This window comes from Furipterus horrens, unplaced genomic scaffold (assembly GCF_987537825.1).
Source record: "Furipterus horrens unplaced genomic scaffold, mFurHor1.1.pri manual_scaffold_1, whole genome shotgun sequence".
Lineage (NCBI taxonomy): Eukaryota > Metazoa > Chordata > Mammalia > Chiroptera > Furipteridae > Furipterus > Furipterus horrens.
In genome coordinates, this window is record NW_028327171.1 from 155,059,005 (window position 1) to 155,954,625 (window position 895,621).

An 895,621-nucleotide genomic window follows, 5' to 3' on the forward strand; every position below is an offset into this window, starting at 1 on the left:
ATTCTTAAGAAGTCTGTGGAAATATAGGTGTGTAATGTGAAGTGCTTGAACTCATATAGTAAATGCTCTTCAAGTTTCAAAGATACTTTATCCTAAAAGTAACACTACAGAGAAATTGAGAAACAGGGGGAAAATCATCTATAATCTAGAACTCAAACACAAGTACTGCTAAAACAGACCTAATCAGAGGAGAGAGGCGAGGCACAGGCCCTTCCAAGCACATCCAGGGTGATAGATTAAAGCTAGTGAGTACTGCTGCCTAGCTGCTCCAGGACCGATGCTGTTGTAAAAGTACAGAGACTGCCCTTTCCATGTAACACTTCATCACAAGCGTTTTTAGGCACAGTGTTCCTAAGAGAAGGAATTGTATTTCTTCAGGTTTATATATATATATATATATTTTTAGTGTACTTGAAAAAATCAAAATCTAGCTGTATTAATCAGCATCTTCAACTTTGGTTGAATACTTTAAAAGCTTAAAAAATCAGCCTTTCCTTGTTGAAAATTACATCCCTCATGGAAGCAGGTCACTGATACACAACCACACTCTGCCTGAGACGTCTAGATAGAATTGGCCTCTCTGGCATGCTTGAGTGCGTACTTCACTTCAGAATGTGAATCTTTCTCAGAATTAGTATATCCAGAGCAGTACTAAAAATACATATACATAATGCTTTAGTGAACTTCTCAGAATTTCAAACACTTTTCAGGGATTAAAGGTGAGAATTATATTACAGCAAAGAGAGCTTTTTGAAGAAATTGGGCATCATCCTGGGTAATAGGAGACATTCTGAAGTGATCACTTGAAGGTTTTTGAGGAAAAGAAATGGCGTATTACTGCCTCTCCATTTGAAGGCACGTTATGTCTGACCCACTTGGCATCCCAAGTATCTCCTTCTCCACAATCACATTTTAATCATTTTTGTTTCTGGTCCTGTGGGGTTTGGTTTCAGATCCTTGGTTAGGTTAGTTCAGTTGGTCATCTCATTATACTAATGAGGCCAAGGAAGTATGGGCCATTTGGCCTTGTGGAGAGAAGTTTTTTGTAACAAGAAACATTTTCCTCCACTTTCTATTCCCATATTCCAAAGTGGCTTCCCAAGGCTGTGTGTTTGTGTGCAGCTAAGCATGTTATACTAGGAGGCTTGGGAAACTAATGGAAAAAGCATGGATTGGGGAATCAGATGAAACTAAAATAAAATCTATATATTAGACAGAATTCTTGGACACATTACTTGACCTGCCTAAATCTCAGGTTTCTTGTCTCAAAATGGAAGTTAAACAGTATCAAACGTGTTATGAGACTTAGATAGCATGATGTGACACCCAGCTGGTATATAACAGGCACTCAGTAATGCTTTTTACATCAGTGCGATTTGCCAACTCTTTCTGGTGCTCCCCTTCCCAGCACTTCATGGCCTACTTTTGGTTGGGTGGGGCCATGGGACTGGTTCTAGCTGATGAATTGTGAGCAAACACAGCACATATTTGAAACGGTCAGTACAAGGCCCTTTCCTTTGGACAGGGTGACTGGCAGCATTCAGGGTGGTGGCCAATCTCGCAGCTTGGGTCCAATGGCTGTAATGAGGGGAGGGTCCCTGCTGACCCATGAAGGGTGAACAGAATGAATAGGAAACAAATTCTTATATTTTTCAACCACTGAGATTTTATTTATTACTACTGCAGCCTAACCCAACCTATCCTGTTGCTTTCTTCTCCTTGAACAATAAAGTATAAAAACCAAGAGAAGAGAAACACTACTTCCTTAGTGGACTGTGGAGGCATCAGATAGGTCTTCTGATATCTGGTCCCATAGTGAAGTTATATTTCCAGATTGAAGCTTTTCTGGTGTTGGAGATGGATCCACATTTCAATCTAAGCAGAGGAGCTTGCAGAAACAGATGTGAGAGAAAGCTATTTGTGGTGCCATATACTAACCCTTGGGAAAATCTTGAGAAATCATATAGGGCTTTTAAGTATTTCTGATTTACTCTTGTGTGAATCAATGGCATTCTATTCTCCCTAGCTCCGCAGCCCCATTCTTACTTAAAATATTCTTGAGTTCCAGAACCAGAGACATGTAAACAAGGAGCAGGCTAACAGTAACCAGGCGGGAGTGGGGAGGGAGAGAAGGAGTGTAAGAAAGGGAAGGGTCTAGTCAAAGAACATGTATAAATGACCCATGAACATGGACAACAGGGAAAATAAAATAAAATAAAAAATTCTTGAGTTCCAAAGAAATGAATCTATTATATTCATAAATAAAAATAAAGAAAGCATCTCTTGGAAATGAACATTTCTGTCCACCAAATAAAATTTTATTTTGAAAAAAAATCAAACTTAGTCAAAATATTTAAATTCCCTATTCCCTTTCCTCTCAAAAATTTAATGGATTTATCAATAAAATCATCTCCTTAGAGAGCTAGTTGAATATAACCTAGCTGCAGCAACAAAAAAACTTAAAATAAAATATCAAATTCTAGTTTTAAGAATGTCATTACAGTTAGTGTCTCTTGAATAATGACAATGTTTACCAGTCCTAGTTGATAATGGAGACTTTTATGCATTATTTTCCATAACTAAATTTCAGAACAGTAATTGTGAACCTCTCTTAATGCTCAGTGCAATGACATCTGACTTATGATACTTTGTAGAAAAATAAAAGGGTAACTTTTATTAATGTATTACTATTGGCAGGCATTGTATTACTATTAGATCAGGATTGTATTCAGCTGCATATAACAGGACCCTGACCACAGCAGCTTAGCCAAATAGAGTTAATTTTTCTCATGCAACTGGAGTCCGATGGTAGGTAGTCCACTTCTGGCACAGCTGCTTGAAAAAGTCATCTAGGACCTAGGTTCTTTCTAGCTTCCGGATCCTGTAGCTTTTGCAAGATGGCTGTTTTTCTCCCAGGTATCCTCATTCTATGCAGAATGAAAAAGGAAGAGAAAAGGGCAAAATACACATCCTGGCTGGCTCTGTACCTTTTTTTTTTTTTTTTAAATCAGAATCTGTCACTTTCCTGGAAGCCTCTCCTTACAGAGCAAAATTATATGATCATCATAGCTGTAAGGGAGTCTGTAGAGGGGGTATTTTAGCTGGGCACATTACCACCCCAAACAAAATTGTGTTTCTGTTAATAACAAAGACAGAATGGATCTTCCGTAGACAACTAACAATATTCTCAAATAAACTCTAAGAAAATTATCCCAAATCTTTGCAACAAAGCTCTTAAGTAGTTACTGTTATTTCCCTATCTTATACATTAGGAAACCAAGGCATTATATTGTATACGTTTTATACGTTAGGAAACCTAAGATTACACAGATGGTATGTGGTAAAACTGGAATACGAAGCTAGGCACCCTTTAGAAGATGGTTCTCAAGTAATTACAAAAGGCAAAAATGAGAAGCTGATGAGTGGGGAGCTTGGTTCTCCCGTAAGTCCTCTAACTGCTTACTCAGTCACACAGAGAACCAACCCAGGGCGCGGCAAGACCTCTTGGCAATCTGCCAGCAGGTCCCCTGGGGGGCAGTTACGCTGTCTTGCTGTCTTACTTTCCCTGCTGTGACCACAGACTCTCAGACTCGTAAGAGTCTTGAGGCAAATATGTCAAGCACCTGTATGAGTCTGCTAATGAGGCAGATTCATGAGTCTAAAAAACTTGACACATTATGTTTGGGGGAAGCAACATGGGTAGGGGAGGGATGAATCAAAGGTGTGGCCTTTCTGCTCTTTGGGTTCAGGGAGTTTTGTTTCAGGCCAAGTATATGGCACTTTTCAGGCTTGGGAAAGAACAAATTGTTTTGAAACAAGAAGTATTTACAAAAATTCAAATAGTCATTAAAATGCTGTGGGTGCTTTTTTTTTTTTTTTTTTTTTTTTGTATTTACTCTGTTATCTTTATTCATTGCTGTAGTTAGCCTTAACAGCTCCTGGTCTAGAGTAAAATACATCAAGTATAGCAACAAGAAAGAAGGCTGAGCTCAGGGCAAGAGACCTCAGGCTCTGGGAGCCAGCCAGTGTTCTCAGGTTGTAAAATAAAATCTCTAGACCAGTCGGACACTGGCCTCGGGCCATAGCAGTGATTAATGCCAGAGTTGTAAAAAGTGCTGTGGTGGGGATGGTTAGGGACCTGTAGTGTTGTGTGTCTGTGTGTGTGTTGGTTTTTCTTTAAGCAGCTTAACATGAAACACATAATGTTTAGTTGGTTTAGAATCTAAAAATAAACTTAAAGACTCATTTACTTTTTTTTTCTTTTTTAGTTTAAATAAGATCTTAAATTTATTATACATTTAAAGAATCATGCCACTGTAATAATTAAGAGCCACTTATTCTGGTGCAGGGCATAGTACTCACCAGTGAATCATTAGCTGATGATGTCACAGTGGCCTAAGACCCACAATACAGACCGGATGGTAGACACTTAGCAGAACATTGCTGTGTCTCTGTGGTAATTCATGAACTGTGACAGTTCTTTGTCATCACTAGGTTTTGGCAGGTAATGGTAGCTTTAAAGCCATTGAATCTTTTTCTTTTTCTTTTTTTTTTTTTTTTAATTTTATTGTTTTTCTATTACAGTTGTCCCACTTTTTCCCTTCATTTACTTTTCTTTTTAAATTAAGAACTTAAGCAAATTTATACAAGAAGCTTAAAGAGTCTTAAGTTCTAATCTAGTTACATCACTCCAAGTCTCCCTGATCTTTGTTCATATACTTTCACACATTTTTACACAATTGTAATTATTGTAGTAAACATTCTGGGCTCTACTTTTTTCACCTAAATTTTTTTCATATGAGAATTTTCATACTTATTTGAAATATATATTTCTTTTTTTAAGCTTTTAAGTATTTTCTTATATCAGTCTGCCATGGTTTGCTTAATCATATCCCTATTGTTGAGTATATGGACACTTTTCATGGTTTTGCTGTTATATATGATACCACTTCCAACATCTTTATATAAATTCTTCATTTCTTTTTTTGTCTTTAGGTTATCATTTCTTTCCATCATGTTCCCCAAAGTGGCCTTATTTAGTCAATGGGCATGAATAATTACTTATCTCCGTGTTCAAACTTACAGTGTCATCAACAACGCAGAAATACACCTGCTTTCCTATATCACTGACTGTGCTGGTTATTTACCTGTCATGTCTTAGCTCCACACCAATCCTTATATGATCTGCTTTGACATGCTGGCTGGGGCCAGGAGCCTGCATGCCCCATTATTCCCTACGCTTCATTCCTAGCTGCTTCCTGTTAGGTTCTGACAGTAGAAGGTGTCAGCAGAGAATCCAAAGGCATTCAAAGGAAAGACAGGAGAAGTCAGTCTGCTTTCTTTCTGTTTCCGGGCAGAATCTCTAGGAATGACTTCATTTCCTGATGCCCCCCCTCCCCCCATATTCACAGCATCCTGTTCTGCACTCCCAGTGACCCAGTAAGCAGTGCAGTCCTGTCCTGTTGTAGCGTCCCTCCTCCTTCATTTTCCCTCAGCTGCTCTCTGTCTTTCAGGCCTACTAAACTCAGAGTTACCTATCTTTCCCTTTTTGACCTTTCAGCTCTCCCAACAACATAGTTTCTGGTATTAAATGCTCTCTCTTTGAAATACCTAGCTTGGTTTCTATTTTCCGAACTAGACTCTGACTTATAAGTTGGGTCTTATAATTCTAATGTATATTTTATTAGGGTCATGTGTGTATGTATAATGCCTCCTCAAGATCCAATGTTTGCATTTAAAAAAATTACTAGTGGAAATGGGTTTTCTTAAACTGTAAACATTTCATCCATTTCTCATCAACTTAATTACATGTCTATAAGGGTAATGATAAAAATCTCTAGATGACTATATTTATGTATATTAGTTCATACAGTACATCAAATTACTTGTATTAAACATGAAAAAATAAAAATAAAACTGTAAACATTTCATTAACCAATATAATTGATTTGTAAATTTAGATCTAGACTTAAGATCTTTATTCAATTTTGTTAGGTTAGTTTTCTGTTTTAACGAATATTGTAGTGGGTTGAGTGGGTTGAGTGGTGGCCCCCCAGAAGATATGTCCATGTCCAAATATTGTACTTGGAACTTGGGAATGTGACCTTATTTAGAAAAAGGGTCTCTGTAGATGTAAGTAAATTAGATTATCTGGGTAGGGGCCCTAAATCCAACAACAAGTGTCCTTATAAGGGAAAGGCAGAGACAAATTTGAGACAGAGAGAAGAGGGGAAGATGCAGACTTGGGAGAAGACCACGTTAAGATGGAGGCAGAATCAGGAATTCTGCAGCCACAAGCCAAGCAGCACTTGGAGCCCTCAGAAGCTGGAAGAGGTGAGGCACAGAGCACCGCCCTGCTGACGCCTTGACTTTGGACTTCGGGCCTCCAGAGCTGTGAGAAAATAAATGTTTGTTTTTGTAAGCCACCGAGTTTGTGGCAATTTGTGGTAGCAGTCATGGGAAACTAATGCAAGTGTTATATAACTTCAATATTTATTGTTAAATGCTAATTTTTCTTTATTTCATTTGTAGTATTCTAAGTATTTATACATTAAAAGGGAAAAGAATCACATAAATATTGCCATTAAATAATTGGGTTTCAGATACTTATTTACTTGTATTCATCTATCTCTTATTTAGTATTTGTTCCCACCTTTTTTTTTGGTAAGATTTATTACAAGTTGTTCTTGTTCTGTTCTTTTCCATTTTGCTGATGACTCTAACAAGTCTTATAGTTAGGCCTCTGTGTCATTTATGGTCAACGGGGAAAATCCTATTAGTTTCTTATTGAGCCAAGACTCTCGCAATTAATTTATCTTTGCCTATCTGTTTTCTTTTCCTTCCAGTCCTTCTTATTTCATTTTCAACCTATTATCCTGTCTCCTTCCCTTTATTTTGCTTCTTATTATATCTGTGATTTCCAGCCTGTTTTTTTTTTTTCTAATTGTGGTAAAAATCACCAAAGATCCTGCTGATTCTTTTTCCTTCGTATTGTTCCAATTTGGAGGACTTTTTGTCTCTAACTCTTATTTGCCAATTGTGGTGAACATTTATTGGTTTGTTTCTCCGTAATTTGATATTCATTCGGAAATGTACCCTTTCCTGGTGTAGCCACATATATCAGAGCAAACTAACCACCCTCGCTTCTAATCCTGGAGATAGGACATGACTGATTTAGGCCAATCAGCACATTCGAATCCCTGTTTACTGTCACTGATTTAGAAGTGGACATTGGGCCTCAGATGATCCAGTCAAGATGAATTTCAGGACTTGCTTAGAATATTGGGACAAGAATGTGTATTCTCTTCTACAGGATGTGAACAAGAAAGCACAGAGCCCATTTGCAGTGGCAGCCACATTTCATTGTCAAAGGAGTTCGGCATTAAGATGAAGGAGGAAACTCACATCATACATAGCTGAGTACAGGGTGAAAATAAAATGGATCTTCGGTGATACTGTTGAGTTGTTGGGTCATCCAATTGTGAAGCTTATTCTACCTGTGGCCTCACCACTTAAGTGAACCAGTAACTCTTTGTTTCTGGCGAGCCTTTTAATCAAAGTTTTCTTTGATTCTTTTTAGTTAATATGTAAAGTAATAATAAGTCATTTTTATTAAGATATGTAAATTTGAGTTTTTGATAAGTAATTATAATACTTGTTACCATTTATTATCTATTCTCTGTCATTATATTGAAAAGTAGTTACAATCATTGCCATTGAAAATATAACTCATGTCAACTGCAGAGGGAGAGAGAATGGCACAGAACGACACATAGAAGCAACATATTACCACATATGACTTTAAATTTAATGAAAGGCACTCTCTCATTTTTAAAATGTCCTTTAGCCACCCATTGCAGGTCCCTTCTGGGGTAGGCGCAGTCCTTCATACATGTTGCTTTGTATCTTTTGCTATCTTACAGTTTCCTCTTACCTCCTCTCCTCAGAAGCAGACACAAGTTCCTCTTCTTGTCACACTCAGAGCAGTCTGGCCCTTGTCTGCCATGCCTTGCCTCCTACCTCATACCCAGGACCAAAGGTCTTGCCTCCTGACCCAATGAATGTTTTCCTAGTAAAGACCTTCTAAAGGGAAATTCTGATGCCAGTTATTAAGATAACAGTTTCACCTTACGTTGCAAAGAGGTTAAATCACTTTGCATAGGGCTCATGACCAGGAAGGGGAAAATGGGACTATGAATGCAGTTCTCCCTGCCTCTAAAACCCAGGGTCTTTTTATCACAACATGGAAACTCTCAACAAGGCCATTAAAGGTTGCTACGTGACTTCTGAGTCTAGGTTAGAGAAGGCCATGCAGCTTCTGCGGTTGCTCTTGGGAACTTGCTTTCGGAGCCCTCAGCTGCCATGTAAGAGCTTTTGGCTGTGCTGGGGCCACCATGTGGAGAAACCACATAGGGACAGAGATGCCTAACCTAAGGAGCCCCAGTTTTTCTGACTGTCCCCAGTCCAGGTGCCAGACTCCACCAGAGCTACAATTCTAACTACATCTGCATGAGAGACTGTGTGCGAGAATTGTCAAGCTGAGTCCTAGAACATTTTTATATAAAGACACTGAATTTGGGGTGTTTTCATACACGGCAATAGATAACTGGGGAAAACTGCACAATTTGTATTCATTCAATCATACAACATGTTCCTTGTCCTTATGGAGCTCACATTCTAGCAGAAAAGGCTGTCAGATTCACTCTGACCAGCTTTTAAGCCACTCAGCCATTTGGTTATCAGCATTATTTATCACACTATTCTCAAGAACCTCTGGATGTTATGTTTTAACATTTGGAGACAAGTCGTTGCTTTCAATACATTTGTCAATCTAGGTGATGATACACAGGATCCCCCCCCCCCCCCCTTTTTTTAATGGAAACTTTATTATTATTTTGGTGTTCAGGTTCCTATTTTTGCTACCTGATTTTTTAATATTAAACTTTTTGTTTTGTGATCATTGTTAATAACACATGCAGTTGTAAGAAATGATACAGAGCTCTCTTATACTCTGTACCTAGTTTACTACCAATGGTAATGTAATAGCTTGCAAAACTTTAGTACACAACCACAAAGAATTCAACAATGACACCTCAAGAAACAGAACATTTCCATCACAACAAGGATCCCTTCTGTTGTCCTTTTATAGCCACCTTCCCACACACACACTGACTCCTGGCAACCACTAATCTGTCCTCCATTTCCATAATTTTGTCATTTGTCATATAGAATATGTAACCTTTCAGAATTGGCTTTTTTCATTCAGCATAATTCTCTGGAGATGCTACCAAGTTGTGTGCAAGAATATTTCATTACGTTCTTTTTCTTTTTTTTCTGACTAGTATTCCATGACAAGGATGACCACAGGTTTGTTTGACCATCCGTCTACTGAAGGACGTCTGGGTTGTTTCCACTTTTTGGCTGTTACCAATACCGCTGCTATAAATATTTGTGTATAGGTTTCTGTGTGAACACAAGTCTTCATTCCCGTGGGATAAATGTCCAGGAGTGCAATTGCTGGGTCATATGGTAGTTGCATACATATTTTTTAAACTACCCAACCATTTTCCAGAGTGGCTGTATCATTTTATATTTCCACCAGCAATTGTATGAGTGATCCAATTACTTCGAATGCCATCTGGTTTTAAATAAGTTAAATGTAGCTTCCCAGATAACTATTAGGACTTTTTTTTTTTTTTTTTTTTTTTTAATTGCATATGCCAATTCTTTGTCAAGATTTAGACATCTAATATTCTGGGTCCTAGGGGTAGGATAAGAGGCATGGAGAATTAGGGTCTAAGAGGACACCATCTAATTTTAACCCCCAGTGATTGCTGTTTTATTTTCGGTTCCTGCTGTCTTGTTTTAACCTGCTTCTATTGTCCATAATCTCTTTCCCTTCAGGTGGTCTTTTCAAAGGCACTGAAACCCTTAAAGAGTGAGAGGCAACAGATTAGCTGTAAAAGCAAAAGGAGGCTTAGGAAGAACTTTGAATTCACTAAAAGGTAACAGGGCTTTAGCTACAGCACACTAGGTTGTCAGATCAATCTTTGCTAAGTAGCTGCTTTTTAGAGCAAATGCTCTAGGTAAGGGATGGTCTCTGATGAAGCCCAGCAGTTTAATTTTTCCTGATAATTACATAGTGCCCTAGTTTCCTTTAGGCAGACATGACTCCTGTTAAAGCCACGGAAACATTTAGACATGATGACAGATATAGAGAGTAAAAGTTTATATTTAAACATTTCTGCCCCAAATCTAAAAAGTTCAGATCTTTAATAGACTTATATAGAACTTCTAATTACTGTATTGCATTAAAATCCCAAGACTACTTTAAAAAATAGTTTTCTAGATGCAGGAATCCTGCTTTACATACATTTTGGCTTGAAAGTTACTTCTGTCTATTCTGCATTGCTCTTTAGTGGAGAAACCTCTCTTCCACGTAGGAAACTGATTATCGTCATCTTCAATAGTATCAGCATTCCTCATCTGTTTCTGGATTAGGTTGTCTGATCGTTAAAGGTGAAACAGCAAACTGATTTTTAAACAAAATGAAAGTTTTTATTTTGGCTAAGCCCATCATATTTATGCCCCTCACCCTCTTAAACCAAAACATTTGGTAGGTGTTATTCTCTGACCTATATCTCTTTAAATAAATATGCAGCGGCAAAAGAGGTTTGTTTAGTGCTTGGTCTTACAGAAAAAAAAAAAAAATATATATATATATATATATATGGGTTCTAGCTCATTAATGTTATCAGTTCTATTTCACAGAATTGAAAGGATGGTTAGTAATTAAAAATGTAAGTAAAATTGTAGTGGCAATGGCAACGAATCTCAGCAAGAATGTTTTAAAAAAATATTAAATCAGTATATTGTATAATTAGGAATTTTTGTATGTCTATTTGCATAAAACAAGATACACTTGTATTGTTTAGGTACCACATTTTTTTCTCTTTAACACTAACACAGGAGAAAAATATAACTCCGTAAATGGCTCCTGACTGCTACTGTTTGAGACAAGAACTGCCAATTTACCTCCAGATGAGCCTCTGAGAGCTTAATTGGAGTTATTATCTACTACTAAATCATCTTTAAGGCTCTCTTCCTTTCACATTTGGCAAACATGGCATTCTGGACTGCTCCAGCGAAGCCTTTAGGTTTTTATTCCAACCAAAGTGGTCCCAGGTAACAGGAAGGGGGAAACATAGCTTATTATCTAGTAAATAAAAGTTAGCTTCTGCAGAGTATTTCCTAATTTATTAAGTGCTTTTCACCTTACTATATTAATCTTCCTGACAAAACTGTGAGGCAGAGATTCTGTGCTATCCTCCCATTTCACAGATGAGGGACCCGAGGCTCAGAAAGTCTAAATGAATTGCCAGGAATTGCAAACAACAGCTGCCAAAGTTGGAACTGGAATCAGATATTATGACTCCTATGTCAATGCCTTTTTATATAAGTTACTGAGAAAAAGGAAAGCACTACTCCCAGGGTGGAGATATTAAAATGCATTTGTTATACTGAAAGTTAAACGGCACATTTCTTTTTGAGCCATCTTGGCCAGACTCAACAACATTTATTGGAAGGATTACTACCTGATTGTATTACCTCACTCTTCCTGAACATGGGCAATAGAAATTTTAAATCTATATTTAAAATGCTAGTCAGATGTCATACCATCTTAAAACAGATTCTCCTACATTCTTATAAGGAAACATGAATCCCTGAATCTATCTCCCTACTTTGTTCTGTCAGTGGATTCCTTATCGGTTTAAATAATTCACTGCCTAGCTTTATTGGATGAGTTTCTACAATATTGGCAGACCATATGCTAGACCTGCAGAAGGGTTTATATGTCCCCTTTGATGGCTCTTTTAATCTACCTGCCTAAGTAACTGTGCACAACCATGGCTTTCAATATCCGTGAACAAATGCCTGCCATTAGCCCCCTTCTGACCATGGCGTTAGTATGCATGTGTAACCATGGCTTGTTACACATGCAGGAACTGTGTAGGGGTATGTAATTTCCCTGCTTTTTCCAACTGATTTCTAACTAGAACCCGTTTCATTATTCCCCATGTCTTTTAAAAAATGTTTCTTCCCCAAAATGTTAAAAGGGAAAGGAGGATTGAATGGACCAAAGCAGAATAAATTCTGTAAACATTAAAAGATGTTCTAAATTAGGTGAAAAGTATTTGTGCGCTGAATTGTTTTGAGTTGTTCTCCTAGCTTGCCTTAACTTTTTTTAGTTGTCTCAGCTTTTGTATTTAATTGCTACACTGTTTTAAGCACTTCACTTCTCACTATGTATTCTATACTACACACACCACAATAACCATTGGTTATGATCCTAACTTAGGCTTGATTTAAAATAGAACTACTTAAGAAGCTGAGCAAGGGCAAAAGCATGCTAACACTCACGAGCCACATTCTTTTCTCACGCCTTCCTCAGCCTATTGCCTTGGGTGGTAAATTATGAGGTAAAATAACCAGTTTATTATTTGTTGTCTTCTTTCACTCTGTTGAGAGAAGGCACATTGCTGGCAAATTGACAGAAAATTTAAAAAATGGAATTCAGTATATTGTATGTATGTTTGGTGAATGTGTTCAATATGTAATATTAGGTGCTCTCTATTTCTTTTTATTTTTAAAAAGGATTTTATTTATTTTTAGAGAGAGGGGAAGGGAGGGGGAAAGAGAAGGGGAGAGGAACATTGATGTGCCAGAGAAACATCAGTTGGTTGCCCCTCACACGCCCTCAGCCGGGGGACCTGGCCCACAACCCCAGGCATATGCCCTGACGGGGAATCGAACCAGCAATCTTATGCTTTGTGGTATGACACCAATCCCACTGAGCCACACCAGGTCTTTTTAAATATTTTTTTTCAGCTGGACTCAACAGAAATGTAATGAGTGGCCTTTTGATACTGAATGGGATGAGCGGAAATACCCTATTAAAAGTAAGAGGTGATTCTTGCTCTCCCCTCCCCCTAAAAATACAAATAAACTAATAATGAACTAAAAGCATCATATTTTTTTAAGGGAAAAGTAAGTTTTTTTGAAAGCATTAAAATTTGTTTTTTGAACTTGTGCTCAGCTGCTACTTCACATACAGTGTGGGACAAAAGTAGGTTTACAGTTGTGAGTATGCAAAACAGAGTTTATTCTAGTGTTTCTATTTTTTAATTATTGTATTATTTTCCATATAAACAACTGTAAACCTACTTTTGCCCCACCCCATATTTAGATGCTCAGACAATGGTCAAATATTTTCTTACAGACTTGATTTTAATATATCCCCTTTTTTTTCTTACCCATGAATTTTTATTACTTTGTGTTTTTGGCTCTGTCTTCTATAAAATGTACCATTTTCACTCACAGCTTCAGACAGCTTTGATGTTCTTAGTGTGACATACTGTATGTAATATTAGCTGCTTAGAGCTGGAGATCAGATTGTGCATAATAACATATGTAGTTTGTATTATATAAACACCACAGGAAGAAGGGGAGACAGGGCCCTTCTGTGTACGAATTTCAGATTGCTAGCTGTATGCCTGTTTTGAATGTTAAACACTCCTATCTAGGCAGTGATGAAGTTACTTCTTTAGTGACTGTGGCTTCTGAAACTGTAAAGACAATTTTTTTTCAGCTAATCTAAAGATGATGCCATTAATTAACAGAATTACTTTATGTGTTTTTCTACTTGCTACTTAGGGAGCTCTGCGGATGGAGGGAGATGAATTTCATTGTCTTCAAAGCCCAATTTAATGAAGCAATTTCATCAAAAAACTTGGACAATATAGCTTAGAAGAGCCAAAGACAGAACATTATACAAATGATAAGTTTCATCCATTATATATTTCACCCATTATAAAGAAGTCTGATGCAGTGAATTGTACTAGTTTATTTCTCTAGGATTGTTTCTTGTATATCTTCATATTTCAGATTAAAATCTGTGGAGGTTTTTTTCCTAGTTGTTGTTGTTTGTGTATTCTTTTATCATTAAGGTTGCTGTCTGCCTTTTCATCTGTTGTTGAAAGATTGATAACTTTTATGCATATTTCAAGAGAAATTAAATAAAACCTATTATCATGTACTTCAGCAATGAGATATTTCAGAGTGAAGAAGTAAGTCAATAGCTTTTCTGGTTTAATAAGCTTATATTTTAGTTTAAATATTCATATTCTGTTTTGCTACAGGAAGACTTCAAGGCTGGCTGATAATGCTTACTGCTCAAATAACAGCCCAGAAATAATCAGGCGTTTGAAACTATAGGTGAAAAATCCAGTAAATTTCAGTCATCTTTTACTTATGTAGAACAATTATGTGGCGTTTTGCTCTTTCCCTTTTCATAAGAACTCTAAATATGGACTACTCCCCTCCCCAGATATTTCTATATTGGGAAGCTCTGCTTGAGGTTGAAGTTTTTATGGGGGATCTTGTTTAAAACAGTTGTCTTCAAAGTCAGGTTTGCCACAGCAAGGTTAGAGGTTGCCAATAAATCCATTTACAGCAACTTCTGTATTCCCTGCTCCAGACACACCATTGGGGTGACCCGTGTGTAATTCCCGCAGGCTACACAAGGCAGACGCAGTCCTGGTTGCTCCTTCGTTGACCAAGGCGGGTCTAAAGGGTTTAGGGTATGGAGTGGGTTGAGCCCCCCTGCCTGAAATGGCTGCCTGGGATTCATGGGTGAAACCCGTGAACCAGGGACTCCTGAATCCATAGGCCCTATCCCAGCTCTCGCTCTCCTGGAGAGTAACGAAACATTTTGGGGCCTTGGGAATTTCATTTACTGATACCAAGCCAAACGATAATAGCATCTTTGTGTTTCTCCCCACTCCATACCTCCTCCTCCTGCCCACAGAAGCACTTCGTTGGCCCTCCGTGGAGGTAGCGCAGACAGCGCAGGGCCAGCCTGGCACAGTCGGAGGAGGCTGCAGACACCCGGCCCCGGGGACGCCCAGGCAATCTCCGCTGCCTTAACATCACTAATAGCTTTCGGCAAAGAAAAAGTCACTGCAGGGGAGATGGCCCCCCCGCTCCCCCTTCCAGCTTCTTTAGCTCATTCTTGCCCCAGAAAGTGTGTGTGTGTGTGTGTGTGTGTGTGTGAGTGTGTGTGTGTGTCTGAGAGAGAGAGAGAGAGAGAGAGAGAGAGAGAGAGAGAGAGAGAGAGAGAGAGAGAAAGGGCGAGCAAATTCAAGACAGCCACACAAAGTCACCCTAAAGCATTCACCAAAACTTAGCTTGGTTAATTGCTCCCATATGTCCTCCTCTGTTGTTTTCAAAAGGCGGTTAAGAAGGGGAGGCCTTGTCACTTCACTGATTTTAAAGCGATTGGAAAAAAGAAAACACTCTCCCGTCTTGATCCAGTCGCTGAGTGGCCCAAGCTCAGCTCCCAGGGACTGGCTACCTTGGGGAAAGCTAGGGACCAGGCAGGGAGGGGTAGGGACGGGAAGGGCTGCGCCCGGCCCAAAGTCCGCGCGCTGAGTCCCGGCAGCGGATCCCGGGAGCCGCCGCAGCCTCGGGCAGGGAGGGGCGCGGGAGGCGCGGCCCTGGCGGGCGCGCGAGAGGAAGGTGCCTTCGGGAACACGCGCAAGGGCGGGGATTCGGCCTGCCAATGAGGCCCCAGTGTGGGCCGTGCAAGGCGGGGGTTGCTGGCCGGATCGTTACCTTCGCTGTGGCAGCTGCGGGAGCAGCGGCAGGCTCGCAAGCCAGAGGGGAGGCAGCGGAGGAGCACCGAGCTGACCGCGCCCCGAGGCCCGGCCCTGGGGGTGGGGAGTCGCGCCGAAGAGCTGGAAACTTTCCCGGCAGGTAACTCTTGCTGCCCTGACACCGCCACGGGCCTCCCAGCGCCCCGGGCAGGGCCAGCTTTAGCTGTGCAGAGGGGAGGAGAGGGTCCCGGGGAGGAAGAAAGGGTGATGAGGAGAGTGGAAAGGCATGTGGGAAAGTTTCTGGAGCCTGCTGCCCCTTCTCTGGGCACTCACGGGAGCTTTCCGGGGATAGGCACGGACATGTTGTGCACCCCGGGCCTTAGTGCTGGCGGCTCTGGAGAGTCGGCGCCTTTCCTTCACCATCTCCTCCGTGTCGGACCGAACTGGGGTTCGGGGGCACCGGGAACGCGCGGCGGCACGCTTGGATTTCGAGACCGCCCCTGCCCGGCCTCCTTGACCCCTTTCTCACCTCCTCTGTAGCCCTCGGGCTTGGCAAAGGCCTGGGCTGCGCCTGGTACCTGGGGCGGAGGAGCGGCGGAGAGGCGCGCTTGGCACTGCGGGGTCCAGGGTGCCCCGGAGTGTAGGAGAGCGCGGGTCGCGAAGTTGCCGGGTGAGTTTAACCTGGTGGTGGTGGTGGTGGTGGGGTGTCGTAATGCCACCGTCTGGGCTGAAAGCCTATTGCTTCGCTTCCAAGAACAGTGCGATTAGCATATCCACGTTCTTTTTGGGTGGCGGGAGGGGGGGGGGGAATGAGCTAGGTAGGATTAAACGTTGAGGGGGAGCTGAGAAAGATGAAAATTGTATTAAGATTGTTAATACCCCTCTTCTTGGAGAGTGGAGAGCGATCACTTTGGGGATACTTGTGTCAGGGCGCACCGTTTTCCTGAAGGATTTTGGGGTGCAGGCACATAATGCTGGGGGTGTGCGGGGCTCCCCGCTTTGGCGCGGCAGCTTTTTGGAACGGCTAGCAAGGAAGGAAGCCTGAGGCACTGTGTGTTGTGTTTGCGCACAGAAGCGTCCCTGGACCTGCGTTCTCAAAACTTACTTAATTGTATGAGGCTCCGGGAGGAAATGCGGCGGTGGCCAGGTAGAAATGCGGCGCCGCAGCCAGCGAATTGGAGGACGCGCGGGTCAGATGCAGTCTTTGCCTCCAGCCCACTCGTGCCCCAGATCCCCGTGCCTGGAGTGTTGGGAATCATCTTAGCAGCGCTGTTCCCTGTTAGAGAGGCAACTCGCGGAGGTTAGGAGGGCACCTTCATCTTGAACTTGACCCAAGTTGCGGCGCCAGTGGGGCGGGTTACAAGGTAAATGGGAAGCCGAATCTTGCCGTGGGATGGGGCCTGGAACTCTGGCACAGGACGGAAGTGCCTGGTTCAGAATCTTTGAAGAAAGAAGGGGCTTAGGACTGGGGATGTCCCTAACTGGAAATACCATACCACCAGACTGCAGAAGTTTCTCAAGTGTTTAGAGGGAGGTGGGGGTAGGGTTGGGAGAGAACTGGAAACCTGGTTAGTTAATACAGAGAGTTGGTATTTCTCTGTAGAGGAAATGAAGGGACCCTGCGTCTCTGCTTTCACCAGATCGGTCTCTCTCTCTCTCCACCCCACCCCCTGCCCCCTTCCTGGGTCATCTTTATCCCTGCCAGGCTGGCACTCCTGCGATGGGAGGGGGAGGAAAAGAAAGCGGTTGTGAAGCTTCTCTGGCCAGTTTGGAGGTATTTCACATCTGCTGCTAGGAAGATTCCTGGATTTTAACAGCTGGGAATGAAAGAATTTATGAGCCACTGAAACATGCTCATTATAGTAGTAGTCTGAATGTTTTACTCATCTAAGCTACTTAAGGATCTCACAAGGGGCCTTCTCTAGAGTATGGCAGTTTCTGCAGAAGTTGTGTCAGTCAGAATGCATGCAAAATAGATCCTAGCGGTATTAAGATGAAAAGTATGCGGGAGAAAAGGAAATGCGGTATCTGACATCCTTCAGGACTTCCTCCTAGGGTTGCTCCTGTTACCTGCCAAGTGAACTCAATCCAGGCTTCCGGACTGTTGTGGTTTGACAATAAGGGATGGGAAATACTGTCATCGATTTTAGTGGAGTCAGGAAAGTCCAGAAATAAGTTTAAAGTCACCTCTCATGGCCCTGTCTTTCAGTTGGGTTGCCACAAACTTAACTTTTGCAGAGACTTGGAAACTATGGTTTTCCTGCTTTCTGGTTTAACCACCAGAATGTCCAGATTATCATAATTTATGTCCACCATGGAAGTAAACCATAACTGATTCATAGTCAGCCTTTTTCTGCTTCCCATAACTGCTTGCAGAAAAAAGAACATACTGTCTCTTCAACCACACACAGTTTCTTTGGTGCCACAGTGGGTTGTTGATACTAGGTGATCAAGGGCACAATTTTAAAGACAATGGAATTGTTTTCATTAAATTGCCCATTTTTAGGCACTACCCCCTTCCTTCTAAGTTGCTGATTAATTCTTGATCTCCCAGGGAACATTAAAACCAGTATCCCTGGGTGGATAGAACTGTAATCGATATTATAATGATGCCTGCCAACATAACTGGAGGTTACTGTTATGTTGATGTTTTCATTGGACATTTCTAACCCAATTGTTAAGGTTTTGCCTGCGTTGGACTGAAAGTAGGCTGTGAGTTGCATAGCCAGAGAACTGGTTTTATTTTTATATTTCTGATGAAAAGTTTAGTTTAACTTTTAAGTTACAGGAATAAAGTTTACAAAAGCAAAATGAAGCAGAGGAATTATACAGGTAAATAAACATCCCTCGACTGATGATAGAGTTATGTCCTGATAAAGCCATCATAAGCTTAAAATATCACAAGTCCAGCCTCGACCAATGTGGCTTAGTTGGTTGGGTGTTGTTCTGTTCTGCAAAGCGAAGGGTTGCCAGTTCGATTGATTCCCAGTCAGGGTGCATACCTAGCTTGCAGGTTTGGTCTCTGGTCAGGGTGTGTGTGGGAGGCTGAGGATCGATGTTCCTCTCTTACATTGATGTTTCTCTCCCTCTCTTTCTCCCTCCCTTCCCCTCTCTTTAAAAATAAATGAAATTGTTAAAAAAATAAAAATAAAAATCACAAGCCGAAAATGTATTTAATACTCCTAATCCATTGAACATGAATAGCATAAGCTTAGCCTGGTCTACCTTAAATGTGCTCAGAACACTTACATTAGCCTACAGTTGGGTAAAGTCATCTAACATAAAGCTTATTTTATAATGAAGTGCTAAATATCTGATGTGATTTATTATGCGAATCACTTTCACACCATGGTAAAGTCAAAAAAGATATAAGGCGAGTATCACAAGGCGGGGACTATGTGTGTGTACATACATACATACTATATCAGGGGAGGGATTTCTATCCTAGGATAGTTTTTTTTGAGCTATCTAATTGAGTATTTCAGTGGTGGAAAAACTAGACCCTCCCTCACTCCCTACCAGTTTACAAAAGTGTTTTCTGTGCAAGACTCTAAAAATATTCTGGACCTTGGTTTTCTGACCATTAGCATCCCTAAAATACAATGACCTTTCAGTCCTAAAGTCCTGTGACTCTTCAAGACTTTGAGAAATGCAGACTTTCTGCAGTCAGTGCTGTAATATTAACACAGTACTTTGGGATTTATAAAGGTCTTTACCTATAGATTGTCTTCCTGAGCTGTCAGTTAAGTAACCTGAGTTGTGGCAGTTTCAGTCAGTTTGCTAAATATTATCTGTACATGGTGGAGTTGAACTTGAACCTAAGTCTTCTGATTCTCTCTATTCTTCCCCCATACTTCTCTTTATTCGTGGTGTCATCTATGAATTGGGTAAAACCTGACAAACAGACTAATGCTCATGTGTGGTAGTTTCTCATTTATGGCTTGTTCTGGTTTCAGAACCCCAGGGTTAACCTCTATATGCTTTGATGTCAGAGATTAAAAACAGTTCACTAATAATGGTAATAAAAGTTTCTCCCTTAAGTGAGTTCAGAAATTCACATACCTCAAACTAATCATTTGTTTATTCCCAACTTCTTTTTTTAAGTAGGCTTCAGAGTATAGTGTGATTTATAATTTGGACTAGTACTTCAGATGGCATTCTTAAGAAAATCACTTCTCAAATCTGTACATCTTTCTAAAAGTAAGAAATGAACATGTCATTTGCCTTTCATCTTGGTATCTCTCAGCTTAATTTACAAAGCCTGGATGAATGTCTTGTTTTTGGTGTCATCCTTCCTGGGCTCTTTTGACTGATGTCTGGATAAATCTGATCTTGCAGCACTTTCTGTTCTAAATAAATTCTTCCCTTATGGTACTATTGACTTAATGGTAAAGAAGTAGTAGGTTGCAGATGACTGATTTTCACTGTGACTCTAAATGTTTGTCCTGTGTCCTGCCTGCCTACTTAAGAGCTCTGAGCGCAACTTGACACTCATCTGGAAGCTGGTATGGATTTTCTTTAAAAGGTTCTAAAGTGAAATTATGTGCTGAACTATAGACTCTTTTATATCTGAGCAGACTGTCCATCTTCAGCTTTTAAACTTATTCTAAGAAGAATGTGTTTTCAAGATACTAAGCAAAGGTGTTTGAACCGCAAAAAGAGGATGTATCAGTCAGTACCAGCTGACTGACTGAAAGGCTTCCATTTATTTCCATGTGTGCAAGGAAAGAGAGTATTATGAAGCAGTATTTGCCAGTGAAGTTGGGTCACTTTGTAATTCCTATACCAGAAGGGGACAAGAGCAGCAAAGCTGAAGAATGGCTTCTGGATGTTATTATCAGGAGTATGGATTTTGAATGACGGGAGGACTTTTGATAAAGAAGGTTATCAGGAAACATTCCCTTGTGGAGAGTGAAAGAGGCTCTGGTTTGGTTTGTCTGTGTCACTGCTGAGGGTTGCCCTTCTAGGGAGCTCCTGCAGGTGTGTGTGATCAAGGAGAATATTCTGGACTGAAGAGTCCCATAGGCAAGGATGTCAGGGACAAGAAAAGTCTTGCAGAAGGATGGCATAGTTCCTGGATTTTAGCACAGATTTTGCCACTACCATGGGGGAATTTTAGTAAAAGTCTTCCAGCCACAGTTGTATATAGATGTGAACACAGAATGTTCACCTACATAGCCCAGAGCCACAGTGACTCACCACCTTCCCTGCCCCACCCCAGCATACCCAGGGTTACTTGCCTATCATGAACGGTGGATTATTACCTCTGTGAGTTGGGTTGGGGGATGGGGCAGTCTCTTAAAAGCACTTGGCTAGGACTTTTTCATGCATATATAGTCATGCAAAAACAGAATCCTATGTTTTGTGTGCTTCTGAGGAACTATGAAAAAGATTCAACATAAAAGGGTGCATATAATGATTTGCATAGAGTACAGTAGATCCTTGTGTAAATGTGCTTTCTTCCTTGTCATATCAGTACATTCTTCCTGGGCGCTGTTTAGTAAACCTATTATATATATTACCATAATTTATTTAACCAGTCCTTTCTGATGTTTGATGTTCTGAAGTATCTCTTAGGCCATCAGAGCCCTGTGGCTCACAGGTGATTTAGTCATCATTAAGTCACAGGGCCCCGCACAGTGCCCAGCACATAAAGGTACCTGGCTGCTGGTAGCTTCATAACCTCACATCATCAAGAAACTGGCTGTTTGCTCTTCGTTTTAATTTGGAAAAACCCTGGAGAGAACCTGATCGGCCTAATGTCAGCCAAAGGAGAGTTTGGGTTGGCAGTCCCCTTTAGACCCATATGATGGGACTGTGGGGAGACAAAGTGTCCTACAAAGAAGGCGGTTATTGTTAATGGAAGGGAGAGGGAGCTGGTTAAACAAAAAGAGCAAACTGTGTAATGCATGATACGTTTCTAAAAGTGGTATTGCTGGGCATAACTATATCCTAATATGCTAAAGACTGTGAACATTTTTAATGCTCCTGTGATGTACACCCCATGGTTTAGAGAGTAGTAGACCTTTTGACACTCCCTGGGGGTTTGAATTGCTGCCTATACAGCAGTTTGTGTATTGAATTACTGCAGAAAACTTGGGAGTTTGTCATTATTCCCATGTAACCTATTATATGTCCCTCTCTCTGCTGTGTTTTATTTTAAATTACTTGGATTAGTAACATCAATTATTAATGTTTAATGAGTGCTTGCTGACTCTGAACTAGATGTTTGAATTTAAAAACAAATGTCTGTGAGAATGAAATAGTATATATATTTTTCCTCCGTTGTCCCATATACATAGAGAGCTATGGCAGGGAGAGTTTGTTGCCCATAACACAGCATTCCCCATCTTGGTCCGCTATCCTTCTTGTGGCTTAAACTATTTCTGATCTCACAAATAAATGGAGTAGGGCTCAGCTGGATGGTTCTTCTGCCTGTGCCTAGGCTCTCTCATGCTCTGGTGGTTACAAGATTTATTGCAGGGGCCATTGCTGTGGTAATTTACCACATTCCTTGACAGCATAATCCTGCTTTTGACTAGTTTTCCATTGGCTATGTACTTCAGGATAGGTTAGGTGTGTCCTTGCCCCAGATAGTACATGTTGATTAAGCCAAGGCAACTTTAGTGGTACCCTACTTGTTGACAGTGACTGGTTAATGAGTAGGGATATGACACCTATTAGGTCCCACCATATTGGAACCTAAGGTTGTGAGCAAAATTGAAAAAGTTGACAGTCTGAAGCTTTCAGAGTACAAAAATTTTTATTGTTTGAGACAGCAGTCTCCAAAGTGGAGTGTGCTAGATGATTTCATATGGAAGAAAATGTTAAAACTTTATCTAGACAAAATTAAGGCTTATTAATATTTAATAGGTGGTTGGCACTGGTTGGCGTATATGAAAATCTCCTGTCACTTAAGATTTCTTGAGGTCTCTGAGAAGAGTGGGCATTGTACAACCTGGTGAAGTTGATAATGGTATTTTCATTCTCATTCTTGGCCTTTGATGAACTCTATCCATATAAATGGATTTATAGATTATAGTACCTAGTATTAACTAAAGTGACTTTCACAAAATGGACAAGTGGCTTAAAAAGATTCTTGCAATAAAAGTGTAAGAATGATGTAAGTATACAGGAACAAGAATTTGTCTTATTAAGAGATTAGGAAATGACTTAAGTTGGCACAAAATTATATGTGGATTTGTATTAATAAATAAAGTTAAAGACTACTGTTTGAATCATTCTCATCGTTTAAAAAGTTTTCAGTGGATGTTTATGTACATACTATGTTAGTACATACATGTAATTTATAACTTCAGTGTTTTAATTATGTATAAGTTACAGGGGTAGGCAAAAGTAGGTTTATAGTTATAATACAAATAAATAATAAAACAAGAAAAAACTGTGTTTTCTGTACTCTCAATTGTTAATGTACTTTTTTCCAACCCCTGTATATACAACTTAAAACATATTGGGGGTACCTGTTTAATTTTTTTTTACTGTTAGGGCTGCATGATGAAAAAAGTTTTGAGGCCACAATTTTTTTCTTTATAATCACTTACTTTTGTTTCTTGCACAGCTGATGCAAGAAGTAAGAGCTGTGGCGGTTGCCCTGATATTCGTGGTTTTCACGATTCTCTGTGATCTGGGTCACAACTTTATTTTCCAGATCCCGTTGTCCTCTGTATGTCTCTGCAGATGCCCCTGAGCTCCTGCCCATTCTATAGCTGTCACATACTGTGTCAATTTTGTCTTTAAGGAGGCTGTTCTCCTAACCCCTATGACTAAAATTTTCATCATCCTTCACAGCCTCACTCAAATGAACGTTGCTTTCTCACTAACATTTTTCTCATTTCCCCCTTCTGCATTTAAATGGTTCCTTCTATTTAATCCCCCTAGCCCATTGCTTGTACATTCTTTATGATATCTTTCTTGTGTTGCCTTTTATTATTAAGTTGTTCCCCTGTTTGCTTTGCCTGTGGGTTGCAGGCTTCTTGATGGTAGGGGCCTGTCTTGCCTTAGTCATATTCTTTTAATTGCTTGTTTTCTCTTCTCAGAGAAATGGAGGCAGACAGAGAAGCCACTGTTGTTAAACACAGCTCAGGCCAGTTACTGTGCGGAGGTTCTCTCCCCGCCAGTGCTCGACAACCTTAAGTTGAGAGCTTCATGTACATGTAAGGGATCTGAGGGCAAGCAGTGCACATGCCAAGACAGGAGGATTCAGGATCCAGCTGGGGTCGTGTTTATCCCAATGCTGTTTGGTCTGCCCTCACACGTGTTGCCTGTAGTTATACATTGTCCTTCTTCTGTGTGGGGACACTAACATGGATGAAAATGGGAAGCGTCCTGGGATGGTGGTGCAGAAACATCACTGGACAATCCTAGGCAGATGCAGTGAATTCAAAGCAGTCTTCTCTCCTTGTGGAGTGACAGGAAAGTCCTGGGGGATGAGATGTATGAAGATCGAAGTGCCTGTGAACAGTTAGCTGTTTGCAGGGATACCACCAAGCAAAAACAGGGGAGATAGGCCCTGGGGTGGGGGCTGGCTTGAGTGTCCCTGTCGGGAGACAGGAGTGTCCCTGTTGGACTCTACACTGCTCAGCTGAATCAGATTATTTATGCCGATATTCTCTCCATGGTAAGGATAATTGAGGGCTGACAAGTTGTCGGCTTTCAAGTTGAGCCACGTTAAATATATGTTATCATGATGGAAAACAGACATCTCTGCAGGGTTTTGAGGGTCAAATGACAGAATGTATATGAAAGGGTTTTGAACGTCGTAAATTGCCTTCCAGATGCAAGAGAGACATCAAATTTGATTGTTTCCTTGTAGCAGTGACTTCTAGCTCAGATTTCTTTGTTAGCCATTTTTGTTTTCTTTTAAGAGTGCTTCCAAAGTTTTAAAGTATTGAGGCTTTTAAATGGAATAGGATGCAATTTTTCTAAAAAACAAACAAAAAAAACACCATAAAACAGATATTAGTTGAAATCTTGCTATAAAACTTTTAGTCATGGAATAAGTAGATTTGTGGTAAAGTGAATCTGTCTTGGGATCTAGCTGTTCACCTACCCAAAGGATGTGTTTGTAAGAATGGGACCACTTCTCGTGCATAAAGGTGGAAATCTGGGGGACTTGGAGGTAAATTACTGGCAACCCTTAAGTACCACCTGAAAGACAGTTTAAGGGTTTTGATTTTAGATTTTGTTTTGTGTTTTGTGTTTTGTTACTGTGTAGCGAGCAACTTATTTTGAACAGTAGTTGGAGAGGGTTGGGAAAACCTTGAAAAATCTCAAGGTAGTTTTGAAAGTGAAAACTAGGTGTGGTTTGACAACATGGATGTATTTGAAATCTGTTTTGTTACAGATTTCTAAGGAAATGGATTTGAATAAGTAAAATTTAACTGCATTTATAGTGGTAATTTCATATTATAGAAAGAGTCTGACAAAATTAAAACTTGTTAACTTACAGAGTAAACATCTACTTATTCATAGATGCAGAAGACAGAAAAAGTGAGTGGCACCTAAGTTGCAAATAGATGTAACTGTGAATTTTTTATTATATGGAGTTCTTTTTTAGGTATATTTTATTGATTCTGTTATTAGAGTTGTCCCAATTTTTCCCCTTTGCCCCCCTCTGCCTAGTACCCCACTTCCCTCCAGAAATCACCCCTCATAGTTCATTTCCATGAGTCGTGCATGGAAGTTCTTTGGCTTGACCATTTCCTATACTATTCTTAACACCTCCATATTTTGTACCTAACAATTGTGCTACTTAATCCCTGCACCTTTTCCCCCATTTGCCCCCTTCTCCTTCCCAGCTGATAATCCTCCAGATGATCTCCATATCTATGATTCTGTTCTGTTCTGGTTGTTTGCTTAATTAATTAAATTTTATTTTTATTTTTTTAAGATTCAGTTGTTGATAGTTTTGAGTTTATTGTCATTTTAATGTTAATAGTTTTGGGTTTTTTTTTTCTTAAATTTTTTCTTAACATTTCATATAATAAGGACTTGGTGATGATGAACTCCTTTAGCTTTACCTTATCTGGGAAGCACTTCATCTGCCCTTCCATTCTAAATGATAGCTTTGCTGGACAGAGTAATCTCAGTTGTCGGTCCTTGCTTTTCATCTCTTTGAATACTTCTTGCCCCAGTCCCTTCTAGCCTGCAAAGTTTCTTTTGAGAAATCAGGTGACTGTCTTATGGGAACTCCTTTGTAGGTAAGTATTTACTTTTCTCTTGCTGCTTTTAAGATTTTCTTTTTATCTACAACCTTTGGCATTTTAATTATGATGTATATTGGTGTGGTCTTCTTTGGGTCCAACTTGCTTGGGACTCTGTGCTTCCTGGACTTATATGTCTATTTCCTTTGCCAAATTAGGAAAATTTTCTTTCATTATTTTTTCAAATAAGTTTTCAATTTCTTGCTCTTCCTCGTCTCCTTCTGGCATCCCTATGATTTGGATGTTGGCCCGTTTGGAGATGTCCCAGAGTCTTCTTTTACTATCCTAGTTTTTTTGAATTCTTGTTTCTTCTTTCTGTTCTGGTTGAATGTTCATTTCTTCCTTATGTTCCAAATCACTGATTTGAATCCCAGCTTCTTTCCCTTCACTGTTGTTTCCCTGTGGATTATTCTTTATTTAACTTAGTGTAGCCTTCATTTCTTCCTTTATGTTGTTGCTATTCTCATTGAGTTCTCTGAGGATCTTGATCACCAGTGTTTTGTTCTCTGCATCTGATAGGTTGGCTACCTCTGTTTCTTTTATTTAGTTCTTTTTCTGGGGGGTTGTTTTGTTCTTTCATTTGGGCCTTGTTTCCTTGTCTCCTCAATTTGGCAGCCTCCCTGTGCTTGTTTCTATGTACTAGGTAGAGCTGCTTTGACTCCCTGTAAAAGGTACCTGTAAATTGTGTGGGGTGGAGCCTTAGGTAATCACCAAGGTGGGGCAATCCGCTTTACCACTCTGTGGCCCTGTGTTGGGGGAGGGCTTGGAGAGATGACTGTGCCACTATCTGGCTTTTAAGGGTTTGTCTGGCACTTGCCCCATTTCTAGTCACTTCACCCACTCCCCGTATGCGACTGGCACCCTTCCAGCTGTTATTCTGATGTTGAATCCCAGAGTGGGCAGGTTTGCGTAATTTTAAGATTGTGCGGGTCCTTTAAGCAAAGTTTACTGAAAATCCAGCAGTTTCTTCCACAGGCCCAACCCCGACTGGATTTTACAACTAGAAGTTATGGGGCTTTATCTTTCCAATGCTGGAACCCTGGGCTGTGTGGTCCGGCCTTGGGCTGGGGTCACTCATTCCCAAGATATCCCTCCCAATTTTTATTCACATGTGAACGTGGGACCGCCTGTGCCCATTCTGCTGTTGCCTCTCTGCGCCACACTGTGTCTTCTTGCCCCTCCTATCTGTCTAGATGAATGTGGCTTCTTTTAAATCCTTGGTTGTTGGACTTCCTTCCATACAGTTCAATTTTCTGACAGTTTTGGGTGTTATTTGTTCTGAGATTTAGTTGTAATTTTCTTATTCTTTTTGTGGTTGTGTGAGGAGGTGAAGCATGTCTACTTATGCCTCCATCTTGACTGGAAGTCTATTTGGAGTTCTTGAAGCATGTGTGATTTAGAGAGCCTTACCCCAAAGTTTCCTATGGAACCCACTTTGGGAATTAGTGCAGTAATAGGAAACTGGTTCTCAAGAAATTAATAGGTGTTATGTAGGGAAAAAAGGTTCTGTGTTCAAATAAGTGTGACTATCTGGGCTAATCAAAAGTAAAACAGGTATTTTTTTGTTTTAACTGTGGGAATTTTGAACACTCTTATTTCTAATGTTCATTCTAAATCTCCTTGAAGGGGGATAGAGTATTTAGTGTTTTCAAAATGCATTGAGCTGCAGAAACGTTTTTAAAAAGCATCTTTTGGCCAGAGAACAGTGTTTGGGTTGTTTAATTTGTTGAAATATTTTAAAGGAAATCCCAGACATCATATCATTTCACTTGGCAAACTTTCATATGCACTTGTAACTAAGGATTTTGAAAAAAATTACTACCCATTATCACTTTTAATAAAATTCACAATAATTACTTAATGTCATCTCATTGTCTCCCAGATGTCATTTGTCACCATTTTTGTTTTTTAGAACCAGGATTCTGTCAAGGTTCACATATTGCACTGTGCGTTGCTGTTTTTGTCCCTTTAGTCTTTTTAAATGTAGAAGAAACTGTCTCACTACCCCCTCTCTCTCCCTCCTGACTTGTAGGGGAGACTAGTAGGCTGCCCCATATTCTGAAATTGTTTCCTTACGGTGTTGTTTACCATGTCTCTTTGTCTCTTGTATGTCCTATAAACTAGAGGTTAGATCTAAAGGCATATTTAGATTTAGGTTAAATACTTTTGACAAGAATAGGTCCTAGACTATACTTTTTTCTTCTGTGACTTGGGAATAGGCATTAATTTAGCAATGCGTAAGTACTCTTTTTTAAAAATACATATATATAAAGAAATAAGGGCTAAGAGTATGTTGGAAATTAATTTCATTAGTATATCAAAGAGGTGCAAGTTAAATTTATTCCAGTTGTGGTTGGAACATGGTGGTATTCTGAATAGTTGGCCTGGTTAAATGGATATAAGTTTTCAGTATATTTTAAGGCTATAAACCATGTGCCTCTTGGGTAAAATGCCTTGGGTGTTAAACATTTTTGGTGGTTAAATTAGATTCAGAATGACAGGGTATCTGAATTGTAATGGTAAAACACCATTCCATAAAGATTTACTTCTAAGCACATTAATTTAGGAATATGCATTAATTCTGCTTCTATTTGATAAACTTTAACATAATTTTTTTTGATAAATGCTTATGCTAATTTGAAATAGAGCCATAAATCTAAGTACACCCTCAGGGTGATAATTTTTCTTTAAAATGTTTTTATTTTTCAATTATAGCTGACATATGTATAATATTATATTAGTTTCAGATGTACAATGTAGTAATCAAACATTTATATAACTTAGAAAAGTGACCCAGGGCGATAATTTCATATGTACAGTGTCTTGGAAACTCAGGCATGTAAATAAAAGCTCTTATCATAGCTGACTTTGCTAACTTAATTTGTTGCTTAAGTTTTTTCCCCTTGTTACCCTTCCAAGTGCTTGTTGTATATCTGGGAAAAATTAAACTTAAAGGAATTTTTTGAGTCTTAATGAAGAATAGTACAGTATATATAAAGTAGCTTTTGTGTGATGAATGGTAGCTATCACAGGCAGTTCCCAGCACATTCTTATATTTAATACCTTAGCAGACAAGAATACTGTTTTATACATTAAAATCTGCCTCTTTTAAGTAATAAGGGGCCTTGGACAGAGCAGGTACTTTGTAACTAGAGCAGTACACTAAAGGTACACACACACGCGCGCGCGCGCACTCTTTTTTTTCTCTTCCCCTTTTAAAAATACAAATATATAGGGTATAGTGTGAAAAAGCATGATCTTTGAAGCCAGATGAACTGTGGTTTTCTGTGTAGCTTTGAGCAGTTTACTTGACCTCCGTTTCTTTGTCTGTAAAGTGGGATGATAATTCCTGTTTCCTAGGGTTCATGCTAAGACTAAAGGTGAAAACCTTAGCACTAGGTTTGGCTCATAGGTGCTAAACAGGTCCTCTTTCTTTCCTTTCCTCTTCTTAACCGTATTTTAAAATTTAACTTCCTGGATCACTAGTTGATTGGAAGTCTTTGTTTATTCTGAGTGTTTTGGAAACTGCTAATTTTAAGATACTTGTTACAGAAGTCCAGATAAGACCTTGATTACAAGATAATCTGTATAGTTAGTTGGCTGCTTATATTAAAATAATTAGATGTTTATATGAAATGTTTTGAACAAACAAGTGGGACAGTTTTAGATGGTAATTAATAGAGAAAAAGGAGCCAAAGAAAAAGAGGGTATTTTATTATTGGCATGAGGATATTGCTAACAAACTGGTTTTAATTAAAATGAATATTTTCAAGATCCACTTATTTAATAAGACTGTGAGAACTTGATACGCACCACTGACATCAGTTGAGTTTTGTTTGACTGTGGTTTAGATTAGAACATTAAGATTTGTTATTTAGATGGAGTGTGTCTGTAGCGCCACACTCAAGTCATATGTGTGTGTTTATGAACAGGGCTATCGCTAACCAGGAGAGCAGGCTTCCCTGCAGGAGAGAGGGGCCAGTGCTTCCCTGAAGGGGCTTGCAGCCTCACAGTGGGCAGGAGAGAGAATTCTCCTTACTGTCTCTGTGCCCTAATAAAGATGCACGTAAAGGAAGAATTAACGTATCCTAAGCTTTGAACAGGAGAAGTCATGAAACAGTTTGGTGGCTGCTTAAGTAAACCTTTATGAGTCTTGTCTTCCTGGCATTTATGGGTAAACCAAGGAGTGTTTCCCTCTACCAGTGCCGGGGCATTTGACTGTTAATGGCTCGTACTATACAAGAAAGGTCTCAGGGAGACCAGGGCCCACACTGCTATCTGCCAGTGCAGTACCTGTTCTCTGACAGTGAACTCGATGCCCTAAGGACACGCGAGTCCAGCTGCTTGTGAGCTTTTAACACCTTTTCTGTACCATTAAGCAACAGTTTTCTTTATCTTTTCCTTTTGGAAATGTTTTGTTTAAGCAATTGGGACTCCTTAAACTGTCCAGCTCCACATACCACAAGTCAAACCATGAGAAATCAAAGAGCGTGATTTCCCTCTCCCGTCATGGAAAAAGTGAGGAGACACCATTTCTAGAAGGGTAGTGATTGCCTTCTAAGCTGATGGAATTTTTAGAGACATTTCACCTTCACAGGGTGAAATTTTTTTTTGCTGCCTTCATTAAAAGCAGCCTTCACTAGCTCAACAAATATAATATCCTTATGAGTTTCAGAAGTAAAAAGTTACCATGAAGGTGTTAACTATCTAACAAATTAGAAACTGTTTTCATTTGTCAAAGGGTGGTGGAAGTCTTGCCTTCATTTTTCCAACAAATATTTCCTGAGGGCTGTCACTGTGCCCTTCTGAGTGTGTGGCCCAGCCCTGGGTCTCAGCCTGAGGAGGCAAGTGCATGCACAGTACATATGTTAGAGACACATGTGCAGCAGGAGAGGAAAGAGGGGGGAGGAAGAGGAGGAAGAAGAGGAGAAACAGGGATCGTGGGAGGAGGTGAAGGATGTGTAACACTTTGCCAGGTGGAGAAAGGGTGAGGGGGCTTTCTATGAAGGAGGCTGGGCAGCATGAAAATACAAGTCATGTTTGGGGTGTTGTTACTAGAACAGATGGTGCTTGGCATTTAGGTACAGTGGCAGGGAGGAGAGAAGCAGATCACAAAAGGCCCTGCCTGCAAGGCTAAGAAGTATGGGCTTGATCCTGTAAAGTAAGCAATGGCTATCAAAGGTTTTAAAGCAGAGAGATGATGTAATCAGAGCTGGGTGCTGGAGAAAAGCCCTGGCAGCGGTGGTGTGGAGGAGAGACTGGCGCGGGGACAGATGGGCGGCAGGGCGCTCTGTAATGAGGCTTTTGAAGTAGGTCAGGTGAGAGATGATGTTGGAGCTGGAGTCAGTGGAAGGAAGAGAACTAATGTCAGTTAAATACGTATTATATGTATTTAGGGGGCATTAGCTTATGTCACCTAAGCAACAAACTTCATGGAGTGCTGCTGTTCTTGTCATTCTCATTTCACAGAGAAGGAAATGGGCTCAAAGTCACCTGGCTCAGCCAAGATTGGAACTCAGGTTGGCCGCCCTGTCCTGTGCTTTTAGGACACCGTGCTTTCACCACAGAGGGAGTGAGGACGCAAAGAAGGCTGCTCATGGGGGTGGTATTGGAGGGGAATGAAAGCTTCTTCCAGACCGGAAAAGGAATGCAGCAGGTCCTTGAGTAACAGCGTTTTGTTCAAGGTCATTTCATTATAACGTTGATGGGATACTGTAGGAACTGAACTCTTGTTTATATCAGTTGGCCCGAGGTCAAACTGATTTCCTTATGCATAGTTGCACTTCAAGTTGCCAAACCCATGGGTGATGTTGCGTGAGGACTCCCTGCACTTGGCAGCTGACTGAAGATAGAGAGCAAGGCTATTTCCAGGTGGGGCAGTAAGGTATGGATAGTGAATGACACAGGTACCTGAGAACTCTCTCAGGAGGGGAGAGGCAGGGTTTGGGGCCCCTCTGGGATACCCAGTTGGGAATGCTCAGTAGGTAGTTGGAAATTTGTTTCTTGTCTTGGAGTGGCCTCCTGGTTAGCCTGTAGAAACTCCTTTAAACCCTCAGGGTAGGCTTGGGCTAGAACTTCTGTAGGAGGGGATGGGTAAGTAGCCCCTAGTCCTAAATGATACTGCACCTAAGATCACCTGGGGCACTTAATTCTGAATGCACATTTGCAGGCCCTACCCATAGTTGGTTCACTGGGTCCCGAGAGGGGTTTAGCAATCTGCCTTTATATCAAGACCCTGGGTTGAGTGAGGCAGGTGGTGACAGGATCATACTTTTGAGAATGTTTGGCTCTGAATGGCTTCTTTCAGGGAGCTTTCGATAGCTCCTTAAACAATATGATGCTGATCTCTGATAAAAAGCCACATCTAGGGAAATTGCTTGTTTTTAGGAACTTAAGTACATTAATATTTAATTCTGCCAAGGATGCTTTTTGGTTATTTGGATTAATACTCAAAAGTAGCAAGCCCTAACAGTTGGGTTTGGTTTTGCCTTTTAAGTGTACCTTTGGCAAGAGATTTCAGTGAAATTAGATTCTGAGTGTTCTTATTATGAGAAAGGTTGAGGGAGGGAACCTGAGGTGTGGGGAGTGAGGAGTAATGTAATACCTTGGGGTTCTTGGTTTGCCTAGGAATGGCCTGGGTTGTCACAGATTAAAGGTCACTGAATGGGGATCTAATGTACAGCATGGTGAGCTATACTTAGCGAAACCATGTTATATATTAAGAAAGCAGGTCTTAAATGTTATCACCACACACACACACACACACACACACACTAATAATAGAATGGGGTGGTGGTGTTAACTAATCTAATTGTGGTACTCATTTTGTGATATGTGTACCAAATCATCACATATACCTTAAACTTACATATATGTCAATAATATCTCAATACAGTAGAAAAGTACTCAATTCTTTGAAATCTAGGTTTTAAACACCATCAACCAATAGGTTATTAGAGCATTTACTTGTGATTTGTCATGACCGCAGTCCCAGGCCCTCCGTCCCTTCCTCTCTGTCAGTTGTGTCTTTTTGAAAAAATTGAGCTATAGTTGACATGTAACATTCTGTTAGTTTCAGGTGTACAACATACTGCTTCGATGTTTTTATATCTTGCCAAATGATCACCACAGCAAGTCTAGTTAACATCTGCCGCCACACAGTTATAATAAATGCTTTGTCCTTGTGATGAGAACTTTAAAGGTTTACTCTCTTAGCAACCCTCAAGTACACAGTACAGTATTGTTAACAACAGTCACCATGGTATACATTCTCTCCTCAGGACTTATTTATTTTATAACTGGAAGTTTGTACCTTTTGGCCCCCTTCACGCATTTTGCCCCCCTGCCCCAGAGTTGTGCCTTTTTGGGTGATTGTAGGCTTTGAAGCCAGACAAACTGGGTTCAGGCTCCAACCTCGTTTCTTAGTCTCAGTAGGGTAACCGCGTCTCCCCGAGCTTGTTTTCTGTGACTTCTGAAGGCAGGTGCTTTTGAACGTTGTTTTGGGAAGTTAGTGACATGAAGTCACCACACACAGCTCTGAACCCAGCCATGCTCCCTTATCTTGGGAAGGAGGGTGAACCTGGAAGGTGCCCACTTTGGCCGCCTTGGTGCCTCCTTGCTCAGGCTGGCAGTGCAGTTCGGGCCGACTGTGCAGTGCATTTCTTCTTAGCCATGCCCACCTCTTTCTACCGCCCACCCGAATTAGGAGGCATTCTTATTTGGTTGTGGCTGATAACAGGAAAGAAAGGGGGTGTGTTTTTTTGTTTGTTTGTTTGTTTCTTGTTTTCAGCCTTTATGTCTTTTTTTGTTGGTATGTGGTTACCTTTGGGATAATTTTTGCTTCTTTGTCTCCCGTAGGGAACAAGGTTTGGGTTCATTAACTGCTTGCTGCTGAGTAGTTCCTTTTTTCTCATCTATGGGAGAGGGGAGCAGCTTCCTCTTGATTTCCCATCTTTGCTAAATGCCATTTCTACTTCCTATGTCAGCCACAGGCCTTCCTAGCCCCCCTCCCTGCTGGAGGGGCCGGGAGGAGGTCGGCTGGCTCTCTGCTTAGTTTGTTCAGTCACTGAAGAAAAGCCAGCTGAGCCCTCAACTTGGTGCCAGGCTCTGCTAGTTCCTTTTCTTAAATTATCTAATTCCATTCTCTTAAAGGCCTTACGAGAAAGCAGGCATTCTTGCTACATCAGTTTTCAGGTGAGGGTCCCTATCCGGCCCCAGGTCCCACAGCCGGTTAGCAGGACCCTGGCACCTGTCCCCTGTGTGCTGCCCTTTTGTCCTTCCCGCCCCTGGCCCACTGACAGGCATTCCTGGGTGGCTGCGTATGTGCAGAGCTGGTCACATTTGAAATCTTTGAAGGGTGCTGGGTGATATGGGGACTAGGTGCTGCAAAGTTGGGGGGTGGGGAGAGAAACTTGGGATGTAACCAAAGGTACAGGGAAAGCAAACTGGTGGCATTAAGCAGGAATATTGCAGCAGCTTAAGGCTGCTTTTTCTTTTTGTTTTTAATGGCCCCTAAAAGAGTCTGCCTAGGTATGCCAAGTGCATATTTGTGGGTGCTATAGAGAAGCTTTGCTTGTTCATAACCTCCTCTTTGTTTTTCTGCCATTTTAGTTTTACATTCTAGATTGCTTGTGACTGAGTATTTTGGCGCACTACAGTGCCCTTAGATTATCCAAAATTATTATGAGATGTGCTGTCCTTCAAGACTGTTATGTGACCTCTTCACTTAACTTTCAGCATCAAAACATGTAAGTGAACAGTATAACACACAGATCAATGATTCTGGTGTAGAGTAGACCTGGGTTCAGATTTCAGCCGTCCCTATGCCCTGGGACAAGTTTCTTAACTTCAGGGTCCCAGTTTCTTCATCTGTAAAATGGGGATCATGGCACTCAGTGAGAAATAGCGTTTATACAGTGCATTTAGTGTAGGGAGGGCTTGGCACCTTATAGGTGTTCAGAAGTTTCCTTGTTCATTTCAGTGTGATTCAGCGGGTGTTAAATATAGTCAGTGTGCCAGAACTTGTACCAAACTTTGGCCATCACAAAGATTAGTATGATGTTTCTGTCCTGGAGGAACTTGAAATCTGGTGATCAGGGCTGACACACAAATTCACCATGCAGCAGTTAACTGCCAAGACCTAGGCTGTGACAGGAGCTGACATAAGAACACTTCCTCTGCCCTGAGGGTTGGGAGAGCCTCTCCTTCCAGAAGGATGTTATACCTAAAACCTCTCTGGAAGGACTAGTAAGAATTAGCCAAGCAGAGCAAGGTGGGATGGGTCACAGCTGAAGCAACAGTGTGAGCAATGGTTGGAGTATTAGGGAGAAGTGTACTCAGCCTGGGTTTGGCTGGAAGCTGGGCATCCTGGGAGATGAGCCCAGAGAGCCTGGTGTCTGTGAAGGTGCTGGTGCCTTGCTAGGTTGGAAAACCAAAAAGTAAGGAAAAATAATTATATAAATAGTGTTTAATAGCATTGTCAGACATTTTTATAGTGCGTAGTCTGATTAAATAACTGCTGCATCCACACAACAGAATGATCTGCAGCTGTTGAAAAGATGGTTTATATGTGATCTCAGGGAAAACCTTCCAAAAATATTATTAAATGAAAAATATATCAATGCATAGAGTATCTTTGGAAGAAGTGTATGTAAGAAACTACTTATGGCAATTGCCTTTGGGAGGGATGTGGTGGTCAGGGATAGATCACAGTCCTAAGCTTTCCTGCAGACCGTTTTGTACTGTTTGGCCATTTCCCCTGTGCATGCATTTCTATTAAGAAAAGAAAATACTATAAAGAAATGACTAACGTTGTGCATTATCAGGTGAGCCGGAAACCAAGCAGCAGAGAGTAAAAATAACTTGTGCTATTGGACTGTAATGCTATTATGCAGAATGCTAGATTATTTTATGCTCTGACAATAATACCATTCATGGGGGGTTTTAGAGTTTCCCACTTTCACATACATTATTTCAGTCACAGTTAATCACTTCCGTCTGTGCTCTCATAGCAATTAAAATATTTTAGGAATTATAAATGTTAAAATGATGTGCTTTACAGTTTGGAAAAGGAGAGACTAGAATATGATTTTTTTTTGCTACAACATCCATGATCTTATTTCTTCCATTCTTTGCATATACACTTGTAAAAAAAAAATGACTGTAATCAAAATACGCATTTACTTATAGGCTTTTGTGCTTACGGTGATTTCATGAGTTTCCCCCAGTGTTGTATGGTGGCTGTCCTTGTCTTTCTGGGTGGCTGCTCTCCTGTGGAAGACCAGGGTTCCTTTCCCTGTGGCTCCTGTGAAGCTCGGCCCAGCAGTGTCCTTCACAGCTGCTTGGTTTTCTGATGTTTCTCTCTTCCTAGACCCTTGGGGCGGGTGGCGCCTGTCACCGCAGTGCAGGGCACAGGGAAAGGGCTCAGCATGTATTTTTGAAGGAGCGGATGTTCCTTTTGGGCTTTACAACAGCATTCTATGGTAGAGTTGGTAGATGTGGGCCATTTTCAGCCAAGGAAAGAGGTTTAGGTTCCCAAAGTCACACAGCAGCTACCTGTAAGGGGCTGAACTCAACTATGAACTCAGTTCTCCTAACTCCAGCCCAGCATGTTTTCCATTGTTCTTGAAATCAGAATGTTCAGTAGGTTTTGCCTGGGGAAGATATAACTGGGTTTAATTTAGAGTGAGTGAACAGGATTTTGACCTTCTCATGAAATTTAATTGCTCTACTGTGTTGAATCTGGTCATAAGTGAACTGCGTTTAAACCCCAGCAGTGTCTTTTGACAAGTTGTATGATCTTGGGCAAATTACTTAAGATCTCTAGGTATTAGTTTCCCATCAGTTAAACAGGTCTAAAATGTATGTGGGCACCTTCCTGCCTCCACAGGGCTATTGTAATACACATAAGGTCTTAAGATGGCACCCAGCACACAATGGGGGTTCACTGAATGTAACTTTTTTCTTGATGGTTCAGCGAAAAAAAAATAATACCAGAATTGGTAAGGATGGTGGGTAGATGACTACTGTCATACAGTGTTGGGAGAATAAATGGGGACAGCTGTTATGAAGGGCAGCCCATCAATGTGCTAACCTAAAACATGCCAACTTTGACCCAGAAATTCCAGTTCTAGAAATTTATGCTAAGGAAGGAAATAATTAGACAAACACTTAAAGCTACATACATAGATTTTCATTGTGTTATTACTTAAAAACAATAACAAAAAAAGTGGGAAAACCAGATGTTTAAAAAGAGCTTGAGGAAAACTTTGTCACCCATACAACTGAATAATAAGGAACTTTGTACAAGGTAAGAGGGAGCTTAGTGGAGTGATGTGGGAAGGTGTCTTCTACCTACAGTTGTTGAAAAAATAACAGTAGGTTATGAAATAGTATGCATGGTATAAACACACCTATGCCTCTTCTTCCCTTTAAAGTATATATTGCATAATTGTTTGACACGTTTAAGGGTCTACCATGTGTAGATTCTAGGCCAGGCCCCTTTAAATGTGCGTGTGTACATAGAAAAAAAGTGTGATACAATATTTTTCTACTAAAAAATTACTTTTTTACTATTTTTTAATTTATATATTACTTTTATAATTCATATTTAAAAAAACACGAAATGTCTTTCTCTACTCTTAAAAAACAAAAATATATTGATTTGGTGCTGGCAATGATGTGGAGAAAATGGAACCCTAGTGCATTTTTGATGGAATCTGGACTGGTGCAGCCACTGTGGAAAACAGTATGGGATTTCCTCAAAAAACTAAAATTGGAACTGCCTTTTGCTTCAGTGATTCCACTGCTGGTAATATACCCTAAGAATCCTGAAACACCAATTCAAACCTCTGCACTCCTATGTTCATAGTAGCATTGTTTACAATAGCCAAGACCTGGAAAGAGCCTAAGTGCCCATCAATAAATGAGTGGATCAAAAACTGTGGTACATTTACACAATGGAATACTATGCAGCAGAAAGAAAGAAGGAACTCCTGCCTTTTGCGACAGCATGGATGGAACTTGAGAGTATTATGCTAAGTGAAATAAGCCAGTCAGTGAAAGACAAATACCATAAATACCATATGATATTACCTATAAGAGAAACCTAATGAACAAAACAAACAAATGAGCAAAATAGAATCAGAGGCATGAAAATAAGGAACATACTGACAGTGACCAGAGGGGAGGGAGGAGGGGGATAAGTGGAGGAAAGGAGGGGAAGGGTCTAGTCAAGAAACTAGTATAAATGACCCATGGACATGGACAACAGGGTGGGGATTGACTTTGGGAGGGGGTTGGGGCTGGGGGAGAGCAACTGGGAAAAAATTGGGACAACTGTAAAAGAACAACAGTAAAAAGAGGGAAGAATAAATAAAAAATATAAGAAGATGTGTGAACATCACCAAATATAGTTATTTCCTTTCCACCTCCAAATTTCAACCCTTAATCTGTCTTCTTAAATTTTTAATAAGTTAATTACTAAAGTTCTCTCTCTTTTTTTTTTTTTTCTCAAAGTAGAAAACAATGTCTTTTATCCTGAATTGCTTTCACTCCATAGCAAAGAGCGTTTGAGTGCCTCCTGTGTGAATGAGTGTGCCAGGGTTTGGCACGGAGACTCCGAACATCTACAGTGTGGACTGGACAGTATCACTTGAAATCACTTAAAGAGTGCTTAAGAGATTAAATCATTTTAATATGAAAAACTCTTCAGGTGGTTTGGAAAAGTAACTGGTGTAGTTTACATACTTAGTTTTAACTTCCCAGAGGGATTTCTGTCTCAGGACAAGGGAGATTAAACTATCAACGGGCCCTAACCTTTTTTATTTCATGGTTTATAGATCGCAGAATAGAACTGTTGTTTTGCAGTTAGCAGCAGAAGCAGAACCTTGTTGTTTTGTGGGGGGAGAGTGAGAAAAAGGGGGAAGAAGGCTATAGAGAGGGAGAGGGTGATCCATTTTAGAACACAAACTGGATTAGTCCTCATTGAGAATGAAAAGAAGTCAGTCTGAAGTTCATGTCTCAATTTGAGATCTTAATAGAGCAAAAAAGTTGTTTTTAATATTTTAGATTTGCAATCATTAAAAACTTACAAATTATAATTAAGTTGATTTATTTGTGGGTTTTGTAATATTTTGCTAAATCAGAAGTGGTTAACTGTTGTATTGGAGCTTGAGAATATGCTTTTAGATTTTTAAATTTAATTCTTGGCATCACATATCAATTATATCAAGAGAGGGCTATTCTGAGAAAAACTGATTAGATTTTTTAAAAAGTGACACTAAATGTATCTTTAAGTCTGCTTTTTAAGTTTGTTGACACAGTCACCGCTGTAAGTGGAAAGATGACAGTTAGGCTTGGAGCTGGACAGAGCTGAATGTGAATTTAAGTTTTGCTAAGTTTGAATCAAGTGACCATTTATGGGGCTAATCCTCCCTTGCCTTGCTGGTTGTGAAAACTAAGAGATAATGTATGTCAAACACCTGCTGCCTTGTATAGTTAGATGTTCAGCAAATGCTAGTTCCTGTTCCCTGGGTGTGTTGTCCCTGTGTGTGCGTAAAGGCTGTCCTGTAGCTCTGCATTTACATCTGTGTGGGATCTGTTCTGGAGGTGGCCGGCTGGTGGGTGCACTGCTCTGCATCCAAAGTCGTGATAAGCTGAGAGCTGGTCATTATTGCCATCGAACTTTTCAGTAGAATGTGGATGATTACCAATTGTTCATTTGTGGTACTCTATATTAAAAAACACTTTTTTTTAGTAGAGATGTAGTGTAAACTTCCATGTGATATGTTAATCTTTGAAAACCCAGAGTTAGGCTCCAGTTATTATCAGTCATTTGAGTGTATCACATGTGCGAGAGGCTAACCAGATCCTGTTAGGGAATCCTCCCCTCACACACCTCCAAGTGGTTTGCCAGAGGCAGGGTTAGCGGAGGGCCCTGTCCCTGTGGCTGTCATTGCTTAAGATCATCCTTGGGTTTGTAAGAAGAGGGAAATGATAAGACTTCCAGATGAATGTGTGGGCTTATTAATACCTTCCTGCCCCCAATTTAAATCTTTCCTTCTCTTTAAGACTCCATCTGTGCCTCCTTTTCTCAGGATGCTTCCCAGACAGCTCTCCATTCCACTCTGTATACATGTTAGCACAGGAGCCACTGTCTTCGCCTTTTATGTGTTTGTTTCAGATTATAGCTGACCCAGGGGCATCCACCAGCCATGTTTTTTGCTCACATTTTACCTCTTCTACCTAAATGTGATGCACGGCTTGGTACATAGCAGCCGGTTTTGTTCTTCCTCTTTGTCTGGTCCGACACCTTCTGTCTTAGAAGGGTCCTCCGTAAAGTTACCCACACAACAAACAGTCTTCTCTCCTTTAGTTTTAATTAAAAATAAGACAAAAAGGAACTTAAAAAATTTTGTTTGGTGTGTTTTCTTCCTTCAATGCTTTCTTTTCCTTGACATACACTTATATATATTAAATGATATGCTATACTTTCTATTGTTTGCTGTCTTTTACTTACACACATCTGTGGTGCATATTAACTCATATTGTATGTATTTTGCAAATGATTTCTAATGATTGCGCGTACTGCAGATTTCAGCCTATAGGTGTAACATAATTTTTTAACTACATACTTATTATTGAATTTTAAATAACACTGCAATGAACATTCACTTTCTACAATTACATTGAAAGACCTCCAGTGATTAAGCTGTGTTAAAGTCAACTTAACATAGTAATTAAAAAAAAATTTGTAGAATCTGTTTATTTTATTAGTATCCGAGTAATTACTGTGGTCTGGAAATGTTGTAGGTGTTGAGGGGTACACTCAGAAATAAGTGTTAAAGTACTAAGGGTAAAGTAAAACATGTATACCATTAAAATGAAGCATCAGGTATTTAATAGAGTACGTACTTAGATAAAATAGGCACTAGAGAATTTAAGCAAACAACCTAAGCATCTGTCAGCAGATGAATGAATAAAGAAAATATGGCATATATAAACAATGCAATAATATTTAGCCTTAAAAAAGAAGGAAATCCTGTTATTTGTGACAACATGGATGAACCTAGAGGGCATTATGCTAAGTGAAATAAGCCAGACACAGACAAACACTACATGGTATCATTTATATGTGGAATCATTTTTTTAAAAAAAGTCCAACTCAGAAACAGTAGAAAAGTGGGTGCAGGGACTGGGGGTGAGGGAAATAGAGAGTTTGGTGGAAGGGTACGAACTTGCAGTTATAAGTTGAATAAGGCCTGGGGATCTAACGTATAACATGGTGGTGCTAGTTCATTACACTGTATTGTATAATATTGTATAATTTAAATTTGCTAAGAGAGTAAAACTTAAATGTTCTCATCAAAACAGTAAGTAAATGAAATGGATTTGTTTATTAACTTGGGAGGAATCTTTTTGCAATGTATATTATCAAAACATCACAATATGCACTATAAATATCTTATAATTTTGTCAATTATACTTCAAACAAATTAGAAAGTAACTTTATGTAAGAAACTGTATACAAATTAAAAATAAGAAGCCAGAGAGGGATGTGTGTAGGGGTGTGTTTCCCAGGGTGAACGCAGACTGTGCCTGATTTACAAGTATGACAGAGCCTCTGCAGCAAAGCGGGTGAGGGCAGAAGGTGTGAACCTAAGGAACGTAGGTAAATGGTATTTTGACCAGACACTGTAAGGCTAAAGACAGAAGGAACTGTACATTTACACTCTACCCTAGTTGTAGGGTTGTTTCTCATGGATATGCAGGTTAACAATTCTAAAACTATATACATGTATTTAGGAATCAAACAAATAAGTAAATGAATGGCTTTCCCACTATTGGAGAGGGAAGTCCCAGATAAGCAAGGGCAAAAGGCCACAGAGAGCCACACAATAATAGATTAGTGTTGGAGACATTAGTATGAATTTATGTTTAGCTTAATATAGATACAGAAGTCATTATAGATGTGTGGAGCATACACGGGGTTAGTCTACTTATATGCATTTCCTGGATCTGTCCACTGAGAGGGCTTGGAAGCAGTGACACCCAGAAGTAACAACATACCCACATCTTGGTTTCTAAACACCATTCTTCAATAAAAGTAAGCAGGGCTCCTGGGAGAAATGGATAATTATAGGTCTGGAGCATCTTATGTTGCCAGAATATAAGGAAAGTGCTCAAAGAACAAAGGATGTGGGCATGTCAAAGACATAGATGCCAACCCCAGAGAGCTCCTAAAAGCCAAAGCTGGGATGATTTAAGCAACAATAAACAGTGTAGTATTGCATTATAACCTGAAGTGTGAAATAAGTATGCATAAATGTATATGGGGAGAAGAACTGTCTTCCTTATGGGAGAATTTTAAATAATTTATGTAGCTATTTACCCCTTTAGGAGCTGGGGCTTAATTTCCCCACCTTGAGTATGGGCTGAATTTAGTGACTTGCTTATAAAGGATAGATTATGGAAAGGGGTAAAGGTAAATTTATGGTGAGAAACTGGACAAACACTGCCTTAACCAAGTAATCACAGTTGACATCACCAGCAGTAAGTCTTGTTGTAAGCACGTACCCTTTCTTAATGGGGGAGAAGGGCACTTTGTATCTGTGGTTTCCCCACCAAAACCCATAATCTCAGTCTAATCGTGAGAAAAACATTCAAATTCCAGTTGAGGGACATAAGACACAATATCTGACCAGTATTTCTCAAAATTATGAAGGTCATGGAAAACAGACCCGAGAAGACTAAGGAGATACGGTGATCCTGAAAGTGGATCCTGGAACGGATAAAGGACATTCATTAATGGAAAAATTGGTGAAAGCCAAACGAAGTATTGAATTCAGTTATTTTTTTAAAAGACACTAAAAAACATTTCCCCCCAGCATTTAACTATGACAGCATTCTAATGTCAAGTTGAAAGCAAGTACAGTGAACACCCACATGCCCCAAACTGAGAATCTGCCGTTCAGATTTTGTGATCTCTGCTTTATTACGCACCTACCTAGCTATCCATCTTACTCTAAAAAGTGTTTCAAAGTAAGCCACAGACCTCAATACACATAATCCCCTTCGCCCTAAAAAAATACAAAAACCAGAAACCTATTTGAAATGTAACTTCTGCCACAGCTGCTGTCCAGCGCCTGCCAGGCACTCAGAGTTGGCACTGTGTCTGTTGTGCCCTGTTGAGCATACAGGAATGAAAGTTGCGGAGGATGCAAGTAATATAGGCAGTTTCACAGGTGATCAGGGATGTGCGTGACTAGGGGGCCATGTCTGCCTGAAGTGGTTCTCTGCTTGGCGCCATGGGGCCATGGGGCATTGGGCCATTGTGGGGCCTGTGAGCATCCAGGAAATAGCAGCTGTTTGCTTTCCATGTGTTTCCAATAGGTGTATTGGCATTAACCAATGAGGACTGCTTTCAGGGCAGCTGGAGGGGATGGCGGGCCTGGACTGGGACAGTGGGGAGTGCTCAAGCTGTAGAGATAACGCCTGAGCATTTCTTTGGGGAGAGAGCCCAAGCTGTTCTTCCCTCCCCTCTGGTCCCCTGGGAAAATAAATAGAGCAGGAAGAGAGGCTTCAGCTCTGGACAGGGGGTAGGAGGACTGATCAGCTCATCAATCAGGAGAGTGTGTAATTATACGAAAGGGACAGAAATCACTCCCTGAAGGCCACAGACTTGGGGAGTTGCCCAGAATAGGACCTTACAGCTGCTAACAGTAGTCCTATTCAGCTTGGGTGCATAATGATTTTAAAACTAACCAGGAACCAAACCCGGAGGCTGAGGACAAACACAAATATCTTGTTGAGAGCAAACATCTAGATTTTGTCAGATAGGAAGTTGCTGAGGAAGGTCAGAGTGATGTAATGGTGTACGCCAAGCTTTCATCCTTAAACAGATGGGCCTCCAGGTACCATCTGTAGCTCCCCAGGGCCCTTCCAAATTACTTCCTATAAAATAAATCCTCATAAGTTAGTTTTGAGAAATTAGTATGGAAGCTGTACCTGAAGTAAAACTAAACAAAGGAAGGAAATTTCCACTGGAGTTACCCGCTTCCTCCTCCTCCCTTGCCTTATAAATAGATTTGAGACTTGTTATTACGGTCAGTTTTCTTACTGAGTGCTTGAGTATTGGTGCCTCCCCAAGTAGCCATCCAAAGTACACTTCCCTTTCTCATTTTCAGCTTGGACAACAACACTCATTCCCACCTAAGCCAGGGTCAGCTGGATATCTTTCATAAACTGCTATTTTAGACTTTCTATTTTGGTTGAGGAAGTAGTGTTTTGTTTCTGGTTTTTTCTTTCATCAAAGGAGTATTTGTTCTGGGGAAAGGGGGAGGGATGCTTCTCAGTCTAGATCAGAGGAAGAAAATGTATGGCATCATGTGTAGCTGGCTGATTATGAATCTTAATTGGTTCATGTTTTTAATAAAGCATTTTAATAAAACAGGGCTGCTGTACTCATCCTTTGATTTATTCAATAGTTATTATCCCTCCCCTCATGTGCCTGAGGATTTGTAATGGACCATGTAGTCCCTGAGAGGCACAATCGGAGGAAATGGCAAAGTGAAGTTTGCAGAAGTTAAAAGAATCTGAGGAGGAGTAGTGAGGGGAGACTTCCTGGAGGTGGTGATTCTTGAGCTTTGTCTCAAAGGAGTGGCTAGGTGAGCAGATGTAGGTTGGGCAGAGAGGACAGCTGAGGCGTGGAAGGTAAACGTGTGTGTGTGTGTGTGTGTGTGTGTGTGAACAAGATGGGTAAGTGTAGTGGCAGTGTGGAATGCAGGAAGGGCCGATGGGAAGGTTGATTTGGAATAGCAGGGAAGAGGACAGGCCGAGGCTGTGCACATGGATGTGTGGTGGGTGAGGATCAGGGGCAGGAAGTTACAGTGTTAGAATATCAAGCTTGCGGGATTGGTTTTCTGGGTTAAATGGGGAAAAGGGCACTTGCTAGAGCAGGGTTGAGGAGAATGATGATGAAAGATTGAAATGGTTGTTGAGAATGGAAGGGGTCTTTTTTAGGATACTGAGAGCCTTTTGGGTCAGAGACATTTGAATGTAGTAGCATCTCTCCATGAGTGGTGTGACTTCTCTTTGGGAACTTTGGGTCTGGGGTTCAGGTGTCAGGAAGCTGAGTTTGTGGTATTAATTCCCAATGGTGAGACCAAAGGAGAGGGTTGCCGAAAATGGAGGGCGCTGGTGTGGGGGTCCACACTGCTAGGGAATGAAGAAGGGGACACACTCAGGGAGTGAGGGGGTGTGAGCACGATGAGGATAGGAGGTTATGGGCAGCAAGCAAGATCATTGCCTGGTGCCCTCTGACTCAAAGGCACGGCACTGGGAATGGCCGACTGCAGTCAGGAGCCAAGGATTACAGGCTCCAGAGCAGTGAAGTGATAGGAAGTGGAGTCACTAGGTGCTGTGTTCTAGCTAGCTAGGCCCTGTGAGTGGGTGCAGTTATTATCCCCATTTGTAGGTGAGGAAACTGAACCTCCAGAGAGCTAAAGTAATGCTCAAGGTTACAGAGTTAACAAGTAATGGGATTCCAATCCGGGCTGTTCCCGCCCTTCCGCCCGCCCCCTCCCTCACCCCTGTGCTCTTGTTTCTTTAGGAGCTGACCTCTGGCTGAAGAGAAAATTGTGAATGAAACCTCTCCTCCCCTTTTTTCCCCGCTGAACAGAAGTTACCAAAAATAGGTAGGTGATGGTGAGAATTGTGAGAGTCTCAAAGGAGGATGCATTTTTATATGAGGTTGGAAGAGAAATGGGCTCAGCCAGCACCTCCCATGGAGAGAAGCCCTGTCAAAGGGGGGGTGAGAGGGGATGGCGAATTAGTGTTTAATGGCTGCAGCTTCAGTTCAGGAAGCTGAGATAAAGTACTAGGGATGGATGGTGGTAATGTTAGCACAACTGTGCGAATGTACTTACTGCCACTGAAGTGTACACTGGCTAAAGTGAAAAATTTAACATTGTATATATTTTTACCACAGTAAAAAATGAAAGGTACGGAGGGAAAATGATAATTGCTACCATTTATGAAATTTTTTTTCTTGTACAGAATGGGCATTTATTAAATATATGATTGTGTGCTGGGGGTTTTGCTAAATGCTTGATGTGTATTTTTCATTTAATGGTCACTTTCAGAGATAAACTCTGTTGGGCAGATGAGGCATCTCAGATGTGAAGAGATTAGTCAACTTGCCTCAGGTCATACATCCAGAAAATGGTGGAGAACTGGTGCTACCAGATCCCCTGACTCCAGAGCCTCTACTAGTAACCCCTAGGGAATGTTAACAATGGAAAGAAGGTTCCAGAGCCCGTGGTGGACAGGGAGAGGGGGGAGGGGGTTGTTGTTGGTAAAGGGAAGACTGCAAGAGGGAAAACGCTGGATGATGGGAGGAGAGTGGGGGTGGGGGGGAGGTCGGAGGTAAGGATGGCCCTCTCATGTCTGGATTGGGCATGAGCTGTGATGGAACAGGTGGAAAGTCCAGGTGACACGGACTGAGTCTCAGAAGGAGATTGGGGGCTCCAGAGAAGCCTAAGCCTTCAGTATTGGGGGCGGGGCAAGTGTCTTCTGTCTTCAGACAGCCTTGTTGGTAGGAGATGCTTCATGGATTGGAACCCGCAGTGGGAAGAGGGGCCAGAGGTACGGACAGTGCAGAGATGGGGCTCAGCCTGTACCCCCTTTCTCATCTTCCTTCCTTCTGCCCATTAAGTCTGAAATCAGCAACGTGATACTGAATGTAGGTGCATGGACGGGGGAGGAGGCGGTGGCCATGGTGAGCAGAATTGACTGCCTAAGGCTGACAGCAAATACCAAGGCTGAGGTCAGAGGATGGCCAACTCCCTGGCTCTGCAGCCCATCAGCAGACTGCAAACATTTCGCGGCTGATTTTCTTTCTTTCTAGCAGAATGGTTGGTATGAAGTACATACATCAGGAGAAGTTTTTGAGGTTGTAACTGAAAACTCCTAAGGTGTATCCTGTCTTCAGTGGTGGCCAGTGGCATTTGTGACCCCTGGCGGGAAAGGCAGGCCTGCTCAGATATTTGAATTCACTGAGGTGCTTCTGGGGTGATCTAAGTGGTTTATGAGGGAAGTGCTCTCTTGAGAGTTCCTGTTATCATTTTACTTCACGTATTTACTTTGGATCAGCAGAATTCTTTCATTCTGCTGGTGCTTTTAGATTTTTTACTGAAAAGACAGGATGCTTGAGCAGTGCTTTTTGTGTGACAGTGGTAGCCCTGGAGAGCATGGCCTGTGGTTGTGATTAGATAATAATTTTGCATAAATAAAGAGATGTTCTCATGGCAGGTCCTGGGAAGGGCAGCCTGGAAGCCAGCATTGTTAGGAATGGAGTTATTCTGCAGTTAATTTTTGCAGCTGTCAGATGCATAGCAGCACCTCACCAGAGCCTCCAGGTGTAAATAGACCTTCATCAGCCTCATCAAAAAGTCAGTCCTGGGAGGATCAGTGCAGTGGGATTGGAAGTCCTTTGCAGAACCCTGTTCCTGGCTGTGATATCTTTTGCCTCCAACTGCTGACAGGATCTATAGAGCTTTACAACAGTTCTTTTCAAGGAAAGGTAGAGAGTCAATATGTTTGCCGGCACCACATTCTGATGAATCATTTAACTGTCTTCTCTGCCGTTTTTCTCTGGCTAGGTAACATTTGGGGGCTAGGTAGAATAAGGCAAATGAGATTTCCCTTAAAATGAAAATAGGACTAAGATGATAATAACTAAGGTAGTCCTTAGTTTGGGGAAATAATAATGGCTCACATCATAATGAGTGGTTATCTTCTGGACCAAGTGCCTTCCTGGTATTATCTAACAGGTTCCTTCAGAATAGGATCTTGTCTTTTGTTCACTCGAGAACAGGATCTTGTCTTTTGTTCTCTGTTATATCCCCCAGCCAAGAACAAGGCCTGCTACAGAGTAGGTACCCAATAAATGAACTGAATGCAGATAAGGATTCTGAGCTCAGAGAGGAGAATTTGCCTATCCAAGACTACACCATTAATAACTGGGGTTCCTACCTCTAGTCAAGATGGAGGCCTAGGTAGACACACTTCGCCTCCTTGTGCAACCATAGAATTACAACCAGATCTCAACACTAATAACTTCCAGAACTGTCAGAAAAATCGAACTGTATGAAAGTCCGACAACCAAGAATTTAGAGAAAACACATTCATCCAGAAGGGTAGGAGAGGCGAAGTTGCAGAGACAGCTGGAGAGGCTGTGTGGCACAGAAAGGCAGTGGTGGCGGAATGATTGGGAGGGATACCTTGGATGCGAAGGATACCTTGGGAGTGAGCGATCCCAGCCCCAGGCCAGTCCACCACAGCTCAGGGTTCCAGCACCAGGAAGATAGACCTCGTTAACTCTGGCTATAAAAACCAGTGGGGGTTAGGGCAGCAGAAGAAACTGCTGTATAAGGGCCAGCATGGTCTTAGAACGTACACAAAGCCACTCACTCCAGGATTCACCACTGGGGCAGCAACTGGAAGGATGCCAGTTGCACACGGGAAGGGAGTGAAGTGACTGGAAACAGGGTGAGTGCTGGGTGAACCACCAGAGGCCAGGCAATGCCATTGTCCCCATTCTGAGCCCTCCCCACACAGTCAAAAAGCAGTGAAACAGGTTGCCCAGTCTGGGCAATTACTGAAGGTTCCACCCCACAAAATTTACAGCTGCCTTGTTTTCACAGGCCATGGTACTAAAACAGGGAGTAAAAGCAGCTCTACCTGACACACACAAACAAACACAGGGAGGCTGCCAAATTAAGGAGACAAAGAAATATGGCCCAAATAAAAGAACAGAACAAAACTCCAGAAAAGAACTAAGCAAAATGAGACAACCTATCAGATGCAGATTCAAAACACTAGTTATCAGGATGCTCAGAGAACTCCTTGACTATGGCAAAATAAATAAATAAATAAAGGAGGAAATGAAGGTTACACTAAGTGAAATGAAGGATAATCCATAGGAAACCAATAGAGAAGGGAAGAAAGCTGGGATTCAAATGAACAATTTGGAACATAAGGAAGAAAGAAACATTCAACCAGAACAAAAAGAAGAAACAAGAATTCGAAAAAACGATGATAGACTTAGGAACCTCTAGGACATCTCCAAATGAGCCAACATCCAAACCATAGGTGTGCCAGAAGGAGAAGAGGAAGAGCAAGAAATTGAAAACTTATTTGAAAAAATAATGAGAGAAAACTTCACTAATTTGGTGAAGGAAATAGACACACAAGTCCAGGAAGCACAGAGTCCCAAATAAGATGGACCCAAAGAAGACCACACCAATATACATCATAATTAAAATGTCACAGGTAAAGATAAAGAGAGAATCTTAAAAGCAGCAAGAGAAAAACAGAGTTACCTACAAAGGAGTTCCCATAAGACTGGCGGTTGATTTCTCAAAAGAAACTTTGCAGGCAAGAAGGGAGTGGCAAGAAGTATTCAAAGTGATGAAAACCAAGGACCTGCAAGCAAGATTACTCTATCCAGCAAAACTATTATTTAGAATGGAAGGGAAGATAAAGTACTTCCCAGACAAGGTAAAGCTAAAGGAGTTCATCATCACCAAACCCTTCTTATATGAAATGTTAAAGGGACTTATTTAGAAAAAAAAGACCAAAACTATGAATATTAAAATGACAAAAACTCACAACTATCAACAACTGAACCTAAAAAATAAAAACAAAATCCAATTAAGCAAACCAGACTAAGAACAGAAACATAGGTATTGGGATCATTTGGAGGGTTATCAGCTGGGAGAGGGAAGGGGGAGAAATGGGGAAATGGTGCGGGGATTAAGAAGCATAACTGGTAGGAACAAAATGCACAGGGTTTAAGATAAGAATAGTATAGGAAATGGAAAAGCCAAAGAACTATATTCACAACCCATGGACATGACCTAAGAGGGGAGATTCCTGAAGGGAAGGGGGTTACCAGGTAGAGGGGGAAAACTGGGACAACTGTAATAACACAATCAATAAAATATACTTAAAAAAAATAACTGGGATTCCTTGACAGTAGGTAGATGAAAAAAGTTGATGGGACAGAAAATAATGCCTTCAGAGCCTTTTCTTGAAAATACTATTTAAAGTTGTCTTGAGCCTTGCAAAGTCACTTTCTCCATCTATTAAAAATGTTAATTTCTATCATTAATTTTATTAAAATACATATTGTATGATGCAATTTATAGTGTTATGAGGACTAAATGAGAAAAACTTAGAATAGTGCCTGTATTTTGTAAGTGCTACATGTGTTTGAAATTTTTCCTTGAGAGTTATTTATTTTTAAAGGGATGTTTCTTTACTTGGTGTTAATTTTCAAGTAATGTGAAAAATTTTTTTAAATTATGGAAACTCTCCTTAAGAATAGACCTAAATGAGAAAATATAATTCAGAGATTTAATAGGAAAGCTATGTGTGAGGGCTGATTTTAGTAATAAGAATATTATGTTACCATTTAAATACAACATGAATATGAAATATTTTATTTGCCAAACAACTAGAATTAAACATTTTAGTAAGAGTTGTCCATAGTGCACCAAAAAGGCGTTTTATAAGAAAGCATTATTGTTTATCCCAGTAGTCTAAACATTTTTCACATAGCAATCAGTAAAGTACTTTTTTGCTTATACCTCAACATTTGTACATTTATGAATTATAGTCACAAGTTATTTATTAATAAACTATTTGCATTATAAAATACACAAAAATAGAAATAAAAGAAAGATAAGTAAACATGATTAGACATTCTAATATTTTCTTTCTAATCCAGGAGGTCATCTTGTACTCTTCTCTTTTTATATGGTTTTGAAAAACTAAAAGTAATCTAGAACAGAAAGCACATGGAATTTTTTGAAGTAGGGTTTGCTAGTGTTTTAGAGTGATGTGTGGATGAGAAATTGACAGAGAGGTAAACTGTCAGGCAGAGTGAGTGTAGATGTTTTGGGGCCTGAACTAGAAGGCTCTCCCTGGCCGTCTGCCTGAAACTCTTGGTGAGGTGGTCACAAACCACTCTCCTGCCAATTAAAGTGTCCCTGTTAGAATGGTCAAAACATTTCCTCATAACTGATTATGCTGGACATGCTGGAGAAAAAAATACAACATATACAAAGTATACAACATTGCTTTTAAATTTGAAGGGTATTTCAACTATTTGAAAGGAATAGACCTGAATGAACTAGTAAGGAAGTCAAGTTAATCATTTGAAATTGAGACCATGGAAATAAGGTGAAATCACTGCACTTGGCCTTGGCAGGAGCTGAGAGTGGATGGAGGGGTTAGTGAGAAGGCAGCTCAGCACAGCCGCCCGAGGAGGTTAGGGTATTGGCTGCTGAAGTTCCTGGAAACACAGGAGCAGAGAGCCTGGAGTTGGACACTACTGTCGTTACTGTGGAATATTTGGTGGTAAATTAGTCTTACTTTCTGAACAAATTAACATTTTCTAAGATTGTCAAATACTATACCTGTTTCTGGGTTTAAAAGATCACATGAAAGAAGACTTATCAAGTTAACAAAGTACTGTTTGCATCGCTGTGAAAAGTTCTGTAGTATAATAGCGCTCCAAGGTGGACGTCATCAGCCTGACCATGGGGGTGTCCACCTCAGACCAGCGGGTGGTAATGAATATGAGTGTATTTGGGGTGATGGTTGGTGTGATCATCTACAGTTTTTTTGTTGATCTCTGGGACTGGGCTTAACTACTGTGATAAGTTAGGAATTTCAGACAGATTTAGAATTTAAATTACTGTTTCTGGAGGGACTAAAAGCAGACTGGAGAAATAAATGATAGATTTGGGCAAAGCTTCATTTGAGATGGTGCAAAACTACGTACTTAGTACTGAACGGAGAGTGGGACTGGACAACATTTCAGTAGTGATGGCATTTTATTGATTGTCCATAAATAAAATATTTAAGTGCTGTTGGAGTATATTCAGCAGAGCATTTCACAAGAGAGGGAAAAATCTCTTCTGAAAATAGGTGGGCTGGATATTAAAGAACCAGTGGAAACAGTAAATATGGATCTTTATGGGGACCTTCTATACCCTTAGGAACTTCCTTAAAAGATGGGATGTTTTCTTAAATGATAGTTATAATATATCATGCAGAGAACACCAACCGTAAATATTCCTGCCCTTAATTTTACATAAAAGAGGCTTGGTCACTGGCATAAATAACTAGTTGATGAGTTTACGGCTTAGATTGGCAGGACAATCTGAGAAACTGTGATAGTTGGCAAATACTTAGACATGACAGGGACAGAATGAGAAACTGATAACCTAAGGATTTGGGGTTACTGGGAGTCCTTGAGAAAAGTGACCTTACACAGAGTGACTCAGGGAAAAGCTATGCTGACTCCAGAAACATTACTCTTTAGGGGAATGCAACCATGCCCTTCCTAACCCTGTGACTGGGAAGTCTTGGGAGTGTTGGTCCCAGCCTGGTCTGTGGCAGGTGTGCCCGTGAACCCTGCCAGTCCTCCTCACCATTGTTGGTGCACGTGGCTCTAGTGCACAGATTATAATCTGTGAGTTGTATTTCAAGGATGTGGGAAGGAAACAACATTCAGAACTGTGTGTTTGTAGAAATGAATGAAAACTTTTAAAAGTTTTCTCCTGCCCTGCCCAGTTGGTTGGAGGGTCATCCCTCATACCAAAAGGTCACCTGGATTCCTGGGTGACATACCTAGGTTGCGAGTTTGATCCCCCGTTGGGATGCCTATGGGAGGCAACTGATAATGTTTCTCTCTCACACCAGTGTTTATTTTCCCTCCTCTCTCTCTCCCTCTCTCTCAAAATAAGATAAAATAAAATTTTCTTCTGCATGACCTTTGACAGATGGCACTGGCTCATCCTGGGTCTCAATTTCCTCATCTAAAAGTAAAGGTTTATGGGAATAACCTCCTAGAGACCCTTCTGGTTCTAAATCAGAGTGTTTATTGGCAAAAATGAAGGTGGGAGGTGACATTTATTTAACACTACCTATGTGTATGGCCCAGTTACATTATGTGCAATAATTAATCCACATTATTTCATTCATTATATATCATACATATGAAGTAGGGATATCACTATTTCCATTCTACAAATGAGGGAATAACATGGACGAGTTCACACCACTGTCACTAGGTGAATGGCTGAGCTGTAATACGAGGAGAAATGGTCATAGTAATAATAGCAGTGATTCATCTATCTTTTGAATGAAATGAAAAAATCAATGTTTTGGATATTAGAATTGTTCTACTTCCTCAGCGGTTACTTAGAAGTAAAATGAACTTAAAAATAGCAAGATATTAAATTCTACCCCTCAAAGAGGAAAAACTAATTTTTTGGATTATTGGGATTTGAGGGAGGCCAGGAAGTGACACCCCAGGTTTCCCTGCCAGTCTGAGTTCTGAACTGGTTCTGATAGAGACAGGAGAAAGAAGATGTCAGGAATTCCAACTACACCTTCTTTAGTGACAGGACTAATATTGGAGACTATGACTTAAATATGTGCCAGCAGTGGGCTTCTTAATAGTGAATTCTGTGGTAGTCAGGCTTGCTGGGCTGCTCCCAGGCAGTGCTGGGCCATCAAACCTGCCCCACGTGGAGGCCTGTGCCCTTGGAGCCAGAGTGTTTAAGAAGACTGAAATGGCCCTAACGGTGTGGCTCCGCTGGTTGGGTGTCATCCTGCAAAGTGAAAAGTCACTAGTTGAGTTCCTGGTCAAGGCACATACCTGGGTTGCAGGTTCCGCCCCATGTCAGGGCGCATGCAAGAGGCAACTTTGATCGCTGTTTCTCTCCTTCTCTTTTTTCTGTCCCTTCCCCACTCTCTAAAAAAATAATACAAAAAACAAACAAAAAAACAGACTGAAATGTGTGCATCCAGAGGCTAACTTGGCACCCAAAAAGTGGAGAGTGGCTGGGCCCCTGTCCCCAGTTTCAGTTCCCAAGCCACAAGGATTATTAGATAAGTCACGAGGGCTTCTAGGAAGGGGTGAGTGAGAGATCCAGAGAGAGGCCCAGATAGGAGACGAGGGAGGGCTGCTATCCACATAAAAGGAAACGGGAACCCAGCAGACCTGCCACCACCACCACACTTTGCTCCCCAGCAATAATAAATGCTGGTTTTTTAATTAAAATTTTTGATTGATTGGAGAAAGAGAGAGAGAGAAACATCGATTTGTTGTTATACTTATTTATGAATTCACTGGTTGATTCTCATGTGTGCCCTGATGGGGCCTGAACCCACAACCTTGGTGTATCTGGGCATGCTCCAACCAACTGAGCTACTAGGCCAGGGCGATTAATGCTGTTATGTTTCCTAAGGCTAACAAAATTCTGGACACATTGATTTTCTTCTATTTGAGATATTGTTTTTTTAAGAGTCAGGTTCGATTTCAAAACAAAACAAAAAAGCCACTAACCATATTGTTGTTGCTGAGGCCGATGTAGCCGTTGTTTCCATTTTAGTGGAAGTCAAAGTGGAATGTTCTGGCATGTATTATTCACTCCATGTTCTAAGGAAGTCACTGTAATTGATTGTGCTACTAGCATGACTTTCAGAAACTGAATTCAAACACATGCTTTGGAACTTTAAAGTACCTTGGTATGTCTAGATTTTCTTTTTTAGAGATGGTGAATAGATGGAAATTTTCAGGTAAATAAAAACTGCCCCTTTCCATGTGGCTGTTGAAGTCTCTGCCCTGCAGGAGACCCAGTTTTAAAGTTGTTCTCTCCCCTCACATGCTGTTTTTTCCTAAGGGTAATGGAAGCTATTCAGACTGAAAATTACTATGGGCAACTGGCTTGTCATTTTCTAAAGTAACATTTTTATTCAACAAGTAAAACAAATTTGCCCAACTAAATTATTCAGAGAAATTGCAAAACTTGTCATTTAGAGTGGATGTTGGGATATTCAGGTCATTTCGAAGGCTGGGTTTAAAAATAAAATGACCTAAATATATAGCTCTACTTTTTTTTTTAAGGGAGATTTAAGCTTTTAATTTTTGTTTGACATTGCTCCTAATTCTGTTTCTGTTGGGAATGTAAGTAAATATTCTTTCAGGGTTCTAACAACAATTTCTTCTTCTCTTTGGTCATTTCTCATAGTCTGTGTGGCACTGTTTCCAGCCAGATTGGTTAGGTTCTCTGTCTTTTCTCATATACAAGAGGTAGCTAGCGACAGAGAAACTGGAGAAGGTGGTAAGCAAATGACTCCTCCAAGCGAAAGTTGAAGATGCATCATTACTTGTTCTGATCATTCCTTTTGTACTTTAAAGGAAGAAGCACTTGAAATGTGAACGTGTCCCAGTCTGCTTTGGGGCAGTAACTGGAGCATAAAATGTTGAAAATCAATTATGTATTTAGGGAGATGAAATGGGCTGCCATATTGAAGGCATATTGTATTCTGCTTGGTGGACAGAGGAGGGCAGTTACGTCATATTGCTGTGGTAAAAGTGTGTCCCAAGGGGGTGAGATAAAGAGGATGACACATCCTGATACACCCGAACTTCACAGGACATGGGAGTATTTTTGATGTACTTGCTATTTGTCCTGGGAAAATCCTATCTTAAAATTTGGCTCTGCTATTTTGCTTGTTGGCTGATAGATAAAGAATTTGATTATAAAAAATAAACATTCTTGGCCCTGATTTATCGCATTGTGGTCAGTTCGTAATGCATTATGTGTTCTTTGTACTAGTTAGGTGGTAAGATCTTTGCAGGAGAGGCCAGAGAGGGTTTTAGATTTCTTCAGTAACCCACTGTGCCTGACACAGTGCTGACAGGCTACACACCCTTCGTAGATTGGGGTGTTGTCTTGTGTTCGCTTGTTAGGAGAGGCTCCTGAGGGCTGACTTGTGTGCAGTATGAGGCCACATGACTGGTGAATAGCTGTCTTAATCTGCAAGGAGGCCATAAGAAAGTACCACAGACTGGGTGGCTAATCAACAGACATGTCCTGTCTCACAGTTCTGGAGGCTGGAAGTGCAAGATCAAGCTGTTGGCAGGGCTGGTTTTTCCTGAGGCCTGTGAGGGAAGAATGTATTCTAGGCCTCCCTCCTGGGCTTCTATGTGGTTATCTTTTCCCTGTGTCTCTTCCCAGCATCTCCCCTCTCTGTCTGTCTCTGGGTTCAAATTTCCCCTTTTTATAAGGACACCAGCCATAGTGTGTTAGGGCACACCCTAATGACCTCATTTTAACTTGACTACCTGTGTTTCAAGACCCTATCTCCCAATAAAATCACATTCTGAGGTACCGGGGGTTAGGATTTTAACATGAATTTTGAGGGGGACACAATTCAGCCCATAACAGTAGCAGATCTGGGATCACACTCTCTTCTTGTCTCCTAATTCACTAACTTTCCCAGCTCTGCTTAGTATTTGTTATTTGATTTATATGCAGCTTGGATGGGGAAGGCCAAACTTTCTACTCACAGAAATAACAGCTCTTCTCCAGTTCCCTGCCGTGCTGGTTTGTAGACCGAAGCCATTTCTCAGATGGTGATAGTTTTGCTTGAGGCTGTTTTCTAGTGAGTTTTAAAAACATTTATCTTCTCCTCCTTTGATCCCGGGAGTATAAAAATACTTGTCATTTGATACACACATTGGTTTTAAAGAGACTTTAACTGTGCATTTTGCCTATGATCTTTTCTCTTTTAGCATTTTTGGAGGACTTTTTCTGTCCTAGCACGGGAAAATGATCACCAGTGTTTGAGGGTTTAAATGTAGGACATACAGCCACCTGGTAGCTGGTCTCTTAATTATCCGACAACAGTGTAAGTCAAGGTGCCAGGTAGTTGTTCCACTCTAAGTGTGGGTTGGTACTCAGCATGCAATATGTAAAAGATAAACCATATCAATCTTTTATCATTTTGAACTTTTAGTAATATTTTAAAAGATCTTTCTTGCCAAATATTTGTTCCACAAAAGTTATCAGTTCACATAAGAGATTTCTAAGTGTAGTGCGGTTTCTTCTTAGAGAAGGCTTGGTGCAGTTTGGCTGACTTGAGATTGCAGACTCATAGGGGAGGGCCCTATAAATGTTAGGAAAGAAGTATCTGCAGTGGCTCTGAGTTGGAACACTGCAAATACATACTGGATATACCTTCGGTGGGGGGCGGGGGTTGTCTCTCAGGTTAAATACAGTTTTCAAAATAATTTTAAATTTGCTATATTTTACATATTTTTTAAATGAAGGAAACATATCAGAGATAGTAGCAGTATATAGAAATTTAAAAGTAAGAGCCTGATTGAAATGATTTGGGACATTCCCTTGTGTGTTGATGTACAGCCTGGCAGGACTTGGTGTGTGTGTGCACTTTGAATTGAATGCTGTTCTAGAACAGACGTGGAGATCAAAATCTCGTCATTATTGCCCAGCAGCCCACAGTTCAAATACAGCCAGTTGCATCGTGCTTGGCAGGAACCCTCCCATTTTTTATATTTGTTGAGAGGAAAGAGAGAATGAGATATCTGTGTGGAGTAGCATTTTATAATGAAGGAAGAACTGCCTGACTGCTGTAGGCAGGTTATCTGTCCCACTGGCCTCGTACGTGTTTGCTACAGATGCATTCCCATGAGGCCTCCAGATTGAGAAGAAAAGTCCACTGTTGTGCTGCACAGCTGTTAAAATAGTTAATATTGTTCCTCCTAAACTATTACAGGAAGTGCAGAACATATTTGGCTTTTGAGAAAATGAACTTATGTGCATTTGGGGTCTTTGTGATCATTAACAACTTTATTTTAGCAAATAGCAGCAGACCAAATTATGTGGGCTCTAGAACTTCATTTTAAAAAAGTTGTGCTAATTGAGCGCCGGCCTGCGAGCCAAGTGTCGCTGGTTCGATTCCCAGTCAGGGCACATGACTAGGTTTCACGTCAGGTCCCCAGTTGGGGGCGCGAATGAGAAGCAACGACGCAGTGATGTTTCTCTCCCTCTCTTTCTCCTTTCCCCTCTCTCTAAAAATAAACAAATAAATTTTAAAAAATTAAAAAATGTTGTGCTAAGATATACAAAACAAATATAGATGTCATATTATAAAGATGTACCTGAAACATATATAATGTTATTAACCAATGCCACCCCAATACATTTAATTTAAAAAGGGAAACGATAGGCATGGCATGCATGCAAACATTAAAAAAATACAATATACATAGCAAAACTTACATTTTAATCATTTTTAAGCATCTGGTTGAATGGCATTAAGTACATTTAAATTATTGCACAGTCATCCCACCATCCATCCATCTCCACAACTTTTTCATCATCCCCAAAGAGACTGTACCATTCAACACTGACTTCCCCGTCTCCTCTTCCCCCTGCCGTCTAACCTCCATTCTACATCCTGTCTCTGACTTTGCTCTTCTAGGCACCTCATATAAGTGAGGTCATATAATATTTGTCCTTTGTGTCTAGTGGGTTTGGTAATTAAGTTGTATCTGAACAGCTTTCACCATATGCCATTTTCTTTTTGATCATAAAATATTTTAGTACATAGCATTAGAGTATTAAAGTTCTAGGACAGAAGTTCCAAACGCATATGCCTTTGGGGACCAGAAAGTAGTGACATCTAGTATTTATAGAGCAGTTGCTATGTATCAAGCACAGCTCTAAGCACTTTTCAGGTAACAGCACATTTCTCCGCACACCAGCCCTATGAGGTAAATGCTGTTAGTACCCCACTTTTGCAGTTGGGAAACTGAGAGGTGAATTACTTGCTTAAAGTAATAACATAGCTAGTATGTGGCAGAGCAAAGATTCTGTTTAGCTCAGTAGTCTCTGCTCCAGAGTCTGAGCCACGAAGCAGCTCCTTGATAATGTGCAGGAAGAGTAGGCAAAGGAAACCAGATCCGAGCCAGCCAGCGAGGGGGTGAGATGGTGGCAAAGGGCAGCCCATCCTCATCCCGGCGGTTGGGGTTAAAGAAGGGAGCACTGGGCAGGAAGGTGCTGCTCAGCTACTGTAGGCTGTTGCTGACTGGGAATGCGGGCTCAATGCTGCTGGCACTTTAATTTTCCAAGGGAAGTTAGAGCTCCTTATTTATGTATGACCTCTCTGTTTCTGAGTTCTGGCAACCTAACTCAATTACAAACTGAAACCAGGACTGTGAGCCACTTAGCTTGAGACCTTTGTCCTGGAGGTTTCAGGATAACCTTTTACTGATCAGGCCCCCCCACAGTTTGCGCCCTGACAACGCTCATCACTGGCCATTGTTTGGAGCCAGAGGCAGGGTCTTTACTTCCCCAGCTGCTACGTTCCTATAGCAATTTTCAGGAAATGGGTACTGAGCATGCTGAGCACAGTGCGCCTTACAGCACTCCTGCTTTCTTCCCAGTGCCGCCAAGAGTTCACTGAGAGTCTAAATTAAAACAAAACAAAGCCAGTCGATTTTGAGAGGCTTATATCCTTTCATGTAGAGCTTCATAATTAATTGTTTCATTTTGGGCTCCTTTGATTTAACAATAGTTATTAAAATAGGACTTAAAATGTTTTTCTGTTCCTTTTTGAAAATTCCACTGAAGAAATGCAAATATATGCTGTGTATAATGCACACAGACCTGAACCTCCTTATTTGAATAACAGCTGCCAGCATTTATGACATGCTTATTGCATGCTAGCCACTGTGTTAAGGATTCGTTATTTCTTTTAATTCAGAGTCAGTTAAGAATATGTGGACTTAGATTGAATTTTAGAATTGGAAGGGCTTGAACACATCTAATCCAGTAGGCTGCCTTTGCATATGAAACTGGTTAGGACTAGAATTTAAGAGACTGGTCCAAGGTCATACACACATCTGTTGTGTGGGGTAGCCAGTGTCTCCTTTCTTCTGGCTTCCTGTCTAAGAGTCTTTTTCTAGACACCATAGTGCTTTTGCTTTTATCTTTCCATCAGCTGTGGGAAAACAGGGCTCGTTAAGTTAACATGTAATAATGTGTTATCACTCATATAAACAGCGTCTTAGCTATGTATGGGTCATTACCAGGATACTTGAAATGGTTTGCTGGTACAGATGTGGTTTTGAACCATCTGTTGTGCTTTGTGAGAGGACTGGAGTCTGGAGTTACAAGAGGCTGAGAAAAGAGACTCAAGTTCTTACTCATTAGCACAGGACCCCAAACTAAACAATCGTCATCTTACAGATAATACTGCAAATGAGAAGTTAGGAGAATGTTTAACTTAAAACAGGTAATTTACATATTGAGTGGTACTATGGGTCTGTCCAGAAAGTATCCAGCCACACAATGCAACCGTGTAATATGAAAAATAGAGACATTTATTGAAGAAGATACAAGATACAAGAAACATTGTACATAGGACAATGATGCCTCAGTCCTCTAAAGTAGGCACATTGGGACTCACACAGTTCTAATTATCATCAGCTTCCCCGTTGTGTTTTCCTGAATCTGATTGATAGTCTGAAATCTCTTCCCTTTCAAAGGTGATTTTAGTTTTGGGAAAGCTGGAAGTCGTGGGGCACAAAATCCGGGCTGGTGGGGGGCGGGCTGAGTCACCTGGGTGATTTGCTATTTTGCTAAAAGACTCTTCATGTGACATGATGCATGAGTGAGCGGGGCACATTGTTGTGATGAAGCTGCCAATCACCAGTTGCCCATAGCTGCGGCCATTTTTGTCATATTGCATCTCTCAACCGATGAAGAACATTGAGGCAGTACTCCTTATTAATTATTTTGCCTGGAGTGGGTACTTCTGATGGACAAAACCTTCCCAATCAAAAAACATAGTTAACATGGTTTTGATCTTGCTGCAACTTTGCCGCACCTTCTTTGGGCATGGGGAATCAGGCACTTCCTTTGGGAAGACTGGGTCTTCATTTCCAAATCATAGCTGTAGACCCACCATTCATCTGGTTATGACCTTCTTGAGGAAATCTGGTTCATTGGCAGTGGTTTGAATCAAGTCGTCAGCAACTGCAGCACGATGTTCCTTCTGCTCTGGTAGCAGAAGCTGGGGAATGAATTTTGCCACGACATGTTTTATGCCAAGATCTTGCATCAAAATCTCAGACACAGTAGTATTTGGAACCCCCAGATCAGCTTCTAGTTCTGGCGCTGTCAGTGGCCCAACTTTGTTCATTGCAGCCCGTACACGGTCAATATTCTCAGGTGTTCTGCTTGTTGGATCATTTTTAACAGATTCTCAACCATCTTTGAAGCATTTGTGTTGCACTCATTGCATCCTCCCCGAAAGCCTTCTGAATCATTTGAATAGTTTCTGGAGGAATATTCAAGCTTAATGCAAAATTTGATGCAGATTTGTTGCTCTACAATCTCAGTCATTTTGAATGTGACAGCCACACAGTACACATGCTCACTCAGTGGCATCTATGGCTCTCACTGACTAGTGCAGTTAAGTCATCATTGTTCACACATGCACATTCCTGTCCACTCTCCTTGGCTGCCAGGTTACATGGATGTTCCACAAGCTATTCTTGTTATATTAACAATGGCTGGACTTTTTCCGTACGGACCTCATGTGTTACCACATTCACATAATGTTTAGCCCTTGCCCACACTTTGGTGGATGTCAGTGGTTCACATCCATGTCTGAAGCTCGAGGGCAGGGTTTGTACCCTTTTCTCATTCAACCGAAAATTATTAAAGCTTTTCTTTTTAAAAGTTATTTTCCCCATGACAAAAGTAATCTATGCTTCTGGTACAAAATTAAAAAAAAAAATACACGGAAAGGTAATTTTACCATTCAGAAATTTGCTGCAGATGTTTAAAAGAAAATAGTAAATTTAATTTCATTTAAATTGAACAGAATACAACTGAAATTAAAACTGAAGGAATTGCTGAAATTAAGATATGTTTCTTTTTAAAAATTTAATGTTTTCCACACACACTCAAAAAAGATTGTCCTAAAGTTAGAAAAAGTACTGTATATGAAAAATACCGACAAGCCAGCACAGGAATCCAGATTATTGTGACTTCAGAGTTACTGTCTCTTCACTTTACCGTACTGTCCACATGCAAGAGAAGGATAAGAAAAATGCAGAGTGGGATATAATTAAAGGGTAGAGTGTGTGGTATAGGCTGTAAGGAAAAGTTTAGGGGCCTAGAAAGGGGACTTGTAAAGTCCCATTTCAAAAATTAAAAACTGAAAAACAGCTGAAAATTTTTCCTAGGGAAATTAATAAGAAAGATCAATATCTTTTCATTATTTTGAAATTGTACAAGAAAAGAATTCTACTTAAAAATAGGTTTGAAAACCCTAGATATACATTATTTTACTTATTTACAACAGCCTTTGATCATTGAAAACTTGAAGGCTAATGGAGGGGAAGTGATGTGACTCCCTTGAGGTGACACTGCTTGTCAGGGGAGGGGCCAGAATGCCACTTTCTCTCAGCTGGTGCTCTTAGTGGACTGTGACTCAGGAAGGAAATGGAGATGCTGCATAGGCACAATTATGCATCATCTGGCAATCTTGTTACCCTGAGCACACTTGCAGTTTTGGAATTAAGCAGAAATGCCCTCTGTCCAGGATAGTTATGTGTCTCATATGCACCTTTCTCCTTAATGTGTGTCCAGAATCTCTTCTTTTATCTGGAGGCCATTTGAACTGTGAACATTGATGTGTGTTTAGAAGTTCTTTCCATAAGTAATGGCAATCCAGAAATTAGAACTGTAGGCACCCTAGCCCTTAATTATATGCTCATCTATATTGGTTATATTTCTCTTGCATGTAGGCAGCATGAAGTAGTAGATGGGATGGGAGCTTTGAAACTAGCATGATCCTGAGCCTGTTTTCTCTCTCTCTCTTTAAAAAAAAATTGTGGTAAAAGAAACATATGACATGAGATCTACCCTCTTAGCAAATTAAAAAAAAATTTTTAAAATTTATTTTTAGAGAGAGGGGAAAGGAGAAAGAGAGGGAGAGAAACATCACTGTGTGGTTGCCTCTCACTCGCGCCCCCAACTGGGGACCTGACGTGCAACCTAGTCATGTGCCCTGACTGGGAATCGAACAGTGACACTTGGTTCACAGGCCAATGCTCAATCCACTGAGCCACAGCAGCCAGGGCTTTCTTAGCAAAGTTTTAAGAGAACAGTATTGTTAACTATAAGCACAATGTTGTAGAGCAGATCTCTAGAGCTTTTGCATTTTGCATCGCTTTATAGCCATTGAACATTTCCCCATTTCTCCCCCCCCTTCTCCTGTGGCAACCACCATTCTGCTTTGTGCTTCTATGAACCTGACTATGTTAGATACCTTATTTGAGTGGGAATCATCTAGTATTTGACTTTCTGTGATTGGCTGGTTTCACTTAGCATAATGTCCTCAAGATTCATCCATGTTGTGATAGGATTTCCTTTTTTTTAAAAGGCTGAATAATACTCCATTGTAGTTACACGTTGGGTTGGCCAAAAAGTCTATTTTTTTTTCCATAAAATAATAGACAACATTTTTCGTTTTCACCAATAACTTTATTGATTTGGATATTTTGAGTATGTTGGCTATCTCCTGCTATTGGCTTCTAGTGGGAAGAAGCTAGGGTGCTGCTAAAAAATCTTCCAATGCATGAGACAGCCCCACAACAAATAATTATTTGGCCAAAATGTCAATAGTATCAAGAAAATTTACAAGCCACTTTTGATATGTTTGATCAGTCATAGCACCTTCTCCATACACTGCACAAATCTCTTTTTGTGTTTCAGTTGCATTTTTACCTTTCTTGAAATAGTAAAACATAATATGCTACAAATGTTGCATATTTTCTTCCATCTTCAATATGAACATGGCTGTACAAAAATTCACCAATTTGGTAAGTTTTTAAAAGATGCATGCTGATATGATAGCTGTAACAATACAATCTAACAAAATTGTTTCAGATAAAGTTAAAGATAACTAAGCACTACTAGAGCCATTGTATGGAAAAAGACTAAATGAACTTTTGGCCAACCCAATACTAATATTCTTTATCCAGTCATTTGTCAGTGGACATTTAGGTTGCTTCTACATCTTAGCTACTATGAATAGTTGCTGTAGTGAACCCGGAGTGCTAATATCTCTTCAGGCTCTTCAATTCTTTTGGGTAAATACCCAGAAGTGGGATTGCTGAATCATATGCCTAATTTTTTTAGGTTTGTAATATGGAATGTGTGTCCCATGTAATGGATGGTATACAGAGTGGGTCTTCTGTCTGGGGTCACTGGATGGCCCCTCTTGTTTGTGTATAGTTGCTGTGCTTTATCATAGGTAGTTAGTGCTTTCTGCTTTACTAATGCCTTACTGTTGTTGACCATGTGTTCAATAACTTCCAGAGTTATTTTAAAGAGAAGTCATTATTTTTTTTAAAAAAGGAAGAAAGAAAAAGAAAAACAAACTTGTATTCATTGGTCACTCAGCGCAGCTGTGTCATTGAGGAAGTGTTGACACTGCTTTGGGTTTTAAATGACTGGTGTGATTCCTTCCCAGAACTGAAAGAAATTGCAAGGTTGGAATTTTCAGCAAAGATATAAAGCTAAGAGGGAAAAGTTTTCTACAGAATAGTGGTAGATGGTAGAAAATGCTAGAATTCAGTGGAAAATGATAGGTATTGCAAAAAGCAGCTTTGACCAGAAAATGAAGGTTGCTGTTTTTCATGTTATTTTGAAGTGGCTGACAGTTTAGCCAGCTAGTTTTTAATGTTGTCTGATTTTTGTAACGGGTATTGATAAAAATGTACATAATAAATTTAGCTTTGTTAATAGAGTTTTAGAAAATGACTTGATTTCCTAGGAGCGAAGAATTTACCTGGTTACTTTCATATTTGTAATTTCAGTAGTCATAAGTGTTAGCTTTCAAGTGGTTTATAAGAAGCCCTCTAATTCCCCTCCAGCCAGGAAAGACACAGTTGTAGTTACTTCTCTTGATATTTCTCAGAACTAGTGAATGAGAGTGTCCTGTCTTCAGCATACCCTGGCAACATAGGGGAGAAGATATATCCTAATTTTCTCTTGTTTTGTTGCTGGGGTTTTAACTTCCGATAGTGTAGGATCCAGATCTTGTGAGTTATTTATGTACTGGCCAGGAGACCCTCAGCTTCTTGTGATCTGAGTCATTTCCTATTGAGGCCCAATTGGGGCCTGGAACTCCCTGCGCAGGCATGGGGGACAGGTGGTAGGGGTAGCAGAGATGGTGTGTGCAGCTGGGAGGAAGTCTAGTGTGCCAGGAGGAAAGAGTAGGGTGTTCAGTGCTAGTGAACTGGCAGATGGGGTCTGTGTTGGCCCAAGGTATCAGAGTGGCCTGACATGGGCTCCCATGTGCCCTGACCTGCTCTGGCCATGCGGGTTCAGGGTAGACCTCCAGTCCCCTGGAGGACTGCCAAGACAAGGCAGCACCTCAGCCCTTAGGGACTTATCGAGAGGGACTCAGGCATGGTTATAATAACTGAGTTAGAGGGTGAGTTAGGCCTGTGGAATGTAGGCGAAAGAAGTCAAATTATTAGACACAAGGTCAGGGCCTGTTGAGCAGCAAGAGCAATTTGGCCTGAGCTGTTTAAATCTCTATTCTGGAAATTCCTGCTGGAGGGGAAGGTAGGGGCGAGGGTCAAGAGGCTTCAGCTGTGGGGAAGGAAGGGCTGTGGAAGCTGAAAACAGCAGCCAGGCTGTCCTGGACAGACTAGACAACTAGAAAGATTTTCGCTACCTCAGTGGGTCATTGTATCCTGTTTGTAAATGAATGGATCTTAGAGTGTAAGTGGCATGTTCAACAATGAGCATAAACAGAGACCTAGAATTACTTTTTAAGAACCTGGAAATAGACTTAGTTTTTAACTCAGTTTAGATAAAAATTCAGCAATTCCACTTCTGGGAATTTATCCAAAGAAACCCGAAACTCTAATTTGAGAGAAATATAAGCCCCCCCCACCCCCATGTTTATTGCAGCATTATTACAATAGCCAAGGTTTGGAATCAGCCCAAGTGTCCATCAGTAGATGAGTGGATAAAACAACTATGGTACATTTATGCGATGGAATACTTACTCAGCCGTAAAAAAAAGAAAATTTTACCCTTTGCAACAGCATGGATGGGCCTGGAGAGCATTATGCTAAGTGAAATAAGCCAGTCAGAAGAAGACAAATACCATATAACTTTACTGATATGTGGACTCTAATGAACAAACTGAACTAACAAGCAAAATAGAGACAGACCCATAGACAGAGAGCAGGCTGACACCTGGGGGTAGTTAGGGGTGGAGGGATAGAGCAAAAAAGAAAAAGGACTCATGGACATGGTCAACAGTGTGTTGACTGTGGGGTGGGGGAGAAGGGTTGGGTGGAGGTGGAAGAGGGTATAAGGGGGATAAATGGTAATGGAAAAAAATACAATAAAAATGAATTTAAAAAATTTCCAAGTATAAATCATATCCTTATATTGTAGAACTACGAGTTAAATTCATTGAAGTACAGTCTTTTCTAAACCCAAAGCAAATCAATACTTTGAATGCTATTACTTATCCAAACATAAATATGAAGTCATCCAGTATCACTTCTGAATAGATGAATAATTGAAGCTATTTGAGGTTAGGTTGCTTTAGATCAAGGAAAAACTCACCCTGACCTTTGAGGTCTAGATAGGCACACACCATAGTGCATAATTTATTCTTTGGCTCTATGACCCATACAGATTAGATTCCAAGATAAACCAAAGCTTGCCCCATTGATCACAGAATCTAACATTTAAACTTAAGTTTTTAACTCCATAAGAAAGCAGGAAAACCAATACCTTTAAAGATGATAGAAATGCTTGGGCTATTTTTTTTTTTTTAATATTTAAAAATTTTATTTAGAAAGAGGGGAAGGTAGGGAGAAGAGGGGTGGGGAGAGAAACATTGATGTATGAGAGAGAAACATTGATCGCTTGCTTCTTACATGGCCCCCAGCCAGGGACCAGTCCTGCAACCCAGGCATCTGCCTTGATCAGGAATCAAACTGGTAACCTTTGCCTTGTGGGACGATGCCCAACCAATGGAGCCGCGCAGACCAGAGCTGCTTGGGCTATTTTAAAACATACTCACATAAATATCCCCCTCCTTAAGATCATCTGGCCTTAGGGCTTCTGGACAGATTGAACTGGCCAAGGCCAACAAGCATCAGCTGTGAGATGTGGTGATGGCGACATAGTGTCCATACGAAGCCGCAGCCCCTCTGCTCAAGGAAATTTCTACTCTGGTGAGGAGCTTTACTCACACACACCACAAGACGAGGTAGATGAGAAGGGAGGAGTGTGTGGTGAGGTTGGGAGTAGCCAGACGGAAGGTTCCCAATCAGAATGGCAGTGCTGAGCAGGGTGTGCCTGCCTTTGAAAGTCTGTCCCTGTGTTCAGGGCCACTTGAGACCACACAGAAACAGTGCATTGCAGTTGGATAGAGTGCCCCCCCCCCCCCAATTCTTAGACTGTGTGGGTCTTAGGTACTGAGGTTGGCCTTGTGGGCATATTTTCCCCTGGATATAGTGGCTGGAGACCCACTGAAAATAAAATAACATTTTCTTCGGCCTGGGGTAACCTCAGAGCCACTAATTGTACCATTTCAAAATGCTTTGTTTTGGTGTCCTTGGACACTTTGGGAGATTGAAAGGCTATTTAAACTCTATGGTTTGGGATTTATAAATTGTCCCCTGTCAGTCATAGCTTCTCAGGGCTGTCATTGTACCTTGATCTAGCAGTTACTCTCCACCCTCTTAATTTATGGTGACCTAGGAAATCAAATATTTCCCTCCTGCTAGAATTGTATCTGAAAGGGGAGTAAAATAGCTCTGGGGGAGAGCCTGGGAAAGAGGTGTTGGATAGAGCTTGGATGAGGTTGGGAAGTTCTCTTCTGAATTGTGCAGGAATTTAGTTGCAGATTTTGGCAGCTGGAGACTAAATCTTGGTTCCTAGCTGTTTGCTGGATAGTTGAGGTTGCTAGCTTATGACTTCTCTCTTCCGCCTTTTCTCCACTGTTACACAAAAGAGGGACTCAAAGTTTTCTCAGGGAAAATGAGAAGGTGAATGAAAGAAAAGTTGGGACTGAGGCAGGGGCTTGGTTTGTCCGTCAGCCACTGTTCTTAAAACCTATGATATACTGAGCCCTGTGGAAGATATGGAGGGAAAATGGGGACCTTGCCTTCAAGAAGCTTAATGTTCAGTTTGGAGAGAGGACTAACAGACCTAAAACCCTCAGTTGAAAGTGATAGAGAAGTTTTGCATCGAGTGGGAGGGAGTTCAGCGAAGGCTAATGAGTCAGGAATGTGGAGCCAGCAGTGCTGGAATCCAAGTGGTGTTTGAGCAAGCGGCTGTGCAGTCCAATATACATCAGAGAAACCAGATCCATCAGGAGACCAAGGGGGAGGGTAAGTTGATGAAACCCCAGTTAGGAAGTGGCAGTGGTTATGGAGAGATTTAGCAGGACACCCATAAGCCCATTTCAAAGGCAGCATTGATGAGGGTTTGTGACTGGTTCACAGAATGTTGTGTCTGTGTGGTTGCTTAAAATGCAGACTCTTGGACTCTACTTCAGATATTACGATTCCCTTCTTATTTAGTTTGCGGTGGTGTCCAGGAATGGCGCAGGTCATTCTGGTACAGATGACAAAGGATGAATAAGGCAAAGTGGGTTAATTCCCTCATGAGAGACAGAAAATAGGAGGCATCCAAGCTGGACAGCCTGATTTTTGTCACTGTCTTCCAGAACCAGTAGAGAGCAGGTGACTCTAAGAATTGAGGAACATGGAATCGAGAGCAGAATTACCATATTTTTCGCTCCATAAGATGCACTTTTTTTTCCCTAAAAAAGTGGGGGGAAATGTCTGTGCGTCTTATGGAGCAAATATTACGTCACAGACTATGATGTATATTACCTGACCTGTCAGTGGTGGTGACAGCTGTTAGAAGAGGAAGTGGTGGGGCCCATGCGAAACCCCTGGGGACTCTTAAATGTCCCACTTTACTGCTGAATCTCAGGGCGTCTGGTCAGTTGCCATCTGCCTCTGCCCATCACCTGGGACCTGGGAGAGTGCAGAGAGCCTCCTGACACTCCCAGCTACAACCCTTGACCTCTTGAATCAGCCGAGACTAATAATGCATATGAGGCCCAGTGCCAAGTGCCAATTGCCAATTGTCTTTGACACTGGGTGGGGTCTCTGTCAGTAGAACCGCCTCCAATCACCAATCACTATGTCTTAAGCTCTGCCAATCACGAAAGGCAGATGAGTGGAGCTGAAGTAACTTGTTCTCGGCTGGCTACTGGCTCTGTTAGATGCTACAGCTGTCTTGTCTACCTCCATACTGTTTCCAGTGCACACCAGGTTTCTGTGTGAGGAGGCCAGCAGTAACTGGGTGAGCAGCCATAAATGCTGAAGTTTGTAGTATATAAAGGGAGTTATGGTGGGGTCACTATTCTAGTAGTAACACAGGCACTGAGGGGATTAAAGGGTATCACTAGCCGTAACAGGCACTGGGAGTAGTCTGCCAGAACCTGTAACTAGGATAGTGATACTCTCAGTGACTGTTACAACTAGTGATGCCTCTTAACTCCCTCAATACCTGTTATTAAAGTCCCCCATAAATTCTAACACTAGCGATGATGAGTTCTTGGGATTCCCAGAAAACTGTAAGAGTGCTTGAACCTTAAAGTCTCTGTTCATTTGTTAATGACAGTGATGATGGTTCTTAATACCGCTGTTGACTGCTGTTCACTTTACACGGTTGAAGTATTATTCTGTTATATTTTATTAAATATTTTAGTACACCATTTGGTTCAGAATTTTTTTTTCTGGTTTTCCTCCTCTAAACCTAGGTGCGTCTTATAGTCAGGTGCATCTTATAGTGCGAAAAATACAGTAGCTCCTCAGCTGGAGACTGTTCCTGCAGTCCTCGCCCCTAACCCAGGTACACAGGTTCTTTTTCTGACACGGTCACTGCCACATCTGAGAACATCACGATGCTAATTGAAATCAATTTAGATTCAGCCCTCATATGAGCCAGCTGGTTTTATACCTGGGAAAGTTCCGTTCTTTGGGCAATGTAACTCCAGGTAGAAATCCTATAATGAGTGTGTGCTTTGTTAGATTGGGCAGGCAAGAAAATAAGGATTGTCAGTAAAAAATCCTGTTTGTGCTGTTGATAGAAGAACCAAGAGAAATCATAGTGGTAAATAGTTTAGTAGTTTCTCCACATGTGAAAGCCATCATGTTATATCACTTCTCACATAGTAAACACTTGATGAAGGAATGTTCTTTACCGATGAGCTTTAATACTTCTTGCCAACTCAATGATAGAGGCCAGCCAGGGCTTACTTAGGTAATGAACAACTCAGCCTGTTTCCACTCCTGTCTCCTCCCTCCGGGAGGGTGGAGTGCACCTGCAGGCCACACTTTGCACCGAGCCCAGTGATCATCACCTGCAAGTTGTTACTCGCTTCAGTTTTGGAATTCTTTTCTCAGTCCATTTGTATGTCTTCTCTCATCCTCTTTTCCATTTTTTTGAGGAAGAAATATTTCCTTCCCTCTTCCCAAGATAAAAGAAAACACCTTGGGAGTAGGTCAGGGGTAGTGGTTCACAGCCTGGCTATGCATTAGAATAAGCGGGTCAGCTTTAAAAAGTACTAACATTTGAGACCCATCCCCAGAGATTCTGTTTTAATTCTTCTGGACATCAGAATTTTCAAAGTTCCCCAGGAGATTCTGATGGGTGGTTAGGATCGAAGACATACCTCAGGTAGTTGATAGGTGTAACAGTACAGGATACTAGCAGGGCATTTGTCTCAAGGAAAATGAAAGCCTCAAGATTTGAAATGGAAATTGGTATTTTCAAATAATGCCTTTTGCCATTCACGTGGGAGCTGGATCCCCAAGTTCTCCTTCTTGCTTTCTTTATTTGTATAAGCACCAGCATTCACAATGAAACAAAACTAAGATTAGAGGTATTTATTTTATTTGCTCTAGGATTTTTGTGGTATTGTTTTCCACTCTGTCCGCACAACGGAGGGTGACTGCAGCCTGCTCATGAACATAGCAGGTTGTGCCTGAGTGGCCTTCTCCACGCTGTCTAACCTCTCTGGGCCGCTCTGGAGCAGTATTCGTGCTGCAGAGCCCTGCACGCCTGGAGGATTTGGACTGTCACATGGGACCAATGGTCACATGCCTTGGACCATGAATACATACAGTCATCTTTGTTTTATGGTCTGTGGAGGCTCAATGCTAGATTTTTAGGCTATTTGAGAGAAAACTTTTTTTTGGTGAATATTTACTTTAGTTGGATAAACAACTCCGAAGTTTCTCTGTTCATTTTTGAAAGAGGGTGATGACCAGTAGGTTAACCCTAATAATTCTTCTCAAAAACATGTTAAGGCTTTTTTTCTTTTTTTTTTTTTTTTGAGCCAATTGGAAATTAGATCTGAAAATAAAAAGCAATTGAGCTCATCATTCAGTCAGTCTCTAAACTCTTGTGTTTAGGTTCCATAGAAATTCCTTCAGTAAATGTGTTTTGTCATCTTTTGTATTTTACATGAGAATATTTCATGGTGTAACACTTCTTTTTCAAAACTTTATTGGGCCCAAATTTTGGATTGTACATTGAAAAGGCCTTTGAACGGAGGGATGTCAAAACAAAAAATAAAAATAAAAGGTTCCGTGTTTCTGTTAATTTGAAATAGATTCCGAAGGACAAAAAATGAAAACAAAAGGCATTGTTTCTCTTCTGAGTCCAGTCAGTGAGTGATCTAACTGTAGTTATAACTGTACAAACACCATTCAGAATTCCTCTGGTCTTGCTGACCTTCCTTTCTCCTTTCTGTAATTGCTGAATATGGCCCTTAAAACCCACGTAGGACCAAATACAGAATCTAAACTCTGTGATCTCATCACCACAAAAACAAGCTGTGGGGACCCTCCTTCTTGCAGGAAGCCGCCTCCCTTTGGGACATCTGTAACTCTGTAATTTATAGTGGTGCCTTTGTAGTCTTATCCCCCTGCCCTTTACAGTGTAGTGTAACAAATGGGTTGCTCTAGGTGGAGAAGAGGCCAGAGAGACAATATGTGTGAGCATAACCTGTGACATTTAATTTGAAGGGCACATGCGTCTGTGGGTCCTCTGGGCAGAGGATCTGTCTGACAGCGGGCATGTTGCGGGCTGTGATGGATACTCTTTTATACTTGTCTGTCCCTTGTGGTGGGGACAAATGAGCAGCCTGCCTTTTCTGCTGAGGTGTGCTTTATGAAGGGAGCTTGTCTGAAGTGCTGGCAGCAGCTGTCAGATGGTTTCCCTCCCTGGCTGCCAGAGCCCTCTACAAAGTGGCAGGTGATCCTTTTTATGAGCGAATAATAGGAGGACGCCGCAGATATTTGAGCTACTATTCACCAGGTGGTGCTGTCCTGCAGTGAATGCTTAAATGCTAGCCAGTGAGGTCAGCAAGCTGGTGAGGCAAGGACCTGGGGTGCTCAGAAGCCTTGGCAGCAATTGTGGGCTCTCCCTGAACATGCGACAAGGCCTTTTGGAGGAACATTAAACATTTGACACGGGGTGACCACCTGGCCCGTGGAGACTTCTCTGTGTTCTGCTTAAGGGAGAACTCCGCTGCCTCTGAACTGGGGGAAGATGGAGCCTGTCCCCTGCGTCACCTGGTTTCCTCCCAGAGAAGAGTGCCCATGCCCCGCTCTCATCTCTGAAATCCTGGTGGGTAAGCGGGGCATGCTGTCCAGAGCACCCCATTCTGCAGACTTAAAAGGAAGGCGAGGCCTCCACCCAGTCTTTGCATACACAAGCCTAGGAGTAGTCAGGTGCCCTGCCAGGGTGGTTTGGTCGGCCCAAACGTGACTACCTACAATTTTGTCCTTCTCGGCAAAGTAGCCTTGGCAGCGTTGCTGAGGAGAGAATTGACTTGGGGAAGAGCTGCGTTGTCTGTGTGTTTGAGCACGGAGAGCTCCCTTGACAAAGAACATTTTCCAGGGTTGGTATAATAGTGGAAAGGATATTTCCCAGGGAAAGACTCTGAGCCAGTCATGGGAAACCTCTCATTGGACTCCTTTAGCCAGCACACAGCATTGAGGATCTGCCTCAGCTTGTGACCAGAGCCAGGAGGACGGTGCGGGGGACGGCAGGTGAGATGCGCGCTTGAGAAACTGGTCAAGGCAGAAGGAACAGGGGTCCCAGTAAGGTGTTCCGGGTGCAGAGGGGGAACTGGTGAGATGCCGCGGGGTGGTGTGGGCCATGCAGGTGACACTTGTGAGTGGAGGATGACTTACTTCCCAGAGTGTGAGAGAGGTGTTTCAGGATGGGTGACAGGGAGAGCAAAACAGTGACATTGGGTAGTGTGTTTGGAAATGGTGAGTTGTGTGGAGAGCTGGGGTCCGTGAGGAGTGCGGCGGGAAATGGGGGAAGGAGGTGCCTGGAGAACTTTAGAACCGTGGTTTATGGAGGTTCTTGGCTTCTTATCTTAAACTTTTGAAACATTTCATTGTGTGCTGGGCTTTAAACCCATTAGCATCGCTTAAAGAGAAAACCTGAGAGGATATAAATGGGACACTTCAGTACTTTGCTCAAGACAGGGGCTTTGCAGTAAATGTCTCTGGTCACCCTGAACAGAGGGTATCTGAAAGAGGTTCTCTCAGGTTTGTGACCGCTCACCCCGCTTCTCCCTTGGTGAAGAGTATGTATGTGCTGATGTCTTTCCCCTCCATTGTGGCTTCGTTGGGATTTTTAGGAGGTGGTAACTGGTTTTATAAACTCGGTGTTGCGTGTCTTGCAGCATGAGCGTGCTGACAGGTTTTCTTTTTTCCAGGTTTCCTTCCAGCTTTCTGTGGTCGGCTCGTCTGGAGGAATCTGGCCGGTGCCCCCCGAGTGAGAAAGCTCCTCTCTGTTGCAAGCAAGTGGAGCCTGGGGTGAGGCGAGGTGAGTGGGAATCCTGAGGTGAGGGAGGAACTGGACTCTGACCACGTTTTCCAAGATATGCTATTTTCTGAAAATGTTGAGGGCTTTGAAGGTAAACTGGGCTTTTATTCATACAAATTTAAGGACAATTAAAAAGAAAATCTGTCTAAGTTATGTTAAAGCATTCTTAATAACATGGATGCTTCAGTACATTTTTTCAGAACTTTTCTAATTTTACTTAACTCTGCCCACTTCAGGGTTTTTGGTCTTTTTATAGTGTCTAGCACAGTACTTTCACTCTGAAAACACTTACTGTATGTTGAGTGAATGGCTTAGTATCTTGGCTTATTGTTTGCTTACATAAAGGGACAGCCGATACAGGTTTTCAGATTTTTGATAATGTCAGACTGGCTGTCTATGTTTATCAGTGTTATTCTCCTGTTCCCTGGTCCCATGAAGAACTTTTTGAAGTTTCATTATAAATCCCTCTCTAGCTACCAGAAGACAAACAAGGGAACATTTACAACCCGCCTTTCCTCATCCTCTTCCTGGGCTGGCTCTTTAGGGTCACATGGGTTACAACTGGCTGAGGTTCTGTCTCCCACCTGTTTTGCAGGCTGTGTAGTAACTTATTTTGAGTTAGGTTGTCCCCCCTACCCCTAGGTTTCAAGGAGGGTTTTCTATTATGTGGCTTTAGGAACGTTGCTAAACATCTCCTGTACTATGGTTTTTCTGTACTGTAGTTCTATGTGTAAATTGTGAAACAGAAGTACCTACTTCAAGGGGTTTAGTCAGGTAGCAGGGTCCTGATGGGTAATTTTTGTTTTAGTTATCTTTTATTTGCATCCCCTATCTCCAACATGTAGCATGTAGTAGGACTCAAAGATTTCCTCCTTCCTTTAAGAAGAGAGAATTGGCTGAGAACAACCTGCAGCCCCATCTTGAGTGAGCACAACTTGGAGGACTGGCCTTGTGCATGCACAGCTGCCCACAGTGAGGCGGTGGAGCAGGAACCCACAGGAGGTCCTGGACGGAATGCCTGACTGGGGGCACTGAACACTGTGCACTGGATCCTTTCTCTGTGCATGTTGAAAATGGGGGTCAAGGTTAAAGACGCAACCAAACCTCTTGAGTTCTTGAATGGCCCATGTGATATGCAGGTGCACTCTGCCATCTGTCTGGTGTGACTTGCTAGCAGGATTCCCTATTCTGCACTCACCCCTCCTGCCATGCCTTGCTCGTCCATGAAGAACAGAGTAGCCACATTGCTCCCCCCAAACTTCGGGGGATCCTTCCAAAGGCAAAACTTCTCAACAGGAGCCTGGCAGTGGGGTGCACAACAGAATCTGCCACAAAGCTTTAAAAATGAGGACACTGAGACTCCCCCAGGTGTGCTGAGTTAGAACTTTGGGGTGGGGAGGGAGTCCTTGGGGAATGTTTGTTTCTTTGTAAAGCTCCTCAAAAGGTGATGGTGTGTAACTACTTGAAAAATATTTGTATATGAAGGAGACTTAAAAACAAAAACCTCTTTCTTAGTCTGTGCAGATGTTTGGGGGGAATTAGTTTTGAACTCTTGTAACTAGTTTAACCAGTTTATACTGCCAACCTAAACATTGCCTTGTGCCATAATTTGCATTGTAGAACCATTTTATAACTTTAATTTAAAATAGCTTGTGACAACACTTTCTATGGTTGTAAGTAACCAAGGACATTAAAGGACAACTTACTATATTTAACAAGAGTTTAGGCTTATTTAGAAATCCAGGTGGGAATCTGCTTACGTGGAATTTTACCAAAGTATGCATAGATTTGCATATTAAAACCAAAGCCTCTGACCTGTGGTAACACATTTCTGAAAGTAACACTGTAATAGCTATTTAATTGTACTGCCCTTAGAGATTTTTTTGGACAGGAAATTTATTTAGTGAATTATACATTTTTTTCCCCTCCTCCAGTTTAGCTAATTTTTTTCTCCTTCCTTGGGACCAACTTTGAGAAGTAGATAGGAAAGATCATTTTGAGTGTTTTTTTGTGGTTTTTAACTGTGTCTCTTTTGCAAATTCCCTTTCTATGAAAGAAAACCTTGCAACCCGTTGTTATGTGGGGTTTCAATAATATGATGGGTTTCATGGAAAACAGGAAGTTTCTATTTTGAAATTGAAGAATTTTACCATTTAGGAGGGACCTTACAGAAGACCTATCATCTGGTTTCCATTGCCTCAACTTCATGAAACTGCTCTTGTTAAGGTCACAAATGGCCTCTTATAGGATTTTTTGTTTTTAAGATTTTATTTATTTTTAGAGAGAGAGAAAGGTAGGGAGAAAGGGAGAGAAACGTTGATGTGTGAGAGAAACACCGATCTGCCGTCTCTTGCACGCCCCCATCTGGGAACCTGGCCGGCAACCCAGGCATGTGTCCCGACCAGGAATAGATCCGGTGACCGTTTTCTTTTCAGTTTGCAGAACGATGCCCAACCCACTGAGCCACACTGGTTAGGGCCTGATAGGATTTTTGACATGACTTTTCTATAGCATTCCTCATTTGTAACTTTCTTCTCTGGGTTCCTTTGCATCATTTTAGACTGTTTTCCTTTTCCTTCTTTCATTTCCTCCTAGGTCCTGCTGTGTCTGCCCTTTAAATATCCCTGTTTCCAGGCCTTACTTTCTTGGTGCTTTTATTTAGTTTGCTCAGCATCTTTGGGGGACCTCAGTACTTCCATGCCCTCAGCTACCACCCATGTGTTAATGGCTCTCAACTCTCTCTGATTTCACCCTCAACTCAATCTTTTAGGCATTTCTATTTGGATGACTCATATGTATTTTTAATTTGCAATATCCAAACTGAACTAATTTCCCTCCTAATTATTGCCTGCTTCCTGTCCCCCACCCCCACCCCCAAAAATCCCCTCATTGCCATGTTTCTGTCTGCTTTCCCTCTTTGGTCACTGGTATTATTCAAGCTAGAACTGTGATTCATCCTTCATCCTCCCCCAGTCAGCCCCGTATTTTAATTAGCGATTCAGTCCTATCATTTTAATGTTCTAACTAAGAAAGGAAAAGGCTATTCCACTGACATTTTATTATTATGGGCTTTAAAAGTTACACTTGGGCCTATATCACCAGCTCTGTAACATGAGACAATTTTGACTATGTATTACACATTTCATGCTAGGCATAGTCCTAGGTACTTGTCATGTGTTTATTTCTAATTTTCACAACTATTCTGTGGTGTATCACCTCTTTTATAAATGAGGAATCTTAAGGTTCATAGAGATGATGTTATAGGCCCAGGATCAAAGGGCAGGTTAAGCACAGCAGAGTTAGGATTTGGGGATTTTAAACCTATGGGTTGGTCTGCTTGACTCCAAAAAAGTCTTGCTCCGTTCCCATAATGCCCCAGCGCTGTTTTAGACTTCTGGTGAGTAGGTTTACTTTGTTGAGGGCAGGAACTGGGTCTTAATTCATACTTGTTGAGGCATGCTATATAGTCTTTCTTGCATAGCAGGTGCTAAGGACAAGATCCTTAATGGCAAACTTATGCTCCGTATCTTCATCCAGGTTTCAATTCCAGGCTCTAGTAGCTGAACATTAGCGGGGTCGCCTGAAATTAGGACGATGGGATCACACTGTATATCCTCAGAGGGTTTTTTAAGATAATCAGAAAGGATGGCATAAGGGAAATGCTTTAAAATTCAAGCAGATTTTTGGAAGTCGATAATTGGCCAGCTCAGATGAGCCTCTTCTGTCTTTTTTTTTTTTTTTTTAATAAAGGATAGCAAGTGAAAGTATAAACTCTTCTGGATGTTTGATCATGCTGATCGAATCATACACGTGCTCGCAGTAATAAAGGCAGAAAAGGCTCTACCAGGTAAAGAGTTTGTTAATAAGGAATACATAGATCTAATTTTTATCAGATCTGAGCATAACTATTTGAGAACAGATATGGATAATCTACAAAAACCAGATAGTTCATGTTTAGGTATAGTCAGGTAAATTAAAGCAGAGTCTACTGAAGTTTTCTTTATTCTGTTAAATTTGTCTTGGGGGTGGTTGATGGATTTGGACATATTTTGTGCTGTACCGAAAGGACCCCTCAATGGTGGCACAGAATATTCTGTACTTTGTTTCCTGATAGGACTGTCCTTTTGCCCCATCCTGGGGAGAAAACACTGTTTGTTTTCCTTCATCGTTCTCCCCTTCCCATCATATTATGGTAACAAAGTTTGTCTGAGGAGAGGGTTCCCTTTAGTGAATATATAAAACCAGTTTGTCATTGTGGAATTTAGAAATCATGTAATCTTCCAAAGTCTCAATTATTTTTCCTTTTTACAAAATTGCCCTATAAATTTGGCGTAATGCTGTGTATTTTACAGGGTGGTTTTAACTGCAAAATGATAGCTATAATGTACCTGAAGATAGTAGGTCTTCGGTGAGTAGGAGCTTTTACTGACCAACTGTAGTTACCACAGGCCTACATTTTCAGATTTAAAAAGGCTCAAGCTGGTGTATGAAGAAATGTTTCAGGAGGAATTCCTGTGACATGGAGAGGGAGGGTGTAAAGCAGCAGTTTTCAGGGTTGTGGACCTAGAGGAGTGGCCTTATCATCAGCTAGGACTTGTGAGAAATACAGAGTCTCAGCTTCATTTCACACCTAAAAGTCAGAGCCTCTGGGGGTGGGATCCAGCAGTTTGGCTTAAGGAGCCCTGCAGGTGATTCCGATGCACTTTAACTGGGCTGAAGTTAGAGAAATCAGGCTTCTGGAGTGAGTAGTCCAGTGGGAAAGCAGAGGCCTCCCCAGAATGGTGGGGGAGGGGTAAGTGGAGAGGAGATGTATTTGGTGGGACTTAGTGACTTAGTGATTGATGTTCATTAGACAGGGACAGAGGGCATGAGGGTATAGAGGCCTGGACTCTGGTGGACTAACGAGGGTTGATGTCAGCAAGAACCTGGGACACAGGCTGGTGAGTGGGTGTGGGAGGTTGAGGGAAGAGCAAGAAGAGCTGTTTTGGACATGTTGAATTTGTGTGGCCAGGGTGGAGGCCAGCAAGCTGGGATATGTGCACTGTCATGCAGCACAGGTGAAACAGCGGGGAGACAGGTCTGTGAGCCGTCCTCAGAGAGGCGGCTGTTGAAAAACGTGGTTTTCAGATTGTTTTTTTCCAGGGAAAATGGTGCAGAGAAAAGCAAGTCAAGATTGATTGCTTTGGAATGGTATTATTTGAGGTTATGGCATCCAGTTTCCCTTTCAGAAGGATAAGTATAAATGTTTAGAATTCATGGCAATAAAGTTTTAAATAAAACCAAATTATCACAGTAATGTTGGCATTTTGTCACAATGCTCTCTTTCGGCCCTATGTTTGTGATCCAGGCTTAGTGTGCCCAAGGCAGAGTTGCAGTGTGTTTTTCTCCAAGAAAGGGAGTGCAGTTAGTTGGTGGTCAGAGGGAAGGTGGTCTGGGGTGGGGATGCTGGGTAAGTCTCAGTTTCTTTCTGTCAGTAAAGCCAGTTACAGCTCCTGCCGTCGTCTTGTTGTGAGCACTGAACAAGATACTTCATGATGAGAAACTTAACGGTGCCCGCCAGAGTGCGTTTGTTTCAGCCTCTCCTGGTGTTTTCATGGTGGTTTGTGGGGCTTGTGGAGTAAATGGAGGTCTTCTGTTTGTAACAGATTTACAGCATTATTAAGAGGAGGTAATTATCAGAAGTCATAATATAACTTTGAGATGCAGATGAAATGTCTTTGTAGTTTCCAGTGAATTATCAGTATGTACATTGATATATAGGCTTCATTCCGGCGGCGGCGGCAGCCGTCCGTCTCGAGAGACGATGGTGTAGCTTCTTAAGAGTCTATCTGCACCGCCGAGAATGGCTGTGCAGTCCGACTCGGGAGTGACACGGTATCTGTCTCCTCCCGTGTTGAATCGACATCTTGCGATGACGCTGGAGTGTCCTCTCCAGTGGAGCTGAAGTTACAGAGCCTGGGCAGGGTGATATGGAGGGTCTGCTGTTGCCCATGCAGCAGACCCCCACTCTCTTCGCAGCTGAAGGGTCCAAGGGAAAGACGGAGTCAATACAGCTTGGCTTCAGGTGCGCCGCAGGAGTTGCCGGTGTTGACTACAACGTCAAACCGCCTTAGGGACTCCGGCTCCGGATTTTCTGTCGGGGTTTACTCCCTTAGCCTTTCCCCTGAAGAGGTATGCCGCAAGGCAGCGGAGGTTTTTTGGAGTCAGAGTTATAGGCTTCATTAGGTCTGTGACAAGGCAGAAGGCAATTGGCTTGGGAAGTTTGAGTGCATAAAAACAAGGACCAGATATTAAAAAAATTATTCTACATCCTGCTTTGTTGCAGACTCTTGTATTTTGTTGTACTAGGAAGAGGTTACACAGAGACCATGAAAACTTAGTACATCTGTGCAACATCTTCATTATATCTAGAACAATTTCACATCCACTGTCTGTGATTCAAAGGCATTCAAGAAACATGTGTTCCTGTTTTCCACTGGGTTTTAATCTGGCTGCTTTTCCTTAATGGGGGCATTTGGACCACACACTTATATGTAGGAAGTAACTTTGTAACCGTGTATATGTATAAGGAACCTTCTCAGTTTGGAGGCTGCTGCTTCTGAAACTCACCACCCCACACCCCACTCCCCACCCCCAACTTGGAAGAAAAGTGACCTGCGCGCCTGTGGACATGCATGTGTGGTTTCTGTGCCACTTCACAATACCAATTTTGTTCCTTAGGTCTGAGCTAGGTTTCAGTCTGTCTTTAGGTGTTAAGAGAAGTGGTGACAGAATCCATGATCAAAGGTTTCACTGCAGAGTTACTAAGGACTTTAATTGAACCTTTCACTGGGTTTTATAGAACAAAAAAACCTGATGTTCATAAAGGGCATGTCACATAACTTCACGTGTAAAGCTTGAATGTCATGACTTGATTAAAATTCTGTGGAACGCCTAAAAATAACATTTGTAATCCTGAAGCATAGGATTTAGTCTGTAATTCAAAATTTAGTTGAAGTGTTTTTTTGCTGTTGGGCCGGGTGTGAATGCCTTCAGTTGAGTCACAGAACTACCATCCGAGCTCTTCCACGACTACACAAGGCTTGCGTCTTTCTGGGAAATTTGGCTGCTGCCACAGCTGAAACAGCGAGCCAGACTTAGGTAATTTTATGAGTCTAGGAAAAGTCTTACACTCTTGCAGCTGTTGTTACAGGTCCTAACCATGAAAACAAAAACTGTCTCAGTTACCCAGGATCCATGAGAAACTGGCAGTGGCCCAATGCAAGTTCATGTATTTTGGACTCTGAATTATATTTATAAATCAGGGCATCCCCTGACTTAGGGCACACAGCTGGGAAATGGCCTGACTGTATGAGAGTCAGGGGAACCAAGCCCGGGGTACCACCCTCGCTAGGAAGTCTGATCCAATTAATTGCTGGATCTTAAATGCTTTTTTAAAAGGTAAGGAAAGCATCCAGTAAAGCAACAAAACCAATATAAAATATGCCAGTCCAAAATATTTAACCTGGCTTTTCTGTTTTTGTATATTGTCTTGCTGAAAATTTCCACAGGCCTTTTTTCTTCAGAGCCAGGCTCTGTATTGTGGGTGAGTTTGTGGCTGTGATGGACTTCTTGTTAAACAGAACTTCTACAGAGTACTCTGAAGACCAGTCATAGTACTTGGCATTGGGTTGCTAGGAGTGGGGCATATGTGGATACTCAATCCTGCTGATGTTTGCCTGTCAGTAAATTACTGTTTAATGTTCAGAAGTTCAACGGTTCTGTGAATGGGATAAAACTGAGCTATTGTTTCTCTAGAGGCACCTGAGCTAATAGCAGAGCTCTTGGCAGGTCTGAGTAATTGTCCCATTGAGTCTGACTCTCATTGTCCAGGTCAGGGTCCCTCACCCTTGGGGTCATTGGATGGACTTCATGGGTTCTGTGAGCTTGCATGGGTGGAAAAAATTTTTACATCTTCATTTTCACTAACCTCTAACCAAAATGCAGCTTTTCTTTCAGTCATGAAAGTGGGCATCAAACGATGTACTATCAGTGGCACGTGTGGCTTTGGCACATAGAAATTACAGGTTTTTGTATTACATTGTTGGAGATAGTTTAAAATATCACTTATTCCTGTCACTGCTTAGAAAACTATAATAGCTGTTAGATCTGCATCTATATCTTGTATTTTATACATTAAGAAGCACACATTACTATTATCACAGATTTGCTTTTTAAATAGTATTTTGATATCTGTGTTTCAATATAATTGATTTTTTGGTAATCATATTTTCATTGTCAAAATCATTTCTAGGCATTCTGATTAAGGGTCTAGATTACTGAAGCAGTGCGTGGCACTTAAAAGGTCGCCAGCTCTTGCCTTGGGTGGCACCCTTGTGTATCTTTTTCATCTTGCTTTGAGATTGGTCTTGTTAAAATTAAAAAAAAAAAATGAATCTTAACATATTTAACTTTAGTTTCCTGGCATGACTTGTCTTTGACTTTTATCATCTGGAGCTTTGGTATTCTCCATTTTGGGGCTATTAGAGTGAATTAAGAAATAAAGTCATCATCCATTCCCCTGCGACCTTTCTCGCAGACCCGGTAAGCCTGCTTCCTGCAGCTGGATGTGTATGGCTGAGAACTGTTTCCCTTAAAATTTCAGGTAAAAGCACAGTGATGTGTCTGCCGTTTGTTTTAGCTATGGGAAGAGATGATGCTGTGTGGCTTGTATAGATCTGATTCAGCTCTTACTGCATGCAACCCTTATTTATATATAGAACTTGGTGTTTGAAGTTAAAGCTTGATTACATCTATTGGACTGTGTGAAACTGCCCAGAGAGAGAAAATTTAGGCACCAGGCCATTCTCTGCTGCATTCCATTACCTTTTAACAAGCTTCATGCAATTCGTTTAGTAAGAAATGAGTGGTTTTTGAGCTCCTCTTGAATAACATAGTTCCTACCTTCTGGGCAAGTGTTAGGAACAGGGTACACATTGCTCATGTGAGACAGAGGTCTCTGCCCCAGATTATGCCCCCCCCCCCCCCCCCCCCCCGCCCCGTGAGCTCATGAAGAGCCTGCGCATTTTAGAGTGTGTTTTGTTGCATGGTGCCTCCAGGTCACACATTGACCACAATGTAGTTTAAAAGAATGCTAGTAAGTTGGGTGCCAGGAGAACTTAAGGAACTGGTGTGTCTCGATAGCGGTGCATTCTCTTTGTAAGGATAGATCTGAGGCATGGGATGCTGCTCCAGGGGTGGAGGGGTACATCCAAAGATGATTTTTCTTTTTCCCCACATGTAAGTTTTGTCGGCGTGTGACCGCTTCACCAGGAGCACAGGATAGACACTGCATGGTCAGGCTCCGGGTTTGACTGCCTGGGTGGGCCCCCCGGCTCTGGTGTAACCCTGGGCATGTCCCTGGGCTCTCTGTGCCTTTGTTGACTGGAGATATTTATAGTACCTTCTGCGTAGAGTGGATGTGAGGATTAAATGACTAAATGATTAGACTAGGGCCTGAAATATAGTTAGTGGTAAGTTAAGTGATACTGGCCACACATTAGAACCACCTGGGGGAGTTATTAAAAATACCTGAGTATTGAGAACTCCCATCCTAGTGAAATTAGGGCCTGCGGAGGTTATAACCTTGTTCAGAGCATCATAGCAAGTCACTGACAGAAGTGGAGGAGGGGTTTTGATGTCTTATGTTCTAGGGCTTTAAGAATGATCCATCTGTCAGCTACATAAGCAAGAGATCTTTCTGTAATGAATAGCTGCCTTTCACCGGGCATCTTTGAAGTTGTCTGACCTTTTTCACTGAGGCCAGATGCAGTGCAATTTAAAAAAATTTAATTTCTTTAGATTTATAATACCAGACTTCATTCCACTGGCATTGATTGATTGAGTGCCTTTTAACACTTTTTGAAAAATGGACTTTCTGACATGTCGTCAAGGTCTCTTCTCCTTGCAGCTTCAAAAGCCTATCTACCCATGCCTACAGGCTCCTTAGAGGGGCTACTGTGATTACAGTGGCCTCATGAACAAGAAATAAAGTTTTCTCCTTAAAATTATAACACCGACACGAGGAAGAGATCTGGAATTGTCCAGTCAAGCAGGAAAGGGAGCAGTATTTCCATTGGAGGTGTCCATGGAAGGCAAAACCATTCCCCCTGTCATTTTGTTTGCCTAAAGCCTCCTACCTCTGTTTGGGGAGCTGTAATTGTTACACATCCAGAAAGTGGTCAGTGTGAGTTAAAGATCATAGCTCTATTGTATGATCCAAGTGGAACATTTAGCAGGAAGGAGGAGGCAAAAGGCAAGAGAATATAATCAAGCGCGGTTGTTACGGAGCTCAAAGCCATAATGAAGGTTGGGACTGGGGTCTCTGGTGGTTGTAAACCTTACAACAGGGAGCACCCTGTGACCTAGTCACGCCCTCCACAGAGCTGTGTGGGAAAGGACAGGACCACATTCAAAGATTAGGGTTCATCATCAAACCCTAGGTGGTCTCCATGAACTTTAGACCATATGACCTCAGGAGCCCAGAGTTGATGTTGGCTTTCTCTCAGCTTTCCTTGACTGGGTTTGTAACAACTACACTATCACCCCCACACAAAAGTAACCCTGTCTTTGAGGCTTGAATTTTGTGCTCTCCTGGACATCTCCCTGTCCCACGTCCCCCAAGTTCATTGAGAATTTTGGAGGTGGCTGCTCAGTGCCTGAGCTTTCAAGTCAGCTCTGCGTTCAAGTTCCAGCTCTACCTTTATACTTTTTGTGACCTTGAGAAAGTTGTTAATCTCAAAGCTTTATTTTTAATCTATAAAAAGAAAAGAGTGGGGGACTTCCGGTCAAGATGGAGGCTTAGACGGACGCGCTAGGTCTCCCTCTACAACTAGAGAGGAATACAACTACTTCAAAACAAAGGATAACTAGAAATTCCAGAAAATAAAACTACACGGAAGCCCAACATATGAAGTTATAAACCAGCGGCGCCCTTTGGGCAGGTAAAAGCAAAAGGGGCCGGAGCTGTTTGCGGTCGCACCTGGGACAGCGGCAGGGAGAACAACCCCAGCTGCAGTCGAACCCCCGGCAGCTCGCGACCCCAATGCTGGGGAAAGCAGCCACCACATCGCCTTGAACAGTGAGGCCCAGGGGGGCGGGAGGACGGATCCCGGTCTCCTAGCGGAATAACTGTGTGAATCCATCTTGGACCCCCGCCCCCAAAGAAAGCGCCACAGGGCTGCGAAAATAGGTCGCGGACAGGCACCGGTCGCTGGATTGTGACGACAAAGCACCACGGCACAGCAAGAAAGGCTGCCGAACGGCAGCCGGTCGCTGGGTCATTACGAGTACACAGGCACTGCCCCCTACAGCCGGCCCAAGAAAACAAAACGCATCTGTCAAAATGAGGCAGACAACTATAGAAATCCCGGTGGCACAGCTCACCAGGCAACAGATGGAGAACCTGACAGATGAACAGATAAGAAACCTGTCAGATGCTCAGTTCTGGGCCATTGTTATCAGGTGGCTTACAGAATTCACAAAAGATCTGGAAAAAGATGAGAAAGAAGCGAAAAACACTCATAACGAAAGGAACAAAACCACATACGAGACAGATGGTGAGGAAAAATCCAGAGTTCATTTCAACAAACTGGAATATGGAGAAGGAACAAGCAGTCAACCAATTCAGCGAGAGGAAATGGGAAGCAACGATGAGAGGATCAGAAACCTCTGGGACAGCTATAAAAGGCCCAACATAAGAATCATTGGTTTGCCAGAGAGCGAGGAAGATGAACTAGAACTTGAAAAATTGAGTGAAAATATAATAAAGGAGAACTTCCCAGACTTGGGGAAGGAAATAGACTTACAGGTCCAGGAAGCACAGAGAGTTCCAAAAAAACTGGACCCAGGGAGAACCACTCCAAGACACATTATAATCAAAATGTCAAAAATTAAAGATAAAGAGAGAATCTTAAAAGCAGCAAGAGAGAAGAAAAGAATCATGTACAAAGGGGTCCCAATTAGACTATCAGCTGACTTCTCAAGGGAGACCCTGCAGGCAAGAAGGGACTGGCAAGAAATATTCAAAGTAATGAAAATCCAAAACCTACAACCACGAATACTCTATCCAGCGAAATTGTCATTCAGAATAGAAGGACAGAGAAAGTGTTTCCAGGACAAAATAAAACTGAAAGAGTTCATTAGATCCAAACCACTGTTATATGAGATGTTAAAGGGACTGGTTTAGAAAAAGGAGGATCAAGACAATGAAATCTAAAATGAAAACTGCATCACAAGAAACAACAGAAGCTAGGGAATTGAAACAAAGGCAAACTAAACAGGCAACGAGAGTGGAAAAAGAACTATAGGTACGGGGAACATATTGGGGGGAGGTCAACAGGGAGGGGGAATGGGGAGAGGGAGGGAGATGATATAGGAATTGGGGATCAAGGTAGGAGGGAATGGAATAGACAGAGAGAGATTGAGAAGAACTGTATGCACAACTAATGGACATGATCTAAAAGGGGGGGACAACTGGAGGGAGGGGGGCCACTGGGTGGAGGGGAGCAGAGGGAAGGGAAATTGGCACAAATGTAATATTATAATCAATAAAACACATTAAAAAAAAAAGTAAACTATCATAGATGATGTTTTTGAGGATAAAATGAGATTATATATGTATGTAAAACTCTTCATTGTAACTGACATTTAGTCAACACTAGTTATTAGCATAGTGGTTGATATCCCAAATTCTGCCACCTGCATTACCTTCCCCAACCAAGAATCAAGTTCCTTGACTTCTTTGCTTCCAACAACCCTCACTTGAGGACATTCTACTGCACCAAACATTGTGCACACTGTCATTGTCTGGAATTATTCCCCATCTAAAATTCTCAAGTTGATTTAAAAGGACCAGACTTTTTCATTCACTTAGTCTGGCTTTGTTTGCTCTTTGATCTCTATGAGATACCATCCCTGTTCTCTCTGGCCGTCCTACTTCTTAAAGGCCTCATTCTCTTCCTGTCCAGCTTTGAGTCCTTATGCTATCATCATGTAGAAGCCACATAATTTTGACCATAAACTTCAAAATTAGTACTTGGTACCAAAAGAATCATTAAACTGTTAAGTCCAATCCATTGTAGGAGAGACTTACCGTTGGTTTTGACTTCCCTTCCCTACTCATTCATTTTATGATTTTTTTTAGTGTTTGTTTTGTACCTTATAAGGTGCATTACTAGGTGCCATGGGGATTTGTAGAATTCCAGCATTTTTCACTGTGACTTTAATTGATAACCATGTATCAGTACAGAGTGGGGTATGGAATTAAAGACACCTTTTGACTACCGTGGACCGTGAAGGCTTTATGGAGAAGATAGTATTAAAAGTCGGACTGCCAAGCCCTGACCTGTGTGGTTCAGTGGGCTGGGCATCCTCCTGCAAACTGAAAGGTTGCTAACTCAATTTCCAGTCAGGGAACACTCCTGGATTGTGGGTTCACCCTATTTGGGGTGCGTGCGAGGGGCAACCAATTGATGATTCTCTCTTACATTGATGTTTTTCTACCTCTTTTTCCCTCCCTTCGCCTTTCTAAAAATAGATAAATCTTTTTTTTTAAAGTTGGACTGCCAAATCCCTTCACAATATATAAAAATGGCTTTTGCAGCCAAAAGAAAGCACTCTCTTCATATATTCCTCCAAAATAGAAATTTCCTTTTTGCCAAGTAGTATTCAAAATGAGAACTCTAAACAAGCTTGTGTATAATCATTTTAAAGCAACTTGAAGTACTACTTTAAGGGAGTCAGATTTTTTTTAAAAACACTTTTCCTGAAAGAGTTTGTATATCTTCCTACAGAATATTCTAAATGTATGTTGAAAGTGATTTTAATCTAATAGGAAGTTTCCAGTTAGTTTTGTACATCAGAACTTAAACATTTGAGTTCAAACTTCCTGTCCAGAACACTTAACATTTATATCACTTGGGACTATAAATATACTGTGCTTTTAATAACCCATACTCAAATCTGAAGTCGTTTTGCCCAAGACAAACTTAACTATAAAGAAAAGAACAGTAGAATTGGAGGTACAATTTGTAGAATGGGTTTGAATAAAGAAGACCAAATGGTTGGGCCTATGTGTCTTAGGGAATAAGACATTTCCCAGCTACACAGGTTAAGCAAAACCAAAGGCCGATTCTTTCCCTATTATCACAATTGCTTTCTAGTTGTTTGATCAGTAAGTAGTCCACTTTCCTCACTCACACATTTTCTGGACAAAGCCTCTGAGTCCTAGAGAAATTCAGAGACTAAAGGTTCCCAGCCACAATGCTTAAGACCAGGGCTATAGGACTAGGTCTCTTGATTCCTAGGGTTTTTCTACTATAGAAAAAAAAAAAGTGAGAGAAACCTCTTGGAATTTCAAATATTCACCAAGGGTTGGTTTTTCCCAGCCTCATGGGATCTCTGAAAGAATGTGGAGATATGGCTCTTGCTTTCAGGAAGCTTCTATAATGCAGTTTCCCGTGAATTTCCAGATAACAGCCAATGCCACCCCTCTGGCAACATTCCTTTTTTTCCTTTGGTGGTCTGTATTCTACTTTGTTTTCTCTTATTTGCTCTGTTCTGTATTATTTATCTTGTAGGCAGCTTTAAACCCCCACTGCCACCAACTATCTCCTTTCGTCTGATAAACACTAAAGGTTGCTAATGCAAAGAAAAGTTCTTAAGGCAGTCAGTGATGCAGAAGACTTGATAATTATTTAGATGAGTCTCATACTTTACTATGTTGAGAAAAAAATTTGAGCCTCTAAAATTGAAGATTTTTAAAATCTTCACCTGAGCATATATTTATTAATTTTGTGGAGCAAGGGCAGGGGGGTAGAGAAACATCAATGTGTGAGAGAGATATCATTGAGGGATTGAACCTGCAACTTCGGCATGTGCCATGACCGGGAATTGAACCTGCAGCCTTTCGGTGTGTGGGGTGACGCTCCAACCAGCTGAGCAACCCAGCCAGGGCAGTTGAGGATGTTTTTGATGTCTCTGAGCCCTTCTCTGAAATAAAAAAATATTTCTTAAAAATTATGTACATCGTAGTTTCCAGTGTTGTCACTTGTAAAAATTTCTGCTCTGGCTTTATTGATTTATTTTGACAAAACAGAAGAGGCACCTTGAGAGACAGCTTTGCTTTGAGGTCAGATGGATGGTTTGATGGGAGAAGTTCCTTCAGCTGGAATGTGCACAAAGTGTGTGTTTATTCAGGATAACTAGACCAGAAGATTTTATTAGTACCTTGAGATTTTAAGGTTAATTCAAGTGTGGACTTTAAGGGATATTACAAAATGCAGCCTTTTCTTCCCTTGTATCCCATTGCCTACTGTCACATGGACTTAACTGAGTTTTCTTTCATTCCTAGTGAATGAGAATATATAGGAGTGTTCTCTGTAACTTATAAACTGTTATAAATGTTTGTCAATTGCTTGATTTGGAAAAATCATATGTATTCATTGTAGCCTATTTAAAGCTGTCAGAAACAAAAAACAAAAAAAAAACCTGAGAACAGAGTGGGTACAAAGCCTGTGTTCTGGCTTCTGTTTGTATCTGTTAAAGAATAAACATAGTCCCTGCCCTCAGCTCACAGATTCCACTTGAAATGGTATAAACAGGCAGTGTGGCACTCCAGAAGAGGAAAACTTTTAATGCTTGTGTTAGTCTATGATTTCAGACAAGGCTTCCATCGTTGTGGTAAGTGCGAGGGTCATTGGCAGTAGCATAGATTTTGTCCTGTATTGAATTCATCTCACTTCCACCTACGGTGATTTTTGTTCTATTTTATATACCATGGTGATCACTGTGGAAAATTCTGAGACATAACATGGGCAGGTTGTGCTTGTCCCCAAAGGCTTTATGTGTTAAAGGAGAAATCCAGGAAGTGAAAGTAAACTTGATAGTTGATTTAACTTCTGAGGATTTTAATAGGAAGACTCTATGGCATTTAGAAAATATTTTGTATGATATAAGGAAACTCAGGTGACTTCATATCATTGATCTTCAAAGGGTAATGTCATAATACATTTTATTTTATTTTAAATGAATATTATAGGAAATTCTCTCCCTTTAGTTGATTTAAGTTGTTATAACCTAGAGGCTGATTGTTCCTCTCTTTCTCAAAAGTATATACTTTAAAGAGATGACAGGTGAAGTTCTCTATTTTTTCAAAGATGAAGTATTCAGATCCAACTATATATTTGTACTACTTGCTGTCATAGAGGCTAAGGTTTTATAGGGAGTAATTGAGGGATTCTGTTTGGTCAGTATTTATTTGAGTTGAACCTGTACATTTTGGTCTATAATATATTTAAAGTGAAAAAGGACACCATTTCTTATGTTTTATCCTATAATGCTTGTCTATAAGTACTTCTTGCCACATGTATTTTCCTTAAGTAGCCACTTAATAGCTTCTGGCCATTCTTCTTCACTGTGCTGGGCTTGTTATTTAATCAGTTGGGTCTGAACTGTGTCAGGAAAGCTGGTTTGCATCCTTTCTATTTGACTCACTTCTGTGACAGGACAGTGCCCACCCTTTCTAGGGGAAAAAAATGACAGTAGTTGAAGAGGGGAGGTGTGTGTATGTGATATGCCGAAGGTGTCATTCAGGGAGAGCCTGCTGGCTGACTTCACAAGACTGCATCATGGTGGTATTTACATTCAAGTATTTACCACTGTCTTCTTTTTATATTCAAACTGGGGTCAGAAACTCAGTAGTTTCCAATAGATGGTACTTGGCAAAATGGCTCCCTTTAACAGAGCTCATGAAAGCTTTTGTTTAAAGCCAGAACATCCATTTATTAATTTATTCCTGGGCTGTCTGTCAATAAGCCAGACAGTTGTGTTGGGTTGACTAGCCCAGCATACTCCCTATTGTTGGTAGGCTGAGAAAGGAGCCAAATTATGAGGCGCTTCTCAGTGAGAACAGAATCAGGACAAGGCAAAGTAGTTACGTGATGCCAATGTTTAATAGCACTGGGCTCTGAAAGCCTGATGGGACCATTTCTAGAACTGGATGTGAGGTGTGTGTTTATAATATATTGGGTTGGCTGAAAAGTCCCTTACGGTTTTTCCATAAAATAAAAGACATTTTTCAGTTTCACCACTAACTTTATTGATCTGTATATTTTGAGTATGTTGGCTATCTCCTGCTATTGGCTTCTAGTGGATAGAGGCCAGAGGTGCTGCTAAACATCTTCCAATGCATAAGACAGCCCTACAGCAAAGAATATTTGGCCAAAATGTCAATAGTACCAAGAAACTTCGCAAACCACTCTTGACACATTTGTATCAGTTACGGAATCTTCTCCATGCACTGCACAAATCTTTTTTCTGCGTTTGAGTTGTGTTTTTACCTTTCTTGAAATAATAAAGCATAATATGCCGAAAATGTTGTGTATCTTCATCTTCAGTATTAAAATAGCTGCACAAAAATTAATCAGTTTTGATGTTTTTTTTTAAAATGCACCCTGATATGGCAGCTGTTACAATATAATCTTAACAAAATTGTTTCAAATGAAGTTAAAGAAAACTAAGCGCTACTAAAGCCATCATACGGAAAAAGCGTAGCGGATTTTTGGGCCAGGCCATACATAGATGTATGGTGTGTCAGATAATCTCTGGACCATATGCTGCCAATGTTGGCCCCACCAACGTATTATTACAGTTGTTCTTTCTGACCCCATTCTCCCTTCAGAGAGTCACTATCTTTAGGTATGTTGATGAAATCAAGTTCCAGTTAATGTCTTTGGAGCACGGAGGATTGGGACTCCGGGTGACCGTGTAGCTCCAGTCTGATCTGTGTTAATTTCAGAATTTCAGTCACTGGAAACAGTCTTTATTTTTTCTCTTTCAGAGTGTGTGTGTGTGTGTGTGTTTGTGTGTGCGCGCACATGGGCTTCCTTACTTTTGCACCCAGATGTAATCAGTTAGTTTCTCCAGGTCACGATTTGAATACCTTTTGAATATAAATTTAAGCTCTTTTTCTTGACTCGCTGTTTATAGAGGAAAGCAGAAACTGAAAAAAAACATCACAGCAAATATCTGATAGCCTCTTTCACTTTCCTCAGGACCCCTGATGTGGAAGATGTGACTAAACTAAAAAGCAGCTGAGCTCCCCCAAAATAGGCATACTGAGTGTCTGGGACGAGATGGCCAAGTCAGTATCTCCAAGTGCTTGCCCTGTGGGATGTATATTTGAAGTGGCACGATGGAAGGGCTATGGTCGGTGCCAACTGGGGTGATTAATCAGGATTAATCCAGAGGAGTTCAACTCTCCAATATTTTTCTTTTTTTTATTTTAAAAATATATAATCTTTGCTAAATGATAAACCCTGAAGGTTGATTGATTTATTTGGAGAAGAAAGTGTCTAGGCTTACTAGGCATTTACCTATTTATTATTTAATTTTGCCTACAGTTCTTCATATCACCGCGTTCTGCATCGTTTCTTGTAAGCATGGTTGGCAGGAGAAGTTTGTGTTTCCACAGTTCCCCTGCGAAAGCACAGTGTGGTGCTCTTCCAGGTTCATTGCCTGCCCTTTAGGTGACACCCAAATCTTTTTTACCAGGGTTCATTCAGGTAGCACTTTAAAAAAGAATTAGGCTTTAAGCCATGTCTTTTTTATGTGTAAAGACCTGTTGGGAAGATGATTTAATCCCAATACCCTTCAGTATAGCTTTCTCCAAATTCTGCTTAAGGTATTATTTACCTAGTATATCTGAGGTTTATTTGTTTGTTGTTCAGTGTTTTGATTGCTGTTGCCCAAAGCTTTCATTGCTCTGAGGTTAGGGAGGGGTCCACCGGAAGGAAGGAGGAGGACCCTCCTGGGAGTCTGCAGTTTGGATTCTGGCCCCGCTCTTAATTAACTGCCTGACCCCAGTCAAGTCAGCCTCAACCTCAGTCAAGTCAGCCTCACAGGGTCTCTGTGTCTTCATCAGGAAAACAAAGGGCTTGGAAAACTAAATACAGGCCCATCCCAAATGCCTAGATCGTCACCCTGTGTACTTACTTACATTGTGGGATTCTGTGAATGGTAGCACACTGGGACTCTTCATGCCTTTCAGTCATCCTCGCAAAACCTGTGCTTGATCTGGGGTTGAAAGGTCATGTGGGGTGTTCCATAGAGGCTGTTTTAAGCACTCAGGCAAACTAGGCAGGTTTGGGAGCCCTGCTGTGTGGGAGTTTCTCCCTCCCTTCCCCGCTCGCTCTCTCCTCTCCTCTTTCTTCATTCTTTTTCTTTTTCCTTTCAGGAGCGTCCTGCTTGCCTTCTACCTTCCTTTCCTTAGTGCATTAGGGATGGTGTGATGGGTAACACAACCCACTCAGGTTTGTTAACTGTTTGGAGTTGTCCAGCTATCTCATCTCAGTTAGTGGAGGGAGGAGAGAGCTGAGGAAGACGGCCAAAATGATGGAATAATGGTCCTTTTGTCTGTCTGTTGCCGTTGGGATGGTTTCAGGTTTCATCTTAGGCTTGGGCCATTGTGTTGTTTTTACATGCTGAGTACAACCCTGTTTAAAAATACAGCTGGTTTATTGAAAGGATTCTGCCCTAATGCCACTGGCCTGCTCTGCTTTCCTCCCCATCCCCCAGAAGAGTCATAACTCTTTGTAGTAAAAATCCATTTGAGTGTGGACTGTTTGATCACGTCCCCTGACATCAGTTTTAAAATGTGTTCCCACTGTACTTATTTTGCAAATGCTTATAAAGTATGTTGCTTTCTGATAGTCTTCCAAAATGTTATCCTTGTGGTTATATAATCAGCAGCACCTGTAAAACATGTTGCCTTTGACCATGCAGCTTCCTTCTTAATCATTATCTTTTTGATTCTCTGTTTCAATGTTTTCTTTTGGTTGGGAGGACCTGCATTCCTATGCCAGACACCTTACAGTAATGTTCCCAGATTTACCCTCATAACCTTAATTAGATGTGGAATGCAAAGAATGCACTGTTGTGGTTTTTTTTAAAACCTCATAGTTAGACAGTAAACTTCTGATCACTTCATTATAAGTTACAAAACACTCCTGTGTCTTTAGCATTTAATTACCCATCTTTATTAATAAAAAAAATTAATATAAAGCTCAAGCTACCTTTATATTATCCTAAATGATTTGTTTGAACACAAGTTACCACTTGTGTCTATATGCAGGTTATATTCTAACTAGCAGCTCTTCTTTCCCCTCCTTTTGTTTTTAGAAGCAAAGGAGCATTGAAGATGTTAAAGGCTGTGCTGAAGAAGAGCCGAGAGGGAGGAAAGGGAAGCAAGAAGGAAACAGGTACGTACGTGTACAGGAAGGAGCTGGGTGGGGCAGGCACGGTGGGCATGGGGCATCAGCCCTGCTCCCTGCTGGGCAGATATCCCTGTTTCAGAACGGGTCAGAGAAGCGATATGTGGGAGAACAACAACATACTGGAGGCTACGGGAAACCAAATACATATCTAGATTTTTTTTGACACGTGACTTTGAAAATTCACTTTGGGTTATGAACCAAATCCCTCCCTAGAAGACTTGTAAGGTTCATAATTTTAACAGGTTACTCAGACCCAGAGTTCGAGTTCAAGGCATTGTGGGATAGCATGTGTGTCCAGGAATTTGGTTTCTAGGAAGTTTTTTCCCTTTTCCCACACACGATTGCATTTTATATGTTTGACCAACTGCTGGCTGACTGGGCCTTGTCTTTTGAGTATCAAATTATCCCCTTAACAGGTGTAGCCCCACTCGATGCCAGACTGCTGGTTTTCATTATGATGAAAGCTACTTAATGTGGCTTGGATTTCATTTCTGTTTGTGGAGTACTGGTACATACGTGGTCAGTGTGACGCTCTGTTCCAGTCCCTGTGATGATGAACTCTCCTAAGGTTACTTCGATGACCACACAGTGTTACACCCTATTTCTCTTGCTAGAAAAACTGCATATTGTCTACCTGTATTGAACAATAAAATCCTGTTAACATGGGTTAATTTCCCTGAAATGTGCCGTTTCACTCTAAGTTCATGTTAATCCAGAGTTGGAAAATGGCTGGTTTTCTGAATTATTGTATATTGAATAACATCTCACTTCTAATATCTCTTAAAACATAAACACATACGCTTATTACCAAAACATCACTGAATTGTAGTTAACGCCTTAATTCAAAAGATTTTGTAATACCCTGTGATAATATTGTTATTATTTGTTGTTTCTGTACTTATAAAGTGGACTTAAAAACTTCTTGATTATGAAACCTAGACAAATTTTCTATTAGTAATCCCTGAAACTAAATCTGCAAAATGGCAAACTTGCCTTAAAAGTAGAGTCTTTGTTGTAAACTTGCTGTTAAGATTCCATTAGAGGCTTCTCATTAATGCCTGAGTAAGCAGATACAAAGAAGGAGCCAGTTTTTAATGATAGAAACAGGAGACCATAGTTAGTTCTTAACCTTGGAAAATCAACCCCTAGCTTTGAATAATTAATTAGAATTGTTACTATGGAGAATTTTCAGTTCACATAATTTCTATATAGAGGGACATTTACCCTTTGTTGGGTCACGGCCAAAGCATCCTTCTCTTTATTTTTCTGAAAGCAGTTTAAAAAAAAATTTTTTTTTTCCAGTTTTGGCTCATCTGACACTTATCCTAGGAGCTTTGTTGTTTGCTTCTTTCGATGCCTTTGTAACTTTCAGGATGGCGTTAGATCCTAAATTATCTGGCTAGAGCTGCCAGCCAGTGGCCAGGGTCTACAGGCCAAAACTCCATAGTTAGAATACAAATAGTCTTTTACAGCAGACCTAGCATCTTTTATGACCAGTCCATACTCATGTGCAATAGCAGTATATGAAGGATTTTCAGCAACCTGTCTTTAAGGTGGGCCAGAGGGTGAACATAGTTTACATTTGAAATTGTTTCAGTTGTAGAGCATGTGATTTGGGGTTTAATTCCCCCTTTGGTCTTTAAGAGCAACTACTGGTTTTTTTCTTTTCTTTTCTTTTTTGTGTGAATCATTTCTTTATAATAAGTCCCACACTATGGCTTTTCACTAATGCAAACCAACTTGAAAAATCAATGGGAACATTTCTCATAAAACATCTGTATGGTATGTGCCTTTTCCCTCTTAAGTAGAACCCGGTTATATTAGTTGGGGAACAAAGCAGATGGAATTTTAAATCTTGAAGTTATATCACAAGATGATTGGAAAAAATACTTGGAATTTGACCATTCATATGCTCAGCTCTGTGCCAACTCTCATTATATAAGTAAATCATAGCTAAGTTTCTCTGTAAATTGAAGCTGGCTGATCTACTGAGACTGCTCTGAAACTTGGGGAATAATATCTCCTGCAATATGGAAAAATTTTGCTCTACTGTTTCTAATTAAAAACAATCTTTGTTGCAAACACAAGGGAAAATTCATTGTTATGTACTTAACTCTCATAGAAATTAGGAAATGTTTATGTCTAATAAAATATTCAGTCCTGTTTTTCCTATCCTTTGTAGATTGTTTTTTATGGACAATCTTGAACTACAGTTATTTTGAACCTATTTTAAGAATTTGGAAAATAATCACTGAGTTAAATTTAGTATTCTTCAAATGAAAACAGTATTTTTCAGAAGTATTGAAAAGTTGTTATATCCTCAGCTCCTATCCCTTAAAAGAAGATATCACAGGTATATACTTTAAACTATTGTAAAAGGTTAGCAGGTAGTGAAATTCAAATTATACATATATAAAGATTTTTGAAATATTTTGTACAGTGAAATATTAAATTATTGAAAGTCATTGTGTGAACTCTAAATAGCATAAGTCTTTTTTATGATTATGCTTTTTTTACCTATAGCTGAGCAAAAAGTGTTTTCTGGAGGCTATAAAATCACATCAAAGAATACAATATTAAAAACTTTAAAATGTGTGTTGGGATAGTAAATTTACCTTGTCTTCATTCCATCAGGGCAAATGAGCACTGTCTTTCTCTTGACCTTGAGTTAGGGTGGGGATAGACCTAAGGGTACAAAAATCAATATTAAACCATAATGTGGGAAGCAAGGGCATCTGTTTTTTTCTTCACCATGCTGTTATGTTAGTACCTTGATTTAAAACAAGGAAATGTGGTGTTATCTTTGTTTTGAAGCTCTCCAGAGAGGTCTACAAACTTCTACCACATGTCTCTTTATTTTATGTGACCTTTGCTATCAGAAAACTTTCATGTTACTATTATTAAACTTATTTAATTTAAAAATGAAATAATTACTGCACTCTAAGATTGGGAGTATCCTGATGTCAAATCTGGACCTAACAAAATTTAGAATGAATGTAAGAGGAAATTAATGTCTTTTCTGTATAGCAGCACTGTTTAGAAAATGAATAGGAAAAAAAGTCTCATTTCATAATAGAAAAAAAAAAATTTAAATACCAACCTAAGAAGAAATGTGCAAGTGCAATATTGAAGAAAATACTAAAACATTACTGAACAAAGGAAGACATGAACAAAGGGAGAGAAATACCATATTCCTGAATAGGCAAATTTGGTTTTTTAAACCACTAGATCCGACAAAATTATTTGTACATTTCATTTAATTCCTAACGATATCCTATTTTTGGAAGACTTTATTTTCTTAGAGCAGTTGTAGGTTCACAGCAAAATTGAGAAGGAAGGTACAGAGATTTGTCTGTATACTCCCTGACGCCACTCATGCATAGCCTCTCCCATCATCAACATCCCCCATCAGAGTAGGACATTTGTTACAACTGATGAATGTACATTGACACATCATTATCACCCCAGTCCATAGTTTACATTAGGATTCACTCTTGGTATGAAACATTATTTTGGTTTGGACAAATTATAATGAAATATACCCATTGTTACAATATCATATGGAGTATTTTCATTGCTCCCAAAATCCTGTCATTTTTCTTTTCTTTTCCTTTTTAAATTTGTCTGTTTATTTATTTATTTATTTTTAGAGAGAGGGGAAAGGAGAAAGGGAGAGAAACATCACTGTTGGTTGCCTCTCACTTGCGCCCCCAAATGGGGACCTGACGTGCAACCTAGTCATGTGCCCTGCCTGGGAATCGAACCAGCGACACTTGGTTTGCAGGCCGACGCTCAATCCACTGAGCCACAGCAGCCAGGGCTTCTGTCATTTTTCTTAATACAGCATAACCAGTTGATTTAAAATTTTATCTGAAAGAGAAAATGTTTAAGAATAGCCAAGGAAAACTTGAATGTATATAGCAAGTGCATCTAAATGGTTGAGCCTGATTTCCATGCCTGGGTTCTAGCTGCAAGAGAGGCTGGACAAGTGTGTATTTGGACTTCTTAGCTTCTGTAGGGCAAGGTGGACTTTACCTCCCACCAAGATGTGCATTGCAGATGACTCTTCAGTTACAGACATTAGGAAATCCCCTCTACTTCAAAAATGAACCAAGCACAGGGATCTAATACAGCTCAATATATAGCTACTGCTTCCATGTAGTGAGTAAACGGCTTAGCTAGTGTTTTGGGCCTTTTTTTCCCCAGCTGCTCTCCAAGAAATGAATGTAATTTTATCTAACATCTATGCAATAATTGAAGTTCACAGTTGGTAGTATTTTTGTTTTTAATTCTGGAGATAATGAAATCATTTTGGAAATATTAGACAGGCAAGACCTCTTGTCCTCCAAGAGGGTTGTTCTACTCCCCTCTGTACAGTCCTTCTCCTGCTCTCTTCCAGGCTTGAATCCATAGTCCTTTGCCCTATACAGCTCTCTTAGTTACTCAGTATATTGGTGTGGAAGTAGCTTCAAGTTGAGGCAGAAGAGCAAAGGTCATTGACATTTTAATTGTGCTCCTGCCTCAATTAAAGTATAGACTGGTTAAAGGAAAGGTTGCTTAATATACCAAAGTAGTTATTAGTCTTTTTCTTTCAGTTTAATTATCTGTGTTTTTGTTTTTGTTTTTTCCAGCAGGGGACCTTAGTTTTAAGCAGTTTATTAAAAAAAAAAAAAAATTGCCCTTCACCTTTTCATTGTTAAAACCCAGTTGGTTGGCTAAATACACTTGTAATGGTGTTAATTAAGGCATTGGATAGTTTCTAAGCTTCAATGTGTACTGAATTAATCTGTTAGCTTTGCATCTAATCCTTCACTTTGAATTTGTAGTAAAAGGAAGCTGTTTGTCTCTAAAGTTTGAAAGCCATTGATGTGATTGTTAAATGTGGTATTTTAAGCCATTCCAGGCTGCAGTCTGGTTTTCAGTGGTACCTTCTAAAAAGCCTCAGTACAAACGATGCTTTGTTTTTATCTGGAAAATATGAAGCTGCTTTTGATTATTCTGTGCTGCATTGCCCATTTTCTGTGGTTGTGGGCTATTATTTAGGAATTTAGTGCAGTGACTGTCTTGCTGAGCTCTGGATATTTAGTATCTTGTTGTTAACTGACCCCGCCCCCCAAATGTTTCCCAAGCAACAGAAAACAGAAGTAAATCAATGTAAAGCTGTTGTATTTCTCTTTACCAGGACATTTAAACAAACTCTGTAAAGTATTAGGATATGATTTAAAGACAGACTGGAACGTGGCTGGGTTTTAGTAGAAGCAGGAATGCTGTTTCCTTTGGTTGGGTTAGTCCCTTTATCAGTTTTTCTCTGTGTTGTCCCTCATACATGTCACAAAGTCTAGAAAAAGCACAGCTTTTAGAATGAGAAGGTACAGATTCAGACCCCAGTTTGATAACCTCCCAATTTATTTGAATTTAGACAAATTATTTAATTTAGCCAAACTACTTTACAGAGATGCTGTTGGGTTAAATAAGAGAACATCTTTGTGACATTGTCTCACTTAACATCTGGTTTCTGCTAGACATTCAGAACCACTTGCTTTCTTGAGAAACTGTGTGGTTCTTAAAGAACAAACAAAACCCTTCTAAAACTTACTGCTCCTTCTCTGTTGAAGAGAAAGCAGGGGTGATCTCAGGCCAAAGAGTATGTTCTAGAAGCTTCTTTCCATGACTTCCTACCTCCAAATACTGTTCTGTCCTCCTTTTTGGATACTAAAAGCTCTTCTGCTATCTGTACCCTTTCACTCATAACAAAAGTGGGAAATCTCTGAATTATTTGTTTCATGGAGGTTTATACTTTGAAAAAACACGTATTTTACCTTTAAACCTATATCAAGTATGTACTTGTATTTTATCCTTTTCCTTTATGAAGTTAAACTGAAAGGCTTTTTGCCTTGCTGATTTCAGGAGTCAGCAAGCAGCTTTAAGAATAGATTGGTAAATTTCTGAGATGCTTCATCTCAACACATTTTTAGTCAATGAAGTTCTTTATATATGGAAACCCCTGTCCCCACCCTCTTTGTAGCTTTCCCACAGTTTTTAGGGAAATCTAAAGGATGAAAGGGAGAAGGGAGGGAACAGATACTTATTGAGCATTTCTCATGTGTCAGGCACCTACACATAATGGACCAACTGGTCTATCCTGAACTGCCTGTTCCCTGTGAGGGACATAATTAGAGAAATCTCTGGACTGAGAAGAAGGTGAAATCAAGACTGGATCTTCCACCTTTTATGGCTAATAAGACCTTCCAGCAAAGCAAGTCACAGCCTATCCGAATCATCATCAAGGATGTGGCAAAACTCTCCGCCCTTACTTGGATACCGTTTTGTTTGCGTATGTGTAAATGCAATAGGAAAACTTAACAGGGAAATGTAAATTAACAATTCAGAGTTCATTTTTTGGTCAAACCTAATTTCATTTCACAAATAATTTTTTCATTAAAGCCACTTTTCTGTAAACAAAACAAAATATAACAAAGCCTCCCCCCCCCCAGTGATCCTATTTTGTATAGACCTAGTTTTCAAAAAGCTTTGTAATGTATACCTTCTTAATTCCCATAAAAATTCCATATTTGAATTTTCATGTAACCTATTTTTATTTCCTAAAAGGGGCATTCCAAAGTTTTATTTCTATTCTACAGAAATGTAAAAAACTTGGTTTCATAGAATTTATGGTTTTTCCAGACCATGGAAGTGGCTATGTAGCAGAGGCTTAGAGCCTGGGTTAAGGATGGAAGAGAGCCTGCTGAACTCTGCTGACGTCCTGAGGATTGTACTTTTATTTCAGTTCTCAAAATTTAAAAGTTTGTATTTTTGTAAGGTTTGTTTGTCCATACCCCTAAGCAAATTTTCTAGGTAACTTTATTTTTAAGATTTTGTTTATTTATTTTCAGAGAGAGGAGAAGTGAGGGAGAGAGGAAGAGAAACGTCAGTATGCGAGAGAAACATCAATTGGTTGCCTCTCCCATGCCCCCAACTGGGGACCTGGCCTGCAACCCAGGCATGTGCTCTGACAGGGAATTGAACTGGCGATCTTTCAATTCGCAGACCGGTGCTCAGTCCGCTGAGCCGCACCAGCCAGGGCTCTACGTTAACTTTAGAGTTATGTAAAAAACTTTTTTCCAAGTACCAGAGACTAAAAGTATCTTGTTTTTTTATGATACGTTTTCTTGTTTTAGTTCATGCTCCCATAACACAGTACCATTGACTGACTGGCTTAAACAAGAGACATTTATTTTCTTACAGTTGTGGAGGCTGGAAGTTTACAGTCAGGGCATTAGCATGGTTGGGTTCTGGTGAAGGTTCTTTCTGGCTTGAAGAAAGCTTCTTCTCCCTGTCTCCTCACAGAGAGAGAGGGTGGGGAGAGAGAGAGAGGGAGAGAAAGAGCTCTCTGGTGCTTCTTTTAAGGATACTGATCCCACTCTCGTGATCTCATTTAAACCTAGTTCCCTCCGAAAGGCCCCATCTCCTAATACCATCACATTAGGGGGTAAATCTTCAACATAAGAATTTAGGGGGTGGGGGACACAGTTCTGCCCATAGCACTTGTCGCTATAATTCTGATTATAAATGTAAAACCTAATTTCATTGATTTATAAAACACCATTATTTAATGTATTACTAAGGAAGAAAGAACTGTTAAACTGACATAATTTTTATTACTTACTATACTAGTGAAGATTTTCTATTTTAGAGAGTTATTTTTACATATCTCAATTGTTTTCATAAAATAGAAGGAATGTAAATGAAACAAGTTAGTTGAGATATTTCAAATTTATATTTAGAACTTGATTCTTCTAAATCATTTTTTTAAACCTAGTTGTCAATGCTCGTTCTCCCCCACACCACAGACAGCATCATCTCTGCTGGTAAGAGCATTGATGCTGCAGTGTTTTTTTTGAGTTTTTCACTGTTTTCTCCTAGACTCTATCCCAGGCTATAGACATCCATTCTGCAAGTTTGGTGCCATTTAAAAATTTTTTTTCATGAGGAGGCTTTAATGGAAGGCTTTCAGATAAAATCCAGTGTTCTTATTCTTTCCACAATGGACCTTAAGTGGTTTGTTGACTGAAACCTAAAAGGGGTTATAATTGTCTAGTTACACCACCAGATGTAATAGCCCCATCTGTGAGTGCCCCATTGCAACCACTGCCTGGCTGATAGCAATTTTAATATGCCATCAACTATTATTCCATATGTTTGGTTTTGGAAAAGTTAAAGTGAGGATAAATATGGGTCTTTGAATCAATGTCCAATGTAGTATGTACTCAGAGGAGAAAATTTGGAAAATACTGATAGGAGTTGAGAAAAAAAACCCAAGATACTATTTTATCTTTGCTTTATCCTTTTTAATGTCATTACTTTTTGAAAAATACCTAATACTTCATTGTACCTGTATACCATGACTTCATTTGGGTACATTTTAATTGTCTCATTCATTAAAAATTACTCTTGAAAATACATCTTTGTACAAATCTCTGATTATTTTAGTAGAATGTTTCTAGGCAAGGGATTAATAGTGAAAGGATAAGAACTTCTCAGAAGCTCGTGGTACATCTTGCCAGTTTGTTTTGCAGGCTTGTTTGGGTCGCCTCCTGTGTAAGCAGTGTGTACGTGTGCCTGCTTGCATCATTCTTGTTAGTAGCAGGTATTTGTGGATTATATTCAGCTAATTTTATAGGTTAAAACATGTGTTTGCTTTTAATTCACATTTCTTTGAGATGGATCGACCGCTTATTTTTAAATATTTATATTTTCTCATCATTGATTGTCTTTCCATGTCCTTGTACGTTTTTTTTTTCTGTTGGGAACATATGAGGCTCTTCAGCCTGGTTCTTCTGTTTCCTAGTGCTGCCCCCAGTGTGTAATAGTGGGTTTCCTTAAAAAGTCACACATCGGGGACTTATAGTTGAAGTTGAGAGTAGTGAAACTGCCCGTGTTAGATGGGTAGAAGTGAGGCCTGCATTGTTAAAATATTGAGTCTGTGCTGAGGGTTGAGGTCTGCTCATCTGTCTGCTTATATTTAAGACGTTTACTTTATAGAGGAAACAGAATAGGAGCATAGAACCAACTCAAACGAGTCATCTGGTTTTTCTAGCCCTGGAGAGCATATTGCCTCTGCACAGTTTGGGGTCTCGGTGCTGCTGCCGCCGGGTGGTGCTGGGAGTTCCCGGCATAGGGCAGGGTGGCTTCCGTTGCTAAGCAGCTCCTTAATTACTGTAGATTTAAGTGTACAATTTTTTACCCATGGCTTATATTCTTCTATTATTATGAGTAGGGATTCTTTCAAACTAAGACAAATAAAAGGTTTTAGATCTAGAAGGATCTTAGAAATTGAGTTCAGTGTCTTCATTTTTTGAGGCGTATTCGGAAAAGCGGCATTGAGCGACTGCCTAAGGTCATAGAGCTGAAGTAAAGATGGGATCAAAGTGTAGTTTTCAATTCTAGACTAGTTCAGTTTCTACTATGTTTCTGACTGGCTTCCTTATTTTTATCTCTAGCAAATGTAAAGGGAAACATGTCCTTAAAATAAAAGACAGTGGATTTCCTTTATATTTATTATTTTTCTTTTCAGGGATATTTATTTTGATTTTCTTTTTTCCACAAGAAGTGCTTTCTTTTTCCTTCACTAAAGAATTATTTCTGAAATTGTTACAAGACTTTAATCTAGACTCAGTCACTTTGAGTAATATCTCTTCCTTTTTCTGTATCTTAAAGCCCATTTTTGTTTGGTGTCCTTGAGACTATTATAAATTGACCTTTTTTTTTGTTTTTGTTTTTTGGTAAAGCCACTCAAACACCATATGTGTTAATATGATAGTTGAATTAAAAAGAACCATATAGTGGTATTAAAAGTAAAGACACCGTTTCCATTTCTTCTCTGCTTCCCTTTTCACTCCCCAAATGCAAATAATGTTAATGGTTTTGTATTAGATCTCTCAGCGTGGAACAAAAGTGGGTTGACAGTTGTATCCACTTTCAAATACTATAATTAATAAATAATAATACAAGAATAGCCCCGGCTGGTGTGGCTCAGTTGGCTGGGCATTGTCCCGCAAACTGAAAGGTCACTGGTTTAATTTCCGGTCATGGCACATGCCTGGGTTTTAGGTTTGGTTCCCAGCCGGGTGCATACAGAAGTCAGCCAATTGATGTTTCTCTTTCTCTCTCTCTTCCCCTCTCTCTCAAATCTAAAACAAAAATAAGATTTAAAAAGATAGATAAATGAAAATATAAGAATAAACTGGTATACTCACAACTGTACACCTACTTATACAACACAGTTTGTTCTTGTATTATTTATTTATTACTTGAAAGTGGATGCAGCTGTAAACCTATTTAGCCCCACCTTGTATAAGTGCACATGCACACATATACATATATGTATAGGTCCTTAAGAAAACCCACACAGACCTTGTAATGTGTTTTATTTTGTAAATTGCTGTATTGATTGAATGCATTTTTAGACATTTTTTCATGTTAGCACATACTAATATATAGGTTTTTAGAAAGTTGCTCAGTATTATATTGGACAAATATTTTATAATTTATTAATTCCCTGTTGATTGTATTTTTTTTGCGTCATTACAATCAATACTAGAGTGAGTCTCCTTGTGTATAAATACCTTTGCTTTCATGAGAATAATTGTTAGAAAAACAGTTGGTTAACAAGTTTGTTTATTTATAATTTTCCTAAATTTTATAAAATTGCCTTCCCAAAAAGGTGGCATTAAATTTATAGTTCCACCTTCTGTATATGAAAATGCTTGTTTATTCTTGTTTGCCGTGGTGATAATCAGACTATTTCATCTTTTGCCAGTATGATAGGGAAAAATTGTATCTGATTATTTTAATTATGCAATTCTTTAGAATGAATTCCAACACCATTCGTATACTATGTTTATTGGTCATTTAAAACTATGCTGCCTGGATTTGTAGCCTGGCCCCAACAGCTTACCAGCTGTGTCAACTTGAACAAATTACTTAACTTTCTGTGCCTCCTGGATCAGTTATGAGGCTCAAATGAGTTAATATTTATCAAGTGCTTAAATCCATGCTTGGCAGCTAGTGTGTGATATATAAGTATTTGTCAAAAATAAAGACTTGGATTTCTTTCTCCGCCCTGCTTGTTCATTTAATCTGTTTTTCTGTTGGGTTTGGTAGCTGTTTTAATTTTTTGGTGAGGTTAACTAACCATTGATAGTTTACTAGCTAGAGTTCCAAGCAAGTCAAGCATGTCATGTTTAGGCCCTGGCTGCTGTGGCTCAGTGGATTGAGCATCGGCCTGTGCGCCAAGTGTTGCTGGTTCGATTCCCAGTCAAGGAACATGCCTGGGTTGCATGCCAGGTCCCCAGTTGGGGGCATGTGAGAGGCAAACCACACATTGATGTTTCCCTCTCTTTCTCCCTCTGTTCCCCTCACTTGGAAAATAAATAAACAAAATCTAAAAAATAATAATAAAAGCTAACAATAGAAAATATATATATTAAAAAAAAAGCGTGTCATGTTTAATTTTGAGTTATAAAACCTAAAAAGATTCATTGAAGTCTTACTTCATTTTGATAGGATTAAGCAAAGGATTTTGTTTTAATTCTGTAAGTTCAATGCTGAAAACTGACCAGGAGGTTACAAATCATTATTTCAAGGAGACCAGCTTTCTGTCCCTGCTTTGTGTGAGAGTTTTGATGCTGCTAATCTGATTAAACCTCTTAGAGCTCTACATCCTCAGCTCTATGATTCTGAAGATTAGAAATTCTGGAGTTTTTCTCCTTCCATCCATGAAATTGTTACTGTGGTTATTGGACTCCCCAAATAGTACCTAAAATCCCTTCTGGCTTATGGAATCAGCATCTTAAACATGAATAAGCACTCTGCTGGTTTGGCTTCAGAAAACTTAGCAAGAAGAGTTCCAGTTTGAACATACCTACTAATTCTCTTTGAACAAGTTATCTTATTTTTTTGAACCTCAGTTTTCTTGCCTATAAAAGGAAGGTAATAATCTCTGTTGTGTCAATTAGTAATCATACAGGGTCAAATGAAATGAAGGTTTTTCTTTTTTTCTTAAACTTCAGGCATGATTATGATGATGTGGGGAATTTGTTTTGTTTTGCTTTTACCACATGGTTTTGGGAAATGCCCATTAATCGAGGAAGTAAAATATACCAGTATTTAAAATTATAACAGGAATTTTTGGTAGTCAAAATTGGATTCACCAGGAAGAAGAAAAGCTGCTCTTTGAATGTTCACTGTGTATCAGATATTGTATTAAGTATTTATAAACAGTTACTTCACATAATCAATAACTTAGTAGAGGTTAAAGAACTGACTTAAGACTACAGTTGCTGAGTGGCAGAGCCAAGATTTGAATCCAATTTGCCTCTCTGTCTCCAAAACCTATGTTCAGGGCAGCATAACAGCCAGGTTGCTTAGGTTCAATTCCTAGGTCAAGTTATTTAACCTCACTGTTTCCATTTTTGCATCCTAAATTGGGGATACTACTAACAGTGTCTACTTCCTAGGATTGTTGCTTGTTCTGAGGATTCAGTGAGCTAAACTACTTAGAACAGTGCCTGGATTATACTAAACATTTTATAAATGTTTACTGTTGTTAAAATTTATGGTACTTTCTATACCATTTTGCTTTTTTACCCCTTGACCCTCCTTTTCAGGCTTTAGTCAATGGTGGCATCTTACATATGTTTGTTTCTTGTTTCCTTGTCTGTGGGGCAGGCATGACCCTGGCCATTCCCCCTGGAGCAGATGGAGGAGAGGCTGGGGTGATACCCTGGTCACAGCCCAGTGCTGTGGGACAGTTGCCGTAAACAGTCTGGCAGGGCCTGTGCTCATGGGGAGAGGGGAGGGAGCAGGACTGTGAGGCCTGGCTGCAAGGATCCCTAATCAGAGCTCTGGAGAGGTGTGGGTGCACTCCAAGGCGCTGTGCCCACACTTGGTGTTCACCTCAGCTTCACAAGAACTGGCTCTAGTGAAGTTGGTCTATGGACTCCCAAACCTGGCTGGTTCCCTGGAGCCACTTGTGACTCAAATTCCCATCAGACCTTCTAAATCACTCACCAGCAGTGGGGCCCAAGCTTCTGTATTTAAAAAAAATGGTTTTTGAATGGGTGGCCAGGTTTGGGAGCCACCAGTGTGCCGGTGTGCTGCTTGCTCTTGTGTGTGTGCAGGGCTAGCTCCCACCAGCCGCGACCAAGGGATGTGCATGTGACTTTGAAGACTCCAGGAGAAAGAGCTCCCCCATGATCTAGTAAACCCTGTTCTTGGCAGCTTTGTAAAGATGAATTTGAATATAGATGCACAAGCAGATGAGCGAGAGGATTCCGTTACAGAAATAACAAGGGACAGGATTTGATCAAAGTCGGTTGTCAGTCTCTTATTTGGTTCTTGTGTTTATGCCGGTTCCTCATCAACGTTTGCTTATTCTCACACTTTCAAGTTAGAACCACAGAAAAACTAATAGCTGCTGAATATAATTTTGATGTTTACTTTACACGCAACCGTATAGAAAATGTTAGAGGCAGTTTTCCCAGAGTGAAACTGAGAGAATAAATGAAGTAACTTGCATTTCGCTTTATATTTGAGAAATCATGATTAGAGTGGAATTGTTAATACAGTTAGCTGTGGTGAGACAATATTGACAGTGTTGCTAAGATATTTTACCAGACATGTCATTGAGGCTGCTGTTTAAAAAACTGAGCAATGACCTTTTTTTTTTTTTTTGCAGGGATGATGGAGGAAGAATGTAGCAACTAGAATTGAGAGAGGCAGAAAATGTAAAGTCACCTCATTCTCTCCCCACTCCCTGCCTCCACAATACAGGCCTGAAAACGATCTTGTTAAATAGGCATATGTACACAATTGATTTAGTCTGATTCCTTCTAGAATGTGCAAGGAATTGGTTGTATTGCATTTTTAATGTGTGTTTGTGGGGAAGAAACTTTAAATGCTGCCTAGAAACTTTGAGGCATTTTTCTCCCCAGTGTTTATAGATCCCATTTTCCTTGTAAGGAGCTGAAATAAGATAAGTGGTAGCAGCTCCCTTTTATTCTCTCCTCCTCTCGTAATGAGGCCTGTTGGCAGCCAGCTTGCTGCTGGGACTGCTAGAGTTTGGATCAGAGTCGTTAGTGAGGGGGTGGTGTACTGGTTGTGGTATTGTTCTAAAAGCCTTTTCCCTCCACGTGTTTTTCCACCCCCAAAATGTCAGCGTGTCCAATAAGACAGAATGTTCTTGATGATGATCATTCTGAGAAAATATGACTTGCTGAATTATCTGTGGATGATAGTCAGAATTTCTTACGCACCAAGCCGGACTCCGTGCCTGGTACGCAGCTTGGTTAGGGGATCCACACGGTGTATCCATGTGATTCAATGATGAAGAACTCTGACTGTGGGCTCAGATTGCCTGGGTTCATATCCGGATTTTTCATTTGCAGGCTGTGGGAGTCTATACAACTTAGCTTCTCTAAGCCATAGTTACCTCTTCTGTAATAAGGGGGCAATGACAGCATTTACTTCAAATGGAATAGGGTATATAAATATACTAATGTATATAAAGTGCATAGCAAAGTGTCTGGTACACAAAGGGAGGTCTTAATAACTGCTGGCCTAGTAGTCATCCTCATTATTAGGGCAGATACATTCGATGAGCATTACGTAGATAGTTAAAGCAGAGCTTAGTGTAAGCCCTGTGTGTTACTTGGGCACTTGATTAATGTGACGTTCAGGGTGAGTGTCTCCCGCAGTCGTGACAGGGCTAGGTGTATCACTGAAAAGGAGGAGGGCTTTTGGCGTTGGCTAGCCAGAGTGTGCAGCTGGATCACCAGGCTGCCTCAGGACCTGGGAGAGAGATGACTACAGACAGTTGGGCCAGAGAGACAAGGGCATTTCTGAGCCACGTGGATTGATTAAAACCAATAGGTATTGTTAGAGGTGCCTGGGTGTGAAAAAGGGAGCCCTCCTTTCGGGGGAAAGGGACTCAGAGAACAGGAAGTTGATAGGGGTGTATGTGTTGGGGGCGGGGTGCTTACTGGGAAACCCCATAGAAGTAAAAGGAGATAGATACAAATTTTTGTTTCAAATAATTGTTTAATGGAAAAATAGTGTTTTATAAAACATTCTCATTATAAAAATGTCAGAACATAGGGCAACCTTAAAATGTAAAATAAAGGAGGAAAAAACCATTGATACTTCCACCCTCTTAGGAATCACCACCACCTACGTTTCATCGAAATTACTTTTCGCTTTTTGTGGTGCATATTATTTTCCCATTGTTATCATGAGGCGTACACAAAACTGTGTATACTGACTTAAAGCATTATTCCACATGTTTTAAAGAAGATGTTGACCATATGGTAAACTCAATTTTTTCTTTTGTTCTTTTTTCCTTTGTGCAGTTTCACTTCCTTGGCCATGAGAATGGTCATTGTGGTGCATTACTCTGCTTGTTTGGAGGGCAGAGCGGGGTGAACAGAGCTTTCTCTGCTCAGTGTCACAATCAAATAGAAAATGTTAGCCGTTGTGAACAAGTTTTGGCACAGGGTGCTATTCTTTTAAGAGGTCACCAGATAGAAAGTAAGACATTCTTTCTGCACTAGGGGGTGAAGGATATTGTTCAAAAAACACATTTCCTCATGCGAAGGGAGTGGAAGCCAAAGGGGGACAGCCGAGTGAAGCATGTGAAGGTGTTTGGGTTATAGTTTTTTGCTTTTTGTAAAATCATAGTGTCCCCACTGTTGAGTAATTAAATTTGATTCTTAAGGAACAGTTTTCCCAAGAAGGATTCAATAGAGCGTGAGTTTTCTAAGCTGAAAATGTTTTTGGTTGATATGGCAGTTAATAGAAAACTTGGTTCAGTTTTATATGGTTTGATCATGCTGTTTGCTCCCTCAGGTTTCATAGGGTTTTTGTTTGTTTGTTTGTTTGTTTTTGACTTCTGGCCTTTGGTGTTGGAGGAGGTAAGTGTCCTGGGTTGAACTGTGTCCTCCAAAAAGATAACTTTGAGGTACCAGCCTTCAGTACCTGTGAAAGTGACCTCATTTGGAAGTGGGGCTTTGTAGATGTAGAGGAGCTCATACTGGATTAGGGTGGCCCTAATCCATTATGACTGGTGTCTTTAGAAGAGAAGAGACACACAGAGAAGAATTCCCTGTGGTTATGGAGGCAGAGACAGGAGTAATGTGTCTGTAAGCCAAGGATCACCAGAAACTAAGACAAAGCCGTGAGCCAGATTCTCCCATAGAGCCTGCAGAGAGAGCTTGAACTCTGCCCAGCAACTTGATTTTGGACTTACAGCCTTCAGAAATGTGAGAATGCATTTCTGTTGTTTAAGACACCCAGGTTGTGGTACTTGGTTACAGCAGCCCAGGAAACTAATACAAGAAATCTGACGGCAGTTAATTGGGTTTCAGGTTCTGGTTCCTATGGAAGTCTCTGTGGTTTTGTATCCCATCAGTTTTTTTAAAAAGTATATATGTAGTTACCTGAATGCTTACGATATTTTTTTTCTTAAACTATCAACTTAAAAGTTTTGCCAGGATGAGTCCATGTATGGGTCTCCCTTCCAGGAAACAGCCTAGCACATGGGAGGTCCTTTTAAATCTGCAAAACGCAATTAAAAAAAGATTGTTTTTCTTTTCTTTGAGTTTTTGACATTAACTTATATCTTTATTTCTTCTCAGAAACACTGTTTGTTTTCCATATTTATAGTCTTTTTTCACATCATGAAAATGTGGGACCCTTTCTCTGCATCTTGGAGAGACCTACTCAAGCTTGTCTGTCACTGAGTGGACTTTCTATAGTGGTTATTGTGCTCTTTATACCTGAAATGTGGATTATAATTTAGCTATTGCCTTTCTTCTCTTCCTTTAATCTTAGTCTAACCTCTAGATAAAGGAATCAATAAGGAAACACCATGTGAAAGGTATGGAGATCATGTTATCCTATGTTCTGCTGAGGGTGCCAGGCATTTCACTGAAATTTTTTCTCAATCTTTTTTTGAGTTTTCAAGAAGATACTCCTATTTCTTTCAATAGTACACTGGGTTTTCTCAGTCTCCCACCATTTATTGTTTCGGTTTTCTTTTTTCTTTTCTTTTCTTTTTTTTTTTTTTTTCATCAAAAGAGAAAAGGTCTTATAGATCAGTCTGTGTGGAATAGAATTAACTTCCTTTCACCCACTTCCAAGTTAGGCCAAAGCAGGTGGCCCATTTAGGCTTCAGATCTTCACATCTACATATGGCTCCATCCCAGGGAATGTCAATTGAAAATATTTATAGGGAATGTGTGCACATAGAAAAGATGTAAACCACATAAGAGCGCATACCTTCATTCACACTCCCAGTTAGTCAGCTCTGGTTCTCAGAGCATCCACTGCTGCTGATTCCTTCTGGAGACCTTCCATGCATGTGCAAGTGTGAATGTTTGCATATATTTATGCATGAACACAGTGTGGGTGCACATGTATATTACAGATATGCAGTTTGAGTAATGGAAACTCAAGTTCCTTTTCTTCTCTCCCACCACTTTTACTTCTAATAGGAACACAAATCCTCTTGACTTGTGATTCTCAGTCCCAGCTGCACATGAGAATGGCCTGGCAAAATTTAATGACCAGACCAGTTAGGACAGCCTCCTGGGAAGGGCGCAGGCTTCCTCTTGTGAGGGCACTGGGGTCGCATCCTGCACAGCAGAGTGGGGTGGTTCTTATAGGACTCGGGTATCGAGCACGCCTGACGAGGAAATGTGGAATAATGAATCCCATGCAGATTTAAGATGCTCCCTGCCAGCTTGCTTTTGCTCACAGCTGCCTCACTATTTCCTTCATCCGGGCCAGGCAGAGTGGGAGGACCTCTTGTTCTGTGTGTCGGGAATGGTGTTCAGTGCATTCACCTGGGGCAGAGGTGGCAGGCCCCAAGGATGGCAGGAGTTAATGAGCTTCCAGTACAAAGTGAAATGAGAAGAAACTATTTAGGGTGCTTGGTGACTACACATTGATCTTGGATCCACTTTGCTTGGATGGTAAGGGTATAAGGTGTGACTGAAAGGAAATTAATGATCGCTGGGCCTGGGCTCCTCCCAAATGGAGTGTTCTGGGAGTGCTGTGGAGCTAATTAACCAGCCAGCAATGGAAAGTGAAAATAGATGAGGGAACGGGTTTCTTCCCACAGTGGCCCAGAACTGCGTGTAGACCTACATATACTATTTTTGGTTTTCCCTATTAAATATACAAAATGATGTAATGTCAAAAGGCCTATGTCAATAGCCGTTTCTCAGGGGAGCCTTAATGAGATCATGGACTCTGGGTTCAAATTCAGCTCTGCCATTGGCCAGTTTCCTCTGGTGAGATACTTGATGCTTTCTGTGCCTCAGTTTCCTTACTGAAGGTCGGACATGATATTAGTACCTACTTCCTGGGGTGGATGTGAGGATATGAGATCATGGATGTGAAGAGCCTGAAACTTGGTTCCAACACATAGTACATCTAAAAAAAAAAAAAACTTTTATTTTAAAGTGTACCCCTCTGGGGCTTAGGATTGGGAGTTTTTCTGAGGTCATATATTCTTAAAACTTGGCAACTCTGCATGTGGAAATGCCTTCAAGGGAAAACTTGGACAGTTAGGAAAAACCAGTGTTTACTCATCATCTGTTTTAGGATAAAGTACATTTGGTTCTATAACCATTGAGTATTAAGAATAAACTGTGAAGATAGCACTTACTGATTTCTGTTTAGAATCCACTTGGTAGAGTTTTGAAGACAAAAGGCTAAACGTGTCCTATTGACCAGGTTTTTCTGTATTCTGGGGCTTCGCTTCTTTGTTGCCTCTTAGCGGTATTGTTTGAGAATTAGTCACGACTGTGTGAATAATGTTTTGGAAAATTGCTTTCTCGGGTGTATTAATCTTTCTTTTTGAAAATGCACATTAACAGTCAGTCTGGCTGGATACTTGGGGAGATCCTATAAGATGTAAAACAGTTTAAAGTGCTCTCAGTTTCAGAGAGTGCCTTCTGAAGTCTCCAAAAAATGATATTGGATCTTGTGGGAGGAGATCTTTCCCAATTTTCTAGGTTTATGTATATATATGAGTTATATGGTTATAAAACCTTATGTTGGAAAATATGTTCAAGAAACATTAGTGCACTCCAGACAGGGACCGCATAAAAGATGCCTAACACATTTAATGCCCTAGTTAAGTGTCTCACCCAAGCCTCATTTTCTGGAACTGGATAAACAGAACATCTTTTCTTTTTCTATTCTGAGCCTTCATTCTCCCCTCCTCCACCTAGCCACTTCCACAAAACAATAAATGGAAATCTTATTTCCTGCATCTGCAGACCTATTTACCTGATTGTCTGAGCTCTCCCTTGCCTTTCTCAGGTCTACTCTTTCTTGAAATGTGCTTTACTTTCATCTTCCTGGCTCCATTGCCCTCCTTTTTTTTAAAGACTTCTCTAATCCTGCACTCTGTGTACTTTAATCTGTAATGTTGGACTTTGCCATTCTGCATAGCCGCCTTTAAACATGCATTCTCTTCCAGATTCACATTTTCTTTCATTAGGCATTTAAATCCCTTCCACAGTCTGTAATAGTGGAAAAAAAAAAAAAAAAGAAAAAAAGAGCTATTATCAAAGCCATTTCTGCCAATTTAAAACACCTAATAGGATGGCTTTATCCCCTTTGATAATTCCGTTATCTTTGCAAACTGTGACTTGAATTTACAGTTCTTTTGTGTGTATATCTGTATAGGTATTTACTTATATTTATTAGAAACAGGAAGACCCTCACACTCTGTGCCCTTTCTAGCCTTTTATCTTGGGAACTTGGAGAATTGATGATTTTAAAATGAGAAAAGGTGTGTGTGTGTGGTGTGTGTGTGTGTGTGTAGGTGTGTGTGTGTGACAGAGACCATATGTGACCTGTATAGCAAAAATGTGCTGATCCCTTATAGATTTAATCATTTAAAAGCATATCTGTTTGAGGGACCTCTTTTTTTTCTTCAAAGTAAAGTGCTTAATCATGTAGAATAGTGAATATGTTAGAGCCTGAGCTGGCCAGCTGGGGAGACTTTGCGGGGGAAGCTCTAAGCCTCTCCTCATGGTTAGCCCCCATGCTCTAGCTTCCTGTCTGCGAAACAGTGCAACTGGACTAGATGTCTCTGAGATTAAAAGCATATTGGGCTGGATGTGTGTGGCCATGGTGTGTAAGTGTTCCATGGGAAACGCCTGCCGTGAAATAGGAGGCGGCCTGGTACATCATTCGTGGTTGCTGTCATGGTTCACCTACCCTGGAGAGGACCCGTGGTGCTACCTGGCCTGGGCTTCTCTGCTGCCGCAGCAGGAAGTGTGCTTCCCATCACCTTACTGAGGTGGGAATAATACAGATCACGGTTAGGAGAAGAGCATCTATTCAGAGCTCAAAGAAATGTGCCAGCTGTGCTGGTCGTGGCAATGAAATGTTTTTAATTCCTCTTAAACCTTTTTAAGCATCTGCTGAGGAATGTTAAATCAACCAGAGAATTTCTGGTGTTATGTTGCCCAGACTAATATTGTATAGCTCTGTGGATGCCCCTGAGAGATTTTCGGTTTCTGCCACTGGCGTCGTCTGCATCTTTGTGATGCTCTTGGACTGACTTTGACCTGAACCCCTTTGCCCTGTGCAGTTAAAGCACAGCTTCTGTCTTTAGCTTCTCAGCCACTGGATCTCCCCACGTGCTTTGTGCCACCTGTTCATACATAAAACACTTACTTTGTAATAAAAAGAAGCTGGAAAGTTAGGGATCTTTTATTGCATCTTCAAAACAAACCAACAGAACAACATGTTTGGCATTGATATTATAGTGCGATGTCAAAGTTAACTTAAAATAGAAACCCTCCTCCCCAAACCCCATCTCTAAGTCCCATTTTATTGCTGACCACATAGAATCAAAGTGCCGGAACACAGCTGGTCAGGAGGTTGAAGGGCCTCGTGGTTATGGCATGCTTTGGAAATTCACGCCCACCCAACTTGCAGTTAATGAAAATATTTGTTTTGCTTAATATAAACAAAGTTTATGGGTAGATTTTGTAATTAGGAACCTAATTCTCTTTTACCCTTGAACCCCCAATTTCTCTTGTATCGCATTACAGAATTCTAAGAACTTAAGAAAATAAACCCTTTCTCAGTAATGGGCTTACTTTTTATTTCTGGTATTTTCACAATACATGCATTTCTCCCTAATTTTGTGTCCCCATCCAAATTAAGGGCGTTGAAATCTGGGTTGTCGTTTTTTTTGTTTGTTTGTCTTTTTTTTTGTATAGGTCAGAAATCCTCGTGAGTAGGAAACACAGTGCCTTGTCACAGTGTCTGCACTGACCTGGCTGGCTGTCCTGCTGCCATCCAACCCCCATGTCGTGATTTAGGCAGCCCCAGGCAAGGTTGCTCTCTTCAAACCACATGGAAAACCACTGTCACCTCATCAAGGACCCACCTCACATCCTGTGTGTGTAACCCCCTGGGGCGTGGGCTGTGGCCTTAGTGCTTTCCAAAGTCTTGTCTGTCTCCTAGTGTTTCTTGCTAAACATTCAGGAATGGGGTGACCAGGTGCCATTCTTGCAGGCACTGCATCTGTTTGTATTCCTGAGGTGACACCAGTGTGGTAGGGACCGGTCAAGAGAGCCAGATAACTGGCCCAGAGAAAGCAACTGCCTCTTCTACTTTCACAAGTCTCTTTGGTGTAGTGGGCATTCGGCCCCCATGGACGTAGGCTCATGGTGTGCCCCCAGCGCTGCCTTAAGATCCATTTTATTGCCAGACAGTTGGGGGGTGGGGTACATCTGGGAAGCCTCATGCCATTCCTCAAGACCTCAGGAGGTGGTTTTTAAAATATTTCTGACTTGACAGTGGTGGCGTAGGACTAGCTTCCGGGTCCTGGGAATTGGAGGTAGTGGCGTCTCACAGTGCAGCCTCGGGAAGCTGGGCGGAGGGTTGTAGGAGGACCAGAGTGGGGACATTGCTATTCACATGGACTTAGGAGGTAAGGAGCTCTCATAACTCCCGCCTGCTTCCTTCTGTCAGGGACAGACTAGTATTTGTTTTGGGCGTTTGCATGAATGTTCTTATTTTTGAAAATTCCTGGTGATACTTGTTTTTTTCTTCAAGTATCAGTCATTTCGGCACTTAGGGATAAATCTTGAGTTTCCAAGTTTATTAAAACCCTTTCAAGCATAGCCGGCCCAGGTGAGGCTGAAGTTACCTTACTGATGTTGCCAACTCACCCATTCTGGTACCGTGGCTTTTCTGTCCACAGCTCTGGTGGTTTTGAGTTGCCTTTGAAAGTCTGGCATGAGCTTGTTTGCCTCCTCTAAACACCACCCCGTCCAGGTCTAGTGGGGTGACTCTCTACTTCACCATCCCTCATCATAACACTAAAAGCGAGCACAAGGATGCAACTGGAGCTGGATGGCTTTGTCCCATCCCCTTTGGACCTTGTTCACAAAGATCTGCAGAAAGCGAGTTCCTGCCTGGCTAGACAGCCTTCCATTCAAACGCAGGCCTTGAGTTTTTGGAGCCTAGAAGTCATGGTAAGGATTACTTGGACAGTGTTTGTCAGACTAGTTTGCTTGTGGAAAACTGTCTAAAGCTTTCCAGTTCTGCTGTACACTATTTAAAGCTTGAAGATGTTTTAAATCATCAGATAATGATTTACCTCCTCTTCTTGCATTTCCTCAGCTGCCTCTTAGTGTGGGGCGGGAAGGGGGTGGTGGGTCTGAGAGGAACAGCTGGAGGGGGGCCTGTGATCTGAGTATTTGAGAATTAAATTGGCTGTGTTTGTTGTTGTTGTTTTGTTTATTGTTTTTGGTTTTCCAGTGAGGCTCGTCCTAGCCTCCCTTCCATGTATGCTTTCTTCACTGTAATTGCATCCTTTATATTTTTTTCTTTGAATTTGTTTACTCTAGAATGTTTGATTTCGTAATTGTAAGCGTGTTTGTTTTAAGTTCATTTAGGGTCTGAATGCCAAGAAGAACCTGCTTAATACGTGAACCGTGGTTCCAGTCTCATGACTAAGAGCTTGGGCTTGTTGAGTTATAGGATGGTCTACCTTGTGCATGGGAAGTGTGAAGTGCAGCAGATGAGAGGAGGTGTAAGGGGCTGGGCTGGGAAGGAAGGTTTAAGTAGGCTAGACCCTCTCTTGGTGATTTCTATTGGAGACAAGTGGCGGGAGGCTGGAGAGTTGTGGAATGAATCTTGGTGTTTGAATCTATTCTACTGATGACCTGTGTAAGGTCAGTAACCTCCTCTTTAGGCTGAAATCAAAGCTTCTTGTGGGCCATTCGTACTTGATCTTGGTCTAATCTCTGATCAGTGGCTTTCTGGACCCATTGTTATGAATGAAACCAGACGGTTGGTATGGTGTCAAAAGGTTATGAGGCAGTTTATTGATGCTTGAGTGGTGCAACTTGAATTTTCCCTCACAGGGTCAAAAGTCATAAGAGTGGTAGAGAAAAAAAGTTATTAAAAAATCCATCACACACATATGATATATGGGAATTTACAATCTAAGAATGTAGTTCTTAGGAATTCAATTTGCTTCTACTTACAATGGATGGTCTAACCTAAGGTTTGCTTTCTCCACTCCAGGAAGTGAATTTGGTCCAGACACTTCTCCAGTCCTGCGCCCTGGCCCTGGTGGCGACTTTTCTGTGAGCAGTCTTCCTGTAGCAGACGACACCTACAGGCTGAGCTTGGCCAAAGGTGTCTCCATGTCTCTGCCTGCATCACCTCTGCTGCCTCGACAGTCTCACCCAGTGCAATCAAGAGCAAACAAAAAATCCCCAGGTAAACAAGCAACAAAGCAACACCCAAACCAGTTGTCTTGGTTGTAGATGTAGGAATACATATATTGAAATTAAGCAAAACTAGGGCCTATAAGAAATCTGGGAGCAGGTTTTATCTTTGTTATACTAACTTTGAAAGAAGGAAGTTTTTTAAAAATTATGATTTGAATAGATTCATTTACTTAGTTCAACCTGGATATGAAGTATATTGATGACTCCGGCTAGACTTACAAAGATTCAAGATCTTGTTATCAATATCAGTATTAATGTTCACCATCAATTTTGTTGTTCTCTTGCTCATGAATTAGGGAACACTTTGATCTAAACACATTGTGGTGCATTTAAAGGTTTTGCATTTTGGCAAGTGTGATCTGATAAGTTATTGCTACCAGCTGTTATATACTGATGTATTTTCCTTGATTACATCATCCAGCATTTGAACAGCTATAAAATTTAATTGTGAAAATTCAGACTTGTGAAGTGTTGAAGGAAAGGGACTGACGGATTGTTTAAAATATTTTTCACTTTCTTCATACTTACCAAGTTTTTATACTTAACATTACCAATAAAAACCCAACATTACTTAGCTTGGAGAGGTTATGAATCAGATGTGAGGACAGCCTTTCCAAAATGCTCATACCTGGAGTCACAGAAGTTCTTTGATCTTCTTTTAGGTTTGTTGAGCATTTGTTTACTGAGGGTGGGACAATTTGGGGCCTTATTGATTATATGACCAGTGCAGATTTTTCTCATTTACATGTAAAAGTGTTTGGAATCAGTCTAAAATGTGTCTTGGGAGGGTAAAATTGATATCTGTTTTTCTGGTTTCCTAAATATTTGTATTTCTTATTGTCATAGCCATTACTTCTGAATCACATAGTGGATATTTGCAGTGTGTGGGGAGGTAAAATTAAAGAGGACAACTCTTAAGGCTTTCTTTGAATGTTAGAAATGGTACTCTGAATTGGTGACTGTCCAAAGTATTTTATTGTTCTAGAACTTTCTTATTTTGCACAACATTGTTTACAATTTAGTCATTAGCTGGAACTTGGAAACCTTTTTGGTATGAAGTGATTTCCTGTGCCAAGGAATTTGACCTGTTTATCAGTATTTGGGGAAATTCCTGGAACGTCCTTTCTTCCTTCTCTGCCCTCCCCCTCCCGTTGTATCTCTTGTCAGCTTTCTTGTTTGAAGTCCTAGTTTCCACACCGCCTTTCTTTCTGGCTACCCCATTGGAATTACTCCCTTTCTATAAATTGTGCACAGCATTTTACTTTTTCTTTTATCAGCCACATCATTTGTCCTTTTTTCTTGAATTAGTGTGCTTGTGTGCTTCCCATGTCTGAGGATAGGCACTGTGTCTTCTCTAAGTGTACCTCATATGTATAAATAGTAGAGAGAATTCCGAACCGATCTGGACTCTTATGGGACCTCAGTGGAGGGCAATGCCAAGTGCAGAGATTTGAGTGTTAGGACAGTTTTCTCTACTACAGTCTGTTCTACTGCAGGTGACTTGTGCTTGACTTAGGACAAGCACACACTGGAGAGACTAGGGAATACTGCATTTCAGGTATAATTTCATTATTAATAACGACTTCAATGTTTGTTTTAGTTGGACGTTAATAATCTTTTTAAAAGACTGATTTTAGAGAGTGGAAGGGAGAGAGAGAGAAAGAGTAACATTGAGTTGTTGTTCCACCTACTTATGCATTCACTGGTTGATTCTTATATGTTCCCTGACCAGGGAATGGAGCCTGCAACCTTGGCATATCGGGACGATGCTCTAACCCACTGAGCTACCTGGCCAGGGAGGGCCCTGTTGAGCATTTTGAGAGGGCAAATGTATGTGTTTTTTTCCAGCTTTATTGAGACACAGTCGACACATGTGTACACAATTTTATATATGCATGCATTGGAAAATGATGACAGGTTAGTTAAAACATCCATCATCTAACATAGTTACAATTTATTTATTTGTTTACTTAGTGGCATTTCCGTGGCATGCTAGGTAGCACTGAGTGGCATGACAAGCCCGGGAAGTGCAGCAGTCCAGGTGGGTCTCAGAGGCTGCAGGCTCTGACAGGCCTTCTTCCTGTGTCCTGACCAAATTGTATATCTTCGGTTTTGAGAATATATCCTAGAGTTTTGTTTTCCTGATAGGAACAAAATTGACTTTTGCTAAATTCTTTGCAAGTCGTTATGAATAGAAGGAAGTAGTTCTGTAACATTCGATCTTTTAATGGATTGAAGAAAATATTCTCCATAGTAGATGTTTTTGGCCCAAATGGTAATTAAATACACTAAGCAGATCCTTCTCTAGCGGGGCAGTGCTTGTGTTGTGTCCAAATTTGTGCAGCAGATTAGCATCTCAGTGGTACTTTGGCTTTATTATCTTCATAATTTTACAGTTAAGGGCAGAGACATGTGCTTAAAAATGGCAGTGACTCAGAATACATCAGACAAATAAATAGCATTTTCCCCCCAGTGCCTAACACACAAAGGTTTCTGTTTAAGCCATATTGTTGGAAAACTATCTAGAGCCCTAATGTTCTACATGCCTGCCTGCAAAACAGCTGACATGCAGTCGTGAACATACTCTGGATTTAAAAATAGGCATCTATTTAAAAAGGTAGCACTGATGCTGCTAACGGTATGGTAGATGCAGTGTGCTGTGCACACAGTGCCCATGGGAATGGAATCGTCCCCTCTGCTCCCTGCACCCCAGTGGGATCTTGTCAATTTTCAGACCCAGCTCTAAAATTACCTTGATGATTTTTGTTCTCATTTTTCAGACAAGACCCCTTTCTCTCTCTTTTAAGAAGGTGCTTTAAAAAAAGAACAAATCCAAACCTGTTTTACTTGTTTTGATAGAAACTCTTTACTAATTGATGCTAATAAACTGTCAAGGACCAACACTATTATTCTAGGAAAGGTCAAATACTATAAAACCTTGTAACAGGCACTCATACAGCCTGTGTTAATGAAAGTTTGTGTACTGATGCAGTTGCTGATTAGCTCTCAGGTCATGGGAACTCTGGGCCAGAAACAATTTCATTCACCTCGCGACACTGTAACCCTGCATTTTATGTGATTGAGCTTTTTACATTCTACTTATATTACTAATTATTATTTTTACTCACTCTCCTACTACCTTGCTCCATTTGTTTATATGTACTTTTTACTGGTAGTCAAAAGATGCAGTTTTCTGAGTATTTCGGATTTTTTTTTTCTAAATGGAAAATCCATATTCTGGTAATGAAAACAAGGACCAGTATCCATTAAAGTAATTCTGTGGCTAGTGCAAGTCTTTTTGGATTAAGAATTCATTAATATTTGTAATGTATCCTTTTGTCTTCCAGAGAAGAGCAAAGCCCATTTCCTGTGGTTTATTTATTAGTAATGTCATTAGTTACTTTATATTTGGATTACATTTCCCAGGTCACTTTAGGCCCATTATGAAACAATCAAAAGGTACTGCACTCATGAGAAGCAACCTTTTAAAATACTGAGATGGCTAGGACAGCAGATGGTAACAAGTAGGTGATACTGCTCTTCATGTCCTGGTTTGCGTGGGGTGACTGGGTCCTGCTGGCTGTTTGCACCTTTGCTGCTTCCAGTTTCAGGTCTGTGTCCTTTGACAGAGCTGATGCAGCAGTTTTGAAACCCCCTCTGGCTGGCTGTTTCTTTAAGGAAAAAACCTCAAAGCTGACAGGCTGTCAAGTGGAAGTCATCCTGCCCTTTGATCCTTAATGTCGGCCAGGGCTGCCCTCTCTCACCCCTCAAGACTGTTTGTTGTAGAAAATTGGAAGTCCCTGCATCGAGACAGACCTACTCTTAGCATTTTGATTTTTCTAGTTTTTTTAAAAAATCTACTCCACCTAAACCTGAGACCACATGTGCTCTGCCTTTTTCCACTTAAAATTATATCTTGAGTGATTTCCAGTTTGCCTGAAGAATTTGATATTCAATGTCCATTTTTTCAATGTTCCATAATTGATTTTTAACTAATTTCCAGTTTTGGAGATTTATTTTTTTAGGTTTTTTATTTTTTCATTGATTTTAGGGAAAGAGTGAGAGAAAAAAAAACACTGATTTGTTGTTTCACTTATTTATTATGTATTCATTGATTTGATTCTTATATGTGCCCTGATTGGAGAGTGAACTTGCAACCTTGTGGTATAAGGATGATGCTCCAACCAACTGAGCTATACTGGTCCAGGGCATAAATAATAATAATAATAATAATAATAATAATAATAATTATATGTATTTTTTGTAGCATGAGCTAAGATGTTTTGTTTTGGGTTTGTTTTGCTATTAAATGCCTATTTTTAATTTTTAATTATAGTGAAATACACCTAAAGTTTACCATCAGTTCAGTGGTGTTAAGTACATTCACATTGTTGTGCAACCAGTCGCCAGAACTTTGATGTGAATATTTTTGTCCAGTAATTTTTAATGCACAGCTGGTATCTCAAGAGTGTCAGTTTCCCAGAAGTGGAATTATTGCACTAAGATGACTGCAGTTTTAAGGATTCTACATACATACTGTCCAGTCATTTTCCAGAAAAGCTGTATTGATTGCTTCTTTTTGAAGTTAACTTTTTCAGAGAATAGTTTTAAATAAATGGTGCTGGTATGTGCTTTGTCAGGCCGAGAGTGGACAACTAAGAATTAGGAAGAGGAGGCTGAGAGAAGTTATTCTGTGACCTTCCTCTTTTGAGCTTCTCTTCTGTCTATACTTCTCAGACAATTTCCATTTTCCTTCTTCCCACAATACTGTCAGGGGAAATATCAGAGCTGAGTCAGATCAAGTTCATGGTCAGAACAACTCTCAGCTTCCAGTTTTAGCTACAACCCCACAGTCCCTATTTTCTTGTGAGGATCATCATGGAGGATCATAGACAAGTTAGGGTTGGCAAGGCCTCTAGAGTAGGGGTCCCCAATGCCTGGACCATGGACCGGTACCTGTCTATGGCCTGTTAGGAACCAGGCCATGAGAGAAGCTCGCCTGAGCTCTGTCTCCCCTCTCCCCGCGTCCCCCCATGCTGTGGGAAAATTGTCTTCCATGAAACCGGTCCCTGGTGCCAAAAAGTTCGGGAACCGCTGCTCTATCCAGTCATGCCTCGTTGCAGGTGAGGAACCAAAGATTGCTCATCTTTACAGAACTTGCCCTTATGTACAAGCTTGGCCTCAGCCCAGGCCCCTCCCTCTGACTCCAGCACATTCTCCTATGTCAGTCTGCATTGTTCTGTCTGTTGACACATGAGCTGTTAATGACATGGCTTTGTATTCTTCTTGTGTGTACATGGGAGGTCATGGGCTTAAGGTTGTGCACACGTACATCTGTGAGGCTCGTTCTTGGGGAATTGGGGAATAGAACAGGAAATGCACAGCCCCACCGAGCTAGTTCTGGGCTCTGCTTTCACCTCTGTGGGCAGGGCCACCACCAGGGATCTGACCTTCAGCAAGGACAGTTACTCCTGCTGTGGTGAACAGGACAACGTTCTTTGTTTTCTCCTGGAGACATGATATATGGTAGCCTCCTCCTTCTATGTGCATTCACACATAGAACCCTGTGCGTGCATTTACTCCACTGGAAACAAGGACCTTTGAGTGCCATTCATTCCCCTGCCCCTGAGCCCTGGTTCACCCATATACAATTTGGCTATTCCTTGATACTACCTCAGAATTTTAAAGAATACTGATGCCTGGGTTAGACCTTTGGGGATTCGGATTTAATGTATATGCAGTATGGCCTGGGCACTGAGATTTTTTTTAAAGCTTCCCAGGTGATTCTAACATGTAGCCAAACTTAAGAGCCACTGATACATAATGAGATGATCTCATTGTTCCTTTTCAGTGAAGGTAAATACATAGGTATTTATTTTTATTTTCTAAATTTTAGAAATTGTATTTGGGGAGAAAAATATATTACAAAAATGTACAGAATGAAGGTACAGTACCCCAGGAAACAACTACTTTTGACACTTGGTTGAACGTCTTTCCTGCCTTGTTTCTGTAGCACAGAAACACAGTGATGTATTTGCTAGTTCTCCCAAGCACTGGACAAGTAGGAGGTCCCCAGTTTTCCACTAAGTAAAGAACAGCAGAAGAACATTCTTGAATATTAATATTTAAAGGCATCTCTGACATTTTCATTGAATGGTCTGTAAAAGTGGGATTACTAGGTGAAAACTTATTAATGTTGAGAATGAATTTTTATATACTTAGTGGTCATTTGTACTTTTTTCTATGGGGAATTTTTTATAATAGTCCTCTGTTCTGCTGGAGCAATATGTGTTTCTTACTGAATGATCACAGCTTTCTTGTTTGTTTTAAGGCCATCAGTCATGTAGGTTATTAAAAATTTTTTCCTAGTTCATCATTTTCCACTTAATTAGGTTTATTGTGTTTTATGACTCACAGAAGTTTTCTGTTTTCTCAATTTTAATTCAAATATTTTTTCATTGTGATTTATCCCATTGCATTTTTTAGAAACAGCTTTATTGAGGTATTTTACATACCATATAATCCATTCATTTAAAGTTTACAGTTCAATTTTTTTTTTTTTTTAAGCATTTTTACAGGGTCGTGCAACCATTGTCACAATCTAATTTTAGAACATTCTTATCTCCCTCAAAAAAACTTATTAGCGCTCACTCTGCATTCCTTTCTACCCCTCCCCTTAATTAACACCCCCCCCTCCCCCCAGCCTTTAGCGACCACTAATTTGCTTTCTATCTCCACAGTTGGCCTATTCTGGCCATTTCATATAAACAGAATCATATAGTATGTAGTCTTTTGTGACTGGCTTCTTGCATGTAACAATGTCTTCTAGATTCATCCATGTTGTAGCATGTGTCACTATGTATTTCATTCCATTTTATTACCACGTAATTTATTCTGTGTTCATGCCACACTTTTAAACTCCGTTTTTCAGCTTATAGACATATGGGTTGTTTCCACTTTTGTCTATTATGAATAATGCTGCTATGAACATTTGGGTGTATATCGTTTTTGTGTGGATGTATCTATTCATTCTTTCTTGGGTAGTACCTAGCAGTGGGATTGCCAGGTCATATGGTAACTGTTTAACCTATTGAAGTACTTCCAAATTGTTTTACAGAGTAATGGCATCATTTTGTATTCCCACCAGCAGAGTATGAAGTTTTCAATATCTCCACACCCTTGCATTTATTATGGTCTGTCTTTTTTATTATAGCCATTCTAGTGCACGTGAACTGGTATCTCATTGTAGCTTTATTATTAAGATGTAAGAATTCCGGTTATATTCTAGATACAAATTAGGCAGCATGCAAATGTTTTCTTCCATTCTGTGGGTTTTCTTTTTCATATTCTTGATACTATTGTTTCAAGCACAAACTTTATTTTGATGTAGTCCAATTTATTTATTATTTTGTTGCTGCCCTTTGATGTATCTTAGAAGCCATTGCCTAATCCAGGGTCACAAAGACTTAAATCTTGGTTTTCTCCTAAGAGTTTTATAGTTCTAACTCTTACATTTAAGTCTGTAATCCCTTCTGTAGGTTAACTTTTTGTGTGTATGGTGTGAGGTTGGAGCCAACTTCATTCTTTCATGTGTGGACATCCAGTTGTCCCAGCAGCATTTATTGAAAAGATAATTCTTTTCCCACTGAATGGTCTTTGATTGACCAAGTCATTGCTGTGCCCTAAACCAGCCCTGTTGTTGCACGTATTCCTTTGCTTCTTCCCTTCCGTATGCCCTAGGTCAGAACTTGCCCTGTCAGAGTTGGCCTCAGGCCTGGCTCGTATCTCTGCTTCATCCAGCCTTCCTTGATGTCTGTCCTTGACCCTCTGTGAGAAATAACTTCTTACTCCAAACATCTGTAGCTCTGCATCCCCTCTCTGCCCTGGCATTCTGTGAGCTCCTTGTCTTTGTTTGAGCCTTGTCTTTGTTTGGGTCTTGTTTTTGTTTCCCCCTTGGAAGCCTGGAACACAGGCTCCAATCACTTCCTTCAGTTACCCCTGGGAGGCCCATAGATATGTACCTGTTGAAATGAGTAGGATTTTAGTTGTTGGCATTCATCAGCTCCATGTGATTGACTGAAAATACTAATGGACACAGCAATTTAAATGTGACGCCACCTTATAAAGCTAGGAGCACACCTTCCCCTCATCTGGAGAGAGCTGATGCTCTAATGAAGGGCCTACCCCTCTCTCAGGGCATTGCTCTTGCAGGAAGAGCGCAAAGCGGAGTATGTTTGAAACCCGGTTTGCCAGCAGCCCCCTCAGCCCTGTGTTTCTACGCTGCTGTCACTCTGCTTGTTCAGGCTACGGGCGCTCTTTGGCTGCACGCTCCCCGCCACCGCCACCGTGGTTAATGATGACTGGAGGTTGTATCCAGTCACACCTTAGAGCAGTGTCAGCGGCCCCTGTGGTGGTGTCAGGTGGCGCAGGAACAAACCCAGTCCCATGCTGAGGAATGAGTGTTTTTATCTCAAGAAAATCGATGGGGACAGGGGCAGTGGAGGTGGGAATCTTCGCTCGGAGCCTTTCTGATTTCCAGAGAAGCAGAAGCCCACGGTGGCTGTTTCTATCAGTATCTGACATTAATGAACATTAGTGTTGAGCAGAAATAGACGGAAGAGTGACGTTCCAGCTTGAATCCTCCAGTTTGTTGTGAAGTGAGAGCGTGCCTGTCAGCAGGCGTGGCTGGCGGGTTCCAGGCAGAGGGGCAGGGGTGCATGCGCAACACCCGGAGTGGGGAGCTGAGGGGAGCACAGAATGCTGACCTCCAGAAGAGAGGCCAGTGAGAACCAGAGTGCTTACAAAGGGAAAATGGGACCATTGGGAAAATCTTCATTATTAGGGTCCAGAACATTGACACCGGTAAGCTGTGCCTCTGGGGGCTTATGTACAGTGTTCCGCATGGAACCCTTTCTCTGCACAGGGGTTCTGAGAAATATGATGGAGGAAACTCTTCGAAGGAGGTGTGGCTTTCCTGTCACTTCCAGTACCAACAAAGTCCTCGTTTATTGGTCAAAGGTCCTAACTGACAGATAATGAGTTCACTTTTTAGAAAAAAAGTAGATTTTATGTTTCAGAAAAATTTTAGGTTCACAGCAAAATGGAGTGAAAGGTACAGAGATTTCCCATATACCCTCAGCCCGCACACATGCATAGCCTCCCCCATTATCAACATCCCCCACCAGAGTGGTACCTTCATTAGGTCAGTGCACCTACATCGACATATTATCACCTAAACTGTCCATAGTTCACCTTAGGGTTCATATTTATGTTGAGCATTCTGTTGTGAGTTTGGACAAAGGTATAATGGCATGTGCCCTTCAGTATGGTATCACCCAGTGAATATTTTCACAGCTCTGAAAATCCTCTATATTTCCCTGGTTATCCCTCTCTCTCCACCCCAACCCCAAGCCCTGGCAATCAGTGATATTTTTACTGTTTTCACAGTTTTGCCTTATCCAGAATATTGCATAATTGGAGTCATACAATATATATCCTTTTCACATTGGTTTCTTTCACTTAGTGACAGGCATTAAAAGTTCCTCCATGTCTTTTCAGGGCTTGTTAGCTCATTTCTTTTTAGCACTGGATAATATTTCAATTGTCTGAATGTACGATAGTATTTATTTGTTGACCTATTGAAGGGCCATCTTAATTGCTTCCAAGTTCTGGCAGTTTTGAATAAAGCTGCTATAAATACCTGGTGCAGGTCTGTGTGGACATACATTTTTAGTGCCCTTGGGTAAATACCAAGGAGCACAATTGCTGGCATGTGTGTAAGAGTAAGTTTAGTTTTGTAAGAAGCTGCCAAACTCTCTTGTGAAGGGGCTGTGCGGTTTTGCATTTCCAGCAGTAGTGAGTGAGAATTCATGTCGCTCCACATCCTCACCAGTGCCTGGTGCTTTCGGTGTTGGATTTAGGCCATTCTAATAGGTGTTCCCTCTTCTGGGAGGTGGGGCTTGTAATAGTGCTTCTCTTACAGGACAAGTGAGATTTAAATGAAGTGTAGAATATAAAGCACAGGGCCTGATCCTGTGGTGGTTGCTCTTCCGGGGTAACCTTCTGCCTTGGAGCCCATCTTTGGCTTCCTTCATCTGCCTCAGTGGCCAAGAGGGGATTCCCATGGTCTCCATCTCCTCAGCTGTTTATCCTCAGCCAGATACCCTCCAGTGGGGTCTCGCCCTCCGATCTGGTTATTTTCTGGCAAGCATATGTCTTCTGGATGTGCAGCAGGCTTTGTTCCCTGTGACTAGGACAGAGAACAGCATTAACTCTGAGTCTGGGTTTGACTGACGTCTGGGTTTGAATTCCAGCTCTGTATCAAGTACTCATGCTACTCATCTTCTTTTGGTTTGCACGTGATTTGAGATTAAAATTTTGTAGCTATAAAATTGCCCCGTGAGAGATGGCAGCTCTTAGAAACTTGTGATGCAAGTGCAAAAAGTTAAGAAAGCAGTAGTTCTTAGCAGAAAAAATAAATGTAGGTGAAGTAAAGAGGTAGGATACTCGGTGGTACCTTGCCTCAATCTGTGAGGCTCCCATCAGCTGTCTGTGGACGCGAGAGACAGTGATTCATGAAGTTGATGGAGAGGAAGTGTTCCAAAATAGGTCCAAATGTGCTCACCAGGCGCTGAGAGCAAAACTCCAGTGGACGTTGAGCGGTTACTTATTGCCTGAAACCATGCGTGAGAGCACAGTTTCAGAGTTGTCCCTTCCTCAGGTCAGTGATAAAGTCAGAGGAAAGGCAGACACCTTTGGGTCATGTTACCCTTGAACACCCCGTACATTGCCCATAAATGCCATATGCAGACACACTGTCTCCGGGTGGCACAGCTGTTTTTCCTCTGCCATTAACCCAAGATTGCTTGTGCTTAGGTCTGCATTGCACCAGAAATACCTAACTTAGACACCAGCATCCCATTATGTGAGGGGCAAGTGGGGGCTGAGACTGGCGAGGGAGCAACAGGCATCCTCCAGAATTGCTCCCACCTCGTGGAGCACATGTAGTTGAAATCAATTTGAGTGTCCAGGTTATGACTCCACTGTAACCCTGGACAGATGTGTCATTTGAGAATGCAGAACTATAGACACTCTGTCTTGGGCATTTTGATGTTTCACAAGGACTCTGGATGGTGAGGGTCTTCAGTAATCAAAAGGAAATATGTGCCTGTTGAACATACCGTAGAGCCTAGTGTTAATATTTGATTTGGAAATATTTGATATGGAAATTAGAGATACTGGACTGAGGCCTATAGGCCCTTGTATCAATCAGAAAATGATTGGGGACTCCAAGCTCTTTAGCAGAGATTCAATAGAGATAGCTTTTATTGAAAATAGTTCAGTTTTACAAAATAATTTGCACTTTTTTAGTTATATAGTTCCTATTAGAGCCAGATGTGTGTACTCTAATAGTTGGATGAATGTATATCGTCGTCGGCAGCCGTCCGTCTCGAGAGACGATGGTGTAGCTTCTTAAGAGTCTATCTGCACCGCCGAGAATGGCTGTGCAGTCTGACTCGGGAGTGACATGGTATCTGTCTCCTCCCGTGTTGAATCGACATCTTGCGATGACGCTGAAGCTACAGAGCCTGGGCAGGGTGATATGGAGGGTCTGCTGTTGCCCATGCAACAGACCCCCCCCCTCTTCGCAGCTGAAGGGTCCAAGGGAAAGACGGAGTCGATACAGCTTGGGTTCAGGTGCGCCGCAGGAGTTGCCGGTGTTGACTACAACGTCAAACCGCCTTAGGGACTCCGGCTCCGGATTTTCTGTCGGGGTTTACTCCCTTAGCCTTTCCCCTGAAGAGGTATGCCGCAAGGCAGCGGAGGTTTTTTGGAGTCAGAGTTTTCCTTCTCTGATGTACCCTGACTGGAAGATCGAACCAGCGACACTTAGCTCGCAGGCCGACGCTCAATCCACTGAGCTAAACCAGCCAGGGCTAATGAATGTATATATGCACTCATATATGTGCGTTAAAATTTGGATATATATTGAAAAGATTTCCAGAGCTTTTTTTAAAGTTTTTTTTTTAGAAATTGTGAGGTTTAAGCAGACCTTCTCTGTATTAGGTAATCTTGAACTCTCTTCCCTCTCTGCCTTTTACACGGAGAAATTCTACCTGTGGCCCCAAAAGATACACAGACTTGGGTTCAAATCCTCAGTCCTTATTCTTAGTAGCTCTGTGTCCTTGGAAGTGACTTGACCTCTCTGATTCTTGCTTTCCTCATCTGAACATGAGAATAAGTGATCTACCATTTAGGTCTTGGAGAGGATGGAGGGACTGTTCGTAAAGGACCTGGCTCCTTAAAACACACCCGAGAGAAGCTGCTGCATCCCTTGACTCGTGAGGTCAGGCACTTTGCCCCTCTTCCCCTTTGTTGGCTTCTCTCATACTTCATCCTTTTTTATTGAATTTATTGGGGTGACATTTGTTAATAAAATTACAGCAGTTTCAAGTGTATACTTCTATAATACATCATCTGTATATTGTATTGTGTGTTCACCACTCCAAGTCACGTCTCCTTCCATCACCATTTATCCCATTACTTTCTTCTACCTACCCCAACCCCCCCGCTTCCCTCTGGTAATCACCATACTGTTGTCTGTGTCTATGAGTTTGTTTGTTTTGAAACTGGAAAAGCCGATGTCGTGCTGCCTGTCATCTCCCAGACCCAGTAAGCAGAGGCAGGGATTGAATCTTTTTGGGAGCTTTATTCAGATGGTTGGCGATCTGAGAAAGCAGCAGGTTTGTATCCTAACACACTGTCTTAAATTCCATTATAAATGGACCCTTTTGATAAGGGGAAGAAAGATGTAGGTAAGGGGTTTGGAATTCAGGGGACAAAGTTAATTGGATAAAAGCTGCAGCATTCTTTCATCTGTGTCCTGGGCAGTGAGTGGTCCTTGTGTCCTGGGCATGGTCCTCTCTCCCCCTGGAGCACAATGGCTCAGATACCACCTTGATTGCTTGCAGTCCTCCTGGGGCACAAAAGTGGAACTGCTTATGGTCTCCTGAAGTCAAGGTGGGCCATACTCCAGTTCCTGAAACAATACTAAGCTTAATAAGCTTATTAGCTGTTACCTGAAACTGAAATTTTGCAACATCTGAGTCCCCCATCAGGTTTTTTTTTTTTTTTTTTTGCTTAATCCTTTCACCTTTTTCATGCAGTCCCCAACCCCCGCCCCTCTGACAACTGTCAGTCTTTTCTTTGTATTGGGGAGTCTGTTTGTTTCTATTTTGTTTGTTAGTTCAGTTTGTTCATTAGAATCCACAGATGAGTGAAATCACATGGTACTTGTCTTTCTGTGACTGGCTTGTTTCACTCAGCATAATGCTCTCCAGGTCCATCCATCCTGTTGCAGAGGGTAAGGTTTCCTTGATCCTCTTTTGACTTCAGTGCCTTGAAAGTCTAATTGTTGGTACTTGTATTTGGATTAGGAAACTGTTCAAGCTGAATTGTTAATAATGAGATTAGTGTTCCTAAATTCTGGGCATGGTTTTGTGGACTAGCTGACCCATTCACAGCTTCTGTGGAAGCGCCCTGTTTGCAATTTCCTTGGTTTTCATTTCCTGTACTGTGTGTTGCTCTGGCCAAATGTCTTGTTTATTTATTCTTGGTCCTATTGTAGGTCTTACCGAAAGTGATAAAGTTCAACCAGTGAGAAACACAAGTCACTGAGTTTTGGAGAAATGTGAGAAGCAATTCTCCAGGAAGCAAAAGATACCAAAGATTTTGGGGGTGAGAGCAGGGGAACCCTTGAGGAACTGTGTGTTGTCTTGAGGTAATGGTTGGTTCTGTCTGGCTGAGAAAGATGCCTCTGAATGGTCCCCTGAGCCCTCTCATGTCAAGAAGAAATGATGCCAGTTAGCCAGGTCAGCAGTTTCTGAGGAATTGCTATTGACTTAACATTAGCTTTTACTGTATATTTTTCCTAAGTTTGTGGTGTTTTAATAAACAATCAAAGAATTATAGGTCCTTTTAAGGCAGGAAAAAGTCTTACTGTAGCTTGATATCCATGAAGCACCTTGACTTACTCTTAGTGTGTTACACGTAAATTTCTTCATGATACACAGGAATAAAATAAAGACTGTTGAGCCTAACATGTTTTCCCTGAAGTGAGAAAGAAACATCATATTTTTATTTGCATTTTGACTCCCTTTCATTATTTTTGTGGCTTACTTTCCCTGTTTCTTCTTTCCAAAGTTGAAATTCTTAGTTTGTGTGCCCTTTGGCCTTTACAAATGGACTAGTGCTCTCCTGAGCACTCCCCCACCCTGCCCCCCAGCTCTCCTGGACTTGTTGGCAGCTAAGTTGGCAAGAGATTTTTCCAGGACCCCTTTCATCATAAAAGGATACTGTGTAGGTGGATGTGAGCTTTTTTTGGATGGTAATCTTTATTTTTCTGAATGAACTCTGAGGCACTCCGAGTTACCTCAGTCCTTTTTCACTGAGGATCCAGAAACAATTGCTTTTTGCAGGTTTTTTGAGCATCAGCTGTGTGTTAGACACTGCGTTAGAGATGAGGTAGAGATAATGGTGGATAAATACTTGACCCTAAGCTATGGGGACCTCTTGGTTAGTGAGACAGATGATGATAGTTGATAGTTAAGATATTGTGGTGTCTACATGGTTGTAGTATCACAGACAAGAGCAAGACTGTCTTTGGGGGAGTTGATACGGTTCCAGTAGAATGTGATATTGGAGGGGATTCTTAAAGTTTGAGTTACATGGCAAATGGGTGCTTCCAGGCATGGGGTTGGGTTGGGCAGGAAGACTGTCCCAGAGGGAAAGAACAGCCCACACGAAGTGTGGAGGGTGTGCAGGCATGTGAGCAAGTGGCCCGCAGCAGCGGGAGCTCACAAGGTTGGTGGGGCAGGTAGCATGAGAGACAAGGATGGAAATACAGTGTGAGCAAGGAAGGGTTTTATTTTTTTGACAGAGGTGTTGTTTGACCATTTTTTAGGCAGAGGGATGAAATAAATAGATGTAAATTTTAACATAGTAATTATTTCAGACAGGCCATCTTGGAGTTGAGGAGACTGGTAGGGATTCTTGTGTAATGATTCACATGAAGTAAAGTTGCTTAAACCTCTGCAGTGACAAAGGAGAGAATAGAGAGAGGTGGAGAGAGTTTTGAGAAAGTTTTAGGAAAAAAAAACCTAAAAGGTTATGGTGACCTGCTTGTATATGAAAATGAGGGAAGGAAGAGAAGTGCCAGGGCTCACTAGTTTTTTTCATCTAATGGCACACATAGGAAATAGTGGTCCAGCACATGGGGTAAGTGGACTGTCCCTTGGGGCAGTGCACTGGGCCGCCCAGCGGACCAGACAGCTGAGGGATCCACCTCTCCTCACACCTTAACTCCTTCTCTGCGCCCAGCTGGGAAGCTAGCTCGGTTTTCCGGATGGATCCAGATTCCAAAAATTGTTGTGCTAGTGGCTTTACGTTTTTTCCCTATCAGGTGCCTCCAAGGTGGTCATTGTTCTGGCATTTTAGGTAAGGACACTGAGGCTCTGAGTGATATAAAGCAGCCCTGGTTCTTGGATTCCCAGGTCGTGATGGTTCTGTCACAGGTGTAGGTGCTGGTGTAATTGACAGCACACAGAAACAGATTGGTCAGGTAGAGGCAGCAAGTTTGACTTTGAATATCTGAATGTCTTGAATCTTGAACATTCCACAAATCACTGGCCTCAAGAAAGGAAGAATTAAGACATGGCATCTGTGGCAGATGCTATGAAGGTCAAGTATGATAAAGAATGGAAAGTGTTTGTTAGCTTTTGAAAATAATGGTAATCGATGATCTTAGAGTAGAGTCAACAAACTTGCCTACCATAGGCCAAGTAGTAGAGTTTAGGTTTTGTAAGTCTGGAGGTCTGTGTTGTAACTACTCAGCTCTGCCATAGATTATACAGATCAGCTGTAGGTAATACATAAATGGGTGGTCATGACTGTGTTCTGCTTACATTTTACCTAGAAAAATGTGCAGTGGGACAAATTTGACCCCTAGTCTATAGTTTGGCAACTATAGACTTTTGCCTTAGAGAAAAGGAAAGAGGGAGTGGAAACGTAGTATTTATTCAGTGCTTACCACATAGTAGACACTTAAGAAAGTTTTTTAACCCTGAGGTATAAGTACCGGCCCCACTTAAGTTGGAGAAACCCAAGAGTTTAGATGACTTGCCTGAAGGTTAGTTACACAGCTAGTTAATGACTGGCTGAGATTTGAACTTCAGTCTGTCTAATTCCAAAGCACCTGTCATTTCCACTTCATTTCATTGCCACCCAGAATGGCAGCCTTACGTCAAATCCCAAAGGTACAGGTGGCACAAAAGCCAGCAAGCTCTGCGTTCCTGCCATTGTTCTTCCCATGACCCTCTGTGAAGCTGTGTTTTCTGCTCAGCTTAGGTTGCCATAACAAAGTACTGCAGACCAAGTGGCTTAAACAACAGTTTATTTTCTACAGTTATGAGGCTAGAAGTGCATGATTGAGATGTCAGCAGATTTAGTTTCTCCCAAGGCCTGTATCCTTGGCTTGCAGAAGATCATCTTCTTGCTGTGTCCTCTCATGGTCTTTCATCCCAGTTTCTGTCTGTCTGTATGTCCAAAGTTTCTCATTTAAGGACAATACTCAGATTGAGTTAGGACCCACCCCGATGGCCTCATTTAACTTACTTACCTCTTTAAAGGCTTCATCCCCAAATACAGTCACTTTCTGAGATACTGGGAGTTTGGTCTTCAACATATGAATTTGGGGGAATGCAGTTCAGCCAGTAAGAACCACAACCTCCTTCCTCTGTAATGAATGCAGGGGACTGTCAGGAACAAAGCCTAAATTCCTCAGTACAGAAGATAAAGGGAGTCTTCTATGTGTGAAGGCATCTCTTAATTATCATTTGAGCCTAGAGTGAACTTCTTTTAAAATAAACTTTTTATTTTAGAATAGTTTTATAAGAAACCTCCAGAGATAGTTCAGAGTTCCCATAAACTGCATACCCAGTGTCCCCTGGCACATTCTCACAACTAATTAATGAATACCGATACATTATTAACTAAAGTCTATACTTCCCTCATATTTCTTTAGTTTGTACCTGATAGCCAGGACCTTACCCAGGATGCCGCATTACATTTACTTATCATGTCTCCCTAGGCTCCTCCTGGCTGAGATGGTTTCTCAGAATTCCCTTGGTTCTGATGACCTTAGCAGTTTTGAGTCATACTGTTCAGGTTGTTTGTAGGATGCCACTCTGCTGGGATTGTCTGATGTTTTTCTCATGATTAGACTGGAGTTATGTGTTTTGAAAGAGGAAGACCACAGGCTCAAAGTGCCATTCTCATCACATTGTGTTGATGGTACATACTAGCAATATGACTTACCCCACAGTTTATAACTCTGGTCACGTGACCAAGGTAGCAGTCACCAGGTATCTCTATGGTAAAGTTACTCTTTTTTTTTCCTCATGTCCCTCTCCATGCTGCGCTCTTTGGAAGGCAGTCACCATGTGTAGCCTACCATGAAGGGTGGGGAGTTATGTTCCCTTCCTTGAGAGTGGAATATTTACATAAACTATCTAGAATTTTTCTGCATGGAAGAGTCATCTCTTCTTTCCCCATTTACTTATTTATATATCTATAGATTTATGGGTAGGTGAAATGTCAGTGTTGCATTGTGAGGCAGTGGACCCCAAGGTACTCAGGTGCTTCTGCCCCACATGTTACCTTGTTTGCTCTAAGTGAGGCGCATCAGCCTTCACAGGGGCCAAATATGTTGGGATTCTGTTAGGTCCAGCCTAAAATGAGGGCAGAGAGTTGCTGCCCCAGCAGTTTAATTCTGCCATGTAGACTGTTAGCCATATGTGTTTTATCTGAAACATCAAATAAAAAGCATTTCTGGACTTCATGCTCCTAACTCTAAACAGGTGCAAAGTAAGCATTGTTGTCTCGGTGGTAAACACTTGGATTTTATCTGAGATTAGCATTGAAGCAGCGCCACCGTGTGGTCAATGGTGAAGGATCAATGTGTTCTAGGAATAATCTCTGGTATTCCATGCCTTGCCTGACCTGCGTGCAGTCTAGTAAAAAAGTACTTGAAGAAAAGAACATTGCAAGTTCTTAAAGAAAAGAGAAGCTACCTTCTGACTTTGCATTTATACATGCCTGGGTTCACATAAAAAGAAAATACTTTACAGTTAAAGTTCCCAGTATTATTCAAAATTCTTTAATAGCTGAAGTGTAAAGAGTACAACTGAGGTATTTTTCTTTGACTATAGGCAGGTTGGGGACTTAATTTATTTTTAGAGAGAGGAAGAAAGAGAGGGAGAGAATCATCATGTGTGAGGGAAACATCAATTGGTTGCCTATCAAAAGCTCCCCCCATGGGGGGGACCAAACCTGCAAACCAGGCATGTGCCCTGCCTGGGAATCAAACCCGGGGCCTTTCAGTTTCCAGGGCGTTGCCCAACTGAGCCACATTGGTCAGAGGGGGCACTTATTTTAGTAGTTTCGTTCTTCTTTGCCCAAATGTTTGTAGATGTCTTTGCATTCAGGCCTAAGATGTTTAAGCTTCTGTGGAAAGTAGCTGGGAGCCCGCCAGTGCCCAGCACGATACCTGGGAATGTGGGGCGGGCTGGGATCTGCAGCTGTGTGCCTTCCAGAATGTTGGCCCCCCGCCCCCAACACACACACACACACACACACAACCTCCCCCCCCCCCCGGAGGAGGAGTCCTCAGGACGCGAGAGGTGGGTGGGTTGTTGACCTGGGTGCCTGTTGTCAGCAGATGTGACAGCCTGGTAGAGTTGTTTAAAAAAAAAAAATGAAGCAGCAGCCATTCTCATTGTAACCAGTCCGTGTTCATCAGCAGTTCTAAACTTAATGTTTATTTTGATCAGCTCTTGAGGGTGAGGGATGAAATTGTTGTTCCATGGGCAGGTAAGAAAAATTCTAAAAGAAGCTGCACTGGACCTCAGTTATGCGGGAACCTCCTGGGGTATCCTGAACCCAGCACACTGGCAGGAAGTTGAGCGGCATTTGGGAGGGTCGCGCAGGTCGGGTCGCTGCAGGGGGTGGTTGAGTGGCGCGGAGATACCTCTGCCTGTGGCTCTTCATCTGGCTCTTTGTCAGTGACGCCATGGGTTACCTATGCCATCTGTGAGTACAACTGTCATGTTCGTACTTGAGAGAGATAATGGCTAAGCCCCCAAATACCACATTGCTGCTGCTCTCAGGGGTTCCTGCTGTTTTCAAGAGGTTATTTTAGATAATGGAGATCACGTGCTTTCGAGTGTGACTCCCTCACCCGAGAAGGCAGAGAAGGGCGTTTGCCTCGAGCGCGCAGGCATAACCTCTGCAGTCCTCGCTGTCGGTCTCGGATGAGCCTGTCGTGGGACACTCTGGGATTGTGAGAGGCCACTTGGTGTGACCTGACACCCCAACCCTGTGACGCTGCTCAGAGAGATCGTGCGCGGGCTGCTCCGGACCTCGGGGAGTCTCAGAGCAGAGCGCCTCCTCTGTGCAGGCACCGGGGGCACCACGCAGCCCCGCGCGGTGGATGCTGAGACGTGCACAGCCATGACAGTGAGTCAGCAGGACATGGAATGTTCTAGAATTCAGCTGAGGGACTAGAAGCTCTGTGTGTGTGTTGGGGGCAGGCTGTAGACAGTGGTAGACTTGAGATTTGTTTTTTTCCTTGCTTTTCTCTCTCTCTCTTAGGATGAGAGAATCTTGAGCTCCTGTGACTACTTTGAAAGTGAGAGACTGACTTTATACAGTGGAGACACTGTTGTTAAAATGAGCATTTTGATGTCTGAGAGCAGCAGCATTTGTGTACAAATGATAAGCTTTCAAATTTCTGCTCAGCATATTATAGTTAAAAATTTAAAACCTGGCTTTCCATAAGCCTTTTAAATTCAATTTACAAATCTTATGTATATAATTTAATTAAAATCATACACTTGAAATGAATTTCACTTGAAGCTAAAAATTACATATTTCAAATAGGAATGAAAGCTAATCAGTCATATACTCTATATTGCATTTTAAAAATGTTAAAAATTTTGTACTGGATGTATTCCCTGATTATGCCCAGAGATGGCAAGTTTATTTCTAAATATAACACCGTTAAGTTAGTATTTGGGGTTTGACTTATTTCCTCAACTCTTCATCCAATTTCCCGTCCTCTCAGGTTGCAGGTCCACCAGTACTATAGATCAGCTCAGGCAAGGTGAGGTTTGGGCCAGTAACTCGTGACCCCAGTGCGTTATTGTATGGGGATTGTTTGGCTTCAAGTACAAAACAGTCAAATACTATATAATAGCTAAAACGAGATAAAAACAGATTCCTCTCTTTTGTTAACAGTCCGGAGGTAGGTGTCCTTCACGGTGTCATGAGGGAACCAACCGGGCTTCTGTCTCGCTGCTGCTCACCATCTGTACTAGTGTCCTGGGGCCACCATAACAAATCAGCACAAACCTGGTGGCTGAAAACAACAGAAGTGTGTCTCCTCACCTTTTCGGAGCCAGAGGTCAGAAATCAAGGTGCCAGCAGAGCTCCACTCCCGCAGGAGGGCCTGAGAAGAAGCTGCTCTTTGCTGCCTCTCACTTCTGGGGCTTCCAAGTGGTCCTTGGTGCTTCGTGGCTGCATCACGCATTCTCTGTCCATCATCCCATGGCCCTCCCTTCTGCGTGTGGTGATCTGCTCTCGTCTGCCTTTCTTTCCTAAGGTTACTGGTGGTATTTCAGGCCCCCCCCCCACCCCTGGGTAAACTGGGATGAGCTTTTATCTCAGAATCCTTACTTTCACATCCACATAGACCTTTTTTAATAAACAAAGTAACAGTGACAGTTTCCAGGAATTTGGTCATGGACATATCTTTGGGAGCCATTATTAGCCTACCACATCCTCCTCCCACAAGGTCACCTTGCTGTCCAGTGTGATTGTGAGAGCACCAGCTAGCATGTCAACGTTTCCTGCCAGAGGAGGAAAGAGAGGGAAGCTAGCTAGCTAGGTCAGCTTCCCGCAAACAGCCTTCCTTGAAATCTCCCCTAACGCTCACTTTCCTTTCAGTGGCTGCCTTTACCTAGCTGCCAAAGAGGCTAGAAGAGGCAGTCTTTTATACACTTAATGTGATGTGCTGCTAAAGTGTAATTTCTCAAAAAGGCAAAAATATGACATGCAAATAGAAGAAGGTCCTATGTCAACTGTTTTATTTAGCTCATTAATTAAGGAGAAATGAGCAAGATGTGAAGTCCAATTTAAATGAGAATTTGGATTACAGAGATCTATATTCTCTGCCAGGCAAAATTCATTTGCATTGCTATCAGTTTTTTTGCAATTTGCAGAGCTATAAAATAGTCCAGGTGATGGAAAGTCAGTCAAGACTACACACCCAGCACCCCACTGAAGTGACATCCTATCATCTCTTTTTGGTCTCTTTCTAAGCGTTGGGTACTTTAAAAAACAGAGACCAGTTAAAAATTAGGACTCCCTTACCAAGGTGGTAGATGCAGGGGCTGGCTTCTTAGTGGGTCAGAGATATCTGCCCAGGATGGAGGCTTCATACAGCTGGAGTGATGCTCCCCTGCACAGATAGACACTCTTAAGTCACGCCCCCTTTTTTAATAAAAATTTTTTACTAGTTTTTTTTTCTTCACCAAATGTGTTTAATTATTAACTCTCATTAGACAACAGCTTCCATAAAAACCAAATGACACAGGCTAATTCCTGCAGGAATACTTCTTTTACATGATTGGAGCAGCTTCTGCCTTGTCATAGAAGAACACCTCTTTTAAGCCACTAGTTGTTACTGTGTGTGTGTATGTGTGTGTGTGTGTGTGTGTGTGTTTAATTGTTCTACTATTACATTTTTCCCACATTGCCACCGCCTGCCCTTCCCACCTCGCCCCTCTCCCACAGTCAGTCCCCACCCTGTTGCCCATGTCCATGGGTCATTTATACTAGTTCCTTGACTAGACCCTCCCTCTCCACCCCCTCTTTTCCCCCTCCCACCACCGGTCACTGTCAGTCACTAGTTTTTTGCTTTATATATAATTATTTTTCATTTACAGATCTATGAGCTTTGACAGATGCATAGATTTGTGTAACTGCCACCACAATTAAGTACAGAACTGTTCCCTCATCCTGCTCCTTTGTAGTTAACCCCTGTCCCCTGGAAATCACTGATCTGTTCTCCAAGCCTATAGTTTGCCTTTTCCAGAATGTCATAGAAATGGAATCACACAGTGTCTAGCTTCTTTCACTGGGAGTAATATATCTGAAATTCATTCATGTTGTAGTGGGTATCAATACCTCTTTATTGTATTGCATGGATATACCATAGTTTATCCATTCACCAGTTGAAGAACATTTGAGTAGCTTCTAGTTTTTGGTGATTATGAATGAAATTGCTGTAAATATATGCATACAGGTTTTTTGGTAAACATAACTATTCCTTTTGGGTCCATACTTAGTTGTGAAACTGCTTGGTCATATGAAGTTTAATTTTATTTGAAAATGCAAGCTGTTTTCGAAAGTGGTTGTACTATTTTGCATTTCCACGAGCAATGTAGGAGAATTCCTGTTGTTCTGCATTCTTACCAGTAGCTTTTAATCATCAAAGAAAATTTTCCCTAAATTTTAGTCATTCTGCTAGGTGTATAGTGGTAGCTCATTATCTAAACCAGGCCCTCTTAATGGTCTCAGTGCAACCTAATCAGGTTGTAACCAACATCTATGCTAATCTTTTGATCTAGTCTGATTGAATGGATAAATCTTCCCATTCAGAGCAACATTTTTGTATATATTTTTCTGTAGGCACTGTTGGATTCTGAATCTCTCTTGCCTTTTCTTGCCCTTGATCTTGATGTCCTGAGCACAGGTGGAAGGGTTAGCTTTCATGGATGTGACAGGATGAGTGTCGTTACAATGAGCATGAGGTTGGAGCTGAGGAACATTTCAGGTGCTTCCTTCTGATGGCTGTTATCTCTGTGGTGAAGGAGCTGAGGGCTTCTGTGTGGGGTGAATGTAGGGTATGTATGTGTGTGTGTGGCAGAGGTTGGTGTGAAGATGATGGAGAAGCCTTGACTGGCCACTGTGGAGATGCAGACACATGACAGCTCTTCTGCCTTCTCAAAGGTGGTTAGGGAGGGCTCATGGAGCACCTGCCAGCAGGTGGGAACCTCTGGGACCCATGCTTTTTCCTCCCAACCCATCCCTTCCCTCAGATCTCCTGCCCTTGACAGGAAGAAGGAATGAGGTTAGAACAAGATTCCATAGTAGCCACTGTATTGCATAAATATTTGAAAATATTCCCATTCAGGAAATTCCTTAGAAGTTATTAGTTTAAGTTTAATTCATTTAAAAAGCAGAAGGAAACCTTTTCTTGTCAAAATTAATAAATATTTGTGTGGCTGCTCAGTACATACGCATTGTAAGGACCCTGACATGAGGCAAGGTTCTCTGCCTCAAGCTGCTGATCTGTGTAGGAATGGAAAGCGTGAAACCCTCTCTACACACCTCTGCGCCCTACCTCCGGAGTGATGTCACCCTCACCTCAGACTCGGGCCCAGCTTAGGTCCTGCCTGTTCCCGCCACTGCTGCCGTCCTTGCCAAGTCCCTTAACACTGGGCCTTGTGTGGCTGTTGCCATTTGATCTTCGTCATTGATGGCAGGCTGCTTCAGAGAGTGGGCCGGGTCTCGTACAGCTGCACCAGCCAGGCTAACCTCCGTGTGCTCCGAATCACTCAGTGTCTGCACTCAGGCTGAGAATTTGCATTTCTAACGAGATCTCAGGTGATGTTACTGCTGGTTGAGAGACCATACCTGGAGCACAACTGGTCTGAACCCACAGGGAAAGAAGGTTCTTGAGGATCCCACATCCCTCTTTTTGGAGTCAATTAGCTTGATCATGAAGCATAGGGCTCATTTCCCACTAGTGTGAGAAGAGGAGAACCCCCTTGCTGGTTCCTTAGAGAAGCTCTGAAATTTCCATTTCAGGGACTTGACTCTTACTGCCAAGAGATCTTAAAACCAGGGTTTGTCGGTATTTATTTATTTGACACGTTTGTTTAATGATTCTTACCAGCATAACAAAACCAACTTCAGGTATTCAATTCTTTATGGTAAATTATAATTACTACCAGAGTTAGAGGAGGTGAGGGCTAGAGATTTCTTCCCTAAAACTCACTCAGGTATGAAGGAAAACAAGGCTTGGACTGAATTCTGCCCATATATAGATTTACTACCAGGTTGGCACAACCCAGCCATATAACTAGTTTTTTTTTATGTCAGGTTCCAGCCCTGTCCCTTTAAGAGGCTGGTGCCTGGTAGCACTTTGCATTCAGTGTTTACCTGTAGCAAGTATGACAATATTTCTTAGGCAGTGTATTTGTTTTTATTATTGCCCTAAGAAATTACTACAAATGTGTCAGCTGAAAAGAAACATCCCCAGATTCTGAGGTTAGAACCCCAGGCATAGTGCAGCATAGCTGGGTCTCTGCTCTGGGTTTCACAAGCTGAGCTGAAGATGTTGGCAGGGCTGTTTCTTTTATGCAGGCTCCTTCAGGTTGGCATAATTCATCACTGTGAGGCTGTAGGACTGAGGTCCCCATTTCCTTGCTGGCTGTGAGCTGGCAATTGTTCCCAACTTCTGCACATCGGCTGTGTTCCTTTCCTGGTGACCTCCTTCCTCCATCTTCCAAGCTCACAATCTTCCAAGTCCAGAGGGGCTCAGTCCTTCTCATGCTTGAGTCTCCCCGACTCTCTGCCCCCCTTTGGCCTCATCTCATGCTTTGGGTAATAACTCAGATTACACTGGCTTGCTACCTTCCTCTCTTTACACACGAACCTTGTAAAACTGTTTCTGGAAGTTTCTGGAAGCCCCTCAGGAGGCATGTCACATGTACTCATGAGATGAAGACTGACTCCTTAGTCTCCTTCTTCCTGCCTTTAAGGGTTTGTGTAACTACCTTGGGCCCACCCTATAATCCACCCTGTAGTTTAAGGTCAGTGGATGAGTAACCTTACTAACCCATCTGCCAAGTCCCTTACCAGCAATACCCAGATTTCATGGTTCAATAACCAGGAGACGGGCATCTCGGAGGGACATCGTTCGAGTTCTGCCTCCCACTAACGGAGTTCTAGTCATCTTGCCGTTTGCATCCAGGCCCTGACAATTCCCTGGAATCAGTAGCTGGACCTGGGGCCATTCTCTTATTGCATCCAGGGTGCCTTTTTGAGGGCCTGCTGGATGTTTGTACTGGGTCATACGAGGGCCAGAATACTTCTCTGATATTTCTGGTCAGTCCTCTTACCGTGAGGGTCATATGTTTTACCACAGAAAATAAATTTCTAACAGCCATTACACTAATTAACAAAGTCAGAAATTTAACCAGTATGAAAATCTACTTCTAACCTCAAGTGTACTAATTAGCATGACCTTGGTGTTGACTAGTGACAAGCATGGCCAGCTGACAGACTTGCAGGGGCCTCTGAGTGCGGCCTTTTGGTTAAAAGCTACTTAACTACTTCTGGAGTATTCCAGATAAGACCACAAATCACCTTTAGGTGATAGATTAAGCCAGCTGACACACATTTATATCACACTGTTCATGCTGAACATTTTGAAATAAAATTCAGATGAGGTAATAGACATTTCACCCTCACCTGAGACCCTCAGGCTCTCACCCTGTGCCTGGCATGCAGTGGACTTGCAACAAATATTTGAGTAAATAAATGAAGTGAGTTAATGAGTTTCTGTGCTTCAATATATACAAAACAATTATATATAGTATAGTAACAGTGTGACAGATCAAACTACAATGGAAGAAAGTAGAAACGTTACTAGGGTTACTTTGTTGAACTAGGAGTTGTTTTTACTCATAGTGCTGTAAATGTGCACACTACAAACAGCCTTGAAAATCTTTGTCAACATTTATTTTAATGATGCTTTATTGGAAGGATCATGGCTACATTTTGATATACTGTTTTCCCACTAGATTTAAGCACTGATAGGTAATGGATGTTTATAGCCACCCATCAGCAGATGACCCATTTTTTTCCTCTCACCACCTGTTTTTCTCCCTTTACTAGAATTGCAATCTGAATTTCCCCAGACCTCGCCTGTCTTTGGGTATAGATGAGGTCTCATTAGTAGTAATAACTCACTTTCTACCCTTTTCTCCTTACACAAGGCCCCAAGCCCTTGTGAAAGTGTTTCTGGAAGGCTCTGGGGTGTAGGTCACATGCCCTTATGACTAGGAAGGCTCTTGCTGCAGCGGTGGCTGGTGCACGTCTGTCCGGGAGCCTTGCCCTATGTCAGCACCCAGAGCCCGGCGTGTGGGTCCGGGGAGCTTCCTGCTGCCTTTATTGTTCCCTGGAGTAGAGCCCTTTCAGACTGCATTGTAGGTTTTTATTTACAGCCTCTCCCCTGTTTTTTCTTAGGAGAAATCCAAGTGATGGACAACACACTGGGCTTGACATTGCCCTCCCGTTGAGCTGAGGCATTTTGCCTAGGTCTGCGCAACGTCTGGCTCCTTTCTCAGCGAGACCTCCCTAGAGGCTCCCACTGCTCCTATGCAGAGTGTGGGCATCCTGCCTGCCCAGTCACCCACCTGCTTCTGCTGAGCCAGGGACACAGCCGCAGGGCGTTGTCAGCCAGCTCTATGTTCTGGGCACTCCTGTTAGGCCAAGCTTCCCCCCTTCCCAGTCCCAAATTCTGTCTCCTCCTTTCTCTCCCAATACTTTCTTTATGGGGTATAGGAGGAAGAGAGCCCCAGCTTTAGAAGCCTAGGTATCATGCCCTTTAAAAATCTAAGGCTGTGATCTGATGGTTTGGTGTAATTCACTGTTTGGAAATCGCTATTTAATGACATTTGCATTAGGGATAAAGGCCCCTCTCCCCCCACCGACTCCCCCTAAATCCTCTTACTCATCCCCATTTTATTTTTCTCTTCTTGTGAACAGTTCCCAATGTGAAGTGAAAACCCAGACCAGATAAAATTGACAGGAACCTTTATTGTGAAAGTTTAAGATGCTAAAAAATCTCTCTAAAATGATTGATACCAAAGTACCTATCACTTTTCATGGTCCTCATGTATCATGAAAAATGTAAGATCTGTTTTAAATGCAATAAATAGCCTCAGGTGTTCTGCGTTCCACATATTGCTTATATATATAATTATTTTCAACGGAAGCACTCAGGAATGACAAGTGACCCCTGCCCTTCTCTCTTTCACTTCCTGGAGATGAAGCCCCGTTTGGTTTATTTCTGCCAGCCCTTTTAAAAAACCATTCCTTATATGGCAGTTTCTAAGCAGCAAAATAGTCAGCTGTGTGATTAAAATGTCAAAAAGAGTAGGAAAAGGGGCCGCTGGGAAAAGTATGTTTGGAGATTTACATAAAGGCTGGATACTGAATGGAAAGCATGCTGTGCCTCCCAGGCCTTGGAATGACGTGATTGAGGACGGACTACCCTCCCCGTGCCCCCACCCCCTGTCCCCCCGCCAGGCAGACACAGGCCCTTCTGTGCCAGGAAAGGGGCTACAGGAGCTCTTGGCTTGCAAGCTGCCTAGATGGATACCTGTTTAACCTCTTTTAGGCACATTTTGTGTTTCTCTTCATCTCAGGAGCCTTTTCACTTTGAGAGCCCCCTTCCGCAGTATCCCATAGTAGAGAATGAGGGGTTGGGGGAAGGTAGAGGTGGGGGGAGAGCGAGAGAATTGGGGTGAAGAAAGTAATCCAGAGGTGCAATGAGGTGGGTTTAATTTACGATAAAAAATGATCCCCATTTACCTCCAGCCTTGTAAACTGGGCAAGTTGGTGCTTTAGCCACAGCCCTAGACCCTGCTTAGACCCTGGTGGGGAGAAGGAGGGTCTCCCTTAGAGGCCCCGCGCTCTGCCAACCACTCAGGAGTGACTGGGAGGTGAGGCAGTTGGGACAGGGCAACACCTAGGCTTCTAGATGAGCTGATTTTCAAGCTAATACCTGACAGTCTTGTCTTGTGTTTAAGAGCCTCTTGCCTTAAAACAGAGCTAGTAGCCCTGGCTGGTGTGGACTGAGCACCAACCTGCAGACTGAAAGGTTGCTGGCTTGAGTCCCAGTCAGGGCACATGCCCGCGTTTTGGGCCAGGTCCTCAGTTGGGGGTGTGCGAGAGGCAACCGATTGATGTTTCTCTCACATATTGATGTTTCTCTCCCTCCCTTCCCCTCTCTCCAAAAGTAAATAAATAAAATCTTTTTGAAAACCTTAGCTGGTAGCAGGAATACCATGCTTTCTGGGTAATTATTATTTCCGTGTCGATATGGTTTAATAGATAACAGTTTAAGTGTCAAGTTAGTGCTTCATGATGGCAATGGCTTCTCACCAGTGTGGCCTCCAGTCGTCCTCATTACGCAGTCAGTCTGCTCAGCTGGCCACCTCAGGGATCCCAAATGCCCCTTGTCATAGTAGCATCTCATGTGAATGCAGTAGCTCCTCTCATTCTGGAGCACACTCCTGTTTTGACTCCTCAGAGTTTCTTTTTTTAACCTCTTCTGGTGGCCAGCTGTCAGGGTGGGCTCTTTCCCCACTGTCTGGTGACCCTAGTTGGAATGTAAGTATGCGGTGCTAAAACGCTGATGGAGAGAGGTGGATGCGTATTGAGCACAGGCTTTGGGTAGCATGATTGGTCAGAGACCCACCATTTATTTGGGGGCATGTCTCCAACTGTGATGATTTATAGGTCTTTTTTTCTCTTGTTGAGTTTCCCCAGAGAGGACTCCTCTAGTTTCTTCCTGCCGTGGAGGGTCAGCTTGCTGTCAGTGTTCTTACAGCTGAGAAGAAGGATGCATCCATCTGGGACCCACCAACCTGTAGAATTTTTTCTTAATCCCAGCTATTTAGTGCAGCCCAAGGGTTTAGCTCCAGCGTCTCCACAGTCTTGGCATTCAGCCTTTCCAGAGAAAAACTCAGTCTCCAGGGTGAGGGAGAGAACACTCCTGGTTCTAGTACGGGGATCTTAAATGAATTTTCAACCTGTGGTCCTGTGTTTGACCCCACCCATGCCTCTGGCTGCCTCCAGAGGTGTCTCCTGTCTCAGACCGTGTCCTCCTGTCCCCTCCCCAGCACTTAGCTTTTCTAGCTGGCTCTGTCCACTGCTCCTTGGCAATCTGGTTCCTACTTTCAGAAGATTGGTTTCTTGCCTGTGGTTGTCTCTTTTCCCCATTGGTTTCTCTCAAATCTTTTTACTTCAACTTTAATGGTGTTTTGAAAAGAAGTAAAGGCAAAAACGACCATTCATCTGCTATATTTAATGGAAAGCAAACACAAATTCTCTAATGAGCGATTGAGAAGGAGGTAATTTATCTTGTTTTATAGTGTTTGAGGTCCAGCTTTTTGTGAAAAGCAATTTAAATAAAAGGACTATGTTGAAGAGCAGTTGTTTATATTTATCTCACAATATTTCAACTCCTAGTATAAGTTTGGGGGTCGGTGGATGAGAGACATGTAAGTATGAGTAAGACATTTACTGATTATATAGCCAAGGGCCATGGATGTTTGGATGGCAAAAGGCTTCCCTCCCCTGGCCTTTTCTACAAATGAATGTTTAATCTGGATTTCCTAGTTTTATAAGTGCTAAGTGGTAGTTTAATACCTGGGCTTCAAACCTGCACAGACCACAGAACTGTATTTCTGCCATGTGTGGACCATAAACAAATTGCTTAACTGGTTGGAACCTCAGTTTCCTAAACTTTTCCTAAAAGTGGGGGAAATAGTGTTTTTCTCACAAATTTATTAAGATTCTGTGAATTAAGCTTTGTAAGTACTGAACCTTGTGTGATCACCAAGTACACATTTTATTTACTTTAGCATGTTTTAGGTCTCCTTTTGTGTTTAGGATCACTGTTCACTGTGGTGAGCCTAGTGGCTCTGCTCTTAATACCCTCAGTCCTCAGTGTTGAGTAATTCTTTTCTTTTTTTTTTTTAAGTGTTGAGTAACTCTTACAGTTAGTGGTTGGCCTCTGAACCGAACGCAGTTCAGACAGTTAAATGGGTGGGCATGGGTGCTTTCTGACAGCCTCAGGGTTTGCTATTCCAGCCATTCATAATGACTGTTGTACATGCATGTGATGTAACCTACATTTTAAGAGAATGTTTACTACTAGAGAGTATTTTTGAAGGATGTATGGAGTAGGTAGATTGGAGGCAGGCAGTAGATGTTTTTCAATATACTGTTACTATAACCTGAAGAATTGAAGTGAGCAGAAACTTGCAGGTAACTCTTGTGCAGTGGCGTGGTTGCTGATTGGGACCACTTGAATAATCAAGCAATAATTATAAAGTGCATTATATCCCTTAAGTCCTTTAAACAGAAAAGAGCAGATGACCAGAGAGAAATATGTTTGTCAACTCTTTTACCATAGGGAGTAGGTTCCAAACCAAACGTAAAGAAAGATTCTCATATTTGCCTTGGTTCCATCTCTGCTGCCCTGTTCAGGCCCTTCCTAGTTTCTGGTTCCTCTACAGCAGATATCGTAGTTTCCCTTCTGTCTTTTCCTCCATGCATCTCTCTGTATGGATACGTGTATGTCTTAGTTAAAATCTGAATCGTACTTTGTATTCTGTTCTATAGCCTACATCTTCCACTTATATTGTGAGTATATCTTCCCTCGTCCCCCCCATAACCATTCCATTTTACCCTTTAAAAAACTTCCTTAAAGAATTCCAGGTAATGCAAGTGAAGAAATGAGGGAAGTACAAACTCACCATTGGAACTCCTCAGGGGTAAATTAGTGGGCAGGTTTGCAAAGTCTCAAAGTATCTCCCCCCAAATACTTACTAATTACTGTGGTGCTTTTAACAAATGTCCAGAATTTCCTTGACACTCTTTCCTCCAGGAAGTAGGCCTTAATTCTTCTTCTCTTCTTTGAGTGTGATCTAAACTTAGTGACTCACTTCTTAGGAACAGAGGATGGAAAAGGAAAACAAGAAATCTTATAGTGGAGAAATGTGATAGATGCCCCCAAACGAAGTGATCATAGTAACACCATTGAAAGCCACGTTGAAATCATGAGATATTACAGTAAGATGTGATGAGGGGGCATGTCATCCCTGTGGCATCCTTCCAAAAATCTGTAACCCCAGTCTAATCGTAAGAAAACATCAGGCAAATCTGAATTGAGGCAAATACTACATATTATCAACCAGCAGACTTCAAAATTGTCAAGATCATAAAAACAAAAGGAAAGACTGAGGAAATGCCAGGAAGAGGAGACCGGGGGACAGGGTGACTAAGTGCAGCAGAATGCAGTGGAACCTCAAATGGGATCCTGGGACAGAAAAAGGTTTAAAAACCACACTGTCTAAAGTTTGAAATAATAGCCCTGCTTGTCAAGTACCATAGGGTACTTTGATAATGCAGTGTATTTTAAGACATAGTACATTATAGCTGGCTGGGAATTGGATTGTTTTTATTGTAGTGTAGATGCTTTTGCAGTAAACCTTTAGATGGCAGCATCTCTCACCACAGACCTCATTCTGAACAGAATTTCTCAGTTGTGTAAGATGTTTCACGCAGAAGGACGCTCAGGATTAGCCGGACTCACCCCTGCCGTGTGTGGTGATGGAACCGATGCCCCCAGAGGGTCAGGCCTGTGGCTCAGTGCTGAGCTGGTGGGAGAGCTGTGAACCCCTGTCTGGCCCTCTTCCCACCACCCTTCTTCCCACGGGTGTGAAATGTTTCTGGCTCTGTGGGCTTATGAAAAGCGCACTTTTGTTATCAGGCAACCAAGGAAATGAGAGTCCAGTGGGTGATTTTGAACCAAGATGTAATACAATATTTGAAAGGAACAGACAGACTAGGCAAGCTTTTGTTGTTGTTTGTTTGTAAGCAGATTTATTTAGGTATAATTCTCATAGCGTATAATTCACTCATTTAAAATGTACACTATAGCAATTTTCAGCACATTCACAAGGTTGTGCAACTATCACCATGACCTAACTAGAGAATATTTTATCACCCACCAAAAAAAGTCCCATACCCCTAAGCCATCACCCCACAAATCTACATATCTCTGAGCCCCTGGCAACCTTTCATACTTTGTTTCTATAAATTTCTCTGTTCTGGACATTGCAGACTAATGTAATTACATAATATGTGGTCTTTGGGGACTGTCTTCTTTCTGCATAGTGTTTTCAGGTTCCATCTGTGTTATAGCACGCATGAATCAGTACCTCACTCCATTTTATTGCCTAATAATATTCCACGGTGTGGATGTATCACGTTTTGTCATCAGTTGATAGACATTTAGCTGCTGTGAGTAATGCTTCTACGAGCATTCATGCACCAATTTTTGCGTGAACATATATTCACATAGAAGTGGAATTGCAGGGCCATTTGTTAACTCTGTTTAACCTTTTTGAGGAACTGCCCAACTGTTTCCAAAGAGGCTCTACCTGGGCATTGCACCAGCAATGTGTGAGGGTTCCACTCTGTCTCACTTAAGAATTCCAGATTTTCTGATAAGTCAGGGTTGAGGGAGAAGGGAGATAACATAGCTCTGAAGCTCTCCGGTATCTTGGAATCACAGGCCAGACTGGCTGCTGTGCCTTTTTGGAGGCAGCTGTGTCGGTTGCCGAGAAAGGAGTTGTCTTCTCTGCCCCACACAATGGCCATGCATCACCCATCCAATAAAATGCCTGTGTTCTGTGGCTGCTCAGAGCTTGTTGCTGTTGCAGGCTGTCTGTTTGTAATCCTTGCCTCCTGACTTTGCAGAGACCAAGCAACCCAATCGTCTTTGTCCCCGTTAGAGAAAAATTTCAAATTAAGAACCCTTTGCCACAGCCGTCCAGGTTTGAACACGTCAGAAATCACTTACTTGACATACACCAAAGACAGCTGTAGAGATTTCACAGCAGAAGAGCAGCTTGGTTTTTGTCAAAGTTTACATTTGTGAAGCTGAGCTTACCCATTTCTTCCTTGGCAGCCCAGGCTGGACGTCCCGTGTCTGTTCTGAAATGACTGTGTGTGTATGCGTTCAAGGGAGGGAAAAGGGCCGGCTCTTCCTTTAGGCATATTTGGGTCCTGCTGAGGACACACACTGCACAAGCCGAAGCTTTGTTTGAATCTGGAAAAAATCAGCCACACTCAGATCTTTCCCACTGCAGGTCCCGTCAGGAAGCCCAAGTATGTGGAAAGCCCCAGAGTGCCTGGAGACGCAGTTCTAATCCCGTTCAGAGAAGTGTCCAAGCCCGCAGAGCCGAGTGAGAATGGTAAGAATATGCTTTCAGTGATTCCCCCCCTAAAGATTTTACGTAATGACACTTCATTTCTGAGTGAAACTTGAGTGCCTTTCGCAGGAATGCTTTGCTAAACTGAATGTGTTTGGAAGGTTTTTCCCCTTGGGCAGTTAAAGAGCTCTGTTCAACTCATGTAAATTCCTGGAATTATATACATAGTGTAAGAATAGCTGAGTGGGTGCACAGGCATTATTGAAGAGCTGACTCTTAACTTCCTCTCAATGTTGACCTCCCGGGCATGGGGGGATATGAAAAAGCAGCCACTAGACTGCTTCCAGGACTTTGTTTTGTTTTGTTTTTTAGGTACTCCATCATTGTAAAATATTCAACAACAGGCTTTGGCTGAAAAGCTGAAACTTGAGCTGGACGAGCTTCTAATAACTAGCTTAAAACTATTTGGTAGCTTTTGAAAGCTTATTTTTTAACCTCTAAAAAAAATTTTTAGGGAAATATTGAAGTGGGGGAAAAAAAATCCAAACTGATTGAAACCCTTTCAAGAACACATTTTATATTTTGCCCCCCCCCATATCTGGAAATGTGTAACAGACATTACAAATTTACAGCATTTTGTGGATGTATTAATAGTTCTTTATATTTTAAAATCAAGTCAGGAATTTACATATTGTTTCTTTCTTAGGGGGGATCACCCAACTCACAACTCTGGTCTTTAATTTGTGTGTTTTGAATTTATATCCTATTTTTCTAAAGAAACATGTGGTTAGGAACCCTGGCGTACATAGGAAAACCTGTTTTACCCTCCATGTGGACACAAGCTTATGTGATAATGCTGGTAGAGAACTTAGGAAAACTCATCCATGTCCGCACTGTAAAATACTTGGCAACTGCTCTGCTGAGTTGTGGAGGGTGGGAGTACAGCTCCTTTATGTCCTAATCACCAGGTGTGCGTTCTGTGCTTCTGCTGATGCGTGGTGTGGAGTAGGTGTGAAGTAGGATGTGGTCGGAAAGTGGAGTGGGGTGGTGACGGTGAAAATAAAGCTAAAATGAGCTGAGGGCGGAGGGGCTGGGAAGAGCAGTTTGGCACACGAGATGGGGCCAGGAGCTGGGCATTTGGGGCAGGGAAGAGGTGTTGTGTGCATCTTGGCACGAGAAATTCCACCCTCTTCCCTTCTGCCCAGGTTCCCTGTCATTAGGTTTAGGTAAGAGGTTCACAGTGGGATTTGTGCGGAGGACGGGCAGGCAGAGTGTGTGGTGGTGAAGAGAGGAGAGTCCACAGTGGTGTCCGGTTAGGACAGCCATCCTACATACACGAAAACTCTCTTCGTTGTGAATGCACGTGTGCAGGGTGTTGTGTGTTGATCTGTTCTCTCATTTGTGTTCCGGATGTTGAATGGAAAATAAAAACCTGTTCCTCTAAAGTGAATATCAGTAATTGAACTTATGGGCTGTCTGCCCATTTCAGAATAAGCTTGCCACCTCTTGTCCTCATTCCCACCCCCAAAGTCTTTGTAATTACTGGGCGGTTATGTCCCTGGCATTTTGGCTGGCCTCAACTCCATTATATAGTCTCTTCCTTTCTGGTGGAGAGCATTGTTGAGGTCCTGTCTAGAGTTTATTACTTCCCCTAGAGTGAGAATGGGGCAGAAATTTTGGATTTTTGTTGGGCAAAGAAAAGAGGTTATAAATAGTTCCCATTGTCAACTTCCCTCCTTTTGCTCAAGGCGGAATTGGCTGTCTCGTCTTAGGGTGAGGAGGCATTCTTATGCTTGGCTGCCAGCTGAGATAAATTCAAGTGTAGTGATTGATACTGCTGGAGTCTCCTGTGGTTAGCATGTGCACTCATTCCTGAGACCCGAGTGCTTGGATTTGACATCACCTGTTTCCATGCGATCTGAAATTGTGACATACCTGGGCTCTGAACAAGGACAAGAAGTTTCTAGAAGTTTTGCCTAGAATTAAGAAACAGGGTTCCCTTTTTTGGTGTCTGGAAAAGGGGTGTAGTTCATGTTCATGGGCCCATGGTTATGTGTGGGTAGCCATGATGTTGGTGGAAGCCCAAGCAAGTATCTGTCGGATGATGAGGAAGGAGTTGGATGCCTAACAATTCAACTTGACAAATACTAAAGGACGGTGTGTTTAGTAATTGCCATGGGATCCTTTAAATTTCAATGGAGTTAAGTTTGCTATATTCAAGTGTAAGTTTTATGTCCAGATCACTAAACCTAAAGGAGAGGCTGGAGTGAATTAAAGCTAATTGAGTTTGAGTTTTTACCCACGCATGTACGGATCCACAATGGACAAAACCTAACTTCTAGCGTTTCATGTCATCACTGAAGTTTTAATTTAAAACTTGAGCTTATGCTTTCCATATTTTCTTTGAGCATTTAAAAAAATTTCTAAGACATTTTTCTGGGTGCTGTCCCTAATAGCATTTCAGTTTTCACTAGACTAACAAACTATGAAAACAGCTAGTGAAGTGCTTTTGAAATTCATATAGACTCATAAAATAACAAGTTATTACTGTTTATAATACTATTCCCAGACTAACCTACGTTGCTTTATGGTCATGTAGCTCCACAAATTCATGATTCTTAGCTCTTTGTTTAAAATTTAAATAAAAGTAAAACAAAACTAATGAGCACTTTGTAGCTCTTTGTTAAGTTATAATTAACTATACTTAGGTGTAATTTGCATATTTTAGCCATCTGGGAAGTGGGTTATATGGGCAGATGAACATTTTATTTCAGTATATGTGCTGCTGAAGCAAGCACGAACATTTTTAATGTAAGCAAAGAGCCTGTTACCATTTGCATCCACCTGGATACATCTTTAGGGAGAGACATCCTACTTTATTCAATGTTTTAAAACATTTTTGAAAAATAGCATTTTTTTATGCTGGCAAAAAACAGTGACTTAATGAGGTCCTCAAACAAAACACAATCCCCCTTTTCCTGTCAAATGGTCCTAATAGGCTGTGTCATGTAGAATAAGTTCTTCACAAACAAGCTTTCTATTGCTAAACCAACATATTGTTTAAGGGGAAAGTGTCATTTTTATTTGCCCTTAAGGCAAATAAAAAAAAGATAAATTAGAGAAGGTTATTAAGTTATAATAGGTTTCACAGCTGTGTTTCTTTAAATTAGGAGCAACCATAATCCACTTAGGTTTGCTGCAATCTATCATTAGCTACTTGAGCAAGCTTCACTGGGGAGGGGTGAGAAAGTTTTAGTGCTATGAGTCATTGCTCGGTGAAGATCAATCTCAAAATATGATTAAACATTTTTTCTGGCAATCTGGTTAGCAAGTAAAACTGACACATAATGAAACAGCAGAATAATTAAATGTAAAACTCTTATTGGGAGGAGTGCGCCTTTTTTAGATATGTGTTTTAAGTAAATATTGATGATGCCTTATGTTTTTGGTTACTTTTAGACATTCAGGAAAGTGTAGAGAATGAAAAAGGTATAAAGAATAATGGCATCTGTCAACCCACTACTCAGGTGAACAAATAAAACATAACTGTATTTTCTTCTGACCATGTTTCTATTCCTTTCCCAAGAGGTAACCTAGCTCCTGCTATTTAATTTTCAGCTTCTTAGAATGGTGATGCACTATAGGATGGAAGGAGGCAGGCAAAGAGACTAGGATCAGAGGATGGCTAGAAAATGATTTCAGTAGTAAAGTGAGAGAATAAGATCTCAAATTCGAACTGGATCAGGAAAGAAGAGGTAATGAATAGGACGATTCTTGAGGAAGTGCAAGGACCTGAAGCCATTAGAGACCAAGAGGATTTCCTCAAAGCTTTGAGGGTACATTTAGAGGGCAGCGGAGGAGAGGAAACCATCCATTTGGGTTTGAGTTCAATTTCAGGCATGTTGAATTTGAGGTGCTGGTGAAACATTTGGGCAAAAGTGTCCAACAAACATTTGGAAAGTCAAACTGGAGCTCAAGAAAGAGCTCAGGATGTGAACTGGGCAGCCAAGTGTTTAGAGGAGACTAGGTATGTTAGAGTAAGGACAACATTGAGAAAAGAAGACTGAGGAACTTTGGTGTTTTATTCATGAGCTATGAATAAGGTAGCAGCAGCACCAGCGAAAGGGAAGGAGAAGAACCCATGAGACCACGCAGTATCCTGGAACCATAGGTTTTCCCTCTGTGTGTCTTTTATGATGTTTGCAACTTGCCTGTTGTTAGACAGTATTTGCAAGGTCAAAATCTATTGGAATAACAAAAGAAGAGATGGGCTGTGTAAGGAAGATTACTGTGCCTAATAGGGATGTTTGAGGAGAGTTGTGAAGGTGAATGAGTTTGAGTTGTAGGTAGGTGATAAGGAAATGGAATCTGGGGGTGGTGGTGGTGGCAGTTGAGAAGGTCAGGGAAGATGAGAGAGATCAGTTAGTAGAGTGAGGAGTGTGTGAGAGTATGGCTTATTCATTTATTTTGAAGAAAAGGGAGAATTTAATATAATTGGACACTTCAAGCAGAGGTTCTCAGTGTTTGTAGGCTGTTGACTTGTAGGTGGCCCTGAGACCCTTGCAGGGGTCCATGAGATCAAAACTCTTTCATAATAACACTAAGAAGGTATTCTCATTTCTCTTGCTTTGAGATTTGCACCGATGGTGTAAAAGCAATCATTGGTTAATCTTCTGATGCCTCAGTACATGCCAAGGTAGGGGCATCTGCTATTTTAGGGCCACACATGGTATTTTCCACTGCCGCTCACTTACATCAAAAATAAGTCGCTGAAACTGTCCTTGATAAAAGACTAAAAATAATGAATATTACTAAATCTTGATCTTTGAGTACTCATCTTTTTAATATTCAGTGTTGATGAAACGGGAAATCTGCAAAAAAGCACTTCTGCATGCTGAAAGATGATGGTTGTCTTCAGGAAAAGAACTTGTGTGATTGTTTGCATTGCAAGCTGAACAGCCATTTTTTAATATGGAACATCAGTTTTACCTAAAAGAATGATCAACAAACCACTGTTATTCGGAACTGAATATTTGACACACATTTTCTTGAAAAGGCACAAAATGAACATGTTGCTTCAATTAAAAAAAAAAAAAAAAAAGTGACAGGATTAGATGCCAATGGTAAAATTTGACCTTTAAAGTGAAAATTAGATTTTTGGGAATTTGCATCTGTCACATTAAGCTTGATGGCTTCCTAGGACTTTTTAATTGAAATCTGTGGTAATATTAATGAATGTGATTTTTTGGTGTTATATAATAAAATGTACCAACATTTGTAAGATTTTTTGAAATGGCTCAAAGCATTGGAAAAATAAATCCATTTGAAGCATTAAAAAGACTATTGGATTTTGCTGTAACGGAATACAAGCGGTTCATTGATATGGACTCAGAGTCAACATTGGAACTAACCTTTAAGAAACAGCTACTTGTCAAGTTTTGATGAGGTATCAAAGAATATCTATAATTAACTAAAAAGGTCCCTCCCTTTCTCAACTACATATCTGTCTGAGGCCACAATTCTTTACATATTTCAACTAAAAGAACATGTCATAGTAGATTGAATGTAGAAGCAGACATTAAAATCCAGCTGTCTTCTATTAAATCAGACATTAAAAAAAGATTTGCACAAATGTAAAATGCCCTTATTAACTAACTTTTAAAATTGAAAATAAAGCTTTTTATTTAAAATGTTATTTAACATGTAATATGTTTTATTAGCTTAAAATGCTTTAACATCGATTTTTAAAATCTTATTTTTAATTTCTAACATGATAAACATCAACAGATACAATCCATATATATTATATATAAAGGTTTTTGGACTCCTCAAGTTTTAAGAATGAGCCCTGAGACTAAAAAGTTTGAGTACCACTGGCTTAGAGGAATGAAAAGAAGAGGGAGAAAATAAAAATAGATGATGAAATTGATCCCAAGTCTCATAGTTCTGCAGACTTGCTTCAAACATAAGTGGCAGTGTGACTGAAGAGAAAAAGTCTAATTCAGGAGAAAGGGTAAGATTTGGTGATAATTCAATACAGGGTGAATGAGTTGAAAAGCTTAAAAATAACTTGTATGTTTACAATGTTTTTATATTACAGACTAGAGCAAATTATTGACAGAACCAGTGCAGGTTCATGGGTGGATGCTCCTCTATAAATACTGTTTTGGGAGATCCAAGGAGGAGGGAACGGTGATGGCTTTGGAGAAAGAGCAGCTAGAAAGAAACGGGCAAATGCTGGTAAATAGAAGGCAAGGAAGACAAGAGGTGCTGGGCAAGAAGCAGGTCATGGACAGGTGGAGCTAGAGGAAGGGATTCAACCACAATCAGGACTGTGTGTCATTTATTAGACCTGATTCGGAAATGCTGTCTTGGAAACTGGTGTTAAAGGTCCTGTTGCTAGTAAGTGGCTGGTATCGGGTAAGGTACCCATGACTGACGCGTGTTTTAGTATTAACTACACCAATGAAAATAAATTCTCCCTCTGCATGTCCCAGTGGGTTTTGGTTTTGGAAGGGTCACTATGGAGTAAGAATTAGTTTAAAGAAATTCCTCTCTTGACTGTTCAAACCTCAGTATTTGGTGATCATCCATGGAAGCAGGAATGCATTTCTATTTCACAGTCAGATGCATCCGTGTGAGTTCCCAGGCATCTCATCTCTTCCAAAATGATACTTCACCTGGGTGTCCGTCTGCCAGATGGAGAAGTTCACTGAAAGAAGGCTCTGTGCGTTAGGGAAGGAAAGCTGCAGAAGGCTTGATGTGGATTAAGGAATTCAGACAGCAGGGGACTGCTGAGGCGGGAAGGTCACTAGGATGACATTATAGAAGAGAGAGTGATATGAGAAGATAGTTGGGAAGCATTTGGAAGGAAAAAAAGTTGCTGTGGCTTAATGAGTGTGAAAACTGAGATAATGTCTGTTTACTCATTTCAAACCTCAGTAGGATTTTGGAATCTAGGTAGAAGCAAAGTCTGGTTGGACAGTTTAGAGAACAAGTTAATCATGAATTTGGATGTCTTTTGTCAATTCAGACATTAAATCTGGAATTGCCACTGCTCCCCACTTGTCTGAAGGGAGGGCTGGTGACTAGTCTTTGGGGAGATACCTACAAATATCTCCTTGACAGCCAGGGCTGCCTGTGTGCAGGCGTGGTGTGGAGGCAGCAGGGACACTGCGGGGGGGCACCACTGCTCCTGCAGGGCTGCACAGGGTGCAGGGGTCTGGGACCCAGCCCCAAGTGAGCCCTAGGCTTGTCTTCAGGGTGAATTCTGTGGCGGCCAAGCCTGCGCAGCTGCTCTCCCTGCCGCCACAGCAGCTGCCAACTGGGAGTAGCTTCTGGCTCTTTCCCCAGTGTTTCAGGTTGAACTAGAAGCTAGACATTCTGGGGCACGGTTACAATTGGGTAGCAGTAGAGAGATTGTTTTGAAAGGAAAGGGGGGTGTGGAACAGAGAAACTGCTCAGTGCTGCCCCTTCACCTACTTCTTCCCCTTCTCATCTGCATCCTGTTCTTCCCTCTGGCCCAGCTGCCGCCTGAGATAAAGCAGCTTGCCCTGCCTGGGGCTTGGTGCAAGGGAGGGTGGGACTGAGCCTATTCTGAAGTGGTTCAACCCTGGGGTGTGCCTGGGTTGTACTGAGCTACTGGCTTCCTCACCCAGATGCCTGTGCACCTTGAGAATCAAACTGGCTGAGGTCTCTGGTGGGAAGGAGCCTTCTGTAGGGTGGCTCTCCTGTGTGGCTGGCTGGCTGCCCCTGGGCTGGCTCCCTCAACCCTGTTGGCTTGGGGCCACTGCCCCTTCCCGTTTGTGTTGAACTCAAACCATCCAGGGTGCTCTCAACCCAGGCAAAGCAAGCCTAGTTCTCCAGAGCAACTAAAAACATCCAGGTTGGTAAACAGCTCTTCCCACTCCAAACACTGGAGGCCTTTGAGAATAGGCAAGGGGTGGGGTGCTGCTTCTTCCTTGAAGATACAGCCACCTAGTTTTCCTTCTAGCTGCCACCCTGGGAGCATGACTTAGCAAAGCTGATGTGCGAGTGAGGATAATACAGAAGGCCGCCTCAGCTCTGCTTATTTTGATTTTTGTGGTTCCTCGCAAAAGGCCGTTAGCATTGAACTTGGGTGCTGCTATTATTGCTATCTTGTTCCTTTTTCCTTATTGTGTTTTTCGAAGATCTGTTCTCTATTATCTGCAGATTTCCACAGCTAGGGAAAATTGGTTCATGAATGTATGACTCTAGATATTTAGACAATTTAACAAAAATGTACAAAACATTAAGGTGAGAGACTGTATTACAGGTTGCATATTGTTCTTAAGTTCTAATTTCTGTAAGCACAGTTTGCTTTATACATTATTTCACTTCCTGATGGATGCTGATCTTAAAATGTAAGAGAGGTGTTAGAATAATACGAATATCATTTTTTCAGCCATAATTAAGTACATGCCCTTAGGCTTTTGGGTACAAGGTTTACCTATAGCTCAACGTTTAAATAAAATCCAACAACAAAAGTTTCTTCGTTGAAAAAGCAGGAAGACCAGCCTTAGGGAGAGTAGAAAGAAAGGAAGTCTTCTGAGCACACCCTGTGACCTTCAGGTAAAAGGTCCTAGCATTGCTGTGGAGCACCTTCAAAACATAGCCCGATTTCTCTACATTTGTGTGGACAGCAGAGTATGTTACTGGATCCTATCTCTTAGGAACCATTTCACTGGGATTTAATATCTTTGTTTCAATGTGGACTTCTGGTGATTGACCCTTGAGTTGGAATCTCGGATGCTTTTCACTGCTGTTGGGTGTGCAGAGCAAGTGTCTGCAGAAGTAGTCCTGCCCCTGCCTTGTTTTCTGAGAACTTGAATTTTTTTACCCCAACAGCTAAATAGCCAGCCTTCCTCTGCCAGCACGCCTCTCGGAATTTACTTTATTTCAACCTCCTGTGGGCATTGGCCACACTGTGCTCTTCAAGGGGAAGAGGAAGGGTAGGCCTTTTTCTACTTTTGGTATCTGACGTACCCATTTTTCACATGACATAGAACTAAGAGTCGCTTTCAGATCATGACATTGGGTTCTTCTGATTCACGTCAAATAGTTCACCTTCTGCCCTTGGAGTTTCTGCGTTACTGTTTTCCTAACCTGTCACAGCCTCTAAATTAGAATATATTGCTAGAGGACAGGCAACATTGTCAAACTTTGTGCATTTTATAGAAATATGCAAAAGCACCAGACAAGCAGCTGTGGTGCCAACTCCTCCAGATGTGATACTGAAACTCCGCAGAGGGGCATCCTCATTGTTTTCTTTCTTTGTTACAGAAGCAAAGGCCGATAATGAACCGAGCTGTTCGCCGGCAGCTCAAGAACTGTTGACAAGGCTGGGATTTTTACTGGGAGAAGGGATCCCAAGTGCCACACACATAACCATTGAAGAAAAAAATGAAACCATGGTAATATCCGGGAAGCCACTGCATTTCACACCTGCTCAGAGGAAGAAAGAAGGGGTGACCATCTTCTCCCCTTCCTCGAGTGGGGAAGCCATTGTTCAGTCAAATGAGTTTGAGCAGTTGTGTACTGAAACTTATTGCACGCGCTTGTGGGTTTTTGCAGTGGGGAGGTGGGAGATGCAGGATGGTGCAGGATGTAAGAAAATGTCCACATTAACCTTCCAGTCACCACCCTGAGAAGAGTGGCTAAATGAATTAAAGTGGCTGAGAGAATGCCTTAGTAATGATACTACTTTTACCTTTATAGCACCATTCTTCTCGTCTGGCTGCTTTTTTTAGCACTTGAGATTTTGGAGGGTCAGTGGGGTGAGGAAAAGATTTATAGTAGGAGATGAGGGAGAGACAGAATGAGATGAGACCAAACGGTTCATCTGCCAGAGAGCACTCCCTGTCCTGGGGCACCGCAGTCTGCCCCTTCCGAGAGGAGGTGTGTCCCTTCAAATAGCAATGAGGGGCCAGAGCTTCTGCCCCCTGCCGGGGTCTCTGCATGGGTGTCACGCCTCGACTGACATCGCAGTGCCCACCGGTATCCTTCCCCTGCTCCCGGAGGCCATAAATCTCCTGGAATTGAATCAGGTCGCAGGGCTTGTGAAACATTACAAAAACAGAGCTCCCAGGTTTTCTGTACAGAGGTCAGAGAACCCATTTGTCTGCCGCAGACTTGAAATGAGAGGAAGTCTGCCTGCTTGCTATTTCTGTTTCACAAATGTGCATTTCCACTACGTTATTTCTAAGGCTGCCCTTGCCATTACAACAGAAAAATCACAAGGGAGGGGAACAGATCCAGGATGTTTCTCTTTCAATATTTGGAAGACCCATATAGATATGAAGCTCCCGAGATTTTAAAAACTGTCTTCCACGTTCCTGTTTTTCGTTTTATTGCCTCAGCATCAGAAACAAAAGAATGTGTAGAAGCGTCCTATGTGAGCCCTGCTAACTCCTCCTTCCATTCGTCTTACAGTGCACAGCTCTGAGCCAAGGCATCAGTCCTTGCTCCACACTAACAAGCAGCACCGCATCTCCTAGCACCGATAGCCCCTGCTCCACCTTGAATAGCTGTGTCAGCAAGACTGCAGCCAACAAAAGTCCCTGTGAGACCATTAGCAGCCCTAGTTCCACCCTGGAAAGCAAGGACAGTGGAATTATAGGTAAGAAGCACACTGCTCGGTAATGTACTGGCTCAATGCACGTCAGCCAGGGCATTCGTTCACCAGGCTCTGCTTCAGCGGGGTCAGCGTGGTCTGTGAAGGTCGGTCTGCTGTGGCCCGCCTGTTCTTTGAAGACGGCACTGGCTCCATGCATAGCCGAGGGAAGAAAGCATCGGCTTTTACATTCCTTGGTGTTTCTTTTGTATATAACACTGGGCTCATTTGGTTAAAAAGTGTCCTGGTCAGATCTGTCCTAGGAAGTTATAAAAATCTGCCTTCCTCACTAACAAACTGCATTTGTTGGGGATTGGGTCCCACCAGGACACAGCAGGGCAGAGATGTCCAGGCCTATTGCCAAGTCTCCCCAGCGCAGTCTCAAGGTCACTTATGTCCCCACATATTTCCAGGTGCTTGTTCTTTAGTTTCTTACAACGGGATCTGACCGGCTCTGAGGTCAGGCTCTTCTAAGAATGCTCCCCCCTGCCCCCCACTCCTACACAGTTTGTGTGGTTGTCCTGAGGTGAGGGTCAGCGTTTCTGTACTGACTCAGACTGCTCAGCTCAGTGACTTGAGCAACATTCGAGTTCTTTGCACATCCCTTTCCTCTCTGTAAAATTAAGCATTCGGATTAGTTTAGTAGTTTCTAGTCCCAGGTGCACTTCAGAATCATCCAGGGAACTTAAGAGCCCTTGTTTTTACATCCAATCCCAGACAGACTGCGTTTACGTTTCTGCAGGCAGGCCGGGGCCACCTGTGTGTCTCAGGTCTCCAGTCTGGTGCCTTTCCGGTAAGAGGCGTGTGGGACCACTGGACGGATGGTCCAGGTCCTCCTGTGCGCTAGTGTCGTGCTGCTGTTAACATCCGTGCTCTGCAGTTTAGCCCCTGCCCTTTTGCTGAGGTATGCTCATGTCTTTGACAGATATTTTACATTTTATTATGGACTGAACCCCACTTACTTCCATATTAATATGTCACCAAATGGAATGACATTTGATTTCCTTGTTTCTTGAGTGACCTGCAATCTCTTTCAAGTGCAATTTGAAAAGCCAGGTTGCTGGTTCACCCAGTTTGTAGTTTGGAGATTGCCACAGAAGATCTGTGAGAGTTCTGGGCCTGGATGGTGGTGTCCTGGCGTCACCCTCGCTGTGGCTTTGTGTGTTGGGGGGGCCCTCAGCATAATAAGACAGCCTTATTATGGTATTTGGTGGGTTAATTGCTTTATTGAGATACAATTCACATAGCATAATATTCACCCATTTAAGCCATCGAATGGTTTTTTGGTATATTCAGTTATGCTACCATCACCACAATCTGCTTTCAGAACGTTTTTATCACCCCAGAGACCCTGTGCCTGTCGGCAGTCACACGTCATTCCCCACCTACCTCCAGCCCTCCTCAGTCTACTTTCTGTCTCTATAGATGAGCTGGTTCTGGACATTTCTTAGAAATGGCGGGTTGAGGTTTTTGTAGCAAACTTAAATTCTTCTCAGTGGGCTTCAAGGGAGCTGATTTTGCTAATTCCACATTCTCACCTCACTCTGCTTCCCCACCTGCTGTGTTGTCTTGTCCAGCTAAGTTTTCCCAGTGTTACTTCCGTTCTCATGCTCTGTCTGTTCACCATTGCTAGATCTCTGCTGTTCATTCTGTGACAGCCAGATGATTTCCTTTACACCATTCTTAGCTCTGCTGAAATTCTGTCTCCTATGTAGACTTTCTTTTCATTCAAGAAGTTGGCCAGTGCAACATTTTTTTTTGGGGGGGGGCAGCCTTTTCCTTTTCATTGTGTGCACAGGCATTGGCATTGCATGTCTCTTACTACAACCAAGCCAGTTTCTTGTTTTGACAGTTAGAAACTTTTCAATAACAAAAAAATGACATTCATTCATTCATTCTGTCTTTTTTTTTTTTCTCTCTCATTGAGATACAGTGCTGCAATTTAAAGTGTTTTAAAGAGATGAAAGAAAAGTTGCTGGTTTGGTTTTCTGGGTTGTCCATGAAATACTGAGCTGCAGGAATATTGAGGCTCTTAATTAGTGCTTGATTTAATATAATTCCACTCAATCCCAGACTGATCAGTTCCCTTGTTACATGCTCCATGACACCACAATATTTTCCTTCAATTTACTTCTTTCCTGTTTTACTGTTTACTTTTGTCTCCTATGAAGAGGGGACTCATCTATATTATCCCAGCTCTTCACTGGGCTCCTAGCATGCTGTTGGGAATGAAAACTTAAAGAGAATTTTGCTACTCTCAAGTTCCTTTGAAGGAAGGAACACTTAGTTGGTTTATAAAGAAGCTATACAGGATTCCCAGTCCCAGTTAGCCTTGTCAAATCTTTTAATGTTATCTGTGTTTTAAACTTTTTTGTCCTTAAAGTTAAATGATACATTTTATGTCATCAAAGCTGCCCTTCATTTTTTGGCTCAAGTCAATAGCAGATGAGAGTGGGAGGAATGAGAAGTGGTAAGTCCCTCTTGCACGGAAGCCCCCAGACTGGAGGTGGTGCTTCCTGAGGCTTCAGCTCATCTCCTGCAGGGAGCAAGGGCTGTAGGTGGCCGAGAGGAAAACTCTGTGCTGGTGACAACGTTCCTCTGTTCTCTCTCCTGGCGTGACCTGCAGAATTACAGTCTTTTGCCAAGGGACACATTGGAGGTGTGGTAGGGAGGAGAAGGGGAAAAAAGCAAGTATTTCCTCTCCAGACAGACTGTAGCCGCAGCTCTTTGAAGAAGCAGGAGAGGTGGGGCTGGAGGCGGGAAAGAGCTTCCTCCTGAATCAGGGCAGGGTGTGCAGGTTCCATTGCCTCTTCAGAGACCAGGCATCTGTGACTCAGTTGTAGTTCTGCAATGGCGTGGGGGGCGGTGGTGTGTGTGCTTTTTCTCCCTGAAGAACAGTGTTTGTTGTCTCAAGGTGTGGCCTGGGAATGGCAGCCTTGAATATGGAACAGAATAAAATATTCAGAAACACAGCGATCCTAGTGGGCAGGGATGAAAGTGAGATACCTTGGCCTTCTGTTTGGGAAGGCCTGGCAGCTGTTCATAAAACAGGGTGGTTCAGATCCATGTTCCATCTTACTTAGGGCCTGGAGAAGGGAGGGAGAGGCTTTCCAGTTAATTTTCCATTTAAAGTTGTTTAAGATTCTTCAACCCACAGAGCCCAGGTTGGAGTGGCACAGGTTTTGGGGCGGGCTGTGTGAAGTGCCCACAGCTGCCACGCCCTTACATGCTTTGGGGAGCTATAGGTCCCCGTACTGTAGGGCTCTGACCAGGGTTCCATGTACAGTATGAACACAATTAATGTGGGACAGTTAGGGGACATTTCAAACAATGCTAAACCACCCTTAGATCTTCCCAGGCCTCCCCTTCTACTTAAGCTGATTTCTGTCATGCTGATTATGTCTGATCGAAGTCTTTTTGCCCTGCAATGCCAGGGGGTAGAGTGTTCCCGTGTGCCCAGACAGCCTGTGCAGGGCTGCCATGGGGTTCCCTGCCTGTGTTCTGTTCCCATTTGGTTTTGACATATTGCAGGGGAAGAGAATTTTCTTTTTTGGAACTGCTTATTAGGAGAAAAGGCAGGCTAATAACCATTAGAAGAATTTATTGTACCTCTTCCAGTCTTCTTCTGTGGAGGCCAGAGCTTAGCAGAACCGCCCCCCTCTCCAACCCCAGTTCACCCTGATTGTGTTATACAGGGGGGAGTCCCATTGATCCTGTTTCAGGAGGTCCAAGTTCTGCCAACATAAATGTCTTTAGGAGCGTAATAATTCTCTCATGTAGAAACACTGTCTAAGCTGGATGGGATTAACTGAATTCCCTATGAATATCTTCTTTTTAAGAAAAAAAAAAAAAAGGTAAAATTCCTTACTCATTACGTATTGAAATCATTGGTATGACCTAGAAGTTAGTGTCTGATTTTTCTAATTTGCTGTGTGAAAACCTTTTAAATGTGAGACCCAGCTGGACCCAATCATCATAAACTAGTTTTTCAGTTATTTGCTTTGAAAAGGGGGGGAAAAAAACCTTACAAAGAAGTGGCTTTTAAAGGTGTTCTCTTCATGCCTGAGGAAACATTTTTTTCTTAATGATGCTCCCTTGATATAACTTACTCCCAGCTGTTACAAATGGAAATTATAAATCGTATTAATCCCAGCTTCGAAAAAATGTTTTCATTAGAATCTGTGTGAGCCCTGGCTGCTGTGGCTCAGTGATTGAGCATCGGCCTGCGAACCCAGTGTCGCTGTTTCGATTCCCAGTCAGGGCACATGACTAGGTTGCACGCCAGGTCCCCAGTTGGGGGCACGAGTGAGAGGCAACCACACAGTGATGTTTCTCTCCCTCTCTTTCTCCTTTCCCCTCTCTCTGAAAAAATAAAATAAAATAAATTATTTAAAAAATAAAAAAGAAAGAATCTGTGTGAAAACCAATCTGATTTTTTTAAAAGCATCACTGAAAATAAGGGGTTTGAAGGGTTTTTTGATTTAAACATATTGTTTAGTATTTGGTTATATCCATATCGTATGTGTGTGTATTTATTTCAAGGAAATGGGCTTTTCTCTATTAAGGAAGAAGGAAAATGTATATTTAATGAGGAGAAACAAACAATACCCAGCTTTCCTATCCATTAATACACGTGGCCAGGACAGGGACTGAGAGATAGCAATTAGAAAACTCTGGCTTTGAAGAGAGGTCATTAAAAGTCAGTCATCCCTTCCATTTTCTTCTTCTACTGTCAGCTTATACCTGCTGACACTCATAATCTCCAGATGGCTTTTGCTGTGTGTCGGATGTGTGTCCTTTTGAGAGTGGGTGTTAGCGCAGCTCCCCGAAGTGAAGGGAAGGGATTCCATGAGCCGGCGGCCCTGTCTCCCCCACTGGGCGTGTCCCCTGCACAGAGCAGGTGTGTTCGCCTGCCAGACTCCCCAACACCTGAGCCACTGCCTCCACCAGGCCAGGCAGCTTTCAGGCTGATTAAGTGTTCAGAATCCGAAAAGGGTAGAGCGAGAACTTGGGTTCTTCCTGCTGCCTGTTCCCTTTTTGTGAGGGGAGGGGGCTTCCGTTTATTTGCTTTTGTCCTTCTCACATGGAAGATGGGAGGCAGGTATAAATTTAGGCAGGGGAATACCTTCCCAGAAATGTTTCTCCTGAGAAAGTGCCTTAAAATGAAATAGTGGAGACTTGAATTATTATCCTGCTGATACTTACTACAGTTGGATAATATTTGTCTTTTTGCTCAGGATAGTTAAAAAATAAAGTTATTGTGGGCTTTTATCTTCCTGTCTCTCTCATGTGCCCTCCAAAGCTTGTAAAATGAGAGAGATTCCAGAGATAGCTTTAAACCTTTTATTTCTGGACTTCGTGTCCCAGGGGAGATGAGCACATGCAGAGAGAGGCCTGCAAAGAGGAATTAATTGTACTGTGTTTTCATTTTTAAATGGTAAATCCTGCTCTTTTGATTTTATGCTAATGCTGCTTTGTTGCCGCCTGTATTGCCCGCTTGCTGCTAAATTGAAATGCTTTGGAGCTGATTTGGTAATAACTATTTACTATTTCAAATCAGTGTTAATATTCATTTTACTACATTGCCTGCAATTTAAGAAATCATCCTTAATTATAGACACTTTCATTTTTTAAAAATTTCTCAGGTGAAGGAGGAAAATTTGCCTTTACATATATAATTCTGTAATGCATTTCCTGTGAGAAAGAAATCCTTGGTTGATGATTTGTGTCAGCAAAGTGCCTGCTGTACTTTTATTTGGATTGGTTGTTCTGTCAGAGTAGCAAGAATTTATTGGCACCTACTGTGTACCAAGAGCAAGTTTGTCCAGTCCCAGAATAAGAGACAATAAAGATAAGGCACAGTATCTATTTCAAAACCTGTCCACCTGCAAGACCAAAGAATGGCCTGTTGTCCCCTGGAGCAGCGGTCCCCAACCTTTTTGGCACCAGGGACCAGACCGGTTTTTCCTTGCACAGAGGTGGGGGCGGGGTTCATGAGGCAGAGCTCAGGTGGGGGGGTCAGGAGGCAGAGCTCAGGCAAGCTTCCCTCCTGGCCTGGTTCCTAAGAGTCCTGGGACCAGACTTGGACTGGTCTGCAGCCTGAAGGTTGGGGACCCCTGCTCTGGAGGGTCTGGGCAAATTGTGAATTGCTGGAAAGGGTTTAAAACACAGTGCAGTGGTTGACATCTCTGATGGAAGATGTATATATGTTATAAGTGCATAATAATACCAACCACTCATAGTGCCTTGTGCTCTTCTATGAAAGATTCCAGAACTTTGGGGAGTGTTTTGGACTATGTAAGAAGCTCCCCTGTCTACGCCTTGAGTGTACAGGTTATGTGAAGCTTTAAACACTGTGCCGTGTGCTGTCACTAGAAAAAGTTATGTTTAAATTCTTTGGAGACCAGTACCTTCTGTGTCAGACTGAATTTGGGCCGCGTGGCTGAGCAAGGCAGGTCTGGCCTCCCTCCCCCACTGCCCAGCTCCAGCTGATCCTTTAGGTGTTTCCACAGTCAAAAGCCTGAAGAATGCTGCTCTGAATGTGTGGCTCAGGTCCCTGGCCTTGCTGCATGTCATAGCAGAGCACACCTTGCGCAATGCAGCGAGCACTGAGCTAGAGATTTAGTACAGAGATCTGTCTGTCACAAGCCAAACACAGGGCAAGGCCAGAAAGGGAGTGGGGCTCTGCAGCGCCTTACACAGGGCTGGCCAGAGGAGCCACACTGCTGTTCATGACTAGTTGCAGAAGAAGCCAGAAAGTTCCCTGGAGCCAAAGGTAACTCGGGCCGCCCTTCCTGTGGCCTTGCAGGGAAGGGGAGTTAGCTCAAGTGCCTTCGCTCGAGCCCTTCCCTTGCTCTGCGGAGGGAGTGAAAGAGCAGTCCTTGCAGGTGAGCCTCCGACTCATTCCCTGTGTGGTTTCTCAGTCTGTGGGTGGGGCACAGGGCGAAGCACAGTCTGGCGTTTGTGGTCAGAAGGTTTCACGCAGGCTGATTTCACCGGTGCCATTTCCCTTTGTCGCTCGGGAGACCCTAAAAGCGTTGTGGACGCCCGGCCACCTGCGGTGTGGAGCGGAGCAAAACTTTGCGGGGGTTGAGAGGACTGGGGTGTTCACAGGTCACTTCCTTGACGTGTCTCTTAGATCTCTGCCCCCTTGTTGGTTCTTTGCTTTCCCTTTCGAAAGTTGTTAGTGACCTTTATTTGGTCAGGTCAAAGCAGGTGGTCTCTGCAGCAGCTGCATTTTTCTTTTTTATTCACTCCTTCCCTTCTCTCACTTTTATATGCAACCACTGTGTTTCTTTCTTGTTTGATCTTTAATTCACTGGTCCAGTGTTTTAACTTTTAAACTCTTCCTGTCAACCTTTAAGCTGAATATAGAAGTTTAAAAAACATTTTTTTAGTACTACTTGATTTCTCTTCAGTTGAGTGGGGAGGAGAACATTCTTGAGTACTGATGACACATGAGGCCCTTCACATAGGCCCTTGTATCTGATTTTCTCCACAGTCCAAGGAAGTACAAAGGGTTTTCTTCTTAGAGCCCTGGCTTTGAAAATAGAGAACGCAAGACAGTGACAGTGTGCTTGGAGAAAATTTCAACTTCCTTTTTTTTTTTTCATTGTGTGTGGTGTACATTATAATCAGTGAGAATAGTACATGTACATAATTTATATATCCATGTGTTTGGGGTGTAGTCTCAAAATTTTCTGCTAATGCAGTGGCATGATCAGAGCAGTATGGAGCACCACTCTGGAGCTCAGCAAGGCTGTGGATGTCAGGGGGCTTTCCTGCCTGGGGGGCTCTTATGTGAGTATTAAGTGAGTTGAGATGTGATAAGGGTTTCAGGCAGAGTCCATACATAGTAAACACTCTCACAATATTCAGTTAGCCACTTGTCAGTTCCTAAGGATACTCATTTATTTATACTTAATCTCTCCCCAGTGAGTTTGAAATGCTCACAAATAGACATTTAGTAAAATAAGATTTTTCTTTTTCAGTGAATGTATGAGTTGGGGAAAGGAAATAAGAGTGAGGAAAGATGAAGTCAGGAGTCAGGCTCTTAAGATTTTATTCATTGTGCTTATACATGGGAAGAATGTTTTACTCTTAAGTTTCCTAATGGCCTGTATACAGAGAGAGAGACAGTCAAAGACATAAGATGATGTTTGTAAGACAAGGACGAAAAAAGTGACTGTTCTTAGCACTGGGCCCAGAGAGACATCCTCAGGACCTGCCTACACCCTGGGTCCTCAAGAGAGGAAACCAAGGTTTGAACCCAAGCCCTTTGCATTTTTTTACCTCTGTTCTTTTCCACAACTCAGAAAGAATTCGGCTATCTATGTGGTTTACATTTGATATCAGTGACCCTAAGTTCCTAAACAATTCTGGACTAATGGTGTAGTCATTTTAATTGTCTTCTTCGTGTTCTTTCACGCCTATAACTTTATTTATATGCCATCAAAGTACTTGTTGGGCCCTTGATTGAAATGGACTATTTTCCCTGATTCTATATTAAGTGTACATTCAACATAAGAAGAACCTTTAAAAGGCAAAGAGGAGGTGAAGGAAAATTGGGAAGGAGAAGGAATATAGTTTTATTGCACAGGTTTATACAGCAAAACATCTGATGACTGAGTAAGTCTCTGCTTCCCCCACCTCCCAGCCGACAGCTACCTCCTGGCTGCTCCGAGTCCGTGACTGCCTCCTGTTAACTAGCCCAGGGGCTGCTGTATTTAACAAGGCAGACTTCATGAACTGCAAAATATTTCTTAGCCACAAATAATTACAGTGCAACTTTTACATGTTGAGCACTGTGCATGGCAAAGGGAATTTCAAAACACCACATGTACAGCCCAAAGAACTGGTATTGGGCATACATACCATTAACTGTGTGTGTGTGTATGTATCAGTTTCTCTTGAGTCTGTTTCTGTGCCTGTAAGGTGGGGTTGAGGGTTCTCACCCCTTCTCATGGTTGTGGTGATCATGTATGTGTCCTAATATAGTTTGAAAAATTTTTGGAAATAGTAGTCTTATGATGTTACTACAGAGGAAGATAACACACTGTTTGTAGTTAAAAGGAATTTCAGACTATGCAGAGTCAGAAGTAGCACATGCGAATCAGTAAGCAGTACCAAACATAAGTTAATATCACACTGTGAGCGCCACATAACCTCCTAGCTTGATAACATGTGAGGCCTGATAAAGCACTCATTTACAGAATCTTGCATGTTGGAAGAGTGTTTGAGACCCAGTATGAGTGATGATAGCAGGTCTTAATTGACAAAAGCTGGCATCTGTACTGGTTGAAGGAATAAAATGTTAGAATTTTTGAGTTGTTAGGAGACTTTTAAGATTGTCCAGTCTCCAGAAAATGTCAAGTGGCACTTATTTTTTAGAGCTTAAGAAAAAAGTCTTCATAGTTAAAATGGTGTGTGTGTGTGTGTGTGTGTGTGTGTGTGTGTGTGTTTTAACTTGAAGGTGACTGGATTAATGTAATTAGGAGTTTGGGTTTCTGCTAGCCTGGAAGAAACACAGATATTTTTGAATAGCTATCATTTTCTGTACGAACCTGCTTTCCCTTCCCTGGAGACGGTGGAGCTGCTCTGCCTGGTGTGCTTCTGAGGTCATGCAGGGAAACTGGACAGGCTGGGCCTTTATCTGCCCCATTGGATCTGCCTCAGGGCTTAATCGTGCCCCAGCCGAGATGAAAGTACACTGCCTGGGCTTCAAGCCATGTAGGTGGGTCTGGTGTTGGATCCCAGGGAGGAATCTTGTGAAGAAGGGCGGTCTTCGCGGACTGTCTTTGTGGGCGTCCGAGCCTCTGGCTTCCCATCCCTCGGGGCTGGGTGAGTGTGGACAGTGACGTGGCTTTTAGGTGGGCTTCATGAGGGCAGGGGGAGAGCCTCCTCACAAACACACCGTAATTTGCTGCTTTTGAGGTGGCGGCCCCACCTGGGCTTCCCACCTCGGCTGCGGTCGCTGCCGCGGGGCGTCCTCCGGCTTTCCCTGGGCTCCGCGCCGGGCCCTGCGTGTGCGTCATCGGGGCCAGCGCACGGGGCCGGACCTGCAGCCCGTTCTCCGCCCGGGGGCCCTGACCGGCCGTCCACCCCCCACGCCCCCCACCGCCAGCTGCTTCCCGGAACCCGCAGGCCGGCTTCTGGTGCTGCGCCCTGTCCGAGGAGTTGGGAAGGCCCTCGTTCGTGTCCTCACCGCCTGAGGTCTGAGTTAGGTTTCACGTCCTTAGACATTTGATTCTGAAATGCGTGACACTTAGGGGAGCAAAAGAGGAGAACCACAACTTCGACTTTATTTTCCACCCTAAGGATATGTGCCCCAATATAAAACAGACACAACTGTAAAACCAAACAAGTCACCGCCACCCTAGTCCGTAACTTAGATATTGGGGTGGCCTGGGAACCTAACTATAACATGTCTGTGGGAAAAGCATCCTGAGTCCCAAACACTGGACGTATAAATGAAGGTCTGTAAAATATACACAACTTCTTAACAGGGTTATAATGAATAATGAATTACCATTAATAAGCAACAATCTCATTAATAAATTAGAGTATGCCTGTGAAGCACTAAGCACAGTCCCTGACGTATAGTAACCTTCAGTAAATGTTAGCTGCTGTTATTGCTACCAGCAGCAGCGTTTTTAGGATAGAGTCACACTTGTTATATTTATGCTCATGTGAATGGTCCATTAAAAAACACACGCACATGGTGAAGGCTGTGATTGATTCCAAACACATGGAGAGATGAGTATTAATACTCCTGATAGAGTACTTAGAAATGCTGGGAATAATGACAGATGCCCTAAAGGTATTGATGGGCCTATCGCAAATCAAGTCACGCTTTGGTTAGGGACATAACACCAACCATCCTGAACCAGTAGCAATGAGATTAAATGTAGCGTCTTTGACCACAATTGAAATAGAAGTTCGTTTATTTGCTCATTCTTTGAACAAACATTTATTGAGCCCTTAGCTATGTGCTGGGCACTGTGCTGTTCAGAAAAGAGATCCTGGTGGTAGATCCTCTAAAAGGGAGGCCTCAGCGCATAGAAGGGGTTCCTACACAGAAGGATAAGCACTGGATAACACGTCAGACTGGGACAGCAGGCGCAAAGGCAGTTTTAGAATTGGGGCAGAATGTCCTGCAGCCACAGCGAGGAAATTGTTTTGTCTTTGCTTCTAAACCTTAAAGAGCTTTGTATAAATTAAACAAAACCCCTTGGACCTTTTGATTCTAGATAACAGACTCTGTTTGGAGCTGATTTACCAGCCTGCTGATAAAAAAGTATGTGCCCTCCTGTTATGTTGATTGAAACAGCTTAACCCAGGCACTGGGCTCTGAATGCACTCTGACCCCACCTAAGTCCAGCAGTGAAGGGCCAAGGCTGCTGGGATCCAAACAGGAGACACAGCGTGATCAGAGGTCATGGCTCCTGTGCTCAAGGACACAAGCCAGTGCCTTGGTGACCAGGGCTTGCGAGGAGATCACGTATGGCTCAGATATTGGAAGTGGCGGTTTATAGAAGCTGCATAGAGTGAATACCGGGTGGGGCAAAAGTAGGTTTACAATTGCTCATATGGGAAGTAGTACAACAATTAATAAATAATAATACAAGAATAAACTGATTCACGTACTTACAACTGTGAACCTACTTTTGCCCTACCCTGTATTGCTGCTTTTCTTCATGATAGTCCTCCTCTCTAGAGCTTCTTCTGTGCTGCTTTTCTTTCTTAGAGGTTAAATTTTAATTCTGCAATCATGTGTCCCTTCCCAGGCTTGTGTTTTCCTTGTGCTGTTTACAGAGAGGCTTTCCATTCTGTGCCACTAAGGGAGTAAAGTCAAGTCAGCCTCTCTGGATTGTCTTGAGCAGATGTTCCAAAGTTTAATTCTAAAGACAAAATTCTCTGCTTGGCTCTATAATCATATTTTCATTTTCACAGATTTTTCTTCTGCATCTTTTCTGCATTAACCATGGTGCCTCCCTACCCCCTCCTCCCATACACAAATGTTGTTAATTTGGAAAAATTATTTAAAGGTTCAAAAGAATTTAATGGAATATAAATTCTTTTGTGAGCAATTTCATCTGTGTTAAAAAGAGAGGCAACATCATCTCCAAATTACACAGATATACCATTAACTCTTAGATACTTTTAGACAGCTTTTTCATTATCTTCTTATTAGAGTTCTTCTCCTCCCCTGTAGAATAATTTAGCAGTTTATTTCCCCTGATAAGCAACATTCTTCTAATTTACCAAAATACATCGTATGAAACATACTTTGATAAAAATCTGCGTGGACTGGAAAATTTTCCCTTGATCATGAAAAGGGCAGTGTGTGTGTGTGTGTGTTAACTCTCAACCGCCCCAGCTATGCCTGGCCCCTTTCAAACTATTTTGGTCTCTCCTTTCAGCCACAATTACAAGTTCATCGGAAAATGATGACCGGAGTGGCTCCAGTTTGGAATGGAATAAGGACGGAAGCCTAAGGTTAGGGGTGCAGAAGGGAGTGCTTCATGACCGCAGGGCAGATAACTGCTCCCCAGTGGCAGAAGAGGAGCCCCCCGGGTCAGCGGAGAGTGCGCCGCCCAAAGCTGAAGCCTCAGTTGGAGATGGTCCGGTCCCTTACTCTCAGAGCTCCAGCTCGCTAATAATGCCACGGCCCAACTCAGTTGCAGGTAAGGCTGTGCGTCCCCTTGGAATGGTTATCTTACTGGGTCTGGGGTTCCCCAAGTTCACTCTTTTCATTTGGGAAGCTAATTCTTAACACGTGCCAGCTTTGTGATCATGGGTCAGGCACTTACCTTTTCTAGACCTTAGTTTACCCATGTGTAAACATAAGGCTGCACTGAATTTTTTGTTTTTTAAGATTTTCTTTCTTTCTTCCTTTCTTTCTTTTTCTTTCTCTCTTTCTCTCTCTTTCTTTGTTTCCTTCTTTTCTTTCTTTCTTTCTTTCTTTTAGAGAGAAAGGAGGAGAGGGAGAAAGCAAGGGAGAGAAACATCAATGTGTGGTTGCCTCTTGCATGCCCCCAACTGGGGACCTGGCCTGCAACCGAGGCATGTGTCCTGACAGAATTGAACCTGCGATTCTTGTTTTGCAGGCTGGTGCTCAGTCCACAGAGCCACACCAGCCAGGGATGAATGGTTTCTTAAGTGATCCTTCTGCTCTGGAATTCTTTAAATCTGAAAGTTAGACTGTATGGCCCTTTGTCTATGAGAGAAGAAAGTACCACAAATTCTGTCCTTATTTTTATCACTTTAAGCCTGAATAAATTCATGACTTGGCATTACAACTTGGTAAACAGGAATCATGCTTTTGAGTGAGTTTGTTAATATCAGCTCAAAGAATGTCTAATTCAACTTCCAAATTTAGTTTTTATCATTGAGGCCCATCATACAGATGGGGGTCCAGTTTCTATATAATTCTGTTAGAAGGAATCTCACAGCTGAAAGCATAAGCAGTGGAAGTGAGAGCTCTCAGTCAAGGAACTGGAAACAGACACAATGGGCTGGCTGGATACAGAAGTGGTGCCTGTTGCCACATGACTGGTCAGTGGGTGGTGTCAAGCCAGGAGAATAGTTGGAGGTGTAAGTGGTGAAGGAGCTCTGCCTCTGAGCTGTCAGTCCTGTTTTTAGGTCCCAAGTTTCTAAACTCAGTTTCCTTGGGTTGAATGTAGAAGAGGAACTTACATAGAAGAGGAACTTGTTTGGTTATTTAAAAAAATATTTATTTATTGGTGTTAGCGAGAAACATTGATTGGTTGTTCCACTTATTTATGTATTCGTTGGTTGCTTCTTTAATGTGTACTGACTGGAGATTGAACCCGCAACCTCGGCATATTGGGATGATGCTCTAACCAACTGAGCTACCCAGTCAGGGTTTGTTTTGGTCATTCTTTGTTACCAATGCAGTGCTTAAAATTTCTCCTCTCCTAATGCATGGACCCAGGTTCTCTCTTCCCACATCAGAGGATTTTTCTGTGATTTATACTGCTCCTTCAGAATGTGGCTGGTCACTCTGGTTGTTGTTGGGTATGGAACTCCGAAGCAGCTGATAGCTGATAAGTAAATTGCTTTAATGGAAAAGTTCTGAGATGCAACTCTAATTTGCTTCAAAGGAAATAAAATGGCCTTGCTCCAGAGGAGGGTTTGGCATGTCTGCCAGAGAGATGTACTGTAGAGCTTTATGCATGTTGAGTGACAGTTCTTCCAGAAGCTTGTGTCCTCCCACTACCATTCCACCACCTATGGCTTAATATGTGGCATCCAAGGCATTTTAGGCCAGATTTACCAGGTTGTCAGGAATGCTTCATTTGTATTATGCTAAAACTTGGTAGCTCAATTTCATGAAGCTATTTTAAAATTAGGAAACACATTAATAAATTAATTCAACAGTGTTAAAACACCCCTTTGGGGTGATGTTTTCTGCCTGATGTACTTGCCTGTGGTCTCCTACCCTGTGAAGTGACAGTGGGTGTGAGCTTAGTGTTCCCAGGTGTCTGCAGTGATTATAGAGCAGGGCTGTCTGGTTTCTGCCCTGTCCATTCATTAGCTTCTCCATGTGCACTTGAGCAAGACCTCCTGTGGGACTGGGAGGGTTTTACCTCTGGGCGTGAGCAGTGACTTCCTGGCCTAATGGATTTGCTCATTTCTTCCCTGTTGTACATCTTATAAACTAAAAGCATATTTTGAAAGGAAGTAGGTAAGTCCCTTACATCAGAGTGTCTGTTGACAAGCTAGGAGTCTGGTAGATTTTTCATGGCCTGCCCTCCTACCCCTAAAGCTGAACCTCAGTTAAGAGGGAATGGCAAGATTTTTTTCAAGTATTGCTGAAAAGAATAAAAAATTCAGGTTGTCTATAGCATATGCAGCACCGTTTGTCTACTAATTAGAAGGCAGGATGCTATAAACAGGGCAGTGGGCAACACTCGGTGTTAGCAGGATTACGGTAATATGTAAGGAGCCGTGTACTGCAGTCTCTCAGAAGTATTTGCATGTCAGATTCATGTAAGCACACATAAGTGTCCATTTACTAGGAAACATCAAATGATTTGATTTGGTGTGTGCAGAGTAAGGACTGGTGGGTGAAGGCCTGTGTTCACACTGACGCTGGCCTCAAGGGACCCGCCGCACCCCTGGGGCAGGGGAGGGTGTGGGAATGAGTTCTTGGGGTTGCCAGCTATTTTTGTCATCGAGCCTGTTACAAAGAACTGTGGTTGTCTGTTCACTGTTAACCATCTAGTCCAGTGAAATTTTTATGTCCAAGATGATAAAAATAGGTTGGCTAGGTTTGGAGATTAACTGCGCAGAGGTCGTCTTTGTAAAGGATGGGTTAGAGTGCAGTTGGTTTAGGACGGTGCTGCACGTCCCACCAGGATGAATGGCAGGGACACCTATTCCCTTCCGTAAAAAACACCGAGAGCCCTTTAAAATGCTGTCTCACGTCATTTAGAAGTTGGGTAATGAAGTTCTATTTTTGACTACTTTATTTTTCCTTTTGAAATACTTCCTAAGTGGATCACAGAACACTGTTTAGTTTTCCAGGAAACCAACAAACATAATTCCTAGCAGCTGTCTTAAAACTCTGTAACTGGCAATCACCTGGACCTAATGGCATTCACTTTTGCTAGGTTAGTCCATTGTATTTCCACAGATGTGTCTCTTTGCTCAGCTTAGAGGAGTTTCCTTGTGCCTCTCCTTCCATTCCACCCCACCCCGCACTGCCTCTCTCCACCTGCCCCCGTCCCTCCAAAAAACACTTTCTGGAACATATTCCAGTGTACTTCTCACCCAGATGTTGGACACAATGTGTGTGCGCTAAGTGTGCCATTAATTTAATTGTAGAGATATTCTCAATAGGTTTATTGCCCATGGAATTATTGCTTTACCTCTGGTTTTTCTCAGCTCTGAATACTGTTTAGGATTTTGAAAGGTTTTGGTGTTAAAGACCAGAAGCGGGTCTGATTCTGGTACTGATGACGTCTGAGAACCTACTGTAGGCATGTATGAGAAGGCAGAGTGGGGTCCGCGCACCAGCTCTGCGAGGTGGGGCCGCTGGGTGCAGAGGGAGGCAACTGGAGCGGCCCTGCTGCTACTCTCCAGTGCCTCTCTCCGTGGCTTTGACAGCCCCTCAGAAGGCAGAGGCAGCTGGTGGCCTGCAGCCCTGCTGAGCGGCGGTCCGTGATGGCCCAGCTTAATCATACCTAACTGTGGAGTCGCTCGGCCACTTGCTGCACACTTTGGAGCTGACGGTGTGGTGACTGGAAATCTGAAAACAGGCATTCGAAACGTCATCTCTTGCATCTGTGTCAAACAAGGGCTTGTTTGTCTCTCTCTTCTTTGGAATAATTTAGCCCTTTCCAGTCCCAGATTCTTAGTCCTTTTGACTGTCTCGAAATTATAAACAATGTCATGTTTTAAGAGGTCAGAAGAAGAAGAGAAATGGGAAACCCTTTTGAGGCTCCAGGCATCTTTGTGGTCTCCTGCGCTGAAGCAGCGGGATTCGTGGCTGTTCACATTCATGAACTGGCTTATGGGTTACACTGTTTGTTGTCCTTTCTACCTCAGCCCCGGGCATGTGGGGTTATTCCTGATGAGCCAGGCCTAGGAGAGGGGCAGCTGCAGAGGCCTGGGTCCCAGTCAGGAGCCCGAAATTATGCTCCAAGGTGTATTGTTATAGGAAGCCAGGGTGATGGGTGTGGTCCTGGTGTCCCCCGCAGCCTGGTTGTGAAGGACCTGTCGAGAAGCTGGCGGCCGCTGTTCAACTCCCATAGCTTAGGCGCATGTGGAAGTCCTGCATAAGGAATTAGTGGAATCTTTCCAACAGGAAGATCGTGTGAAGCACTGATGTGAATGTGCACACGGTGTGCAAAGAGGGTGTGGGTGTGCACTGAGAGAATACAGAAGCATAAGTGTGTGCTGCTGTAAAGTTAGGGTGTCGGGTGTTTCTGCACGGACTGGGAGGGTGAGCAGGGTGCACAGTCAATTGCCCTTTGGAGAATGCAGCAGGAGGGGGACACGCTGTCACAGAGCCAGGCCACAGAGCCACCCAGGTGCTTGTCAGCTGAAGAAGAGGATGGTGCTGATGGTGAGGGCGGAAAGGACTGAGGCCTTGGAAGGGAAAGTAGGAAGCGCCCGGATCAGGCAGATGGTGCCGGTCAGCGGCTGGATGCTGAGTCAGACCCAGGGGGTTTTTGGCAGACAGATGGCCCAACTTGACTTCTGTCCCTTGAAACTTGGTCCCACTCACAATTTCTCCAGTCCTTAGAAGTCTTAGTTAGCCCTTGGAATGTCACTCCCTCTTCCTCCTCATTTGCCCTGAGATCACATCTGTGTTTTATTATCCTGGAAGATCATTGTATGTCTAAGAGCGACAGTAGTTTATATTGGGCCACTTAACCCACAGACCAAATTAGATTAATTTTATTCAGAGTTCTTATTGTGACCTAGGATGTGTTTATAATTAAGAGATTTTTGTTTTGTTTTGTTTTTTTAAGGCAAAAACACACTGTATATTTGCTTCTAAGATTTGCTGAGAATTAGTAAAATTATTTTGCATTAGTTATTTTTATAATCCAACTATGTATGTTTGAATAGACCCTATATCCTTTTTAAAAATGTACCTATGTGCTATAAATCTTACTGATTTAATCAGAGGTAAATGTGAGTACTTATTTTCAGAATTTTTAAAAGTATATACATATGGAATATCATATAATATGTTATATTTACACACAAACATTTGAAGCTTAGGGCTATGTTTATTTCCAGTGAAGTCCACAAAGCTACTTTTTTTTAAAAAAAAAAGATTTCATTTACTTTTAGGGAGAGGGGAGGGGAGAGAAAAAGAGAGGGAGAGAAACATCAGGGTGCAAGAGATACATCGATTGGTTGCCTCTCACATGACCCCAACTAGGGACCTGGCCCACAACCCAAACATGTGCCCTGACTGGGAATCAAACCAGGGACCTTTCGGTTTGCAGGCTGGCATTCAACCCACTGAACCACACCAGCCAGGGCTCCACATAGCTACTTTATATTCAGCAGGTGAATTTTAGGCTTATGAGCACTGTGGAACTGCACGTGCAGAATCTGCTCACTTAATGAGCAAGCCCGGGATTCTGGCACCAGCGGCAGGGTCTCTGGGCTGCAGAGACCACTAGCACCATCCTGCGTGTTTACAGTGAGTTCTGGAGCTTTTTGGAGTAACACTTGATTATCACATTTCTTTGTAAAAATTTATGGTGAACTTTGTTTCTAGGAATCATGGAGATTGTTAGCAACCATATCAATATGCTTTCGTTTAAGAATGAGCAGCACTTAATCTTTTATCGCTTTTTGGTTCATAGTAGTACTGGAAAAATAAACCTGGGTGGGTGAACAAAACCAGCATTACCTTGAAGTAAATTTTGTTGAATGCCTGAACGGAATTGCTTAGTAATTTATAATTATAGTAACTTGGGTATGATACTAAGCTCAACTTTGAAGAGATTAAACTTGAGTTTCATTTTACAGCGACAAGCTCAACCAAATTGGAAGATTTGAGTTATTTAGATGGACAGAGAAATGCTCCTCTTCGAACGTCAATTAGATTACCATGGCACAATACGGCTGGAGGTAGGGCACAGGAAGTCAAAGGTATTTATCCTTGTGTCTGCTGTCCTAGCGGATATGGTGAGCTCCTTCACTAAAAGCTGAAAGTCTGTGATAACCAGCATTTAATCCAACTGCTTTTAAAACATGACGTGAATGAAGGGTGTGTGTGTTAAAAGTTTATCTGGAAGGCGTGCTGGGGGTCATCCTTAACAATTTTGGACTTCTTAAAACATGCAGGTTATTAACTTCTTTCTAGAATTGAAAGATAATTCTGCAACATGTTATTTTGAAGTGAGGAGTAGTTTAACACTCCCTCATTGTATTTTTTGTCATCAACAAAGAATCAACTTTGTTTCACTTCCTTGGGCTGTATTGCCACCTCCTACATCTGCCCCTAATGCACAGTTGTGTGGTCAACAGACTCACCCGCAGGGCAAAGTGCTCTGACCCCCAAAGGAGAGCTGGGGCCCTACCTCTAGGAAAAGCACATTTTCATCTTACTCACACGGCAGTGGAGAAAATGTGTCTTAAATACTGTTTAAGGTAAACGGGTGAGACACAGTTTGGCCTTTGGAATCACTTTCTCTAATTCTCTGTGTGTCTGCCTTGAGTCATAAGAGTAATTTTGAGGCATGAAAGGACTAGAAAGTCATGTTAATGGAATACTTTGTAGTACCAACAGTGTATAGTAAATGAAGTATTACAGAAGTGTTAACAGGTTCAGATTAGAAATACACATCCCTTTTGGGGTAAAACTACAGGCTGTACCAAGTGTAACATACATGTAATGATAAATTGAGGGGTTTGTGTGTGTGCATGTGTGTGTGTATAAAATATGACATTCTTCAAAAAGTGATCTTTCTTTTCCTAAGCACGATTTGCTCCCTACAAGCCACAAGACATCTTGTTGAAGCCCCTGTTGTTTGAAGTACCGAGCATCACAACAGACTCAGTGTTTGTGGGACGGGATTGGCTCTTTCACCAGATAGAAGAAAACTTGAGAAACACAGAACTGACAGAAAACAGAGGCGCGGTGGTCATTGGAAATGTGGGCTTTGGGAAGACAGCCATCATCTCTAAGCTGGTGGCCCTGAGCTGCCACGGGAGCCGCATGAGGCAGATTGCTTCCAACAGCCCCAGTTCATCACCTAAAAGTATGTCCATGTTTAACTGCTTGTCTAGCTCATCATATTAACGTAAGATAGATGGAGGAAGTGCCTGTTTGGAGAGACATAAATTCCCAATTTTCCTCAAGTTGTTCCAGCTGCTGTATCAGGTTTTTGACCATTCGTTGGAGAACTGTTTGGGGGCCCATCTCTCATAGGGCCTGTGTAGATATGACTGGGGTGGGGGCAGCCTTCCCTTGTGTCTCCCTCTCTATATGAGCAGAGGTGGGCCAGGGAGGCCTGATCAAGTACCCAGGGGAATCTTTAGTCCTAAAACCAAAGCGGGTAGGCTCCTGGCAGAACAGGCCAGAAGGAATGTGCACAGAATTCTTTTGTACCCTGTGCTCTGTAGCCTTTGTCTTCTATAATGGATTTACCGAAAACATAAAAACTAACTTAGAAATGGGATGGTGTAGCCAAATATTTGACTAATTATGGCTTCTTTTATGTGCAGTAAACCCATTAAAAGAAAGTGTCTCTAACATAGTGAACCAGGAACATGTGAGCCATACAAGATATTTTTCTTTTAAACCAAAGATAATCTAATAAAGTAAATGAGAAGCAGCAGTTCTCCAGGGAGGACAGCTGCCTGGGTAGGAGGCAGGGCTGAGGAGGGCTGGCGTTCCCATGTGCACCTGTGCGTTTGGTGCCACGTTCACTCATCACCTGTGCTCTCTTGTCTCTAATCAAGAACTACATTCACTATCCCACAATACATATCCCTATTGTGATGTTGCAAACAATGGAATTGGTCTCTCTTCTCTGCAGCTTCCGATTCCTCCCCGGATCCTCCATTCACTCCATTGCTCTCACCGAGTACTTCTACAGGTGGTAGCAATGTGGCTAAAACGCCAGCTGGGTCAAGATCTGATGCTCCTGAAAGCCAAAGACCAAGAGAAGATTCAGTGAAATACCTCGCTTCCAAGGTAATGTGCTCCTGGTCTACGAGAACTTCCAGAGAGTTTGGCACCTGAAAAATGAATTATAAAAGAGCTCTTACAACAGAGATAGCAGTTGCTTGATGCAAAAGTATAAGTTTTGATAAAATTGCATTAGAGTACTGCAAACGAAAAGTATGAATGGAAATAACTATCTTAAGACATTGGCAGTGGACTTGTATTCATCTTAAATAATAGATTGAAAATTCCTCCATCAGTAGGAGGTATTATTGTATTTGGCACAAATCCACCTGTACTGTTGGCATGAGAGCAGGAAGGGGAGTGGGAGCCTTTAACGTGCCCCCCGGGCCACCTGCCCACACTGGGCCTGGGCCCTTGGCTCCCTGAGTCTTTCTTGGGATGTTGTAAAAGAGACTTGGCTGACTTTCCCTCCATAAATTTATGCTTGTCAAGGCCCTTCTGAAATTTTCATCTGCTCAGCTTCCGTCACAGGTTTACAAGCCGTCCTCCTGTGCTAAATCTTTCATATCTCATTCTGGGTGAGCCGCTTGGGTCTCCCCAGCAGCAGTGCTGCGAGGTGGTAGAGCTGGAGAACCAGGGGGCAGGGTGGGCAGTGATGAGGGGCATCTGGTGAGGAAGCCCCCGGGGTGGGAGGTGGGTACAGGGGGACTAAAACGAGAGCTTCTCTGCCCGAGATCCCTGTTCCTCACTTCTGCTTCCCCGGCATGGGCAGCCCCCGTGCCCTGACCAGTCCTCTGTGCGTGAACAGATGACCTGAGCAGACGACAGAGCACCGGCCACTCTGATTTTTCACACCATTTGTGACCCACAATAAGAAATCGATCTTACACTAGAGACCTGGTGCTCACACACACAACTGAAGCTAAAACATCACAAGACTATACTTACTCTTACATCCTATAATATTCATTTTATTTATTTATTTTTTTTTTAAAAAGGTGTTAGGCTCCAAATTGTTTTCATGACGCACTGTTGGGTACTGGATAGACTGTGGTCCAGGCTCTTTCATTGGTGGTTTGTAACAGCTCATGGGTCCTTGTGGGATCCTGCTAATCTCTGCCTAAGGGCCAGTGGAAGAGCAGTTGTCTTTCCTCTGGGTGTTGCTGATAAATTTAGTCTAGAACAGAAGCCATGTGAAGGTTCCAAATTGGCCACATCTCCTCCTGCCACTTGCTTTTTAAGAGTCCAGAGACCTGTTATCTGACCACAGATCTCTTGTTGCTGATCGGTGTCGCCCTGGCACGGCATTTGCCCTCAGCTGTGAGCCGTAGCTCGTGGTTCTTCTCTGTGTACAGGGGTTGTAGAACTGAGGGGGACGGCTCAGACTCGGGTGCTGCTGAACCACCTAAAGCACTTTCCACGAGTGCTTGGACCTTTTTCTCCTTCCTTACCTCATGTTCCTCAGTTCATCCTCATTGAGCAAAATATCAGGTTTTTCATTTATCTGCAGTGTCCCATTCATTCCCAAGACAGTTCGCATCTGTCACTCTCCTTGGAGATGCTAACGAATAACCTCCTGCCACCTCACATCTGTTCCAATGGAGGGGACCCTTGTCATCCTTTCAACGCTTAGGCAGGAACCTCCCTCTGCCTATCCTCTCACAGGGTAGGCAGAAATGTGCTCATGTCCAACTTTGATTTTTCCGATTGTCATTGTAGAACTTCTGCACGGTGTCCATGTGGTGGGGGTGTGGGCAGGGGGTTGAGGGCTCCAGCCAGGCTGCCTGCCCTCCTGCCATGGCGAGGAAGCAACTGTGAATTTCTAGCACAGCCTTTGTAGCCACTGACTGGTGCTGATCTTAGTGCTAATCAAGACGGATTTGTGGCTACAGTGAAAAGGCCGCTTAGATCTTGGCAAATCACATGAATGAATGAAGGAATTGCTGACTCAGTGAAGCTAAATTATGTCTCTACCTTGGGGAATAGAAGCAACATGTTTTATTACCTTGTGGACGCTCGAATTTTGTCCACATGTGAGAGCGTGGAAGGAGCTGCGTGAGGAGGGTGAGGTGACACTCTGGTCTGCTCCCCTCAGGTCGTGGCCTACCACTACTGCCAGGCTGACAACACCTACACGTGCCTGGTGCCCGAGTTCGTGCACAGCATCGCAGCTCTGCTCTGCCGGTCCCATCAGCTGGCTGCCTACAGGGACCTGCTGATACAGGAGCCCCAGCTGCAGAGCATGCTGAGCCTCCGATCCTGCGTGCAGGACCCCGTTGCGGCCTTTAAGCGGGGCGTGCTGGAACCACTCATGAACCTGAGAAACGGTACCTCCTGACAGCCTGCTGGAACCCCCTCGTTAGCAACTCAGGGTCCTCAGGGCTATCCTTAGAAGGAGGGGCATCAGCTGGGCCCTGGGGTGGCAGTGAGTTGGGCACAGGGAGAAGACGTGGGTGAATCTGCGTCTCTCCTCTCCTTCCCCGGAACCATCTTTCCAAGGTCCCACCCCAATGGTGTAGCTATAAATGAAGCATCTCTAATAAGAATTCCCCGGTGCAACATTTTCAAGGTAGCTAATTTGCAACTGTAGGTTATTTAGATGATTTACGCTCTAGAAACTTGCCTGCATATTTTGTACTCCTACATAGCAGGGGGATAAGTTGATTGTTTAGGAGAATTGCCAGTGTGTTTTTTTCAGGGCCTCTGCTCAGTTAAGTTGAAACTAAGGCCGTTTCTGGAAGTCTGACTTCATTGCCCTTGGATATTCTACAAGATAGGGGACATCAGTGTTATTATGGGCCTTAGGTTTTTCATCCCTCCTCCTCCTTACCTTTTGAGCTAGTTTATCTGCCTTCATAGCACTTCTTGCAAAAGGTGCTAGAGAGAGGGAATGGAAACAGATATCATCATTTCTCCTCAGTTCCCTTGGCAGAAAGTTGGTGCTAATAAATAGGAAACTAGGTGTAGATTTATAGGAAAGAGCCCTGTTCTAGGAACCTCTAAAGCATAACTCTCACCCCTGGCTAGCTACGTGCCTTGGGCTGGATGCTGCCCCAGAAATCCACTGAAGGTGTTCTGTTGGTGGGGGCGGGGGGCCTAGGGCCTTTTCCAGATTTCCTCTCTGTATGTTATCTTTGTTGTACCCACCCCAGAGACAGTAGTTATGGGCCACTAACTGTATCATATACATGGGTGAAATTCTGCTAAATGTGTAATGCAATATGGTTCTGAAAACTGTTTCGTGAGAAGTGGTTTTCTCTTTGGCTCTGTGCTCCAGTTTCCATAATGCATTTAATAGAAAATATGCTTCTGTGTAAACCATTTCTTTCGCCATATGTAAACCTTTTTAGTTTTTCCTAACACTTTAAGTTGTGCATTAAAATACACTGGGTGGTGCCACCTTATAGAAATGTATAATTTCTTAATTAAAAATATATTTTATCCTTTAGAGCAGAAAATTCCTGAAGAAGAATACATTATTTTGATAGATGGCTTGAATGAAGCTGAGTTTCATAAACCTGATTATGGAGATACACTTTCTTCATTTATTACCAAGATTATCTCTAAATTTCCTGCCTGGTTGAAGTTGATTGTGACTGTAAGAGCAAATTTTCAGGTAAAAAAAGAACTTTCAAATCTTTTTCCAAGTCCTTACAGTCAAATTTTACAGTGATTAATGCTAATAATTTAAACAGTTGTAAACTATTTAGCTGATGAATTTAAAACTATATTAAGACTTTGAAATATTAGTACACAGAACCACAAATGGGTGAAAGGCTGCCCTTTTAAAAAACTTATTTAGTTATTTTTAGAGAGGGGAAGGGAGGGAGAAAGAAAGGGAGAAAAACATCAATGTGCGAGAGATACATCAATCAGTTGCCTCACGTATGCCCGCAACTGGAGACCTGGCCTGAAACCCAGGCATGTGCCCTGACTGGGAATCGAACCTGCGACCCTTGGGTTTGCAGGCTGGCACTCAGTCCACTGAGCCATATCAGCCAGGGCAGAATTCTGACCTTTTTACCTATCAAGGCACATTTATCGAGATGTCAGGTAAATTTTCTATTAGCATTGACCTGTCCTTGTACTTCTAAAATGGAAGTTTACCATTATTCATTCTGGGGGTCCGTCCTTCCTTTCTTTCTTCCTTTTTTTTTTTTTTTTTTTTTTTGTATGAAGGAAAAAGGGAGGGATAAACAAGAGGATTTTAAGACCTATTCTGAAAGAAGGTCTGTTTTTTTCAGAAAACTTAAAACGTAAGATAAAATTTGCACTGAGATGAGGAGTGATGTTTTAAATTTTTCTTCCTCGTGTTTCCTTCATTTGAACCCTAAAATTGTATCTCCATCATTGACTCCTTCCTTCTACCTTGTTTATTTTTAGTAAAGACTTTGAATTTTTTTTCCGTTTTATGATACTTATTTAAAAATAGTATTTGGGCCCTGACCAATGTGGCTCAGTTGGTTGGGTATCGTCCCACAAAGTGAAAGGTCACTTGTTTGATTCCCAGTCAGGGCACGTGCCTGGGCCGTGGGTTTGGTCCCCAGGTGGGGTGTGTGCAAGAGGCAACCAATCAGTGTTTCTCTCCCTCACATCAGTGTTTCTCTCCCCTTCTCTCCCTCCGTCTCGTTGCTCTAAAAATAAAATCTTAAAAAAGTAAAAAAGAAGAATCAAAATAGCATTTGGGTTCTTTTTTCTTATTAAAAGTGGCATTATAGACTGCAGTCAAACTTGATTTATTTTTAAATGGAAATTTGATTTGTACCCCTTTCATTCATTTCCCATGGAGTAAGCAGGATCTAGCAATCAACCGAGCACAGGGGCAGGAGTCCTGTGTTTTCTGTACCAGCTGTGTAAGTTTTCAGAGGTTTAGTTAGCATCCACATAAAATGGGAGTAATTGTACCAGCCTGCCTCCTCTAGTTATTACATGCAATGGAGAGATGTCCTTAAATACTTCAGAAGTGATAGTGAAAAGTTAAGAGTCAGGATGGTGCTTATCTCCAGGGTGGGAAGAGCCAGTCAGGGACATGGGACTGTCAGGGAGCTGACGTTCTCGATCAGGCTGCTGGTTACCAGGGATATTTGACTTCGTGAAAATCAGTGACACCGTGCACTTATATCTGTACACTTCTGCATGTATTACTTCAATGTAAAAGTTTACGACAAACCAGCAACTTAACATGACAGCGGGCTATGCTGGCGTGGGGCGCCTGGTGATGACAGCAGGCTGTCACTGGGCACAGCCTGGGGGCTGCTTCAGGTTTCCTGGCTCAGTTACCCAGTCCTGGTATCTGTACTGAGAGGGATGCCTCTTATCTCCGTGTCTGGCTGTGTTCTTAGATGGACAGTGGTGGTTTGTGTTTGTCCTTGTTATATAACCGGTTGCACAATGTAAGGATTATGGGTATCAGGTCACCTCCGGGCCTCACCGCCCCTTGGCGGGCCTGGTCAGGTGGCATTGTTGCTGGCGCTCTTACGTCTTGCTTGGCTCTGAGTCTTCAGATCAGGGCTTTGGAAAAGCCTTTACTGATTCCATCTTGCATCAGGATTTCTTTCACATAAGCTTTTTATCTTCAACTTATCCTATTACATGTTTTAATACAAAATAATGAGTCCCTGTAATCCACGAAAATCCTCCTTGAAAGAAAACGAGTGAATCTGGTTGGAAATGCAGCTGACATAAGGGGAAGAAAAAAAATCTTTTTGGTGTGTTTTGTTCTGTTTTTTTTTGTTCCTTGTTTTTTGTTCTTACAGGAAATTGTAAGTGCTCTGCCATTTGTCAAGCTTTCCTTAGATGACTTTCCCGACAACAAGGACATTCACAGCGACTTGCATGCCTACGTCCAGCACAGGGTCCACAGCAGCCAGGACATCCTCAGCAATATCTCTCTGAACGGCAAGGCTGACGCTGCCCTCATTGGCAAAGTGAGCAGCCACCTGGTGCTGCGGAGCCTCGGCTCCTACCTGTACCTCAAACTCACCTTGGACCTCTTCCAGAGGGGACATTTGGTCATCAAAAGCGCCAGTTATAAGGTGGTGCCTGTGTCTCTGTCTGAGCTCTATCTGCTGCAGTGCAACATGAAGTTCATGACCCAGTCTGCCTTTGAAAGGGCACTTCCGATCTTAAACGTGGCCCTCGCGTCCCTCCACCCCATGACAGACGAGCAGATCTTCCAGGCCATTAACGCTGGCCACATCCAGGGGGAGCAGGGGTGGGAAGACTTCCAGCAGAGGATGGAAGCCCTGTCCTGCTTCCTCATTAAGAGGCGAGACAAGACCCGCATGTTCTGCCACCCGTCCTTCCGGGAATGGCTGGTTTGGAGAGCAGATGGTGAAAACACGGCCTTCTTGTGTGAGCCCAGGTATGACAGGCTGTGTTCTGTCAGCTCTTTGCAGGGGTCTGTTGTGCACGTGGGGAAGGAATTTTAAACACAATTCACTTTTATTTTAATGGAAAGGCAACACAGAATGAAAAATTCAGGAGGAGCAACGGAATAGTCTTTCTGCTACTAACCAAATATTCCTCTCTTTAATTGCTAGAATTTTAGGGCTCCTCAGTACATTTGGGTGAAAGAGAAGCTAGGCAATGCCTTGGTGCTATTTCTGTGTCATCCTGTCCTGTCATAGGAATTTCTGTGGTAGGAAGGTGTGATATCAGCTCCAGGAAACAATGGGCTTCTCTAGAAGCTGTTTCCAGCTCCTGGTGGTCACCTGGGGGTCTGTGGAGTGTCTTGGACCCCCAGCACTCCTCATCTGCCACTTCATGAGCATGTAGCTTGTCCCAGGGATCAGACATGGCTGCTGGCCCAGAGGGGAGCACAGCGATCACATCTGGCCACCTCGTTTCGTATTTGTGGTTTAGCTCAGTGTAGCAGACTGGGATTTGGGGCCAGGAGGACTGAGGTTCAGGTCTGAGATGCTCCATCTATGAGATGGAGATGGGGCAGCTGTATCAGCAAAGGTTCCACTGAGGACTTGCAGCAGGGTGGGGCGGGGATGCAGTTCTCCCTACTGCCCAGGGGAGGAGGCGGTGGTAAACCAGCCTGTTATGTGGTCTGATGCTAGTCAGCGTGAGTCAGGGACTGCAAATGCGCAGGCGCTTTCAGATTAGGGTATGTTCATGCCACCACTGCTACCTGGCCCTGGCCTTGGCCTGCATCTTTGCTGTCTTGAATGACTTCTGCTCTCTCTGAGTCAGAATTGCTCCTGACTCCTGCAACAGGTCTGGCAAGCTACTGAATTGTCCCTTTCAGGCTGGATGGGGCATTTGACCAGAAGCCAGGGTCCAAAATAAATAAGGACTTGTGGTCGGCACACCACCACTCCTCATGAAGGTTGCCAGTGTTGACCTAATAGGTCTAGCTCCTGTTTTATGTTGTGATAGTGTTGTTTTCTTAGGTGACACTGAGCTAAGAATTTTATCTTTTCAAGCTTGTTTGGGCAATAAACTTTTAACCCCCAGGTTATTGAGCCAGATCATAATAACTAGGTAAATTGTATGTCATGACATATTTAGTCAGGGCGGGTTATTTTCTAGGAAAAGTCGGACCATTTTCTGGGTAGATAGGCTGTCATTGAGTTTGTAGAGACATAAAAACAAGTTGAAAGACTTCAACAATGGGTGTAGCTTTGTTACAGGGGTTTGAGCCTGTAGTTGGGCCATAGTCATAGTTAAGCTTCGCTCCCTTTTGGGTGGTAGGTGGCACTGAGGTTATGCAGCCTAGGGCAGAGCTGAGAGTAGGGTGACTGATGGGTGTTCCCTGTGGCTGTGGACTCCTGAGTGCTTATGTGTTCACATAAGCAAGGAAGGGCAGAGCCAGGACTAGGCTGAGGCACCCGGGGTACTAAGGACTTGTTATTGGGTTATCCAAAAAATCTGTTACATTTTTTCCATAAAACAAAAGACACATTTTTTATTTCCACCAATAACTTCATTGATTTGGATATTGAGTACTTCAGCTATCTCCCGCTATTAGCTTCCAGTGGGTCGATGTGAGAGGTAATGCTAAACATCTTCCAATGTGTAAGACAGCCCCACAGCAAAGAACTTTTTTTGCCAAGATGTCAATAGCACCAAGAAACTTCGCAAATCACTTTGACATGTTCGATCAGTCACAGCACCTTCTCCATATACTGCACAAATATTGTTTTGCAGTTCAGTGTTGTTTTTACCTTTCTTGAAATAATAAAGCATAATATGCCACAAATGTATATTTTCTTCATCTTCAATATTAAAATGGCTGCACAAAAAATGCCCCAGTTTTGATAAGTTTTTTAAAAATGCACACTGATACGACAGCTGTGACAGTACAGTCTAACAAAATTGTTAGACAGCCAACCACTGGTGAGTCATTGTATGGGAAAAACCTAATGGACTTTTTGGCCAACCCAGTACTTCTCAGCATTATGCAAGTCATTGTTTACCCAAGACCCCTATAGTTCTTGAACTTCATTCAGCTGACAGACAATATATAGAACAATCAATGTTGGGAGGAAGCTACCAGATTTAGTTCAACAAAAGTTTTTGCAGACCCGCTGCATGCAGGGTCCTGTGGTGGATGCAGAGATTTCTGGGACGAGGGCCCAGTTCTTGAGGGCTTCCCACAGAGGAGGGCAGGTGGGGCTGCTGGGCAGGAGCCGCGCTGCATGTGGGCCTTCAGCAAAGAGAAGCAGCAGCTTCTGCTGGGGGAGACCATTCCTGGAAAATGTTTCACATACATGGTAACATTTGAGTTGGGCCTGGAAGATTTCTCTTCCCACCCCAATTAGTGGTAATTTTCTCCAGTTATAGTGAAGAAAAAGAAATAAGAATCCAACACGCAGCAATAATGACACCTCACTTTTTATTTCTGCCCTTTCCATGCATTTAAAACATTTTCCAGGCTATTTTTTCTGTATTAAAATTCTCTTTCTGCTTTTTCTGCTTAATACCTCATGGACATTTTAGAAAGCCATTTGGATAGCTTAGTAACATGCCATTTTGCATGGCTGAGGCAAATGGTAGTGTCCTTCACTGCTCCCTTTCTGTGGGGCTCTTACATTGCTTCTGGTTAGTTATAAAGGTAAAAACCTATCGGGAATGTCTTGGTGCTTTACAGGAAAGCTGTAGAGTTTGTGGGAGATCTGCATTAAACTCTGTTCCCATGAGTACCTGTGCAATTTTTGTGCACAAATTACTTTGATTCTCCAAACCTTAGTTTCCTTGTCTGTAAAAAGAAAAAGAGCATCACCTCATTCTGTTACAGTGGCTCTTACAGAGAGCAGTGCTTATGAGGGTCTGCGTCTCCCCTTCCTTCCCTCTCTACCTCCCTTCCTTCTTCCTATTTTTCATTATTCCTTAGTTTTGAATCTGGGAGCAGAATCACCAAGTTAAATTAAGTTACTCAGAGCCTTCATTCACATCCCGTAGACTTAAACACAACTCATATTTGCAGAATTTGCCCCATCTGTTATTTTTTGTTGCAATATATTATAGACTTTGTGATATTTTATCTGAAATAATTGATAATCAATATCAAGAGATTTTCATACATAACCACAATGCCATTATAACACCTGAAATAGTAATACTATCCATCAGTATCATCACACATTTGGCTGTGCTCATATTTCCCAATTTCTTATATTTTTTCAGTACGTGTGAATCAGGTTCCAGATAAGGTCCATAAGATGTATTTTATCTTTGAATTTATAGATTCTCTCTTTCTTTTTCTTTTTTCTTCGCATTTTATTTGTTTGAAAAGAGCAACTGGGTAGTTTGCCCTGTTAGTTTTCCCATAATGTGAATTTTGCTGATTGTGGTCTCATGGTAGTTTTTAATCTGTTTATCACCTTTATTGTCTATAAATTGGTAGTTAAATCTAGACACTTGATCAGATTTTATTTTTAAAAATTCTGTTTTTGCAAAGGTACTTAATAGGTGGTAGAGAGTACTTCTGTCAGGAGGCACTAACGTCTTAATGTCTCTCAGAGCCGCTGCCGATCATTTCCGGAACCTTGGATTCATTAGGGCTGCACAAGGACTCTCTTCATCTACAGCAGCCTCCCCTCCACTTTTTTTCCACATCATTGACTTGAGGGATGAATGAGTAGGATTTCAATAGATGGAACAAGGCTATTGCAGAGAGGAGGAGCTGTACAAAGCTTGCATCAGAATAAGCTGGCCATGTTCTGGCAACAACAAATCGAGTTAGACTGGAGCTTTTGTCATGGAACAGAGGAGCGGAAAGAACTACATAAAGGACGTGTCTAGGGAGTGTGGCCTTTTATCAGTCACCTCTGAGGAACCTGTGAAGGTTCTGGAGTGCAGATCATCTACATGGACAGGGCTGGTGGGGACGAAGCATGGGGACCCCTGTGGCAGCCAGAGCGGGGGCTTGTTGAACCTGGCTTTAGGACGCAGTAAGGGAGCCAGGCCTGGCTGACGGGGTAGGTGGGCATGGCTTGGCCTCGTGGGCCAAGTCACGGAGAAAGTGCCACATCCAGGTGTTAAGCCTCAGACAGGATCAGAAAGGCAGAAGGTGAGATGGATTTTAAAAGAGCAGGAGCCAGCTTTTGTTTTCAGCAGTTTCAGCTTGTGGGGTCGGCGGCTCCCCCAGCTGGACGGTTCTGATGGCAGGTGGGATCTGCAGGTGGGAGGAGAAGTTAGGGTTGAAGGTGCGCGTCACTGGTGGCGAGGCGGTGGTGGGCCTCAGCAGGGAAGTGTACTTAGAGGAAGGCAGCCCTGGACTGCTGGGGTGTGGAGGAGGATTCAGGGAAGGAGGCTGGGGCTGCTGAGAAGTGGGGGAAGATGAGGATGAAGAGGAAGCCATTGTCTTTTCAGTTCAGGAGGAGGGTCCTGGATCTTTCGGGACTCCTTCCACTGGGTTGTGAGGAGTGAAAGGGAGAGAGCCAATATTCTGGATTGGGAAGTGGAAGGGTGGAAAGATTTGGGGTGGTTTAGTGTGGGGAAGGATTTGTTTTTATTTTTAACGTATGGGACATTGGGACGTTGTTGGAAACATCAAGTGTGGGAAAACAATCCATAAAGCGGGAGAAATTGGAAATGCAAGGGCATGGGGGCTAAGTGAGGGGGCAGCTTGCAGCCTTTGTGTTCTCACGGAGTCTGGTCAGCACTGTTCTAGCTGAATTTCATCTCGTTTGCATGCATCTCCTCCAGTCACTGAAAGCTCCCCGAGGAAGCACCTTCCAGTGTTCCACTGAATCCCCAGTATCAAGTGTGGTGCAGGGGGATGTTGATGATCAGGTCAATGAATGAGAGAATCATATTTTGCTGACTAACAGCAGGGCTCGCACACTGGGTAGACTGCGGTTCAAACCTCTGCTCAGGCATTCACCAGCCATTTGATCTTGGGCAAATCCCTCAACTGTTCAGGCCTCTTGTTTCACCATGTAAACAAATCAGGAATCATAAAACACAGGACTGTGACAGGTTAAAGAAAAAGTTTAGTTAAGTTTCCGCATCTGGCACAAAGTAAACCTTAATGTGTATAAGCTTTGCAAAAGGAACAGACTCGTGAGTGAAGGTAGATTTAGAAGGGGGAATGTGACCCTGAAACCAGGAGGAAAGGAAGAAAGTAGATTGATATAAGGGAGTGCAGGTATCCAGCAATTGTGTGCTGAATTGTCATGTGCTTAGCTGAGAGCCCTGGAAACCTTTGGCCTGGCCATCGACACATGCATGGTTGTCACCAGTAAGGGCCAGCATGCTTTTGTTACGGACACAGTTGGCCCGGCCGCAGCACTAGCAGTCGGGGAAACAGGACGGCTGAGTCATGGTTGGGAGAGTGGCTGTGGCTGGAGTGATTGGGACCAGGTGGAACCCTGGGACTAGCCTATGGATAGGGACCAGGGAGGGTGTGAAGGCAGCAGAGAGCAGTTTCCATGGGAACAAAGGAGCAGCAGAGGTGGGAGCATGGGAAGCTCTCATCTGAGAGGGGAGCCCCAAGCTTGAGGTTCTGGAGGAAAGTACATGTGTGGAGCACTGGGTGATGTATTCATGGGAAAGCTCCAGGCCCTTACAAGACATTGGACTGGGCACTTAGGCGCAATGTGGCCAAGAGTCATGCCTTCCCCTAGAGTATAAAAAGCAATCGCTCAGTGCCTGCCTTTGTTTCCTCATCTCTGGAGTGGTTTTTAGCATGTTTGAGAAACAGGATGCATCTGGATGAACACTGTTGAAATCCTGAATACTTTTAATCATTGAGATTAGCAGTTATCAGAAAACACATTTAGGAGAATGTATTTTTTTTCTTCATAACATTTATCTTTTCATCCACAAATACCTGCTTCCCACCCCCCAAATTCAGCACTTCACAGTTTTCAGGTTGATAGAAATGAAAATAACGCACACTGTGCAGAAGTCACTGTTGCTGGAGTAATTAACCATTAGCATCTTTTCCAAAGAAATTTGCTCAAAGGCGTGGAGTCCACGGGAGACATAATGCATTCCAGACATGAAAGGGAGAGTGGGTAGCACGGCTGCTCCGTGGAGTGGTTAGTGGGGGATTCATTGCTGGTGTCGGTTGAATGCCCACCTTGTGCCCGGACACAGCAAGCCCCCTCATACATGTTGGCTTTCTTCCCCCCACAACCACCTGTGCTCCCTCCAAGTCTAGAATTCTAGGTGTTTCTGATCACAACCTGTTGCAATGCAGGGCCTGGTTTTTCTTTCCCTCCCTTTGTAAGTCTGTGCCCTTGGGCCCATGTTTACCGCAGTGGGATTATCCTCAGGGGAGGCCTGAGTGCCAGGTCTTGTACTGGCTCTGCTCCATCTGTCCATTTGTGCATCCATCCATCCGTCGGTCCATCCATCCAAGAAACAGACATTGGAGCACTTACTAAGTGTTGGGCATTTGTGACTTAGACAAGACCCTTAGTTTCATAGAGTTTACATTTTTGTGACAGACATAAATAAGGTGACGACAGAGGGATGGATGAGGGACAGAGAGTGGACAGTTCCAAAGATAAAGACCTGCCAGGTCCTAGGGCTTCCCTCCGGGTCACTCCACGGAGATGGGGGATCTAGAGGAAGCCCGTAAATAACTTGAAGAATAAACAGCCTCGTCTGTCTTTTGTAAAGAGGCAGCTCTCCACCATTTTGTGTGGTGAGGCTGAAGTGCGGGATTTCAGGGTTTGTGTGGCAGTGTGCTCACCACAGGGCCGGAGGGGCGGGGCCGCTTGTTTCAAGTCTCTGTGTTTCTGGCCCCAGGAATGGGCACGCTCTCCTGGCATTCATGTTCTCGAGACAAGAGGGCAAGCTGAACCGCCAGCAGACCATGGAGCTCGGGCACCACATCCTGAAGGCACATATTTTCAAGGTGAGACACACGCCACTGTGAGGACGGGTCTCGCTGTCGTCCTCATAGTCTTTTTGAGTTTTTGGTTTTGGAGGTTTTTCCGACAGTTTATCAGCCCTCTCAGAGCCCTCCATGAACTGCCCTCCAAACACAGCCCCTCCCTCTCCCTAAAAGTAACAACTGTTCTGGCTTATAATCACTCAAGTTTCCTTTACTCCCCTTTAAGTCCCTTTAAAGTTTCTTTCCATCTCAAGTTTCTATTTCATTCAATCCCTTTTGTTTCCTTGTGACTTAGTTATCAAAGACTGGGAGTTACTTGATCCATAGTCTGTGTGTTTTTGTAGTCAGACAATTTATTTTACTGAATTTAGAATCAAGTTCAACTTGACCTCTAGTTTTGTACCACCTGGATTTTCTTATTTCTCATGATCTAGTTTAACATATTCCTCTTTCCTCTAGATTTCTAGACTTCGGTAGTTGTATCTAGAGGCTTAATCAGAATCAGATTTGAATTTTCTTTTCCCCTTAGGGTGTCATGATAACTATTCAGCCAGAGTTTAAACTCTATATAATTCTCTATGGGGGTTCTTGCTTCTCTTGCGGTGCTGCCATCAGGCATTCCAGGTCTCTGCCTGGATTCATTCATTCATTGTGGGTTACACAACAGTGATGTTTTTATCAGTTATTCTTCCATTGATTGACTGGAGAACTATAAAGAGAAGGAACTTTCTCCTCATCTGCCACCTCTTTCTCCAGGCCTACAGTTCAGGTGGGAAAGGCAGGTTACTTCCTTGACCCTTAGTTTCAGGAGGGAAGGCTCAAGGTCCAGGCCGCCTTTGTCACAGCTGCACCGAGTGTCAGCTTGTGTCTGCACGCTCTGAGGCGTACCCGCTTTTAGACCAATGCCGCAGGTGGGGAAGGAGACGCTGAGACTGATTTGTCTCTGACTAATTCCAGGGTCTCAGTAAGAAGACGGGAGTCTCTTCAAGCCACCTTCAAGCCCTCTGGATCGGGTACAGCACTGAGGGACTGTCTGCTGCCCTCGCCTCCCTCCGGAATCTCTATACTCCCAATGTCAAGGTGAGCAAGCGACTCTTCTGCACAGAGAAGCAGAGCCCCCAGCCCCATGCCAGCTGTTGCCTCCCCAACAGCCCTCCCTCCCCTGCCCTGGGTGGTGGCCAGAGGAGATGGAGGAGCTTCTGATGATGCTCTTTCCTGATGTAAATCATACAGACTTGAAAGCTCTATCACCATTTCTCTTCTAGAAGTTTAGCTTTCCCTTGGCAGGAAGACGCGGGTGGTCGGGGGCCGCTATGTGTGAGCTTGCGGTGGCTGTTTCAGAGCAGATGTGATAAGGAAGCAATTCACAAAGGAAACCAAAGGTCAGAGGGAGATTTCCAGGGAAAATTGATTTTTTAAGTATCCCGAGTTTCTAATCTGGGCTGTCTCTCTATGGTTCATAGGAAATCACACACTGATGAATGACACAAAGCAATATGTGCATAGAGGACAATTGTCACTAAAGGTTTCGTGTGTGTGTTTCTGACTGTGGAAAGCGTATCGGGGTCGGCCACGGCTGAGCAGCCTCAGTCTTGGTCAGTTTCTGTCATGTAGAAAAAAATCAAAGTAGATTTTTTTCTTTCCTCCTTTAATGCAGCCTAAGAATCGAAAGCACACAGAGCCCAAGTACCTGGTTAAATCCACAGAGAAGGGCTAATTCCCAGCAAGTATGGGAATCGCTGCTTTACGTTAGGGCAGTCGGCAATCACCTTTTCCAGTGCAGAGCAAAATGAGATCATAAATGTTCTCACATTTTGATTCCTCACCCACTTGACACATCTGCTAGACTCCAGGGCTTCCTCTGCAAGCCCTGGCACGCCTGGCGGCCTGCAGAGGCTCAGAGGCACATTCCCAGGAGGTCAGGTCTCCCTGTCAGTCACCTCCATGAGAACAGTCTTGCAGCAGAGGACAAAGGAAACCCTGTGAGTTTCTGGGCATGTCTTCCACTTCTCACTTTGGGTTCATCAAACTCACCTGGGAAGGGGGCACATGCCCCAGAGATGGTGCTAGGGGGACTCTCCCGGTGGACACCCCCAAGAGACGTCTACACGTCCTCTCCCCTTCTGTCTGCACACCCTACACTCAGCACGCACACCCTCGGTGTGCGCCTGGGGATCTGGGCTGGCAGAGCATTTCCCATGCTCTGTAGGTATTTGCTCTGCTCCTCTTCTCCCTTCCCTGCCTTCCTGTGTAATTTTTCTTTCTCTCTTTTTAAAAAAATTGAAATGTAACTTCATATTACAACCTAATGATTCAATATTTGTATCTATTGCAAAATGATCATCACAGTAAGTTTAGTTAACATCCATCACTGCATAGATTTTTTTTTTCTTGTGATGACAACTTTTAAGATAACTCTTGGTAACTTTCAAATATGTGAAACAGTGTTGTTAACTACAGTCACTGTGCTGTACATTAGAGCCCCACTTCCTGACACACATGGGTGTCAGAGGGACCTCCTTGTAGTGCTGTGACTCAGGGGCTCCGCTGCCCAGTACAGGCCTTAATGTTAGTTAGAGAGACCACTGCCTCCCAGGGCCATGCAGACAGGATATTTGCAGAGATAAAGGTGCCGCCTCATACAGGGGGACTCAGGCCCCTGTTGGGCTCCCATTCTTGGTCAGCGGGGCACGTTGGATCTCATCCTGCCATGCCCTTTGGCTGGGAGCGAGGGAGCAGAGCCCCCTGGGGGACCGCTCTCAGGAGCCTGTGCTCTGCCGGGCTCCTTTGCGTGAGTGCACCTCTCTCCAGACCTGTAGGTTTGAGCGCTTGTGTCTCAACTGAGCTGGGCAGATGGACAGGGGAGCTGTTTTCGTGGTTAAGGGGAATTAGCTGCAAGCTGTTGCTTCTGATCCAGGGAAGCACTTCCTTTCTAGATGGAGTTACTCGGAAAGAAAGGTGGAGAGCACAGCTGCATTTAGACTTCATGTGATAAAATATTTGTATTAAGAATTTTTGTTCTACTTAATTTTATAGAAATGGGGTTGAGTTTAGTATAATAACATTATTTCATCTTTCAGCTAAAAGTATACTTTTTGGCTTGTCCATAATTAAGAAAATTCTATAATGATGGCAAAGAAGAAAGAAATAATAAAAACGGCAATATCTGTTTTTACTGTTTAAATGAATTGCGGGCACAGAAGTTAATCTTCCAGTATGGAGAGGATTAAATGGGAATCATCATACTCTGTTATGAGTTTTTAAGTCAGTAAATCAAAAAGTACAGCATAGCACTGTAATGAACTTGATCCTCCTGGGATTATGAACTTTGCTCTTTACATACTTGCACTTTTAAGAGTTGTTCATTTTTACTTTATTTTAGAGAACGCCAGCATCACCTACATCTACCCTGTCCCCCAAATTCTACAACTTGGTTATAGGATTTTGAGGCTTTCTGTTATCTTTCTGTTTCCTTTTATCTTTCAAGAAAAAAAAATAAAAAAGGGTTTCACAGAATCTTGAGCAAATTACAGTAATTTAAAATTATGCATGCAATTAAGGAACTTTTTTTAGAGAGTATTAAATGTTGTCATACAGGAATGGATGTCATTTTGAGCAATAATTGCAGTTTGTCACATTGGTAAATTAAAGCGACTTTGCTCCAGAAAGATGTCTTGGTAGATGAATTTTAATTTTAATGGCATGCCAGTGACTTCTAACAATGGACTCTCCCGTTGCCCTGCGAGCAGCGTGCGGCCTAGGCCCTGGCCAGCCCCCTGGGGCCCTGTCCTCCAGGCTCCCGTCCCGCTGGCTGTTTTGCTCACCCTGTCCCATCGGACTGGCTGCCAGCCACGGGCTTCCCAAGGCTGTGGGCACTGGAGGATTCAGGTTGTGATTCTCCTCTCAGCTGAAGGCAGGGAGGAGAAGAGACAGGGCTAGGCGTGAACGCCCCGCTTGGTGGAGAAGATCCAGTCACATTCTGCGTGGTAGTTAGGCAGTGCCTAGTTTAAAGTGGTTGTATGGATGCGAACCTCCCGTATACTGTTGAGGAAACTGAGGCTCACACTTGCTGACTGTGCGGCCGGTGCCTCTCGTGTTCCTCATGATCACCTTGCTTTGCCAACCCCCAACCCCATTTTCTATCTCCTTCCATTCATTAAACCCAGAAGTTTATAGATAATATTGCAAATATTCCAAATATTATCCAAGGAGACTGTGCTGATGTTGGTTGGAAATTTCCCATGTAGTTGGGGAAAATGTAGAGGATGAACCATTTAAACCCCATCCTTGAACACAGAGTAATCTTAGGTAGGGCTGCTGCTTATGCCGCTGGACTGCGCTGTGGCAGTAATTAGCTGTATGCCCCGGGATAATGTGTGCTTCATGCCCCTGAGCCTCAGTTTTCTCACCTGTGAAACTGAGGTAACAAAAGAGCCTGTCTCATAGTGGATGGGAAACCTCACTGGGCTGTTACAGCTCTTGGAAAAATACTGGGCGTGTATCACATGGGCAAGTGAGTTATTTTTATTAGTGCTTTGTCTCTGTTCTAGAAACCGAGGCCCTGCTGTGGGCACTGAAAACATGTGGATGTGTCTCTTGGTGGTGATGAAGGGGGACTGAGCAGGTGACTCATGTCTGTTCTCGAATAAGCATGAGGTGTCCCGCTGTTCTGTGCTGGTGAACAGCCCAGGGAGACCAGGCCCTGGTGGCCAGGTGCCAGGAGGGACCTGCCGCTTCCATCTTCTCACAGTCAGGGATCTGGGCTCCTGCCCCTTCTGAAGAGCTTGTGAACGTTGATTGTAATGATAACGGTGAAAACCTTTTTAGCACTTCTAGGATGCTGAGGACTGTGCTAAGTGCTTAATGTTTCTGTGTGTGTGTGTGTGTGTGTGTGTGTGTGTCACATTCATTTTTAATCCTCACAACAACCCAGTGAGGTGCAACTGTTTTCATCTCCATTTTTCAGCTGAGGCTGAGAGCTATAGGTAGCTTGCCCCAAATCACAGAGCTGGAAGCACACCTGGCTAAGAGCAAGCCCCTGCTCCACAGCATTTATTGTCTCTTACACACGGCCCTGACTGCCAACTAGAACCACTGGGGACCCGGGTGCCCCTGTCAGGGCAGAATCTCCAAGGATGGGGCGCAGGAATTGGGTACTTCCAAGCTCCCAGGTGGTTTCAGTGTGCAGCAGGGTGAAGAACCATGGGTTAGGGAAAGATCCACAAACCTCTTGGGGGTTAAGTGGTAAAAATACCTGTAGCATTGCACCATGATGGAAATGTTTTTCCCAGGAAGCAGATGAGGTATGAATTGATGACAAACATCTTTAGGAAAGCTTTGCCCTTAAGTGCATGCCATCCAGGTAACGTCTTGTGAGGTATCAGTAAGACAATACTGAAAGTACACCTTCCAGCATTGTTAGCAAAGAGTACCTGTTGGGTAGAATGGGGTGGTCTACTGGCTGTTTTCTGAGGAGGCACAGAAGCACAGAAAGTTTGAGTGATATTCTGAGAATCACCAGCAAGTTAGTTACGGGGCTGATTGAGAACTCAGACAATTTCATCCGTCCTCTTTTTCTCTTAGGCTCATGGATCTCAAGAGGGGCTGGGATTGGTGGGAGAGGGAAGGGGAACTGGCTGGTCACTCAAGGAATTTACGAACTATCCCTGCCTGTCCTGTGGTGACCAGAGTCTGGCATGCCTCTCAGTGATGCAGTGTTATGGGAGTTCTGAAAAAGCTGCCAGGGTTCTCCTGTAATCCTCTTGGTAAGCATCGATTTCCTCAGCCATTCAAAAATCCCTAAGTATTTCACCAGCATCATCCTATTCTTTCCATTACTAATGGTAATTGTTCAAGGCGAAATCATTTTCTAAAAAACCCTTGCTTTTTTTTAGCACTTACAATTTTAAATTCTTTCGAATCATATTTGAGTCTGGCGTTGCTTTTAAGAGGAAACACATGCAGGATTGCAGAGCTGGCCCGGCAGGGTTAGGTCATGTGTACAATGTCACTGTTGGCACAAGGACACCTCTGATTTCTCTTCCGTGTGTTCTATGCCTTCCCTTCCCCCAGTGCCGGCTGGCGGTGGGAGGCTCAGGGCTGAGTTGGTGCTGACCTGGGTGGGGCTAAACAAGGATCCCCTCTGCTGGGTGTAAGCGGCGGGGCGGGTGCTGGCTCATGGGGTCTCCTCAGCTGTCCACGTGACCTGTCCTTCCTGAAATGTGACTGATGTCCTAGGGGTGGGGAGGCTCTGACGCCTGGGCCATCCTCTCATGGGGGGACTTTGTTTGCCACTCTGCTCTGTGAACTCTGGCCTCTTACAGCCAGCACCTGGCACAGTGGGCTAAGCTGGAAAATAGGGTGTGAAGAGAGCAGGGGCAGTGCCTAGGGTGGATGCATGTGCATGAGGGCATGGTTCTGTGTGTGCACAGGTGTGTGCACATCCCAAAGGGGTGGGGCTGAGGCCTGTAGGAAGCGCTCCTTTGTCACCTGCATCTACAGGAAAGGCGTTCCTGGCAGAGGGAACTGGGAAGGTGAAGGCCAGGAGGATGGGGCCTGCTTGCCATTGTTGCAGGACAAACATTGGGCCCAGTGTGGCTGAAGTGGGAGAAGTGAAGGGACAGGTCTTGGAGAGGAGGGTGGAGAGGGTGCTGGATCACATGGGGTTCAGGCTTCAGCAGCAACTAGGACACTTCCAAGTTTACACTCGGGTTCTAGCCAGTCTTTACTTTGTCACACTATTCCACATCGTGGTTTCACCAACTAGTAATGTTAATTTCTATCAATTTGTAAAACCTCTGTCAGCTACTCTTATGGAAGCTCATCTTTGAAATAACTTGAAATTTATATGACGTATCATCTTTCTGTATCGTTTAATGATCCCCTGTGACTCTAGTCAAATGAACGACACAGTCTCTGGTTTTCACAGCTGATGGGCATCCTGGAGGCCGGGCAGGGCCTGTGGGGCGGGGGGAGGGCTGCGGATGCTGGCTGGGACCCTAGAGGGGAACTGTTGGAAGAAATGCAGGAGGCATTTTAATAGATCTTAAAGGACTGTCATTTTTTTCAGTGATTGGAGAAATGCATAAGATATTAGTAGAATTATAATTTGCATAAGGTATTCAGTGATTTTATTTTAAAATCTATAAATAAACTTCCCCTCATATCTGGATCCAAGTAGTTTAGTGGGTGGTGGAGGCAGTAATTAGAAAAAGATTATTTTTTTAGGAGTCTTGAGCTGCCAACAGTCCCAGGGCATGAGCATTTTCACGTGTTCCACTTTTTCCTTTAGGTCCACTTCCTTGTGAAGAAGAGAGAATGTTCGCATTTACCTTTGCCCGTGTTATCTCAGTGTTAATTATTTAACCCTGTGATGACTACTTCATTGCTAGAAACATGAATTTTGTTTTTATTTAGATTAAGCAGTGATTTTTCAAGTGTTGGACCCCAGGCCAACAACATCAGCATAAACTGGGAACTTGTTAAAAAGGCACATTCTCAGGCCCAGCCCTGGATTGAAGTGATTCAGAAGTCCAGGAGATGCAGCCTGAGGATGTGCTTTTAAAACGTTCTTAAATGTTTTTACTTTTATTTTTGGTAAACACATACACACACACTTTACTATTGTAACTTTTTTTTTTTTTAATTTAAGTAGAGTTGGTATATATTAGTTAATTGGTGTCAGGTGTACAATATAGTGGTTGACATTTTTTACATGTTACAGTGTGTCACCTCCTAACCCTAGTAAACTTGTGACCATACAAACCCATCACAGTATCATTGACTGCTTCCCTTCCCCTTTTCCACCCACCTCCTCACCCCTCCCTCCTGGTAATCATTCCTTTAGTCTCTGTTTTATCCTAACTGTTTTTAAATGTAGACTTCAGTAGTGTTAATTATATTTATATTACGGTGCAATAGATCTTTAGAAGTTTTCACCGTGCAAAGCTAAATCTTTAAACTCATTAAAAACTCTCATTTCCCTCTGCCCCAGCCCTTGGCGACCACCATTCTACTTTCTGTCCCTGTGAATCAGACTGCTGTAGGTACTTCATAAAAGGAATCATATAGTTAGTATTTATCTTTCTGTGTCAGGCTTATTTCACTTAGAATAATGTCCATAAGGTTCATCCATGTTGGAACGTGTGCCAGGATTTCCTTCCTTTTAAAGACTGAGTAATATTCCATTGTATGCACATGCACATACCACACTTGTTTATCCATTCAACCACCAAAGGACATTCAATCTGCTTCCAGCTCTTTGCTATTGTGAATAATGCTGCAGTGAATGTGGCAGAACAGATATCGCTCTGATAGCCTGATTTCAGTGCCTTTGGATATATACCCAGATGTGGGATTGCTGGATCTTAGGGAACCTCTGCTCTCTTTCCATAGCTGCTGCACCATTTTACATCCCCGCTGCCAAGAACGTGCACTTGGAACACATTCCTGGGTAACACTGGTAGACACTCAAGTTTGAGAACCTCTGGATTAAAATGAGAATACTGCTCTTCTCCACAAAAGTTGTTGTAAATGTTGCTCTGGCTGGTGGCTCAGTTGGTTGGAGAGTCATCCTATCCACCAAAAGGTTGTGGGTTCAATTCCCAGTCAGGGCACATACCTAGGTTGTGAGTTTGATCCCTGGTTGGGGTGCGTGTGGGAGGCAACTGATGGATGTTTCTCCCTCCCTCCCTCCCTCCCTCTCTCCCTCTCTCCCTCTCTCCCTCTCCCTCTCTCTCTCTCTCTCTCTCTCCTCCCTCCCCACTCTTTTTCTCTCTCTCAAATCAATAAACATCTTGATGAGGATTTTTTAAAAAGTTGTAAATGTTGTGAAAATTATGTAAGAAATTAATCTTGTTGGGGAACATTATCCAACAGGTGAGCCGACTCCTGATTTTGGGAGGAGCCAACGTGAACTACAGGACAGAAGTGTTAAATAACGCGCCGATCTTGTGTGTCCAGTCTCACCTGGGCCATGAGGAAGTGGTGACTCTGCTCCTGGAATTCGGCGCCTGCCTGGACGGAATGTCGGAGAACGGCATGACCGCCCTCTGCTACGCGGCAGCTGCTGGCCATATGAAGCTGGTGTGTCTCCTGATCAAGAAGGGGGCAGAGGTAAGCAGCAGCCTTCCCTGGTGGGTGGGGAAATGTCATCATACCCCATTAGAATTGTTGACTGGGCTAGTCTTCCCTTGTCTCTACTTTGTTGAATTGCAATGACTAGAAATTGCCCCATAAATGGAAAGGATGGAGCTCAGGCACTGCCGTGTGATACTGCCTGAGTGGGTGCTCGAGTGCACAGCCTGGGAGAGTGAGCGGCCGTGTGTTTTGCTCCTAAGCCCTTACTCTGCTTCATATTGTCCCAGGGGACGCAGGCTTCCAGGCACGTTCCTCGCCACCAGTGGCATGAGTAGGACCATCTGTTCAAAAGCCTGCACGTGTGGACCTAGAACTTATCACAGAATTTAACACAGCACTGTTGTGTTGAAAAGATTTAAATGTTTGATTTTCCTTTTTCCATGTCTTATTTCATTTTATTCCTTTTTTTAACAATAAAATGAGTTCTGTGGGTCTTAGCCCAGAATCCTCATTTCTCCAACTGCCCCCTGGGACATCGAGCAAGCTGTTGAGGCTGCATGCCTCTGGCTTCTCATCTGTAACATGAGCGAAACAACAGGGCTGTTGTGTGAGTTTTAAGTAAATTCAAATGTTAACATTATTATTAAATATGTTTACCATAGGACTATCAGTGATGATAGATTAAATGAGAACAGTGCTAAGTGCACAGTAAACTCTATGTAGGTTTATTATAAGCATTTCATTGGGGCAGGGGAGGGAGACGTGCTTTTGAAATAACAATAGAAATGGATAGCTGGTATTTGTCTCTGTTAATTAGGATATTTAAGGTTAAAGAAAAGACATTAGGCTTATAGGAACAATGGGAGCCTTTTTGGTTTTTCTCTCAAACACACAACATTTGGGATGGATGAACTTTAGCTCATGGAAGAAGAGAGATGTCGCTGTTAAGCCTTCCCAGTGGGCGCGTTAGTACACATCCTCAAGCCTCCATTTCCACATCTAAAATGTGACTTAGCTTTATTTGGAGGCTAGCAGGCCCCTCCCATCCCAGCTGAAAGATCTGTGGGAGGAGGACAAGGGTCAGAGCATCCCCAGAATTTGCAAGCAAGGAGAGCTGGACTCCATGCTCCTCTCCCAGCCTAGTATTCCTGAGTTTAGACCAGGAGTGACATGCTGTCTGCTCCCTTTGCACCTTCGGGAGGTACTCAGACTCAGACACTCTGGCTAGAAGGCCTTCCTGGCTTTGTAGCCACACTCGACATATTGACTTGTCCCTGGCTGCCCTCCTGCACACGGCCACCTTCCCCAATCAGGCGCCATGCAGAGTCTCTCCCTTCCTCATTCAGAACTGGTTTTCCAGATCCCTCCTTTTTGCTACTTTCCTGGTGTAGTGACTAAAGAACTGCTCTGCTCCCCAGATCGAAGCTTGTCACAGCAGATTTAGAATATTCCACTCAAGGGACTAGAGTTGGTAAACACAGGGCTTTGGCTGAGGTTTTGGTCTGTGTCCTCACACCTGCTTCCCAAAGAACTCAGAGTTCCAGGTTGTTTGCTAAAGAGACACAGGGAGTCAGGAGGGTGTCCTGTGACAACCATTTCTACAAAGGGCACCTAAAACCTGGAGCAGTGCATTCATCATGGAGATTTGGTGTAGTCCAGGAAGACACTTTGGGACGTGAACCCCATGCACATATGCAGTGGGATGGGGATTGCACACAGCATTTCTGCTGCACCGGTGCCCTCCGAGAAAGGTGATGCTAACGTGTGACCGTCCCTGCTCCTGCCTTCCAGTTGGACCATTTGGATAAGAAAGGCCAGTGTGCGCTGGTCCACAGTGCACTGCGGGGCCACAGTGACATTCTCCAGTACCTGCTGAGCTGTGAGTGGTCGGCAGGTCCTCCCCAGCCCGGCGCACTGAAGAAGAGCCAAGCCCTGCAGCAGGCACTGACGGCGGCTGCCAGCATGGGCCACGGCTCGGTGAGTGAGGCTGCGAGATTCCTTCTTGGGAATCTGGAAGCTGTAGTCCAGTGGGGTGGGTACTTCTGCCCGTCACCTTCTTCTGAGTACGAGCCTGTGGTGCATGGAAGAGATGAAAGAAAATGAGGGTTTCAGGAATCAGCAGTTGGTTTGACTATGTTTAACCGTGGTCCAGGGCATTGGCATCACACCCTTCCTGTGAGGGACAATAAATCAATTGCTTGCAGACTCATGTCAAAAGCCTATCAGTGAGTGGCAAGTGACAATTAAGCTGCATCTGGTGGCAGGTGATAAAGCCATCTCCCCTGCCCCCTGATCAGTGGAAAAATTGTTTTCCATGAAACCGGTCCCTGGTGCCAGAAAGGTTGAGGAGCTTTGCCATAGACCATTTATTTCTGGTAGATGTTGGCAGGCCTCTGTGTGAAGGTTTAATTGTCATCTCCCGACCAGTGTGTCTGTGACTTTAATAATATCTTACCTGCTCCCTTCCATGTATTTCTCACTCTGTATTATACTCAAGCAACCAGAGTTGCCAGTATTTGGTAAGAGTTTTCCCCACAATGATAGAAAGTAAATTTGGGTGCAAAGCTGGCTGGCTGACTTCTGGCATTTAAAGCATGCACACCCATGTGGACACACACACATTAAAAACACACATATATAATACTCAAACACAATATATTGCGACAAGTTGAATGCAGAAACGTAAGAGAATGCAGCTCTCTTAAGAGGGACATGAGAGATTTACAAAAATAGGGAACAATACCAGTCAACTTATATGTAAAAAGTTTTGAAAGAAATCCTTCATTAAGAAAACCATATTTCATAAAGATGTGTTAAATGATGTGTTATAATAGGTTTATGATAAACTCAACTTGTACAGCTGGCTGGGAGGATTGCTGTGTCAAAGCAGCCTCAGCCCAGCCAGTAACTGTTTCGTGGAAAAGGACAGGATTCATTTACCAAAAAGCTGGAAGGGCGTATTATTAGCTTCCTAGTGCTGTTGTAACAAGTGACCACAGATTTCAGTGCCTAAAACAGCGCACACCTATTTTCTTACAGACTTGGAGGTCCTAGGGCTAACTAACATTAAGGTGCCAGGAAGCCAGTGTTGTCTCTGGAGGTAGAGAGGAAGGGTTTTTAGCTCTTATCTGGTTTCTAGAGGCCCCTGTATTCCTTAGCTTGTGGCCCCTTCCTTTGTCTTCAGTGCATCACTTTAGGCGTCTGTCTCCTATCTCCTTCCTCTGACATGTTTTTCCTGTCCCTCCTGTAAGGACAGTGGTGGTGACATCAGGTATAGATGAGATACCCACGTGGGTAGTTCAGGTTAATTGTCCCATTTCAAGATTCATAATCACATCTGCACATTCCTTTTTGCCTTAGAAGGTGACATTCCCAGGTTTTGGGGACGAAGACGTGGATGTATTTGGGGGTGTCGTTCAGCCTACCACAAAGGGTGCAGACCGGGAGACAGAGAACGGCTTTGCCTTCCTCTCCTGCTGCTGCAGTGGTACAGGGTGTGCCCTGGCTCTGGTTCGGGGCTCAGGCACTTCCAATGCCCACAGCCCACGCCTTCTGCCTCCTCCCCTGTGTACAAAAGAAGAGCAGCACTGTCAGGACAAAAACCATTTGGACAAGATCATTTATTTCATTTTATTTTATTGAAAAGATAGATATCGCCTTGTTTTCTTTCCTTGTGAAGATGGAGTCACCATCTTCTGGTGATTTATGCAGAAACTGGCCTCCATGTGGTCTCCTGGGTCCTCTGTTGATGGGGCTGGCATATCTGGGTCATGCTGAAATTCATTAAAATTCTGAGTACCTGTAATCCTGAACAACGTTGCTGAAATTTTTTATTCTTCTCAAAGTGAAAGTGTGAAAAGCATATGAATTATGCTTGGGAAGATTTTCATTATATTTTCTCTCCTTGTGCAGCATGAGATAATCATGGCGAAAAAACAACACACTCTCTGCTTTGATACAAGGGGTATAATAAGCACACATGGCTATGAGAACTCATTAACTCCCCTTGCCACTCCTGACAGGTGGTCCAGTGCTTGCTGGGACTGGAAAAGGAGCATGAAGTCGACGTCAATGGTACCGACACGCTGTGGGGAGAAACAGGTAATTATGGCTCCATGGCTCACAGTCTGCACCAGCCTGGTGTTTGAGCCCCCATTTCAGCCTCATTTTCTTACGAATGACGTGAGATACATATCATCCTGTTATTTTATCATGAGGCACCTGAAGCTTAGCACTTTTAAAACTTCAAAATGAGTGGTAAAACTTTTCTAGAAGCATATCACATTTGAATCATTTTGAATTAGGCCAGCAGTTCCTGTTAATCTGATGAATGTCAGCTAGAAATAATGTATCTGATGAATGTCAGCCAAATTTACCGAAATAAGGTGTTCTCTTAACCTAACCCAGCTGCTGGGCGCAGGGCAGGGACTTCCCACCCCGCTTCTGATGAATCAAAGGTGCTCAGCGAGAAAGGCCGTGGCTGGCCTTGTTGAGTGGGATCAGGACTTGGGCGTGGGGCCTACTTACAATACTGGAGGCAAGCTACCAAGTCCCTTTCCATTGCTGTGGGGATGTGTGTTTACCTGTGAGAGGGAAGCCACAGTGAGTATGTCTTCATGAAGATCTGAGCTGCTTGCCTGTCAGGTTGATGTGGAGAATGCTGCTTTGAAGTTTTCTGTTGGACTGAGTTGGCATTGGAATGTAAGACTTCAATGGGTGAGTCGTTGTTGAAAAGATGTAGCCAGGAGTGTTTCATGTGTGTTCCCAGGCTGTGTGCCATGTGGGGACATAGTGTACGTGACTTCCATTTCTCCTGTGCAGATTGTTTCCATGTGCTTCTGAATTACTTCCTAACGAGCCAAATGGTAGTGTGTAGAGCGTATCAGCTAATGTATACTTAAGAGAAGCCTCAGAGAGTTTGGAGGTGGGTGGGGTGCAGGCCTGCACTTCACGGCCTCTGGCCCTCCCTCAGGGCTGCCACCCAGGGCTGTCAGTGCTAGGGGCCTACTTCAGGAGGAGGTGGCCCGGCCCCTGGCTCCAGGGAGGGTGCAGGACTCCAAACAGGGCCGATTGTGCTTAGGGCTAAATGTGGGTGGATTTCAATATTGCCCTTAATTCCTTACGGAGTCTCCTCTGCGCCCTGCCCTGCCCCCCAACACACACACACACACACACACACACACACATACATTTGAATGGTTGTCGTCGTCGTCGGCAGCCGTCCGTCTCGAGAGACGATGGTGTAGCTTCTTAAGAGTCTTATCTGCACCGCCGAGAATGGCTGTGCAGTCCGACTCGGGAGTGACACGGTATCTGTCTCCTCCCATGTTGAATCGACATCTTGCGATGACGCTGAAGCTACAGAGCCTGGGCAGGGTGATATGGAGGGTCTGCTGTTTGAATGGTAGGCTGCTCAATAATTTGGGGAAAGAAACATTTCCATCCACGTCCACCTTGGGCAGCAGAGTAGGACAGCGTGTGACTTTGTGCTTAGCCAGAGGCTCCAAATCCCTGCCTTTTCATTGCCTAGTGTAGCAACTTAGGACATGTTACTTTGCCGCCTTGTCAGATGAGGTAAACAGTGTCTGCTTTCCAGGATCGTGGTGAAGTGAGGAATCTTGTCCAAATGTACCTAATGAAAAGAACCCCTGGTGGCTAGACATCCTAATGCAGTAGGTCTGCGGGCCCAGGACTCTGTTTCATGACAGGCATCCCAAGCCGCGCCAGGTGACGCGGGGCTTCAGGACAGAGAGCCGCTGTGAGTGTCCCACCTGTGGGGCCACATACTGAGAGGTGCCGTGGTGGTAGTGAGGGCTGGTGCTAGCAGTAGTTAATGCCACACACTGAGCTCAAATGGGAATCTCCAACCTTTAATACTGAAGATGATTTTCCTTTCTGGAAGAAAAACCCAGAGAAGGGCTGCCTTGAGGGCTCTGTGGGAGCGAGCGGTGGTTGTGTCTCTGGATGACCCACCCTGAGTTTCAGGATTTGGGTGTCGCCCCACCTATGCGAATCTGCTAGGCTGATAGCTGAAGAGACGTGGAAGAGAAACCATTGACTTCCCGTTGGTCTTAATGAAAAGATGAAGCATACTCAGTCCCACCCTTGCGAAGCATAACCTTCAGGCCACTTTACAACCTAGAAGTAGTTCACGCCCTTCCTCAGCAGGCTTCAGGGTGAAGTTTATCAGCCAAGAGTTTGAGGGACATTTAAAAAAAAATTTGTTTACATCAACAGTGTTTAGTACTGTGTTTTAGGTGTACAGGGCCCCGTGGGCTCTCTGGACTGCATGTCAGTGAGGTCAGTCTTGCCTTCTCTGCATGTCCTGTCTGCTGCCTTTCTCTTGGGTTCCTTCAGAAATGACCACCATTGTCTGCTACCCCAGATCCTCCTAATTTTCTGGTCTGTGGTTGTCAAAGAAGGTCGTGCTTTGAAATCTTGCAGAGGAAGTGTTCAGTGAGAGAGCATCTGCAAATTGGGGCATTGCCCAGGTCGTGAGGGCTGTGTTTGGGGTTCGGCCATGAGGATCCACGTCACCCAACTCCGAATGCCCCCTGGCACAGACGGCCCGGGTACTGAGGGCGGGAAGGCGCGTTAGCTCAGTGTCCTCTTCCCGCTGAGCGGCCCCTGGCGGCTCCGGGCCGGACTGTGCTGCTCTGTGCTCTGCCTCTGATTGCTGGGGACCCTGGGAGGCCAAAGCAGTTGTCTCGCTTCCTGGTTTCGTGTGGGCCTCTTTCCTGGGTGTGGGCAGTGGTGCTTTGTGTCTCAGACACTAGAATGGAGCTCCGCTGTCTCCCGCAACAGCCTGAGGGCAGGATCCCGATTCTGATTCTTTGTGGAGCGTGGGAAGATGACAGAACAGCTGGAAGCTCTGGATGAATAATGCGGTTCATTATTTGTCTTTGAGCCCTTTTATAAGTTTATACAAGTCTGTCAGCATAGCTTCAGCTATGAGCAGCTTGGCTTTAAAATAGCAGCAGGCGGGGTTACAAGGCAGGGTCTCCTGGGTTTGTTTTTTCCTCACCTGCGGGGCTTTGAAGGTCTGTTGTTTTCTGTGCAGCTCTGCCGCCCAGTTTGGAGCACAGCTCCCTCCCTGCCTGTCCTTCTGGGACAGCCTCGCCCAGAAGTGAGGACACTAAATCCATGCACAGAGCCTTTCTCCACTTTTCTGCCCGAGGAGACCTCTGCAGTCTCAGTGTGTGTACGTACTGTACATTGCAAAGTGTTTGTATGCCTAGTGCCAAATGGCAGTAGCAGGTCATCTGTGAGAGGTGATGACAGTGGACAGGCAGGGAGGAGGGGGCAAGGGAGCGGCAGACCTGCAGGAGGTCCCTGGTCACTCAGGTCAGTCCAGGTGGGGTTGGTGGGAGTAGAGACAATCAAGCACCTTTAGTACCGTGCGCGCCCCCCTGCTGATGACCCAGAGTCGTTGGACGTCATCACAAAGGGGATGGCTCCTGTCTCAGGTTTAAAGGGATAAGAAAGTATATAAGATTTTACAAGCATTTATCTAACATAATAACAGTGTTTAGTTTAGAGTTTATGGCAGCAAATCTACAGCTTTTAGAAATCTTAGACTATTTCCATCTCTTCTAAAGAGAGAAGGCCCTTTTCACCAGCACTGGGGCCATTTGCTTTTTATGTCTATTTGATGTTGAGAGTCCAGCCCTTCAAAACCAGGTCTGCATTCTGGTGGCTCCTCTGTGCCTCTCCACGTGCTCACTCGGGCGGAGGAGCAGGGGGCCCACTGGACAGAGCTCGGGGCTGCTGAGGACCAGCCTCGTTGGTGTGTCTCTTCCCCTGCAGCTCGGCCCTGCTGCCTGCCCAGGCCCTCTGTTCGTGACACTCACAGACTTGGGCAGACTCTCGGTCTCATGGCTGCTGGGCAGCCTGGGACTTGACAAGAGCCCATCAGATGCTTGTGTCATCTGTTTCAGGCCTTCCATGGCCCTGACAAGTAAGTGCCGGCTCCCGGAAGTCCCGCCCTCACAGAGTCACTGTTCCCAGGCCGCTGTTTGATGTGCATTAGCCCAGCCTGAAATGGTCAGAGGTGCTAGATGCTCGCCTGTTGGCCTCGTGCTGTTGTGACTTGTCAGACTGTGTTTCCAGACTCCAGGCAGCTCTCATGACTGGGCGCCTGCTGCCTCTGTTTCTGGTCAGAACTTCTCTCTCTTTGCAGGAGTAGAGAGGCCCTTCTATTTAAGTGCTTGCTGGTTTATGTGCAAATAATGTCTGTCTTGTAAGCAAAGCCTTCCCCACCTCTGCTCCTTTAGGTCATTTCGCATTTCCCTTCATAGCACTTGCCACTTATAAATTTGCTTATTGCTGTTGCTTATTTGATAAAAGGCCATTTTGCCCAAATTGTGGGCTTCAGGAAGGCAGAGAAGTCTCTTGTGCTCACCTGTGTGTGTGGCGACTGTGTCTAGTCTGGTGTTGCCCAGTAGGACTTCCTGTGATGTCGAGGATGCTGTCTCTCTGTGCTCTCCACCCTGGTAGCCACTTGCCCAGTCTGGTGCGTGTCACGTAGGTGTTGGCTGAGTAGACAAGTGGACTTATAGAAAACAAAGCCATGCGATTTTGGGGGTAGGTGCCTTTCGCTTTGCATGATATTTTGGTAGAAGTTTTGTTGTGGGGGGGAGGCGCGGGGGAAGGAGCCATTCTTCTGGTGTCGTGTGTTTGTCCGAGTGTGCAGGTCCTGTCCTGCTGGATTCCAGGCCAGCTTAGAAATGCATGCCTTGTCCCCAGCGCCACACACGTGCCACGAGTGTGGTTGGGTGCTGGACTGCCTCTTTGGGAACACAGTTTTTAGCAACCAGCTGGGGTGTGGGCGCCATTGACAAGGCAGAATGGGTTTTGATAGCCACCCCCCCAATCTTTGTGCCCAGAACATCTTGCTCACTGCCTCGTCTGGCCAGCCTGCAGGCCCTGGGATGTGCTGTGTCCCCACACTTGTTGCTCGGGAATCCTCCTTACTGCTTTATCGCTGGTCTGCCAATGGGCCTGGAGTCCCGGGCTTCACACATGGGCAGGCCCGTCAGCCAACTGCGCCCCCCACTGCCCTTCCCCAGTTCTCGAAAGGGGTGCTCCAACAGGGCGTGTGAGGCGTGTGGCTGACATACTTCCTGGGACGTGTTCCTTTGTGTTGTCTGTGCTATTTTAGTTGGTAAAAGATTTCAGTTGGCAAATACTTTCCAAAGAAGTTTAGTCATTATAAGTACTGTTGTTGTTTTATTGCTAAAGCTGTTAAAAACACTTTTTTTTTTTTGCCTCTCCTTCTATGAAGGGTTGAATTTTGACCACTGTAAATGGACTAGGTTATGTAGCTACATAGCCCTCTGTTTCCAAAGCATGTTGAAGCAGTTCAGTTAAGCACGTATGCTAATTGCAGTTCACTATTCTTTAACTCTGGCCAGAGTTCTGGACATGACCCGGCTACCCCTGGAACTTGAGTCTGAGGCCTAGCAGCTGGGGTGGGGGCCCTTCCAGGCCAGTCTTGGGGGGAGGGTCCTCACGCCTGTCTCCTCCCTGGACCATGAAATATAGTTGCATTTCCTCCTTGATGTTTTCCAAGTTTCACTCTCTTCTTTACGGCTCTGTTTTAATTTCCTGCTCTGAGGGTCTGCCCATCCCCCCATAGGGGTGGTGTCCTTCAGTTCTGAGCTGCAGGTGGGCCCGGCCCTGGGTGCCTGAGCCCATCACACCCAAGGCTGCCCCAGAGCACAGTGGGCCCACCCAGGGAGCAGGAGGCCTGATGGTTGGGTTAGAAATGATCCTTTGGTCGTTTGAATCGTACTGTATTTTGGGGGGAGGAAGGCAGGGCTGTTACTTGGTAAGAACTTAAAGTAAACTTAAAATTGACTGGATTGAGTTTGGTATTCACATATGTATGCATATCCAGGGTGGAATTTCAGGGGAAAGACAGGAAGGAAAAGCATTTGTTCATTGCTTGTTGGGGCACGTGGAGAATTTGTGTTAAGGAATTTGCTAAATGCATCTTGTAGAGAAAAGCTAAGGGACTCGAGACTCGATGTCTTTAGACGTCCTGTGCATCTCTCTGCCACTGTTGTTGGAAAACACCTGTCAAGGCATTCCTTTCTCTGCCAGGGTTTGTTTTAAGAAAAGTAAGATGAGTGGAAACCCAGGGTTCTGCCAGTCCAAACAGAGATTGAAGTTCTTGATTGTTTTTGGTGTAAAAGCACAAAAGAGGGTTAACCTAGGACCCCAGAGGCTGTGAGGGATGGGTAACACATGATGGGGTGGGGGGAACCCAGGCTCCTGGATGGTTGGGAGAAGGGGAACCCAGGACTTCAGAAGGGGAGGGAAAGGTTAGGGTAACACAGAACCCTGGAGAGTGTGAGGGGGGGTTGCACGGGACCCTGAGAGGCGGGGAGCCCAGTAAGTGGAAGAACAGAGTGGGGTAATGTGTGACACAGGGGGAGGGGTAACCCAGGCTCTGGAAAAAGTGTGATGGGTGTGGGGGTCACCCTAACAGGAGAGGGGATTGATTTGGGGGTGAGTACTGAGGGCGCTGGGTTGGTCTGCACCCTGTCCCCTTCCTGCTGCTCTAGTAGAACCCCGGGGTTTGGCCCTGCCAGGGACATGTTCTGGAGACCTCGCCTGCTGCTGAGAGGACAGCAGGAATCGGCCAGCCCAGGCATCCCTGCCCCACCGGGCACGGAAGGGGGAGGGGCGGGGCGTGTTGGGGACCAGCGAGTGCGCCTCAGGGGTACCGCCTGGCAGCCGGGCCCCTTCCGAGCACCCTGTCCACACCTCATCGTGTCGCTGTTGCCGGACATCGTTCTGGGGAGTGGGTCCTCTATAATCATTTAAAAACAACAAATGTCTGCTTTCGGCATAAAAACTTTTGTACATGTCTACATTTTGGTAGCTGAGAGCCTCTTTACCCATGAACAGTGTTGGTCTTGCAGTCATTCCTGGGGCTACAGATGGTTCATTGCCGCCCCCCCACCCCCAGGAGAACTGTAATTGATTCTTTTTGTTTTCCACTTTTATTTATTGTTGTTCTATTACAGTTGTCCCATTTTACCCCATTGCTCTCCCTTGCTCTCCCTTGCTCCACCCACCTCCCATCTCCCACAGTCCATCCGCACCCTGTTGTCCACGGGTCATTTATACTTGTTCCTTGACTAGACCCTTTTAAAATTCTCATTGAAATGCTACTTGGATTCCTCCTTTCTTTTTCTCTTTTGAGATGGGATCTGTGTGTCAGCTGGTTATGTGAAGACACCCCTTTTTACACTGACACCCCAGATGGTGACCTGCATGTCACTGTGCCCCTGAGCACCAACGCTCAGCCCTGTAAGGAGACGGGGGAGAGCGGCAGGCTGCACGCGCTTTAAATAACTCGGTGCGTCAGGGGATCTATCAAGAATGTGAGCACTGTCAGCACACTTCAGAAGTGACAGCTGCACAGAGCTGCAATCCGCTGATAGATTTTTAGAACAAAGTCTGGATGAAATGTGATTCATGTCATCCACATTTTAGGAAATTGTTTTCAAATTGAATTTACGGTATTTATAGCACACATTATTCCTCAAAGGGTTGGAAGCGCCTTATTTGAAATGATATGTGTAAGACTAAGGGGAAAATAGTCTGGACCAGGACACAAGGGACAGCACACATGTGCTGCCATCATGGCTGAATGTTCACTAGGTTGAGCCACTGTTTTGGCATCCGAGGGCCATGTGTCCAGAGTTAGAAGGGAGCAGGGTTATTGTAGATTATTCTTATAGTCTGTAGGAGAAAGCTTAATAGTTACTCAGGAGAAGGAAAGTGTTTTCCTGCACTCTTACCCAAAAACCACATTCACAGTCCATTTGATTAGTTGGACATTTTTAAAGGAGACTTCGGAGGCGACAGCGTAGGAGCGAAGAGCCCAAACCCCAGCCAGACTCCCTGACTTCCAGTCATGTCCCTGCCTCCCGTGAGATGTGTGACCTCAGGCAAGTTGTTTAACATCTCTGAGCATCAGTTTCATCATCTATGACCCTGGATGAGTGGTACTCCTAGAAGTTAGCTCTGCATTAAATGCATTTTCCAATGAATTCCATGAAGCGTCATGCAGGAGGCACTTTTCAGTGTTGTAGTGTGTTGTTAAAATATGTTAGGGTCTTCCTGTTTTGATAGCATGGCTCCTGAATGACACTGATTGGCTTCATGATTCGGGGCAGATGATATGACTCATGACTCATTCCTTTGCCTCGATAAAATGGACATAATCATCTAATTCAAAAGATTCTTGTTGGTTGAGGTGAAATGAGAATTCACCCATAGCATTCTGCCCAGAGCTTGGCAGTTGTACGTGTTCAACAGATGTAATATGCTGCCAAGGCTGTGATAAGTTGATTGTTGATGTTAGTTATTATTGTTAATATTTTATTAATTTATACAATACATTCGCTCTTGATATGGTATTGAAATGTTTAAGTGATAGAATCATAGTTACTTTGCAATTACTTTACAGATAGGAAGACTAGAAAATAATCATGATCACACGTGAAGTCCTATTTAATTTAATTGCACATTTATTTCTTTAAAGAATTCCTTGGCAACTTGAGGCTCATGTTTAATCTTTAATTTATGCCCAGAGACTGATAGTGTGTTTTCACACGAGAACTTGTGAGGTGCCAGGACTATCCGTGTTCCTCAGGTTTGATCCCTGCCCTGTTTTCTAGGGTGATGTTGGGAGGGAGGGGAGCAACATTTTTTTTTACTGGCTGCTTGGTTGCTGCCTGTTCTTTGGTAACACAGATTCCCTCTTCTTGACCCCAGGACCTTCGCCTGCCCCTGCAGGCTGTCCTGGGACATTTATGCCAAATGGAGAGCAATACAGAAGGGTTGGGACAATAGGAAGGTGTTCTGAACGGGGGCTTGTGGGATTCGCATGCGCGTGCACAGTGCTGGCTTCTTGCCCCTTGAGGCCAGGGTGGCGTGTGGCCAGCAGGGCTCCAGCGAGGGCAGTGGGAGGCTCCTCAGGGCTTCGTCCCCCAAAGCCGTGAAAAGTTTTCAGTGAGAGCTGTCTTCATTGTGTTTCATTGTATGCTGCACTGGGTGAGCATTAGCTCAAACAACTGCCCACTCTTTGTGGAGATGAGGAACTTATAGCTATTGGGAAGTTTGCTCTTGTATCAGGCAGAAGCCTTCTTCCCTCAGTGGTGGAAGGAAGTGCCTAACAAAGTGAGGCTTAAAAAAAACAACCATGAAATCCCTAATTACATTTTTATTTTTTTAAAGATTTAATTTATTTTTAGAGAATGGGGAAGGGAGGGAGAAAAAGAGGGAAAGAAACATTGCTATGTGAGGGAAACATCCATCGGTTGCCTTTCACACCCCCCCAACTGGGGACCTGACCCCCCACCCAGGCATGTGCCCTGACTAGGAATCGAACTGCTGACCTTTTGGTTTGTGAGACAACATCCAACCCATTGAGCCACACCAATCAGGGCCCTGTTTATATTTTATTTCTTAAATAAAACAGCTGAGAATTTTCTAGCATTTCATGGACACTTTTTACTTTCGTTCTTGTCCTTCACAGTTGAGTGGGGTTTGCCCAGAGAGCTTCACCTGAGGCTCAGACATCTCTGCCTTCGTCACATCTCATTTTTTCGGTCTCGGCTGCAACTAGACATTTATGAGAGTCCTGATGTTTACTCCTAATATTGGCACTTTAATTTTTTAAAATTTTCCACTCATTTTTATAAGTGATGGGAAAAGCCAATATATTAGCAAATAAGTTGCACAAATAAAAACCAGTGTGTGCTCAGAGCTGGGCTGCTGTGCCCACGTGCGTCTCCACGTCTCTGCCTGCAGGAGGCCCTGCTGCAGTGCGCACAGATTTTGCTGGTTTGCTCAGCTTGGCCTTGGCAGTGGTTTGGGTCCTCTGCGTGTAATGTATGAAAAGGCTGCCGTCTGGAATCTGGGAATGGCCTCTGTTGGCTATTGACCTGTCCCCCTTCTCTCTTAAGTCTCCCAATTGGGAACAGAGGAGTATGGGGTAGAGGGTTAACAGGTCATCCCTGTGTATTTGAGTGACAGATCCGTGATAAAGTATTATAAACAGCCTTGTTTGTGGAATGCCTGTGTTCCTGGCAAGTTGACAGGTGTCTTTTTATAAGTCAAATCTTGGCCCAGGCAACTTGAATATGTAAAAGGTTCCTGCAGACAATCCATTTGACAAAGAACCATATCTCACTGATATTTTCCATAACTTCATATTGTTGCTTGTCAAGTAGGTTTTCTTGAAGCGAGTATCTGCCATGACAAATGCATTCATGCTCTGAAGACAGAGGACAGTATTGCTGAGGTAAAATTAGAAGAGTCAGAAACAGGTATATTCTTTCATGGAAATTTAATTACTATAGTGACATCTTGTTAAGAATTTTGCACGTAAAAGAAATTGTGACCAGTTTGAGTCCTAAAAAGTGCCATGTGTTCATTTCAATTCATCTCTGAATTGTGTTGGCCAGCAGATAAAGCCTTGCCCCGCTGCCTGGGCATACTGCCCTCCTGTTTGCTGACCAGGCTGAGTGCAGTGACCCTCATTAGAGTCTGGTGGTCAGCTCAGACAGAGGTCAGCCTTTTAAGCAGAATAGTTGGAATTCCAGAGCAGAATTCTGCCTTGATTTTGTTTGTTTAAGCATGTAGCTGACTAGTCTTCAGTCTCACTTATTTCCGAATATGGTATCCTTCAATCCTTGTGGCTGCTGACACTTGAGATGCAGCCTAGCTGCAGGGGTCTGGGGGTGCAGCCAAAAATATGCAGTCAGGGTAGAATAAGGAAAACACGGGTCCTGTTGTTCACTGGATCATTTGCAAATGAGAGCGTCATGAAGTGTGTGTGCAGAATGTGATGGTCCAGGCCTGAGAAAACTCGGAGACTCTTCCAGCCTGAGCTTCTTTACCTCAGAAGGAAGCTCATCACTAAATGCATAGTAGGTCAGGCCACAAAGGAGGAGGCCAAGGGCACCCAGCCCCGAAGCCAGGCCTGGGTGGTGCTCTCATCTGACTGTCAGCTGCTCTGTCCTCTGGCTTCTCTGGCGCCTCCTTCAAGCATTGAGCCCTATTTTTAGTGCAGGGCCATCACTTCGGATGCGTTGCTGTTGCAGGAATTCGGCAGCAGCTGCAGTAGATGCTCTGATTTAAAGGACCCATTTATAATGCCCATGAAGTTTGTTGACCCAATAAAGGAGAATGGAATGTTACGATGCAGCAGCTGCTTCAGGCCTCATCAAATGGAAGCCCTGAGTTTATTCCTTCCCTTGGTGTCCTGCATATAGATGTGCTGGCATGTCCCCGTCTGCAGCGTGTGTGTTTGCTGCTTGTCACACTCAGCTACTACAGCTGGACGAGAGGGCAGAGGCGGCCTTCCCCCACTGGCGGGAGGTTGCACGGGAACAGCAGGTCCAGGTGGTGTGGCTCACTGCCGAGACCTTCCATCTCACAAGCCACTCAGAGGGGTCATGTTCAGGTCCATCCCAATAATGTCTATAAAAGTGCCCCAGTGACTTAGAAATCATTAACATGAACATGGTGGCAGGGAGGAACTGTGATGGGCCCACCCAGGGCAATGGGACCAGGACCCTCTGGTGTTGACTCTTCTAGTGCAGAAAGGATCACTTTGGCCACTGGTTTTCAAACATTTTTGATATGAGAACCTCCCACCTCCACTCCAGCACACCAATGTATGAAGCTGCTGTAAATTCTAGTCTGTTACTGGCATTTGTTATCACGTCTGTACAAGTATAGATGTGAACCAGTGAAGGCGAGCCTGTCCGTGCAGAGAGGAGTGCACCGCAGACAAGATCGCAGTGGCTCACACTTCCTGTCTGCATTTTGTCCGGGTTGCACCGTCTGGAGAAAATCCGACATTACAGGTGGCAGCCATTGTTGGAAGGGACTCTTCTTGTGGTCCTAAGAAATTCTTAGACAGATGAAAGCATTATTAAGATTGCTGAGGACAAGCTACTCTGGTCACAAATTTCCCACCTCACGGGGACTGAGGACCAGGGCTGACTTGCCCTCCTGGGAGGAGAGGGTTTGCTTTCCCCTATCCTCCTTGGCCTGGCCTCTACATCCTAGGCTCCCACGTGTAGGGCTGCAGACTCACTCCCCCAGCGCGGAGGTCCCCGGTGATCTGTTGGGCAGATGTGGTGCCTCTTCGTGATGTGTGAAGAGGTGCAGTCACCGGCCCAGTGCACTCTGAGCTTCAGGAAGGCCTGCTGAGGCTTTTTTGTTCCTTGGAGGAACTGCTCAATCTCAGATCAGGCCCAGGTGTCAGGTTTGCATCCTTTTATGTATGTGTGGCTCCTGGAGGTTCAGCCACAGCCAGGCTGATGGGAAGATGGAGTAGGTAAGTCTCTGCTCTGAGAGGCATTGCGTGTGGAAAGCTGCACCCTGAGTACTTGGCTGCCCTGGTCTTAGGTACCTGGAGAGCAGGACACAGACCCAGAGACTTGTACTGAGCTAGGGCCCACATCTGGGCCTCTTCCAACATGACTTCAGCACTGCCCAGTTTCTGCACTATGTATGAACAGAGTCACCCTGTATCTGTACCTTTGTGTTTTGTTTCTTGGAATTGGTGTTTAGTTTGTGAAACAGACGCATTGTGTTGCATTTAGCTGCATAGCATTTATTGTCATTGTTATGTGACGCCCCCTTGTTTGACCATACCACAATTTATTGATACATTTCACTGTTGATGGCCATCTGGCTGCTTCCAGTTTGGGGCTGCTGTGAGCACTGTTTCACGCGCCTCTCGGTGCATGGCAAGGGCCCACCCCACCCGGCATGTGTCCACGAGGCACAGTTGTGAATGTTCACCTTTACTCAGCAGTGCCAGCCGGTTGGTCCCCCAGCCCTCACTCCCACCAGTGGCATGTGGGCATTCCCGTCGTTCCACAGCTGTTTCTCCATTTCTTGGGTCAGTAGTAAGATTGGGCACTCTTCACGATAAGTTCATTGACATTCAGACTTCACCTTTGAGAAAGTGTCCCGTTCCTTTGTTTTTCCTGTTTTCATACCGAGATGTTGCCCTGATTTGTAGGAATGCTTGATCTATTCTGAAAGCTGGAGTTGGTAAACATGAGGTGGTATCTAAAAACAAAGGTGTCCCGAGTGGGCAGCAGCAATAGACACAGTAGTACCACACTCGGCCCTCTCCTTCCTCCCCTGCATCACAGATGCTCCTGCCCGAGCTGTCTCTGTCCTTCACCTTCAGCCCCTTCGTGTCCCCTTTTCCACTGAAAGCTTGTGGTCTGGCCTGGAATTATCCCCAGAATCCACTGTCCTTCCCTCTAGCCGGTGATACACATGACACAGCAGCAGTCCCTTTTCTAACTAAACCCCTCTTTTCAACACCCCTCCCCGTTAAGAATCACGACTTGGGGTGGGGAGGGAGGTCACTGATGTGAGGGTATTGGGTGAACCTGTGCTCTGGACTCTCTTCCCATTCACGCCATGTTTACCGTTGGCTGACTCCCCCCACGCCACAACTGCCAGCTGGCAGCTCACTGCCCCCAGGGCCACACTGGGCTCTTGGCCTGGCCACTTGGGGCCCTCTGTAATCCGATTTCCCTTTCTTGACATCCTTAATCTCAAATCTTGGCTTGCTACAGAGATTCTAAGCTCCATAAAGACATGAATGATAAGATACGCTCTTTACTGCCTCAATAATTACTAGTCCTTGTTGAATGAAATTTATGACTTTAGGGTAAAGGGCCAGACTGGACAGTAATGCTAACCAGTGTTTGTTTTGCACTATATTCTGGTTATTTCTTGCTGTAAAAAATAAACCATAAGGCAGAAACTTAGTGACTCTAGAACTTGCAGTTCGGGCTGGGCCTGATAGAGGTGGAGGCGTATCCCTGTGCCCGCAGCCCCAGCGGGAACAGGCAGACACAGCCGGGGATGCATTTCCAGGATGGTGCATGCACACGGCTGGCAGTTTTTTGCTGGATGTCTGCGAAGAGCTCACTGGGGACTGTCAGCCACACACGGGCCACACAGGCCTCGGCTCTCCTCCCTGTGCGTCTCACCACAGGGCATCTGGGCTTCCTCTCAGCATGGCATGGGGTCCAAGAAAGAGTGTTCTGGGGACGCGGAAGTTGCCTATCTCTTAGGACCTGGGCCCAGACGCTGGCATGGTGTCATTTCTGTTGTTCTCTCGGTCATAGAGCTCACCCGGATTTGGGGGGTAGGGGCCTTTCCTCTCAAAGGCAGGCGTGTTGAAGACTTTATGGTCCCCGGTCACCACCACACTCTAATAAACTGTCCTCCTATGACTTTGCTTCAGCCCTGACTGCTGCAGCGGGCCGAGGGAAGCTGGAGGTGTGCGAGCTGCTGCTGGAGCGCGGGGCCGCCGCGTCCCGGGCCAACAGGAGAGGGGTCCCACCGCTGTTCTGCGCGGCACGCCAAGGGCACTGGCAGGTACGCACTGGGCCCCTGAGTGCTTCAAAAACAGGGCATGGGGGTCGAGCTTGCTCTTGTCCACTTCCCTGGGCTCACATGCGGCTCCCCTGGGCCCTGTTCTCAGTGCTCTTGCTTCTGCTTGTGCCGTGTGGGCTGGGAAGCCCTCATGGCTTCCTGTTCCCTGGGAGGGAAATGGCATGGGTGGCTGCCATTATGATAGCAGAAGACTTGCTGTGGCTTATCTGTTGTTGTTGTGATTGTGTGACCCATTTGTCCAGTGCACTTGAAAGAAGAGTGGTTCTGCTGTGCTCTCTGGAAAAGGACACATTTTCCATTGGCCCAGCACTGTGCTTCATTTCTTTTACTGTGAAGGGCATGTCTTCAGTTCAAGGGAACGTGGCATCCTTGAAAGCAGCGGTTCAGTCATTTGTTTCTTCATTTTGTAAACAGTGGCTGTGAACCTACCCTATGCCTGGCACCAGGTTACACAGAAGCAACAAACAAATAAATGTATCTTACTGTGTTCATTATAGGTGTTAGGGCTAGAGACTGACATGTTGCCTGCCCTGTAACCTGCCACCTGGATCAGGCCTCACAAAACAGGCTATGGCCAGCGGTCACTGTGTTCTCGGGAGCTGTGGCCTGCAGTCACGCAGGACCCGAGCCACCATCTGTGCTGAAAGAAAGAGGGTCTGCATCACCAGCCACGCACCCGATCACACGGTTCCCCATTAACAGAGGCCACCAAGGCATAGCCGGCATCCTGCTGAGAGCTAATTACACCCCCTTGCCCCTTCCCCTGTCCCTTATCATTTCCCAGAAACAAGGACTGTAAATCTCCTGACAGCCATCCCTAATCAGGGGACATCGTTCTTTCGCAAACACCTATACTCTAGACTCTGGAGCCAACCAGCAGGGTGACCCATTCCCCTGAGGGTTTGCTCCAAGCCTGTAAAGATCCCTCTGTCCTTTCCCTTGGTGCTGTCGTCTGCTCGGACCCAGCTGCCTGCTTGAACATCCCTAATAATGGCCTTGAGCTGGTCTACCTGACTCCTACCTTCTTCTGGGCACAGACCTAACAGTAGGTGCATCATGGTATCGCATCTGTCCTGATCCCTGCCAGCTCTGTGGGTAGGAGCTATGAGTGCTCCCCACCAAGATTTCAGCTGTTCCCCTCTTACTCCCCAGCGCTTGGTGTGTACCACACAGTCCGTGTTCTCTGCAGAGTCTACATGCTGCCCTAGCTAATCCTTTCTCCTGGTCTGTTTCCTGAGGCATGGGGAAATCTGGAAAGTGCTTGTTAGTGTATCAGGAACAAGAAAGCAATGGGAATAATGCCCCCTTCTCCTTTGGTGATATAATCAATATCATGCCAGAGAGAGTCTGGACTACCCCCTGTGTACAGCCGTCCCCACTGGGGTGGCAGTTGTGTGAGACGCCTCTCGGTTTCTTGTTTTTGCTCCCCAACCTCATTACGTGTACTGCATAGAGGCATGGTCCTGAGCTGAGAATCTCCTTTGGGAAGCTCTCCTGAAAATTGTCCACTGTGAACACCAAGCTAGCCACCACTCTCTGAGTCTTAGAAAAGTAGGACTGTCCTTGCGCCCCACTTCCCCTGCCCTATGCCCTGTACCACAGACAGGAGCATCGCTCCGGGGCCAGTGTGAGGGTCTGTGACCATTGCCTGCCCCCTGTCAGTTCTGCTCGGTTATCCCATAAGCCCTGCTGGCTGGCTGGTCATTACTTGATTGTGATTGGCTCCCAAATTCCTGGGTCTGCCTGGTTCAGGAATGTTTCAAAAAGTATATATATGGAAGGAGATTTTGTTCAAAAGAAAACTGCAGAGAAGTTTTATAGGCCACACGGTGACACACTGAAGAGAGAGTCCTTTCACTGCTTTTAAAGGTGGGAAATCCTGCATGGTTATAGAGAACATGATATGAAATGCAGCAGGATGTGATGCAGAGTGTTTATTGCAGATCGTGAGATTGCTGCTGGAACGCGGCTGCGATGTGAACCTGAGTGACAGGCAGGGCCGGACGCCCCTCATGGTGGCCGCCTGTGAAGGGCACTTGAGCACCGTGGAATTTCTCCTTTCAAAAGGTAGTGAGTGGCTGTCAGCTGGGTTTATCTGGGAGGGACAAAGAGCTTTAGCAGACTCATTCAGTACCTTCTGATTCAAATTTTAAGTCTTTTTGTTATGGAAATTTTCTGACTGACATACAAGTGGAGAGAATAGATAATGAAGCACATACCCATTGCTCAGCTTCCAATCCCGAAGCACCTGCTGGCCCTGCTCAGCCAGGTGTTGGCCTGTGGGAAACACCCAGCTGCATCTGGGCTTTGTCTTGCAAAGTTAATGTTCTGTGATTGGGCTTTTCTTTCAGGTGCCACTCTTTCTTCTCTGGACAAAGAGGGTTTGTCAGCATTGAGCTGGGCTTGTCTGAAAGGTCACAGGGCAGTGGTCCAGTTTCTGGTTGAGGAGGGAGCTGAGATAGACCAGATGGACAAGAACGGCCGCACTCCCCTGGACTTGGCGGCCTTCTATGGCGACGCAGAGACGGTAGGTACCGCAGGTGGTCATACTCCTCTGCCTGCCCCACGTGCAGGGCCAGCGCCACACAGAAACCCAGGACCTGAGCCACTTCCGAAGTGTGTGGGAGACGGTCTGAATGTGGTTTGGTAAGGGGAGTGGGGTAGGCTATTTTTATTTTTCTTTAATTCTGTGACATGCAGTCTATTCCAGAATTGTAGTAAAGATGTTAATAGACTCTTAAAAGCTTAAAAATATATGATTACAAACTGTATGTACAGTAGACACATACACAGATGTGTATATGTACAGACACACATGCATGTGTACTTAATTTTCTTATAGTAGTCCATGTAAATAGAATTCCTTTATAGATCATTTAAAAACTGTGTGTGTGTGTGTGTGTGTGTGTGTATGAGAAATTGCTCATCAAATAATTAGCTGGTTTGTCTTTAAAGCAATATGCAATGTCTAGAATGCTTTGGGCACTGTCTTTATCTCTCTGACCACTGCATACATGTAACTGAGGTGTGAGGGGAAAACCTTACTAAACTAAGAACTGCAAAATGTGTCTCAGGGTAGAGCCTACGCCTCCCCCAGGACTCACATCTGTGGTACCCAGCAGGCCCCAGAGGAGTACTCAGCCCCTTTGGAGTTATCACTCTAATGTTAGGACAACCTGGAGAGACAGGTGTTACATTGCTAGAAGTTGTGGACCTTGGAGCAGAAGCCGTCATCATCCTGCACATCTGGGCCTTGATGCTTTATAAGGCAGTGATAATAGAGTTTAATTGTCTCCATTTCCTGAACATTACAAACTGTACTTAATATCGATGTCCAAAAACAGCTCTTTAACTGAACCCCACATATCTACACTTCTGTTTTTCAGCATATACTCCCTTACCAAATCCTGTAGCTTATCAACATTAGGAAAAAGTGAAGGAACTTAGCATTCTAGTACCTTTTTAAAAATCGTGATAAATAACACAACATAGAATGTGCCATTTGAGCCATTACTACGTGAAGAGTTCAACACACTGTTGAGCAACCGATAGCCAGACTTTCTCATCTTGTAAAACTGAAACTCTACCCATTAAATGACTCTTCCTCATTCCTCCCTTCCCGCAGCCCGTGGAAACCATCGTTCTTCTTCCTGTCTCTGAATTTGTTTGCTCTCGGTACTTCCTTAAGTGGACTCATACAGTATTTGTCCTCTGCATCGGGCTTATTTCACTTAGCATAATGTCTTCAAGGTTCATCCATGTGGTAGCCTGTGATGGGGTTTGCTCCTTGTGAAGGCTGAGTAAATAGTCCATTGTATATATTCACTACATTATCTTTACCCATTCATCCATTTGTGGACACTTAGGTTTCCTTCACCTCTTAGCTGTTGTGAATAGTGCTGTTATGAACATGGGTTTACAAGTAAATTCTTTGTGATCTACCCATATTCTTTTGGATATAGGCCTAGAAGTAGAATTGCTGGATTACATGCTAATTCTGTTTTGATTTTTTTTTAAAGATTTTATTTATTTATTTTAGGCAGAGGGGAGGGAGAAAGAAAGGGAGAGAAACATCAGTGTGTGTCTGCATCTCACATACCTCCAACTGGGGACCTGGCCCGCAATCCAGACATGTGCCCTGACTGGGAATCGAACCAGCGACACTTTGGTTTGCAGGCCAGTGCTCAGTCCACTGAGCCACACCAGCCAGGGCTGTTTTAATTTTTTGAAGAACCTCTGTACTGTGTCCACAGTGGCTGCATCAGTCTGCATTCCACTAACAGTACAGGGTTCCTGTTTTTCCACACCCTCACCAGCACTTATTTTCTGTTCTATTAATTTTTTTAATAATAGCCATGCTATACTGTAAATTGATAATCTTATTGTGGTTTTGATTTGCAGTTCCCTAATGATTAGTGATGTTGAGCATCTTTTCATATGCTTATTTGCCACTGGTATATCATCTTTGACAAAAATGTGTATCAGATCCTTTGTCCATTTTTAAGTTGGGTTATTTGTGATTTTATTATGTTGTAGGTGTTTTTAATATATTCTGGATGTTTATCCTGTAGTGCATTTTGGACAGCAGGGAGACAGGTAGGCTCTGTCAGATCCACGTGAAAATCTAACGTGGCTGCAGTCTTCTTCAGTAAGTAGAGCAATTTGAGTGGCCCAGGTGGTTCCGCCTATTGTTCTCTGTGGCAACTATTTTATCAGATCAAATCAGTTGTTGTACCAGGGTCTCCAGCTCGCCATCTCTACAGCCCCAATATTCAGGTGTCGTTCCTAAGCCTTGAAGTGAGTTCTAATTGGGCCCATCTGATCCCCAGCTGCTAGCCTGCCAGCTTGCTGGGCCCTGGCTCTGTGGGTCTGTGTGGTTCTGCAGTGCCTGTCCCTGGAGCTTCCCACCTGCCAGAGATGGTGCACAGCGCACCTCCTAAGTAGCTGGAAGTGAAAGGGTGACTGTGTCTCATCTCTATGTCTGTGGCGGGAAGGTGGGGTGAGGCAGAGACGGATGAGGACGCGTGGATTCACCCATCTGTGGCATATGCATGTGTGTGCACAACGCATCCCTCCCTGGGAGCCTTGTTGCTGAGATCAAATGCCCTTTAACAGAGCAGGTTTTAGGTATGGATTGCAGCTTCTCTTCTCTGTCTTCTGTCAACTTCATTTCCATTCTAGGATCCTAACGGCCAGAGGCACTGAAGATCAAGACAAGCTCCCACACCAGAGCTCTGTGGGTGGGTCAGGACACATCCTGCCAGGAGCCGCTCCTCACGTCTCTCTTCCCGCTGCAGGTGCTGTACCTGGTTGAGAAGGGAGCGGTGATTGAGCACGTGGACCACAGCGGAATGCGTCCCCTGGACAGAGCCATTGGTTGTCGAAACACATCTGTAGTGATTACGCTGCTGAGAAAAGGAGCCAAATTAGGTCAGTAAACACCTCATTTCTGTAGTGAAAGGGAGATTAGCTTCAGATTTTAGAGCATGTTAAGGACCATAAATATTTACTTGCTCCCAGGTTAAGAAGTCAGCTGTTTAGAGATTGTTTTTTCCCTTCTCTAACCTTCATTTAACCTCAGTCACAAAAAATGTTTAAACAGCCTTAGCTCTAAACAAACTATGCTCATTGCCAGTGTGTGTAGGGAGCAGCGGTCAGCGTCTAGGATTGCGGGGTGTTCGGGATGCCCAGGAGCCGCACCAGGGGCAGATCCCATGGATTCTGGAGGGGTGGGGCCCCGGGGCGAGTAGGAGAGCTCACTGCTGGGTCTGAGGGTCTGAGAGCCACTGGTCTGGAGTAGGCGCAGCCAGGTGGGTGGGTGATGGCACCCCCGGCACAGGGCGAGTTTATGTGATTTACTGGAGACAAGGTAGGGGGCTAAAGATGTTGTAAAGGGTGGGGGTCTCTGAGTAAGGGAAGCCAGCTGTGGAGCTGGTTGGAACGTGACACACGACTCAGAATATGTGGGGAAGTGACAACCAGAACAGCGCTGTTTGGTTTGATGGGGCAGAATGTGGGCCAGCAGCAATTCTGGGCAGGGTCCGTGATGAAGACAGTGATATTAGCTGATACTGTTAAGCAGTTGACAGTATCGGGAGCTTTTCTGAGCAGTGTCCTGTTCTAACTGATTTAATACTCTCCTATGCTGTAAGTTGGTGGTGCCTGCTGTCAGGTTACTGAGGAGGAAACCAAGGCACAGAGGAGGTACATACCTCCCAGTAGGGCAGAGTCGTGGCTTGGACTCGAGCAGTCTGATGGCCGAGTCTGTGCTCTTGAGCGTCACGCGCTGCCCGTGCTCAGAAGAGGGCTGGAGGGAAGGTGGCAGCCGTGCTGTGGCGGGGAGACGCTGGGCGCAGACGTGAGCAGGGAGGGCCGAGCGCCAGGCGCGACTGCCTGGGCCTTCAGAGTGGGTGGGATGGCAGGCCGTGCTGTGGAGCGCAAGGGTGGGGTCACCTTCACTGCTGGCGGTTGCGGGCGCAGCAGGGAACTAAGGGGCTGATTCTGAAACCTCAGGTCATTGAGTTTACCCTTCAGAAGGAGGGACGGGCCGTGGCTGCTCTGATGCATTAGTTTCCCAGTACTTTTTTTACCAGAACAACAAAGCCTTGCGCCAGGAACAGTTACCCTCCGAAGTGCTTAGTTCAGCCTGTCATGGATTAGAAGGGAAACCTGCTCCCCGGGGTGCTGCTCCTTTTCCTCGGTCCCTTGCTGCCCTGGCAGCTGGTGTGACCTCAGCCGTGGCGGGGCCACGGAAGTGCTGAACGGCCGCTGAAGTCCTTCTGAATGCATGTTTATTTTGCAGGAAATGCTGCTTGGGCGATGGCTACTTCCAAACCTGATATTTTGATTATACTTTTACAGAAATTGATGGAAGAAGGAAACATGATGTACAAAGTGAGTGGTTTTGCCCTTTTCTGTGATGTTGTAATGGCCTGCGAGCAGCCTTTTTACTTCGGTGTATAATGGATGCAGCTGCTCTGTGCACAGAATCCGTGTAGCGTAGCTTTAATAGAAGCTCCCCGAGATGCTGACCTGGCCTCGTGCCCAGGCTTCCATATCCTAGCGGCAGAATCTTCAAGGTAGAAAGCACTTCTCATGTTTGAGAACCATTATTTCTGAGTGAGTCCCTGCGGCTCTAGCTATGACTTTGGGCAGAGCTGCTTCTCATTTAACTCGCAGGAGGTTCGTCAGTGCAGGGAGTCATGAGACGCATGGGAAAGAAACATTCCAGAGACACTTTCAGGAGAAAATCATAAAGTCTCCAAGTCCTGATTATCGTATTTTAGTATCTATAAGCTCCTAGAATTTGAAACTGTTTCTACAGATGTTTTTACTTAAGACACATAAGTACTATATAACAGTTACTCAGGAGACTGAATTTTCCCCATTTTCCCTTAGAAATGGAAATATTAGATTCGCACATGAATAAATATGACTTAAGTAAATTTTCTAAAATAAGACATTGGTTTAGAGCAAAAGCAAACTTTTACTAGAAAGGGCCAGGTAGTAAATATCTTGGGCTTTGCTCTCTGGCCGCTGTCCCTCCCCCGTTCTGGTGCTATGGCACCAAGGCAGCTGCTGGTAGCATATCGACAGGTCAGCACGGCTGCGTCCCACTCCAGCTGTTCTCACACAGATCGGTGCTGGCCACGCTGGGCCCGCAGGCTGTATTTTGCCAGCACCCCACCACCACCACCACCAGTTTAAAGTTGTGTAAGCCATTTACATAGATCGCTCTTCTTTCCTTGTCTCTGATTAGACAATTAAAAGATTTAAAAACAAAAACTTAGATCATGACCGTTTTAATCCTTTTTGCCACCAGGCTGCTGCACTTGCTATGTTTTAGTTTTCTCCTTTTCTTTTTAAAATAGTAACAAATAAGTAGGCATATAGCATGACCCAGCAGGGTTCCTGGCATGGAATCAGTTTGAAATTGAGTTCAGAGTGTGTATTGTTGTGGCTTTGAAGTAGTTTTAATGCGTGTTTTGGTAGGCAATTAGGTTAGAAATACCAAGCCATTTTCAACAGCATTCATCCCTGCTGCGTGGTGGCACTGAGTGTGCATGTGACATGGATTTGTTTAGCCTTGAAAGGGACGTGTGGTGCTGATCTGATTTTAAAGCCCATGCTTGCGTTCCTCTTAAAAGAAAACATTCTACTGCAAACTCTAGGTTTCTCCCCAGGACTCTACTTGCCTTAAGAACTACATTATGTTTTCCTCTGATTTCTATTACACTGAGCGTGAAAATATCACTATGACATATAAATGGGATATAAAACGAGAGCATTCATGAAAAGGTTTTCAAAGCTACATTTAAAAAGATAATCTGGTATGTGAAGGGTGACAGTTGTCTGTTTGGTGGTTTGCAGCTGCGCCCCAGCAGCCCCGACTTCTCGCCTGTCTGTGAGCTCACGCTTGGCCGGCCAGGCCTTGTGCGTCACGCTGCGCCAGGTTCAGGCTCTGGCTGCAGCACCTCCTCTTCAGGATCCGTTCTACATACTCTTGTGGTTTTGGCAGTGCGGGGAGAAAACCTTTCCGAGATCTTTAGGTTATAGGAGCTTATTCACCTTGGCGCTCCTGGTAAAGGATAATGTCTGTGGTGTTTGGATCCTAGAAAGGAAAGATGAAAGAGGCAGCCCAGAGGTACCAGTATGCCTTACGGAAGTTTCCTCGAGAAGGACTGGGAGAGGACATGAGACCATTCAATGAACTACGAGTTTCCCTCTATCTCAATTTGTCTCGCTGCCGAAGAAAAACAAATGTAAGATGAGCCCCCTTATTCTAATCCTTTAGCAGTAGAATGTTTTTACAGTGGTGAGGGCCAGCCCCACTGTAGCCCATGCCGTGGGACCTCCTGTCAGGTTTGTGTGCACACTTCTGTGAACGTAGCACTTCTCTTGGATGACCATCATTGGAACGTGATCACTTAACACCTGTCCAGATGCTGAGAACGGGCACTTGGGTCTAGTTTCCTCTGCTCCAGTGCAGACTGCTCTGCCACTCCTCCCCAATGGCATGTTGCCAGCATTGTCCCAAGTGACCCATCGCCAGATTGAAAAGGAAAGGATGTGGTCAAGTTCAACTCAAATATGCTACAGTCTGCATAGGGCTTATGATGTTTGCTTAGGAGTTATGCCAATAACTGTTTAATTTGTAATAAATAGTAGGTAACTCAGTTAATTTGTAACTAATAACTCATAAATTTGTTTCAGTTCTCTCTTCTACTTATTTTTTAACTTCATCCTCTCAACACCAAGTCTGTTGACCTACCCACTCCTGTGCCCACATAGGCTGCCCCCCTTCCTGTTAAGAGTGGACAAAGCGTCTGTGCCCTCCTCAAGGCTGACCCTCCGGTGGGTTCCACTGCTCCAGCCTTCTGGGGCACTACTTCTGCCACTGTCCTCTCTCCCATGTCACCTACTGTTGCTTGTCTACTGGATTCTTCTCTTAAGAATGTTAATAAGCTTTAATTATCACCTCACTTTGAAACTGAATAGAAAAAGAGACTTACCCTGCCCTTCCTGTCTCCCCAGTTATGTCCTAAGTCTGTGCTCACCTTTAGAGCCAGACTCCTGTTAAAAAGTTGTCTGTCATTGTTTCAGTGCTTCTTTTGACTCATGTGTTTAACTGTTGACACCAGGACTTCGGCATGGCAGAAGAATTTGCATCCAAGGCTCTCGAACTGAAACCAAAGTCCTACGAAGCCTTTTATGCCAGGGCAAGAGCAAAGAGAAATAGCAGGTACGCTCTGGGTGGGCCTGGAGGCGTGACTAGAGAAGCCTTGTGCTTCTCTGGTATCAGAGCTGGTTGACTTTGGGGCTTCTGACTCACAAGCAGTACTCAGAGGCCTTTCATCTCCTTCAGTAATAAACTGGTAGGTTCCAGGAGGCACAGTAGTGGATGTTACTAGCAATGGCTAAACTTTGATTTTCTCCTGACATCTGAATGACTATTCCTCCCCTCCACCCCAGGTGACACTTACTGCTACGTAAAGTTCCTAGATTAGTCCATATTATCAGTGGAACTGCCAACTAGAGACACTAAGTTGAAGTGTTGTGGAAGCGGGGAGGAAGCATAGAGGTGGGCATGGGGAGAGGGGAGGGGAGGGTATTTTTAAGAGGATTCTGACACCCACTGATCTATGCCTGTTCTCCATCCTGGCCCAGGGGTCTTGAGTGAGACAGTAGGGCCCTGGCGTCCTCAGATCTGGGCTAGAATTGAGCAGTCCCACTTAGTGAGTATCTCTACACTAGTTAAATGGGTCTTGTCCACCAGCGTTAAATGTTCATAACTCATTCAGCTGCCTTCTTTTCCCTTTCACCAGAGCTGGTTTATAAATGGGTACATTCAGAGCATGTGTTGACATGGCTTGTAATTTCATTTTCTCTTTTCATATCAAGGCAGTTTTCGGCAGCTCTGGCTGACTTGCGAGAAGCTGTGAAACTCTGTCCCACCAATCAGGAAATCAGGAGGCTTCTGGCCCGCGTGGAAGAGGAGTGCAGGCAGCTCCAGAGGAGCCAGCAGCAGAAACAGCAGGGCCTGCCCCCAGCCCCACCCACCGACTCAGATAACGAAGAGGAAGCCCCAACCCCTGGACTAAAGGACCACTTTGTACTTGAAGAGGCTGAAGAAGAAGAAACTTCTCCACAGGAAGAATCCATTTCCCTGACTCCCAGGTCCCAGCCCTCCTCATCTGTCCCCTCCCCCTATATCCGGAACCTTCAAGAAGGGTTGCAGTCCAAAATAAGGCCGGTATCGCCACAAAATAGGCCTGCAGTCACCAAGCCCCTGCGGGAGCCTGTAGCACAACCAGGGTTGGTGATGCAGCCCACCAAGCAGGCGCAGATAGTGAAGACCAGCCAGCACCTGGGTTCTGGACAGGCTGGCATGAGAAACGGTGGCACAAAGATCCAGGTCTCTTCTCCGAATCCTCCACAGAGTCCCATGCCAGGTAGAATGTCTGCAGCTCCGGCTGGCAGCAGAAACCAGTCTTCCGAGGGAGCAGGCGCTTTCACCAGCGGGGGTTCGGGCCGGTTTGGAGACCGGCTGGGGGCCAGCCACAGTGTCCAGCTGCAGCAGCACGGTGAGAGTGGCGCTGCGTGTCCTGTACCGAGCAAGATAAAAACCTCAGAGAGGCTTCTGGCTCATGCCTCCGTGGCCATGGCCATGGACGTAGCCCCACTGAACCAAGGTGGGCCAGTAAGCTGCAGCGATACGCGACACCCAGCCTCCCTCAGCAGCTCGGGCTCGTCCAGTTCTCCATCTAGCAGCATAAAGATCTCAGGTTCAACCAGTAGTTTGACTTCAAGCAGTAGTTTTTCTGATGGCTTCAAGGGCCAAGGACCAGATGCTCGAGTTAAAGACAAAGCTATTAACCAGGCTCAGAGTGGCACAGCTGAGCACAGACCACGCAACACTCCATTCATGGGCATCATGGATAAGACTGCAAGGTTCCAACAGCAGAGCAATCCTCCAGGCCGCACCTGGCACTGCCAGGTGCCAGAGGGGCTGCTCACAAGCATGCCTCCTGCAGCTGGCCTGCAGGCCTCGAACTCTGAGAAGCCCTCTCTCAAACAAGCAGCGGGATATAATAGCCAAGGCAAAACCTGTTCTGCTGCTACCCTAAGTGGAAGCGTCCACAACGGGGCACAGGCAAAAGAGCTAGAAGAAAGGAAGTGCCAAATTCCGGCCCACTGTCAAGATAACAGGATAGCCAAGACTGTTTCTCATCTGTATCAGGAAAGTATCTCCAAACAGCAGCCTCACATCAGTAATGAAGCCCACCACAGTCATCTTCCTTCAGGAAAACCAAAGCGGTCATTCATAGAGTCAAATGTGTAAGCCTAGAGAGAGACCTGTTGATGGACTTTGAAACAGTGTGTTGGCTCTTAGTGGTAATTAAACAGTTTTTAATGCGAAAAATTACTTTTTAACCATATTTTTTCTTTCTTTTTCCTTGGAGGTAGATCAGATACCATTGGTTTATTTAAAATGTGGGATAAAATTTCTTCAATAAATACCAGAAGTCACCATAAATAAGAATGCTAACCAGAACTGAAAACTACAATTAGTTAATGCCCATTAAGTTAAAAATTTAAGACAGCCAAGGAGACATTAACTAATGCTTTTCTCTTATGAAATTGTTTGGTTTTTATCACTTTTCTCCTAGCCTTTGCTATGTGGTAAAATCATAATATTTCTTAGAGAATATAGATGTCTAGTTATAGGATTAACTCATGACTAAATAGCCAGATGATGTATTCTGGAAAAGATGGAATTTTCAAGTTATAGTTCCATTGAGTCAAATCCCAACTTATATATACAGATAAAATTAAGACCCAATTGATTTCTAGCTGAATATGACTATAAATGTTACATTGCTGATTTTTTAAACAAAATACAAGGACATCCAAGTATTGTTCTCATCATAGCAATTCTCTGAGGAGGATTAAGCACTTACTTCCGTGTTATGGTTCTCATCAAACATATTTTTATAGCACTTCCTATGCGAGGTGTTTCAATATTTGGAAGCAGTGTAAGCCATTTGGAATCATGACTGGTGGTCAAGTTGGATTTGGGCCATAATACTAAGAATATAGTGTCCTTGGTGATACATAAATTAGCTCTCAGCTGGTTCACAAATTCCTTTTAATAGCGATAGCACTCCTGGAACAAGCCTTCCACAGTCCTTTAAGGACAGTATTTAATTTGGATATTTAAGGTCTGGTTCATTGGTTGCTTTTGTTTTATTATACAATCACTGCTTTATAGTCACATGCTGTACATATTAAATAGCCAAGTTGTATTCAGACTTGTAAATATAACTTTCAAGTAGTTAATCTTAAAAAAAAAAGTCATATATTTGCATGTTCTTTGTAAACGTCATCCATACTGGTTATTGCACTGAACAATATATTATTATGGCATGTTAACAGTGTACCAGTAACGGCACTTTACTTCATTTATATGAACACCTTTGAGGTGCTACTTAAGTCCAAACTGATGTATTATTCATTTGTAAAGATAAGGTACAGGAATGAGCCTTGGATTAAAGGTATTTTTATATGAAAATGGTGTGCTATTGAAGGATGTTAAAATGCTAGTTTGAGAGAAGAGGGAGTGTATTTGTTTTCTATGTTGGGATGTGAAATTTATTTTCAAGAATTGGGGAGAAGGAAGTTCTATATTTACAGAATGTTTTTAAAATGAACAGTTGTAAAGTTCCTGTGAGCATCAATAGGATTTTGTACGAATAGAATCTTCTGGTGTCATTCTTCAACATTTGTTCCTGGTGTATTTTGTACAGCTTTGTCATTTTTTTATAGGCTTTTCTTGAGTTCTGCTATAACTACTATGGCTTATTTATTGTTTTCTTTAATATCTGTGAGTCTTACTCTTTTGTTATGTAGTGTTTTTGTTTTTTTTTTGCACAACTACTGTACTTTTCCACATGGAATAAAGACTATTAATAGAATTTGTTTTGCATTAAGTGAAACCATGGGTAAGTGGAGAAGATCCCGATGACAACTACTTGCCTTGCTTAAAACTGCCTTCCTAAAGAAAATAGTGAAAAGCCTATTTTTATAGTAATATTACTAAATGCATATTTAATTTCATTTAGTAATAATTTTAAAACAAGGGTGACAGCTTCTAGAAATCCCAAAATGAATATTCAAGGGTCAAAATTAGTCTTTTTGCCTGAAATAGGGAAGAAAGCACAAAGAAGAGCATTCTGTAATTTTATGTGTTCCAGAAATCTTGGTGTATGTTTTCACTGGCAACAAGGTATCTTTAGTACTATAACTTTCAAACATTTTGGCAACACAATGATCACTATTAATATGAAAGTTCTCAGCACATCTGTATTTTTCAGTTAAAAATGTATATTTGTCTTCATACCCACATATTTCAGTTTCAAAGTAGTATGAATGAGAAGGAACATTAAACTGTGTTGTACTGTAATAAAATCCTGACTTGGAATTTTAAGCCTAACTATTCCCTAATATTATTGCAGGTTATTATCTGGTTACTGCTGTTACTAGCAAGGCTTAGTATTTTAAGTCCTTCTCTAAAGGTATACATTTGAACTAAAGGTTAAAAATAAACTTGGTGGGAAGGAAAAAGTGTTACTGGCCAATAAATAATTCTTGTTGGGCGACTTTTCCTGTGAAGCTGTTAGTATGACTTCTAGTAGAAATTGTTACATGTTACATTTTTTTATATAATCTCAGTAAAGATATTTGATTTAATCATACCGGAAAGAAGTCAAGTCTCCTTGGGAAGCTACTGGTCAACCCTGAGGATTTGGCAGCGGCCAGGTAAGTGCTGCTCCAGCACAGTCCTGAGGGAACGCGGGGAGCGCAGCAGGGGTTCATGTGTGTCCTTTCTGTGAGTGGTTCTGGATTTGGAGTGTTTAGTTCTCATTTGCTTGTGTGTTTGTGGGGAGGGTGCCTTTGGCTTAGATGTAAGTACTTCACTTTGGTAAATTATTGGCATCTTAGTTTTCAGCCAGTTTGTTCAGCCAGAAACTATACTGGTGAAATGGAGAAAATAAAATCACCTCTAACATTTAAAATATAACCAACCTTTTATTTTTCTATAAGTAACTTTGATGATTTTTAGTAATTTTTATGTAAAAACCAGACAGCCTCCTTTGGAAAGTCTTATTTCATTAAAACAAAAGATATTTGGTCCAGTGGTGGGTTGTAACAATTTTTAAAAAATTGTTAGAATTATGTTAGCATACTTTCTTTAAAGAATACAATAAAAAAGAACACCTTTTAGAATATGTTCCCAACCATTTTGTCCTCTACAGAATGTCAGAAGCATCTGCAATATGAAAAAAATATTCTTCTACAATCATAGATTGTGAATACTAGCTATAAAACTCAGCAATACATTATGAGGATGATGGAAATTATATAAAGCAGCAGTTATTAAGAAAAGGCATTTGGAGATTTCTGTGGTAGCTAGGCTTTCCATCATTCTGTGAATATACAGCTTATTAGCTATAAGTTTATAAATTTTGGAAAAGGCTGAATATATAAGGTAATTACATTGCTTTCCCCTTTTATTTCAAGTTTATTTCAAAGTTTTCAAATTTTTGAAAAATTACATCAAGGGTTTTGGGGGCAAACACACAGATTCTAGGTCCCTGCTTGCCATTGCAGTTCAGTTCTAACAAGCTTCCCCACTAATGGCTTCCATTCTGGTAACTAGGTATGTAAAGGCAGTACCATCACAACTTCCTAAATTTGGAAGTTCTCATCTAAGTGAGCACTAATAAGGGCATTGTATTAAATATTAGTCTATTATATAAAAATGTTGTCACGACTTCCAGTCAAGATAGAGGTGTAAGCAGACATGCTTTGCCTCCTTGTGCAACCACATAAAGAATTACAACTAAATCTCAAAACAAATAACACCCAGAACTGTCAGAAAATCAAGCTATATGGAAGTTCAACATCCAAGGATTTAAAGAAGCCACATTCATCCAGACAGGTAGGAGGGGCGGAAAGGTGAGGAGATGCAATGTGGTGCGGAGAGGTGGAGGCTGTGCTGGAATGGGCACAGATGGTCCCACATTCACATGTGGCAGATAAAAATCAGGAGGGATACCTAGGGAGTGAGCAATTGCAGCCCCAAGCCAGACCACACAGCCTAGGGTTCCAGCTGGGAAGATAAATCCCCATAACTACTGGCTATAAAAACCGGATTTTCACAAAACTGCTTAAAGAGCCTGCAAGGTCTTAGCACATACACAAACCTACCCACTCTGGGATTCAGCAGTAGATCAAACCTGAAAGGATGCCAATTACAGGGAGTGGGTGAAGTGACTGGAAATGGGGTGAGTGCCAGGCAAACCCCCCAGAAGCTATCTAACTTGTACTATCATCTTGGACAATGGAGAAAAATAATCATTACCACTTGAAAATTTAGAATCCAACAAAACTGCTCACTGAACATATGAAAGTTATTTTCTCTAATCATAAATCTATAATTATTTTGCTACAGATTCTCATTAGGATTCCAAAGAGGTATCAAATGAATGGCTATTAATTAGGATTTAAGTATCTGTTATAGTCTAGATTATTCTGATGTTTGCTTGTAATAGGATATGATCTATATCTTTGCTTGTAATAGAAGATGATCTATATCTAATAAGAATGATATTGATCATTGCGATTTAAAATCAAACTTTGTTTCTCTAAAAATTTTTCACTAGTATAAAAAGGCTTTTATAATAAAGATAGAAAAGAGGTTAGATGTGTTATTTAGTCCATATATTTTAAAGGATAAAAATAGATACTAGTATAGGTAACTAAATTTAAGATTACCTTTCTCCTTCTGTTTTGCTTTTAATGTCTGATTAGTATTTACCTTTAGATCATTCAAATGAGATACCTGGTAAAATGTAAATATATAAAATACACAGTTTTATTTTTGATGTGTCTCGAGCCATCGATCGATGGCCATTTTCAGAGTCCTGTTTGGTGTGAGTATCACTGAAGGAAGAACAAGATTTGTCATAGGACTTGTACGTTTCCTTTTGCTTATCCAATTTTCCATTGCTTCCTTTTCATATGAATAGCCATCTAAAAAAAAAAAAAAAAAAACCCACAAATTATTTGCAATGTAGAAACAGGAAGTTAGGATTACTAAAATGAGTTGGGTATAAAAACTCCATTGCCACGATCTTTATTGTGACTTAAGTGGTGGTGTCTTAGACCGCCCAAATATTTCTGCCACGGTACCCTAAGACATTAAGATGCATTAAGATTGCACAAATTACCTTAAACTGTGTCAATATTTTACTGATTCTTTTTGAACACTACAACTGAAAAAGAACCCTGTCAAAAATTCAGATGTATTGGAAAGGAAGGAAAAGAGAGTAGAGAGCGGTACTCAAGGTACATTAGAACAGACATCGAGAAATGATAGAACTTGTCCCGCTAAGGACTTGACAGTAAAGGTATCTGTGATGCAAAAAGAAATAAGACCCACTGGCTAAAATCTTTAATGCCATGTTCTTGCAAAATTATTCACCTTTGCACATGTAAGACTGGAGTTTTTGCTTCATTATACCTTTTTATACTGGTACTTCTTTCTTTTAAACTGAAAATGTTAGTTCCTTATTGTGGTTACACATTAACCTATTTGCTTTCATCTACAGTGCCTACCACTGTTTCAGACTAACAATACCAACATACCACTAACAGAAGAGATCCACAGGAGTTGTCTAAGTGCAAAGTGGTGTTTGAAAATCACTTGAAAAAAAACTTCTGTTCAATAATGTTACCAACTTGACATACAGTTTGTTCCATTTGCTTCCCTTTTTATCCTCCCAATGTTTACAGATTGGTTTGGTTTTCATGATTTATTTTAACTCTGTACATTTAAGTGGTTTCTAAGTAAGAACTATAAAACAAGGTACATTCAGAGAAGTCTAGTGTATCTTTGTCCAACCTATGTAAATGCATTGAATTTGGTTTGCTAACATTTTGAGAATTTTTCTATGTTCATCAGGAATATTGGCCTATGATTTTCTTTTCATGTAGTGCCCTTGTCTGCTTTTTTATCTGGGTAATGCTGGCAATATAAAATGAGTTTGGATAAGTTTCCTCTTTTTTCTGTTTTATGAAAGAGTTTGAGAAGGATTAGTATTAATTCTTCTTTAAATGTTTATTTCTTATATCTGTGGAATATTAACACTTCACCTATTTTTCACTTTTTTTCTTTTGGATTTTGAGTCCAGGTTAGAAAGTTTCCCTGTTTCCAGGTTATCAAGGAATTTACTACATTTTCTTCAGGACATAGTACAGTTTCATCTTTATGTTGATATCTCTGATCACTTGGAATTAATTTAGATATACAGTATAGAAGATGAAGCCAGTTTTATCCTTTTTCATATGGCTGTTCAGTAATCAGAATACCATTTGTTTAAATTATTTTAAAATTATTTTCCCACTGATTTAAAATGCCATTTTTATCATTCATTAAATTTCCAAATGCACTTGAGTCAATTTCTGAATTTTTAAAAATTATTTTTAAAAATTATTTTCCACTGGTCTGTCTACTCATTTGCCAGTTGCACACTGTGTTATTTATAGAAGCTTTATAACATGTTCTCACATCTGGTAGGGCTGCTGACACTGGTAGGGCTGCTGACACTCCTCTTTGTTGCTGTTTTTAACTTCCTAGGTTATTTGTTGTGTGTTCTTTCCAACAGAGCCTAATAATCATCTTCTGAATCTCTAGGGAGAAACCTAATAGCCTTCCTAGCTATCATCATCTTATGCTTTACATTTGTTCCAAGTATACTTTACAGGGATTTTTAAAATAGTTTTATGTCTGGTAAATTTTGCGTATTTATATCTAGGGTTTTGCTTTTGTTATTGTAAATTAAGTCCTCCATTATACCTTTTAACTGCTTTGTGTTTACATGTTTGAAGGCTGTTTTTTTCTCTTTGACTTAACTTGCTAAGTGCTGATTAGCCTTATGAAGCTATTGTCTCTCAGCTCCAGACTTATACATGATGCTGAGGTACATACTGGGGCCAGGATACTGCAAACCACATTTCAGTTTTGCCAGCTAGTTCCTTGTTAGGTCCTGGAATAGGATTCTCTAAAGGGAGACATAACCAGGGTGAAGGCCCCTCTGTGTTGTGCTGGCATAGCCCTCCAACTGGCAAGAGTAGTTGGTTACACTCTTCAGACTTCTGCTTGTTTCTTTGTTTGTACTGTCCAAATGTGTCTTATCCTGTCCCCTTTAGAGAAATAAGCATCAGCTGGGTAGCTCCCCCTCTAGAGGCCTGGTTCTGAGAGATCCATGTGAGACTCTGATAACCTCAACTTCTTCCCTTTGTTCTCTGAGTCCTAGAGCTGGTAGATGTTTTCTGCAGATGTTCTGCTACTACCTTTTGTTTTTGTTTAAGATGTAATTCACATACGATAAAATCCACCATTCTATGTATGCAATTCAGTGGTTCTTAGTATAATTCAACCATCACCACTGTCTAATTTCAGGACATTTTCATCACTCCATAAAGAAGCCCTGCACCCATTAGAAGTCACTCCTTCCCACCCTTGGCAACCACTAACCTATTGTGTCTTTGTGGATTTGCCTAGTCTGAATATTTCCTATAAACAGAATCATACAATATGTTGTCTTTGGTGTCTGGCTTCTTTCACTGAGCATGATAATGTTTCTAAGGTTCATCCATGTAACACCTATAAGTATTTGTTCCTTTTTGTGGTTGATTAGTATTCCATTGAATGGATATACCACATTTTATTTGTTGATCCAATGATGGGACATTGGGTTATTTCTACTTTTTGGCTATTAACCAATAATGCTCTTATGAATATTCATGTACAGTCTTTTAGAGCAACATACATTTTCTATTCTCTTGGATATATAGCTAGGAGTACAATTGCTGGATCAAATGGTAATTGCAATTGCAGCTGTACCATTTTACCTCCTCACCAGCAATATTTTTACACTTCCTTATCATCACAAGTTATTTTCCATCTTTTTTATTCTAGTCATCCTAATGGATATAACATATTTCACTGTGGTTTGATTTTCATTTCCCTAATGCTATTGAGCATCTTTTCTAGTGCTTATTGGCCATTTGTCTATCTTCTGTGGAGAAAGTCTATTCAAATCTTCTGCCTATTTTTAATTGGGTTATTTGTCTTACTGTTGAATTGTAAGACCAGATTAAGTAGGAAAATATACAGGAGATCCTCAAATAATGTCATTCTGTTTAACATCCTTTAGTTATAATGTTGATGAGATGGTGTAGGAACTTAATTCTTTGTTGATATCAATTAGCCTATGGTAAAATGGGTTTTGTTATGTCATTTTGCTTGAAGTTACAGAATCTATCAACATTAAGTGAGGGCTTAGTAGACTCAATTTTTATTTATAAAAAGCTGAGAATAATGAGCCTCAGTTTTATAGAGTACCATCACACTGGCCTATTACTGATAAATGATGTATGTATTAATCTCACTGTGAAATATTGAGTTCCGTGACAGCTAATTCATTTGCTACTAGGCTAGATAAATCTGATAATAGCATGTTTTTTAACCTTCCTGGTGAAAAGAGCCAGGTTTATTATTAATCTGTTATATTCCATGATGATGACATTAAGACTGTTATTTCTGATAGTAGTGTTTAGTGCTTAAATATGGTTGTGAATGTCCCCTGTGTATTCAAAAAGGTGCATTTTCTATTTCGAACGTTGAGTTTTAGATATTACTTTGATTGGTTTTGGACTGAGAGGCTCAAGTCTATTACTATGCTTTCTCCTCACATCATCTGTGCTTTCTGTGTTTGGGACTGCAGAGCTAGTAATGGTTATCTTCATTGAGAATCACGGTCTTCAGTATTAGAGTACCCTCCTGTGTCTTTTTAAATTTAGGGGATGTTTTCATTCTATTTTTGTAGACAAGTATGTGACCCCTTTAGTTCAACTGTCTTGTTTTTGCCTATTTTATTTCTAACCTGTCTGAATCATTTTGAGTTTGGGTTGAGCTTTGTTAGCTAATCTCAACTCTTGTCTCTTTAGAATTAAGCCAAATTATTTATTAAAATTACTAGTATGTTTGGTAATGGTGCTATCACTCTTTTTTATATTTTTATAAATCACATATATAAATTCTTTCACTATAGTAGGAGCTGGTTTCATCAGTTTTGATGCTTATGAGGTTTGTATTTTTGATCTACTGGTTACCTTTACACTAATATCTTTTACTTAGCTAATTCAATTCCTTAATTTCTCATTCTCTCCATTTTTAATAGGTAATATAATATCTACGTTGTGAGAGCATATCATCATCATATAGTATTTTATTACCTTTAATGGAATTCTCTTTAGTGAATGATTTTTCCTTGCCTGCTTGTGAGTTGTCAGGTAGCAGTGAGTAAAACGTGAGCTCATTTGCTCTGTGAAGATTCAGGTTATGTACTGTGCGGAAGTCGGTTACACTTGTCATGGTTTACCCTAAAGTTTAGTATCAGCTTTCTACACAATTATAAAACCGTGATTCTTTGAAATAATTAACAGTTTTCTACTGGAAACAAATATATTCCCTAAAACAGAGAAGGCAGAAATTCGGAGTGGATCTACACTGGGATGAACTTTGGTAGAACTGTTTCAAATTTTCAAAATAATTAGCAAAGCAGCTAGAGGGATTGTCAGACACAAAGCAAAGACCACTTTCCCACCCCCACTTACACACAGAGCCTTTCATATATAAATGAAAAAGGAGTGAAAACATGATCTTAACTAAAAACAATTGATATTCCTGGTTTCTTTTAAAAATCCCTTAAGTTTGCTGCAACTAGAGTAAGCTTATTTGAAATAAAACGTGTCACCAGGGAGAAAAACTGGCACTTTGGAAAAGAAAATATATAGTGTATATTATATTTACTATTAACTAGGTTTGCTTGTTTTCAGTACCTAATTAAGTTTTCATCTGAACAGTACCATCTGACTTGCTATAAACCAAGATCTGTACCAGGTAGTTCTAGGACAATATTTACTCTCCATTTACAAAATTTTATTTCAAATGCCAGGTTAATATAATCAGGTAAATAGGTTCTGGCAGAACATTATATTTATAAGATATTTTCATTCCTTAGATTTCAATTTCTGATAGATTATGTAAGCCCCCAAATTTCTTACTACTATTGTACTTAGAAATGGTGACTAGAAGAAGCATCTTTTTACATGGATTTGAAGATTCTAGGTTCAAAAGGCTTAACTCTAGTGAAAGGTTCAAGTTAAAAAAAAAATTAGTTCATTGGCTTGGACTCTGAATTTATATTATCACTATTCAAGAAGAAAAGCTTGTCAGCCCACTGCTGCACTGTGGTCCTGGGAAACGGACAAAGCAAGCCCAACACCTCTCTGGAGCTGTACACCCTCTTTCCAGACTAGAATTCCACAGGTAATACTTGACTGAAGACAAGCACACAGAGGAACACACCCAGACAGCAAAGACCAGGATCAGGGACCCACAAACCTTTGAAAATAGATACAGCCTGTCAGTGTATCTAAAATAAAATTCTGTGAAAAAGGAATATTTAATACTCATAGCTACTGTGTCTCATTAGACTTCCCTATATTAACTCATTTAGTCTGCACAACCACCTTATGAAGGAGTTCATTCACAGCCTGAATAATTTCCCAAGGTCACACAGGTAGGGAAAGACAAAGCTGAGTGTAAACCCAGGCAGTCTGGGTCCAGAGTCTACATGCTAAGTCAGATTTCAGTCACTGAAATTTTGAAAAAAAACCTGAATGAGAATGTTAAGTAGTATTAAGACAATCAGAATAAATGGCTTGTAGGTAGGTCTGAGAAAGTCTATGGAGATGAGGTATATAAAATGAGAATGGCTGAAAGCTTTCCACAGATAAAAAGGCAAGAAATTCCATTGAAGAAGCACTGTGTGCCTTAAACAAGAGAATAAGTATCAAAGAGAAACTGTCTGAAACAAATTAGAATTAAACTGACATTATACTACAAACACAAGCCAGAGAGTGTATTCTCTACACTTGAGATAACATTGAAAACTTGAGAGAGGAAAAAGAAAGCAGGCAGATACGGTTTATTAGGCTTTTATAATTTTGAAATTAGGTTTTTATAATTTTGAAAGGATGAATTATAAGTGTGAACACTGATTTTTCTAAAAATATATATAAATGATTTAACATTGAAATGATCAGAATAAGTATGAAAGGAATAAAAAAAATATTTGAAATGCTTGACTAGTAGTTGTCATTTCTATTCCTCACTCCACCACCAAATTAATAAAAATGTCGAGATTTTCTTTTGTAGTAGTATAACAAAATGATTCTCAAATTTATCTGGAGGTCTAAATGGGCAAAAATTGGACAAATCAATTTTTAAAAATAATGAAATGAGTATAAAAATTAAAATTGAAACATGGCTATGTATAGCATTAAGAATTTATTGAACACAGTTAATTTATAGCTCATTCATACCATGAAATACTGTCCTGTAGTTGAGAATGAAGTAGTTTTGAATATATACTGACGAGGAGTATTATCTTGATACATTAAGTAAATAACAGCAATTTTTCAAAAGTATGTGTCATAGCCTATATGTTATAGAACAAGTTATAAATGGATAGACAAATATCTGGAAGGATAAACCAGAGTACAGAAGCATCTCCCCATTTCCAAAATATGTATTTCTGTTTTGTTTTTGTTTACCAAGCACATGCCGTTTTCATAATTTAAAAGGACAGATGAATACAAATATTGTGTAAGTGTATTGAATTATAAGCAGAAACAGGTCTTGGAAATTTTTCTGAGGCAGTTAATAAAGTATATGCCTTCCAAAACACCAGGGGGAAAATGCCAGGAGAGGACACATGATTAATTCAGAAAAATTTAGGATAGGAAGAAATGGGAACTAGAAGAGAGCAAAATAGATTGAAAACATATGCTGGAAGGAATTTACTGTGTCACAATATAAAGAAATCAGTTCAATTCTATTAAAAATGAGGACTGAGTGTTTTTTAATTAATTCAACTGTGTGTTTTCCACAGGGAACACTTCTAAGAGACTCTTCTGGGATTTTGCTAAATGAAAATAGTCCCAAACAGTTATTTACTGAATGATTCCATTCACATAAAACTTTGAAATGACTACATTTTAGAAATGGAGGATAGATTACTGGTAGAGGTGGGTAGGTAATGGATGTAGATATAAAAAGGCATCAGAAAGGGTCTTCTGGGGTTGGAACTGTTCTGTCTTGAGTGGTGGTTGATGCTCAAACCCCCCAAAGTGACAAAATTGTGTAGGACTTAATACACACATGTAAAACTGAGAAAAATCTAAAGATTTGTGGATTACATCCATGTTGTGTGGGATGGGGTAGGGAAGACTGTGCAAAATGTACACAATACCTCTCTTAGATCTTAGAACTGCATGGCAGTCTATAACTGCTTCAATAAAAACAATAAGACATAAAAATAAATGGGTGGCACCGCAAAGGCTGAAAGACACACTAAATATAAGTAAGGCTTTGGAGCGACTAGAATTCTTATACTGATGGTGAAAGTATAAACAGATTCCTAGGATTAGACCCAGTAGAAATATAGTTTGTTCACCAAAAAAACAGGAATAAAGATTCAGGGCAGCAATAACCATCAGAGTAGAATACATAAATAAATTGCAGTATATTCATACATGAGAATGAACAAATTACTGCTTGGTGCAACCACATAGACAAATCACACAAACATGGTGATTAATAAAAGAAGTTAGACCAAAATAATATATTTTGATTCAATTTAGATAAAGTTTAATAAAAATACTTCTAATTATAATGTTATAAGTCAGGATATTGCTTACCCTTGGTTCAATATGTGAAAGTTCAAGATGGGTACCTATGTTTCTTTTAGAAAGAAATACACCATGCAGGTATAAACAGAAGAAGAGCCAAGATTAAAATAAATGAGACAAAATTCATGGCAAAATACATTAAATGATGTATTAAGGTGATAAAAATGCAAACCTTCAAGAAGAGAGAATATTGAAAAATCTAAATTGATGGACTAACCTATTAAAAGCTGGATTTGAGAACTTGTGATAAAGATGGCACTGTAGGCAGACATGACTTGCCTCTGCACCAACACATCAAAATTACAACTAAAATATAGAACAACCATTGCTTAAAATCAACAGAAATCGAGTTGAATGGAAGTCTGAAAACGACGGAATTAAACCCCATCCATCCAGATTGGTAGGAGGAGCACAGACACGGAACAGGTGGTCCCACACCCACGTGTGGTGGATAAAAACTCAGGAGGGTTATCACAGAAGCAAGGAGTCCCAGCCCCACACCAGGCACCCCAGCACAGAGCTCCTGTGCCAGGAAGATAAGTCCCCACAACTTCTGGCTGCAAAAACCAATGGGGATTGATTCAGTGGAAGAAACTGCTGGAGCCCCAAGAAGTTCCTCTTAATGAGCCCACACATGGACTCACCTACTCAGACTCACTCCCTCAGAGAATCGGGGTGGCAGCTTGAAAGGCCCCAGTGGCATACAAGGAGTAACTGAAGTATCTGGCATCAAAGTGAGCAAAGACCATTGTCCCTTTTCTAAAGCCTCCCCCCACAGAGCTACAGACCCAACCAGGCAAGTTGGTGCCATACCTGAGACTCCATAAAACTGGCTAACACTGTTTGACCCACAGTGAGGTCTCCAGAGGCTCCACTGCACTCAATTTATTGGCCCACCCAAGCTGTTTTCCCGTATGAATGGCTGATCTTGGCTCATGCTTCACAACTTCCTAACTCCTCTCAAATAAGCAACAGCTGGCCTTAGTGAGCCCCTGGCCTGGTGCCAGTAGCTGGCAGCCTAGATTCACAGCTTGGCTTCTCCTGGGAATTTCCAAGCCCCACACAAATAGCCATCTCAGGTTGTTTTATCGCTCAGGCAGCATCACCCTGCTCAAAACACAGGTGCGGGCTGATATGGGCCTGCACCACCTGGGAAATGCCAGGGCCAGCACACCCAGCAGACAGCTACAGACCACACTGGAGTACCACCACCCTGCCCCTGCACAGCTGATCTTCCAATGAGGGCGGAGGTTGGTGGTCAGTGGTCACAGCCAGTCCTTGCAGCTGACTGGCCTGGGTAAATTTCTCCCATTGATTTGCAAACAAGGCTCAACCACAAGAGGAGAGTGTAGTCAGCCAACATGAAGGATGCACCTCAAGTACTCAGTTTGGGTGATAGGGGAGGCTCTGCCACTGGACCCTACAGTAGGACACCTACTACATTAGGCCACACTATGAGACATGAAGTCAAAACAGCTCTACCTAATACATAGAAACAAACACAGGGATGCTGCAAAAATGAGGAGACAAGGAAACATGGCCCAAATGAAAGAACTGATAAAAAAAATCCAGAAAAAGAACTGAATGGAATGGACATAAGCAATCTATCAGATGCAGAGTTCAAAACACTGGCTATAAGGATGCTCAAGGAACTTAGTGAGGATCTCAGCAGCATAAAAATGATTCAGAAATAAAGAAAACACTAAATTGAAATAAATAACTCTTTACAGGGAAACAAAAGTAGAGGGGATGAAGCTGATAATCAAATCAATGATATGGAGCATAAGGAAGCAAAAACAACCAATTAGAACAACGAAGAAAAACGAATCCAAAAACAAATGAGGGTAGGATAAGAAGCCTCTGGACAACTTCAAGAGGTCCAACATTAGTATTAGGGGTGCCAGAAGGGGAAGAGAGCAAGAAATGGGAAATTATTTGAAAAAATAATAAAAGAAAACTTACTTAATTTGGTGAAGAAAATAGACATGCAAGTTCAGAAAGCACAGAGAGTCCCAACCAAGATGGATGCAGAGGGGCCCACACCAAGACACATCATGAGTAAAATGCCAAAGGGTAAAGATATAGAGAGAATCTTAAAAGCGGCAAGAGAAAAGAACTTAAGTTACCTACAGGAAAGTTCCCATAAGACTGTCAGTTGATTTCTCAAAAGGAATTTTGCACGCTATAAGGTATTGGCAAGAAGTATTCAATATGATGAAAAGCAAGGACCGACAGCCAAGATTGCTCTACCAAGCAGAGCTATCATTTAGAATCAAAGGGCATCGCTTCTCGGCCTTTTGGCTAAGATCAAGTGTAGAATCAAAGGGCAGATAAAGAGCTTCCCAGACAAGAAAAAACTAAAGGAGCTCATCATCACCAAACCATTACTATATTATATGTTAAAGGGACTTATTTAAGAAAAAGAAGAACAAAACTATAGACAATAAAATGGCAAAAAATACAGATCTATCAACAACTGAATCTAAAAAACAAACTAAGCAAACAAGAAGAACACACAGAATCATGGATACAAAAGCGTTTTGATGGTTGCCATATGGAAGGAGGTTGGAGGAATGGGTGAGGAGATTAATAAGTACAAATAGGTAGTTACAGAATTGCTGTGGGGATGTAAAGTACAGTACAGGAAATGGACTAACCAAAGAGCTTATTTGCATGACTCATGGACATGAGTAATGGTGGGGGGATTGCCTGAGGGTGTGGGGTTGCTGGGTGGAGGAGTGTCAAGAGGGGAAAAATCAGGACAACTGTAACAGCATAATCAATAAAATGTAATTTAAAAAATAAAAACGATTTGAATTCATAACTATCTGTGATTAAAAACTCTCATACTAAGAAACCCCACATCATGATGACTTCACCAATAAGTTCTATCAAAGTTTAAGGAAAAGATAATAGCAGTACAGTACAAACTCAAACAAAATATGGAGGAGAGGGAACACTTACCAATTCATTTTACAAGGCTAGAATTACCTCACACTATATCAGACAGACATTACAAGAAAACTGCAGCTAATATCCCTTAGGAACACAGATACAAAAATATTTAATAATTTAATCACATCAAATTCAGCATACATAAAGAGGATAATACAAACCCTAAAGGTTCCACGAGGGGTGGGGATGGGGGGACTGTTCTAACAAATAAATTCAGCAAAGTTGCAGGATACAAAATCAACATACAAAATCACTTGTGGTTCTACACAGTAACAATAAAAAATTTACAGACGGACTTAAAGAAATTCCAATTATATATAGGTAAATAAACTTAAAGAAGTTAAAGGCACAAATAAAATTAAAGACATCCCATGTTCAGGGACAGCAAGACTTAGTTAAAATTCCCATGCTACCCAAAGCAATTACAGAGTCAATGCAATCCCAATAAAAATCTCAGTGACTATTTTGCAGAAATAGAAAAATCCATCCTAAAATTCATATGGACTCGCAAGGGAACCTGAATAGCCAAAACAATCTTGAAAGAGGAAAACAAAGTTGGAAGATTCACATTTCTCAATTTCAAAAGTTACTACAAATTGACACATCTAAATGGTGTGGTACTGGCATAAAGACACGTGTAGGCCAACAGAATAGAGAGTACAGAAATAAACCTTCATATATATAGTCTAATTGTTACAGAAACAGGGGAGTCCAAAAATCCCCAGAGTTTGCGGCTGGGGGATGGGGAGAAGGAAGCAGCTTTCAGAATGCCTCCACATGCCTGAGGCTGATGGCTGGTGTCTTTCATTAGGCAAAATTGCTTGGATGCTTCCAAGGCCTCAGGTGGATGGGAGGAGTCTTGAACCAGGGGACGGTATGGAAAGCACACAGAGCCTACGTGGGGTTCTGTGAATGGTCAGAACTGTTGGCAACACCCACTGCGTCAGAGGACGCAGTCAGGGATATATAGGCAGCTGCAGACACGTTAGGGCAAGGGCGCGCTCTGGGGCTGTCTCCCTCGCTGGCGGGTGTTCGAAGGGGTGCTCTGGAGAAGGAGAGGAGATCCACGCGGTTTACAGAAAGAAGACAGTTTGCAAGGAGGCTGAGAATCCCGGCGGTTTTGTATTGAGAGCTGAAGGGCACCAAAAGGACCTCCCCAATCAGATTGAATGATTGGCAGCCGCTGGTAAAGCTGAACTGTGTTTGGGAAGTAGGGAAACGGTGTTTCTGACATTCCTAAAACTGGCTAGGTTTGGTAGGGGGGAGGCAAGGATATGTGTTAACTGTTAAATAAACAATTTTCTTTTCACTCAACTGAAGTATTAAGAGTTGTAATTCTGGCGGCGGGCAATTGGACCCCTAGCTAAAGAGCCCGTGTGTTTGTTTTCAATTGGAGCAGCCCAGGGGTTCTCTAACATAATGTTTTCCACAAGGGTGCCAAGATAACTCAAGGGGGAAGGAACACTTAAACAAATGTGGAAAACTAGATATCCACATACAAATGAAGTTGGACCCTTACCTTACACCATATACAAAAATGAACTCAAAATTGATCGAAGACTAAAATTTAATAACAAAAACAATAAAACTCTTAGAAGGAAACACAGGAAGAATGCTTCAAGACATTGGATTTGCCATGATTTTTTGAATATGATACCAAAGTACAGGCAATAAAAAAAAAAAAAATAGATGAATGATTTCAAAATAAAAGTTTTGTTTTATAACAAAAGTTATGACAGAGTGAAAGGGCAAACCATGGAAAGGGATATATTTGCAAATCATGCATCAATTAAGGGACTGATATCCAAAACATGTAAAGAACTATAACACAACAACAGCAGCAACAGCAGCAAGTACAAAGCAGAATGAAAAATGGGCAAAGGATTTCAGAAGACATTTCTCCAAAGAAGATATACAAAATGGCTAATAAGCACATGATAATATGCTCAACATCCTATTCATTAGGGAAATGCAAATCAAAATCATAATGAGATACTACTTCATACTCATTAAGGTGGCTATCATAAAAAAAAAAAAATGTAGAAAAACTGGAACCCTTCATGCACTGCCAGTGGTACTATAAAATGGTGCAGCCACCGTGGAAAATGGCATGGTGATTCCTCAAAAAAGCAAATATAGAATTAATGTATGACCTAACAATTTCACTTCCGGGTACATACCAAAAGAATTGAAAGCATGGACTTAAGCAGATATTTGTACATCTATGTTCACAATGTCATTGTTCACAACAGCCAAAAGGTGGAAACAATCCAAATGTCCATGGTTGTATGATTAGGTAAACTAAATATAGACACATAATGGAATATTGTTCAGTCTTAAAGGGGAAAGGAATTCTGATACATGCTGCAATGTGGATGAACGTTGAAGGCTTTATGCTAAGTAAAATAAGCCAAACACAAAAGGAAAAATACTGCACGATTCCACCCATATGAGGTATCTATAAGTCAAATTCAGAGAGACAGGAAGTAGACTAGTGATTATAAAAAGATGGGGGGAGGGGGAAATGACAGTTATTATTTAATTAACATAGAGTTTGAGTTTTGCAAGACGAAGTAAATTCTAGAGATGGTGGTAATGGTTGCACAACACTGAATGTACTGAATACCACTAAGCTGCACACTCAAATTGTTCAAGTGTAAATTTTGTTCTCTTTTAACAATTTAGAAATCAATGAATGTAATTGTGGCAAGCAGAATAATCACCCCACAAATATGTTCATTTCACATTTTAATCCTGGAACCTGTTTATATGTTGCATGGCAAAAGGGAATTAAGGTCACAAAGGAATTAAGGTTGCTAAGCAGCTGATTTTAAGATAGGAAATTATCCTAGAGTATCCAGGGCAGCCCAGTCTAATCTCATGATCTCCTAAAAGCAGAAGAGGAAGGTAGGAAAGTGGGTCAAAGAGATGGAATGTGATACAAAGAGATACAACCCACTGTTTCTGGGTTTGACAGTGGAGAAAGGCTCCCACAAGCCAAGGAACATAACAGCCTCTGGAAACCAATGTATAAGTTTCCTACTACTTCTATATCAGGTTACCTCAACTCAGTGACTTAAAACAACATGATTCATTATCTTACAGTTCTGCATATCAGAACTATGACATCAGTCTCACTGGACTAAAACTGAGGTGTTGGCAGGGTGGCGTTCCTTGAAGGCTTAGGGGAGAATCTGTTTCCTTGCCTCTCTCAGCTTCCAGAGGCCGCCTGAATTCCTGGGCTCACAGTCCTGCATCACTCCAATCTTTGCTCTTGTCACATCTCCTGTGACTTTGACTCTCCCACCTCCCTCTTAAGGATCCTTGTGATTCAATGATACCTAGGAGAATCTCCCCGTCTGCAGACCCTTAACTTAATCACATCTGCAAAGCTCCTTTTGCCACATAAGATGACATTCACAGCTCTGAGGATTAGGGCATGGATATCTTTGGGGAGCTATCATTTTGTCAGCCAGGGTTTTGTCAGCCCTCAGCTTACAGCAAGCAAAAAAAAACAGGGGCCTCACTTATACAATCACAGGGAATTGAATTCTACCAACAACTTAAGTGGGCAAGAAATGGATTCTGCCTAAGAGCCTGCCAACACCTTGCTTTAGGCCTGTTACATCATCTTGAACTTCTGACCTACAGAAATTTGGTTCTAAACCACTAATTTTGTGGGGATTTGTTAGGGTGGCAAGAGAAAACTAAAACAATTTTCTATCATAGTACAGGATAAGGAGAAAACCATATTATTTCAATGGATAAGCATTTTTGAAATTCTCAGCAACATGGGATTGAAGGGAACTTCTTTACCTTGATAAAGGGCAGCTACCATACATGAAGACTAAATGTTTTCCCCTTAAGAGCAGGTTAAAGTAAGAATGTCTACTTTCATGACTTGTTTTCAACATTGTACCGAAATCCTTGTCCAGTGTATTAGAAGAACAGTAAGAGGAAAAGGAGGTAAAAGACTCATCATCACCAACAAAAATAAACAACCCAATTTTAAAAATGGACATAATATAAGGGAACTAAATAGTAATGGAAAAAAATACAATAAAGAATAAGCCAGAGGGGGGGGAAAAAAAAAACTATAATGAGGTATCACCTCACACCCATAAGGAAACAGAAAATAACAAGTGCTGGTGAGTATGTGGGGAAATTGGAACCCTTGTGCAACGCTGACGGGAATATATAAAGGTACAGCCAGTACAGGAAACAGTAAAGAGGTTTCTCAAACAGTTAAAAATAGAATTATTATGTGATCCAGAAATTCTATTCCTGGGTATACATCCAAAAGAATTGAAAATAAGAGTCTCAAAGAGATAGCTGCACACCCATACTCATAGCAGCACTATTTACAACAGCCAAGAGATGGAAGCAACCCAAGTGGGTTGAAATGGATGAACAAATGGTGGCATATACATACAATGAGATATAATCCAACAATAGAAAATAAGGAAATTCTGCTATATGCAACTATCTAGATGAATCTTGGGGACCTTATGAGTGAAATAGGCCAGTCACAAAAAGACGTATACTGCATGATTTCACTTATATCAAATATCTAAAGTTGTCAGAACCATGGAAACAGAAAGTAGACTGTGGTACCAGGGGTTAGGGACAGAAGGAAATGGGGAGTTAAGGGGTAAAGAATTTCAATTTTGTAATATTAAAAAGTGCTAGAGATCTGTTGTATCGCAATGTGCAATTAAATAACACTGTAGTACACCTAAAAATGGTTCAAATGGTAAATTTTATGCATTTTTTAAATCACACACACACAAACATCCTGGCACACTTTTATGTAGAAATAGAGAAAGTTATTCTAAAAGCTAAATATGCTAAGGACTGGAATTAGATAAACAGTTTTGAAAAAGAACTGAGATGATTTATATTGCCTAATAGCAAGACATACTTTCGTCGGCAGCCGTCCGTCTCGAGAGACGATGGTGTAGCTTCTTAAGAGTCTATCTGCACCGCCGAGAATGGCTGTGCAGTCCAACTCGGGAGTGACACGGTATGTGTCTCCTCCCGTGTTGAATCGACATCTTGTGATGATGCTGGAGTGTCCTCTCCAGTGAAGCTGAAGCTATAGAGCCTGGGCAGGGTGATATGGAGGGTCTGCTGTTGCCCATGCAGCAGACCCCCCCCTCTCTTCGCAGCTGAAGGGTCCAAGGGAAAGACGGAGTCAATACAGCTTGGCTTCAGGTGCGCCGCAGGAGTTGCCGGTGTTGACTACAACGTCAAACCGCCTTAGGGACTCCGGCTCCGGATTTTCTGTCGGGGTTTACTCCCTTAGCCTTTCCCCTGAAGAGGTATGCTGCAAGGCAGCGGAGGTTTTTTTTTTTGGAGTCAGAGTTTTCCTTCCAATAAAGCTACAATAATTAAGGCACTGAGGTGACTGGCACAGGGACAGACATAAGGATCAATAAAATATAGAAAGTCTAGAATAACCAGTAATATAGTCAATTGGTTTTCAAGAAAAATGTCAAGATAATCCAATTTTTAAAAAAAATTCTCAAATGCTGCTGGAACAATTGGATATCCATTTATGAAAATAAGAAAAATTAATTTCAAACTGAACACAAACATAAAACTTTAAATTAGAAAATATCTAGAAGAAAACAGGATAAAATCTTTTGTAACACTGAGATAGATTTCTTCACTAGGACACAAACTATGAAATTTAAGGGAAAAATAACAAATTGGGCTGCTACAAAATTAAAAATGTTTGCTCTTCTAAAGACATCATTAAGAATATCATGATGCACTTCTGGTCCAGATGGTGGAGCAGGTAAATGCTGAGCTGTCCTCCTCTCATGAACACATCAAGATTACAACTAAATGACCGAGCAACCACCACTGACAACAACCTGTTTAGAAGTCCTATAATTAAGGGTTTAAAGAAGAAGCCACAAGCAGACTGGTAGGAGGGGTGGAGATGCAGAACAGCCTGGCCCCACACCCATGGTGTGTCAATTAAGAATCAGAAGGAATAGCCCATCTGCAGAGATCCCTGCCCAGCCCCCACCCCTGGCCAGGAGCAAGGGTCCCAGCCACACAGTGGGCTCCACAGCCCAGGCATCAGTGCCAGGAAAAGGAGTCTCTATGAAAACCAGCAGGGATTGCATCCCAGACAGAAGACTGCTACAGTCCCAGACATTCCACTTGAGGGGCCCCCTCACAACCTCACTCTGGGCTTCAGTGCAGGGCAGCAGCAAAAAGGGCACGAGGAGCATACAGAAAGTCACTGAATCGACTAGCTCTGGAGTGAGGCCGGAGGGGCAAGGGTCAGGACAGCTCTCTCCAGGGACAGAAGTGCTGGCAGTTGCCATTGTTCCTCTGTTGAGTGCTCCCCTCACCCAGCTGGCAGGCACAGGAGCGTGCCAACTCTGTGCTCTTCATTAACCTAACACTGGTTGACCTACCCTGGTGATTCCCTGAAACTGCCCAATCCACCTCATATGCCCTGACTAAACTCCAGAAGCTTTTCCACACATGCAGCCTACATTGGTTCTCATTGCTGACTTTCCTAAAATTTCTCAAAGATCCACAACCCCCAAATAAGCAGTGTGTGGGGGACAGACAGGCATGGGGAGATGTGGGAAGCAGACAGGCTTGGTTTAAGAGACTCTGGCCACTGCGCTGAGCGGCCCCCAGCTGGGCCCTTAGCCGGCAGGTTGTCTCCCAGGCCTGCTCTGAATCCCACCCTCCATTTTAAAGATAGAATAGAAATCCGAAGTGGCTTGTAAGGAAAAGGGAACCTGCTCTGTTTTTCTCTGTAAAGCCTCAAATCCTTGTCAGTAAAATGTGAAGAACAGAATGATTAAGTAAGAGGAAGTGCTTTTGACCTTGTGTAAAATAACCTGGATGTTTCAATCCTGTATTGATCTGCATTTCCCTTTCACTCCCTACCATTTGGGGAAGTGCTGCATATTTTCCTTAATTACTTCCTCAAGTGGAAAGTGGATAAAAACTGGCTAATAAAGAAACGGGGGCGATTTCCCACTAGAGAAAACCCCCTCCCTTCCTTCCTCAGATGGAGAGTGTCTGAGTAGTTTCTTCATCCACTCCGAGGGACCCAGAGTCTCTCTCAGAAGTGCTGAGCTTTGGTGTGCCCCCTACCTTTTGCTAAGTAGCCCCAAGCCTGTCAAGGCAGTGACCAGTTTCAACTTGCACTGTAACTTCCATCAGGTGGTCCCAGGTGTGGCATAAGCTGCAGCCAGTGTTGGCTTGGAGCGTAGATTCAACTAAGCAGCCAAACACCTAGCAAAAGCGGTGGCTGCCCTTAGCTCACATTGTGGTGCCCACCTAAGGTATTAGCGGCAGCCTGCCTGGGTTTGCAGCATAGACTTTTCCAAGCCATGCCAAGACCAGCATAAGAGGCAATCAACTGCAGATCACTATGTAGCTCCCACCAGGTACCCCAAGCGGGGCACAGATAGTGACTGATCTTGGCCTGCACCAGAAACCCTCCCAAGGGGCTCAAGAACCAATACACCTGGTGGCCAGCTTCAGACCACACCAGAGCACCACCTAACTTGCACCACAAAGGCCACACCCAAAGAGCAGACTCAGTTGGCATCACAGCCTGCTCCATGGAGTAAGACCTCACACAACAGTTCATTCTCTCTAGTCACGGACAGCCCTCACAGCCAGTCAGCCTGAGGGTCTGTCTCACCAACTGACATGCCAACAGCAATCAAGGATCAACTACAACAGGAGGGCACACACAACCCAAACAAGGGACACCCCTGGAGCATCCGGATCAAGTGAACAGGAGACTGAGTCACTGGACCCCACAGGGCACCTATTACACAAGGCCACTCTCCTGAGACTTGGAGATGTGTCAGATCTACCTGATACATAGGAGCAAACACAGGGAAGCAGCCCAAATGAGGAGACAAAGAAACATGGCCCAAATGAAAGAACAGGGCAAAAACCCCAGAAAAAGAACTAAATAAACAAAATGGAGACAAACAACCTACTAGCTGGTTCTCTACAAATTAAACAAAATTTATAAATCTTTAGCCAGATGCATCAAAAAAAAGGGGAAGTGCCCAAATAAAATCAGAAACGAAAGACAAGTGACAACTGACACCACAGAAATATCAAAAATTACAAGGAAATACTATGAAGGGGACCTCAAAGAAATGGAATTTATTTATTGAAAAATTGTGTATTCTTACATGTTTAAACTTTAATCACCTTCAAAGTACTCTACATTTGATGCAATACACCTATCAAGATGTTTTTTCCACTGCTCAAAACAGTTTTTGAACTCATCGATTTTGATGCCTTTTAGTGCTCCTGCCATTTTTTGTTTCACCTCTTCCACATCAGCAAAATGTTCCCCTTGAGGACTTTGTCCATCCTGGGAAACAAGAAAAAAGTCTCTTTGGGCGATAGTGTGAATAGGGAGGGTGGGGCTCAGAGGTTATGCCATTTTTGGTCAAAATTTGCTGAATGCTCAGCAGTGTGGGCAGCTGCACTCATAAATCACCCATCACGAAGTGGGCAAATACGTTAAAAGAGTCTTCAAAAAAAAATCTCACTGAAGCTGAACACAGCCTCTCACAATAACACCAGCTGGTACACTGATACAGATGGGTTCCTAGAACACTCACCTAGCAGGGGAAGCCTGTACTACATGGGGCTTGCCCTCCAGATGATAATTCTGGGTTTTTTTGCCCCCCCCATATGAAAAGTTATATGCCAACAAATCGGACAACATGGAAAAAATGGATAACTTCCTACAAACATACAATCTTCCAAGGCTGAATCAGGAAGAAAAAGAGAATCTGAACAGCCTGATAACTACTAACAAAGTTGAATCAGTATTCTAAGAATTCCTGGGGGTTGGGGGAGCCCTTAGCCAGATGGCTTCATGGGTGAATTTTATCAAACATTCAAAGACATATTAATACTCATACTTCTCAAGTTAGTCAAAAAAATAAAAGAAGAAGAAGAAGAAGAAGAAAAGAACAGGAGGAGGGAATGCTCTCAAACTCATTTTATGAGGTCAGCATTATCCTTAAACCAAAACCAGATGTACCATATGATTTCACTCATATCTGGAATCTAAACAAAATAAATGAAAAACAAAACAGAAACGAACTCACAGATACAGAGAACAAATTAATTGTTGCCAGATTTGGGGGCGGGGGGAACTGTGACAGGATTAAGAAGCACAAATTGTCAGTTATAGTATTAGGGTAATGTAAAGTATAACATAGGGAATATATTCAATAATATTGAAGTAACTATGTATGGTGCCAGGTGGGTACTAGACTTAATGGGGTGATCATAAGGTATATAAATATCTAATCATTATGTTGTACACTTGAAACTAATATAATATTGTATCTTAAGTGTAACTGAAAAACATTTTTAATTTAAAAAATGATGAGGCAAGCTACATAACAGAAGAAAATACAGGCATACTTTACATTATTGTGCTTTGCTTTATTGCATTTCACTGATGTTGCTTTTTTTTTTTTTTTCTTTCTGATGTTACATTTTTTACAAGTTCAGCAAGAGCCTCTACCAGCAAAAAGATCACAGTTCACTTTATTGTTGTGGTCTGGAAGTGAACCTGCGACATTCTGAGGTACACCTCTTTATGCAATACAGATATCTGACAAAAATTTGTACCTGGAATTTTAAAAAATATTTATGAACAAATAAGATAAACAACCCAATACAAAATGGGGAAAAGATCTGAAGGGACATTCTACAAAAGAAGACATGAATGGACAGTAAACTCATACAAAGATGCTCCACCTCATTAATAATCAGAAAAACACAAGTTACAAGTGCAATAAGATACCACTTCACACCCACTAGAATGGCAAAAATTAAAAGACTAACAATGCCAAATGTTAAAAAAGAAAGGATGTGGAAAATCAGAATTTTCAGTTGAGAACTTAAATGGTACAAACACTTTGAGAAACAGTTTGGCCATCTCTTTAAATTTAAACATTCACTTACTATACAACAAAGTAATTCCACTCCTAAATATTTAACCAAGAGAAATGAAACATGTCCAGAGAAAGATACGTAAATGAATCTTATAGTAGCTTCATTCAGAACAAGCCAAAAAGTGGAAAAGACCTGAAAAGTTGTTAACAGGTTTTGAATAAACATATTATGGTATATCCATGCAATAGAACACTACTCGGCAATTCAAAGGAATGAATTGCTGATACATATAATGAGATAAATCAATCCAAAACATTCTGCTGAGCAAAAGAAGCCAAACACATGAATGATTTCACTTATATCATATATGTCATATTTATAGGACCAAAGAGCAGATTGATTATGTAAGGCCAGGGGTAGAGGAGGATTGACTGCAAAGGGCATGAGGGAACTTTCTAGGTTGACAGAAACATTTACATCTTGATTGTGATGGTGGATGCACAGTACATACTTTTAAAAACTCATACTGTACACTTAAAATGGAGGAATTTTATTGTGTGAACAACATCTCAAAAAATGTTATCCCTCTAAAGTTAAATTATAGAGCTGTCCTGTTCAATATAGAGACCTCATGTGGCTATTTGAATTTAAATCAGTCACAATGTAAAAACTTCACATCCTCAGTCACATTAGCCACATTTCAAGTGCTCAGGGCCACAGTGACTAATCGCTATTGGACTGGTGAGCACAGTAGAGAACATTTCCCTCCCACAAAAAGTTCTATTTAATAGTAATGTTATAGAGAATTTGAATTAGACAATTAACATTTTTATATCATCTATCTCGATACAGTATACCAATAATATTGCAAAAAATAATTTTGTAACCGAAAAGAAGAGACACTTTCTTCAGACATCCACTGAAATTTTACAAAAATTAACCATGAACAAACATACAAGGAAGATCTCTAACTCCTAAAAGAAACATCCTTTTTCTTTAATCCTATGCATAAAAACTAGACACCCCTCTCCGGAAAAACACCCTCAAAACTAACTAAACAACTTGCAAACTTTAAAAGAGTTTCCTAAGAATCTCTGGGGGAAAAAGAAGTAAATTGAAAGTGAGTATTACTTAGTAATTGAAGACATGGAAATACTTATGTAGTGGGTGTTTATTGCTTGGTCAGTATCCGTTTTCTGTAAGCTGTCCCTTCCACCACTATCCTCCTTATGATGTTACCTCATTTATATATGATCCTACTCTCCACTTGGGGAAATCACAGTCCTGCATCTCATCCCTGTAAGTACTACCACTGGGGTAGGCTCCTGGCTCAGATTAAGCAAACAAGTTCTTTATCTGGGATTATTTGGGGTTGGCACTGGAAAGAAAATCAGATTGGTCACTCTCTGGTGGGTGAAATTATAAAATGTAAAATATGGGACCTATTAGTGGTCATGTTTTCCTATCATGTGGAAAAAGGTTTATTGAATATCATAGAAGGTGAATATGCAGAAGCTTCTGAATAGATAAGAAACAAAACCCTAACTGTACAAATCTCTGGTGACAGTTTTTCTATGACTCGCTTACATTAACTTTTAATAAGTTAATTGCATTTCTGCTTACCCTGATTTGAATAGAGTTTATTTCAATTGCAGACAAGGGTCCTGATATAACAAAGCCAAAAATATATAGCTATTACTATACTATACTCATAGAAAATTTCATAGCTTGAAATAGAAATAGCTAACTGACATTTATTGAGTGCTTATTAGGTACACGTGTTCTTTAAATGCCTAAAATGCACTAACTTATTTGATCCTTATAAGAACCCAATGAGGTAAGTACTAGTATCCCATTTTGTACACACACACACAAATGAGACAGAAAGAGGTTATACAGTCTCCTACAGGTAATTCATTTACTAAGTAATGAAACAGATTCAGATCCAGGCATCTGGTTCTTTGGTGCATGTTCTCAACTACTAGGCATACTGCCTCCCATAAGTATATTTATTATATAATAATTCAAAATAAAGGAACTGAACTTAAATGCTCATGAAAAAGAAAGTAACATAAAAAAATTATATATGGTAAAAACATTTATAAGTGATCAAACTAGCTCTGGCCAGGTAGCTCAGTTGCTTAGACCATCATCCCACTGTACCAGGTGGCAGGTTCGATCTCCCTTCAGAGCCCACACAAGAAGCAACCAATGAACGAATAAATTAGTGGAACAACAAATGAATGTTTCTCCCTCTCTCCCCCTTCCTCTCTCTCTAAAAGAAAAAGAAAAGTCCTTAAATTCAATGTATACAAAAAATACAAACAAATTGCTTTTCATTTATTAAATTAAGAGTAAAAGATTGCTAATACCCAGTGTAAGCATGGCTGTGGGAAATGGGGATGCCATATACTGATGAGAGGACTATTTGTCAGCATCCTTTAAGTAATTTTACCTTTAGGTAATTTATCCTACAGAAACATTCACATAAAATTGTAAGGATAAATTTATACGTTTACTGCCTCAGTTTATGATAACAAAACATTAGAGGAAATGAAATAAATTACAGGTCATAGATACACTTGAATATTAGGCAGCCTTTAAAGAGAATGAAGTATATTTCTATGTAGTTTGAAATTTTTTATTAAACTTGTGTTACTGTTACAATCAGAAATAAAATAAAAAGAATAAAGTATATAACATGATGCCTTCTTCTTTCTCTGGGAACTAAACCAAGTAAAATTAAGATAGCATTTAGAGATGACTACATACTTAGGAACAGACAAAGGGCCATGGACATTTCAACAAAGGTAATAAAAAATAAAAAAATAAAAAAAAGAGGCATGACACAAAACAGTATGAAGTGTATAAGCCCAGTTTTGTAAAAAAATACCTTGACTCACTTGGTATTAAACATGTCGTCGTCGGCAGCCGTCCGTCTCGAGAGATGATGGTGTAGCTTCTTAAGAGTCTATCTGCACCGCCGAGAATGGCTGTGCAGTCCGACTCGGGAGTGACATGGTATCTGTCTCCTCCCGTGTTGAATCGACATCTTGCGATGACGCTGAAGCTACAGAGCCTGGGCAGGGTAATATGGAGGGTCTGCTGTTGCCCATGCAGCAGACCCCCCCTCTCTTCGCAGCTGAAGGGCCCAAGGGAAAGACGGAGTCAATACAGCTTGGCTTCAGGTGCGCCGCAGGAGTTGCCGGTGTTGACTACAACGTCAAACCGCCTTAGGGACTCCGGCTCCGGATTTTCTGTCGGGGTTTACTCCCTTAGCCTTTCCCCTGAAGAGGTATGCCGCAAGGCAGCGGAGGTTTTTTGGAGTCAGAGTTTTCCTTCTCTGATGTACCCTGACTGGAAGATCGAACCAGCGACACTTAGCTCGCAGGCCGACGCTCAATCCACTGAGCTAAACCAGCCAGGGCAATATTAAACATGTGATATTTAAGAATACAGAGTAAAATATATAGAATTATATGTGAAACTGGTGTTAACACTCACCTTAAGACTAGATAAATGACTCACTTTATACACCTCTGTGTAGTTTGAAAAAAATTTATACAATGAGGATGTATTATTTTACAATTAAAAAAGAATAGCTACAAAAAATACAAACATATTCTCGGTTCAATCATATATCAGCACACATAAAATTCTAAATATAAAGCTAAGCATTTTTAAAAGAAAATGTTTACAGTTGTATAAATGAAAAATGCTTCTGCCTACAGAAGTTCAGAGCAAGCAGACAATCAAATATACTCAAATAATACTAATAAAGACTCTATATGATCAGTCCCACTAATAATGTGGACACGATATATAAGGTCGATATTTAAGTCCATCAGACGAAGATGAATACATATTTTATACCTAAGCATATTTAGTGATAAACTGCCATGTAAAAAATTTATTGGAGTTACAGTAGAAGCATGGCAGCATGAGAAGACCTCGTCTCTCCTCTTAAAGTTACAAGTTGGATAACTAATTCAACAAAGGATTGTCTGATCAACACAAAAACATATCTGAGAGATCCAGGCATTGAGACATCTGAAGGTGGGTATATCTGAGTGAACAGGGGAGGGAGGACAGGAGGAAGACAGAGGAAGGACAGAGATGGGAGCCATAGACAAAGTCCAGGGCTGGCAGCAGCCCCCACTGACATAGTAGCAGTGGAGGGTTAGATTGCAGCACTCACTTGGCAACCCAGAGAGGACCAGAGGTGCAGAGGCAACTTTCTGGCCTGAGTAGCTGATACACATTGCAGCTAACCTTTCATATCACTACTCGTGAGGTTTAGATCCCATGATCTTTCATATTGCTAGTCATGCAGTTTAGACCCCTTCAGATGATGAATAAGGGGCTAAAGAATCATCTCATATGACTCCCATACAAGCCCTTAGGCATTAAGTCCTCAAAACAATGAAGTCCTAATCAGCATAAAATAATCTTAGGGAAAAAGCCTCAGGTCTGTTGACCACAGACTCGCAGTTTTGGTCAAACTAGAGAGAACATCTAGGCCTCAGTTGTGTTTCAGGTCCAGGCCCAGAAAAGCAGCAGAACCAAAGTGATGCCATGGCTGACATAGGATGCAATGACTAATGACCCCTTATTGTAGTGCTGATTGATCAATAGAGACCATGACCCTGAAAGGACACACCTAGAAAGCTGATGAATATTCTATTGAGATTCTCACCTGACATCTTCCCTAAAATCCTCATCTTTGGAAAACAGATAAAAACCCTTAAGATGAAGGATGCAGTGCATCCTCACTCTCTCTTGAATCTGACTGCACTCCCCGCCCCCCCTTGTTTCCTCAGGCTCTCTCTCTTCTCTCTTCTCTCTCTTTTCTCTCCCTCCCTCCCTCTCTCTCTCTCTCTCTCTCTCTCTCTCTCTCTCTCTCTCTCTCTCTCTCTCTCATGCCCACATCTTTCCCCACCCCCTCCTTTCCTCAGGTACACTCTCCCTAGAGCACACCTTTTCCCTTCTTCTTCCCTTGGATGCATTATTTTTGCTTTCTTTCTCCTAAGCTCCAAGGTCCTTCTTTTGCCTCTGTAACTTGTTTCCTGAGCCCATGCAGCCCAGCTGGCTCACTTCTTCTACTTCTGTGACTTTCTAAATAATTTTATTGCAGTAGAGCTCTTGGCTCTGAATTCTTTCTTGGCCAAACTCAACGACAGAGATCTAACTCCGCAGTTAACAGTTCTATATACAGAAAACCCTAAAGACTCCATCAAAAGACTATTAGAAAGGATAAACAAATATAGTAAAGTTGCAGAATATAAACTCAATGTACAAAAATCTCTTGCATTTCTATATACTAACAATGAAATAATGGAAAAAGAAAGAAAATCCCATTTTCAACTGCAACAAAAAGGATAAAATATAGAAATAAACAACAAATGAAGTGATGGACTTATACGGTGAAAATTATAGAACAAAGAAATGTAAGGACATTCTATGTTCATGGATTCGGAAAATGAACATAGTTAAAATGGTTATACTGCCTAAAGCAATATACAGCCCTAATGCAATTCCCATCAAAATCCCACTGGCATTTTTTAAAGAAATAGAACAACAACAAAAAAATCAATTTGTATGGAACCCCCAAAAGACCCTCAAATAGCCAAAGCAATCCTGAGGATAAAAAGTAAAGCTGGAGCATCACATTCCCTGATTTCAAATTATACTACAAAGCTAAAATAATCAAAACAGTATGATATTGGCAGAAAAACAGACACACAGATGCAGATGAATGAAACAGAATTGAGAGGCCAGAAATAAACTCACACATATATGCACAACTAATTTTCAACAAAGGAGCCAAAATACACAATATATAGAAAGGAAAGCCTCTTCAATAAATGGTGATGGGAAAATTGTAAAGCCACATACAAAAGAAGGAAACTACAATGTTATCTGACACCATACACAAAAATTAACTCAATGGATTAAAGACTTAAATATAAGATCTGAAAAAATAAAGTACATAGAAGAAAACAGGCACTAAACTTATGGTTCTTGGTCTCAGAGGGGATTTTGTGAAGTTGGCCCTAAATGCAAGGGAAGTAAAAGCAAAAATAAATGAATGGGACTACATCAAAATAAAAGCTTCTGCACAGGTAAAGAAACCAACAAAAGGGCAAACAAAAAATGGGAAAATATATTTGTAAGTAATATCTCCAAAATATACAAAAAACTTATACAACTTAACAACAACAACAAAAACCCCAAACAATTCAATTTAAAAAAGGGCAGAGGACCAAAACAGGTACTCTTCCCAAGAAGACATATAGATGGCCAACAGATAGACGAAAACATGCTCACCCTCACTAGCTATAAGGTAAATGCAAACGAAAACCACAATGATATACATCTAACACTTGTTAGAATGGCTACTTATCAGTAAGGCAAAAAATAACAAGTGTTGGAGAGGATGTGGCAAAAAGAGAACCCTTCTGCACTGCTGTTAAATAGGTGCAGCCTCTATGGAAAATAGTACGGAAGCTCCTCAAAAAATTAAGACTAGAATCACCATATGACCCAGGAATTCCTCTTCTGGGTATATAACTCCCTAATCTGAAAGCACTTATTCTTAAATGATACATATACTCCTATGTTCATTGGAGCATTATTCATGATAACCAAGTTATAGAATAATTTAAGTGTCTTTGTCATATGACTAGATAAAGAAGACATGGTATATATATATATGGAATACCACTCAGCCATAAAAAAATAATGAATGGACTTTGAGAGTATCATGCTAAGTGAAATAAGTGAAAGATGTCAGATGGAAAAGGACAAGAACCATAAGATTTCACTCATATGTGGGCTATAAAACAGAAAGCAATGAACAAACAAACAAAATAAAAACTTATACACAAAGACAACAGTATGGTGGTTACCAGAGGAAAAGAGAACTAAATATACAGTGACAGAAGGAGACTAGATCTGAGTGGTGAACACACAATGCAACATACAGATGTTGTATTACAGAACCTGAAAACATGTTATTAACAAATTAACCAGTTTCCCTAAAATGATGAGGTAGTTAAAGATACTAGGAAAAAAGAAAAGAAAAACTTAGTGCCTTCCTTGCTGTATAAGGAATACAATTCCAAACAACCATTAAACTCACCAAAATAGAGTTATAAAATTCAATGGTCACAAAACTGGAAAAACGAGTACATTTAAATATATAGCTAGTAGTACTGTAAGCTTTTTTTTTTTCTAGAAAACAATTTAATAACAAACTTAACAAAAACTACCAAGACTGTTCTCTTCCGTGTTCATGAAGTATTCTTTAATTGGCTAAGGCTTCTTTGGGACACACATGCCATTAAAATAACCCTAAGTAATGGTAACAACAGAAAGGAAGGAGTACCAAGATATGCAATAGTGTTTACCATACAAAGGCCTGCAATAGTAGAAGATTCAAACAAAACGTAGCATAGAGCCACAAGGGAATCGTTACTAAAACTGAAAATTATGTAGACTAAGTCAATAGTCAGAAATATGTATATAATAATGTTTTACACCAAATTTAAAAGCTATAATATGGAATTACTGATTATAACTCTGTAAATTATGTATGTCTGTTTATTGACAAAGATTAGAAATTAATGTGGAATGATGCAACTTTATAATCTTTAAATTCTTATTTGGTAAGGTTGTTTAAATTCATGATAGACAAACATAAAAGATTTCAACAGTCCTAAAAAAAAAATATTTTAACTTTATATTCTAGCAATACACAGTTCACAAGTTTAAGTAAAGCTTGTAGAACTTACTCCTTTTGTCTCACATCTTATCCAAGCCCACTCCAACCAATTTTATTAAGAAATATACGATGTTTAATAATAGCTCACCTCCGATCTAATGAGTTTTTTGAAAGACAACGAGTTACAAGAAATGAAAGAAGAATTTTAAAATTTTTTTCACATTAAACAAACTTCTGTGAACTGTCTCCATTATTTATTCATTTAGTGCACACTATGCCCTGAAACTGAGACTAGCATCACACGTACCTGAGGCGATGACAGGATCTTGCATAAGCTCCCTAGTGATTGGACATATAAATTCATCAGGAATTTCAGAAGAAAGGGCTTTCCCCTTTGTCCTGAGCTCTTCAATTTTCCTCAGAACTCTACTACGCAGCCCTAAAGATTCTAAAAAGAAATTACATTGTTAGGACTAGAGAACTACTGGTAACCTTTATGCAAGTCTTTAGCAAACAGGAGGATTTCATCTACTACAAGCAAAAATCTTCAGACATACTATTTACCACATTGAACGATTTTCTTTATAAATCTTTCATGAATTTTTGTAGTATAGAGTACTGTGTGGTTAATATAAATCAGCAACTAATAAATTCTTTATTCTAAACAACCTTAGATTCTGAAAGTTCCTCAAGAATTTTGGATTGCTGAACACTAATATATGACACTAATAAAGTTCATCTGTTTGTCTAAGACTGTACACACAAGTTTCATTCATTAGTATTTTCACTTTTATCAAGTTTTAAAAATTCTTAATTTTTAATTTCAGAAAGTTTAGCGTTATTAGCTATTTACATGTTTCAAACAAGCTGACAGTCCTACTTATGATGAAGGTGTTTGGGGTGTCATGGCTAGAAGAAGAGAATTACATTTCAAAAAGCCCAAGAGTTCCCACAGAAAAGCTGCATCAGTGTTCTTTCTGTTGGCAAACATCCTTGGAAGCTAGAGATAGTATCTCCCTTCCAGTCAGACGAGTTGTTAAACAATTTATTTTTCATTTTTATTTTGCAGCTCTCTATTTACTGAAGATTTTTTCCAACAAACCAGAGAATAAGAAAATGTGTTAAAATAACCGGACATTACTGTTGTTTGTTATGTTTTATTTGATACGTAAAAACATTTATGATATATAAATATCATAGGGGAAGAAGTTCATTAATTTGCTGAACCTTAAAATTACAACAGCAACTCTAGTGAATTTCACAAGCCTTCTGGGTTCCTCTAATCAGATCAGAGGTCTCAACCTTGGCTGTTTATTAATATCATATGGGAGCTTTATTTTCTTAGTTTTTATTTAGTTTTCTTGTGTCTATGAGTTTTTTTTTTTTTTAATTTATTGTTTTTCTCTTACAGTTGGCCCACTTTTTCCCCCTCTGCTCCCCTTTCTCCCACAGTCAATCCCCACTCTGTTGTCCATGTCCATGGGTCGTTTATACTTGAGCTTTGTTTTGTTTTGTTTGGCTTAAACCCTTCACATTTTTTACCCAGCCCTACAACCTCTCTGATAGCTGTCAGTCTGTTCTCTTTGACTCTGTTTCTATTTTCTTTGTTAGTTTATTTTGTTCATTATGTTAAACAGTTTTTAAAAGCACCACAACATGTTTATAATTAGACAGTAGTCATCTCATTTAAAGTGATACAACATCTAGTAAGAGAAGGATTTGGAAGCATTTAATATTTTGAAAAATATATTCCCACTCTGTCAAAAATAGTTTGCCAATATTTAGAATCATCATAATATTTATAATAGAGAATACAGAAAGTCTGTTTCAAAATATCCCAGATAAGAAAAGGTTAAATTGTGTGTTCTTGTCCAATTTTAATGTCATTTTTAAAAAGGGAAGCAGCTACCAAGTCAAATCCATAGAACTTACCCAGAAAAAAAATCTCCTTTTGTGACTGGGGGTTGGGAGTGAGTATTATTAAACTTAACTGCTCAGAAAGAAAGGACCCCCACAATCTGAGAGCAAGTAAATGCTCCATATGGAGAATGGGCAAAATCTGGCCATACAGGCATACAGGTTCAGTTTCAGAGCACCACAATAAAGCAAAGCATAGTCTTTTTGTCAGTGGAGGGTCTTGCCTTCAATTCGTAAAAAAACGCAACATCTGTGATGTGCAATAAAGCAAAGTGTAACAAAACAAAGCACAATAAACCTATAACCCTGAAAAGGCATCTAGTTCTTAATATGATGACAAGTTAAACAGGCCACCAGCTCCTGTATGCTCATCCCTAACTCTTATCCACCCCTGGAAATGCTACATACTTAAGAATTGATGTAGTCTAGACAAAAATAACCATCAAAAATCGAAAACAGAACTGAAAACTCGAAAGGTAACAGAAGCAACTGGGTTCCGATGTGGAGGATGGGAGATAACAGCAGAGATTTAATTCATGAATGGGAAGAGAGACTTTCTGTTTGTACCCCTCTCTCTCCTCAGCTTTGTCCTATAAGATCATTCATTGGTGAAGCAGGAATGCCAGTATCAGCAAGAGGTACTACAGCCCAGCAGGCTGGTCATCGACTCAACCACCTCTTCAGCACCCAAGAGAACAGAACAAAAGCAAGTTTCTCAGAAAAAAAATTTTTTTCTTAAACTACTTTGGATTCTTTAAAATTAATTGAAAAAAACACAAACTTCTGAGTGATCAAGAGAAAACAAGTAAACCTAAAAACTATAATCAGAAAGAAAAGAGAAACATGGCTATAAGTATAGTAGGGATTTTTAAAAGGACTTAGAGGAGAAGGTGGTGGGGAACAGTACAGCTTTTTAATTTCTCTGAATCCTCACATAAAAACAGAAAACTAGACAGGAAAATCAAAATCCACAGATATTTCCAACAAAATAAGGTAGCAAGGTATCCTCATGAACCCCACACTAGCATAAGTAGGTGACCACACATCCTACAGACCTGAAGTTGACATGTCTGTGAAAGGAAGCAACAGGATGCCTTATGGGCCTGAGGAAAGAAGACCTAACAAGTACTCCCTGGAAGGCGGGCGGGGTGGGGGGTGGGATAGGGGTGGTTTGGGTAATTTAAGAACAGCAGCTGAACTGGAATGGTTATGCCCACTCCAATAGCAAATCAGCCCATAGTAACTAGATTTGAAGAGACTCCTTCACTTTAATCATGAACAAAGAAAAAAGTGGTAATTGTTCTATTAGTCAACACATGCAGTTAGGCAACAAGTAAAAATCTATATATGACAGTACTGTATTACTAGGAATTGAAATGTGAAACTTTCAAAATCTGATGATGTTAAGACAGCGGATGTATAAAGTTTGAAAAATCATTTAATATAATTGGATATAATTTTCAAATTAGAAAATGACAACATCTCTTATGTGCTTTTATAGTTTCTTATACACACAAGAGCAGAAAAGTAAAGGGAAACCCTTCAAAAAAACAACCTCATTTCCAATTAGGAACGTATCTGAATATTAAGTGTAAGGACTGGCAAGATATACCATAGTTTCTTGGCATTTGTCATTCCAAGTTTCTATATTATATCATCTAGAGCAATTCCAAACTCGAAGATATGTAGCATTTGACAATATTCCTGAGGCCCAGACATAAACTGAGGCCAATGTGCAGAAGCAAGTCATGTAGGCGACTAGCATCATAGAGGACTTTCTTGCACTTCACTTTTCATACTTCATGCCTTTTGAATGAGATATTAAATGCTATAGCAGAGTTCACAAATTTGTGGACTCAAATGTCTTAAGACATATCTCTCTCAATGTCAAGGATCTCTTGCACCTGTAATTTCTCTCTGGACATTCCTTATACAAAGGTGGCACTAGATATAGAGTTATTTCCTACCTAAAACTGTATGTCAGTTGTACCCTTGGTTTCATTAACACAATCCTATAAAAATGACTATTATCCTAGGTTAAAATACTGGATTCCAACAGATACTCAAGTTTACAGAAAGTTACGTTATTGTGTATTTATAAAAGGTTCACTGAAAAAAATATCTGATGGACTGCTTGATTCCTTAAAAACAATTTTAAGTGTCAAACATATTCGATACATTACTTTGTTCTCTAACACTTGAATATACTTTACTGCACAGTTAATCAACTTCCTTATGATGAATGTTAAGCAAATTCTTATTTGTTCATATTGACATAGAAACTGCTTTAACAGTTGGAGCACAAAAACAAATGCAAGTAAGACAGTATGCATTGAAAGAATAAAATTTGTATAATCATATACTCATCAGTTTGCCTCTTAACACATTATTCTTCTAGGCCCAATTTCAATTCTCTATTACTCCAATTTATTGTTTTGAGAAAGAGTCTGCTTCTCTTAAAATTCAAGATGAAGAAATTCACTGTAGCTTAAAATAGGACTTGTAGAAAATTAAAGTTAGCCTCTTGATCCTTTAAAATTTTGCAAAAACATTAAAATACTTTAGAATGATGTGAAAAATAAATGTCCCAGTCTATTTATTTACTAATTTATTCTATGTTTAATTTGTTGAATTTGCTAACTTTCCAAATTTTGAAACACACACACACAAGCAGATTCCTTATTTACTAGAGAATGTGCAACCATTTTGGTCTCCAGTCCTAATAGTGATTTTCCTAATTCAGCTGTTAGAGCACCATGTATTTCAATAACTTCTAAACCTGAGACTCATCCTTCAAAAACTATTTCATGTCATTGAGTCCTGTAAGAATTTCGTATTCTTTATCTGGCTATCAGAATAGAATTCTATTACTATTAATTATTTTTACTATGCCTGTCCTGTGTCTTCAAACAACGTTCATTGATATCCAAAATTACTTTTTAATGTTTTGATTATGCTGTTACAGTTGTCCCAATTTCTTTTCCCTCTGCTTCCTTCCACCCAGTGACACCCCTCCCTCCAGTTGTCCCCCTGCCTTAGTCCATGCCCGTTGGTTGTGCATATAGTTCTTCTCAACATTTTCCTATCTACTCCACTCCCTATGCTTCTTAATTCCTGTATCATCTCCCTCCCTTTCTCCCTTCCCCCTTCCCAGTTGACCTCCCCGCAATATGTTCCCCATACCTATTATTCTTTTTCCACTCTCGTTGCCTACTTAGTTTGCCTTTGTTTCGATTCCCTAGCTTCTGTTGTTGGCTTTTGTGATACAGTTTTCATTTTAATATTCATAGTTTTAATTCTCCTTCTCTTAAGTAAGTCCCTTTAACATCTCATATCACTAGTGGTTTGGATCCAATGAACTCCTTCAGTTTTACTTTATCCTGGAATCACTTTCTCTGCCCTTTTATTCTGAATGACAGCTTCGCTGGACAGAGTAATCGTGGCTGTAGGTTTTTGATTTTCATTACTTTGAATATTTCTTGCCAGTCCCTTCTTGCCTGCAGAGTCTCCTTTGAGAAATCAGCTGACAGTCTAATTGGGATCCTTTTGTACATAATCCTCTTCTCTCTTGCTGCTTTGAAGATTCTTTCTCCTTAATTTTTGACATTTTGATTATAATGTGTCTTGGTGTGGTTCTCCCTGGGTCCAGTTTATTTGGAGCTCTCTGTGCTTCCTGGACCTGTAAGTCTATTTCCTTCCCCAAGTTAGGGAAGTTCTGCTTCATTATTTTTTTCACATAAAATTTCAATTTCTAGTTCTTCTTTACCTTTTGGCAAACCTATAATTCGGATGTTGGCTTGCTTATAGCTGTCCCAGAGGTTTCTGAGCCTCTCCTTATTTTCCTCACTTTTTGTTTCCTCTTTCTGCACTGGTTGACTGTTTGTTCCTTCCCTGTGTTCCGATTTGTTGATTTGATCCCTGGTTTTCTTTCCCTCGCAACTTATTTCTTATGTGGTTTTGTTCATTGCAGCAGGACTAGCCTTCATCCCTTCCCCGTCTTGATTAAGTTCCGCTTTTAGTTCTGTAAGCTCTCTTATAACTATAGCTCTGAACTAAGCCTCAGAAAGATTATCTATCTGCTGGTTTGATAAATCATGTATTTGTTGTCTGGTCAGCTGCGTGATTGGGATCTCTATCATTATCCCTGCCATCCTGACAGGTTTGTTTACCTTTCCTCCTTAGGCGGGGCTGTTACACCTCCTACGCTATTAGGGGCAGAGCCCTGTGCACTTGTCACTACCGGCCGACCCTTCTCACCATGCTGTGGCTTTTTGTGTGGGGGCGGGGGCCCAAGATGGATTCCTGGCGTTCACTCTCTGCTGAGAGACGGGGAGTCTCCTCCTCTATCCCCACACCTTCTGGGCCTCACAGTCTGAGGCAATGGGGGTCTGCCTTCCCTGGCATTGGAATCACGAGCTGACAGGTTTGGTCTGCAGCCAGGGGTGCTCCCCAGGTGCTTCTCACCTCCCCTTAAATACGGGTGTCTATGCTTACCGCAGTCCCACCACTTGTCACTGCAGCTGCCGCCGCCAGCACAACTTGACCTCTCTGCCCTAGCCTCGCCCCTCCTACCTGTTCGGACGAGCACCACTTCTTTATAACTTCATATGTTGGACTTCCATTTATTTTCTGGAACTTCTGGTTATTGCTGGTTTTGCGGTAGTTTTATTCCTTCTTAGTTGTGGAGGGAGACGGAGAGTGTCAGTCTAGGCCTCCATCTTGGCTCGAAGTCTCAGAAATTATTTTACATTGTCAAGTGTTCCTGCTTAGAAGGTATTGTTAAGACTTTTTTTGTGATTTTAACGAGAAATAAACTACTGAAGATGTTAAATTCACCAGAATTTTAAAAAACTACATTGTATTACCTACTTTCAGGAAAAAAAGTAAATTGTAAAGTAAGTTATTTAAGATAACTCACAGTATGGCCTGGGTACTAAACCACCTAACCCTAAGTATTTTCATAAAATCAGTATTCTGTTAACTTCTTAAATGGTCATAAGCCTCCAAGAGATTTAAATAGGCTCACATACCATCTTTAATATGTAAGGAAAGTATAATACTATACTTTAAAATAGTTTTCTATAACAGACATTGTTATTTGACTCTTGATTAACAATAAATCTCACTATGAATATCCTATTCTTAAGCTTTATGGTTAATTAAGATTTTACTATAGAATACTGATAATATTGTATATTGATATTGAGTCTATAGTGTCTGGTTATTATGTTTATTAGAGCATGACACTAAGACTTCAAACTGTTTTTGATAAAGATCTAGTATCCAGAATACATAAACAACTCTTACAACCCAACAATAAAAAGACAAATAAACCAATTTAAAAAGGGCCAAGATTCAGAGACATATCTCCAGGGAAGATATACAAATGGCCAATAAGCACTTGAAAATATGCTCCATGTCATTAGGTTAATGCAAGTCAGAACCATAATGAAATACCACTTCACATCTGCTAGGATGGCAATAATCAGGAAGATAGGTAATAGTAGGAGTTAACAAAAATGAAGAAATTAGGAACCTCACATATTGCTGGTGAGATTGAAAAAAATAGTATAGCTGCTTTGAAAGACAGTCTGGCAGTTCCTCAAAATGTTAAATGTTAAATGTATATATAACTCTACATTTATATATACCCAAGCTATATAAAAATATATATTCACATAACTCATACATATATGTTCACAGCAGCATCACTGACAATAGCCAAAAATGTGAAAAGCCACCTAAATGTCCATCAAGTGATGAATGGATAAACAAAATGTGGTATAGCCATAGCCATACAATGAAGTACTATTCATCCATAAAAAGGAATGAAGTACTTATACACACAAAAATATGGATAAACACTGAAAGCATTATGTTAAATAAATAAGAGAAGCCAGACACAAGAGGTCACATATTTTACCGTTCCATTTACAAGAAATGTCAAAAAGAGGTAAATCTAGAGAGACAAAAAATAGATTAGTCATTGCCAGTGGTTAGGAAAAGAAGATACGGGGTTTCTTTCAGGAGGTCAAAATGTTGTGAAATTAGATAGTGGTGTACATACTAAAAACCACTGAATTTTACATGTAAAAGTGACCTGAACACTGAAAATTACAGGAAGTTGTTGAAAAATTTTTTTAAAGACTTGAGTGAACAGAAAAAAATCCTGTGCTTATGGATTGGGAATTTTAATATTGATAGGATGACAATAATCCTCAAATTGATCTACAAATTCAATATAATCCCTGTGAATATCAAGTGAATTTTTTTTTTTTGCAGAAATTAAAATTTTGCATAAAATTCATATGGAAATGCAAGGTACCCAGAGTAGCAAAACAAATCTTGAAAAACAAAGATGGAGAACACAAACTTTTCAGTTTCAAAACTTACTACAAACCCACAGTAATTAAAAGTGTGGTACTAGTATAATAGACAAAAAAAATCAATGAAATAGAATTCAGAGTACAGAAATAAACCCTGACATTTATGGTCAATTGATTTTTAACAAGGTACCAAGATAATTCAAAGGGGGAAATAACAACTTTTCAACAAATGGTACCAGGACAACTAAATATCCACATCTAAAAGAATGAAGCTGGACCCCTACTTTACACCATTTACAAAAATTAAGTAAAATATTGATCACACAGCTAAATCTAAGAGCTAAAACTACAAAAGTCACAGAAGGAAACATCAGCGTAAATCTTTGAGATAGGATTAAGCAATGGCTCCTCAGATATTACACCTACAGCACATGCAACAAGAGAACAAAAACAGATAAACTGGACTGCATCAAAATTTAAAACTTTTATGTAGTAAAGGGAGAAAATACTTACAAATCATGTATCTGATAAGAGTCTAGTATCCAAATTTATATATAAACAACTCAACAAAAATAAGATAACCTGGTTTTTTATATGGGCAAAGGCTTTAAATCAACATTTCTCCAAAGATACACCAATGGTCAACAAGCACAATAATAATCAGGAAAATGCATATCAAAACTACAATGAGAAACCATTAGGATGGCTATAATTTAAAAAGCAAAAAAGTGTCGATGATACAGAAAAACTGGAATCCACATACATTGCTAGTAAGAAAGTAAATAAAATTGCACAGCTGCTTTGGCAAATAGTCTGGCAGTTCCTCAAATGTCGTCGTCGGCAGCCGTCCGTCTCGAGAGACGATGGTGTAGCTTCTTAAGAGTCTATCTGCACCGCCGAGAATGGCTGTGCAGTCCGACTCGGGAGTGACATGGTATCTGTCTCCTCCCGTGTTGAATCGACATCTTGTGATGACGCTGAAGCTACAGAGCCTGGGCAGGGTAATATGGAGGGTCTGCTGTTGCCCATGCAGCAGACCCCCCCTCTCTTCGCAGCTGAAGGGTCCAAGGGAAAGACGGAGTCAATACAGCTTGGCTTCAGGTGCGCCGCAGGAGTTGCCGGTGTTGACTACAACGTCAAACCGCCTTAGGGACTCCGGCTCCGGATTTTCTGTCGGGGTTTACTCCCTTAGCCTTTCCCCTGAAGAGGTATGCCGCAAGGCAGCGGAGGTTTTTTGGAGTCAGAGTTTTCCTTCTCTGATGTACCCTGACTGGAAGATCGAACCAGCGACACTTAGCTCGCAGGCCGACGCTCAATCCACTGAGCTAAACCAGCCAGGGCAGGCCTCAAATGTAACCATAGAGTTACCATTAGACCTACCAATTCCATTCCTAATTATGCATGCAAGAAAATTGCAAACAGGTGCCCACTCAGAAACCTGTGCATGAATGTTCCTAGCACCATTATTCATAATAGCTAAAAAACTGAAACAGTCTAAATTCAACCACTGTTGAATGTCTGAGCAAAAAGTGATAAATTTATATAACAGTATACTATTCAGTTATGAAAAGAAATGACCTACTAACATATACTACAACAAGGATAAACCTTGAAAATCTGCTAAAAGAGGCCAGACACAAAAGGCTGTGTATTATATGATTCTATTTGTAGAAAATGTCAAGAATAGGTAAATCCTTAGAGACAGAAAGCAGATGAGTGATTGCCAGGGACTAGAAAGAAAGGGAATAAGGAGTGACTAATAATAGGTCTGGAGTTTCTTTTTGAAGTAATGAAAATGTTTGAAATTAGATAGTGGTGGTAGTTGTACAACTCTGTAAAGATACTAAAAACCATTTATAAAAAGGTGAGTTTTTATCATATTATATCTCAAATTTTAAAATACATGTTTTTATATTTTTATTTTATTGTTTATGCTATTACAGTTGTCCCAAATTTTCCCCCTTATCTCCCTCCACACCCCCTCCCACTCCCTCAGGTAATCCCCACACCATTGTCCATATTCATGGGTCATGCATATATGTTCTTTGGCTACTCTATTCCCTATACTATACTTTACACCCCCATGACTATTCTGTAACTACCAATTTGTACTTCTTAATCCTCTCACATTTTTACCCATCCCCTCCAACTCCCCTGCCATATGGCACCCATATTTTTTAAAACTGAATTTATTGGGGTGCCATTGGCTAATAAAATTATATAGGCTTCAGGGGTATAATTCTACAATAGAACATCTGTACATTGTATTGTATGTTCAGCAACCCAAGTCAAGTCTCCTTCCATCACCATTTATCCCCCATTTACCCTCTCCTACCTCCCCACCCCCTTTTCCATCTGGTAATCCCATACTGTTCTCTGTCTATGAAATAGGGTTCTTTTTGCTTAATCCCTTCACCTTTTCCTCCCAGGACCCCTCCCCCCAAATTACAGTTGAATGGTGGCTTTAGTTACCTAAACATTTATCTTCCATAACCCAGCAATTTTCAACCAGTGTGCTGTGGCAAACTAGTCTGCTGCAAAAAATTTAAAAACATGAAATACCTGACTGCTTAGTCAGGAGCACTGACCTCTTTCCCTTAGGCTGTCAAATAAAAAAATGACAACTGCCATCCAGTGTGACTGAATCAAAATTATACCTATTTTTTGTCAGATCAAAAAAAAAAATACAGTTTTTGGTGTGCCACAGAACTTTAGTAATTAGTTTATATTGCCATGAGATGAAAAAAGTTGAAAATCGCTGCCATAATCTAATAAAAATGTATTGTCCTATACAAAGACATAATCTTTCACCAATCTTACCAATTTTCAAATCATCAGCCAGACTTTCTTTTGTAAGATTCAACAGTTCTTTCCCATCAATGTTATTCACTTTGAAAACACCAACAAGGTCATTTAAATCTTGTGTACAAAGCCACGTTGAGACATCATCTTCAGACCAATCTTCAGTAAAAGGCTTCAGTTGCTCCTCTGTGCTCCTTGCTTAAAAACAAACAAATGAAACCCCCCCACAAACAAAAAGGCAAGTGAAATAAAAACAAAATAAAAATGGTTTCCTTTATAAACATTCTCATTTTGTCCTAAAATCTGTTTTACTACTTTAACATCCCTTTTAAAAAAATCAGAAAATCATGGGTGGACAGGACAGGCGAGAGCAATGAGGGAAAAATGGGATAACTGTAATAGAACAATAATAAAAATTTTTTTTTTCAGAAAATCAAATAGCACGTATAATTAAAGTAGTATTTAATACATTACTAGAGAGAATTATGCTTAGTGAAATAAGCCAGGCAAAGAAAGAAAAATACCATATGATATCACCTAATACAGGAAACTAAAGAACAACACAAAGGAACTAAATAGAACAAAGAGCAGAATAGCAGTCAATAGGGGGGAGGGGAGAGGGAGAGAAGGGGGATAAGTAAGGGAAGGGTTTAATTAAAGAGCCTGTATAAAAGACTCATGGACATGGACAACGGGGAGGGATATGATTGCGGGAGAGGGGGTGGGTTGGGTGGGGGAGAGAAATTAGGGGAAAAGGGGACAACTGTAATTGAAAAACCAAAATAACAACAACAACAAAAAAAATAACAGCGAAAAAAAAAAAGTAGTATTTAATACATTAAATACTACTCTTTTGTAACTTTTTTTACTGAAAATTTTTCTTTACTATATAAAATTCTTATCAGCAGAGGAATTCTTTTTGGCTTTATCAGCTGCGTATCAGAACTGCTATTTGGTTAATTCTGACAGTGATTTTTTTAAAAACCTCAAATTATGCATCAATGTTGTTTGATGAGACCAAAAATAAAACAAACAAACAAACAAAACTATAATTTCCATTTTGTTCACAGGCTACATTTACCTGAAAAAATGAGTATGGAGTATAAATAATTAGCTTACAAAGCTATGGGAAGTGAGATATACATGAATGTGCACCCAAAGTATTTATCAACAGTCCTAACATAGTCAACTACTTTAACACTGTCTCCTCTAAAATTCTTCTTAAATTATATTAAATACAGGTTGTATACTTTATATTGAGAAAAGCAAGGGGGTTGAACTGGGTTAAATATGTTTTCCTTACTAACCTTGGCAGAGTGTTTTTGGGTCAAATTGCCAGATGTTCACTGTTTTGTCCATTGAACCAGTAGCAAGTAAAAGAATATTGGGTGCAAAGGCACAAGTTGTGACATACCTAGTTAAGAAAAACAACACTTATATATCCTCAGACTAATTTTTTAATTATATTAGTACAAAGTGGGGTTAAGTTCAGACCTGGTATGCTGAGTCAATGTGTGAAGTATAGTCTCAGTATTCTGGAGAAAAAACAAAACAAAACAAAAAGCTTTATATTTACTCAGGCGCAAGTTACTAATAAAAATTTGTTTGACATAATTTATATACTATATGTATTTTAATATTATTAGTCACTATTATAGGTTGAAACTTCAACCAATGAATAAAGAATAATATCTATACCTGATAATATTATCAGGTACTTATTTCACTTTTTCTTAATTACCAGCACTGTTGTCTATGACCACTTTCCTAGAAATTTTTATGGAAGTTATTTTTGTACTCTTGATTTTTGCTGATTTGTTTGAACTTACTAATAGTAACTTAAACATCTATTACATGAAATAATTTGTATTTTTGCTATGGCATTTGACTTGTACTCATTGCAGGGCCAATGAGTAGAAATTAATCACTTAGATTTTGAGTACACGTAGCTGGCCATCCAGCATATAGGTGCATATAACAGACTCATATACATATTTTATGGAAAAATTTAATGTTATAATTGTTTTTGTAAATGTAAAATCTCATGACAATTTCATCAAAATTTTTAAGGAACTATATTACCTCATTTGAGCATTCTTTCCCATTTCCTGCCAGAACTCTTAGTGATTTGATCCACTACATTTTGACCAACTACAGCCTGAACTAGATCATTATAAGTCTTTCCTCAACATGGACTCCTCTTGGAGAATATTTTCATTAACTATATCTTCACTATACATAAAATGTTCACTTTTCTTCATACTCATGCAACCTGATCTTTATTCACATGATTCTACCCAAAATTCCCATTTTTTCAAAATCATTATAACCTACTCTTCCTTATAATGGTCTCTAAATCTAGCTAGGGCTCTAACAGTGGTAGGCCACTTTCACATATCCTGGGGTAAGGATTCATCCTTTGTTGTTACAAAAACCTGGTGTAAAACTTTAAGAAAAATTGATATAAAGTGATATTTTGGATATTGGTGCTCTTTAAATCTGTATTTTCTTTGATGAGATTAAAAATCTGTCCATCTTAAAATAATTATTAAAATATTTAAGGACTTCTCCCAGAACCAATACCTTAATTGTATAACTATTTCAGCATTTCTGAAAATGTTTATATTATATTCTTGGGCACCCTAAACAAAAAAAAGGTATACAATTTTTCATCTTGCCTAACTTAAGCTTGAAGTTCAGTAGCCTAATAAATATACTTTACACAGATCACACACACAAGATTATAAAATACTTACAATATCATACACTATTACAGACTTATCCACTGATCTTTAAAAGAAAAAAAAAAGGAGTGAAAAGTTCTATAGAAAACAAAGTATAGCATTCATTTAACTAGTATTTTAAATTCATTAAATAACTTTTTAAGGAAAGGCTGAAATATTATTATACAAACATTTAGAATGCACCTTTCATATTAATGAACTTTTATTCAAAAAACTACATGTCATATATGAAATTTATCAGAAAATTACACACTTTATTAAACATTAGCATGTGCTATTTATACTATAAAGTCATAAAGAGAATAAGCATTTGTGGTGTATAAATAAGATGCAATCGCATTAAGTTAGTAACTCAAAGGGAAAAACCACTACAAGAAAAAGCTATTACTTGCTACTTGGTTTTTGTTTCAGATAGCAGTGTTCTTTATCATTGATATGGCTGTGCCTTAATTACTAGTCAATGTATATGTCTTGATTGTGACTCACTTTTGAAAATTATAATTTACATATAAATTATAATTCACATATGAAATAAAATACAAGGGAGTGGGAATCATATAAATGCATTCTGGATGTCAGAAAAACATAGTTATAGCATTAAATGCTCAATTCCAGCCAAAACACATTAAGAAATCATACTTGTAGCTAACATTACTTGAATATGTACATGCCAGACATAATTTATAGACACATTTATTTAGTCTTAAATCCCACAAGGTAGAAAGTATTATTGCTGGAATATCTAAAATTCTTAGAGAAAACTCCATTATTTCTGAGCATCCTAAAAAAGAAAACTAGAAGAAAATTCTAATTTCCGAGACTACCACTTATACAATTAAAATCAATTAATTCTAATTATATATTGCTTGAGAAGCTGGATCATCATTAGTAATCTTATGATTGGAAAGACAGAAATTTGGGCAACAAACAAGAGTTCTTATGGGAATAGCAAGCAATAAGACTGAACAAATACTATACTCATGGACAGGAAGAATTAACGTTATCCATACTACCCAAAGCAATCTACAGATTCAATGCAATCCTTTAGAAATACCAATATCATTTTTCACAGAACTAGAACAAATAATCCTAAAATGTATATGAAACCACAAAAGACCCCAAATGCCAAAGCAATCATGAAAAACAAGAACAAAGTTGGAAGTATCAGGCTACCTGGTATCAACTATACTACAAGATTATAGTAATCAACATGGTACTGCCCTGGCTGGTTTAGCTCAGTGGATTGAGCGTCGGCCTGCGAGCTAAGTGTCGCTGGTTCGATCTTCCAGTCAGGGTACATCAGAGAAGGAAAACTCTGACTCCAAAAAACCTCCGCTGCCTTGCGGCATACCTCTTCAGGGGAAAGGCTAAGGGAGTAAACCCCGACAGAAAATCCGGAGCCGGAGTCCCTAAGGCGGTTTGACGTTGTAGTCAACACCGGCAACTCCTGCGGCGCACCTGAACCCAAGCTGTATCGACTCCGTCTTTCCCTTGGACCCTTCAGCTGCGAAGAGAGGGGGGGTCTGCTGCATGGGCAACAGCAGACCCTCCATATTACCCTGCCCAGGCTCTGTAGCTTCAGCGTCATCGCAAGATGTCGATTCAACACGGGAGGAGACAGATACCATGTCACTCCCGAGTCGGACTGCACAGCCATTCTTGGCGGTGCAGATAGACTCTGAAGAAGCTACACCATCGTCTCTCGAGACGGACGGCTGCCGACGACTGGCATAAAAACAGACACAGAGATCAATGAAACAGAATAGAGAGCCCAGATATAAACTCACCTACATGGCCAATTAATCTATGAGAAAGAAGACAAGACTATACAACAGGGTAAAGACAGTCTCTTTAATAAGTAGTACTGGGAAATCAGACAGAACATAAAAAAGAATAAAACTGGATCACTTTCTTACATGAACTACAAGAATAAACTCAAAATTTTAAAGACTGGAATTAAGACCTGACACCATAAAACTCCTAGAAGAAAATATAGGTAGGTAATTCTTTGATATCACTTTTAGCTATATATTTTTTGGATATGTTTCCTCAGGCAAGGAAAACAAAAGGAAAAAACAAATGAAACTACATCAAACTAAAAAGTTTTTGCACAGCAAAGGAAACCATCAACAAAACAAAAAGACAGCCTACTGGATGGGAAAAGATATTCATAAATGACACACCCATTAAGGGGTTAATACTAAAATACATTAGAAATTCATATAACTTAATATCAAAAAAAAATCTGATTTAAAAAATGGGCAAAGGATCTGAGGAGACACTTTTCCAAAGAGAACATACCGATGGCCAATAGACATATGAAAAGATGCTCAGCATCACTAATCATCAGAGAAATGCAAATTAAAACCACAATGAAATATCATCTCACACCTGTCAGGATGGCCATCATCAATAAATCAATTAACAAGTGCTGGAGAGAGGGGAACCCCTTTGCACTGTTGGTGGGAATGAGGACTGGTAGAGCCACTGTAGAAAGCTGTATGGAGATACCTCAAAATATTAAAAATGGATCTGTCTTTTGACTCAGTGATCCCACTCTGGGAATATATCTGAAGGAACCCAAAGTACTAATTCAAAAAAACATAAGCACCCCTATGTTCATTGCAGCATTATTTACAATTGCCAAGATATAGAAGTAGCCCAGGTGTCCATAAGTAGATGAGTAGATGAAACAACTATGGGACATTTACACAGTGGAATACTACTCAGTCATAAAGGAAGAAAATTTTACCATTTGTGACAGTATGAATGGACCTAGAGAACATTATACTAAGTGAAATAAGCCAATCAGAGAAAGACAAATACCATATGATTTCACTTATATGTGGGATTTCATGAACAAGCTGAACAAGCTAAGTAGAGACAGACTCATAGATAGAGAGCAGGATGACAGTTAATGTCTGGGGGTAGGTTAGCATGTGGAGGGATTGAGCAGGAAGGAAAAAGGACTCATGGACATGGACAGACAGCAGCAGTGTAGTGATTGCAAGGGAAGGGGTGTATAAGGGGAATAAATAGTAATGGGAAAAAAAAATTTTTAAATAAAATTCATTTCTATGTTAGCCTAAATCCTACGTTTTTTGATTTTACACTTCCTAGAACATCATCTCCCAAGAATATATTAAAATTGATTTATAATACACACATAGCCTAACCATTTCAGCCTTAAAAAAGCAAAAAAGCAGATGGCATGGATATTCAAATTTCACTAAAGCTTTCACAAGACATCTAATTTCAAGCAATGCAATGTGTAATAACTTTCTATAATTCAAATTGTAACATGTACTTTTCAGCTACTAATGAACTAACTTCTCCAATAGGATTGTGTTAACAGTGTTGTAAAGAGATACAAAATAAAAGATGATTTCAGTTTTGGAAAGGTGATCTTAAGCCTTCTTATGCTAGTCATTACTGAGCAAGAGAGGGTTGTTTGTTATAGCCACTCCTAATTAATGACTATTCATGACAATCCTAATTCATGACAATATATCATCCACATTTATAAAATGGATAAAAAGTAAACAAGCATTGGGAAGAGAAGGGGACATTTACTTCCTATCCCTTCTGGAATAAAAATTTTGACCTCCTTCTCCTTCTTAGCAGGAAAGAAAAAAACCCAGATAACTGAAAAATTGGGGGGAAGACACTGGGTCACGTTGCTCAGGCCCTTCTACATTTTCTCTTTTCTCTGACACGCTCCTGCATGGGAACTCTGCAGTGGTCCATGATGCCCAAGAGCAGGTAGTGAGGAAGTCAGGTACAGATCTACAGTCTTGTTAACAGTTATCCAGTCTCTCTGTCCTGCATTTCTCTCTCACTAGTTTTCAACTCAAGAAGAGGGTGTTACTTACTGAACTCTTAAAACTACTACAATGATGGACATTTTAAAACTGGTTTCCAATGAATCCTAAGAACTGAAAATTTATAGGAAAATGCAGCATTATTTGAATTATAAAGAACTAATACATATAATGTTCATTTTGTCTAGCTGGATCAAGAGAAGTAGAGTGGAACAAAAGACAGATTCTAAGGGGCTAGAGGAAAGTTATGAGAGGAGAGATGTGGAGAAAGATAGAAGGGGAAGTTCTTCCATATTTTGCTCCATGAGGTGCAATGCCATTCTCACTCTTAAAGCTAATGGAAAGTATGGTGCAGATACAAGAATCTATGTATTTTCTGGTAATCCAAGATATTGAAGAGATTCTTCAAAAAGGTAAAACAATGTCATTCAGACACTAATGGCTTTTATCTCTATTTCCATTATCTTGGTAGTGTTAGTTCAGCAAGGCATAGAAGATATCTAAGGTATAGGATTGAAAAGAAAGAGAAAAAAGCAATCATTATTAACATGTAATATAATTTTGTACATAAAAAAATCCAAAGTTAGAATATTTATAGAGAAACCCATAGTCTTTCCATATATATTTCTCTATATTAGCCACATCTTTTATAATAGCAACAAAAAATTAAGTACCTAGAAATAAATGTAATAAGAGATGAGGAAAACATCTATATAGAAGACAATTATTAAAAGAAATAAAAACAAATGGAAAAATATTCCATCCTCATCTATTAGAAGACTCAATATTATAAAAATATCAACTCTCCCCAGATTTGTCAGATTCAATGTAATCCCAATCAAAATCCAAACAGGGAGAATTAGAGGTGATTTGACAAGCTAATTCTAAAATTTACATGGCAGTGTCAAAAACCAAGAATAACCAAAATGTAAAGCCTTAGAAAGATAGACTGGCATTAGAGCAAGGATAGATAAAGAGAAAAATAGAATAGCAGGCTGAGAAGCAGACCCACACATATGTGGTCAATGATTTCTGACAAGTTAGCATGACAAGTGGGTTTTTCAATACATAGTGCTGGTCAACTGGACATCCATATGGAAAGAAATGAAACTGGATTCCTATCACACATCATATACAAAAATCAAATTTGAGGAAGGAACAATGAAGAAAGTTTTAGAAGGCAATACAGGAAAATATCTTCATGACCTCAGAACATAAAGAAAATAATTACTGGAATTATAAATTGTAAAAAAGCAAATCCACAGGATAGGAAAAGATATCTGCAACACAGATAACCAATAAATGGCTCATATATAGAAATACAGAAAGAATGTGTGTGTGTGTGTGTGTGTGTGTGTGTGTGTGTAACAACAAATAAGAAAAAGATAATCCAGAAGAAAATGGGCAAGAAACGTGAACAGGCAAAATTCTGAAACATTCTAACCTCAGTATTTTGAAGAAATACAAGTTAAAACCATAGTAAAAGAACACTTCACACCCATCAGAATAGTTAAAATTAAAAAGACCCACAATACCAACTATAGGCTAGGGAGTGAAATAACACTGCTATAGGTATATTCAACCACTTGGAAAACAATTTGGTATTACCTGCTAAAGTTGAAAATCCAACTATTCTATGATCCATCAGTTCCATTACTATGTATTTATCCTACAGAAACAATGATCATGAGCATCAGGAGATACAGATATGCTCATAGAATTATTATCTTAATACTCCCAAACTGGAAATAATTCATATGCACATCAACATTAATATGAGTAAATTACATAACATCCATGCAATGGAACATTACACAGCAATGAAGATCAATAAGCCACAGCTATATGCATAAATATGAATGTCACAAACATAATATTGAGTTAAAGAAGCCAGACATAAAATAATTCACACTGTATGATTTGTTTTAAATCAGTTTAAAAGAAAAAAACAATATTGCTTATGTCCTGAGGTGCTGTCACCAGAAAAGGGCACTTGGAAGGGGAGGACTTCTGGAGCAGAACCAGCAATGTTCTGCTTCTTGACCTGAGTAGTGGTTACAGGTTTGTATCACAGTAATTTATCAAGCTATTCTCTTATATGTTAGGTACTTTTCTGTATGCCTGTTCTATTTCATATCAAAATGGTTTAAAGAAATTAAACTAAATAACTTACCCTGAGACTAGCAGCTGTCCATTATGAGAAAAAGCACAAGCCAGAACAGGAGCACAGTGCCCACTCAGTGTACTTTTATATTTTAATTCAAAACCTGCAAGTAATAAGGTGAGAAAAATTAACAAGCTGACCTTGCTTAGAATTCCTTCTGAAGTCAAAGCTATTACATTTATTTATTCAATTAATCTTTGAGTGCCTAAAGGACACAAATGAAAAAGTCCTCACGCAACTCAGATATTGGAACGCAGTGTGTGATTAAGTGGTTTCAAAAGCTCAGTAATGGGTGAAGAAAACGGTGTGTACAGCAAGCACTAGACAGGAGGTTGCTATAATTACCAAATTTTTAAAAATATATAAAATTTAAACTATGTTACAAACTTGGTATTTAATTTTTAAAATGCGTTATACATTTAATAATGTACATATACCAATTGCCCAAATACCCTAAAAAAGAATCAAGTACCTGTAGTTTTAAAAATCTGATATTAATATTTTCTCATTTCATCAATAAAAAATAATCAATGGTAATTTATACAGCTTATAATTCCAATATACTTATAACACTCCTACCAAGTATGGTAGCACAGAAATCCTTCTTATGCTTCCTATAAGCACTTGAGAAGGAATATCACAACTATTTCAAAGGTAAACCAAGGGAATTCAATATATTTTAGTGACAACCAATAAAAATAATTATTAAGAAGAAACTGGCCTGGGAGGAGAAGGAACTAAGTGAAATCTATTATTTTCTCAGACCTAATAAAAACATTTTTGAAGTGTTCATAGCTCTTAAGATGGCAAGCATTTAACTAAACAAAAAATCATTAGAGCAAGTGTCAAATAGAAAAATACGTATTTGTTTTTATTATTAAATATGTGTTTTAGATCTTTCCAAAATAGAAAAAAATACATTTTTATCTGGGAGAACGGATGTGGGCACTAAAAGCACCCTGTGGGACATACAGATCAATAAATAGGTATAATCAATCAAACAGCAAAAATGTTAAGCTGCCAACCAAATGAAGACCAAAAATCTTGCAGTGACCATAAGCAAAGATTATATTCTCAAATGTAAGATCCATATCTCTATCTTCGCCCTCCAATTAAAGTTAGGTACAAATTATGATAAATGCTTTATCAAAATGTTTTAACTGTATGTTTATAAACTGTTATGTATGTTTTTTAAAGAATAAGTATAAAGACACATTTTTCCAGACAATGTATGAAAAGCTTTAGTTTTGAAGAATTTTATTAAAAATATATTGTGCTCATAACATATATATATGTGTATGTGTGTGTGTGTGTGTGTGTATATATATATACACACACACATATATATGACTATTGTGCTGGTTTCTTTATTTTTTTAAACATTGTTTTATTTGAGGGCTAACTTTTCTTTTCTTTTTTTAATTTATTTATTAGAGAGGGGAAGGGAGGGAGAAAGAGAGGGACAGAAACATCAATATGTGGTTGTCTCTTGTGCGCTCCCCAACCGGGGACCCAGCCCACAACTCAGGCATGTGTCCCGACTAGGAACCGAACCGGCGACCCCTTGGTTCACAGGCGAGCACTTCAGTCCACTGAGCCACATCAGCCAAGGCTTGTCATGGTTTCTTACAAGAATTGTACCATGATAGGAGCAGAGGAAGTTAGAATAGACTAGAGAACTGAAGGAACTCTTATCCTCATCAGCAAGTAAATGAAGTAATTGAATACATTAGAAGAATTACTAAGTGTAACATAATACACAGTAAATTAACAAAATATTTCCACATAAAGAAATGCATCTATTTCCTGACAATAGACCCTTCTCTGTACACTTGGATAATGACAAAGATTCACTCCTTGACCAAACTCTGCCAGGCTCTTCTGAGCCCTCTTCTGGACTAGCCCTTGATCTTGGCCTATAAAGACTGTAACATAGTTTCTAAGACTTTAGGTTGCATTCCTAGAATGACCCTCACCCCCTTAAAGTGCCTACCTGAGAAAACTAAATTTTACTATTTGTTCCAGCCAACACCTAAAGACAGGACTCGTGACTCCCAGGCTCTGTGGGAAGGTAGGCACTTAAATTCCATAAGCTCCAATTAGCAAACCCAGATGGGTTTCAATAGACCAACCCCTTCCTCTTCCTGCTTTCTGTAATTTTTCACTTCCTTGATTCTACAGAGCCCCTACTTACCCAACCCCTTATTCCCTCATTCTACCTTTAAAACACGAGTCAGCTCTGGATAACCTGAAGTTGAGTTCAGCTCATGCATGACTCTTTCCCCACTGCAGTAGTATATCACTGGTAAAAATCTGTCCTTACTACTTTAACTAGTGTCCTGCTTTGTTTATCTTTGACGATTATGAACAGCAAATGTAGTCTGAGATATAACAAACTTATTCAATAATAAAACAAGAATATTTTTAGGCATCTGAAGCAAGATGGCTAATTGACCATATATTTTAGAGTTCCTATTACAATGATACCATCGGAATTAATAAAGATATAAATTCAAAACAATGAAGAGAATAGAAAGGGGCATCAGCAAACCAGAAATTGAAACCAGTTTTGGGAAGGCAGAAAGTAAATTAATTGAAGAGGTAGTTTAGAGGAGTCACAGCCCAGAATGCCAAGAGAAAGCTAATCTGCCCCAAGAAACCCCAAAAGATGTGGGAATATCAACAGCTGGGGAAAAGGAAAGTCTGAAAGACACAAATATAGACCTGGAAATTGAAAAAGTTACTGAAAGTCTGTTTTATAAAACACTGTCTTCCTCCAATCCCTCTCTGGCCCCACCATAGTTATGTTGCTCAAAAGCCAGATGCTTCCCCCAGGCAAAACATTTCTAAGGAAAATAGCTGCCAGGGGAGTCCATGGCAGTTCCAGAGGACAGAACACCTACATTCTCTAAGCCCCAGCTCCTTCCCTTATTCTAAAGGGAAGTCAGTAACAACAAACTGCCATGTACACAGAGCTTCTAAACACCTTATCATTGTCTAATTCTTTTTTTTTTTTTTCTTAAATAGAGCAAGAAAGGAAGAGGAGGGAGAGAAAAAGACAGACAGGCAGACAAACATCAATTTGTTGTTCTACTTATTTATTCACTCATTGGTTGATTCTTTTATATTCCCTGACCCAGGATCAACCTGCAATTTTGGCATAGTGGGCCCAGGCTCTAGCCTCTGAGCAGCCTGGCCAGGGTCCATTGCCTAATTCTTAAACACAAATGGAATACTGAGGATCACAAGACATTTGATTTAGATAACCACATAAAGAAGAAAGATCAGAGTAAACAAACAAACAAACAAAGACCCAAGAGCAAAGATGATCAGGAAACAAAAGAAATTAAAAACAAAACAAAAAGCCTGTAATTGGTATGCTGAGAGTTCTGAGCGGATCTTGCACTTATAAAATAAAAGGAAGACAGTATGAACAAGAAACAGAGAAGATGAGCTTTTAGAAATTGAAAATGTGATTGACGGGTTAAAAAAATTCAAAAGAAGGTTAAAAGATAAAGCTGAGGAATTTTTCCACAAAACAGAAAAAAGATGAAGAGATAAATATGCAGGGGGAAAAACAGACATAAGAGAATTATGTCAGAAGGTCCAACACAATTAATAGGAGCTATACAAAGTGAGGAAGTAGAGAAGAAATTATTAAAGAAATAACATAAAGGAATGCTGTATTCCAAAACTGAACGACTTCAATTTCTTAACTAAAGGGTCACCTGAAGAAATGGTACAAGACATGAGAAAAAGGTCCAAATGCTGTCAAAAAACAGTAACTACAGTGAATAAATTTAAAATATGGTAGTATAAATATTTGTAGATTCTGTGAAAACCACCAAAAGAGTTGAAAAAGATAAAGTGCATAGTTACCTCTCTGTGATAATGGTGGTGTGATCAATTGCAGTGAGCAAAAAATTTTAAACTGTGTGTATATATTACTCTTATAAAAAGTTCTTAAAACAGCTCTGGCTGGTGTGGCTCAGTGGATTGAGTGCTAGCCTGTGAACCAAAGGGTTGCTGGTTCAATGCCCAGTCAGGGCACATGCCTGCATTGCAGGTCAGGTCCTCAGCTGGGGTTGCACAAGAGGCAACCATACATTGATGTTTCTCTCCCCCTCTTCCTCCCTTCCTTCCCCTCTCTCTAAAGGTAAATAAATAAAATCTTTACTAAAAAAATCTTAAAACAATTTAATAATCAATTTTAGGTATTCAGAGTACCGTTGTTAAAAAAGATTAATTAAAATGGAAATTTATCTGGATCACAAATGACTTTAGAGAACTACTAGTTGAATACATACCTAAGATGTGGCTAAGGGGAACAACCCAAACTTTGATCTGGCAATCCTGACCACATGTTGCCAATCGAAAAAATTGAAGACTTTGTTCTCCATCTAAAAATGTAAATTTGAATAAAAAAGAAAGAAAAGTAAATTGGTTGAAAATAAATACATAAGAATTGATAAATCATTTAAACCAAAAAAACCCCTCTATTTCTTATGCTGTTAATTCCATTTATTTAAACCATATTTACAAGCAATATTAATTACCTTGTACCATATAACAAAATGTTAGCTGAAAAATTTCTTTAAACTACTTATTTCAACGGATAACTTTGGCCCCTAAATTTGTTACAAAATAACTTTTTATTTAGCTTCCACTAAGAATATAACAGAAGACTGCAAGGGTCCATACTGAGTCACTAAGTCTAGGGCATCCTCCAGCCCAATTTTAGAGTCTATGAGGTTAGCATTGATAGAAAAAATTAGGAAAAAATGGCAGTTATGATATGGATTTTAAATGTTTAATTACTCCCAACTTAACTTTTAAAGGATATATCCATTTCTTAAAAGCTTAGTCTATAATTCATATGGAATAATAATGAGATTTTTTTCACATCTGATTCAAATCATGGCAAAAGCTAGAATTATATAAATCCAAAATAATATCAGTTCAGGGCATTTGATTTAGTGGAAAATAGTATATAAATTAGGAAATGTAATCAATTAGATTTGGTGTCCAAAAAAACAGAACCCCACTAGTTTTTATGCTTACTTGGATAATTTCAGGTATTGTGAGATACACACACATATAAGTTCCTAAACACTTGTGGATAATTTAAGTATGGATATCAACTCAGTTTCACATGAGTTTACCTCATACCACAGATGCAGTTTCATCAGAGAAAGTTTTGGCACATGTGTGCAGTAAGACACAAGTAAGAAGCCTAATATGCATCTTAAGATTACACTCTGGTTTAGCAAATATTCAGTATAAGGTATTTAAATAAAATATTTTATATACCTGAGTACCTAAATTTTTTTCTATGAACTCTATCTTGTTGAAAGCATGTATATTTCATGCTTTCATGAAATTAACTCCCTTCTCACTGGAAGTTTTTCTAACTCCATGGGACCTCCATATTTTAATAGCACTTCGGTTTTTAATAGCACAGGTTCAGCCAAAAGGCACACTGACTTTCTAAGGCAAAACATTTTACTCAATAAATGACTAAGAGTAAAATATTTAAGTACTAGACTCAATTAGGAAATTTTTTTTGATTGTTTGACTAAGTAGGTCCTTTGAAGTTAATTCTGAAGTTTAAGTAGTGAGAATTCAGCTAGGACAATGGAAAATTATGGTGCTTAGAATGTGCCTATGCTCAATATCTAAATATAATATTTAAAAATATGCTTCTCTTCAGGAAGATGTTTAAATTATAATAATAACCTAATCCAAGTTTTCTTTATCATTTAAAAACTAGAGAGGGGGAAGGAGAGAGGGAGAGAAAAAGAGATAGAGGGAGGGAGAGAGAGGTATTTGACTTGGGGTGGTGGGCACACAATGTAATACATATATCACATATGACAGAGATACACAGTTGAAACCTATATAATCGTATTAACCAATGTCACCCCCAATAAATTTAATTGAAAAAGAAAAGAAAAACAAGCTAACATTCAACCTCCATTTGCAGGCATACCTCACTGTATTGCATTTCACAGATGTTGCTTGCATTTTTTTACTAATTGAGGGTAAGGCCCTCCATCAGCAAAAACACTGAGACTCACATTATTGCGATACTTAATTTATTGTGGTTGTCTGCAACTAAACCTGCAGTATCTCCAAGGTATGCTGGTATACAAATTAGATTTTTTCAAATGTTCTTCCTTCTGGTCTAGTGCTATTTTCACTATAACTTCCTTTTCTAGGTTGCTTGCTTTATTTATAAGTAGGAATACCTAGGCAAAGCCTCTCTAAAAAGAAAGATGTATCTGGATTAAAGTTTAAAAGCTTTTAAATTTTCTAAATAAAATAAAAAATTGGGGTCTGTTTTGTAAGCTACAGAAATTTTGTTGTTATGTAAGACTTGCTTAAAAAAATACTGGAGAGAATGGATCATTTATCCTTGGGCACAAATGAGATTCTTTTTCCTTATTTGAGCAAAATATCACATAGACAAATGAGTCAATAAGTCATAAGTATTTATTGATATTAATAATACCAATTAAATAACAAATTAAAATTACATACTTTGTCTTTTAAGAAAATATAGTAGTTTCTACAAATTCCTATAATAATTTTTTTAAAGCACATATCAATCTGTTTCAGAGAATTTTAAAAAGCTTAATATCTATTTTCACAGAAGTTGAACTAAAGAAACTAAAGAGACACAGATTAGAATTATACTGATACATATACTTCGAAATATACTCTCTAGGCAGGTTAAAGATGGGGGTATTACACTTATTTTAGAATCTCACCTGGGATTCTCTGCCTGGTTTAAGAACCTCTCCAGGCCCCACCTGCTGCCAATTCCTCTAAAGACAAGGTTGCCCTTAGTTTTACCCTAATATTAACATAATAATTGTATTTTAATTGAAAATCTATGTCAGATAATTTAGAATCAACAAGGAAACCTAAATATTCCTGCATTTATATAATTTATCAAAGATTCATCGAGTGTATATAAGATGTGGAGGAGTTGCCACAGAAGTGAAAGAAATGGTTCTTGTCTGTTACAAGATGATCTTAGAATGATATATTAACAGAATAAATCATCACCCTGACCAGTGTGGTTCAGATGACTGGGCATCATCCTGTAAAGCGAAAGGTCACAGGCTCGATTCCCAGTCAGCCCCAGTTGTGGGTTTGGTCAGCGTGTGTGGGATTGGCAACCAATCAGTGTTTCTCTCTCACATCAATGTTCATCTCCCTCCCTTCCCTCTCTCTAAAAATAAATAAATAAAATCTTCAAAAAAGAATAAATTATCATCACTAAACTAGGTAAGGAGCTTCATACAAGAAAGGGTTCATGAAAAGGACATCTACTGATTTGCTACATGATGTTAAACCGTTAATAAAACAGAATGTTTCAGCAAATCACTAAAAGAAATCTTATTCATCATTCTACATTTCAGGACTATGTACCAGAACCTATCCTCATGGAGCTTTCTGTCTAGGAAAAACACTATTAAACATAACCTACATAAATAAGTACATAATTAAAAATTATCATACTTCTCTAAGTCTGTAAAGAAAAATAAAATATGCAAATACAACACAAGGCTATCAAAATGCTTTAGATTGAGTCCAGGAGGTAACAGCAGGGGAAGCCCATCTAAAGTGACTTTTTTTCAGCTGAAATCAAAAGATGATTAAGAGTGAACTAGGCAAAAGGTTGACGTGTGAAACCCTTGGAAAAAATATTAGAAACATTCAAGGAGTGAAAGAAGGCTATTGTGGCAAGATAATGCATGAGGTCACGTGTAATCTGGAATGAGGCAGGGAAGCATAACATGTAAGGTATTTATCGGGTTTATGTTTTGGATTTGATATTTTATCTTACTTTAACATTATTTTAACAAGCCACGATGGGTCTGAAATAGGGGAGTGCCCAAACCGTCCTGCTACTCTCTGGACCTAAGTTGTCCAATAAGGTAGTGACTAGCCACATGTGGCTACAGAACACTTGAAATGTGGCTAGTCAAAATTCAGAAGTGACATAATGTTCACACCAGATTTCAAAGACCTAATACCAAAATATTTACATAACTAAAGAACCTGATTTTTCACACATAATATTTCTTTGTTATTTCAGTGTGATTAGAAAACATAAAGGAAAAGGATGATCTTTAAAAGGAACAAATTAAAAGGGCTTCTTGTTTGATGAAATTAAAATGAATAAAAGAACCAAAAGTCATACACAAGCTGCAAACAGAATTCACTAATGCTTAAAGGAATAAAATAACTAACCAGAAACTGGCTGTGAAGAGAAATCACAACAGGTAATTCCAAGATCATGTACTTTTTCACTATGCAGACACCTCATTTTATCATCCCACACTGTTAAATCTCCACATGAGGAGCCAGTGACAAAGAGGTTTCCGTTGGGAGAAAATGCACAGGCCACCAAGGAGCCATCCTTTACACTGCCACATCTAGAATAAAAGCAAAAAAAGGAGGTTTTCATTTCAGAGCATCTTTTACATTATAGTACAATTTCTAACAGTACTTTGATAAATGGCTATCTTAGAACTAGAAAGAAAGGGCTAAAGATATCTATAGAAATAAAATATCATTTTATGCTATAAACTCAAAACTGCTTTCTAAAATTAAGAGGACTTACACATTATCTTAACATGTTCAAGCCTAAATTATAGCGATCCAAGCCAAAGTTCATATATCTTCATATTATTTTCCTACATAACAAGTCAGTTGAACATATTAAAATCTCCAAAACTTAACAAGAGCAATGACAACCAAAAATATCAACTATAGTCACACATTTTAATAAAAAGATAAAACTATTTGTATTGAATAACATGTTATTGGTGAAAATGAAAAATGTGTGTTTTATTTTACAAAAAAAATTAAATGGACTTTTTGGCCAACCCAATAATAAAGCATAATATGCTGAAAATGTTGTATATTTTCTTCCATCTTCAGTATTAAAATGGCTACACAAAAATTCACCAACTTTATTTTTTTAAAAAATGCATGCTGATATGACAGCTGTCACAATACAACCTAACAAAATTGCTTCTAATGAAGTTGAAGACAACTAAGTGCTACTAGAGCCATCTTACGGAAAAAAACAAAATTAATTTTTTGGCCAACTCAATACATCAGGGATCTAATCCTATAAAGGCAGAATTTATTAACCGATAATTCAAAAAGATTTCTGGGCTGGCAGCTGTATTTCATTCATAGAATATAACTTAAAGACATTTCATTCTGTGCTTTCTCTTTAAACAATTTATTAAAATCACTTGAAACACTTCACCTTCTTCAACCCAAAGACCTAAACCTTAATAAGCAACAGTTGCTTACTAGCCAGCATTTGTGCTTTGAATGGTGTTGAGGGGAAGGGAGAGGGGTAAGTACATTAGACTATTTTAATTGTTAACATTTAAATGTTTAGGTTTTTAACATACTTAGTGTCACTGAACTGTACACTTAAAAGTGGTAAATTTTGTTATAAACATTTCACCACAATACAAAAACATAAAAGTACTACATAGTTTTAAGCCCTGGCTGCTGTGGCTCAGTGGATTGAGTGTCGGCCTGCGAGCCCCGTGTCACTGGTTTGATTCCCAGTCAGGACACATGACTAGGTTGCACGTCAGGTCCCCAGCTGGGGGTGCAAGTGAGAGGCAACCACACAGAGATGTTTCTCTCCCTCTCTTTCCCCTTTCCCCTCTCTCTAAAAATAAAATAAGTGAACAAACAAACAAATAGATTATAAAAAAAAAAGTACTACATAGTTTTAATGTTGATATGTTTTAACAGAAAATTACTCAGGTAAATTAATTGATACATTTTGACCAAAATGAGTTTTTCGGGTGTTCGTTATGTTTTGTTTTTTAAGAAATGATAATACAATACCACTCTAATCACAAGTTCTTTCTTCTGAGCCTGGTCATTCACTCAAGAATCCTCATCTGGAAATAGTTGTGTCTTTATTATTGAAAACACTTGCCAATGAACAAAAATAAAACCTAAAATTACTAATTTTATAGGTCTGCTGCATGGGCAACAGCAGACCCTCCATATCACCCTGCCCAGGCTCTGTAGCTTCAGCGTCATCGCAAGATGTCGATTCAACACGGGAGGAGACAGATACCGTGTCACTCCCGAGTCGGACTGCACAGCCATTCTTGGCGGTGCAGATAGACTCTTAAGCTACACCATCGTCTCTTGAGACGGACGGCTGCCGCCGCCGCCGACGACAACTAATTTTATTAAAAAACACTGTTTTCTTTGCCTAACTCTCCCAGTAAAAGCACAGAAAAGTCTAACAAGAATAACCCTTATTTTACAAAACAAATGTTGAAAATTTAAAACTCTCGAGAACTCCCAGTCAAGATGGTGGTGTAGGCAGACACGGCTTGCCTCTTCACACAAGCACATCAAAATTACAACAAAAACATAGAACAACCATCACTCAGAACTTCAGAAGTCAAGTTGAATGGAAGTCTGACAACTATGGAATTAAAGAAACCACAACCATCCAGACTGGTAGGAGGGGTGCAGACGCCGAATGGGCTGGTACCTCACCCACATGTGGTGGTTAAAAATTCGGGAAGGGTGTTACAGGAGTGAGGAGTCCCAGCCCCATACTGGGCCCCCCAGCCCGGGGTTCAAGAGTTAGGAAGATAAATTCCCAAAACTTCTGGCAGCAAAAACTAGCAGGGATTGAGTTGGTGAAGGAAACTGCTAGAGCCCCAAGCAGTTCTTCCTGAAGAGCCCACACATGGACTCAGCTACTCAGACTCACTCCCTCTGAGCTCCAGCACCTGGATAGCAGTTGAAGGGCACCAGTGGTTTACAGGAAGAAACTGAGGTGTCTGGCATCAAGGCCAGCAGAAGCCATTGTCCCTTTTCTGAATCCTCACCCCACAGAGCTGGCAGGCTGGTGCCGTACCTGAGACTCCATCAACCTGGCTGACACTGTTTGACCCACCTTGAAGATCCCCAGAGACTCTGCCCTACCCAACTTATGGGCCCATCCAAGCTGCTTTTCCATATAAATGGCTGGTCTTGGCTTATGCTTCACAACTTCCTAAATTCTCTCAAACAAGCAGCAGCTGGCCTCAGTGAGCCCCAGGTCCTGCACTAGCAGCACCCAGCCTAGATTCACAGCTTAGCTTCACCTGGGAATCTCCAAGCTCAACAAAAATAGCAGCCATCTCAGATTGCTTTATAGCTCAGACAGGGTGCCCCAGGAAAAACACAAGTGGGGTTGACCTTGTTCTGAACCACCCAGAAAATCCCAGGACCAGTGCATCCAGTGGGCAGATACAGACCATGTTGGAGCACCACCACACTGCCCCTGCACAGCTGATCCTCCATGGAGAGTGGAGGTTGGTGGTCAGTGGTCACAGCCAATCCTTACAGCTGACTGGCCTGGGTAAGTGCCTCCCATTAATCTGCCAACAGCAACCAAGGCTCAACTACAATAGGATGGTGCACTCAGCCCATAGAAACGACACAACTCAAGTACCCAGACTGAGCAATAGGGGAGGTTGTGCCACTGTACTCTATAGGACACCTACTACATTATGACACTCTACCAAGACAGGGAATCAAAGCAGCTAGCTCTAATTAATACATACAAACAGAGGGAGGCTGCCAAAATGAAGAGACAAAGAAACATGACCCAAATAAAAGAACAGATCAAAACTCCAGAAAAAGAGCTAAACGGAATGGAGATAAGCAATCTGTCAGATGAAGAGTTCAAAACACTGGTTATAAGGATGCTCAAGGAACTTAGTAAGGACCTCAGTGATAAAAAATATCCAGTGAGAAATGAAGGATACACTTATTGAAATAAAGAACAATTTACAGGGAAACAATAGTTGGGTGGATGAAGCCAAGAATCACATTAATGATATGTAACATAAGGAAGCAAAACAAACAAAAACAATCAGAACAAGAAGAAAAAAGAATCCAATAAAATGATGATAGTATAAGTATAAGCAGCCTCTGGGACAACTTCAAGCATTCCAACATTTGCATTATATGGGTGCCAGAAGGAGAAGAGAAAGAGCAAGAAATTAGAAATCTATTTGAAAAAATAATGAAAGAAGCTTCCTCAATTTGGTGAAGGAAATACACATGCAAGTCCAGGAAGCAGAGAGTCCCAAACAAGATGGATGCAGAGAGGCCTACTCCAAGACACATCATAAGTAAAATGCCAAAGGGCAAAGATATAGAGAGAATCTTAAAAGCAGCAAGAGAAAAGAACTTACCTACAGGGGAGTCCCATAAGACTGTCATCTGATTTCTCAAAATTAACTTTGCAGGCTAGAATGAATTGGCAAGAAATATTCAAAATCATGAAAAGCAGGACCTATAGCCAAGATTGCTCTACCCAGCAAAGCTATCATTTAGAATTGAAGGGCAGATCAAGAGCTTCACAGAGAAGAAAAAAACTAAAGGAGTTCATCATCACCAAACCATTATTATATGAAATGTTAAAGAGACTTATTTAAGAAAAAGAAGACAATAAAATGGCAAAAATCATTAATCTATCAACAACTGAATCTAAAAAACAAACTAAGCAAACAAGAAGAACAGAGACAAAATCATGGATACAGAGAACATTTTGATGGTTGTCAGGTGTGAGGTGGGTGTGGGAGAATGGGTGAAGAGGTGAGGGGGTTAAGAAGTACAAATAGGTAGTTACAGAATAGCTGTGGGAATGTAAAGTACAGTATAGGGAATGGACTAACCAAAGAGCTTATTTGCATGACCCATGGACATGAACAATGGTAGGGGGATTGCTTGAAGGAGTGGGGGGTGTCGGGTGGAGGAGGGGCAAAGGAGGAGAAATCAGGACAACTGCAATAGAATAATCAATATAAATTAAAAAAATTTAATACTCTCAGAGTCAAGCCAATCTGCTACAAGAATCACACTAAACATCTGTTCTTATGACCTTCAGAGACAGTTCAAAATAGTTTTCCTTGTGATGTCTAAAAAGTATCTGTTTCTTAAAGTCATCAAAATATTCTTCCTATTTTCTTTTTCCTTTTTTGGTAAGCCTATTAAGAGGAATGAAGACAGGGTTTAAATAGTCATACCTCTGTAACTTGTATGACTGTGCATTCCACAAAACAACAGTTCCATCAGCTGACCCTGATATCAAACAAGTGGAGTCTGGGGAGAATCGGCAAACCCTCACAGGGCTCCCACGAGGCTGCTCCATCACTGCCAATGTCTGTCCATTTTGAGTATTCCATAGGACAGTGGTACCATCTGTTGAACATGAAGCCAAAATATGTCCTGAAGGGGAGAAACAGCAGCAGTGAACAGCATAGGTGTGAAATTTCAATGGAGAGTGTGGCAATTCAGTAAAGTCACTTAGGGAGTACAGGCGAATTGTTTTGTCCAAGGAGCAAGTAGCCAAAAGGGAAGAGGAGAAGGCACAGCAGTTGACATCATCACCATGATCAGCTAATGTGTGAATCAGTTTCACCATGTTCTTCAGTTGTAGTAAAATATCCTGCAATTTTTAAATGGATTAAAGTTACTCCATCCTAGAAAGCAAATAAATGCAACTCAAATCCATATATATACAAGGGCCAGAATCAATTTAAGAATTTTTTCAATGAAATCTCCTACATTCATATTTTTAAAGGACAATCTATTATACCAGGGATAAAGGTAATTTGGAGAGTAAAAACACATTTATAAGACCATAACCTCTGATGATGATCCCAGTGACACTACCATACCAATTAAGTTCCATAACTCCTAAAAAATAACCCTGTCAAACAACTTCAAACTGATTTCACATTGAACATCTAAAACCTCCGGTATTCATTTTACCATTGAAGACTTGCCCTTGACTCATTACTTCTCCTCACTGCCTCATTCCAGATGTCCTCATCTCAACTAGAAAAGATTTTCATTATTTTAACAAACTGTGTCAGCTGCTCCTTTCACAGGATGGAACCAAGGCTATTGCTCTGTCTTTAAGATGCAGAACTGTAGGGTTCAGTGATAAAAACTAACAAAAGGTTTCACTCAAAATTTAAGTGGCAGTGTCTAAACTATGATGTCATGATTTGTCATCTTGTGTAATCAAGAATAAAATGATATAAAAGATTTGAGGTGAAGAATCAAATGAATAAACCCAGGAAACCAAGGGAAGGAAGTTGACAAATTCATAATAAAATCCAAACTCCTCACCAGGGCTTACCAAACCCTAAATGCACCGGCGCTTTCCTGCCACATTCCCGCTCCCTCACTTCTTTCCAGCCTCCCTGGTCAAAAAGACTCCGGGTCTTCGATCTTCATAAAGCGGTGTTCTTATGTTGAAATTCTTTTCCCTTGTCTTTTGGGATTCTATTTCTCATTTAAATCTCAATCTCAGTGCCCCTTTTCAGAGAGCGTCTCCCAATCTCAAGCAGCCACTCTCTAGCCTAGCACATCAGTCCTCAGTGTACGGATTACCACCATTTGATGTAGTTATTATGTGTCTCTCCCCATTAGAATGTAAGCTCTAAAGGCATCTGGCTCTTTTCTGTATCCATAGCAGTAAAACAGTATCAGGCACATTCTCTGCTCAAATAAATATTTGTTGAAAATTTACTCTTTCCAAATCCAAATGAGTTCTAGCCTTGAAATATTATGTGAACATAATGCAAAACGATAAAATTTTAAATAAAGCTACCAGTACTTAAAAAAAAAAAATCTGACAGTGGAAAAATGGTGCAGGATGAGGTAATTAATAATCAGCCCTGAAGGGATAGGTATAACCCTGGGTTGTAAAATACATAATTTCTTGTTCTAATCTTATTTACAAAATCTCTACACAAAGATGGAGCATGCCTTTCCTATTTTCATCGTACTCCAAAAATTCAGCCTCTTTTCAAATAAACTCCAATAAAGCTTAAAACGCGCGCGCGCGTCAACTCCTGGTAGATTACCGTCTGTATTACTGCACTGAAAACGAGCAAGCTCAAGATCAGGTGGTACGTACTGTGTGGCGAACTCCTAAATCCCAATTATGCAAGCGCACACACATAATTTTCCAAACTTTGGCTTCCACACCCTTGTTGCACTCAGCTCCCTTTGCAGGTCGAGGCCATACAGTCGAAGGACAGAGCCCTAATCAGCCTAACCGTTTATTTTGGAAAGGACTCTCGAGCCTCGGGGTGTGGGTGTCCGCTAAGGCCTCAGCTGACGCGCCAGAGGCTCAATTCCCAGGCAAACCGAGTCAACTTCCCTGTGTCAATACACGCATCCCCATCTAATCCAAAGCAATCGCGAGAAGTGCCAAGAATCCCCCAAATATAGTCCAGGACTTACTCCTCCCGCATGCAGGGACCAAGCTTTTGCCCAACTCTGAGAGCCAGCCGGCCCTCAGCGGACTGAGCGACCCAGGCGGAAGCACAGCCTTGCTGCCCGGCGCTTGCTCCGCAGCCGGCGTGGAGCCGGGTTTTTCCGGGAGCGGGGACCGTCGCTCGCGCCGGGCCCCTCTGGGGCTGTCACGCAACGCTGGTAGGCCCCGCCCGGCTCCCGGGCCAAGGCCCCACAACAGTGCCTCCGTCCCGTCAAGGTCCGGGTCCGTTCTTGCCGCGCGCTTAGATTTAGACGCCGAGAACCGGAGGGTTCTGACACACTGAGCGTGGAGGTTCTGCAAGCTGACCCCAGTAACGATCCCCTACCTGCCCCTGCCACTGTTAAAATGGCCCAGGGGCACAGACCCTTTCACCTGCAAGACCAACGCCGTGAGGAGCCTGCCTTCAGGGACTTCTCTAAAGTCTCAGGCCAAGTGACCATCAGGTGAAACAAGGGTGTGGCCGGGGCAGGTGAGGCGGGCGGGGCTTGCGCCCGCGCAAACCTAGAGCGCAGGAACAGGCCCCGCCCCTGGACGGACCGCGTCTCCGCGCATGCGTGCTCTTCTGCTCTCTAATAGGAGGTCCCTAAACTCTGGCTCTAGGAATCTTGAGTCCGGTCTGGGGAAGTTATTTTCCCAGTTGAGGAAGCTGAGGGCCCAAGGTGTAGCGAGTGCCTGAAATACGGTTTTAAAGGAGACACTATTAAATATCCCGTTATCCCGGACTGGTGTGACTCAGTGGAGCGTCGCCCAGCTAACCTAAAGGTCTCTGGTTCGAGGGATTCGGTCAGGACACTTGCCGAGATTGCCGGCAAGGTCCCCGCTTGGGGACGTGGGAGAGGCTACGGATCAATGTCACAGATCGGTGTTTTGCTTCCTCTCTTTTCTCTCTCCCTCCCTTCTCTCTAAAAAACAAAACAAAACAAACAAAAACCCTGGTTATTCCAGCTCAAAGATTATTAGTCTCCTTCCTCTCCGTAGTCCACTCTGCTCGGTCTGTTATCTCAGTCATTTCCCTGATCGGTCTTTTCTGTTTAGGCTAGCTCTGCCCTTAGCAGTCCAAGACGGTGTCTTCTGCCATGACCTTTATGCTAAGGTTTCCCAAATCTGTTGCCAGGGAAGGTTGCTCCCCATCCCCACCCCCACCCTGAGCCCCAGTCTTGCAGTTCGCACCGCCCACTAGACCGGTCCAGGTGGATATCCTGGTATCACCTGAACCCGATGTGCATTTCTTCTAGCCTTTCAGATTGTTTCCCAGGCTAACATGTGGACCGTGGTTTCGATGTGTAGTTGACTACGAGGTGGTCTCGTTAATCCTTTCTGAGACTAAAAAGTTGTCCAGAAAAAAAGCTGTAACGCTTGTTAATTATGTGCACGACACAGTAGAGGGCTATGTTCAGATGAAAATTCAAGATACAGATAGCTTTTATTTTTAATACTGCAACTTCAGTTTTTCTTTTTCTTTTAACGAGGACACATAAAATTATCAACCTGAGGAAACCCAAAGTCATATATTTAAAGTGATCATATAAAATGATCAAAAGATGAAACAAATAGCTGGAAATGATTTGTAATAAAAAAAGACAAAAGAGAAATTTATGATTTTGAGATGCTCCTGTGGTTTTTAAATTAACAAGTGCATCACGATTGAGACTTTGAACACCAAAAATACATACCAAAGTACTCCCCAAACAGAATTTTTCTTTAAAACAGTGTTTTGATTATAAAAAGAGCTCTTTGTAGGAAATACAGAACACAAAGAAAAAGGGCTAATAACTGCCTCACTCAAAGATAACCCATTCAGAGATAACATTTCCTTACAAAGTCCTGCAAGTTGTCTTTTAAAACTTAACTTGTATCTTGAGCCTTTTCCATATCTAAACTTTCTCCGGTATTTTAATTTTTTTCCTAATGGTCCACATTTCCAGAAACATTGAACATTTTTCCTCTTGTTGGATGGTTGATTCAATGTTTGTAATATTATACATGATAATGGATTAAATAGCTTTGTATGTAAATCTTTATGCACTCTCAAATATTTACTAAGAAAATTGTTAAATAGAAATGGAGTTACTAGACATAAGAGTTTAAAGATTCTTAATAAACACTGCCATATTGCTTTTCAGAGAGGTTGGTTTACACTTTCAGCAACATATGGTTGTGTGCCTGTCCCTCCATATTCTTGACAGACTTGAGCAATATTTTTTATCTTCACTAATTTGATGACAAAAATTGGCTGTAACATTCTTTATGTAAAACTAAAAGAAACCCTTGCCTACATCGAAACTCCTGCTAGTAGTTTAGCATGGAGTCCTCAAGGCCAATATGGTCAACTTTGCCTATCCTGCAAGGAAAAGCAGTTTCAAAAAGGGAAGCTTTATTATAGCTGCTTTCTAGTCTATGAGTTTGCAATCTGGGATATGTTAATTAAAATATCTTGTCAATATACTAGAGAAACATTTAAAGAACTTATAAAAATCTTTGATCACATGGTTTAACTAGTTATCTCACAGAACAGTGTTAAAAGTTGGAACTTTGAAATGGAATAGTACAGATTTGAATATTTTATGCATTCTTTAATTATTATGTAATTGTGGTAGTTAACTCTATTTTATCATGAATTTCTGGTTCCATTTCTTGTAATAATGCCACTTGAGGAATATAGAAAACAATTTAAAATGATATTTAAAGAAAAATTAACTGCTCAGTTAAATAGTAAGCAATACGTGCTCTCAAAATACAATTGCAATGGGAACAGAGTTAAGTGTGGAACAGTGAGTGAGTCACTTATGACTAAAATGCATGGTTGAGAGTAACCTGGAGTTTAAAGAGGCCCTGGAGTAATCAGAAAAGGTGGGTGTAAGAGTGGGTCTTACATAAGCTTGAAAAGTGGGCCAGCTGAGGGATGATCAGCTTGGGAAATACCCCGTTTTCACAGCAAATACTCAGGGATGTGTTTTGTTTTGTTTTGTTTTTTGCAGGCAAACCCAAGGCCAGGGTTTCCAGAATAGTTGGGCAGCATAGGTAAGTAGTAGTAACTCAATTGCATGTTCAGTTTCCAAAATTGTATCAAGTTCAACACATGATATATACATTTGTGTGTATATATTATACTTCAAAAAGTTTTTAAAAATAAAGCAAAAAAGAAAAAGAACTCTTGGACATGGACAATTGTGTGGTGTTTGCGGGGTGGGAGGAGGGAGGTGGGTGGAGAAGGAAGAGAGTGTGGGGGATAAATGGTAATGGAAAAAATACAATAAAAAATAAACATACACTATGCTGTACATCTGAAACTAATACAAACTAATATTAAGTGCAAACTATAATTGAAAAAATTAAAACAAAAACTAAACATACATAGCAATCTTGAAAGATCATACGCTCAAAAACTCACATACTTCATGATTGCATTTATGTAACATTTTCAAAATAACAAAATTATAGAGATGAAAAACAGACCAATGGTTGCCAGGGGAGAGAGATGGTTGGGGGGAGATTAGGTATATGATTATTAAGGGAGATCTTTGTGATGATGTATTAGTTCTGTATCTTGATTGTGGTGAAAGTTATATGAATCCATGCATGCAATCAAATAGAATTATAAAAAGGCATTGTATCAATGTCAATGTGCTGTTTTGATAGTGTACTATATATAATTAAGATGTAACAGTTGGGGGAAACAGTGAATAGCACACAGGACTTCTCTGTAGTATCTTTATAACGATGTGAAACTAATTTTTTCAAAATAAAATGAAAAAATATAATCCATGAGAATGGTGCAGGGGTCCCCTCAGGATGACGTAATCATTCAGTCTCCATATATGGTATCACCCACAGAGCCACTGTAGAGAACTTGGAGGATCTGAGACACTAACTCTGGGAGCGTGCTGTTACCTTCTGCATTATGGAATATTCTCCGAATCACCTGTGTCCTTTGCCATTAAATAAACTTCACACCCTCACAGTTCTTTGATGGTCCATATACATGGTGGGGGAAAAGTAGGTGTACAATTGTGAGCATGTGAAAGAGTTTATTCTTGTATTATTTATTATGTATTACTTTCCATACAAACAACTTTCTGCCTACTTTTGCCCCGCCATATATATAAAGGAAAGACCCAGAGGCTGCCAAACTGAGGATGAGGAAGGCGCATGCTGGGCATCACACAGTGAGAACTGCCTGATGGGAGAGAATGTACCTGTGGCTGGAAATACGAAGACTAAAGGAAATGTGATGACACGCCTGACACTTGGTACTTTGTGGTACGTTCCAGTTATGCCCTTTTCTTATCACATTTTTCTTGTTTACAGATTTTTAAGTTCCAACTTCCCATAACCTAATTTTTTCTTATTTCCAACTGTCTCAAATTTATTTTCCAGTGTCTTCTTCTTAATGCTCTTCTAGAGAATTCAAGATGTTAAAAGTGCTTTTTTGAAAACAAATCCCCCATTTTTGGTTTCATATTAATGGTTTTGAATTACCTAAGAAAATAGGACATTGTCAAATCAAATTCATTGAGTAGTCGAACTTACAGAACTAGCAAATCATGTTTCCTATTCATTGTAGTCTTGAACATAATATTTTAATGATACCAGTCTATGCCATACCATAACGTCTTATCAAATAATGACCAAACAGAATTATGTCTGCATTTTAACCTGACAGTTTGGTATCAATAGTTTTCCAGCTTTTCACTAATGATTTTCAAACTGAATTTCCCCTAAAGGACATCAAGACATTCCTTTAGTTTTACTTTATTTTGTAACTCAAAGAGGAATAAGCACTTGTGTTTAAAATAATAGGATAAAATATCATACCTAATGTGGAAAATTGTGTTTTTCAAAAATGACAACAATATTTATCCTTTACATGCCATGGATTTATCCTAATAGTTTTCCCAAGTAGTTTAAGTTATTAGACTACACCGAAAAAGAAAAGCTCTATTGGTAATAAGTGTAATCTAAATGAAATCATTTTTATTATTTGAAGGCAGGGTATCTGAAATGATACTATGGAAGATTTACATGATGAAACAGATGTCATGATGTCACAGAAAACTTTGATCAATTGGAAGACAATTTAATTTAGCCAATTTAGCAACTAGTACACTCAGACATAAAGTATTTTAAAAAGAAGCTTAATAGTAAATACTTAAAATATTCAATATATGATCAGTGAATTTATGTATATGTGATTTTTACAAATACCCATATTTTTCATATACTAAAGAGGTATTTTTAGGGAAATATTAATAGCAATTTGTACCAGGAACAAAAATGAGTAGGTGAACTATTACAAGTCTTGATATTGTTCAACTCTAAAAGTTGATATTATAAATAGCTAGAACTATACAGAATCCCTTATTAAGTTGTCTTATAGTGGGAATGTTATCAATTGATGTGCTCCAGCTACACTTATAGCTTGAAGAAGCTAATAAATAGCACCTGTTTTTCCTACCTGAATTCCATGCCAACATAGACGAAGGAGAAAAAGAGATGGAAATCAAGACACTTCCTTTAATATTGAAAACGTCAAGGCTGGAGAGGTAGGTGACAGATTCTGAACAATGGGCTTCCTAATTCTGAACCTCAGAATTTAAATAGATTTGCACACCTCATCACAGGAAGTGCAGGAAAACTTATCAGGCAGATTTTGCTGCCAGGCTTACTGCTGAGCCCAAGTGGACCAGAGTTCATGCTCCTGTAGCTGAGACAGAGCAGAGGGGGCACTGAGCTATTCAGGCTCAGTCTGTTATCCTTACCCCACCTATCAGAGTAGAGGCATAAGGAAAGAGTGGACTGATATCCTTTCACGTGGAAACACAAACTCAGGAGTAAAGAGCTACTCCAACCCCAAACACTCAGCAGCTTTTTCTTCTCTTCATTTAACCCATTGAGCCAGCCAGAGTGTGGCCATCCCTTGAAGGTACCAGGGGGCAGGCAGGGAAGTCTGGATTTTCTGGACTGTTTTGCCTCTAACCTTCATAAAGTCACTCCCCTAATGCCAGCTATTGTTATATTGTGAATCATTTTTAATCAATAGAGGTCAATTTGATTTTGCTCCAGAAAGCTCTTTAATGGATCAGAACCATGTATTAATTAAGTAGATTCTAAGGCCATTCTATACTCAAACCCTAACATTTACTCCCTAATGTAGTTCTGATTCTAAATTATGTGCAGCCATATTGTCCCAATTTGCTTATGAGAGATTCTGTTAGGAAGCAGCTAGGAATGAGCGGCCAGAGGGGAAATAAAGGCAGGGCCCTCGCCATTGCAATCTAACAAAGAATTTAATACAGGAGGCTCGAAGTAAAAGGAAGACATGTCTCACCAATTAACTCAGCAGTCCTGAGTTGGGTTTGATAAGATTGCCAGGTGTCCCAAGCATCACAAGCAAAATAGCACAGGAGGAGGGGAGTCCCTGATACTGTGCTGAGAGAAGGAGCTTCTGTAACAATGTTACTGACATTGCCGGGAATAGCACAGGAACAAGGTAGGGGAGTCCTTGAGATTCTATGCTGGGAAATGGAACCTCTGTAATAATTTCACTAACAAAGACAAAGAGCCTTTACTAACTGCGAAAGAAAGTCTTTGTAGCTGCACATTATTCCCAAGATTTAGAAGGGGGAGAAGATGGGGGACCTAGATACCAGCTGAGCTATATAACCCCAGAACCCCAATAGCCAGCATACTTAAAGAGTAGCTAAGTACCCACTGGAGCCTTAGCTCAAATGTATAGAATAAACTCACTAACAATCTTCTTTCCTCTATACATTGGGCATTTAGACTAGCTGGGTGCCTGCTGCAGCTTCGTGCTCATAAGTGTTTCATAAATAAACTTGCGTTCTCATTTCCATACATGTTTGTCTCTTCATTTGAATTACTATTCTCTTGAAAGTGAGACAAGAACTGAGGCAGGCAGGGGAGAGAGCCTCTTGACTTGGGTCTCTCCCTTCTGTAACAGTTCTATGAGATGAATGACTAAATTAAGATACTGTACCAACAAAATGACCAAAATATAATGAATACAGACTGCTTCTCATTATAAAATTCACAGGGTGAAATTAAAGACCAAAGGTTATTTGAAAATTGAAAGTCCAAAGTTATAAAAATTGAAGGGAATTTAAGTACATAAAATTCCCTTGTCCAAAGAAAACTACCCAGACATTTACTTTTCTGACTTGTCTCATGGAGATTCCATTGTGACAAATATGAAATCAATTATTTCTAGGACAAAAACTTTCACTGTTTAAACAATCTTTTTCACTTTTTTCTATTTAGAATAATTATACCCAAGAGATTGTTTTCTATCAGACCAATATGTACCAGGCCAGAATTCTCTTTTGTTCTGCCTGGAACATCTTTAATATGACTCATTTTCCCTGTGACTTCATAATTTCTCAGGCACATTCCCTTAGGAATCAGGCAACATCTGTGTCCACACCTACAATAATTGTATCACCTTGAAACTCAACAGTGAGCCAATGAGTCTTTTGTTTTTAAACAGCTTGACGTATAACTTATATGCCATATAATTCACTCCTTTTAGAGTATACAATTCTATAGTTTTTAGTATATTTACAGATGTGCAATTATCACCACAACCTAACTTTAGAACATTTTTGTTTTTGCTGAACTTTCTTGAAGACACCATTTGCAACACAAACTTTTAATTTAGATGTTCAATTTATCTATTTTTTTTTTTTGTCACTTGTGCTTTTGGTATATGAGAAATCACAAATATTCCTATGCAATTATTTTTGCAAGATATTTTTATTTTGACTCATTAAATTTTTTTTTCAATTACAGTTTACATTCAATATTACTTTGTATTGCTTTCAGGTGTACAGCATAATGACAAGACAATTGTGTACTTTATAAAGTGCTCCTATACATCCTTATAGTTTTTGCTTCTACATTTAGGTCTGTGATCCATTGAGTTAATTTGTGTATGTGGTGTAAAGGAGAGGTCTAACTTTATTCTTTTGCATGTGGGTATCCAGTTATTCCAGCACCATTTGTAGAAAAGACTGTTTCCTCCCTTTGAATAGCCTTGGCATCCTTGTCAAAATCAATTGGACATAAAAATGAAGGTTTATTTCTGGACTCTCAATTTTGTTTCACTGATTATACAACTCTCCTTATACTAGCACCACACTGTCTTGATTAATGTCACTATTAGTGCATTTTGAAACTGGAAAATGTTAAGTCCTTTGATTCTTTTCTTTTTCAAGACTGTTTTGGCTATTTTCTGTCTTTTGAATTTCTATATAAATTTTAAGAATAGTTTGTCAATTTCTGCCAAAAAGCCATCTGAGATTTTGATAAGCATTATGAATGTGAAGACCAATTTAAGGATTACTGGCATGTTAACAACATTAAGGCTCCCAATCCATAAACATGGTATGTCTTTTTCCATGTTTGTTTTCTTTAATTTCCAGTGTTTTAGTCTATAGGGCACACATTCACACTTTTGTTAAATTATTCCCAAGTATTTTATTCTTTTGATGCTATTATAAATGGAATTTTTTAAAAATTCCACAATTTTAATTGCTAGTATACAGAACAATTGATTTTTGTATATTGATTATATTGATCTTGAGGCATGCAACCTTGCTGAACTTACTTTTTGTTTTTATGGATTCCTTAAAGTTTTCTATATATAAGATCATGTCCCCTGCAAATAGAAATATTTTTACATCTTTCTTTCCATCTAGATGCCTTTTCTTTTTCTTATCTATTTGCCCTGGGTAGACTGTCCAGTATAATGTTGAGTAGAAGTGTGAGAGTGGACATCCCTGATATCGTAATATGAGGGGAAAGCATTGAATCTTTCACCATTAAACTTGGTGGGAGCTGTGTTTTGTCAATGTCCTTTATCTGGTTGAAATTCTTTCTATCCTACTTGTTTTATCATTAAAAGGTGTTGGATTTTGTCAAATGCTTTTCTGGAATCTTTTATATAATCATGTTGTATTTGTTATTCCATTGATAATAGCATATTATATTGGTGTTTGAATGTTACAGAGAGCTTGCATTCCTGGGATTAATCTCACGTGGTCATGGTATATAATTCTTATTCTATATTTCTGGACTCAGTTTGCTAGTATCTTTATGAGGATTTTTGCATCTATACACATTGGTCTCTAGTTTCCTTTTCTTGTGATATACCTGATTTAGGTATTAGGGTAATACTGGCCTCATAAAATAACTTAGGAGTGTTCATGTGAAGAATTGGCATTAGTTCTTAAATGTTTGGTAGAATTCAGTGGTGAAGCCATTTGGGGCTGGGTTTATATTTGCGGGAATTTTTAAAATTAATTCAATCTCTGCTTTTTATAGGTCTATTTGTATTTGGATTTTTTCTTGAGTCAGTGGCAGTAGTTTGTGTTTTCTAGGAATTTGTCCATTATCACCCAAGTGTTTAACTTACTGGCATTCACTTATTCACAGTATTCACTTATAATCCTTTTTATTTCTGTAAGGTCTATTGCAGTGTCTCCTCATTCTTGACTTTAGTAATTTGAGCCCTCTTTTTCTCAGCCAGTTTAGGAAGAGCTTTGTCAATTTTGTTGATCTTTCAAAGAACCAATTTTTGGTTTAATTGAAATTTTCTCTTCTTTTTGTATTGTTCCATTAATTTCTGCTGTAATCATTATTTCTTTCCTTCTACTTGCTTTAAATTTAGTTTGCTCTTCTTTTTCTATTGGAAGTTTGCAGTCTTTCTATTTTTTTTCCACAGAGGTATTTATAACTATAAATATCCCTCTAAGCACTGCTTTGGCTGAAGCCCTGTACAGTAGTCCCTTTCTGTATCGTGGTTCACTTATTGAGGCCTCACTATATTGCGGGATTTAAAAAAATATTATATTTAATTATTTATTGCGGATTTTTCGTTATATCGCGGGATTTTGCAGTACTGTATACGTATGTTGTTAAAGTTATGTAGGTTTAAGAGTGTAGAATATGTTTAAGAACATAAGTAGTGTTTATAAAAGTGTGGAAAAGGTTAATAAGGGACTGGGAACAGTTTATAAGTGTGTGGGAAGGGTTTATAAAGCCTTAAAAATATATATAAATACTAAAATAAATGTAAGGTTTCTACTTCGCAGATTTTCACCCATCGCGGGGGGTCCAGAACATAATACCCGCAAGAAGTGAGGGAATACTGTAGTTCTTTGCATTAATAAAATCTACCACTCCTATCATGCTTCTTTGGGTGGATTACAATTTGAGTCTCCGAATAACCTAAGGCATCTTCCACACAAATTCACAGCATCCCAAAATTTCACTGGGTCAAAAGTTCCTGCAGTCCCTCCATTTTTCTTGGTGTGTCTGTGTTTTTCAACATTAATTTCTCTAAACCAATATTTCCCCTTTGAACTTAGGGTGATATTAGCAGTCTTTTCTGACCAGGATAGATTACTTCAGTTTAGTCGACTCGCTTTCTCAAGATCCTCTTAATTTTTTATCATACTTTCCTCTATTGTATATTCTAGTTCTTTTCTAGGATTCCTTCTTAAGTGATGGGATATAGAAGAAGTGGGATGTTAAGCCTTACTGGGCCTACTTTTTTCTCCTCCTTCTAATCCAATTGTTTGATAGCCAGTCTGTGAGCACAAGCATAGGCTGGGATATGGTATAGTTACAATGAACCCCAATATCTCAGTGATTTAAAGCAACAAGGGTTTATTTCTTGCTTCTGCTCTATGTCCATTGTGAATTGGTAGGGAATTCTATTAACCATGGTTAATCAGGAAACAGGCTAACAGAACACGAGTTATTTTGAACATTACCGGTTACTCTGCCAGAGGTAAAAGAGAGAAATCAAATGCTTGGCCAGCAAGAGACACATACTTGCATTCAGAACTTTCTGGCCAAACTAGATGTCAAATGCCATACTCAGCACAAGGGGTATAGGAAAGGCAATTGCACCATGTGCCCAGGAAGGTAGAAACCCAGAAGTCTCTGATTTTATGGTATTAATGACTTTGCCACATGGTAATGTTGTTCCCTTTGAAAAGAAATTAGATCAAAGTTTGAGTTCCTCTTGAAAGGGGCTGAGGTCAAAGTTAAAGACCAGAGGGAAGCGATCTGGAGAGTTAAAAAGAAATTCCACTTTGCATTAGATGACCCACTTTTTTTAACATACTGAATCTACCTGAGACCTGTTAGGCCCTTTATTATTGACATGAGCCTCTTCAACATGCCCCAGAAAAGAGCTATACTCTCTCAAAACATCACCAAGCTTCACGATATCATTACAAAGTAATATGACTGCACATTGATGAAATTACACTCCAGATATACATACAATAAGAACTGTCGTTTTGAAAGCAATTATTTTGGACAATTCTATTATTGTGGTTACATAAAATATATTTAGAACCCCAATTTTGGAATTGCTTTCAGAGTGTGGCCCTTTCTTTTGAATATTCTCCTTGATAGGAAAGCTTTATTGGCAAACTTTTACTGAGTACCTTTAATATGTCAGATATTATATTAGATGTTTAATAAAAATGTGTAAGATACAGTTTCCTGAGGAACTATGTTAAGTGAGAATGAGAGATACACAGCCCATAAGAGCAATACCTTAGTTACGTGGATATGAATTCTAGCAGCTCATAGAAATTTTGAAAGAAGAAGAAAGCCAATTGCATCCATACACAATGGACAAGAATCTCTATGCATACAACATGAACATGTCAATAAACATATGACTAATGAGGAACTTTGAAAATATCCAGAATTCTAATCAGATGACTAGATAAAACTTTAAGTAGGCAGAGCTATGAAATGTGATAATCAAGAAATGCGAGCTATCTCAATTCTCAGGAACAAAAAAATGGGGATAGGCATCATGAAACAGAACAAGAGAGGGTGAGGGGCAAAATGTCCTGATTATGTGCATTGTCCAGCAGTTGTCATGTGCAGAAATTCCACTGAGGTGTTGTGGAGAAGGGCTGGTTTCCCTGCCCCCACCAACACCTGGATAAAACACTCTTCAGTACATCTTCCTCATTGTGTTGACTCTATGCTCACCTGGCATCTTTTAGGTGTGATTCAATCTCTCTGGAAATCTTAGTCACTGGAAAGCAGACAGGGTTAAATACAGTATCTACATAAAACAATAACTACAAAAAAAGGCAAATCAAAGTTGAAGTTGGTAATATGACTAAAGAAACTGCTTGATGTTTTTCAAAACATGGTATTCAAATTCAAAATCTGTAATAAATTATCAGTGAAAAATAATCTAGATAAATATTGAACATAAGCTGCGAGGAGTGTAAAGGGGCCATCTGGAGAATGTGGTTCCCCTTCCGTGCAGATCCTAGAGACTCTCACCGCAGTCTGTTAGTTATCTGTCACCATGCAACAAGCTGCTCAAACCTGAGTGGCTTAAAACAATAACAAATGCTTATTACCTCATAGTTTCTGTGGGTCAAAAATTCAGGGGTGGCTTAGCTGGGTGGTTCTGGCTGGGGGTCTCTTGTGAAGTTGCAGTCAAGAGAGTGGGGTTTAGTTATCTCAGTGTTTGACTTGGACTGGAGGATCCACTTCTAAGTTGTGACTGTCACAATGCTTGTGAGTTGGTGGGAGGTACTGGCTGGCCCTGAGGGCTGCTACAATGTCCTCACAATACAAGCATGGTTTTACCCAGGGATAACTTACTTTTAAAACAAAATCATCAATCTTGAAAAATTGTTCTTTTGCATGTGTTTAAGAATTTTATTACTTTTCATGAGCCCCTCATACACCAAATATTATCAAATAAACCACTTATATATCATCTAATATAAATTAACATAAGCATGTATCATCCCTAAAGCCCCAAGGAGCAATTGGCAGTTCTATAAACACAAAAACCACAGACTTTATTCACAGCACCACCTTGTTCCCAGCTCCACATGGTATTTTTGATTAAGCACCAGCCCCTTAAGGCATCACTGTGATATTTGGTTAACAGAAACTGACATATTTACACAATAACAGCTGATTTTCATATAAGTCTTCACAAACAGTCTAGGATTTTGGAAAATACTCTGACTTTAAAGCATTTTAAAGTTAGGAATATTTTCTTCAAGACTTTTCTGTTCTTCCTTTGCTATTAAAAGCCATTTTCTAAGAACATTATCTAAGGGCCACTTCTTCTCTAGGCAATAAGCTCCATGAAGGCCGGGGCCTGAGCCTGTTGTGCTCACCAGTGACTCCTCGGAGCCCAGCAAGGTATCACATCACATTTCACGGATGCTGCACTTTGTATCTCATGACTTACTAGACTAACTTAAATGATCAAAATTTCTTATTGACCACGGGGTTATATGTCTACCAATGGAGACATTTCTCTGATCAAAACACCTTAAAAATGTATTTTAATATTTTCATATTGAAAATGTAAAAAAACCCAAAAACCCAACAATAAATCGTGGTCAAGAGAGGTTCAGAGACTCATGGAAGTCATATCACTTGACTTTAAACTGCCCTACCTTCCATCTAGCTCAATGGTCTTTGAATCACACTCTGCTGCTCCTCCCTTATGATTCTGTAAAAATCAAATTAAAATCTTTTAAAAAAACTATATTTTCAGGTTAAGAAAAACTAAAAACTAGTTTGTAAAAGTCTTTTATTGTATCCGTGCCACACATAGTAGTGAAAAATAACACTCCTAAAAAAAAGAATGCTACCTTTTGCACAACATTTTATTTTAAATAAAACTTCAAGTACTCTTACATAGGTACAAAAAAAAATCTGATCTATTTGCCTCCAACAGGCCACCACAACACACAGTAGATAAAACACAGTGGTTACAAATGTCTTTTAAATTTATTTCTGAGGCAAGGCAAATGGGAAGGAAATGCTTCTATGAAAAAATACTGTGTGTGTAGGAAATTGTCACAATTTTATTCCACATGGATACAAATGATTATACTTTAATTTAGGCCCTGGTGGCTTAAAGTTATATAACAAAATAGAAAAATGGAAAAACTAATATCCCCTACACCCTGTTTCAAAGGCAGGCACTACCAAGATCAAGGAGACGCCACAGTGTTGGTAGAGGATAATTACTGTACAAGCTGTACAGCTATAATTACCTTCAGACTAAAATAAAATGCTACAGTCCTCCTAAGGCATAAACAATAATGTCTGCAAACAATATATACACATAATACATATTTAAAACAAGACTTAATATAAACAATAATGAACAGTATATACATGTCAATTTTTCTTCACTGTCTTGAAATACAATTTAACTACACAAGTGATGCAGCAACATATATATATATATATAAATGTACTTGTAACTCTACAGTAAAGTTTATTTTTGGTGCTTTTATAGCACATTTGTGTAAACAGTTTAACTTGGCTTTGTTTTATATTTTAAAACATTCCTTGTTGTATTTTCAAGATTTAAAGCAATTTTCTAGTTCTTCCTTTTCACAGAAAACGAAGATTCTGGATGTGGTTTAATCATAAATAATCCATAAAATTAAATACATTCACTAAAAAATAAACTACAAAGTAAAAAAAATGAAAAATAGATATTTATTGAAAGGGAAAGGAGAACCATTTCCCATGTTAGAGCTCTGGTGTTGAATATTCAGTGCGATTTGATATACTTTAATTGCTATTGCACTATAACACCCTTTCCTTTGAAAATTCTTTGGGTGTGCTTCCCTGTTCTACCTAAATTAGTTGATAAATCACAAAAATCAATAACCAAGGGCCTTGGTTGTTGTAGGAGTGAAGCCTTTAAAAATGGTATCATTCTTCTGATACTTTTTTTTTGTGATACTTATTTTAAAGAAAAAAGTCATTATGTATGTGCCTTGCACATTTATATAAATACAGTTCACATTGCTGGTCTCATTTGTCCTTGTTTGAAAAGAAAAAAAAAAGAGAGAGATTATTATAACTTCAGCTCACTTTGAAAGTATCTGTCCACTTTTTTTCAAAATACTTCCTCATACTGTGGCCAGCTCTGCCTATATCAGAATCATCTTCATTAAATGTTTCACAGTTGTCAAAAACAAGCCTGACATCTAGAGCAAAGGATTCAGGGTTCGGATACCTGAAAGAAAACACATGGTTTAGAGGATACTTTTGTAGGGTGCCTTTGTTTTGTAACCAAATGAAGAGGTAATAAAAAGTAAAACTGAAAGGAAAAAGAAAAAGATTAGGATAACTGCGTTCAAAGTGATTTAAGACATTATACCCTCTTATACGTGGAACATTTAAAATACGTAATTGCATGTGGTCTGAATCATATACGTAGTATTAAAGATAGATGAAATGGAAAAACAGATTTCTCTGAAGATCAAGATATATTACAACTAACATTTCCCCCACATCCAATTTCCTGTTTGACCTGTATCACAGTTCTCTGTTATAGGACTCATCCCACTTGATGAATTTAACTCGTCTGATCAGCTGTATCACTTGTAGTATCCTACTGTCCACATTCAAAGCTATTTAGCTGCTCTAGAAATAATAGAAATGCTTCCTATGCAAACTACAGACATTATACTTGCTCTGTGGCTTCTACGTACATCCCAGGACGTGCTGCTCTGTTGTAAATCTTCCTCAGTTCCCATTTCTCTCCTCTCTTCAAATATACTTTTGCTTTGAGTATGAAGATCCAAAATGAGCAAGAAGAATGTGCTACCCCTTTACCTGAGATAACATTATGAGCAACTGACTTTCAACAAGAAGCACTGTGGCTTCAGTGCTTTTTCAGTGGGCTAGCCCACTTCCCCTCTCTCTGTAAGAACATGAAGAAGAGAGCACAAAAGTTGAATCTGCCTAACCTTGTTGGTAAGAAAGGGGTGGTTTGGTTCATCTCAAGACAAATCAATACATTTTGAAAGGAAGCTTTGGAAATTCAAATTTAAATTAATTCTAACTTATGATAAGCTGGATAACTAAAATAATTTTCCCATTAGAAATATCTGCGAAACACACTAAAGTTCTGAGGCCTGATAAAAGTGGAATTATTTCTTTGATGAAATGCCTTGTACAGTTTCCACTCCCTCCTTCTTTTCTTAATATGTGCAAAAATATTAATGTAATGGGCTCACAGAGTTAATTCAGGCCTTATCTAACCTTTTGCATTCCTTTTCTTCTGGGATTTTTTATTTTTTTTTTATTGAGATGAAATTCATATAACCTAAAATTAACCACTTTAAGGCAGACAATTCGGTGGCATTTAGTACATTCACAACACTGTCCTATCACCACCTCTATCTAATTTCAAAATATTGTCGTTACTCCAAAAGGAAACCCTTTATCCATTAAGCAGTTACTCTCTGTTCCTTCTGATTCCCATCCTTTGGCAGGCACCCACCTGTTCTGGATATTTCACATAAATGGAATCATATAACATGTGTAGGAATAATTTTTATAAAACATTATGAAGTTACTTTGAGAACTACTTATGTCTTTAGGCTGTTCCTTACTATAAGAAAAGGTTAATGATTTATAATACTGGGGAGTCTGGAATCCAAGAGAGAATTCTAGATGAGATTCTAGGTGAAATAAGTCCAATCCCACACTGTGTCCTTTTATAGAAGGATGGGCAGCTAATGAAACCCAGAAAGATTCATTGAAGTAGGCACTTCACCAAACCCTCTATTGTATTAATTTCTAGTTTAAAATTTTGAAATACTATTTATGGGTTTTGGTTCCAACACATTAGTTTGGGTTTAACTGAGGAGACAGTGCACTGAACGTGGCCTCCCACACAGCTGGCATCACAGACAGGATTCTAAGGAACTGTTTCTCTCTCTGCCTGCCTCCACGTGACCTCCTCCATTCACCAGGATTCAGTCTCAGAAGGGAACTTTGATTATGTAGCTCTTTTGGTAATTTTGTCTTAATGTGTAAGGCTTTTTGTTTTGGGGATTTGGGGGGATTGAGGCTCATCCTCTCTAGGAAAGAGAATTGTGGAAGTTAAAGCCATGAGTTAACTTAAACATGATCAAATCTCCCTGAGTAAGTCTTGTCCTTTACAATGTTGATTGTAAATCCCCTTGTGCTACCCTTTCTTTTTTTTTTTTTTTTTTTTTTTTAATGCCTTTTGGTACTTCTGCCATTTTTTGTTTCATTTCTTCCACATTGGTGAAACTTTTCCCTTGAGGATTTTTTTCATTTGTGAAAACTAAAAAGAAGTCACTCAGGTAACATTGGGTGAATAGTGAGGGTGCTGCATAGGAGTCATGACATTTTTGGTCAAAAACTGCTGAACACTCTGAGCAGTGAGGGCAGGTATGCTCGTAAATTGTCCATCATGAAATGTGCAAATGTGTTGAAAGGGTCTTCAAAACAAATTCACTGAAGCAGAACTCAGCCTCTCACAACAATGACAGCTGGTGCATTGATACAGATGGGTTCCTAGAATACTCACCTAGTGGGGAAGTCTGTACTACAAAGGCCCTACCCTCCAGATGATAATTCTGGTTTCTTTTTGGGGTCCCTTCTCATACACACACCCACAATTATTAGGGAGAAGAGTGGAAAGGAGGGGAGAGTAATTACTTTAGGTTGAGTGGGTTTTTCTTAGGCAGTGGCACTTGAGTTGAGTTCTAGTGAATGAGAAGGATCCAGCCATGTAAAATGTAGGGCAAATGGTGGTCTAATGAAGTCAGTAGAGCTTGGGCAAAGGCCTTAGCTGTAAGGAGAAGGGAGGTATTTTTTTTAAAGTTTATTTTATTCTTATTTGAGAGAGAGGGGCAGGATGGGAGAGAGAGAGAGAGAGAGAGAGAGAGAGAGAGAGAGAGAGAGAGAGAGAGAAACTTCAAGAAAAAGTTGTGCTACCCTTTCTAAACATCCAATTATTTCGACAGACAGAAAAAGCAAAAGAACTAGTCCATATTCAGACAACAGCTTTCCCTGTTTGGTTCACATTAGAAGCAACAATTGTAATGATTATAAATGGTTTCTGAGTTTGGGCATGTCCTTTCTGTAATTTTTTTTTAAATAAAAAAGAAATAACCCTTTGAAAGACTAATGTTACAGTTTTTAAAGAAATAAACCAGTCATTTGGTTAATCTAGTAAATCATTTGCTATGAGAGAGACGCTGATTATTATGAGTTAAGTTCTACTCAACTCTTCTAAAGTGAGTGTAAATTATGGAGCACGGCAATTTTCACCAAAAGAATGCCCAGGAAAAGAACTAAATAATATACTGTATAATAATGAGAATAAGAATAGTGATAATGTAATTAAACTATATTTTGTAGTTATTCTCTCATGTAAAATTCCTTCTTCATATTTTCTGTGACTTTGCTTGAAGTGATAGGCACAAGTGACATTAAGCTAAACCGGGATGTAGGAATAAAGGGAGCAGGGGAGAATGGGAAAGAAAATACAGCTCTACAGCCGCTGGCCATTCACATGTGGGATGCCTTAGTGTGGGCTTGTTCTGTTTAGTGAACAGCCTTATCCTTGTGGCTCCAAGATGGGCCAGTGCAGAGAACCAATTAAATCCCATTAGCAGTTGCTACTCTCTGGCAGGAGTCTGGTATAAGTCTAACAAAGATACAGTCCAGCTGTGGTCAGAAGTCACTCTTCAGATAGGATCACAAAGAGAATATGGTAAACAGTAGCAAATAATAGTTTTCTTTCACATTTAATACATACATTTTTAATATTCTCCAACTAATAATAAAGCTTTACATTAAAAAACAATTTATTGTTGAGACTGAGAGAGAGGGGGTGGGGTGCAGTGAGAGATGCACTTATTTATGTATTCATTGGTTGATTGATTCTTGTATGTGCCCTGACTGAATATCAAGCTTGCAACCTTGGCACATTGGGATAACGTTCCCACCAACTGAGCTACCCTCCAGGGCATTATAAAGCTTTTAGTATTTAAAAGTTCCAATGATCTTCTATCTCTGCATTGAAATAATCTGAAAATATTAAAGAATCAATTTTTAATAAATCCATATGAGAGGATGTCAACACTCCACTGATGCATAACACAAGCTCCAGCTTACCTGCTACTTACTTACTCTGAGAGGCTTCCTTGATACTTTACCTCCCCGGCTTAGTTTGGTGCCCTTCCAATGTGGAAAGCAGCTCATCACACTGCTTTTTAATCGTTTAAGTAATTTTGATTGACTTGTCATCCATGCCATACCACCACCCTAACCAAACACACACACACACACACTCCCCCCACCCCCAAAGTCATGGCTTCTGTCTTGGCTGTAAATTAATGTAATTTTGGCTCTGGAAATTATCTAGCACTTATCCAGCAATAAATATTGAACCAAAATGATTTACTTACTGTCCACTACTTAATTTCTCTCTAACTGTAGAAAAATCCATAGGCTTCTTAATAACTTTCTTATAACCGGGAACAAGTTTCAAGTTTACAGGAAGTAGAAAAGGCCATGCATCCTCATGAGTTTCCATTTCAGTAAGGATCGTACTAAAGAAAATAATGTTTGAAATTAATATTGATGCTTTAGAATTACCTATTTTATTAAAAATTCAGCTTTATAATCTTTCAAGAATGTAAATTATTTTAAAAGGTATAATAAAAGAATACATTTAATTATACTATAAACTTTACATTTTCCTATTTGCACAAATTTTCAGAAAGTCACCTTTTATATGGTAGAAGGTTTCTAAACAAATAAAATGAGATATCATGAATACATAGTACATAAAAATTGAAGTAATACCTGCAAAGAGCTAAGTCCTTAGAGTCATCTCTTTTCGGTTTCTTAACAGAAGCAAAACTCTCTTGTTTTGATAAGTTAATGGAAGTATTTTCCTCCATTTTTCTTTTTTTCAGGTCTTTGCTTCCTTTTTTTAGTGAACTACTTGTGGATGCAGAGTCTTCATCTTCAGTATCCCCTATTAAAGTTCCTTTCTTTCCTTTCTTTGAATCATTCGTTTTTTTCCCTTTGACATGAAGTTTTTTGAATTTTAGAGTTTGACCACTTGCCTTTAATTAAAATAAAAAAGGAAATGAGGTTTAACAAAAGATGTTGAAAGTTAATAATTTTATTATTTTCAAAAGAGATCTATGAATTTGTTCTCTCATAATATAAGGCTAAAACCTATTAACCATGAAAAATCTATCTAAGGAAATCTTAAAACTTGAAGATGCTGATCTCATGGTAATACATCTTTACTACAAAACTTATCAGGAGTATTCCTTTAGATCACTAACTGAATGAGATTAAGTACATTAAAGGACTATCTTTTAGAGAACAATGTAATTAAGAACAAAGAGGAATAGAAATAAAAATATAGAGCTTGTTAATAATAAAGTTAAGGAGGTAATTGAAAAGCTAGGCCAAGACATAAAAAATAGTTCACGAAGTATCACTAGAGAAAAAGTCCCTTGCAAGATCAAATATATTGGAAACTGATTTTTTTTTTCTGGATAAAGAAAAAAATTGCTATAAGAAGAGAATTCTACAAACCTGTGGTCCCTAGGTGTGGAAAAAAAAAAAAAGTGGTGAAGGCTGAGGAAGAAAATAAAGAAACAAAAAACGTCTGTTTTGAGGAAAACAATAAAGAAATAGTATAAAAGGTTATATTTGGAATCAAAGCATATAAATTCCAGTATACTCTGTCAGTAACTAGCTATGGAACTTTGTACAAAAGTTTGTATGAGGCCCTATTTTTCTCAGCTGTAAAATAAGCAACATAATTGGTAAGGTCATTCAAGCTCTCAAATTACATGAAAAAAAAATCTCAATGTGACCTTATGCAGTTGATATAACAATGAACTTCCCCTCCCTCAATTTAGAAGTAGGAGAATAAGACTGAACTTTTAGTTAAATATTATAATAACTATAATAGGTTATAGAAAGTGATATGCAAAGTCACTGGTAATATATGGTTTTTGTTTTGATTTTCCAGAACAGTGTTTGCCTTTAAAAAAAATTTATTTTCTCTCTTACACAAACTGTTAAGAAATCTTAGACTACAGAGTCAATACTTAATCTAGCCATAATTTAAAGTTGGCTGTATTCTTGAAATAAATTTGGCTGTAAACATTTCTTTGGAATATTTCATATCAATTTCTTTGAGGATCTCATGATCTCTTCTAGTAATATTTTTGGTTAAGTCGTTCTTCATCAAGCAATTAAAAATATTTGGTTCTAGAACACTTTGTAAAGTACAAGACTGTCTTACCAATGTGCTGCACATCTGAAACTAATACAAAATAGTGTTGAATGCAAACCATAATTGAAAAATAAAATTAAAAAGGTCTGATTCTCTATTGCCGGGCTAAAAGTATACTTGAAATATTTTAACTGACTAAAATAATAAGGCAAACCATAAATCTAACACCTGCCTCATACCATATCAAAGAATCACTACCCCTAGTCACCAACTAAAATAATTAAAATATTTCTTTTCCAATTAGTTTATTCATTTTTATGCACCAGGATTTTATTATTTTGAGTTTTCGTACAACACTGAGCTTTTAGCACTCTGAAATTATAAAAAAGAGAATGCTTAATATAAGAAAAGTACATTTAATGAAGATTAAATTAAGCTAGATTGATTAGTAATTGTGTTGCTTAAAAACAACAAAATTTCATGAATTATAGGCCAACACTTCTAGTTCCTATTTGAACTAAAATATTACTTGGGGTCATTTTCTAACAATTAATACAGTAAGAAAACATGACATTTAAACCAAAGAATCAAAAAACTTGTATTTCTTTAATAAATGATGTTTATCACCTTATCGCAACAGAGCCTTGCACGTACACATACTTTTAAAAGTACGTTTTTATATTATTACTCTATTACCTGATTACTTTGTTCTGGACAGAGCTGCCCCCTTGCCATCTTTTCTATCTTGTTAAGAGCCCAAATTCAAAAAGGAACTTCAGTATGCCTTAAACAGAATCTATCAAATTACACATACAAAAGCACATTTCTATTATGTTTGTATATTTATATATCAGACATGAAGTGGTGGCTGACAGGCTGTAAGCAGCCCACAGCCCATGTGTTGTTGCTTGGTTCATATAATGCTGTAGAAATTCTGAATTTGTTGCCAACATTTAACATTGAGAGGACACGCATAAAGGTCCCTAATCCTGAAGTACTGGTAGGTCCTGGAACACTGGCCCACATGTCTCTATGACAACAGTTGGCTAGAGTTGAGTGATGACTGCCATTTAATGGGGGCATGACTTTCCTGTTTGTCAGTCCCAACTCTTTTGTGTTATTTGCCTGGCTTCAATGCAGTTTGAGACATGTATGGTGTGTCTATGAGTGTATATAAATATGTATATGTACAAGCACATCTATCTGATTCTGTGTTTCTGTGATTACATATAAGTACAATAAAGTGTCTGCATATATGTTGGCATGCACACACACATACACATGGAGTAAATATAATCACAGTGATCTATGCAGAAATAGCCACTTGAGAGTATAGTATAAATATCTGTAGATAACAATACATTACTGGAAAGACTTTAAAACCTTAATTAAAAAAATCCTTGTATCAAAATCAAATGTTTATAATATTGTTATACTGCTGTAAAAAACATAACATCTAATTCACTACATTTAATAAACAAAAAAGCAGCGGCTTAGAGAGCTGCATTTACATAGAAGGGTTTGGATGAGAACATAGAACTGATGTCTCCTAGTCTACTCCTTCAATGATAGCCCAAATTCAAATTTAAGCACATTTATTGAAAACAAAACCTCCTATAGCCTATCAGGTATCTTCAACACTTAAAAATGCCTATTTAGATGATATCTCCAGTACTTAATACACTGACTGGCTAATAATTCATAAAGTATTAGAGAAACTATAACTTAACAGTTATGAAACTAAAAGATAGTTTATGTATAACCAGTGTAGATAATTATTGAATTGAATTCATCTACATATAACAAAAATGATCAAGTAACAAAAAATAAAGAAGCCATTATTAGTGAAAAAAATGCCATATGGGACCTTCTGCTGTTTTGTAAAATATAGTTTATATAAACATGTCACAGTTTTAAACATTTCACACCCATGGCCATATCTGATCCTCACAAATTCCTGTAAAGCAGATACTGTCCCATTTTATAGATGATAACCCTGAAGCTAAGAAAGCGCTCTAATGTTGACAGATCAGGGAGGTGAGAAAGTCAGCAAAAGAGACTGAAAAGGAGCAAAGGAAAAATGAGTATGGTTTCTCCGGAAGCCAAGGGAAAAGAGATTCAAGAAGGAAGGAGTGCTCCCCTCTATCAACTGTAACTGATAGCTTTGATGAGGCCTAAGCACTGATCCCTGGATTGAGCAATGCGGATATCATTTGTGGCCACGGTAAGAATAATTCTGGAGAAGCTGTGGTGGTGAAAATCGAACTGAAGTTCAAGATTGAATTGAAAGAGAGAAACTGAAGAGAACCAGGACAGAAAACTTTTTAGGAGTTTTACTGTAAAGGGAAGAATAGAGAAATGGGGGAAGTGGAGCTAGGAAGTAGTGTTTAGTTTTCTTAAGGTAGGAGAAGTAGCAGCATGTTAGTAAGCTGTTGACAAGAACCCAGAGGAGAAAGAGAAATTGATGCAGGAGAAGAGAGAACTGCTGGAGCCGTACTCCTAAGGAAGTGAGAGGGGCCGGGATCTGAGGCACACATTGGGGAATTGGTTTATTTAGGGCACTAGCAGCTCATGGCAACATCAGAGAAGCCCAGATACAGGAAGGGCCACAGGTGTGGTGTTGGGTCCTTGTGGTATTTTTTTCTAATGGCTTGTTTTTAAGTGAAATTGGAGTAAGGTCATCAAACCAGAATAAGAATGGAGACAGAATTAAAGGTAAATCATCACGCACCATTTAAAGCCCTCTTAATGCCTTCAGTTTAAAGGGCTGGGTTTTTTTGTTTCCAGCCACATTCACATTTAAAGATACGGGTGCTAGAGAAGTCAGAGTGTTGGATTAGTCAGAATGCTGCTTTTACTAAGTGAGAGAGAGACAGAGGAGCCACGGATGGTTGCAATGATTGGGATACTGACACATAAGCTAGAGTAGGAGGACACAGGACATGAAGTGAAAGAAATAGTGAAAAGGTCTTAAGATAAATGAAGTGAAGGTTCTGATGAAATCAAAGAATTGTTGGAGTGTTAGAGCAGACAGGAAAGAAAACAGTGGACAGATGGATATTTGAAACTGAGTTTATGAAGGCAGTAATTACTGGTAATGATTAGGTCAAGAGATTAAACAAGAGAGTGACCGAGGTAGGGAGCACCTAGCAGAGTCTGGCCCTCCATACATGCTGACCCTTTCATATTTGTTACTCTTTATAACTCTAAAACCCATTTTCCCCCCTATTTTGTCATATTGCTTCTCTTTAATCAATTGGTATGAGAGTTCAAAAACTGGAGTGACTTAAAATGCATATGACCTAGCAATTCTACTCCTAGGCATACACCCAAGAGACGTTAAAACATATTCATAACAAAAACTTGTGTATGAATGTTCATAACAGCTTTATTCATGTCAGCCAAAATATGGGAACAACCCAAATGTCTATCAACTGATGAATGGATAAACAAAATGTTGTATATCCATACAATAAAATATCATTTGACTATTTAGAAAGGAAACACAGATACATAGTAGAACATGGACGAACCTTGAAAATACTGCGCTAACTGAAAGATGTCAGACACAAAGGCACATATTATTTGATTCAATTTATAATGTAATAACAGGAACAGGCAAATCCATAAAGATAGATAATAGATAAGTGGTTGCCAAAAGCTGATGGGAGGAGGGAAATGGGGAGTGATTGCTAATGGGTACAAGGATGGTTGGGTGGGGGTGTGGGGGTGTCTTAAAAATGTCCTGGAATTAAACAGAGGTGATGGTCATACAACTTTGTGAATATAGTTAAAAAACACTGAATTGTACACTTTAGAAAGATGAATTTTATGGTATATGAATTATATCTTAAAATATTCTCATTAAACTCTTCAATTAACATAAATAAACTCATAGATACAGACAACAAAGCGGTGGTTACCAGAGAGGAAGGGGAATGGAGGGAGGGAGAAATGGGTCAAAGGAGTCTAATATATGGTGACAGATGAAAACTAGACTTTTGGCAGTGAACATGCTATAGTGCATACAAATATCGAATTATAATGTTGTATACCTGAAACTTACAAAATGTTAATAACCCATGTTAACTCAATTTTAGAAGTTTAGTTTTAGAATAGTCTTACCTTAGCAATGCAAGCTGGACAAAACCAGTCCCCATCTGGTATAGTTGTAATCTTGGGTCTATGGCAGTAGGTATGACAGCCTTTGTCACAGCCATCACAAAGGAGAAGCAGTTCTTCATTATCACCCTTTCGACAGATTTGGCAGTACTATAATACATGAAAAGTCACTTAAAGTTAATATTCTGCAATGAATAATACTTATCAGGATATTGGACAAGCCATAATTCCTAGTTTATATTAGTAATGAACATTCCGCTTGCTAACAAATATACAGTAGCCATACACATCTATGTATCTCTCGTTACACAGATATGGACCACATGACGGGGTGAGCAGTTCAACTGGGGTAAATGCACATTTCAGTTACACTGCAAAGAACAAAGCTAGAGGTCAAGTGCCTGCACACACTTCAGAAGCATGTACACGTTAACATATGAAATAATTAACATGACATTAGAGCACATAAAGCAATGAATAGCTTTAATACATGGTGTTTTAATTTTTTAATAATATTTCATCTTTTGCTTATCTTAGTATCCTCATGACATCCTGAGAAAGAAATGAGTAAGAGTTAATTTTTACGATTAAAATTAGGATTAGCATTAGTATCAGAATTATATATAACATTTAATAATAAAAATATGCTCCCATATTTTGACCAAATTATCCATCTGTTTTTTGAAGTTGATTTAAAAAAATGTGTTCAAACTAGGACACTTTGGAAATCAACCCAAATCAAACATGTATCATAAGTGTAGAAAATGGATCCTACAAAGTGGAATCTAAGGTAAAAATTGATACAATAATTAAATTAAAGAATTTAATAGGTCATGATTTATTTTCTAGAATTAAAAATAAAATTGCTTCTTCTCTGCTAAAATGTTTCTAATACCATTAAGAACTTCAAAATCTATAAAAAGAAGATTTTCCTCACACATACATATTCTGTAAAACAAGTTTCACAAAGGAAAAGAAGAAAAGTTAGACAAGTAAAAACTTTCAAGTGGGTTTAAAATATGGTATGTACTAACATTATATTTTGACATTTAGTTCATAGTCCCAGTCATGGTAGAAAATGTTCTACAATCAACATATTTAAAATGAAAATATTTAAACTGTAAATCACGTACACTAATTAATAGTTATGTATTTATATACTCTTAAAAACAAAATAGCTTAACTGTTCTAATTTCATTTTTTATTCTCAATATGATTAATCAATTTGGGAAAGACTAAAATGGTGTTATACAATATAAGTCAATATATACACCAATGATAGCTTAAGAATCTTATCAAGATGGCAGACATACACTATTCAATAATAACAAATTTCTATCAAGTATAAGTAATAAATATATTACTAAAATTGATCACTTCTGAGCCTTTTGGCTAAGATCAAGTATAATACTAAAATTGATATGTGTAGTAAGAGCAACAGCAGCAGAGTTTAATGTTCCAATAGTATTTATTTTATGAGCTTATCAAAACCACATCGTTAAATACCTAAAGAGGGTGTTCTTTTTCCAAATTTGAGCTATAGTTTTAAAACTTTTCTGTAAAAAATTCACTGAGGAATAACATTTGGAAGTTTATATTTAAATCCCTGTAACAATAAAATTTAAAAATCAGAGTAATGAACATTAAGTAAAGTCTATTTTCTATAATAGATAACTAAAAATACTATAAAGTCTACCTTACATCTCACATTTTTGATTTGAAAAGTTTTTTTCTGACACTCATTAAGAAAGGGTGATAGATATCGAGCTCCTAACACTTTTGAAAAAATCACAGTAATAGCTCACAATATATTAGAAAAAGTTTATTAATATTTTCTATTAACTCTTGTACAAAAGATAGTAAATGTTATCTATTGTTTAGCATTAATAAATATAGAGCATAGTGTGGGCAGAATTATTTGGAGACAAATTGTAACAGCTTCTTCTGTCCTGGTAAGCTTTGTCTCTGGCAAAGAAGGTATTTCTAAAGATACTGAATACTTTAACATTTTGTTATGACTTATTATAAGGATTATTATAGGTACTGTTACATTTCTAATTAAAGGCTACAAAGTGCTCATTAATCTTTGAATGAGACTCTGCCTTCATTTTAAGGTAGTTTCATAGCAAATAATGTATTGTTAAGCATTAAAAAAATGAAATAAAGATTATTAGAGATGGAGTTATATAATGATAAATGTATTTAATAACATGGTAAAGGTTTATGAATTTGCAAAAAACAAAATAAAGTTTTAGATAGCAGATAGTAAGTATACCAATATAAAGGCAGATTTTGGTGCAAGTTTTGAGTTTCTCTGTGTAGGTTATAACAAAACTAACCACATCACGATGACTGTTTTTGTATAGGTTAGAAAAAAAACTGAATTTCATTTTAATGTAGGGATTCAACACTTTTGATTCATCATAGCCTAGATTTCACCAAATATACTTGAGCAAGAGACTTGAAAACTCGTTTTAATGCTAATTTTTAGAAGAAAAATTTTTACATAGTAAAAATCCTACTAGATGAACTATAAACAATGCCTTCCATTTTATGGTAAATTATAATCTGGGTTTGGAAACACCTAAATTTGAGAATATTGTGAAATCTGCAGATTCATCATTCCATGGACATTTTAGGAAGAAGTGGAAAACCACAGAAGAAACCAAATGTATTTGTATAGAATGAATATTTGAGGAGTCTAAGCATAGAAGTAAAACTAAAGAAAGCTAAATTATTTAAATATCATTTTTTTTTCTTTGAGGAATGATTATTTTAAGTAAATCCTTAGTTCTTCATGAAAACAAATCTTATATATTTGGGTTTTAAAGCAAACCTGTAATTCAAAAGCAAATGTTAAAGTAATAATAAAGGTCTACATATAATAGATATTTCGATAAATGACAATACGCAAGAGGGACATGTACATGATTTAAAATAGATATTTCTCTGGAAAATATATGATATATAGCTTTTATTTTGAACACATAGCATTTGGTGTTTGGTACAAAGTATAAGCCACTACATGATAATAACTAATTGAGCTTGAACAAATACCATGAAAAACCAGTTTTAGTTGGAGTAAATAATAAAAAAGATTTGTTCTTCATGTCATCTACATCAGAGGCCAACTACATTATATCAGTGTATGAAGGAAGAGCTCTCTGCTGATTTTGTATTTACTTATTTAACTATTTCTTAGGATTAAAAAAGATGAAAATTGATAGAAATATAAAGATATTTTAGAAATATATAGAATATATATAGCTGGTAACATTACCAACTGGAATGCTTGCAAGAGTGAAAGGGCCCTCAAATATTTAGATTAACAACTATTATGATGACAGAATGTAGAAGACAATTTCAGCCAGAGTTATAAACAATATTCAATGAAGAGAGAAGCAACATGAAAATAAATAGATAAAAGATAACACATTTGGTAGGTTCCTTCAGAAAGCTTAAAATAAGGAAAAAAATATCAAACTATACAGTATATGAATAAGCAAACTCTCAAGTACAGCATACATTATTTTGACAATAACTAATGTATAATTAAGAAAGATCTGAAGGTTGGAAAAAACAGGACAAAGTAAATTAGTTATAGTATTTCTTAAATGAAAACACTTACAACTTTCATAATTGATTTTTCCCATGCTATTGATTTCTGTAACTGCTGAATGCACAGAGCTACCTGTGCAGCACTGCGAGCTTCTGACAATGCCCTTCTCCATACCCTGAGCCCTGGAGCAATATCCTCTTCAATTCTGCATTGAAATATAGAAAAATTAAGTAGGTCATGTCTACATTTATGGTCACTGAATGTGAAACAATCATCACACTGAAAGCCAAGCAATGACAAAACATGGAACAGCCAATAAGTATAAGGTTTAAGCAACTAAATTTGATGTAGTGCACAGACTGTGGCTACGTGCCTCAAAGCTTAGTCACAACCAGGTAAATGTAAGATCACTTTGCAGGATTATCAACGCACATAACAAAAATAATGTTTTTACAAAGCACCATGCAAATAGCAATGATCCATATGGATCAAATAACATGATCCATATGGATCACAGACATACAAGAAGATACATAGATAACAGGCAATAGAAAATAGGCTCCAATTAGCAAAGAAGCACAATAATTTTTCAAGTTAATCTCAATAACCTACCCGTCACCATCACCACTAATGGATGGTGCAGGAGCAGGGACAGTAACTGTGCCCACATTATCCACTTTGATCTGAATGGTGGTACTTAAGGGGCTCTTCAGATACCTTCTTTCAATGTTCCGCTCCAAATCAGCCAGCCTGGTTACAGCTATATCTAGGGGGTTGTCACTCTTCCGTTCCAGTGCATGTGCACTGCTTTCTTCTTCGCCAGTAAATTCTCCATCATGCTCCTTGCACAACTTAGAGAATGACTTATGTTCAAAATATACCAAGTCCTCCCTTTCTGATGCAGGCTCTGGACACATCCAACCCTATATATCAAGAGAATAATGTTATTATGGTTTTCTCTCAAAGTGCCTGGTGGGTGAATTACCTTTATTAAAGTACAGCAGCAGACAGCAGCAGATCTCAAGGATCTTTACTAAAGGTTTTACCTTGTGTTTCCTAATGGTGGGTAGGTAGAAACAAGAACAGAAAATTAAAATAAGCAGTTGTAAGGAAAAAAAAAACTTTAGACATATAAAAGGATTAATGAAAATCAGCAGATGCTTGTTAATTTCATGGGACCATGTAAATGGAAACCTCTCGGTAGTCTCTGAACTTTGCTCTTCCTTTCCATGTTTATTTTTTCCCACCACTCTTTCACACAGGTCCTTGTACTCACCATGTTTCCTTCGGCTGCAGGAGCTTTGCATAAGCTGTTACGTTTGTCTGTATAGCTTTTCCCTGTTCCTCTTCACGTAGTTAACTTCACTCATCCTGCAGTTCTCATGTTAATATTTACATCCTCAAGGAATCTTCTCCTGACCTCCGTTAGGGGGTGTATCTCCCAATCCAGGCTTCTCATAGGACCATATAATACTCGCTAGTCTTGTGATAATCACAACTTTATACTATTGTGATTATTTAACATCTTTCTACCTCTAAATTCCATGAGAGCAGGGACCATATCTGCTTTTACTTATTTGCAACTCAGCAAAGGCAAATAGTACACACACACACACACATGGGGGGAGGAACCCCAAAAAATCAGAATTATCTTCTGGAGGGTGGGCCCAATGTAGTACAGGCTTTTTTCACTAGATGAGTGTTCTAGAAACCCACCTTTATCAGTGTACCAACTGGCTTTGTGGGAGATGCTATGTTCAGCTTCAGTGAATTTTCTTTGAAGACTCAACATTTTTGCCTATTTCATGATGGGTGATTTTCAAGCGTTCTTGCCCACACCACGTTGAGTGTTCAGCAGTTTTTGACCAAAAAAATTACATGACCCACCCCCAACCCCCTATTCACCTGATCTCTCCCTGAGCAACATTTTTAGGTGTCCCTGGATTAAAAAAAAAAAAAAAAGTCTTCAAAGGGAAATGTTTTGCTGATGTGGAAGAGGTGAAACAAAAACAGCAGGAGAATTAAAAGGCATCAATATCGACAGGTTCAAAAACTGTTTCAAGCAGTGAAAAAAATCTCAATAGGTTTAGTGCATCCAACGGGGAGTACTTTGATGCTGACTGAAGTTTAAACATGTAAAAATAAATACACAATTTTTTATAAATAAATTCCATTTTGGGGGCCCCCTTTGTGTGTATGTATATATAAATAAATGATATTATTATATAACTCAGCTTGCTTATATTGATCCTCTAGCTCAAAATCCTTAAGATTCTATACTGTTTAACATTTTAATTATGATGTGTCTTGATGTGGTCTTCTTTGGGCCCATCTTGTTTGGGACTTTGTGCTTCCTAGACTTGTACGTCTATTTTCTTCACCAAATTAAGGAAGTTTTCTTTCATAATTTTTTCAAATAAGTTTTCAATTTCTTGTTCTTTCTCTTCTCCTTCTGGTACTCCTATGATTCGGATTTTAGTATGTTTGAAATTGTCCCAGAGGCTCCTTAGACTATCCTTGTTTTTTTGGATTTTTTTTCTTGCTGTTTTTTGATTTTGAGCATTTTTTTCCTTATTTTCCAAATCACTGATTTGATTGTTGGCTTCATCCACTCCCCTGTTGGTTCCTTGTAAATTTTTGTTTATTGCATTTAGTGTAATCTTCAGTTCTGCCTGGATCTTTTTAATGTTGTTGAAGTACCCAATGAGTTCCCTGAGCATCCTAATAACCAGTGTTTTGAACTCTGCATCTGATACATCGCCTATTTCTATTTTGATTCTTTTTCTGGAGTTTTATTCTGTTTTTTCATTTGGGCCATATTTCTTTGTCTCCTCATTTTGGCAGCCTCCCTGTGATTGTTTCTGTGTATTAGGCAGAGCTGCTTTGACTCCCCATCTCAGTAGTGTGGCCTATTGCAGAAAAGCACACCCATAAGTTAGATGGGGTGGAACCTTAGGAATTGCCAGGAGGGATAACCTGTGTGAACCAGGTTGATGGAGTCTCAGATACAGTGTCACCACTCTGTGGATCTGTGTGGAGGAGGGCTCAGAAAAGGGACCATGCCGCTGCCTGGCCTCTAGAGGGACAATGTCTGCTGCCTGGTCTCTGGAGGTTTGTCTAGGAGGAAGATATCCCCCAGCTCTTGTCCTGATGCCACCAGGTACTTCAGTTTCTCCCTGTATGCCACTGGTACCCGTCCAGCTGCAGCCCTGCTGCTGAAGCCCAGAGGGAGTGAGTCTATGTAAGTCCTAAGTCTGCTGTGGGCACTGTAAGAGGAGGTACCTGAGAATCCTGCAGTTATGGGGACTTATCTTTCTGTCAATGAAACCCTGGGTTGGGTGGTCTAGTGTGGGGCTGGGATCCCTCACTCCTCAAGTACCCCTCCTGATTTTTAGCCACCACACGTGGTTGTGGGACTGCCTGTTCTGCGTCTCTGCCCCTCCTACCCATCTGGGTGAATGTGACTTCTTTAATTCCTTAGTTGTCAGACATCCATACAGCTCAATATTCTGATGATTCTGGGTGATAGTATTTTGTAGTTTAGTTATAATTTTTGCTGTGGTTGTGCATGGAGGTGAGCTGTGTTTACCTGCACCTCTATCTTGACCAGAAGTCTCATGTCCTGAGCTTCCTGATCCTTGTGCTCTGAACATGCTGTTCACTCTCTCTAGTATGGCATTCCCTGTTCTCCAACTTTCAAAATCTTATTCATCTTCTCAAGTTTCATTTCGGCTTCCACATGAAAGCTCCCTGATCTCTCTCATATTTCCACCAGAAGTGATGTATTCTTATTCTAAATTCAGGTATGATTCTACTTCTCCACAGAGATGTATACATGTCTTATCTCTTTAGCTTTCTAAGGGTAGAAACAATATTTTTCTGAATTTTTCATTGTCTGATGTGAAATAGGTAAATGCATATTTAAGGAAAATAAGAATAAACATCATCCTTTTTATTAAAAATTTTAAGAGATAATTATTTTATCCTTATAGGATCAATTCCACTTCTTTAACTCATTAGAACATTTAGAAAGTAAGGATGGAATTATGAATAGTACACATAAGTATATTAGGTACATGTCATGACAAATGAACCTCATTCCCATATTTTGAAAGAAATACTAAACAGCTAAATCAAGTAGAGGAATCCTGAAAGCACAGTATATCTTGATTTCTACAAGACAACTGATAAGACAAAAAAAAAAAAAAAAAAAAAAAAAAAAGAAGACTAGATTACAGTTAGAAAAGTCTAGGTGGTTAAAAATTGTTTTTGAAGAATGGTGATTAATGAAGCTTGTACCTCAGAAAAGGTCAATGACAGTATCCAATGGCCCTATATTTGGTCAATACACTTATGAATAATTTGGTTGATTGCTATTAAATCTGCAGAAGACTTATAGTTAGAAAGGAAGTTTAATATTCTGTAATGGGACTAAGATTAAAATAGCTTTATGTGCTGAAAAAGGTACCCAAATGAGATTAATAAAAATAGAACAATTATAAATATAAATTTTAGCTTTGAAGTTTCAGCAACTAATCAGAGAAATACCACATGACAGAACTCACTTAAAAGCACTCTAAAAGAGGCCCATGGGTTTTTTTCTAAGTGCAAACTCATGAAGCAATAGTATGATGTGGATGCTAAAATTGTAGAAAATTCAAATAGCATTGACAGAAATGTAGTGCTGAATTAAGGAAAGTAAAAGTCCCATGAATATCTTCAGACTTTTCTATGTTATGGTTATAACATTTTAAGAAAGGTATTGACACTAAAGTTCATTCAGAAGAGAATTAGGGACCTGGAAACCATTTCACCGGACTAATGGTTTAAAGAATTAATTAGCCAATAAAAGAGAAAACTTAAAAAGAGACACAGGGTCTGTCCTTTGAGGACCTGGAAGACTAATTGGGCTTTCTTCAGCAATAGAACTAGGACTAGAGACTTGCAGATCTGCCTGCAATATAAAAAAATTCCAAATTATTAGCAAAATAATTTCTATTTTTTTTTTTTTACTAAAAATAAAAATGAATGTTCCACCTGCTTAATGTGTCCTCACAATGGCTAGTCCCCAGGCTAAACATATAACTATTTTCTTTCCTTTATTTATTTTTTTAGAGAATTTTTATAAGTTTGTTTATTTGAGCAAAACTGACAATATATGCTGGGAAGCAAAATCTCAATGGATTGAGAAAATGCTCCAGAGAATGGCAGTTTTGTAGCTTACTTTATACAATAGATTCAGAGAAGGAAATGCAAGGAGAGTTACAGGAAGTTCATTGGTGGTAGTTTAAGGGGTGGAAGAAAGCACAGGGAGGAAATCTCTAGGATTGGATAAAAGGCAAAATGGAAAACTTACACTTCTTTTACACTGGTGGGTATGGATAAGAAAATATCATTAAATTTTTTTTTTTTTAATTTATTGATTTGAGAGAGAGAGGAAGACAGGGAGGGATGGAAGGGGAAAGGGAGGGAGGAAGGGAGGGAGAGGCTGAGGGGGAGACAGAAAGAGAGAGCGAGAGAGAGAGAGAGCAAGAGAGAGAGAGAGAGAGAGAGAGAGAGAGAGAGTTATTGTTTTACTTATTTATGCATTCATTGTATGTGCTCTAACCAGGGATTTAACCCACAACCTTGGCATATAGGGATGACATTCTAACCAACTGAGCTAACCAAACAGGGTCTTCAGTAAATCTTTATAAGTGTTAAAATAATGTTTTGTGGTTATTTTCATCACTTGTGTTTTCAGACTCTTCAAGACTAATATAATTCATTTCTTAGAATAATACAGAATAATTCAGCAATGCCTTATTAACAGGATGTTAAACACACCGCACTTAAACAAATTCCACTCATCTTAGTTACTGAGAATACAAAACATCTAAGCACCCAGTAATCTGATAAGGTCAATGCACCAAAAATTGAGCATGTCTCCAGAAAAATGGTTCATGCCCCAGAAGCTTGATGATATACTTTCCCAACCAACAGCAGATTAGAACTGGAAAATTGGATGGAGGCATGTTGCAGCAAAATAGGTTTGGTAGAACCAATAAAATTCAACTAGCACATATTAACAACTAACCACGAGAGAAGACAGAGACAGACTATAGAAAGCAGATGAAGTAGTTTAAAAAGCATTTAATGTAGGGACAAAACCTCTTTGCATTTCCTGAGGGAATCATTTTCTATTAATTGGTCTTCATACTAATAATCCTGTATCACCACAATAATTTAAATCCAACTCATTATTCTCAATTTAAGAAGGCAGTGTAATGCATAACATTTTAACATTCAGCAAACATGTTAAAAAATTATGGCACTAAATTGAATTATTTTCCTTTCTCCAGAAAATTAACTTGTGTGGAAGAGTTCATTTGTTGAAGATGCCAGACAAATGAGGCATTTCTATATTGTATTATAGTACCAGGAAGAGGATACATATAGTTTGCTAGTGAAACAGTTTCAGCAAACAATAGATTTTTGCTTCCCAAAGTTAGTAATTATGTTTATGGCAAGAAAAGAGTATTTAATGCTCTGGAAAATGACTGCTTTTTCTTTTTTTTTGAGATGAGCAAAAGTTTCCAAATACCGGCATTAAAGTAATTATGAAGCAAAATTTTAATCATAGGATAGAATAGTATTATGACATATGTTTCTCATTCTGAATAAATATATCAAATATATCAAATATTTGATATATTTATTTGAAAATATATCAAATCAAATTACATGGTAACTACATTTTCTAAACCTTTTTAGGAGTCTGTCACACCCTTATTCATCATGCATTCATTATTCTCAGAGACATTATCCATTGAGAAGACTTTTACACTTCTCTTTACAAAACTAAAAATTCTTTCACAAAGTCAAAGTTGCCTTTTGCCTGTCCATTGGAAGCCATTCGATCATTGTTTTGTGGCCTGGTAATGTTCATTAGATAAATTAATTAATTAAAACTTTACACATATATGTAGGGTATGTATGTGTATCATAATATAATATACATTTGAATATATCTATATGTTCCCATTTTAAACTACATAGTGTGAAAGTGTGACATATAACGTGGCTTATATACAAGGGGATTCCTAGTCTTATATAAAACACTATAGTAGGAGTTTGATAAAACATTAAGTTTATCATGGGAAAAACTGATATTCTGCTTGTAGTAAAGAATTGCATACCGGAAATGAAATTTCTGAATACCACAAGGAGGCAGCAAGACTTAGTAAAAAGAACATGGGCTTTGGAGTCAGACATACTTAGTTTGAGTCCACATTTAGCCACTTACTACAAGACCATTGGCAGGTTACTTACTCTGAGCCTTGTTCCTTACCTGGAAGATGGGGAAAATTAATTCAAGATTGTTTTGAGAATTAAATGAGATAAAGTGAAAACACTTAGCACAGTAACTGGCACTTATCAGGCATTTAATAAATATTAGTTACCTTCAATTATCCTAAAGACAGATTTTATTCCAAGTCAATTTTACCTTCACTTGCAAACTTGCTGATGCAACTCTCCTTTCTAAATCTTCTACCTGCTGAAGAATACTCAAATCCATTTCCATTGCTTGTTCTTCTACTGACCAGTTTTCCACAATATCTCGAGTTACCTGGTTTTCTTCGTTTTCATTTAATTCAATAATAGCAACTACATTTGAAAAAAAATTAATTTTAAAATCCACTTTATCCCTTAATGATTTCTTCCAGAAGATGAATAAAATTCCAGAGATAACATGTACATGTAACTTAACATACAAATGTTATTTGTGCATATGCATGCAGCTTAGTTTTAAAAGTAGGAATATTCTTTTTAAGAAACAAAACAATATGTCTGCAAGTTGTAAAAAATGTAGGGAAGTAATACCAATTTAATAAATATAAATAAGTTACTATTGGCTAAGCAAAATAGAAAAAATGAGCAAAATAAAATAAATTAAGAGTCAAGACATACAAAAATATGTCTTAAAAGAATTAAATCTCATTAAGCAAAATAGAAAAAATCTCTTTTAGGTACATACCATCCTTATTCTTGATGCAGGCTTGAGTAATATAATCCAAGTGTTTCTGAATTTGTTTTTGTAATGCCTTTTCCCTTATTCCTCTGAGATGTAGCACTTTCAGCAAAGCCTTTAGGTCCTCTGGGTCAATAATTCTCCACCAACCAAACTGCATTTCTAATTTAAGATAAATATGCAGATCTTTTACAAATATTTAAAATATTAATTAATGACACAATGGAAATAAAAAGATTTATAACTATATATAAAACCATTAAAGAAAGATTTAGTTATAATATAGACATCTGCAACAATGAAATAGAGTCAATGTACCTACCTTCTGGAATAGGTTTTGGACTAGGAAAATCTACTGGTTTTGCTACTTCAACAACTGCAGGCTGAGCTGAAGAGACTTTTTCATTTTGTGGTACTGGAGATTCGCTTTTACTTGAAGCAACATTGGGAGTCAAGAATGAATTACCATTTCCTTCAGATAATCCCAGCCCCGATCCCAGACTAGGTAAAGGTGATGTAAATGGAATATTGGAAGTAAGCACGCCAGTGGGCCACCCACAAAACTGGAGTCCCATCATAGACACTCCACTTTTCATCTGCAAAAAACAAAACAATTTAAAAGTAGAATAATCTAAGAAGTTCAAAAGAAATGTTTAGAATCTGAATTTCTTTTAATCCTGAAAAAAATATCCTTCCACTTTCACTAAATAGAATAACAATGTTAAATTCCATGTTTTTATTTGCTCCACAAAGTAATTTCCTTTTAGATATACTGTATTAATACGTTAAAAGTAATGTGAAAAGTCTTAGACCAGAAACCAGTAGTTCTAATGAAGCCTGGTGATACCAATTCTGACTCTCTTCAGTATCCAAACTGCAGCAGGGATAGTAATCCTACAAATGTCAACTGATTCCTCTTGCGTAAAAATCTTCATGGATTGAAAGATCAAATAAAGCAACATGAAAGTGAGCTACACTGAGCAGTACTAACCTGAAGAGGTGATAAAGCAAATGGATTTAGGCCAACAGGACTCTGGGCAGAAGATGACCCAAGAGGAGGAGCCGGGGCAGGCGAAGGTGACTTAGATGGTGGCTGAGACTGAGGAGTCACTAAAGAAGCAGCTGACATACTGGCATGTGTAAGTGAAGTGTCGTCACAAGGTGTTCTTGGCAAAAGGCTAAACCACTGTCTGTTCTTTTCAGTCAGTGTTTTTAACAACTGGTCATTGGGGAGAGGACTGTAGAACTTCCCTGGGACACTGGAACCAGGACTGAACAAATGGTTAGAGTCTGTCTTTTCTGTGCTGCTCTGTGTTGCTGTTGATGGAATGCTGCTCATTGAATGTTTCCCACTGTTTTGGTAAGACAGTGTGCAACCATTTCCACTGCTATTTGGTTTTGAGGTCATTACATCTGACTCAGGAGGCATCTTAGCTACTTCTAAAAGCTTGCTTAATTTTGAAAAAGAGCCAGGTTTCTGAAGAAAGAGATTTGTGTTGTCTTTTTCTTTAGGATCTTCTTTTTGTTCATAATGATCTGGATTGGAACAATTTAAAGTGTTCTCAGAAATCTCCAGCATTTCTTCCTTAATCTGCATACTTTCTGCCTTTTTTAGTTTTTCTCTTTCCTTTGCAATTTCTTCTAGTCCTAGGAAAATGAAAAGTATTATGAAGATCAATGATTCCAGACCAAACAATACTGTAATTACATTTTAGTACTATTTATCAAGTTACATGCATAAATATTTTAACAACCTTTTCTAGGTACTTAATACTCTCCATTTTTTCCTTTTTTATAGACTAAATTTTTTGATCATTGGAAAATTAATGTAATTTTATAATTAATGATTAAAAAAATTAAAATTAAAAATATTAAAGCCTCAATACATAGCAAAAATTACTACCAACATTTTTGTATAAATTCTTCCAGCATATCTCTATGCATATAGGTACACACTTAAACCTACAAATTAAAAAAAGGCAATCCTATTATATACATAACATTCTTATCTACATGCTGTCTGAATAATCTGTAAAGATCCTGATGTGTCAATAAATATATAATTACACCATAAATGTTAATGGCTACAAATATATTTGACAGAATATAACATAATTTAAATAATCAATTTTCTATGGATGCCTGTTAGTAGGTCCCAGTTATTCATTAATATAAATAATGCTTTAAAATAAATAATCTTATATCTGTATCTTTGGACTAGAATTCTAGTATTTCCTGATTTACTTCCTTAGAATAAATTTATAGAAAAACTTACTGAGTCCTAAGATATGTACTTCTCAGAATTTTTGAAATATCACTGTCAATCTGCCCTCTGAAAAGTCTAGATCAACACACATTCATACCAGAAATACATACTCAAAAGCATCTGTTTGCCTATACCTTCAATGAAATGTGAACACTACAGATATTTTCTGTCTATCAATATCTGGGAGGTGAAAATCTAAATTATTTTTCTTCTGATCACTAGTAAGGCTTAATATCTTTTTAGAGTTTTACTGCTATTTCTCCTTTGTCAACTTCTGGTTCATATTTTTGACCAATGTTTTAAAAATAATTTATATGAACTCGCTTACAAATACAGATCCACTACTTTATTCAATTTGAAAAGTAGTGAGAGGTATAAATTAAACCTGTCTGCCCTACTCCCTCAGTCCCTATTTCTACTCTTTAGAGGTAGCCACAGTTCATCAATCATGTCTATATATCCTTCCAGAAATCTTATATGCATATATGTGACTATAATTTTACACTAGTACATTAATGGGTACTACTCTTTACTTTCTGCATCTTAGAATAAAATCCAAACTCCTGAGCAAGGCCTGCAACCCTGTATGACATGGTTCCTGGAAACCTCTCCAACCTCTGACCACTTTTGTCCTTGCTAACCATGCTGTTCTCTTCTTTCTTGGGGCCTTTGCACTTGCTGTTTCCTCCTGCCTAGGATACCGTTTTGTTGACTGGCTCCTTATCCTTAATGTTTCAAATGGTCATTTCCTCAGAGGTTTTCTCTCATTACCTTATCTAAAGTAGGGTCCCCATCCCATTCACCTTACAATTTCATTCTATATATTTCCTTCCCAGAATTTACCATTACCCTGTTTATTTTCTATATGCCCTGGCTGGTTTAGCTCAGTGGATTGAGCGTCGGCCTGCGAGCTAAGTGTCGCTGGTTCGATCTTCCAGTCAGGGTACATCAGAGAAGGAAAACTCTGACTCCAAAAAACCTCCGCTGCCTTGCGGCATACCTCTTCTGGGGAAAGGCTAAGGGAGTAAACCCCGACAGAAAATCCGGAGCCGGAGTCCCTAAGGCGGTTTGACGTTGTAGTCAACACCGGCAACTCCTGCGGCGCACCTGAAGCCAAGCTGTATTGACTCCGTCTTTCCCTTGGACCCTTCAGCTGCGAAGAGAGGGGGGGTCTGCTGCATGGGCAACAGCAGACCCTCCATATCACCCTGCCCAGGCTCTGTAGCTTCAGCTCCACTGGAGAGGACACTCCAGCGTCATCGCAAGATGTCAATTCAACACGGGAGGAGACAGATGCCATGTCACTCCCGAGTCGGACTGCACAGCCATTCTCGGCGGTGCAGATAGACACTTAAGAAGCTACACCATCGTCTCTCGAGACGGATGGCTGCCGACGACGACGACGTTTATTTTCTATTCCATATGCACATACTAGAATTTAAATCAAAAGACATTACTTAAAGGCAGAGCAATTTCTGTCTATATTGATTATTGTATCCAAAATGCTTAACATGGTGGTGCTATAAAATAAGAGGCTAAGTAAATATTTGTTGAATTATGAAATAAAAGGATGAATTTAATATTTTTATTATATACCTTAAATGGCTTTCCATGACAAAACATATAACTGCACTTCCCTTTTCTCAATTGGATGCATAATATTCTATTCTATGGACATAGCATAATTTATTTAACTAGTCCTTTATTAATGTTTGAAACAGCTCTCACATGATTCTCTTGAAAACAGTTTTTACTGCAATTAAAATCCTGTACCTCAGACTTATGCTTCTGGCTAATACGGAGTAACAGAGACTAGATTTACCCTCTTGCATGAAACAACCAAAAAATAAAAAATAAATAAAACATATGAAACAACAGCTTGCAAGAAACTAGGCATCGGGTAACAAAGACAGAAAACCAGTGCAGTGAGTCCTATACTTGCCCCAGCTTATAGCCCTGGGATAGTTTCCAAGCTTAGGGAGGAGGAGTCCAGGAGAAGCCTGCAGACTCCCTGAGACAAGGAGATGAAACTGAGTCCATGAGAGACAAAAGTGGCTGGAGTGCTCAGGGGAGAGTACTAGGGAGGAGAGAACTCCTGAGATATCAGAGGGACCACTCAGGTATTCAGCTGAACAGTGACTGGTGTGTATGTCCGAGGAATCTACCTGAGATCGGGGAGGGGTGCGGATGGGGGAACTGAAAGGATTAGAGGTGACAGTGCCAGGTGCTCATACAGGCTGGGAATAGTGCTGGTTTCTCCAACGTCAAGATTCACAGGCATTAGGGAGAGAAGTCAGAAGGATCTGCTTCAGTAGTTAGGGGATAATTAGCCCAGACCGAACAGTGGCCTAGTCCTGCCTAACAAAATAAAAAACTGAGACCTCAAAGCATCAAATGTTTCCCCAAGTAACGTAAGTAACTGTTTCTGTTAAACAAAGCTCAAAAATATTTATAAAATTCAGAAACATACAGCACCCAACAATGTCTGGGATCCAATGAAAATTCGAAGGCATGAGAAGACTGAGGAAAAACTGACACATAAGAAAAATGAATGAAAATTGATTCCCAACTGAGAAAACAGTAGAATTGGCAAAGACATTAAATTTGAAAAAACAATGGCTGAAATTTTTCCAAATTTTAAACTATAAATCATAGATCCAAAAAACTCGACAAACCACAAGCAAAAGAAACATAACTACACCAAAACATATAATCAAGATGCTCAAAATCAGTGAGCTAGAAAAAAAAAGCCACACCTCATTTATATGCACTTCTGTACATTTGCCCTGAAAAGACTACCCTACTTCATTACCTCCAATTAGACACATGTGAAAAGAATCACAAATAGTCTCCCTATACACCTGTGCTCATAAATTTACTTAACTTTATACAAGTTACTAGCTAGTAAGGAAGCATTATTACTTAGGTTGGATTTATTCTGAAAAGTAGTACTCAAAAAGCACTGTCATATATTAAGAAATAAGCCAATCATCAACCAACCAATTTTCACTGGTCTTAGACCAGTAGATGACTCCCATTTGTATCTAATAAAGCAGACTGAGGTGGTAATATATTTTAATAGCCTATTTGTGGTTGTCTTTAACTTTTACATTCAAATTGCTTAACTATAAATAGCTAAACCTCTAATTAAAATGTGAAATATTTTTTAAAATTCAAAGAAATATATAGGATGTTTAGTATAAAAAGATTCTTTAACAGATACATGCAAAAAATATGAAACTAGACCACCTTCTTACACCACTCAAAATGGATTAAAGACTTAAAATGTAAGACTCAAAACCATAAAACTCCTAGAAGAAAACCCAGGCCATAAAATCTCTTAGAAATATATATTTTTTTCTGATATATAAGCTCAGGCAAGAGAAAGAAAAGAAAGAAACAAACAAACAAAAAAACAGGACTACATCTTTTGCACAGCAAAGGAAACCATCAACAAAATTAAAAGACAGTAAAATGGGAGAACATACTTACCAATTATACATTTGATAAAGGGTCAATATCCAAAATTTATAGAGAACTCATATAATTCAATGCCAAAAAATAAAACAAAACACACAATCCAGTTAAAAATGGGCGGAGAACCCAAACAGACACTTCTCCAAACAGGACATATAGAGGGCCCATAGACATATAAAAACATGCTCAATGTCACTAATCATCAGAGAAATACACCTTAAAACTACAACCACAATGAGATATCGCCTCATTGCTGTAAGAATGGCTACCATCAATAAGTCAACAAACAACAAGTGTTGGCAAAGACATGGAGAAAAGGAAATCCTCCTGCACTGTTGATGGGAATGCAGATCGGTGCTGTCACCATGCGAAACAGCATGGAGGTTCTTCCAAAACTTAAAAGTGGAATTGCCTTATGACCCAGAAATTCCAAAACACTAATTCGAAAGAAAAACGCACCCCTATGTTCACTGCAGCATTATTTACTATATAGCCAAGCCATGGAAGCAACCCAAGTGCAGATCAATAATAGATGAGTGGATAAAAAAGCTGTGGCATATACAATATTACTTGGCCATAAAAAGAATGATATCTTACCATTTGGGACAGCATGCATAGTCCTAGAGGGTATTATGCTAAGTGAAATGTTAGAGAAAGACAAATACCATGTGATTTTACTTATATGTGAAATCTAAAGAACAATATAAACAACATAAATAAACGAACAAAACAGAAACAGACTCATAGATATAGGGTACAGACTCTTGGTTGCCAGAAGAGAGGGGTTTGGAAGCCTGGGTGAAAAAGGTGAACGGATTGAGAGGTACAGATTGATGGTTACAAAATAGTCATGGGGATGTAAAATGTAGCATAGAAAATATAGTCAATAATATTTTAATAACTATGTATAGTGCCAGGAGGTTACTGGACATATGAGGACTACTTTGTAAAGCGTATAAATGTCTAACCACTATGCTGTACACCTAAAACTAATACAAAATAATATTGACTGTAAACTGAAATCGAAAAAAAGTAAAAAAAGAAATAAATTCTTTAATATTAAAGTTTTCTATCTCTCATTTTACACAATCTCCTTTTCTTTCCAGCCCTTACTTCTTTGATATGTGTTAATGAGAATTTTAAAAACATTTTTATGTATTGACTTTTTTGGGGGGCGGGGGAGGAGAGAGAGAGAGAGAGAGAGAGAGAGAGAGAGACACCAATTTTGTTGTTCCACTTATTCATGCATTCACTGGTTGGTTCTTGTATGTGCCTTGACCAGGGATCGAACCATCAACCTTGGCATATCGGGATGAAGCTCCCACCAACTTAGTTACTTGGCCAGGGCCTCAGTGAGTATTAATAAACGTCTTTAAAGCAGACTACAGAAGAAGAAGACAAGCAAGAGATGAAACAGGGAGTGCTGTTCAACTGATTCATTTCCCTGGTAGTAGCTACAGGTGCATAATAACAAAGAAAATACCACCATTTCCCAATTCAAACAAATCCTAAAAGGAACAAGTTTGGTATTGGAAAGAAACTATGTCTTCCTGAGTCTTGTCAGAATCAATTTGAACCCTCTTAGTTCACCTAACAGTTGTCACTGGACCCCAGGGGTTCATCACTCTCAGTTACGATAAAATGTTTCCTTACGGCTCCTCAGCTGGGTTGAAGCAGGCTAAAACTTTCTAACCGATTTTACTAAACTCTAAGTGAAACAAATAAAGAATGCAAGGGATGTAAAAACACTGGCATTTAGAATACAGGTGTTTCTTTAAGTGCTTCCTCCCAGGACGCAAAGGCCTAACCTTGGAAGTACTTCCATAGCTCTAAAGTGTCTTTATGGCAGTGGTGCTACCACAACCCAGTTCCTAAAAGACATCTTGCTGTTGCTGTGGAGAGGACTGAAGTAACGCAGATTTGTATCAGCTATCTATCTAGAATTGTTCCTTCCCAGTGTGATCCAGGAATTTTTAGAAAGATGACCGATACTGTAAAACCTTCAGCCTTTCGGTAAGATTCCCCCATAACCATAACAGGAATTAGGTTTTATTCTTATAGAACTAATGCTATAACCATGTCCTAATATCAAATAGAGCAGTATCTTTCACATCGCAGTGTAACAGAACCCCTGGGCTGCTCCGACTGAAACAGAACCCACAGGCTGTTTAGTTAGGGGCCCGATTGCCCGCCGCCAGAATCATAACTCTGAATACCAGAGTTTGGTGAAAAGGAAAAGAATTGTTTATTTACAGAAAACCCTGCCTCCCCCTCCCAGACCTGGCCAGTCTTAGGAAAGTCAGAAACACCGTTTCTCTACTTCCTAGGCACAGTTCAGCTTTACCAGTAGCTGCCAATCACTCAGTTCTGATTGGGGAGGGCCTTTCTGTGCTTGGTGCCCTCCAGCTCTCAAAGCAGGACCGCCTGGATTCTCAGCCTCCTTGTAAACTGCCTTCTTCCTGCAAACCGCATGGATCTCTTCTCCTTCTCCAAGCAGTCTGGCAAGAGCCTCTTCTTAAAGCCGCCTGGAGACCCCTTCTCCAAGCCACATGGAGGGAGCCCACCAGAGCCAGAGAGTGAGGGCGTGAGGGCCAGAGAGAGCCTGAGAGAGAGAGCCTCCTAGAGCCAGAGCCAGCCCAAAATGTCCGCAGCTGCTTCTCTCTTCCTCCCTGCCTCCTCTCTCCCCCTGCGTCTTCTCCTGCAGTGGGTGTTGCAAACAGTTCCGACCATTCACAGAACCCTAGGTAGGCTCTGTCTGCTTCTTCCCTACCAGCCCACAGTCCAAGATCCCTCCCATCTTCCTGAGTCTTGGAAGTAAAGCGGATCTTTGCAACAATGTTTCCAGCCACTAGCTCCAGGCATGCAAGGGCATCCTGAAAGCTGCTTCCTGCTGCCTATCTCCCAGCCGCAAACTCTGGGGTTTGTTTTTGGACTCCACTGTTTCTGTAACAACAGTATATATATATATATATATAATTTGCCTCATTTTCCTTCTAATATTGAGTAAGTTATCTATAATCTAACATATTCCAATTGATTAAAAAAAGATAGTGAATTTAAGGGGAAAAAATCCTTGGTTTTAGCTGAGTGGCCATGGGGGTTTTCTTCCTTCCCACTTTCCCGAGGGCCAGCGGAAGACCAGCAGGGCCTGAAGAAGCTAATGTCAACACTGTTCTCAGAGTCCCCAGAATACAGAATGACTTGATTTGCATACCCGCAAGCACTGTTTCTATACCTAAAGATCTCTTACATGCTTTCTGCCCTTTCTCACACTAACCCATAAATACAGTGCAAGTGGAACCACTGTGGGGGCTGAGAGATCCTGTGTACTGTTCACCTCTCTGCTTATAAATTGCCCTCACTAGTAGACCTTGCTGCTACTAGCACTATTGGTGGTTTTTGTGACCATGCATCTTATGCAACAGTTGGTGTCCAACAAAGTCCTGATGTCATGGACTTCTGGAAGGGGAGCACCCAGGGGTGGAAGAATTTCTCCTCAAAATCAGTGGTGATTCACTTAAGAGTTAGGATGATCTCAATAGCTATGCCCAAGGATGGCAGACACCTTAAAGTGGTACACTACAGAGCATGATTCAAGATTTTCATGTATCCTGAGGGGGAAGGTGAACTACAATGGATGACAGCAGCCCCTCTAGAAGGGAAAGTGGAGCAAACTTCTACTATCCTTCTGTCACATGAGGCATATATGAGGAAACTGGCCCCTGTGGAGGTGAAGCCAGGTACTGTGAGCATGCTCTGTGGGAGCCTGAGTGGGCACAGCAGCAGGAAATCCAGCAGAATCCAAACTAAGCTAGGCTCTCAACAGGTCCGTGACCAGAAGCACTTGGAAGGATCCTTAGAGGCTGGGCTTGCTTGTTTGTACAAGGAAAGGGTAACAGTGGTACTAATAAAGTGCAGCAGGGGAAACACATGCCCCTGTTACAGAATGAGCAGTCTGGGTTGACTAATAATGCTGGTAAGGCAACGCTACCCTGCTTCCAAACTGATGCTTGGTAACACTGGTAAAATGTATCCCCAGTGCAGTGAGTTTCCTGAGACTCTTGAACATGAACGGAACTACATCCACACAGGATGTAGCTTTTCTGAGACTCCGGCTGTTTTGTATGATTATAAGAAAACTGAGGGCTTGAGAGCAGAAGGCCTGACAACATGCTCTTTCCTGCTGCACCGAATATTGGATGACTGAATCAGAACAAGTCCACCTAAGTGGACAATGGCTTTGACTTTGCTCCTTATCTGGGAGGCGCTGTTAGAAATGAAGTAGTTCTTTTGGTCAGACAAGTCCCATATCACAAGAGGAACCTAAGAGAGAGCCTAATGAGTGCCACAGGTTTTTGCACAGAATAAAAAGAGAAAGGAATAAAGGAGGGAGAAGATAGGCTAGATTTCTGGCAGAGGCTACCTCACAGCAATAAATAGAAGGATTGGTAAGAGAGCCGTTGATGGGTTGTGTAATCTTAAGAGCGTGGGAGTGTGGTCCTATTCAAAAAGTTGAAAGACCCATTTAGACTGTGGAAAAGAGGCCTGTGAGATGAGACACAGAATAGCGAATGGTTCAAAGGCTTGAAGAGCTGTTAGGAGAGAGGGAGTCACCAGAAAATTAGGTGGAGAAGGTCTCTGGGGAGGAATCTCCTTCAGAGAGATTAGAGCTATTAAGTCTCACTCACACAAATCATCTGTAAGATCTCACAGCCTCTAGATCTCAGAAAACAACTAAGAGAATAGAACCGAGGGAAGTACCACACATCATTGTGACTATTTTGAAATGAGATCTAGGGTAGGAATACTCACAGATATCAGCTCCATCATATGAGTTTAATTCGCCTCCTGAAGCCAGGCTCTGTGATCCCTGATCTGGGATCTTTCAAACTCAAGGACAGGGGCTGAGCTCAGTCCTGGTCCCACTCCAAGAGATGGTGCTAACCATGCCCCTCAGGACATTATGCAAGAAAGAAGGGCCTCAAACATTTATGAGCTTCCTAGAAATGAGGGACCAAGAATCTACTGTTCCAGAATGCAAAAGAGTGTTGGCAAATAAAATTCTTTATGTGGTTGAGAGTTGGTGCTACCTATGGCCAAAAAAAAACAGAATTGCAGTCACTGCAAAGGCTTCAGACCTTTTGTGTGAACTCCATTTAGTTATTCCTTCAACAAATTGCATAACTGGCATCGAAAAATACTGGGGTATTTAAGTTCTGCACAAGCATATCTGCATATCAGCTGGACACATTTACTGTGACCTCTACTTGCAGCTTCTATCACTGTTGGCCAGGAATGTTGCCAAAACCCAGCTGTACTTTTAAGCCTGCCAAGGTTGTGCAACAGTGTCGCATACCTGGAGGAGGAAGAGACTGCACTTCTTAAACAAGAAAAAATTCAGATAAGGGTACAGAACACCATTTCACTTCATTGAAGTTCCTTGGCATCGTGGAGTTAAAGAGGAAGAAATGAAGATACATGGTATGCCTAGACCCCTCAATATTCCTCTCCTTCTTTGGTACCTGTCATGATTACAACAGGTGCCTGGGAGGTTCCTGGTGTTCCTATTACAGATGAATGCATGGATACAAATGCCCATATTCTCCTGCTTTCCAGATGATACTTACAAGCTACACTGATAGGAGGAGCAATTTTAATTCTCTCTTTACTCCAGACAGTTCTAAATTTTTGTTATATATTTGCTCTATAAGCAGGCCTTGAATGCCAGGTTACATACAGATTTACCACATCATTTTACAGGTGATAGGTAGTCATTCCAGGTTTTAGAGTAGAGATATAATAGAAAGGGGACTGTACATAAAGAAGTCAAGAAGAGCTGAAATAATGCAGGTATATATTGATAAAGAACTGATTTCAGTAGTGTTGCCAAGAGACTGACTACAGACATTCTGAAGGAAAAGCTGATGTTCTAGGTATGTCCTAGAGAACTTCAAGTTTACATGCCTAGTTGGCTGACAATGATGTGGCCCTTAATTGAAGAATATTTCATTAGTGTCAGGTACAGCCCAGGTTTGGTTTTATTTTTTAGCTTTTCAGGTGATTCTTATAATTAGCTAAGGTAAAGCCACTTGCCTGTACATTGCTTTATTTGCCCTTAAGCATTACCAAGGCTCTTCACCTTCAATGATTCACAATTTTGTCACTTTAGAATAGATTTCTACACCAAAACTTTAATTTCATTCCAAACAAACTTCTTCTCTCGATTCCTCTGATTAAAGTACAGAATAGGAAATACAGCCAATAATATTATAATAACTATGTATGGTGTCAGATGGGTACTGGATTTATCAGGGTGATCATTTCATAAGTTATATAAACATCTAATCACTATGTTGTATGCCTGAAACTAATAATAATATTGCATGCTAACTGTAATTGAAAAATAAAAATTAAAAAGAAAAAAAGTATCACAGTTTTTCCACTGAGGATTAATTCATCAAATTTGCTCTGATTCCATTTTTATTACATCATATTCAATAATTTCTTACAGCAGTTCTACCTTCAGGATAGCTGTCTCCCTGTTTGTGCCTGCGTTCAGGGCCCCAACACCTTTTACTTAGGCTACTAGAATGGTTGCATGAATGATTTTTCCATCCCTTTTTATTCCAGTCCAGTGTCTACGTTGCTCCCAGGTTATTTTCATGTAGCTCCCTTGTCTTAATTAGTCTCTGCTCTCAAGAGCTCAGAGTCTAGTGGTAGTATGCCAAAATTTTAATGAAATACTAAGTAGAATATATGACACTTTTGTGTTTTGAGCCTTTCAGGCACTTTGTGCTTATAAACTTTGATGGGTCTGACCTTACTCTCTGATTTGCAAAATCCTAACATTTCCTAGAGTTGCCTCTAGAGCCACCCCTGGATTGGAAAGCAAGTATACTGGATAAAAGTATATCTGGAAAGTCTAGGAGTTCCCCAAATACAACACTCAGAACAATGCTATTTTTGTTAGATGGTTGGGTTCTGCATAAGAGTTTTCATTTTAACAAGTTATTTAAACTAACAAAAAACAAACAAACAAACAAACAAAAAACAGTGCAGTTTACCTATTCCTCCTCCACCAACTATACCAATCCGTTCTTTGTATCCATAACTGTTTTTTTTTGTTTGGAGGTAGGGAGAAGGTTTAGTTTGTTTTTTGAGAAAGATTCCACATGTAAGACAGATCATTTGGTATTTGTCTATCTCTAACTTACTCCATTTAACATAATGCCCTCGAGGTCCATACATGTTGTTACAAATGGCAAGATTTCGTTCTTTCTTATGGCTGAGTAGTATTCCATTGTGTGTGTGTATATGTAACAGTTACTTTATTCATTCATTCATCCATCGGTGAACACTTAAGTTGTTTTCATGTCTTGGCTATTGTAAATAATGCTACAATAAATATGAAGATGCAAGTATCTTTTCAAATTAGTGTTTTGGATTTCTTGGGATAAATGCCCAGAAGTGAAATTGGTGGGTCATGTGGTAGTTCCATTTTTAATTTTTTGAGGAAGAACCTCCATACTGTTTTCCACAGTGGTTGCACCAATTTACATTCCCACCAATAGTAAACAAGGGTTCCCCTTTCTCTATATCTTTACCAACATTGGTATTCCTTGTCTTTTTGATAAAAGCCATTCTGACAAGTATGAGATGATATTTCATTGTGGATCTGATTTGCATTTTCCTGATGATTAATGATATTGAGCATCTTTTCATGTACTTGTTGGCCATCTGTATGTCTTCTCTGGAAAAATATCTATTCAGGTCTGCCCATTGTGTAATTAAGTTATGTTTTTGCTATTGATTTATGAGTTCTTTATATATTTTGGATATTAACCCCTTATCAGATACGATTTGCAAATATTTTCTCTCATTTACTTGGGTGCCTTTTTATTTTGTTGATGGTTTCCTTTGCTGTGAAGAGCTTTTTGGTATGATATAGTCTCACTTATTTATTTATTTGTTTTTTAATTGATTGGTTATTTTTATTGTTTATTTATTATGTTTTCCATGCTTAAAAATATTTTAACTAAACAATTAAAAGAAGTATCACACCATTCTACTAAATCAACATGATGACCCATTTATATCAATTTTTAAAAAGAAATAAAACATAACTGAAACTTGCATGTATCCTCCCTGATTCCATCAGTTAACTCCTGCCTAGGAAGGCAGACCATGACTTTCACACATTCTAATACATGATTTCATACTCTTATTTCATACTCTTATTTCATATAAATTGAATTTATAGGAAACATATTATTGTGTAAAACAGTAATAACACTGTTTACTTTGTCAGTCCTTACATGCTACCCACTATTTTAAGTACTTTACATACATTATTTTATTAACTACTCCCTACTCCCCATATAAGATTTTTAGTTTTAAAAAGGGCAGTTCCATTGCTAAAAATAAAGGCTTAAAAACAACTGCTTTGTATACTTTCTGTCTGATTAACCAATCCCCTCTCCCCTCCAATGGACAAACTTCCACATGGCATGGATTGTGTTTTATGTATCTGTGAGCCTCTATGGTGCCTACTAATACCTGGCACAGAGTGGGTATTAAAAAAATGTGTTAAAGAAGTTTTTGCCCCCTTGTACCACTATGGGGCAACAGCTACATCATGAAACCTATAAACACTTATATAACACTTTTGGCCATATCAGAATTTAAATATTTGGAAATGCCCAGTCATAGAATTCTGAAAAATTCAATTTAAAATTTTTTATTGAGCACATAAATGCTCTCTATATTGTGCTAGTTAATGCAACAGAAGAGAAGCCAGCAAATGAATAGTTAAAAGGTAGAATATCAAGAAATGTGTAGTAACAGAAAATTCAATAAAGGAAGAAGTTTAATGGAAAAGGAGGTGATCACAAATTTCAAACATGAATAAGATCTCAAGATGAATGTGGATTATTACAGGAGTGTTAGATTTTAGCAGGTTACCTCCAGAGATGCTGTCAGGATGGATGCTTTTGCAAAGGTTAAAGAATAACCCAAATGTTAGATAATTTGACAATGGGAAGGAAGAGACATGGAGCAGAATCTATAAAGGATAATACTGGTGAAAATCTTTGTCCACTAAATAAGAAAAAGAACAATTTGTGTTTGATGTCAGAAAAAGCAGCAGAAGAAACAATATGGACAGAGAAGGAATATTTGTGAATAAAAGGGGCATTATGAGTTCAAAAGAAATATGAGTCAAAGTGTTACAACATTTATCCACAAAGCAAATTGGATTCTGGAAGCACAAAATATATTGAAGGAGTAACAGGGTTCCAAAAATATGAGTTCTTGTATTATTTTATAATAGATTTAACATTTCCTACCTTCACCGCTCTCCATGCCTTCTACAAAAACTCCCCCGCACTGGGGAAGAATCCAGTACCGGCGTCTGTAACGATCCTGGCCAAACATCATCGAGCGTAAAGAGTGAGAAGCATCGAAGAGCTTCCTTCTGTACTGACTCTGTTGCTGTTAAAAAATGATGCATAGTTAAGCTACGGGTATTAAGTGCTTTAAAAATTAATATATAAGTAACTTTACACTTGTTATGCCTTTAGAGCAGATCCATTTCACTACTGGGGAAAGATAGCAGAAGAACTAAATATTACATGTCTGATTTCAATTTCAGTAACATTTACAAAGACTGACATTATTTTGAGGGTAATTGGAATATTTTTGATGCCACAAATTAAAAAGGTAAGTTTTATCAGGTATCTTACAGGAGCATGTCTTGTACTTGATAATAAACAATGTGATCAAATATTGAGATAAATTTGTGATGAAGTTAACATTGATATGATATACAGGTATCTCATGTTAATCTCATAATACTTTTAGAAACTCATTTTTTTAACAAGAAGTTCATCTAAACTTCATTAATGCTACTGAAATTCAAGTTTTAATGAGAAGTACATAAATATAGTTTATACAATATATTAATGTAAAATAAAACATAAGATGCTAAAACTATTACCATAAAATTTGAGTGAATTTTAAAGAAATAAAACCATACATTTGTAGATTTTTTAATTGAAACGAACAGCTGAAGACTACAGGCCCCGATTAAGTTTAGTGCCACGCCTTAAGAAGCAGGCTTTTAACCTTGGCCTTCAAGGTTTAACTGAGGATGTTTGTAGAGCTCCTCATTTTAATTACTTATAAAAAGCTTGTTACCAACCAGAAAACTAATCTCATACAGGCCGATTTTTAAAACACTGCAAAAAAGATAAAAAACTATAATCTGAAAGTGCTTACCTTACTCAGTTTTTCAATCTGTTTTTCTAGCTCTTCAACACTTGCTGCTTGGTCACCTTCATCCTATATGTAGCAAAATACAGTGTCATTTACCCATTTTTAAGATTTATTTATTCAATCAATCAGCAAATATTTAATTAGCCTCCTATATGCAAAGCACTAAAACAGGCCCTATGGAAAGGAATAGGTTTCAGTTCTTGCTTTCTATAAACTAATAGCCTCACAGGGAGACATAAAATGTTACACTAAACAGTGAAAACCACCCAACATTAGGAAGCTGTAAGGACATCAGAGAGGTAAGAATCATAGAGTTCAGAGGAGGGTAAGACAACTTCTCCAGGGAAATCCATACCAAAAAGAGAGGCTATGTGGAAAAAGTTGTATTTTAATTAGCTACTGAAGAATGTGTAGGAACTGATTAATCAGAGAAAAGAGGGTAGGGCATACCAGAAAATGTATGACATACCTTGATACAAAAGGTAAGAAGAGATAAGGTGGGAGATAAGGCAAAGATGAGTTTAGGAGTAAATTGTCTAGTGCTGTGAATGCTGGGCACTGAACAATGGTATAATCCTTTGAGGGAGATTAAACATCAGAACTAGCTTTACAAAGATAAATATGGCAATAATTGTAAGATGGCCTGGAGCAGAGAAAGGACTAGAACTGGCAAATCTAGTTAGGAGACTGCAATGATTAAACAGGGAAAAAGGATGTGGGCCTTAATAGGTAAAAAGAAATAAAGAAAAGCAAATAGATATGAGATATTACATAATTAAAACTGTAAATCCCTGGGAACTCACAGATATGAAGCAGAGAGGGGTGAGGAAGATGAAGGAAGGAGTAAATTATGATGTTAAGGGTTTAAATTTGGGAGACTACAAAAATATTGGTACCATAAAGTGAAAAAGTCATTTTTAGGGCAAAGAAAGTTAAGTTATATTTTGAACATTATATATAGTACTAATTTAATAAATGGAAAGTTTACATATGATCATATGAAATTTTCCATTCTAGACAATGACTCTAGGAAAACTACCCTAACTTATATGTTTTAGAGGAAAAGCATGAAGGAATAGAAGGTATATGTGCTTCTTTGTGTTTCAGCTGCACTATTTATATAGGCAAATTACTCTTCTAAGACTTTCCTTAACTGTAAATTGGTGATAACACTATCTGTAACATGAGATTTTGGTGAGAACGAAATAAGAACAGATCTGACAGCAACTAGCAGAGTTGCTGACACATAACGTAAATTTTCTTTCTCAAAATTGTGCTTTAATGAGAAGATGCAAGTACATCTTAGGTTTAAAAAACAAAGAACTTCTGATGTTCATTTTCTATAAGCCTTTTTCAAAAGCCACAATGACACCAACTATATTCACGAACAGTTATTTCTAAATCAGTATGATTACCTCCTCCATAAAAGTGAAAGGAAAACCTCAAAAGTATTACCATTATATATCATTTATCCACTCCTTATCCAAATTTAGGGGACCAAGTTACAAAGGCACTTAGGCATATTATTTGTGCTAATAGTAATATGATTTCTATTGGGGATTAAAAGAAACCTGAAAAGACAATAACCTCAATGACCCTTGAATCTTGAATCTCAAATAGATATTTTTATATCTATATGACTCTCAAGTGAAAACTGTTAAATAATTTTCTTATGTAAAATACAATTCAATCTACAAATATCTGAAATAAGACATCAAAATTGCTATGAATCAGTCAAATTAACTAAGTGCCATTTCTAAGACTCTTCCTATGATGCAAAAGAAGCAAAATGTCCATTGAAGTTTTATTTAATGAAGTTTTGGCTACTAGCTCTTATAATTTTAAGAGATAAGAAGGAATCTGAGAGATCATAGAGAAAAGCAACAACAACAAAACTAAGAACACAGAATCAATTCTAGCCATGGTTCTCCATAGTTTCCCAGAAAGAGAAGGCCATTATATGCTCCTATAACTTGGAATTTACATGGCTACTTGTGAGGTTAAAGCTCACATAGATTTCAACACATGTCTAAGTATAAGGGAGAGCCCATGAGTTGAAGGAATAAAGAGTGAGAAGAAGAGAGAATCCTCTTGAGACAAATGGCTCTGACTTGGTTGAAAGGGACCATGACTCTCAATAAAAAGGATACCTGCAGTTAGACACTCTACGTATACTTCAATCAAGAGACCAAACCAATTTTTGAAGGAATAATGTGCCTATCTTATCAATCAAGTTCATTAAATAGTTAAAATCTTATTAGAATATTGATAAGTGGCTACCAGTTCTTCATTACAAAGATTAACTCTCAATTAGTTAAATGGAAATGCTAATTTGGCTTCTTAGATACCAAAATACTTATTATTTTTAAACGTTTTAAAAGCTTTCTCACATTAATAATGATATATATTTTCTAGGATTTGCATCGATGAAATCCTACAATCTGATTAACTTTATAATTCAACACTCATAAAAAAACAAAATACATTAAATGACACATCTGATCTAAGAAACACTAATAAGTATAAAATCACTAATGAAAATTTCGTCTTTATCTCCCTTAAAACATACATGGTTTGTTAATTCATCATATAAAAAATAAAAAAAAAAAAAAGCTAGAAGAAACAAACATTTCTGTAAATAAATTCTAATTTAATGGGATAACTACCCAGTGAAATACACTGAGATCTCAATATACAGTTGTCAATTTATAAGTCAACACTTTAAAACAATCTGTAATATTAAGTACTGAAAAGTGATGCACATTCTGTGGAAAGCGGCATAATACTGATCACAGAAGTTTAATTCCTGCTATGGAAACAGCCCCCCTTGCCAAATAAAGCAGATTGATTATAAATGGTATCTTTTGTGTAATTACAATTCTAATACCCAAATTATAGACCCTTCACATTATTTGCCACAGAATAAAAGTATATGATCAAGTGGTTTTAAAAGTAAAACATTATGTCTGGCCAATGTGACTCGGTTGGTTGGAGCTTCGCTCCATAGACCGAAAAGTTGCAGCATCAATCCCTGGTTGGGGTGCATCTGAGAAGGCAACCAATCAATGTTTCTCTCTCTCTCTTTCTCCTCTCCCCCCCCCACCTCTCTAAAAAGCAATGGAAAATGTCCTCAAGTGAGGATTTTTAAAAAGTAGATTATGAAATAATTTCTGCAAGGAACCTCAACATAGTCTCAAGTGATTTTTATCATTCTGGTTTAAAATATAACACTGGGGAGGGATTTATAAAAAATTTTATATTTATGCTATTTTTACTTATGAGAATTGAGTAGTATGCAGTTTACAAGTACCTCTAACATTATAATCCAGATTCAGTCAAAAATTTGGTTCTGTAATTTATCATTGGTCTTGATTAGATATTTTCACATATTCCATGAATAAAGTTATCTATCCCTCCAGGTCTTCTTTCTTTATTTCTCTAGCAGTACTGAGTCGATACAAGAAAGCATAACAGTTGTTTCTAGGTTTTCTTAGCTGAATACCCCAGGCATGGAGGGCAGAAGGAGTGATTGGCTGTATGCTGTTTTTTTTTGAGTACCACTCTTTAGCTTTATCAATATTTCTAGAATTCTTTAAAGAAATTGTTTTTATTGGTTCGAGAGAGAAGGAAAGGGAGGAAGAAAGAGGGAGAGAAACATAAGCGAGGGAGAAACGTCCATTGGTTGTCTCTTGCATGCACCGTGACTGGGGACCAAACGTAACCCAGGAATGTGCCCTGACCAGCGATCAAACCCGCAACCTTTTGTCTTGTGGGATGGTGACCAACCAACTGTGCTACACTGCCTAGGGCAATATTTCTAGAATTCTTTTTTGGTAAAAGGTGAACTTCAACTTTAATCTCTCTTTTACACATATTTACTTCCATGGCTTATGGTAGCTTCCCTTAAACACATACAGATACACACACACCTACCTCTATAACCTTGCCTCCTTACCTTCACCCTACTCCACAAAGCTAGCCCCACCCCCAATTCCCGCCTTCATTATGATTGAACACCTTCCAGTATCTTTAGGGACTCACTCCGTTAATTATTCTTGTCATCTTTTTAATTTTCAAATCCCCCTCATTTTACTGCCTCTTCCAAAAATCATCTCAAGTCTTTCCATATCTGAAGAATCCTTGGTCTCTGTCCCCTTCTAGAGATGACCCTCTCCTCTGAGGCACAGTGCTTGAAACAGTCATCCTCACTGTCTCACTGTCTCCTGTTCTCAGTGACAGCCTGGCAGACCCCTCTAATGAAACCGTGCTGATCTCTCTGTTTCCCAACCCACTGAAAACTTTCAGTCCCCATCACACTAGACTCTGAAGCCTTAATGTTCGTTTAGTTTGTCCTCGTTTTTGAAATGTTCAATTTTTTCTTGATTTTTGTTATTACTACATATGTAGAAGAGTTAAAATTGCAGACCTGACTACTACCCTTTGAAAGGTTGGCACTTGGCTGGTGTCTGGAACTTCGACCCCAGACCCTAATTGATAACATTGGCTCACTAGACCTAAACTGTGCTAACAGTGTGGTTTTATACACCTACTTTTCTTCCAGGAGTCTGGAACTTCGGCACATGCTGCACAGAGGCTGCCTTTGTGGCCAGTGGCCAGTAAAAAATCTGGGCACTGAGTCTCTACTGAGCTTCACTAGTACACAGCACTTGACATGTGTCACAACTCATTGCTGGGACAATTGCTGTACAATTTCACTGGGAAAAGACTCGTGGAAGCTTAAGTCTGGGTTCCTCTGAACTTTGACTCATAGGCCTTTTCTCTCTGCTGGTTTGCTTTGTTTCCTATTGCTACAATAATTCATAGACACAGCATGACTAGACGCTGAGTTTCTGTGCATCCTCCTAGTGAATCACTAACTATAGGTCCCAACAGAAATCTCCCACTTCTCTGTCCTATTTTCAACAATAAACCTTTGGGGCTCTTCTTAAATACTGATGTTGCTAGGGTCCCAACCTCAGTTCGCTACTTTATTCACTAAAGCAATTTCCTTGTGCAAACTTATTCACCTCATGATTTTAAACTATTGTCTGTGTGCTAATAAATTCCACATCTATATTTTCAAGACTGAACTATTTTTCAGTCTTTAGATTCTTAACTCCACTGAATGCTGACCTTCTGCATAGGCATCCCAAAGTCAACAGGTCTAAAACAAACCTACCATCACTTCCTGTCTTCAATGACCACGTTCCTCCTCTTGTCCCCTATCATCTATTTCCTCTGCTCCTCCTGACTTCTCTGAGTTAAGGGCAACAAGCAGTCTCCCAAGCAGATAGGTAAGAATCTATCCTACCTTTCCTTCAACCTACACAGCCCATCTCAAACACTACTCATTCTTCATCCTAAATATTTATTGAATCCTTCCCTCCTTCTTCATCCTGGCTACCACTGCTCTAGTTTCAGACCTCTTAAAACTCACTGAAACTATTGTAATATCTCCTAGCTAATCTTCCCACCTCTGATCTTGCCCTACTCAAATCTATTTTTATCTTCCACAGAGCTACATAGTGAGTCACTTAAAAATCAAGTCTGACATGTTATTCTCTTACTCAAAACCCTTCCATAGCTTCCTATCACCAAAAAGGTATAAAACCCTAGTTCATGGTTAGTGCGTGAGGCTCTCTGGTAACACTGAAACACCTGTAAGTCCCTTAAAGCAGCAATCCCCAACCTTTTTGGCACCAGGGACCGGTTTCATGGAAGACCATTTTTCCATGGACTGAGGTGGGGGGGCGTGGTTTCAAGATGATTCAAGCGCATTACATTCAAGCTCACCTCATGCTGTGTGGCCCTGTTCCTAACAAGGACCGGTCCATGGCCAGAGGTTGGAGAACCGTGCCTTAAAGCACAGAAAGGCTTCTGTGCCCTTCCTCATGCCATTCTCTCTGCCTGGAAAACTTTTACTCTGTATTCCTCCCCAGGTTAACATTCAGCCCAGCTCGTAGCCCCCGCTAATGGGTCCAGAAAGACCTTTCGAGAATTTATTCCGCAGAAGGGTTAAATGCTGTTTGTTCCTTTCTATCTGCCTAGCGCATTGTAAATACCTCTATGGAAGCAGTTAACACTTAACACATTACACTTTCTTATTGCAAATTTTCCTCAGTGAGACTGTAAATTGAGAGGGGACTTTTAGTGCCTTATACATCTTTGATCAAAAGTGCCTAACGCTAGGCACATAATAAACTGGTGTTTGAGAAATATACCAGTTTCACAAAACCTGACAGCACTTTCAAAGCATGAAGTATTGTACAAATATAAGACAGTATGTCACTAGAATGAAAGAGAATACCTAAAGTTAAAAATCAGCATAATTCTTTGGGGAACTCTCAAGTCACTGTATAAAAAGAAAAGCTTTTATTCAATGTAAGTGCCTGCTGCCTCTAGGCATTCTATTCAATATTTACTTACTCATCACAAAATACTTTATGTGTGAATATTATAATATTCAGTTTTCAGATGCAAAAACTGAAAGAATTAAGTGTCAAAATGGAATTAAAACCTAAATCCATTTGACCCCAAATGCTGTTGTTTTTCCTTCTTATTAAATTTATTTGAGTGACACTGGTTAACCAAATTATACAGGTTTCAGGTGCACGATTCTATAACACAGCATCTATAAACTGTATTGTGTGTTCAACACCCAAGTCAACTCTCTTTCCATCACCATTTATCCCCCCTATCCCCTCCTCTGCCCCTCTCCTCCTGGCAATCACAATACTGTTGTCCATGTCCAAGAGTTTTTTCTTTTTCTCTTTTTTGCTCAATCCTTTCAGCGCCCTTACCCAGCGCCACCCCCTCCCTACAGCTGTCAGCCTGCTCTCTATCGGTAAGTCTGTCACTATTTTGCTTGTTAGTTCAGTTTGTTCATTAGATGCCACATATTAGTGAAATCATAAGGTATTTGTCCTTCTCTGGCTGGCTTATTTCACTTATCATAACGTTCTTCAGGTCCATCCATGCTGTTGCAGAGGGTAAGATTTCCTTCTTTTTTTTTTATTTTTTTTATGGCTGAGTAGTATTCCATTGTGTAAATGTACCACAGCTTTTTTATCCACTCATCTACTGATGGGCACTTGGGCTGCTTCCAAGTCACGGCTATAGTAAATAGGGCTGCAATGAACATAGGGGTGCACATAGTCTTTCAAATTAGCATCTCTGTGCTATTCTTCAATGTTATGCAGTCTTAGTTAAATATTAAAATCAGCCTAAATTTTCTTACCTCATCGTCACAGATATCAGTCTTTTTTCCTTTTTTGTCTTCTTTGTCTTCCTCATCCTCATCATCTTCATCAGCCTGGTCATCACTATCATCGTCATCGTCATCATCATAATCACTGTCTCCTCCCTTCCTTCTTCGCTTTCGTCCTGGAGTGGCTGTCCCTAATGGATGCTGTTCTTCTCCGAGATCAATGCCACCTGCAGTGTCTCTTTTGCCTGTTTTCTTAGCATGAATGATTCTGAGCCTTAAATATATAAAAATGATGATATAAAAGGCTTCTTCTTATGCTTTTTAAAGAGTATAATGTGAGTTTTAAACAGAAGTACCTAATGGTATTATATTTCTATCACAGTAAACAATAAATCAATGATAATAAAAAATAGAATTAAAAAAATTTAAGAAATGTGTTTCCAGAAATTACATAACATATTAGCTTTCAAGAATAATTCTAGGTACCTCTTTGGAATTAGAACACTTTAAAAAAATAGTAAGAAAGCTGAAAAGACTAACTCCAGCAATGGCCATGTGACAATTCCTGATCCCCACACTATCAGACTGAATAAATTTCAATGCAAATTATCACAAGAAAACTACCCTATTAACACAGAAGCTGAATAACTTCAGCATATTTCCTGGCAGGAAGCTAATTAAGTTTTAATGCTGAATATATTTGGATATGTTAAGCAATTAAGAAAAAGGGTGGTAGTTCTAAACACATTTCTACTTATGATAAAAGTAAGCTGATAGCAACAACAATCTTAGAAAATGTAATTCCCTGGCTTCTTTGAAAGAAAGAAGACAAACGGACTTCCTTCTAAATTTGAAGTGTATGAGCTCAATGTATCTTATTATATCTTTTGTCCACTGCAAATTCTGGCCCTGGGTTTCATTAATTCTGTATCTTATCTTAATTTTAAGCTTTACCTTTTCTAATTCTTAGGCAAAATAAAGTTTAAATTCTATCGTTCCAATTCATATGTTTCGCTGGGGAACTTGTACAAATGTAAAGTATATTAATTTTAATAAAATAGGACTTACTTGCGAAGTTTACCTTCTACCACCCATTTATCTCTCCTCAAGTTTGACATATAATCAATGTTCTTGTCAATTTCACTGCCAATGCAAAAAATTATTAGAAAACATAAATTAATCCATCATGTAACGTATTAATTTGGTAAGCAAATTGATGTAGTTTTTCGGTAAGTAAAAATGATGATGATCATGAATAACCAAAACAAGTGAAAAATTATATTAATACAGTATCATAGCTAAAAGATGTACAAAAAACTTAAAATGTCCACCAAAAATAGAAATGCATGGCTCTGAAATACTTAAATCTAAGTAAGAAATCCTTTTCCTAAAAGGTAAAGAATTAAAAATAACATAATTAAAAACTGTAACATAATAGCAAGAAAAAAATGAACATGGATTTGTTCACTAAATCTTAAAATTCTAGACTGGAGGACTTACTTTGACTTTTAAATGAGATTAAGTTTTTTCTTAAGTAAAAATTAATACATCCATAAACTAATAATATTAAGGTTGCATTAGAGCACAATAAAATAACAAGTAGCTGGATAATTCTGTGAATGGATACTAAGGAAAATTAGTAGTCATCTATCATTATAAGATGTCAAGAAAATAAAAATTCTGGATTCTTCCAAGAGTGCTGGATTCTGGGACTACAACAAGAAAAAATATTTTTACATTTCATTATAGACATACAAAATTATTAATAAACAAAACAGGTTACAAATATTATATAAAGTATACTAATTTTCTTTTCAATAGACTTCAAAGACATACATTAAAATTTATTATTAGTCATCTTTGAGTGGGAAGAATAAGTATAAATTTTAATTTTTTTCTTTGTGCTGGTCTATAACTTTGACATTTTCTATAAGCAAGTTCTATTACTTTGTGATAAGACAAATTCAAAACAGAGAAGAGTCGTTGGAAAAGTCTGGCCTCATGCTTACCTCACCACACTCTTGCTGCATGCCAGCTCATTGATCAGGAAGGCCAGGATGGAGGCTTTCTGTGCTGGAGTGTGAGCCTGAAAAGCTTTGGTCTTCAGGCTTTCAGTAAGCTCAGTTTGTCCACAGTGGGCTTCCATAAAAATCTGCAAAATCTCGGAAACATTGTCTCGATTCACACCAACATTCAGCAAATGTTCTCCAAGAGCTGTTTTGGCCTACAAAATTTTGGCATTTTTATCAGTATTGGTCATACCCATTCATAACATAAAAAACAATGTAACTTTAAAATGCTGGCATATAATTTAAATATTACTGACAAAGCTTTATTCACATTTTCGATCAAGTGGAAATAAAAATAGGCAAGAGATGACAGACAATTCAAGTACTTGCAATCTTTCTATTTCTCCTTCAAAGTCCTTGTTCAAAGTCAGATGGGGAGAAGGGTATATAAACTCCTTGGAAGAAGTCATCTACCACACCCTCTTTGACTACAGAAACTATCCCAAGCTTTTCCAGGCTTTAGGTAGACATTGGGGGAGGGAAATAGGAGATTCAAAGCACTATTATTGTGTTGTCTGGCTCTATGGTATCATGGATTTTATTGCCTGGTATACTGAGTGATAGGGAGATGAAGGAAAATGTAACGGGTGCATTATTCTCTACAATATTACCTATAACAAAGCTGACTGAAACAGGTATCTTAGTTGGACTTCAGATAACTGAATTTATTGAGAGTGTACACTGAGCAATACAGAGTCTTAACGTGCTGGTCTTCAGGTGCCTTGATTCGCCTCAGTTACTCACAGTGACTCAAAGACAACACAGTATAATTTCAGAAAGCATACATAAGTTCTAACTGCTTTATGATTTCTGAATTCTCTGTTTTTCTGAATATCACTTGGTATTTTCTTAAACCAACTTATTTTCAGCTGAAAGTTAGAAGAAAAAAGAATAATTTGGGAATAATCTACATTCTTTAGATTTTATGAAGCAGGTTTTCCTAGGTGTGTACCAATTATAACTTAAAGCAAATATACATTTAACATTATGTGGAAAAATTGGATTAGTCTATACAATCTTCTGCTAATATGTTACAGCCAGCTATCAATCCACTGATAATACAAATTTAAAACATACTTTTATATTCTATTTTTTTTTTTTTACCTTGTATCCTGTAATTAGACCTGGATCACATACAGCAGCTGAGAGGAGCCTCACAAGCAAGTCTTGTACTTCACCCATGCTGTCCCCTACATTTAGCAATCCCTCTTGAAGAACACTCAGGTTTGGAACATCAATATTCACATCAAAGCCCAAAACTTTACCAAAGTTTCGTAAGAACTGCACCACCATGAGACAGTCTGAAAATGTACTTCCAGAGAGAACAAGCCCTGGAATACGAGGTAACTCTGGCAAAGGCTGAAAATAAAATAAAATAAAATTTAAAAGCTGTGACTTAATATCTTCTGAAATAGAATAAGCTGCTATCTTTCTTTCCCTTGCATTCTACGGTGGATATTCCTCTAGACGGTAAGTTCCCTAGGTACATTTCTGCAAACCCAGGGTATTAAGCATAGGATGTTGACCTCAACCATCAATAAATTTTGATTAAACACAATATAAACTTAGATCTCTGCAAAAGAGAACACTAATTTGAATGAATTTACAACATATTGCTAAAACATGGGTTATATAACTGGATCAAAATTTAGATAACATTAAGAAGTAAACATTTCCATAGATACAGACAACAGTGTGGTGACTACCAGAGGGAAATGGGGTGAGGAGAAATAGAAGAGGTTATAAGGGGGATAAATGGTGATGGAATGAGATTTGACTTAGGGTGGTGAACAGACAATACAATATACAGATGATGTATTATATAATTGTACACCTGATACATAATTTTATTAACCAATGTCACCCCAATAAATCCAATTAAAAAAGAAATAAACATTTCAAAAGTACCATGGACATATTCAGTAGGGTATGTACTGATTTCTTCTAATGATGGAGACTAATTTATAAGTCACACTTTTTGGGTAGCTCAAATGAACCGTGTGCACGTGTAGGCTGTATGGTTGAAAGACTGGTATCATCTTTAGCTAATGAATGCTGATAAATTACTAGGTACACATGACCAGAACCCATGACACTATCAAGAACTACTTTATACTGTAACTAAGTCTTTAGGTTTCCTGTACGTAGTAAAATATTAATATTGTATTGAGTTCCAGTACTAAAACTAGAAAGCTGCCTCTTCTGTTACTTCTCAAATATGGCCACATATTAACATTTCAATGACTAATTTGTAGTACCAGTTGTCATGGATGCTTAAACAATAAATAGATAATCTAAATTAAAAACATGTTTGTCTATGAATGGGATTTAATAACAGTACTTTAAATTTCGATTGAAAAAAGTGATTTGTGTTTCTATTTATCTAAATTGGTCCTTATTCAAAAATGTTCCTCTGCCCTGCACTTACATAAATAACCAAGTAAATATTTTTTCTACTAATATTGTGTGAAAGCAGAACTGGATGATACTACACAAATACATTTGAAAACCATTTAGTTCTAAGTTTTCTTTTATTCTAAACTAAATCAGATACACACATATCAAATTGGTTCTAAAAATTTATACCCAAAGCTAACAAACCTAAGTTTAAAATGAATTTATATGTTTGATACAGCGCATATGGATTTAAATAAAAATGAAAAATGCAAGAAAATAAAGCTTACTTAGGATCAAACAAATCACTCACTCTGAGCTTATTAAATGTATTAACTAACCTACATACCCACTCTATGCTTAGGAAATTTTATACATCCAATTGACTAAAATTAGTATGTATACTTTCATTTTACTTTAAAAGAATTAAATTGAATATTAATTTAATTAAATACCCACTAGGGTATTAAAAGTTTGCTTTAAGCATTTTAGAAAAGTTTACATAAACCAGGAGACAATTATTATTTGTATATCAGATAAATATAGCATATAAGTAAATATAGATGCTTGATCAAATAATGTTACTGAGACAGTATTATAGAGATGATATGCATTATTTATATAATTGTCTAAAAATACCATCTTCTTTATAGTCAAACATAATTGATTTCTACTCTTAAGTGTGTAAAATCATGCCAGTAACCAAGATTATTTTGCTCTAAATTTCTTTTATGTATTTTAACAACATTACATGTCTGTGAAACAGGATGAAACAGAAAACACACGAGGTACTTCAGTTTGATGTATGTATTTCTTGGCCTTTAAACTGATAAACAGCATGGACTCTGGAGTTTAACAAACTGAGGTGTGAATCCAAGTTGATTTAATAGCTGTGTAATCTTGGGCAAATTCCTTAACCTCTTTGTATCTCACTTTTCTCATCTGTAAATGGGCATAAATACCAGCTTCACAGGACTGTAGTGAGAATTCATATAAAGTACTTAGCTTAGTGACCAGCATGTAGTAAACATACTCAATAGAAGTAAGCTACCATTACTAAAGCATGACAGAGATTATAGCTCATAAATTATAATTTAAGTTATCTATGGCGTGTGAGAAGGAGTTAGGTATTTCTGTACCTAAATGCCTGGGAATGACCAAATGAAACAATAGAAATCTTATCAACTTTTATAATCCATCTTTGTAGATTTCTGCAGTATTTCTACTTAAAATGAAAAAGGTTTGCAGTACTCCACTTATATATTAAGAACTGCCATTATTTTCAAAAAAGCTATGGAGAGGTTCATTGTTGCTCATCCAGGAGAGGCAGATTGATTTAAACTTGGAATCCACTGCTCTAGTTAAAAACGAAAGGCTTTCATAATGATGGCCCTGGCCATAGGAATCAGGTGAGAACACAGTGAAAATTAAATTTATTAATAAAATGGTTTAGGAAAGCTCTGGAGAGGAGGTTCGGGGGGTGGAGGGATTCAGCAAAAGAGAAAAAAAAAAACAAAAAACTCATGGACATGGCAACAGTCTGGTGATTCCAAGGGGAGGGGAGTGGGTGGTGGCAACAGTCTGGTGATTCCAAGGGGAGGGGAGTGGGTGGAGGGAAAAGAGGGTGTAGGAGGGATAAGTGGTGATGAAAAAAATACAATAAAAATAGTTTACATAATAAATTACCTTTTGATCTGCTAAGCACATATCTTCATTAGGTTTCTTTAGTTCCTTGGCCATTTCTAATTCTAATCTTCGTTGCTCTAGTTTACGCTCTTTATTTAATCTCTTCTCATCACGTTTTTCTTGCTTCAACCGTTCTTTTTCCTTAAAAAGAAAACCACATTCACATATTCTCTTTAATCATTGTATGTGTTTGAAAACTCCAGTTAAAATTTAAAAAGTGATCAAATTGTTAATATTTCAATCAATAGAATCCTCTTTGGAGATTTAGAAATAGACTTGTAATTACAAAGAAACAATGACATTGGTTTTCACTGTATTTACCTTCTGAATTTCAAAAGAATCTTATGATTATATAAATATAGAATATAATTATTAGATTCAACATAGATTATTCCATTATGAAAAATGTATTCAATCATTTCCCAGGTTATAATACGAGAATAAAATACCTATTAATAAAAATGTACATGGACAACTAAAAAATTTTAACATCAAATTAACTAATATTAACACAATTTTTTGTGTAGCTCCAGGAAGCAGGAAAGTGGAAGCAACATGATTAAATATGCAAAAGCAGTTCCTTCAAAGTGGTTAACTAGCCTTAAGATAGCACCTGTAATGAAAAAAAAAAGTTATTTACCACTATAAACAACACATTAAGAGAATGCAAAATGGATTCTGAAGGCAATTCCAAAAGCTTTCAATAAATATATTGGGTAATGACAACAATATGGAAATAATAGTCTTTTCAGCCTGTTGTAGGATGACATTCAGTGAGAAAAAGTCAAGATAGTTAATATAATATTAGTGTCATTACTTTATTGTCATACCTCAAATACAATTCTTATTTATTTAAAGGAGAAATAACAATCTAACCGACCTCACACAACTGACATATTAATGATGGGCTTACCTTCATAAGGCTGATAACATCTCTTCTTAATTAAAAATCTTTCTTTATTTTGATCAAAATAAACTCCTCATTCATGAATTCAGTACTCTCTACTTTTCCAAATTATCACCCACTTTTATATTCTGTGGATTTATATTTCCTATGCCTGATTAACATCTCTTGGTCCCTTATCTCCTTATATTGGTGCACTCCAATCACAAAGGTCATTATTTCTATCTTGCATATTTAAATCTTAATTAAACACTACCACCTCACCTGTGTTTACCAATTTCTTTTTAATTCCCCTAGTTAGGAGGAGGGGGAGGAGGCAAAAGGAAAGGGGGAGGAGAACAGAGAGGCAGAGAAGCGGAAGCAATCAAGCCTAGATGGGTGTAAACACAAGGTTAAAACCGAACAACCACCCCTTCTTTTCACCTTCACCTCCCGCCCCCACAGGTCCTGTCAAGTTTACAGCACTACTTTTGTATATATCATCCCCTCTGCCTGGAATGCGTAGCTCCTGTTCCTTTCTGCAAAAATAAAGTCTGTTTTGTTGTTGTTGTTCTTCCCACAACTACTTCAGGAATTTTAGTATTCCTCCTTTTTGAGTTTCCACATAACATGGTAAGATTCATTGTACTGTGTAACAATTATTTGTTTGAAGTTGACCATTCCACTTTAGTGTGAGATTCTAGTTGCCAAAGGAACAACTTTACTCAGCCGTTTTTCACGGACCCATTCAATTTCCAGCAGTACAATTTACTAGGCACCTCAAGAAAGTTTTTAATGATTTGATTTTTAACCTGACTCTCAAGCTTGTCTCGGTTCAAAGTTTCTCTGAAATTGGTCTAATTATTGTTCATATTTCCTCCTATAATAGTTATCATATATCTCTCATGGCCATATTCTGTGTGCCTCATCACAAAAATTATTTAAGCATTTATTAATTTGCTGAATAATTCTCCAAATGTTACATCAATAAAAATAGGTTAACATTTGTACTAGTCATTAAACACATTCAATAGCCATTTTTTCCTACCTTTTATATTTTATTCTGTGCACAAACATAATAAAGTCTTCTATTTTCAGTTATAAACAAAATTTGCATCCAAAAGTAGAGGTCTATACATTTAATAATAATATGCAAGTGATATTTAGGAATTTAAAAATATATGATATATTACATAATTGCATTATATATATTCATTTTAATTGCAAAATTTATGATTCTACATGCTTATAGACCTCGATATCAAAATAAAATAGATTTATTATCACCTGACAATATTTCTAGAAACTAAAGTTAAAGTGGCAGTGCTACATGAGGCCAAATTTGAAGATGCTGATATCTGTGGATATTTTCTTGTCTAGATTTAGTGTGCTGCTTTAAAGAGCCACATATTTACCCAGTATTAACCTAAGCCTTTTCGTTTTTCAGATTTTAAGTCATTTTTATTTTTCAATTACAGCTGACATACATTGTTCTATTAGTTTCAGGTATACACCCCAGTAATTAGACATTGCATAACTTGCTAAGTGATTATCCCAATAAATCCTGCACCCATCTGACACCTACATAGTTATTAGACTATTACTGACCATATTATCTATGCTGTACTTTTCATCCCCATAATTGTTCTGGAACAACCAACATGTACTTCTTAATCCCTTCACCCTTTTCATCCATTCCCCCAACCCCCTCCCATCTGACAACTGTCAAAATGTTCTTTGTATCTGAGTCTGTTTCTGTTCTGCTTGTTTGTTTAGATTCAATTGTTGATAGTTATGTATTTAATGCATTTTATTGTTCAAATTATTGATTTTTTTCTTTTTTCTTAAAGAAGACCCTTTAACTTTTCATATATTACTGGTTTGGTGGTGATGAATTCCTTTAGCTTTTTCTTGTTTGTGAAGCCTGTCCTTCGATTCTAAATGATAGCTTTGCTGGGTAGAGTACTCTTGGTTACAGGTCCTTGCATTTCATCATTTTGAATACTTCTTGACAATCCCTTCGGGCATGTGTTTATTGATTTTGAGAAAGAGAAAGAGAGAGACACAAAGACAGAGACAGAGACAGAGACAGACTGACATCAATGTGAAAGTGAAAAATCAATGGGTTGTTTCCTGTTATGTGCCCGCCCAAGGATCAAACCTGCAACCTAGGTATGGGCCCTGGTCAGGAATAAATCCACAACCTTTTGGTGTATGGGATGACACTCCAACCAACCCAGCCACTATATATACTGTCTATATTTTAATAAAAATTAATTTTTTCCTATTATAATTTACAGATATAAAGTAATATTTAAAAAGGATAAAACCTACCAGTTATCACATTATCTTAAAATACACCAAAGTAATACACTAGAGTCTGTATTTACTTTAAATATTGTGTAGGATAGTTACTGTTATACAAATGTCTCCTAAATTAAAATAAAAATTAATAATTCTTCAGTAAAATAACTAAAGATATTAATATTATATATCTAACTGATAACAATTCTTTAAAATATTTACTTATATGACATTTAATAGTTCATATAAAATATTTTTACATTTGTTTTCAAACACAGCTATTCAAGTTAAATACACAAATATGTCATATAAGTACACTTACTATGTTTTCAACTGAATAATGGGCTTGCTTAAATAAAACTGTCTATATATGCAATTCATATTTATCTTCTTATTTTCTCACTAAGTAATGATCAGTATAAATATAAGATCATAAAATATTCTCATGACTTGAATCATTGGGGAGGGGAGTGTTATATATTTTTTCTGCTTTCAAATTGTTTATTAGATGACTTCTAAAACCTTCTATTTTATGGTTTTGTTTCCTAAAGTGCTGACACACTCCTTCTGTGATAGATGCATGTTTAACAACCTTTTGTAGTTTATTGATCTTTGGAGAGACAAACAAAAGACTGTTACAACTGCTATGGTTGTTTATTCAGTTAACATGAGTAAAGTGATTATAAATGTGTGACTGGTACAGTTTTAAGGTTTTATAAAAGAAACAGGAAATTCTGAGCTACTTTGTCACATTGCTTAAACCAAACTAAGTTTCTAGTGATTAGTAATATTAATAATAAGAGCAGGTATGTTTCATATTACTTGATTATACTTGGAAATAAGCCTATTTTATTTATGAGGCTATGTAAGGACTATTTGTTCTCACATTGAAAATATGAAAATATTTATAAATTATTATGATATACTAACATTTAAAATTAATGTATAGAGTAACAAGATAATTTACATGTCTAAATAGTCTCACTAATTATAGACTTATATAAAGAAAAACTACAAAAATTAATTACTAAATTAGGGAGCAAATACAATTTGGAATTATTTTTAGTAAAAATTATAATGAGTTAATACTAAAAAAGTCAGATCAGTGTAATATACCCAAAGAAACATAAAAGTGGTGTTTGTGTTACCTTCTTTGATGGATAGAGTTTCTTAGAATAATTTCAGATATTATAGATCTTTAATTAACAAGGTGAAAGTGATTCATTTCTTTAACATCATAATTCTTTTATCATTACTCATAATGTGCATTTTATTTATCTTATTTTTGTTTTTTTCACAATCTAATAATTAACTGTCTAAATGTATTAAGGGTTAGAATGAAGGGTTACACTAGGCCAATTCAGAATTTTGAGTTGGCTTTGCCTGAGTATCATATGGCCTTAACTTTACAGTATAGTTTGTTCTTTTAATAGCTAGTAACAGAAAAAAATTATAGCTAGGGCTATTAGGAAGTAATAGCAGGCAGAAAATGAAACCAACATATACTCATTATGAATAGTACAATAGTTACATCTTGTGCATATTAAGAAATAATAAGGAAAGGAACAAGTACATATAGGAATGCTTTGCTAATATTCACTGAGGTGCAAGATTACATAAATGATTTGGTCAAAGTTGAGATTGTCAGTAAAAACATATGTATAACCCTGAGCGGTGTGGCTCAGAGTTAGAGCATCGTCCTGCAAACTGCAAGGTCACCAGTTCATGGTCAAGACACACGCCTGGGTTGCAGGTCAGGTCCCTGTTTGGAGGTGTGCGAGAAGGAACTGGTCGATATTTCTCTTGCACATTGATATTTCTCTTTGTCTTTCATCCTACATCCCCCTTTCTAAAAATATTTCTAAAAAGTATGTGTACTTACTACTTAACTATTTATGCTGTAAAGTTTTCTCTCCCTGATATAATGAAAAACATTTTAATATTATTTTTTTGTTACACATAATATTTAACTTAATGCCGTGCACACTAGTGGTTTAATAATTATTTAAATACTTAGTTGATGACAGATGTATAGGTACCATTCACTTAACAGTGGAGCACAATTTAAAGTGAGAAAAACTGGTAAATTATCTAGTCCTGTTCACAGGTCTATAGCTAGCAGAGTATAACAACTTTTTAATAATTCAGTTTTACTTATGAGATTCTCTCAAACATTCTGATAAAAGATTATTTATGACATATGCTGTTATATTGTTTTTTAAAATAACAGTTAAGTGAATGTTAACCTAAAAAAACACCTAGGATGAAATAAAGATTTTATTATTTTTTTAAAAATTTAAACTTTATTGTATTTTTTCCAATTACCATCTAGTCCCTTTATACACCCCTCTCCCCAACAATCAACAATGAGTGCTTTTTCCTCAATTCCTCCACCCCTTCACCCTCCCACCACTAGCTGTCACCCTACTCTCTATCTACGGGTCTGTCTCCATTTTCCTTGTTAGTTCAGTTTGTTCATTAAATTCCACACATGAGTGAAATCATGTGGTATTTGTCTTTCTCTGACTGGCTTATTTCACTTAGCAGAATGTTCTCCAAGTCTATCTATACTGTTGCAAAGGGTTAAACTTTCTTCTTTTTTTTATGGCTGAGTAAAATATATCCACTCATCTACTGATGGACACTTGGGTTGCTTCCATATTTTGGGAATTGTAAATAATGCTGTAATGAACATAGGGGTGCTTAAGTTCTTTCAAATTAAGTGTTTTGAGTTCCTTCAGATGTATTTCCCAGAAGTGGGATCGCTGAGACAAAACGCAGATCCACTTTTAATTTTGAGGTATCTCCATACCGCTTTCCACAGTGGCCGTACCAATCTGCATTCCCACCAACAGTGCAAAAGGGTTCCCCTTTCTCCACATCCTCACTAGCACTTGTGTGTTGACTTCTTGATAATAGCCATTCTGACAGGTGTCAGATGATATCTCATTGTGGTTTTAATTTACATTTCTCTGATGATTAGTGATGTTGAGCATCTTTTCATATGTCTATTGACCATCTGTATGTCCTCTTTGGAAAAGTGTCTATTCAGGGCCTTTGCTCATTTTTTAATTAAGTTGTTTGTTTAGTTTATCAATTTTGGATATTAAACCCCTTATCAGATGTATTGGCAAATATGTTCTTCTATTCTGTGGTTTGTCTATTTTGTTGATTTCCTTTGCTGTGCAAAACCTTCTTAAGTTTGCTGTAGTCCCATTTGCACACTTTTCCTTTTGTTTCCTTTACCTGGGAGATCCGTGGTCGGCAGCCGTCCGTCTCGAGAGACGATGGTGTAGCTTCTTAAGAGTCTATCTGCACCGCCGAGAATGGCTGTGCAGTCCGACTCGGGAGTGACACGGTATCTGTCTCCTCCCCTGTTGAATCGACATCTTGCGATGACGCTGGAGTGTCCTCTCCAGTGAAGCTGAAGCTACAGAGCCTGGGCAGGGTGATATGGAGGGTCTGCTGTTGCCCATGCAGCAGACCCCCCCTCTCTTCGCAGCTGAAGGGTCCAAGGGAAAGACGGAGTCGATACAGCTTGGCTTCAGGTGCGCCGCAGGAGTTGCCGGTGTTGACTACAACGTCAAACCGCCTTAGGGACTCCGGCTCCGGATTTTCTGTCGGGGTTTACTCCCTTAGCCTTTCCCCTGAAGAGGTATGCCGCAAGGCAGCGGAGGTTTTTTGGAATCAGAGTTTTCCTTCTCTGATGTGCCCTGACTGGAAGCATGGGGACGCCAAGGCCAGATGCTACTTGTTTGGGAGATTTTAGGAAAGTCTGAAGCCTGAACCTAGACAGCCCAGTTGTATGGAAAAACCACTGAAATAGCTTGGATGAGCCTAGAAGTTGGTGAGGCAGGGTCTCAGGGAATCACCAGCATGGGGTGCACAGTGATAGCCAAGTTGATGGAGATTCAGATATGTGGTCTGCCTGCTGGGTCAATGGGGGGAGGGGTGTCTCAGAAAAGGAACAATGGACTCTGCCAGCACTTCTATCTTAGAGGAAGCTGCCCCTCCAGCTCTTGCCCTGATGCCAGACAGTTCAGTTCCTCTTATAAGTTCTTGGAGCTTTTTGAGCTGCTACCCCAGCACTGGAGCTCAGAAGGAGCGTGTCCACCTCTTAAAGAATGACCTGGGGCTCCAGGAACCCACCATCTCACTCAGTCACAATTTTTGCTGATTTTGACATTCAGAAGTTATGGGGGATTCTCTTCCCAACACTGGAACCCTGGGGGCACGGGGGCCTGGTACTCCTTGCTTCTCAGGGAGGACCTCCAAAGCTAAGATATCATTCCCAATTTTTATCCATCACACATGTATGTGGGACTGGCCCATGCAATGTCTCTGCCCCTCCTACCAATCTCAATGTGACTTCTTCCTTATACCCTTAATTGTAGAAATTGTATTCAGCTATTTTTCAGGCAGATGGCTGTTCTGTAGTTTAGTTGTAATTCTGATATGGTTGTGGGAAGATATGAATACCACATTTACCTATGCCACCATTTTGACCAGAAGCCCCTTATCAAATCTAACTTACTAAATGCTTATATAACTTCATAATCTGACAATCCTAAGAAGTAGCTATCATCATCTCAATTTTAAAAAAGAAACAGCCTGCCCTGGCTGGGTGGCTCAGTTGGTCAGAGCATAGTCTTGTGTACTAAAGGCTGGAGGTTTGATCCCCAGTCAGGACACATATGGGAGGCAACCGATCAATGTATCTTTCTGTCTCTCTCTCTCTCTCTCTCTCTCTTGCAAATCAATAAAAACATCCTTGGATGAGGATTAAAAAAAAATATACAAAAAAACAATAAAATAAATAAGAAATAGCCTGCAGAGGTAAAGCAAGTTGGTTCAGATCCAGGATGGAAATCTGAATCTTTCAAACTGTAAAACTCTAGTTACAATAGCCACCTGTTTTAATGCAGAATGTATTTCTTTGTAACACATTTTTTAACTTTTAATTGATTTCTATTATATTCCAAATAAGCTAATTTTGACTTATTTCAATAATTTTCTGTTAAAATTATATTTTAAGTAAAGCACTTAGTTCTAATTTTACATGTAAGCTGCTAACAATAATTTGGAGAGCAGAAGTCCATAGCTGGACCTATCAGTGTTTTAATTACAACTTGTCTAGGTATATTGTCATATTAATTTTGTGAAACTCTGATTAGAGTAATAAATAGCTACTTTTATCTGAATGAATGCCATTCTCTACATTTAAAAAAGATAATAAAAATCTCAGTCCAGAAAATTAAGACTTACACTGGATTCCTCCTTGTATTCTTTTATGTTCTCACACTTAGTTGTTATCTCTAACCTTTGGTTTGTTTATGAAAACCAGTAAATCATGACAACCTGTACTCTGAAAATTTCACATTCAGAACAGTCAATGCTTTAGAAAAAATATTAATTTATGACATGGTAATATTTTTCTAGAAACATATACTTACTTCTGCTTTCTTACGAGCTTCCATAGCTTTCATTAGCATCATATGTTGTCGCCTTCTCTCTCGTTCCTAGGTCAGATAAAACCAGGAAAATAACTCAGCTATTATTTACTTCCATAGTTTGATTTTCAAATAAAAAACAAAACAGAACAGAAAAAACTCTGTATAGCATGTTTAGCATTTATAGACAAGTCACAGTAAATACTAAATATATGACAAGAATGGCCAGTCTGTGCATGTTTTAGTTCAGGTTTAGAAAGCAAATACAAGAACAATCAAAAGCAAAAAGATAAAGCAATGAACATGGAGACAGTGTAAACAGAAGCATACAAGATTTACTCATGGTCAGTTGTGATGCTCCTTCAAAAGCTGGCAGAACAAAAAGCATAATGGTTGGCTGGAACAGGTCAGTTACCTTACATCTGCTATTAGAAAAACCACAAATATGTACTATAGCCAATTAAAGTAAAGGTTGTATTGTTTGCAAATTTTAGATCAGGCAGAAACTGATTTATAATCAGTTTAACTTCATGACTTTAGAATCATTTTTATTTCAAGTACACTCATTTTGTAAATTCAATATGTCACCAACAAATTAAAGTTTTAAAAAAGTTCTTATATCAATTTAAACTAGTCGTGGTTAATACACCAACACCAACGAAATGGGAAATTCCTGTTTACTGATGTCCGCCACTTGATGCACTATGTAAAGCCACAAAAGCTGCACCGTGGGCTAGTAAGTGGGATCTAAAGGGCAAAGTATAAAGAAAAAAGGTAAGCACCAGCTTACTTTGATAATCTCATTTTCTTAAAGATAAAAGAAATCAGTTATAAGATTTAATCAATTTTTGTCTAAATATATGTGGTCCCCCTAAAGGGATATTTCTAAGATTAACTCTAAAATTTGTCTATTAAACCAGAATATATTTCATATTCTCTCATCAACCTAACTCAAAATTCCCATTGTATTCAATGGCAGTTTTGTGTCTAGAATGATGGGAGCATATGGGTCATAATTGTCTCAAATTGTATAGTGATCTAACTTTCACTGTGACATCAGTAATGTAAATTTTTAGACAGTAGCCTTTTTAAGGCTTGCACAATTCAATTAGAAGTCTTGGAAATGTACCATACTTCTTTGAAGACAGACAAGCAGATGTATGCAATGCACTGCGCTGTAAAGCCATGCAGCAGTATGTAATATGACAGCAGCCAGTGCTACACTTTATGCATTGCTATGACAACCATATATCACAACCAAATCACAATGCGGTGTTAGATGTACAAAAATAAACATACCCATACCATATCTAGTCTATGCCTCTCCAACTCCTGGTAGAAAGAGTTGGCACAACATTATGAAACAGAAATCACAGAGTCACGAAACCAATTTTTAACCCCCCAAAAGACACCAATACCAAAAGCAAGGCAATAAACTACAAGATGAAGGAAAAACTTAAGCAGGAATTATATTGGAAATATTTAAGAAATTATGTTGAAGATTTTGTCCAAAATTGATTTAAGAAAAATTATACAATGTACATTGCATCAATTATATAACTGTATGTATACAGACCTGATGCTTCAGAAGAACAGCTTGCTGTCTTCTCATTTCTTTTTCCTTAAAGATAAGAAACTTAATATATGATTGAGGGAAGATTTAGAACATGCTACAAGTATTAACAATTCCTTTTCTGAGATTCTGTAGCCTTCCATTTGGTTGAAACATAAAATTGCAAATATTCAATCATTTTTTAAATTATAAAATGGCAATTTCATGTGGTTCTACCTAATACATAAAAACTTTATGACAGTAGCAAGGATCTTCATTCACTAGATATTTAAACTTAAAAGCACACTTCAATGACACATTCATTGAACTGACTAGCTGATTAAAACTTTCTAAATCTGAATATAAATTATCATTATCAGAATATAATTATCATTTCTATAGACTGTATGTAAATGAGAGTGACAAGAGACAAGAGACAATGGGATCAGTCTGAGATTTTCATGCCCACCTATGATTCAGGGCACCATCCCAAGGGGATGGGGCTTAATACAAACAATTCTATGAATGCGACCAATTTAAATACTTTTATAAAGAGGATAAGATTTGGATAAACTTAATATTATGGACAGCCATGAAAGGGGATAGAAATCTAAAGAAAAAAGTTGGAGAGTCTATGTAGAAAAGGTAACAAACAGTTCCCTGGCTTTGTAAGATATATTGTAGTGGCTGTTAACAGAACCACAGGATCACTCAGCTATTATGTTTCAGTAATCAATTATCCAATAAATAAATAAATAAATAAATAAATAAAATTTTAAAAAATGTAAGATAAGGAATGGAATGTGTACAGAAGCCAGTCTCTTAACACTTCATGCCAGAAAATCAAAACACCCCCAAACAACGTTTAAAGTTACAATAATTAATAGTGGCTAATTTTATTATTGTAATATCAGTTGATAAAGTTAAGTTATTGTTTCTGTAGCCTTTATACTTTTTAATAGTTAAAAAGGACATTAACAAAGAGAAAGTTATAACTAAGGAGAGAACAGATTTTGGACACAATTTGAAACATAAACATAAATGACACAAAATAGCTTTAGAAAGATCATTCTTATCTAGCAAAAGTATGTACAGGTATTATGCAATAGTTCGCATATCTGATTTGAGTCTGCTATTTAAGGTGCTCAAAGCATCACATAAAATAAAAATATATAAACATAGACTATACGTACAATAAAAACACACATTATACACATATATCTGTGCTAAACATTTTTTAGTCATTTTGAGCACAGCTATTGTTTTATTATTTTTTATTTTTGGTATAACTGATACTGTGTAACAGTATATAGTTTTTATTTTTGAAAAACAAAAACTCTGATTTTCATCTAAACTAACCTTTATTCGTTTCTCAGCCTCCAATAATTTTGCATTTGCTGCTTCTTCCTTCTTTTTCTTTTTCGCCTGTGCATGCGAAACAGGTCTCAAAGTCATGCAACAGCATCACAACGTCAAAATAATCTCAGACTTGAAAATGTAGCTACATGCCTCACAAGGCACAAAACAATATGTAACACATATGTACACAACAACAGATTTATCACAGTTAACATATTTAACGTACTAATTTCATTTCTCATATATATATATGTACATTAAGATATACAAAAATTCTTAAATACTTAAGAAAGTGTCAGCTTTTCTTAGCTTTTTAAAAATCTCTGTTAGGAGTCTGAAATAAATGAATGTTTGTTACATTGCTTTAAAGTTTAATCATAAAAAACAAAAGATTCTGTCACTTTTCTTATTTTTAAAAGTAAAACATGATCACAGTAAAAATTTAGAAAACAGGACAGATTTTAACCAATAAATTAAGATTATTTAAAGAATAAATCAATCATTTAAGAGTTTGCACATATTCACTTTATTTAAAATTTCTTTTTTAATACTAAATCTGAGATAAAGGAAAGTCATTATTCAGTGACATTTAAATAACATAGTAAATCTGATTTTCACTAGCTGTATATTGTGGTTAAATTCTAGGTGTTTTATTTTTTATTTATTTTTTAATAGAATGGAAAGATAATCTTTCATGAAGCACATTTTGAATATCAAGATCATGCTATCAAATTTGAGCTTCATAATCTTAAATCATTATCTAGTAGCTTCATAACTATCTAGTAGTTGTTCTCAATATACTTTAGGATAGGAATACTTGCTATTGGAGGAGTTTAAAGTAATTTGAAATGGGAAAAAGAAATATGTATATACCTCTAGAAGGAAAAATACCTGTAACATGGAAAACTACCTGGAGACCTCAGGGAATAAATTGTTCTATATAGCAATAGTTTCCTGAATAGGTTAAAGGTTATAAATAACTTTATATATTAAAGATTTTGGATGGAAATGATTTTGAGACATATGCTTGCTTAGTTAGACACAGTACATTAAAAATTTGGATTTTTCTTGCTTACTTGGGGCTATTATTCTAAACAGCAGTCATTATGTGCATAGTTTGAGAGAGTAATAATGCCTTTGAACAATTAAATTGTTGAAAATTGCTTGCTATTCAACTAAAAGATTACAGACTGTTGCTAGGCTTTTAAATTCCTAGATATGCTGGTTGGAGATTTTCTGTATTTTCCCTTGCTGCTATCTTTTGGCTAAGACTTTGCTGATGCCAATTATGTCCTCTAGCCCTATCATCTTGTGGGAAAGAGGGATATATTAAGAGCCTTAAAAACAAGCTGGTTAAACATTTAAAATTTACTTCTGTAGTGTTTCATTTCTGAATTAAAAGAAAACCTCTGGCTATAAGTCCTGATGACTTTTCTAAAAGTAAAGCACATGAGTTTTAGCACATGATCTTTATGACAACCATACTGGCTTTCCAGAGGGTTTCCCTTTCTCTTTTGTCCTATTTCCTTGATTTTCATTGCTAGGATAAAATGAGCTTGCTAAGTAAGATTCAGATTAGGTCTTACTATACGTATTATGTTTAAGGAGAATTTCTGATGGACATATTAACTTATATGAGTAAGAGAACTTGTATGTAAAATTTTTATTTTTGCAGACTTGAAACTATCACTATAATACTTTATATAAAAATTTAGGAATTCTACCTCTAGAATTTGCTGGGCTCGAAGTTCTTTTTCCATCCTGATTTGTTGTATTCTCTTAATTTTTTCCTGTTGGAAAAATTATGATAATTAAAGATAATAAAATAAACTAAATATCTAGATAAAAAGTATTTAAGTGGAAACAAATAATTTAAGATATAAGTACAGAATAACCAAAGGTTACTATGGTGGGTATAGTATTTAATTATTTAGTTTAACATTATATATATTATGTTCATGTCAAATTAATGTGATTCTGTAAAATCTCTCAAAACAACTTATAAAATACAAGTGCTAAATAAGTACACAAAAACCAGGTAAATCAAGCTGATTTAATTCATTTAACCAGTAGATCTTTATAAATACTTGCAATTACAAATAATACTTTGAAATAAATATAGCACAGAATGGTAGAAAAAGAATATGTCAGGAATCAGAAAACCCAAGCTAGTTCTGTTATTCTCATTTATTGCATGATCTTGAATAATTTCTCTTATATGAAATAAGAGTTGCATGCTCTTTCTCAGTGTGTCACAATTTAAAATGCTTTAAAGAAGGATATAGTGCCACATAATTGTAATAATTATTAGTAATTTCCATAGCATAATTTCTTATTTCAGACGGTGAATGATACCATGATGACATAGTTTTTAACTAGTACAATAAGCCAAATTCAGACATAATCTGAATGTAAAATTAAGAATGGATTAAAATTTTATATTCTATGGAAAGATTCACATGAAATATTTGGTAGTCAGATTGTATAAATTTAAATGTATTAGTTATTGGTTTAGAATTTAGTGATCATGAAATTTTCAGAACTTTTACGTTTTGAATAGAAAAAATGATCTCATATGCTATAAACATATTGTTAACAATTTCATGTTCAGAAACCCCTTTGAAGATCCCAAAATGGCACTGATGAGAATCTAGTTTTCAAAAAAATACCCAAATTTTCCTACTTGCAAATTGCATTTGTCTTAAGATTTCCAGAGCCAATACATTTTATATTGCTGTTTAATACCAGTTCCAATTTCAGATTCTAGTTTACTTCTTGAAGCTATACTTTAATATGCTTTTAAACACTTCTTTTTTTGCACATTGATGCTATTGATTCCCTATAGGGGTCTACCACAGGACAACAGGACTTCTGGAATTACTGTTCAATAGTAGAAAACTGATCACATTCTATGATTTTGCTGTTGGTGACTGTATCTTGGTTTTGAATATTAATTATAGCTTGCTAATAATAAAAACTCAAGTATATCTTTTGTTTCACTTCCAAGTAGTAGAGAAGGCTGTACTTGATTGGTATTTGAGTTATTTATTTAGATTAGAACTTGAGATCTGAGTAAAGCAAATGCTTGATTTAATTTTCCTGTTTCTGTCAATCATTGGGTCATAAAGGTGTTATATTCTCATGACAGGAAGTCATTCGTTGCTCTCTTATGTACAAAGGTAAGTAGAGATTCTTGAGCTAAGTACAATCAGTCTAGAGCTTTATCTTAACTGTCCAAGTTATTTTTATATATGTGCATATATTTGGTATTGTTGTTACTCACATTAGCAGAGGAAATATTATTTTCAAAAATTATAATAACTGAGTACCAAACCACTGAACTGGGCACTTACATAAAATATCTTATTGATCATGAAAAACAACATAGGAGTTGAAATTGTCCTCTTTTTACCTAGGAAAAAAACTGAAGTTCCTATAGAGTAAATATTTTGCCTAAACTCAGAAAGTACAGAGCTATGGTCAGATTCCAATGCCTTTGTCCTTCTGCTTCATAATATTGTAGTACTTCTGCAAGTTTCCAAAAAAAATAAACTGCCTTGAGGACTGTCTGGTAATACTTTTGGCATACTAAATGAAAAAAATAACCAAGAGGTTGAGATGCACATGCCTTATTTTATTCTAGATCTAACACTGACTTTAAAATAGGCAATATGTAACTGAGTATGTAAGTAAACCTATGCTATGCTTTGATTCACTTTGTTGGTATCAAAGACCAGGTCAGATTCTGAAACTGGCCTCAGATAAATATTTTGATAAAAATCTGAGGTTAGCTCAGTTGTATTAATGTTTATGGAACATTGGGAGCTCAATGATTTCTTGGTGAGCAGGAAAAACTATGTTTATGTAGGGTGTAGCCACTTAAAGACGTCAGGATTATGTACAAAGCTGAATTTAAAGTACTGATGGGATTTGAGGGGTCTTTAGCCATCAGGAAAGTAGCATAAACCATAAAAAAAGAATAAGAGAAACACTAATATTTAACTTTAAAATGAGATATAAACTTATTTGTACAAATATATTTAATATGCAGTAAATATTTATATTTTAATAAAAGCACTCATTAGACTACATATTTTTTAGTCAAAACTTCCAATATCTTTAGCAAGAACAATCAACAAACTAAGGAAGGTGGGTCATGTTTATAACTACTTTAAATTACAGTAGAAGAAGAATGAACCATATAGTTTGAGTTTGGTGTTTTATATTTGTCTTTAAAGAAATGAGAATTTGCTTTGTGGCAGGCACTATGGTAGCCATTTTACAATAAATATCTCATTTGATCCTCAGATAATGCAGTGATTTATTTATTTTCGATGGAGGAAATAGAAACTTAGAGGTTAAATAATTCATCTAAGGTCACACAATTTTTCAGTAGCAAAGCCCATGTTCAGCTCTAGGCTGCCTACGTTCTCTAAATTTGGAATCCTAATTCTTAATCATCTTAATCAACTTTTTCTAATCAAACTTCTTTAGTCAATATTTGAAGGAACCTTAGAGATAACCACATTAAATCCAACCCTAGCCATTTATTTGGCAGCTATTTATATAACATAATTGACTTCATTTTATACTTAGAAAAAACTACTTGCTGTTTAAAATTTTTTAAATAATAGTATCTTCTCCCAATTTCTTTTCTGCTTTAATTGTTATGTGACTGTGAGAGATGGGAGGGCAGTTCACATACTCCTATCTTGCGTATCTTGTGATGTGATGCTTTTCCTATAGGACTGAAAAATTACTTCATCTACAAATACTTAATTTTGAAAAATAATATTATAGATAAACAACAGAATGCCACATATGCTGAAATAATGCTTTCTTCATTTTTGTTGCAGTAGTAATTTATAATTTAATTTTTTAATCAGAGCATTCAGAAGTAACAGGGGCAAATTTTATTCTATATAACTTAAATTTAAGTTTTTACTAGTATTTTACACATTTTAGAACAAGCTTTTGTTTTTGAAATTTGAACATTTAAGCACTGTTCTTAATTATTGACACATGAATTTGAAAAGTTTGATAGTTGTTCGAGACGTCAACTTACATTCAAACTCTATCAGGATATTAAACTTACATAAATTTAAGACAACTTTATTTAAAATAAGGTGAATTTTACTAATGGAAAATGAAAACTTTCTAAATAAGATACACAATATTAATATGAAAATTATTTCAGAAATAAAAATGAAAATAACATAAGTATTACATATACAGATAGATTCTAAAATCTATGCTTTAAAAGTCAGTTCCAATGTGTAAACTTACCTGTTGTTTCATAATCTTTATCTGTTCTTTTTGCTTTCGCTTCTCCTCAGCAGCCATTATTGCTATGATGAAAAACCAAAGCACAGATATCATCAGAAGAGGACCAAAGAAGAGAAGCTTTTTATAATTTCCCTAGTACTTACTCTCCAAGTCTATGTCATCATTTAAATCACCCACCTTGTTGTTTCTTAGCTTCTTTGGCAACCCGAGCCTGTTCCTGCTTTTGGAGTTTTCTCAAAAGCTTTATTTGTGCTGCTTGCCTTGCTATTTCTGAAAAATACAAAATTTCAAAAAACACAATTAACAACTTTATATAACTGCCAATTTAAAAACAACCTAAAAACTCTGTGAAACTGACAGGATCATGAAGGACATAATTTTCAAGAAAAATGCCTTAGGTTAGACAACAAGAGAATGGTGTGGAAGAAAATATCATGTTCATTTCTCCTAGAAATTACCTATTTCATCAAATATTATCCCATATGCAGAAACTACCCAAAAATGATACTTCTCTTAATTCTCATCTTAATTCTCATCACAGGCAATAACCTAAGCACATTTTTTTCACATTTCATATAATCATCACTTAGTATAAAAGCAGCTGCTAATGTGTAAAAAATATGAGTTAGCTGTTCAGTCTTAAAAACAACATGGCCCTGGCCAGTGTGGCTCAGTTGGTTGGAGCATCGCCTTGCACACCGAAAGGTCATGGGTACGATTCCTGGTCAGGGCATGTGCCTAGGGTGCAGTTTCAAAACTCAGTTGGGGCACAGACAAGTGGCACCTGATCAATGTTTCTCTCTCATATCGATGTTTCTCTCTCAAAAAAAATGTATAAGAAAGAAAAAGAACCCAAAATAATACAAATATAAAGTCACCCCAAACAATATTCAATCAGCTACAGAAATGGTAAAGTTTCTAAATCAAGTGAAATTTTTATTTATGAAGAAGAGGGACTAAATGGCCTACATAAAAAGAGCACAAAGTAAAGGACACCTTAGTTCTCATGGTTTTTAAGGACAAATGTATGACTGGAATAGACTTATTTAATTAATGATCCCAGTTTCCTCATTGCTCCCCCATCCATGTCATTGCAATGTGACTTTGTATCTTCTTTCATCAGACATGGAATATATTTTCTTGTCCCTTGATCCTGAGTTCAGCCATGTGATCCTCTTTGGTAAAGAGGATGTTAGCAATTGTTATGCAAGAGAAGTTTGAGAAGTAAATTTGTACTCTTTCTACTTGCCTTTTACTATGAGAACACATTTGAGTAGGTGGCTGGGGCTTGAGACACATGGAGCCAGTTGACTCCCCACAAGTGAACAAGAGTAGCCAAGATCAGCAGTGCTACCTAACTTACCTCCCGCTGATTCCCTCTCCAAAAGCAATTAAAGTTTAGTGTTGCACACCAATAAGGCTTTGTGGTTGGCTGTTTCCCACCATTATTGTGGTAATAGATAACATACTAGAAACATGTAATGTCATGCTTTCTCTGCTAGCAAAGTTGGTTGAAATACCTCTAACTATAAAAGTGGTGTATCGTGAAACCACTCATAATATCATTTCAGAAAATACATTAGACATTGTTTTAAATTATGCAGCAGATGAAGTTTTAAGAATATTCATTAATAATGAATATGGTTGGGTTAACACCTATATTACCTGGGGTCTACTAATAACTTCCACCATTTATTGAATGTTGTATAAAATGTACATAATCTTGCTTAATCTTTATAACAACCTTATAAGATAGAAAACATTATGTCTAGCTTACAAAAGAAATAACAAAGGATCAAGGAAGTTAAATAGCAGAGCCAAGATATAAAGCCAGGTTTTTCTGACACTATAGTTTATAAGCTACTACTTCTAAAAACCTTTAAGAAAATTTGAGACTTCCAGTCAAGATGGAGGTGTAGGTAAACACACTTCACCTCCTCGCGCAACCACAAGAAGAATTACACCTAACCTCAAAACAAAAAGCCAGAAAATCAAACTGTATGGAAGTCCAACAAATAAGGATGTAAAGAAGTCACATTTATCAAGACAGACAGGAGGGGCAGAGACCTGGAGTAGGGTTGAAGAGGATACCATGTGGCTCAGAGAGGCAGTAGCAGTGAAACGAGTGGTCCCACATTCACATGTGGTGGATAAAAATCGGGAGGGATAGCTTAGGAGTGAGCGATCCCAGCTTCAGGCAGACTGCATAGCTCAGGGTTCCAGCGCCAGGAAGATAAAGCCTTATAACTTCTGCCTGTAAAAACCAGTGAGGGTTGAGACTGTGGATGAAACTGCCAGTTTCTTAGGAGAGTCCATTTAAAGGGCCCCAAAGGACTTAGAATGCATACAAACCCACCCATTCTGGGGATCACCACCACAGCAACAGCTAGAAGCGCACCAGTCACATAGGAGAAGTGGGTGAAGTGACTGGAAATGGGGCAAGTACCAGGCAACCTCCAGAAGCAAGGCAGCAGCATTGTTCCCTCTCCAACTCCTTTGACCCCATACAGAGCCACGATGCAGTGAAGAGAGTTGCCCTGCCTTGGCAAAATACCTAAGGCTCCACTCCATACACCTTAACAGGTGTGCTAAGATAGGGAGTCAAAGCAACTCTACCTAATACACAGAAACAAACACAGGGAGGCTGCCTAATTAAGGACACAAAGAAATATGGCCCAGATGAAAGAACAGAACAAAACCCCAGAAAAGGAACTAAACAAAACAGAGATAGCCAACCTATGAGATGCAGAGTTCAAAACACTGGTGATCAGGATGCTCAGAGAACTCACTGAATATGGCAAGAACATAAGAAAAGAAATGAAGGTTACACTAAATGAAATAAAGAAAAATCTATAGAAAACCAACAGTGAAGGGAAGGGATTCAAATCAACAATTTGAAACAAAAGGAAAAAAGAGTCAACCAGTACAGAATGAAAAAACAAGAATTCAAAAAAAAAAATTAGGAGAGTATAAGATGACTCTGGGACATCTCCAAAAGTGCCAACATCCAAATCATAGGGATGCCAGAATGAGAAGAGGAAGAGCAAGAAATTGAAAACTTAATTGACAAAATAATGAAAGGAAACTTCCCTAATTTGACAAAGAAAATAGACATGCAAGTCCAGGAAGCACAGAGTCCCAAAGAAGTTGGACACAAAGAGGACCACACCAAGACACATTAAGCCAAAGGTTAAAGATAAAAAGAGAATCTTAAAAGGAGCAAGAGAAAATCAGAAAATTACCTACAAAGAAGTTCTCATAAGACTATAAGCTGATAAAGAAACTTTGCAGGCAAGAAGGGACTGGCAAAAAGTATTCAAAGTTATGAAAAGCAAGGACCTACAACCAAGATACCCTATCCAGCAAAGCTATTAGAATGGAAGGGCAGATAAAGTGCTTCCCAGACAAGGTAAAGCTAAAGGAGTTCATCATCACCAAGCCCTTATTATACAAAATGTTAAAGGGACTTATTTAAGAGAAAGAAGATGATCAAAACTATGAACATTAAAATGACAACAAACTCACAACTATCAACAACTAAATCTAAAAAAACAAAAACAAACTAAGCAAACAATTAAAACAGGAATAGAATGATAGATATGGAGATCATTTGGAGGGTTATCAGCTGTGGGAGAAGGAAGGTGGAAAATGAGGGAAAGGTGCAAGGACTAAGAAGCATAATTGGTAGGAAGAAAATAGGGGGGGTGTTAATGATAGTATAGGAAAGAGAGAAGCCAAAGAATATATGCACAACCCAAGGACATGAACTAAGGTGGGGGGAATTGCTGGAGGAAGGGGGTCACCAGATGGCGGGGGTCAAAGGAGGAAAAACTGGGACAACTATTTCAGCATAATCAATAAAATATACTTAAAAAAAGGAAATTTGAACAGCTTAAGAATTCAGGTAAGGACTTAACTCTATCCTTGTAAAAGCTGAGGTGAAGTTGGTTACTATGACTGATTATTTATCACCACGACTTAAAAGAAAGGGGAGGGGAATGTACAAAGGTCTAATTTTATCTAGTAAACTGGAAGTGTTCATGAAAGATGAAAAGGAAACTGATGCTAAAGAGTATCTCCAATTTAATAATGATCATTATGAGGGAACTAAATACATCATCAAAAATTTCTGAGTTATATAAAAAGCATCTCCTGTTCACTAAATACTTAGGGAAATAAAAATTTATAAAATGACCCATAGAGTCAGCAACCTCTAATAATAATACACACACATAAAGGACACTGTTCTCATCTATGATAGTACCAGGTAAATAGTTATCACTTAAGAACTGAACGCTCTCACTGAATTCGACCCTAAAGACCTGAATATGTTTTAAAATGTAAGATGTGCTAAGTGGTTAAAAAAAAAAGTGATTAAAAAAAAAAAAAAGTGACATATTGATATGACTTTTTGTTCCAAACTAAACTGATGCTCTCTAATAGAAGTCTGGCTTATATATTTAAAAAAAAAAAACCTATAATATATATAGGTTCACATTTGTGTATGAATGTATCATTTGATTTTAAGCCCCACACAAATACACAGTAATTTTTATTTTTAAACCATTAGGACTGAAAAACATTAAAAGTAAACGCAATCTTTTCACTTTAGCAAGGAAGATACAATGATACAATTTTAATTAATTAAAAACTATGTACCTTAAATTTTGTATTATTAACAACAGTAGATGTAAAGTGAAAAAATGTTTAAAAATTAGGGACACAATGGAAGAAGGAAATGAATAAGAAACCTACAAAATTCACTCAGGCTCTAGGAATAAACTGTTCCAATATCTTCTCATTTATATGGTTTATTGTTGCTGAAAATATTATTTGTTATAACTATCTTTTGAGATATTAATTTAAAAATATCCCGTATGGTGTACAAAATTGTCTGCTTAGGTTTCAAAGATAAAAGTTTATTTTCACATAGAATTAGAGATATTTTGAGTTTGAGTATAACACATTTCTGATTCTAAGATGCATTTTTAGACATGTCTAAAATCTGCCTGTGTCTGATTTTCATATTCAAACCGTGTCAGACTCTTATCTGTAGTCTATGAGAAATTAGTGTTCTCATGTACAATGCTTGAATATACAAAGTCTGCATTTATTTTACTGTTCTGAAACTCAGGTTAAGTCGTTTTTCAGTCTATTTGAATCCTAGCAAAATAACACTACAAAACAGAAACTTGTGGAATCCCCTCAGCTTAACTTCCCCCAAACTGTTAACGTGTAAATAAAAGGTGATAAAGTGATTCATTCCTATACTGTTTTCTTCCCAAGGGGAAGAAAACATGCATATTTTACCCCATATATTTGTAAAGGTTAGTAATAATTATTTATTTACTGTTTTATATAAATGTTGAGAAAGAACACACACAGACACACATATACACAATAAGGTCAACGGTAATAAAATTTGCAAAGTGCAACATAATACAATAAGGGAGAACTATGTAACACAACACAAACCAATTTAAAATCTCGGGGAGAAAAATCACTGGGTAAAAGATTATGAATAATTAACTTGTATTAAAATAAACTAAATAAAATTTAGTTTATTTTGCAAATATAAAGTTGCCATTTTGAATACTAAGTATTAATATTTGTATCATATATTCACATATGAAAAACATGTATGAAGTATCCATGTTTTGGGTATCAGCTAATACCAAGCTTTCTTATTTTATGCAAACAATACACATTTTATTGACAATACTAACTATAAAAACTCATTATGTATGGCTATATCTGTTAATTATTATATTAACTTTAAAAAACCCTTCACTAGTTATCTGTTAAAAGGAGATAAAAAGTCTTAATAGAAACCACATAAAATAACATAAGTATTTAAGATACTAAGGCAGAGAAAAACTTATAGGACATTAAGTTATATGCCAGGCAGTTAATTTGCATGCCATTGGTAGAAGCATAAAGTGGTGCAACCATTTCAGAAACAGTATTTGCCTGTTATTTACCAAAACTGAAAGCAATGTGGCATCTCTTACTACTTACTTTTCAGCCATTAAAAGGGTAAGTGGATATATAAGCCGTGGTAGAGAAAGATGTTTAAGAAAAATTATGTGGGGAACAAGAAAGCTGATAGTATATATACTATGAGTCCATTTATTTTAGAATTCAAAAAGTATTTTTATATAACATGTTACAATATGTATGCATATTTACATCTATATTACATATATGAATGTGTGGTGTGTGTTAAGCACACGGACACAGGAGAGTATATACACATTTCTGGACAGATTAACAAAAAACTGTTAATGATTTTACTCATAAGTGTCTTTTATTTTAAAGTAAGTGAGAACAAGTGTTCTTTTTTTTTAAAAACACTTTGTTCTATGAACTTTTATTGTGGATAACAACAAAGCAGCTATAAAGAAGTCAATATTATGATGGTGTTTACAATGAATAAAGATAAATCAGGCTTTTTCTCCAGGAAAAATAAAAAAAAGAATCAGGAGAAGCAGTAAAATCCTATTAGTAATTTTTGTCAATTTTTATAATTAAATCTTTATTTTCCATCGATATATATGCTTATACATATTTTTTTGTGAATATAAGACACCAACACATATATTGATACAGATTCAGACAACCTAAGAAACTTCATATTTCTAAGTTAATACTCAAACTCACAGCAGAACTGTTTTATTTTGGTCAGCATTCTCTGTATCACACATAACAGGAAAATTTCATGTTGAAAATTTGTGTATAATTTTAAATCATAAATACATTTGAGGTTATTATGAGTGCTCTGTGTTTGATAAGTGATCATTTTTGTTGATCCTGAAATGAACACATTTTGATTTAAATCTATTAGTTGGGCATTTTGAAAATACATATAATGTATCCAAACTACAGAGGAACCCAAACTAAAAGACTGGGGTTACTTACCAGTAAATGGAGTTCTCTGACTGAAAATTTACTCCACAGATCCACATATTTTGGAGTTATTCCCTTGTATCACCTCAAGGAATCGGGAGCTGTTAAAATGAGAATTTCCAGAAGGTTGGCACAACCTTAAGGTGTGTGCCAAGTGCTGGTTGATTCCCTTTCTGTGTGAGCCTTAGAAGCTTATCACCCACCTCTGTAATTCTAAACACACACAGTAGGATGTGTTTATGAGTGTGGCTCTTGAAAGGAGCTTACCTAATCAAAGAACTCCAGTTACTAGTGGGACTCCTTATTTTCTCGTTTTTATTTTAACACAAATATCTACATTTTAGAAACTGAGAGCAGTGTCCATCATTCACAAGTCAAAAACATAAGAAACATGCTTTTCAGTATGATTATAGCCATGTCAAAAACATTGTTTTTTACCTTCAGCTTGCAGTTTTCTCAGCAATTTGGCATCTGTGTTTTCTAGAAATTCAGCATTGCCAACGTTCGGAGGTCGACCCTTCCGACGTCTCGCCCTGGACTCCTCTCGTGCTCGCTGTCTGTCTGGATTTGGTGGTCGTCCTCTACGGCCTTCCATTGCTCTGATGCGAGGGATGACATCCTCTTCTTTCAAAAGACACCACTGCATTCCCTTTTAATCAACATTTTAGAGAAATAATGTTACAAAACATGCACACTGATCAATATGTCAGATATTTTGAAGTTTATAAAGGAGGTACTAACCTTAGGAATTGTATTTTTTTAATTAAATTTACATTCATATTTGTTTATGGCTTTGGCTATCTTTGGTAGTTTTACTTTGATGATTTCAACTTTAAATACCTAAAGAGAATTATATCTCTGTATATTTATATATAGATATACAGTATTCCCTCACTTACCACGGGTATTATGTTCTAGACACCCCCACAATAGATGAAAATCCATGAAGTAGGAACCTTACATTTATTTTAGTATTTATATACATTTTAAGGCTTTATAACCCCTTCCCACGCATTTATAAACTGTTCCCCGTCCCTTATTAACCTTTCCCACTCCCTTATTAACCTTTTCCACACTTTTATAAACACTACTTATGTTCTTAAACATATACCACACTCTTAAACCTACGTAACTTTAACAACATACATATACAGTACTGCAAAATCCCGCAATACAGCGAACAATCCGCGATAAATAATTAAATATATTTTTTAAAAACCTGCAATACAGTGAGGCCACAATAAGTGAACTGCGATATAGAGAGGGCCTACTGTATACCTTAATCACCATTTCTGAACTATATTGACCATAATGTTGGCAGATAATTGAAAATACTAGTGGAGTGATGACATCTTATGGCTTTTTCTCATGCGTTATCAGTACAGGCAAACATCAGGCTATTTAAACAATAGATGATAGTTTCTCTATAGAGAAATATTATAGTTAATAAATCAAGAAGACATGTAAGAGTTAAAATATCAGCATTTTGCAATATCTGATGAACGAATGAATCTAAGCATTAAACTTGAGTGGCTGCCAATCACCAAAACCAGAGATAACAAGATAGACATTAGCTTCCTGATAGAAGTTCACGCCCACACCCCTGTAAATTAGTCTTGCCTTACCAAGATTTAATTACTGTAACTTCACAGGATAAAAGGGTGAGAAGTATATGCAAAACCCAGTCTATAGGAAATACTACAAATTACAAGTTTCTTCAACAGATAAATTTCAAGAAGTAAACAGACTGTAAGGAGCCTTGCAATATGTATTTAAAAAAACCTCAAAATAAGTGTGGACTTTATCTAGATACTGATTCAAACAGTCAAAGTGGTCAGAAAATTATAATTATGGGACAACTGAAAATTTAAACAAGGACAGATATTTGAGGATATTAAAAATTATTATTTTAAAGTTTGACAATGGCATATATATATATATATATATATATATATATAGTACTCTGGTAGAAGATAAGAGTACCTATCTCTTAGAGAAATAAATTGAAATATTTACAGATGAAACAAGACAAAATTTTTTCAACAAATTACAGAGGAGGAGAAGCAGATGAGGTATATGTAAAACAATATTGGTCATATGATAATTTCTAAAGCTGATGATGCATACAGGGTATATATTGTTCTGTCTACTTTTGTGTCTATTTGAGATTTCTAATTATAAATTTCCTGACAGAAACACATACAACAGAATAATGCTAGTGTATTATAAGAATAATCTTGCTCAGTGCACAGATACAATCTCAATCTGATTTTCATTATCCTCCATATGTCAATCAAAACACATGTTGTATTACTTTACTTATAGTAATATGTCCAAAGTAATATGTTCATATATAGAAAAGGTACCCTTTAAAATAATCCTCCTAGTTTTTTTTTTTTTAAGAGATAATTCATTCAGTATGAAGATTAAGGAAATTTTATAAGTGCACTTTTTTTTTCTTAAGAATATCGAAAACTAGGAATTTAAGTTGAATCACTGTGGGTAATTCTGCAACCAAAATCAATAAAAAGTTCTTGAGTTCTATTTTATGCTATGATTCCTAATCTGGGTCAAGGAGTCTATGAATATCTTATTTAATATATACTAAAAATACAAACAATATTCCTGCTACCATAACATAGGATAGCTACATCCCACATTCCAAGCAGTGTGCTTTATTTCAAGCATTCTGAAACAGCTCTACCTAACTTAGTGATTTTTGTTGTTCCTATGGTACAACAAAAGGAAAGTCAGACCTAATGAGGTTAAATAATTTCCTGAGGAGTAGAGGCAATAAGGAACAGAACTATGATTCAAACTCAGGACTGTCTCACTCTACACCTGTGCTCTTTAACTACATGTATCTCTGGTGTCACAAACATATTCTTATACTTGATAAGTGACTGATTACAATATTCAGCTATAAAAGCACAGCCAGATTATGTAAAGACAGAGTTGTGTCGGAAAAAAACATTAAAACATATAAACATATAAACATTAAAACATAAATGGTAATGGAAAAAATATAATAAAATATATATTTTGATTAAAAAAACATATAGACCATCTCTACATGGTAAAAATAAATAACTACACTAATTCTTTTCAGTAATTCCCATGTTAAAAATAATTTTAAAAATGAGAAAAATAATTTTTTTGCTGTGATTTCAAATGAAGTAAATAGGAACAATAGCTTAACTAACTATTTGTAGGCTATAAACCACTAAGAAGGAAGCCATCAAAACAATTTTATGTTTGCCAGTATGGGAAGATTTTGATTAGTTTAGGTTTTCGTTTTTCTATTATGCTCTTAGGCACCAAGGCAGCACGCATCACATAAATTGAAAACTATAAAAGTGACATTTGTGGCACTTGGAATAGGAGAGAGAGACTAATAAAAAGAGTCTGTCAAGGAATCTGCATTCAGTTTTTAAAGTATCTTATTAATAATAAAATAAACTTTTAGCCAAAATGTAAAGGGTTTGATAAATTTATCCTTTTTGTATCCAGTTACAATTTTTAGTTATGTTTTTATTTATCAAGGAAAACACATCTTTGTTTAAAAAGACATAGAATATTTGGGGCACAAAATTTGCCAAAGAAATACAGTGACATTATCATTTACATTTTGCCCTTGGTATTTATAAAGTAAATATTTTTTAAGAGAATTGCATATATTAGGCTACATGTAATGTCTTCTGACTCATGGATTTTAGAAAATAAGAAATTAATTGTTAAAAAATCAGAAGCTTATATCAATATTACAGTTTTAATTCACTGAGTAGCCAAAATAATGGTAGGTATAAAAAAAAAAGGTATTGTTCTCAGTAAGCTTTCTCTGAAAAAAGCAAATACAATTTATACCACTTGATTCATTTGCTATAAGCATTTCTATCAAAAATTGTGCATAAAAAGTTAATTTTTTAAATTTCTAAGAATAAGATAGCAAATGGAACCTGAAAATAATCTTTCTTGACTGGATTTAAAAGATACAGATAAAAAGAAAATCAATGATCAACACTATGCAGATGATGACAGATTAAGTGTATTATACCATTGTAATTCTGCTTTCAGGAGTTACTAATTTAAATCTCTAGCAATAACACATTCACTTATATAAATACTATAAAGAGAGAAGGAAGAAAGGGTTTATGTTTTATTTCAGAAGATTAAAAGTAATTAAGGTTAAGATGACAAGATGGAGAAATACTTAAGAAAATTGGCAAATAAATTTATTGCTCTCAGCCTCTTGTGCTTTAAAAACTAAATAAAGCTTTAAAGAAAATGTTTATTTTAAATGAATTACTTTTTAAATGCTTTGTCTTCAGAAATTAAAAAAAAAGAAATATTATGAAATTTAATTTAAATAAAACTTTATTTCAACATTTCTATTATTCTTCATAACTGATACTTGGACGTATGGCTGAACAACTCAAGAAAAATTGATCCGTTTTAACCTTATCTTATGGACATCAAATTATCTAATTAATTGGGTTTCCTACATTTCAAGAAAAGCTAAAGTGAACTTGTGATTTATCAAGCAACAAGTTTAGGTCTAAATGGGATGTGTTCTCAAGTCTCCAATCTGCTTCAATTTTATATCCTCGTTTGTCTTTATTTTTCTTTTGTGGTTCCTATTTTATTTGATTTTATATACTTGTACATAAATTTATTTGGGGGAGAAAGCAGTATGTAAGTAAATGAAGTAAACCAGTCCACCAAAAGTCAATTCACTGAATGATCTATTTGCCAAGTTACTGAAGATTTTTATCTTTTAAGTTTTAGTATCACCAAGACTTTGCTGCAGCAATTTTCCTTGGATTTGTAGTTCTGGGCCACCATCAGTTTCTCATGATAACACAGCGCTTCTCATATGCTCAATATTATATAAGTGGATGCATGAACTTTACTCGTAATTTTCTGAACTGGGACCTGTGTGTACCCCAGTAAATTAGCTTAGGTGAATGTTTTAAATCTGGGCTAAGATATTTGGTCTGACAATTTTAGATCTGTTAGTCAGTCATTCAGTGAACTGATCGTTTACCAAATAGTTTGGGGCTAGATAACTTTCAGCAAATTTAACCATGGCTCAGGTAAACAGTTAATGTTTTATTACTTTTCTCTTTGAAAGCATACTTTCAGCATCCTTTACTTCCTAATAAATAATTAAAAAAAAACTTTTAGAACATTATACCTAAAAGAGACTTGTTATATATATATATATATGTATATATATATATACTTCATATCACAGAGAAGGGAATTAAGGCCTAAAAAAGTAGGTTTCAGTTTTTCAAAGTTACACAGAATACCATATGATCCTGCTAAGAATCTAAGAAAACTCTCAGGGCACAAGCAAAGCAAGGGCACCAAATATTTTTGATAGAACTGGACATGTTATATTTTAAGAAAAACATTCAAGTTAATATCATGAGAAAAATAAAAATTTTGTTGGATTTCCTTACATTTCTTTCACAGTTTCATATTATTTCTATTTTTAGTTTTACTTTATGGTGCCAGAAGAAGCAAGTAGTTTTATATACCAAAAACTTTATAGCATTAGGGATTCTTAATTTACTCTAATCATATAATTTATTAATATCATATCCTGAATAACACTTTAAAGATGTGAAACAGGAGGAACAGCCATTTATACTGAGAAATGGTTGTCAACTATTAAAAACAGTGGAGAAAGATATGGTTTGATACAATCATTTCCACACTGTTGACTATGCTTTCCAGTTACACACAGTAGGTTACCTTCTAAGAGTCATGACTTTGAAAAATGCCTCCTTAGCTCCACACTTGCATTCATATATTTGGCCTCCTAGTACAGGCCTGTGTCTATCAATCAAAAACTCTACCTGGTAGATTAGTGACATGAATTTCTAGACGTTTAGATTTCTGGTAGTGATCTCTCATATTCTCAGAGTCCCGATGTGCCCACAGCTATGTTGCATTAGGTATGACAGTTAACAGCAGAGCTGAATTAGAACCCTGGTTGTTGACGCTGAATCTTTTGTTCTTTACTTATTTACCTGCATTACAATCTTGCCAAAGATCAGGTGTTGCCTGCTTTAATGTGAAGTCTTCTTTTATTCCTCATTAACAAAACCCTGACTTTAGCTGGATAGCACTATGCTCAGTGTTTTGTCTTCCCCAAACAATGAGCTCCTCTAAGCCAGTGATCATAATTTGTTTCTTTTGTACTCTTCAGTTTCTATATAAAGACTAATTTTTCCTCAAAGCCAGGTTTTGAAGTTCATTCCTGTAGTGAAATATGTTCACAATTTTCTTTATGGAAAATGTCTTCAGGGAAAATTTATTTGGAGAAAATAATGCCTGGCACATTAAGTATTTGCCACAAATATTTATTGACTAAGTGACTAAGAAAAGGGGCTCTTTCAATAAGACTTCCAGACATTTTTCTATTGTCATGGTCTTATGACATTAAATAGAAATACCTTAAGAAAATACTTCTTGAATAGAGAAAGCAACATTTTCTTAGTCACTTTTAAATTCTCCCTCCTTTGTATCTTTCCTTTTCTTTGCTTTTTTAGCCTGAATACAGTAGATGTTCATTAATCTATGTTTATGGACTTGCTGGTTGAAAAAAATAAACATAACTGTTATATTTATGCTTAAATTATTTTCTTATCTACAATTCACAGAAAATACTTCTCCTAGTAGATTATCAAATATTTCAAGATTATTTTTGTCATTAACAATTTATTTTGAAGCCTTTATATATGCCTAATAAAAATGTGAACACCTTTTACCTTTTTCCTTAAGTATCATACTCACATAATAAAAAATAACCCTATTTTATACTTACCAAAATATGTCTAGTTCAACCTTACTTTCTATTACTCTGACACTCAAAAACAAAAACAAAATCAAATAAAAACAAGGATAAAAATTAGGTTCAACATGTTGATTATAAGGTGATGAAAAAGGCTGTAAGATATCTATCTTACACCCTTTTCACTGGCTAAATAGTTAACAGAATGTTGTTAGCAGGTATCCAGACAGTATAGCATGACCTCATAAAGAGTGTATTGTTCTTTCTGTTCCATGGAGTCTATCATCCCTAAAATCATAGTTTCTTTAGAAGCTGGTAGAAGTGTTTGCTGTCTAAGAAGATAATGAAACATTGCTGATTCTATGTGTCACATTTATAGACTGAAATAAATAACATTGGTAATGTCTAGATTAAAGCCACACACCCCATTTCTTGGGTCAACCTTATCTATTTACTTGAAATAAGGGCTTCTCTTTTTAAATTATTTTTAAAGATAATCATCAGATTACTGTTTTGTAGTTAATAATAAATTTACTTAAATTTTAATAAATATGAGCTCTCATACCTCTACCTAAATATTACTATACTATACACTGCTAGTCAATATGTTCAACAAATTTCTGCTGTTAATAAGTATATGTGTATTTTCCCAACTTCAGAAGTAAAAAAATGATTAACTTATACAGAATAACCATGGTTATATACTGCAGATATTATCTTCAAGCAGAGATTATTAGCACCTAAATTTCATTTGTAAAATACAGAGTTTTGAAATACCACTGTTGCAATTTTTGAAATGCCTTAAACAAAATTAGAACTTAAAGGACTAATATTAGTGGAATTTTTTTGGTATGTTATAAAGAAAAAAGAAAAAAGAAGAGAATGATGGAGAAAATATATTTTCCAATGCAAACATTTTGTTAGAAAGAGTGATTAAGAATACTAATGAAGCCTTGGCTGGGTGGCTCATTTGGTAGGAGCGTTATCCCATACATCAAAATGTTGTGGATTCGATTCCTGATCAGGGCACATACCTAGTTTGTGGGTTTGACCCCCGGTTGAGGCACATACGGGAAGGCAACCAATTGATATCTCCCCTCTACCCTTTCTTCTCTATCTAAAATCAATCAATGTTTCCTCAGGTGAGGATTAAAAACAAATAAATAATATTTAGTCATTGTATACAATCTATGAATTTGGAAAACTGAAAGATTAGCTGCTATTGGATTTTAAGAAATAGAAGTATTTATTTTTTAATATAAAATTTTATATTATATATGTAATACAAGCATATTATAGGAAATATAAAACATGTAAGAACATAGAAGGAAAAAGGATCCACTGTACCACCAACCATTACTTCTGAGGAATTTCCTTCCAGTCTTTCAATATACATAGTTTTGTTTTTCAATATATATGGGGTGGTACAAAACTATGTTTACATTTGTTCATATGAAAGATAATACAATAATTAATAAAAACGATAATATAAGAATAATGTACATACAACTGCAAAACTTAAACAATTTGTATAAAGGCAAATATCACTGCATGGTAACTTGTCTTTGTTCACAATTATATTTTACATTTTCTACAAAATGTAGGCCAATCAAAATTATCACACGTCATACTTACTCTAACAAGATATGTATTTGTTCATTTTCATAGAGTATTATATAATTATATATATTTCTAATTAACTATAATTATACATATTAATCACACCATATATAGTAGCATGAATGGCTTTACAACCATATCACCTCTAATTAAGTTACAGTACTCCCTCACTTATCACGGGTATTACGTTCTAGACCCCCCCGCGAAGTAGGAACCTTACATTTATTCTACATTCTTAAACCTACATAACTTTAACAACATATGTATACAGTACCACAAAATCCTGTGATATAGCGAAAAATTCGTAATAATATAATATTTTTTAAAATTCTGTGATACAGTGAGAACACGATAAGTGAACCGCGATATAGAGAGGGACTACTGTATTTTTTTTTGGATTACTTACCTTTACTGATGTTCTCTAAAAGTATCTTAAAATGAATCCAACTAATTTTTTTTAAACTGAGAGAAGTGCTTTCAAAATTGCTAGTATTTTTCCTCAGGAGCCTGATTAAATGTTGGCAGCCTAACATATGCTGGATTTAGTAATTCATCATATTTCCTTGATTGGAATTGATGTCTTAGCAAGACAATATGCATTTGGAAAACACTGATTATGTTTAATAAAAAGTGAATAGACGTCAAGGAACAGTCTGCTCTGCCTAATGAGGCTTTAGAAATTAAGTCTAATTATCACTGATACAAAACTAAAAATCCTTTATATATTGAACAGCAATTAGCTTTGCTCTCAGAACAAAAATCTATTGATCTGAAAAACATGAAACTATCTTTGGCATAAGTAAGGATTTGATAACATGAACCAAAAGATTAAAAATGTGAAAAAATTTTAAGTAAAATTATTATTGCCTTCTAATATGCTTTGTGATTAAAAAACTGATCCAGTATATATAGAGTGTGTAAAATACCACAGTGGTTCTAAAATTCTGAGAATCTCTTTGGTGACAGAGCTAGTCTGAGCTAAACTACTTTTTATAATTTAAAATTTTTTTAAAAATATATAGAATATATTTTCATAAAGAGGTTAAATCTCAGATAAATACATTTTGGCATTTTAGAATTACCAGCAAAGAGACAGGTAGATTTGGACATCACTTGTTCCTTAAAAAGTACTGCACAATGGAAACCAGGCTGTACGATGAATGCAAAAGAACATTGTTAGAAGCCTCGAGTTTTAGTTATGTCCTGCCTCTCTGAGCCTGTGTGAGCTTGGAAAATTCCCTTAATCTTTGAGCTCAAAATAAACCACTTGCAGAATGAATAATGTCTTTTCTATTTCTATAACTATAAAACTAGAGGGTAAGATAGAATGGAAAAGCCTGACTATTCACAATAGAAAATATTAATTTCCAGAAAAAAATTGCTGTGTGCTATTAATGGGCCAAAGGAAGAAATGTTCAATCAGGAAAAAAAAAAAAAAAAAAAAAATCGACTTCAGTTGGCTGAGTATTTTAACCTTTTGAAACATTTTCATGCATATGATCTCATTTTAACCTCACCATAATCCTATGAAACAGAAGTAAAATGATTATTGGCTCTACTTTGCAGATAAAGAAATTGAAGGAAAGGAGAACATTATCTATTGTTGTTTGAAATCACAAAACCATTTCATGGATTAACAAGAATCTAGGTCTTATCACTCTTTAGCTAGGACTTCTTTCAATGGAGCTGATGAAGTTAAAAGGGAATAATAAGCATATGCAGCTGTATACAAGTAAAAAACAAAGGCAAAACATTAAAGGAAAAATATAGGAAATGAAGTCTCTGCAGTAGGTTTTTGTTCTGATTAATCAGGTTGTACATTTAACCCTCAAGCTGAAAAGGAGCTGTGGGGATATTTTCAGAACTGTGTAAAATTAATCAAAAAATTCAATTTCTGCAAAAAGCAGAAATTTTACTTACCTAATATTAAGCAAATCCATACTACCTGCTCAAAATTACCACATTGTGAGAACTGATCATGTAGCATGGCATAATCAAGTAATGAAATCATTCCCAAAAACTAAGGCATATTTGACCTATTTCGGTCTGACTTATGACAACATGTTTTTCCTATTTAAATTATTTTTCTAAAAAAACTGTTTACCTTTTCAGGGAACTAATGTTTTCCTATATTTCACATGAACATGCAGATACTTTTATACTGTATAAACTTTAAAGTTATTGACAGAATTAACAAACAGGAAAAAGTTCACTTAAAATTTTGAAAAAGACATCTGTTATGTCAAAGCTCCTTGCTACAGAAATAGTAAATTGAGAACTTGTTGAGGGTTTGCCACAAAGGTATACGAATTGCTATACCAATTAACTAACAGTGTAGTGAAATTTAATTCATTAAGGTATGGTACTATTTTTTGGTTTAAAGACTATACTTTTTAAAAAGTGGATACCTGCGGTCCATCTCTGGCTTCATAGAAGTCACCCACTCTTATTTTTGCACTGAAGCTGAAATTGTCCCTTGAGATATCCATTATTCCATTTCTGCTGAGATACTGAAAAAATCACATATTTTTCCACTTCAGGTTTTAATAATGACAACCCAGCTTAGTTGTACAGCTATCTTCAGGACACTACTATTTTGCATATTCTATCAAGGGGCTATTTATTTATAGGAGTTCAATTTAGGTTAAGTATATTAGTCCCATACAGAGAATATTTTGTATCAAGGAACTTATCTGAGAAAGGAGTGTGTTTTTTTAAGCATGCATAATAGGCACCAAACATATGTACCTTTATTACTTCAGGGTACTGCCTAAGTTTCTTCCCACATGGAGCATAATATGCTACTTCTCCTTGAAGGCGCCCTCCAAAGTTTCTTATTCTTGTCTCTCTCTGCCAGCTATGCATAACAGAAATGAGAATTATAACATACTTATTTTTAAAAAGTCTAAAAACTACAACAAAAACAAAAAACATGCTCTTTAGAAAACATGATAAACACAAAGAAAATAAATATTAAAACCCTGATTATACAACTCAGATGTATTTCTATTAAAATTATTTCAATTTTTAGCTAAGTAATTCAATTAAAAATTAATAAAAGACTCAAGTTACAAATATTAAAATCCATTAAATTTTTTAGAAAGCATATCTGATATTGAAATGAGACATTCAGTAACATGTGTCAATGTTTACTGATTTTTTACAGCTGTAAAGCTTTAAGTGAGAAGAGGAAATGGCTAAAACCATTTTAGCCGAACTCTGGTCAAGTCCTTCAGTCTTGCCCATAATGGCTTTGCCTGTCCTTTAACTCTACCTTCACAATAATTTATGGCACTCTTAACTGTGTTCCTGCCCTTCACCAGATGATTTGCTCTTGCTTCTCTTTCAGTCATATTTCCACTTGGATGCATGATTCCATCCCAACTCTGCCATAGCTAAACACAGCTGTTAGCTTTAATTTTAGTTTTCTGATACATTATCTTATTTGTCCTTTGTTCTGTCTTTTCTGCTCTAATAAATACTATGCAGTATATTTACTTTATTAATAGTAGAGAATGAGAAATCAAACATGCATAAAAATATGTGTGGGAAAAACAAAAACAGAAACCTAATTTGCCATACCCATATTCCAAAGGAATACGCAGTTCACGTTCATCCGTTACTCTTCTTCTTTTAGAAGTGCCTTCAAGAAAATTCAGTCAGTTAACATAAAAGACTAATTTACACAGATGACAATTTACTTATAGTTTTGAAACTTCTCTTTAAAGAAAATATCTTAATGACTTGGATTATTAGTGTTGTTCTGCAACTTGTACATTATTTTTAGATTGTTCAACAAAACACATTATATACAGTAGAGGGTTTCTTTTTTTTTTTCCTTTGGTCTGCATGACAAAAACTAGTCTTTCTCTCTAAAGAGAATACAAGGCACGGTAAAAATATAGCTTTTCTCTCACTTTATTATTTGAAATTGTCTAAAGTAGGAGGGGGAAAATAGAAGTTTAGACAACTATATACATTTGTTTTCTTTGAAAAGGAGTTTTAAGATGCTGAAAAATTTCAACAGCTGGCTCATGCATTTAAAAATAATATAATGTCTGCATTATATTTAAATCCAGTCTAAAACACTACTAGCTCTTTTAATTAAAGTACAAAGGAACCTGATTAAAATTACATGTAAAATTTTTCAGATGGCAACCAAGTTTCACTAACACAAATATATACATCAACACAGTATTTCACTATACACCTCTGTATTATCTTAGCTATTGAAATGAGAATAGAGAATAGTTCGGGGATATTAATGTAAAAACTTTCAGTGAAAACCTCTAGAAGTTTATAAAAGGTCAAATAGAAAAATAAAGATGGGGTATGTTAATGAAATATTAATGCTACTCACAAATATAAATGATATTGACTATGTGTTGGGAAGATATGCAATTGTGTCTTAAATAACCAAGTGAGCTAACTTTTATGAAGTACAAAAAACGTCCATTTTCAATCAAATATTAAATTGTAGAAGCATAAATTAAACACAGAAGCAGGAAAGAATTCAAAATCAAGAGCTGTCATTAAGCAAGCTCTAAAATTGCAAGCACAGAGAATAAAAATGGTAATGGGTCATAACCTTTGAGAAAATACACGCTGATGTCTCTTAGCCAACGTAAATCTAGCTGCAACTTGATTCCAATGAGATCATCCTCAGAACACTGTATAAATAAGAATTCTTGCTATGGTTTGCCTCCTACTTTACAATAATAAAAACAAAGTGTAGGTACCAGAGTGTGGACTTGAAGTAAGTGTGGAAGAAGGTGTGCCAAGAAAAGCAGGTGACTGGGATTCAGAACATAAGGCAGCAGAAGCAGAGCCTGGGGCTTTTGCTATGTGGAGGTTACGAGGTGTTGAGTGAGCTGTGAGACTGATGGAAGAAGGGCTTTTGACAGAGGAAGTTGTTTTATTCAGTTTCATTGAAGTTTTCTCTCCTTCAGTATCACTATCTGATTCATCTTGGTCTTTATCATCATCATCATCTTCTTCTGATCCTTCTGTATCTGATTCTGAATTACTATCTGATTCTGGGAAGTAAAAGAAGCATTTGTATATTATAACTAGATAATCAACAACAATTTGCAGTTTGTACCTAAATGGAATAGCTCAGGAACCAGCATCTGTGAATGAGAACTCAAATGAGCAATCTTCCTGAAGAGTAAATACAAAAATTACTATCTTGCAAGCTATTTGAGTATAATGTACGCAGTCTATAAATCCTCAAGATTCTTCATTAAAAATATCCTTTTTACTCAAAACTTCACTAATAAAACAGTTCTCATATGACACTACTCACATGATAAGTTCTGTTTAGTGGCTTTAAATCACTTTTAATTTAATGGAAAAACTAAAATACAGAGGGAATAGAATTGATTATTTAAATTAATAGATCCCAATAGCTTAAGAACTATATTAGGTTCCGTATGAGGAAGAGAAGATTGGGACTACCATCATACTTTCATCTGGACTTTGAGATAAAAGAAAACAATTTTCTGGAGATTATTGGCTTTTCTGCTGCAGTTATTCTATGGGGGTGTAAGACTCCATCAGGCTTCTCAGGTCACAAAAGACTAGAACTACTGAAATAATTGTGTGGGATAATTTAATCATTTAGTAATTAAAGTTTGTTCTAGTAATGTAGTCCTATAAATGCATCCATTCCTACAGATATGTAAAATCTACTCCTGGATTTAACTTGATAAACATAGGACTGATATTTGTACTGTATCTTAATTGTTTTCAGAACAATACCTTTTGTGGAGTTGTGTTTTCTGTGGTATTATCAGTATACATTAAAGTTAATTATAAAAGCTGTCTTTAAAAGTTGTTAATATTTACATTCTATCACGTAAAATTGTGTTTATGGGACCAACAGGAAAAATATTACAGGAAAAGCTCTTCTTACCCTGAGCAAGTAGATTCTTTTTACCTTACAGATATTTTAATTTGTAAAACTAACTATATATTTTCATATTCATATTGGCAGTTAAAAATTTAAAAAATGGATGTGTGGCTGACTAGTAACAAATCTAAAAACTCTGATGATATATATTTCATCTTTGTATTTAAATTTTAAGCTTATATATTCAATCTTTTGTGGAACAAGAAGGAAAGTTAAGGGGAGGAAAAATAAAAAGAAGATAACAACACCACCACCACCAAATAGAACAACAAAACCAAAAAGTGAATCAAAATAAAATCAAGAAGTAGCATACATGTTATTAAATAAATTCTGTGTTGCTAATTGATATTCACAGGGATTGAGGTTTTTGGTATTTTCTGAATGACTGTGACACATTTTAACAAGTAGTAGAAGAGATGAAAAAAGGACAAGTGAGTGGCCCTGAACTAAATGAAAATTAAGCAACTTCATGAAATTCATGTATCATTTATAATCACTTTAAAGTATTATTTGTTTAATGTTAAATGAACAACAAAGCTGAGAATTTTACTTAGGATTTCCAATTCCAGTTACTCCTATATTTTACCAGAAACACACATAGCTGTGTGAAATAGTGAATGATGTTAATTTTAAGGCTATGACTTAAGAACTCTTTAAAATGTTTCTTTCATGTAGCATTTACTGAAATACTTTAAATTTTAAAATAGAAAATAACCTGATTGGCTGTCATCAGATTCATCATCTTCATCATCTTCATCTTCTTCCTCATCATCTTCTTCTTCATCCTCATTTGAATCTTCAGAATCTTTACTACTGGGAATATCTGAATCTGTTCCTCTAAACTGTTCCACTAAAGATTTTGCAGGATGAGAGTGATGCTGTGTTTTTACTGGGTTTACATTATTGCTAACTGCTTTTTCCTTCCCTTGACTAAGTATGGGAGAGGCAGAGGGCATTACAGTTGTCTGACTGCCAGGGGTCCTTCTCCCACCTATACTCAAATTTACAGGTGAGGAAAAAGGGGTACTGCTTGCAATAGCAATGCTTTCATTAATCTTACTCTGCATTTTAGTTTTGGTAGTAAGTGCCAGAGGAGCTTCTTGAATGACACTTTGAATAACTCCATTTGGTTGGTGATTAGTTAAAAGTGCATTTGTCAAGAATGGATTAGGGTGGTTGTTTTCTAATGCTTGTTTTGGATGTGCTGGTGAACTAGAGGTTCCTTTTGGATTTGACAAAGCTGCAATAACCTTCTTCAGGCTCTTAGATGACTCCTGTTTCTTTAACTGTGCTGGAAATGTCTGTTTATATTGTTCCTGTTGAAATATAAGTTAAAATTGCCTTCAGTAGCTGACAATGCTTATATACAAAGTTAAATCATGATTAAAACTACTATAAAAGTAATGGCCGTGATGATTAGCTGGCTGCTAAACCTTGGCTAGACATAATATATTTAAGTTCAATTAGTCTTTCCCCCTTAAGATATGTTTCCTGACTATCCCCCTCTTTACTATTGCTCCCTTTTTCTCAATAATCCAAGCTTGAAACTCTAAAATCATCATTTACTTTGCTTCAAGTCAGCCATATTACTATATATTTTTTGATTCTTTCATTAAAATATTGCTCAAATTTAAGCCATACCATCGTATCTTCACAACCACCTCTCAATATATGCTATACACCAAGGCCAATTAAATCTTAATATAAGTCTAATACTATACAATAGCTCCCAAGTCATAAGCTTTAGTGCCTCCTCCATCACTGCCAACTTTATAAAGCCTAAATACTTGTTTTGATACGGTGATTACTTTTTAAGCAGGCACTGACATACCTCCCCAGTCTAACCAGACTACCTGACACACTCTGTGCATGTCACACATTCACTACCTTCACATTTTGTTATAACTATTTTCTCTGCATGAAATGTCCTCCATTTATAAATATTAAGTTGATGAACTGCTGTTCATTTTTCAAAATCTAACCCAAGAAACTTTCCATGTTTGTCCTAGCCAGAAGCACTCATGACCTCTATCCTTCTAGCATCTTCACCTCCTTATATTCTACCCTGTACAAGCTATAGTATACATGATATAATGCTGGTAGAAATGCTGGCTCTGCATTCTGTGGGATCTCCTTTTAGAGAGCCTTCAGCATATCAGCATTGGAAAGAGTATAATAAGAGTTTAGAAAAATTATCCTTGAGAAAAGTTAGTAATTTGTAAACCATTGAACCTTAAAATTTATGTCTGTAAAGAAAGAAAAAAATATTTCATTAACAAAATCTTCTTGAAAATATAAAATCAAACAGATTTTATTTATTGAAATAAATTAAAATAAGCAAAAATAAACTGAAGTAGACTGATTAAAACATTTTAAGTTATGGAAACATATAAAATTTTGTAATGAAAATTGTTGCCTTGAGCCCCAGCTGGGTGCCTCAACTGGTTAGTCGTCCTGTACACTACAAGGTTGTGGATATGATTTCCAGTCAGGGCACATACCTAGATTGTGGTTCAATCCTTGGTTGGGAGCATATGGGAGGCAACAGATTGATGTTTGTTTCTCAGATGGATGTCTCTTTCTCTCTCTTTTCTGTCCCCGCCCCCCCTACCCCTCTCTTAAGATCTTTGGGTTAGGATTAAAAAAAAGAGAGAAAGAAATAAAGGAAATTGTTGCCTTGAAATTAAAATCAGCAGTGCTGTTAGCACTGGACCCAGGTTTTGATCAAGGCAGCAAAGATCTGTGGCAGGCATTTCACAAGAATAAATGTAGATGAAATGCCATACAAAATACTTATTAAATATTTTAAAGCATCAGTACTAATTAGCAGCATGCAATTCCTATATAAACTTCTTTAGCTTATTAACATTTTCACTGTATTAATTTAGAAAATTAGAATATTAAGATAATTAATTGTAAACAAAGACTGTCACATAATATTTGCACCTAAGGCAACATCCTAAAAAAGGAAAGTGCTTAATCAATATTTAATCAGTGAATAAAATATGAAAAATCACACCAATAATTGTAGTTATTTTTTAAAAATAATTTTATAGCAAAATTCTTACTATAAATAACTTTAATATTTTTTAATATGACAATTCGTATGACAAATATTGCATGCTATAGTATATTGTATATGTGTGTGTGTGTATATTACTTAAACTTCATATTTACTTGGTGTAGTTTCATTTCCTAGAACACAATTGTCATGTAATAATTTTGTACTTTTTTATAGGTAGTAATTTCTCCTCTAAATACACAGGATCAAAAAAAGTCATGAAAACAAAACTTTCCCTTAGGTTTATATTTTAATTTTCTGAAATTGATCCTTCCTCTATAGTTCTGAAGAATCTCTTCCTATATATGACAACTGAAGGTTTCAAAAATAACCAAATATATCTGCATTTTATATCCAAGACAAATATCAGTTACTCTTCTATAGCAAACATGCTGTCATTTTTGATATGAAGAGTGGAACATAAACAGGACTATAGGAAGAGAGAGGTTTGAATCTCTCTATTCTGTCTCCAAGCTCTTGCTCCCCAGCCCCTACCTGAGACTCTGAAGACAACACACACAAAAAATTCTTCAGGCAAAAATGATAAAGAAAATTCACTCCTGGTCTATATACCCAATTAATGTATTGGGTTAGGGCAAAAAGTTCATTTAGTTTTTTCCATATGATGGCTTTAGTAGTGCTTAGTTGTCTTTAACTTCGTTCAAAACAATTTTGTCAAATTGTATTGTCACAGTTGTCGTATCAGCATGCATTTAAAAAAACAACACCAAAATTGGTAAATTTTTGTGCAGCCATTTTAATATTGAAGATGGAAGAAGATGCACAACATTTCCACAGTATCAGGCTTTATTATTTCAAGAAAGGTAAAAATGAAACTCAAATGGAAAAACAGTTTTGTGCAGTGTATGGAGAAGGTGCTGTGACTGATGAAATATGTCAATGGTGGTCTGCAAAGTTTCTTAGTACTATTGACTTTCAGGTCAAATAATTCTTTGCTGTGGGGCTGTCTTATGCATTGGAAGACATTTACCAGCACCACTGGCCTCTACCCACTAGAAGCTGATAGTGGGAGATAGCCGATATACTCAAAATATCCACATCAATAAAGTTAGTGGTGAAAATAAAAAATGTGTCTTTTATTTTATGAAAAAAACCATATGGATTTTTTGGCCAACCCAATATATTGATTTGAATTAAATACCCACATGTAGGAGTATGGAAGGACCCAATGATTAAATAATACTCAAGAAAAGCATAGACTAGTGAGGTAGGCAGATACATAGCGAACAGCATGAAACTATTCAGTCTTTCATAAGAAATAAAGCAAAATTACCTATATTAGACAATCATGCAAAGAAAAAGAGCTGTTATAAAAGAAGTATTTAGAAAATACCTTTTAAGTCAATACTAGGTACCAACAGCAAGAAGATAAAGTGTTTAGAGTTGAATCTAATGTGAAAGCCCACTCACATAAGTATTTCCCATGAACTACTATTATTTAAGAAACACCAAATTATTTCATCTTAATCATGTGCTTTGAAATCAGAAAACCCTTGGTTTAAAACACTTCTGCTCTTAAATTGTTTGTGATATTGGCAAGTGCTTACCTCTCTCAGCCATAATTTCTTTATCTCACACAATGCTGTAAGGATTACATAAGGCCATATATGTAGAAAGCCTAGCATAGCTACATTTATTAAGCCAGTATTTAACAAGTGACTTTCTAATAAAGTCATATAAAATTCTTTAAATAAGAAACTCTTTGAAAAAAATTAAAAAGCCTTTTATCATGCAAATAGTTCTTCATGTTACTCAAAAAACTCATTTATCTCAAAGCAGAATATACATTAATGAGCATTAAAATGGCCCCACAACTCCTGGACAAATTGGAGCCAGGTAAATGTGGTACTTGCCTCCTTCCACAAGCATGTCAAAATTACAGCTAAACTACTGAACAGATATCATTCACAACCACTTAAAATCTGGCTAAATGAAAGTCCTACAATGAGGGAATTAAAGAAGCCACATAAACACTGGTAGGAGGGGCAGAAACATGAAACAGGATGATCCCACACCCACATGTGGCAGATAAAAACTAGAAGGGACAGCTCCACTGCAGAGGCACCACCTCATCCCGAGGAGCAAGGGGTCCCAGCCACATACTAGGCCTCTTATCCCAGGGTTCCAGTGCCAGGATGACAGGTGCCTATAACTTCTGGCTGTAAAAAGCAGTGGGCACTGAGGCTGAGGGAGACAGAGGCTTCTGGAGTTTCAGGCAGTTCCTCTTAAAGGACCCATACACAGACCTACTTGGATTCACTCCCTCTGAACTCCAGCACTGGGGCAGCAGCTTGAAAGGAACCAGGGACATACAGGGAGGAACTGAATTGCCTGGCATCAGGGCAAGAGATGGAGGGATGGCTTTCTCCCAGACAGAAGTGCTGGCAGAGGCCACTGTTCCTTTTCCGAGTCCTTCCTCACATAGAGTGGGCAGACAGGCACCATAACTTAGTCTCCATCAACCTGGCCCACACTGCTCGTCCCATCCTGCTGATTCCAAGGCCCTGCTACTCCCAATTTTTGGGCCCACCCAAATTGTTTCCAGTAGTGTTTCTATACAAATGGCCTATCTTGGCTCATGCTTCATATTTTCCTAAAATCTCTCAAACAAGCGGCATCTGGCCTCATATATCTCACTAAGTATTCCCAGTATAGGCGCTAGCAGCAGTTGGCCTTAGTTAATAGCTTGGACTCATCTGGGCACCTCTAAGTCCAGCACAAGTAACAGCCATCAGCAGATAGCTTTGTAGCTCATGCTGGGTGGCCCTGGGCAGAGAACAGGTGGCCGCTGATCTTGGTCAGCACCTCGCAGGAGGCCCAAGAGCCAGTGCACACAGTGGAGAGCTTAAGACCATGTTGAGGCTCACCACCCAACTAACACCATAGGTGACGCACACAAGGGGTGGACTCAGAGCTTCACTGAAGTAAATCCTGCTCAAGGGGTTGGGCCCTTGCACAGCACATCCTCTACCTTAGTTGGATGTTGGTGGTCACAGTCAGTCCTTACCGCTAATCAACCTGGAGGTAAATCCCTCCCACTGACGTGCCAACAGCAATCAAGGTTCAACTACAATGGGAGGGTGTACAGTCCACATGAGAGGTGCACCTCAAGTACTCAGCTTGGATGATAGGGGAGGCTGTGCCATTGTACCCTACAGAACACCTACTAATTAGGCCATGCTACCAAGCCTGGGAGACGTAGTGGCTCTACCTAATACACAGAAACAAACACAGGGCGGATGTTAGAATGAGGAGCCAAACATGTCCCAAATGTAAGAACAGAACAAAACTCCAGAAAAAGAACTAAACAAAATGGAGACAAGCAATCTCTAGATGCAGAGTTCAAAATACTGGTTATTAGGATGCTCAAGGAACTTAGCGAGAACCTCAACAGCATAAAAAAGGACTAGTCAAAAATGATGGATACCCTAACTGAAATGAGGAATTATTTACAGGGAATCAACAGCAGAATAGAGGAAGTCAAGAATCATTCAGGAATTTGGAATATAAGGAAGCAAAAACAAAAAACAAACAAACAAAAACACCTACTCAGAACAGCAAAAATAAAAAAATACGAAAAAATGAAGATAGTGTAAGGAGCCTGAAGCAACTTCAGTGTACCAACATTCACATCATGGAGATGGCCAGAAGAAGAGAAAGCAAAAAACTGAAAACCTATTTGACAAAAGGACAGAAAACTTCCCTAATTTGGTGAAGGAACTAGACCTACAAGTCCAGGAAATGCAAGATGAATTCAAAGAGGCCCACACCAACACACATCATATTTAAAATGCAAAAGGATAAAGAGAAAGAGTGAATCTTAAAAGCAGCAAGAGAAAAACAATTACAAGGGAGCTCCCACAAGACTGTCAGCTCATTGCTTCTTGGACTTTTGGGTAAAATCAAGTGTAGGATCTGTTCTTATCAGTTTAATATCTGATACATCCTCTATCTGAGGTCAATATAGTGAATGGATTTTTGGAACTAGAAAATGGAATTGGAGCTTACTCGGTCCATTCCACACATTAACCTGTTATTGCTGTACTTCCAGGATTGCTACACACACAAAAAAAGACTGTCAGCTGATTTCTCAACAGAAACTTTGCAGGCCAGAAGGCACTGGCAAGAAATATTCAGAATGATGAAAAGCAAGGACCTACAACCAAGATTACTCTACCCAGCAAAGTTATCATTTAGAATCGAAGGCCATATGAAGATCTTCCCAGTAAGGCAAACTAAGGAAGTTATCACCATTAAACCAGTATTACATGAAATGTTAAGGGGTCTTATTCAAGAAGAAAAAAATATTTAAAAGATAACAAATATGAATAAAAAGACAATAAATACATATCTATCAATAATTGAATCTAAAAAATAAAATTAGATGAACAAACAGAACAGACACAGACTCATAGAGAACATTTTGACAATTACCAGATGGTAGGGGGGTTGTAGGCAAGGGGGAAAAGGTGAAGAAATTAAGAAGTACAAGTTGGTTGTTACAGAGTAGTCATGGGGATGTAAAGTACAGCACAGGGAATGCAGTCAATAATATTCTAATAACTACGTCATAGGGTGCGAGATTTATCAGGATGATCACTTAGTAAGGTATATAATGTCCAATCACTGGAGTGTACACCTAAAATTAATAAAATATTGTATTTTAACTGTATTTTGAAAAATAAAAATAATTTGAAAATGGACAAATTAAATTAAATAGCTCCCAAAATGTAATTTGCTTAATTTACTCATGGAAAGTCAATAATATGATGCCAGTAATAATTCTTTCTTTAGACTGAATAGTGCATTACAAATTATCACATGTATGATATTATGATACCATTGGTCATTCCATTTAGATCAGTGGTTCTCAAATCTGGGTGCACATTTGAATAACCTGGGAACCATTTTAGACATGCAATACCTTAATCTCAACACAAGAGATCCTGATTTAATTATTCTGGGTTGAAATCTTACTAAAGTTTCTCAGGTGATTTTAATATATACTTAAGCTTAAGAGCTACTCATTTAGATTCTTAAAAAGGCTGATTTGTTCAAGTCATTTTTCTTAGACCCCGTTCTTAAAATCTTCAGAGTAAAATAAGAGTCAAATGAACTAGAACATTATGACTTTTTAAAGAAAGGCAGAATATCACAGTAGTTAAGAAAAAGAACTCTAGTACCATACTCCTGGGTTTGAATTCCTAGTTCCATGACTAACTAGCAGTGTGATCTTGGGAGAGTTAAAGTCTATCTATCTCAATTTGATCATCTATTAATGGTCATAATAACATTTATAGCACTAACAGACGTTAGTATCCAATGAGTAAATGCGAGTTCAACATTTAAAACAATGGCTAGCAAACAGTAAGTGCTCTATGAGTGTTAGCTAATCTTTAGGATGCATAATAATAATTTTTGTAACCAAAGACAAGGTACTGTGTTCAAACATAATATTTTTCCTCTAGGATGGTTCTAAGATAAAAAGCACTGATCATTTAATTACTAGAATTCTACTGAATATGTAGATATAGATTATATAGTAAAATAAAATTAGTAGTAAGAAAATTAAGGTGAAAAAATTTTTCTGATGAGTGGTCCTGGCGTTTGTGTAAATAAAAATTACTCAAAATATTTTGTATTTCATAATACACTCAGTATGGCAAAGAAAAATAAGTCTTTATAAAGGATTTTTACACTTGAAATTGCTAAATTAGAGAATTATTTACTCAAGAATTTAATTATTTAAAAATCTATTGATATTAGGAAAAAGGACATTGAATTTTAAACAAAATTATGAAGTATGTCTTATTCAAACATACTTCTCCTCTTACTGATAAATCATTAAATCAGAGGAAGAATGACATGATTGTATTACCAAAATATATATTACACAGATCTATGTGTAAATATAAAATCAGAGTAATTTAGTTGGCTGATATGCATTTTAATTCTAGTGACTTTAAAAAGGATAAAAATAAGAAAATTTAATGTAAACCTGCATATTACAAGACTATATGAAAGCTCTTTTTCAAATAATAAAATTCTTCAATAAATAATTTTTAACTCACCCGTTTAGATCTCAATTCACTAGTCAAACAACTAGATTCTTCAGAGGTATTTTTATTCCCTGCTTTAAGTACATCAGGAGAAGGAACTATGAGTTTCATGTAAGTTTCCTTTTTGGCTTGATTTACCAAAGATAAAGGTTTCACATTGGATACCAATCCCGTAGACTGTATTACACTTGTGTGTTTGTTCACAGATTCCTCCTTTGCCTGAGAGCTTTGGAAAATAAAGGGAAGCTGCTGTGACAAAACCTGAGGCTGCTTCTGCTGGGATTGGAATGATGAGTGAGTCTGGGATTCAGACACAAGAGGTAATGGCTGGTGTATTCTTTTTTCCTGGGCCTTTTCAGTTGCTTTCTGTCCATCTGCTTTTGGGTCTGAAATACCATGTAATAGCACCTGCAAATAAAAGTTAATAGGGAACAGTTTAACATCTGTTAAAACAAAGAACACCAAGTAGGAAAAAGGGAACTTTAACATCTGTTAAAACAAAGAACACCAAGTAGGAAAAAGGGAACTTTAAAGTTTTCCTAGTGACTTAGGATGGATATATATATAGAAGAAATACACTAAATGTGTTTTTAAAACGTTTCTCCATCTTATATTCCTTTTTTTTTTTGCAAAACTAAGAAGTAAGAGCAATAATTAAATTTAAACTTTATAGACTGAGAGTTGAGATAAACAAGTTAATCCAAAAATATGAATAATGTATGGATATTGCCAAGGAAACTATTTATACCTGGTTGTTACTTTTATGCTGTGCTTCACTCTCTGAACCAGAATCATCATCTTCACTTTCTTCAATACTTTGATCTTCCTCCTCTTCTTCATCTTCCTCTAGATCATCTGAATCACTACTACTAACGCCTTCACTTGAAGTGTCTGATGATGTGCCTGAATCACTATCACTGTTGCTAGAACTTACTATAGCTTCCTTCCTGGGTTTCTGGATAAAGACAAAATTTTTAGGAAGACTTTATTTTTGGAAAAAATTATTCACTAAAAGGTAAATGATATTTTCAATCTCAAAATGTCATTTTAGGAAATAAGGGAAAGTCATATATTATAAAGGTAATTTATTCAACAAAATGATCAAATTAACTTCTGTAACAGGAATTCTCCAATGAAATATACAAGTTATGACATGTATAAAGTACTGGAAACCTCAATATAGCATATTACAAAATACAAAAGTAATTTGCAAAATAATGATTCCAATTATAAGGGTTACATACATTGAAGTTCTATATTTAGCTATTGTTTTCTTTCTTTATGCAGAGAGTCAGTCAGTAACCATATATTTATAATACATATAACATACCAAATACACCTTTCTTGGTGCTGGACTACAATATGGGTAAAGACAGAGGTTTTGCCTTCAAAAGACTTACACTCTAGTGGGGTTAGTGGTGGTGGTGGTAGAGTAGACAGATGATTAATATAAGAGTAAATAATTCCGAACAGTAATAAGTGCTATAGAGAACATAGGTAGCAAAGAACTTATGGGCTGCTTTAATTAAAGTTGAAAATTTAATTTTTTATATTTCACATCAGAAAATAAAAATATGATAAGGAAAGATACAAAATATAGAAAATGTAATAAAGTATAAAAGTAATGAATCACGAAAGCTATGGTCTTAACAGGTAAGGCCTTTCATGAGCACTTGGCTTGGGGAATGAAAGACAATAATACACCTCTTCAACAAGAAGCCAGGTTTAAGCCATAGTTATGATTGGAAGTCTACACTCTTTCTTTTGTACCTTCTGAAACTTGATTCAAATGAAATAAAATGCATATATAAATGAGGAGTCACTCCTGTTGTTTTATTCTGTTTTCAATGGTACTGTATTGTTTCAAACTAGCAACTTTAATGCTTCCTCCGAAGACACATCTTCAATAAGCTAACAGTGACCATCATTCCCTGAGCTATCTTTTCCCACAATGAAACTAAGAGTGATAAGGAATGAAAGTAGACATTAAAGGAAAACAACAGTAATATGGTAATATTAAACCTGTCATTTGTTAGAGAAACATCTCATTCCTTGCAACCAAAATTTGTTGTGGGTTTTTAAGCACCTATAGCAAGACTATGAAAATCATAAGGAATCTAAACTGAATTTATCATTTTTGGTTTCAGGAAGGGTTAGCTATGAAAGGAAAGAAATGAGGGAGCTATAGTGATTTAACAGGGAGAAATAACCACCCATTCCAATGCCCAAGTTATCTGTGCAGTTTTTTATTTAAAGACAGCATGAGAAATGGGGCCTACATTCCTCAAGAATGCTGCTTAGAAGTGCCCCTGGCTGGGGAGGGGGGTGGTGTGAGAGGCAGCCGATCGATGTTTCTCTCTCACATAGATATTTCGCTCCCTCTTTTTACCTAACTTCCCCTCTCTCTAAAAATAAATAAATAAAATCTTTAAAAACTAAAGTATCTATCTGTTAAGAATGGAACAGAAATATAATATCTAGAGGAAGTGTTTCTATGAAATATGCTAGACAAAAGGAAAAAACCTTTCTTCTGTTAATCTTGGAAAATACATGGACCTTGTGTTTTCTTAAAGAAGGATCAGGAAAAGTTGATAAAATAATTCCTTAGGATTAAAAATTAGAGCCTGGGAAGCATGTTGTTCAGATTTTAAATTTGGATAAATGCTATTTGTAGTTAGTGATTACGCCTATTTTGCTCTTCTTGCAATAGTGTGTCAACAGCTTCCCAGCCGTCTGGATATTACAGCTCAGATGGTAGAGAAACTGATCTGTGCAGGATCACAAACTTTTGATGTTCTTTACCCAAAGAACCAGGTCCAAAAGTGGTTTTCATAAAATGTAGATGAGAATACACCGCTCTATTTATTATCTTTGTTCCTAGAATGTTTGCAGTTGATGCTAATGGTTTAACTGAGAATAAACCAAGAAGAAATTTAAAAATGGGACCAAATTCACTGATAAAAAGGGTGCACTTACTGAAAATTCTGGACATAATGTGCTAGCTCATTTATTTGTTTATTAAAAAATGTGCATTTATTCTTACATGTTTAAACTTCAATCACCTTCAAAGTACTCTCCATTAGATGCAATGCACCTATCAAGATGCTTTTTCCACTGCTCAAAACAGTTTTTGAACTCATCGATTTTGATGCCTTTCAGTGCTTCTGCCATTTTGGGGTTTTTGTTTTTGTTTTTTTTTGCTGTTTTTTGTTTCACCTCTTCCACACCTGCAAAATGTTGCCCTTTGAGGACTTTCTTCATCCAGGGAAACAAAAAAAAGTTGCTCAGGCAGGATCAGATGAACAGGGAGGGTGGGACATGGGGGTCTGGTCATTTTTGGTCAAAAACTGTTGAACACTCAGAGCGGTGTGGGCAGGTGTGCTCCTAAGTCAACCATCATGAAATGGACAAATGCATTGAAAGTCTTCAAAAAAAAAAAAAAAAAAATTCACTGAAGCTGAATGCAGGCTCTCACAACAACGCTATCTAGGACACTGATACAAATGGGTTCCTAGAACACCCACCTAGCCGGGGAAGTCTGTACTACAAGGGTCCTGTGGTCCAGAAGATAATTCTGGGTTTGTTTCTTTATTTATTTATTTTTGGTCCTCCTCTTGTTAATTAGGCACAGTAAGAGATGAACTACAATAATAATAAAGTAGACCAATTATAATACGTGACTGTAGCCTCTCCCTCCCCAGTACTTTTTATATTTTCTAGTCCAACCCTATTCCTGAATCTGTGTAACCACCTCTTAATTTAAAGAAATGGCTTGTTGTCAGCTGTTGCAGGGGATCCCTCGCTGGAGTCTTAGTATAAGCTCAATATTTGGTACCACACATTGCTGTCAACTGGAACACATTTTTGTTCATGTCTTCTACCCACAAATGTAATGTCTTTTCTGTCTTTAAGTACTTAATCACACATTGTGGCTCTAACTTTTGCAGTTTAAGGTGCAACAGCAAACTAGCACAAGTTTCTTTTTCCTTCTTCACAATTTCAGGAATAAAAGATACATTTTAGTGTTGATCTTAGCAACAGCAGAATGATTTTTTCTCACTTATGTCAAGAACTTTCAACCTTTCACTTAAAGGAACCATTTTACAGCTTCTCTTTGGCATATCCAAATTGCCAGCATCACTACTCTTGTGCTTTGGGTCCGTTGTAAAGTAAAACAAGAGTTACATGGACATAAATACTGATACCATGACAGTCAATTTGATAACTGAGATGAGAATCCAGTGACTAACAGGCATGTACTCTGGGCAGAGGGATAATTCACATTCCTAGTAGGATGAAGCAGGATGGTGCGAAATTTCATCATGCTACTAAGAACAGCACACAATGAAAAACTTATGAGTTGTTTATTTCTGGGATTTTCCATTTAAAATTTTCAGACAGTAGGTGACTGACCACAAGTAAATGAAACCACAGAAAGCAAAACCATGGGCGGACAAGGGGGACTACTCAATAAGCTGTCTGCTGAGATGCCAGTGACACTCACTAGATGATGTGCACTACTGAGTTTCCTACACACAGCTGGCAGCCACAGCATCAGAGCAAGAAGAAAACACTGGAACCATGACCAGAAACCCCTTCCTTTTCCAGTGTTTCTCTGAGACCCACTAATGACAAGCTCTAACATGTGCCAACTGGCAAAAAATAAAAAGGGTAAATTTAGAACTGACAGGCATTACTGATTACCTATACAGTTGAAATAAAACTGGCTACAGGATGATAACTACTGAACCTGAATAATGGGTACACAAGATTATTATGTTATTCTGTCTACTCTGTATATCTGAAAATTCCCATAAGAAAAGGTTTTTTGTTTTTGTTTACCTAAAGCATGGGATCTGAAGTCCACCTGCCTGATATCAAACCTTGACCACTAACTGACCCACTGTTTTAAGGCTGTTTCCCCATTTGTAATAATAGTACTTACCTCATTAAGGGTATAGGAAGGATTGAAATAGATATTATATGCTGCAAAAATTAACATGTGTGTTCTGTTTTTATAGGGCATAAGACTATGATCTCATTACCTGAGTGACTGTCTGTATATATAGGCCTCACTTAATCCTGTCTGCATTGCTGCCTCCTGAGACTCAGTGGTTTGACTGAACTAAGTAGCTGGGTTGGTGGAGCATGGTGTAGTCTGTGGGCTTCACTTTAAAACTGGTTTCTCTTTTCTATCCTAATGGCATGGGCAGAAAGGGCCCAGAGGTCTGAGAGGGGGGGAAACCTAAAATATTTCCCTCAGCCCAAACTAAGTATAGTGGGCAAAAGGGTTTTGGACAGGTGAGATGTGCCTTGCACAGCTTCCTCCAAAGAAGCCTTTTTTTCCCCTAATGTGGGACATTGAAAAATTAATCCGTCATCTAGTGGTTATGGATCGAATGATGTCTTTTAACCCTGTTGCCAAATTTGTTGCCCCCAGAATAAGACAAGGATGCCAGCCTATTAACCCAAGCACGCCATGGTCCGGGGACAGCCAACTGACCTGGAGTCTGCACGATCCTTCCCCATGTGGGAAGGCCACCCTCCCCTCAACACCGCCACTCTTATTAGGGATTTCTGGACCCAAGGGTAGGTAGGACGACGACCATGCCCAGCCTGAAGCAGCTAGAGGAGCTCGAGACCTTTGCCCATTGTCCTTTATAAGATTATAAAGGGTCTTAAGTCTGAGAGGGGGGGAATTGTTATTTTTTATTGTTATAAAAAATAAATTAATTTTTTTAAAAAAGAAGAATATAGGAAAGGGTAAAGCCAAAGAACTTATATGCATGACCCATGGACATGAACTAAGAGGGGTGGGGTTGCTGGGGGAAGGGGGGTACTGGGCAGAGGGGAGCAAACAGAAAAATAATTGGAACTATTATAATAACATAATAAAATATACTTAAAAATTAAAATAAAAAAAACAATGAAATAGATATTATGCGCAAAGCAATTAGTGCAGAACTGGTATGTTCTCAATAAATCTTAGCTATTATTATTATTTGTATTATTTACTGGTGCTAACAATTTTAATTTTTAAGATACATAACATTAGTACTACACCATAAAAATAAACATCTGCAAAGATATAAATTGGTAATTCATAAAAAATTATTTGGTAGATTCAGGTGGTTTGACTTTGAGAATGCTATATATACATCTGTTATAAATTTATCCTTCGAAAAACAATTTACCTTATCCTTGATTTTGTCAGCTCTAGCATCCAAAGGCTGGTTTTTGTTTTGATCCTGATTACATTTACGGTTTCCTCCACCTGAGCTTATACTTTTAGTCTGTCCCACGGAACTGGAAGCAGTAGTGGATAGTACAGATGTGTTGATACCAGATACAGATGATGTACTGTTTCCATTTATTGACCCATTAACACCTTGAAAATAAAAATAAAGATGTTTACACAAAAGAATTTATTCAACCATATAAAAGAATGAAGTAATGATATATATTACAATGCAGATGATTCTTAAAACTATAATGCTAAGTGAAAGAAGACAGCCACAAAGGTCCCAAGAGGTATGATTCACACTCTATGAGACAATCACTATACATAAATCCTTTTGGGATGATGATATATTTTGAAACTACACGAAGGTGATGGCTGTACAACAACGTGAATACGTTAAGTACCACTGAATTATTCACTTTAAAATGGTCAATTTTACGTTCATGTGATTTTTCACTTCAATTTTTACAAATGTTTAAAAGATAATTAAATGCAAAATTCATCCTTTTAGAGTAAACTCCCCTAAATACTAACTCAAGTGAAAATTAAAATAATAAACCATCTAAAATGCTATTATAATTTGCAAATGATAGTCTAACAACAGTCAACTACAGAAATGTTAATGATCATTTAAAAGAAAAAAGGAATACTAGGATATTAGTCTTAATAAACCTAATGCTTAATTAAAGTACAATATTATACTGAATTACATAAAAAAGCTAATGCAATACAGAGAAAAAGCAGCAGTTTGGAGTTAGAAGACCTGGATTTAAATCCTAACCATCCTACATCAATCTGTTAAGTACCACTTTCTTGAATAACTTATTTGACTTTGGTTGCAAAAAAACACTAGATGGTATTTAGCACTAGCTGCAAAATGAGAATACGTCCAGTCTCAAAGAGTTACTATAAGAATTAAACAAGACAATGTGAAAGTATCTAGCACAATGCTATGTAAGTGTTATTAAACTTGAACTCTACTGAAAATAAGTACTGAAATGCAGGATTTTTAATACTTCATTTAAGTTAACATGGATACCTTTCTCAGGACCATTTCGGTTACTTTTTCCTGAACTCCTTGAATGGAATGAGGAAGAATCATGATTCTGGGCTGGAGGAGCAAACAGTGGTGGAATTCCCAGTAGTGGTGGAAAGAAGGTTGCCCCTGTACGAGTATGAACATCTGTTGTTCGCCACCATTCTGCACCTCAAAACCAAACAAACAAGCAAAAATATTTGAATTAAGTTTCTAGTTAATGTAATAGTGCTTTTTATATTTTATTCCTGAAAAAAAAGTTTTAGTTTCAACTTGGAACAGAATTGCTGAATTATACATAGTTCTGATCATCTTTCTAATTGTAAGATTGCTAATTAGAAGTTATACATTCATCATTTCTCTCATTAAGGCAGTATTCAAGGAACTTCACTTCTGTAGCCTTCTTGGGGTGAAATTTATAAAGAACAAAGTTAGTCTATGGTTTTAAAAATAAAATGGAAAACTGGAATATTAAACAATTATTTGACTCTATGATGACTTATACCATAATTTTCTAAAATAGTAAAGAAAAATATTTAAGACTATACCAATCTATTTTAATGCCTTAGAACTTAAGATTATCATCTATAACCAATGATAAAAATTTCCTCTAACTGCATACATTATAGATCTGGCTCTGATAAATCAAGTTGTTTAAACAAAGACTGCTGTAATCCAGTATACCTCAATTGCATGTGTGGAAGAAAATGTTCTATAGTAAAAACATAAAGGCAACAAAATCAGTAAGACATTTTTGTACTAGGAATGAAAGTGCTCAAAGTAGATTTCAAACAAGTCAAGTCACATTAAAACATAAAAGATTTATAGTTTCTCCCCTATAGTTAGTGAAAAAGCTTAAACTTTGGTCATGCTTCCTCTCTCCTAAATTATGAATAACAATGACTGTTTTATCACCATAAAATGACTAAGTGTAGAAAATCATCAAATGTAATTTAGATGTTCAAACTGTGGCTCTCAGTTAAAACTTTTAAAAAAGAAGAGAAGCCAACTTTTACAGAGTACATTTTTTGAGGAAGGGTTAACATTAAGAAAAGATTTGAAAATAATCCAAAAGTAAGTCTGATATTGCCCCTTCTAAAATATCAGAAACAATTTTTCCCAACTGATTAACCTGCTACATTACCAAATTAGTTATAACCACTGAGGCTAATCTTCTAAGATATATGCACTATTTTTCATTGATTCTAACAATCATAAGGAAATTGGGGAAAAAAACCCCAGTAATATAGCATGGGAAAATTTCAATATTGTCAGTATAATAGATTATATGGTCTTTAAAGCTTTTCTGGGACTATCATGCTACATTAAAAACAGGATATAAAGTAATGGGCATCTTCATTATTTAATGGCAAGCCCAGCTTTTTAAAAAAGGTAAAAGTTCATGGTGGCTGCCATTCTAAAAGGTCTAAAACAGTATTAGCAGAAAACTGCAAAAGCTATTCTGTGCTGCAAGAAGGTGTTGCTAATGAAATGACACCAGTGTATATTCAGCAGTGCCTGAATGATGGGAACTCAACCAAGAATAACTACACGAAAGCATTAATCATTTATCCACTGTTTAGATGAAAGAAGTGTAATTTGATAGGAAGAAAACCTGTGTATTTTGGGCTTGTATCAGTACCGTTGGAATCTATTGTTATTTATAGGTTTGAAAACTAGGTTCCACATAGTTGACATAATGGGACTGAGGTTTTCTAAAGGTATTTGTTATTTAATATAGAGTCTATAATTAAAACATTACAGTTGAAAGTACAGACTTTGTAATCTACCAACAAATTGACAAGGTAATCAAAATGCAGTAAGATTCAAATATTTTAGACATAAACTCACAAAAAAACACAAAAATGTACTTAAAAATATCAATGGTAAATATGCACATGATAGAGATTAGACAATAAAGTTGAAAAAAAATGTGTGTTATAAAGAAGATGACACCACAAGCAATAAAAACAAGTACATAAGATCAACCAAATAAAAAGATAAAAATGGTAGGGCTTCCAACTACAAACTTTAAAAGTGTCTAATATGTATTTAATAGGAAATAATAGTTTTTGTTAAATAAGAGCTTATTTACATTCTAAATTGAAGAAAATAAAAGTTTAGTCACTCACAAACTAGCTTGTTTATAAAGTGATATATATAAAATAAGGATTACATAAATAAAAACATGGTGAATTTCTAAATGTATTCAAAGGTGGTAACAGCATAGCAGCAACATTAATCATATTCAATGGAAAGATTCTAATATTTCAGGGGCTATACTAAATCTCAATTTGAATCTAGAAGGTAGACTAGAATTTTAAACATTTCACACTTGATGGAGCCAGATACTTCAAAAAATTCATGCTAACATAATCTAAAAATATAATAACCAAAAATTGTGTATATTTTTAAAGAAATTATCATAAAATACTATTCAAAATTGAACAATTTTATTATACTAAGGTCCATTAAATAATGCATCTGTTGATTTAATCATCTAAAATGTAGAATAATTTACATGTCCATAAAATTTAAAAATAAAGGTCTTATTTATAAATACTAGCAATTTCTTCCGTGTGTGTTTTCATTCATTAGATGATTTCAAAAGTTTGGAATTTTGATTACCCTTGTGAATAAAGCCAACTACAGAAAATTCAAATTTGGTACTATACCAAACCTACAACTTAAATAAGTCCTCTATAATTAGGCATAGTCTCTGTTCATTTGGCAAAACAGTATGCTTCCATAGTCATACTTTTATCACTAAAAACTATATCTTGTAACTGTTTGTTTATCTATCTCCTAAAAACTGGTAACAGCATAACATATACTATGTAAGTGTATTTCTCAGAGCTTGGCCTAGTGCACAGAAGCTATAGTAAATGCTCAAAGAATTGTGTACAATAAATGAGTGAATGAAAAGTTTATGTACAACAGGTTAAGGGAATTATTTTTTTCTATACAGTAGAAGTATCAACATTATTGAAATTCAGATGAGTAATTTTTTATACTTATTAACCACCATTCCAGTGCAGAAGGTATTGGATTTTAATAATATAGTAATTATATTGTGGTTTAGAAATGCATCAAAGCAATACTATAACGAACCATAATGAAGATACCAGTAACTATCTATATTAATATCACCTATTTTGATTTTTATTCAGCAATCCTGTATTTCAGCAAATATCTATGGAATGCTCATCTTGCTGAACAACCATTCTAGAAACTGACTGAATTAAAATTCTATTCGTATTTTTAAAGCAAATGTTAAGACTTAGTTTAAGACTTTATTTTAACTTTCTACTCACAGTACCCCTTCCCACCATCCATCCCTTCTCCTCTAGACAACTAAATTAAAGGAATACTATGATTCCAAAAACAGTACTTGAAATATAGTTAACCATCTTTCATATATATGTGTGTGTGTGTATATGTGTATATACACACATATATGTATATATATATATGAAGAGCACTTGACAATTTATTACACATTAAAGTGGGCAAGAGAAAAATAATGACAGCTACCAGTTATGTACTAATTATGTGTGCCATTCGGCGCTAAACATGGCTTATCTCCTTTAATCTTTGCAAGAACCCTAAGTGCAGGTACTATTATTATTATTCTCATTTCTCAGATGAGAAAACTATGGCTGACAGGTCAGATTACTTGTTCAAGGTCACACAGCTAACATGTGGCAAAGCCAGATTTAAATTTGTGTTTATATCTACAGTTATGTTCTAATTTTTAACATCCCTTACTAAAGTAAAATTAATCACTGGAAACACTTAAAAGTTTAGTTTTTCAAAATAATATAACAAGACAAATTACAGCATGTTTATCTAAGTTAAGCTTTAATTGGTGCTTTACCCAACTACTGAATTCTCATAATCTTTAGAATTTGGGATAATTCTGGTCTTCTTGCCATGTATGTGGTACAAATCTATAGTTGTTTTGACTAAATATTTTTATAAAAATAGAAAATTTAAGAGCCAAGCTTATCTTTCTGACAAAATACAGAGAAGTGAGAAGTCAAGATGAAAGTACAGACATATTAATTTTAAGAGCTGGATCTTAGTTTTCCAGTGCAAGTTATTTTTTTAAATCAAAGCTGAAAAAAATTCATCAAATGCTACACTTACAAGATGTACACCTTCTTACATGTTATACTTCAATAAAAAGCAGAGGAAAACTTGGCCTAGTTATTCACTTTTGGTGCAGATGCATATTTCTCTAGCTAAACACTTGAATACCTAACCTAGCACACAAAGTATGGGTTTCTATGAACATGATAAATAGGACTGAGCAAATATACCAGGCATTAGACTATTCTTTTTGTTCAATTTAATAAACAAATTACTGCTTGAACATTTTCAAGCATTCCTCCTTTCCTTGAACACTGTTTGTAACAGATGTTTACCTGGAAAAGATGCTAGTTGGGGATGTGCGGCTAAGGCTGTGGGTGTACCAAGTGTCCCCAAACCACCAAATTCTGAATGCCCTGAGCTGGCTGAATGTAGACCAAAGACTGGGTGGCTGACCATTGGGAAGGCACTCGACACTGTGGACAGGTTAAACGGTTGATCCCCAGCTGCTTTGAATAAGTGTCCTGGGAGGGAAAAGAACACACTTAAAGTTGTACTGTAAAAACAGATGAGATTTATCTGATTTCAGCATTCATAAAATAGATAAAATTTATAATTTCTTATGTATTAAATTTTTATTTTACATTTCTCTTTTTCATTTCTACTCTTCAAACCCTATAGAATAAGATGTTTCTAGAAACACTAAAGTATTCAAATAAACATAATTAAAATGAATGGTATAACTTTATTTACTTTGAATTTGAGAAATGATGTTTTAAGTAAATAATTTTCACTAATTATAATAGTTTGACCTGCAGAAGTGAGGCAAACTTTCTGTGATGTTAATACATGTACATTAGTATATTATCAGTGTTTTCACTCATAAGGAAAATAAAAACATCTTATTAACATAAGGTTCAAAACCAATGAAGTTAAGTCCAGAATCTGTCACCAAGTCATTACTCAAATTATCATACAACTAGGCAAAGAGTTTCTTGTTTCCATGTATCAGAATTGAAGCTATGTTCTCCAATATCTTTTAGGTGACAAGGGTTGATACCAAAAAGAAATTATATTCTAGCCTAATAACACAATGTATAATAGAACATAAACACTTAATGAATAAACTTACTAGGTTATTTCTAAATGCACCCAAGAGCATTTATCAATATAAAAATCATTTTTATTAACTTCGTGGTAGAAATATCATGTTCAATTCTAACAATCTCCATATCATATTCAATTCAATGTGTGAATTTACAATCTCCACTTTCACCCTAAGGAGAATCTATAGTGTCATAATCCCAGGTTGGAGTGTTAAACAATCATACACATGACCTGTTTTTCATACATTGTAGCAATTTGGCAGAAAATCTGTTAATACTTTAAAATTTTTCTTTTACTTCCAGGAAATAATTAAGGTTCCACGGCTTGATACTATGAAAACAATATCAAACTCCATACTCCAGGCTATTTTAAGAATTTACCATAGAAAAGGTATTGAAGGTACTGTGCTCTGTGTTAAAATAAGAATAAGGCTTTCTTACTATCACCTGTTTATATCAGATCTGGCTCTGCGTTTCAATTTAATTAGCTTTAACGTAAGATGTTTGAAGTAATTTAAAAATATAAGTTAAAAATAAGTATACTTTTTATCATTTAGTTATTAAAGATGTCTCTATTTTCTTTTTTATTCCCTGAAAGCCAACACAAAGTCATCAAAAGGTCAGAGTATCTCTGTGAGATACTATATTCTTTACTGAAATAACACTATTTTTTATTAAAGTAGTATGATTTAAATAAATTGCATCAAATCACAAATATGTCTCATATCAATCTATAAGATAAAAGTTATGACTGAGGGTCAAGATTCCACTATAACAAAGCAATAACCAGATCTCAGGGAAGATTCTCCAGGTCTTTATGATGAAGGCCTGGAAAGGAACTGTCAGAAGGGAGAACAAGGAAAGGATACGAATCTGGGTATCTTTCCTAAATTAGCCAGTCTTTGTTTCTGTTCACCAAAGCCTAAACAGAAAATTTGTAAATTTGGTACTTTTGTGTTACTGGAGTTCTAGACTGCATTAGCATTGAAGCTGAGTTAAAACAAAACAGGGCATGCTACTAGGAAAAAGTGTTACTCAAATATCACTATCTTTAAGACTAGTGATAGGCCTCAAGAAAGAAAGAGAGAGAGAAAGAAAGAGAGAGAGAGAGAGAGAGAGTTTTAGGAAATTCTCAAAAACCCAGCTAGTTTCTCTTAAAGAAAAAAAAAAAAAGGGCCTATATCTTTAAGAACCAGTATTTAGTTTCACATGTTATTGCATATAAAATCCCTGGTTCTCACCAAGCAATGCAGTTCCTGAATCAGATGCCCTTTATCAAATGTTTTATTTAAAAACATGCTATGATCAGTTACATTTTCTTCTATATCAGTTTTCTTGATAAGCAAGTTGAACTGAACACTCTAGTATGGGGATTTTAGAATCACTTGTCATTTATATTTTACCAAATAATAATTCTTAAATTATATTTGCTACATAGATAGCAGTCATTTAATACAAAAATTGAGGGATAAACTCAAAGCTACATAAAATATATAAATTCCTAAGAGACTGAAATTATAAAGGGTCAGAAACTCATAGAAATACCTCTAAACAGCTAATGAACTGGAAGTAAGCAGCATTCTTAGATGCTTAGTTAAAACTTTAATTTTATTGTGAAGAAGTCAATCAGCTAAACCTTGGAGACTCATGGACAGAAAACATGAGTAACACCTAAATAAAGTTGTCACTCTTGCAGTAATAATTAAGAACTAATCACACACAATTTGGTAACAAAAATATATATATGTTTTTTTAACTCTAAGAAGAGTGACATCTAGAAAGAACTGAGTATAAAATTTGCACAAAATATATGTGCATGCACCATGAATTCAAAAGGAAAAAAAAAGTACGGTTCTGTACACAATTACATCTATGGCTGATAACATTACTCTATTTTGTTATTTCTTTTTATAAATTTCATGGAGAACATAATTAAGGTATAGAAAGCACCCAAGTGACAATGGAATCTATAGGGCCTATTCCTTGTTGGTGAGAAAAGATTCACTTTTGTATTTAGTACAGACAAGGGCCACATAATAATCATAGTGATACCATCCATGCATTATCAAAAATACATATTAGAGACTTTCTCTGCTATATATGAATAATGTTGATCATAGAAGGGAATAATTTTATAATACAACTCATAATTTTTACTATTTTTGCCTTTATAGCAAGAATGCAGACAATGACACAAAAAATATTTCTTATTAAAAGTTTCTGAAACACTACACATAATTTTAGTATTGTTTTTCTACTACCTTTTAAAAGACACAGATATTAATTTCATATCAAAATCTTCCAGAATTATTGATATTTATTCAACAGATTCAGTAATTCAGACATTTCATGAACATATCTATTAAGTATCAGGTACTATGTTTAGTAATTGGCATACAGGGATAAATAAGATATAATTCTTGACCTCAAGGAACTCATGGTTTGACCATAATTTAAGTCGTATGAATAGCTTTTACACTATAATATACAAAACAATTGAGTTAATATTTCATTACTATAAACCAGTACCGTCATATACAAGACTAAATAATAGATCCCAAATATCTAAGAGTGTCTCATACATAATAGATATATATAATAAATATCTGACGAGTGAGTCAATTCACTACTCATTAAGAGCAGTAGAGTCACATTCCTGGGACTGATGCCAAAGGCCTTCAATACATACTGGAAGTTGTCTTGAATTTTCATGTACATTTGCAAATATGTTTCCTAGTTTCCTGTTGCCTTACCTCTCCAACCCTTCTGTACTGACTTAAAAAAAAATTACCACTTGGTGCTTTGTTCCTCCTTGATTGCATTTAGGTCACATGTTGAATTTGATCACACAAAATTCTACCACCTCCAATATCTTAAATTCTTAGATTTCACTCTTAACCACAATTTCCACATTTCCATTTCCTTCTTTCTCAGCATGACCTATCTCTCCCAATTTTCTACCACTTTCCTGACCCTATCTCTCCTTTCCTCTCAAACCCATCACCCCATCTCTCCTGTGTTAACCTTGAAGAAAACCTCTTATACCTATATATCAACTCCCACCCTCCCTACCACTTCTCAGAATCTTTAATATTTCTGCCAAGTCCTAAGCCTCCCTTCCATTTTGTCTGTGAAGTTACTAAAGTTTTCCTAATTAGATCCCACTAAGCTTTACTTTTCTCATTCTTAACGTCTCTATATAAATCTGGCATTGCTGATTGCCTCTTCTTATTAAAGCCCATGCTTACCCTTAAGCTTTAGGTCATGGAACTATATGATCCTCTTCTGAACCCTATGTATCTTTCAATAATACTACTGTCTGCTTTACTGGATTTGTTTTCTTTCCTACATGTAAGCATTTCCAAAAATTTTGTCCAGCAATCTCTTTTTTTCTCTTTATGCTTTCTTCCTCAGGTATTTTACGTTTTTCCACTGTTTTAACGAACACTTCTATGATAGAGTGAATTCTAAATTATGAGTTTTGCTCCTTGAGAGAAAACAATGGACCTCATTCATCTTTGTATTCCCAATACCTGGCATAATATGAAACATAGTAAGTACTTAACAAATGTTTCCCACTGTTGGATTTTTGGTCACATAAAATCTTCTGCTTCAGATTCCCCCCATGCCTATATAACGTGCTCTTTGAATTTTTTGTCTTTTATAATCCAATGTATCCTTTCCTAATCATCTAAAAGCATATATTGCACAAGAAGTATTCCTGAATCCCCCAGACAGATATATTCTGGGTCTCCTTTGTACACTCCTGATTATTCACAATCTCTCTTTTATCATACCATTACTAGGATACAAGGCTATGATGAGAAGAGCCATTTCTTAACCATTTTTACTCTCTAAAAATACACTATATAAAGCAAACTGCTATTAGTTACAGAGACATTTCCTAATACTGCTATGGACAACGCTAAAATGGTAGTCTTCAATTCTTTGTTTCCCTCTTCTTTTAAAAGCCTAGAATAACCAGGAGTCATTCTTTAAAATGATTAAAAATATATCTCACTTTTTTTCTCAGCTCCAATTATAAAAGGCATTCATAATGCTACTTAAAGTCCTCTGGGTAATCACGAGCTGATTTAATGACATCCGTGTGTGGCTTTAATCTTCTTATACAATAGGGGGTGCTGCTTAGATAATACCCTTGGTTCCATTGCAAGGAAAATATCCTTTAGTCTTCTCTGACTGTCTTGAAATTTCAAGCTACTGTTCACAAAGTGATTTTTGATCATAAATTGGTGATGATTCAGTACTACCATAACTACATTTAAAGTAAGGCATATTCTGTATTAATAAAAGAGCAAAATGATATCTCACATGAAACAAAACATGACACAAGTCAAAGTGGCTATATTAATCTTAAAACTACAAAATAATTTATTTGGATATTAGAATATGTCACTTTTGGAGAAGTAACTTTTTTCTATGTTAATATACCTAGTGTCAGAAGATGCTATCAAATAAAAGTTGTTATAATTAAAACTCTTATTTGCTTACAGGAGAAATTGTAGTCAAGACTGAGGCTTAGGTAAACATGTTCACCTCTTTGTGCAAACACAAAAAGAATCACAACTAACTTCAAACCAAAAATTACCAAGAACTTACAGAAAATCGACCTGTATGGAAGTCCGACAACCAAGGATTTAAACATGTCACATTCATTCAGATGGGTAAGAGGGGCAAAGATGTGGACTCAGTGTGGAGAGGACAATGGAACAGGCAGTACTACATTCATTATGGTAGATAAAAATTGGGAGGGTTACCTTCGGAGTGACTGATCCCAGTCCCACCCCAGACTGCGCAGCCCAGGATTCCAGTGTCAGAAATATAAAGCCTCACAACTTCTGGTTGTAAAAACCAGTGAGGCTTGGAGCGGTGGAAGAAACTGCGTTTTTCATCAAAGTCCATTTAAAAGGCCCACATGGGCTTAGAACATAAATGAACCCACCCACTCTGGAAATCACCACCAGGATAACAGCTAGAAGGACTTTAGCAGGTCATACAGGAAGTGGGTACAGTGACTGGAAAGGAAGTGAGTGCCGAGTAAGTCTCCAGAAGCCAAGCGGTGGCACTGTTCCCTCTCAGACCCCTCCTCCATACACAGCACCACAATGTGGTGAAATTGATCACCTGTACTGATGAACACCTAAGGCTCTGCCCCTTACAATGTAACAGGTGCCACAGTTCTACCTAAGACACAGAGGCAAACAAACATAGGAGCCTGTCAAGGTGAGGAGATAGAGAAGTATGGCCCAAAGAGGGAACGGATCAAGGTTCTAGTGGGAGAACTAAGCGATGAGGAGATAGCCAACCTAACAGATGAAGAGTTCAAAACAATGGTGATAAAGATGCTCACAGGCTTGACAGGTATATTTAAATAAGGCAAACGCATAAGGGAAGAAAAGACGGCTATGCTAAATGAAGCAAAGGAAAATCCACACAAAACCAAAATGAAGGGAAGGAAACTGGGGTTCAAATCAATGATTTGGAACATATGGAAGAAAAAAATAGTCAACCAGTACAGAATGAGGAAACAAGAATTTTAAAAAAAGAGGAGAGGCTTAGGAACCTCTGGGACAACTTTAAATGTACCAACATCTGAATCATAGGGGTGCCAGAAGGAGAAGAGGAAGAGCAAGAAATTGAAAGCTTATGTGAAAAAATAATGAAGGAAAACTTCACAAATTTGGCAAGGAAATAGACATACAAGTCCAGAAAGCATGGAGAGTCTCAAACAAGCTAGACCCAAAGAGGACCACACCAAGACATATCATAATTAAAATACCAAAGGTTCAGAATAAAGAGAGAAACTTAAAAGCAGCAAGAGAAAAGCAGAGAGTTACGTACAAAGGGGTGCCTATACGACTATCAGCTGATTTCTCAAAAGAAACTTTGCAGGCAAGAAGGGAGTGGCAAGAAGTATTCAATGTGACGAAAAGCAAGGACCTACAACCAAGATTACTCTGTCCAGCAAAGCTATAATTTAGATAAAGTGCTTCCCAGACAAGGTAAAACTAAAGGAGCTCACCATCACCAAACCATTATTATATGAAATGTTAAAGGGACTTACTTAAGAAAAGGAAGATCAGAACTATGAACACTAAAAGACCAACAAACTCACAACTATCAACAACTGAATCTAAAAAAAAAAACCAACAAAGCAAACCAGAATAGGAACAGAATCATAGGTATGGGGATCATTTAGAGGGTTATCAGCAGGGAGGGGGGAAGGAGAGAAATGGGGAAATGGTGCAGAAATTAGAAGCATAATTGGTTGGTACAAAATAGACAGGGGGAAGTTAAGAATAATATAGAAAAGGGTGAATGAAGCCAAAGAACTTATATGCATGAGCCATGGACATGAACTAACAGGTGTGGAATCGCCGGCAGGAAGTGGGATACTGGGCTTCAAAGGGAACAAATGGAAAAAAATTGGGACAACTGTAACAACATAATCAATAAAATATACTTAAAAAAAAGAAATACAAAGGATTGTAAGAAAATAGTATGAACAACTATATGCCAACAAACTGGACAACCTATATGAAATGGATAAATTCCTAGAAACATATAGCCTTCCAAAAATAAATCAGGAAGAATCAAAGAATCTGAATAGACAGATTACACCTAGTGAAACTGAAGCAGTAATCAAAAAACCTCCCAACAAACAAAACCCCTGGAGAGAGTGGCTTCACAGGTGAATTTTACCAAACATTCCAAGGAGAATTAATACCTCTCATCAAACTATTTCATAAAATTTAAGGAGTGAAGGCTCTTAAACTCATTTTACAAGGCCAGCATTATCATAATTCCAAAACCAGATAAAGTCACTAAAGAAAGAAAATTATAGGCCAATATCCCTGATGAACATAGATGCTAAGATCTTCAACAAAATATTAGCAAACTGAATACAGCATTGCATCATAAAGGGAATACACCATGATCAAGTGGGATTTATTCCAGGATGGCAATCTTGGTACAATGTTCACAAATCAATAAATGTGATTCACCACATAAACAAAATGAAGAATAAAAAACCACATGATCCTATCAACAGATGCAGAAAAAGTAGTTAATAAAATATAGCCAAAGTTTCAAAAAAATGAGATTAAAGGGAACATACCTAAACATGATAAAGGCCATATATGACAAACCCACTGCCAGAATCATACTCAACGGCAAAAATACAAGAAGTACCCTTAAGCTCGGGAACAACACAGGGATATCCGCTTACTCAACATAGTACTGGAAGTTCTAGCCACAACAATCAGACAAGAAGAAGAAATAAAAGACATTCAAGTTGGAAAGGAAGAAGTAAAACTTTTTATTTATAGATGATATGATATTGTATATAGAATACCTCAAAGAGTCCACCAAGAAACTACTAGAAGTGATCAATGAATTCAGCAAAGTAGCAGGATACAAGTTTAATATCCATTTTTTTACAGGCCAATAATGAACTAACAGAAAGGGAAATTAAGAAAACAATACTGTCCACAATTGCTTCGAAAAGAAGAAAATACCTACGAATAAACCTAAGCAAGAACGTAGAAGACCTGTACTCAGAAAGTTATAAAACACTGAAGAAAGAAACCGAAGAAGAAACAAATAGGTGGAAGCACATACCATGTTCATGGATAGAAAGAATTAACATCATTAAAATGCCCATACTACACAAAGCAATCTATAGATTCAATGCCATTCCTATAAAGATTCCAATGACATATTTCACAGACCAAATATTTCAAACATTTATATGGAACCACAAAAGACCCCACATAACAACAGCAATCCTGAGAAAGAACAAAGTCAAAGGAATCACAATACCTAATATCAAACTATAGTATAAGGTCATAGTAATCAAAATAGCATGGTACAGGCATAAAAACAAACACATAGATCAATGGAACAGAGTAGAGAGCCCAGAAATAAACCCACACCTTTAGTCCACTAATATTTGACAGAGAAAGCAAGCTTATACAATGGGCTAAAGATATTTCTTCAAAAAATGATGTTGGGAAAATTGGACAGATACATGCAGAAAAATGAAACTAAACCACCTTCTTATATCACACACAAGAATAAATTCAAAATGGACCAAAGACTTAAATGTTAGGCCTGTGACCAGAAAAATCCTAGAAGAAAACATGGGGAGCATATCTCTGACATTGCTCATAGCAATATTTTATCAGATATATCTCCCCAGGGACAGGAAACAAAAGAAAAAATAAATAAATGGGACTATATCAAATTAAAAAGCTTTTGCACAGCACAGGAAAACACCAACAAAATAAAAAGACAACCCACAGTATGGGAGAACATATTTGCTGATACATCTGACTAGGGGTTAATATGCAAAATTGATAAAGAGCTTAAAACACTCAACACCAAAAAAAAAAAAAAAAAAAAAAATCCAGTTAAAATATGGGCAAAGGATCTGAAAAGATGCTCAACAACACTAATCATCAGAGAAATGCAAATTAAAACCACAATGAGATATCATCTCACACCTGTCAGAATGGCCATCACCAATAAATCAACAAACAACAAGTGCTGGCGAGGATGTGGAGAAAGGGGAATCCTTTTGTACTGCTGGTGGGAATGCAGACTGGTGCAGCCACTGTGGAAAACAGTTTGGAGCTCCCTCAAAAAAGGAAAAATGAAACTGCCTTTTGGAAATATATCTGAAAAGGAATACAGGACACTAATTCGAAAGAACATAAGCACCCCTATGTTCATTGCAGCATTATTTACAATCACCAAGATATGGAAACAGCCCAAATGCAGATAAAACAACTGTGGGACATTAACACAATGGAATATTACTTGGCTGTAAAAAAGAATAAAGTTTTACTTTTTGCGACAGTATGGATGAACCTGGAGAACATTATGCTAACTGAAATAAGTCAGTCAGAGAATACCATCTAATGAACTGAACTAAGAAGGAAAACAGAGACAGACTCATGGATAGAGAGCAGTATGACAGCTAACAGGTAGCGGAGGTTAGGGGGTGGGTGGATTGAGCAAAAAAGGAAAAAGGACACATGGATAACAGTGTGGTGACTACAGGAGGGGGAAGTGTATAAGATTTTTAAATGGAAATGGAAAAAAAAACCCTAAAAATAATGAAGGAAGACATCATTACAAATCCTATAGAAAGTCAAAGGATAAGGTACTATCTGTAACAACTTTATGCCCATAAATTCAATAACTCAGATAAAATGGATAAATTCCTTGAAAGATGTCAGTTACCAAAGCTAACTCAAGAAGAAAACGGTAACCTGAATAGTTTTATATTTATATTCAAGAAGATTAACTGATAGTTCATACTATCTTCCAACAATAACTATTAAAAATACACCTTCCAAGCCCAGATGAGGACTGGTGGAGTCTACCAAACAATTAGGGGATAATGCCAATTCAATATGAACGTTTTCAAAAACAAGTTTTCAAGAAGGAGAGAGTGGTCAACTGTGTCGATTCTGCCAAGAGGTTGAGTGAAATGAGGACAAAAGTGACTCTGGTGTGGGTTGAAATATACATGAAAGACAAGAAAAATGAGAAAGCGTAAGCAGCTATGTCTTTTGAGAAGTTTGGCTATAAAGCAAGGCAGCAAATAGTGCAATATCCAAAAGAGCATTTTAGGTGAGAAGAGGTTTTTGGTAGGTATTCTTTTTTTAAGATGGAAGATACTAAAAACATGCTTTTATATTAATGGATGTGATCAGGTAAATGGAGAATTAATGATACTATGAAGAAGGAATGAAGTCCTTGAAAAGTCTTCTATAATCTTTAAAAAGGAAACAACAGATATTTGCTATTGTCTTATAATTAAGAGCCATATTATTTTGAGTTAAGCATTATTCTATTTGGTTTAATTTATATTGCTACATAGCACAGTTATCAAAGAATATTTATAGTAAGTATACATCAGCTCGTAGATGCACTAATGAAATACTATGTTTCTGAAGAAAAGAACTGTTGATTTGGGAATGAAGCTTATACATATGTATCGGAAGTTTATTACAATACACAGGTGGGCAAGTATGATGAGGGGTTATCACCAGATGAGTTCAAGTGGGTAGATAGTTGGCTCACTTAACATTTGTTCCAACTTCCTTTCAGTGTACCTTCCTGTGATGCATAAGCTGGGCAGTTAAAAACTACATTTACCCGTCTTTCTTGCAGCTAGGATTGTGGCTATAATTTAGATACTGTTAGCAAGATGTATTTGGAAAGAATTAAAACCTTAGTTAAGCTAGCAGACTGGCAGCACGTGAAGTATCCGTTTCGCTGGTGCACATCTAGCAAGCAGACCAGAAAGAACAGCCCAGGTCAGCTGTGTCAGTGGCTCAGGATCACCAGTACAGCTGCAGTGGCATGATTCGTGGAGCCATCAGCTGGAACAGTGGTATCCTAATTGAACCTGAGGTAGTTTGCTTAAGCAGGCCAATTCAACAGTAATGCTCTGAAATCACTCATGGGGGCCAGGGGTCAGCTCCTCAATAATTTTATAAGGACCCAACTCCCTGTATTAAAGTACTTTCTGCTTAAAAGAACTTACTAGTTTATATTATTTCTAGTTGAACTGTCTGATATACCAACCAACAACTCCAACTGGTGATAGTACCCAAACCAAAGGATTATTTATTCTATCACAACCTGCCTGATACCTCATAACCATGTACTTTTCAAAGTAATACTAAATGAGTGCTAAGTGAAAGCTTAAAAATAACATGCATAACCTTGGAGGTGAAGTGGGATTTCTTAAGCAAAAAGCATAACCATAAATTAAAAAAATTACAGATCTGACTATATTAAAATTAGAATTTCTTTTCATCAAAAGACAATGTAAAATAAATTTAAAAATGCACCATAGACTGAGAAAAAGGTATCTTCCTCAATCATACAGAAAAAAAGATCAGCATTCAAAATTAAAAAAAAAAACTTATTAATTCATTAAGAAAAAGACATAGAACTCAACAGATATATGCACCAAAGCCTTAAATAATACGTTCAATAAAGAGGAAAACCAAAAAGCTAAAACCTTATAAAAAGGCAGCTTAATGAAACACTACTCATATTTATCATTGACAAAAATAAAAGTGTGGCAATGACAAGTGTTTGCATGGATGATAAGCATCAAAAATTCTAACATACAGCTGGTGAAAAATAAACTGGTACTATTGGTAAAGTTGAAGACATTTCAGAAAAGTATGCTTATTTGCATTAGAATCCATGTAAAAAGATGGTCATAACATTGTAATTGGCAAAAGTTGGAAACAACTCATATCCATTAACAGTAGTGTGGATATAAAAATGAATGCATATTCCATTCAAATGCAACATGCAAAAAGATTACAAGCCTTTTACCCTTAAAAAATTTTTTTTCTCCACATTTCTTATTACATCACTCCTCACCCAGATGTCCAAGTCATGTCAGAGCTTCAGTCTTCCTCTCCACATCACCTTACAGCCCATAAGAATCTATTGCCTAATTTTTTTCTGGAAACTTGTTTCTTTCTCCACCTCCAATAATTTCTTAATTTGGGTCCTCATCATTTCTTACCCAGATAAATACGAGCACCTCCCTAAAGGTCTTTATTCTAGTCCCATCCCCATTGTAAACCACTCAGCTACATGGTGCTAGAGCTGTCAATTTCAAATCAGTGTGATCATATAAAATCCCTCCACTTGAATGATGTATGAATAAAAATAATGCTTATAGTTTACTAGGCAGCTACTATATGCTAGGCATTATCTCATTTATCCCTATAATGCTGCAAAATGGGTGTAGTTATATCTGTTTTATATAATAGATGAGGGAACAGTACCTCGACAAGGGGTAATTTACCTAAATTCACAAAACTAGTAAGTACACAAGCCAAGAGCCAATTTCAGGGCTTTACAGTTGAAAAGTCCTTGCTCTTAACACATTATTCTGCCTAAATTCCTAAGCATGGTATTTGAAGTTATAAATGATATAACTTGAGCCTACTCCTCAGGTTGACCTGTCATCTGTCCCTGTTTCACTTAGCCCGTAGCAGATATTACCTATCCATTCTCTCCTTTGTCCTGACTAATAATTTCCATTTTACTCAGGCCAGCAATATGTTAATCTAAAAACTATTTTTCCTGGCCTCCCTTGAAGCTGAGATTACCATTCACACAGTTCTGACAAAAAGTTTATAAGTGGGAAACTCTATATGGAGTTTCTGGGAAAGCTCTTCAAAAGGGGTCCAAGTAAGCAGGCATACCACTTTGGCTGCCACATCCCCATCCCTCCTTCTTCCTTCCTGGAAAACAGTGCTATAAGTGGATCAGCCCTCTTACAGCCAAGAGAGACCCATGTGAGCATCAAAGTTCCTTACTTCAATGAAAGAATTAAAAATTAGAAGCTCAGGTATGTAATGGCAGAACCCACCCAGCACTGCATATCAATGGGCTGGTGTGCTGATTTTCCATGTCTTCCTATTCATAGTTAACCATTATCATAACTGACACACAACCTTAGTTGTGGCCTTACTGATCAACTTGTGATTTTCCCAATATACCATGATTTGGCACACTTGTGTAGAGGCAGGTGGCCAGCAATTGTAAGCTACATATGTAAATCGGTCTAATTTTAAAAAGAAAAGCATGCATACTCCAGCTTTATGTATAAGTTTTAAATAGTTTAGCTGTTTTATACAGTCTGCATTTTTATTTTTATAAGCTTTGGCTTGAATGGGGTCTACCTAAAAAAGGGACTGATAAACCACTGGTATATGACACAGCTTAAATGTAACTGAAATTTCCCAAATTCTATCTTGGCATGATGTCAAATGACCACAACTCTCAAGTAAATCCACTCTGTAAAGTTTAATTATGCAACTATGCTTTAAACACTACTCTCTCAGCTTTCACTTAGAGCCAATATGTGCAATAGTCTGAATATCTGTGAAACTGGCAAGTAGGATATTGTGCATCATTAGTCTTTCCCACAAAGGTTCTGGTAACATAATCCACATTACGCAGGGCCGGGATGAAAGTTTGCATTTTCCTGAGGAACTGATATTCTTTCTAGCACTAGTATAGAGCCATATCTGTATACCATTATACTTCCCTCTTATTCTTAGCAGTTAATTAATTATGTTTATTGTTGAATATTGGTGGCTTTCTTGAGCTAACAACATTTTAGAGCCTATCTTTTGGTTAATTGCTTTGTTTACTATGTCAATACATTTAATGAAAGCTGTCTCAAATTATATTTTAGAAGCAGGCAAGTTATTTTTAAATCACACCTTAAGGAGAAAAGGAATATTGTATTTCTTATATTCTGATAAGACCAATAAAACACATATGTGCAGAGAGCTTTAGATTAATCTTTACCGCAGTGTTATTTTCTAACGAAGTTACTGTAATAAAAAGGAAAGGAGTTTGGTGAGAGGCAATCCAGCAAGCTCCCTACATGTTATTGCTGAGTATGCTAAGAATGTAAGGCCTTGACTACTTTTTAACCAAGTCATTTCTCAGGATTTGGTTTGCAGGGGTCAACCTTGAAGGATGAGGTAACATCTGCTTCCAGACAAAGGGTTTGCTTTCATTTACAATAAAAGCAGTGGATTCCCCAAGCTCAGTATTTCTAAGCTATGACACTGTATGTACAAGATTCAAGTTGCCTGGAACTTGAGAGGCATGGGAAACCAGTGCCAACATGATGCTCATTTTATTTTCTGTGCTACAAGTAATAAAATCTCTGACCCAGGAGATAACACACTAACTTGTAGGTAGGTATAATCGCAAATCCTCACAAGGTATTGATGCAAAAGAAATTAGTTAATCATTCAATGTTTAAAAGCACATTTGAAATACATTTCTTGTAACTCAGTGGAATTCCTATAGACATAGCATTAATAAAGAAGACAGAGAATGGTCAATTAAAATAACTTTAAAACAACAGAATATCCTTCAAGGGGCCATTAAAGAACTTTTAAAGTTTTGACATTTTAAAAATGAAAATATTTTTGTTAACTCTATACATTAAAAAAAAAAACTGAGGAGATTCAAACTGTTTTAAGGTAAAGAGCCAGTTCTATTATGACTCTATGATTTTATTTTAAATACATTTTTCTTTATTTTTAAAAGTCTTTTAAGAATGAATTTATTTATTTATTTATTTATAAAGAGAGGGGAAGGAAGAGAGAAAGTGGGGGAGAGAAACATCAATGTGCAGTTGCCTCTCATGCACCCCCAACCGGGGACCTGGCCTACAACCCAGGCATGTGCCCTGACTGGGAATCGAACCAATGACCCCTTGGTTTGCAGGCAGCGCTCAATCCACTGAGCCACACCAGCAAGGGCTTTTAATTTAAAGTAGACAGAATTATCAGACAATGAACAGGCTAGAAATATCATATCAAACAAGACAGGAAAATGTGATAAACTGAGTTATGCAGGACAACTGAACATTCTCTTAAGTAAATTGTGTGCTGAAAATTAATACTAGGCTTTACTTTAAACATAAACCACAACACTGTGAAATTTAAAAACTAAAAAGCATTTTCCTAGTGAGTGAAAAAACTTGTGAGGTAGGTATTCAAAGTATAATTTATTAATAAGTGACATATTTCTCAATAAACATAGAAATAAACTATAGTTTCATTCAATGTAAGTAGCAGCATAAAAACTCTACAACCTTTTATACTGGCAAATAAATGCCAAAAACATATTCTTTTCTAGACAAGGAAATTTCTGATGTTACTCAGCAAACTAGCATACCCCAACCCCTTTTGCAATTCCCAACTGTCACTAACAACAACAAAAAAAATAGTGCCCTAATGTGACTAATCAGAATCATAAGCTATTCCAGTGTCACTGATTCAGAAAAATAAGTGAGAAACAGGTTTACAGAAAAATGTCCAGAAAGCTTAGGGTTCTGTATTCAAATATAATATTGAAACCTTCAACATAAAACACAACATTTCTATAGAAACATTATATATAAAAGACTAATTCAGAAGGATAGTTATAAAAAGCAGGAAAGAACAACTACAAAATAAAACCGTTAAATCATTTAGACAAAGTCACTGAAGGAAAAATGCCAATTATGGCATCACCTTTTTGAACACAGCATATCATCAAAGGCATTCTTCATTTCTATAGTTACCATTTTCTACATAAGAGAAGTGTGCAACAGGTTGTTAAATGTTAACTTTAACCAAGATTATACAGAGTGCAGGAGAACAGAGATTTCATTTATTTACTTTTAAATGTTATGCTATTTTATTTATTTTGTAATCACTAAGAAAATTTTAGAAAATTAGTCTGATAAAACAATGACAAAATGGCCTCCCTCTTGTTATTGTTCCATTGATTTAAAAAATCAAAATAATTAAACAAATACATATTAGGCAATTTGCTAGGGTATTTTGTTAGCAAACATTCCATATTTATGCATTTCACCTAATCAAAATTACAAATCTAATCTTGAAAAAGTGAAATACCATTTACTTGTACTGCTTATAAATATATAGTATAATCTGCAAGACTATTTAAAAACATTTATGATTTTAAAAAACTTCCTATTGATAAAGAAATGAGTGACTCAAGTTCAGGTGTTTAAAAAAACGATGTATCCTACCAAACCTGTGTTTAGGCAAGAAGTGATTTTGAGTGGTAATTAAAAAGACCTCCTATGTAATTAATGAAAATTAAGGGTACTTTCATTTCTGAAATAAAGCTCTCTTTTTAGTAATGTAAACTTTGTTCACATTTAAGAGAAACTTATCATGCTTTAAACTTTTAAAATATTTTCCAACAAGTAAATGATCTGCCTTAGTATACACCTGTGAAATGAGATAGGTGGAGTTTGGTAAAGGTCATTTCAATACTGAAAGCAGATTTAGGGCAAAGGGGTCACAGCATTGGTATGTGCTCTTATCACTAAGAACTCCTTTGTATTTCTTCAGTCCCTCATGGGCCTAATTTTTTAAAAAGACTTTACATGTATTAATTGAAATGATGACATTAATATGAAACCCACAAAGAAAGCTTCTTATAAATATGAAACTCATGGAATATAACCAGTGCTGCCCAAGTGTCCTGATAGAAGTTTTAAAAAAGCAGAGACTAGATGTTTAATGTAGCCATTGTTCTACAGGTCAATAGAGAACAATTTATTCAGAGTTGAATAAAACACTATGAACACAAATTAGTAAAAGAATGGCATTCTAAAATTGAGTTAATAAGGATATTCACCACATGGGTTGATTGTAGAGCTAAGCGAAGCAGCTCCAGTGGAAAGGCCGCCTTTTGAAACGGATGAAGCCACAGAAGGTATAGAAGAAGAAGTTGGTATAGTTGAGGAGGCTGTTGAGGATGGTAACCGTTCTCCAGACTCCATATCTGTAAGAGGGAGAAAAATGTTAATTCTCAGTATTAGATAATGGAATTATTCAAAAGAGTTAAACATATTTAAACTAACCCATATTTCAAAAAATCGCCCGCTCCCTCCATAATATGTCAGCACTAAACGCCTACATACAATGTGTTAAGTTGTTTAGGCATAATTTTCAAAGATATGAAATAAGTTTAGAACATATGTTCTTAAGAAAGATAAAATATGAAATAAATAAAAACAATATAATTTAAAATACCAATTTATGAAATAAGTTTAATGTTCAGTATACCAAATCCCCCTCTATTAGAATTGTAGAATTATCTTATATCAAAACAATTAATAGTGATGTGAATATAGTAATTTCACACGTGTTGCCACACCTTAGGAAAATTAACATATCAACTTCTTATTCTTCCTACATCACTTCACCACCTATTCACTTACAACCTAATACCGATATTGTCTTAACAAGAAAATACCACTATATTTGAATGGATTGTAACCCTGTCTTATAAATCCAGATAGAAATACGCTTGCTGATCTTAAGAATCCAAGAATCTGATCTGGTAATCCCCAATACAGTGAGCCCCTCCCTCAAAAGACAAATTACATTTTATAGTTTTTACTATAGTATGGTTTGAACTATGGCTTCAAAATGACCTTTTTAAGCATTTATAATGATTTATAATGACCACTTCTAAGCATTTTTATTAATTTGCTTAGCTATTTGGGTACAATTTTATATTGGTCTTATTGTAATATTTTATGTTGATATAAAAAAAATCTAGAATAGAAATGGGTGAAGGGGGTCAAAGGTACAAATTTCCAGCTATAAAATAAATTATGTCACGGGGATATATGTACACCATGGTGACTACTGTTAGTAATAATACCATGTTGTATATTTCAAAGTTGCTAAGAGAGAAGATTTTAAAAGCTGTCATTACAAGGAAAAAAAAAATGTAACTATGTGTGGTGATATATGTTAACTAGGCTTATTGTGGTGATCATTTCGCAATATATACAAATATCGAATCATGGTATTATACACTTGTTACATGTCAATTATATCTCAATAGAATATTGTATCTGGATTAGGTTATGGTGATTTTAATACTCTCTGCATACACTGATCCCACAATTAAGCAAGGCAATTGAGAAATTCACAAATTATAGGAAGAAACAAACAAAAAAATACTGCTCACATATAAACTTATAATCAACCACAAGTAAACTTTTACCAGTTAAATAATCCAAACAAAGAAGATTTCTGTAGGGAATTCTACAGCCAATTCACATAATTACTGTATATTTTCTAAGAAAAAATAGTTTTATTTCATAATAAAATATTGACCAATTAAAATACTGCAGGGTTGATGTTTAAATGCTAATTGAATCCATAGGTATTTGAATGATTTTTCTTCTGAGATAAATATGTATGGTAAAGGTAATTTCAGGCTGATACACAGCATTATTTGTAAGACCATTTCAATGAGCTTCCCAATCATATACAATTAAAAATCTTCATATTCTGGCATTGCTGTCAATCATCTCCATAGGGATAGAACTGCTATTACGAGTGTGGGCATATTCTTGCAGAACTTTTCTTACTCTTTATCAGCATTCATCATGGGAAGGCATAGTCAGTACTGATGGCTACATACAACTAATGGTTAAAGGGCAAGTTTTGGGTAATGAAACTGTATCTAATGAGCTCTTAGACATGTGGCTGTCTGATTGCAAGGTCTATAGGTGATATTTTTCTTTACAAATTATTTCACCAACATATCATTTCACTAAATAAAAAAGAAAAAGTGAATTCTTTACCTAAATAGATTTTACTTTTAAAAAAATTTATAGCTCGTAACCTCCTGTCTACAAAAATTCTAAAATGTGCTATTTATTGCTGCTTTAAAATATTTTAAGAAGATTTTTACTTATTTTATTTTTAGAGAGAGGGGAAGGGAGGGATAAAGAGAGGGAGAGAAACATCAATGTGAGGTAATTCTCTGCTTTTCTTTTGCTTCTTTTAAGATTCTCTCTTTATCTTTCACTTTTGGTATTTTGATTATGATGTGTCTCGGTGTGGATCTCCCTGGATTTAGTTTGTTTGAAACTCTCTGTGCTTCCTGGACATGTATGTCCACTTCCTTCCCCACATTATGGATGTTTTCCTTCATTACTTTTTCATGTAATTTTTCAATTTCTTGTTCTTCCCCTTCTCCTTCTGGCACCACTATAATTTGGATGTTGGCACCTTTAAAGCTATCGCAGAGGTTTCTAAGCCTCTCCTCATGTTTTTCAATTCTCATTTCTTCCTTCTGTACTGGTTGACTGTTTCTTTCTTTCTTATGTTCTAATTTGTTGATTTGAACCCTGGTTTCCTTTCCTTCACCACTTGTTTCCTGTGGATTTTCCTTCATTTCACTTAGTATAGCCTTCATTTCTTCCATGTCAGGCTTAATCTTCTCTGTCAAGCCTGTGATCACCTTTATCACCAGTACTTTGAACTGCGCATCTGTTAGGTTGGCTACCTCTTCCTCTGTTAGATTTGCTATCTCCCTGTTGCTTAGTCCTCCCATTGGAACCTTGTTCCGCCCCCTACTTTTGGGCCGTACTTCTCTGTCTCCTCATCTTGACAGCTTTCTGTGTTTCCTTCTGATCTTATGTAGAGCTGCCGCTCCTGTTATGCTTTAAAGGGGCAGAGCCTTAGGGATTCGTCAGTACAGAGTGACCTGTTTCACTGTGTTGTGGTGCTGTATGTGGGGGAGGGGTAAGAGAGGGAACAATGCCACTTTCCCCATTCTCGTCCTCTTTCCAGGAACTTCTCCCGCTTCCCATTCTAAACATGCTGCCTTCATTGAGAGACCAGTAGTTTTTTCCTCCGCCCCAACCCCCACTGGTTTTCACAGAAGCAACGTGGCTCTATTTTCCCTGGCGCTGGAACCACAAGCTGCATGATCTGGTCTGGGGCTGGGATCGGGCTGGTCTGGGGCTGGGATAAGGCTGGTTTGGGGCCGGGATAGCTTCCCAGGTTTAAAATGTATGGCTGAAGCTCCAGTGGCTGTGACGCTGTTGCTTTAGCCAGTCCTGCTCCCCCTGCCAGGCTCCACCCCTGCAGCTGCTTTGGCAGCCCTGAACCTCATTCTCTCTGTCCCGGCTCTGCCCCTCCTACTTCCTGGCTGAATATCTCTTTTTTAGTTCTTTGCTGAACTTCCCTGTAGTTTCTATTTTCGGGATTTTCTGGGTTTTTTTAGTTTGGAAATCGTTGTAAATTCCTTCTTAGTTGTGAGGAAAATGCAGCACGTCTTACCTTCACCTCCATCTTGGCCGAAAGTCCTTCTCTTCTATTCTTAGTTTTTTTTTTTTTTCATGTAAGTGGGAAGGGACTTAACTTTTTAAAAATGCTTATACAGCCATTTTCCTTAGAAGTCCTATTATATACATTATTCATATATTATTTTATTTCAACTATTTTGATCTTAGATATATATTTTGAGTCAGTATGATCTCTTAGGTGGCTGAGTATTCTTCTTGTACATAAAGTTCTCTTCTTTTATACTGGAACTAAGTTTAATTTTTTTTTTCATGTTTTAGCAGGCATTTTGAAGTTCTAGTAACCCAAAATTTGGTCAGTTACTCTGTTCATCTTATACATATCCTTCTTTTCATCTAAAAAGAAAAATTAACATGTCAACTTTAGCCTTTGTTACTCTAGAATGAAGATTGTCTGTACTTGGATTAACAAGAATTGGGTTCTCAAATTTTTCTTTTTAAGCTAAATATTATGGAATTCACATTTTATTTACTATTGTGCCCTGCTAAATAACACACAAGCATAGGACTCGAAGGAATTCTTAGTTAATGTGAAGTACAAAGGTAAGAAGGCAATGCATTTATAATTGTGAAAAGCTATAAAACAATAATTAGTTTACCACATTGTAGGAACTAGTCAGAGAAGAAGGTTTAATATACAAATCTACCAAGGGATGCTAAAAGCAGTAGCTAAAAGTATGAGGAGAAACAAAATAGTTGATAAATTCAAAGTAACATTGCCAAAAATCTTTACTAATTAAAAAAGGCAAAAGAGAACTTCACAATGGAGAAATTATATAACCTGTAATACAACATACACTTTGAAGGGCATATCATCTCTTGTGGTATTCTTCTAGATCACATATAACCTCAGTCAAATTATGAGGAAACCCAGACAAATCCAAATTGAGAAACTATATACACAATAATTGACTAGTATTCATCAAGTGTCGAGATAATTAAGAAAAAGGAAAGACTGAGGAACTGCCAGGGGTTGAAGACTAAGGAGATACAACAACTAAATATGATATGGAATCCTAGGTTGGATTTGAGAACAGAAAAAGGGCATTAATGGAAAAACTAAGGAAATTCCTATAAAGTCTATAGTTTAGTTAATAATACTGTATTAATGTTAATTTTGATTTAATATTCCCATAATTGTACTACGGTTATATAAATTATTAAAATTAGGAGAAGCTGGGTAAAAAATAAATGTGTATGTTCTGTATTTGTTTTCTAACTATCTTTTATGAATCTAAAATAATTTGAAAATAAAACAAAAACACAAAATCTGCTCACAGTAATCACACACACAAAAAATACATATGCACTGGGGTTGAAGAGTATAAACTTAAACGTGAAAGAAATGAAGACAGATTACATTTGACAAGAGATATTCTCTGGGTTCAAAAGCTATGTCTAGAGCTTATTAGCTAAGAACTTGTATAAACTATGTAACTTCAGTGAACTTTTGATTTCTTCATAATATGAAGATGTAGTTGGAAGGATTTAATGAGAAAATGCAGGTAAAGTGCTCAGTACCTACCATTCAATATTGTCAGCTATTGTTTTTATTAAGTGAACGTTTGTATGCATAATGAGCTGTGTGCATGTGTGGCAGTAAAAGAAATTTAATGCATTTTTAGATTATTCACTTCAAGTAAATATTTCCAAGTCATATCTATTAATAGTTATGTATACGTTTGGCATGTTATTATATTTTTTACCCAGATAAATTTTGAATAAAGAATTAAAAATAGACTTCCGGCCAAGATGGAGGCCTAAATAGACACGCTGCATCTCCCTCCTCAACTGAGAAGGAATACAACTACCTCAAAACTAGAGACAACCAGAAGTTCCAGAAAATCGAGCTGCATGGAAGTCCAACAAACAAAAATATAAAGAAGAAATATTCATCCAGACAGGCAGGAGGGGCGGAGCCAGGGTGGAGAGGATGTGGTTGTGGTGGCGGTGGCAGCAGTAGCTACAGTGGCAGGCCAGCAGAAAGTGCAGTCACACGTTTTAAAAAGTTGGGAGGGATACCTGGGGAGGACTCCCACCACCAGACCAGACTGCACAGCTTACGGTCACAGCGCTGAGGGGAAATCAAGCCTCATTGCTTCTGACTGTGCAAACAGTGAGGGTTGGAGCAGAGGAAGAAACTGCCTGTCTGTCAGCAGAGTCCACTTGTTTAAAGGGCCTCCACTGTCCTAGAATGTCCGCAGACCCACCCACTCTGGGAACAATGGCCAGGGCAACAGCTAGAGGGGCACCAATCCTATATGGAAGTGGAAGAAGTGCCTGGAAAAGGGGCGAGGGCTGAGAAAGAGGCATTGTTCCCTCTCAGACCCCTTTCCCACATACAGCACCACAATGTGGTGAAACAGTTTGCCCTCTACTGATGAATACCTAAGGCTCCGCCCCTTACAATGTAACAAGTGCGAAGCTCCACCAAAGACACAGAGGTAAACAAATACAGGAGGCTGTCAAGATGAGGAGACAGAGAAGTATGGCCTAAAAGGGGGAACAGATCAAGGTTCCAGTGGGAGAACTAAGCAACAAGGAGATAGTCAACCTAATGGACAAGGAGATAGCCAACCTAACAGATGTAAAGTTCAAAACACTTGTGATAAAGGTGCTCACAGGCTTGACAAATATGCTTAAGTACAGCAAACGCAGAAGGGAAGAAGTGAAGGCTATGCTAAATGAAATGAAGGAAAATCCACACAAAACCAATGGTGAAGGGAAGAAAACGGGGGCTCAAATCAATGACTTGGAAAATAAGGAAGAAAAAAAGTCAACCAGTACAGAAGGAGGAAACAAGAACTAAAAAAAATGAGGAGAGGCTTAGGAACCTCTGGGACAACTTTAAATGTGCCAACATCTGAATCATAGGGGTGCCAGAAGGAGAAGAGGAAGAGCTAGAAATTGAAAGCTTATGTGAAAAAATAATGAAGGAAAACTCCCCAAATTTAGTGAAGAAAATAGACATACAAGTCCAGGAAGCACACAGTCCCAAATAAGTTAGACCCAAAGAGGACCACACCAAGACACATCATAATTAAAATGCCAAAGGTTCAGGATAAAAAGAGAATCTTAAAAGCAGCAAGAGAAAAGCAGAGAGTTATCTACAAAGGGGAGCCTATACGACTATCAGCTGATTTCTCAAAAGAAACTTTGCAGGCAAGAAGGGACTGGCAAGAAGTATTCAAAGGGATGAAAAGCAAGGGCCTACAACCAAGATTACTCTCTCCAGCAAAGGGCAGATAAAGTGCTTACCAGACAAGGTAAAGCTAAAGGTGTTCATCATCACCAAGCCATTATTATATGAAACACTAAAGGGAATTATATAAGAAAAAGAAGAAGATCAAAACTATGAACAATTAAAATGCCAATAAATTCACAACTATCAACAACTGAATAAAATAAACAAAAACAAAAACAAAAACTAAGCATTAAACCAGAACAGAAACAGAATCCTGGAGGTTATCATTTGGGAGGTGGAGTGGGGAGAATGGGGGAAAAGGTGCCGGGATTAAGAAATACAAATTGGTAGGTACAAAGGAGACAGGGGGATGTTAAGAACAGTATAGGAAATGGAATAGTCAATGAACTTATATGCATGATCCATGGACATTTGCTAGAGGGACAGATTGCTGGAGGGAATGGGGGTATCAGGCAGAGGGGGACAAATGGGGGAAAACTAGAGAAAGCTGTAATAGCATAATCAATAAAATACATTTAAAAAATAAAATGAACTAGATGCCTAAGAGATCAATACATTAATTTTCAGTTGAAAAACAATTACTCTTTGATCAAATGAGTTATTATTCATTATTGAAACATACTACATAAAAATTGGTAAAGCGTATTTATTCAGATTATTTAAGAAAAACATGCTTATTAAAATAAAAACAATTTAAGTATCCAAGAACCATTTTTTTCCAGAGATTTGTTATGGCCAGAGCATCTGGATCTGATACTTGAACTCCTCTAACAACCAATCATTCTGAGGCAGTAGGTTAAGAACACCACTTTCATCTAAGTTCTGAGTTACCACTAACCAACTGACTCTTTTGGCCCCAAATAGTCCATATACCATGAGATCAAAATTAACAAAATATAATAACATGACTTTCCCACTCACAGCACACTCAATTAGTAGGTACATCTTTTAGTTTAGGCCATTTCTGAGAGTATATATTCCAATGTGTAACTTCAGAATAATTTATTTACAAAGTCAACCAGATAGGATACAGACTACTACAACTTAAAATTAACATATAGCACTACACTAAGAAAATAAATCTATTCATGTGAACAACAGGAAAAAAAAAACATGCAGAAGGTGACGAAGGGGTTATAAATGATTTTTATAGACCTTTCCATGTTCTAAAGCAAGTAGCTCTTAACCAGGGGTGACTTTCCAGTAGAAAACATCAGGCAATGTCTGGGACATTTCTGACTGCTACAACTGACAGTGTGCTATTGGCTAAGTATCTTTTTTTTTCTCTTTATCCTAACAAAGGACATGCTTAAGTGATTTCACAGGAGGAAAGAGTGAAGGAGAAAATGAAGGAGAGAAACATCAATTGGTTGCCTTCTCCTATGTGCCGTGACTGAAGACCAAACCACAACCTAGACATATGTACTAGCTAGGAATCAAACCCCTGACATTTCCATATGGGACAACACTCCAACCAACTGAGCCATACCAGCCAGAGCCAAACATTATTTTTCAAATGTCCAACTCAGTCTTTATTGTCTATTTCACATTGGGGCCACCAACTGCTAACAAGTGGAAGGACAGGGGGCACCTTTATGCATATCAAGGAGCCAGTAACACCTCTGAAAAGAGTGAATCCAGTTACAGTATAACAGTTGAGAGGGGTGGAGGAAGGGGTACCGTATGTAGAGAAATTTAAGGGGATGTTGGATGTGGTTCTTCAGCAACAGGGCATGGTGCTCCTGTCAAAGGAAACGAGCAGAACCTCTCAGTTTCAGCCAGAGGGTAGATCTCCATGGTTTCCACCAGGGACAGCACCTCCACTGCTGTCTTCATCACCACGAGGCCAACAGCAGCCTATGACTCTGCCAGCTGCCTCCAGAGCTGCCTGATGTTGGTGCTGTTGGGTCTTGTGGTGTCTCCACAGGTTGAAGGAAAGTAGCTCTTGCCAAAGTCTGCCCCAGAGTGTGGCAAGAGCAGGGCTGTTTGCCCATGTGAATGTAGCAATGTTCTGCCAGGCACATGGAAATTAAAATGCACAGGACCTCCATCCCAGCCCCCTAATAGAGTTAACTACCTGGCCCAAAATGTTAGTCGAGCTGAGGTTGAGAAATTCTGATCTAAAGTATCAAAAACTGCATTAGGTGGAATTCAGTTAATCAACACACTATTAAGCAGTAATTCTATATAATTATTATAATAAAATGATGCAAGTTGATTTAGTACCACTGCAATAAATAAGAACATTCTATTCAATCTATCTTTTATGCCAGCATTCCTCTAGAGTCTATTGTTTTACACTTTTCCCTAATTGTTTAAACCTGATAATGTATGACATACAATTAATGGATACAATAATGCTCACTCATGCTGTGTAACATCAATTTACTGCATTTTACTAAGATGATATTTACCTATAACAATTCTGAGAACAGACAAAAAAACAGAATTACCACAAACAACTGCTTCCCTGAAGAACAGAATTTGAACAGATAACCTGTTCAAATTCATGCATATCAAATGTTCTTTTTTTGTGTAATTATATAGTTTACAAACACTGACATCTGCTAGATGTAAACCTGAACAGGTGCAAATAAAGAAGGATAAGGCATGTAGGCTAAAAAATATAAACATGGTCAGCTGCCCTGTGTTTCAGTTGCATGATTCCTTTGCTATTGAAAATAGAGCTATAAAATAGATTGAAGATACAGAAAGTAAACATAAAAACAGATTTAACTATTTCTCCTGGAAAAAGTTTTCTTACAGGGTGTCTTATTTTTGCTAACAATACCAAAAGTTCTTTGTCAGAGTCCAAAGCACACAAATAGAGTTGGTGAACTCTTACTTTTCCTTACAATAGAACTGCAGATGAAAAACATTAATTAGGAAGACTATCAGGAGATAGTCACTATGCTGCTTCTTCTGGTTTAGTAGGACCACCAACAATAGCGATTTAGACATCCATTATTTTCTAAAAGTTCTGACAAGGGCGTTTATAGAACTATCTCTTTAGATAATTTTCAGGAAACTGAACACTTGGACAAATAATACTTCAAGCTATTAAGAAGCAAAACAGAAACAAAAACCAAGCAACAACCAAAACTTATTCTGTTAATGAATTTTGAGAAATAGGAGATGATGAAGCAGATACCATATTAAACAAATAAACAAAAATCTCCTCCAAATTAACATGTTTGAAAGGAAATGATACTATTTATAAATTTTTTTACATACCTACATTTTCAGAAAGTTATTTCAAGTCATTAATATAGTACATTGTGATTTAAAATAAGCTCTGAGTTGCAGCCTGTGATCTGCAGCAAGTCTCAGACACCACTAAATGCCAGTTTACTTCTCTGAAAATTGACAGGATTGAATTAAACTAGCCTTCAATAACTGAATTTTATCAAGTTAATGGTTTAAAAAAAAAAAAACCTTTACATTACATTAAAAATATTTAACAATTTAATTCTAATATTTTCCTTTTTCTCCTTTTCATTGGCCTTAGTTCCACCTCTAAAGATTTGTTAAATCTTTTAAAGATTTACCCTTGTCTTATTTATACCTCAAGAGATTTTATGATGAGAAAATTATCCAAGAGTAAAGCACTGATTTTCATACTGCTCAGTAAGTATCTCTTAAGGGAGAATTCTTTTTCATCCAGAGGATTAAGTATTCTCTTACAAATACATATCTGTGAGAAAAAGGTTATCCTAAGGATGTAAGAAAAGATATAAAAGAATATTAAAGGGAGATTGTAGCAAGATTTAACATGTATGAAAAAATTGAAGCATAGGTAGAATCTGTACATATAAATACTGATTAGAATTAGAAATTTCTAATCAAGATCAGGACAGAATTAAATGACATAGAGACTAAACAAACAATTCAAAAGATCAATAAATCCAGGAGCTGGTTCTTTGAAAAGAAAAACAAAATTGACAAACCTTTAACCAAACTAATGAAGAAAAAGAGATAAGACCCAAATAAATAAAAGCAGAAATGAAAGAGAAGTTACAACAGATACCACAAAAATACAAATGATTGTAAGAAATTACTACGAACAGCTATATGCCAAGAAACTAGACATCTGAGTGAAATGGACAAATTTCTAGAAACATACAATCTGCCAAAACTAACTCCAAAAGAAGCAGAAAGCCTGATTAGACCAATAACAGCTAATGAAATTATTGAAGCAGTAATCAAAACACTCTGGCACACAAAAGCCCTGGACCAGATGGCTTCACAGGTGAATTTTACCAAACATTTAAGAAAGAATTAACTCCTATCCTTCTCAAGCTATTACTAAAAACTCAAGAAGAGAGAAGACTCCCAAACTCTTTTTACAAGGCCAGTATCATCCTAATGCCCAAACCAGGAAAAGCTGATGAACATACATGCCAAAATCCTCAACAAAATACTGGCAACCTGGATTCATAAATAAATTTAAAAGATCATACACCATGAGCAAGTGGGATTCATCCCAGGGATGTGAGGATGGTACAATATTTGCAAATCAATAAATGTAATACACCATATAAACAAAATGAAGGACAAAAATCACATGATCATATCAACAGATTCTAAAAAAGCATTTGATAAAATCCAGCAACCATTTATGATAAAAACAGTCAGCAAAGTGGGAATAAAGGGAGCATACCTCAACATAATAAAGGCTATATACAAGAAATCTACAGCCAACATTATACTCAACGGACAAAAACTAAAAGCTTTCCCCTTATGATCAGGAACAAGCGTGTCCGCTTTCACCACTCTTAATTCAACATAGTACTAGAAGTTCTAATCATGGTGATCAGACAAGTAAAAGAAATAAAAGGCATCCAAATTGGAAAGAAGGAAGTAGAACTATTATTGTTTGCAGATGACATGATAGTGCACATAGAAAACCACCAAAAACCTACCTGACCTAATAAATGAACTTGACAAAATATCGGGAAACAAAATCAATATTCAGAAATTGATGGCATTTTTATACACCAACAATGAAACATCAGAAACAGAAACTAGGAGAAAATCCCATTTACTATAGCAACAAGAAAAATAAAGTACCTAGAAATAAATTTAACTAAGGAGGTAAAAGACCTGTACTCAGAAAACTACAGAACACTGAAGAAAGAAATTTAAAAAGATGCAAATAAATCAAAGCATATACCATGTTCATGGATTGTAAGAATTAACATCATTAAAATGTACTGCCTATTAAAATACCAATGGCATATTTCACAGATCAAGAACAAAATATTTCAAAAGTTTATATGGAACCAAGTAAGACCCTAGCCTCAGGAATCTTGAGAAAAACAAAGTAGGAGGGATCACAATACCCAACATTAAACTATTATATTACAATGCCGCTGTAATCAAAATAGTCTGGTATTGGCATAAGAACAGACACATAGATCAGTGGAAGAGAAGAGAGAACCCAGAAATAAATCCAAGTCTCTATGGTCAATTAATATTTGACAAAGGGGGCACGACTATACAATGGAGTAAAGATGGCTTCTTCAATAAATGGTGTTGGGAGAACTGGTATGGTGCATGCAAAAGAAAACTGAAACTAGACCACCAACTTACACCATACACCAGAATAAACTCAAAATGGATAAACAACAAATAAAAGTTGTGAAACCATAGAAGTCCTAGAGGAAACATAGGGAGGAAAATTTCAGATATCCCACATAGCAATATTTTTGCCAATATACCTCTTAGGGCAAAGGACATAAAAGGAAAAAATAAACAAATGGGACTACATCAAACTAAAAAGCTTCTGCACAGCTAAAGAAACTATCATCAAAATGAAAAGAAAACCAACTATATGGGAGAATGCATGAGCTAATGTTATACTGGACAAGGGTTTGATCTCCAAAATATATGAAGAATTCACACAGCTCAACACTAGGAAGACAAACAATCCAATTAAAAAATGCACAAAGGATCTGAACAGACACTTCTCTGAGGAGGACATACAGATGGCCTATAGACATATGAAAGGATGCTCAACATAGGCCATCAGGGAGATGCAAATTAAAACCACAATGAGATATCACCTCACACCTGTCAGAATGGCCATCATTAATAAATCAACAAACAACAAGTGCTGGAGAGGATTCAGAGAAAAGGGAACCCTAGTGTACTCTTGGTGGGAATGCAGACTGGTGCAGCCACTATGAAAAACAGTATGAAATTTCCTTTTAAAAAAAAACCAGAAAACTGAAAATGGAACTGCCTTTTGACCCAGTGATTCCACTGCTGGGAATATACCCTAAGAATCCTAAATCTCCAATTCAAAAGAACTTATGCACCTTTATGTTCACAGATGCGCTATTTACAATAGCCAATTGCTGGAAACAGCCTAAGTACCCATCAATAAATGAGTGGATCAAAAAACTGTGATACACTTATGCAACGGAATACTATGCAGTGGAAAGAAAGAAGGAACTCCTACCTTCTGTGACAGTATGGATAGAACTGGAGAATATCATGCTAAGTGAAATAAGCCAGTCCGTGAAAGACAAATACCGTATGATCTCACGCATAAGAAGAATCCAATGAACAAAATTAACTAACGAACAAAATAGAATCACAGGCATGGAAACATGGAACAGAGTGAAAGTCACCAGAAGGGAGAAAGGAGGGGGATAATGGTGGAAAGAAAGGGAAGGGACTAGACAAATAACATGTATTAATGACCCACTGACATGGACGATAGTGTGGAAATTGACTGAGGGAGCAGGGTGAGGGGATGGGCATAGGAGGGTAAAGGGGAGAAAATTCAGACAACGGTAATAGAACAATAAAATAATGACTTAAAAACAGAAAAAAACAAAACAGCCCTGGCTGATGTGGCTCAGTGGACTGAGCGCCATCCTGCGAACCAAAGGGCTGCAGGTTTGATTCCCTGCACATGCCTGGGCACATGCCTGGGCTGTGGGCCAGGTCCACAGTTGGGGGGCGCGTGAGAGGCTACCACACACTGATGTTTATCTCCCTCTCTTTTTCCTTCTCTTCCCCTCTCTCTAAAAAGAAATAAATAAAATCTTAAAAAATAAATTAAATAAATAGATAAATAAAATAAAAACAAAAAATAAAATAAAATAAATTGCTTTCTCAAAAAGAAAACTTAGAAATGTCTTTTTTTTTAAATTGATTTCACAGAGAAGGAGGAAGGAGGAGAAAGAGAGAGATTTCTTCTTCTTCTTAATTTAGGCATTCATTGGTTGATTCTTGTATGTGCCCTGACAGGGATCAAACCTGCATCCTTGGCATATCAGGATGACACTCTAACAAATTGAGCTACCCTGCCAGGGACAGTAATTTCTAGTAAGGATACAAAGGTTAGAAGGATAAAAAGAGAGAGAATGTCTGGTTCATTAATCCTTTCATGTACAAATGCAAGGAGTCCCAAAGAACAAGCAAAAAGACCTAAGGCTTTGCTTAAATAAGAAACACGATGGAATTTCTAAGATATTTCTGGATAGTAAGTAAGGCTGATGCATAACAGAATGAGAAAATAGAGCAGGGTAACAGAGATATCATGTTCCTCTATGTAAGATATCCATATATACTCAGAAGCTAAGAAAAGATAATGAAGAACTACATATCTGATGAACTAGAATAAGAACTCCTTTTCAATGGGTAAAAAGCAGAGCTTCCTAACAGGGAAAACAAGACATTCTTAAACAAAATTAGGGTAAGAGTTTGTGAATGCCATGCAAAAAATATTTTTTTGTTCTGGTAAACAGTTACCGGTTACCCTACATTAGGTTTGTCTTTCTAATATTATCACTCCCCTGTTCAAAAGTATTCATTTACCCAAGAAATATATTCATACTTATGGGTAAAGATAAATGTAAATGATATTAAATATGTTAATTGCAAAAGACTTTAAAAAACAAAATATTTCTTGAGTAAGGAATTGTTAAATTGTGGTGCCTTTCTTTAACAGAATACTATGCAGCCATTATAAAAGAATGAGGTAGATCTGTACTAGCTAATCTGCTAAAAGAGTAAAGTGGGGAGAAATAAAAATAGCGAGATCTTATGTATGATAAAGGAAAGAAGGGATATAATCTTATGCCTGTATACTCAGAATATTTCTGAAAAAGTATATAAGAAACTGGCAACTGTTTACTTCTACATAAAGTACTAGGGAATTGAAATCTAGGATGGGAAAACTCTTTCACTCCATATCTTCTACCACGTAAATGATTTACCACGTACTAGTATTACTAACAGTTAAATTTTTTAAAAGAGAAAGCCTTCTAATGGCTTATTATTGTCAGAAATTACCTTTCAAAATGTTCTGCAGAGAGCACAGGTTCAGAGTGAGGAGGTGGAAAGATCCTGAACCTCCACACACATTGAGTCTTTGGCTACACATGGAACAATTTCCTCTCAATAAAACCTAAGGGCTGGCTGAGTGATGACAACACATCAGGTAACAAAAAGAAAACACGACGACACAGTAGGAGAGGCTGGGACACAAATGCACCATAAACACCAACCATGCTATAAGTGATACCAATTACACAAAGTTTAACTATTTAGGGAAGCATCACATGTTCAACCTTTCAGAAAGCATTTACTAAATCATGAAACATATTAGGTGTTTGGGATATAATGATACAATTAGGTTAAGTAGTCTACTTCAGGGTTTACAGTCTAGTAGGTTGGAGCAATGATGGAAACATGATCAAAGCTGAGTTAAACAGATGCTTGCTTGCAAGAAGTTGAGCTAAATGACACAGTGGTATAAGGTATTGGAGGATGGCATAGATTCAGGAAATGGGGTGGCCTTTTGGGGGGGCATATATATAGATGAGCAAACAGAGAAGTAGGAAAATAAGTTGAATATGCAGTAGGATAAAATTATAATTATTCTTTATTTTGTTAATGATTAGGAATATCTACATTAAAAGTTACACATTTTCTCATACTCAGAAAAATATAAAATAGTTTATTATGAAAAAGTAAAATCCTTTTGAAAATAAATTGCCACCTTAGAATCCTAAGTACTTAGAATTATAATTGTTTTATAATACTCAAAACATTATATATTTTAGTTATTCTCAATGGTTACATTTATGACTGATCTACACTTGCAAATTTTAGTATCTATAGACATCGCATGGCAGTATATCATATTGTAGTAAGTAGGAGAACCAGGTGAGGGTCCAAAACTATATATAAATTTTAATAAAAAAAGAAATACTTAAAAAAATTAATACTGAAATTAGACATTGAGAAATTGAGAATTCTGATAATTTCAAGGGAAAAATTATGATAAATGAAGTATTTGCTCTCTCTCTGCCTCCTGTATTGAAATAGATGATCTATTACTAATTCAGTAACAACTAGTATTGATCATCTACTACAAAATTATATAATGGCTTAGTTATTAGAATTAAAGATAAGTCATAGTCTTTGCCTTACAAAATTTCATCTAATAATTTTCATTCAAAAATTTTCTCAACTTTTTTCATTTTATACTCTTCTCATCAAAACTTAACCCAAATTTAAACTATTACAAAATTTTATTTTTCTAGCAAATAGAAGTGTATGTGCTCACTTTACTATATTTAGAAAATATTTTTAAAATACAGAAGAAAAATTATTTTAAATCCATCTCATCACATACCATATATAAAGTCTAAGTTTTGAAACTGTGTTGGGCATTAGAACATGTCGTGTTATTATTTTCTCTTATTCTATGAAAATTAAAGACTTTTGTGCCTGACTCTTCTCACCTTTAAGAACAGATGAGAGAAGTATGGGAAAAAGAGCTTGTTGGTAAGAGCAGTAGGGAGGGACTGACGTAAGTAAGCAAAAGAGGGAGACTAAGATTTTGGGGAGACAAAGCATCACTGATAGACTAGACTACCAGAAAGAAAAAAGATACTTGCTCTGAAGTAATTTTTAAATGGTGACAGCTTTCATGAAGGTAAAATTCCATCCTTTATTCCCATCCTGGAGATAGGAAGGTCTATGCCCCACTGTGCTTTATTCAGGCTTCCTCTACATAAACCATCTAATTTGCCAGATAGGACTTCTTGCTATCGAGGTAATCCTTGACCCTCAACAGTGGCCACAGGATCCTACTCCTGTGGTCAAAGCTGTCTGACCAGCCATGATCCAAGGAAACAATGGCTGGCCAGAAATCTAGGACATGTATTCTCTGGATCTAAAAGATGCTATGATCTGCCCAGCGTGGCTCAGTTGGTTGGGAAGTCGTTCTGTAGACCAAAAGGTCATGGGTTCTTTTCCTCGTCAGGTGTGTAACAGAAACCAACCCAATCAAGGTTTCTCTCTCTCTCTCTCTCTCTCTCTCTCTCTCTCTCTCTCTCTCTCTCTCTCTTTCAGTTCAGTTTTTGGATAACCAAAATATTAAAGTAAAACTTTTTTCCCAAGATGTTAATATAATTTTATAACTTCCAATATACAAAAAATTTTGTTCAGACTATAACATCATTTTTAGTAATTTAGAAAACAAGATTTCTCCTTTATGACACTGACAATCTCCAAAACTTCACAAACAGTTATAATAATGCCCTCTACCGCTCTTTCCACTATAAAATTTAGTCAAATTATCTAACTTATCCTTTCAAATATGCCTCTTCCACTTTTTTCCTAATTTATTATTTTCTGAACTGCATATAATTTGTCCATGTCTCACTGTACTGACAGATCCAAATATTAATATAATATTCCTAGCCTTTATTTGGAAGATTCAAGGCCCTCCATAACACTGCTCAGAGAGATTTTAACCACCTACATTCACACTACAAGTTGCTAAGTACACATCCCAAACATGTCTTAACATGACCTGTGCAAAATACATGAAAACAATTAACAGTTCAATACAGTGATAAAATGAATATAACTGTGAGCCAGTTATTTCAGTATTTCTACAAAGTAAAACAAAGTACCAACTCAATAATGAAATCATTCTAAAAATGAGCAAAGATGAAAAAGAAAATTAATATCCTTTATAAATTGCTTACTGATTACTAAAATAATACATGTAGTCTAATGATAGAACCATATATGATGAAGTGTGTTCAGAAACTATCCAGCCATGTGATATGAAAATTAGGGGCATTTATTGAAGAAGATACAAGAAACATTGTACATAGGACAATGATGCCTCAGTCCCCTTCAAAGTAGGCAGGCACCTTGCAACCTCACTCAGTTCTTCCAGTCTCTTCCACCGTTCAAAACACTGCAAAATTCTTTGTTGGAATCACCATCAGCTGCCCCATCGTATTTTTCTGAATCTCATCGACAGTCTGAAATCTCTTCCCTTTCAAAGATGATTTTAGTTTTGGGAAAAGCCAGAAGCCGCAGGTTGCCAAATCTGGGTTGTAGAGGGGCTAAGTCACCTGGTGATTTGATGTTTTGCAAAAAAACTCTGCATGAGCAGTTTGAATCAAATTATTAGCAATTGCAGCAAGATGTTCCTTCTGCTCTGGGAGAATAAGCTATGGAACAAATTTTGCCACGACAAGTTTCATGCCAAGATCCTGCATTAAAATCTCAGACACAGTAGTTTTTGGAATCCCCAGATCAGCTTCTAGTTCTGGCACATTCAGTGATCGGTCTTTGTTGATTGCAGCCTGTACACGTTCAACGTTCTCAGGTGTTCTGCTTGTTGCAGGCCTTTCAGAACATGGATCACTTTCAACACATTCCCAACATGTTCGAAGCATTTGCACCACACTTCTATTTGTGTTGCACTCAGCGCATGGTCCCAAAAGCCTTCTGAGTCATCCTAATGGTTTCTGCGGATGAATGTTCAAGCTTAATGCAAAATTTGATGCATATTTGTCACTCTGCTTGCTCAGTCATTTTGAATGTGATGGCTACACAGTACACATACTCCCTCAATGGTGTCTACTCCCTCCCACTGACTAGTACAGTGAGTTGTCACTGTTCACACATGCTCATTCTAGTCCATTCTCCTTGACTGCCAGGTTACATCGATGTCATGCAAACCATTCTTGTTATATTAACAATAGCTGGGCTTTTTCCACACAGACTTATACACCTGTTGGAAGTATAAAACTGTCTGCACTTTAAATGCTCATCTAAATATCCCACCTCAAATATCCCAAAGTTAAGAATATTTGTGTTCTTTGGGGCACAAGTAAACATGGCTCACTTCCTCGCATAACCACATCAAAATTACAACTAAATTATAGAACAATTATAACTCAGAACCATCAGAAATCGAGTTGAATGGAAGTTTGACAACTAGGGAATTAAAATAACCATAACCATCCAGACTACTATGAGGAGTGGAGATGCAAAATGGCTGCTCCCACATCCACGTGTGCTGGGTAAAAATTCAGGAGTGATATCTCAGGAGCAAGGGATCCCAGCCCCACACCATGCCTCCCAGTCCAGGGTTCCAGTGGCAGGAAGATAAGTCCCCATAACGTCTGGCTGCAAAACCAGTGGGGACAGTAAGCTTACTTCTCAAAAGAATCTTTGCGGGCTAGAAGGGACTGGCAAGAGATATTCAAAGTCATGAAAAGCAGAGACATACAGCCAAGATTACTCTACTCAGCAAAGATACCATTTAGAATTGAAGGCCAGATAAAGAGCTTCCCAGACAAGAAAAAACTAAAGGAGTTCATCATCACCAAACTATTATGATATAAAATGTTAAAGGGACTTAAGGTAAAGAAGATCATAACTATGAGCAATAAAATGGCAATAAATATTTATCTATCAACAATTGAACCTAAAAAAACAAACTCAGCAAACGAGAAGAGCAGAGACAGAATCATGGAAACAGAGAAGGTTTTGATGGTTGTCAGATGGAAGGGGGTTGTTGGGAAATGGGTGAAGAGGTGAGGGGATTAAGAAGTACAAATAGGCAGTTACAGAATAGCCATGGGGATGTAGAGTACAGTATAGGAAATGGAGTAGCCAAAGAACTTATATACATGACCGATGGACGTGATCAATGGTGTGGGGACTGCCTGAGGGAGTGCTTGGTGCTAGGTGGAGGGAGGCAAAGGGGATAAAACTGGAACAACTGTAATAGCATAATCAATAAAATATAGTTTTTTAAAAAAAGGTAAAATTTTCCATTAAAAGAAGAATATTTGGGTTCCTCAAAAGGCTAGACATAGCATTACCATATGACCCAGTAAATCCTTTCTTAGGTATGGAGAAATGAAAACATGTTCTCACAAAAACTTGTACATGAATGTGAAAATAACCCAAAAGACTCTTAGCTGATAAACAGAAATAAAATTTGGTATATCCATACAATGAAATATTATTAGGCAATAAAAAAGAACGAAGTATTGATTCATGCTCCAACATTGGAGAGCCTTGAAAACATTATGCTAAGTGAAAGAAGCCTTTCACAAATGACCACATACAGTATGATTTCATTTATATTAAAGTCCAGAAAAGGCAAATCTATAGAGACAGAAGTAGATTAGTGATTTTGGCTGTAGGAAGGTATAAGAAAAATGGGGAGTGACTGCTAATGGGTACTGATGATTCAAGCAGGATTAGAAAAATATTTAATTGATTGTGATGATGGTTGCACAACTCTGTGAATACACTAAAGACTGAACTGTATACTCTAAATGGGTGAATTGTATGGTATGTGAGTTATGTGTTTATAAAACTTATATGTAAAAAAAGAAAAAAAAAGAATATCTGGATCTCGTGTTGATAAAATGCTATTTAATTAAATCTTTACTGAAATTTTAAAGTGAGTATTCTCAATTCCAGCCTCTATATCCAAAACTAAATACAGAATGTCCCTTGCATGGTCTTTCTAACTCTTTCGAGTACTTATCCATTTAGTTAATTTTGAATCAATCTCTCTCTCTACACACACACACACACACACACACACACACTAAAGTTATAGTAATTCAGCTTGGGAACTAACAGGTTTACCAAACATTGTAAATCCCTAAGTACTTACCAGACTTGTTCCACAACTTCATTCCAATTATAATAAAGCGATTTAATACAGATAAGCCTGAGATTCTAAATCACACCAACTATTCACACTCTTCTGCTGGTTCTGCTTTCTAAATGTCTTTTCTCTATTCCTGTCTCATCTTAGTACAAACCTACATTAGTTCTTACTGGAAATACTGCAACAGGCTTCTAAGAAGTCTCTCTGCTTCTCTTTTTCACCAGTCCCCCTCCACACAGCCACAGTAATCCTATTTTTAAAAACAGTAATCCTTTTAATATAAAAATCTGATTCTGCCACACCCTTACTTAAAATCTTTCAGAATCTTTACACCACATTTATGGTAAAATCCCAGTTCCTCTGGCATAGAAACTCATCTAATTAATGAAGCCTCTGATTTCTTCCTTGGTCTCACTCACTTCTCATACACTAATGGCCAAACTTCTTGCCATTCCTCAAATATGCCATGATCTTTCCTGCATTCACACCGAGAATTTGTACATGATGTTCACTCTCCTTCAAATGTTGTTCTCTTATTCCCTGCCAAATTCCTGTACATATTCTAGGTTTCATCTTATGCATTACCTTTTCTCGGGAACCATTCTGACTCACTGTGGAAGTCTTAAGTACTCCATTCTTATTGTTCTTGCATATTCCCTAATTAAAGAATGCATAACATTGTACTATATTGCAAGTGTCTGTATTCATATCTGGCTTTCTACTACACCGTGAGATCCTTAAAAAGCAGGGACTATTGCTTATCATTTTTAGAGGTTTATAACCTAGAATATAAGATCTTAATAAAAAGAAAAGTCATAACAATCATTAAGATTTATATGTAACTTGATAATTTGCGAAAAAAAGTCCTCACATATATTCTCATTTTACTCTAAGAACAAATCTGAAAGTAGAAAGATCTGGTATTATTATTTCAACTTCACAGATGAGGAATTATGAGTTAACATCTATTATCATCAATTGTTGGTCATTTTTTAAAAATGAGGAAAAAAAAAGATGTACAAAGCTCCTTATCTCTTATACATTTTAATACGAAAAAATTAAGTTTTCTAAATATACTTATCAATAACACAGGGGAACAATTTTTAACATAATTCCTGTTGAGCTCGATTTTTCAGCTGTTTTAGACTTAAATAGGCATGCTCATTTCAAAACCGCAGTTACTTTTCTTCTATCATGTCAAGTTTTTTCTGTACAGCTTATCTTAATGCGACCACTCTAGGCTGGATTGAGCCTGGATCAAGGGAAGCACTAATGCTCTCCTATTGGCTGAGAGCAAACCTCCCCCGATTGGGGAGGAGTGGAGGATGACCTTGGAGACCAACGACAGGTTCATACTTGTCTAGGCTATTCAGTTACACACGAGACAGCGTGGTGAGAGGTTGTGTGCTGCTCTATATAGTGAATCATATTCCAAAGTGTAGTCCGAGTTCTTGTCTGTATACAGGAGTTAACAGAACTTATTTTTTTATTTACATATGTACTTATTTCCTTTCCTTCAGATCATGTCTGCCTCTGATATTTCTCATCGTAAGTGCCTAAACAACCGGATTTGTTTTGTTATATCTGTGTCAGATTCACCATTCCCAGTCAAAGGACAAACATCAGGGCATCTGTCAGGCAAGCCTATTTTGCATATTTTAAAGTAAAACTTGGTGATCAAGATAAGTCCTGGGCCCCTCACAAGGTGTGCAAGCAGTGTGTCGAGAGTTTACGAATGCGGACGGAGGGAACATGTATTAAATTGCCATTTGGTATATCTATGGTTTGGCGAGAGCCCAGAGATCATTCAAATGATTATTACTTTTGTATAGTAAAAATGTCATGATATAAAAAGAAAAATAAATGTAAAATAGAGTATCCTAGTCTACCATCAGCTATACACCCAGTGCCTCATTCAGCTGAAATCCCTGTGCCAGTTTTCACTGAACTATCCTCTTTTGAAAAACAGGAGTACCGTGAAGAACGAAGTGACAGCAATGATGAAGATTTTGAAATTGAAGATGACTCAGTTCGTAAGGGATTTGATTTGATCAGCATGAGTTGAATGATTTGGCACGAGATTTGGGACTATCCAAAAAGGCTTCAGAACTCCTAGTATCAAGGCTGCATGAGAAAAACTTGCTTGAAAACTGAGAGAAGGTTCCTACTTTTGATCAAGAGAGTGCATTTCTGCAGTACTTTCGAAGTGATGGTGTCTTTGCGTCTTACCATAACATACATGGTTTAATGGAAGAATTGGGAATTCCAATCTAGAACACAACTGAATGGTGACTATTCATCAATAGCTCAAAGCAGAGCTTGAAGTGTGTCCTCCTCCACAAAGGCAATTTATTTGGTGCAGTCCCAATGGGCTGTTTAGTTTGTTTTAGTGAAGAATATGAAGATATAAAAAAAGTCATTGATCTGTTGCAATATCACAAGCACAATTGGATCATCTTTGTTGACCTTCAAATTGTCTGCTTTCTTCTTGGTCAGTAACGTGGATACTCCAAGTATCCCCGTTTTCTGTGTATGTGGGACAGCAGAGCTCATGAGAAGCATTGGGTGGAGTCGAATTGACCTTCAAGGTCTGACCTCAAACTTGGTGATCCAAACATTCTACATGAGCCACTTGTTGACAGAAAGAACATTATATTCCCACCTCTGCACATAAAACTGGGTCTCATGAAGCAATCTGTTATAGCTTTGCCAACTGAAGGAGACTGTTTCAAGTATCTCACTTTGGCATTTCCTAGCCTGTCCTTTGAAAAGATCAAATACCTTAATATGTATGTTTGGTAGCAGAACTTTACTACTTGTACACAAATTGACTTACAGTAACAATTTATAGCCTTTGAATGAATAAAATAACTCTAAATAAACACTATATTCAGATAATTTTTAAAAAGTTTCCTTTGTATATACATTTTGTATAGTTTTGGGGACAAAGGGAGGGTATCCTGTACCTTAAAAAGTTCACGTGATAGAGAAAAACTGGGGTCATTTTTGGATTCAGATGCCAACAGTTAGTCAAAAACGAGTGCAGATCTAACTCAACGAAAATTGTGTTCCCCAGTGTAATTAAACAAACTGCGTGTCAATTTTCAATTTCTGAATTGGAAAAATGTTGGGCAATGAGATCTATACATTTCCTTTAATGTATCACTTCAAATTCAAAAACAAATACATTAAGGATCTGTAAATGGGACATATATTGTTCATCAAAATTCTAATTTTGAACCCATGTTCCTGTTTCTATTTGATTCTACTCTGGTTCTGCCACTACTATCAGCTTTTTATTCTTCCTCATTTTTTTGATTTGATGGTTCCATTTATTTTTTGTGTAAAACTTTAGTTTCCCATAATAATGTATTGATTTTAATCCTATCCAAGGATATATTTTTATTGGTTTTGGAGAGAGGAAGGGAAATAGAGAGAAACACTGATGTGAGAGAGAAGCATCAATCAGTTGTCTTCCATGTGCACCCCGACCAGGGATCAAACCCGCGAACTTCTGAGATACGGGACAATGCTCCAACACACTGAGCCATTCAGCCAGAAGTCCCATAAGAACTATTTTAATACACTTACTAATGCCAGTGTTTCTGGTTGATTTTTTGGACATCTGCATCCCCCACCCCCCGCCATATGTTAATGCAAAGTAGTCTTTATCCTGTATCCCAAGTCTTTTAACAGTTAACCCAAACCCACTACCATAATAGTAGAAAAAGTTATTCCATCCTTATCCTGAAGCATGCTACTCTGTTGTGAGTACAAATATCAAGTTACTCAACTGATCCTTGTTGGCCCTGGCTGGTCTGGCTCAGTGGATCGAGCGCTGGCCTACAAACCAAAGGGTCACTGGTTCACTTCCCAGTCAGGGCACATGCCTGGGTTGTGGACCAGGTCCCCAGTTGGGAGCATGAAAGTGGCAACCACACACTGATGTTTCTCTTTCTCTCTCCCTTCCCTTCTCTCTAAAAATAAACACATAGAATATTTTTTAAATGATCCTTTTTGGTCTTCTATAATTTTGTACTTAGAAGCAATAAATTTTATCATTCCTTGTTTTCTTATCCATGGACATGAACAATGGTGTGGGGATTGGCTGAGGGAGTGGGGGGTGGTGAGTGCAGGGTGGGCCAAGGAGGAAAAGTTGGGACAACTGTAATAGCATAATCAATAGAATAAATTAAAAAAAAAAAAGTTTCCATAAACTGGTCAAGTAAACTGAAAAGAAAAAAAAGCAAAGCACCACTCTTGATTAGCACATTTAACCTTTTATGCAATAAGCCTGACTTATAAAGCACACACTTCTAATTTTAATAAACAGTTAAAACCTAAAAATTTAACTTAACATTCAGGTCATCTATTTGTGCCATAAACTCTTTTCCATATTTATACCAAAGTTCTCAAACTCAGTACAGGTAAAGAGTTCATCTACAAGTTTATTTGTGTTAGCTAATTTTATTATAATTAAAACACAGCAGTACCCTGGGGTCAGTTGAGTAACACTTCGTTTATGAGTCTCATCTTGAAAACACCTCTCTCAAGACACATATCTAAATGAGATGCCATTTACATTAGCTTAAACAGCAAGATAATTTTTATATGAATATGAATTGCCATGTACAAATATATAAAAGCACAAGACCAGAACATTCCTCTAAAAATGTTTCACATGAATTTATTTGGTTCTGCTATACAACCTGTAATATAAATTATGTTTTAAACAAAGGTGCAGAGAGCAATTAGGTTTCAAAATCTGCCTTAGTAAATACAACCCAATTTACAATCAACTTACTTTACATCTTGATACACAGGGACAACATTACAAATATGACATAAAATATCATCAAATAAAATTAATCAGGTACAAATGGAGTAAAATCTGGCCAATAAAAGTCTTAATTTAGACTTTAGTAAGACAAGGAAGACATGTATGCCTATTTCAGAGTAGAAGAGAATTCCAGCATAGTGCCTTCACCTACCAGGTTTTTAAATATTTACTGTTAAATGAATTATCTACTACATAAAAGAGTTTTATCCTACTGGACTTCATGCTAATAAACACAGTAATAGATATTTTTATTCTGTATTATAGAGTTTTTAGACCAAAAGACATTAAACTGAAAAATTAGTGGATATTTCAAATATGAGCATCAGTGTATGAGCTAAAGAAAAACTAGGATTTACCAGGCAGAAGAGAGTGAGGGGAAGATGAAGAGAGTAAAGGGGGTCAAATATACGGTGATGGAAGGAGACTAGACAATGGGTGGTGAGCACACAATGCAATATACAGATAATGTACTATAAAATTGTACACCTGAGACATATAATATTATTAATCAGTGTTACTCCAAGAAATGTAATTTAAAAAAGAAACAAGTAGGTTTTACCCTAGACTTCCTTTAATGCAATAATTCTCAATCCTGGCTATATATTAGAAACACTTGGGGGATCTTACAAATACAGGGTGGGGCAAAGGTAGGTTTACAGTGCTGAGAATGCAAAAACACAAGAATTTATTTTTGTATTATTATTTATTAATTATTGTATTATGTATTATTATTAATATTAAACCTACTTTTGCCCACCCCTGTATTTATATCCATGCCAAAGCCCATGACAAACCAATTATATCAGAATCTCTGGGAGTGGGGGCTATGCATTAATGTTCTGGAAAGCTCTCTGGGACATTTTAATGAACAAGCAGGGTTGAAAACCATTGCCATAGTGCTTTAAAAAGCTTCAGTTCAACATTGCTATATTATATCAATTTTGAGGGTCAAAGAAAACTAATAATCAACTAATGTTCCTGCATTGTTGCCTCAGTATATAATATTAATAATGGTGTAAGACTGATTAAAATGAAAAAGGAAGAAAAAAAGACGAAAAAGACCTACTAAAATGAGGTGATGGGAGAGATTAAGATAAATACAACAAGAGTGAAATACAGACCGCCTGGATAAGAAAATCCCATGAGAAGAAGGGAAAAAAACAAAATCAACCCAACATCTTAAGGTTCAAAAGCCAGGTGGGAAAATAAAAAGAGAATAATTCATACACATAACAGCAGATTTGTGCAAAGGGAGCTTCTATAAACTAGAAAAATAATTGTCTTTACTATTAATGACGACTCTGAATAAGTAGACATGTGTAAACTAATTACCTACTTTAAACCATCTACCCAGTGTCCAGGTGAGCACTCGGTGGCTGGTAACGATGGTAGGTGTGAGAACTCCCAGTCATCCTCTGCCACAACAAAGGAGAGAAATATGAACCAAGGATCTCTCCTTTACAAGAGTTTTCTGCCTTTTCCCAAAGAACTCTCATAAAGGCTGGCTGATAAGTTAGCTATGCATAGATCATTTCGTCGTCGTCGGCAGCCGTCCGTCTCGAGAGAAGATGGTGTAGCTTCTTAAGAGTCTATCTGCACCACCGAGAATGGCTGTGCAGTCCGACTCGGGAGTGACACGGTATCTGTCTCCTCCCGTGTTGAATCGACATCTTGCGATGAAGCTACAGAGCCTGGGCAGGGTGATATGGAGGGTCTGCTGTTGCCCATGCAGCAGACCGCATAGATCATTTAAACCAATGTTTACATATACATTGGGCATATTGAAAAGAAGTAGGGAAAACAAGATCTCCACTTGCCCAAAAAAGTGTCCATAAAGATATGAGACTACATGTGACTAGGTAAGGCTCTTCAGACACCCATGAAACCCTTACCATGGTCTATCACCTCTGAAGCTCCATCTCACCCACAAACAGAGGGATCCAGGATGATGGGAGAAAAACTGGATGTAGCAATGAAACCTACTGTCCCAGCTACTCCGGAGATTTGAGTTGTAATATGCCATATTATATGAGGATAATTCAATATCCACAAAGTTAAGTCTCAATATCTGCCCTGGCTGGTTTGGCTCAGTGGATTGAGCGTCGGCCTGCGAGCTAAGTGTCGCTGGTTCGATCTTCCAGTCAGGGCACATCAGAGAAGGAAAACTCTGACTCCAAAAAACCTCTGCTGCCTTGCGGCATACCTCTTCAGGGGAAAGGCTAAGGGAGTAAACCCCGACAGAAAATCCGGAGCCGGAGTCCCTAAGGCGGTTTGACGTTGTAGTCAACACCGGCAACTCCTGCGGCGCACCTGAAGCCAAGCTGTATTGACTCCGTCTTTCCCTTGGACCCTTCAGCTGCGAAGAGAGGGGGGGTCTGCTGCATGGGCAACAGCAGACCCTCCATATCACCCTGCCCAGGCTCTGTAGCTTCAGCTTCACTGGAGAGGACACTCCAGCGTCATCGCAAGATGTCGATTCAACACGGGAGGAGACAGATACCGTGCCACTCCCAAGTCGGACTGCACAGCCATTCTCGGCGGTGCAGATAGACTCTTAAGAAGCTACACCATCGTCTCTCGAGACGGACGGCTGCCGACGACGACGAAGTCTCAATATCATGTCTAAAGAATGATTAATGAAATAAACAGATTAGAACAAACCTAGCCTTCCTAGGTAGCAAAGATTTTAGAAAAGCTTCCAGAGGCTGCTTATTGGATGGTAGTTGGTTTTTTGGTTTTGGTCGTCGGCAGCCGTCCGTCTCAAGAGACGATGGTGTAGCTTCTTAAGAGTCTATCTGCACCGCCGAGAATGGCTGTGCAGTCTGACTCGGGAGTGACATGGTATCTGTCTCCTCCCGTGTTGAATCGACATCTTGTGATGACGCTGAAGCTACAGAGCCTGGGCAGGGTAATATGGAGGGTCTGCTGTTGCCCATGCAGCAGACCCCCCCTCTCTTCGCAGCTGAAGGGTCCAAGGGAAAGACGGAGTCAATACAGCTTGGCTTCAGGTGCGCCGCAGGAGTTGCCGGTGTTGACTACAACGTCAAACCGCCTTAGGGACTCCGGCTCCGGATTTTCTGTCGGGGTTTACTCCCTTAGCCTTTCCCCTGAAGAGGTATGCCGCAAGGCAGCGGAGGTTTTTTGGAATCAGAGTTTTCCTTCTCTGTTTGGTTTTGGTATTGGTATGTAAAAAGTGCAGAAGCACCAGATTCTAGACTACAAGCTATCGAGAAATGGCAATAATTTGCAACATGAATTGACCTTGGGAATATTATGCCAAGTAAAATAAGCCAGTCAGAAAAAGCTAAGAACCACATGATTTCACTCATATGTGGGATAAAAAACTGAAACTCAGTTGGAGGTTTGCAGAAGCTTAAGGGGGCCAAATATATGATGATGAAAGATGATTTGACACTGGGTAGTGGGAACACAATGCAATACACAGATCATGTATCATAGAAATATACACTTGAAACCTATATGACCCTATTAAACAATGTCACCCCAATAATTTTAATTTAAAAAAAAAGAAATGGCAATAAACAAATTAACCAAATGACAAAATTATATCTAAAAAGAATATTGATTAATTCCAAGTATTAGGTGAAAACTAAGACTTGGAAAGATATTCTTCCTAGAAAAAAAGGAGTGGTATCTCTAAAATAATTTCATTTGAATTTCACATATACTAGTTCCAGAAAGTTCTAAGGCATTAAGTCTACTTGAACATGTGTCTGGTTATATATCGGGGTAGATTTGATTTTGGAAAATTAGATGTGTTTTTAAATCAGTGCACTAAGATACTAGGAATCAAATTAGATCTAGGATTCATTTGAAGCTTCCTACTATGTGACAACTAATCTCCTAAATTGAATGATAAAAGAATTAAGAAAAGAAAACTGAGAAGAGAAAGAGTAGATAGGAGTTAGTTATACTAAAGGTAGTAATACTTTAAAAGAAGAAATTTAAGTTAGAAAAAGTGAGGTTTGAAAGGGATCATATTGCTTCTAACTGCAAGTAGAGAAATTTTGAAATAGAAATATTTACTATAAACTATTAAGCAGCCTAATAAATACTCCAATCATCAGGGTTCAGCAGGTATCTTGAAATGGACATTGATGTTGGTATTATTTTTACCCTCTTTAAATTTTCTTTTTCTAAAAAAATTAATTTAATTGTCACAGGAACACAGTGTGAAATCTAGCATATTTAATTTCTAAGCATACCATGCATTATTGTTGCCTATTGGTACAATGCTGCATAGCAGCTCTCTAGAGCTTATTGATCTTGCTTAATGCCCCATTTCTCCCTCCCCACTTTCCTGGCAAGCACCATTCCACTCTTTGATTATGTAAGTGTGATTATTTTAGATACCTCGAATAAGTAGAATTATTCAATATTTGTCTCTGTGACTTGCCTATTTTACTTGGCACAATGTCTTCAGGTTTCACCCATGTTGTTGTACATTGTAGAACTTCCTTCTTTTTTAAGGCTGAATACTATTCCACTGCATTCATGTAACTACATTTCTTTTATTTGTCTTTTATCTGTTGGCGGACATTTAAGTTGTTTCCACATCTTGGCCATTGTAAATAGTGCTATAATGAACATATGTCTTCAAGATCTCCTGATTTGAGTTCTTTTGGATAGCTACCCAGAAGTGCGATTGCTAGGTTATGTGGTTATTCTATTTTTAATTCTTGAGGAACCTCTATACTATTTTATATAGTGGCTGCCCCATTGTACATTCCCATGGTTTGCAAGGGTTTCAATTTCTCCATATCCTAACCAACACTTGTTGTCTTTTGTTTTTTGATAATAGCCATCCTGAGAGGTGTGAGGGGATATTGCATTGTGGATTTGATTTGCATTTCTCTGATGATTAGCAACATTGAGCATTTTTTCAAATGCCCATTAAGCTGTTTGTATGTCTTCTTTGGAATAATGTCTTAAAATCCTTGTCCCACTTTTTAAATCAGGCTACTAGTTTGTTTGTTTTTTTTTAACTACTGTACTCAGTTTTTTTCAACATTGCTTCTTGAAGAGAGAAAATGTCTCTAACTGTGTTTTCTTGGCCCCCTCTCTGAAGGTCAGTTGACTACATACATGTGGATTTATTTCTGGGCTCCCAATTCTGTCCCGTTGGTCTGTAAGCCTGTCTTTCTGCCACTACTATACTGTTTTTATTACTATGCTTGAAAATATATTTTGAAATCAGAAAGTGTGCTGTGTCCAGCCTTGTTCTTTCTAAAGACTGATTTGACTATTCATGATCTTTTGTGGTTCCATACAAATTTTAGAATTGTTTTCTCCATCTCTTTAAAAAAAAAAAAAGAAATAAAATAAAGCTATTGATAGGGATTGCACTGATTCTGCAGATCACGTTGAGTTCTAAGCATCTTAACAAACTGTCCTCTAATCCCCCTTTACATTTTTTTTCACTTAGGTTTTGATCCCTTTGGATTTTTACTTTCTTTTCTTTTAAGATTTAATTAATTAATTAATTTTTTACTTTTATTTGTTTATATGTTGTATTGTTATTTCATTCAAAATGTTTTCTAATTTACCTTGTTGTTGCTTCTTTGACGTCTGGTTATTTAGCTAAGTGTTTGTTTGTTTTTTCATTAAAAACATTTTTTTTTCTATTACAGTTGTCCCGTTTTTTTCCCCCATGAAAGACGGGAAGGGAGGAAGAGAGGGAGAGAAACATCCATGTTCAAGAGATACATCTATTGGTTGCCACTTGCATGCCCCCAACTGGGGACCTAGCCTGCAACCCAGGCATATGCCCTGACTGGGAATTGAACGAGCAACCTTTGGTTTGCAGGCCAGCACTTAATCCACTGAGCTACACCAGGCAGGGCATAAATTTTTACTTTCTTAGTAGCTCAGCAATGCCACATAAAAAATTAAAATATTTTATTTAATTTTTCAGTAGAATAGTCAAAGTATTTGTCTTCCATAATTTTGTGTTCAACTGATTATTGTTTGGGGTTTTCTATACTTTTTTAATTTTTTTTATTTTTTGCTTTTAACCAAGAGGAAACTTGTTTCCCAAAACTTTTCTCCAAGTCTAACCTTTATTGATAACTTAGAAACCCCATCTCATTCTTAGTTCTTATTTAGCTATGGAAAGGCTCACTGTGCGGGCTCAAGTCAATATTAAGACACCTTGCCTCAGATTTGAACTATATCCTGTGTCAATTTCTCAATTTTGCTGGCTATTTCAAACTCCCTATATATCAAATATTCTCGTGTATACCCCTGATAAGAAATTTAAGGGAAGTTTCTGATTAGTCTTCCTTCTTATTTCCAGAAATTACTTTTCTGATATCCTGGACAATATTCTTATTCAGATGAACTATTATATTTGTTATTACTATTTCCATACTGAATCAACAAGTGTAATTCATTATTGTTTGTGTGCTTGTGATATTATATGTTCCTCCTACAAAAATTTGTAATTAGTTCAAAACATTTTCCTATTCCAGTGTTGCTACCCATTTCCTGGAACATATGATCTTAGCAAGCAAATGAAATAAGGTTGCCTTTTGACTTAGTGGCTCTGCACTGATCTACGAAAATATAGTAAACATTCTTCCCCTTACTCACACTGAATTCCAGAATTTACACTTATAAGAGTCATCTTAAAAATGTCAATTAAAATGCCTCTAGTCTTCTCTCAGACTTATAAAATATAAATGTTAATGTATAGGAAATACAATAAATTAATATAAAAGGATGAAAAAAATATATTGAGAATATTTTCCAGTTAGATATAATTAAGTAATTTTACTCTATAGTGCAAAAGGGAAACTAAAACAATAAATAGCTTAAAATTGGACAGAAATAAAGTAAGTTACACTTATTACTTGCGGAAATATCCATACATATAGTTTCACAACATATTTCTATAGGTTGAGAAACAGAAATTTCACAACCACTACAAAATATTACAGAAAAACTGGGATTGTATACAACCAAACAGCTTAAGTATTTTATTAAAATGCACTTTAAAAGGTGGCTTCTTAGATGTATATACATTCTCACACATAATATATGACTTTCTGTTTCCTTTCTAGAAAAGTATATGGAATATGCTGAAGCCAGCATTCATTTAATTTAATCTTTTCCATACTCTATAGTATAATAGAATAGAAATTAATGCTTGATGTCATCACTGTGGAAAAGTTTGACAATTTTTCAAAAAGTTAAACATAAAATTACCACATCACCTAGCAATTCCACTCCAAGGTACATACATATCCAAAAGAAATGCAATCAGAAACTTAAAAAAACATCTGTACATCTAACTGTCCATCAACAGATAAATTAATAAATAAATGTAATATATATAAAATATAATATATTTAATTTATTTAGGTTTCTGAGCCCTAAAAAGCAATGAAGTTCTAATACACGCTATAACGTGGATGAACCTTGAAAACAAACATTATACTAAGTGAAATAAACTTTACACAAATGGAAAACTATTTTATGATTTCACTTATAGGATATATTTAGATTAAGCAAATTCATGGAGACAAAAAGATGTATCTAGAGTCAAGTTTACCGGAGGCTGAGAAGCAGATGAAATGGAGAAAGTTGGTGCTTAATAGTTTTGTTTGGGCTAATGAAAAATTTTGATGATGGTTGCACATCACTGAGAATGTAATTAATGCAAAAAATAAAAGAAAAAAGAAAAGAAAAAGAAAATGTAATTAATGCTAATGAATCGTACACTTAAAAATGATTAAAATGGCAACTTTTACAATATATATTTTACCACAACTTAAAAGCCTTAACAATGTAATATACCAAAATATCACTGGATTGTATATTTTAAATGGGTGAATTGTGTGGTATGTTAATTTCATGTTAATAAAGATTTTATAAAAATTAATTAATATCTGAAGTCCTTCTTCAATGCTTGAATTTCAGGCTCCTTTTCCTTAAAGAAGCCTTCCCGGATCATTCTAGTGACCCTTCTTTTATTGTCAACTCATGGCATTTGACTTGTTTAGATCACTCATTTAGCAGTTAATTATATCCTTTTGACATCTCTGGTGTTTTTAAATCACTTTTACACAATTAATATTTGATTGTGCTTTGTTTACAAAACTAGATTAGTTGCTCAAATTATCAAATCAAGACCCATATTTAATATTTGTATTTTGTTTACCAAACAACATTAAGCAAATGTCAAATCAGGTTCTAGTCCTCTACTATCATCAGATCATTAAAAATAATTCAATTTTACACTTGTACAAATATATTAAGTAAAAAGTTTCTATACAAATGTTAAGAAAAAGCATTCTGAAAAAAAATAATGAAAACACTAATTCCCCAGGCACTCCAATTAACCAGGATGTAATAGATTTAGTTCAGTATAATTATTAAAAATAAGCAATAATAAAATACTTCTACCAGAACATTTTGATTGGCCATTTTTCTCTTCTCCCAATTGAATCAAAGACAAGACACTGACAAAATAAAAAATAAAACAAAATAGAAGTATACTAACACTTAATATACAGTAGTCCCCCCTTATCCATGGGGATACACTCCAAGAACCTGTGGATGCCTGAAACCATGAATAGTACTGTTTTTTTTCTATCCAAACACATGTATAATAAAGTTTATAAATGAGGCACAGTAAGATTAACAATAACTAGTGATAAAAGAGGATGACTGTAACAATAAACCATAATAAAATTATGTGAATGTGGTTTTTCTCACAGCAAAGTAACACAATTTCTTCTTTTTTCCTCACAATTTCACAGACAGAAGATTTATTCTTACTATAGATTTTACCAACCTCAGCATATACTTTCTTTCCTCATTAAGTTGAGAATTTCACGTTTTCACTTAAACAAAGCACTTTACGACTTCTCTTTGGCATATCTGAATTGCAAGCATCTCCACCCTTGTGCTCTGGGACCATTATTGAGTAAAATAAGGGTTCTTTGAGCACTGTGAGATGCGCACAAGCACTAGACCTTGACAGTGCATCTGATCACTGAGATGGTTACAAAGTGATTAACAGGGGGGTAGCATATACAGCATGGATAGGCTGAAAAAAGGGATGATTCATGTTGTGGGTACAATGGCAAGACATTAGAATACACAATTCAGAATGGCGCACAATTTTTAAATTTTTGTTTCTAGAATTTTCTATGTCATATTTTCAGACCACACTTACCCATGTGTAACTGAAACCGTGAAAAGTGAAACTGAGGATAAAGGGGAATTACTGTACAGATATTTTTTATGCTTAAGAAATATTGTTCAGGATATATACTTCCAAGTTCTTAACAGGACTAAAGTATGAAATTACACAGATAATTTAGTTAAAATTAAAAAGGGTATTTTGGGTTTGGGGGAATGGGTGAAAGAGGTAAAGGGATTATGAAATACAAATGGGAAGTTACAGAAAAGTCATGCGGATGTAAGTACAGCACAGGGAGTACAGTCACTAATACGCATTAACTCTGCATGGGACCAGACTGGTACTGGAGATATCAGGGGACACTTCATAAAGTACGTGACTGTCTAATCACTACATGCTGTACAACTAAAACCAATACAAAATAATACTGAAAGTAAACTGTCATTAAAAAAAAATTAAGCTTATTTAATGATTACAGTGATCTTAAAATAAGAGAAATGAATAAACAGCACATTTGAAGTAAAGTCATATTTAAAAGACAGAAATATAAAAGCTAGGTAAATTTTCTACCTATGTCATTAGTATATACTTAAAATGACTGTTTAGGCTAATAGACTATTTTAATCCACAAGTTGGTTGTTTTCTAAAGTAGTAATTTTTAAGTTGTACAACATGTTTCTGCTAAAATATTTCTTTCCTGCAGAAAATATGAATGACTTGCTCTTAATAGTGACTTTAAAACATATCATAAATGTAAACAGTATTAACTCACATAAAATTTAAGAAATAACTCATATTTTGACCTAAAGGCAAAAGTGTTAAGTTTTTAAAAGATGGCATCATTACCTCAAGAGTAAATTGTTTCAATGTACAACTATATTTCTATTCCCTGCTGAAGTAGAACAACCTATATGGAACAATCTATGTCACTTTTCCAGCAAATATCCCCACTGGCACCTCAGAGGATATTGCTTTTCCAGCCAGAAACACAACTATTTATCAAATTCACTTCCCCAGAAAACAGCTAACAAAGGAAGCAAACAAAAAATGCTTTCCATCAGACAAAATAAGTACATGAGTTAAAATGCATTCTTCATTAATTATAACATCCTTATGCCCTTAATATGAGGTTTTTAAAATTTACATGATTCCAAAAAAGCTTGGGTTATGATTCCCAATGTCAGAGCATAATAGAAAGAGGAATAAAGATGATGACAGCAGCTGTAATTTTTTAAACACACGTTAACCACTATAATGGGAATGGGGGCTAGGATTGGAGGGTGTGTCTATAATCGGTGATTTACTAAAACAACACAGTAATTCAAGGAACCAAGAAAAAGCTTGACTTCTGATCAAGAGTCTATAAACCTTATGTCCCAACAGTATCACTAGGTTACAATATAGGCTAATGTTCAAAAAGACATCTTCTTGAAACTTAAACAAAAGTGTAAAATTTTACAAAGTAAAAAATGTCATACATTTTTAAAATAAGGAGCATGGGCAACAGAATCTAAAGAGCTGGATATAAATCCAAATCCATCACCAAATATATCAATGACCTTAGCCAATGTTGATCTTCCTCAGACTCAGTTTCTCCAAATATAAAATGGGATATTTACATTACAGCACTATGTTGACAGATGAAGCTATACAAAACCACCCAGTACAACTCATGAATATAATATCCATCGAAATACTCTGAAAACTTAACTACCCTCCAAACATTCTTTGAGATAAACAATTTCATTATTTTTAAATGTTATTACTTTTTAGATGTTACTCTGTAGTTCATAATCCGTAAAGTAAAAAAATTCCAAAGTCCCTTTAAGTGCATAAAGAATGTTCTTAAATCTCATAAGCCATCTCTTTGACTGGTTAAGTCCAACTCATTCTTCAGCCTCAATTTAGATGATATCTCTTCTGGAAAGCCACCTCAGAATCTCTACTTGCTATCTAAAAGACACCTAAAATTTTACCTCATCCCCCAATTTTTATCCCAAACCCTGCTTCATCTGAAAACCTTCCCTATCTCACAGCTGGCTGCAACATCGTCCTTCCAGTTGCTCAGCCAAAAACCACAGAGTCCTCTTGTCTTCTCTTTTTCTCATATCCCACATCCAATCCATGAGAGAAAGTTTTTGTTTGTACCTTAACAACATCCAGAATTTCACTGCTACCACTTATCCAAGCCACTACCCTCAATTACTTAGCTTACTCTAAGAGCCTTCTTACCCAGTGGCCAAAGCCTCATTATGATCTACAGTTGACCCTTGAACAACACCGGTTTGACCTGCAAGGCCCACTTACATTTTTTCAATAAATATATACAATATTATAAATGTATTTTCTTTTCCTTATGATTTTCTTAATATTTTCTTTCCTCTGGCTTACTTTATTGTAAGAATACAGTGTATAATACATATAAGATACAAAGTATGTGTTAAGCAACTGTTTATGTGATCGGTAAGGCTTCTGGTAAACAGGTTATTAGTAGTTAAGTTTTGGGTTAGTCAAAGTTGCACATGGATTTTTGACCATGCAAGGGGTCAGTGCCCCTAGTACCTACATTGTTCAAGGGTTAACTATATTCTCAAGATAGCAACTGAGTGATATTCTAAAAATATAAGCCAGATTTACTGAAAGCCCTGCAATGGCTCCTCTAAATCCCTCCCACCCACTAACTCAGTCAATACTTCCCCTACTCTCATTTCTCTCAAACTCTGCTCCAATCACAGTGGCCTCTGTTCATTACTCTGAACATACCAGGTATGCTACCTGCCTCAAGCCCTCTGCTTAGAAGGCTCTTCCCAAAGATAGGCACATAGCTAATTAGTTCTTGGCTCAAATATAACCTTTCTGTAAGTCCTTCCCCAGACTCCAACCCATCCCCACCACAGCCTTCTTATGCTGTTCTGCCTTTTCTTTCCTTCATAACACTTGTCACCTTTTAACATGCTACATATAAAATACTTTACTTATTTATTGGCCTTATTGTTTATCTCCACTCCAGTATGATGCACAAGAGCAGAGGCCTTTGACAGTTTCTTTACTGATATAGCCCATGTACCTAGAACAGCACTCAAAAAATGCAAATTAAATACATAAACAAAAGAATACATTAGATAATTCTTTGTGTCTCTTTTAGCGTCCTGTGCTTACCCCTATCATATCAGTTAACACATTCTTCTGGAATAGCCTGTTAATAATCTGCCTCTTCCACCGAAGTGTAAGTTTCTTGAAACAAGGAATTTTACCTTACTTTCCACCAACTAGTACTTCCTTACAGTGCCTGACACTTAGTAAGCACGCCATTATATTTGATAAATTGATTAAAGAAACAAAATTATGGAAGTCAAAGGTGTAACCACCTTTATTATTTCCAAAATATAAGCACAATGCTTAAAGCATGACACTGAAGACTGAGTTCTGGATCACAGATTCTGTTAGAACTGGTCTGGCTCTGGCACTGACTGCCTAAAGGAGATTGATAAAATTTAAATTATCTACAACTATTTACTTTTCAGTAAAAACGAGGGTAATGATGTTACCTGCACCTCACGTGATTACCAGGAATATAAAGATAGTAAAGGGGAGCCCTGGCAGGCTTGCCTCAGTTGGTTGAGTGTCATCCACAAAGTGAAAGGTTGCTGGTTCAATTCTTGGTCAGGCACATGTCTGGGTTATGGGTAACCCATCGATATTTTCCTCACTTTTTTTCTCCCTCCCTTACTCTCTCTCTAAAAAATAAATAAATAAATATTTTTAAAAGATAGTACAGATTTCAGAACATGCCACTTCAAACCATGCCACTCTGGCATATTGACTATTTTCAGTTAAAGGCACTCAAAAACAGCAAATACAAAAAAAAAAAAAAAAAACACTCTGAACTTCCTTCTCTTTCTTAAAAGTAGGAAATGAAATTCTTATATGAAAGCTGTGCTCCCTATACCAGAAGGAAAGTAACAATCTTATCACCAAGGACAAAAAGTTAAAACCAAGAGAATCCTACACAAAAAGACCTTGTTAAAATAATTCCTATCTTCCCTTAGCCTTTCTACATAGTTTAGTCACTTCCATAATTGCCTCTCTTTGTTCAACTTAATATAAAACAAGTAGGTTTTGCCATTTCTTTGGGTCTTCATTCCTTATACAGACTCCCGGTATCACACAAAACTTGTATTAAATAAATTCGTATGCTTTTCTCCTGTCGTTCTGCCTTATGTCAATTTAACTCTCAGGACCAGCCAAAAAGAACACTAAAAGGATAAAGGTAAAAGTTTGTCCCTCCTACAATAGAATCACCCAAGTGGTTTGCACATATTAAGCATTAAATAAATGATATCTATTATTTGTTATTACAAGTTAGACACGGAAACTACTACTGTAAGTTCTACTTCAGTAACTTGACTAAGCTGGAATATTCACTAATAAATCTTTAAAATCCCCTTGGAGATTTTATTAAAAATAAAATTTTTTTATTAAAAATCACTGAGTTACCCAAAATAACCTTGATGATAAGCATTTGGAAAAAAAGGTATTAACTCTCAACTAAAGATTCTATTTACATTATCCCACAATATTTTAAAATATTTCTAAATATTTGATTCTATAACTACCTTCAGTAAATGCCTTCATTGTTAGTAATTTCACAACGCTTTCTTTAATATAACCAGGATACCTAATACTAGAGTTTAAAAATCAAACACTTTACTATTTAGGTGAACTATAGTTATAGGCCTATAATAGATATACACACTCTTCCTTCTACTCTGAATAATCTCCTTTCCAGGAATAAGACTTTTGAGAATAAGTTAAATAATTTAAGTATTTTGGTGACTCTTCAGTAAATCACCTTCAAGCTTTCTACTTCTCAGTTTAGTCATGTATCCAACAATATGAATAATCCTTTGGTAATGATATATTAAGAATTGAGCATAACTAAGAGTTCAGTTTAAAGTAAAAGGCCAGTTATGTCATACTTACTTTAAACCTTATTTTTGATTATTTTATAATAAATAATTGTTCTGTTATTTTCCTATCTACTGTGACTTCTGTTTTTCTAGTCCATCTTCAGAGTCAGTTCTCCATTTTGTGAAATACTTGTGAAAACTCATTTTCTTTACGGCTTGTACTATCGTAAAGAAACAAACGAACATACATATTTTACTTAACATTCATACGGGCAGCAGACAAGAAAACTTAGATAAGCAGTTTAAATGATTGTCCCACGACCACAGATGGGAGTGACTGCCAGCTTTAGGACTAAAACTAAGAAGCTCATTATTCCCTGAGTGCTTAATGTTGTTTACACATCACAAGGATCTCTGAACTAATTTAAGAACAATAATTTAATAAATAAAACAATTATCAACAATTTTGACAATATATGTAAATCCACTTATGAAATTTGTTAAGAAGTACAGTTAACTTTATCCAAATATTCCCTGAATAAATAAATCTGATTTATCACCTAATTTATTTTTAAGATTTTGCTTACAGGGCCAGGAAAGTAAAAGAATAATATAACTAATCATTCATTGTCTTTTTAAAAAGCTAATTGCTTTAACTAAAATCTACAATAAGTATATGAGATGGCTGGGTTTGATACCAAACACTTTTTTTTTCTTTCATTTAAAAATATCCTCCAAACTTAAAACAGTAGTTTCTACTCTAATTGTAAACTTCAACTTCAGGATATATTTATAAGAGATATACCTGAGAAAAGATAATAATAAAAAGTAAAGGAAACACCAAATACTATTATTGCATTTACAGGAGAAAAAGACATACAGTATAACATTAAGAGCTTACTGTAGAGAGTGGATTTAATCAGGAAGTAGCCATTATCCTTTCGATTCAGAGCAGTGACAGCACTCCAAAACAACAAGCCGTGAAATTTTTCAGTTAAAAGGCATGAAAGAATACCTACTATTGTGTCCTAGCTTTGCTGACCCCAAAGGTCACCATATGTCTATTATCAAAAGCTATCATGAAAACATAATCCAAGTAAGCATTTACAATGCTGTATTTGCTGAAACACCTAAAATCTACCTAACACAACCTCTCTCTCTGTTACTCACAAAACATGGCTGTCTTATTCAGAGATTAGCAATTATTGTAATGAGATACTGTCGGAGAGGGTCAAATAGTACTTCCTGCAGTTTACACATCTTGATTTCCTGGCAAACAAACTGAAAGGCAGGTGGAGCACTTCGATCACCAGTAAACGTGAATGCTCACGTGACAAAACTAAACCAGGTAAGGTAGACGTCTTAACAAACCGTTCTTTTCTTAATTTTAGTAACGTCAAAATAAACAATAAAGAGTTCGTTCTTTCTTCCTCTTTTTAATAAGGAAGATTATTCCTGATAGGCATAGGCACCCAGTTTATAATAAGGAATACATGAAAAACAAATCTGTTTAAGCAGGTTTTAGAAATTACTTCTGACAACTAAATTGTGAAAACGAGGCAATATTAATATGGTTAAAGAAAACTAAGAATACTTAAAAACCAAAAACCTGGTAAATATAAGGAGAAGTCTTTAAAGTGCTTCAGGAAAGTGGATAAAAGAAGTTTCTAAATTAAAAACCAAAATTAAATTTTTAGTCGAAGCATAAGCCTATTCTTATTAAAACAAGCTGCTGCAAAATATAACCACTTTATAATTTAAATGGCAGTCTTTAAAAAGAAATTCAATCAGATGAATCAAAAAGGTTACATAATTTTAAAGCTATTCCTGTCACCATTTTAAATTCATATTTCAAAAAGAAAATATTTACCTGTGAGCATTTAAAAAATATATTGTTAGCTTGAAAATTAAGTTTCCTTATCCTTAGTTCTGTTCCCCAAACTGCTGTTATTTCACTCTTTAAACGTTCTTGTACAGTTGAATGAGGGCTGATTTAAATTAATTACGGGGGTATAAAACAAACACACTCTGTCAAAAGGATAAACTAATTCACTACTAGTTCAAAAATATTTAGGAAACATGTTTTATTCTATTAATATTGCATTATCTTTAAAAATCTATATATACTAAGGCCATTCATCTATGCCCTAACTATTATGAATGTACCCTGCTTTGATTTTATTGCGAAGTGCTCTTAACAACCCTTTTACAACAATATAACCATATCAAGGCATTAAATTATACTACTTCAATGAGGTTTACATTTACTTTTTCAAAATAAAATTCTAATATACTTAAATAGAAAACAAAACAAAGTGATGATAAAATCAATAACAAAAACAACACCCAAGTAGGTAACTGCCAAGACTACAGAATCCTGTTAGAACAGGTCTCATGACAAATTTAATATGTCATTTGAAAGGAGTATATTTATTCAATACTGAACATTAATGGAAGTCACTAATCACCACCTGTATGATGATGACACATGAAATAAAAAATTTTCAGAAAACTGACTAAGGAGTTACTTCCAGCTGGATTTCTTGGTTAGATTTAAAAATTCAAATATCTAGCATTACCTGGAATGCAAAACATAGCCTTTTATTTCCTTTATAGAAAATTTAAGATATAATTGCTACTAAATAGATACTTTTGACTATGTAAATCAAATACCAAAGCCCCACAAAATTTTAAACTAGAAAATTATTTCAAATATCCATGACTATCATAGTTTCCCATAATGGGTCAAATTTAGAGAATAAAATTAAAATATAGAGGTAAAAAAAATAAATTTTAAATTTTGTTTCACTCAAGGTAGCTTGTCAGCAAGTCTTGGTATTAAGAGTATACAATGTAAAGGGCAGAGGGGAAAACCGGAATACATATGGTTAAAAAATCCCACGGAGCTGACATATAAGAAAGGATATATCTCAACCCCACTTGTTGTCTCAGTCAGGCATTCTTTCGTAGGGCACACTTGACATAACAAACTATATGTGGTAGCTGTGTAAAGGCAAAAGATTTCAGAAAGAATTCCCCTACACCCTAGCAAGTCTAAGAACTCACAGAGGAGATTAAGAAATTCATGCAAAATGAAGAGGCAGGGAGGGAAGGCACACAAAGATGAAGAAAGTCTCCTACTTTTATTTGCTCCCAATCTGTGGGCAATAAATAAGCTCCATATGGTTGTTTATATCCCATCTTATTCCAAAATAATTTTAGGATGACATATAGAAATATGACTAGTACAACAGAATACTTTCAAAATATAAATTAATATAAAATAAGGGAAACTAAAAGAAAGCAAGAAAGATGAAACACAAGATAAATTTGGAATACAGAAATATTATAAGACCTTGCACAATTGTAAGATGTAGGTGGTTCAGCTCTGAGCTTCCTAGCAATCAAAGTAAAGTGGGAAACTCACTTTTGATATGATGTATTTTGTAAAATACGTCATGTACCAAAGCTCTTCCTAGTACTCAAAATCAAGAGCAATTTCTTGTATACTTTTCAATAATGCAACATTAGACAATACAATAATTTTCTCAATAGCATTTTTACAAAAATTAAATAACAAATGTCACATGAAAGTTTATTTTAACATTCCCTCAGCACAAGGCAGGGTCATAACATAATGTAAGGTTACCATAAAATAAATCATTTTGCTAGGAAGCCTTATGCAATTTATCTAATCGGGGTCTTCAAATAAAAATAACAATCTCTAAGAGGATCTTATCAAATTTACAGTCCGCTTTCATATTCCAAATTCATATTTCATTTTCTAAATTCATGTTCTTCTGCTGGATGAGTCAGTAAAATGGGTATATAAGTGATAACAGGTTCTAGATCAGATGAAGGAGAGAAGACACTGGTGGGTCAGTCCAAACACTAAAACAGTACTTTTTAACCTTAAACAGTTCCTCTCTTATTCGTTGGTGACCTATGATCCTGCTCAATTCACCACCCTGGGAGCCCAATCTATGATGATTTTTATTCCTCCTCAGTTTGGTATTTCTTACTTAGTAGATAAATCTGACTTAGAGTTTCTAGATTCCTCTTTTCCCAGTCTGCACCAATTTAGATTCATTTCAGAACATAAATATTTGAATGCTTTTACAGCATTTACCTCTTATGTTATTGATGGGAGGGGAGGAAGACACCAATATTAATAAAAAGGGAATTTCCCATCTCCCAGTTTATTATACAAGAAAAATCAAAGTCTACAATGGTAGTATCTCAATATACCATGTACTTGGACTGAATACTACTAAAATTTAACAATGCAACAATTTGATTTTCATGTGAGGTAAATAGGCAGTGGCAAATCATATCTTCTATTACAGCTGGGTTGTCTCTTCTTTGTCTCCCAAAGGTGCCAAGTTCATATTCTCCCACTTCCCAAATTACGTTTATGTTGTTTCTCATTGCTTCCCCACCTCATTATCAGTTTAGATCTCATCACTTTCTGGATGTTCTTCCACTTTCAGAGCTCACACATTGCGCCCATAAAACCTTCTTCTCTACAAGACTTAGCTCTATAGGACAATCTAATCATTTTAGGGATCTCCCCTATCTCATTTTAAAGTTTCTTGTTTTCTGTTAACCACTGTGAAGAATAAAATGCAAAGACCCTTAAGTACAAAGTAACTCAATATGATGCATCAGTAAACTGCTGCACTTATTTATAACAGCTCATATTTTTCCAAAATAACCAAAATATTTACTAGGATTGCATCAAGTAAGCAAGGCGGCCAATTTTCACCATATTGGTAGTTCATTTCTCAGTGGCTTATCACCAACCCATAATAAATAAAACCTTGGGTTTTTCTATTTTCAAGCTTGTCACAAGAACCTTACTTGTGAGGATAACTTTTGGGAACACTACCAAAAACTGAATGGATTTTGTATATTATTCAGACCTCAAAATGACTAAAATTAAAAGACAATTGTTTGATCCATATTTGAACTCATATACATAGCCCAAAGAATCATGTAGTCTATTCTCTTAGTAAACAAACTCTTCCAAAGCGTAGCCACTGAAACTTGTTATTTCTGAATTTCCTATTTTATGAAAATTCAACTCTATTTATAGTAATCTTAACATACAATTTTTGCTATTGCAAAAGGTAATAGTATTTACATTTAACATAATACACTTGCTCGACATTTTCCTTGTAATAAGAAAAACCACTTCTAACATTTAAAAAACGTTAGAAAGCATATACTTAAGTTCATATTAACATTACCTTAAATTAACCAAGATTATATTTTGTTTATTTTAAAAGTTATAGGATAATCTAAATGACTAAATTTTAACCACCTTATCATTGTTTACTTCAGAGAACAAAAATAGGAAACATGTAATATAAATTGAAAAGCTTTTGGACAAATTTAACAACAAAAGAAAAATATATAACTCAATTTTCTTTTATCCTAAAAGACAAACTGAGGAAAGCAAACCAACAGAGCTACAAATATATATTTTTTCATTGCTTTCAGCATGACAGATACACATAGAGTCTGTGAGAATACAATATTCATTTTGCTGCAGAAGAACAGACATTGCATAACAATGAGATTTGCTAATGAAATCAACCATCAGCCTGGAATACATATGTATTAAACCAAGACCTCAGTGTCATTTTCTTTTTGCATCGTTTGTTCTTTCTTTCATTTTTTCTTGACCTTGTCAGTATTTTTGTCCTTTATATTCTGGGACTTCGGTAAAACAAAATCAAGACTATAATAATATAGTGTACTGCTTTTTATTCATCCTATTTATTTTTAATGTAAATTCCAACTGTTCTTTTTCTATAAGCACTATTAATGTACCTAAAGCGGGAAAAAAAAAAAAAATCAATGGATGCTACCAGAAGAAACAAAGGAAGTTTATTTCTAAACAAAATTTTTGGATCAGGTCCGAGAAAACTTTTATCAACATTTGATATACTTTTCATATGAAAACTTTTATAGTAATGTTAGTGCTTACTTAATGTGTCATAAGAAAATTGTATGTTTTAATTATAATTTCTCTAGCAATGTCTGCTACTGACAAGTAAAATAATGTAGGTGGATATAACTATCAACATGAAAATCATTCTAATATTTTTAGATAAAAATCAAAATTCCCCTTCCAAATGCTCTGCTGTCCTGGTCTATAAAGTTAATTACCAGTTTCCATTTATCAAAAATAAGGACTTATGAGAATTTTCTTAAAGATTTATTATTTAAATATATGATTTAGTTATTACAATTTCTTATAAAAGCCTAAGACTATGAAAGTATTTGATATTACATATCTTAAAGAAAAGTATTAATGTTCCTCAGAAATGATTTAAGTTTTTGAGTATAAGCCATTTAACTAAATGTCTCTTTGTCCTGTCAGTTGTTTGTTTACACAAAATAGGCTTTCAATTCATGAATGCTACAGAGAAAACTAACAGCCTAACCTGCTGTGGTATATAATTACTACTAATTCATGATAAAAATAACAGTTTTTTAAAAAAATGGAGTACTTATACCAACTAAAACAGCATTAGCCAAACAAAATTGTTTCCTATTTTTATAATACTTTAATGTCTAACCTAAAACAATATCCTGCAAAATGATGACAAAAAGTCAATCGGTAGTACAGTTCTGTTGGAAAAGTAAACCCAGTAGACATTTCTCAGTAAGCTTAAACTCTGATAGTTGCCACAGTCTTATAGTTCTCAAGGCTAACTTTTTAAAATCTTGAAGGATGATTTTAAGTAAAGAACCACATAATCACAAACCAATCATTAATCCACACACAGTATTTCCTTAAAAAAACAACCCAGAAATTTCTATTAAAATGGCAAAATATAAACTAGGCTGTAGAGAGACAGTCTAAAAAATGCCTATGGCAATACCGAAAACGTACTGTCTCTAGGCTAAAAAATGTAATACTAAAATGTAGTGTTAGGCTTTAGAATGCCATCTAGGCTCACTGCTACTCAGTGTGGTCTACAACCAGCAACATTTAAATTACTTGTCATATATGAAGAATCTTGAGCTCCAACCCAGATCAATTGAATCAGAATCTTATGCACATTAAATTTTAAGAAGCCATGATTTAGGAAATTCTTCAGCCTACCTAACAATTTTCATACCAATTCCAGTAACTTCTGATGTTCTAGCTCCTCAAATATCAATATTAAAATATAGAATATTCAGAGCATAAACAATGTTTTTCACACTCAAAACCAATTACCTACCATTTGCTTAATTATTTTAAGTTTCATATTTATAAGGACTACTGATTATAAATTTGTGGTATTACAAGGGATAAAAGAGCATCATATGAGATTAGCAAATACATAAATAAATGGATAAAACTGAAGTATTTATACTTTCTTAACAATTATTTCAAATTATATTAGCAGAAGGGCCCTTATTTAAATAAAATCATTTGAAAAAGCCCAGTATAGTAAAAAAAATAAGTGAAGGGCTCTTCTTTGGGGAAGGGAGACACCCAACAGTAGCCAAATCATCTAAAAAAAAAAAAAAACCAATTCATATGACTCCTCTGAGTATAGATTGAAAAACTCTGACTCAAGGTAGCTATTTAAAAGTCTAAAAATAAACTGAACAACTATTATACTAATAACAAATACACTTTGCTATTCATCAGAGCAAGTCCTAAAGATCACTATAGAGAAACCCACTGTTTAAATTTATCCTATAGTGTTTTAAAGACTGGATAAAATTACATAATTAAACATCTATTTCTAATTCAAACTGATCTTTCCCCAAACAGGTCTAACTGGTGGAGTTGGATTTTATTAATGTTACATTTAATTAAATTATTTTAATTAATAGTATGGCTACCATACACAAGACATTATATAAGTGCAACCAGGGCAATACAGATGAATTGGGAAAGCACATTACTTATCACCTTGGAAAGATAAGACAAATACATGGAACGTAAGTGCCATAAAAGCAATATACAGTTGACTCCTGAACAGCAAGGTTTTGAACTGTGTGGGTCTACTTCTACACAAATTTTTTTCAATAAAGAGTACAGGAAATGTATTTTCTTTTCCTTATGATTTTCTTAAATAACATTTTCTTTCCCCTAGCTTCTTTATTGTAACAATACACATAAATAGAAAATGTGTTCATCTCCTATTTAGATTATCGGTAAGGCTTCCAGTTAACAGGAGACAATTAGTAGTTAAGTTTTGGGGGAATCAAAATTTATATGTGAATTTTTGACTGAGAAGGTGTCAGTGCCCCTAACCCCTGCACTGTTCAAGGATCAACTGTAAATATTATAATATGGAATCAAAATTAAGGATATCAGAAAAGGCTTCACAGAAAAGTGACATTTTAGCTCGGCCTTGAAAAGCGTGTAGGATTTTGAAAGGCAAAGATGGCTAAGTGTAGGAAGCAAAAAAACAAAAAACAAAAAAACAGGCATCCCAAGTGGGGGGAAAACATCAGAGAATGAAAAGCATTGGGTGTATTCAGAAAATAGTTTGAGGTAGCTTGCAAGCTCCCCAGGAATTAGGAGTTGTTCTTTTTATAGCACTAGCTATAGAACTATAAAACCTATAAAACTCAAGTGTTAATATACCTGTATAGCAGAATAAGATCAGTGAATAACTACTGTTTGAATGAATTAATCAATAAATAAATGAATGTAATTTAGCCTGGCTAGTATATAGGACATATGTAGAAAACAATAGGAGATATGATTAAAATAAAGTTCAGTACCTATTGGAAAAAACCTTGAATAACATTTTAAGTGGTTCAATTTAACATGGCAAGCAATGGTAAACTACTTACATTAGAAATACTGATCTAGCAGTTTTAAATAAAATGGATTGGAGCAGAAAGAAACTTCCAATAAGGATATTGCAATATTCAGTCTATTGTAGTAGTTTAAGCAGGAGGCAAGGGTTCTCAACTAAAGTGGTAGACTCAGAGATATGGAGATAAGTACAAATATTAAAGATAAGATAATTCAAAAAAAAATTTTTTTTTCCTTCTTGGCTAGTCAAAGTAGAGCAAGAAATAAAAAAAATTTATTGTGATCTAAAATCTGTTGGGATTCATAGCATGTTCTGTATAGAGGGAGTGGTCAGGAAAAAATTAAGAAAATCCCGAAGGTTGGCAAAAATGTAGAGCAAGAAATCTCCTATGCACTGGTGGTGTAAAGTGCCATAACCATCATAAAAAGAAATCAAGCACTATAGTAAAATTAAAGCTGTATGTAGTCTATATCATAGCAATTCCACTTTTAGATATGTAACCCAGTAAAGTTCTCATACATATGCATAAGGTGTCATATACAAACATAAATTGCAGCACTATTTGCATACTGAAATATGAGAAAATGAATAAATTAAAAGATTGTGGTATGTTTATGTAATGAAATATATATAACTGTATACAGCAGTTAAGATGAATAAACTAGAGCTACACACTGTTAACATGAATATCTTTAATATACAAACATGATTACTTGAGGGAAGTAAAGATCTTGTTTGCTTATTTACCTCTAGTTATCATTTTATTTAAGATAGGACAATCCTAAATAAACCAAGAAAGATGTTTATGTTTTATGAAATGATCGATGAAATCAGTCTCTGCAGTATACAGAAAAGAATAAAAATCAAAAGGCATGTAACTTATAGTGAGGAGGTAAAACAGTTTTTTGTTGCTTTTATCGAGACTTACTTATTTTATAACTGGAAATTTGTACTTTTTGACCACCTTTACCCATTTTGCCCATGCCCTACCACCCACTTCTGAAAACCACCAATCTGTTCTTTGATCTGTAAGTTCCATTTTGTTTTGTTTTAAGATTCTGTGTATGAGTGATATATTAAGGTATTTGTCTTTTTGTCTGACTTATTTCACTTAGCAACGTCCTCAAGGTCCATCCATGTTGTTGCAAATGGCAGGATTTCCTTTTTTATGGCTAATATTCCATACTGTGTGTGAATACATATACATACACACATATACACACTCATTTTCTTTACCCATTCATCCATCAATGTACACAGGTTGTTTCATGTCTTGGAGAAAGAAAGAACATTTTTTTAACTTTTTAATTTTAAATAACTATATATTTACAGAACGTTGAAAAAAAGTGCAGTGAGGTCCCATCCAGTTTCCACCAATGATTATACCTTACATAACTATAGAGCAATATAAAAACCAGGAAACAAACTACAAAGTGTATGTATAGTTCTAAGTCATTTCATCACCTGTGTTCATGTAACCAACACTGCAATAAAGATACAGAACTAGTCCATCACCACCCCTTTAGTCACACCAAATCCTCTCCTCCACCATCCCTAACCCCTGATAATCACTAATTTGTTCTCAATTTCTCTAATTTTATCTTTATATAAATGGAATCATGGAGTGTCATTTTCAGATTACTTTTCTTTCACTCAGCTTAATGCTCTTGAGATCTATCCGACTGTTAATATGGATCAATAGTTGATATCTTTTTATTGCTAAGTAGTATTGCATGGTATGGATACATCAAACTGTGTTTGGCCATTCACCTACTGTAAGACATTTTGATTGTTTCCAATTTTGACTATTACAAATAAAGCTGCTATGCACAAATACATACAGTCACTTCGCTGGGATAAAGGCCCAGGGGTGTGTCATGTAATAAGTATATATTTGTTTAAGAAACTGCTAAACTCTTTTCCAAAGTGGCTGTACCATTTTGCATTCCCACCAGCAATATGTAAGAATTCAATTTTTCCACATCCTTGCCAGCATTTCATATTGTCACTATTTTATAATTTAGCTGTTCAGAAATCTCTTTTTGGCATTTCCCTGATGGCTAGTGATGTTGAACTTTTTTTTTTTTTTTTTTTTTAATGCTCATTTGACATCTAAATATCCTCTTTGGTGAAATGTTTTTTCATGTCTTTTGCCCACTTTCAATTTAGACTGTTGGCATTTTTGCTCTTGAGTTTTGACAGTTTTTATATATCCTTGATATGAGTCCTTCGTCAGATACATGGTTTTCATTGTCTTAATAGGGTTTTTTGCAAAGCAAAAGGTTTTAATTTTTATAAAGTTCACTTTACTGATTTTTTGGTTTAGGGATTGTGCTACCTGTTGAATGCATAAGAACTCTTCACCAAGGTAGGTCCCATAGATTTGTCCCTTATGTTTTCTTCTAAAAATTTCACAATTTAAAGTTTTACATTTAAATATATAATCTAAACAGATTTTAGACTGGAAAAGGAGGAAACTGAGAAATCTGTTTATAAGTCTTTAACTACTTACTAGAGTTAATTTCATCATTTACTGAGTAGCCATTGAAAGTATAAAGTACTTAAGATAGGTGCAAACTATAGGATGTACAAAGTAGAGGAAACACAAATACATTATTTTTATTTAATTGTTTTAAGTGCTTTGACAGAATTAAAAATCAGTGTATTTGACTAGCCATGAAGAGCTTCAGTGTTCTTGGAGAAAATTATATCTGTTCTAAACCTTTAGGAATGGAGAAATTAAGCTACTCACAGGTGGATGGCTGTGTCAGGAAGTGATAATAGTATTAAACAAAGGCAAAAGGACTATACACTCATTGTCTGCTCTAAAGAATTTTAAATGGTTTCAACATTGGAACGATTTAGGCAAAATTTTAGATGTAGGCAGGAGATAGCCTGTAGAAGATTTCATTTGCCCTGAAAATGAGATTAAACTTTACTTTGTAGTGATGGGAAGTTGGTAAAGCATTTTAAGGAGGAGAATTGCCTAGTTAGGTTTATGGTATCAATTAAATTGTCACAAAGAGGATGATGAATTTAGACACATCAAGACTAGAGGCAGAACTCCAATAAAGAGGCTACATAGTGACAACACAGGTGAGTCATGATTCAAACCTACATAAAGACTTAGGCATTATGAATCAAGAACAAAAAATGGATTTGAGAAATATTTAGGAAAAAAATTGTTGTCTTCAGTGAAAAAGCAGGCAGGGAGAGGTATTGGCTTAAGGAGAGTACAGAAGTTATGAAACAGCCATTCTGGAAAATCCTTTTACAGTATCAACTTACAGTTAACCTGTAGGACTGTGCGACACAGCATTTACCAAAGGTTCTTACTGAAGAAGGATCAAATATGTAGGAGATTCACAAAACACTTTAGCACATTAAAAGATGTACCAGGACAGTTGTTAAACCAAACCAAATCTGTTTAACTTTAACATTAACCCTGTGTTTTCCAAACTTATATGACAGTGGACCCTCTTTTTTTCATACACAGCTCACTCTATACAATATTGGTATTGTATAGAGAACCTACAGAAATTACTTTGGAGACTGCTAGTTTAGCAACAGTATGGGCTTTGGTTAAGCATAGAGCATAATTTTTTACAATCTACTCTTAAAAATAAAAAGACAGCCCTGGCTGGTGTGGCTCAGTGGATTGAACACTAGTCTATGAACTGGAAGGCTGCAGGTTCAATTCCCAGTCAGGGCATATCCTGGGTGGCAGGACAAGTCCCCAGCTGGGGTTGTGAGAGGCAAACTGCTTGATCTCACACGTTTCTCTCCCTCTCTTTCTCCTTCCAGAAACTTCTCCTGTCTCTAAAACTAAATAAATAAAATCTTAAAAAACAAAAATAAAAAATAAAAAGACAAATCTCAAATGTAGGTTTATGTGAAATCTTTGTGACTGCGTTTATTACTCTGCTTCATCACTCATGCCACTCCAGGCATGCAGGTTTCCTTATTGTTCTTGGACTATACTGAGCACAATCTCCCTCAGTATCTTGGCATTTACACTTTTCTTTGGAATACTCCTCATCCAGATATATACATGACTCACTCCCTCACTTTCTTAAGATCTTTGTTAAACTGTCATGTTATTGAAAAGGCCTTCACTGACCATTATATAACAAATAATAACTCCACAACCCTGACATTCATAATCCTTAATTTGTTTTATCTTTCTTCATAGTGTTTACTGCCATCCAACATACTGAATATTAATTCACTAACTATTTTTTTTCATTCACAGTCTGTAAGTCCCATGAGTCCAGAGTCTGTTTTCTTAACTGCCTTATCCTCAGTGCTTGCATGGACAAGGCACTCAATAATTAGTTGCTGAATAATTTAGTAATCATCATTTAACCTTTTATCTGAGTCCATTTACTTCATATTAAAGTAGATAATAGGTGAAATAGCTGCATATCAACATATCCATAGACAGATATAGCATTCTCCTTTATGATATTGTGGTTAATATTTTTCATGCCCACATTCTATCTAAAAAGTCAGACCAGTTTTATCCTTAAAAAACAAAACAAAACAAAAAAATGAACGCTTACATCAGGATTTTGGAAGCTTTTAGCTTCTAAACTTTCCATTTTTTTCTCCTAATCTAAAACAATTGTAAAATTGTTTTATAATTTTATCTTAAGAAGATACACTGACATTGTTTTCTGTAATTGTTGTTAAATATCTCTTTAAATGAACTTCTTTAGACACTGACTTTTGAAAGGCTACATAACCTGAAGCACTAAATGCAATAACCTTGACTTTCTAAAGCAAAGGGTTGTTTTCTTCCATGATATATAGTGCTTCCTTTCTATAACTTTGGCAATTGTCAAACGCTTTAGTAGGTTTTAGGTGTGTAATCCTTTCCCTTTTAACTTTAGCCATGACTTATTACTCTTCATTATAAGTCAGCTGTCCAAGTGAACATACTCCACATAATAATACAGAAGAATATAATAAATTCCTCTAAAAATTGAAAAAAGTTCTCACTGACATATGCAACAATTTTTCAAAAACACTTCAGTATAAAACCTACAAAACCTTTATTTTAATATAACATGCAGTATTTCTAAAAGAAAGCTTTTTAAAATATTCAAATATGTCAACACAAGATACACATATTTGAACTGGTCTTGATTTAAACAATATAGTTGAAATATATTCTTAAGAACTCAGAACATAGCTCATGCATATATATCTTTGCAACCAGGTATAAACACTCCATTTAACAAAGTTTTTTTTCTATACAGCAGTGTAGTGATGACAAATTAAATGAAAAACTTGAATTATTTTTTAAAAAATGTGTGTAGTTGAATAGTAAGTAAAAGTCTCTAAAATTATCTACTATCATTATGCAGCTGTCAGGAATAAGTAGGTATACTCTGTGGTATTCTAAGTTTTATTCAAAGAGAGTAGCTTCTTTTACCTTCATTATTAAAGATGTTTTATATGTATAACAAGTAATAATCTAAGAGTCACCTAATGTTTTTCATGAACTATTTTAGTGACCTTGGTGAAATCACCGTCTCTGAGACTTGGTCTCTTAACTTGTAAAATGAGTGGGTTTGTCTAGAAATTTTGTCATACTTTCTACCTGAGTATAAGAAAATATTTAAAAAATTAAACTCTACTGTTTTTACTCTTGCAAACTAACCAAGGAATATTTCTGATATCAGAAAGTCCATGTTCCCTTAAAAGCTTAATTCTTTAAAAACTAGACAATAAAACATATTTGTTTCTCTATAATAAAACACCTCAATTTGTCCTGAAATATCAGTACTGCTTATCTACTTTAGGGGAATAAAAGCTCAATTTATTAGAGCATAAGAGAGAGTCCTGAATACTAGAAGGTCACAGGCTGTGTGCTGAGCTGCTAGAAAAACATCTATGATGCTCCAAAGCTGCCATTTTTCTTCCTTGACAAAGACTCCATCTGCCACTGAGCCATTTACAGCCTCCAAGTCAGAATACCAATGATTTCCAACCATTCTGTAAGCCTGCTTTCACCTTGACATCACCTCTGTAATACATCTGAAGCAGATGATACATATATCCCCAACTATACGCATGAAGCCTGTGCTTTATTCACCTGATAGGTATTTAAGCTGTCCTCTAATGTACCATTTTTATTCATGCTGAGTTGCAAAAGAATTTTTAAGTGTATATATTTGCTATAATTCTTGTTGCTTTACCTACATGCTTTAAATCAGATATATTTGTAAAACTTTAAAACCTGAAAAGATTGTACTCAGTTGTTTTCAATAACGATTTAGTAACTAAGACAAAAGAACTATATCACACTTCCATTTAATACAATCTGCTACAAAATTATTGCATCTAAAACACTTTATTTCCTTAAAAATTGAAAACATGAAAGCAATGAAGAAATGTTGATAGAAGTTCTAATTTTGTACTTGAATCAATGTTCTTAACACTGTCAACAAGTGAGACTCATTCACCAGCAATAAAACACAAAGAAGTTTTCAATTCTATTTTGATTATTTCCTACTATTTTGTTTAGTAAAGTCTTAGAAATACATGAAAACTACCAAGAACTATTAAAACCTCCTCTTCATTCATTTAAAAATAAAATCAGTATAATCTTCGGCTGTTAATATTTATAAAAATGGAAATAATATCTTATTTAAAATATTACTTTAATCTGAAAGTAATCTACAAAATAATAAATTAAGGCCTATTATGTGCTAAACACTGAGGAAAGTATAAAAAAGTTTAAAATAAGATTCTTGGACTCATGTAGAGGAAATATATGCATGCATGAAAAAGATCTAAGGAGGGACTTCCGGCCAAGATGGAGGCTTAGACGGACACGCTAGGTCTCCCTCTACAACTAGAGAGGAATACAACTACTTCAAAACAAAGGATAACTAGAAATTCCAGAAAATAAAACTACACGGAAGCCCAACATATGAAGTTATAAACCAGCGGTGCCATTTGGGCAGGTAAGAGTTAAAGAGGGCAGCGCTGTTTGCGGTCGCACCTGGGACAGCGGCAGGGCGGTGAAAAATCATGGCGGCAGTCAAGCCCCTGGCAGTGCGCGACCCCAGCGCTGGGGAAAGCAGTCACCGCATCGCCTTGAACAGTGAGGCCCAGGGGGGCGGGAGGACGGATCCCGGTCTCCTAGCTGAATAACTGTGTGAATCCATCTTGGACCCCCGCCCCCAAAGAAAGCACCACAGGGCTGCGAAATAGGTCGCGGACAGGCGCCGGTCGCTGATTTGTGACGCGTACACAGGCATTGCCCCCGACAGCCGGCCCAAGAAAACAAAACGCATCTGTCAAAATGAGGCAGACAACTATAGAAATCCTGGTGGCACAGCTCACCAGGCAACAGATAGAGAACCTGACAGATGAACAGATAAGAAACCTGTCAGAGGCTCAGTTCTGGGCCATTGTTATCAGGTGGCTTACAGAATTCACAAAAGAGCAGGAAAAAGATAAGAAAGAAGCGAAAAACATTCATAACGAAACGAACAAAACCACATACGAGACAGATGGTGAGGAAAAAAAATCCAGAATTCATTTCAACAAACTGGAATATGGAGAAGGAACAAGCAGTCAACCAATGCAGAGAGAGGAAATGGGAAGCAACAATGAGAGGATCAGAAACCTCTGGGACAGCTATAAAAGGCCCAACATAAGAATCATTGGTTTGCCAGAGAGTGAGGAAGATGAACTAGAACTTGAAAAATTGAGTGAAAATATAATAAAGGAGAACTTCCCAGACTTGGGGAAGGGAATAGACTTGCAGGTCCAGGAAGCAAGGAGAGTTCCCAAGAGACTGGACCCAGGGAGAACCACTCCAAGACACATTATAATCAAAATGTCAAAAATTAAAGATAAAGAGAGAATCTTAAAAGCAGCAAGAGAGAAGAAAAGGATTATGTACAAAGGGGTCCCAATTAGACTATCAGCTGACTTCTCAAGGGAGACCCTACAGGCAAGAAGGGACTGGCAAGAAATATTCAAAGTAATGAAAATCCAAAACCTACAACCACGAATACTCTATCCAGCGAAATTGTCATTCAGAATAGAAGGACAGAGAAAGTGTTTCCAGGACAAAATAAAACTGAAAGAGTTCATTAGATCCAAACCACTGTTATATGAGATGTTAAAGGGACTGGTTTAAAAAACAGAAGCTAGGGAGATGAAACAAAGGCAAACTAAACAGGCAACGAGAGTGGAAAAGGAACTGTGGGTATGGGAAGCATATTGGGGGGAGGTCAACAGGGAGGGGGAGTGGGGAGAGGAAGGGAGATGATATAGGAATTGGGGATCATGGTAGGAGGGAATGGAATAGACGGAGAGAGGTTGGGAGGAACTGTATGCACAACTAATGGACATAATCTAAAAGGGGGGGACAACTGGAGGGAGGGGGGCCACCGGGTGGAGGGGAGCAGAGGGAAGGGAAATTGGCACAAATGTAATATTTTAATCAATAAAACACATTAAATCTGAAAAAAAAAAAAAAGAAAAAAAGAAAAAGATCTAAAAAAACAAGGCACTATTTAGTGAGAGGAAGTATGTTACATGTAAAGGAATTCTGCATTACACATTAGGAGACGTAAGTCTACCGTATTTTTTGCTCCATTAGATGCACAGATATTTCCCCCCACTTTTGGGGGGGAAAGGTGCATCTTATGGAGCGAATATTGCATAACAGACATGATTGTGTATTACCTGACCTGTCAGCGGTGGCGATAGATATTAGAAGAGGAAGCAGTGGGCCCACGTGAAACCCCTGGGGACGCTTAAATACTGCTGAATCTCAGGGCATCTGGTCAGTATGAAGATAGTGAAGAAAGTGATATCAGTGATTGTGAGCAGCTGAGCTTCATAAATTCTGACACTAGTGACGAGGAGTTCTTGGGGTTCCCAGAAAACCGGAAGGGTACTTGAACCTTAAAATCTCTCCTCATTTGTTAATGACAGTGATGATGGTTCTTAATACTGCTGTTGACTGCTGTTCACTTTACATGGTTGAAATATTATTCTGTTATATTTTATTAAATATTTTAGTACACCATTTGGTTCTGAATATTTTTTTTCTTGTTTCCTCCTCTAAACCTAGGTGCGTCTTATGGTCAGGTGTGTCTTATAGTGTGAAAAATACAGTATTCCTCTGCTCTGAACCTTCCAAGCACTTATGCTAGTCATTTATCTCTAGTAAAATTGTAAAGTGAAACCTAGTTTCTTCCTGCTCTAGCACTTAATGATAATAAGATTCATAAGTCTAGATGTGAAATGGTTACAGGCACTAATTGACCCTAGATTTTCAAGTGGCACTTCCTTTAGGTATCTGAGTACAGTACTGAGAAGAAAATGAGATTTAATAGTTTTTGAAAGATGTACACATTTGAATATATATGCAAAAGTAGGAAAAGGTGTGGAAAAAGAAATCATGACTTCAAATATGTTAATATGGCAATGTTACCCACAATGAGCAAGAAAAGGAGATGAGAAACTTAAGACATAGAAACTATTAAGTAAACTAGTATAGTGATCTAACAATGATTTAAATAGGGTGCTGGTAGGAATGAAAGGAAACAAAGGATGTAAAAGACACTGAAGCTAGGTCACAGGCCCTTTTAAATTTTTATTATCTAGAGCCAGTGGAAGAAGAGTAATCCAAAATGATACCATGGTTCACAGGTTCATATTTTTATGTAGAAAATAATTATACTATTAACAGAAATAGGCCTTAAATATGATCTTCTTTCTAAAACAACATTAATAATAGAATACATTAAAAAGAAATAAAGTCACCTAATTTTCAGAAACAGAACACTGGATTACGAAGTAGACACTGATGCTGCAGTCTGCCATAAACTGGCTGTGCAACATACTGTCAGTTACTCTAATGTTTGGTTTTCTAAAATGAGCACTAGACTTAATATGATTTTACATTCCTTTTGTGTTATATATAACACAGCATCTTAATTTGTGAGCAAACTTGAAGTCGTAGATAGATGCAGGTAATATTCTGAATAGACTTATTCCTGACTGGTTGAAGAGTTAACATATCTTTGTATATGTGAAAAATTGAGAAACAAAATACTTCATCCTAAATAAGAATGATTATTTTCACTTTACAGGTACAAACTAAAACACAACTAACAAAAAAGCTAAAAGCAAAAGCAGCAATTTCAGAAAGAAGCCTGACACTGTTTGACTCAACTCTGCCCCACCCAATTTACAGGCCCACCCCAGCTGCTTTTCCATATGAATGGCTGGTCTTGGCTCCTGCTTCACAACTTCCTATATCCTATCAAATAAGCAAATCTGGCTTCAGTGAACTCAAGAACCCAGTATACGATTTAGATTCACAACTTGGCTTTGCTTGGGAATCTATAAGCCGAGCACAAGAACCAGCCATTTCGGATTGCTTTACAGCTCAGGCAGGGTAGCCTTGAGCAAAACACAGGTGAGAGCTGACCTTGGCCTCCCCCACCCAGGAAACCCCAGGGCCAACACACCCAGTGAAAAGCTACAGACCACGTTGGAGCACCACCACCCTGTCCCTACACAGCTGATCCTCCACAGAGTGTGGAAGTTGGTGGTCAGTGGTCATAGCCAGTTCTTGCAGCTGACTGGCCTGGGTAAATCCTTCCCATTGATCTGCCAACAGCAACCAAGGCTCAACTACAAGAGAAGGACATACTCATCCCACACAAAGGGTGCACCTCAAGTACCCAGCTTGGGTGATAGGGGACGCTGTGCCACTGGACCCTACAGGACATCTACTGAATTAGGCCACACTACCAATACACAGAGTCAAAGCAGCTCTACCTAATACCAGAAAGAAACACAGGGAGGCTACCAAAATGATGAGGCAAAGATATATGGCCCAAATGAAAAGAATAGAACAAAACCCCAGAAAAAGAACTAAATGAAACAGAGATAGCCAACCTATCAGATGCAGAGTTCAAAACACTGGTGATCAGGATGCTCAGAGAAATGATTGAGTATGGCCACAAAATAAAGGGGAAAAATGAAAGTTATACAAAGTAAAATAAAGAATAATGTACAGGAAACCAATAGTGATGGGAAGGAAGCTGTGATGGAAATCAACAATTTGGAATAAAAGAAATAAATATTCACTCAGAACAGAAAGAAGAAACAAGAATTGAAAAAAACAAGGAGAGGGTTAGGAACCTCTGGGATAACTTTAAACATACCAACATTCAAATCATAGGGGTGCCAGAAGGAGAAGAGAAAGAGTAAGAAATTGAAAACTTATGTGAAAAAATAATGAAAAGAAACTTCCCTAATTTGGCGAAGGAAATAGACATGAAAGTTCAGGAAGCACAGAGTCCCAAACAAGGTGGATCCAAAGAGGATCACACCAAGTCATATCATAATTAAAATGCCAAAGTTAAAGACAGAGAATCTTAAAAGCAGCAAGAGAAAAGAAGAGTTAGAGAGTTACCTACAAATGAGTTCCTATAAAACTGTCAGGTGATTTCTCAAAAGAAACTTTGTAGGCAAGAAGGGACTGGCAAGAAGTATTCAAAGTGATGGGAACCAAGGACCTACAACCAAGATTACGCTACCCAGCAAAGCTACCATTTAGAATGGAAGGGCAAATAAAATGCTTCCCAGACAAGTTGAAGGAGCTCATCAACACCAAGCCAATGTTACATGAGAGGTTAAAGGGACTTACTTAAGAAAAAGAAGATCAAAACTATGAGCATTAAAATGACAACAAACTCACAACTATCAGCTACTGAATCTAAAAAATTAAAACAAAACAAAACAAAACTAAGCAAACAACCAGAACAGGGATAGAATCATAGATATGGAGATTATTTGAAAGGTTATCAGTTGGGAGCAGGAAAGGTGAGAAAGGGGGAAATGGTTCAGGGATCAAAAGCATAATTGGTAGAAGCAAAACAGACAGAGGGATGTTAAAAATAGTACAGGAAATGGAGAAGCCAAAGAACTTACATATACAACCCATGGACATGAACTATGGAGGAAGACTGCTGGAGGGGAGGCAGGATACTGGGCAGAGGGGGGCAGAGGGAAAAAATCTGGGACAACTGTAACAGCATAATCAATAAAATATACTTAAAAAAATAAAAAATAAAAATATGAAAGAGGAGATGAATCCAAACGTGTAACTGAAAAACACAATAAATATGAACTTTAGTTATAAAGTTAAAGATGAAAATATTTGTAGAGTGTTTCCTTTAACCAGTGAGGCTATAATCAAATTAAAATTTTGTGTATATTTCACAGTAATTTTTGCACATGATTACTCATGATTTAAAAAAAGAAAAACTCATTTTTATTCCAATGTCATGATTCAAAATACATGGAGAATTTATAAAGTGTGTTTCTAGAAGGATGTGTCAAAGAAATAAAACGAAATTGTCTAAACATTAAATTAGAATTTAAGTCATATTCTGTAATAACTTGTTTTCCAAAAATTATTTTGAAATTAAGTAATAACTTTAATTTTTTCCAGGAAATTTGTTACATATAAAATGGAAAGTTAACTTCTAGTAAATTGTCTTATTTCTTCCATTAAGTATACTTATAATAAATAATTAAAACAGCATATTAGGGTTTATTAGTCTTAATTTCTTAGTACTTAGTATTAAAATTATGCTCAAAGATAAAATTAAATTGTCAGGTACTGCACATATTACAGTGTGGTAAATTTTTATTCTTTGAAAAACATATTTTTATGCACTCACCGACTTTGATTTCTAAGATGACTTATTAAAATATACCTTTATTTTATTTGAAGAGTGAGATAACTAATAATAAACTTTATTTTGCCTAATTTCAATATTCGGTATGTAAAAATGATCACTTTATGTTACTTCAAATAAAACCAAGAAAATGGATTAGAAGTAATTAGTATTACCTATGAAATGCAAGTACAAATTCAGATAAGAATGAACCCTGCTCGCTTTAAAATATGAATATTTTCTGTTTTTGTTTTTGTAGATTGTTTTCTGCATGATTTGTCTCTTCAGTCATTGTCCATGGGGCACTAAGGAGCTGTAGAGATAACTGGGCTATTCTCTTCTCATAATTACCATTTAAAATAAAATCGATTCTTTTTTCATTTCTCTAAGTGAAATCCAAATTAAGAAATGATCTGGAGTTACTGGAATTGTCCAGTGGATTCTTTAGCCAATGCTGACCATTTCTGTGTGGCAAAAGTATAAATGAGTTATTGCTGTTATAGTTATTTGATAATTGTTTTGGTCCTCAAGTCCTCATATACTAATCCTTCTTTAAAGGGGCTTTAGAAAGGACAATTAATAAACTATAACTGATTCACAGTATGTATACAATTGTATATACACAGATTTGCTGAACACATGAGCAAGCAACTACACATACACATTAAAAACCTACTCAACCCAAAAGATAGTGTTGGAAACAAGACTGAGGACTTAAATTCCAACACTATGAACAGACATGTGAACAAAACAGTTCTCTTTCAGCTTATAACTGAATACAATAAGTTGAAATAACCTAATTTTCATGAATTGCTTCAAAGTACTTGTATTATTGAGATAATAACATGTTTAAATATTGATTTTAAGTAATAAATAACATTTCTCAGTAAGCATACAGAATAGGCTGAGAACCTTAAATACACATTATGTGTGATAGTGAGTGACAACTGGATGAGATTGCTCATGATACATAATGCCTATGTCATACAATGGAACCAGACATAGTTACCATGATGGTTTTGTTGCTTTTTTACATTTTAATCTGTGAGAGAATAAAAGCATGAATTGAATTGATAGGGAAATGAAAGCAAATGAATCTATAAGATAATAATTCAGCAAATTTAGCTCAAGAAGATCTTCACTAAATCCTTCAGTTGTATTCATCTGACCAAAGTTTTTATAGCACATCAAGAACTCTCTATTATTTTGAAAACCAAAATAAAGAAGAGAAATTGTAATGACAATTCTTTCTTTATATGAAAAACAAAATTGGATTCAATTATCTATTTTCTGAATTAAAACAAAAATTATAAAACTAAACCAGTGTATTTGTTAAGTTGGTAGTACAAGATCAACACACACAAAATCAGCTGTTTCTCTACATTAAGAGTAAACAATACAAAAAATAAATTGACAATTCCATTTATAATAATACTGAAAATGAAAAACACAGTTGGAGGACTTATACATCCCAATTTCAAAACACAGCAATCAAAAAAATGTGGCACTGGTGTGTGGGCCAACTGACTAAATTGATCGTATAGAAGTTAACCCCATACATCTGTGGCCAACTGAATTTCACAAGTGTGCCAAGACCATTCAATGGGGGGCAAGGGGTCTCTTCAAAAATTATGCTGGAAAACAATATCTAGATGCAAAAGAGTGAATGAAATTGGATTCTACCTCACACACTATAAAAATTAATTCAAAATATATCAATGACATAAATATTTTAAAAATCATAAAGCTCTTAGAAATATAGTGATATATATTCATGATCTTGTATTTAGCAATTGATTCTTAGATATGAAACTAAAAGCACAAGCAACAAAGGAAAAAACAGATAAATTAGATTTCAAATAATTACAATTTTGGGAGCACTGAAGACCTTTATTAAGAAAGTAACCTACAGCCATGACCAATGTGGCTCAATTGGTTGAGAATCATCCCACAAAGCGAAAAATCACTGCTTTGATTCCTGGTAAGGGCATGTGCCTAGGCTGTGGGTTTGGTCCCTGTCAGGCACATATGAAAGGCAACTAATCAATGTTGCTCTCTCACATCAATGCTTTGCTCCCTCTCTTCCTCTCTCTCTCTTAAATAAAAAAAAAAAAAATTATCTATAGAATGGGATAAAAATATTTGCAAATCATACGTCTTATAAGGTCTAGGTTCCAGAATATATTTAAAAAACTCTTACAATTCAACAATACAAACACAACCCACATTTTAAAAATGGGCAAAGAATCTGAACAAACATTGCTCCAAAGAAGATATACAAATAGCCAATAACCATCCAAATGAGGTACCACTTCACACCCACTAGTACAGCTATAATATTAAAAAAATAAATACTGGAAAAGATATGGAGAAACTGGAAACCTTGTACATTGCCGATAGGCATGCAAAATGGTTCAGCTATTAAGGAAAAACGATTGCATGTTGTCTCTAACAGTCAAACATAAAATTGACACCTAGGGACTTCAGGCCAAGACGCAGGCCTAGACAGACACACTGCATCTCCTTCCACAACTAAGAAGGAATATAACTACCTCAAAACTAGAGACAACTAGAAGTTCCAGAAAACCGAGCTGCATGGAAGTCCAACAAACAAAGATATAAGAGATACTCACCCAGAGAGGTGCGACAGCTCTACCTAAGACACAGAGGCAAACAAACACATTAGCCTGTCAAGATGAGGAGGCAGAGAAGTAAGGCCCAAAAGAGGGAATGGATCAAGGTTCCAGTGGGAGGACTAAGTGATGAGACAGCCAACCTAAAAGACGAGGAGATTGCCAACCTAACATATGAAAAGTTTAAAAGTTTAAAGATGCTTACAGGCTTCACAGATATGCTTAAGTACAGCAAATGCGTAAGGGAAGAAGCGAAGGCTATACTAAAGGAAACAAAGGAAAATCTACACAAAACCAATGGTGAAGGGAAGGAAGCCGGGGTTCAAATCAACAATTTGGAACATAAGAAAGAAAAAAACAGTCAACCAACACAGAATGAGGAAACGAGAACTGAGAAAAATGAAGAGAGGTTTAGGAACCTCTGGGACAACTTTCAACGTGCCAACATCCTAATCATAGGGGTGCCAAAATGAGAAGAGGAAGAGCTAAAAATTGAAAGCTTATGTGAAAAAATAATGAAGGAAAACTTCCCAAGTTTGGCAAAGGAAATAGACATACAAGTCCAGGAAGCACAGAGAGTCTCAAACAAGCTAGACCCAAAGAGGACCACACCAAGACACACCATAATTAAAATGCCAAAGGTTCAACATAAAGAGAGAATCTTAAAAGCAGCAAGAGAAAAGCAGAGAGTTACGTACAAAGGGGTGCCTATACGACAATCAGCTGATTTCTCAAAAGAAACTTTGCAGGCAAGAAGGGACTGGCAAGAAGTATTCAAGGCGATGAAAAGCAAGGACCTACAACCAAGATTACTCTATCCAACAAAGATATCATTCAGAATGGAAGGGCAGATAAAGTGCTTCCCAGAGGAGGTAAAGCTAAAGGTGTTCATCATCACCAAGCTATTATCATATGAAATGCTAAGGGGACTTACTTAAGAAAAAGAAGATCAAACTATGAACATTAAAATGACAAGAAACTCACAACTATCAACAATTGAATCTAAAAAATAAAAACAAAATCCAACTAAGCAAACCAGAATAGGAACAGAATCCTAGGTATGAGAATCATTTGGAGGGTTATCAGCTAGAAGGGGGAAGAGGAAGAAATGGGGAAAAGGTGCAGGGACTAAGAAGCATACTTGGTTGGTACAAAATAGACAGGGGGAAGTTAATAATAATATACGAAAGGGTGAAGTCGAAGAACTTATATGCATGACCTATGGACACAAACTAAGTGGGGTGGGATTGCTAGAGGGAAGGGGGTACTGGGTAGAGGGGAGCAAAGGGGAAACAATTGGGAATACTGTAACAATATAATCAATAAAATATACCTAAATAAATTTAAAAAGAAAAAAAAAATTAACACCTAAATCCAGCAATTCCACTCCTAGATATCCCAAAACATCTGAAAACAGGTACTTAAGTACATTTATATGCATGTTCATACAGCACAATTCACAATGGTCAAAAAGTGGAAATAAACCAAATGTCCATCAAAAAATAAATGGATAAACAAATTGTGCTATATATGTAAAATAGAATATTATTCAGATATAAATAAGTATGAAATACTGACACATGCTACGACGTAGGGAAACCTCTAAATCAAATGAATGAAGCCAGTCACAAAGATCATACATGCATTATTCCACCATTATTAAATCTTCAAGATAGGTAAATCTTAAGAGACAGAATGAAGATTGCTAGTTTCATATGGGAGGTTGGGAAAGAGAAATGGAGAGTAACTGTTTCCTTTTGGGGTGGTGAAAATGTTTTGGAACTAGATATAGTGATTCCACAGTATAGTGAATGTGCTACATTGCTCACTTTTAAATGGTTAATGTTATGTCACGAGTTTCACCTCAATAAAAATAAAAGTTATTTTAAAAAATATAACTTGATCAAGTTCTTTTCTAATGGGAAAAGGGAAAAATTACTCTGGGATAAGAACATTAAAAATGCAAAAGTTTTGTTTTTGTATGAGGAATATTTTTTAAATTAGTTGCTAAAGATCCCAATTTTTTCTTCTCTCCCTGATTCCCCCCCTTCCCTCTTCTTCTCTCCCCTTTAGCCTACCATCTCCCCAAGCCCCTCCCCAATTTCTATTTAATATTATCTCTATTATTCAGGTGTTGTACCTCTCTGGTTTGTTCCTATAATCATCTCTCTCCTATTTTCTATTTCTTTTTACCTGTTTTCCATGAGATGTCCTCAATGGTATCTTAAAATCCAATGTCGAGGTATCAGTCATTTCTAGCACAGAATTTCCTCAAATGTCTGATGACCCTTACACATTCATTTATATCACATAGTGGAACTTGTAAAACCTAATTTAAAATTTTGTGAACCTGTGTGGGACTTGTCAAGTATAAATTTCATTGTAGGGTGATCTGGCTAAACCATTTCAGTGGAGAACTTTGATGACATTTTTATCTTCAGTTCATTTCTGTAGAAGCCAAGTGAGCAAAGATTACTGGAGGCTCACAATATTCAGTACATAGTAAGCTTTCACTCAATCCATTTTTTCCTAAGATACCCCTGCCAACAAAGGTGTTTCATTTAGCCAAGTCCAGAAATCCTCAGTTTTATACACTCCAGAGGATAAATAAACCTCCAGTTTTGTACTAGACGAAAGAGGCACCCAATCGTGTTAAGTAAAGAAGACCTAAAGAATACAAGCGTTAAACAGACTTTTTATGTTTATTGAATGTTCAATAAACATTTTCTATTTCCATACAGTCTATTTATTTAGAGCTTTAGCTGTACCTATAATTCTCCCCCTCCACTGCTGCTGCCCCTTTCAGAGAAACCTGGATCTGATACTTTCTGAACCTTTGATAGTTTCAAAGTTTCACTAAAAGTCTGTGTTTCTTTTTGGCTTTCCTTGTTGTCAGCTGATTATTCAGTTCTGTTAATATGCAAAATCAGTTACTATTCATCTGTCTGCTCTCCAACTTCCGGCTTATTTCTTTGCTTATGCTTTTTTTAAAAAAATGTGTTTTCTATCAAATTAGTGGTGCCTTAGCAGTTAGATGAAGTAAGTATATATGTTCAAGCTAGCACCTTACCCAGAAACCTATTGTCTTAGTCCTTAGACTCATACAGTTTTTTTCTATGTTAAAAACCATCTTCTACAGGAAGATACTGGACTTGGGTAAATACTCTTGTATAATTAACTTTAAGGTCATTTTTTATTATATAAAGCCTTTTAAAAAAATCTTTGCTATCCTTACTTGAGATTCTGCTGCTATTACTGCTACTTTTCTTTTTTATACTCACTCTATACAATACTGCATTGTCTTTTGATTCAATAATTAAATTAACTGCTACGGAGGAAATAACCCCTTCTCCTTCAATACCTTCAATATTCTCAGCATACTTAAATCACATTGTTCTGGTTTCCTTTCTCTTCATGTCATATCCTAGGCACAAGGGCACTCTGCATTTGTTTCTAAGTTTGTTCTTTCTCTCCAGGCATCTGCCTACATTTCATAGAATCTATTTTCTAGGAACCTTTCCTCTGATTTTTGTCCAACAAGACATGCAAAGCACATAATGTTCATTATGGTCATGTTGCCTATTGAAGTTGTATTGACATTAATTTTATATTATTTTGGTATGTATTATTAGTGAGAGCCACCTGCATATAAGGTAGAAACATTATATATCTACCTGAAATTTGGAGTGGTAGAAAGATCTAAGCTCCCAATTTAGGGCCATCAGAAGAAGCTATCACCAGCTAATATATCAATTTCCTTTTTATAATGACAGCTCCCCTTCAAAAAACTGCCAAAATTTGCATTAAGCCTTCCTTCAAAACTTAAAAAATTTTATATTCTTCCCCACTCATGCACACTTACAAAAGTGGAGAATAAAGGGTGAGAAAAAACAGAAGAGGGAAAGGGCAGCAGTAACAAAGAGCACCATTATGCTTTCTCATCCTCCACTTAGAAGAGAAATTCGACTTTCTCATGTATACTAAGGCAGATACCATGTATATATTTTGTTATATAGCTGAAAATCATATTCTTTATGAAGATATTTTGCAACATAAGCATCCCTGTTCAAATAGTGATACCTAGTCTCTATGTTTAAAAAGCAAGAGAGAAAATAATGGTAGAATATGCTATTTTTGATGAGGCCTTTCTGTCCCTAAGGAACAAAGCCCTATATTCACAAAATACTGTACAAACGCCTGTGTTGTGGCATCCACAACATCTATGATGACTGTTCTGTGTGTCTGTTTCACCACTAGACTGTGAGCTCCTAAAGAAAAGGAACAGTATATTCTCCATCTTTATAAATTTCCTAAATAATTCAAAAGGCATTATGTAATGTTTCTTAAATCAAGAAATAATGCATATCCATTTCCCTTTAAGATGATGGACCCTTCATAATTCTGATAGCAAGGGCATAAAGTTTCAGAACAAGAAAGTAGAATGCCTCCAAAAATATAAATTCACACAAAGCATAAATAACTTATTTAAAATGTTTTAATGCCACCAATTTCTAGACATGGCTTCCTCTTTAACATCTTCCGATAGAAGAAAAGTTGAATGTGGAACATTTTCAAATTAAACATGGAACAGAGAGAATTGAAATCAACTAACAATCAAAACTTCCAGTGACTCCTTTTGACATTAGAAAGAAATTCTAACCACTTTCGATGACATCTGCCTACCTCTATTCCCCCAACTCACACTGTTCCAGACTCAATGGCACAGATCTTCAGATCCTCACATGGCTGGTTCCTTCCAGTAATTCATTTCTCAACATAGGGTTGCCTCCTCAAAGAGGCCTTCTCCAACTTTTATCTGTAGATTGCTGTCAATTCTACCCTGTCCCTTCCATATACGCGACCACATTTTTCCCCTCCTTTGAAACTCTTATCAATATTTGAAAATATTTTATTGACTTCTTTACTTCTGCTCTCCTAGTAGAAAACATAATTAAGAAACTGTCTTATTGACCATAGTATCCCCAATAGCTAGACAGTGGAAGCATATAAGTCAGTGCTCCGTATACATTTGCTGAATGGATGAATGGATAAATAAGTGACTGACAGAATGTGCAACACATAATATATTCACTGATTAAATGAATGCTCGCACTTCCTATCTAGGGAATATTTTGTCAGGCAGAATCATTCAGAACAAGTAACTTCCCATTTGACAGCATATATGTCTCTTCCCTCACTGAGCATCAATATTATAAAGAGGTATATAAAAATAAAGATAATTAAATAAAAGAGAGATTGGCATTACATGAACTGTTTGAAGAATGAATTCAGGAAATCACTTCAGGGTACACACTGGCTGATACTAGAATTCCCTCCTCACATAACCTTGCTTCTGTCATTCAGTCAGCTAGCAAATATGTATTGAGCATTATGCACCTTTATTTCTAAGTATACATACTAAGGTCATTTGGACGGAAATTAATTTCATATTCTCTGAGTACATTACAGTAGAAACATCTCTGTCTTTAGAGAAGCATGAATTTGAATCCAAGTTACTAATTATATCAACTTGGAGCAGTTACTTAATATCGATAATTCTAAGATAAAGTCATACTTGGAAACAATCTGGCACATAATTAGGTTTCACTGTTAATTTTTCCTTAGAGGACAGAAATTGAGAGGTGGAAGAAATCATAAAAACATATCAGATATGTTTGTTCCAATGGTTACTGTTGAACACTGAATTCATATGTTCACTGGAAATCAACAGGTCACAAGTAGAGTTAACAAAATTAATATAACCATGACTGGGTTTTAAAAGGGTAAAATCATAGCCCTGACTGCTGTGGCTCAGTTGGTTGGGCATCAGCCCATGAAGTGAAAGGTCACCAGTTTGATTAATGATCAGGGAACATGCCTGGGTTGCAGGCCAGGTCCCCCATTGGGGGCCATGCAAGAGACAACTGATTGATGTTTCTCTTACACATCAATATTTCTATTTCTCCCTTTCTCCCTTCTTTCCCCTTTCTCTCAAGATAAGTAAATAAAATCTTCTTTACAAAAATGGATAAAATCACACCTTTCAAACATAGTAGGCATCTCATTATAATCTGTTGAAATAATAAAGTAATGAACAATTTCAGGTCACAAAAATTTCAAGCTTATAATTCCTCAAACAGTTCTTAGTTTATGAGTAGTCAAGATGTTAAATCAAGACATTCCTGGATCATAATAGTCATTCTACCTTTTAATCATTGCACCTCCACATTCAGTTTTAGCCTGTTATGAAAACTTTCATTCTTCCACTGTCACCCTATATATCCTGATTATTAAAAAAAAAAAAAAAAAGACAATAAAATTTCTCTCTGGTCTCTAAAAAATGTTAGACTTGACAAATAAATAGGTTTTCCAAACAATGTTAAGACATAAATACAAAGATTATCTATATATAAATTTACATTTCTAATAATTACTGCTTCTATAGTTAATAAACAACTAAAACAGGATTAAAGCGGATTTATTGAGTAAATAACTTACTCATAATTAGTCTGATTTTTTAAAGAATTTTTCAAAAATGCTATAAACTATCATTACTGTAACTGAGAATTTACTAGTTAGAATTTTATAATACAGAGGATCAAAGTCTTAAAGTTTTTCTTCAAAACATTTCCTTATACACAGTAGAAATTAACACTTCAAAATTAAAGAGGAAAGTATCAGTTGCTTTTTCAACAACTCTCCATACTTGGAAGGCTGTTTATAAATTATTTAAATATTAATAAAAGTTTTAAATATTTTTAAATTATTGATTTTAAGGACGAGAGAGAGACAGAGAGACAGAGAGAGACAGAGAAATGTCAATTTGTTATTCCATTTATCCACGCATTCATTGGTTGATTCTTGTATGTGCCCTGACTAGGGATCAAACCCACAACATTGGTGTATCAGGATAATGTTCCAAACAACTAAGCTGCCCAGCTTAGACAATAAAAATTTCAAGTAAGAAGCCAAAGAATTCTTTCAAGGCTGTTTTCAGTATAGCCTTAAAAAGTGATTACAGTTATCAAGTAATCTTATTTTTATACTTTTTTCTAATGTGTAATCACCATAAATGTTTAGTAAAAATGAAAACTAAGAAAAGATGATGTTCAGATTATGATTCATGCTAAAATATGTTAATATAATTTCAGTTATAAATTAAAGTAATTTTCATTTTAAATGTATTTAAAGGAATATTTTTAAAATAATTAGTAATTAGAAGCGTGAGATGTGATTTACTGAAAATATAAACATTCAACTGGCTATTGCAAAAGTAATCATAATTTAAAAATATAAATAGTTTCTAACTCAATTCTCATTTTCAGAGAAAACAAAACATCCTTTAAAGCTTAATTATCATTTTGGTCTTACTGTGATCAACGTGGTCAATCTTGTGACATCACTGTTGAGAAATCTGCAAAAGGAAAACAGAAATAGAATTCAGCTGAATCATACTTAAGTAATTTCATAAACTAAAATGTGTTTAGAATTTTCCTTTCTTTATGCCATAAGTCACACTTAAACTAATATAAAGTAATCAAGCAAAGTACAATTAGCACAATACAAATAAACATTAAATACTTGATGTTTATTTATGTCATTATTTATTATAGCATGGTAAATTATATTTTGTTTATAATCAGCAACACCCACGTTAACATAACAGTAAGTAAATGACAGGACATTTGAGTTTTGTTTTCCAATATTTACAAGAAAAGAATTACAGCGTCTTAAATGTATTACAAACAAAAGACAGGTATTATTTATACCTTTACCTCTATTATTAAATTAGCAGCTCAGCTTATTATGAGAAGGTGATCTAATTATTACCAATTAATAAGAAAAACTGCCTCCTGGTAATCCTTATGAATAATGGCAAAACTACTAAAAATTGAAAATACAATTGGGAAGAAACTATATACTATAAACTCAAGGAAAGGTAGGGTTAAAGTATTTCCTGGACCTACAACCAAGATAACTCTACCTAGCAAAGCTATCATTTAGCATTGAAGGACAGAGTAAAGAGCTTCCCAGACTAGAAAAAGCTAAAGGTAAAGGCATACATCACCACCAAACCAGTATTATATGAAAAATTAAGGGTCTCCTTGAAAAAGAAGAAAAATATGAACAATAAAATGGCAACAAATACATATCTTTCAACTGAATCTAAAAAGCAAAATAAACGAGCAGAACAAAAAAAGAATCATAGATACAGAGAACATTTTGATGGTTGCCAGATGAGAGGGGGATCAGGGGAATGGGTAAAAAAGGTGAAAGGATTAAGAAGTACAAATTGGTAGTTACAGAATAGTCATGGGGATGTAAGTACAGTTAGGAAATAGAATAGTAAAAGAACACATATGCATTACCCTTGGACATGGACAATGGTGTGGAGATTTACTGAGGGAGTGGCGGGGTTGGGGGGGGCTGGGTGGTGGGCAGCAAAAGGGGAAAATTGGGATAACTGTAATAGCATAATTAATAAAATATAATTTAAGAGAAAGTATTTCCCAAGCTATATACGATGCAGAGTTCTTATCTGTCTAAAATCTAAGCTTTTAGAAATTTCTTAATTAACAAGGCATGATTTAAGGTAAGCCTTAAACTGTTCAGTGTTAAAAAGTAACACAATATTACAATGTTTTAGAATTCACAACGGGCTGTCATGTGTTATTTCATCAGATCCTCATACAATCCTTCAAGTAAGCACGTAAGAGGAATTCCTTTTTACTCAGGGAATGGTGATAGAGAGGATGGATACATGCATGACCTGTTCAAGCACACAGAACTGAGTTTTCCTTGGTTTCTTTTTTTAGATCGTATACCTTCCATCCAATCCATCCTGCCAATGAGCTTTCCTCACTCTGTCCTGAACTCAGAAACTTTTTACTGCTTGTTACCTTGCTAATTCAAGATACTCCTCTCCTATATTACCATTCTAGTCTCCTTTCTATTCTTTATTTTCCACTCACCGAAGAACATGCTTAGAGAGGGGAAGAGAGGGAGAGAGGGAGAGAAACATGGATCAGTTAACTGCCTTTTACACGCACCCTAACTGGGAACAGAACCCATAACCCAGGTATATGCCCTGACTGGGAATCGAACCAGTGGCCTTTCAGTTCATGCGCGGATGCTCCAACCAACTAAGCCATACCAGCCAGGGATCCCCTTCTTCTATTCCTAACTCTGTGACAAATACTGTATATCAGGTCATATCACTCTCTAACCCAAAACTGTTCAATAGCTTACTCACTGCTGAGGATAAAATCTACAATACTTACCATAGCCTATTGTGCCCTCTCTCATCTGGTCTCCTGAATACATCTCATGGCACTCTTTCTACTATGTTGCAGTCACAATGGCCTTTTTGATATTCCCCAAATATACCAAGCATTTTCCTCTTCAGAGCCTGATGCCTGCTATTCTCTCAGCCTGGAGCAACTGTTCCCCATATCTTTATAGAGAACAGTCTCACTCCATTCAAATCTCAAAACAAATGCCACCTCCTCTAAGAAGCCTTCCTATACCACTAGAGAATATTTTTATCTGCAAGGTCCATGAGAGAAGATAGTTGGGGCACTAGAATAGTACGTGGAAACCAATAACTACCCAGTAAAGAGCTGCTGAATGAATAAGTGAAAAATAAGTGATTTCTTACTGCATCTAACACTATGCCCACAGGGAAGTATAAGGAAAAATTCTTACAGCTATTATTAAGGAAAATATGCCATGGCAACTTATACAATTTAAAAAGTCAGTGCAGGAAAAGTTTAGGAAGCTTTAAAAAATAAAGCAAGGCCGGAGTGGTGTGAAACTGGGCAAATTACAGATGTAAGATAATGAGGATCTGGAGATTGAGATGGGGAAATGCAAAGGGAATGGGAAACCCAAGACACACCTTAAATGGAGGAAAATGGAGAACTTTTTGTTAAATTAAGTATAGGAAGAAGGATAGGAGAGAATGAAAGGTTACTGCAAAGGTTCTCACTCACCAGGCACACTATTAATGAACCTTCAGCGATGGAGTGGAGTGACTTCTACTCTGGAGAGTAAGTGAGCTCAGTGTAACCATAGGCTACTCAAAAAGATGTTTCCCAACAACAGGTGGAAATTGCCATGTAGAATAGTCCAAGATTTGTTTATCAGTCATATAAAAAAGTACAATTCAGGCTAAGAGTATAGATGAGTTCACCAAGGGAATAAATATAGAGGATAAATATAGAGGGAAAAAAATACCCAGCAGAAATTGGAGGTTATTTATAAATAAGGCTCATGGGAAGCAAAAGAAGTGTGCATGGTGTTTTTTAAGCCAAATAAATAGAGAAATTGAAAATATACAGACTGAAGGTAAAAGAAGAACATTTTGTTTGGAGGACAATGTGTTAGCCTTACATGACACACAGAGGGGTCAGAGAAGATAAAACTGGAAACGTATTCTCACTACCCATGCCCCCACTGTATCAAATCAGATGAGAAGGCATAGATAAAACACATTACTCTCTACATCCAAAGACGCACCTTCAAGGAACTACTTCCTAGCATTATGCTCTTAACACAAAAAACAGTCTGTAGTGGTAAAGTGTTAATACAAAATGTTTTGTGAAAGAAGCAATTATATTTTCTCTAAAATTCTGTAATTTAAATAGGTATTGTTTTTAAAATTGTTACATTCAAACATTTGTTAACAATAAAACAACTTCTGCAACTGAATAAACAGATAAAAGTAAATGTTCCATTTCATATTTTATTTTGGGGGAAAAACACAAGATAATGAAAACAATCAACAGTTAAAAAATATACTTTATTGAAAGCCCTTAAGTTTATAGCATAAAAATTGGTAAAAGCATTACTTCAATATGGTAGCAATTTTTGCAGATGATTTACTGGGTACTTGAAAATGCAGGAGAAAAAAGTACATGAAATTAAAATGACACTAGAAGTTAAAAGCAGACAAATCTTAAAGCTTCCCATAAAAATCTTAAGTGGCTTTGACATGGAAAGGTAATTCTTAAAAATCATCTAGAAATTAGGAAATATATTCCAATTACACAAATAAAATGTGATACTACATTTTATGAAAACATAGTTCAACTAATATGTTGGTTATGTGCTATTTCTCTACAAGGTACTATTTTATTAAATATGCAAAGAGAAAATTTTAACTCTGTAGTCACAGAAAATACCTACAATGTTAAACTGTGGGGGAAAGCCTCTTAAGTCACAATACACAATTATGAGTATTTTTCCAGTAATTAGCATGTAACTCTCTTTATGTTTCTTCCTCCTCTGCCAGAAAATAGAAAAAACCTCTCCTTATGTAATCAATTTTAGCATACAGATCTTAATCTTCACTTGACAACATTACATAAGTTTCAGTATATATCGTCGGCAGCCGTCCGTCTCGAGAGACGATAGTGTAGCTTCTTAAGAGTCTATCTGCACCGCCGAGAATGGCTGTGCAGTCCAACTCGGGAGTGACACGGTATCTGTCTCCTCCCGTGTTGAATATATAGAAAGTAAGGATATTTATCCCTATCTGGCTTATGGAAAAGATTTAAAAAAATAAATTTACTTGCTCTTTCTCACATCACTCAATCTGAGCACAGAAAGATATGCTGATTAACTCTATACCATTCATTTAAAATAAGTCACTAAAATACATAATTATTCATTTCTATATCAGTTTAATGTTTTCTCTGTGTTCTATGCTCTTTTCAAGGTGTGGTTATAAAATAAAGTATTTCTTAAATTTACATACGAAAAATAATCTCATAAATCATATGCTACTTATAGGTGTTTCAGTGTTGCAAACTTGGGTTGTACAAGGAAAAGTCAGTGTCTATCATTTTCTTTTTAAAGTACCAAAACTACACAGAATTTGGCATATACTTTTTAGGCTTTATAAAAACCTAAATATGCTTCTACCATCATCTAGTTGTTTCCAATCCTGACCACGATTTTAAAATTATTATTACTTAGGGAAATTCAGTAGGAAAAAAAGCAAAAAAGCACAGGCTTTGATAAGCAATACTTTTTGGGGAGGCACTGAGCACACTTGTAAATAATAGGAAATTATATTCTGGGGAAACTGCTGAAAATGTAATCTACCACTAATGAAATATTCTATCCAGTGCTGTACAGTGAAACTTTCTGCAATGATAGAAATAAATGTTCAGTATCTGTGCTGTCTAATACCTAGCCCATAGCCAAATGTGGCAACTGAGCACTTGTAATACTCAGTGTGACTAAAGAGGTGACTTTTAAATATTAATTAATTTTACTTATTTTAACATATTTAAATAGTCATATGTAGCAACTGGCACCATATTAGCACAACTAGGCATTCCTGAAACCATAAAAGGATTGAATTATAAATGATCCTACTAAATATCTGAAATACTATCTTCTTTACCTATTAGAAATGGAACAAAAACCCTCAATTGTGTTGGGTAGGATGTGTTTATTTCAGGAAAACTGCTGCAAATTTGGAGGGGAATTATACTACCTTCACAAAACTGTCACATTTATGTTTGGTGAAAAAAAACTGTTTATATTATAGAATTCTTAATGTATCATAGTACTTATAAGGGAAAATACCAGTAGTCCTTGGTTTTGGAGAACTGAGTTTTAAACGTCTTTAGGTTGCATCAATTTTGCCTGATATTTTAAAATTTCAATTTGTTTTACTTTGTTCAGCTGGGTAGAAATGATTTACTTCAATTAACTCATGTACTCTTTAAGACTAAAATCTCCACAGAACATAGGAAAAATATTTTATTTTATTAACAGTTTTAACCATCCTGATCCTTAGTAACCTCTTTGCAATCAATTTTCTGATTATGTTGTAAGGAAGAAAGCTTTAATAGGAAGTTTTAACTAAATACATAACATAGTATATATGAAAGAAGACATTATATAAGATTAATAGTTTTGTTAAGTAGTTTTGTCACATTAGAAAGACACCAGTCAGTCCTCGCTGGTGTGGCTCTAAGGACTGAACGCTGGCCTATGAACTAAATGGTCGCCAGTTCGATTCCCAGTCAGGACACATGCTTGGGTTGCGGGCCAGGCCCCCAGTTGAGGGTGCACCAGAGGCAACCACACATTAATGTTTTTCTCTCTCTCTTTCTCCCTCCTTTCCCCTCCCTCTAAAAATAAATAAATAAATAATAAAATCTTTAAAAAAAGAAAAAAAAAAAAGACACCGATCAATTTAGATACTTAATCTACATGCAACAAAGCCTTACAGTGACAGACACTGACTATGTTGATATCCAGGTTAAAAGTTGTTTTCTGATTTCATGGAGGAAGGTATCCAAGGTAGGAAAAGAAAGGAAAATAGGAGGCTTGAGTAGATATGGGTTCCAATTCCAAGCATTATTTTTGGTGCATCATACTCAGTTTCAACTGTAAATCTAAGTAGGGTATGTGGTAAAATACAGATGTGCTTCTTCCCTTAATGTTCACAGAGGCTGTGAAGGCAATAGTTGCAATGATTTCTGCCACATTAATACATGCTAAAATACACTGAAAATTTAAAAACAGGCTAGACAGAGCCTCTTACCTTTAAAAATTGATAACTGACTGACTTCTGAAATAATGTGCTTATACTTACAGAGCTGGAACCAAGAGTTTTAAAGATTCACCAACTCAGAGCCATCATTTTTTCTTCTGATTTTTTTTTTTTTTTTTTTTGACCAACAAAAGCAAGGTCAATGCCAAGGTTCTATACACTGGCACTATTTGGCTTTGGAGACATCACTAGGCTTTCTAGGAGGTTAAGTGGACCCGTAATTCAATACTACCTGCTGTTGATTAATGCAATACCTGCTGTTAGAATTAATAATCAGGAGCCCATTATCTACACCAGTACTCAGTAAGTACCAATACTCAGTAAGTTAGAAAGTGATGACTCTACTTACAAGCCTATGAACAGAAGTCTAGAAATAAAGTAAATGACAATTTCTCATTTTAAATCACCTGATTTGTCATATCACAAACTAAAACAAAGTGAGGCCCCTAAGAGTGCTTGTCTTAAGTACTAAACAAAACTAAACGCAAAAAAAAAAAACCAAAAAGCATAAACAAAAAGCATGTACAATCTTTTAAAACCTTTAAGAGATGATTTATCAGAATCCAAACTTTTTTGTCACCCTCTCCACAATAATACTCTCTCCAATGAAACAACTCACTGGCCGCAGTACTACTACTTGAAGTAAAACCTTATATAAACAGATGGCATTTAAAAAGCACTGCTTGTATTGTCAATGACTTCACATTTCATATAAAATAAATTTAATTTCCATAATCTACAAAAATGTATCAATAATTTCACTATCCTCACTGCTGTCATCCCCTAACATGCATCATATTCTTTATTTGCACCACTTGTCCTTATTGCTCTGTGAGACTGAAACTTCTCTAGAAGAGAATTCCCATAGATAAATTCACAAAAATTTTAGACAACTAACATAAGCCATCTAACATGAAGTTTAGCTAGAGTTCAGACTGTAATTTCCTATTCTGTTGATAATAAAAAACATTCAAACAAAGCACAACTGGCTATTAGACTTGGTACATTTTTTAAAAGATTTTATTTATTTATTTTCAGACAGAAGGGAAAGGAGGGAGAAAGAAAAGAAGAGAAACATCAATGTGAGAAAGAGACAGAGATCAGTGGTCTCTGGCACGTACCCTGACCATGACGCAACCTAGGCATGTGCCCTGACCTGGAATTGAACCAGCAACCTTTCACTTTGTAGGACAACACCCAAACAACTGAGCCACACTGGTCAGGGCTGACTTGGTAAATTTTTTAAATAATTTGTCTCTATGAGCTGTGTCTTTTCCCAAAATTTATTACCCTATTCTTTCAAAAGGAATTAGTACTTCTCAATATCCTTGCTCACTGAGTTCATTGGTTTCTGCTTTGGAACCATAAATAGGCATCCAGTAGAGGAAGAAGGTGGTAGCACAATCAACACGTGTTGAAACATTCTTGAGGTTAATATATACACAATATCCAAAAATGAACTAAGCTTTTGGATGAAGTAATAAAATAAAGATTTGCATTTGAGAAAAATCATATGTATTAGCTGTACTTTTCTTTCTCCAACTAGAAGTTCTTTAAGAAATTCAACTCAAATTGCAGGAACACAGAGAAGTAAAGCTTTTAGGAATTACTATTAACTAAGTTAAAACATATCCGAATATAAATTTTGACAAAATTTTAACTTTTATCAAAATTAGAGTCCATCTTAGTCCTGTCAACAAATGCCACATCCATCAATAATTTGCCACTTATGACAGTGCCTTTAGAAAAGACCATCTCATTTGAACAAGCCAGCAATCAAGACAAACGTAAGCTCATAATTTCATAAAGGTTTCATGTACCATAGCTACAAGACAAATGAAATTATTCCAATCCAAATTTTCAAAGATCCAATTCAGACTATGGCTATGAAGACCGGTGAGGCAATTAAGTAATTTAACAATATTTAGTTAGATCCAATAACTAAAGTTGCCATCACTAATAATAAATACTAGGTTTCAGATAACATATTTTACTTTTTTCTATTAAAAGAACTTTGCTATGAATATTTAAGAATATTAAATATTATTACTGCTCTTTTTTTTTTTTCTTAGAATGACTTTATCATAAAGAAGAAATCCAGTTTAATACTTTCAACAAGGGACTATATAACCCTGGTCCTCCTTCAGAATTTTGGCACATATTCATTATGTACCTTAGTACTTTAGTTTGCCATACCATAATTATGTACTTCACAGGGATGCTGTGATGCTCAGTTAATTATGCATATAAAAATTTTTGAGGCACACAGATGACAGGCGGAAGGCATAGATATAATTAACTGCTATGTACCTGATGAAAAAAAAAATGCCACTTGAAAACATTTACAGCAGCATGGATGAATCTTAAAGACACTATGCTAAGTGAAATAAGTATGTGCTATAGACAATGTTTGTATCCTGTGCCCTGTGATTCTTATGTTGAAATCTAATCCCCAATGGGATGATATCTGAAGTCAGGGCCTTTGGGGATGATTAGGTCATAAAGGCAGAGCCCTCCTGAATGGGATTTGTGCGTTTATAAAACACATCCCAGAGAACTTCTTGCCCTTCCACCATGTGATGTTATAGCAAAAAGAGGGCCATCTATGAACCAAAAAACAGGCTCTACTCACACACCAAATTTGTCAACACCTTGATCTTGGACTTCCAAGCCTCCATAACTGTAAGAAATAAAGGTCTGTTGCTTATAAGCCACAAAGTCTGTGATATTTAGTTATAGCGGCCTGAACAAACTAAAATAGCCAGTCACAAGAGGACAAATACAATATGATTCTTATAATGTGATATGAGGTACTTATATGAGGTACCTCAAATAGTAAAATTCATAAGACAGAAAGTAGAACAGAAATTGAGACCTGGCCAGTGTGGCCTAGCTGGTTGGAGCATAGACCATAAATCTAAGGGTCAGGGGTTCAATTCCCAGTCAGGGAACATGCCTAAGTTGCAGGTTCAGTCCCTAGACTGGGCCTTTATGGGAGGTAACCAGTCAATGTTTCTCTCACATCAATACTTCTCTCTCTCTAGCCCCCCACCTCTCTCTCTAGAATCAATCTATATATGTTTTTTAAAAGAATAGTGATTACCAGAAGCTGGGGAAGGAGAGGATGGAGAGTTATTGTTTAAGTACAAAGTACTTAATCTCACTTAACTGTATACTTTTAAATGTTTAAAATATTAAATTTAATGTAATGCATATTTTAACATGATAATAAAAACTTAACAAGGGTGAAAATCAGAATATAAATCACAAACCAACATTAAAATTTTCTCATTCACTAATTTGTTCATAAAACATTAATCAAATCAAGCAATACATTTGTTCAGTCATTCAGTAACTCTGAAGTGTCTACGATGTGGCAGGCACCATGCTAGATCTGGAAATACAGCAGAAATAGTAGTGACCTACAACACAATAAAGGAGTACAAAAATTTTATCCTTTCTCATAGTGTTAAGTACTACAAAGAGAAGGGTAAGGAGATGGAATGATGGCAACCAAGGCCTCTCAGAGAACATAACTGTCCTGGGACCAAGAATGAAGTAAGAAGAAATACTTGAAGCACACAGAATAATAGTTAATTGCCAATGCCCTGAGATGGAAAGGCTTAGTTCAAAAAAAAAAAGACAGAAAGGCACAGGGCTGTTGCACAATAAATTAAAAGAAAGTAGTATAAGAGCTAGATGGGCACAGATGATGGAGGGCCTGGAAAATAACAGTAATATTTTAGCTGTTATTTCAACTGTGTTTAAAGCCATATGTGATGCTTTCAGTAAGGAAGTGATGTGATCTGATTGAAAAGGACACTCTAGTCACAGTATACAGAATAATCTCTGGAATGCGGAAGAAGGAAAATAATCAAAATACAGATACCAGTTTAGAAACACCTATAGTAATTCAGGTGGAAATGAGAGATGGCTATCACATGTTGGTGATAAAAAGTGGTTGGATATTTGGTTGCTGATAAACTTAAAAATAGAAAAAAGCATCATAGTCAAGGATACTTCCAAGATTTTGAACCAATCAGCCTGGTGAATAATGCTGTTAAAGAGTGAGATGGAGACACTGGGGTAGGAACAGATTTGGTTGTGGTGCTATTGATTATATTAAAATATCAAGAATTTGGTTTTGGCAAAGGTAGTGTCCAAGTGACATGATCAATTATGACAATTGCTACTGGAAAAGCACTTAACCTTAGGGCTGAGAAATGACCATTGGATTTATCAAAATAAATTTCACTGGTGCCCAAGAGAAGACTCCTGTTAGTGGAGTGAAGACAAAAGCATGAATAGGATAAGTAAGCCAAACAAAATGTGATGAGGATATAGAATCCGTATATATAAATAATTCTTTGAAGGAGTTTTGCTATGAAGATTTGTAGCAAAATGATTCTGCAGCTGGAGAGGAATGTGAGGTATTGCAAGGTTTTTATATTAAAATGGGGGAATTGTAGTAAGTTTACATACTGATGAGACAATTGAGAGAAAGAAAAAAATTATGGGGAAAATACAGAAGGAAAATCAATGATTACTAAACATCTAATAAATGCATAAATCTGCCCTTGCTGCCAGAAATGCAAAAAAATAAATATAAGACATGTAACTAATTTAAGGATTATATGTAAACTATATTGAAAATCATAGGGAAAAATGTCACATATAGATAATTAAATTAAAAATCCTTTAGTAAAAGTATTATTTCATAATATAGGCTGCCATGTTAAAATATTGTGCAAAGCAATGTTGACATATTTTATGATGTGATGGCAGTGTCCCTCTAAGCTACACACACGCAGCTGCACAGTGTAAAAATAATGCCATGACAGCTTTTATTTCATTATGCACAGTGGGGCTCAAATAGGATCGAAATTAGACAAAGAGTAAAGTCAGCGATTTTCCACTGAAGTTTCCCATTTCCGTCCTCTGTATTGACCCATTTTCACTTTTGGATTTCCAGAACCTCACTCTTCCATAACTCATCACTCCACTCAAAAGAGAAAGCAATTCACATATCAATCACTTATACAAATGTTCGTCATTTCCAGAGTTCCTTTCTTTCTGCTTATTACATTCCACCATGTTCCCTTCCTTTCTTAAAAAAGTTAAATTTAGATAGGTTTAAAAAAATTGGAAGTCATAAAGACAATTGGTTAATTACATATTAGTGCAAATTAATTTATATGTTAGTCAATTTACATTTTAAGCTTTTTTTTCCTTCAGCTTATGAGATCCTTTAGCCCCTGTATATCTTTATACCCTGTCCTAGTCTAAAATAAGATATGAGGTAATATACTAAGGTACATAATATTTTTTAAAAAAGAAACTGAGAGTGAGAAAAATAATATCAGACCAAGAGTGAGATCAGTTTCAAAAATGCATGCCACAAGGCCTTGTTACCTTTTGTTACTGAGGTACCAAATATATAGCTTTGAGTTTCCTGCACAGCAAAGAAGAAGAAATGACTATCATATATAGATTTTGTTTGTTTCTATTATTCACTATATTCATAAAGTGAAAATAAATCATTTTCTTAAAGGAAGTGCTGCTCTTTTTGTTACTGAGACCGAGGAAAGTTCCCCTAATGAACTTTCAAAAATATCCCAGCAATAAACAAAATAATGAGTTCTGAAGGACTACAAAGGGGGAGCCTAAAAAAAAATCCGAATTATCTTCTGGAGGATGGGTCCCCTGTAGTACCGGCTTCCTTGCTGGGTGAGTGTTCTAGGAACCCATCTGTATCAGTGTACCAGCTGGCACTGTTGTGAGATGCTGTGTTCGGTTTTAGTGAATTTTTTTTAAGGCTCTTTCAACACATTTGCCCATTTCATGACGGGTGATTTACAAACGCCATCTGCCCACACCGCAGTGAGTGTTCAGCAATCTTTGACCAAATCAGCACGACACCCATGCCCCATCCTCCTTATTCACCCAATTTCACCCCAAGTGACTTTTTTTTTGTTTCCCAGGGGATTAAAAAAAGTCCTCAAAGGGAAACATTTTGCTGATGTGGAAGAGGTGAAACAAAAAACCAAACAACAACAAAAAATGGCAGAAGCACTAAAAGGCATCAAAACTGATGAGTTCAAAAGATGTTCTGAACAGTGGAAAACATGCCTTGAAAGGTGTATTGCATCCAATGCAGGGTACTTTGAAGGTGACTGCAGTTTAAACATGTAAGAACAAATACACAATTTTATAAGTAAATTCTGTTTTGGGGAGTCCTCCCTCGTATTTATTTCACATCCCTCAGACACTGGTCAATGGCATAGCACTTCAGCATTTCAGTCACTAAAACAGTATCGTTGGAGTAAATCACACCTAATTTTAATTCAAGGATAAGATATGAAATATCCACAGCAGTATTCTACGTGTCGCAGGTATTCCTCCTCCAAATATTATAATTTTAGAAGTCATAAAAATGTTTAAATTGAGTTGAAACTTTCATAAAATCCACCATTTTAAGTATACTATTCAGTCATTTTAGTATATTCACAGTATTGTGCAACCATCACCACTATTTTGGCTATTTCCAGAACATTTTCACATTGACAAGAAACACCATATCAACTAAGCAATCATTACTCATTCTCCTCCCACTCTCCCTTCCAACCACTGGCAACCACTAATCTGCTTTCTATCTCTATGGATTTGCCTATTCTGGATATTTCATACAAGTAGAATCGTGTATGAACTTTTGTGTGTGCCATCTTTAACTTAGCATAAAGTTTTCAAAACTCATCCATACTGTAGCATGTATAAGTACTTCACTCTTTTTTATGACTGAATAATATTCAATTGTATGCACATTTTATTTATCCATTCATCAGTTAAGACACTTTACTTGTTTACACCTTCTGGCTATGATGAATAATACTATGAACATTTATGTACAAGTTTATGTGTGGACATAAATTTTCATTTCTCTTATATATATATGTGGGAATAGAAGTTTTGGATCATATGGTAGCTCTATGTTTAATTGCCAAATTTTTCCAAAGTTACTTCATATTATACCCCCAGGAAACTTCCAATTTTTCACATTCTCGCTAACACTTGTTGTTTTCCATTGTTTTGATTTTATATAATCATCCTAGTAGATATAAAGTATTATCTTATTGTAGTTTTGATTTTCATTTCCTAGTGACTATATGATGTTGAGTAGGTTATAATTCTTATGCCATTTTTATATCTTCTTTGGAGAAATATTCAAATCCTTGTCCATTTTAACTGGGTTATTTATTGTTTTGCTCTAAAGTTTTGTTCACAGTGAATCTATAAAAACTGTCATCTGTTAACAGTTTTCAGATTAAGAGTGACAAAATATAACAGATTATAATTTGTGCAAATGAAGATGGCAGACCAAAACTACTTTGAGGCTATCTGTTGTATAACACTAATAGCAAATATTAATCCTTGCGCTGCCTGTGAATTCTCTTCCTTCTCACCCTCAGATGTGTTGCCTACTAAAAGAACAGTTGATCTCTATAAAGAGGTATATTGTTTTAACACTCAGCAAAAATTGGTAAAAAGAGGTGGATATTAAAAAGCTTGCAGCATTGCAAAAGAAACCAACAAAATAAATGGTTTACACTTAAAAATGTAAAAATATATATCATCTGCATGGTCACTGAGTTCCTGATACAGATTGAACAGCTTAAAAAAAAAAAATTAAAACCTCTCCTATTTAGAACTTTTAAAGGCAATGCTAGTTTGATTCTTTCAACAGTGGCCAATGATAGGCCAGTGCCTGATTACTTGGATCTGAATAGGCAACATTTTTCTTTAAAGTTCAAGGAATAGAGTTTCAAATCATAGGGATGCCAGAAGGAGAAGAGCAAGATCAAGCTAGCTAATCAGATTCAATCCGCACCTGAAATTCATGGTAAAAATGATGTGAAAAGAATATTTCTGAGTTTCTTCATTATGATTCTTAAGGGCTGGAATTTGAAACAAATATAACACTGAATTTGCTGGGAGAAGAGAATAAGATCATGAAAGATTGCTAAGCTTAATAACTTGAATATCCAAGGTTTTATTAGATGTAATTTTAATTTATTACTGTCAGAATAAATGAATTTATTATGCCATTTACTATTTTTTTCTTATATGAGGGTTTCCATGCCCTATCCCCTAACATTACTAGATGTGATCTCTGTTCTACCCAGCGATATACAGGCAGCATTTACCAAAAACAATATATGCTGTCTTTTCCTTAACAAATTATGTCTTGACTTATGATTTCAACATATATTTGTGATATTATCAATGATACATAAGCATTACATATTAATGGCAACAGCCTTGTTCTCAAAAGAAAAATGACTAAAATGAAAAAGATTCTTGTTCTCAAACTGCTAGTGAAATAAACAAGCATTAAAATTGATATATTTCAAAGAAAACAGCTGCCTTTAGTTTAGAAAAATATTGCAATACTGCAAAATGTGTAGACTGTGTTCTTCCTTTTCCTATCATTATACCTAAACTAAATAAGCAAACAAGTTTCAATAAAAATGCAGATACAGATTTAATGCTGTACTTCTATAATTATTCATGTCAGTAAGTTTTCTAATATTAACCAGAAATACTATAAAAAGATGTGAATATTCTTGCTATATTAAAAACTTGGTAGATTTCAGACTTCTAGTCAAGATGGAGGCATACGTAAATATTTTGCCTCCTCGCACAACTACAGAAAAAATTACAGCTAAATCACAAAACAAATATCATCCAGAGCCGCCAGAAAACTGAGCTCTGTGTAAGTTCGACAACCAAAAATTTAAAGAAGCCACATTCATCCAGACGGGTTGGAGGGGCGGAGATGTGAAGATAGGCAGAGAGGCCTGGAGAGGCGGCGGAACAGGTGGTCCCTCATTCACATGTGGTGGATAAAAATTGGGAGAGACACCTCAGGAGCAAGGGATCCCAGCCCCAGACCAGACCACACAGCTCAGGGTTCCAGTGCCAGGAAGATAAATCCCCATAACATCTGGCTGTAAAAACCTATGGGGGTTGAGGAGGTGTTAGCAACTGCTGGATTTTCAGGAGACTCCTCTTGAAGGAACCCCATAGACTTAGAACTTACAAAGACCCATCCCCTCTGGGAGCGCCAGTGCAACAGCTGGAAGGGAAACAAGTGGCATACAGGGAGAAAGTGAGGTGACTAGAAATAGGGTGAGTGCAGGGAGATAGCTTCCTCCTGGGAAAATCTCCAGAAGCCAGACAATGGCTTTGTCCCCTACTGAGCCCTCCACACAGAGAGCCACAAAGCAGTGAAATGGATTGTACCACTCTGGTGATTACCCAAGGCTCCTCCCTACACAATTTACAGGTGCCTTTTCTACAATAGGCAATCCTTCTAACACAGCAAGTCAAAGCAACTCTACCTAATACACAGAAACAAATAAGAGTAAGGCTGCCAAATTGAGGAGACAAAGAAATATGACCCAAATGAAAGAACAGAACAAAACTCCAGAAAAAGAATTAAGCAAAAAGGAGATATACAACCTACTAGGTGAAGAGTTCAAAACACTGGTTATCAGGATGCTCAAAAAACATACTGAGTACGTCAAAACATGAAAAAGACCCAGGTAGAAATGAAAGTGACATTAAGTGACATAAATAAAAAACTATAGTGTCGGCCTGCGAAGCAAGAGTCGCTGGTTTGATTCCCAGTCAAGGCATATGACTAGGTTACATGCCAGGACCCCAGTTGGGGGCGCATGAGAGGCAAACGCACATTGATGTTTCTCTCCCTTTCTCCTTTCCCCCTCTCTCTAAAAACAGATAAATAAAAAATAAAAATAAAATAAAATAAAATAAAGTAAACTTGTTAAAAAATAAATTTAAAAAAAGAAAAAACTATAGGGAAACAACAGTGGAGGGGATGAGGCAGAGATTCAAATCAACAATTTGAAACATAAGGAAGAAAAAAACACTCACTCAAAACACCAAGAAGAAAAAATAATTCAAGAAAAAATGATACTCTGAGGAGTCTCTGGAACATCTCCAAATGTACCAACATCCAAGGCACAGGGATGCCAGAAGGAGAAGAGGAAGATCAAGAAATTGAAAGGTTATTTGAAAAAAAAAATTGAAAGAAAACTTCCCTAATTTAGTGAAGAAAATAGACATACATGCCCAGGAAGCACAGAACCCAAAGAGGACCACCCCAAGACATATCATAATTAAAATGCCAAAGGTTAAAGATAGAGAATATTAAAAGCAGCAAGAGAAAAGCATAGAGTTACCTACAAAGGAGTTCCCCTAAGACTATCAGCTGATTTCTCAAAAGAAACTTTGCAGGCAAGAAGGGACTGGAAAGACGTATTCAAACTAAGGAAGAGCAAGGACCTGCAGCCAAGGTTACTCTATCCAGCAAAGCTATCATTTAGAATGGAAAGGCAGATAAAGTGCTTCCCAGACAAAGCTAAAGGAATTCATCATCACCAAGCCATTATTACATGAAATGTTAAAGGGACTTTTTTAAGAAAAGATCAAAACTATGAACATTAAAGTGGCAACAAATTCACAACTATCAACAATTGAATCTAAAAAGAAACTAAGCAAACAACCAGAACAGCAACAGAATCATAGAGATGGAGATCATTTGGAGTGTTATCAGCTGGGAGGGGGAATGGGGAGAATGGGGGAAAAGGTGCAGGAATTAAGACGCATAAATTGTTAGGTGCAAAATAGACAGAGGGATGTTAAGAATAGGACAGGAAATGGAGAAGTCAAAGAACTTATATGCAGGACCCATGGAAATAAACTACAAGGGTGACTGCTGGAGGGAATGGGGATACGGTGGAGGAGGCAAAAAGGGAAATACGTATTGGAACAAATGTAACAGCATAATCCATCAAATATATATTTTTAAAGTTGGTAGATTTAAGATTTTTAAAAACAAAATGTATAATAAAAGATGAATTTCTCATAAAATTTTTGATTCAAAGTTTTTAAATGATTTTACATTTTTAATTGCTTTGTCATATTAGAAAATGTATATAAATAAAAATTTCATCATTTTCGGCGCTAATTTTTTTGTTGTAGTCCACTTTAATCCAAAGCTAAGTCAATGCATCAAGATACAGAAAATGGGTGTTCCCAGCTGCCATCACTCTCTAATACCAGCCAGCATGCAGAGCTCCAGCCGAAGGAAAGGGGGGGTAACTAAAGAGGTCTCTATACCATGGCTCATACAAAACCAACTGCCCACAAATCCACCGGTGGTAAAGCACCAAGGAAGCAACTGGCTACCAAAGCTGCTCACAAGAGTGCGCCCTCTCCTGGAGGGGTGAAGAAACCTCATCGTTACAAGCCTAGTATTGTGACACTTTTGTGAAATTAGAAATTATCAGAAGTCCACTGAACTTCTGATTTGCAAACTTCCCTTCCAGTGTCTGGTGTGAGAAATTGCTCAGGACTTCAAAACAGATCTGCTCTTCCAGAGTGCAGCTATTGGTGCTTTGCAGGAGGCAAGTGAAACCTACCTGGTTGGCATTTTTGAAGACACCAACCTGTGTGCTATCCATGCCAAATGTGTAATAATTATGCCAAAACACATCCAGCTAGCACGCCACATACATGGAGAACGTGCTTAAGAATCCACCATGATGGGAAACATTTCATTCTTTAAAAATAATTATCTTCTTCCTGTTATTGGTAGTTCTGAACATTAGATATTTTTTTCCCATGGGGTCAAAAGGTACCTAAGTATAGGGGACAGACATCAGGTATTGACAGTTTTTACATTTTCATTTGTGTGTGAATTTTTTAAATATAAATGCAGGCATATAAAGCATTAATGCAAGTCAAGATGTTTCAGTGAACAAGTTTCAGCAGTTCAACTTTATAACAATATAAATAAACCTGTTAAATTTTTCTGGACAATTGTCAGCATTTCGATTTTTTTAAAAACAAGAAAATTTCTTATTGATGGCAACTAAATTGTGTTTGTAGCATTTTTATCATATAGTAGATTCCATCCATTCGATATACTTTTCTAGCTGAGTTGTCCTACATGCAAGTACATGTTTTTAATGTTGTCTGTCTTCTGTGATGTTCCTGTAAGTTTGCTATTAAAATACATTAAACTGTTTTTTAAAAGATACAGAAAATGTTTTAAGTTATTGTAAAACAATGGACCTTATGTAGTATCTGATACACTATAGGTTTTCAATACACATCTGTTAAACCAAGTTTTATATCTTCCCTGTGCCTCATTTTCCCCTCAGGTGCAATACCAGTATGTAGAAAACAATGATTGTCATCTTTCGTTTAAAATTTTAAACTTAAGATGTTCTTACTTAAAAGAAAGACAATTTCATTTCAATATTTTTAATGGTATTTCACTGTGAAGAAAAGGATCAGAGATAAAAAAAAGTAGAGTAATACAGATGCTCCTCAAGTTATGATGGGCTTATGTCCCAATAAACTCATTGTAAATTAAATATATTCTAAGTGGAAAATGCATTTAATACATCCAACCTAGCAAACATCATAGCTTAGCCTACTTAGCATACCTTACCTGTGTTCAGAACACTCACTTTAGCCTACAGTTGGGCAAAATTGTCTAATGTAATAAATACATGTTTTTTTTCCTGTTGTAGTCTACTTTAATACAAAGAAGCTAGGTCAATACATTAAGGTACAGAGAATGTTTCATTGTAAAATAATAAACCTATGTAATTTCTGGGACATAGTAAGTTTTCAATATACATCTGTTAGACTAAGTTGTATATCTTATTTGTTTATCCCCATGATCCAGTGGCTGACTGGGAAGCTACGTCTCCCTGCAACTGACAAGCACAAAGAAAGTATTATTCCCCATATAGTTAGATGGAGAAAAAAAGAATCAAAATTCAAAATTTGAAGTACAGTTTATACTGAATGTGTATAGCTCTCAAGCAATTGTAAAAAGTAGGATGAAAGAAGGTAAGGAAGTGTAAGGGATAAAGAAGCCAGTGACTCTCAAACCAGCAGGAGATAATTAACAAATGAATCATGGAAAAGGGGGGAGGAAATGACATTCCACAGCTCCTCACACATATCTCTGGAATCAAAAGGAGGAAGATTGTCATCACCAAACACAGAGAAATGGGAAGATGTAACTAGATAACTTTGCAAATATATTGGAGATAGACCTATAACTAGATTACCCTTAATCACACCCTGAGTTAAATAGTTAATTGCATTAGATTGTGAACCCGGATTAACCAGTAATGGAGAAACAGGGGAGAAGCAGAGGGGAGGGGAGCTAATTGCTTTAGGGAGGGGGAGCTAATCACATCACTATAAAACCAGTTTTATTTGTCTACTTCGCATGCACATATGCCCCTGGCTGGTGGTGTGCCCCTCTCTGCAGACTCGTGAATAAATGCCTCGCTTTGCTGCTCAAGTCCTGTGTCCTGGTGTTTTATTGTGAGTGTTTCTCACAGGAGGAAGGGAGGGAAGAAAACTTAAGTAGAACCATTGTAAGTCAAGAACCTCTATACTCCATATAAAATTCTCCACTATATGGCACCTGCACCCTGAAGTGAGAGTGACCCCACCTTAAACGACCTTTTCCTGTTATTCGTAGCTCCAGGGCATTTCTTGCACTTTCTTCCTTTTCTCTGGCAAAAAGTAACTTTCTAATCTCTGTCATCTGCCCTCCAACCCCAATTCCAACTCTCGGAGCTCCTTGCAGCCTGGATAAGTGAGGTAATCTTAATATCCCTTAAGATGCTGTGAATATGTCTTTTACTAAATAACTTATATTATTAAAATACTTTTTTTTTTTTCATTTGTTCCCTTTCACTAGACTCCAAGTTCCCTAAAAGCAATGGTTATGTCTAAGGTAAAACATATGCTTGTAGTATAAAAAATAAATATTTGGTCTCTTCCCCAGGTTTCTGGCACAGAGTTCCCAAAAAGCTCTAAATTTTACTGTCTTTGTAAAGTGAAACAACTCAAAGTGAACAGGTGGGTAGACAGCTTCAGAACAGAGGCTGGTCACCAGAAAAACCAACTAGTCAATTAGAGGATTAGAACTTTCAGTATCACCCTACTCCCCTACCTCCAGAGAGAAAAGAAGCGATTGAGGTTGAGTTCAATCACCAATGGCCAATAACTTAATCAATCATGCCTACGTAATGAAACCACCATAAAAACTCCTAACAGTTGGGTTCCAAGAGCCTCTGAGTTAGTGGACAGATAGACCCACATGACCTGAGGGTAGTGTACACTCTTTGGAGACAAAGGCTCCTATGTTCAGGATAGTTCTAGACCTTACCCTATGTATTTCTCATCAGGCTATTCATCTTTTATAATAAATTATAATAGTAAGTATAACACCTTCTTGAGTTTTATTGAGTTCTGAGGGGGAAAGAGAGTCATGGAAACACCTGGTTAATAGTTGGCCAGGCAGAAAAGTGTGGGTAGTCAGGGACATTTGCAAATGGCATCAAAATTAGGGACAAATCTTGTGAGACAGAGCTCTTATCCTGTGGATAGGACTAACTCTGAATAGTTAAGTGTCAGAATTGAATTAAATTGTTGGAGACACAGCTGGTGTTGCATAACTGAAAAATTTGTTGTTTTTGAAAGAAAAAAAATAAATACATTTATTTTGGAAAAATAAATGAGTGAAAAGTGAATTTTTAAAAAGTAAACATTTTACTTATTACAATGTAGAGCCATTCTTATATTATTTTTATCATTTGTTTTTCCTTTCTTGCTATACTTTTACATTCAAATTTTCTATACAGACAATGCTTCTTTTTGTCTCTTAAAATTACATGAACTTAAGCACTCTGAAACTTAAGTGTTAGTTTTAAGTTTATCAAAAGTTTAAACAAAGTGTATTGTCAAAATCAAAATCAAAAACAAAGATATGATTCTCCTTTATTAAAGATGAAATTTAGCACAGAATTGCCAATCTCTTATGTTACTTATAAGCAACTTGAGAATAAGATTAAATTAGAATTTAATTTTCCAGTGATTAACAGAGTACTTCACAATGGGTACTCACTAACTAGCTGGAAAAGAAAACATATATTGTGAGGAAAAGCATGTCACATAAAGGACTGGAAATTGGAAGAGGAAAAAGAAATTACCAGAAAACTGAAAAAGAAAGGAGTACAAAAGGGAAAGGGGATACTAAATTTAGCCAAAGAATATTTTAAGTGATACTTAAGAAAGTAATTTTAGATAAAAATCATGAAAAGACAACAAGACCACACAGAGGTAACAGATGCAGAGAACTTGTTGCAAAATATCTGGTAATAAGGGACCCAGAACTACCAAATAAATCTTGAAAAAGAACCTGGTTGGGGGCTTCACAATTCCTGTTTTCAAAACTTACTACAAATCTATAGCAATCAAAGCAGTGTAGTATTGGCTTAAGGCTAGATATTTAGATCAATGAAAAGGATTTGAGAATCAAAAATAAACCTTTAGTTTTATGGTCAGTTGGTATCTGACAAGACTGATAAAACAATTCAATGGGGAAAAAATATATTTTCATCAAAAAGCAATGAGACAACTGGATAGCAACAAGCCAAAGAATGAAGTTGACCCCCTACCTCACACTGTAAACAAAATTAACTCAAATTGGATTAATGATCCAAATATAAAAGCTAAAATTATAAAACTTATAGAAGAAAATGTAAATCTTATAGACCTTGAATTACACAATGATTTCTTTTTGTATTTAATCTTTAGTGTATTTTTTCTATTATCACTTAGTCTCATGGTACTCCTCCTTCCCCCATCACTCACCACACTATTGTCTATATCCATGAATCCTTTATCCATTTTCTCAATCCCTCAACTCCCTAACTCCCCTACACTAGCTGTCATCCCTTTTCCATCTATGAGTCTGTCTCTTTTGCTTGTTACAGTTCAGTTTGTAGATTAGATTCCACATATGAGTGAAATCATATGGTACTTTTCTTTCTCTGACTGGCTTATTTCACTTAACAGAATGTTCTCCAGGGACACCTATATTGTGGCAAAGGTAAAACTTTCTTTTTTACAACTGAGTAGTATTCTATTGTGTAAATGATTCATAGTTGTTTTATCTAATCATCTACTGATGGACATTTGGGCTGTTTCCATATCTTGGCAATTGCAAATAACGCTGCAATGAGCATAGGGGTGCTTATGTTTTTTCAAATTAGTGTTTTGGATACCTTCAGATGTATCTCCAGAACTGGGATAGCTAGGTTGAAAGGCAGATCCATTTTTAATTTTTTGAGGTATCTCCATACTGCTTTCCACAGTGGCTGTACCAATCTGCATTCCCACCAACAGTACAAAAGGGTTCCCCTTTCTCCATATCCTGGCCAGCATTTGTTTTTTGTTGATTTATTGTTGATAGCCATTCTGACAGATGTGAGATAATATCTCATTGTGTTTTTTTTACTTGCATTTCTCATTGAGCATCTTTCATAGACCTATTGGCTATCTGTATGTCCTCATTGGAAAAGTGTCTAAACAGGTCTTTTGCCCATTTTTTAACTGGGCTGTCTGTTTGTTTATTTGTTTGCTTTGTGTGTGTGTTGAGTTTTGTAAGTTCTTTGTCAATTTTGGACATTCACCCCTTATCAGATGTATCAGCAAAAATATCCTCTCATTCTATGGGCTGTCTTTTTAATTGTTGATGTTTTCCTGTGCTGTACAAAAACCTTTTAGTTTTATGTAGTCCCATCTGATTATTTTTTCTTTTGTTTCCCTTCCCTGGGGAGATATATCTGAAAAAATATTGCTATGAGTAATGTCCAAGATATTGCGGTCCATGTTTTCTCCTATGATTTTTATGGTTTCAGGCCTAACATTTATGTCTTTGATCCATTCTGAATTTATTCTTGAGTGTGATGTAAGAAGGTGGTCTAGTTTCACCTTCTGCATGGATCTGTTCAATTTTCCAAACACCATTTATTAAACACACTATCTTTAGCCCATTGTATGTGCTTGTTTCCTCTGTCAAATATTAATTGATCATAAAGGTATAAGTTTATTTCGGGGCTGTCTATTCAGTTCCATTGATCTATGTGTCTGTTTTTATGCCAGTACCATGCTGTTTTGATTACTATGGAATTATAGTATAGTTTGATATTACATACTAGGTTTCCTCCAACTTTGGCCTTCTTTCTCAAGATTGCTATTGCTGTTGCTGTGTGGAATCTTTTGTGGTTCCATATAAATTTTTGAAATAGTCTAGTTCTGTGAAATTTTTGAAATAGTCTAGTTCTGTGAAATATGTCATTGGAATCTTGATAGAAACTGTGTTGACTCTCTAGATTGCTTTGGGTAGTATAAACTTTTTAATGATGTTCATTCTTCTTTCCATGAACACTGTATGTGCTTCCTCTTATTTGTATCTTCTTTAATTTCTTTCTTCTTTCCATGAACACTGTATGTGCTTCCTCTTATTTGTATCTTCTTTAATTTCTTTCTTCTTTCCATGAACACTGTATGTGCTTCCTCTTATTTGTATCTTCTTTAATTTCTTTAGTGTCTTATCATTTTCCAAGTAAAAGTCATTTACATCCTTGGTTAGGTTTATTCTCAGGTATTTTATTTTTTTGAAGCAATTGAGTATGGATTGTTTTTTAAATTTCTCTTTCTGTTAGTTTGTTATTGGCATATAAAAATGAAACTGATTTCTGGATATTACTTTGTATCCTGCTACTTTGTGGAATTTATTAGTTCTAGTAGTTTCTTGGTGGAATCTTTCGAGCCCTCTACACAGTATCATGTCATCTACAAATTAAGACAGTTTTGCTTCTCCCTTTCCAACTTGGATCCCTTTTATTTCTTTTTCTTGTCTGCTGCTGTGGCAAGTACTTCCAGTATGATGTTGAATAAGAGAGGTGAAAACGGACATCCTTGTTTTGTTCCTTATCTTAAGGGAACACTTGTAGTTTTTGCCCATTGAGTAGATGCTGGCAGTGGGTTTGTCATATACGGTCTTGATTACATTTAGGTATGTTCCCTCTATCCCCACTTTGCTGAGATTTTTAATCATAAATTGGTGCTGACTTTTATAAAAAGCTTTTTCTGTACCTGTTGATAGGATCATGTGGTTTTTATCCTTTATTCTGTTTATGTGGTGAATCACATTCACTGATTTACAAAATGCTAACCAACCATGCATTCCCAAAATAAATTCCACTTGATCATGGTGTGTGACAGTGTTGATGCATTCCTGCATTCAGTTTGCTAATATTTTGTTGAGAATTTTAGCATCTATGTTCATCAGGAACATTGGTCTATGATTTTCTTTCTTTGTAGTGTCTTTATCCTGTTTGGGGATTAGGATAAAGCTGGCCTTGTAAAATCGAGTTTGGAAGTCTTCCTTCCTCTTGAGTTTTTTAGAATAGTTTGAGAAGGAGAGGTGTTAGTTCTTCCTGGAATATTGGTAAAATTCACATTTGAAGTCATCTGGTCCAGGGATTTTGTTTGCTGGTAGTTTTTTTTTTTTATTACTGCTTCATTTTATTAGGTGTAATCTGTCTATTCAGATTCTCTGATTCTTTGTGATTTTTGGAAGATTGTATGTTTCTAGGAATTTATCTATTTCATCCTAGTTGTCTAGTTTGTTGGCATATTATTGTTCATAATATTTTCTTACAATCCTTCGTATTTCTTTGGTGTCAGTTGTTATTTTTCCTCTTTCATCTCTAATTTTATTTATTTGGGTCCTTTCTCTTTTTTTCTTTATAAGTCTGGTAAAAGGTTTGTCAATCTTGTTTATCTTTTCAAAGAATGAGCTCTTGGATTCATTGATCTTTTGTATCTTTTTTTAGACTCTATTTCATTTATTTCTTCTCTAACCTTTATGCTTTCCTTCCTTCTACTCACTTTGGGCTTTGTGTTTTGTTCTTTTTCAAGTTCTTCAAATGTAAAGTTAGATCGCCTATTTTAACTTTTTCTTGTTTCTTGAGAATTTCCCTCTTATGAGTGCTTTCCCTGTGTTCCACAGATTTTAGGTTGCAAATTCTCACTTTTGTTTCAAGGTATCTTTTGATTACTTCCTTGATTTCTTTGTTGACCCATTCATTGTTTAATATGTTACTTAGCTTCCACGTCTTTGTGTGTTTTTCAGTGTTCTTCTTGTGACTGACTTCTACTATCATGGCCTTGTGGTCAGAGAAGATGCTTGATATGATTTCAATCTTCTTAAATTTACTGAGATTTGTTTTGTGTCCTAACATATGATATAACCTAGAAAATGTTTCATGTGCAATAGAAAAGTATGTACATTCTGCTGCGTTGGGGTGAAATGCTATGAAGATATCAATTAAATCCATTTGATCTAGTGTATTATTTAAGGCCTCTCTCTTCTTGTTGATTTTCTGCCTGGAAGATATATCCATTGAAGTCAAAGGGGTATTAAAATCCCCAACTAAGTCTGTATATCTGTCAATCTTTTTTTATGTCCATCAATATTATCTCTACATATTTTAGGTGCTCCTATTTTGGGTGCACAAATGTTTACTCTGGTTATATCCTCTTGTTGGATTGCTTCCTTTTATCATTATATAACGTTTTTATTTGTCTCTTACTATAGCCTTGGTTTTAAAATCTATTTTGTTGGATATAAGTAGTGCTAGCCCAGATTTTTTTTCTTTTCCATCTCTCAGGAGCGTTCACTTAAAGGGTCCCCATGATTTTGGAACCCATGCAAACCCACCCACTCTGGAACCAGCATCAGGGAAATAGGGAGAGGGGTGCTAGTTGCATACAGGAAGTGGGTGAAGTGACTGGAAATGGAGTTCCAAGCAAGCGGCATTGTTCCCTCTCTGACCTTTCCCCCACAGCCATTGTTCCCTCTCTGACCTTTCCACCACATACAGTGCCACAAAGCAGTGAAACAGGTTGCCCCACCCTAGTGAATACCTAAGGCTTCACCCCTTACAACATAACAGGTGAGTCAAGACAGGGAGTCAAAGCAGCTCTACCTAATACACAGAAACAAACACAGGGAGGCTGCCTAATTGAGAAGTGATGAAAATATTCTAAAATTACATAATGATGATGATTACACATTACTCTGAATAAATTTAAAACCAATGAATCGTACATTTATTTAAAAGGGTGAATTTTATATCTCAATAACCTGTATAGTTAAGAAGCATGTAATAGATATTAAGAGGCTCCAACATATAACTAACAGGAGGGCCATGCATAAGAAAGAAATGGAAGATGGGATAAAGCAATATTTGAAGAATTAACCAGTGTTTGTTAGAATTGAGGAAGAAATTAAGTCTCTCAGATTAAAAGTATATTTTGTGCCTCAAGGAGGACAAAAACATATCCACATCTGGCTACATCAAGATAAAATTGAGGAACATTAGGATAAAAATAAAGTCATAAAAGATGTCAAAGACAGATTAACTTATAAGGAAAAATGACAGATAATTCCTCAGCAACAATAGAAACAAAAATACAATGAAGTAACAGCTTCAAAGGCAGAATACTTATATAAAATATGATCATTGGTTCCTTCAGAATTAGTTCATGTTTTCTTATTTTGGGAGATGGTAATTTTAATTTTAATACTAATACTATTTATTGATTACTCATTTACTTAAACTGTTAAAATCCTAAAACAATTTGGTACTTTATGTTTTTCCCAGGAAATTTCCCATTTTATATTATTTCAATTTTAAAGAGATATAGTTGTTCACTTTATTTTGTTACTTTTTAGGTGCATACTATTTAAAGATTCTTATGTCTTGATAATTCTTGATGAAAGCACTGCTATGCTGCCTCCCACATGAGCCCCAACTGGGGATCAAACTGGCAACATAAGGTGGGTACATTGACTGGGAATCAAACCTGCCATCTTTTGGCGTAGGAGATGACGCTCCAAGCAGCTGAACAATCTGACCAGAGCTGTACCTTATTCTCAAGAAACACACACTGAAGCACTTAGGGGTCATTAGTCTTAAATGACTCAGAACAACAAAAACAAAAAAAGCAGGTGAACTTAGAAGAATAAAAGCTAGTTTAGATATTCTACACTATTCTTATTCTTGCAACTTCTCTACAGTTTGAAATTATATATAAATAGTTAAAAACTGTGCTTGATTGGGTAGAAGGTACCTATGGAATCCTAATTCACAACACTAAGTATAATAAATTATTAGCATATAGCTCTTTAAAAGCAATTTAAATAAAAATATGAAAAGTACATGTAATTTCAAAACACTATCAACTTAACACACCTTAACCGTGAATGTCAGATTTGTGGCTTTCATGAAACTTGGAAAAATATGATGGGGTCAGTTATATCAGGACATTCTGTATTTTGGTCAGCAATTTTGATTAAGATTCAGTACTTGTGGAAAGTAGCCCTAGCAATGTCTGTTTATAATTTTATAAATGCTGAAATGTTTTTTGGGTTTTTTTTCTGTTTGTTTATTTTTTGGTATCTTTGAATTCAATTCTCACTAACATTTCATGGGTCAAAACAATTGGCTTTCTGTTGACTCGGCCAGTGTGGTGACATAAATATAATTCAATAACAGAAATAAATGGTGTGTTCTTAATCCAACTGACAAAACAATATTTGGATCACACTGTTGTTTTATAAACTAGTGAGTTTTTCTCATAGCTAAATGTCTCTGTGTCTGTCTGTGTCTCTGTATACAAAGTCTGTCCAGAAGGTATCCAGCCATGTAATAAGAAAAACAGTGACATTTATTGAAGATACAAGGTACAAGAAACTTTGTATATAGGACAATGACGCCTCAGTCCCCTTCAAAGTAGGCACCTTGGAACCTCACATAGTTCTCCCATTTGCCATCAACTGCCCCATCACATTTTCCTGAACCTCATCAAAGGACTGAAATCTCTACCCTTTCAAAGGTGATTTTAGTTTTGGGAAAAGCCAGAGTTGCAGGGCACCAAATCTGGGCTGTACGGGTACTGAGTCATCTATTTCACCAAAACACTCTGCACAAGACATGATGCATGAATGGGCTCACTGTCATCACAAAGCTCCCAATCACCAGTTGCCCATAGTTGAAGCCTTCTAAAACATTCAAGTAGCTTCCACAGAGGAATGTTCAAGTTTAACACAAAAATCTGATGCAGATTTGTTGCTCTACTTGTTCATTCATTTTGAAATGTGAGGGCCCCACAGTACACATGCTCACTCAACACCATCTACCACCACTATTGACTAGTACAGTGAAGATGTCATTTTTCACACAGGCACATTCCAGTCCACTTTCCTTCGCTACCAGGTTACATTGACATCACGCAAACTGTTCTGGTTATATTAACAACGGCTGGACTTTTTTGGAGAGACCTCATATATGTATGTTGTAAATGTGAGATAATTTTCTACCTTTGAATGGTATTGTTAAAATTAACTTAAGAAGTTAAAACTAATTGATTTGAAGGCAAGCACTTGTAAGGATTGGATATTCTAAAGTTCTTTGATATACAGAAACTAACACAAATGCTTTTCAAGTTCCCACGGTCTAAGATTAATCCACAGTAAATAAAGGCTACTTTAAGTTGGTTGTTTTAAGTAGACATACATGTCTTTTGAGTTATTGATATTACATGACATTTATATTTTATCCAGGATTTACAAAATAAGTCCAAGTTAATAACTGAATTTGATGTCTATAAAATATGTTTCTAGAAGTTATAATATATTCATAAATTTGATGACTACTTTTCATTAAACATTGAGGTTTTTAGGGATAAAATGTCAATATATGTAATCAAAACTACTAGGAATAACTTTAAGTGAACCTCAAAAAGATTTCTTTTCTTTCCTTATCAAAAAGAAAATGTAAACTAATCAGGCTTCAAATGTTAGATTGCATGGCAAAAACATTATAAAATAAGTGATGAAGAACGAAGGTATATTGTATGGCTAAACAATGGTTGTAAATTCAACGCATAATCGGGTCTATGGGAAACCCAAGACAGTTCTCTGGCAAATTTCATTCTTTAGTTTTTACATTCCTTATGCATCATAGTGCATTTAAGATGGACTTGGAGTACACAATCTGATGCCACCAGGGGCAGATCCAGGAAGTACAGATCAATCTAAAAAGAAGCAACAAACAAGAAGAGTCACAAAAATGGGGAGACAGAGAAACAACCCCTCATCGAAAGAAAAAGAAGAACCCCTAGAAAGAGTGCTAAATGAAATAGAGGGAACCAAACTATCAGATATGGAATTCAAAAGATGGATTATATGGAAGCTCAATGAGATCAGCGAGCTCAAAAAAAGCTACAAAGGACTCCAGGGAAACTACAAGGAACTTACTGAGAATTACGCTAGCATGAAAAAGGACAAAGAAGCTACCAATAAAAGCCAAGAGAAACAAAGAATACAATTTCTGAATTGAAGAACACAGCAGAAGAAATGAAAAGCAGGCTAAAGGAAGCAGAAGATCGGATCAGCGAGCTGGAGGACAACATAGAAAAAAATTCCCAGACAGTGCAACAAAATGAAAAAGACTGAAAAAAAATGAAGAGGCTTTAAGAGAGCTGAAGGACAACATAAAACATAATAATATCCATATCACAGTAATTCCAGAAGGAGAAAAAGAGGAGCAAGGAATAGAAAACTTGTTTGAAAAACTAATGACAGAAAATTTCCCTAACTTGATGAGCGAAAGAGTCATGCAAGTCCAGGAAGCACAGAGGGTCCCAATGAAGATGAACCCCAACAGGCCCACTTCAAGACACATCATAATTAAAATGGCAACATTCAAAGACAAAGAGAGAATCCTAAAAGCAGCAAGAGAGAAACAACTAATAACATACAAGGGAGCTCCAATAAGGCTATCATCAGATTTCTCAGCAGAAACACTACAAGCCAGAGGGGAATGGCAAAAAATATTCCAAGCAATGAAAAACAAAGGCCTACAACCAAGAATACTCTATCCAGCTAGGCTCTCATTCAAAACAGAAGGTGAAATAAGGAGCTTCCAAGACAAAAGAAGGTTGAAAGAATCGTCGTCGGCAGCCGTCCGTCTCGAGAGACGATGGTGTAGCTTCTTAAGAGTCTATCTGCACCGCCGAGAATGGCTGTGCAGTCCGACTTGGGAGTGACACGGTATCTGTCTCCTCCCGTGTTGAATCGACATCTTGCGATGACGCTGGAGTGTCCTCTCCAGTGAAGCTGAAGCTACAGAGCCTGGGCAGGGTGATATGGAGGGTCTGCTGTTGCCCATGCAGCAGACCCCCCCTCTTCGCAGCTGAAGGGTCCAAGGGAAAGACGGAGTCAATACAGCTTGGTTTCAGGTGCGCCGCAGGAGTTGCCGGTGTTGACTACAACGTCAAACCGCCTTAGGGACTCCGGCTCCGGATTTTCTGTCGGGGTTTACTCCCTTAGCCTTTCCCCTGAAGAGGTATGCCGCAAGGCAGCGGAGGTTTTTTGGAGTCAGAGTTTTCCTTCTCTGATGTGCCCTGACTAGAAGATCGAACCAGCGACACTTAGCTCGCAGGCCGACGCTCAATCCACTGAGCCAAACCAGCTTCCAAGACAAAAGAAGGTTGAAAGAATACATCTCCTCCAAACCAGCATTGTAAGAGATGCTAAAGGGTCTGCTTTAAGAAGATGAAGAAACAGAGAGAGACAGAGAGAAACACAAGTACAAAGGGGGAAAATGACAATGAATAAGTACCTATCGATAATAACCTTAAATATAAATTTATGCTTAGCGAAATAAGCCAGGCAACGAAAGAAAAATACGTTATGCTATTACTTATTACAGAAGACTAATGAATAACACAAACAAACGAGCAAAATTGAACCAGAGGGCATAAGCCTATGATCTCATTACCAGAGTGATTGTCTGTATGTATAGGCCTCACTTAATCCTGTCTGCACCGCTGCCTCCTGAGACACATCGGTTTGGCTGAACTAAGTGGCTAGAATACAACAAGGATGCCAGCCTGTTAAACCAAGCATGCCGTGGTCCGGGGACAGCCAACTGACCTGGAGTCTGTAAGATCCTTCCCCACGTGGGAAGGCCACCCTCCCCTCCACACCCCTACTCTTATTAGGGATTTCTGGACCCAAGGGTAGGTAGGACAACCATGCCCAACTTGAAGCAGCTAGAGGAGCACAAGACCTTCGCCCATTGTCATTTATAAGATTATAAAGGGTCTTAAGTCTGAGAGGGGGTGATTGTTATTCTTTGTTATAAAAAATTAATTTATTATTATTATTAAAAAAATAATAATATAGGTAAGGGTGAAGCCAGGGAACTTGTATGCACGACCTATGGGCATGGACTGGGTGGGGTAGGATTGCTGGGGGAGGGCAGCTGCTGGGAAGAGGGGAGCAAGGGGAAAAAATTGGAACTATTGTAACAATATAATCAATAAAATATACTTAAAAAAAAAGATGGACTTGAATTATATGAGGGAACTTATGAGCTGTCATTATTGAATAAAGACATCTTACACTATTGCCAAAGTGACTCTAAAAAAATGCCAAGTAGGTATCCACTTCCTTTCACAGTGAACTCCCAGGAAATGAAGACTTTAAAGATCATGGACTGCCACCTGGAGATTCTATTTATTGGAAAGGGCATCAAATAAAAGACACTACTCAATCTCTCTGACACTCACCTCCACCTACAAGGGACACCAAAGACTCCTCAAGGACTAGAAGTTGGGAACATGTGAGTTAGACATCTATCCCAAGACATTAGCAAGTCCTGTATACCAATGGATTGATGTTGAACTCAAAAACCAACTGTTTGTCTTTACCTGTCTACTAATGATATTTGTCATAATAATTAACTTGTTCTTTAGGTTTTTCTATATAGTCCAACTGTTAATAATTACTATCAGTTGCAGAAGATAACTTGTTATACTCTTTTAATACTTATATGTTATACTAGATGCACAATACAGAAAAAAATGAGACATACGGCAAAACTCAGATACTTTACAAGATAATATAATCCAGAGTGTTTTTTCCCACAGAGGGCCTGAAAACCTGACTACTTTCCTTTTATCTGCTCTCAATACTGAGACTTCCCAGGAATGAGTCTTCCCAGTGCTGTGAGACAACACTATCTGACTAAATGGTTGGTCACCAATGAATGCATCCTTCAGATCAATGTATGACCAAAAGGGGGAATTGTGGATATAAAAGGGAATCTATAATAAATCTGACAAGTCCAGTGAACTTCACAGGGTGATCTAATCATAAATTTTTCATTTTTATTTATTGATTTTTAGAGAGAGAGAAAGAGGAAGGGAGAAAGAGATCAATTTGTTGTTCCACTTAATTTATGCATTCATTGGCTGCTTCTTGTCTGTGCCCTGAATGGAAATAGAACTCACAACCTTGGCACATAAGGCAATGTTCTAAACAACAAAGCTACCAGGCCTGGGCCCTGATTCTAAATTCTTAACTGCAGGAGATGGGTAGTCAAGCCCCAGGTATTTAACTTCTTTAGCAAAAGTTTTATCTTTGCCTTAAGCAAGCCCTGTCCATTGCTGTTATGCATCTAGGTTAACACCTTTAAAAGGCCAGAGTAATCCTCTTATTCAGATCTCTGAGGCCACCCTCAAGGGAGCACATCTTGTTAACTATCCTGTACCTTGCTTTCTCCCACCTTCAAGTGATCTTCCCTCTTTGATTCCAAATGTGTAAAGGAAGCTGCAAAAGTGTAATTCTCCAGGGCATTTGAGATCTTGCTTTTCCAGCATGTCATCAGTTTGGCTCAAATAACCTCTTAAGAAAATCCTCTACATGTCTGGATGTTTCTTTTGTTGACAGAATGAATCAAAATTTGGAGATTTAATGTCATCCCAATCAAAACCCAATTATACCTGAAAAATAACAACAGAAAAATTCTGAAATAAATAGGCAAAAATGAGAAGTCTGCCCAAAGAAATATCAAAAGTTACACACCTAGCAATTAAAAATGAGGTACTGTCTTGGCCAGTTTGGCTTGGTTGGAGCATTGTCCTGTGGACCAAAGGGTTGTGGGTTTGATTCCCAGTCGAGGCACATGCCCTGAATAGGAGTTCTCTCACCAGTTAGGGTGTTTGCAGGAGGGCCACAGATCAATGTTTTTCTCTCCTGTCCTTGGGTGAGGATTAAAAAACAATAATAAATAAATAAATAAATAAAAAGGAGGTACTGAGGAAGAAATAAGAAGATGAAAGAAACAATTCGAGAGTACAGAAATAATCCTTTGTATTTATTTGGTATGTATTTCAAAATACACTTCAAATTACTGGGAAAAAAAGTATTCAGTAAGTAGTGTTGGGACAATAATCAAGGAATATGGTAGAAAAATTAAATTGCATTCATAATTCACAATTCTACATTTCCAAATCAAACTAAAAGGAAACCAGAAATATTTTTATCACCTTCACACAGAGAATGACCTCCTTCTAGGCATGGTACCTGTGTCAAGAGACTACTCCTTATCACATCAATATCCATTCTCTTTTTTTACCTTAGTGATAGAATTCCACTCCGCAACCTCACAGAAAAACCCAAATTTTAGCTGGGTACTTCAGAATTAGCTGTTAGTTTCATTCCCCAATGCTTTCTTATAGCCTTGTGAAAAAAATTTAGATAACTTGGTATGAACAAAGTGATCTGTGCAACTTCCAGATTATATTCTTCAAATAGGCCTACCTTCTATTTCTTTCTCCCTTCCTAACGCTGGGAGAAAGCAACAGCTAGTATAGCCACCTTGGACTCACAGATGGAATTCAGATGGTAGAATGACAAAGCTATGCCTGGACCACTCCCCTCTGGACTATTATATAGAAGAGAAAGAAAGCTTTATCTTTTTTAAAAAAAATTAATTAATTTGTTTGTTTGCTTATTTATTTTATTTTTAGAGAGAGGGGAAAGGAGAAAGAAAGGGAGAGAAACATCGCTGTGTGGTTGCCTCTCACTTGCGCTCCTAACTGGGGACCTGACGTGCAACCTAGTAATGTGCCCTGACTGGGAATTGAACCAGCGACACTTGCTTCACAGGCTGATGCTCAATCCACTGAGCCACACCAGCCAGGGCCAGAAAGCTTTATCTTAAAGCCGCTGTAGTTTTGGTCTCTATCATAGCACCTTAGCCTATATTACAATATCAAATCTGTAAATCACAGAGAAAAAGAAAGATAGATCTTAGCACTTATAAAAATCTTCCACATGGGGTATGTATACAGTTATATTTAGACTGTACAAAGTTAATTTTGCAAAGTTAAAATATAAATAACAAACCGTGGAAAATATTTTTCTCTGTGGTATGTGGTAACTATGTGGTAAAAATTTCATTCTCATGAATAAATTAAAAAGGACATGCACCTCAAAGAAGACAAAATAAGCAAGCAGGCATTTCCATAGAAAACATAAATACCAAAGAAAACTGACATGATTTATCCCTAATATTCTAATAAATCTAAATCTAAATAAAATATATTTTATTAATTATATTTGTAAGAATTAGAAGTACGGAAAAGTGGGAACTCTTCACTCAATTAATGAAAATATGTATAAATTGGTACAACTTTCCTACAGGAAAATTTGCTAAAATAGATAAAATTTAATGTACATATTCTTTGATCTAATAATACCACTTAATACCAAGGAAATAATCAGACAGTCACGTATGCACATGTGCACATCAAGAAAGATGAGAACTGAGAAATGATTAAAGTTACAGAGGTCACCAGGGTCACTGGTAAGAACAGGTTCAGTGGAGCTGATATGAAGCCAGATCAAGAAAGAACAGTAGGAGAACACTATAGGTAGCAAATAGGTATTTCTGCAAAATGAAAAGCAGAGAATGAGGGCAATAATAAGGGGAATGAAAAGGTCAAGAGAGGATTCTTTTTTTCCCCTAGTATATTGACGGTAATAATCTGAGAACTGGAAAAATGATGATACAGGAGGGAGATATTTGAGTAATATAAAGGGACTATAGAAGCTGAAGGAATTATTCTCCATCTAATAAAGCCCAGGTTGAGGTGTGGGGGAGTAGGAAGGTGAGTGTACTAGGGCTGACCTCCCAGAACTACCTCAGGGCAGATCTCTTTGAGATACCACTCAAAAATGATTTGACTTGGTGTGGGTAATACTAGACATGTGGAACAAAGTTTTGCAAAAGCAAATCTTAATGGTTACTATTTTTCTCTCTTTCCAGTAGGCCCTCATATTTTCGTTCCCGTTATTTGACTTACATGCCCTAAGAAGTCTTATTTGTTCTTGAACCTATTAAGGCTAGTAATATTGATACTATATTTATGTATTTAATTATAGCGTAAAACAATGAAATGGGTGTAAATATTTCCCTGAAAATTAAATGTTACAGAAGATCTTGATAAAAGTGGGGGGGGGGGGTTCTTTGTTTTTTTTTAAGTTACTGTTGAATTAGATGTAGGTAAGGCAAGTATAAAATACTGGCAGAAAACATCATAAAAATGTACAGGTACTCTGCACCCTAAAACTTTGTAAATGTCTAAGTTCTTGCTACGCTTTAAAGAACTGGCTATAAAACTATTTTGGAGGTGTATATTCAAGAAAGACATGGAGATTTCTAATTAAGGAATCCATCGTCAAAAAAAAAAAAAGGAATGGTTGGCACCCCAAAACACAAATTTTAAAAAGTAATTGCAAAAGCCCTAACCAGTAGCTCAGTTGGGGAAGCACTGTCCTGATATGCCAAGGTTGTGGGTTCAATTCCCAGTCAGGGCACTTACAAGAGGCCACCAACGAATGCATAAATAAGTGGAACAACAAATCAGTGTTTCTCTCTCTCTCTATTGTTTCCTCTCTCTCTCTTAAAATCAATGAATAAGATTTTTTAAAAAATTACAAATGAATATAAAAGTTTTCAGTTATTAAATCTGTATATATATGTAATTTATTTTATGAGTTCCCATTTTGACCTTTTGATTAAATTAATAGCTATAAACTCCAAATTCGTTGGCTGAGAAACTTTTGTTCCTGACGTTCTGTAAATAATGGTTACAAGCCACTTTTTAAAATGTAAGTATCCATGTTAGAAATATTTTAAATAAAATGATTAATATATTTTCCCTTCTCTTTAAATAAGAGTCTTTTTTCTGGTACTCAGAATCATCTAACTAGGTAATCAAGTAGACATTTCCAATGTGTTAGTTTTACAGTTATAATGCAATGATGCCCTCACAAATGACCAGAGCTTTGTCCCTATGCTAAATGGTGCCAGCCTGACTGCTTTCAAGTTTTCCAGCTTTCTATCTTAACTGCAAGGTTTTTCAGCTGTGGCCTGTTTGCTGTCTCAATGCTTACTTAGAAATAATCTTTTCAACATCAGTGACATAAATGACTATTTTCTTTACATGCCTACTTATTCCATGTTTTCATCAAAAGTCATGTGTCACTGCTTACTCAGAAACTTTAAGTATCAGTAAGGCAGATTTAATACTTAGAATTTAATATATTAATAAGTCATTTTGTGTGGTAAAGATGCAGATTATTTTGACACCAATATAATTATTTATTTCACAATTCTAGCCTTAACACTAAAATATCACAATATATTTGAATATTCATTGCAATTTAATTGACTTTATTGAAGAGCTAATGTTTGTAGTAATTATATCATGATCAGAAGTTTACATGTGACACACACACAAAAAAATGAGAGGCTCCCAAGACTAAAAGATATTTAACCCCTGAAAATAATCTGCTTTCATTCTGAGACCCAAATAGTTTTGTTGAGTTTGTTTTTGTGTGGAAGGTACAAGGGTAATATACTAATCTGCTGAGTAATCAAATCACCTAGTTCTACATAAAAGTCAGAATTTTTCTGCAAATTACTACAGAGCTTTTTATCTAGCTACATTAAAAGTCTTAACTAGGCTCTGGAGGCGTAGCTCAGTTGGTTAGAGCATGTCTTGATTGGGTTCAATCCCGGGTCAGAGCACATACAAGGCCAATGAACACACAAATAAGTGCAAGAACAAATTGATGTTTCTCTCTCAAATCCTCTCACTCTAAAATAAATTTATTAAAAATTAAACTGTGATAATATAAACTCTAAAACTAAATAATATTAATTAATGTATAAAAGCTTGAACTTAAATTTTCAATTAACATTTTTATCCTACAAGGTCTTAAATGTGTGAAATTCACTAAGAAATAATAACATCTCTTCTCCATCAACTACATCTTCCAAAATGCTAATAGAGATATCTGTTCTAAGATCTAAATCTGACTAACTCTAATTATGTCTCTTACCCTTTATAAAAACTTAATGAAAAGACCCCACAACTTCAATGATGTCCCATCACCTGCAAGTCTCTTCAATGCTTGTCTAAACTTCATCTTCCAACATTTGCTAGCACTTCCTGCAATACCTCAGTACTTTAGGCCTGCCTGTCCTTTCCCACTTCACTCACCTGGATGTACTTCAATTCACTTGTCAAAAATTTGCTAAGATATCAACTTGTTTAACCACTAATAATTATTGACTATAACTATATTACCAAATTTAAGGTTTCATGTTATGTTATATTTATGTAATTTTTAAATAAAAAAGATGCAGTCCTTGCTCTCAAAGAGTTTTACAATATGGTGACTTTCTCCCTAAAACCTTACCCCTCAGAGAGCTACCTCTTCACATTAAATCTAATTCTTCTGATGTACTTATAATACATTATTGTAATTATTTACATGACTGTTTTCTCCTCCCAGTCTGTGAACTGGGGGACAAGTAACTGTTATTTATCTCTATTGTGTCAGCACCTAGCCAAATGAATTACCAACAGTAGTTGCTCAATGCTGCAATAAGTTGTATTCAGTACAGTATGAGCAAAAAAAAAAAAAAAAAAAAGTCAATGAAAGAAGAGTGTCTTTCAGAGCCACACCTTGTTATTTTATAAATATATTTTTTTAAGATTTAATTTTAATCTATTGCATTACTTTGGCCAAATTTTTGCATCCTGTCTATCTTCAATCTGGAATATACCTCTAATTCTATGCATCTAAATTTTATTCCTTTTTATAAGAAAGTTACTAGGAGGAAAAATTGTGGAAGAATTTAGCAAAGGCATACAAAGATTACTGAAGCCTTATCTATGAAATATTACCAAGTTACCTGTGTCTTTCACTTAAAAAAAAAATTTATTGGTACATTTCAGTGGTATTATGTATGGTCATAATATTATACAACCATCACACCATCCATTTCCAGGCCTTTCAATGTCTTTACACAAAAATTCCCATAAAGTAAATTAAACTTGTAATATATAATATTTTAAGTGTTCATTAGAAAACAAGCAAAAAGCTTAGGAAAATACAGTTAGGAACTCTTAAAAACTCAAGTTTGTGTAATTAAGGCAAATCTTTGGTAAGTTAGACAAATTTAATAAATTTAGTTTTTAAAAAGTTATGGCTTTAACCAAACAAGCTAACATTAATCTCATACATTGCCTACAATTTTGAAAAATACAAATTCCTATGTTCAATTATATTGAATCATTATTCTAGCAAATTTTTATTTCAACAGTAACCATGTTTTGTATTTTGTAGCACACAGCTTGAAGATAATTTTTAAGATCTTTAGGTAATTTACACCTTGGACTGATATTAAAGTGAGTAAAATAATGATTACATAGATAATTTTTAAGTAAAATAGTGAAATATTGATTACTAAGCATAGTTTTAAGTTATATACCCTTGTTTCTTATTTTAATATTAACAAGCTGTAATTCTGGTTCATGTTAATAATGGAAGTGTTTATTTTTGCCACTCTAAGGTTCAAAAAGGATACGTGTAGCTGTAAAAATTTGTGTTACATGTGCTCATGAGCTCTTCTACTCTGCTAAAATGCTGGTGTAGGGCAGACAGTTCTCAATTACTCACCCCAAACATTTCTCTCTGAAACAGAAATTAGTTTGGCTAAAAGTTACAATCAATAGTAGTAGTTGAGACTACACTAGGAGCAATAGTGACAGAGAATTACAACTGGGTATATGCATTTTTTAAAAAGCATTTTGTCCTAAAGTAGGATTCTAGGGCTTTTTGGCCCCTTGACCCGTTTGCACTCTTAGAACTTATTAAAAACTCCAATGAGCTGTTTTTTCTTATGTGGATTATAGCTACTGACATTTACTTACACTGAAAATTAAAACTTACATATTATTTTAAACACTAATGCATTTGAAGACAACAATGATGAATGCTTTGCACATTAACATAAATAACATCTTACTATTGTTATAAAAACACTTTTGACCTCATAAATCCCCTTAGAGAAAACACTGACTTCAAGTAAAGTATCCATTTGCTCCAGAAGATGAAAGACCAATAATAAAGGAAAGACCTAACTTGGAAAGTGAATTTTATATGCCTTGATTTATAATAGCCAATTCTAAAAAGAAGTTATGAAACATTTTAAATTTATCAATTTTATTCAGTATTGATGGGCCTGCTTCCTTGAGGTACTGATTAATACTTTAATCTTCAATATAAAAGGCTATACTATACCTTCTGTGTGTGTACCTAAATAGCAGAAATAGCAGAAATGTTGTGTTTTACCAGGCTAATTTTCTGTGCTTTATGATGACTTTATTAGATCCTTAATTATTTAAAGAAAAAAGGGATAAAAGTTTCTCTCACTTATGAACCAGCTGTTCATGAAAAACCACAAGCCCCAATGTATTTACTCTGTGCTAATACCCATGATATTAACACCCATAACACTGAACCTAGATTTCATAACTGACCTAAATGCCCAGGAATTCTCCTTAATCAGTCTGGCCCTGGCTGGGTTGCTCAGTTGGTTATAGAGTATTGTCCTGATATTCCAAGATTGTGGGCTTGATCCCCAGTTAGTGCACATATAAGAACCAACCAATGAATGCACAGATCAATGTTTCTCTCTCTCTTCCCACTTTCCTCTGTCTCTAAAATAAATAAATAAATAAATAAATAAATAAATTTCAATAGTAATTTTAAAAAATTAGTCTGGAATTTTCTGGTCAGCACCAATGAGGTAATCTGTCACAAGGGCCCTTTCCATCCTCTCCAAAGGAAGCTGAGGCTATCTGCAGGATAAGAACCCCCCACCTTGCCCTAAGGGTAGATAACCTTCCCTGAAACAATCCTTTTTCTTTTGCTGATATCTTTCTTATCCTGCCCAGTTTCTGCCTGTAAAAGCATTCTATTTGCATAGCTTTTCAGAGTACCTCTCACTTGCTGCCGAGTTAATGAATTATTCAATAAAGCCAATTAGACCTCAAACTGACTGAATTTTTGTTAACACAGCAGAACTATTATCTTCTATGTTTATTTTTATGGTTACTTTGACTAAACAGGTAACCAAGAAATGTCTTTCAGGCACCCATGATTCTACTTTATTTTTTTATTTGATTTTTAAAGTTTTATTCAATTTATTGGTGTGACCTTGGTTAAAAAAATTACATAGGTTTCAGGTGTACAATTCTATAACACATCATCTGTATATTATTTTGTGTGTTCACCATCCCAAGTCACATCTCGTGCCATCATAATTTATCCTCTTCCCCATGATTCTAGGTTAATCAAGACCCAAATCTAACAACTCTCAATTTTGCATTCTCCTAACATATCTTCAAAGTAGAAAATAGAAAACTTTTCACAATATTTACACTAAAAATACCTGCAGTTCCCCAGTGTGACTCCAGAAAACCAGAAAGATTTGTTACTTTTACTAGATTACAACTGCTGGAAAGAATTAGGTTTGCTTGATATGTTACTATTGTAAAAGTGCACCAGAAAAGTTGTCAAAGCAAGACATGTATCCTTCCTAGGTTAAGTCTGCATAGGTAAAATGATATTAATAAATATTTCAAAAATTTTGTTTTGTGAGAATTCCCTACAGATGTGTCAATGTCCTCACTGTCCATTATATTTTTACCATCAGGGGAAATGCTAATCAAAATTTTCATGAGACAGATATTGTACTCCAATAGAGAATTTTACACTTCTCCAACCTAATGCTATGAATTCAAGTAAAAAATTAGCCACAGCCATTAAGTCTCTATTTTTCACAGATAGCTTTTATTTATCCTGATGTTTTCTTGAAATCTCTGCCACAAGGTACAGGCCAGAGTTTGTGTCTTTAACAAGAGTTTCAGAGTCTGGGGAAAGGATTGTACTGGGTACTTCAAACTATCAATACTCCAACGACTAGACTATATCTCAAAAACTTTAGAACCATCTTTGAGTCAAGATTTCCAGGGCCCTTTAAAAAAGAAATTTTTTTTTAAATTTATTGATTGGAGAGAGAGAGAAAGGGCAGAGGGAGAGAGAAAGGTTGATTTGTTGTACTATTTATTTATGCATTCACTGGTTGCATCTTTATATGCCCTGAGATTAACTGAGATTGACTCTGGAACCTTGATGTACCCGGATGAAGATAGAACCAACTGAGTGAACCAACCAGGGCCCAGATACCTTTTTAGTCTAGAAGCAAACACCTTCATTAACAGTAATCAGCTAACCCAATCTCCAGAAAAACAACAATAAAAATTACATAGTACTGAATAAAATGACAATGAAAAGTTTATTTGATTAGAATACTGTTGCTATTGTTTTATTTTCTTTCTTCTTAACAATTTAGTAAACTCTGATTCTGTAAACCAAAATGAAACATTTAAAAATACTACCTTTTACTACTAACTCTCAGAATTCAAAAACTCTTTAAACTCTCCTTTTCATAGTAACAGAAATATTGGCATAGATTCAATAATAAATCGACCTCCTTCCTTCAGGATTTAATTGGACAAATCTACTGAGCAACAAAAGTTTTACCTGGAGTGTAACATTTGAGAACAATGCTCATTTTAGAAGGTATGACAAGGTACTTGTAAGGAACTAAGGCTAACTTTACTTAGAGATCCAATACCTACAAAGCCCTACCAGGAAAACTGGTCTGGTCCCTGGTGTATGGGGGCTCAGCCTTACAGGTGATAAGGAAGATCAATCACATCCTGACAGGCCAGGAACCTTAACAAATTTGAGGCATATTTAAGGATACTATTGTAGGTAAAATCTGGTAGTGTCCTGGGGTTACTTTTCCAGTCGGAGAAAAACAAATAACAGTGACTGAGATTCCTTATGAAAACTTGGAGTCAAGAATTAGTTCTGTAGCCTCAGTAGATATACAATAGTATATAGATTACAATTATGCAAAAACAAACTCAAGGAGCCCTGTAATGTTAACACTCTTGCTACACCTAAGAAAATAGTCAGCCATATACCTCATAACAAGACCAGCCTTTTGTAGGGATCAAGAAAAATCTTTGCCCTGGCTGGTGTGGCTCAGTGGATTGAGTGCCAACCTGCAATTGTAAATGTCACTTGTTTGATTCCCAGTCAGGGCACATGCCTGGGTTGCAGGAGAGGTCCCCAGTTGAAGGCATATGAGAGGCAACCCATTGATGTTTCTCTCACTCTTTTCCTCCTTCTCCTTCTCCCTCCCTTCTCTAAAAATAAATAAAATCTTTTTTAAAAAAGAAAAATATTGAAGATTACTATGATCATAAATCTATAAATATCTTACCAAAACCATTTCTTCTAAATAATTCAAACACAAATTCCCCAGTAAATTTAAGAAATATAATTATCTATAACAATTAAATATATGCAAATTAAAATGAAATTATTTCCATTAAGAATATAATATTTTTTAAAATTCTCAGTTCAGTGGCAGGAGTATATTTTGAGGAAAAAGAAAGCCTTAACATATGAATAAAATAGCATTCATATGCATTATCACTCTCAAAAATCCACCAAAAAGGAGCAAAACTAGTGAGTAAAATGCCACCATCAAAGAAGCCAGGGAAATTAACAGTATTATAACAAAACTGATTCTATAAACATATACCCCAAGAGTACTAAAGGGTACAGATTTTAGGAGATAAATGAGAACATTCTGTAATATCCCAAACCATAACTCGCAGAATTAAAGTTGGGGACAGGGAACAACCATGAGAGAAGTGGGAATCACAGACCTTGGGACCCACGTTCACATAGCAAGAAAACATCAAGGGCTACCTTTGGCCTCATTATTTTAATTTCCCTAAACCTATCATTAGTGTTGAAAAGAAGCCAGCATTGCAGGTGATGATCAAATTTGACTATGCAGGCATAAGTAAGCACTGACTCACCATACAAAATTCATAATCCACAGTAGTAGAGTGGCCATTTTCCCCCTCCCCACCATCTGCCATATGCCAAGCTCTCCCTGAAGCAGGGAAACTTCTAAAATCAAAGGTTGACCCTCAAACATAGAACCACAGGTATACCCATAACACAGATCTCAAGAGATTCAGAAAAAAAGTTCTAGGAGAAAATATATTCGAACTCTGTTTCCTGTTGCCCAGCCTACCATGCTGTTTACCTCAAATATTAAAAGCATCAACATCTAAGTATTTTATGTTACAAGAGGTTTAATGACAAAAAATTGACAGTGTTTTAAAAAGTTGATCATCAGTTACCTACTTCAACAGTCCTTATAATAGAGATTTTAGAATATACAAATGAAAATGTGATGAAGATCACAAATGTTGATGAGAAGCTGGGCCTTAATACGGGCATTAAAAAATAGTTCTATTAGCAAAAAGGAATAAAAAAAAAATCTCATGTCAATATATATATATATGAGAAGTGACTATAAAAACTATGGTGAGGAAGAAATTTCTTAATCTTAAAAACAGAAAGAAAATAGTTTTAAAAATCTAAAGAGAGGACAAGTTAATTTTCACATTTCTGCAAATAAAAACAATATTAAAATGCAAAATAATTATAATAAATGTAATAAAAGCAATTATTAATACTTAGAAAAATGTATAAATAGCATATATAAATTAAGATTTCACTGCAATAACAGACAACTGTCAAAAGATTGAAAAATACGATATGTTAAGATATTGAAAAAATGCTCACTTTAATTAGTCACAGAAATGCAGATTAAATTAGGTATAATACTCTGCAATGGAATCGGCAACAATTAAAAAGTGATGAATATGCACAATGCCATGAAGGTATGGTAAAATATATGTTTTAAGTGAGATATAAATTCATGCAATTCTTTCAAAAGCCAAGTTCATAATACATATTTTAAGAGCCTTAAAGTATCCTAAGCCCTTCCACCCAGTAATTGTATTTCTGGGAATCTATCCTATGAAATAAGGTCAAACAACAACATATAAAAACACTGTGCATAAAAATGTTCACTGAAACATTATTTATAAAAGTAAAAGAAAGGAATCAATCAATCTATCTATATGCACAATCATGCACTCCACTATTATCACTCTATTGGGACAGGGAGAAGAATCAAAATAACCCTGTGAGAAGGTAAAGGGGTCAGGAAGATTTCAAAAAAGTATCTCTTGACAAGGGTACTAGAAAATAAGATTTTACCAAGCACAAAGAGAGGGAGTAAGAATTGCATACAGGGTACATCGGGAGCAAAATCAGGGAGTCATGAAATTCTATACTCAAGTATGGTATGTCTGTAATATGTTTAGAACATGCTGCCTCCTGTCTCCTAGTGTTTTCAGAAACTGATGTTTGGCAGTGGTATAAGTATATACAGAACAATAAACACAAATAAAAATATTAGGCTAACTGGGTGATTATTCATCTATATATAATCTGATATACCAGGAAGTGAATAGAAGGGTTTTAAAAAACAGATGAGAGTTTGTCTTAGGCTAATCTCATCGTGAGATTGTACGATGTATTAGAAAGAATATCTAACTACAAGTGGTAGGCCACAGCCGACCTCTCTAGTTCTCACTTGCATCATCTGAAAAGGAGGAAATAATTGTTCAACTACATCAAAATACTGTTATAGCCATATGAAATAATTTGAACATAGGTAATACAATCTCCTATCTCCTCAAACTAGCTCAACCTCATTCCTTTAAATTATGTACCTCATACTTACCCTTCAGCACAGGCCCATTCACATTGCTATTAGTTTAGTCATTACCACCTGACAACAATTTCTGCAATAAGCACTGGTCTTTCCATTGAACAGATTTCTTCCAACTCTAGCTTTCTAAAACAACTTTTTAAATGATGTCACATCTCTGCTTGAAAACCTATCTAACCCAAATTCCCCTTTCTAAGAAAACTTTGTCTTCCATTATTTTCAAAAAATTTTAGGTAGGTTTCTCTCCATCCTCTTTGCTCAGGTTGCTGTCATCTACAATGTCCTTTAAATCCCAAATGACATTTCACCAATTCCTGAACCCCTTTAATTCCAAACCTTTTTCCCTTTACATTTGAGGATATCAACAGTGATACTTAAGCATCTGAACTATCCTGAACCATGCTACTTCCATATACAATAGAAACTCATATTATTGGAAGATGGGGGCAGATGGGTATTATCTAGTCAGTAGGTTGTACTAAAATATATTGATAGTAAATAAAATATAGTAAATATTATCTTTGACATGGATCACAGTGGAGACAAACACAACCAGTTTGACCACCAGCATTAAAGCAGCTATCATTAATCAAGCTCCAGATACACATACCTGGCCTGCATTTAGGAGCTACAATACACAAAAAATATTTATATTAAGACCTAAGAGCCAGAGTGCAAGACGCTCATGCTGAGAGAGCTACCAAGGAACAGAACACACCTGACTAATGTAGCCCACCTAGACCAGAAGTTCACTGAGTAAATGACAGCTATTAAAATTGTTTTTCCTTCCCCACTCCCCAGTTATTTTCCTAGCATAAATCACTGCATTTCCAATGAGTTAAATTCACAGAAGATGAGACTTGACTCTATGTACACTCTTTCTAAGTAAATTATGAACTCCTTCAGAATATTTCAGGGCCATGCATTTTATTCTGGACACCCTGAATTGTTTCTAGTTATTAAGATAGATGCTGACCTGATTCTTGTTCTCAATTGAATGATTAATTTATTTAACTAAGACTACTGCCTAATATAAGACTATTAGCACATCAAAAGTACTAAACATGAGAAACTAAAAAGTGCTTTTTATTTGTTTCTATGGGTGACTAAAGAATTATTTTTAGCTCACTTGTGAAGTACTAAGATTATAAATACAGCAACAAATATGCCAGGTACATGTAATTAATTTAGTTGGTAGCTCTGGACTTCAGATGCAACATATCAAATGCTACCTACTAAGAATAAAATATTTACGAGTCACAAAAAATGACCTATTTTAAAGGGTACCTCACATTAAGATGAAAAGGGTCAAATTCAAGGTACTGTATGTCATAGCACTTCATTAAAAAACAAAAACTGGGAAATTCTGGTCACATTCTATTTAGTGGTGTTTCCCCCTCCCTCCCCAGCATGCCTTGCTTCCACCCTCCCACTTCGCACATAGTTCAAAAGCATTTACACATTCTTTAAACGAATTCTTTTCTTTTATGAGTTTTGGCAAGTACACCTTTGAACAGACTTTCTGGAGAAGGAAGAGGAAAGAGAGCTTTTACCTAACCTGCCAAAGTTATTGCATGTTCTCTTCCTGAAGCAATTGTTTGCTGTTTACACAGCCCTTCCCTAACCCTTTAACTTCCCACTTCAAATCCCCAAGGTGTGATTACAGAGAATAGTTGTTCCTTCAACAAGCTTGCAGAAAATATCAATGACAATGCAAAAGAATTCAATGCTAAGATACTTAGACCACAATGGAGAAAATCTTAACTCTCAATTATATAACAGTGCTCCACTCCTCTTAACCTCATTTAACATAACAACCTTCCTTAAAATTGTTTATCTCTTTTTGTTGTTGTTTTTTGTTTTTGTTTGTTTGGTTGGTTGTTTCTACCCACCTCCTAACAACACTTCCATTAGCTCTGCAGTAGCCCCTCTTTTAAAATAGAGATTTGACCCACAACCTCCGTCAGTTATTGTTGCCTCACAGACCCTACTTCTTTCAGTGTGCTACACTAACAGTCCATAAAAGGAGAAACACATCATCCTTACAGGCTGCTCTCTAATTTTTTCAGATCCTCATGATGGGCTTTTCTGCTTCTTATGTCACCAAAATGGTTTATGCTATCAATAATCTTTTTTACAAGGAAGTGTAAAAGTATATTTCAACAACAATGTCATCATGAAAACCAGAAAAGATACAACTACAGCTTCCCTCTAAACTCAGACTCTAGATAGCCTGTTTCCACTCATCATCATTATACAAGATATCAAGAAATCATCACGTAAAATAATTAAGGTAAAAGTTTTAAGGTTTTCTTCTGAACATCTCTTGCAAGTAAATGTTCATCACAATATAGCAAATAAGGAAAATAAAACAAATTTCATTACCTTAGTGCATCAATAAATAAAGTTAGAAAAAGTCTAACCACTAAAAATTGAGAACTTGTACGTCTGTATTTGAATTTTTTTGAATCCTACCTTTTCTTTTTTCAACTTTTTATTGTATGTTTTCCATTACCACTTAGTTCCCTTATATCTCCTTCCCCTCACCACCCCTGTGAATCTTTCCTTTTCATACTCTCTATTTTCTGTCGGATTTCTATGACTAGTGAAATTCAGGACTAATGTAATTTTTAAAGTAAGGGCTATGAATTTTGTTGCTTTTTGTCCTTAGGAACATTACTATTATTGTCTGTCTTCTTCAGTCATCCAAAGGAACTAAAAAAAAAAGAAAAAAAAGGAAATGAGGTTTTTGAGTCAGTCATCATCAAATCCCCTTGGAAAGCTAGTTCCTTACCACCAAATCAAAAAGGGAAACAAGTGATATTCTCCCTGCTCAATGTTGTTAACAGGTATAACCATGCATTACATTCCAAGAAAAAAACACTTATAAAAGCACAGGAAAAGAAAGAAGATGGGAGTGGTTCTACTTGACCCTACATGAAACACAATATTTGAGTAACTCTGACCAGAAAGGGCCTTCACAAACAAAAAGTCTATTTCATTGAAATGGATGATTTGAAACTGATTAACTCACATTCTCCAGAAAAAGCCAACCAGTCAATTTTGAAAGCTATGAAGGAAAAAAGAAGGACCTCATAACATTTTCTTTTCCTTCTAGGAGAAGTGTAAAATGGGGTGACCTCAAAAAGGTTGCTGAACCACACACCATTCCCAATGCCCATTAGACCTAGCTTTAATTTATTTGTCGTAAAGGGGACTCACGGTGTCCTTTGTTGAATACTTTCTTCCTGGTCTCTGAATATTCAATTTGCTTATTCTTCATGGTCTAATTCAGTGCCGCTTACATCAAAGAGCCTTTTCTAAGAACTCCAATCACAAGATGTCTCTGCCCTGTTCTGAGCTTTAACAAACTTTAATCCACAGCTCTCCAAGTATATGTTTCCAGACAGCATTCAGTATTACCTTGATGAAGGTAGCTGCCCCCCGCCCCCCTTTCCCCCTTTAACTTGTACTAGAACAACGAGTATCAAATACCTGTGCTTCTCCTGTGGTTGTCAATAGTGAGTGAATTCATTTTTCAAGTAATGGCTAAACTGCCTACTGTTCTGTTGGGTTGCTAGTATTTTTAAAACTGAGTCCATTACATCATATATATATTTTAATCTAAATATAATAATCTAAAACAAAATCCCAAACCTTCATTTTGGTGAAAATCTAAGGTCTTCTTGCCATCTGATCTATCAAGAAATGAAGGAAGAAGGGGAACTAGATTTATTTGAATTTTACTTTTTTTTTTATTTCCTCAGCTTATTCTGTGATGAGAAGCCAAAGAGCAGGGGAACAGCTGAAGGGACAATAGTTTAAGGTAGAGAAAAAAACGGCATAGAATAATTCACAAAATGACTAATTTAACCTCGACAATGGCAAGTTAACTGTATATATAAAATTATTATCCTACACAACTCAAAACTAATAACACATCGTGCTTTAATAACCTTTGGATTTATTATTTAGAAAAAAAAGTACAGCCTACTATCAGCTAGATTAAATTTGGCCATATATTCTGTTGTATTACCACCATATCCAGCTATTTGTGAAGCCAAGAAAGAGTAAAACGTACTCTTAGGACTTGTACTCAACCTTGAAGTGCTGAAAGCTACTTCATCATCTAGTGTGGGGACAAACACATACATGTACATGTGAACCTAATATTATGTTGTGTGGAAAGCTCAGCATAATCACCATCATTTTAAAACACTCAGGTACCCACTTATTTTAATACACACAAATCAAGGCAGGGCTACAGCTTCCTGTGATTGCCACAAGGATATGTGAAATCACATTTAACTTTTCCCCTCCCACTCTTCTCACTGAAAACCTGGGATAGAGAGGTTTTTCCCTCTCCTTTTCATCCTATGCAGCACAACATGCAGGAAACTTTCATACCTGGACTAGTTTACACATTATCATTTAAACACTGTAAGGGCACAGCTGTGCTTCATATTCCAGAAATGACCCGAAGAGCAGAAGAGACTTCTCATTAGATTTCTTCTAAAAACTTACAAGTATCTTTCTAGTTTTAGGTTTGGCATTATTCTAACCCAATTGTAATGTCTATTTTACCTTTATAGCACTCATAAGCTAGTAGTAGTCACTTTTCTGCATATTAGAAGAAACTGTTTTACAGGCTAATTAATCACAATCTATTGCTTGTGTTGTTTCCTAAAACTGTAACTAGTAAAATAAAATTAACAATATTTTCAAATCAAAGCTAATTCAGCTATCTATGGACAAAATCATAAAACATGTTTTCCAAAAATTACAATAGCTATATAATCAAGATTTGGTTTTGACAAAGATGAAATACATGATAGGTAATATGGTATTGACCTTTTACACTTAGTTACTTAAAAGCTTCTTCATTTTATTCAGCATTTAAATATTTAAAATCGAAGCTGTTCTATGTTGCAAACACAGCTAAAATAAAGAGCTTCTGTGGCAGCAGTGACCAGATTTTAAATGCAGGTAGATCAATAAAAATTTTTTAAAAAAATCCACCAAGCACAGGCTCTATGTGTGAGTGGAATGGTTTATAATAGCTTGCAAATGACTATGTGCTTGCTTTAACCAGCTGTTCTTAAATTATGAATATGCAACCAATTCATGTTAAAGCCAAATCCCAGCACTATTTCCACAGAGAAATCCCAGTAGTTTTGCTTGTTCTACATGTTAGCTCTGTGAAAGATACAAATAGCAGTAAGCTTCGGAACAAATAGGACCAAACTATTGGCATTTCATGCACTGGGTCCATTATCACAGCAGGGGATGTCAATCATTGGTACATTCCTATAACAGCTCAGGCAATATGACAATGATCTCGCCGGGGGGAAAAATATCAAAATCTCTGCAGCACACTCCAAGTCCTAACAACCTAATGCTTTCTTACTTCAGCCAATCAGATTGTCAGACCTGACCTACTAGAAGACTTGCATCAAGCTTGAAACATTTAAAAACATCAATCATAAAAACAAAGACAGGACATTGAATTATACAGTATTAACCTCCAGGGTTTGCATACAAAGACCTTAGATTTATTTATGTCCCAGTGAGTTAAGAGCTTCACTACACCGTTCTTTACACCAAACTGACTGCCAATTTGATGAACCTCTCTGCCCTCAGCAGGAGTGCACCGTCTTTGATTAATGAGTGCATGCTTGTGGAAAAGTGTTAAGAGGAAAAAACAAGAGGAAAAATACACAATTATGTCTACATATAGCTTAAGTACCAATGCAATAACTATCTTCAAACCAAATGCTTTTTCCTTGTATACACATGCATATGTGTAAAGACACAAAATTAGTAAAGGTTCTTATCTATATATTACCTTCATTATTAATATCATTGCTAACACAATTTTTATTTTGAATAAAAGGCATTCAAAAACCAAAGTACAAGTCAAATTTCATATATTATAAAAATAACTTTTAAAAGCGTTAATATTAAGAAACAAATTGAAAACACCATCTTGTAAATTTTTAAACATGTGATAAAAACTTATAAAAGCTTATTCATGATAAAAACTCAATGTTTAACTTACAAATGTCAGGACTATTAAGTATTTTATATCTGAAACTGTATTGAATTGCTATAAATCACATATCATTCAAAATTGATTTTAAAATCATGTAAATTCATTTTATTTTCCTTCAGCAAAGATGCTGTCAATATTTTATAATTTCATATTACTGTAAATTAAATATATTTATTGCCCAAAACATCAAAGTTATATGACTTAAATACTTATGAATTAAAGTTTAAACTTTTTATGACTCTTGTGATCAGTACTGCCCTCCTTTAAGAAACCCAAAAAGGAAAAACTCCTACTTAAATTATGATACTTATTTGCACTACACTAAAGGCTATACCATCTCTAAAAGTAAGCTAAGCATTAAGGTTTCTTTTCTAAAAGTTTACATTTAATGTATAGCTCAATTTACCACAATTTAGTTTATAATTTGTCTTGACACAAATATAAGTAATTTTTTTTTAATTTTATCATAGGCTAAGGTAATGATTTTCTTTTTAAGGAACTTTATGGCTATTATATAAAAGGGTGGAGAAAGCAAATTACCTCAATATAAATCATAGCTTTAGTTTCAGTAATGTATGATCTACAAACTTATGATTTTAGGAAATCAGTCCTGGAATCATTCAACAGTGTATTACAAGTTTAAAATTTGTTTATATTGTATAGTAAGTCCTTTTAATGGGATTTAACTCAGCAAATTATATATTCTAATCATCAATTTCACATTTTAAGTATTTTAAAGGCAAACTATTTTTTTGAAATTATAAAAATTTCATGCTCTTTAGAAAACTGCTCAAATGCATAGTGTATTTAAAGATTTAAAAATTAAAAATCAATAAATATCGAGACTAGAAAAACCTCTTAACAGAGTGATAAGCTACATTATATCATTACACTTATCATCCTAAAGTTTTTATACAAAAATGAAAAAAACTTTTTTCTGCTGGGATTATTGTTGTTCTTCCTCTTTCCTCCTTCCTATCTCTTCTCCCACCAAGAAAAAATAAGGCAGCAAATAATTAGAAAAAGTAGAACACACTTAGGCACCAATGGAATGATCTGACACCATATTAGTACCACAGTTTAACAGCTGACATTATCAACAGAAGTTATTAGTGCAATAAAAATATTTCAATTTTTAAAATAATTAAATGATGACTTTAATATCTTCACTACCTTAAAAAGAAAATTAAACACAAAGCTGCCCCTTTCCTCAATAACTATTTTTTGATTATCTTCGGCAACAAAAGTTTAAAGAAATATTTAATCAAATGAAGCAATATTTTTAAAACTTCATGGTATGAAATATTTAACTTTATAATTAAAAAAACCCTCTTAAAATACCTAACTAGGTAATTTAATTAATATCTCATGATCATGATACCAAGTTAAACTTTCTTGATGATATAATTTTATCTGGGAGTCAAAATCACCACATTACTTAGTTTGTGATAAATCATATCTTATTTTGGTAGTTCTAGCTTTGACTAGGTCCATAAACTCAGAAACTAACTTAAAATCTTTTTGAGAAATCTTTAAACCTCAAAGTAATCAAGTCTAATACATACTTTCACTAATTCAAGGAGGTAAGACAGAAAACATGAACTTTCATGCAACTGTGATATGCTACATCTTGTATAGTAACACAAAAGTAGCAACAAAGACATTAACAATTGCAGTTCAAGCTGGGAGTGACTGTTCTGTTTCAATTCAATGACACCACTAATGGCTTCTTAGCAGCTCCATGAAATCAACCAGCTGTCAAGCTGATGCATCAGAAGGAACAGTTATGCACTCCCATAAGAAAAAGCAACACATCAGGATGTTTGGCAAAACATCTGCTCCTTTACACTGTAGTTCTATAATAAACAGGCAAACAAAGAAATAAGAGAAAGGGCAACAGAATTAAAATTCCAGGGTTCCCATTACAATCTTACATGCATTTTAAATAAATGGCTTATAAAAATAAAAACAAATTTCTGCCAAGTTAAGTTACTCTATATCCCTTGAAAATGCTAAATATAATTATTCAGATTCTTCTAGAAAGGCAAAAACTACATAAAAAAATATTTAATTAAAAAAAATGGAGAGTAAACTGCATTTACCAAGTAAAATCATTATCACGTTATGCACAAAACTAAAAAATACTAAAATATATCCTTCATTATATGAATGCAACAGTACTGAGTTCTCACAAATAACTTCCTATTTTTAAGGCATACAATTTGACTTCCTAAAACAAACAAAAAACTTATTTGTCATCATAGGCTTAAAATAATTTTACATTCAACCACTCATTTCAAACATTTGTAAAATCTAACTTTTTTCTACTGAAGCTTGTAAGTGCCCCAGTGTTGTCCAAATTATGGATTATGCAGCACAGTGACAATGTGTACAGTGTTTACAATAAGTGTGAGACATCGAATGTACTTAACTACCATTTTCTTAAACTGCTTACCCTCTGTTGCTTGCCATTCATAATATGCCAAATCTTCTAGTCCTTTGTTGCATGTATAATTTAGAACCATCTGTTCTATGTGCTTCTAACTATTTAAACATTTTTTACCTACCTACAATTCACATAAATGGCAGACATTCAATTCAGTCAAGCTTTCTATACAGCATTTTACATAAAGCAAATTCCTAGATAAAAACCATAGCAGATAACACCAAAGACTTCTAGAGATAAGAACATACCACATACAAGTTTTTATGCCTTAGACAAACCTTTTTCAACGTATTCAAAATTCTTTCTATTAGTGCTTTATTTTTTTTAAGTTAATTGTAGTCGATGTTTTTTCCCCAACCCAGAAGACAAAGAGAATGCAAATTAAATACAGTTTCGTGTCCTTGTTAGAAGAGAAGTAAATATGCTGACTGTAAATGACACAGAAGACAGAATTCCACTTTCCCATTCAATTTACAGTGCCTCTTATTTATATACCAGTCAGTGTATCATTAAGTTTGGTCATGTGACCAACTAAACTTTAGTGAGGTGAAAAACTGTTTTAGACAAGAAAATTTAAACATTAGTTTTTATTGTTTATCTTTGCATAATGGCTGACAGAGCTTACTGCTTGAGGTTATAAAACATACTTTAAAATCAATTCTGCCTTTTAAATACTAACCACATTTTTGACAATCATTTGACTTTGTTACTAAATTTTAAAAGTATCCAGTATTTCCTAGTATTTTCAATAGTTTTTATATATTTTCATAATGCAAGCGTATAAAATAGAATATTTAATACAAAAGGGATCTAAGTAATCTAAAACAAGTATACCTAAATATCAATAAAGCTGCCTTAAAAAAATCCACAGCAGGCTTAAGTAAATAAAATAGGGAAAACGTTGATTAAAAATAACACTTGAGACCCTCCAAGAATAAACAGCACATAGACAAAAGGTAAATGAATACCAAGTGACACTATAAAAGTTTATACCATTTTTTTTGCATATAATTTTCCACCTGTTACCAAAGCATAAGATATGTAGACGTTGCGGGTTCATTTTGAGAGGACACAAAAATAGCGAGTTATTGTTAACCAGTAAGTTACACGATCCTTTATAACACGGAAAAGGGAAAAATGTACTCCTGGGATAATTCTTGATAAAGTTTACATGACGTCACTGAACCCCCTGAACATTTCCTAAACTTTGAGTCTTATCCAGGCACACTTTTTTGCCTTTCTAAGGCTCCTTTCCCTTCCTCAAAAATAAAATAAAAGAGAGTCTTGGGAATAAAAATCGCCCAAGATGGCGAAACGCTTGTTGTTTAGAGGGCAGAGGGAAAAAAATGGAGGATATTGTAATATACACAAAGGGATAAATTTCAGCAACTCGGCCAACGACTGCAGCTGCTTCTCCCTTTATAAGGAAGCAACACAAAAAAGATAATACACAGAGCGAGAAAAGAGAAAATCTCCCAAACAGCAGGGCCAGCTCTGACTCTCCAAACATTTCCTTCCTTTCCCAAGTCCCAATTCTGCGGTTCGTGGAACTACTTTAAGGGGAGGGGAGCCACGGCAGGGAAAGGGGGGAGGGGGAGAGGCAGAGGATTAAAAGAGCGAGGAAGAGTTGAGAGCTGGCGGTTGCTCCCGGACAAGAACTGCTCTGAGACAGGCATTACTGTAGGAAGAGCTTTGCTTCTCTAATCCTGTGTGCACCGACATATAGATCTTCCCAGTCCCACCTGCCCCCTCGCACCCCCATTTTCTGTAAACTCTGTAGAGCTCCAAGCTATGCAGGGAAAGAGCAAAAGAGGCCCGAATTGAGGGGAGGCAGGCGCAGCTAATCAGTTCTGGAGGAAAGAGGGGGCGGAGGCAAAAAAAAGGGCAGCAGTAGGCGGTGGGGGTGGGGGTGAAGGTGGGGGTTGGGGTGGGGGGGTAATCTTGAAACTACTCAGGCGAGAAGGGGGAGCAGCGGATATTCCCGGGTAGGAACAGCGATCTCAGCCGTTCCAGAGATTGTTTTTTTTACGAAGCAAAACTGTTGGCGGCGTCCTAAGCGCTGGAAGCCAAAGGAAGAAAGAGACGCGAAGCCGGGTGGCCGAGCAGGGAGGCCGGCACAAAGGAGGCGGACTCGCGGCGGAAGCGTCTGCCGGCGCCAGGGAGGCACGGCCCCGCGGCCCTGCTGGACCGAAGTCCCGCACCGGCAAGCTAGGAATAAAGTTTACATTCTCCTGAGACCGCACCCCCACCTCCCACCCAGTACTGCGCATCACCGCGTCCTGCTCCCCCCAAATTCCACTTGGGACCCCGAGCACCACCCCAGCCTTGCAGCCAGCACAACAAAGAGACACACCGACCGGGGAGAGTAAACAGCCGCGGCAGGGCGAGCAGGTCGGTCAGGCGAGCGCCTCAAGATAGCAACTCCGGAGTCTTCCCAGCTCGCAGGAGCGTAGTTTCTCCTTTTCTGTTTCAACCAGCTTTACAACATTTGGAATTTTCATTTTCGCCCGCACCCCTCACACCCGAGGATTTTTAACTCACCTTTACTTTCGAACTGAGAGTTGCAGTGGACGGGATTTTTGCCTTCCGCAGATGGTTGAAGGTTAAGATTTTTTGTTTTTGAAAAGCCCAACACCTCCTTATTCCTATTATTATTTTTGCAAGAAAACTACAGAGTTGGAGTGGAGGTGAGATTTGTGATCGGGAAAGCCCTCGACTCCCTCCTTCTCCGTCTTCCGCCTCTCTCTCTCTGATTAGTTCCTATCCAGCAGCGGATTGAAGCAGGAGATGATTCTTCTCAAGGTTTGTTCAGCAGCTTCACTTCTAGGCGAAGGCTTCATGAACCAAGTGACGTCAACCAACAAGGCTTCTCTCTCTCTCCTCTCTCTAACAATGAAAGTTGCTGTTAACAAGGGAAAAAAGAGAGAGAATTGTTTATACCATTTCACTTCCAATAATAAATGACCTATCAGCTCCTAAAGGAGCCAAGGGAGGGGAGGGGGTTGCTTCTTCCTTCCAAGAATACTGTAGCTTTGAGTTTGCACCGCTCCTGGTCCCAGGAAAAAGTTAAGAAACTTAAATGTTTTGTTTTGCTTTTAAAAGTAGAGAGGACAGAAAATAAGATTGAAAACGGAATTTTTCAAACACGTAAACTGGTGAGTAGGGAGCATAGACTAACCATTTCCACCTAAACTTTTTTGTCCGTAAACACAGAATTCGGTTGAAGTCCACAAGTCAACTAGATTAATATGCCAAGAATTCGTGGATGTTTATAAATCAAAATAAAAAGCAGGACGCAAGATGGTCCTGGGATTAAACGCTACTGCCCTAACACGGGCAAGTTAAACTGGCTGTAATGTTTATGCACGGAGTTAAAATTTAAAACACGTTAAAATAGTAAACCGTTTTAAAGTTATAAATTAAAACTGTAAAAGGTCATCTCAATAGTCGTTTTTTCCCCTAATTTCTGAGAGGTAAAAGGTGGTGGGGGAATAGTTAATTGTAGGAATTGAACACTTGTAAAAATATCAAGTTAAGACTGGCAGCTCATTGCTCCATCTTTAAACTACACACGAGGTATGCTGTTTGTCTACCCCCAGAATCTCTTCCAACTTTGTTTTTAACCCTACTATTTTTCGTAATTCCAACATCCTGAAAACAGTAAAGTTAAACTAAAGGTAAAAGTACACCACATTCCCTCTTCCCGCACACACCGCATAGCTTCCTAAAAATGATTTCTTAAAGTCTTGACCTTGGTAACGCTTTATTACCCAAGAATATACATAATTTTTTAAATTTTTTCACTGAGGTAGTGTTCACCCGTACAACATATTAAAGTCTCAAAGTTCATATAATTAAAAATTGCATAATTTAATTTTCAGGATGAAGAGCAAGGAAAAGGCAAGCTTTAGAAAAATAATTTGACCATATATATATTTGTGCATATATGTATGGATAAGTGTATCTTAAAAGACGCTATTGTTTTATGTTTCCTCTTCAGCCACTGGCTGTGAGTTTAATTGTGCTGGAGGATCTTCATTAGTATTAACACATGGGGAGATTTCACAAAGCTGCTTCATTAGAGGGAAAAAAAGAAAGCTTGGCAGACTAGGTCTTTTTGCATGCACTGAGAATGTCAGCCTTACCTCGGTCATTTGTAACATAATAAGTGCAAGTACAATGATTGCAATGCAGGAGCACTGGGGGAAGGGCAGAAATACTGCCTGTCTAATAGGGATATCTGAAAAGAAGGCTGCTCATTACATAGTAAAATATATGCTAAAAATTAGTGAAGATGATGTCTCAGGAGACTGATGCTAAATAAATTAATGTGCTGATATGTTTTTAATTATTATTTTTGTAGTAGTTCATTTCAGCCTCAGGATCACATTGAACAGCAAAGCTGTGCTAGCACTTATTGATTTTTTTTTCCTGCCACATTCCCGGAATACAGATTTTAATCATTTCACTACACCACACTCAGTAATTTCATTAAAAACTGGAACCTTCCATCCCAGAAAAGCATTTAATTTCAATGACATACAATTTCTCCCTTAGCAGAAAACTGTACAGTAAAAGCTGGCCTAAGGTTCAAATGCATAATTTAATCCTGAGTTTTCCATGCTCTGCATTCTTTTGAAGCTATAATTTGAGTAACTACCTAATAACTGTAATAAGGACAATAATTTCCTTTAATATATTATTAACTTATATTTAATTAACTCGGAGGCCAAGCTCTGTACATGTATGTCTGGGTCAACAGTTTTACAATTTCAAAATTTACTAATAATGTTCCAGAAGAAAAATGTAGATGGAAATATAAGTGCGAATGCTAGCATTTAGATATTCCTTCCAGAGTAACATGCAAAAAAGTCCATTCATTTTTATATAATAGCGGACATTACTCAAATAGTATTTTAAAACAATTGGAAGAAAACAAGGCCATTCACTAATATTTCTATATATAAATAAAGTATTATAATAATATTTCAACAATCCATTTCTGACAATTGCCTAATCACTAGGATAACTACCGAAACATTCAATTTTGAAAGGATAAAAAAGGGGCTAGAGTCAAGTTGTCCCAATTTTCACAAAGAATTCCTTTAAAACATTTTTCTTGAAATAAAGTTAAATGGCACACTTGAATAACTTAAATAACTAAGGACATATCTTATTTAATTGAATTTATTGGGGTGACACTGGTTAATAAAACCATACAGGTTTCAAGTATACAGCTCTATAATACATCATCTGTATACTGCATGGTGGACTCACCACCCAAAGTCTAGTCTCTTTTGTCACCATTTATCCCCCATTTGACCTCTTACTCTAAGGATATATCTTTTACTTAAATACTTTGAAAAAATATACTACAAAGCATGATTCAATTTTTGGTTCAAATAATATTTTGAAATAATATTGGAATTAAAGTGGCACATTGGTTTTCCAAACAATAGGTTTCATGAGGATATTTAATTTACATTGCTTGGTTTTTAAAGATGAAATCTGTGGGGAAAATATTTGACATGATAAAATTCACTTACTAATTTAAAGTTTAGATATAAGCCTAACCAACAGAAAAAAAAATAGTACACATATAATGAAAGTGATTAACTTACATAAAAACATATTTAAAAATTCCTACCATTACCCTGGGTAATTTTTAGACCACAGTTCAAAAAAATTTTTTAATGAATATGTATATCTAATTTCATGTTGAAGCCACATACAAAACAAAGTTGTCTTTTCCTTGGTTAAATGATGAAGTAACTTAAAACAAGTGTCCTCAAAATGTTGATATAAAAAATAAAAGTGATAATGAAGAACTTGATTTTAGTGTCTTTAAAATATTTTAAAATATATTTCTATCATCATCAAGGGCTATTTATATAGTTTGGAAAGTATTTTTTGCAACATTCTCAACATTCTCAATGATTTTTGCAACCATTCTCATTGATTTAATGGAAACCAATTAATTAACAAAATACTTGGTAAATAAAAAAGTAACATAGATCGACATCCGAAATTCATAAGGTTGCCCTGGCAAGGTAGCTCGGTTGGTTAGAACATCATCCTGATACCACCAAGGTTCTGGATTCAATCCTGGGTTAGGGCACGTATAAGAATCAATTGATGGATGCATAAATAAGTGGAACAAGAAGTCAATGTTGCTCTCTCTTCCTCTCTCCAAATCAATCAATCAATCAATCAATCAATAAAATGTAATTTAAATTCGTAAGATGAATTCCTGTATTTCAATAAAATAAAAGCTTCAATTTTTATACTTATATTATTTGGTGTTCAGTAATTCAAATATGTTCAAATATATTAATTTTCTAATTTAATCTAAACTTTTAATCTATACTTTTTAAAGTAACTCTTAAAAACAGTGGTACAGTAAGGCCCTGACCTGGTACCTCATTCGGTTAGAGCATCATCCTGATACTCCGCTTCCGATTCAACCTCCGGTCAGGGCACATACAAGAAGCAACCAATGAATGAACAATGAATCAATATTTCCCTCTCTTTCTCTTTCTCTCTCTCTCACCCTCTCTCTCTGTCTGTCTCACCCCCGCCCCATTCCTTTCTCTAAAAAATATATTACTAATTAAAATAATGATACACTAGAAATTTAAAACTGGATTACTCTAATATTTAATACTCTCTTACTAAAAAGTTGTGCTTAATTACTTCTTTAATATGATTCCCTCCCTTTTTACATGTTATCACATTTGATTGTCTGAGAGATTACAACACTGTCATGGAGTTGGGGGGGTGGGGATAGTTACTATAGTTATTAAAAAGATCTTGGCTCCCATAGCACTTAGTCTTCTGCTTAAGATAATCATCTAAATTACTAGTTCATCATGTGCAGAGTTGTAAAATAATTAAATCATCAATTAGATCTTTTTCAATGGTACTGGTAATTATTTCTATATACAATATATACCTATCCTTTAGACTAATTATATCACCATTATAGATTCAATTGTTGCACTTCCTTCCTTAAAGCAGCATCTGTTTTTAGGACTAAGACAGAACTTCATAAATAGCTAGATATAGAGGTAAAGATGGATATCTCATTTACTACTATAGGTACTTCACATGAATCTTTGAAGAGTAATGAATTGCCATGCACAGAGAGAAAAATCTAGCAATGCTGACTACAAAAAAGCCCAAAGAACGAGAGATCTAAATAGTAAAGCAAGCTGGCCACTGTTGTGTCTTATTTCTGTTTCATTGGTACAGACTAGTGAAGCTTTGTTTTCAGCCAATGAACAAACATTTGAGTGCTTGCTATATGCTATGCACTATGCTAAAGGTGGCAAAACATGAAAAACTCACATTCTGGTTGATGTTGAAAGTGTGAAATTCCTGGGAGATTAGAGATTCACATAGATCATATTATAAAGACACAAATAATAAAGTTTTGCTAGAATAAAGAGGACAGGGCAACTAATTCTGACTGGGAGTTTAAAAAAAAGATTTATCAAAGAGATGCCATTTGAACAGCATCTCAAATACCGAGAGCTTACCTGGCAAAAGAAGGGAGTGGATTCCAAGTGAAAGAAAACAGATAAGTTTAAATACAAAGTGCTACTAGGTCTGGTATCCATCCACTTGTGAGAAATTGAGAATTAACAGTAATATTCAATGTGAGGTATGGAATAATAGGGATGATGGAGGGGAAAAAGGCTGGAGGCTGGGACATGAGAGTGAAAGGCTTGATGTACCATTGATGGTAAGTGGTTGAATTTATCCTGAGAGCAAACTAAGGTCAGCAAAGGAATGACATGATCAACCTTGTTTTTAGAGAACAATAACCGTGAAGACAGTGCGGATGATAGACTATAGTCTAGTATTCAGAGACTGATGAAGCCCTGGCTGGTGTGGTTCAGTGGGTTGAGCACCAATTGTGGGTTTGATTCCCGGTCAGCGCACATGACTGTGTTGCAGGCCAGGTCCCCAGTTAGGGGCATGCGAGAGGCAATCAATGTTTCTCTCCCTCTCTTTCTCCCTCCCTTCCCCTTTATCTAAAAAATAAACAAAACTCTGTGTGTGTGTGTGTGTGTGTGTGTGTGTGTGTGTGTGTGTGTGTGAGAGAGAGAGAGAGAGAGAGAGAGAGAGAGAGAGAGAGAGAGAGAGCTGCTTCTTAATGGTCAGTGAAAAAGATGGTAAAATACAGTGGCATTGGAGATTTAAAGCCAGATATTTTTTAAGTAAAATATGGATTTGGGACTTGGTGACCAACTGAAAACAGAGAGAGTACAGGGAGAGGGCAAACTGAAGGAAGACCAGAGAGATTTCTGGCTTAGGGAATTGGGTTACTACTAGTCATTAGATATTGTCCAGAATACATTAGGGAAAACAAATCATAAGATAGTCTGGAATTAGAACTTGAATTTACGCTTTATAGGTCATTTTAATGGGATTATCAGAATCAATTGAAGAGCTTTTTCAAAATGTACTGTTCTAAGCCCAAGCTAATTATAAAATTCAACTGAAATTTAAAAACAAGAAAAGGCCAGAAAATGCTGAAAAAGAAGAGCATTGGGAGTGGTGGGTCATACCAGATATTAAAATGTGTTATAAAGCCTTTACAGTTGAAGAGTTGGTATTGGCATGTGAAAAGAGACCAATAGAACATAAGAGAAAATGGAGATGACCCAAGTGCATATGGAAATTTAACACAGATAAATGCTATATTTCAAAGAAGTGAGGAAATGACTGACTTTTTAATAAGTAGTAAAATAACTGGATAGTCACGAGGAAAAAGATAAATTTGAATCTATTCCAAAAATAAATTTCAAAAAGACTAGATATTTAGATATAAAAATTTGAATCACACAAGTACTAGGAGAAATTATGGGTCAATTCCTCTAAAATTGGAAAGCTGGGAAAATTTTTCTAACAATGGTCAAAAGTAGATGCAATAAGTGAAATATTGGTAAATCTCAGTAAATGAAAATAAAAAGCTTTTATATAGCAAAAATAATATAAAACGTAACATAAGCAAAGTATAAAGTCAAATGAGAAACTGAAAAAAATATAACTTAAATAAGAGACAATTTAATGTCCCTATATATAAAGAGTGTCTAAAAATGAATAAAAGACCAACACCCTGAAAGAAAAATAGCAAGAGAGATGAACAGATATTTTATAGAAAAAGAAATGCAAATTCCTTTTAAATAGAAACATTCTCAGTCTTGCTCATAAGAGAAATGCAAATTAAGGAACACTGAGATACTATTTCTCACCCAACAAACTGGCAAAAATCCAAAAGTTTCACAACACAGTCTGTCATTGAGGTGCCTGTGGGGAAAAGTGATACTTTCAAATATTGCTTGTTGAGAGTGAAAAATGGAAAACCCAGCAAGAGAGAATTTGACAGTATCTAACAAAGTTAATAAATATGCATTTATTTTTCAACTAATAAATCACATTTGCAGGAATCTGACCAACACTAAAAATATTTAAAATTGTTATATAAGAAGTTATTCACTGAAGCATTATTTGTTATAGCAAGAGTCTGGAAATAACCCAAGCGTCCTTTAGAGGGAAATCGTTGAATTAATTATGGTACACATAAACAGTGGAGTACTATGTAATTTTAAAAAAGGAATGAAGACTGTAAGTAGTATAAAGTATTTCACAGTCAAGCCCAGCATATATTGTTAAATAAAACAAATGCAAGGTGGAGGGGAATATCAATAGTATGCTATCATTCATCTACATAATGGCCTAATTTTTTAAATGAAAGGAAAAATCAAAACCTAAAAAAAAGTTACCTATAAGGAGGAAGGGAACAGGGTAGCAAAGATAGAATAGTAGGAAGACTTCTCATAAAGCTTGTCTTCTAGATTTGATTTTAGAACCATATAAAATCATTTACATAATTATAAAACAAATTTAATTTAAAAAGCAATGCCCTTAAAATGAAAGGTATATAAAATAAATAAACTTAATTATATATTGAGTTGGTGGCATGACCATACAGAGAATATTCGAAGTGTACTTTAACACAATAACTTTTTTAAAGAATACACAAACAGTAATTTAACAGCATAGTCCTCATAGGATATACACTAAGTAAAAGAAATTTAAGTAGCAACAACAAACAAGGAATTTAAATCATCATCAATAACCAATTTTTTTGGAATTAATTAGTGTTGTTGTAATATGGTTGCATGCATAGTCTGAGAAAAGCAAGTAAGTTGTGTTTTTGGAAGTTAATTTTTGGTATGGGACAAAAAGAAACAGATATAAAATGAATGAGTTACATAAGAAACTCTGTGATCCTAATTTAAACTGGGTATAACAGAATGAATTCATTATATATTTTACATTTAAAAAATACAAATTCCTTAATTTAGCCCACTGTACATGCTTTAAAAGTGAGGAGAACTACTGCAGTAGCAAGAAGTAGACACCTGTGTACCCAGATTATGGTCTCTAAACACCATTTACCCCTGAAAATAATTCCCTGAAGCAAAGGCTGAGTCCAGGCTTTGGATAGGAAATGTCCAAAATAAGCCTCAAATACTTATGATACCATTAAGTATGAAAACTACTAAAGATGATTGGGGTCATGTTAAAAAGTCTTGAAAGCCAATCTGAAGAGGCCAACTTGAAGGGGCTCCCACTGGTCAAAGATGAGTAACTACAATAAATTGAAATATAATAAATATATATTAATATATGAGTCATAATAAGAATTAAAAAACTTTACCAATAACCTTTGAAGGTACTAGGAAAAAAACTTATTATTTTGAAAATTGGTAGACAAAGGAAACAAACTAAAAATTTATTCAACATTTCCTATTAAATGTATCTTAGGGAACTTAATTTGAAATTGTGTTTGTATATGTGTATATTTGTGTGTGTGTGTATTACATGTAGTATACACGTATATATACACATATATACACACATGTATATCTTAAGATTCCAACTTAAGATTTCTTTCAAGTTTAAAAATGTTACTGGTCTGTACTAACAGTTATTGTGATCAAGCATACAATTTACCTGAGAGTTTAAAGGCAGACAAAACAAAGAAGGAATACGATACCATTCTCCTTATCTAGTAAATAAAAAACTTAACCAATTCATTAAGACAAACTTAAAATGTTAGAGTAACATATCAAATTTTTAGAAGTAATTTTATAGCAAATGTATACATATCATTTCTATGTTCTTTGCATAATAGTCCTCCATGAAAACCAGGGGAAACGATTAATAAAATTAGGTTGATTGAATTGACTCAACAAACTGTTGCTCACCAGAGTCAATCCTATAAGGATGTACTGTATAGATTATAAACAGCACCACTCCATGGGCAGCAATGTGCTGAATCCAGGTCATACCAATTCCTGACAGTCAAAGTTAAGTTTTCAGGAATTTATAAGCTGGTTGTTAAACATAGTCATTACCATAAGTAAATATTTTCAAATTTAAATTTAAATTATATTAATAATAACTACTTAAAACTCATCATATATTTTTTTTACTTTTTTAATCCTTGCCCAAATATACACTTATTGATTTTAGAGAAAGGAAGAGGGGGGTTGGGGAGGAGAGAGAGAGAGACATCTATGTGAAAGAGTACATTGATCGACTGGTTGCCTCCCATATACTCCTCAACTGGGGACAGAACCCACAACCTACATATATGCCCTGACCAGGAATCGAACCCATGACCTTTCAGTGCACTGGATGATGCTCCAACCAACCGAGCCATACCAGGCAGGGCCATCATACATTTTATTATGTTTTACTATCACTTGAATCCTTGAGGTTATTTATGTACATTGTAGTATGGCAAAAAACAAAAACAAAAAGCAAAACAAAACAAAAAACTATAGCATTGGCCAGAAGGCTCAGTTGGTTGTTCTCATGCACCAAAAGGTTGCAGATTCCGTCCCTGGGCAGGGCACATATCCTGAGGGGCATATACAGGAGACAGCTGATGGATATTTCCCTTTCACATCAATTTCTCTCTCTCTCTCTCTCTCTAAAATCAATAAACTTATCTTCAGATGAGGATTAAAACAAACAAATAAACTATACAGTAGTGTACTACTGCCCAGTTCTTCCCAACACTGTGATAAATGGGAATGTTTACACATTGGAAATCAACAAAAACTTTACATCAGGGCATAACAATGTTTTCTTGATAGCCTATACTTAAGAAAGTGATGGAAAAAATGTTAATGCAAATTGAAATAGCACAAAAAATGGGGGGAAAAATCTTCCAATCTTTAAAAAGTTTTATTTAGTGATTTTAGAGACAAGAGACAGAAACATTGATTTGTTGTTCCCCTCATTTATGCATTCATTGGTTGACACTTATATGTGCCCTGATTGAAGATTGAACTTGCAACCTTGGTATATCAGGACAACACTCTAACCTACTGAGCTACATGACCAGGGTGAAAATCTTCCAATTTTTGAAAACTATTAACAAGTTGGCAAGAAGTCACTCACATCAATAATGAAAAAGTAAACATTTCATTTTCATCTTACTCATTTACTTAAACAAAAATATCAATGAATGTTTATGTCAGAACTACATTCTTCCACAACTGCAATTATAGGTTGGCTACAGATAGGGCTACAGATGTAAGAGTTTGGTAAAAATCAACTAGAAAATTCTGTGAGAATCAATTGGCAATAGAAATTTTACAATAAAGTTTTAAAATTATATTAAAATTTGTAAATTGTGTATCTACATATATAAATGATAAACATATAGACTTCCGGTCAAGATGGGGGTATAGGGAGACACATTTTGCCTCCTTGGACAATCATAAGAAGGATCACAACTAACCTCAAAACAAAAAACAGGTCTCAATTCCAGCCAAGATAGAGGCTTAGACTGACATGCTCAGTCTCCCTCTACAACTAAGAAGGAATACAACTACCTCAAAACAAAAGATAACTGGAAATTCCAGAAAATAAAACTACATGGAAGCCCCATGTATGAAGTTATAAACCAGCGGTACTCGTCTGGACGGGTAGGAGGGGCAAGATCAGAATCGGGAAGGAAGGGTTGGGCTGAGCTGTCTGAGGTAGCAGTGGGCATAGGGAAGGGACTGCGAGAAATGCCAGGGGAGCAATCCCGGCTGCAGTTGAAACCTGGCAGCTCGCAATTCCAAAGCTGGGGAAGGCAGACCTCCCATTGCCTTGAATGGTGAGGCTGTGGGGAAGGAGCTTCCCGGTCTCTCAGCGGAGAGTAATGGCAAGAATCCATCTTGGACCCCTGCCCCCACACAAAAAGCCGCAGAGAGGCGAAAAAGGTCACCAATTGCCACCAGTCTCCGATCGCTGCCAGTCGCTGGGCAGTCATGAGTGCACGGGGTTCTGCCCCCATAGCCTGCCCGGGGAAAAAAGCTAAATACAAATCTGTTAGAATGAAGCAGACAACGATTGAAAATCCGGTGACACAGCTCACCAGGAAGCAAATGAGAGACCTGACAGAGGAACAAATAAAAAACCTTTTGGAGGCTCAGTTCAGAGGTACAGTGATAAGGTGGCTTACAGAATTAACAAAAGATTCGGAACAAGACAGGGAAGGAACGAAAGCTACTCATACTGAAACAAAAAAGCATATGAGACAAGTGGTGAGGAAATAAAATCCAAAGATCAAATCAACAAACCAGAACATAGAAAAGGAACAAACAGTCAAACAGTGCAGAAAGAGGAAACAAAAAGTAAGGAAAGTGAGGAGAAGATTAGAAACCTCTGGGACAGCTATAAGTGATCGAACATTCAGATAATATGATTGCCAGAGGGCAAAGAAGAAGAACTAGAGACTGAAAAATTATGTGAAAAATTAATGAAGCAGAACTTCCCAAATTTGGGGAAGGAAATAGACTTACAGGTCCAGGAAGCACAGAGAGTTCCAGAAAAACTGGACCCAGGGAGAACCACACCAAGACACATTATAATCAAATTGTCAAAAATTAAAGATAAAGAGAATCTTAAAAGCAGCAAGAGAGAAGAAAAGAATCATGTACAAAGGGGTCCCAATTAGACTATCAGCAAATTTCCCAAAAGAGACCCTGCACTCTAGAAGGGACTGGCAAGAAATATTTAAAGTAATGAAAATCCAAAACCTATAACCACAAATTTTCTATCCAGTGAAACTGTCATTCAGAATAGAAGGGCAGAGAAAGTGCTTCAAGGACAAAGTAAAACTGAAGGAGTTCATTAGATCCAAACCACTATTATATGAGATGTTAAAGGGACTGGTTTAGAAGAAGGAGGATCAAAACTATGAACATTAAAATGAAAACTGCAGCACAAAAACCAACAACAGAAGCTAGGGAATTGAAACGAAGGCAAACTAAGTAGGCAACGAGAGTGGAAAAAGAACTATAGGTATGGGGAACATATTGGGGGGAGGTCAGCAGGGAGGGGGAAGGGAGAAGGGAGGGAGATGGTACAGGAATTAAGAAGCATAGTAGGAAGGAGTGGAATAGATAGGAAGATGTTGAGAAGAACTATATGCACAACCAAGGGACATGAACTAAATGTGTGGGACAACTGGAGGAAGGGGGGCCACTGAGTGGAGGGGAGCAGAGGGAAAAGAAATTGGGACAACTGTAACAGCATAATCAATAAAACATTTTTTTTTTTAAAGGAAAAAACAAAACAAAACACCCGGAACTGCCAAAAATCAAATGGTATGGAAGTCTGACATCCAAGAATTTAAAGAAGCTATATTCTTTGAGATAGGTAGGAAGGTCAGAGATGGGGAGCTGAGGTGGAAAGGACACGATGTGGTGGTGGTGGTAAGGCAGCAGAGTGAGGAGTCCCAAATTCATGTGTGCTGGATAAATAACTGGGGGATACCTTGTGAGCAAGGTATCCAAGTCCCAAGCCAGACCATGCAGCCCAGAGTTCCAGTACTGGGAAAAATAAAGCCTCATAACTGCTGGCTGTAAAAAGCAGTGGGGGTTGGGGCAGCGGAATAAACTGCTGTTTTCTCAGAAGAGTCCGTTTCCAAGGACCCATGGGCCTGGAATATAAGTAAACACACACTCTCAAACCACCACAAGGACAGCAGCTGGAGGGGCGTCAGTCACATTTTGGAAATGAGTGAAGTGACTGGAAACAGGGTAAGTGCCAGGAAGCCTCCCAAAGTCAAGCAGCAGTGGCACTGCCCCCTCTCTAATCCCTACCCCCCCCCACACACGGAGCCACAAAGTAGTGAAGCAGTTGCCCTGCCCTGGCGAATACCCAAGGCTGTATACCATACAACATTAACAGGTGCACTAAGACAGCGAGTCAAAGCACCTCTACCTAATACACAGAAACAAGCACAGGGAGGCTGCGAAATTGAGAAGACAAAGAAATATGGCCCAAATGGAGGAACAGAACCCCAGTAAGAGCTAAGCAAAGCGGCGATAGCCAACCTATCAGATGAAGAGTTCAAAACACTGGTGATCAGAATGTTCTCATTGAATATGGCAAAGGCATAAGGGCAGAAATGAAGACTACACTAAGTGAAATAAATAAAAAAAAATCCACAGGAAACAAACAGTGAAAAGAAGAGGGCCAGGATTCAAATCAACTATCTGGAACGTAAGGAAGATATAAAAATTCAACTAGAACAAAATGAAGGAAAAAGAATTTTAAAACACACACACACACACACACACACAAAACAACTGAGTAGAGAATAAGAAGACTCTGGAACATCTCCAAAAGCGCCAATATCCAAATCATAGGGATGCCAAAAGGAGAAGAGGAAGAGCAAGAAATTTAAAACTTGTTTGAAAAAATAATGAAAGAAAACTTCCCTAATTTGGGAGGAAATAGATATACAAGTCTAGGAAGCACAGTCCCAAACAAGTTGGATTGAAAGAGGACCACACTAAGACACATCATAATTAAAATGCCAAAGTTAAACATAGAGAATCTTAAATGCAGCAAGAGAAAAGCAGAGAGTTACCTACAAAGGAGTTCCCATAAGACTGTCAGCTGATTTCTCAAATGAAACTTTGCAGGCAATGAAAACAAAGGATCTACAGCTAAGATTACTCTATCCAGCAAAGCTCTCACTTAGAATGGAAGAGCAGATGAAGTGCTTCCCAGACAAGGTAAAGCTAAAGGAGTTCATCATCACTAAGTCCTTGTTATATGAAATGTTAAATGGACTTATTTAAGAAAAAGAATAAGATCAAAACTATCAACAGTAAAATGACAATAAACTCACAACTATTAACTGAATCTAAAAAAATGAAAACTAAGCAAGCAAGTACAACAGGAACAGAATCACAGAAATGGAGATAATTTCTAGGGTTATCAGCTGGGAGGGGGAAAAGGGAGGAAGGGGAAAAAGGTACAGGGATTAAGAAACATAATTGGCAGGTACAAAATAGACAGGAGGATGTTAAGAATAGTATAGGAAATGGAGAAAACAAATAACTTATAGGCACAACCCATGGACATAAACTAAGGGGGGGGGGACTGCTGGAGGGAATGGGGATACCAGGTGGAGGGGGGTAAAGGGGAAAAAAACTGGGACAACTATAATATCATAATCAATAAAATATACAAAAGCATAATTTTTATTTCCAGCAAGATATTTACCAGCACATCTTTGTTGGGGAGGACCACAATCACTAGCCCTGGAAGCCTGCACAGTTCAATTTAGAAATGTTAACACCCCAAAATATTTGATAAAATGTGATAAATACTCTCATAGAGGTATTCAGGTAAAATGAGTGCACATTAGAAGAAGTGATTATTTTTTCTGGGTGGAGATGGGGGAAGGAGAATGTAAACACTAATGCGAACAGGTCCATGTCGTTGTGATTAGTTCTGCTTTGCATTATAGTTTGTCCTGATATATTATTTTCATCATTAAACTCTGTTTATAACTTAGCCCTGAAAGACAGTATCAAGCTATTTAAGGTACTGTCGTCGGCAGCCGTCCGTCTCGAGAGACGATGGTGTAGCTTCTTAAGAGTCCATCTGCACCGCCGAGAATGGCTGTGCAGTCCGACTCAGGAGTGACATGGTATCTGTCTCCTCCCGTATTGAATCGACATCTTGCGATGACGCTGAAGCTACAGAGCCTGGGCAGGGTAATAGGTACCAACACATGCCATTTGGGAAAGCCCTCAGAAATTACAGAAATGGTCTTTTCTAGGGTGATGAAGAAATATTTTTAGCTCATATCTGATTTCAAAAATTCATATGACTACTTTCCTCTTGACAGCCACCATCTTTCAAGTTGTAAAACAAGAGTTTTTTTGTTTTGTCTTTTTAAAGATTTTATTTCTTTATATACAGAGAAGGAGGGAGAAAAAAAGGGAGAGAAATATCAATGTTTGATTGGTTGCCTCTTGCTTGTCTCCAACTGGGCCCAGGCATGTTCCCTGACTGGGAATTGAACCAGTGACCCTTCTGTTCACAGGCCGGTGCTCAATCTACTAAACCACACCAGCCAAGGCTGAATACAAGAGTTTTAAATTGAACTGCTCATTTATTTTTACAGCATCCCCAAAATTCAATCAGAACCACAATTTTCACTACTTTCTCTAAAAACTGAATCAAGAACAGAGTCCATATTGTTTATAGACAGTTGTGCTATGAAATAATGCAATTTAAAAAATAATATCAAGTGTCAACTCCTTAACCAGTATAGTGATGTTGTTCCTTGTACCCTGCCAATACTGGTTCCAGCACCCCTTTTCCAATAAAATCACTATCAAAATTTTTTAAATTTATTTTCCTTTAGCATGGATTTTTAGTGATTACAAAAAAACAAGCAAACAAGAAGTTACCAAGTGATCCTCCCTCATAAATAAACTGTACATAGGTAAAAAGATTATTAGTACTCTTCACATAAGTTTCATCCAACTAAAAACCAAGTATCTATTAGCATGTACATGTTAGAGCAACTGGGTTTTCCTATTGTATATTATTGATATCATAGTGTTCAAAGTATTATGTTAAAGGACTTTTGGCTAGCAGTTAATTCTGACTTCTCACCAGACATAATTATTTATTATTTTGTTGCTGGTTTAATAAACTTGGCAACTGTGTGGTTTTGCATCTGCTTTTGCTCTGAGGAGTGCAACATAATTAAATAGTTCCTGAGCTTTACTATTTTCTCCATCTAACGCCAAAATACTGGAAAGCATTATTTTGTGCTTATTTTGGGAAGCTTTTACTATTTTACCAGAAGAGTTTACCAAAAATAGTCATTAGGTTTTGTATAAGAGAGAGTTAATGACTTCAAAATATCCTTAGCCAAAATAAATTTAAACTATTTTTCATATCCCCACCACCCTCATCTATCTATAACCTTCTTTTCTCTCTCCCATTCTTCATTGAAGAGAGGCAATTCAAAAGAGAGAAATTAGCCTCTGAGACGCCAAACAAATGACAAAAATCACCTGTAAACAGGGTAATATAGGTAGAATCTTTAAAAATGGCAAAAAATAAATTTATAAACTGTGAGCTACTTAGTATAGCTAAACTATACCAAGAGGGGGAGACAATTCAGTTGGAGACAATTCAGCTGTAGCTTCTATTTGCAGCATTTGTAATAGAAAAACTGGGTTCAGTTCTTCTAATTTTTCTGTGAGGTTCATCCTAACTACTCATGAAAGGGAACATATCTTATTTCCATAGGGAGATAGCTCTTGGGAGTTAGATCGTCCCATCAGTTCAGGAGTTCTGAAGTCTCTACTTTCTGCCAGGAAATCATTCCTAATCCTTCACTTTTCACCTTTTCTTCATTTCTTCCCAGCAGCTTTTGATACTGTTGCATACCCAGAAAAAAAGAACATTGTAAGGAGACCGTAGACATCTATTCCTCTAGTATTTTAGTTGTATTAATGATGAATCTCAAATTCATCATCAATCTTGAAACTAATTAACTTTTGGGGAGTAGATGTGGGGTTGGATGCTATACTATGCTTCAGCAAATCCTGTTTGTTCCTTTGTCTATCATCTTTTGAAATACATGACATGAGATCCTACCCTATTTCTTATTTCTGTTTACTGCTGATAAATATTTTGTTTTGTTTTGCTTTTCTTCTGGTTGTGCTGTTCTTACTATTTTAAAAAGTTGCTATAGCTCATACCATTGGGTATCAGAGGAGGAAAATTCTGTAGCTTCTTTCTATGATCTGTACATGGGAATCTCTTTTCTTAATTGAAAACATGCTTAATTGAAAGCATATTAATGTTTTTAGCTGATAATGTTACATAATAACAAAGCTTACAATCTAGAGAAATTTGTCTCTTGAGCATAAAATCCTTTAATATAGCCATTAATTACTATATCATACTATGTCTTTTCTTTCATTTAGTTTTAAAATTGTTCCAGAAATACTTACTGAATTGTTCAAAATACTACTGAACACCTATTATATGCTAGGTACTAGTCTAAGTGCTAGGATATAGCAGTAAAAAGACAAACAAACAAACAAAAAAACCTCTGCCCTCATAGGGCTTACTTTATTGTGGGAAAAAACAGGTAATAAACACACAAGGAAATACATAGTGTATATCAGGGTCAGCAAACTTCTTCTATAAAGAGCTAAACGGTAAATATTTTAGGCTTTGTGGCCATAATTATTTACTCAAGTCTGCCAATGTAGTGAGAGATGGTTAAGGGATTAACCAAAGAACATTTTTGTACACCCATGGACATGGACAGCAATATGGGGACTGGCTTGGGGAGAGAAGATGGGACTGGGGAGAGGTGTGGAAAAGGAGAAAAAGTGGAAGCAACTGTACAGCATAAACAATAAAAACAAAAAATAAAAAAGACAGAAAACCCAGCCATAGACAACATGTAAAAAAGTGGGCATAGCTGTGTTAAGAAAAATTTATGTACAAAAACAGGTAGTCGGTAAGATTTAGCCCACCAGTTATGTATGATTGTGACAAGTATTCAGAAAACACTAGTGGAAAAGATGTACAAGAAGTTATAGGAACAGTAAAAAAGGACCTCACTAATAAGATATTTGAGCAAAGACCTAAACAAAGTGATGTAATAAGCTATGTAGACATATGAAAGGGCTTCCCAAGCAAGAGGAAACACGATCTGCAAAGGCCCTGTGGCAGGAATATGCTTAGTTTCCTCAGGGAACAGTAAATGGGTTGATGTGGTCAAGAACAAGAGCATCAAGAGACAGGCTTAGAGAGTACCATAGATGGTACCATATTTTGTAGGGCTTTTAAAGCCATTATATAAAGACTCTGAACTTTTATTCCAAGTAGGGAACCATTGAGTGGTTTTGAGCAAAGAAATGACATGGTCTGACTTACCTTTAAAAAAGATCTCTCTGGCTACAGTAATAAGAACAGACTATAGTGAAACAAGAATGAAAGTTAGAAGACCATATATAGGAGGCTGCTAAAAATTCAAACACGGAATGATGATATTAACTTAGAATTGATGGTAGTGATTGAAGTAGTAGGAAGTGGTCAGAATCTGAGTATGTTCTGAAAGGTAGGGCTAAAAGATGATGATGGGTTGGATATGTACTTATAAAAGAAAGGAAAGTAAGTAATGGCTCCATAGTTTTTGTCCTTGGGTACTAGAAAACTAAAGTTAGCATTTTACAACAGAGACCACAAAAGAGCTGCTTTGGGTGAGGGAGTTGGGGGTTCAGTGTAAATCTATAAATTGGTTTGGTACCTGTTAAGTTGAAGATGCTAACTAAACATTCAGGTGGTTAAGTACAAAGATGGCTACATAAGGTTAGGGTGCTTGGAAAAGGTTCAGGCTGAAGAAACAAATTTGATAGTTACTTCCTTATAGTATTTAGAGACTTTCTAGTGTTCTTTTTTTTTTTTTAAGTCTTTCTAGTGTTTAAATATGAAATGGTTGCTCACGTTGTAAAACATGTAAATGTCGAATCACTATGTTGTACATCTAAAAGTAATGTATACCAACTACACTTTAGAAAATAAAAATAAATTAAATTAATATGAATTATTTTGATCAGCAAAGAGTGACTTAGAAGTTGGAGATATGAGGAAAATTCAGGAAAGAAAATTAAGGACTGACTGTGAAAAGAATGGGGGAAAAAAAGGTAATGTCTAAAAATCAAGTGAAAAAAAAGAAAAAAAATTCAAGAAGGACATAGTGATGATGAATTGTTTCAAGTGTCATTGGGAAGCCGAGTAAAATGAACATTACATGGCATAAAAACAGACACATAGATCAATGGAACACAATAGAGAGCCCAGAAATAAACCCATACCTTTATAGACAATTAATATTCAACAGAGGAAGCAAGCACATACAATGGGCTAAAGATAAGTTTATTCAATGAATGGTGTTAGGAAAATTGGACAGATACATGCAGAAAAATGAAACTAGACCACCTTCTTACACCACACACAAGAATAAATTTAAAATTGATCAAGGAGTTAAATGTTGGCCTGAAACCATAAAAATCCTAGAAGAAAACATAGGCGGCAAAATCTTGGACATTGATCATGGCCATATTTTATTAGCTATATCTCCCGAGGCAAGGGAAACAAAAGAAAAAATGAACAAATGGGACTACATCAAACTAAAATGTTTTTGCACAGCAAAGGAAATCATCAACTAAATAAAAGGACAACCCACAGAATGAAAGAACATATTCCCTGATACATCTGATAAGGGGTTAATATCCAAAATTTATAAAGAACTTACAAAACTCAACACCAAAAAAACAAACAACCCAATTAAAAAATGGGCAAAGAACTTGAATAGACACTTCTCCAAAGAGGACACACAGACAGTCAATAGACACGTGAAAGATGCTCAACATCACTAATCATCAGAAAAATGCAAATTAAAACCACAATGAGATATCATCTCACATCTGTCAGAATGGCTATGATCAATTAATCAACAAACAAGTGCTGGCGAGGAAGTGGAGAAAGGGGAACTCTTTTGCACTATTAGTAGGAATGCAGATTGGTGCAGTCACTGAGGGAAGCAGTATGGAGATACATCAAAAATTAAAAATGAAACTGCGTTATGACCCAGCAATTCCACTTCTGGGGATATATCCAAAGGAACTCAAAACACTAATTCGAAAGAACATAAGCACCCCTATGTTCATTGAAGCATTATTTACAATTGTCAAGATATAGAAGTAACCCAAGTGTCCATCAGCAGATCGGTAGATAGAACAACTAGGGGAATACAATGAAATACTACTTGCTGTAAAAAGACATAAAATTTTACCCTTTGTGACAGTATGGATGGACCTGGAGAACATTCTAAGAGAAATAAGCCAGTCAGAGAAAGAAAAATACCATATGACTTCATTCATATGTGGAATCTAATGAACAAACTTAACTAAAAAGAAAAACAGGGACAGACTCATAGATAGAGAGCAGATGACAGCTGTGGGGAGGGGAGGTTAAGGGGGAGGGGTTGAGCAAAATGAAAAAAGGACTCATGAACATGGACAACAGTGTGGTGATTGCTGGGGGAAGGGTGGTATAAGTGTGCTACATAGGAGAAAAACTACAATAAAAATAAAATAAACATTAGAATACTTAAAAACAATAAATAAAAACAAAACATTACAAATTGACAACTAGATTTGCAACATAGACATCATAGCTGCTTTATTGAAGTGGTTGGAGTTAAAAACAATCATCTTTCAGTTAATGATATGTCTTCTTAAAGCTTTTTTTCTATAGAGATATGGGAAATATCTGAGACCTTGAAAATCTGAGAACATTTTTTATATTCCTTTCATATATGAAAGACAAATTAGTTGAGCACAAAATTCCTAAATCAATCCTTTCTCTTTAAAATTCTGTTTCTTCCGCCCTGGTCAGTGTGTCTCAGTTGGTTGGAGCATCATCCTATAAACTGAAAGGTCGTGGGTTTGATTCCAGATCAGAGCACATGGCTTGGTTGTGGGTTCAGTCAGTCCCCAGTGGGGGACATATCGGTATCCCCCGTCTAACAAGGTACTTCTATAACACAGTTTCGCTCTAACACTATATGACTGTAGAAGATAACCAAGAATTGCTGGTAGAAGAAGAAACTGATGAAGCAATTTTGGTGGAAATGACATCTGGAATGTGCCAAGATTAACTTAGGGGATGATAGCGCTGATGAAAACAAAGAATTTAAAGAGTTTACTCTAAAAAGCATAAAGACACTCCAACCAACTGAGCCACTCAGCTAGGGCTATCAGTGCATGTTTAACTTCCTTAAAATCTTTCCTTATACCACTCAAGTCCTTTTTTATCTAATCCTGAGGTTTATCTATTCTACTTGGAGTTTTCTGCTCAACCTTTATCAAGATTATACTTACTCTCTAACCTTATGGCAGATATTGAAAATGTTTATAGGTTTTTCTCCTACTGAATTTTTAGTGTTAAACTCTTTCAACTTTGGAAATAATGTTCATTTTCTCTTGTTCTATAACATGTTTTCCATAGATTGCTTACTATTTTCTATTTTCCTTCACCTTAATGGGTGATAGCTGTACCAATTTGGTGTTTGCCATAAGCTACTGTATGAACTTCCTTTGTGCACAATTAAGTGATTTACAACTTCCCAGATTATAGCTCAAGTGCAGATTGATAAATATATTATACTTATATGTTTATATATGAGTGTGTGAGTGTGTATAGCTTGTTATTCAATTCCCAGTATCAAACAGGTCTTCATCAAGTGTTGAAATCTTCCAGGTATCAGCTGTCTTCACCAAAAATCAATTTATTAGGAGTTAATAATCTATTTACTAAATGATTGAGTTGCTAAATACATCAAACTTATTAACAAGTATCAACAGTTAAATGCTTTAACACATAGAAGAATGTGATAAAAATTCAGAAAAAAAAATCTGAGTGTTTCATATGGAAAAAGTTTTAAGATATTTTTTAAAACATTTTTTATTTGGGATTTTTGGGCTCATTCTGATTTTTTTCACAGCTTTCCATTTAACTGAATGAAACTTTTCAATAATTTATATTTAAATTCCATCTTCTTTCTCTTGGCTTTGAATATAATTAAATTCAAAATCAGAATTTTAAATTACAACTAGTTTAATTTTTGGCAGTTTAAATTGAGATATACAAACAATCTCTCTTTGCACAGTAATGTGGTATTGTAAAAATGACTGCACAGCCCTCAACAGGTAGCTAGTTGGCTGGAGTAACCTTCTGATACAGCAAGATTGTGGGTTCCATCCCATGTTAGGACACATACAGAAATCAACCAATGAATGCACGAATAGGTGGAACAACAAATTGATGTCTCTCTCTCTCTCTCAAATCAATAAATTAAAAAAAAATTTTTTAACGATTGCGCAACTCAAAACATACAAACCTTTCCTAATAATTAATGGAAAAATTATTATTGTTTCATAACTTTTCCAAATATTTGTCAAAACATTGTAAATGTGTACTGTTTGCTATACATATAGGAACAAATATTAAAACCAATATTTATTACAGAGTAATTTTAAAAAATTAGAAACACTAAGATTAAAGTGTTTTCTTATTTCCTTGTTAAATAAACTATGGAGTGATTTGAAAAGTACCTGCCTTCTCCTCTTCCTATGAATTAAGGTAAGAAGTGAGTAGCTTTTCTACACCTTGATGAATTTCACATACTTTTTTTTTATCCTTACCTGAGGACATTTTTTTCATTGCTTTTTTGAAAGAGAGTAAGGAAGAGAGAAACATCGATGTGAGAGAGAAACATTGATTGGGTTCCTTCTACACACACCTGGAGAGGGATCAAACCCACAACTTAGGCATATGCCCTAACCAGGAATCCAACCTGCAACCCTTTGGTGTATGAGACGATGCTCCAACCAACCAAGCACACCGGCCAAGGCAAATTTCACCTGCTTTTTAATTCTGGATTATCTTTCAACATATTACTTAGTTTTTTACTGGATGACTTCCTATGGCATATCGTAGTCCCTTTCATCATAACCACTTCCCTCATTTATGTTGATAACTGCAACTTCACTAAATTCCTGACTTAAGACCTAGAGTATTTTGAATGACAGCAGTGTCAACACATCCATGGTCAGATATCTCATCTATAATTCCAACTAAAATTGGATAGAAAACAGACTTGCTTCCTGGGCCAGTAGTAAGAGAAGCAGCCCTAATTATCTCTGAATTTCCTTTGGGGTCATTCTTCATTTTTCTTTAAAAATAGCATATGTTTGAAGCTTACTATATCTACAGTCCTGACCTGCAGAATCCAAGAAATTCTACAGCCATCCTTCATTCCATCCTGCTTTCTTTGTCCCATTTAATTCAAACTGACAGGGTTTCTGCTGATATATTCACATTTCTAATTCCTGGCTTCTGCTGAAATGGATGATTAAATCCACTAGTTGCACCCATGATCTCTTTATCAAATGGTTGTTCAGCCACAACCTTAGTGTTCCTTTCATAAGAAGGTTTTAATTTTTCACAATATGGATAGGCTGAAAAAATTTCAAATCTCCAAATTTGGGTTACTTTTTGGTTAACAAATCTATCTTCCATTCATCACCCTCCTTTCACATTTTACAAAAAATAAGGACTCAAGACACACCTTTAATACTTTGTTTAGAAATCCTCTCTGCTAAATATACAATTTCGTCACTCACAAGTTCTACCTTCCACAAAAGCCAGAACACAATTCAACCAAGTTCATGAAAACTGTATAACAAAAATGACCTTTCCTCCAATTTCCAATAACCTGTTCCTTATTTCCGTAAGAGAAATCATCAGAATGACCTTTAATGCCCGTTTTTCTACCAAAATGATTTTTAATGTATTCTTTAAGAAGATGGAAGCTTTCTCTTCAGCTCTCCTCTTTATTTTCGAGCCCTCACCAGAATGGCCTTTAATGTCTGTATATCTAACATGCACTTCAAAACTCTTCTAGTCTCTACAGAGTACTCAGTTCTAAAGCCACTTCCACATATGTAGGTATTTGATACAGCAGGCACTCCACCTCTCCAGAGATCTCCAGAGAAATAGAACCAGCACGATATATATAGAAAGTGATTTATAATAAGAAATTGACTCATGCAATTATGGAGGCTAAGAAGTCCCATGATCTTCAGTTGGCAAGTTGGAGACCCAGGAGAGCTGATACTGTAGTTCCAGACTAAGTTCAAAGGCCTAACAACCAGGAGAGTCCATGGTGTAAGTTTCAGTCCAAAAGCTGCTGGATCAAGACACAAGAAATGCTGCAGGCAGGAAAAGACATGTCCTAACTCATTGTTCAGGCAGTAGTTTCCTTTAAAAAAGGGTCAGTCTTTTCGTTCTGTTCAGGCCTTCAGTTTGATCAGGGCCGCACACATTAGGGAGGCAATCTGCTTTACTTAGTGTATTGATTTAAATGTTAATCCCATCCTGAAACACCCTTACAGATATACTGAGAATAATGTTTCACCAAATATCTGGGCTTTTCATGGTCCTGTCAAGATGACATATAAAATTAACCATAGAAGTCAGCCAATTTACCTCTTCCTTCGATGATTCATTTTGATAAAATGTCATGTGCGAGGCAAAGAGGCAACACAACTACATGCTTTGCTCTCTGCAAATGAACTGAATATCAGATGCATAGTGAAAAATCATCAACAGACTTTGAGAAAAGTAGTATAACTGATCACTGATGATGATGTGCATCTGTGTAATAAACATATCCATTACCCTCAAAAGATTCTTCCCTTCCACTCTTCTATTACCCGACTCTGTGATCCCAGGCAACCAATGATTTGCTTTCAATCACAATGGATTAGTTTGCATTTCTAGAATTTCATGGAATTGTTATGGTAGATAGTTACATAATTATTAATAAGGAAGGAAGCAAAGGGAATTGGATATTGTTGAGCCTAATGGGCTGAGGAGCATAAGCCTGTTTGCGTCACCAGGTAGTTACAGCTTCACATACTCCAGGCATCACAGCACTGTCCCTCCAAGGGGATTAACAACCCTTTCTCCCCCTCTGGTACTGAATTGTTGGCAGGAGCAGGGGCAGGTAAGCACATGTGCAATAAGTCAAAATGGTGCATGGGGAGGTGCTTGACCATAAAAGCCTGTCAGTCTAACCTGGGAAAGAAATCAATTGGCTAGGGGATGGAGCCATCAGAAACCTGCAGAAGCTTGGGAGTTGATTGTTTATTTTTAAAAAGGCCCTGGTCCATCCCAAGACAAAGAAAATAAAATACCAGGAAACAAAGAGTTCTCTCTCAGTGACCTGTGCTGGCTCATATGCTCACACACATTCTCTTTCCATAATCATGTGACCCTAGCAGCCACATGGCTAACTGGTACATGGATTTCAAACACAGGGTGCAGGTGGGAGCCTCGATACCACAGCACAACAATGGATTGCAGCTGGGAACATAAGTTAAGTCAGCAAGATGGTGAGAAAGACGAGACTGGATTAAGCTTTAATATGGCACAGAAACTCGACACTGGCCTTTGTTTTGGCCTTGATGAGGACTAAACTAGACTTTTTCCATGGTGGGACAGATGGAGATGGGCACACGGGCAGCCTTCTACCCAAATAAATCTTGCCACACCACAATCTCCTGTGCGTGGATCCATGAAATGCTATTCTCCAGATCCCATGAAAAAGCCCCACTATCACTGGCAACAGAATCATGCAGTATGTATTTTTTTTTTTTGGTCTGGCTTCTTCCATTTAGTGTAATTATTTTGAGATTCATCAATTTCACTACAGGTATCAATTGTTCATTCCCTTTTACTGTTAAATTGTATTCTGTTGTACATATACCAGATTTTATTTACCTATTTATCAGTTGATTGATATTTGGATTGTAATAGCTACTTTTTAGCTATTAAAAATAATGCTTTTATGAAATGCTCGTGTACAAAGTTTTATATGGAGGTATGTTATCATGTTTTTTAACTTCTTTTGATTATATAACAAGGGAAATAGCTAGAGAATGCAGTAGGTATATTTTTCATTTTTAAAGAAACTGCTAAATTTTTTTCCAAAATGACTATACCACTTGATATTTCCACCAGCAGTGAATGAAAGATCCAGATTTTCTACAGTCTAGCCAAAACTTGAGGTCTATCTTTTCAATATTAGTAATTTAAAAAGGTGTATAGTGGTGTCCCTTAATTTGCATTTCCCTATAATTATCATGATGGTTTAAAAAAATTTTATTGAGTATTTTTTCATAAGCTATTTACTATCTTTACATATTCTTTGGTGAAGCATTTCTTCAAACTGCCTATGTTTTTTAATTGGGTTGTAAGTTTTCTTATTATTGAGTTTTAGTTCTTTAGACATTCTAGAAACAAATCCATTTATCAGATATGATTTGCAAATATTTTATCCCAGGCTGTGGTTGGTCATTTCCTTGCCTTAAGAGTATATTTTAAAGAGTAGGGTTTATTTGTAATCTTGATGAAAATAGATTTGTCAATTTTTAGTTTTATAGACCCAGCTTTTGGAAATCTTTGTGGAAAATTTTCTACTTTTCTTATGTTTTCTTCTATAAATTTTATAGTTGAGGTTTTACAGTTACATATAGGATTTGATTTGGTTTTTACATGTAATGCAAAGTGTGGATTAAAATTTGTTCTGGCATATGAATTTTTAATTTTTCCAGCTTTACTGAAAAAGACTATCCATTTTCCATTAAATTAACTTTGCACTTTTATTTTTTTAAAAATCCACTTGTCTTTTGGCTTTTGTTTTTTCCTCTAAGGATTTTACAGATGTAGGTCTATGTTCTTCTTGCTTACATTGTTTCTCATGATATATCTGCTGAAATTCTTACATTTTTTGCTCTGTAGGTCATGTATCTCTTTTCCTCTTTATCACCGGTTTTGAACAACTTCATAATGACCTATTCTGATGTAGTTTTTCTTATCACTTGGTTTTGGTTTTCCATTGAATTTGGGGGTTTATATCTTTCATCAAATTTAGGAAAATTTCAGCCATTGTATCTTTAAATTTTTTTCCTGCCATTTCCCTCTTTAGAAAAGTTCAACTACAAATATATTAGTCTACCTGCCTAAAGTTGTCCCACCGCTCAATATTGTGCTATTCATTTTTTAAATTCATTTTCCTCCTTGTGATTCATTTGAGACTTTCTAAATTTGTCCTTGCATTCATTAATCTTTTCTTCTGCAACATATAATCTACTATTAATCCCATCTTGTGTGTTTTTATTATGAGATATTATAGTTATCAGCACTAGAAATTCATTTTTGGTCTTTTCTATATCTTCCATTTTCTAAGAAAGATTTGTCATTTTCATGTTCAATTTTTCCTCTAGATTTGTTTTATAAATGGGATACACTTATAACTTTTTATATCCTTATCTAATTCTACTATCTCTGTTAATCATGAATCAGTTGCAATTAACTAATTTATTCCTTCATTATTTTCTTGTTTTGTTGCATGCTTAGTAATTTTCTATTGGGTATTATAAATGATAAATTTTACTTTGTTTGGTGCTGGACATTTTTGTATTGCCATAAATATTCTTGAGGGTTTTTTTTTTTTTTTTTTTTTTTTTTTTTTTTTACCCCCTTGGGATGCAATTAAGTTACTTGGAAATAGTCTGATCCTTTCAGGTCTTGCTTTCAAGAGTTGTCAGGCAGGAACCCATCAGCATTTAAGTTTAAGGCTAAGTATTCCACACGGCTAAGACATGATTAAGTACTGTACCCAATGCTCTATAAATTGTGAGGGCTTCTCCCTACACCCCCATGTGGGAACAGGCACTATTCATATCCCTGTGAGAACACCGTACACTCTTCTTCTCTTTTTGATGGTTCTTTTGCCAGCCCAAGGAAGTTTCTGCACATGAATATACTGATAAATACTCTGCTGAAAACTTTAGGGGAATCCTCTGCAGATCTGTTGCAGTAGCTCTTTCCACTTCAGTAATTCACCCTATGAATTCTGGTCACCTTTACATCACAGATTCTCGTAATGTTTTCTTAACTCAAGGAGTCTCTAAGCTCTAAATGCATTGTCCTGTCCTGTGAAAGAGCCTGGGAAGTGTCTCAATGAAGTAAGCTGAGGCAAGAGTAGGGCTCATCTTGTTTGATTCTTGTCTTCTCAGGAAACAATGTTCTTTGAAATGTAATGTCCAATGTCTGGAAAAACATTTGTTTCATATATTCTTTTATTCCATTTATTTCAAATAGGAAAATAAATCTTATCCAGTTACTCCATATTGTTCAGAAACAATACATTTTTAAAACATTCCTGTTAAAAATAATAGTAATTATAACCCTGACTACATAATGCTATCAAGGTACTTCCTTTCCTCATCTTTGTGGAGAACCATATACCCAAGAATGCAATGCCGTTATTCTACCAGTTACCTATGTTATGAATATAGAAAAAAATGGGAAAGGGCTGGTGCAGAATTATGGCCATTTCAGAAAACAGTAATGGAAGGATTGTATAGCCTTCTGATTAAAACAAACCTCGTTTCATTCAGAGGAACTAATATCGGAGAGAAAAACGTTCTATATTTTTTTCCAATGACTAGAACTGTTTTTGTTTTTTTTTAATCCTCACCCAAGGATATGCTTATTGATTTTAGAGAGAGGAAGGGACAGAGAAACATCAATGTGAGAAACATCAATCGGCTGCCTCTGGCTTGCGCCCTGACCAGAAAATGAACCCACAACCCTTTGTGTATGGGTCGATGCTTCAACCAACCGGCCACCTGCCCAGGGCTAGAACTGTTTTTAATTTATGAAGAGAGGAATGTGAGTTGTTTTCCCATTCCAGCTCTCCCTTTAGAGTTAGTGAATACACATTGTACAGTATTGTAATCACTCTATTGACAATCTTAATTTATGGCACTAGTGTAGGTTTTCAGGTATTGCTGTTTTCACAATTACACTTGTGGTATCAGCTATGACAGGGTTGTTAGAAACATGTCATTTTTTAGATGTTTCTAATTATAATATAATTCACTTGCCATAAAACTCTCCCTTTAAAGTGTGCAATTCAGTAATTTTGAGTGGATTCTCATATTTGTGCAATCATCACTACTGTCTAATTGCAAATTTTCATCATATTAAAAAGATACATGTTAGTAGTCACTCTTCTCCCAGTTACTAGAAACCATAAATCAACTTCCTCTCTGTAAGTTTGTTTATCCTGGACATTATATATATAGGGAACAATACATTGTGTGGTATATTGCAATTGAATTATTTCACATAGAATAATGTTTCTAAGTTTCATATTCTAGCATGCATCAGTACTTCATTCTGCTTTATTTCTGTATGAATATATATAATTTGCTTCCAAGTTTTGGTAATTGTGAATAAAGCTGCTATAAAAAGTTGAGTGCAGATTTTTGTGTGGAGAAAATTTTAACTAATTTGGATAAATATCAAGGAGTGTAACTGCTGAATCATATGATAAAAGTATGTTAAGTCTTGTAATAAATACGAAACTGTCTTTCAAAGTGGCTGTACCATTTTGTATTCCCAACAGCAATACATGAGAGTTCCACTTGTTCCACGTACTTGTCAGTAATTGGTATTGTCAGTGTTTTGGATTTTGGGCATTCTAATACATGTGTAATAAGTGGTATCTCATTATTTTAATTTGCAATTCTGTAATGACATTTGATGTTGACCATCTTTTCATATGCTGATTTGCCATTTATATATCTTCTTTAGTGAGGTGTCTATTCACAGGTTTAGCTCATTTTAAATCGGGTTGTTTATTTCCTTATTGTTGAGTTCTAAAGAGTTATTTGTATACTTTGAATAGCATTACTTTATCAGATGAGTTTTATAAGTATCTCCACCCAGTCTGTGGCTTGTCTTTTCACCTCTTTACAGTGTCTTTTTTCAGAGCAGATTTTAATTTTAATGATGCCTAAGTTATCTTTTCTTTCATGTATGTTTTTCTTGTTATATCTCAAAATTCACTCCAAACATGAGGACAATTGGACTTTCTCTCTGTTATCTTTTCTTTTCTTTTTTAATTTGAGCACGTATGTCCTATCAGATTTGCCTGTAGAATTTTAAAAAATTAATTAATTAATTAGTTTGTTTACTTATTATTTATTTTTAGAGAGGGGGAAAAGGAGAAAGAGAGGGAGAGAAACATCACTGTGCCGTTGCCTCTCACTTGCGCCCCCAGCTGGGGACCTGATGTGCAACCTAGTCAAGTGCCCTGACTGGGGATCAAACCAGCGACACTTGGTTCACAGGCCAACACTCAATCACTGAGTCACAGAAGCCAGGGCTTCTCTCTGTTATCTTGTTGGAATTTTATAGTTTCAAATTCAACATGTAGGTTATGATCCATTTTTAGTTAATTTTTGTGAATGTTGTAAAATCTGTGTCTAGATCCAGTTTTGTGCATGTAGATATCCAGTTGTTCCAGCACTATTTGTTAAAAAGACTATCATTTCTCTACTGACTTGCTTTTACTCCTTATTCCATGATAAGTTAACTACATATGTGTGGGACTATTTCTGGGTTCTCTGGTCTGTTTTATATTCTTTCATCAATACCACACAGTCTTGCTTACTGTAGCTTTAGAGTGTCAATCCTCTGACTTCTTTTCTTCTCCTATGTTGGCTATTAGGTATCTTCTGCCTTGCCATACAAATTTCAAAGTCAGTTTGTTAATATACACAAAATAACTGGCTGATATTTGTGATTGGGAGTTTATTATAGAATAAGTAAAGAAGAACTGACATCTTGAAAATATTGAGTCTTAACATCCATATACATGTATCTCTCAATTTACTTAGCTCATTTTTTAAAATGAGTTTTATACTTTTCCTCATGAAGATCTTATACATATGACGAGGTCTGTCCAGAAGGTATTCAGTCATATAATAGGTAATATGAAAAAGAGACATTTATTGAAGAAGATATAAGAAACATTGTACATAGGACAATGACTCCTCAGTCCCCTTCACAGTAGGCACTTTGGGACTTCACGCAGTTTTCACAGTGTCTCTTCCACTGTTAAAAACACTCGGCAAAATCCTTTGTTGAAATTACTATTAGCAATCATATTTTCCTGGATCTCATCAAAGGTCTGAAATCTCTTCCCTGTCAAAGGTGATTTTAGTTTTGGAAAAAGCCAGAAGTTGCAGGGCACCAAATCTGGGCTATAATAAGGCTGAGTCACCTGATTTGATGTTTCACCAAAAAACTCTGCAAAAGATGTGATGCACAAATAGGCACATTGCCATGATGAAGCTGCCAATCACCACTTGCCCAAAGCTGTGGCCTTCTGAATCATCCAAGTAGTTTCCATGGAGGAATGTTCAAGCTTAATGTAAAATCTGATGCAGATTCATTGCTCTACTTGCTCAGTCATTTTGAATGCGACGACCATACAGTACACATGCTCATTCAACAGAGTCTACTGCACCCACTGACTAGTACAGTTAAGTTGTAATTGTTCATGCATATGCATTCCAGTTCACTTTTGTTGGCTGCCAGGTTACACTGATGTCCACAAACTGTTTTCTTTATATTAACAATGACTGGACTTTTTCTAGATAGACTAGTAATTGTATGATTCAATTTATATGGAATACCTACAATGTGTAAATCCAGAGACAGAAAACAAATTGGTGGTTACGAGTTGGTAAGGGGAAGGAGAGACTAGGGAATAACTGCTTAGTATGGGGTTTTATTTTGTGGTGAAGAAAATGTTTTTCAATTAGATAATGTGTTGGTTGTACAACATTCTAAATGTACTAAATGCCACTGAATTATTCCCTTTAGATAATTTATTTTAGGCCACGGCCCGGTAGCTTAGTTGGTTGGAGTGTTGTCCCAATATGCCAAGGTTGTGCGTTTCATGCCCCATTAGGACACATATACAAATCAACCAGTGAATGCATAAATAAAGTGGAACAACAATAATCAGTATTTCTCTCTCAGTCTGTCTCAAATCAGTAAATTAAAAACAATTAATTTTATGTTCTGTAAACTTCTACAGTAACTAACAAACACACACACACCAATTAGAATGGATAAAATTTAAAAGCCTGACCATACTAAGTTTTGACATGATTGTGGAGGAACTGGAATAGTCATTTACTGCTGGTGTGAATGTAAAATTATAAAATTACTTTGTAAAAACAGTTTGACAGTTTCTTTAAAGTTAAACATATACCTACTACATGATTCAGCCAATACACACTTAGGAATTTGCCCACAAGAAAAGAGCATACTGTCAACATCAATCTTCTAGTATAATGTTTGTTGTTCTACAATGTGGGGCAAAAGTCTGTTTATACTCGTGAGTATGTGAAACATAGAGTTTATTCTTGTAGTATTACGTATTAATTATTGTATTACTTTCCATGTGAACAACCGTAAACTTACTTTTGGCCTACCCTATACATGTAATAGCCCCAAATTGGAAACATCTGAAACCTCCGTTAACAGGTTAGTGGATAAAGAAATAGTGATATATCCATAAAATGGAATACTCCTCTGCAATATAGAAGGAAGGAAGCCAGACCCCCCAAAAAAAGTGTACATACCATATGATTTCATTTACATAAAATTCTAAAGAACACAAACAAATTGATATGACAGTAAATAAATGGTTGTTTGGACTCAGGGATGGGGATAAATGGAGAGAAAGAATTACCATGGGGATGAGGGAACTTTGTGGGATAATGGATATATTCATTACAGTGATTGTGCTGATGGTTTCACAGGTGTATTTATATAGCAAGACTATCATAAAATGCACTTTAGATATAAAGCTTGTTACTTGTTAATTATACCTCAATAATGCTATTTCAAAGTAAATATTGGGGAAAAATAATCTGGAATAACCAACTGAACACTAGCTGGACAAAAGCCTTATAACCACAGATAGAAAAGGCTGCTTCATCACAACATGACTGGTAGGAAGTATGGAGTCGTGAGAGGGCAGGCTGGGCTCCCACAGGTGGCAGCTGAAAGGATGGAGAAACATCTCAGCAGCTGGGCTTTCCCCCTGAGAAGGGCAGGGTCTAAACCTCCAGCTGGGCCTCCCAGTCTACAGCAACAGAGCAGAAAGCAAAATAGCATCCAGCTGTGAAAAGTGAAAAACCACAGGGTTTTTTCCTGGCCTGAGAGAAATGGCTGGAGAAAAAGAGCTCTTAAAGGGTCTACGTACAAAAATATATTGACATTTACTTACCCTGGGCTCCAGCAGAGGGAGGGCAGAGTGAACTACAGATGCTTAAGGAGAATTAGGGGCGGTGGCTTTGAAGAGAGAACTGAGGGAGCAGCCGACCGGGTCCCAATGCTGACTCTTTCCCCATAGTGCACACAGACAACTCCCATCCAAGTGGCATCAGCCTGAGGGGAAGAAATAACCCGCCCACAGAAATTAATCTGCCCCACATTCTGTGCTTAAGCCTGGAGGCTGATCACAGATTGAATAGATTAACAACTAAAGGAGACAGACAAAGGCAGTAAATCCCTGGTAGTCTCCAACAGGCTGCCTAGGCCCAGACTGGGACATGACCTGACGCCACCAGCGGCAGATCCAGGAAGTAAAGACAGTGCACCTCTACAACAGTGTGCAAGACATGCTGCGAGGAGTGAATCTCAGTCAGCTAGCTGGAGGGAAGGACCCACCAAAGAGTAACACAACAACCACCAAAACCCAAGTACGACCAGACAGCCCAAATAAACAGCATAAAAGGTATCCCAGGAGCATCAAGTTCAGGAAATCAAGGAGACTACAACACTGAATCATACAGGTCTACTACAACAGAAGGTCACAACACAAAGATAGGAAGTCAAAGCAGAGAAATCTCTAAGAAGCAGAAACATACAAGAAGAGTCACAAAAACGGGGAGAAAAAGAAACAACCCCCATCAAAAGGAAGGGAGGACTCCCCAGAAAGAGTGCTAAATGAAACAGAGGTAAGCAAACTATCAGACATGGAATTCAAAATAAGGATTATAGAGAAGCTCAATGAGCTCAGCAAGCTCAAAGAAAACTACTACAAAGAACTCCAAGGGGACTATAAAGAACTCCAGGGAAGCTACAAGGAACTTACTGAGCACTACACCAGCATTAAAAGGGACATAGAAACTATCAATAAGAGCCAGGAGGAAATGAAGAATACAATTTCTGAATTGAAGAACACAGTAGAAGGAATGAAAAGCAGGCTAGATGAAGCAGAAGACTGGATCAGTGAGCTAGAGGACAGTGTAGGAAAAAATTCCCAGACAGTGCAACAGAATGAAAAAAGACTGAGAAAAATGAAGAGGTTTTGAAAGAGCTGCAGGACAACATGAAACGTAATAATATCTGTATCATAGGGATACAAGAAGGAGAAGAAGAGAAGCAAGGGATAGAAAACCTCTTTGAAAAACTAATGACAGAAAACTTCCTAACTTGATGAGAGAAAAAGTTACTCAAATCCAGAAAGAACAGAGGGTCCCAATGAAGATGAACCCAAACAGGCCCATTCCAAGACACATCATAATTAAAATTGCAACTCTCAAAGACAAAGAGAGAATCCTAAAAGCAGCAAGTAAGAAAAAGCTAATAGCATACAAGGGATCTCCAATAAGGCTATCATCAGATTTCTCAAAAATAACATTACAAGCCAGAAGGGAATGGGAAAATATATTTCAAGCGATGAAAAATGAAGGCCTACAACCAAGACTACTCTACCCAACAAGGCTCTCATTCAAAATGGAAGGTGAAATGAGGAGTTTCCCAGACAAAAGGAGGCTAAAAGAATAAATTTCCACCAAACGAGCATTGCAAGAGATGTGAAGGGTTTGCTTTAAGAAGATGAAGAAACAGAAAGAGACAGAGAGGAACACAGGTACAAAGGGCGAAAATGACAATGAATAAGCACCTATCAATAATAACCTTAAATGTAAATGGATTAAATGCATCAATCAAAAGACATAGAGTAGCTGAATGGATTAGAAAGCATGACCCCCATCTATGCTGTCTACAAGAAACCCACCTCAGAACAAAAGATCTACAGAGACTGAAAGTGAAGGGATGGACAAAAATATTTCAAGCAAATGGGCATGATAAAAAAGCTGGAGTAGCAATACTTATATCAGACAAAACAGACTTCACAATAAGGGCCATAAAAAGAGACAAAGAAGGACATTTCATAATACTTAAAGAAACAATCCATCAAGAAGATATAACCCTTGTAAACATATATGCACCCAACATAGGAGCACCAAAATATATAAGGAAAATCTTGGAGGACTTCAAGAAGGATACTGAGAGCAACACACTCATACTAGGGAACTTTAACACCCCACTGTCAAAAGTGGACAGATCTTCCAAGCAAAGAAACACCAAGGATATTGAGACATTGAACAACACTCTAGATCAAATGGTCTTAATTGATATACACAAAACCTTTCACCCCAGAGAAGCAAAAATATACACTCTTTTCAAATGCACAGGGACTATTTTCAAAGAGGGACCACAAAACAAGCCTCAATAAATTCAAGAAAATTTAAATTATATCAAGCATATTTCCAGATCACAATGGCTTGAAACTAAAAACCAACCTCAAGGAAAAAACTCAAAAACATTCACATTCATGGAGACTGAATAACATGCTATTAAATAATGAATGCGTTAACAATGACATTAAGGAAGAAATCAAAAAGTTTCTGGAAAAAAATGAAAATGAACACACAACAGCCCAAATCCTATGGGACAAAGGGAAGGCAGTCCCCTAAGGGAAGTTCATAGCAATACAGGCCTACCTAAAAAAGACAGAAGAATATCAAATAAATGACTCAACCCTACATCTACAAGAGCTAGAGGAACAACAACAAACAAAGCCCAGAGCAAGTATAAGGAAGGAAATAATCAAGATCAGAGAAGGATTAAATGATATAGACTAAAAGAACAATTCAAAGGATCAATAAAAGATAAACAAAACTGATAAGAATCATCAACCAGAATCATCAAAAAAAAAAAAAAAAAAGAGAGAGATGACCCAAATAAATAAAATCAGAAACCAAAGAGGAGAAATCACAACCACTAGCACAGAAATACAAAGGACTGTAAGAAATTACTACAAATGACTGTATTACAAGAAATTTGACAAGCTGCGTAAAATGGACAAATGTATGGAAACTCATAATCTTCCAAAACTGAATCAAGAAGCAGCAGAAAACCTGAATAAACTGATAACAACTAGTGAAACTGAAGCAGTAATCAAAAAACTCACGGTACACAAAAGCCCTGAAACAGATGGCTTCACAGGTGAATTTTAGGAAATATTTAGAAGAGAATTAACTCCTATCCTTTTCAAACTATTCCAAAAAAATCCAAGAGGAGAGAAGACTCACAAACTCTTTCTACGAGGCCAGTATTATCCAAAACCAGATCAAGACACAACAAAGAGATCAAGACAGTCTGGTTCTGGCATAGGAACAGACATGTAGATCAATGGAACAGAATAGAGAACCCAGAAATAAACCCAGGTCTATATGGTCAACTAATATTCAACAGAGGGGGAAGGAGCATAAAATGGAGTGAGAAGAGCCTCTTCAACAAATGGTGCTGAGAGAATTGGACAGGGACGTGCAAAAAAATGAAAGTAGACCACCAACTTACGCCACACACCAGAATAAACTCAAGATGGATCAAAGACTTAAATGTAAGCTGTGACACCATGAAAGTCTTAGAGGGAAACATAGGCAGGAAAATTTCAGATATCCCACATAGCAATATTTTCACTGATACATCTCCTAAGGGAAGGGAAATAAAGGAAAAAATAAACAAATGGGACTACATCAAACTAAAGAGTTTCTGTTCAGCAAAAGAAAACATCAGCAAGATGAAAAGGGAACCACCCATATGGGAAAACATATTTGCCAATGATACCTCAGACAAGAGATTGATCTCCAAAATATAACTTACACATCTCAACACCAAGAAGACAGACAGCCCAATTAAAAAATGGGCAAAGGACCTGAACATACACTTCTCCAAGGTAGATACACAGAGGGTCCACAGACACATGAAAAAATGCTCAACATCACTAGCCATCAGAGAGATGCAAATGAAAACCACAATGAGATACCACTTTACTCCAGTCACAATGGCCATCATCAAGAAATTAGCAAACAACAAGTGCTGGCGAGGATGTGGAGAAACGGGAACCCTAGTGCACTGTTGGTAGGAATGCAGACTGGTGTAGCCACTGTGGAAAACAGTATGGAATTACCTCAAGAAACTAAAAATGGAACTGCCTTTTGATCCTGTGATGCCACTACTAGAATTATCCCTGAAGAATCCTGAAACACCAATTCAGAAGAACCAATGCACCCCTATGTTCATAGCAGCGCTATTTACAATAGCCAAATGCTGGAAAAAGCCTAAGTGCCCATCAGGGGATGAGTGGATCAAAAAACTGTTGTACATTTACATGATGGGATTCTATGCAGCAGAAAGAACGAAGGAACTCCTGCCTTTTGCAACAACATGAATGGAACTGGAGAGTATTATTCTTAGTGAAATAAGCCAGGCAGCAAAAGAAAAATACCATATGACCTCACCTAATACAGGAACCCAATGAACAAAACAAATGAGCAAAATAGAACCAGAGGCATGGAAATAAGGAACAGACTGAGGGGAGAGGAGAGGGGGAGAAGGTGGTAAAGAAGGGGAAGGGTCTCGTCCAGGAACTAATTTAAAGGACCCATGGACAGGGACAACAGTGTGGTAATTGATTGTGGGAGAAGGCGGAGGTGGGCAGAGCAAGGCGCAGCAATAGGGGAAAGATGGAAAAACTGTTATAGTACAACAATTTTAAAAAAAGGGAAAAAAAAAGAAAGAAAAGCGATATTATGGTTAACACAGACAAATGTTCTAGTAATAATATGTTTATACTGGATACTTTTAAATAAAATGGTTTATTGGAAAAAATAAAAATAAATAAATACTGGTGACAATATGGAGAAATTGGAACTATTTACACTCCTGGTAGAGATGAAAAGTAGTGCAACCACTTTGGAAAATATTTGGTACTTTCTCAAAAAGTTAAACAGACATCTATCAATTCTAAACAAAGTATATGTTCATAAAAAATGAAAACATACCCACAGAAAAAATTTCACAAGTTTTCATAGCACCATTATTTATAATAGCCTAAAGTTAGAAATAAACCAAATTCGAACTTCTAGCCAAGATGGAGGCCTAGACTGACACGCTCTGTCTCCGTCCACAACTAAGAAGAAATACAACTACCTCAAAACTAGAAACAACAAGAAGTTCAAGAAAATCAAAGTGTATGGAAGTCCAGCAAACAAAGATATAAAGAACAAATACTCATCCAGACAGGTAGGAGGGGCGGAGCCAGGGCAGAGAGGACATGTGTGGTGGTGGCAGTGGCGGCAACAGCGGCAGGCTAGTGGAAAGCAAGGTTACACATTTTAAAAAGTCAGGAGGGACACCTGAGGAGCATTCCCAGCTCCTCACCAGACCACGCAGCTCAGTTCCTAGCACCAGGGAAAGTCAAGCCTCATTGCTTTTGACTGTGCAAACTGGTAGGGGTTGGGGCGGAGGCAGAAACTGCTGGTCTCTTAGCAGAGTCCGCTTGTTTAAAGGAACCCCACAGACCTAGAACATCCACAGATTCACCCACTCTGGGAACGATGGCCAGGGCAGCAGCTAGAGGGGCGCCAGTCCCATACGAAAGTGGGAGAAGTGCCTGGAAAGGGAGAAGACCGCTGGGCAAGCAGCATTATTCCTTCTCAGACCCCTCCCCCACATAGAGCGCCACAACGTGGTGAAATAGGTTGCCCTGTATTAATGAATACCTAAGGCTCTGCCTCTTACAATGTAACAGGAGCAATAGCTCTACCTAAGACACAGAGGCAAACACACACAGGAGACTTCTGGCCAAGATGAAAGCCTAGACTGACATGCTCTGTCTCACTCTACTACTAAGAAAGAACACAACTACCGCAAAACCAGAAATAACCAGAAGTTCCAAACATAATTGGAGTCCAACGTATGAAGTTATAAAGAAGTGGTGCTCATCCGGACAGATAGGAGAGGCAAAGCCGGGGTGGAGAGGTCAAGCTGTGCTGGTGGTGGCAGCTGCAGCGACGGTAGCAGGACAGCGGTAAGCACGGACACCCGTATTTAGGAGGAGGCAAGAAGCGCCTTGGGAGCAACCCCGGCTGCAGACCAGACCCATCAGCTTGTGATTCCAATGCCGGGGAAGGCAGACCCCCATTGTCTTGGACTGTGAGGCCCAGAGGGGGAGGGGACAGAGGATGAGGCTCCCAGTCTCTCAGCAGAGAGTGAATGGTAGGAATCTATTTTGGACCCCCGCCCCCACAGAAATGCCACAGCGTGGTGAGAAGGGTCACTCAGTTGTAATGAGTGCACAGGGCTCTGCCCCCTATAGCGTAGGAGGTGTGACAGCCCCGCGCAGGAAGCAAAGGTGAACACAAAACTATCAGGATGGCACAGATCATGATAGAGATCCCGGTGACACAGCTGACCAGACAGCAAGTATCTAATCTAACGAAGCAGCAGATAGGAAATCTTTCTGAAGCACAGTTCAGAGCTTTGGTTATAAGAATGTTTACAGACCTAACAGCAGACCTTAAACAAGGTGGGGAAGGAATGAAGGCTAGTCCTTCTGAAATGAACAAAACACATACAAAACTAGTGGTGAGGAAAAGAAAGCCAGGGATCAAATCAACAAATCGGATCATAAGGAAGGAACAAACAGTTAACCTGTGCAGAAAGAGGAAATGAGAAGTGAGGAAAATGAGAAGAGGCTCAGAAACCTATGGGACAGCTATAAGCACACCAACATCTGAATCATAGGGTTGCCAGAAGGTGAAGAAGAACTAGAAACTGAAAAATTATGTGAAAAAGTAATGAAACAGAACTTCCCAAACTTGGGGAAGGAAATAGACTTACAGGTCCAGGAAGCACAGAGAGTTCCAGAAAAACTGGACCCAGGGAGAACCACACCAAGACACATTATAATCAAAATGTCAAAAATTAAGGATAAAGAGAGAATCCTAAAAGCAGCAAGAGAGAAAAAGAGAATTACATACAAAGGGGTCCCAGTAAGACTATCAACTGATTTCTCAAAAGAAACTCTGCATGCAAGAAGAGACTGGCAAGAAATATTCTAAGTGATGAAAAGCAAAAACCTACAATCATGATTACTCTAACCAGCGAAGCTGTCATTCAGAATAGAAGGGCAGAGAAAGTGCTTCCAGGACAAAGTAAAACTGAAGGAGTTCATCAGATCCAAACCACTGTTATATGCAATGTTAAAGGGACTTGTTTAGGAGAAAAAGGATCAAAAGTATGAACATTAAAATGAAAACTGTATCACAACAACCAATAACAGAAGGTAGAGAACCGAAACAAAGGCAGACTAAGTAGGCAACGAGAGTGGGAAAAGAATTATAGGTATGGGGAACATATTGGGAGGAGGTCAGTGGGGAAGGGGAAAAGGGGGAAGGGGAGGAGATGGTGCAGGAATTAAGAGGCATAGTAGGAGGGAGTGGAGTAGATAGGAAGATGTTGAGAAGAACTATATGCACAACCAATGGGCATGGACTAAGTGGGGTGACAAATGGAGGGAAGATGGTCACTGGGTGGAAGGGAACAAAGGGAAAAGAAATTGGGACAATTGTAACAGCATAATCAATAAAGCATATTAAAAAAATAATAAACCAAATTCTATCACACAACAAATGGATAAAGAAAATGTGGTATATTCACACAATGGCATAACATTCAGCCCCACAAAAAAAAAATCAAATATTGATACATGCTTTAATATATTTCACTGTGGAAAACATTATCGCAAATAAAATAAGTCCTAACACAGAATAACAAATACTGTTTGAGTGCACTTATATGTGGTATCTAGAATAGGCAAATTCATACAGACAGAACATAAACATAGGTTATGGGGAAGGCTGGAGTTTTTTTTTAAATGGGTACAGAGTTTCTGTTTGGGATGATGAAGAAGTTCTGGAAATAGAAAGTGCTTTCAGTTACAAAGAACTGTGGATATGCTTAATGCCAATGAATTAAATACTTCAAAAAGGTTCAAATGTAAATTGTACACTTTTAAAAACTTACAATTTTATATATCAATTTTACCTCAATAAAGCTGAATTTTTTAAGTGAAACAATTTGTAAGAAATCTATGTCAGGGTACTGGAAATCAATCACAAGCAGACAACACTTTGAGCAACTTTTCATCCTGAAAAACTAATACAATTTCAGATAAATGGGAGTGTTTCTATACCCCATTCCCTGACTTGGTGGACAAGAACGGTGGTTTTACCAGCTTTTTACTGGTCATGAAAACTACCACACTTGATATCAGAGTAGTACCCATGTCAGAAAACCCATGTCTGCCTACTAAAATTGATGGGGGGAAATCTCCATTTGCTACCCAGAAGATGCAGTTCCAGCTGGGACAGCCGATATTGGATGGGTGATCCTGGAAATCAGATAAGTATATAGGGTCAAAAGTAAGCTCCTCACATATCTTGGCTAGACTACACATATACAAGGCCATGCCCAGAGCACCTGGTGGAAGGAGAAAAGGCAAGTGAAACTACAGAGGTAGCTGAATATTTGAAAATGTTCTGCATCCCAAACAGATTAATTGGTAAATGGAAAAAGCCTTATAAAGTCAAAGTATGTGTGTACAACCTCAGGCCAAATGATTGACTGACTGTGAAGTATGCTGAAACACAGGAAAATTCCAGGAAACCATATTATAAAATAATAATAATAGGAATATCAAACTGAACAGCAGCATTCAAGGAAGAAATTATAACAATTATCTACCACCTCTTTCAGAAAATAGAAGCAGAAGTAATACTTTCTAACTACTTCTGTGAAGTCCGACATTAACCTAATACCAAAACCAGACAAACAGGTTATAAAATGGAAAAGTGAAGGATAATATATTTCAGAAACATGATAGATGCAAAAATTCTCAAGAAATATTGGCAAATTGAATCCAATGATGTATAAAAAAGAATTATATACCACAACCAAGCAAGATTTATTCTAGTTAAATAAGGCTGTATAAATATTTGAAAAGCAACTAATGTAATCCATTACATCAACAAGTTAAAGAAATATACAGTAGTCCCTCTCTATATCACGGTTCACTTACCACAGCTTCACTGTATCACAGGATTTTTAAAAATATTATATTTTATTATTTATCACAGATTTTTTGCTATATCACGGGATTTTGCGGTACTGTATATGTATGTTGTTAAAGTCACGTAGGTTTAAGAGTGTAGAGTAAATGTAAGGTTCCTAGAACATAATACCTGTGATAAGTGAGGGAATACTGTATATCAAACCCTGGCTGGTTTGGCTCAGTGGATTGAGCGTCGGCCTGCGAGCTAAGTGTCGCTGGTTCGATCTTCCAGTCAGGGCACATCAGAGAAGGAAAACTCTGATTCCAAAAAACCTCCGCTGCCTTGCGGCATACCTCTTCAGGGGAAAGGCTAAGGGAGTAAACCCCAACAGAAAATCCGGAGCCGGAGTCCCTAAGGCGGTTTGACGTTGTAGTCAACACCGGCAACTCCTGCGGCGCACCTGAAGCCAAGCTGTATTGACTCCGTCTTTCCCTTGGATCCTTCAGCTGCGAAGAGAGGGGGGGTCTGCTGCATGAGCAACAGCAGACCCTCCATATCACCCTGCCCAGGCTCCGTAGCTTCAGCTTCACTGGAGAGGACACTCCAGCGTCATCGCAAGATGTCGATTCAACACGGGAGGAGACAGATACCGTGTCACTCCCGAGTCGGACTGCACAACCATTCTCGGTGGTGCAGATAGACTCTTAAGAAGCTACACCATCGTCTCTCGAGACGGACGGCTGCCGCCGCCGCCGCCGCCGCCGACGACAACAACGACTGTATATCAATAGATGCAGAAAAGGAATTTGAATTTGAAACATTCCAGCATACATTCATGATAAAAACTCACCAAACTGAGAATAGAAGGAAACTTCCGCAACTTGACTAAGAGCGCGTATTTAAAAATCTACAGCTAACATCATACTTAATGGTGAGAAACTATGTACTTTTCTACTATGATCAGGAAGAAGGCAAATATGTTCACTTTCACCACTGCCATTCATCATCATAATGGGTATTTTAATGCAATAAGACAAGAAAAGGAAATAAAATTATACAGATTGGGAAGTAAGAAATAAAACTGTTTCGTTCTCAGATTCAAAGAATCTGGCTTTTCCCAAAACTAAAATCACCCTTGAAAGGGAAGAGATTTCAGAGCATTGATGAAATTGAGGAAAATATGACAGGGTAGCTGATGGCAATTGGGAGAACTGTGTGAGGTCCCAAAGTACATACTTTGAACGGGACTGATGTATCATTGTCCTATGTGCAATGCTTCTTGTATCTTGTATCTTCTTCAACGCATGTGTATTTTTCATATCACATGGCAGGATACCTTCTGGACAGAACTCGTGTGATTTTCTTGTGTTTGGCTTCTTTCACTTAGCACAATGTCATTGAGGCTTATCTGCATTATAGCATGATTCACTACTCCATTCCTTATTATTGGCTGAATAATATTATATGGTGTAGATATTTTTTAATAGTACTTTTGATTATATTATTAGAGTTGTTTCAATTTTCCCCTTTTGCCCACTCCACCCGGTAACCCACTTCCCTCCAGCAATCCCTCCCCTTAGTTCATGTCCATTAGTTGTGCATATAAGTTATTTGGCTTCTCCATTTCCTATACTATCCTTAACATCCCTCTATTTTGTATCTACCAATTATGCTCTTTAATCCCTGTACCTTTACCTTCATTCTTCCTCTTCCTTCTCCCAGTGGATAACCCTCTAAATGATCTCTATATATATGATTCTGTTCCTGTTCTGGTCTTTTGTTTTTCTGTTTTTGTTTTTGTTTTGTTTTTATTCAGTTGATGATAGTTGTGAATTTACTGTCTTTTTAATGTTCTTGGGTTTAATCTTTTTCTTTTTCTTAAATAAATACCTTTAACATTTCATGTAATAATGGCTTGGTCATGATGAACGCCTTCAGCTTTACCTTGTCTGAGAAGCACTTTATCTGTCCTTCCATTCTAAATGATAGTTTTGCTGGATAGAGTAATCTAGGTTGGAGGTCTCTGTTTTTATCACTTTGAATACTTCTTGCCTCCAAAGTTTTTTTTTTAATAGAAAAACCTAACATCACTTTACTTATTTATTAAAATATGTTTTATTGATCATACTGTTACAGTTGTCCCAATTTCCCTTCCCTCTGCTCCCATCCACCCAGTGGCCCCCTCTCTCCAGTTGTCCCCTCCTTTTAGTCCATGTCCATTGGTTGTGCATATAGTTTTTCTCAACCTCTTCCTGTGTATTCCATTCCCTCCATGTTTCTTAACTCCTGTACTATCTCCCTCCCTCTTCCCCTTCCCCTCCCTGCTGACCTCTCCCCAGTATGTTCCCCATACCTATAGTTCTTTTTCCACTCTCGTTGCCTATTCAGTTTGCCTTCGTTTTGATTCCCTAGTTTCTGTTGTTGGTTCTTGTGATGCAGTTTTCATTTTAATGTTCATAGTTTTGATCCTCCTTCTTCTAAACCAGTCCCTTTAACATCTCATATAATAGTGGTTTGGATCTAATGAACTCTTTCAGTTTTATTTTGTCCTGGAAGCACTTTCTCTGCCCTTCTATTCTGAATGACAATTTCACTGGATATTGTATTCGTGGCTGTAGGTTTTGGATTTTCATTACATTAAATATTTCTTGCCAGTCCCTTCTTGCCTGCAGGATCTCCCTTGAGAATTCAGCTGATAGTCTAATCAGGACCCCTTTGTACATGATTCTTTTCTTCTCTCTTGCTGCTTTTAAGATTCTCTCTTTATCTTTAATTTTTGACAATTTGATTATAATGTGTCTTGAGTGTTTCTCCCTTGGTCCAGTTTTTCTGGAACTCTTTGTACTTCCTGGATCTGTAAGTCTATTTCCGTCCCCAAGTTCGGGAAGTTCTGCTTCATTACTTTTTCACATAATTTTTCAATCTCTAGTTCTTCTTCTTCGCCCTCTGGCAATCCTATAATCTGCATGTTCGATCACTTATAGCTGTCCCAGAGGTTTCTGATTCTCTCCTCATTTTCCTTGCTTTCTGTTTCTTCTTTCCGCACTGGTTGACTGTTTGTTCCTTCCCTATGTTCCGGTTTGTTGATTTGATCTCCGGATTTTATTTCCTCACCACTTGTCTCATATGTGTTTTCGTTCTTCTCAGTATGAGTGGCTTTCAATCCTTTCTCGTCTTGTTCCAAATCTTTTGTTAATTCTGTAAGACATCTAATGACTATAGCTCTGAATTGAGCCTCTGAAAGGTTTCTTATTTGTCTGTCATTCTTTATCTGCTGCCTGGTGAGCTGCGTCACCGGGATTTCTATAGTTGTCTGCCTCATTTTGACAGATTTGTATTTTGCTTTGCTTCTTGGGCAGGCTATAGGGGGCAGAGCCCGTGTTCTCGTCACAACCCAGCGACCGATCTGCTATCTTTTTCGCCGCGCTGTGGCACTTTGTTGTCACTACCTGGCGACCGGTGGCGATCTGCAACTTTTTTCACGGCACTGTGGTGCTTTGTGTGGGGGCGGGGGTCCAAGATGGATTCCTGCCATTATTCTCCGCTGGGAGACTGGGATCCATCCTCCTGCCCTCTGGGCCTCACTGTCTGAGACAATGCGGGGGCTGCCTTTCCCAGCGCTGGGGTCGTGAGCTGCCGGGGCTTGACTGCAGCCGGTATTGCTCTCCCTGCCGCTGTCCCTGGTGCTACTGCAAACAGCACTGCTCGATTTCCGCTCTTCCTATCTGTCTGACGAGCACTGCTGCTTTATCACTTCGTACATTGAGCTTCTGTGCAGTTTTATTTTCTGGAATTTCTAGTTATCTTTTATTTTGAGTTAGTTGTATTCCTTTCTAGTTGTAGAGGGAGACTAAGCGTGTCAGTCTAAGTCTCCATCTTAGTCAGAAGTCTAACATCCACCTACAAAGTTTCTTTTGAGAAATCAGCTGATAGTCTTATGGGAACTCCTGTGTAGGTAACTCCACTTTTCTCTTGCTCCTTTTAAGATTCTCTCTTTATCTTTAACCTTTGGCATTTTAATTATGATGTGTCTTGATGTGGTCCTCTTTGGGTCCAACTTTCGGGACTCTGTGCTTCCTGGATTTGTATGTCTATTTCCTTCACCAAATCAGGGAAATCTTTGGTTATTTTTTCAAATAAGTTTTCAATTTCTTGCTCTTCCTTTCTCCTTCTGGCATCTCTATGATTTGGTTGTTGGCACATTAGGAGATGTCACAGAGTCTTCTTATACTATCCTCTTTTTTTTTTTTCTAAATTCTTTCTTTCTTTTTTCTGTTCTGGTTGACTGTTTAGCTCTTACTTGTTTCAAATCATTCATATGAATTCCAGCTTCCCTCCCTTCACTCTTGGATCCCTGTGATTTTTTCTTTATTTCACATAGTGAAATGTTGTTGCCATACTCAATGAGTTCTTTGAGAATCTTGATCACCAATGTTTTGAACTCTTCATCTGATAGGTTGACCATCCCCCTATGTTTAGTTCCCTTTCTGGGGTTTTGTTCTGTTCTTTCACTTGGGCCTTCTTTGTCTCCTCAATTTGGCAGCCTCCCTGTATTTGTTTCTGTGTATTAGGTAGAGCTCCTTTGACTCCCTGTAAAAGGCATCTGTAAATTGTGTGGGGTGGAACCTTACGCAATTGCCATGGTGGGGCTTCCTCCTTCACCACTTTGTGGCTGTGTGTGAGTTGAGGTCTTTGCAAGAGGACTGTACCACTGCCTGGCTTGTGGAGGTTTCCCTAACACTTTCCATTTCCAGTCACTTCACCCACTCCCCGTATGCAACTGGCACCCTTCCAGCAGTTGATCTGGTGTTAAATCCCAGAGTAGGTGGGTTTGCATATGTTTCAATACCATGAGGCTCTCTAAGCAAAGTTTCCTGAAAATCCAGCAGTTTCTCCCACCGACCAAACACCCACAGATTTTTACAGCTAGAAGTTATGGGGATTTATCTTCCTTGAACTGGAACCCTGGGCTGTGGGTTCTAGCCTGGGGCTGGGATTGCTTGCTCCCATTGACTTATCCATCCTTTTATCCATCACAAGTGTATTTGGGACTAACCGTGCCCATTCTGCCAATGCCACTTTCTCTCCATGCTACACCACATCTCCTCGCCTCTCTACCTCATCTCCATATCTCTGCCCCTACCACACCTTTGGGTATTGTGGCTTCTTTAAATACTTCACTGTTGGACTTCCATACAGTTTGATTTTCTGAGAATTCTGGGTGTTAATTGTTTTGAGATTTAGCTGTAATGCTTTTTGTGGTTACATGAGGAGGTCAAGTGTTTCTTTTTTTTTTTTTTTTTTAGTTATGTTCCTTAATTCCATCCAGCAACAGCAGAACATCACAATGTCAGCTGTGCACCAAAAGAACCAGGAATTCTTTTGCACTACAGCGTAACCTAAGGAGCTGAAGTGTTTCTTGACCCATAGTGTTAATGGATATGTTTTAATCCAGTCATCTGTTGATGAACATTTTTATTGTTTCACATTTTTGACTATTGTGAACGGTGCTGTTCTTGTTTATCCATTCATTTGTTAATTAACATTTTGGTTTTTTCCTCCACCTTGGCTATCATGAATAATGATGCTATAAACATTCATGTAAAAAAATGTATTTGACTTCTGTTTTCACTTCTCTAGGGTATACCTGAAAAAAATGCAATTGCTGCGTCATAAGAAAATTCTGTTTAACTTTTTCAGAAATTGCTAAAATGTTTGCACAGCTGCTGAACCATTCTCTGTTGTCAACAGAAAACTTACATATGAGAGGTTCCTAGCTCTCCACATACTCACCAATGCTTGTTTCTTTAAAAAAAAAATTTTTTATGGTCAACTTGGTGGCTATGAACTGGTATCTTGCTGTGGTATTGATTTGCATTTCCTTGATGACTAAATGATGTTAAGCATCTTTTTGCCTTTTTATTAGCAATTTGTATACCTTCTTCAGATATATATCAATTCAGATCCTTTGTCCATTTTTCATTTGGCTTTTTTGTCTTATTATTGAGTTATAAGAGGTCTTTCCATATTCAACATACAAATCCCTTATGATGTATTTAATTAGAAAATATTTTCTCCCATTTTGTAGGCTGTCTTTTCACCTTCTTGATAATGTCTTTGGAAGTACAGAAGTTTTTAATGTTGATGAAGTCCAATTATCTACTTTTTTAGTTGCTAACTTCTAAGAAAAGTGTTTCAGCATTTCCAAAAGTGACTATACCATTTTACATGTCCACTAGCAGTATGAGAGTTCCAGTTTTGCAAATCCTAAGCAACATTCAGTATTGACATCTTTTTAACCTTAATAAGATTAATGAGTGTGAAGGGGTCTCAGTTTGATTTATTTGCATTTCCCTGTTGTCCAATGATGTTGAGCATATTTTGATGTGCTTATTTAACTACCCATACATCTTTTTTTTGTGAATAGATCACTTTTCTTATTAATGAGTCATAAGAGTACTTTTTATATTCTGGATTGCCTTTTCATTTTTTAAAAGATTTTATTCATTTCTTTTTAGAGAGGGAGAGGAGAGAAACATCAATGTGTGGCTGCCTCTCGCACACCTGCAACTGGGAACCTGGCCCACAACCCAGGCATGTGCCCCAACTTGGAATTGAACCAGAGACCCTTTGGTTTGCAGATCGGCGCTCAATCCACTGAGCTACACCACCCAGGGCTCCTTTTCATTTTTTAATGGTGTGTTCAAAGAGCAAAATATTTACCTTTTGATTTTCAAAAACCAATTTATTATATTTCCTCTTATGGTTCATACTTTTTGAGTATTACTTAAGAATCATTTTCCCACTTCAACTTAACAAACACTTTTTCCCATGTTTTCCCCCCTAAATTTATAGTGTTAGGTTTACATTTAAGTCTATGCTTCATTTTGAGTTAATTTTTCCTCATGGTATAAAGTATGATCTAATAATTTTCTCCCATATAAATAGCCATTTGTATCAACATCATTTATTGAAAAGATACTCCATTCCCTCACGGAATTACTTCGATATCTTTGATGAAAACTAGCTAATTATGTGTGTTCAGGTTTAATACTGAATTCAGTTCCTTTGTTACTTAGTCCTATTATTTCACAAATAACAAGTTGTCTTGATTGCAGTTGTCTTGCTTGAAATCATAAGGGTAACTATTCCTACTCTGTTTATCATATAAAAATTGCTTTGCCTATTCTTGATTTTTTCTGCATTTCCATGTAAATTTTAGAATCAGCTTGTCATGTTCTACCAAAAGAGTTGACGTTTTAAGATTGTGTTGAATATATTGATCAATTTATTTAGAAGTGACACCTGAATAATCTTGAATGTTCCAATCCATGAACATGATATAACTCTCTAGTGATTCAGTTGATCTTTAAATTCTCTCATTCATATTTTGTACTTTTAAGGGTAGATGTTGTGGATGCTTTCTGTTATACTTACTCCTAAGTGTTGTCTTTTTGACTCAAGTGTAAATAGAATTTTTAAAAACCTTCCAATTGTTTTCTACTAAAATACAACTGATTTCTGTATTTTAACTCTGAATCCTGTAACATTGTTAAAAGTTTTCTTTGTTCTGGCTGTTTTTCAGACTTCTTAGATTTTTCTAGTAGAGAATCTTATAACTTGAGAGCATGGAGATCTTCATTTTTTCCTTTATAAAATGTATACACATTATTGCTATTATTATTATTTTGCCTTAATGCAATGCTTAGTACATTGGTACAATGTGAAATATAAGTGGTTAAAATGGGCATTCTATCCATATTTCAGAACTGTGGGGCAAAATATTCAGTATTTCACTACTAGGTATGATGCTAATTTAGTTTTCAGTAGAAATACCTTATCACATTAAGAAATTCTCTATTGTTCATAGTTTGCTGAGTTTTATCATATGTGTGTGTTGAATTTTGTCAATTGCTTTTTCTCACATTTGAAATGTTTTTTTTTATTTTATTAATATATTAAATTAGCATTGATAGGGTATTAAATGAGAGAGTATTCATCTAGCCTTGAATTCCTGGACTAAATCTTTGTTCATGATATACTATCCTTTCTATATATAATTTAATTTCATATGCTATACTTATTTTTGTATTTAAATTCATGAGGAATACTGGTATGTAAATGTCCATTCTGTAATTTCTCTGCAAGGTTTGGCATTACTATACTTACCTAATTGAACATGTGGTATTCAGATTTTCAAGATTTGGACTTCTGTTTAAGATGGAGGTGTAGATAGATATGATTGGCCTCCTTGTGCAATCATAGAAAAAGTTACAACCAAATCCCAAAAGCTAATAACAACCAGAACCATCATAAAATAGAGCTATATAGAAGTCTGACAACCAAGGATTTAAAGAAGCCACAGTCATCCAAACAGGTAGGTGGGGTGGAGTCATGGAGATGAGATGGAGAGGCAATGTGGTGCACGGAAGCTGCAGCAGCAAAACAGTCCTACATTCACATGTGGTGGATAAAAATCGGGAGGGATACCTGGGGAGCAAGTATATTTTATTGATTATGCTGTGATAGTTGTCCCAATGTTCTCCCTTTGCCCTGCTCTGCCCAATACCCCCCTTCCCTCCAGCAATACCCCCTTACTTAATTCATGTCCATGAGTCATGCCTATAAGTTCTTTGGCTTCTCCTTTTCCTATACTAGTCTTAACAAACCCCTGTCTACTTTTTTTCCCTAAAAATTATGCTTCTTAATCCCTGCACCATTTCCCCCATTCTTCCTTTTCCTCCTCCCAGCTGATAACCCTCCAAATGATCTCCATACCTATGACTCTTTTCCTCTTTTGGTTGTCTGCTTAGTTTGTTTATGTTTTCTTAGATTAGTTTTTGGTAGTTGTGAGTATGTTGTCATTTTAATGTTCATGGTTTTGATCTTTTTTCTTGAGTAAGTCCCTTTAACATTTCATGTAATAATGGTTTGGTGATGACGAATTCCATTAGTTTTACCTTGTCTGGGAAGCACTTTATCTGCCCTTTCATTCTAAATGATAGCTTTGCTCGATAGAGTATCTTGGTTGTAGGTCCTTGCTTTTCATTACTTTGAATACTTCTTGCCAGCTCCTTCTTGCCTGCAAAGTTTCTTTTAAAAAAATCACCTGATAATCTTATGGGAGCTCTTTTGTAGGTAACTCTCTGCTTTTCTCTTGCTGCTTTTAAGAGTCCCTCTTATCTTTAACCTTTGGCATTTTAATTATGATGTGTCTGGGAGTGGTCCTCTTTGGGTCCAACTTGTTTGGGACTCTTTGCTTCCTGGACTTGTATGTCTATTTCCTTCAACGAATTAAGGAAGTTTTGTTTCATTATTTTTTCAAATAGTTTTCAATTTCTTGCCCTTCCTCTTCTCTGACACTCCTGTGATTTGGATGTTGTAAAGTTGTTACATAGTTTCCTAAGCCCCTCCTTGTTTTTTTGAATTCTTGTTCCTTCTTTCTGTCCTGGTCAAATGTTTATTTCTTCCTTATGTTCCATATCATTGATTTGAATCCTGGCTTCTTTTCCTTCACCGTTGGTTCTCTGTAGATTTTTATTTCACTTAGTGTAATTTATTTCACTTTCATTTCCTACTTTATGTTGTTGCTGTACTCACTGAGTTCTCTGTGCATCCTTATCACCAGCGTTTTGTACTTTGCCTCTGATAGGTTGGCTATCTCCTTTTTGCTTAGCTCTTTTTCTGGTGTTCTGTTATATTCTTTCATCTGGGCCATATTTCCTTGGTTCCTCAATTTGGAAGCCTCCCTATGTTTGTTTCTTTGTATTAGGTAGAGCTGCTTTGACTCTCTGTCCTAGTATACCTGTTAAGTAGTGTGGGGAGAAATCTTAGGTATTCATCAGGCCTAGGCAACCTGCTTCATCACTTTGTGGCTGTGTGGGGGGAAGGGCTCAGAGAGGGGCCAATGCCACTAACTGGCCTCTGGAGGTTTGCCAAGCACTTGCCCCATTTCCAGTCATTTCTCTTACTTCCTGTATGCAACTAGTGCCCTTCCAGCTGCTGCCCTGGTGGTAAAACCCAGAGTAGGTGGTTTTGCCTGCATTCTAAGGACATGCCAGCCCTTTAAGTGGTGAAAGTCCTGCAGTTTCTTCCACCATCCCAACCTCCCCTGGTTTTTACAACCAGAGGTAATGGGGATTTATCTTCCTGGTACTGGAAGCCTATGCTGTGTGTTCTGGCCTGGAGCTGGGACCGCTTGTTCCCAATGCATCCCCCCTGATTTTTACCCACCACACGCGAATGCAGGACCATCTGTATCACTGCCGCCACTGCCTCTCCACACCACAAATGTGTCCACCCATCTCTGCCACTCCACCCCTCCTGCCCATCTGTATGAATGTGGTTTGTTTAAATCTTGGTTTTCAGAGTTCCACACAGCTCAATTTTCTGACGGTTCTGGGTGTTATTTGTTTTGAGATCTGGTTGTAATTCTTTCTATGGCTGTGAAAGGAGGCAAAGCATATCTCCCTATGCCTGCACGTGGACCGGACATGCCTCACTTCTGTTATCTTTATTCATTTCTAGCTCTACTCTGGATTTTCTTTTCTTTTTCTGCCTTCTTAGTGTGGGACTTAGATCACTGACTTCAGAACATTCTTATTTTCTAATTTAAGGAATCTGTGTTGCCTCTTTAAGTACTGCTCATCTGCTTTCCCCAAATTTTGGTATGTTGTATTTTCACCATTACTCACTTCCAAGTATTTTCTAATTTCCCTAATGATTTCTTTTTTGCCCTATAACTTGTTTGGGAGTATATTGTTAAATTAAAAATATTTGGTATTTTCCTATCTTGTAGTTACTAAATTTTATTTTAATTTTAGGAGTTAAGAAAACATATTCTGTATAATTTCATTCTTTTTAAATTTGTGGATTTGTTTTATATTCCATCATATGATCTAGATTTGGTTATATACAATATACACATAAAATATGTGTTTGGCAGTTTGGAGGATATAGTATTCTACAAGTATTCATTACATCAAGACAATTCATAGTGTTGCTCAAATCTATACCTTTATTAATTTTTTTCTAGGTATTCTATTAATTACTGAGAAGTTGTTAAAATTTCCTATCATTGTGGAAGCATCAATTTCTTTGAATTCTCTCAATTTTTGCTTTCTGTATGTTAACGTTGCTGTTAAATACCTAGACATTTCTAGTTATGTCTTCCTAAAATGTCCTTTTATCATTATGACATATTTTTCTTTATACCTGATAACACTATCTTGAATGTTTTTTATTTTTTTGACATTAATATAGTTATTGTTTTTCATACTTGCTGTCTGGTATAGTTTTGTCCACTAATTTACTTCCAATATATCTGTATGTTTTTATATCTAAAGGGTACCTCTTGTAAGCAGTATATAGTTTGGTCTTCCTTTTTTATTCACTCAGACAATCTCTTACTTTTAATTGTAGTGTTTAGATCTTTAACGTTTAATACTATTATCACTAGATTTCATTCAACCACTTATTATTTTTCTTTTTGTTTGTGCTGCTGTTGTATTGCTGATGTTTCTTCTTTCATGTATTCTAAAAATATAATTTAAATAAGTTAATATTCCATTTTAATCCTTCTATTGGTTTTTGAGCTATGCCTCTTTGTATTTCATTTTTAGTGTTTTCCATAAGGAACATAATATATATCTTCAGTCTTTCAGAATTCAACCACATACCTTTTCATGTAAAATATAAACACCTCACAAGCATATATGTCCCATTAATCATCTCTCCAACACACACCATACTTCTTTATAGTTTTATATGTTTCCTAGTAGTTCTATATATTTATTTTGTTACTCATATATTTATTATATCTGCATATATAGAAATCCCCAAAGGACAATGCTATAATTTTACTTTAAACATCCATATGTCCTTTTAAAGAACTTGAGGATAAAAAATCTCTTTAAAATTTTTATCCAGGTATTTACCATTTCTATGTTCTTCAGTTACCCCTGAAGATCCAAGTTTTCTGTTAATATTACTCTTTTTTCCTTTAAGTGATTTCTAGCACCATTTCTTGTAATACAGGTCTACTGGAAACAAATTTCTCTTAGTATCACATTTATAAAATTGTCTTAATTTTGCCATCATTTCTGAAGAATATTTTCAATGGACACAGAATTTTGGCACTTGAATCATTGTTCTTTTGTCCTGTCTGCCTTCATGATTTTCTCTTTATTTTAGGACTTCATATTACATATAAAGTGTCTAGGCATCATTTTCCTCAAATAGCCCTCCTGGTTCTAAACTGCACTTCAACATGCCTCATCCCTTGATTTTCTGTTATATCCAATATGCCAGTCCTCTAATTCTGGCCCTCTCTTACTATCTCCTTTCTTCACTCATAAGCTATCAATGTTGGAATGGTTAGAACTACTGATTTACAAGTTAATGTTTTATAATTCAACTTAGACATCAGAGTTCCATGGCAATACATTAATTCTCCCAGAGGACCATTCCAAGCAAAAATATGCTTGAAGGAGAGATACACATTAAGAAAGAAAAAGAAAATAGTGATTATACAAGACATCAAAAACTAGCCTCCTTCTAGAAAGAGCTATGTCAAATTCTTTTTGAAGTTAATAGTCTAATATCTTTTAAATAAGTTCAAAGGTAAAAGTTTCAATTTTTAAAAGCAGAGAACAGATCAGATAAGATAGTTATAATTTAAGGGGTCATTTCACCAATTAGACAAAAGACAATTGTCCAGTCTTTCTGAAGTTATCAGAGTCCTACTGAATTAGTGAACATGGACTCTTTTCCTCAGGGATACTCAAGATATTGGTTGAACTAGTAGAAACAAAGTGTTCACATATTCTTAGTAAATAATCTGATATGTTTATGTCATTGAGATCAAAGACCAGAAATGCTTATACTAATGATCTTTTAGCATGTATTTTTCCCTGCTAATGGCCACTTCCCATGGATATATAGTTTATAATCATAAGTGTAAATTCTTTTATAAAACAATTAATCCTAATATATATAATATTGTTAACTACTCTTATAATGGTTCTCATGGTAGCTGCCAAGGATATAGCCATTCTGTCAGACTTCAAAGTGAACTGAAATTCTTCAACTCATGTTCATCCCAGGAACCCTTTACGTGTTCTTTTTTTCTTTTTATATATATTATTATCATGGTATAGTCAATATTAATATTTCATTTTCCATATAAGTAAACATTCTACACTTTTGTATATGATATAAAAATAGTTCTCTAGTGGCAAGAAAATATTAATTTTGCTTAAAAATATAAGACTGCTCATAATTAATTGAAAAATCAGGATTTATGGTACACACTTCAAAAATAAAGATGAAATGGTATAATAGCTGTGAACATACTTAAGGATTATAATTTAGATAATTTATACTATCCTACTAGTTAAATACACAAATTGTAACCTAAACACTAGTTCCAAGGGATCGCATTCTATATAAACAATCTTCAGTAACTGTCAATATTATCTACTTTTCCTTTCTTATAATTCTCTCAATTGGGAAAGATAAACACATGAAAATAGAATTGTATGTTTTCATTAAAATATAAAAGATAGAAATTAGACAATACTTCACCCTGTACAGCATCCTAGGTCCTAGAATCCTCATGGAAATATACATATGCCAGTGATACTAACCAAATAAGAGTGAAGGTTTTTCATGGATAAGCAGTACCTACTTAATTCTTATGGAGAAAGAGAGGTGTTATAGCTTTACGGTTCCTCCCATTGCTTAAGATTCCGATGAGATTTTGCCAGCTAACCTGGTATAAGTATACAATATACACATAGCATATTTCTGGGAGTTTATTGGAAGGCAAGTGTTACAGGTCAAATGCCAAGCTTTGTCTAAACCAGGCCCCAAACTTCCTTAAAGTTTCCCTTAATATACTTGCAACCCCATTTGTATTTGGGAAGTTCTTACATTAAAGAGAGTCTAAGGACCATAATCACCAATCCATTTCTCTATAGTCCATTTCTTGATACTTAGTGAGTTATCATTTAGCCAGTAACATGAGGCATACTTCCGTATTTTTGTAAGTGGGGATCATGGATTCTGATACATATATAGGTATGAATTTACTGAGTACAATTTGTTCCCTTTGAGCATCATCATGGACTTGAGGCTTTTTATAGATTCAAGTGGTTCCAGTTATTATAATCATGGTCTTCTTTTTCATGTTTTAAGTATCAAAATTTAGCCAATAGAAGGTCTTTAATGCTGTAATCTTTGTCAGTACTTCCAGACATCTTGGAAAGTATTCTTGCTTTCTCACAATAATACATTCCAGAACACTATTATTTTTCCTGACTGCAAACATAAAAGCAGTATTCTACAAAAAATTCTGCCTCATTGCAGTGGACAATAATATTTGCAGGAAGCCAACAAACAAAATATTTAAACTCAGATGGCTTTAGTTTCCTCTTTAAAATGAGTATTTTAGAACACACTGAGCACACAGGACTCCTTGAAAAAATGGTTCATTTTAAGGATGGGGAAAAAATGTACAAGATAAGTATAAAATATGTTTTTTAAAAATATTTTTTAAATTTATTTTTAGAGAGAGGGTAAGTGAGGGAGAAAGAGTGAGAAACATTGATCGGTTGCCTCTCGTAGGTGCCCCGACTGGAGATGGAACCTGCAACCCAGGCATGTGCCCTGACAACAAATCAAAGTGGCGACCTTCACTTTGCAGAAGGATGCTGATCCAACTGAGACACAAGGGCAGGGTAAACATAAAATATTTTGTAAAGGAAAGAAATGAATTGCTCAAAAAGTGAGATGCCAATAAACAAATTTTACAAAAGAAGTGTAACACCTGCATACTTGAAACAGCAAATCATTGCTGAAAGAAATTTAAAGATCTAAGTAAATGGAAAGATAGCCATGTTCATGGCTTCAAATATTTAACTTTAATAAAATGGCAATATCCCCCAAGTTGATAAAGATATTCAGCACAATCCCCATTCAAATCTGAGATGTGTTCCTGCTCTCCTGTGCCACATAAATTGACAAGCTGATTCTAGTTTCCACATGGAAGCATCAAGGGACCTGGGAAACCAAAACCATCTTGTAAAAATGGCACACTATTGTAGGACTCACATTTCCCAAATTTGAAACTTATTACAAAGCAACGGTAATCAAGACAGTGTGGTAATAACCTAAAAAAAAAAAAAAAAAAAAACAGAGAGGTCAATGAAAACAATTGAGAGACCAAAAATAAACACTACCACCTACAGTAGATTGATTTTTGACAAGAGTACTGAGAGAATTCCGTGGGAAAAAAAGAAATGGTACTGAAAACAGTATCCACATGCAAAAGAATAGTTGGACCTCTACCTTACACCAAACACAGAAAATTAACTCGAAATGGATCATAGACCTAAAAATAATTGTTGAAAATATAAAACTCCTAAAAAAAAAACATAGGAGTAAATCCTCATGATCATGGATTAGGCAATGGCTTCTTAGATACAACACCAAAAAAGCACAAACAATTAAAGAAAAAAATAGGTAAAATGGACTTCATTAAAATGAAAAACTTTTGGGCTTCAAAGCACATAAACAAGAAAGTAAAAAGACAACTTACAGAATGGAGTAAAATATTTGCAAATCACATATCTAACAAGGTACTTTTGTCCAATATTTTTAACTGTTAAAAAAACTAAAAATAGGCAAAGGATCTAAATACACATTTCTTCAAAGATATACAAATGACTGAAAAGGATATGAAAAGATGTTCAATATTAGTTATTGGGGAAATCCAAATCAAAGCCAGTAAGATACCACTTCACACCCACTAGGATAGCTAAAATAAAGATGACAGACAATAACAAGTGTTGGTGAAGACGTAGAGAAATTGGCCCTGGTCAGCTACCTCAGTTGGTTAGAGCATCATCCCGGTATGCCAAGGTTGCGGGTTCAATCCCGAGTCAGGACACATACAAGAATCAATCAATGAATGCATAAATAAGTGGAACAACAATTGATCTCTCTCTCTCTCTCTCTCTCTCTCTCTCTCTCTCTCTCTCACTCATCAATAAAAGAAATTATTTCAAAAAAAATAAAAAAAGATTTAGAGAAATTGGAACTCTCATACATTATTGGTGGGAAAGTAAAATAGCATAGCTGCTTTGAAAACTACTTTGCCAGTTTAACAAAATGCTAAATATATAGTTACCATGTCCCTCAGAAATTCCACTCCTGGGTATACACTCAGAAGATTTGAAAACATATGACCACACAAAATCTTGTACATGAATGTTCATAGAAACACAAATCACAATAGCCAAGACATAGAAACAACCTGTCCATCAACTGATCAACTGATAAACAAAATGCAGTATTACCCATAAATTGGGATATTGCTTGGTAATAAAAAACAATGACATACCAATACAAAAAAAAAAAAAACCAGGGAGTATTTGTATTGAGGTTTAAATTTCAATATATAAATTAATTTAAGAAAAATTAGAAAAAATTTAGATGATAAGATTTTTATTTTTAAAAATATGCCTTTCTATTGGTCCATGTCTTCTCTGGAATCTTTCTGGGGGTATTATATTTTATCTCATGTGGTTTTAGGCACTTTGTATTAAGTTTATGCCTGTCTTTTTTGCTACATTATTTTTCTCTTGCTATTGAAATTTTATCTTCTTTTCTATTACATCTCTGCTTATTTCTGTGATTATGTGTTGTTAATTTTTTTATTGCCATTCAGTCCCCTTATACCCCCACTCCCAGCAATCGCCACACTGTTGTCCGCGTCCATGAGTCCTTTTTCCTTTTTGCTCAGTCCCTCATATGTGATGCTAATTTTATATTTAGCTCATAACCTGGTATTTAAATCTTCTTTTTTTTTTTTTTTACTAGTTTATCCATTTAGTTTACCTTGGGGGGGGGGCGTTTGGATATAGAATTACACCATCTGCAGATAGAAATAGTTTACCTCTTTTCCTTTCCAATATTTATGCCCATAAGTTCTTAAGTGCTCTCTAAAATTTGCATGGCAATATTAGGCATCCTTTTCTTTTCCTCAACTTACTAGCAATGCTATTGTTTTCCTATTGACAAATGGATTTAACACAGGGAATTAGATGAATACAAAATTACAGGAAAGGCTGGAGGAACATCTTCTAAAAAGACTCTTTAAAAATGACTCCCAGAACAAAATCACTGAATATTTTAAACCTGATGGATAGCAGCAACAGCCAAGAGAAACAGAAAGGTAGCCCTCATTCACTCCTGCCTTCCAAATTTTGCAGAAATGCATTTTATTAGAGAGACTTAATGTGTATCCAGAACCTTAGCAGCAAGAGATTCAAGAAGTGCAATTCTTAGCTTCGAAGTCTCTTCAGTACAAGAAGGCACAATAGAATGTAATTTAATAAATGTTGAATGAGCCAAACAACCCCAAAATCCTTTTGATTCCTCAATTGGAGGCAGAAAATTTTTGTATGCATTAGTAAACTATTCTCCATTGCTACACAAGATAGAATATGAGTGTGATAGCAACAGAAATAAAATATTATAAAGGAAAAGCTTTTCCACTTACAGAATTATGAAACATAAGAAAGTCCATCTCAAAAGAAAATAAAATCAGATCAAGTAAATGTATTTTCTAGGATCATTAAGGTACAGTTTTATCTAAAATGCTGTACAGAAAAATGATTCTCCGAATTTCCTGAAGTTTAATTATTATCCATTCTCTTTATATTATTTACTCAGAGAATATAACAAAATCTTAGTTTTTTCTAAATGAAGGCTCCAATTATCTTTATCTACCAGTGCTGTTCAATACGTCCAGTTAGAATATGAATCAAACTGTTTTTTTTTTAACATATTATCTTACTTTATTCAAATACCAGTCTGAGCACACACAGTCCAAGAACATTCAAATAATAAAACAAAAAGAAACAGATATTAAATATTGCTCTTCAAACATTATAGCCAATGATGCCACACTTGCCTATGATATTGCTGACATAAAACCACATCCATATGTCAGTGACCACCAAAACATTCAGCAAAGCTGTTTGAAGCTACCAGTTTAAGCATTATCAAGTTTTTTTTGTTGTTGTTTTTTTTTTTTTTTCCAAGCTCTGAATAGCTGTAGGTATCTCAGCCGGCATGGGAGGAACAAGTTCAACCTTGGCATAGTGCCAAAATGTGGCCAATTGCGGTTTTGATTAAGTCACAGCAGTGTTGAACTATTAATTTTAGTTCAGAAAGTTCTACAAGGATTCTGCTCACTTGTTGGCCTATTTACTATGTATCTTTCCATTTAGCAACACCAGAATCTAAAACCTTTTATTAAATTTTGAATCATGTCTAAAGTTCCCCTTCAGAAAATTCTAGATGTGAACAGTTAATAGTTGACACCAGTCTTTAAAATTATTTATTTACTCTTGTTCAGAAAAACCCAATGGCTATGTTTGGTTTACAGTGCAAGCCCCTTCTTTAAAAATCATATTATTACCTGAGAGGCAGTTTCTAAGCCCAGTAAAAATAGTTTTATGTCATTTATTTGCTGCTTCTGTTGACACTTTAAAATTAATGTGACTCAAGTATGGCCTGAAACTGTTAAACAAATCAAACCTTTAAAACAAGTTTTAAAATCAGTTTTCCTTCTAATTCATATACCTCTTTAATTTATGTTATACTATTTTATTACATTTTTAATCATTGTGTGAATAAAATGGGGGCCTTATGTATGTACGTTCTTTGAATTTTGTTCCAAGAAAAAGCACATCACCATACCAAAAAAAAAAAAAAAAAAAAAGGTTATAAGCTTTGTTCTTCCTGCAAATACTTAGAAAACCATAAGAATGAATAATAACTTTAGTGAACTTATTGATACTAGCAACTTATTCTTTGTTATGCTTCATAGCTATTTGTGTCAGTATGTATGTACAAGGTCCTGTTCAACTGTTATATTTTATTTCTTCTAAATGACAACAGCAGACCTTAAATGTTTTTCATCCAAGTGGAAAAATTAAAAATATACAGTCATTAGAATCGAGTCCCTTAAGGCAAATCCATAGAGACAGAAAGTAGATTAGAGGTTATCAGTGGCTGGGGGAGTGGGGAGTTACTGCTTAATGGTTACAGAATTTCTGTTTGTGGTGATGAAAAAGATTTGGAAACAGCGGATGGTTGCACAACAGTATGAAACTTTGGTGAAAATGATAAAATTTATGTTATCGATATGTTACCACATTTTTAAAAATGCTTAGAATGGTAAATTTTATGTTACATATAATTTAAACACAGTCTTACAAAAGTGGTCATTCATTTACAAGAAAGACACCTCAGTTGAAAATTGTTAATTTAGTTAACTAAGATATAAATATTAAACATATTATAGCTTCTTATCTCCAATTCTGAGCTAGATTTTACCTAAGAATTTCAGATAATTCATTCCAATTATACTAGATAAATCATTTAAACTATAATAAATATAATAAAGCCTTTTAATTTCAGCTGTTGTAATACTGAGGATGAAGCACTGAACAGCTAAAAACCCAAGACAGACTCCTGTAAGAAAATGGGTGTCAGTCCTTATTGGATAGAAGTTCTGTACTGTGCTGAAAGTGAATCTTCAATAGTGATATAATGTATAACTATTATATAAGCTCATATAATTATCAATAACCATGTGTAGTTGCCTGAAAAGTAATAAAACATAAAATGAGGTAAGAAAGTTCTCAAGAAATAAGACAATTTTAACTCCTGAATATATATATATAGCTCCCCTCATTTTAGAGATAAGAAAGAAAAATAAAACTTCTCCTTCCCCAATTTTAAGTACTCTTTAAAAGACGGCAACACAGCAAGATGGCATTTTGTAATGGCATTTTGTAATAAAGCAATTCCTTAAATATATTCTTAATGCTTTGTGTAGCTATGTTTTTTGCTAATTATATGTAGAAGTCTAAAAATTACTAATAAACCATGAAATTAACATAAAATATATTTTTAAAAGAGGCAAATGATCATTCGCTTTTTTTCGTATTAACAAAAAGAGGATAGAAAAACCCAAAAGAAATCCAGTCGCTTAATTGTTAAATTTTATTTCTCCTTTGTTGCTAAATTTTACTTCTGATTTCATAGCTATCTTTAAACATTTAGTAGGACAAAATAAACACATAAAACAATAAATATCACATATTATGACAATAGAGTCAGTCATTCAAAGAAATTGTGGTTTCATAATAAATGCTATTTGAGCACAGATGACCTCATTCTTAATTCAGAAGCTTAATTTTTACCACATGTAAATTACCATAACATTTAGAACAATAAAAACAAGTACTTCTGTGTATTTATTATTATTATTACTTTTGGTTCTCCTCCTTTTGGGGAATTACGCTTAAGGCTGTATCAAGTTATTTCCAAGTAAAGACAAACAACAAATGTTGTATTGTTTACATCACCACCTAGTGGTCTAAAATTTTTGTTCTGCATAATATTAAAAAATAAATACTTACAATATAAAAATGCAAAACTGTTATCTGGCAAAAATTAAAACTAAAACTTTACAGCTAAGAGAGCTATTACTAGATTTTCTAGCATTATGAATAGATTATCTAGTCTCATGCTATTCCAGCTAGAGAATATAATTTATATCAGGAACTATGTGAAGCCAACAGGGGAAAAAAAAAAACCCACAGAGCATTTTCCTAGAGCATCTATTTTACTTAATGCTACGCATTAAGGCAAACACATTTCTGAAGTAGAATGCTTACTACGAGTATTTCAGTTTGAAAAGTACAGGATTCAAACTTCTCATTCTATAGAAAAAGAACCTGATGACCTGAGCAATTAAATAACGTGCATGAGTTCACTCAAGCAGATAGTGATAGAAAGGTATCAATAATGCAGAAGTTTTATACCCTTTCCATTATAAAATACAAACCAAGTTAATAAAACACAAAATAGTACCCCAACTGCCAACTTGCTATGCACTAGAATTTTTTTTGCATACATAATTTTTTAGATTTTTTATTTTAATCCTCAGAATTTTCCTTTCACTTCATATAGAACATTTACAAACTGAAGCTAATGCAAAATTCTATTCTTCATTGTTTTTAATATTTGTTTAAAGTTATGATATTAAATTGACTTTCTTGGAAGTAGTTACATCAATTTTAACACATGTCCAGATTCATGTAACTACCACAATTAGAATACAGAACACTTCTTCACTAACCCCACCCGCCAAATCCCCTGTACATTACCATTGTAGTAATACATTCCCACAATCTCTAGACCCTGACAACCACTGATCCTTTTCTATCAATATAGGTTTGTCTTTTCAAATGTAGTTTACAAAGGGAATCATAAAAAATGGAACCTCTTGAGATCGGCTTCTTTTCAGCACGTTCCCTTTGCGATTCATTCAAGTTGTTTCATGCATCAATAGTTCATTCCTTTTTATCGCTGAATAGCATTCTACAGTATATATTATATGGGATGGTGTATAATGTAAAGAGAATACCATAGTTTGTTTATGTACTCAGCCATTGAAGAACTTTTTGGTTGTTTCCAGTTTGGGGTGATTATGAATAACAAGTCCGTAAGCAGTTTTGATTAGGCTCTTTCAAATTTTTATTTTTATTTTTTATTAAAAAATTTTTGATTGCTTTTAGAGAGAGAGGGAGAGAGAGAGAGAGAGAGAGAGAGAAACACCGATTTGTTGATCCACTTACTTATGCATTCATTGGTTGATTCTTGTATATAACCTGACCAGTGATGGAACCTGCAACCTTGGTGTTTTGGGACTACATCCAACCAACTGAGCTACCCGGCCAAGGCTCTTTCTAATTTTTAAATGAAGATGATTTACTATTAGAAGGCCTTCTTTAGTCAGATATTTATACAGAATGTGACACAAAAATGCAACTTTCATAAAGGTTAAGATTTAAGTACTCTCAGTGCCTAAATTATTATACATCATCAGTATTTGGGAATTAGCATTAAGAAGACAATTATTTCTACTGATAAATGGGCAAAGTGAAATAGAAAGATTGAATTACTAAAGTTCACTTAAACATGGGCATTTATCATAAATACTTAAAAACTTTGGAAGAAAATGGCAAATAATTGGGTCACTATTCCCTCTTCCTCTGCTCATGGCATATACCAATAATCAATCAAGCACACTTTGCTATACAGCCTTAATGTGGTCTCAGAATGCTCAAGGCACAGCTATAGACTGCCACTACCACATAATCAGAGTTGGGACTCCAGTAACAACAAATTTTCCATCTCTGGCTTAGGGTTAATTATTCTCAACAAACTACAATATCTATAAAATTATTTTAGCTTTAGGGAAAAAATTACGTGTAGCATTCTTTTTCTTAAACTAAGCATAGCTGACATACAATATTATATTAGTTACAGGTGTACAACATAGTGATTCAACATTTATATACCTTAGGAAGCAATCACCATAGTAAGTCTAGTAAGCATCTGTCACCATGAAAATTAATACAATATGACTGACTATATTCCCTGTGCTGTACATTACATCTCTATGACTTCTTATTTTATAACTGGAAATTTGTATTCCCCTTCACCTTTTTCACCACCCTCCCACCCCTCCCCTCTGGCAACCATCAGTTTGTTATCTGTATCTATGAGTCTGTTCCTATTTTATTCTCTTTGTTCATTTTTTAAGACTCCATATATCGAAGTTTGTCTTTCTCTGACTTATTTCACATACCATAACACCCTCTAGACCCATCCATGTTGTCGCAAATGGCAAGATTTCATTTTTTATGACTTAGTAATATTCCATTTTTTGTGTATATGTGTGTGTGTCTCACATCTTTCTCCATTCATCTATCGATGGACACCCAGGTTGCTTCCATATCTTGGTTATTGTAAATAATGCTGCAATAAACATAAGAGTGCACATATCTTTTTGAATTCATGTTTTTTTTTCTTCAGATAAATGCCCAGAAGTAAAATTGCTGGGTTATATGGTGGTTCTATTTTTAATTTTTGAAGAACCTCCATACTGTTTTCCATAGTGGCTGCACCAATTTGTAACCCCACCCACAATGTGCAGTCATTCCCTTTTCTCCACATTTTCACCAACTCTTACTGTTTATGGTCTGTAGCATACGTAATCATAGGCCTAGTACCTTAAAAATCTGTGATTTTTCACAAGACAGAGCAAGAGAAAGACTGAAAGGTAGTTCCGGGCAGCCATTAGTACCAGAAAAAACCCAAAGCATATGAGCAAAAGGAGCCTAACCTTAGAAAAAGGAGGAGGAAGAAGAAGAAGGTGTAGAATGAGGAGGTTACAGTCATTTAAGAAACTGTTAAAATCATATTTGTCACCCATTATGTTAAGCTAATTCTTCCAATTTAGTGCCTGGCACAGATTTGATAATAAGTGTGTTTTATGTCTTCATACTACCTATTTGTTAGACATCAGTGTTAGATTCTGATATTATAAGTACACACTTGGACTCCCTTCCTATGTGTGAAACACATTAAAAAATAGATTAAATTTTAGGAGAGGTTGTTGGAAAATTGGTGGCATAGAAGTACCCAGCTTTCCCATCCTTCCAGAAAGAAGAAGGATTTGGACACCTATCCATGCCCCAAATCAATTCTGCAAGACCTCTGAAGTCCACTTAGGAAGTTTTAGCAATGCAGTGGAATGAAACAAACAGATTAATCACACAAAAAGAGAATGGAAACAATTCAATTTTGCCTGCATCATCTCATCCACCAAGCACCAAGAAGGAACTTCTCAGATAGAAAGAGTTACTCTCACCAGGAAAGGAAGAATAGAGTGAGTGACTAGCTTCTCTAGCATCTTGGGACACTGCACGAAGGTACTGCTTCAGTTTCACCCTGCCAAGACCAGCAAACCTGATACTATAGAGACAGCTAAGTGTAAGGAAGAAAAGCAGAGGCTATTACTAATAGATATGCAGCAGGAGTGATGCAGGTTGACAGAGAACTGCTCTGCACACAAACTTGGCAGATTTTACCACTGACAAAGCCAACAGCCTGCACAGCCTCCAAGGATCTCCCCAGCAGATTTTACCAGATTCTGCTCCCCAGGAATTAGCCAGCAATAGCCCACTGCACGTGTACAAGTGTATGACATTAGATTCCTGAGTCTCTCCCTGTCCCTGACAGAGCCTGGTAGATACAACCACAGCCAGCTTCAGCATCTGCAGCTACATGAGTGCAAGACACTAGCCTAAACCCACCTGGCTGAACCACTGCTGTGTTCAGAACTAACCCCTCCAGTTATGCACCCGCATGCCACTGGTCTGACACCCATCAACAGCCTCCACTATAGTCCCCACCTGGGGGGAGTACTGTATCTATAGATGAGCACACACATAGCAGGGCCCTGCAGCAGCTTGTGAGCACGGTTCAGACCCTGCCTATCACTAGCTGGCACCATGGTGCTCACCTGTAGTTAGCCACTCCAGCTATGGACCTATATATCTCCAGCCCAACCCCCATGACCAGCCTCCACTGCAATGTACACAACCAGCATAAGAGTGGGAAGCCATAGGAAAGCACATTGACAGTGCCTCTGCAGTTGCCAGTAAACCTGTAATTGGCCTTAGCCCTTGCTACCTGCCCTGACTGCATCTCTATGTGTATGTTTACATCTGGCCCTGCCACTACAAAAGCACCTGCAGCTGACCCCACAGCCAAGTGTGTGTACACCACTGGCTCCAGCCTCCACCACTACTTGCTCTGATTCCTAACTGCCAGACCTGGAAAAGCCACTGAGAATACCAACAGCCCTTTCTGCCACTGCAGACCTCCTATACTGCTCACCAGGAAAACACAGTTGTCAATGCTATGGACTCCAGTGGCCTGAGCCAAAGAGATGTCATGCCCTCGCTGGACTTGTACTGCTACATCCCACACTTGGCACCCTGCACCACTAGTACCAAGGTTACAACATGATCCAGCATGCCCCCACCCACAGGTGAAAGACTTCCCTTAACAGAAGTCAGTCTGTAATATCTGGAAGAGGTGACTGCTTCCCCAAATATGCAGATACCTACGAAACACTATAGGGATCATAGAGTCAGGGGAAAATGTCTCTACCAAAGGAATACAGTAAACCTGCAGTACCTAGCCCCCCAAAAATGGAGATCTAGAAATTACCCAACAAAGAATTCTAATTAATTGTTACAAAGATGCTCAGAGAGCTACAAATACAGATAAACAATTTCACCCTTACAGGAAAACAACAGAAGAACAAAATGAAAAGTTCAGTATATAAATAGAAAATATAAAAAGTACCAAACAAACATTTGGGGCTGAAGAATACAATGACTGCACGGAAGAATTCAGTAGAGAGTTTCAACAGTAGACTTGAACTATCAGAACATACATCTAGAAGACACATCAATTGAAATGTTCCAATCATAGGAGCAAAAATAAAACAATGAAAAGGAATAAAGAAAGCCTATGGTAATTACGGGACATGATCAAATAACATAATGTATGCATCACTGGAGTCCTAAAAGGGGAAGACAGAGAATATCTGGTAGAAAGCTTAAAGAAATAATGAATACAAACTTCCCAAATCTGGGGAGATATTTGGACATCCAACTTCACAATGCTAAATTTCAATATAAAACAATCTTCTTCAAGATACTTAATAATTAAACTGTCCAAAACCAAAGACAAAAAGAGAATTTTAAAAGCAATAAGAGAAAAAAATGCTCTCGTAGAAGGGAACCCACATAACGCTATCAATAGATTCCTCAGAACAGACCTTGCAAGCCAGAAGAGATGACATACTCAAAGTACTAGGAGAAAGAAACTGCCACCCTGAAACTTTACCCAGTAAACTTGCCCTTCAGAATTGAAAGTGAAATGAAGACTTTCCCTAGTAAACAAAAGCTGAGGGAATTCATCACCACTAATCATGCCTAACAAGAAATGCTGAAAGGAGTTCTTCAACCTGAAAAAAAAAAAAAGAGGGTGCTATTTAGTAACATGAGAACATAGGAATATATACAATACCACACTGGTAAAGGTAAGCATATAGCCAGTTTCAGAATACCCTAATACTGCATACGGTGATGTATTAACTACTTAACTCTAATATAAAGATTAAAGTATTAAAAACAGTTGCAGCTCTGACAATTTGTTAAAGGATATACAACACAACAAAGATATAAATCATGATATCAAAAACATGAGTTAAATAAACTATTATACATAAGATATTTTATGTGAGCTACACGATAACCACATAGTAAAAACCTACAATTGAAACACAAAAAACTAAAAATGGAACTGCCTTTTGAACCAGCGATTCCACTGCTAGGATTATACCCAAAAAATCCTGAAACTCCAGTTGAAAAGAACTTATGCACCCCTATGTTCATAGCAGCGCTGTTTACAATAGCCAAGTGCTGGAAACAGCCTAAGAGCCCATCTGTAGATGAGTGGACCAAAAAACTGTGGTACATTTACACAATGGAATACTATGTAGCAGAAAGAAAGAAGGAACTTCTGCCATTTGTGACAACATGGATGGAACTAGAGAGAATTATGCTTAGCGAAATAAGCCAGGCAATGAAAGAAAAAATACCATATGATATCACCTAATACAGGAGACTAAGGAAGAACACAAACAAATGAACTAAATTGAACAAGGAGCAGAATAATAGCTATCAGGGGGGAGGGGGGACAGAGAGAAGGGGGATAAGTAAGGGAAGGATTTAGGCAAAGAACATGTATAAAACTCATGGACATGGATAACTGGGGGGGGGGAGTTATGACTGTGGGAGAAGGGGTGGGTTGGGTGGGGGGGAGAAATGGGAAAATGGGACAACTGTAATTGAAAAACAATAATAAAAAAAGAAACACAAAAAGATAAAGAGAAGATAATCAAAGCATAACACTACAGAAAAGCATAAATTCACAAAGATAGGCAGCAAGAAAAAGAACGAATAATTGAACTCTATTAGTCAGAAAACAGTAAGTCCTCACCTATCAATAATTACTCTAAATGTAAAAACTGAATTCACCAATCAAAAGGGATAGAGGGGCTGGATTAACAAAATATAAGATCCAACTCTATGCTGCCATTAAGAAACACAGTTCAGTTTTAAGGACACAAAGAGACTCCAAGATAAGGGATAGCAAAAATATTCCATGCAAATGCAAACCAAAAGAGAGCAGGGATAGTTATATCAGACAAAATAGATCTTTAACCCAAAAACTTTAATAAGAGACAAAGATGGTCATTACATAATGATGAGGAAGTACATTCATTAAGAAGCTATAACAATCATAAATATACTCATATATGCCCTCAACATCATAACACCTAAATATATTAAGCAAATACTAACAGGTCTGTACAGGAAAATAAACAGTACAATAATAGCAGGGAACTTCAGTCGCCCATTTTCAACAATAAACAGATCATCCAAACAGAAAATAAAAAATAAAACATTGGACTTGACCCATACTTTAGACCAAATGAAACTAACAGACATATACAGAAAATTCCTTCCAATAGCAACAGAATACACATTATTCTAAAGCACAAAGGGAACACTTTCCAGGATACATCATATGACAGGTCACAAAACGAGTCTTAGCAAATTTTATATTGAAATCATACCAAGTATCTTTTCTAACCACAATGGTATGAAACTACAAATCAGTAACAGTAGGAAAGCTGAAAAATTCACAAATATGGGAAGATGAAATAATATGTTCCTGAATAATCACTGGGTCAAAGAACAAATCAAAAATATCTTGAAACAAGCAATAATGGAACCATATCAAAACCTATGGGTCCTTCCTAGCCGGGTACTTCAGTTGGTTAAAGCGTCAACCCAATATGCCAAGTTGCAAGTTCAATCCCCCAGTTGGGTCACATACAAGAAGCAACAAAAGAATATATGAATAAGCAGGACAACAAATCAATGTTTCGTTCTCTCTTTCTCTCTTTTTACCTCTCTCTCTAACATCAATGAGTAAAAATTTAAAAAATCTTTAAAAAAAAACCTACAGGATGCTGCTTAAGCAGGTCAAAGTGGGAAGTTCATGGAGACAAACATTCACATTAAGAAATAAAGAAGATCTATCCTGGCTGCTGTGGCTCAGTGGATTGAGTGTCGGCCTGCAAACCAAGTGTCGCTGGTTCGATTCCCAGTCAGGGCACATGACTAGGTTGCACGCCAGGTCCCCAGTTGGGGGAGCGTGAGGCAACCGCACATTGACGTTTCTCTCCATCTCTTTCTCCTTTCCCCTCTCTCTAAAAACAGATAAATAAAATAAAGTAACCTTTTTAAAAAAAAAATAAAGATCTAAAACAATAACAACAACAAAACCTTAAACCGTTAACCTCAAGGAAATAGAAAAACAAACTAAGCCCAAAGTGGGCAGAAGGAAGAAAATATAGAGCAGATACAAAGTAGAGACAAAAAAAAAATAATAGAAATAGTCATTAAAACAAAGCTAGATTAACTTAGTGTGTGGAGAGAAGGGAACTACTGTGCACTGTTGGTGGGAATGAAAATTGGTACAGCTACTATGGCAATCAGTATGGAGGGTCCTCAAAAATTAAAGATAGAACTACCATATGATCCTGCAATCCCATTTCTAAGTACTTATCCAAAGGAAATAAAAACAGGATCTCAAAGGCATATTTGCACTCTCAAGTTCATTGTTGCACTATTCCTAATAGCCAAGATAGGGCAACCTGAACTTTCATTATCCTATATGTCCTTATATTTCCAATGTGAGATTTTTTTTCATATCTGAGATGAACCTTCAAGAGCATATTTGAACTCCAGACTGGTGTTCTGGGGCAAAGAGCTATTAAGCCAAATTGATTTTATGCAGGTGATGGATACACTACTTTAGTGGAAACTTTTCTAGCTACTCCAATACAGAGTTCTTTCTTATAGGGCTGTTGATATTGACACCAAATGGGAGTGGCTCATAAGTCTCTTAATGTCTTAAGTGCTTAATTTAGAAAAAAGAAACAATATATTTTTAAAAAGTATTCTTTGTAGCAGCTATAAACTATCCCATTCCCACTCTCTCCCCCTCCCTGTTTTAACAGAGTCCCAGTAATAACACATAGGCATGTCAGGTTCCATCTGTGTAATATTCGTCTATATTAGTACTAGTGACATAGAGTGGGTGAAAGAGAGAGCCCTTGGAAAGAGAACCGCCTTAGCCATGATTTCAGACAGAAACCATTAGGTTGACCTATGTCTTTCAAGTACAGTTTTCAGTTGGGATGAGAACATGGAATTTCATTGAAAATAATTTTTTATATATAAGGCTTTGTACATAATGTGCATCAAGTGAATATTTTCAGAAACATTTCACCAAGGTATCTTTTTTTTCTAAAATAGATATTGCATAAATGTTTGTGTATGTATAAACACACATGCCTTTGGTATAATGTTAGTTAGGTTTAATTATAAAAATGTTGTCAAATCTGTTTTATTTATCTGCATGTAACAATGATTGGCTTTTTGGGATTGAAATTTTTGCACCTTGATGCATTAAAATAAGGAAAATGCTTTGTTTCTTGGCTCTAAAGCTGTCTTTATTTTTGCACATTTATCTAATACTGAAGTCTCCAGAACCACTTTGGGGAAGGATAGAGAATATTGATTTCATGTTTTAAATTACTGTCAGAACACAAAATTACAATAAATTTTGTAAAGGACATTGTATTGTATTGCAAAAATCTGAATATTTCTATTTATTGATTTTTTCTTTATACATTTTAATTTTAATGTATTGAACCACTGGAAATTTTTAAAAGATCGATTTGATAGGATAAACTCCTTGGCATTGAATCCATTATCTTTACTTTGTCCAGTGCCTATCATTAAGTAAACAATAAAATTTGTTGTCAGTTGCTTTGAAACACCCCCCCCGCCGACACACACACACACACACACATACACAAAGTTATAGTTCTACATGTCAGAAGCTTGAAATGAATTGTATAGGGCTAAAATCAAGGTATTGATAGGTCTGTTTCCTTCTAGGGTCTTCAAAGAGGAATGTGTTTCTTGCTTCTTCCAATTTCTAAAGATTACCAATATTTTCTGATTCCTGATCACACTACTCCAATCTCTCCTTTGTTGTCCCATTGCCATCCTCTCCCCTCTTAACCCTCTTACCTGTCTCTTATAAAAACTCTTGTGATTACATTTAGAGTTTACCCACATAATACAGGAAAACTGCCCCATCTCAAGATCTTTAAATTAATCATATCTACAAGTCCCTTTACCCATATAAGGTAACATTTTTAGGTTTTAGAAATTAGGATGTGGCTATCTTGGGAGGGGAGAATTATTCAGCCTACCTTTCTATTATATAGCTTACCACTGCTATAAACATTGATGTGCAGTTTTTTTGTGTGAACATAGTTTTCACGTCTACTGAGTAAACAACTAGGAATGGGATAGCTATGTTGCATGGACATGCATATTTAAGTTTCTCAAAATCTGCCAAATTGTGTTCCAATGTGCCTGTACCCCTTAGGTCCTTTCTGAAGACACAGTTACCCACTGCATAAACAAAGAAAAAGTGTTCATAAAGAAAAAGTGGAAGAGATAGTTTTGGGTTAGACAATACTGTTTACCAAAATGATGGGATAAATTATCAATAAAGACAGAGAAATAAAAATAGAAAAACATATTTAATAGTCCAGATAGTTTTAAGTAATTTTTTTAAATTTCATTTATTTATTTTTAGAGAAGAAAAGGGAGGGAGAAAGAGAGGGAGAGAAACATTGATGTATAAGAGAAACATCCATCCACCGCCTCTTACGTGCCCTCAACTGGGAACGTGGCCTGCAGTGTAGGCACGTGCCCTAATTGGAAATCAAACTGGCAACCTTTTGTTTCACAGGAGGACACTCAATCCACTGAGCCACACCAGCCGGGGCAAGAGTCCAGACAGTTTTAAAGGCTCCAACATGTATCTAATAATTCCAGAAATTACTTAGCAAATAGTGGAAGAATAATACTGAATAGATCAGAGAAGGAAAACTCTGACTCCAAAAAACCTCCGCTGCCTTGCAGCATACCCCTTCAGGGGAAAGGCTAAGGGAGTAAACCCCGACAGAAAATCCGGAGCCAGAGTCCCTAAGGCGGTTTGATGCTGTAGTCAACACCGGCAACTCCTGCGGCGCACCTGAAGCCAAGCTGTATTGACTCCGTCTTTCCCTTGGACCCTTCAGCTGCGAAGAGAGGGGGGGTCTGCTGCATGGGCAACAGCAGACCCTCCATATCACCCTGCCCAGGCTCTGTAGCTTCAGCTTCACTGGAGAGGACACTCCAGCGTCATCGCAAGATGTCGATTCAACATGGGAGGAGACAGATACCGTGTCACTCCCGAGTCGGACTGCACAACCATTCTCGGCGGTGCAGATAGACTCTTAAGAAGCTACACCATCGTCTCTCGAGACAGACGGCTGCCAACGAATACTGAATAGATAATAGCTGAAAATTTTTCATAATTAAGAAGATACTTAAATCCACAGATTGATGATGCATAAGTAGAATAAACAGTCACACCCAGACACATCATAAAGAAAATGTGGGATATTATAGATAAAGATAAAAATATTAAATCTATCAGAAAGAATAAACAGATTACTTAAAAGAATAAAAATTAAGACTGAGAGCAGGCATTTCACCAACAATTGTAGAGGCTAGACAATATTACAACTTTATATGTGAAATACTGGGATAAAAATTATTTCAGAATTTAGATTTTATGGGGGCATAAAGAATGTTAGAAAATTAATATGATCCATTTTACATAGCACCCTCAATAGCACATTTAGCCAGCTCTGAGGAATGAGGCTTACGTAGTGAGGCCAGAAGAAGGCAGCTGATGTGAGGCTCCAGAAGCTTCTGCAGAAAACTGATGAGGTACGGGCATCATGGCAGAGAAGCCCTTACAGAATTGTACTTTGGAAACTGTAAATTAGATCACCACTTCACATGATTTTAGATTGTTCCTCTGTACTGGTTATAAAAATGTATAAAAAAGTTAAACAGTTTCCAGACGTTTTCTCCCAAAACCTCTCTCCCACTCCCCAAGGACCATTTTTAAGTGTCTTTGGTTTGCAACTGGGGAACATTTTTCAAATTTGACCCCCATTCAAAATAAAAAGTGTATTTTACAACTCAGAAATCACTCATTCATACACATAAACATCTGAAATAAGTGTTTTAGTAATAGTAATTAACTATTACATGCCAAATATCAACATTTTTCTGTTCTCTTTAACTTGAAAAAAAACACTCATTGTGACTGACTCAATTGCTTTCATAACACACCAAATGGTATCAACCTGCAAACTGACAATGATCCAGAAATTTTCTATGTATGTATAAACATGTATAGAAATCCTTTTTATATAAAAATGAAGTTAGACTATACAAATTATATCTTTGTTACATTAACTGTCTTTATTTCATATTCTTGTTTACATTATTTATAATACTATTAGCGTCACTAAGAGTTAAAACAGCTATATTCTTATTTGTCCACATTCCTGAATATTCTATTCTAGAAAAAATAATTTTTTTCTAAAATGGCTTTCTACGCTACAGAATAGAATCATTTGGTGTAGTAGTAATGTTCTTATATGTCACAGATCAAGAGGTATTTTTAAAACCTTCCCTTAGAAATACAACATTTTTATATACAGAACATCTTGTCAAACAGGCCAAGCTGTCCACACAATACTAATTCACTAAAGTGGAATTTGAGGGTGGAGATATCATTGCTTGAAAGAGTTATGAGTAATGTCAAGATCTCTTTCCTTTATATCCAGGCTACGCCCTTTTATGTATGCTTGTTGAACTAGACTGCTTATTTATCAGTTTTGTTATGTGAAGTTTTATGAATTTAATCACAGACCTCTATGTTTTTCATTACAGGAAAACAGGACAAAGTGTTTCCATTCTATTTAAAACACGCAAATAAAATATACAAAAATGTTCTATTGAAGTTATAGTATAATTTTATTAATAATTTTCAGATTCCAAGTAAAATATAATTTTATTTTTAAAATCTAAAAATTTAAAAATGTAATATTTGGTAACTAACAATAGTTTAACTAAGGTAGAGCTCTTTTTTAAAGTATATTTTATTGATTATGCTATTACAGTTGTCCCAATTTTTTCCCCTTTGCTGCCCTCTGCCCAGTACCACCCCCCGTCCCTCCTGTAATCTCCCCTCCATAGTTCATGTCCATGGGTTGTGTATATAAGTTCTTTGGTTTCTCCATTTCCTATACTATTCTTAACATCCCCTTATCTATTTTGTACCTACCAATTATGCTTTTAATCCCTGAATCTTTTCCCCCATTCTCCTCTTTCCCCCTCTCTGCTGATAATCCTTCATATGATCTCCATATCTATGATTCTGTTCCTGTTCTAGTTGTTTGCTTAGTTTGTTTTTGTTTTTTAGATTCAGTTGTTGATGAAGGTGAGTTTGTTCTCATTTTACTGTTCATAGTTTTGATCTTCTTTTTCTTAAATAAGTCCCTTTAACATTTCATATAATAAGGGCTTGGTGATGACGAATTTCTTTAGCTTTACCTTGTCTGGGAAGCACTTTATCTGTGCTTCCATTCTAAATGATAGCTTTGCTGGATAGAGAAATCTTTGTTGTAGGTCTTTGTTTGTCATCACTTTGAATACTTCTTGCCAGCTCCTTCTTGCTTGCAAAGTTTCTTTTGAGAAATCAGCTGATAGTCTTATGGGAACCCTTTTGTAGGTAACGCTCTGCTTTTCTCTTGCTTTTAAAATACTCTGTCTTTAATTTTTAGCATTTTAATTATAATGTGTCTTGGTGTGGTCCTCTTTGGGTTCAATTGTTTGGGACTCTCTGTACTTCCTAGACTTGTATGTCTATTTCCTTTGCCCAAATTAGGGAAGTTTTCTTTCATTATTTTTCAAATAAGTTTTCAATTTTCTTGCTCTTCCTCTTCTCCTTCTGGCATCCCTATGACTCAGATGTTGGCACTTTTGCAGATGTCCCAGAGTCTTCTTATCCTCCCCTCAGTTTTTAAAATTCTTGTTTCTTCATTTTGTACTGGTTGACTGTTTATTTCTTCCTTATGTTCCAATTGCTTGACTTGAACCCCAGCTTCCTTCCCTTCACTAATGGTTACCTGTGGAGTTTTCTTTATTTCAATTAGTGTAGCCTTCATTTCTTTCCTTATGTTTTTGCTGTACTCAATGAGTTCTCTGATTATCCTTATCACTAGTGTTTTGAACTCTGCATCTGAAAGGTTGGCTGTCTCCTTTTTGCCTAGTTCCTTTTCTGGAGTTTTGATCTGCTCCTTCACCTGGGCTATACTTCCCCATTTCAATTTGGCAGCCTCACAGCATTTGTTTCAGTGTATTAGGTAGAGCTTTCATACCTGTTACATTGTAAGGGGTAGGGAGGTCAGAGGGGGAACAATGCTGCTTGCTCAGCACTGGCCCCTTTTTCGGCCACTTCAGCCACTTCCCATATGCAACTGGCACCTCTTAGCTATTGCCCTGGTGATGGTTCCCTGAGTGGGTAGGTTTGTGTACGTTCTAGGATTGGGGGCGCTTTCTAAACAGACTCTCATGAGAGATAGGCAGTTTTTCCTGTTGCACCAACCCCCCACTGGTTTTCACAGCAAGAGGCTATGAGGTTTTATTTTTCCGGCACTGGAACTGTGAGCTGCGTGGTCTAGCCTGAGGCTGGGATTGATCCCCAGGTGTCCCTCCTGGCTTTTATCCACCATATGTGACTGTGGGACCACTTGTTCTGCCGGTCGCAGCCACTGCCTTGCCACCATCACCTGGCCTCTGCCACACCGCATCCTCTCCTCTCTGGCTCCCCATCTCTGCCCTTCCTACCCTTCTGAATGAATATTTCTTCTTTAAATCATTGGTTATTGTACTTCCATACAGTTCATTTTCCTGGCAGTTCTGGTTGTTTTTGGTTTTGAGGTTAGCTGTGATCCTTCCTACGGTTGTGCAAGGAGGTGAAACATGTCTACCTAAACCTCCACCTTGGCCAGAAATCCAAATGTAGAACACTTAAGAAAAACAAATAGGATATGTAGTTTACAACTTTTAACTCATTTTTTAAACTTTTTATTTTGAAATGATTTCAGACTTACTGAAAAGTTACACAATAGTATAAACTACTCAGTGCCAATGCCAAGATCCTGGTTTTGAAATACCATTTTCCAATAAAAGGGATAATCAATTGTAGAGCTATGGCAGGGAAAATATAAGAGAAAGCAAAAAGCAAGGAAGTGCTCAGAAACCAAAATGATGGCCACATGTCGAAAGGCCATAGGAGTCCTGACTGGTGTTGCTCAGTGGGTTGGGCATTGTCCTACAAACTGAAGGATCACCAGTTCAATTCCCAGTTAGGGCATGTCTGGGTTTCAGGCCTCGTCCCTGGTTGGGGGTGTACGAGAGACAGTCAATTGATGTTTCTATCACACATTAATGTTTCTCTCCCTCATTTCTCCTCTCTCTAAAAATAAATTAATAAAATCTTTCTTTTTTTTTTTTTTTAAGGCTACAGGAGTCTACCAGAACTTCCAGTGGTCAAAGCTGGAATTATTTGAGTAACAAAATAAAAAAAATTATTAGATTATAACCCAAGGAGTAAAATATATATACAATGAGTCTTTGCAAATGAGAGTATGTTAAGACATGGGTTATGTAATTTCATTTGTTGTTCTTTATTGTTTTTTGGAGAATATGTGGGAAGATTCAGATTCATGCATTTGCCATGACTTCAGTTACCCAATCTTTTCTTTTTAAAATATTTTGTGTGTTTCTTTTTGCTGCATGAAGTTCTATCAGGTTCTTAATGGCCTTCGGTATGTCTACTCTAGTATTGCAATGGTGAATACTGCTTGATGATAATATTACAACTGGCTAATTGTAACTAACTCAATGGCCACTACAATGTAAGGTCAATTCTTATAAGGATACTGAACTTCCACCATGACATTCAAACAATTTATAAACCATCTGGTATCTAATCAGTGATGATAATAATAGAAGAAAAAAAACTGTTAACTAAAATACAAAGTAATGCAAAACTTTTATATGCAAAAGGAGCTACTTTGTTTTGTTTAAGGTTCTCTCTCCTCTAGGAAAATTATTTTTCTTTAAACAAATTTAATAAATTAGTACTTTATTATATTGCTTATATGAGACAATATTTGATTCACAGCCTACATTACATTTGTCTTTCCTTGAGCTTTGCTTACCAGAACAGATCCCATTTGAAACTTAATAAGCATATTAAAAATAAAATTCAAATGAAATTACCTCTTTAAATACAAATATTTTATTAAAATACGTTTATACTTAACAGAAAATGACTTGCAATACTTGTTTTAGTTAAGATAATTCTGTAAATTCCTGTGACTTAGTATTTTTTATTTTTATCACATTTTACATTCACTATTATTTTTGCATTAGTTTCAGTTGTACAGCACATTGGTCAATCATAGCACTTCATAAAGTGTTTCCCCTGATATTTCCTGTACCCATCTGACACCATACATAGTTATTACACTGTTATTGACTATATTCCCTGTGCTATACTTTACATCCCTGTGCTAATTTGTAACTACCAATTTGTACTTCTTAATCCCTTCACCCTTTTTACTCATTCCTTCGATCCCCCTCCCCTCTGGCAACCATCAGTCTGTTCTCTGTATCTATGAGTCTGTTTGTGACCCAGTATTTTATTCTTAGAGTTCCATTAGCATTCCTTAGGTATTACTGGACCAATTTTTTTTTTTTTAATTGGAGTGTGATGTGATTACTGGAAATTTGGAACTACTCAGTTTCTATCAGTTAAAAAGAATGTAATCTTAAGTAAACAACTTTGCCTCTCTCAGCTTTTGTTTTTCATATGAAATAAATTTGGTAATACCTATTATGAAAGGTTTTGAAAGGTTTAATTAATTTGTAAAACACTTTTTATAAAAGTTTATTGATTGATTTTTAGAGCAAAATAAAGGAAGAGTGAGAGAAATATCTCTTTGTTTTTCCATTTATTTATGCATTCATTGGTTTATTCTTGTATGTGCCCTGATCAGAGATCAAATCTGCAATCTTGGCATATTGGGGCGATGCTCTAACCAATTGAGCTACCCAGCTATGGCCTTAAACACTTTGAAATTAAGAATGAAAAATCTCAATGCAAATTACCAATGATTATAATTTTGCCTAATACATATTACTATGCTAACAACCAATGCCAGAGCACTCATTGTGGTATCTTATGAAGCTAAGAGCAATCTACTGTTCTCCTTAGTATAACATATTTTATTAAAGGATACTGCTGTATCACATATATAAGAATGTTTACCCTTTTTTATCAAATCCTATGTATTGTAGTGCAGTCTACTTTTTTCTTAACATGAAAGTATTTTAATATGATAAAAATTAAATCATATTAAAATTTTCATGTCATGAAAAGATTTAGTCCTTCCTATCATATTTCTATATAAGGTGAGTTGACTTTCAATACTATTCTGAATCACTGCTCTCTTTTTTAATACTTCCTCGGAGTTAAAATCTGTCTCTTTATTTTAGAATTATATCTAAAAGCACTAATAATAATTTTTAAATTTCTAATGGCTATAAACATTTCTTACATAATTAAACAGTATATCAAACTAAAGATTTCTCAGCAACAAGACAATGTTACTCTATCTGTTAATAAGTACTATTTAACTGCTTAAGCAACTTACAAAAACAGAACCCCTTGGCAGGTCAGGATTCACTAGCATTTCAATACTGATGATTGCAAAGGCTTCACCTCCCCATTTTTTAAGCTTTTCAAAGCACTAGCAATTTCGATCTACAGTGTCTTATTTCATGTTAAATTAAAAATTGGATCTGAAGCAAAACAAAAACAAAAACAAAAAACCCTTCATGTTCATTTACTTAACATTTACTGAGTGACTACAGTTTGCAAGGACTGTCCTCTGGTTATCCTAGACACTAGATATAGTATGTGGTGGCAAAGCAAGGTATAAAGAATGGATTTAGACATACCTAGTATCTTCACAGGAGATGATGAAATACAACTGAGGAACAGTCTCAGGTATCCTTTGTAAAACTGTACATGTCCTTTCATTGGAGATTTTTTCATTATATAGACTATATCTATATGTAAATTGGCCCAAGAACATCAACACTATTATTTAAAAGCCATGTTAGACCCAACCCTGAATTTTCAAGTTCTATTCCTCATGAAATTTGCAATAAATTTCAATGGATACATGTCCTTTAATATTTTGCCTCTGTACTTTGATTAATCAGTCACACAAATGCTGCTTCTGACTACTTTCTATTTGAATCCTACCCTTACTTCTGCATCCAGTTGTAAGCTACATCCACAAAGCCTACCACGGATCTGATTCATATTGTATTACAATGTAATCTCTCAACTCAGAATTCTTAGAACCTTATGTACTGATCTTAGTTTTCATTTCAACCACAAGAATCAACAATCTTGGGACCTCTGTTCACATGGTGTTACAATGCAAACTTCTTATGTAGAAATTCAAGTTAAACATGTAAGGATCCTTAAAACTGTTAAAAAATTAGAGGTGTCAGTTAATGAAAATGTGACTACCTTAAATTTTTCCTTCACTAAAATTTATGAACTGTCAATACTATCTCATTACTAGTATAAATTACTTGATCAAGTTATTGTAATAAAATTTTCAAAGTGTGGTAACCAACAAAATGGGAGAAACTAGTTGCAAAAAACACTTCCAATAAGGGGTTGATATTCAAAATATATAAAGAACTTATACAACTCAAGAACAAAAAACAAACAAACAATCCAATTAAAAAATGAGTAGAGGACTTGAACAAACACTTCTCTCAGGGAGACATACAAATGGCCAACAGATATAGAAAAGATGCTCAACTTCATTATCTATTAGGGAAATAGAAATCAAAACTTCATGAGATACCACCTCACACCTGTTAGAATGGCTATTATCAAGAAGACAACCACAGTAATAAGTGTCAGAGAGGTTGTAGAAAAAAGGAACTCTCATTTACTGCTGGTGGGAATGTAAACTGTACATCCACTATGGAAAACAGTATGGAGGTTCCTCAAAACCTTAAGAATAGAGCTACCGTATGACTCAGCAATGCATCTCCTGTGTATCTACTGGAAAAACTTGAAAATATTTATTCATAAAGATGTATGTACCTGTATGTTCATTGCAGCATTATTCATGGTAGCCAAGACATGAAAACCAAAGTGTCTTTCAATAGATATTTGGATAAATAAGATGAGGTACATATATACAGTGGAATACTACTCAGCCATAAGAAAAGACGAAATACTGTATTTACAGCAACATGGATGGATCTTAAGAATATCATGCTAAGTGAAATAAGTCAGATTGAAAAATTCAAGAACCATATGATTTCATTCATATGTGAGATATAAAATTGAAAACAAATGAACCAACAAGACAAACAAAAACTCATAAGACACCACAACAGTATGGTGATTCACAGAGGGAAACAGGGTAGGAGGGAAGTAGTAAAAGGTAAATGGGGTCAAATATATGCTGCTAGAAGATTTGACTTTGGGTGGTGAACACACAATGCAATATACAGATGATGTATTCTAGAATTGAATGCACACTTAAAACATAATTTTATTAACTGATGTCACCCCAACAAACTTTAAAAAAATGAAAAAAAAAATTCAAAGTGTTTAAGATAGAAACTACTATTTTAAAGATTTTTAAAAAAAATATTTTATTTACTTAACGGGAGGTGAGGGAAGGGAAAAAGAGAGGTTGAGAAACACCTCCAGCACACCCCCAACAGGGGACCAGGCCTGCAACCAAGGCATGTGTGCTGAGTGGGAAACGAACTGGCGACTTTTCGCTTTACAGAATGATACCCAACTAAGTGAGCCATGCAGCCCAGGGCAGGAACTGCTATAGTAAGACACTTTTAAAACATCAGTAAAAACAATACTAAATGTGTGTGATAAATTATGAAATCACATAACATGAAAAATATGAGTATAAGTTTCCAAATTCAATATCTGCCTCAAAATAATAAAATTATTTTAATTGTATTATACTTATTTGTAAATTTATTGTAAGTAAATCAAAGAACATAAGTAATCCTAGATAGCCAGCTGTTCACTTTTTGGATAAATATTCTTTTAAAAGATTTTTTTTTTTAAAGATTTTATTTATTTTTACAGATTTTATTTATTTTTACAGAGAGGGGAAGGGAGGGAGGGAAAGAGAAATCAATGTGTGGTTGCCTCTCATGTGCTCCCAACTGGAGACCTGTCCGGCAACAGGCATGTGCCCTGACTGGGAATCAAAACAGTGACCCTTCGGTTTGCAGGCCGGCACTCAATCCACTGAGCCACACCAGCCAGTGCTGGATAAATATGCTTTTAAAAAGCTTTGAGAATTTTGCAGTAATACTATATTTCTATCTCATATCTTTAATGTCTATGAGAATGTGAATGAAGTACAGAAAGTTTATGTGAATATTGTGAAGTTGGTTTTTTACATTTGAATATAAAATGTAAAAGTGCTGTACAGCTCTCTTAAGAAAAAGCAATAGTACATTTGAGAAAATTAATATACATGTATTTTTAAGATATTTAAAGCATAAACTGTATCTTCAGTATAACCATTTAAAAGGCTTTTTCCACACAGATGTCTATGAAAGTTTTAAATGCCATTCACTTCCTTTTAAATTATAGGCAGATATCATAATTCAATGAGTTGCTATTCAAATATTTAGGATATAAATATTTGAATCATAGAACATGATATTTTACTTGTTAGTAAACCCAACAATTTATTTTATTTGCTATTAAACCTGACAATTTTTTTATTTTTTATTTTTTGCAGATGGTAATTTCTACTCCAAATATTAATTATTTAAATAATCAAGTCTGGAACATCACAGATACTACTTGCTTCCCTAATATCACACTTGCAATTTATAAAATAATTATAAAAGAGTAAATTCTACTATCTGTAAATTCCATTTAAGAAAATATTTCTTTACTGTACTATTATTATTCTTTATTACTGCTTGATATTTTATTTAGTTAGATCAGGTTGCTATAACAAAAATACAATAGACTGAGTGGCTTAAACAACAGATATTTCTCACTGTTCTGGAGGCTGGGAATCCAAATCAAGGTGCCCAGAGATTTGGTGTCTGGTGAGGCTCCACTTCCTGGTCTGTGGACAGCTGCCTTTTCAACATGTGCTCACATTGCTCTCTCCCTCTTTTTCTTCTCATAAGGGCACTAATCTCATTATGAGGGTCCCATCATCACGACATAATCTAAAGCTAATTATCTCCCAAAGGTTTCATCTCCTAATAGCATCACATTAAGGATTAGGCTTCAACATACATTCAGTCCGTAATACTAATGGATAAGGTCAAAAATTCCTCAATCTGATAAAATAGTCTAATTTTTCTTAGAAAAAAAGATGTTCAAGTAGAATTTATATAACCTATATATAGGCTAGGTGTTATACAGATTTCATGAATAAATTATACATGTGATATACTGATCATGAATAATGTTAGAGCAACTTTGGCAAAAAACATTTGATTTAAAAAATACAAGTAAAACTTCATTTTGATGAGTTACATCGAGCAATGCTTGGTTGGTCTAACTTTGAGCAAACTGCATCCAATGTCCTAAAAATCCTCAGTGGTATGCCTATTCATCTCTGCTACCCCTTGGCAATTATTAATCTTTTTATTGTCTCCATAGTTTTGCCTTTCCCAGAATGTCATATACTTGGAATTACAGTATGTAGCCTTTTCAGATTGGCTTCTTTCACTTAGCAATATGCATTTAAGTGTCCTCCATGTCATTTCATGGCTTGACAGCTCATTTCTTTTTAGTTTTACATAATATTCCATTGCCTGGATTTATCGAAGTTTATTCATTCACCTACAAAAGGACATCTTAGTTGCTTCCAAGATTTGGCAATTACAAATAAAGCTGCTAAAAATTTCATGTGCTGGGTTTTCTATAAACATGAGTTTCCAGCTCTTTTGGATAAATACAAATTAGTGCAATTGTTGGATCATATGATAAGAGTAGGTTCATTTTTTAAGAAACTGTTTTCCTTTTTAAAGAGACTGTCTTCTAACGTGGCTGTCCCATTTTGTATTCCCACTGTTCCTGTGACTCTACATCCTCACCAACATTTGATGTCAGTGTTCCAGATTTTGGCCATTCTCATAGGAGTACAGTGGTATCTCACTGTTGCTTTATTTGCATTTCCCTCATGATATTTGATGTGAAACATCTTTTCATATGCTTATTTGCTATCTGTATATCTTCTTTGGTGAAGTGTTTATTAAGGTCTTTGGCCCATTTTAAAATTAAGTTATTTTCTTATTGTGAAGTTTAAGTGTTCTTTGTATGTTTTAGATAAGTTCTTTATTAGATGTATCTCATTTTTTGTATGTTTTATTGATTATGCTGTTACAGTTGTCCCAATTTCTTTTCCCTTTGCTCCCCTCCATCCAGTAACCTCCCTCCCTCCAACAGTCCCTCACCCTTAGTCCATGTCCATGGGTTGTGTATAAAGCTCTTCTCAACATCTCCCTCTCTATTCCCCATTCTCCTACCTTGCTTCTTAATTCCTGCACCATTTCCCTCCCTTTCCCCCTTACCCCTCCCAGCTTCCCTCCTCCCACATGCACCCTATACCTATGATTCTGTTCCCACTCTAGTTGTCTGCTTAGTTTACCTTTGTTCCATTCCCTAGCTTCTGTTGTTGATAGCTGTGATACTGTTTTCATTTTAATATTCATAGTTTTGATATCCTTTTTCTTAAATAAGTCCCTTTAACATTTCATATAATAATGGCTTGGTGATGATGAACTCCTTCAGCTTTACCTTTTCTGGGAAGCACTTTATCTGCCCTTCCTTTCTGAATGATATCTTTGCTGGATAGAGTAATCGTGGTTGTAGGGCCTTGCCTTTCATCATTTTGAATATTTCCTGCCAGTCCCTTCTTGTCTGCAAAGTTTCTTTGGAGAAATCAGTTGAGTCTTGTAGGTACTCCTTTGTAAGTAATTCTCCTCTTCTCTTTTTCTGCTTTTAAGATTCTCTCTTTATCCTTAACCTTTGGCATTTTGATTATGATGTGTCTTGGTGTGGTTCTTCCTGAGTCTAGTTTTTTTAGGACTCTCTGTGGTTCTTGGACCCATATGTCCATTTCCTTCCCCAAATTAGGAAAGTTCCCCGTCATTATTTTTTCACATAATTTTTCAATTTCCTGCTTTCCCTCTTCACCTTCTGGCAACCCTATGATTCGGATGTTGGCACGTTTATAGCTGTCCCGAAGGTTTCTGAGCCTCTCCTCATTTTTTAAAATTCTCATTTCCTCCTTCTGTACTGGTTGACTGTTTGTTTCTTCATTATGTTCCAATTTGTTGATTTGAACCCTGGTTTCCTTTTCTTCACCACTTGTTTCATATGGATTTTCCTTCGTTTCAGCCAGGATAGCCTTCATTCTTTCCCTGTCCTGTTTAATCTTTGTCGTTAAGAGTTGTGAGTATCCTAATCACCAATGCCTTAAACTGTGCTTCTGTTGTCTGTCTCCTCATGTGTTAGGCATGCTATCTGCTCATTGCCTAGTTGTGCCACTGGGACCTTGGTCGGTCCCTGCTTCTGGGTTGTACTTCTCTGTCTCCTCATCTTTCTGTGTTTTTCTCTGTAATTTGGGCAAGGCCTGTTGCACTTCTTACATTATAGGGGGCGGAGCCTTAGGTATTCATCAGTACAGGGTGACCTGTTTCACCACGTTGTGGTGCTGTATATGCAGGAGGGGTCCGAGAAGGAACAATGCCGCTTGCTAAGCACTTGCCCATTTTTCAGGCACTTCTCTCACTTCTGTATGGGACTGGTGCCTCTTTAGCTGTTGCCCTGCCTGTCGTTCCCAGAGTGGGTGGGTCTGCGGATGTTCTAGGTCCCTGGGGGCCCTTTAAACAAGAGGATTCTGCTGAGAGACTGGCAGTTTCTTCCTCCGCCACAACCCCCACTGGTTTGCACAGTCAGAGGCCATGAGGCTTGATTTTCCCTGGTGCTGGGACCATGATCTGCGGGGTCTGGTGAGGAGCTGGAAACGCTCCCCAGGTGTCCCTCCTGACTTTTTAAAACATGTAACAATGCTTTCCGCTGACCTGCTGCTGCCACTGCCACCACACCGCATCCTCTCCACCTGGCTCCGCCCCTCCTACCTGTTTGGATGAGTATTTTTTCTTTATATCTTTGTTTGTTGGACTTCCATGCAGCTTGATTTTCTGGAACTTCTGGAAGTCTTTAGTTTTGAGACAGTTGTATTCCTTCTTAGTTTTGTAGGGAGACCCAGAGTGTCTTTCTAGGCGTCCATCTTGGCCAGAAGTCCTATTAGATGTATCTTTTGCAAACATTTAATCCCAGTCTGTAGCTTGATTTCTCATTTTCTTGACATTGTTTTTCACAGAGCAGAAGTTTTAAATTTTAATGAAGTACAGCTTATCAATTATTTCTTTCATGGATCATATTGTCTTTGGTGTTTTATCTAATAAGACATTATTATACCCAAGGTCATCTGGGTTTTCTCCTGTGCTATCTTCTTTTATTTTACAGTCTTCATTTAACATTTAGTTCTATAATCCACTTTGAGTTAATTTTGATGAAGTGTGTAAGATCTTTGCCTATATTCACTTTTGTGAATGTTGATGTCCAGTTGGTGTAGCATCATCTATTGAAGGGACTGTTTTTATTACACTGTCTTTGCTCCTTTGTCAAAGAACAGTTAACTATATTTATGGGTTTTATTTCTGAGCTCTCTCTTCTGTTCCATTGATCTATTTATTATTTTGCCAATACCACAGTCATGATTGCTGTAGCTTTATAGTAAGTCCTGAAGTTGGGCAGCATCAACGCTCCAACTTTGTTCTTCTCCTTCAATATAGTATTAACTATTCTGAGTTTTTTGCTCTCCATATAAACTTTAGAATCAGTCTGTTGATATCCATGAAATAACTTGCTGGAATTTTGATTGGCATAGCATTAAATCTATAGATCAAGTCAGAAAAACTGACATCTTGGCAATATTGATTATTCCTATCATGAGTATGGACACTCTTCATTATTTAGTTCTTCTTTGATTCATTTTATCAGTTTTGTAGTTTTGCTCACATAGATCTTGTACATATTTTGTTAAAGTTATACCCAATTATTTCACTTTGAAGGGTGGTAATGTAAATCATACTGAGTTTTTAATTTCATATTCCACTTGTTCATTATTGGTGTATATGAAAGCAATTGACCTTTGACATTAACTTTTGTTTAAAAACCTTTGTGTATTAACCCTATAACCATACTACGATTACTTATTAGTTCCAGAATACTTTTTCATTGTTACTTTCATATTTTCTACATAGACAATCATGCCATCTACAAATACATTTTTATGTCTTCCTTGCCAATATACGTTTTTCCTTCTTCACATTTTAACTTTATTTACACATAATTCACATACAAAATTGTAAGATATTTAAAGTGTACACCACAGTGACGTGATTTACATATACATTGTAAAACACACTGTGTATCTTTTTACTGCCTCATAGCATTAGCAAGAAGCTCCATGGCAGCAGACACTGTATGATTTCTATTCTTTTAAGTTTGTTAATGTGTTTTTTTATGTCCCAGAATGTGGACACAATATACTGGGTAAAAGGAACTGCTATAAATAGGCCTTTAGTAATATAGTGGTGAGGTGGGGGTGGGTGGGGTTGGGTTATAGTCTTATGATGAGGCCTCAGCTTTTCAGTGAGTCAATGTCTCTGGACTATGATCTTCACAAGAGTTTCTCAGTTTTGTTTTGTTTTTTTTCTACTTTAGGTAGAACAAAATAGCTAGAATTGACCGGAGCTGGGTATTCCCTTCTTCTACATGGCTAGAGTTGGGTACATATTGCTCTTTCCCAGGCTCTGATAAAATCTCAGCAAGTTAGGCTCTCGTTAATTAGTTTAACCTGTGGGCAGGTTTTGTTAAGAACAGAGTATTCTGATATACTTCAAAATTGTTCCATTTCCCTTCCTGCTGCCAAAAGTCCAATGGGATTTTTCTTTGATATTTACTGTGGGAAAATGGTGCAACTCCTAGAGGTGAATCTCACAATATTGTATGGTTCCCCTATGACTGGGTCTCCCTGGAGTTTTTAATTCTGAGTGTCTACACTGAGTCTCCAGCAATTCATCAATTATAGTTCAGGTTTTCTTACCCAGGAACTGTTTCCTGTGGTAGATTCAGCTTCTGAGCCTCGGCTCCTGTAAGCAGAAACTCCCTGAATTTGCCTGTCTCCAATCTTGGGGCTATTGATTTGCCTGTGTCCTCCCCTTTTATGGCTCCAAGAGTCATCGTTCATTTTTCAGTCAGTTTAGCTTTTCACTTGTTGTTAGGATGGAGTGAGGACTTCTAAGCTCCTTACATGTGGAACAAGAAACTGGATTTTTAACAAGAATATATGGTGCCATTCTGAAGAACTGAAAACCTGTATCATTTGTTTTTTCATAAGTAAAGGTAATTGACTCATTCATCTGTTTGATGAGAAGCTAAATTCAAAATATTTTTTTAAACTTCAGGGAAAAAGGGAAAGTTTCTCTTACTACAATGTAATTTTTAATAGTTGCGTCTGTACTTTAAAAATTCACTTTACACCCTGGCTGGTGTGGCTCAGTGAAGTGAGTGCCTGGCTTGTGAACCGAAAGATCCACTGGTCTGATTCCCAGTCAGGGCACATTGCTGGGTTGCGCGCCATGTCACCAGTTGAGGGTGTATGGGAGGCAATCAATAGATATATCTCTCACATACTCATGTTTCTGTCCCTCTCCTTCTCCCTCCTTTCCCCTCTCTCTAAAAATAAATAATTTTTTTAAAGTGCGCTTATCATTCTATTTTTCTCAAAAGTATTTTTCTTTTTCATCTACCTTATATTAATTTTTGTTTATTTCTTTTCCACTATACATATTTTTACTGCATAAATTAGAAATATTGCAAAGATAGTCTGTACCAATTTTGCTGTAAACTAAGCAAAAAAATTCCACATGTGGCTCTGCCAGCAAGAAATCAGAAGTCTTCTAAATAGGGTGGAAAAAAAATCATTCAATGTCTAAGAGTTGCTTTTCTCTCATTTTGACTGATTTAGAAGCATAGTGTTGTAGTACATATCTCCTTCCATACATTTTTCTTTCAACATTGAGAATAAATGCTGATAGTGTCTATGTGACTTTCTTCCAAGCACAGATAAGACTAAACAATAACAGTTTTTATTTCTGGACATTATCAAGAAGAATAAGTAAAATTTAACTTTAAACTCTACCCAGACTTTTTAGATACAAATTTTCATCACCCAATTAACTTTCTTTATTGATTTTTTTTAATGAGAGAAAGAGAAACACCGATTGGCTGTTCCACACATTTCTGCACTCCCTGCTTGCTTCTGTATGTGCACTGACTGGAGATCAAACCTGCAACCCTGGCATGTTGGGATGATGCTCTAACCAACATAGCTACCCAGCCAAGGCCCCAATTAAATTTTAATGCTTTAATTTGATTAATGTCATATTTATTCAGTTTAAAAAATATAAGGCTTATTAAAATCCTAACATACAAGTTTACAAAGATAATTGCATTTACGAAATACTCTAGCTAATCTGTATTACTATGACTGATAGCACAATTGATGTAGCAGGAAAACATTTATCAGCCCAAGGTACTAAAGTAACACAAAACAGTCATATCAATATATTTATAAAACTGCCCTGATGGGTGTGGCTCAGCAAGTTGGGCGTTGTCCCACAAAGCGAAGGGTTGCAGGTTCAATTCCAGATCAAAGCACATGACTAGGCTGAGAGTTCGGACCCCGGATAGGGTGCATATGAGAGGCAATTGATTGATGTTTTTCTCCCTTTCTTCCTCCCTTCCCCTTCTCTCTAAAAATAAGTAAATAAAATCTATAAATGGATAAAAATTTTAAATATATTTATAAAACTGTTAAAAGACATAAGAGGGAAACAAATATTCATTAAAACTAGATATCATATGTTCATTCATATCCTAGGACCCTAATATCTAAACATGTTCAAAACTTTTAAGTTCATAAGATTAAAAAATACCTTAATAAGTGGACTTGAAAACAATAAAATAATCACTTTTCTGAGAAAAGCCTTCCCACAAATTTAAGCAAAATTAACTGTATACAAACAATAAAAAAATGTACTAAATACTCCCTACATCTGAATTAAAATAAAAAATTTCAAAGTGCAGAGTTCTTAGCTTGGAAGAGATAAATATTCAAACCACAGCAAAATCAACAACCAGCAACATGTTTATGTGCTGTGCTAACGGTAATAATTACAAACATTAAACATACACGAAATATTTAAAGCATGTCACCATTCTCACACCATTTATTATGACATAACAGCGAAAAATGTAGGATTCCTTCTGTACTGTCCATTGTAGAAATGGTCAACTTACTATCAAGAGAGACTAAGGATCCGTGGTAAAAAACTTACATTGGATCTTAGAATAGCGAGAGAACAAAGTTATTTAAGAAACTAAGTAGTATGTATATGGTTATGTGTAAAATTTTTTTTTTAATTATTATGATATTCAAAGTATTGATGAGGTGTTTTTAAATAACTGAATTATGCTTAATGGCTGTAGCAAACTTCTGAGAAAGGAAAACAAGAATAGTGGAAAAAAGAAATTAAGCTGAGTCCTAGCAGGCTGGTAGTATAAAATGCAGTGTATAATGCAAAGTTAATAAAGTATATTGATGATCCTGGAAGATAATTACCATTACTATAGTTGAATAGGTAGGTGACAGAAATGTAGAATAGTATTAATAACACATGAATAAGATTCAAAAGGAAGCTAAATAATATTTAGTTTTCTGCATAGTTTATAGTTTTGAATAGTTTAGTTTTCAAAATAAAAAATCCATTATAAATTTGAAAATTCAGTGCATGACAAAGGTTGCTTTTCTAATCATAAATAACAAATTATTTTTTATTTATTTAATTTTATATTTTTTTAAATAATTTGTTTGTTTATTTTATTTTTAGAGGGGAAAGGAGAAAGAGAGGGAGAGAAACATCACTGTGTGGTTGCCTCTCACTTGCGCCCCCAACTGGGGACCTGACTTGCAACCTAGTCATGTGTCCTGACAGGGAATCAACCAGTGACACTTGGCTCGCAGGCTGACGCTCAATCCACTGAGCCACAGCAGCCAGGGCCAAATTATTTTTTAAATGTTACTGTCACAACTGACTATGGACTGAGAAGAAAACAAACTGGATTCTATTATTATATTCCAAATACAAAAATTAATTTGAGTTTAATTAAAAATAACCTAAAAAATCTAGGTTACTACATGATATAATCTAGAGATTGGTAAGGCTTTTTGAGCTAAGCCAGAAACCCAAAACTTATAAAAGAAATCACAGACACATTTAACTATATGAATGTATCTATAGCAAAATATATTAAATGGAAAGTAAACAAACAGATGATAGAGTGGAAAAACTGTGAATACAGGAATGGTAATATCTATTACAAATTGAAAAGAAAGGATAATTGGCCCTGGCCAGGTATCTTAGTTAGAGCATGGTCTGGATACGCTAAAGTTGCAGGTTCAACCTCCAGTCAGAGCACATACAAGAAGCAACCAATAAATGCATAAATAAGTACAACAACAAATCAGTGTCTTTCTTCCTCTTTCTCTCTAAAATCAATTTTAAAAAAGAAAAAAGAAGAGATAATCAACCAATATACACATAAATAGGTTAAAAAGGTACTTCTGATTGAAAAAAACAGGATGACTAATGCATGTTGAAATTTCATGCTGTTTTATTAAATGGTAAAAAGAATCTATATATGAGTATTTCTGCATGTGTGTATATGATGTAACTATTCTTTTAAGAATATATGACCATGAAGAAAGGCAAGCAAAAGGATACTCACTAACTTTGCAAGAATGTTGTGTAGTAGTAAATAAAGATGGCAGAGCCAAATTAAAAAAGGAAAAGAAAAGGGAACAAAAGAAAAAAAGGGGTGTGGGGGGGAAATAAAGCCAAAAAAAAAAAAAATTGAAAGCACCATACTAAAATAGCTAGTATGTATGATATAATCAACATATACATTGCTATAAAACCATAAGCATATGAGGACATGAACATTTTAAAAAGATTTTATTTTTATTTATTTTTAGAGAGTAAGGAAGGGAGAAAGAAAGGGAGAGAAACATCCATGTGTGAGAGAAACATGGATTGGCTGCCCCTCACACGCCCCCAACAGGGGAACTGCCACAACCCAGGCGTGTGCCCTGACCAGGAATCAAACCGGTGACCTTTTGGTTTGCGTGACAACACCCAATCCACTGAGCCACACCAATCAGAGCTGAATATGAAAAATATTTAAGATAAAAATGGGGTTGCACTCAAACTTGCCAAAGAAAATACCCAAAGAATTGATCAGTATTTGGATGCTCTTCTGCTTCCATTCTCATAAACGGTAGTCTGAAGTGACCATGGAGGCCAAGCACAGTCTTCGATTATTATCATTCTGAATCTGTGTGTGTGAGTTTAGTCTGACTGCATTAAAGGGTCAGTTCAATCTGGTTTTATGGTTTACTCCAGTGGTTGGCAAACTTTCTGTAATAAACCAAATAATAAATATTTTAGGCTTTTTGGGTCTATTGTGCTATCATGACCATTCAACACTGTTGTTCTAGGTTGAAACCACTCATAGACTTCAATGGTTTATTTTGCTTTAACTCAGTGAGGCTAGAGTATCAAGTTATTTAATCAGACACTAATTTAGGCACTGCAATGGAGATATTTTGGTGAACCATATTTACAATGTGACGACTTTAAGAAGATTACCCTTGATAATATGATGCACCTCATCCAATCAGCCTTGAGAACAACAACAAAAAAAGATTTTCTGGATAAGAAATTCTGCCTCATGACTGTAACATCATCACCTCCCTTCTGAGTTTTCAGCCTTCAGGCCTGACCTACAAATTTCAAATATGACAGTCCCCATGTGAGCCACTTCTCTAGATAGCCAGATAAGATCATTAGATAGTTACATAGATAGATAGACAGACAGATAGATAGATAGATATTGTATACTTTTGGTTTAGTTTCTCTGTAGAACCTGACCAATACATAGATAACACATAAACTAATGTGACTGGTTGTGTTCTGATAAAGCTATTTACAATAACAGGTGGTGGGCCAGATTTGACCTACATGCCACAATTTTCAAACCCCTAAGAGCAACAGTAATAAAATACAGGTGCTTTTATTAAACACTGTATTTCAGGCAGTGCAAAAGGTTCTTCACACACATATGGATCCAGGGTGCTCCATAAATTGGGAATTATTCTTGACCGGGACAGATATTCTGGAGCAGCTATATAAGCAGGAATAATCTTCCTAGAACAAGTGATATATAGACCATAAGTTTAAGTGTAATAAGTTTTCAGAGAGGACTTCATGATGGTATTCTCTTTATTTGTATTGTTTTATCTATTGGCTTTGGGGACTGGAAGTTTTGCTGCTAATCAGCCAGAAGCCAAGCAACAGAATGTCTTAAATATTCAATTATTAAATGTGGCACCTTTCAATTAAACTTGATAATGGGAAATTAAAATTCACAAAATCATTAAATCAGGGGTTTAGTGATTCTTTACATCAAAGGAATTACCCCTGGCTGGTTTGGCTCAGTGGATTGAGCGTCGGCCTGCGAGCTAAGTGTCGCTGGTTCGATCTTCCAGTCAGGGCACATCAGAGAAGGAAAACTCTGACTCCAAAAAACCTCCGCTGCCTTGCGGCATACCTCTTCAGGGGAAAGGCTAAGGGAGTAAACCCCGACAGAAAATCCGGAGCCGGAGTCCCTAAGGCGGTTTGACGTTGTAGTCAACACCGGCAACTCCTGCGGCGCACCTGAAGCCAAGCTGTATTGACTCCGTCTTTCCCTTGGACCCTTCAGCTGCGAAGAGAGGGGGGGTCTGCTGCATGGGCAACAGCAGACCCTCCATATCACCCTGCCCAGGCTCTGTAGCTTCAGCTTCACTGGAGAGGACACTCCAGGGACATCGCAAGATGTCGATTCAACACGGGAGGAGACAGATACCGTGTCACTCCCGAGTCGGACTGCACAGCCATTCTCGGCGGTGCAGATAGACTCTTAAGAAGCTACACCATCGTCTCTCGAGACGGACGGCTGCTGACGACATCAAAGGAATTCTTTATATCAAAGATTTAAAGCAAAGGACGACCTTTAATAATATGTCTTAGAAGGAAGAGTCTTCTATAGACTATTGTTGAATAACAATAAATACTACATATTTAAAGTTACCTAAAACTAAATAGTAGATTCTCAAGTTGATTGATGCCATAAGGTTTCCTTTTTCCAGGGATGAATGAGATTCCTATTTGAGAAGAAATTTGCATCCTTGTTTTCTATTCAGCGACCTCTTTATAAGCACTCTCTCATCCCAGGTATCTCCTCCTGTTCCCCTAAAGTTTAACAGCATACATTCAAAAGAGATTTGATTTATAGAAAGCAAATATAACCATACCTTTTCAAGATCACACCATTTTGCAAAGTAAAGAATGTTTATAACTTTGCCCTTCCCATGAGAGGATTCTTAAAAGGTTAGGATGAGGGATGATAAAAAGTGGGGGAAACAGGGACTTTGAAATGTAATATATGAAAGAGAACTGTAAGCTATCAGCTGAAGAAATCAATAATTATATATAAAAGTAAAAGGCTATTATGACCATGACCAAATGATAAATTCATAAAGTAGAAAGGGAAAAAACATAGCAGTAAGACCCTAATTTAGAGAAGAAGCCAAGTTAAAAAATGTAAACTAATGTGAGTAGTGTGGGTAAGTGGTAAACAAAGATTTACATACTGAAAGCTATGTCATAAGGAGAAAAAGTTCAGCAAAGGAAGGCCAAGTGTGGAAACTCTATATAAAAAAGGTAATCCTGGAATCTGAGTTGGTCAGAACAATTCTAATTTCAAATACTTTGCCTGTCAAGGCATTTTGCTCTGATTTTTAGTTCAGAAAATATAATCACTATCGTACCTATTTGTATGCAGAATTCCCATAAAAATATCTTTAACATAGAAAAATCTCAATCATTTGTTGATACTGATAATTCCCTGGAAATTCAAATCTGAGAAAGTGCGTTAAAAAAATAACAACTAATTATTCTTAAATAATAAAACACACCAGTGGTCTTTATCTATTTATTAGTATTGATAAGAAATTAGAGTCTGGAAGGTGTGTTCAGCTTAGAAAATTGGTACCACACTCACCTCTGTAGATGACATCAGTGTTGGATGGGGATGAAGCCATAATCTGCCAAAATCTGAAACATCCTTGCCAGGTTTGGGGGTTCTGCAGAGAAGTTACTCACACCAGTTTTGACTGTCATAGCTTAGGAAAATGGTGCAATCATTCCTCTTCACATAGGATAAACCTGAGAAGTTTAAGAAATCTATGTAATATCAAACCCCAGAAAGACAGTATTAGTGGTGGTTTTGGTATTAATGTAAAAGCTAATAATTGTCAAATGTTTACTGTTTCAGGAGCTGATGCATTATGTTATTTAATCCTTTCGAGTACCGTATGGGGTAGAGGTATTGTTATTAATCCTAATTTTACAGGAAACCTAGGCTTGGCAATGTTAAGGAATTGCTCAAGATAACAAAGGTAGTAAGACGCAGGGCTGGGATATGAACCCACACAGTCCAGTGTTTAGGGTGTGTATATCCATAACCACAATGCTACAGGTACACTCAGGTAGGCTGGGGGTGGGGGGGGGAATCAACTTTCTAAAAAGGACAAACTGATTTCCTCAAAAGTAATCTGTGCTCCCTTTATCTTGTACCACATGCTTAATCTTCAACTCGCAACCTAAACTTTAAATCTTTAACCTTTGTAATATTTTAGAATTTACAATAGTGAAGCATGGCTAGTCTCGTAGTATCCAAGACAGGAAAATGGGGATGACAGTAATAGCACCTTCCTTTCAGATGAAATGATGGAGAAATACATATAAACATCATACTTCATTAATTGGAATTTTTTGAAACCAACGAATTGCTTAAAACAACCTAATAACATAGGTCATTTTAAAAACCAGGTGCTGTCAGTATGTCTGTAAGTTTCAATATATTCATCGGCAAAGAACCTTTGTTTGATAAATTATTCAAAACCCATATATCCCCTAAATCCATATTACCAATTTCATATAAATTGTGGTTTTTCCTCTAACCTACTTCCTTTGTATTAGTATCCATTTACATCTTAGTTTATCACTTTGTGTTTTGAAAGTTTTGTCTAATTTCATTCAACGATTAAAAAGAAAAATTTCACCAGACCATTTGCCTTACAATTTTGCTTCCCCTTTCTAAATGGATGAAATTTTTACCGCAAAATCTGTTGCTACATTATCAAATATTAGTATCACTATCTAGATAGACATGACTGTAAATGTACACCACCACCAAAACTAAATTACGGAAAACAAACCATAGGTTCGGATCGGCTCCCACCTCGAAAAGGGGAGGGGTCGCAGACACTACACAGGGAGGGCAGGGAGTAGAAGGAGGGGAGGTCGGAAAGGGCAGTGTATGATTCAAGTCACTGCTAAACATTCCCAGCGCCACTCACCAAGGGGGGGGGGGACATGGTATTTCAAGGAGGGCCCTGCCGGTTTGCGGGAGGTGGTAAAAACCTGTAGCAGGGACTTGGGAACCGGGGAGCAGTGGGGCTGGATCAGAGCCCCTCGCCACCTAAGCTAGGGCTGCCAACCAGGGCCGGGCCTCCGGCGCCTGGCTCAACTCCCGCACATTCGCGGGCCCGGCCGCCAGCCCACCGGACGACCAGCCGCAGCTGCTTACCCGTGGCGTCTTGCTGCCTCCTCTGGGGCAGCCCTTCAACGGTTGCTGCAGTCAGAGCACCACCCCGTGGTGGGGTACATCGAATCCGCCGGTATGTCTCTGATCCCCACAGCGCCGCCACTCTCGCGAGATGCCGGCGGAGTCCGGGAACTGGGAGGAGGAGAAGGGAGGGGCATTTAACGGTGGCAGCTAGTTCTGTGCCGGATCTAGGAGAGGGGCGGGCGCCATTGTCCTTCGCCGTCAACGGCTGTGCCTCAGACTCTTAGAGTTCCGAGGGGAAGGCGGCGGTGTGGTCGTTGTGAGCCAGACGCGCCCTATTCAGTGCCAGCTCCGCAACGGAGGTAATAAGCTGCGAAGCTCCGGCTGCTTCTTGGGGTGGTGGTTATAGTCAAGGCCGCGGGTGGGGGAGGGGAGAGAATGAAGTGCAGGCTTTGGGACGAGGAGGTCGCTTCCTCCTAAGCAAGATGGGGTGGAGGATCTTGTTTCGTGACTGCGCATAAGTAGGGATTCCGGTCGCAGGCCTTCTCTGCCCGTGGCCTTTTTTCAGGAGTTTATGCTGGGTGGAGGGAAACAGATTGTAGTTTTTAGACGCCTGGTGGGTAAGAGCTAGGGGCTTTCGCCATACTTTGGCCTTGGGCGGCGGCCTTTTCGCCTGGGGTGAGGAGGGTCCTGCAGAGCGCGGAGGGCTGGGACGGTCACGAGGGAAGTACCAAATTTATGTGGTGTTGATGGCGGGGAGCATTGGGGCTCTGCCAATACAGCCTCGTTTTGAAGGGGCTCTCCCAGCCTCCAGAGGCGTTATTTATAGTTGCTGAATGGTCGTGCCAGTTCTTGAATATCGTGATACTTGGGGAGCTCCTTTTGTCTTGTGGTAAGTTCTGTGTACGTATTTCAAATTGAAATAGGTGATATGTATAAAAAAGGGACCTGTTGGCGTAAGAAGTAAAAATACGGAAGCCACCGGTAGTAGAACACTCCTTCATTTTGATGAAACTGCGTAGTGAAGACTTGAGAACGTGTACACCCCCCCAAAAGCTACAATTAATATTTTTTCCCTATATACAGATGCAGATAAAATATATGGAAAATCTCTCTTGATAATAAAATAATCACTACTAGTGCCCTTTGGCACTTTTAAAAGTAAATGTGCCAAGTGAAATTGAATTTGGCAAGATTTTTTTTTTCGATTTTTGTAGGACTTTTTAGACACTTACATTCGTCTGTTATTTTAAATCTTACTCCCATCCGTCCGTTTCTGAACAGAACTAAGAGGTAAAGTTAAAAATGAATTATTGACTTAAAAAAATCAACTATACTGTTGTTAAGGCAAACACATAGTGTAGGGTTTTTGGTTTTTCTTTTTTTTTCATGAAATGGGATCAGTATTTTATTTACAGCTCTACAGCATTTTTTGAAACAGCAGTGGTGTATAAGGCTTTGGAGTTGGAAGATCTGGGTTTGAGTCTTGATTTTTGCCATAAATTATTTATATTTCCTTAGAAATGCAGCAGTTAATGCCTAGATCCTAGGTAAGGAATACATTAGATGGGGCAGTGTGTAGCAGTCAGTCAACATACTGCAGAGTAAATTTTAAATGGTTACAAACAATTGGTACTGAAAGTCCTGTTGTTTATATTAATGAATCCTTGTCTGAATAACCTTAAAATTTTATTCTGTCTGTAATGTCCCCCACAGATTGCTGACAGCTTCACATCATATATACTTATGTAAGTTCTCTGCTACAAATATGTAAAGTTCCTACTTAAGTATAAGCGATTTCTCTTTCTGCCACATTAGCAAGAGCACTTATTTTCCTAGATAAACTCAAAGATGCCCCTATATAGAATGCACACGTTTTACTTGAAGTCCTCATCTAATCAACTTGGATGTAAAAAGTCATCCATGGCACTCATGCAGCCAATTTTTAATTAACCCTGTATCCACTTCACAAAATTCGTCGTCTGGTATGTGTCAAGAGTTAACCACATTTTACTATTATCTTTTAGGAAAATAATTGTAATAGTGGAAAATTATCAAATAATGTGACACTTTTTAAATAATTTGTTATTTATAGTATCCTGGCTTCTAGATTAGGGCTTCACATTTCAAAAATGAGCTTGACACAGCATATGCCCTCCACAACTCACAATTTAGTCCTCAGACTAAAGTATAAACAACTGCTGTTATCTTAGTGTACATAGTAGTACGTTGGGAGCACAGGGGTGTGTTTAATCTTCGGCAAAATTTTATAGGAAGTATTGCTTTAACTGAGATGTGAAGGATGACTTATGAGGTTGATAAGGAAACTGTAAAATCATGGTATCATGGTTTGTTTTAGGAATGGACAGTTTGTTCCCCATAGCTGAAACACGTTGAATGGAAAGTTAGAGCTGATATAAAGGACCTGCTGCATTTTACAAAGTTAGTGCTCTATGCTGTTGGTTTTGGAGAGCTATTACATCCCTAAACCAAATAAAAATGATTTTTAGATTATCTTTGCTGATACATAACTTCTGTTATTACAGACAATTAAGTGCCGGTGCTAATAATAAACAGTGGGAAATGCACAGGTCTCCATCAAACCTCATTTTTTATTTTTAAAAGATTTTTATTAAAAAAATTTTTATTTTACTCCTCGCCTGAGGATATATTCACCATTTTTTTTGAGAGAGAAGAAGAGAGAAACATTGAAACATCAAAACATCATCGATCGGCCATTCCTGCATGCGCCTACAACCTAGGAACGTCCCTGAGAAGAAATCAAACCCACAATCTTCTGGTGCCAGGGACAGCTCTCCTTCCAACTGAGCCACCAGGCTAGGGCTAAACCTCATTTTTAACTAACAAGTTAAACTTAAGAACTAAGGAACTAAGTAACAGAACAGCTGATCACATTAAGATGATTACAATTTAAAATGAGCAAGATTTTTCCTTCTGAGATCTACTTGAATTCACTAAAGCAGAAATAAATTACAGTGGAATAGTTTTATCTTCTCACAAATCATTATTTAAAAAATTTTATCTTTAATACAGTTTCTAATAAGATGAACCCAAAAGTGGAGGGATAAAATTATAATTTGAGAGTTGGCTGGGGTTTTAATTTTCATTGACCTTATTTTTTGACTTTTCTATTCTGGTCTGAACTCTCAGTTAAAGCTGGTTTTTCTTGCTCTCTCTGACTCTACCAGTTAGACTAGATAAGTTGAATACCTGGTTTTAAAATCACTACTGACCTACATTTTATATACCCACTGTTGTCAACAGCTTTAAAAGAGGGCACATTTTTAATCTTCAAAGCTAGTTCTTGTCTTTCCATTATGATTATTGTACTTGAGTGTAATGTATTTCTCACTTTTCCAGGAGAAAAAAGCCAAAAATGGTTTGAAACTTGAGACTTAAGGATTATTTTTTTAAGATTTTATTTATTTTTTAGAGGGAGGGGAAGGGAGGGAGAAAGAGAGGGAGAGAAACATCAGTGTGCGAGAGATACGTGTATTGGTTGCCTCTTGCATGTCCCCAACTGGGGACCTGGCCTGCAACTCAGGCATGTGCCCTGACTGGGACTCGAACTGGTGGCCATTAAGTTTGTAGGTCAGTGCTCAATCCACTGAGCCACACCAGCCAGGGCAGATTTTAAATACATCTAAAAGGAGAACAGATTATCTCAGAAAGTACTGTAGTGTAAACTTAACATCATGGTCATATTTCCTGATGGAGATATTAAACTTTTACCTGATTATTATATTTTTCAAGATGGGTATAACTTTGTGTCTTAAATATTTGTCAGCTAAAAATCTTTTAAAAACCCCCAAAATTCTGTGCTTTTCTCATGTGGCCACCCATAGCATCCATTATCTCCATGTTCACTAGGATCAATAAAGTAACTAGGATTTCTTACTGAGAAAAAAATTTTTCCCCAGAAGCAGATTTTTTTTAAAACAAAAGAATGTGCCAAGTAGAAGTAAATAATGGAATTGTAACTATGTTTGTACTTATGGAAGGCTATTGGTAATCAAAATACTTTGGGTCTGGTTTTTTGTTTTTATAACTGGCCTTTGTGACATGGTTTTATTGTATAGTAATGTTGTGCTTTAGGTAATTCAGCAACTGCAACTCACCTGGATATTTAAGATTCTAAGTTACACCCTGAAATGGAATCATATTTTTCTTACAAACTGATGTGATAAAAGGGAAGTGAAAAGTTAGGGTAAGTTTTGAAGCTTCATAGCAAACCTCAAAATCTGGTGGATTAAAACTACTGTTTACTATTACAATTGTCTGTGATGGAGGGTTTCTCGGCTGGTAGGTTCAAGATGGGCATTACTGACATGACCAACAATTGGTGTTGCTTAATATTTAGGTTTTGCTCCATGTGGTCTTTTATGATTTGGCTGTCTCAAGACAGCAATCCAGGAGAGGGCAAAGTGGAAGCTGTAAGACCTCTAGCTTGGCAAATCGTAAGTCACTTAACACTGCACATTTTTTTTTCCCTTAATCCTCACCTAAGGATATGTTTTTATTGATTTTTACTGGGAGAGGAGGAAGAAGGTGGGGAGAAGGAGAGAAGGAGGGAGAGAAAGAGAAGCATTGATTGGCTGCCTCCCACACATGCGCCAGCCAGGGATTGAACCTGCAACTAGGTACTCCTACATGCCCTGACCTGGAATCAAACCCACAACATTTTGGTGGTTGGGATGACACTCCAGTCAATTGAGCCACCTGCCCAGGGCCACACTACACATTCTTTTATAGTCAAAGTAAGTCTCACAAGACTAGCCCCCAATCAAGGTGTGAGGAATTAAGATTTTACCTCTTCCTGGGCAGACCAGCAGCATCACAATACAAAGGAGTGTACATACTCAGATGGGAGGGATTTGTAGCAACCATAGTTTGCTTACAACATTTTAAGAACAGGCATCCTTAGTGCCCCAGATTCTACTAATTAGATATAATCAGCGGGGAGGGGAGACCGGGGGGTGGGGCGGGGGCACTAAGGCCGACTGGATAGAAGGTATAGTACAAGCAGAAGGCACAGAGGTATATGTGTATGAAAAAGTAAATAGATTAGTGTAAATGATTGAAAATATATTGTCACCCCAGACTGCTCTCCTGTTTTCAAAACTATTTCCGACATGCTTCTAGACATCTTCTGGGCCCTTCACACTACTCATTCTTTAAAAAACAACTCATCTTGGTGTGTTTCTTTGTCCTCCACTACCAATTTTATATATATATATATATATATATATATATATATATATATAAAATTCTTCAAATAAGTCTTCCCTTCCCACCACTCTTTTCTACTTTAGATGTATTGAATCTGCCTTATATCCATTTACTTTGGGCCCTCACTAATTTGTCTTGGAGCCCTATATCTGTTCCTAATAACTTTTCCTTAATACTGATTTACTCTGGGTTTTTTGTGGTTTGTTTGATTTTAACTGATGCTGTTTCAAAATCTTTTAAGCCTCTAGCCAAATCAGTAGTTTTTCTGCATGGTTCCACAAAGATAGTATAATTAATTATTGAATTGCAGTATTGCAAGAAATGCAAGAAGCTGTGTATATGAATCTATATTATTGAGGATTGGTGAAACTTAAGTAAAGTTTTGCTAGACTACTGATAGTTTTATCTTTGCCAGCTGTAATCATGAGAAACATAATTTCTGAGATCCTTAAGGAAAAAACTATACAAATTACTGATGGTGAAAAGCTTCACAGCCATTGCCTTATTAAAGCACAAACTCCTGAACAGAGGTTACAAGATTGCCTTAACAGACTGGATATAATCTACTTTTATGTATTCCCTCAGAGTCCTTTCTGTTCCTCCCTCTTTCATGTCTTCAATTTCACTCCTCACACGTATATCCTTCACCTTTATGCCTTCTTCCTCTTTTTCTGTATTCATTCCTCAGAGATCAGCTCAGATGTTACCTCCTCTGAAGTCTTTTTCATTTGGAACTTTTGGCTCCTCATTCAATACCCCCATAACATTTTCAGATTTTTCTTAAGTGTGATTTTCAACAGTCAGGTATGAGTATCTAACCTAGCTATAAATATAATCGCTAGTTATTCTAGTTGGTATTTATTGGGCTTTTGACTCTGATCCTTCGTCAGTTTTGGAAATTTTCAGCCAATATCTTAATTTTTTTCTCTGCCCTCATTATTTCCTTCTATAATTCCAATTAAATGTACAAAAGACTTTCTGACTCTTCCCTCAGTGTGTCTTAAACCCTCTCCTGTATTTACTATCCTGTGGTTTTCCATGCTTCATTCTGGATAATTGGTTTGTAGCCTATTTCACAGTTCTCTAGCTTTCCAGTTTTGCCTTGTTTCCTGTTAAATTTGTCAGTTTCCCACTTTGTTAACATAGGGGCTATCTCTTCTGGTTTCATTGATTCTTATTTCTTGGCATTTTTGTCTGGTTGTAATTTTTTATTGAATACCAAACATTGTAAATAAAAGATCAGTAAACACTAAATAAAAGAATAGTAGAAGCTATTTATTATTTTTGCCTGAATATGGACATACTGTACTTTTGTCAGACTGCTAGTGTGTTTGGGGGTTGCGTTGGTTTAGTCTGTATTTCAACAGGGTTTGAACTTTATTATTGCTTTATTTACCTTTAAAGTACTCCAATAGTGGACTGCCACTGTGTGTTACTTAATGTGAGGCCCAGAATGCAGGAGTACGTATTTCTTTCAGTATTCTTTCACTAGCCTCAACTTCCTGCAGGCCCTGCACATCTGCACCTCAGAGGGGTCAGGCTGTATTGGTTTAAGTCTCAGCAGGAGGCTGTTGTTGCTTATTTGGAGCAAAGTTCATGGTGAATGGTGGTGATCTAAGTTCTATGCATCCTCCTCCTCTGGTCTTATGCAGGCTCAGTGTACCTTATTTTCAGAGGTGTGGCTGTCCCTAGATTTCTGACCTTCTCCCTGCTTCCTAGAGCTTGGAGTGCAGGCAGATATCACTGCCTTTGTCCCTTCCATCTGATCTCTGCCTTGTATTGGTGGAGGATCTTCGGCAGTGGGTTTCATAACCCTTCTGGGCCCAAAGACAGCTGTGTATATTAGTGCAGAGTCCTTGCAGAAAGTGGCTTTCCTAGCAACAGCTGATCCTACCTAGTACTCATTCAGGGTCTGGAGTATGGATTAGCTTTTTCAGGTTCTCTTAAATAAATATAGCCAGGCTCCACATGGTCGTAATACAGAAAGTGAGACTTCAGATCTGCTCTTTGTTCTCATTCTCTCTTATGAGCACACAGTGGAGACCTGTGGAAAAAATGTCATATGTTGGGGCTCCCAGAGTTTCTAAACTGTCACACTATCAAATATTTGGCCTTCAGGAATTCAAGAATTCAATAAAATTTGGCTGTTTCTTAGCTGTTACGGTGGCCACCTTTGTCCAATTCACCTGGTTGCCTTGCAACTGCAGTTCTATTGTACTCAGGAAAAGTGGTTTAATAGATTGCCTTACTCTTGTTATGTTAGAGTAGGAGTGATGTTCTCTGTGGCTAAGCAGAGATGAAACGGCCCCCAATTTTGATTTGTTTTATTTTGCTTGAAAATATTCAAGTAGAGAAAAGTTGGGAGAACAGTAAAATTAATATTTGTATAACCTCACCTACATTCAGTAGCTAATAATTTGCCATATTTGCTTTATATAGGTTATATGTGCTCTTACATATAGTACTTCCTAAAATATGTTATTTTGAATTATTTAATACTAAGTTGCAAACATCATGACACTTTACTAAAATTCAGTTTACATTCAGACTTTCTGTATTATGAATCAGGATCCAGCCAAGGTTCGAACATGCATTGCATTGGATTTTGTTTCTTTAGTCTCAAACTAGAACAGTACAGTGCTCCCATATTTTTTCCTTAGTGATACTGACGTTTTGAAGGGTCCAGGCCAATTATCTTACAGAATGTCTTCTATTTGGGATATCTTATCCTTGTGGTATAATTTACATTTAATTATATTTAGTGTATTTTTCAGTTCTAAAAATTTAGTCCTTTTTTTTCACGTGCACTTTTTGCAGTGTTCTCTTCCTTGCACATATTTTTAAGCTTTCTCTTTATTTAAACATTGTAAACATATAGTTGTTTTATTACAATCTACCTGAAATACTTGATTTGACATTTTTTTTCTTGTATATTGCATCTCAAGGACTTTGTTTTGGTGCTATATTTCATTGTATGCTTAGTTACACCCTGTTCATTATACTTGAAAGATTGTAGAAATAATCTAAAGCCTAGCATGAAGTCACATTCCTCCAGAAAGATTTGTGTTTGCTTCTGTCTGGTTCTTGGTGGCTTACTAGATTGGGACCACCTTAAACCAAATTCAGTGTTTGAATTTATATTTATCATTCAGGAAATAACAATGTTAGTTGTAAATCTGCACAAGAACTGGTTTGCCTCTGATTTAACTTTTAACCTGTTTTGGGGAGACTTGGAGTTCAGCTGACTATGGTGAAGTGGCCTATTATATTCCTGACCTTGTGCATGTCCTGGGCTTTGATTTCTTTCCATGAGTTTGACAAAACAAAAATTTTAAATTTCTGGAATTTACAAATAACCCTCAGGGCAGAAGTGGCTTTTGTACTTCCATAACTTTTGGATTCCCATTTTCCCTTCATTGCTGTAAGAGAATGTTCTTTATATTTTATCTGACTTTTTTTTATTATTATATTTTGGGGGAAGGATTGCTTTTAGTAATCTGCCATTATCAAGAACCGAAGATTCTTTTCCATGGCATTTCTTTATATATATCTACCATGATATTCTATTGTAGTTATTTAATTCCATTCACTCCCCTTATCCCTGAAATGTGAGTTTAGAAGATAGGTTTTATTACTACATTCCTAGAAATTGGCATCCTGTCTGATATATTCAAGGTACTTAGTAACTAACTATTAAAAATTGAGCTGAGCTAGGGTTTTTTTCAGATGGTAGTTGGAAATTAGGTGGGGAAGGTACGTTAGAGTTTAGGATACTGGGCCAAAGAATTCAGACTTGCTTTTTAAAGTAGTAGAAAATAATTGAAAGTATGATTGGGAAATGGTGCTGTTTCTAATAGGATAAAATACAAAAGAAGAAAATGTATGGATTATTGATGAGTTCCTTTTAGGCAAAGCCTAGCATGGTTTTATTAGAGATGAACTTTGTTGGTTTACCCAGAGTAGGCCCGATATCCAAGTAAAGCCTGGTTGAAAAGTATTGTAAAAATAAATTCAAATTTGTCTGTATTCTAGTGCAGGTTTTGAGATAGTTTTTTAGTTGCCTTTAACATGTGATTATGAGATCTTGGTAACTTGCAGATAATATCAGGCAGAGAACCAGTTAACAAAATTTTGCATGTCAGTTAACGATACAGAATTCCATTAGGCTTTTTACCTAGACTTAAGAGAAAGTTTAAGCTAATATATTTCCACAGAACAGATTTGAGTTGTGCTGCTTCAAGTAGGGAAAACTTACTTTTTTTTTTTTTTTTTGTCTAAAGGTCCTTTATAGTGTTCAGTAGGGCACCAAAAACATGAACTTGCTTTAAAGACCCCCTCAAAGAGATTCCTAGGAAGTCCAGCAGAATGAAATTATTTTTGAAACAAGTAGTCAATTTTTTTAGTAGCTAACAAGCCATAGGTTTATGAGATGGACAGAAGGCACAGATTTTGGAGTTGGGCCCCAGCCAGGTTGTTCAGTTGGTTGGAATGCCATCTCATGCACCAAAAAGTTGCAGGTTGGGTTCCTGGGTGGGATATATAAGGGAGGTAACAGATAAATGTTTCTCTTCCCCTCCCCCACCCCTCTCTCAAGTCAATAGACATATCCTTGAGAGGATTTTTTTTTTTAATTGTGGAGTTTGTATAAATACATGTTTTCTACTGCTGTTGCTTATGCCAGTCTCTATTAAAATTCCTCAGTGTGAGGGCACACATTTAAGTAAAAGTATGATGAATTAGGTAAATAGTAGTTAAATATCAGCTTTATCCAAAAGATTTTATTTCTGAAGTTGAAAAGTTCAATAAAGTAACAACCTCCAGTATTGATCATAAGATTTTTGTGGCTTTGTAGCAGATCTTTCTGCATTTGAAGCAAGTTCTGGCAAATGGAAAATGTGATCTCTTGCTGCTGTCAGGGCCTCAGCTTAGTCATAGATTTGCTGATAAGGAACTTGAACACATATTTCCAGTTCAACCTATGATGCCTAGGTAAGTCTGAAAGAGTGCAGAATCTGTTACGGAAGTTTTTGGAGCAGTGATGAATGCTGTATGCAAATTGACCGGCAAGGTATGGTAGACAGGCACATATCTTGCAAAGCCTACATGAGTCACTGCCCTGGTGTGGTTAAGTTTTTATCTTATCACCAAACAGAGAGATTGGCTGTCCCAACTGTCGAGTCAGATCTAAGGTAATTTAGAAAACAAACTCTGTAAAGTGACAGAAGGAAACTGATTTACCATTATATTGACCATTGAGGAAAGGTGGTACATATGAACTTTCTTTGTTTTATACTTATTGAGTCTTGGTTAAAAGCAGTAAGGTTCAAATGCCCTTTTCCTGCAGGTGTGTTATCTTTGCTTACACCTTTTCCATTATAGCATTTATAGCTTAAGTTATGTGGTTATTTGTGTAGCTTGTTTTGTTAAATAAATGAAATAACTTTAAAAAAAAATGCATTATAGTACCTTGCAAATGGTCTAGTAGAAGTTTTCCAAGGACTGTGAATTTTAATTTTTTTGCTATTTTTCAGTGCTTTTGACCTACAACTTATGCAACCATATTATATAAGTTCTCTTATAACACCTACATTGTCAAAATTCAATCAGTTTATGTAAAGGAGTTACCAAAAATAGTTTCATACAGGATAAATTATATCCCTCAGAGGACTCTGCCTCTTCGTCTCATCTCAAGAGATTTGTTTTGAGCAGATTTCCTACTAGGTTAGTTTCATTCTGCAAGTATGCAAGTAAGAATTGGATGCAAATATAGTCAAAGTAAACTGCAAGAAATATGATTAAGAGGCCTGTATCTCTTAAAAAACATTTTGTCTCCCTAGTTGTTTAAAATCCTCAGGTCACAATATAGTCCCTTATTTATATTTTCATAGCCTTCTTGATAAAATAACAAAAATGCTACTTGTTAAATCATTTATGGGCTTTTGCATGTCAGTGTTTAACCGTTAATATTCTTTCTACTCATGTATGCTTTCTTCAAAAGTCCATTTCATAATGAACCTCTTTTTAGTAAAAGAAAATTTTTTAAATGTGTGGACATATGTATATAGCTTATAAAAAGCTGAAGTGATCATATGCTTCATCACCCAAAGTAGGCCACCTTTAAGAGAAAACGCAAGCACTATTAATAATTGTCCTGAAATAATGAGCACAAATTAGGACTTTTCTTGCCATAAACTGGGGCTTCTAGGCATACCAGGAAATACTGTCATTCCATTTAAAAGGAAAACAGTAGTTCTTTGTCCCACCCTTTACCTCATTTCCCAGTCCCACTTTCCAAAGGCAGCAACCCTCAACTTTTAGCTGTTCCAGGATATACCTTTATATTTCTAAATGATATATTTTATACTATTCATGATTTTTCAATAGTTTGTATTTTTCTTACCATTGTTTTTATTTCCCCTACCTACCTCTATCCCACAATACATATGTAGCAAAATCTGTAAACAGTTTTATTAAAACTGTAACTTTTAAGAGTTCACCAAAACATAATACCTCCATTCTTGAACAATAGCTCAAGAAAGTTAGAAAATTAACTTATTAAATTGCCCTTTGTTCAGCATTTTCCTAATTGTATCATCTTGGCCACATGCCAAAATAGTTTCTATTTGATACTATTTTTTCCCTTAGAACTTTGCTTCCATTATCTGTGATCCTGCTCCAGTCTCATAAGTTGCTCCCTGTGCTTTCTTCATACCTTTGTAACAGTTTCCTGGATATTGTGACTGGTTCTCTCATTCCGTGTACTCCCCTTCTCCTATGACATGCTCTTCATTTAGCTTCCTGTGGTTTTTGTTTGTTTTTTTTATTATTTTTTAAAGATCTTGCATGTCTGAAAAAGTGTCCTATTCTCCATCTCACATTTAGTTGTCAGATTGGAATTCAATGCTAAACATTTTTTTCAATATTAGCTATTGTGTCATTGTCTTAAAGTTTTTAAAGGTGTATTTAAGACATCATTCTAATTATTTTTGTATGTGACCTGCTTTTTCTCTTGTAACTTTCCTTTATTTCTGATGTTCTCAAATTTCAACATAACTTGTGCATTGTTCTCCTGAGTATCTTGAATACTTTGGATGTGAAGATTTGTGTCCTTTAATCCTAGAAAGGTTATTTTATTTCTTTTTTTAAAGTATACTTTATTGATTACGCTATTATAGTTGTCCCAGTTTTTCCCCCTAAGCTCCCGCTCTGTCCGGTACCCCCGCTTCCCTCCAGCATCCCCCCTTAGTTCATGTCCATGGGTCATGAATATAAATTCTTTGACTTCTCCATTTCCTCTACTATTCTTAACATCCCCCTGTCTATTTTGTACCTAATAATTATGCTTCTTGGTCCCTGTACCTTTCCCCCCATTCTCATTTCCCTCCCAGCGGATAACCCTCCAGATGATCTCCATATCTATGATTCTGTTCCTCTTCTAGTTGTTTGCTTATTTTTTTTTAATGTTTTTTATTGATTATATTGTTTGCTTATTTTTATTTTTTGTTTTCTTTGATTCAGTTGTTGATAGTTGTTGTCATTTTACTGTTCATAGTTTTGATCTTTTTCATTTTCTTAAGTCCCTTCCCTTTAACATGTCATACAAAAAGGGTTTGGTGATGACGAGCTCCTTTAGCTTTACCTTGTCTGGGAAGCACTTTATCTGCCCTTCCATTCTAAACCATAGTTTTGCTGGATAGGGTAACCTTGGTTGTAGTCCTTGCTTTTCATCACTTTGAATACTTCTTGCCAGTAAACTTCCATTTGAGAAATCAGCTGATAGTCTTATAGGAACTCCTTTGTAAGTAACTCTCTTCTTTTCTCTTGCTGCTTTTAAGATTCTCTCTTTATCTTTAACCTTTGGCGTTTTAATTATGATATGTCTTGGTGTGGTCCTCTTTGGGTCTAACTTGTTTGGGATACTCTGTGCCTCCTGGACTTGTATATCAGTTTCCTTTCCCAAATTAAGGAAGTTTTTCTTCATTGTTTTTTCAAATAAGTTTTCAATTTCTTGCCCTTCCTCTTCTCCTTCTGGCATGATTTGGATGTTGGCACTTTTGGAGATGTCCCAGAGTTGTCTTAATCTCTTCAATATATATTTTTTTTAATTCTTGTTTTTTTATTTTGTTCTGGTTGAATGTTTATTTCTTCCTTATGTTCCAAATCGTTCTTTTGAATCCCAGCTTCCTTCCCTTCATTGTTGGTTTCCTGTGGGTTTTTTTGTTTTTTTTTTTAATTTCAATTAGTGTAGTCTTCATTTCTTCCCTTACACTTTTGCCATATTCAGTAAGATCTCTGAGCATCTTTTATCACCAGGGTTTTGAATTCTGCATCTCATGGGTTGGCTATCTTTGCTTAGCTCTTTTTCCAGGGGTCTGTTCTGTTCCTTCATTTTGGACATACTGTGTTTCTTTGTCTTCTCATTTTGGCAGCCTGTCTGTGTTTGATGCTGTGTAGTAGGTAGAGCTGCTTTGACTTCCTGTCTTAGCACACCTGTTAAGTTGTTTTGGTTGAACCCTTGGGTATTGGCCAGGGTGGGACTACCTGCTTCACTGCTTTGTGACTCCTTCTGGGGGCAGGGGCGTCGGAGAGGGGACGGTCCGGCTGCTGCCTGACTCCTGGAAGCTTGACTGGCACTCAACCTGTTTCCAGCCATTTTACCCACTTCTTTTTTTTTTTTTATGCTTTATTGATTATGCTGTTACAGTTGTCCCAATTTCTTTTCTCTTTGTTCCCCTCCACCCAGTGACATCCCACCCTCCAGCTGTCCCCCCTTAGTCCATGCCTATTGGTTGTGCATAGAGTTCTTCTCAACATCTTCCTATCTACTCCACTCCCTCCTACTATGCTTCTTAATTTCTGTACCATCTCCCTCCCTTTCCCCCCTTCTCCCTCCCCACTGACCTCCCCCCAAAATGTTCCCCATACCTATAATTCTTTTCCCACTTTCATTGCCTACTTAGTCTGCCTTTGTTTCGGTTCCCTAGCTTCTGTTGTTGGTGGTTGTGATAGTTTTCATTTTAATGTTCATAGTTTTGATCCTCTTTCTCCTAAACAAGTCCATTTAACATTTTATATAACAGTGATTTGGATCTGATGAACTCCTTCAGTTTTACTTTGTCCTGGAAGCACTCTCTGCCCTTCTATTCTGAATGACGGCTTCGCTGGATAGAGTAATAGTGGTTGTAGGTTTTTGCTTTGCATTACTTTGAATATTTCTTGTCAGTCCCTTCTTGCCTGCAGAGTTTCTTTTGAGAAATCAGCTGACAGTCTTATTGGGACCCCTTTGTACGTAATTCTCTTCTTCTCTCTTGCTGCTTTTAACATTCTCTTTATCCTTAATTTTTGACATTTTTGATTATAATGTGTCTTGGTGTGGTTCTCCCTTGGTCCAGTTTTTTTGGAACTCTCTGTGCTTCTTGGACCTGTAATCCTATTTCCTTCCCCAAGTTAGGGAAGTTTTGCTTCATTATTTTTTCTAGTTCTTCTTCACCTTCTGGCAATAAGTTTCTGAGCCTCTTCTTATTTTCCTCACTTCTCGTTTCCTCTTTCTGCACTGGTTGACTGTTTGTTCCTTCCCTATGTTCTGATTTTTTGATTTGATCCCCGGTTTTCTTTTTCTCACCACTAGTTTCGTGAGTGTTTTCATTCATTTCAGCATGACTAGCCTTTATTCCTTCCCCGTCTTGTTTAAGATCTGCTGTTAGGTCTGTAAGCACTTTTATAACCAAGGCTCTGAACTGTGCCTCAGAAAGATTTCCTATCTGCTGCTTCTGTAGATTAGAAATTTGCTCTTTGGTCAGCTGCGTCACTGGGATCTTTATCATGATCTGTGCTATCCTGAACAGTTTTGTGTTTACCTTTGCTTCCTGGGCAGGGCTGTCACACCTCTGCAATAGGGGGCGGAGCCCCGTGCACTCATCACAACCGGGCGACCCGGGGGTGGGTGTCCAAGATGGAGCCTCCTCCTCTGTCCCCACCCACTGCTGGCGTCACAGTCCAAGACAATGGAGGTTTGCAGCCAGGGGTGCTCCCCGGGCACTTCTCGCCTCCCCTTAAATATGGGTGTCTGAACTTACCACTGTCTTGCCGCCGTCGCTGCTGCGGCTGCTGCTGCTGCTGCTGCAGACAGCACGGCTTGACCTCTCCTCCCTGGCTTCTCCCCTCCTACCTGTCTGACGACCACCACTTCTTTATAACTTCATATGTTGGACTTCCATTTATTTTCTGGAACTTCTGGTTATTGCTGGTTTTGCGGTAGTTTTATTCCTTCTTAGTTGTGGAGGGAGATGGAGAGTGTCAGTCCAGGCCTCCATCTTGGCTGGAAGTCTCCTGTGTCTGTTTGCTTCCGTGTCCCAGGCAGAGTTGTCGCTTCTGATATGTTTTAAGGGGCGGGGCTTTAGGTATTCATCAGTAACGGGCAACCTGTTTCACCACGTTGAGGTGCTATATGCAGGGGTGGGGGTCTGAGAAGGAACAATGCCGCTTGCCCAGCTTTCGCACCTTTCCCAGGCATTTCTCCCACTTCTACACCAGACTGGCGCCCCTCTAGCTGCTGCCCTGGCTGTTGTGCCCAGAGTGGGTGGGTCTGCAGATGTTCTAGGTCCATGGAGGCCTTTAAACAAACCAACTGCTGAGAGACCGGCAGTTTCTGCCTCTGCCCCAACCCCCATTGGTTTGAACAGTCAAAAGCAATGAGGCTTGATTTTCCCCTGAGCTGGGACAGTGAGCTGCTTTGGTGAGGAGCTGGGAACGCTCCCCAGGTGTCCCTCCTAACTTCTTAAAACATGTAACTGCACTTTCTGCCAGCCTGCTGCTGCTGCCGCCGCTGCTGCCACCACGACAATGTGTCCTCTCGTCCCAGGCTCCACCCCTCCTACCTGTCTAGATGAGTATTTCTTCTTTATATCCTTGTTTGCTGGACTTCCATGAACTTTGATTTTCTAGAATTTATGGTTATTTATAGTTTGAGGTAGTTGTATTCCTTCTTAGTTGTGGAAGGAGACGCAGCATGTCTACACCTTCATCTTGGCCGGAAGTCTCCATTTTACCCACTTCTTGTATGTCACTGGTGCTCCTCCAGCTGCTGTCCTGATGGTGGGTCCCAAAGTGGATGGCTTTGCGTATGTTTTCAGCCTGTGTGGTCCCCATCTTGATGAATATAGCTTTTTTAAATCCTTGATTGTCGGACTTCCATACAGTTCGACTTTCTGGCAGTTTTGGGTGGTTTCTTTTGTTCGTTTTGAGGTTAGTTGTGATATCCTTCTATGGTTGTGCAAGGAGGTGAACCGTGTCTACTTACACCTCCATCTTGACTGGCAGGTTATTTTATTTCTTTGGTAATTTTTTCTTTACAGTATTTTCTTTCTTCTCTCTTCCTACAACCATCTTATAGTCAAATGATAACTCCTATGAACAACTGTCCTATTTTTAAGGTACAGTTCCTACTTCAGGGAGGTTTACTCAGTTTGCTTTAAGTCTTAATGTTGGTTATTTCAATGTATCACATTTTTTTAAGTGTCACATTTTGAATATCCACATGCTTGTTACTATACTTCGATTGCTTTCTCAAGCTTCATGTTATTTTATGAATGACTGTCTTAACCCTTTGAAGATAATAATTACCTACTTTCCTCAGATTTTCTCTAATATTTTTCTGTTATTGATTACCTTGGTGTCTTTCATATTGAAGGCATTCCTTGGATGTTTAGTGATCCTTGATGTTTGTCTGTTAGAGGGAAGCTCTAAAAAAGCTGATTAGAAACTTTTGGTTACTAGTGGACTTTGTCATGGGGTAGGATGATCAATGTGGCCAGCTAGTTTTGTAGTTAGGAACATTCCAAATGTTGATATCCAGATATCTAATCTCGTGTTTTATTTGGTGATCCAAGAAGAAAATCACCTAGTCTTTGGACAGCATTGTAGAAACAAAACCAAGAAAGGGTCTTTGGGTCTCAACATTGAGGATATATGTTTCTTTTTATTCCTTATACTTAACTCCCACTATTTAGGGAAGATGATTGTCTGTGAGATCCTTATTTCCAGAGAATAAATACGCTATTTTTTGAAGAATGGAGCTAGGGGGAAAAGCTGGGGTTTTACTGCTCCAACTAGCTTTTCAGCCATTTTTATGGTACTTTGTACCTCCAGGTCTTGATTGTTTCTAGTTCCACCTTTCTAAATGCGTAGGGTATAGTTTCATTTTTCTTTGCTGATTTATTCTACTTCTCCTACTTCAGATTTTCCATATATACATTGATATTTCTTGCCTTCTATGGTCCCCTTCCTGTTCTTTTCTTGGTTAAAGCTTTGGATTAATTTACTGTCATTTTATAGGAGTTTTGGAAAGGGGAGTCAAAATAGATGTATGAGGATTACTTGTCATGCTTAACTAGAAGTTCAAAGTTGACTATAATAGTGCTTTTTATATAATTTAATTATATCTCATAGTATAACTTACTGTGGTTTCTCATTAGCTAGATGGTCTCAGCGGGATGTTTTTAATTGATATTGAACTTCTGTTCTATCTTTTTTATGTTGTATGTGTCTGACTGCAATACAGACCATATGTTGTGTTAATGTTTTTTGCCCTCTTCATCCTCTTTTCTGTTGTTTCTGATACCATGTTTGAATGTTTTAATAAAGCAGGTAAGTGAAGTGCGTCTGTTTATACTTTATACTTTCCTTAATTTCAGTCGACTTCCAGAACAATAAGGAAATAATTCTTGACCTTGAAAGTTGGTAACTGGGAGAAGTTGAGATTATTGTGTTTTTTTTTAATTTGATACTTCCTTTTGTCCTAATTTTCTTTCTACTCTCAAGACTAGTGGCCTCTCAGTTATTGAGGTGTCATTGTAAATCCTTTTCCCAGGAAATTTAAATGTTTTTTTGTTTGTTTGTTTGTTTGTTTGTTTGTTTTTTAAATTTATAAAAGGAATCTTGATTACAGTACTATTGTAATAGCCTAAAAGTGGAAAGAGTCCAGTGTCCATCCACAGTAGAATGGGCCAAAAAATTGCGTGTATTGATAAAATGGAATATTTTATAAACCAGTTGAAGTAAATTTACAGCTGCCTGAAACAACATGAATAAATTTCACAAATACAATGTTGAGCAAATGAAACCAGGCATAAAAGTACATATTGTATGATTTCATTTATCTATAGTAGCTATGGTTCTCTTGGCATAGGTTTAGAGGTGTGTTTAATGAAGAAAACCTAGAAATTATTTTTACTTTGAGAAGGGGAGATAGGAAAACAAATTATAGCTTAAGGCAGTATGACATCTTCAAAAAAGTATGTATAAAATGGACACACACAAAGAAGATGCTTGTTTTAAGACCATGACCAGGAATTGAATGGAGAATGTGTAGACTTTCCAGGCACATACAAAGGCCTGTGAAAGCATTTTGTATTAAGGGGTGTGCAAATAGTATACTATAGCTAATGTTCATGGTATGAGTGTTGAACACCAATAATAGATAAGAATAGCAAGATAATCAAGGGCAAATTCATGTAGGATTTTAAATGGAATCAAAATTGAGTAAGGAAAAGAGCCCAGGCTTTGGAAACAACAAGCCTCAGTTCCTCGTCTCACTTTTGTTAGGCGTGCTTCACTTTTATGGACAGTAGAGGATAGGCTTTAGACCTCTGCCGTATAGAAGAGGGGTGATGATAGTCTTATAATTCACTATGCCAGATTTGCATGGGTAATTCTTGATTTGAGCTGATGATTAAAGAGGATTAAGGATAAAAGGTTTTCATGTTTTCCTAAAGGCCAATAATCAAAATTTGTATTTCACAGGAAACCTTAAAAATGGAGTCTAAACCTTCAAGGATTCCAAGAAGAATTTCTGTTCAACCCCCCAGCTCTTTGAGTGCTAGGATGATGTCTGGAAGCAGAGGAAGTGGTTTAAATGATACGTATCACTCAAGAGACTCTTCATTTAGACTGGATTCTGAATATCAGGTAATACCTTAATTTGGAATATACAGACAGTCTGTTTTTCAGAATCCTTGGGGCCACGTGTGTCTTTTGGATTTTAGGTAAGTAGTAGAGCATATTTATAATACGTTCGGCTGAATTTGAGGCATCAAAACATATTTTTATGTCTACAGCAAAATACATTCTTTTTCATATGAAGTAGCAAAAACTTATGTTTTCAAACTTCTTGAACCTCAGAGTTATGAATGAGGGATTGTGATCTTATGTAAAATGATCATATTGGGTTGGCCAAGAAGTTCATTTAGTTTTCTTTCTGTATGATAACTCTCGTAGTGCTTAGCTGTCTTTAACTTCATTTGAATCAATTTTGTTAGATTGTACTGTCACAGCTGTCATATCAGTGTGCATTTTTCAAAATCTAAATTGGTTAATTTTTCTGCAGCCGTTTTAATATTGAAGATGGAAGAAGATAACATTAGCTAATTTTCCTTAAGACTGACAGTACTTTGGTTTTGAAAAGGTTTATTAGTGTTTTAACACAAAGTTGTAGTATAAAACTATAAATCTCAGAAGGCATGATTTGTAGGGTTAGTGCAATTTATTTTGTCTTTCAAATTTAAATTTACTGCATTATTGGCTGAACAGCTAATTAAATCCCATGTGTTTGGCTAAAGCTAGAAGTTTAGATAAGTCATAAGAGAATCATTCTAATCCTGACCTTGTAGCTCAGTTTTGGTTAGAGCGTTGTCCTGAAATGCCAGGTTGCAGGCTGATTCTTGGTCAGGGCATATATAAGAATCAACCAATGAATGCATAACTAAATGGAACAGCAAATCGATGCCTCTCTGTCTCTCTGTCTCTCTCTCTCTGTCTCTCTCTCTCTCTCTCTCTCTCATCAATAAATAAAACATTTTATAAAACAAAAATTCTTTAGTGAAAATTTCTATCTTAAATATTTACATGACATGTAACGAAGTATATGACAAAGTCATTTAAAATATTTCTGCACAGTAATAAGCATTTTTAAAAATATTCAGAGAGACTGAAGTGAAAAACAATTTCTCAGAAATGTCAATATCTACCTATATGCTCATAAGCTTTATATGAACTGTTTACTTGGTTTCCTGGTCTCATTTTCATGTTAATTGGTTTCATATGTTTTTTTAAAAGCTTGTTGCTAGATAAGAGTATACTTGCCAGAGATACAGAATCATATCTTTTGTATTCTATAGATGTGGGTTAAATGATGTGACTTACTAAGAGCACATAATTGGTTTTTTCCTATGTTTATAGAATTTTGCTTAGCTTTTTTGAGGAACATAGTATTCTAAAACCAGTCTCTACAACCTGGATTGGAGTAGTATTCCACTAATAGCTATGTGAATCTGGGCAAGTTATTTGATACCTTATTTTCCATAGTATTTAGTAAATCAGGTTGTTAGAGTTAAATGAATTAATAAATTGAATGAGACTAGTGCCTACCACATGATAATCACTATGTAAATGTTAGCTCCTACATTTTTAAATTATAATTTCAATTGGTATGGATTAAATAATACAGGAATATATATATAGTGCTTTACATTTTATAAACATTTTCCATTTTTAATTTTACTTAAATATGACACATGCTTATGTCATTTCATAAAATAGGGATCTGAAGTCAAGAAAGATAAGGAATCCACATGATTAGTATATAATGTACCTGAGTTTAAGAATCTTAAGGCTTCTGGATAGTTATTGTTTCTTTGGGGAACTGGAGGTTCTAGGTACCGAACAATTGACTTTCTAAATACATTTTGGTTTTCATCCATTTGTAAACTGCACTGCCTATATTGGTAATCTTGCTGATATTTCTGTTAACTCCATCTTTAATTTTTTTTACAATTTGAATGGTTGAAAACTATGATTATCTTATCTTTTTGATAAGAGTACGTAGAATTTAGGTATTTTAAGTAGAACATTTAATTTCTGTTATACTGTTGAAAGTAAAAAAATTGATAGTTTGTTACTTCTGTATATTTCTATAACTTAATTTAAGCAACTAATCTCATTGCATTTTTTTCTTTTTGCTTTGTTGATTGTGATTACCTTTAATATGAAATAAAATAGGCTTTTTATGAGTTTATTGGTGCTTTTTTTATCTACTGCAAGGGTAACTCCTATGGAAATAAATATGTATGTACATACATGTATACACAATTAGACAAGTAAATGAAAATGGTTTTAAAATGGAATCATGAAAAACACAGATTGAATACTGAGAATGGGTTAAGGTTATAACATCAGTAGGCATTCATAAGCCCTGAAGTGTTTGCAAGTTAAACTTGGACTCTTGTTTTGGGTACTAGGAAGATCACAGGGAAACAACCAGCTTTATAAGGTGTTTTGTTCATAAGAAAAACAAATAACCAGTTTCTCAAAGGAAGCAATGTTTGGCAGTCTGGTCTGAAAGGGGACAGTGAATAATGTAGTGGACTGTTTCTTCATGTAATATTCGTACTATAAGTATAGACCTAGTGTAGTGAAACTGTTTCTTGCTAAACTTCAGTGAAAGCATAGGACATGGTACAAAAGAACAGCTTAACGAAAACAGTTGTGTAAAGCAACAGCAGAGTGATCTAAACATTAACTTTTTAGTACTAAGTATTAACTTTCTGGTAGTCTGTTGTAATCCAGGTGTCCCACCTAGGGGAGTTGGTGAGGTAAATGGACTCCAAGTCCTTTCATCTCGTATAAATAAAATTTTTTTACTTAGATTTCTCATAAAGTTGACATGGATGAATCCATAAATTCTTAAAGATCATCTAGTGTCTTTTATGAAAATTGAGACAACTAGAAATTTGTTCTCTTTAAAAAAATATTTATAAGTATATTTTATTATGTTGTTACAGCAGTCCAATGTTTTTTCTCCTTGCTCCCCTCTGCCCAGTATCCCCCTTCCCTCCAGCAATCCCAGCTCGCTTAGTTGATGTCCGTGGGTCATGCATATAAGTTCTTTGGCTTCACCCTTTCCTATATTATTATTAACTTCCCTGTCTTATTTTGTACCAACCAAGTATGCTTCCTAATCCCTGCACCATTTCCCCATTTCTCCCCCTTCCCCCTCCCAGCTGATTACCCTCAAAATCATTCCCATACCTATGATTCTGTTTCTATTCTGGTTTGCTTAGTTGGATTTTAATTTTATTTTTTTTAGATTCATTTGTTGATAGTTGTGAGTTTGTTGTCATTTTAGTGTTCATAGTTTGGCTCTTCTTTTTCTTAAGTAAGCCCCTTTGACATTTCATATAATAATGGCTTGGTGATGATGAACTTCTTTAGCTTTACCTTGTCTGGGAAGCACTGTAGCTGCCCTTCCATTCTAAATGATAGCTTTGCTGGTATATCCTTGCTTCTCATCACCTTGAATTCTTCTTGCCAACCTCTTCTTCTCTGCGAAGTTTCTTTTGAGAAATCAGCTGATAGTCTAATAGGTACCCCTTTGTAGGTAACTCTCTGCTTTTCTCTTGCTGCTTTTAAGTTTCTCTCTTTATCTTAACCTTTGGCGTTTTAATTATGATGTGTCTTGGTGTGGTCCTTTTTGGGTCTAGCTTCTTGGGGACTCTCTGTGCTTCCTGGACTTGTATTTCTATTTCCTTCACCAAATTTGGAAAGATTTCCTTCATTATTTTCTGACATAAGCTTTCGATTTCTTGCTCTTCCTCTTCTCCTTCTGGCTCCCCTATGGTTCGGATGTTGGCAGGTTTAAAGTAGTCCCAGAGGTTCCTAAGCCTCTCCTCATTTTTTTCAATTCTTGTTTCCTCATTCTGTATTAATTGACTTTTTTTTCCCTTATGTTCCAAGTCATTGATTTGAGCCCCAGTTTTCTTCCCTTCACCATTGGTTTTGTGTGGATTTGTCTTCATTTCATTTAGCATAGCATTCACTTCTTCCCTTTTGCATTTGCCGTACTCAAGCATATCTGTCAAGCCTGTGAGCATCTTTATCAACAGTGTTTTGAACTCTGTTAAGTTGACTATCTCCTTGTCTTTGAGGTTGGCTACCTCCTTGTCGCTTAGTTTTCCCACTGAAACCTTGATCCATTCCCCCTTCTGGGCCATACTTCTCTATCTCCTCATCTTGACAGGCTCCTGTGTTTGTTTGCTTCTATGTCTTAGGTAGAGCTGTCGCTCCTGTTACGTTGTAAGGGGCGGAGCCTTAGGGATTCGTCAGTGCAGGGCGGCCTGTTTCACCACATTTGTGGCACTGTATGTGGGGGAGGGGTCTTCCACTTGTTTAGTACTTGCTCCTTTCCCAAGCACTTCTCCCACCTCTGTATAGGACTGATACCTATCTAACTGTTGCCCTGGCTATAGTTCCCAGAGTGGGTGGGTCTGGGGATGTTCTACGACCATGGGGGCCCTTCAAACAAGCGGACTCTGCTGAGACACAGGCAGTTTCCTCCTCTGCCCCAGCCCTCACTGATTTTCACAGTTGGGAGCAATGAGGCTTGATTTTCCCCAGTGCTGGGACTGTGAGCTTCGAGGGCTGGTGAGGTGCTGGGAGCACTCCCCAGGTGTCCCTAATGACTTTTTAAAACATGTGACTGCACTTTCTGCTGGCCTGCTGCTGCTGCCGCCACCACACCGAGTCCTCTCTGCCCCCTCCTACCTGTCTGGATGAGTATTTCTTCTTTATATCTTTGTTGTTAGACTTCCGTGCAGCTCAGTTTTCTGGAACTTCTGGTTGTCTCTAGTTTTGAGGTAGTTGTATTCCTTTTTAGTTGTGGTGGGAGATAAAAGAAGTCTATGTAGGCCTCCATCTTGGCCAGAAGTCTAGAAATTTATTCTTAATATAGAAACTAGAGTATGACTTCCATATTAGTGTGGCAATGGATATTCTCCAGCACATGAACATTTAAAACAGAAGAAATCAGCCCTGGCTGGTGTGGCTCAGTTGGTTGGACTGTTGTTTCATAAACCAAAAGCTTGCGGATTTGATTCCTGGTTAGGGGACATGACGACGTTGGTGGTTCAGTCCCCAGTTAGGGTGCGTATGAGAGACAAATGATCGATGTTTCCCTCCCTCTCTCTCTCTCTCCCTCTCTCTCTCATCCCCTGTTTCTAAAATCAATGAGCATGTGCTCAGGTGAGGAAAAAAATATATAATTAATAAAAATAAATTACTTAAAACAGAAGCAATCAGAGACCTGGGTTGTTACATATGACTAAGATAATTTTAATCTGGAGAATTTATTTATTATTATTTTCTGAATCCTCACCTGAGGACATGCTTATTGATTTTAGAGAGAGGGGAAGGGAGGGAGAAAGGCAGAGAAACATCAACGTGAGGTAGAAGCATTGATTGGTTGTGTCTTACATGCATGCAAACTGGGAACTGAACCTTCAACCTAGGCATGTGTCCTGACCAGGAATTGAACTCATGACCCTTTGGTTCACTAGGTAATGCCCAACCAACAGAACCACACCGGCCAGGGCTGATCTGGAAAATTTAAAGCAAGACTTTCCAGCCATCACAGTTAAGGCATTAATTCATAGAAATGAGGAGCCAAGGATGAGCATTTTATTCTGGATTTGGTTCCATTACTCTACGTTATGTAGTTTCCCAGGATTAAGCACTGTCTAGTAGATAACATTGATTTGTATTTGGAGCACTTAAGGTTCTTTTTTGTAAGCATATCTTTAACAAGATATATCAAATATCACATGATTTATCCCGTTTAAAGTGTACAGTTCAGTGGTTTTTGTATATTTGCAGACTTATGCAAACCATTACCACGATCAATTTTAGAATCTTTTTATCACCTCAGAGAAAAAAAAAGATTTCTTTAGCTATCATCACAGCAATAAGCAACCACTAATCTATTCTTCTTGTCTGTTTGAGTTTCATATACATGAGTGGAAACATGCAATGTGTTCTTTTGTGACTAGCTTCTTTGAATTAGCATGTTTTTAAGGTTCATCTATATTGTAGCATATATCATCAGCACTTCATACCTTTATAGATGAATAATATTTGTATGGATATACCACCTTTTATTCATTCATCCACAGAGGCACATGCAGCTTGTTTCCACCTTTTGTCTATTAGGAATAATGTTGCTATAAACATGTGCAGGTTTCTGTGTGGACTTAGGTTTTTTGTTATCTTGGGTATATGTCTAAAGTGGAATTTCTGAGTAATATGATAACTCTGTTCAGTTATTTGAGGACCTGCCAGACTGTTTCCTAAAGTAGCTGAACCATTTTATATTTTCACCAGCAGTTACGTATAAGGGCATCCTCGACTATGCTTATTCTACATTTTATTCTAGCTCTCCTTTTATGGGTGTGAAGTAGTATCTTACTGCACTTTTCATTTGTATTTCCTTGATGTCTCATGAAATTGAGCATCTTTTTATGTGCTAACTGGCTACTTTTATATCTTTGGAGAAATGTCTATTCTATTATCCTTTTCTTATTTTTAAATTGGGTTGTCATTTTCTTATTGCATTATAAGAGTTTCAGTTTCAAGTTCTTTATCATTGCTAGTAAATAGCAAAAGCGATTAACTTTTATATACTAACTTTATATTCTGCAACCTTACTATAACTTATTAGTTCCAGGAGATATTTTCTTGTCAGTTCTGTCATATTTTCTACATAGATTGCCATGTATTCTGTGAATAAAGACAAAGTTTTATGTTTTGCTTCCCAATCCATATACTTTTTATTTCCTTTTCTTGCCTTATTTCATTAGCTGCAACTTCCAGTACATTTTTGATAAGTAGTAATGAGAGAACAAAGTAAGTCCAAAGTTAGTAGAACCTAAATAAAAGAAACAGACTTAAAAAGCAAATATAAAAGATAAGTAAAATTAATGGTTTTTTGAAAATATTGACAAAATAGATGAACACTTTAGCTGGACTCACCAAGGAATAAAGAGGACTCAAAGTAAATGAAAGAGGAGACATTACAAATAAAGCTACAAATATACAAAGGATCACAAGGGACTGCTATGAGCAATTTATGTGCTCAGAGGTTGAGCAACCTATAAAAATTGATAAATTCCTAAAAACACACTTACCAAGACTGAATCATTAAAAAAAGAAGAAAATCTGAATAGAATAATAACAAGGAGATTGACTTAGTAATAAAAACCTCCCAACTGTTAGAGCAAACAAAAGTCTAGTACCATATAACTTGTGAATTTTTCCAAACATTTAAAGAAGATTACCGCCGGCCAAGATGGAGGCTTAGACAGACACGCTTGGTCTCCCTCTACAACTAGAGAGGAATACAACTACTTCAAAACAAAAGATAACTAGAAATTTCAGAAAATAAAACTACACGGAAGCCCAACATATGAAGTTATAAACCAGCAGCGCCTTTTGGGCAGGTAAGAGCGAAAGGGGGCGGAGCTGTTTGCGGTAGCACCAGGGACAGCGGCAGGGGGAGCAATCCCAGCTGCAGGGAGAACAATCCTGGCTGCATTTGAACCCAGGCAGCTTGCAACCCCAACGCTGGGGAAAACAGCCGCCATATCACCTTGAACAGTGAGGCCCAGAGGGCGGGAGGACGGATCCCGGTCTCCTAGCAGAATAACTGTGTGAATCCATCTTGTACCCCCGCCCCCACACAAAGCGCCACAGCGCTGCGAAATAGGTTGCCGATAGGCGCCGGTCGCTGGGTTGTGACCACAAAGATCCGGCGAGAAAGGTTGTGGATCGGCGCTGGTTGCTGGGTTGTGACCACAAAGGGCCACAGCGCCGCGAAAAAGGTTGTGGATTGCCGCCGGTCGCTGGGTCCTGACGAGTACACAGGCATTGCCCCCTATAGCCGGCCCAAGAAAACAAAACGCATCTGTCAAAATGAGGCAGACAACTATAGAAATCCCGGTGGCGCAGCTCACCAGGCAACAGATGAAGAATCTGACAGATGAACAAATAAGAAACCTGTCAGAGGCTCAGTTCAGGGCCATTGTTATCAGGTGGCTTACAGAATTAACAAAAGATCTGGAAAAAGATGAGAAAGAATAAAAAAACACTCATAATGAAAGGAACAAAACCACATACGAGACAGATGGTGAGGAAATAAAATCCAGAGTTCAAATCAACAAACCAGAACACAGAGAAGGAACAAACAGTCAACCAGTGCAGAGAGAAAAAACGGGAAGCAAGGAAAATGATGAGAGGATCAGAAACCTCTGGGACAGCTATAAAAGGCCCAACATAAGAATCATTGGTTTGCCAGAGGGCGAAGAAGATGAACTAGAAATTGAAAAATTAAGTGAAAATATAATAAAGCAGAATTTCCCAAACTTGGGGAAGGAAATAGACTTACAGGTCCAGGAAGCACAGAGAGTTCCAAAAAAACTGGACCCACGGAGAACCACTCCAAGACACATTATAATCAAAATGTCAAAAGTTAAAGATAGAATCTTAAAAGCAGCAAGAGAGAAGAAAAGAATCATGTACAAAGGGATCCCAATTAGACTATCAGCTGACTTCTCAAGGGAGACCCTGCAGGTAAGAAGAGACTGGCAAGAAATATTCAAAGTAATGAAAAGCAAAAACCTACAACCACGAATACTCTATCCAGCGAAAATGTCATTCAGAATAGAAGGGCAGAGAAAGTGTTTCCAGGACAAAACAAAACTGAAAGAGTTCATTAGATCCAAACCACTGTTATATGAGATGTTAAAGGGACTGGTTTAGAAAAAGGAGGATCAAAACTATGAAATCTAAAATGAAAACTGCATCACAAGAAACAACAACAGAAGCTAGAGAATTGAAACAAAGGCAAACTAAACAGGCAACGAGAGTGGAAAAAGAACTATAGGTATGGGGAACATATTGGGGGGAGGTCAGCAGGGAGGGGGAAGGGGGAGAGGGAGGGAGATGATATAGGAATTAAGGATCATGGTAGGAGGGAATGGAATAGACAGAGAGAGGTTGAGAAGAACTATATGCACAACTAATGGACATGGTCTAAAAGGGGGGGACGACGGGAGGGAGGGGGGCCACCGGGTGGAGGGGAGAAGAGGGAAGGGAAATTGGGACAAATGTAACATTATAATCAATAAAACACATTAAAAAAATAATAAAAAAAATAAAGAAGATTACCATTTTTTTCCAAACTCTTCTAAATAAAAGAAGAGGAGGTAACACTTCCAAACTCATTTTATGAAGCCAGCGTTACTAAAATCAGACAAGGTTCAATATTTGTTTATGATTTAAAAACAAAAAACAGTAAAATGGGTATAGAGGGAACATACCTCAACATAATAAAGGCCATATATGACAATTCCACACTAACATACCTTTGAAAAGCCTAAAGCTTTTCCTCTAAGATCAGGAATAATGAGACAAGAATGCCCCCTCCTGCCACTTTTATTTAACATAGTATTGTTAACTCTAGCCAGAGCAGTTGGCAAAAGAGAAATAAAATGTATCCAAATCGTAAAGGAAAGAGCTCTATTTGGCCCTGTCTGGTGTGGCTCAGTGGAATGAGTGCCAGCCTGTGAACCAAAGGGTTGCCGGTTCAATTCCCAATCAGGGCAGGTGCCTAGGTTGTTGTAGTCCAGGCCCCCAGTTGGGGGTGTGGAAGAGGCAACCACACATTGATGTTTTTCTCCCTCTCTTTGTCCCACCCCTCCCTAAAAAAATAATAAAAAAGAAAGGTAACCATTTTTTTTTGAAAAACTATATTTGCAGATGACTATCATATAGAGAAAACCCTGACTCCACCAAAAAACTGTTAAAGTCAATATACAAAGATCAGTTTCATTTCAATGTACTAATGAATTCACTATCAGAAAAAGAAATTAAGAAAAATCAATTTACAACTGCATGAAAAGGAATGAATTGCCTAGGAATTAATTTAACCAAGGAGGTGAAAATTGTAAAACATTGATGAAAGAAGTTGAAGACACAAGTAAATGCAAAAGCTATTTGATGCTCATGGATTGGAAGGATTGATGTTGTTATAGTGGCCATACTATTCAAAGTAATTCATAGATTTAATGCAATCCCTGTCAAAATACCAATGATGTTTTCTATATAAATGGAAGAAACAATCATAAAATTTGTGTAGAACCACAGAAGACCTCAAAGCCAAAGTTATTTTGAGAAAGAACAAAGCTGGAGGCATCATGCTCCCTTGATTTCAAGTTAAATTGCAAAGCTATAGTAATTCAAACAGTGTGATAGTGGCATAAAAGCAGACACATAGAACAATGGAAATGAATAGAATTCATCACAAAGGAGAAAGGACAGACATTTTAATGACTTTTTGTAAAATAAGAGAAAGAAATATATGATTTTACTTGTATGTGAAATTTTTAAAAAAGAAATAGAAATTTGTAGATACAGAGAACAGATTGGTGTTTGCCAGAGGTCGGTGTGGGGAGGCAGGGGTATAAGTGGGGCAAAATGGATAAAGGCGATCAAAAGGTACAAACATTTAGTTAATGAGTCGGGTATGTAATTTGTGTATGGCATGGAGACTGTAGTTAATACTGTATTGTATATTTGAAAGTTTCTAATAGAGTAGATCTCAAACGTTTTATACACATGAAAAATTTTGTAGCTGTGGTTGTGGATATTGACTAGAAATTATTGCAGTGATGATTTTACAATATGTACCTATATGTCAAATCATTGGTGTTTATCTGAAACTGACAATGTTACAATCCAATTATATCTTGAATTTTAAAAAGGAAGAAAATGTAAAAGCGTGGTGAGAGGGGACATCCTTGCCTTGTACCTGATCTTAGAAGGAAAGCTTCAAGTATCTAACTGTTCAGTGTATTGTACATTTTTTGTAGATATTATCAAGTGAGAAAATTATTCTTTTTCTAATTTGCTGAGTTTTTAACCATTAAAAGGGGTGTTGGATCTTATCAAATGCCTTTACTCCATCTAATGATAGAACTAAAGTTTTATTTCTTTAGCTTATTGATGTGATAATATTAAATTGATTTTTGCATGTGGAACCAGACTTACATATCTTGGTTAAATTCCATTTGGTCCTGGTATATCATTCTTTTTATACATTTTTGGATTCCATTTGTTAATACTTTGTTGAGGGTTTTTGCGTGTATGTTCATAAGCGGTACTGGCTTGTAGTTTGTTCTTATATATTTTTCTGGTTCTGTTATTAGGGTAATGCTGGCCTCAGAATGAGTTAGGAAGTACTGTATTTTTCGCTCCATAAGACGCACCTACGTTTGGAGGAGGAAAACAAGGGAAAAAAAATATTCTGAACCAAATGGTGTACTAAAATATTTAATAAAATATAACAGAATAATATTTCAACCATGTAAAATGAACAGCAGTCAACAGCAGTATTAAGAACCATCATCACTGTCATTAACAAATGAGGAGAGACTTTTAAGATTCAAGTACTCTTTCAGTTTTCTGGGAACCCCAAGAACTCCTCATCGCTAGTATCAATTTATGAAGCTCAGTTGCTCACAATCACTGATATCACTTTCTTTGCTATCTTCATACTGACCAGACGCCCTGAGATTCAACAGTAAAATGGGACATTTAAGTTTCCCCAGGGGTTTCACGTGGGCTGACCTCTTTCTCTTTTAATAGCTGTCGCCACCACTGACAGGTCAGGTAATACACATCACGGTCTGTGATGCAATATTTGCTCCATAAGACGCACAGACATTGCCTCTCCCCCACCCCCCCACTTTTGGAGTGAAAAAGTGTTTTATGGAGTGAAAAATATGGTATTTTTCCAGCTTCTATCCACTGAAAGAATTTCTAGAGAATTGATAAAATTTCTTCCTTAAATGTTTGGTAGTGCCTGGGCTGAGTGGCTCAGTTCATTGGAGCATTGTTCCATATACCAAAAGGTTGCTGGTGCAATTCCTGGTCAGGGTACATACCTAGATTGAGGGTTTGATGCCCAGTCGGGGTGTGTATGAAAGGCAACCAATTGATGTTTCTCACATTGATGTTTCTTTCTCCCTCCCTCTTCCTTTCTTCCTAAAATCGGTGAACATATCCTCAGGTGAGGATTAAAAAAAAGAAAACGTTCAGTAGAATTCAGCAGTGAACCCATGTAAGCCTGGTGTTTTCTGTTGTGGAAGCTTACTATAATAATTGATTCAATTCATGAGTTGTAAGAATTTATAATTTTATGTATCCTGATACAAGTTCCTTATTAGGTAAATTATTTTCTCATTAAGGATATTTTTCAAAATTTATTTTTACTGATTTTAGAGAGCGAGAGAAACATCGATTTGTTGTTTCACTTATTTGTGCTGTTTATTGGTTGGATCTTGTATGTGCCCTGACCGGGGATCAAACCTACAACCTTGGCCTATTGGGATGATGCTCTAACCAAGTGAGCTACCCAACCAGGGCAAAGGTCTTTTTTACTGCACTGTTTGAAGAGCATTTGTCTTGGGAATATTTTTTAAAGTCAATTTAGAAATAGTTTTCTGAATGCAAATACTGATTTATATAATGCTAATAGTAAATGGTTAATGGTTTAATTGACTCTTCTTCCAGGAAACCTCTAGTTGGAAGGGTAACTTAAGAGGAAGTATTGTGATGATATAAATTAATAAATGAAATGAGAAGTGGGTGCCTGCTGGTTATAGAAAGTTTGGAAAATTCCCTTCTGTCCATTGTGCATACATTTATAGTCATTAAGTTTTAAAACTGTTGCATATATGCAACCTAGTCATGTGCCCTGACTGGGAATCGAACCAGCGACACTTAGTTTGCCGGCCGACGCTCAATTCACTGAGCCACACCAGCCAGGGTGCGCTATTTGTCTTTGATTGACTTATTTCACTTAGCATAATACCCTCTAGATGCATCTATGCTGTCACGAATGGCAAGATTTTATTCATTTTTATGGCCAAGTAATAGTCCAATGTATACCACATTTTTTTCCATTCATCTGTTGATGGACACCTAGGTTGTTTCCATATCTTGGCTATTGTAAGTAATGCTGCAGTGAACATAAGGGTGCATGCATCTTTTTGGATCTCTGTCTTTGTTTTCTTTGGATAAGTACCCGAAAGTGGAATTGATGGGTTGTGTCATAGTTATATTTTTAAATTTTGGTGAACTTCCATACTGTTTTCCATAGTGGCTGTACCAATTTACAACCCCACCAAGTAAGTACACAGGAGTTGTGTTTTCTCATCCTCGCCAACACTTGTTTTTTGTTGACATTTTTAGTAGTAGCCATTCTGACAGGTGTAAGCTGGTATCTCATTGTGGTTTTCATTTGAATTTCCCTGATGATTAGTGATCTTGAGCAATTTTTCATATGTCTGTAGCTCTCTGTACCTATTCTTTGGAGAAATGTTTATTCATGCCCTTTGCCCATTCAAAAACTAAGCATTCATTGTCTGCACAGGTGGTATATTTTGGAGACTTATTCATTCCCTGAATTTATTGAGCCACCAGTAATTCTAGACAGTGGAATAGATAGTATATTATTAAATGAATCCCATACTTTAATTGATAAAAGAATTCAGAAGAAAGAAAGAATTCAGAAGTGAGAAAAACTAATTGCTTTGCTTCAGACTGAGGATATTTGAACAATGGACAAATTTGATTGGTAGAAATCTGGGTAAGTTTTGATTTTTAATTTTAGCAAGCAGAAAATTTTTTATTTTTCCTTTCCATGTACTGATATTAACATGGACTTTAGTGTCTGTTGTAATAACATGTATAGGCTCCATAGGCTACCTTTAGAGTTGTGAGTCATGAAAATTGTTTACTGTATAGTGAGTGTGTCTTTATCTCACTAGTAGCCAATGCTGGAAACAGGAGTGATTTCAGACTTTTTGTTAATGTCTCACATTGTCTCTAAATTTGGATTTTTATCTTTTATAATTGTTCTCTGTTCCCATTTCTTTCGTGATAAGAACTTATTTCTTTTTATTTCAGTGACGTCATTAGTTGATTTTTGTACTTTCTGTCCATTCTACCCTTTTCGTCTTCTTCAGTGTTCTAAGGATTTTTCTAAGAAGTTGATCTGATGGCCTCACGTAGTCTCCAAAATCATATTTGCAGAAGGGCTATTCGGTAGCAATTTGTTAAGTCTATGTAAAATGAGAAAAATAAGGACGAGTTATGAATTCATACAAATAAAACGTATTCACATTAAAAGTCTGTTGTATTCCATTATATCCTTTATGTCTGGGGGGCACATAAAATGCCCTTTTTAGAAAATTGGGGATAAGATTAGATGGTATTTCCTATTTTAGATTTCCATGTCAAAAAAGGCTATTCTTTCTAAATTTTAAATTAAATTATTTTTTATTATGTTCTCTGATAATCTAATGGGGTTAAGTCACTGGAATGCAGGATAATTTTCTTAATTCCTGATAATGGCAAATAAGATGGTTCTATTTTGAAATAACTAATGAATTTCATCTCTTGTGCTAACCCAGTTCATTGATCGGCAATTCTGGAGTACTTGGTGCAGAAGGCTGTGAGACCACATTTGTGCTAAGCTGAAGAGTGCCACATTCAGTTAGCAAAATAGTCTCTGGACAAGGGGTAGATAAAATCCTGGTCTAGCCTATTCCTACTTTTTCAGCTTTGCATCTTCTGCTTTTCCATGTATATGCAGTTTATTCTGTAGAATTCCCTCAATGTATGCAGTGTGCTTCTCATAATTGAAGCATAATAGAAGATCAAATAAGTAATAATGCTTTTAAAAAAGTCACACGATAGAGGAATTTACACATTTTTTTGTGTGTGTTATCTATACTCTCTTTTCTCCTTTGCCTACAGGTGAACTATCACCCTCTATTCTCTTCTGCTTTCCTTGGGCATAGTTAGGGTCTTGCTTTCCTGTAAAATTTTCAAAATACTTATTATAGCCTTAATTATATTATAATTGTTGTTTATTGTCTTATATGAATATTAGATTAACATAGACTGAATTTACTACTCATGTTATATTTCATTTTTGTCAAGAAATACAACTTAAAAGAACATTGAAAAAAGAAAAAAAGACATTTTCTTTAATATTCTTTAATAAAACGAACTGTTTTCTACATGCATGTTAAAATTATTATAATATGTTTAATGAAGGAAAATTTCTTGTAAAATAAAAGGACAAGTTCTGTAATTGTGGTTGAAATATTCTGTTCTTATTTAAACCTATATATTTAAGGAGATAAACTAATCCCTTTCATACATTATATTAGGCATACTGCCTAACCAATGAAATAATTAAGAAGCGACATAGTTTGTATGTTGTGAGTGACTTGTGTTTTGGGTTTTATTTTGTGTATATGTGTTTTTATGTTAATAGATAAAACATTGAGCTAAGAGTTTTAAAGTATGTGCTTGTTTTAGCTGTTTCTTGCTTCACTGATGAAGAAGGAATTCCAGATATTAAGACACTTTAAAAAGCGTAACGTTTATGGTGTTGTATGACTGTACTCCTAAGAATGAGCATTAGATCCAGGATAAGTTTTTTTTTACTTGAAAAATCCCATTTTTATAAAAGAGTGTTCAGTTTATATATTAGTGCCTTTCTTGGCATTCTGTCCACCATGCAACAGGTTACTCAAAAGGTTGAAGTATTAAACCAGGGGGGAAATGAATAAAATTTTTGCTCCTAAGTATTTTTTCACCAGATGATTATATATAGTTACATAGAATAATTAATCTAAATCAGATTTATTATCCAACAAAGTACAATTATAGTATAAAAAAAAGGAACAAGTGGGCACAAGGAAACAAAGATTATAAAAAACCCACGTGGTAGAAAAATTTGGTCCTTGGGAATATATTTGAATATTGTAAGTTAAATCTCATATTGAATGCAAGCATTTTGTTGTTCCTTTAAAAAAATTTTTTTAAACTTACAGTCTACATCTACATCATCATCTGCATCTCCATTTCAATCTACATGGTATAGTGAATCTGAGATAACTCAGGGAGCACGCTCAAGATCACAAAACCAGCAACGGGATCATGATTCAAAAAGACCTAAACTTTCCTGTACAAACTGTGCATCTACCTCAGCTGGGAGAAATGTTGGACATGGTTTAAATGCAGTATCAGGTAAAAATTAAATTTATGCAAGTTACTTTACATGCATTCAGGCTAAAGCCCTTCTTCCAAGACATTCCATATTAAGCAGATAGAGCTAACTTAAAGACAGTGGGGTCAGAAGTGTATGGAGTTTCCAACATCTTCTGTTAAGTTAGTGCTAGAACTGAAATCAACTTTTGAATTTTTGTTCTGAATTTGGTACATATGTTTTACACAAACAGGGTATTAACAGATTTAATTAGAATAGCTGCAAATGTACGGTGATCATATTGGTAAAAGTGACGTGTATTCTGGTTGTTATAGGAGGTAAATTTTTTAAAAATTGTTACTAGGAAAACCAATTTTTATGAAGTAGGCAAAAAACATTTTCAAGGCATATCTTTTATAAATGAGAAACATTACAGTATATATTTATTTTCAGAAAATAGAGATTTTTTTGAAATAGTTGTTAGTATTTTACTAGAAGATCTATACCAGAAATTAGAAAGCCATGATTCTAGCCCTCTTATTAGATGTGCAGCATTGAGCAAGTCACTTAACCATTCTGGAATTTAGATGGCTTATTCATAAAGTTTTATGATCGGTATTTTGTACTCACAGACACATTTGTAGCACAAATTGAAAAGATTTTTTTGTTGAGAGGGCAGGAGGCTCTCTTCTCCTTATGCTCGTCTTCAAACGAAACAGACCAATGCCTGAAATAGTTTTAAGGTGAGACAGAACCTGAGATGACACAATTGGAGATAAAATTCTTGAAATGCATATGTATTACTAGTTGAATTAGTGTAAGTGACTTCTTTCTATGTTAGTTATTTTTTCTTTTGTTGATTCCAGATGGAGGGGAGGGAGAGAGAGGAACATCAATTGGTTGCTTCTTGCACACGCCCCAACTGGGAACTGAAACCGCAACCTAGGCATTATGTGCCCTGACTGGGAATTGAGTCTGCGGCCTTTTGCTTTGCAGGACGACGCCCAACCAACTGAGCCATACCGGCCAGGGCATTCTTTGTATTTTAGAAAGTAGGACTGCCGTTGGAGAGCCACTGCCCCATCTGGAGGGGATTAAGAGTAGTGTGATAGATAAGAGCAGACTGACCTTAACTTTGTAGACAAACACCACTGTGCAGAGTTTTGTTTTCCTCTGCTCTGTGAAGGTATACCATTAAATACCCTGAGCCATTTTCCTTAATGAACAGAAATAATATTAAGGCTATTGAGACTTGGAGAGGAAGAACCAAAGTTTCAAGGTAAAAAGTAAAGGAGAGAAAGTTTTGAGACTTAATTTTTAATTTATTTTTAAATGAAATCATATCTAAAAAATTTAGATTATAATTGCAATGATGTATTAATTCTTCGAATACAAATGAACCGAGTGTGGTGGCAGTGATATTTCTCATAAATAGTATTATATAACCTACAATAGCTTCTATTACAAGATGGCTTTGAATTTTTATTTGATATTGGCTGTTTTCCAACATAACTTGCATTGACTTTTCATGAAATTCTGCATCGTTGACAAGTTTTGCATTTTTTGTTCTGTAATCATTTTATTGGGTTGGCCAAAAAGTTGATTTAGTTTTTTCTGTGCGGTGGCTCTAATAGTGCTTAATTGTCTTTAACTTCATTCAAAACAGCTTTGATAGATTGTATTGTGACAGCTGTCATGTCAGCGTGCACTTAAAAAATACTTACCATACTGAATTGTTGTGCAGCTGTTTTAATATTGAAGATGAAAGAAGATAATGCAACATTTTTGGCATATTATGCTTTATTATTTCAAGAAAGGTAAAAATGCAAAAAACACAGAAAAAGATTTGTACAGTGTATGGAGAAGGTGCTGTGCCTGGTCGAACATGTCAAAAGTGGTTTGCAAAGTTTCTTGGTACTATTGACATTTTAGCCAAATAATTCTGTGCTGTGGGGCTGTCTTATGCATTGGAAGACATTTATCAGCACCCCTGGCTTCTACCCACGAGAAGCCAATAGCAGGGGATAGCTAGCATAGTCAAAATATCCAGATCAATAAAGTTATTCGTGAGAATGAAAACTGTCTCATTTTACAGAAAAAACAGACTTTTTGGCCAGCCTAGTTTATCATGTTTACATTGTATATAGTCAGCTAGAGAACAACTGAGACATTAGCATCATGGGTGGGGATAGTTTAGTGTTAGAGAAGAATGTTTTAGTAAGAAATAATTTTGTAAGTGTTGAGTTCATTTAGTGAATAATCTAAATTTTGCTTCTGATTTCAACTTTGTAACTATGGGAATTTCTGTAATAAAGCACAACCTCCCTGTGTAATAACAAAGATTTGTTGTCATCTTTGAAAGCTTTCTCTGAATTAAAATTTCTTTGATTATTTTAAGATTCTTCTTGGAGGCATAGTCAAGTTCCTGGATCTTCATCAGTGGTACTTGGATCATTTGGAAATGAGTTAATGAGAGAGAGGAGAGATTTAGAGAGGAGAGCAGATTCCTCCATTAGTAATCTTATGGATTATAGTCACCGAAGTGGTGATTTCACAACTTCATCATGTATGTATAAACTTACCTAATATATATTATTATTGTTATAGATAATTTACCTAGTAATGTCATATTTTTCTCTATATCACTAAAATTACAGTACAAAAGAGTAAGTGAAGTGCATCTTACGAATATTTCAAATAGCTTAATGTTTCCTAGTACTTTGTTTTGCTTTTAAAAATACAAACAATTTAAAGTACACGTGCATGAATCCAGATTGCTGATAAATTTTTTACTTGCTCTCTTTTAAGAATGTACGTCAGCCCTGTTTAGTGTGGCTCAGTGGATTGAATTCTGGCCTGCGACTGAAAGTTTGCCAGTTTGATTCCCAGTCAGGGCACATCCCTGGGTTGCAGGCCAGGTCCCCAGTTGGGGCATGCGAGAGGTAACCAGTTGTTTCTCTTGCACATCCCTCCCTTCCCCTCTCTCTAAAAATAAATAAAAATAAGATCTTTAAAAAAAGAATGTGTGTCATAAAGTATACTAAATAGTTCTTGCATATCTATATTCCAGTATAATTTGTTTTATATAGTGTAATAACTAGTTAATTCTAAACTAAAGCTTGAGATCACCATTTTAAGACAATTTAGAATTACCTTCATTTAACATGTATGCCTTGGTTTCCATTTAGATGAAATACCTATAGTTTGTCAGTGCACATATGCTTAAGCTTTTCAACCATAAATGCCATGAAACAATAGCTAAGTTAAGATAAACAGTGTTAACTGAAGTAGACAAGTACAGTAGGCAGAAGTGGAGTTGGATTTACATAGAAGATAACATTTATTTTTTAAAGGTTTGTTTTTTTGTTTTTTTATTTTTAAGAGAGAGGGAGAGAAACACTTATCAGTTGCCTTTTTGCCCCAACCTGGGATCGAAATGGCAACCCTTTGCTTTGCAGGATGACACCCAACCAACTGAGCCACACGGGTCAGGGCTTAAAGGTTTAGCTTATTTAAATAATTGTATTGGGGCAAACCTTTATTTTAATTTTTTGTTGTTGTTGTTCTTTTTAAACCTTACCTGAGGATATGTTTTTATTGATTAACAAGAGAAACATCAGTCGGTTGCCTCCTGTACACACCCTGACTGGGGTTTGCACCCACAACCTAGGTATGTGCCCTGACTGGGAATTGAACTGGCAACCTTTTGGTATGCAGAATCACGCTCCAACCAACTAGCCACCCAGCCAGGGCAAGCCTTTGCTTTATTTAACACAAATGAAAACATCTTTTTATTTGCTTGGTTCTGAGTGGATGACTTTTAGTAAACACTGTCAATAGCTTCTAGGTTTGGGGGTATAAAAGTACAGGATAGAGTAGATTTAGCCTCTAAAAGTTTATTCTTTCATGAGGCTCCCTCTGTTAGCACAATAGTAACCTAACTCTTAATCCAGGTGTATGGATAAGTATTCTTTATAAAGGAATCCTATAGTATTTCTCATCCCTTTGAAGTTTAGAACTACCAATGGTATACTTCTAAAATTTCAGATGTCAGGACTCTATTCTGACTCAATGCTTTCATACTATTAAGAAGTAAAAGTAGGTTTGATGAGTAACCAGGGATAAGAATCACTGTTGTTACCTTGAAGGGAAAAAAAATGGAGAAATTTTTAGCTCTTAGGAAGGTTTGCCATAAAATTACAAAGATGATAATATTAAGTGAAGTAATTTTTATACTATTACTAAGAAAATATTTCATACACTGTCTCCCTACGATTAATAATTTGGCTCATTTAAAATTCCTTATTCTTTTAGGGAATGAGGTATTTTGCCATATCAATTTCTGGTCAACAAATTCAGCTGTTTACTTCATGAAGTTGGTAGATTGATTTTTGCCTCTCAAAAGCTCTCATTTCTTTTTAGTTTGTAATGTAGACTTTATACAGAAGTTCTGAATTTTACCAAGGGTGTAGAAAGAGAAGTACATTTATGCTTTTTTTCTAAAATAATAGTTAAGCTACATAGTTATAATTAGCGGTATTCACTTTGAAACCAGTGTTTCATTTTGGCAATAATTAGTCATTAATTGATGCAAATTTTTATAATAGTAAAATTATTTCATGTAATTGGTTACTTTTCCTTTCTTTCAAAAATAGATGTTCAAGACAGAGTTCCTTCTTCATATTCACAGGGAGCAAGACCAAAAGAGAACTCAGTGAGCACTTTACAATTGAATACATCATCCACAAACCACCAAATGCCTTCTCAACATCAGAGCATACCGTGTTCTAGTAGAAATTCTTTAAGATCAAATTTTTCTCCAAGAGAATTGGGATCTCCCCAAAGCAATACACAGCCTGGATTTTCTTATATCTCAAATAGAGATGAAACCTCAACCATAAACAATTCAGATAGAGTTGGTTCATCTCAGAGATCATTTCAAGAATCTTCTGACAATGAAGGGAGACGTACGACCAGGAGATTGCTGTCACGTATAGCTTCTAGTATGTCCTCTACTTTTTTTTCACGGAGGTCTAGTCAGGAATCCTTAAATACAAGATCATTGAGTTCTGAAAATTCTTACATTTCCCCAAGAATCTCAGCAGCTTCACAGTCTCGTAGTAATGCAGCATCAACTTCTGACGTTCCTGATAATAGGGCATCTGAAGCTTCTCAGGGATTTCGATTTCTTAGACGAAGATGGGGTTTGTCTTCTCTTAGCCAAAATCATAGCTCTGAGCCAGATTCAGAAAATTTTAACCAAGAACCTGAAGGTAGAAATACAGGACCATGGTTGTCTTCCTCACTTAGAAATAGATGCACACCTTTGTTCTCTAGAAGGAGACGAGAGGGACGAGATGAATCTTCAAGGATACCCACCTCTGATATACCGTCTAGATCTCATCATGGATTTAGAAGAGAATCAAGTGAAGTGGTTCACCTTGAAGCACAGAGTGATCCCCTTGGGGCTGCTGCCAGCAGATCTCAAGCACCTGCAGCATCAAGCAGTGCTGCTACAGGTGGCGCCACATCAGAGTCGGCCCACAGTGGAAGAAGCCCAGGAATAACAGGAATCCTTCCTGGTTCCTTATTTCGATTTGCAGTACCCCCAGCACTCGGAAATAATTTGACCGACAATGTCATGATCACTGTAGATATTATTCCTTCAGGTTGGAGTTCATCTGATGGAAAGAATGATAAAACTAAAAGTGCATCTTCAAGAGACCCAGAAAGACTGCAGAAAATAAAAGAGAGGTAAATTTGACTACCTGTCTTAAGCCCATAAAGGTAGAGCAGATTAGAGAAAAAATTTTCTAAAATCACTTCTTATAACATCTACAATTTTTTCACTTGAAATTTAGAGTAAGATGTTACTTCTTACTCAGAGGTAAAATGGGTGAGAATTAATAATAAAGATAGGCACTTGGGGTATGGAGTGGATCAAGAATAATATAAAGATTATTTTTAAACAGCATACAAGACAATCTTAATTTCTTTCTCTATTCCTTGGTAGACAAGTGCTAAATTGGATTTTTAAGGAGGCCCACATAGTCAGGGATTAGTAAGAAGATTACTAAGAAGATTTATTTGTAATTCTCACCTCAAATCTTTTGGAAGTAAAATTGTTTGTACATATTTTTAATTTTGTTTTTGAAGTCCCAAGTATATACTGAATATTCTTTATATATTGAGACTTTGCTAGAAAGACCATTTAAATTTCAGATTTAAAGAATCTTTATGCAGCTTGGCTGGATGTCTCAGTTGGTTGGAGCTTCATCCCATACAACAAAAGGTTGCAGGTTTGATTCCTGGTCAGAGCACATACCTAGGTTGTGGGTTTGAGCCACAGTCGGAGGGTTTATGGGAGGCAACTGATTGATGTTTCTTTTTCTCTTAACTACCCCCCCCACCCCACCCCACCCCAAGAAAACCAATAAACATATCCTTGGTTGAGAACTTTTTAATAAAAAAGAATCTTTAAACAAATGATATCTTCTGTACAGTTGAAGTTTGCTTTAAAATCTTTGGTAAGAGTGAAAAGATGAAAGATCAGAGATTTTATTCCTAACTGGATTATTAATTGTCTTCTTAGTATACTTGATTTTTCCATCTAGTAAATTAATTTTAATAAAATGGGATAGGGTAATACATGTAAAATATACTTGTAGGAAAAAAGACTAAAGCTAAGGTTGTAGGGTATTTATTTTTTCTTTTTTATAAAGGCCTACTGTAATGGAAATTTGGGGGAACATGGCTATTACTATCATTTTAGATTTTTTTGTACTTTTAAGAAATTTATTCAAATTCTGGGAATAAAGGGAGTTTCATATGCTTTCTGAGATGTTGGGTATTGGTCTATTATATTCCCATTTTTCCTTACATAGGAGAAATTGTACCATGTGACTTCTTTTCCTGCTTTTATAATTCATGTTTTTTTTCTTTCTTGGGAAGATTTACTCTCTGCCCTGGTAGTAGTAGCTTTGACATTATTGAAGCAGCTCCCTCTGATTGCAAAGTATCTGCTGAGAAATGTAGTTATAATTATTATAGCTGTTATGGCTGTTATAACTCTTAATAGTTACAAGTATTTCTTGTGTTTAAATTAGGTTAGTTTGAGTGCATTGATGTAAGTAGCAGGCAAAGCATTAAATTTAGTGATATCCAAAGAAACAAATGAAGCCAGCACCATTCTATCTGGTTAGATAGTTTTAAAAAAAGCATTTGTTGGTTATTTTGCCAGTTTGTGTGTGTATTTCTTTATTATATTTTTTGCTTGTGAGGCTTTTAAGACACTCTTATCTACATTTAGTAATTCCCCCTTATTTGTGGTTTCATTTTTTCATGGTTTTAATTACCTTTAGTCAACTGTGGTTTGGAAATATTAAGCGTGAAATTCCAGTAGTAAACAATTCATAAATTTTATATCATGCACTTTTCTGAGTATTGTAATGAAATCTCACCACCTAGTTATGCCCTACTTATGATGGAATTCATTTCTTTGTCCAGCATAATTACCCTGTACAGACTGTATAATAAGATATTTTGAAAGAGAAACCGCGTTGACATTATTTTTAGTACAGTATATTGTTATCATTCTATTTTATTAGTTGATGTTAATCTCTCACTGTACCTAATTTATAAATTAAACTTTATCAGCCTGACCATGTAGCTCAGTTGGTTAGAGCATTGTACCAATATGCTAAGGTTGTAGGTTCAATCCCCTGTTAAGGCACATAAAAGAATCAACTAATGAGAGGAACAACAAATTGATGTTTGTCTCTCTTTCTTTCTTTCTTACCCCGTCCTTTGCCTCCCTTCTCCCTTCTCTAAAAATCAGTAAATAAAAATAAATTTTAATTAGACTTTATCATAGATAGGAAAAACATAGTATATATAAGGTTCGGTACTATTTGTGGTTTCAGGAATCTACTGGGGGTCTTTGAATACATCCCCTGGAGATGGTGGGGGGCTACTGTAATAAAAGTAAAGAAAAAATTGAATCTCCCAAGTAAAAAATAAATAGAACTATCAACTGTAGAAAGTTAAATCTAAAGGTAAAACATGAAGATTTACATTTGAGGTCATACCTCTCTGGTTAAGCCAGGCCTTGAAAGTTGCCCAACAGCTGTATACCTATTCCTCTTTCCACAAATCTGTTGCTAAATTTATTAGTAACCCATACAATCCAGATTTTATTTCAAAAACAGGTTAGTATTCAGTATCATCAATTTACTAAATACCTCTTTTATGTCAGCAGTAGACTAAGCCAGTGGAGATCTTAACAAAAACTTATTTATTACTATATAGCTATTGTACATTTTAAATGATTGTACATGTTGGCCTATTAAGGAGAATACATACGTTAATAGAAATTGCTCCACACTTAAAGTCCTACCCTTGTTTAAATCAGGTTGATTTAGTAACATTGCTGGGGTTGGGGGAAATGGAGAATTTTTAAATCGGTTCTTTTATTTTCTTTACTGTGATTTAATACAAAAAGCATACCAGTTTGAACATATGTTGTTCCAACAATATGTAGATGAGAAGTTACTAGTCTATATTTATTTAAGTCTCAAGTTGTTTTAAAAGTTTTGGGGGAGGTGCGGGGGGTATTGAAGTAGTCTATGGTACTGCAGAAATTAAAATCTCTTGGGGATACTTGTAAAGTGATTGTGAAAAATATGGAACTTAAACTGTAATACCAGAAACAAAATAACTTCAGTGATTTAAAGAAAGCAATAGGATAGCTTATTTCATTTACCTTTAAAGTATTTATTATAATTTTTATTCTCATTGTAATAGTTTTCCATGGTGGTTGCTGTTTATTGTTTTTCTGAACCAAATAAAAGTGTGGGCAGAAATAACAAAAAAGGTATTGTTTGGGATTATGTATGACTGGAAATGATCAACCAGTTAGCTCTGTTTAGGAAATATGCCTTCTCTTTCAGCCTTCTTTTAGAGGACTCTGAAGAAGAAGAAGGTGACTTATGTAGAATTTGTCAGATGGCAGCTGCATCATCATCTAATTTGCTAATAGAGCCATGCAAGTGCACAGGAAGTTTGCAGTATGTCCACCAAGAGTGTATGAAAAAGTGGTTACAGGCGAAAATTAACTCTGGTAAGGTTTACCCTTTTGTGTATTCTGTTTTTACAGTTTTTTCCAAGAGGGGCAAGTATGTATCCATTTTAATTAACAAGTCATTAGAATTTATTATCGGAAATGTTTTGATCATTTTTCAAAGCAAAAACATTAAGAGCATTTGTCTTGCATTGCATCAAAAAATTAATTTATAATAGTGTTTCTTATATTTCATTTACTCACTAAACAATTCACTTCTTTATAAATATAACACAGTTATAATTTGTCATTGTTGGGTAACCCCTGTATCATGTAAGATTTCTTTGGATCAAAGAAATACTATTTATAGGCTCTGTGTTCTTGAGAAAGATTTATTGTTTCTCATGCTGCTATCCAATAAGTTACATAACAATAGTAAGTTTACTGTAGAGATTTATTTGTTCATTGAGTGCATGTGAGGGGTAGAGTGATAAGACAGAGAGGTACTTGTTCCTGTGGTCGTAATATTTATTGGGTGTGAAAGGAATGAGGAGAGGACATTTAAACTGAACAAAGAAGAGCTAGCTAATCCAGAAGAGTGCAAGAGCATTCTAACAGAGGAAACTACTGGTGCAGAGACTTTAAGGTGGCCATGACTTAGAACTGAATGAGGCTTGGTGTGTCTGGATTATAATTAGTGGGCAAGAAAAGTGGGTGATACAGTTGAAATAAGAGAAATTAACAGAGGCTAGCTCATTCAAGATCTTTGAAGCAAATGTGTGAAGTTAGATTTTTATCTAAGTATAAGAGGAAGCCACTGAAGGGCAGGGGAATAAAATGATCTTATTTCTATTTTGGCTGCTTTGTGGAGAGTAATTTTCAGGAGGATGAGTAGAAACAGGGAAGCCAAGTAGAAATTGGTCTTAAAGAGGTGGTGATTGTGGTGGTAGAAATAGGTAGATTCTGGTATGTTGTGGAGGTAGAATCTATAAGACTTGCTGGTAGATTGGTGTGATGGAGTGAAGGAGAAAGAACAATTAGTGAAGCCCATATTTTTGCCATGAGCAATTAAGTAAATGGTATGGTCATTTACTGAAATAAAGAAGACTGGGGTTGGAATAAATTTGGTACAGGAAGTTGAGAGTTCTGTTCTGGAAATATTATATATGAACTGCTTATTAACCCTACGGAAATGTCAACTGGGCAGTTAGCTAGATAAGCCTGATGTTTAGGGGGATATTAGCACTGGAAATAACAGTTTTAGGAAAGATAAGCTACTGTGTAGTATTTTAAGTATTGGGATTAAAGAAGGTCACTTGGAACAAGATCAGATATCAAAGAAATGAGCCTAGGACAAAGCCTTGGGACACCCGAGCATTAAGTGGGGGGAGAGAAGGAGAATTGAGAAGAAATCTCAGTCTTGTAAGAAAAAAACCAAGAAAATGGAGTGTCATGCAAGCCAAAGAAAGAAAATATTTTAAGGGGTGTGTAATCAACCCTGTCAAACACACTACAAAGAGATAAGAACAAAGAAATGACAGTTGGATTTGGTAGCATGAATATCCTGTAGCTTGTCTCTGGAGTGGTGGGGTCGTAAGCATGATTAGATTGTACTGAAGAGAAAGAAAGGGAAAGATGGAATCCAGAGCACAGGTGGAGTAGTTAGCCTTTAATAGGAAAAAAGGTACTTCATCTCAAGAAAACCAGTGTAAATATGGATGTTGATCAGTTGCTTTGGTGAGAAGATGCTTGAATTCCTATGTAAAAGCTTCTGTTCTCTTAGTTATGGAGATAAGGTCTTTATTTGATTAGGGGACAGGTTAAGAGATTTTGATATGTGGGGGAAATACCATTCTAAGATGTTTTCAGGAATTATCAGGTTAATAAAAATCAGTGGCCATGAATATGATTCACAAGCGAGATACATGAACTTTTTTTTTAGAAGCAGTTTTTAAATGCTTGGATGCAGACACAGATTTTAGTTCAAATGAGGTTGGGATCTTAACCAGGCAAAGAGGAGGAATGGGGATTAAGAGTACTTGTAAGGACGTAATTGTGTTCATGGTAATTAAAATCATGAGGCAACAAGTACATAAGGAAGTGGATAGTGAGAAAGTGGTAGGGTCAGAGTCTTTGAGTCTCATTGACATCGAAGAAAATTGCCAGAGTTGTTGAGCTAGAATTTTTAGAAATAGTAGGTACACAAGAGGATACTTAAAATACAGATTTAGGGGTAGTGCAGTAAACTGTGATGACAGGGTCAAGGGTATGACCATAGAGTAGGTGGCTGTGGTGAGGAAGGGTAATATTGGAAGCAAAGATGTTCAGGAAGTCAAAAATCAAAAGTGAATGGTCTATGTTGATGTTGAAATAGCAAGGAATACGTTGTTAAAGAAGATAGAGAGCGAGCTAGCTGTTAAAGTAGTAATTAATGAATGAGGAGGGACTTGTAGTTTCAAAACAGCAAGAGGTGTGGAGGGCATCTTTCCCCAGTTCTTGGTCTTGAGGTACAGGGGGTTGTGAGAGGGAGGAAAGGCTGCAGAAGAGCATATCAGTCTGTGGGGCACTGTGGTTCAGGCATGGAGTTGAATAGATTATTCAAAAAGGAGATTGATTACGAAAAGAATTTAATTATATGAGACCATTAAGTACCAGAGGACATAGTGAAATGACTAGTAGGGTGAGAAAGGTGGAAAATTAGATCAGTTTAATAAATGTACATAATTGTGTGAGCTTGAAGGTCTGATAATGATGCCTTGGAGACATAAGCAAATGGGTTTTGAAGTATCATAGCTTTAATTTTAATAATCTGTTGGAGGATTCAGGTGACTGGTTCAAGCTGAAGATTATGAGACTACTGGAAAACTTTTTTCCTCCAGCCTCTCCTTGGAGTAGGGGGCATATTTTTTCTTTTAAGCTGGCCTGATCCTGAGGTTGTGGGATGGGACATCTCACCTGTAGCCTCCTCTTGTCTTTATGGTGTTATGACAGCCTCATAAGCTTTATTAGTCACTGTCCTAGAGCGTTACTAAGGTGAATTGAGTGCCCAGCTTGGTTCTTGACACTTTAGTAAGGGCCCAGATATGATAGCTAGTATCAAAATGAAAAACAACTTGACTCACCTTCTAATATATTTACAATTGGATTGTTTATTGTTGTGTATGTAGGAAAACATAATGAATACAGTGTATTGTTTAAGAACATTGGCTTTTTATAGTTAGACAAGCCTAGATTGGAATAATGACTCCAAACACTTAATGTAGGATCTTGAATACGTTTCTTAATTTTGGTTCTCAACCCTGGCTACTGATCAAAATTACCCATTGAAGTTTTTAAAAATATGGATACCTCAGATTCATTCCTGAATATTCTTAAGTAGATCTGGGTAGGGCTTCAGCTCCATCATGACTAAAATTGAGTGATGCTTACCTTATAGAGTTATTGTGAAGGTGAAATGAGATGATTTTTATAAATAGTTCCTCACAGTACTGGGCACATGGTAAGTACTCACGTATTTTACAAGGTTACAATAAATACTTTTTAAGAAACGATCAAATGACTGTAAAGATCTCAACAACTGAACCATTCTAATAAATTTTCACAAGCCTTTCTCATATTTACCATAAAGACCCCATCTGGTAGAAAAGAAGATTAATTCTCATACATAAATACGTATGAAGCAGTTGCCATATATAGACTGTTAAAGTCTACAGGAAGTACAAAGATGAATAAAGGAAGTCTAGTGCAAGTTTAGGCAAATGTAGTCAGGGCCAGTATACTGGAATGAGGTGGGATATAATGGTTAAAGAATAGATTAAAGAATGTAGAGATAAGTGGGTTCCTTCTAGCTGGGTATGACCTTTTGAACAACTTCTGTAAGTTACTTGTTCCATGGGAGAGAAAAATGAAGCCCTAAGATATAAAAAAATTTGTATTGAATGATCTCCAAGGTCCATAATTGGTGATCATTGTAGTTTTTCTGCTTCTGAATCAGAGAATAGTGTATTAAGAAATGTCTGATAAGAGAAAGCCTTCTAAATGTCTTTCATATTCTCCATCAGGTCAGATTATGGACTTAATCTTATTTTAGTTCAATGGTACAATTATAGTGACTATCTTAGGTAATTTGACTAAAGCACATTTTGAGATAATATAGACAACATATTACTTCAGAATAGCGTTCAGTTTCCTTTTAGATATTTTCCAGAGAATACATGTAAGTTACTGCTGCTGTTTGGGACTTTATGCCAAGTTTTATTATTTAAAGGATTGTTATTAAATTCTAAGAGTTTTATGAGCTCTTTGAAGACAGGAGTTACTACTTATTTTCTTTCTGAATCTCTGAAACCTGTAATATTGATTGCCATGTAATAAGCACTCAGCAGATGTTGAATCAAATCTAAACCTCCACCCTGTTACTCACTTGACTTCCTTTAATTTTTAGAACATTTTTTCAATTTAAAGCCTGATAAAATACAGTGGGGAAAAATGGCTTTATGTTTAATTAGACAAGACTATCACCTACTTAATTGAAACCAGAAGCTTGGGATGCATATGGGACAAAAGGAGCCTTTTTGAAAAAAATCATATAATGTAAAATTTGCTCTTTTAACCATTATTAAATGTACAATTCAGTGACATTGTGTACATCCAGAATGTTGTGCAACCATCACCATTACCTGTTTCTAAAACTTCTTTATCACACAAAACAGAAACTGTCCATTGAGCAATAACTCCCTCTTCCTCATCACAATCTGTTAACTTCTGGTTTACTTTCTGAATTTACTTGTTCTATACATTCCATAAGTGGAATGAGGAGGTATTTGTCCTTTTTGTATCTACCTTATTTTGCCCAGCATAATGTTTTCAAGATTCATCTATCTTGTGTCATGTATCAGGACTTCATTATTTTTATAGCAAAAAGGGGATGTTTTGACCTGGGCAACAGTAGATTTCTTTTTTTTCCCTCCTAACCTAGGATGGCACATTTCTTAAACCACAGAAGGTCTTTTCACATCAAAGATACTAGCCTGGGTATATGCAACTAGTTGTTTGAGATACTGTGTTATTAAGTATTGTTTTAATGCCATCTTGCCAAGGTACTTAAGGAGGAAGGAGGAAGTACAGATGACATTCCATTGTCAGCTTCCCAGGATCCGTAATATATGAGTATCTGGGAGGGGGGAAAAAACAGCTCTCCGAATAATGGGTGGAGGATTAAGTACGGTAAGAGCAGTTGCTGACATGCACAGTAGGTGTTGCTGATTGCTATTTTAGGAGACATTACTGGTTTATGGCAGTAATCCAGTCTACCACCTTTCCTCCCTTTTAGTTTTCTATATTCTAAGCTTAAAACTTACAAGGCAAAATGTTTTGTGCCGATATAGCAAAACTAAGCTTTATTTGTAATTTAATTTTGACCAGGTTCTTCATTAGAGGCTGTAACCACCTGTGAACTCTGTAAAGAGAAGTTGCAGCTTAACCTGGAGGATTTTGATATTCATGAACTACATAGAGCTCATGCAAACGAACAAGTTAGTATATTTTGCTTAATTGGGTAAGTGTCTATTCTGTGCTTAAAGGACAGCTCTTGAAGAAAAGATTAAAACATGGTCAGAAAACCAGAATTAAAATAATAAAAATAGTAATTAATGTTTTGTTACTGCATTAGGTATTATAATTTTATAATTGTTCTTTAATTTTCCATAACACTTTGCAACTGAAGGACAAATAACCAAGTCCCATGTTTTAAATTTATTAAGATAAAATACACCATATGCTTCCTAAATAAACCTGAAAATAATAAAAGCTTAGGAAAGTGGTCCCGAAGTAGGCCTGTCGACTGTATATCCCTAGAGATGTCTCATTTACAAATGCCTCTGAGCGCTGGAACATGATTAAAGCACCAAGCCCTGGATTTGCTTCCAAATCTGTATTTTTTATTTTAGGAATAATTTTCATTGCATATCTGACCATATGTTCTTACTGTGCTTTTTCTCTCTACCCTCCCCGTTTCTGCTTCTCAACTTTGTGTTGAACAAGTTATTTTATGAAATCTTCCACTCCAAGTTCAGATTGTTTTTCTTCCCTTCAGTTTTTGTATCATTACAGTATAGCTGTTATATATATAATGAATAATGCCAGAGATCATTATAAAATTTTTAAATATTTTCTTCTTATTTCTCAGGGATTATTTTTGGTATGTATTGATAACTCCTGTCCCCTAGTAATTTTGATCACTAATTTTTGTTCTGAAAGTGCTTTAGATTTTTTAAAAATTTTTTGAAGTTCTTAAATTATATAGTTAGAATGAAATGCTCAATATTTTTACCTTCTTAAAGGAAGATTTGGGACGGGTGTGTGGAGAAAAAGATGTTAAAGGAGATTACTAGGATGATCCTAGAGCCAAACTATCCAAGTGAGCTCAGCATATTTGTTATAAAAAGAAATATATGATGGTGAGAGAATGCATGAATTCTTTAAAAAACACTTTTTAAATGAAGATATAATGGACACACACACCCCTTTTTATTCACATGAAGTTCATATAACATAAAAACCATTTAAAGTGAGTAATTCAGTGGTATCAGTACATTTGCAGCGTGGTGCAACCACCACCTCTGTCTAGTTCCAGCACATTTTCATCTCTCCAAAAGAAAAACCCATATCTGTTAAATAGTTTGTCTCCATTACACCCCTTCCCATAGCCCCTGGAAACCACCAATCTCCATTCTATCTCTATGGATTTATCTGTTCTGAATATTTCATATAAATTGAATAAAGCTGTATATCATCTTTTGTGGACACCCTTTACTTTTAAATATAGGGATAAATGGATATGCCTTGAAAATCTGATTAAAACCACGAATACTTCTTATAAAATATACATAGATACAAAATCTGTAATTTAAGGGATTCCCAGAGCTCTTGAAGATAGGTGCTAAAATCCAGGTTAAAAATCACTGATCTAGCGAATGAAACATTAAGCAGTTGATGGTATAGATGCTACTCTAATACTGATTATTGTGTTATTCTCTAGTGAGTCAGTTGTCCAAAAAGAATACCATTTTAAGCAAGTAATTTTCTTAAATTCCCAAGGAGTCTCAACAACTGAGCATTAGTACTTGAAAGAATGGAGGAAAGAGTATGGAAAGATGGAATAATGCAAAATTTTTTTTTCCCCTCAAAATGAGAGTAGGTTTCAAAGGATGGTTTTCTCCTGCCATTTTTTTTTTCCTCTAGGCATTTTTCAGTTCACCTAGGGATGTTTTTATTGACAGTTTAAGCTTCCTGGCTTTGACTATTGTTTTTTTGTGAATCATGGATTCTAGTGGCCTGACAACTACCTCCATTTTAAGTGATAAGTTTAATACAGTTTAGTATTTCATTATCCAGTGGTTTCATCTTTGTCAAGATGATAACCATTAACATTTTTTAAAAATCTTATGGATACATAATTTCCTTTTAACTTAAAAATAAGCAAAGTATGTGACACATTTAAAGAAGCTATTAATAAATAGTTTTGGAATATTCTAGAATCTGATAACTTGCTGAAGTTTATAATAAGATTGTAGTTTTTAACTTCAGATAAGTTAATTACCAAAAAATGGTACAACTTAGTTTGCTATATAAAAACTATAGAACAGTTTAGATTTTTAAAACATGATGTGATTTGTAGTCTTAGCTTTAAAACAATAGAGCAGTTTAGAATCAAAGAACTATTTGAGGAACAGTTCATCTGTTTGCTTTTTTAGTTTATTTTTGTAATTATTGTTGCCTTTAAGTAATTGTGTCACAGAAGAAACACATGATCTGTCAGAACAGGTTTTAGTTATACAGTGTATAGATGAAAAGATTATTTTGAAGTAAACATTTATAGCCACTTGTGCAGTGAAATCTTTTATGAGCTGTATAGAGAACCAGAGCATTCATTCTACCATAAAATGGTTTTATATAAATCATGACATAAAGGAAAACTAAAAGGAACTAAAAAGGGTAGTCACGCACCTATTTCAACTTATGGCATTAGTAAAAATTTATGAAGTCATGAAGAGTGGCCCTTTTATTTCCTGCTCTAAAAGATGGCACCATTTCTTTTTAACTAGGAACTAGACATGAATACATTTCCTTTAGATTATCAGTGTGCTGTGACTGTCAATCTCAAGTTTACTAATTTTTCATTGTCCATGTTCTTCTTTTTCTCTTTTCTGCTTCCCTTTTGAAGGCTGAATATGAGTTTATCAGCTCTGGTCTCTACCTTGTTGTGTTACTGCACTTTTGGGAACAAAGCTTTTCAGATATGATGGGAAATACAAATGAACCAAGCACACGAGTCCGAGTAAGTAATATTGGAGTAGGGGACAAGGGGAGGGTGTGATGTACCATTGTTTGCTTTGGAAAGCAGTTTGTTTTATATGTTCACATTCCAGTTCCTTTGGGGAGCTCTTATATTAAAATGTGTCTTAAAAATAAAAGACATTGTAGATTTAATAGAAACTGTTGTCTTCTATATCAAGCTACCTAATTTTCTCATAAAGCTATTTTAGAGAAAGAAGCACTTTTCTACCTCTTAAAGGTTATTGGAATATATGTTAGTGAAAACCAGAGAATTGGAAACACGAAGGAAAAGAAAAAGCTCTGTGTAATTGGGGAGCAGGGGGAAGTGACAATTCAGTATTATTATAGCCTGAAATTGAACTCCAAAATCTGAGAGTATGGAAAATTAACTTCAGCTTATTTCCTACCATCATGTAACAGCTTACCAGTGTACTGATTTCAAGTGTGTCCATAGTATAAACTATTTAAGATATGGACTATTTGGTGTTTGATCTGTACACTTTTACCTTAACATTTAAGCCAGGTGAGCCAGTTTGCCTCTATGTACCAGAGGAAATTTTGTGTAGCAGATGCTAGGGCCACCTACATTTCATTACTCTTAATAGTCAGAACATTTCATATTTTTAAATATGTTCATAAATGTATCCTTTAGACTTTTTTATATAAATGTTCATTTCAGTGATAAAAATTTAGCAGTTTATGGTGTTTTAAAAGTTAACACATAATTCAGTTTATATTATAAATTGGTAAAACATTTTTTTTCTGTAACCATCATGTGGACATTACTATACCTGTGAGCCAGATGACAAACTACTATCATTGAGGAAAACAGAATGAACTGTCTTAAGACCATTCAGAATTTGAGCAGAGATCTCTTTACTTCTGAGTACTTTAGAAATCATAGTACTTAAATATAGTTAATGCCATAAACTTTTCTCTTAAGAATGAATAAACCATATAAAGCATGTAGTCAGGTGGGTTGAATTCATGCCTTTGTAAAAGTTGTAGTCAAATTAATATTAAAGTACAAGTCATTTTTATGATTTAAAAAATACAATGAAATGTAATAATTCAAAAGCTATCAAATTTAGACAGGAAAAAGGTTGATTCTTGTTTTAGTTTTTTAAAATTAACCACTAAAATAGAATTCATTTGAGTCCAGGTTGTAAAACTTTTAATTATTTTCCTTCAGAATTGTCATAATTTATGCAAGAGGAATGTTATTTGATAAAAATACTGCATTTGCACCCAATTCCTACATGATTAATCCATGATTTCTACAGAGCTAATGATTTATTTAAAAAATTAAAAACAGTATACTTAAGCACTGTAATTTCCAATATGGGGAGAGAAAGACCCCTATTTAAAGGTTTAAAATGGTGTTAACTTTTTAATGGAAATGAAACTCCTATACTGATTCTCTCTTTAGATCCATTTGCAACATTTCAACTACTGTATTTTTTTCTGCATTGTTTCTAGTTTATTAACCTTGCAAGAACTCTTCAGGCACATATGGAAGATCTCGAAAGTAGGTGGAATTTCCCCTCCCCGGACTTGTTGAATTTACTTTTGCAAATTAAACCCACAGAGCAAAACCTAAGTGTATATATATATAATCTCTCAAATTAGAGCTTCGTTTATAGGTTTAATAATACTAATTGATTTGAGAAAGATCAGCTGGGAAGCTGACATAAGTTTTTTAAAAACAAATATATTTAAGAATAGTATTAATTTTAAGATACAGAAGGATTTAATTTTAACCACCAGTATATTACTTTTGAGTAAAATTTTGGTTTTGATCACCTCGATTTTCAAATTTAAAAAGACATGTTTGAGGACTAATCAAACCACACTTTATAATCTGTTAGATTTTTGTGTTTGTGCATGAAATTTTACTGGTTACTCAGTTTTGTTAGTCCATAAAAGGTTTTCCTTGGTATATGGATGGTTCTAGGAAAATAGGGGTAAAAGAGCCCTAATTTTGAGTTTCTAAGGGAAGCCACAGTGGTAGGCTGGTTGTTGTTGGGGTTGTTTTTGTTTTGCTTTTTGTTTGGGTCCTCGTGGACCTTTAATAGGTAGCCAGCTCCACCAGCAGCTTGCTCTAGTCTCTTAAGATCACGTTCCAGTATTAGGACTTCTGCCTGGGCTCCTATAGGAAAGCATTTAATGCCCAAATCTTTACAGGTATCTGTACAACTTAACCTCTTCTCAAAGTCCTACAACCTTCATGGTGCTTCATACAAAGTGGGCACATATATTGGTGGCTCTGGAACAGTCCAGGACTCCCAAGATTACTAACCTGCTTAGTACTTCTTTCACCCAAAAGCAGGTGGCTCCCCATGATCAAGTTCCAATCCACTCTTGGAAGTGTTTTAAAGTCTGTATTATCCAGTTGATTACCTTCTATATCATCTTCAGAGAACTTGAAAATATCTGTAGTGTGCATAACATTTTCATCTTTAGAGAGTGTTCAGCATTTTTTGAAGTAAGTTGTGAGAAGAACTTAGTTCTCCTAAGAACCTTTCATTCCTTGATTACTTGAGGACATGGATTTTATCATTAATTCTGTATCATTTTTAATTTTTAAAAGAAGCACGACCAGATAATGCATTTTTAGAATTTTAATTAGTATATGTAAAAATTGCATATAAAAGAGTCAAGCAGTATATAAAATAGGAATTCATTCATATGAGAGAGAGGAAAAAGATAAGAGGTGAAATATACTTCAACTCAGCTGAGAATGAAAGACGATGTGGGTGCTACAAATTAACTCCCAAGCACCAGAGTATTAATATATTCTGAACATGGGTTCTGACTGAAATTTTCTTCTGTGGAATAAATCAAATAGAAAACATGAGAAGTCATCTGAAAAGATATTTTATTTTTTAGTTTGATACTGCTTCATGATACAGCATAAAACTTAACCCTAGGATTTACTCATTCATGAGCTATATGCTTGATATTAAAGTAAAATTTCATCTGTGCATGCAGCATAATTTGCTTGCTGATGCCATTTTCTGGTTGCTCTTAAATTGTGCAGTATTAACACAGAAATGTATACATTTAACCTTTCTGCCCTTGGTAGTTCAATGTTTATTTTAGTGAGCTTCCATTTTCCTCAACATGCAGAGCAGTTTACAGAATTCTTACATTATTCCAAAAGACATTTCAGGATATTTCACATTAACTCTTGAGCCACTAATGGCTAAAATAAATTGAGGTCAGAAATGTTGCAAAAGTGATAAATTTCTGACAAGATGGTGTCATAGGAATAATCTCAACAAGGTTTTTACTGAATTCAGTTATTTTAACTTAGGCTGTGTCTATATAAAGCTATTTTGACTAAACTAAATAGAGCTTTTTCATGGCATTATAGAGACATAGCTTTAACGTAACTTGCAAAAATACCCATAACCTATTATTTTGTGTACATTTTCTTTTATTCTCACCGGATGCATCAAAATATGCAGCGGTAATAAGCCAGATTCTATTCAGGTGTGTGAGAGCACTTGCCTTAAGTTCACTTTTTCTGTAGTTTAATTGGCAGCTATGAATACAAACTGATCTCAGAAACTTTTTAGATGTTCTTGAATCATATTTTTAAACATTTTCATTTTTATAAAAACTAACACAAAAAGATTTGGGGGTGGGGGTATTGTGGGTGGGCATTAACCACAGTCAAGCCACCATAACCCTGTCATAACTTGTCATTTTGAACAAACAATATACTAAATTGGGATTTTATTTTACAAGTCATTGCTGTTCTGGCTTCATATTTATATTACCACTCTCATTCCCCTTAAAAATTATTCTTGATCATCCTGTTTTCTTTCAACAGCTTCAGAGGATGATTCTGAAGAAGATGGAGATCATAACAGAACATTTGATATTGCCTAACTTCATATAAGACAAATGGATGATCTGTTAACAAGTGTTTATTAAAACTGGCAATTAAGTATGAATTAATTCTGTGGGGGAATGCCTATTGAATACATATATAAAATGAATATATATATACACACACATGTAATCATGTATGTGTATATATATTCATTCTCAAGTGTTGCTGAATTAAAATTTTACTTGCTGGACCTTTTAATGTGGCCAGTGACTCTGATGTTTATAAACTAGTAATCAAAAGTATTTTTCTTTTAGGTGAGTAAGAAAGTGTTATGTTATTTTAAATAAGCAATGCCTACAACCCTTTTTTGTGTTCTGATTATTGTAGTCATATTTATGAAAATGGTTCGTGTTTTAGTCTTTTGCTAGTGAAAAAAGTGAGACAAAAATATGCTTTCAAAATAAAATGCCAGATAGCACCTTATTATTTTTCCTTTTAAAATGCCTTAAATTGCAGCCTCATTTTCATAATCATTTGCTTCCGGTGTTTAAAAAAAATAAAGAATGGGGAGTAAGTTGAGAAGAGCATTATATTAGGTGTCTCAATTTAATTTAAATTCTAAATTCACTTAGCCATAAAATCTAATTTTTTAAAGTATATAAATATAAAATATATAAATGATGGATAATTTTATATTGATTTGGAAAATGCAGATTATATTTGATAGGCCATAGTATGTAGACATTCCTTTTTGGAATATTACAGCTATCAGTTATACCAGAATTGCCAGTCAGATGCTGTTTGGTTTAAAAAAAAATTATTGCAATCTCAAGTTAATGGAATATTTTTAAATCCCACATTCAAAGTTTAAAACACTGGTTTTCAATGTGTTTTTTAGTGTTGTCACTTTTTTGTAGATAAATATGATATAAATAACCGTTTGAATCCTGGTCATTTTTAAGTGTTCCTTGCTAATCTGAGCATTTATTTGGGTACTTACTATTTTTCACTACTTTTGGAGAAAAGATGAACTTTACCTGCTCACCATGAGTAGATCTACACTGTGGTCACGAGTCATGTATAGTTCCAGAAGAGTATATTTTCTCTGTCAGCACTCTTAGGATACACTTAAAAGCACCTTCAGGTGATTTTGGTTAAATAAAGTCTTATGTCATGGCAACAGACTTCTTTTTCAGAATTTAAATAAAAACCATGTAATTTCTCAAATGTAAATCAACAGTTTGCCCATACTTAGCTTGTTGGTCTTAATGTAAAATCTTGGCTCGAAATAAAATGCATACTGATTGATTTACTTTATAGTTTGAAATGTTTCCTTTTAAACTAGTGCTCAAAGTAGTCTTCAAACCTTATAGGCAAGAATTTTATTAAAACGTCACATTCCACCTCATACAAAAATATAAATGTTTCTAAAACATTTGTTCAGCTTTTACCTGTTATCTTTGCATTCATCGCCTTATTTAAGAAAAAAATACAAAATTTAAAGAAGTTAATTTCAGTATCTATTCTGTGGGTCCTTAGGGATGCTTTGAATTTGAAACATTTACCCTTTTAAATACAACTCAGTATGAAAAATAAGTGTCTTCTGTTTTAACCCACAGACTTTTTTTTATAATTACTTAAATGGTAAAAATTATTCCGTTGGTGCACATACAATTTTTATACATTTTTAATATTAAATGCTAAGTGATAGGCAGTGGCTTGAGCCTAATAATATTCTTGCAGTTTCTTAGCACTACATATTTAATATTGTATTAGCTTCTGAATCCTATAAATCTTAATTAGAGGAAATAAGAAAAGTCCTTTTGGTCATCACTTTTAAACTCTGAACAATAATAGAGACCATACACTACTATAAAGATCACAAATTTCTAGGAAAATATATTTTAAAGTAATGTTATTCTTCAGATATATATGCCAAATAATTTATACTGTCATCATTAGCTAGAATCAAGATGTTGAAGAAGGCAATTTATGCATTCTGAATATAAACAAAAACATGCATATGTTACTTGTTAATATTAAAAATAAATACAGATTTGAGTGCTCCAGTTATCTGTTGACCACCAAATACATATAAGGCCCTGTTTATAGATGTTCTGATGAGTTGGTCAAAGAGTCCATTTAATTTTTCCCGTAAAATAAAAAACACATTTTTCATTTTCACCAATAATTAATTGGTTCACATATTTTGAGTATGTTGGCTATCATTCTGCATGGTATTACAATGAATATTCTCAATGTCTTGATTTGATCTCTGTCAACTTCAGCTGGTCTACCCAATGATGGAGAATTGTCCAGCGAGAAATTTCCAGCACAAACCTTGCCAACCACTTTTGACATATTCAGGCAGTCGGAGCACCTCCATACACTACACAAATCTGTTTTTGCATTTTAGTTGTGTTTTTACCTTTCTTGAAATAGTAATGTATAGTATGCTGAAAATGTTGCGTATTTTTTTCTATCTTCAATGTTAAAATGGCTACACAAAAATTCGCCAGTTTTGATGTTTTCTTTTATGCAAGCTGATATGACAGCTGTCACAATACAACCTAACAAAATTGTTTCAAATGAACTTAAAGACAACTGGTGCTAGTAGAGCCATCTTACAGAAGAAGAAAACAATTTTTTTTGGCCAACCCAACATAGAAAATTAAAATTTTGCATTTCATTTCAAGGGTCCTCTAAGAACTTGTTTGAAAAATGAAATCATACATAGGAAAAATCACTTTAAAACAGCGATTTTGCAAGAGTTGCCATTAGGTAGAAGTTATAAAAATAGAAGAAAATTAGTTGGGAGTTGAGAGGGGGAGATTCTAGAGCAGCACTGACCAGCAAAAATGGAAATATTAATAATTTGCATTGCCCAATATGGTAGCTATTAAACTCCATGTTTTTTGAGCACTTGAAATTTGGCTAGTGCAATTGAGGAACTGACCTTTGTTATATTTAATGTAAATAGCCACATAAGGCTAATGGCTGCCATACTGGACAGTAGTGATAGGTGATGATAAGGGAAAGTTTTAAGGAAGAGGTAAGAATTTGAATAGGAGAGCAAGAAAAAATAGTAGTGATACTACTATTAGTACCACTTAGTTTATTAATAACAAAATAGACTTCTAAATCACTACATAAAAATCTTAGAAATTTAAAAGTCTTACAGAGCATAATTATGTAATGAAGTTGCTACAATATTTGCTCTTTAATACCGCACAGCCACACTGAATAGTCTTCTGTCATAACTGTAGTTACTCATATCTCATAACAATAGTGCCAATAATTGTGATCAGGAATGTTTTTGATTCATGGTGAGGCCAATGGAAACAGATGGCCCGAACTGGGACTTGGTTGCCTTTGGTCAAACTTGAGAGATTACATATGAAAAGTGTTCTCCGTAAGTTAATGGACTTTGGGTTAGGGGTAAGAGATTACTCAATTGAGGGTTTGAGTTTCTAAATAGAGTATAATTTTATATGAACTTTATACACTCTATATTTTCTAATAGTTTTTTAGCTGTAAAGAACACTTAGAAAAATAACTTTTTTCCCATTTATATTTTTTACTCCCAAAATGATTATTTTCAGCTTTCTCTTTAAATTGTACAATAAATATGCTGAAAACTTAAAGCATCATCACTACAGTAGTACCTAGTTTTTCTGCATTCTTTACTTAGGTTTTATGTCATTGAATGACATGGTTCATCACTGCTGGGGGAGTTTTGAGACAGCCTTACAGAGGAACAGGTGTGGTGATAGGAGAAAAATCCTTAAAGGGGTTTTATGATACAAGTGTTATTTTTACTACCAGCCTCCCACCACCTTTCTGGTATGGCTGTACTTTTTATTTCAAAAAATTTATAAAATTTCAATAAAATTCTAACCATTTGTGATCAGTGCTAAATATTGTTTATTGTCCAAAATGGTGTTCTAAAAGTAATGAAATTGTAAAATTATGTGATTCATGAGGAATTTAGGATGTTCAGATCTCTAAAATTATCTAAATCATAAAGATGAAAACATTAGAGGAATTTATGTGCCAGAGTAATCAGCATGCACTCGTATATCCAGATATGTACTATCTATTTAAAAGCTTTATTTCCCATATCATGTTTACTAATAACAGGGCAAGCATCATGATTACTAAAACTGTTACAGTAGGTAGAATTATTTTTTCCAACTATTAAGATGGTTCAACTAATTGTGGGGGAGGGGGGAGAGATAGAGCAGTTAAGACAAGTAGAGTGGGTTGGTTGGTTTTTTCCTGCTTGGGCTTGAAGTGAAAAGTAACATTTGGGAAGGTGGTTAAAACCACTAGCATCTAAGATCACTTTCAAATGAGATGAGGAATGTTACTGAAATGAGGATATATAAAATAAAAACTCATCGTCAAGCTTTATATTAAAATTATGCACATGAATCACTGTCAATGTATTCGATGTCTTAACCCAAGATCTCCAAAATTTCATCCAAATTGAATAGCATGTTCATTTTCTTCTGCAACTACCAGAACACAGTCATCGTTATAAGGTGATTGGGGTGCAGTTGAAAAAGCTGTGGTGAAACCAGAATTCAAATTTCTTTTGTACAGGAACCAAACGATTGCTCCTAAAACTATCAAAATTACTGTGCTAGCAATCACCAAAGCTGTTATTAAAATGTGGTTATCTGAAAAGAAAAAAGACAAAATATGGGAATCAGGTTACATAAATCGCTAGTATTGTAAAGGGGGGGGGGCACTAATAGTTTCCTCATGTAAATATTTGTCTATGTTGGGAATTTCCCACACTGATGTGAAAAACAAATTATACATTTATTATCACCAAGATTTAATTGTTCTTAGCTTGAACAATTGCCATACTTAAAGATTTCAAGTACATTTTGCAATTCTCCACTCTGAGATCCTAAAAATTTCCTATTAACATTTGAATTTATTCTCAGGTAACTGTTTTTGTATTTCTAAAGTAATTACGTACAACCTTTCAGTTTCGGGCTATTTAAGAATCCTTCCAATCTTTCTATAAAAATTTAGTTTAATAACTCAAGCAAAATTATTCTTGTTTAGGAATTCGGAGGAGGACAGTGGTTTGAGGAAGTTATTTGTATTAAGTAGTAAAAGTACATGAAAAAAAACCCAGAACTGTTTTTGTTCTTTACAGATGTATTTTTGCATTGAGATTACTTGAATTCTCAAAATGCTCCTTTCAGCTGGGGCTCATTAAAGTGAAACTTGGAAAATGTAAAGCTTAGCAGGAAAAATCTGGCCAAAAGTTATCTGTTAAGGTGAGGGAAAGCCATTGATACATTATTTTTAAAATACCGACAGGCTTCTTTTAAAAAGTTGGGAGAAGTGAGGAAATGGCCATAGCTGAATTCTTTTCAGTCCTAAATTAATAGTTTTGTAGTGATCACAATTTATTAACATGTGCAGGTGTTATTATTAAAGATATTTAAGTGAAAAAATATTAAGCCAAGAATTCTATAAACTGCAAGTGGGATTCTTCCATAGTTTCTACTAAACTGAACACAGCCCATTTGTAGTATAGCACTCTTGACTTTTACTAATGTGAACATAACTAATTTTATTTGTCTATTAATGAGTCTACAATAATATATTCATAATCAGTACTATCCAGTTTAAATAAAGATTACATGACAGTAGCTCATTAAAGAAAATAAATTTCAGTCTGAAAGAGCATGGTAATTGAGACAATGACATAAAAGACAATACTCACACACCTTAACTAGTAAATTAAAATACCTAGTATCCTAAGCACTGGGTACCACTCTGTATTGCTGGGGCATAGTCAGTACATATGCATATGCCCCTTGTATTTTTACATTCTGCAAGTGACCTTTGGCCAAGCTACCTCCAGGACCTTTACTTGGCTAGCTGCATACTTACCACAATGTGCAGGAATGCCAATCTTGAGGCAACTAATGAACAGTGTATTAAAACTAAGGAGCAGCTATCTGGAGTAAAGGATAGTTCTACATTAGAAAATCTGTTACCTACTAATTATAGGAAAAATTCATTGCTTTACCAGCTAAATAATTGCTGTTTAATACTAATTTAAAAAACTAATTTAAAACAGCTTTTAGCTAGGAAGATAAATCTTGCTTATTAGTCTGATAAAAGGAAGTTCAGAAAACCTATAACAAGCACACTTGTATTAAGATGTAGGCTCACACTCCACTCATTCTCAAACCTAAATAATCAGTCTCTTCAACTAATGGTCACTAATCTATTACTAAATGCAGAAACATACATTATTTGACTCTTGTATCTACTGCAGCTGGAGACCTGACATGCTCTTATTTGGCTTTCTTGACATATATTGTCTTTCCCTTTTATTTTTCAAACTTCCTTTCTAATTATCTTTGTGGACTTAAAATTCTGGTTGATCTAAGTCATTGGAGTCTTTATGTAAATAAAGTTAAGTATGTGTGTGTAGCTGATGCCTCTCCCCACTTCCAAGTTTATTCTACCTCAAATTCTCTTTTAATGATAACTAGAGCCACTGTTGAATCATCCAGTATAGGAATTATCCTAGACTTTACATTTATTAATAAGACTACACATTATGTTCTTTTTCCAGTCTGACCATTCCTCTTAACTGTCACCCTCATACACTAGTTCTAACACTGATTGTCTGAGGCCCAAACTACATAATCCATCTTTAAAAAATTAAACGTCATTGGACTGTGATAATTAAGGCCACTTTGAGTGCCTGCTATGTACATACAAACACCTTTCCCTTTTCACATATGAAGTAGTTTAAATAACTTGTCAAAGCCATTTTAGTAAGTGGCAGAACAAAAATTCAAACCACCTTGGTTTATGCTGATCCACCCTCTTGGATAACCTTTCCTCTCTTTCCCGTGTAATATTAATATCTAATTGTCCTTCAAGATTTGACTCTCGCATCATCTGTAAGCCATTGCTGAATCCAACTTGGGCTAACTGCCCCTTTCATGTGTGCTTACCACGCCAAGTGCAGCCTCTTTCTTTTAACAGCATTCTTCCCAAGGTCTCCTAAGCTACACTTGAGTACAAGGGAACTTACTGTTTGCCCTGAGTGCCATTCCACTTAACTTTTCTGGTTGCTTCAAGTCACTGGTACTATTCTTACTCCACAAAGTCAAACTAAACAATCCCTTTATGACAGGCTTTCAAACATCCTTTCATTTCCTTTAGGTCTTCATTCTGCTCAAATTTGGCCTTCCCCGGCAACCCTATTTAAAGAAAAGCCACCTCCCTTTCTCCCTTCACTCGTCTTTTTTTTACAGTACACACCACCATCTGACATACTATATTTTTACATGTATTTAGCCTTCCCACTGATATGTCAGCCTGAGAACAGAGGCTGTTTCTGTTCGCTCTGTCTTCAGTGTCTAATAGGAGAAAGCTTCACACATAGTAGTTATACATATTTATGGGATATATTTTTTAATAAATTCAAAATCACTGGAGTCTAAAGACCAAATGTTTCCAGATCCTTTATTCCTGAAATGGTTTGGGGAACCATCACAGACCTACCTGATATTTTCTACTCACTTCAATTTACATACATTTTTTTTCCACTAAGTATACATATACATAGTTTAAAATTCATAGTTCTACAAGGTATGCAAGGCAAAATACTCCTGCCATACTACTACTCATCCTTAATTTCTATTTCTCAAAGGTAACCACTTCTCTTACTGCTGTTATACAATGCTGCTTCTGTGCTTCTAAGTAATGTCCTTATACTGCTTTTATTGATGTAATTTTTTAATTATGATAAAATATACAACAATTTACTGTCTTAACCGATTTTAAGTGTACAATTCGGTAGAAGTAAGTACATTCACATTGTTGTGCTATGTTACCACCATTCATCCATAGCACTTGTAAACCTGAAACTTCTATTAGACAATAACTCCACATTCCTCCTTCCCCAGAGCCTGGCCCTAAAGGGACTACTTCAGGTACCTCATATATTTGGGATCATACAGTATTTATTCTTTTGTGATTGGCTTATTTAGCTTAGTGTCCTCCAGGTTCATGCATGTTTAACATGTGTCAGATTTGCCTATTTTAAGGCTGAATAATGTTCCATAGTGGTAATACATAGCGCATTTTGCTATCCACTGTCTGTTGATGGACACTAGGGTTGGTTCCACCTTTTGGCTATTGTAAACAATGCTGCTATAAACATGGGTGAACAGATATTTCTTGGATCCCTCCTTTCACTTCTTTTGGGTATATACCCCAAAGTGGAATTGCTGGATTGTATGGTAATTCTATTTTTAATTTTTTGAGGAGCTACCATATTGTTTTCCACAGTGGCATCACCATTTTACATTTCTATCAATAGTACATAAGGTTCCTATTTTCTTCATATCCTTGTCAAAACTTGTTATTTTATATTTTTTTAGATAGCCAAACTAATGGGTGTGAGGTTGTGCTCTACTGGATTTTTTTAGATGTTATGTATTGCTCCTATAGAAGAGAGAATTAAATACACATGAACTCAAATACTGCTCTTTCAGCATAGTTGTTATATCATGGCAAGCTACAAACAAAATATTCATGATACACGTACCTGAAAGAGATATGTGTATCCAGAATTTTTAAGAATAAACTACCAATCAATAAGAAAGCAAGCCAGCCCTGACTAGTGTGGCTCAGTTGAGCATCGTTCCTGCAAAGCAAAAGGTCGCCAGCTAGATTCCTGATCAGAGCACAAGCCTGGTTTGCAGGTTTGGTCCCCAGTTGGGGCAAGTATGAGAGGCAACCAATAGATGTTTCTCACATCAGTGTTTCTCTCCCTCTCCCTCCCTTCCCCTCGTTAAAAAGGTAGTTTTAAAAAAGAAAAAAGAAAGTGAACCCAAGAAAAGTAAGGGCAAAACACTTGAACAGGAATTTCATAAAAGATATCAAAGGCTGATAAAACATGCAAAGATACTCAGTAGCATTCTTAATTGGGGATATGACAATATAACAATAATTACACACCTATCTGAATGGCTAAAATTAAATAGGTTGACATGACAGTACCATCCTGGGATGGATGAACAAATGGAACTTGCATACATTGGCAGTAGGAATGTATGTGGTTCACCCACTTTGAAAAATTATTCAATAATTTCTACCCTATGACCCTGCAATTCCACTCTGGGTTTTTGTTTTTGTTTTTTAAAACACCAAATTGTATTTTCTCATTGAACTCCATTATCTGTTTTTGTGGGAAATGACTGCAAGTTTTTGTTTTAAAAAAATTTATCCTCAGTTGTAATTAAAATTCATGAAGCATCTGTCTTAAAGGTTTACTAAATGCATTTTTTGAAAACTACAGATAATATATTTACATGGTTCAAAAGCAAAACTATACAAGACAAACACTGAAAAATCTGACTCCAATCTTGTTTCTCCCACTCAAGGAAAATGAGAATATATGTCCCAAGAAACGTATGAGAAATTTCATAGGCAGCTCTATTTGTGCTAAACTACAAATGATCCAAATACCCTTAAAGAAACAGAATGGATAAAATTTGTGTATTTATAAATACTATGCAATAACAGAAAAAGTACAACATATATGCATAACATGGATGAATAAAAATTCCTGGGTGAAGACACAAGTTACATTCATGTGAAATTCAAGAAAAGCGACTAATATATGGTGATAAAGTAGTGGTACCTGTGGGGTTGATGGGGGCAGGGGTGGGCATTTATGGGAAGGGGCATGAGGGGAATTTGTATGTGATGGAGATGTTCTATATCTTCATTTGAGTGGAGGTTACACAGTGTATATACATAAGCAATCATCAAGCTGTACATTTCAGATTTGCATTTTACCCTGTTTATACCTCAACATATGGAGATTAAAAACTATACCATTCAATTGGCAAAAATCCAAAACTTTTATAAGCCATTCATACATTGCTTCTGGAAATGCAAAATCCTATGATATTTATATAAGTTATACCACACTTTTAGTTTAACAATTACATTTCAGGTAATTCAGAAAATACATGTGTGTGCAAGGTGACTGATTCATTGCTATTGTAAACAATGACTTTGATTCATTGTTCATAATAACAAAAATTTGGAAACAATTCAGTAGCCAACCTGGTTAAATAACTATATCCATACAATGGAAGAGTATGTAGTTGGAAAAAGAAAAAAAAGACCAATCTATATCTAAGATATATATATATTATAAAACATATCTAAAATACATGAATAAAAGATAAAGGAAGTCATATCTCAATTTGCTTATTGACAAAATAAGCACTAGGCAGTTAAGAAACGGAAATGATTCCTAGTAAAGATAAAGGTAGAATGAGGACAAAACAAGAGACAGCTTTTTCAGTGTTTGCCTTGTATATTTCTGCTTTTGAATCATGTGAATACATATACATTACCTGTAGCTTTCAAAAGAAATGCATTTTAGTAAGCCCTTAAATGCTCTATGAGTTGTAATTATATCTGAGTTGAAATTTTTGGAACAAATGATGTAGTCATTTCCCACAAAAACAGATTATGGAGTTCAATAAGAAAATACAGTTTGTTCATTTTACACACAACTTGAAGTTAATCATATTTAAAATGTTAAGCCTTATTACTAAGCTAAGAGACCTTTATAAATTTGTATAAAAGTTCTACTTTATGTCAAATGATTTTTTTAAAGGGTGTCATTAGTAGTATTTTAACATGCTAGATTGTTAGTACATTTGTACTTATGGAAGAATTTTAACAAGACTAATACTTACCTGATAAATATTTCTTTTCATATGGAACTAAAATACAAAAGAAAATCAAAATTAAAATTTAAGTATATTTTATTCTAAGTTTGCCTTTAAACACTTACAAAGCAGTTAAAAATGAACCCCTTCATAGTTTATTAGGATCCATATTTCTATTACTTGGTATTACATGTGTTATCTATTTTGAACTTACTTTTTTAAAAAAGCTGTAAGGGTCTAACAAAATATATCATCTTGGTGGAAAAAGAAGTAAAGGAAATAATAGAATTTGGGGGAAGCTATAGAAAACACAGTAAAACTAAAGGATACATTTGTGTACTTCATTAGTAATACAGTTGTGACCTTACCTCATTAGTATGTATTTACTCAACGATTTCTGATGTTTCAAAGTCATAGTTAAGAATTTGGTTTATGTAATGGTGCCCTGAGGCACAGTAAATGACCCTGTTTTTTAAAAATCCAATAAATGCTGGAAGTTAAAAGCTACTATCATAAAACTATGACATTTTACACAATCACTAGAAATTGACTGAAGTCAAGAACTCTGCTGAAGCAAGTAAAAAATATCTAATTTCAGATGTGAAGAAAGGAAATAATCAGTCAGGTGTATAGTTTTGCTTTACAGTTAAAGTAGAAGGAGGAATACTAAATGCAAAGTGAGGAAATGGCTACATCATGTTTCAAGCACTCCTAAATTGTATTTTGAAATTTTAAGTGCCTTTAATGAGAAATCAATTCTTTTTAAAACTTAGAACAAAAACGTCTAAATGTTGTGGTTCAGAATTATTTTGTTCACTAGAAAGTATTCTGATGGGTCAGAAGAAAACAAATTTTAATCTAGAATAAATTATACAGTGCTAATTGTTCTTTGTCAAAAGAAAAGATACTAGTTCTTTTACAGAATCAAATCTCTGTAAACTAACATTAGAACCCTGGCATCATTAGAATTCCAGAATCAGACATGATTATTCATCACTTCCACTATTCAATCTAATCACATGCAAAGAAACTATATGATATTGAATAATTTTTTGAACAATAGAAAAAGATTTTGACCTCTTAAAAGCTCTTAAGAATAAGCAGATAGAATAAAGTATGTGTCGTTCACCTGATTTGTTCCTATGTCTGAAATGTAAAAGAAATAATACTTGATTTCCAAGAGATGTGAGAACAAACCATTCTAATACTGGGTTGGCCAAAAAGTTCATTTGTGTTTTTCCATCAAGATGGCTTTAGTAGCACTTACTTGTCTTTACTTTCATTTAAAACAGTTCTGTTAGAATGTATTGTGACAGCTGTCATATCAGCGTGCATTAAAAAAATATATCAAAATTGGTGAATTTTTGTGCAGCCATTTTAATATTGAAGATGGAAGAAAACATGCAACTTTTTCAGCATATAATGCTTTATTATTTGAGAAAGGTAAAAGCGTGACTGAAACGCATGTAATAGATTTGTACAGTGTATGGAGACAGTGCTATGACTGATCAAACATGTCAAAAGTGGTTTGCAAAGTTTCATGCCGGAGAATTTTTGCTGGACAATGCTGCACCGTCTGATAGAGTAGTTGAAGTTGAAAACAATCAAATTGAGACATTAAGAACAATCAGCATTATACCACGCAGGACATAGCCCACATACTCAAAATATCCAAATTAATAAAGTTATTGGTGAATATGAAAAATGTGTCTTATTTTAAGGAAAAAAAACCATATGGATTTTGTGGCCAACCCAGTGTATTCTGGTCTTACTCCCTCTCTTGAGGCATACTTATCTCAAAGAAAATTATTTCAAAACCAGCCCTACCTTCCCACTCTTAGATTGGAAAAAATGTCTTTATTTATACTTACTAGCTGCTTTACAAAGGGTTCCTTGCACAGAAGAAACTTCACAATTTCCTTTTTTCCATTCACCAGTCATGGTGTGCAAAAAGGCACAGGTGTCAACTAGATCCTCCTCATCATCTTGGTCTGTCCACTTACGGTATGTCATATTTGAATTATCAAACCACTTGAAACTCTCATCTGTCAGTTAAGAATATCTCTATCAGTTTAAGAGGCAAAGGGTGTAGGATTACAGGTGGGAAGTTACTAAGGGATGTCTAGTCCAAACGATTGGTTGTAGGATTTAAATTAGAAGAAGAATATATCCTATCTACAGGTAAGTTAAAGGTATTGGTTCAAGAAGGTCCTGAAGATCTCATTCGTAAAGAAAAAATATATATATATAACATTTTTATTGAAATAGCCAAGAAAAGTTACATTATTAATAGTAACTTTAGTAATTTCATTTTAAAGTAATTATATATGTATTTCCTATAGTGACAATAAATTTACATGACATATAACTTGATAGTTGTCCTTCTGTATGTATCCTGTTAGTCACTGACACTAATACTGATTTTTATAACCCTGCCATATTACAAAAATACTGAACCTAGAATCACATTTTAATCCAGATAAAAGAATCAACTTTGACACTCACATATGAAACACATCGAGTTGCTCAGGGAAAAGCTATGGGACAAGACATGGGTATATATTGAAACTACAGACCTGGAGACAAGAGGAAACCACCTTGAACTAGAGAACTGAAGAATATAAAAGAAAGTAATCAGTTTTACTAATATTAAGGAAAAATGAGTGGTGTATCAAGATAAATGTCACTTACCATCTGTATCATAAAACATGCCGAGTAGGATATCATCCGGGCCTTTCCATTGCTTTTTCAATGTATCCAGTATAAAAGCATTTTCTTCTTCATTGTGTATGCTTATCATGTCTGCTCCTGAAATTATTTAGGAAGAAAAAAGGTATCTTCCCAGAACCAATAAAAATCACATGAAATAAATGTATATTATTAAAATATATTACACTTACATTTTTTAACTTGAAAATATGTACATCTGAAAATCATGGAAAAAATAAGGTGATATAAATCGAACAGAATCATTTTATACTCTTATTTACCCAGAGTTGGTAATCTCATTTTCAGGAAAACATGGGGAGGCTTGAGCAGTGAAACACTATGCATCTCTCCACTTTTTCCCACTACTCACTTTCTCTAGCAATATTGCCCCCTTTTCATAAGTGTACAGAGGAGTAACACTGACCACACCCAGGAGAACTAGAAAGTTATAAGGGCGACTTGCCAGAACAGTCCGAAGTCCTGGTCAAGCATAACTAACAAGCAGTGTCTCTGACCAGCCTCACCTAACTGGCCTTCATGCTCCTGCTGTCCAAAGCCTAGTCCCGAATTTTCCTCTGGTTATCCTTAGAACTAAGTCCTGGTTAATGACAAAGGAGGTCCTCATTCTCAGTGGGTGATTAAATTTGCCTGGGATGCTCACCAGGTTCAAGATTAAGAAGCAGCCATATATATTTTTGTCTCACATGTACTAGCTTTTAAATATTAGAAGTAACTCCACTTTTTGAAGAGATTTTAACTTTGACTCTTATTCAAAGGTTCTCCAAATTAAAAAATCCACTGTCTTAATTGGTTAATGCATATGAGAAAACACGAGTAGAGTTAGTTTCTCTAGTGCTTCTATACTTGCAAAATAAAACTGACTACATCAAAGCTTGTAGAAACCAGGAATCTGGTGGGGAGAGCAGTGAACCCCCAGCAAGGACAGAAATAAGTTAACTCTCTCAGCTGTACGCAGCTAAATGAAGACGATAACAGAATGTTCCTAAGAAAATGACTTTCCAGCCATTATAGAAGTAACAACTTTTCTATTTTCCAAGGATAAATTGTTGGTCCTACACATATTTTACAGTTACTTTGGAGGCTCTGTGTACTACAATGCATTCAGGTACATGAAGGGATGAGGGAAAAGTCTCCTGTTGGGGAAAGAGATAAAGGGTCAGCTGCCAGGGTCCCTATGCTCAATCATTCCCCATACTGCAGGAGCCAAATTTCTCAGGCAAAGCACTCCTCTCCATTCAGCATCAGCCTGGGTGAAAGCAATAGACCCCCCACAGGAATCCCTTTCACCCCACCCTGTGGAGCTTAAACCTGGCTGCTGAGGTGTACAGCTGGAGGCATTTTCAGTGATTAAGCCTAACAGAAACCCTGCAGGCAGAGATCTCTGGGATCTTTGAGACACTGGCTGACCCTCGTGCAGGCCTGGTGCTGGTAAAGGCAGCCTTGGTGTACAGTTTGGTTCTTTCTACACATAGCCAGGCCCAGCAGAGGGAGCCATAAGCTGTGGGTCACTGCCTTGAGCCAGTCACAGGCAGCATCTAACACTGGTCTTCACCATAGTATTTGCAGATCTATCTAATAGATAGAAACAAATACAAAGAGGCAGCCAAAATGGAAAGAAAAAGAGGCTCCAAATAAAAGAACAAGAGAATTCTCCCGAAGAACTAAATGAAATGGAGGCAAGTAACTTATCAGATATAGAGTTTAGAGTAATGATTATAAGGATGCTCAAAGCATGAAAAAAAGGCACTAAAAAAAAAAGTCAAAGAATGGAATATCTGAAGGAAATAATACACTGGCAGGAATAAACAGTAGGTTAGATGAAGCAGAGTCTCAAATCAGCAATATGGAAGACGAGGTAGGAAAAAACAGCGAAGCAGAGCAGCAAAAAGAAAAAAATTTTTAAAAATTAAGTAGAGTTTGAGAGACCTTTGTGACAACATAAACTGTAACCGCATCAACATCATGGGAATACCAGAAGGAGAAGAGAGTGAGCAAGGGATCAAGAACCTAACGGGAAATAATGACTAAAAACTTCCATAACCAGGTGAAGGAAAAGATGCAGAAGTCTAGGAAGCGCACAAAGTCGCAAACAAGATGGACCCGAAGAGGCCCACACTATGACACATCCTAATTAAAACGGCAAAACTTAAAGACAAGGAGAGACTCTTAAAAGGTATACTAGGAAAGCGGTTACCTACAAGAAAGCTCCCCATAAACTGTCCATTGATTTCTCAACAATATTTCAGGCCAGAAGGGACTGGCATAAAATATTCAAGGTGATGAAAAGCAAGGACCTGCAACCAAGGCTAATTTACCCAGCAAGACTATCATTGAAAATTGAAGGAAAAAGAAAGCTTCACAGGCAAGAAAAAGCTAAAGGAGTTTGTTACACCAAAGCAGTATTGCAACAGATGTTAAAGCGCTTGCTTTGAGAAGAAGAAAAAAGAAGAGAAAAAAATGGCAATAAATATGTATATAACAATAATCACTATAAATGTAAATGGCTTAAATGCTCCAAACAAAAGACATAGGGTAGCTGAATGGATGAGAAAACAAGACCCATATATATATACACTGTCTCCAAGAGAACAACTTCAGAACAAATGAACTTCAGACTAAAAGTAAAGGGATGGAAACAGATATTTCTTGCAAATGGAAAAGGAAAAAAAGCTGGGGTAACAGTACTTGTATATGACAAAATAGACTTTAAAATCAAGGCTATAGTAAGACAAAGGACACTACGTAATGATAAAGGGAACAATCGAACAAGAGGATATAACCCTAGTAAACATTTATACACCCAATATAGGATAGCAAATCTCCAAGAACATAATGGAGAGATTGACAGAAATAGTCATAATAGAGGATTTTAACAAGCTACTGATTTAAATGGATAGATCTTTCACACAAAAATCAACAAAGAGACAACGGCCTTAAATGACACACTATATCAAGTAGATTTAATTGATATCTAGAGAGTATTTTACTCCAAAGAAGCAAAATATACATTATTTCAAGTATGTGTGGAACATTTTCTAGGGCAGACCACATGTTAGGACACAAAACAAGTCTCAGTAAACTTAAGAAGATTGAAATCATAACAAGCATCTTGTCTGACCATAATGCTATGAAACTAGAAATCAATCACAAGAAGAACACTGAAACATACACAAAGACATGGAAGCTAAATAATGTTATTAAGCAATGAATGGGTCAACAATGAAATCAAGCAAGTATCAAAAGATACCTTGAAAAATGAAAATGAGAGCACACAACCTAAAATCTGTAAGACACTGGGAAAACAGTCCTAAAAGGGAAATTCATAGCATTACAGGCCTGTCTCAAGAAACAAGAAAAAGCTCAAATAAGCAATCTAACTTTACACTTAAAGGAACCTGAAAAAGAACAACAAAGCCCACAGTGACTAGAAGGAAGGAAACAATATCAGAACAAAAATAAACAAAATAGAGTCTTAAAAAAACAATACAAAAGATAAGTGAATCCAAGAGTTGGTTAAATTCCTAGAAACATACAGACTTCCAAAACTAAATCAGGAAGAATCAGAGAATCTTAAACACAGAGTGAAATTGAAGCAGTAATCTAAAAACTTCCATAAAACAAAAGTCCTGGACAGATGGTTTCAAGGGCGATTTTTACCAAACATTCTGAGAACACACATCTCTCCTCAAACTATTTAAAAAAATTAAAGAGGAGGGAAGGCTCCCAAGCTCATTTTATGAGGCCAGCATTATCCTAATTCCAAAACCAGATAAAGACACTACAAAAAAATTTATAGGCCAATATCCCTGATGAACATAGATGCAAAAATTCTCAACAAAATATTAGCAAACCAAATACAGCAATGCATCAAAAAGGTCATACACCATGATCAATTGGGATTTATTCTGGGATGCAAGGTTAGTACCACATTCACAAATGAAGAAATGTGATACACCAACTAAATAAAATGAAAAAAAATCTCATGATCATGTAATAGATGCAGAAAAAGCATCTGATAAAGTCCAGTACCCATATATAAAACAAATCTCAGCAAAGTGGGAATAGAGGGAACATTGCTAAATATAATAAAGGCCATATATGACAAACCCACTGCCAGCATCATACTCAATGAGCAAAAATTACAGGCATCCCCTTAAGATTGGAACAACACTGGGATGTCTGTTTTCACCTTTCGTATTCAACATGGTGGGTTGGCCAAAAGTTTAGTATTTTCCATAAGATAAAAGACAAGATTTTCTTTTTCACCAATTACTTTATTGTTTTGGATATTTTGAGTCTGTCAGCTCTCTCATGCATGGTATAATGTTGATTGTTCTCAGTTAATGTTGATTTGATGGCTATCAACTTTAGCTGTTCTACTGGACCGTGGAGCACCATCATCCAACAAGAAATCTCCAGCACGTAACTCCACAAACTACACTACACAAATCTTTTTTTGCATTTTAGTTGCGTTTTAGCCTCTCTCAAAAAAGCAAAGCATTATATGCTGAAAATATTGCATATATTCTTCCATCTTCAATATTAAAATAGCTACACAAAAATTCACCAATTTCGATGTTTTTTAAAATTACATGCTTACATGAAAGCTATCACAATACAACCTAACAAAATTGTTTCAAATGAAGTTAAAGACTACTAAGTGCTACTAGAGCCATCTAACAGGAAAAAAAAAGTGAAACAAACTTTTTGGCCAGCCAAATAGTATGGGAAGTCCTAGTCATAGCAATCAGAGGATGAAATGAAAGTCACCCACCAGGGCAGGGTGAACAGTGTGAGCCAGGTTGATGGAGACTCATATATGGCATCTGACCACTGGTTCTGTGATGGTGGGTGGAGAGTCTCAGAAAAGGAACAATGGCCTCTGTCAGTACTTTTGTCTAGGAGTTAGTCGCCTCCACAGCTCTTATCCTGATGCCAATTTATTTCCTCCATGTATGTCTCTGGTTTCTTTCAAGCTGCTACCCTAGTGCCTGAGCTCAGAAAGAATGAGTCCAAGTAAGTCCATGGGCCCTTTAAGAGGAACTGCCTGGAACTTTAGAAGCCTCTTGTTTCCCTCAGCTTCAATCTGAGCTGGTTTTTACAGCCAGAAGTTATAGGGACTTCTCTTCCTGGCACTAGAACCCTGGGCTTGGGGGCGTGGTGTGGAGCTGGGACCTCATTAGCCAAGATTTCCCTCCTGATTTTTATCTGCCCCAAATGTGTGTGGGGCCAGCCCCTTTCATGTCTCTGCCCCTCCTACCAGTATCCTTGCGGCTTATCCTTTAAATTCCTAGTTTTAGGGCTCCATTCAGCTAGATTTCAGGCAGTTGTGAATGATGGTTGTTCTGTAGTTTAGTTATAATTTCGGTGTAGTTGTACAAGGAGGCAAGTACCACATTTACCTATGCTGACATCTGGACCAGACGTCCACATACTTTTAATTCTGAGCCAATGATGACCACAACAATTAGAAGCTTAATAACAGGATACACTTTGGGCTAAACCAAATATATATGGAACACCCAAGCACATCCTTTTAAAAATAGCATTTTTATTTATAATATTTCACAATGTGAAGTTACAAATATACTTCCGAGAGAACACTGAGCATATCCTCAAGCAAATACTTATTCTCATTTTTATTTAATGTACACTTTACCACAGTATTTATACCACCATGGTCCTTTGTAACCTGACTTCTGCCCAAACACATGCCTGAAACAGCACTTTCAAGGCTGAATAACAGTGACCAAGTACTCTGGTCCTAATGTTGGACTCTTGTTTGAATCCTGGCTCTGTCAATTCATACCTGTGTCACACTGAACAAATAACTAAATTGCATCTCTTGATGGAAAAAGGATAATAATAAAGTGCTCAACAGGTTTGTTATAATAATTGAAGCCAGTTAAAATATATTAAGCACAGTGCCTGGTACACAGGAGGCACATTAAATAGGCACTGCTGTTGGTAAAGTTCCATCACTCCCCTGGGGCTGTATTGTCTAACAACTGTCTTCCACCTCAAGAGCTAAATGTACACCCAATTGCACTGCCTGTGGCTTGCATGTTATAGAATAAAATTACTCTTAAGGACCGAGGTCAAAGTGAGATGCAATAAAACCATTGTTTTAAAAGAAATTAGTGAAAACTATTTGCTGATGTTTTAAATAAAAAAGAATAAGTTCCTTACCATGGCCAGTGCACTGATTTCTAACATCCTCTATGCTTTCTACTTCGATGTTTTCTTGTAGAAAAATGTAACAACTGTCTTGGAACTGAACCCAGGAGGATGAAGGACAGTCTATGTGGGAAAAAAAGAAAAGAAAAGAGAAAGAAAGAATGTTAAGTAACTTGAAAATAAGAATTTCACGAATTCCTAAAAATAAGGACATTAGATATTAGATTTTCATAGAAATAAAGAAAGGCAATTGCGAGTGTGATAGCAATTTATTTTTCTCCATTGTATCTGTGCAAAAAGAGAACTGAGCAATGATTTTACAGAGCAAAGTTTGAAGTCTTTTGGTCTCTTAGGAATTCAGATGTAAATTACAGCATAATTATTGCCAAGGGAACAAACTATCAAGGAAGACAATCAGAATTACAAGCCCTCTTTAAGGTTTTCTTTGCAGTAGGCAGTAACAATTCCAAAAGTCTTAATTTTACAATATCTTTTGTTAAAATTATATTTCCAAGAACAGAGAAGAAAATACATTTCTGGGTTATGAATATTCAGACAAGTTTTCATATTGCACAGGAAAGAAAGATTGATATTCTTACGAATGTTCTTAATTTAGCACCTCATCAAGCAGATCCTATGAAACAGAATTATCTCTCTTCCTCTATAGCTGTGAGGTAGAGGAGCATCTCCTTTGTTTCTATCTTGATTTCTTCTGTTGTTGTTGTTCATTATAAAGGTATACATTTTTAAGCCTTGGTTCTGAAAGTTCATTTATTAGCATTAGAAGCAAAAGCAGGCCTGTAAGAGCTTGGTTTCACTGTCCAGAACGGACAAAGGATATGATGAATTTACTGAAGTCCACTGAATAAAGGACTATAAGGCATTCGTCGGCAGCCGTCGTCGGCAGCCGTCCGTCTCGAGAGACGATGGCGTAGCTTCTTGAGAGTCTATCTGCACCGCCGAGAATGGCTGTGCAGTCCGATTCGGGAGTGACAATCCCTGCCGCACTTGGTACAGGTGAAGGCAGATGGCTGTTGTTGCTGCTGCTGACGCTGCTTCCGCCTCGATCTTTTCTGGACCGCCTCTGTATAAGGCATTCGTCGGCAGCCGTCCGTCTCGAGAGACGATGGTGTAGCTTCTCAAGAGTCTATCTGCACCGCCGAGAATGGCTGTGCAGTCCGACTCGGGAGTGACATGGTAGTATCTGTCTCCTCCCGTGTTGAATCGACATCTTGCGATGACACTGAAGCTACAGAGCCTGGGCAGGGTGATATGGAGGGTCTGCTGTTGCCCATGCAGCAGACCCCCCCTCTCTTCGCAGCTGAAGGGTCCAAGGGAAAGACGGAGTCAATACAGCTTGGCTTCAGGTGCGCCGCAGGAGTTGCCGGTGTTGACTACAACGTCAAACCGCCTTAGGGACTCCGGCTCCGGATTTTCTGTCGGGGTTTACTCCCTTAGCCTTTCCCCTGAAGAGGTATGCCGCAAGGCAGCGGAGGTTTTTTGGAGTCAGAGTTTTCCTTCTCTGATGTACCCTGACTGGAAGATCGAACCAGCGACACTTAGCTCGCAGGCCGACGCTCAATCCACTGAGCTAAACCAGCCAGGGCATTGTATAAGGCATTAACCTTCCATATTCTCTCAAGTCTATATAGGGAAAATCACTAAGATTTTATATAGTTTTATTTTTAAGTTCTGTATGTTTATTATAATTGTAACACAAAGTTATAAAAATGCCCTACTACAAAGATCAGAACTTAACAATCAGCTATGTTAGTCTAAATTCAGCAACCTTGATTTTATGAAGTTCAGGATATGACAGGGACCATGAGTTGCCCCTCGCCCCACCCCCATACTAGTCCTCAGATTCTTACATAGCACAGGGCACATGGTCACCAAGCTAGATTATTTTCCAGTCTTCTAGTAACTTCTGGATAATGAGGTGTGAGCAGAAGTAAGATGTGTAAAATGTGCCTTTAAGAGGAAGAAGTGTGCATCCTGGACCATATTTCCCTTTTCCCACTGGCTAGAATGTAGTTAGCCATCTTTAATCCTGTAAACAGTGGAAACAGCCTAGAAATAACTGAATGAAAAGACAGAAGGATCCTTGGTGGAGTCATCATATTATGCTCAGATTGCAACGAGAACAAAAATAAACTTTATTTAAAACCACTGTTAATTCAGGTTACTGTTTTAGCAGCTGGATCAAAACCCTAATTAATACAGTGGGCTACTTAAATTATCCAGTATATGAGACCTGAGTTTTTCCCTGGCCTCATACTGCTTGCTATACTTAGTTAAACTATTCAAGATGCACTAGCATGAGGGCAGTTGTTCCAAAATACATTTATTCTGTGTGCAGGTTTTTCTCTTTCCTGCTGATTTATAAATACTTGCATTACACATGTGACTACCTTGGCTTGAACTCTTGGGAATCTAGAACTTTCCCATTTTGGTGGCTTAAAGGTATTTGAATAGGGATGTTTTAGGAACAAGCACTTTCTTTTGGGAAAATGCTCTTAATAAAATATTAAGTAAAAATAATTCTGACTACAAAATTGTATGTGCACTATGATCCCCTTCCTGAGAAACAGCACTCAACCATCTCACTTTCACTATATATCTCCGCTGCCTTCTTCCAAAGTCTGTCCCTTACTCATAACTAAAGACTTGTTTCTCCAATCCACTTCCAGACCATCAAACATTATTCTCTGTCTGCTCATCCCTTGAGGTCTAGGCCACCCATGTATACCACCTTCTCCAAAACATCGCCACTGGAATTTATGTTGACTTCTACTTGCAATAGCATCACATAGTTCTTTCTCTTCTAAAATGCCACCCAATGGCTGGGTAAAGTACCAGAAGGAACATGGCTTTGATGTCACAATGACTAAGGAAAACTTATTTCCTGTGTTGCCTCAAGGGAATAAAAAACAAACCTCAACGGATCGTTGTCAGCTTTAGGTAAGAAGCTACAAAACTGTACAGCATAGTGTCTAATTCAAGGAAGGTGCTCAAAGTATAGAGCTTTCATTGTAATGCCTGAGAATGGTCCCTTTCCCACTACACAGTGACCATTCTGACAATGGGGACTTATTAAATATCTTTGGATCTGTTAACACCTCAAAAAGCTCTTGGGCTGTAAGAAATTAAAATATTTTGCTGAATGAATGAATCCTCTTTTCTTCATCCTTAACTTGCTTAATTTATCATCTCTTCAGCAACTTCAAACACTCTCTTTCTAGTGTATTCATCTATTCCTTCCAAATGCACAATAAGTTTCTTATATCATAGCGGGACTAAACTTGCTGCCAATTCTAATAAGAATGCTTTTAAAGATATGCTTTTTAAAAGGTAAACTTTATTGAAATATACTGTACTGTGTGTAAGTCATAAATATACAGCTTGGTGAATTTTCATAAAATGGACATATCCATATAATTATCAGCAAGATAAGGAAACAACATGAACCCCTTTTGGTCACCACTCCCCTCCAAAAGTAATCACTATCCTAATTTCTAACACCACAGATTAGTTTTGCCTATTTTTGAACTTTCTAGTAATAAAGTCATGCAGTATTCAATCTTTCATGTCTGGTTACTTTTGATAAACATCACTTTTATGAAAGTCATTCATGTTGTAGTGTGTAGTCATAGATTCTTTCTCATTGCTATATAGTATTGTATGAATTTATTCATTCTTCTGTTGATGAATATTTGGGTAGTTTCTAGGTGGTGGCCATTACACATAATCCTGCTATAAACATCCTGTACACATCTTTTGGTGCATATACGAATGCTTTCTTGTGAGTATATTTCTAAAAGTGGATTGCTGAGTTCTAGAGAGTATATGTGTTTCTAGGTTTGGCAGCTAATGCCAAACACTTTTCCAAAGTGGTTATAATTCTTATAAGCAGCAGCAGGTTTTTTAAAAATCCAGTTTGATAATCTTTGCCTTTAATTAGAATATGTCAATGAATATTTAATATAGTTACTGATGTGAATTTATATCTACCATCTAATGATTTTTCAACTTGTCCTACTTGCTTTATGTTCCTTTTCCCCCTTTTGTTTTCCTTTTGAATTACTAAACATTTTAAAATTACATTTTTCTTTTAGCTTATTAATCATATATTCTTTAATTTTATTTCTCTAGTAGGTACCCTGACAACTACAACATGCTGCCATACTGAAGTATATTAGCCCCTAAAATAAATCTGTATTTTTACCACTTCCTAGACAATGCTAGGATCTTCTACTTTAATTTCATGGGCCTTCCTTCCTTTGTGTTATTGTTTTATTACTATTTCACATGGTCAATATTCCTTTAGATTTAAACATGTTTACCTACTCTTGCTCTTCATTCCTTCTTAATTTCTGTTACTAACTGGGATCATTTTCTGTTTAAAGAAATTCCTTTGGTGCTTCTTCAAGTGTAGGTTAACTACAAACTCCCTCACTTCTGATTTTCCATAAATGTCTTTATACTACCTTCATATCTGAAGAATATCCTTGCAAATACAGAATTTTGGAATGGCAGCTTATATCTGTTCTTTAAGATGTAATTTTATTGTATTGGCTTTGATCATTCCTATTGAGAAATCCCATCAGTTTAACTGTGGCTCTTTCGAGATTTCCTTTGTCTTTGTTTTTTTGCAGTTTGACAGTGATATGCCTAGTTTTTTGTTTGTTTGTTTGTTTTGTTTTTTATCTTGATAATAAATCAGTGTACTTCTTGAATCTGTAGCTTCTTTTCATTGGTCACTTTTGATAAGTTCTTGGCTATTATCACTTCAAAAAACACTTTTATTCCATTTTCTCCCTCCTGCCTTTCTGGGACTCATATTGCATACATATATGTTAGACTTCTCACCATGTCCCATATGTTCTCTTTGCTCGTTTATATATTTTCAGTACTTTTGACTCTCCATGCTATAATCTCATTCTTTCTGGTTTACTAATCTACTCTTCAGTTTTAACAAAAATGTTGTGAAACCCATCTATTGAGTTCATAATGCCAGTGATTTTTCAGATACAGAATTCAATCTGTTTATATTTTTATAGATTCTGGGTCTCTGATGAAATTCTCAATCTTATTATCTATATTCTTGAACTTATTACAGTTATTTTAAAGTACATTCCTAGTAACTCTAATTTCTGAGTCACTTAGTCTCTTTTTTTCTTTCTTTTATTTTATTTTTGCCTTTTTGTATTGTTCTTTTATAGTTGTCCCAATTTTTCCCGGCTGCTCTCCCCTGCCCACCCCCCACTCCCACAGTTAATCCCTACCCTGTTGTCCACGTCTACAGGTCACTTATACTAGTTCCTTGACTAGACCCTTCCTCTTCTTTCCTCCCTTTTCCCCCTCCACCCTCCCCTCTGGTCACTGTCAGTCTGTTCCTTGTTTCCATGCCTCTGGTTCTGTTTTGCTCTTTTGTTTGTTTTGTTCATTAGGTTCCCCTTATAGATGAGATCATATGGTATTTTTCTTTCTCTGCCTGACTTATTTTGCTTAGCATAATACTTTCCAATTCCATCTGTGCTGTTGTGAAAAGCAGGAGTTCCTTCTTTCTTTCTGCTGCATAGTACTCCATTGTGTAAATGTACCTCAGTTTTTTGATCCACTCATCTACAGATGGGCACTTAGGCTGTTTCCAGCACTTAGCTATTGTAAACAGCACTGCTATGAACATAAGAGTGCATAGGTTCTATTGAATCAGTGTTTCAGGATTCTTAGGGTATGATTCCAGCAGTGGAACTGCTAGATCAAAAGGCAAATAGTCTCTTTTTATTTTTGTTTTTAACCCCTTTGGCCCATGTCTTATTATGCCTGGTAGTTTATTTTATTTTATTTTTTATCAAATACCAGAAATGGTGTAAAAAAAAAAAAAAAACCCAAAAAGACTCCTAATGATGTTATTCTCCTCTACAAAGGGATCTGGTGGGCAACTGGAGTATGAAAGATTACCTTCATACAATCAGGGGCTGAGTTGACCTGAAAGGTATTCCTTTGTGAGGCCCAATAGCCATGGATCTCATTTGAAAGCCTGGATCTTTTTTTTTTTAAATTTTTATTTTTTGGTTTTTCAATTACAGTTGTCCCATTTTTCCCCCATTGCTCCCCACCACCCAGCCCACCCCTTCTCCCACAATCATATCCCTCCCCATTGTCCATGTCCATGAGTCATTTATACACGTTCCTTAACTAAACCCTTCCCTTACTTATCCCCCAAGCCTGGATCTTAACTAGAGCCCCTCCTCTTTGGCAAGTTAAAACTCAAGTTTTTGTCTTCTTAAACACCATAAGACTGCCAAAAACTCTGCTCTACTTTTAGCTGCTTTAAATTTTGGCAATTCTCCTGAGGGGAAAATAACACACTATTAGACTCACGTCAGCGAAGTGCCTTAGCAGCTCTCTGAGCTGAAAACACAATTCTTATGGGATTTTATCTAGGTTTTCTAGTTGTTCTCAGTGGTAGCATTAGTCTCCCACTCCATTACAGTTGGGAGCAGAATTCCCGCTTTCACACTTTTGAACAGTTATCAATAACTGTTTGTCCATCTAGCCATCACCATCCAACAGACATTTGCAGAGGAACTCCCAGCGTCAGATAGAATGGGTAGTGCTAGAGAGTAATGAGAACTGGAAATAAAGAGGAATGAGTCCCACACGTAAAGTGTTCAGTCTGATGGGAGAGTTACACATATAAACATGACATATATAACAAACGAGTGATGGTCAAAATGCTATAAAACCATTGAAGAAAGAACAAATAACTTACAGAGTAAGGGACAATTCAAAAAAAGAGGTATATTTGAGCTACAACTCACAGGATAAATGAGTTTGCCGTGCAAAACAGGAAAAAAAAGACGTAAGAAATCTAGCACAATAAGAGATACCTAGTAAGGGATCAAATATTCACTGAATGATTAAACTAGGCAGGTCTCTACCTCCATCCCCTTCCTTCTCCCACCAGATAATGTTTTCTGTATTAGACATAATAGAGAAAACAGTTATTTCCAGAATGAAACTCAAATTGTCACAGGGCATATATTCTGAACTGCAAACTTTGATTTTTTTTTTCTTCTTCTATTTTTTTCCTGGTTCCATTTGCTGTATTTTTTTTAGCCTTACAGAATTTTTTAAAAAGATTGAAAAGGAATCATACTCTATTACAACATTTAATGACACCTGAAACACCTTTATAAATCTGGAAGTTCTTGAACCCCAGATTAAGAAATGTTCTATTATTTCTAGTCAAAGCTACACACAATATTTTCTATTGGTAATAAAAATTCTAGAATATTAAAAAAATTAAAGTAAATAAATATTAAAAATCGATAATTTAAAAATACTGTTTATATGGAATAAAGCATGTCTATTAAGTGAACAAAAATATATTCAACACCAAGTGAGATAAAATTTACAAATTACTTTTTTATACTTGCAGTTCTTATGCTCTTTAAATTATAATTAACTCTGATATGTAAAGTATCTACTGATTAAAGTACATTCCTGTTTCAGTGACAGCCTGTGTGTCAATCTCCATGACATGTCCAACCCTCTCTGTAACCTCTGACTCCTTTGAACTTCTACAGGACTTTGCACTACACTTGTGTGAGAGGCCCTTTCTGGTTACAAGATTACAGACTTGCTCAATTACCCCACGTGAGAGATCCATTGTAAAGATACATGGGGTAGTAAGAAAGCTAAGGATCCTCTCTCAGCAGTCAAATGGGCTTCTTAGGGTTCTTATACCAGGTCCCTACCTTGGGCTGCTACCTAGCCTAGAGTAGTCAGTTTTTGATTTAGGAAATTCTCCCTATTTTAATTAGTGTGGTTAGGGTGGTGAGCATAATACGACTCAAACCATGAGGATCTACACATCAGAACCATACATAGGTAGCCAATCTTCTTGAAAAGGAGGTTCCGTTGCCCTTTGATGACTTCCACACACTCATATGGTACTCATCAAATCTTCCTCTGTATGCCAGTTATCTGATCTGTATCCTGTTTTCTCAATTGCACTGTTAACTGCATGAAAGCAGAGACCATGTCTTAAATTTAGCTTCTTTCCCAATAATAACTATCACACTGTCTTGTACTAACACAAGATAGCATGCAGAGAAGCGGGACAGTGCAGGGTTCTGATTAAATACATTAGGCTGTAGAGAGAAAAGTCTAGCTCTGACGACATGATATTCATTAGGTAACTTAACTTCACTGTGCCCTGAGTTCCTTATTTGTGAAGTGGGTATGATAATAGTACCTAATCTCAGGGAGCTGTTGTGAGAAAATTGCTCTGGAGGCTACAGATTTCACAGTGAACAAAAAGGGAAAAAATTCCTGCTGTCCTAGAGCTTACACTAGTTGAGGCAGATACACAAAGACAAGTAAGTAAAATAACATATTAGAAGGTATTTTATATTTGGATGGTATATTAACAATCTATTGCTAGGTAGAAATTAGCAGCTTAAGTCAACAAAGAACTGTTACTATTTCACACAGTTTGTCTGTGTCAGGAATTCAGAAGCAGCTGCTTAGCTGGGTGATTCTGGTTTAGGGTGTCTCATGAAGCTGCGGTCAAGATGTGGCCAGGGCTACACCCACCCAAAAACTGAACTGGGGCTGGAGGATCCGCCTGCAAGAAGGCTCCTTCATCCGGTTGGTGGGATGGTGCTGGCTGTGGGAAGGAAGCCTCAGTTCCTCACCATGTGACTTCTCCACTGAGCCACTCAAGGGTCAAGTGATTCAAATGAGAACAAGGTAAAAGTACAATGTCTTTTACAACCCACCTTCGGGACTCACACTCCATTATTTCCACAATATGCTGTTGGTTATATATGTCAGCCCTAACCAGTGTGAGCTACACCAAGTATGAATACCAGAAGGTGAGAATCATTTGGGCCATCTTGGAGGTTAGCAACCACAGATAGTAATAAGAACTATGGAAAAGCAGTGTAGGGTAGCTGTTAGGGTTGTAATCTTAGAAAGGTGTCTAAGAAAGGTATCATTTTAAAGATGACATATAAAAAAATATCTGAATGAGCTGAAGGAAAAAAGCCATGTGTATATCTAGGTCAGACAGCAGGAATAGCAGACTCCCTCTGAGATGGAAGTGAATATGATGATAATAATGGTAACTGATAGTAAATCAAAGACCACTGTTGAACAAGTAAATAAGCAACACATGATGGGGCCAAAAAGAAAAAAAGTGTTGGCCCTGGCCAGGTAGCTCAGTTGGTTTGTCCTGATATGTCAAGGTCGGAGGTTCAATCTCCGGTCAGGGCACATACAAGAAGCAACCAATGAATGCATAAATAAGTGGAACAACAAATCAATGACACTCTCTCTCAAAATTAATTTAGAAAAAGAAAAAAAGCTATAGGCAGAAAAATATAAAAATTGGTGTTTCACTTCCTCAAACCTTTCAACTGCCTTCTCCTTAGGCTCATTGCAGCATTAGCAGTAACTCCAGTTAGTTAATTCAGCACTGAACCCTTCTTATGTTACAGGTCAGAGTGTCCGCCCCAGGAACAAGCTTTAAGCACTACTCAAGAGATAAGAGTTTTTAGAATGTTCAAGTAGAGGCTGAATACTTTCTGTGAGTCAAGTTGTTGAAGTTCATGTACTTCATGAGCGGAATGCTGAACTAAGTCTTCTTCAGTGCTAACTATCCTTGCTATAATCCTGCCTCCGCAAAATATTGCCATAAGTTTTCAATTACAGGTTCTGTAATATTTCTATAAAATATATTTCAATAAATATACTCTGCTAAAATAAATAAATAAATAAATAAACCCTGCTCACAAAGCTGTCTGCAAAGTGTTTATTACTGTTACTTCTTTGCAGCACTTCTAAGAGATAAATTGTTATTAATAATACACCTAAATGACTCTTTATGGATTTTATAATTTTATAATTCTATGGGTTTAATTAGTACAGAAATTTAGGAGCCTGATGAAATTTTAAAGCTTGTACTTAACATAACTCTGAAAGTTTCCACATAATTTCTCCGCCTAAAATTATGTTGTACTAAAATAAATATCTGCAGGAAAATTTTTCATTACTGGTCAGATCTCATAGAACTCTCTGTTCCCTTGTAATTTCTTTTTTTAAACAAACAGGCACAGCACAAGAGGAAGTGATCCTTGGGACATACTTGTTCTGAATGTTAAAAAAGGAAAGGCAAAAATTGTATTTTTTTCCTTTGTCAATAATAAGACTTTTGCCCCTCTCCCATTAAGATATAAGCTGCAGTCACTTACCTTCCACAAGGGCAACTGTGGCAGAGACAGAGGAAGAAGAGAAGCTGTTTATCACATTTACTATATATATATATAGGAGGAGAGGGTGGCTGTTCCAAGTCGCTGACTAATCCAGAGCCTAGTATCCGGGGCTGCAAGATTTCCCTGACACTCCATCTCCTCTCTATATCACCGTCCCCACCTAGCTTCCAAGATGTCCACCTCCACCTTGTCCCCTCACATTCCTTCCCAGAAGAGCACTCATGATATTTATTCATAAAATGGGGATACCAGTCAGTGTTAGTCTGTACCTTTTTATTGGGCAGCACTGATCCATTTTCTTAAGAGAATCAGTTTCAAGATTTACCCTCAAGATCTAAAATGACCCACAAAAGGAATGAAATACTTGATATGTATTATAAAAATCATCAATAACACTGTTGTAAAACTAGTTTTTAACATATAAGCACATGTGTTTTTTAAAAGCTTCTCAACAATGAAAGAGGTCCTGAAATAAAACCTAATTGCAAGTTTACTTTTTCACTAGAAGAAAAGTAAACATTTATTAACATTTGAAATTTGCAAAAACCATATGTGAGATAATTTCCCCTGAAACATAACTGTGCCATCCACAAGAGTCAGAAAAAATCACATCAATAGATTAAGATGACTTAATGCTTTGAATTCAATTATGAGATGAGTTCATAGCAGAAGTAAAATAATTAGAAAGAAATTACAATCCCATTATCCCCTCTGCTTTTTAAACCATTTATCTAAAAAGTTTCTGTTCTTTTATTATAAATTAGAATAAAGTACAGAGACACAAATCAAAACAAAATACCACAAGGGAGTTAAGTCTCTGCTATTATGGAGTTTCCTCTTGGTAAGGGGACTCACAAGCAAAAAAACAGTGAATAAACAAAGTGCGTTTAGGTAGCATTAAGTGCTCTGAAGCAGATAAAACAAGGGGATGTGACAGAGAATGGGAGATATTCAGGGAAGACCCAAGGAGGTGACATACGAAGAGAGATCTCAATGATGTGGATTAAGGCCGCCATGACAAGCACTGGGAAAAGTGTGGGTAGTCTGGGTGGAAGAACCAGCAGGTGGCTTAGTCCTCAGGAGGTCAACAGAGTGGCAGGAAGAATCGTAAGAGATGACAGGAAGGCAAGGGCACCTCACCTAGGGCTTGTAGGCTATGGCGATTCAAAATTACAAATTAGTGTTTTCATATTTTTCAGGTAAAAACCCAGAAGAGGAGATACTGGATCATATGGTAGTTCTATTCTTAATTTTTAAAGGAACCTTCATACTGTTTTCCACAGTGACTGCACCAGTTAACATTCCCACCAACAGTGGATATTCCCTTTTCTCCACATCCATGCCAACACTTGTTATTTTTTGTCTTTTTGATAATAGCCATTAAAAAAGGTAAGCAGGGCTTTTGACTTGTGGCTTTGATTTATCTCCCTAATAAATAGTCATGTTGAATATCTTTTCTAGAACTGTTAGCCATCTATATGTCTGGAAAAATGTCTTTTCATATCTTCTGCCCATTTTTTAATGTAATTGGTTTTTGTTATCATTGAGCCATATTAGTTCTTTGTAACATTATTTACAATAACCAAGACCTGAAAACAACCTAAGTATCCACTGATGGATGAATGAACAAAGAAGATATGGTATATATGCACAATGGAATGCTACTCAGCCATGAAAAAGACAAAATATTGCCATTTGTGACAACATGGATGGATCTTGAGGGTATTATGCTGAGTGAAATAACTCAGAAAAGGACAAAAACCATATGATTCCACTCATATATGGAATATAAAACAAAAAAGTAACAACAGAATAAAAGCAAAAAACACAAAACACCTCATAGACACAGATGACAGAATGATGAATACCAGAGGGGTAGGGGACGGGAGAAAGGCAAATTGGGTAAATGGGGGCAAATACAATACATGGTAATGGAAAGAAACAAGACTTTGGGTGGTGAGCATGCAATAGAGTACACAGATGTTGAAGGATAATGTTGTACATCTGAAATTTACATACTGTTATTAACCAATGTTACCTCAATAAATTTAATTTTAAGAAATTTAAAATAAATACAAAGACTGCTTCCATAAATAACTAAAAAAAAAAAAAGTGAGTAACCTAGATTCTGATTCGTGTGATAACCAAAGAATGAGGATTTATTCTGAACATGTTTATATTCAATCACCTTATGCCACCCATGGGAAATCATTGACCCAATAAACATATATTGATGATCTACTATGTGCAAAAAGCACCATTACAGAATGTTTTAAAAGGGATACCACGGAACCTTACTCAGGAATTTAAAGAATGTTTTGTTCATTGTGATTTTTAAGATAATAACTAAAAACAACATAAGACCATTTACATAATAAACTTCAGAGTACCAGAACAATAACAATGATTTCCATTTCAACACTAAATTTATACTTTATGCAGAAATACCATAGAAGCTTTTCTATTAAGATCTTGCCTTTCAGCCAAATCTGTGAAAACCTTGAAAAACTCTTTCTTAGTTCTATGCTGATATGATTCCTAATCTTGTCTGGATTGGAGATTTGTGACGTACTATGATGGAAAACATATATAGTTTTTTAGCCCTAAATCAACATGTATGTGAATGTGTTCAGTAACCATAAACATTCAACATACATCCACATAAAGTGTCACTCATGATATTTTCTAGTTGTTATAATTATCCTTCATTTTGTATGAAAACAAAGGGAAAGAAACCAATATTTCCCATGCTTGTAATAGGTACTAGACTTAGAGTTTTCACTTAATGCTCACAGTTAGCCCTGTGGGGTATTATCTACATTTTACTGAAGTGTAAAGAGTTGGGTAACTTGATCAAGGCCACACAGATTGTATATAACTCCAAAGCACATAATGTTTCTAAATCAATCCTTAAAGACATCTTACTGAGAAGAGGCTGATGAATTAATAGCATTAATTTATTCAACATGCACTTTTTCTTAAGCTGTTGAAAAGCCTATTTATTGACTTTGGGTAGTGAGCACACAATACAATATACAGATGATGTGTCATAGAACTGTACACCTGAAACCTATATAATTTGATTCACCAATGTCACCCCAATAAGTTCAATTAAAAATATTTTTTTAAAGAAAAGCTTACTTAACCATACTGGAGAAAGAGGAAAGAGAACAAAACTTTCCTAAAATAGTTTGTCCTCTATTGCTAATCAAACCAGCTTCTCTGAAGGGAGCTATACAAATCTAGAAATTGAGTTAAAAAAAGAATGTCTGACAAGAAAGTATGTTTTGACTAGCCTGAAGTATGAAGTCATGGCCACCCAAACAGTGGGTTAAACGGACAGGTAAATGTTACTGGCAAACGTGATGAGGGCATGAAAACAGTTCAGTCTTCACAGAATCTCTAGTCCAGCCTTGTCTTAGACAAAACTAATGTGCTCAGTCTAAACAATGTGAAAATTGGCACATCTGTTTCTGCTCCTCCACAGGCATCATAGGACATAAGTGCTGATGGACAAAAAGTTTCAGGAAAGGAGCTTTGGATTTGTAAGCAAGTTCTGAGCTGCTGCTTCTACTGCTGCCACCCTCACTGAGATCCTTTAAAATGTGCCTGCCTTGGCTTCCAGCAAGAACTTAAAAATGGCAATGAGGGGGAGGTGGGTGGAGCAGGGGAGAGCAAAAGGGCAAGAATGGGTCAACGGTAAAAAAAAACAATTTCAAAAATGGCAATGAAATTCAAGGAAAGAAAACACCAAACTCTTGCATAATCATTTTATTCAAACCCACGCAAGTATTCACTTAGTTCTAGTTTAATTACTGGAATTGTTAATTCAGTAGCGTTTGGGATGGAAGTCTTTCCTCACAGTTTACCACATCAACATTTTTGACATGCTTGTACAGGAAATTTGTTATTAATTTTGAAAATGGCTATGTAATTTTCCAGTTGTCACTTGCACAACAGCAGACTAGACTTAGAAGATTTTTAAATCACACGACTTAAGTGAAATCCAAGCTTAGGCTGTTCACGTCCCGCTTCGATCCGGGGGTTATTTGGCTGAACTGTTTTCCTGTTTCCACAACTTGAACTCCAGCCAATTGGACAAACAGCGCCGAGAGCAGAAAAGGGCCTGTTTTCTCCCACCTCCACCCTCCATCTCCGCGGCGCACAGCTGGGGAAATCTCCGCAGTCAGCTTCCGCGCCTCTCATTTCAGCGCTCAGCTCCTCCAGTCAATTAGCACCTTTGGGCTCCCTACCTCCGAGTGGGGTCTGCGCGGAAGCTTAGACACTGAGGAAGGGAGAGGGGACTCCCGGGTACTTGGCGACCCCCTTCCTCCGGGCGCTCTCCTGGGACCCACTGAACCGGGAGGGGAGCGGGGGACGCCCCCACGGCAGGGCCCACGGAGGAGCACGGGGTGGACGCGCAGGTAAGAGCGAGAGACCGGGTGGGGATGCACTCCCCCCCGAGGCCGCCCTCCGGCGGTAGGGAATGGAGAAGGTGGAGTGGGTGGAGAGTCTCCGCGGCAGGGCGGGGGGGAAGGCAAGGGGGCAGCTTACCCGCGACGGCGGCGGCGAGGCCCAGCAGCGGCAGCAGGAGAACGGGCAGGGCAGCCCGAGGCATGACTGCGGGTGCGGGCGCCCAGCCGTGCGGCTCGGAAGTGCGGTCCGGCCCGACCCCTCCCACCCAGAGGCCCGCGGGAGGGGCGGGGGTCAAGGTCGCCCAACCGGCTGCGAGATCCCGGCGGCACGCTGCCCGCTTGGAACGGCTCTCCATCAGCTCAGTAATTTTTAAAACTTTTCATTTGGACCGAAATAATCTCAGACTCTCAAAAACGTTGCAAAAATCGTACAAAGAATTTCCGTCACCCTTCGGCCAGCTTCTCTAATTATAAATATCGTATATAATTCCAGAAACATAATCAAAGCCAGGAAACGATCACTGTTAGAATACTATTTACTAATCTTCAGTTCTTGTAACGTTTCTCCAATTGTCCTTCTAATGTTCTTTTTCTGTTCTCAGATCTAATCCAGAACCATACATTGCACTGAAATGTCATGTCCCCTTGGTCTCCTTTAATGTGGAACAGCTTCTCTGTTACTGTCTGTAACGATGTCGACATGTTTGAAGAATACTGGCTAGTTGTTTTGCAGAATGTCTTTCAGGTCCGGTTTGTCTGATGTTTCTTCTTGAGGGAGATTGGAAGAACAGGATTCGGAGTGTTTTCTTTTCTGCAAGAGTACCTTAAAAGTGATGTGCCTTGTCTAGGAGGGGCGCATGATGTTAATGTGTCACATCACTGGTGATGTTAACTTTGACCACTTGGTTAAGGGGGTGTCTGCCAGGTTTTTCCTTTGGGTGTAATGGCCAGAAACGTTTTCAAAGACTCCTCCCCGTGGCCTATGTCCCTCAGACAACTTCCCTCTCTCACCAGCGTCTGGATTAGTGTTCTTTAAACTATATTTGCGCAGCTGTTTGAAGAAACCAACCCTGCCGATACCTGGATCCTGAACTTACAGCTTCCAGAACTGTGAGACAATAAATTTCTGTTGTTTAAGTCAAAACAAATAAACAATAAAACTATGCCTGCTTTGATGTATGTATAAACAATGCAACTGTAACTTGAATGATGAAAGTCTCTGGACCTTGGCAACACAATGCACAAACCAGGGCTTGTCTAAGATCAGACAGAGCCTCACGTCATTAGCAATGGAGTCCTCTAAAATCAAATCTAAACTCAACAATAAAAACACAAATAGCTCAATTAAAAAATGTACAAATGATATGAACAGATGTAAATAAGCATCTGAAAAGACACTCAACATCATATATCACCAGAGAATTGCAAATTAAAGCAAAAATGAGATGCCACTATACACCTATTATAGAGTGACAAAAACTTGCACCACTGGCAACACAAAATGCTAGTGAGGACGTGAAGCAAGAGGAACTCTCATTCATTCCTGGTGGGAATGCAAAATGGTACTTTGGAAGACAGTTTTTCAGCTTCTTAAAAAACTAAATATACTCTTTCCATGGATTCAGCTATTGTATTTACACAAACAAGATGAAAACTTACATACACACAAAAACCTACATAGAGATGTTTATAGCAGCTTTATTCATAGTTGCCCAAGCCAGAAAGCAACCAAGATGTCCTTCAATAAGTGAATAAAGAAACAAATGGTGGTACATCCATACAATGTAATTTTATTCAGTGCTTAAAAGAAATGAGCTATTCAGCCATGAAAAAACATGGAAGAACCTTAAGTATGTATTGCTAAGTGAAAGAAGCCAATCTTAAAAGGCTACATACTGTATGATTCCAACTAAATGATGCTTTGGAAAAAGGCAAAATTATGGCAACAGTAAAAAGATCATCCCTGGCTGGTGTGGCTCAGTGGATTGAGCCAGCCTGTGAACCAAAGAGTCGCTTGTTTGATTTCAGGTCAGGGCACATGCCTGGATTGTGGGCCAGGTCCCCAACTGGGGGCTGTACAAGAGGCAACCACATATTGATGTTTCTCTCCCTCTCTTTCTTCCTCCTTGCCCCTCTCTAAAAATAAAGAAATAAAATATCGTAAAAAAAGAAAAGATCAGTGATTGCCAGGGTTTGGTAGGGTTGGGGTGGAGGAGGAGGAGAGGAAAGGAGGCGTGAACAGGTGGAGCAGAGGACTTTTAATGCAGTGAAACTATTCTGTATGATACTGTAATGGTAGATACATATCATTATACATTTGTCAAAGTCCATAGAATGTGCAACACAAAGATGAACCTTAATGTAAATGATAGACTTTAGTTAATACTGCATCAATATTGCACCATCAATTTTAACAAAATGTAGTAAACTAATGCAAGATGCTAATAATACAGCAAAGGGGGAGAGAGGTGAAGAAGTATATAAGAACTCTATACTTCCTGCTCAAATTTTTTTATATACATAAAACTTCTAAAATAACAAAAGTTTAAGTATATTCAAAGAAAGTCAAGTCTAACCCTTTCCTAACCTTTCTAACTCTTTCTATGCCAGTCTGAAATGGAGTGATTACACCAAAGAAATCGGGTGAGGGAAGCCATTTTCACTTACTGATAAGGAAATTGAGGCCTGAATAAGGGACATGACTGGCCCGTGGGCACACAGTGAATGCCAAAAATGTACCAGAGCCCACGTCTTCTGCTGAACTCTCCAACCATTCCAGCACCTTTGCCAAAGGATTAAGATCTGGCTCAATTTATTTTTTCCATTCTTCTTCCCAGGCTATCAATAACAGGTTTGTATACTAAACCCATATCCAAGTCAGTGCTTCCAAAAGTACATTATGTTTATACATTCAAACATCCTAATTCTGGATTCTTCTGTTTTGCTAACGACACCAGGAAAATGAACAGTTCCAAGCGATTGTGCAGCTGAAAAACCTCTTCACTGCCCCGCCCCCCACAGCAGGCACAAAAGTATATTTTTATCTATGTGGATTACTTTGCATTAAAATAATATTCAAATAATGGTTAGGTTTACAAAGAATTGACATCTTAATGAATCAATTTACTTTAAGCAAACAACCCATTACGACAGTGTTTTTGTTTTTAAGTCACTTGAACTAAGGAAGGTATTCTTTTTCCCATTGTTAATTCTGGTGGACACTTCCTCATTTTTATGCTAATATGATAAAATAGACTACTTACTGCCACTGCGTGGAAGAATGTGGCAACCACCACTCTACTCTCTATTTCTGAGTTCAGCTCTTTTAGATTCCACATGTAAGTGAGGTCATGCAGTATTTGTCTTTCTCTTGTGTTATTTCACTTAGCATAATATGGTTCATCTATGTTGTTGCAAACGGCAGTTTTCTTCTTTCTCATGGCTCAATAATATTCCATTGTATACAATATATGTACCACATCTTCTTTATTCATTCATTCATTAATGGACACTTAGGTGGTTTCCTTATATTGGCTATTGTTAATAATTCTGCAATGAACTTGGGGGTACAGGTATCTCTTCAAGATCCTGTTTTCATTTCCTTTGGCTATACACCCAGAACTGGGATTGCTGGGTCATATGGTAGTTCTATTTTTAATTTTTGAGGATGAAGTCTCTTCTTTCTTCTTCACAACTACTTTTCCTCATCTTGATTGAAGTAACTGAGGACAGGTAGAGGAAATCTATCAGTTCTCCTGGAATTGACACTACAAATATATGGCTTTTAATTTCATTTGGGCTTTGTGTGCCTCTTCTACAGTTTTCCTATTTTGTCTTGGTCACTGTCCTTTCCCATTCCCCTTATCAGGCAGTATTTCAATGTTTTATTCAATGTTTTATCACTCTCTTCAGGCTGAGACCCCAATTGCTACTCATCTTTCATATCAGGAGTAGACAAATATTTTAAGATATGTATCTGTTCTCCCCTTCTCTTCAATGCAGGTCTTCCTCTGTGGTCTCAGAGTTTTCTTAATTTTTAGTAAGTTTTATCTAACTTTTCCTCTCTGTTATTTAGCAATTGAAACAATATTGACTTGGTCATTTATTGTATTAAAAGGGTACTTGGCTAAGGAACCAAAACACTACGACTTCTCAGGATGGATCCCAGCCCTTACAATGTCCCTGGGGAAGGGCTCTGGGCTGGGCATGGCTGAGCTCCCTCTTGGCCTGACAGATAGGCCTAATTACCATTAGAGCAAAAACAGAGGGCAAGTCCTCCTCTATGTATTTTAGCTTCCCAAGGACTCTGGGTGGGGAAAATGGGATGAAGAGGAAAGACTAAGGAGGAAGACCAGTAACGAGGCCAGTGCAAATAATCCAAGGGGAAGAAGAAGATAAAGGCCTGAACTAAGACAAGTAATAATGAAGAGAGCCACTCTGTGAGAAGCCTGAGGTAAAACTGACAGAATGGTTGGATTAGGAAGATGAGAAAGAAGATTTGAGGATGACATCTGAGTTTCTAGCTTGGGAGAGAAAGGGTATGGTGTCTTCATATAATTGAAAGAGAATATAAGAAAACTGGTTGGGGGAATAGAAAAAAAATTTCTAAAATTCTGCTAGTGGTTAATTTAGCTTGGAAAAAAGAGAAGAACATGTAAAGAAAATTTGTTGTGCTATGGATATTGGGAGAATGTTTTAATTTAGAATGTACAGGGAATTAGAGGTAACTTTGTAGAGATCATAAGGTTTTGCAGAAAATAATATCTTTAAGATATAGTTAAAATTTGTTTTAAACAAAATAAAAGTTACTAATAACAATTAGACCTTCATTTCTTTAAGGGGGTTTTAGGATTAAATGAACCTAAGATAAAGGAACATGGATCTCTTATTTTCTCCTGGCATAAACTCAGCAGTGGGGTCAGGACTGGGGGTTACTAACTAACACTACAGTAGTCATTCTCCTTCAGAGAGGAGAATCCTCAGTGAAAGGATCTTGGCCTAGGATCAGGGAAGGCAACATGCTGTGTGTGCAGCTAAGGGGGGGGAAACATGGGTGATCATTGTTACACTTCTGAGTTTGTCTCCTACACCTTGACAATCGGGTTTATTGATTGATTGATTGATTGATGGTTTTGAGGGAGCAATTTTGTCAGACCACATGTAGGGGTTGGATTAGTTAGGGAAGACTGGAAAAGGCTCTCTTCAGTTCTCCTGAGACATCTCACTAGGAGGAAATGGGAAGGGAACACCATATAGGCAGTTTTGGTCACGTTGAGAAGGACTTCCATGTAGATTGTCCAGTGGGAGTTGGAAATATGAATGTGGAACTAGATATTTGAGACATCGACTTGGAAGTGGTTGATGAAGCCTTGGGGTGGGAGGTGGTGGACATGATCTCCTGAGGGGATGACTAAGAATGAGAAGTAAGTGGATCATAAACGGAAACTGATCCAATAGTTAAAAAACACGTGATTCAGAGGAATCTGAAAAAGAGACTGAAACCAAACATTCAGAAATGTAGGAATGATTTTATTTAGTCTTTAAAAAATACACACAGAATCTAAAGGATGTCTTGCTTTACAATAGTTGGCCATTTTATTTCTTGTCATACTATATATACCTAACATAATAAAGGTCAATCTTGAAATATTTTTTAAAACAAGAATCAACAATGTTCTTTTTTTAATTTAATTTTTTATTTTTTATTTTTTGAGAGAGAGGAAGGAAGGAAGAAAGAGAGGGAGAAAATCATCAATGTGAGAGAGAAACATCGATTGGCTGCCATCCATAAGTGCCCCAACCGGGGACTGAACCTGCAATCCAGGCATATGCCCTGACCAAGAATTGAGCTGATGACCTTTTGGTCTGCAGGACTACTCTCAACCAATTGAGCCACACTGGCTGGGACTGATCAGACAACTTTATTGCAGCACAACTACTGAATGTGTCTGTACTTTTCACATCAAGTTGGTTTAGTTCTTTGAAGAAAGTCTTAATGCCTAAAATTGTACAGATTAGATGGCAAGAGAACTAGTCTAACAAATTTAATAAAAAATATTTTAGAACAATTATACTCTAGTTTTAGACTATAGTAAAACCGTCTTAGATAATTATTTACAACTTTGTCATAGTATAAACACTCTAAACTTTAAAACAAATCTATGGATTTATACAAAAATATTCTAAAGTACAAATATAAGTTAAAAACTGAAAAAAACATTCACCAGGTCCAGTGCAAGCTATTATTAACAATATATTCTAGGTGGTAAAATTTAAAGTGATAACCACAAAACAGTTTTTTCTTAAATACTCATAATTTTAAATATTTTTGTAGTAATCACAAAGTTTAGAGTTTCATTGTATAATTTTCATGTTTACAGATACAAGATATATAATTTCCTTCATAATCCACTTCTTTTTAGCTCATGTAAAAGTCAACAAAGTAATAAAAATTTCTTAGTCAAAAGTTGACATGCAATGTAAAGTATATAAACTGTCAAAATTTCAAAAACTTTTAGCTGATTCCCTTTAAAAAAGAAACAGGTATATGTTGTGCACAAGAAAAGACAAAAACTACATTGCTACATGGCATCTAATCAATCTAATAACAATATTCTCACACTTTAGAAAAATATTAAGTACTAAATCTTTTTTAAAAGCCACTGTTTTACAAATAATTATGAACAGAATAAAACTTTCACATTTAAATAATTTTGTTATAAAATATATTTGGAATACTAAAAGAAGCATCTTGCCTAAAGGTATCGTAAAAAATAACCATGCCTCTCATTTCAAAATTTCCCCCCAATGCTACAAATAATATTTTTAAGGATTTTATTTATTTATTTTAAGAGAGAAGGGAAGGGAGGGAGAAAGAGAGAGAGAAACATCGATGTGCGAGAAAAATATCCATTAGTTGCTTCTCACATGATCCTCAACTGGGGACCTGGTCTGCCACGCAGGCATGTGCTCTGACTGGGAATTGAACTGTCCACCTTTCAGTTTGTGGGACAACGCCCAACTCACTGAGCTACACCAATCAGGGCTCGTGTTGATATTACTTACAGTTATGTTTTTACTGTGAAGTACTAATTTTGCATTTGGCCAGATGTTCATAAAAGTTAAAAGGGAGATGTGTGACCTAGTAATATGCCAATTTAAATTTTCTGAGGGATTGTGTTAAAACGTCATTAAAACATGCATATTTTAGTTACCAACCACATTCTTACAGGGAAAAAAAAGCACATTAAAATTATTGCCCTACAAACACAATTTGGACTTTTGTTTCAGCTTTGGTTCCTCTCCATTCTGTTAAGTAGAGTTTTAACATGGCATTTTTGAATAATTAAATGCAGACACCAGAATAACAATTAGACAATTGAAAAAGTACTTAAGACTCATACTTTGGAACAGAGTAAATACTGACACTGGGAAACTTCTAAATGGCTCATTTTTCCTAACATGTTAGTGCAAAGTAGCAAACTTTTGGAAGATTTTAGTCATGGAAAGAAGGAAGCATAATCTCATCTTCATTCATTCCTTTTTCATATCGAACTGAAGAGAAGCCTGCCCAGGGCAAACGGTTCTTTTGGGAGAAGAACCAAATCAGTCCTCCGATGACTGCTGAGACGCTGAGCACAGCTAATGCGATACCTACTCCTCTGTAATCAGGGCCTGGAAGAGGGAAAGGTTTGACATCGGAGGATCATTATTGATTCTATACATTTGGCTGTGTGTCACATAACCGAAGTCTGGGCAAATTAGATACAATAAATAATTGACTGTTTCAGAGTATGAACACAGAATTCAAAATCACCATTAAACACTTAAGTGTTTTTCCCCCCAGATGTAACTGTTTTGCCTTTCATTTAAATCCTCTTCATTGGTATAGCAATTTTCTTCCAAAGAAACTAAAGCACTATTGTTTTTCTCACTGTCCCTTCTCATCACTCCTTTGAGAATATCATTCTCAGTATATTACCTTACTTTGATAGCAAATTGCTAAAAGCTGTACATTTTTGTGTTTGACTCACCTAAAGCCAAATAAGAGATCATTTGCCTTAAAATGATTTGAACCTTTAGGGTGACCTTAATTCCAGCTTTTCAAATGCTGTCCCTGGCCCCTTGTCTGCACGCTGCCAACATGGACAGACTCGGTCCTGTGGCTTCACTATCACCTCTATGTTGACCTCCCTTCTCTCTCAGTTGTACAACAACATACTCTACGTTCCATATAGATATCTCATCTCCAAAGGGATAGTTCAAAATGGCCAAAATCAAACTCTAGGTTTACACCATGCTAACCCTGTTCCCACTGCCCCCACCAGAAACTTCCAGTTGTTTTCCATTCCACTCAGGATAGATCCAAACTCCTGACAACCTTGTTTCCAGAGCCCAAAGTCTCTGGCCTTGGCCTACCTTCCAGCTCTTCCCTGAGCACTCTTCAAGACTGTTCTGCCTTATGTTCTTTGCTGCAACTGGTACCTCTGCTTAGTGAGCCTCTTCCCGATATTTCCGGGGCAGATCTCAACTTCAATGTCTCCTGCTCTTAGACATCTTCTCTGATAACCCAATCTAGAGTGGCCATCCACCTGGTCTTGATCATGTAGAGATTGTAGCTATTTGATATTTTCCTCTCTTTTAAATATGGATCTGCTTGGTTACTATCTGTCTTCCTCCACTAGATTGTGGAGGAAGAAAAGGTCATCTCATTTGTCTTGTTCACAGGTGCACCCCAGCACACAGAACAAGGCGTGATGTGGAGCAGAGACCCAAACTATCTGCTGAACCAATGAATAATTATATAAATAAGGATGACCTAGAACTGGGGTTTTATGTTTAATATTTGTACACCAAAATGGACACTTTTATGCCAGATCTTTAAAAATGTTTCTGTGAAAAAAATTTAGAGCTCTTTTGCTAGAAATGAAGTTATTAAAATAAGATTTTTATGGTTATTTTATATATCAACTCATGATGAGACATAAGTTCAAATTATGATTTTCTATAGAAACCTAAGTTATTTTAATTAATTAAATCAACTTCCCTTGATTTAATTAATTAAATCAAGTTTTGCAATGCAGTTAAGTTAATCATGAATTTTAAGGGAATGAGGAAAAAGGAAGCAAACTTCAGAATTAAACCTTTGAGTGTTTACATACTTAAGTTCTAGAATAAAATACATCTTAAGAATATTTTAAAGAAATGACCTCTACAATATATTGGCAGCTTCCATTTTTCTTAGGAAAGCATTGTACAAAATTTAGACTTTCAGTCATTTCCTCTGTAAGTCCCAGGCACTCGTGATCTATTTATCGGAGGGAAAGAATCTCTATGACTTAAGATTTTTTTAAAAATACATTTTAAGCAGTAAATACTTTAGGATCAAGTACAAAATTGCATATTATTAAGTTGTACATTTATTTCCTAACTTGTTTTGCAAAAATGTTTCTTTAAGACAGGTTACGTACTTACCCAGAGGAACTTTGCAGACAACTCTTCCATAGCCACGTGAACATTCAACTTGTATCCAAGTTTCATTTGAAGCTAACAAAATGCTACATTTTCCACCATCACTCTTACGTTTATTTGCCCATTTGGTAAATGTCACTTTTGATCCGTCTAACCAATTCCAAGATTGTTCTAAAGAAATTAAATACAATTATGTTTACTGCACAAAATTATTGAGGTAAAAAGGGTCGTGGCTCAAACAATGTTGTACCACTATTTAAAATAAAACTAATTAAAAGTGGGAAAAAAAAGAAAATCAGTCCATCAGTTGCAGTTGTCACATTTTAAGTGCTCAATAGCCATATGTGGCTAGTGACTACTATATTGGACAGCACAGATATAGAACAAGTTCATCTTCGCAGAAAGTTTTATTAGACAACACTGAGAGAGAATGCAGTGTCTCAATTAAAGTGCAGAATTCTTGCACATTATTGTGTGAAACACAGATTTCTAAAGACCTGGATCGCCCTCCCTCTCCTTCCCCCAATTAAAAAACTTCTATCACTGAAGGTATGCTGATGTGGAAGGAAGGGTCCAGGAGGGTCTCCCCATTATGACCCCATCTTTATTTTCCAGATTTAATTTTGCTCTATAGTAAAATGCTCCAAGAGGGAAGGAAACAACAAAAAGAGAATTTTCTGAATAACAGAGTCATAAGCTAGAAAAACTTGGGGTGATAGACATGAGAATTCTAAGGGAAGTGATAGAATCCTTGAAGGGGTATGGGCAACACAGATATTGCTGTAGAAGTAAAAAAATCCTGTTGATCAAGTATCTTAAATCTCTAACAAATCCAGTTGGTTTCAACTGATTTTATATTTTATTAGTGTTTTCCATCATTACTAATAAGTCACTCACTTACTTATTCATTAGGAATTTATAAGCCTGCAAAACAGCCATCAGACCTAGCTTATTCAACAATAAGATGCATTTGCATTAGAAACCACTTGGCATTCTTTAGCAAGGCTGACCTGGTATTTAGGACAAGTTATAACTCCCTTTGCATGCTGCACACACACAGACGTCACTTACTGGAAGGATGTTGAGATAATCCAAGCCAAACTCTCATGGTAATATTATTATTTTCCCTCATCAGTCTGCTCACAAACTTATTCTCATCTTCATTCTTTATGGTAATAATAGTTGCAGAATGATCTGTTGAAGAAAAACAACCGTAAACAAATTAACTTTATGCAAAATAGGTTAGTGGTTTATTTTCAACCAGCCATTTGAAAAAATTTCATAATCAAGATTACTGAAAATTCAAATTTTACACAGAGAATATGTTTAAAATCCAGTGTCCATTAAATGTTTAAAATTTAGAAATATTTCTAGATTGAAACTTTGTATAAAGAAATTTCCTGTTTTTTGTTTTAATCTTGGAACTGTCCAGCCAGTGAGACTTTCACGTATGAACAGCTCACCGTAAGAAGTGGGATATGTGATGACAGAAAGATGTGTTTCTCTAGAGATTTTTAGCACTGCCTCTTCAGCAATAATTTCTGCATAAATTTACTCCTCTTAAAGTAAAAATTAAGTCAAATAGGTATGGTATATTGGGGAGCATTAGCCTTTCATTTAATATTATTTAATAAATATGTACATTTGGTCATGCACATTGTAAGTTCCTAAATATAGTATGGAATTGAAAGAGTGAATATTCTTGAAGTTGGATAGGTTGCCCTTAACCCATAGAGAACATAGTGTTATCCCCAACATCAGGCAAGAGATAGAAATAAAATAATAACTAGACTTGGACATCAATCCTAAATGGAATCAAATAGTCTTCAAAAGCAACAAGCCTAGCCATATTCAAACTTTTGTGGTAGGGCGCATTAAGAAGGGCAAGGGAAAGCCTTTACTCCTTTATAGGTCACCACAGTATGCAGGTACTTTATATGTTACTTTGTTTAATATTATGTAATCCTATAGAGGAAGGTATTATTACTATTTTACAGAAGAGGAAACTAAGGCTCAAGGGGAATAAGTAAATTGGTTAGGTTTACACAGCTAGCCAATTATAGAATTAGAAAGTCAATCTTAATGTTTCTAATAATAAGAGTAGTTTTAAATGCTCACTATGTACAGGGCACTGTTCTACTTATTCATTTGCAAACATCTCATTTCATTTATCACTACAACAACCCAATCTTTACCCAAACTTTGAAGTAAGAACTGTAGATCACCCTTCAACAACGGGTTTGAACTGTGAGGGTCCATTTATACACGGATTTATTTTTTCAATAAATATACAGTCAGCCCTCTGTAACTTTGGGTTTTGCATCCTCAGATTCAACCAACCTTGGATAAAAACCAGTATTTTCTACCTGCCATTGGGAATCCTCTGATATGGAGGGCCAACTGTATTCATTGATCCTTGCCATTTATATAAGGGACTTGGGCATCTGCAGATTTTGGTATCTGCTGGGGGGTGGGTGGGTGGGGGTGATCCTAAAACCAATCCCTGTAGATACTGAAGAACGGATGTAAATTCTGGGGGAGTCAGAAGTAATACATAGATTTTCCACTGCATGGGGGCCAGTGCCCTTAACCCACTCATTGTTTAAGGGTCAACTATATTTTTATTCCCACTGTTTTCAGGTGAGAAAAGAGAAACAATTATATAACTTCCATAATATCACTTAACTAGTAAGTGTAGGAGTTGGGATTTGAAACCAGACCTGTCTGCCTCCAAGGCTTTAGTGTTTAACACCCCACAGTACAATGACAGTAAATCTTTTTATTTTGTAAACCTTTCTATTTTCTCCTTTAGGAGCAAGAGGCTTCTGACTTCCAGAACATATATATAGCTCACAGTAGTTCCCATCATATGTGTGTGTCTATGTATGTATGTATGTATGTATCTATCTTTATCTGTTATACATGTATGTGTGTGTATATACAAGGTCTGTACAGAAGGTATACAGCCATTTAATATGAAAAATAGAGACATATTTTGAAGAAGATACAAGAAACATTGTACGTAGGACAATGAAGCCTCAGTCCCCTTCAAAGTAGGCACCTTGGGACCTCACACAGTTCTCCCAATGACGATTAGCTGCCCCATCGTATTTTCCTGAATCTCACTGATGGTCTGAAATCTCTTCCCTTTCCAAGGTGATTTTAGTTTTGGGAAAAGCCAGAGGTCACAGGGTGCCAAATCTGGGCTGTAGGGGGAGCTGAGTCGCCTGGGCAATTTGATATTTTGCAAAAAAACTTTGCACAAGACAGGATGCATGAGTGGGTGCATTGTCATGATGAAGCTGCCAATCACCAGTTGCGCATAGCTGCAGCCTTTTGAATCATGTGAATAGTTTCTATGGAGGAATGTTCAACCTTAGCACAAAATTTGATGCCGGTTCATTGCTCTGCTTGTTCAACCATTTTGAATGCGAGGCCACACAGTACACATGCTCACTCAATGGCATCTACCGCCCTGCTGACTAGTACAGTGAAGTCATCATTGTTCATGCATGTACATTCCAGTCCACTTTCCATGGTTGCTAGGTTACACTGATGTCTGTCAAACTTTCTCATTATATTAACAATGGCTGGACTTTTTCTGGACAGACCTTGCATATCTGTGTTATACATGTAGAACACAGAACAGTTCCCACACAAAAGTTCCTATGATGTAGTTAAGCAGTAGCAAGATTTTAAAATCTATCCAGTGTCTCCACAACAACAAAATAAATGAGATAAATTCTATCTGCCTAGCTAAATTGTTACCTACTTAAGGATACAGGTCTCCTAGAAGTCATTTCACAGTTTGCCAACTGGCTAAATTTATCATGGGAAAGAGGCAATCATTGCTGCTCTCTCTAAAATATTTAGTTATATCTGAAGATGAACAGTACTGTTCCTTAAAGTATTCAGGTGATGTAAGCCATTGTTATTGTAGAATGGATGAACAACCCATGTTTCTTTGTTTGTGACCATGGTCAGGCTAAGCTTATTTATTAATAACTAAGTAATGGAAAAACCTACAATTCTGTGTTTACTACTTAACCAACTTTACAAAAAAATTACCTCTTGATCCATTCATTTAAGCATATCTAGCTATATTTAAAACTGCGCCCATTGGTCAGTATTTTAACATAATAATTCACTTAGCAATTTTTCATCCTACTTCCACCCACTCACTTTTATTTTCCTTATACTTATTCTTAGATTGATTATTTTTAATGGCTATACCAATACTCCACTGATGTCATATATCATAAAATACTGAATCACTTCACCACCACTGGATAATTAGGTTATAAGGCTTTTTTAAATAGTGAAATCCCTAGGTCAGCCATGGGATCGCCAGGGTGAACGACTGACACTCTACATTGTAGTATCAAATGCATTTGCGACTTCAGGTACAATATTTTTAACTTATGGTGGATTTATCGGGGCATAATCCCATTGTAAATAGAGAAGTATCAGCATAAGAATGTAGTAACTTTTACCAGACAGGAACATTCTAACCCTAATTTATATATTTCCAACAACTGCTATTAAATCCACAATACTCTAAAATATATAAATATATATAACTATCATTTCAAATTATTCCCTAAAAAAACTCCAAAGATTAAATTATTGAGTCAAAGAAAATCAATGAATTTTAACTCACCAAGTGCTGAACAAAACCGTTTGGCTTCTGAGAAACTGTGCAATGCCTGGTCAGATGCATAACAGTCGTCCCTGTACTGGATCCACCGTGATCCATTGGCTGCTGGGCATCTCGAGGAGTATGTGTGAGAAGATACTTCTTTAGCTATAAAAATGTGAGACAAGTGTAAAAATACACTGAAAAAAAGGACTTGCTTTAAAAATTTCATTAAATGTTCCTATTTGAAACTGGTTCTTGAAGGTAAGAAGCATTCTGGTTAGCTTTTTGGACAATTTTTTAAAAAGATTTTGTTTATTTATTTTTAGAGAGAGGGGAAGGTAGGGAGAAAGAGGAGAGAAACATCAATGTGAGAGAGAAACATCGATCAGTTGCCTCTCATATGTGCCCCGACCAGGGACTGAATCTGCAACCCAGGCATGCGTCCTGACTAGGAATTGAACCCGTGACTTCACAATTTATGGGATGACACTCCAACCAAGTAAGCCACACTGGCCAGGGCTCTAATTGTTTTGTTTTTTTAAGATTATATTTATTTTCTGCACCTAACAACTGAGATGTCAGTTCTTGATTGTGCCTTTATTCCTCAATCTTTATATCATTCTCCCTTTCTTGCATTCATTTGTTTCTCTAGATAAGGTTTTTATGTTTTCCTCTGCCTGAATCTGTTCAGTTCCAAATGTCACATATTCTCTTGAGGATTCTTTGGAGCAGATAATACGGCAAGCACTGAGAACCAGGAGCTTCAAAGACCAGCACCCTGCCATGCCTTGGCCTGCCCAGCATGCCTCTGCAGCTTCCGCGTGGTCTAGGTTCTTGTGCTCTTCCTCTAGTTCACACGTTCACGCTCTACCCATCAGAAATGAACCCAAGTCCAGCCCCTGATGGAAGGGGCCCTTCCCTCAGATATTAAGGCTCATATAGGTTTGGAAAAATGCTTATTACACAAAGTACGACATACTTCTTTACTATAGAAACTGTCACAGCCATCAATATGGTAGAGCACCTGAGGCATTTCCCCATTTACATGCTGTGGAACATTTTTTAAAACAAAGTGTAGTGCCCTCACCGATGGGGCTCAGTTGGTTGAGTGTCGTCCAACAAAGCGAAAGGTCGCAGGTTTGATTCCCTTGTCAGGGCATATGCCTGAGTTACAGGCTGGTCTCTGGTTGGGGCATGTGCAAGAGGCATCCCTCTCTCTTCTCCTCCCCTTATTCTCTCTCTAAAAATTAAAAGAAGAAGATAAAGAAGAAGAAGGAAGAGGAGGAGGAAGAGGAGAAGGAAAGAAGAAGAAAAGAAAAAGGAGGAGGAGGAGCAGGAGTAGTAATGTGGTGATGACCTGAGGGAAGGGGGCATGGGGGCTGGGAGGAGGTAGACAGAGGGGTGGAAAATGGGGCCATTTGTAATAGTGTCAACAATAATTTTTTTTTTTTAAAGCAGCATTTTAGCCTTTGAAAACACTGCTAAGTGAAATTAAGATTCACAAATTCTATAGTTAAAACTTAACTAGTGACAGAACAACTGAATGTCTTTGAGAACAAATTCCCTGAATGGGTATAATGTATTTATTTCTCTTCTCAAAGTATCAAAATTATATTTATAGGATTTCTGAATAAACCTTATTTAAAATCTATAAAAATACCTTTGAGTACTAAATCAAATGCTTAAAACCAACATCATATTTTAGTAAATACAAGGTTATTTGAAATCAAGTCTTACGTTTTGTAGTTTTATAGCAAATAGCGCCATCCTTAAAAGAGTTACATTTTTCATGTTTCCAAATTCCTTTTGGATCCAAGAGAATACAATTTCCAGCAGATTGTTTATCTTTCCACGGGATGTAGTCAAATGCACTGCCATCAGACCACTCAAAACTTGATTCAGTTCCCTATGTTAAGAATTAGAGATAGCCTGAATCTAGATGTGTGACTTTAAAAAAATGAACACACACACACACAAACAAGAACATATATACTTTAAGAAATATTGGAATGAAGCGTTAATTATTTGTTCACAAATGTTGTAGGTTGGGGTCTATTTGTAAAGCCAGGGATTTACTTTTGATGCATTGATTGGAGACATTTGCTCTGGCACAATTTAAGTAGGATTTTCAATCTAGAGACAGAATTACTACACTCTGTCTCCAGATTTATTCTGTTTAAGGACGAGTTTATATAACACTTGAAATTAAATGACATGCAAATGGCTTCCACTTGTCACAATTACAGATTTCCAATTCCAATATTGATATTATTCTACATATTGTTTTTCTATGCATTAGAGTTTTGTGGTTTGTATCTCTGACTATATTTATAATTTTTAAAATATTACAGAGGCCAGCAATCAGCAGGGGGCTGGAAGAGGAAAATACTTCCCAAGAAACTCTTTTTTACTTGATTCTATAATCCTATTTAGCCATCCTTTATTTTACTTTCCCTACTTTGTTCTAAAGATTATTTAAATTAGGCCTTCAATTCTAATCTCAATAGGGTCTATTTTTTGTATACTAGACATTATTATAGGTATATGAAAATACTAATTAATAGGACTCAGATAGTGGCACAAAAGATCTGTTTACCTGCAGATTACTCTCAAGTAGTGCTAATTTCTAGGGGAAAAGGTGAAAGAAAATATACATTTACTAGTCCTAATTTCAAGAATTTTACTTGGCACCTTATATCAATTTTTGTGTTAATTTTCACTATAATATTAGATTTAAGGAAAGTATCACTCCAAAATTTTATAGATGAGGAAATAAACTTGCATACGTCAAATAACTTGCCCATGGTCGCCCAACACGTAAATGGAAGCTCCGCCGCTCTTTCTGGAACTCAGGTTTGTCTGATTCTGTGCTAGTCTCTTTTCACTAGCTTTTCAATTGGTATCCCCAAAACAGATTACAGAGGTGTTGATGAGTCAGTAATCTATTGGGCCCCAGCAGTGTTCAGGGCAGTGTAGTCCTGGCCATTTGCTGCAGTGCATTCTACAAATACAATTTTCTACTTGTTCTATGTAATGAGAAGACTGAGCCCCAGGACTTAATCTGATGTTATACTTTGAATTAATATTTTGTGCTCAAATTTAGAATATACAATGATACTCACATCATGACTTGAGAGCCCAACCCACAAAGGAAATCCATCCCGTTTTACGATATCTTCCAAGAAGAGCTGGCCATTTTGGTCATGAACACTTGCCAAATAACCTCCACTTTGAGAACACAGGTTTATTGCTTCATACCATGTTACTGTTTTTTGAATAACACTGTAAATACCATCTTCATATGGAATAAACTGTGGCAGAGTAGTATTATATTCTTCCTTGTAGTCAACTATAATATTTAAACAAAAAGTGTTAGTAATTAAATTTAAATTATTTAAAATATATATTTTGGGTAAGACTGGCCATACGATCACTTCAAAGGTTCAATAAAATTGGGTTTCTTACTAAGAAGTGAGGTCAACTGCATACTTTATTTTTCTTATTGCCATGGCACGTTTAACAGGCTCTTAAATATTACAGTGGTCTGGTTGATTAAAAAAGAGGTATAAACATCGTCTTTCATTTAAGGAGCTCACATATTACTTGTGGACAGAAAACAACAACCCTGAAATGTGGGAAAAATAACTACCCCCTGGAATATGTGCACCTGACTAGAGAAGGAGAGGTTTCCTCTGAATTAAGGAAGTCAGAAAGCCTGCCTGAAGAATTAGGTATCCAGAGGCAAGGTTAGGTAAAATTAGGATTAAAAAGAAATAAGATCACCAGAAAGTAAGCTAAAAACAAGCAAACAAATAACAACAAAACCACAATGTGAGGATATTCCAAGAGGACACAGAAGCCAAGTGAAAGAGCTCCCAACCTGAGCAAAGTTTAAACAATGTAGTATATCACACTATATTCCAAGTATGAAATAAATAACCATGAGCCCATATGGATATAAATAAATGACTGAATAATTTTTTTCAATTACAGTTTACATTCAATATTATTTTGAATTAGTTTTAGGGGTACAGCATATTGGTTAGACAATCATATACTTTCCAAAATGTTTCCTCCAATATTTCCAGTACCCACCTGGCACCATACATAGTTACTACAATGTTATTGACTATATTTCCCATGACTGTTCTGTAACTACCAATCTATACTTCTCATTTCCTGCACCATTTTCACCCAGGTCGCCAATTCCCCTTCCCTCCCTCCGGCAACCATCAGTCTGTTCTCTGCATCTATGAGTCTGTTTCTGTTTTGTTTGTTTATAAATTGTTCTTTCAACTCCACATACAAGTAAAGACATATCATATTTTTCCTCTTCTGACTGAATTATTAAATGACTCAATAAATTTTAAAACAGGGAGATTAAACAAACCTCCTGGGTGGTAGAATTCCAAGTATTCCAAATAATTTATACAGATACTTCAGGAAGGTGGACAACAACTGTCCACTGTGTAAGTGTGGACTGAGTACAGTGACTTCCTTACAAAATGTGGTATGAAAAGGGGAAAAAAGAGAGACTTTGCAGTGAAAAAACCTGACAACTGTTACCTAGAGCCCAGTGATCAAGGTCTACATCAATGGCGATAATCATGTTGATAGCATCCTCTTCATAGAATGTGATGAGGATGACACTATTTCTGTGGTGTGTTCCTAAATTCCAAACCAATAACCCCAGTTTAATCATGAGAAAAGAATGTACCAAACTGAGGGACATTCTACAAAATGACCAGTGCTTCTCAAAACTGTCAAGGTCACTTAAAGCAAGAAAAGTCTGAGAAACTGTCACGACCAAGAGGAACTGAAGGAGACCTGAAGACTAAATGTAATATGGTATCTTGAATGGAATCCCAATCAGAAAAATGACATTATGTAAAAACTAAGAGAATCAGAATAATGTATGGACTTAGTTAATAATAACTTATCAATATTGGTTTATCAGTTGTGTCAAATGTGCTATACTAATGTAAGATGTCAACAATAGGGAAGACTGGTTATGGTAATATATAGGAATTCTATGCATCCTCTTGGCAACATTTCTGAAAATCTAAAACTATTTTAAAATGAAAAGTTTATTAAAGTTATAAAAAAATAGAGAGAAGGTGAAAGACTTCTTGGCAGGAAAAAAAACATAAATAAAGGTACAGATGAGGATGGGCATACACTGTCAATGGGAAAATAAGGGATCAACCTGGCAGCAAATATCTTCGCTGAGCCAAGAATGGAAGAAAAACGGGGGCTGGGAGAAAGCCTAGAATTTTAGAATAGAAAGTGGTTTCTAAAGAGCCTCAAAAGCTCATATGCCCTCAAAGTCATTGATAACAGAAAATCCCTAGAAATTGTTGATGAAAATGATGCTTCAGGAAGTTATCTGCAGCACCATGAAGGGAGATCAGTTTAGATACGACTGCAAGAGGCTCCATGTTAGCAGAGGGCTTACCGTAGCATGGCCATAAAATTTAACTGTTTTTAAGCTGTGAAAAATTTAAAACTGACATGCATTTAAAAATAGATTTTTTAAAAGGAATTAGGGAAGTTTGGGATGCTCATTTGTAGCCTGGAATGTCAAAACTCTATCTAAACACACTTCCTTATTTATAAAAATTGTATCCATCCTTCAAGTCATAGCCAAGTTTTACCTGCTCCATGAATTCCTTGTTTTCATTGATCTATTTTGACTTCCTGAATAAGCTAAGAACACTCTACATAAAACAGTGATAAAGAATGTAATGCTGTCTCCCTGGCTACATTTTACGCGTTGCGATCAAGACCATACACCAGGGATGGTGTCTTTTCCTTCTTCTGTAATCTCTGTAGCACCTCTCATAGGACTGAATTCAAGGGAAGCACCCAGAAAATACAATTGCAATATTTCCACTAGTGGAAATCTTATATTCTTATAAGAGAAGAGAATCTTATATTCTCTTTCCCTGGAGTGGAAAGTCTATATTAGCATACTTACCCATTTCAATTTTACAAGCAAGAATGCTGTGCTGCTGAAAGTCAAGTATTTCTTTAATAGCATTAAAGGTTTGAATATCCCAGAAGCCATCAGTACTCAAACCAGCAAAGAATTGGCCATTTTTGATAGCTGGTCTTCCTGCTCTCCAGTGCGTATATGACAGCATGGTCTTATCAGACCACATAAGAGAATTATCTAGAGAAGAAACATTTTTTTCTATGCTTAGAGATTAAATCAATACGTGAATTACAGTTTTGAGGTTAATACTTCAATGTCAACTTTTCTTTCTTCTTTTTCTATTTCCTAAAAGATTGTAAACTACATGTATTGCTCTAGAATAATAATTTTTTTCATGCTATTTTTAATTTGGGAAGTAAAAATTAAAAACATCAGTACAAGTATAATTCTGTTGTCACTCATCCTACATACATAGTACAGCTACAAAGTAAATATTGGAGATTTATATGGGGTGTGATCGTTTTTAGTTAGTCTTGAACTGCTAGGAGGGAGAATAGACAAAGAAAATTATTTTCTGCCATTTAACTCTAAGCTTCATGGTAAAGACATTTTAATAGCAGAACAGAGACACAAAAACTGTCTTGGTATTTGTATGCTATTTTAAGTGTATAATTATAATCTTGTATATTAACACATATACTTTGAAGAACTATACTTTTATAGCTTGATATACAAGTAGTTTACAATAAAGTATGAATATAAATAGAGAAAATCATACTTACTTTCATAAATTATGCCTAACATGACCCATGATGCCATATAATTAAGGTGCAAAAGTTGCTCAAGAACAAAGTTATTCTCTTTTTCATCTCGAATACTCAGCATATATGATTTTGGATCTGTTAAATAAAAAATAGTCAATAATTTTTACAATTATTTATCTAGACCACTTCATTTTGTTTGACTTAGAAAATTTTATTTCCCAGTTGAATATACTCCTGAAGTTAAACAACAGCAAAAAATAAGAGAGACATGTCAGTTAAAACTGTCTCATTGTACTAAAATGAACAGTTTAAGATGTCTTTAAACATTTTGATGTTAAATTGGGTCTTACAGGATAGTGACAAGCTAGTAGCTGAGTAGAGAATTTAAAACTAATTCACTTCATTTTTCTCCATAGGTCTTATTTTGAGGTGGTACAAATCCACCTACATTAATGATACATTGTCAGATTATAATAAATAAAGTTCTTGGATGGGCTATAAGACAGATCTTCCTTTTTCTTAGCTATCACTCTTATATGAGGGTTAAAGAAGTTTGATATTTCCAACAGTGTATTTCTTGGTTAATTAGTAGGGGTTACTCAGGAAAGAGCTACATGGATAAAAACTTTGTAAACATCAGATAAACAAATCACTAGCTCATTTATGCCAGAATTTCTTAAAGTACATGCAAATGCACATTTGATCATCTCTTAACAGAAAGCCATGGTGTGTAGTGTTACCTAATCTGGTTCTTTTTCTAAGGATCCCTTTTTTTTTTGTAGAACTTCCACTTTGGGGGATAATGGCTTGATATTTTCCATAGGAGCTCCACAAAATTCATAGGTTCACTGTTTAGAAATTACAAATCTTCAGTGGATCTCACAGGAAATATCTGAAGAGTCTTCAAAGTATGAAATGTGTTTTTTTTTTTAAAGCAGACTGCTTCTTTGTGGCTTATCTGAGATTTTCAACATTCAAATTAACTTTTTTTGAGTCCCTGTTCACTTTATTCAAATATTTTTTGTGTGTGTGAAATTGAGAACTGAGGATGAATTAAAGAAAGTCTCATATATTACATTTTAAAATAAATTATTTGAATAAAAAATAAGGCTCAGTAGGAGAGGCAGAGATTGTGGGACTCATCCCAGCAAACAAAGACCCCAAGGCAGTCCTGCAAATGAAGGAAGATGGCAAATCCATTTCTTAAAGAAGTGTTCTCAGGAGGTACCCTGACTGGGAATCGAACCCACAACTTTGGTGTATGAGGATGATGCTCTAACCAACTGAACTACTTGGCCAGGACCAAATTAATTTATTTTCATTTTGCCAACAGCTTGATTTAACATCCAGTTCTCTGCTATCTAGTGTCATTTCTTTTCCTTGTTAAGTATTCTAGAACCCATTTTGTTTACACATGCAAAGACAGACTAGGTCTCTAATATATGGGTAAAAAAAGAGGTAACTCCTACACCTTCCATTTTACCTAAACACAAATTTTAATACTTTGTTGTTGATAATGTATAAATTAGGAGGTATTATTGAGATCTTGTTACTAGTGCTAATTAGAAATATTTATAACACACCGTGAGATATTTTAAAATGAGCACAATGCAATATATATAGAATGGCCATATAATATACTTACTCAGTTTTTGGCATCTAGAATGAACATCATCTTGTGTTACTGGCATAAATCTATTCTTTGCTATCATGAAATTGTAGCAATAGTTCTGAAATGGTATCCATGGAGTATTTAAAACAGGAGATGGACATCGAACACTGTTAACTGGTTTGACCTCTCTTTCAGTCTCATCTAGAATAAAGAATTAATGGTATAAATAATAATTTCAGATATAAATGTTAAATTTTGTTTATAGTATAGACTTGATTAATAGGAAATAGTCAGTAAACCAAGAAATAATAGCCTGGTGATGCTTGTTCTATTTATGCTCAATGCAATGTGACCTATTAACTGGCTTTCTGTAGGAGAAAAAATTATTTTTTAAAAAATTTAAAAATGACTTTATTCATTTATTTTTAGAGAGAGGGGAAGGGAGAGAGAAAGAGAGGGAGAGAAACATTGATGTGAGAGAGAGAAAGATCTATTAGCTGCCTCTTGCATGTTCCCAACCAGGGACCCAGCGTGCAACCCAGGCATGTACTCCGACTGCGAATCCAACCAGCAACCTTTTGGTCTGCAAGATGATGCCCAACCCACTAAATCACACCAGTCAGGGTGGGAAGAAATTATTTAACATAGTTATTTTCTTCCCCCTGCTGTGGAGTGAGTGGAAGAATGTAAAAAATGAGGTGCTATTAAGTTAAATGTAGTTTTTGTCTTCCTGCATCTCTAAACTTTAAATACAAGAGGCCACGTCAGAGAAACTATACAAACACAATAACAGGCACCTAACTATAACTTTCAGAATTCATCTTCAAGTGTCTGGGTATTGATATCTTCTCTAATTTTAAAGAAACATTTTAATGAAATATATTTTTAAAGATTTTATTTCTTTTTAGAGAGAGGAGAGGGAGAAGGAGAGGGAGAGAAACATGGATGTGTGAGGGATACATTGATTGGTTGCCTCTTGCACGCCCTCAACTGGGGACCTGGCCCGCAACCCAGGCATGTGTCCTTACTGGGAATCGAACCGGTGACCTTTTGGTTCACAGACCAGCAGTGAATCCACTGAGCCACACCAGCCAGGGCTAATGAAATATTTGATGTACTAAATAAGTTATTGCTTTAAGCAAAGCAAACAGAGGTAGTTTAAATCTGACATCTGGAAAACCTGATTATGGTTATTGTTTTTCATTTTGTGAAAAGGCCATGCATTCAAGAAGATCCAAATATAGATATACTCTATTCAAAGCCAATCAAACTGCTTTAGTATGTAGTAGAGACCATTCCATGTCTCATGCCACTCACAACCAGTTTCTTTGTGAAGTAGTGTCTTCTTCTTACCCAAACCCACATATGTGGACCCCTGGCAGTTGTAAAACTACCTTCCTCTGACTGAGCTAGAGATTGCATACCTGACTCAAGCTGAGTCCTTTACATTCTAAGAAACTGAAAAGTGGAATTCGGAGACAGTCAATTCACTTCCAGTGATGGCTGTAAGTGAAGGGCGCTGAGCTGCCATATTTCACCGCGTGCAGAGAGAAGCAGAAAGTAGATAAAGAGAGAAGTGCAGATCCACAGACAGAAACAGAAAGGACAGGAGGAAGACAGTACAATTTTCTGGTTCTAATTCCTCATGAGGCTTAGCTCTATGCCCATTTTTGAGAATCTAAAGTTCTTTTTTAGTTTAAGCTAGCTTGAGTTGGATGCTGTTCCTTACAACCAGATGAATCTTAATAGTGACTCACAGAAGAAATTTTAGTTGATGATAAGAATTATAAAAGAATTCCCACAAATATAAGATTTTCTTTAAGAATATAAACAAAAAATATATGCAAAATGGGGCTAATGGGGACTTAAAACTAAAAGGTTAATTACCATTGTCAGCTGACAAAGATAAAACACGTCTAAAATAACAAATTAATAACAAAATACTTAATATATAATAATTCTAGCTGGATACAAATTTTCACAACAAATTTTGTTGTTAAAAGGACATAATTATAATTTCTTTATGATCTCAAAACCAGATTTTACAAAACCACTCCCCTCAAATTCCACTACTTATGAGACTTGATAGCAACTTAAGAAATAAAGTATTTGAATTTAGCATACTTCCTGGATAGTAGCAAATTGCACCCGGTTGATTAGCATCACAATCAGATGTTTTCCAGAATCCATCAGTATCTAAAAACACACAGTCCTCAAGTTGCTCATTAGTTTCAGACCAGCGACTAAACTGAAGATGTTTTCCATCTGACCAACCGAAGTTGAGTTCATCCTATAAGGAGCAGAAATACATTTAAGTGGCAATACTTTATGTTATCACTTTTGTATGGCTTTGGCCCTCGTGGTCAATCTCATGATTTTTAATTTTATTTTATACTTAACACACACTTACATAGCACTTACTACATGCCAAGCACTGTTCTAAATACGCTAATATTTGTCCACATAACAACCACATGAGAGAAGTACTATCATACTCATTTTACAGATGAGGAAAATGAAGGCATATAGTGTGCGCAAAGTCATGCAGATTATGAGCTGCAGTGCTGGGATTCCAATCCAAGCTGTCATACCCTAGCATCCATGGTCTGGATTACTACACTGTGGTGCCTCACACATTATTGGCATTGTTAGTTGTTACAAGACAGAAAGCTAAAATGGAGTAAGGACTACTGTAAGCACTGATAAAGTTAGAGACAGCATGTAGTCATGAAGAGAACATGGGCTTCGGAGCGAAGCACACCAAGTTTCGAATTTTGGTCTGGTCCCTTATTAGTTCTTGACTGTGAGTTTACCTCGCCAACTTTCCATCCCCCCAGCTGTTAATGGATGTGACACCTAACCTCATAGCTGGAACTGATGGCATAACACATGCAAAACACAACTCGGTGACTAGCTGGTACACACAGAAAGCTACGTAATGCTAGCTCCCTTCCTCCTAACCCTCAGACCATGTGGGTGTCCCAGCACTGCTTTCACACTTGTCTGTGGAGACATGCTTCCTTATCACTATGTTCTATTGTGCAGTCTGTGAACATCTGTCGTTACATGCTGATGAGGGCCTGACCACCCACCTACCTGGAGAGAGGCTTTACAGAGTAGGTACAGAAGTCTAGAAGATTGGTTGTGGGGTTCGGTCCTGTCTGAGCTTCCCCGTAATGCTGCCAAGAGCCCCAGGCTTTACACAGTGACTCATGGAGATAAGCTTTCCTGAGGCCTGAGGTAGTTTTGTATCACTGATTTCTTTGGGATATTGGGTAAAGGCCACACTGTCTCCGTAGTGAATCATAAATAGCAAACGTGGTCAAGCCTCAGCACCACCAATGTTTCATTCTGGGCTGTTCTCCACCAGAGGTCCACTTGTAACTTGTGCCTAGTGAATTGCCAGGCCACATGGCTTCAAATGTGGCCCTTTAGCCATGTGATGTTGCCTGTTCTCTGTATTAACCCTGGATTCCGCCCCCTTTGCCACACTCCCAACTAACCCAGGTCCCTGGGCCTCTGCAAATCGTATTCATTGCAGATAAGTCATCCTACACCCTTTATCTCTTTACTGAATACTAAATTTCTTCATTAAGGCTATACATATCTCCTTACTGAATTCTTGAGCTTAATTAAAACCTGTCTTTTCCAAGAGAATGATTTCCTTTCAGCACGCAGAGGGAAGGCTGTTTTTCCATTGTCAAATAGCAGAGGGCTATGAGAATGGGGTAGTAGGTATTTTTACCTCCTTCAGTCATTTCTCTTGAGGTTTATGCCCTTCTTATCACAGCAAACTGCAGCTTCCTTGCCTCTCTGACAGTCACTGAGGATGTGGCCCACTTGCTCCGCCCCGATGTTCACTAGGGGGATGCCCCATGTCTTGCTCCATCCCTGGTCCTATCACTGATTTAGGGCTATGTCATGTGGATGACTCACCCAGTTCCCAAGCTTTCTTGACTTCTGCTTTTATGTACTTGAGACCTACTGCCCCAGTCACACTCATGACTTGCTATATCCCAGAACTGCATACTGCAGACATTGTACATATGCCTCAGTTCAGGCCAGCATTGTTTTCTGCATGACTCTCACTAGTCTCCTATCTCTAGATTGTTCAGTTCCTCCCCGACCTTCTGCCCAGTATAATTTTTCTTAACCAAAAAGCTGATATTGTTGTTACCATGTTTAAAATCTTTCAATACCTTTCAATGTAAAGTTTTATTTATTTATACCTTGTCATGTTCCAAAGATTTAAGCAGCTTATGAAGATACATAATAAACAGCTACACAGAATTTGTTAAAATAAAAAGTAACAGGAAAAAAGGGAAATCTAGGCGAAGACTGAAAGATAGGATAATAAATAAGACCCAAATCATTAAGTGGGGAAAGAAAGCTACAAAACAGTATGATCCCAATTATCTTAAAAATAAATACGTGTACATAGAAAAATAACTTGAAAGTTATACACCCAATAATTAAACCATATTTATCACTAGGTACTGACAGGTAGTTTAAATATTTTCTTTTAATTTACTATAACTTCACGAATTTTCTACATTGACAGTATTGCTTTTGTTTCAAAAGGTTTAAGGTGCTTGAAACTCAGAAATATAATAACTTATTACTACCCTCACAAGAAACAGAATGATGGGTTTCACACGATAAAAAGCAATGTTGTGAAGAAACTGGTACTGTGAGGTCTGGGAAAGCAGTTCAAGCTCATGATCTGGCTTGACCTAGGGGTACATTTTAAAATATCCAGAGTCTTGGGGAAACTATTCTGCAGCAATTTCTAAATACTCCTTTTAATTGTGCTTCTGGTAACTGCTGGTGGTAATAAATCCGAAGTTTGTCAAAGATAATGGTTACTTCTGAGTCTGTTCTCTGGTTAAGCTCTGGGTTTGTGCTAGGACTAAATTGTCTTGGATCACATTTTGTCCACGCAGCCCTAAAACCACCTTAGTATACTGACAGTTATCCTAACCTAGGTTTGCTTCACAAGGCAACACACTCACTCCTCTTTCCTACTCTGCCAATGACGCTCTTCCTGAGGGTGAATTAGGAATACTGGTCTAGGTGACATTTATCTAACTAGGGTTTCACCAGTCATGCACACACTGTGCAGATGCAGGGGGCAAAGTTCACATCACAATCTCAGTAAATGGCATCTTCTATGTACAGCATAATGTATGCAGCCTTATACTCCAGCCCTCTATCCTACCCTTTAACACATCTCAGTGGGCAGAGTATTAAAGCATTACACTGAAGGCCTAGAAAAGAGGCAAAATGGCTTCTAACACTAAGAGGAATACTACTGCTTTATTTTTTTAAAGTCCCTGTTAATTATAACCAAAACTTCAGCAGCATAAATATTCTCATTTGTGCTACCTGTATGTTGTTTAGTGTTGAGGATTAGGAGGAGGCTAGCATTCCCTGCTGGGCTATAAACTGAATGAGAACTACCCAAGACATCCATCCAGGATAGGCCTTGAGATGTGGAGAAACACTATTCTCGGCCCTTCTTAGAGTGGCTCGGTTTCACTCTGCTGATTCTGAAAGTGATACAGAGGACTCTTCTACACCATCCACAGTGCTTCTACACACCCAACACCATCTGACTTTTTAATTCTTCCTTTCCTCTCTTCTCCTTGTTGGCTGAGAAGACACAGCATCTCCTGATTCCAGCCCAGTCTTTGACTGGAATACAGAAAAAGAAGTGATCGGCTACATATGTCCACTAGAACTTTTTCTTAATCTAAACAATAAAGCAGCAGATCTTTTAACAGTGGAAAGATGATTGCCACTAAAAATTACATACTTCGTGAAATTCCTTCACTGGGAGTCAGGCTTTATGACTTCTGGTTTCTTTTAGTCTGATATGAGAGATGCTGTGTACAGTAACAAAATGTCACATTCCATCACCCAATCCTGGCAGTAGGAACCGAAAACTTACGTCTTGACTGGAGAGTCCAATCCACAAGGAAGAGTTTCGAAGGACTGCCTGCACCGTCAGGAACGCCTGCTGGTAGGGGTCTGTGATGCTCACCAGGTGCATGTGATCTTTCTGGCATTCCCGCAGAGCCTCGGGCCATGTCAGAGTCTTCAGGATTATTTTGTACAGATTGTTTAGATACTTTACAGTTTCTGAAGTATTCTGTAAGGTCTGGCTGTCTTCAATTTCTGTGTGTTAAAAAAAAAAAAAACCACACACTCTGCAAGTCATAGGACATTTAAAAAATTTCCCCCATTATAATGTACTTTAAATATTATAAGCTTATCTATTTATGTTAGATTTTGAGTGGAAGAACTAGGTATGTCTTCCTATATACCTTAGGTAAAATGTATGAGCCCCAATATTTGTTTTCTAAAATCAGAAAAAAGATTCTGTTTTAGTTGGTGTGATTTAGAAGGAAAAAAGTTACAAATAAAAGTAGCCTGTGAAAAGACTACCATCTCACGTTGGTGGCAAATACCTCCTTTGTCTGAACTGCTTCAATAAGAATTGTTGCATTACAAAGTTTTCATCTGGGATAGTTCCCATGAAAAAAATGTACAAAATCATCCACAAGAGGATATATTTAAATTATTGCTTTATAGTACTTTTCTAAATAGGGAAATTACTAAAAAGTATGAAACAAATAAGCAAAGATTAATTTAGCAAAAAGTTCTTCAGAGGTACATAGATTATTTCTTGTGATTCTCACTACATAAGATTTAAAAAAAATTCATTTGTTAAAAACTTGTGATCAATGAAAACAATTTAATACCTTTTAAAAATACCTTTTTGAACATATGAGTGATTCCTATTTTTAAGTATACACTAGTTTTATTTGGCTTATAGAAAGTCAGTGATCCATTTATAAATGTTTCACATCGTTTTTTTAGTGCTAAATTTAACTGTAAATGTTTATACTGAACTAAATTAAAAACATTGTTTTCCTCCTTTTTTTCCCATGATGGAAAGTAAAATCTGAAAAATGCCAGAGTAGAAGGAGAATAAAATTCAACTATAACATCATTAGGCACCTCCACTTAAGAAATTTTGTTACTTAATTATGGCAATAATACTTGAAAAAAATAACATTCCATTTGAGAAAATCTGACTCACTGAGCCAATATGAATTTAGTCATGTTGAAATTTTAAGAAAGCTATACAATTACAAATTAATTCATTTATAAGATTTTTGTAAAAAATATTATACATATCTAACATCATGACGTACCATAGTTATCTAGATAATATCTGTACCTGAGTATTTCTGACAGAGAGACAGAGTGTGACGTTCACTGCAGGAAGTAAAATTCCATGTTCCAGTGTAATGTGACTTGCGATGGTTGAGCATTAGGGCACAGTGGTAGCGGGACTCATCATCAAAATTCTGAACAAAAAGGCGAACAGATACAAGCAATCATGAAACTAACAGTCTGAGGACACTAGCAAGAGAACTTTATATTCCAAATTGGAGAACCTCCTATAAAAAATTCCATTAAGGAGCTGACTATGAAGTCACTAGGAAAATCCTGATGAAGGTACAAAGCGTGAAACAAGGGCAATTAACTTTAGAAATTACAAAACAAAATAGTGCCACCATTAATAAGTATATCTTCAAAAAAGATAAAGAAAAACTATTTAAAATGAGACAAAAACACAATTATACTAATATTTAAAAAGATTGTATTTATTCATTTTTTTTAGAAAGAGGGGACGGGAGGGAGAAAGAGAAAAATATTCACACAAGAGAGAAGCATCGATTGGTTGCCTCTCATATGTGCCCCGACTGGGGATCTGGCCTGCGACCCAGACATGTGCACTGACCAGGAATCAAACTGGCAGCCTTTTGCTTTGTGGGCCAAAGTTCAACCAACTGAGCCGCACCAGTCAGGGCTTTGCTATCATTCTTGACATTTCAAGTAAGTAAAAAAAAAAAAAAAAAAGTTATGGTAATTAACGCAACATATTAGATGTTTATAAACTTTTGACAAATTTTGTACTACACAATGGAGAACACACCTTAAAGCTTTGATCCTATACTAGTCACTATGTAATCAGTAGAAAAAGAACAAAGTGCCTCTCAAACTTAAAGTAGAAAATTACTAAGCACCCCTCCTGAGGTAGCTGTCACCTGCCCCAAGTTATATGCCCCAGATGGAACTGGAGTTAGGCAGCCATGAAACAAACATGGCCTGCAGCCTCGCAGGCCCTGAGCCAACATCTGTGCTAACACAGAGTATCCATCACTGGCCAAGTGCCTGATTATGAAGTTCCCTATTGTCAGAGGCAACTGAGGTATAGCTGCCAGCACCCTGCTGAGACTTAGTTTCTCCCCCCTTGAGCATTTCCTAGGAATGAGGGCCATAAATCTCTTGGACTTTCCGTTCCCACAGTAACCATCCCTAACCAGAAGGCATTGTTATTTCATCTACATCCTGGACTCTAGAGCTGACCACCATGGTGACTCAGTGGAACCTATCGGTTTTAGACACCTTGTGCTTCAAATGTAACTCTGAAATACCCAGCCAATGAGGAAACCGTGGAGGGCACCCTGCGTTAGGGCTTAAATACTCCTGTCTGTCTTGACAACAGTGTGCCTGCCTCTGGCTGTGCACCCACTTCCTGCAGACTTGTGAATAAACACCTCGCTTTGCTGTTGAAGTCCTGTGTCTCAGTGTCTTATTGTGAGTGTTTCTCACAACTATAAAAAATTCCATAAATAAAAATACCTATCTAGATTTCATTCTCTGGCCACGAATCAATAATACTAGACATGATAACTTATTCAAAGTATGTTGTCCCTATACTTTTCTGTATGTTTAAAACATAATATAATTAGAAAAATAAGAAGAGCTTAGCCCAGGAGACACAGATTAAGAAACAACAACACATATCCTACACAATAAACATTAAACAAAAAATAAAAAATACAGGAAAGAATAACATGAGCAATAATACAAGGGATATGAGTAAAACTTTATGTGGAAGCAGATGTGCATTATTATAAATACATTCTATTTTTTAAAGAAAAGATGAACTAAGATTAGAAAATCAGCAAAACTATAACTATAAGAAAACCAGGATAGAAAAATGTAGTAGTATTAATAAATATATCTCAAGCAATAGGAGTAGAGGGTAAAAAAGATGGAGCAGAAAACCAATAATATACATCAGTTTTTGTAAAAATCTAAATAGGAAAAACAATCAAAATAAGATACAGAGATTTTAAAAAGATAATAACATACACCACTTTACACACTTGAAAATGTAAATGAAATAAACAACTTTCTTGAAAAATAAAAATTAGCATAATTGTTATAAGGAGATGTAAAAACAGCAAAATATACCAGTAACTTTGTAGAAAATTAAAAATTAACAATAAATAGCTAATTTTAAAAATTGTGTGCCAGGTGTCATGCTAATGAATTGTCTTATGTAATCCTCATATTGTATAGTAGGTTCAACAGTATCAGATGAAAAGTTATAGATAAAAAAAGTTAACTAAACTTGCAAAGGCGTACTAAATGCTTAAGAAAAAGTTAAATGAACTTCCAAAGGCATACTGGATAGATGAATGGAATTCACACCCAGACAATTTGACCCTAGAGTTTAGGCCATTAACTACTGCACCAAATCCTTATATTATTAAAGAACGATCTCTGAAAGGGTTCTAATACCACATGCTTTTGTTGGTAGTCCCCTCAAATCTTCAGGGTAAGATAATTCCCCAGACTGAGTCCTAATTTCAAAACACAAAGGCAGAAAGCTACTGAATTCATTTTATGAAGCTCACATGATCAAAAAAAGAAAAACAAAAAACAAAGAAAACCTGACAATATGGCATTAAAAAAATAACTTTATGAACAGAGATGAAAGCATTTCCAAATAAAATTCTAACAAATCAAATTCAGTTGAATAGTAAAATAATAACCCACAATGAGCAACTAGATTTTATAAGAATATAAAGATAGTTTAATATAACATCTATTGATGTATTATACCACATGACAATAGGCTGAATGGGAAAAACTTTATGACAATTTCAATAGATGCTGGAAACAGATTTTTGAAAATCCAGTACTTATTCCTAAATAAAAAGTCTAAATAAGCTAGTTATACAATGACATATCTTAAACAATGAGACAACATCTTATATAATACATAGTATAGCAATGAAAGCCTGCAAACAGGCCCAGGAAAGTGTAGATCCAGTCTAGGATGGTGTTTATTACTCCTGGTATTTACCATGGTTCTGGTAGTTGTACCATATGTAGTGAAGCATGAACTGTTATTTGCAAATTATATGCATTTCATTAGGAAACACAAGAACATCTAGTGAAAAACTCTGAGAAGTAATAAGAGTTTTTAGTAAGATGGATGACTATGAAATAAATATATAAAAAATCCCAAAACAATAGCCTTCCTACATATGAGTGAGAAAATCAAGGAAAAGCTGCTACCTCAATGGCAGTGAGAAAGAGAACTGCTATAAAAACTTCACTGAGAGATCTAAAGGAAGACTTGAATAAATGGAGAGATATATTATACCATATTCTTGAATTAGAAGATTAATAAAAAGATGTGAATTCTCCTCAAAATGTCAATTATCAGAATTTTTTATTTAATTGTTTTGATTGAAAATTGACTAAATAATTCTAGTTTGTCTAGGAATATGGACAAGAATAGCTAAAAATATCATAAAGGCATTTAATAAAAGATAATTTGTCCTATTAAGTTTTTTTTTAATATGGCAAAATTATAGTATTTAGATCAGTGTGGTAGCTATATAAAAGCATATCTTATATATATACACACACACTTCATATATGATAAAGGATGCAGCCTCTATTGCTGCATGGAAATAAATGCAATAAATAATACTGGACAATCAGCTAGGATTAGGGAAAAGGATTAAGTAGTCATTGACAACACAGACCATACACCATTAATGTATCATGCTATCAGACAAAGAGGCAGCCTATAAAACAAAACAAAAAAATATAGGCAAACATTTAACTACCATTAATAATGAACTTTTTGACCTAAAAACAATGGAGGAAAAAAAGGAAATAAACAGATTTGAATATATGCAAAAAAAAAATCAAAACTCATTTGTAATATTTTCGGTATTCAGATCTAAAGAAAAAAACCTAGGGAAATATTGGCAATAAACACAAGAAAAATAGGGTCAGCATATTTAATATTTACATAGTCATATAATCAGTAAGAAATACATGAATGTTTCGATAGATAAATTGGCAAAGAATAAGAATATTCACACGATTCAAATGATTGCATTTATACAGGTTTGTTTTCATTAGAAATCAGATATATAAATGAAAATATGATATTATTTAAACTACCTAATTAACATGAATTTTTAGAAGATAATATTCCTTAGAGGCACTGTAGTAGAGAAGCTAAGAATGCTGGCTCTGCAGACTCTTGGACCTGGATTTAAATGCTGATTGTGCATGCAGAGGCTGTGTGATCACTGGCAAATTACATGACTTCCTATGTCTGTTCCTGCATTTCTAAGACAGGAAAGGACTAACAGACCTTTTCACATCTATTGTGCAGATTAGATGAAATAATGTCAAGAGTGCCTGACACACATTAGCTGTTCAACAAATGTTAGAAATTATTAATATGTGGGTATGGATAAAAAGGCCATCAGAATATTTTGCTGAGACAATATAAACTCATAAACCTTTCTGAAAAGAAATTTGGTAACCAGAACTTTATAACTGTTTCTTTTGATCAGGCTATACAACTCCTCAAATCAATCTTAAGAAGGTACCTGAAATATAAGCAAGGGCTATATACAAAGATTTTATTGCAGCACTATTTAGGATTATGCAAAACTGGAAACAATCTAAATACCCACCATAATTTAGGTAAATGATGGTGTATCTATCAAGAAGTGCTATGCAACCATTAAAATGCCTATCAAGTACATCTTTTACTAGCATAAGAATATACTTATGATATAATACTATGTGAGAAAATTAGAAATCAAAAGTATATGAGGTCTGTTTGGAAAAAATCTAGCCATTGTTAATATAATGAGAACGGTCTGCATGACATCAATGTAACCTGGCATCCAAGGAGAGTGGACTGGAATGTGTATGCATGAACAATGGCAACCTCACTGTACTAGTCAGCGGGGTGGTAGATGTCTTTGAGTGAGCACGTGTACTGTGTGGCCCTGCATTCAAAATGACTGAGTGAGTAGAGCAATAAATCTGCATCAAATTTTGCATTAAGCTCGAACATTTCTCCACAGAAACTATTCACATAATTCAGAAGGCCGCAGCTATGGGCAACTAGTGATTGGCAGCTTCATCATGACAACGTGTCCACTCATACATCATGATTCATGCAGCGTTTTTTGGGAAAACATCAAATTGCCCAGATAACTCAGTCCCCCTAGAGCCCAGATTTGATGCCCTGCAACTTCTGGCTTCTTCCCAAACTAAAATTGCCTTTAAAAGGGAAGAGATTTCAGACCATTGATGAGATTTAAAAAAATACAACAGGGCAGCTGATGGCGATTGGGAGAACTGTGCAAGGTCCCAAAGTGCCTACTTTGAAGGGGACTGAGGTGTCATGGTCCTATGTATAATTTTTTCTTGTATCTTCTTCAGTAAATGTCTCTTTTTCCTCATAGTACATGGCTGGATACTTTCTGGACAGACCTTGTATGTACTGTGACCATATTTATCTCAAGAAGATAATGTATGGAAAAGCCCTAGAAGAAAAAATGCTGAAATATTTATTGTGAATTCCTAGATCATAGTTCAAATATGTTTGAGACTCATTTTTAGTAGGTCCTGAAATCATTTCATCTGGTCCTGACTCACATTTATGATAATGAAATAGGATAGGATATGATGAATAGACTAGTGTAGAATAGAAAGAAAAATCAATGTGCATTAGCCCTTAGGGTAGTTATTGTTGCCTGACACTACTGTGTCAATGCAATATTATATTTATATCTGTGTGCTGGATGGTGACTTAAATGTATTTCCTACTATGGATCATGGTTAAAAGTTTAAAAGCTACCAACCTAAGTATAAGTGGGATAAGGGTTTCTATTTTGTTTTATTGTGTTTACTTTTCTATAACTGAATTTTTTTCTATAATAACTAAGGATTATTTTGATATTTGCTTTGTACATAATTACAAATGAGTCAGAATTCCCTTTGCCAACATCAACCTTGAGCAAAGTTACACTGCATCAGGAACATTAGGTGATCATTGTCTAGGATGTATTTTCACAATTCGATTGTAAAGTTAAGTTCTTAGTCTTTGCTCTTTGTACAAAAGGTGGTCTGTATCCAGCAAACAGAGAGGACAGAAGCAATGGGCACCAACCTCATGATATAGGGTAAGCATTGTTAATATAATGCTTAATTTCCTTCTATAGCTTCTTTGCATTTAGCCCTTAGGGAAAAATGGTTACTAATCACCAATTCTGTACTTTTTGCCTCAAGAGACTGAGGCTAACAGCTCCAAATCTCAAAATTTCACATAAAGCATTTATAATTGCTTCTGTTTGCAACTCACTACTTGATGTTTTACATGGTTGTAAAGTCAGTGCTGTGGATCTAATGCTGTTGAAGAAAACCAGGGCACACACATGTTGTTATTGTTCTTCTTGTGACAGCTTTATTGAGATACAATGCATATACTCTATAATTCACTCACTTAAAGCATAAGTTCTATAGGTTTCAGTATACTCACATTGTTGTGTGACCATTACCCCACCTAATAGATTTTAGAACACTTTCATCACCCCAAACCCTTTCACAATCACTCCCAATCCTTCCATCCTCTTTAGCCTCTGGTAACCACTAATCTATTTTCTATCTTTATATATTTATCTATTCTGGGCATTTGATATAAATGGACTCATTAGATAGGCCCTTATTTTTAGTCCAATAATTTATGGAAGACTCAAGGATTTCATAGAGCTACATAGATTATTGATTAAAAAAAACTTACATTTTTAGGTATTCTCAGCTTCTGACCAACCAGTAATGGGTGAAAGTTAATGTATGTCAGTTCTCTGTTATCTATCCATTTACTAATCCTTTCATAGGCTGTCCAGCGCAAACCAATCCATAAAGCATCTTCCATATCCGGAAGCAAGTATATAATAAAATCTGTCAGAAAGAGATTTTTTTTAAAAAGCATTTGATTTATTAGAAATAAAGATATCCTAAATATCTCAATGAATACCTCTTGCTTATCTCACTACCAAGATAATCTTTCACCTACTTGGTAAAAAAAAAAAAGTTTAATAAGATTTAAAAACACATTAATTCCCCTCAGCTTCCCAAAACTAACTTGGCCCCCCAGATCAGAATAAAACACATTTCTAAAACAACTCTCCTACCTTGTTCTCTCTGGCTCAACACTGTAGGCAGGGTGCCACCGTAAGTGTGACAAGTATCGCTTGCTTCAGAAAACTTGAGAGACTTGGGTTTGATCATTAGAAAACACTGCAAACAAAGAACATACAGGAAGCATAAGATTCCAGACACAGGAATTCTCACATAGGAAATAAATACCTCGTTTTTTAGAGGGTTGCTAATTTTTGGTCTGAGAGATACGGAAATTTATAAAGTAGTACCATAAAAATGCAGATCAACAAACACTCTCAAGCAGATCAATACTCTTCAAACTTTTTCTTTTATACCTCCCATTTTTTGAGTACTTTCTCTGTGCTAAACAGTTTGCTTAGTATTATCTCATTTAATTCACACAACTTGGGAAGCTGAGGCACAGGTAAGTTAAGCAACTTTACCTATAAGTGAAACAGCCATAAAGGTATGGTTAGCATTTAAACTCTCTTACATATGATTTCATCACCTTCTTATATTTTTAAAAACCCACATTTTCATCATGTTAGTGTAGAGTAGTATGTTACAAACTGTGTTCCTTGAAATAGTCTACAAAATGTTTTTATTTCGGCTTCCACACAGAATGAAATGGCCACTGAGATATAAGTCATTGAGTGGCTTCAGAACACTAGAGAAAACACCCTGAATTTGAGCTTGGATGGCAGAGGGGATGGACAAAAGGAGACTGGTTTTGAAGAATTCACAGATTTTACATACCAATCCCAGTCTGTTTACCTTCAAACTTCTTTTATGCAATAGATAAATGTTTTAACATACTGTAGCAATCTCTTTCTGGCGTCCAAATACATTCCCTAACAGATATATATACCAATATGGATTATACATCTCAAAGAAGCAAATATAGAATGCAGCATTTCCAAAATGTATTGAGTCACAAACTCCATTTTGGAGGCAAGATCAATGATTAATATTTGGTTAGCATATGTATAGTTCCAAAAAAGTAGTTTGGGAAATGCTGGTCTCACTTGACTGGTAGATGGTGGTTTGCTATTCTCCTTAAGGGGGAAAATTTATAAGCCAGAAATTAAGTCAGTTTCTTATATGCTATGGAGATAGTCTTGACTTCAATGTATTACTATCCATTGACACATCAACTTCAGCAATTTAAGTGTCAGTAGCAACAGAATAGGAACATAGTATTTTGAAAGATCTGTGGGCATGACTAACTTGAGAGTTAACTTGGTTTCTGACAATGCAGAGGATCAGGCGAGAAACCGAAATATGCAGAGGTTAGCTCAGTGAAGTCATTGGGTGGGCTGCCATTCTACCACAATCCATACAACCATCATGAAAGCAATCATCATTTGCACAATGCAGCAATTCTCTTTTTACCTTATTCTGAAAGGCAATCCAATTCCCAGAGCATTGTACTTTAGCTGGAGAATCTGGACTATATTTCTCCAATGAAGATACATTATACTTTTCACAGATGAAGGGCAACTTGGTATTACAGTCTGTTGGTTTATTTAAGTCTGAGAAATGAAAAGCAGGATTACTATGGTGAGATTTTCCATTCAGTACACTTTAAAAACAATCCAGTAATAAAGAAAGTCTCTTTAAATCAATCTTTCCCAAATGGTTAAAATATATTCCTTTCCTTCTCCAGTTATTTATGTTTCCTAGTACTATTCACATCAGTAAGCTACAGCATACCAATATTGCCTATAAAATGCACACATATGATGTAATGACCACAGTTACCACAGTTCCTGATGGCAGGAAATAGAGTTGAAGAAGGCTAATGAGGGGAAAAGGGACCTAAACTATATTTTAGAACTGCTGCCTGTTTATCTTTGCAAATTTGTCTATATGCTTATAAGTTATGAAAGTGCTGAGCTTATTTCTAAGTAATTACTTTAGGATAAAGGAAGTCAAAATAGTCACAGTGAAAAGCACCTTTATTTGCATTTGGAATTTGAGCTACTGTCATTAGCAATTAATCAGAATTAAGATGAAGCTACCAGACATATACTCAAAAGGAAAACAAGATTAAACTAGTAATTGAACCCTGAATTTCTCACAGGACATAATCAACATGAAGAGATTTGGAATTAATGTTACCATTAAGCCAGGTCTTGGCAGATAGGTATAAACATTCTTCTCCAAATATTATAGGAGGATGATGATGCCACAGGTGTCGTGAGCTGGGAGAAAATGAGAGATATATGACTCAGAACATAGTTCTGGTGTTTACTGTAAAGAATTTTAATTCTAAAATTAATGTTACGTCATTGTTTTCTACCACTTTATTCTGTTAAAATGCAAAAGGACTTGGTTTCTCATATTTAGGCAGTTGATGGATTAATGTTCAAAACTAATTAAAAATAGTAATCCATTTAGTAAAAGGGAATTTGGGACTGCTTCTTTTAAATAACTTTATAAAATGATTACACATACTACATAAGATGATGGTCTATTATTGGCTGCTCAGAAGTTCTCACCCACCACTTCTGTTCATCACCAGATATCTGAAAAACAAACCAAACACCCATCCTTACATGTGCTGAGTTTTCTAGGAGAGTTTTGATTGAACCCCTTCCCACCATAACCCAAACCACTAATATTTCCAGACATTTCATTACTTTGGTATCCAAATTACACAAACCAGGTCCTTTTACCAAAAAAAGTGGTTTGAAAACTCTTTGTATATTCACAGGCCCTTTTTTGCATACAGAAATATTGCTGCTATAATTATGGGCATACATTTATTGGACATACAGTGTCCCATTGCAACTGATTATAAATTTAAAGATGTACAAATTATTTTTCCTCCAAAAATCTGTTTTGCAAAGTTAGTTATTAGTAGAAATAGAAACACAAATTATCTATAAAATTATCTTTTAGTAAAAAATGTTAAGGTATGAGAATAATTTATACTATCTATTGATGTCCATTTTATATATTGACAGTTATAATTAATTTTGAATATTTTAAAATATTAAACAATTATATTTAACATTTATAACCAGGAATGATGAATTTGAATGTTGTTGGCAAATTCACTTGAGAGAGACATGTAACTTCTGTGAATTTTGGTAACAGTTTTAAAATATTTTTTAATGGAATAAACATAAAAATAAGGAAAATATTTTAAAATACATTCTTTTGAATTACATTTGCTATTTTGTTTTTGATGGCTCTGAGTCCTGCAAAAGATGTTAAAGTTGCCAGGGAGCTGTGATTGCTAGCACAATACAAGACAGCTTCTTCATAGTTTAAGTGAGGATCAGCAACAAACCAATATTCACTCCCTTCTATTACAACTGAAGGTCCATGAATTCCAGCACGCTCTAAAGAACAAGAACATCAGAGTTATGACTGGGTAAACCACACTGCACCCTCTAAGCCTGGATTACTGTTCAAAACTTTTATAAATTGTAATCCATTTAGATTACTGGTTTTCTCTGGCCAGGGAAGTGCTTCCTGAAAGGAACCAAGGACTCCTGAGCCAATGAGTGACTCTGCCGCTCAGAGTCACACAGAAAGACACATCCACTGACATAATCTCATTCCACCCCACCCAACACCTTCCCTGTCTGGAGATACTTCATCTCATTTGAAGATGTGACAGAGAAGAAACTGATGCTTAGGCCTGGGTTTAAATAAACTGTATTATTGAATAAGTAAAGGCAGCTTTGGCTAAATTTCAGTTTTCTTAACTCACCTGGATTGTACCAGTCTGGTGTTTTTGGATTACGACCTGTATAAGGAAGAAAGCAAATGTCTTAAGTTTAGTGTTCTATCACAGATCACTGCATACTATGAGTACGGGCCTTTAATCTAACTCAAGAGGACTTGCAATATAATTGAGGTTTGTCCATTTCTAGATGAACCATTTCCTTTCATGTTATGATCATTTTAGCAGCAAGAAAAAAAGCAGATCTGTTAAATATTAATACATTATCACTAGCAGTTCTCTACCTATATCATGGAAGTCACAAAGGAAGCCCAGATGGATACATAGAGCTAATAATTAGAAAGTATAAATAAGTAAATGAATATAGTATATACATTACACAGAAGCACTAAGGAATATGAATCAAAATAATCATCATTGTAGGGTGAGGCTATTTAGGAATGACTTCTCCATCTAATGCAATTTGAGTAATTGTTCTGTAAACCTGTGTGGGAAGAGTTTATTGTCTCCCAGGACATCCCAGGAAATAATGTACAATGATCCAGTACTGAACCTTTTGAGAAGGTGAAAGACAATACTGGGAGGAAAATAATAAAAATCACCCAGGCTTTCTGGATGGAAACAGAGAAATCAGTATGTTACAAAGAATTATGGGCTTTGAAGTTGGATGGGCCAGTGTCCAAACGCCCTCAGACCCTTTGGTGTTTTGCTATTTGGATCAGCTCTTTTAATTCCCTCAGCTTCAACTCTCTACTCTATAGAAAGTGAGATTCTATTACCTAACTCACAAAGACTGTGTGAAGATCAGGTAAAATCACCCCTACGGAAGCACCCATCACAGTTCCTGGCACAGAGCAGGCCTTCCCAGGATCCTAGCTTGCTTTCTTCTTTTCATTCTGCTCATAGGTCATATAGGTTTCAAGTCAAAGATGTAATTTTATGAATTTTAGAAATTACAGGGTAAAATAGCTGTTTCTAATTTTGTTACTGTATGAGGGCCTAATACAAAAAACTGCCCATGTATCCAGTGTCTTTGGTTTCTCTCTTGAAGCCAGTTTTCTGTGTGTTGCATAATTTTTACCAATAATGCTGCCAACCAGTTTAAAATATACATAGTTTTTTGTATGTAGTCACATATTGGGGGATGCTATGTCTAATCTTTAAATTTCTTTAAGTTAGTGAGAAAGCAGAATGGAGGGTATTTTTCTTTATACAAGATTATAAATATGTATGTTGTACAAGGTATAAAAATGTATAAAAATGTTATTTTTGGGTAGTGGCATTATAGATAATTTTCCTAAAAACATTTCTATGACTTGTTTTTGATATTGTTTCATTAATTAAAAAAAAGAATATATTCCCACACTGGTTATGGCTATTTAAAAATTTTAGGCTATCTACAGACAATAGCCAGAGGGAAGCAGTGGGGGGGGGCGCAGGTAGAAGAGTTACTTGACTTGGGGTGGTGAGCACAGAATACAATATACAGATGATATATTATAGAATTTTACACCTGAAACCTATATAATTTTATTAACTAACGTTACCCCAATAAATTCAATAACAATTTTTTTAGATTGCCAAAATATCTCTTTAGAGAAGAGGGGACTAATTAGAACTGGCTGAACAGGTAATAAACAGGCAAGAGCTAGAGAAAAGGCATGGTGATTTAGGTCACTTAAGAGGTAAACTGCTTTTAAAAAAACACAGAAAATACAGATTAATACAGAAGTATCTACTGAGTAAACTTTGGTTGCTCTAACAACAACAACAACAAAATCCAAAGAGGTGAATGTGACGCACTGTAATTTACTGGCATAAGAACAGACATATAGATCAGTGGAACAGAATAGAGAGTCCAGAAATAAACCCAGGCCTCTATGGTCAACTAATCTTTGATAAAGGAGGAAGGAACATAAAATGGAGTGAGAAGAGCCTCTTTAACAAATGGTGCTGGGAGAACTGGATAGGGACCTGCAAAAAAATGAAACTAGACCACCAACTTACACCACACACGAGAATAAACTCAAGATGGATCAAAGACTTAAATGTAAGCCGTGACACCATAAAAGTCCTAGAGGAAAACATAGGCAAGAAAATATCAGATATCTCACGTAACAATCTCTTCACGGATACATCTCCTAAAGCAAGAGAAATAAAGGAAAAAATAAATAAATGGGATTACATCAAACTGAAGAGTTTCTGCTCAGCAAAAGAAAACATCAGCAAGATGAAAAGGAAACCAACCATATGGGAAAACATATTTGCCAATGACATCACAGACAGGGGACTGATTTCCAAAATATATAAAGAGCTGATACGACTCAACATCAAGAAAACAAACAACCCAATTAAAAAATGGGCAAGGGACCTGAACAAACACTTCTCCAAAGAGGACATACAGAAGGTCCATAGACACAGGAAAAAATGCTCAACATCATTAGCCATCAGGGAGATGCAAATAAAAACCACAATGAGATACCATTTTACACCAGTCAGAATGGCCATCATCAACAAATCAACAAGCAACAAGTGCTGGCGAGGATGTGGAGAAACGGGAACCCTACTGCACTGTTGGTGGGAATGCAGACTGGTGCAGCCACTATGGAGAACAGTATGGAATTACCTCAAAAGATTAAAAATGGAACTGCCTTTTGAACCAGCGACTCCACTACTAGGATTATACCCGAAGAATCTTGAAACCCCAATTCAAAAGAACTTATGCACCCCTATGTTCATTGCAGCACTGTTTACAATAGCTAAGTGCTGGAAACAACCTAAGTGCCCATCTGTAGATGAGTGGATCAAAAAACTGTGGTACATTTACACAATGGAATACTATGTAGCAGAAAGAAAGAAGGAACTCCTGCCATTTGCAACAACATGGATGGAACTAGAGAGAATTATGCTTAGTGAAATAAGCCAGGCAAAGAAAGAAAAATACCATATGATATCACCTAATACAGGAAACTAAAGAACAACACAAACAAAGGAATTAAATAGAACAAAGAGCAGAATAGCAGTCAATAGGGGGGAGGGGAGAAGGAGAGAAGGGGGATAAGTAAGGGAAGGGTTTAATTAAAGAGCCTGTATGAAAGACTCATGGACATGGACAACGGGGAGGGATATGATTGCGGGAGAGGGGGTGGGTTGGGTGGGGGAGAGAAATTGGGGGAAAAGGGGACAACTGTAATTGAAAAACCAAAATAAAAAAATTAAAAAAAAAAAAAAGAAATTTAGAAACTGTCAAAGGGGAGTTAACAAAACATTTAAACCTTGGATAATGCAATCATTGATTGCTTCAAATGACTGGGAATGAGCTGAGATAGGAAGTTTTTTAGTTTTTAATTTTGTTTCTGCATGGGGAGAGGAGGAGTGCAATTATTTAGAAGATTTATTTGGTTAATTGACTTTTGTTTGTTAGGTTAGTTAATTCCCTTCTCTTGTTTAAAATTTTAAAAAAAGATGTACTAAAGACAAAAAAAACCAAATGCTCTCTGTAAATATTTCCTGTGGCTACTGGTTTGTCATTTCTGAGGTCTCTGTGGTGTGAACTCTCAGGTTTGCACCATCACTCAAACAGGAGGTGGGGTGGCAGCTACCAGGGAGGGCACATCTGGAGGGAGCAGTGATGCTCTGTGGCATGCTAGCAAGCTGCCAGAGCAATGGGAGCGTCACTACCAATGCTTCAAAGAAGAGACACTGTCCAAATTAATTATTTATATTAAGTTACTTTTCCACTTGCTTAAGGAATCCAAACTGGATTTCCTTCATCCTTCTTTCAGGTTTAATCAATAATCAGGCATAACTCAGGTATGATGTCTTTTTTGGAAAAACCCCATCAACACACACACACACACACACACACACACACACACACACACTTCTCCTTTTATTAAGGTACTGCCAGTTTGCCTTTGTGAAAAAGACTTGACAGTTACTATACCAGAAGTCACATCTGAAGCTCTTTTAAAGGCAATAGGGTAGTCATTTTTTTTTTTTTAAGTAAAAAGTACATTTTTCTTATAGACAGTTCCATGATGTAATCTTTGGGTTCTTTGAGAACTTGTGGGAGGATATACCTTTGGTTTCAATAAATCTGTTTACATTCAATTCAGAAATTCATTTTGGAATTTTCTGTACACTTACCACTAACAATTTCATAGATGCAGTATCTGCTTAAAATAGTTTGGGAGTTAAAATCTTAAGATTTTCCTTAACAGTCCTTGATATTCTCCTAGTAAAAAGCTAAGTAAAAGGATAACTATTTATTGTCTTTTCTCTCCTTTCTCTCTCTTTTATCACTAACTAGCTGTTTCCTGAATTTGAACTACATAAACTATTAGCAGCTTTTGAGTTCACTGAAAATTGTTTCTAAATTTTTCAGGAAAATGCCAAAATTTTATCTCCTGATTCTTACTTCCTTTTGTCCTTCATGTTGCATCAAAATAAAAATGATCCTATCTGCCATGTTGCTCTTTTAGTTAAAATAATCTTTCATTCCAGGATTTAATTACCCCAAATTAGCCTTAAATTGTATCTTCTATACAAAATCTTTCATGATAAATGTGGAAGGTACCACTGAATTTCAATAATCCAGCCTTCAGAGGGGTAGTAGTTAGGTAGGATGGAGCTTAATATATTAATTGCATCTCCAAAGGCTTTTTAAAATTATAACTATAGACTAAAATGCTCTCTTAGGTACCTATGGTTCAGCATTCACAATGTTCACATGAAAAGACTCTGAAAAGGAATAACTATCACTTACCTTTTGGAATCTGACACACCCATTCAAGTTTTGCATCACAAGCAAAAGGCCTTAAATAAATAATATCTCTGTCATTATAAAAATACCAGTTTCTTCGCCATAGCCTCTGTGTGGCCTGAAGGAGGAAGAGGATTGCAGATTATTTTGTAGTTGATGAAACCCTTATAAAACACTAAACTGTTTCTTTTACTCTATCTTAGCTCTAGTACCTAAGATATTTGTTTAATGAATGAACACATGAATGAAGAATGTTTAAATAGTAACAGCCTACGCAATAGGCTGATAGAGGAACATATTGTAAGATCATGTTGATGTCCCAAATGCAAATGATTGTTTTTTTCTGTTTTGTTGATATGAAATTGTAGAATCTTGTCCCTTTAAATTTGGGTTAGATCAAGCTAGAAAAGAATATTTGGTTCAGTGGTTTCCAAGCACAAGGTTATGTCCAAACAGATCTGTAAAAAGTGACATAAAAGTCTGGCATCAGGGGCTCAGGCTCCTTCTACAGTGCTGCTCTGCCTTCCTAGGACGCTGCCCCTCTCCACATGGTCCAAGATGATGCTCTGCAAATTCCAGCCAGCAAGCAAGGAGAAAGAAGAGAGGCATGACTTGGCAGGAGTATCCATGACTTTTTGGACTGTTTTCTCTCAGTGCCAAGATTCTTGTGGGTACAGTGGCAGGCGAGGTAAGATTCTCCTATAACACTGTCCTGGCTGCATTATTCCTGATACAGGTGGCATCAGTGTCTCTTGTTTTTTTGGTAGATTTCTCAACTTTTTCACACACGGGACTCTGCTTACACAGAACATAGTCTATTGCATCAGTGTTGTGGAAACAAGCTTCTCTGAAGTTTTCATCTTTTCATGTGTTAAATTGGGAATCCTATATAGATGGCATGATACTATACAGTTCATTACTAGAATAGCTACTTTGAAAAAAGTGCTTTCCAATGGCCTTCTTGGTTCTTCGTCTCAAACTTCCTGTAACATTTCTGGTTGGCTGCCTTCTTGAATCTCTTTCTTGGGCAAAGATATTATCTAGATGTCTATTTTTTCCTCATCTTCTTACATTTTATGTGTTGGTGTTTCCCCCCAATCTACTTCTTGGCTCTTTGAGCTTTCATTTAATATAGATTTTCCCTCCAATTCCAGTCTCTTGATTTCTACTTAGTATAGGATATTTCCTACTGCTAGCTTGGATTCAAAATATCTAAAGTAAAGTGCATTATTTTCTCCCTACACCAGTACCCCTTCTGACTATTTCCATAAATGTCTAATCATAAAGCACAGTGAACCCAGACACATGGGTTTAAATTTTAGTTCTGTTACCACACAAGTTACTCAGAGTTCAAATTTCTTCCTTGTAAGACAAATACATTAACAGTACCTACCTCACAAGATTGCTTAAGTATTAAGTGAAATACTCTATGTGACATGCCTACCACTGTGCTTAGCTCATGAGTCAGTAAGTGTTAACAGCTGCATTGCCTTCACCTTCGCCATCGTTATTCTCCCATAAAACTTAATACATTGCTCTTGCATCAAACATACTTTGCCTGCTATCACTCTTGTCATTGCTTGTTTGGTTGTGTTTATCTCTAAATAGACTGTAAGTTCTGTGAGGACAATGACTGCTTTATACCTTGTCGTAACTGGATTCCCAGAGCATTACACACTGCTTGGATATATTACTTATGGAATGAATAAACAAATCAATTCTGCAAGGGAAAACGCCTATTTTTTTATGTCTTTTGGCTTATCTGTTGCATCGTGAAATCTGTCTCAAGATGAATCTTCTCACACCCTCTTTAGTTCATGACAAAAACTTTGGAAAATACTGTGTTGCCTACCAAAAAATGTTCAAACTCCTTAACCATGCAGCAATCCTATCTCCCAACTTTATTTTCAACAAACGACACCAGTTAAAACTTCCTGATCTGTATTCTGCTCTCCTCACTGCCTTAGCCTCTCCCTTCCAATCCTACTTTATTTCATGCCCCTTCCTCATACCATATCCCCATTATAAAACTTTAACCTACTTAACCAAATCCTATCCCTTCTTAAAGGCCCAATTCAAGTCGCACCTCTTTCTGGAAATAGGCCACAGAAGTCATTTCTTCTTCTGCATTTCATTCGCCCTTTTTAGCCCATTCATCTGGAGCTTATTACTGCGTAGCAATAAGAGCTTTCTTGAGTATGAATTTTATCTTCTCAAATGAAGTATAATTTGGTTTCTTGAAGGCTGGGCCATGGGTATACTTCTTACCTCCCATCACACCTAATATCATGCTCCACACAGTGAAGGATCTCCATAGATCTGTTGCCTAACTGCACACAATGCCAGATTTGTTTTTAAAATATGCAGATTTTCCAGCATTGTACTGACCTTGACAGCAGCACAGTCTCTGATATCGTAATCCTGCTGAAACTCATTTTCCATGATAATAGTTGACACCTGAAAAGACAAGAGAGGCTTGAGAATTTAAGACTGATGTATAAATATTTGCAATTTAGATGTAATTTAGGTAGCTTTAAAAACTCAAGTGTGTTCCTATGCCATGGAAGGGATATTTTTCATCTCCTTTTTTATATGAGGATGCTAAATCATGAGAGGACTTAGAAAAGGTCATAATATCGCCAGTTTCCAAACAAAGGAAAATAGTTTTGAAAGGGGAGGTTAGTGATGTATTAAGTTCACAGCTGGAGTCGCAGAATCAGAAGCTTGCAAAATACTTTTTTTTTTTTTTGCATGTGTTGAAATGATAGTTATTTGATGAACTATTCTCAGATATGTCCCAATTTGAAAGTGAAAGTCAAGGAATTTTACATTTAGGAAGAATACACAATGAATTGACACAGTGGTAATGTGGAGTGCATACTTAATATTTTGAGAATTATCTGCTTTTATAAGGATTATCTAAAATCTCTCTTTAGGATAATATAAACATTTGATATAATATTGAAGGACTTTTTAGGGTTCCCACAAACAAATTATTTCCCCCAAATAAAAGTGCTTTTTACATAACTCATAGCTTTAAATAACAAAAGTAAAGGCTTCCCATTATGAAAGAAAAATTAGAAAGAAAAAGAAAAAAATCAGTTGCATTACCCAAAGATGACCACTAGATTTATATACAATATATTTACATATACCTAAATATATCTATATATATCTATATATGTCTATATATCTACATCTATATCTATTGGATTATATGGAGAATGCCTAAACATATTTATCTTTTTAAATAAAAATTAAGTTAGTAACTTGTTTAATCCATACTTCATATTTATGACTATTTCCATTTCAATAAACATACTTCTACAAAATTAATTTAATGGTTATGTGGTATGTGGATGTATTCATTATTAACCAACTTGTTATCGAAACAACAACTTTTTCAATATTACTCCAAACAAAAAAGTTTAAACTTACTGGTGTATGATCACTCCATTGCCAGGATCCTTGTAAATCAGGGCTCCTTTTATTCAAACCTATCCACAGCCAACGCTCACCACTATGTACAAAGGATGTGTTAAAAAAAAAAATAGAGCACAGCCTTTAGCAAAAATAGTTAGCATTCACATGTCTAAAAATGCTTAGGACAAACAAGTTTATTCAGAACACTTGTCACTAATTGAAAAGCTCAGTTTCGAGCTATACAAAGAAGTCTTCTGAAATGAAACCAAACTCTACATATAGGGTAGCTAGGGAAAAGGGCCATAGTTTTTAAAACTAAATTTTAAGTTATTTCCTTCACATGAAAGGTAAAAACTATTCTGCTTTAAACTTGAGGAAAAATGTATATGATTATCCTAAAATTCTTACTGCAGAACTTCAATATTAGACAATGTTAAATATGAGAGTAGCATTTTTTGAAAGTGCCTGTCTATAACACTGTCTAATATCTTCTTGTTAAAATGTAGGATAAAACATTTGGCTACATTTTTATTAAACAAGATTTAAAAAAATTATTTAATTCCCAGTTTCCATTAAATGTAAAGTAAATAATATTTTCTAAATGCCAGACTCCATGGGCTATAGCAGAGTAATATAATTAATCACTTAAGTGATTATATTTAACACTCATAACTATTATACTTTTATGTACAAGGTATTGAGCTAGGTGCAATGGTGATACAGAGAAGTACAAGACCTAATATCTACTCTCAAATGGCACACTAGTCAGGGAGTCAAGATATATATGAATGAAGAAAATATAAGACCATTTTTGAAAGACATACAATGATATAAAATTTTTACACATTTTAGGCACTTTTCAGAGAGAGGAGAGTTCATTGTTGACTACCTGAAGTCAGAAAACAATTTGTAAGGTTGGAAGGACAACAGGTAATTCTCAAAGGATGGCTAACATTTCTTTCGAGCCATAATCTGAGTGTTTATCACGTGCCAGTGTTCAGATTGGTTGAGAAGGGAAAGGATATTTCAAGGAAGAATGTTTACAACAACATACAGAGCCAGGGACATACATTGTAAGTGATCCCTTCTCCACAATGAAATTTATGCTCTAGCCAAGGAGATATTGGCAATATAAAAAGAATTGATATAACCATAAGAAAATTTCTTCTACCTCTAAGCCAACTTGAAAATATTCTGCAAAATGTACTACACTTACTAGGCCTTCATAAGTATCCCATTTTCCATGTAAATTTTTTTGTGATGCTTGTTTCTTTCCATATAATTAAACTTTCTGTTTGCAAATGGTATGTATGACCAGTACATATAAATGTATATTATAGATGCATGACAATATATGTAAATATATACATATATTAGAGAAGAGGTATGATCAAAATCTAAAGTTAATCCTTACTCTCAAGCTCAGTAGAATATATAGAATATATGGAATGTACAGCTCCAAGACCACTGGGAAATACAGGAAGTCTACATTTTAAAAATTTGCTAGTAAATCAAAGGCTAGAGCAAATTTAGTTTTAAATTAATTCCTTATTTTTTAATAAAATAATTGCCTTTCTTTATTTCTTTACTCAACATTCCCTCATGTTTTAATATCAATACGCACCTTTTCATCTTTTCAACTTCCAGCTTTTCAGCTTTCTGCAATGGAATATCAGGACGGTTCCCTTTCAGTTTTTATTGTTACATTGTATTGTTCCACAGAGAAAGATCACCAGTTTGTAGACTTAAGACAATCTCAGTGGACAAAATTAAGCCCAGTTTGAATTTAGTAGCTGTAATAGGAATTTGCAGTTTGTGTCTGCAGCTAATCAGAACTTTCTTAGAGGCTTCCAAATCTATCATACTTCCCAATTGTTGGATATCTATATCACAGGGTCGAGATAATTGCTGTACACAGTATAATTAAAATTAGATAGCTAACGTAATAAAGAGGTTCAGTTTTGGGGGATTTGTGCAGAATTTTGTGTTGTCCTAAAGTAATTACTAGGTAGTTTATCTTCTTTACACAAACCAGAAAGATGATCAGAGATTATTTGTCAAGATGTTAGAGATCTGTTCCCAACCTGTCCACCCAGTTTTCTCTTGGCTCCCCTTTTTCCCACTGAGAAGCCTCTGCTTTCAGGCCCAGTTCTGCCTCCTCTGTGGCATCCTGAGAACAGTTTCCAAGGGATCTGAGTTTGTCCTACTGTCCGGAATTTCTAATCTTCACTACTTTCTGAGATCGAACCTCATTTCAACCTAGACGTTTATAGTTTTCAGCTTCCATTTCAAGAGATACATTTGTGTGTTATAAATGTAGAAAACAGTAGCTACTTGTGGTTTTCTTCTGTGTGATAAGAGGTGGAAAATATTTCAATTATAGCTTATTTCTGGTTTGACATTATTTATCTGTAAGCAGATAAAAAGAAATTGGCAATCACTTGATCATTGTACACCTGTAGCATGGATTTTAGAAAATTTGAGAAAAAATTGATAACCAGGGAATCAAATCAATTGAAATTTGATCTCTCTTTATAAATTTCTTCTACTCTGAGCACCAAGTACATGGTTTAAGGCTGGTAGGTTAAGAAGACATTGCATAAAAGGTTAATATGTGTATTTGTGTTAACATTCCCACTCTCAATCAAATTTCCTGCTGCATCTGGTTTCTAAGGAAAACAGTATCTCAGCCATAACCTCCAATAAATACTATTTGATGAGGGTGCTTAGTCTGCAAAGCCCTAGATTTATATCTAAATCCATTCACGCCACATCACAGGAAGTGGCGCACACAGCAGCAATGGCATTGCAAACAAAGCTTTCTTCTTTAATCCTATGACTATTTTTGCTCTTCAGTGACTTTCTCTGGTGGGCTGCCATTGAGAGTTCCAAAGATCTTAGAGCCTTAATGACTTGGTATACCATAAATCCTTTTCACTGAAATACAAATAGAGATGTGGAATGTAGACTGTGAGAAGCAGAGTAGTAATCTGACATAACTCCTTGGCATGAAATACATAATTTGGGCAATGGACATCTTGCTGAGAAAGGTCAATTCCTTCAATAAAAAGCCACGGTGTTCAGGGAGTATGTTTTAGAATCACTTTTCTGATATAAATAGGTTTTCTTCCTTCCCTCCCTTCGAGCTATGGTCATAAATTGCTTTTAGAATATGCTTTCTTTCTAAGAATAGCATGGGCAAACGAGCTCTTTATTAATGGAGTGCATAAGCAGGCAACATAGTCTGCTTAATATGACATTGTGTTAGCTGCTAGGATAAAAGTATAATAAAATATAGTTCCTATGAGTGAAAGGATTATGGTGATAGTCTTTCTTGTGATTTTCTGTTTTCTAAATTCAATATGCATTACTTTTGTGATCAGAAAAAATTAAACATTGTACATTTTGTGTTACACTACATGTTAACTCTGTTTATAAATGGGAGCTAGGATTTGAAGTGAATTTTATTCATTATCATTTTTTATATTTCATAAATTTTATGTAATGAACTTGTATTACTTTTTAAATTGGGGTGGGGGGAGCCTCAGCAAGTATGATCAGAAACTAAGAAGCAAATCAAGAAAGATTCCTTAATTACCTCTCAGACTTTAGTTTTCTTTTCTAATATAATCTATTTTGTATATAGAAGCTCTTATGGATCATATATATCATATATGATATACTATTTTCCATTAATTGATTCCCACAAATATCTACAATCTCATTACTTAGTACTTACCCATTATTTTCTGTTCCAGTTAAAGATTCCTAACCTTTTGCTGATGTTATTAAAAATCCAGCTTATGCAAGTATTTTACTTAAAATTACTGTAGCCTAGACAGCATGATATTGTCTGTGTCAAGCTTGAGAACTAGAGGCCTGCAAGTTACCCTGCTTGAAATTCTTACTTCAGGGAGGATCAGAAAGGCCATGTTCAAGAGGCAGCCACACAAGGATATCTGTCATCCAAAGCCACACTTGAGGCTTTGGTAATCAGCAGAGTGAATGTCAGAAATGGGCTTATATCAGCGAAATTAGAAGCTTGTTAATCAACATAGTATTAGAAATGAACTCTCATTGGTGAAACACGAGGAATGGCTAAAATATTTAGAGACTCTCACCCTTCATGAAAGGGTATTAGAATCTGGTGAGGCTGGTAGTCTACACCATTAGAAATGGACCTGGGGCTTGAGCTCCAAATAGTCCCATGTCCTATCATTGGGTCAGGTGACTAGGACTGCATGATTCTGACAATAATGGAAGCAGAGTCCTGCCTCTGGTACATTGTCACATCTACCTCAAATATCCACTCAAGACAGTGGTTAGAACACCTAAAAGGACAGACTGCTGGGACGTTGTTAAGCTCACCAAACAGGTTTTATGAAACATTTTGTGCTGGTTTTAATGAATACATAATAAATGTCTGTATGTGTGAAAAGATTTGGTCTAAGTTTTGAATTCATTATAACCTACTACTCAAGGTTGTGGGGAGTAGCTAAGAAACACTCATCTCAAAAAGAACCTAAGAGTAAGTATATCCAAATAATCTTAGGCTGGTCTGCAATGAAATTTTGTATATTAATTGCAAATGCTAGAAAATAAACTCTAGTATACCTAAAATTCTATAATAGATCCTTAATAAATGACTAGAACACATGTATTTTATTTTACATCAGGTTCCTATCACATCATAGTGAAACTTTCTTTAATGAGGAAAACATAATAGTAGATATGTTAAAACAGATCTAGAAAATGTGGAAAATGTCCAAACAATTAGAAAATCACTTAAAATCTTATCTCCAAGAGGCAACAATTATCTTTTTTGATGCATTTTTGCGGTCTACTTTTTAATGTAGGTAGTATATTTTTACACTTTTATTATCTGCTTTTCCCACCACTAAATATATTATAAATATTTACATGTTATAGTATTTTTTTAAAAATCTTAGTGCACAGGGGATAGTTCCAAACAAATATCAACAATAGTGATGATAATAGAGATCTTTACTTTTTTCTGACTTTCATGGAAATGCAGTTAATGTTTAATCATTAAGTATAATATGGCTATTGGTTGAGGTGTTCTTCTATTCTTAATTTAATAATAATTTATATGATAATCACATCAATTAAATATATTAAGTATATGATATATTTATATATTAAGCCAGGAATCAATAGTGAATTTTTCCAGAACCTATTAAGATGATTATATGATATTTGCCTTGATATATAGACTCAACCTTGCATTTTTTTTCCTCATGTTTCTTTATTAACGACAACAACAACAAAACAGTTAAATTCTAGCCACAATCCAGGTCAGCATTTTAATTTAAATACCCTTTTCCTTAGGGGTACTTTGGAATTAGGTTCTTACTCCCTTATCTTCCTTTTTGTATTTCTGAATGATATTCATCAGTTTAAAATAAGGATTTCAAATTCATACTAAAAACTGATATTATCTTATTCCCACATTTTATTGATTATGCTATTACAGTTGTCTCAGTTTTTCCCCTTTTGCCCCGCCTCTGTCTGGTACGCCCCTTACCTCCAGCAATCCCCCCCTAATTCATTTCCATGGGTCCTGCATGTAAGTTCATTGGCTTCTCCATTTCCTATAGTATTCTTAACATTCCCCTGTCTATTTTGTACCTACCAATTATGTCTCTCTTGATCCCTGTACCTTTTCTCCTTTTCTGTCCCTTCCCCAATGCAGCTGATAATCCTCCAAATGATCCCCATATCTATGATTCTGTTCCTGTTCTGGTTTTTTGCTTAATTTGTTTGTTTGCTTAGTATATTTGTTTGTTTGTTTTTTAGATTCAGTTGATAATTGTGAGTTTGTTGTCATTTTAATGTCCATAGTTTTGGTCTTCTTTTTCTTAAATAAGACTCTTTACCATTTTATGTAATAATGGCTTGGTGATGATGAATTTCTTTAGCTTTACCTTGTCTGGGAAGCACTTCATTTGCCCTTCCATTTTAAACAACAGCTTTGCTGGATAGAGTAATCTTGGTTGTAGGTCCTTCCTTTTCATCACTTTGAATACTTCTTGTCAGTCCCTTCTTGACTGCAAAGTTTCTTTTGAGAAATCAGGTGATAGTCTTACGGGAACTCCTTTGTAGGTAACTCTCTGCTTTTCTCTTGCTGCTTTTAAGATTCTCTCTTTATCTTTAACCTTTGACATTTTAATTATGACGTGTCTTGATGTGGTCCTCTTGGGGTCCAACTTGTTTGGGACTCTCTGTGCTTCCTGGACTTGTATGTCTATTTCCTTCACCACATTAGGGAGGTATTCTTTCATTATTTTTTCCAAGTAAGTTTTCCATTTCTTACTCTTCCTCTTTTCCTTATGGCATCCATATGATTCAGATATTGGCACTTTGCAAGATGTCCCGGAGTCTTCTTATACTATCCTCATTAAAAAAAAAATTCTTCTGTCTTCATTCTGCTCTGGTTGAATGTTTATTTCTTCCTTATGTTTGAAATCATTGATTTGAATCTCAGCTTCCTTCCCTTCACTGTTGGTTTCCTGTGGATTTTTCTTTATTTCACTTAGTGTAACCATCATTTCTTCCTTTATTTTGTGGCCATACTCAATGAGTTCTATGAGAATCCCAATCACTAGTGTTTAGAACTCTGTATCTGATAGGTTGGCTATCTCCATTTCATTTAGTTCTTTTTTCTGGAGTTTTGTTCTGTTCTTTCATCTGGGCTTTATTTCTTTGTCTCCTCAATTTGGCAGCCTCCCTGTGTTTATTTCTGTGTATTAGGTAGAGCTGCTTTGATTCCCTGTCTTAGCATACCTCTTAGGTTGTATAAAGTAGTGCCTTAGGTATTTGCCAAGGCAGGGAAACTCGCTTCACCACTTTGTGGCTCTGTGTTGGGGGAGGCTTTGGAGAGGGGACAATGTCACTGCCTGGCTTCTGGAGGTTTGCCTGGCATTTGCCCTGTTTTCAGTCACTTCACCCACTTTCCATATGTGACTGGCACCCTTCCAGTTGTTGCCCTGGTGGTGAATGACAGAGTGGGTGAGCTTGTAAACACTCTAAGTTCGTTGGGACCCTCTAAGTGGACTCTCCAGAGAGACTGGCAGTTTCTTCCACCACCCAAACCCCCCTGGTTTTTAAAGCCAGAATTTATGGGGCTTTATCTTCCTGGCACTGGAACTCTGGGTGGTGTGGTCTGGCCTAGGGCTGGGATCACTTGCACCCAAGGTATCTCTCCTGATTTTTATCTACCACATGTGAATGTGGGACTGCCCATTCCGCCACCACCACCACCTCTTCCTCTCACACCGTTGTCTCCTTCCCTTTCCAACCAGACTCTGCATCTCTGCCCCTCCTACCTATCTGGATGAATGTGGCTTCTTTAAATCCTTGGTTGTCAGACTGCCATGCAGTTTGATTTTCTGGCAGTTCTGGATGTTATTTGTTTTGAGATTTAGTTGTAATTCTTCTTGTGGTTGTGTGAGGAGGCAGAGCATGTCTACTTACGACTCCATCTTGCCTGGACGTCCCAATCTTATACTCTTGAAAGAAATCCTAAATTGTCAAGGTGTGTTATTCTGAGGTATTATAATGTAGTAGGATAAGAATGTGGGTTCTAATGGGCTCAACTATTAGAACCTTTCCTTGTATCTATATGACCTTGGGCAAATTTTACTTCTTGTGTTTCTGCCTTCTCATTTAGATATAATGGGCATAGTAACAGTACCTGCCTCATAGGTTGTTAAAAGGATTAAGTGACCTAATAGATAGAAAACATTTAGGACATTATCTGGCAAATAATAAGCATTATACAAGCATTTGTTATTATATAAGTTGTCGTATTTTTTTTTTTTTTATGTCTAGTCATAAGGCTGGTCTGTAATTCTTTGTGTTATTGTTGACAGACCTTGATATCAGAATTGGACTAGTTTGTGAAAAAACTGGATGCCTGCATCAGTTTCTATGTAGTGGAATACAAGCTCTTGCTTGTATTATTGAAACACTGTACACGGTAATGATCTCTTTTGTAAAATGTGAACGAATTCACATATAGAACTATATAGTTCCTATTTGTTTCTTGGAAGACATTTTTTCTCAACTTTATCAATTTCTTCCATGGTTATTGGATTATTGGGTTTCTAGTTATCAAATCAATTGTATAATAATTTGTATTACCCTATATATTGTTGATTTAATAATTGCATGTATAATAGCGTAGGATAATGCATAGTATTTCACCCAATTAAAAAATCTCTTCCTGAAATGGGTTTTATAATCCCCTACTCAGGATTCATTTTAACTACCTGTTTCCCTTTTAATTTTCATGGTTTAATATCAGTAGATTAGTCCCCTTCTCCCCGCTGTGTATTCTGGTCTCAACACCTTTGCTTATATTCTGTTTTCCCTGGGTCCTTCTCCTATCTTACCTTTCAAAATATTACTTTATCTTCAAATAACATCTTTCTTCATAACATTTTTTCCAATTAAGAAATTCTCCCTGAACACTTCCTCCCTCCTCTGAATTCCCATCATCCCTTCTTGCCTATGTGCTAGATTATCCACTATAATTCTCTTATCCCAATGGTTGGACTATGCAAAAGGTGGGGCCTCTGTCTCCCTCATCTTTGAATCCCTAATAGTGTCTTACACACAAAAATACTTGATGTTCAATGATGCTAAGTACTGAATGACTCATTTCAGATAATAAATCTTGTCAATTCTGAATACCTAGCAGACACCCAGTTTAGCACAGAAAATCTCATTCTAAAAGTATTACCTGAATTGGTCCATTAAAAAGTGAAGAAATTCCTTTATTTCATCCACATGATGGAAGCTAGGAAGGTGTCCTCCAAGTGCTTGGCAGAATCTTTCAGCTTCTTCCCAGTTCCTCTTTCTTACAATTCTTTCTATATGAAATAGCTTAATAAAACATAACGTTAATTTGTTTTCTGGTATAATCATAAAATATTCATAATTTTATAATCAATTACCATCAAATGTAATGGCCCCCTGAAATGGATTCTTATAGACATAATGCACATATACTGTCACAGACTGAAAATGTCACTAAAGGCTGGCAAAGCTGCTAGCCACTGTTGTCAGAGGGATGACCTTTCTCAGTCTAGAGAACTGCTCCAATAAGATGCGATGTTCCCCTGCATTCCTAGGACCTGGAGAGATCAATTGAACCAGCAGATGAGGCTGTAAAGGATACATATTAATGGTTTTGGGGCAGTCTTCTTCAAAGAAACGTGCTAACAATATAATTCTGAACATAATACACTGAGATCTGTACAAGTACAGAACTGTTTTCCAATATAGAAGAATCAAAGGGCAGCACTGATGTGCAAAAATTGACAGATGGTGGCAAAACAAAACTTGTCATTCAGGACTGTTCCTTTGGTTTGTGAAGACTAATTTTATGCCAAAAGAACCATGGTCATTGCAAAAGAAGAGGGAGAGCAGATGACACATTGGTAGATTGAATGATTGATCCTGATTTTTAGTTTCCTGTGATAGAATTATATATTCTCACCATGGCCTTTCGAGTGGGTGATGTATACTTCTCTGTATAATACAGTTACATGGGGCTCTGCCATGTGACTTGCTGTGATCAATGGGATATTAATGGAGGTAAAGTGAGTGGAGGCCTGAAATGTGCTTACACAGCCGGGCTTGCCTCTTAGGCTTCAGCGATTGGCTGTGAGAAGAACAAGCCCCTGACAGCTGCTGCCTGTTCAGCCTGAGGCCCAAATTGAAGGATAGCCTGGAGCCCAGCACTATGAACCCATAGCTGAAAGCAGAGCTGACCACTCAAGCCCGAACTCCAGGTATCTGACCTGGAGATCTGTGAACACGAGATTAAATATTTTTTGTCATAGCCCCTGAATTTTGGGGTGGTATGTAATGATTTCCTTGTGGAAACAGTTAACTGACACAAACCCTAAAATAATTTCTTTTTTTACATTGTAAGAAATGATAGAATTCTTCATTTGCTAACAAGAATTAGAGGGATATAAGAATCATAAGCAACGTTACAGCATGGCATGAAGCTTACCCAACTTCCCAGAACAAAAGAACCCTAGGGAAGAGCCACTTCTGACTCTGGCCCTGCTCTTCTGGGTAGGACACGAGTTGATGTGGGAAGAGCTGCCTGATGCCAGAGAGTCAACAATGCACTCCCTGACAAGGACTCTGTGCTCCCAAACACTTTAGTAGGTTACATATATGTCTTGGGAGGAGTATAATTTGCACAAGGACATGGACTTGGGATGCAGATAAATAACTTTATTGAGGGGTTGAGTGAGAATGTTACATTACCTTATAGCAAGAAAGCCCTAGGGGGAAACTATGCCAGCCTTCAGGACAGGGATCTTCAGGCTTGGGGGCTGCTTCTTCAGGCTCCACAGGCCCACTGCTTTTCTTGCAGACTGAAAGTGCTCTGAAGCTTTTGCAGTCTTTTACCTCCCACTTCCCAAGAGACTTTCCAGTAGCCATAGCTACACACCCGCCTGGAGAAGCTGGGGTTAAATGGGAAAGTTTAATTAAAAATTACAATTAAAAATTTCAAGTCCAAACATTTTCCAGTGCCATTATTCTTTATTTGAGCTAAGGTGAGGAGCGAGAATAGGAAAGAAATGTGTTATTCATAATAGTAATGATGATGTGATGACAACAGTAATATAGAGGAGTGTTTGCTACTTGCCAGGTACTATGCTAAGGGGATTCAATGAATTGAATCCTCACAAAAAACCTACAGAGTGGATTCTGTTGTCCTACTGAGGTACAGTGCAGATCAGTGGCTTGTCCAAGGTCACATGTTAGTAAGTGGTAGCTCCAGGGCTGGAATCCAGATTGTCTGTGTTCAGAGCTGTACCCTAAACCCCTATGCTGCTCAGGAAAGTCTAAGTGGTTCATATTAGCTTTGAACTGCTTTGAACAGTTTGGTTTTTAATCCTCTCTCTAGGACATGCTTATTGATTTTAGAGAGAGGGGAATGAAGGGAGAGACAGAGAAAGGGAAACATCAATGCGAGAGAGAAACATTGTTTGCTTGCCCCTCATATGCATCATGACCAGAGGCCAAACCCACAACCTAGGCTTGTGCCCTGACTGGGAATGGAACCCACGACCTTTCAGTTTATGGGATGATGCTCCAATCAACTGAGCCACTCTGAACAATTTTTAAGCAACTTTGTACACCTTAAAACAAAACTCATACAGATTCAGGTCCAAAGGTAGGTACAATAAAGGTAGAGGAGGTATATATGTGTCTACTATTTATGACAGCCAGAATTTTATTTATTTACGGAAATATTAAAATGTAGTTTGTACCAGCAGATCCATCTGGTAAGAATAAGTGACTCCCCCGCACTCATAGTTAAGGAGTGGTGGAGTCGGGACTCAAGTCCAGAATTGTCTGGAGAAGTACCATGCTCCCTTCTCCATGGCACCACACTGCCTGAAGTGGGCAGAAGACAAGAGCATACATTGGAAGCAATGAGGACAACTTCTATTCCACTAAACAGAGAAGCCATATGTCTCACGTCTCATACTTAAACATGGACAAGAGGAACAAGGACCTGGGGAAATTAATACTGTGTTATCCTGGATGAAAGTGCTATTTTTCTTTGATTCTACCTCCCATCCTTGGCTTGCCCATGATAGACAAAGCTGGCTGAAGTTGGGAGTAATAATGGTAAAAGAGCTTAATGTTGGGCTTTCTGGCTACAGGACTGAGAGCGCAGTATTGTGGTTACTTCCTGAGCACCTCTCTGACTACTGAGGCTTATCTATAAAGAATATGACATTAGTTCTAAGGCGTCTGAGTGTCTATACAAGAAATCACATGTGTTTTACATAATAGAAAATTTCAATTTGATGAGATTTAACCAGGATTAACATCTGTATCCTCCATTTTATGCAAGTAAAAAAATGACTTTGTTATCAATACCACTCACATTTATGATGATGACCATGTGTTGCAAATTTTGAGGGCATTCTCTATTCCAAATATTGTGTTTAATTATACACTCATATATTTTAATTTCTTTGTTATGAAAATTGGTCTTCATAATCACATTGTATAAATACAAGAAAATATAAATAATTCAAAGGGGAAAAAGTCTGCCTTATACAAAGTCAAAATCCTCTAAAAAGCATTGAATTAGAAATCATATCTGGATTAGAGCCATTCAATAACCAGGTAACTTCTGTCAAGTAAATCACCTTTCTAAGCCTGTTTCTCTGAAAACAGAATGAACTTCTGAGGTCCTTTGAACTCAAATGTTTTGCTTCTAAGGCTAATTACAGTAATTGCTTTAGGCTAATTAAAAAAGGATGAACTAACTTTCAGAATAAATAATAACTACAATATATTGCCTCCTGAATTCTCACCCACTGAGGATAACAGAAGTAAACACACTTAATTTTGGAGAAAGAAGAAGCAAGAGAGATGAAAAAATAAAGTGCTTTACAATAAAGCTTTTAGATTCTGCTTGAAACTTATATGGAAAAAAATAAACAACTCAAAGTGAGGGTTCTAGTTTTATGCCATCAGAGGGTGGTTTCTGAGAACTGAGTTTCCTGGCTTCTTTTACTGCGTTATTATTCCCAAAGATTTAATAGGGAATACATAGTCACTGCATCTATTTATGGTCCCATAGATAGATTGTAGTCTTGAAGATCGTAATTTCCCTCACATTTCAAAAGTAAGTAAAGAACATATTTAGAAGGGATGCCACATTTCACAAGTCACTGTATCCTTTTACTTTAAAGGCTAGGACATTTACCTGGCTCAAGAAAATTCCAGTTGGAAAAGGTTACAGACCGCTTTACTCCAGCAACACTTGCCCAACTATACTCTCCTTGTGAATTTACATCTCTCAGGCCAGTCCAGAAGTATTTTCCTGGGGATTTAGTATACTTTTTAATCATATCATTCAGGTATTCTTGCTCAAATCTATAAAACAAGACTCAAATTAGTAGATGTTTCTATAATGATTGAATTACTATATATATTGAAGATTCACCTTTTTCTTAGGAAGATTATTTAGCAAAGGAACCCAGAGTTAAAAGTTCACTAGTTGGTCACACCTGCTAGTTATAGTCAGATTGCAGTTGGTTCCAAAAGGGACCTCATCCTTGTAAATCTTGTAACAGGTTTCTCCATGTCTCTTCCAGCCCTAAATCAGAGGAGAAATACGGTCACACTGTCTTCCAGACCTGATGATGCCCCCCTCTGACAAGCAAGGTCTCTGCTAACACCACACAGTTATGGAAATTAAGGATGTGGCCAGTGAATTCATACACATGATAAGGGTGGGGTACAATTTCATAGATAAGCTCCACAAGACTATGAGCCTGTGTCAGACAGAAGGTGTCTGAGTTCTCTTTAGCTTCAGTGCCTAGCTCATCCTAAAAGCATAATGTCATTGGTTGAATTATTTTTGAACAGAAATAACATAAGGGAAGTAAAGATATCAGTATTGAGAATAGTAACCACATACATTTTTATAGAAATTCACGACTAGGTAATTCTTTTTCTTATAACTTTTTTTCTTCTGTAAGAATGCTAATATGCTGTGATTTACTGTACTCTGGCTTGCTTTAATGTGCATGTACAGAAGCTAGTAATTCTTCTATTTTCCAGGTCTGAATTGTTGAAGTCTCAGTTGCCATCCTTTACCAGGAAGGCGTAATACTGCTCAGAAAAATGTATGCAGAAGTTTTACTTACCTCATCTGGAGGACACATCTTATCAGATCCTGCATCACTTATTTGTTCTCCCTTTTTCTTACATACATATTTAAGTTTCTCTTCACATGATTGGACTTTCCACTGACCTAGCTTTTAAAAAATAGAAAAACATTTTCCCCAAGAGATATTATTTACCATATACTTAGAATTGAACTCTAACTTACTTTAAGTCAAGATTGTTTCTTCTCACAAAACTACAGGGGGAAAGGGAGGAGGAGTAGAAAGGGAAGGAGAGGGAGAAAATGAGTATAAATATAAGTGAATGATGAAATTTGTGAACATACTCCTAGAAAATGCTACCCAGTCAAGTTGTATTATTTCATAGTCACCTCAAGGTCACAAAGGGGATAAATTTCATTTTCTTATAAGAGCAAAAATAAAACCATCAAAGGGTAGAATTTGCAGAGAGAAGAACTCAGTCCACAAACAGCACCTGTGTTCTGGTCTTCTTCCATATGCCATGGGCAAAGTTGGTCCCACAGGTTAAAAACTTTGGGGCATGTCAACTGATCTTCCTGTCTGTTTCCTCATCCATAAAATGATGATGGTTAGAACAGCTACTCTCCAAGAATTCTAGAATAAAAATTTCTTCCAACTCTACTTCAGCTTCGACTTCAAAGTTCTCCCTTTCAAATATACTACCTAACATTTATTTTGCTTAATTGAATAATCTATCCTTTCTTCAAATTAAAATTTAATAAGTCATCTGTGATCAGGTTTCTGAGAACTGAGTTTTCTAGTTGGACATTGGAATGCTGCCTAGGTACGCTATCAGTTCACTCTAGCCTATGGGAAGTCATTTCCACTTCTGATACTCTTCTACAGACATCTTAGACAGCCTTTAAAATCTAACACCAAATGTGACAATCTTCTAAATTAATATTTGACAATTTTCTAAATACATCTTTACCTTCGAAACACTTCTAAATCCACATACCACTCACCGCTTCCACTTAGCTCTCTCTAGAAGTTTGCATGACACAACCAGCATCTTAAATAATTAGGAGTCCACAGGAAAGTGATACAAACAAAATATATCTTTCTGCTCAAGATATGTTCTCTGAACAAAGCAGACCTAAATTTTAAAAAGTTTTTCTTACTTCTTAAAGTAGAATTAATATGAAACTTAATCTGAACATGAATTCAGGAGATGAGATTTTTCAGATTGGCTACATGTTAAAAATATCACATTCATGACAGAAAGCATCTTATTAGATCAAATCTGGCACAAGAATCTGAGTTCCAAAGGGACCATGTTGATCTATTTCAGACCAGAGCAGATACTCTCAGACAGAAAGTGAATTGCTTATTTAGTCATTGTTTTATTTATCCTTTTTCAGTAGCTACCAGAAAGACAATCTACAAGGCTCTTACCTTTTATTTCATTTTCAGCTTAAACACAAATATCCCCACCAAATATTGTATTAATATTAGAATATAAATAAACCCAGGAGGTTTCTTACCTTTCCTAAATAAGAAACACAGTTGGGAGTCTTATTATAGGGAATATTTGGCTCATTCTCATCCCAATACGTTAGAGTGACTTCAGTACCATCTGACCACTGAAATAAAGCTGGTGTATTTATGTTCTTAAGACCTGTCCATGTTTCCTCTTTGGCATCTAAAAGAAAAATGTTTTACTTATTTGGTTGTACTCAATTAATATAATGCATTGTTACCGATTTTTACATTCTGATTTGAGGTTTTAAGAACCTTGATGGTAATCTTTCTTTCTTTTAAAGTTTTAATTCAGAAGATAGTATTCTTTTTTATTATTTATTTTTAATTTAAGTATAGTTGTTATACAATCTTATATTGGTTATATTAGTTTCAGGTGTACAGTATAGTGATTTGACATTTTTATATCTTATAATGTGATCATCCCACTAAGTCTAATGATCATCTGTCACCATGTAAACTTATCACAGTACTATTGACTATATTCCCCTTCCTCTTTTTACCCATTCCCCCACCTCTGGTAACCACCCCTTTGGAATTCTTAAGTAACCTGTTAAGATGCTTATGAGTTAGGCAGGCTAAGTGCTGAGGGCTTTTCAGATCACTCATGCAGGTAGAGCACACAGGTGGAACAGCTGTACTTTGACCTGTAGGCTGCCTGCTCCTGATATCTGGGTTACACAATTCTTGCTTTATGGGGAATCATAAAATTATACAGATACACTCATAGATATTCCAATTAGCATATGAATATTGTCTACCACTACCCTGGAATGAATATGAGCTATGCTACTTTCCCAGGTAAAACAACTGACACCATGCAGATGACAAAATAGGTAGCTATTATTAGCTATTATTATTAGGGAGTCCTAAGAGGAGGTTATAATATTGGCAGTGTAGTATATTTTTGTTCTTCACTCTTCAGTGTTCAAATAAGTACAAAAGTGAAATAATCACCATGTGTTTGGAGAACTTAAATAGAATTTAGCTTATGAGAAGAAAAAAAAATTATTCAATCAACTAGCTACCAATGCAGCTATTTAAATCTGTACATAAATTAAAATTAAATAAAAGCAAAAATTCAGTTCCTCAGTAGCTGTAGCTACATTTCAAGTGCTCCGAAGCCAAAGGTGGCTGGTGGCTGCCATACTGGGCAGCATGGAGACAGGACAGTTTCACCATTGCAGGAGGTTCTATTGGCCAGTGCTGATCTACAAGGACCAAAGTGTAAGCTTTTCATCCCCACTAGGAGTCTAAAAACAGGAACACTTTAAAATGTTTTAACCCTCTCAAATAGGATATTTTTGAAATTTACCCCCATTATGGAGTTTTGTCACAACCACTTCCACATCTGCTAAGGAATGAATGCTGATGAGGTCACCGCTGAAGCCTTTGCATTTCATATGTGCCGAATCCCAGGAATCACTTTCATTTACCAGCAAGTAGCAAAACCCATTATCTGGCAGCCACTCTGCATCACAGCGGGTATGTGAATACGTCCAAATGTCTAGGAGAAAAGCAGCTGTTTATATTCCAGTAGAGATACATCTATTTTGAATCAATAACATTACAAATTCTTCTTTCTGGAATTATGAGGCTTCTGGAAAACAGGAATGTGATGTCAGATAGTACAGTGACATGAACTTAAAGGAGGCCCAATGTCTACAGAGCATCAGAAGGGGCATTGCAGAGATTCAGGCAGTGATACGACTTTAATGTGATGCAACTGCGCTTCATGGCTGAGCGCTGACCATTTAAGGAGGGAGCGCCCTTAGTCCAGCAGGCAGCAGAAAGGTGTGAGGTCAGCCGGTTGCTCACAAACCTCTGCCTCAGCACAGGATTTGTTAGGTTTCCTCCAGTTTAGGCCTCTGAGAGATTATGAGGTTGCGCTTCTTTTTCACGTATAGTCGGCTGAGCGGGAGATGTGCGTTAATGCTCATTGTTCACATTAATGCTCCGTTTGTTCAGAAGGACGAGCAGAAGTTTAAATGCGCCACACCAAGACAGGGCAGCAGTGGAGGGAAAGGGCAGAGGGCATCTCTAGACCTCCTCTTTCCTCCCCTCTGCTAAACTAGAGGTCTAGTACTAATGGAATTGGTGATTCTTCATTTGGACCATGATAAAACTCACCCAAATGATGGTCAAAAAGATTGGAGAAAAAAAAGGAGGCACAAAACCATACCAAATGCAATACTTATACCCCTATAACAGAACTAGAAAGTAGTTTGGTTACTTAGACTTCCTGGATTGGGAACTGTTAGGAATGTGGACAGTTTGATTTTACTAAAGAATAAAATTCAGGTTCAGCTAGCTCCACACACTTGCAAAATAACTCAATTGACTGTAGGGTTCTGAAACAGCACTTATGATTATATTTTACAATTATGCTTAAATAAAAAAAAAAAACAAGAGGGGAAAAATCACCCAGAATTGAACTTAAAAAAATCATTTTCTCATTCTAGTCTTTGTTTCTTCAAATTCATATTTTTACAAGATTAAAATGATAAGCAGGCATATCATTTTGTTCTGCTCTTTTTATTTTCCTGCTGGCAGAGTTATTTTAATAAATGCACATTATTCAATCATGTGGAAACATCATGATATAGCTAATAATTACTACTATAGGATACTTATTTGATCTATTATTTGCCCCTCTGGTTTATTTTCATTTGTGCTGCCTTTTCTATTATGACCTTTGTTATATAAACTAAATTTGGTATGAATCAACTTGCAATATAAATGTTCATTTTCCCCTATTACTTTAAAACACCCCTCCTATATTCTTGATTCTATATACTTATTTTTTAATCTTAAAAAGAGAGCTTTATGAACCTACATGGATAAGAAAATTTATGCTTTATTCCCTTCCCCTAACATCCCTTTAAAGCATATTTTAAAATCTCCTTTTTTGCTCCCATTTTTGAGCCAGTTTTTCTTACTCAAAATTTAATCAAACATGAGGGACACAGTGGGCACTGTGTAACATAATGAGGCCACTCCTCTTCCCTATTCTGTCAAAGACTCCTCCAACTTCTCTGCTCCTCAAAAAGTTTAACTGCCATGTGTCCATCTTACCCCCAAACTCCCTGAAAAAAAAAAAAAACCCTCCTGGTACTCATGTTGTCTTTTGGTACCTCTCTGTCTCCAACCAACTTATGAACACAGCCTGGCGAAGGATAGAGGAAGGGTGGGCGCTATGGGGCAGGAGGTGGGAAGGCCTGTGAGTGTCTTCGTGTCTGTCATTTTTGACTTCTCACAGAGGCAGATAATAATATGTAAGACCTGAGTGTGCATCAGCATCACAGGGAAGCTTCATAAGACACAGATTGCTTGGTCCCACCCTGAGACCTTCCGATTCAGGAAATCTGGGCTAGGTTCTGAGAATCTGCGCTTCTAACAAGTACAGGTGCAGCGGACACTCTCGGTCTAGGGACCACACTTTGAGAACCGTTGCCCTAGAGGAAAGAGAGCCACTTGTAAACAGAAATATATTTCTTATCTAGGCTATCTCTGTTCATATAAAGTTGAAATTATCTAACCACAGGGTCAAAATCAATACTTCCCAGCACTGGCAGTATCAAATAAAAGAACAGTAGAAATGGATATCTGAAATAGATTTACTTAACTTACAAAACTGTAACTTTAAGACCTATTTGTACAAGTAAATGAGAAAGATACCTTTTAATTCCTCTGTGTTATTTAATGACTTCTTGCAGATGTAGGGCAGCTGAGCTTCGCAGGAAAACCTCTGCCACAGACCAGATGTGGCGTCCATGACTGCACAGCTTGACCCACCTATTATAGGTGCACTGGGCATATCTTAAATGATAAAATTGTCATACAGTTTAAAGGAGAAGATTAGAGTCATAGTGATAGTTAGAAAAAATAATTTGTATTTCTAATTTTCTGCTTTTATGGAAACTCATAAAATAGTTAAAACCTTCTACTAAGTTGAAAAGTATAAGCTTCAATGGATAATCATGTGCTTAAATATGTCTTTCTTCTAAAATATGGAATACAGGGGGAAATACTTGGATATACTGACTTATTAAAATTTAAAAACCAAACCCAAAAGCCAAACCTCTACCCCCAATCAACTTCCATGTCATATCTTGTGGTCAGTAGCTCTTCATCTGCTACTCTATAAGATAAATATACTAATTTATGATTCCGTAATGCCTTTAAGGCCTTAAATTACAGATAATTAAATTTCATTAAAGTAACTTACTGGTATTTTATTGTACTTTATATGTTTTACTCATATATGTGCAGAATACTTTTGTATTGAAGTTAAGTGTTAACTTTTATGTTTTACATCTGTCAGAAGCCTAAGATTTTATTTCTTAAAAAGGTATCTAAACCTTTATTTTTGGGGGGGAAATCTTTTGGCTAACCAGAGTTGTATTTGTTTTATTCACTATAAATTTTTCTTTAAGGTAATTATTAGTGTAACAAAATACAACCATTATGTTGTCAGTAATTGAGTGCTACAGAGAGAGATCCCAAGAGTTTTAAAATGAGCGAATATTTCCATGTTAGAATTAAGCTGCAGATGAAATACAACATGGGTCAGTCACAGACATGTCAAGTCCTGTAAGGGACACAGAATGACTCCTGGGCCATGTGATGGGGCTCATTCTGCTCTTAAAAATACAGGGTTGCTCTATAAGTTAGAGACAAATGCTCAGCTGCCCACGATGTGGTTCAACTTTGCTATAATAGTCTCAACTTGACTATAAAGGCATAATGGCTATAATGACTAACCCTAAGAAAGGCTTAGGAAAAAAATTCTTCTGAGAGATAACCATAGGAGAATTGTCAAGATTTGAAATTTTTATAATTCTGAGTGGGAAGCTCTTTTTATTTTATTTTTTGAGACTTTTGTTCTATGCATAGTAGACAGAAGAGAGAGCAGTTACCTGGATCCCAGTTGAGAAAGTTTAATGGCATGTGGTCTGACCATTCCCAGCCTCTGGAAGAGTACAACTGATTTAAGCCCATCCAGAAAATTCTTGCAATGCCTTCTTTTTCTGTAACAATTACATAATTTTAACAAGTGACAAAATTACTTAAGTCATTATCTAGGTCAGACTTAAGTTTCTGCTAACAACAAATATATCTACAGGCCTTAACCATATGGCAGAAATCCCTGTAGCAGGCACGTATCCCATAAAGGTGAGTGACACTGAGACAGCAGGACTTCAGGCTACCAAGGAACCCAAAGGCCAATCAGTTCATTCAATTTGGCTTTCCCATTAGTATGTGCAAGTCCATCCCTTCTAAGGTAAGAACAGATTCTTCTCCGAATAGTCAATTCACTACTTTAAAGCTTCATGTCAGAAAGCAGTTATATAGTCAGGAAATGTAAAGTACAGCATAGAAAATACAGTTAATAATTTTGTAATAACTATGTACAGTGTCAGATGGCTACCAGATTCATCAGGGTCATCACTTGGTAAGGTGTATAGATGTCTAATTACTGTGTTGTACACCTGAAACTAATATAATGTTGTATGTCAACCATAATTGAAAAAGAGAACAGTTATATATAAAAAGTAGTTTCCATTGCAGATCTAGATTTTGAAGATCTGATTATATTCCAGACTGACAGATTAAATTCATTAAGCCACATATTATTTGCCAGGCACTAAAAATACAAAAACCAAAATGACTGTCCTGCCCTCATGAGGATTTGAATATAGTAGAAATAGATGTGGATCCATCAAATGGTAAAGTGTTACCAGTACTGATTCAGAAATATGTACAGGAGCTGCTTGGCAGGCAATGAAATATGCATCAGTAGAGTCCAAAGGAGATATTTAAACTGGAGATGCAGAATGGGAAACACACATACACATGAAAACACAAACATACATGACATCTTGGAGAGATATCATTCTAATTACTTCACAATAAGATGCCATCAGCAAAAAAGAGAGAAAGATAGAGAAGCAGAAATAATTTAAATAGTGAGGCCAGTCCTGACTGGTGTAGTTCAGTTGGTTGGTTACCAGCCTGCAAACAAAAGGCTGTGGGTTGGATTCCCAGTCAGGGCACATGCCTGGGTTGTTGTGAGCTTGGTTCTTGGTTGGAGTGTATATGAGAGGCAACTGATGGATGTTTCCCTCTCACATGCATGTTATTCTTCCTCTCTTTCTCCCTCTCTTCCTCTCTCTCTAAAAATAAATAATTAAAATATTTAATAAATAAAGAAAGAAAGAAAGTAAGAAGCCAACAGCAGAAAAGCCATACAATAGGCATATGCCCATGAGCAATGGATCCAATCATGCTTGTATGGGTCCACATGTATTAGAAAAACATGTAAAGAATTGTGAATTATTGTAAGGATTTTCACACCACTCAGTGTCCAGGAAGTCAACAGAATTATTCAAGAACCTGGTAAAACTTCATGACCACTAGAAAGGAGTAATTTGAAGATACTCAGGGCCAGGTAGAAGAGATAGAGCAACTGATAAAATGGTCTAGAGAAGACAAGGATGATGTTGACAAAGGAAGAGCTCACAGGTTGGAATCACTATAAATTTGTTGAAATACTCTCAGCAGTGAAACATAAATTGACAGTTTCTTAATTCCTCTCAAGGAATTATATATGAAGTATTATTGTATTATATACAATCTATATATCTCTATATATACATGTAAAATATACTTATATTTTATATCACTTATATGTATATTATATATACATAAATGGTTCTTAAAGTATAAATGTACTTCTACATGCGAATCACAGAGATATATCTGATATATACCATTTTGCTCTATTATATATATCAGATAAATCTGTATAATTTGCTTGTAGAAAACTATACGCATACTTTACTTTTTATTTAGGCATATACCTGTGATTTGTACAGAGAAAACTATATCCACATTTATATATCCACATGTATATATATATATATAATATATGTGTTATTTGCATATATAAAACCATATCCATATTTTAAGGGCTTTTTAAAAGGGTAATTTTGACTATATGCAGTTTTGCCTTCCTGCAGACTTTAGAATGCAATGCCTAAAACAGGTGATTCCAGTGGAATTGACACCAGGGAATGGAAGAGTCCCCCTGGGTAGAGCAGAAATAGCAACAGCAAAGACAAAAGGGGCTAAGGGCAGTCAAAAACACCAGTGCTCAAGGGATGGACAGCAGTCTGAAAAGAGGAAGTAGGGCCAAGGCCCAATTAACACTCCACCAAGGAGCAAGTGTGGAGTTAAGAGTGAACTGCAAAGACACACTGTGCTTTTCAGGTGCTTGGCTGAGAAAGAGAGATAGGGCTTCAGGAACTAGAATATATATATATATGGTAGAAGTTTAAACAAGTTTATAGCCTTTTGAGGAAGAATCAGAGAGAGTTGGTGAAAATATAAGAGACAGAACAAACAGCTGGTGTGGCTAAAAAGAGCTTTGGGGACAGAGTTAACCCTGAATAAGCTGGATGGTTGACTGCAGATACAGATAAATTGGTCAGTATTAGGGTGGGAAACTAAGGGTTTGCCTCACTGTTCTCAAATAAATAGATGTTAAGGATACTCTGCTAAGGAAGGTGAAGGTGAGTGTTTGAGGGAATTTTGGATTCATCCTTCTCTTTCACCTGTTAGCATAAGCAAGGGCTGCCAACACTAGTATACAAAAACCTTGAGGATTTAATTTAATGTAAATTTCTCCTTACTAGTAGTAAAAGCAATTAATTTCCATCTTTCCTAAAGAAGTCCTAGACACTACAACATATTTATGGTACTCCAGACTTGACCATACCCTGACATTCAGAATTCTTTTTATTAATTTTTAATCGGGGATATCATGGAGGGCCAATCCTTCCCACCCATCTGAAGTTTAATGCCCTCCCTTCCACGAAGTCTTTTCAGATATCCCCCAGCAGGAAGTCTAAATAATCCTACCGCTCCTTCTAAATTATCTTACTGCTTATCTGTACATGGCCAGTACATATTTATGAGAGAGCAAAATGACCTTTGGAAGCTGTCAGGCTCCCACTTTGCTTCACTACACTGTCCTGTTTGTGATCTGCATTGATGAATTATTCTTCAGTAGAACCATAGGACTGAAAATTGTGACTGGGTTGGCAAACAGGAATGGTCTTTATGTGTCTTATGTGAGGTGGATGTGAATGGGAAATGGATAGATTCTAAAAGGCAGGAATTTCTTACATAGCCTGGACAATATAGAGCTGCACTCTTTTCTACATATAGGCCAAGCAAGAAGTTGATGAATTTGAGAATCTACTTACCCCCATCTTTCTCATCAAGAAATAGATAACTGTTAGCATAAATCCCCATACCTAATCAAATAGGCAAGTCCAGTGAGACAGATATTACTTGACTGTCCCTGAGACCCTTGTTCATAGCTGACCTGTATTTCTATTTCTCTCCCTACAATAAACTACTAGAGGGCCTGATAATGCATCTGGGATGAGCCAGACCAGACCCCCTATACTGCATCAGAAAGGCCACAGTCAGCTGGGGCCCTGACTTAGAAGTGTCCTAGCCTTGGGGCACCTGTCAAGATGGTTCAGAGTGAAAGCTCCCTGAAGGTGGAGGAAAAGTAGGAAAAATGAAAATGAGCAGTTCCTGCTCTGGGGACTATTGGACCCTCCTTTGTAGCTCTGGGATGAATCTGTACTGAGGTCCCCTGGTAAGTCCTGGGTCATGGGAAATCTGTCTACCAAACAAAATCTAGTGAATATAAAGGAGCCAAGTTCTCCACTCCTACACTCCTATTTCTGTAAAACAAAACTGAAACAAAACTAATTCAGTGCACGGGCAGGCAGAAGGAAAAAGAAAGCTCTTTCATACTGTATTAGATTTATCTTCAAGTGGCTGCTTCTGTTTTTTTCTGGCAGATTTCCTGATCCTACCTCATCGGCAGCCATCCGTCTCGAGAGACGATGGTGTAGCTTCTTAAGAGTCTTATCTGCACCGCCGAGAATGGCTGTGCAGTCCGACTCGGGAGTGACAGTGTCTCCTCCCGTGTTGAATCGACATCTTGCGATGACACTGGAGTGTCCTCTCCAGTGAAGCTGAAGCTACAGAGCCTGGGCAGGGTGATATGGACGGTCTGCTGTTGCCCATGCAGCAGACCCCCCCTCTCTTCGCAGCTGAAGGGTCCAAGGGAAAGACGGAGTCAATACAGCTTGGCTTCAGGTGCGCCGCAGGAGTTGCAGGTGTTGACTACAACGTCAAACCGCCTTAGGGACTCCGGCTCCGGATTTTCTGTCGGGGTTTACTCCCTTAGCCTTTCCCCTGAAGAGGTATGCTGCAAGGCAGCGGAGGTTTTTTGGAGTCAGAGTTTTCCTTCTCTGATGTGCCCTGACTGGAAGATCGAACCAGCGACACTTAGCTCGCAGGCCTACGCTCAATCCACTGAGCCAAACCAGCCAGGGGGTGATCCTACCTAATCACTAGCTAACAAGAGGTATTTGGGGAATAACACTCTCCAATATGCTCTGCATGTGTATAACTCTTATTTCTCCAAATATATCAAGCACTTTGATCATTAAATCTGTCTGCATCACCTTTGTTGGCCTCATTGCTCCTAGCCCAATGTTTACACATGGTAGTTTTCTGTGAAGGGTCATTAAATATAAACTTAAGAAATTTTCAAGATTTGGATACTCTGAGTTTCAGGTGTTAAAGTACAGCTTTCTTGGGTCTTGGGAAACCAGAAATTATAATTAGGTATATTGATATGCCTAAACAGCATTTCATAGTAAAAAAGGAGTTTGAAAAATCTGAAAGGGATGTACCTCTAAAAATTACTGATATACCTAAAATGTAGGTGGCCGTGGGTAGGGGCAACTGGGCCCTTTAACATATTATCTCACTTTTATGAGTTATTAAAGAAAAATTCTACAACATTCATTCTTCCAAATGCATTATTAGATTGTATTTGGTAGTCACAATTTGATATTCATCATTGGCAGCCGTCCGTCTCGAGAGACGATGGCGTAGCTTCTTGAGAGTCTATCTGCACCGCCGAGAATGACTGCACAGTCACAATTTGATACTTCTTTATTATAATCATCACTTTCCAAATAATACTCCAGGGGCTTAAATTTATTGGCACTTTTCACTCTCAACAATATTTTTTGTAAGGTTTCAGTGAGGTCTGAAATAGAATTCCATAGCCATACACTAGCTCATTAGGCTTATTTGATAGATTTCAATTCTAGAGGTCTGATTATTCAAGTACAGGTATCCCCCGTATAACATGGTATTTCTACAGTATAACATGGGTTTGCTCTAACACAATATGACTATAGAAGATATCCAAGAATTGCTGGTAGAAGAAGAAATTGATGAGGCCATTTTGATGGAAATGACATCTGGAATGTGCCAAGAAACTTAGGGGACAAGAGCACTGATGAAAATGAAGTTAAACAGTTTACATACTCTAAAAAGCATGAAGAAAGGCCTAGACTTAGCCAAACAGAGTCACATTTCTTAAATGAAGATCCTTGCACTGAAAGGAGCACAAAGTTCAAGAGAGAACTTCAAAAGTGCTTAGCACCATATAACAAAATTTATAAAGATCTCTCAGCTAAAAGCAAGCAATCTAAAATAACAGACTTTTTGCAAAAAGTAGAGCATAGAAATCAAGATAATACTGAAGAAAGTTCAGAGGATGCGGATATCTTGTCAAAAAGAAAATGCAAAAAAGAAAAATGTTAAAAAAAAAGAAAATGCATTTGGTTAATGGAGCTTAGTAGTGATAACAAAGAAAACATTACTTAATTCATATTATTATGTAATACTTTTGATGAAAATTATTTTAATAAAGATATTTCTCTTAATTATTAAAATATAATAGTATATATTTTAAATATTTGGAATCTAACCCCCCTTTTTGTACTAGGTTTTTGTTTCGTATAACATGGACTCGCATAACACGGCATTTGTTAGGAACCTAAGAACCGTGTTATATGGGGGTCACCTGTATCAAACACCACAGGAGGTTAAAGCTGTAAGAAAAGAGATATGCATAAGGCTTTAGCCAGAAAGCATCACAAAAGGCCAGGAGACTTTTAATGATAAAAAGAAATAAAGATATGTAAGAGGAGTGGGTGGTATTATAAAAAGTATGGGCTCTGGAGTTATATATATTGATATTCAAATCCCAATTCTCGTACTTCTTGGTTGTCTGGGTATATTATTTCTAAGCATCAATTTCCTTATCTGTAAGCGAGGATAAAATACTTGTCTATGATGTGTAATAATATTAAATCATTATATGTATCTGAAGATACTGGAGCTCTGGTCATAGTTCACCTTTATCAAATATTTAAAATTATTATAAAACAGTGTGACAGGATTTATCTGATATAGTCAATACATATTTAATAAATAGCAATAATGCTTAGAGTCTTATATAAAAGAAAAAAACAACTCATGAGACCCATCTCTGCTTGCAAATAACTTAATAGTCATATAAAAGGGGTAGGCAGATACATGCCTGATACAACTTGCTTTCAAGTCAGATTATGTCCAAATTTTGGCTCTGCTAACTACTTTGGGTAACCTTGAACAACTTACATTTCCTTTCTGAGTCTCACATTTCTCATCTGCAAAATGAGCATAATAAAAATAACACCTACTTATAGGGTCGTAATATGGAATTAAGTAAGATAATGCATGAAAAGCATTTATGACTCTCTGTAAAACATCATCATTATACATTATGATTTTTTTTATTCATTGAAGAAATCATTAGGGACTCAGTAACTTGGTTTTCTTGATTTTTAAGAATAATGTAAAAACTTTTAGTTCATAAACTTTCTAGTAAAAGATGAGCAACACTTTTATAGAATTTTGCTGAGTTTATAAAAGTAGTCCTAATTAAGTAGAAAGGCATACCATTTCTATGGATGAGAAGACTTAATAATGTAGTGACAGCAATACCTTCCTAATTAATTTCAAAGTCCCAATAAGGTATTTCATTGAGATTAACAAGGTGATCTTTAAATTCATATAAAAAAAACAAATGGTCAAAAAGTAGCCAAGGCAATTCAAGAAAAAAATGAGTAAGGGAGAATTTGCTCACCCAGAAAACAAGATTTTTATTGTGAGTCAGGACTAATTAAAACAGTGTAGAGACCCAAGATGGAAGTGGAAGCTACATTAACCTCCTCCCAGGCCCACACTATAATTACAGCTAAACTGTAAAAATCATCTTGATTAACCAACTGAACACTAGCTGGAGAGAAGCCTTATAACCAAGGACAGATAGAAGACCACTTCACCACCACAAGACTGGTAGGAAATGAGGGCTGGCTGGGCTCCCATGGGTGGCAGCTGAAGTTTCAGAGGGATATTGCAGCTGGGACATCTCCCCTGAGAAGTGTGGGGTCTAAACCCAAAGCTGGGCTCCCCAGCCTACAGCGTCAGAGCTGGGAAAGAACACAGATGACATTCAGTTACAAAAAGCAGCGGGGATTTCTGTCCTTCAGGAAGAGATGACTGGAGATGCAGAGAGCCAACACAAAATTTCATCTGCAGCCATTTCCCTGAGGCTTCCACAGAGGGAGGGCAGAGTGGACTAGAGACACTTGAAGAGACTCTGGGGCTGGTGGCTCTGGGGAGAGGCCTGAGTGAACAGCCCCCAGGATCCCCGTGCCCAGTCCTGCCCCATACCGCAGGAGGCATCTTTCTCAGGCAGAGCACGCTGCTCCAAGTGGCCTCAGCCCGAGAAGAAGCAAAGCCCCACTCGCAGGAACTACGTACTTTGCCCCACCCTGTGAATCTTAGGCTGGGCTGCTGAGTATAGCTTGAGGCTACATAACTAATTTAAGTGTGACAACTAAGGCAGATCTCTGGGAGCTCTGAGTCTCTGGCTGACCCTCTCTCTTCTAGGCCCAGTGCTAGTAAAACCTGGCCTTGGCACACAGCCAGGTTCTTTCTGCACACAAACAGGTCCAGCAGAGGGAGCCACATGCTGTGCATCACTGATAAATCCAAATAGGTGGACCAGGGCCAGACACAAGCAGCATCTAAGGTCAGCACTAGAGTATTTGCAGATATTCCTAATACATAAAAACAAATACAAAGAAGTGGTTAAAATGGGAAGACAAAGAAACAGGTCACAAATGAAAGAACAAGAAAATTCTCCAGAAGAAGTAGATGAAATAGAGGCGAACAATTTATCAGATAGTTTAGAGTAATGACTGTTGGCATACTCAACAGTATGAAAAAAAGACATAAAAACCATAAAAAAGGACAAGTCAGAAATAAAGAATACAATATCTGAAATAAATAATACACTGAAAAGAATGAACAGTAGGTTAGATGAAGCAAAGAATCAAATCAATGATTTGGAAGATGAGGAAAAAACACCCGAAGAGAGCAGCAGAAAGATAAAAATAGCTTTAAAAAATTAGGAGAGCTTAAAAAACATGAAGCATAACAACATCCATATCATGGGAACACCAGAAGGAGAAGAGAGTGAGCAAGAGATCAAGAACCTAGCTGAGGAAATAATAACTGAAATGTCCCTAATCTGGTGAAGGAAAAAGACCCCAAAGTCCAAAAAGCTCATTGAGCCCCAAACAATTTGGACCCAAAGAGGCCTATACCAAAACACATCATAATTAAAATCACAAGGCTTAAAGACAAGGAGAGAATCCTAAAAGCCACAGGAGAAAAGCAGGTAGTTAGATTAGCAACTGATTACTCAACAGAAACATTTCAGACCAGAAGGAAGTGGTGTGAAATTGTAGGGGCACCAAATATTCCCTGTAAAAAAAGTTTCAAAGGTCTGCTAAATATGTAAGTATGTGAGGGTTTTAAATGTTCTTTGTAAGAAGTAGCAAGGACTTGCTAAAAGGCCTTGGAAAAAGAAATGTAAAAAGGAGTGTTATAGCAATTAGGGATTTACAAGCTAAAAGCACCTCAGCCTCTATCACCTCCCATTTGCTTGCTTGTGTCTGGTTTATAACATTTGTGAAGGTTGTGCTTTGCGGAATGTCTAGCCCTTTGAAGATAAATTGCTTCACAGGGAGTTCGTCCCTGGCTGAAGAGCTATGCTGCCGCGGGAGATAATCTTATAGCCTTGCGAATTTCTGTTCCTGTTACTGCCAAGACAATACTGCAGTCCGGCCCAGCCCCCTCTTTCTAAGGCTGTTTCCCGCCAAAGAAGAAACAAAGAGACTGCACGAGTATAAAAACCCAGCGTTTAGACTCCATTGTAGGTTGGAGCATGTTAGAGACCTGCTCAGGGTCTGCCCAACTCCTGGCCATTATTAAAATCCTTTGCTTAACTTTATACACCGCTTCAGAGTGTTCAATCTTGCCTATGTAGCCGTAACAAAATATTCAAGGTGATGAAAAGCAAGGACCTACAACCAAGGATCCTTTACCCAGCAAGGCTATTTTTTAAAATTGAAGTAAAAATAAGGAGCTTCCCAACAAGAAAAAGCTAAAGGACTTTGTTAACACCAAACCAGTACTGCAATAAATGTTAAAGGTCTAGCTTAAGAAGAAGAAGAAGAAGAGAAAGAAAGAAAAAAAAAACGAGGAAAATACTCTAACAATAAAATGGCACTAAATACATCTCTATCATTAATCACCTTGTATGTAAATGGCTTAAATATTCAAACCAAAAGACAAAGGGTAGCTGAATGGATAAGAAAAAGAAGTCATATATATGCTGTCTCCAAGAGACCCATCTCAGATTGAAAGATATACACAGACTACAAGTAAGGGGACAATAAAATATATTTCATGGAAATGCAAAAGGAGAAAAAAGCTGGGGTAGCAATACTTATATATGACAAAATAGACCTTAAAACCAATGCTATAGGATGAGACGAAGAAGGATATACCATATGAAAAAGGAAACAATCCAACAAGAGGATATAACCCTCATAAACATTTACATCCCAGCATAGGAGCACCTAAATTTGTAAAGCAAATGCTGATGAACATAAAGGGAGAGATTGACAGAAATCCATAGTCAGGGATTTTAACAGCCCATTGACTTCAATGGATAGTTTTTTCAGACAGAAAATCAACAAGGACACAGTGGCCTTAAATGATACACTAGATCAAATGGTTTGATTGATATCTTCAGAGCATTTCACACCAAAGCAGCAGAATATACATAGTTTTCAAGTGTACATGGAATATTTATAGGATAGACCATATGATAGGGCAAAGAAGTCTCAAAAAATTTAAGAAGACTGAAATCATATCAAGCATCTTCTCTGACCACAATACTACGAAACTAGAAATCAATCATAAGAACACTGAAAAACACACAAAGACATGAAAGGTAAATAACATGTTATTAAACAATGAATGGGTCAACAATGAGAATCAAGTAAGAAATCAAAGATACCTTGAAACAAATGAAAATGAGGACACAACTATCCAAAGTCTGTGGGACACAGAAAGGCAATCTTAAGAGGGCAATTCAAAGTATTACAGGCCTATCTCAAAAAACAAGGAAAAGCTCAAATAAACAATCCAACTTCACACTTAAAGGAACTTGAAAAAGAACAAACAAAGCCCAAAGTAAGTAGAAAAGAAAAAAAAAGGTCAGAGCAGAAATAAATGAAATAGAATCTAAAAACATGATACAAAAGATCAATGAATCCAAGAGCTAGTTCTTTGAAAAGAAAAACAAGATTGACAAATCTTTAACCAGACTCATCAAGAAAAAGAGAGAAAGGACCCAAATAAATAAAATAAAAAATGAAGGAGAAGTAACAACTGATACCATAGAAATACAAAGGATTGTAAGAAAATATTATGAACAACTATATGCCAACAAACTGGACAACCTGGGTGAAAAGGATAAACTCCTAGAAACACAGAGTCTTCCAAAACTAAATCAGGGAGAATCAGAGAATCTGAATAGACAGATTACACCTGGTGAAATTGAAGAAGAAGTCAAAAAACTCCCAACAATCAAAAACCCTGGCCTGGATTGCTTCACAGGTGAATTTTAATAAACATTCCAAAAAGAACTAACACCTCTCCTTCTCAAACTATTTTTAAAAATTCAAGCGGACGGAAAGCTCCCAAGCTCATTTTATGAGGCCAGCATTATCCTAATTCTAAAACTATATAAACACACTATATACAAAAAGAAAATTATAAGCCAGTGTCCCTGATGAGCACAGACACTAAAATCCTCAATTAAACATTAGCAAACTGAATACAACAATGCATCAAAAAGACCATACGCCACGATCAAGTGGGATTTACTCTGGGAATGCAAGACTGGTACAACATCCATGAGTCAATAAATGTGATTCACCACATAAACAAAATGAAGGCTAAAAACCACCTGATTATATCAAAAGATGCAGAAAAAGCCTTTGATAAAATCCAGTACCAATTTATGATAAAAACTCTCAGCAAAGTGGGATTAGAGGGTACATACCTAAACATAATAAAGACCATATATGACAAACCCACTGCCAGCATCATACTCAACAGGCAAAAAATACAAGCATTCCCCTTAAGATTGGGAACAAAACAGGGATGTCCGCTTTCACTTCTCAACAGAATACAGTACTGGAAGTCCTAGCCATACCTATCAAACAAGGAGAAGAAATAAAAGGTATAAATTGAAAAGGAATAAGTAAAACTATCTTTATTTGCAGATGACATGACACTACACATAGAAAACCCCAAGAAGCTACTAAACTGATAAATGAATTCAGCAAAGTAGCAGAATACAAAATTAATATCCAGAAATCAGTTTCACTTTTATATGCCAATAATGAACTAACAGAAAGGGAAATTAAGAAAACAATCCCATCCACAATTGCTCCAAAAAGAATAAAATACCTAGGAATAAACCTAAACAAGGATGTAAAATAACCTGTACTCAGAAAATTATAAGACACTGAAGAAAGTGTCTTCTTTAAGAAGATGATAAAAAATATGAACAATAAAATGGCAATAAATGCATATCTATCAACAACATAAAAAACAAAAATATATAAAAAACAAAATAAACAAACAAGCAGAACAGAAAAAGAATCACAGATACAGAGAATGTTTTGATGGTTGCCAGATGGGAGAGGGGGTCAGCATGATGGGTGATAAAGGTGAAGGGACTGAGAGTAAGAGTACAAATTGGTAGCTACTGAATAATCACGGGGATGTAAAGTACAAGCAGAGGGATTAGAGTAGCCAAAGAACATATATACATAACACACGGATGGACAATGGTGTGGAGAATGCCTGAGTGAGTAGTGGGGCTGGGTGGAGGGGGAGAAAGGGGGAAATTTGGGACAATTGTAATAGGATAAATAATAAAATATAATTAAAAAATAAATAAAAGAAATTTATAATCTAGTATCCAGAATATATAAAGAGCCATAACAAATCAATAAGAAAAAGGCCAACAAGTCAAAAGAAAATAAGCAAAGAACATGAAATGGCAAACCACGAGGAGAAAACCTAAATGCATAGTAAACACAAGATGCAAAATCACATTAACTATCAGGGAAATGTAAATAAAAAATGAAAGAGAATTTCACATTCATCATATTGGCCAATTAATGTCTGTAAATATCAAGTGCTAATAGAGGTATAAACTAATACAAACAGTTCAGAAAGCAATTTGGAAATTTGAGTAGAGGTGAAGAGATATGCACCCCAAGCATCATCAGTTTCTGCTCTAGAGAAATTCATACATGTCTGCTTGAAGGAGTGCATACAAGGATGTTTCTTGCAGAGGTGTTTGTAATAGCAAAAGCTGAAAACCTGTTTCTCAGTAGGGGAATAGATAAATTGTGGTTTCTTCATACAATGTAATACTATACAGCAGCATTTGACAATGAATAAACTTACATATGGACATTAATTTAAAACATAGAACAATAGTATAATGAAAAGATATATAGAATTTATACATGTATAAGTTACAAGAGCAGTCAAGGGATAATTATTTTGAAAGATGGGCATCGGGCTTGAACTCTGCTAACATTTTATTTTTCAAAGAGAGGGAAGCAGGGAAGGAGAGAGAAAGAAAGGGAATTAATCCATGTAAAGCCGTATGACAAAATGTTAGTGTGTGAGGGTATATTTAGTCAGGGTGATGATTGCACAGGTCTCTATTAAGGTATTTTCTATTTGTGTCTATATGATGGTTTTAAATTATGGTTTCATAATTAAAAGTTTAAAAATTACTATCACCACCTCACAAACAAAACACAACATCCTATCCACTCCATGTGTTCATGTTATTAAATCCACTTTAAGAGTTCTTAACACTCTCTTTGCCCCCGAAGATGGCACTTGTTTACTCAAATGTGAGACTTTACTCTGGCCATGTAATATGACTCAGCCATCTTCTTTACCTTCCTCAAACTCTCTGCTTTTCAATGTTCAACATATTTCATGTTTACCGTTTAAAAAATCTGTTCACTTAGGCTTAGGGGTAGTAGTTTAATCTTGCAACCTCACCCCGTTTTCTGAACATTGACCTCTTTGTTAGTCTCCATCACAGGATGCAGTTTTCAAAGGATGGAATAGGATTATATTCAGTAGGTTTTTGCTTGTGGGTTTCAGTGTTGAAGTTTTAAATTCCAAGAGAAGATAGAAATATATATATACACAAAACAACATACCTGGATATGAAAATAGAGGAAGACAGGCAGCATCTTTATAATTTTGGCAATTTGCTGTACCACATGTAAATTAAACCTACCTTTAAGATAAGTTAATTCAGCAGCACTGCTGATGCTCAGTAAGTCAGCTCCTTGACTCTGACATGAAACATAAGCTTCTTTCCAAGAAAGAGCTGCCTGAGTATTAAACTGGTAGCAAATTCCAATCTGCTCATTCTTTTCCCAGTTATTTTCACAGCCACTTTCTGTTGAGAAAAAGTTATGTTAGTGATCAGAAAGTAAGAGCATAATGTTTTCTATTACTTAGAAAGCTTATAAACACTGCAGTTCAATTTACATACTCTTAGGATATACTTAAATTGGGGCTTATTGCTTTACTAGACCACATTTTGATTCTTTGGTTATGGAATTTGAAGTCACAGGACACCAAATGACTCTGATTAAAGCTTCTACTCTCTTATCATCCACCCTCCCTTTATCCCTACCAATTACAATGCCTTATTTTATCCCATGCCTGCCCTCTGGCTAAGAGTAGGAGACTTCAACTGTGCTCACATTGCTAACCCCCTGAATTAACGGAAAATAGCTCACTTGAAGATGGTGGCAGACTGCAGAGGGGTTTACCCACAGTGGCAGTGAAACCATTGTATGCGTACATCTGTGTGTGTACACATGCTATTAAATGCTCAAGATTTAGAGACCAAGTGACTACATTATTTGGGGAACTTAGTCCAAGTTCCTCCTTAATATTTTAATAGATAATTCAGTTTGTGATATTTAATTAATATTACATAATTATCACTATATATGTACATATGTGTGTATATATAAACATATATGTTCATTGTATAATGTACACATTACTTTGTTTAAAAAATATTTTAAAAGCACATATAATTTCAGGCAAAAACCTTCAGGCTATTTTCTGGACAAGACATAGAGGTCTTGATACAACTGATTCAAAAATACACTCAGAGAATCCCATGTGCTCTTTACAAGAGGAGAAAACCAGTGCAGGCTCCATCAAGTGAGTCGCAGACTTCACTCTGGGGGTTTCCGATGGGCCTTCCCATAACCAGTCACACATATCACATGGTCTTTCAAGCTGGAAAGGGCCCCAGATATCATCTTGGCTAATGTCTAAAGTCTTTGGTAGAGCTATAATCAGAGCTCCAGTCTCTGACTCTGGTCCACTGATCTTCTGAGTGGCTAACACTGCTCCTTTGGCCACATTTGATTGATCTAAATAGCAACTAAATAGTGACATGTGGTGAAAATAAAATAGGTGGGTTTATGAGTATACTGCATAAGGGTTCCTTATTACCACTGAGGCCCTATGCTTATAAATCCAGAAGCTTCTAGTGGAATCGCAGTGTGATTACTATAAAATAAAATCTCGATTATTTAGCAATGCTTGGTTTTTAAAAACTCAGTCTTACTTCTTCCATAAAAATAACTCTGGAAGGCATATGAATGCATTAAAAATCTACCCGCTGCCACCCAGAGACACATGCCAGTCAAGGCAGCAAAGCAGAGTGGAATAAATTTGTTGGGGAATAAGGGTCAGAAATGCTGGGATCTCCACTAGACTCTATAGGAATGTGGTTTGACGCTGACTGGGTTTGTTGCCCCTCACCTGAGAAGTGAGGGTTTGTACTGGATAACCTCTAAACTTTCTTTCACATTTAAATTTCTTATCCAGACTATTGAGATATTTAAATGGAATTGGTGCTGGTTGACCAAACTTTGCTTATCAATTACAGTGGAAGCAAATACAGTATTGGCTTTTTATCTTTCAGTAGGTTCCAGGTGTTTAAAAGCCTGTGCCTCTACCTGGAAAAGTGATTATCAAAGTGTGATCCCAGACCAGCATCATTAGCGTTATCTCAGAATTCATTAAACTGCAAATTCTGGGCCCCACTCTAAATCTATAGAATTGATAGTTTTTGGAGGTGGGCCCCAGAAACCTATGTTCCAACAAACTCTCCAAGAGATTCTGTTGCATCCTGAAGTTTGAGAACCATTGGCTCAATATAAGCTCAAGTTGTTTAGAACTCTGCATTTTTTATGCTCAGCTTCCCTCAAAGAGGGGTCAGCATTACTAGATCTCCAGGTTGGCTTCTGAATAAGGCAGGGTAGTATATTTGTTTAGGATAGGACTTCAGGGCCGGATTTCCTGGCTTTAAATCTTAGCTCTGAAATTTATTAGCTGTGTGACCCTAGGCAAGTAATTTAACTCCTCTGTGCCTCACTTTGTTCATCTGTAAAATGGGGTTGTGTGAGGATTGCAGGAGTTAATGCAGGTTGAGTGCTTAGAATAGTACCTACCACACATCAGGTACTGTGAGCACTTCTAACTGTCAGCTGATCGGCAAGAAAAGCTGTCTGTTACATACCAGATAATGATGTAAATTGCCACTTTGTGCTTGCGTGTGCTCACTCGCTCTCTCTCTCTCTCCCTCCCTCCCTTCCTTCCTTCCTCCCTTTTTCTCTCTGTAAGGAAGAGTCAATTCGTTAGCATATCCCAAATTGTTTGCTTCAGGTGAGAAGCAATTAGAAAAAAATGCTCTGATCAATATATAGGAATAACAGAGGGAACAATTTACTAATTTTGAGAGGGTCAGGGATATGTCTCTTTTCTTCCCTACTCTTTGCTTTAGGCCATAAACATATTTGAGTGCCTGCCTTCCTAAAAGTGTTTTCTCAACTTATCTCTCCCTCAGACTACTTCCTTCCCTCTTTTTCTTCATAAAACTTAAGAGGCTACTCACCTTCTGTTCATGCTTCAGTCCCTTATAACCCAGCTTCTATGACCACTAGTCTTTGAAACTGCTCTGTGAAAGGTCAGCAGCAATTCCTAACTGCCCATGCTTTCTCCACTTCCGCTCCCTGAGGTGTCTGTGCTAAAGAACACTCTCTCATCATTTGTCTTCTATGACGCCATCCTATGTTGGTTCTCTTCCTAACTTACTTTTGAAAGCAGGTTCATAGCCACAAACTGGTTCTCCCTCTTGCCTAAAATACAGACTCCTTGTCTAAGATAATATTTGTTGTAGCCATTTCTGAATCATCTTGGACTCTTCTTCCTCCTCCCTTTTGCTTCTTGGAAATGGTATCCTTTTCTTTTCATACATAAAGTTTACTAGCCCATACATACCTGGGTTTAAGCAGATACCCCACTTTTGATCATATTCATAATTTAAGGTGGTTGCACACCACGGCTCACTGTGATCTCTGTCAGTGATACACTCATGATGCCAGGTCCCAGCAACTAAGAATGGAAATTCACAAGGTCTCCCGTACGAGTTCCCATCTCTGGTATATATCTCTGTGGGTAAGGTGGAAATAGAGGAAAGGAGAGTTAATAAGTGAATAATCTGCTTCAGTTAACTGATTTCTAAAAAACTTCTTTGAAAGGAGGATAATTGCTTTCACTTATGAGAATACAGTATTTGGATAAGCTGTGCAGTGTGGAAATTCAGAGCACAAATGCTGACTGCTCAGGTCTGGACTTGAATGCTGGCTCCCCAACTGACCAGCTGTGTGCCCGTGGGCATGAGGATTCAATGAGATGATACACGTAAAGCTTCATTTATTGTGGTATGGTGAACAGCTAAAAGACCATGGCTTGATTAAGTAAGGACCAATTAACTACGGTGGCTGGCAGAGTATTTCACCAGAAGGAGTGCCCTGCCTGAGCTGAAACATACACTCTTATCTTGTTTTCTATAGTAAGAGAGGGGTCCAAAAAATACCTTGAGGGGTGGGTTGGGTGGAGAGAAATTGGGGGAAAAGGGGACAACTGTAATTGAAAAACCAAAATTAAAAAAAAAAAAAAAAATACCTTGAAATCACTGAAGGTGGCTGTGGACTTTGGAACTAACTGCAGAGTTAAACAGTTGGACAAATAGCCCCATTCTTCACAGCCTGGTGGTAGAATTGAGGCTGTGGGTTTTGAGAAAGTGAGAGGAAGAGCTGCTGGATATCACAATGAATTTTTGGAGAGGGGCAGGACATGGTAATTCAGGTTATGAAAAAAGAACCAGCTTCAAATGGACAGTCATAGGACCAGCTGGTGACCAACAAGGCTGCAGAACTCGCTTTTTTTCATTTTAATAACTTCCTCTGGAACACACACACAGAGGAACTGAAAACTTATTCTAACCTATTCTAAAAATTATTCTAAAAATTATTCCAAGTATGCCTGGAAATACTAGAGGAAGTGCTCAATACTTAACGTTGATAACAGACCTCTTAGAAAGGTGTTTTTAAAGAATGGCTAACCTTATAACTATTTCGATCACTTTTTTCCCACCTCTGTAATTTGTTTAAAACTATGATCATTACCAGAGTAAATAATGGCTATTAGGTAAAGCAGATAAATTAGATCTAATCAGCCTTTACCAGGGTCTTAGGGTCCCTCAGAATGTCTCATACATTTGTATAAAAGTATGTTGAAGATCATATTTGATTCCACATCCTTTATTATTCTCAAATGTTCATTTAACTGAAGTGAGACTTAATTTAACAGTTTAGAATGTATTAAACAGCAATATAGCAAAATGTAAAAACAATTTAGATGTTTTTATTTGCAAGAACATTGGTTTTGTTTTCCCTTGACATATAAATGGTTCTGAACAGGGTATTTCTATTAAAGAGTAATTTGTCCTTATATTTTATAAGGATCCTGCTTATTACCTAAGTTTTGTTTTTAACCATACCCAGACTCCCAGTAGTTCATGACCAATTTCTCTTCCTATATTACAACACTTAACAGGAGAGTCCCTGAGCACAATGACTATTACTTATAGAAATGTCAGTTTTGTTTCCCTCTTAAATTCTTGTTTCTCATACCAATTGCTTTCACATACATTTCTTTCACTTGCTCTTTACCATAATCCTGAGCTTAATAGGGCAAGTACTACACTGGTTTGTGAAATCCCCATTTTGCAGAGTAGTTAAGGGGATCTTTCAGTCACTCAGCTGTAAGTGACAGGAACGGGCTCTTTGATTAGAGTCCTTGACATATAAAGGACAACTTGTGACCTCAACGGCTGCCTTCTCAGGTTTTCCTGAAAAAAATCTTCTCTGGCTGGGCAGATTTATGGGGATATAGGTTTTAAAAAGATGAGGCACTTACATGAAAAACTAATATAATTTTTTTGGTAATATTAGACAAAAGATCTTCAATGGTTAAAAAAAGTTGGCAGGCTTCTGAGCTGCTCAAAATTCAGAGACCTCTATAAGCTATGACTCCACTAGAAGTCCATTTCCTCTGCATAACTCACCAAACGTTCAAAATTTGAAGAGTGCTAGCAAGGCCAAGATACCCTAATGAAATAAATGTATATCTGGATGCTAGTCAAAGCAGTTTATTCTTAAAATGTCTGCAACTAAAGTTTTCTCTGATGAACATGACTCACACATTGCTGGCGGTTGGGGAGAGAGGCAAGCCAGAACACAATGGCAAATAAATGTTCTTATATTAGAAGTAAAAAAAACCCACAAAACTTATACAGCAAAAGCCAAGGGAGAAATAAAGTAACTATATTTGGGGAACACGATTCTGGTTTTGAGCTGTAGCTTTGCTGTAACAAGCTTGGTAACTTTGGACTTCACTTTTGTGACTCGGGTATCTTATCTTTCTTATCTCTATATAGTTATAGGAGAGGGGGCAGGGACCAACGTGGGGAGCCTGGGAGAGCAGTCCTAGAGAAAGTTCCTAACCTAACCTAAGAACAGGAAGGGACTACATAAATTTAAAAGAGCAAAATTGCCAGTACTTAGTATTTGCTTGAATTTGAATGGTGGGAGGGGAAATCAGGACAACTCTAGGGTGACTTGTAGATTACCCACGCATGAGACTTGGGTGGAAGCAGCACCCAGAGAGGAATGGGAAAGAGGAGGCAGGTTTGGCCCTGACTTCTGTGCATGTTAAAACCTGAGGAATGTGTGGACAAGTCAGAACTACATGAGCCTTCTCTTAGAAATTTCTAAATCTCTTATTTCAAAATGTAGTGTTCCAAATATTATAGTTGGTAAGGTCAAGAAACACTCTGTGCCTGTTGGACTTTCTCTGGGGTGGTGCCCTAGATGGGTTTTTAGCTTTTGGGGGGGCGAATGATCACTTTGGCATCAGTGTGAAGTGCACAGGCCCCCTTCTCAGAAGATTATTATAAATGCATAAAATAAAACACATAGGATTACAAAGAAAACCAGTTATATTGAAATGGAGACATTTGGGGGATTGAAAGAATTTATGATTACAACTATATCCCTCCAAAGAAGCAGTGGCAGAAAACAGAAAGAGCCCTGCCAAGAAAATGATCCTTTCTGATCCTTGAACAAATACAATGAAACAAGTCAAATCCAGTTCAAAAGGTATTTTTGTTTGGTTCCATGTTTTCTCTTAGTTGCCAAGTTGGAGAAAGGCTTTATAGCACAAAGTTTAAACCTGCCATTAAATGGTATCAGGAAAGCACTTGCTTTTTAAGGTTAGGAGGAAGCTGGCTAGCAGAAACAGGCCTGTTCAACTATTCAAGGATTAAGGATTGAAGAGGAGGAAAACTCCATCCCACATTCTCCAATATTTCCCTGTAACAGTAGCACCTGAGATCTCAGAGGCAGCTGCATCTTCACTAGGAAATAGAAAGAGGGTCCCCTGGACAAAAATTTGTGTGGAGAAGGGGAAGGGTGGGAGGCCAGGCTGTGCTTATATGAGCTTTAAGAGAAGAGGGGAAAATCTCTTTAAAGCTATGCAAATTTACAAAGAAGAACAAAGGTGAAACAATGGTTAAGACTTACAAGATAATTAAAGATATATATATATATATATATAAAAGATATACATATATCTCAACATTTGATATAATTTAGAGCAACATTATGAAAAAAGACTTGCTTGGGTGATAGCTATTTACATTTAGAGGTTTAAAAAAGAAACCTACTCATTCTTTTTAAACTTGGAAATCCCTTATGATCCAGTCTTTAGACTTGGAACAAAGTTCACAATCAACTCTCCAAAAGGCAACTGAGAAAAAGTCCAGTCTTAAAATGCCGAATCATCAATACAAACGACAAAGTGTAATAGTCACATCAAAAAATAAAAATAAGTACATAAACCCACACAAGGCTTTTAAACTTTTCCATTACATCAAAATCTGCAGATGAGAAAAAAAAATGTCCTCTTTTTCTTTTCCTTTCTTCTTCTTTTGTAACTTAGAATAGGTCCGATTTTACTACATCATTTGACTTTTATCCAGTATGAAGGCTTTCCTATTACTCTAACTTTCCTTTTGCTCTGGAGTTTAGAATGTAATCATAGGAAGTATGTAAATATATGCCCAGGGTGCCATGGAATGGCCGTGTGACCTCCAACAAGGCACGTAACCTCTCCTAGCCTTGCCTGCAACAGGAGGCAAACAGCCCTGACCACACAGGGATAGTTCAGTGTTACCGCCTAGTGCCTGGAACTGAAGGCTAGCTCACTGCCCTGACCAGTGTACAACTCTGTGGTCAGTTGTGCATGTTTAATGTCACATTTACCAAACACAACAGCACATGAGTCAAAGTCCTTCTCTGATACTCACCATGGTAAGGCTGGTCACAGAGGCTTTCCTCTGAGCCTCCTTTCTTCCAGGCATCAGATGAATTTGTACTTGCTATGGCATGTCCAGCCTTCAGAGCCAACCTGGATTGGGCAGCTCCATACAGAGAGTGGCGCTCACATTTCCACCACATCATGGCATTGGAGTCACAGCTGAACATCCTCAAGGAGTCCGTGGGTTTGGTAATATCTAGGCCAAGGCACTTCTGGGATTGCAAGTGAAAGAGTCGATGCTGGGACACCCACTTCCACAACATGTCCTGGGTTTTGTCACACTCTGTTGCTACTATCCAGTCATTCAGTGGCTTGATGCACTTGCCCGTGTTTTCATTGACGATGGTGAATGGATCATTACCTGAGTCAAGACAAACAGTCAAAGAAAACATTTCAGGATTCTGAATCATGTGCCTGATGTGCCTTGGACCCTGCTTGCTGAGGAGAGTCTGGGCACCATGGGACCATTGCTACCCTCCAAGCTGTATAAACTGTAATGTACTACACAAGGTCAGGGGACAGCAGTGGCCAGAGAGGCAGTACAATGTGGGGAGGAGACTGGGCCCTGGATCCCATCTGCCTGGGTTCATAGTCTGCCTTTGCTGCTTGTTAGCCATGTGATCAGGGCAAGTTATTTAACTGTTGTACCTCAGTTTCTTCTTTTGTAAAGTAGTACTTCATACAGCAGACATGAGGATAAAATGAGCTCATACATGCCAAACACTTAGAACAGTATGTATATTTGTTATTGTTATTCCATGAAATGTTTTCCCCCTTTGTTTAACAAGATAAAGAAACTCCTTAGCTTTCTTCTTCTTTAGACAGGTGGTTAGAATCAATGAAAAAATATCCTGAGTCTACTGAGTACCACAATTCTGTCTTGCTTACAGTTTATCATGGCAGGATAAGTTATTACATGACTTTAATGTGTCTGAGAGGAGATGGGGAGACTTCTCAGGGTTGAGAGAAAACGGAGGCTCGGGTTCTGAGGGCAGGGGAGAATCTGCAGCCAACTCCGTTGTGGCACCTCCAGGAAGGTGACAGGAAACCTCTGGGGAGCAGCTGAGGGTGGGAGGCTTACTGTGTGGATCACCGAGGGAGCCCAAACCTGAGCCACAGGATTCAAAACCCAGGAGGTCTGGACAATGGAAAACCCAGAAGTAATCAGTATGAGCTCAAGGCTAAAGGGAGGACGGTTTTGCATGAGCTGGGGAAGACTTCAGTAAGACAGAAAATGAAGCTCTGTTAACCTGGTAAATGGAACCTCCGAATAAACTTTAATTTGATATTATGAAAATAAATTGTTTCTTGCACATCTGTTTGTGGAGTTAAGACTGACATCTGCTACAACAACCTACAAATGAATAATGTGATCAGTGCTTTTACAAAGAAAACATTTTTAAAGTTATAGTACAGAACTTTGTGTTGAGAGTAAAGCTGAAATATTTCAGACAAATTTAAATAATCATTATCAATGAACCAAAGTATTCAGCAGAAGGACTTATAAAATTTTAGTTCCCAAAAGGCACTTTCATTTTGATGTCAGTTTTACAACCACTGGTTCCTCTAACACCAAACACCTTTTCTAATAATAATTCACAGGCTTTCAGAGGTAAACATTTTCATACCAAGGACTTGAGGGGAAGTTTTACTATGTAAATAATGACTATAAAATTAAGTCAAATTCCAATTTGAACTTTGGACAGAACGTCTTGTTTTAAATAGCAGCAGCAGCAGTGACAACAGAAACAATAGAAACAACAAAATCCTTTACAACTTTAAGTTATTTTTGCTTTCAAATCTGTATTTTAAAATACTGCACAGGTTTGCAGCTAAGTATGTTTGCCATCGCAGCTTCCATCCCTCACTCTTTCTTCCGTGACGTCACTCTGCCATTCTTTACTTTGTGGACAGTTTGGGAAGATAATAAACAAAAAAAGAAAAGAACTATCTTAGAAGACTATCACTTGCACTTCCTCTAATGTCCTTCTCCCACATACCAAATAGCCACTCAGCCCCAGGATGTACCTCTTTCCAAACTATCTTTCTCTCACATCTCCAGAATAAATCTTGTGTTCCCAGGTATCAGGAATTGCTGCAGAAAAAGAGAAGTCTCCTCCTACAGAAAAAGGGGTGGCTACCACCCTTGCTGCAAACTTCCCCTCTCATGTAGTCTTATCGCTCCTTTTCCTGGGCACTCAGTTCTGTGCCCCTTAACTCTAAACAGGTGAGCTGCGCAAGCAGCAGCTCTGCAGTTTGGAATTTTGGATTTTTCAAGTTGCCTTTGCAGAATGCAAAGGATTAGCTATAGCCCTTCCACAGTGGCAGTGGAACGAGTTACTAATACTAGATTAAAAGACCTATCTCTGTGTTACCAGTTAGCTGAGAGATGTCAGGGAAGTCACTTAATCTCCCCAGGGTCTTTGTATCTCCACATATAAAATGAAAGTAGTGGAGCATACGATACCTAAAGCCACTTCCAATTTTAACATCCTATGTTTTCACAAGATAACAGTTTTCTTAGTCTTGCGAGTTTTATTGGTCTTTGCTAAGTTCATGCATTTGTTCTTTCAAAAAAAACTTTTTTAAGTTATTGGGGTGACACTGGTTAATAAAATTACACAGATTTGAAGTGTACAATTCTAAAATACATTATTTGTATATTTTTTTGTGTGCTCACCATCCAAATTCAAGTCTCTTTCTATCACCACGGATTCCCCCAGCCCCCTTTCCCCCTTGTAATCACCATACTGTTGTCTGTGAGGGTTTTTTTCTTAATCCCTTCACCTTTTTCACCCAGACCCCAATTCCTCTCCCCTCTGACAGAAGCCAATCTGTTTTCTGCATCTATGAGTCTGTTTCTATTTTGTTTGTTAATTTTATTCACTATAGAGTCCACATGTAAGTGAAATCATGTGGTATTTGTCTTTCTCTGACTGGCTTGTTTCACTTAGCATAGTGTTCTCCAGGTCCATCCATGGCATCACAAAAGGTAAGATTTCTTTCTTTTTTACAGCCAAGTAGTATTCCATTGTGTAAATAAACCACTGCTTTTTTAATTCACTCATCTACTGATGGGCACTTGGGCTGCTTCCAAATCTTGGCTATTGCAAATAATGCTGCAACGAACATAGAGGTACACACTGCATATTGCTCTTGGACAGATGTCCACAACTTCATTATGTCATGCTAATGCTAGCAGCAATTTAGGTCATTCTAATCCAATATGTATTGGGCATGTGCACTTAGGTGATGATGCTGCTTTATAAATACTCTTTGGAAGAGAAAAGAATATGTACCCTTTTCTACTTACTATACATTTTATTCTGGGACTCCTGGAAACTTGACAAGCTTGTAGGAACTCTGAAAGCCCACAGGAGAGGTGTGCAGTAGCATGGAGTATGTACTTATGTTAAAGAGGAATGGCCATGCTTCTTAATTGCAACACCCATGTTTCTAGCTACTTGCCTGATTCTAAACCTGTCTTCTACCCTAGTATGAACATCAATGTTTGACAGCCATACTGATCACTTAGTATAGGTATTAATTATTGATATTACTTAAGGAAACTTGTTTTTAGCCTTCATACACAAGGTATGTGTAAGCATTCGTATATAATATATAAGCTGGGGAGAATCTTGTCTTCTCATGTTGTTTCCCCATATCTTCCCTTACCCTTAGCAATAGTCGTTCAGTCTGCCTTATCCTATGACCCTATTGGGATGCTAGGTTGAAGCGTGTGAAGAAAAACTGAGAAAGTGTAAAAATAATTTATTATTTAGAAAATTTATTAAATAAGGGTAAACAAGATATTTCAGAAATACATTACACTTTGAAAAAGTAATTATAGAGCAATTTGTAAAGCATAGTCTTTACTAATAGCTTTATATCGCATCTTGTTCACTTAACTTTATACTGGTATTAAATGGAATTTTAATGTTTACCTCCAAATATAATATCAGGACAAGTCTAAAAAGCAGAGATTGATAAAAAGAAGCTTCATCCCCCCTAGTAGCACTTTCTATATGCTTCATTTTATATAAACATTCTAGTGGTGTTTGAGAGGAAATGGCTAAGTTAGAATTATCATAAATTGAAAATGAATATTTAGTATTTCCACATCCATCATAGGAAAACTAGCTGTTCTTGTCTGATCATTAAGTAATTCCTATCTTACAAAACCTAAACCAAAGAGTTTTACACATTCCAAAGAGAAGTTGGACATCAACATTATATAATCACAGACAAAAGGAGAGGATGATGCTCGGGAAGGCCAGAAGGATAAAGACGGAAACATTTTTGATTTCAGGGGAACTTCCAGAGTCCACAGTGGAGTCACTACCATATGTACAGAGAGTACAGATGCAGTAGGAGACAATGGGAAGCCTGTGTTTGCCAGTTTGAAAACAGGTCCTGAGGTGATGGTAGGGTCCACGGCAGTCCACTAGGAGTCAGAAAGTCATGGAGTGCAGATTGACTGGGGTGGGCTGGGGAGAGTCTCAGATGTCCTGGAAGATTGGTTTACTTCAAGCTGTTTGCTCTCCAATGAGGCAAAAACATAAACTAAGCAATTGGCATTTCCCTAAGAACACAGAGGTACCCCACCAGCATCTGAGCAACTGAGATCACTTGCACAAATCTAGCCGCGTACATGTGATGAGATACATGTGATGAGATTCATTACCAGCATCATGAAGCTGGAAGACTGCCAAACAAGCTACCCAAATGGGTGGGATTTCAAAATTCCAGTGCTTTCTTTAAGAGGGCCACAAGTCTGTTCTGAGGGTATGAGAAAGCCAACCAGAGCAGCTGTTGAGAAAGGAGGAAGGATGCAGGAAAACAAATACAAGGACCTAGTGCAGGGAGAATGGAGTTAACCCCTTGCTCTGTGTTTTGGGTTGATGAGAAAGACCAAGGATTGCTCAGATTGCAAAAACTAAGGAAATCTTGAATTCTGTGGGGGAGACAAAATATAGATAAGGCTACAAGAGATACAGATGGAAACCAAGAGTTTAGTGATTGAAAGGTTAGTGTGTTTGATTGTAGGTCAGTTGCTACAGTAAAAATTGTCTCCCTGTATGGTGGGGCAGGCAGAATAGAATCCTCACCGCAACAAATGACATTTGGTAGTTTCCAACACCGAGGGTCCCAGAAGAAAAGAGAACCGTAAATCAGAGCAGGGCCCTTCCTGTAGATAGTGATCCTGCCACTGACACTCTGAGAAACCCCTTCCAAGCACTCTCTGAAAAAAGTATAACTCAAATAGCAACTTATTTTTGCTACCAGTAAAACAAGTGCCACAAGCAACGCGAAGTTTTCCTTGACCATCTTTAACTTACTCATACATAAAAGGTAACAGAAGCGTGGGTGGGGACTGCCCACTAACTGCACATTGGTCTTCTGCCACGGCAAAAAACAGAAAGTAAAAGCAAACTCAGGTCGCTGCCAAGGGTGCTGGTGCGGCCGGCACTAGCTAGAGCATCTGCTAAGGGCGTCGTTCCTGGTCCCGTTTCGGCAGTGAGAGGCAGGAAACTCCGGGAGGGCCACCTGCCCTCCAATGTGGGGGTCGTGGTGATCGTTTGGAGCTGATAAGCCAATGAGAAGAAAGGGTCGCTATTTTAGGCATTGGGGGATGACATCATAACAGAGTAATGGTCATGATTACTTTAGGAGACAGGGCTTAACCTCACTTCCTTTCTCACGGGCATCCGTGGGCACAGTTAAGTCGGGGAATCATTATGATCCTTGGCGCTGTGGGTGAAAAGTGCCTCTGGACACTGAGTGGCAACAGTGACCAAGGGCTAAGGAGGGACGAGACAGGCGGGATGGGACGCGAGGGGTATCGAAAAGCCCTAATTTCCAGGGAAGCAAGTTAGAGGAGAGAGGATGAGGAAAGGGCGGAGGCGGGGGGCGAAAACTGACTCTGCGACACCCCTATTCTGGGCTCCTAGTCCTCTGCTCCAGAAAGTCCCGGCCTTTTCACGCCCCGCCCTGCCCTGCCCTCCTCCGACCCCCCTTTCTCCTCCCGCACACCCTTCCCCCACGCCGAGGGCAACGAGGCACCGTCTCCCCAGACCTCTCCGTGGGCTCACTTGTCCGGCTCCAGACACCTTAGCAAAGAAGGTGTTGAGACCCTGGCGCTCAGCCCTGATCCGAACGGAGGGAAGTCGGTACACCTGGGAGTGTCAAGGCCCCTTTGCCATGTGGTGGGCGGACGCGCCCGCGGTTACCTGCGCGGGCAGAGGGCTCCGCCAGCTTGAAGCACTGAAGGAGCAGCACGAGGAGCTCCGCCGCGCCGCGGGGGATCGTCCAGCGCGTCCTCATCCTGAGCTGGCCCCAGCGGTCCAACTGGGTCCTCGGACACAGGCAGAACGCAGCCCTCCGGGTGCGCCCAATCTGCCCCAGCGGCTCATTTGCTCTTAGGCTCCCAGGGCGCTCCGACCCTGCCCCTCACGCCCTCAACCAATCAGATCACCATGTCCTGGGTCTGGGGCAGGACGGGGCGGAGAAGGGCAGAGCAAAGGAGGCAGGAAGATGACGCACCGGGAGCTCTGCGCACCTGCGACGGGCAGACCCGCGAGGAGGCGGGAAGTTAGGGCACAGCCAGAGAACCGAGGCCCCGCGCAGACTACCCGGGTTGGGACTCCCGGGTCCCGCCTCTTCATCAGTCAAGTCCAGGAGACGCGACATTTGCTGGGACTTGGCACGGCTTGTGTGGGTGGGTCCCTTAAGTTTAGGACCTTGTTCTCTGCCCAACGCACCTGTCAGGGATGGCTTCTTCGTTACAGGGCAGGGTTGGAGAGGAACCCACATCCTCTCCTACCCCCAAGAGGAAATGTGCATCCGTCGTGTTGCAACTGTAGTCAAGCCAAATAATTCAGTCGACCCTGGGAACCTCTTGCATATTTTGATAGAATAAACAAAGGTGAGATAATACACACTGCAGTTGACCCGCAGCTGTTAAAGGATTAAAAGCAAGGGCCCCAGCCGTTAGAGCTCAGATGGTTGGGCGTGGTCTCACAAACTGAAAAAATCACTGGTTGGATTTGGGAAGGGGCACATGCCAGCCTTGAGGGTTTGGTCTCCCCCAGGGGCATGTGTGGAAGGCAACCTATAGCGGTGTCTCTCGCATGGATATTTCTCTCCTCTTTCTTCTTCCCTTCTCCTCTATCTCTAAAATAAAAAATATAATAAAATAGGAGCACTTTTGGTCAATATGGCTGCGTAGGAAGACATGGCTTGCCTCTTTGCACAACCACATCAAAGTTACAACTAAAATATAGAACAACCATCACTCAGAGCCATCAGAAATCCAGTTGAATGCAAGTCTGACAACTACGGAATTAAAGAAACCACATCCATCCAGACTGGTAGGAGGGGTGCAGACACAGAATGGGCTGGTCCCACACCCATGTGTAGTGGGTAAAAATTCGGGAAGGATATCTCAGAAGTGAGGAGTCCCAGCCCCACACTAAGACCCCCAGCCCAGGATTCCAGTGCCAGGAAGATAACAGCTGGAGCTCCAAGCAATTCCTCTTAAAGAACCCACACATGAACTCATCTACTCAGACTCACTCCCTCTGAGCTCTAGCATGGAGGTAAGGAGCAGCTTGAAGGGCACCAATGGCATACTAGGAGAGGCTGAAGTATCTGGTGTTGGGGTGAGCAGAAGCCATTGTCTCTTTTCTTAGCACTGCCCCCACAGAGCCACAGAGCTGGCAAGCTGGCACCACATCTGAGACTCCATCAACCTCACTAACACTGTTTGAGCCGCCTTGGAGATCCCCAGAGACTTCACCCCACCCAATTTACAGCCCCTCTCCCCCAAGCTGCTTTTCCATATGAATGGCTGATCTTGGCTCATGTTGCACAACTTCCTAAATCCTCTCAAACAAGGAACAGTTGGCCTCAGTGAGTTCCAGGCCCAGCACTAGTAGCAGTCAGCCTAGATTCACAGCTTGGCTTCTTCTGGGAATCTCCAAGCCTAGTACAAGTAACAACCATCTCAGATTGCTTTATGGCTCAGGTAGGGTGGTCAGGTAGGGTGGCCCGGGCAAAACACAGGTGGGGACTGACCTTGGCCTACACCACCTGGGAAACCCCAGGACCAGCACACCCAATGGGCAGCTAAAGACCACGTCAGAACACCACCACCCTGCCCCCTGCACAACTGATCTTCCATGGAGGGCAGAGGTTGGTGGTAATGGTCACAGGCAGTCCTTGCAGTTGACTGGCCTTGGTAAATCCCTCCTATTGATCTGCCAACAGCAACCAAGGCTCAACTGTAAGAGGCGGGTGTACTCAGTCCACATGAAGGATGCACATCAAGTACCCAGCTTGGGTGATAGGGGAGGTTATGCCACTGGACCCTACAGGACACCTACTACATTAGGCCACACTACCAAGACACAGAGTCAAAGCAACTCTACCTAATGCACAGAAACAAACACAAGGAGGCTGCCAAAATGAGGAGACAAAGAAACATGACCCAAATGAAAGAACAGATTAAAACTCCAGAAAAAGATCTAAACAAAATGGAGATAAACAATATATCAGCTGCAGAGTTCAAAACACTGGTTATAAGGATGCTCAAGAAACTGATTGAGAACCTCAATGATGTAAAAAAGATTCAGTCAGAAACACAGGATATACTAATTGAAATAAAGAACAATTTACAGGGAAACAACAGTAGAATGAATGAAGCTGAGAATCAAATCAGTGATTAGGAATACAAGGAACAGAAAACCATGAATCAGAACAAGAAGAAGAAAAACAAATTTAAAAAAAAAATGAGGATAGTATAAGCAGCCTCTGGGATAACTTCAAGTATTCCAACATTAACATCGTAGAGGTGCCAAAAGGAGAAGAGAAAGAGCAAGAAATTGGAAATCTATTTGAAAAAATAATGGATGAAAACTTCCCTAATTTGGTGAAGGAAATAGACATGCAAGTCCAGGAAGCACAGAGAGCCCCACAGAAGATGGATGCAAAGAGGCCTACTCTAAGGCATATCATAATTAAAATGATAAAAGTTAAAGATAAAGAAGTAATCTTAAAAGCAGCAAGAGAAGAGTCAGTTACATATAGGGGAGTTCCCATAAGACTGTCAGCTGATTTCTCAAAAGAAACTTTACAGACTAGAAAAGATTGGCAAGAAATATTCAAAGTCAGGAAAAGCGGGAACCTACAGCCAAGATTGCTGTATCCAACAAAGCTATCATTTAGATTCAAAGGGCAGATTAAGAGCTTCCCAGACAAGAAAAAACTGAAGGAGTTCATCATCACCAAACCATTATTATATCAAATGTTAAAGGGACTTATTTAAGAAGAGCAAAACTACAAACAATAAAATGGCAAAAATACATACTTATCAACAATTGAATCTAAAAAACAAACTAAGCAAACAAGAAGAGACAGAATGATGGGTATGGACAGTGTTTTGATGGTTGCTAGATGTGGGGAGGTGTTGGGGATTTGGGGAAGAGGCAAGGGGGTTAAGAAGTACAAATAGGTAGTTACAGAATAGCCATGGGGATGTAAAGTAAAGTATAGAAAATGAAGCAGCCAAAGAACTTATACACAGGACCCATGGACATGGACAATGGTGTGGGGTGCTGGGTGGAAGGGGGTAAAGGGGAGAAAAACAGGACAACTGTAACAGCATAAGCAATAAAATATAATTTAAAAAATTTAAAAAGGTATTTGAAAAGTATAAAAAATAAATTAAAAAGGAGTTAAAAGCAAGAGCTATTTAAGTGACCCTACAATACTTCCAAGGATGATTTAGGCTTTATAACCATTAGATACTTACAAGTAAACTTTAAAAATAATTTAATAATAATAATAACTAATAATAATCCATTAGAACCATGGAAGCTGTACCCAAAACAGGCAATTGTGAGGGTAGGATTTATCCTCTCCCTGTGGGAACTGCTATCATTATAATAGGGTGGCCTAAGCTGCCTGGATATGAAGGTCCTGTATTTTTAAACCCCATGTTCACTGAGCACCTGGTGTGTACTCAGGGTGGCCTCCATCCCTGCCAGGCCAAGAGTGAATTATTCCACGAAGAGGTAAACATCTACATTGCCTTTCCTGATTTCAACTGCCAAGGCTTTGCTGATAGCTCCAAACCTACCTTGTCTCTGTCCTTCCTCCAGGCTCCCACCTTTCAGTTAGGTAGATACACTGAGCACTTGACATTACAGGAACTGGGTCCCTCCCAGGATAAGATAAAATGACAACACCCCTTGCCCTCTCAACCTTACTGAGTACTGGAGAAGACTGAGAGGCACACACGCGCTAACTCAAGGCAGAATGAATGGGGAGACTGGACAAAACTCCAAGGGAGGCAGCATCTCAGCTGGGTCTTAAAGAATGGGTAATGGGTAGAAATTGGACCAGGCCCAGCTGGCAGGAAAATGTAATGCAATGTCAGAGGATAGTAAAGTCCCCTCCGGCTGCTCTGCAGGGAATGCGCGTGCGCGTGTGGGCGTGTGTGTTGAAAGTAGTTGTGGTTGGGGATCTAAGCAGGAGTGACAGCAGAAAGGTGAATTGTGGCTATTTTTTTGAAGTGCCTTGAATATGATATAAAGGCTTTGACTTGATTCTCTAAAGAATGAGCAATGGTAAGTTCTAAATAAGACACCTTGCTACTGCTCTGATTCCTCTGCTTGCCTTTCTGATCCTGCCCAGCTTGGGGCTCCTTGAGGGCAGTGATCTGATCTTTATTATCATGTCCTGAACACTGAGCACAAGGCCTGCCTGAGAGTAAGCTCTCAATAAATGTTACTTAATTAATGAATCCTTAGAGCTCCTGCCTTAGCCTAGGGGCATATGAGCTCCTGCTTGCATTATATTGCAATAATTTCTTAATTGACCTCACTGCCCACAGTTGTTATCCTCTCAGGCAAAGGAACCCTTCTAAACACTGTTTGCAACGTGGCACCTTTATTTTACTCAAATACTTTCAATGCTACTTGCTTCTAGAAGGGATTCTTAATTAAGAGTTCAGGTGAACCTGAACCCCTGAAATTGTATGCACCTTTGTGAATGCATGTTTAAAAAAATAATAATGCTGCATATAATCATTATTAAAAATAAGAACAAGCTTTTAACTATACAAACTGGGCAAATGGGGGAGAAAGAGGCCTTTCTAATAAGTGTGTTCCTGGGAAAAGGCAGGAGTGGGTGGGAGGAAGGTGAATGTTTGATCATAACAGTGATTCTGCAAGTGGGTGCGGCAAGCTAGGGAGAGGGGAGTCTGGGGCTTGGCAGACCTGCCAGCTGGAGTGGTGGGAGGTGGCCTGGTAGAGCCCTTGACTCATGCAGCTGTAAAGCAGTGTTCACCAGGGTAAAGAACTGTGGGTTTGAGTCTCAGGAGATGGTGGTGGCAGGTCCTTGACTCTTAGACATATGGGGGACATCAGGCCAAGGGGATATCAAGCTCTTAGTTCTCCAGCTGAGGTTGTGACTGTGTGGCCTGGGCTGGTGGCATTCTTGCATCAGTGTGGACACAGGCAGGGAAGGCTCAGGGACGGTGGCAGTCAGGCCCTGGGTCAGTGTCCTCTTGTTGACACTGTTGCACCAAGAGCAGAAGCCCAGGCCTGGGCACAAAGGAAAGGACCACTACGTTTCTCCCTGGGGCTTTTAAGGTAGACAGTTGTGCTCTGGGCTCTGCCTCCTTCACGTGGTGTCTTGGGTCTCAAACTAGAGGGGTCCGTCGAACTTCCTTTTTCCTTTCATGCATTGGCTGTGAGTCCTAGATGCAAGGATGAGGGTGTTTTGGGGTGGGTGGACACCTTCTGTGCTGAGGAGGAGTAATTTTCATGGTCACCAGGCTCCAGAGGCATCAAAGTGGTGGGCATCCCCAAAGCCACTGCTTTTTGACAGTCATGATTGCTGAAAAAATCCAGCTCTGTGAGGGTCTGACGGGGTGGCTGGCTGGGAATGCGCCAATCTTTGGACATCATCGCCTTTCAGACTTTAGCATAGTCCCAGCTGGGTGGTGTGGTGGGTAGGGGTTGGGTCTGGACCCAGTGCTTGGGATGGGCATAGGAGACTGGGCACTGTTCCTTGGCCCACTGGTGGGGGGCGGGCCTGAACTGTGGGAACTGATGCCTTGGTTGAGGGCCATACTGAGGCATTGACTCTGCTTCAGTACCTGCCTACATAGCTTGCCCAAGATCGTGGGTATGGTGGGGCAGGAGGGAAGGAGGGAGGTGGTCCAGGAACAATTGGGCTCCCAAATATTCCTGATATTTGAAGATTGGAAATGGGTCAGACTAGGCTGATCTTTGGCATCTGGGTGCAAGGATAGCACATGGAGTGTTGGCATATGGGGACCATTTGTGTACAGGGTCCTGCATGTGCTAGGCCAATGACCCCACACACTGGGAGCGTAGGGAACTCCCCCTGCTCTCTGAGGCCAGGAGAACCTCCAGCTTCCCACTGCTGGCTCCAGGTGTTTGGCTCTCAGCAGAGGAGCCTAGGTGCACCTTAGTAGTTCTTCTTTTTTAAAATTTATAAATAAGGCTTTTATTTTTCAATTACAGTTGACATACAATATTGTATTAGTTTCAGGTGTACACCCCAGTGATTAGACATTATATAACTTACTAAATGATCATCCCAATAAATCTAATACCCATCTGACACCCCACATAATCATTAGAACACTATTGACTATATTTTCTATGCTGTGCTTTACATCCCTATGACTGTTCTCCAACTACCAATTTGTACTTAATCCCTTCACATTATTTTTGCCATCCTCAAACCCCCCTCACATCTGGTAATTTTCAAAATATTCTCTGTATCTATGAGTCTGCTTCTGCTCTGCTTGTTTAGTTATTTTGTTTTTAGTTCAGTTGTTGATAGATATGTATTTATTGCCACTTTATTGTTCATATTTTTTATTATTTCTCCTCCTCCTCCTCCTCCTCCTCCTTCTTCTTTTTCTTCTTGTTCTCATTCTTCTTCTTCTTCTCCTTCTTGTTCTTCTTATTCATGTTGTTCTTGTTCTTGTTCTTATTCTTCTTTTTCTTCTTCTTCTTCTTCTGGAGGCCCTTTAACATTTCATGTAATACTGGTTTAGCTTTTTCTTGTCTGGGAAGCTCTATATATGCTCTTCACTTTAACCTTTTGCATTTTAATTATGATGTCTGGGCCTCTTTGGTTTTTTCTTGTTTGGGACTGTCTGTACTTCCTGGACTTGTATGTCTGTTTCCTTTATCAGGTTAGGAGAGTTTTCTGTTACTATTTTTTCCAATAGGTTTTCAATTTCTTTCTCTTTCTCATCTCCTGGCACCCCCATGTTGTGAATGTTGGTATGCTTGAAGTTGTCCTGGAGGCTCTGTACATTATTCTCATATTTTTTATTATTTTTTCTTTTTCTGCTGTTCTAATTGGGTGCTTTTTGCTTTCATGTATTCCAAATTGCTGTTTTGATTCTTGGCTTCATCAACTCTACTGTTGATTCCCTGTATGTTATTCTTCATTTCAGTTGGTATATCCTCCATTTCTAACTAGCTCTTTTTTTATGATTCCCATGCCCTTTTTTATGTTTTGAAGTTCTCTCTATATTCATCTAACTCTTCCCCTATGTTCATTGAGCATCCTTATAAACCATGTTTTGAACTCTGCATCTAGTAGATTGCTTGTCTCCATTTTGTTTAGTTTTTGTCTAGAGTTAAGTTCTTATCTTTCATTTGGGACATGTTTCTTTGTCTTCTCATTTTGGCAGCCTCCCTGTGTTTGTTTTCAGTAGAGTTGCTATGTCTTCTGGGCTTAGTAGAGTGGCCTAATGTAGTAGGTGTCCTGTAAGGTCCAGTGGCAGAGCCTCCCAGTTCAACCAAGCAGCATACTCCAGGTGCACCCCACCTTCTATGTGGGCTCTGTACACCCTTCTGTTGTAGTTGAGCCTTGATTGTTGTTGACACGTCAATGAGAGGTATTTATCCCCAGGCTGATCGGGTGCAAGGACTGGCTGCAACCTCCAACCATGGAGCAAGACTTACTTTAGCGGGGCTCTGAAGTCTGTCCATTGGAAGTGTCTATTGTGGAGGTGGGTGGTTGTGGACATGGCCTGAAGCAGTCTACTGAATATATTGACTCATGGGTTCTCTAGAAAGTGCACACCAAGGTTAGCCACCACCTGTGTTTTGCCAGGGGCCACATGGCATGAACTGCAAAGTGATCTGCAGATGGCTGCTATTTGTGCTGGGCTTGGAGGTGCCCAGGAGAAGCCAAGTTGCAAATCAAGGGTGGTTGCTACTAGTGCCAGGCCTGGGGCCACTTAATGAGAGGTATGGGGCATGCTGAGGCCCGATGCTGCTTATTTGAAAGATTTTAAGAAAATATGAAGCATGAGCCAAAACCAGCCATTTGTATAGAAATGCCACTGGGAACAGCTTGGGTGGACCTGCAAGTTGGTGGGGTGGCATTTCAAGGAATCTCCAGGGTGAGGCAAACAGTGTAAGCCAGGTTGATGGAGATTTCAGATATGGCATCTGCCTTCCAGCTTTGTGTTGAAAGGGCTCTGAAATAGAATGATGGCCTCTGCCAACACTTCTGTCTGGGAAAAAGCTACCGCTCCAGCTCTCAGCCTGATGCCAGACACTTCGGTTCCTCCCTGCATGTCCCTGGTGCCTTTTGAACTGTTGCCCCAGTGCTGGAGCTCAGAGGGAGTGAGTTCAAGTAAGTCCAAGCATGAACCCTTTAAGAGGAACTGCCTGGGACTCCAGAAGACCTCCACCTCATTCAGCCACAATCCTTGCTGGTTTTTGCAGCCAGAATTTATGGGGACTTCTCTTCTTGGCACTGGAACCCTGGGCTGGGGGGCGGGGAGGGGGCTGGTGTGGGGCTGTGTCCCCTCACATCTCAGGGAGGACCTCCACAGATGAAATATCCCTCCTGATTTTAAACCACCACAGGTGGGTGTGGGACCAGCCTGTTTAATATCTTCACCCCTTTTACCAGTCTCTATGTGGCTTCTTCTTTATATCCTTAGTTTCAGGACTTCTGTTCAGCTAGATTTAGGTGGTTTTAATGATGATTGTTCTGCAGTTTAGTTGTATTTTTGATGTGGTTATGAGACAATGTAAACCACATTTATCTGCACCACCATCTTAACCAGAAGTATGCACTTTTTTCTTCTTAAATGAGGAGAAGCCTGTGCTACAAAAGGAAACTCCATCTAAGTGAAAGCATCTCCTTTATGATCTGACTCTTCGTCTTTAATTGCCTTTCTATGTCATGCCTTGATTCAAACAACCTGTTTAAATCTGTCTTGCTGTTTCTTATTTCTGCCCAATTACTTTTATTTTCCCCCAAATGCTGCTGTCTCTCCTACCTTGTCTCAGTTCCATCTTTCCAGGTAAGGCTTTGCTCAGATTTCACATTTTATATAAAATATTTCCAAGAAGGGCGCTAATCTTTTGGGATTCCAAACAGCTGTATAATATTGTATATTTTATTCACTTGGTATTTAACGTGTGTTTTTTCCTGCTGCCATTTTCTTTTTCTGTAGGTACCTGTGTACCTAGATTACGCCAACTGGATTATAAATCTTCAGTAAATACTTATTGTCTGTGGTGACAATTGAAAGCAGTGTATCCTACAAATTTCACCTTGAATGTCACTTCTTCAAAGAAATCTTTCTTATCTCTGCAGTCTGGGTGAGCTTCCTCTGTGAAGGTTACCAGTGCATCCCACAATTTGTGTTGGAAACCTTAAGTAGAACTGGATTAAATAATTATGTGCTTGCTCATTTGTTGAATGTCTACCTCCCTCCCCTGGTTGCAGGACCCATGAATGTGGTGACTGTGTCTATTTTAGTAATTTCTGTGGTCCCAATATCAGGGCCATGATTTGCTGAACGAATGAATAAATAAATACATGGTAAAGGCTTCATGAATTGTGCAGGGAACAGAAGGTCCAGGCATTTTAGAGAAGGAAAAATCAACTAGGATAGAAGGGAGGGTCATTAGGCACTAGGCTGACTGTCCTTGGATGTGTAACACTTAGTAGATAGAAGTGATGGGGGGGAAACTCCAAGCTGAGTCAACGATGTAAGCAAAATAACAGATATCTGCCAACCCTGGGTGCCAGACCATTGTGCTAAGCATTTCCCATGTGCTCTCCTATCTAACAATCATCCTATTATCCTCATTTTACAAACACAGGCAAGACAGACAAGAAAGATAACTTTGCCAAAAACAATAGCCATAATTGAAGATACCAACATGGAAATCTAACTTATGGAATTTGCATGAATGTGTAAGGGTATTACTATTATTTTTTCGCAGTTTCAATAAGGTAGAGAGAAATGAGATTTTAGGACCTCTAAAGTCATGTTTTTAATTATAAAGTATATCATATCTAAAACAGAGTATCTATGCTTGTAAGCCTCTTCCTGACCGTATGTATGTTACTCCCATACAGAAGGAACTGCTCCTCTGAATTGTTTATCATTCTTTTCTTTACAGTTTTCCCATATATGTTTCATTCCTTACCCAGTATATATTACTCTGTATATTTTTGAATTTTATGTAAATGGAATCATTTCAAGTTGTTGTTTTTGCCACCGACCTTTTTTGCTCCAAATTATGCCTGTGGCATTCATTTGTGTTGGTGTGTGTAGCTATAGTTCATTCACTTTTAATGTGATATTCCATTATAAGAATAAAGCACACTTTATCCATTCTCTTGTTGGTGGGCATTTGGATAGGTTCCAGCTAGGTACTTTGCTGTCTTTAGTAATGCCTCTGTGACCATTTTTGTTCATGTCTCCTGGTGCATATTGCTAGATGTTCCTGAGGGTATGTTCTTAGAAGCGGAATTCTTGGAGCATGAGGTATGTTAGCATCAACATTATTAGACAGTGTCATTGTGCATTCCGACTTGCACTCCCAGTGGTGTCGACAAGCATTTGCACTGCTGAACATTTTCATCAACACTTGGCATTTTAAATCTTTGGTGTGGGGTAAAATGGTATCTCGTTTTGGTTTAAAATTGCATTTCCTGATCACTAATGAGGTTGAACATACTTTTCAATATTTATCGGGCTTTTTGTTTTTCCTTTTCCAATTCTTGTACAGATTATTTACCTGGTTTCTCTTCGATAAATTACCTGCCCTTGTTTTGAATCCCAAGGGGCTGCTCTACATTCATCAGATTCCCTCACCTACTGCCTTCTGGTTAGGTTCAGCCAATGGAAATTGCTGGCAGGAGATAGAAGTTTGGGAAAGGGAAAACCCAAGGTGTTTCTCTCATCTGCTTTGGAAGTATATCAAGTGTAGCGGTGTTTCTTTTGTGGCTCCAGCTCCTGCCTAGAAGCTTCACCCTTTATGGTTCAGATCCCACCAAGCACTCCCTGCTGTGTTTCCAGTTCCTTTTGATTGGTTCCTTTTCCAACATTCTAGTTCCCACAGGGTATTCCTGGCTGCTATTCAGATAACACCATCTCTTCTCTGTTCCTCAAGCCCCATGGGCAGTAGTAGCTTCTTACAGTTGTTACATTCTGGGTAGCCTCATTAACACTGATTTTTAGCACTTATAATACCCTGGTAACTGGTTATTTTCCTATATTAAATTTCTTCTATTGAACTAGCTAGCATAGATTTTGTTCTTTTATTAGATCTTGATAACATTAATTCAATATATGAAAAAAGTATACCTGAGACAGCATCCAAAACTGAGTAAGATATGAACAAGAAAAACTATAAATGCAGTTATATTCAACTGCATGGGGAGTTGCGATACAAGAAGAACCAGTGTGCGATGCATTTAAACTGCAGTTTTGATGATGCGCACAGATGGTCTCAGGTGTAGTAAGAAGTACCCAGGGGGCCCAGGCAAGGGCTTTGTCTAAGAATAAATTGAAAACAATTTCCACAACACTGTGATAATGAAAATCTGCATTTATCCTTGGCTATAACTAAATTCATGGGGTCTATAGTCATGGACACAGACCCCAAAAGGCAAATATAAGGTTGTAATTCATCCACTTAAATAACAAACAAACAAACAAACAGAAAACCCCAAATTAAACAGCTCATCTTGTGAAACTGAACTTTCTCCACAGACTTTAAACTAGAATTCTCAGTGAGGAACTGTTTCGCTAAGATGTCTATAGAACATAGACATGAGACTGGACAAGAAGCTGAGATTACTCAGCTTACTCTTAGGTCCTGTTGCCAAACAGCTGAGGGACTGCAAAGCTCAGAGAAATGGACTCTGTAACTGGAGTCCATTATCTGCTTATCTCACTTGATAGACAGGGATACTGAGGCTCAGAAGGTTCAGTGACCATTACAGATATGAGAAGCATTAGAAAGGCGAGACATAAACCCTTGAGGCTCATGGGAAGAGTCCAAAAACACCAATGAGAGAAACCTAGGGTTAGCTACCTGTTCCTGGCAGAGAGCAGGGGTGAAACTTAAGCATCAGGTGATGATGCAAAGGTGGATCATTGGTCAAGAGGATGCTGGTGTTGGGGGGAGTTGGGCAGTTGGTAGGAATGTGTTGCAAAGGTCGGTAATGTATTTTCGGTAGGGTTGCAATTTCTGAAGCATGGTGGGAATTCTCTAGGAAACCTTTTCATCATCGGTGCATATCTGGAGAATAAGGAATTAATACTAGTAATACAGAAGATTTTCTGGGTTAGTGAAATGTGGTAAAGGGGTAAGTTTTGACTTGGGCAAAGCAACATGTTCATCATGTTTTTGCAAAGAGGCACAAACTGGGTTGATGTGTTTGCTTTTGACTCATGTAGTTGGGGGTTCTTTTTTCAGATTAACTAAACTATTGCCAAAATCTGTTCCAAGAAAACAACAGTTTGAATGATAAATAACCAAAGCCCAGGAGTCTTTGCTCCCCAGGGAAACTGATCAGCTTTATATTTTTAGAGCAATTATTTTTCCAACATTAGCAGAAGATAGAGAAGGATTTTCAGCTTTGGAAATTAGAGTGTGATGTGACCCTGTAATAAAGATGACTTATAACCCAGGGACAAAATTCAGGACCACCTAACCTATTAGTTGAAAGTAAAGTTAAGAATGCTGGCTTACTGATTTTTAGAAACATTTATAAAGTGTAATAGTGAGAATCCTATGAAAAAAATTTTACCACTGAAAGGTATGACACATGACATTTATTACCACTTTCACCATTTATTTGCCTTTTGTCCACTCACTAGTAGTATCTCAGAGGTCCAAATCTTTTCCTCTTCTAGTCCCAGTTCCATCCCCCCAGGGGCTTCCTCCAGGGAGGAGAATATGACTCTCACTTTGCTGATAGGCTGGAGGCCACCTGATGTGAGTTCACCATGTCTCTGTTTCTCTAGCTGTAAACTTAACTTTTTCTCAGCGTCGGAGGAAAAACAAGTCCCCTTTTGTTAATATAACTGCTCTCATCTATATTCTTTCCTCGCTGATATTTTTCATCTCTTCCTTCCCATGAATCACAGGAAGAGAGACTCTGAGCGTGTTTTAAACGTTTTGTTTTTATTTTTAACTTTTTACCATTGAATATAAAAGCTATACCCAAAGCAGAGTTAATAGTGTAATGAACTTGCTGTTCCAATCACTCTCTTTCAACACTTACCACTACATGACCAGTCTTGTTTCACTTTTACTCCAACCCACATTCTAGTCCGCACCAATTATTTTAATGCAAACCTCAGACATCAACTATTTCATTTGTAAGTACGCTACTATGCATCTTTAAAAGATAAGCGCTTGTGAAAGATTAACCACAATACAGGGGTGAGCAAAAGTAGGTTTACAGTTGTGAGTAAATTAAAGAGTTTATTCTTATAGTATTATTTAATAATTATTGTATTAATGCCATATGAACAACTGTACATCTACTTTTGCCTCACCCCTGTATATTATATCACCTTAAAACATTTATAGTCATTCCTTAATACTGTTAAATATCTAATCAGTATGCACGTTGCCCAATTATCTTATAAATGTTTTTATTTTGCTTTTACAGTATGTTTGAATCGGATCCAAATAATGTTTTTACATTGACACTGGTTGACATTTCTCTTAAATATCTTTTAATCTCTAGGTACCCTGTCTTTTTATTCTTTTTCTCTTGTGATTATTCAGGTAAAAGTTGGCTCATTTGTAGAATTTCTCACAAACTGGATTTTGCATCATTGCTGTGTGACAAGTTCCATTATCACTTATATTTCCTATAAATTAGTAGAGACTTTATGAGATTCAGATTCAATTTTTTCTTGACAGTACTATTTCATATATATTATACTTTTCTGTCAGGAAGTACATATGTCATATTTTCTCTGTTGTTGTTTTGTGATCATTACATGGATCCTTTAGTTCATTAAGATTGAGAAAATAGAAATACTCTATCTTTTTTTTCTTTGTTTATTAGCTGGATGCTTACACAGAGAGAAATTTTTCCTTAACTATTTGGTTACAGATCATATAGAAAAGGTAGGAAAATGCTTGGTTCTTTCCCTTTATCAATTTTGAAAATAGGGAGGTGGTTCCCTAGCATCGTCCAAAAATGACCAATAAGATTTTTGTTTTTTGTTACTAATGAGAAATAAGTGATGTGTTTCAGTTCCTTGCAGTTATTATATTTACTGTTTTTCCACTTTAACCAGGGGAGACATGGCCATATGAGTCTTCCGTCATTTCCTCGTGATCTGGAATGACAAGATGTTTCAGCTTCTCTCTGTATATTTCCTGTTCCAGACCAGGATTCAGCCATTTCTCTAAAGATCTTTGCTTTCTTTTAGTAAGAAATGGTATTTAGAGACCACAACTGGGTACCAGAAATACTCATTTCTGATAGGTGGATCCTTATTTCCATCATGGGATTTGAAATCTGTCATGTGGGTTTGAGTCCTCACTCCACAACTTGCTAGCTGTCTTCTTAGATAAGACACTTAATTTGAGCCTCAGTTTCATCACCTGGAAAAAGAATAGTTAGTAACACTTAGTCAAAAGATTATTGTAAGCCTTAAGTTACCCAGCATAGAATAAGCAAACAATAAAAACAGCTATTAATACTAATGTCTTTCAGTAACACAGGCATGCATGTTATCAAATAGAGTAGTCACAATAATCTGATTCAATGTTAGCTATTCAACCTTATCATTCATTACATTTTCATATTGAACCCTGGAGATTTAAGTATGCAAATTCTGTTCCCAATGTCTCTCCAAACTGGACTGTCCTCTCTCTTCTGTACAAATTTTAACTCTCCAAAGCTTATCCTCTTTTAACTTCTATAATAGTTCCTTTTATCTTTGGTATTTGATTATATCTATATTGTTTCAATAATTTCCATATATGTATGTCTTCTCCCCAGGGATGTTGTCATATCATTGACAGCAAAGATGCTTTATTATATTTAATTTTGAAATATAACATATATTAAAAAGTATGTAAAACATAAAGGTGTAGCATGATTAAATTGCAAAATGAATATCCATGTAACCACCATCTAGGCAAAAATATATAACATTACCAGTACTCCAGAAGTCCTCTTTTTTTTTTTTTACCACATACCCCTCCCTCCTTTCTAGAGGTAGCCACTATTTAGATTTTATTTTAAAAAATGTTTTATTGATTATACTGTTACAGTTGTCCCAATTTCCCTTCTCTCTGCTCCCCTCCACCTAGTGGCCCCTCTCTCTCCAGTTGTCCTCCCCTTTTAGTCCATGTCCATTGGTTGTGCATATAGTTCTTCTCAACCTCTTCCTGTCTACTCCATTCCCTCCTACTATGCTTCTTAATTCCTGTACTATCTCCCTCCCTCTCCCCCCCCCCAGTATGTTCCCCATACGTATAGTTCTTTTTCCACTCTCGTTGCCTATTTAGTTTGCCTTTGTTTCAATTCCCTAGCCTCTGCTGTTGGTTGTTGTGATGCAGTTTTCATTTTAATGTTCATAGTTTTGATCCTCCTTTTTCTAAACCAGTCCCTTAAACATCTCATATAATAGTGGTTTGGATCTAATGAACTCTTTCAATTTTACTTTGTCCTGGAAGCACTTTCTCTGCCCTTCTATTCTGAATGACAATTTCGCTGGATAGAGTATTCATGGCTGTAGGTTTTGAATTTTCATTACTTTGAATATTTCTTGCCAGTCCCTTCTTGCCCGCAGGGTCTCCCTTGAGAAGCCAGCTGATAGTCTAATCGGGACCCCTTTATACATGATTCTTTTCTTCTCTCTTGCTGCTTTTAAGATTCTCTCTTTATCTTTAATTTTTGACAATTTGATTATAATGTGTCTTGGAGTGGTTCTCCCTGGGTCCAGTTTTTTTAGAACTCTCTGTGCTTCCAGAACCTGTAAGTCTATTTCCTGCCCCAAGTTCGGGAAGTTCTGCTTTATTATATTTTCAGTTAATTTTTCAATTTCTAGTTCTTCTTCTTCGCCCTCTGGCAATCCTATAATCCGTATGTTTGATCTCTTATAGCTGTCCCAGAGGTTTGTGATCCTCTCCTCACTTTCCTTACTTTCTGTTTCCTCTTTCCACACTGGTTGACTGTTTGTTCCTTTTCTATGTTCTGGTTTGTTGATTTGATCTCTGGATTTTATTTCCTCACCACTTGTCTCCTATGTGTTTTCATTTGTTTCAGTATGAGTGGCGTTCAGTCCTTCCCTGTCTTGTTCCAAATTTTTTGTTAATTCTGTAAGCCACCTAATAACTATAGCTCTGAATTGAGCCACTGATAGGTTTCTTATTTGTTTGTCTGTCAGATTCTTTATCTGCTGCCTGGTGAGCTGTGTCACCAGGATTTCTATAGTTGTCTGCCTCATTTTGACAGATTTGTGTTTTGCTTTGCTTTCTGGGCAGGCTGTAGGGGGTGGAGCCCTGTGTACTTGTCACTACCCGGCAACCAGGGGTGATCCACAACCTTTTTCTTGGCACTGTGGCGCTTTGAGTGGGGGCGGGGGTCCAAGATGGATTCCTGCTGTTATTCTCTGCTGGGAGACCAGGATTCGTCCTCCTGCCCTCTGGGCCTCACCGTCCGAGGCAATGGGGGGGCTACCTTTCCCAGTGTTAGAGTCACGAGCTGTCTGGGCTCGACTGCAGCTGGGATTGCTCCCCCTGCTGCTGTGCCTGCTGCTACCACAAACAGCACCACCCGATTTTGCCCCTCCTACCCGTCCAATGAGCACTGCTGGTTTATAACTTCATATGTTGGGCTTCTGTGTAGTTTTATTTTCTGAAATTTCTAGTTACCTTTTGTTTTGAAATAGTTGTATTCCTTTCTAGTTGTAGAGGGAGACCAAGCGTGTCGATCTAAGCCTCCATCTTGGCTGGAAGTATATTTAGATTTTTATGGTAATAATGTTCCTGCTTTCCTTTATTGTTGGACCTCTTACAAATAGACCCTTTAGTGTTGCCTGTTTTTGAATTAGATATGTATGGATTCATGATCTGTGTGTTCTTTAGTTGTTTCCAGCATTTGGCTATTGTAAATAGTGCTGCTATGAACATTGGAGTGCATAGGTTCTTTTGAATTGGTGTTTCAGGATTTTTTGGATATAATCCTAGCAATTGAATTGCTGGTTCAAAAGGCAGTTCCATTTTTAGTTTTTTGAGGAAATTCCAAACTGTTTTCCATAGTGGCTGCACCAGTCTGCATTCCCACCAGCAATGCACCAGGGTTCCCATTTCTCCGCATCGTCTCCAGCACAAGTTGTTTGTTGACTTGTTGATGATGGCCATTCTGACTGGTGTGAGGCGGTATCTCACTGTGGTTTTTATTTGCATCTCTCTGATGGCTAGTGATGTTGAGCATACTTTCATATGTCTATGGGCCCTCTGTATGTCCTCTTTGGAGAAGTGTTTGTTCAGGTCCTTTGCCCATTTTTTAATTGGGTTGTCTGTCTTCTTGGTGTTGAGTCATATGAGTTCTTTATATATTTTGGAGATCAATCCCTTGTCTGAGATGTCATTGGTGAATATATTTTCCCATATGGTTGGTTTCCTTTTCATCTTGCTGAGGTTTTCTTTAGCTGAGCAGAAACTTTTTAGTTTGATGTAGTCCCTTTTGTTTATTCTTTCCTTTATTTCCCTTGCCTTAGGAGATATATCAGTGAAAATGTTGCTACGTGGGATATCTGAAATTTTCCTGCCTATTTTTTCCTCTAGGACTTTTATGGTATCACGGCTTACATTTAAGTCTTTGATCCATTTTGAGTTTATTCTGGTGTATGGTGTACATTGGTGGTCTAGTTTCATTTTTTTGCATGTCCCTGTCCAGTTCTCCCAACACCATTTGTTGAAGAGGCTCTTTTCACTCCATTTGATGTTCTTTCCCCCTTTGTCAAATATTAGTTGACCATATGAACCTGGGTTTATTTCTGGGCTCTCAATTCTGTTCCATTGATCTATATGTCTGTTTTTATGCCAGTACCAGACTGTTTTGATTACTGTGGCCTTGTAGTATAGTTTGATATCAGGTATTGTGATTCTTCCTACTGTGTTCTTCTTCCTCAAAATTGCTGTGGCTATTCAGGCTCTTTTTTGGTTCCATATAAATTTTTGAAGTATTTGTTCTAGGTCTGTGAAATACGTTGCTGGTATTTTAATAAAGATTGCATTGAATCTATAAATTGCTTTGGGTAGTATGGACATTTTAATGATGTTGATTCTTCCCATCCATGAGCATGGTATATGCTTCCATTTATTTGTATCTTCTTTAATTTCTTTCTTCAGTGTTATGTAGTTTTCTGAGTACAGATCTTTTACCTCCTTGGTTAAGTTTATTCCTAGGTATTTTATTTTTCTTGTTTCTATGGTAAATGGGATTTTTATTTCAGTTTCTATCTCTGAGTTTTTATTGTTGGTGTATAAAAATGCCTTCAATTTATTAATATTGACTTTGTATCCTGCTATTTTGCCGAATTCACTTATTAGGTTGAGTAGTTTTTTTGTGGAGTCTATAGGGTTTTCTATGCACACTATCATGTCATCTGCAAATAATGACAGTTTTACTTCCTCTTTTCCAATTTCGTTGCCTTTTATTTCTCTTTCTTGTCTGATTGCTGTGGCTAGAACTTCCAAGACTATGTTGAATAGGAGTGGAAAGAGCGGACATCCTTGTCTTGTTCCTGATCTCAGGGGGAATGCTCTCAGTTTTTGCCCATTGAGTATGATGTTGGCTTCAGGTTTCTCATGTATGGCCTTTATTATGTTGAGGTATGCTCCCTCTATTCCCATTTTGCTGAGAGTTTTTATCATAAATGGGCATTGTACTTTATCAAATGCTTTTTCTGCATCTATTGATATGATCATGTGGTTTTTGTCTTTCATTTTGTTTATGTGTTGTATTATGTTTATTGATTTGTGAATATTAAACCATCCTTGCATCCGTGGGATGAATCTCACTTGATCCTGGTGTATGATCTTTCTAATGTGTTGCTGGATCCGGTTTGCCAATATTTTGTTGAGGATTTTAGCATCTATGTTCATCAGCGATATTGGCCTGTATTTTTCTTTCTTTGTTGTGTCTTGACCTGGTTTTCGTATTAAGGTTATACTGGCTTCATAGAACGAGTTTGGGAGTCTTCCCTCTTCTTGTATCTTTTGGAATAGTCTGAGGAGGATAGGAGTTAGTTCTTTCCTAAATGTTTTGTAGAATTCACTTGTGAAGCCATCCGGTCCAGGGCTTTTGTGTGCTGGGAGTTTTTTGATTACTGCTTCAATTTCACTTGTTGTTATTGGTCTATTCAGGCTTTCTGCTTCTTCTTGATTCAGTCTGGGAAGACTATAGGTTTCCAGGAATTTGTCCATTTCCTCTAGGTTGTCAAATTTCTTGCCATACAGTTGTTAGTAATACTTTCTCACAATCCTTTGTATTTCTGTGTATCAGTTGTGATTTCTCCTCTTTTGTTTCTGATTTTATTTATTTTATTTATTTGGGTCCTCTCTCTTTTTTTCTTGATGAGCCTGGTTAAAGGCTTGTCAATTTTGTTTATCTTTTCAAAGAACCAGCTCCTACTTTTGTTGATCTTTTGAATTGTTAGTTTAGTCTCTATGTGATTTAATTGTGCTCTGATCTTGATGATTTCCTTCCTTCTACTTGATTAGGGCTTTGCTTGTTGTTCTTCCTCTAGTTCTTGTAGCCATACGGTTAAATTTTTTATTAGAGATTCTTCTAGCTTTTTTAGATAGGCCTGTATTGCTACGAACTTTCCTCTCAGGACTGCTTTCACTGTATCCCATAGGTTTTGGGTTGTTGTGTGTTCATTATCATTAGTTTCCAGAAACTTTTTGATTTCTTCCTTGATGTCGTTGTTAACCCATTCATTATTTAATAGTATGTTATTCATTCTCCATGAGTTTGAATGTTTTTGAGTTTTTTTCTTGAGGTTGATTTCCAATTTTAAGCCATTGTGATCTGAGAAGATGCTTGATATAATTTCAATTTTCTTGAATTTGTTAAGGCTTATTTTGTGTTCTACCATGTGGTCTATCTTTGAAAATGTCCCATGTGCACTTGAGAAGAAAGTATATTTTGCTTCTTTGGGGTGAAAACTTCTATATATATCGAGTAAGTCCATTTGATCTAGAGTGTTGTTCAGTGCCTCAATATCTTTGGTGTTTCTTTTCTTCGAAGATCTGTCCATTGTTGACAATGGGGTGTTAAAGTCCCCTACTATGAGTGTGTTGCTGTTTATATCTTTCTTGGAGTCTTTCAAAATTTTCCTTATATATTTGAGTGCTCCTAAGTTGGGTGCATATATATTTATAAGGGTTATATCTTCTTGATGGATTTTTCCCTTAAGTATTATGAAATGCCCTTCTTTGTCTCTTTTTATGGACTTTGCTGTGAAATCTGTTTTGTCTGATATAAGTATTGCTACCCCAGCTTTTTTTTTCATGTCCATTTGCTTGAAATACTTTTTTCCATCCCTTTACTTTCAGTCTGTGTAGATCTTTTGTTCTAAGGATGGTCTCTTATAGACAGCATATATGTGGGTCATTCTTTCTAATCCATTCAGCTACCCTATGTCTTTTAATTGGAGCGTTTAATCCATTTACATTTAAGGTTATTACTGATAAGTACTTATTCATTGTCATTTTTCCCCTTTGTACTCGTGTTCTTCTCTCTCTCTCTCTGTTTCTTTATCTTCTTAAAGCAGACCCACCCTTTAGTATCTCTTGCATTGCTGGTTTGGTGGAGATGTATTCTTTTAGCCTTCTTTTGTCTTGAAAGCTCCTTATTTCACCTTCCATTTTGAATGAGAGCCTTGCTGGGTAGAGTATTCTAGGTTGTAGGCCTTTGTTTTTCATTGCCTGGAATATTTTTTGCCATTCCCTTCTGGCTTGTAGTGTTTCTGCTGAGAAATCTGATGATAGCCTTATTGGAGCTCCCTTGTATGTTATTAGTTGTTTCTCTCTTGCTGCTTTTAGGAATCTCTCTTTGTCTTTGAATGTTGCCATTTTAATTATGATGTGTCTTGAGGTGGGCCTGTTGGGGTTCATCTTCATTGGGACCCTCTGTGCTTCCTGGACTTGTGTGACTCTTTCTCTTCTCATGTTAGGGAAGTTTTCTGTCATTAGTTTTTCAAAGAGGTTTTCTATCCCTTGCTCTTCTTCTTCTCCTTCTGGAATTCCTATGATACGGATATTATTACGTTTCATGTTGTCCTGCAGCTGTGTTAGAACCTCTTCAGTCTTGTTCAGTCTTTTTTCATTTTGTTGCGTTGTCTGGGAGTTTTTGTGTACGTTGTCCTCCAGCTCGCTGATCCGATCTTCTGCTTCCTCTAGCCTGTTTTTAATTCCTTCTACTGTGTTCTTCAATTCAGAGATCGTATTCTTCATTTCCTCCTGGCTCTTATTGTTAGCTTCTATGTCCTTTTTCATGCTCGTGTAATTCTCTGTAAGTTCCTTGTAGTTTTTCTGGAGTTCCTTGTAGTTTCCCTGGAGTTCTTTGTAGTTTCCGCTGAGCTCATTCAGCTTCTCCTTAATCCATATTTTGAATTCCGTATCTGATATTTTGCTCCCCTCTATTTCATTTAGCACTCTCTCTGGGGATTCTACCTTTCCTTTTGATGGGAGGTTGTTTCTCTGTCTCCCCATTTTTGTGATTCCTATTGTGTGTTGGTGCTTCTTAGAATGATCTGCACTTCCTGGGTCTGCCTCTGGTAGTGTCAGATCATGTACAAGACTGGCCCTAGGCAGCCTATTGGAGACTTCCAGGGATCTACTACCTTTGTCTGTCTTCTTTAGTTGTTAATCTACTCAATCTGTGATTAGCTGTCAGGCTTAAGGACCATGGGTGTGGCAGCTTAATTCTTGTAGGCAGGGCTTTTATTTCCCCTTAGTGTGATGCCACTTGGAGGGGAATGGTCTGTCTGCTGTACTGGGGCTGAGTCAGCACTGGCTGGTCCTGGGAGGAGGTTAGTGTAGCTTCCACTTACTCCTCCGCCATCTTGGATCTCCGTCTGTGTTGTCCTTGATGTTATTTCTTTAATCTGTCTGGTTGTATTTCAGCTACTCTTTGGTGGGTCTTTTTCTCCGGTTAGTTGATTGAGAGTCACTCTGCCCACCTTGTCTTGAGATCTTTTGTGGAGATGCTGCTAAAACATAATCACACAACCCAGGCAAGAAACCCACACCCTCCAATATCTCCACCAACTACAATCTCACTATAGGTTGCAAATGAGTCCGTATTAATATACTTGTGGAGATATTGGAACTCTTATTTCATAGGAGAAACAGATAGTTGTTTTAAATGAAGGAAGGGTAATTTTTGAGCGGGAAGTTGATAGGGCAATAATATTAGCAATTGGGATCAAGGTTATGTAAGACAGCAATTAACATTTACACTGTATGTTTGAAAAGGAGGAGAGGGTTACAGTGTGTAGTGAGAAAGTGGAAGTGCATAGTATTAGGATTATATAATCGGTATATGCTATATGTTTAGTGTGGAAGGGAGGATAGACACAACAGACATCCAGGCAGACAGACAGCCAGAAATTGAAGCAGAGGACTGAGGAGTTTAGAAGGTAGGAAACAGATTGAGAAAGAATTTTTCAAGAATAAAAATACAGAGTTGAAAATAGCAAGACAGGAAGGGAGAGAGGAAAGAGAGAGAGAAAGTAGAGAAGGATAGGAGAGAGAACGAAAGGAGAAGGGGAGGAAGAAGAGGGGGGACTGGATAAAAATTTTAAAAAATATATATATTATAAAAAATTAGGAGATTAAAACATGATATAAAATAGCAAGTTAGAGAGAAAGAGAGAATATATAGAGAGAGGAATAAGAGATGGGAAAGCAAGAGGATGGGGGAGGGAAAGAACATGGGGGAGGGAAGGAAATCAAGAGGAAGAGGAGATATTAGGGAGGGAAAGATCGAAATTGAAGAGTTGACAAAAGATAGGATGAAGAAGAGAAATACAAGAAGGAGAGAAAGAAGTGAGGGGATGGGGTGGCAATAGAGAAGGGTTAAGAAGAGGAGGGGAATAGATTAGAATTAAAATTTAAATATTAAAAGATTAGAATATAAAGTGGAATAGGGAGAGAGAGAGAAAGAAAGAGAGAGAGAATATTTATAGGGAGACAAGGAAAATAAGGGCAAGGGAGGAAAGAAAAACGAATGTAGACTGAAGGGGGACAAAATAAAGAAAGAAATTTAATAAAATTGAAAGTGCTTAGTGCAGAGAAAGGAGAGAGAGAGAGAAAGGAAACAGAGGGAGGACGAGGATAAGGGGGAGGGAAGCGGATTAGAAGAAGGGAATAGGAAGGAAAGGGAGAGAACTTAAAATTAAAAAATTAACAAAGAATAGGATGAAGGGGAGACATGCTAAGGGGAGAGAAGGGAGGGAAGAGGAGGGGAGAAAAGGAGAGAGAATAAGAAAGGATGGGAGGGGCAGTTAGAGAGAGAGTGAGAAATAAAAGAATGAAAGGATTTTAACTCAATTCTACTTTTAGGCACAGTTTCTGGGTGTTTTTGGTTTGTTTGTTTTTTGTTTTTCCTTCCTTCCTTCCTGAGTCTGCCCCTATTCAAAATTCCTCGGGTTTCAAATCTTTTCTGGTTGGTTGGCTGGCTGTGGGAAGGTCCTGATTGATTCTGGGATTGCTAGTCCTTTATTCGTGGGCCTAACGCTGCTCTGCTGTGAGCTGCCTTTAGTTGTCTCCTCCTGTGGCACCCTCAGCCCTCCTCAGTCTTGTCCAGCTACTCCTCCCCTCTGTTGGTCCAGCCTGTGCCTGCCAGCAATCCCCGCCCTGCCTCCAGTCGTGTCTCTATTCCCAGGCTACAGCTTCTGCTCTCTTCCCTGTCTATATGCCTGTGTACCCTACCTCTCTCCCTGTCTCAAGACCGTCCCTTTGTTCTGCAGGACTCTGGCACAGTCGGTCAAAGCGCCGGGCCCAGTGGCACTCTCCTGCCCAGGACCTCTCCCCTGGTCTGGAGCTCTGCAGCGGCTTTTCCACGTGGGCTCTTCCTCTTGCCCCCACACTGTCTCTATTCCGAGCTACAGCTTCCGCTGACTTCCCTGTCTATAGGCCTGCGTGTTCTATCTCTCTTCCCGCCCCAGCACCATTCCTTTGTTCTGCAGGATTCTAGTGTGGTCGGTCAGCGCAGCGTTCTCCTACCCAGGAGTTCTCCACCAGTCTGGAGCTCCGCAGCAGCCTTTCCCTACGGGCCCTTCTCCCTGCCCTAAAACTGTTTCTACTCCAGAACCACTGCCTCCACTCTCTTCCCTACTTACACATCCTGCATGCCCTATTTCTCTCCTAGCCCCAAACCCGCCTTTTGTTCTGCGGGATTCTAGCACGATTGCTCAAAGCACCAGGGGCATCCACTGCTCTCTTGCTCAGTAGCTCTCCCCCGGTCTGGAGTTCCACAGCAGCTTTTCTGTGCAGCCTGTCTCCTTGCCACAAAACTGTCCCTTTGTTCTGTAGGGCCCTAGCGCAAGTGCTGGATGCGCCAGGGTTGCCGAGCTTTCGGTCGGAGGTTGCAGCTGAGGAGGTTTCTCTCTAGACTCAGATCACACAGTTTCTCCCAGTCCTGGTTGTTCACTGTTCTCTCAGTCCTCTGGCTTTTTCAGCCAAATCCTCTCCCTAACTCCCTACAAGAATTCACTTATCGGTGTGCCCCTAGCAGGGGGAGCCTCCAAGCAGCTCTCGGCTAATGAGCTCTCCGGCTTGGTACTGCAGACGCACCGGGTCCCAGAATGACTCAGCCTGCAGTGTGTGGTAAACCCCTCCACCCCCCTCCATGCTGCTCCCACGCTCTCCTCCCTGTTCACACTATTGGAGATCCACACTCACCCAGTCACTCCTCTCTGCATTCGTTCCTGGAGTCTCTCCTTAACAGGAGCGAGCTGAGAACACTGCCCCTGTTCTGCCGCCATCTTCCCCCTCTCGGCACCAAGTCTTAATGGTCTTTATTTCCTACTTTCCAGTACAAGTATTTATTTATTTATTTATTTACTCCATTACCATTTATCCCCCTTATACCTTCCTTCACCTCTACCCCCAGCCCCACAATCACCCCTGTTGTCTATGTCCATGAGTCCTTTTTCTCTTTTGCTCCATTCTTCCACCCCCAGAGCTGTCAGTCTGCTCTCTATCTATGAGAGCTGCTTTATCCACTCATCTACTGATGGACAATTGGGCTGCTTCCCAGTCTTGGTGATTGTAAATAATGCTGCAATGAACATAGGAGTACTTATGTTTTTCCGAATTACTTTTTCGGGTTTCTTTAGATATATTCCATGGACTGGAATTGCTAGGTCAAAAGGCAGTTTCATTTTTAATTTTCTGAGGTAACTCCATACTACTTTCTACAGTGGCTGCTCTAATCTGTATTCCCACCAACAGTGCAAAAAGGGTTCCCTTTTCTCCACATTATCATCAGCACTTGTTTGTTAATTTATTGGTGATAGTCATTCGGACAGGTGTGAGATGATACCTTGTTGTGGTTTCAATTTGCATTTCTCTGATGATTAGTAACATTGAGCACCTTTTCATGTCTATTGTCCATCTGTATGTTCTCTTTGGAGAAATGTCTATTGTGGCCTTTGCTCATTTTTAATTGGATTGTTTGTTTTTTGGTGTTGAGTTTTATAAGCTCTTTATAAATTTTGGATATTAACCCTTCAATAGATATATCAGGGAATATGTTCTCCCATTCAGTGGGTTTTCTTTTTATTTTGTTGATGGTTTCCTTTGCTGTGCAAAAACCTTTCAGTTTGATGTAGTCCCATTTGTTTATTTTTTCTTTTGTTTCCTTTGCCTGAGGAGATATGTAAAATAAAGTAAAAAATTGCTACAAGCAATGTCTGAGATTTTGAAACCAGAAAAGCTGATGTTCACGCTGCCTGTCATCTCCTAGACCCAATAAGCAGAGACGGGGATTGAATCTTTATGGGCACTGTATTCAGATGGTTGGCGATCTGAGAAGGCAGCAGGTTTGTATCCAAACAGACTGTCTTCAATTACATTATAAAAGGCCCTTTTTATAAGGAGAAGAAAAGTGTAGTTAAGGGATTTGGAATTCAGGGCAAAAGTTAATTGGATAAAAGCTGCAGCATTCTTTCATCTGTGTCCTGGGCAGTGGTCCTTGTGTCCTGGGTGGTGATCCTTGTGTTCTGAGCAGTGCTCATCTCACCCTGGAGTACAATGGCTCAGATACCACCTTGATTTCTTGCAGTCCTCTTGAGGCACAAAGGTGGAACTGCTTATGGCTTCCTGGAGTCTAGGTGGGTCATATCTCCAGTTCCTGAAACAGTCGCTTTTTATGTACATTGATTATTAAGCTTACTAGCTGTTACCTGAAACTAAAAATTTCCAACATTTGAGTGCCTCATCAATTTTACTGCATAGGATTTTTATGGTTTTGGGTCTAACATTTAAGTCTTTAATCTATTTTGAATTTATTCTTGTGTGTGGTGTAAGAAGGTGGTCTAGTTTCATTTTTTCCCAATGTATCTGTCCAATTTCCCCAAAACCATTTATTGAATATACTATACTTAGCCCATTGTATGTGCTTGCTTCCTCTGTCAAATATTAATTGACTATAGAGGTGTGGGTTTATTTCTGGGCTCTCTATTCTGTTCCATTGATCTATATGACTGTTCTTATGCCAGAACCAGGCTGTTTTGATTACCAAAGTGAGTAGAAAGAAGGAAATAATAAAGATCAGAGCAGAAATAAATGAAATAGAGTTTAAAAAAAATACACAACCTCAATGAATCCAAGCACTGTTTTTTTAAAAAGATAAACAAGATTTACAAACCCTTAACCAGATTCATCCAGAAAAAAAGAGAAAGGATCCAAATAAAAAAATATCAGAAATGAAAGAGGAGAAATAATAACTGATACCAAAGAAATACAAAGGATTGTAAGAAAATATTAGGAACAACTATATGCCAACAAATTGGACAATCTGAATGAAATGGATAAATTCCTAGAAACATACAATCTTCCAAAAGTAAACCAGGAAGAATCTGAAAATCTGAATAGACAGATTACACCTAGTGAAGTTGGGGCAGTAATCAAAACACTCCCAACAAACAAAAGTCCTGGACTGGATGACTTCACAGGTGAATTTTACCAAACATTCCCAGGAGAACAAATACCTCTCCTTCTCAAACTATCCAAAAAAAAAAACCATTCAAGAGTAGGAAAGACTCCCAAGCTCATTTTATGAGGCCAGCATTATCCTAACTCCAAAACCAGATAAATACACTACAGAAAAAGAAAATTATAAGCCAATATCCCTGATGAACATAGATGTAAAAATCCTCAACAAAATATTAGCAAACTGAACACAACAATACATCAAAAAGATCAAACACCATGATAAAGTGGGATTTATTCTGGGGATGCAAGTTTGGTACAACATTCGCAAACCAACAAATGTGATATCACATAAAGAGAACAAAGTATGAAAACTACATGATCAGCCCTGGCTGGTGTGGCTCTGTGGGTTGAATGCTGGCCTGTGGACTGAAAGGTCACTGGCTCAATTCCTGGTCAGTGCACATGCCTGGGTTGCAGGCCAGGTCCCTGGTTGAGATGTGTGAGAGGCAACCAATCTCTTGCACATGTCTCTCTTCCTCTCTTTCTCCCTCTTTTCCTGTCTCTCTAAAAATAAATAAATAAACAAGTAAATAGATAAATAAAATCTTTTAAAAATACATGATCATATCAATAGATAAAGAAAAAGATTTGCTAAAATCCAGCATCCATTTATGATGAAAACTCTCAGCAATGTGGGATTAGAGGGAACATACCTAAACATAATAAAGACCATATATAACAAACCCACTGCCAGCATCATACTCAACAGGCAAAAAAAAAACAAGCATTCCCCTTAAGACTGGGGATAAGACAAGGATGTCCACTTTCACCTCTCCCATTCAACATAGTACTGGAAGTCCTAACCATAGCAATCAATCAAGAAGAAGAAATAAAAGGCATCCAAATTGGAAAGGAAGAAGTAAAAATGTCATCATTTGTAGATGACATGATACTGTACATTGAGGACCCTAAAGATTCCACCAAGAAATGGCTAGAACTGATAAATGAATTCAGCAAAGTAGCAGGATACAAAATTAGTATTCAGAAATCAGTTGCATTTTTATATGCCAATAACAAACTAACAGAGAGGAAAATTAAGAAAAAGATCACAACCACAATTGCTTCAAAAATAATAAAATAGCTAGAAATGAATTTAACCAAGAATGTAAAAAATCCTGTACTCAGAAAATTATAAGACACTGAAAAATAAGGGAAGAAGATACAAATAAGTGGAAGCACATACCATGTTCATGGATAAGAAGAATTAACATCATTAAAATGTCCATGCTACCCAAAGCAATCTATAGATTCAACATAATTCCTATCAAGATTCCAAAGACATATTTCACAGAACTAGGACAAATATTTCAAAAATTTATTTGAAACCACAAAAGGCCTTGCATAGTAACAGTAATTCCCAAGAAAGAAGAACAAAGTTGAAGGATTCATGCCACCTAATATCAAACTGTACTCTAGTACAATTCCTTTTACTGCAAAGAAAATAACAATGGAAGATAATTCAACAATAAAAATGTAAGCCTGCACTTGTTGCACAAAGTACTGTCTCCCCCACCCTTTTATTTTGTTGGTAGAGTTCAGACCACTGTGCTATGTGAAGTAACCCAAGTTGGCATAAAATATTTATGGACCTTTTTCTTTTCAATTCCTTCAAATGTGCCTTGTATGTTTGGTGATTTTATTCATTGTATGGCTTTTTAAAAAATACAGTTTTACTATTATATTATGACATTTATGTGTGAGTTAACATAAGTAGTTATGGAGCTTAAAGGATTTTTTAGTGTTTTATTATTCTTACAATAAACTAATTTAATCTGTAAGTCACCTACCAGGTCATTGTATGCAATTTACAGAGTCGAAGTTAGATACCTAACAATTCAAAAATTAAAAACAGAATGCAACCATAAATAAAAATGTACCCTTGCGACCTTGTAAATGGCTGTAATCTTTCTGCCCCATTGGTGGTCAGACTTCTCCTATGATTGAATTAATGGAAAACCCAAGGAGTTACTGTTTAGGTTCTTAAATGTCATTCAACCTCACATTGTTCTTACTGAGAGAGGTTGATTTCTGGAGTCTGTGTGTGTATGTGTGTACATGCATATCTGTAGGTGTATTTGCCCTATTGATATGATACTCTCATTTTTTTCTTGCATCTTTGTCTTTCAGATTTTAGGGTACCGCTTTAATGATTGCAAATGACATATCATAGTTTTCATAGAAGGTACAGAGAGCACTTTAGTCTCTTCAGTGTAACGTTCACAGTTAGCAATCATTGCCTTCATTTGTCATCATCTTGTCATATTTATGCCCACTAAGTATTACTAAAATGAATATGAATATAGACCAGGAGATATCCGGCTCTGGGCTTTTGCTTCTCACACTCAGAGAGGCCTCCATGGCTCAGGGCCAAAGCCTCTGGTAAAGGGCATGCACAGACTATGATGCTCTGTTCCACCTGCAACCCTGCTCACGTCTGATTAGATCAAGGATGGGCTCCTGTCTCAAAGACTGCGAAACTCCATGTGGCTTAGCAGAATATGAAATAGCCTTTTCTGACATGGGATGCCCAGAATTGGGCCCTAGATAACTTGTGTGACAGTGCCCTGATGAAAACAACATGCAGATAGAATCTAGATTTTGTCTTGTTGTCACAAGACTTCTGAGATAAAAAGTATTCCCAGAAAAAAAAAAAACTAGAGTAGTGGGGACATGGGACAGGGAAGGAGAATAAGACAAACAAAGTTGGGACGTCAGACAAAGCACTATGGAGGTAACTTGTCAAAATTCTGTAGAGAGGCTTGGAGACAAGTAGGTCACATCAGAGACAATCCCATATGGGGTGAGGGAGCTTGGGTAGTTATATTCCCATATTTGTCAATCATTGGCTAAGAGCTAACCCTGGGGATATAAATTCTAAGGCAATGTCTGCTCTCCATACATGCAGAAAAGGCAAACTGAGGGCAGCTCTCCAACAAAGAGTTGCAGGTGCTTACTGTTTGGAAGGCAAGCACTCCAGGGCTGAAGTGCACTAGCAGAGCACAGCCATCAGAAAGGATCTGCACTGTCATTGGGTTCTACAGGGACTATTGTGATTTGAGGGACTGATCAGATCTTCTTTTTGGGATTTAGGTCTGACATACACAGAGTGTTAGCAAAAATGTGTGAGGCAGCAGGATCCAGGAGCAAGAGACACTGAGAGAATTGAAAATAATAGAAGTGAAGTTATACAGAATTCATATTCTCTGTGTGTGGACATGTGCCCTGGTTTCATGCAGCTGTACTCTCTCATTTCTCTGGGGAAGTGGTCTTTCATTATTCTATTACTGCTTTTGTAATGACAGAATATCTTAAATGTAAGGATAATAGGTATGACCCCCCGCCCTCAATCCTTGGGTCCCACTACTTTATGGTCGTGCTTCTTCTATTTTCTTTTCTCTTCACATGTCTATGTCAGGTGAGGTATGGATTCTACTTGGGAGGCTGTGATTTTCAATGTGAGTTGTGGGTGTCTCTGATGAATTAGTCTAGAAACTGAAGGTGTTGTTTGTAACACTTCTCTACCTAACTGGCAGGGCCAACTTCACAGTGGGCAGCAGATAATTGCTACAAACTGTGATTTGACACCAATCCTTGGTCTGCACATACCTCAGCCTCTTGTCTTCCACCTAGCCCCAAACCACCCCCCCCCTTTTATTATGCATTTGAGTTCAGCATATTAGAGTTGTTAAAATGAAAATGTTTTCTGGAAATAACTCATATCATTTAACAAGTTTATGTGCTCATGTGCAGTGATGGAGCTAAAGAACTGCAAAACTATAGTTCCAAAGAACAACTATTTCTTACAATCTAGGGCGCCTCTCAAATCTGTTTTAGTAGTGAGACTTACTGCAGACAGAACATAAACCAGATAAACATTAAATTAGCACAAGAACTGCTCACTGGACATTTTTTCTTCCCACGTCTGGCATTATGTCTATATCTGGCCTTTTAAGGAAACCTACAAGTAATACTAGTACTAACCATTCATGTAGATAATGGTTAAGTATAAATGAGATCAGGGAAGGAGGAAAAGAGTTACAAAGCCAGTATCATATGTGATAACAAACATAAGCACAAAACAAAGCAATTAATCTTGAAACCCAGTGTGCGTGGAGTTGAATTCAGAATGACAGACAATCTAGGTCTTCCCAAACCAAATACACTGTAACTATCCTTATGCCACTGCATATACCTCACCATCCAGGTAAAATAGTATCTGGGAGTCCTCAGGAGTAATGATGATATGACTACATTAAATTTTTTTAAAGCAACAGTAGTCATTAACTAACATTTATTGAGCACCTACTTTGTGCCTTATATATATTTTTTTATCTATAAAATGGGGCTAATAATATTACCCACTTCATAAAGGCATTGTGAGAATTAAATGAGGAAAGCAGTTAGATTAGCACATAAGAGCATTTAGATTAGTTCTAGAGTACAATAACTGGTATTTATTACTATTATTGGTAGGTACTGAAGTAAGTATTGAAGGTAAAAAATAGTGGACAAGATATGGTCCTTCTCTTCTAGTAGCTCTGAGCTTAATGGAAAATGACGCACACGAGGAAGCATTTATGATTTGGTAGGATTCAGTGCAACCAGAGCTGGTCTCTGAACTAAGCTACTGACTGCTGAGAGGGTGGTACAAGCAGGACAATGCCTCTTCTGTTGGTCCAAGTGCTGGCAGCTGGCAGGCCTCCTGGAGGAAGATACCACAGTGGGTAACCCAGCTCCAGACAGATGAAGGGAGGAACCTCTCAAGGCAATGCCCCTTCAGCCATCACCTACAGGACATTTATAGATGGGCATGAGGTTCCAGAGAGGGCGATGGAGTCTCTTTCAAGGTTGTACTGGCACTCTGAATGAGTGCAATGCCTGGCACCAGTAGGTGTCCCTCCTCGGAGTCAGCTGCAGTGACCTGATGGGGGTGAGAGCTGACTCTTCGGGAGGCAAAGACAGGCTGGGGCTGCCCCCGAGGGAAAGAGCAAAGTGGGGCTGGGGCAAGAGCAGGCAAAGCAGGTGCCTACCAAACTGCCCTCAAAAGCTCCAGGGCTCTAGGTCCCTTCTGTTGAGGGTCTTGTAGCTGCCGCCCCCCACCCCCAAATCCTCACCCCCAGGGCATCGGCATCAATAACCCCAGAGACTCAGAGACTGAGATCCTGCTGCCAGAACTGGCAGAATGAGGCTGCTGGGCCTGGGGTGGGGCACCCCAGGAGGGACCTGAGACTAGCGTGGGCAGGAAATGCAGGGGACCTACCTACAGGTGGGCGCTGCATGAGGCAGCGTCACGAGGCCAAGAGGAGCTGGCAGAACCATTGCCCAAGGAGGGAAGAGAGGTTCCTGGCTGGGCTTCCAGGATGCTGAACAGACCAGACTTGGGCTTCAGCTCAGGAGAAAAGCAAAGGAGCGCGCCCCCTTCCCTGCCCTTCCACGATAGGACTGGAGTTTGGGGTTCTTGGCTTAAAAGAGAGAGTGTTTCATTTTGCCTGGGTAGGAAATAGAAGATTTTCCAGAGTCAGAAGCCACAAAGTAGGTAACATTTGACTCTGGGGGCCAAGAATGAGGCGAAGGGCCTTCTAGTAAGTGGGATCTGTGTAAGTAGTGTCATAAAGACATGGCACAGTACAGTGCATTTGGGAGCTTGCGTGGATGCCCAGGAGTGGAGCAAGGTCTGTCTGTGCAGAAGCAACCAAAGGTGATTCTGGATGGTAAGGTGGAGCCATGTCCAAAAAAGGTCCTGTGTGCAGCAGTCGGGAACTTCACCCTCTGCACCGAGGACCATTGAAGGGGTTTGACAAAGACAACAACAAAAAAGATATAATCAGATCTCCATTTTAAAAAGATAACAAGGTGACTCTGGCAGCTATGGATAAATTTAAAGTTGTTACATTGGAAGAGCTGTTAGGAAAGTCCATACAAAAGATCAGAGAATGTTAACTAGGAGAGTAACAATGGGAACAGAGAGGACATAAGAGATAAGGGAGATTGTATAGGAATATAGACTATAATAAGCTACAGCTGAAAAGGTTAGAAATGTAATTATTATTTATAGTATAATTAGGCCCTCCCAATTATTCTAAAGAAACTTTTCATTTTAATAACTCAATCCATGTACAATCAAGATTCTTTGCATTTCTCTTCAAATTGTGTACTGTGGTCTTGGGTTTTGAACTTTTCAACCAAACTTGTTGTCTCCATTTAAACTATAAATATTAGAAGAGGAGAACAAAGGCAGCAATAAAGCTGCAATTGTCACTGTAGCTTAACTTGTATTTGCCACAGTCTGTCCCTGAAAGGTGTCTGAATGAAGAGTTTAGGAATAGAGTCGGGATAAAAATTGGAAATTCTGGAGGTATAAGAGAAAAAATAAAATGGTAATGGTAATATATAAAGATTATATTGCTAGATGTTAGTGAATTTCTCGGTTTAAAATTTCAGCAGTATTTGGAAAGCTATCAATGTCATCTCATATTTAAACTATTAAGTGCATATTTAAGCTGTGCAAATTACTTGCATTCATTTCATGGCTAATCAATCCAGTCTGAAATTGTTTGCCAAATAGTAATGGGATTTTCTCGAACAGCCAGATACTTAAGTCACTAGACACCAAATTATGGGATAAAGAAATTAATTCAGCATCCCAAGTAATTATCAGCTTAAAACAATATTGTGTTGAGTCCTGGCATATATTCTCCAACAGCAGATGTCTTTGTTTTGGACCACTTTGATGATTTCAGTAACTCTAGCATGCTAAACTGATGATGCAAATGATTTTTTCATTTTAATTTCATATTGTAAATGGAGCTCTTGGGCTTTAATATAACATATTATCGGTTGCAGCCAGGGCTAAATGAGAACAGTAACAGTGGAGAAGGAGAGCAGGTGACATATTCTAGAGCTATTTGGAAGGTATGATACCTGGAAGTAAAAACCGGGAGTTGAAAGAAAAAATTCCAGGCTTCTGAAGTGAACAACATACAAATGATGGCACCATTTGCTGTGATAAGGGAGACAGGAGGAGGGGGAAGACATAAGGAGAAGACAAAATCTGTTATAGATTCGATGCATTTGAGGTAGCTATGGTATGAATGTGCAGCAATTCACTAATCCATTAAGTCAGGAACTCAGGAGGGATCTATGCTGGAGACAGATTTGTGAGTCATCAGTCTACAGGGTGTAGATAAAATTATAGCAATATCTAAACAATGAAGAATTCCAGGGAATACAAACATGGGGGGAAAAAAGGAGAGAAGAAGAAGAAAGAGAAAACATGAAGGAAATTAAGAAAAGGTGGAGGAGTAAAATCATGAGTGACTATATTACTTTATAGGGAAGTGTTTTAAAATCAATGGTCTCCAAACCTTTTAACTAGTGTATCCAAATAATAATTTTTTTGAACAATCTCCATATATGTATACTTACTTATGAATTATTTACATATAATATTTCAATCCACATAGTAATATTAGTAAGTTTTAGATATAAAGTAAATACTTCACTTAGCATAAGATGCATATTTTCCCCATTTTAATGTCTACCCATCAGGGAACTGAAATGATGTCAATATCCACACATATAAGAACTTAGCCACAATGAATCATACTGTCATTATTTGTAAATGTAAATAAACTTACAAGTTTAAGTCTAAAATAGTTCTTGTAATAAATATTAGCGAAACTTGTAAATGACAAGAAAGCTATGTCATACTTAATTGGCAATTTTTTTTCTTAGTGACACATAAAATAATGGTGCATTTTATAATCAATAGAAATTGGTGTTCTTTTCCTATCCAAGTGAACCAATCTTGTGTGGCCCACTTTGGAGACTGGGTTTAAATCAAGAAGGAGGGGGGAACAGTGTGGAACACCTTGAAAAGATTAAATGAAATATTATCTTGAAAAAGGGAAAAACATTAATTACCTTTAACAGCTTAGTCATTGGAGGCCTGGGTGGGGGCAGTGTCAACAGTGGAAGAGGGGCAGCCAGATTGCAGAGGTTCACGGCGTGAGCAATAACAGATCACCTTCAATGCACACTCACTACACGCTACACCCTGTGCTAATGAAGCACTTTTTACAGAACCCTGAGAAGAAATTATGGTTAATTCTGATTTAAAATCATCAGAGATATGCAGAATCTAAGTGACTTACACTAGGTCCTGAGAATTGCCTACTACGGAGAGGCAGAGGGCTGAAATCCCCCTTATGGTTTGGATCGATATTGAATTCCAACAGTGACTTCTCTTATCTTGGTTTCCCAAGACTTTCCAGAGATTGCGTAATCCACTAATTTTCTGTGTTAAATATTTATTTGACTTGCTTAGAGAGCTTTTCTGTTTTTCTGGCATAACCTTGGCTAATACATGCCCCCTCCCCCAATAATTCCTTTATGCTGGATTATGAGCTTTTCCGTGATCACATCAGTATTAGTTAGGATAATCATGTCTGTTTGTCAGGATTTTCAGTTGCAAGTGACATAAAAAATATGTAGTTAAGTTAAAAAGAAATTTATTAAAAGGATTTTCATAGCTTATGGGGTTGTTGGAAGGGCTGACAAACCAGGCTCTGAGAATGACTCGGAGGTAGTAGATGGGACACAGATAAAAGCATGCGGCAGAACCTGGGCAATGGCCGCTGCTGCGCTGGGTAGGCCTACCTGGTGAGTCTAAGCTTTGCCTCTGTGCTCTGGAGGGAAAGGTGGCCAGGAAGATGAGGGTCTTTTAGATTGCCAGCTCTGCCTGATCAGATGGAGGGAACTCAAACAAGAAATTCAGATGCTGGGAAGCCTCATAATTCATGCATGTCTACTCTAACACTGTGTGTGTATGCGTGCACTATAGTTTATACTTACTGTTTTATCTGGCAAAACCCTAAATGCTCATTGTCCCCACTATGTGTACTTATCCTTTAAGATCCAGCTTTGTCCTTGAAACCTTCCCAGCTTAGAAGTGTCTGTTTCCCTGAACTCCCATAACAAATTGTGTCTTGTTTGACCATATTCTAACTTGTTTGTATGGATATTTGTGGTTAAAAACACTAAAGTCATAGCATATTTAAGGCTGAATGACCATTCAAGGCCATTTAATGTCGTTAGGTCATCACCTCCTTGAGGATGTGGCTTTCCTTACACATACATATTTGTACATCTCACAGTTCCCAGCCTAGTGCTTGCTTATGGTAGATGTCACAAATATTACTTATATTGAATTAAAGCGCCCCACCAAGATTTGCTGGTCCCCATTTCCATTCTTTCCCCCAGTCACCTGTCTTTGACCCCAGCCTGTCTCACATCCTCTAGGATCTTATTTCACTCCTTCTCTTTTTCTGGATTTTCAGTCATTCTCTTTCCAGATTTCTGCCTAGTGGCCTGAAATATGCTCAAATGTCATTTGTCCTTTTTCTTTTTTTTTTGCTCTCCTTCTGTCTCCATACTTTAAAAAAAAAGAATAGTTCACAACCTCCATGTTGGCACCTCACTCTGCCTCTCTCTTTTTCTTGAAGCCTGTTTTATTTCCTCTTAAAGGTACCTGTGACTGCAATAGCCTGTTCCGGAAACTGTTGACCCGCATCCTCTTTGGCCTCCTGGTGGTTTGCCCCAGGTGACCACGTGACCAGAGATCCCTCTGCCCCCCTCCGCCCCCTCCCACTTCCCCTCCCCTTCTCCTCTCTGATGAGACTACATCATGATTCCTCTACTGCTTTTCCTTCCTCGTTACTTCAGTGAACTGCTGTCAGTTTTTGACTTCTTCACATCTGGATCCCTGTCTGTTAGGGGAAACTGCCAGGCCAGAGGTGGGGAGACAAGCAGCACCCGCAGGTGGGGTGAAGGCTGGACCCTCCCCCCGCCCCCCGCTCCTTCCCTCTGGATGCCAGTCAGCCAATGCGTGGCCTGTGCCCTGCCAATCAGAGGGCTCCTGTCCGTGCCAGTCAGGAATTATTTCTGCAGGTGGAAGTTGCACTGAAAGTCTCCTACCCTGGCAACAGTGCTGGTCAGCATGGCCTGCAGACAGCACTGTGGTGGCGGTGGTCTTGCCAGACTTCTGTGGCCAGTGTGAGCTTGTCCTGCCTCACAGCTGCCAGCCTCATTTGGTTCCTTCTTGTTTTCTAAGCCTGGTTTTCCCCTTCTCTCTAACTGTGAGGGAGCCCGTATCCTACCAGTAAATTCCTTTTTTGCTTAGGTGAGCCAGAGTTGGGGTCTGTGGTTTGCTCCCAAGATCCCTGACTAGTACATTTTCTTCCTCTTTCCATCCCCTAAATGAAGTCATTACTCCTGGCTCTTTCCTTGCCCTTCCCCAGCTTTTTCCAGATTTCACCTCTCCTGAGCTCTAATCTCACGTTTTCTGCATGTCCTTCTGAAGCATCAAAATCAACAAGACTAAAACTCAAACTCAGCAAATTTCATCTTATTAATAACGCACTTCTCTTTCAAATTTTTCTCTTTCTTGCTGAACACAAGACTTTGCATTTTTCTGTCTATGCCATCTCTTACATCCCCTAAATTTTTTTCCAGACCAGCACCTCTCATGTCCTTCCTTTCCCTCACACTGTCATTACCTTGTTGTTGCCTGAGCAATTGTCATATGCTCCCTGCTGAGCTCTTACCTCTGGTTGTCCCCTGAATCAAATCAACATATATGATCAGATTAAATTTCCTAAAGCACAATTCTGGTCATATCACTCTCTCCCCTGCTCCTTTAAATACCTTCAATGCCTCCAGGCTAAAGTGAAAACTCTAGAACCTGACTCTCAAGCCATCACAATCTGATCCTAACCTACTCCCCCCCTTATTTATTCTATATGTGGGATTTTTTAAAACACTTTATGATCTGATCATTTCCATACTGTTCCACCCTCATGCTTTTCCTTAGTGTGTTTTCATGGTATGTCTTTCTTTGTAGTTCAACCCAAGTGCCACCTTAAGTGCCAAATCAAATGCCATCTCCTCCATGGGGTCCAACTCCTGCTTCCCCCTTAAAGTGTCTCTCATCATCTTTTCCCCTCAACTTTTAATGTACATACAAATTACCTGTACATCTTGTTAGAATGCCAATTCTGGTTCAGTAGGTCTCAGTTAAGGTCTGGGATTCTATATTCCTAACAAGTTTTTTGTTGATGTTGAAGGTCCCTGGGCCATATTTGGAGTAGCAAGGTCCTACAGAGTAGCATGTTCTTTCACTAAACTATAGGGCAAGATTCCAGGGCAGGAACTGTTTATTATTCATTTACAATATTCTACAATTTTTAAAGTACCCATTTTGTCTTCTCATAAATAGGATTGGGCTTGTCTCATTGCTATTTTGGTCAAATACAATTATTTGACCAATTTATTATCAATTTATTTTAAATGAATTGAATATGATTCTGGTATCACCTTCTTTTCTATACCGTAGTTACCCTCCCTTTTTAGTTTAATTTTATATTTTATATATATATATATATATATATATATATATATACACACATATATGAGTATGTGTGTGTATGTGTGCATATATAGATGAGGTCTGTCCAGAAAAAGTCCAGCCATTGTTAATATAACAAGAACGGTTTGTGTGATATCAATGTAACCTGGCAGCCAAGGCGAGTGGACAGAATGCACATGTGTGAGCTATGACATCTTCACTGTACTAGTCAGCAGGGGTGGTAGATGCTGTTGAGTGAGCATATGTACTGTGTGGCCATCACATTCAAAATGACTGAGCAAGCAGAGCAATGAATCTGCATCAAATTTTGCGTTAAGCTTGAACATTCCTCTGCAGAAACTATTCATGTGATTCAGAAGGCCACAGCTGTGGGCAACTGGTGATTGGCAGCTTCATCATGACTCCACACCCACTCATGCATCA

The 895,621-nt window shown here is 37.8% G+C and overlaps 5 protein-coding genes, 1 long non-coding RNA gene and 2 other non-coding genes across 18 annotated transcripts; 4 read left to right on the top strand and 4 right to left on the bottom strand.

The window, feature by feature from the left end:
• The first annotated feature begins 15,672 nt into the window (after window positions 1–15,672).
• Window positions 15,673–236,477, top strand: TANC1 (tetratricopeptide repeat, ankyrin repeat and coiled-coil containing 1). The gene is made up of 27 exons (XM_090280133.1): window positions 15,673–15,813; window positions 73,640–73,749; window positions 93,967–94,046; window positions 117,687–117,884; window positions 151,033–151,137; window positions 160,399–160,529; window positions 161,548–161,734; window positions 174,151–174,414; window positions 180,251–180,352; window positions 181,204–181,485; window positions 182,266–182,423; window positions 184,453–184,684; window positions 185,807–185,973; window positions 188,114–188,721; window positions 195,570–195,678; window positions 196,615–196,737; window positions 204,535–204,771; window positions 206,527–206,712; window positions 208,758–208,836; window positions 223,046–223,179; window positions 225,141–225,264; window positions 225,549–225,724; window positions 228,495–228,627; window positions 230,000–230,091; window positions 231,813–231,959; window positions 232,839–232,939; window positions 233,599–236,477. Exons 3-27 carry the CDS (start codon window positions 93,986–93,988, stop codon window positions 235,037–235,039), a joined length of 5,577 nt encoding a protein of 1,858 aa, XP_090136259.1. The 5' UTR covers window positions 15,673–15,813; window positions 73,640–73,749; window positions 93,967–93,985; the 3' UTR covers window positions 235,040–236,477.
• Window positions 236,478–239,617: 3,140 nt separating this feature from the next.
• On the bottom strand, window positions 239,618–669,442 carry LOC150022090 (WD repeat, SAM and U-box domain-containing protein 1). 9 transcript variants are annotated; one of them, XM_090280155.1, is made up of 50 exons: window positions 669,332–669,442; window positions 667,742–667,905; window positions 572,673–573,033; window positions 516,502–516,544; window positions 445,419–445,565; window positions 428,394–428,582; window positions 423,970–424,137; window positions 422,884–423,077; window positions 417,438–417,644; window positions 416,702–417,097; window positions 408,264–408,864; window positions 406,377–406,673; window positions 405,220–405,280; window positions 404,386–404,494; window positions 404,046–404,147; window positions 393,654–393,864; window positions 386,487–386,579; window positions 386,310–386,371; window positions 382,748–382,813; window positions 381,024–381,089; window positions 379,689–379,733; window positions 379,418–379,444; window positions 378,116–378,181; window positions 369,476–369,616; window positions 366,500–366,754; window positions 365,336–365,550; window positions 364,395–364,469; window positions 363,357–363,600; window positions 356,123–356,185; window positions 355,192–355,336; window positions 341,096–341,751; window positions 340,427–340,700; window positions 340,111–340,266; window positions 339,580–339,740; window positions 332,706–333,016; window positions 332,163–332,298; window positions 328,538–328,684; window positions 323,014–323,279; window positions 322,614–322,757; window positions 318,250–318,394; window positions 301,058–301,479; window positions 296,226–296,410; window positions 292,271–292,363; window positions 287,973–288,066; window positions 281,991–282,024; window positions 280,729–280,769; window positions 280,542–280,648; window positions 279,253–279,432; window positions 268,497–268,637; window positions 239,618–239,793 (listed from the first exon to the last, which is right to left on the bottom strand). In XM_090280155.1, exons 5-50 carry the CDS (start codon window positions 445,561–445,563, stop codon window positions 239,636–239,638), a joined length of 8,094 nt encoding a protein of 2,697 aa, XP_090136281.1. In that variant the 5' UTR covers window positions 445,564–445,565; window positions 516,502–516,544; window positions 572,673–573,033; window positions 667,742–667,905; window positions 669,332–669,442; the 3' UTR covers window positions 239,618–239,635. The 9 variants fall into 9 exon arrangements, with proteins under 9 accessions (XP_090136281.1, XP_090136273.1, XP_090136261.1 ...); XM_090280147.1 differs by lacking the exons at window positions 318,250–318,394; window positions 322,614–322,757; window positions 323,014–323,279; ... (35 more) ...; window positions 667,742–667,905; window positions 669,332–669,442 and adding an exon at window positions 303,697–303,840 and having other exon boundaries at window positions 301,058–301,232; XM_090280135.1 differs by lacking the exons at window positions 318,250–318,394; window positions 322,614–322,757; window positions 323,014–323,279; ... (35 more) ...; window positions 667,742–667,905; window positions 669,332–669,442 and adding an exon at window positions 303,697–303,840.
• On the top strand, window positions 306,300–366,749 carry LOC150022091 (uncharacterized). Of its 2 annotated transcripts, XR_016511688.1 has the most exons (4): window positions 306,300–306,345; window positions 307,433–307,584; window positions 355,497–355,564; window positions 366,518–366,749. It is a non-coding gene; the product is annotated as an uncharacterized LOC150022091 (long non-coding RNA). The 2 variants fall into 2 exon arrangements; XR_016511690.1 differs by lacking the exon at window positions 355,497–355,564.
• On the top strand, window positions 414,507–414,697 carry LOC150022092 (U2 spliceosomal RNA). The gene has a single exon (XR_016513568.1). It is a non-coding gene; the product is annotated as a U2 spliceosomal RNA (small nuclear RNA).
• Window positions 619,558–619,685, bottom strand: LOC150022093 (small nucleolar RNA SNORA46). Its single transcript, XR_016513687.1, has one exon. It is a non-coding gene; the product is annotated as a small nucleolar RNA SNORA46 (small nucleolar RNA).
• Window positions 669,443–669,506: 64 nt separating the features above from the next.
• MARCHF7 (membrane associated ring-CH-type finger 7) lies at window positions 669,507–727,052 on the top strand. Its single transcript, XM_090280170.1, has 10 exons — window positions 669,507–669,672; window positions 688,361–688,525; window positions 704,350–704,545; window positions 706,903–707,070; window positions 709,160–710,258; window positions 713,453–713,622; window positions 718,987–719,096; window positions 721,787–721,900; window positions 723,379–723,427; window positions 725,738–727,052. Exons 2-10 carry the CDS (start codon window positions 688,373–688,375, stop codon window positions 725,794–725,796), a joined length of 2,118 nt encoding a protein of 705 aa, XP_090136296.1. The 5' UTR covers window positions 669,507–669,672; window positions 688,361–688,372; the 3' UTR covers window positions 725,797–727,052.
• Window positions 727,053–729,965: 2,913 nt separating this feature from the next.
• On the bottom strand, window positions 729,966–760,359 carry CD302 (CD302 molecule). Of its 2 annotated transcripts, XM_090280177.1 has the most exons (6): window positions 760,236–760,356; window positions 745,408–745,518; window positions 739,180–739,296; window positions 738,360–738,533; window positions 736,516–736,542; window positions 729,966–730,422 (listed from the first exon to the last, which is right to left on the bottom strand). In XM_090280177.1, the coding sequence occupies exons 1-6, from the start codon at window positions 760,297–760,299 to the stop codon at window positions 730,220–730,222; spliced, it is 696 nt and encodes a 231-aa protein (XP_090136303.1). In that variant the 5' UTR covers window positions 760,300–760,356; the 3' UTR covers window positions 729,966–730,219. The 2 variants fall into 2 exon arrangements, with proteins under 2 accessions (XP_090136303.1, XP_090136310.1); XM_090280184.1 differs by lacking the exon at window positions 745,408–745,518 and having other exon boundaries at window positions 760,236–760,359.
• Window positions 760,360–765,608: 5,249 nt separating this feature from the next.
• On the bottom strand, window positions 765,609–856,612 carry LY75 (lymphocyte antigen 75). The gene is made up of 35 exons (XM_090280193.1): window positions 856,414–856,612; window positions 850,173–850,544; window positions 845,741–845,911; window positions 842,664–842,828; window positions 828,883–828,993; window positions 827,642–827,782; window positions 825,279–825,470; window positions 823,969–824,126; window positions 822,485–822,595; window positions 821,843–821,931; window positions 821,539–821,708; window positions 819,069–819,268; window positions 817,525–817,667; window positions 808,776–808,857; window positions 807,726–807,794; window positions 805,341–805,455; window positions 800,600–800,635; window positions 800,050–800,225; window positions 799,333–799,403; window positions 798,997–799,079; window positions 798,268–798,407; window positions 796,908–797,013; window positions 796,514–796,674; window positions 789,764–789,893; window positions 788,468–788,694; window positions 784,642–784,807; window positions 782,551–782,718; window positions 780,924–781,040; window positions 780,184–780,378; window positions 777,329–777,555; window positions 775,944–776,112; window positions 774,228–774,371; window positions 770,639–770,761; window positions 769,571–769,738; window positions 765,609–767,770 (listed from the first exon to the last, which is right to left on the bottom strand). The coding sequence occupies exons 1-35, from the start codon at window positions 856,505–856,507 to the stop codon at window positions 767,592–767,594; spliced, it is 5,169 nt and encodes a 1,722-aa protein (XP_090136319.1). The 5' UTR covers window positions 856,508–856,612; the 3' UTR covers window positions 765,609–767,591.
• Between the last annotated feature and the right edge of the window lie 39,009 nt (window positions 856,613–895,621).

Coding starts and splice junctions, on each gene's coding strand:
- CD302 (XM_090280177.1), bottom strand. CDS start 760,299: ATGCCTCGGGCTGCCCTGCCCGTTCTCCTGCTGCCGCTGCTGGGCCTC. Junction 736,543..738,359: donor AACCCTTTGTAAAGCAGCTA/GTAAGTATAAAT, acceptor TTTGTATTTTAG/TTCCATATGAAAAGAAATAT. Junction 730,423..736,515: donor TGAAAAGAAATATTTATCAG/GTAAGTATTAGT, acceptor TTTTCTTTTCAG/ATAACCACATTTTAATAACA.
- LOC150022090 (XM_090280155.1), bottom strand. CDS start 445,563: ATGGAGTCTGGAGAACGGTTACCATCCTCAACAGCCTCCTCAACTATA. Junction 386,372..386,486: donor AGAAGCTAAGAAACAACAAG/GTGGGTGATTTA, acceptor TTTTCATCATAG/CAATAATGGCTGCTGAGGAG. Junction 363,601..364,394: donor GTAGAAGGTAAACTTCGCAA/GTAAGTCCTATT, acceptor TATATATTTAAG/GCTCAGAATCATTCATGCTA.
- MARCHF7 (XM_090280170.1), top strand. CDS start 688,373: ATGGAGTCTAAACCTTCAAGGATTCCAAGAAGAATTTCTGTTCAACCC. Junction 710,259..713,452: donor CTGCAGAAAATAAAAGAGAG/GTAAATTTGACT, acceptor CTTCTCTTTCAG/CCTTCTTTTAGAGGACTCTG. Junction 713,623..718,986: donor ACAGGCGAAAATTAACTCTG/GTAAGGTTTACC, acceptor AATTTTGACCAG/GTTCTTCATTAGAGGCTGTA.
- TANC1 (XM_090280133.1), top strand. CDS start 93,986: ATGTTAAAGGCTGTGCTGAAGAAGAGCCGAGAGGGAGGAAAGGGAAGC. Junction 184,685..185,806: donor ACTCATGAACCTGAGAAACG/GTACCTCCTGAC, acceptor TTTATCCTTTAG/AGCAGAAAATTCCTGAAGAA. Junction 208,837..223,045: donor CACGCTGTGGGGAGAAACAG/GTAATTATGGCT, acceptor ACTTTGCTTCAG/CCCTGACTGCTGCAGCGGGC.
- LY75 (XM_090280193.1), bottom strand. CDS start 856,507: ATGAGGACGCGCTGGACGATCCCCCGCGGCGCGGCGGAGCTCCTCGTG. Junction 842,829..845,740: donor GGGTATCTGCTTAAACCCAG/GTATGTATGGGC, acceptor TTTTCTCAACAG/AAAGTGGCTGTGAAAATAAC. Junction 789,894..796,513: donor AGCTGAGAATACCTAAAAAT/GTAAGTTTTTTT, acceptor CTTTTTGTTCAG/AATTTTGATGATGAGTCCCG.